We start from the raw sequence: 911,031 nt of genomic DNA, 5'->3' as shown, positions 1-911,031 counted from the left end.
AAAAAAGGTGTTGCTACCTCCACTCAGAGCGCTGCATGCAGTTGATTTGCAGTGCATCACGAGGTGCACTCACACTCACACACACACACACCATAGAAAACCTGCGGACAAAGTCCTGGTGTTTTATTACCACTGAGTTGGGAACTTGCTTGATAGAAATGTTCGGGGGAAATCAGGCCCTGACTGCTAATTACAGCCAATAAAATACATGATGATCCCTTTATGTAATATGCATGTGCATGTTGTGTCCTGGAAAAGCAACATAATTCAGCAGAGGAATGTTATATATTCATATATCTGTCAAACCGGGCTGCTGTTGTGCACCTAGAACTAACTTTAGTCTTTGCTAAAAGTTCAGTGGTCTTGAAAAGTGTCCATACCATTTGTTGTTCTCCTACAGAAACGCTATCTTCTGACACTAGAAAGCAAAGTGGAAACATGATCTTAAGAAATGAATGCTTCAGTTTGTCTCATGTTTGTAAAAATAATTAATAATAAAACAAATAACATATTTACATTTTTTAGGTATGGACTTTTTTATATTAAAGTCACTCCTGGAATTTGAACATATGACCCCATTTGAGTGTAGAGAACTTTCACGTTCTGGTCCTAAACAGATTTAAGGGTTTAAACTTTTAAAACGTTCTTCACACTCACACATCTCATTTACAAAAAGATCTCTCTCTATCCACCCATTGAAAGGTTCTTTCAGGAATCAGATCCTCTATGGCACTGAGCTGAGCAAAGAGCCCTTTTCACTGCTTTCCTTTTTTAAGAGCATGTTTATTTTACTTATATTTTATAAATTATATTACTTATACAACAGAATTGTCAAAGTTTTGTGATATATATGTCTAATAGCCATTTTTTCACACAACAAATAAAGTTCTGCAATTCTAGTAAAAATTCTCAACTCTAGTCCTTGTCCTAAGCACAAACTCAAGTCTAACATTTGCAACCATGGGGGCCTCTACTCTGCCTTTTAACTAATGTTAATTTATTTTTTCAAATGAATAATAAATCAACACATAGATGATTTTGTGTGAATTAGTGGTGAAGAACACCCTGAGCTGACCCGTACACACAAGATGAACAAGATGAGGTCAAGCTTAAGAGTGCAAACAACAAGATGAAAAACAAATGAGGTAGGCCAGAGCATCGAACAGCAGCTCATCCTTGCTATTCTCGAGGCTAAACACACTCCAAACTGAGCTGTGCACTACCAAGATGGAAATCTGTCAAACAATTGGACATATAGATAACAAATAGTGCCCTCGATCAGAGAGGCTGTCCTGGAATGGGATGCAAACTCGGCTACCATGGCACTACAGACTGTGACAGAACGCCACAACTCTAAATTAAAAGAGTTAGAGAGCTCGGCCACATACTCATCGGTGTTGGTCAGCTTGCGGCAGGCAGAGGTCAAAAGATCAGCAGACTGAGATAAACCAAGTTACAGAGAAATGTTTGGACCGAGAAGGGTGAAAGAAGTTCTAGCTCTGGAGCTTTTGCAACCTTTACAAAATTACAGGTACATGCTCAATGAAACATACAGCAGCACTCTCTCAGTGGTTTGCTGAAAGCACTTCTATGTGAAAGCCAGTTTTATTAACTAATAACTGATTAATAAGTTTAAGGGAGTTTAAGGGGTAAAAGTTGAATACAACAAAAATAAATCTGTAGTTTAAGGGATTAATCATCTCAGCAGTGTGTTGTAGACGCTTGTAATGGCAATGACTCTTGTAACAGCCTGAAAGAGTAACACGCTTGGTTAGTCAGTCCAGACTGAGGGGCAAAGTGCAGGCTGTGCTACTCATGCGTCATCTGGCTTCTCCCCTGGGATCATGTTCCCAAATGCCCCATTCCCCTTTAGGTTTCCAGGGAGAATGGGGTTGACCTTGCTGTGGACCATTATGACCTCTTGGGTCATCTGCCTGCCCTCTTCGTCCACACCTGCAGTGTAGGGGCTCCTACTAGAGCCAAAAGCAGCCTGAGGACTGTGAGGCATGTTGTTGTGTCTCAGCTGTATGCTATCTATAGGATAAGGTGCTGTAAACATAAGTAGCACAAGGAGTTAGGACGTCAACAGGCGCATGCACTTTACTAGTTAACCCATTCATGCCAAACAACTAAATTTAGTATGACGACGAAATGTTCTACAGACCTTGTTCTGAATAGGTATAGCGTGAATATTTTACAGTGTAAATATTTTGATTCATTTGAAATCATTTTTTGTCCTCCAGTTTGTTTTTTTCAGATTCTCACCCATTGGCCATGCATCTGCCTATGACATGGCTGTACCAACACTGGAAGCATGTGCTTTCTCCAGGTAAGCTAACAATTTTTCTGATGTGCTTCTAATTGCCAGTTCTGTGACATCAGCTAAGAAAGGGCTGTGCACTGTGCACTGACACTAGCATCGTGCCAAGTGAAGGAGGAAGATAAGACCATCTTATCCACCCCAACAGCGAGGCCAATAACCAAAAGACTGTATTTAATACAATAAATTGAGTACCCCTCCACATGCCACTACACACACCACCCCCCCCCCCCCACACACACACACCACCTCCACCACACATATACACTTTGATGGCTTTGATGTAGAGTGTGACAAAGCTTATGAAGATTTCATTAAAAAAAAAGAAGAAACCTGGAGCTGCAGACTGGATTGGATTGGATGTTTGGGAACCAACTACTCAACTAGTCCTCTGCCCTTTAAAACAAGCCATGCCCAAACCTCCATCAGACACAGCACTCTGAACCACACCTTGATACACAGTGTTTTATGGTGTAGGTTAACCCCTTAACATCCCAGCTTACAGGCTTATTATTCAAAAACTACATGGACTACATTGTAAACAAGGAAAGAACTGAATTATTATTAGGGTGTCGAAGGATGAAAGAAAAGTTTAGGTCATTTAAGAGGGTTATTTTTTTATTATAATATTAAATGATAATGTTTATTACTTTACAATCATGATGTTTATTATTATTACATACAGTTATGTGCCAAAGCCTGAGATCCACCCTTCATTAATTTAATCACCAGTAAAAATGGCCAGTAAGTACAAGTTATTAATTTTTCTTTTTTCATTTTTAAGAAACATTTGATGTATATTTAATACTATATTTAAGATAATTGTATTTGCCAAAGCATCACTTTTTGCAGTTTGTAACTGTAAGCATTCAAAGTGCACCATTGTAAGTGGTGTTTCTGGTTTATTTAATGACTATAAAGTTCCTTTATTATCATTCTACTTTTACACTTGTTCAGTACCAAACACAATTTGCTTCACACATCCCATTCAGAGTCAGAGCACAGAGTCAGCCATCCTGTGGTGCCCCTGGAGCAGAGTGTAAGTGCCAAGCTGTGGTGGTTTAGCGGAGTCTGTGATCAATGAAACAGTGCTTTAACCACTGAGCCACCACTGCCTGAAAATGGCCACTGAGAGAAGATTTCAGTCCTGTTTATTAGACTGAGTGAGAATGTGATGGGGTTAGAAGTCTAAAGAACCTGGATTTAGCATAATCAGATTTCTTGATTACTGATATAATCAACAGTGACAGTCTATCAGATGTTCCATTATTCATATTATTTAACACTAAAATAGTTCCCTGGCGATCCAGGCAACAACTGCATGTAACAGTGTGTCTCTATGTGACCCTGACTGGCATCTCATTCCTAAAGGGTTAATGGGGTCAATAAGACATACTCATTCATTCTGTCAAATCAGACTGATCTGGTGTCAGTTTACTGTGTAACAGTGAGCAGAGCTACTGAAAAACACAATCTGTTCTATGTAAAATCTCCTTGATTTCCTTACTGACTTAAGTTTCCCCCATAACATCTCCCCATCTCACTAGAAACGTACATGCTTTATTCTGGGATTTGGGAGGTCAGAACTACATCAGTGCTGCTAAAATATACAGAGGGTTTAGCTACTTTTTTGGGGTCTTTTTTTACCTCAGGGAGTGATCAACAGTATGAGTGATAATAACCATATTCTATAAGCTTAATGCATCATCCCTTAACAGTGTGGAATGGTGACTATTAGAACAAGGCCCTCAGTTCAGACCATTAATGTCAAAACCTGGTCATATAACCCCCTCTGTGGCGATTCTAATTTTGGCTAGCGTCTCTAAACTAAGCTAAGCTAATATTGATGCACATTAAATGTTTTGGGGGGATTCTAGATTAAACACACATTTGTAAAAGACACATGTGTTTTATTTGAAGCTTGTTACAGGTATTAGGATGTACGTGAACGTAGTGATGAATCTAGGACTAGGGTGATGTTTCTTCACGCAAAACTGTGAAACATGATCGGTTGATTTATTTGTCTAAACTGAATATTTCATGTGGTAACAAAAAGTTTTTATTCAACTCATATTAATATTTGGAATAAAACACTTTGATTGAACCGACAAACCTAATTTTACAGTACAGTTTTGTTGGAAAAAATTGAAAATACCAAGTATTTGGTCAATAACAAAAGTTCATCTCAATACTTTGTCATATATCCTATGTTGACAATGACAGAGGTCAAACGTTTTCTGTAAGTCTTCACAAGGTTGGCACACACCATTGCTGGTATGTTGGCCCATTCCTCCATGCACAGACTTTCAACTCCCTCCAAAGGTTTTCTATGGAGTTGGGATCTGGAGACTGGCTAGGCCACTCCAGGACCTTGAAATGCTTCTTACGAAGCCACTCCTTTGTTGCCCTGGCAGTGTGCTTGGGATCATTGTCATGCTGAAAGACCCAGCCACGTTTCATCTTCAATGCCCTTGCTGATGGAAGGAGGTTTGCACTCAAAATCTCACAATACATGGCCCCATTCATTCTTTCATGTACACGGACCAGTCGTCCTAGTCCCTTTGCAGAGAAACAGCCCCAAAGCATGATGTTGCCACCCCCATGCTTCACAGTTGGTATGGTGTTCTTTGGATGCAACTCACTTTGGATCTGAGTCCCTGGTGGCGTAGTGTGTTACTGACGGTAGCCTTTGTAACGTTGGTCCCAGCTTTCTGCAGGTCATTCACTAGGTCCCCCCGTGTGGTTCTGGGATTTTTGCTCACCGTTCTTGTGATCATTTTGACCCCACAGGCTGAGATCTTGCGTGGAGCCCCTGATCGAGGGAGATTAGCAGTGGTCTTGTAGGTCTCCCATTTTCTGATTATTGCTCCCACAGTAGATTTCTTCACACCAAGCTGCCTATTGCAGATTCAGTCTTCCCAGCCTGGTGCAGGTCTACAATTTTGTTTCTGTTGTCCTTCGACAGCTCTTTGGTCTCCACTCCATAGTAAAGTTTGGAGTGTGACGGATGAGGTTGTGGGCAGGTGTCTTTTATACTGTTAACAAGTTCAAACAGGTGCCATTAATACAGGTAATGAGTGGAGGACAGAGAAGCCTCTTAAAGAAGAAGTTACAGGTCTGTGACAGCCAGAAATCCTGCTTGTTTGTAGGTGACCAAATACTTATTTTCCACCATTATTTGCAAATAAATTCTTTAAAAATCAGACAATGTGATTTTCTGAATTTTTCTTTCTCATTTTGTCTCTCATAGTTGAGGTCTACCTATGATGTCAATTACAGACCTCTCTCATTATTTTAAATGGGAGAACTTGCACAATTGGTGACTGACTAAATACTTCCCCCACTGTGTACCATATGTTATATGTTAACCAATCAGAACTTCCACAATTAATTATTGCAGTTGGCTGATTGGTGTGTATATCAGCTGCAGATGATTAGAACATGTTTGAAGTGAATGGTTTCACCAAGATGGAAAGAGCTCTCTTCTTCAGTTTTACCTCTCAAAATTGTTACAATGTCAATATGTTTACATATTTTAAAAAAGACAAAGGTTTTCATGTGGTGTTCAGATCTCCTAAAATATTATATAACATCAAATACTTTCATACTTAATTAAAAGCAAGCACTACTATACTTTTACTCAATTACAATACAGATAGATTAGACAGTCAATGTCTAATTGAACTTAAATGAACTGCTGGCATTCCTAATAACCCACACAGAACACTGACCTCCTGTCAGTTAATGATGGGAGAATATCCCCCTCTTGTGGATCATTTCATGTGTGCTGCTTGCTTTGACAGCTTTTGACAAGCTTTCTGTGTATATAAGCACAAGACGTTTTCTTGCAGTGAACAAAGGTTCACAATGAATTTACTTGATATTCGGCATAATCCCCACATAAATAACATACACTACACCATCACCATTATTACCATCAATAAACTGAAATGGAAAATAAATGTACAGGTTAAATCTGTCTTGATGTGATCTGTGTTTATGGGTGTGGAGATGATGTGCACATGTTAATGCAGCACTTTCTCTGTGGTGCAGAAAATATGAATATCGAAATGACCTTTGCCCTCATTTGAGCTATTTTTACCTACTGAGGTACTGTATCGGAGCGTGTATTTCCATTAATCTGTGTTTAGCTGTTGGGAAACTCTACTGTAGGTCCTTGTGGAGGGGGTGGTTGGGTGGAGGGGGTCAGTCCCCCCCTCCCCTTTGAAATCTCTCTCTCTATGGCTTCCCAAGACAGTGCTCAGATGAAAGGGAATAAGTGATGCACAGCGCTCTTCAAAGCCTGAACTCTGCACTGCTCTGGAGGAAGACAGCAGGGCGAGCTGGCTTTTAGAGACCCCCTGCCATGGAGGGGAGGCCTTGCTGCAAGCCTGCTGAACGCAAGTGGCAGTCACCAAGACACATACACACACACACACACTAATAAAGTTAACACATTTCTTTACTCACACACTGTCCGTTTCAGAGTGTGGAAAAATGAGAGATGTGAAAGGCCTCACATTCAAAGTTGTATAAATTAAAGAAATACTACTACTAATAAAAATAATGAAGCTGAGGGTGATGTAATATTTATTAATAATTATTAAGCAAAATATAAAACAAATGCTATAAATATAATACCTTTTTATTAGTAGTATTGTTTTTATGAGTTTTTTTTAAATATATGCTTATTAATGATAAAAAAGAGAAAATTAATAATAACAATAGTAATAATAACACCAACCACCATCATTATCACCATCGTCATTATTTATGATAATAATTATTATTGTTGTCATTATTGTCAAGTCACTGCATACATTGGTATTATAGTTATGTTTTATACAACTTTATAGAACTTAAAATGTATATTTTACCACAGTAAGATACAGCCTTCTCTTTAATTGTGTATTAAATTTTATAAACCACTCTATGTGCCATCACCCTCTATGTGACTGTAACTATATAATGTCATCTTTTATGTTATGCTTTTATGCCATCTTTCTTTAAGCCCTTTAAGTACGCTTTAAAAGCTAAATAGCCACAAATCAGCCTACAGATTCATTCAGATCAATCATTCAGATTAATAAATCCTCTTGAGACTGAGAACCATCCACATTTCTGTTTCGTTCTAGATCTCCACATGCCCCAGTCAGTCTTGACTGGAAGCAGCCTGAGGCTGTAAGGGTAAGTGTCTTGCCCCGAGGGACAACAACAGATGGTCAGATATTGCTGCCCAGTCACTGCCTAGCGTTCTGTAGCTAGTCCTGGGCTTCACCCCTCCAGCTGCCAGTCTGTTTCTCTTACCTCATGGCCAAAACTATCTGCTGCCCTCTGGTTCAGGCACTGACAGCTGGAACACAGCAATAATGTCTGATATGTTGCCTGTCCAAAAGACCCCTGCTCATTCAACATTTCTTCTGCAGAAACAGCCTCTTTTCAGAGAAGGATTTAGAGCTGTGAGGCTGTGTTTCATTCAGCCACAAGAGTATTACTGGTATTGGATGGAGCTCTATCACTCCAGTGAACACAAGATCCACTGCTCCACTCCAGTTCTGGACATGCTGGGAGATGCAGGAACGGCATTGGAAGTAAAAAACAAACATGTGGACTGTCAAAGTAGATTTTACACAAATAAGACTCGGGTTAAGGTGTTATGCTTAACCCGAGTCTTACCAGAGTTGCATACTGAGCCCAGAATAGCAATGATGGAGACGCTGTTCTCACCTTTACAAGTCAGTAGAGCATCACAATGATTGTAAAGCTGTTATTTTAAGGTGAAATGCTACAAAATGTTGTTTTAAAATTCATTTTTCTGGGGAAAAAAGGCAACGGCTAATGCTTACAGTATCTTGACAGTGTTGTGACATACAACTGTCTTGAAAGTGGTCTCAAACCCTACATAATGAAATGTAAAAATACATTAATTTAATTTAATGGTAATCATTTTTATGGTATTTTTTTTGTTTTTTATTAGTCTATTCCATCTTATCAAATATCTAAAAAGAAATATAGTCACATATCTGCCATATCAGCCACTCCTAACTTCTAATATGCTGCTTTCACACCTCTATTAGCTTACAGTACTGCAACTGCTGCCAATAATTCAGTCCAAACGTTTGCTTTGGGCCTTTTCCCTCCCCCCTCTCGTTTTCACATTAGTGTGCTATCTGAAACGGGGTCACTCTACTGGCGGAAATGAGGCCATTTCTGCCTTTGTCTTGTAGCCATGTGCTTGTAGCGTCTGGCCGCTAGAGGACGACAGAGAGTCGTGAGTCAAGGCTTCAGGCCTCAGGCTTCAACATGAAGACAAAGGGGTTGTTTACTGCTTCAAACTCACAAAGGGTACGATTATTTAGTCCCCCTCTCACCCTTCTCAGATTTTCTCTATCTTTATCTAACAAACCCCTTTTTAATAGTCGTAAAATACTCAGTGCATTCTCAATGAGCTCTAATTTAATTAGCCTTAATTAAATGCCCTAGATGTCCACATTGTAGGGGAGTAATGAGAATGTGACCTTCAGTTTTGGTCTTGGTCTTGAGAAGTGTTTATAAAGCATCTCCACTCTGGAGTCCTGCTTCCAGACCAGTGTTTTTTCTGACGATTATATAGTTAATATAGTCTGTAAGGTGTGTAGCAAATCTGATCCTCCTCTGATCTAAAAAAACTACTCTTGGTTAATTCAGAAATGGATAACAGAACCAGCATCAGGACCACTTTATTATTATAAGTATGTTACACGGCTTGAAGAGTGCACACACGTATGACATGTAATATAATGAACAGATTAGACAGGTAGTGTGTGTGCTGTGCAGCTCCAGGGGCCTGGTTGTGGATTTAATGTAAGGAGTTTGGTGGGTTCTTCCTGTGTGTAAGCAGGTTTCCCCTAGAGCACTCCACCTGCCAAAATTATGGGAATTGGCAAAACTGACCAGCAACCCTGACCAGGAAGATGCGGATAAGAATATGGATGTGATGGATGGATGGATATGTATGTGCACATCATGTTAATATTTTTGTGGACATCCCTTATAATGAATGCCTTTAGTTAATTTAAGTGGCACCTATTGCTGACACTGCTTGTCTAGTTCCTGTAGAGAAGTATTGCCAATAGAATATGACTCTCTGGAGCAGATAAACCCACTGGCCTAATACCCACCATACCTAATGCCAGGCATGGACTCGGGTGGTATAAAGCCCCCCAATAATGAGCTAGTTGTGCTGGCTTTCACAGGGAAGTAGGAAGAAGGGGGGATGTTCACGGTAAGATAGGTGGGCCATAATCTTGCCAGCACACTTCGTCACCTTGCTGTATTATATGTCCTGAAGCATTGGCGTTGAGTATGAACGGAGGGTCCAGATGTCTGACGTGTTAGCAGCACCTGCTGTGTCCTGTTGATCAGAAAGTCTGTCTGTATTTTTATGTCTCTCTTATGTACTCTTAAGTAAATACCTTTGATATTGAGCCCATGTGCATGAGATGTAATAGACTTGACCTTTTTCGCCATTTCAGAAAAAGGTCAACACTACTTTCAGCTTCGTCTTCAACTGATTCAGAAAAGGACATTGCCGACTTTTGTGTTTTCTCATTATATGCTCATTCTGTCCTCAATTATGTCTCTTTAAACCATGTGAATAAGGTTTAGTGAAGGTTGAGAAGTTTGACCTTGGCGTAACTAAACACTCTACATCAGTAGTTTTGAATCCTGGTCCTGCGGCACCACTACCCTGCACATTGTAGAGTAGGGCTCTTGATTGCTGGTCCTGTAGGGAAGCTGTTCAGCAAAGGTTGGTGATTTCCATGCTCCAAAACACCCACTAAACCTAGTAATTACAGAGTCGAACCAGGTGCATTTGAGCAGGGCAATCACCAACCAGTGCTGGAAATGGGCTTTCTAGGGCTGATGTTGAAGACCCCTGTTTTAGAGTTCCCCTGCTTCCAACATGCTGGAGCCAACTACTGAACTAATTAACAGGCCCCTCCAGATCAGGAAAAACACTATGACTTGCAGGATAGTAGTACTCTAGGTCCAAGACTGAAAACCTTCAGCTTTGGTCTTCATATAGTTCAAAAGTGAACAGTATTACTCGTATTTCCACATTCAGAATTTTATGTTCTCAGTACGTCTCATAATTGAGTACCATATATATTATAACCATTAAACACATGTATATAAAGAATTTGACCATCAGTTTTGGTCATCAGGTTAGTTCAGACTACATAGGGTTAGTACAAACGTACATAGGGTGTACTGGGGTAATGTGGTTTTGGTCTTAAAGGTCTAATATCAAATTTCCCTCACATGTTTTATAAAAAGATGTTGTGGTACGTAATGATCACGTTTCATTCATTTGCAAATTAAGCTGCAAAAATAGCCTAGTTTTGAATCCATTGTTTTTGTGGTGTCACGAACTCACATGAACACAATGTATTTACATGTCTTGTCCTATTCAGTCTACATCAGTTTAGCCCCGCCCATTCGCAAGTTCCAGTCCACACTGCTTTTGGCTGAGGCACAATGTTTAATGAACAGGCATGAAGAGATGTTCATGGTCGACTAAATTTTATTTTTGACCATTTATATTACTAAATATTTAAAGATATAACTATTTTTAATACACAATGATGCACAAAAGTTAAAAGTGTGTTTTGTGTTTCTTTAAGGAGTTCCTGGCTCTGCGGGCATGAAAAACTGCTGACCTCAGTCAGCCAGTTTACCAGTTTAACAACTTGGAGCAGTGAAATGACCACCCAGAGTCCAGTAAGGATCCTTTTCCTATCAGTACGAAACATCAGTCCTGTAAGACACCACACACATTTTTGTGAGCGTATGAAGATTTATACCCATAACAGAGCTGCTGATCGCAAAACAGCACCCTCATGCCATGGCAACAGACTGAATCACGTCAGTGAGATACTCCCATTGTCCTCGTTTTCCATCATGTGCGTCACTATAGTGACCATCAATTACTGGGTCAAGCCTGACACTGTGCTCCTACACACGACCGCCCCGTCCCTGTGCAAACTCAGACCGAGCTCATCTGTACACCTCCATTCTTTGCTGAACTCCAGCCAGACTCTCCTTGAGGAATACCAAATTGTGGGTGATTAAATGGTTGAATTGTAAATAAAATGGCGATATTTGTGCTGTTGTCATGGAGATGACCCAGGTTCTTATCACCACTACTGTAAATATAATTTTGGCTACAACAATTAAATTGTGCAAAAATCTAGCCTACAATAAATCCAATCTAATATTAAGAATCACTTTATTGACCAGGTTTTTAATTGTATGTGTAACATACATGGGATCTTTGTTTGCTATAAAAAAGGATGCAGAAAATGTATGAAGTGGTTCAGTTACTATTAGGAGTCAGCGATATGATGATATTTTATCATATTGTGATAAATACACAGCATTCTTTTCTAAGCATATGAAGGATATCATCAGTGCTTAAAGAACACTGATCAACTCCAGGTTCAATAGTCCCTTTAACAACAATCACTAAGTATGGGGTAGTATTTAAATACTAGGTTTTAAAAATGTGTTGCTACTGATACATTTCTGTGATCAGGCGTGTTGCGATACATGATTTGACATGTATTGTGAAAATGTCTTTAAATATTGTGATATAATATTTTTACCCTATAATTCACTTCTAGATAGGTTGCTACTACTCCGCAACCTGCAATTTTAGGTGTTGATAATGATAATAATAATCTTAATCTGAAAAAAAAGCTCTCCAGATAATCTTAACCTGATTTAAAAAGCGGTAAAACGTTGGGAATTAAGTTATACTACAGTTAACATCCAGTATGCCTCGGATTTAAAGTGTGTAGCTTAAATGTCAGACATATTTTCTATTTACCATTCACAAACTTTTGTTGTGTTCTCAGATACTCGGTTTCAACACACTCTGAACATGCACAAGTCAAAACTGTACTCTACAATAACAACATTTTTTACTTTTTTGACTATTGACATCATTCCAAACTTTTGAACATAAAAGTTAAGAGTTTTATTTTCTTGTCCTGTAAGGTTACAGACCTAGAGATTTGTGGTTCTGTTAAGGCAGTGACAAAATAAATACAGTATGCATTATTACAAAAACAAGCTTTAATTCGATCCACTGTTTTACTGCTTAAACTTTAATCCAGTTCAGTCCTGAAAACCCTGTTCAGTTAAGTTGGTGAGAAAACGCAACTCGAAACAGGCCCAAACCAAACGGAGTCACCCCACAAATGCATTCCTAACACAGCGCCAAGCGCCGCTTCCAGTCTCCAGCCAGTCTCCAGTCATTCCTCTGCTGCTTGGCCGCCTCCCTGAATTCTTAGGCTTGAACGCTTTTACGGCACGAATGATTAAGATTCTTCACATTCCACCCTCTGTCCTTTTCCCTCGCACGCTCTTTCTCTCTCCTACCTCTCCCTGAGTGTCGTGTGGCCTGTGGCCATGGCTGTAAATAAAGCAGTATGTTAACTTCAGTGTTTAGTGGGGGTACCAGTGGTTCTCCTGGCATGCCGGAGCTGTGGACAGCAGGGTAAAAAGGTCAGCATCAGTCAAGGGGGGGGCTGATATTTAGGGCTGATGATAGGGGGCCAGAGTGTGAGTCAGGTTTTGAGTCATTGAGCCTGTAGAAAGTCCTGATAGAAAGTGCCTGTAACTGTAAAAGCCAGTTCAGCTGCCGATCAAAACGTATGACCAGCATGTGACCGAGGGCTGGATTTACAGAAGTTTACCAAATAATGAATGTCTGGATAATTCACAAAGTATTGTGTTATTTAACGAGATAAAAAGGCAAGAATGATACAAAAAGTGCCACAAAATATTTTTGGAGCATTGCCATAGAAGTAGCGCTTTTGGTTCCATTAAGTTATGTTTGATGAGATGCGTGAGAAATCAGTTAGTCAACAACCTTTATATCAATTTTTTTGAAACATTTAAAAGGTTCTCCATGCTTACACATCTCTTTTGCAAACAACCTGTCAGATAAAGATGATTTTTTAGTAGGAAGCATTTTCTAATACTTCTGAAAGAAATGTATATAAAAAATGGATAATATATAAAATAATAAATATATTAAATATATAAAAGTGGAGTTGCAAGATTCTAAAAATATGTAGGAACCTTTTTTCCCAACAATAGCACTTCTTCTTGCAGGTAACTTGAATAATAATAATGTGTATTTACATTTAAAGCATTTAGCAGACGCTTTCATCCAGGGTGACTTACAAAAGTGCTTCACTGTTTACTCAGAAAATACCCTTAGCTAGTTGATTTAGGCAAGGATCCAAAAGATACCTTAAGCTAGATGCTGCCAAATACAAAAGTCAGTATGGAGAGCTAGACACACAATACTCAACCTACACCACAGTTTGCCTTAAATGATCAAACAAATCAAGAAAGACAAGTGCAGGATAAGTGCTCATTTAAGTACTCTTGGAAGAGGTGGGTCTTTAGTCTGTGTTTGAAGACAGCGAGCGACTCTGCCGACTGGACACTCAGAGGAAGTTCATCTCTCACCACTGAGGTGCCAGAACAGAAAAACAAAGTGTGGATGATTGTCTTCCGTGCATCCTGAAGGATGGTGGGTCAAACTGAACTGCACTTAAAGCTTGTGCTCTTGGTACAGATCAGGTTCTGATCACTGCCATCAAGTGCAGAGGGGCTGGTCCATTCCTGGCTTTGTAGGCCAACATCAGTGTTTTGAATTACTGGCAGGAAGCCAGAGAAGGGGGGGCAGCAGAGGAGTTACATGGCTGAACTTAGAAACGTTGAAGAAGACCCGTGCTGTCGCATTCTGGATCAATTGCAAGGGCCTGATAAGGCGCATATGAAGACCAGCCAGAAAAGAGTGTCTTGAAGTGACAAGAGACTGAACAAGCACCTGGGTGGCCTCTCTAGAGAGGAAAGGTCGAATTCTCGGCATGTTGTAAAGGAGAAATCTGCGAGGCCGAGTCATGTTTGCACCATGAGTTAAGAACGATAACTGTCATTCACAACTACACCAAGGCTTCATGCTTCTGCATCTGCAGATGGAGTTCAAGGAGATTTCAAGGAGACATTTATCGCTTAGTAAATTTGTTCATTTTCTAAAGAGAAAAGAAAAGAGACTCTTCATTTTTTAGAAGCCTTTAAAATGTTTACATATATTTTGTATATTATTGTCAAAAAAAGAAAAATACATATATAATAATCAATAATGTATTTGTCAATGTATTTTCATTGATCTAAATAGAAAATATAAGATATTAAAAGATGCAGTGGTGGCTCAGCGTTTAGAACACTGGACTATTGATGACGGGGTTGTGGGTTTGATATTATAGATTATAAGATACAGTTTTGAACATATGTAAGTACTTTAATAGTAGCACTTTTTCAAATCTCTAAAGAGAAATTTTAATTCAATTATGTTAAATTATACAAATTGTATTAATCTTTTGTTAATCTCAACTTTTACTAAAAAGTAAAAAAAAATATATTAGCAGAAATGACATATATTCCTATAAAGAATTGAGAAACTTCTAAATATGTTTGCCATCGAATAATAACTTATTTCATATGTGTTGTGTCTTAAATTTAGAAAGAAAGCCATGAGCTATTATTAGATAGGATTGCGTACATGCAGTATGCTAAGCTGGGTGATATCATATCTGTTCAGCTGAGGATGATGATGATGATGATGATGATGGCAGAGTCAGGAATAGCAGTGATGTGCTGATGTCAGATGAGTGACTAGTGGGCTGGTTTATATATAGCACGTTTGTTTGCTGGTATGAATGGTGCATGCCAATGCAGGCAGTGATGATTTTCCACACAGAAGTCATTCTGACTAAGACTCTGAGCAACAGTCCATTACGTCATGTTGAAAATGTGCTCACGTGACGGGGCCAGTTGCTCTGCATCGCTTCAACCAGGGTAGGGTGATGTAAAATGGTGGGGCTAGGTGAGAGTGAGGATGATGATGATGATGATGAATGGTGAGGTAAAACGTGAAGCACTTGTAGAGGAATGTGAGCCAGTGCTGATGGATAAAAGGAACATTGTGTAACGTAATCTGGACCAGATGTGTCAGCAGCACTCTCAACACACACGCACACACACAAACACAGGCGTAACACACAATGCCATTGAATGTTCAAGCACTGGAGAACTACTTTCATTAATGGTGAGTGAAAAAAATTAATGAAAGAGTTTTTAATTATATAAAAAGGCATGGACATTAAATTATGACTGCTGTTACTTTGAGTGAGACTAGGGCTTTTAGAGAACTCATCTTGCGTAAAAAATATCAATTAAAAAAACTTAATACTAAAGAAATGGCAAAAGTCTATCATATGACTAATAATATGCTTGCATTTATTTAGAGGGAAGGATCAATGCACAGCAAAAGTGACAGAATGACACAGGGATGCATCTTGAATCATGCAATATATGCCACTGCAAGCTAAATAATATGAAAAGTGATTACAACAATGCATGCATTTATCATAATGCATCAAATTCATATTGTCGCTGTCATGCAAAACCCTGTATTTTTATTTTTGCAGTTTAATTAGCAACATTGCAGTTAATTTTTTTTTAAATCTGTGAATCTGACTGTTTTTTTTTTTTTTTTTAGGTTTTGTCAAAATAACATGGTGGAAAAAAGGGATTTAACTTGGGAAAAGTGATACATATATACATATCTTAGAAAGACGAGTGTTTCCTTAGCCAAGATTAGAATTCTTGGTAATTGTGCAATTTTTGTCTGCATATGATTTTTTTTTACAAGGACAAATATCAACAAGATATTTTATAATAGATAAGTGTAAAGTAGAATAGAAGTGTAGAAGTACTGTATGCGTGCATCATGTTGTGCATACTTTTATTATGAAAAGGGCTGAAGATATTGTAATTAAGCATTAGATCATTGCACGTGCTTTGGAGCGGCAAACAGGCATAATATAGACATGCATATTAATATGCGCTTATGCTTATGTGTTGCCGGTGCATGCTTTCATCCACCAGTAAACATTAAGGAAACAACTCAGTACCAAAGTGTATAATAATGAAGTGAGGCAGGCATGCATCATCATTTATTATATTAGAGTAATGAAAGGCATGCGAGTCTGCAAAGGTCGCTTTTCATGTGTGTTTATATAAGAACAGACTGCGCAAATAAGCTGAACATAAGACTGTAATAGAGAGAGAGAGAGAGAGAGAGAGAGAGAGCAGGTAGAACTGTGTGTGTGTGTTTGCCTGTGTGTCTTCAGCGAGGGCACAGGTGTGCAGCTTCAGTAAACGTGCCGAAGTCCATCTGAGTGGGCGGGGCTCTGGACACACACACGCCTCCCCGCTGCGTGTGAGCCAGTCAGCTGGGCCGCTGGCCCCTCCCCCCCTGTGAAAGGCAGCATGCTGCTGCGGAGTGTGTGTCTGACTATGTGTGTGGGCCGGGCTCGCGACTGTGTGCAAGAGCACGTTTCCCACGTGTGGCCGTCGTGGACCGGGCCACGGCTGTAAGCTGCTTTGAGGATTCTTTGGAGGGCGGCCGTTTCCTAGACATTCTCACACACGCACGCACACACACGCGCTGCATGCACATGGTTCTGCACGACAATCAGTTGCTCGGGCCGAACACATCGTGTCCGTCAGAGAGAGAGAGAGAGAGAGAGAGTGGAGGGAGATGTCAAGGGAGAGAGAGGGATACAGTATGTAAAAGAGAGAGAGAGAGAGTCAGAGAAGAAAGGAAAGAGGAAAAAGAGAAAGCACGTGTGAGTGAAATGAGAAGAGAGAGAGAGAGAGAGAGAGAGTGTGTAAAAAGAAAGGGAGTGATGAAAGAGTGAAAGAAGGGGAGAGTGTGGAAGAGAGTGAGAGTGTGGAAGAAGGGAAGAAACCAAGGGAGCCAAAGGTAAAACAGGAAGGAAAGTAAAAGAGAGAAAGGAGAAGGACAGAGTGAAAAGAAGGAGAAGGAATGGGTAAAGGAAGGGAGAGCAGAGAAAAAGTGAGAGAAAGTTAAAAAGAAAGGAAACTAAGTAGGGGGAAGTGGAAGAGGGAGAAAGTAAGAGAAAAAGTGAGAGAAAGTTAAAAAGGAAGGAAACTGAGGGAGTGAGAGCCCTGCACTGTATGCCGTGCTGCTATTGGTCGGCCGCATCTGATGTGCTTATTGCTCTGTCATCCATGCGTGCTGCATGCGTGCTGTCTGTGAATGTGTGCAGCTGTGCAGAAGAGAAGCAATGTTAAGCAAGCCAACCTGCACACTGTCAGACAGACTGGACGTAGTGAGGCTGTTTAAGTGCAGATGTGAAGCAACTCAGTGAAAGTTAGATCTGCACATCTGGCTTTGTGCTGGAGCCGTGAGGTACATTGTTGGCTGAGCGTTGTACCAATATTGGCCTTTGTGATACTGATCCTGCCAAGGCTTGCAATATGTAAATAAGCTCTCAAACAAATCTTTAAATGTTTTACTGTGTGCATACTGGGAGCGCGCTGACCAATCACAGGCCCGGATGGGCATTTCTGTGGGTGCATTGGTGGTTCACCAGAGTGGCCATAGTCTGTTAAGGTATTTGTCAGTGTTGCAAAGTCCTGCTTTGCAAGAACCGTGCTTTAAACACACAGGTTGCCTGAGTGCATGCTTGTCCTTATCGGTGTGTGGTCACTGGAACAGTTTGTATTTTTGAGACTTTCCACAGGGCTGTTGTTATGATGGGTGTGTGTGTGTGTGTATTTGTGTGAGTGCGTGAGTGTGTGCGTGTTGTCCTCTGCTGGGAACAGGAATATCAGGTTTCCTCTGCGTGCATGTGTGTGTGTGTGTGTGTGTGTGTGTGTGTGTGTGTGTGTGTACAGTGTGTACTCACTGCTTCCTCTGTGTTCTCCTGCTGTCAGCATAGAGCAGCACTGTGTCAAAGCTCTCTCTTTCTGCCCCCCTCCCTGCCTACGCATTTGTGTGTGTGTTTGTGTGTGTGTGTGTGTGTGTGTGTGTGTGTGTGTGTGTGTGTGTGCTATGGTCCACACATTGGCTGTGGCAGTGGCTGAAGTTTAGCTGCAGACCTTCGGGAGGAGGGCTGTTCTTTACTGAGGTTATTGATTACCAGCACATGTTTCAGACTGGCTTGCAGAAACAAACACAGCTGAACACATTAATTACTCACATGCGTATTACAGCTCCACGCATTACAGTATAACTGGAAGGGATTCTTTACAGTACAGTGTGTTTTCTACAGAAGCTTGTTTCGTCATCCTGCAGTCAGCGTCATGCCTGAATAAGGAACACCAGTGCGGTGACTGTGGTCACCCCTGCCAATCTGCTGCTCCTGACGTCATCTTATGAAGGCATGTAATGTCATTAAGTGCTGATTAGGTACTGCAGTGATAATTTACACATTATTCGAAGTTACTCTGTTTTAAAGAGTGATAGTAAAAACCTGCCATGTTAGCTAGCTATCCAGCTTCCCGTGTTTGGCTAATGTCCTCAGTTGTGAGGCTCTAGCTGTCATTTTATTAATATAAGGACAAGCTACAGCTACATGTAATGTATAGCTAATGGAAGCTACCTAGCATTCCACACATATCAGCGCTTTTTGGCAAAAAAAAAACAAACAAATTTTTTGTGATTCTTTCCCCAATAGCTATTATCTGTGTAACCATGTAGGTGATTTCAGGAAGGACCACAATGATCACCACACTGGGTCCTGGCCAGTGGTAAACTAAAGTGTTCCAAACCTGCATTAGATCCTGCATTAGATCCTGCATCAGATCCTGCATCCGATCCTGCATCCGATCCTGCATCAGATCCTGCATCCGATCCTGCATCCGATCCTGCATCAGATCTGCATCAGATTTCGATAAAGTAGTCGAAGTACCAATGTTGCTAAATGCGAGCTACCTGATAGCTGCTAGTCCATTCAGTGCATGGGATGTTAGCTCACATGTCGCTTACTGGTATTTTGACTTGATGTCTGAAATTCAGACCTAAATATTGTCACCAGTTAACACCATGAATGTTACTCATATAGAGAAACTGCTTAGACCCAGATTTTCTGAGGGGTGTCTTTTCTTCTTTTGTCCATATAATTTTCTCCTCAATTTAGTAATTTCTAGTTTCCACCCATTAGCTAGGACATTAGCTTGGGTGCACCACACGCTCCTTGCTGCCAGTGCTGGGAGGGTGAAAGATAGCATGCGCTTCCTCCACATGAAGCCATGTGGCATTCTTTTGGAACATCAGTGGATAGTTGATATGTGTGCTGTCATTCTTCCCACACAGAGAGCAAGGCCAATTGTGCTCTCTTGGGCTCATGGCCACGGATGGTTTTGGCTCTACCAGGGATTGAACCTGCAATCTCCTGATGATAGAACCAGCGTTTAAATGCCGCATCGGGATTATATTGCTGCAGACTGTTGTGATTTGCCTTTATGTCTTAAAACACTTTTTGATTTGATATGAAAAGAGATCAAGTTGCTTTATTTTGACCAAAGTGATGACATACTTGGACCACAAGACTGTTTTGATTGATCTAGACATCTGAGATGGTAAAACCACTGAATAAATTTTGTGATTTGTCTTCTGTGATATTAATATCACAGAAAGCGATTATTGATAAAGATGTCGTGTATATCCCCTAGGCCATGACTCTCATGCTGGATCACATTAGGTGAACGAGTGTAGCATTTTGCATTCAGCATTTCAACTATAATCCGATCAGATGAAGTGACCTCGCCGCACTGGCAGACTGGTGTCTTGTTTCTATTGTTTTGAGAGTTTTTTTTTTTTTTGCAGTGTGTTGACTACGCACTGGTTGTTATATAAACGACCTGTGGAATCGGCCCACAAAAAGCTCAGAAACAGTAAGGCCCTTGGTCCCACAGTAAACAACGCGGCGGGGGCAGTGGAGCTGCAGCTCATTCCTGCGAGCTTCATTCATGTTTTCCCTCCGCTTCAGAGAGAAAATGGAGGGTTGTTTTGGCAGCGCATTCCTCCGCCAGCAGAACCCTGGGTGACCTCTCTGGTGCTGTGCCAGAACGGGTGGGGGCAGAATTTCCCACTTTTTGAGGCCCCTGACCTGAGAGAGAGCGAGAATGAGAATGCTTGGAGTGGGTATAGGGATGAAATGAAGTAAAAACTGCCCATCATGATATTAGTGACCAAAATGGTGATATTGTGATATGTATTGAACATGTTTTTTCACACCATTTAAAAACACCAGGTGTCTCGGTAGGCTGTGTGAACATTCCATGATGATTGGATCAGTAGAAACGGTCCAAATATAAATAAAAAATAACAAGGAGAAATCAAACTCATTTCATCACCATACATTAGTGTAAGAATGGTGTTCTTCCTTCTTTTTCAGAACTACCAAAGATAAGGTTTTGTTAAAGGGAAAGTCCTCCGATGTTAAAATAGTTCTGCATCATTTAGGCATAGAGATCGAAACATAGTCATTTAGAGTGTGGTTTGGTGATAGGAATCAGGCGTCACTATGACTACAACTCAAATACAGTCATTTTATTTGCTATTCAAAAGCACTAGTGAATCTGTACACGTCTTCTGGGTTTTAAATGTAATGTTGTTGAAGGTGTAATAATAGTAAATCTTAAAAAAAAACTTTTGTTGACGCACAGCAGCCAGCATGTACCCCTTCACGATGTATGCATTTTAATGTGCAAACCTTCAAAAGAAGCTGTAAAACAATGTCTAGGGCAACTAGCAATGTGTGTGCGTGCAACTATTTTTAGTAATATATTTCAGGGCTATTGCACAATATTGGAAAAACTGACATTTAAATTTTACATTTTTTATTATATATAAAATATATATTTATATTTTTAATATACATTTTTAAATATATTTATATTTTAATATCATCATATATATTTATATTTTTAATATCACTATATAAAAAATCTATTTTTTATATAGTGATATTAAAAAATACAGGAATTTTCACAATTCACAATTTTCACTGGACCAAAGATCCAACCTACATACACATACACAATAAAATAAAAAATGTGCTGGTATAATAAACCTTGGAAAATATACCATGGCAAATTAGAACAGTTAAAATTTTCCTTTTGCACCAAGCATCAGAAAGGTAGCATCATTTAATTTCATTTGCCTTACAAGACACATCCTGTGATGTGTTGTGACTGTTGTGCATGCCCACATTGAGATGACAATGCTAAACGATATGTAGTGTTGCCCTAATATAGCTCTATGATGTAGCTTTTAAAGGCATTCCATTCCACTTTGGGAGGCTGCTCTGGAACGGTTCACTGTCCTGGCACATACTTTGCAGATGATTGTACACTGTTTTTGGAATGTTGTTTATCATTGGAGCATGATTATCATATCCCAGTATATCATATCAACTAGTAACCATCCCGTCCCTGGGTGGGAGTGAGTAGAGAAGCCCCTAATCCGTCTCTATCAACCTGCTCCGCTCTTTCAGCTATGTTCCCTCCCTCTTACTCTCTTTATCCTGTATTGTCTATCTTCATGTTTTATGTCTCTGGAGATGAAGCCAAAGCATCTGAGATGCAGTTCATACTCCTTCACCGTGTTCTGTTTGTAGGGTTTTGGGCGAGTTTGAGCTGTGCAAACGTGTTATCTGTGTTAATGGACTTTTGGGTATTTGTGTGCATATTTTGCTAAGGGCGGATTTGTCTTGTGATAGGATTAGACACAGGAGCCAGACGAGCATCCAGCCACTCACAGGCTTTGAGCTGTGATAGTGTCTCTGCTGCAGGCAGCTTTCCCCTGCTGGCTGTGTGTGTGTCTGTGTGTGCATGCCATACATTCATATGTGGATCTGTTTAGACTGTAAATGGCTCATGACTTGTGCTGCTGCTGCAGTGACACTCTTAATAATAGCATTATTGCTTGAAGTTCCACCAGGTTTTTAAAGTTATAGAAAAAGTACCAGCCTCTTTGCAGTGGTGTTAAGAATGAGTAGTAGGAATATCTACAACACATATATAATTATTTTATTATATATTATATTTTTCATCTTCAATTACAAGAGAAGCTACATATGTCTTCTTAGATTAATATGTAATATTGATGATGGTAAAATCTGGCAAATCTGAAACGTGTTTGCCTTGTGAAGTAGTTTTCCTGAGGATGCCCTGGATGTACCCCTTAGCCATGAAAAACTGTAGTACACTAAACGAGGGAAAAATATAGTAAAACGCTGTTGGTCAGTACATTTGTATTTTTTTTTATATATATTTTTAATTTCTGCATGATAAAATGATATGATGAAAAAAGTGGCTTTGTGTGAAATGCTCTATTTTAGAGAAACTTACTGACTGACACAGGTTTTAGTTTTTTCCCCCTAAATCACTCCCTTCTAATGCAGAAATCAAAGCAAAAAATGATTGCTATTTAAAAATGTTAAATAAATAAATAAAATGAAGTGTTTTCTTTACAAACAACAAAACAACAATAATTAACATATAAAATATATAAAAATAAACAACAATAAAAAACAACAATAATTAACTTGATTTATTTGAAATTAATATAGCAATATTAATTTCAAATAAATTGAGTTAAATATGTTGTATATGTGCAAAATAGCTGCACTATTAGGATAGATGACAGAGTAGTCATTTTGTCATGTAATAGAGCCATGGCAACATAGTCCAGTGTGATGTATCATTTTAAGCTGTAATGTTTCTGTAGGAACTCTAATGTCCAGTCCCAGTTAGGTTGAATGGGGTTTCACCAATCTGTAAAGTTTGCACTGTAAAGGTGCACTCTTTGCTAACATAAATGTTCAATTGCACGTACACAGCTTTCATAATCTCCTTAGAAAATCATTGACCAATTGACTGGGATGTTCTGGAGCAGCCGCAGATGAGCCTATGGTGACCACGTCCAGTGCAGTCCAGTTGGCTAGGGGGCATAAAGGCCCCCAGCATTGGGCTGTGTAACAGTAATAGTGTCCTTTGAACAGATTGAGCTCCATCCAGTACATTTAGGATAAACTGAAGTGCCATTTGTGATCCAGAACTGATCATCTAACATCAGTAGCTGTTCTCACTAATGCTCTTGTGGCTGAATGTAATCAGATCCTCACAGCAATGTTCCAACATGTAGTGGAAAGTCTTTCCAGAAGAGTAGAGGCTGTTACAACAGCAAACATGGGACCATCTCTTCATTAATACCCCTGGATTCTAATTACTCCCGCATGTCTACATTGCATATTTACTTGACTGACTTTTCTACTGGGACGGTATTCCATGAGTGATCCAAAGCAGGTGGCTCCAATATTAAACTGCATATCAGCACAGTGCTGTTCAAAGTCAGTCCCTTCACAGGCATGCCATTTCACACATCTGCAGCATTCTTATCTTTCACCCTGAACCGTGACCTTTTTACACTCCCTTTTAGACACAAGTTCTGCTCGGCACACTGACACGGTTACTTTCAAACATCCAGCAACACCCAGCAGTGGCCTAAAAGCTTTGTTGACTCACTGACACTTTCTGGAATCAGTGTGTATTGTCAGGTATTTTGTTACTTCACTGTTCTTTTCTGCTCGCCTGCCTTTGTTCTTTTGGCATTAGTTCCACAGCCGAAAGCCTATCTCACCTCCATCTTAAATATCCACTTTACTGAAAGGTGTTCATAAGGCAATGTGATACCTGCAAATGCCTATATATATATATATATATATATATATATATATATATATATATACACACACACACACACTGCCTGGCCAAAAAAAGGTCACACACGGCAATATTTTTGTTGGACTGCTTTTAGCTTTGATTATAGCACACATTTTCTGTGGCATCGTTTAAAAAATCCATTGACAGAATGTTGCTGAACCTAGACCTGAGCAACTGCAGCAAACCCAGATCAAAGCACTGCCCCCACAGGCTTGTACGGTAGGCACTAGGTATGATGGGTGCATCACTTCAACCTCCTCTCTTCTTACCCTGATGCGTCCATCACTCTGGAACAGGGTAAATCTGGACTCATTAGACCACATGACCTTCTGTTTTTGCTGGTTAGCCTCATTGACAAGTAGTCTTCTTAAGGCTACACAGCTGTTTAGTCCTTTGCATTGAGCATGTTGAAGTGCACTTACTTTCACTATTAAACAATCTCTTTAGATCTTTAGAGCTGTAACACGCCTCACTTTTCAACAGATAAGTGAATGCTGTGATTCATTCCTTTGTTGTAAAGTGCATTTGCTTGCTGGATGTGTAGTTCTGGCCTTCCTGTGTGTGTTGAAAGTTGCTTTGCCATGCCCTGTGCTGTATCCCAGGCCCTGGGGGCTGTGTGTGTAGTCAGTGTGTGTTCTGCTCCTGTGACTACAGAGAGTTTGATTAATGGCCGGAGTCAGAGGGGATGGACACCGGAGCCAAGCCGGAGCCGAGCATGACGGGTTGCTAATATTAGAGCGCGTCAGTGGCCTCAAACGCCAGCCCAGCGGTTTTGTTGTCACACCTCTTTGTTTGGCAGACTGGACGAACACTGAGGCTGCAGGAAAGAGACTCCTGGAGAGGGTAAACACAAAGCAGGCTTTTGGGGCTTTCATGATTACTCAATTGAAACTGATTATGAAATTTGTCTTGTTGACAAATACATAGTTGGTCATCAGTCTTCTTGACAAATACATAAATATTGCAGACCTTTCTTGACTGACAAAATAGAATATATATATATATGGCTAGACACTCTGACCTTGTTTAAAGTGTTAGTAACCACAGGCAACCTCCTGCTGATGGTGTATGAGGATGTTCGGGCTGTAGATACCTGCGGTGTGTGAGACAGGATTCATAGATTGAGAAGAGGCGACAGTAGAAGTGATTGCATATGGACAATCACAAATATGGACAAAATTTTGCCTTCACGATTGTCACTGTATTTGTCATACTTTTGCCCATCTTTATACATAACAGTCATACAGTATCAGAAAAAACAAGTGGTATGCCTATGTTATTCAACGTAATGTGATGGTGTAAGCATGATAATAATTGCTGCACATAAGCTTCCATTGCTTGTTAGCTACATTAGCACTGTAGCTTCAGTGCAAAGCTAAGGAAGCAAACTTCAGACTCCAAACATGTCTTGTCTGGTTAATTACAGGTCTGTAAATGTAAGAATTTTAGCTTTTAAGGGTTTATTCAGAATGAATATGATTTTAGGAGATCAACAGGACTCAGACTGCTGGGTGTTGAAGGGGTGTTAGAAGACTCAGTGTTATACTGTAAGGCTCTCTGCAAACCTGCAAAATAACATCTCTCTCTCTCTCTCTCTCTCTGTGTCTCTTTCTCAAACAGCACTCGTTGCACGCAGTAGCATGCGTGATTTCCTACTGTCCATGCCTGTGGTGGCTGTGGATATTAATACATCTCCAGTTGCACTGCATGCACTGTGCACACAGGAGAAAAATATCTGGCAGGGCCTATTTATAGTGCTGCAGGCAGGCAGACAGGGATCCACTCCAACTCAGCGGCGGCTATTTCTGAGAGCCGCGCACGCTCATGGAAATACTGGAGGCATACTGAATCCAGGGAAGAGGAACAAAGAAACCTGGCCATGCTGGTGCGGCTGCTATTTATAACTCAGCAGCAGCAGCAATTAGCAGGCAAGGGGAACACGAGAGTGCGCTCCACACACGACACACATGCACGCTGCACACACGACACACTCATGATCATGCTCATGCTTCTGCTGCTACATGCTGTTACATGCTGCTACAACCTCAGTTGTCACTGTGGTGGTTCAGAATTAGTTGAATGGTGGCGCTACAACTAATGATTGGATTGTCAGATTAATCTATGGATTATTGTTTGATTAATCGACTAACTGAACTGCCATGACGTTGTGGGAAGTCCACTCACTTTAGCCAGCATAACACTAAGATCACAACTAATAGTATTACTGTGAATAATTAATCTATTCACTATTAATCGATTAATCAAATCTTCATGCCATTTGTGGTTTCCTCTCAGTTTAAAGGTTTACAGATTAGTGACATCGGAATTAAGAAATATTTCTGTAATCAGTTCATCTTTTGGTCATTATCTGATTTATCGAACAGATAATCACAGATTGTTTAAAGAGTTTTCTTGATATATTTGTGTGTTTTCTTTGTGAATTGAATAAAATGAATAGGCAATAGAATAGTTATCTAATATGTACTTCTTTAGTTTATACCAGTGACTGGAGAAAACATACAAGACTCAGTTCTAAGGAAAGATAATGTCTTAACAGTGAAAATGCAGTTCCACAACAATTTAACTACTCCATGTTATGAACAGAAAGCGTGAGATGCAGGTCTTGCAGATGGTGTCACCCAGCCAAGGCTGTCAATCATTTCCTTCTTAAGTGTAATCCTGCCTTCTCACGATATAGCAGAAAATGCTATATGGGCCAATGGGCTGTTCTGTCCTTGAAATATATGGGGATGGGTGTTATAAAGCAACCAGTCAGCATGTGATTGCTCTATTTCGATGTTTCATATTTTCTTGAGTCACTGGTAAAGAACAAGAGATGCTATGCTAACGTAGCTAACAAAGACTGGACTTAGACTGTCTTCAATCCCATGTCCAAAATGTCTTCTAACCAACTCAGCACAAATTAAGGTATTATGGTTGGTGTGGTTTTGAACACTTTAGTTTTGGTCTACAGAAGTGATTGGTGGGGAAGCCATTTTTAGGCTGTAGTCATATTAATCTGGCATACATGTTATAAATAAGGACTATCCGCTATTGTACTGAGTCAATAAAAAAGTGTGTTTACGAAGCTTTGCTTTCCATTTTTTAAGCAAATAAATTTACATATTTTTACAGGGAAGAGCTTGGTGACAGTTCAAGTCCAGTGGTTTTTAGCAGTGATAGCCTAGCATCTCTAATTCTAAACTAAAGAAGCACCTGTTAGATGCCCAACACTTCTTGGCTGATTGACTGCATCTGGGGTAAGTGACAAATCCTGTGAACTGGATTTTTCCCAAACAATTTTTAATAGAGCAATAGATCAAATATGAACCTCTGAAAATGATCTTCTCTTTAATATTTGTCAAATATAATATATTTCAATATCAACACCATATTACCATATGACTGTGAATCTATTACCATGCAGTAGACGTTTCGAACCCATGACAGAAGCAGGACGAGAAACAGAAAGTGGTCATCATGACCTTGAGCAGATTTCCACGCTCCCCTCCTGCCATTTTTGATGAAGGGAGTGTGGTGGGCATTAGCATTAGCGGCACTCTGGCTAGCCGCCCCCTTCACCTCTTCCCTGCAGGTGATCAGCAGATAGCAGCGGCTGGAGAGCGCCTGAAGAGAAAGGCCTCGATGTGGAGAAACGCTCGTTTGGAACCATTCATCAAAGCTGACACTTTAATAAGAGGTGCTAGCAATGGGTCCGAGCTCGGCGCTAGCTTGCTAAAGCAATTTTCCCCCAACACGTGCTTCAGGACAGTGAAGGGGCGCAACTGGAGTGAGGTTCTGCTTAATCGGCTCACGTGTAAGCCTGCCAGGGCCGATATGTTTCATTACAAGAAGGTGTTTTCAGCTGCCCACGTGTCATTAAGGCCCATTCCTACCCGTCATCAATGTTTTCTAACGTTGCAGTTAGCCGATGATGGATGTGCCGGTCTCCACTGTGGTCACTAACACAGCGGTGCTGTGTTGACCAACAAGGTCACCCACCAGTCACATACTGTTAAGACGAGGGAAAGAGGATTGTCCTCTGTCTTTCAATATCACTGCAGACAGAGCAAGTCGACGGAATACAAATCATCCATAATAGAAGCCCATTTAAAAGTTTATAGACACCTGCTCATCTGACGTTCCAAGGGTAAATCGAGAGCATTAATAGGAGGTTTCTCCTATTTTAACGTAGCAACCATCTCTACTCTTCTTTAAAAGCTATACATAAACTGTTGAAACACTGCTGTGAGAATTTGGTTGCAGTCAGCCAGGAGAACATTTGTGAGGTCAGATCCTGATGTTGGATGGTCAGTTCCGACTCTCTAACTCCTCCCAAAGATATTGGATGGAATTCCATCACTTCAGAGAACTACGTTCCTCTGCTCCAGTGCCTCTGCTGCTCGGCCCAATGCTTGGAGGGCTTTGTCCCCCCTGGCTGGCATTGTTCATGGTGATGTCAGGCTTATATGCGGCTGTTTCAGAGTGTCCCATTGAGTTGTGGATTGCCATTCAGTTGGAAATTGAACGGAAAAAGTGTATTCAATATTTTAAGCATTTTGGGAGCAATAAGACATTGTTGAATAATGAATAATTATGCTGCTGTGATCTGTATACACTGATTTCTTTTTAGAGTTGGAAGATTTTACAACTTTTGCACTATTTATTTTAGGGTTCTTTAAGGTATCTACATTCATTCTTCTGTGGTGTCACTCTAAAGAACCTTTTGGTGTCTTTCTTTTCAGGGGTTTATGTATGATTTACGGTTCTATATGGGCTCTTTGTTTTTGAGGTTTCTGTAAAGAACCCTAGAATTTCTTATATGAATGTATGAAAAATCATGTAACATTTAAATAGTGCTTTATAATACAGATGCCTAACTAAAGAATTCTTAAAGCAGATCTTTTTAAGGGTGTCGTTGCATGAGACTGCTATGATAGAATCACAGAATCATGTACTTGCAAATCCTATGCTATTCATACCACATTTATAATTAGCATTTAAATAATGTCACATGTGATCACATTCCCATTATGTTATTTGTAAACATGTGTTTTGTTAGTCTCTTCACATGTGATTATGTGAAAGGCGTGTGACTTTTCATTAAGGGCGTATCTGTAGTCACACTGGTTTTATATTGATAACCAAGCATTCCAAGCTGTTGAAAGGGAGTGTACATGAAGTACACACGAGTACAGTTACACCTGGAGAAGGAGAAGAGAACAAATCAGTATGTATAGAAAATAGAATTATACACACATATATATAATATTCTATATTTAATAAATATATATTCTATTCTATATAAATATATATTCTGTATTTTATCTATGTATATATATATATATATATATATATCAAATTCTATATATAGAATAATACATTTAATCAGATTGTCAGTATAGTTTTTACACAGTTTCTTCTGTGCTCTTTTTCATTAAGTAAGTGAACTAAGGGGCACTTAAAGGGCCCGTATTTATTAATTTATTTTTCTGTGGTCCACTTATAATGTTTGTGTGTTTTGCTGTACCAAAAATGTTGTCATTAGGTTTTTTTATTGACCTGTTGTTACTGTTCCTTTAAAGGCGCTGGACACAATTCTGGAGAATGTCATTTCATTGCTGAAATAACGACACTGGGCTTGTGGGCCAAAAGACACCAAACACAAACACAGCTTCCAAAACGATGTTAGCACGCTGGCTAATGGCCTTACTAATGTTCCCGAGCATAGCATTTCCAATTATACACAGATTCAAATAATCCCACTGTGCTAACAAACATTTTTTTTCATGGCCATAAAACCCTTCACAAATGTTGTATGATCAACTACCATAATATTACGAGAGAGAGCAACATCATGGCAAGTAATAGCTTTAGCTAGGCTCTGAGTTTGCAACTGTTGCTACAATTGCAAACATTCACAAATGGGACAAAACAATACTGACCTATTTCTGAAACAGCAAAAATCAGTCAATGTCTCATTTCAGTGTGAATAGAGCATATCCTCATCACTTTTCACATGTCTTTCTATGTTCCATGGTCTTTTATTTCTTCTTGGATTTTGGTCGTCATATCTTTTCCTTTTTGGCAGTTTCTTGGCCATCTCTCATTGACAATTGTGTGTAGTTAATCATGTTGCTAGTTGCTAAGTGTCAGATTCTAGTTTTCACTGATTGAACAGGCCGGAGAGCTAGCAAACCAGGAGCCAACATTCACTGAATGTGACAAAAGTGTATTGAATTGAAATCGTATACAGAACCTTTAAGACTGACATGAGCTCTGTTTTGATTGGCCTTTCTCTATTGTGCTTCTTTCAAAAACCAGTCCTCTTTAGCTTAACTTTAGCTTAGGGTGTGCTGTACACTGTATAGGTGGACATGTGTAAAAGCTTTGCTTTGGTTGTGATGTCATTAAAACATTGAATTTGAACAGGTTATACATATTTGAGGTTATTTACTAGTATGTCACTTTAACATTGTTTACATACAACATTGTTTTTCCATTAAAGGGCCTTTTAACTTTGCCCCACTTTGTCTGAAGTACTTTGGACAGTTATTTGCTGATATGGTTGGGGAAAGACCTTCAGTGTGACCATGTGCATAACACAATGCACAACAAGGGAAAAACAAGTTCATTGATTTATTTAACCAGGAGCATCAAGGGTTTGCCGCATTTACGAGAAAGACCCGCCACAGAGAAGCAGTTTACAATATGCAGGGGGAAAACAAATTATCAGCAGTTATGTAAGCTATTGAGAACATGTGGAGCTTCCGAGTAACATCCAGTAAGCCTTTGAAAAATGTCAAGCATATAAAAATTTCCAGTCCGAGGCTGCTATTAAAATGGCTCCCGCTGCAGGGTGCCACTACATTGTACTGTAATTATCCTAGTAGCTTTTTGTTTGTTTTTCTTGTTTCATGTGAACAGCCTCAATCAGATCATCATGCTAGTTCTGCTTCTCATGTTGCCGCTGTGTAATTCCGACTATAGCTGAGGTGGCCCAGCACAGGAGAGAGGTTGTGTGGTGTTACAGGGGCTTGGCCAGGCAGCTGAGTGTTTGGGTGCCGCATGCTGGTGCCGGACCGTCCAAAAACCGATGAACAGATGTGGCTGCTGTTGGAGAGCTTCCAGCTGTGCAAAAGGTCAGGTGGCCCATGTGTGGACCACTGATATTTGGCTAGCGTATAAAACTGACCCGTTTTCACAGTAATTAACAACAAGTTGGTCAGATAAAATGTCAGTGCAGAATATTTTAAGAAAGCTTGTTGGGCTGTTTCAGTGTAATTTGAAGACGTAAGAATTACATTTTAAAAGTCTGAGTAGTGAGAATGCTTCTTTTCTAAATTCATATTTTTTATTACAAATTATATCAATTTAAGTGAAAAGTAAAAATATTAGAAATAATTGCATAATATTTTCTGCATTATGTTTCTCGTCATTTTGCTTTTCTTTCTTGTCATTTTGCTATTTATGTCCAGTTTAAATGAAAAAGTATTGGTAATCTGGTAATGATATCTGGTAATCAGAAACGTGCTTGGTACACTATATATTGACAAAAGTATTGGGACACTTTCACATTCATTGTTTCTTCTGAAGTCAAAGAGTTTATCCAGATTTTGTTGGTGTAACTGTCTCTGCTGTCCAGGTAAGGCTACTTCTACTAGTTTTTGGAACATTGTTGTGAGGATTTGATTGCATTCAATGACAAGAGCTTTATTGAGGACAGGATGTTGGATGATCACCACACAAACTCATCCCAAAATCATTGGATGAAGCACCATCGTTCCACTGCTCCACAGCTCAATGCCTTGGAGCTTTATACCCCTCTAGCCCATGCCTGGCATTAGGCATAGTGCCAATAGGTTCATGTTTGTCTGCCCCAGAGAGTGGTATTTTATTGGCAGTACATTGAACGCCTTACTTCACAGCAAAGTAAGACTAGTAGAAATACTTGCAGAGTTTAAATATAAGCATGATGTTGTTAGGAAATGATGTCACATCACAGCTCATTTTAGTTTAGCTGGCTTTCTTTGAAGGCCTAGAAAGCCCTAAGCAGTCCCTTGTAAGTAGTTTCTTATAAACTGTCACATCTGGATATTAAGATCTTGATATAGATACTATATAACATCACATAACATCATCTGGAGACTTGTATTTTCATATTCATGCTGTATGGATTACCTCACCTTATGTTTACAGCACTGGTCATCATAGGAAGGATCATCTCAGTTTCTATAAATGCATCTCAGTTTCTATAAATTATCACGGCCCACTGTATATGGCCGTGTCTTTCTCTTCACCCTGAATGATGTCCTATGAGCTTGAAGGCCATGTTCATATCAGGAGTGAACTGACCGCAGGTTCTATTTTGCCACCTGCTACTTTTGGACGCTCATTAGAAAACTCCTAAATATACCACTCAGAGGATCTCCGGATGAGTGTGTTTGCAAACATGGCCATATATACTACCCCCATCTGCCTGCCAGCCTAAAAGTAGCTGACCCCCTGCTTTCCTTGGCCGGTGGTTGGAAATCGCTTCCGAATCCCAGTCTAAAAACGTATCTGTGGCTTTCGAATAGCAGCGGCTGTCCCTTTAAAACCACAGGGAGGCTCTCGAGTGACTGAACAGGATCTGCTGGGCTTTCCTGAGCTCAGTGTACTAGTGGAGTCATTTGTCATATTAATAATTCATAATGTATTCAGTAATAACTTATAAACTATAAACTGAAATATTATATACTACACACTAAAGGATAGATTTACATGTTTCAACAGTTTTATTATTTTTTGAAAAAGTTACTTGTAAAATACTCATTATATATTTAGAGTGCTGTCTATTTATAGTTATTTATGCAATGTTGCTATCACTCTAAAACCATTTTTGACCTTTAAAATTTTTTTTGCATAATTTGAACTGAATGTGCCAACAGAGGTAGTCCAACATTGCTTGGAAAAAGTTACATTGACTTCCATTTCAAGATTTTCTTTTTTCCCAGGCTTCTGAGTGGTGCAGCTATCTAAGTTCCCCATAATAATTGGGAGATCACTGGTTTGATCATAGTGGTGAGGCCACAGCCAACTATGGCCAGGAGTCCCAGAGAGCAGAACTAGTGAGAGACGCTGTGTCTGCTAAATATTCCTTCTATTTATTAACTCATTTTTTAAATCGTTGAACACTTCTGGTTCCCTAAAGAACCTTTCAGTGGGGCGTTCTTCAGAGGACATGAGGAAATGAGGTAAAAAGGAAAGTTAAAGGAAACTTTACATTGTGTAAAGGTTCTTGGAAGAATCGTTTTCTTTTTAGTTTTTATAAAAAAAGATTTTTTTTCTTGAAATCTTTTCTTATTTTGAAGCCTGTGAAGTTGAACTGGACCAGATTTATTGAAAACACTGATTGCTAACATTTCAATGACGCCGTTAATCTTTGTAACCCAAAAGATTACAAGGAGGGGGGGGGGGGGGGGCTGGGTTGCAGTGGCAATTTTATTTTCCCTCCCGGGGCAACATCAGTCTCCGCTTGCGCACTTCCCCTCCAAGAAGGGGCTGCAGCACTGTCTCTGCTTATGGAAGCAGACGCAAACAGGAATCTATCAATAAATAATGCAGAGCGGAGATGCGCGTCCTGCCCCGTCATCTATTATGGATAAATAGTCACACGTGAGCCACAAGCACTATAAAATTTGACACTTTTGCTGACAGGCCTGAATGATGACGGATGTTTATGGGTCTCTGCAGTATGGGAACTTTATCTGGGGACACGTTTGTATGCATTTGATTCTGAGTGTATATTGAGTGTACAGCTTTACAGCCTGTCTTTATTACTTGATTAACCTTTTCAGAGTGTTACTGTTGTTTGGATATACTATGTAAATGTAACTGGGTTAGTGACATGATGTACAAATTGATTGCAAACGATTTCCTGGAATTCCTGGAATGTCATTCGGCTTGACTGACAGAAAAGGAGCTTTATTTTGACATGCATTTAAAAAAAAGAGTTTTCCTATTATTGCTGATTAATATAATATAATAAAATGTGAATTTAAACCTCTTTAAACCACACAGTACATATTTTAAATGATTGCTTCATTTATTTGTGAACCAAATAAAGTGTGAAAAATGATGTATTTACATAATTAGATAATTAGTTATTTAAGTGTTTTTCTGTTTAATGTTTTACACCTCAAAAAGGGTCTTAATGTAGGATATGGAGACAGAAAGTATCATTAATATTTAAAGAATGTCACCAAAACTTTAGTTTAATTTGTAAATACTTGAAGTGCTGTAGAATTTTGCATTGGAAATGTTTATTATTATTATAATTATTTTTATTATTATTATTATTTTCAAAAAAAAAAAAAAAACACATTTCTGCATACATTTTGATCATGATCGATTTGTCAAAAACAACTTTATATATTGAAAAGTCAGAACAGTCATTTGCAGCAAACAGTGGGATTTTGAAAGCATTTTTATTGCAAAAAGTGTTGGTATGATGACAGCCTTCTGGACTCACCCCCAAAAATGGTGTGTCATTGTCAGAGTACTTTAAAAAGTGGCAGGCCAAATGCCTGCTTGCCTCCTTGGTTAAGGATGACTCAAATGCTTCCTCTTTTCTTGAACATACCTGGCAGTTCTCCAGCTGTTTCATCACAACTGTGAACGCACACAGCCACCGGTAACCCCTCGTCAAGCTTCATCAGTAGTCAGTAGTGCATCAGTAGTGTTATGAAGCTGAAGTGTCGTGTGTTTTTTCCTTCTCAGTGTACACACATGAATGTGGAATGGATTGGAAGTTTACAACCTGCACTTTCAACACAATGAGCGACCAGATAAATGATTAATGTTGAATTACAGCATGCTTTTGTTAGCACCAGCGCTAATTGCGACTTCTAAGAGTTAAGTGCTAGAGGAAGAATAGATGAAAGGTCCCAAGGGCAGAAATGCACATCTGATGAATTGTGTGTGAGCTGTGAAGTGTTGCGGGTTGATCTATGATTGATGGCTTTTGTTCTTTTGTTGCATCAAGAATTCGATGAAGAGGAACTCATTTCACCACTCCTCACTCTCTCACCTTTCCTCTTCCCATCTCTCTTGCTCTGTCCCATCTTCTCTCATATAATGTGCATGTATATCTTTGTAATATACACATTGTAATGCTCTGGATTTGGATCTTGGCTAGTTGGACTTATTAGATCTAACTTATTAGATCTGTCTGCTGACCATATAATCAGCCTGATTATAGATTTTTATAGAAATTAGTGGTTACTGTTCCTTTAAAGCAGCAATATGAGAGAACTGATTTTTCTTACTCCTGGGCTCCCTCTATAGTCAGTAAGTAATTCACGCTTTGAGACGCTACTAAAGGACACACTGTACACATGCATTTCTGGACAATCTAAGGGGTACAGAATCATCAAGTGAAAGAGTCTTGGTCAGAGTGCACAGTTCTCATTCACAGCTTTGTTTAGCCTACTTCACCAAAGTTGCATAGTATAGTTAGCAGCGATGCTGAGCCCAGAGTAGTAACAATAGAGATGCTATTCTTTCTATTACAACTCAGTGGAGCATCACAATGATTTTAAAGCTGATATTATAGGGTACAAAATGTTACATACAGTTGCTTTAACCTCTTAAACAGCCTATGGCCCAACAGGGGGGCAGAATGTGTTAATACAAACTTCTGTTACCAAAGAACAGTCCCACCAGTTTGTACAGAAGTCCCTTTAGTTACTAATATACACCTTAGTGTGTAATAAGCCTTGCTGCAGTAAAGCGTCCAGATCCACACACTTTAGGAAATCAGTCTGACCATAGGTATTTGAATCTTTTTCTCTCATTTGGCCCATACTGCCCTTATGCTTAACAGTAGCATGGAGACCCAAGCTGCTCTCTTGTGTGTTTCTGAACACAAGATAGATGAGTTTGAATGTGCATTTGACCTCATCTGACCACTCCAGGACTCCAGTTTGATCTGATTTAGGTCTCTGAATCTAATTTCCCTACAAAAATCAGTCTCTAGCTTCAAGCTCATGCTTAATGTTCACAGCAACATTTAAGCCTCTCCCTTGTTGCTGGTGTATGTACAGTATTAGTGTTCCTTTAGCTAGTAGTATCTGTCTGTGGTTTTTGAGTGTGTGTAGTTTGAGTGTGTCTGTGTTATTGTGTGTGTGTGTGTGTGTGTGTGTGTATGTGTGTCTGGATTACTGTGTGTGTGCGTGCACGCATGTGATTGACTGAGCTTTCCAGCAGTATGCGCGTCTGTGTCTCCGTCCGTGTGCGAGAGCATATGCAGTGAGTCACATGCTCCCCCCGTGTTCCCCAGCCTGGCGCTTCACCTGGCCGTTGCCATGGGAACAGCCAGACAGCGGCAGATTTTGCACCAGACTCCGTCGGGGATTGTGAGAGCGGGTCTCTCAGAGTGTCCCAACAGTGTAGAAAAAAGCCCGGCACACCGGCACCCCTTCGCGGTCTGACCGCTCTGGGACACTGACCAGATCACAAGCTATGCTGTGAACGTGTTTCTTTAATGTGTCTCATCATGCTTATCAACGGTAACACCAGTCTTTCATTGTTTCTGGAGGCTGGGTGTGTATCAGCCTTTCCCCCTAAGCTAACTAATCGCTATGGCATTACACTGCTGACCACTGCAATGCTGGGAGGGTGGTGAGATTTAACCTTTTGACCCCTGTGTGCTATCGGTTAGGTGACACTTGAGTAGATCACTGCTTTAAAACACACCCTGCTATTGTGCTCGCCTTACGTGCTGATGTCCAGTCTGTTCTCAGTGTCAGACAGGAAAAGGACAGAGACAGAGTGGGAGACACAGACAATGGGGGCAATACAAAGATATGTTATGGCTCTTTGCATACACTAAAAGTTTTTTGACACAAATCAGCTTCTGCTAAAAAATATATACTATTACTGGTTTGGTCGTGGTATGTTATGAAGGGTTAAGGTCATGTGCAGTTTTGTGCAGAAGTCTTGGGCATCTGAGAAAATGCTATGAATCAGGTGAGCTGCTGGTGGAACTGAACAACTCCATGCAGTGTCTGGAGATTACAGAGAATCAGCAACCAAACCTGTGTTCATCTAACTGGGTTCTTTTGACTAAGATCATCTTGCTGTGCTCTTCTGTGTTCTTCAAACTGTGTTCTTCTAACTGTGAAGTTCTGTGTTTCTCTAACTGGGTTCCTCCAACTGGATTGCTCTAACTGCGTTCTTTAAACTGTGCTTCTCTGTGTTCTTCTAACTGTGTTGTTCTAGTTTTTCTGTGTTGTTCAGTGTTCTTTTAACTGGGCTCTTAACTTTGCTTCTATGTTATATTCTAACTGTATTCTTCTAAATGGGTTCTTCTAATTGTGCTCTTCTGTATTTGTCGGTGTTCTTTAAATTGTGTTATTTAAACTGTGTTCTTTAAACTGTGTTGTTCTGTTTTCTTCCAACTGTGCTCTTCTGTAATCGTCTGTGTTCTTTAAACTGTGTTGTTCTGTCTTCTTCTAACTGTGCTCTTCTGTAATCGTCTGTGTTCTTTAAACTGTGTTGTTCTGTCTTCTTCTAACTGTGCTCTTCTGTAATCGTCTGTGTTCTTTAAACTGTGTTGTCCTGTGTTCTTCTAACTGTGCTCTTCTGTAATTGTCTGTGTTCTTTAAACTGTGTTGTTCTGTTTTCTTCAAACTGTGCTCTTCTGTAATCGTCTGTGTTCTTTAAACTGTGTTGTCCTGTGTTCTTGTAACTGTGCTCTTCTGTAATCGTCTGTGTTCTTTAAACTGTGTTGTCCTGTGTTCTTCTAACTGTGCTCTTCTGTAATCGTCTGTATTCTTTAAACTGTGTTGTCCTGTGTTCTTTTAACTGTGCTCTTCTGTAATCGTCTGTTCTTTAAACTGTGTTGTCCTGTGTTCTTTTAACTGTGCTCTTCTGTAATCGTCTGTGTTCTTTAACCTGTGTTGTGTTGTGTTCTTCTAACTGTGCTCTTTTGTAATTGACTGTTCTTTAAACTGTGTTCTTCCAACTGTTTTCTTCTAACTGTGCTCTTTAAACTGTGCTCATATGTGATCTTCTAACTGGGATCTTTCTAACTGGGTTTTTCTAACTGTGCTCTTTAAACTGTGCTCATATGTGATCTTCTAACTGGGGTCTTTCTAACTGGGTTTTTCTAACTGTATTCTTTTAACTGTGCTCTAACTGTAATCTTCTCTGTAGTTCTAACTAACATCATCAATAACTTCACTGACCAACAGGACATTCTGACTACTAACAACTGAATTGATTCTAATGTTATAATGTTTTGCAGATCGAAACTACATCTGAGATAAACAGAGTAAAATCATTTTCATTGCTGTATAATACTTTCCACAGTACTGTACACTGATCGATTTCAGCTTTTACTGCCTATGGGATTTTTTCTCAGTCACAATGACGTCAATCCATCTTAGTCATTTCTGCAGTCTTGTAGTAAGCTGCCGTAAAAGGCCTCTACACATGCCTAATATGCACCGATTAATTTCTCATATGACTGGAATTTGTCATTCTGCGTCACAGCACTGTTCACACTGGAGAATCCCTCTGATAGGTTCACTCACATTCTGTTTTTTGTTTCTTCTAATTCCAGCTTACCCCTTAAGCAAAAATCAAAAGGCAGAAAAACTGTTCATGTACACTTGTGTTCACCGAACATCAGACAGTTTAATGTTCCTCAAAGGTACAACATGGTCCTTAACGTCCAATTGAGTACCTTAAAGGTACACCATATTCACTTTCCTGGGAGATATTTGTATCAGTTCATAACCTAACATTCATAAAATAGAAAAATGAAATCCTGGAGTCAGACAGGCTGTGTGGAAGCAGCAACCTTTCATGCAATTTATTGATCTTTAAATCTGCTGTGTTGTAGTTGGCCTGGAGCCTAAATCGAATCATTGGGCACAGGAAGGAGGAATACCCTCTGGACAAGACACCAGTTCATCACAGGGTACAATGTGACTTAAAGAAAAAAAAAAACTACTTAGAAATATTATTAAATATTATTAATATTATTAAAATATTAATAATTCCCTAAGAGTTCCCTAAAAGTTAACTAAACCTAAATTAGTTTAGCTAGTTTGCAGACATTACTCATAGCCATCACTATTTGGAAAGGATTCACCTGTAGATCAACATGCCCTGAAAACAGCGATCTACAGATTTATGTTGTGTGTTGTATTTCTGGCATGTGGTTTCGAGGTACACACTTTATATTTTTAATATTTTATATCCTTTAAAAAGGGGGTACTTTGAGGGTTCTTTCATTGAATAAAAGGTTAAATAAAGAACCATGACAACTCCTAGGACCATTTGCATGCATAAATGCTTCTTTGCCTTGTGTAATGGTTCTTTATATATGAGGAACGCATATAGCACCATACAAGGTGCCACGAATACTACAGTCATAAAACTCTTTTTTCCCCAATCCTGTACACCATAGTTTCATAGCAGTCACTGAATAACTCATCCAAATTGCTAACTAATTTGGAAGATTAATAATACTGAACAATTCCCTAAGATAAAGTACCTACTGAAAATGAGTTATTAACCCAGTGGAGTGTATTGACTATAACTTGGTTCTGGTCCTGCTCACTTTTGGCCATTTAAATCAGACTAAGGTCAGAACTCTAAGGTAGAACAGCTGAGCACATCTGATGTGAAAGCACAAAAAAAAAAACTTAGATACAGAATTATGAACAGGATTTATCATTCTCCAAGCTTATCATTCATTTATACAAGGGGAATTCCACAATATTGGCACAATTGCTAAATAATTCGCTGTTTGGGAAGTAAACAAAATGTCATTCAGAGTAGTTTTATGTGGAATAGTGTATTGTAGAGAACTGTACTGACTTGTTTTACTGTCTTACTGATATCTTTAGTGATCATTTTTGGGCACTAGTTTGTCTTACAGTGCCACGCATATACGTCTCCACCATTAATGGTTAACAAATAAGTGTCAGGTTAGAATCTTAATGCTAACGTATCTTTCTCTTAGCCATCAAGTGGCATATCTGTAACCATCTGGTGTAACAACTTTCTGTCATGTAGCTTTTTGAGCCATTCATCTCTTCAGTCGTTTGTTTCCATTCACCATCCCTGTGAACAATTCTGAATTGGCAAAATTATGTAAAGAGTGTTTCACAAAAAATGCTCTAAATGACTTTGTTCACATCTGAACTGGTGCATTATTTAACACTCTACAGTGTTCACCTTAAATCTTTAATACTGTCATCCAGTAACTGCTGTGAAGCTCGTGTGTGAGTAGTTGGTGGGCTCAAATACAAGTTTTTTTAATGAATAAAAAAACTGTGATATTCGTCATCATCTGTCCATATCTATGGTGAGAAGCTTTTGAAAGCCGAGGTGTACATCCAAGCTGTGGTGTTGTACACGTGTAATAGCCGGAAGGGTGTCCAGCAGTCCTCAATGGCTGGGTGGGTTTGTTGAGCTGCAGTTTATTATGCTGAGGGCCTAAATGGCAAGATGTTCCTGCCTTTATCTCACCAGTTGCACACTTCTCCCTTTTGTGTTTTGTCAGCTGCCCAGCCGAGGAGGAGGGGAGGAGGGCTGAGAGTTTGGGAAAGGGTGTGTGTGTGTTTGGCGGAGTGTGTGCGTGTGTGTGGGTGTGCTGCAAACAGAAGAAGGGGTGGAGCAGGAGGGGATGGGTTGGACACAGGCCGATTCTTCAGGCTTCTTTAATGCAAAGTCGGCGCCTCAGATCCCCCTCTCTGCCCACACAGACACACACACACACACACACACACACATTTACACACACACACTGGTTTGTTTTAACTCAGTGTAAGGACATGGTGACGGCATGCATATTTCCCATATGTATTGTGTATATGTAAGAAACTACATTTAATGCATCCTGTATGTATTAAACAGTATTTACATGGCGTACGTTTGTAGACTCCTGTTGATCCGAAGTTTGTTAAATGAAACCTTGAATTCAAGGGTAGTAACAGGTTATTTGCCCCTCCAGCCTCTGGAAAGACTTTAGATTAGACTAGTTTGCTGTGGGGATCTGATTGCATTCAGTGATTCACAAGCGCATAAGTGGGGTCAGGAACTAATGTTGGATGATGCTGCTTCTGGATCACAAACCACTCCAACTCAACCAACAGCTCCAAGCTAGGGGACTTTACACCCTCTTATTGGAGAGACGTGGTGTGTTTAGGCTCATGTGTGGCTGCCCTCTCTCTATGGAGATTATATAGGTGGAATTACATATAAATTGTGTATGTAGCTGCCAGGATATTATAGTAATAATGTCCCCCATATATACACCAATTAGCCATAACATTAATACCACTAAAACATTATCTGATTATCTTCATCTACTGTCAGTTCTTTAAGGTGTTGTGTGTTGACAGGACAAACGAGCAAGCCTCTGAGCCACTTTGACAAGAACCAAATTGTAGTGTCAATTGTAGTGTGATATGCAGTGGATAGTGCCTACCAAAAGTGGTCCAAGAAAGTACAACCAGTGAACCGGAACCAAGGTCATGGCTACCTAAGGCTTACTAATGCAATCCATGGAGGACCCACCCCGCAACGTTTGTTGCTAACGTCTTCTTCAGAAGTCTTGTAGAGTCCATACCACGAATAGTCAGATCTGTTGTGGTGGGACTACTCACTATTGGGCAGGTGGTACTAATGTTATGGCTGATTGATAATGTTTGTTTGTGTTGCACTTGTGTCTTGTATGCACTGTCTATGTTGCAGCATGGTCCTGGAGGAACGTTGTTTCGTTTCACTGTGTACTCTGTATGTAGTTGAAATGACAATAAACCCACTTGACTTGACTTGACTTGACTTGACTTGATATACACATCTGTATGTAAGACTGTTTTGGGCCTAACCCTGTAAAAAGCACTTTATGAAGTCAGAACGGTTTTGATGCTCCTGTAGATTAGCTCTGTTTGTCCCAAAAATTTACAAAAACAAACACTCATGTACACACACCACTCCCTGTCCCTACTGCAGGGGTGAATCGGGGAGCGGAGGCAGGAAGGGAGGAAAAGGGGGAGGAGAGAGAGAGGGTGAGAGAGAGGGAGAGAAAGGGCGTCCCACAGACAGCCTGTACAGAACAAACCACAACATCAGCATGTGAGTCCTCCCCACAGCCAGCCTCTCTGCCAGACACTTACATAAAGCAGCTCTCTCTCCCTCTCCCTCTCTCTCTCTCTGTTAGTTTCCCTCACTCACCCTCTTTCTCTCTTTCACTCTGTCTGTCTCACGCTACCTCTCATTCTCTCTCTCTCTCTCTCTCTCTGCTGGAGCCAGGCTCACATGGTGCTACATGTGAGAGCATGCAGTAGGTTCTTTCTCTCTCTTTCTCTCTCTCTCTCTCTCTCTCTCTCTCTCTCTCTCTCTCTCTCTCTCTCTCTCTCTCTCTCTTTTCTGTCTGACTTTCTCTGTTTCCCTTCTCTCACATTTTTTGTTTCTCCATCTCTCTCTCTCTCTCTCTCTCTCTCTCTCTCTCTCTCTCTCTCTCTCTCTCTCCTCTCTCTTTTCCTCTCTCCCTCTTTTACACTCAATTCATTTCAAGATAGCTTTATAGGCATGACTGTATTTAGTACAAACCCCCATCTCCCTCAAGCCTCTCCCTCTCTCTCCCCTCTCTCTCCCCTCTCTCTCTCTCTCTCTCTCTCTCTCTCTCTCTCTCTCTCTCTCTCACTCCCCCTCTCGTGTCCCAGGCCTCCCATTACTCCTCCTTTCACTCTGATCGGTCGACTGATCTTAAAGGAATAATTAGATGAAAAAATCTCATTTTCATTTCCGCAGTTTTCCACAGTGGTCGATCGCCCGACAGGTTTTCACTTCATACTCCTCATCTTTAAAACTGCACCGGCACTGTCAAGCTCAATTTGCTAACGCAGAGTGAATGCTAATGGCTGTGATGCAAATTACGTGCCAAACGCATTGGCCAGTTGTTGCAGACGTTGCACAGCTGACTTCCATTTGTAAGACACTCCTGTACAGAGCTGTTCATGTGGTTATGCGGGCTATTGATATTGACATGCACGCAGAGTCTTATATTTCATAACAGCTGTAAAAGACTGTAGCTGTCTCTCTTTAATTCAGAACTTCAATTTGTCCAACCGGTGAGGTGTCATTCTTTACACACTGCAAAAAAAATATGTCTTGGCAGTGAAATCATCTTAGATATAGTCAATATATCCAGTATTTCACATCATTATTTATTACATTTACCCAGGGGACAATAATTAATATACCGTTGGTGTATCCACCAGAGTTTATATAACATAATGAAAGAGGTTTGACATATTTGACACATCCCATGTTTCCTGCCAGAGGAAGTGACATCACTGACTGTAGGTCATGTTTCTTATTAGAACTGTTTGCAGATTTTATTTTTGACTAACAGAGTTGCCTGGAACATGAGGCCAGACATAAAGTATAGTTTTTAGTTACATACTCTAAAGAAAATAGATTCTATGCAATTTATTTTTTGTTAATAGAACAAAACTGAATATCAGAATTATTTCACATCAAACTCAAGTTGAAAGAATCAGGAAGTGAAGAAAGTCAGTGGTGTGTGCTTTTAGTAGTGTGAGTCATTTAGTATATATTTTGTGTGTACATTGTGCCTAAAATATACATCAAGCATTACTAATAGTGGATTCAATAAAGATTAACTAATGGTTTACCTGGGAGTTGCAAAATGTACCCCTAATTCACGAACAATCCACATACCTTTGTGATTTTGACTAAATTTTTATTCCACAGAATGACTGCTATGCTTTTGCATAATACAGATTGTTACCGTAATTAAAGTACTACAGCTAAACTTGCTTCATCTTTAAGTTCTGGTTGGCAACAAAAGGGTGCTAAATAAATATTACATTTTTGAACTGCCAAATGGAAAATTGTCCAGTTGGGTATATACTGCCAAGTGAGATCTCCCATTGGTTGGGACTATAGGAGCAGAACTAAAGCCCTAATGCATGAGATTAACCTCCAACATAATTACAAACTGACAGAACTGATATCCAATGAGTGTCTAATCACTTTGAGCCTTCTGGAAGTTCTAGATTTGCCACTGACTGTGAGAGTTTCTGGAAACCAATGGCGACAGACATGCTTCACAGCTCTTTACTGAAAGAGCATTTAATCTGCAACAGGGTATGATTATTTTTAATCTAGAATGTACAAGCTTGTTGCTGTTAGCTTAGTGCTAACTTACTTCTAGAGTCCCATAGTAGGGCTAGCAGAAATTTGCATTAGCACAAAGGTGGGTTTATTTTCCTCTTTTGGCACTCGTGGCCTGAACTGAAGGCCTAGGTCTATATAGTCATGGTTCGCCACTGATAACAGATAGTAGATTAGGGTGGCTTGCTACATAAAGCTCAGTGTCAGTGTCGTAAATTTAACATCATAGTTTAGGGATGTTAAATGATGCCCACTGAAATGAAAGTTGCGTCATAGGACCCTAGAAACACAGGGTATGTCCCCTGTATGATTTTGCATGTGGGGAAAATTGCTGTAGGCCAGAGCAGAACCTCTTACTAGATTAATCAGTGTTTATCAGATAAACATCCAGAAATAATCTTCTTAAACTTCGCCCTCTGCTTTTAAGGCCAGCGTGTGTAGGTCAAGCTGAGTTTATGTAATTTCTGTGCCAAACACTTGTGTCTGAACTCTAAAAAGCACAAACTAGCGCATTCCCCGTCATCACTATACTCGGCTCAGTGACGGATGCGCTGAACTGCCTCCTATTATATCACTCTGCTGCTCATATCATGCTTGTGTTCATTGTGCTGCGTACTCTGGGCTGGCAGTAATAATGTTGCTGGTTGATGTTTAAGTGAATTGTTATGACATGTTGCTGGCAGTGCCTGCGGTTTGGCAGCACGCCACTGAATGAACCAGTAGCACATGACTTGGCACTGAATGAATTTGTTTTTCCTGTTTCTATAATGCCAGTCACTACTCAGATTATGCGTAAATGCTCACAACGTGGAACGGCATCGAGTGACTGTACATGCATATGTAAATACCGATGCAGCGGCAAAACAGCAGAACAACGGCTGCAGTGTTATTGTATTGCTTTTGCTTTTCCAGTTTTGCAGGCATTATGTGGGTGTAACATTAAATATTCACTAGATCCCTCTGTGTAGCGCTGCATGGTACAAGGCCTCGAGCTGTCTGTTCATGAAAACAAACCTATCGTGCTGAATGAAGGAGACAATTAGCCAGTAAGGATCACGGGGCACTAAAAAAGATGAGACACGATAAGTCAGATTTGAAACCAGTGTCATCCAACCAGGACAAATTAGTTTGCATGAGTTTGATATTGCACTGTTCACTGCAATTAGATTCCTCAGTGCAACTTCATGGCCTCTATTATACGACTAATAAAAGTCCACTTATTGCTTTAAAGGAGAATTCCACCAGTTTTTCAAAGTAGTTCAGTGATTGAGATGTAAACAGTCAGTGTGGATTTAGGGTGGGGTTTGGTTAGAAATTGTTCATTGTACAGAAACTTACTGAATCAGATTTTGTTACAGTGGTGGTAATAGAAACCAGGGGTCAACACAGATATAGCTATTTTATTGACAATTCCAAACCCTTAGTGAACCTACACATTACTTCTAAGTTCTAAATGTAATGTTGACTATTTTGCCTTACAATACCCAGAATGTTCCCCTCCACCATGAATAAAGTTTGTTTTAATGCATTTATATATAGAACTAAAAAATGATTTAGATAAAGGCACACTGAAGTGTTTTGGGGTGGCATGGTGGCTTTGGTAACATTGTTTGTGTGCTCTGATTATGTTGAGGAGTTTAGTGTTTTTTCCTTGTGTCCATGCAGATTTCTTCTAGGTGCTCCGGTTTCCTCCTACCTCCCAAAAACACACATGATAGGTGAATTTCCTGTTCTAAATTGCTTCTTGGTCTAAGTATAAAAGTAAATGGGGGTGTATGGTACACAGGTTTGTGTAAAAGCCTCTGATGAGCAGATCAGATCCACCTGAACAGGTCATCTGAACATGAGCTTCAATGAACTCGGTCATGCAGATTTCTCCTGTACAACATCCAAAGAATTCGACCCTTCCTCTCTAGAGAGGCCGTCCAGGTGCTCATTCAGTCTCTAGTCACTTGAAGACTTGACTACTGCAACTCTCTTCTGGCTGGTCTCCCTCTGCGCACCATCAGACCCCTGCATCTGATCCAGAATGCAGCGGCATGGGTCGTCTTCAATGTCCCTAAATTCAGCCATGTCTCTCCACTGCTGTGTTCTATTCAGTGGCTTCCTGTAGCTGCCCGCATCAGATTCAAAATCCTGACGCTGGCTTACAAAGGCAAGAATGGACCAGCCCCTCCGTACTTGATTTCAATGGTCAAAAGCCGATCCGCACCAAGAGCCCTTCGAGCTACAAGTACGGCTCGGCTCGACCCACCATTCCTCAAAATCCACGGAAGACAAGCGTCCAGGCTTTTTTCTGTCCTGCACCAAAGTGGTGGAACGAGCTTCCCCTGGGTGTCCGAATGGCAGAGTCGCTCGCTGTCTTCAAACGCAGACTGAAGACCCACCTCTTCCGAGAATACTTGGGCGAATAGCAGTGAGAATAGAGTGGTCACCTTACTGACTTGTGTTTAGTAATGTCTAAACTTAGAGATATCTTTGAATTTTTAATCTTTTCAAACTAGCTGAGGTTTTTCTTGGGTAAACCGCAAAGCACTTTTGTAAGTCGCTCTGGATCAGACTTGAGATCAGATACATCTGATCTGGTCAATGTCAAACATTTGCTTAAATTTAAATATTTACATACAAATGATATAAAGACTTGATAAGAATGACAGCTACTTTGGATCAGATCGTGTTGTACAAAGGAGGTTTGCTAGATTTTCTAGCATTTGTATTATTTGTACTATTGAATGATATAATAAAGGCTTCCCTTTAAAAGTCAGGAATGATTATACCCGCAAGCTGGCAGATCTCCGCTGGCTTGCTTTCACTGTTATCTGTGTTAGCTTGTTAGCATATCCTCTTGAAGTATTCCCTTGTTAGCTTGTGAATGATCTACATAAGGGTCTCTTACAGAGTTGATGTTTTCATCTGCAGGATGGCTAAAATCTCATATTGACCTGTTTGAACTGGCCAGACGGACTGACCTGCTACTCTATTACGCCCACATTCAGTGGTGGCCTCTGATCCCACGCTCCCTCCCTGCACTGAAAGCTTATTTTTCTGGACCTCTCTCCCAGCCAGCAGTCGAGGCCTGTGGGCACTGGCAGGATGGTAGAGGATAGCAGGATCTCTCTCTCTCTCTCTCTTCTCTCTCTCTTCTCTCTCTCTCCCTCTCTCTCTTTCTCTCTGTCCAGCCTGCACTGCCTGTGTCTGGGCCCGCAGTGAGTCCCGCCGCCTCTCATTGTACCGTACACTGTGAACTAGACGGATTATCTCCGTCAAGGCAGTGATCTAGACAGATTATCGCTCTTTTTTTCCTTGCTCTCTTTCTCTTTCCCTCACTGACGGAAGCACCTTGCTGCCCGAGCCATCACTGTTTACTCTCCTGAGGGAAGTAAACAAAAAACAAATGGGTTACGTAGTGGTGTATACAAGGAATGCATTGTTGACTGTACATGTGAAGCTTGTGCACGTCATTAGGGATGTCCCAATCCGATCCAGTGACACAGAATCTGTCCTAATCCGGACATATTTTGATGGATATGGCATCGGCTAAATTAAGCCCCATCCAGTTCCAAATTCATTTTTGCATTGCTGTCGTAGACCTGGCATAAGAGCCCATTCTTCACAACCTTCAGCAGTGAGGTTTTTTTTCAAAAGTCTTTTTTAAAATGGAAAATGGAAGTTAATGTCCAGTGTTATCTAGCTGTCTCTTATGCAAACACAAGAATTTAAGTGTGAATGCCAGCACAGGCAAGTTTAAAATACTCTCCCGCCACTCTAGGGTCATCTGTATTAGTGTTAGTATAGATGATTTGGACCATTCACAGGCCATAGTCTGATTTACCTGCAGTCTGTAAATGGTCAGATTGTTCTGCTTTCAAAGCTATGTATCGAAGCAATGTAAAAGCATTATTAGTAACATAACTAGTCCAGATAACCTTCCCAAAATGATGTAAAGTGTATAAAAATTAGAAATGAGAAATTAGATTTTAGCTAAATTTTAGATTTTAAATTAGAATTTAGTTTTTAGCTAAATTGTTTTTAGATTTAGATTATTGTTATTGATTGATTTTGAATATTGTTATTCTTTTTTTTTAGTATTGCCAAACATATATTTTTTAGGATTGGTAAAATGTTCATTGCTAATAATTTACATTTTTAGTTTTGCTAATAATTCACTTTTTAGAATATTGCTAAAAATGACATTCCCCAACTCACTTGTTGGTACTCTCCCCCATCACATGTAATGCTTCCGATACTGAGAGGTTGAGGACATATGCCTCCCCTAAAACATGCACAACCAACAACCACCTTTAAACAGCTGCAAATGCAACATCACTGGCAACCAATGCGCTCAACCAATGCGCTCATTAATTTAACGATATGTGATGGAACATAACTGGCTGTCCAAGTCAATTGGCCATGCCAATTCATCTGTAAGTGATCACTGTCTTTGGTGGAAATCTATAAATCTATAAATGACCACTAGGAACTCAGAGCACTGGTACAAATCAGAGTTGATCACTGTTATTGATTATCTGATAAACTCTTATCTTTAAGCAACAAGGTGTCCAAAAGGCTCAATATCTGCATTTTCTTCTGAACGTTATCTAGAACAGGCTTGTGAAGGTGTGATGTCCAGAGGGTCTTCATTATGAGGAAGCATTGGCCTCTTTGAACAGCTTGAGCTTGAGTTTGTCATGAAGACAATTCAATCTGTAGTGCTTTAAGTTTATTGATCAGCAGTGGCATATGTTTGCTGTCCTCCATTTTCAGGGTGACTGGCTGTGAAATCAATAGTACTTGTGGGTGAAAGGGGTCAAAGCTCACAGGTCGTGATCCCCCTCGAGAATGTAGAACATGCAGAGTACGGGTTTTGTGTCTGGCTATTAGGTATTGATGGTTTTCTTACGCAGCTAAATGATATGTGCATTCTTTGACATGGTGTTGTAGTGGTGAATAACAGCCCTGCACAGTATGGACAAACTACCATCATATGACAATATTGCTTACTGTGTGGCTTGAATAACATTGAAAACACAGTGGTGAACATTATACAGTAATATGAATTATTGGTGGCATGATTAAAGACTGGCCTGCATAATGTTGAAAAAAGTCTTTAAGAAAGTATGTAATTATATGGACATAGTCATTATTTTGAGAAAACTGAAAAAAGATTTTTTTAAAAATGATTATTTAGGTCAAATGTAACCTTAGGACACTTATGACACACTTAAGACAGTTGTTGTACTAAGATGATTTGGCAAGTGATTTACACAGTGTGTGAATTGAGTTGGTAGTTCCTTATAATATTCTCCTAGTATTTTGCACCTAGAGAAGGAAACTCCAAACTAGGGTTGACGACAAAACAAAGTTACACTTATACACAAATACTTATATATTATACTTATATACTTATATATTATGGGGGCTGGAGTGCCTCCCTGCTCTAACAGACCTTCTAAACCTGGCAGTTAACAGGAGAGCTGAATCAGCTGTGCTTGAGCAGGACAAGCACAAAACTGCAGGATTTTGGCCCTCCAGGACCGGAATTGCCCACCCCTGATTTAAGCGTTCTTATTGTCCTTTGAGTTGTCATTGTTCTATTTAAAACAATGGTCTTTACTACAGAACAATTGAAAAGCCCCTTTTAAAAGGTGTAGTAGATCTGCCACCAAGTAATTTGATTACTACATATTACTAGTCAATGCTGATATGACTAAGTGCAAAGGTCAGTATTGAGATACCAATGATGCACTGTGCAGCCCTTGCCATTATATATCAAATCAACTACCTACTACATTTATGAGTTCCAGTTTGAAAGAGACAGAGACAGACAGACAGACATACAGACAATATGCTAAGATGTTTGTGGACACCCCTCCTAGAGAATGCATTCAAATGCTGAGTACATACCAAAGTGATTTGGTATGCAAAGTAAGTAGGTCAGGCTAACAAAGCCAGTAGCTCATTCATATATATATATATATATATTTGCGCTAACATAATTAATTATATATTTATACACAGATCCATATGCATAACTACTACACGCATGTATTCTTAAAAAGAACACAAAAGGTTTCATGTTATAGTGAAGATCAATTTAACCAGGCAAAGAAACATTTCAAGGGTGGACCAAGCCAGGGGTGGGCAATGGGGGCTGGAGTGTTTCCCTGCTCTAACAGACCTTCTAAACCTGGCAGTTAACAGGAGAGCTGAATCAGCTGTGCTTGAGCAGGACAAGCATAAAACTGCAGGAATTTGGCCCTCCAGGACCGGAATTGCCCACCCCTGATTTAAGCGTTCTTATTGTTCTTTGAGTTGTCATTGTTCTATTTAAAACAATGGACTTTACTACAGAACAATTAAAGGTGTAGTAGATCTGCCACCAAGAAATTTGATTACATGCATCTACATATTACTAGTCAGTGCTGATATGACTAAGTGCAAAGGTCAGTATTGAGATACCAATGATGCATTGTGCAGCCCTTGCCATTATTTAGACTTGTTGCGGCTTATTTTTATAGATGGTCCAAAAGCTAGGAGAAATACATAGGCCACATTGCATATAGCATAATCTGTAGAATCCTGTATCAGGATGAACACAATAAAAATTGTGATAAAATAAATATGCTTGGGTCGAGATACTGTCAGTGTTTTTTTTTAAGTAAAAAAAATGCCCATGGGTTCTGAAGAGCTGGGCTCATAGTGACTCGCTCTATATATAGCCCAGTCTCATGCTTTTCTGGCTGACTGGGCAGCACTGGTCTTTCGGGTGATTATGCCGATGCCTCACTTTAGGCAGCCTGCGTATGTAGGGGATGACAATGGAGCCATTTTTGCGTGGTTTATTTGGACAGGGACTGCCTGGGCAGAAGACAAAGAGATAAAGCACAGGAGGATCTGATGTGTTCTACAGATAATGGGAGAGCCCTGGGTACTTTGGCTTGCCGTGTAAACAACTTAGGTGAAGAAACGAGGACAGCATATGCAGTCACACTTGCAACACAGGAGATTAAGCCATTTGTTATTTTGAATTGGTCACATATTTTGTAATGTACAGTGTGTGTTTTCTTCCAGTGCCCGAGGGGAAGAAGGATAACCCATTTAGTGGCACTAGGAAAGGTTTCAGAGCTCTGGGTGACGCCTGTGATGATTAGCGAGCAGAGGCGAAGGCATTGTTTCGAAACAGGAGAAATTCCATTAACTGTGGCTACGGCAGTTTACAGTGAGAAAAGTGTCGCAAGAAGTCGGCCATATGGTTGCCGCGGCAACCGTGACATCAACGCAGACATAGTGATGCATGAAAATTCAAATAGCAGGGGAGTGGTTGCTAGGCGACCTGAACTCAGAGAAGTGCGGGGCAGACAGCCAGACTGATCCGGGTCTTGTGTAATGTGTAACAAAAACGGAGTAAGACAGTGTGGATGTCTGTGCAGGTGGTGCTTACGAGAGGTTCAGGTGGACGAATCTAAGCCATTGCCTGAAATTGTAAAACAAAGCCAAGCAGAGCGTCCAGAACAAGCAGGGAATACAAACACTAGGCAACAGTAGTGCACAGTAGTTCTCCAAGCCTAATACTTGGAATCAGTAGTTAGTAGGAGTCAGTATCTGTAGCAGTGCACAGTAACAGTCAGTCATAGTGTGCAGAGGTGCACAGTAACAGTCAGCAATAGTGCACAGAAGTGCACAGTAACAGTCAGTTGTAGTGAACAGTAATAGTGCACAGAGGTGCACAGTAACAGTCAGTTGTAGTGAACAGTAATAGTGCACAGAGGTGCACAGTAACAGTCAGTTGTAGTGAACAGTAATAGTGCACAGAGGTGCACAGTAACAGTCAGTTGTAGTGAACAGTAATAGTGCACAGAGGTGCAGAGTAACAGTTAATTAAAGTGCACAGAGTTGCACAGTAACAGTCAGTTATAGTGAATGGTAATAGTGCACAGAGGTGCACAGTAGTAAACAGCAATAGCAATAGTGCACAGAAGTGCACGGTAACAGTCAGTTGTAGTGAACAGTAATAGTGCGCAGAAGTTCACAGTAACAGTCAGTTGTAGTGAACAGTAATAGTGCACAGAGGTGCAGAGTAACAATTAATTAAAGTGCACAGAGTTGCACAGTAACAGTCAGTTATAGTGAATGGTAATAGTGCACAGAGGTGCACAGTAACAGTCAGTTGTAGTGAACAGTCATAGTGCACAGAGATGCACAGTAACAGTCAGTTATAGTGAATGGTAATAGTGCACAGAGGTGCACAGTAGTAAACAGCAATAGTTCTTAGAAGTGCACAGTAACAGTCAGTTGTAGTGAACGGTAATAGTGCGCAGAGGTGCACAGTAACAGTCAGTTGTAGTGAACAGTAATAGTGCACAGAGGTGCACAGTAACAGTCAGTTGTAGTGAACAGTAATAGTGCACAGAGGTGCACAATAACAGTCAGTTGTAGTGAACAGTAATAGTGCACAGAGGTGCACAGTAACAGTTATAGTGAACAGTAATAGTGTACAGAGGTGCACAGTAACAGTTGAAGTAACCAGTAAATGGTAGTAGTGCACAGAGGTGCACAGTAACAGTCAGTTGTAGTGAGCAGTAATAGTGCACAGCACTTTCAGCATATCAGTCATACAGTCCAAACATGGCCTAAATTACAATAACAGTTGTAATGCACAGTCATAATAATGCATGGTAAACACAGTAATAGTCAGTTGCAGTATACTTTACAGGACATGATTGTAGTTGTAGTGCACAATAACAGGAGTAGTGCAGAAATATGTCAGTATGTAGTGACGAACAGTTGCAATCAGTAGTAGAGCTTAGTATTGCACAGCATTTGCACCAGGGATCAGTAGCTGAGTGTTGTTCTTGGAGATTTGTGTTCCTGAAGAGAGAACTTGTGTATCTGCTTGCAGTGCAGTAAGCCCAAGCCAAGCTCATGCAGTCCTCACACAGAGTCCTGAACAGCGTGTGCATTACTGACTCACAGAGTCACTGTGTTGCGGTCCTGAACCTAATCCTGAGCTGAAAGTACACTGTAATCACATGCCAGAACTGCTGCTCTTACCAGTTACTGTAGACGAGAGTACAACAGGGATCTTTCCTTTTTGAATTATTGAAGTAGCTAAAAAAAACCTTAAAAGTGAAGACTCAGCTAGATTTAGCATGTAGCATATGAGGACAAGGCAAATTCTGACATGAGATTGAGTGGAAGTTATTTTTTAGAGTGCTCTGTCTCTTACACACACACAGAAACACACACACACACACACACACACACACATAGTGGGGGTCTTTATTTTATGGGGAACAGCCAGATGTCCACACAACATCAAGATGGTCATTTTTTTTATCTTCCTGTGAACATTTAGTCCCTATCCAGAGCCACATGCACACACACACACACACAGTGAGGCTGTGTCAGGGTACAGACGGCAGAATGACTCAGAATGAGGTCATTCACTCTCCCACTTGTTAGAGGGGTACTGCTCTCTCTTCTCTCTCTCTCTCTTCTCTCTCTCTCTTTCTTTCTCTCTCTCTCTCTCTCATGACTCAGACCCTGGCACTGGAGTTATGAATGAACAGGGTCTTCTCATATCCTCCCTCCCTTCATCGCGGCTCGCAGGGAGCCGTACTACTCACGGCTGATCATGACACACTTTACACCTACTCTACCTGTCAGAGCACAAGCTGTGCACACACACTCGTTGGAAACTGGAACAGAGAGAACGTACAAACGTGCGGGCGGGAAACACTGCGTTCTGTTTAGCTTTGAAAAGTTCAGAGCAGGCTATAAGTGGAACTACAGGACTGCTTTCTGAAAAAGAAAAAAAAAGATCAATTCTGGCACTGTGCACTATATTTGTACATGAGGTGTTGTACTCTTCCTCTATAAACCATGGACCATATACTACATACTGTACTGTATTCTTATACTACATACTGTACTGTATTCTTAGACTATAAACTGTACTTCATTCATACATTGTACACTGGGTGCTATAGTCATGCACTATATACTGTACTGTGTTCTTGCAGTAAGTCCAGGACACTGTGTAGATAAGGCATATTCAAAGTTTTGTTCTGCAGCAGTTATGCCTGTACTGGTAGTCTTGTTCGCATGATAAATGTGCAGGGAAATATTACCTGGCAGACTTAGGTTGTGTACAGCACACTGGTGATTAGGAAAGTGGGGAGGTGGGAAAAGGAAGATAATTCTTGACATTCAAGGGAGAGATATATAACTTTAATTTGATTTGATCTCTTTTTATTCCATTTTATTTTGTGGCAGTAAGCTATGGCCTCTCTATTAGCTAAAACTAGGTCCGGTCCAAGTCCATTCTTGTCTGAGAATGCTACATTTGGTAGTATTTGATTGTAAAACCTGAGCACTGGGTGTCCCTCTTGTTTCTCGCCTGTTTCACTGTCACCAGAAAGTCTAAGAACCCACTGAAAGAGTAACCTGTTCTGGTGTAAGGGACTTTTGCAGTTCCTGTTGTAGGGAAAGAGGGTTCCTGTTTTGCCTTAGCAGACACAGAGTCCACTATTACACAGTTACAGCTGAGCTGACTCCAGTGACTGATAAGGGTACACTGTTTGTGCCTGGGGGTGACGAGACGCTGTGGGATGGCAGATGTTTTTCATCCTTGTATTGAACTTTGCAAGGACTGGAGGTTCCATGGAGGTTTTCCTGTCACTATAATTCCTGTTTCTTTATCTGTGTTGCTTATTAGGGATCCCCACGCCCTTGACACTGGTATTCATTCACTTACCTCACTTCTCTGCCCCTCACATCGATAGACTGTACCAGGGCAAGCAGGCATCCAGATCCTGAGCCTTCTGCCTCATGCACGGATGGAGCCGAAGCCATCTTGGGCCTGCAGATGATGATTCGGCTGTTGTTCAGGAGTGGTGACACGGAACTTGTGAGGGCCCTCACCACAGCTAATAGGAACAGTTATGGCAAGTGCTGTTAGAATCCAATCACGGTTGAGCATACTCACCTGGTACAGCACAAGATAGATACAGGTGATGGCCCATCAATGGGTTGCTGACAAAGCCCTGCGGGACATGGAGCAGGCAGGCATCACTGAGCTATCAGACAGTGCCTGGGTGGCCGGCCATGGAGATAGTGGAGGTTTTGTGTAGGCCAGGCCTGAATGAAGCAACAAGAAAAGATTGTTAACCCTTGCCAAAAGTGGATGAATCACTGGATTTGGTGACAGGGTTGTCCTGGTTCCTTACACTCGACCTCTGTAGTGGATATTGGCAGGCTCGCCTTACATCTGTGGTCTGTCTAAAGAGAACCAGAGACAAACAGCAGTATGTGGTCGTTCACAGTTATTTGGTTTGTTCAGCTTTGGTTTGTGCAATGCTACAGCTACCATTGAAAAGCTGATAGACAAGGTGCTGCCAGGTGTTCTTATGTAGTAAGAGGTGGCATTTCTGGACAAAAATTAGGGGAGGCCTTAATAAGTAGACAAGGTCTAAGTAGTTACAGACTGACCAGTCTCGACAAGCCAACAACAACTGCTATACCGACCCCTTTTTGCAGAACTGCAGTGAAACAGTGAGCTCTTCATTTGGCAAGAGAAGTGCCAAAAGGCCATTTCTGACCTCACAAGATGTCTGGTGGAGGCCTCTGTGCTACAGCCACCTGACCATACACTGCCATTTATCTTTAATGGATGGGAGCCATACTTGCTTAGGTGTGTGCTGAAGGAGAGAGTGTGGTTGCATACAATGGCTGGACTTTTAACAAACCAGAACAACATTATCATGTGACCCATGCAATATTAGACAGGGTTTAATAGTATGGCTGATCAGTGTGTATTATATTCATGCGTATATGTACTATATTCTATTGCTATGCACTCTGTACTGTATAGCTACAGTATGCACTCTGTGTCCTGTACATTCTAATACTTAGATATTTGTGGAGTTGTACTGTCTCGTATCGAACCAACATTTTCTGTTAGCGTAAATAGCAAAGGTAGTGGAGACTTGTTGTACAGCATGTGTCCTCACAAGCTTCCACACCCCCCCCCCCAACCTCATGTGTCCTCACAAGCTCTTGCTAAAAGTGACTAGTGCACTATGGAAGTATTAGAGACTTGGTGTACAGCACACGTCCTCATGAGGTCTTGTGTTTTTAGGTCTTCTGAGGATGAGCAGTCAAAACAGGACTATATGATCTGTTGTTCCCTCATTCAGATCAAAGAAATAATGAATACAAAGAGTGCTCACAGTCATGTGTTTCATACAGTGAGGACATGGAAACAAAACTGTCTCTGAGGAATGCTTATATCATCTCCATGTCCTTAATAATAGGCTATTAATAGGTGCTGCAGCTTTTTATGTCCGTGCTTACAATAGTGACTCTATATCCAGAAACATGAACTTGAAAGAGGGATGACGACTTTCCTGTAGTTTTAGCTCATCTCATGTGTGTTTTTTCCTACCGTGTCAGCTCTATGAAAGCAGAAAAAAGCAGAAGTGCTCCTTTGAGAGGTGGCCTTGTGACAGTGTATGTTTAATATTCTGGGTGAGAGGGCTTTGAATGGCTGACTTTATTTGTTAAAAAGTAGTCTCAATATTGTTATATCATGTATTTAGTTTTAAAGGGGGATCCCTCACTGTAATTGAATTGATGTCGCAAAAAAAAGGGGTTCATTAGACCAAATGATGATCTTCTATTCATCCATGGGCCAGTTCTGACGCTCACATGCCTATTGTAGTTGCCTTCAATGGTGGACAGAGGTTAGCATGGGCATTTCAACAGATCTTCAGCTACACAACACCATGGCCTTACAACACATCGCCATGTGTTGTGACAGGGTTTTGTTGGTAGGCAGTGGTTCTATATAGAACCATGCCAACTCAAATACTTCTAATTAGCAGTGATTAGTTTACAGTTAAAGTATAGTACTGTAATAATATTACAGTTAATAATACAGTAATAATATATAGTGCATTGTTCATTTATCCTACTGCTCGCACTTTTAGTAAGAAACAGAACCCGATGGATATTTTTATAAATTTCATTATATTAAATCATTATATAAATTTGTTTGCATGTTGTGTTTTATGTTCAATTTATTATGTTTTAATATTATTTCTTTCACTTCATATTGCACATTTTTGCAGTAAACTATTTAGTATTTGCAATGGTTACGTTCCTTTTTATTGCTTATTTTTCTGTTTCAGGCACAATTTTCCATTCTCTGAGCCAGTAGTTTTCTTTTCCCATTGCTGAGTAATCATGTGAGTGAAATATTTACATCTCTGGTTTCTATGTATGAATTTGGAGGGAAGAAAATAACACCAACCCTTTTTATCTACAGCTCCTTTGCTTGCTTTAAAGCAACAGTGGTTGCAGGGTCGTTACTTTTTTGTACTAAAATCATAGAGTGCACTTAAAAAAGACCCAATGTGTAATCACTGCAAAGGACAGGCCTTTTTGTAATGTGGCAACAACAATGCCGCTAGACTACGCCCACTAAAATGCTCAGGGTATGATTATCATGCTTACTGTTAGTAAACTGGGTCTGTTGCTGCCCTTTTGGGACGACTCCTGTCTGGATGAATTTGCATCAAGTTTGAAAAGTCAAGGAAAGTTGTTAGTTGCTTGTGATTATACAAAGAGATGTCGGTAACACTGTATTGTATGGTATGGTCAGTATCTGGCATGGTAAACATATAGCAATTAGAAGTACATTAGTTGGGTCACACTTTGCAAAGTTAGATATGAAAAGACATGGTAACTAATGTGAAAACCACCAGCTATACTAAAAACATTACTTCTTGGATACAATCTTCTAGGGCAAAGACTTAATTTACAGTGTATTACATTACATTATGTAGGAGTTCTTGCAATAAGAGTCTTCATATTCTCACACCTCATTTACAAATCTAGAAAAGCATTTTTGATTATATGATATGTTGTATAAATACAGCAGTACTCGTTGTGATGTTACAATGCAGTGATTATATTTAGTTGTAAAAGTATAGTAATTATGTAGTACTTTGTAGTACGCTTGGTTTGCAATACAATTTGAGCTCTGATTTTGGATGTTTATACTGAATAATGTGAGAAATATCAGATATTTATGAATAATTATTGCATTGTAGTATGAAGCACTGCTGTACACACCTGACAGTTTTAACATTACAATGTACTTTAATATCCAGCATACAAAATATTTGTACCAGATGTGTACTAGTAATCACTGTATACCCTTAGTCATTAATATTCTTTGATTCTTTGAATAATAGTATAATGTTGTTTGGTACAATATAAAACCATTGTAAAGGTTCTCTAAACAACCATCTGTATAAGCTTCTCCATCATAAAGAATAACCACTGTACCAGACAAAGAACCATTTAACCAAATCATCTTGGCTCTGTACAGAACCATTGCTTTTACTCAAGAACCCTTTAAAAACCCATCTAATTTAACAGTACAATAAATACTACATACTGTACTGTAAAATAAAGTACTACTGAAAAATCTTTTAAGTCTGCCTTGTATAACTCCCACCCAGTGGCCAAACAAGATAAAATGGCCTGAGAGAATGTCTATTGATTAGCTCCTGTATGGGATGAGAGTGGTCCTGTTAACGCTCAGCTCGATCTGAGTCACTTGCCTGAGAAAAAAGTCTAATCCTGGCATGGAGGGGCCTCTTGTCTGACAAAAGAAAAGCTTCCCACAGGACTTGTGGTTTCCATCCTGTCATGCTGCCATGCAAACGGCAGGGATTAGGCTGTGATTTGATGGGCCAGTCGATGGGCGCCTTGGAGAACACCAGGTGGGACATGAGGTAAAGTGGTATTAACCTATTATACCACACAACGGACATCAGTTCAGCAGAACAATCAGTGTGGCTTTTTCCATGCCCTACAACCAAACCCCACCTCTACTTGTCTGGAATAGGATTGTGTAATGCTGATTCCAGCTGGGGTAACACTCCTACGCTAAGCAACAGAACAGTTACAGTTAAAACATGCAACAGCAGTTAAAACATGTTTCCTAAACAGTACAGTGGTTGTTCCTGACTTTATGGGTTAATACAAAATTCAGGTGATGCATGGGGCTATCTGTTGTGTTTTTTGACTATTAGGCCTAGGCCCTCAGTTCGAGACAAAAATACGATAATGTTAATTTCTGCTAGCACCTCTGCAGTATGTTAGTCCTAAGCTAATGCTGGAGCATACAAATATATATATTTTTTCCCTTTTAGATTACACATGGATATTTGAAGCTTGTAATTGGCATTAACCTATGTTTAAGTTGGTTGCAACTTCTCAATTTAATTCTCTTTTTAATTGCCTGTCCTGACCTATCTCAACCTTTCAGAAGGCTTAGAGTAATGCTTCATTCCCAAATAATTGGTACCACCTATTGTACATTGCAAAATGTCACTGGTTGATTCTACTGGCACTGTGTATATATATTAGTAGTTAAGTTAAGTAGTTACACAGTATTATTCAACAGTGTTAATTTGATGTTTTAACCTTTTAGTTGCTTAATAAAACTTAACAAATAAGGAATACTTGCAGAGTCCAACTATAACAAGCATGATGATGCTCCTAAAAATAGCTACAAGAAAACAGGCTTGGGTATCTTGTGAGTATCTCAATTGTTTTTGATTGTGGCCCAGCCAGTCAACCAGTTTCATTAAAGATACTTTAGTAAATAATTAAAGTAAAAGTGTAAAATAATTAAAATATAAAGAGGCCGTCATCAGAGCTTAATGGGTCCTACTCTTTCTGAGTGGCTAGAATGACCCTCCCTCTCCCCCAAACCACTATCTTTTAGCTGACATAAGAGAATTGGCAGTTAGTGTGTCCTCCAAGAACATCAACCATCTAGCTAGTGGGTTTAAATTAGAGTTGACTCATTAGGGGGAAACTGGAGGAAAGAAAGGTAGCAGTGTTAGATATGTTTAGAATGAGTAATAAGGAATTGAAGTTTTAATAGAGTTCATATACTGTATATAGAGTAATTCATCATAGTTTAGTGTGATCAAATCTCTCAGATAACTTGACAAAAAAATGACATAAATAATGAAATAAATAATGAAAAATTTTCACTTGTTCATAAAAAACTTTAATTAAACGTCTACGTCTTTTGGTGTCTCTTTAGTAATATTTTGAGATGAATTGTTATATATGTTATTATCAAAAGGTATTAATCTCCATGGTTACAGCCGTGGGCCGGACTTCTCCTCAAGCTGCGAGTCCAAACAGCAGCAGCTGACTTTCGACAAATTGCACAAAGTACTTTTTTTGGCAAACCAGGCAAGCTGTGATTCATCTCGTACTGAATGTTCACGTTGCCGGGGGGGCTGAGCATGCTTTGGTCCCGTTGGGTTGTTTCCAGTCAGCCAGCAAGAAATAAAGGGGGGGGGTGGAGAAAAAAGGCAGATCTGTTCGGTCCGGTCTGAAAGTTTCTCCACTGTATCACTGCTATCATATTTCATACACTGGCAGTTTCCTCCAGATTGGAGCCTTGTTTTCATTCTGTATTATATCCACAATCACCTGTGCACAATACCATTACCAGCAGATACAGTATAGCAGATGAAATGCTGCTACACTAAGGTATCGTTTTCTTGACTGTAGTACAGTTTTCTTTTGTGTTTTTTAAAAAAAAAACATTTTCATTGGCAAAGTGCTTTACCAAACTCTCCTAGGTCAGCGTGTTAAGGCTGAGGCTTTAAATAAATAGCCCTTTTGAGTAATCCATTTGTCCAGAACTGCTATAATCCTCTTATATGGCTTCGAAATAAGGCCAAATGTTTTGAGAACCCAAAAGCTGAATGCGCAACCAAGAAATTCGAGAGTGAATTTAAACAGTACAAACATAAACACTGCGGTGTGTGTGATAGAGAGCTGCCGATTGTAGCCAGCTGCTAACAGCAGTACATGATAGCCAGCTTGTTTGGTTTTAGTCAGCACAACTCTCTGAAGGAAAGGTTATTTCAGTGGGTGGGTCATATTACTCTGATGCGTCAATTACTTTAGTAGCCAGTGATTCACGAGATCCCACCCTGATGTCAAATTAGGGCCAGAACTTTAATGAGAAATGTTTGCAACTGAGACCAGAATGATTTAACAAAAAGTGTTATGTTGAATCAAATTGGAAACTGTTGTCAAGATTTTAGAACTGAAGTAACGTGCTCTGTTCTCTTGGTTCTGGTGCAAAGTCTTGCAGCAGAGTTGTGAATGAGCTGGAGTTCTTTATTACTCTTATTGGGTTCAGTTAAGGGGTCATTAGTCAATGCTTCTGGAGATAACAGCATGGATGACGTTCTCTAGGTTGTGTTGCAACACTATGCCTTTGATTCTAGCTATTTTATTAATTTGACAGAAGATGTTTTAGTGATTGCTCTGATGTGGCTCATTAAGGTGAGATCCAAGTCTATTACCGCACCAAGATTTCTGACCTGTACTTTAGTTTTTAGAGATCTGAAAGTAAGGTATGCACTAACTTGCCAGACGCAGTAATCTCTGTTTTGTCCTTATTTAGATGAATTTTGATGCAGTGATTAATGTGTTCTAGGCACCGGCCCAGTGAGTCTATTAGGCTGTAATCAAGGGGACAACATATTTAAACGAACAGTAAATTCAAAGGCAGGAATGCAAATGAGTCTTGAGTAGAGATCCAAATACTGGTTAAGAACAGGCAACTGAAATTCTATCATAATTATTACTATAACTTACAAAAAGTGACTCGGCAACATCACAAACCCACACCACTCATTGCTCATAAATGCTTGTACGCAGTTCATAGTCGTGTGTGTGTTTTTTTCCTCTCTACTGTAAATGGAGTCCTACTCTGAGTGAGTCATCTGTGCCTGGGTAGAGTCCTGCAAGCTCACTGCTGAGTGAGTCAGCTGTTATATGATCGCTCAGTGGGCCTGCACTTAGTCTCCTCCCTCCGTGGCCACCCACACTGATATCATCATCAGCAGGAGGGAGGTGGCACCAATCGTAATTCACTCCTGTGGAGGTGGGCATCACACACCCCTGAGTCATCCTTACAGCCTAGAGAGCTTAGCAACTCACACAACTTGCCTGACCGTTTGTTTCCACATTATGATGGGGCAGAGTTATGGTTATGACACTGTTGTTGTTGTTCGTAGGGAGCCTTAGTAACATGACTGAGGTTTGAGGTGTTTTGCTGAAGGTCTGTCAAAGCTATCGAAGTAGTGAGCAGGACACACTAGATTTTAAGGAAGTTTTGAGTCAGTTGAGGAAAATATACTTACCAAAAGGTTGGAATAAAGTGTTTTGAAAATTTTTAAATATAATCAGTGGAGAAAGTATATCATAAGTGGAAATAAGTGGTAAGAGTTACCAATAGGGGAACAATAGGGCATAATAAGAGTTCTGAATCTAACAGCATAAAGTAAATAGAGTTGACTGTGGAGAATTAAGTTCTGCATAGTAATTAGAGAATTAGGAATACAGTCATACAATACAAGGAATACAGTTGATTAAAGTTGAGTATGTATAATTTAGTATACTACATAGAATATGGGGGGGAATGAGTATAGGGAATACAGTATATAAAAAGGGAACTCAGCATACCAAACAGAGGATGGAGAATTAGTACAGTAACCACATGATGGGGAGTTCAGTACAGCAAATACAGTATAGATAGATCAGGATAGTAAACTGGTCATATATTTTTATAGAGTATTTAGAGTGTTTAGTATAATAAATAATAGGAGAGTTCAATCTAATAGAGTAAGAGAGTACTGTGTAATATATAGAGTGTTTAGTTTATTAGATGAAATATATAGACTTCAGTATAATTAATACTGTAGATTCTGTGTTAAATAGGTGAATACAAAGACTTTAATATAATAGAGTATAGAAACTTCAGTGTAATATATAGGAGTATATAGACTTCTGTATAATAAATTGAGTACACAAACTTCAGTATAAAATACTATACAGGGTTCAGTATAATAAACATATTAAAGAATATTGAATACATAGACATTAGTATAAAAAGTATAAAAAAGGTATAGAGAGTGCAGTATAATATAGAGATTTCTGTATAATAGAGTTTAGAGAGTGCAGTATAATAAATATAATATAAAGACTTTAGTATAACAAATAGAGTAGAGACAATGGTGTAATAAACAGAGTATAGATATGAGTTAGAATATTGTATAATAATATAATACACTAGTATAATAGAATAATACAACATATAGAGTTTTGTCTAATAAAGTATAGGAAGTTCAGTATAATACAGTATATAGTATGGTAAATGGAGTACAGAGCGTTCAGTTTAATAAATGGGGTATAAAGTATAATATACTAAATAGAATATAGAGAGTTTCGTATAATAAATAAGATAGTCCTTTATTGGTCCCGCAGTGGGGAAATTCACAGTGTAACAGCAGAAAGGGATAGCAGGACACTCAGTTACACAAATTTAGATAAATAAATAATTTACACTATATACACACAATATAGATAAGAATTAAAAAAGCAATAAACAATATTATTTACAGTAAAAGACTCTTAATTGCACATGGGGGTGGGATATTGCACATAGTATTCCCTGAACATGATCGAGTTTAGTATAATAAATAGAGTATAGAGAGTTTAGTATAATAAATGGGGTATAGAGTTTAGTATAATAAATAGAGTATAGAGAGTTTAGTATAATAAATGGGGTATAGAGTTTAGTATAATAAATAGAGTATAGAGAGTTTAGTATAATAAATGGGGTATAGAGTTTAGTATCATAAATAGAGTATAGAGAGTTTAGTATAATAAATGGGGTATAGAGTTTAGTATAGTAAATAGAGTATAGAGAGTTTAGTATAATAAATGGGGTATAGAGTCCAGGACAGTAAAAAGAGTATAGAGAGTTAGGTATAATAAATGGAGTATAGAGTCCAGGACAGTAAATAGAGTATAGAGAGTTTAGTATAATAAATGGGGTATAGAGTCCAGGACAGTAAATAGAGTTTAGAGAGTTTAGTATAATAAATAGGGTATAGAGTCCAGGACAGTAAATAGAGTTTAGAGAGTTTAGTATAATAAATGGGGTATAGAGTTTAGTATAACAAATGGGGTATAGAGTCCAGGACAGTAAATAGAGTATAGAGAGTTAGTATAATAAATGGGGTATAGAGTCCAGGACAGTAAATAGAGTTTAGAGAGTTTAGTATAATAAATAGGGTATAGAGTCCAGGACAGTAAATAGAGTATAGAGAGTTTAGTATAATAAATAGGGTATAGAGTCCAGGACAGTAAATAGAGTATAGAGAGTTTAGTATAATAAATGGGGTATAGAGTCCAGGACAGTAAATAGAGTTTAGAGAGTTTAGTATAATAAATAGGGTATAGAGTCCAGGACAGTAAATAGAGTATAGAGAGTTTAGTATAATAAATGTGGTATAGAGTCCAGGACAGTAAATAGAGTATAGAGAGTTAGTATAATAAATGTGGTATAGAGTCCAGGACAGTAAATAGAGTATAGAGAGTTTAGTATAATAAATAGGGTATAGAGTCCAGGACAGTAAATAGAGTATAGAGAGTTTAGTATAATAAATAGGGTATAGAGTCCAGAACAGTAAATAGAGTATAGAGAGTTTAGTATAATAAATGGGGTATAGAGTCCAGGACAGTAAATAGAGTATAGAGAGTTAGTATAATAAATGTGGTATAGAGTCCAGGACAGTAAATAGAGTATAGAGAGTTTAGTATAATAAATAGGGTATAGAGTCCAGGACAGTAAATAGAGTATAGAGAGTTTAGTATAATAAATAGGGTATAGAGTCCAGAACAGTAAATAGAGTATAGAGAGTTTAGTATAATAAATGGGGTATAGAGTCCAGGACAGTAAATAGAGTATAGAGAGTTTAGTATAATAAATAGGGTATAGAGTCCAGGACAGTAAATAGAGTATAGAGAGTTTAGTATAATAAATAGGGTATAGAGTCCAGAACAGTAAATAGAGTATAGAGAGTTTAGTATAATAAATGGGGTATAGAGTCCAGGACAGTAAATAGAGTATAGAGAGTTAGTATAATAAATGTGGTATAGAGTCCAGGACAGTAAATAGAGTATAGAGAGTTTAGTATAATAAATAGGGTATAGAGTCCAGGACAGTAAATAGAGTATAGAGAGTTTAGTATAATAAATAGGGTATAGAGTCCAGAACAGTAAATAGAGTATAGAGAGTTTAGTATAATAAATGGGGTATAGAGTCCAGGACAGTAAATAGAGTATAGAGAGTTTAGTATAATAAATAGGGTATAGAGTCCAGAACAGTAAATAGAGTATAGAGAGTTTAGTATAATAAATGGGGTATAGAGTCCAGGACAGTAAATAGAGTATAGAGAGTTTAGTATAATAAATGGGGTATAGAGTCCAGAACAGTAAATAGAGTATAGAGAGTTTAGTATAATAAATGGGGTATAGAGTCCAGAACAGTAAATAGAGTATAGAGAGTTTAGTATAGAAAGTGACCTGTAGAGAGTTCAGTGAAAAAGGTCTGTGTAATATGTGCACGTGTGAGGAGTTCAGTGGGGCAGTGTGTGTTCAATGGGGTCAGTGGCAGGGCTGTGGTTGAGTGTGAGCGGTAGTGGAGGTTGACATGGACTCAGTCAGAGCAACACACACTGATCATGCCTGAGCAGAGGTCAGCTAACGTTAATGAGTGTTCTACTGGCTAGCATCAACACGCCGTGAGTGAGTGGGAGTGTGTGAGAGGTTGAGAGAGCCTCTTGCTCAGCTGCAAGATAAGTGTGTGTATGCTTAATGGGGCTGATATTGGTGGCCTTGTCAGATGAATTTGCTGATGCTAGCACCCAGCCGAGCTTTTACCACACGACACTCCAGTGCTTGTGTGTGTGTTAAGGGAGAGTTATTTATTCAGATGAAGACACACTCTCTCTCTATTTCTCCTACACACAGACACACACATGCAGGCTCTTAGTCTGACGTCTCTTAAGAAATTCTTCTGGCTATAATTTTTCTCAACAGTAAAGGTCTGTACCTCAAATATGTTTTAGTGTAGCATTAAGATTACACTCCACCCACCTGTGTGTGGGTGTGTGTGTGTATGGAGCCACCTGGGTACGCATCGGTGTGATTAAATGAGCTGAACAGGTGTTGTGTGAACAATAAACTCCCTGGTGTACACCTTACCTGTATGAGGAAAGTGTGTGTGTGTGTGTGTGTGAGTGCATATCCAGGCTCTTTGGTGTTACTCTTCTAACACAGGTTAAAAGGTTAAAAGCTCTGACGTTCTTATTTAGACTTTATTAGACAAAAACCTAGTTCTGAGGTTTGCTCTTCTTAAGAAATAAAACCAAGGACTGTTTGGCCAGCCGCTGGAGTGACTGGGCAGTGGTGGCTCAGCGGTTAGAGCGCCGGGTTATCGATAACAGGGTTGTGGGTTCGATTCCCGGGCTTGGCAAGCTGCCACTGTTGGGCCCTTGAGCAAGGCCCTTTACCCTCTCTGCTCCCCGGGCGCTGGAGTTGGCTGCCCACCGCTCTGGGTGTGTGTGTGTACTCACTGCCCCTAGCTCACTAGTGTGAGTGTGTGTTCACTACTACAGATGGGTTAAATGTGGAGGACACATTTTGCTGTACAGTGACAAATACGTGCACCTTTACCTTTTTACCTTTTTTTTACCTTTACACCACAGGCTGCAGGCTTTTCAGGCTGGCCATAGAGTGACTTTGATACAAAGGTAGCAATACATCATTGCAATAATGATTAAACAAGCATGATTAAATGGACAATGTTCTTCGGTCTGCTCTCATTGGTCAAAGTGAATGATGACTAAAGTGAAACAGAAAGCACTGGGGGTTCATTTATCTACATCCTTAAAGACTTGCGTTCACACCTGGTCACTTCATGTGACTACTATCTGAATTGTGTCCTGATACGGTTTTAGAAACATGCATTTAGACTTGATAGTCAAATGTGTCTTTGGTGAAATTTGATTGCTGTGTGGGACAAAATATGCAAATTTGCTCATTGCATGGCGATTATTGTTTAAAGAAGTAATTAATAATAATATAATTAGTGTTGCGGTTGTACTGGGAGAGACGATGTGTTTACACTTCTTTAACATGTGGCTCAAATTAGATCACCTCCTAGTAGTAGTAGTTGATCAGATTTGTATGGCTTCTTTATGCGATTTGGCCTTATCCAGATATAATCCTGATACAAAATGCTTGAAGTCACCAGGTATAAAGATCCATAATAGAAGCCTGCACTTCAAGTCCTCATTGCATAAACACATACTTTCATAGACACAGTATATTATAATTAATAGTAGGTAATTAATTATTAATAGTAATTACTGAAAGGCTTACTGTAGGTTCAGTAGCAGTAAAATAATTAATATTGGCTACCAAATAATGTATAGAAGTTATTGAATAATTCATAGTAGATACTGAATAATTCACAGAGGTTGCTGAATCATTCATAAATGTTGCTTTACCAAATAATTACTTACCAAATAATGTGTAGTAGTTGTAGTATAGTACTTTATATTAATTGCAGAATAATTCATAGTCATTACAGACTAATTTATATATCAGTTACCTAGTAATTTAAGTAATTTAAGCCAATTATTTACTCAGTAATTTATAGTTGTTACTGCTATTCATTATTTTATTGAAGTTAACAAATAATTCTGGTAACTGAACAACAGTTGCCAAAAAGACAAAACATGTATACTGTTATATAATAATATTAGCTCCTGAAAAATGTTTAATATTTAAAAATGTTTAATATTTAATATTTATTGTGTACACTTTATAGTAGTTACTGCTTAATATGCTGTAGTTAGTGATTAATTTACAGTAGATCCTGAATCATTTATTGTGGTTATTAAATAATACCTAGGAGTTACTGAATTTTAAGTCTTTACTGAATAATTAGCCTCCAGTTTAGAGGATTAATTCAGCTTTAGCAATGCATTATTACTTTGGCTGCCCAGTCCAGAGCCTGCCTGTCTGCATGTTGTAATAAAGAAGAACTGCTGTAGATGTAGGCGTTTGGTAAAGGAACCAGGGTCTGTGTCTGTTTCTCTTTCTGTCTGTGCGTCTGTCTTACTGATTCTCTTTAGATCACATGATGCCTGCGCCCGGGAGTGCCTGTGGGCTCATCACACTCTATTATATCCCTCATCCCTCACTCAGAGAGTCAGCTTTCTGAGCTTATAATTAGCCTCTCAGGAAAAAATAGCACTACATAAAACAATGCACTGTTAATTGCAGAGGATACATAACTGCTCTTATTACTGAACTCTCTCTCTCCTACTCTCTCTCTCTCTCTCACTCCCTCACACACACCAACCAAATGTTGGCATTAACGTTGCAGCGTGGCCTTACCATCTCCTTATAAGACATATAACAATTACAGGTTATTTGCATTTATGGAAAGAAATATGTTCAGTGTGAATATAATGTGGCCAGCTTTAGTGGCTGGGCCTTGCGCATGTGTTGCTCTATGAATTTTTCATGATATGGCCCACAACATAACACATGGAAGCATTGGCATTGTAATTAGTATCGGCTGCCAGTCAAAAAATACAACAACAACATAAATTAGCAGAAAAGCTAAATTGGCACAAGAGAACTGGGTGACATATAAGTTATAAGTTGTCATAGGCAATAGCACAGTTTTTACACTGCCTAAATGGGCCATATCATGGGAAAACAAATATTTCACACTTGATAGAAAGGACTACAGTAAATGTGTAGCAAATAAAAGGCCAGACTAATTTAAATCTCTGAATAGTTTTATTTTTATTGCAGTGTTTAAATTGACCCTTTGCATGGCTAGCTGGCTAAGTGCCAGTGTGTGTGTGTGTGTGTGTGAGAGAGAAAATGTCTGTGTCCGAGGCTGGCACCTTGCAGTCTAGCACAAAGGCGCCACTCACTTCTTTCTCTCTTTCTCTCTCTCCTTTCCATCTCTCTCTCCCTCTCTCACTCTCTCTTCCTCTCCTCCACCTCTCCCGTACTGAGGCCTGGTCAAAGGTCATGCCACAGGACAAAGGCCAAATACCACCACAGTGCAGGGCCTGTTTAAATAGACAGCTGCAGTGTTTACACAGGAGCACCAGGTTATTAGAATCTTAGAAGAAGAACATATTCATTTGATTGATACTGGCATAAGTTCTAGGCTTGCCACAAAGAGCATACATGCGTTCAAATGCATACAGTATATTTATCAAAACTAATGGGACACCCACTCATTCATTGTTAGTCAAGGGTATTAAAAATAGAGTTTATCCTGCTACTGGCCAGGAAGGACTTCTTACAAGATTTTGGAGCACAGCTGTGAGGATACCACCCTACCTCATCCCCAACTCCCTAACGATTGGATGGAGCTCCATTATTCCAGAGAACACACTTTCACTACTCCACAGCTCAATGCTAGGGGCGTTATACCCTTCTAGCCTACGCCTGGCATTAGACGTGGTACCATTAGGGTTATGTTTTTCTGCTCCAGAGAGTCCTATTCTATTGGTGATACTTCTTTACAGGGACTAAACAAGCTATGTGTGTATGTGTCAGCAATGGTTGCAACTTTAAGTAGCTAAATACATTCATTAGAAGGGATGGTTATTTAATTTAGACATACAGTGTATTTTATGTGAGCCCAAATTTTGGCACCTGTCGCACCTGCTATTTTGGTTTTGCCCAAACAAGCCCTGAATACAGTTTGAGGAGCTGACTACAATGCAAAGACTGCAATAAACACCAAGCTCCTAAAAAGAAGACCCATTCCTTATTTCAACTTTGCAACCTAATAACCAATCATATTCCAGATTCGGCAACAGTGCTTGGCCTCCCCAGACATGCCAGTGTTGGAAAGGCAACTTTTTGTATAAACTCTAAGCAGTAAACTGTAGAAAACTAATGTAAGTGTGCTACAGTAACTGTGTCCTACAGTTTCTCATCGTGTGTTCGTGGGCGGAGCATGGACAGATCTATTCTAACTGAATTAGCCCAGCATTAAACGTTAATATTGCACAACACACTGTTTTGGAGGAGAAACACATTCCAGTCCATGTCAGGGTCACATTCCTGAGGCTAGCTGACTTCAGGAGTTTGTGTGTGTGTGTGTGTGTGTGTGTAATATGTGACTGGCAGTGTGTATAATGACTGGTGCACGTGTGTTTTGCATGTATTTTATCATATATATATATATTTTTTTTTTTTGGAAAAGTGTGATCATGTGTGCAGCAGTATGTGTGTGTGTGTGATGACCCAGTAAAGCATGGGGAAGGCAACTGTGGTGCCGGTGTGCATATGTGTATGTGTGTGTATGAGAGTGAATCACTACAGATGGGTGTGTGGGAGTGCACTGCCGGACGTCCGCGAGAAGCTTTTTCCGGAGCGTTCCATGATGTCTGCTTCACACATTAAAGAGCTGTTGAGGAGGTCAGATAAGCGTGTGCGTGTGTGTGTATTGCTGCAGGTTTACCTTGATACAGCTCTCTAACCAGGGCCATGGAAGCTTTTCACACACACACACACACACACAGCAAATGCTTCTGCTGCTGAATTATTGAGTATCAAAAACACACTGCAATATAAGAACAGCAGGGCAGGAGCAGACTGGTTGAGTTAAAAATAGCGCCACGTCAAAAATAACCCCAGCCTTTCACAGAGCTGCCTCGCAGCATCGATCAAGAGCAGGTACAGTGTGTGTGTGTGTGTGTGTGTGTGTGTGTATGTAACTTCAGTAAAGCTCAGGCTCTTTATTCATTCTCCCCTGTTGTGTCAATAAAAGAATCCAGACCAGCACAGTACTGATACCTAGATTCCAAAGAAAAACTTTGTAGATTCAATTCTTAGGTCTGATGAATGTCTTAAATTGAACCCCTTAAAGGGAAACTTCACCACATGTTCAAAACCTCAGAATTCAGTCAGGAAAATTTAAACAACTTATAGTGGTTTAGTGTGAAACACTAATTTTTAGAGAAACTTACAAAGTCAGAACTGCTGACATTGCTGGTGAATGGAACCAGACATCCGAAGAGTTTAATCCCTCTAAAAGCTCCATAGAAAGTTAAAATTTGTAAAAATATGATGCCTGTAAACATATGATGTCGGGGGCATTGTTTTGCAGTAGTTTTGAGATACGATTTTGGATCATGAAACAATGTTTTTTTATGGCAGACATGCAAGGTGCTGTAAGGCAAAGTAGTACCTCCCCCCCCCCACACACACACCCAATAGTTATCTATTACATAATGTGACTGTCCTACAAAAAACAGGTGTTTCAAAATGTGTAATGTCACAGAAGAAGACAAAACTGTTTAATGTATTTGAGTAAAAAAATATTTTATTTTATGTCATTTTGGAGCACTTCAATTGGTCCATTGATCATGAATGTTCATCTATTGTAGAGGGCATTTGCTGTATTCAAAGAAAAGTGAAAAACAAACCAAAAAAGCAACAAAAAACAAACTATATATATATATATTGTTTGTTTGTTTTTTGGTTTGTTTATATATATATGTTGTTGTTATATATATATATATATATATATATATATATATATATATATATATATATATATATATATATATTTCAGATAAAGAATAAAATGCCTATATTCATAATGCAGATACTGATACCCCTACTACTAAGTTCCTTTCACCACCACTGTACAGAAATATGAGTCTCTGAGTTTCTCTACAGTAACAAACCCTATTCTGAATGACCTTGTTTACATCTTAAACATTAAATTATTATTTCTTTATTTGAAAAAAGTAATGAATTTTCCTTTTACATCTGGCTGAGATATGGTGTCTTAAATTAATGTAACTTAACCCCTTAACTCAGTAAGTGGGTCCACACTCTCTTGACTACTGAGCATCATGATTTCCTAAAGAGACTGTGTCCAGGGCCAGGGCATGTTATGAAATAAAGGGTGGAAAAGGTGGTGTTTTAAAATATACAATGGAGATATAAAGTTTCGATTTTGTGCAGTTGCTGAATTAGAGTTTTAGTGTCTCAAGATGTTAAATTAGAGTCTTAGTGTCTCAAGATGTTAAAGGAAGGTATCATTTATTGTTTTCAGTTGCTATTCCTTAGACTAAACCATTCATTTACATTTTTTTTTTGTTTGTTTGTCAAACCATTTCAAAGCCCAGTAAAGTTCACACTCAGTGATGTGTAGCACATTGTCATTCTGCTAGACATATCTCTTCAATGTCATTCAGAAGGATGCAGCTATTTACTCAGTGTAGGGCAAGGCTATTTACTGGTGAGAGCGGCCGGCCGCGGTGGCTCAGCCACGCTAATCCAGTCATCTGTCTGTGGCAGAGCCATTTCATTGACTTAGCAGAGGTCAGTCTCTGCATTGACCTTGTCTGCCAGTAAGAATGGCCCCTGTCTCTGAGCCTTGGCTGCCGCTGTTTTGTCTCAGTGTAAACTCTTGGATATGATGGCCTGCTTGTCCTGTGGTGGTACTGCACCAATGTAATAGGAGATTTTATCAGAGAAGACAGTTCGCTTGTTGAAATATGAATGAGATAGATCATAGCTCGTAGTGCTTTTTTCATGCTGGTTGTATAACGGGAAGTTCCCTTTTTCAATAAAGCGTGTGAATCACTCTTTTTGTGTGTTATTTGCCCCAAAGAGCACAAATTATTTATGCCAATTTGTCAGATTTTACTGGCTACAGTTCCCTTAGGCCCTAATGAAATGTCTTTGGTCAAAATACAACAAGGATCTAGCACCACAGCACCCTTCTCACCCTGTCTAAACAGCCCTGTTCACAACCCCCCCTCCACTTTTCTTCGAGATTAGGTCAACTGGAGCTAATGCTAGGACAGTGAGCTAAGACATCAAGTTCCCAAAACTTCAAAATTGATATACAGAACCAAACCATGGGGGAGTAGAAACTGGTGGCATAAGCTTGACACTAGTTTGCTGTGTTAGTGTCCTCCAGACCAGCCTGTTGCACATTAGATCGAAAAAGCTATTGCTAACAGTAACAAAACCCGCAGAACCCGTGGCATTATGCTGGGATTCATTTGAACTGGGATGTTGGAAGTACAAGATTTTAACTGGAAAAACCCCACAACCACACATTTACTACTCGGAAAGTTGGAGAAACTCACCAACCCCAAGTTCAAAATGCAAGGTAGCTGCACTACCAACAGTAGTATTACACAGTTTATTAGCACATCCATTTGTGTCTCAATAAATCATTGTTCTCATTGTGTTTGAATGCGGAAAATATTGGATAATGCGTTGGTATCATCTGGTATTGCTAACAATGCTGACAAGTGGCAGTGCTAACAGTCCTAAATATGGGACATAAAAGGTGGGCCATTTTTTTGGATAGATTTGCCATAAAACACAGATCAAAAATGTCAAATAGGTTGTGGTACAACTCAGAAGTCTTTAGCTAACTGTTTTTTTGGAGGTCTACAATTATTGGAACATTTAACTGGAACGTGGTGAACTCGTATGGGCTAGTATTGGGGCAATAAGCCACTGCAGCCTGTTTCTTTGGTAAACCCAATTGACCTGTCAGTGACTTTGGATGGGAATCTCACTGTCAACAGAAGTGAAGCATCTTTCATTCTACTGTGACACACTAACATACATACCCACACACTGCAAAGCTTGTCTGTTTGCCAGATTACAGATGGGCGTGAGGCATTTCTCTGTCGAGCAGAATGCTAACGTCGCTAACTCTTGATTAATGTCATGTGAATCTCCATACGATCATGTCATTTACGTGTTCATAAGATCATCTTACAGACATTCTAACAGACTAGTAGTGCTAATGTTACTGTGGGTCCTTCAGTGGGTGAAGTAATGTGAATACCTTTGTATTTCAATGACAGGACATATCCAGAATTTTTGCAGCAGCTTTTTTTTTTTAGTTCTGAATCATCTGAATCAATCTCACATGTTTTTCTCCCTGAAGCCTACAATCTAAAAAACCCAGGTAAAGTACACATGTGAAAGAGACTTAGGTCTCTCCCCATTCAACTACAGGGGCCTAGTCTTTCATGACTGGAAATAACTGCCTAGAGGCATTGCCAAGATGGTCAGTGAGAGAACAGACTCGCCTCTGAATTCTGAAGTAATCGACTCGGGCACGTCTTCTTCCTGTGCTCCTTTCCTTTGTCCGCGCTCTGTGTTGTGCTGTGTTTATTTCAGAAATGTCTTGTTTCTTTTGTTCATTGGAAACCACAGCTGATCCTACCTCCTCCACAGCCCCCTCCTCCAGCCTGAAGAGAGGAGTGGAAAGCAGAACCTGACCGAGAGGCATGATGCTCCCTTAAGAAGACAAGACATCACTCCTTATTACATGCTGTGGAGAGCGCGGGAAGGGAATAAGTAGGGCACCCAAGCATTGTTATCTTTCTTTAGCCTTCCAGCAGCAAGCGAGAGAGAGATGGCCTGTCCAACAGTGGATATATGGATGTAGAAATAAGTGCAGACCGTCCATGCTGTGCCACTGAGTGATGCCCAATGTGCTGCATTATCCTTAGAAGTTTTTAGAAAGGTCAGACCAGTGGCTTTTAAGCCATATTCAGTAAAGGTTCTTGTTTTTTTTTACATCTAAACTTTATTGGATATTTATTATAACACTTATTTAAGAATCATGCAAACCTTTTAATATTTCAAAATTAAGAAAGGAATGTTGGAGCAGCAAAGTGCCCGCATGAACTTTCAGGTGACTGCATTACATCAGTCACTGCACACAGTGAGGTTTGAGACACAGTACGTATTAGCAACTTGGGTCGAATGCCAGAAGAGAATTTGTTCCACTTTATTGCCCTGTTGAGGGAGGTCCCATAAGAACGGATTGTTCCAGTGCATGTGCGTGAGCGTCCCACTAATTCTCGCTGACTCAGCGTGTGTTTCCGGCCTTTTCCTTACTGCCCTCTCCCTTATTTGGTACATTAGACAAAATACAGCCTGGAATAGTACACTAGGGCAGCTGGAACCCTGCTGCTGAAACAATAAACCTTTATGTCCTGCTTCTTTCACCTCAGCCCTAGTTGTGGCTAATAGGATCTGCCTGTTTTAAAGCATATTAAATTATTAAAGCAAAATTAATTTTTGTGGGCCATTTAAGCCGCAATAGACACGATGGTATTTACATTTTTTTTCCTTTCTCATAATGAAAGCTGTGTAATTTAATTTGGTCATTCTGAAGATATTTTCTTCTGGTTGTTATTTGTCCATATTTAATTGTGAAAACCTGAATAGGGTGTACATATCTAATTGGACATGTACAGTATAGTGATTACATCTCCTAATAGACTTTTAAATATAAAGAATTACTGTCCAGATACACCCTCAAGCCTTACATCTTTATTTGTGCGCAGAAATTGGACAGTCTACAGTCTTTTACTGTGTAATCTCCATAATCTCCATCAAATCCCGCTGTATTGTCTTGCATTAAACATGCTAAGCATCCTAGCGGCTATAATTAAATGTTTAAGGAGCATAAGCCTAATTATCTGAGGAGGGTCTGTCGCGGGTCTGTTTTGGGTGAAAGGTCGTCTCAGGACCGTGTGTGGCCCCAGATGGACCACCGGGCTCTCTCAGTGTCCCTCACAAAACCCACTCAAGCTGCTCCAGTGCTAAACTCCTAGGGTTAAATAATTTAACAAGCCCTGGCTTGCTTTAGGAAGCACAGCGGGAATGAACTCACACTCATTCCTCAAGGGAAGGGACACACGTTCATGCACACACACACACACACACACACACACACAAATAGAAATGGAATTTCCACCAGACTTCTGGTGTGTGCACAGATATGCGTTAGATGATCATTGTAAGCAATTGAAAATTTCATTTCATTTCATTTTTCGTTGGAGGTATTACTAAAGCAAGTCACATAAACACATGTAAATGAATGCAAATGAACACGAATACAAAGCTTATGCACATAGTTACACACAGCATTACATTACTTACATAGCTGAATACATTACATAGTCAACCATGACCTTTGTTAGTTAATGCTCCAGGTTATATTAACATATTTACATATATTACATATGATTAGATATTTCTCTCCATCTTCCATTACATATTTTTTTCTTTTTGAATTTCACTGCCTCTTCAACAACTTCTGATATCTCACATCCCTTCCTGTCATCTGCAGCAAATGCATAATTAGCTTGCAGACCCCCAGAGACTCTCCCTGATACCCACTTCCAAATATGTCATGGTATGGACGGGCTAATAACATGGCAGCTTAATGGCATTAGCCTGTTAATGTTCCTCATCTTCTTAATTTCAATCATAACTATGAAAGTGTTGCTCAGCAAAGTGCTGCTCAAACTGCTACTATGTATAAAATAACTCATCTCATTAGCATCGTATGTTAGCTACTAGGTTGGGGGCGCAGTTCAGAGACCAGCAGTTAGTTGTGACAGATGGAGTCACAAAAATCTTTGCAGGGGAAACCTTTTGGGGATGTATGTCTGAGGGGAACTGTAAATGAGCAAAACAACCAAGTGTGGCTGTGATTATTTTATGGAGATCTTATATACAGCTGTAGCTGCTGTCCCCAGTAAACAAGATAACAAGGGGTCCTCCGTGGAGTACAAGCTAAGCACAAAACGCTGAACAGCTGACTAGCATGGTAGTTTGCTGCTGTCGCTCTATGAAATAAGGTGTTACATAAAAAATGTAGTAGCAGTAGCTAAACAGTAATGATAGCCTTCATAGCGCAACACATCTTAACCGGGCAGTGGTGGCTCAGCGGTTAGAGCTCCGGGATATTGATAACAGGGTTGTGGGTTTGATTCCTGGGCTCGGCAAGCTGCCGGCCCACTGTTGGGCCCTTGAGCAAGGCCCTTTACCCTCTATGCTCCCCGGGCGCTGGAGTTGGCTGCCCACCGCTCTGGGTGTGTGTGTACTCACTGCCCCTAGTTCACTAGTGTGTGTGTGTGTGTGTGTTCACTACCACTGATGGGTTAATTGCGGAGGACACATTTTGCTGTACATCGTACAGTGACAAATACATATACACTTTTACCACAGCGGTGCAGTCCGATACCAGGAAAACTAAGAGACGGTAGTTTTAATAGTTAGCTATGTGGAATCACAACGAGGGGCTCTCATTAGAGTGTTTTTAGCTAGCGCACAAAGCTAAATTATAGCTAGCATGGTAGTTTGCTACTATCACTTAACATAATAATGTGTTAGACTGAATATTGTGTTATATTAGCCTGTACAATGGGAGGTATGCTTAATGTTAATCAGTTACTGCATAATGTTCGAGGGACCACCACAGACATCACAGCAGTATACCAGGAAAGCAGGGCTAATAGTTAAAAAAGATCACAAAGAGGGGCCTTCATAGGAGTACTTTAGCCAGCACAAGCCAAAAAGCTAAATAACCTGCTAGCTTGGTGGTAGTTTGCTACCATCACTTTACAAAGAGTGATAGGGTGTAAGATATAATACTGTGTTGTATTAGCTTGTAGTACACTGGGTGTTCCGCTGTCAACGCTGTTGACCATTGTAGCTAAACAATAGAGCTCAGCCTACATCACATACTGTTAACAGGAAAAACTAAGCAGCGGGGACCACGACAGTCACCACAGCGGTACTTATGGATACTAGGAGACATAAGTGATGATAGCTGGGATAATAGTTGGCTAAATAGGCCGTAGTATAACCCTAAAAATCTAAATAGCTAGCTAGTACACAGTCAATCTATCAAATAAACACTGTTAAAACAGTATTTACTGACACAGTCTATATCAGATGACATCAGGGGTCATCAGATCAGTAGGGTGGACAAACACGGTCACCACAATGACGCAATTGTATATCAAGCTAAGAACTAAGTGTTAATGGTATTGGTCATTATCAGCACAAAAAGAACTCCAGGCAGAGTTGCATTCATTACTAAAAAAAAAAAAGATTTACTGTCTGTAGCTCTCTCTCATACACACACTCATAAACACATGCACACACACACAGAAGTCCTGCATTGTGATGGGTCTGACCCAAATCACATGCATTAACTACCGGGTGAAGGTATGCAGTACTGCAGTGTGACTTTCTAGTCTGCTGACACATGACACATGAGTAAATAAATGCTGTGGAGAGTGTGTGGGCAGAGGACAGCTGGCCTCCTCTACAAACACACACATATACACACATACACACACACAACCCTTCACTAAGGATGCCGAGCCGCAAATATGCTCACAGTAAAAACGTCAGTCCATTTGTCAGCTGACTTTTGCATTAAAACATACAAACCAGACATTTTCTTCTGGCTAATTTAATGAAGAAAGGCTCGGGGGCGCTTCCTCGGGCACAAGCTGCTCTAATGTACTCTCATAGCACAGCCTTGGGAACAGCTCTGCTCATTAATTTATAATAGCCAGCGCTCAGCGCTGCCAGAGGGACACCTGATTCAGGATCAGTGTGTACAGGCAGCTCCCACACACACACACATACACATAAGCCACCAGAGCTTTCCCCTCTATCATTACAAACACTTCCATGTGCTCTGTTTCCAGGGAAAACTCTCCGACAAGGGCAAGAGAGGATGATAAAAAGGGGAACACTTCATAATTTCAACCATTTTTTCCCCCTTCTCTCGCTCTCTGAAGACACAATGGTGCATTCAGCGCCGTGCACTCACTGCTAATTTCCCTGTAGGCTATGTGCTCCGTTTCACCCTCACCACGGCTGCCTTTAAAACAGCTACCGCAGATTTTTCTCTCCCCCCTCCTCCCTTCTCTCTCTCTCTCCCTCCCTCCATTCCTCCTTCTCTTGCCTTTTCTTTTTTTGTTCCCTCTCTAAAATGCTGATATGTGTAAGAGTGCTCATTCCTCCCTCCCCGTAGCATTACGGGATTAATTAAACGGCGGGTCCTGCGAAAATGCCCAGACGGTTCCTCTATACTTCAAATGAGCTTAATCACCATGCGGTCTGTAATCTCCTACTCATTTAAAGAACTGCCTTAAAACTGCACCGATCACTGGACTTCCAATTTCCAAACACATCCTTTTCCTTCTTTTTTTTCCCCCTCTCGCTTAAATCTTAACGGCAGCAGAAGTGCTGGAAGCCCGTGAGATGGACAGCTTATTTCATGCTGAAGAGATATTTGCCATGTTGGGTTAGATATACAGTAGCACCATGCATAAAGACATTAGCACATCTCACAGGCCTGTAATGCCTAGCGTGCATAAAGATATTGCTGTGTTGGGGGAGAGATAATGCGTTTGCCTCGTGTTGCTCTTTGTTGCCCACTTGTCATTCCGGATTTGGTCATTGCTGGCAGTGAGTGTATCTGACGCCAGAGCATGCAGCACACCCGCAGGAAACAAGGCCAGTCTATTGTGCTCAATTCAGCACACACATAAACACACACACACACACTTTAAACACACAGTCTCCAGAACCTTTGGGTGAGGAGTGTGTAAGAAGTCTTTAAAGTGTTATGCATACCTTACACTCCTTATACACAGCAATTTGTGTGAGCTATGTAAGGAGAGTGTGAACTGCGTGTAAGCAGTGTTTTAAGAGTGTAAACTTGCAAGAGAACACTGCATATGGAGAGTGTTAAAAGTGTGAACTGTGTGTTAGAAATGTGTGTGAGGAGAGTAAACTGTGTAAGGAGAGTGCAAGAGAACACTGCATATGGAGAGTGTGAGAAGTGTGAACTGTGTGTAAGAAGTGTGTGATGAGTGTAAATAGAGAGTACGAGAATAAACTGCGTATGGAGAGTGAGGAGTGTGCACTGTGTAATGGGAGTGTAAGAGTAAACTGTCTAAAGAGAGGAGAGTGTGAGGAGTGTGAACTGCACCCAAAGAGTGTGTGAGGAGTATAAGTAGTGTGACCTGTGTAAGGAGAGTGTAAGAGTAAACCCTTGGGAGAGTGTGAGGAGTGGGAACTGTGTCTAAGGAGTGTGTGAGGAGTGTGAACGGTACATGGAGAGTGTAAGGAGTGTGTGAACTGTTCATGGGGAGTGTAAGGAGTGCATGAGGAGTGTGAACTGTTCAGGAAGACTGTAAGGAGTGTGAGGGGAGTGTGAACTGTTCAGGAAGAGTGTAAGGAGTGTGAACTGTGCATGAAGAGTGTAAGGAGTGTGTGAAGAGTGTGAACAGTGCATGAAGAGTGTAAGGAGTGTGAGATGAGTGTGAACTGTTCAGGATGAGTGTAAGGATTGTGTGAAGAGTGTGAACTGTGCATGAAGAGTGTGAGAGGAGTGTGAACTGTTTAGGAAGAGTGTAAGGAGTGTGTGAAGAGTGTGAACTGTGCATGAAGAGTGTAAGGAGTGTGAGGGGAGTGTGAACTGTTCAGGAAGAGTGTAAGGAGTGTGAGGGGAGTGTGAACAGTGCATGAAGAGTGTAAGGAGTGTGTGAACAGTGCATGAAGAGTGTAAGGAGTGTGAGAGGAGTGTGAACTGTTCAGGAAGACTGTAAGGAGTGTGAGGGGAGTGTGAACTGTTCAGAAAGAGTGTAAGGAGTGTGTGAAGAGTGTGAACAGTGCATGAAGAGTGTGAACAGTGCATGAAGAGTGTAAGGAGTGTGAGGGGAGTGTGAACTGTTCAGGAAGAGTGTAAGGAGTGTGTGAAGAGTGTGAACTGTGCATGAAGAGTGTAAGGAGTGTGAGGGGAGTGTGAACTGTTCAGGAAGAGTGTAAGGAATGTGTGAAGAGTGTGAACTGTGCAAGGTAGAGTGTAAGGAGTGTGAGGGGAGTGTGAACTGTGCATGGAGAGTGTAAGGAGTGTGTGAGCTGCACATGAAAATCAACGTCATGTAATGAGTTTTCCATTAAACTGCTTTGTTCTGGTTTTCTGTGTCAGCCATGATTACTCGTGCTAATCAGCACATATTTATTAATCACCCATTAATGAAGAAACCCTGAAAAGATGACATTTGTCGCCATGCTAATATTCCGTGGATCCTCTGAGTTTATTACATCAGTAATTGCTGTAAAGAGGGCATTTTGAAATTAAAGACTGCTTCTTAATAACCTCAGGACTCGTTCAGTGCAAACAGGAGCTTGGATTGTTTGCATTTTATACCTTTACAGATGCCTGTGAATTCTTTTCACACATCTGTTAAATACACACTAATTTAGCTTCTGTACAAATGTGGATATTTCATTGACTCCCTCTGAACCTTTATAGATCTTTTTTAACCCTAGAGCAGATACTGAGCGCTCAACTCAATAAAGAGTCAAAGTAGTGGATTCCTATAGACGTCTTATACAATCCTGGCTACATGTGTCGACTTGCTGTGCCAGATAAAATCACTTTGGACTGTGGTGAATTAAATAACTGCTCATTTATGTGTCAGTATCTTAAATAGATAGTCAGAACTACACAGAACTGACTTTCTGCTCTCACTACTTCTTTATATAAGCCCTTAGAAGCTGCACTCTGATAACAAGAGCATGGTGTAATTGGATATCAATTATTATTACTCATAGCTCAGTAGCAGAACAAGCAGACGAATTCTGATCTTTCAGTCCACACCCCGCCTATGTGTGTAAAAGACCCCATTTGTAAGTAGATGTAGTTATTTAGAATGTGCAGTTTTGTGTTGTGGAAAACATGAATTAGTCCTTGCATTTTTTATCATTCATTGCCGTTGAAACAGACAGACAAGAGTCACAAGTGTAGACTCTTGGCAACCCCATGAAAACCTTCGATCTTCATTTTGACAGTACTGGTAGTCTAAAAACATACAACTGGAGAAATGTCTATTTTTTAATTATTAGTAAAATGTAATGCTATTTTTTGTGAGGAAAAATGTTAGGACACCCCCAAAAGTATTACTACCTTAAACACCTGAAGCCCCGAAGAATCAGGTACAGCACATCAGCTGCTGATGATTAGAACATCATTAGAGGGGATTTTGGAGGAATCTTCTGAGGCCTTTAGAAAGAAGGCTGTAGATTACTATGAGTCAGAGAAAGGGGATTTTTAAAAAGATCTTACGACAGTTAGAAATGATCTGTTCCACTGTCCGCATGTAATTACAAGTAATAATTGACAACTGCCAACATGGCCAGGCCAGACCATCCTAGCAAGTTCAGCCCAAAAACAGATGATGAGATTGTTGGAGAAGTGTCCAACAATCCTAATATCACAATTGATGTGAAAGTGCAGCATCTACCATCCCATTTTCATGGGAGGTGTGCTCTCCCAGGAAACCCATGCTGTACAAAAAACATTGGTGAAAGACTAAAGTTTGCCAGAGAACACCCACACGAACACCAGGGCTTATGGAACAGTGTGCTTTGGACTGTTGAATCTTGGGTCTAGTCCTGATTCTAAATTTGCGCATTTTAAGTAGTAACAAACGAAGGGGTGTACAATTTTTTTCTTTTTTTTCTTTGTTTTTATTAATTACATTTTACAAATGAATTAATAGAAATAAACTACATTTTGTCAGTTGTATGTGTACAGTTATATAACCTCCACCTCCACCTTCAATCTTATTCAAGTGAAGAGCAAATGTCCATCACTTTAAATAGAATAATAAAAACAAAAGGTTTTCAACTGGTGTGAATTATGTATAATACATTCTGTAACTCCCAGTGTGATTCATAATGCAATTGTGTAAACACATTTATGTTGTGTAGCCAAGTACCTGTAATAAATGTAGACCTCTAAGGGTTTCTCATAGGCCTTTGCAACGTCAGCCAAACATCACTGGCACGGAAAACGAGGAGAAATGAGAAATCTCCGGACTGTGTACAGTTCTGACTGTTTGGATCATACATTTATGACCCAATTCCCTTGTGTTGCTGAAGTAATGACTGAAAGTGCTCTGATACACACTCTATCGATCAGAAACCACAGTGCAGTAAATCGCTTGCAATCAGCGGCCTGTGAAAACTGGGGGGACGCTGTCAGCCTTGTCTTTGCTTTCTGCATGGGTGCGTGTCCATGCTGGAGGGCAGCTGGAGCGGTTAATTTGTGACTGGCATTTACAGATAGTCCATAACCTCTCATAAATTTCACCATGACCATTTGCGTGGTAGGCCTAGATCTTAATGTTTTGATCATTAAGACCCTGAGCATGAATGATCCATTTTATTCTGACTGATGTGGACATGCATGTGCTGCAAGTCCTCTGGTAGCAGATTTAAACGACTTCAAGAGAACATAAAATTGAGTAGATAATACAGAAACCTATTAGAGAATCTAAGTTTGTTTGCATGTCAGACCCAAATGCAAGCTCTGCATAGGAAGAGCTCGGCCTGTGTACATAAAGAATGCAGCATGATAAAACAGCAGGACTGATAAAGGCTGGTGTGTGATTAGTAAATATATAAAAATGTAATGGAGGGTTAAGATGCCCGCTGAGGACTCAGAAAGAGTAACAAAAAAGAAATCCTGCATTCGCATTACTGTCAGGATCCGACCCCACACAATACCCATCAGGGAGTCCCTGGTGATTGTTCATTAGCAAACTCAGTGGGAGCTAGCATTCGTGAAAGCTCTTCAACATCTCCGTCAACGTTCCATTCATTTTGCCAAGGAAGCAAAGAGGGCTGTTTAAGATTCATGGGGTATTTAGTCAAAACGAGAAAAACAACAACAAAAATTAGGTCCCAGAAATGTTTTGCTGACTTCAGGAATCAAGGCCGGGCTTGAGCGTGGACCTGATGCTATTCTGGAATGAGTGAAAATTAATAGAGGATAATAGTGTCAGAGCAGGGCATGTAGAGATTAAGTCTGGAGCATAACATGTATAGATTAATAGAGTGTAGTTTAGCTGGTGTGTGTCATGCTTTTGTTTTATCTATGTGTGCTGTCGACTTGCACGTCACACCAGAGCAGAGAAGAGCCCAAAGCCATTCATGTTAATGTGTGTGTGTGTGTGTGTGTTTCTCCCACTAGGCCCACAGAGCATCTATATATAGGAGAGCAGTGATAGCCAGCTGTAGGAGATAACGGGGGAGAATTAATAAGGTATGATGGAGGATCATTTCACTGCCAAAGGCCTACTATGGAAGCTTTCTCTGTGTCTGTGCATGTCAGATTCTTAGTAAATGTGCATCTGGTGTTGTATGAGAAATGAGTTCCCTGGTATGCTAAACTGTTACTTACAGTGAAAGGATCGTTTTTACTGAGAAGTGTTTATAAATATCTACATCTGCAGTGAGTTCAGTTCATTGGAAATACTGGCTAATAGGAGGTGTTTCATCTTGGCATTTTCCCATGCCTCAGTGCATACGCTGCCTAATTTAGCTGTGGTCAGTGCAAAGCTAGATACAAAGAGTGCACACAGTACAAAAGAAAACTTGTGGAGTTGTCCTCAAGTGGCTCTTCTGTGTGGGTCTGTGGTTGTGGTGTGTGTGTGTGTGAGAGAGTGAGAGAGTGTTCATGTGTTTTCATTTGCATTTTACATTTTCAGGACAGAAATGTTTTGACTTAGGAGAGAAAGCACAAGAAAAACGGGGTAGATATGCAAGACTAATATAATATATAATACATATAGGATAATAACATGCCCAATATATAGCTATCTATCTAAGAACAAGACAAGACACCCTTATGCACCATTAGTGTTGGACACATAGGCCTTTAACCCATCTGTGCAGTGAACACACACACACACATACACACTAGTGACCAAACACACACAATTTTGTTTAAGAAAAACTGTTGAAAAAGGTTTATGTATATATTACTGAGGTTAAATTTAGGGTTACACTTATATAGAGATTATTGAGGTGAGGTTTAGGTTTATATTACTGGAATTTCATTTAGGATTAAGTTTAGGTGTAGATTACTGAGGATGAATTTAGGATTAGCTTTGTCAATAGATTACTGAGATTAAGTTTAGAGTTAGGCTTGTGTATAGATTATTGAGGTTAATTTTAGGGTTAGGTTTATCCATAGATTACTGAGGATAGGTTTATGGTTAGTTTTGTCTGTAGATGACTGAGGTTCATTGTAGGGTTAGGTTTAGGTGCAGATTACTGAAATTACGTTCAGAATTAAGTATAGTATTAATTACTGGGGTTAGGTTTTGGGTGTAGTTTATGGTATTATTATTATTATATGTTATTATTATTATATGTGTGTTAGTGTCTATATGTAATAGTAATATGCTCATTTATGCTTAATAATACTATATTAAAAGGAAATGTGTGTGTATGTGTGTTTTGTGTTTGTGAAAGAGAGACAGTGTGTGTGTATGTGAGACAGAGAGAGAGAGAGAGAGAGAGAGAGAGAGAGAGAGAGCAAGCACTCAGAGACAGTGTTGCAGGGCATCTGGGGTAAGATCCTTTGCTGGCTGTTTGTGTAAGGATAAGTCCTCCACAGTGATTCAGCTCTGTGGCCTCAGACACACCGTAGCCTGTGACCCAACACTCAGGTGAAACCAGGACAAGATCGCGTGGAGCTAAACTGCAAGATGGGCACTCTGTTCCAGTTCCGCCTGTACAGACATGGAACGGCCTGCAATGTGTGAAGTTCGCTCGAGGTCGCGACATGCTCCCGTGTAACCCCTCGCCCCCCCAGGGCAATGTCCAGTGTGCACTAGCTAAAACTGCCAGCTGAGTGCCAAATGTTTTGTCTCTTTGCTAGCAGTGTCATTAGTTTAAGATTAACCCTTATATGGAAAGAGTTATTACTTTAGTTCTGCTGTAGCATTACAAGATAATTATGACCGACATTCTCTAAATATTAGATTTGCAGTATCAGTTAGTTTGAATCTGACATTTCAGTTTGTTTCAATGTTAAGAAACGACAACAGTAATGAAATTAAGAAATGAAGTTACAGCATAGCCTATGATGTATAGATTAAATGTTTACAGCCAATAGAATTCCTCCGCTTGTGTCAATAAACTACATGTGAGAAATAATTGGCATAAATTACAGCACATTTTTGTTAGCACTGATGCTAACTGCGGCTTCTAAGACTTACTCAATCTTTATATTGGGTTTTATTTTTTGGACCCTAATGTTATTAGCCTCTCTATAACATTGTCTAGAAATGAATGGTTAGTTATTTGAGAGCTCTCTGAATGATGATGACCCTGTTTGCCTTTCAGGTTTAATTGGTGGCTCTGTTGCTGCCTGGTTAAGGAACCCATTCTGTTCAGCTTTAGCATTTGGATTTCAAAAGACCAGGTCAGAGGTTAAGAACTGCACAACAGCCCGACAAGATGGCTCTGTCACTGGCTACTGGAGCTTCTCTGGGAGCCGTGCAGGCTTAAAGCCACCCCTCCAAAATCTATCGCACCACTGCAGGCCCATGCCGCATTACAATACTCTGCCTTGTTGCTGAGGCCCAGACTTGTTTGTCCTCTTCAGAGGTCATAACCTCTTTCACGTTCTCTTTAGCCGATCATGTGACATTGTTCGCCACACCCGGAATTGTTCCAAGACCGTCCCACTTCAGTCCCTACTGATTTTCACCCAAACATCTGTTAACAGCCACTAACACTAACAGCTGATACCATATGGGTGGAGTCTGTTAGGGGTGTAAGGCATTGTCACATCTGATTATTTATCTACTTGCAGTTGAACCGGAAGTGGGTGTTGCCTAAACAGTTAACGCTTAACGACTCAAAACATGATTTAGGAACGTTGAATGTTTTTAAAAATGTATTTATTTATTTATTATTTTATTGGAGACCCCAGAGGTGATCTGCTGCCCTGTGCTCAGTCAGTGGGCTATGTGGAGCAGCTTCTTCTGGGAAGTTTTTAAATAAATATTTGTTTTGTTTTATTTATTTATTTTAATTATTGTTTTAGGCCATTTTGGAAAATTATTTTCCTGGTGTTTTTTATAGATATTTAGAGGCAGCTGGCATTAAAAAAAGATTTGTGTTGCACATGATTTGGGGCCACTTCTGTTGGTCCATTTGTCTTGTTGTTGCACAAACAGTGCTAAAAAAACTGGGTAAAGAAGGTTTATAGAGTTTAATGGTAATTTCTGACCACTTCTATATAGACCATGGATGTTAGTAGTGTTGTACCTAACCATACTGTTTAACCAGTTGAAGGAGTTTAATGAGACTTTAGTGAAGTACTTGAGTCCCCAGACTAAGAGCTTATACTTATAGCTATTAACAATGTGTAAGCAGACATAACAAACAATACAGGTCAATGAAAGGAGGCGGGAGAGGCCAACAGTTAAGACGTGAGGCTGCTATTAGCAGCAGGAGCCTGAACAAAGGACTTTGACTAACCCTTGACTTGAAGGACAGTTTCATCGAGCGTATGCATGCGCTTGGGCTCAATCGTAACAGCAGTCAATTTATCATCATGTGTAACCCGCACACTCACTGCTCACACATCTGTGTATAAATCATGAAGTAGTTAAAATCATAAAGCGATTAGGTAATTGTTGTTAAAGGCCAATTTATGAGCCTGACTCGTCATAATAATAATAAAACCATATCCTAAGTGACGCGATTGCTCAACAGAGCGTACTTTATTGATTGTTAATTGCACAAGCAGTGGTTTTTGCAGGTCTTATTCTTGAGAGTACATGCAGTGTCAAAAAGGGAATTGCCATGTTATGCCATGTTGTCACATGTCATGCAAAATGTCAACAAGCTAAGAAGTAACTCAATCCATGATGTAGTTGATGGGCTCATTTCAAAAAACAGATTTATGTATTTAGAGTTTAATGTAAAATGTAAGCATTTTAAACATTTACATAAATAAATAAATACAGTGTTTAATTGACTCTGTGATGTCATGAAAACCAGGTTGTTTAGCCCCGCCCAGTCACACTTGAGTTATAAAGAGTATTTCAGCTGCTACTGTTAACCCACAACATAAACCCACACAAACATCATATTTAACCTCATAGGGTAGAAAAACGCAGCAGAAACATAGGATATTCTCTTGTATGTAGGATATTATTAAGATTAACCCGTAGACGTTGCAGGTGTTGCTGGTTGTTACATGAACATGTTGTTGTGTTCTATGAATTATTACTCTTATCGGTACTGTGATAAAAGTGCAGATTCATCTTCATGCCACACAAAATTAGGATTATTTCATATCATTGAAACAAAGTGGAAAAAAGTCGGAAGTGCAGACTCAAGCTTGTCAGTACTTAGTGAAACTCAAATATCAGTGCAGTTCAGTGGGTAAAGCACTGTGTGATAAAGTACTGTAAGTAATAATGTAATTATATTTCAGCAGTACAGCAAAATTAAAGTATGTGAACTCACAGTTTGAGATTGCATTAATTAGATATGGCTTTTTGTCAGTGTTTTTTTTTGTGATTACATCCTTTGAGAACAAACACTTCAATACTTCTCAGCTGTGGTGTGGATTTGAAAGTGTGCTGTTGTCACAGGCTTATGTATGTTAATGTTGTGTAACAAAGCATGATGTAATTTGTATGGTGAGTTCAGAGCTGCCGCTAAATTGGAATTCCACCAACTTTTCCACCAAAACATGCATAATTCGACTGCTCATTTTGAGTGGGGGTTCTTATGTGAAATGGTTTACTGTTGAGAAACTTCCCAACTCAGACATATTTACAGTGGTGGTGATGAGGACCTGCACACACCATGACTACAAAACAAATCTAGACATTTTATTAACTGTCCAAAACGTTTTTCTTCTGTTTTTGACATTCAGCCCCATCTCTCCCCTCTAACTTCTGAACGATCGTCACTCGGAACGTCCTGCGGAGCAATGCTTCTCCCTTTCCCCCCTCTCACTGCTTCAAAAGGTGCTTAATCATTTTAATATGAAAGCTGTTAAGTGCCTCCAATAATTACTTTGATGAAATGGAGGACATTTAAAGAGGCTTCCACCCGACCAGGGTTTTTTTTCCCCCCTCACCCATTCTTTTCATCATCCTTTCATCATTTTTATCTCTTGCTTGCGCCAGAGCTTTCCACACTTACTCTCTGTCTCTCTCTCTCTCTCTTTCTGTTTCCATCTATTATCAATTTTCTTGCAGTCCATTCTCAAACTGCCTCGCTGAGGCTCCTTTTCAGGTTCACGCCGTTAGTCATTGGATTGAAGCTTTTCCCGCACGTCTCGGCCCTGATCCGGCTTTGTAACGTCTCGCCCGTGTCTTTGTGTGAAATGGAAGTGCGTTTTGCTCAGCACCTGGGTGTAATGCATTATTAAATAGTCAGCACCTCGTTTTGGCACTTAGCCGCGCTAGCTAAATGTGTTGTTAGCATCATAGAAGCGGTCATAACAGATTGTGTCAGAAAATTGTGCGTGCTGTCATTACACCCAATGTGTTGCCAAGTATATCTGGCTTTAAAAAGGGACTTTATAACGCAGGGCGGTATTTACACTGTCACCATAAAAAAGCCTATTGATCTGGGCTCTCTAAAGGCCTGCTCCTTCAACACCTTCAGCTGCCAAGCCTGGCTTCTCCCGTTTTGTTCACGATTTGATCAGAACGAGGGGGGTGGGAATCAAGGTTATGTTCATTTTGACACAGTTTCGACAAAAGCTCACCCATAAACCTGTGAGTAGGAAAGTAGGCCAGGCTAAGTGGCCTGTTGCAGACAGCGAGAGGGTGGGGGATGGATCTGGGGGGGGGGGAAATGCAAGTTAATGATATGTTACACAACCTGGCCAGGAGTTCACAGCAGCAGGGCAAAGATTAAGGGCAATTTTGTGTGACATCAGTGTTGCGCTATGTTTGCTTGTTCAGGTAGCTTTTTGCCCCACTATCTAGTGTCAGTGATGCGCTCCGCTGATGGATCACCCGTGGCTCGGTGATGCACGAGATAGCAAGAATAGAGCGCCCAGTTCCGAACATGATGCATCTCCAGTCCGCTACCGAAAGGTCACTTACGTTTTCCTAATCCAGAGCGACACATCAGGCGCTCTTATCCACTAGCTTATTAGAATGTTTCTCCACTTGTGTCTGTTATGTGACTGAATCGCTGGTGCAGCCTGCCCTTTCTGCCTCTACCTGGAATAATTACTCATGAGTGATATAGTGACCGCCTCAACATCATACACACACCAACATGCCACTTCTATGGCAGCTTCCATGTAGCTCCACCTTGCTGTTGTGGAGGAGAGGGGGGCACAAACTAACATAGTGTAAAATGTCGGGTTGTATCCATGTTTTCTTTTTTGACAGTAATCAGACAGAAATTTCACCAGTGACCATAAAATAAACTTTATTTATAGTAAGTTTGTTTAATTACTGTGTGTGTGTTTGAGTCACTGAATTCACAGTGGGGTAACTCCAAATCCCCATGTACAGAGAAGTTATTTTTATCCACAGATTAATTAGAAAAATACTATATATATATATGAGATAAATATTCAATATATTACAATACTATATTGTGCTATAATAAGTAAACATGACAGTGTTTGGCCCACAGTTTCTTTTTCACTGTTAATATGGGTTTAACTGAACCTTCAATGGAACTACATATTAAAAAAATATAAGGAGCACTTCTATTGGTCCATTCATCATAAAATGTTAACACAGTGAACAACTGCCAAATAAAAACAACTGCCAGATTCAAATTAAGTCAAAAAGTGAAAAACAGCAAAAATGGAGATACAAGGTTTTTGCTTGACACTTGACAATAATGTCCCCAGTCACCATTTTTTAGTGTGGCCTATTGCCAATGCAAATTCGTCACAAATGACCTCTTACTAGACCAGCAAAGCTGATTGTAAGGTGATCAGGTAAACAGATACCCATTCATTCTGCCCAGTCACTCCAAATCATGTGCCACACTTACCTAGCTTCACCCCCCCAATCTAAGGTGCTGCTTGGCGCGCCACTTTGACAAACCCAGAAACACTGGTGAGAGAAAACGAGTCGCTGTTTACTTATTTATCTCCCCTCCTGCGCCCGTTACCTTGATATGGTGCGGGCCTTCGGCAGGAGCCTGGGCTCGTGCCTTATTTATAACTGTGCCTCATCATTTATTAAAAACTCAGTCAGTGGGGCAGGCGCGAGTCGACAGGCTGCCGCGTTTCATCCCCTCCGTGCCAAGCGGGACTCCCCCTCGCCCGGGGAGCCGCCAACAAAGCTGAGGGAGGGGTGGGGGTGCCAGGGAGCGCCAGGCTTAAAAAAAAACTCTCCCCAGAAGACATTAGAGCCTGGCGGAGGAACCTGCTGCATCTCCGGCTTGTGAGCTTTTTGTTCTCCTTCAGGATGGTTCACAGAGCAAGGCTTGTGGAAAATGGGGTGGAAAGAAAACACACACGTCTTTTGAATCAGACAAGACAAAGAACAATGAGACTTACACTTGTATTTGTACAGAAAGGGCTGCCTTTTTCTTTTTTGCCTTTGCAAGTTGTGTCTGTTAACATTTGTATTGAATTAGCTTTTGTTTTTCAATATAGGTGCAGTCTTTTTTCATCATATTCATAGTCCATCTTACACTTTGTCAGAATTTTCTAGCCTTTGGTTTGAACTTTTCCTGAATGCGTCAGATCTAAAACGGTTACAGAACATCCTGTTGTCTTTAACCTGGTCGTGTTGTGTAAAATGGTTTTGGACTGTTTTTGCTCAGCACCTAATAGTAATGACTTTCAACCATTCAGACTGAATTTGGTCTGGCTACAGTTGGATTAGGATACATTTTGTCCGGCTGCAGTCAGGAATTTGGTGAGACTACAGTCGGATTGCTACAGAATTTTGTCCGGCTACAGTCAGGAATTTGATCAGACTACAGTCGAATTACTATAGAATTTTGTCCAGCTACAGTCAGGAATGTGGTCAGACTACAGTCGGATTGCTGCAGATTTCTGTCCGACTACAGTCAGAAATGTGGTCAGACTACAGTCGGATTGCTGCAGATTTCTGTCCGACTACAGTCAGAAATGTGGTCAGACTACAGTCGGATTGCTAAATATTTCTGTCCGGCTACAGTCAGGAATTTGATCAGACTACAATCGAATTACTATAGAATTTTGTCCAGCTACAGTCAGGAATGTGGTCAGACTACAGTCGGATTGCTGCAGATTTCTGTCCGACTACAGTCAGAAACGTGGTCAGACTACAGTCGGATTGCTAAATATTTCTGTCTGGCTACAGTCAGGAATTTGATCAGACTACAATCGAATTACTATAGAATTTTGTCCAGCTACAGTCAGGAATGTGGTCAGACTACAGTCGGATTGCTGCAGATTTCTGTCCGACTACAGTCAGAAATGTGGTCAGACTACAGTCAGAAATGTGGTCAGACTACAGTCGGATTGCTAAATATTTCTGTCCGGCTACAGTCAGGAATTTGGTGAGACTACAGTCGGATTGCTACAGATTTCTGTCCGGCTACAGTCAGGAATGTGGTCAGACTACAGTCGGATTGCTACAGAATTTTGTTCAGCTACAGTCAGGAATGTGGTCAGACTACAGTCGGATTGCTACAGAATTTTGTTCAGCTACAGTCAGGAATGTGGTCAGACTACAGTCGGATTGCTATAGAATTTTGTTCCGCTACAGTCAGGAATGTGGTCAGACTACAGTCGGATTGCTACAGAATTTTGTCCGGCTACAGTCAGGAATGTGGTCAGACTACAGTCGGATTTTCAGGTTACAGTCAGATGGTGACAGAATTTTGTCAGGCTGAAGTGCTAGAGCTCAGGAATGTACTTTTATTTCTCTTCGTCTTCGTTTATTTCGGTGTGCTTGTGTAAAGCCCTGTGGCTCTGTGTATGAACTGTGCTACAAATAAACTTACCTTGCCTTACATCTGTAAAGTGTTTTTCTGAGTCTCAGAGTTTTCTCATGACAGTATGCTACAAATTTGTCATGCTGGCTTGTTGCTGAGGCCTGTGCTCTTTTCCTGAGGACACTGTATGACCGGTAACGTTCCCAGGAAACCTTTGACTACAATAGAATTCCTCAGCAGGCCAGTGAAAGGGCAGACCCACGCGTAACCCCTCTCAGGAATGTCACAGCCTTTCTGACAGTGAAGTGCCACTTGCAGGACCACCCAGGTCTTTCTCTGTGGCCGCAGGCGTTGTCTCTCCAAGCACTGGGAGCCCGTGAGAAAGAGGCATGTCAAATCCGGCACAATGCTTGGACACAGTTCACACACACACAGTTTGCCACAGCCCAGTGCCAGCAGGGGCCTCACGGCATGCACATATTTTTTAACTCTACACCTAATTCCTTCACATACAGTACTTTTGACAGATATTTATCACAACAGTCCTCAGCACCTGATTGGATGGCTTCTGAGGCAGCTTAACTGTAATGAGATGTTATTATATAATCTTTGGCCCGTGTGGAGACGTACCTCTCTTTCTGATAGCCATTACGTAAAGTCCACAGTCTCGCCTGATTGTGTAATTCACAAAACCCGACCTTTGTCTCTTGTGTGCCTGACGGTATGTCCACAGCAAGCCGACAGATCTCTCTCACTCACATAAATTAGCAAAGACATAGTGCTGTTCTTCTACAATCTACAATCTAAACTGTATCACAGTCTGAATTTTAAATACAGCTGCTTTCACCTGTTTGTGGAAGACTTTAGCTTTTGTCATTTTGTGCCTGTTCTGACCATTGCAAGGCTAATGATCTCTGGTTTGCTCATAGTAATTGACTAGTCCATGTTCTGCCCCAAAATGTGTTCTCCTTTAAACCTATTTTAAGATTGCACAAGATTTGCAAAACACTGGCAATTCAACCTAATAAGAAATTGTTACAGGCTCTGTTTTTGTCAGAATATGTGAAATACGCAGCAGGAATCCTGGTGATGACATGATTGCATCGCAAAATTCCTGCCGCTTTTTCAGAAGCACACATGCCATGAATATCCCGTTCTACCACATCCCAAAGGCTTTCTATTGGAATCAGGTCCGATGATTGGGAAAGCCTCAGAACTCATTGTGAAGTTCACTCTGCAGCTTTTTGTGACATGGTGCAATACAATGCTGGAAGTAGCCGTTGGGTAAATTGTGAACAGAAACATTAATAGACAATAAGCAAGACAAAGATGATAAGTGCATTAAATATAATTATATATATATATATATAACTCCCATTGACCCTCCAGTACAATAACAGAATTAAATAGCAAATTATAGCAAGCTAACGTTAGTGAATTATAGCAAGCTGATGTTAGCGAATTATAGCAAGCTAACGTTAGCGAATTATAGCAAGCTAACGTTAGCGAATTATAGCAAGCTTACGTTAGCGAATTAAAGCAAGCTAACGTTAGCGAATTATAGCAAGCTAACGTTAGCGAATTATAGCAAGCTAACGTTAGCGAATTAAAGCAAGCTAACGTTAGCGAATTATAGCAAGCTAACGTTAGAGAATTAAAGCAAGCTAACGTTAGCGAATTATAGCAAGCTAACGTTAGTGAATTAAAGCAAGCTAACGTTAGCGAATTATAGCAAGCTAATGTTAGTGAATTATAGCAAGCTAACTTTAGCGAATTATAGCAAGCTAATGTTAGTGAATTATAGAAAGCTAATGTTAGCGAATTATAGCAAGCTAACATTAGCGAATTATAGCAAGCTAACGTTAGCAAATTATAGCAAGCTAACTTTAGCAAATTATAGCAAGCTAACGTTAGCGAATTATAGCAAGCTAACGTTAGTGAATTATAGCAAGCTAACGTTAGCGAATTATAGCAAGCTAAAGTTACTGAATTATAGCAAGCTAACTCTAGCGAATTAAAGCAAGCTAACGTTAGCGAATTATAGCAAGCTAACGTTAGTGAATTATAGCAAGCTAATGTTAGTGAATTATAGCAAGCTAACTTTAGTGAATTATAGCAAGCTAACGTTAGCGAATTATAGCAAGCTAACATTAGTGAATTATAGCAAGCTAACGTTAGCGAATTATAGCAAGCTAACGTTAATGAATTATAGCAACCTAATGTTAGTGAATTATAGCAAGCTAAAGTTACTGAATTATAGCAAGCTAACGTTAGCGAATTAAAGCAAGCTAACTTTAGCGAATTATAGCAAGCTAATGTTAGTGAATTATAGCAAGCTAACGTTAGCGAATTATAGCAAGCTAACTTTAGCGAATTATAGCAAGCTAACGTTAGCGAATTATAGCAAGCTAACGTTAGTGAATTATAGCAAGCTAACGTTAGTGAATTATAGCAAGCTAACGTTAGCGAATTATAGCAAGCTAACTTTAGCAAATTATAGCAAGCTAGTGTTAGTGAATTATAGCAAGCTAAAGTTACTGAATTATAGCAAGCTAACGTTAGCGAATTATAGCAAGCTAAAGTTAGTGAATTATAGCAAGCTAAAGTTACTGAATTATAGCAAGCTAACATTAGCGAATTATAGCAACCTAACTTTAGCGAATTATAGCAAGCTAACGTTAGCGAATTATAGCAACCTAACTTTAGCGAATTATAGCAAGCTAACTTTAGCAAATTATAGCAAGCTAACGTTAGCGAATTATAGCAACCTAACTTTAGCGAATTATAGCAAGCTAACTTTAGCAAATTATAGCAAGCTAACGTTAGCGAATTAAAGCAAGCTAACATTAGCAAATTATAGCAAGCTAACGTTAGTGAATTATAGCAAGCTAACGTTAGTGAATTATAGGAAGCTAACGTTAGTGAATTATAGCAAGCTAACGTTAGTGAATTAAAGCAAGCTAACTTTAGCAAATTATAGCAAGCTAACGTTAGTGAATTATAGCAAGCTAACATTAGCGAATTATAGCAAGCTAACTTTAGCGAATTATAGCAAGCTAACGTTAGCGAATTATAGCAAGCTAATGTTAGTGAATTAAAGCAAGCTAACGTTAGTGAATTAAAGCAAGCTAACTTTAGCAAATTATAGCAAGCTAACGTTAGTGAATTATAGCAAGCTAACATTAGCGAATTATAGCAAGGTACTGTTATTGAATTATAGCAAGATAATATTAGCGACTCTAAATACAAATACTGTTATATTGTTAACGCTTTTACTTAAAATAAAACATGTCACATTGTGTCACCCTTGGCAGTGACAACTGCAATTAAAAGTTTGTGATAACTTGTGGAGGAATTGTGGGTCACTCTTCTTTGCTGAATTGTTTTTATTTGGCTACATTGGGAGGTTTTCGAGCATGTCTTGCCACTGCATCGCGCTGGGATTCAAGTAAGGACTTTGATTAGATGAATGATCTAGTTATTTAAATGTGACATAGAATTATAGGGATATAATTAGGAGAAATCCTTTTTTCACATTACTGTTTATTTAATTGAACTGTTTACCTGACTGTGATTCTAATCAGCTTTCTTAGGTGCTGTTAATTAACCCACTGGCTGGAAATTGACCCACTGGCTGGATTGATCTACACATCATCTATCCATGGACTAGCCAGCACTGTGGAATTAACCCAGCAACAAGACCCAACAGACCCAGCCCAGCATTTTGGTTGAAAAACAACCCAGTTTTAAGAGTTTACTGAAATACCCCCTTTTGTCATGATGCTTTTATATTAAAAAATCCACATTTTTTGGAGGAGTCAAACCAGAAAAAGCTTTTTGAGGCATCAGCATATTAACATAGAGATATAGGGATGCGGTAGCACATAGACTAATATCTGTTGAGAGGCAGAACGTAGGTGCCTCGTCCTTCGTCTGCTCTAAGAGGATGTAGCTGCTCTGTTGCTTTGATCATGTGAATAGAGGAGCATCAAAGAGGCAGACAGGAGGTTGTGTGATCTTTCCTTAAAAACGGGATTTTGCATACATTACCTTTAAGCCTTCTCGTGTGCTAAAAGTGAATATGGCACGCGTTGAACTCGGCGCATGACCCGAGGTCTTCGGTTTGTTTTTACAGTGATTTATTTATTACCCAACAGCGAAGGTCACAACATTTGAATGCTCCATTATAAGGCCTGCGCAACACAATTGTATAAGAGTGAGATTTGCATAATAGGACGTGGGGAAGTCCTTGTTTACATGCACTTTCCATCGACTGGAATTTCATCCGCCCTTCTCACCCACAGCTGGCATTGTGTCCATTTTTTTTTTGTATGGAAGAGGAAGGGTTTAATGTGCATAAGGTGGGATTTCCCCTTTGCACTTCACCTTCTGTATGGACCATACAGAAAAATACATGATTATGATTAGATTGATTTTCCATGACAACAAACAAGACCGGAATCCACTTCTTCAGACTTGCAGTTGCAACATATTGTCACTTCATAAGCGGTTCATTTTTTTAGGTATGTCTCATGTCCAATAGAGTGCCAGATCTGCTATAAACAATGGCATAAATCCTGCTGTAAGTGCAGAATAATGGAGGGAATTAGTTTTTTCACTGTACTTTGGACTGGAGTGTTTTTGGCAAGAAAAAGCAAACCAACCCCCTTCCTTCTCAGTGCGCAGAGTATGTGTGTATGTGTGTGTGACACACTGCCAAAAGGGAGGCTCTGCCAGGAAGTTTTCGGAGCTCCCTTCTTGAAACAAAGCAAGCAGGAAAGCGCTCTTTTGCTAGGTGACAAGTTTCTCCTGTCCTAATACACCATGCTTCCGGGGTCAGATTATCATGACGTAGAGAGGTTCAATTAAAGGGTCACTGAACCATTTATAATCCATGCCAGTTTGCCATCAGCAGCCAGAGTTCGGGAGAGCACAATTAGTGAGTAGATGGCACTCTCTCCCCCATCACTCTTGAAGTGATGTAGCTGGCACTGGCATCTGTTAGCGGTGGTGGCTGGCTTTGCATGTATCAGAGGAGACGTGTGCAAGAACGTAAGTAGGACATGGACAGGCCAATTTGTATCAAGCTCCTTCAAACTTACTACAACATTGAGATCCAGTTTTATATGCTACACTTCCGGACTTTCATTTAAACTAAATGACAGTGGTGAATTTGTCGCTGTACTAGCTAACTTGATTTCCGACTTTTTCCAATCTGTCCTAACCTTTTAATCTTTCATGGATATATACAAAATAACCATGACTAACTCACTCCCAGTTGCTAGTTACTGTTGTACTGACCTTTCTAAGTAGGTTCTGTAGAGCTTGTCCAACCTTGCAACAGTATCTACAAAACACGTGGGTGGAGCATGGATAGGTCCATTTTCTTGCCTCATGCCTCCTCAGCCCACAGCCAAGCCACCTAATAGCAGGGAACGGAAGAAAAGAAAAAACACACACACACACACATACACACATACACACACACACACACACAACAGATTCCTCCTCTCCCTTCCCCATCCGCAGAGTTCTTTGAAGTTGCCAACATCCTGCAGCAGTAAAAGCATGTGAACTTTCCTCGGGCAACGCCGCCCTACAGTCCTTCTAGTCCGTATTACACTCACATTTTCCGACTCCGGATACTAGCTGTGTTTATTCGTCCCTGTGGACTTTCCACGTGTGAATATGAGCCCTCAGGAAAAAGAAAAAGCACCCAAAGTCTTCAAAAGTCACTGGACATCTCAGTTTCTCCGAAGCCCGGTCACATGTAGTATCCACTAGGGGTTTAAACGTCTGACCCCACAATTTGACTTGATTAAGACTCTTTAGGGTTCAGTTCAAGTTAGGATGATTAAAAAAAACTGAACTGTGACTGGCCTAACTATTTGCACAGCTGCAGCATAGCCAGAATTTCACTCAGGGTGGAGGATGGGGGGTTGACAACCACCAATTAGCCAACTTCTAATTGCCCACACATTGAGATCACTTGCTGACCTCACATTTAACTAACCAAAGTTTTACCTTTTACAGCACTAGGAGTAGTCTAGAATCCTCCAACATCAGAGGCAATGCCATAGTCAGTCATCATGTGCCATCATTGGTCCTAAATCATAATAGTCTGGCTGGATACATACCATTTCTAGCAATAAGTAAACACAGCCCATCTAATGACTTCCACCTGTAGCTAAAAGGTGTGCACTTAGTAAGCAGGCATACCCACCTCTAGTATAAAGCTGAAGCTGACTTCTTATGTATCTTATTCTTATTCAGACATCTCATTCCACCTTAAACAGGGCAGCAGTTATCTTCCCAGAACCCATATCAGATGACGACTAGACGACTACGTCAGAGCATCTCCAAATCATCAGGCAGGTCTTGTGGGGTGTTCCTGGTATGCAGTGGTCAGTACTTACCAAAAGTGCTTTAAGAAAGGACAACTGATGAACTGGCCTCAGGGTCATGGCCACCTAAGGCTCATCGATGCAATCTATAAAGGACTTACAGGACTTAAAGGATCTGCTGCTAATGTCTTGGTGCCAGATATCACAGAACACCTTCAGAGGTCTTGTAGAGTTCATATCTTGAGAGAGCTGTTTTGGCAGAACAAGGATCACCTACACAATATCAGGCAGGTGATTTTAATGCAATGACTGATGTAATGGAACAAAAGCTTTAAAAAAAACAGTTAATCTTGGATGAATTGTTTTCATGATGTCATGAAAATCAAAACACAAGGAAATCAAGTTTTATAATGAGTGTTTATAGTGTTTATGAGGAATACTGCAGGGCAGCCAATCAGAACAGAGGCCATTTCTTTGTATTAGTCTCAGAAGCCCAGTAACAAAAACTGCCTGTTCAATTCTAAGGCATAGAGAGCAAGATTTTAAAAGTAGGCACATAAATTACTTATGACTATGTCTGACTATGCCACATAAATATCATAAGTGATGGAAAATATTAAATACAAGTAAAGTATATCTTATGGGCAATTTAAAGTGGAGCTCAAATTTCTAATAATAAACTGGCAAAGAAGAAGCAAGCCTTGTAATCGTACTAGACCCAATAGATCTCTTCATTCTCGTTTTGCTATAGTTAGTTTGTGCAAGTTGTTTAGCAATCCATATCATATTAAACATAAATGTGTATTTTTCATCCCCTAAAAAGATCCAAGGCTATAAAAAACATGTTCTGGGCCTGGATCTCATCACGGCTCTGGTCTAGGCTGAATGGTTAAAGACCTTGGCTGGCCTGTTGGAGCTGGCATTCAGAGTTTAGACACATTCCCACACAGGAGCAATAGTGTATTGCAATAATACTGTCTCTTGCCTAACTGCAAACAGTATGCTATTAACATCGACATGCAGTCTTGATGATGCTGTCTGCCAAACGCTTGTGATCAATTTTGTCTGCTTTCGCAAGTAATCATGTATGTTTACTGATGTTACATTTTATAACATTTTCATTGGCATCAGAGACCATCACAAATTTGGTGAGGTTGTGACTTCCAATCCGCAATTAACTTACGCTAACTCAGTGTCCATACAATCTGAACGCTTGGTTGCAAAGGGCATGTTTTTAGTCAGGACGGTTTCAAAGAAACTGTAAGATAATGACTCTGCTGATTATGAGTCTCAGCTTTCTCTCAAGGGTGGTTTCATCTGGTTGCATTGCTATACCAGCAGCTCATAATGAAGATTTGGAAGGACCCCAGCAATAACTGCGGGGAATTTTGAGGGATAATGGAGGAAAAAGCCCTAAAAAAAGCATAAAAAACAGGACCTTGGACTGGCTGAAATTTTATTGGTCCTCTTTGCCTACGCACCTCCTTTTAAGAGAATGTTCTTTGCATGGTAGAGTAGAGAAAATTGCTATCTAAATATTCAAAGTAGGTGTAGTCATCAGGAAAGACTGTTACAATGCTGAAGGCAGTTGGCTTCTATTTTGCCAGCGTAAAACGATCTTCATATGAGCAGGCTGGGGGGACTTTTCACAGAGGTTTTGGGAACTTTCTGGCTCGAGCTGAGCTAGATGTAATGTTGGACAAAAAAATAACATAAAATACAACTGAACTGCATGAGTTTTGAGGTTTTCCCCTGCACTTAGTAACCGAAGAAACGCACAAAATGCAAAATACAGGAAACGAGTGCCATATGTAGCAGTACATCTCGAGGAAGGGGAATTCCATTAAGTGGACCATACAAATAAAAGTGACAGCTGCTGTAAAGCAGATGACAATAGTTACTCGCACTTACTTTGTTATAGATACATCAAAAACACACATTTAATGAACTTAGGATGATAATATTTTTATTTCTGCCTAGTAAATTACAGAGAACAGAGTAAAATATTCATTTCATAGTTCAGTTTTATCCATTCACAACAAGTTCCTACTTGATTCTTTGGGTTTAATGTCATTCTGTTGAGTTGGTTTAGCTCCTGGACTGCTTTACTGTAGATCCTACCTCTTACCTTGGAGCTTCAGTGTTTTCTTCAGTGTTTCCAACACTCCTACAAATACAGGTTCCACAGTGGTTCTTTTGTTCTGTGGAAAGCCTGAAGACTAGCAGGGAACATTTAACATTATTAAGAAGGGTTTTACACTTTTAAAAGGTTCTTCACTTTCACAAATACAGTTGATTTATTCTTTGAAGAACCACCAAAAAAACACTCCAAAGAATGCTTTTGGTACCTTTTTCTATCATGCCATGTTGTTGCCAAGGGCCCATATCCTACATTTCGTAACTTTTAACAATGCTTACATGCTACATCACACTCTTTTGTGAAAAACCAAAAACTATATAAAAATATATAAAACAAATACAAGGAAAGCACTCGTTTAGCATGAGTGGGCGGGGCTAAAGCTGCTGTAAGCTCAGTCGGCTAGTCTGCGTGATATGTGTTCCATACATGGACTACTGGGCACTACATGCTTTATCAAACTTTTTTTTAAAGCAGTGAAGGAAAGGTCCATGATCTGCGGCCTATAAAATACAAAACTCTGTTTTCATGAGCATGAAAGTGGGCGGGGAAAATATTAACCAATAATATCAAGTTTCACCTAGCCCAACCTCCATCCCAAACTATTATCATGAGAAAACACTCAGCCAGCTCAGAGACCTTCCCTGATACCATGTTTTACTCAGAAATGCATCATGAAAAGAAACTGTGTTTTGATTTCTGATTCACTTGGAAGTTCTTGAGAACTTCTCGGAGCTGATACTTTATTTGCTTAAGCTGATTTTCATTTTTTAGTCAATATTTTCATGAGCTAATTTTTAGACTTGAAGAAAGATTAGAGTGTAGACATCACTAGAGTGAGTAACTCCATCCATGTCGACTATAATGCATAGGGTCACCAGTTAGGGAAACAAATGGGGAAATCCAAGGTTCTCCTGAAAACGATGGTGGTAATACTCTTTTAAGCACTGGTAAGCAATGTTTAGGTTTGGCACAACACGCTCTGCTTAACAGGTGAACGTGTGCTCGCTACAGCCACAGATAAACTCGGCTCCAGCAGTTGAACTAGAACATGTAACTTACACTCTCTCCCTGTCAAAACAGATGAAATAAAGCATAGCAGCGTGGCCTGCGTTCGTTTCATCCAGGAGGTGACTGTAATCATACACACTGAGCAGTAATTAGCGAGGTAATTAGAGAGGTTTTGCTGTGTTCTGGTGACAGATGCGGGTGGTTCCAGGGGAGAAAAGAGGTGCATGTGTGTGTATGAGTGTGACTCCTCTCACTGTGGGGGTCCTAAGGGGCCCCCCTACTATTACTGTCAGCGCTCCCTAAGGATGGCTCAGTGCAGAATACACCTACACACTACCTTAATCACACACATGCGATAGGCCTCCATTGTTCTCCTTAAGAGCAGTTAAGCAGTAGATAGGGGTTAATGCACAAAGAGATTAAAAATACATGAATACAAGTGAATAGATCTGGTTGAGTGCTGCTGATTCAGGGCAACACGGAGTGAAAAATTGATGCAAAAGCTACGCTGTAGAAATGAAAAGGTTAAGCAGCTCCAGCTTAGAATCACCAGCTCTCATATCATTGCTGTCGGAACAAAACGAGAAAAAAGTTTCCATAAGAGAAACTTTACAAGAGATAACTTTATATTATCAAAATAGTTATCTTCAAATCAAGCCAAATTCAAAATGCTGCGATAAATATAAACAAAAGCAAAACTTTTATTAACTGTTAATTATGGGGTCATCTCCCAGACAAACATTTTGTTATTAAAAAAACATAAATCTTTATTCGATAACCTTGAATAATTATAGTAATGATGTTTACATGTTTATTATTAATATATTATTATAATTAATAATGGTAGATGTAAATCCTAGGCACAATTTATACACATAATATTAACTAAATGACTCCCACCACACACTTAACCTCCTGATTCAGACATTCAATGTGAATTTATTTTGTATTATATATTTTTTTTAAGTCGAATATTAATTCTCTTGTGCTCCACTCTATTAACAGTCATAAAGTCAATTTCAGAGAATGTCTACTTTCTGTAGAGTATGTAATTACTGTAATAAAATATATAAGCTATGTTTTATGTCTGCCCCAATGTTCTGGTCAACTTCTCTGATTACAAACTGCATAAAATCTGCAAACAGTTCTAATAAAAGACATGTGACACACACTTAGTGATATCACATCCTCTAGCAGGAAACATGTGGAAGGCCGTGAGAGCTGTCTTAATTTTCGGTCTAATATTTTATTGTGATATTGAGTAAATCTCCTATTCAGTTTTTAACAAAACGATGATGTTGAAAATTCATAAAATGTCTGTTTATAGAGGTGCTGTGTGAAGGCTAGTTTGGGTTTGCTCATGAAGTTAAGGCACAAAATGGCAGGAAATGTCAACTCTGTCAATGGTTTAAATGATTTAACAGGTTAATGAGTTGACTGATGTGTCAAATCTTTCCATACTTGAAATGTGTCTGCAATTCTAGGACGGGCCATGTGGTCATTCCTGCTTTTAATCACAAATATTGTATGGATTAAACCTTTAGAGTCTGGACCTTTCAGTTAGCTTCAAGTGAGACATAATTTTAATGGAAAACAGAATTGTCCTTGTTTTACAAAAGGAGGATGAAGCATGTGATGAAGCATGTTTCAGAATGTGCCATTCACTCCCTAATCCATACAGAGCATCCAACAGTGCCTGTTTAAATTTTATTATACTCTTATTATGTCACCAAAATCAACATATTTCTAAGTATAATATTTTGGACCATGACAATTCTTGTCATTTTTGTAACTACCAGTAGACCTTTAGGTTTAATTAATTCAAAATGTTGCTTTTTTAGGAGTTACAGCCATTTATTTCATGGGGTACATACTGGGTTCAAAAATAATTGGATAAACTAGCATAATTATTGTTTTTGCTTTCACTTTAGCCAGGGCTGAGATCAGGTGATTGACCGTTCCAGAACATTCAATTTATGTGCCTTCAAAGCTCTTTTAAAATGCTTTTGCATTTGGGTCATTATCTATCTGTACTGTACAGCACCAGTAAAGTACTGTCAGTTCTGGCAGCTGTACATGCCCATGCAAAAACACTGCCTCCATCATGTTTGACAGATGATGTGGTATTCTTCATGATGTGCTTGACCTGAGTAGATTTTGCGCAGGGTTTGTTTTTCTTCACCAAGGAAGGAATTGTGATCACTCCAAATGTTTCTGCTATTTCTCTGATAGGCTTTGGCTTGGATTGTTTTTTAATGATGGTTTTCCTTATTTGCAGTGACAACTCTTTGGACCACATTTTGAGACTTCCAATGAACAGTTAATGAAAGCTAATTCTACACTTGAAATCAACTCCAGACCCTTTAGAAAATCCTAATTTGCCATGTAATTACAAAGGAACAGGTCCCACCTGGCCATGAAACTGCAAATCATTCAAGTATTCAGTTACCTTTTGACAGTGAAAATGAAGGGGACATGTAAAAAAAAATGTTACATTTTAATTTTTATTAAATCGTAGATGTAGTGTACTGAGGCAAATCTACAAAAGTTGTCACTGTCCAAATATATATGGATCCAACTGAACGTATATTTATCCATACATTCTAAAGACTGTTTAGAAATCAGTGTCTGATTTTCCACAATATAGGTCCTTTAGGGGAAGAAAACCCAGACCTGCAGCAAGGCATTTGAGTTGCATGGAGGTTTCCGTAAGCGCTTAGCAGCTTTATCGTGTGCACGCTGAGCTATCAGAGACACAAAGTGTGCAGATCTACTGTATGTGGGTGGAAGTGACATTTCACCGTCTTTACAAATTGGTCTAAAATAGCATGCAAAACTAAGATCCTCAATTAAAAGAGCATGCCTACTCATCTCCCTGCGCTAAATATGTCACGCTAATCAGCAGCTTGTGAATATAGACTTCCCCCATGTTTCTCAGTCTGTCTCTCTCTCTCTCTCTCCTCCTCTCTTTTTTTCGCTCCAGTATGACTGACACTCTCTCTCTCTCTTTTCTTTCACCTCTTAAGCCTGAAGAATGTCTCTGAGTTACATTTCCATAAGTCATTTCATTAATCTTACAGCACATTTTTTTGGTCAAATTCCTCAGCTCCTCATTCTCCCCGTTAGCAAGTAGTAAAGGACTTTAGGGGTGAGCTTAAGCTGACCCCATGCAGGGAGCGTGTTGGGTATTGATCGAACATGCAGCCCGTTTATCCCTATGGGACGTCCGTTAGCATACTAAAGCACACAGCTAATCCATTAATGCCGTGCTTTTGACAGAGAAAACACAGACAACACAGACACCAGTGTTACTTGTGTGGGTTTTTGTCAGTGGTGAAATGTTCGGAATCAGATCTTTATGGTTATATGCTACAGTGGCATTCTTTTAAGGCACCCTATTTGAATCAAATTGAACTCAAAAAAGCAATGAAATGCTTAAATTGTTTCTTTATATACAAGAAAAAGAAACTGCTGTTCATGGTTTTATATTGCAGCAAGTCAAAAATCCCTTTTCCAGTACAATACAGATTCTGACACACTATGTGGAATATGTATATTTTTATTTGTAATAAAAAAATATATAACAGACATAAAACACATTAAAATATAATAAAATTGTGTTTTTGAAAATTCCACTGATACGGAAAGACTGAGGCGTGTTCCTAAATGTGTAGGTTGGGTGGAATTGAATATGCACCCTCTGAGACTTCTTTACTTGAAGTCTCCCCAGCACTCGTATAATCAAATGCAGGGGAAGCATTCCTTTGTTCGAAAAGCTTCTAATTCTGATTGGAGCTTGGAGACTCCGTGTTGCTATTGGTCGCGCCGAGGCCAATGGCACGCAGCAGCCAGCCCCGGTTGCTACATCTCTATGCACAGATTTCGAAAGACTTCCCTGTTGTACTGTTATTGTTGTCTTTCCAGAATGAACCTTCTCCTATTTTCTCCTCTCCATGACAAGGCCTGTGTACTAAGAAAGGACAAACTGAAGGGGCTCTGGAGGTTGGACATGGGTGGTCTGGTCATTTGCATAGACTACAGACAGTTTCACCCAAACCCAGCCCCCCTTCCCCTCCACAGGTCCGTCAAAGCTTATTTGATCCGGTCTTGTCTGCCTGTTGCACAATGAAGAAGTGACTGGATTTGAATGTGTAATGCTTCCACGTGTATGTAGTAATGTAATGTGCACATTTAAATCACTTTTTTCAGTGCATGCTCAGTAGAAAGGACAATAAATAAAAAAATAATAAAGTAAATAAATAAATAAATGAACAAAGTCCTCAACAAATAATATTGCTCCTTGGACATTGCTACATCACTCCACAGATGGATGTCAGGCTAATCACCAGCCTGTGAATATAGACTTTCTTCGGTCTCTGTCTCAGTGCATTACTATTTTTTCAAAAGCATGTTCGGCCAAAGAAAAAATAACTCAAATCAAATAAATAAACAAGTAAAAACTCTTCAAGAAATGATTACTTGGACATTGCTAAATTACTCCACAGATATTCCTCCATCAACATAATCTCCTGGCCTCTTATCGTAGGCCAGAACAGCCCGTAATTGAGGTGTGACCCAAATAACGAGATGTGGTGCGCACTTGACTGAGCCCCATTGACCTACATATGGGGGAAACATTGGCAAAGCAGTGAAAGCAGCACCACAATCAATATGGCACACTGTGTGTGTGTGCGTGTGTAAGCCCACATTATTGTCCCTCTGCCCAAGTGCCGCGGATTTCTCATTCACTCACTCACTCACTCAGTCTCTGTCCTCTCTCTCTTCTTCCTGTCTTTCTTGCTCTCTCACTTTCTTCACCTGTCCCACCTTTCAGTACTTGAGGTGTATTTGTTGTTTTATAGCAACTCCAAATTACCAAGTTAGGACTGGCCTTGATCACAAGCAGCAGGTCCAAACCGTTCCTCCATAAACAGGTCAGCAGATGGATGGATGGATGGATGGATGGATGGATAGATAGATAGATAGATAGATAGATAGATAGATAGATAGATAGATAGATAAACAGGTCGACAGATGGATGGATGGATGGATGGATAGATAGATAGATAGATAAACAGGTCGACAGATAGATAGATAGATAGATAGATAGATAGATAGATAGATAGATAGATAGATAGATAAACAGGTCGACAGATGGATGGATGGATGGATAGATAGATAGATAGATAGATAGATAGATAGATAGATAGATAGATAAACAGGTCGACAGATGGATGGATAGATAGATAGATAGATAGATAGATAGATAGATAAACAGGTCGACAGATGGATGGATAGATAGATAGATAGATAGATAGATAGATAGATAGATAGATAAACAGGTCGACAGATGGATGGATGAACGGATAGATAGATAGATAGATAGATAAACAGGTCGACAGATGGATAGATAGATAGATAGATAGATAGATAGATAGATAGATAGATAAACAGGTCGACAGATGGATGGATGGATGGATAGATAGATAGATAGATAGATAGATAGATAGATAGATAGATAGATAGATAGATAAACAGGTCGACAGATGGATGGATGAACGGATAGATAGATAGATAGATAGATAGATAGATAGATAGATAGATAAACAGGTCGACAGATGAATGGATGGATGGATAGATGGATGGATGGATGGACAGACGGACGGATAGATAGATATTTATAATAAAATGCAGGTGAATATCCAGCTAAATGAATGGGCAGAGGAACACTATAGATCTAGAGCTAGATCAGGAGACACCCCTCTGCTCTTCTATTCAGTAAAAATAATTAGTTTGTTAATTTGTGACATGGATATTACACGACAGCATAATTCTACCCCCAGCCTGTAGGGGTCAAAGGCAACCCGAAGGCATGGTGGATCCGTCTCTGTCATTTGGCACAGCGCCAGCGTGGCGGAGCTGATTTGTCCCTGGTGCAAGACTGGCTGGCTCTGACAGCGCTGAGGGAGCTGAACTGGATGACACTTTGGGAGCGCACTCTTGGTTTTTAAAGCTGCACTTCAGCTGCTTGGGGACAGACTGATAACAGCTCGTTTATGTTCCTGTTTGTTTTGGACGTAATTACCATCCTTCCCATCCGCCTCCCCGAAAGCATGCATTGTCCTTATCACTCTGATGAGGCCAGTGGTGGCTGATGATGACTCTTTTGATTTGAATTTGATGAGCCCATAACCTGTTAGTAAGCCTGTTTTTTGTGTTACACACTGCATTACACAATTACATGATTAATAACATAGTAGATACATCATGAAGTACATTGAATGTCCATTCTGTATGGGTGGACTTTTTGTACACACAGCAAAAACGTGCCATAAACCTTCACTGGTTCTTTTAATAGACTAAGAGTGAGAAATGATATGCAATTACAACATGCTTGTTATTGCCTTTGATAACTTCTAAGGGTTAATGCCTCATTTTCAACTACAGGCATGCATGTGTGGAGTCCCCTTGTAGGGCATGCAAGCATTAGAGAATGAAGACATTCTCTTGGTCTCTCGATAAAATCTCTATTTGACGACAGAGGCAGTGATAGGATCTGAAATGCCCTCAGATTTCAGACAATGGAGGGCTGACTGACGCCTTCACTAGCTATAGCACCTATTTTCAAAGTCGCACCAGTATTCAACAACAGCAGCAGCTGACAAATAAAACAAAATGTATGTATTAATATTTTAAACTTATCCGGAAAGATTGTTGGAATAAATAGATAGATCCATCTGTTGATTGATTGACAGACCAAGTTTTGGTCTTCCATAGATGGATGAATAGATGATCTATTAATTGAAAACCATGATTTGGCTTCTTTGTAAAGATGGATGGATGGACAGATAAATTAGTTCAAATTAACAATAACAAATTAACAATAGGAACTAGATGTGCATTTCCTAAAGGGACTACAACAGTGCTTACAATGTGGCAAGTAGAACGAATTTGAGCTGAGCTATGTTAATGCTGTTTCGTTGCTAGGTGTTTGATATAGTGTCCCAGATGGTTGGAATGTGGTTGCTGTGGTGTCCCAAATGGCTGCTGTATCCCAGGTAGTTGCTAGTGGGTTGCTAGGTGGTTGCTATGGTATCCTAGGAGGTTGCTATGGTGCTGCTGGGCAGTTGCTATGGTGTTGCTAGGTGGTTGCTATGGTGTCCCATGTGGTTGCTATGATGTTGCTAAATGGTTGCTATGGTGTCCCAGGTGGTTGCTGTGCTGTTGCTAGGTGGTTGTTGTGCTGTTGCTAGGTGGTTTCTATGTTGTCAAAGGTGGTTTCTATGGAGTTGCTAGGTGTTTGCTATGGTGTCACAGATGGTTGCTGTGAAGTTGCTAGGTGGTTCTTATGGTATCCCAGGTGCCACCTTCATTTTAGTACTATGTTACTTAAAGTCTCACCTTAAGTTTCAGTGTCAGTGTAAACTCAGTACTACCTTAAAAGAAGTTCCACCTTAAAATTCAGTGTCAGATAAATCTCAGTACTACCTTAAAAGAAGTTCCACCTTAATGAACTTACTGTATGTGCTGTTGCAGCTGAGCATTAGGCTGTGAGCATCTCAACATTCCGTCAATGCGTTTCTATGGGAGATTTTTCATTTTTAATCTTAAATTTCTGATAAATGTATTAAAAACGATAAATCGGATCAACTCCAAAAATACGCAGCAGACCACATAGCGTGATTACCTACATAACGGTGTTTGAACCGTGTCTGTACGTTAAACAGTTCGGGCTGTATTAACACAAATGTGTGGAAGAAACAAGAACTACTATAATAACAATAAGAAGAAAAGGAATAACAATATGCAGCTCTGTAATATAGATATACAATGTAAATCAAATGTATTGCAAATGCCGACAATACCATTCTGAGGCTACAAATCTAATGACATAAAACAATCTAGGACACAGACTCATATAGCACCTCTGAAGAGACTGATATATTCAGATATGGCTGAAATACCAACGTGTTTCCTGCTTCGTTTCTTGCTCAGAACCTTATACCCAGGAGGAAATATTTACGGCACGGATCTAATTGATCATGACAGATCCACTTCCTCCAGATGACGAGCCTAGTTCCTCATCTAAAGCTGAAGGAGAGGCTGATTTACAACTTCCTCCTCCCTGCTAATAACTGTGAACCAGACGGAGGCTCCTCTCTCACCCAGTTCTCCCCAGGGAGTGACCCGGCTTTGGGTCCTGTGACTGCAGCGCCCATTCAGATCTTCAGAAGTCGGCAGTCATAAATACCTGCGGTTGCAGTACTGGGGAGCCGCTGTCTAACAATGTAATGTATTGTCTGCTCAAACACAACCTGACACAGGTCAGCAATCACCAATTTGACCAAATCATATATATTTAACAGCCCATTATCCATACAATGGGTTTGAGACATCACAAAAATCAGCACATTTATAAATACAGTATCTGCCTGCCACAGTTTAGCCCCGCCCACTCACAATAAAGTTGTGATGAGTGTTTCAGCACAGACTACTTTATAGATTACATTTACAGCATTTAGCTGACGCTCTTATCCAGAGCGACTTACAAGGTTACTCGTATTACAGAGGTGGGTCAGTGTAGTGTTAGGAGTCTTGCCCAAGGACTCTTATTGGTGTAGTGCAGCAAAGTCACCCAGACCGGGAATTGAACCCATGTTGAATGTTGCAGTAGCTCACTGGCCGGTAGTGGTGTTCCCAGTTGCGCCACACCAACCACACAGATCTTACAACAGTGGTGGCTCAGTGGTTAGAGCACCGGGCTATTGATAACAGGGTTGTGGGTTCAATTCCCGGGCTCGGCAAGCTGCCACTGTTGGGCCCTTTACCCTCTCTGCTCCCCGAGCGCTGGAGTTGGCTGCCCACCACTCTGGGTGTGTGTGTACTCACTGCCCCTAGTTCACTAGTGTGTGTGTGTGTTCACTACCACAGATGGGTTAAATGCGGAGGGCACATTTTGCTGTGCAGTGACAAATACGTGCACCTTAAACAGATATTATTTCCATATTTTATTATATATTATTTACATATTTACATAATTTATATCAGTCACAAAAACAGCCTGTTTAATTCTAAGCTTATAAATTTAATTGTGAGGTTTCCAATCTATCCATTCCACATTTAAGTTGAGTTCCAGGTAATGAAGGGACATATGAATGCGGATTACCTGCTTAAAGTGTTGGGAGAACAAAAACATGAACTTACTGAGGTTCCTTGGGGATTGGATTAGGTATTCGGGCTGCCTCTCTTACAGCTGGCTGGAAGCCCTTATCCTCAGGCTAAAAAAAAGGCCATTGTGGAGAGCAAAAAGATTGAAAGAGTCACTTAGAGCCTAAACAGAGGGTTTTGTGTCACAGCAAATTTGTGAATCACCTCACAAATTACACAGGAGGATTGTTCAGTGTTTAAGTGCTTAAATGTTAGCATTAGCATGATGCTCCTGTACGTAGTGAAGGCAGAGAGTCAGCCTCCTTGGTGGCAGTAACTCCCTGGGCTGCTGTTTTTTTTTGCTAGCTAGATGGTACAGGCAGTGCCATGCGGCAGCTTTTTTAATGAACCAGTTAAACACAAACAAAGCGCTTGGCTTGGAGCTGTGGACAGAGGGAGAAGTTAGTGGCTGGCTAAACCCGTAAAACACCCGCTCCTTTTCATCTCCCCGCCTTTCAGCCTCTCAGTGGGTAAACGTTTCAGAGCCAGGAACAGGAGGATGCCCCATGCTTTTGTTCCTCAGTTCCTTTTTAACACCTGATAAGATCTTCAGGTTTTTTGAAAGTGTTTGATGGAGTGCCTGAACCTCCTTTAAAGGGTTCTCTGAGAATAGCTAGCGCGCCTCCTCATTTGCAACTCACTAAAGCCCATTATGCTCCACTTTTCTGGGCCTGCTAACGGACTCCCGTAATTGTTCCAATTGTAGATCATCAACTGCAGTTGTGTTTGTTTTCTCTTGGCCTGGCTCTTCATTCCTGGCCTGTTGTGTCAGGAAAGTGAGGTGTGTAGCGCTTCAGTCCATCGCTGCTATTGATGAACTGCCAAAAATGGCCTGTCTCATTCAGCTCGATGTTCAGTCATGACATAATGCAGTCCACACAACCAGACCACACAAGCAGTTGTGTTTTCCACCCTCTCGTTTTTCAGTCATGTCTATCTCGATAGTGTGTTGTGTCATTTGCTACTCTAAGTGTGTGCACGGTTTACTCCTGAAATATGCAGGAAATAATTACTAGCGATTTGTGAATGTGAGGAAATGACCTTTCTACTGACCTGCTGGTTTGGATCAGGGACAGGAAGCAGCTACAGTGTAGGGAGAAGAAAGAGTGAAAAGAGAGAGTTTATATATAGAGAAAGGAATTCGGACAGAGGCAAAGCTGGAGACACACAGAGAAGGAAAAAAAATCTGAGTGAAAGAGAAATATGCAAAGAGGCCAGAACTGAAGGACTGTAAAACATTGCCCTAGATTCGGTATGTCTTGGACTTTGATTTGGCCATTGTAGAGCATTAACCTTTTTTTTGTTCAACCTCTCCTGCTGTGCTTTTTCCTTGTGCTAAAGATCACTGTCCTGCTGAATGGGTGTAGTAGATTCTCCCAGGCCTTTGTTTTTTAGCCGACTGAAGCAGGTTAGCTTGCAATATCTCCCTGTATGTTGCACCATCCACCAATCCTTCAGTTAATCCTTCAAGATTTCCAGTCCACACTGAGGAAAATAATGCCTGTAACATGATGCTGCCACCACCATGCTTCCATTATCGGGGTGATATTTGTGGTAAGGGAACATGAGGTTCACTTAGCACAACAATGATGCATATATATATATATATATATATATATATATATATATATATATATATATATAAGGTAAAGGTAAAGGTGCACGTATTTGTCACTGTACAGTGTACACTGTACAGCGAAATGTGTCCTCCGCATTTAACCCATCTGGTAGTGAACACACACTCACACACACACATGTGTTAGGGGCAGTGAGTACACACACACACCCAGAGGGCAGCCAACTCCAGCGCCCGGGGAGCAGAGAGGGTAAAGGGCCTTGCTCAAGGGCCCAACAGTGGCAGCTTGCCGAGCCCGGGAATCGAACCCACAATATATATATACGTTCTAATCAGTGTTTTCTTATCAATCAATTATGTTACTTAAGGTAAAGGTAAAGCTTAAGGTTACCATTTATGCTCTTCTAGTATATGCTAGAAGAGCATAAAGCCCCCCAGTATTGTGGAACTGCATTGTTGTAAAGCATTGGAGCTCCACATCCAGCACCTTTGGGATGAGTTTGGAGTGGCATATGTGAGCCAGAACTATTTATCCAACATCACTGTCGCACTGCCCAGCCTCTGGACTGTGTGCAATCAAATCAAACACAGTAATGTTCCAAGGAAACCATCCTGTTCTCAGTACACCACTGTTCCTCTGTGTTTTGGATTAGTCTGGGTTATAATGGACTCTCCCAACACGTCATGCTTTGGTATCTCTCTGTTTTAAGATGCTTAATCTGGGCACCCATGACAGTGGCTCAACCTCTTGGCTTGCTAATCACTCCAGGATTTATTCGCCTTTTCTACGAGCCCAACCCCACCACCCCCTGTAGAGAGAGCCCATTTATAGTGGGGGGAGTTCACTCTCGCAGCAGCAAGCTTAAAAAGAGCCTTTCTTGCACGCTGCAGTTACTGATTCTCGGAGGGGGTTGGGATGATATGGATATTTCACATCGTGATTCAATGAATGACAATTCAGAAACAGTAGTAATGCACCCTGACATTTCCTGAATTTACAGAGTTTATTGAAGTCTCATATCATGATTTCATTGTGCTATAGCTGGCCTTTGTAGTTTTTGTCATGAATAGGCCACAAATTAATAAAATAAATAAACAATGTTTACTTTTACACTGTCATCTTATCTAGCATCAGTGCCGTCAAGGCCTACTGGACACAGCTGTCACCTGTTGCTTTCAGAGAGACCTTTTTTTTTCTTAAAGAAAAAACTAAACAAAACGTCTAAGCTAAAATTAGAACTATATTATCATCCACATGACCACTTGTTCAGTGTGATTGTAGACTTAAGTAACCGTGGTAAACCAACAAAGCACACGTCAGATATCAAGCAAACGACTGCATCTGGAGTCAAGTGCTAAGTCAAGTTCATTTGATCTTTTTGCCTTTACTGTCTTGCTATCCCTTTCTGCTGTTACACTGGGAATTTCCCCACTGCGGGACTAATAAAGGACTATCTTATCTTATCTTATCTTATCTTCTCTCCTCACACTGGTCAGAAATGATGGATGGTGGATCAGGTAGAGAATCTATGGTTGACCATGTTAGCTTACCTGGTCAAGGCATTTCTAAACTTCAGAGGTCCATATATGGTTAGTCATGATGAGTTCAATACTGTGGACACTCTGAGAGCTGGAGTACCACTTTGCTGCAGTTTTTGTTAATTTGTACTATGTGATTCAACCATAGGTCTCCTGCGAGCACTGTTCAGAGCTAAAGGTACTAAAGGTATTGCTATAGAAGCCATTTAAAAGCTGTATTTAAATAAGAGTGGCAGTAATGAGCAGCATAATGAGCACAAGCAGCTGGGCTATAAATTAATATCATTCATACACTATGTGTCCAAATGTTTGTGGACACCTCTTTTAATGAATACATTCAGCTACTTTAAGTTGCACTTGTTGCGCACACACCTGTAGAGAAGTACTGCCAATAGAATAGGACTCTCTGGAGCAGATAAACACACACCTATAGGCACTATGCCTAATGCCAGGTGTGGACAAGATGGGTATAAAGCCTCCCAGCATTGAGCTGTGGAGCAGTGGAACTGTGTGACCTTAAATGATGATGGTGCTCCATCCAGTACTGTCGGAATGAGTTGAGGATGAGGTGGAATGGTGATCAACCAACATCCTGACGTCAGTAACACACTTGTCGCTGAATGCAATCAAATTCTCATAGCAATGTTCCTTCAGAATCTAGTAGTAAGCCTTCCTTTGACAGTAGAGACAGTTACTTCAACAAAAGCAGGGTAAACTCTTTTGAATTACCCTTGATTTCAGAAGAAATAATGATTGAGCAGCTGTCCCAATACTTTTGTCCATATTATGTATATAATAGTAATTAATTGTCACTTTAAAGCATTTCTAACTTTCCCAGTTGTACTTTAAACATGGTACAGGGCATATTGCAACCCTAATATGAAGCAATATAATCAATGTGCTCCATAATCATGCAGCTCTATTAAAATTGAGAATATTTACCTCACGACTTTATAAAAGCACAGCAAATCTAATCACAGTTATATGGACTATTAACATGTGAAGCAAAATTATTAGCATTGAGTGCATTACTGCGATATATCATAACACTATTAATCGCTCCCATCCTTACTGGAGGTCCATCTCCATTCACTGTTAAATCCAGCTTTAGCCCAAATGGATCCAGAGTGTGTAGGTATGAGCTGCTATTAGCTCGTGAGAGAACTGTTAGAAGAGTGCTTTGTGTTCTTCTGCTTAGGAGTGATGGGGGTGGTGAGGGCCGTGTGAGACAGCAGTATTTTTTTATCGGAGCAGGCAGACTGCTGCACATAATCAGGGGGAGATTTAGCTCAGTTGAATTTGCTCATGATTTCTGCAATGTATTTCAAAGGGATGCAATAGATCAGCAGTACTGGAGCTCCAGCTGCATTGGTGGCAGGAAGATTGGAATTTGAAATGGACATGAGGAATTTAGCTGCTCGCAAAATATTCGGAGCATAGCCCTGCTCCGCCACTTAGTTCAGAACCAATTTATGCGATCCATCAACTGTCTGACCAACCATTCAAGAACGGTTAATTGCCATCTTCAGAAATCCTTGCCGTAACAATGGCTGCCAAGAAATTACGTTTTTGTAATGTACTATTTTCAGCTGCGATGTTTATGATTACTGCAAGTTTTGGAAATATCCTTGGTTTGCAACTAGGATTTTTTCCTGATGACCAAATTCCTTGTTATGGAAAAATAATCAGTTGAGTTGGGCAATATGGGGGGGAAAAACACTTGTACAATTATACTTGATCAAATCTTAATGCACAATATATAGCATATATGCCCATAACCCAAAATATTATGATGCTCATTAAACATCATGATTAATATATTCAACATCCTTCTGTACCACCAAAACAGCTCACCTTACAAAAACCTGTACATTTCTGGTGTTATAAGAAGAGGATATATTATGATGCAAAATACAGCTATACAACAGCGAGGAAGTTGTTCAATTTGAAAGAACTTACATCAGCTTTCTCCAAGGTGTTTTGACAGGTGTGATCATTTCAGTTATTTACTTTTTTTCATTTAATTCGACACACTGATGGAAACAAGACAGTTCCCAGATAGTTGGTAGGGTATTGCTAGGTCTCAGGTGGCTGTTGTGCTGTTGCTTGGTGGTTGCAATAATCATGTGTTGCAAAAAAGTCCCATGTGTTTGCTAGAGTGGTGCTAGGTAGTAGCTAGTAGTAGGTATTCCAGGTGGTTGCCAGATGGTTTCTTAGGTATCCTGCAAGCTTTTGCCAAGTTCCATCAATCATGCCTATGGGGGAAATCTGACACAAATTGGACATGCTGTACATCAAGTTAACAAGCTATATACTAAACCTCTATTTTTGATAAGACTGTATATTCCTCAGGTGTTTCATTTTCACTATCATGTTGAATATATAATAGAATAGTAATGGCATTGTTATTCTACATATAATACCAAATGTCATAATGCTATTTTACAACATAGTTTATGCAGTTACTGTACACTGCTTGTTGTTGTTTACAGGATCTCTAATTGGTTATTTTTATGATGCATGCAATTTGTCAGTGCTCTAAAAGTATTGACATCATTTACTGAAAATATTAGGCTGTGATGTAATTTATCACAATAGTAATACCATATTCACATATTTCCACCCCTAATCACAGACTGTCAAAAATCAAATCTGATTGAACTTGACAAGGTAAGTTAAACTTTCCTCTACGATCTGCTAAAAGGACTGTTGCTAAAGAGCCCAGAGCACAAACAACCAGGAGACCAGGCTGTATTTCAACTCCACTCAGACTCTTCCTTTCCACCCCTCTGCCTAATGTCCAAATGAGAGCCACACGCTTGTATTCAAAGCCAGTGATCAAAGCTTAGGGGGGAAAGATCAAAGAAGGACCCGTACCTCATCTGACAGGAGGGCATAACTGTCTTAAACGGCGCCAGTGCTTCCGAAAACACTGATCTGGGATCTGAGCTTGGTTTCCTGCAAACCTCAAGTGGCCTCTTTCTAACCTGATTAGCCTTTTCCTGAGCCTTTGAACCTTCGAGGGACCTTTTAGGGACCCGAAACGCCATCCTTCTCAGCTCAGTCTCACCTTTGACCACAGCTGGTGGAGAGGCACCGTGCAACCTTTTGCATATTTGATGACCAGCAGAAACTGTGCGCCGGTGAGCGCTCTCCTTTTGCATGATTTAGTTTGACAGGCCCGAATGGCGTTCTTATCTCAACTGTTGTTAGTTTCCGCTTGTGGTAAAAGGCCGGTGGCTGGGGAAAGGGTTTCTGGTAGAGGTGCACATGTTTAGAGAGGTATCAGAGAGAGGTATCTGCAGCTGCATCTGTGTTCTCATGAGACGTATTCGGATGCTGAATTGCTGCAGTAGGAATACTTTTTATCTTTGAAGTAGCAACATGATAGAGAAGGAAAAGGGCCTGTCTCTGAACCTATTAAACACTGTGTAAAACATTGTTCATTTCAAATCACACCGCTCCAGATATGGAAACTAAGTTGCAAAAACAGCTCATTTTCCATTGTATCTACATATCTGCCTACTCAGCCTACAGCACTGTGGCTCTTTCCATTCATGCTGTAGTTATAAACGTATAAGTGTTTCAGCCCAGACTCCTTTGCAAATTAAGCTCGATATGGGATGGCCAAACCATAACAAGGGTTGTTTACTTTGCTGAAATACCTCTCTCTACTCCTCTAGGAAGGCCCTCAATTTTGAAACATTGCTGTGAGTATTTAATTGCATTCAGCCATAAGAGCATTAGTGAGGTCAGGTACTGATGTTGGATGATTAGCCTTGTTCTAGCACTCCAACTGGTCCCAGAGGAATTGGATGAAGCTTCATCACTCTAGAGAACACAAATCCGATGATCAGTGGCCTAATGCTTTTGGGGGCTTTATGTCCCTCCGCAGGGGCACTGCCAGGGATTTTGGGCCCCATGAAAAGATATTACACTGGGCCACACAACTCTAACAATTCTTCCAAAATATTCAAATGAATACTTTTTAGGGCCCCTGTTGGTCACAGGCCCTTAGAATTGTTCTAACTCCGCCCCCCCTCCCATACGGCGCCCCTGCCTCTCTGGCTGAGAATTGTCAATGAGCATGGTGACCTTAGGCTGCCAGTAATAAGCCTAGGGTTGAAAAGGGTTAGCTTTTGCCACAGTAGTGGTAAACTAGGGCAACAGTTGAAAAGCTGGCCATGTTCACAGATTGCCTCATGTTGTAACAGTGACAAATAACTGAAAACTAGAGTACACTTTGTTGCAGTAAGGTACACGGCCCCTATGTTGCATGTGAACTTTCTGCGGATTTTTTTTGTGTTGTCTAAGGATACATCGGTCTGCTGCCTTAGGGTGCAAGGAAAGGATTACCAGTATTTTTCGGAATGTACAACATCGGGCATTTAGGGTGTGCTGAGAGAATGTCTCAAATTTGCCCGCTCTTACTGATTCATCTTACAGTCTGAAATCACTTCACATATGAATTATGAGATAGGCCTACTAATATGACAAGTGCTTTCAAAACAAAGTTCCTCGGACACATGAGTCCACTCCAGCTGTTTTGGAAATCATCCCTCTAGAGGCTTGCTTGTTGGCGTCAGAAGCCGTGTGTTGGGAAAGCTTTGGAATGATCCGGAGTTGCACAGCCTCCTTATCCCCATCAGTGTTGTATAAAGAAAGGGATCTTAATCCTATGAGGCCTGCAAATCCTCCGGAGGGGCCTCCCGTGCTCTGAGCCCGGGGAGCGCAGGGTCCTGTCTCTCAGGGGCTGCCCGCCAACAGGCCTGGCGGTGGGCCAGCCCTGCTCTGGTTGCAGGTGAGGACCAAAGGAAACAAAGGCAGGGTTTGTCCTGAACTCCTCGTGACATCACTGCGATATATCATCTGACGCCTCCGCCCGAGAGCAGCACTCCAGCTCATAAAGAAACTACACACATCAGAGATGACTGCAGCCATGTATACTCGGGTTTCTATAAACTATATAGTGATTTATCAAGCCTACAACAGTTTAGCTCCACCTGCTCGTGCTGAAGGTATATAGAGTGTTTTAGGCTGGACTGCTTTTTAAATATATGGCACAATACATGGCGGCCAATCAGAACAAATGCTGTATAAATATATTAGTCTTAAAGGTACCGTATCAAAAACAGCCTGTTTCATTCTACGGGATAAAGAGTGGTTGGATGAAATTTTTATGTCCTGTTTCTCAATTATTTGAGGCTCTGAGGCTGTACAGTACTGACATCATACACCAATCATTTGACACATGCATCTGCGGCAACATATGTTGTATATTACTGACGATGGTGATTCCAAACTTCTGAACTGAGTTTAAATAAATGAGCAATATAAATATAAATGCATGGCGATGTTGCCGTTGTCACTGACGAGATGACTTTATTTGGTGTTTGGATCTTTGCCTGTTAAGGAGGCTGTCTGAAATAGACACCGGACGCCACTGTCCTCGGCTCAACCCCCAACGCATTCACTGGGCCTGGACGAAACGCACAGTACACAAAGGGCTAATGATAAAGCAAAGTCGTGGCCAAACAAGTGTGGTGGAATCAAACTCACGCCAACTCATTATACCCCCACCCCCGCCACACACACACACACTGTCCTGCCCTGCCTTTCTCTGAGGGAACACTCAGAAAGGAACAGGCCATTCATCCTCAGCCTTACTGCTGGCTCTCGTCATCAAGCAACTCGATCCCGAAATTACAGCCTGCGCTCAAAGTCTTATTTTAGGTGATCTCTCTTACTGCCTCAATCACTCTGAGTCCGTAATAAATAAACAAAGGCAGCCTGACAGCAATCGGCTAGCACATCTCACTCCAGAAATATTCATGGAGGCAATGAGGGAGTTATGCGGTTCTGCGCTGCTGCTAATGATGGAGGCTGCTTTATTTCTGGAATAGAGTGTGTGACTAAAACTGCACAGCAAAGCAGTTAGTGAAAGCAACATGTGCAGGGATGGAATGATATATTCCAAAATTAGCATGCTTGTTGATATTAATATGCTATTGTAAAAAAATTAATTACAATTATTGGTGTTCTGTAAAACAACAGTGCATTAAAGTTAACATTGTTCCACTGAAAGCATTTTACATTCATGACATTTTACTAATAATTGACTTACATTTGAATGGTGTTATACAGGAAGGTAAACATAGTGATAGGAGTCTTGTCCAAGTACTCTTATTGATGTAGTGTGGAGTGCTTGTTCAGACAGAGAAGCGAACTCGAGTTTGTCATAAGGAAAGGTGGTATTGCTACACCACAGGCTCGTTCAGTGCTTCGGTAAAAAAACAAGGCACTACTTAGCAACACATGGGCGAAAGAGCCAGCAAGGAAAACACACATATGATGAAAACAGCGCAGCGTTTCTGGTTTCACTGCCGTGACTGTTTTTAGACTGTAATAGCAGTTTCACAATCATGTCTTTTCAGAAGCTGTGTTGCCCCCTATTTTTTAGCTGGTGCCCCCATAGTTGGGGCCTGTGTCCAGGTCAGTGATAGCTGCTGAAAAAGCCAGCGAAACAGACAAGCTTCTAATAGGTGAAGGTCCTGGCCTGATCTACACAGCACATGCATCACAGCTAGTGGGATTTAGATTATATTAAGATGAGCATGCTCTCTCTGTCCTCACAGAGTTGGACACAATAACATAACTTTACTATATATATATATATATATATATATATATATATATATATATTATTGAACATCATAGAACATCATATCTCTTTATAACACCAAAAAAAAAAAAATCACTTGAACTATTATAAACAGACATTTACCAGCACTACTACTGTTTACTGTTCGGATTAGAACTGTGTAATCGTCTGTACACCTGGCATGTGTTTTGCAGAGAAACTGCAGCAGCTGCGCTATTTACTTCCACTGTGGCTTTTTAAAAAGACTGTTGCCGAGTGTTTTAGCAACTACAGGCACTTTCAGGTCACAGCAGTAGATTTTTGGTTCACATTTTTACCATGAAGCATTTTACATTCACAATGTTAAATGAAATGAATTAATCTAATTTCTGAAGCATATTCAGTGTATTCATGCCTCACACCTGTGATCTTCAAACAAATAAAAAAGAAAACCGCAGTGTACAAATGCTAAAACCTATTTAAATAAATACTGTTGTTAATTATTTTTCATTCTGTAACAACCTATAGCCAAACAAAGATACACTACATGGGCAAAAGTATTGGGACACCTGCTCATTCATTGTTTCTTCTGAAATCAAGGGTATTAAAAGAGTTTATCATGCTTTTGTTGGAATAACTGTCTCCGCTGTCCAAGAGTATTATGGGAAGAGTATTAGTGAGATTAGGATTAGGACTACACCTCCAAGTACCTGATTGAGCACCATCATTCAAGAGAACACCATCATTCCACTGCTCCACTTCTGAATGCTGGGGTGCTTTACTCCCCCTCTAGCCCACTCCTGGAATTAAGCATGGTGCCAATATGTTCATGCATATCTGATCCAGAGAGTCCTATTCTATTGGCAGTACTTCTCTACAGGGATTAGACAAGCTGTACATTTGCAAGCTGTACAGTGTACATTTGTCCAACTGTGTAAGCAAGGGGTGCAACTTAAAGTCTCTAAATTCATTTATTAGAAGCAGTGTCCACAAACATTTGGACACATGCTGTAAATGTAAGTAAGCCAAAGCAATAAAAGTGTGAATATTTTATCATCTTTTTTATTTTATTTTTAGGATTTTCTGTGTCTTTGTTGTATAGCTAATAACATATATCTTAGATATTCTGAATTAGACCTAAAAATCTTATTCTTAATGTATTCAAATATGTTCTGCCAAAGCTAATCCTAGATAACATGCTCATGTGGGGCCTGTATGGGTAGCCCAACCGGGAACCAGAAAGTTTTGTCCATGGGTTCCATGTTGGCCATGCATATGGGTTCCCACCAGGGTCAGTGATAGGACCAGGAGGGGTTAAGCATGGGCCCCATCTAGGTTGTGCACTGCACATGGGGCCAAGATGGGACCTGTGTAAGATTAAGGTGGGAAAGTGGGAAAAATGTTTGAACTGTTTTCATAAACCCCAAGACATACAAACACTACCTGTAGTTTCAGAAACACCAAATCATACATGGTTGTATGATCAGTGGATTTCATAGCACTCTATATTACCTGGCCTGTCTGTATATGTGTTCATTGTAAGGCCTGCAATCCTTTTTAAAGCAGTTAAACATGCTCCTGATGAATGCACAGGTGGAAATTTAAAATGTTTGGCTAAAAACCTGGAGAGGTCAAGTGAGGCAAGCACTGGAGAATGAAGACAGGGAATGTGACTTCAAGCCTACACCCCAAAATCTGTCTGAAATCCCCCAGTCCTAAGTGACTACAAATCCCAGCACTGATGAAATGAACTATTGAACTATTGAAATGAACTCCACTATTTCAACACACAGGTCTGTTTCTGTTTTCTCAAATATGTCTTATAAGGACCAAGCAGGATTTCAGTCACGTACACCATTTACAACATTCTGGCCTGGGTTGCACTTATTAACCAAATCTTTGACTGCATGCAGACTATGGCCAAATATTTTTGCACACCTGCTCATCCAAAGTTTCTTCAAAAAGCAGGGGACTATTACAATGGAGTCTGCCCCCCATTTTTGCTGCAGAACCAGCCTCTACTCTTTTGGGAAGACTTTACCCTAGATTTTGGAATGTTGCTTTGAGGAGGGTTTGATTGCATTCAGGCACGAGAGCTTAATGTTGGATGATTAGTTCTGCCACTCCAACTCCTCCCAAAGGTACTGGATCACTCCAGAGAACACAGTTCCACTGCGCCACAACCCAGTGCTGGGGGGCTTTATTCCCCACTAGCCCACACTTAGGCTCATATGCGGCTGCTTGAGTGCATCCTATTCTATTTGCGATGCTGTTCTGTGGAGGATATGTGCATTGTGTCAAGCTTTGTGACATTGTGTAACCTGTGTCATCTTAAAGCCGTTGAATTTTCCGAATTTGAATGGGGCATCTATAAACTTTGGACAAATAGTGTGAGTGAAGGTTCTTGACTGATTCAGCATTAGGTGTTTTTTGCATTTTGAAGGGCCTATATTATTAAAAACTCAACTCAACTCCTTACATTATTTTGAGGAATATAGTAAACATTGCTGAAGTATCTAAAAGTACAGTCCACTCCCCCCACCCCAGTGTTCTTCTAGAAACTGAACTGCAAATACAACCAATACATTTACATATACCTACAGCACTTGCGCTTTAGCCATTCCTGTGTCAGCTCTTTCAGACTGCTTTTTGAATGAAGTATAATACAGGGCAGCCAATCAAAACAGAATCCATTTACATACATCAAACCAAAAGTTACTGTTACAAAAACAACATGAAAACGTACTTAATTAATTGTACATAAACCCACATGGATATTATAAGAAAAAAATGACTGAAAAACATATGAGGATCTCTTAAAGATTCAGATTCCGATGATCTGGAATTCTTCTCTTAGGGGGTCTTTTATTTTATCGATACTTCCTACATTTTCTAAAGGAAATGAAACCATCTCCAGGGCCCTCTTCACCTTCCTATACTGTAGTCATTCCGCTGCATGTCTGTGAATTAGCATTTTTATTAATCCAGAATCGCTCGCTTGAATAGCGATTACCCCACACAGATTAGCTGTTGTTCTGTTTTTTCTGAGGCCTCCTTTTTTTACCCCCTCCCCTTTTTCTTTTGAGTCAATCTATCTTTTCAGTGCAGTGCCCATAAATTCCTCCTAAAGAGGGAACACAAACATACGGTGTGGTGGTGGTAAGGGGGGGGGGGTAGTGGTGTGGGGAATCAGATGTTTTAATCCGCTGTCATTATCTTGCTGGCCGCGTGAGCAGACATCTGCCAGGGAGTGTGTGTGTGTGTGTGTGTATGTGTGCTTTCCAAATGCTGGCTCAGAGTGGCGGTTATGAGGGGTGGGGACACACCCGGCCTTCACTATTGACCACAGGCCCTAAATTAGCAGCTCCAGTATCTATGGTGGAAAGAAAGAAAACGGCTAGCTGCTTTCTGTTCTTATCACTTGATCTCTGGCTGGGCAGGAGAAGTCATTTCTGGCTGGGAAAGGCATTTGTTCTTGTTTAGTTTCAGAGCACCCTGTTCATAGCAGTAACACGTGACTGTAAAAATACATGAGTCAGGCTTGTGCAGGGGGGGAAAATGATGAGTCATATGTAACAACAGACTTACAGTTAATAGATGTTGGATAAGTGGTGGAGGGTGATGTGCTTTAGCTTACTTTACAAGGACAGATGGATGTGACTGAGTTCTGGGTTCAGGTCAATGTTGGAGCACAGCCACCGTAGCGCTAATCAATGAAGGCTAATTACTGAAATGAAAATACAGGTTCAGCATTCTGAGAGAGGTTTTTCAGCATGGGGCCATAGTGTGAACAATCTATCACCTTTTTTATTTCCACCAGAACTGCGATCGATGCCGTAAATATACTTCAGCTGGGATGTTGACCTAATTCAGATATAGAATGTAAAAATTTTAGTTGCGATACTTGAAAATGGACATTTCAGGAGTGCAGTTTGCACTGTGTTAATTGTTGTACATAAGCTTCCATCTCATGTTAGCTACATTAGCCTTAGCACACAAATACAGAAGCAAACATCAGACTTCCAGCTGTCATAGCTGATCAAGTACATTTGGGCTGAGGAGCTGTAAAACTCCTTATACGTTTAGCTGAACTATCACTTCAACCCTGAATTATAATTTCATTGGTCATTGCTGTTGAAACCGAGAATGGACTTTTTGCACATTGAGCGCCTCCCCATGGTATAACAGCGGTGCCCCACGGGCCATTGATGCCAGCGATGACTCCGGCCAGTGATACAGAGCACTGGTGCCACTGAGGACCAGTCAACCTAACCTAAAAACCTCTTGCTAGTGTCATCCGAGACAATATTCTGTAATATTCTGATATGACTGTGAGTAATAATACTATACAGTCATGTGCAAACGTTTGGGCACCCTTGTTTAAGTGAGGAGCATAGAAATGTCACTGTGACCTTGTGCAAACCGCATGATTGTTTCCGATGCTGTGTAGGGTGTTAAAGAGGCAGGTCTGCTGCTTTAGAGTAGAGCGGAGCATGCGTTGGAAAACAGAGACAGAAGAAAGGATACTAATCTAGGCCTAATCCAGCCAGCATCTGTTGGTGTTGCATTAATCAGATGAAAAGGAAACATGTTATTTGTCTACGGCTCACTTCAGGCACAGCTCTTGTGATTTTTGTTCAGTAGTGGAAAACAGCATGTTTTCTCAACGCTAATCACTTACTGTAAGCTGCTGAACGCCAAATACTTTCTTATATCATCAGATTAAATCATGGAGGAGTGCATTTTTTTTGTTTGTTTGTTTATTGTACATGGCTGTCTTGAATACAGCGATCAGCGATCATAACATTAACACCACTTGCCTAATGTTGAGTAGGTCCCCCTTGTGCCGCCACAGCATATCTAACCCATTAAGATGTGAACTCAACACAAGACCTCTGAAGACATCTTGAGTTATCTGGCACCAAGAAGTTACAGCTGATTCTTTATGTCCTGTAAGTTGTAAGGTGGGGCCTCCATGAGCGTCAGTGAGCCTTAAGTACCCATGACCCTGTCAATGGTTAACCAGTTGTCCTTACTTTTGGTTGATACTGGCCGTACCGGGATGAACTGCATAGCAGGAACATCCCACAAGACCTGCCTGCCGTTTTCGAGTTGCTCTGACCCAGCCGTCTAGCTATCACAGTTTGGTCCTGTGACTCAGACCCTTATGCTAGACTATTTGTCCTGCTTCCAACACAACACCTTCAAGAACTGACTGGTCACTTGCTCAATGCTGGGGGCTTTATAGCCACCTAGCCCAGGCTAGTTAAAGACGACACATTTCTTTAATATTTTAAGCAAGATTACGTTTTTATGACAGTAACAGATTTTTGACCAGGGTTGTCAAAACTTTTGCATGTCACTGTATACAGTGACCCTCACTGTATTATTATTATTATTATTATTATTATTATTAATAATAATAATAATAATAATAATAACAATAATAACAGTAGTAGGAATAGAATCACATATATTCACACAAGACAGATAACGTTTGTGTGTGTGTGTGTATATAACTTTATATATTTGCTGTGTGTACATCCACACATATTTATATATGTATTTATATATGTATTCAAAATTGCTTCATTATGCAAATGTTCAAATAATTATATTGCTTTTATTATCATGGCTTGATTGTGTGTGGTTGACCAATTATACATAAAACACAGATGTACACACACATGCACACATACACATTGAGGGATGCTGCATAAAAGTCATGGTGTTAAATAACACCACCCTTTATCACACCCATATTTACTGAGTCACTGAGATAACACAGTGTTGGTAAACTGTGTGATGCAAAGAATGCTGCAAAACACTGAGTGACTTTTCACTTGATCCTGTTATAAAAGACTTCACGCTTCTCAGGTGTCAGATTCAATCAACTCTTTTTGTTCTCCACTCACAGCTGAGCAATCTCTGCCAGCTAATGCAGAGCCAAATGAGACCTAACAACAGATCTCACACTGACACCATTAACAGAAACCACACACTCAGGATAAAACAATTACTGTAAACCTGCAGCCTTCAGCATTTTAATGCTCTTATTTTCAGCCCTGTTAGAATCGTACAGCTTGTTGCAGTATTTTACAGCGTATTTACATATTTGTATCATATAGTTCAGGGTGTGTTGTGTATGGGCGGGTTCATGTCCCGGCTGGTTCAGATGGACCCTGATCACCTGTGTGTGTTTTATGTTGAGATGATTAGCACTCTCACAGTTAATCAGTTAATCACCACTGATGGGCCAAGGCCTTTCACAGAGATGAAGCTGACAGAGCAATACATGTACTCCACATTCATTTACCATAACACAGAGGGTCCCATGAGCACACACATGAGCAAACACACATACACTTCACAGAAACAAGTCTTATATACACTCCCTTATCTTCCAGAAGTCTGAGACAGGTCCGATTTTGTATTCAAACAAACTTCTGAAATAACGGACAAACTAACAAAAGAATTAATGAAATAACAAGCTAATAGACTAACAAACTCACAGACTAATCACTAACCGCAAACTAATGGACTAACAAACTAATGAACTAACAATCATGAAATAATGAAGTGTCTAATTAAAGAACAACAATCCTACAAACTAATAAAATAATAACTAAACAATTAACTAATGAATTAACAAACTAACCACTCAGTGAACTAATAAGATAACACTAACAAACTAATACATTAATGAAATAACAGGCTAATGAAATAAACTAATGAACTAATGAGCAAAAAATAATAAGGAAATAAACTAAGCTAATGAAATAACAAACTAATAAACTAATGAAATTGAATTAAAATGAAATTAATTAATTGATGCAATAACACTAACAAACCAATGAACTATTGAAATAACACTAACAAATTAATTAATTGATGCAATAACACTAACAAACTGATGACATGAATGAAATAAACTGAAAAACTTATGAAAGAAACAGAAAAAATAATGATCTAACAAACTAATGAACTAATGAAACAACAAACTAATGTACTTATGAAATAAACTGAAAAACGAATGAAATAAACTAATGAACTATAAACCAATGAAATAACAAACTAATAAACCAACAATAAACTATGAACTATGAACTAATGAAAGAACAAACTAATGAACTAATAAACTAATGAACTAATGAAAGAACAAACTAATGAACTAATAAACTAATGAAATAACAAACTAATGAAATAACAGACTAACAAAATAACAAACTAATGTACTTATGAAATAAACTGAAAAATCTATGTAATAACAAACTAATGAACTATAAACTAATGAAATAACGAACTAATAAACCAACAAACTATGAACTAATGAAATAACAAACTAATGAAACACTTACTAATGAAAATAATGAAATGAACTAATGAACTAATGAACTAATAAGCAAATGAACTACCAAACTCAGTAACTAAGTAATAATCCATTTATCATGACATGTATATATATATATATATATATATATATATATATATATATATAGCTTCATCACAGTTATAAACATGATGTAGTGTGTAATCAGGATTATAAACATCCACTATAGTGTTGGAGCATCAGCTTGTGCACACTCCTGTAAGCCTGATTGGCGCTGGTGGACACATGCTGGAATCAGAGCGTATCCCCCAGCGGACAACAGCACCTAACCCCCCTCCCCCAGCCCCCTAAAGACACACAACATGTTTATCACACTGAGTAATGGGGAATGGGGCAGGAATCCACTTACCCAGCACAGCTTCTGACTGAGCCGGATTCTTTCCTATTACTGATAGAGGGGCTGCTGCTGCTGCTGATGTTTTTGTTATTGTTGATGATGATGTTGTTGTTGTTGTTGTTGTTTTATCTTTGACAGATTTAGCACTATCTTGGAAGAGTATCATCAAAGCTGTCGCGCCTTATCTCCTAATGACATTAGATTTCGTTGTCTGTTGCTGTATATCTCACTGTAATCATGTTACATGGAATAATTATGAAGTTACATCATTAATCCACATTACACGCGGGGTGGTGAACGTCTTCACACACTGTTGTTCAGCTGACACTCTGTACACTCTTCAGCTGGGAGATAGAAGTGTATTATTGTCAGCTTTATCTAGTTCCGAAATTACAGGTGTTATGTTTTAAGCAAGAGACGATTTGATTACACACTATTATGCACTCTTACAGACACACACACACACACACACATATACACAAACACACACACAGTAATATTTACCCAAGCATGAGCTATGACTACATGATAATCATACACATACACACACTAGAGTTAATTGGTGTTGTGTGTGGTGTTTCCATGGTCTTCTGCATATGCTTCTAAATGCTGCTGTGGTAAGCTGGATTTGTGTGTATGTGTGTTGCCTTTACCTTAAAGGGGAATGTCACCGATTTTTTTAAACATTCTGCATAATTCAGTGGTTGCTATGTAAACAAAATCATAAACAGTGGGTTTTGTAAAATGCTTCGTTGTAGAGAAACTTATGAGCTCTTTTTTGTTTACAGTGGTAGTGATAGGAACCAGGGGTCACAGTATAGCTACAACACAAATATAACTAGTTTATTTGCTATCCAGTTTTTTTTTACATTAATTCATGTTTTAGGACAGAACTATTGTAAAACACTGTCACTGGCATCAGGGTGTTTCTAAATATTAATTTTAATAACATTCTGTTATGTATCTTTCAGAGGCATTCGATGTAGACGACGGACGAGTGTTTTACACCAAACCTCTCTGAACAACTTTGTTTACATTGAAAGTAACTATTGAATCATGCAGGAAATCTGGGAAATTGGTGGAATACCCTGTTAACTCTGCAACCTGAAGATTTACTTTGTATCAGCCTTTGAAGACAAAAGCATTTCATATAATAAATACACACACAGACGCACACACACATATGCACATACTTGAGTGACATGCTAGAGTGCGTCACCTCTATGACCTTGCTGCATGTTCACAAATATTACTCATTACAGTAGGGTTTATGTCTTGAGTGTAGCTGTTGTCCCTTCTGGCCCCAAACATACACACGGACACATGTTGGTGGTTATATCTGCGTCTGTACATTCTCATCACCGGGGAGGATTACACTGAGGAGATTTGGGGGGGGGGGGGGGTATGTGCGCTCCTGACACTTGCTCAGGAGCAGCTACAGTCTTCATAAGCCAGTTCATTCTTACACTCCTTCGGCACCCTTTTCATTTTTGAAAATGAATTGAATCTGAGTGAATCACTTATTCACTGTATACAGTATATTCACTATAATCACTATCAGTGTATGTGTATGTGTGCAGGATGTGCTGGGCTGACTGTGGTAAAAGGAGAATATGGTCTTATTACAGAAAATCGTCTGAAAGAATCCAATCAAATTGTGGTCAAATTTGAGAGTTTATTAAATTGCACTGAATCTACAAATTGAATCATTGCAAGGTGAGAGATTCATAGCCTTGGTCTGTGTGTATGTGTGTGTGTGTGTGCGCGCACTCCTTGAGCAAGGCTCACAGTGCTGCACATGGTAAGAGGAGACCCTGATCTTATCATAGAAAAAAAAATTAAAAGACTGAAATCAAAAAGAATCAAATGAGAATTATGTTGAAATTTAAGATTTTGTTGAATTGCACCGAAGCAGTTGAAAATCAGCACAGCGAATCAAAATCAGGTCCGAGCTTTGAACCCCTGGTGTGTATGTTTGTTCTTCTTGAGCAGGGCATACTGGGGTGGCTGCAGTAAGAGGAGAATCTGGTCTTATTATAGAAGATGACCTCAGCGGTGTCCTCTCCTATAGACGGCCTGTCTGTACACATGGACTCTCACTCAAGGCAGCTGATGGAAATAGAATGGCTGTAGGGATTTCTCAACCAAATGACCTGGAAAACATTGCTCCGCTTGTACAGCGAGTGTATTCCCCCGCTGCCTCCGCACAGCCACTGACGGCCAAGAGCTTGTGCAGGGAAAAAAAGCATTTGTTCGGTTTGTGTACTACGCTCACAGCTAACGTAAAGCAGTGCAGCCTGCATGCCTCTTAGTTCTGAGCTCATCATCTAGAGCTGGTATGATACTACTTTTGTCTTTTACTGATACCAATACTGAAACCTCCAACAAAATGTTGGCTGATACTGATCCGATAACTGCCACACTTATTAATATATTGTCACTGTCACACAAAAATCTCCAAAATTGCAACTTTACAGGACAAAGTAAAAAAACTTCTAAAAATGTTTTTGCGTGGAAAAGACCATATGCATCCACCTAGTGTCTTCTTATCTGCTTCTTCCTGGTCAGGGTCACAGTGTGTCTGAAGCCAACCTGAAATCATTGGGCGCAAAGCTGGAATACCCATTGGACTGAGCACCAGTCCATCACAGGACACCATACACACACATTCACATTTTATTATGTGAACATAAATATGTGCAAATGCATGTGGTGCTATAAATGGCTCAGAGTGGCAGGTAGTGTGTGTGCCACAGCGCTCCAGAGGCCTGGGGTTGTGAGTTTGATCCGTGCTCCAGTCTCTGTCTGAGAGGGGTTTGGTATGTTTGGTGGTTGTGCTAAATTGCCCCCTTGGTGTGTGCGTGTGAGTGCACCCAATGATTTCAGGTAAGCTCTGGACCCACTGCGACTCTGACCAGAAAGAGGTGGATAAGGAAGCATGAAAATGATGCAATTGTAATTCTAATGCAATACTTCCCAAATAGCAAGCAGTACTAGCGCATACCTCTATCCGGCTGTGAAATGATGGCAATGCCTGCCTGAAAAGAGACACAGCGGACTACAGTTCAGCTAATTTTGGCCCAAAACAGAAATGCTGTGCTAACATTTCACACAGTAGGTTGCATGTGGCCCAAAGTCTAAAGAGTTGTATACTTGCTATTGCAATAACTGACCCAGTGGTGTCTTAACTGGCCTGTATTTGGGCCAGAATCGACTGGTATTGACCTAACACCAGTGCTGTCTGTAGTTTTCCATTGCAGCGCTACTCTCCTGTGCTCAGGTTTACTGTGAAATTGACCAGAGCAGTGGCTGTAGTAGCAGTAGTAATATACAGCATGCGTACAAAAGGAGTTACTGTATGTGTAATGCGCAGATATTAGCACTGCCTGCTCTGAGCTCTCTGAATTATGCCAGTAACTTGAGTGCTCTTGTCAGGTGGGATTGGCGCCCGTTAGAAATTCTCCACCTCATTGCTGGCGGATTAAAAGAACATTACTGCTCTTCCTAATGAACAGTATTTACAGTATGGCTGACTTTTATTGCAATGCCTGGGTGCTCCCACTGTTAATGGTAAGGCTTAGTCTGAGTGGATGGCTTTATGCGTGTGCTGGTGTGAGTAGAGGAGGGTGTGGAACGGAGGATTGATGGTAGAATTTGTTGTGTAAGAACAGTGTTTGGTTTTGTGTTTCCTGTATGGAGGGCCACTGGCATGGGCAGTGTGTTGGGGTGGTGGGATGGGGGTGGGGGTAAACACAGGGAAAGAGGGTAAGAGAGAAAGGTCCAGATACAATACATTGTAGTTTAAGTTTAAGTTTAAGTTGCTCTTTTTTTCTTGTGTTTGTAAAACAATAGAGTGAAGGTGTGTGTTGAAGCAAAATCATATATTGCTTTTTTTATTTAAAATAAAATAATATAAAACTTTTTTTTAACTCAAATATGACTTACAAATAGGGAAAAGCGGAGCAAGATGCAGGAGAGAGGGGTAAAAAAGAAAGAGAGAGAGAGAGACATAGAGGTAAAGAGAAAAGAGAGAGAGACATAGAGGTAAAGAAAAAAGAGAGAGGCAGGGGTAAAGAGAAAAGAGAGAGGCAGGGGTAAAGATGAAAGAGAGAGGCAGGGGTAAAGAGAAAAGAGAGAGACATGGGTAAAGAGAAAAGAGAGAGGCAGAGGTAAAGAGAAAAGAGAGAGACAGAGGTAAAGAGAAAAGAGAGAGGCAGAGGTAAAGAGAAAAGAGAGAGGCAGAGGTAAAGAGAAAAGAGAGAGACAGAGGTAAAGAGAAAAGAGAGAGAGACATGGGTAAAGAGAAAAGAGAGAGAGACATGGGTAAAGAGAAAAGAGAGAGGCAGAGGTAAAGAGAAAAGAGAGAGACAGAGGTAAAGAGAAAAGAGAGAGACAGAGGTAAAGAGAAAAGAGAGAGACAGAGGTAAAGAGAAAAGAGAGAGGCAGAGGTAAAGAGAAAAGAGAGAGACAGAGGTAAAGAGAAAAGAGAGAGGCAGAGGTAAAGAGAAAAGAGAGAGACAGAGGTAAAGAGAAAAGAGAGAGATACAGAGGTAAAGAGAAAAGAGAGAGACAGAGGTAAAGAGAAAAGAGAGAGACAGAGGTAAAGAGAAAAGAGAGAGACAGAGGTAAAGAGAAAAGAGAGAGAGACATGGGTAAAGAGAAAAGAGAGAGACATGGGTAAAGAGAAAAGAGAGAGACAGAGGTAAAGAGAAAAGAGAGAGAGACATGGGTAAAGAGAAAAGAGAGAGACATGGGTAAAGAGAAAAGAGAGAGACAGAGGTAAAGAGAAAAGAGAGAGGCAGAGGTTAAAAGGAATGGGATATTAGGGGAAAAGAAAAGAGAGATATTGAGGAGAAAAGGAGAGAGACATAGAGGTAAAGAGAAAAGGCTAAACGAGGTAAAGAAAAAAAGAGATTGAGGAAGACAGAGAGTGAGAGACATAGAGGGGCAGAGAGAGAGAGAGAAAGAGAGAGAGAGACATGGGGAAAAGACAGAAAAAGAGAGAGACATAGACGAGCGAGAGACAGAGAACGAGAAAAAGAGAGAGAGATAGAGAGACATAGGGGAAAGGGAGAGAGAGAGCGGACCTGCTGTGGTGATTAATGGCACTCCTGTGGGAGATGCAGGCAGGCGCCGAGGAAAATCAGAGCCAGACTGACTGTCCTTCTCACACACACACACACACACACTCAGAGAGAGAGAGAAAGAGAGAGAGAGAGAGAAAGAGAGAGAGAGAGAGAGAGAGAGAGAGAGAGAGAGAGGCCATTTCCTCTCCACCAACTCCCTTCATATTGTTCTCCAGGAAGGAAAAAAAGGGAAAGAAAGAAAGAAAGAAAGAAGGCGAGCGAGGGAGCCCGGGAGAAAAAGAAAGTGTCAGCACAACAGCCACTGTGTGTGTATGTGAGTGTGTGTGTGTGTAAGTATGTGTTTGAGTGTGAGCGGGTGGGGGCTCGTCTCCTCAGGCCAGCCGGTGCCTCCTTTTCTGTGTCCTTAAACAAGGTTTTGAAACAGGCTTTAACCTGGGCGCTCTGTGAATGGGGCCTTTGTGGGAGTGGATGTGTGGACGCTGCTCTTCAGCAAACATGACAACTCCGGCCTTTTCTCAGGCCTTCACTGTGAAACCAGTGGGAATGCTGTCAAATGAGGACTGACTTCAGTGTTCACCCTACATGTTCAAAAGTATCCAGACGTCTCTCCTAAAGAGAGTATTCGGCTGCTTTAAAGTGCACCCTTTGCTGACACAACTGCTGAAACGAACGGGACATGAGTCACAGGTCACTATGCTCAGGCATGGGCAAGACAGGTATAAAGCACCTCCCCCCCCCCCCACACACACACACACCCCACCCCCAGAATTGAACTGGGGAGCAGTGTTCTCTGGAATGATGCAGCTCCATCCAGTACTGTATGAGCTGTGACATGTGTCAGGCGTGTAGTGTTTTTTCATCTCTCTCACACAAATACCTCATTGTTTACCCTGCATTCCATTTGAACTGGGATGTTGGAATTTCTGAGTTGAAAAATAGGAAATTTCAACTGCAATGCCCCACGAGTTGTATTTTCTACTCAGAAGATGATGTTCATCGCACATCAACTGTAGTTAAACAGGAGTATTATACAGGTTATTAGCACTTCTATCCATCTGTGTCTCATTAAATCAGTCGTTCCCTCAGTATTGTCCAAGTTCTATTTGTGGACGTGTTTTCATGTTGTTTAGATGCACAAAACACTGTAAAATGCATTGGTATCAACTGCCAATGCTAACAATACTAACATGGGACATACTTTGGTTGGATTTTCCATAAAACACTGGTAAAAGATGGTTGAACCAGTTGTTCTAAACTGACTCTGAAATCTTAACTGTTTTTGGAGATGTTTTGGAATAGTGTAGGGATCTCGGAATCTTTAACTGGAACATCATTCCTAGCTCCGACATCCAAATCAGCCTATGCAGATCACTGGAGTAATGATGTTCCTGGTGGTCTAGTACATTTGGATTTGTTGCTACCATGGCCTAGGTCCGGTTCCTGGTCAGGGAATGCCTCTGTTTTTGGGCTGTGGCCTACAGGTTAGAGAAGCAAGCTTGGGACCTAAAGGCTGGAAGATTCACGACTAAGGCCTCCTTGAACAAAGTACCTTACCCCAGGTGCTCCTTTCGTTCTGGGAGTGCGATCTCACTGCACTTTTCACTGGAGTTAGTGTCTTTGTGTGTTCACTGCCACAGATAGGTCAAATGCGGAGGTTGAATTCTGCTGTGCAATGGCTATAAAGTGTGTTTCTGATGACTGATTATGTTAGTGATATCGAAAGTCGTTTCTGGAGTTTTCACTCACTGTCCCACAGCTGAGCATGTGATGCGATTTGTTGTTAACTGCAGTTCTGTTGGCTCTGTGCTTTAAAGTTGAAAAACTTCCAGACTACAGAACTCGCTCTGCAACATGTTCACTCTGTGGCTGTATGTGTGTCACTCCAGGAGCATAAATAGGACAGCTGCTACAGTCTAGAATTATTCACTGTAATTCAAATATCTGATGAGAATCATTACATACAATTTTGAAAAGACTCGCCTTATTTACCCCTTTGATTATTTTAGATTGTATGTATGTATATATACTCATCAGCCATTACATTAAAACCACTGACAGGTGAAGTGTCTTCTATTTGGATGGCTTATTGCTGATTATTAGTTTATTAATTAGAGAAAAATGATCTAACAGTCAGTTTCGCTACCAGGACCAGCATTCAGAACGCTGTCCTCCTTGAACTGGAGTGTGTCCCTCCCCATGCTGGTGTGAACGAGCGATGGGTGTGTGTGTGTGTGTGTGTATGTGTGTGGGGTAAGCACCTCTTTCACTGGCTCTTCGGACGCTTCCCCAGCCGGCCTTTTGTTAACTCTAAATGACTGTGGATCCATTTAGTTAACCCAGCGCTGCCCGGGGGCAGATTTCATTATCTGCCCTCTCTCAGGGGCTCTAATTGGGAAACGCTCTTGTTGCTCGGCACCTGCAGTTGGCCCGCGCATCACTGTAGCCTTGGAAACAGCAGCGTGCTGAGACACAGCTTCCTCTTTCCTCACCCCTCTGTCACACGCAGACATGCACATGCACAGCATCCATGCCCTTGATGTACATTCACAAAAGGTGCGCTACTGAAGGATGCAATAAGGCAGCTAACTAGCAGGTCTCACCACCAGACTGCCGTTTGTTAAGTAAGGCTCCCCTCAAAGCCTTATCTGGCTGTCTCACCTGGTGTAGTATTACAGTGAATATACAGTAAATGCACTGATCAGTCATAAGATTAAAACCCCTGACAGTTGAAGAGATTACCTGGTGACAGTGGGACCTGACAAGGGGTGGATATACATATTAGGCAGCAAGTAAACAGTCAGTTCTTGAAGGTGTTGTGCTGGAAGCAGGAAAAATGGACAAGCATAAGGATCTTAGCCATTTTGACAGGGGCCAAATTGTGATGGCTAGATGGCTTGTTCAGAGCATCAGGTCATGTAGGGTTTATCTGGTACACAGTGGTTAATACCTACCAAAAGTGCTTCAAAAAAGGACAACCAGTGAACCTACAACAGGGTCATGGGCACCCTGTATGCCTCATTTGTCATCTATGATGGCCTCTCCTCTCAACTTACAGAACTTAAAGGATCTGCTGCCAATGTCATGATGCCAGACACCACAGGTCACCTTCAGAGGTATTGTAGAGTCTGTGCCTTAAAAGATCAGAGCTGTTTTGGCAGCATGAGGGAGACCTACACAACATTAAGCAGATGAATTTATGCTAAGACTTATTGTTGCTGATTTTCTATTTTGTTGTCTACTTTTCTGATCACCACGTCACCTCATTCCCAACTCCCCAACTCATCCCAGACATACTGGATAGAGCACCATCATTCCAGAGAACACTGTATCCACTGCCATGGAGACATGGAGCCAGTAGGTTCATGTGTATCTGTTCCACAAACATTTGGAGAGAGGAATATATATATATATATATATATATATATATATATTCCTCTCTCCAAATGTTTACTCATTATCTACAAAACATCAGGCAGGCTATGTGGGATTTCTCTGGTATGCAGTGGTCAGTACCTACCAAAAGTCAGGACAACCAGTAGCCATAGATACGATCCTTTGAGGCCCGACCTCACTTCGAAGACTTAAAGGATCTGCTGAAACATGTTGTTGCCAGAAACCACAAGGCGTGTTTAGAGGTCTTGTGGAGTCCATGTCTCAAACGGTCAGATCTTTCGTGGCAGCACAAGGGGTGTGGACCTACTCAATATTGATTTTGTTGTTGTTGTTGTTGTTGTTTACATTGGGTGATCACATAAAAATTGACCATATGGTCCACAATTACTTGGTATAAAAGAAATCACATTACAGTAAAAAATTATTTTCCTCCTTTTATAAACTTGCCATTTCAGAGATGTACATTTTTGCTTGGACAGCAACATTATACTGTATGTATTCAGTTTCCTAAGCCTTATTAATGAGCTAAAGCTGGTCTGCTTAATCTCTGTATGAGTCTGTTGAATCTCTGTATGATTGTACTGACTCTGCTTAAGTATGGAGTATTGGTTTGCTTCCTTTCGTCTGTGGTTTTCTAGCCTATTTGCTCTCATATATTGCTTATGTAGTAAAGGTTCTCCTGAAGAAATATTTTGAAACGACCTTATTGTGGTGTGCTTTCAATAGCTGTAAACATCGTGCATGTGTTTCCAGGAGCGCTCACGTGTGACCTGCATCACTACACGGGTCGCTTGAGGAATTAAAAAGGAAAAAAAAACATGATCCTGTTGATCATTCATTATTGAATTATCCACATGCAGCTTTCAATTACTTCCTTGCGATAAGCTTCATGTTCTTATGGAATCGGCTGCAACTAGCATGGGGGGGTGGTAGGAGAGCAGCAGGCCCGGCTATTACTGGCGTCTGCAAACACGGCTTGTTATTTGAGTGTCTATTTAAAGTGATAAGTAGACTTTGCAAGCGTGTCGGCTGAGAAACAAGGAAGTGGCTTTGGTTTAACGGGAAACTGCGTTTGCGTTTGGTTTCCCTTTCTCTAAGAGATAGTGACGTTTCAAGGGCTTTCCATCACACACTGTAACATTGGGCCAGTTAGCTGGAAACTGATGTTTCAGGCTTCGGAAAGTTAGCTGGAATTAAAAGACCAGATGCAGGACAAGAAAACAAGTTTATCAGAAAGAGAAGTAGTTGTAAATAAGACATTAGGCTGCTACAGTTCTATACACATACATATATATATGTTTTATTTATGTCCACATTTATTGATGAATGGACCAATAAAAGCTCTAGAATAAGTAAAAAAATTTGGTCTTTAACTTCCATTAAAAGTTAAAAAAGGCTCTTTGTCATTTGTTCACATCCTGTTCTGCACATTGTGTCAAAATTTGGACCAATAGAAATGCCAATAGAAAGTAATTTTACATGGACTTCTATTGAAAGTTACAAAGGTTATTCTTTTCTGTAAAGTCTGGAGATGCAGCTGCATGATTGTGCTCTAGCAGCAACTATACAGTTGAAACCAGAAGTTTACTAACACTATATAAAAAGACACATATGCATTTTTTCTCACTGTCCGACATGAATTTAGAATAAACTTCATATTTACAATATTCAATTTCATATAGTTTTTGACATTTGCTGAAAAGTTGGCAGTATTTTTCATGTATTCTTGCAAACAATATTCGATTTCCTGTAAACTCATATTGAAAATAGAAGGAATACTGTAAAAGGGAACCAAAAAAAGAAGCGCTAACGCATTCAGCTCTCATTATGCTGAATTTCATCCAGAGGTTCAAAAGGGTTGCACAGTCATCCCTATGTGTCAGCTCGCAGGACGCAAAAAACTATCTGGCTGCGTCACGTCTTCGGTGTTGTTCCAGGAGTTTACGCATACAGACGGGCAGCTGGTTGCGCAGGGGCCCTTGCGCTTATCAGACTTGTTGAAACGGGCACTGTGGGCAACAAAACCTTTTCCTGCTTGCGGGAGGAGACTCTGGTGCACGTGCGTTGCATGTAAACACAGCAAAGAGGAAGTGGTGCAGTCTCGCTCAGATGACCTGACGTACACTCGACAGGCCTATTGACTTCTCCGGCCTTATCTTGCGCTCTCCGGGAATGCAAAACACACGCTGGGCTGCAGTAACTTCATTAACAGCTGGGGAGTTCTTGCATAAGATAAAACAACCCGTGTACATTTACATGTACTTTAGCCTATCTGTCATTTGCTAATGCCACAGTGATGTCGGGGGGTAATACACTCCTGGTTTTAGCTGGTACAGCTTTTAATGGCTTGTATAACACTAAAAGTTTCAGAATGTACCCTTCATTCATTCCTCAGTCAGTACAGTCCATATGATAAGCTGAATAGTGATAATCATATTAGTGATAGTGATAATTCATATATGTCTGGCAATACAGCCTCCTTCAAAGCTCCTTCATTGGTTGCCTAAATAAAAATGTCAGATGATGAGCAGAGCTTTTCAGCTGGAGTGGAAATTGTGGTAAGAGTGCTTGGTTAAAGTATGGGTGTATTTAGGAACAGGCAGCAGTTGGCTTACTATTATAAACTACTATTTATGCTTCCACATTAATGAACGCAGGAGGCTGATAGTGGTCTATTCAGCCTACAGCAGGTAAGCACCACCCATTCATGTTCGTGTTTCAGCCCCTACTGCCTTTGGAATGAGGCACAATACAGGGCAGCCAATCAGAACAGAGGACATTGACATATATCAGCATAAGTCCTATAGGTAAAGAAGGGTGAGAAAGTGAATTACGTGACTGATTGTGGGACAAAAAAAATAGAAAAAAATTATGAATGCAAAAAAAGTAAAGCAGGCGCTAATAATATAGTACATGTGCTCAAACTGAACATAAAATCCAGCACATTCTTGCTCTCAGTATCAAGATAATTTTATCCTCAGCACTGTGATATGACCTTCCAAGCAAAAACGCTTATTATCCGACTAAAGGTTTTAAATAGCCACCTCTGCAAATCTATTACCATATAATATGACATGAAAACTAATACATACAACACAGTAGTGATTGTAAAATTGATTGTATATCAGCTTTGCAGTATTATATTAGGATAGCATTATCATACATGACAGAGTAATACTGACTTATAGCGTATAGAGTAATACTGCCTAATCCCAAAGCATACCAAATACTCCAGAGATTAGACTGTGCCTAAATAGGTTTAGGAAGTCATGTCTGTCTAAATGAGCAATACCATGTTATTATACTTATATATACCTGTAATATCGATGTAAAAGACACTGTCAGAGCTGGCTGCAGTGTGCAGTGGAGAGCAGGAGTCCACTCTGATCTAATGGCCAGGGAGAAGGGAAAGGCTTGCTTCAGTAATTAGTGCATGGAGGTAGGATGCTGATGAACGATCACTGAGGCTTGGGCGAGGGTGGGGGTGGGGTGTAGAGGCCCGAGTGACACGGCCATTTTAATCCTCTTGTCACTCATCATTAACCTCCGCGGCTCTAAATTCATGACCCTCCATTCACTTTCCAGTGTGTTCCGAAGCAACGATGTGGGGGTTGGTTAGCTGGTTAACGCTTAAAGAGGTTTAAGAAACTGATTCTAGACTTACAGTCATCAGATTTGAATCAATATGTCTGCCGTTAGTTCAGACCCGTTACATGTCATCCATTGTGTGCTTAGGCTTATTTGCTTTGGAGTTGGTGCAGAGGTAGAATTCATGTTAAATATAAGTAATGGGTGTCTAGTTCATATGTTAATGTGGTAGTATTTCATGAATTAAAGCATTATAAAAATGCTTATATATAGAATGTACACACACACACAGACACACACACACAAACATATGTTTGTGTGATTCTGCAGCTTTTTTTCAACTGTTTAACCATGACTGCTGTTTTCATACCATAGTTTCTAGCAGTTTCACTACCATGGCTTTTCTTGTGCTTGGAGCCACTCTTATTTTTGGGGGGTAATTTACTGAATGCCCCTATAGTTGGTGTCTGTGTGTGTATGTATACACACACTCCAGGTTGTTCAGGTTGGTTGGGTGAGGCTTGTGTTCAAATACTTCCACAGGTTCTTGATTGGTTTGAGATCTACATTTTGACTTGGCCATTGTAGAACATGCACTTTTGTTGTAGTTCAACCACTCCTGTGATGCTGTGGCTGCAGGGCTTAGGATCACTGTCCTGCCAAAAGGTGAAGTTTCTCCCAGAAGCAGACTGAAGCAGGATGTCTTCTAGTATCTCCCTGTGTATTACACCATCTACCCATCCTTCAGATGGTCAGTCTCCACTGAGGAAAAGCACCCCTCTAACATGATGCTGCCACCACCATGCTTCACATAGCCGCACATTTGGATATATATAGTATATCATATACCATTTCATTATACATGTGTACAATAAATGATTTAAACGCCCTTTAGGTTTCAGCCCATTATATATGATAATTTTTTTGTATAATTAGTCCTTTATTATGAAAAGCATGTTGAATGGTTTAACGTGTATGAAAAAAGTCTATAGCATTAGATCAGACTCATACTATAACAGACTGCTAATCAGTGTGGAGAAAATTTAATAAAATCCCTGGGAGACAGACTGATAAATGTGTTCGTCAGACGCCCTCACCATGTTGCCAAGTAAACAAAACAACTTGAGTTTCCCCCTCCTTCCGCTGCTGAAGACGTGCAGGGCGAGTGTGTGAAGGGGAAAGCACATAGACACACGGAGGGCAGGCTGAGCATAATGAGCGTTTGTTGGAACTGAAAGAGACTATTGGAAACAGTGAGTGTCTAGTCACGGCACAGTCGCAACCAAGAAAACAGCGGCACAAGAGCTGGTGCCACTACTGAAACTAACATGAGGGAGGCGTATCAACAGCACAGCTTACAAGGGATGAAAAGATTTTGAGTAGAGATAAAATACTAGTAATAATAGTAACAAAGATGAGAAAAATATCCAACTTTTTTAGACTGACTTGGATTGTTTTAGTTGTAATGCCCATGTAACACTGCATTAAGAGGGGAATTAAATATGTATGTCTGTTTAGTGATTTGAAAACTTGTTAGCCAGGTTTTTTTTTTTTTTTTTTTTTTTTTTTTTTTAACAATTCCAGAAGCCAGAGGGGAAGAAAAGTCTGAAGGGAGAAAAACAAACAGCGCTTTGTCTCCAAACCCCCAATGACAGAGTTCCGGAGGGGGAAAAAAGCCTCACATTTCTTTAGCTCTTCTTCAAAGGGAAGAAAAAAGGAGAAGTAACCTCTCCTTTAATGGGCATCTGATGATGTCATATCACTGGCTGGATTCTTCTGTCTCTGAGTAGAGTCCTGTCGCTGCGCTGTAATTGGCTGGAAGTGGGCTGGAAGGGGGGGAGGGGCCAGCGGCCTGCACATTAACCCTTAGGCCTGACTGAGCTTGAGCCTGGTTCTCTGTCAGTTTCCCTTTAACCTCAAAGCGAAACGTGCCAGATTCAGAGGGGGGGAAGGAGAAGGATGTTGTTCGTCTGTGTACTTCATAAAAGTCAGTCTTGTTTGGTCTGAGCGGCCGTGTTTGCCGGTGTGATATCTCCTATTATTATAAACTTCTGTCAGATGGACTTGCTGGCATTGGCTTTGTGTTGACTTTAGTGTTCACCAAAAGAAAAAAAAAAGAAAGGTAAAGCAATCATGGAACTGGGACCTCATGGGCTGTAGTGCAAAAAAAGAAAATAATAAAAAAAGATTCTCTACACAAAAATGTCAATTATTATTATTATTATAAATAATAATAATAATAATAATAATAATAATAAAATAAAACAATTTGTTACATTTGTTTGCATTTGTTTTCTCACAAGTGCATGTGTCAATCCAGTTGGTTTTGTAATGTAATATATTGGTTGAAATCAGATAATCAGATGATTAGGCAAATCATCAGTCGTTATACCACAGTCTCTTTATATTATACATGCTATATTATATCCTTTTATTAAGTATTATAAGTATTTATAATATAATATAATACTTTTATAAGTATTAACCCCTTAAACAGCCTATGGACCACCAGTGTGCCGAACATGTTATTACACACTTTTATTACCAAAGAACAGCCCCACCAGTTTGTACAGAAGTCCCTGTAGTTACTGAATAATACTTGTTGGAGTGTTAAGGGGTTAATTACTGCAGCATCTGTGAATATGTGAAAATTTCAGATCTTCATTGCCAAGCACAAGCAGCTTTTGCATATGAGTAATGAATCTCGAATCTTGGAAAGCACAACTCTTTCGGGACGTTCCGCCGAAGAGATTGTGAAGCATCAGTACCCATAACTGTGTTTTAATCAGCACTTAATGGTGGTTTTAATGGCCTCAATTATCAGCAATAGGGAAATGAGAGGCAGTCATAGGGTCAGTAATCCGCCCTCCCACTCACAGAGCAGCAGTCCAGAGTTGCAGTTTCAGCACTCACTTCAGCTACAGGTGACCAGCTGCCCGGCTTTGTTTCTGTTCCTCGGTGAACAGCTGGAGCTATCAATCTGCTCCCTAACTTCACCCTGACTCCTCCACTCCTCTTATACACCCTCCGATCGGTCAGGGAGAGTTCACTGTCCAGAAAAAGAAAAGAAAACAGCATTGGGATTTCTATTCAGCATTGGGAGTTATTCAGTTAATCGTAAAGGATAGTTTGGCCAACAAGCAAACGTGCACTGTATCTTATCAGCCAAGACTAGCTTGTGGAAGTAGCAGCATGAAGTTGCACTCTGACCAGTTTTCAGACATGACATAAGCAAGTCTATATGGGATTACTTAACAACTTGGCTTTGTGGCTTTGTGTGATGGTTTAGGACTGGAGCTAGCATACAGATGGTACAAATGGCGGCTACAAGCTTCAGTGACTCCTTAGCTATATTAGCTTTGCAGCAGACGTCAGACACCAAATATTTCTTGGCAGGTCGACTACATTTGACATTTGACAAGTGGGAAACTGTGTGTTGAGACTTTAAGTAGCCACCGATAATTTGGTGGTTACCGTCAAACTAATCTGAAAGCTATGTAGCTTCGAGAGTGAGGAGCTGAACTGTGTAAAGAAACTTTGTTTTCCTCTTTCTGGTCCAAACGTCATTCCCGGACCCTGTAATTGCAGTCTGACAATACGCCAGTGTGCTTGAACACAAACTCGGTGTGCAGCGCTGCAGACAGGACAGCTGAAAGCTATGATTCATTCTTGTATATCGAGGTGCTCATTACAGGCCATGAAGCTGGCCTGTGTGCATAAATTCATACATTGGCAAGGTGCTGGCCGTAGCACGTGCAGCGGCAGCTTTTTTTCTCTCCCCCTGCAGATGGTAAGCATTGAGGTCTATTATTGTGCTCGGTGTGGGGCGTCCTCCGCACCAAAGACTCTGGCACACTTTTAAAGACAGAGTGGCTAATGTATGCAGGCCTGATTCAGTGCCTTTGTACCCCTCCCCCTTCCTTCTTTAGTGGAGGAGAAGACAAACATTTGCGAGTATCAGTGTTCCCTGGAACTTTTCCACTTTATTGAGAAAGGCAGTCGTTCTCTCGACTCAAGGTTTCAAAAGAGCAGAAAATGTACAACACTGCTCACCAGAGGAATGTTTTAATGCTCTTTGCTCCTTTTATCTTTATTAGAGCATATTTCTGTTACATAATGGATGGCCACTATGGGTATTTTTGTAGCTCTCTTCAGAGCTGTTGGACTGATATTTCTGAGCCCAATGAAGGTAATGGAGTCTGCAGAAAATGCTGTAGGGCTTTGTTAATGCATGCACGAAGTTTAGTGTACCTAATGTTATTTTTGCTTAGCTATAGAGCTAGATCAAGAATACTAGAGGTAGCTAGACAGCCACTTTACAGTAGGTTGGCAAGCTAATATAGCTAATCTAAGCCTCATTAAGTGACAAATGTAGTTATAAGTAACATTTGTTAGCTAGCCAGCAAACTAAGTATCTTCAAATGAGCTAACAATAGCAGCCAACTGATTTACAATGTAGGGACAAGCTGCATGGAGTGTGTGGGTGTGAAAAGGAGGTTTGTAGGCAACCCCCAAGATTTAGCTCCAGGTTCGTTGTTGGTCTTAAAGGAGAATTCCACCAATTTTTTTCCCCAAATAAACCAGCTTCAATTAAAAAGATGTAAAAACAGAAAGGTGGAGGCCTAAATATGGGGTGTTATAAGTGCCCGCTTTATTTATTTGTTTTTTAACTATTTTACCATCATCTATGTGGTTTTGGATAGCAAATGAAATGGCTGTATGTGTGTTGTAGTCATGGCTAACCCTGGTTCTTGTCTCCACCATTGTAAATAAATGGTGAGTCAGTAAGTTTCTCTATAATAAACCATTTTTAATAAAAAAAAAAAAACCCTGAATGGCATTGTTTACATTATTGATTTAACCACACATTTTGGAAAATCTTGAAATCTTTGAAATTCCCCTCCTAATGCAACTTTGTCCTTTGCGCATATGGTCTCCATATGTACAGAGTTTTGGAGTTAATTCAGATCATCAGATAATCCTTGAACACTTTGTGCATTGAATCAGGTGTGTTTGCACAGGGACTTTGCAGGACTTTGGCAATGCTGATTTGGAAGCATGTGCAGCTGATGTAGATAAAGCAAGTGATTATTCACTTTCATTATACAGGAAACTGTGGAAGATCCTGTGGACATCCAGGCTAGCAAATTTCCTCACAGATGTGCTTTTGCTGTTTCTGTGCATGCACCATGGATATTCTGGTAAGCTGGTATTATTATCGAGACACATTCTTTCCAAGAGTCCAAGAGTCTAATGTCCATGTGTGAGCAGCACTAAGTCAAAGCCAGCACCATCTCCTCCAGGCGTAGAAGCGATGTGTACAAAAGCAGTTCGCTTATTTCATTTTTTTATTCATTCATGCAAATCAGCCATACCTGTTCCACCAGACTGAACTGGGGCAAAAGCTGGCTGTGCCTTTGTATTTCTGTTTACTTTAAAAAGTGCAATGATAAAGTAATCACAGTGTGTAGGACGCCTCAGCTTCTCTATGTAAACTCAGCTCTTTCTTAAAAGGATTGCATAACTGGCCTGTCACCAAGACTTCTGCAACACCCACGGCAGACGCTTTACTGTACGAGCACCTTATTTAGATGTTACTCCAGTTTCAGGGCGGCCGCTGTATACTCGATGACTTCATCCTGGCATATCCAACATATTTTCTCCAGTCGTTACATGTTAGGGGTTTCTCTCCTGTTCTGAATTATTTGTGTATACGTCTCTATATCCCAAAGCAGCTTTCCAGAAATGCGGTTGCAGACTCACTGAGCATCACTAAAGGAGGTAGTATGAGGAGAAACTCTTAAAGAGCATGAGGGAGACCCACTGAGAGGAACCAAGACTCAAAAGGTTGACCTCTTCTCCTCTGGGCTGCAACAGAGAGGCAATTAGGATATGAAATATTCAAAATTAGCTTAGAGTAGATCCACTGAGATCATCATACCCACATGTCCACCACTTACTAGTGTTGAGGTCTGTCTGATCTGGAGGATCTGTTTTGACATCCATGATATTAGATATGACAACACGGTACAGATGCCATGTGTTTTGTGTGGTAAATGGTTCTTTTCAGAACTGTTGGACCGGTGTTTTGAGGCAAAGGCACTTTTTTTGCACTTGCAAAATTCAGCAGGCCTCCAATGTATGTTATTTTGACCCCTTATTATGACCCCAGTTATATAGATCAAGCCACATAACCTTTTTGGCACCAGGAAAAAAGTTCAAAGTCAACAATTAACTACAAGTTTCAACAAGTTCTGCAACACCAACAACACAGCTGCAATCCAGCCATGGTGCTAATTGTGGACACTCTAAACAGGCTATACTGGGTGTACTGGTGAGGACGTAGCAGGAGAGCGCATAACACTCAGGGCCATGTGACATGCTGACGGCCGTGACGGGCTGTCCAGACGAGCATCAATAATGTCTAAAAGCACAGAGGAGACAGTGAGTTAATCACGGACAGTCAGTCTGCGCGCTCAGACGCCAGGGACGCCGGGGAATTGTCTGCAGGGCCAGTTTTTACTACACCATCGCCACCACAGAAACAAATAAACACACCATGGCTGAGGTGAGAACTGAGTGCCCGGCGTAAACATCAACACCATCACTTATCACTTAATGGTGTCATTTAATAACAGAGAGAGGCTGCTCAGCTTAGTCTGATACTGTCAATTTAACCCCAGAACAGCAGGCCTGCCATGCTCTAGTGTCCAGACTGTTCAGTTAACGATCCGAATTCATTTGACTGACCGGTCTAGACACTGGAGCATAGCAGGCTCCATGGCAGCATGGTTGTAAGAAAAGCAGAATCCTTTCAGTAAAGAATGACGTGCAGTCTGCATATTGTATGATATGCAGTGTTCTCTCCTATAGACAGAATACCTTCCATTATTGAGATTATATACAACTGTCATATGTCACATTAAAACAATACTAATGCTTGTGAGAATAATAGTGGAATAATAACAGCCCGTCATATCTTTGTAGAGGGGGCTGTAGCATAATTAGAATAGCACACATCAAAAGAACCATTTTCTAAACCACATGGAACTACTTAAAGGGGAATGCCACCCATATTTAAAAATATCTGCTTAATTAAAAGGATTAAATATAAAGTCATTCAGAGTGGGTCTGGTATGCTCTGTTGTAGAGAAACTGACCATGTCAGAATTGTTCACAGTAGCGGTGAGAGGAACCAGACGTCTGAAGAGATTAATGCCTCTAAAAGCTCTCTCACAGAGAGTTATTACATCAAATGGTCATGAACACGCGGTCTGATGCCTGAGACACCATCTTATGCAGCTATTAGACCTTTAGGCCTTTAGTTTAGGCTCTAATAACATGTTAGCATAAAGCTAGCGGCATACTCGTATTCACAGAGAGAAGACTCCATTTTTTTTGGGTGACACTGGTTCCACCCACTGGCAATCAGAACATAATAGGTTGATTCATCTGTCAGTTCCTTTTCAATTATCTTGGTAATTAATCTGATGCATTAGGCCTTCAGTTCTGCTTGCGAGGTCCCAACCAATAGGAGAGCTCGTTTAGCTGTCTCTGCCTAGATTCCATTAAGAAGAAAGTCCTGATTGGACCATTTTCAGTTTCGCGCTGTACAATGTTAACCAATGTTAACAATGTTAGGTACTAGCATCATTTTACTGAATTATTTTGATCTCATTTTTGAGATTCTGAGATGGTTTTGGCCTAAAACGTATTTTTAATTACATCAATTGTGTAGAGTATTGTAAGGCACTATTTACCATCATCAACACAGATGACAACATAAAAATTAACTGGTGTTTTAAATAGTAAAAAAGTGGCTTTACTTGTGATGTAGTCATACCAACTCCTGGTTCCTATCACTACTGAAAAGAAATCATCACAGCAGTGATAGGATCCCCCTGCCCCCATTTTCTTTAAGGCTCAGCAGGACAGATGGACCAAACCCGTCTGAAACAACAGTCTTTAATTAGCAGCGCTCAATTAGTATACAGCGTACACTACTCCCACTTGGCAGAGGCCCTGCCCCGACTGCAGCTAAACTCTACACCTGTGTTGACGCCGGCACAAGGACTCCCTGTTCACTTTCAGTTTTGTGAAAAACAAAAGCTAGGAGGTTCTCCATTCGCCCGCAGTGAAACAGTCCACTGGAATTCTCCGCTGTACAGGTGTGGGTTTGTAAATAATGCTGTTAGGGAGAGTGCAGCAGCAATGCAGCAGATGCGGTTTCTGAGCCGGAGAGAAAACAGGATGGTGTCATTCTTTCCAAGGCTTAGAAGGAATGATAATGGCTTTATGCATCAGATGTGGCACTATTGCTTTGCTCCAGTGCACACCCACATAGTTCTAGTCTTATTTTAATTTTCAGAAACCTGCCAATGATCTAATAGAGTGCTCCTATAAATACTTTATTCATAGACACCCCACCACTTTTTCTTCTCACACACCGATATTGAGATCTTATATAAAATACACCATCCAGCCATAACCTTACAACCACTGACAGGTGAAGTGAATAACATTGATTATCTGGCCATATGGCATCTGTCAAGAGATGGGATCTACATTTTAGGCAGCAAGTGAACAGTTGGTTTGTGAAGTTGATGTGTTAAAGCAGGAAAAATGGGAAAGTGTAAGAATAGGAGAGACCAGAACGTCTCCCAAACAGCGGGTCTTGTGCAGTGTTCCTAGTATGCAATGGTTAGTACCTACGAAAACTGGTTAAGGAAGGACAACTGGTAAACCAGTGAACTCAGTGATGCACGTGAGGGAGTGAAGGCTCGCCTGTCTGGTCCCAGCCCACAGAAGAGCTACTGTAGCACAAATTACTGGAAAAGGTCATGCTGACTATGTCTTGTGACGTTCATGCCTTGACAGGTCAGAGCTCGAGGGGGCCGACACAGTATTAGGTTTTAATGTTATGGCTTCAAAAGGAGCCGCGTTTAATTCAAGCTCTTCACTTAAAATGTACATATGAAAGTAGGCTATCATACTCAGACACTCCCCTACCCTACAGAAGGAAACACACAGATAACAACGTCACATCGCACAGTGCAAGTGCTCGAGATTTGTGCCAGGTTCAAACCTGACGTCCGATTCAGCGTTTTCTGATTTGTATTTTGATAAAGGCCGAACAGAGTGTATTGTAAGCCTGTTAAATAAGTTCTGCCAAAACACATCCTAGCCTTGACAGACAGTTTGTGAATTTCCCAAACACAACAACATGACTGGTGCTAAGTGATGTAAAGCTTTGTACATGATGTTTAGTGACTCATGAGTCTGACGGAGGCTGAGTCAGAGAAGCTGGGAAACAACAGCAGCCTACTACATACTGTAGGCTGACTACGCCTATTACATGAACTCTCTTCTCTCTCATTTTCTTTGTTTTCCATCTCTCAGACGTCTATCACAAAACCTTGTTTTTGTCCACACACTTTTCCAACAGTGTTATATCAAGAGCCAACCCAACCTCAACCTCCCCCCTTCAAAACAGTCTGAACTCAGACTGGAAAAAAATATATTTACTACATTCTTATTTTACAGTCGTCATTACATTCAGATGATATAACCACATATTTGATGTCAGGATGCTCGGAAAGCAGGAAAAGGCGTGGGCTGAGCCTCTCCATAACTCACATTATTTCACCTCTACCCGTATTGCGGAACGCCCCGCCCCTGCTCCTCCACGATTGGCGGAGTTCCCACATCGCATGCAGTCCTGCTGTTCTGAAACGCAGAAGCTCCGCCCCTTTCGCACGAGGCTTGAGTAATAATTCATACAAACGGCTCATATCGCTGTGGTATGTCCTAAAACATATAATTGTAACGTATATAAATATTATATTTATTTTTACGGCGACTGCTTGTGATGTGGGAACCATGAGCCAATCGCTGCGCGGCAGAGGCGGGGCTTTAGTGTTCCAGAATGGACCCCGCGGGCCATTCGTAGCGCAGGAGAGGCGTGGCCTGTCGGAAAACGGGTAGGGGGAAAATGACGTGTGAGCGCCTGCGTCACACGCCGGGAGGGAGTTTTCCACTGAACACAGAACCAGTCTGGCTCAGACAAGGGACACGCTTCAACACGAACGGACCTTTAACATCTACTCACGATTAAACACATCAAATTCATTAAAACGGAGGCTCTCCGCGCGGTGCGCATTCTGGATTAACACTGTTTCGGGTACGCCTTTACCGGGGACATCACTAATGGTGATCGGATACGTTAAGTCTTGGTAAGTGCTTGTGGTTTTTCTCTAAGGCTTTTTTTGCCTTTATTCTTGCTTGTTTTAAAAGGCGGGTTTATGTCTAATAGGCAGAATCACGGCGGATAATCAGATAGTTCGTGCGTTTCTTTTTTGGCCACTGATCCGGATAAAAATGACATATTCCAAAAAATAAATAAATAAATAAATAAAAACGAAAGGGAATTAAGTTGTTGAATTAGCGCTAAGTGTTTTGATTTCACGGCGGTTTTAATGCCACAGATGATGTTGAGGTCGAGGAGGAGGAGGTGCTGCGGTTTACGGTGGAAATGTTGGCGCTAGCTAACTCATGTGTAGTTTTGGAGTTTCTTGGCCAATTTTGTTACCTTAAGTGTGCCAGCCGAGCTGTGTCTGAGTGTGTGGGAATAAACCGGAGCACGGTCCCCTGCGGTTCTGTAGCCCGCTGTGGCGAGAGACTCCAGCACAACTACGCTGGCGCGGAGTAGTTCTGAGGGCGATTAACGGTATTAGTCTGACCACGGCTTCCGTCTGAATGCTGGCTGCTCCATCTGCAGCCGAGCTGCTAGACAGCCCGGGTCGTCTCGGACTTGGTATGTAAAGCTGATGGCGATAATGAAATGTGTGTTTGAGGAGGTTAGCTTGCCTGTGGTAAGTTAGCAAGTGAAACGAGAGCGACTCCTTAAGGTAAGTAAACTACAGCCTGCTGAGACTGCTATTAAACAGAAGGGGCAGCAAACTGACTGATTCACAGCGATAGAGCTGCCCTTTAATTTCCACCGGCACCTAGTGGCAGACACCGTTTCTCTCTGCTTTTCAACCCAATACACTAGAGCCTTATTATTTTAGTTATATCTACGTTTATGACCATGAAGGGGGAACGACATGGCCACCCCTGGTCTCTTGGCGACATTATTGACACATTTAGCTGTAGTTTAAACCGTGAGCACAAACAGGCGGTTATTCTGCTCAACATACAGCACCAGCTATAAAAAAAGAAAAACAAAGAAAAGAAAAATACAAGAAAAAGTCACTTTTTAATTGTATATGTATATATTTTCGCGAGCAACTTTTGCTAAACAGCAAACCATTTACTAGCACTAGCTAACTAGCTAACTAACTAACTAGCTAGCTAACCTGACTGACTGATGCTGAGCGACCGACCTCAACGTTTCAAATGATGTATTATGTCCTAAATAAAGCGTAATAAAACACCTTTTATTAGCCATGGCAAGACTTAAGACATTTTACTGTACTGCATTAATCTGAATTGGCTGTTTTCGTGTTGGCACAGTGAAGATGAAGTTATACAAGTTGGCCAGCCAGCGCCGCCGTTAATCAGCAGCTACTGTCAGTAAACGTGACCGTGATGGCGCTACTAGCGCTACTGAGGTCTCCGTGTGGCTCCTGCCTGTTTGTAGCTATTCAGTCGCTTTTAACTGGGCTGAAAATAAGGGAAAGACGTACTTCTGTAGCTGGCTATCATTTTTCAGTTTCGTAAAACGTGTTGTGAAATTCCCTGGACCCGGGTTTTCCTCAGTTTACCGCTTTGTGGGGAAATAAAGTGTTCTGAACTGTACAGTCAGGAGATCCACCAGTTGTCGGGCAGAGTTTAGCCCTGGTGGCTTGTTTATCAACTAGATCTTTCATCATATCTTGATTTCACTTGCCAGAGCAGCAAAGGATCCCCTGAGATCTGAGTCTTTGGCTACTCTCAGTGGTTCTTCTTCAGGTGTCTGCCGGTGCTCAGTGGACTTTGGAGATGGCAGATCAGTATGAAGGGGGTGTTGGCGTGGGTCTGATATCGCATACAAATGTATGGTAAACTAGGAGATTACAGATTGTGATTTCAGTAGCTATCAGTATCAGAAAAGGGGAAAGCAGTATTGTCATCTTCATGTAATCGTCTTTTACTGCCGTCAGGTGCTGCCCTGTTCGGTGAAGTCGTGGGGACACCTGGTCAGGTAACCTCAGCCAGCAGTTGCGACTTGCCCGCCTTGTCTTGCCCGTTTCCTCCTGTTTGCACCTGAAATACACAAACAGTCAAGACCCCATGGCTGCTTCTTATGCATCACAGCATGGAGGGTATTACATTGCTCAGCTGTGCTATTCGAGTTCAGCCTCTCATGTGGAAAAGCAGTGGCCACATTATTAATCAGTTGGCCTCCTCGGAAAGCCTGGACGTCCCTGTTCTGGAGCGGTTCACACACAGTGCAGAGGCTTTTGTGTCGGGGACGGAGGGGGGTGGGGAGACTGCTCCCTCTTAGGCTGTGTAACCCATGGGGTCCCATCTGCTTTGTCAGTTTTGAGCATTCCTCCCAGCTTGTGCGGTACCAGCAAGTGTCCCAGACCACAACGTCCTCTCTCTCTCTCTCACACACACACACACACACACATGCACAGGCTGACCCACTCCCTGGGGAGGCTGCTATAGCAGTGGGATAGAAAGCCACTGTCTATATTTTTATTAGCTTTTATTAGCTTGACTAGAGCGAGCAAGTCGAGGGATAACATCGTGAAGTTAATGCGGAAGGCATGCTTTGCCCCAACTTTGCATTTCAGATATTGATGCAAATTGTTCTGTGAACAATGAAAATGTCCCAGGTTAATAATACAGCTCCAGTAACACATAGTATACCACCACAGACTGCTTTTCCATGTTGTTTACCTGGGGTAATCGTATCTTATAAGGTGTCATTTTATGAGGACTGTCTAACAGCATTATTCCTGCAGCTGGATAAGCTTGCTTTTGGGGTTTATAGGAGGATTCCAGCATCTTTTCAACCCAACCACCAAACTTTATTTGCTGCACCTGTGGTGTACGGTCACTTGCTGTGGACAGAAAACCTGTTGACTCAGAACTAACTTCCAGTACAACCCAGTTGCTTCAGCACCTGCCCATTTTTTGCATCTGGGTTTACGAAGTACAGGAAAGCACATTGAGGTGGTTGTATGCTTTAGGTTCAGCAGACAGATTATGTTGAGAGACACTGGAGTGTGCCTGCAAGTTAACTGATAACATCCTGCTCTCTGAAACAGCCCACTGGCTCTTGCTGCTTGCTGCAGGGGCTGACAGACAGAAGGTGTGTGGTGGAGGTGTTGATGAGCTCTCTGTGTCTTCCTTAAATGAGCTTGAGTCTGTGGCTGTCTCGTTCCAAGCACAACCTGCTGTGTGATGCATCTTGTTGACTGTTCCTATCTTACTTGCTTGTTTTAAGTAACAGGATTGCCCAATGGCATTGGCATTGGAATCTGGTGTTTTGGGAGCAGTTCTGACAATTGCGTTTAATCATGCTGGAGTCTTTGCACAGTGTACAGTACAGCAGTAGGAGGAAGGTTGAACAGCATGTTCTATGGTGGGAACTGTGCAGCAAAGCTTTTCCACAAAGCCTACGTAAACAAGCCCATGACACAACTTTCTGCTCAGTCATATGGAAATGCCTCCGAAATCTCATGAGGTCAGTCGCCAGGTGGTTTTGCGAGGATGCGTGTTTGTCCTAGGCGTAGTCTCTCTGGAGATGCGGCGAGAATGTGAGCACATCTGGGTTCGATAGCTCTGAAGCGCGTCACCCTTGCCAGAGAAGAATTCCTGCGGGCTGGAGCCATCACTTTATTTATTTGTTTAAAGTCCTCGCTCCCTCCTCCCACATCAACGCGAGCTACTATTTGGAATGGCTGTCCACAGCGCACGGCCCGTGCCACAGGAACAGAATGTCTCTGGCACAGCTGACCGCTCACTGTTCTGCCTGACTGGAAACAACAGCACGTTGTGTTCGTGCACCAGCAGGTGGAGTGCTTCTGTCTCGTGCCTGAGGAATCTGCACTGATTCTGGACTGTTTGGACTAGATTGTGATCAATTCTTATAATATTTAATAATATTGAACCAGCTTTTAGATAACATCCATATTCTTTCTTTATGTTTATTCAGCTTCGGCAAAATTAGTTCATCCATTTTTATTAATGATTCTGAATCGCACCAGAAGATGAATTAAATTGAAGTGTGGAAAGTTTTAGAGATGCACTGAATCAAAAGATTGAGTCACTTTCTGAAGAATCGTAATCATTTACTTGAATTGAACTCATAGTGAAATTGAGACTTCATCATACACTGAATTGTTTCCTAAAAGAATCAGTCGAAATGAGTCAGATCACGATGACCTTTCAGACTTTGATGATTGTCTGCATTGTTTCCTGAACTATCCTAATGGAATCGAATCGGTGGCGATAGTTGGGACTTTAAGTTGCTCTGAATTGTTTAGTAAAGAATCATAATTGGATCATTGCGAGGTCACAGATTTACCCCTGTTGTGCTACCCTGGTGTCAACAGCTGCTTATCAGCTTGGTTATCTGTGGTGATGGCAGTTGTATTTCCAGTCATTTTTAATGTCTCTGACTAAGCATGGCAATATGACAGCGCTGCATGAGCCCACATGTCCTTATACTCATGCTTGCGCGCACACACACACACACACACACACACACACACACACACACACACACACACACACACAGGTGTCATACCCACATGTGTTTACACTGCTGTGTAGGTTTTGTTGACTGGCTGTGGTTGGCCCACGCCGACTGCACGCTACTCGCTGTTATCTCCTGCAGACGTGCTCGCTGGAACTTGGCAGGGCAAAGTCAACTCTGTAGCTCCAGGTGTGTGTGTGTACGTGTGTACAAGTGTGAGGGGCCATATGGAGTCTTCAGAATTGATACTCCTGTCAGAACTGCTGGTGAGTGTTTCAGTGCCGGTGGGTCTGTTATGCTGTGTTTTACACTGTTGCCACTGCCATAAATACTTCTTCCTTTCCATCCTAATCTTAAGCTAGCTGCTCTCCTGTGTAGACATACCTAACTGTTTTTTCCTTTAAGTGTTATTGGTATTATCTTTATTTGCTGTGTCACTTTGACAAGGCTTCCATTCTTGCTCATAAAAAACGTATCTGGGCAAAGCCATTTTCGTGAGCATGTCTGTGATGTCTTATCAGGAGCTCAGTGCCAACTGCGGCAGTAGATCCTGTTTTGCCGAGGAGCTGTTCTTGTGGACGGTCCCTCTTCTCTTTTCCCCCACTGCATGAGATTTATTTCCTGGGCGCCAATGACCAGAGCATGGGGAATACCTCAGGGGGGCGCTGCCTTTCTCCTCCTGCCTGGCCCACTGATGGAACGTCAGCGCTGCATAATTGATGGCACTGTGAGAACATGCTGGTGTACTTTATCTCGCCTGTCTGATCCCATTGCTTCGGGCAGAGACAGTTAGCAGGCGACCACATCCTCCTCTGTCTGTCTGTCTCTGTCTGTCTTGGGTGTAGGCCTGCTGCAACAATGAAATAATAGATTCATCTGTTGATTCTTACTCCGTTAAAGGGAATTCCAATGGGTTTCCACCTTCTCTCCAGGCTCCAACAACAATGCTCCACATTGTGTTGTGAAATCAGGACTGAATCATCAATATTAAATCACAAATCGAATTGAGTTGTGAGCCAAGTGTATTGTTACACCTCAAGTAATCCTTATTTGCTGCATCTGTCACTCAGTCGTTCCAGACAAAGAACAAGAAAGGCTTACAGTAGAAGGTAATGTCCAGATGCTTTGAAAGCAACAAATAGAAAAGAGGTTGAAAAAAGGTCAATGTCTTGCTTCAGATCAGAACTATGTATATATAGATGCATGCTTTTTTCCTCTCCTTGCCCTCTTATTGCACTGCCATCAGCCAGTTCCATCTATGTGACTAGAGAACCTGTTCTTTTATGGTGCTGTAAAACAACAGAAGCTGTGTCACCTCCTGCACCTCCGGTAAACGACTCCAGTCTGTCTGAATGCCCGCATGGAAACATTATAGGACATCATACAGAGCTTGTTTTTTACGGTCACAGCGACTTTTCCGCAATCTTTTCCGCAATCAGTCAACGCAACAAAACACCATAATGTCCTGAACTGGGTCGGAGTCTGTTGTATATTTTTGAACAGCCTTTATTGTAGTTTACACATTTACACGTAGGCATCTTTGCTGTTGCTTTTGGGGAAGAGCACAGGAGGAAGCTTTTGCCCCCGGGGATACGCGCACACACGCACCCCTTCCTGGGATTAGCTTGCCTTCATTGTTTCTGCCCATTGAACAGGATTAACAAATCATTGTGTCAGGTAGGCCGCAGTCAAGAGACAATGACCCACTTCTAACACCCAGACTCTTTCTCATCCCTTGTCATTACACATTACACCCATTTTGGTTTTTATACTATGGGATCAAGGGAGTAAAGGCATGGGATCATACTTATGTCCATATGTCTTATTTATGTACCTTTCTGTTATGTACATATGTATGATATAGGCCTGTAAATATTTTCTGAGCTTAACCAAAATCGTTGCCCAAATGCAAACGTGAAATATGAAGCTGGTTTTCCCACATAGCCAGGTCACTTTTGTCCACACATTCAAACGCACACACTTCATTAACTACACTCTGTCCACCACCCTTAATTAAAGCTCCTCTGCTTAGCTACCCCCGTGACCCTCCTCCTCACGCTTTTGTTTTCATCTTGACATGCAGGGAGATCCTGGGAAGGTGTAAGGTGATCTTCTGGGCCTTCACAGCTTTGTGTATTTGTGTGTCTGAGCGATGGCTGCACAGGCAGGAGGCCAGACAAGCAACAGATGCTACCTCCAGGTGTTTCTGAGCTGCTAAATGCAAGTGGCTCAAGCTGGAGCACGCTGCAGTGGTGTTTTCTAGCCTGTAGCCTTCTGTGGAGAGAAAGTAATGCCAATATTTTAACAACGCTAATGTTGCTAACAATTAATGAAAATGAATAGCCAGCATTTAGCATCATGCATATAATACTGTGCTAACTGCTGGCTCCCAGCTTCCAGTCCCTGTCAGCCATGTCGGCATGTTTCGTAAAGCCTTGTCTTGAAGTTTACTCATTGTTGTAAAGTCAGCAGTGCTAAGGTTAAGTGCTAACAGATAACCTAAGCAAATAGCCATTAGTTAGCATCATGCAAATGTCATCGTGCTAACTGGCTGCTACTTTAGGCTTCACGTTACCATGTTACTTAGGTAAACGACTGCGTTAATGCAGCTGTATCCCCAAACTGCTAAGGGTTGGCAATGCAGAGGCTTGTGTACAGGCCTGCCGAGACAAAGTATTACTTGCACTGCTGCAAGACGAAACATGACTGGGTTACTCCAGGGCTCAGCTGCGGCTGGTCTGTGCTGTGCATGCAAATGAACATGTGTCCATCTAAGCACAGTCTGCACGCACTAACTATAGCTTGACCATCAAGACTGCTGAAAGCTACAGCAGCCTCTTGCCATTCTACAGCTCCATTCAGCCGGTTCTCATGCAGTTGTTGTGTAACCGTATTGCGCACAGCACACTAGAAAAGTCTTTGCCTTACAGGACGGCTGTAGATCCGCGTAGTTCTTTCATTGTTTGCTCTGCTCAAGCTTGCATAACGGGAGTAGATAAAGCTGGCTAAGCACGCAGTCGCATGTAGAGGTTCCTTGAGGCACGCGGTGTGCGGTTTGGCAGCACAAGCCACAGTGGAAGGGTACATGGCTTAGCGCACCGGCAGTGTCTCGCCGTCTGGCGCGTTTATGACGCCAACACTTGTTCTCTGATAAACAGTTCATTCATTCACGTATTGATTCACATCAATGGGGCCGCAGTTAACCACAGCGTGAAAAAGTAAAAGTTTCAGATCACGATTTACATTATGTGGTGCTTCCTTTTTTTTTCTTTTTTTTTTTCTTTTTTTTACAGTGGTCATATGCACCCCTCCACCATGATCGCTTGGGTTTAAAGCATACTTTTTACAAGCCAATGTCACAGACTTCAGGCAGCGTATTCAAAAGCATTTGTCGTAATAACCTGCGAGGGAGCTTTTAGAGACATGAAAAAGAATGACTCTTAAGTATGTCAGGATTTTGATAAACCAGTGGAATTCCCCTTCAGTATTGAGTATGAAATCACTGCTTACTGCTAGTTACTATGCAAATAAAATATTCATAGTAATACTTGGAATAAAAGTAAGGAAAGACATTTGATGATTTGTTGATAAACAGCACGTCTTTGGAGAAGACCCACCCTGACAGCGCCAGATGCTTATCATTCATGCTATACAGTATACATAAGGTAGAATTAAGACTGTCTCATAGTCAAGATTTGCTTGGTAGCAATGAATCAGTATCATTCACATGTACCCAGACTTGTTTTTAGCACGGCCCAGACAGCTCTCCTGACCTGTATCGTTTTCCAGTCACGACTGTCTGTCACTTCTCAGAAGTGGCGGCGTTAGTGAGAACAAGCCTCGTTTTGCAATACTTACACTGTGCTCGCCACAATACACAGCCTTCCAGGAACACAAGCAGAGAGAGAGAGAGAGAAAATACCCACGTCTACACTGTCCAATGGGGAAGCGTGTTCGCTTTGTTTGTGTTTGCTGTTATGTTTGAAAGTGTGCAATCTGTTTTCAATAAGACAAAACCTGAGTACAGATAAATGAGTGAAATGGTGTTTGTGCTCGGTCAGTGCACCTAATATCAGGTGAAAATGATTAGCGTCTTGTTCTTGCTTATTATTAATGGAAAAAAGGTGTTTTACTTTAGTGTCTTTCAATAGTTTATCCTGTGTTCATCTTAAAACATGGTCTTTATTCATCATAGAACTATAATGTATTTGCCTTATACCCCCCCCCCCCTTTTCTGGGATGAATTGCTGGGATTTAAGGGCCTTTTACACCCCCCCCCTCCTTTCGCCTTGTAAAGTCATCGTTTCTCATAAATGGTTTGAGCTGTGAATTCCCTTGAAGCTGCTGGTTAAACTGAAAGTTTTGTAATATCAGTGACGCGGGTGCATTTCTATCACACTTGACTGGAGGCTCTTCCTTCCTTCCTTCCTTCAGTCCTTCCTTCCTCCGCACATGTGTCAACAGCTGAGGAGCGAAACCCCAGCGCAGGGCCCGAGGTGAGCTAGCTGTCGGAGAAAGTCTTCAGGGCAGACGATCATATGAGCCAGCAGGACTTGTTCAGGAGTGGCTGCATTCTTCCCTCACAAAGTGCCTTAAAGCCATAAGCATGACCTGGCCTCCTCCTCCTCCTCCTCCTCCACCTCTCCTCTCCAAAGGGTTGATTGTTTTCACTGCTGCACGAGTAGTCCTCTCCACAGGAAGCAGTAGAAACAAGGGCATACTGGGCTGGGACTACATAACAAACATGTTTACTACACCCGACTAAGCACATATTTATTATTATGGAGGCTCTTGCAGACTTGTTCTGCATTACATTCATTCTGCAGTGTTGTTAAGTAGCCTCCATGTTGTGCACCACTGCATGCTTGGTTGTGTGCCTGCGTTTGTGTTTTTTGGTGCACTCCTGCTTGCCGATCAATGTATTTGCCTGGCTGATTGGATTTGGAAGTGGGTGAAGGGTCTGGTAATTGTTGACTTGTGCTGGAGGGACATGATTGATTGCTTCCTGTTCATTTCACTGCTGAGGGCCAGTGTAAAGTGCGGTCAGCTGGTTGTTTTAAGGACCAGGCAGAGGCATTATATTGGAACAAATTAAAATAGCCTCTGTAAACGGTTAGCAGAATGCACTCCCCTGCAGTAGCAGTATTGAGGTGATGGTTAGATGCTTGGTGTAGATGCTTGATTCATTATAGGACCTTTAAGTAGACCTTATTTGTTGTACAAGGGTGAAGAACCTTCATATTCTGAACCGTAAAAGTGTACCTAAGCCAAGATTATCTTAAGTTATGATTTTCAAGTGGGGTTTATGTTCCAAAAACAGCCAAGGTAAAATTGGTGGGTTTCATTATCTGGGTTCTTTAAGAGTGCCGTTTCCACACAGTAGACCTGACTCTTTCCGTTATTGTCACACTGTGAGTTCATGAATGTGCACACGCTGCAGCCTTTACAGTTACCCCTCAGGACGTCCTCTTGCATTCATGCTAATTACCATATTTGTTGTAGCGGGAATCCTTCTAATAGCAAAGCTCATTATGCTAACGTGCTAATAAGTCTTTTCTGTGCCGCAGATCAGCACTCCAGCGCCATGAGCGGGCTTCTAAAGAGGAAGTTTGAGGAGGTGGCGGAAGATCCCTGCTACTCTTCGTCTTCTCCCTCATCTCTCTCCTCGTCGGCCTACTCCGGCTGGGATTCGGATGGCGAGAGCTGCTACTCGGACACTCTGGACTCCACCCCCAGCAACCCGAGCTCTCCGGTAGCATCGTTTAGTGGTGAGTTTCACCTCCGTTGCACTTTGTGGCTGTCGGCATCAAGTCTCCCAGTCATCAACAGTGATTTCATTAAGAGTTGTTCAGCATCGCCATCACCACCTGCACTGATACATGACCATGCATTTATGCATTTTCACACCCCTAGTCATATTCTTGCCCCAAAAAACACTGTGTCCATGCCCCTGTGTGCTAGCTGCTTATCTCGGCATGGAGCGTATTCCATGTCCTGGCTGATAATGAATTTGACGAGGAGCAGCAGTACTTCCACAGGGTCCTGTGGGAATGAACTGCACGCTCATATTTAGTATCATCACCACTAGCTACCTTTTTTAGATTCTCCTGAAGCAATGATGTGTGATCTCAAGAGGCTGATTTGGATTCTGCGCTTTGGCAAGGTCACCTTTTACCTTCTTAAGTGATTATTGAGTTGCTCTGGAGATACAGTGCAGCTGTAGGGGAGAGTTTTGTATTTGGAGGGGTAAAAGAAGCAGGCCAAGCAGTTGTGTGGTTCCCAGGATGGCAGGGCAAGGAGCCAAGGAGTGGGGTGTGGCAGTACGCCAGGAGAGAGCGAGTGAGAGAGTGAGAACACACCAAGCCTTGTGTGCACCTGGCACACCCCCAGCACAGGTGCTGAGAGAGTCAGGAAGAAGGGAGGGTAGAGAAAAGGACAGGAAGGTGTGTTTGAGGAGTGAAACGGAAATTTGTTTGACGTCCAGTTTGGATCTTTCTGGTTAGAGGGAGCAGTTAAAACTCTACAACAGCTCGAGTCCAAAACTGGGTTTTATATGGAACCATTTACAAAGGTTGAAAGGTTCCTTAGCGGCCCATCAGTGGTTCTTCTATGGCTTAGCTCCAAAGGGATCTCTTTGGCACCTTTAATTTTGTGTGTGTGAGATAAGAGCAAAGCATGCTTGCAGAAGCCTCCGATAGTCGGCGCGTATGTACACAGTGGGGTTCCCAGAAGGCCGGGTGTTTAATGGAGAGCAGCTGTGGACTGTGGGATAGTGCGTCCATCCCCTCTGCTGATAAGAATCAGTGAGCTGGCAGCTTTGCGAGGGAAAAGCAGCCTTACGCAGAGGTCAACATGATGTATTTTGGTGCACAGGAAGTGGAATTTTCTGTAGAAAAATGGCTAAACTTGTTCCCACATGTAGCCACTGTGATCCTTCATGTGGTTTTTGCCCTGTCTGGATGCTGCCCTCCCTGCATAAGTCTCATTCCGATGGCTTTAGCTGGAGAGGAACGTTTGGCTGCTGGGACAGCTGTGTGAGTGTGTTTATAAGGGCGGGCGATATGGCAAGAATGTAACGTCTTAATGGAAATGATCACAACATTCCGTTTAAGCAAGTTGGAATGGATGTGATCCACCAGCAAAACGGCAGTGGTACAAGTCATTATTTCTGATTTGATCTTTTGCAATTAAAAAACAATTAAGAAGCAAATAGAAAAAAAATTACTTATTAATATATGAATTAATATATGATGTCGGAATGGGCTGACATCCAATCAGCTACTTGCTACTTGTTACTAAGCAGTTCATGCAGATACTTTGCACAGGTGGTTGTTGTTGTTGTTGTTGTCCGTCATATACTCTGGATACACGGTATTGTGATGTAATTTATCCCAAATAAATCATAAAATTGTCATATTCCCCACCCTATATGTAAATGTTTTTCGTGTTGTCTTTTATCTCTGTCCTGAGAACTGTGTGGCTTGGACCGTCCTTCTGGCCGGAAGCCTCAAACTTCCAAAACATTTACTCCCTCCACTGCGATTCCGCACCCGCCGCCCACCGCCGCCGCCAAGGGGGAAATTCCTGGGCGTACTGTTTGTTTGTCAGCCAGGACTGTGGCGATTCCTTTCCTCTTTGATCCAAGTGGGAGGAGGCTTGAGACACATCTAAGCACCTAATAGGCTTTGTGTCTGTCTTAATAATATTTGAATAATCCACACTTGCATAGTGTTGTCATTGCCATATTTTTTCCCCCCAACCCATTTGGAAACACATTTACACTGTATGACTATTTCATGATGGACGGCCCAGTGGGAATGGTCCAAAATTACTTCATCTTGTACAGTTTGCTTACATAGAAAGTTACAACCATTCACCAATGCATTTTCTGTTCCAAAGGCATGTTTTTGGTAAGGCAGTGACTGCACATTTCTGTTGCGCTCTTTGTTTCTCTTACTGACAGCGCAGCCTGTTTTTTTTTGTGGAGCGTCTCCACTGTCACAGTGCTGGCTTTGTCTAGTCTGCCCTCTAGTGGCAGATAATGGGTAGAGCACCTGCTGCACCCATGTGATCTTGATGTTTACACAAGAGACTTAGGCACTCCAAGTCTTCCCATTAGACCTGGCACAGTTCCTACCTAAATACTCCCTGATGGGTTCTTTGGAAAAAGAACACTACGTCTTCCCCTCAAAGACATGCGCGCACACACACTTGTGCACATACAGGCATGTGTCTCTTTGTTGTTCCATTTACTTTCCATAAATGTATTCATCTACTTAATGCTTTTCATCTGTGAAGTGACCTCTTTCATGTTCAAACATCTCTTGAACTTCGTTCCAGATTTTCTTTGGATGTTTGCGTATTTGGGTGTATGCGTATTCGAGAGGAGCATTATAAGCGAAATCAATATTATTAAGATTACTTGATTATTTACCTTTCTCTTTCGGTCTTTCTCATAGCCACCTCCATTCTAAAGAAGTCCAAGCGTCCACGGAGAGGAAACGTCCAGTTTGATCAGGTGACGGTCTTCTTCTTCCCGCGATGCCAGGGTTTCACCAGCGTTCCCAGCAGAGGCGGCTGCACGTTGGGCATGATGCAGAGGCACAGCACCCAAAGGAAATACACGCTGGCCGAGTTTGCCGTTGAACAGCGCCACCTACGCCGCGAGAAGCTGAAGAACAGGCTGAGGGAAGAGAAGCTGGAAGCTCTCAAACAGAAGGTATGTTTAGGTAGAAAAGTCCAGTCAGTATACCAGTATACAAAGTTGGTTACATTGGATGATCATACAGCTTACATGGGGGGACAATACAATCCCGTAAATCATAACATATGCTGTAATAACTGAAATGAAACAGCAGATTTGTAACTCCATTTTCTTCTCTCTCTAACAGCTGACTAAAAACGGTACCCAGGACTCAGAGGAGGCTGACAGACTTACTGTGGACGACATCCCCGAGGACGAGATCGACATCAGTGGCGTGAACCTGGACAGTGGCTCGTTCTTGCACCCATATCCGTCCAAGAGGCGGCATGCCATCCTGAAAGCGGCCGGCGTGAAGAAGATCGATAAGGAGGAGAAGAGGCAGCTGCACGCACTGCGTCTGTCACGGGAAGACTGTGGCTGCAGCTGTCAGGGCTTCTGCGAGCCTGAAACGTGCAGCTGCAGCCTGGCGGGCATTAAGTGTCAGGTGGGTTCACTTTTAAAAACATCCTTGACAAGGAGCACTGATCCACGATCAGTAACCTACACCGCAAAAAGGACTTCTAGACATGATTCTAAGCTCTTCTTCCTATTGGACAGAAGCATTCTATTTTATGTCTTAACTTTTTCTTGGTCTTTTCAGATGGACCACTCGTCCTTCCCCTGCGGCTGCACCAAGGATGGTTGTGGGAACACAGAGGGTCGCATCGAGTTCAACCCCAGCCGTGTCCAGACCCACTACATTCACACCATTATGAAACTAGAGCTGGAGAAGCGTCTAGAGGAGCACTCTGCCGAAAGTGAGGGATCTCAGGACGGGCAGGATGAACAGAGGGCAGCGGAGGGCAGCAATGAACCCGACGGCTCCAGCTTCCATTTCAACTCAGAGTTAGTGGCCGCAGGAGAGAACAGCTGCAGTAGCGACATGACAGACTCTTCCAGCTCTTCAGGTCAGAGCGAAGACTTTGAGACGGGTGAGAGACCCCACAGCGAGCAGTCGTCCATAGACGTGGATGAGAACGGACTTACGCGGATCCTGAGCTTCAGCGACACGGACAACGAGGACTGCATTGTTGAATGCAGAGACATTAGGGCTAGCAACAACTGCTGCACGCAAGAGCAAAGAAGGACCGAGCCGTCTTCAGTAGGGTACGGCATCTTCAGTACTGTGGAGAGTGACGATAACGCTCGCACGCCACCAATGGACTCTGTAACAGACTTTAGAGCTGCGGCCATGTCTGAACTTTTGGACGAAAACGCAAATCAAGGCAACGCTCTGTTCCACAGCGGATCTGTCCCAAACACCCCCTCCCCTTCAATTGACCGTTCAGCTAGTTACATGGACCTGAGTCTGTCCTCAGAGTCTGATTTAGAGTTCTTTGATGGCTTTCCTTGCCTAGGACCCAGCTCACTCTACAACTCCCTCAAGGAGTATGAGCATTTGGACAACTTCTTTCAGTTCCAGCTGCCTGGATATCCCAGCCTCCCCACAGCTAATGACTCAGGCACATGTCTCCTGGAGTCGCTGATCGGCTTGTCGGAATCAGTCCCAGAACCCCCTGCCACCTTCACAGACAATCAGATGCTGGAAGAAGCCATTAAGTTGTCTGTGATGGAGTATGTGAAAGTTTAAAGGGGAGGCTGATGTTAATAGTTAACACTATACATAAATATAGAAATATATATATATATATAAAGATAAAAGATTATACGATTGTAAACAAACACAATTTTTGGTGTAATTTTGTTGTTTATGGAGGCCATTTCGCCCTCTGTCCGAGGCTGAGATTTGCATTATTTGCCTTTAAAATGTTGCAGAGCATTTTTTTTTATTATTATTATTATTATTATTATTATTATGATTATTGCCATCGAAGTGGCAGCTAACATTTGGGTTTAGAGTCTCTGGCTGTCTGGTTTTTGAATATTTGTACACATGGCCAGGAAGGTTAAGAGTTGAATTTGTCACCCACATTGGTGTTCTCATTAATATTATTACTATTGATAAGATTATTTATATGAACTTTAAATGGGGCACAGATGGGAGTCTTTTGAGATGAAAAAAAAACAACAAAATGCTGATTTATGCACCTCAGGGACTTTTTCTAGCTTTTGGAAGCAATGTATTGTGACCATCGCTGTGATGGACCCTATTTGGCTTTTTCTGAGAATTTCCACCAAAACCCAAGCAGCATTTTAAAAGCCCCCATCAGTGGGGGTGGGGAGAGGGGTCATTTTCTCTCCATCACGATCAAAAGGTCTGTACTGAATCACAAAGCTAGAGGAAGACTCCTATTCCGCAAAAAAGAGAGAGAGAAACAGCTCATTGGGATCGGCAATGGTACACGAATCCTCCCCCAAAGGCTCCTCAATTAGCACTTTATCTGTGAAAATATCAATGAAAGTCAAGTGGGGGGAGCAAATGAGTTGGTGCCATGTTCTTCGCTAAAGTTAAGTAAGGCGAAGACCCTCGCACTGTTTTTTGGGGGGTTTTTTTGGTGTTTGAAGGGGTCGACAGCACAAGATCCAGTGGAGATATACTGAGTGTTTGCGTTATTTATTTACAACCGCACCAAGAATATCTCAGTTATAAAGCATACTCATTTGTGGAGGACGGTGGCATAACTGTGATATATGTATTTACCATTACTACTTATTGCTTTATTTATTCCTCAAGTTCTGACTTATTTATTTATCTCCAAAACACCAACTGAATTATCTGAGCCGCCCTGCGCTCTGGTAACGTGAAAGGAAGCAGCTTTCTGTGAGATGATGTTTTAGGGGGGAGGGGGGGGCTACATCAGTCCATTCATATTCACTAACTTGTGTGAAGCAAATCTGAAGTAATATTTTAGTTAAATTATTTCACATTTATCATTTCAATAGTATTCTCTAATTTATTAAATGGTTGGGCAATAAAATGAGTGGTGTGTATAAAAAAAAAAAAAATGAAAAAAAGGACAAAAAAACAGGGTAACACTTTACTGAAGGGCAGTGTTCATAAGGCTACATTACACCTATGTGGGCCTTTTGTGACAGGGGACCTAAACCTATATAAGCCTTCATGAAGTCAGTTGTCATAAAGACTGCATTGGAATGTCATTCCATTATGACTGCTTGCTCGAGTTGTATAGGGGTGCATATGTCCCGAAAGGCTTATGTAGGCTTTGTGAAGGCCTTTTAAAAATGCCTCCCTATAGTAAAGCGTTCCCAAAAACAGTTTACTCAATGTGCCTGTTAATCCGAGGAGCTGTGGTCGAGTGTACAGAGAGGATTTCTTTTCTAACTGAAGGAGTGAAAAACTGTTTAACCTACCTATTTCCTAAAAATCACTATTATGTGCCGGTTGCTTTACGGCCCATGATGTTGCCTACAAATATAGAGAATTACACTAAAATTTTGTAACTAATTTATGTACATTTGAGAGAATTCTAATCTCTATCATTGACAAACTATTTTATTAAAAGCAAAGCCACAATTTTCTTCGAATATGAGAGGAGAAAAAAAAAACAACATTTGTAATATATTAATATAGTTGAACCTATGCTCATGGAATTTATTCTGGCCTGGAGTACAGGATGTGTGCAGGTGTAAAAGATGTCTTCTTTGTAATGCCTACTCGGTAGAAGTGAGTGACTTCGCTAAGCTAAATTTGATTGTATTCAGAATGTTTCGGCAGAAATGACTGACCACATGGATTGTGGATGTAAATTATTAGTTCAAAGATCTGCATATATTATGCAAAAATGTATCATGTTATGCAAGGGGAAAATAAGAAGCTTTTCTTTGTGTTGCCCATGTCTCCAAACTCGAGCAATGAAGGCTGGTCAGGTCTGCGTCCTCTTAAATGGACCAAAACAGGAAAAAAAAGAAAAAAGAAAAGACGGACATGATGTACATATCCCACCATCCACGTTTTCTAGTTTCAACCTTCTGAAGCTACTTGCATGTGAGATCCATTCATACCTTCGTCTCAGTATATGATTTGCCAGCGCAAAAGAAAAAAATATGCACAATCAAAAAAAACATATTTGCTTTTTTTGCCTTCATGTGCTGTTCTTGACACTCACAAAGATTTGTCTCCATTCTCAAGAGGGCACTGCTTTTCGCAAGTATACCTTATTTCCTTGTAAAGATGTATCACTTCTTATGAAGAAATGGAAAAATGATGGGTATTTATTAGTCCTAATTATTGTATGTTTTGATCTATGATGCTTTTGAAAGTGTTTCTTAATTTTTTTGGCCTTTTATGTTGTACATATTTTCTGCTTCAATGGTACTACAGAGCAAAAGAAGCTGCTTTTTTATATTTTCACGCTCGTCAGTTTAAAGCTGTTCATTTCATTCAAGTCATTTGACAGTAGTTTGTCCTTTCAAAATAAAAGTTCAGCTTTTTCTTATGTGCTTTTTTGTCTGTCTGTGATTTTCGCAACCCACTTCCAGCATGAAACGACTTTTATTAGTCCCATTTACAATCAATTAAATACAAAGCATTGTTACAGCCTTAAGACCCAGATAGAAGTTTCTATATGGGGCATGGGGGCAATAATATTACTAGTTAATGATACAAAAATGTTAATTACATTTTTTATCATTAGATTAGTAATATGATCTCACACAAATTACAATATTTCCTTTTTGGCAAAAAACTACATGTTAAGTTGTGATTGACTTTTGCATCATCTTTTCTTGTTAGCTAGATAATAGGTTTTTAAAATCTGTAGTTATCAGACTGTTATTCTGGTTATCAAGATGCTGATTTTGCTCAAAGCTTGTGGCATCAACACCCCTTTTACTAGCTAACACATCAAGCCTCTGCTAACATAACTGATGCCTTTGCTAGTTGCTGCAGTGGTCTAATCTGTATTTCGGTAGGATATACAGTTATAGGGGGGTATAGCCAATGCATAGAGCATGGCTCTATGATTGCCTTGGCTGGCTTGGCTGAGTTTCTCTTAAATATTTACGAATGACCATTACTTACCTACTTACTTTGTGCTAAAAAATTAAATAAACTTACTCAGTTAGAAAGTGTTACCTGCTCAAGCTTTTGGGAAGCCGCTGAGGACATCCTTTGCATTGCAGACTTCTGGACTATGCTGCCATATGATGTCAATACATCTGAAATCCTTAGGATATCCAAATCAAACTAATAGAAAAAAAAAAGATATTATACTTCTAACAGAAATGACAGACATATTGGTAGTAGTCTTTGTGGCCAGTTGTCTTAGACAAGTCTGCATGTCCTAATGTGGGACACTGAAAAGTCAATGTAAAAAAGGCCTAAATCACACTAATTAATGTAATAAAAGGTTCTCAGGTCAGTAACACTTCAGGCTTAATGCACAATCCCATGTTTAGTAATTTTATCACTTTCAAGGTTATTGCTTTTAAAAATTCAAGGTTCTCAAGTGTGGATGGCGCCTGTGTCAATAGACTGTAATAGCTGAGGTCACTGAGGGGCTTTTAGAACTGTCCCACATTAGGCAATCATACTATCCCCCGTATCGAAATATATTATCTTATATATTCTTAATGTGGGACAATAGAAAATTGGATTGCAATTATATTTGTAAGAAATATACCCGTATACCCGTAACGTTCATTTTGTTTATAGACGATTCTCAACACAAAGTATACCAAGTGTAGACCTGCGTACTGGGCAGTACAGCCTTCTTGCTAAGTTAAGCACATACTGCAACTTTAAATTCCCACCTAAAAATCTTATAACGTCATTCTGTGACTCAACAAAATGATAACTCTATAAGCTGTGAATCTTCCCCTCACTGCTGAGATTGGTGCCAAATGCATTCTGGGATATTTGACTGTCCCTAGTCTAGGACTGATTCTTGGCTGTGCCAAGTACTGATTATGCTTCTCAGAATTCCACAGGAACGCAGGTACAGACAAGAACGCAGACGCTGATTCTCATCACATGCCAGCACAGCTTGTGTTTACCCACAGTTATACTGACATTTATATGAGGACGACCTACACTAAATAAAGCTCAGGCGTCCCTTTATTAAGACAATCCGCCCCAATAACACTCTAGTGGGATGCATGAACACCTCTGAAGCACTAGAGGGCACCACTCTACCTTCTAAGGCTTGTGGACCAACATCATACAGGAGCACTGTGTAGTTCTAGAGTTACAGACTGTAGTCCATCTGTTCCTCTGCATACTCTGTAAGCCTCCTTTCACCCTGTTCTTCAAAGGTCAGGACCCCACAGGGCCACCACAGAGCTGGTAGTATTTGGATGGTGGGTCATTCTCAGCTCTGCAGTGACACTGACATGGTGGACTGTGTGGTGATTACTTAGAAATCCCGTCTGGATGCATTTTTAGAGGACAAAAAAAAGACAAAGCTAAATTTCAAGGGCTAACATTATTAGCATGGAAGTAGATAACAGCTTGGCATTTAGGCTAACATTTATATTTCCTGCTAGTAATATTTTGTCACTATGTGATTTACAGATCTCATCAGTAGTATTCAGTGTTCTCATCAGTGCTACAGACTGTGGCCCGTGTGGTTTGAATAGTGCTGAGACAAACACTAGCTTGCACCATCAGCCACATTCCAAGGCTGGAGTTGCTACTGAGCCCATGCTGTTCACAGCAGTAGTTCAGTAATCTATATTACGAGTCAGACTCCAGTCCAGGAACAACACTGGAGAGTCTGAAGTTCCTCATCAGTTCCTCACGTCCACTGGCGAGAACATGCTAGAACCTCCCAGCCATGAGGCAAGGATTCCCACAGTCAGCAAGCTTATTTAGGGGGTTTGCTTTAAAAACTGAGACAGCTTACAAATGAGGGGGGGGGGTCCAAGTAAGCTCTCCCTTCCAGTGCACTTAAGTCCACCTTAAGAAAACTTGGCTTGTTCTGATCAAGGACTGGCCCTCTGGCTCTCCCCAAAAGATCCTCTTTAAAGATCCTCTGGTCCTGAAAACCTCAGGTGTGAAGGCCACAGGGAAAGTAATTAACCACAGTTTAATGTGCTCTTACCGGACAGGGTCAGTGGCAGCCTAAGTGAGAGGAAGACCTGAGAATCAGTTGGTTAGATAACGGAGTGATCAGCTTGTTGTTCAGTAAGGCTGTGATAACTCATTTTCCTCCTTATTTCTCTCCCCCTCGTGCTGAGCTGCCCCCTGCTGTCTGCTTGCTGCTGACACGAGTCCATTTGTGGTTGGCTGCTCTTGCCTACCCATTGGATCCTGTCCCGCTGAATGACCCCCTCCCCCCCATAAAATTTGCTGCGCTCCTCCTGACCCCTTGTGTTTTTCCACAACTGTTCCATCCTGGTTTCACCAGACCTGGCTCTCCACTACCCTGCTGCCTGCTGTCCTGCTCTGGGGTCTCGCATGGATTCATCCTCACCTCACTGCAGGACTGTGCTTGTGACGGTTTACCTGCATGGACTTTGTCATCTCTCTGACATTTTCATCTTGTATGGCTTGATGGCACTTTTTTGTTTTCTTGATTCAGTTTTGTTTTATTGTTGATTTTTTCTGTTTTTATTATTTTGCTATCCAGTTTCGACCAGAGGAGGATGGTTTTCCATTGAGTCTTAAGGTTAGATTCCTCTCAAGGTTTCTTCCTCTCGATCTGAGGGAGTCTTTTCTTGCTACTGTTGCCACTTGCTTGCTCGAAAGAGGCTCAGACCCGGATCTCTGTAAAGCTGCTTTGTGACATTTGTTGTGAATAGTGAATAGTCCTGACTGGACCTGTCTCCTGTTCATTGTTCAATACATTAGCACTGACAGAATTATGCTGTTTAATGTGAAATGCATGCCATTTATGGCCAAGCTGAAAGGCCATTTAAGAAATTGCACCTGCTGCCTAAACACAAAGCAAACAAAAGACAGACACTTTTTCCCCCTCTTTTTTAATGACAAATATCAAGTATTCAAGGTATTTGTAAACAAAAGTGTTCACAAATGATGTATTCACTTCTGTTCCTGAGGAACACAGAGCAGGAGCTTGACCTTTCTGATACAGTTTGTCTTCTTTTTATTTCAATAAATACATGTCGATAATATGCCGGTAAAAAGAAGGAAAACGTAAAAGGTAAAAGATCTACCTGAAACGACCCACATGAGCAAATAAGGACATCTCGTGCGTCACGTCGACCATCGTGGACAGCACGCCGACAGCACTAAGGACAGACAGACTTTCGCCAGACGTCATCCTTCAACAGTGATTTTGAACCAGCGTTTCTTAAGAGATTCCACATTTTCACTTTTACCATACCAAACAAAACACCAATCTGGCTTCACACCAGCGGCAAAGGCCAACGTCCAGCCACAACGAGAGACAGAGATATGTATGAATACCAGCTGGAGGGCGGCTCGGCTGAGGCCCAGAAATCCCCACTTTCTTAGTCACAACAGGCAAACCAATAGTGCAAGCACAGTGACCCCGAAAACCATGGACCACTCTCACATCTCCCCCTGCTCACACAAGCAGTGGTGTGCTCAGATGGCATTAACTGTAATATAGCAATGAATAATAATAATACTAATAATGATAATAATATTTAAAATTAGGATTACATGGTACTAGTTTTGTAAGGTCCTTTCGGTGACACTCAAGAGGAACCCAAACAATTCAGCCAGGTCAAATGTTCCTTATCCCACTCCCTCCCCATTGCCATCCACCCAATCCCACCCCAAAAAAACACAATTCAAAAGAAAACCCACAGAAATGAAAGCCAACACATCATGTATACTGTAGGTACTTTAGGTAATTCAGGCACAGAAAACAATCTACTGTCTGTTTTCTTTGTCCACACATTTCATGGGTTGTCTACATTTTATACTTGGGTTAGTCTGAAAGGTTCTAGCTACTTGTAGTCATCCTCTACAGTTACAGCCACAAATAGGAACAAGCAACAAAGTCAGATAGTACTGTTTCCAGTGCCTTGAAGGGAATCCCACCAATTCCTGTAGGCTCAATAAGAGGGGTTTGGTGTAAAACGCTCTATTCTAGAGAAATGTATGAAATTAGAATTGTTTGCTGGGTGTTAAATGGAAAAAATGACTGAAGAGTTTCATACTTCTAAAAGATCCCTTACAGAAAGTCATTAGATGAAATAGTTAGGAATTGTGAGAGAAGTATTCGGCCTTAAACAATTTTTGGCATTGTGGAGAGACACATGGTCTTTTTCTCCACTTATAAGACAAGCCTGTATAATTGCTCATTATTAATTATTGTTACATGCATAACACCCTACATCGCAGGACAAAATGACTTCATAAAGTGAATTTTACTAATATGAAGTATAACAAGGTGGAGCATTATGCCAGATCATAACAGTTTTAGGAAGAGATTATTCAACTTGCTTCTTGCTTCATAAGGGTGTTCTGTATCGAGCATGGCTCTATAGTTACTTATGGGAAATTATACAGGCTCATGTCAGGCATTAAAAGGGATTGTGTACGTTATACAACATGTTATGAATGCATTTATAAAGCATGACTATTTTACCATCAACATTACATATACAACTACAAATAAGACATGTGTAAGTAAGCTCACAGGTGGTTTTGGATAGTAAGTCATGGTGGTTCCTTTCACCACCAGTGTAAGAAAATCAGAGTCAGTAAATTTCTCTACAGTGAACCATTTCACACCAAACCCTATTCTGAATCACTCTGTTATTCAAAAACGATGGAATTCCCATTTAAATGGTGTAGTTAATATTTTGTAATAGTGTGACCAGAAACGCCCAGTCGTCTCAGAACACTGTATATACTCAAACATAGAAAAAGTGTTTGTACATTTGTATAGCAGGGACATGGCCTGCATTAATATATGTTCTAACTGGCCAAATTCTCAATCTATGAATTTGTAGTGTTGCAGAAGAGCATATAATGTTGACACAGGGATTTTTAAAAGACTAAACTCATTATGTGCCTGCTTTGCATTTGTATTTGGATGGGTCTCGTTTCCTGCATGCTGTGCTTACCCATCCAAATTGCCTAATGAGCTACACTACATCATGCAAAATGATGCAGCATCAGAGGATACAGGTTTAGTATGCTTCACAGGCGCCTGTTATAATAAATGTTGGCTCGGTATGGAGGCCTTTTATCTAATTGGCAATTTGCCTTCCTACAATGATCAGAGATATGGGTGATTTCTAACTGCCAATGAATGCATGGGGATAGAACCACTGTTTGTTTTATAGGCCACACATCTTAGAGAGATGTAATGTTGCAACAGCAGACGCACATGCTCCTGATATATGTCCTGATACAGCTCTTACATTTTGAAAATTAATATGAAAATACTGCTGCCAGTTTAATAATGCTATTGCTAAAGCATTGAGGCATTGTTCAGGCAAATTACCAGCAGCATCAGGGTACCATGAACAACTGCCTGGGCCGCTGGGTTTAAACCATGCTCTTTCAGGTCAATACTCCGCTAAAGCAGAGACAGGTCCACCCATGCTGACTGGGACATGCCAGCGTTTGATTCAGCAGCGCATTCCACAGAGCTCAATTGTCAGTCCTGATTTTTTTTTTTTGGCTTTTGTTTTTTTGCTGTTCCCTGCTTGGTGTTACAACACTTGTGATCAAGTCCCAAAACTGAATTTCACCACTGACCGCTCTGGGGTTGATGACACTAATGAGGAATGGTGTTTTTTTTTTTTTTTCGCTGTCCACCTGATCCTGCTCCATGTTGGCCGGTAGGTATCACTGCTTGCACAGGCAGCCTTAGGCACTGAAAATCGGAAAAGGACACTGGCACGGGAGAAGTCCAAACAGGAGAAAAAAGGTCCCATCAGCCCCCTGGAGAAAGTGCCCCAGATGGCCCAGTGTAGGCGAGTGGGGAAAAAAGAGGCTCTTTATTAAAACGGTGGACTGTTTTCACATTAGTGACATTAAGAGAGACAGAATGAGTGAGATAGATGTCTATCCCTTGATTGAAATACTGAATACTGATTGGTTGAAGAGATACATAGCAAGAAAGTGATACACAGAGGGGCAGAGTGGCAAATCTTGCATAGTACAGGTTTCCCAGTTGTGCTTGTGGTGCATTGTCAGCTTAATATCTAAGACATAATACAGAACAGAAACAAGACCCTCCCAACCCCATTTAGCACCATGTGATGTCTTATACAATGTACAAGTCAGTGTACCTCTGCTAACTTCTTATATGCGCTGATGTAAAAAAAAAAGAAACCCCAACAAAACAGATGCAGCCAGGTGCCTCGGAATAAGCTGCGTTTTGAGCAGGAGGGGGGGCAGGTTCTCAGTGCGTGGAAAAGGGCTGTGGGACAGGAAGGCACATGGAATCAGGGCAGGGGCAAGGCTAGAAATGCTTGGCCCCCCGAGAATTGCTAATACTAGACACCTCTTACACACCCAGCCTGCTCCATAACCCTGGCCTGGCACATTCCCGGGCTGCTTTCTTTTTTATTTATTTTTGTATTTTTTTAAAATTCCACCCATTACAACGCCAACCCTCAGACCTGTGCATGGACGTCCCGCCTGGAGCAAGGAGCCGGGGACGTTATTGCTTTAAGAGCATTTCCGGGGCAACTCTGGCTGCTCTGGCCGCGGCAAAGCGGCGGAGGCTGTGGCTCTAGGATCTCTGGCCTGGGCGTGAAGATTGGGCAGGAGCGAGTGCGAGCATGGCTCTTTTGACCGCCGGCATGGCACACCATCTCACTGATGGTGCCTAGTGGCGGCAGGGTCTGCCTCCAGTGATCCAGGCGCTCCTCTTTGTACTTGATGGAGTACCAGGTGAGGAAGATGAAGATAAAGCCCACGAACTTGAGGCTGGCGGCGAGGCCGAAGTACACAAAGCGGAAGGAGGTGACGTCATACTCCCAGCATGAGCCGTGCACGCCGCAGTCCTGCTGCCACAGCATGCACGTGGTGTCGATCACAGCGCCAAAGTAGATGGGCGTTGGAATGTAGGCTGTGTTTAAGAAAGAGAGAGAAAGGGAGGTGTATAGAGATTCACTACTCAGTTACTATATACACTACTGTCTATGTACTGTACGTTTCCCACTGGTTTTTACATGAGCCTTGCCATAACTAGTTTTTTTATTTATTTACTCATGCACTGTTCAATCTTTACCCCTTATTTGAGCCATCCCTCACCTTATTGATTAACTACTTTGGTCAATAGATAATTGATTTTACTAGCTTACATTAAGTCTCCCAAATAATAATAATTTGTCAACATGTCATTGATGGGTCATTCACAGTGTGCACTTTATTAACCAATACTTACCTACTAACTGATTAGGAATGTAGTAATTAGTATCCTTAGTAATTAGTATTAGTATATGCTTTCCATTTCGTTTCTCATTCATTCAGAGCTTAGCTACTCATTAACTGTACACCAATGGCTGATATTTAAACTGCCAGTAAACTGGTGTTTACTCATACAAAGAAGCCACATGAGAACTTATGCTACTTATGTACCAGAGAATCGAACCCTAGTCTGCCACCGGGAGGGCAATATTAATATAGCTAATACACTACACAAACCTCTGTTAGACTGTGTTTGAACTTACCACTCTTTCACCCATAATAATCACCTAGTCTGTACCCAGGTACGGTAAAAGAAAGCAATACAGAACAACATATGTAACACTATATGACCACTGGGTGGCATCATTGGTGTAGCTCAGAAGGAAACCATTAAAGCACACCTTAAGAAACGACATTCCACAGAGCACTTGAAAATTTCAGGAGAGACAGAGCGAGGTATGTGTTAACATGAAATATGAAGTATGCAGGGTTACTCGTTTCTAACCTCACTGCTCCAGACTGCACACATTCACATTCCTAGCCTATCTGCTGCTAGAGTGCTGATAGGACAGGGGTCCTGCACCGGTGTAACTTACCGAGTGTTCTCAGCAGCACAAACTGCATTCCTAAAGCAAATGGCCTCTCCTGCTCTTCCACCGACCTACAAAATACAGGAGACACGGGGGATCAGATTATTTGACAGAAGCCTATCTGGTTACAGTGCGTCCAGTTGGATCTCTACAAAGTCATTGTGCTGTTTTCTCGACCCGCTACTCTGAAAAGGGGTATGAACATGAATAATGCCGTTAGAGGATCCACTGCTACCTCAGCTGTTTTTAACAGAGCCAGGAATGCACAATATGAACAAAATGACAAAACATGTTTATATCATTATGTATTCAGTTGCAACCTCAAATACGCTAGTGTTTAAAAGTCTGGAGTCAACTGACAGATTTTCAGTGTTCTATTTTATATACAATAATACTATATAAAAACACTGTACACTAAGGATGCAATTCTGAATAATATATATATATATATATATATATATATATATATATATATATATATATATAATATTATTATTCTACCTCAACCCATTCCACTGTGGTAGTATCAATAGTGTCGAGGTCAAGACCAGCTGCCACCCACTAGTCCGACCACCAGGCTCCCCCACCACCCATGCCAGGCCAGTTGCACACCCTCCTACCACTGCCTAAATGGACTCTTAACTCTTATACTACACCATGATTATTATATTATGATTAAGAATATGTTGCACACCAGAGCACTACAACAGTTTAGGTGGTTTGGTGGCTTTTATCAATAATTTATAAATAGTTCTGATCAGAGGAGGATGGGTTGGGTCCCCCTTGTGAGTCTTGGTTCCTCCCAAGGTTTCCTTCCTCAGCTCTGAGGGAGCTTTTCCTTGCCACTGTCGCTATTCGCTGCTCACTGGGGGGTCTTAGGTTTTAATGTCTTCTTGTGTTGTTGATTTCTTGTCTGTTTACTCAGACTTACTTACAAAGCCCCTGTGACAACACCAGTTATAAAAAGCGCTATACAAATACAGTTAATGTGATGTGATCTGAATACAATGATAATAATAAAGGGGCCCATATCAAGGAAACCAAGTTTTCCTCACTCTTTGAAATGAAAAGATATACTATTGAAGTTATCATACACTCCCCAGACCAGAAAATCCATAAATGGACACCAAACTGTCTTTAAAGGGAAAGGAAAGGTGCACGTATTTGTCACTGTACACTGTACAGCGAAATGTGTCCTCCGCATTTAACCCATCTGGTAGTGAACACACACAATCACACACACGTGTTAGGGGCAGTGAGTACACACACACCCAGAGCGGTGGGCAGCCAACTCCAGCGCCCGGGGAGCAGAGAGGGTAAAGGGCCTTGCTCAAGGGCCCAACAGTGGCAGCTTGCCGAGCCCGGAAATCGAACCCACAACTCTGTTATCGATATCCCGGTGCTCTAACTGCTGAGCCACCACTTTACCTACATTTACATATTAATATTTACATATGAAGACCTATAGGAGAGATTTGGACAGCTACAGATTTGTTTGGAGTGGTGTATGTTTGGGTACCTGAGAGTGACGATGATGGCGGAGGGCTGCGCACATGCAGTGATGAGTGTGACGATGAAGAGGAAGATGAGGAAGGGGATAAGTGTGTTGCAGGTGCGGTCACACTTTCCAGACAAGGCAAAACCATTCTCGTTCAGGTAGGTCTTCACGATGACCAGCTGCAGTTGGTTGCCTTGGCCACCGGTGGGAGGAGTGATGACCTGTCTGCTTTGGACACAAGCGCAGTCCGTGTAGTTTCTTATCTGGAGAGACGGAGAAAAACAAAGCGTGCCAAAGAATAAACATATAATGTAGTGTTAAAAAAAGAGACGTGATGTCAGAACGATCGTACAACCCAGCGTCTTTCGTATGCAACTAATGAAGTGGGATGCGGTTTCTAAGCAAAAACACCTCACATCTTATCTAGTTTTTAACTGAAAGATTAAAGTTTAGTATTAATAGAGCATCGGTGGCGGATGGCTGCATTTCTTTGTGACGGATAAGGAAAGATCACACAAATGGAGCTTTGGTTAATCAGATTTGTGGGAGGTGCAAGGACAAGATGGTTTGAGTAAATTGGAAATTGATTTAGTCTGAATGAGAGCTGGTGTAAGCTTCATGTCAATCCAGTCTATTCAGCAAATGAACTCGAGTCAATACCTGGAAGTCTTTGCAGAAACATAAAGGTGGGATTTACATAGTAAATGTATTAGGCTGAACAGGACTGACTGGACCAGAAGACATCGGCTGATCAGAACTGGCTGAATCAAAATTTTGCCAAATCAGTTCAGAATAATCCCAAATTAAAATTAGAGTTCCAATATCCTACATTTACCATTTTATCCCCCCTTCTCGAGATCCACTTATGATGCTTAGTGTGGTTTTATTTACTAGAAACACGTTCCATGAACATTTCCCAACCTCTCCATCCTGTCGAACTGAACAGGCTGTTTTTGTTAGCGTAGATTTAGTGATCTTTATGATTGGCTGCCATGTATTGTCCCTCATTCACAAAGCAGTTCAGGCTAAAACGGTCTTTGTAACTTAATGTAAATGAGCAGAGATAAACTGCTGTAGGCCGACTTCATAGATAAATATAAATATACATCATTAAAAAATTCAGTTTTCACAGTGTAGTTTCAATCTATGGAGCGTCTAGGCCGCAAGCAGTGGTTACATACTACATGAAGCTCTTTCATTTCAAAACAGTAAGGATAATCTGCTTTTCCATGATACAGACCCTTTAAATCAAACTGAATGGCATTAATAAGTAGCTGGCTAATGGACAATTAGGCAGTAAGTAGGATTGATGGTCACTTTGCTGCATCAGTCTGACTGCTGCTTTGGCTGGCACTGTACTTGTTTCTCTATTGGAATTGTGTGTGGCACCCACTTACAGAATGGACACTTCTTGCAGTTAGCCTCAGTACAGAGGGGGTCAGTGGGACACTCACCCCAGTGCTGTTGTTTCCCACCATGCTGCATCCTGCCAGACAGGGGTTAAAGTAGGTGATGCCGTCAGATCCGCAGACTGGCGCGTACTCGTGGATTTTGCAGCCACAGTTTACATTACAACTGCCCGTCAGGTTCCTGTGGGTCAGCGTCAGGGTCGGCCTGAGGGAGCACAGCAGAGACAGTTGGGCCAACAGAGTGAGAAAGAGAGAGAGAGAGAGAGAGACTGAATAAACAGTAGCTGGGAGACGGTGGGAACAGCTGGCAAATTCAAACACAGCTCGCTCCACCACCTAACATAGGGGCAATCAGCTGGGGCTGGAGCTGACTTGGCGTTATCCTGGCTAATCTGCAGCAGAATGGAGGGATCAGGGTTAGCACAACAGCGAGAGGAGCGCTGGCAGAAATGGGAAAGGTTGGAATTGGCAGGAGTTTGGCAGCAGCTCCACGGTGGGGCTGCTTACTAAACAGGCCCATAAAATATTTATACATTGCCAAAGTTATTATTTTAGTGGTCTGGTACAAAATACTGGATGAAACATTTAGCTTTAATCAGTGCACACGCAAGATATGCAGAATTAAAATATATGGACAAAAGTATTGGGACACCTGCTCATTCATTGTTGTAAAAAAAAAAAAAAATCTGCTATTGTTGGAGTAACAGTCTCTACTGTCCAGAGAAGGCTTTCTACTAGATTTCGGAGCATTGCTGTGAGAGTTTAATTGCATTCAGCAACAAGAGCGTTAGCAAGTTTAGGAAGTTAGATGATCCCCACCCAACCTCCTCCCCAACTCATGCCCCCCCAAAAATTGTATGGAGTACCATCATTCTAGAGAACACATTTCCAATGCTCCACAGCTCAATGCCAGAGGGGCTTTATATCCTCTAGCCAATATTGCCAATATTGCCAGTATAGGAACTAGACAAGCTCCATTTGCACATCAGTGTAAGCAATGTGTGCAACCTAAGGCAGCTGAACGCATTAGTTCGAAGAGGGTGTCCACAAACATTTAATGTAAGACATTGTAAGACATTAAACAAGCAACATAAACATATAAACATTCAACATTTTGATTGAACCACAATAGTCTTAATACATTGTCACAACTGTCTTAATATGTCACAACTGTCCAAATACTTTTTTTGTATATGCACTGTATATATGGGAAGGTGCAGCATTAGTAACAAGTACAATAGATTGAAACACAATTCTTTATTCCATTAATGGAGGTCTCCTTTCACAAGGCCCTTTTAGAGAACTGCTAGTGTTTATATAGGTGATTACTCAGGCTCGAGTAAATGGCCATCATTCTCCTTCAAGGTCAACAGTGCCAAAGGCATTTAGAGTATAAATCGTGAATGAGTACAAGTGTCCACCTTTTACAAACCCTCTACTGTAAGACTGCTGCTGTGAGTCCAATCTACGTAATTCCTGCACTTACTTGAAACATTAAACCAAAGTTGAACCCTTCAGGAGTAACTACTCAGTACCATGCTTTCATACCTCCTGCTATACAGCTCAAATGCAATTATGTATGTACCAGGACATCATGTTAATCATGGCACTTTCCTGTTCATGCCCAATTTTCCCAGTTTAACCCTTTTGAATCATTCATAGTAGTTGAAGCTCTGCGGCCCACACCCTGCTATATGTCATTCAGTAAGAATCCATGATTATAGCTCCTCCTATACTAATATAGCTTTTTGAATAACACTTTCAGCAGCTTCCTAAGACTCTGCTAAATAGCACTGGCAGCAAACCTGTGAATGAATCAACCAGCAAGCAAGCAAGCGAGCTCCAGTTTTCCTGCAGATTCATATGCAGATTCAATATTAACTAGGTAAAATAATGTGTTTAATTGAGATACATTTTTGCCATAGTTTGAAAGCCCAAGGGCCTTTTCATTGAGGCTTTTATTGTGCATGTTTTTTTCCAGCACACTTTTCTTTTCATGTTCTTTCTACTAAACTTCTCAATGAATTCATTTCATAATACAATTTCTTCTCTTCAGCTTCAGGTGGTATAGTCAGACAGACAGAGACATTAACCATACTCTGGTAATGTTCACATTTTCTGTATCTATGAATTCCATCTCTTTTACCTTTTTCTAAGTATATGACCGCCCACCTGTCCAGCCTGACACTGATGAAAGATTGACCTTTGGACTCCCCTCCTAACCACCTCAGATCAGCTGCTTACCCTCCAGCTGCTGCTACTTGCCTCAGACTAGTTGCACACTCTCCATGGACTCCAATTGCTGCTATCAATATTATTATTATTATTACTATTATTACCACCATTAACCATCATCATTACTTTCATTATTCTTACCATCACTACTGTGACAATATGACTGCACCTAACAAAACAACAGCCTTATGTTGTAGTACAAGGACTTATAATATAATATGTAATATAATAATATGTGAGTAGTTTTGACCCAAGGAGGGTGGGTTCCCCTATGTGGGTCTTGGTTTCCTTCCAAAACAGAGCTTCTCTTCGCCACTGTTGTCTTTGGCTTGCTCACCGGGGGTTTCCTCATTTGTTTCAGTACTGGATTTCTGTAAAGCTGCTTTATGAAAAGTTAAAACACTATACAAATACATTTTGATTTGACTAAAAGTTTACAATCAGCACTCTGCACACTATTTACTTGCCTCAATGAGCTAAGAGTGTGAAACAATTCAACCCAATTGAAACACGCATTTGTTACTGCCAACCAATAACTGTGACCTCTAAGGGTTAAACAGTGTCAGAGTTATGCTTACTCTACAACATTAAACAGCTTTATCTGCAAGGCCAGGAATTCCATCCTGGAAAATGTAACTGTGACTGGACTGCTGTAATTATACGTATCAGCCCGGATTACGTTCCAGACTGATACCACCAGATGCTTAGTTGCGTAAATCACAGGCAGACCGCCATAAGACCGATAATACTTTTGCAAGGCTGAACAGATGAATCACAATTGTTCAGTCATTGGTGTCAGAATTTCACTGAATCTGAGGGGTGACCTCAGGGTGTGCTCTGTGACCTTGAGGAGAGGAGATAGGAGCTCGAACATGGGTCGCAAGCTGTGTGCACAGGTCCTGAAGTGTGTGTTCTCTCTCTCTCTCTCTCTTTCTGTGTGTCACTGTTAACATGTCACAACAGCCTCTTGCAGACCCACTCCTTTCAGAAAACATTTACAGTCTCATGCAAAAGTTTGAGCACCCTTGGGCAATTGGCATGTTTTTTTGTTGTGTTTGAACCGAGAAGTAGTGAACGCTGTCTGTGTAGCTAAACAAACCGAAAACTTAACAGTTGAGATAAGGTTTTTACATTTTTACATTATATGTCCAAATGTTTGTGGACACCCCTTCTAATAAATGCATTTAGCTACTTTAAGTTGCTCCCATTGCTAATGCTGATCTGCAGATGTACACACACAGATATAAACATGAACCTATTGGCACCACGCTTAATGTCAGGCATGGGCTAGAAGGGTATAACCCTCCCCCTCAGCACTGATCTGTGGAGCAGTGGAACTGTGTTCGAGTTGGGGTGGTTATCATTCAACATTCTGACATCACTAAATGCATCAAATCATCACAGCAGGACTGCAAAATGTCCCAATGCTTTCGCCCAATGTTAAATAGTTTCAATTATAACACAAAATTGAATCAATATGATTCAAGGATTGCCTTAGTGTGTATCCAAATTATATGCATCCCTTTAAATGACGCAGAAAAGCTGTTGTGGGTTTGTAAAGTTGTTCTTTTCTTTACTGATGCTAAGAAATGTGTTCTACTGTGCGTTTGTTTGCTGCCATGTGTGATAATGAAGAAAATATCTGTGGAGAAAGAAGAAGGAAAATGACCATGTCGATAGTAATACACACTAATGTAGTTTAACATGGTATTTTTCGAAGTGTCAAAAGCAGGTTAACCATCTCACCCTACACCGTGGCTGACCATGACACTCTGACAACCTTCAACTGACTTCTGACTGTAGAATATGAATAACTACCTGCTGCCATTTCTATGCGGTCTGATATTCTTACATCACCACAGTAGTTACTGCACTCTTACACTGGGACACAGCTGTCTGCTGCACCACATACAGGAGCAGTGACTTGTCATCTGCTATGAACTGTACTAAACACGCCTTTGCGTAGACAACGGCTGGTGGCCTACACCTGCATCCTGTATGAACGAAAGTGCAACCTAGGTGCTCCTCTCAGGCACACTATACCCTGTGAAAAATAGCACCCCAGTTTGACATGCCTCTCCGCCTCTGCAGCAGCACACTGACGATATCTCAAACACACACAAGCCTTTTCATGACTTCATTGGTAAAGTCAAGCAGGACACAATCCTGCGTAGTGTTTTCAAAGGTGAAGGTGGTAAAAGGCAATGTGTAAACAGACAATACAAGGCCTCCTCTAAAATAACCTACTATTGCCTGCTGACCTCATACTGTCCACATGCCGAAAGAGAAGCTGTATTTTCGGACACTGACAAATATTTGTTTCGATGTAAGATAAGTTTTTAGAAGTATTAATATACACAGACAGGTTTTAGGTGTGTTAGTAGTGTGTGCTGTGCTGGTACGAGTGGATCAGATGCAGCAGTGCTGCAGGAATTTTTAATAAAAGACAGGACAAAGCTCCACAGCTAAGAAGCATAAAAACAGAAAGCACCTGGCATGGACCATCCAAATAAAGTGAGCATGTTCCCTACTAGGAACACTTCAGTGCCACACAGCAGAAACACAAACAACCAGCTTAAAAGAACTAGTAAACCATGAAACAGCTGCTTTATTTTGGCTTACCCTGTAGTGTAGGGGATGTTAATGCCCCCCAGGTTGATGCTCTCACAGCCCACGATGAAGAGCGTGGAGAAGCAGAGCAGGGACACTCCGCTGCAGATCATTGCCAGCTTGGCTGACTCACGAGCCCCCAGCTTCAGCTTTTTTATGATGTATCCACCCAGCACGATGCCCACACCAGCACTGGGCACGATGATCACACCTGAGCGGGAAGAGACAGACCAATCAGCAGCTGTGTTTACATGCAGACATTTTCACCAGGCCTAATAAGTTCATTCCAATTGTAGGTCGACTCAACATCATACATCAGACTCAACTCATACTCCCCCACTCCGTCATTTCCAATTCCAATGACCCCGTGTTTTCAACTGCTGCTAACACAATCATCACTGGATGGCTGAACTTGCATGGAGGAGAACAGTAACTGCTCATTTTTAGTAAGATCAGGGTCCTGGGTAGCATCACACAGTGATGGGGGAGATGGGGGAGAGGGAGGACCATACTACTCTCCAAGAGACCGTGTGCGGTTAATTATGGTCTCTGGGACTCCTGGCCACAGATTGCAGGTTTGATCCCTGGTGACGGCAAAGCAATCTCTCGACAATAAATAAATAAATGAAGCACCAGACACTCACTCGTAAGACCTTAGCTGCCTTGTTGCTGCTACATTATTGTACTGCAATCAGCCTGATTATCTACTGGCTAACTCAACCTTGACTTCTGTTTGTTTCCATGCTGACCGTTCAGTTATACAGTTATCTTTCTGACGCCAAAAATATGACACTGATGGAAAATGAACAGTTTATTTTAGTTTTGTTGTTGGCCTGTTTACTATAACAGGAACTGGGTCTCCAATCCAATGTCCTGTAATGTCTTGGTCAAAGATACTGTATGTATTGTTTTATTAAACAGGTGAACATCCATCACTAAAACAACTATTTCTGCAATACATTCTTCTACTTTCCTAAAATAAGAGAAAAAACAGCCTGAAAGACCAGAAAATATTGTTTATTTCCAAATATAACTCTGGTGCACCCTCTACAGTTTGTAAGTCCTTACCTTTGTTGGTATAATGAGAGAAATATGAAGTGACCAGCCTTTCCATAAACTAGCTCTGCCCTTATTGAAACCAAACCATTGAGAGTGGCTAGTGTAGGAACCTCACTGTTTGAACATATTGTTATTCCTCACTTTGCAGCCATTTCTACTTCTTCTAGTAAGTCTAGTAATACTCTCTTTCCTCCAAAAACCAATTTCTCAGAAAACCAGCTACCATGCTGAACATGTTAAACAGCAGTTACGATGCAAACGCTCTAGAGCAGAACATGCTCCATTTGTGATTGGGTACAGAATGGCATAAAGACACATGGCTGTATCTAGCTATGAGGACACCCAGGTCCAGACCTCAGTATTTTTTTCCCTTTGAACCTCTAACATATTTACAGTTACCAAAGTCAATATGGAAACCCAATCATGATTAAGTTGTCAACTGACCTCAGAGCAGCCGTTCAGGCACTCCCAGTTCACTATGCTACCTGACTTGTTGTTGAGAGGTAAATGTACCATGAATTATAGACTAAGAGCAGACATTGCTGCTATAATATAAGGCAAGGTTTTTTAAGTGCAAATTGGAGGTTTACTCAAAAATGTGTGGCCGTGGACTAGGTTAAATATTGGGCCTTCTAAGGGTGCTCTGCCCTTCCCTCATCATGAGCTAAATTTCTGACATTACTGACAGTCTTATAGTTGAATAAAGCCCTAAAACCCTGCTGAAAAAGACAGACCAGATTGTGGTTTAAGCTGGTATAGGTGGTGGTCTAGGGCTTTTTGAATCGGTCACTCTGCATGGTCATGCAGGTCAACCAGCATACCAGCTTCCAAACACAATTATGCTTGACATAGTCGATCGGGACAGGAATGCTGGGATGCATCTGGGCACACAAGGATCAAGCATTTAATGATTGAGAAGAATAAGCACACTTACAGAGAGGGTGCGAGAGAGTGATAGAGCACGAGAGAGATAAATGTAAACCAAAGGGAAAACATATTAAATGACATGATCTAACTGGAGTGAAAGCAGTTGACCCAATGAATGGGTCACCAATTAGAAATCAGCATTTGGAGTAGAAGACATTGAGCACTGTGGTGTGTTGACATGAAGTGAGCAGCATTTCCGCGGTGTGGACTTTACTAAACTCATAACTCTAGCCACGGCCGTGTTCATTGACCTCAGTCATTCAGATTTTCATTCACATTGGTTTGAGGCAGTGCTCTATTCCGATGTTTTCTATCCCGACTGAGCCTTTAGTCCAGTTATTATCAGATCATTAGGTATCACTTTATTCGGATGGTTGATTGTAGATGCCTTTTCACTTGAATGTAAATGACAGTCTATTGAATGTAACCCTTTCACATTTTGTTGAACATTAGTTAAATGTCAGGTGAGCATCTACGAGGCATCTATAATGGACCATTCAAGTAAAGTGATTCCGATTATTATGTTGCATGTGAACGACGCCATCATCAGAGAGCCACCGCTTATTGCACTTACTCTCACTGTGTCTTGTTCTTTCCCACAGGACTCTAGGAATTGCGTACTGCTTGAGAATTGTTGCATCAGGGTTTTTATGTGGCTCATTTTTGACAGCATAGGAGCTCAAAACTACCTTCAATTCAGCGTCTATCGACACAGGCTTCCGATATTCTGAGTGAATGACTAAGCAATTTTGTGGCCAAGAGAGTCATAATGGCCAAATGCCATAAATACAATGACACATACAGCACACCACTAAGTCAGTTCCAGATAACTATACTATGTGTTAACATTTACAGTACTGGGTAGGATTATCTTTGGTGTAAGAAAGCCAGAACAGAACAGCTCAATAAAAACAGGCTCCATCAGGGTTAAAAAGATGCTTTAGCACAGACTAGCAACACTCAGGATGCAGGGGTTCATTAACTCCATTAATGCAGACGCAGAGATCATCTGGTAGTGTGATATATTTGGAATTTGGTTGAATTCTGCCCAGCACTTTGCTCAGACCCAGAACCTCATCTGAGCTGAATAACACGTCTGAGAGTGTCAGAGTGTCTGAGATTAGAGCCTGGAGAATTACACACTGCAGAGAGGCAGGAACTGAGTCAAACACTGGAGCGAGCACATACTGAACAACGTGATGCAGAGAGAGAGAGAGAGAGAGAGAGAGAGAAAAAAAAAAAAAGAGTGCGAGAGAGTGAGAGAGAGAGAGAATCTCACAGTGCTGTACATGTGTGTAGGTGAGTGAATCGACAAGATGTGAAAGTTGAAGCAGATCGCTGGCAGCAGGAGGTCACTGTGCAAGTTCACTGGTGGGCAAGGAGCACCCGGAGAGCTGGGCACATGCCTGCCCTCGGGCCAGAGTCTGACCAAACTAATCATCAGTGAGACGTTTAACGGGCAGGGGCAAGTCAGGCCAGCAGCTGTGGCACTGTGGATTACCATTTACATCACACCCACAGACACGCAAGCACCCAGTCAGTCTCGCTACATCTCTTATCACGCAAACAGACGGGCTAAAACACAGACATGCGTTGCATCATCGGTCTGGTGACCAGGCGGCTACAGCTTATAATTATCCGAAATACATCTGTGACAGTGGCGACTGCTCACTAAACTGGGTTTCTTTAAGTCTGCTATAAAAACACACACACACACACACAGTGACAAGGTGGTAAAAATATGCGTTGATGAGACAACTCAGGCTGTGAGAAGTCATTCCAGCAGCCTTTTCACTCCCCTCCAGCTAAATTTAGCCACAAGGGCGTCAAAAGCAACTCCTAGTGATGGGGGTGGGGGTGGGGAGGTGGGTGTGTGCACAAAGAAGCCCTCTCTCCTCCTGCTTAGGTCAGTGAGTTCAAGATTGAAGGAGTAAATGAAGGGGCACTCTTCAGGAAAGGCTCGGTATGGCTTTCAGCACAGCGGCCGCACGCCGTGGAGAAGAGTATTCATAATATTCATATATTCATAAAATCTTTCATTCAGCTCAGCTGAAAGTAGTGGTGAATGGACACCAACTTCCAGTGTTTACACTTGCATCTGTTTATCAAACATCAGTCTGATAAATGATCCATATACAATGTTGAAATGTTTTTGGACACCCCTTCTAGTACATGCATTCCATTACTTTTTGTTGCACCCATTGCTGACACAGATGTGCAAATGCACACACACACACACACACACACACACACACACACACACACACACACACACACATACAGCCAGCTTGTCTAGTCACTATAGAGAAGTACTGCCTATAGAATAGGACATGAGCCTTTTGGCAACATGCCTAATGCCAGGTGTGGGCTAGAAGGGTATATAGCCCCCAGCATTGAGAAAGGAAGCAGTGTTCTCTGGAATGATGGTGCTGGAATGATGGAGGAGTTGGGGAATTGGGGATAATGAGGTGGGGTGTTGATAATCTAACATCCAGACCTCATTAATGCTCTTTTCACTGAATGCAATCAAATCCTTAGAGAAATGCTCCAAAAACTAATAGAAAGCCTTTCCTAGACAGATTCCTTGATGTCAGGTGAGAAGGTGTCCCAATACTTTTGTACTAAAACAATTTTAATGTTAACTTACTGACAACTAATTTTGAACATCTATAACACCACAAAAATAAGTTCACTTATTATTTACCAGGTCCTTATTGGCCATTTCTGTTCCACCTTGGACAAACAGTTACTTTCAAGCAGCCCTGTCTTTAAAAGACCATCACTATGAATAAATCAAAAACAAGGTATAAGAAGTGGTTCAGCTAGCTACATAATACAAATATGTAATATGCGACACTGTGAGCAATGTAGCAAGTATTTGAGCTTCTTGCTTGCTTATTCTCTGTTCTCTTCTGTCAGAGAGCTTGTTCGAGAAGGTGGCTGAAACTTACCCTGCTACCCTAGCATCCACACCATGGTGAAACAGAACATGGCTGCTACTGCCGTCATGCATTGGCCATAAAAATTTATACACTCTGCTTAGACAACAGGCTCAGGGTAGGTGCATACAGGCTAACTGGCCATCATTGCTACCTACCTAGCTATTAACTACGCCCACTCGTGGTAGTGCAGTCAACATCACCCGCCATTCACACCCAGCACTTATCCTACAGGAGGAAGAGCACATACTGCAGTTTGACTGCTGACCCCTCTTAGCTCTCGCCTAAGACTCACAGTTGTTAGGGACCCGGTTAGGGACTTCATGCTCTCAGGGACGAAAGACTCTCATGTCCTCTTAGGGCTCTTTTATTCAATTTACTCTGTGGTTATAAAGCAAGAATGTTGGAAAATTGCTGTGAGGATCTCAGAGGATGGCATTCCTGCAATTCCCTAATGAAAAATAAGGCTTCTGCCCACACACATCCTCAGACACCTGACTGATGACGTTTACCTGGGGGTTAATTTCCCATATCATTCATAAGCACACCAGAATATGCTACAGTAGTCATAGTAACCATATGCCCATTTCACTTCTCTCCGTGTATCCTGGTAACACTGCAACAAGCCCCAGAAAATGAAGCTCTGCCAGCATCCAGTTTGCTGACATATGGTCAACATGCCTCCCAATGAACAGTGCCTCCCATTTTTTCCTGCCACAGACACTCCATATTGTCCTCATTACAAAGCCTATGGCTATGCTACACCACTCTGGACCACATTAACGTCTCCATAGTGATGCAGCACTGGAGGGATACGGTCTGTATGCAGTATTGAGTGCTAGATTAAAGATTGGATCCCATACAGCTTTCATCACGGCCCCCATGGTGACAGAATTTGCCCTGTGACCCCTCTCCAGTGTCCTGGCCGTTAGCCCGTAGATCTGAGTGAGCGAGCATCTGTGCTGCTACAGTACCGTTCAAAAGTTTGGAATCAGTGTTCACTAAAATGCTGTAAAACTATGTTAGTGCATATGTTTCAGTCAAAAGGGTAAAGACACAGAACCATTGACTAAATCTAAAAGCAGATGTGTTTATTTACTTTTACAGTTATTTTCTTTATTTATTTATTTTTTACACACTTCCAAAGTTCAGACTTCTTCTGCTTCTCACCATCCAAGTCATTCCAAACACATTCAATAATGCTGAAGTCTGGGTTGTCACTGCAGTCCTGTGAAAACAGTGTAGCAACCTTCAACAAATGGATTATTTATTTATTTATTTTTGTCTGTTTGCGTTTCTCAATACGAGCTTCTCAATCAGTTCCACATCTTCTCACAGTGGAATCATGGACATAAACACCTGACAATGTTTTCAGACCTGAAGTGGAGCTTGCTTTTCTCCTCTCTCACAAAGGTGAACATTTTAAATGCTGTTTAAATAAGAAAGTCTGTGCTTATGGTATTTGAGGTCTTGCATGGTTTTTAGTGGTCCCATTTCTCTGTATTATGAAATGATTATTGAATGATTATTGATTTTTTTTCATACTGATTTTTCAGTATAAGCAAGTGGAATACCTCATATCTAATCTCCTGAAACATACTGAAGAATGAAGAACTTTTTTCAATAATATAGAAAATACAGAAAATAAATGTATTTGTTCAGTGGGGGAAAAAAATCCCACATTAAGAAATATTTCTTTTACATGAAATCATGTGTGCCACAATTATTAGCACTTCTGATGTACAACCCCCTTTTGCCAACAAGAGAGCACTTCATCTTGTCCTATAACATTTCACAAGATGGGAGAATGCAGAGAGAGGGATCCTCCTCTTTGCACAATTTCTCCTGAGTCCTGAGTCCTCTCTTATGCACTCTCCTCTTCAGCTCACCCAGCAGTTTTCAATCAGGTTAAGGTCTGGGGACTGAGCTGGCCATGGGAGGAGCTTAATTTTGTGTCTGGAGAACCATTTTTGTGTAGAGCTGGCCACATGTTTAGGGTCATTATCTTGCTGAAACACCCAGAGCCGACCCATCTTCAGCTTTCAGGCAGAGGCCACCAGCCTCCTGGTCCTGGTATTTCAAAGAGTTCATGACGCCATGCTGTCAAGGTTCCTGGGGCCTTTGGAAGATAAACAGGCCCACAGCATCACTGATCCTCCCCCATACTTCACAGTGGCCATAAGGTGCTTTTCTGCATACTCATCTTTTGTGTTACGCAAGATCCAACTAGAGTTATTGTTGCCAAAAAAGCTCCCAGTACTGCTTAGCGAACTCCAGATGTTTACCTTTATGCTTGTAAGTGAGAAAAGGCTTTTTCCGTGCATGCCTCCAAAACAGCTTATTGGCATGTAGATAGTGCCCGATGGTTGTTCAGAGAACTTTTACTTCTCTTATCCTCCTCCTCAAGGTGTGTGGTGGCAAGATAAACTTGCGTCCTCTTCCAGGCTTGTTTGCCACTGTTCCAGTTATTTTAAACTTCTGGATAATTCCTCTGATATGGGCAGGTGCAGGCGAGTGGCGTGTTTTCTTGTAGCCATTGCATGACTTATGAAGGTCGACACACATCTTACCTTACTTGAAAGGTGTGTTCTCTTGTCTTTCCCATGTGGATAAGAAAAATAGGCCTCTGTGTCATGTCATATTTACACCCCAGGGAAATAGGAAGTGATGAATTACTAATTAAAGGTTCCTAGATACTTTGATCAACTTCACAAACTACAGTAGAAATAACAGAAATGCTTCACTTACATTTATATTTTAGAAATTATTAGGGGTTTTTATGAAAAGTAATTATTAAGTTTTTTTTCAGCAGCAAACTGTATTGCCTACACAGCCCCAAGCGAATAAAGCCATAAAAGGAAGCTCATTGCACCTATGCATTTTCACATGTGCGTACCCAGTGGTGTAATGTGTAAATTAACGCTCTGACTAAACACTGGGGAGGTGGTGAGAGTGTAGGGAGTGTAATGGAACAAAATGTGTGTACATTCATACGTACTGAAATCTAATGAATTTAACAAAAATAGCACAGATCTTGTGCCCGAGTGAACATACGACAGAATGTGAGAATAAGGGTGAAAGTGAAGTGAGTGGAATTGTTATTTATAGATTTTAATAGTAAAAGCGATGGTTTACAAATTTACACAACTTTCCCCTTTTTCCTCAAACACAGTCAGCCAGCCGAGACTTTGGCCCTTACTCAAAATGTTAGTATTCAGTTTAATTATTCATCAAATGTTTCTGTCTGTAGGGTAAAACTCATGTCTGGCAAGAGAGTGTGTGAATTTATGCATGCAAGGACTAAAACTGTTATTTGCAGTTCAATAATGAGGATTATGATCATTATATGCTATAACATTAATAATGTCTAGAAACAGAAAGGAGTTCTCACACAGCAATCCTTGCACTAAAGTCCATGTACACTAATATACAGGAAAAGTTTAGACTACTGATGTTCCATTTAAAGACATATTGCACTGTGCTTTCTATTTATTCTGTGATACAGTAAATACAGTAAATATCTTCTGCCCTAAAACACAGCCTACCCAGTGCAGCAGAAGCCATCTCATAGACTGCAACTACACAAATCACTTAATTCTTTGCACAGAAGCTCATTTTAATGCCATACCTGTTAATGAATCACGTCTTTCTGAGCTCTGTGCTTATTTGACAAAACTTTGATGAATAAGAGTCACTTAGTTTGGCACTGTGTTTACATACACTCATCATAGGGGTAGTGGTGGCTCAGCGGTTAGAGCTCAGGGCTATTGATGACAGGATTGTGGGTTCAATACCCAGGCTCGGCAAGTGGCAAGCTGCCACTGTTGGGCCCTTGAGCAATGCCCTTCACCATGCCCATAGCTCTGGGCTCGTGTGCCTACAGTCCACTGTGTGTGTTTCACTGGTGTGTATGTGTGTTTTCACTGCATGGATGGGATAAAAGCCAAAGCAAAATTCCATCTGTGTCCGTCACAAATGGTAAAAAAACTAAAACAAACATGGACATGAATGTCACGGCAATATTGTGCTTTCTAAGAATCCTTTAAACCGTTATAATTCTGGGCCAGAGTACAAGAAAGCAACAAATGAATACGGCACACAAATTAGCAGTCAATTATTAGGCTTATATTATTAATTCAGTGGTGCTGAAAATGTCTTTTAACTTGCCAAGGCCACAGCCTCTTACCTTCCTGTTAGTAATCATGATTGACTACAGCTGGTAGCTTCTCTGTGCTCACAACACAAGGGTCTGACCAACACACAGCACAATGAAGCAATTTCTATCCACCTGCAGATTCTAAGACCATCATTTCAAACAACTGTACGTAAGTAAAAGTTCTTTTATTCACAGGCCTGACATGAACCGGAAGCTCCTGTTCCTGAGGTGTGTTTACCGGAGTACAAGCGAGGCACTTAACCATAATAACACTGTACCAGCTCTCCAGCATGGAGATGGTAGCATAACGCTCTGGGGCTGTTTTTGTTGTCAGTGGAACTGGAATAATGCATACAGTGGATGGAATAATGAAGGAGGAGGACTACCTGAGTATTCTGCAGCATAACCTCAGACCATCAGCTAGACAGCTGAAACACAATTAGGTGATTCAACAGTATGTCAAACGTGGTTGCTGAATAGATAAATAAAACCATCATTAAGCTTTTAAAATGGACTCAATTATGTGATGTGTGCTTAAAAGTCTGGTCTGTGACAGGAGAGCAAAGAAAAATATCTAAATTCTACCAATTCTGCCAAGAAGAGTAGTCAAATATCTAAGCAGAATGCTGCCGGAAGCTTGCTGATGGCTACTAAAAGGTCTGGTTAAGGCGTAATTTGCTAAGGGACCACATGTGCATTATGTATGCTTTTGACCTTGCAGAATTCTAACCCCATGTTGTAAAAAGTACACTAAATTCTTGTTTTTTTTTTTATTAAAAATGTATGATGTAGACACCTTCTGCTCAAGAAAAATAACTGTATGCTGTAAGCTCATTTTTGCAGACAATTATGTCTATAAGCATGGAAAAACATTAAGCTTCAACATGGATTCTGGCTCTGGAAATTAGGAGCTAAACTTTAGACATCAAACACTACATTTAGGTTAAGGGAGGACATGTGTATGCTGTAAAACTGAAGTGTTGCTTTAAGATATATCAAAAAACTTCGCTCTCGTACCTGTGTAGATGCTGGCGTTGGAGGCAGGGATGCCGAACTGTGATTCAATAAATTTAGGGATGAAGGTGATGAAGGCAGTGACGATGGCACTCTCAGCTGTGTAGGACAGGCTCACGAACAGAAACGTCATGTTACTCAAGATCCTTACAGCCGCTTTAGGGAGGTCTGCAGAGAAAGCAAAAAACAGAACCACACAAGCATCAGTGGCCGCGTCCTCTACGGTCATCACAACAAGGGCAGAGCCATCAGAGAACTGTTCCTGTTCTCCTACCGGTTCTCATCAGATGATTTAGTATCTGTCTCAAGCAATTTTTAAAAATTACTCATAAGCCTCAAACATAGACATGAGACACTGAGCCAGATCCACCAGATTTACCATCATAGAAAGAGCAAATAGTCTGGTACCATTGATTTGTTTTACTGCCTGAATGATTAGGAGGGCATTAACATGCTTCCCCCTTATGCGTATCTGCCATCAGTGATTCATAACAGAACACCATCTGGTAAAAAAGTACCACCTGAAGCTAAAAGGTTGTGAAAGTAATGAGTTCAAACAGGCTTATCACACAGGTAAGTCTATCTGGCATAGCAGAATAATGAGAGTTCAGTACATGGAAGGACAGACCATGAACCTCAAACACTATTGTGTTATTCATCAAAGCAAAATGTGGCATAACCAAAAAAAGAGCTGTACACTGGGCCAATTCCAAAACCCCTGTCGAGGCCTAACACAGCAGGTACTTTGGGAAAAGTAGGTAGAAGCAAGGCTAAAAAAGACTATACGCTAAAGCTAGGCTGACTGGATCAAGTACTGATATGGTTACCCAGCACCTGGATGCCCCTGGAGTGGCTGAAAAGGCAAAACGCTAATTCTAGACCGATCGGGGCAGGTTCACTGTGATGACTGGACACTGAAAGGACCCAGAGAGCAACATTTATATGGTAAGACATCTTTGTATTGAAAATGAATGGGGGATGTGTGCTTGTTCCTTTGAGCCCCAGCAGTAACGAGAGAGTGGTTCACTAATTACTGTCACAGGGACTCTATAAGTGGAGGCTTCATTAACATTTTAAGTAGCATAGATTATGAAGAAGCTCTATGTATGGGATATTCTCCAGACTTTGTCAGGACATTTATTATGTGGATAAAAGTTATTTTATTTAGACTTTTCCACTGGAGCTACTACATAACATAGCCTACAACAGTATTAGCAACAATCTTTTTCAATATTACTGAATTTTGTACATTTGTTAATTTTGAATGATTAACAGTTTGACAATAACACAAGTTAGTTAGAATGATGCTAATATGACATCTTATAAGTTATAAGCTTCATATAAGCTTCTATGATATATTATACGGCATTAGCTTTGATTACGTGTTAGATACAATAGTTGTAATTCTGGTAAAAAAAAAAACTAAAGAGGCAAACCTCAAACACCAAACATGACTGACTGATTACATTGAAATAAAGGGGCAAAATTACTAAACTACTCCTCTAACCAGTTTGTGCCCTGCCATTGTTTCCTTGGTAATCTGCAGAGTTTCAGTTTGCTCCTGAATGCTAACTCTTGCTGAGCGCATTCCCAGTATTTGAAAGCAAAGAGACTGTTCATTTTACAAACTAATTAACAAAGAGCATGCCAATACCTCATAAATTCACAGACTTAGCTAGAAGCTAAAGGGTTGAGAATGCAGTAGGTTATGGTGGATTTATGGAGGGAGCTTTTCCACCCTGTTCTTGGAACACTATGTGGCCTTTCTGCCCTAATAATGTTAATCAGTTCGGAGGGCTGTTGCTGCATGTGGACCACGCTAGCATGTGAGGTTGGATGCAGTGGTTACATCTGAAACACAGCCAACCAAAGCTAATAAGTGCATTTTGAAAGGGCTCAGCAATAATTAAACGCTGCAGTACATAAGCCACATTGTTCATAGCTACAAATCAAGCCGATCAGCTAATGCCAGATTTCAGGACTTTCAGAAAGCTCAGCCCTCACGTTCCATTATATGCTACAGCAGGGTCTCAGATATTTCAGTAGGGACTACTTACAGAGCCCCATATGATGGAAAAAATGTCTGAATTTTTTGCTTTTTAGAAACACAGTAAGATCATTCAGTTTGTGTCCATATACAGAAATTTAGTTTTAAGAAATGAAGAAGCCTGTTTGTGATGTCATACTAAATAAAAACATTTACATGGGACAACTATTTAGCCTATATTAGCTTTGGTTGCCAGCAGAACATATACAGGTCCTAAAGGCATAGTACCAAAACAAGCTTTTTTAATTGCCAGTGATAAAACTGACTCAAAATTGTCACAAAAATATATAATTATTACTGTTTTTTTTTTTTTACTTAAACAGACCTGGCATGTGCGTTAAAGGCTCTTTGTGTGGGCCTGAGTGCATGGTGTAGGTGTGCATGCACTAGGAATATCCATTAACAAAAGAGATATGTGAGAGGTTATCTAGATGATAATATGCCACTATGATTCATAACAAACTTCAACACAGTAATCAGTGCTTAGTACTGAATTCTGAAGGCAATAAAACAATCTCTGGGAACTACACATGACAAAAACCTCAGAAACAATCAGTGCCTATAACACGGCTTAATGAGCTGCCCGAAAAACCCGTCTCTGAGGCTAGAAGGTCTTCTAATTCATTTAATGAATGAAGTGCTTTAAAAAAATGCAGTCAATTTCCATCAAGGGGTTTTAAAGTTGAATCACTAAAGACAAAAACATTAGTTTGTTTTCACTTCTACCTTTTAACTTGGATCATCAATTTATAATATTTCATTAGGGCCCAATTCACAGTGGCTATGCCATCAGAAAAAAGCGCTACCACAGGCTCAGTCAGCAGAGTCGTGCTTCTGCGAGATCAGGGCCGTGCGAAGGTGGCCCCCCGGGAGCTCATTTAGTGAAAAAGCAGGCAGCCTGTTTCTTTCCTAGGTAACACAGCAGCTATTTATCAGAGAATCTCTCCTCAGTCAAGGCAGTTTTCCTCATATCGGGGAAGCCGCTGCTGTTACTGTGCTGCAGATAAGCCGTTGCTCTCGACCTGTGGTGGCCGTGTGGATCTGGGCCATGATGAGAGCCCAGAATAACTTGGTATATTGTCAAATTCACACATATTAGAAGTGCTGCAGCTTTGTGGCTGGACAGTGCCATTATAATCACATAATAGCCCAGACCTTTAATTAGAACATCACTCTGCTTACATTGAAAAAGGTCACCCTGAGACACTTACCCTTGATGTCCTTCCCGAAGCCCATGGAGGAGGTGACGGTTTGGCCTTTGCTGTTCGATTTCTCCTTCACAACGTCATCATCGCTGGATGTGTCGTCCCCACAGAGCTTTTTCTTCTTTTTCTTCTTGTGGCGTGGGGGCAGTTTCTTGGGGAAAATGAACATGGGGAAGATGACCAGCAGCATGGCTATTGCACACAGCAGAAAGCCACTCCACCTGAGGGAAAGAATGCAGACAGTTATTCATTTTCTCCATTTGTTGTGATGTGACTCATCGAAATTCAAACCATACAGGTGTTTAAAGCACCTTTGGGCTAAAAGGGCTTCATTCAGTGCTTTTAGTAATAATTAGGAAAAAAAAAAGTTGAGTGTTTAAGATAAATATATCCAGCAAGATCACAGCAAATAGCTGTTTAATGATAGCACAACCATTACATATATTTTCCCCTTACTTAATCAAAAATACACTATATGGACAAAAGTATTGAGACACCTGCTCATGCAATCCCCCCCAGGCCAGGCTTTCTACTAGATTTTACTGTGAGCTTTGCTGTGAGGACTGAGTGCATTCAGCAACAAGAGTTTTAGTGAGCTCATGATATTGGATAATCGCCACCCCACCACATCCCCAACTCTCCTAAAAGTCTTGTATGGAGCACCATCATTCCAGAGAACACAGTTTCACTGTTCTACAGCTCAATGTTGGGGATGGGGGGGGGCTTAGACAAGAGACAAGAGAATAGACAAACTGTGTGTATGCATTTGCACATCTGTGTCAGCAATGTGTGCCACTTACAGTAGCTGAATGAAATTCATCAGAAGGGGTGTCAACAAACACTTATGCATATATTGTATCAAAACAAAGAAAAAATAAGGCTAAATTTCAAAAGAAGTGTCCCCAAACTTTTGACTGGAAGCATATATATGACAACACAAGTGCACAAAGAAGAGAGGGATTCTTACCAGTTACCAACAAAGCGAGGGTCACTCTGGTCAATATTGACAATGGTTTTTGGGTCCACATAAAAGCCAATGAGGACTCCGCCCAGCAGATACCCGGCTGCAGGACCCAAAGCACCCATCACGTACATGATAGCTGTGAAACACACAAACCCACAGAAGTTAGAAAACAGGTTTCCATATTCAGTTTTTGTACAGAGATAAAAGGAACATTTTGTTGGATCTGTAGGTTGTCCTTGTTTTTCTCTTTCACACACACACACAAAAACAGTGTTAATGCACCATTCAGTTCCACCTACACGTAACCTTTCCTCCACCATAACAAGCCTAATTAAAGCTTTCGATGTTCTTTCCACTTTAGCCATTGAGTTACTGATTCACTGCTCGGCTGCTGGCTGAGTTAGCACTGAGCAGAGCTTGTGCTTCAGCGGCTGTACCTTACCACCACACTTCCTCTCCTCTCTACGTATCCAGTTCAGCCCCATTAGCTCTCAGAAGAGGTACAAAACAAACGAGTAAACACTGACCTTTACTTGACATTATGATCTTTACTGGGGCAGAACATCACCAGTGCTCTGTGAACTGGGAAATGCCAACATTTACTGCCAATACAAAGTGCCAGTACAATACTGCCCTCTCCCACCTGGACAAGAAGAACACGTATGTGAGGATGCAGTTCAGGTGTGGACTACAGTTCAGCATTCAACACCATTATTCCCTCAAGGCTTAACATTAAGCTCCGGCATCTGGGTGTGAACAGCTCTCTGTGCAGCTGGACGGGACGACAGCAGGTGGTAAGGATGGGCAAAATCATGTCCTCCTCACTGACCCTCAACATCCGAGCCCCACAGGGATGTGTGCTCACACCGTTCCGGTACTCCCTGTACACCTATGACTGGACAGCCAGACACAGCGCCAATGTCTTTATTAAATTTGCTGATGACACGACAATCGTGGGCCTGATCTCCAACAATGACGAGACGGAGACGAGGTCAGCTTTCTGTCACACTGGTGCCAGGAAAGACCAAGGAGCTGGTAGTGGACTTCAGGAAACAGGAGAGTGCACACACCCATCTCCATCAATAGGACCACTGTGGAGAGGGTCAGCAGCTTCAACTTCCTTGGTGTTCACATTAGTGAAGAACTTGGACAGAGCACACCACACGGGTGGCGAAGAAAGCACATCAGTGCCTCTTCTACCTCAGACGGCTGAGGAGGTTTGGTATAAACCCCTGCATACTTAACTGCACCACTCAGAGCGGAAAGCCACACCCACACTACACCTGAATTCACACATATCCAGTGTTTTATCAAACCCGTACATTTAACTGCTTTAAACTCAGTGTAAATAGAGAGTATGTACAGTGCGTGTACAGTGTGTATATACTGTATGTATATGTATAGTACATAATGTGTAAATATTCAGTATTTCTATTTTGTTAATATGTGTTTGTTTTTGTAGCTGGGAGGGATGATGAAGTTTTTTACTCACCTTTACACGTGTAATGTGACGTAAAAATAAACGTAATTTGATTTAAGCCAATACAAGGTAAACGCACAGGCTTACCATCAGGCCCATAATAGAGCTCAACCAGTAACTTTAAAAGAGAAGGAAGGATTAGGAACGTTTAGGAAAAGGAAAGTTTAATGCATGTTAACATAATAAGATACACATTTAAATTCTGACCATTTCTATTAAACATTTATCAACACAATCTAAAGAGCAGCTGGGAAATTTCAAACTAGCTACTAGCCTATTGCTTACAGTAACCGTACAAAACCATATTGCAGGAACAAGAGACCTGCAATCTTTAACGATTTGCCCTCAACGGTGCTGATCAACTGATTAAATTGCATTTACCCACGGTGCCTAAATATGAGGTCAGCAATTGCCTGCTGTCTGGTTATGGAAACTACAGTGAAGTAGACCAGTTGCTGATTGTCAGCCTATATCAATGTTACTGATGCATAAAGCCCCTCACCCTATAACCAGGCCATCCTCAAAATGCAAATCTGAATGGTTTTCATCCTGATTGTCAAATAGTAGCTGTCAAACACACACACCTAAAACACAAAATCAGCTGGCCACCTCTCATTTCCCCATGTTTTCGCTTTAATATTTGAACACTGCTGTTGTGTTATAGCCAGTCCAGCAGCCTCTCAGCCTCTACTGTAGATCCTTTCAACCAGAACTCCAGTTGGTTCTGATCCAGAAACCAAAGCCCACTGCAGTGCGTCAAGTTTGGCCAGCCCTAATCTCTAATCCTTCTCAGGACCGGGAAGGCCCATCTTTTAGCATCAAATGTTACGTAACACACACACATGTACACATACACAAAGCAAGCAGATAAGGCCCTTGACTTGGAAAGAACCACAGGGATGAGAGGGGATGAAGCGAACTCTGCACGAGTCTTACACATGTTTCTGGCATAGAGCGGCCAGGCAAATAATCTCTTACACTGTCCAAAGCATTCACACTTTAAAGCTACAGCTATACAGAACTGCAAACGTATAATAATAATAACATTTTAAAAATAATAATAAGGTGGAATTTCTGCAGTAAAAATATTTAAGATGCAGCATAAGGGTTCTAATAGGCAAGCCTGTTCACTCTGTGGCCATCTTTGTAACACTACCCGGCAGTTATTTCCAGTCATATGAAACCAGGCTTATATCTCTATTAATGACAAATTACTATTTCAAAAACATATTTTAAATCCTAAAATCTGAAGCTTACATTGTTCAGCTTAAAAAAGCACAAAAATTAGATAAAGATTTTTTAGCTTCTTATGGCTACTATACTTACACAGATCTCCACATCGAGGAGCAGTTTCCTCGCTCACAGCGTAACCAACAAACTGAAAGGTGGGACTTTATCTGCAAACAGATGCCATGCTGAGCGTTACGAGAACTCCCATTCATACTTCAACAAGTGGCTGGTTTCCTCATTTATAACATCTCTAGGGTGACATGCTTACTAGTGCCAGGATGTAACCGTGCTCTCCCACGTGCAGGACGAGTGACTTAACTATTCAGCGAAATAAGCCGAAAACACAGAGGCAGCATTACCTGAGAATTTGTATTTTTTGCTCCTCTGATGGTGCACGCTCCACCAGAGCTGGTAGTGGCAACAGTGGGGCACTATTCTCAGTATTACAAGTCAGGACACAGAGCACAGGACGCTGTTGGCTTGATATTTCTGATTGGTGGATTATTTTCAGTTCTGCAGTGCTGAGAATAACCCACCACCAAATAGTACCTACTCTGTGGTGGTCCTGACCATTGGAGAACAGGGTGAAAGGAGGCTGATTTAACAGGCAATGAGTGTAAAAACAAGGAGGTTGATCAGTGTATATGAAGATGATACACTTACGACACAAAATGCAATGTTTTGAACTCTCCTCTACAGCTTCACGACCTGATCTACAACGCCTCTGTCACTTAAACCTACCAACAGATGTCCATTCACAGTAGTCATGGTCACAGACATGCAAAATCCTCTCTGTTCCCGCTGCTCTCCATTTTTTCCTCCTCACTTTTCGACAAGAAGTGTGAAAGTCTTCACTGCATACTGACTCTCCAGCAGTTACTCAAGGTTACAGGCCAGAGTGAGGACAGTGACACATCGCAATAACGTCTGTTAAGACATTTCTCTCTGGGCTAAGATATTTCAGTGGCCTTCAGTTTACAGAGAGGAGAGACCATATCTCTGTCCACTGTGCCAGAGATGACCACATTGCTGGGCACACCACATCTGTGGCTTTCATGAGGAATGAATCACACTCTCCTTCTCACTCTCTCATAAGAGTGGGCAGCAGTGAGACCTGACCTGTCTATGCTAAGCCCAGAAATGGGCAGTATTGCAGCTACTGTTGCTAGTCTGAACAAGTAATCTGGACAAGTTTTAGGGAACTGGCTAAAACAAGTCCAACTGTAGCACACAACTCTAAGTTTGTACAACAAAGTAAGTGGACACCTGCTCATGCAATGCTTCTTCCAAAATGAAGGTTATTAACAGGGAGTGTGTCTCAGCCAATAAAGAAAGCATAAGTGAGGTTGGATGATTAGTTCTGGATCACAAACGCCACTCACACAGGAATGGTACACGGTTCCACTGCTCCACAGCCAAATGCTCTGACTTTCAACTAGAGTCTCCCCATTCTCATTTCAGTTTGTCCTTCCATCTTTTCAAGAGATTACACGCCAGAGAGGCTGTGTGCATCCAAATCTTTCTTTGAACTCTCGTACCCTCCCGTTGCGCCACAGCACTTCAAAGTCTGAGCATTTGTTACAGAGACGGAGTTGAAACACACTAGAAAAGTGTGGCATTGTGCTGCAGGCTTTGACTCAGCTCGTTTTGCCTCAATCATACACACACACACACACACACACACACACACACACAGCTTTTCATTAAGAACAGCTTCAATTCACTAAGAGAGCTCTTTCGCTGCAGGCCAGACAAACACAACCCAAAGTGCGAGGGCCTAGCTAGACGTCCGGCCAGTCTTATCTGGCGGCTAATTAAATAAGGCCACTCTTTAAAATGCCCCAGCTGGCTATGGGACTGTTAATTCCTAAACGCACACTGGCTGACCGTAAATCCTCTTATCTGCCCAGAGCAGAGTCCCCATCACAAACAGAGAACAAGCACGGACCGAAGAGTGAAAATTCCTCACTCGGATAAACTTTCCTCTCTACTGGACTCCCAGCAGCAAGTCAAGTCACACACACATTAGTTACTCTGGAAACAGACTTTTATCACAGTACAACTAGAGTTTGCACCATGAACCTGTGAACCGTGAACCTGTGTGCACGCTTGTGAGGGTAAATCCATTACTATTATTCATAACCTAATATGAACCATGTAGAAATGGTCATATTAGCTGAGTGCTAGCAGTAGTTCAGCAAAGAGCTTAATTCTGTTCACTTCTGTTTTTCATGCATATCGCCAGAGCTAGACTCCTAGGTAGTTTATTGTTCACTTCAATGTTAATCCAGCTTAATAAGAACAAGTGTTTACGCTGAGAAGCATGTGGAGTCATGTTATGGCATCTCTACTGGTTGTGTAATGTCCCCAGTTGTCTTGGTAGTTACTGAAATATATACTGATCTTCCTTTGTGTTGTGACTGGAAGTTTACATACACATTACATGTAAGGGTAAGACTGGCCTATCAAGCATTTCTTTGAACTGTTTGACTTTTTCTAAGGCACAATGAGTGACATTGGGGGACATTGGGGGACATTGGGGGTGACTGGGAACCTTATTACTCAACTATGATGGTGGCACGGTGGCTGGATGGTTAGCATGTTTGCTTCTCAGTACTGGGGTCCAGGGTCAAGTCACCAACTGAGTGGAGTTCATGTTCTCCTCATATCCTTTTTGGTTATCCTTCTATTTCCATCCACAGCCTAAAAACCTGGTAACCATGGTATCATTAGTTACTCTATTGGTAACCAATAGAGCAACCAATTCAGGTGAATCTGTTACTCTAAGATTGCCCAGGTGTACTGTATGTCTGTCTGTGTATGCCCAGATATTAACTGGCACCCCTGCCTTAGCTGTTGCTTCTCACTACTGTGTCTGTTGGTTGAGTGCTGAGTGTAAAGGATTGTGCAGAGTGTTGATTGTCCTTGGGTGTCAGAAAGTGTAAATGTCATTCACACTTTGGTAAAAAAAAAAAAAGAAAATCAGAAGACAACAAAACAAACAAACAGAAAAAAGTTGGATCACTGCTGTGAGGATCAGATTGCATTCAGCAACTGACGAGAGCATTAGTCAGAACAGGAACTGGTGTTGGATGATCAGTTCTGGATCATAAACACCACTCCAGCTTACCCTAAAGGCATTGGATGGAGCTGCATCACTCCAGCTCCACACTTTTCTAGACCCACAGGTTGGGGAAGAACACCTGTGGACTGTTTCAGATCTGAAGTGAGTCTGAAGCTTGATTTTCTCCTCTCTTGCTCTCGTTCTCGCTCTCACTCTCTCTTACGAAAGCTTTGATAGCTGTTTATCTGACTGGTGCAGTTTTGGTGGTCTACCAGTTATTAGATGTTGCATTTGAATGAACCTGACTTGTCCTAAAACTATTGCTGCCAATGATGTGTTTCAAATTAGCCTTTGCACTGGAAAAGTAAACGGACCAGAAACTGCTTTCACTGCACTTGGCTCTAAGTGCTCTAAGAGAACATAATGAGTATGGGTAGAAGCAAGAAGTGGCCATCTGAGGTCTTCTTTAATTAAAGCTAATGATAATTGTACATCTTAACCTCAAGACTGGTCAATTCAAACTACTAGGATGGAGCCTAAACACTATGATGATCTGGGATGGTGTTGGATCAAAATTTCTTCAGAGCAAATATGAGTAAAGGGTATTCTGAGAACAGATTTATGGCAGGTTTAATAACAGCTTATTCGCACTCTTTTTGTTGCATCCATTTAGCTTTGACCCTGAAGGCTACGGAAATAAGCAAAGAACCTTCGGAGACTGAAATACAGCACAGAAGCTTATCGATCAAGCCTGGCTGTACAGGGCTATTGTGAGTGCAGACAAACATTTTTGAATATAAAATACACAAACTCACACCCACACACCCACACACCCACACATTATATATAAGTTCACATACACTATATCAAATATGTCTTACTTTCTGACATTAATTTAGAATAAACGTTTAGCATTTTAGGTCAATTAGGATTACCAATAATGAAATGGAAATAATAAGCAATTTTTGGAAAATTTCTATAAAGTCAAAAGTTTAAATACACTAAGATTACTATGCCTTTAAACTATTTGGGACAGCCCATATGATGATGTCATGTCTTTGGAAGCTTCTGATGGGTTTATTGGCAAAACATTTGAGTTAATTAGAGACACACCTGTGGATGTTAATTAATCAGCAGAATCATTACTGTAAATAAAACAGCCCTAAAGGCTCTTTTTATCTGTAGCCTCTTGTCAGTTCAACCTAAAATGATCAAACAATCAAAAAAATTCAACAATTATTTTATGCAGAAATGGTCCCACATGTACGCAAGACAAAAAAAAAAGGATTCCACTATTGTCCCGAACCCTTGTCTAGTACTATAGAACTGCTTAGAGTGTATAGAACAACTGTTTTTGGTTTTCTAAGGATCCCTAAAATTACCTCCACCAATTCCCTGGATTTTTTAAACCAAATAAAGGCAGTTCTTAGACTCATACGTTTAAGCCAAGAATCACTTACTAAAGTTTAAAAGTGTACATACTGCATACACTCACTGCCATTCAAAAGTCTTAGGACAACAGCATTAAAATAAACCCAAAAGCAGCCATCAGTGGTCAGAACATTCTGTTGGTCAGTCACATTATTGATGTGTTGGTTAGAAAAGCACAGTCAGAACACCACTGGTTTGGTTGCTGACTCCACTGTGAACTCAAGTCACTGTATGGATGTGTTCAGTTTCACCAGCAGATCACCTGGTTTAGCTTAATGAAGAACTTCCTTTTCATGTGATTACATAAGTATCAAGGTCTCTGTAACATACTTCAAAAAACAGCATTGTTGCGTCCCTATCCTGCACAATGTTATCCACTCAGATGTCACCCCTACAAGCACACATGCATTTGATTTGCCTAATATTGTGTAACAGTGCGTCACCTGCCTCGGTTCATCATCGTAATACTGTTATGTCTGACTAGAGGATGAGCGGGGGTCATAAAACTGGAAGGCCCTTCAAAGTGCCCTCTTATTTGGCCCAGCTCCAACACCTGGCCCAACATACATTCCCCCTGGAGGGAGAACAGAGGCACTGAGGTGAGGAATATGCTGGCTATGCAATGCTGGATCGTCATAATCAACCTCCAACGTCACTGAAGCTCGCACTGTGAATCCCCAATGAGCCTTGTTTCAGTCCCCTTACGCTGCATACCAGTATTTTGAATAGTGTGACAATGTTATCTGTCCTTTATATTGTGTGCACATTATTTCATGATGATCAACCAATAGTTTACCCAAAAAAACAAATCAAACAGTTCAGTGCCAAGGATTCTAACCAACAACATGAAAGAACAGCAGAATTATCTCATCTCAATCTGTTTTTCAATCGGTCAGTAATAATGCACTCTGAAATACCTGTCAGAAAAGTTCAAGGTAGGCTCAACTGCAATTGTAATGCTTGTTCCAACAGATGATCAAAATTACCCCTCCATTTATAGGGGTTAATCAGATCAGAGTGTGTATGTGCATAAAGACTAACCAGTGTGGCCAAATGTGTGAACACTTCTAATATAAAAGAAAAGATAATGAAATTCACTTTAGCTTCTTCCCATCAGATTCATCTACATGGCATGACAGAGTGGCTTATCAATCGGTGATGATGCATTGTGCTGGATAGCGACCGTTTCCTCTTAACGCTCCCCTAAACATTAAGTCTGACAGTGTGTGTTGTAAATCTGTCCCAATGTGCCTAACACAATCAGTAAAAAGAGTAGCAGATGTTACATCAGTGGTAAAAAGACAATATCTAGAGGGTCCAATAATAAGGCCAATTTTGTGAATTATTGTGAAATGTAGAAAGAAATTGTGGCAAAAAAAGAACCACAGTACAGTGATTGACTAAAACTTAAACCACAGGATCCTGCACCACAGAATGCTGCATTGTTTCTCAACATCACACAATGTCACCCCTCCCCCTAAACATGGTGAACTTTCACAAGGAGCAGAGGAAGGATATATATATATATATATATATATATATATATAAATATATATATATATATATATATATATATATATATATATATATACACACACACACACACATACACACACACACCGCATGTTGGAGGTGTGTATGTGTATTAATGCGTGTGTCTAATGGATGCATTCAAGAGGCCGTCAGTCTGGGTGTCTCGTGCAAGGGCACGCAGATGGAGCCACAGCTTGGGTAGATGATTTATGCCCCGGGGTCCATCACTTTCCTACAGCACCAGTGCCGCCCAGCTAATGAAACACCAAGAAGCTAGCCAGGCCTCCACGGATTCACAACATCAACAGTGGAGGGCATGCTTCAATGAGCCTTTCACGCCTAACGTCCCGGGACCCCAGCGATAAAACTAATTATTAAAGTTTAATGGATTGATTTCATTTCCAGCTGCATAAAAGAAGTCTGCTTGCATGCACTATCAAGTCTCGGAGGAAGGGAGGAAGAGGTCTGTGGTGCTAGAAATAATTAATGGTCCAAAAGGGCACCATTGAGCACAAGGCATGTGATCAAATAAAACGCTACGGTGTCCTCTGACACCACAGCCCCATGCCTTCTGGCGAGACCATTTTAGGACGCCTTTCGCTGCGTCCTGTCTCATCGCATACACGCAACCGGTAAAATATGGATAGAGGTTGTGTAATCCTTCCCCGGGCTCTGAGAGCACAGAGAACCCAAAATGAATTATGCTTTAAACCATTACAAAACAATAGAGGGGTTTTCCACCCGGCACGTTTACTTGGAAGATTACAACACAGCAATCCAAGGACAGTAAAAGCTTGTGTGGAAAAGAAGAACACTGCAGATTTGAGCCGAAATGTCACAGCCCTGTCACTGTCCTTGGTAAAGCATGGGGTGATGTAACAGGAGGAGTTACACAGCTACTTATTATTAGCTCAAAAAATTCTGTGATAATTTATCACACGCACAGGCATCTCTAGAAGTGAGTAATATGGAGCTAGAATGTTACAGTAAGTGTCCTGAGCTATGGATCAATTCCAGCATGTGACCTTGCCGTGAGGCAACGTGAGTGAAGGGAGACAATGAAAATGTGGATGACTGTATTGTCATGGCAACTTGCTGACACAGCAGTGTCTTCTTCTAACCTTACATCTTTCCCACAGAGCCCCATCAGCAGGACCTGACACAGTTGTCCCTCACGGGCTTGGCCTTCACATGCTTCCAGTCCTGTGCAATCAGAGCCCTGGATGTACATATGCGAGGCTTTGTTTCTATCCTTACAGGCCTCGTTTAGGAGCAGAGAGCAAAGCTTTATTAACAGAGTTTAACAGACAGGCTGGCTTATTATTTATCTCAAATAAAATGATTAGCATGCAAAATCTATCTAAAAAATAAGCGATTGCACAGTTGCTTAATAGCAATATAGAGGCAAGAAAGGTACAGAAAATAATGAACCAATATACTAAAAGACAAGTGGAAACAGAGTGGATATGTACTCTTTTTGAAAATACAGAATCCACAGTCTTTTGAAAGAATGAAAACAGAAGTGGGCCTACAACAGAACCTTGGGGCACTACATATCTATAAATTGTGAGAGATCTTTCCTGACACCGTCATCACAATTCATACCTCAGGAGTCAGATGTCTGTAATGGATTCTCACATTAGTAAGCTTTACCTGAGGCATGGGACTATCAGGAACAAGACTCCTCAACTGCAGCAGAGGGCAGCTTGTGTCCCCTCAGGGCAGGTGTGACTTTGAGGTTAATGAGTTGCACAGGGGGGCAGTAGGGCCTCCCAGACCAAAGAGCAACAGTGATCCATCAGACAAAGAGAGCAGAGTAGCTGACACAGGAAGAGCGAGAGTGAGAGACAGAGAGAACAGTAAAACCGAGGAGGCCGTTACTGCAAGTCGACAGAGCTTTAGAACTGATTACAGTACTGATTGAAATATCTATTATATGAATGGCTTTTTCCTAAAAATACAGACATCGCCCACACACACGTTTTATAAGATAAGTGTGTTTGCAAAGGCACTTCCTCTCTGATCAACGCCACTACCTCCTTTTTTCAGAGGCTGCAGTAATGCACATAAAACACTATCAACTTAGACCATAAACTCAAACTCGACTCCCTTTTGTTCTCTTCAGCAAATCTATTCCATTCTGGCAGCCGTTCCACTTGCTACTTCACCAAAGCTACTTCATCATTCTCAAAGAAGCTCATAACAGCATGAGTTTGCATCTAAATACAATACAATCTGTCAAGACCCTGTTATTTGAGGTTTCAGGGATAAGGAGTGCCCAGTAAAATGAACGGCAAATAAACTCTAATGGCACAAGCAGCACCCAGACATTAGGGCTGGAACTGTGACAAATTTAAAAGGTTTCTATGTGGCCAGATTGAAGGAATGTCCTGCTGCCTGGGCCCTTGGCTTCACTCTGCCAATGTGACGTGACCCCTGACAACCATAGGAGTGAGCTGTAGCAGGGTCTGGAAGGCCCTCAGGAGACAGGCTTCAGCACTGTCACCTTTTATCATGGTCACTTTGTAACTCTACTGCAAACACACAGATCAAAACAGGCAGTACACTATCAAAGCTAAAGTCAACAGAGTCAAATGTTTCTGACCTTCTTTAAATGTTTTGCAAATGTTTACATGTCTTGTGCATAGATTGTCCATCAGATGTTCGTTTTTTTAGCCCCCCCCCTCCCCTAATGTGTGCTAATGTGGATTAGCACACATCCCCTCCGATGGGCATGCAGTCAAGCCGCTCATTTTTCAATCTGCCGGCGGTGCAACATCGTTGGGCAACCAACACTCCTGGAAGGAAGCGCCACTAAGCTCTTTCATTTGAAGGGAAAACAGTAGTCCAGTTTTACATGTATACATTTTTGTGACAGTTCTACCTTAGAAACCATTCCAAAGGTTTTACACTGTCTCATTATTTTAATCTCAAAACTTAAATGTTTCAATTGTTTAAACCACTTTTGGGTCAAGAGGTTTTCATAGTCAGCCATTATATCATGACGTAGGCAAAACCTGCTCTTCATAGCAAGGAAGACAAGGGCAATAAAATAGCTGCTTCATGCTAACATAAAACTGTGTATTTTCTGACTTCACTGATAAACAATACAGTGTTAACTGTACATAACATAATGCATGCCCAAAGGCAGCTGGCTCAAATTTCACAACTGACTTACAGGCTCTGCCTGGTAAGCCCTCTCACTAGATGATGTCCTCTCTAAGACCCAGTGACCTAATGACCCCTGCCTGCGGGCATGCTCTCAGACTGTGATATATGCCTTCAGGCAAACAGCTTCTTCAGCTGACGCAACTGTTTGTACACTGACCAGAGGCAGGTAAGAAGACTCGGGCTTACGCAACATCTGCTGAACAAAGACGAAGCCTTCAGACAAATGTCAATTCCCAGGAATTCCTAAAAACTCAATGCTAATTTAAAAGTATTTACATTGTTGCTTCTGGTTTGTGTACTTTGTCCACAATTGCGCTCTTTTCGACAGCATGCATTAAATGACTGGCAAGCCAATATTTTATCACTGTTGGAGCCAAACCTTGTATCTCCAAAACTGTAACTTAACAGGAGGAGGGAAAAATACCTTCTTAACCTTAACAGACATGGAAATTGACTAACATCATTTGCTTTTTAAAACTGCCGGTTCTCAATTGGATGTGAACACTCACTATTATGGCCACATTACTCAAGGATGAACCTAATTTTTGGTATACTGCCACATTTCCGTTATTTACAGATATTATTTGCAGTATAACAACAGCCTTGTGTGCACAACAGCAAACAGATATCTAAACCATCACTGTGTTTGACCTCTGCCAAACTCTGCTGCCATCTAGATTCTCCAGATCCTGAGTCTTAATTTATATGTTTAGTGCAAGCAAGTAAGCTCACCATCCGTTTATGAGCAATTTAACCTGAACAAATGAATGAGACAGCTGAAAACAGAGACTCTGCCTCCAGTGAGCATGAAATGCTAATATGCCACCATATAATAAGCCAAGGACAGTACTCACTGAGTGTATGCAGTCCTTGATGAGTGAAAGAAAGCTCCCTATAGCTGTGTTCAGAAACACTTGTGAAAACAGGGAAAGCTAACAGTGCAACAGTATGAAACATTCATGGCAACAGCAGTTTCTAACACGCAGCAGCGGCTCTGCTCCAAAGAGCAAATAAAATATAAAGGCGTACAATGTTATCCTATTTATAGTGCAGCTGCTGGTGCTGTTACAGGGTGAACGGCAGCGGGTTGGACTCAAACACCAAACAGAATCTGAAGTGAGGAACATTTATGCTTCATATGAAAACATATATATTCTATTATATATATTCTAGGCAATAAAGCAATTAAGGTCACTGACTGGGACTAACATGAACAAATGTTACATGTGGCATTTAGCAGACACTCCAGAACGACAAGGGATAAGGAGCCAAGAACTCTTATTTATGTAGCACGGTGGCCAGACAGAGGATTAAACCATGATCTGCTACAGAGAATGTGGTGTTATTAAAAAGTGTTAATGAGACCCTGTCTAGTTGAGACAAACTGGATGTAAAAGCAAACCAAAATATAAATCGAGAAAATAATAACAATTCATTTGTATGTAAAATCGATTTCAGGTTAAGAGAGTGTCTAAGAAAATATGGCAAGCACATGATTACAGTTTATAATAGATATGTGCAGTAAAGTTGTCCTAATAAGGAAAATGGAAAATTCAACCTAAGCAAAAGGAAAAAAAAACAACAACAAAAACAGCAATCAGCCATTCAGCTGTTGGCATTTCAGTCATTCTCCTTGTGCTGAGGCGGTGCTGCTCTTCAGGGGTTGCACTGCTGACTCCATTCACCATTTCTGCTGAGCCCAACGCTAATGTATAGCATTCCAACACTGACAGCAACTTCTGCTGCAGATCTAAAAAGCTAGTGCTGATGTCCAGCAGCTCTCAGACCTGACTGCTAGGGATGAGTCGGCAATAACAGAAAAGGGACATTTACGAGAGACGTGCTCCATCTTACTGAGAGTAAGGGTTTTTATGTGAGGTACAGTAATAGATTTACCAGAAACATCTCCTTTTAAAAGCTGTTCAATTTGTTTTGAACAGCTTTTGTGAGCCTCAGTTCAGCTCTGTGACCAGAATAAGGGGATTTGATTAACAGCACTGAACATGTTATGAATTTTCACCATTACTCGTCACAAATTCAGCTTCCTGGGAAGCTACTGTATAATCTCGAATACCACAAATGATTCATCGGCCACACATGAACCCCGTGCAAAGATATTATTAGTACTCGGTTTAATGTAATGGTCTTAACCATATATCTAAATACAAGAAAATTCAGATACAGTCAATAGTCTAAATTCATCATGGTCTGGTTTCCCCGACAGAGAAAATCTTTATTTAACATGCTGTGTAGTGCAGGACTAGACTTAAAACTGGATTTAAACTGGTTCTTTTTTTTTTTTTTTTAAAGTTGTTTTTTAAAATTACCCAGACAGCCTTTCTACAAAGTGATCCTGCAACATTAAGGTGCTTCCATTACTGACAGTTGTTCAGTTGCACACACACTGCTTGAGTTGGAGTGCCAGAACTTATCACATTATCAAATTTCCATAGCAAGGCTCCAAAATCTAGCATGAAGCCTTACAAGATTAAGGGTGGTTTCTATCGCATGGGAGCGGGGTGGGCAAACTTCCTGTGATTCCAGATTCCAGAAAAAACACTGGCTGAGCAGGTGCCTACAAACTCTTAGACATACAGTATAACGTATCTATCAGACGCTTATGGTAGCTTGATCTCATCATCACAATCATCATCATCATCAGGCCAATTTTGATATCAGACCAATTTAATATGAAGTGTTTTGCAGATATTTGGATAGTTCCTGATTTTGAACCACACCGTATCGCTCTGCAGTTCAAAATACATGGTGTAATACATCATCACCATGAACACAGTGTCAGAGCATAGGAGTGGTAATCAATTCATTTTAAAAGAAGCTGAGGTCACCTGCTCCACAAAATGATGAACAAGCTGAAAATACAGAAAGTGTAAGATCACTGCCAGTCTGTAATAAACACCCAGAAGTTGATCACGGGTAGTTTGGTGGTTTCAGCCAGTCTCAGCAGTCTCAGTCTCTTTTAGGTAGGTCCATTTTAGGCTTTAACACATTCAGACATCTTTGAAACACATAAATCTACTACAAATATATGAATGAACCTAAACGTGCTCATACATCATTTCTATTTCCTAATCCCTGCCAGTAGCAATAGAACCATGATTAATGGCTTCCTGCGGAGTAATGGCTTTCTGTCAGCATTTCTCTTTCTGCAGGTAGCCATTTACAACAGAGTAGATTAAGACTGTTGTTTCATAAGGAAGGAAAAAACAAGTCAGATCTGCTGAACTGTATCAAACAACACCAGTACAGAGGGAAAGTGAATGGCTTAATAGATTACAAAAGCAGAAATGACAAGTATTGAGACATTTTCACAATACTTTACAGAAAGTAGAGCAAAACTGAAAGCCATGGTTCAATACCTTTTTTCAGTACTGCAATGTGGAAACACTCATTTATCCACCTTCCTATCTGCTTCTTCCTGGTCAGGGTCGAGGTAGGTGTGGAGCCCATATAGAATTATTGAGCGCAAGGCAGAAATACTGCCTTGACAGTGCAACAGTCCTCGCAGGGTTAATTTGGAAGCAAATCAACAATAATTAAGTTCAATCAATGATTACAAAAACAAATCTTAATATTTTAATAGTTTTGGTGGGATTTTTCCTGAATTTTCACCATTGCCAGTCCCCCATCATAAGACACCCAAGCAATTGTAAGGTGAAGGGCTGCACATGCTTCCTCTAAGCTACATGAAGTCACTGTATCCTTTCAAACAGCCCCAAAGTGCTGGGAGGAGAACACTAACTAACTACCATTTGCGTTATGTTAGCCAACAGATGCACAGGTCAGCTAGCATCTGACTGTGTGATGGGGAGTCAGTTAGTCTCTGGCTCTTTAAGCACCAAAGAGAGAGTGTGAGATGTCAGTTGGGCTCTCTCGAATTCCAGGCTGTGGTTGGCTATGACCTCACCGAGGCTCAAAGGCTTAGACAGTTGCGCCACTTTTGCACCAACAGTTTCTGCCACAGTGGTCCAATATGATGCAATGGACAGTGCTTAACATGACAAAGAACATGAACTAACAAACTTAAAAAAAGGTCCATTTTGATCTTAAGTTGACATTAAGGTTCTCACGGTTCTCTGCAGAAGGTGATCCAGACTCCAGTCAACAGCTAAATCAACACACTGTATTAAACTGGGGAGAACGAAGACTGGTGGTAGGGAAGCTTTCTGTTATGGAAAGCTCTTTACTTGAGAGACTTTGTGGGATAGCTACGCCTCTTCTATCTACTCAAGGAAATCCTGGAATTTCACCGCACTTCAACACCAGCTCCAGCTTGACCCAGCTTTGCATAACTTCTCTCCAATTCCTGGCTATGGGTCCCTGCTAAACGAGAGGAGTGTGGAGGAGGGGAGACACAGCCTTGTGAAACCCCTTCACTACCTTGCACCAAGGCAAAAAAACAGTCATTAAGTCTGATTTAGGAGGGTTGTCTTCCTCCAGAGGTAGAGCCAAATTCTGCTGACCTGCTCTATTCACATACAGCCGCCAGTCTTCACACCAACTGCAATCTTTTGTGTTATTTTGTTGCCTTTGCTTTATTGCCTGACATATGGGACACAGGAGATGCTTTTACATTCTTGCCTGAGAATCCTGTTCATTGAAACTTGCAGCAGAGTACAATAAAGAGCTCACACGTGAGGTGAATAGACCTGTAGAGGTTATTAAAGTCAAAGACCTTTTGTCTACTAGGGGTGAGCAGTATGACAATGCATTGTTATAACGGAGATAAATTACATCACAAGCTTTTCTGTGAGATCAATTACAGACAGCCTGTGCAATAACAACAACTGCCACCAAGGCATAGTATCTACACAAACTGCAAAAAAGTAACAAGTAGCTGATTGGATCTCAGTCTATTAAGACACTCAATCACGGCCTTAATGTTCTGCTGATGCATCGCCGTTGACCAACGAAATGCCAGGATACATAACATGTATTGTGAAAATGTGCAGCATCATGTGGTTGTATTCACCACGTGATGATAAGGTGAGCTTTTACCACACAGACGACGACACTGCAGGGTAATGAATCATGGTAGTCATGCTTGCTTTCATTGCCCCTACAACCATGTTACACTGCCCCAGTTAGAACTCACACAGAGCTCCACACAGAGCAAAGAATCTGTTGATACGTTTCGACACAACTGTTGAGCCACCAAACCAAGTTAGTGACTCTTGCTTGGAAAGGCACGCTTGTGACAGTGTTTCAACTGAGCATCTTTCGTACTGGTCAGTAGCGTTTCACATTCAGAGACACATTGCTTAACAGGAGCTGTATGCCATATGTTACAACAGCAGGTGGTAGAACTCGGAGTGATATTAAAAACAAGGCAAAGCTCGATTTTACACATCTCCTCTTCACCCTATTGTGCTCAAACAGATGTGACACACAGTGTTGCAGTGGCAGCAGTATGATTGGGCCCTCCAGGCCTAGGCCCACCTACTTTTGACAATAACCCACTCTAAAGTACTCATTAAACGTGCTGCAGTTCCATCCTGTTATAGTTAGTATGGAAGAAACATATATAAAAATGAATACTACGAGATCATAAAGAACACACACATTTATTATGAATGAAATCTCCATTAAATAAGCAAAATAGACAAGAACTCATCTTAAGGGGGATTCTCTCTAAAACAGCCCAGTCTGCTCTCAACAGCCATGTGAGCACTGATCAAAGGCACACCTCGCTTGTTAACGGGCTTAGCGGAGGAATGCTATTACCAAGCAGAGCCTTTGAGAAAAGGACGCTAATCCCTTTGTACCTCTCCCTCTTAGCCCACTATTCTCCCTCCACTGACCATTGTGGCAGGCCAGCAGCCGTGCAGCCAGAGATTCTCTCCCTCTCCCTCTCTAATCCTGTTCACCTCTTGCTCGCTTTCAATCACCTGACTGCCCAGGAATACACGGATGGAGAAGCCAGGACTGGAGGTAAAGAGAAGCGACGAGAAGCAGCAGCTGCTTTGGGAGATATACTTTGGGTTCTAACCTCAACGCTTTTTATTATGTGGACAGATTCTTTAGAAAGTGGTTCCTTGATTTTTAAGAGTGTTCAGCCGGTAAAGCTGAACATTTGATCCTAAGGAAATCCATGAATTCTGCGGGCTCCACACATTCTGCTATGGACTTTTTCCGCCATGGCTTGCTCTTTCTGCTGCAGACCTTCCTAGATCATGATTAAAAAAAAATTCAACTTGAACAAATGAGCTCTGCTTGTAATGTGTCACTTTTCATGAGACAGCCAATCAAAAAAGAAGAAGGCTAAAACTGAACGGGCTCCAGACAAAGGGCAGTCTTGGTCAGTTAGCACATGATACATCATGATATTTTGGACAAAATAATAAATCTAATATTCATTTTCCAAGGATTCATCAATATCAACAATATCCTGACAATAAAGCACTAGGACTTACTTTTCAATATAAATGTACAATATAAAAAGCCTTACTTAAGTAACACAAAGCAACAAAAATGAAAAATAAACATTACAGTAAGATCCCACAGACACAGAGACTTCGAAGGCATACTCATTCACTGAAATGTCACAGGATCAGCTCAAGTACAACAGCTGTTCAGTACAGTCTACAAATACTGCTATATAAAAAGCTGAACACTCCTGTAGACTGAATTGATGCAACTAGGTTAATAATAATACCAGCTAATCGAATGAAGTGTCTAAAACTGTCAAAATCAACTACCTCACAAAGCTTCAGGTTTAACTGGTGTATTTGGGAGAAGATTCCAGTCTTTTGATGTAAATGTAATTTATTATTTAAGAAAATGACTTGTTTCTTTCACTGGATGTCCCTTACCTTCTTCATTCAATGTATTAGATCAGGTTTTTTATCATATTTATCTTGAAGTGTCTGATGTGATCTTAATGCTGTTTTGTAGTACTTTTATTAGAATATTCACTACATGTCCAAAAGTATGTGGACACCCTTTCTAATGAGTAAATTCGGCTGCTTCGAGGTGCACCAATCTACATAAAACACCAGTAGATCAGTAGAACAGGATGCTAAGCCTAAGGTCACCTTGTGGAGCAGTGGAACTGTGTTCTTTGGAGAGATGAAGCTCTAGGCCATACTTACAGGTGGAGTTTGAGTGCCAGAACGAATCTCCCTCTACTGATGCAGAAACTCTTCCCAGAAAAACTGAGGCTGGTACTGTTACTGCAGTACCTTTTTAACACCCTGGATTTTAGAAGAGACATTAGATGAACATACACTTGTGCCAACTAGTTTGCATATAGTATGTATGTAGCATAGACGAAAACAGCTTAGACTGATGACGAACTACAGCATGGTGACACTCCTCAGCGACCTATTAGAGCAACATCATCCTCATTATCATGCTATTCAGGAAATGGTTCTGTACTGATCGCATTGGCTTCAGAAATGCCACAGCTATGAAGTGGTATTCTGAGCACAGCAGCAGATGATCGCTTGGCCAGGACAGACACATTCTTTCTAAAAGTGCCATCTGGCCGAACTGGCTGGCCTCAGTCTACTGTATTTTCTCCACAGAGGCTGAGCACTGCAGTGTCTGGGGGGTGAAGGGAGCCACAAATGAGGGAACTTTTGTGTGTGCTCACTCCCCCCCCACCCCCCCCCCCCCACAAATTTCCATACTTCCTCAGAGGCCTTTCTTTAAAACTGCATGTTCAAATATTGACTAAAGGCATTCCATAAGATTCAGCCGGTGTGATCAAGCACAGACCCTTATAAATTAACAGTTGTGGTGAGATTTCACAGAGTCACTCTTTTGCTCCAGTTTTGATCCAGAATGAAAACTAATGACAGCAGTGCTACTGAATGACACACAAATAAAGCTGTAAAAAAAGAGGACGCTGAAGCCCATCTTATCACTAACCTACTAACTGACCTTAGACTAATTAAGATGAAGCTTCATTGCAGCAGACTAATTAGGATGTATAGCTTTTCATTTGCATTGAGTCATGTGAACTGCTGAAATCACAAGACTGTGCTGAACCTACAGCAAATCAAAGCAAGGCAGGTCTGCTTAAAAGCACATTGAGGCCTTTCCTTGAAACAGAAAACATTTTTGTACAGCAGCACAACAGACTCTATTTAATGAATTGAACACACACACACATGAAAAATGGGGACAGCCACCTTAGCACTTGGGGAGCAATTGGGGGTTTGCTCAAGGGCAGCTCAGCTGTGAATGTTGTGGGAGGAAAGATAGAAGAGAGGGTTGTTACTTTACTCCCCCCAGCCCCACTTTCTGCTGGTCCAGGGGCTCAAACCACTGACCTTCTGGTCTCAAATTCACCTCTCAAACCTTTAGTCTATGACTGCCCTTAATGTAAATAACATCTGTTCTGATTGGCTGCCCTGTACGCGAGTTAAAACACTCCTTATAACATTAGCACAAAAGGGCGGGGCTAAATTGTAAAAAGTGAAAATGTGGATATTGAAATGAGTTGGTTTTAGTGACATTGCATTCAAATTCAAACATTTTTGCTACTTAGACTTTATGGACTGAACGATATGTTGGAAAATTAACAATGTTTAGATGCTTTATCAAACGGTATTTAAGGATGCATGGTATCTGAATAATATTGGTATTGCCAGATAACTGCTTTGAACTGTTTTATATGACTGATCTTTTAAGATAAAGGTGAAAATCTTTACCTTTAACATTTTTAATGAAAATTCATCACTAAAATCCAGTCAACAAGTCCTAAAGCAACATTACCCTTGGTCTAAATACAGAGTGCTCAACTCTAGCTAATGGCTGCAGAAGACAAACATAAATAAGATCAGGAGGAGCCGGAGGGCGGGACACAGGCGTCTCCAGTGTTTAGTTTTCCACACCGGAAAGTGCTGACCACGGAAATCATCTAAAACACTCCCTCTTCTTGCTTCAGCTCCATAGTGATATCACTAATCCTACTGTTTTCACAACAACCACACGACACACAAGACCCAGGGTCTTGAGGAACAATGCATGTCTTTCAGTCCAAGGCTGAAATCAAGGAGGAAGCATTTGAGTGTCCAAATAGTTTAGGAACAAACCCTACCTTAGATGAAAGGTGATTGTGTAATTTAAGCATCATATGAGGACTTTTAAAAAGCAAACTTTTCTTTTTGTGATCAGCAAGTTGCTCCATTAAGTCACCATGGATGGAAAGTGAGTATTAGTCAGTGTTTGTCTCTTCAATTCTGTGGCACATCACAGAACAGACTATCCACAGCACAGCTGAAAACGGCCTTTTCTTCACTGATTATGGAGGAAGGACGTTAACGCAGATACACGGAAGCCTCAAAAAACTCTGGCCTTCTCACAAAGATAAGCTAATGAGAACAACTTCCTACATCATCAGGCTAACTGATCAAACCGACCTTTCAGCATTTACTTTCATATACACACACTATGTTCCTCAAGTCAAGCCTTAGAAGAACTGATCAGGATGAATCCCCTTTTACTTCTACAGCCTTGCAAGACAATCAATAATAATAATAATAATAATAATAATAATAATAATAATAATATTTTTTTAATACTTAATACCAAATCTTTCTGCACAGAGAGAAACAAAGCTGTGTATCCTTCGGTGGCCAACTGAGACCCTCCATTAGAGTCAATCTGCTGATAAAGCCTGTGCAATTTGTTCAAACTGACATACATTTCTCATAATGCAGCCAGACAGCCACTAATTAGGATTAACACCATAACTAGAGCTCTGCTCTCATTTCAAAGTCAATGAGAGAGTGCCATTAGTAATATTCTTCAATACAATTGGAATTTAGAAAGTCATATCAAACAGAGGTGTTAAATGGCCTTATTGTGGTTGACCACACATTTCAAGTATGTCAATATGTTAACACTTTGGTTTACTGCACAAACAATATGAAAAATACTGGGATAAAACCCAAAAGTATTTGGCAAAAATATTAATACAAGATCACAATATTATTAGATTTGAGCTTAACAGAACAGGAATCTGTGTCTTACACTCTGTTATGCAAACTATATTTCTAAGATTAGGTGAGCATCCTTTATCGAAAATTATTTCTTGAAAGAAATTGGATTACTTTTAGGGGCCTCCCTTTCAATTAAACAAACAGTCACCTCGGCACCTGTATAAGTATCCCTTATAATTAAACGGGCTGCATTTGTTACTGTGCCTAGAGGACGCCTGAGGGCTCACTACTAGAAACTAAGCACTTGATTCGGATCCCGATCTACTGTAACGAATCAGTACATCCATACAACTCAGCCTTCACGCATGCTGACAGTAGCATATACCGTTAATGCTTGTTTAAATGCTAGGACAGCAACAACATAAACACCAATTAGGTGCCTCATATCTGCTGAAACAGAAGAGACACGGCTCGCTAAAAATGGAGAGTGTTCATGTCAAGCGGCTCAGCGCATAAATCTCCTCTGACATTTACTGTCTGCTCGGAGCACAACAAGGACTGGGCAATGCATTTGTAACGGGAGGGGGTGGTGAGGGACACAGCTGCCAGCTCACTGCTTATAGTCGGAATGGGCAGAGAGAGCTCACGGGCCACCGGCCACTATCCCAGAGTGCTGACTAACGTTTGTTTGTAACTGTAGGCCGTGGCACACTTCGGGAGTGGGATATAATAAGCCAGCAGAAGCTCACGGCACTGGAACGGTGGCAGCAGTGCCTTGAGGGGCATGGCTAAAAAAAGGCAAATGTACTGCCAGTCCTTTTTGAACTGCTGGTCCCTAAACCATTATATAATGCCTCAACTCACTTGGAGGAGAATGCAAAACGCTTTAACCTGCTACACCAATGTCACAGCTAAGTTTCAAACCTAATATTAAAAGTACAGACTGTCTATTTCCCACTACAAATTAGGACTGCATGATAGAGATGGACAATGACGATATTTTTTTTGTATTGGAATTAATTGTGTTATCGTGATACACAATCTATTTTTCTAAGCATATCAAAGATATCAGTTCCTAAAGAACACATTTTATTACAGTGTTTATAATTGGTCCTGGTTGCAGAACATTGTATGGGAAAACATTTGAATCACAGTTTTTAAGAATCTGTTGCTATACGCATTCCTTCTTACATTTATGGCATTTAGCAGACGCTCTTATCCAGAGCGACTTACAAGGTAGCTCGCATTACAGATGTGGGCCAATGTAGTGTTAGGAGTCTTGCCCAAGGACTCTTATTGATGTAGTGCAGCATAGTCACCCAGACCGGGATTCGAACCCCAGCCTTCCACACGGTGTGGTAGCTCAGTGGCAGGTAGTGGTGTTATCTATTGCGCCACACCAACCACCTCTTCTTCAATCAGATGTATTGTGATAAATATAGTGTATTGGAAAAATGTCTTTAAATATTGTGATATAATAATTTTACTATATTACCCACCCTTACTCTATGATGCAATGTTTGTTAAGAGAATAGGTCAACATAAAAGCAAATGAGCATGACTGATCACAGAGCCCAGATACAGCCAATTATGATATGTTTGGTATCTGATGCGTGCTTCTTCGGTTTAGAATGGCGAACGTTCGCATGCTAGGTGACACCAATCAGGTCACCAATCTTGTCTTTGTAAACACACCTAAAACGGCTCTCAACTTGTCTCTCAAAACTTACCTAGATTTTAATTTTCATTTGCTACTGGCAGATAGATGGGTTTAGAACATTGTACAATTTCCTTTAGTCTAGATACACAAAAAGAAACTTTTCTGCAGAGCTGAATGGAGGGCACAGCCATTCGGAGTAACTGCAACCACTTTCAACCCTGAACAATATGTGGTAATATTCTTTAGCGCCAGTCGTCAAAGCTACAGTACTAACAAACGTGGTCTCTGCATCGTGATGTTTCACTTACAACACGCTCCTTGAGGTCCAGTCTGAAGGCAGAATAGTACTACAAAGCAGGAGGCTGTGTGGATAATAAAGCAGGTCAAAGTTTAGCATAATTCATTAAATAAAGTGTTTCATGCTTTTTTAATGTTTTAATTTTGCTTTTTAAATCTGTCGATGTAGCTTTTCAATTTGCCCATTTATTTCTTAAGCTGGTGACAGTTTGAGTCCAGTTAATTGTAAACTAAAGATGCATGTCAGATTGCAATCAAGTCTTGTCAACTGCATCTGGGGTCCGTGATCAATCACTTAGTCCCCATCTCAGAAGGTGGCTGTACTGCTCCAACTCTCCAGTGTAACATAGGGACATCAATGCAAAGCATATTAGAGTGTATTTTTAAACCTTTTGCAGAATTGCATGGTTAATATATTAACTCATTCAGAGTGGTTTGGTGTGAAAAGCTCTTTTCCAGATACATTCATCATAGCAGATCTGTCCACAATTCAAAGAGAGTTGCTAAAATCTTTATTACAGAAAGACAACAAGAAATGGTTGTAAAAATATGGTGTGATTTCTGAAACATTGTTTTAGGACTATTTTGTGTTATAGTATAATATTAGTGCTTATTATTATTATATAATATTAGTGCTATTCTAACGTTTAGGCTTAAAATACATTTTAAAAGATAAAGAGATGTGTGTATGGCAAAATATCCCCCAACAAATAAAACTATTTTCAGGTTTGCACTACTTTACCATCATCAATATTACACATAAACGTTTCTCTTCAATTAACAATTTCACACCAAGTCCACTCTGAAGGATGGTTTACATCTCAACCACTGGATTATAAAGAAATGGTCAGAATTCTGTACTTTAATCCTGCTGACACACATTTAGTCCCAGAAAGCTGAGTAATCCCTCAGAAGCCCACAACACCAGAACAGTGGCACCGTTCACACCTAAAGGAAGGCAAATGTACTGCCAGTTGGGAAGGTGACTGGGCCCAGTAGAGAAACCTTAAAACCCACCAGAAGCAGGAAGAAGATGTGTGTGTGAGTGAGTGTGTATATGAAGAGAAAAGGCAGTGGAAACATGAAGCAACATCACAAGAACGCTGAGAAGAGTGGAAGGAAAGAAAGAGAAGATGAAGCACGGACAATCACAGTTGCCATGGCACAGAATGACGGAAGAAGTACATGGGATCTACCTTGAGTCCTGCCACATGCATAGACACACACACACACACACACACACACACACACACAGCCACAGGACATCCAGCAGCTGTTCTCTTTCTAAATTTAACAGAAGGAAGCAGCGTGCACCCTCAGTGCATTGACTTGGAAGCCTGAAAGCACATTATCCACAAGCAAAAAGCCACAGAGTCCATCCACTCATCTGCACTCTCCATTACTACTGCCTCATAGACCAGTCAGCATGTAGTCCACTGTGATAAACTGGCCACCTCAGCATCCACATACTGATCAACTACTGATTTCAAAACCATTAGGAGACCATATGCAATTCTGGTGAAATGTTTACTGAATAAATAAACGTGACTGATTTGGAGTTACTGTTACTTGGGCGGAACATGGGCTAGGTGAAGCATTTTTTTTTTCTTTCAATACTAGGACCCAGGTGGGCTTTCCAAATGTGCCCCATCGTCACAGCCCACCTTAATCTTACATGGCTCCCATCTAGGTTCCATGTGCACAACCTAGATTGGGCCCAAGTTCAACCCCTCATGGTCCCATCACTGACCGGGAATCCAACAAGGAACCCGAGGACAAACTTTCAGTTCGGCTACCCAGATGGGCTCCACATAGACAGAATGGCTGGGTTGTCGACGCTAGATTGTGTAGATCTAGAAGTGAGAATGCTTGTTTATTCTATGTCCCCACCCCACACTCTTATGAGCTGATTGGCTAAGCACCTTTCCCAACATCTAAACACAGACTTCTGAAGTATACATCAGTCTTAAATCAGCCTAAACTGTTATTTTATTGCATCCTTTTCATACTTAAAAAGGACAGTGTCCTTAAAAAGCAAGGATTATGTTCCATTTTATTATAAAAAAAACTTTTTTATTCCATTTCTAGTAAAAAAAAAGAAAAGAAAATTATGATGATAACATTTTCTAAATGCATGTTTTAGCTTCAAATCTCAGGCTCCGATTCTGTTCATCATTTTGCGAGAATATTTATTAGTGGGGATACTTATAATACATTGTAAGCTGGTTGTCTCTGTGCAAGTTGTGATAGACACTGGATTTTATTCGATTTTATTTTATATTTATTTATTTATAAGGCCTCTACATTACTTCACTGTTGTCTTTTAATGAGGGCCCTCCATTGTTACGGAGTTAGTAAAATCCAGTTTTGCTTATTGTGCACCTTTAGCCTGGGACAACATGCCAATGTAAAGCTTACCTCATTTTTATTCTCAGGACACACATTTTTTATTGTATATTTGTTAGTTATTGAAATGTGTTTTTTTAATGTATTTATTTTTTAATTGATATTTATTTATCCTTTACTTAGTTGACAGTAATTTATAACGTATCATTACTATCAACTATGCCTCTTATTTAGAGTTATTCACTGATTGGGTTGCTTTATTTTTACACTGCATTATTGTTTGGTTGATCATGATAAATTCCTTTTTTTATATATATTGCTGTTTTAATTCAGATCTAAGTCCTGAAATGTGCAGACCAGCGACTAGCTCCTACATGCGCTTACGACCTGTGACACTAGAGGAATAAAAAAACAAAAAACAAGACTGCTGATTAACTACGAGAATCAAAGTCCTGGAGGAGTCCAACACAAAGCCTTCTGGAGTGTGTACTTCATCCTGTTTATAGCATCAGACACACACTCCAATTCAATCCAATCAGGACTGCCCACTTCAGCTGACTCCAATCTTTAACCACGTCACACAGAGAACTAGTGGTGTGTGTAAATCAGTCAGAAAAGCACTGTGAAGGGGGGAGGGGGTGGGGGTCACTTTATTAATGGATTACTACATACAACCCAGGTCAGGAAATATTGTGTAGTGGGAAGAGGACACTGGCCGTTTATCAGACAGAGATCAGCTTTATTGACAGAGGAGGTGGTCAAGCAAACGTCAGTCATGTTCTAGGGGGTCATTCCTCACCCAACTGCTACTCTCAGCTGATGACTGGCATGGGCTGGTGAGGGTATGCGCATATACTTGGTCTACTGATTTGATCTGAAGGAGTAACGGCAATAACTGGTGAATACGCTGTGGTTTAATACGCACTCATGTTATCATGTCAACAAAATAATGAACACCAGCCTTTAGCTTTACCACAATTAACACGTCACCAATGTGTGTAAAACACTGGAGGATCACAATATGTATAATTTACAATATGTAGCAATATAATTACTATAGTAGTATTTTGTCTAAATTAACAAGCCCCAAGAACAACCCAGTGATGCCACACTGTAACCAGCTATCACAATGTTCACAGGGCTGCAGCAGCACTCATGACACACACACACAATCAAATGTGCACACATGTGGGAATTCAATCCCTTGCTTTTTTTCCCCCTCAGGTCACTGAGAAATTGAAGTGGGGTTTGAATTAATAAGGCAGGGGAAACACCTCAGAAACTGGGACAGTGTCTCTACAGAAGCCTTAAATATGTCAAATATTTCATTTTAAAAATAGTTTATTTGAAAAATAAATTATAAATGTCATTCAAGTTTCTGAACTCTGAACTCTGAAAGTGACATGTTTATAGTGGTTACTGAATAAGATATATGAGAAGAGTATATATACACACACACACACACACACACACACACATTATATATATATATATATATATATATATATATATATATATATATATATATATATATATACTCTGCATTACATCTTTAAATTTCATATTTACTCTTCATTATCACACTTAAGACTACTAACCAAAGCAAGTCTGGGGATTAAGTTCAAATGTATAAACTTTAATTACAGATGGTATACCAGTATGTTGGTATGGATCTGGGTTTAAGGTTGATATCAGCATAAATAAAATGCTGGACAGAAAGCTAGGAGAGTATTTGAGTAGTTTGTGTAGCCTACTGTTAGATGCTCATTTTAAAAGAAGAGTTTAAATTACAAATATCTCATTTTAAAATAACACATATCAGACCAATATTTCTCCAATACCCAAGATTACAGTATAGGCCAAACAATAAAAGGTGAACAAAAACACATAAATCAATTTAAAGTAAATTATTCTGAATCTTTGATTTCTTAAATACTCTGTTGCAAAATACTTTATTTAAATGATTAACTAAAACATTCTCTGCTTCTTACTGTAAGAACAGCAAGAGAATTAAAAACATGCATAATCACCATTCAACTACTCATTTTTAACCAAATAATCAAGTTGAATTGACTCACTGTAACAGTCCAGCGTTTTTCAAGCCCAAAGTCTTGCTGTTATTTGATAGGTCAGCTGTAAATTACTTTGTGTGCAATGGGGGTTGGGTTGAGATCGGGTTGGCATAGCTCAACACAATTCCCATTTCAGTAGAGGACACCCAAAGGGAAAAGAGCAGGACAGATGCTATTTGACATGTTAGCATCTAGCACAGTGAAGCAGCCATAAATACAGCATTCCGAAGTCCAAAAATACACTGTTGTACTTCGGGACAAAGAGAGAAGACTGTGTGTGAGAGCAGGCTCAAGCATGCAGTCTGGATCTTTATCTGATATTCCAAATACAAGAAGGAAAGAGAGATTGGAATGTGCAACAGAGAAAACGAAAATGGAGAAAATCACATGATCTGGGTTCTTCAGTGACAAAACACTGAGAAATTGTGTGTTTTTTGTTTTTGTCCAAAACACGTCTAGAACGAAGAGAGAGAGAAGTGCTTTGCTCAAGGGCCCAACAGTGACGGCTAAGCAGACCCAGGTATTGAACCCACAATGTTGTGATTACAGCCACAACCAAAGCTCTGTCTACTGACCACACCGCCTCAGATCATACCAAAACAACAGAAACCAAAGCATTTTGCAGTCCTGATCTTTCCTGGAGGACTGTTCTTCAGCTGTTGTTTGAACAGATTTCAAGGGCACAGAAGAACAGCCTCTGGGCAGATAGTAACAGTGGCCTGTACACTGTGGCAAGTCTTTGATAACCACTGTTCTCAACTCCTCATATGTGCAAAATTCTGGTCAAAAGACAAGGTCAGCTTCTATCAAGACAGTACTTTTTGTCCCGTTGCCGCCCCCCCCCCAGCCTCTATTCACAGGCTGCACTGGTTTCAAGTGTTGTAATCAGAGATCAGAGCACAAAGGCAACAGAGAGTTCAGTGTGACAAAGTCAGTGAGTGTGCAGTCTTGTACATGTATACAATGCCGTTCAAATGGCTGGAAACACTGATTCTAGTACTTCATAAGCAGTCTCGGGTTACTATATTACAGTAAGGTAATCTGATTACTTTCCATGAGTTTTTCAATTACTTGTCTTTTTAATCTTCAAAATGGATTTTTGTACAAAACCTTCTTATACAAAGACTGTTAGTAAAAGTAAAATGATTTTATTCCAAGTGATTATGCTTGTTTTAAACTGAACTATTTATCATGAAATGCTCAAACTTCCGACTGAAGCCTAGACCAGCATGATTTGTCTAAACTGGTGTATGCTGGTTTTCATAGCAGGGCAGTATAAAGATCTGCCTTTTTAGGTTATGTAAAACATTGACAAATGTCAAAATTGTTTATCTGAGAAGGTTTTATTGGGTCAGTGAGGATATATAAGATTTAACGTATAATTATTTAATCCCTCACTGATTTTGTAAATTTGCTCACTGACAAAGAAATGAACAGTCTATAATTTTAATAGTAGGTTTGTTTTAACAGTAGGAGATAAAATATCAAAAAGAAAAACCAGAAAATCACATTATATAAAATATATTAATTGATTTGCATTTTATTGAGTGAAATAAGTATTTAATCCCCTCGCAAAACGAGACTTGGAGTATTTGGTGGTAAAACCCTTGACGTTTCTTGTAGCTGATGACCAGGTTTTTGTGCACATATAGGATTTTATGGTACATGGCCCCATGGTCCATCCTCCCGCCAATGCAGTCAAGTTGTCCTGTGCCCTTAGCAGAGAAACACTTCCAAAGCATAATGTTTCCACCTCCATGCTTGATGGTGGGGATGGTGTTCTTGGGGTCATAGTCAGCAGTTCTCTTCCTCCAAAACGGCGAGTTGATTTGATGCTAAAGAGCACCAATAAAATGATAGACTATTCATTTCTCAGTCAGAGGGCAAACATACAAAATCAGCGAGGGATCACATACTAATATATATACATATATATAAAAAATACACACATATTATATATACATATATATATAGCAGTCGGCTAATCATGCAGCAGTCCTAGCTTATCTTCATGAATTCTTTAAATGTAAAGATTTTTTGCTTTTAAAGTATTTAGTGCTGGAAACTCTAATTTACATTTTGCCACTGTAACTGTAAAGGATTACAGCTGATGTTTTTGTGGATCCTGATTATGTTACACCATTACATGTACTCCATTACACCTCATCCCTGACTATAAAGTAATTTATGGAAATCAACAGAAAATAAATGATTAATGTGTCCAGAACACTGAATGAAGCTGCAGATGATTCACTAATGAATAAGAGAGCTGTAGAACAGTCATAATGACAAACACGCAGAACACGTCATATTTAGGAGAGACTTGATAGACAATTACAGTGTTATTTACAATATAATGATAAATTACTGTCCTCTGACCACTTATGCCCCTCCCTCAGCTAAGCCCAACTGGGCTGGGAGCAGGGCAGATGGAAAGGGGGCACCAAACTGCCCCACTTACCAACCAGGCTGGAGATAAACTGACCCCTAGAAAAAGAAAGACAGCCCACGCCAAATTCAGTGGCCTGTCTAATCAATTGGTGAACTACAGCCGCCTTTGTTTTGTCAAACTCCAGACAGTGTGTTACTTCCACAAGGACACACTTCTATTGTTGTGGATTTCTGACTCTGGCAGTTGATACTGAGCATTAAGGGAAATGACTTCTCCTGACTTCTACTGGTTTTAACTTGTTAGGATGATTTTTATTAGGTAAATATAGTTCATACATGGTTAATGTATTTAAATAGCATTGTAACCCCCAGTTACAATTCATTTTTTTCTGACCATCTACCAACCTCACAGTATCACTTATGGCCTATATTCCTCAATGTCTCTTTTTTAATGTTTACATTTCTGAAGTTTCAAAACCTACCATGACTCCCCAGTCTATACAAAATACATGCATTTCATACCCCTGCTTTTTCAAACTAGAGCAGTTTGGCTCCGCCCATTCCTGCTCAACCTGCACCACTTTTTCACTGAACACATTTCAGGTCACATTACATTGTCATGCTGGAAGACCCATCCACAATCCATGTTCAGCGTCCTGGCGGAGGGAAGGATGTTTTCACTCAGGATTTTATGATACATGGGCCGTCCATCCTCCCGCCAATGTAGTCAAGGTCATGCAGTCATTACAGGTCACCCAATCAGTCAAAAAGGTACAATGACAAAAAGCTGCAAAAATTCTAGATAAAAAGAGGTTAAAAACAGTCAGAAAAATTCAGACTGTTTTTGATGCACAAAACCTCAGGTGGACTGTAGTGAACACGTCAAAATATAAAACATATGACCTCTGTTCTGATTGGCTGCCTTGTAAAGCTCCACATTTTCAAAGCAGTCTGGGATGAAACAACCTAAATGTCTTCAGCCTGAGTAGGCTTGTGACAAAATTTTGGAATTGAGCATTTTTAGTTTCTATATCTGGACTGTATGCAAAGTGAACATTAGGTTTTGAAACTTGCATAATGGCTTGTTTGCATCATAGAAACTAGAGATGCACAGGTACCACTTCTTCCTTTCCGATACCAGATTTTCAAGTATCTACCGATACAGAGTACCGATACCGATACCAACCCTGACTTAAATACTTGATAGATGCCTATAAATCCGGATAATCCTTGAAGAGAACAGCATGTACTGGTTGAGTAACTGCACATTTGAAAAGCTTCAGAGCTATGAAGCAATTAAAACTGCCACAATGCAGTAAGCACGCAGGGAAGCATAATCTTGCTAAGCTCCACCAAACAGCTTTTTTGATTTGGTGTTTACAACTCACATTTCATTACAAGTAAATGTTTCTATGTAAAAAGATGGCCTTAAAACAAGCTGCTTAAACTCAACTTCTGGAAGCACATGGAAAGAAAAAGTGCTAAAAGTTAAATGTCTGTTTAATGGTAAAAACTATTAATGACTGGATTGCAAACCAAAATTGATGGCATCAGTAAGCTTTATGGTATCAGTGCTCTCTATTGCTGATACTGATACTGTGTCTAAGTGCCAGTATTGGTGCAACACTGATAGAAACTCAGTCAGATCAGTCAGAATAAAAACAGACCAGACGCATGAATGATATCACGCACCACTATGTGGTTCCAGAGGCTTCACCATTCTCATACAACGGATATCCCCTCAGCCACAGCCACTGGTCATGCTGTATAAAGCATAGGGGTCACAGAGGTTGCACTAAAGGACAGGAGTTTAGAAAAAAAACAGGAGAGAGGATTGTGTGTCCATGTTTGTATCCCCTGTGACCCCTAAATCTGCTGCATCAGGTTCACGCTCGTAGGATATGCATCATTAATAGCTGCTCATTTCCTTCCCTGCTATTCTGTGGGCAAATGCTCCCTTTACTGCACGCCCATCGAGTCTGTAACACAGCACCGCAGCTCTAGGGACTGATGCAGTGCCCTTTTCTTTTTTCTTTTTATTGTTTTACAAAACACACCTGAACTTAGCCAGCAGATAATTAACAATGGGGCTGGATATACACCAATGCCACTAATGCCAGAACATTATAACTGCTCACACATGAAGTGAATATCCTCAAGCAACAACAACAATGGATGTCAACGTCTGGTATAAATGTTAAGCCAGTAACTGAAGAGTCAGTTCTCGTAGTTGACGTGATGGACGTAAGAGAAACTGCCAGGCATGAAGACCTGAGCGACTTCAACAAGAGCCAGATCATCGCAGATACACGGCTGGGTTGGAGCAACGCCGCTCAAGACTCAACGATATACGAGACATGAAGGTTATCCCGTCTGGTCCAAACTGTCATAGAAGTGTTTAATGAGGGCTAAATGAGGAATGTGTCGCAACACAGTGCTATTCAGTGCTATTCAGCCACAGAGTACCCCCTCACCCTGATCCATCACCAAAAGTGCCTATAACAAACTCACAAGCACCGGAACTAGACTTTAGAGTGCTGGAAAAATGAGGCATGGCTCTAAGACGTCCTGGGGTCTTTTGCATGACATGAATAGCTGGGTATGTGTGCACTGTTTACTTGTGGGAGGTGCCAGAAAGATTTCTGATCTGCGACGGAAGCACCTCACAGCACACAAGACTGAAAAAAGGATCTGCTGAAAAGGAACCCTTCACTATCTCACATTTCCCACCTTAAACTACGACTACATGTATTTTCCATTAGTAACGTCTCTCAGCTTTTCACCTATTGGATAGAGCTTAAGTTAAGATATCTGACTAAACTAAAGTAACCCTACTCCCCATATGCTTTGTGTTCCATATTTCTATACATTTCCATTTCCACCCCTATGCTTAGAAGGGCTGTAGCGATACACACATTTCAGGATCCTTACCATCTTCATGGTCAATATATTACATTTCGAAGTAGCTGATTGAATGTCAGTGAATTTTGACTTCATCTTACATTATTTACTTATTTATTATAATTCCTGATTTTAGACTTTTTTTCTTAAAACAGTTTATTTTTCCAAACACAATATTTGAGAGAAATAAATAAATAAATAAATAAATAAATAAAACCACATATATCACTCACATGCTTATAGCCCCATGTGGTGCTCCTGTTTTTCTACATTTTGTCCAACTCCAACCTAAACATTCACCATATTTCAGCCTCTCTTTATGCCTTTTAATTAAAATACTAAAAGTGTCCCCATGCCTTTAAGCTAGACATATCATCAGGGTCACACAAAAACCATGCATCTCCAAAATGGCAGCTTTACATGATGTAAATAACCTTCTTAACTTTTAAATGGAAGTCAATGTGAAAATATTTTGGAGCATTTTGACACAACGGAAAGAACAACTGCCAGATTCCCGTCACTTTACGTCAAAGATATAAAAAACAGCAAAAACGGAGATAAGAGACAAGGGCTTTGCGTGACCATGGCAATATATAAATGACTTCTGTTCTGCCTAGCTGCCCTTTACTGCACCTCATTTAAACAGAGACTTATAACTTCAATGTGAATGGGCGGAGCTAATCAGCTTGAGGCTGAATATAGACATTTGTAAATTAAAATTTTTTAATTAAAAATAGTAATAAAAAGTCAATTCTTCCATGTGTGGTCTGTACAGGCTGGGGAGTGAATGTTATGTTTTGAGGCTTGTTTACATGCTGTAGCATGGGGTTCTCTATGACTAGGCTTAAAAACCATGGGGCTGAAGCAATGCTCTTCACAGGGATAAGTCCAAGAGAAAGAGAGAACAGTCTTACCTAGATATAGTGAGGCGTTTTCCTTCTTCACATTGTCATCCAAGTAAGTTGGCCCCAACGTGTAGATGGGAGTGGACCCCATGCCCACCAGAATCTGGGCACAGATGAATAGGGCTACATAGACGGAGTGTTCGTTGCCCTCCTGGTTCCGCGGGCAGGACGAGATGTCCAGAGTGTCCCGGCCACTGCCGTTGCCAATCAAGCAGAGGCCTTCGTTTCCTGTTGAAGAGTTCACCTCCTGGATCTGGTAAGGGGGCGAGATAAAGTGCGGCAGGGAGAACAGGGCAGCCCCTACGGCTATGAACACCCCACCTACGGCCAACCAGCGCGGCCTTTGGCCTCTGCCCCCAAAGTAGCTGATGAACACTACCACCAGAAGACTTCCGATGTCAAAGCAGCTGACCAGCAGTCCTGACTCTGAGCTCCTGAGGCTGTACCTTTTCTCTATGGTGGTGATCACGCTGCTGAGGTAACCGGAAACCATCAGCGACTGGATGAAAGTCAGGTAGCACATGCAGAAGAGGAAACACCTTGAGTCTGAGAGAATCCTCCTGACGTACTTCCTTACTGGAAAGTCCATGAGCCTTGCTAAGGAGAAGCCCAGCTTTTTGCTGCCCGTCCTGCTGGTCTCCGGTCTTAGGGAGCTGCTCAGGCCCATCATGCTGGACGCGGAGGGCGAAAAGTCGGTCCGGGTTGGGGAGTCCAACTGGCTGGAGTCACTTTTTCGCTGGAGTTCACTGAACACTGACCGCTGGTCAGCGTGTATCGCAGTCTCGGTCGTGCCGACCAGCCTTGGCTCCAAAAGTTCATCGTCTCCTGGACATCCACCATTGAGAACGGGCAAACTTTTGGATTTGTAGTAATTCCCAGAGTCCTCGTACTGGCTTTGGAAGTTGTCGGCCTCAAGGGACACGGACACGTCGCTTCCAGTCTCATCGTTGTCCGATGAAGTCATTTTACCTGAACTTGGGGCTTGACTCGGTTTCAGTACCTAATGTCAGGCTTGACCCTGTTCTGAATATCTAAAGCGTAGATCATGATCCACCTGCCTGGTTATAGCCACACTCCTATACCACCACACCACAGATTACCATGATTCTGTAAAGTGGGCACAACAGATCATTCACAAAGCATCTGCTCTGCACGGACCTCCAGAGTAGCTTTCTGGCGTTAAGGTTCACCTCATAATCAGGCGGTGAGCAGGCACTGGTTTCATTCAGTGTGCTTCATCTTCAGCATGGGCGAAGGATGCATCCTAAGTGAAAGTTCTCCTCGGCCATCAAGCCGAAATGGGCTTCTAGTGATGTTTTATTCAAAAGCTCCTTTCCCGGTCGCCTTGTGGGGTCGTTCCCCTTGATTTTGTGGAACAGCTGCTCAGTATCCTGGATCCAGACGGGAAAGCAGAGGAACAAAAGGGATGATTAATCACAGTGCCAGCAATCATTTCAACTGTCCACAAAGCTACAAGTAGTCTAAGCGTGTGGGCATGTCTGTGTTTCAGTCAGAGCACAGGCAGGCAGGCAGGCAGGCAGGCAGGCAGACAGCTGGCTGAGAAGACAAAGAGCAGAAAGGACTGTATGACTGAAGACCAGAGACACTCACAGAAACACACAGGACCCAATGAAACGCAGCGAGAAGCGCAGCGCTCCTCACCAGAGCAGGTCTTCAGCGTTTCTTAAACAAAGGCTGACACCCCAAACCCCACCGACCACACGAGTCACGACTTTACTCACTGACAATGAAACAGTATCAGATCCAGCAGCTGTGAACAGGACAGTGGCACAGAGAGGAGAGGAGAGGAGAGCAGAGGAGAGGAGAGCGCGCTCTCGCCGCCGCCGCCGCCGCCGCGGAGGAGCACGGAGCCGCTGTCAGGGTCGGGGAAGGAGGACAGCACTTACGCGGGGAAGGGAGGTAGATGTTGTTGTCCTCAGCACGGCAACTCACTGACTGAATGAGATTGCGGATTTGATGGAGGGGGCTGACGGAGAGAAGTCAGCGCCCCGCTGCATTCTGGGATTTGTAGGTTTTCGCTCAGTGCGCTTAACGCTCAATGCTGGCTTTGTGTAGCCTGGCCTGGCCACAAACTGGGGGGGAATGAACTGAATGAAATGTATGTCCATTTCTGTCCATTTCTGTCTGTTTCTGTCCATTTCTGTCCATTTATTACTTTTCTGTTTGTTTGTTTGTTTGTTTGTTTGTTTTGTTTTGTTACTATTTAATGTTAAAATTGGACCAAAATGACTTGCACACTCTTTTTACACAGACTTCCATTAAAAGTTTCTTTAAAGGTAAAGCTGCATTTTTAGAGATTTGAGAAAATATATACGTTTAAAATCTAAGGTGACGTTGTAAATATGCTAAATATAATTCACACGAATGCTCCAAAGATGCCTAACCCAGATGCATGGACCTCTATGCTACACACAATCAGTGCTGATCTGCTGAATGGCTAATTTGCTAATTTGATGGGTTTGATGGACCTAAACATCTGAAGTGGTGTAAGCCCATGATTCCTGATCAATCTGAGTTGGAACGATTATTATTATAATTATTACTAATACATAATCATTTGTTCTCCCTCCTGCCATCAGGAAGAAGGTACAGCAGCATCCGGTCCAACATGACCAGACTCTGCAATAGCTTCTTCCCCCAAGCCATCAGACTTCTCAACTACAGAAACTGAACTGATGGTTTTTCTGTTTCATGCACACACACTCTCTCTCTCTCTCTCTCTCTCTCTCTCTCTCTCTCTCTCTCTCTCTCATTCACCAACCATTTACCCCAGACAATATGGGAAGCATTTTGCACTAATAACTTTACTACCTCACTGGACTCAATATTTATTGCACACTGCAGAATTTGCACACTACCCCCAATTATTCATTATTCTCTGTCTGTACTGTGTTGTGTTGTCTGTCCGCACTTGTTCGTGTTGCACTTGTGTTTTGTATGCACTGTCTATGTTGCACCATGGACCTGGAGGAACGGTGTTTCATTTCACTGTGTACTCTGTATGTAGTTGAAATGACAATAAACCCCACTTCAGCATGGTTGGAGATGGAGATGCACATCACGAGCTGGTTAGCTTTGGATTATATGAGCACGTTATTGTCTCAGCAGCTACATTCCATAACCCAGAGACCTGCTTGGGAATCCATTCACACTTTTACTGGCATGAGGCTTGGATATTTTTTGTGGATCTCTTTTCTTATGTACCGTAGATTATCATGTCACATTCAATCTGCAGGCATTCTCCTCCTGGCTATTCCTGTCCTGTATCTCTCTCAGTCTCTACATTCTTCACAGGCTGCCCAGCTACAGACTGGTGTGCAGGGTGAACAATCACAGCTATGTCCAGCAGAAAAAATCATGCTCCTTCTGATTACCCACCCCTGAAAGATCAATCACCTCTTATTTCAGTTCAAGCCAGAGAGGTCCAAATCAATACCAGATACGGAGGGGAGAACAGGACGTAAGTGATTGTTTGCGGGGTGGTTGCCTCTGAAAAGGTGTGGGGGAAGTGCATCATTATTTGAAAGAGAATTCTTTTCTCTGGTGAATGGAGCAAGATAGGTGGGCTTTGAAGGTTGTCTGCGTGTGTGTGTGTTTGCCTTTGGCCTTTGCAGCAGAGCTGTCAGTCAGGAGAAGTGCTGACAGCTTTACCGAAGACTAGGAGAACCTTATAGATGGATGTTATTTGTAGTCAGTATAGCTCTGGATAAATTGTATTGTCCAGTTTATCTGGAAGGGGGGAGTCCATCAATCAGATCGAATAAAAAATATTCCATTCAGTTCAGTGGTTGAGATGGAAACCGTTATTTGAAGTGGGGTTCTGTGTGAACCTACATGTGTGTTTTGTTTGTGATGATGAAGGTCAACTAGTGATACATCTACAAAAATGGGGTTTCATTGGGGTATGTTTAGCATATATTTCTCCAATGTAAGTGTGCACTCTTAAAAGGGCTTCTTCAGCAATTTTGACTCCTGCTTTTATCCCATCCGTGCAGTGAAACACACACACAGTGGACAGTGAGCGCCAGGAGCGGTGGGCAGCCATTGCTGCGGTGCCCGGGGAGCAGAGAGGGTGAAGGGCCTTGCTCAAGGGCCCAACAGTGGCAGCTTTACGAGCCTGGGAATTGAACCCACAACCCTGTCTTCAATAGCCTGGAGCTCTAACCCCTGAGCCACCTTTAAAAACAAACAAACAAACAAACAAAAAAGGTTACACTATTTAAGTTTATTTCTTCTTTAAAGAACTCTTCTGCAGTACTATATAGGAGCTCTGTGTGAAACTGCATGAGGTGAATAACAGCCTCTCAGGGAGCTTATAGATGTTTTAATACTGATGTCTCGTTCCACTCACCACCACTGAGAACCCTTCTCAGTACGTTTCTACACATCTCATACACTCTGAGATACTTTGTTCTTTTAGCAGTGTAAGTAGGCTGAAATATCAGAGGTATAAAGTAAATGCTGTCCTGCTGTCTAAAATAATACACAAAGTTTAGCCTGTTTGTTTTTAGATTTTCTGAAACAATAGCGACACCTTGTGGCATAAAAGAGTGAATTACAAGCCATTAAATCAACTGAAAATGAAACGTACGTGACTTTTGAGAAAAGGTACTGCTCATTCAAACCCACAAAAAATATATAATAATATAAAAAAAAGTTCCAGAGATGACATGATGACGTCACATCAGTCACTGGTACAGTATAACAACTTAAAATGTGTTGTGTATTGAATTGTGATGAGTCTTGTGTAATTTATCAGTATTAGTAACAAGCCAGTTCAAATGTCTCAAAAACACTAAGCAGCCAAAACATTAGTACCTGATTGGCAGGTGAAGTGAAAAACGGCATCTGTCAAGAGGTGGATATTTGAGGCAGCAAGTGAACAGTCAGTTCTTGAAGGTGATACAAGCAGGATACACGGTCAAGCATAAGAACCTGAGGCAAGGGCCCGAATTGTGTTGTCTAGATGAGTGGGTCAGAACATCACCAAAACATCAGGCAGGTTTTCAGGTATGCTGTGGTCAGTACCTACCCAAAGTGGTCCAAGAAAGGACCATTGACACGATCTAGGAGCCCCACCTCACAACTTACAGAACTTACAGAAGGATCCGCTGCCAACGTCTTGGTGTCAGATGCCACAGGACGCCTTCAGAGGTCCTGTGGAGTCTTGAACGGTCAGATCTGTTGTGGCAGGAGGTGCTAAAGTAATGACTGATCGGTGTACATCATATACCTTCAACTGTAAATACATGACAAACCTATTTACACAGCAGTGCTTAAACACAATCCGCTGTGTTTGATCCGGCTCAGACCTTTGAAGGTCACTGGAGCTGGACAGTAGGAAATCGTGGTGATGGGTCTCTGATTTCCAGCTGCTGAGCCCATGCATCACCCCTAGAGAAAACCCTATTAGGTGAGGCGCTCCCCAACTTAAATAACTCTGGGATTTACCACAAAAACAAATATATTGTATTTGTAAATAATAAATAATGTAGCAAATTATTATTATTATTTATTAATAAATGATGATTTATGATGTTTGCAAGTACAAATACATTGTTATATCTTCATAGTTTGGTCAGCTCTCTATTATAAACACCAACAGGTACATTTACAACACACAGGAGCAAATTCAGTAACTTCTGCATACAACTCAATAATCAATCAACACATTTATCATTATTATATTTTAATTTGCTGTGATTTCAAAGCTGTAAAGCTATTGAAGCTCTTTATTTTAATGCAACTTTGGCATATTTGTAGGGAATGGGGTGCCTTACATGCAAATAGCATGTTAAGGAGGACGTTGTGAGTGGATGGTTGTCTCCAAACCTCGGAAGCAGATTCATCAGGTGCCTTAAAATCTAGGCCCATTTTCAGATTGTACCACAGTTTGGTGTGCACTTCGTACGCAGTTTGTGCTTGCATGCAAATCTGCACTTATTTATATGCAGCTTTTATGCCGGACAGCCACTGTAAAAAACACTATGCAGAAAGTCCAGCCTGGCTCTGATAGAGTTAGTTAGGAGAATGCACACCAAATGTAGTCAGTTGGTCGACCAACATAGGTTTGGTGTCTGGCGTATCTTTAGTTCTACCCTGGAGCTACAGGCTAGTACAGCTAATAAGTAAAGATGGTTAACATCCCACTAATTAGCATCCCACCCAAACCAACCTCAGTTATTGGCTAATGTAGCGGTCTACAACTTGGGCCAATCTGATCTTCGGCCAAAGTGTCACACTGCAGGCAAGTTTCTAGTGAAGTGTGGAAAGAGGCTTTAACCTGCCTGATTAACAGATTCCTGAGCCACAGAAATCAGCTCAGCCAAAAGACCGTAGATTCAGTCTAGTCTAAAATCTCTCTCACTGCAGATCTCGATTAGAGCTGGCTTATCATTGTTAAAATAGGGGTGGGTGATATAATCACAGTAACCGGTTAGTATGTCATACAGTGCCATAAAAAAAAAGCATATCTCTCTCTTACACCCACACACTCTCTCGGTTTCATTTTTCCTCCAGATCCATGCAGATCATGAGCCTTTGCTTTTGATTAACAGCAGTTTTCAACCTGCAGCGTTTTTAGGATACATGGTTTATTAATGACTATTCTATATCCATAGTCAGTAGGTTTGCCCCCCCTATGCAGCTCTAACAGTTTCCACTCTTCTTGGAAGGCTCTCTACAAGATTTGGGAGTGTGTCTGTGTGACATTTTGCCCATTCATCCAGAAGAGCATTTGTGAGGTCAGACACTGATGTTGGATAAGAGGGTCTGGCTAACAATCCTAAAGACGTTTGACCCCAATTTTGAACTGAATTTGGTTAAGTAGATATTATTGGCTAGTAAAGTACAGTGGGGGAAAAAAAGTATTGTCAGTCACCAATTGTGCAAGTTCTCCCATTTAAAAAGATGAGAGAGGCCTGTAATTGACATCATAGGTAGACCTCAACTATGAGAGACAAAATGAGAAAAAACAAAATCATTGTCTGACTTTTAAAGAATTTACTTGCAAATAATGGTGGAAAATAAGTATTTGGTCAATAACAAAAGTTCATCTCAATACTTTGTTATATATCCTTTGTTGGCAATGACAGAGGTCAAACGTTTTCTGTAAGTCTTCACAAGGTTGGCACACACCGTTGCTGGTATGTTGACCCATTCCTCCATGCAGATCTCCTCTAGAGCAGTGATGTTTTGGGGCTGTCGGCGGGCCACACAGACTTTCAACTCCCTCCAAAGGTTTTCTATGGGGTTGAGATCTGGAGATTGGCTAGGCCACTCCAGGACCTTGAAATGCTTCTTACGAAGCCACTCCTTTGTTGCCCTGGCAGTGTGCTTGGGATCATTGTCATGCTGAAAGACCCAGCCACGTTTCCTCTTCAATGCCTTTGCTGATGGAAGGAGGTTTGCACTCAAAATCTCACAATACATGGCCCCATTCATTCTTTCATGTACACGGACCAGTCGTCCTAGTCCCTTTGCAGAGAAACAGCCCCAAAGCATGATGTTGCCACCCCCATGCTTCACAGTTGGTATGGTGTTCTTTGGATGCAACTCAGCATTCACTCTCCTCCAAACACAACGAGTTGTGTTTGTACCAAACAGCTCTACTTTGGTTTCATCTGACCATAAGACATTCTCCCAATACTCTTCCGGAACATCCAAATGCTCTCTAGCAAACTTCAGACACGCCCGGATATGTACTGGCTTAAGCAGGGGAACACGTCTGGCACTGCAAGATCTGAGTCCCTGGTGGCGTAGTGTGTTACTGACGGTAGCCTTTGTAACGTTGGTCCCAGCTTTCTGCAAGTCATTCACTAGGTCCCCCCGTGTGGTTCTGGGATTTTTGCTCACCGTTCTTGTGATCATTTTGACTCCACGGGCTGAGATCTTGCGTGGAGCCCCTGATCGAGGGAGATTAGCAGTGGTCTTGTAGGTCTCCTAACAACTTAAAATGTTTTGTTTTTACTGGTATAGGTATAAAGTATAGGTATAAACTTTATTTTTTAAAAAGTAGCCTGGAACAACCAAGCACGACAAATCTGACACTTCTATATACAGATGATGTTAGTACCTCTAGAACAGTAAACACGCTGTACGCCTTGTTTTAGTGTTTTTTTTTTTTTTTTTTTGTTATTTAATCAAGTAGCTGATTGAACAGTGGCTCATCAGAACACCACATATCTATCAAATGTTTGATATTAATGATGTATTTTGTCCATTCTAACCTAAGAAAATGAGTTAAAGGTTTTGCAGATTGCTCAACCTTCAGTAAAGGTGCAGGCATTATCCTATTAATAGTTAGAACATGGCAACAATGTATAATCAGTGTTCAGCTGCAATTCTAATGGACTTCATTATAAAAAGGCCTCAGAAAAGGACAGCAATGTTTGACAAATGTTTATTCTGTAACAGCCTCTTGGCTTTCCAGAAGCCAGAATTGTTTGAACACCTCCCATGAATAAAAACAAATGAGAGAAAAAAAAACAACCAAAAAATAAAACTAATTTCTGTAGTTTGGGATGACCAATCCAGAGCCGAACAACCTTTACTTCAGCAATGAATTCAGACAAGGGGGGGTTGGGGGACAAAAGGAAAATGCAGACTTGATGAACTAAACTAAAGCCAAAGAACACACGGTTTTTGATATTTATGGTTCACAGAACTAGTGAGTCTATGAAGGTGAATGTGTCCTCCTGTGTGTCTACTCAAACTGAAATGTTGCCATGTTGCTTGAACCAAAGGAACCAAAACCATCCCTACCAAACAGTTGAACCACACAACCTGTGACCCATGTGACTGTAGAACTGTGCTCAAGCAGTGATGTACCGCAACCAACCAAGGCATAAACATAATGAACAGTACTCTACAGCTAAACAGCAAAAAAGAGAACACTTACTAACCAAATGCACATTAATGTAAGCAATAAGTCATTTGGGTGTGTAATTGTGTGCAATGTAGAAAAAACAGTAGGCCTTGAGGGTTTAAACTGGTGAAAAAACAAAACACAAAAATAATGTAGAACAACTTTTAGCGATGTGACACTTCTGCTTCCATGGTTGACTTCTTTAACCAGGTTTAAGCCAGATAAAACTTGCTTTTCTTTAAAAAATACATTAAAAACATACTTTTGTTGGCATTCTCGCGTTTAAATTTAAAAACAAATCGCAACATCTGAGCTGCATTAAGGCTCTTGATCTCTAAATATATATATATAGATTTTTATACGTATATCTTACAAAACATATAACACTGATTTCTAATAAATGTAAGCACCTGTAAAAAAATAAAACATAATAACATTAGGATTCAATATGATTCTCCCCAGCTGAAAGGCTTTTAATGTCTCTGGGTGACTGGCTTTCACAGTGCATTGCCTGCAGGCCTTTCTCAGAGGGATTTGTTGAAAGATAGGGAGCCCAGGCCACTGCCCTCTGAGAACGGAGGGTCTTGATGATCCAGATGAGGGTCTTGAGGGCCCTGGGACATGTGAACATGAAGGGAATGGGGCGAAGGTTCAGCTGGCGCCTTGGCCTGCTCTGGGAGCTTTTCTGGCTTTGTGGAAACGGGAAGAAGGCCTTGGGCCTCAAACATGTCCTCCTCCTGTTCTGTTTTGTCTTTGTGGTGGTCAGTGGCCTGACTGGGATCCAACTCAGACCTTTGAAGGCCACTGGAGCTGGACAGAAGGAAATCGTGGTGATGGGTCTCCAATTCGGTCAGGCCGTTGCCACTGAAGGTCATTCCGTCTCCATCCAGTTCATTTTCCAGCTGCTGAGCCCATGTATCACCCCTAGAGAAAATCCTATTAGGTGTGGGTTCAGTCGGGACTCCCTCTGGAAGTTCATTGGCGGATTTGAGGGTCACCTTAGGGGCATAAGAGCTCATTATCTGAGGGCCTGTGGTAAGTACAGAGGTCCGGTCACTACGGTTTACAGTCCTAGCTCCACTGGCCTTTGGGGCAGTAGGGGCCATCATCTGAGGTCCTGGGGTAATTACAGGGGTCCAAGCATTCTGGTTTAAGGCCCCATCTCCACTAGCCTCCTCTGGACCCTCTGCCCCGGAGCCCAGCTCGTCCAGAGAGTCAAGCTTATCGGTCCAGTTGAGTTGCTTTAAATTGCTCAGCAGTGCAAACATCCTATCTACATCCTTCCCAAAGTTGGTCCAGTCCTCCAGGCTGGGACTGTAGTCATGCCTGTGCTCAAACAGGCTCTCATTCACACTGTAAAGTCGCACCAGTCCCTGCCAGTCCACGTCCTCCTGCTCCGTGAAGTTGGGCAGCTTAACCTTTTCTCCCATCCCATGCTGGCTGTGCACTAGAGAGAGAGGGCACAGTTAGAAAGCTTTGGAGACGCACAATACAATGAAGAAGCAGCTGGGTTTAGATGAATCACACCTAACAATCGTGCAGTCATGCATGGCACTGGCCAGTTACAGTGTAAAGGCCATGAGATTGTTATTAATTAGTGCGCCACCACATCACTGAAGCTCTTGGTTTGGGACCAGTAAGGAGAAAAAAAAATTCTGGGGTTCTGAAGCAAAAAGCACTGTGAAGGGACACTGAAACAACAAATGCTCAGATGTTCTTGGCCCATCACATCACAAGCAGACTGAGCATAGCTTCCTACGCAGTGAAGATTGTCAAGGAAAAATAAGAATAAAAAAGGTAAAAGGTCAAACAATGTATTTGTGGGGTTTAAAGAAAAGGCCCAGGCAACCTGGAATAAAGAAATAAAAGAGGGGGGATGAGGAGCATGTGGGAGAGGGACGAAAAAAAAACCCTGCAAATCAGTGCAGCGTTAAGAGGAAAGTTGAAAAAGCCTTAGTGAAATGAGCATTCCCAGAAGCATATCGGGCAGTATTTCACAAAGACACTGGCAGCATAACAACGCCTTTAATCTCTGCATTCAACTCCGTATCTGTGGCACACACTCAAGCTCTACCACATGTAGATTTAGGATGTGTGTGGACATCATGGAGATAGATTTACATGGTCTTAAAGACTCACAGGGATGAAAGTCTCCTCAACTTTGACCACTTTGGATGCTGCTGTTGCCTGGTAAGCAGGTGAGCCAAAAACAGGGTCAGTCAGGAAGGAAGTGGCAAGAAAAGATAGAGGGGAGGGGAAAAAAAAGAAAGCAAAAAAAAAAAAAAAAGCTATGAAGCAGAGGAGCTATAGTATTGCATTATAAAGCACAATAAATCTTGATTTAAAGGAAATTTTGGACTTTATTTAGGAACCCAAGCAATTTATTGGAATTATGGTCTATGATGTGTTCAGCACTACTCTATCCCATGACATTTTATAACGTTTGCACACCATATGCTTAGATTTTTCATTTGGCACATTGGATCAGTATGAACTACACAACCATTCAAAGGTTTGGAATAAAATCAATAAAATAAATCCTTTTTGGTTGAGGATTAAAGTATAAAATGCTTATAATGAGTTATATGCCCCTTCACAAGTTTTAAATAATCAGTAGGAAATTGAGAATCAGGAAAAGAGAATATGTCCAGAATGATGAAGCTGTGCTGTGGACAAGTTTAAAATGACAGCAGAAAAAAAAGAAAAGTTAATATACAAAATTCCATGGATTAAAAAAAAAAGGCCTGTCATTAAACTGATTTAATAACTTCTTGTTGCCCAGAATACTGGAGATATTGAGTAAAAAATGGTCAATATTGTTTAATTTAGTTTGCAGACATCGTTTGGTTAAAAGTGTGATTCATGGATTCATACCATGGCCAAAAACATTTGAGACCTGTGTTTTCTTATTCAGCAGATAAAATATGTGCACTCACTACTTGACTGAGCGCCATGCACTCCCCTTTTTAGGCAGTGCAAATCTTACGCACGAATAACTAGACAAGAACATTAAATGGATATGGACTACTCACAGTGTGAGTCTAAACAGCAAATGAGCAGATTTACAAGACTGTAATGACATCAGCTTGCTGATTTGTGTAATTTAATTACTCAGGAAAATGAACTACTGGAATGAAGTGCTTGAATTAATATTAGCGCAACCCAGCATGCACAAACACGTTTAGCTTGATGCGTTCTAGTACATTAGTGGAAATGAGCTGGCCCATGCAGTTAAAGGGGGGTTGAGGGGGAAAGCCACTGACGAAATCAAAAAGGGTGGATACCTGTGTGGATCATAGCTTCCTCCATCTTTACTCCCTGATCAGGAAAATAAGAGCAATTGAATGTTAATGTGTCAATCGTGTATGGAGGGGAAAAAAAAAAAGACACAAAGAAACATACATGGTGTAGATCTTCATGCATGGCATTTAGCACCTAGAGAGAAACACTGTTAGATGGGACACAGTGAGAAGGATGACGCCTGAGATCAGTATGGATGAAGGTAAATGGTAGGGTGAAGGAAGGTCCGCTAGAACGGATCAGATGTGGTTATCGGGAAGTAATCGGTCATATAGCAAATGAGGAACAGGTCAAAGACAACATCAGTAGACACAGATACACGCAGTACAATTTCTTATGTGTTCATAAGGAATGCTTACAATGTCAACAAAATCTCTATTTACTGTAATGTCGCATTGATTTCCCACAGACAATAATTTAGGTTTCTTCTCATGCACTTAGAAAATCGTACAGTCTACTGACTTTTCAAAGAAGGCAAAGGGCCACTGCTAAACAAAGCAAATAAACATTTGAAATAGGAGACTAATTGGAATGACTCACGGCCTAATAATACAGTTAGGATGAAAAATACTCAAGGAAAATGACTCATGTTTGATCCAACATTTAAACAAAAATTACTCTTATATTATATTTATTTTTCCATAAGATTTTCTGGTATTCATATGGAAACTCCCTTTTGCATCCATTACAGCTAAATGCCCTAGACTGAGGGAGTTCAACAACTGCCCCACTGGTGTTATAAGTGAACATTGAGTCAATGGTTTTTGGTTCTTTTCTGAGTTCAGAAAAACACTGATTACATATTGAAAACACATGGGTTCATTACGGTCTGTGGCAATCAACCATATTGTTGCTGTCCAATGAAAATCGTGTGCCAACATTTTTTGTCCATTTTTAGATTTCTCCATGGTTTTAACTCTGAAGCTGTAAACTCTGGATGAACAGACTGATAGAAATGTTCTAAATTACTTTATTATTAATAAACACTTGACTTCACATTCCAAGTTAAGAACCGTTTTAGCGTTCTCCTGTAAAGTCAGCATTTTGGTTTTCCATTGGACAGTGACGATAGGCTAAAAATGCAACATGGAGATATCAGATAAAAAAAAGCTGAAGTATTCCTAACTGTATTCAGTTAATTATTTGGAAACTACTACTGCTACTGAAAGCCGGCTTGCCAGCTCAGTCTCTGACTCTCAGGGTCACCACTTTAGCTCAGTCACTCGGCACCTAAAATGAATCATTTAACTAAATTTACTTCAAGCTTATTAGACTGGAGGACATCAACGTATCTGTATGCGGGTGTCTCCCAGTGCACTAATGGTCTATTGATTCTCACAGAGATTCTTCACAGAGAGATTTAAATAAGCCATTTACAGAGCTTAATGACAGCACAAAAAAGGCTTCAAATTAAGCAAATGATTGGTAAGCATGGCTAACACTGTAACTGTTAAAGTGCACATATCATGGAAAAATGAGTTTAGCATATTTTCCATTATAAAACAGTTTACTGTAGTGTGTGACCATGATTTTAAGACATACCAATAAAATGTATGAAAAAATATGAAAAAAGTCTGTTTAAAATGGCAGCCTATAAAAAAAGATCCTCTTCATGTTTAAGGGAAAGATATATGGGCCCTTTACAAATCTTCCCCAATTGTCTTGCCTTTTTAACTCTACAAAAGATAGCACACGGAGAGTTGGTCAGCACCAGATTTTTATAAACACATTTCTCAATGCTTTACATAGAAAACACTGCATTTCACAAGATCGCCATCCTGCCCTGGGAACAGAAACACAAGTAAAACTAGGAAGGTCGTCTCCTGGTAAGGGAATAAGACGGGGTCATTACAGGAGGATGAGGAACAGCAGAAAGAACTTGTGTGTTGAACCCCTAAACCCTCTACAGTATGTTTCAGTGCTGTTCTCATGCAGCATGCACCACCACACCACACACAGATTATAATGAGGAAAACATGCTGGACCATAAGTACATGTCAAAATGCATCAACACTGATCTGAAGATGGCAAAAGGTGGGGGAATATTTGTCCAAAATTCTCAGGATATTTTATAATATTTTATATAAGAAAATGTGTAGATCACAAGCATATAGAATTTCTCTTTCTTGTGTGTACACAGACATTTTTTGTAAAGATAACCCTGATTTAAGACCAATAGAAGTGAAATGTGTGACTTGATGCATTAAAAATGACAAACCATGTGACTGGTCGAACTGGATTGATTGGAAAAGAACAGATTTTTTGCCTCATTTTAGCCATCATGTAAGCTCAAGTCTTGAAATCATAGGATAAATGGTCTAGCACATTTAAAATGACTTTGACAAAGATGGTGTTTTAAGAAGAAGAAGAAAAAAGGTGGTACCTGCATCTGGGGTTTTTGGCCTGGGGTTGCACTGTTTATGGCCCTGACAGCTCCTCATATCCATCAACTGCAGATGGAGCTGATTCAGGACGTCTCTCTCCACTGTGTACACCGCATTGGTCAACTGCCAAGCACACAACATCCTTAGTGACTCAGTGCTAACCATGACGAGATTACAGTGTGATAAAGTGTACGTCAAATACCCAGAGTAAAATAAGAGTTGCAGACTGGCTTAATGCTTTCACATCACAGAGAATTGACTGGTGGAATTCACCACCACCACAGATGCTGTTAGCAGCTAATCCAGGTTTGAGAAAGATTAAATGTATTATATCTTTAATTATTTATGCCTTCTGTTTGCTATTATGATTATTTTTATAGTAGCAACTATTGACTACCACCAATATTCATCATTGTAATCAGGGGAGAGGGTTGATTGGTGCAGTTTACCTAAAAACTTTAAGAAGCATACATGAGTAAGTTCATGGGGTTGTGGTTGATGGTTGGTACAATGTTAAAAGGCTAGAATCAGGATATGAGGTCACAGCTCTATTTACTTCATGATAGCTAGCTAGCATTACATATCCTAGCTTTCAGAACCACTGAATATTTTTATCACCACAAATCATTGAGTGTAACCTAAAAAGATTCTAAAAGAAGCTCTCAAGTGGCTCACCTGGTAAGGATCACTGTTCAGATCAAAGTACTCCAGGAAGCCAGTGGCAAACTCGCAGAACAGTGTGTTGTGGGTGTCGTTAATGGTCCTCAGACACCAGTACGTGTTGTTGTTGGAGCTAGTGCAGGCGCAGAAACCTCCCACTGCATATAAAGACATTCAGATCAAAAGCAGATAAAAAATATTTTGGCTACATTTAGAGCAGTATAAATAGGGGTATTTATATCATTCATTTATTTTAAATATATGGCAATTTTATCATTTTTCCGTACAGTTCCAGAAGGGGGCAGTCTGCCAGTGGTCGTTGTTGTGTGTGAAGCAGGTGAGTCCAGGCAGGCTGCAGTCATCTCCTTTCCTCTGCCTTTTCCTCTCCTTTCTCTCCTTCTTCCTTCGCCGGATCTCATTATAGAGCTGGACCTTGGTATCCACCTCCTGCACGGGCTCTCTGTGTAATGGATACAGAAGCAGGGTCATGAGCCATGAGGCAGCAGAGATTACAATCTCACAAGCTGGGACTTGCACAGGTTCTAAGGAGCAGGCTGCAGGGAAGGGAGCTCAGTGAGGCCTCGAAGTGATAGTTTGACCAGAAATAAAATAAATTTACTCCTGCCACATCAAGTGCAGTCGATCAGTGAAGACTACTAGACACAAAACAGGCTTTTGCCTACTTATGGGGTAAGCTTTAATAATAAATTGGGAATAAACTGATTGAGTTTATTAAGGCGGTGTTAGAGCTGAAAAAAAACACTACATGTGAGCATGTGCTTGTGAAATCACCATATTCACCCTAATAGTGCGTACCATGTAGTCTCCGTGCCCCTGCGTGCACTGAACCGTGATGTCCGAACAACTGTTCGGTATGAATAAGCATACCATTACACCCAGACTAGGAATACAATCTTTTAACATTAACTTAACTTCACAGGAGAAGGTAAAAAATGCTTATCTTTTTTGAGATGTTATTGTTCCTTGGTTTAGACAGTGATGCTATTTGACCACAAGGCATACTTCACCCGCAGCTGACCAATATGTTACTGGTTTCAGTTTTCTCTATCTAACATGATCCATTGCACTCCTGATGGCTTCCAGATCTGTGCTCTACGGAGCGTACCCGATAGGGATGCAGCAACTTTGATCCTGTTTATTTATTTGGCTTTACTGTTGCTGGTGTACAAGGACACACACACACCCCTCTCCCAAGTGACAACCGCTGGACAGCGTCCATGCCTGATCCTCGTGGCGCCATGAAATCGCAAAACAATTTGCCATGTTTCTTCAGTACACAGCTTTGAATACTTTCACAGTCACACACACACACACACACACCAAGCAAACTCACCACCGTGCTGTGGATTGAGATAATAGCTACCATGCGCTACACATAAACGCACGGACAAGTGACAGGGCAATCACCATAAACCCTTAACACAACATATAAAAGACACCAGACATACTGCAGTTAGCCCAGCAGGGTTTAGAGGAACTCTAGGAGGGATGCAGACACCACACATACATATAGGTGGACACAGGGACACACACACACACACACACACAACTGGTTAAAACTCACTTAAAGGGATGGAGGTGGTTCCTGCTCTTCACCCTCTCAGGCTTGTTTCTTTGCCCTTTCTCTTTGCTATAGTAGCTGTTTTTAATAGAGAGAGAACAGCACTGAATTCAGACCTTCGAGGAATGGTTATGAGGTGAGGTGGGGTGAAAAAACCCACACACTTGCACAGATTTACACTTACATCAACTGTAGTCAACCAAGGCTTTCATCAACTATTTGGTGTTTGCAGTCTGCTTTAGCTTTACACGAGTCCTACGAGGCTAATGTAGCCAACAAGTCACAAGTTATGGCTGTTTGTTAGTGTCGTACAGACCACATGACTAAAATCATCACAGACTCCGCTCAATAAATCTGGATTTAGGCCCTTGAAGATGGCTGCTGCTACAGAATTCAGCTAAGCAAAGATAGTCTAGATCATAACCCAAATAGAAAGTCTTTTAGGAGTTTACTGAGGGGGATGATTTAGGCATGTGGTTTGCCAGGCATCCATTACTTGTTAGCTTTTTTAGCCTGGTAACAAAACTAAAGCAGCAAATTTTGGCTTGGTTGATCACCTACATCTGAGGTAAGAGGAAAATCTGTAAATTCAATATTCCCAAAACCATTCCTTTAAATAAACTAACAACCTGGGCAGGCAATCCAGTACAGATTAAAATTCATCTGCCTTAAGGAATCTGTATTGGGTCAAACATGACCACTGCTACTTGAAAAAGACAACAGCTGATTCACAGTAGCTCAGAAACAAGGAGTGATGCAAGTTTCTGAAACTCTGCTAAAGAGAGGATACTATATTAATCACAGCAGCTGGCTCAACAGCAGCCTCTCCCAGAACAATTACTTTTAAAATGAGTCACACTGAACAATAACACTGCTCAAATGAAACTTAACCACCAGCAACTCCTAGCAAAAGCTAAATTCTCAGGGGCCGCTTCAGAACAAAAAAAGGCTGATCATGGCATTTATGAGGTTTCCTCAACGCCTCCCTCTTGCACACACAGCTGAAGTACAGTCTGCTCTAGACAAATACCATCTGTGGTATTCAGTAAGAAAAGTGAGAGACAAGCTAACTTCCCCAAAAGACATGGTGGCGTAGAAGTTCAACAGGGGGGGCACACGGATCTGTACTGTAATTATTTTGGGAACAAACCTCTTCTTTCCACAGTCACACTCGTCTGGCTTTCGGCTCTTCAGATGTCCTCGTACCTCACGTAGCTTCTTCATTTTGTCCTGGAGCAGCTCAATCTGTAACACACATTTAACACATACCATGATTCAAACATCAGACACTCAACAACGAAGCTCTATGCAGTACCAAGATACTCTAATAAATGACCTATACAATAGCCCCTACTAGAATTTTATCTCTTTTAATCAGAAACATGCCATGAATTATGTACCTTTCCTTCTGGCATTAATAAAGCAATGAATCAATCCACTATGAATTATTCAGTAAGTACTATTAATCATTTTGTATCTACGAGGGATCATTTAGTACCTACTATGACTTTTGCAGTATCTATGAATCATTCAGTAGCTATAAGTAATAATAAATTTATCAGTCTACTTTTAATGATGTGGTATTTACTATAAATTGTTCAGAAACCACTTTAAATGATTCAGTACCTACTACGATTTATTTAGTATCCATTTGGAATTTATCAGTAACTGCAAATGATGCAATAACCATTATACATTGTGTCTATATTAAATACAATTTTCAGTTATTACTTATTCTTTATCATCTACAATAAGAATACTGCATATGTAATTTGTGTAGTTATTAGATGCTGAAACAAAAGTTCACCCTAGCTCACCTCCTGGTCTACAAAGCTCTTGTGGTCTTTCCAGGCTTTAGAGGACTGGTAGATTTCTCTCTCGCAGTGCACGGTGTCATTCAGCAGAATGTAGCACCTGTCAAAGTGTTTGAATATTTTTTTTTTTTAACTAAAAACGGATGGAAGCAGAGTAACATGGTTTGACAGCAACAGGTCATGATAGCCACTGTTTCAAGTGTTTCAATGTCCTTAAAAAGAAAAATGAAAAGGGCATTTTCTCTTACTTGTGTGTGACTTTAAGTGAGTTTGGATAGCCCACAGCATTTGTATCATCAGCCAGCATTTCCTCAGATCCATCATCAGACTCCAGGCCGAAATCAGGGTCGGGGGACTCGTCCGGCTCGTAATGTCGTTTGCTGATTGGCCGGGGCTCTGTTGCCGCCCTGTCGTCTGCCTGCAGGTCCACAGCATAAATCTCTCCCTCAAACTCTACTGAAAGAGAGCGGGCTGGACGAGTGTGTACGAAACGGGGCCTGTAGCCTGCCAATTAGAGAACATACACACATGTTCAATACATTTAGATCAGGTGTCCATTTCATATTAGGTAACGATGCCATTCAGACTGCATTATATTAATAATGTACAAATTTATATTATCACTAATTTCTTACTATTTATAATATATTTAGAATTATTTCATTTTGGCTTCAACTGTGAGATCAGAGAAATATGGACAGACTGGCATCCAAATTTAAATCAATATACTGATTTGTATTAGTTATCAATCGAGATGGCAGTTTTGTTTTATTTAAACAGTAGCCTTAATGTAGAGTACAGCTTATTAATAAAGAAATCTAAATTCAGTGTGCATGCACCTTGTTACCAGGAGGTGTCATTGCAACATCGGAGCTCATGGAGGAGATTCATAACCAGTAGAGTCTCAAACTGCTTATTGGTCACTTGCAGTATACACTCTGTGAGCTCCATCAGCACTGAATGCTTTTAGTGCATATTATGGATAATAAGTTTCTATGGAGGCCTAATGCTTAGTTCAGTCCACACAGTTCTCACCGGCTAATAATACACCTTTACAACTAATAACATGATTATTCAATATCCAATTCTATTTCATTCCATTCGGTTTTGAGGATTCATACAGTTTATGATTAATACAGTCTAGGAAGAGCTGCACGACATGTAGTTTGTGAATCAGCGTCTAAAAATAGAACTTAACAATAGTGATATTCCAACCAATCAGTGTGTTCTCTACGCATCTGAATCCCTGACAGATCCTCCAGATATATTTAAACTTGGCAATCCAATGAAAGTAAAAGAAAATAAAGTTAAGCCACAGCCTAATAATTGGACTAATCAGGTCATATTATTGATGCACGAAGGTGTTTTTCAATACATGGTAGCATAACTGTAGTTCTAGCATTTTCCCCATATCGGAAGTTAGTTTAACTCACGCTGACTGCTGCTCTGTGTGGCGTGTCTGTGCTCCCGTCGCTCTGCTTTACTTGGTTTGTATCCTCTGTCTCCGCAGCGGCACTCTTTCTCCCGGCTGTCGTAGGGCCGCAGTCGCAGGCTCCGCGCTCTCTTCCTGGAGGTGGCCTTTAGTGAGCCTTTACACTTTTGCATGCGCCACTTCCCCGTGATGTCCACCACACAGTGCCATTTCTGTCAGGCACAAACACACTACTATGTAAACCTTTGTCTAATGAACATGATACCTAACAAGTGTAATACTAAAGCGATAGTTTGGCACATTTCTCCCTCAACCTACCTGTAACAAATCAATCAAGGTGTTGCTTTGAGGTCTGGTGTGAGAGCGCATGTAGCTAACAAGTAATGAAAGCTTATGGGAGCCAACTAGCACTGTGCAAACTGCACGTCCACATCCTCACAGCAAACCATACAGAGTCAGGGTAATCTTCAACTGCCTACTCATGTAGCTCAAAAGTTCAGACTGTTTTTAGCTATCCAGCATACTGTAGTCCATACTGTCAGAAAACATAAGCAAGTCTATTAGAGACTACTGAACAACTCCATGTAGCCACATAGTTTAAACAGGGCTAATGTTTGGGGTAGTAGCTTTCATTACTTGTTAGCCTTTAGCCTTGTAGATCAAGTGCAAAACTAAACACGGAAACATGTCTGATTAACTACACTTTCTGTCCAAAAAGGTGACGAAACTATTTCTTTATAAATCAACATCACGACTGGTAGAATGTCAAGTTTAATGAACCCGGCTAATATGTAAGATCTAAGAACTGACCAGAGACTAAGCTAGTGCTAATCTACTGTTTTAGTGTGGTCCCATTAACCACAGCAAAGACATTTGCCCTCAACTGTGGGGGAAACCATGTCCAAACAATGACCACAGACAGGTTTTCTGTGGGCACTGGCAAATTAACAGTGTATATATGTGAAGTGTGTGTATGTAGTCTTATGTCTATGAAACATGCAAACAGACAGAGATGGTGGCAAATAGAAGTGTTTACTTAGCAGTTGAGCCAACTAAACATAGCTGCTCAGCACAGAAACCCCACCCCCTATAAAGATCACACATACAAAAACCTTGTATCTCAAAACTGCCAACTTTAGGAAAAAGAAAAAAATATTAATTCTTAACTTTGAATGGAAGGCAATGTAAAAAGATTTTATTAGAAGAAATTGAGTATTTCTATTGATTTTCCTTTATACGGCAATCATCCCAGGCTACATTTAATTTGTGTCAGAACTGTGGACAAAAGACGAAATTGACGGACAGGGACCAGGATCAGGACAGACAGTGAGTTTCATAGCTTGTAAATGAAAATCTTCATTTCCAGGCAAGAATTGCTTCCAAAGGTCAACGCATGTCCTTTATAACCAACTTCTAAAAGAACACTCTGCAGGGAACTGCATTTCCACTGTGGAGCAAAGGAACAGTGTTCTCTGGAATTATAGTGCTCCAGCCAATACTTCTGGTGGAAAGAGGAGGAGACACTTACATGCATTTCTGGACAAGCTGTGATGTACAGAAGTTCCGGAAAGTGAAAACCAAAAAAACAAAAATGTGTGCACCGACACTGCAGCGTTATATTACAGGATTTTACACCAATATGACCCTCAAATGTTACACAGTGTTTTCCTGCCCCCTTCTGCAAAGTTACATAGTGCAGTTAGCAGGAAGCTGACCCCAGAGTAGCAATGCCAGAGATGCTTTTCTCCCCATCACAGGTCAGTGGAGCATCACAATGATTTTAAAGCTGTTATTCCAAGGTGAAAAGGCGAGGTTATTCCAAGGTGAGTGTTGCCTTAATAGGCTAAAATGGTTTAAAATGGATTACAACGCTTCACATTTCAGTGTTTATTTGAAACATTTTGGATACATAGGATTACTTGAGATCTGTGTGTTATTTTTCACACTTAGGACTGCATGTGCACTCAAACACTGCACTGTTTTGGCAGAAATGCATGCAGTGAAAACTCCGTCATGGTCTGGCTGAAGACTGTAGACAAAACTGCAGCAGTTTTTAGTCTGTCAGTCAAATCGAGTCTAAGCTTGTGGAGCAAGTTCTGATATACACACGCATACATACATATATATATACCCTGTCTCTCGCTCACACCATCTTTCACTCTCTGTCTACCTCGGTCTTTATTTCTCTTGCTCCTCTGCCTCTCCACAGTCTCCCTTTTCCTTTCTCTCTGGTCCCATTCCCTCTCTACTTTCTCTCTGTGTTAGGAATGTAAGGAGCTGAGGGTAAAAGCTCTGTAAAAACAGAAGTAATGCAAGATTTCACCTGATGACTGCTGTCCTCCTCCACTTCCTGTGGAGAAGTCAATGAGGGCAGTGTGTGTGTGTGTGTGTGTGTGTGTGTGTGTGTGTGTGTGTGTGTGTGTCATGCTGTAGACTGTGTGTGAGATAGTGAGTTAGTAAGGCCCTGCAGAGTTTGGCTGTGAATGTGTTTGCTTTTGACTGTTTGACTAGCAGCTATCGGAGCCAGGCTCTATGTGTGTGTCTGTGTCAGTGTGTCTGTGTGTGGGAGAGGGAGAAAGCAAAAGTGAGTGCATAAGGTTCACATAGCTGTGCTAATCACAAATCTGTGTGTGTGTGTGTTTGTGTGTGTGTTTGTGTGTGTGTGTGTGTGTGTGTGTGTGTGTACTTCTGCATGCTTTCAGACATTTTCAACAAAAGCGTTAAGTTTGAATATTAGAAATATGGGTACTGTGCGTATGTGGACAAAATAATGGGGACACTTGCAGATTTATCGTTTCTTCCAAAATCAGGGGAATTTAAGAGAGTTTAGCCTGCTTTTGTTGCAGTAACTTTAACTTTTAAACATCACTGTGAAAATCTAATTGTATTCACCCCCCCCCCCCCCCAACTCATCCCAAAAGTACTGAAGGGAGCACCAACATTCCAGAGAACACAGTTCCACTGCTCCACAGCTCAAGAGATCTTCAAGCCAATTTCAATCAATGCAGAACTTTTAATCCTGCATAACAAATTACTGAAGCAGGCAGAGGATCCAGACTTGCGTAATTCCCTAAACACCCTCAGAAACAGCAACAATTAACACTTAAACACATAGTTCTTCATAGTCACTCAAACACAAGTCAGAGAGGTTTTCCCTTATACTCAGACTAGTGGCCTTACATCTACACGTGTGCACACTACACATTCACACAGCCATAAAGCAGAAACCCTTTGTAGAAACCCTTTGTTTTTAATCAAATTCCCAGACTGAGCATTAGAGGCAAACACTTAACTTGGTCATAAAAGGTGCCTGGTTCACATTAGCACTGCCCTGGAAATCCAGGCTGTGTTTTAATGCTACCTAAGATTGTAACAATTTGTATTGTTCAGCTCTAATTCAGCGCAGTGCTGCCGAGCTTTAGGGGACCAGGCACCCTGAGCGCTGTGCAACAGGCCACTGTTGAAAGACGAACACAAGGGAATTAGCTGCTCTTACTAAGTACACCAATTTCTAAAGACACCTCCACGGCTGTAAATGGCAGCTTGAATTACAGCAGCATGGCTCAGAGGACCAAACTGTACAGGCTGCACAGGCATATGCCTGGATATTTTGTGTAACGTACAACCACATGGGACAACTCCAGTAAATGATGTGATTTAGTGATGGACATTTGGTCCTCTCCATAATTATCTTACGTCCCTTGGATAATGAAATACATTTTCTCATACATTAAGAGGTTTTAATCCCCATCTGTGTGTGTGTTTATGTACCTATATATGCGTGTATGTGTGTGCGTGCATGCATACCTGTCCAGGCTGTTCGCAGGCTGTCTGAAACTCTGCCTGCTGACACGCCTCTTTAACCTTCTTGTATTTGGGCAGGCTGTTGGTGTGTGCAGGACTCACGCTGCCTGTAGAATCTTCCTTCTTTCGGAGGATCTTCCTGGAATGATTGAAAGTCTCAGTGAGCTACACTGCAGATACTTTCCCAAAATCGTTTATTGAGAATTTTAAATTCAGATTTGACCGATTTAGACAAAAATGATGGTCAACCAACAGTCGGAATAATGCGTCAGGTTATATTCAGATTCAAATGAAATCTTGCGAGGTTACAGTCAAGTGTACATTAAGTTGGATTCAGACAGATTTAGATTTGGCTACAGTTGGACTTAATGTGTAGTGAGGTTATAGTTGAGTTCAGATGGAATTCTGTTATCCTACTGTCATGTTCAGATAGAGCTACAGTCAGGTTCGAATTTTAAACTTGTGCTATGAATGAGGTTGGAGAGAATATTTTTGGACCATTTCTGGTTTTGGATCCAAATTTCCAGCCCAATTTAAGCTCTAGTCTGGCCTTACCCCAGGCAAAGTTGCTTGACCCCTAAACACTACGCTCACACTAAAGCCTCGTCTCTCAGTAAATGCTCACTGCACTCCCACGCTACACAAAAATAACCGCTCCAGTATACTGCGTATTTACTTTTACTCAGACCATGTTCAGGGTCGTTTTACATAGCTAAACAAAAGAAAACAAAAATAAAGCTGAATAATAAACAAACCATCAACTTGTAGACCATGCCCGTAAATGGAGACCGGTCTGCACTAAAGGGCATTTTATTACAGCAGATTAATGAAGTGGTTACAATACCAATCTCACGAGTCATAAAACAGGACCTGCTGTAACGGCTTACAAAACAGGTCGCATTAATGGTCGGTATGAATACGTGGACCTCCACGGTTCTGATTTTACATGCTGCAGTTATATGGTCGGGGGAGCAGCCGGCTCTGATCAGCAGAACTTTATTGTTGTTCCATTGGAGAAAAACTAGTTAAACTGGAGGAACCTGCAAATAAAAACTGATACAATCCTCCCCTTTCCTCATTTTGCTGTCTATAAAAATGAACACAAATACACACCAAAGCCAAGATTATTTTACAACTGTAGATGTTTTGAGATAGAATAACAGGATTGTGGGCCAACGCTAATGTACATCGTTATATGTATGTAAATGGATCGACATTACAGATAAAAATGCATTAGAAACAGAGAAAAAAATTGATTTTGCTATAGGATTACATGCAATAAAACTAATAATAAAATGCAGATTTTGCACCACTTACACACTCTGCTCTTCTATAGTTTAATAAACATCAAATATAGTAAAAAAAAAAAAAAAAGCTTGTATGGTTGTAAAAAATCTTTTTTCTTTTTTTTAATGATCTGCTGACCTGCTTCCGAGTTCTTGTGGACCTCAATAGAACCACTGTCCTTACTTCTTTACACACTTTAAAAAGGATCATTCAATAAAGTTGGACTTGGACAATTTAGTAAACGTAATGCTTTGGAGAGCTAATTCTATTAGAGCGATATACTTCTGTGCCTGTAGTGTATTGTAGGTAGGGTAAGAGCTGAGAGAACAGCCTTCAGGCGAGGTGAACTACAGGTAAACATGATCCCTCAGCAGCATTCCTCTCCGTGCTCACTAAAAAACCCTGTGAAACGTCTCACGCATCTGAGCTATCGGGTGAAGACTTTCTTTCATTCCACAGGTAATGGCATACAGCTACCGCCTAGGGGAGGGTTTATTTACATTGTGCGTGTCGGCATCCACAGAGTTACTGTAACACATCTGACATGCTGAGAAAGTGTAGCAAAGCCAATTTGAGCAAATTGCCAGGACGTGTTGGGCGTGCTCTAATGTGGCGCTTCACATTCCCAATAGCATATCACTCACTTTCTAGTCATAAGAAAATCTAGTTACTCTTTGTTTGTTTGTTTTTTTTCCTCTACAAAGTTTCCCCATCACGTGATTCCCACCTGCCCTATACAACGTGTGAGCAGTTAATGGCAACGCAACCAATATACTTTACTTTTTTCCCCCCATACTCTAAGTTACCCTTTCAGAGATGGCATAGAATGGTCTTTGAGTGGAGCTACAGAAGAACCATTTCTGTAAAAGAGAACCTTGACATTTGTAAAGAACCACAGCATCAAATGAAGGTTCTTTAAACTTTAAAATCCTGCACACTAAGACAATTCTCTTACAGAAATGGTTCAGGGAACCAAAAGTGGTTCTGCTATAGCATCCTTTAAAGAACCCATTGAAGCCTTTATATTTAAGAGTGTACAGAGAGAACAGACTACTGTTGACATGACACAGGATAGTATATAGCATATCTACCCTCTCTCCACAAGGAATGTGTCCCGCCACACTTTAGGCTTCCGGTTTGGTTTAAATCTGCAAAACAAAATTCAAGAATTCGTAAGGAATGGTCATACCAAAAGGCTCAGTATGAGACCTCTTACAGGAAATCTGCAGTTCTTAAACTTCTTAAGTGACGAGAACATTTTTTCCTCATAATCTACTCAACATAATTTCAGTCCCAAGAGTCGTAGCAATCATAACTCTTGGAATACTGTACATACCAGAAAGCCTTCACAAACAACTTCCAAATGCTCCACTGATTCACTTTCTAAGATATGAACTGTGAAACATGGGGCTCCATGTTTCTACGTTACTTCCATTGTGCATTAAACTTATCATACCCAGAAAATTATACTTCTGCCTACCTGTTGCCGGTCTTCTCCTGCTCCAAAAGCTTCATGATGGACTTGCCGTCCATATCAGATGGTGTGTCTAGGCCAGCAATGTCCAGGATTGTAGGGGCCAGATCAATGTTTAGGACAAGATGGTTGTTCCTGGCGGGGGAAATAACAGTGTAGCTAAAAATAATGCCTGATCAAAAACTCATGGAAATGATTTAGATTTAGATGAATTCTTGGACCAAAATCAGCATGACAATCATAATCTTCACATACTAGGGTTTGCTCATACAGATTACATTTGTTAAAAAAAACTGAAAGTTTAATTTAAATATTTCACTTAACTTATTAACTTTTTATATATACAGCATTTCTTTTACATAAACTGTCGCTGCATTTTTTTTCCAATAACAAGAGAATCACAAGGAGAGTACATTTTTATACATTTAACAAACTTAATATATAGGTTCAACAAAATAATCAAATTATACTGGGAGGATTTTGAATTTCTTGAAATTACCTGGCTCCAGGTTCCACGTTTGGCCCCCTTACAAAGAAAGGCACTCTAATATCGAAATCATAAGGCATGGACTTTCCCTTGACCAGGCCGAATTGACCGATGTGATAGCCATGGTCTGCTGTGTAGATGATGTAGGTATTGTCCAGCTCCCCTGTGTCCACCAGTGCGTTGTATATCTGACAAAATATACAGATGATATCTCCATGAATTCATGACAAGGTTTTATTTTAAACTACATACTAAGCCAAATGGTCAAAAGGTTTTAAACAGTACTCAAAACAGTTTGTAATCATTTGTAAAAGTACATAATGAATGAATTAATTTAATTCAAAATGTATAAAATACATCTGAAAAATTTTTTTTTATTGAAAAACCATTTAATCGGAAAAAGAACCAATAACATTCTCGATTCTCATACTCTCAATTGTTCTCTGAGTCATTGCTGGTTGTATATGCAGTAGAATCATTGCCTTTACTATATGACCCTTGATCCCCGATATTTTTGGCCTGATGATGATCAATAATACCTCCCATGTGGCCGATAACGATACTTAAGCCGATAATGACACGCCACCATCCCACCCACTGTACATTCTTGGTTAATCTCTGACCAATAAAATATTTTTTCACATTTATTGTCAAATAATATATCAGAATGCTCTTCTCAAGCACTTTGGCATATATCTACACTACACAACGTAACCTAAAACTGCACCAAGACCACACTGACCTTTTCCACAGAGTCATCCACAGACATTAGTGTCTGTAGTCTCTTCCTCTGCAGGAAGTTGGTGAACTCCATGTGAATGGGCTTCATGGGGCCGGTGTACTGCATGATCCAGTGCTTGTCCATGTTGGGGGCGTAGTTGTAGCTGGGTGTGCTGTCGAACAAAGAACACCACAATTATTGTTCTCCATATTCACCATGCACCTGTTAAACATTTTACTGGCACAGGTGCATGCCTAGTCTATCTACCACGTAACACATTTGACAGGCATCACTAACATATCAACCCACCCACTGTTTGTTCAAGAAAATCTACAAAATTCCCCCGGCTAGGTGTTTTTCCAGCACCCGCAGTCCATCTCTCTTCATACCATCCCGAGTGTGCTAGCTCTCTTGGCTTGGGGAAATCATTTGAGGGCTGGCACAGGATTAAGAAAAATAATAAGCGCTGCGGCCTCCGGCGCCCAAAATAAAGTTTGTAACAAGCTCTGGAAGGCAAACTCAATAAGTCATGCACATTTGAAGTGGGCAAAATAAAAACATGGGTAAAGGGTAGGCTGTGGACTTGTTTTTGCAGTGCATGCTATGAGATGGCTCCTTGTTCCCCACAATATACCTATATGAGAAGGTCTTGAGTCCTGGATTAGCTTTACATGTGGATGTTCTGCAATGTAACTGATAACCAGTATGAATTTAGCAGTGTGTAGCTTATGTTATAAGCTTATACGTTCTACATTTATGGGGTATACGGGTGTGCAATTCAAGTCAAAGGCAATAATGAACCTACCCGTGCAACAGGAGATTCTGACTGAATGAGTAGCTTCTACACTCTCCTCCTCAGGCCACCTCTTGTCCGCTAGCTGAACTTTTCACCTAGCTAACACGCCACAAAAAGGTGGCCATCTCTTCAGTGTGTGAGGAGGTAGGAATGTGGAGGTCAGGAGAGTAAACCATGCTGGATTTGGCAGGGGTCACATCTGACACCTGCTACATCTAACCATGGAGGGATTGCAACAAGCCACGCCATTCTTGCACTTTGTTTAGAATGTAAATATCAATGTTTATTGTCACTATGAAGACTAATTAATGCCTGGATGATGCCTTGGTGTTATTCTGCATTCTGTCGTTATAGCATTTGTGGGCAAAGCTAACAGGAATAACATCAACGCAATATAGCTTTGCACTTTTAAGTGTAAACAACTATGTGATTTCACACTGCACTACTTCATGTTAGCATAGCTTAGACACTTTTAAGATTAGGTGCTGTTATGGTTACCAATGAAATATGCGAGCACACAAAAATTGTTCAGCTATATCTGTCGCAGACCAGCAGCTTGACCGATGACTACACCAGGGTCACTCAGTGTTGCTTCCCATTATGCACATGATGGATGAACTATGACATCTATTTGGCACTGAACGTGGTGAAGGCTCAATTCAACATATGTGATCACAAAGCAGCTTTCCAGAAATGTGGGTCCAGACCTCTAATGACAGTCACTGAGGGGGACAGTGGCAAGAGAATTACCCTAAGAGTAAGAGTAAAAGACAAAGGAATTGAGACTCAAAAAGGGAAGACATTAACAATACCTTGGAGACGGGAGAGATCCATATGATAAACTGTCTCCAAGTTTATATTTACTTAAGATTTGGAGAATCAGACCTGGTGGACTGGTAACTGATCTGCTTTTAATTTGTACATCTGGCAGGCTATTGAGCAGAGAGTTTACAATAAAGACTCATTTAGTTGGTTTCAGTACTTTTTCAAGCTATCAAAAGGCTACATACAAAGCATTGTGATCTTTCAGTACCTTAAAAAGCACTAAAAGTTGTGGAGTTGTAGTTGGAAACAAAAGAGTTAAATTCGTAAAATACTCTACAGTAAACTGTTCAATTAGGTTATTTTGTTCCTGACAGATACAGCCAAGGACAGATCATGATGATGAGGCCATCAGGAACAGTAAAAGGCATGCTAATGTGTACTACATACTTCAAATAAAACATTCAATGCTTCAAATATAAATGTTTACTATAGTCTTGTACTGTGTACAGTATTTGAACATTTATGGTGTTAAAGCTCTCAGTTTGCTACTGCTACAAACAGTAAACACTGATCCATGTAGATATGTAAATATAAGGCCCTGACATTTTTGGGTTTAGCACAGGGTCAACTGCATTACCACACTCTAGTCCATTTGTCCACTTGCGTTGGAACTGCAGTGTTAGAAAGTCCAGTCGGTTCATTTCTGAGTGTTACATTTTTGACTGCCATCTCGTCTCCTCGCTCATTTGGCAAAACCCGCCAAGCAAGACTCTCAGCGCTCTGACAATATGCCAGTCATGGTGAACCCGGAGGCCTCCCTGATCTATTCACGAGCATGAGTTCATGCTAAAAATATATTAATAACGTCACAAAGGGTGTTCGGATAGCAAACAATGCATTCCATACGCCCCGGAACGCATGGCGGTGAATGGACCGGCTGATTGATATGTTGAGGGTCAGAAGCCCTGCTAGTGGAGAATCTGAAAGAATAGGGAAAACAACAGTGCAAACAATGATTGAATAGGGGTGCTGTTCTGTCCTCCTTGGGTTTTTAGGATACTTGGGATGCTCGCAGCTAAGATATTAGGCCCGTTGCCACGGCGCTCCCTGTTGGAATAGGACCTCAGCCATCAAGTTCTGATGATAGTGCTGCAAACCCATCGTGGGCTTGGCACCAGGGAGACACTCCATAAAAATCTCCCCCCACCTTTTTCTTGCTCACATGCGCCAAAACTGTACTTGGACAATAAATCACTTCAATTTCATGGTGGTAAAGTCATTTGCAAGAGCAGCATTTTAGTGTACTGTCATCTCCCTAGATGAAGAGTCTCCTTTTAATAACCTCTCTGAAATATATGGCCCCACAAAGGACAAACCCCCTCTACAAATCCATAAGTCCAAATTTTCAGACTTGTATTTACCTGCGAGTCAAATTATAACATCGTAAAATTTAGAGAGGAATCATTCGTCTTGGAATGCCCGACGCCACTGTTCTCCAGAAGTATGGGCTTTTGTCTCCCATATAATATCCTCCATCATAAAAATGTATGAAGCATTAAAAATATGTAGACTCAACAATGCCACTGCCAAGAGCCTATTTCAGAAGGCTGAGCTTGCTTCATGAATAAAGAGAGGACACAGGGTTCAGGGGAGTTCAGTAGAGTGCCTGTAATAGGATGTCTCCCAAAAAAAAAACCAAAAAAAAAAAAAAAAAACCCACCAAAATAAACCTTCCCAAACTGCTTTGGACTCACTCACATGTGTTGCGAAGCATTTGGAAAGAACTCTGCGTACTGGGGCGCCGAGTCCTCCGGGCCGTGGGGCGCCGCATGGCTGATCACCATCATCACCGGGCGGTGTGGGTACATGCGTTTAGATATGCGGAAAAAATTGATGCTGTCATTGGTGATGAGGTCCGTGAAGTAGTCCTGTGTGGAAAAATGCATGAACAGGTGTTGAAGAATTAGAGAAATTGATAGCCAAGAGAAACAACAAATGAATGAAGGTCTGAAGCTTTAAATGCATCAAATAGAAAAAATGACTTTTACTGCTTCATACTTTATTTTTTTAATTCTTCACTTCATTGGATTCTGTTTAAGTGTTTTGCATATTTCTCTAGTTAAGAACATTTATAAGAACTTTATAACTTTATTGCTTTTAGAATAACGCTATATAAACGAAGCTTGTTAAATGTAAGACATGCACTTTTTTTATAATGTTACCAAGGACGATAATACATGTTTACATGATTAGGTTGCAAACAAGTAAATATTCAGTTATCCATTAAGTTAAATTTTGTGAATATTTGTAGGCAGCCTGAACTCACTCTAGCTGGCATGGCAAGAACCAAGCTGACCAGACTGCTGTGTCCCTGCAACTTTAAACAAATGTCAAGAGGATAACCTTGTTCCTCGCTTTTACGTGCCCCCCCCCCCGCCCCCCCCGCCCCCCCCACGGCATTAACAGTGATAAACATCCCAAAAGAAATTAGTAGGTAATAGTAATTTAATAAAGACATTAGAAAGTAATAAAGTAATCAGGTTGTGTCATTTTAACGCGTTACTTAGGTTACAGGTTACATTGACAGGAAATCAGTAAGGTAAACGCCTTAAAAGTAGCTTGTTTAGGGCCAAAAGTAGTAGCCCATTAGCTTTTTTGTGCTTGAATATTTAAAAAAAAAAGTTAAATTACAAGTTATCGCATAATAACTTTTTGTCAGCTACCAGCTTTTACTGTAGCGACACCCGGTTGTTACAGGGCAAGAGTGTTTTTCTTTAGAAGCGACTCTGATGCTGCAGCACATAATCGAACATGACATTGGTGTTAACACCAGCAGTTAGCGGTGAGGAGGGGTCAGGGCTCCCTGCTAGCTCAGTGTTTTGACAACAGTGAGGTCTCTCTCTGCCTGCTACGAGGCTGAGACAGGAATGTGGACGAGGCCTCTGAAGATCACACATGCACCAGTACTGGGTCCTGCCCTGGACTAGTTATGGTCCAGCCACCTGGGCCTCCTCAGTGTGGCCTCCTGCTTCTCCCATCCCTCCCCAGAAGGCCTCATGCTAAGGCTAACACTAACACTCCGTGTGATACCAGCTGCTGAGGGAGTTGGCTCGCTTTAAAGAGGTTTCTGGGGAATGTTAACCCCTTCAAATCTACACTTCACCGTTGCTTACTTTCATGACTACCTAGATTTTGTAGTAGTAACCAGAAAAGTAAAGGTGCCAAAAAGGGCTGCTAATGCCACATCTGAAAGAAAGAAAAAGCATGGGGAACAGCTTTTAAATTGGTATGGCATATTTAACAATAAAAAAAACACATTTTAAATAGTAATAGACTTTCTATGGCCTCACTACAATATTTCTGTCATTCATTAGATTTCATTATGATTAAATTGAGAAACTAATGTGCAGAAATGTTTTCTGGCCTAAGAATTTCATTTTGGACAAACTAAATCAGTAAGGAATTCATTGAATATAAATAAAATTATGTTTTAAAATGCATTTAAGTAAGTATATTCAGACTATAGTACAAAGACACACTGATGCATGTCTACCCCATAGCAGTTACCTAATAAGTTACAGTGGGACGGCTGACATTTAGTAAATTATACACAAAAAAACCCTGCCACCAGAGGCTAAAAAGCACTCTCTTTTGGCAGCAAAAAACTCAAATGCTGAATGGAAGCCAGACAACATACTTTATCTTCTCTGTATTACAGGATTTTACACAAGCAAGTCATGACTTAGGTTTGCTGATGTGTTCATGGCTTCGCCTTTGGATTTCTCAGACTGTCTGAATGCATCAGACCTGAGTAATTCACCTCAGGACGGACGTGAACCAGACAACTTCCTTTTGTTGAGACTTGAGTTTGTGTGAAGGACAGACTCAACTGACCATAAGCATCAACCTCAAACAGCAGCAAGGCACACATTCACATGCAGGGCACATTCACGCCTAGACTACAGTAATCAGACAGGGATACAGAGTGCCAAAGCACAGTCACATTGTTTTAGATGGAGAAGTCGGAAAAACTATAAAAAGTTCAGCAGGAAAACGATTCCCAATGAAAATCGCTATTTGGTCTGGCTGAGGAGGTTTGTCTGAGCGGCTGAAGGTTGCAGATTATTGAAATGCAACACCGGAGGCCACAAGCTCCTGATGCTCCTTAGCCTGCAGGCCTGTGACATTCCAGCTGTTCATGCACGGTCCTCTCGCATTCAGATGGGACATCCACGCTGGAACTGATTAAAATGTTCCTGTGCTTCACTGAACCACTAAAACCACAAGAGCGCTCTCCATCGCTGTGGCCTGAGCCGCGTTGCAGCTCTGTGAGTAACTTAACACCTTCGTCTAACTCAACAGGCAAGTCATTGGCATCTGAGCACAAGGCCAAACATTTATTTACTCATCCATCAGACGAGACCTGACCACATAAAAAAGAAAAAAGACAGTTGGGGGGGTGAAATTCTCTCTAAAAATCTACACTATTGATATTAGATGTTGCACGAATGGAAATAGAGCTGCAATAATGCAAAATAAATAAATAAATAAATAAATAAATAAATAAATAAATAAAAATAAAAATAATAAAACGTACATACTTCAAGAATTAAAAGAAACCTCTAATGCTCATATTATACCCACGGTCATTTTGACTAGAGGAAGTGGTCAACATGTCTTTGAATAACAGAAGCCACAAAGGGAGAGAATGGTTTGATTAGACAGCATGGTTTGATTAGACAACCCATTAATTAATAAAACAACTCAGTTAGTTATTTAGCCCTGCACTTTTTAAGGGATTCAAAAAGAGTATTTTGGCATAATAACAAACACTACTTTTGGCTCCCTTACATATAAAGAATCCTGTGTCACTTGTGAACTACAAAGAACAGCCATCATTTGTTTAAAATATTGTGAGAAAATTAAACTGTAAACCCAAGATCATGTTGGAGGCGACTTATGGGTTGAGTATATTGTTACACTGCGGGTAAATAATTATTTCTCGTTCCATATGTTACTTTAAAAAAAATTGATTCTGTTTTGCGTGCTGCAGGCGCTGACTTCTGTGTCCGAATATCACATCCATGTCTTCTAATACTGAAAAGTAAAACCAGCACAGCGGTTCCTAAAAGAAACTGTGCCCTGAAGACATATCCACTCCATCTCCAGCGTGTTGTGGTGAACCATGTGATAAGACTTGGTGTCGCACAAAATGAGTAGACGCCACAGCAGCTCAGAAGTGTTCCCTTTAATTTAATCAAATTCCAAGCAGTTTAGATCAACCTAGGATTACGAGCGAGCGGAAAACCTGCAATTAGCCAAGAGCAGACCTTACAATCGGGCATAAAGTAAAAACAAAAGAGTGATTGGATCATTAAGCTGCTGCACTGGCACCGTGACAGGGCTGTGAACTCAGACCAGCGGGCACATACCTTGGCATACTCCGCACCGTGCTTCTCCTTGTAACCGTTCCGACAGACAGTGTAATTATAGAAGCGGGAATTTTTGATGAGCCCCACCCACTCGCGCCACCCAGGAGGAATGTAGCTGCCGTTGTATTCATTCAGGTATTTCCCAAAGAAAGCTGTAGGGGACCAAAGAGAATTATCATTACTACAAGCTTTAGGCTTTTTTTTGTTTTTAAGGTTATCCAGAGCTAGGCTTCTTTCTGATGAAGTAGTGAGGAGCCAAAAAATGAACCATAAAATGCCAAACAATTAGAAAAGCAGATGTTCTTCAAAGAAAGAAAGAACTGCAAGTCCTACCATAAACTGCACTAGGCCAATTCACACCACTTTTCTCCTGTCAAATTACAGTTCTACAAAGTTCACCAGCATTCCAAACTGTATTTAAAATAATCATATATTAAAATCTTTTCATCCTTTTGGTCTAGCATTTGCAGAGGAGCTATTCATTGTACTAATTCTGTGTGGACCCCCCCCCTCCCCTCCACACACACACCCCTACAGCGGTAAAAACTGGAAACTGTGGTTTTGTGCAATAAAAAGGTTCACTGTTTGTGCTGTTGAGTTTCAGACATGCTATAAAACTGTAATTGTTGGTACAACACAGTGTAATCATTGGTACAACATAGTGAGCAACACCTCTTCCCTCCACACAACAGACTGGGGTTCAATTCCATATCCAGGCGAGATCACACATTCATACCAATAGGAGTTGGTGGGCAAGACTCCCAACTGTACACAGTCCCCTACCTCCGCAACATGATTAAACTGCATGTCATCCTAGTTAACAGTGGCTGACCGCTGCCATTCCTGTAAATGTAAAATGTACTGCTTTGGTAAACATGGCTCAATCTTATGACACCTCCATTACGGCACATCCGACTATGGCTTGCTTTAAAAGTCTGCTTACATATCAGTGCACATCTCCGCTTTTTCACTAAGCCAAGTTCAAACATCTCTCTCTCAAGAACTGGGCAAGCTGCCAGTCAGCCCAGAAAGATAATTGTAGACCAACAGATCAGCTGGAGAGCACAGACAGCATTAAGGCCCTACACTTACACACACACACACACACGCTGCTGGGCCTGGACAGCTTAGGTAGGTTTAGGTTTAGCACATGAAAGCCAGACAGCAGTGTATGTATAAAGGTTGAATTGTCCTTCAGGAGCGGGTGTGAATTGGCATGTTACTGGGATTTCACTTATGGAGGGTCACAGAGGATATAGGCTATAGAGACTATTAGTAACCACCCCACCCCCCACCCCCGAAACAGAACTGATAGCTTTGTGTTGCGCCTTTTTGTCATGTGTTCTCAATTACAGCATACAAATAAATGAAAAATTAGGAATGCAGGTATCAGAGTCTTGGAGGGTCATACCAGTCCTGTAGCCCGTGTTGTTGAGGTAGACAGCGAAGGAGCGTGGCTCATGCTGGGCTTGCCATGAAGGTGATGAGCAGTTCTCATTGTTCGTGTACGTGTTATGGTTGTGAACATACTTCCCCGTCAGCATGGACGATCGGGATGGGCAGCACATGGGTGTGGTCACAAAGGCATTAGTGAAGGAGGTGCCCCCATCCTCCATGATCTTGCGGGTTTTGTTCATGACCTGCAAGGAGCCTGTGGGAATATATTTTAAATTAATATATTATATTTAATTATATATTAAAATTGTCATTTTTTAAAACCCAAAAAAACTGCATGAAGTTAAACCCCTACTACACAGTGAATCGGTCATTATTTGAAGCTGTACAGGACCTGGTGCTGCTGCAAACTACGAGAGGGCGGCATTTCAGTAGTGACTTGGAGTGACCGCAGCGAAACTGACCAAGGCACACAATAAGAGTTTTATTGATTTACCATATTAGGTTGGATGGCCCTAATTTAATCATTATGTTCATGTTTATCTCAGACTGCATCAAGTTAAGGGCAAGTCCTAGTTGAATCACGAGTAAGTCAGCATGCTTCTCAAACACAAGACCTCAAATCTTAGGCACAGGATGCCTTGTGTTTATTACATGGCTGTCTTTAGCAGAGATCCAGAATTGAGTGTTTTCGAGAGGAGGCCAGTGCTCTTTGAGTGCTAAATCAAGGAATGGATCTAATTAAGCAAAGAATTCAATCAAGTCAAGGCATTGGCAAGTCAAGGCAAAAGTTGTCCAGGTCATGAAAGTTTTTTTCTTTGTGGATCAATCAATCATAAAAAGAAAAGATGACAAAGAAAAATCAGCTTATGAATTACTAACAATTGCTAGCAGAATAAAATGTTTGCAATAACCTTAATACAGGTTAATAGAGAAACTTTCTGCCTGTTTTGGGAAAAAATATATAATAGTTTGCTGGTACCGCTGATTGACAGTTACAAGGCTTTTAAATTAGGAAATGACAGAAATCATTTTGCAAAGTAAAGACGTCTACAGCAAAGTCCACTGTGTAAAAGGTTCACAAGGTTCAGGGCCTTCAAGTGCCTTCATATGTATGAGCAGAGTCTGACGAACCAACAGCGATGGGGATACTTGAGCAGCTTGAGCTGTTGGTGGAGAATGTTACACACTTTGTGGCATTGCAGGGACTGTCTGCGGTCGCATGACTAAACGCCTCAAGGCTCCCAGACACTTGAGTATGGCCGCTTCCAGTCGCAGAGGATTAAAATGCAAAATGGCTGGCGAGTGCTTAATGTGACGGGTTGAGATGGAGGGGTTGCTGATTGTTATATAGTCAAAGTGGGAGAATTTGGTCCAGTTGATGAGGATTATGATTATGATGATGGCAAGGCAACTGAATGCCTTGAGTGCTAAATCATCCAGGATTGGAAAACACTCCAGCTAAGGGCACTGGCCTTTTCTCGAAACACTAAATCATTTTTTCCTGGCTGGCTTCAGTTAATAATGAACAACTCGCATGAAAATGAGCGTTCTGGGAGAAGAGTGACAAGGCAGCGGAAATGGCTAACCAGCACACTTGCTTTGACCCGTTCTCATGCATAATAAAAGTAACTCAATACCGCAGTATTTGTCCTTCATTCTCTCAGACAAAAAGCGGCTCCACTGCAAATACCTAATTGAAGACATGCAGACATCTGAATTGGCAAGCACAAAAACCAAGGCCGGCTTTGCTGTCTGTTCCTTCATGCTCACATTTCTCTCTATAACATATGTATTAAATGGGGCTTTAAGGCATTTGTCTGAGTCCCAGTCATTGTTTACAGGGTTTGGGGGGTAAAAATAGATCGTTATAAGCATGCAAGAAGGTGCTTTTAGCAATTCTCTCCAAATTCAAGCCAAAGAGCATTACGGTAACTCCACAATCGTAAAATGAAAAATGAGCCTTGATCCATTTTTACATTGACTTTTGTGTTAAACACTGTGTTAAAATTGTTCTGAATATACTTATGTTTAGTTTAAATGTTTAAACAAAATTCAAATGTGTTTTCCCCCATTCTAATTTCAAATATTTTGCTATGTTTATTTTTTTGACATCAAAACAAGGTTCAGACAGAAACTTAATACAGCATGTACATAGAATGTAAACGTAATTCACTCTAACTCCATAAGTATCTATAGACACAATGCAAAAACAAATATTATATACATATAAAACCTAAAATGCTTTATAAAATGTTAAAATGATGGCCATTTCGGATTGCAGTACACTAAATAAAAGGTAGGGGGCAATAAAACTTCTACGGCTTTGTTAAATTGTTAGAGAAAATGTCACCGTCACACAGATGGAATGATGGCAGTGCTGGAAGTACTGCAGTATAAGGTATAATTAATAAAAGCAGTCGCAAAATTGGGTTAATTTTTTTAAAGAATGCAGCTAGAAGAGGACCACCACTAGAAGAGCACCGGTTTGGTTGCTGATTCTCTGTGAACTTCAGTCCCTGTATGGATTTAGTTAGTTCCATTTTTTCTAAATTTCAATGGAATAGAGCACAATAATGCTCCCTCACTATAAGTTACTAAATACCACTAAAGGCACCCCCACACCTCTAGTGACCGTATTCACACTTGTACAGAGCGTATAATGCCTATACACTGAATGTAGAATAACTCTCCCCTGCTGTGGGTTAGGCGTGTGTGTTTTTCCTTACCCAGCTCCACGTCCTGGTCGTCCGTCATGATGAGGATGATGTTGGGGCGGATGTTTCGGCGATCACGCTGGACCCGGCCCCTCAGGCTCTGACCCCGGGTGGTGAAGCCTGAGGCCAGCGAGGCAGCTAGGGCCAGGGCCAGGAGCCAGGCCAGAGACAAGCGCTTCATCACCACACTCGCTCACACACAGGGACAAACACTGCTGCTGCTCTCAGGCCACTGAAGCGTCCACCAGCCAGTCTGGAAAATTAAAGAGAGACAAAAGACGTGTTATATACATGCAAGCATAGCGGGATGAAAAAAATGATGAAAAAATTTGAAGTAAAACTAAAATGTTCCCCTGACTGCATTCAATCAAAAAGACAAACTCTCTTCTGCTTTCGGAAAGACCAAAAATAACAAAAATAATAAAAATAATAAAACAAATGATAATTCCAGATCTTTGGCTACAACACTTGAACACACTCGCATCTGATAAACCGCTTCCATTTTGCACGTAAACTCCATGTCATCTCTGTGTGTATATAGCGTCCTCACAGCAGACCATAGGGAAAAATCAGTCATGTCACGCTGACCACTTCAAACTTACAATAACAAAAATGTCTTTAAAAAAAAAAAAAAAAAAAAAGTGGCGACATGCAACATACACATGTGCCGACAGTAAAACATGCTGAAAAAGGTTGTAACTAATGGAAAATGATGAGCAATAATTGCAAAACCACAAGTCACTTCACAGTGCTTTCAAATCCTACCTGTATGGCCCCTACAGTTGTATCATACTTCTCCCTCTCTTCAACTGCTTACAGACACACATGCAGACACACTCACACACTCAAAGGCAGCGCATTCCCTTCCGCTCCACACTGACAAGCGCTCACTCATCTGTCCCACTACAGGACAGACCTTCCCTATTGGCTGGCAGCAACTGCACTAGGCCAAAGGCAGCCAATCCCAGCTCAGAGCTAGGCCTGTCTCTCACAAGGCCTGGGTGTGGTGACCCCTGGTGGGGTGTGAGGAACCGGGGAATTTTGGACAGAGAGAGGGGGTTCCGCTACATTAACCCCCCTGCTGCCCTCAACACCAGTTGGAAGTGGGGGGTGGGGGGTCAAGTCAACTCTATGCATCAGTGAAGATGACAAAGACAGTCCAGCTTGGCCAGAGATGACCAAGTTGTTCAAATTCTTGTGCTTGTTGGGTTAATGCCACATTACACACATAACGCTGAATATATTGTCACTTTACATAAAATATTTTCCCCAAATAATTGAAAATAATAATAAATAAAAACAAAATCTAATGAACCAACTTTTTGAACCAACAGAAAATGCAAAGCTTTCCAAAGGAAAAGCCTTATCCTTACAAAGTTGCCAATTCTAATATTAGACAGATCTAATATTTTTCCATGTACATATCTGCCGATGCCAAAACAAACACCTAAAGGGTAGAAACTGGGTCTTAATCCACCTGGAATAGAGAAATTACAGAGAAATGCTTTATTGTATTTCTGTGAGGTTCCAAATGCACTAAAATGAATAGAAATCACATATTTAGGTGCAGTAGTTTAGCTTCACCTAAGCATTCTGCTTTTCTAGAGTTTAATAAATACATCATCAGACATAGTTTTGAAATACTGCCCTGAAAGAAACAGCTGTCCAATGCCAAAATATATCTGTCTTTAAACTTTTTTCCCCCCTTTTCCCCTTTTTTTTTAACAGCTCCAACATACTGCATTATTTTCTAACTGAACAAATCAACATTAAAACAAAAAGAAAAGCTTCAAAGATGCAGTTATTAATTAATAAGGATGCTACAATTTTAAATAACCATTAATGATAGGTCCTTAAAAATTGTGCAGCAAGTACAGACTGAAGACTCAGGAGTCAGAGTGCAAAGTCAGTCGGTTCAGAATGTAAACTAAATGAAAAGCATTATGCAACTATGTAATTAATCATGCATTCTGCTGATGAATAATTCATTTAACTGATTATACAACGTGCATTCAAACGTGTGGCGAAGTGAAGACCCGAGAGGATGACTCAGCACTCTCTGCTGTAAATAACGGACAACCAAACGCCACCGTATACAGAATTCCTTCACATCAGAAAGTCATTTGGCAGCAATAACAGTAAGACATCCCCCTAAACTAGTATTTGTGTATATAGTGTATGGAGTTCCTAAATGAAAGTAGTAAAGGGGGCTTTATTAATGCACGATGAAAGTCATTAGTATGAACACCTTATAGCGCACCAGATTGCCAATGGGGCCCCCTTTGTCCAGAACCAATGGGCTGAAACAAATGGGTGTTTATGCACCTGAGCCTTCACTAGACCATTACACACGTCTTCCCCTCACTAATGCCCACACCAACAAGCACTGCTGACCCTCAAACCTCAGCTAGATCCATGACAATGGCTTTAAATAGAGCCATGAGGAATCCACTGAAGAAAAGGGCGGGAAGCAGACTGGTAGCATATCTGTACCTTAAATTTTAAGTTTTTAAACGGTCATTTCTTAGGATCATACATCATTAACCGTTCCAGAATTCAATTAGTTTTTTTCCCCCCAACAGCTGAAGATCATCAGGCTCCCCTTCTTTCAGTCTAGAACAGAAAGCTGAGGCTGTGGTGGGCACAGGCTCACCAATACTAGACAGCTAAAGACTTCATAAAACATAACCTGGGCTCCTGTGCACAAATGGTAGGGTCAGAATTTGGCACCAATGACATGAATCCAAGGAGCCAACTGGAATTGTGTGACCAGTGACCATTTGCTTCCTTTAATGAGCACAATTTACCCATGTTCTAATGCCTACTTCCACTATGATGATGCACCACGTCACAAAGAAGGTGTCAACTAGTTTCATTAACGTTCATTTAGAGACCTTCCCAGTCACTGGATCTGAAACCAGTTAAACATTTAGGGATGTACTAGAATGGCACTGGGCCACTGCTTATGTGTGCTGTATGGAAAAGCAGACTAAATCAAGGTGCCACTATATATTGTATTGGATCCAAATATGAAGTTTGTTGATGTTATACCCCTAATAACCACATCAGTACTGCATAACATTAGTTTACATATTAATTCTTAAAGCTTTATAGTGTAAATTGGTGCATTTCTGCAAGCTTTTCATCCTGGGCAGTAGCTCTGCTGATAAGCTGTTTCTCAGATGGAGCTGTAAGAGCTTTTTTGGACAGCATGGGTTACAGACAGGCAGTGCGAGGGCCAGCCAGAACAGTCTCCCCGACAGCGCTGTGCAAACATTGGCGCTGTTTGGACAAACCCCTGGGTGTAGGGGTGGCAGGGTCCAGACACAGTTTTCTCACACACACATATATCCATACAGACATGTACGAGCACGCCAGCAAATCCTTGTGACGTGGTTAAAGATTGGCTATATTATACTGTATACCTGCAAACGTAAATGATTTAATGTTTGACCATGTGTGTGAATCATTCAGTGATCGGTTGGAGGCTCATTTGCATGTTGTCGTCCAGAAATATTCGGAAATGTTATATCGCAAGAATGATCAGCAAACGCGCGATTCTGCAGCAGCATAGCTAGCTCCAAGCAGCTGAACAGCATCTACTTAATCGGTAGTGTTAACGCTAGTACAGCACACAATGTGTGCTATTGCTGTTCTGCTGTTGAGCCTTAAATTCACCCCATGGCCGCGGCGCTCCAGGATGACACCCACGCCTTCCTTTCGGCGCTGCAATTTTAGAAAATGGTCAGTCCAAAATAGCTTCTATTTTCTGCTCTGGATGAAAGGATGGGAGGCAGGGCCAGGAATTACAGCCTCGTTTTAATTACCCTCATTATTGAGGAGAAAAAAGAAAAAAAGCCAACAGGCCTGGCAGCAGAGTGCATCGCTGCTTCACCACACACTGACACAAGAGTCCTCCGCTGACCTGCTGCTGGAGAGAAGCAAGCGGCTTTCCATGAGCTGCAGAAAACAAAGCAGCAGAAGGCCCACTGCCGCGCTGTCCACGCCAGCTAAGCGCAGGCCTGGTATGCAACCATTAGAATGTGATGTTTATGTTTGGAGCGACCTGCTGGAGAACTGGCAGCCCTTGCTGGCTCAGGAGAAACTGTTACGCAAACTTTTGTGCGGTGGAAGTGGGAACTGTCCACTTGACTAGAAAACGGCAGCGGAGCTTTAAAGTAGCTCAATAAACAGGCGCTTTTTTGTTCTCAAATAAGCCGTTCCTGCAAAGGGCCGGCACAGATCGGTGAATCTCTGAGAAATGGTCGAGCTGCTGTGCTTCGCTGTGCTTAGCCTGGGGCAAAGCCTCAAGAGCAGACACACTCTGAAGGCTGTAATGAATATGCCAGTCAGGAATCCTGCGGACCGAGCTGCTCTGAAGGATGGACACGAAACGCAGAGGGCCACGAATGGTGTTTAACACGAACGTGAGCGAGTGCAAGCAAAGTCTGAACAGTAAGTAAGGCTTCGCTCGCCAAGCTTGAGGTGCCAACATCAGTGACGATTTCCAGCAGAACCTCTAGAATGCAGCCAATACATACACTGCAACCAAACACTCAAAATGATCCTCTATATGTAGTTAAAGCTACATTCTTCATTGAGTGAAGGCACACCTAGGCTACTAAACAGAGACTTTTACTGTATGTTTAAGCACCTCGACACTAAAAAAAAAAAAAAATCTATTCCATCACTGTGCATTCAGCCTGAACTTTGGCGAGCCTACAAAATGCTCTAGGTCACTGCTGAGACGCTAAGAAAATCTACTGCACAAAGGCTGTTTTTATACCAGAATCAAAGCAACCGGCCAGAAATGGCTTGTTCACCAATTTAAGATCAATTGCACTTCCAATACGTAGGCGTAGTGATGGGTATGGGCACTCTGCTAATATCTGCAAAACATACTGGAATGGATACTGTGATCTCTTCTGAAACAGCACACACTAGCAGAATGAGTAGCGTGACCATTGTGGCCTACTTTAAGATGCTCATCTTGGGAGATAATTATTTAAATTATTTAAAGCACAGTAGACATGAAAGATTTTACAGACTGCATCAGTATCAGCATCTTGAAATGTAAGCTTTTCAGGACCAGGATTCAGGATCAGGATTCCAGGATCAAAAGAAAAAGCTACCAGTGGCTATGAGACTGCTTGCTGTTGTAGCAATCTATGTAGCTTTTGAACTGGTTTGAAAATGTTCAGTCGCATGGAAATCATGTTATATGCAACTGATAACCAATAGGAAGTATGTGTGTTATGTCTTCAGACTATGACAAATTGCATAATTTGGCAATAAATGAAAGACCACTGAAAGTCTTTGGTCCCTGCTCTTGACTCGTTTTGCCCTTGTTTGCCGCACACATCTGTTTCGAGCCGTGCCTTTCGAGGACTCCGCGCATTACAGAAGAACACAGGAACGCTTTCTTCTGGACCACAGTCGAGCAGCAGAGTGAGCATCGTCTCTCACCACTTATTGTTTTTAGGGATTAGAGCAAATGACCCAGTAAATTAGCCTCTACTGTATTAATCAGGGCTAAGCTCGGGGAATAATATTGAGGATGGAGAGAGAAGAAAGGTCTTGGAGGTTCAAAGGAGAAAAACAAAAAGGCCACTATGTCAGCTTTCAGCCAGGCCAACCAGCTGCCAAAAAAAGAGCCCCCGGCAAAAATGGGGGGTAATTTTCAGATTAATGGGAGGACAGGACAAGGGTCCTTCACTGCAATCCAAAATCTTTACTTCCATGATTATGGCATTTTTTCGGACCCCCCTACCTTCATAAATAATAGTGCCTTCTGCTCAACCCCACAGCTGTGCTTGGGACCATGCGGCGTTATCACAGACAATAGCAGAAAGGTTCTTAGCGGACTAGTGTTGCCGTGGCTGTGTGCGGTAAATGCCCTCAAACCACACTTTGTGCCACTTCAGGCTTGTAATGTGAATGAGGCCAAACCAGCATTTTATTATACATTTATTTTTCTCTTCATTTTCTGAGCAGTGTGAACAAATCTTTAAGGGGGGGGGGGGCTTTTTTATTTAGCAGATTCTTCAGAAAATGATGAATATTATTGTATGAAATCTGTAGAACCACGACTCCATCTGATTTTGCTCAAATTCAGAATTCAGACATGAAGGACATCAAGCTTTCTGTACATTAAAAAAAATTATGATTAAAACAGGTCCGTTTTTAAACCCCTAATGCTGATTATTCCGAAATTAATGCCCATCAAACCATAGGTTTCAAGAATTTGGGGGTTTTTGTAGTGGACCAGCATACACACACAGACCTGTCCACACCAAGAAGCACAGTGTGTGAGTGTGTGTTTGTGTGATCCCACAGAGCAGAGTAGGCCAGCGGCCAGAACGCACCACAGGCCACATGGAGCCCCTGTCAACAAGCGCTCTGTGTGCACACAAAATATGAACAAAATACCATATTCCAATTATACCATTCCGTATTGTAATCGGATTTGCACCATGGGACACTCAAAACTGCAATTTGGTGAACATTTCAAATCCTGTAACTTTCAATACCATCCGTTCTTTATTTAAAGAAGAGTGAAGAGTATAAAAAAAAAAGGTCATATGTTAAAAATATTAAGATTTTGGAATACGTTTGTGTACAGTGTTTAATTAACATTTCCACATGCCAACTAAGGTATGGGTTCAGAAGAGGTGATTAAATTTTTTGTGTTTTTGATATATGATAGATACACACACACACACATACATATATATATACTTGTTATCGATATCAAAATGCAAAATTTTGCTATCAGGACAATCCTTTGTCCAGTGACCGGGACAAATATCAGGCTATATTAATGCAATTACATATTTCATAATCATGTTAATTCCAATAACTACAATTTTGATTTGTTAAATGGCACCTTGGCATTCACTGCAATATCAGTACTACATAAGCCAACATTGAAATGGAGATCAAATGATGCTTTGCAGCTGTACATACACACAACTCATTAGCAACCCCTTAGCTTCTATTATACTGTATTGCTGCTGTTAAAGAATGGGTCAAATTAAAGCAAAATAAAGCACAAGTCTTAAAGGACTATGACCACAGTTAGCACATTACTGTCCAACCCAGTAGAGAAAAATGAACCACACCAGCCTCGAAAGATCATGACCTAGACATAGAACATGCAGAGGGTCCAAATGCGCTCGTTTTTCCCTTAAGGCCGTGAAGAAGCACGGCTCTGTGGGCTACTCTTTTTCACTCTTTCACTGGTGGGCTCGAGTGTTGATTATGTGGTGAGAGGAGGAATGTGCCAGCCCACTGAAGTGGTTTCACTTTGTTCTCAGTCCGCTGGGTCATTTGGCTTAATCACTGTGGAGAGAATGGTGCACACATTCAAACACCCGCTGCAGACACGCTGCCTTTCACTAATGACATACCACACACCTCAGCAGCGCGACTGGGAATTTCACCAAGCCCAGACATTCATTCCCACACGTTCAGAAGATGAAAAACCAGCCCTTTCCATGACTCCTCTTGTGCATAATGAAAGGCGAGCAGCTCAGATGCTTCTTTGACTCTTGCGGCCAATGCAAAAGCTAGTCGCTACTCGACGGCAACACGTTACGTGCTTTTGCTACAAACCAGGCCAGTAAAAAGGTTTGTATCCAGTGTGACCAGTACAGGCTGCATGATATGAAGAAAAGTCTGCACTGTTAGTGACATACAGTCATTGTAAAATGCCTTAAAAAGAACAAACACACTGGACAACCAATGTTGGGATTGGCTGTGAACACCATGAAGCAAAGCTGGAGCAGTATGCAGATGAATGACTGATTCCTTTATTGATCCCCAATCAACTATCTACTTACCCATCCATCAAACCACATTCCCACTTAGCAATCTATCCATCCCACCAACGTCGACCAGTCCACCTATCCCTCAACCAACCTGACTCGGCCTTATTTTGACAAGAAAGTGAATTTGTTGGATTACAGTTACAGTACCCAAACTAATTTGCACATTGTAAAGTGCCAAGGCCAACATCATGACATACAACATTGCAATTAACAAACCCACTGTACCCTCTAAGTGGACATGACAGACGCACTCTAAAGCCTTAGAAAAGGCAATAAATAATTAGGGAACGGAACGTTCACCAAGATCCAAAACATAACCAAGGCTGCATGTTCGGAAAATCCCATAGACTCTGGACATTTTGGGCTTGTTTTTCCTCCCCAAAGCTTAGTTTGTTTTCAAGGATCTGGGAAGTTTGACTTGCGGTGTGGGCATACAAGCACTCTTCCAAAACCCACGCTGTTATCTAGCTGCTGGAACAGCTGAGCCAGCCTTGCACATCAAATCAAATTTGAGGCATACCAGTGGCCTGTCAACATGCTAAAGCCAGCCTAGCCGGCATGAAGATGCTAGGACACGCACCCTGCTCAGGTTGTCCCAACCCACAGGAAAATGAACATCTCTGGCCTGAGTTGAACCATCCGGTGGTTTCGAAAAAGGCTAAAATAGCCAAGGATGGGAAGATAACCAAATTCCAGTCATGACAAAAATAGTGCATGCTTTTTAAATGAACTAGAATGGTTTTAGTTTGAAGCATGAACACCACACGCTGCTCCAGCTTTGCTGCATGGTGTTCACAGCCAATCCCAAACTTCTTGATTTATAGGAGGCATGGACTATATTTAGTTAAAAAGCTGTTAGCATTTACCCATCATACAGAGCAGTGTAGGGGGCTATGATGACAGAGGCTGCGATTTGATTACAGTCAACTATTTTAATACACTGACAATGTGGTTTAGGAGGAATTGCAGTGAGAGCCTTTGGGGGAAAACAATAAGAACCGGCCCAAAGTTAATCCCTAGCTGAAATGGAGAGGCTGAAATGAAGCTTTGCAGACGGCAAACCTGCCAAGGCCCCCTTCATTAATTATGAATGCATGTAAATATATAATTAAATTAATCCCACTCTCTCAGACTTCAAAGTCCTGCTTGCTGCGGCACCAGGTGGTCTGGTGGGAACTGTGCAAAGACAGAGTGAGAGAGAGAGCGCTTCTCAGGGTTCAATGAAGACTGCTTTGCTTTATAGCAGTATTTTGGTACAGTGTTTGCTTTTTCCCTTTTAGATAGGTACTATGAGGGCTAGCTAATGTGGACAAAAGTGTTGGACAAAGGGCAGTCTTCACCTTCACTTTTACATTGGTTTGAAACCACACAAGGAACATTATTTAAACTTCTTTCAAAAATCATAAAAATCATTTTATGAATTAGAACTGTATGCGGGCACAATGCTAACTGGTGAGGTATAAGCTTGTTTTGAACTAGCTAGAGTAGCTTAGAAGCAGCTAACCCAATTCAAAATGAAGATGCAAGCTTTGGATGGCAATAAAAACATGCTTTTTTTTTGGCAAATTACTCTTTCAAACAACCTTGTACGCCCTCCGAACTAGCAAGCTGGCAGGCAGCAGTTTACAAAAGGCCACAATTCGAACCCAGCTCCCATTAACAGCATGGCCTTTAGTGGCACCAGGCCTAAAGCAAGCCAGCAGTGGCCAACAGGGACCTTCACCATCCACCCAGCTGCAGCAGACACCAGCTAGCAAAATCTCCAGCTATATAGAGTCCCCCTCTCACACCTTTAAACCCAGCCAAAACCCCACGCTAATCCCCACGCTAAGCCTCACGGTCTGCCCTAGCCTTCATGTCTGAGAGCCCAGGCAGGGATGGAGTGAGGTGGGGGGGGGGGTGGAATAAGTGACCTTGGAGAGTTTTATGATTTTCCATAATCCATCATTAACCATGGCAGAGAGGCCCCTGTTGCCTCAGAAGTCATATAGGCCAAGACTGACGGTGGCATGTTGGAGGTTTTATAGCATCGAAAAGTACCAGGAGGCATTAGTGTCTAGGGTCAGGAAGTCGTCCATCTACAGCCGGTAACATCTCTGCAAGTGTGGAAGCTAGCCCGCTAGCGGGGCTTAAAAACACAGCCCAGAATCAAAAGCTAAGCAAATTCCATTCAGCTCCTCCTCGGCTTGGCTTCCGAAGAGATTAGCCCTCTTCTCCTAGAGCTCCAACTTGCCCCAGCCACCTGCAAGACAGAGCAGCGGCCCAGGCAGAGCTTAAAGCCTACTCAAAAACAAAAAGATTGCCAGGTATGGTTTTAAAAATGAAATGAAATCTGGAAATCTGGTGAAAACAACTGAAGAGTCTTTCTGGACCTTTTTCTTTCAGGCTCAAACTGATGCCACTAAGGCAAGGAATCTTTGCTGCTACCGGTGAACCGAGAAGCTGTGGCATTGTTTTGAGGTTTTCTAGGAGGTTTTCCAGGAGACCCTTTCTTTTAGAAGTGCCTAGTTAATGAAGAAAGCACGGAAAACAGATCCCGAAAAGAAAAAGGCAGGAAGACAAATGAAACCGGCAAGGAGGTCCTGTCAAAAGACTGGGCCTTTGATCAACAGGGCCTATGGCAAATAACTTTCTTTACTGTGTCTGTTCCTCAGTTATGTTTAAAATTAATTACAGCCACAACAAACTTTCCTTATTACTTCAATAAATGTAGGGCACTTCTTTGTTCTGTTAATTTATTTCCCCTCAAAAGAGATTTCCCATGATGTACTGTTCCCACTCACCATGTGACACATAAATCACTCTGGGAAAAGCACAACAGCTTCAGCATAAACATTACATTTCCGCCCGACGTTAACATGAAGGAGGCCGGCCAGAGACAAATCTAATCTAAAAAGCCGAGGATGTTCCAGAGCTTATTTTGTTCCCTTTGTTCGCTCAAACCCTCTCCTCTACCACATCACTGGTTGCCAAATGTAAACGTTTCACACACACAGCATCTTTTCACTCTTCCTTTCACCACATAATCAAGAGCGTCTAAAGATATATTATTAAAATAGCACAAAAAAAGGATCACTGCAGCGTCTTTCCACTGAGGTAATTGTTCTCGATAAATACACTGTCGTCTTTCCATGAAATCAGCGTCGGGCTTCCACATAGACAGAGCCGAGGGGATTTCGGGTTTGAGCTACAGTAATCTTGCCACTTCAGTAATCCTTGGTTTCACTCACTGCACTCTGACTTGAGAAACGTGGCAACATTACAAGTCTTTATACATTAATCCACTTTTTTATGTTCACTGGTCCTGAGCGAAGGGGAAAGAAAGCAAGCACTGGCATGGAGCTTTAGGTGGAACTAAAAGTTGAGTCATGTAGATCTCTGGAGCTTTGGTGTCCTCGCAGGCTCATTATTCACAGCCATGGGCTGGTGAGGAGACTCCACTGAGGCAGTTTACAGATGTAATGACCCATGCAGATCCTCTAATGATTAATGAACACCCCTCATGGGCCACTTGTTCGACGGATTTGTTTAAAGGGTGCTCCACTGTTTTGACGTGGCGCCGAGAATTGAAGGCTTTGTTAACATGTCACGGTTGTCCAAGTAGTTTGTGTTCCTGAGAGGTCTGCGGCGGGGGAGCTTTTGCCCGATTTAACGATGATAAAATGAAGCTCAGTATAACAACTGCAAACCACAGGCGAAGGAAGGGAAAAAGGGATTACAGGGATCAACACCCCATTGCTATTGTAATAAGGCAGGCCTAACCCAATTGTGCTCAAACTCCAAATAAAAATCGATGGTCCAGAGGAGAATATGCGGCAGCCCTGACCGCTACAACTCAACTGTATAACAGAATAAAGCCTGAAACTCTATATTCACTGTAGCTAGGGTCATTGAGAGTCTCAAGCATGTACTAGCAACTATTGTACTAGCAAATTCAGTCATGATGCTAATGCAGCTAACAAGTAATGCAAGTCTGTACCCCACCAATTAGCACTGTGCAAAATGCTTGCCTTACCCCAACATATTTGCATTATTCTGTGCTGAGTTATAATCTAACCTCAAACTGAGATATACAGCTATGGTGCTAAATGTCCATTCCTTGCGAGGTAAGCCCCAAACTTGACATCATGACTACATTTGGAATACAGGCAGAATTGTGAATATTAGATGTTTCATTAAACTGCCGCCATTTGTTCCCAAGCATATTCAATAGACAGCAACAGCACAGCACAATAAAAGCCTGAAAAAGCTCAGTGGCATTCTGCAGCAAGAATTCCTACCCGCATCCTGTAAGGAGAGTTTAAGGCTCTGTCAGCAGACCCCTGCTGGGGTACTACTGCCCCGCCATGAAACGATACACTCACAGAATGCAGAGCATGTGCAGACAGGAGCAAAAGGAAATGCAGGAAAGAACCAGAAAAGGCAGAGAGCCATCATTGACCCCATCTGTCACACCCAGGATCTCTTACTGCTGCTGCTATAGATGCCTTTAGAATACAAAAAAAAAAAAAAAAATCCACAAGCCTGGTATTCACAACCTACTTATGCACATATGGAGAACAAAGTGAGGCCCAACTTACTGCAATAAATAAATAAATTAAAAATTGCTACATAGCATGTGTTTTGTTGTTTGCTATATGTGGTCTCCTCACACACACACACACACACACACATATATATGTCTGTGTGTGTGTATATATATGTACTTTGATGCTGGGAATATCCTCCACATCCCAAAGATCTGGTGCCTGGGATAGCCACTGAAGAACTCTGCATGTTCATTAAACCAGTCTGAGGTGCCTTTTGCTTTGTGACATGGTCCATCATCATGCTTGAAGCGGTCATGGTGAACACATGGTCAGCAACAAAATGCATTGAACTGCATTACCCAGTCCAAAATGTGCCAAGAAAACATTCCCCACACCATTACACCACCTCCACCAGCCTGGACTGTTGACAACACAGACTTCATGGATTCAAGCTGTTGGGGCCAAATTCTGACCCTACCATCTGTGTGCCTCAGCAGACATCAAGATTCATCAGACCAGACTGCATTTTCCCCGTGTTTAGCTGTCGAGTTTTAGTGAGACTGTGCCCACCGCAGCCTCAGCTTTCTGTCCTTGGCTGACAGAAGTGGAACCCAACATGGGCTTCTGCTGTTGCAGCACATCCACCTCAAGGTGCGTCCGAGTATTTTCTAAAGTGCTTTTCTGCTCACCACAGTTGAACAGAGCAGTTTTCAGATGGAGTTACCTAAGCCTTCTCGTCAGGTTAAACCAGTCTGGATATTCTCCATCTGCAGAACTGCTGCTCACTGGGCGGTTCTGACTAAACTCTGGAGGCTGCTGTGCTAAAAATCCCAGGAGATCAGCAGTTCTACATTTTATGAAACCGCTCGGCCATATGGGCATGACCATATTCACTGTACTGCTGCCACAAGACTGGCTGATACGGTACTTGCATGATTGCACATATGTACAATTGTTCCTAATAGTGCTTGGTGATTGTGTGCATATATGGTAAATGGCAGAATTTATTGGCTAATGATAAATGGGAAGACCCTAACACCGAAACATTGAGAGGGAGAGAGCGAGAGAGCAAGAGAGAGCAATTCAAAGAAAGGAAGGGAGAAATTCACAGACTGAGTGAGGGGAAGACATACGCGCATAACCTATAATTTGTACTGGGAGCAGCTCTTCTTTCCACCACAAGTGGCATAAATGTGTGTGGCTTTTCTTTAAGCGTTCAAACACGTCATTTGTAATTCAATTAACCGGAGCCTCTCTGGCATCCCCTCCAGCAGCACCTGTATTTAAAGGCTCCGCCTGTGCAGATTATATGACGGCCTCAATCATATGATTCATTTGGAATGGGCAATGCAGCCAAACATTCATGCACATTTACTTTGCCAGTGCCAGCAGAGCAAACACCGCTCCGAGCACCCCATGCATAAACACCCAAAACCAGAGCCCAGCGCCATCTGCTTCCCTACGGCTGCTCATGTAGCCTAACTATCAATAACAAAAAAAAACAGTCTTACGCAGGTCTCAGTTTTTTCCTCCTGGTTTGCTTGGTCTGCATTGTTAAACGGCTATCAATCAAGCCAGCCTCAACGAGCTTGTTGCCAGTGTGATTAATCTCCGTTTAAACACATGCGATGTGTAATGTCACTCCGCACAAACTACATTTAGGTCTTAGGCCTTCCCTTGTTGCCCCATTGATCACACCATGGCAACCAAACAGGAAAACCACAGAGCCGCTGAGTTTGGACTGCACGGCCCTTTGCGTGTTGGCCCCTGGCGAGTCGAGGCAAATGCAGTGAAAGCTTTATGGGCATTCCACTCAAGAGCAAGCCACAGCAGAGGTCAATCACACAGAGCGGAGGCCTGGGTGCCAATGACTCATGCAGAGGCAGACGGAGGACAAAACAGTTTAAAATGGCATCCTATTCATTAGGTCACGGCAATATGACCAATTTCTTTTATTTATATATATATATATATATATATATATATATATATATATATATATATATATATATACACAGTGAGTCCAAGAAGTATTTGATCCCTTGCTGATTTTCTTCGTTGGCCCACTAATAAAGACATGATCATTCTATACTTTTAATGGTAGATGTATTCTTACATGGAGAGACAGAATATTAAAAAGAAAATCCAGAAAATAAATCTAAGGAATATATATTAATTGATTTGTATTTCATGGAGTGAAATAAGTATTTGATCCCTTAGTATTCATTAGCAGTTCTGGCTTTTACAGACCAGTTAGACACTCCCAATCAACTTGTTACCTGACCTGAAGCCACCTGTTCTCACTAATCACTTGTGTGAAAAACACCTGTCCACAGAATCAGACAGATCACACAGATTTCAAGTCTCCAACATGGGTAAAACCAAAGAGCTGTCACAGGACCTCAGAGTCAGAATTGTTGACCTTCACAAAGCTGGAATGGGCTACAAAAAGATTAGTAAGGTGTTGGATGTGAAAGTAACAACTATTGGTGCAATTATCAGAAAGTTTAAAGAGTATAACATGACAATCAACAGACCTCGGCCCGGTGCTCCAAAGAAGATTTCGCCTCGTGGGGTGGCAATGATGCTGAGAACAGTCAGAAATCGTCCTGCAACCACTCGGCAGGAGTTAGCAAATGACCTGAAGGCAGCTGGGACCACAGTTTGCAAGGAAACAATTGGCAACACTTTGCGCAACAATGGATTCACATCCTGCAGTGCCCGAAAGGTACCCCTGCTGAAGAGAGCACATGTGGAGGCGCGCCTCAAGTATGCCAATGATCATTTGAAAGATGAACCAAGTTATTGGGAGAAGGTTTTGTGGTCAGACGAGACCAAAATTGAACTTTTTGGCCTCAACTCCACCCGCCATGTGTGGAGGAAGAAAAATGCTGCCTATGACCCCAAGAACACTGTGCCCACCGTCAAGCATGGAGGTGGAAGCATAATGTTTTGGGGGTGTTTCTCTGCCAAGGGTACAGGGCTACTTCACCGCATCACTGGGAAGATGGATGGAGCCATGTACCGCACAATCCTGAGGGACAACCTCCTCCCCTCTGCCAGGGATCTGAAAATGGGCCGTGGTTGGGTCTTCCAACATGATAACGACCCTAAACATACAGCAAAGGCAACAAAGGATTGGCTCAAGAAAAATCACATTAAGGTCATGGAGTGGCCCAGCCAGTCGCCAGACCTCAATCCGATCGAAAATCTATGGAGGGAGCTGAAGGTCAGAGTTGCCAAGCGACAGCCCACCAACCTTCATGATTTAGAGAGGATCTGCAAAGAAGAGTGGGCCAAAATTCCCCCTGGTGTGTGTGCTAAACTTGTGGTTAACTACAACAAACGTCTCACCGCTGTGCTTGCAAACAAAGGCTTTGCCACTAAGTATTGAGTGTGTTTGGCAAGAGGGATCAAATACTTATTTTCCTCATTGAAATACAAATTAATTAAAATATATTCTTTAAAATTATATTCTGGATTTTTGTCTTGATATTCTGTCTCTCCATGTTAGAATATATCTACCATTAAAAGTGCAGAAGGATAGTGTCTTTATTAGTGGGCAAACAAAGAAAATCAGCAAGGGATCAAATACTTCTTGGACTCACTGTATATATATATATATATATATATATATATATATATATATATATATATATATATATATATATATATATATATATATACATACACACACATTTTTAGATTGGTGGTCACAGTATTTATTTATTTATTGCATAACAGGGACTTTATGTAAGCTTAACAACTGAAAGATGTATGTGATATTTATATTATGCAATACAAAATTACTTAATAAAGGGGTACACTTGTCATTACTGTAGTCACATCTTTTGAAGGCACCCTGGTCTAGGTGCGTGCGGGTGCGCACGGAGAGATCGAGGTCAGCGGAGGGCAAGTTGTTAGAAACGTGTGCGGTGGGCCCGTGGATAAAGAGGCTCTCAGACCCACTGCTTGAGAGCTCGCCTCTACAGATCGTGGGCACAGCGAGCAGGTTTATTTTAAATCAGGTGGACACAAAAACTGCCCCAGTGCCCTTGGGGAGTAAAGCATGTGTGTGCTAGCCTACGGACACTAGCAACATATTCGTGCGGTTTGAGATGCGTCTAAATTATGCAGTGTTGAATTTTGGTGTGCTCTTTTTTTGTTGCATGACTATTACAGTATGTAAGAAGCACAGACCATACAACGAATTTTACTACTCACTACTCTCGACTAGGGCTGGGGCAGTATGACTATTAAAAAAAATTGTCATACTGTCCCAGGTGTTTTTTTTTTTAATTTTTAATTAATTAATTTATTTTTTTTAATGAATTGAAAGGAATTACGAAGCGCTTATACATCATTGACATCATTTCGACAAGTATTGCTCTACGCTACAGACAGCATATGGTCATGAAAGGTATCGTATCAGGCCAATATCAGGATATCATCTGTATAATCTCTCCTGAAAGGGTTTTTCTTCCTGTGACACAGTGAGAGTAGGAACATGACTAGCCTACTTTTAGATGATCATCTTGGTGTTCATTTTAAAAGTGCAGTAGTTCTCAAAAGGAGAAATTCTGGATCGATATTGGTTGGCCTATAAGGTTCCATATCTAAGCCTTCTCTGATAAACATATAAATAGAACAGTGCTCCGCTCCTGCAGCAGTAGATCCATTTACTTTAACCAACTTTTCATGCCAAATCGTACACAGCTACTCACATACTGATTTACTTAGATTTTGCAGAGGTTTGATTATCATGTGGTTTGTATCACGGTATATCATTAAAACTCAAACCCGCCATCCCTATTCCCTAAATTGGAAAATCACCATGTAGCACAGTGTAATAGAAAACAGAAGTCCTGACTGAATGAAACCAACACAGTTGCTTCCAAAAGTAAGTACAATCATGTTGCTGTAATACATTTAATGTGAAGTACATGTTTTCAAGTAAATCTCATGCATTACTTTTTTTGGTGTACAACATTGTGGGTTATGGGTTGTTTGTCTGTTAGGGAACACTACCTGGTTCAGTGAACGACAGGGTTGTGAGAGCATTACACTCTAAACAAAAAGGGCTCTATAGGATGCCCAAAATAAATAAATAAAAATGAAAAACATCCAAATGGTTCTTCAAACTATTGCGGCTCTATATAGAACCCCTGCATTTACTAAAGAACCCTTTGAGAAACCCTGCTTTAAGAGTATATAAAGTGACTAGGGCATGGTTTTGGACACAGGCAGCCAGACTTTGAGTAGAACCCTGTGGGCCACATGCTTAAAGCTGCGTGATCCAACCAGAGCATCCTGAGGGCCCCTAAATGCGTTCTTCAAAAGAAGAAGAAAAGAAAAAAACGGGGGTTAAAGTTGTTCAAAGTGACGCATCCTGTCTTTTATTAAATGAGCTGCTCCCTCCCTTTCTTTTTTTTCACAGATTGTTCTCCATTATCTCCATTTTGGAGGAACGGTGGATGAAAGCGGTGGCCCCCCTGGCTGCATCACCTTTTAAGCGCTCCCTCGCTCCGATCCGTTCTGACGGCCGCTTTAATTGCAGGCGACGCAGACAGGGACTTTTCTCTTTCAAATCTGGAACAGATTGCCGGTGGAGTGGATTATTGCAGGACAGAGTGGACATGGCAGGGGGAAAGGCTGTCCTGTGGAGAGCACGTTCAGGCTGGGGGTGTGTGGCCCAGCACGAGAGAAAAGAGAAAGCAAGTGTGTGCTGTGGTGTGCGAGTGTAGAGAGAGGAGAGGGGACGGGGGGCAGTGGATGGAGGTGGTGACCTGGCCCTCTGACCTCTACTTAGCCACAAGGAGCAGCATCCATCCAGCAATGTGCTGCTTTTCTATTGGCCTTGTCCCTGGAGAGCCTCACAGAGCCTCACGGTTTTAGAAAAATAAAGGGGACAACAAGGGTTCTATGGAATGATGTCATAGGTTCTACAGCGAACCAAAAGTGGATGTCCTCTCATAAAGAAATGGTTCTTTAAAGAAGGACGTTTCTTTAAAAGACGTGTGAAGACGATTTTTAGTACCTTCCAAATAAGTCCAGGTCAAGAACCATTTAGGAACCTCAGTTGTAAAGAGTGGTATTCAATGTTCTAGGCTGTTCTGTTTTACACTTTTTGTGCTGTGTCACAAGTGAATCATAGTTCAGTGGTACTGAATCCAGCATTCCTACTGAATCATCCACACAGCTCAATGTCTGTAGCTCAACATCTGCAGCCATCACTAGACCTAGTGAATGCCTCAACATTCCATTAGTGTGACCAGCAACAGAAGCCATATTGCCTCTGCTTCCTGTAGCGCAGTGGTTCCCAACCCTGCTTCTGCAGACCTACCTTCTCACAGACTTGGGTTCTAATCATAATCCACCCTACTTGATCCAACTAATTATTCTCTTCAGAAGTCCTGAATGAGGTGTCAGATTGGGTTAGAGGTAAAACCTGCAGGAAGGTAGCCCCCCAGACCTACTGCAATCTGTCAGAATGACCGTATGATGATGATATCTCCACAGACCCAAAAAAGCTTCAGTTTCTTTTCTGAAGCTTGGTTACCCATTGCACTGATAACCGTGTCAATTTGTCAAATAAAGATTACGCTAGTCTCTTGAGACCTGTTCTAGTCCTTTTAAGGCCACTCTTCAACTTACCAAGTGCTTCATGGTTAACCACAACACTGCACTGACTTCCCCACATTTCACGATGATTTCTGTAGGGTTCATAGGTCCAAGACTGTGTGTGACTATTTTAACAGACACGATGGAGCACTGTGAACTTTGACTGATCTGAAGAAAAGGAAAAAAAAAAAAAAAAGGAAAACAACCCACACCAGACCTCACCAGACCTCACTTCCAGTTCTCAATCTGAACCAGCAGGTCAACACTGAAATGAAAAGAGGGATACATTGGACAGAAACCCAAGCCTGGCAGGTCTGATGCTTTCAAGGCAAGATCATTTGCAGCCATTGGAGGAGAAATGATGCATGTGACTGATGTTCGGTCCTTTGAGCTTACCTAAACATTCCATAGCACGTTTGGATTCATGCAAAACCTTGTAACAACCAGAAAAATGAGAGGAAAAATTTTGACTTGTTCTTCTCCTAGTCATTTAGATCATCGTAGCTCTATGGTCCATTTGTTCCGCTTCCCCTCAATCTCTCTAAATTCCACTTGGCTCCCCTGTGCTCTGCTCCTTTGCCCCCCCTCCATTCCCTCCTTTTCCTGTTTCAAGACTTTTGCTTCCCTGACCTCTGATGCCCTGATGTTAGGCTCCTCAAACACTTGGTGGAGCTATTGTAAGGTCTCTACAACAGCTGAAAAAAAGAAATGACCGACCGCATGTTTCAGGGATCATTCCGTGACCTCCTGCCAGTAATCATCATCATCATGATGGATGCTTTTCAGCTTTTAACAAGACTGCAATGGGCACTAAACACCATATGTGAAAGCATAACCTCCCGGCTGTCTAAGGAGGACTATGCAACCTCCCAGGAAAGAGCAAACAAGACTCCCACATCGGTACTGTACACTGGCCATTACGGTGATGACATCAGAGTCAGCTGCCCGCTTCTCAAAATTACACCACCTCACTTCCTGCAGGAATGTGGTCATTAAGCAGAGAGAGATAAACTCAAGAGTGCAGTGTGATTTCCTCTCTGAAAGCACTCCCTGCCTCTGCAGTCTCTTTACAAGTAAACAGAACAAAGTAGCAAGACTATACAGTAGACACAGCGCAGAAGACTGAGAAAATGTGCAGTTTGAGAAGGTTGTTATACACTGTGACATGAATACAGAACAGGGTCACTCACACTCTAGAACTATGCAGCTTGTTCTGCTAATCCATCTGCTCAGGATGGGTTCCCCGTTTGAGGTTTGCTTCATTATGCTTTTAGCAAGTTCTTCCTTTTTAGTGTTGGTTCCCACCAGTAGTTCTGCTTCATGCTTTTAGGGAGTTCCTTCTTTTGAGTCTTGGTTCCTCCTCATGCTCTTCGGGAGTTTTTCCGTTCGAGTCCTAGCCTTTCTCAATGATTCTTCCTTATGCTGTTCCTCTTGGAGGTTTTCCATATCATGCTCCTAAACGCTTTGGCTTATTATTAGTATTTTTCATTTTTTTTAATTTTCTCTTAGGTGTTTCTTCCTTTAGAGTCCACTTTCACCACTATCAGTGGTTATTCCTCATGCTCTTAGAGAGTGGCTTCAAGACACTGATACTGTCTAGGGCGCATGTTCAGTAACATTTCAGCAAAACTACTTTGGGACAGCGTGCACTGTAAGAAGTGGTATACTGGTTTGCCCTCTCCAGCTTGCATACACTTAATGTCCCAAGTAGAAAAAGCCTCTCTTGAACTGAATTAGAACCAACCTGTTCCTAGCTAAATTATCCCAGCAAAGATGAGCAGTGAATTTTAGATGATAGAAGTTATTACTGTAGTCACAAAGCCCCAACAGCAACTGAAAAAAAAAAAAAATTAAAAAAACTGTCCTTGGGCCAGTAAATAAGCTCTAGCAGTGGCATTTCAGCACTGCACAGCCACAACCATGCAGGCTGTTAAATGTCTGGCAGTGGTGATTTGTTTGACAGAATGGCAGCGCATGCATGGCACTAGTTACAGAGTCGGAGGCAGTTTAGTAACGGCCAATCTCTTCCAGTGACAGGGCACTGCGAGAGAAACAGGCGCAGGAACCCGCCGCTGCTTTTGATTTGAGTTCATAAATGAAAATGGGACTAGCAAGGGTAAAACACTCGCACACACAAACACACATGTCCAAGGCTGCTGGAAAGGAAGACCAAAGAGGGCATTAAATCATTCAACATGAAATGCTCTCGACACCCCACGCCCCCCCCATGCCTTCCATTGACTATTTACATTTAGAAGCAATTGACTCTCGTTCTATGGTATAAATTTTCAACACTGTGAAATCTCACAAATCTCACTGAACTTGGGAAAACATCCATGTGCAGGTCAGCTCACTCTGCAGAACAAGCATGGGAACACAGTCACTAAGCCCAAGCTTTAGAATGGAATCCAGAGAGAGATAGGAAGGAGAGAGAGAGAGAGAGAGAGAGAGAGAGAGAGAGAGAGAGAGAGAGAGAGAGAGAGAGAGAGCGTGCGAGAGCACAAGTGTATGGAGAAGGGGGGGGGGGGGCATGAGAGAGATTGCAAGCATGATGAGAGAAAGTGTGTAGAGAAGGGGTGAATGAAAGGAAGAGTGCCACAGTGATGGAGTGACGGCAAGCGCACAAGAGAGAACGTGCAAGCGTGTGAGAATAAGAGAGAATGAGATCACAAAAGGGAGGCTGCGAAAGAGACAGAGGGTGCGAGAGCAAGCAGTGCACTCATTCTCTTGCATGAATTAAACTGCCGCTCTGTTATTACAGACGGTGCACTGGCTCTCACTCTCGCAGCGAGTTCAATATCAAGGCAAACTTTCATGAGGGCTAAAAGGCAACAGGAATAATATTTGCGTTGGCGCTGCCGGACCCAGAATCGAAAATTATCTGCAACAGCTGCGGCCATTGTTTACATATTACTACACATTACAGTGGAAAAAACTACAGTGCATTCAGATGTCATCTCCCGGAAAGGCTGGCAGCAGACTTCCAGCATCTAACACGGCGTTTCAGAGGGAGTCTGAGACAGCAGTGCACAATAAATGAGAAACAGATTTCTATGTTTAAAGCAGCGCGTGAATGAAGCTGACGGACGTGCTTTGAACAGCTGGAAAAAGAACAGGGTCAAATGGACCAACCATTACCAGGACGTCGTCACAAAGCACTGGGGTGACCATTAATGACGTGATTTAAATGTGATGTTACCTTCAGCCCTAAGAAAACAACAACATGTGAAAACATTTTAGACAAGCCATCTAGTCCAAAGGAACATACAAGTAGTGTCACATACAAAGGTACAGCGTAGGAAACGCAACGTGGTGCAATTTTGCAGTAATTAAACTAAATATCCTACTTTTTTCTGTCATTTTGTTTCATTACATGGAAATAAGTACTGTAATTGGTCCCCCTATATTGCGCCTTCGCTCTCTGCGCTGTGTACTGTAGGCTGAATATTTGGATACAAGTAAACATGCTGCTTTATGTGACATCACAAGATTTCTGGATTTCTAAGAGGCTGCTTTTGCAGATTTGTCTTCAGAGCTGGCAAATGAACAGTGCATTTGAACAGTGCATTTTACATGACATGGGCCCTTTAATGTAATTTTATGCAGCAAGTCCAACTTGGCTAGTTTAGAAATCTGACCAGCTACAGCTGTAAAAGCTTCACACGTATTTGCTTCTAAAACGTATGCCACAATAATCCCTAGCACTCTATTAAGCTGTACTACGCTCACCGACAATACTGCCATGCATCTGTGGTTTTGGCAGTTTAGCCAAGCGCGTAAGATACAGATACAGCTGATTAATGGCCACGAACGTCAGTCACACAGTCTTTATGCTGTTTTTGGCACCTGCCTATTTTCATTACATGTACAGCTGCGCAATCTCCTTCACTAACGCCGCCTCCCATGCTTCACATGGCCCGCAGCAACATATATAACTTTGCAGGCTTCTGCTTCACGGCCGGGTCTCCTTTTTCACTCCAGTGGAGCTAAATAGCTGAAGCGATCCTCGAATTCTTTAGGCTTCCCCCTCCCGAGTGTATGGCTCTGCTTTGACAGGCAGTTCCCAAAGTCCTTCACAGAGGAAGACTTGTTTATTAAGAAGGTCTCACTACATATTTTGACCACCCAATACGTACACTTGTTAACTAACGCACAATGATATGCTTTAACGAGCTGACCATGAACTTATGGTTTAATCTCTAAATGAAGATTTGCAGCAAATGAATGAATGAATGATTAAATTAAATATGAAGAAGTAGAGGGAATCTAAACCTTATGAATGATTTCACGTCATTCATACAGTGTATAAACACCTAACCAACTGTTTTACAACTTGTGAAAACCTGTGGCTGAACACTCTAAACAGAAATTTGCCACAAATTACTGAATTAAATCTAAATACAAAGAGGTGGTCTGGAACAAACCTCATGTCATTCATCCAGAGCCACTTAACCACCCACTGGATGCTGCAGAGTTATTCTTCTTCCTCAACACTGAGGCAAAATTAAGCAATACAGTATTTACAGGTGTGTCACCTACTGAGAATTAATACCATGAAATGGTATTAGACTGGGATTAACCATGCAATTAATAACAGAGCAGAGTTTACACACCGGCAAGATGAGCAACTAACTACTGAACAGCTGAGCTTTCCTCCCGAGAGAGAGCAGTGACATAAGCGCAGAACTGACAGCACCGATCAGCTAAACATAAAGATATCAAGCAGTACGAGGGCTTGTATCAAACCAACTCAAAAAGGTGAGGAAGAAAAAGAAAGTTCTAATGTGATTGGTCTCTTTTCAGCTGATCCTTTGCCATATTCAAGCTGACAAAGATCAGCTACAGAGATAAGCTAGGTATCACACATACCAAGCAGCATGGAGCTTTAAACCTCAGAAAAGTCCTGAAGTGAAGGAAGATATTCAAGATCAGCTAGAAAATAATTGTACGCAGCAAAAGATCAGCTAAAACACACCAGAGATCAGCCAAGCACCAAAGGCAAATGCAAACAGGCAGAATTGAAAGGTGAAAGGAAGAGAAAAGCTCCTGAACTGAGACAGGATCAGCAAGAACACATCAAACGTACACAAGCCGGTGTGGAGCTTTAAATCTCCCTCACCAGGCAGAAATAAAGGTGAAGCAGAGAAACTCCTGAAGTGAGTCATTGTTGAGGCTCAAATCATGTTCAATAAAAATAAAAAAATTTAACTAAGACTAAGTCTTAGAAAGAGAGTGAGTGACAGTACCTGAAATACAGGAGTGCAGTCTTGTGCTGAAGTATGAAGGGACTCTCTCTCTCTCTCTGTTCCTCGTGTTTCTCGTGCCACTGGGGGGGACCACACAGCTCCGGGAGGAACGACCTTCCTCCTCTAATTCTCTTCGCGATGTGATGACACATACACGCTAACCCCGAACCATCTGTTGAAACACGTCCTCCGGCGCTCTTCGCTTAGAGCTGCGTCAAGACAGACTACCAAACCAGCCCAGTCCAATCAGAGAGGGGCAGGGTGGCTCTTCCCCGGCTGGAGGCTGGGACAACCACACGGGACACTGAGGGAGGGGGTTAAAAAAAAAAAAAAAAAAAGAAGAAAAAAAAGCTTCTAGCGGAGATGTCTGCAAACTCTGGCCATCGTAACCTGAGATTGAGAGAAAGAGCGAGGGGGGGTGGGGGGGGGTGGAATGGGAGGGGAGTGAGAGTGTGAGAGGAGAGGGAGGGGTGTCTCCTTACCAACTATGTTAGCACTTCAAACTCATACAGGAATCCCATGGAAACCTGGATCCCCTCTACTAAAGTCAGGCAGCCTATTTGTATTATAATCTGAATAGAAGACTGATCTTATTCCTAAACCCAAGCCCAAACCCAGGAAACAGCAAAACACTGGTTCTGGACTTTCCACTTTCCAAAATCTATGAAATGTCCCAGAAAAAAGATACACATTACATATAATCACTGTCTCACACACAAAAATAAAACCTTATTTTGATGGAAGTAAATATTTAAAAAAATCATTTTGAAATATTTCTATTGGTTCATTAATTGTGAATAAAAATAAATAAATAAATAAATAAATAAACAAACAGGCAGAGTCAAATATCAAAAAGTAAAAATGCCAAAAATTGAGATTTATGGTGGAGTTATCAGTTAATGTCAATTTTATGGATCATTTCTATGGGCCTGTTTATAATGAAACATTCACACAACATAAATAGCAGATACTAATAAATAAATAAATAAATAAATAAAAATATATAAACAAACAAACCAGCCAACCAAAATAAATAAACAAACATTTAACACGATACACTTTACAAAGCCAGGCTCATTTTGTTGCTCCAGTAGGTTAATGCTGCCCCCCCCCCCTTGTTGTTTCTTTACAAAGTCATGACATTTTGTCCTCAAAATATACACACCCCCCCACCCACCCTCTCATACACATTCAGAGAGGCTCCATTGCCCCCCCTTAAGCCCCATTCCAGCACAAGTTCTTTGCTGCATGTATGAACCCAGGGTATATACAAATAAAGGACTAAAGGACTAGAATAGCCTCTGGAACACACTGCCATTTGCACCAAGCTGTTACATCTGCACTGCTCACACCTCTGTGTGATAAATCTTCAGACTGCCTCGGCAACATTCCTGCCCTTCACCATCCATCACAAAGAGAGAGTGTGAGAGAGAGAGAGAGAACACGAGAGCGAGCACAAGCGAGCAAGCGCGTCAGGGTGAACTCTCACTAGACGATTCATCAATTCCTACAATAAAGAACTTTACCAAATTTAGTTGCTGGTTTCATTGAATCTGAACATGTTTGTGAGTGTTCGTGGTGAAGGCCACTAGCTTTGTGGTGATACTGACACACTGATTGCAATATGCCTCGAAATATATTCAAATTCATTGATGCATCAATTATAGTGGCTTTATTTTGTTACATTATATTAATCTTAATCGAATAACACCACTCAAGCATTTGGATCTGTGACTGGTCAATTTGCTCACTAGGCACCGTTTAAACAAGGCTCATTTGCACATTGCAGCTTCATGCGATATTAGGATTGCAATTACAACAATAAACAATATCTCATGTAGTCCTGAGGACTTTCCTCACAGGCCTGCAGCTTTTACCCTTTCACTCAGCAAACAAAAACGGCCAGTATCTTCTCAAGGACTTGCGTTAGACGAGCCTACGTTCTGGCAAATAGAGGCTATTACCAGTGCCAACCATTTCCTAATCATCTTTACATTAATGTGCAACACTAGCAACCCTGTACTTGATCTTCTGTCAAAGTCTTGAAAAGCAGCCCACCGCTCCAATCCACATTCCAGCATGGCCGTGACATCTGAGTAAGTTCATCAGGGGTGAGGGAATCAAAACAAAGGCCTTTAAGTGACCTATTAGCATTCTGTGAAGCGGCTTTCACACCTGTTTCCCCGGTATTAGTTTCGGTCTGGGCGGACCCCCTGCTTCACACAAACACACGCACTCTCGCTAATCAATCTTCACAGACCGCAATCCTCTCACTGGTCAAAATCAAATACAACTCCTCGTCGACTCGTCAATGGGGAAGGAAACCGAGACTCTTTAGCACTCCTTTCATCTGCTAACACTAACAGGTAGTTGTGCGTTTCATCTGTCCCCCAGTGTGCCAACATTCTCGATAGCAGGCTTGCTCCTCACTGCTTAAAGGCTAAGCAAGCTAGAAGCCACCAGATGGCAAAACATGACTTGGCAAATAAATCCAACAGAGGAGGCTGTGTGTTTAAAGGGGAAATTCACCATGTTTTTTGATAATGTCTTCATAATTAAATCGTCGACATGTTAAGGTCATTCAGAGTGGCTGGGTGCGAGATGTACCATGGTCTAGAGAAACTCAGTCAGTCAGATATGTTCACAGTGGTAGTGAATGGAGCCAGACTTTTAATGCCTCTGAAAGGTCTCTCTCAGAAAGATGTCTGTGATACTTGCTTGAAATATTGAAGTTATTTAGAGTGAATGGATCCATGGTATTATAAGGCAAATATAGTCCCCAAAGAATGGTCATGGTCAGATCAAAACAAAACAGGTCAATGTGATAAGGTTTTTCACAAGTAATTTGGGGTCATTGCTGTTAGCCCATTCAACCTGACATTTGGACAATGCAAAGGCCATTTGGAATGTTTCAATTATGCCAAAAGGTTACAAATCTCAGCCTGTTGTCAGATTTCCCCACTATTTTAATCAACATTACAACATAAAACTCAGAAGACATGCATACATACATCAGCCATAACAGTGGCAGGGGAAGTAAAAAGCATTCAGAACCTCCATCTGCTGTGGCATCAGTCAAGGGGTGGATGTATCAGGCTTGTAAACAGACAGTTCTGAAGGTGATGTGTTAAAAGCAGAAAAAATGGGCAAGCATAAGGATCTGAGCCACTTTGACAAAAGCCAAATTGCATACCTGCCACAGTGTTATAGGCACCTAAGGCTCACTGATAGAGGCCCCCATAAAGGCCTATCCTCAGAACTTACAGAATCTGCTGCCAATGTCTTGGTGCCAGACACCACAGGACACCTTCAAAAGGTCTTGTGAAGTTTATGCCTTGAATGGTCAGCAAGGGGCACCTACTCCTATATTAGGCAGGTGGTGCTAATGTTATGGCTGACTGATGTATATCTATATACACACTGTAGATACAGTGGTCCCTGGTTACAATCACCACAACAGACCACTCTGAATGACTGCAGACATCTCAATGATTGAATTATGGGATGTTGAAATTTCTGATTAACCTCAAACCGTGAAAACTGCTGGGTGATACAGACCTGATTCCATTGATAATACAGGTTGTGTCTGACGACCTGTTCTCCTCCTTCAAAGTGTGGAATCAAATAGTTTATCGTTTAGCTCTATAAACTGTACATTTGCTAATGACCAGTGGAGGGCAACGTGGTTGAAAAAAAAAACAAAGTGATGAGGGAGTTTTCTAGGTCTTCTAGTCTTCTTAATATTTTTAATATGCAGTTACTCAGTATTCCAGAGCTAATGACATGAACTCTAATCATGTGAAAATGTATAATGTTAATAGGTAAAGAATTGCAGGCCTCCTTAGAATTTAAGGGGAGATGGAGAGAGGGGACACAGAACACATGCATCACATGTTTTCTTCCTTCATGGCAAGTCTCTAGATTGTGTTTTTTCCTGTAGGCACGCTAGAGAAAAGATCCTTCCACCTTCTCCACCAGAGAGTCCACTTGTTTGCCTGGCTGTGTAACAGCACAGGATATTGAATTAAAAAGACAAAGGCCATTTTCATCAGGGACATGTGAACCTCCTGCTCTTGGTGCAGGAAAGCTCTGGAAGAGGGGAAACAGCACAAGAGCTTGAGGGGAAGAGCTCAAATTAGATTGAGCGAATTCACAAAGGGTGACCCCACCCACCCCACCACCACCACTCTAACCCCCTCCCCAGCACCTCAAACCCTCAACCCTGCCCCCCACTCTGACTCCACAGGACCCAAACAGCTCTTTGAGACCTTTGAGTGAAAGGCCCAGTAATTTGAATCCTCACTGAAGGCTCAGACTGACCCAACCTGCAAACTCAAGTTTAGTATCCAATCAACAGCCAAATTCTGTCCCAACCTGACTGCATCTCAAAAGAGCCCTGAACCCTGACAAGTGTCTGTCCAACCCCAACTGTATGCCAAGAAACCGTTATTCAAATGCAACTACAACCAGAGAAATGCGACTCTACTTTGACTATTCCCTGACAAAACCCAACCTGACTGAACCTCAACAAAATTCCATCCAAACACGGCCTAAAAATATCCCGGCTAAACGCTGACAAAAGTCCGTCCGACTCCTGGATAAAACTCAGCACACACTCGAATGGCTCCAAACAGAAGTCCAAACCTGATATCCTGGCATTATTCAACCCAACCTTTAATGTCTCCCCATACGGTCTGCTCAAACCTGACTATCCAGACTAAAATTCCATCCAAATGCAGCCATGGCTTGACACACTTCCATCACAACTTGACTGTATCCACAAAGTATTCAACTTCAGGAGGAATTGTAGACCCAAACTGGAACGTATCCCGACAGAACTCCACTCAACCACCATCAAATCCCATCAAAATTCTACTGTAGACCGGCAAACTCCATGTTAGCAAATACATTCAATCAATGCCCTTAACCAAGTAGTCCTTTGTTTGAATAAACTTCACATAGCATGCGGTTCTCATGCTGGACTTGTGTTTAACAATGACAAGCTGACGGATTTAAACTGTTGATGATAAAAGGAGGGCAAGGGAAACGCAAGGGTACAACTTGGAGACGGACTATTAGAAATCCGAATGTAATATCTCAGCTCGACTTGAGCCAGACGAATTTGAGGCCTGATGATCAAACTCAGAACAAATTCATCTGGTCAATCTGGTCAACCGCTTGGACAAATTAAATATTTTAATCCATGCAGTGTTGTGGTTGGTTCCTCAAATCCTGTCAATAACATCAGGCCACATGTTCGTGAGCACATTGTGGCATGCTAAACACTCAGAGGCAGGCTCATTATGGCAGTGGAAGAGCGAGTGGAATAGGAGAATAAGCCTGGGAAGACTGCAGATGACTATACAAGACTGCATGAATACTGCAAGTGAGTGAAAGGATGGTAGAATAGGACACTTTGAACTCATCCTAAGCATGGACAGCCTAAAGTCCCTGCAGGAGGTCACTGAAGACCCCTCTACTCTCACACACGCACACACACACGGGGTACCCAGAAAGGACAATCTCAGCAAGAGGCACTATACTCTTCACAAGCCCAATTGAGGGTTGCAGGTGCACTGATGCCTGTGTGTGGTTGTGAGGGGAGTTGCTCGCTTCATTTGTCTCATTCATTATGCCTGAACGAGAACTGGAGGGTGTCGCTGGCCCTAAACCTGGCACCCACAGACCAAGGAAGCAACAGAAAGAGAAACAGAGCTCTAAAACGAGATGATATTCTCTTCATCCCCATTGGCTCACCTCAGACAAGTGATGCATACAATGGGCCATATTTATCAAAGGTTTTGGTGTGAAAACACTGATCTAAGATCAGTTTGGATTAGTGCCTGTAGGCTTATGCAGTGCCATTTGAAAGAGCATATCGTCACTGTCCAATTAAAAACATGCATCTCCAAAATGGTGACTAAGAGGAGAAGGCAAAAATGTTCATAATTCTGATTGGAAGGCAGTGTAAAATAAGAGTTTATGCCAAGTAATTCAGAGCATTTCTATTGGTCCATTCATCCAAAGTTATTTACACAGTGTACAGAGCAGCTACAGAGTTCAAACCATGGAGAATACTAAAAAAAAGACAAAAAACACCACCACTACTTCCAAAATGGGGGGTAATAAGATAAGATCAGGGAGTACTTTTCTACTCTAGAAGGTGATTGATTGGTGTGAGAATCTGAAAATCTGCTTCAACATTTAACAAGCGCATCAATAACATTTACACTCCAACTTACTCCAAAGGTACTGGATGAACGCCATCACTCCACAGAACACATTTCCACAGCCCAACTCTGGTAGACTCTGATACTCTTGCCCATGCTTGGCTTTAAGCATGGTGACATCAGTCTGTAAAGCAGAAAATCTTGGTCTAGAAGCAAATGTGGCACAGCTGTAGGAGGCGAGTAGACACATTCACATCAAATGCAGTGATTTTTCTGTCTTGCTGGTGAGCCCTCTGAAAGCATTTAAATAATAATAATAATAATAATAATAATAATGTAAAAATTTCGTTTGATTGGCAGTACTTTTCTAAAGGCAATTATATAAGCTGTTTTGTCAGCAACGGACGGGCCTTGAAGTAGCTGAATCCATTAATTAGTTGGGTAAGTAGTATGTAGACCAATATGCAATATCGGTCACAACTAACTGAAAGATTTTTTTCTTTTTGGAGATACAAGTCGTCTACAACAGCTACATATGACTATATATAGGCCTGGTGTACTCCTATCTTCGCTTCAGGGGTCACCGCAACGCCTCTTTAACTTTACATCAGGCAGAAACAGCTGAGGCTGGACGGTACGCTGAGGGTTATATACGGGGTTCTGGGTGCCCAGCCTGCATATCACATGACAGCTGAACACGCACCCATTTGCATCAAGGGGGACACACTCAGGCTGGTGGATTAGGAGTTCAAGTACACACAGGTGGCCCAGGAGCACTACACTACTATTTCAGTCCTATAGCACACATTCACAGAGCTCCATACCACAGGTTTTGTTTTGTTTTTGTTTGTTTTTTTTTGGGGGGGGTGGTCTTAAGCCTGGTGGTCTGTTTGAAGCACAGAAATATCACTGCCTGATTTCTGCCCAAAGAACTATATTTAAAAAGAGGCATTTTGTCCCCTCCCAATAATACCCAGCATTATGCAAGCATACAACTAGTGGGTATCCCTGTGGCGTGCAACTAACGCTCATCTGCTGATTCATTCATCTGGATTCAATGTTTTCTTAATGCCAGGTTTTTTGACACTCAACACCAACCACCACCACAACCACCTTTTTTACTGAATAATTTTGTAAATTCTAGCAATCCTTCCACAGAAATAATGGGAACATTTAGGAGCACCACATGCCAAATATGTTCATTTGGATTCAGATCCGGTGACTGAGAAGACCACTGAAGATCACTAAGCTCATTGGTCATGTTCCTGAAACCAGTTCAAGAGGTGTTTTGTTTTGTGATATGATGCATTTTACTGAAAGTAACGTGCCAACTGCGGTCACAAATGGACGCTCAGCCAGCAAAAATACTCAAAAAGGCTGTGGCATTCAAGTGGAAATTGTTTGGTATTAAAAGCTCTCAGTGTACAAAGAAAACATTCACTACACCTGCACTAGTCTACAGTAATGATAAAATGCAGGCTGGGCCCATGGATTCAAATTCTAGGTGCCAGATTTTGACCCTACTATCAAATGAGCTTTAGTATGGAAAGAGTGTGAGATTCGTAATTCCACATCAGCTGTTAAACATGGAGGAGGTGCTGTTACAGTGCCAGTGGAGCTGGGTCACTGGTGTTATTTGAGGTGAATAAAGAGCCGCAACTGGAAGAAGCTACAGTAAATGCCAGATAAAGGATCTCAAGGGAGGAAAGAGAGTTTGGTGTGGTCAATGGGTTCCGGACTTCAGGAAGTCATCGACTACAAAGAACTGCAATCGGGTACAAAAAATATTGCTGATATTTATTCACTGTCAATACACAAAACACAAGCCAGTTAGTCAAAAGTCAGTGTACAAAATGTCATGACTGACAGATCTAGTTCTATTATTAGCATCAGGCACAGTTTATACATACCGCGCAGCCCTAGTTCCAATTACACTAAAAAACAACATTCCAACTAGCAAATTGGGGACAAATCATAAATCACGGCTGATTTCACTGAATCCTAATTGGAAACACACTGCGCAACAACAGTGACTCTGTATGTGTCAAGTATTGTGCATGGATGAACGCAAGCAAAATTGTCCCCAGAGTCCAAAACAATAACTATTTTCTGTTTGAACTTGAAACACCTGGTAAGAGTGTATGTTTCTTTAGTGGCGAGCTACCAGAGCGATCAATGAAGAACGCGTTTGAAGTGTTGCTCAATGGCCAGTATTGGTTCCAGCAGCCCGTATTGACTGTACACGCTGAAACAGAAAGCAGAAGTAATTTCCTGTGCATCTGCCACGTGCCCAGTCTGGCCTGCTTTATCACCGCTGTTCATCACTGCGGCTATATGGGCCCTCCATCGGCCAGAGCCAGAAACCCTGCTGAACACACAATCACGGACATCTTCAGCTGAGCTAATGGTTTTCAGGCGGGTAGAGAAGCTAGCGTTTGGGGCAGATATAGCGTTTTAATGCCAAGACGCCATCAGAGACCCCCCTCCACCCCACCAAGACTGATCTAAATCTCTTCACAGAATTTTTAACCCTTAGATATTTAAAGCTGACATTCGGCTATATACTTACTTAACCATTTAAAGGGGAACAAACATTAAAACAAACAAACTAGAATTAAATGAGTTTGTAATTTTCTGAAGTGCAGTACCACAGATACACACACACACACACACACACACACACACACACACACACACACACACACACACACACACACAGCCCATTCTGAAGCTTGTACAACCACCTAAAGCACAAGTCCCTCCTACCTTCATGACATCAGTCTGTAAAGCAGAAAATCTCAGTCTAGAAGCAATGTGGCACAGCTGTAGGAGGTGAGTAGACACGTTCACATCAAATGCAGTGATTTTTTCTGTCTTGCTGGTGAGCCCTCTGAAAGCAATTAAATAATAATAATAATAATAATAATAATAACGTAAAAATAAATTGCTATGCATTTTGATTTGACAGATTCAGGTCCACATGTTGGATTTTGCACCTAACAATTTTCTGCTGCACTGTTAACTACAGGTCCAATCAGAATATTTCACAAGATCAGACACTACCCAAACCATGTCCAGTTTATATGCAATGAGAACCGAATGTGCCTGACACAGAAGTGTTATCTGACAAAATTGCAAATATGCAGAGCAGTATGTTGCTGTACACAATCTTAAGGGTGTCCGTTACATTATGTCAACATCTGACGAAGAACAAACCAATACAAATCTCCCGAAATGACTACCAAAATCAAACTGAAAGCCATTTCGGAGACAAAAGGTTTTTCCATGACAGCAGTAAGACATACATGTATGTATGGTGTGGCTGCTGGAAGGGGCGTTCTCTCCTCAGACACTTTCACCACCTAGTAACTGAAAGCCCTACACGGCCGTGAGAATGACAGCATGAGAAAAATTATTAAACAGCAGGAGCCCCACACGCTAGAATAAAGCAATGCTAATGCTACGCTTCCAGCAGATGGGGAGCAGCTGCAAACTGGAGAGAGGGAGCGAGAGAGTGCAAGTGAGAGGAAAAAGAGGGAGAGGGAGAGTCTGGTGTAATAAAGAGAGCAGGACTGAGAGAAAGAAAGAGGAAGAAAAGGCATGGAAAACTGAAAGAATTTACAAAGAAAAAGGAGAAAGGAAACAAAAAGAACATGAGAATAAAAACGAGAATCAAAGGATGGACCCCCAGTTTGTCTTCAAGAGATCAGCTGCAGAAGCAGATTAAACATGTAGAAATGTATATATCTTTCATTCTGCCCAGTCATCTTTCCACTACATCAGCACTCCAAGCCAACCAACCAGACATTCCTAATCTAATCTCCTGCACCGACCTGAACTACTGTACGTTGGAAAAGCCCCGGCATGTGAATGGCACTGTTGGCAAACAAATAAAGCCTGTAAAGTGATAGAGCAAATAAAGATGGAGTGCTCTCTGAGAGCCATCCAACACGGGGTTTAAACTAAAAGTTCACACACACAGACATGTGGGGTTTAATGGGAGGAGACAAGTTCAAAGTCTTCAACCTGATCTCTGGATCTGCTCACAGCACTCAATTAAAGGCCAGAGAGAGAGAGAGAGAGAGAGAGAGAGAGAGAGAGAGAGAGAGAGAGAGAGAGAGAGAGAGAGAGAGAGAGAGAGAGAGAGAGAGAGAGAGAGAGAGAGAGAGAGAGAGAGAGAGAGAGAGATTTTTGGGAAGTATTTGTGTCCTTTCCTTTCTTCCCCTTAATCAGTTATACATGAGTGACTTGCCAGCTCTAAACAAGTCTGCATCCAAATAGTTAAATTAATCTTTCTTTCCTGTCTGTCTGTTTGCCCTGGGTTTGCCTGATCTGGCAGCCATGTGGATGGACCTCAGATCCGGCAAAAACAACAGGAAAGGATCTTTTAGCTCCTCCAACACAGACATGGAGAGTTTATGAACCTAGGATGGAAGGGTCTTTTGTACAGTATTTTAATCTGGTTATTTCTTGGGTTATACAAACTATCCATGCATCTATGTAGTCGCTGTCAGGCAAAAAGCTTGCATCTACATTTGTCATTAATATTTTGAAAAATTCTAATTTTCACAATGAAAAATGCCAATCTTTTTTTTTTTTACATTGACTTCCATTGGATTTCCTTTTTCGCAAATTTGGACAGAAGGGTTCTGTCAGATAGAGCAGATATTATTGGAAAGCCCATTCTCAGCACAGCTTTACTACACTAACGGTAGAACATCCCACAAAGTTAGTGGTTTCCAACATGCTACCACCCTTCGCCCACAGTCCTGGTCATATCAGAATATTATGACCACCCCTGGTTTGGAATGAACTCTGCCCGTGACTGGGTATGGGCAAAGGATACAATTTCACAGATATGCAAAAGGGCGTGAAAATAGGGTATTGGGTAAAGTGTGGTAGCATCTCGGGAACAGACAACTTTGCAGGATAGTGTAGGTGTACAAAGAATGGACTTCACACCAAGTGCTTCCCAACGGCATAACAGTGGTGCCCTACGTACTGCAGAGAAATGACGAATTCGGCAAATGGTAAAGATAAATCGATGCCCCATGTGAAAATAGATGTATTATAAATAAATAAAAAAATACTATCATATCATATATATGATACTATAACAATAATCACCTTCACTTCAATTTGAATTCAACCAATTAGACCTGAATGCATCTTAGTACCAAGATAATTCCTAAATGGTAGTGCAATCACAGTAAGCACTTTCTACCAGTTAAGGTCATCTTAAACACCAAGCAGCTTTTGGCAGACTGTCCCCCAGGTCACCATTGCTTTGCTAAAAATATATTCAGTTATTTGTATGCTGAAATGTGTTGCTATTATTTTACAGCTCGTCTAGTTATTAGTAGAAGCTCGTGCTGCAGCAACAATGAGCATTTGTCAAAAATCCTCAAAACAAACAGATAATTGAGAAAACACGGCTCTAATGAGCCCATTACCAACCCTCGTTTGGTGCAGACCACCGTTAACATGCCAAGAACCCATTGTTTTTGGTGGCCCATGGTCCAAGTATGGCTGGACAAAAAATGGTTTGTTCACATCTGTCAAAATGAACCAAATCAAAGAACAGCTTCAAGTGCTCTGCCCCCCCCAAAAAAGTCAGGTGTCAATTCGCCCTTAAACGCTTCGGCAAAACCAACTCAATTAAGGCCGCTTTGAGTTGAAGCTGAAAAAGAGATCGACAAGGGCCCCCCTTCAAGCACACCCCCCCTGACAAAATAACACCAGTTTCACATATTCCTGGCCCCAAACCCTGACCCAGCTCACGAAGGACTTGATAATTAGCTGATGATTTGGATCAGCTGTGCTGGGGCAAAGGAAAGCTGAAAGCTGTTCAGGGCAGTGGGTCCCAAGACAGGACTGCTGGGAAGCCTTGGCTTAGAGAAAGCGCAAACCGTAGCTAATCATAATATGGGAGCAGCTGAGTTTGCATTTTCCCATCTTTGGCCAGAGGTTTGTGTACATCCAATGGACAACCCATTACTATGGTTTACACTGAGGGGGAACAAGGAGTGGACTCCAGGGTCCCGCTCATTAATGCATGAAATCGGATGTCCACAATTTATTATTATTATTATTTTTTTTTTTACAAATAAACGTGTAGTCCATTGCATTTTCTGGACAAGTTCAGCACATTGTATATGTAATACTTTTATTTTGGTTTGACTTTTTAATATTTTTCCATTCTGTAATTGTTTAGGTGTCATTTTTAATAATTTCAAATAAAAGTACATTTTAAACTTAACTTAAAACATAAGTACATAAAAAAAAAAAAGATGAAGAGTGTGTCCTAAAGTGGCTACCTGGTAGATACAATTTTTACCCATTTAAAATAAATGTTCATTAGAAATTCTACAGATAGAATGGGAAGTATTGGAATATGTAATGAGCAAAGTAAGTTGCCAAGTTGATCATGGCTATCAGCTAAGGGCAGCTCATTATAGCAGAACAGATTTTCTCTTTGCAGCATAATTATAGTAAGTATTATAGCAACAAATTCACCTGTTTCAAAGTCAAAACCAAAGTGTGATAAAAGAAAAAGAAAATAATTTACATTAAAATTTTCTGTTTGATCTTGCCCACGTTTCAGGCTCCCACCTTTCACCCTTGCCACAAAAGGCAACATAATTAAGCTCATTCTGTCATACAGCGTCAGAAACCACGTAAGCAAGAGTATTATAAAACACGGTTTAAGGCATGTGTGAAATTTAAGCATGCTGTATCAGTATCAGGCAAAATGGCCAAGTAAGTTTCCATTACCTGTTCGCTACATTAGCCTCGGCTCCAGAACAAAACTAAAGAAGCCAATTTAGACACTGCTCTGATTAGATTTTGCTTGGAGTAAAATTTTGCAAATTTCATTAAAATATTCCCTTAAGGAAATTGGGGTTTTATTCTTGTGAGCCTGGACTGTCAGAAGCCTTTGGCTGGAGTTGCTCGGTCACCATGTTAACCCCCTCAGGCCTCCGAAAGGCCCTCAGTCTTCTCCAGCAGGAACAATGCTGTGTATCCGGAAGCACGGTCTAATCCTCTCAGGCCCTGAGGTGAAAGGCAAGAACGAGACAGAAAGGGCAAATCCCGGAGTGCGGAGGCCCTATCCGCTCTATGACATCCTAAATGCCTGGATGAATATAATCCTTTAAAGCACGCCGCCGCCACCAGGCCGGCGAGTGAGAGAGTGCTTTCGGGTCTGCTGTGTGGGGCAGAGTCTCGACTCCATAATCCTGCCTGGCCCTGAGAGCGTGGAGGGGAAAGAGAAGGAAAACGGAGAACAGATGTATAACAGAGCCCCAGTAGGACTAAAGGTTTCTAGATATCAAATATATGTTCAGAAGATTCAGAAAAAAAATAGCAAAACAGTAGCAGTTTACTGTGTGAGAACATTTAAAAGGGAAGGGAGTGCTGTAAATGTGAGATACTGGCACTCGCATTGCAGTCATAGATCAACACACCAGTGCCACCATAGCACAAATCTCAGGTGTTTTACTGCGATTGTACCACAGATCCATCATCACTGCTCATTGTTAGACAAAGAAAAAGATAAAGAGGACAGAAAAGACGATGCATGCATCAACATCCATCACACCATCATTCACCCCTGTGCTAGAACACCACTTCCCTGCTCTACCTTAAATGGTGCAGATGTTCCCTCTGATTGGCTGATCTAATTTAATGTCCCAAACCACACTACCTACCTAGCAACACCTCTGATGAGTTTTGCTCAGTTTTACACCAGTTTTACCGGTAGTGTAGTACAGTGTACTTGTGTGTGTGTTTAATGTACTTGTGTGGTTTGGGATGATGTGCGAATAACAGCGAGAAATCTCTAGCATTTAGCTCAAGTTGAAGAGCTGTGGTCAGAGTGCCATTATCATGCATTACTGACACCCCTAGAACGTCTCTCAGGCAGTCAGATTGCGGGGTCGAAACTGACTGTCGTATAATTATAAATAAACCATATAAGCACAGCTGTTTGAGGCTATTTAACAATGTTTTGAGGTAAATATGTGATTTACACATATAGGTAGGATGACGCCAACTTACGGCTGGAGCTTAAAAACTAGTGCAAAACTACAGAAGGAAAACATATATATAAACAAAAAATAAAACACCTCACACACTCTTACCACAGTCAAGACGTGCTTCGTGTCCCAGTACTAAAACTAGTTAAACTAGTGTAGGTAAACACTAAACATCAGGTTATAAAATATATATATTTTAATATAAATTTATTAGCCCACTCAAATCACATTCAGGTCATCATCTAGGCTGAGTAGACTCTCCTGTTATTTAGAATACAGAATGACTTCTGATACATTTATGTTCAATGGAGCAGTGATGGAAGATTCTTCCACTGTTGCAGCCGTGCAAGCGTACTGCCATGCACATACACATACTCCTTTCAGGACCGTCACAGTTATTTATAAGCAGAATCAGAAATTGCAAAGGCAATCTGTAGCATCCATAATGCTTGTGTGACACTGGTGAATGTGAAGGGGAGCTGCAACTTTATTTTTCTATGTTTTTATTAAGGTTTATTGTTCACAGCATGTCATACTGTGTCCTAAAACAGCATCAACCGCCAACATTATCACCAAGACTTGGTTGTGGCCTGAGCGTGTGTGGGGTGGGCACGTACTTGCCACTAACTTCGTGTTTGTCAGCAACGCTAACCTTGTCCAACATTTAGAAACAGGCAAACATGTTGAAGTGTAAATGTCAAGGTCATGGAGAAGGATGACGAGCACACCCTGCCAGCCGAAATAAGAGCGTGATTAAAGGCGATGCACATGCACAGTAAAATCACAGGCCCACACAGCTCTGCCATAACACAGGGGATGCGGAGAGGTTTGACTGGCTGCGGATTTTTTAATGGGGAATTTTGGGCTTCTCCAGCAGAGGAAGCAGCATGTGGCTAGCGATTCATGATTGGCACTTAGGGTGAGAAGTGCTTTAATCTGGCCCTGTTCACTTACTGTTCACGGAAATAATTACCACGCGGCGCAACCGCTAAACAATGCCACGAGCGCCACGGCTTTATCACCTCCACCGGCTATTAATAACATTTATGAGTGCGCTTGTCTGGTGAGCTTTACAGGAGAAAGGAAAACCATCATTAGTTTCAAATGTATGCTAAATGTACAGAGTTGTTGGTCCAAGCAATTTTTGGTTAGTTTCTATTGGACTACAGCAACGTCTCATATAATGGAGATGCGGAGGCACCCTCACCTCTCAGAGAGCACACACCTGGCTGTTTATGAAGGGGGCAGTTGAACAAGGGTGTTCTGGCCTCATGCTATGATGGAGGGCGTCTGGGCCACTCACGAGCTCACGGGCTGTATGACGGCAGCTGGCGTGCTGGGAAAAGCCACATTTAAGAACCCTTGTCACTTGGTGGGGGATGGGGTGTCTGTAGGGTTTACTTATGGAGAAAAGGAACCCAAAAACAAAGGGCAGCATTCATACAAGTCAAAGTGACACAAACTGCTTAGCAGTCCATTTAACACATGAACCTGTTAAACTCTCACTCTCAGACTAATACATCGTCACCATCTCCACTTATTTTATATTGTGTCAAAATGATTTTTTTATGGTTTTGTTCTGAGTAAATGTATTAATTTCAGAATCACTTCATAATTAGATTTAACTGTCATTGGTAGCGAGCACACAAACAGAATAAGAAACAATATATATAGCAATGTTAACAATACCACACTATCTATTTATTCTTTCCCCTTTATAAGTCTGGGAGCAAGTATGGAACAAATAAGGTGTAGGTATAGAACAGTGCAAAAAGACACATATGTAAGGTCAATAATATGCAAGTTAGGCAAGACCAAAATACTCATATATATAATGCATAGCAGAAATCATATTATAGGGATTTACCTTGCAAGTCCATGTTTAAAAAAAAAAAAAAAAAAAAAAAAAAAAGGAAATGCATTTACTTTCCAACCCCTCCTTATCCCTTACAATTAAAACTGGCCATTTCCTTACTGTGTATTTAAATCTGTGTCAATTAAATCTATGTAAATTACTGTCCTGATTGACGGTCACATTTAAAAAGTCGCCCGGTCTAACATACGTAATCCTTTTTTTTTTTCTTTTTTTTTCCCACTCAAACACAGAACACTCCAGGGAGACCTTAAAAACTCACTTCCAAGGCCTTAGTCATTTGCGGGTAATATTGACAACCCAGAGTCTTGTTTTCCTTTTTTTTAATACCAAGAACCACCAAACCCCACCACTGTGACCATTCTGCAGTGGTTTGCCTGTATTATTATTTCACAGTGGGGAATTCATGGAAATCCACCAGTCTTGCCTTGAGAGAGGGGAAAAAACCCCATCACTCTCTTGAAAGCACAAGAACCAATCATTTAATGTAATGCTCTTAAACCGACTGCTTATTCTGCAGAGGCAACGGTGCTCACTTTGACTTGTCTGAACACTGTTCTTTGATAGGAGTTTGTTGTTCTTCAGAAGTAAATCGACTGGAAATGCCAACAGACACACAACAAATAAGGTGTAGGTATAGAACAGACAAACTTTTTTTTTTAATTCTTATTTATATTGTGTATATAGTGTAAATTATTTATCCAAATTTTTGTAACTGAGTGTCCTGCTATCCCTTTCTGCTGTTACACTGTGAATTTCCCCACTGTGGGACTAATAAAGGACTATCTTATCTTATCTTATGGTTTCAGTTTTTTCCATATCCAAAGGGCAAAGGAACCAGAAAAGAACAGAGATTATCCTAGAACCAAGCTCTAGAATAAATCCTCCCCTTTGCGTTCTCACAGTTTTATTGTGGAATGCAAATCAAGCTGTGGCGGCCAGAAGTGGTCATCTTCAAGAAAGGCAAAGAGATCACACGGCTCTTGCAAACAGGTGCAAATTCCAGTAATGCCTCAGTGTTCGAGCCTATTCTGCCTAGGGGTGAGAAATACAGCAGAACATCATTTACTGATCCCGGTGTACATTTCGATACATTTTGATACCAATTATGTTTGTTGAAAGTTGAAAGTTTATAGTAACAGTATCTTAACATTTCCATGATTCATTATATACATGATGAATTGGAATAATAGCCACAATATGCTCAGACTCTTACTCATGCAATTACTGGGATTATACCACAGATCACAGCCTTATTATCAGACAATAAAGACAAGCGGATGAATAAGAAAGTGTACCTACAAAAGTAACACCTCAATCCCAGATGAAGATTGGGACATCTGCTGTAGATGCGTAATCCCAACATCACACTCAAGACTAGGGAGAGAATTTAGTTGGAAATGTTTGGTTAGGTTTTTTGTACCCCCAAAATTAGAGCTCTAATAGACAAAGGGAGACACCCAGGAAGGTGCTGGAGAAAACGTGGTGCTCGGATGGCTGATCACTTTCAGATTTTTTGGGGCTGTTCAAAACTTATCTTTCTGGCAGGATCTTGGGAATGCTCTAATGGTCACATGTGGAATTCAGTGTGAATTCTCATGAATGAACCTTTATTTGGGAAAGATGCTTCAGCTAGTGGTTGACAATGATACATACTTGCTAAAGATATTGTTGGCAGCTGGTAAAAAGAAAATAAATGGATGCAGCAGGGTCTCCCAACAAGGGAGCAATGGATGGAAACTGTCTAGAAAATGTACGCAATGGAGGAAATCATCATTTATGTTACAAGTAAGGATGAGTTGTTTTTCCAAAAAATGGGGGAATGGACTAACTTACCATTTAATAGAGCCCATGTGAGATTTAACTGAAGCACTATGTAACAGTATGAAGCTCCATATTGCCTGTATGTGTGCACTGTAGTACTGTAGTGAACGCAAGCGCAGCTGCATTTTAATGCTGAGGAAGGATCGTACAGCCCCCTTATATCTACCTCAATGATCAGTTTCTCATTGGTTTTAGTGAGTTTAGCTGCATTTTAAATGACCTCTGCCTTTACTGTTTTTGTTAAGGTGGAGCAATAGAAACTCAAAATTGGTAAAAAACCTTTACATCAAAACTTTATGGAAACCAAGAGGTTTTTCTATGGCATCTCTCACAGAACTCTCTGAGGCACACACTATTCCTTACAGTCACTTCAAGCAGACGTTTAAACTTGGCTGTTCCTTTTAACGGCTAGTAGCTGTTGCTAGGTTACGGCTAGGTTAGCAATTATTGGAAGATATTCACATTCATAGAAAGCATGTCAGCCAATCACACTGCGAGGGTGAAACAGACTATAGTATAATGTGACCTAGCTTAACAAGATATTGTTAATGCCCCCACTGTGCCTCAAATGTGCTCCTGCAGCTCAACCCCAGGGTCTATTGAAATAGTCCATGATTTCTACCCAAAGAAACGCTCACTCAAGGTTTTGAAACATCACTTTCATCTCGTTTATAAAGGCCATAAAGGCCATTTCAGGATCATTCTGTGTCGGTCTTTGTGTGTTGGTGTGAGTTGTAAACCCACTGTATCCTGTGAAGACAGTGGAGCGGCTCTGCGGTCATCTCTGTGCTAATTAGGTACCCACATAAACAAAGGCAGTAAACAATGGCAAAAGAGGATATGAACCCTCAACCTCTTGACCGCAATAGAAATGCCTCTACCCACACCACCACCACCACCACCACCTCCTCCTCCTGTCGGCCCACTATTTCCATGACTGCCCATACCAAACAACTACTGCTATAGCATAATAATATGTTTCTACTAGAGCCTGACTGATGTGTCAAGCCAATACTGACTATCCATATTAATCAGTATCTGTGAAAATATTGGATTTGTATGGCTGCAGCATTGCTGGGATTCAAGCCCACAATTTCCAAATGACGTTGCAAACAAGGAGAGCAATTCTGCCAAGAAGTATGGTCACCTATCCAGTCAAAATACTGTCAGATGCTTTCGGATGGCTACCAAAATAATCTGGTCAAGGTGCAACTCGCTTAGAGATGTTCAATCAAATATTAAGTTTGCTATATATTCTTTATATTGAGTTTATATTATTGACCAAACTCAGATTGTTCAAAGAGACCTTTCATGAGCTCAATATTGCCATGATGAGCGTACAGACTTTTTAGACTAAAATGGACTTTACTGATATCTGTGAGGAAAATATAGAAGGAACAAAATGATGCCATTTACACACAAAAACTTATATCATGTCATATCTAAATGCTTGGTTTCAAAAGATCTTGAGTAATGCACAATGCTGGTGGAGGAATCTTCAAGATAGACACACACAGACTCCCTCACAAGCAGTGCTACTGTTCTGGCAGGAGTTCTTGTCATCCAAAGAAAACCCTGACTGAGGGACAGAATGGGCCTCTGGGGACTAAGCACACACACACACACACACACACACACACACACACACACACACACACACACACACACACACACACACACACACACACACACACACAAAGTGAGAGGAGACCCCATTGGAACAAACCTACTAATAATCCAATTAAGCCACATAATTTCCTCTGGTACACATTCTTTGACCGAATGGCAGAATACAACCTGTATGGTCAAAAAGAAAAGAGGAAGGATGGTGGAAGAGGAAGGGGGTGGGGGGGTCCTTCTATGTACCTTTCAGCTGGGCTAGTGAATAAAATGCAAACAGAGCTTTTAGAGGGCTGCTTTAGATCTCCGCAAACATGGCAGGGCCCCTCAGTTCCACTCCGCAACCCTCGCGGCTGGCAGGGAGCACAGGCTCTTGTCAAGCTCCGATCTTTTGTAGAGCTCCCCTGACACTCGGCCAGACTTCTTTCTCAGGATGTGCTTGCATATGTATGAAGGAAATACTGCTCGGTCCCTACTGCACTGCAGCAACGCTCCAGCAGTAGGCAGAGGCATATTTCTCTGCTCTCATTTGGAAAAACATTGCCCCTAAAATGATGTAATATCCCTCCGAATAGCATGCAGACGCTATCGGCAACGCACACGCTCCCATTAGCACAAATGCACTGAACACGTCAGAGACCACCCCTCATTTATTTCGTTTTTTTAGTCATTAAGGTTTTGACCTTTCAGAAAGACGCAGAAAATAAGCAAGGCCTAGTAAGCAATGCCCCCCACCCCCATGAAGAGAATCAGATCAGAATCTTCAGATCTACAATCATCCACAGGTGTGTGTGTGTCCATCCTTTCACGGTGAGAAGATGACTCAACACCGTGGCTCTGAAAGGATGTGACCTTATCAAGATCATCTTACTGAGAAAAGCAAACAGGCACGTCAATCTGCACAAGCTGTTCTCAGCACAATGGACTGATCACCCCAGAGTCCAGATCTCAACATTACTGAATGTGTTTGGGAGGACTTGGACCATGAGAAGCAGAACCACCTCAGGCTTCTAAAGCTAAACGTAGCAGAAAATCTTCAGAAGGTGTTTTCCTTCACTTCTCCAGAGAGTGAGCCTCCTGAAAAGAACAGAGGCTGTAATAAATGTGAAGAGTGACGCACTGAAGTAATCTGAAATAAGCAGATATTAGTTTCCGTGTCAATGTAGTAACATCATTGTTTTGACGTAATCATATTTACGATAATCATATTGTTTTATGTAATCATATTTATAAAAACTAAACAAACCAGTAAATACACACAACAACGACCCTGTGTAAATAGTTTATCTAGACAAACAAGATTTTATCATTTGTGTTGAATAAATATATGGTTAAATCGTGTTGAAAAATCCGACTTAGAAGCAAGATTTACTGCTACATTTTCACCCTTTCACCTCTGAATGAAGGCAGAGATATAGAGTATCGAGGGGGGGGGGCTCTTGTGCAGACCCACTTCTTCAAAAGACATCTTGATCCCAGACTTGATACCGTGGACACAGTGATGGCCAGATAAAGGACATTCACTTCCTCTCCTGCTTGCTACCTGCCTTGTTGTGTTTGTTGCTTTAATCTCTGCATATCATTTTGCTGGCATACTCTCCTTTTTTGCGATCTCCTGCAGCCCACGAAGGGGGCTGTTTCAGATTTGGCATGTGGGAACATGGTGCCTAAGGGCGAATACAGACAGATAAACTAACCCAACATCTGGCTAGAATACACTCACTTTGCACTCTCTCCAAGACGTTCCCCAGGCTGTCTCTACTGAATAGACTTCTCTATTTAGCAGGCATGCCTCCAGAAAAGCACTGCGCAACAGATTATTTGTTATTCTTTATTACAATACTGGCCTTAGCAATTCTAATGTCAAAAGACTGCAATACGCAAATTAACCAATCATGTCGTTTAGTGCATGCTGTAAGCATCCTGACCAATCCAAGCTCATTATCATTGAGTCATTGTGGGTGTTTCAATGAACCTTGTATATTGTATCCTTATAGCTTCACAATTTTTAACCAATGTAAATCAATTTCACAATAATTGAACCAATAAAAATAATCCAAAAGTCCAAAAATATATATATATTTTTTGGATTTTTGGATTGAGATGCAAACAAGTCATTCACTGTGGAGAAACTTCGGTCTCCTAACAGTGGTGGTGATGGAAACCAGGGGTCACCATGACAACATAAAAGCCATGTTATTTACTCTCCAAAATCACCCGGTAAAACATACATTGCTGATGTATGCAAATGCACACAGCTGGACTAGTCCCTGTAGAGAAGTACTCTCTCTATTGGCCTAATGCCTCAAAGCCAATGCACTGAGCAGTGGAACAATGTTCTTCAGAACAAAGAGTTGGGGGATGAGGTGGGGTGTGATCATCCAACATCCTGACTTCATTAACGCTCTGGTCACTGAATGCAATCAAAATCCTCACATCAATGCTTTAAGATTTGGTCATTCTCTAAATAGTAGACACAGTTACTCCAACAAAAGCAGGATACACTCATTAATACCACTGATTTCTAAAGAAACAATGAATTAGTAAAGGTCCTCTTTTGTCCATATAGTGTTCTTTAAAAAAAAAAAAATTCAATTTTAATTGAAGAGAATTTTTTAATTGAATAATTTATTATACACTTTACACTCTACACTTTAGAAGTAAAGTAGGTGCCTCTGCGTTTAATGCTGTGGACGTCTGGTTTCAGCCACTTCCACTGTGATCTCTCCCAAAAAATGGTACACTTCACACCAAACCACTCCAAAAGGACCAACATCTTTATAGCTAAATTGGACTGAAACTGAAAGCAAGTTTGAATTGAATTCCTTTATAGCATTCTTCTCATTATTGATTTACCAATGTCTTTTTTAATGCACTGAAGACACATCACTATTGCAGCCTATAGAAAAATAAAATCATAGCATTACTATCTTGTCCAGTCTGTGCAGCCCTGCCCTTCAACATTCAGAAAGCCAGGAATTCAGAGCATTCATCCAGTTCTGGCTTATCTTCGGTGCCATGATTACAGCAGCGTGCACTACTGAGGGGAGCACGAGGGCATCATCGTTCAGACATGCAGGCCCGAGAAGCTCTGTCTTTTCTCAATGGGGGGGGGGAAAGGTTGCTTTCCGCTTCTCCTTGAAGCACCTGGTCAAGAGTACGGTCTTTGTCCTCCTCATGCCCCTCTGTGCCAATGCCTGGAGTAGCAGTAAAACCAACAGTCAAAAAAAGAAAAGCCTCCCTGTTCCCGCTCACATGGGCCTATAGACTACCCTCAGCAGGGTGTTACTGCATCTGATAAAGCCTGTCCACAGTGCTAGCTGCATCACTGGAAGATCGCAATATCACACTGGGCTTGAACATCTGGTCCTTTCCCCCACTAAATACACTCCACCAAGACAGGCACAGGGGTAGAGGATTAGCCAAGTCCGTGTGTGTGTGTGGGGGGGGGGGGGGGGGGGGGCTCTGTTGGCTCCAAAATATGAATCTCAGGGAGCAGGCAATCTAAAGCTATTTTCAGTCTTTTCAAATCCTGGCATAATGCACCTGAGATTTGCTCATACCTAATATCCTGTTTGGGGAGGCCTACAGATGGCAGAGCTATCTCTTCTATATATGTGACTTATCAAGTGAAGCCCTTCCCTGCTAAAGGCCAATGAAAGGTTGCACATTTTTTAGTCTTTGAATTAAGTTTTGATTGATACACATCAACTCTTTGCATTTTTATAGGCATGGTGCAGCAAAAGCAAAACTTTTCTGTGATAACTGTGTTTTCTATTAGTCATTAATAAGATCATAACACCAGCAAGCATTTAGAGCTCAGTTATCTCCTGCTATTAAAAGGTCTTTAAATTGTGGGAAAAGGGCTTTCAAAATGATTGGGGCATTGGGGCACATTCATTAAGAGCCACAGAAGCATTACTGACCTCGCTCGCTATAGGTGGGTAGGATGGCAAAGGCATCTTTTAGCAGACATAACCGAATTAGTAGTGTTCTCTTACAAGCGTGCTGATGCTGTATTAGCGGCAGGTTGGCTGGAGTCATAAATAAAGCACAATCTACTGGTACCTCTTATTGCATATTGTGATTGGGTCTTGGTCAAAAGTGTGTAGTAATGTATCTACTTTCAGGAAGCAATACTGAACATTTATTTAAAAGTTTATAACAAACGTCAACATATGAGCTTGTTACAGCAACTCTTACATTAAAGAGTCTCGACACAGAGCTGCCACCTCTGTACCAGTTCCTAATTGTATTGGAAGTTAATCGCCTACCTTACACCTTCAGTTTTACCAATTAAATCCTAAATGATTGGTGAGCTTGTTTAAGCCATGTCTATCCAAAACACCACAGAGAATGTTCCTTACAGAGTTGAAGAACTTCTTTAGAGTGGAAAATGAATGGAAACCATCGGCCCCAATCAGATTCATTCATGTAATTCCAACATTCGATTCCTGTCCCCAAAACGCTGATGTTTAACTCTAAATGCACCTGGTACTGAGACTAAGGGTTCACCTAAGCAGAGAAAAACACTTTTGCTTTACTGGAAGATGAATGAGCTCAGCACTGGTGACGAAGCTGAAATCAAACTCTAGACACAGATGTTGTTGACTGTCCCACTGAAAAGCTGCCACCTTTAACATTCTTGATGAAATAAGAGCGACTCAACAGCAGATTGAGTTCACAGTACGAGAAGAGCTGTTTCACCATCAATCAAGAGTTGATTTGCTCTAAAATAACACAATTTAGCGTGTAAAGAGGTTCCCAAAACGTCTTGCTGTCGACAGGTGCGCTGTGGAGATATTTCATAAACAAATCAGCCTCATTATTTCTAACCACTTGAGCCAAAACAAAACCATACTGCTTTAATAACGCGTCCTGGCAGAGACTGACGAGTCTGTTATGAGAACCCAGCTTTCTGTAGGGCCTGAATATTCAGGTTGTGTACATGAAAGCCTAAAAGTGTTCTACTTTGCCAAGAGTCTTCCAAAGCGCCCGTGTAATCCGCTCTGCCGTGCCACACTTTTTGGACACGGCTGGAGTAAAGTCTTTCCAGTTGAACAGCTCTAAAGACATTGGCTCATGATTGCTCATGGAAAAGGGAATAATCTAGCCGGGGTACCACGCAAGCCGGCTGTGTCCGAAAGACTAGAATCAAAGCTGAATAGACATATCAAAAATGTGGACAGGCGACCACCCAGATTTTTAGGTTGGGTTCCCCTGTATAACCAGCACTATTTCCGGGGGTGTTTTTAATGCATGTGTGTGTCCTTCGAGAACTCATTCTGCTCCCACCATCAGGGCCAAACGCAAGACCAGCTGGCCACACATCACCACACTGCCAAGTCCTTATGGCATGGACAGCAGGACAAGTTCAATGCGGTTATCCTGTTTCGTCCACTGCTATCTCTACAATGATGGAGAAATCAATGCTTTTACTCTTGAACATCCGACTGCTCCCCCACCAGCCAGCATTGAGTTTGACGTGGAGCTGTGGTTTGGGCCAGTGTACTCATCTGGACCTGGATCAGGATTGTACACAAATAAGACTCGGGTTAAGCAGTGTTGTGCAATTCTTACAAGCGTTGCCCTGTCCGCCTCAGCAGAGTTACATAGGGCAATTAACAGCAAGTCGAGCCCAGAGTAGCAATGATGAGACACTGTTCCCACCAATGATTCTGAAGCTTAAAAGCTTTCACAGACCTACAAATGACAAATTAACAGGTAAAGCGTGTGATTTTCATACTGCAAATTCCAAACATTTGGTGACAGTGCAAGGGTTCCAGACCTCAGGCAAAGGCTTCTTTATTGAAATGCTTTGCCAGGCCTTCACTTAAGCCACCTGTGGTTGCTGCTTTACAGTTATTATCAACCTATACTGTGAGGAGCCATCTCATCAGTTCTGCAGCATTTGACTAAATCTTAACTGAAAGTATAGGTCTATACATTTCCGAATAGCCTCCAACAGGTTTGGCACATCAAGCATGATCAAGAACCCTTCCTTTCATTCTTCATGTTTTTCCCATTGAAAAAGGCTTCAAGTTTTCAACCACTAATATTACCACTGATTTGCATGGGTACTTGATCAGGTGGGGTGGAATTTTGCTAGAGGGTCTCCAGGGTCATTCTCCAGATCATTTCTACATGCATGCACACTAACAAACGTCTTTATTAACCCACATCTCACAATCCATGTACAATAGGCTAACCAAAATGTATGTAAGTGTTAAACGCTCTAGGGCTGCTTTGCTTCCTCTAGCGTTGGAAACCTACTGTGTGGGGGCATGTCCACAAAGGCTTGGTTTTAGAATAAATCCTGGAAGATTTTCAGAGAGGTCATCACAGTCTCAGAATTACCTGAATGGTAGAAAAAAAAAACTTTTGGTGATATCTGAAGGTCACACAAATCAACAGATAAAAGGCAAGTAATACATAAAAAAATAAATACATTCTGGCTGACTAAGTCATGTACTGGTGCCCTGTGACTTTACCCTCACCTGGAAGAGTAAGTACATTGCTAAGCAATGCTGCTCAATACTGTAACACAAAACTTCCAACTAGTCACATACAGTTTAAGTAACTCACCTAGGACTGATTGAGTTACTGCTCACAATCTTTAATATAACAATAATAATAATAATAATAATAATAATGCCTTTGATGGCTTTCATTCGTAATTTAAACATTAGCCCTACACTGGGAGACTTGGCAAGGCCAACTTTGTCTCAGGCAGCTTTCCATATTATTCAAATTAAAATGGAATCCCATTGTTTATTCTTTTTACACCTCTGAACACTACTTGATCACTCACAATATTCAAAACAGTGGATATACTGATTGGTAATACAGCCGAAAGAGACAGCCCTAGACCCAGTGCCACCTGGCGCAAGCCTGCTTTTTAAAAAGTCAAAAGATAACCACAGTCCTTTCTACATGCATGGGGGCTTGTGTTGAGCTTCAGATCCCCCATCTTGAGACCATGAAGATTTATGCCAGAGCATGAAACACTTGAGCAGAGACGCACGTTGTGTTGGCTTCGACTGACAAAGTCAATGTACTCAAAATCACTCACAGGCAGAGAGTCGTTTTAAGCTTGTGCGAGAAGAAACGTGTAAGGCAAATGCATGTGTCTGGTGCGCCTGGTGGAGTCAATTGTCATCGACATGCAAGACTGCACAAGACAACATCTGGAAAACGGCATAATGATCATTAATAGGCCTATAAATAGAACTGTATGTAGCATTGCAACGGTGCAAATCCTCAACTAGGTGTTTTTGAACACCACAATGGCATCATTTTCCTTGGTTTGAAGGTTTCCAATAAAAGTCCTGTGGTTATTTATTTTTATTTTGTTCTGGCGCATTAATCACGACAGCATGATCCTACGGTTATCGCACGCCACCAGAGCTGTGGGAAGTGCCAATCACCTTTGACCTCAGTTTGAGGGGTCAGAGAGGCTCTGAGATTAGAGAAGCGCTTCAGGTTCGATCTCAAGCTTCCCACGCACCCAGCTCCACACTTCAGCCCATTAGTCTAAACGAGCGCTGCAAACCATCTCAAAACTTATGTTGGAGAGGTTCAGCATCAATCTCCTCATAACCTTATAAGTGAGGTGAACTTGGACAAAACATAATGTGTGAAAGTCGTGTGTTGTATCGTGCAGCGTCTCTATCTATTACTCCGTTATTGCCCCTCATCCAAAAAGGTGTGGCGCTCACTCTACAAACCAAACTGCCGCCGCATGGTTTCGCATTTGCTCCCTCTTCCCTGACGCGTATTAAAATGTATGAGCTTCCCTGCACCAGATTCACAACGTACCAAACCAGTGTGCTTGAAAAGACTATAATTACACATGGTGAAGGATGGACCCCCTCAGAGGGAGGTTTGGGCAGAGGGCTGCATAGCAGACCCTGAGGTGGGTATTTAAGTGCCCATATACCACATTAGTGTTGTACTTTAATTTCCCCCCTTTTCCATTTATGACGGTTCTGTAATTTGTGTACCACAAATGGTCACTACTCATTTTCGCTTGACCATTTTCCAACCTCCCTTTAACCCCTAGAATTAAAACAGACTCATTTTGTTACCATGCATTTAAGACCGATATGTAAAACTCATTGTTCTCATTGGCTGTCTTGTATAGTGCCACATGCAAACTTCAAATGTGAGTGGGCGGGACTATACAAATGCTAAATGTGAAGTAAAAGTGTTGGGTTTTTTGTCATACAGACCACATGGACTATGCAAACAGGACTTTTTTCAAGCTTTTCTAAACTTTTCCTTTTTACAAACCACATTTTACAAACTAATTTAAAAAACAAACGAAGATGTGACACGGCCCCTTTAATGAGTTAAGTAGCACCATGGTGGCCTACAGGAACTCTACTTTAGATCTGCTTTGGCCAGTGTCAACCACAAGCAGGCCTCAAAAGGATGAGGCTGAAGACAGACAGCTGCAGCAGCGAAAACACTAACGGCAAATATGGGCAGAGAATCTCCTCATTGCCAATGCACGACAAAGAGGCTTTTCAGTGGACTGCGACTGCACCCCCACCCTCCACCCAACACCACACATCAGCAGCCCTGAGCAAGCAGGCCAGTAGTTAAGTACATCTGCAAACACGTTTAAGTTTATAGAAGGCCTGATAAAGTCTACTCCTGCATATCCAGGCAGGACTTTACAGCATTGACACCCTGACACCTTTCCTGCAGAGAGCCCAATGTTCATTTATTTGCAGTATTTCCTGAGTTTACCCTGGAAATTAAACTGGACAAGGCGTTTAGAGAGGAATCGATTTGCCATGCGGAGGTCGGCAGGTTTTTTAATAACCGAGTGAGGGTATAAATCCTAATCTTTACAAAAATGATGTGCGGCTCCAGAACAATTCCTGGACCGCATCGGCACAGAACTGCAGGGGCTACAAAGAAATCAACACATACCAGTCATAATTTGCAAGTTTGTTCTGGCCAGTCTTTGTCTGGGGGAGAGTTATCAGATCTGTAGTTGACAGAAGCCCAACTCCACAAGAAAATAACTCCGGGGACAACAGTAACAAGTTAATTCTTCGGATTTCAAAAAGACAGACTGGTGTAAAACCACATTTGCGTTCCAGTTTTTTTCCTTAATCCAAAAGGTAGTTGATCAAGACATGTCTGGTGTCCGAAGTTTGCTTTTGTAGTTTTACACAACAAGTAAGTAACTGCATTACCTTCATGCACCAGTTGCATGCCTAATTCCTCACGGTTGCCTTAAACTGTGGTTCAGTAAGACTTCTTAATGTGGTCTATGATACGGTACGATACAGTATATATATATATATATATATATATATATATATATATATATATATATATATATATATATATATATATATATATATATATATATATATGACAGTATGGTCAGAAATATGGCACATACTCTACTTTAGACATGTAGTTGATCTTAATTTAAAGGTTCTTCACTTGGTTCTTCACACAAAATGGTTCTTAATGGAACTAAAAGTGTTTTGCTATGTCTTTGCTCAAATAACTGTGTAAAGCACATTTGAGCATTGCACAAACTTAGCAGAAATCTTAATATCTAACCAAAAAAAAAAAAAACTATTCACCAATATATCTGTTGTAAATATGCCTACAAACACCTACAACAGTGGTGCCTTAATAGTCTAGGAGTGAGAATTTCTGGCATAAAGACCAGTAATACTCCCTTCCAATGAAATATCTTGAAGGTGTGAGGAGCTTTAGAATAAGCTACAAGTGCTTTGAGGGAGAATTTGAGGGCAAACCTAGCAAAAGAAAGCCAGATAGCAAACGTTGCTGCTATGTGTGCATTTATTCAATTCATTTTTGTTATGCAAAAGCATCACATAACTTGACAGATGACCAGATGCATTACACATTAGTCAAGAAGCTCCAGTGCAAAACTGAAGAAGCATACTTCAAAACACAGATCGAGAAAAACACGTACATTAGATTTTCAGTGAACCGTTCCTTCATAAAAATGAAATAAATAAAGGAAAATACTTTAAAGAGCATTAAAAGACGTAGGAAGGTCCTGGCCAGCGTTCCGTTCGTTTTATGTAGTGTTAACTGCTGCTCTCTGTATAACATCAGCGCCCTCCATCACTCAGTACGTCTCCTCCCCAACACAGTGCCACTTAATCACACAACACTCTTCAGTTGGTACACAGATGTGCTTTTTTGCTCCACATGTGGACTTTGGGTAAACAGCGTCATAAATGCTGGTTTCAAATTGGCATTTCGAGCCGGAGCGGGCTGAGAGGTAGCCAAAGCCTTTCAGGCAGCATGTCAGGAATGCCCCGGAGGTTCAGGTGGTTTGCACGAAGAACTGAGCGCCACAGTGCTCTGCGGTCGTTTCCCACATTAGTCTCTCAGTGCCTGCGGCCTGGGGGACACACACTGCTCCGTGGTTGCTGCAGGCTGGGGTTTAAGCACGGGAGGAGTTGGGGGGGGGGGGGGGGGGGTGCGCTCATAAATCAAACCCTCCTCAAGGCCTGTCTGGGGGCTTGCTGATAAATGGTAAATGATGCATGGTAAACCAGCACTGTTTTGCAGTGCTTCACACACACAACTCTCAATCGGCCTTTCTCTGTAACAATAGAGCAGTGGCACACACTGTTATTCCAAGGAAATGCTGGTCACTACCGGTGCTAAATATTTTGTAAACAATTTTGTCATGTTGAAAAGTGTGTCTGTACGCTACAGGAACAAGAGTGGTGAGCACAGAACTGATTATACAAACTCAAATAACTAATAATTAAGACGACAAGCAGGAAACTAGTGTTATATTAAAAAACTATTAAAAAAAAGAAGTGGAGTGATTGAGAGACCGAAAGAAAGCCTAACAGAGCAAAAGTAAGAAGGAATGAAGGCAATAAGGCTGAAGTAGAGGAAGACTGAAGGCACAACAGAGAATGAAAACATGCTATCAGGAGGAGGATGGGCGTTTATGGGTGCTATTCTGTGAGAGTCACTCCTGCTTCCCTCAGCCGGCAGTGGGTGAGCAGCGGAGTAAAGAGCCACATTTAGAGAGCATTAAAAGTTGTGATTTCTTACCTGAAGGGAAGAGTGCCACTTATGATTTACAATAAGCAAACAGAGCCGAGGAGGTAAAACAGAGTTGACTTGTGAAGACTCGGGGCAATGACTAATCTTCTATGGACTGGAGACCAACGTTTTGGCTGGAATGTTTGCTTTGGGCTTCTACAGGGAGCTCTGAACGGGCTGAACACTCAGAGGACTCTCACAGGTCAAGATAAGCCTCGCATTTAACACTCATCATCACACGGCTCCACAGGATATATGGATCTTTGGATCAACATTAAGAAAACATGCCAGACTGCAGTATTTACAATAGGGCTGATAAGTCTGGAGTTTTCAGAACGCAGGCGCTTCTTTTCAGTGATCACCCCATTACTGATACAACAGCTAGACCGATTACACTTACATTTATGCATTTAGCAGATCCTTGTCTAAATGGCAGGCACTGGTAGGCAATGTTTCTGGCTAGATTGGGAATCGAACGCTTAATATTCTGTCTGCAAGGAAATGGTGCTGCAAATTTTCACCACTGGTTACTGATAAATGTCTTACTGATCTACATCAATTTCCATGACTACAAATGTTATACTTCAGCGCTGATGAGATGCTGGCAAAGGCTTTACCAGTCAAGACGCAGGAAACAAGCGTCTGAAAGGCTCGACTTCACTCTAACAGACCATAATAGGTGAATAAGGAATGGCTGAGGCAAGATGGAGACAACAATTTGTTTCTTTTAGGTAGCCTTTTGGAAGCAGATGGTGGTAAGGTAATTAGTAAGGTTAGGTAATTCATGTTCGTCTGTATAAAAACACTAAAACCTAAAGAAAAGAGCAGTGCTCTGTTTCCCATCAGAACCCAGGGGGAAAGTGGAAGGTTTCTGCAATGCTTTGTTTATTTTAACACCAGATGCTAGCGAGTGAAAGATCGTGGGAGTGTATTATACAAGGTTCTAGAGAGAACCGCCAGAACGCTGATTAAAAACCTCAGCCTAAAAACTCAACTAACCTCTGCTGGATGCTGCGGTCTGTCCCTGCACACTGCAGTTATTGCTTCTAAAGTGTTAACCTTGCTGGACCTTACCTTTGTTGAGTACTACAGCACTAGAGAGAGAGAAAAATAATTACTTAATTTCATAATTACATATCACTTGGGCTGCTGTGATTAGTCATAATAATGGAGGAGGTCAATGTTAAAAATGCAGCAACAAATATTTAAAACCATCATTTCAGCATTGAACAGTAAGTCTTGCCTGGTTCTGTTCAGTGGCCGTTAGTAGGGAAGCTTAACATCTGTTGACATTTTAGTTGTTAAATATGATCACACACACACACACACACACACACACACTACCCTAAAATTTCCAGTGAATAAGAGTATTAAAAAAAAAAAAAAAAAATAGATCTGGGCTCTCACTGATTGACTGCCAGCATGTGTGTAATTGTGCTTTGGGCTTGATTGTACATGTACTTTAATTATTTCTATTGCTGACTTTAATTTAAGTGAATTTCCTTCTGTAAGAAATGCCATAAATACAACAGATCACATAAGGGGTATAAGATCACATAGAAGCCTGGATGTGTGTGAGTTTTCAGCACGCTGGACAGGCCTATTTCAACCTACAGTTTGTTATTGCTTAAATATAAGGAACCTAAACGCTCAATTGGACTTTTTGGAGGAATTGTTCAGATTAAATCCACTACATAATAAAACAGTTGACAGGTTAATCAATACTACATGTTCAAAGGCCAGTCATGTGCATATCTTGACTATAAAAAATCTTAAATTTCTAATGAAGTTAGAATGTAAATACATAATGCAGCTAGGAATCTAGTTTGATGGACTCTAATTAGCAGATTACCCTAAACTGAGTCCATGCTCTGTTTTAATGGAAAACGCCTTCTCGGTTTCTTCAGACTCTAACTTACCAGCGCACACAGCCTCTGCTGCAGTGCTTGCTAGACAGTGCAAAGGGCTTTTCTCAAGGGGGGGATTGTGGGTAGTGCTTGAAGCCTGTTGCAGCACTAAAAATGTCATGTAAGCAACTTAATAAACTGTGCAATTCAGTGAGGTGTTAGCAAACATTAAAATGTGTTACCACACAAACCCATGGTAACCCCCCCCCCCCAAACCTCTTTACACAGGTAAGACAGCAGAAGACGTATTACGTTTGAGCAGTGGACAGCACCTTTCACTCTTCCTTTGGGGACCCTTGCTCCCCAGGCATCTGTGTTGTGTTTGTTGCTAATGGACAGTGGTGCTATCTCCGAGACCATCAGCATTCACTCCCCGGAGACAACAATGAGCCTCGTCTCCAGTACCTTACAGCAGTGTTGAATGAGATGAGCGTACAAAAGCAGGCTCCTGCCGCTGGTTAGCAAGAGTTTCATGTTACAAGGCCCTGTCTGGGGGAAGCACCAGAACAATTAAGCAGATTGCAATCTAAATAAGGAATCTGAAAAGTCAAGGATCAGTCTGCTTTTCTCAATTTTGGCTGATCTGGGAGCTGTGTGAACCCATGAGCTGTGAATCAAGCAAGACCAAGGAAAGCAAAACACAAAAGAAAGTTTGCCTACATTTTTTTGGAGAATCCTACCCTCTAGAGAACAGCACACAACTGATTTATCTTTATGGTTGTTGCCATGGCAGCACCAGAAATAACCATGACTGACTGGAACAGTTCATTTTGCAATGATTGAACAGACCCAATCAAAAGGTTCCATTTTTGCAGTGCAAATCATGTAGCTAATGGTAGCTTGCACCTCACCAATTAGCATCATGTAAACAGCATGTCTAAGTCACATGTCTCTCAAACTATGTCCAGTATTCTAGGCACAGTTAGCTAACAGTACTTTGGGCCACAGAATCATTCAGGGGAGGGCTTAAGTGGCGTAGGGATCAGGTGATTGGCTCCAAATTCGCATCACCTTGTGCTGCAAGATTATTTCCAATACAGGAAATTACAAGTACAAGAATAGTGGATCCATTATTGTGCTCCTCAAATGCACTGACCATTAGTGCGGCAGCAGATACACTGTAGCTTAATAGAAACTGGAATTGTCTATAGGCCTCATGCAACAGCGCTAGCACTGTATTAGCAAGGCTCGGTCCAACTAGGCAAGTCCAAATAAGCCCAGCTCGCTTAATGGAAACTAGCATTAGCATCACAATGCGAAGAATTAAATGTGAATTTCAGGCTTTCTGTATTAAAAGCTGATGTGCAACAGTTGTGCTGGACTAGGTTCATGATTTGGTGACCGTATATAATCCTACATTATCCTACAAGACAGTGCTGCAGAGGTGAAGGCCTGTTGCAGCATGCAGAGTCTTTCCTCACTTTTTTTCTATTTGGTTGAGTGCTTAAGGTAAATTTTTGGTAGTTAAGTGTTGCTCTTGACTTTTTGCACAATGGACACTAAACGCATGGTGCTCGTTCAGGGAACAGAGGTCCCTCAGCGTAAAAATACAATGTGTAATACCCCCCACACCACATGTGCAATTAGGAGTCTGATTAAGAATCTGTAAATAATCTGTAAATAATAGTTATTGCTTTTTTTTTTTTTACTTTACTATTATTTATATTGTGTATATAGTGGTAATTTGTCTACGTCTTTGCATCTGAGTGTCTTGCTGTGACACAGAATTTCCCCACTGTGGGACTAATAAAGGATTATCTTCTCTTATAAGGCAGGACCACAGCTATAGCTATCCGTTAGCATAGTGCTACCTGCATGCATATTTTTGGTTTTCAGCATATTGGACTTGCCAGCTTAAATCTCAAAACAAGTGTACAAGCACCACTATCGAAATGGATCAGATGCAGAACATGACATGGAACAATGGTAGAGGGTGAGCCAACACGAGTTGCAACACACCACTGGGTTCCTGCTTGGTGGGCTCTGTATGTATTCTCCCAGGCAAATCAAATGTGGTATTAATTGATTGTTTGTATCCCTGAGCCTCTCCGAGCAAGTGGGGCCTTTACCCAATACCACGCATGAAACGAGAACCAGACATTAGTTGGAGTGTGACGGTTTTAAGCCAGTTGCTGTTTGATTTTGGAGCCTTCAGGCATCAAATGATCAGAACCAAAGCAGCTGTGGAAATCCTGACCAGACCTTGCTAAGTGGCATTTGATAGGATGGGAGAGGGAGTGGCACCGCAGTGAATGAAGCTGTTCCTAAAAGCGAACAGGGGCCTGCCACGGTGCACTTCGCTAAATTGACCGTAGAGCATCCTTCAATGGTTTCTGTTTATGGAGCAACAAAAGGCAGCGCTCCGCTTTCACGGCCCTGGAATGCCAGAGGCCTTCCCTTATGTTTCTTTTCCTATAGTATGCGGCCTATCCTCTATTCGCCCTGATTTATTAGGTGAAATTATCGCAATAAATCGTGGTGTAATAGCTCCTCTCTTGTTCCTGTGTTGTTAGAGTATATTGTCTGTGGAGAAGAGCTTTAGACACGTTTGCCTCAAGGCTGAAACCAGGAACATTACAAATTACCTTGTCAGCACCACTAGCCCATGAAACCCAATGCTGTCCCAACTTTGCATTTATCATGGCAAATATCAGCACTCTTAACTGTTCTGTTGATGTTTCTATGGAGTTCAATGCTTGATCAAGTTTTAAAACCCAAGACAATCTGTGGTGACACTGGCACTGGGAAAAGATGAAAACATTACACGCAGTCACCCAAAAAAAAAGAAAAAAAAAAAAAAAAAAAAAGGGAGGCCAAGGTTCAGTCCAGAAAATTGCAGGTTTACCCCAGCATCAAAGCGCTTCCCTTCTGATTCTGCTCTGATCTGTCAACCAGAAAAATAACCAGAGGCAACATCAAAGGACAACTTTCTATGCAGGGGCCAGTCCCATAATGTCACTTGCTGTATTCCTCTGGACCCACAGCAAAAGGCTCTTTCATACCTGTAAAAATTGGCCTTATTAAGAGACCACTAAAATAGTTTGATGCAGAGAAAAACATCCTGACAGACAGTAGTGTCCTCATCTCCTTGTATATGTATTAAAAATGTCTTCCATAATTAAATATTTACAACATTCCTCCTAAATGTTATTCACTTTAACCAAAAGTCTTTCATAATGTGCACGAAAGGTCAGGGCTTTGGGAAAATGAGTTTTGGAAACAGTGTCTGGATTTAGAAAGTGAAGTCAGCGTATCCACCTCTAATAAGAAAAGGCTGGAAGAACCTTTTACATGAAGCGAGAAAAACTGCGTCAAGTGGCTAAACACCATCTTTAACCTGCTTTAACAATGACTTGTTGATCACGACTTGGGCAAAGCAATCATTTTTTTTAAAGCTCCAATGGACAACCTAACATTTTCCTATCGAGGTCTGCGGTCACCTTCACCGCAGTCATATGTACGTATACACTCGCAAATGCAAGTGTGCAAAATTCACACCAACAAGTCCTTTGTTTATTCAGGATCACCAAAATGAACACATGCATGAAACTATGAAAATATTGAACAGTGATTTACCAGAACTTCAGGAGTGACCCTACAGCCCAGAAAAGAATGACCGTAAATGCTTTTTGCTGGACAAACTGGCAGGCATTTTCTGAAGCTTCCCAGTATTCTCATATTACCTGGATAGGCCATTCCTGCCCTAAGAAAGTCCTGCAGATGAACAGGCCATCTGGGCCCAGCAACCTGAGTCCTGCACTCAGTCTCAGGTCGGTCTCTTCCCATTTTCCCATGCTGATAATTACGCCACAGTCCTAAACTCAAACAAAGAAGCCAAAAAGGACGCCAGAGATGAGGGCACCATGGGATATAAGACACTAGAGTAAAGTGGACCATAGCTGGAACTTATAAACTAATGACCAGATTTGGGTTGGATGGATTCTTTGACAGAAGGTTTGTGTGCCTGGAACATCCATACATTGGAAGGCAGCATACAGATATTGCTACAGTAGCCGTGAAAATGTAAGATTCTAGACTTTTACTGTCGGTTAACAGTTATACTGTACAACGACATCCTTCTTTTACCAACATAAGCTATCATGACATAAGTAAAAATTACACAACACAGGTTAAAGACTAATACACATACCTAAACTAGACAATTAAAAAGTAGAGACATATAAGAGGTAGACAAACCGGTATCTTAGTACTATTGATATTGCAGTGCAGTCTTGTGCTAAAAGCATTGTGCAATACTGTATGCGGTCATACCAAACAGTATGACCGCAGCAGCAAATGAAATTTGTGTGCATCTAGTTGAGTATAGTTTAATGATGTTCTGCAGGTTTATCTATACTGAAACCGTGTCAGGCAATAACACTTGCAATCTGATATGTTGACTGATTTCTAGGTTTCTAAACTAAAGCAGATAATTCAAACACTCAACCTACTGTGTGGTGATTGTGCTAGGAGTAAGGCCAGTATTTCCAACTCCAGTGAACGAGGGAATGTGTTATCCCTTTAACAGTGTTCTACACAAACACAAACAATAACTCCTGATATCATACGTTCTGAACTACATACTGACAATGCTTAAGTTTCCAGTATTTTGGTCTCTCCTCATTCACAGGGATTGAAGAAAAGTTACAAAGTTGGCTGCCGAGCGAACAGACTTGCCCTTTAATTGCAGTCAACGCATCAGCGTATCTCAAATATCAGCACAGTTACAACACTTCTCAACCAATCAGACTGTGAGGTCCAAATCAACTGTTGTATAATGACCTACATATCAATTACTTTACTGACTAACAGCTCATTCCTAATATGGACCACAGACCATATAACATAACATAAACCCAAATAGAGTTTCACAGGTAAAAATACTTACCAACATTTCTGCAGTGCAGTATATCAGTGCAATTATGTTTAAGGTTAACTCCTTGAACTAAAGAAATGAACAAAACTGCAGAAATTCAGAATTGAACAGTAACTGGTCATAATACTTCAGATAAAATTGAGACACCTTATAATCAGATTTCATTCCAAATATTATGCATGTTTTCTATATTGTTTTAATAGATTCAAACTGCACAAATGCAATCATGTGTCATAATTTCATCGTTGTAGTAATGAAGCATTTGGCATGTACAGTTTCCCCAGAAAACCTGTCTTTATCCAGTCGCTGCTGAAATTCAGCTCTATCAGATTTGTATACGACAATTTAATCTAAGAAATCTGAGTATGCGGTCTACATGACCGCTCAAAAGTCACATAACTGCTGTCCAATACTGACTGTGGTATTGGTGTGTATGCGAATTGGCTTATATAAAATCATTCCAATATTCAATCAGGCATTTTCTGCTGATAGTGGATCAATACAGTTATTGGTTCAATGCCATTTCCATTTTCAGGGGAAAAAGGATGCACAAATGACTCAAGTTATTTCATGCAAAATCATTCTGCATTTCAGGACTGTTTTTTAAACCAAATCAGATCCAAAAAGCTTAAAAGCTTCTGATCAAAGGCAAAAACCTTTGCATGCCCGTCTGAAAATAACCTTTTTTGGTAATAAACAGGGAAAAGAAAACAAAGTTATCTGTGATGACGCGCAAAATAAGGCCGACAATCCCTATTCAGATGTAGACAAGGAGAAGCCCTTTTGTGCCATGGTAACTCCTACAGCCTTTCATCATCTAAATTGACTGCATCTGCACAAGATGGCTGCCAAGTGCCATTAGGTCAAAATGAAAGAAAAACAAAAGCACAGAAGACTGTGTATGTACATAATAATGAATGCATTTATTAAACAGATTCAATTACTGTCAGAATACCTTCAACATAATTCACAAAGCATCACTGCCAAGTAAGAGGGTTAAGGGTTAAAAGTTAGGTCTTCACTTGAAAGAAATGGCAGTCACACGCTTGCTCAGATGTACATGTGTCACACACACACACACACACACACACACACACACTGATGTTCAGCAGCTGTGTTAGTCGTGTCTGAAGGATAATATTTTTATTTCTTTTTAATGGACAATTACAAACAGTGACCTGATTAGCCAACAAGACACTATAAGACACCACACCAGAGATTAAGTGTGTTGAGGAATAAGCTAGTTCAGGTTTGGAAATTTCAGAAAGAAAGAAAAGAAGAAAATATGACCAAGCAGTGAAAGCGGCCTTGCTTTTTAACTACAACAAGAATAAGAAGAATGGGAATGCTGGGAGAAGAGTCCTTGTTCTCAGAGACAGGCTAGTGTTCTCCAAACTGAGTACAGACACTCACCATTCAGCATCACGAGCCAAGTACCAGGGACAAGACCCTAGTTTTAATTTTGAATGAAAAACATAAGTAGATTTCACAATTATGCAAGAACCTTTCAATATAGAACTGATGAGCAAGCAAAAAAATGTAAATAAAAAATTTAAAAGGAAGGAGAAGGTACCGACAATTAACCCACTAATTCACAGCTTCCTCTAGCACTAGCAATGCTCCAGAAACTCGGAGAGTAAGGACCTAACACGTCTCCTCCAAAACATGAAAAGCCGACCTCTTTTTGAGCTGCTGTCAATGCGGCATCACCAGGCAGCCAACATGTTCCACCACACGAGCTAACAGACACCTGTTCCCGCCAACATCGCTTTAAGAGTGGGCAATCAACCAACCTGGAAAGAGCACAGCTAACCGAGGCTGTGCCCACCAACATCACGCTAAAAGTTATTAGGAAAGAGAACACTGTACACCTGGCCAATTGTGCTCTCTCGGACTCCGGTTGCTGATGTCAAAGCAGCATACTTGCATACAAAACTTACATACTTGCAAGTAAAATGAACATGTACACTAGGAGGTCAGTGCTCAAATCAAAATGCACAGATCAATTACTGAAGTGTGTTATAGAAACTGGATAGACAAATTAAAGTACGGTATGAGGATTTTTTGGTTTTGTTTAATACACAGTGTTATTCAGAGCTCATCTCATTCATCACACCTTCAAAGGACATAGTTGAGAAGTGGACACAGTTCAAGACAATTTTATATGGTCCACAAGGAGACAATTGTTTTGTGAATGTTACTGGTTGGGGCATTCAATACTATGTACCAGAGGCATCCTTTTTTCTTTTTTATTTCCAGTCAACAGCCATTAAGTACGACTTTTTTCAGATATTATTTCTGAGGGGTTTAGATGTAAGCATAAGGAAGGAGAACGTCAAAGGAAAATAAGTGAAGAAAAAAAAACTTCAATGTTTCCAAAACCTGAGTTCAAAATAATGATTAAAGGAAATAAGATTGACAAACTGTGCACGACCTGGTAAACCACCAAGACTGCCTCCTATTAGATAAACAGCACTTAAAGCTTTCATCTTTGAGGGAGAGAGGAAAAATCAAGCTTCCCCCTCTTGGTTCAGATCTGAAACGATCCACAGGTTTACGTTCATCCTTTCACAGCAAGAAGACGCCTCAACACAGTGGGTCTGAAATGATGTGGAGCTGATCAAGAAACTCTTACTGTGAAAAGCAAAAAGACAAATCAAACTGCTGAAGCTGCTGCTGTTCTCAGAACAAAACCTCAACATCACTGAATAGGTTGTGGATAACCTGGAGTGAGAGAAGCAGAAAATGCTCTAAAAACTTCTAAAACTACATTTTGGAGGTGTGGAAACATCTTCAGATTTCAAGAGAAACACTGAAAGATGGATGCTCTAATAGAAGTAAAGGGTGGCCTCAGTAAACAAGCAAACATCTGATCCAATTGATTTAGTTGAGGCTTCTGTGTCATTTTTAGGCTCTCAGTTTTTCTGGATGCTGTAAATAAATAGAGGGTGGTCTTTGACTTGGGTAATACTGTAACCTATATATACAGTAGTTTTCTATTGAGATCTAAAGCAGTGCAATTTATAACAGTAGTGTAACTGAACATAAAATCCCCAAGACATGCAGATGCAATTTATAGAAAATGTTACTATGAAAACCCAGGGCCAATCAAAAGCATGAAATATAATGTTTCTGACTTACAGAAGACGTCAAACCAAGCCACATTGGACGTAACCACACCAAAGACATTACCCACATTGTTTGGCCATATTCTTGCATAAGCGATAGCAGACAATCTGTCACAACGATGAAGCAGAGGTTCATGGGGGGGCAGAATTATGCTTTAGAGGATCTCCCTGGAGACTATTAGTCCTTCTCTTAACTTTCTTTGTGGTATGTATCGAGACGGGGGTGGGGGGGGGGTCATTATCAAAGTAAGTTGCCCACCCATTACGGGCCTCCAGCAGGGAGTTCTTATAGCCGCCTGGGATGTATACCACATTTGTCTGGAGGCAGCGAGGAGCCAGTGGATTCCAATTACACAGAAGGCATTCAGGGACTGTAATGACAGTTCAGAGCTTTCGCTGCCTGGAATAGAGCCTCAGCTTTCTGCTCAGTAATACAGACACAGCTCAACATACCAGATGCCATTTATAGGCTGCCCAGATCATTAATCAAACACTTTCAGCAAAGAGATATCCCGGCGTATCATCGCAACCACAGCGCTGTGGCCACAAAGAACCACATTGTTCTACATATGACATCATCATGTGATAGTGATTATCCCCGATGTGTGATGCGGTCGGGACAAATTTGCTGCATAATGGCAACGTGCGCCAGATCTGTAGATAACAGTTGTCTCAAACACGGCACTGCTTCGGAGCTCAGAGGACAAACGATGGCTGCTTCAGAAATAAATAATCCAAGGCAATGCGTTCTCTGACGTGTCTTTGAATCAGATCAGAACACAATAACCTTTTTATCACTTCATACTTGACAGAGACAGAAGATGCTCCATGCAGTTGGAGACCAGAAAGACTTTAAACCAGCTGGATGTAATGAACACGCTCTACACAGACAAGCAAGCAAGGTGTTCCCAAATGGTTCACTGTTACGTAACGAATCGTGATTCAATTCGATAGGATACATTTTGCAATAAAGGGAAAATAAAGAGTTGGTAAATATCTGCCTTTTGTAAAGATGTTACTGTATTTTATTAATGCAACTCAGCCTTGTGCAAAGGTTTGGACACCCTTGGCCAAATTACATTTTTTAAATTGGGAAGTAGTAAACACAAATTCTGTAACCAAAAGATCAACAAGTCAAGTCAATAAAACCATGGGTTGACAAAAGGTAAAAGGTGTGATGGCATGTGACCAAAATCCCATCAATCCAAGTCAAATGTCTAATCTTAGATCAGGGTAGAGCAATCTATAAGCAGCAATGTCCCACATTAGGCTGTTCTGCCCGACATGTTGAATGATCATGTGAGCAGTTTTTCTTGGTCTTCCAGATCTGGCATGGACCTCCACAGTTCTCCTGTCATTTCTGAACTGTCCTGAAGAAACTGCAAGCTAAGAATGCTTCACAGCCTCTCTGTTCCTTGTGGGCATCAATTACTTTCATTTTTAGATCTTCAGACAGTCGCTGAGAGAAACATTTGGTTGATGAATGTTAGTATGAAGTGAAAAGTCACACTTTTTTAAAGCTTAAATTTTGATTCGGCTGACCATTCCCAATTCTAAGTGGTGATCTGCCTCAGGCCTGATATGCTAATCAAGGCCTGATACCTTCTCAAACACAAATAAACGAATAAGCCTTAGGGTGCCCCAACGTTTGCACAAGTCATACTGTTTGACTTTATTTAATGTAATGAAAGAGTAAGTGTGCATTACGTTTTGTTGAAAACCAGCTACACAGGCTGCTTTTACTACTTCTCAATCATGAAAAACGTGTTATTTGGCCAAGGGTACTTAAACTTTTGCCTGAGATTGTAAGTACTTTGATCAGTTATGCAAGGAGAGGAGTTAAGTGTAATTCCATTCAGCTGAACCTTTAATGATCTATACAGTGGTCTTGTCTTTAACACAGGTGTCATAAGTCCAGATTCATGAGGTCATTCACGATGAAAGGGAGGTAGTTAATTAGCTAGGCATGTAATTCGTGTAGGCTAACTCATGGCTTGGTGATTAGCTAGCTAAGTGGCTCTCTGTACCCGAGCCTGCTATAGACAGTAGCTCTGTAAGCTTACTAACAAACTTAGGAAAACTATTACCGGATTAAATTTAATTAGCTGATTAGACAGATTTAAAAAGTTAAAAAGGAAGAGAAAAAAAAAAAATTAGGACAGGACTTCTCCTGGGACAAGGCTGGCAAGCACAAGCATGTGTGTTCCTACCAATAAAATAGCATTTGATGAGTTACAGATTATGACACCCATGCAGCAGAGCACAGAAATCGTGAAACTGCGGAACGGAACTGTAAATCTACTTGTTTTTGCAAAACAAAAATGTTAAAAACAGGGAGATGAAAAGATCCGAGTCTCAAAGAATTAATCCTTGTGGCTGGAGCGATCAAATAAACGAACGAGGACAGAAAATTGTATCCATGTTATTGAGCCTGAGCGGAAACAGCTTTGGCCCACTAGTGCGGATACCACCAGGCTAATACGGGACATATTACAACAGAGCAGCCTCTCACCACTAAGTTTATTAGCTGGTCAACTGCTCCATTCTGCCTTTGCAAGTTCATCCTCCAGAACAAATAACGCTCACTCTCGCAGAACACTCCACAAGAGAGGCGATGGGTTGGGCTCTTACACAAGCAGGCCCATCTCTTGCCAGAACGATGACTATCACATCACACACAGGCACATCTGCTCACCTTTCCTGACCTCAGAACTGCACATGCGAAGGAACAGAAAATGTAGGAAATTGGGGGGGGGGGGGGGGGGGGGGGGGTAGAGACAAGACCAAAAACAACAAACAAACAAACAAATAAACTAACTAACTAACAAAAAAAAACCAACACCTTAATCTAAATGAAGAGCCACAGGCAAGGAATCTAATCACTGCATGCCTATCTGAATTAAAACAATGATTAAGTAGGGGTGAGCTTTATGTGGCAGATTTGGAAGAGTTCCCAAAAGACTTTTGGAAGGGGAAAAAAAACAGACAAAGGTCATACAGAAAGAGACACATAAAAGGTATAATAATACATCAAAATGTTTGTAACAGGTTGGCAGCATTTCCAAAGCAACATATACTAATGGAACACTCAACCACAGCAATTTGCACTCCTCTGGTAACAAAGCAAGGCGTAATAAGTTGCATAGTCCTAGTGGTGTAAGAAAGTATTGACGTATCGAAGTATTGCAATGTATTTTATACTGTTAGGGTGGTGTTGGGGTTAGGTGATGTGCAATACACATTACAATTTTATTGTACGTTTTGTAACGTTAATACAGGGCTGGACAATATTGGAAAACACTGAATAGAATTCCTGGTGAAATTACAGGAATTTACACCAGAAGTCCAGGATATTAATAATGCAATCAATGTATCAAAGACTAGTGTAAAATAAATAAGTCACACTGGGCAGATATAACCTGCCTATGGTAGAAATGTAATAGAAAATGAGAACCATGCAAATTTTCCTTTTGCGTTTGCCTTACATGACACTGCACATCCTGTGATGTGACTACTGCGATTGCCCACATTGTGATGACAAATTAGGGCTGCAGAATATATTGTTTCAGCATTAATATGGTGCTCCCAAGGTCACAACTTCGATCCCTGGTGATTACAACTATCCGTGGCCTGGAGTCCATAAGATCCCAACGTCCCCCACTCCCCACCTTTTGATTGGTTGTGTCATGAAACTTTTTTCCACAGAGTTACAGCAGCTGTGAAGGCAACCATGCTGTGGTTTCAAACAAGTGAGCTGCTGGAGGATTTGCATTATACAACTCAAGTGAGATTTATTTTTCATGAAGGTTTCAAGCAACTAAAGCTGCATTAATAGGTTTTACTGTGTAAAGCCAACCAAAGACACACACAAACATGTGCTTTCTCAATGGCCTAATGGTAAAACCAGGGTTCTGAACATTGCTAGAAGAACCATCAATCTCCATCTGGAAGTGTCAGTGTGTGAATGATGAGGAGCCAAAGTCTTTTCCTGAAACACTAGCACTTAATGCCGTTTTATTAGCACTGCTGGTGATTCGTCATCATGACACCCAAAACTTATTCTCAACTGAAAAGGTGTCCCAACATGAGAGCTCCATGTATCAGCATTATCTGATAAAGTACTTAACTGGAAGAAAAACAAACACACCCCCCAACTCGATGGCTGGCATGGTGTCCTGCGAATGCTCGAATGAAAAGGCAGCCCAGAAAAACAGTGTGTAAAACACTCCGCTGAGGAGGGGGCAGGGGCTGTGTTGCCCAATAAGCAAGTGATGCCAGTGCTGGGCAGTGTTTGTGTATAACGACCCCACGCTGCTTTATACTGGCGAGCACGCTGCTTGCCTGTTCTTTCGACTTTGTGCTGCCTTCCAAATATCTCCAGACGCTTTTACAATGCCTTTTTCTGCCCAAGCCTTTAAACTCAGGAGGGCCTACTATTAAGTCTATTCAGTCGAAGGGTACAGAACACAGGGTCCACACACTATTGACAGAAAAGCTAGGAATGGACATTTACTGGGTAAAAATGTGCTTTAAACAAAGCTCAAGAATCTCTATTTAGATCCTATGCTTTTTCCTTACTTGCCTGTAGTGTTTTAAAGGCTTCCATCACTGTTGCACTGATCATCACACTGAGGACGCATTCAGGAAGAGTTCTGCTGCTGCTATTAAAAGGAGACATGTAACAGCATCTCTGTGGGACTTGCACAGGAAAAAGCACAGCATTCGTTTTACTACTTTCTGTAAATACCCATCCCCACTCAACCATCATCCGATGAGACACAGAGAGACGGAGAGAGAGACACACACAGACAGACAGACAGACAGACAGAGAGAGAGAGAGAGAGACCGACAGAGACAGAGAGAGAGAGAGAGAGAGAGAAATTTAAAAACAAAGAGAGAGTGTGTGGTTGGGGGGGGGGGGGGGGGTCTCAGATCCTCTAGTACACCTGTTATTGCGGTCAGAAAGACAGCTGCGTGAGCTGGAGAACAGTTTAAAATGGCCACTATTAAAGTAATGATGCTTCTGACCATCTGAAGAGACTGTTCACTAAACTCCTCTCCAGAAGGAATTACAGCATACCTGCTTACCTAATCTGCCCAAAACAAAACACAAAACAAAGAAATATACAAATAAATAACCGGCAATTAATCCAATTAATCAATTATTAATCAGAAGGAAGTCACAGGTTTGCTGGTGTGGTGTTCTGAATGCAGAATTATTCCTTTCTGCATTCCTGTTACCTGAGAACGCGCTACACATTTAGAAACAGTGGAGAACTCTGCCAAGTTCCAGATGAAGGTCAGAAACATCATCCAAACGTAGCAAATTCCATTTAACCTCTCCACAAACCGACTCAAACCTCCTGGGATTTGTGTTTCACAGGAAGAAAATTGGAAGGTCCGAGGAGAATTGGTGTGACCGTGCTTTGATCAAAATGTGACAGGAAGAGAGTACATTACACTTCCCCTTTGGCCTGGAGGCCTATTAGTCCTGAGATTGCATTAAAACATACTACTGAACAGCTCTTAAAAGGGCTCATACCTTCCATTTTTCTTGCAGTTCAATCTTCCTGTTATTTCCCTGGGCCTCACTTTGGGACATAAACCCACACATTCAATTCACTATGCGACAATTTTCCAACCTCTGTTCATCCCTTAAGATTAAACAGCCTGTTTTAGCTACCGTGCTCTTGCACGCTATATGTAAAATCAGCTCTGTTCTGATTGGCTGCCCTGCCTAATGTCTCATTCATAAAGCAGTTCAGGCTGAAACACCCCTTATCACTCCTTATAACTTCAGTGTGAATGTTCAGCTCCAAGCTGAGTAGGCAGTAGGCAATTTCACATATTGGAGTTTGTGATGTCTCAAAATCACTGAAATGAAAAATGTGTCTCCATGGTTACCCTTTTTAGTTTTCTCCATGATTTGAACCCTGTGTTTGAACCCAACTCTGGATGAACAAACCAATAGAAATGCTCCAAATTACATATTTACAAAATTACTTATTTTACATTTACTTCCATCCAAAGTTAAGAACAGACATCTCCTGTAAAGTCACCATTATGGAGACACGTTTTCATCGGACTGCAATAATATAAACTGTATGGAATAGCAAACGGTGCACTTTAATTTTTTAAATCATTTCTACACTTTACATCAAGCTCTTTAAATAAATAAAACTTCTCAATTAAAAGGTCCAAAAAGAGGTTTTAAAACTTTAACACTTTAAAAGGATTTTTCTTTCGTAGAGAAATACATTTCTGGTTCTGCACCCTAAAGAATGTGTGTGGCTTTTATTTACATTTAGTATTTTAATTAAAATTTACAAAGCACTCACTATCAAATTAGAACGCAAATTAATGTAGGACAGCTTTGACCGCACATGTACTTTAACAAGAAAATTCAAATGGACACGATAACCTGTAGATAAAAAAAAGCAAAAACACAATTTCAAGTAGTTTTCCTAAATTCCAGCAACACAGGACCACAATAATATTTTAAATCTGCTTTCATTCATACTTTGACCTTACAAAATCAAATGAGTTCAAAGAAGGGGGGGGGGGCACAACCCTTAACACCCACCCCTTGCGTCACCTTAGCTCTTAATTATGTTTGAGACTCAAATATTCTAGGTTTAATTAGAGAGAACAGTCAAGATTGGCTTTTTAAGTGTTTATTATTTCTGTGGTCCTGAGATAGTCTATGGAGGCCAGTAAAATGCAACATGGTCAGAGGGAGGTGAGCGCAGCATGAGGAAGGAAAGTCCAGTTTCATAGCTGCATCCTGTATGTTATGTTCACGCATTGCCTCAGTTATCAGTTGACTGCTCTGATTAAGTTGTCTGATGAGTCTAGCTAATGTTACCAGGTTTGCTAACTAATTAGCGATTTACTGTAGACTCATGGTGGTGACTCAGTGACATCTGTGATATAAATACTGCCATCACAGATAGAAGACACCTCAGAACACCTTTACAATCACCACTCTAAACCAACTAAACCACCACGAAAATCAACTAAATGTCAAGTACATGGTCAACATCAATTTTGATTTTAGTATCAAGAGTGACAGCAGACCCAAACTTGGACCCGTTGGACTTGGACACCTGGTCACTTCATGTGACTCGTATCTGGATTGTATTCTGATAAGATTTTAGCCACATGTATTTACACTCGATAGTCAAAGGATAGTCAGAGGGCCCACTGACACCGGCCATTAACAGTTTTTGATGACGGGATCATGCTTGAATTTCACCTGTCCGCATAAAAAGCCAGGAGTCCACACTTGGCTTTATCTAGATATAATCCTGATCCTCAAGACACATGAAGTGTGTCTTGAGGAGTGTGTGAATGGGGTCTTCCTGCGTCAAGTCCCCAGCAGACCAGGCTATTAAGGCAAGCTTTATCCGGTTATAAAGCACCCTGACTGCACCAGCAACAAAGACATTTTCAAAACACAAGAATGAAGAAAATGAACTCAAAAAAGTAAATTTGGACATTATGAGCACCTCAACTCAGTCACTTCACTGGAGAAGAGCTTGTTCTCCCATGTTGCCACATATATGGCTGAACTTTGAACACCTGGATTAAATATGAGATAAATCAGCGTGGGGGTTCACATATGGTCAGGTCCTTGTAGAAAGTTTGGTCTAGAATGATGACAACCAAATTAAATTACTCTAAATGGAACCATCCTTCCTGTGCCCACAACTGTAGCAAGTAGGAATAAACAGATAGTACTGATCTGCATTTTAGAGAAATAAACAATACCTTTAGAAGGTTTGTAACCCATTCACATTTGTTTTTGTATTTCTGCATAAATGTAATCTAATACATAATTGTATTTTAATCTAAACCCTAGAGAGAGAGAACCCAATTAAACAAAACATTCATTCATTTATTTATTGTATATGAAAACCTTTATACCCCATGTCAGAATATCACGCCCACCCCTGGTTTGGAAAGAACGCTGCCTATTATCAGCGCCACTGACCATATAGGAGCACTTTGTAGCTCCATTATTCCAGACTGTTGTCCATCCTTTCACCCTGTTCTCTAATGGTCAGGACCAGGACCACAGGACTGACGCTGACAGGATGGCGGCATGTTAGTGTGTGTGTTGCGCTGGTAGAAGTGGATCTCAGACCGCAGTGCTGCTTGAGCAGTGAGCTACTAGACACCCCCATCTAACTGATACACCTCGTAGATGTAAAGTCAGAAACGGAAGCTTATCTGTTGCTGCTCAGTTTATGGTGATCATCGGATGCTGCCCAGAGAACTAAAGCGCTCTTATATGGTAAGTGGAGCTGATATAATAATTGACAGAGTTCATTCCAAATGGGTGGTTACAATATTCTAATACGGCCATGTATGTATGTATGTGTGTGTGTGTGTGTGTGTGTGTGTGTGTGTGTGTGTGTGTGTGCGTGCAGTAATGTTTGCACTTCTACGATTACAAGTTAATTTAAAGAGGTAACTGAAGTCAGACATTTCAATCAAGAAGACCACACTTCACAAAGTTTATGGAAGTGTGATATACAAATGGAGGAAATTCAACACCACTATTACCCTCCCAGGGTGTGGTTGTTAAGCAAAAATCACTCCACGGGTTCAGTAAACAGCATTACGGGAAGTCACAAAGAACCTCGGGTTACATCTAAGGACCAACAGGCCTATCCACACAGAGTTATGTCAACGTTCATGAGTCCTCAGGCCATCAGGAAAGGACGAAGCCGCTACACCAAAAAGAGCTTTGCTGCCCATCTGAAGCTTAAGAATTACAAAGGCATATTGGAAGATATATGCCTTTGTCTGTGGACATACCACCTCACACCACACTGCATCATTGTTGCAGGATCAGGGCTGCTTTGCTGCCCCCAGATCCAGGACAACTTGCCTTTATTGAGGAACCTATAAATTACGTATTTTAAAAGACAAGACAACCATACTGACCATTTGTGACGGACACCTATGGAATTTGACTTTCGCTTTTATCCCATCCGTGCAGTGAACACACACATACACACCAGTGAAACAGTGAGCACACGTGCCCGCAGCAGTGGGCAGCCATTGCAGGGCCTTAGCTTGCTGAGCACGGGTATTGAACCCACAACCCGGTCATCAATAGCCCTGAGCTCTAACCACTGAGCCACTACTGCCAGCAAATTCTTCAAGATGATGTCAGGGTATCAGTCTATGAAATGAAGCTTAACGGGGAGTGGGTCATGCAGCAGACCGACCATAAGCACAGAAATGCTTGCTTGAAGTTACTGCTCAAGGGTATCACTCTTTACTACAAGGAAGGGTTCACATACTTTTACTTACAGACATTTAAATGTTGAATAATTCAGCCCAATAAATAAAACCTAAATACATACAAATATAGGATTATACATAAATACAGAATATAAGACAATGGACACAGTGAATAAGCAATGGGTACATTCATTTGAAATAAGTTTGCGTACGTTCAGTCACACCATTAGTGTAAATTAAGTGTACTTCTGTTGTGTCATGCCAATGATAAGATGATGGACAATCAAATAGCTTCGTTTTTATTAGCTACATCACCACATAGCATAGTACTTTTAACTGAAAATGATCAAGATTCTACACTCAAACCCAGAATCTGGGACTTTGCCGTTTTGTAAAGCTTGACCAACCTTGCCAAACCTCTTGGCAAGAAAGTGTATCCTTACTTGAATATTATAACTGATTATGAAAACCTAAAATTAATAACTGTGAATCTTCATCAGTGCACCCTTAGTTCCACTATCAATAATAATAATAATAATAATAATAATATTATTATTTCACATTGCAGATGGTGGCAAAAAGTTATGGCTCAAGCTTTATAGAACGCTGGAGTAACTCCAGAAAGGTGACCTGGTGCCAGATGGAAATCTCCTCAGCACTAATCTGAAGCTAGTTGCAACTATATAACACTTGTTGAACATTTCAGCGCCAGGTGTTGAAATAACAGCCCATAACTTTCATGTATACTGACATTTCACACTGGAGCTGCAGGCCAGCTATAGCCACACAGCAGAACACACTGTAATCAAACAGCACATTTCCATAAAACCCAATCCCTCAAACATACATGCAGTTTCAGACAGACCTTTGTATACTTGCCTGAGATTTATTTTTGTTGTATCGTAGTAAAGTCAGAGCGGCTAAGAGACTTCAAATGATAGCACACATTCCTCAAGTCACATTTGGTACCCCGGCCCCCAAAAAAACCCTCTGAGCGAGCTGAAATTTACACCTGTGTATACAGGTTTTATTTTGGTGAACCTTGTTAAATTCGAGAGCGCCTCAGAGTTTTCCACAAATCATGAATTCATCACGGCATGCGCCTGTCTCAGGGCACACACACCCACCCCGCCTCACACCAACCTCTACGCAGGTACCACAGGAAAAAAGCTCAGTCTTAGCATTTTCCCTTTGCTGACACACTGTTTTGTATATATGTGGTAAAACATGTATAATAAATGCATGTATGGAATGTCCCGTGCAAGGTTTTTAGCCCAGAGTCTCTTAATCTGCTGATTCTGATCCTATCCCTGTGTTTCTAGAAATAATACAGCCTCACAACTGTAACATCACTGTTTTTAGTAACAGTTTCTATAATCAGGCATTCTAACCTGATTAACTTTGTTTGGTAGCAACTCTGTAGTGATTTATATCTTACAGTCCAGTCTGACTGACCTACCAAACCATTCAGATCCCAGCTCCTTTACAACTCTGCAGTCAAATCACTTATGAGTGTTCATTATAGGGTTGGGAGGTACAATGGTTATACCATTTACCATGGACGGATCATCCTGTCTAATTTTTATATACATACTGTATAACAAAGCATCTGAGAACGCTATGACTTGTGGGGGCTTCTGTTCATACCACAGACAAAACCATAAACAGGTAACAGTTTGTTGAAGCAGAATGCTAACCAAGGCTATAGCATATCACATCCTGCTGCACAGCAGATTGGCCCGAATGCCCATGCTAACCCCTGTCCACCACAGAGGCAAGTATTTTTTTGTGTGAAAATAAACCCCCAGCTCCATGACCTCACTACCAGCCTCAGAGTGCACTGGACAAAGATGTGGCCAGCCGTCCTCCCGCACTCTGAGTCACCGTCCAGATGTGAGCTCCTGTCACTGAGCCTCTATTAATCTGACCTGGCCTGTCAGCCTTTAGCCCAGTCAGCTCTCTCACCACGACACCCAAGCACAGCAGCCTACAGGCTCGTTCGCCCGGCTCTGCTGATACGAGCACTTAGCCTGCAACCCTATATTTTGTTTAGGAAATGAGTCATAAATTAGGGGAGCTCCCAGCCGATAGGGAACAGCATGGACAGAGAGAGCTCTGTGGCCATTTTTCACAGGGCAGGGGAGCACTGAGGACAGCCTGGAACACAGTATCACACCATTCCTTAACAGGCCACCTTGCTATTAACTGGAAGCCTACCATTGTGTTTATCTATGGGACATAACATGTTTTAGACAACAGTGTCAGAAGGCAAGTTTATCTGAGATTACTGATCATAAAAATGCCCAGGGCCCAGTGCTGGATTCACACGCCCCTCTCAGATCTATAACTTGCAGATATCAGTTTAAATGTAGGCCAGTTTGCATGGTTTTCCAAGTAATTCCTAAATATTAAGCATTAAAATAGAATAGGCTAGAGATGAATGATGATCATGATAACTGAATGGATTTTTCTTTTTACAACAATGTACTATATGAACCATAGTATAGACTAAGCACATTCTATTCAGTTCCAGGTCCATACAATCTACATATTGGAAACTGAGCTGAAAAACAGCTTTGTCTGAATTCCTCATGGTTGTGCAAGTCATGAACATGTTTAAATCAAACTCCCGTCACATTGTGATGTGTAAAGATAAGTGGAAAAACTTGCATCTTCCCTCACAGTAGTAGAAAAGAACACATATTTACAAAATAGAAATAGAGCGCATTTACACCAACTTATACCACACACACACACACTATGATATTACACTGGTTTAAATGTACAGGTTTGATATAATCAGAAATGTTTACATTATTTACAAGAGACACTATAAAAGGTGTAAATTCAGGTGTAGTGCGAGTGGGGAGAAGTCTTTGACTGTGGCAGTGTAGCCACAACTGGAAGGTGATGTGGCATGGCACTACTGCTTATACACTGAAGCTTGACCGACAGTCTGAAGATAGCCTGTGCTGTGCCTGGCAGTTGGGATTTAAACAAATCACTGCAGCATAATGAATAAAGTTATGCTAACTGGAAGCGTATAAATGGAAATTGTTTGTTAACCACAGTAGCTTTATAGATCCAGTACAAAACTAAAGAAAACTCCGAACATGTCTGGCTAAGTCTGAACTAAGGTGAGGGATTATGCCAAAATCTGCCAAACCATCATTTTAATTCTCAAAAGTGTAAAAAAAAAAAAAAAAAAAAAAAAAAAAAAAAAAAGAAAAGAAAAAAGTCTCAAATAAAAACACCTTTCCTCTGATGTATTGAAGAGTGAAATCTGACAGACTAGAAGAGATACAAATAAAGCCAAATTTACTTCAGGGCAAGTACGCCACAGGCAGTTAGACAGACGGAAAAAATCCCAAAGTAAGACCTATCTTACAAACATCCACTCCCCTGGCAGTTCCTGAGAAACTCTTTGAGCCAGAGTCTTTGTTTGAAAGCTTTGGAAGATGGGTGGAAAGACAGTTAAGAGGGAAAGTGATGGGCTTTCCTCTTCAGGGTCTGTGAGGAAGCTCCCACAGAGTAATAACAGCCTCCAACACCAGACTATACTGCATCACACACACACACAGGCTATTTAGAGCAAGTACTTTAACATGAAACCAGTCTGCATACTATGCAAGCTAGCGAGATCTTCAGTTTCATGTCTTGATGCTTAAAGAGCTCCAGAACATGTTACTTTAACCAAAAAAAAAACGCGCACACACACCATAACAGCGGATGGGGAAGCATCAATACGGAAATGCTTAGCTATACAAAAGCACCACCAACTCAATAGTTAGTAAGTGCATGAAAGTAGAATGTTTAAATGATTCTGAACTGCTGCACTAAAATACATTACATTGACAATAGTATTGGGACAGTAGTCATTGAATTCTGGTGTTTTATTCCTTTACACCTAGTCATGCGAGAATATGCACAAGTCTCCAACACTCTGCTGACTTAACTCCCTAACCAGCGGTTACAGATGCTGCAGAGAGGGGACCAACTCCATATTAATGACTATGGAATTAGAATGGGTTGTAACGTTACCAGACAACCAACGCACTTGGAGGACAAAGCCTGGCACCCAGCACTAATGCATCGGCTAGCAGACGCTCATGATGGCGCATCTTTCCACCCAGAGAAAGCAAGGCCAAAGTGGAAGAAGTAGCACCAGAATAACATGCATTTTATCTGTATGATAAATGGATCAAATTTAAACATCTCCGATGCCAGCAACTTAATATTTAAATGAACTGCCAATTCCAACAGGATTCTTTTATTTCCGTACATCCCTATTAGCTGACAATCTATTGCACACTCTTGGAAGTTACTGAAGAAAACTGCACAGTAAGAAAAAAAAATTCCATTCCCCCATCATGCCCTGCACCCTCAGCATAAATGATTCCCACGGAAGATTTGCAGGTAAAGCAGGACAAGAGGGGTGGGTAGCTGGATCAGATCTGTACACGGCTACATTTACTGCATTCCATCGTCTGTTGGGTGGTATAAACATGAGGGTTTATTTTGAAAAGGTGCACAGGTGCGTGCTCTAAAGCATCCTCTGGGACAGTGATGGGGAGATGCATGTGCATTTATCAGTCTCACAACAATAATCCTTCTGTTAAGATGCCAAGTAACGTTTGTTGCAAATGGTCTGGCCTGGTTTTTCCTCAGCAGAGTTTAGAAGTAATACATTTAAGGTAGGTTTACAGTAGGCTGTCCTGAAAGATGACAGAGAACCAGACTGAAATGCAAAAAAACCTGCAAGAAACAAATTAGAACTAGTTAAAAAAAACAGAAAACCAATCCCAGTCTCTGCATCTGATTTACAAGCTCTCTATAAGGAGGGTCATGCATGTTTGAGTACACGCATGCATACACAGAGCGTACGGTTTTGAGAAGAAAGAGTGTTCTTTGGAGTGATATTATAAAGCAGTGGTGTTGAGATTGACCACCCCATTGAGCTTAGACAAAACACACCCAGCTTTAACGTTCAGACTCCCCTGGACGTCCCTTGTGACCTAGATTAGGTGCCAGAGATTAGGATTAGGAGCTAAACTCTGAAGGGTGGTAGATCATTAGGATTAGAACTGATCACCTGTTATAGGAAAACCACACTTTTGTAAACGGGCAACACCTCACTATAAGCCTGTTAAGCACCAAGTGCTTACCATACTGAAATGTTTCCTGTACGAGATGTGCGAGTATTCAGAACCTCCACATAACGTGATGGGATAAGTTTAGTTGGTATAGACTCTTTACTACCATACACACAAGTTATATAAATATTTATCCATCATGTTCATCAATATGTGCTGCGCCACCCTCTAACAAAATAAACCCCAATAGTTACAATCCATAGAATTGATAAGCAATTAACATAAAAGCCTAGTCATTTAAATGGATGTGTGCATGCATACACCACATAAATGCCACCCCCTGTTACTTTTCAAGCACATTTCCAAAAAGCCAGTAACAGAAAATGCATATGCACACTGGAGTGACTGTGCATATTGTATACAACAGAGGGAGTGTGAACCTCCATTAGCTCTTGAGCACATCTGACCGTCTTGTCAGTACATGGCTGTAGCCCTAAAGCTGTGTTTACGTTTTGACAGATGATTGCAAGCAGGATATTCTACATTGTTCAGTGGAGCAGCGACAGAAAATCTGCCTGAATAAACGGCGACAGCAGCACACCATTCCGTCAAGAGTTAAAAAGACTTTTACCATCGACTGCAGTGGTGGAATAAACCAGATGCTGATTTTGACACAGGCACTGAACATTCATAGCAAATCAAAGAAGTCCAGGCATAACCAGTAATGCACTACAAAACCCAAACAAGCAAAAACACAACTGACATTACCCACACTAGCATCAGAGCATCAAAGGCATTACAGTGACAAACACCATTATCCGCAAACACGGGCACTGCCAGGGATTTTGGGCCCCATGAAAAGATATTACGCTGGGCCCCCAATTCTAACAATTCTGTCAAAATACTCCATTAATATAATTTTTAGCGGGCCTGTAAGTCACAGGCTCTTAGAATCGTCCCAACTTCCCCACTATTTATTAAGGGTGGGGAAGGAAAGTCAGTATCGCCACATTCCAAATTTCTGTTTTTCCTATCCATTTTATATAGCACATATTCTCATAAAAAAGGTAAATGAAAGACCCCTATAAGCCTTTTTCCCCAAAAAATGATGGTACACTTAAATTTGAGTTAAAGATTTCCATTTATGCAATACAGAACAGAACTGGCTACACCCTCAGGAAGCTCTATTTTAGGAGAGTAGACAGTTCATCAGAAGTGGTTTTAAAGCAGTGCTCTCTTTCTGGTAAGTCCATTCTCAGACTCTGCGTGACATGACGCTTGAACGGGTGTTGAAATAGTCCGAACCGAAGCCCCCAGAGTGGCTCCAGGCTGTAATGCTGCCTGCTTTTTCCAACACTGTGGGAATGCCAGGGCTTTGATGGCTCCCAGCAGCCCCTTGCCCCTGGCTAAAACACACCGTTAGCAACCCACTATTGTTTAGTGTTTGTTATGGCACTGCCATTTCACGAGCACTGCGCTTTGTAGGCTCCTCCAAGCAGATCCTGACAATCTGTCTCACATCTCCACTTTCTGGACTAGGTGATGGGAGCGCTGCTGACTTCAGAGATGGACAGATCAATCAAAACCCTGAGGCAGGGGAGAGGCTAGCCCATATAAACAAGAGCAGTCTTGAAACCACAAGATACAACATTAAAGTGAATTAGCAACTGATGACACCTTTGACATCCGGGGATGCAAACGCATGTGGATTGCACTATGCTAATTGGTGGGGTATAAGCTTCCAGTATTTGTTAGCTACATTAGCCATGTAGCTCTAATGCAAAACTAAAGAACACTTCAGACACTAAACATGTTTTTATTATTACATTTACATTTAGCAGGGGGTAAAGAGAGGGGGGAGGGGGGGGGCCCTCAGAAACTCTGATCAAACCATTTTCTCTACATGCTGATCATTTGAACTTTTTATTTATTTCATTTTTAAACCTGTATTTTACATTTTTTCTCTTGAGGTCCACTTATGATGTTCATGTAAATAAATCACACAATACAATGTTGCTTGTTCGTGTGCCTTCAAAACAGATATGCAAATTACCTCAGTTCCGAGTGTCCTGTTCAGTGACTCCTTCAATAAGCAGTCTGAGCTGAAACAGTCCTTATAACATCAGCATGAATGGGCGGGGCTTACACAAGAGATCAATTCAAAATTGTCTTATAATATTATGTGCAGTGTGTCACAATAACCAATGTATGTGCCTTCATTCATCTATTCTGTCTTTTAGACAGAGAGATACTGTATGAACTGTGGATTCAGTTTTTTATGATCTGACCCCTGAAACAAACAAACAGGACCTAAAAGGAGAGACACAAAACAGAATGTGTGTTTGGGCAAGAACACCACGAAGTGTGCATCAACCGTTTGCTACACTCTTTAAAGCCAGGGGTCAAAGCAAACGGTGATTAATTTGGAAACCTCAGCTTCACAACCATTTCCCAGCAATCCACATTTAAAGCTTGTTTTAAGAGATTTTTCCAACTGAAAGCGATTCAAGAACACCTGTCCCACCAGCTCCATTAAGGGAAGTAGAGACTGGCACAACAAGAGCTAAAAGACTAATAAATGTTGTTAGCATGTGTTTAAACGCAGACATTTAAAAGAGGAAATGAGCACTGCTGAGGAATGGCTCTCATAACAGTTGGCATTGCTTGCCCTTGTCAGCAGGATGGCATTGCCAGTAACAGCTCCACTGGCACCGAAAGAGCAGGCGTTTATGGACTTGAGCTAGAGAGCGTGACAGCGAGAGACAGACTACTGTGAGACGGTTACTCGCTCACCCTGACCAGGACTCACTTGTGTACCCAAACTGTGTAAGAAAATGTTAAAACAAGCTTTAAACAGCAAAACTGGCTTCAGATAAATCCAAAAGGGAATGTTCTACAAACACCTTGAGACACCTCTTGGCCTTGCATCACAAAATCGAGCCAAGTTCTCATTGGTTCTGGTTTTAGCCCCTCCTGTGGACCACTGTAGTTTACAATACATTCTCTCTCCAATCTCCAAACGCATTTTCCATTATCTGGTTCTTATAGAGAGAGTCAAGATTATAACCTTTATAGGAGTGTATTCTATTTGAAATGATGGTTATTTCTACAGTAAAATCACATGAGTCAGCTGGCAGTGGTTTCTAGATCAACTGTGATCAACACCACATTTAATACAAAATATTTCTCTTTATAGATTTGATCTATATGTTATTTTATGCTCTTCATATTATGGGACTTCTCCTTTGAGGTAGTCTGAATAAATCATAAATCAGCCATCATATTTGTAGCTTCAGCAATTCCACAGATGGTTTGACATTTGCAAACAAACAGAATTTGCTGGTAGTTTCAGGGATTTCCCCACGCAATATTGTAAATGTCACTGGCAGCAGCACATACCTAAATCAAGAAAGATCCACCCCCAGTGTTTTGTGTAAAATGCATAAATCCTTTCTCCACCACTGAAATGCACCTTTGCTTGACCAAAGAGTTGTTTTTTGACTTTATCAGTACAGAGCACTTGTTTCTGGAACTTCTCTAGTGGTTCTGCATCATACTTCAAAGACTACGTTCTGTGTCGAAGCTGCAGTTGAGGTTTCTTGCTTATTACAATCTTGTTGAAACAGTGCACCACCATTCTTGACTTGGTTAAAAAAAAAAAAAACCTGCAGGTTCTTGGCAGCTATATATTTTTAGGGATAAAAACACCCTTTTCTTACCAACATATGAGCAGATCTTGTCAAGAGTGCATCTTGACCACCACACTTCCCCTGAACTGCTTTTGCTTAACAGTCTAGCTTAACGGTCAAGCTAAAAATGCTAGGCTATCTTCATTTAGCGTATCATCAGACAAATAATGCCATAACACAAAGACTTGAAGGTAACAGTCCCATGCAGGTCTGCATCACAGTACTTCAAGTCCTACTCCGGCCCTGGTGTTCTCCATTATTAAACAGATCTGCATGTTTGATGACCACTAAAATACACCCTACCGTTAGACAAAAAGGGTTCATATTAGCTGCTCCGGCACCTCACACACTCTGCCAGACATTACGAATTATGAGGTACACGTGGCTAAATGTTTGGATTATCACTAAACACAGTGGCATAAATCTTCACACCGCACGCTTGGTTGGGCGCACTGTAATTAAAATAAAAACCCCTCAGACTTAACCCAAACAAACTGGTCTGTTACTTTTCATAAAAACATCACATTTCCTTCAAGATCTCAAAAGGTAGGATGAAGTGGCAATACACAGCACAAGGAAATTTCAGTTCAGACTTGGATTAGAGTTTACACAGGCTCTCCCAAAGGCCCTATATCTAGAAGCAACATTTTATTTTTGGCGACCCTCAGGGGACCCAGTCTCACCAGATGCTCGTGGCAACTGGAGTTTATGGGCTTTTAAATTTAGTTCATCAAAAAGCCACACAGTAGATTTAGGGAAGGTGAATAAGGAGGTAAATCACATTGATGGGGTGTCATAAGCCTTCATTTGTTAGCGCTAGTCCATGAGCGCAAATTAACCCTCCAGACTTCAAATCACACATTGTTGTCTGAGAGAGGCAGACTAACACTCGGTAAAAAACCTCAAGGGTGTCACAATTTAGCACAACATTGCTTCACAGTGAAAGGAATTAGGCAAGCTGCGGCAGTTAAGGATTTACAAGGACGGCTTCTATTCTGTCAAATAGGAAACTGTAGCGTAAGAACATTAACAAAGACTAAGAGTGACCCAGCGTGTGTGTGTGTGTGTGTGTGCTGGGTGGGGTGTTAAACCTAGCTTCCTGTGGTAGAGGACTTCTATACTGATAATTAAGTCATTGAGCCAAACAGGAGGTGGTTTAAGAACAGCTGTCCCTCATGTATATCTGAACAGGACTGATCCTCTTTCATGTGCACAAAACACAGCACTCATAATTAGTTAGCATTAGCATTTTACAGCCACGGACTTGAAGGGGAGGGCAAGGTAGGTAGGTAGGCAAGCAGGTAGGAAAGAGAGGAAGTGAGAGAATGTGAACGTCTTAAAAGTGCTAATCATTGGTTATAAAAGGAATACAGTAACTTGTCAACTACCTAATATTGTGCCATACATCATATCTATGGCTGCTGTATTTGTATGGATGCAACACTCCTTTTCCTAACAGAAGCTGAAAGTCTGTCTCAATCAGTTTTTAAAGGCCTACATATGGTCAAATGAATGATGATTAAAATATTCACAAACAGAGGGTGTAGATCCACCCTTCACCACATGTGTCAGCGTACTTCACACGTAATTGCCCGTTTCTCCACTACACGTATACTAAGACACTAAATGAACCAACAGCAGATTAAGCAGCCGGTCAGCTAGTCGACCAATTGATTAGTACTGCTGAATCATACATACAGGTAGAACACACCGTACAAAACAAACCGATTAACACCAGTCAACACTGTAATGGTCAGATGAGCTGTTCACACTTATCTGTTGCTGTTAACTGAAGAACTATGACAAAGTAAGAAAAGACAAATCAGGACATTTGTCTTAGAAAACACTAATAAAACAACTATTTCAGTAACATGGAGGCAACCCTACGTAAACAGTGATAAACAATATTTAGCTGCATTTGCTAATGTAGTCTGAACTTTGTCCAATACTGCAATGTGGAAACATTCCAATACTCTACCTTCAATACTTTGAATATGCTAGCACCAGGCTGATGTTGCATTTCACCTGCATTTGAATACTGTATTGATAAAGACTGAAATTAAAACACGAACAGTCAACAGAGCTGTATTTTTCTTTAACATTTTATTTTCAGAAAACAAACAAACATTCTTAGCATGGTATTATCTGGTATTGAGTAGTGTTGCACCTATAACCGTAACTAGATACAGGATCTAGATCAACAGCAGAAAAATAAATAAATAAATAAATAGATACCACTAAACAGTTTTTAATGCAAGTGATGATGTTGCTCAAAACTGGGATTATTTTACTCTCGAGACAAAGTTCAGGTTGATCACCAGAGGTTGTTCTGAGGTTGTGCTGGTTACCAACATTCTGCATGGCAGAAAGCTTATTTGAAAGCACTCCTAAGCACTTGAATTTTTCTTTTTCAATATTCTGAAAGTGTGGCTGTTTATTTTAGTTTAGTACCATTACAGTGTTACTTGTGCTGGTTATATAAAAAAAAAATAAAAATAAATAAATAAATAAATAAATAAAAAAACACCACAATTTTGTGCGTGCATGCGTGCGTATATACACATATAAACCATACATCAGAGCTGGACTTTTGGTTTTCTTTTGTTTGGCTCAAATGTGTTCAACCTAACACAGGAACAGAGGAACAGAGCCTCCTTTCAGAACAGAGACTCCAACAGAAGTAGTCATCAATCTACTACACACATAAATTCATCTACTTAAAGTAAATGTTGAGCAACTTCAAGATTATTTATGCAAAAACGCTTTACACGTGTCGCTCAGCCCTGATGTGTAATAAAGCTCGGTAACACACGTCAGCACAGCGTCTGTGAAACCATAATTCCATAACTTCCCAAATATTTAGACGTTGGACAGCTCGCCATTTCACCCACCCACGGATGATGTCACACCATGGAGGTGTCCTTCCTGTTTCTCTGACTGAACTGTCTGATTTAAAACAACGGGAGCTCTGACTTTTCCAGGCGTGATGAACGAGGCTTCATCCTGGAATAATCCATCATGTGCTAATCTTGTGGAGTAATTACCGAAAATTGAGAAGCCACAGTCTAAACAGTGGGAATCAGGGCAGATGAGTCAGTGCTTCAGTGAGGAAAGCATTGTGGAACTATTTAACTGGCCGTTGCCATATAGGGAGACGTCTCCGCTGCGACTTCCTCGGCTGAACTTCCGTGGTCTGGATTTTAAAAATAGTGCTTGTGCTGATCCTCTCCTCTTCCTCTCTGGAGGAGGTTTAGACAAATAAGACACATTCCAGCCATTTGGAGCTAAGAGCGCTTCTATCTGCTAACCCCAGCGACGCGGAGAGCAGCCAGACCCACAGGCTAACCTGGCCAGCTGAACTCATTCCACACACCGCCTGCATCCTCTTCACACACACTTGCTAGCCTGCCTAGCCTCGTAATGTAGTTTCCACTCATTTAGAGAGTAAACCTAAATGCACCGGGTCAGGCCCTGTCAAACATTTCACATACACCTCACTGGGCAGAAGAGTGAAATCCTGCTGGACTTACCAATCAGCAATAGCCTCTAGGACCCAATCAGCATGGACATTTTCAGACAGGCACCAAGTATAAAGGGCAAAAGGTTCTCAGAACTGATACTGACATTTTTTATGCAACGTTATTTGTGTTTTATTAATATTAAAAATTTCTGGGTTTCGAGTGGCTTAGCAGTCTAATGTGCTTCCACTATGGCCGGGGAGAAGGGGGTACGAATCGTGAGCCATTCCGCTCCGCTTATTAGTGGCCAAGAGTCCTAGAGAGAACCGTCACAAATGGTAATGGATGGCTTCAATTTTATCGAAAGAGACAAGTGTTAAGTCCTTACCTTCTTATTGTCAGGAGCATTGCTAGTGCTAGGGGGAGCTACAAACAGGTACCAAAAATTCAAAGACCCTGTTAAAGCTTTAGTTACGCTCTTCTGACTGCCATCTGTCGACAGGAAATTGGCGAATGATTTAATTCAATATGCACAGGTCTTAAAAACCTTTTTAAAAAGCAGATAATTAGACAACATTGTAGTATTAGAAGGAGTTTCTCAATTCTTAACAGTAATATAAAACAAACTAAATCCACAAGGATTACAGAGGAATGTATTGTAGAAGGGTTAATCAATAAATACATCAGATATAAAAAAAAAAGTGAGATGAAAGACATGGGGGACAGAAAAAGAGAGACAGGAGAGAGAAGACTGAAAGGAAAACAGAAAGGAAGGGAGACAAGATGAGGCTAAAATAAAGGCTGAATGTTATTAAAAGGTTCAGCACTAGATCAGAAGGTGAAAGCAGAAGGTGAATGCTTTACCTGCCAGCTTTACCACTGTTCATCAGCCGGTTTCACCTTTTTTCATCCACACTAAAAAACAGGAGAAACTCTTTAGACCCAAAAATGTTTTAAACACCAGTAAGGCTAGAGTACTACTGATGCTGGACATTGCACAAACAGAGAACACGTCTTCGGCTTTACTTCCCAGCAATTTAGTGAAAAATAGTCCTGCCAGTGCTTTAATATATTAAGTTATTTGTACTGTGTTTTTGTATTACGGCCTTAACAAAACCAGGTGTTATTTTATGAAGGGGAAAAGAAACTGTTTAACTGAGGAATCTTGCTGGCAGGGCACTCACAAAGCTTCTGAGCTCTACGTATTGACAGCTGAATTCTGGCCTGTTTGAGTGACGGCATGTCAGAGGTAATGAGTTCAGTCACCGCGGACTGGACACAAGGCTTTACACACAAAACACAGCCCGTCACTCACAGCCGCCCTCTCTACCCCCTCCGTTAGTTTAACCCCATGTTTCTACAGCCCCTCAGTGCTCCTTTAAAAAGGTCCCTGCCCCAGGCAAGCACACTTAAAATTGCCCTTCTCAGATTTAACCGGAAGACCAACTTCGTGATGTTGACAAACTGCACTCAAAAACGACCATCTACATTTGGCAGATGCTCTAAACCAGGGCAACTCACTGAATAAGCTTGGACACTAGACAAACGACCGTTTGTGGAATTGCAGGCTGCAAAAAACAACTCTTGTTTACTTAAAACAATCATCATATGTTTGGCTGAAAACAGAACATATGATAGCAGAGCTCATGAACTGTTGTTCATATGTTTTTATTTGATGTAAACCATAGCATTATTTATGGCTTTTATATTGTATAAATAAATATTATACAGCTCCAGAAAAAAAATTTAAAGACCACCCTACATTATCAGCTTCTCTAGTTTTACTATTTATAGGCAATGTGTTTAAGGAAATTAACATTTGCGTTGTATTTCATAACCATGAACAACATTTCACCTAAATTCCAAATATAAATATTGCTCTTAAGAGCATTTATTTGCAGAAATGACAACTGCTCAAAAACAACTGAGAAAATAAGGCAAAGAAAGTAGAATAATAGTAATTATAATGCAAATAAGTTATTAATTAAATTTAAACACAGTACTAACATTTGAACTTTGGGAGCAATCAAAAATCATTACAGTGAAATAACCTTTTTTTCATCCCTTTTCCAATCTTTTTTTTTTTTATCCCTTAGAACAAACTGGGACACAAGGATATAAGATGGACATAAGGATATAAGTCTATGGCTGTGCCTCATTAAACACCAGAACTGATGACTCAAGCTCTACAAAGCTGACTGTAAAGGATACATTTGCTGTCCAATATGAGAATATCACATGCCTGAACTCCTGACCGGACACAGCCTTCTGGCCCTGCACCTGTCTGAAGGGTCCCAACTGCTCTCGGAGTCATGACCCCCTGCTCTCACAAGCTAGGCTCCCATGTACATACTCTGACATTTAAAAAAATTAAAATAAGCCTGGAAAAATAAAAATGTGCTGATGCTAGCCAGTGTGTTTTTTTTCTACACTCTAACACAAAAAATAAATAAATAAATAAATAAATATATATATATATATATATATATATATATATATATATATATATATAAAAAAATGTATATATAATAAATAGAGGTATCCCCGGTCACTAGGTCTGGTAAATCTCAACACAAAATACCATCATAAAAGGTAGACAGACAAATATGTACAGATTCGACCAAATATCCACAAATATTATGAGAGCACAAAAAACTAATTAATTCACACCACAATTACCTTCTCACTGTAGCATCACTGATTCAGTTAGATCCTAACTATAATAATGTGAGAGTTAGACACATCTGCTGCAGATGATTCAGCACTCCCGACAAATCAGCTAGTCTGATGAGGCAAACAGACTGCAGTGGCCGACTGACATTTGAATGAACAAAGACCAAGGGACCTCTATGTTGTCCTTTCTGGGTAAACACCACCTTCATTCAGTACAGTCTTCACAAGCCCTTTTCACCTCAGCTGCTGTTCATTTCCTCCCTACACTGCGTGTTAATCTCTTGTGCTCCCTTAGTGAAAGGTATTCAGCATAAACAGAAAAAAAAATGCCTGGCTAATTTTACTCGTAGCTTTGAAGTAGTCCTCCAGATCCGCAGAGGCTTACTGCGAGAGGGCTGTAGGCTTGCTCCATCTTCATGGCACATGAAACACAAACATGACCACTTTAGCAGCAGTATTTCTAAACGTCTACTCAAACGAGAAAATCTCAGCAACAGGTTGAGGAAAACCCAAAGTTAGAACTTCGAGCAGAGCAGGACAATAGAACTTCAGAAATTATGATTAAATGATGAGAACACTAAACTGAATGTTAAAAAGAAAGAAAAATTAGTGACGCTTGGCTGGAATTAGTGCAGCTCAGAAGGCACGATGTGGAATAATCACTGTACTGATTGTCCTTGTTGGCATTAGAAAGAAAAAAAAAAACATTGTGACTGACATATACTGCTCTCCATAAAATCCTCCGTCTCTTTACCTTCTCCAAGTAAATAGTCACCCAGCCCGGCCTGCTGGAAGATTGCCCGCTGAGGTCCCCTCTACCTGCGTCAGACCAGCTGCCACCTACCAGTACAACCAGCAGGCCTCGTTCCCACCACCACCCATACCAGACCAGCGGCACATCCTCCTACCACTGCTACCTGTCTAATGACCATGTTAAAACCTAAATGGACTCTTAACTCTCTGTCACTATTAATATCACCACTATTAACTATCTACACCGTGATTATTATATTATGATTATGATCAGAGCAGTTCAACAGTATAGATGGTTTGGTAATTTATCAATAAAGTTTAAATAGTTCTGATCAGAGGAGGATGGGTCGGGCCCCCCTTGTGAGTCTTGGTTTCTCCCAAGGTTTCTTCCTTAGCTCTGAGGGAGTTTTTCCTTGCCACTGTCGCTGTTGGCTTGCTCACTGGGGGTCTTGGATCCTTCATGTCTTACGTTATTTCTTTTTTGTCTGTCTCTTACTAATTATATAAAGCTGCTTTGTGACAACAGTTATGACAAAGCGCTATACAAAGAAATTTGACTTGACATATCGGTCACTCCCAGCTTCAAGACGGTGCCCACTGTTTTTTATTAGCTAAACTATATGGACAAACGTATTGGTCACCTAATCACTGAATGCAGGTGTTTCATTCAGTCCTATTGCCACAGGTGTAGAAAATCAAGCACCTAGACACTTGTAAAATAATGGGTGTTACTGGAAGCGTTTAGGAACCACAGTGACTCCAAGAAATGGCAGACCATGTAAAGTTACAGAGCAGGCAACAGTCCCCAACACTCTGCTGATCCAATAACGGTTTTAAACCTCCGGCATGACCTTTGACAAAAAACTGCACCAAAAGCATCATGGCATGGATTCCATGGCTGAGCAGTTGCACGCAAGCCTTATAGCACCGAGCACATTACAGTTGGCAGAATGCAGTCAGGCAGGTAATGTTTGGTGGAGGAGGTATAATGCTAAAGAGTTGTTTTTCAGGGGCCTAGACCCCTTAGTTTTAGTGATGGGAAGTCATAATGAATCAGTGTGCAAGAACTGACTGGCCAACACAGAGCCCCAACAACCCAACACAACCACAACGCCACGCACTCCCAAAATCTTGAGGAAAGCCCTCCCAGACCAGTTTAAGCTGTTATAGCTGCAAAGGGGGACAAACGCCATATTAATGCCTATGGATTTAGAATGGGACGCCAAAAGCTTAAGTAGGTGCAACATGTAGGCATCCCAATACTTTGGTCCATGCAGTGTGTGTGTGTGTGTGTGTGTGTGTGTGTGTGTGTGTTGTACGCTTGGACATCTTCTAAATAATGGTTATACAGTTTCATAAAACATAAGCAATTCTATTTGGAATTACTGAACAACATACAGTTCGAAACCTGTGTGTATTTAGTAAAAAATGTATTTGGCATGACGTTAGTAGGGTTAGCAATGCTTCCTTGACTTAACCGCATTAGCCTTGCATCTCCAGTGCAAAAACAGACCCCAAAAGACATCTTGACTGATCAACTATACTTAGGATATGAGAAAATATAACAACATTTTACATTTCTTCAAATTATTGCCTACAAGTGCTGGTTCACTTTTTTAATACTGCAAAGCAAGGGAAAAGAAGGGAGTTTACTTTGGCCCCTGCCCAGGTGAGGTCACCAATGAACAGAACCATAGGCGCTCGGAGGACATTTCACACCAGACAGCTGACTTCATTCCTGTCAATAAACCTCCATCTGTTTCATTTAGGCAGTGGTCAGAGCATCACCCCTTCAAACACAATTCTGTTTAAACAATTCTGTGGGGGTTGTATGGCTCTTCAAACATAGACAGAATGAGGAAAGAAAAAGTCAGGCCAACCCATCTGCCCACTGCTGCCCTCATCCATCCTAAGCAGTGAAGCACCAGCAAACAATCCACAATCCTAGCCTGGCAACCCTTGTGCCTTACTAGTGGGTTAGCAGGACTAGTAATGAATTCAGAACCCAAACATTGCATTTAGTCTGAGTCTGGGTAGTTCTGCCAAAAATAATAATAATAATAACAAATATATATATAAACTTAACATGAAAAGTAAGCAAATTTGTGTTTGGTAGATTAGTTCTTGGTTGTAACAATGCTTCTTGGCAATAAATCTTTGAAAAGCCTGTTAATTTCCCTTTTAAATGGTCACATTTGTAAGGAGCATGCATTCGTAGGATGAGCAGTAGAGAGCAAGTATGTGGGTGAATGGTGGTCTGGATGATTGAAGTTCGAAGAAACAAAACATGGCAACTTAACTTTTTATTCATTCATTTAACAGGAGCCTCAGTAGCGTGTGGAAGAACCATACACAGCCTCCTGGTCACCAGCCTGTTAACACACTGCTTTGGGTTGGCATCCCATTCTTTAACCAGCATATGTTCCTTACAAATGTGGCACCATTTAAAACAGTATAAGATTTTTGGCCAAGACACATTGTTACAACAAAGAAATAATCTACCAAACACAAAATTAATTACTTTATGTGCCATCTCTATCTATTTATAATAAATCACAGATCAGCCATAACATTAGTACCACCCACCAAATATTGAGTAGATCCCCATTGTGCCACAACACCAAGATCTAGACTACACAAGACCTTGTCTTGATTTTTTTTTACTTTACTTGCCAGGGGTGCTAAATGTTATGTCATGGCTGATTTTATTTTATTACAGTATAAGTAGCATACTTGCTAAGGACTTGGTTTCCAATGGAATTTGGTTTGAGTCACTCTAACCATAAAATACTTTAAAGAGTCAATACCTAATTTTAGGGTAAAACACACACACACACACACACACACACACACACACACACACACACACACACACACACACACACACACACACACAAAACTGGCTGACAGCTTAAAAGCCTCACTCGTCTGCTCCACACATCCCCCAGAAACAGGGGAACGATGTGAAGCGATGGGAAAGTTTAACTTTCCCCCAATTGAGAACCCCTGCTTGGATGGATTGGGCAAATATTGCTTTTGTTTAGCCATCTTGCACCCTGACAGCCAGGGCATTATGGGTAGGCCGGTCCTTGCAAAAGCAGCGGTGCAGCTGTCCCATGTTTACTTTGCCTTCCTCTTGGCCTGGGTATCAATTAGTCTGGCAGCAGGGAGAGTGCAATCAGCAGCGCCCTCCACCCGAATTAATACCCTCTAATGCCAAAAGTGAGAATTAAAGACATTTGCTTTTAGGCCTCTTATAAAGAAAATGAGTCTCAGATGCTTTTGTGCTTCTAACAAACAGGAGAAAATGACCTCCAGCACCACAATGCAATATGCAAATTCTCTCAATAGGATTGCTTCTTTTCTTTATTCCTAACAGACGACACAAATAATTTTATACCACACAGACAATACACCATACTGTGTAAACCAATTAGGGCTCCCACTATGATTTACATTAGCAATCAAGGATTCTACCTAATGTACTGATGAATACTCAAGTAATGGTTTATATCCCTACCAAAAGTGGTCCAAGAAAAGACAATCGGTGAACCGGTGACAGGGTCATAGTTACCCAAGGCTCATCAATGCAATCCATGGAGGGACCACCTCTCAAATAACAAGACTTAAATACCTTATCATGCTGCACATGCAACTAAACACATGCTATTGGTGTGGGTTTCCTCTTTCAGTGATGCACATAAAGGTGATGTGGTTCCAGTTCTCCCTTCAGGAGAACATTCAGACTGCTGAGCATTACTTTAAATGATGGATCAGAGATTCTAACAATCATTAAAAACTGCAACCTAACCACCAAGTCAACACATCAAGAAATAAATTAAGTGATGAATTGTCTAAATCATGTAATTGTGACTTCTCCTTTATACTAATCCTTGACATTGGTGAAACGGGCATGCAGCACTTTGAAATGACTCCTTTTGTTTAAAATCACATGACCGTCTAGATTCATCGACACGTACAGATACACAATCAGATACAGATACACCCCCTCCCCTCTCCCCACACTGCACTACCATTTCAGACAATGCTCTTGATTAGATACACACAGGCATTAAACACCACATGCAACAGACTGGAGCAAATTAAAGCTGCTCGCAGTCAACTTCTCCGTCAGTCATTGGACCAGTTAATCAATTCAGTGCGGCAGTTATTAAACTCATATAGATATTTCCTGCATTTTCCCCTCTCTCACAACACATTTGTTTTTGTTTGATTTTATTTTAATTTCCTACAACATAAAGCATAGTTTTTTTTTTTTCGGTCTTCAGTGTTTCTGTGCCAAACTAGCAGAATGGTCCAGGCACAAGCCCACAGAGCTACTCTAGAGCCTCAAATTTTACACTTTCATAATGCAGAATGATCTAATAGACAAAATGAAACCTAGACATTAACATGCCCCCATAAAAAAGTACTACTATAAAAAACAAACAGTACTACTATGAGTTTTACTACAGGGTTCCCAGAAAAACAAGTCTAATAACATTATTACTGCTAGGGCTGCATAATATATAGTTTCAGCACAGTCACTGCATAGGGGTTCAATGTCAGGTTTCTTCCATTTCACAATTGTAACTCCTCTTGTGAACCAAAATTTAAAAATTAAGCAAGACTAGTACTTACAGAGTTTAAAAACAAGTATCATACTACTAAATAGAAATAATCTAGATGCTCTGTTTTTTGAACCCCAGAAATCCCCAAGTTCTCTTTATTGGGAATGTCCCAGGCTATTTTCTTTTGCTCACTGACCCCCAAGTGTCCACCGAGTACTGTCGGATACCGAGCTACTCAGATCTTTGTGTTTTCATATGTAATAGGCACAATTCGGGTAAAATATACTTTTAATTAACACTGAACCAAAATCAGCATTTGTTTAGTAGCTTATTTATACATGTGACATTCTGGACTGGTGCATTCTTTAAATGACTTAAATGCATGTTAAAGATGTCAATTTTAGGTAAAGTTAACATTTAACACATGTTAAATGAACTACAAACCAATGATCACAACCCAACATAAGTACAGGTATACCCATTTAGTCAAGCACTTTCATGTGAACAGTGTCACAGCTTGTCTTTCTATTTTAAATGTAAACACTGACTGCAAAGGTAACCTGTTCTGGGGAGTTAGGAATACACATATATACTTACATCAGTCAAGACTTGTCTAAAACTGAACTTCTGACCCAAAGGTCACAAGTGGTGTAATACTAGCGCTGCAGAGGGAGTCCTTCTTACCATCTCATGTGTGTCAGCATGTACAGTCCATCTGTGAGCAGACTTCCAAAACCAGCTCCTGCTGCCACTTAAAGTTCTTGCCAGTAAATCAATTGGCAAGTATGATGAAACATTAGAAGATGGCAAGTGAAGAAATATTTAGCAACAAACATAAGTCACAAACAGTAACAGTAAAAACTCCAATAACAATACACTAGAAAAGCTTCAATAGCACAGCCAAACCAGAGAGACATGGTAATTAGACACAGCTTTCATACTCAGGATCATCAGCCATAAACAGCATTAGAGGATGCAGAAACATTACTGGCACAGGGGCTAATAATTGATGCCTTTTCCAGTAAGGCCTTTTGAACGCACAGTTCAGTAAAGTGGGAGAATTCCAACAAGTGTGTCATCACAGTACACACCGATTCCAGGAGGGGGTTAGTGGTTAGCCATATCATCTGTGCCCTCTTGTGGTAGGCTGGCACAAGTGAGCTCCACTCTTCCACATATGCACACACACACTATTAAAGCAAATTAAATGCTTTAAAAGATTCTTTAAGAGCAGAGCAATGTCACGTAATTGTCGTGCACCTTAAATAATGGGCATACACTACATCTTTACATTCAAACACCATTTTAAATGAAGCAGTGACACAGACATGGTTGTGTGGGGTGCTGGTACCAGTACAATAGGCACATCCGCATCCGTGTCACACCTGACTTAAGAACAGCAAACAGTCAAAATGATTCAGTTAACAGTGGTGATGTGGTGAGAGCACATCACCAGACACTGCTAGTTGCTACACGAACCAGGCCTTGTGTCCGTGGCTTTTCCTGAGCTCAAATGCTGCACAAGATGCTGCGAAGGCTTCAGAGGCTATATCGTCCAGTCCAATGAAAAATCTTCAAAATGGTGACTTCACAGGAGTAGGTAGATCTTCTCTTAACATTAAAAGGAAGTCGATGTGAGGGAAAAAAAAAAAAAAAAGTTGTTAATTTCAAGTAATTTAGGGCATTTCTATTGGTCTATTCATCCAGAGTTATTTACAGTGTGCAGAGCAGCGTCAGGGTTCAAACCTTGGAGAAAACTACAAACTGACAAAAATGGACAGCAGCAAGAGATGCCAATCACTTATATTCAAAGGAAACTTTACAAGGCCTGATTTTCTACCATTTAAACTGAGAGAGAGTCTACAGTGACAAAGAAATCTGAAACTCAATCATAACAAGAACCATTCACTACTGTGAGCGAAGCCAATGCACAGAAGTCATCAGTTTCAAGCTTTCATAAAGTAGTTTACTGCTCACATATTGTGCTGAAAAATCTGGAAACCGAATTTTACCCTGCTCTTTGAAGACGAATGAAATACTGACAAAAAGCAACATCTAGCTCCAGAAAGGACTTTTGAGAAGAGAACAGAGACAGAACCAAATTTTCAGACTTTTAACTTTTAACTTGGTGCTTTTGAAGACGGTAAGCACATGCACCAAGCAGCTGTTTCACTCAATAAATCCGATGTGATTTACATTCAGTGCAAGTTGAACAACACTTGGCTCAGGTCACACAGCACAAAACACCACCATCTACCAGCACAAACAGCCTCGTTAGCAACACCTTGGGTGGAGGGGAGTGGTCCAGACTGCCAGAAGAACACATTACGTCTTTCATATAAAACTGAATGGAGAGAATAAAGAGGATGAATGACTTATCACAGCAACAGCATGTTAACAAGAGTCCCTCCCACAGTCAAAACAAAGACACAACACTATCCAACTGCCACACATTAGAAGCTCCACATATGTATAAATTGCTCTCATGTTCTTGCTTGTCCCAAATGTGAGGTCATGCAGACTCATTCATTTCCACACCTCTACAATGCTCCAGAGGTGCAGCATTATGAACTCTCTTCCCCCATTCATTTTTCACCTTGCTACAAATATAGCACAAGAACCAATACATGTTTGGTGTTTATTTACCTACAAACATGGACAAAGGTACATTTTATGGTTAGAAGATAGGGGTGCAACTTCACAATGTTTAATTTTTTTTATTATTTAATGAACTTAACTGAAAATAACACCGTGGTGCCTCAATTCAATACAGCAAAAATGTGCCTCAGGTTAACAGTAGCATCAGTATTTTCTTGTAATCATTTGAAACCTGATCATCTAAATAAATTGCATGATTCTACATTGTACTTCCATTTTCAGTTTATTATAACGATTGATTTTTATAAAACTACAATTAGACATTTTAAAACAGAACAGCGAAGTTCTGTCTGATCAATTTAGCATAGAAACATTAAACAAATACTCAATCTCAGAAATACTCAAACACACCCAATATCAAGTTTAACAAGAGAGCACCAGACTGATTAGTCTTCATCTGGATCCATTGGTTGACAGACGTTGACCACAAGTTAGCACTGTAACCACAATCTAAACGTGGACATTTAAGACATAATGCGATTTTGACCACATGCCATTACAGGATGCATTAATCCATAGTTTTATTGACTTCCTTGCATTTCAAAAAATCTTCCAAACTAAGGTGTCCCGCATTTGTAGTTATAATACTGAAAAGAGCTACAATTTCAATATGAAGAGCCATTTGAACGGATAACGTAGCAGATCTTGAAATGGGTTTGGGTTGTCCTGGTTCTATATAAAACCAATACCCTTTGCTAAATAGCCCTAACGCAAGACACCCAAGTTTAGAAGATATTCTGAAACGCAAATAAGTCAAATAAACTATGGGTTAATGCAACCTGTAATGTCATGGGGTCAAAATCACATGATACACCTAACCTACTGAGCTCCAATGAAACTTCCAGGCTTTCAACAGCTGGACTGAATTTACAACATGGCCTCTTTTTTGGAGAATTGTTGAAGTTCAACCTTGAGGAGTCCACCTTGAGAAGGAACCATCTGATTTATGCACATTTTCACCCTCAGACATCTTAGGTCATTCTTCAAATATCCTCAGAAATCTCTCCTCTGGCCCACCCCCTCTCGCTCGCTCTGCCTTTCTCTGAGTTTTCTGAGATTTTGAACTTCAGCAGCCCCTCAAGGCTCAAATTGCATAAAGTATCCGTGGAGGTCAAACAAAGAATAAACATAACAGACTTGGTTATCCACGTGTGAATCAATCAATGCTGAGAGCAAAGCACTAAGCCGAGCAGCTCCGAAACTAGGAGTCCTGTAGGACAGATGTTTTTAACATTTAGTCAGTTCTCATTTGGGAGGAAATAAAATAAAAGGCCGGAAAGCTTCGGCACAGCCAACGAACAACCACTTTTTATGACTCATTTTGACAATCTGTGTAAGCTGTGGGAAAGCGGACAATAACACACCCAAGCAGAACTACACTGTCACTCACACCAAAGTGAGACGTAATAAAAACCAAACTTGTCTTGACATAATTTAGGGTGATATGTCCATTAGCCTTAACGTTACGGTGTTTCTCACAGCAGGCACTAGTCTGAAATAAGGGTGTTCAATATCGGACAAACCTTAAATCACAATAGTACACAAGAGTACTGTGCTGGAATACAGAAATATTTATTAAACCCTCACTGGCTTTCAGTAGAATATACAGCTTTGACATTTCATTGTTTTTTTTAATGTGACACTGTGTGCTCACACCACCAATGCTGTTCTTTGACCACAAAAACCTCTTTACTTTACTCCAAGTTTTCCCAGACCGAGTTGAGTTCAGATCCATTCACTAGCTCTCCTCACATCACACAGAATGCCAGAAAGCTCTGAGAATGCAAGCTAGCACATTTCCAGCAATTACCTCCAAGTCATGGTTTATAATGAGGCTCATTCAGCCCTCAATTCTATTTTTTATTTTATGGATATAGACAGAACATGCAGGGTTCTATGACTCAATTTCAACATGAAACAATTAACCAGATTAGATAGCAGATCTTCAAATGGCTGCTTAGTTTGTCCTGGTTCTATATAAAACCAATACCCTTTGCTAAATAGCCCTTCAAGAACTTCAAGCATCAAGAATTTGGACCACTCGCATTTGTCTGCTCGCTGCACGATTTGCTTCTCTTTCCAGAGCCACAAGAGAACATTATATATCATATCATATATACTTCAAACTGGGCAGAAGCCTCAGCCACTGCAGGTGCAGGCCAGCTGAGAGCACTTTCAGTGGAAACAAATAGTCAGCTACACCGTTCCTATGTGCCGGCCTATAATGGATTAAATAATTAGAACCAGTTGTGGTCAGTAAACAGGCAGGTTCATGAAGTGCATGTCCCATCGCATTCCCTCCCTGTGGGGGTTAGACAAGGGGGCGTTCTCACACTCACACCAGCCATCAGCAGACAATATCACGCAGAACACTGGCTGATAGGACTTTGGAGACCAACAAGAAACTCATGTGGACTGTACTGACCCATCAACATCACATTCCTTACTTGATACTTAATGACAACACAGGATTCCACACGGCATTCATGTTGTGAGTGTTTCTCTGAGCTGTACTGTAAATCAAGCAAGTCAAACTAGGTCCCTTCCGGGTCACAGCTCTGCAGAGATTAGTGCTGCCCCTCATCTAACCAATTTCAGCCACTCAATCGTCAACATGTTTTTGCTTTAAGCACTAACAACAACCTTAATGATTTATAGGCTCATTGGTGATGCAATGGGGCAGTTGTGGCTCTGGCAGGCTTTTGACAACAGGATTGTGGGCTTGATATCCAGGTTCAGTAAGCTGCCACCACTTTCGGGCCCTTAACCCCTTACTGCTTTGCACCAAAAAGATACCTGAAAACCACTCTGGGCTCTGTGCTCACTGTCACAGTGTGTGTTTGCTCACGAGTGTATGTGTGTGTGTAAGGCGGAGACCAAATTCCATCTGTGTTCAACACAAATGGTGAATGTTTTTGTCTGTCTTTGTTTAGTGGTATAGAAGTTCTGATGATACCCATGATAAACCCAGAAAAGCATATCATGACTTAATTTCTAACAAACACCCCTGCTCTGAACTAGGATTTCTGGGATAATCAGTAGACGCACAACAAGGAAAATCAACCTGCTTTCAGTATGCTATTTTGCCTGGGTGACCTCATGGCGATTACAGTGATTCATTCATGGAGTTCAATGACAAAAAAATGCTATAAATTATATAAAAATGCTATAGTAATCTAACGCCCCCCCTCCCCGGACAACTTTCTGGCTTGGGGAAAACTGCATCTTTTTACCAATAGTGACCATGTCCCTGGCAAACTAACGGCCACTGTGAAAATAACTATTTTGAAAGAGATTTACTTTCACTGCTCATGCCTCATATACCATCTAATCATGACATCAGCATCAGAAACCCAGCAGGGTTACAGGAGCCCAGGGGAATGATTGATGTTGAAGGATCTTTATTGACTCTAATTAGCATTATGTCACAACTGTTTATGGGGGTTCATTTCTCTTGTCTGATCTCGCTTGCTTAGTGATGGTAAATCACTGTAAGGAACAAAAAGCCCCAGCTTGGAGAAGTATCTGCATGGAGATGTGCTTGTTTTGAGAAACATCTGGATAGAAATGCTAGGCCATGTGGACTGGCCAATGCTTATCTTAGTCTGGAAACCAATCATAAATCTGGACTGGCTGATTTAGTGTCAATGGATTGAGCAAGCACAAGAGTACAAACATTATTTCATGGTTACCGCTACCACACATACAAAACCAATATGGTACCAAACATCGGCCCAGACTGTCCGTCAATCAGCGTCAACTTGCTGGCTCAAGTTGTAAATAGGAGCCGTTTTTCCCCCCCTGAAATCCAATTGTTATGTTCGACTGGCTCGATGTACCAAGAAACAGTCATATTAAATTTCGACATAAACATCTCTATCTGTTGGATTTAAGCAGGCTGCACATGTAATACTAGATTACACCAATGAGCCAAAACATTATGATCACCTGCCCAATCTGCTGCTGGTCCTCTGTATGCCACCAAAGCAGCTCACTGTACAAGACCTCTAAAAGTGGTATCTGTGATCTCTTGTGAAAAAATGTTCCAGTAGATCCATAAAGTACTGCAAGTTCCCACATGGAAAACAGCATACACATACCCAGCCGTCCAAGTGCATCACTTCTGAATGCTTTCAAGTCACATAACACTCGCCTAGCAAGTACTCATCCTGGTAAAAACGTGGAAACCAACGCCATAGGCAGAGCAAATGGTGCCGGATCCTCTTTTAGTGGATGTGCATGTGATGAAAGTATGTAAAAGACATGTGACATGGTCAGAAAAACTACCAGACAATTCTCTTTTAAGAATGAACATGAGACGTGGCAGGAATGGCCACGTCAGCACCCTGATACCATTTATTAGACTATTTGTCCCCTTTTCATTAAGGAATACTGCTGCTTTCAATGAAAAAAAAATAAAAACTCTTAAGCATTGCGGCTTTAGTCTAAATTAGACAAAGGAGACTGATAATCAGTCAAAACTGCAATATTTAACATAAAGTGCCATATTTCTCCCCATTACTTATATAAAGAACCGTAAAAGAAATGTATTTGGCTCAGGGTTTAGCACTGTTCTGGCCAGCATTGCAAGATGGTGAGCACAGTTCTGGACAAGAAAACCCAGCCATATTTATTACCGCTTAAGAATCACATTCTACCGGCTTAAGGGCTTTTAAAGAAAAATACAACAGGGGAACATGATGCCTCATGTGATCCCCACATTACACCAAGATTACACTACATTGGATGAAAAGTTAAAGCAAAGTAAAAGCAGATTACAATGAAAAACGGCTCCATGAGGATAACTTTAAATCGTTCCCAGCTAAAAAAAAAAAAAAAAAAAAAAACAAACAAAAAAATAATTATTCACTGAGGTTGATGCGTCATTCATCCAGAGCTTCAAGCAGCCTTTTTGTTGCAGTCTTCTGGCCACTTGTCAGTCCAAGGCGCACTTATAGCACTGGACAGCAACATTTGCAGCTTGGTTCTCACCACACACACCCATCCATGTACAGCACCCCTTAAAAGTTTGCTCTGACCACACGGCGGTCAGCCACCATGGCTATAAACCCGTCTGCCTCATAGCCACCACAGGGTTCACCCTCTGGGCTTGCCGTACACACATTCACACACATACACACACTTTGCACAGTGAAGAGCCAAAGACTCCCTGGCCTAGCATGAGTCTGCGAAGAAGAGGAATGATTCAGGATATTATTGTACGGATTTTGACCTTTTCTCACTTTGACAAAACTTGGCTTCGGACCTACGTTTCCTGGAACAAACGGACTGAGCCTGAGCAGGTTCATGCACTTTGAAAAATGAGAGTGATCTCTCAAAGCTCATCATATGATGAAATGCTCGAAAAGAATTTCTCACTTTTTAAAATAGGAATTTTACATAGAAGATAAACAGTACACTTTCTAAAATGTACAGTTCATGGATAGAAACTAGCGTGCAAACACAAACAGTTTTAAATGCCTTGGTTTTAAGGCTACCTTCTGATGAAACCTTTCAAGAAAAGAAAGGAACATTTTCAGTGATATGGACCCATTAAAGACACTAACAAACATTGTTTAATTCTTAAGGATAGGAAAATATGCATTCATAAAATTGAATTACGACTAGACTCACAAATATGAACTGGGGGGAGGGTGATAAAAGGTATGTGGCAGGAACTTAATAGGCCTGCAGATGATTAAGGCGAGCAGCTTATCTGAAGAACTCTACATGCACCACTCCTACGAGGATTGTTAATATGACAATCTGTCTCATTTCATTTCTCATAAGAGCTCTGAACGTTAAAACGAGTCACAGACCTCAAAGTTTCTCAAGACAATACCAAAAACACAACACTGAAGCCTTTCCCAATTTCCTCGCTGCAGGACCAAAACACCCCATGACTAAGAACTTCTGGTAAATCCAGTCTTGAAAGACGTCATGCGGCGCAAGTTTGTGGAAGCGTTATGCAAAGTGTATTTAACAAGCTCACCAAATGTTTGAGTTTAAAAAGTGCCTTGATACGCCCAGATTGAATCAAAAGAAAATCCATCTCAGAGCTTCCAAGTGAAGCAGAAACCACTCGTCATCGCCAGGAGAAGAACAATGCCACTAAAAGCAAACTGCGGTGTTCTGAACTTCAGTCATTTTTCCCCTTTAAGGTCAGCTGCACTGTTACACATAGATCAGAGAGATGCAAAAATATGGAACACAGTCTGAAATCTGCCTTTAATTTTTAAATAGAAAATATTTGCTCAATATGGTTTAGCTTTAATAAATGACACGTTCTACAGAGCAACATGAGTTTATTCAGCCAAAAGAACGTTCAGAGGTGTTTTCTAGAGTTAGGAAATATTAACACTTCCACTCCTGATTTGGAGAAGATATTCATTTTACACATTCTCTCTAATTTAGCAGTAAACTGATCATCTTCTTTTAAAACTATGAGTCTTTCATACAGAAAAAGTGAAACATGACTGTACTAAATAAAAGCGATAGAAACTACTTTCATCACTGCCCTTGACCCATAATTTTACCATGCATACACACAGTAAAATGAGATGTGATTGCTCTATAAAGGCAAATCACAGAATACTATGTAAACTAACTCAACGTGCGATGTGGATTCTTAATACTTTGTATTAGCAATACCAATATAAAGACTGTAAAACAGAAGTTATGACATCCGCATTTGTTTTTCGACGGAAGGCCATCCCCACCATGTTGGGGACAAAAAAATGCCCGTTTCTGACAGCAGCAGCAGTCAAAACAATTGTTAGCTATTTTGAGATCTCATTCTGAGCTAAAATAACTACAAATAAATTAGAACTTTGAGAAAGTCAAGACTGTGGAACATTTTCATCATTTAGATCTACTAAGTCAACCCTGAGGAAAATACGTCAGCTTTTGGAGCTACTAAGTCAACCCTGAGGAAAATACGTCAGCTTTTGGAGCTACTAAGTCAACCCTGAGGAAAACACGTCAGCATTTTGAGCTACTAAGTCAACCCTGAGGAAAACACGTCAGCTTTTTGCGCTACTAAGTCAACCCTGAGGAAAACACGTCAGCTTTTTGCGCTACTAAGTCAACCCTGAGGAAAACACGTCTGCTGTTTGAGCTACTAAGTCAACCCTGAGGAAAATACGTCTGCTTTTTGAGCTACTAAGTCAACCCTGAGGAAATTAAGCCTGCATTTTGAGCTACTAAGTCAACCCTGAGGAAAATACGTCAGCATTTTGAGCTACTAAGTCAACCCTGAGGAAAATACATCAGCTTTTTGAGCTACTAAGTCAACCCTGAGGAAAATAAGCCTGCATTTTGCGCTACTAAGTCAACCCTGGGGAAAATACGTCAGCTTTTTGAGCTACTAAGTCAACCCTGAGGAAAACACGTCAGCTTTTTGAGCTACTAAGTCAACCCTGAGGAAAACACGTCAGCTTTTTGAGCTACTAAGTCAACCCTGAGGAAAACACGTCAGCTTTTTGAGCTACTAAGTCAACCCTGAGGAAAACACGTCAGCTTTTTGCGCTACTAAGTCAACCCTGAGGAAAATAAGCCTGCATTTTGAGCTACTAAGTCAACCCTGAGGAAAATAAGCCTGCATTTTGAGCTACTAAGTCAACCCTGAGGAAAATAAGCCTGCATTTTGAGCTACTAAGTCAACCCTGAGGAAAATAAGCCTGCATTTTGAGCTACTAAGTCAACCCTGAGGAAAATAAGCCTGCATTTTGAGCTACTAAGTCAACCCTGAGGAAAATAAGCCTGCTTTTTGAGCTACTAAGTCAACCCTGAGGAAAATAAGCCTGCATTTTGAGCTACTAAGTCAACCCTGGGGAAAATAAGCCTGCATTTTGAGCTACTAAGTCAACCCTGAGGAAAATAAGCCTGCATTTTGAGCTACTAAGTCAACCCTGAGGAAAATACGTCTGCTTTTTGAGCTACTAAGTCAACCCTGAGGAAAATACGTCAGCTTTTTGAGCTACTAAGTCAACCCTGAGGAAAATACGTCTGCTTTTTTAGCTACTAAGTCAACCCTGAGGAAAATACGTCTGCTTTTTTAGCTACTAAGTCAACCCTGAGGAAAATACGTCTGCTTTTTTAGCTACTAAGTCAACCCTGAGGAAAATACGTCAGCTTTTTGCGCTACTAAGTCAACCCTGAGGAAAATACGTCAGCTTTTTGCGCTACTAAGTCAACCCTGAGGAAAATACGTCCGCTTTTTGCGCTACTAAGTCAACCCTGAGGAAAATACGTCCGCTTTTTGCGCTACTAAGTCAACCCTGAGGAAAATACGTCCGCTTTTTGCGCTACTAAGTCAACCCTGAGGAAAATAAGCCTGCTTTTTGAGCTACTAAGTCAACCCTGAGGAAAATAAGCCTGCATTTTGAGCTACTAAGTCAACCCTGAGGAAAATAAGCCTGCATTTTGAGCTACTAAGTCAACCCTGAGGAAAATAAGCCTGCATTTTGCGCTACTAAGTCAACCCTGAGGAAAATAAGCCTGCATTTTGCGCTACTAAGTCAACCCTGAGGAAAATAAGCCTGCATTTTGAGCTACTAAGTCAACCCTGAGGAAAATAAGCCTGCATTTTGAGCTACTAAGTCAACCCTGAGGAAAATACGTCTGCTTTTTGAGCTACTAAGTCAACCCTGAGGAAAATACGTCTGCTTTTTGAGCTACTAAGTCAACCCTGAGGAAAATACGTCAGCTTTTTTAGCTACTAAGTCAACCCTGAGGAAAATACGTCTGCTTTTTTAGCTACTAAGTCAACCCTGAGGAAAATACGTCTGCTTTTTTAGCTACTAAGTCAACCCTGAGGAAAATACGTCAGCTTTTTGCGCTACTAAGTCAACCCTGAGGAAAATACGTCAGCTTTTTGCGCTACTAAGTCAACCCTGAGGAAAATAAGCCTGCATTTTGAGCTACTAAGTCAACCCTGAGGAAAATAAGCCTGCATTTTGAGCTACTAAGTCAACCCTGAGGAAAATAAGCCTGCATTTTGAGCTACTAAGTCAACCCTGAGGAAAATAAGCCTGCATTTTGAGCTACTAAGTCAACCCTGAGGAAAATAAGCCTGCATTTTGAGCTACTAAGTCAACCCTGAGGAAAATAAGCCTGCATTTTGAGCTACTAAGTCAACCCTGAGGAAAATAAGCCTGCATTTTGAGCTACTAAGTCAACCCTGAGGAAAATAAGCCTGCATTTTGAGCTACTAAGTCAACCCTGAGGAAAATACGTCTGCTTTTTGAGCTACTAAGTCAACCCTGAGGAAAATACGTCAGCTTTTTGAGCTACTAAGTCAACCCTGAGGAAAATACGTCAGCTTTTTGAGCTACTAAGTCAACCCTGAGGAAAATACGTCTGCTTTTTGAGCTACTAAGTCAACCCTGAGGAAAATACGTCAGCTTTTTGAGCTACTAAGTCAACCCTGAGGAAAATACGTCAGCTTTTTGAGCTACTAAGTCAACCCTGAGGAAAATAAGCCTGCATTTTGAGCTACTAAGTCAACCCTGAGGAAAATACGTCTGCTTTTTTAGCTACTAAGTCAACCCTGAGGAAAATAAGCCTGCATTTTGAGCTACTAAGTCAACCCTGAGGAAAATAAGCCTGCTTTTTGAGCTACTAAGTCAACCCTGAGGAAAATAAGCCTGCATTTTGAGCTACTAAGTCAACCCTGAGGAAAATAAGCCTGCATTTTGAGCTACTAAGTCAACCCTGAGGAAAATAAGCCTGCATTTTGAGCTACTAAGTCAACCCTGAGGAAAATAAGCCTGCATTTTGAGCTACTAAGTCAACCCTGAGGAAAATACGTCAGCATTTTGAGCTACTAAGTCAACCCTGAGGAAAACACGTCTGCTTTTTGAGCTACTAAGTCAACCCTGAGGAAAATACGTCTGCTTTTTGAGCTACTAAGTCAACCCTGAGGAAAACACGTCAGCTTTTTGCGCTACTAAGTCAACCCTGAGGAAAACACGTCAGCATTTTGCGCTACTAAGTCAACCCTGAGGAAAATACGTCTGCTTTTTGAGCTACTAAGTCAACCCTGAGGAAAATACGTCTGCTTTTTGAGCTACTAAGTCAACCCTGAGGAAAATACGTCTGCTTTTTGAGCTACTAAGTCAACCCTGAGGAAAATAAGCCTGCATTTTGAGCTACTAAGTCAACCCTGAGGAAAATAAGCCTGCATTTTGAGCTACTAAGTCAATCCTGAGGAAAATAAGTCTGTATTTTGAGCTACTAAGTCAACCCTGAGGAAAATACGTCAGCTTTTTGAGCTACTAAGTCAACCCTGAGGAAAATACGTCAGCTTTTTGCGCTACTAAGTCAACCCTGAGGAAAAATAAGTCAAAATTAAGGAAACTAATTTGAGATTATAAACAAACTCATTAAAAAAAAAAGCACACAGTGTTTTCTTCCCCACTGACTACAGAAACCTTCAAGTAGAAGTCTAAAAGAAGGTGTTTTTATCCAGCCATTAGCTTCCACAGAGCAGAGGAGCGCTGTCCCTGCTGTTTGATTTCAGGGGAGTGTTTAACTGAACGGTATTCAGGTGTGCTGCTTTAACACCGTGCCCTGCTACTCACAGCCTGGAGTTTAGGCACAGCTAAGACTTACCAGGTTTGCTAAAGCTAACGAACCTCTGATGAGTTGAGGCAGTCATGAAGGTGACTTCAGCCTTGAAGAACAGGCATTTTCACACCAACCAAACAAACAAACAAACAAACAAAGCCCACACAGCTCCAACGAAGAAGGGGATTGAGAGCGTATTAAAACACTGTGCTGATTGCCGGACCTCCACTGGACCTCCACTGGACCTCCACTGGACCGCCACTGACCCGCTCTGAGGCCACCAGCGTGACTCCGCTGCTCTGCTCTGCGCTGCTCTCCGCTGGGCTGCTGCTGCTGATTGGTTCCTGTGGGTTCGTTACAGGTAAATTGATCAAGGGCAGTGGCGACCTGTCCGAATGCCTGCTCACAATTACCGCATGTCTCCCCAGCAGGCTCCAGCAGTGTTTCCCCACATTTACTCCTGGCGAGTGGATCAGCAATTCTGTCTACGTTTGTAATGAAATTGGGGCATAAAGTATTAGTTCATCTTCATGGGTTTCAATATGTGACTAAAGTAAATTAGCTAGCTTTCACTGTCAGTCAGCTCTGAGCTTTAGGAAAGAGAGTACCTACACTCCCTGGTCAAATGATATGTTTTTACATTTTCTACATGTAAATAAGTTGCTATATTTTACAGTGATATACTTGTGCACATTCTATGAAATAATTATTATTTAAAATGAGACATTAAACGTGTTTTATCAGGTTAGGATGCCCAAAATGGAAAACTTAGCTTAGCATAGCATAGTTAAATAGAGTTCAGTAAATGGAAGTGACATACCATGAGCCCCTAACACTGTTATGTCTTTTTACCTTCTCAGACCTGCTGAAAGACTAACTGCTGGGGTCCCCTGTACCTGCGTCAGACCAGCTGCCACCCACCAGTCCGACCACCAGGCTCCCCCACCACCCATGCCAGATCAGCTGTACACCCTCCTACATTTACATTTATGGCATTTAGCAGACGCTCTTATCTAGAGCGACTTACAAGGTAACTCGTATTACAGAGGTGGGTCAGTGTAGTGTTATTGGTGTAGACCGGGAATCGAACCCCAGCCCCCCACATGGTGTGGTAGCTCAGTGGCAGGTAATTGTGTTATCTGTTGTGCCACACCAACCACCAACTCCCACCACTGCTACCTGCCTAATGGCCAAAACCTCATTACTCTCACCATCAATACCGTCACAATGACTATATTAAATTATTCTACACCATGATTATTATATTATGATTAAGAATATGTTCAGAATACAGTTTAGGTGGTTTAGTGGCTTTTATCAATAATTTATAAATAGTTCTGATCAGAGGAGGATGGGTCGGGTCCCCCTTGTGAGTCTTGGTTCCTCCCATGATTTTCCTTGCCACTGATGCCGTTGGCTGCTCACTGGGGGTCTTTTCAGGGGTTCATGTCTTCTTATGTTGTTGATTTCTTGTCTTTTTACTCATTACTGAATGAATAAAGCTCCTGTGACAACACCAGTTATAAAACGCACTTTGAATTTTTTGGTCTTATTTGATATGTTTTATGACAATTTCACTAGCAAAAGCCTTTTCAGGCTAAATGCAACAGCTACCTCATGATGATATGGAGACAGGGCTAAAAAAGTTAAATGCTAACACTAGGCTGACTGGAGCAAGTGCTGATGTTGGTATTTAGGAAGGGGAGCTGAGGGACTATATCAAGCTAGTGGGATATTATGTTGTGCTCAAAAGCCAGTGGGATGATTAAAGGCCAATGCTAGACTGACCGGACAAGGGAGATGGGTCGACAGGGTGCCAGGCTAAAACCCAGCTATCCATACATGAGAGGACACAGAGAGGACAGCAACACTATCACTAAGACTCAAGAAATAATTCCAAAAAACACACAATGCTTTTCCATTTCTTTACCTTTTTCTCATGATCGTTTTACTTTTGAGCATGGTGGTATTTCAAAGCTCTGTTTGTAATATATGTTTGAAGTAAAAAATGACGGGGAAACAATTTTATCCCTTTTAATGATATGATGTGATGTGTCGTATTAGCTGATAATGTCATAAGTTTTGACTCCAGATTGACTTTGCCAGTTGTTTTCCAAAATGTCTATCTAGATGTCTTTCTGAACTGCAATTCTGGATGTCAGGTCAGCTTCAAGTTAGCACAAATCATCTAAAGAAAGTCTTGGGTTTTTTTAACCAATGTGAAGAGCTCTTTAAATAGGGAAATAATCATTTATGCATTCAAATTGTTCATTGATTTGTTTTGGCTCTGTAGTGTAGAGTGTAGAGAATAGTCAAGTTAATCTGGGGACTGAAACCATACAATTACTTAGCATTTTCTAAAGGAGCTACAAATAGTGCAGTAGAAAGGCCAGGTGCATTAAGTAGGCCCATTAAAAAACGTTACATCATGAAGTTCAGAGTTTGGTCTACTGCCGTATGCAGATTAGAGTGAGTCACAGCTCAAACAGATGTATTATTTTTGTCCCTGTAGGTCTGAAAATGCAGGCCCTGCAGATGCCTGTAGTTTGGTTAATTTCTTTCTGTGAAAAAATGTTTTTAGAAAATAAAATGTAACAGTAATAGAACAGTAAACTTAAAATATTTTACTGCCGTGAGGAGGGAGGAAACTTCTCTCTTACAAGAACACTGTTATGTTTTTAATGAAGCTAACTAAAGGCATCCATTCAGTAATCCATCCTTAGTAATTAGTTTGGCATGATTTCACATCGTAGGATATAACAGTGATCAAATTTCTAAGTGAGTGATAAGTCAGTGCTGATTTATGGATGCCACCCCATTGAAGTGTTGTATAACAAAAATGAAGAAAATGTAGCCAAAACAAAAGCCTGGCCTATACTTTATTGTCATTCTCAGTGAGAACATTTTTATACTTCTTTCTACATGTGCACTGATCAGCCTTAACATTAGCATCACTGACCGGTGAAGTGAAAAACGTATTATTATCTTCATCTACAGTGTCATCTGTCAAGGGGGAGATATATTAAGCAGCAAGTGAACAATCAGTTTGTGAAGCAAAAAAAGGGCAAGCATAAGAATCTGAGACACTGACAAGAGCCAAATTGAGATGGCTAGACAATTGGATGAAAACATCTCCAAAACATCAGGCAGGTCTTGTTTCCAGGTATGTAGTTGTCAGGATCCAAGAAAGAACAGCCAGTTAAAAGGCAACAGGGACATGGGGCCCCTATGTCTCACTGATGCTCATTCAGGCCCCATCTCACATCTTAAAAGCTCTACTGCTAATGTCTGTGTCAGATACCACACTGGCCTTTAGTCGTCTTGTGGAGTCCGTGCCTTAAATGATCGGATCTGTTTTGATGGCACAAGAGGGACCTAGTCAGTATTAGGCAGGTGGTGCTAATGTTATGGCTGATCAGTAAAGACGAAAAAACATAAACAAGTATCACAAGCGTTACATAGAAGACACACACAACTTTCCTCCCATGCTAGATAATGACTAGATATAGATTAGTCCAAATTTTGCTTTTTTAGTTTAGCACTGGAGCAAACACTAGAAGCCAGTAATTAACCAGATCTTTTCTGGCAATGCAGGTCGCTTTCAATCCAGGTCATCCTTAAGGTGGCACTGGCAGTGGTGGTTTATGGCACTGTACAACTTGTTCAAGTTGATAATGGCAACAATGATAATAGCAACAAAGGCAATTGATAATGGCAACAATGATAATATATCAATCAATAAACAACAACTGATTAGGAGCAATATTGAGTGCAATTCAAAAGAGGTCTTTTTTGGGGTACTCTATTAATATAAAAAAATTTCACTGGTGGCCTTCATTTACAAACATATATGATGTTTCATATTAGTATATATATCTTGCCCTTATATATGATATAAGGACATTTTGCATCATTTAATAGTGTGGGAGAAACTGTTAGAAGAAGGGAACTTGGTGGAATTCATGTGGCTTCAGCTAGAGCTGTAAGGCCGGACTGACCCCTCTGATAAATGGAGCTAGAACTGAGAGACATGACTGAGGTAAAGGGAGGAAATGGGGTAGTGGGGTGCGGAAACTTTGTCATGGGACATGAAAGGTAGTAATGTGAATTTATAGGACGTTAGATTGGGAGGAGAATGGGGCTTCGGGCATGTTCCTTCTCTCAAAATGTAGTTATTTTATAACTCTGCTTATTGAATCAAGTTTGTGGCTCCAAATCACATTTACAGAAAAAATATCAGCATTTATTCTCAGTAACTCTAATACTGGGAGATGTTTGTAGTGGGACAGGAGAAGCTTACGGCCTCTGGTAATTGTGGTAGCAGTGATTTCATAGAATCAAAGAGGATGAATTTTCTTTGGTTATAGAAATCAGTTTTATGGCTTCAAAGTCTTGAGAATTCCTAGCTGTGTAGAATTTTGAGTAACATCTGGACTGAGGGTGGTTTTCACCATGTAACTTAAGTTTAAAAAACAATTGTCATAAGCAACATCCTTAAATAAGGACAGCAACAAATGTCTTTTAAAGCCCCTTTTTAATCAAAGTTGACTTTACATATGTGGCTGCTGTATAGGACTACATGTGTTGAATGTTACAATGGATATTAGGACAAAGAAATAGTGTAGTGTCATGGCTAGTTAGGCCAGACACCGAAGGCCGAACACTCGCGGAGATGGATTCAATGCAAGTACTTTTATTAACAGAAAAGGGTGGGGGGTGGGGGTGGGGGGGTGTCCATGCAGAGAATACACAAACTGGGGGGAGAGAGCTGGGGAACCAGCCGCTGAACCTTAAACGGCTAGGCCATCCAAACCTGAAGACGTGAAGTCGAAAAGGGTCGCCTAGCTGAAGCGAGAGTCGCGGATTTAACCAAGAAGCAAGCAAGGTGCCTCGCAACACTCGACGCTAGAAGCAAGGTCCACTAGTGGACCTGAACTGTGAACCAAACTGGCCTAAACAACCTGTGATCCAAGTCACAAGCCTCTCGGGCTCTGAACCTACAATTCTCAAGTGCCCCCCATCTCAGATGAAACAGCCTCATATGAGGAACGCCCCGGGGGAGGACGCAATACCGAGGGGCTGACACGTAGTAAATTGTGTTTACTTAAAGAAGTTATCTACTAAAGTGATCTAGATCACTAAATGTTTTCCAAGGCAACAAATGCTTCCTAAAATTAAGAAAAAGTAAGAGGACTATTTGATAAATTGAAAGTTGTGATGGTGTGCAGGTTAACAATACAACCAAACAGCTCATTAAACCAAACCTTTTCTTAATAAAAAAAAAGGAAAAGTCATAGAGATCACTGCTTTACAAAGCCATCCATTTAAAGAGGTTCTTCTATGGCATCTTTGTTTTGACATTTTTATTTTTAAAAATTTAAGAATGTAGTGTAGAGTTTTTCCTGTTCCAACTTCCAGTAGGCCTGCTTGGAACTGCATCCAACCCACAGGCGTAAAGTGGTCAAGGGACCCCCGCATGATCCTTTGACCATGCATTTGTGGTCATCCCAGGTCAAAGATTCCCAAGAGATCTTTGCAGTTCTTCATGGTTAGTATTCAGACTTTCTTATCTGATTTTAGAGCAGCCAATCCTTGTTGGGAAAAAGGGTCTCGCTTTGGAAAGGTCTGGTCTGGAAATCTGAAATCATCCAAAATGTACTTGTCCAAGGTTGTTCAGAGATTTTCAGAGACAAGGCTTGGGTTTCATTCAGCCTTGTAGATGGGCTCAAGAAGCTTGGTCTGAAACATCTGGTTGAGGGTTAGATGTTCTTCGATATCAGAATGTCAGCCAAGCGCTGCTGCCTAAAAGGCTTGATTGAAAAGAAGTTCCACAAATCAGGTGAAACAGATATTTCCCCACGCTGTCATAAGAGCCATGCTCGAAACCAGCTGGAAGGAAACGCCACAGCCAGGCTTTAAAACACAACTCCACACGGATCAAGTTCATACAGCACATGGGAGTGGTGCGGGACAGGCCGTCATGTACACTCCTTCAAAGCATACTTGTCCCCAGCCATAGATTTATTTGTGCATTATGTCAGGATTAATATGACTTAGTTCAGCAATAAATAAAGACTAGAGGTTGGTCAGCTGACCACTGATGGTGGTCTAGATCTCTAGACGCATGAGGGTTTGCTGTATTCTTGGGTGGCCCTGGGACTTTGAAAGCATTCCCTTAAGTTTAGTGGAGAGGGAGTAGTAAACAGAGGATGTGGAAGTGGTCGGCCTCTAAAGTGATAACCTCCATTGTAGTACTCCATGTCATTAACAAGAGGGACGGGCTAAATACACTGCTGGTCAAATGTTTTTGGACACCTCACTTTTCAAAATTTCTGTTTACATCTAAAGATCTTCAGGCCAAAACAATGTTCCGGTATGTGCTTATGACGATCAAACACTGGCAAATCATTTTCCGTACCAAAGGAGAAAAGATTGATGAGCATGAAGCTTAGTTGAAAAGTACAAAAAACATTTAAAGGTGCAATTAAACCCCAAACTTTTGATAGACTCAAAAGTAGATGATGTGTTTTTTTTTGTTTTTTTTTGCTGTTCTTGAAGAACAAGGAGTTCGATTTCTGGGCTGATAAGTAAGATCAAAATGATGTGCATGGAGCAAATGAAAGCATTAAGAGTGTTCTCGTCAGCCATCTGTATCCCAGTCACCAAAGTGCCCCTCATTTCCATTTTGGCCTCCTAAAGATCTCTGATCTGGGTTGTTCTTTGCTGACATGAAAAGTGAAGGCAAAAGGGAAACATCTGATATGGAAGAAAACAATAAATGTATTAACTTCCCATGCAGATGAAATGTACGCTGAACATTCACATCCAGCAGATTTCCGTTTACTTAAAACTCGGGAGAATATGATGTTTCAGAAAATGGGAGGCCGGAGCAGTAAATCAGTAACTTGTTAGAATGGCACACATGCGAACGGTTAGAATTACTCACGTCAATCCAAACTGGAATATGTTCTCAGAAAGTCTTAAAAAGTGTGAGCCACATTTCCTTTCTGACCACATCCCCTGTTCCAAACACCAGTCTAAACATCATAAGGGAAATACCTGAATGAGATGGCACACATACCACAGTTAATGAAATTTTGCCTCTTTTTTTTTTTTTTTTTTTACAAGGGAGACTGATGAATGTTCAATCAGAATTTTACAGGAATTGCTGTGTTGTAGAATCAGACGGGGTGAGCCTTCTCAAAGCCCACATCCTGTTTGAAGGCTGAAGTGTGAAGGCTGTGTTGGGGTTTGGCGAGGGATAGCCTAGGGTAGACTGTGGGTGTGGGCTGGCAATCAGACACTGGGTCTAGGCGTGGTTGTGTGGCTGCTATGTGAATGAGTGCGTGTCTGAAAGGCTAACTTCCATCAGTCAGCCATTAGATCATGTACACACAACCCAATTACATCCACAAAAGAGTGATGACACACCATGAAAAAGAGCTGTCCAACCCTGAGAAACTCTCTGCGTCAAGTGCTGGATGCCACCAACCTGCCTAAGGAATGCAAGCCATGTGGTGCTCAAGAGATCGGTTATAATCCTGCCTAATACTACCCTGTTTTCACATCTACCGTTCTACACACGTCTTACCAGTAGATCCAACAAGCTGTTAACATTTCGACCATCGTTCATGGGGTATTTTCCTCATATGATGCCTCAATCCTGAGAGATTCTCCTTTTTGAGTCGTAGTTCCTCTAAGTGGTTCTTCCTTGTACTTTTAGGGAGTTTTCCTTCTTTGTTCTTCTCAGTAGTTCCTTCTTATGCTCCTAGGCAGCTTATTGGCCTTCCTTGTGGATTCTTCTTCATGCTCTGGTTTTAATCCTAACCTTTTAATTATACAGTTGAATCTTAATAATGATGCTTCCTTTTTTTCTGACAGTGTAGTATCTTGGGTTCCACTTGGGTATTATCCTATGTTCTTAAGGACTTTTCCTGGTGCTTGGTGCTCTTGGTATTTTCCTTGACACATATTTTTGAACAAGTTGCTTTGGAGCAATGTAGAAAGCACAATAAAAATAAAACTGAATTAAAATGGGTCATTTCTTTGTGACCTTTGTGCAACCTTTTAGATTTAGTAAGCCTGCAATTTCCAGTGTCAGTGAAATAGCTACATAAATAAACCTAGGCAACCCCAGCCAGCATCACTACAACTTGAAAAACGTGCAGTGTGAACCGCAAAACAAGGGCTTGGTGATTTCTACAGTTTCTCAGAACACAACATCTGTCATACTGATGGAGAAACTGGGAGAGCTAATGGACTCTAAGAGGAGTAAGTCTTCCAGAATACACAGCAAATGTCACACAAATGTGTGATTGTGGTAAAATATGCCACCATGGAGCAACAGCTCAATGGTATTGGAGCCTTGGTTAGAAACCAATGTGATTTGGAGGCTGTTCAGATGAGAATCGAGAATCTTTTCCACTCAATTTCTTGCCCAGAACAAAATAGCTGGAATCTGCCACTGTGCTCTAATATTTCAGAGAGCTGAATGACGTTACACATGAAATAGATTTACAGAAGCACTACTCTGGGACAGATGGAAAGGTGCAGGAAAACAAAAACGATATACTGGACACTGAAGTGTATAAATCAATTTAATTTGCATCATACAATAAGTTGCAGCAGGCTCTAGATATATATATTTGTATGTAATGTATATTTTGTGGGTATAAAAATCAAATAAATCTTTACAATTCTGTAGAATCCTAGACATTTATTTTGTCATACATTTCTGTAGGAAAGAGAAGAGTGCTGTGTTGAAGTCATCCAGGGCAGTGATATGCAGTAAGGATGCTTCTAAAGTCTTCACTAAAGACAACAGTGTAACATTCATGAATCCATTTAATGCCTTCAAGACTACCATTTCTGTTATTGAAACATTTATCAAAATAGCTTTTTTTTTTCCATTACCAACCATTTGGCACAGGAAATCATAAACATAACGTGTCCATTAATGCAAGGCCATGTGATTGTTTTTTTTCTCTCCATTAATCTGCAATGGGAAGCATGCTAAAAAGGCAAATCAAACGCATTCTCACCAACATTTTACATTCGCTATTTTCAAGTATTTGTACTTATAGCATACAAATGTGCCAGGGTTTAAGAAATATTTTCCTCTGTGGAAAAAAAGTACACAATCTTTCTTTTTTTATTGGAATTATAAAAATAAGTGTCTCTCTGGTTTATTCACAATATTCAAAATGCCCCGTGAGATTGCATAAGTGTTTGATTGGGTCTACATCTTCGGCCGTCGTCGGTCATTATAAGCCTGTTAAAAAAGAAGCAGAAGAAAAAAGGCAAAAAAAAACATCAGTTGCTTGGAGACAGCCCTCAGACAAGTTCCACCACTAATAAGAATAATGGCGGCGGTAATTACCGTGAAAACACCCTTTAATATTTGAACATGTCAAAGATAAACATGAAAGTGGAAAAATGAGCTGGTGTATGAAATATCCATCCAACGCAGGATTTTATAGCATGTGTGACTCTGTCTGCCTGTGCCTCTGTGTGTGTGCATGTGTGTGTGTTTATGTAGATGAGGTCACAGCCCGCCATCTAGTGCAGTGAAACCTCAGCTGCCCGCAGACAGGCCGCCCAGACGCTTTCCCGCACCGCCGCGTTCTATAGCGGCACCGGCCTGAGTCAATGGAAACGGGCATCAAACGGCTTCTTTCCACAACATGGCACCACGCTAAAGCCTGCAGTGCCATAGACCGACTGGCTGAGCTGTATCTAAAACCGGTGGTAATAACAGGCAGCTCTATAAACCCAGGCAAAGGCGTCTGACTCACTCATGCCTAATTCAGAGCAAAGCGTTAAAGTGTTTTCTCCAAGATGAGGTCGGTGACGGACAGCCAGGGACTATTACACTGAACACAGAGTCAATCCTATAATGGGCTTGTCACTTTTCATGCAGTTCCATCACATGTCAGGCAAATGTAGGAATTTGTAGAAAAAAGATTTGTGGAAAAAGAAAAAAGGACCTCTCACCTGAAAACACTGATCTCTTATTGGCGTCCCTCACTGCGCTTGGATTACCTATGGGCATATACAGAGCAAGAGATTAATGACTGATGGCTTATGAAGTTGCAAAATAGGGTGCTGTATGTATATACAGTGGGGTCCACAAGTCTAAGACCTCAAAGCCATTTGTATTAAGTTGGAGAAAAAGCCAAAAAGAAGTATTTTCACTCACACACTCAATCCGCACCATGTTGTAAAGTGCTGTGTTACACTGTGCTAATAGAGGAATCCAATAGTTCTTTGGATAGCTCACAAACTGCAGGATTATATACAGTCATATCAGAATATGATGACCACCTACCTAATAATGTGAATAACCACGCTTGGTTTGGATGACCCTGCTGAGATGTTGTGTGAAGGACTGTATGAGGTGATGGAGGGTGCTCATTATAGAGGTTAACAGTTCCACAATGGCACATCCATTGCTCTGTACTCGTTGCGAAGTCGTTGTTCCCCTCTGGCATCAATGGCCCGTGGGGCACCACTGTTATGCTGTTTGGAGGCACTCAATGTGTGAGAAGACCATTCTCTGTACACCTTCACTACACAAAGTTTGCGGTTTATGAGATGCCACCATATCTGGCTAGTGTCATAATATTCTGATATGACTATGTATAATAACTATGTATTATTGATTTTCTTGTTTGTTTATGAATTCTTTGTGTAGAGTCAGTTCCTAGTCACAATTTTACCCAATGTTTAAAATGACTAACAGTCTTCTGAGTGCTGCAACTGTTTAAGCAATGGCCTTATCAGGATCAATTACCCCCCCCCCAGCTATCCATCACTAAGTGTGATACTACAGTGTTGGTTTATTTAAGTGCTCTCCTCCAGGTGTGTTTAGCTGTGACATTTAAGTGGTTTAAAAGGGTGTGTTTGCCATTTGGCTTAACGGCAGAGGTATATTGTGATAGGGGGAGAACTTAGCTTGGTGGGGTTTTAAGGGGGACTTGGTGTTAGCTAATTTGGGGGGGGGGGGGGGGGGGGGGGGTATAAAATGCCACGCTTCTGAAAGGATGTCGTTGTAGCCAGTGGAAACTTGGCAGGTTGGAAATGACAGTGAGGAAATTGCCACCATGGTAACGGTAGCTTAATTACGTGACAACAAAAAATGAGTGACTTTTCTCCCTTAATGTAGGTAATTTGATGTAATCTGAGGTGTGTGCTACAATGTCTCATTTCTAGCAGTGTTCTGAAAAGTAAAATAACTAAAACAAAGGCTTTTTCATCTCCCAGGGTTTGATGGTTGCTACCCCATTGTGGAAGTCTTTAGAACAGTGGTCTTCAACCCTCTTCTAGGAGAACTACTATTCTAAAGGTTTCAACCACAGCCCAAATCTAACACGCCACATTCAGCCAATCAAAGACCTCTGAAAGCAACAATAAGTTGGATCAGTTGAGATAGATAAAGGTTGCATCCAAAGGAAGCTCTCCAGTAGCAGGGTTGGAGACCACTGCTGTAGAATGGTTATGATTGTTCTTCATCCTTTGTGTTTTCACTGTATGCTTTACCTACTTTACCTACCTCATCTTGGTCAGTATAAAGAGCAGGTTTTATCTAAATCATTTTCCAAAGTATTGGTGAAAGCGCAGACCAAAACGCCTTTGGTCCAAAAGTGTTTTAAACACATTTATATGAATGAGGATTAGAAGCCTTAACCTGTTTGTGGGCATTAGATCTCTGAAATGCCCAAAGCATTTAGAAAAGCTAGGTGTCCCCAAACTTTTGCCAGGCTGTATACATCCTCTCGGGGGTTGGCAGTGCCAGCCAACACGGCTTTGTAACACATGGCTCGTGTCCCTTTAAAACACTGCACTGGAAGGATTGCACCAGTTGTCTGGACTCTAGAGGCCATTAGGAAAATATACTTGCTCATTGCTGTGAGATTTGACTGCTGGCAGAGCAAAAGTTGGTCCCTTGGACCGACTGTCATGTGCGGTTATGTTTCATTAGATTGCAAGGCGTGCGTTGCGCGCACAGTGTTTTGTTTGAATTGGATTTTTTTTTTGCCCCATGACTTCTATTAAAAGTTGGCCTAAGTGCTGTCCCAGCACGTCGATCAAGAAGCAGATCTGGACCATTTGTTTACTGGGTGAAATGGCTCAACATTGATTTGAGAAGGTTTCCACATTTTAGTGGAAAAGACGGGTCAGTCGAGGTAAACAAGATGCTGTCGTGATATTTAATAATGAATAATGAAGTGAAATCTAGGGGGTTGGATGGAGGGGGGCTGCTCAGCCTTGGCTCTGAACAAGAAGTTTGAGGATCATTTGTTCTAGCATTGCTGTAAACATTGAGCAACCCACACACACAAAAAAAACGCAGCACGTATGGAGATTAAGAAATGGCCCACTATCCACACACACACACACACGCATCTACTCTTACGTAAGGCACGAACCTAGAGGCACTTGTCCTGGGCCAGATCTCAGCACAGCTTTTGATTTAAACCAATATTAACATCGTTAAAAGACTAACGGCTCCTGGAGGATGCTCAGCTCAGGCCGCGGTGCTTTCGCGCAGAGAGAAAAGAATGAAGCCAGCGATATTTATTAGTGATGACGAACGATAATTTGGACAGCAAATGACTCTCTGCACGCTTAAATCTTTCAAACTATCCACTCGAAGTGAAACCTAAGACATAATCCGCCAGACAATATCAACACAATCAAAGTGTCTGCTGCCTCTCGGCCTCCAAGCCACACAAGGTGCGGCCCGTGTTCAGGCAGACATGGAGACGGAGGAGCTATAAAAAGTTCTGGCAAGCTGGAGGCTGGAGGTGGTGGAGGCAGTTTATATCAGCTGCACACAAACTGTATTATTATAAAGAGGAGGGTGATCAAATATTGATATTAATGAGTCTCTTCTGAATCGTGAGTGAGAAACAGCCTGAGGATGAAAACCGTAAGAGCCCAGATCCAGGTTTAAACACTGATTCAAAATTGAATCAGTTTAATTAATTGAGCAGCTCATTAGTGTTTTTTCTTATTGTGATCGATCACATGCCTTCTGTAAATCATTAAAGGTTAAAATCCCAATGTAACGTATGTCACAACAATAATTCCATGACTCCCTTTTCTTCTAATGGGGTCAGAACTGGTTAAATGTAATATATGAGATTTTATTGAAGCGTTAAAAAAGTTAAATGTGTTGGAACAGACCTTTACAAGCCAAAAATACACTTTTAAAATGAGCTGGTTTTGTTTCAAGCACTGATCAAAAACACCACCATTTTGTACATGAGGTCACACACTCACAATCTGTCCTGTGACACATCCAGGATGCTGAGTGTATGTCACTTAGGGTCTTTATGAGTTAAAGTGAAGCACTAAGTTCTGTAAGGGTCTGTGACACACATGTCTAGAGAGAGTACTGAAAGAAAATGGAGTGTGCAAAACGGACAGAAAGTGAGAAGGAGAGAGATACAAACTGTGAGAGGGAGAGAAAGAAAGAGGGAAAGAAAGAGATTGATTGTAAAAGCTAGAGAGGAGGAGAGTGTGCAAGAAAAACAGAAAAAAGAAAGGAAAGCATGAGAGAGGGAGAAACTGTGCCCTGTGTCCGTAACTGTGTCCTATTCACTATATAATGCACTACTTTGGGGTTCCCACAATCCTACAATGCACCGTAATATATAATGTCCAAACTATGTACACTAAACGGACATGGAATACCCATAATCCATCACATTGTTTAGAATAAAGATTCAGGTGCAGCTTCTCTGAGAAAGAGCAATGACAAGACTGTTTATGGACCAGTGTTGCCAGGATGCAAATAAATCTATTAAAGGCCTTTTTTTATAATTGATCTGTACAGTTTGAATACATTTACATTGTATTATTAGGCCATGTTGGTTTGGTTTACTGTAATTGAAAATCGGAACATCAGCAGATTTTGAGTGATTTTTTTTATGTAGCATTTCGGTAGCTTTTGAAACACGTCGGCTGGAAACCACTGTAGCAATCTGGCAACCCTCTATGCCATGCACTCTGTCGCACAGCAATGAGCTCCCACACATAATGAAGTGTCCATAATCACTCACTACCTGGATTTTCACACGTAGTGGATGAAGGGTGAATAGGGTACAGTTAAGGATTCAGCTAGTGGCAGAAAAAGCAAGAGAGAGTTGGGAGAGCGAGACAGAGAGCAAGATAGAATTAAACAGCGAGGAAAAAAGCGAGCGATAGGGTGGGAGTTGTAGAGCAAAATAAAGAGAGCTAGAGCTCTCGTTAGTGATGAATAAGGTTTACAGTAGAACTATAGTATAAACTGTGTTGGTGGAGCTGTATTGTACTCACACTTGTCCTGCTCTGGAGGCTCCAGGCAGTCACTGTCCGTGTCACTAGGGATGAGCCATGGCTGCCTGACTGCCTGCAGCTGCTGGTAGAACTCTTCCTACACACACACACACAAACACACACACACACACATATTACATTTGGCTTATTAGTAGGTCCACTTCCCTAGTTCCTATATTCTTTTATTCAACATACAACATACACACACACGCATTGTCTCTTCACATGCCCCCCACTAACAGCTCCCACTACGAGACCTCTGAAGGTATTCTGTGGTAACTGGCAGCAAAACGTTTTATCAGATCCTTTGGGTTATGGTCACACAGCATAAAAAGTGGCTTAAATCTGATTTCATCACCATATCTGACCCATATCCAACCTTCATCTGAACAGCTGAGATCACCTACAAATATTTGAGGTTTGTTACCGGATACCTGTGGTTTGTTACATTCTGATATGGCTGTTCAGACGGAGTCGTGTTACGCATTGGATATGTATCAGATTTCAATACCACACATGAAAGTGGCCCAAATTGGAACGGAAAAGTCCAACTTTTTTGCTGTTCACACTGCAACACAGATAAGCACATCTGTGTCACGAACAAACATCTGATTTGGGCCTGCTTTCTGATTTGCCTGCTGTGTGAACGTAGCCTTAAAGTTCTGTAACTTGTGAGGTAGAGCAGCTGCAAAGCTGACTTCTTGCTCCACAGGTAAGTTGTGCACATCTACCAGACTGTCAGTGAGATGTACAAGAAACAGCTCTCATCAGAAAGACCTCCTCCTGTCATTGTTTACTTGTCAGTAGTAGGTGTGTTTGACTGTGAACAGGGTTAAGCATGGGCACTGTGATTGGTCCATGGCCTCGCAGGCCCATATGCAGCAGATTCCTCCCGTAACGATCAGTAAACATTTCTGAGATTTGTGCTACCATAGACCATTAGCCTTGCCAGTTGGGAGATGGTCCAACATAGTTATCTGGACATAACACTCTGGCCCTCATCAGAATCACTCAGGTCTTCAAGTCTGCAGTTTTTTCCCCCACATCCAACACATCAACAAAGTAAAACAACTGTACAGTTACTGTCTATAGACCTTTTCATACAGGATTCGTTTTACATGGGAGTAATGTAATTGTTCCACAGGATGTCTGTATAATTTATGAATATTCGAATGGGATAAGAAATCTGGGCATATATGACTGAGATGTAAGTGGCTGCTCGAGTTAACATCATGGTGATAAAACATGATAATAATACTCCACTTGGTTGTAATGGTGATAATGAAATTTGAGCCTGAAATGCAGGCTCATAACACATATATATATAGGCTATAGGCTACACTACACAATGACTTGCCTAAAGCCGACAGCATAGTTGCACCTCTGGATCCTTTGGTTTGCCTTCTGGATTTGACTGAGATTTGCCACAGACTTGAATGACCTGGTAATAATGACATTACCCCACCTTAACAGATGCCACATCCCAGACCTTTACATTTGTCCCTGTTATGAGATAATCAACAATTTTTACTTCATCAGTGAATGGCTCCCCTTGTCAAATCACCTGTTTATTCGTACATGTTTATACTGTATATAATTTAACATATTGTAAAAACTATTTTATGATAAGTATTTTTGCCAACATATTAATTTAGGTTTGTGCAGAAAAGGACAAATATTAAGATGGTTCTTGTAGAGGATGTGTTCCCTTATTTTAGCTTCGAAAATCAACAGACTGTGTCATTAGACCCAGGGCGCCCAAACTTTGGCCTGCCACTTCACATACACCCACAGTCAGTGGTTATATCCTGCCCACACACAAACCATGAGTAAAACTGTAAAATGACATACTGGCCCTATACAGACAGTGAGACGAAATAACGGAAACAGTACTGCTTAAATTTATGTTCATAATAATTGCTGTGGCACTGCTGTGACATAAGTGCTATGCTTATGGAAAAAGAAAGTTATGCAATTAATCTTTGCTGTGGCCGCTCGTTGCTGTGGCTGCACCTTCTTTTAAAGACAATTTGTACATTAAACAAAACATGAAGACACACAAGCCCTAAAAATAGCTAACGCTCTACTTCTCCAGTGCTGAATTAGACCAATGATTCAGCAGGGGAAGGTGAGCAGGCCTGTGGAAAAGGGCGATCGATCAAAAGTGCACATTACAGCACCATCTTCATCTTTGGCGTTCTCCAAAGTTCCAAACCAAAGATGTAGAGCGCTGGCGAGTGAGCATGTCGGGCTCATTACTTCTACAGATGTTTTTATTTTCTTTTGAGTTAAGTGCACCTCGGAGTCGAATCCTCTGGGCCAACTGCTAATAAATAAATTGCCCCACATTTGCTTCTAAGGAGCTTTTATGCATTCTCGTTTTTCAGCGCTGTAAGGTGATGGAGGTTCGGGACCTACCGGGCAGAGGAAGCAGTCATGCATCTTTTGATGCATTTCAGGCCTAAATTACAGGAAAGCAGAAAAGAAGGACAAATTGTCTGCCGTTCTCTTGGGTCTATACACATCCGATTTCTGAAGCCCACCAGTGGATAATTCTGTCCCGTTCTAGCTGAAACCATTTTTACTTCAGCAACAGTGAGACCAGGTGGCTTACATCAAAAAATGTTCAACGGTCTGATGTTTCTCATAACAGCCACTAACGATGGAAGCCATTAGGGGGAGTTTAAAAAAATGTAGCAAAACATTAAAATTGCTGCTAGCAAAGGATAAAGTGCTCAATAAAGAGCTTCAGATTTCACAGAGCTGCTGTGAAGGAGTCTCTAAAGAGAAGTAATGCAAGATATCCTCAATGTGGAAAGCAAGAATGGTATCTTCAGAACTGTAACTTAAACATACAGTCAGAGCAGACTGTTTAATTCTTAGCAGTAATGGAACTCTTCTGGTGCTATTTAGGAGCATTTTTAAAGGTTCTCATATATACATATATATATATACATATATAAGAAGTTCACCCCATAGACAAGAACTATTCAACTAGGCGAAGAACCACTGAAACATTCAATTTATTCAACAGTTCTGACCTGTTGAGACATGGTGTCAGATACCACAGGACACATTCTGGAGTCTTGTGGAGTCCAAGACGTTAGCAGCAGAAGAAGTCCTGTAAGTTGTGAGGTGGGGCCTCCTTGGGTCTCATGAATGAGCCTTGGGACGCCCATGACTCTGGTTCACTGGTTGTCCTTTTTTGGATCACTTTTTGTAGATACTAACCACTACATACCAAAAGACCTGCCTAATTACTGCAAGACGTTCTGACCAAGTTCACCTAGACATAACAATCTGGTTCTTGCCAAAGTGGCCTAATTTTTGCCTACTTTTAACATGCCACCTTCAAGAACTGCCCAATATATCCACCCCTTGGCAGATGCCACTGTAGATGAAGAGAATCAGTGTTTTTCAATCGACCTGTCAGTGGTGCTAATGTTATGGCTAAGCAGTGTATTTTATATATGAGGGCTTGGGACACTGCACTACAAAAAGTGGTTCATCTCATCAAACCTAAATAAAATACATAAACTCAAATACTTTGCATGAACCTTTATTTAATTCAGTACATTTATTTGGGTTCAATTGCTTGTCACCACATGATGTAATTGTATTAAGGTTGAACGGACAAACCACTTTTTACAGTGTGAATATTGATGGATCTGGTGGTAAGTGGGGTGAGGGTGGAGGTCCGGAAGAAAAAAAGGGCCATGTTTGTTTAAAAGGAGCTCATGCAGCTCTGTGAGAAGTTTCCCTATAATGTCAGATCTTATGATTATAAGTGTGCTAATGAGCTTCCTAAGCGTTAAACATTCTTAAAATATTTTGATATTTCTCAATATATCTCTATAGACTGTCTAATGAATGTGTTTACCAGGTGAACATGGTGCCGGATCCAAACTGTGAGGTAGTCAGATCAGGCTTGTTCTGGCACATATTAACCCCTGGGTACCTTAATGTAACATGCTGTTATTCAAATTCTTTTTGGACCACTTCTGTTGGTCCATTCATCATGAAATGATCATGCAATGTAAAGAGGTACTGGGATTTTAAGAAAATGGTTTAAGAAAATAATACAGGAAAAATGCAGTTATGAGGTTTAGAAATACCAGCAATAAAATGATGAAGATGAATATGCAAGAATAACATTTCTGTTTTCACTCTAATCTTCCCTAAACTTTACTTCTATAGCCACTGCTCTGAATCTTCTCCCAGACTCTTATGGATACAGCAGCTCATGTTCCAGCTAGCTGAGCACTTTTTACAAACTAGCCAACAGAATAACAACGAGCACGGTGATTTTCACATCAGTGACCTGAGTTTTATGAGGTTTCCGCAGCCAAGTCTTTAACGCTCTCCACCTGACGGCCTGCCTTCTTACTTGGCATTTGCAAAAGGAGGCTCTGCTGGAGCTCTGGACTAGCTCTACATTGGAATACAAGAGCACTGACCCACCTTATCAACTTAAACATGCTGATTTTGAAATCTGTGACATAACCATTCAGAAGTCCAATCTGAACTTCAGTGTTTGGTTAACCTAATCGCTGTTGAACAGTCAAGATACACTATATGCCTCCATGTGCAAATGCGCGCACACACACAGCTTGTCTAGTTCCTGCAGACAAGTATTTGAGGAGTTATAAAGCCTGAGCTTGGCTGAGCTGTGGAACTGTGTTTTCTGGAATGATGGTGCTCCATCATCCAGTACTTATGGGATGAGTTGAGAATGAGGTGGTGTGGTGATCATCCAACATCCTGACCTCGCTTACGCTATTGTCACTGAATGCAATCTAATTTCTTACAGCAATGCGCCAAAATCTAGTAGAAAGTCTTCCCAGTGGAGACTCTTATCTAGTTACTCCAACAAAAAGCATAAAGATGATGAAAAAGAGGTATTAAAAAATGATAAACTCTTGATTGTGGAAAGAAACAATGAGTAAGCAAGTGTCCCTATACTTTTGTCAATATAGTGTATGTTGGGAGGATGTTGCTTTTTTCGCATTAAGCTTATAAAGCTAAAGTTGGAAACAAGTAAAAATAGGGGTACAAAAAGTCGCTGTAAAGTTCTTGCCGTCATTCTCCAGCCTGTGGAGAATTGTATCACAATTCCAGGATGAATGGACCAATAGAAATGCTCCAAAATGTCTTGGAATATTTTTTTTACATTGGCTTCCGTTGAAAGTTAATAAGGTTCTTTCCTTCTTCTGTAAAGCTGCCATTAAATGAACAGTTAATGTGTGAGTGTGTGTATGTATGAAGGACAGTAATACCTCTGACAGTGTGCTGCGTAGGGTGAAACTGAAGCTGTCCGTGCTGCTGAGGCCAGGAGGGGTCAGCAGAGGTCGAGTATATTTCTGTCCAGTAGGGGTTACGGGTCTGCTCCTGGAGCGCCCGTACACACGCTCTGTGTTGCCATGGCTGCTAGTGGGTAGAGACCTCATCATCAGGCTGTTGGGGGTTAGCGGCCTGCTGGGGGTCTGGGCCCGGCTGCCGGGGGTCTGGGCCCGGCTGCTGGGGTTGCTAGGAGACTGCGAGCGGCTCATGGTTAGCGAAGTGGGCTTGGTGCTGAGGAGTGGAAGGCCAGCTGTTTTGCTGGGCGACTGCGGCCTGGAGCTGAGGCCAGGCACCGGTAGAGTGCTGCTGGAGGTGTGCAGGTTAGTGGACAGCAGTGGACGGTTGTGGGGGCTGTTCGGACTCCTGCTTAATTTACCCTGCTCAGCCAGCTTGGCCAGGTCCTTTTCCACCTCTGTAAAGATGGAAAGAAAGAAAGAAAGAAAGATGGATGAGAAGTGGGAAATAAGACAGTCATAGTGTCTTCATGTGAGTGTAATAGAGTGGTTCTCAACCTGCAGTCTTGAGAATCAGCATTGCTTTGCTTAACTCACCTCATCTGCCCTAAAACATATATCTATTAATCACACAGATATGTAAGTAAATACTGAAGTAATTTGCTTAATACAGTCTGTAACTGTTTGCCAATATGGTGGATGTGTAATGTATGTGGATGTCAAAGACAAAGACAACCATACTTTGGAGTATGTTGAGTATAATTGGCCAGTAAGGGAAACACCAGGTAGAGGTTTCTAATAAAAAGGGCAGTGAGTGGAAGTACAAGGTAGGGGTTGCTAATAAAGTGACCAGTGAGTGAAAGCACCAGGTACGGGTTTCTAATATAAAGGGCAGTGAGTGGAAGTACAAGGTAGGGGTTGCTAATAAAGTGGCCAGTGCGTTGAAGTACAAGGTAGGGGTTTCTAATAAAGAGGCCAGTGAGTGGAAGAACAAGGTAGGGGTTTCTAATAAAGAGGCCAGTGAGTGGAAGTACAAGGTAGAGGTTTCTAATAAAGTGGCCAGTGAGTGGAAGCACAAGGTAGGGGTTGCTAATAAAGTGACCAGTGAGTGGAAGCACCAGGTACAGGTTTCTAATAAAGTGACCAGTGAGTGGAAGCACAAGATAGATGTTTCTAATAAAGTGGCCAGTGAGTGGAAGCACCAGGTACGGGTTTCTAATAAAGTGACCAGTGAGTGAAAGTACAAGGTAGGGGTTTCTAATAAAGTGGCCAGTGAGTGGAAGCACCAGGTACGGGTTTCTAATAAAGTGACCAGTTAGTGGAAGTACAAGATAGATGTTTCTAATGAAGTGGCCAGTGAGTGGAAGCACAAGGTACGGGTTTCTAATAAAGTGGCCAGTGAGTCAAAGTACAGGGTAGGGGATTATAATAGAGTGGATGCTGAGTAGATGCTGCACACTAAGGTTTCTTTGAGTTAAAGAGCACATTAAAGCAACATTAACTGCTGAAGTATGAATAAGGACTGATCAAGGTGACCACAATGAGCTGTTATAATCACTCACATCTGCTAATGCTGAGTATGTGGTGATACAAGAACGTTGCTGACATGCCTGGAGTTTGTCTAATCTCTCACATATTTTAGTTTAGCGATGCGAGAGGATAATTTCCTGATGTTTGTCACAGAGAGCTTTTAATAGTGGAGGGGAGAAGTATTTACAGACTGTGTAAATTGTACGAGAGGCTGCTTCCTTTGACCACGTTCAAAACACACTTAATAGGCCATGTGTGGAGAGGTCCACTGCATTTCAGAAATATATTTGTTTGCTTTGGTAGGTGTTCAGATGTTTTTGTCTGCCCCGTCCCGTCTCTCTCACTCTGCCAGTTTTCTGGAGGAACATCTGGGCTACTCTCGGGGTGTTTTATGTAATTGGATGCGCTCTCTTTTTTCAGTTCCCATCTACGCAAGGACTCTGTTCTCAAAAATATGACCCTCGTTTACTGCCGCACATGTGTGATGCGTACGAAGTGGGAGGTGTAAGCACGATTTCATAAACCTTCGTCAACATATTAACATATTAAATACATAACACTGTTAGCAAGCATTAATTCCAAGTAATGGAATGTATAAGGCAGGCCAGACACTTCGGTCCCTTATGTCAATACAACATAAACCATTTTAATTCAGCTTGTAAATATTTACACAGCATGTTTATAAATACGGACATAGTGCTTTTTAAGTATGTTATTCAAAGCTTATGTATGAAGTCCCTATGTAGCAGGTGCTTTCAAATCATGTCAGAAATGTACACAATTCGGCCGAGACATGTTTGCAGACACGTTCAAACATTATGATGCTAATGTAGGTAGCAACAGAGTCTTATGTACAGCAGTTAGCCCAGTGCCATGGGCCTGGTATTTAGCAATCCGTAAAGCTAATGGACTCGCTTCAGTGGTTTCTGATACTGTTTGACACAAGCTGCGAGGGAGCTGTGTTTTCCCGTCCTTCGATAGCTCACATGATCTTGTTTATATCCGGCCCACGTTGAGGCTACACACACATGCCAGTAAACAGGATACACTCAGGAGTGACTCCTTCACCACTTCTTCAACAGAACACTCAAATTTACTTAAAAACTGTGTTTCCAAGTATTTCTCTTGGATTACTGACAATTTCTTAATCCTTATGTCAGGGTTGTTCCTCATTGTTTTTACACACAGAGATTATTGCATCCAAAACTAAGATGTGTAAATAAAGTATGTGAGATTCTGCTATATTTCAAGGTCAATAATCTAATGTATGACATTGAAACTTAGATGTTTAGACTCTTAAGTGGATCTGATCTGGGCTGAGTTTCCCAAAAGCCTCTTATGGTGTGTTTGAGTGGTGTCAGAAACTGGGAAACTGGGTTTTGTAGCACTTCCATGTAGATTCCATGTATACAATGCTAATTCAATTTAATTCAATTTGATTTCTATAGCACTTTTTACAACAAATGTCAGAGATCCAGGTCCAAGCCATTTTAAAACAAGCTAGTGGCAAGAAAACAGAACCTTGAGAAGAACCAAGACTAAAAAGAGGAACCCATAATACTCAAGTTGAGAAAGATAAGAAAAATAAAATGGTAAATGGTAAAATGGTAAATGTTCCAAACATGGCAGTGAGAAGAGGATGAATCAATGCTAGGCCCCCGAGCAGGACAGCGGGCAGGAGTGCTATTTAAAATTAAGAGACTCTGGATTCTAGATGATACACCAGTTTATGTAATGTAACGTATACCATGGCCGTTTGTGTATGTAAATATGTCAAATAAAATGAGTTCTTTGTTATTATACTCTATTACTTAGCTTACCCATATTAATCTATGTCGCTGGATATTTCTATTGTTGCTGGTGTTTGTGGATGACTTGATGCTGTCGTTTTGGGGTTTTCTACAGATCTCTATGCTTAATGGGCAGATCTTCTGATGAGCAACTGAACTAAGAGCAGTTGTATTTGCTAGTTAACCACCTGGTATATACAAGCTTCCAATGAGAACTCATTAGCCCAAAGATGATTTGTGTAGAGTTGGGGCATGATTATATGATTTATTTGTAATATATGATCATTTGTAATGAAATACTTTTAACCATGTTCATTTTAACAATTCAAATCCTCTCTTTAAGAAGCCTAATATTATTTGCAGTTATCACCCAGTACCTGGATTGCTTAATATTGTATAAACATGTTGAAGTTAATGTCCTGGAAAGACACCTGCTTTAACCTGCCACATGCACATTTACACCAGCCAGGGTGAAAATGCTTTTTCATTAGCAATGTGTAGAATCTACAGGTTATGAGCAGTGCTGTGTTTTTCATGGCTACATAACACCCACAGCACAATGACCTGTGGGTTGACTGTGGACGGATTATATCTCAGATGGATTATATATATCAGAGCACTGCTCTGATCAGTAAGCTTTTTTTTTCTTTTAAATGAAAGTTATGAAACAGAGTGACTTACATATTTAAAAATATATCTAACAACAAGGTTGTTATATCAGGAAATTAAGGAGAAATATGTGGGGCTCAAGTTTTGTTTTTCTGTCTCTGCTGTGGTGCTGCTGAATTTATGATCATTAGTGATGACTAAGGGCATCGGGGTCAACTCTGGAACCTACTACATCCATCTTACATTGTTTTATGCACTGTAATGGGCCAAGCAGAGCTTATTTAAGCAGTGATTAAAACATTGCCAACAGCACTACCACCCTCCAGATTTTCTCCTTTGAGTAACCACTTCTGACTGGACTTATTCCACTTCTATTCATCAAATGGGGTTTATGTTAACAGCCCATCTAGGATTTTAATGAAATTACAACTGTAAACTCTGTATAAATGCAAGCAGGAGAGAATAGATCAACATGATTTCATCCTCTTTTTACACAGCACAGCTACAAATATCTTCACCAAAGCGGACCAGTCCAAGAGATACCCAATAAACAGTCCGAGCTCATCCAAGCATCATATTACTGAGTGTAAATTTAATTTTTAACAGTTGGAAAATGTACAGTGTAACATATCTTGCTAGGAACGTCCAAGATCACAGTTTTCAGGAGTGTGTCTGTGTTGCACTACTTTTTACACCTCTGCTAAATTATAGTGTCATGGTTTATAAGTTTTAATATGCCTTAATATAATTAATTATTTTGTTATTAATTCATGTTATAAAAATGGTGAATCTTTCACTGGTGTGTATTATATCATATTAGGTTGAGTATAGAAGGTGACTGTCCTACTGCTCTGCTGTTGAACTTGAATAATTATAAAGATCAATTGAGTAAGAGCAAATGCAGAGTTTTAAAATCTACTGTAAAAAGTTACTTTGCCTTACAGATTAAGGTCGAATGCTCATATTTCCAAACTTCACTGGCTACTTTAGCTGTCCACTTACCCTTTATTCAAGGTAACCAATGTACCTTGGATGTTAGCTTACATAGAACATACTAGGGCAGTTAAAATAAAATGCAATGAAATTATTATGAAAAATATTTCTCAAATTCAAAGAAAAAACAAAACGCACATTTGAAAGCAGGAAATGTCCAATCCATTGTACAAAGCTATCTGCTGTAGTTTATTACACATGACACCACCAGTGACCACACATGAACACAACTATACCTATTTTGCTTTATTTCGAGTTGTTAACATGTATGTGAATATTTACTCACATCTGACAGAGCATTATAACCCCAGTGATAGTTATATGCCTTCTTAATGCCTTCTTAACGGTCTGTTTGGCAAACTTTTTGCTTCAGACAAGTCAACACTTAAATGTAACAAACATCAGGTAACAAAGTTAGCTGTTTTTAAGCTGTTTCCTGTGAGCTAACTACTGCAGCCACTCACAAGATAAAGATATGCATGAAAGATCTAAAACAATAGTTAAAAATGTAGCTAAAATTAGTTAGTTTAGTTAGTTAGCCAGCTAGGTCATTTTATTAGATTAAGTTTTGGGGAAGGGTTATGAGCATAGCTAAAACTCATTACTTTTCTCTATTTATTGATTACTCTTAATTATGCCAAACCATATCTATATAATTTTATTGACGTTGAATGTAAATGATGTGGAATGTCTTGACTACACTGGGTGGCATGAGGCTAACTCTGGTCTCTGTCTATTGATGAAGCAGAGTCTCGATCCTGATTAAACAAGAGACAACCACTTTAGTGAACTCCAAAAAGAACAGAGCAGGAGAAAGTAAGCGAGGGAGTAAAAAAGGGGCAGATCTAATCTATTATAAACAGTCTTTGATCAGAAAAAAGCAAATGCGCTCCCTGTGTGGGTAGAGTACCAACGCACGCAATCCAGCCATTTAGAACATATGCAGGCTTTATTGGATCCGGACCACTGTCTCCTCAAATAATGAAAGTGTTAACAACTCATCTCTTGTCGGAATTGGAGCTGCATGTTGTGGGACTAAGGATGTGGCAACAGTCTAAGCAGGATGATCAGAAATAAGTCATGTGGAACATTACGTTGGAAAGAGAGAGTTACTTTGAACAATGTGCGCCGCCTGGAAAGCCTGCGTTATTTATCCAAATAGGGCCGAACGCTACCCTCAGATATTGCACAAGAGACAACAGTCTTAATGTCTTTGGAATATGAAGTTGATTCATCATTGCCTTATCATAAATAAGTAGTAGTCTGACGATTGAGCTTGACCACATAATTGGGGTGAAAAATTTGATTAAAGCGAAAGCACTAGCTTTCAGCATGGAAGACATTAACAGCTAATAAAAGCATGAAAGGGCTAAATTAGGCTGTTCCATGGCTCTAATTCTCTGCCTGGTAGGGAACTCACTATTTGGATAGAAACGACAGAAATCAATGCCATCTGACAGACTGGGTCCATTTCTCCTAGAGTGTAAAGTGGAGATGCTCATTATAGGCTTCCTCATACACTCATACATTGCCTACTGGTGTATATATATTATATATATTATAGAAAGTATTATAACACATATTATTAACAAGTGTTATAGCATTATGACTGTAGTGTTAGTACTCTAATACTAATACACTGGAATGCAATCTTATCCATAAACATACACCAACACAGATTACATGCACATGCCTTAATACAACATACAATACATACATTAGACATGCATGTAGACATACATGCCTCTAAAAGCTACACTATATGGACACACCTTGTGTTTTATTATTGTGTTGAATTATTGAATTCACGTGTATAATATGAAGCACCTAGCCATGCAGCATTAGTGAAAGAATGGGTGGTTCTAAAGAGCTCACTGAATTCCAGCGTGGTACTATAACTGTTTGAACTGATGGCAGTCTTTTAAGATCTGTGCTGAGCTCCTTGGTCTTTCTGGCTGTACTCTGTGTTGGTCAATCACCACAAAGTGTTGTGAAACAAACCATGTGCGGGCACAGTGAAGCTATCAGCTGTAGTCAATCAAGATCACTTACAGGAAGTAAAGAAGCCCTGGTCTTAATGTGGGCAAGTTAAAAGACATTTTGAAACTTTTAGCACCACCATATGAATCATGTCTGTATATTTTTTTACCCTATATGTATAATTATGACCCTATGTTGATTTCAGAAAATCCCCCATGAAATGCATTCAATTATTGTTAATATTTCTATTAAAGCTGCATAGTATGCCGTCACTCATTCTTCCCCAAAAAGCTCTCATGTCCATGATAAGTGTATGTACACGTACAACCACAACTGTATATTTGTCGTAGTTTACAAACCCTGGTTCCTGTTACCACCACTTTAAAGACATGAAGTCAGCAAGCTTTTCTAAAATATACCATTTCACACCAGTTCCACTCTAAATGACTGAATGACTTAGACACTACACCCTCCTATAGGGGTCAAGGGATCTCACACACTTATCAGGCTCTGAAATGTATGCGATGTACAGAGGCAAAATAAAAGAGAGCAGTATGCGTAAACAAACAACTGCTGAACACATGGTGGAGTTTGTAGCTCTGGGGTGGGCGGGGCTTTGCCTTTGGTCTCGCCTAGAGGCCTTTATGCTTTTAATAAAGGGGTGATTTTTCATCTGTCACTCTTCAGGAGGGTCTCACACTCTCCCCCCAAAAAGAAGTAAGATCAAACCTGATAAACCACAAAAATCAGTCACGTCACTGCCACACTTTAACCACACTGCGGTGGGCCGCTATTAAATTAATCAAAGATAGACATGATCTTTTTTTCTTTTTTAAATAATTGGTGGCAGGCTTTTAATTAGCCAATCATAGGTTTTTCTCACCATGTTCACGGCCCAGTTAAGGAGCTGGGGAGACTTTGATTGTAAAAGACAGCGGCAGTGATTTAAAAGCAGACTGTTTGATGTGTGAGTGTGTGTGTGTGTGGGTCTGTGAGCTGCTTCTGGTGGCAAATTTTTGGGTGCTGGACCCACTCTCAAACTCTTGCAGAAGCAATTTCGCTTACTGACTGGCTGAGTGAGTGACTGACTGACTGACCAACCTTGTTGAAACGCACATGCACAAGAACTGTGTCTTGATTGACTAGAAGACATTTCTGTCTAAGGACTACATTTTGCCACAAAGCTAATAGGTACGTGTGCTGCTATGAAGAGATGCAATCTTAGGTAGCTGAGATTGTTGTGTCTACTTCCTTAAAGTATCATTGTAAAGGAAAAGTGGCGTCACAGTCCATAGCGATAGCATGTTGACTCAACGACGACCTTGCCCAACATTGCTATGGCGGTGCTGGTGTGCCGACTGGCGGCCTCCGCAATATCGCCACCACAATGTTCACATGGCTATCACAGTGTAAGCTTTGCTATCGCTGCATCGCTAAGGCTGCCAGCCTTGCCCAGCATCTGTACCTTGCTAGCATGCCAGCTGCTGGCCTTGCCCAACATTGCTACTGTGGCATTAGCTTCCGAACCATGACGGTCTCTGGCCATATTTGCTATTGCGCCGTTAGCATTGCTTCATTTGTACTTTTAATTTGTGTAGATACTTTAGTTGTTTAAAGTTTCTATTTTGGGTTAGGGTTTAATGGGTTCAAAATAATGAAAAGTTGCTAAAATGAGTTGAGACTGAGATACCGGGTACTCCAGGCAGAAGGGCCCCATAATGTTCACAAAAGACCCTGTCGTGAGCAGTGTTTCTGTGATGGTCCCTTTCCATTGATATATGTGGCTGATATTACGTTGATGGAGGGGGACTAGTAAATTGTGCAGCACCAGATGAGCTATAGTCAGTAACTCTACACCTCCTGTGTGGAAGCTGTTTCTACTAAATGGCCACTGGAGTGTAAGTGTATAAGGTAGGTGTTTCTAGTAAACTGCCGAATCAATGCATGTCTGCATGTAAACTGTAATGTATTCCTTTATTTAACAATTTTTACCTACTAATCGAGGTTAATCTGGATATCTGCGTAACCTGACATCTCAAAAAGGTATAAAAACAAACCTGTGTGTTTAATACCCACCAGCAAGGTGTTTGCCCATGTTCTCCAGCTCTTTAGAGAAAAGTAACTCCTGCAGCTGTAGAGCTCGTCTCTGGGCCTGCGGACTCGTGCCTCGAACCGGTTTCAGATCCGACGGCCAGACCGGGTAGCGCTACAGACACACACACACACACACAGAAAAAAGAACGACAACAGAGACTTTAGAAGAAAGAGAAGGAGAGAAGCCATATCTGTTATAATGAGGAGCAATTATTATTTTAATGGGCATTAGAAAAACACTAAAAACCGCACAGCCTGCAGATGAAAGCACTCATGGCAGTGAGAAACCAAGTCTGCATTTATTAACATTGCACTACACTGTCAGTAGTGGTTGAGCAGATTTAGAAATAACAATCAATAAATCCATGGGATCTGGGAGTACACGATGGCTGGCAATACACCCCACAGCAACCCTACTACTGCCTGGAAGGAACGCTAAACTGTAGACACGCTTTGGTAGAATCCCATAGATGTAGGTTCAAGGCTTCAAACAAAAACATTAATAATAGAAATACAAAAGAGTAGCGTGATATAAATCTAGATCTAGGGTGACACGACCAAACCACATTTATTTTAATGATTCAGAGTCGCTGCTTATTAGCTTTCCTGTTAGCGTTCCCACCAAAGGCAAAGAAGCACTGGACCTGTCTGGAGTCAGCATGCTCGTGTTTTCTCTGTCCAAACCTAATGAAAAACACCTAAGTTGTTTTGCAGCCTCTTTCGGCTGAAAGGTCTCTGTACTCACAAGCTCTTAGAGGCGGGAACATATCAGCAAATGCTGGCTCTCAAATAACAGTAATTATGCAGAATAAAAGCAGCAGCTGTACGGTAATATACCATATTTTTCTGCATAAGGATTTCAATGGAGTTATGGATTCCATTCCATATTTAACACCTTAATAATGCTATGTGTGCTTTTCAAATAAAATACTGAGTTGTCAACATTCTCTTCACATTTAAACTATTGTTAAACTTTGTGTATCACGGCAGTGGTCATGTTAACCTGTATATTGTTGCTGTCCAATTAAATCCATATCTCCAAAATGGTGACTTTACAGCAGAATATGTTCTTCAACAAAAACATGTTGAATAGAAGTCAATATAAATTAAGAGTTTATTCCAAGTTATATAGAGCATTTCTATTGGTCTATTCATCTAGAATTATTTACACAGTTCACAGAGTAGCTCCAGGACTCACACCATAGAAAAAACTGGATATACACGTTTTTCATTGGACAATAGTGATATATACATATGAAACATTATAATAAACACAAATAAACATAAGGTCAGTGATTGTGTCTACCTGTAAAACTCTATATAACATTAGAACAACACCAAATAAACAAGTCTGTGGTCAGAATGTGCTTTTGGTCAATAAAGTTAATGATATGTTGATTAGAAGAACAGTTATTTTAGGCTCATTCATGCTTTAAGGTAAATATGTACATACGGACGGAGACTTCTGTTCATACTCTGTGTTTATGTTGTCTGTTTTTGTGTATTCTTTTATGGATCACTGGTATCACTGGAAACCGTGGGGGCAGTTAAGACAATAGTTCAAGTAAAACACAGCAACTGACTTATAGACATGGAGAAGAAACTCTGTCAGAAAAGGAACTCATGGATAAAACTTTACACCGCTTTAAGCTGTTTACGCAACTTCATTATTATGACTTCCTCCACTATTGCCGTGTTTGTTGTCTTCAGAAACGTTTGCCTCTGAACTAGCCTCTTGTGAATGTATCGCTTAACATCCATGTCAACCTAAACGATGCAGAGAAGTATGTGGGCAGTAACGGTCACATCATTAAGTAACAAAGTAAGAAGAACACCGTTTTGGATGCTGACTTCTCTGTGCAACCCAGTTACTGTGTAGAGTTGTGCTGTTCCACCAGAAGTTCACCTGATTAACATTAATGAAGGACAGATTAGATTATCTAGGTCTTGGAGGCAAACTGGAAATAGTGGCTTTCCTCTAAAAGATTTGTGGAAATGGGTAAGCTAACACAATCACACACACTCAATCACCAATTATCATTTATTCCTTTAATTGTGCTTATTCTATTGTACCATATAATGCCACTGTGCTCAGATAAACACATTTATAGATCTTTTTCTCAGATAATCCTACTTCTGCACTGTAGGCTGTACATGTACATGTTGGCCCATGTTGATATAAACAGTATTAAAAAATGAGTTATTACAAGGGTTTGATATGACAGCGGTGATATCTATTCTATTTAACAGCAGGATTGCCCAATACAAGGCAGCCTACAAACCTAGCAAAGCGCTAACTCACAAATACATTGTACCAGGATAATGATGACATCTGTTCATCTGCAGAGGACGAACCGCTGGACTCAAATGGCAAAACAAGCAGACCAGCCCAAAGCTCCAAAACAAAAAGCTACAAGAAACCCCGTAGTTCACCCTGAGACACCAGAGGCTGCAACCAATCTGTAATTAGCATCCCCATAGCCAAACCCGGCATTAGCAGAGATGTTTTTGGTGGCCTGCTTGTTCTCCATGACATCATCCAGCATGTCTACTTCATCATTCCTCTAGGCGGGAGAAACAAAACAGCTTTCGGAGCGCGCTCTCTTATCGGAGACGCTGCAAACATCTGTAAACCTGCAGCCTTCAGCTTTGCGCACACTAATGAAGAACACATCTATGCTAACTTTTCAAAGCTGCTTAGCATACTACAGTCAGACCACAAAGAACGCACAGCACGCGCTTTATCTAGTAACTCGCGACACACTCTTTGATTCCCATTGTCACTCTGTACAGCGTGATATATGAGGCCACAAGGGCACTAACAGCAACCTGCGAGTCCAAATGTATTGTGGAGAACATATGGAGCTTGTGAGTGTCTTCAGGTTGTGTAAATAACTGTCCTCACAACAGTTTCTTAGCTCAAGAGGTCACAGCTTCTCTCTCTAGGTGGGAAGGATGGCCTTCCATCTCTCCATCACTCAGAGTGATGCTATCTAGCATGGGCATTTGTTAGGTGTTGTAATAGAACTATCAGTTAGGGTTCTAATTCAAACCCATTCACCTGTCTAATTATGTTGTGTTGGTGGCAGTTCCAAATGAGCATATAGCATCGCTGTAGCATAGCTTAGCAATATTATCATTCCATCGACCTAACGACTTGTTGCAATACTTGCATTACAGAGGACCCAAAAGTGACATGGGTTGGGTTATGTGTAACACAGTAGTATTGAGATGCAGAAGTACATGGAAATACCCCATAAAGACAGGAATGCACACTCTAATGTGTGTATCTAGCTGAACACACACACTCATGCCTAGACACAGGCCCACACCCTTGTATTACCATCATTTTGGAGGCTTTCTACTGACCTAAACATGAATATTAGTAATGGAAACCAGCAAAACATCCCACAACATTCGGTTATCATGGGGATATGTGAAACCGCAAAGAGAACAAGACAAAGCACACACACACACATACACACATACGGAACACCTCAGGGATTGCCGGGCCTAACCTAAACAAAACTTACAGGCCCTATGAATGTAGTTTGTGTAAACATGTGGAAGAATTTGCTTCCCTCAAGTGTTTTGGCACCCAAGGAGACAAGTGCCTTCGGTAACGAGAAATACATGTGAAAGGCAGTTTGCAGAACTTGCTGAGTAAATCGCAAATAGATCTACTTCAAGCGGTGCATGTCAATGTTAATGTTTGCGGATGTGTCAGTTCGGATTCATTGTCTTCTCTTGCTCCGCTGTTTTCTCTTGCGGTTCGCTGCTCGACATATAGTGGCATCATCAAGCTTTCAAACCCAGTGGAGATATTTGCAAAGTGACACAATGTTTGGAAACGCTGGGTGAATTCAGCAATCCTCGCTGTAGCACGCCTGTGGTCTCGAAAGCCAATTGGCCTTATTGATCATGATGCATGCATGCAACACAAACCTCAATGAGTCAAACTCGCTCGATACACATGAGGGAAAGTTCAAATTCATTCTCCCTGCTGGAGCTCGTGTGATCTGGTTTGCGGGGTTGTTGTTTACTGGCCACACAAAAAAAACCTGCTTTCCGCTTATGAGCGGGGTAATGATGACACTCAGTAAAGCTGGAGATTTCAACCCAAACCACTGCCACGGTGAGGTCCTAACCAAGACTTTTTGGAGAAGCTTCTGTCCGGATCTGAGAAGCATGGATCTCATTTCTCCAGAAATGAAATCCATGTTGAGGAGTAAATATGAGAACACTGCGCAAGCGTCCACATCTAAAGAGCATGGATGTGGGTGGGAGAGGCAGTGCGTGTGTGTGGCAGGGTACACATGCGTGCACGTGTAACTGTATATCGCAGCGGTCTCACAAAAACCTTGTATGTCCGTTTTTGCCATCGTTCTTCATATTGTGACTTCATATTGTGATAAAATGACTGAATGACTTTTTTGGAGATACAAGGTTTTTGTATGACAGCCACAATATCAGCCCTAACATTAACACCATGTCCTTGTTTCTACACTCATCAATTATATCAGCTCCACTTACCACATAGGAGCACTTGGTAGTTCTGTAATTACAGACTATAGTCCATCTGTTTCTCTGCATACTTTGTTAGTGCTGCTGGAGTTGGGTCCACTCACTGTCCACTCTATTAGACACTCTTACCAAGTTGATCCACTCTGTAGATGTTAAGTCAAAGACACAAGCTCAGCTGTTGCTGCACAGTTTATGTTGGTCATATTTCTGCTTGGTGGACTATTCATTCAGTCCAGCAGAGACCCTGAGGTGTTTAAGAACTCCAGCACCACTGCTGTCTGATCTCATCTCGTACCGGCGTAAAACACACTTACACACCACCACTATGTCAGTGTCACTGCAGTGCTGAGAATGTCTCACCACCCAAATACTACCTCTGTGGTGGTCCTGTGGGGTCCTGACATTTGAAGAACAGGGTGAAAGGAGGCTAACAGAGTATGCAGAGGAACAGATGGACTACAGTCTGTAACTCTAGAACTACACAGTGCTACTGTATGGTAAGTGGAGCTGACAATAGACAATGAGTATAGAAACAAGTAGGTGGTGTTAATGAAGTGTCTGGACGTTCCACAATTACACAATAGAGAATATACAGTAGGAATAAACTCTTGCATGAAAATCCTAGAAGATTAGCTAACTGCACATGTGTAAGAAATAGCAGTTTGCAATCTCCAGTACATGCTAGCATTCATGTTGGAGAGTCCTAGCTAACTGTGTGGGAATTGGAAATGACTAAATTTGGGAGAAAATTGGTGGTCATATATATGGAACATATTACAAAGAGCTACTACCCTATTGTTCTGGTCATGCAAGAACCCTGTATTACCATTTTTTCAACAGATAAATACAGGCACTTTTACACATCTAACATCATGTAGGACACCATTTGGTATAAAACTGGTATTACAAAATATGTATATTTGTTTGTGGGTGGTCAGCAACCAGCAATTGCCTTGAATGACAGGACCTCCTTTCTCCACCTCCATCATCTCAGGAGCAGGAGGGTGCTCAGCGCTGGAAGCGAGAGAGGCATTAAAACTCAAAACCAGTCAAACCCCACACAGCTTCAGCCATAATGGCCAGAGATCTTGAATGTGGTCAGATTCATTGGAAACAGGTTCAACCACCACAAGCAAAAGCCAGCACTCTTAATGTAGTGCTACAAAAAAAAAAACAGCTAAAGCAGGCCATGTTTTTGCCTTGCAGTCCTTATGCCTTATACGCTGCCTTTCAAAAGTTTGAGGACACAAACTCTAAGCCTTATGGAGTTATCTATGTCTTACATTTTTATTCTAATTCAAATGATCAAGTTAAATTAACCAGGTAAAAGTTATTGCTCAAGTAAAAGTATACAATTACCTACACAAATACCAATTTCCTAAATGTAATTCAAATAAAAAAGTAATTATAATTAAAACCTTTCATAAATACTGTATAATTAACTTCAATGTATGCAATTACTGAGCATATGTAATGGTTTATGCTGGAACTATGGAATCACCTGTATCATACAAATGACATTTTAATCTCTGTGTTTTAATCAATGTAAACTAACATAATTAAAATACTACATTTGTCAGTTTTGTAATCATCTCATGGATGGTAATATCATCACTAACCATTAACTCTACTGAACTGCTGAAATTGATTAGCAGAATGAATCAATATTAAACAGTTAGTTCAGCAGATGGGTTTGAATACACAAGTATAACAGCAGTTTTTTTCTTCTTTACACCTGACATTAACATGATGATCAGAACAAGTTCGGAATTCCACACTAACATTAATACGTGTGGATCTTGGCTTGGCTCTCCTTCACTTTCTTTCCCATGTGTGTTTGTGTGTGTGTGTGTGCTGTCAGACTCATGATTATTTACCAGTAGATGAGAGCAGTATTACAGAGTTTGTTCCTTTGAGGTTTAAACACACATTTTCTGATACAGCTGTTATGGTGTTGTAGCAGAACCTCCTCTAAGCTGTTCACAGTGTCCCAGAACAGAATGGTTTTAATAACGAACAGTTGTATATCGGAAGTAAAACATATGTGTCATATGTATCTGCTCACACTGGGGACACATTTTAATGACAAGTGTAAACAGAATCGGGTCAAAGTAAATCCAGATACTATCCAGATATGCAGGTTAGCGTTAGCGGTTGGTTGAAAGTGTTATTACAAACTTTTTATTGCAAACTATGTCCCTGTAGTTACTGAATAACACACTTTAGTTTGTGATAGGGCTTGGAGTATTAAGGACTTAATGCCAGGTGTAAACGGGTCCTGTGATACACACCTCTGAAACTTTTATTTAGCAGGACAGATGATGACAGTAATCTGGGCTACATGAAGGCAGAGGCCGATACAGCAGAAACAGTCAGATATGTACTTACAGAACTCGCTCATTAACATGCGGCACCAAAAAAACAACTGTAGACTATTCAGATTTCCATCAGATTACAGAACCGAGGCTCAACTTTCTGTAAATTTCACACAACCTGAACACAGATTAAGAAACAATCGCATTACGGTTTTAAAGTAACAAGCCTGCTTTGAAAAAAGGTCAAAAGTACAGATTTCTAGTGAAATGTAGGCAGGAGATGTAAAATGTGACAGAAATACTGTGCAAAAATGTACTTACAAATTTACAAAGCTCTTCGTTACTTGCCACCTCCAGTTTACACCCATCATTGCATGCCCTCATTATATCCCTCCCCCTCTCTTCTTTTGTGAAAAGCAATAAAAAGTGTGGACACATGTAACAACTATGGGTTACTTAATTATTCTGTTCCACACAGATGTAGCACTGACGGACGTGATGGTATGGCATGTTGTGAATGAGGCAACAAGTGACTAATGAAAATGTGTGAAAGCACTTGTTTGTTGCTGCTGGAGTTCACAGGAGGACTTACGCCACCCTCACATGCTGTTGGAATTATGGTAAATACAAGTTCCTGACTTGCAAATGAACACACCCTGGAAGTCATAATTTCTGGTGGGCAATTAAGACATAGGTCAACCTTTTTAACATGTCTGTTAATGGTTGTTTGTGCACATTATTGTAATCTGTAATCTGCGTACATTTACCTTGCTATAGAAGAATGCTACTGATCATTCTAGCTATAGCAAACTGACTACTCTGCGGTGCAAGTTATTACTTTACATTAGCTGATGTTGCATCCACCATTTCTTAGTGTTGCTCTGACAACAAAGCACGTACATTTACATTTACGGCATTTAGCAGATGCTCTTATTCAGAGCAACCTACAAAAGTGTTTCACTGTTTCCTCAGAAAATACCCTTAGCTAGTAATACCTCTAAGCTTAGATACTACTAAATGCACAAGTCAGTCTGGAGACCATAACACTCGACACTACACTCTACCCATGTACTCCTGGAAGAGGTGGGTCTTCAGTCTACGTTTGAAGACAGCGAGCGACTCTGCTGTTCGGACCCTTAGGGGAAGTTCGTTCCACCACTTCGGTGCCAGGACAGAAAAAAAAGCCTGGACACTTGTCTTCCGTGGATCTTAAAGGCTGGTGGGTCAAGCCGAGCCATACCTGAAGCTCGAAGGCCTCTTGGTACTGATTAGCTTTTGACTTGAATATGACATGTTTGTAATTCTGACTTCACAAGTGGGAATAAGGATCTTCCAACTTCTAACTATGATGGCTAAAATTGCTAATAATAATAATAATAATAATAATAATAATAATGGTACAAATGGAACAAATGGTACAAATGGTTTTTCTATGACGGCACTCAAAGAAAGGGACTGCAGGTAGGTACTGAAATGATGATCTCTACACCCCAACAAATTACTATACAATTTGGAGACATTTGTGATTCTGCAGTAGTGTACACAGCCTTCAGCAGATGTATTATGCATTGTTTGTGTGTTGAACTCAAGCTTCTTTCTGTATGTAAAAAACTGACTAATTAAATAAAGTGGCACCACTGTGTCTGCCTCCTCATCTCCATGTACATGATGTATTCTTACTTTATTAAAAACATTATAGTAAAAATGAACCCAGTTACTTTAAAAACAATCTGAAATAAGGTGAGGTGTCTTCAAACGTTCGGTGGGCAATGTGTCATTCAGAACCAACAGCGACCTTATGCCACTCAGGCAACAAGCATGTAGGAGGCCTCAGGCCTGCGCCTCTGATATGTTACACATGGTCAGGGGAACACTGTTGCTGCTACATCCCATCACAGCAGAGAGAGAAAGAGAGAGGAGTCCCACTGAGGCTTCACCGGCCACCCTGGCTCAATGAGGCAAACCCCAATGACCACACTGCCGCAATCCCACAGGCGTGGCCTGCTAAAACCAGTTTAGAAGAGTTTTCTCTCTTTGTTTGCAGGATGTGAGATGGAGGGAGGGCTGGTGGATTTGAGGAGAAAGAGGATTAAAAAGTACTTCATTACCATTTCTCTTTATTCGCTGCGGTGGCCCGTCTTTCAGTTTCCAGATTTCCACTGCAAACAAATGGCTGATTTATCACCGCTTGAAGTTTGAAGCAGCAGACGCATGCCCTCATGTCTTGTTTGATTAAAAGATTTCATTTTTTAAACGGGCTGCAATAATTGAATTTAGTGCCGAAATACATCACAAATCACATATTATTCCCATTAACAGAAAACGCCATTTCCCAAGTGCCTCTCTCCACAGACACTTGTGTGTGTGCTGTGATTCTTTGCCATGTGTTTGCCAATCATAAAAAGGAATTTAACATAATTTAAACAACCGTCAAACTTTCACATACATCCTGCTCCGACTTTCGCGCCGCTCTCATTAGCGAATGCAAAAACGCTTCCAGCTCTGACTGATTTCATCCCAGCATAATTACACTAAAAACGCAGCCGATTGCCTTCGCAGCGCTTCGCCTGTCCAAGTTCCTCTGACGAAGCGCTCCAGGAGGAAATGAAGTCTAACACGTCTGCTGATTAAACTTGGCCTGGCATGCGCGCTCCTAAATGGAAGCACTCAGGCACTGGCCCGGGTCTGAACCGCCAAAGCAAGCAAGATATGGACAATAACATCACGACTATCTGATCCAACTCTGAGCCTCTTCAACCCAGTGAGGGGCTCCTGCAGCATGACATAGTGTCTGCACCTGCATTGTGCACCACAGTAAACAACTCCAACCCTCAGAGCTCCTCAGATAAGGCCATGAAAACCTAATCCTTATTCCACAGTGGATAACAGAACAGAGATATGGGGACGCATGCGATGAGGGGAAGATGATGGCATTTTGAAAGCTTTCGAAAAAGCTGTTTGATTCGTTGACAGAGTTGATGGCATGGATTATGATAAAATGCCATTGTGAATTTTTTTATGTGGATTGTTACCATTTCCTTAAAGTGAAAAAGTGTTCTACAGTGCTCTATAATAGGTATATTCACAGAATCCCAGTTGTTTAAATTTCTCAATAATGTGGACTTATTCCTGTGTGTGTAGGAGTACAGCTTTGATCCAGGTGGATCTACGTGTATTAACATATAGACATTAAAAACATCAGCCTTGGCCTAAACATCCCATACAATATTACATATGTCTACATAAAGCTTGGATTATTCAATTAAAGGTGCTTTATGTGAGAATTGGTATTTTTTGGAGCTTCCCTCAAGAAGGACATGCTTTACACATGCATTTCTGGATGAGCTGGAAGATAACATTTACATTTAAGGTATTTAGCAGATGCTCTTATCCAGAGCAACTTACAAAAATGCTTCGCTGTTTACTCAAGAATGACCTCAGCTAATTTAAACAGACTAAAAATTCAAAGATACCTCTAAGCCTAGACACTACTATGCACAAGTCAGTATAAAGACCACAACACTCTACTCTTCACCCAAGTATTCTCGGAAGATTCTTGGCTTTGTAGGCCAGCGCCAGGGTTTTGAATCTGATGCTTCTAGCTACAGGAAGCTAGTAGAGAGAACGCAGCAGAGGAGTGACGATCCATCACTGAAAGTAAAAGAAGCATGTGGACTAAGAGGTTGAGTTATATTACCGGGTTTTACATGAATATGACTCACAAGCGTTGTCGTGACCACTTCACCAAAGTTACATAGTGCAGTTAGCAGTGTGCAGAGTCTGGAGTAGCAATGATAGAGATGCTATTCTCAATTTTACAAATCCATGGAGCATCACAATGATTTTGAAGCTGTTATTTAAGCTGTTATTTAGGTACATATGCTACATAATGCACTTTTTTTTCACCAGGAAAAAAAGCTACCATCTTTGCTCGTGACAATTTAGCAAACAGAAATCAATGGCATGCTCCTATTATACAGACATGTTAGGCAAGCCTTGTATTTATTTCCAGCTCCGGGTTTGGAAGGGTCGGTGGTGAAGAAAACCTCTGCAAAGTACAAAGAGCGCTCGCTTCAAACACGCAGCAAGAGAAGGAGGCTGTTCGTAAAAACACATTCACGAACAATCAATTACCACCGAGCAGATTGTTTCTCTTAAAAATGAATTAGAGGCTATTTTTAGGGGCAGCTGGCTGAACCACACCAGCACAATTTGTTCCTCCAGCCATTTGCTTTCTGGGTCCATTGAAGGTGAGCAATTCGCTTTTGTTTGCCTGCCGATGCCACATAAGAGCAGTCCCTGTGCCCTAACCGAGAAAGAGCGGTTGGTCATCAAACAAGGTTTACACGCATGTTACGTCTGTGGTAGTCCTTGTTAACCAGGGGTTGTGGTCTCTGGTGGTCATGGCAATCGCAGAAAAGACTCCTCTTAGCGCCAGCCGCTAAGAGTTCACGCTAGGGTTATCCATGTTTGAGTGGACAAATGGGAAAACAAAGAAAAGATACTCTCTGTCTGAGTCGGAGTGTTGCAGAAGAGCTCTGCGAGAGCCAGAGAACAGTTCTGTCTCTCCCAGACTTTGTTTATCCAGATGCTGGTGTTAGTTTTTGCTAAATGTCAGCTGATGCTGAGCAGGCCAGTGAGCCTTACCACTGCACTTTTTAAGGTCTATTAAAGTATCAGTGCAGAGTGAATGAAGAACTACTGCTTAGTGCATAAGGAGCTCAGAATAATCACATAAATCAATGAGCTCTTAGCAAGAATTGTCCATAAAAGACACCAGTAATTGACCTACATTTAGATTATAGTACTAACGTCAACAGAAAGGAAATGGAATCGCTAAAAGTGCCTTTTAAAGTCCAAGCAAACATTATTTGAACAAGTAAAATTTTGAGCACCACTGATCAACATTTGGTCAAATGGTCTCCAAATGGTATGAGGTTAAAGATATTAAATATTTATTTAATATTTTTAAGCATGAATATTTTTCCCCATCTTTTACTGTTATAAAAATAATAAAAAAGAACAAGGGCCCAAAGCAAAGGTTTGGGCACCCTGCCTTGTTAGTACTAGGTATCACCCTGGCTAGTATCACAGCTAGCAATCTAAAGTCTTTCAGCTCTTGCTTGGGGGATCTTCATCTTTGGCTTTTTTACAGGTCATTTAATGTGTTGCTTTCGGAATTTGCTGGTATTTCATTAAAATTATTCTTTATTCTGCCAGTGAAATGTTCCCTGTGCCACTGGCTGCAACACATGCCCAAATCATGATATATGCACCCCAAGCCTTACAGTTGGAGAGGTGTACCTTTAAATGAAATTCTTCTTTTTTACCTTTTTTTTAGACATTAGTTTGCCCATGCTCATTATGGCCACAGAGTTCTATATTAACATCATTAGTCCACAGGCTACTTTCCAAAATGCATCAGGCATGTTTAGATGCTCCTATCAAAACAGCTCCACTGCAAAACTACAGAAGCAACACCATGCATGTCTGGGCAGACTGACTTTATTTGGGACAAGAAGAAAAAAGGATGAGGAAATGAGGAAAACCAAACCAAAACCAAACCAGATAAGTTCAAATGACAAAGCAGCAGCCAGGAGGTAAGCAGACAGACTATAGTAGAGAAATCCATGAAATAACTCATATCTGTAGAGGAAGGAGGCTTTCAGACCAGACAAATGAGGCCTCTGGAACCAGCCAACTGCTCCATATCCTCATATCCTCATATCTTCCAGACTGCATAAATAAACCAAGGTCTGCACTGTGCTTATTGAGTTACAGTGCCATAATTATTGCTTTCAGATAAAAAAGAAAAATTCTCCTCTCACTTACTTTACTGTAGTAACACCCAAGGGCAGGCTCAAGGGGTTTAATTAAAGCATTTCTACTAGTGCTGTTTAGGAAAGAGGGCTGAAATTCCATGGAAATGACTGAAAGAACTGCTCTGAGAAAAATATCTGAGCTTTACGGGGCAATTATCACCCAAGGTGAATGGCATGAGCAAAGAACTGTCAAACTAATGATGGACATTAACAGTTCCTGACATTACCCTCTCAGTTAACTCCTGGATGAATGATCTGTGGTGTATTATGGTGGTGTATTAAGTCTGCTCTGGGAAGTCTATTCGTAGAATATAATTCTCCATCTCAGCTCTCGCGTTCATGTGTATGACACCATGTACAGTGTAAAAAAATGTTACACTGTACACATTCTGAACGAAATAATGCAAATAGTCCAACTAATTATCGTAAGGAACATTCCATTGTGCTAACTGTTGGCTATTTATTGTTAGAGATGTTTGGTTCAGGGATTGTTTTAATGACTATTATTTATTCACAAAGCATTTCTGACTGTATTTACTGAGGAAGACACTTTGATGAACACAAAGGAAGGTAAACATACCCAAATATCAGCACAGAGCTGCTATAGGTGGACAAACCCTTTTCTGGTGAATCAATGCTGAGGTCACATTTGTGACTGCTGTTTAATCTATGCTTTTTAATGGTTAAAAAAGTTGAAAAGATGACCAACAGAGTGACCATAAAGATCTGAGTTCTGAGAAATTCGAAATAAATGTTATTGCTATGGTCACACATGGTTTCAACCATCTATCGCAGTTACTGTCATATTCTTTACCTGAATATGAGGGTTTATTCGCTGGCACTGGCTTTTGTCAAGAAGGATTTTGGTCTTTGGTAACTGACAATAGCTTATGCTAACTACTTATACAATAACCTCTCACACTACTGACAAGGACACACTGCCTTCATTAATCTAGCTATCAGTGTAACACCTTTGGGTAAAATAAAGAAAGTATTTTACAGTAGGCCTTCCCAGATTTTGGACGTCTACTGGCATTCTTTGCTCCCGGGTTGCAGGTATCTTGCTGAAAAGTCAGCATTACTTTTTTAGGGTTATATTAAGAAAACATCTCAGATAAAAATGAAAACTGCTGGAGTGCAGGATTGCTGTACAGCAGTGGATTTGGACGAGAGCCTGGTCCAAGCCCAACAACTCTAAGCATTCTTCTGGGGGCTATACATGATCCAGCGGCTGTAACGTAAGGCTGGTGATCATCAATGGCGTTAACTGCGGCAGACGGCTCCCCACCCGCCTACAACACCCACCCCAAAGGGAGGTGGTGGAGATACGGCACCCATCGCTTCAACAATTGTCCCAAGCAGTGACTCACCCTGTAAAAGCATTACGTTTTGTTTTCCGTGCCGTTTCGAAACGGCTAGCGGAGAAAGCCCTGGAGGACCAGTTAAACTAATAAGCCATTAGGAAGACAAATTGCGTTTGCCTTTCAAACAGTGCCCAAAATAAGCAATTAAACAGAAAACAACCACATTAGGCTTTAAAAAGCGGCAGTAGGTGAGCTGAGCCGTTCACACTTTGCCTTTCCATATGGAACAGATTAGCCTCGTCACTTTGGCACCGCTTAACCTGCAGACGCCGAGGCCTTTTCACTTTTTTTTTGTTAAAAAACTCAGACGCCAAAGTAAAGACAGCTTGCCTTTGTGTGAATATGAAAGATGATGTGTGGTTTTATGCTAACCCTTAAAAGCTGCTGTTATCAAGAATATTAAATTTGCTGTATTACACCAATTATTGTTCAATCATAGCACAAGTATTAAAATAATAATTATAATAACAATAATAATAAGAATAATAATTAATAAATTATTATTTTTATTATATCCTTTATTATTGTTATATGAGTACAATCAAGTTATTCTCTTCGCATATGCCAGCTTGAAAAGCTGGGGTCAGAGCACAGGGTCAGTCATGCACCATACAGCACCCCTGGAGCAGAGAGGGTTAAGGGTCTTGATTAAGGGCCCAGTGGCAGCTTAGTAAACACATTTCTATTACTGTTTGGAAACCAATAGAAAGAAAGACAGAAATGCAGACACACAAATTTTAAATTTAGTGTAATTCAATGCATACTGTATAATTAAAAGAAAGTCTAGTAAGATTGTGTAAACAATCGATATACAATTTGGTGTGGTTTGGTGTGGCACGCTCCATTCTACAGAAACTTTCTAACATTTAGTTATTACCCCAAATAGTTTTAACTGAATGCGATTTCTGTATTTCTGCATACATATTTTATTAAACAAACCTCCCAGTGAGTTTCAAAACATTTTATAGAACTGAAAATTATTGTTTGTTGAATTTGCAGCATTAAGAGTCACTTTTACTGAAAGCAAAAGCTAACTTAACTTAAACCCTAACAGGCCAAGTTACATGTTAACATATTGTTAAGGTTAAGGTTGAAGTTTTTTGATATCACCTTCAAAATTCCTGCATCCATTAAACATCCAGTGAGTTTTTGAGAGAGTTTCTACATGAATTTCTTTTTTGCAGTTTTGATGTGAACTGCCTCCCACCCTCATGGATTTCATGTGTTCAAACAATGTCCAGGGCATTGCACTATTTGATGCAGAGAGATCCTTTTTCTTTCCAATTCTGCTGTGGCCTGCTTAACAATGTGGAACGTCCCACTAGTAGTTTTCCTTTAAATGGGCTTACCTGTCTGAGATTGCTTTCAGTAACCCAAAAGTCCTCAGACACAATACCATCCATGACATGTGGTATATATATATATATATAGTTCATTAAAAATCATAAAAAAAAATCACATGGCTTTATTTGTGTTGTGGTCAAGCTGGGCCCTAGTTCCCATGCCCACCACTGTAAAGAAATCTAAGTCGGTACGTTTCTCTACCATGAACCTGTTCACACCCCTCCGAATGACTGTTTACATCTCTGCCACTAAAGTATGCAGAATTTTGGAAACTTGGCCTTGGTCTTGGTGGAATTACTCTTTAAGTGCCACTTGTATGGCATGGTTTGCTTCAACATTCTCCGGTGGGTACCAGCTCTTTTTTAGTGAGGGACTGGGAGGAGGGTTGTCCTGCCGTGACAGCACACGATGCCAGTGTGTCTGGAGCCCTTCCCCATCTGCTCCACACACCACACCAGTGGATACGCTCTTAAAAGACTTTTCCAACACCAGCCTGCTGTAATTACAGCACAGCCTCGCCTTGGTGTCACTGCTGATAGGAAAATAAGCACTTAATGATGAGGGAAGGGAGAGAGCGCAGTATTGAGTACGGAATCCATGGCAACAAAGACCTATATATAACTAGATTACCAGCACACAGGCCTATATCCCAGCAATTATAAAGTTTTGGTGTTATGGCCAAATCCATCTCAGAGTAGAGATCAGCGTTTAGTTTCCCACTCATGTTCCTTTAATATTAATTTTAGTGCTTTCCTGTTTAAAAACCCTCCAGTTTTAACCCCTTAAGACTTTGATTGTACCTTCCACTGTGAGGATGCACGTAACTGTTCCACAAAATGGAAAAGGGGTTTGTGGGTAATTGTAGCTTATAGAAAAAGCAATACGCAAACATCAAAAATACACTAAAACAACAGCAGTGAACTGAATTGACTCTGAATTGTCTGAATCATGACTGAATCGTTCATCATTTCCATCTGAATCTTTTTTTTTTCTTTTCATTAATTGCACGCATGGTCAAATTTCATGGTTTTGTTGATTTCCACAAAGCAAGTCTTCTAAACTTTTGCTACGCGCTTGTTTAATTTGGCCATGGATAATAAATTAATGCACTAATAAAAACTGGAATTAAGAATGGCACATGAATTTTAGCATGTCCAAGTCTCCTTTGCTGTTTACCGCAGCCTGATTGTATGAGATCAGAGACATGACATGACTGTTTTTTCAGCTGTTCAATGTGTGAAATCTTGACAGTCTGTTGTGAGAATGTCCTAAACGTGTACACCATGCCATAGACAGATTTCAGCTTTGCTGTGGGGATTGCATGAAATGTATTGTGTTTGTTTTTTTTAATAGGCGTAAATGTGTTTCCATGACTGGATGCTGTTACCACGGTAGCTGGGTTAAACGTCAATCCAGCACGATCCTAATCCCACCCACGATACAATTTTCCATCTCCAGGTTTCTTTTACAGTTTATGCACATTCTAGTCTGTTACGGCTGAGTGGCATTTTTGCTGTGTAAGCTCTATTGAAAAATGTGATTCCTCACTGATGTTGCTGCATTTACTTGATGTGTAATCAGCATAATCTCAATGTTCATTTTTATTTTTGTTAGTGTCAGAAACACCTGGAGATGAAAACACATAAATATGAATATGAATATAAGACACACAATATCTGTCTTTTATTATTATCATCATTAAAATCTAACAAGAATGAAAGCCTTCTCTTCTTTGTAGTTACAATGGTCCAAAATTCTCAAACCATTAACAGATATTATAGATATAGTTATAGGCAGTAATTTTTCCTTCAACTCCCCTTTCAACTGTGGTGGCTGATGTGTATTTGCCACTCTTCTGGCCAGAGAATGAATACTACTGAAATGGAAATCTCCTCCATCTCCCTCTCATACCGTGTGGATTAAAGTGTGGTAAAACTGGAGAAATTTAGCTGTACTTGAGCTGGCTCCATATCTGTTGGTCCACTGTAGATGTGTTGTAGACACTCACCTGACATTCAACTAAATGCCTCTTAAATACACCTGAACTCTAGGCTGAATGCAAACGATGGTCTATTAAATGTAACCCTACACCTAACATTTATCTTAACCTTTTAGGGTTGGTTTAGGGTTAGATTTAAAGTTTAGGTTATGATTATGGTTAGGATTTCGAGTTGATTCTAGGTTAGAATTAGTTTTAGGATTAAGGGTTGATTTAAGAACAAGGTTAAAGTTAGGATTAGAGTTACATTCAAAAGTAAGGTTAAGGTTAGTTATGGGGTTAGATTATAAGTTTGGGTTAAGGTTAGGATTTGGGGTTAGAATTAAGGGTTGATTCAAGAGTAAGGTTAAGGTTAGGATTAGGTTTAGGGTTGGATTATAAATTTGGATTAAGGTTATGATTTGGGGTTAGGATTAAGGGTTGATTCAAAAGTAATGTTCAGGTTCGGTTTAGTGTTAGATTACAAGTTTGGGTTAAGGTTAGGATTAGGGTTAGGATTTAGGGTTGAGTCCATGGAATGGTTAAGATTAGGTTCAGGGTTAGATTTAAAATAAAGTTTAGGGTTAGGTGGAGTTAGGAGTTAGCTTTCCATAGAAAATCATTTACATTCAACTTAGTGTTCAGTTGCACTTAATGCACATTCAGTTGAATGTTAGTTGAATGTCAGGTGAGCATCTATGAGGCATCTATAATGAACCATCCATGTAAAGTGATACTGGAAATTTGTCTGGGACTCTTGTAACAGAACCTGGCATGACCATATATATATATATATATATATATATATATACACTAAAATAAATAAATAAAGGGAAATAAAGGGAACAAAATAAAGGGAACACTCAAATAACACATCCTAGATCTGAATGAATGAAATATTCTCATTGAATACTTTGTTCTGTACAAAGTTGAATGTGCTGACAACAAAATCACACAAAAAACCATCAATGGAAATCAAATTTATTAACCAATGGAGGCCTGGATTTGGAGTCACACACAAAATTAAAGTGGAAAAACACACTACAGGCTGATCCAACTTTGATGTAATGTCTGTAAAACAAGTCAAAATGAGGCTCAGTACTGTGTGTGCATGGCCTCCACGTGCCTGTATGACCTCCCTACAACACCTGGGCATGCTCCTGATGAGGATCTCCTCCCAGACCTGGACTAAAGAATCAGCCAACTCCTGGACAGTCTGTGGTGCAACGTGACATTGGTGGATGGAGCGAGACATGACGTCCCAGATGTGCTCAATCGGATTCAGGTCTGGGGAACAGGCGGGCCAGTCCATAGCTTCAATGCCTTCATCTTGCAGGAAATGCTGACACACTCCAGCCACATGAGATCTAGCATTGTCCTGCATTAGGAGGAACCCAGGGCCAACCGCACCAGCATATGGTCTCACAAGGGGTCTGAGGATCTCATCTCGGTACCTAATGGCAGTCAGGCTACCTCTGGCGAGCACATGGCCCTCCAAAGAAATGCCACCCCACACCATTACTGACCCACTGCCAAACCGGTCATGCCGAAGGATGTTGCAGGCAGCAGATCGCTCTCCACGGTGTCTCCAGACTCTGTCACGTCTATCACATGTGCTCAGTGTAAACCTGCTTTCATCTGTGAAGAGCACAGGGCGCCACACAGTGGCGAATTTGCCAATCCTTGTGTTCTCTGGCAAATGCCAAGCGTCCTGCACGGAGTTGGGCTGTGAGCACAACCCCCATCTGTGGACATCGGGCCCTCATACCATCCTCATGGAGTCGGTTTCTAACCGTTTGTGCAGACACATGCACATTTGTGGCCTGCTGGAGGTCATTTTGCAGGGCTCTGGCAGTGCTCCTCCTGTTTCTCCTTGCACAAAGGCGGAGGTAGCGGTCCTGCTGCTGGGTTGTTGCCCTCCTACGGCCTCCTCCACGTCTCCTGGTGTACTGACAGACACAGCAAACCTTCTTGCCACAGCTCGCATTGCACTACCTGAGTCACTTGTGTGGGTTGTAGAGTCTGTTTCATGCTACCACGAGTGTGAAAGCACCACCAACATTCAAAAGTGATCAAAACATCAGCCAGAAAGCATAGGTACTGAGAAGTGGTCTGTGGTCCCCACCTGCAGAACCACTCCTTTATTGAGTGTGTCTTGCTAATTGCCAATAATTTCCACCTGTTGTCTATTCCATTTGCACAACAGCATGTGAAATGGATTGTCAATCAGTGTTGCTTCCTAAGTGGACAGTTTGATTTCACAGAAGTTTGATTTACTTTGAGTTATATTGTGTTGTTTAAGTGTTCCCTTTATTTTTTTGAGCGGTGTACATATAGAGCAGCTTTTTGTGTACCAATAAATGGATTGTTATGCCAAGAGAAGGATGAAAGCCCTGTACATCTTTCATGCAGCAATAAACTGGCTCACAGAAAGCGCAGGTTTTACACACTGATCTATTTTACTTGGCGCTGCATAACTCCACCGGAAGCAGATTTAAACCAGTAAAAACTGAAAAGAATATTCAACCTATACAGCTATACAGCGCATCTTTTTGCTCATGTATACTGTATAAGTATTAAGGAACTATTGTGAAAATAATATATATGTAGGTTATGATACAGTGGCATGAAAGATCCTAACGATCCTAAGGGTTAAATGTGTGCGCTTCAGAGCTGAATCGGGTGAAAACACCAAAATGCCCAAAGCAGTCAGACTCTCAGGCAAGGACTGAAAAAGCACTGGTCGAACACAATTTCTTTTGACAGATGTGATTGAATAGGCCTTGCTACAGTGCTGTTATCCACTATGACCTCCGTGTCAACTTCATTACAGTGTGTACATATGTAACTGTACACCCCTTTTCTTCCACAAAACGATACTCGCAGCAAAAGTCACAAATCACGGCTCCTGTCTGGCCAAGGCTACATCTAACCACATTGCTCTACCTGATGTTTCCCCAATAACAAAGACTGCGCTGCTCTCACACCATGAGAGTCTTTATGCATTGTTTAGAGAGGTAAGCTATCCCCAAGGCTGACAAGCTTGGAGATAAACAGCCCACTCAGGTCCGGGGTATTTCTATGTGAGAGAGTGATATAAGTGGTTTTAACTGTCTTTCTGACAGCACGCACAATGGAGAAGATGGAGGAGACATGAGTGAAGGCAGAAAAGCGATAGCATGGACTGAGGCAGGATGGCTTACCTGGGATGTAACTTGAGAGATGCTCTGGAGCTCTAGCTCAGCTGCAGTCAGAGACTCTGTCACTGCAGGCAATGGACCTGTTCCAGAAGCAAAACACACAAACATCCACACTAAAAATTGATGTACATCATTTGCATACATGAATAAAATATATATACCACACACACATATATATATATACACACACATATAAGTCATGTTTGATGTCTCGAGTTTGCTTCTTTACTTTTACACTGAAGCTATGTGGCTAATGTAGCTCAGAAAAGTCATGGAGGTTTACAGCAGGTTTCCCGGTAACTGGTTTCAGGTGGTTTAAGCTGGACTTGGATGGTCAAGGTGGTTAAAAGATCAATCACTGTGTAGTTAGTATGTCATGCTTGCTGACCAGCATGGTCTTGCAGGTTATGCTGGTCAACCAGCGTGGTCCAGCTTGGTCATACTGGTTGTCTTGCTTGGTCAGGATGATCATGCTTGTATACCAGCTAAGGAAAAACATATACTATGTTGGTTAAGAGCTAAGCTGGTCAAATACTTGTTAGCTACAAATACTTGTTAGCTCATTAGCCCTAGTTAACCTCAGTGCAGAACTAAAGAGGCAAATTTCAAACCGCAAACTTGTCTGAGACTGATCTATTGCTTTGAAGATGAGCGATCACTAATGAAATGATCTGATTTGTTGCGTGGCTTGAACAAACAGCTCCAGCTTCAGCAGTCAGATCACGTTAAGCACCCTGTGGGCTGGAGTGTCTGTTCAATAGCATTGAGTGACTGCTACACAAAAACAAATTACCAAGCGTCCATTGCCTTTCAGAAGGCTTTAGAATGTGACACTGTACCCCGCTTAATGCATTCCTCTCTAATATGAAGATGTCAGTGAGAAGAGGAGGTAGAATAGAAGAGCTACGCTTACACGTAACTTCGGGCACGGCTTGCTCTGGAACTTTGGGTGCTGGCTCCTCGTCGCCTCCTCCTGGCGTGAGACTGTTCCCCTGCAGCCTTCAAAACCCAAACAAAACAGACTCAATAGATGGCACCAACCAAAGGCTTCTGTTTCACCCAAAAGTTCTGATGCATGGCAGAGATAACAGTGCTAATAATATCATATTTGCTGTGCCGAGTCAACCGGGAGTGAAATCTCATCTCGATTTTCCGCCCCAATACCTCGCCTGGATGAAAGAGAGGAGACAGTGTGTCTCCATTCATAAAAGGTGCTGAGACACAGCCCAGGTAGGCCATTTTTTTCTTATCAGCCATCATCATCATGCCTGGGTATAGAGATATGGCCATCAGGGGGTGGGGAGAATGAGGGGAACACACAGGGATTGTAAAGATGTGATAACTATCCACACAATCCATAGAATTATCACCAATTTCACAGCCCTTAAAGATTTCGTACTCATATCAGACAAGCTTTTTCACTCATTGACTAAACCGACTATTCCAACATACACTATATAGACAAAAGTATTGGGACACTTGCTCTTTCATAGTCTCTTCTGAAATCAAGGGTATTAAACAGTTTATCCTGCATTTGTTGGAGTAGCTCTCTACTGGAGTAGGATCTCTACTGTTTGGGGAAGGCCTTTACTGGATTCTGGAGTATTACTGTGAGGGTTTGATTGCATTCAGCAACAAGAGCGTTAATGAGGCCAGGATGTTGGATAGTCACCACCCCACCTCATCCCCAACTCCCCAACTCACCCCAAACGTATTGGATGGAGCACCATTTTAACCCTTCTAGACCATACCTGGCATTAAGCATGATGTCATTAGATTTATGTTTGTACTCCAGAGAGTCCTGTTCTATTGGGACTTCCCTACAGGGACTAGACAAGCTGTGTGTGTGTGTGAGTGTGTACATTTGCACAGCTGTAGCTGAATGCATTTATTAGAAGGGGTATCATTTGCATCAATTATACACATTTAAAATATACACAATCCATTATCATACTTATGTCTCATATATATATATATATATACATATATACAGATCTATTTTACTATGATCAACATGGATATGAAACTTACACACTGCACACACTACTTAAATCACTGAGGGAGGATTTTAATTAGTTAAATACAGCAAAGTTAAAACTGAATGGACTGCAGATGACACGTTAGGTAAGACAGGGTTTAAAGACAGCATTGCATTCCCTTAGGGTGACATGACTTGTCATCAACAAGACGTTAAAAGGAGGTAGTTTAAGAGCAAAGTGTGGATGCTAAATCATACCAGGCTGTCTAAGCAAGAAAGGCCAATTATAACCCTGTAAATTACCAGGCAAATTTCCAATGAAGACTGATCTCGAAAAACGGTCCTACAGCATGGGTATCTGCATACCTTATTCCTCAACAATGTGATGCTCTTAAACTGTTATTTGGATGCAGTTCACTTCAGTAAATCACGAAACGCCACACTTAGCTAATGATAGGCCTTGTTCCTTTTGCATATCTCCACGCCATCATTGCATGCTTTTCCCAGTATGCAATCATGGCAAGCTATTAAGAACAAGGACAAAAGCAAAGCTCCTCGCGTTTTACAGCTCAACCCACCATTTTTATAGCCATTAAGCTCCGGGCTCTCCGTTCTGCCATGATCTTCTGTGACAAACTCAAAAACACTGGCTGTTCTCTTTCTATGTCTATGCTCTCTCTTTCTCTCTCTCTCGCTCTCTCTGAGTCTTTAATGCATGATTTGCTAAAAAACCACTGAAAAGCCTAGAGCAGGCCTGCTTCAAATAAACCTCACTTGCAATGACCAGAGTCATTTATGTAATGATGCATCTAACTGGGAGAGCTAGTGTTTAACCAGTATGGCCTCTGGAGTGTTGTGGAGAGGGATTAGCATTTGTTGCAAGTAGCTATCGCTAAGCTAGGCTGGCTTTTCAACTGTAACCACACTAAGAGGCTCAGATTGTGTATAAAAAGACCAGGACAGACCACAGACACAGAGCAGACTGGGCTAAAGGATTCCCTATACTTGTACTCACTGACCACTTTACTAGAAACCTCCACATTGTACTTACACTATCTGGCCACTTTATTGAAAACCCCTATCTTGTGCATCCACTCAATGGTCATTTTAATAAAACCCCCTACCCTGTATTTCCACTTTGTGGTCACTTTCTAAGAAACTTTATTAGAAAAACATACATTGTATTTACATTCAATTGCTACTTCATTACAAACCCCTACCTTGTACGTCCACTCACTGGCCACTTCATTAGAAACCCCTACCTTGTACGTCCACTCACTGGCCACTTTATTAGAAACCTGTACCTTGTACGTCCACTCACTGGCCACTTTATTAGAAACTCGTACCGTGTACATCTACTCACTGGCCACTTTATTAGAAACCCCTACCTTGTACGTCCACTCACTGGCCACTTTATTAGAAACCCCTACCTTGTACTTTTGCTCTCTACCCACTTTATTAGAAACCCCTACCTTGTATGTCTACTCACTGGCCACTTTATTAGAAACCCCTACCTTGTACGTCCACTCACTGGCCACTTTATTAGAAACCCCTACCTTGTACTTTTGCTCTCTACCCACTTTATTAGAAACCCCTACCTTGTATGTCTACTCACTGGCCACTTTATTAGAAACCCCTACCTTGTACTTTTACTCTCTACCCACTTTATTAGAAACCCCTACCTTGTATGTCCACTCACTGGCCACTTTATTAGAAACCCCTACCATGTACGTCCACTTTCTACCCACTTTATTAGAAACCCCTACCCTGTACATCTACTCACTGGCCACTTTATTAGAAACCCCTACCTTGTACATCCACTCACTGGCCACTTTATTAGAAACCTCTACCTTGTACTTTTGCTCTCTACCCACTTTATTAGAAACCCCTACCATGTACATCTACTCACTGGCCACTTTATAAGAAACCCCTACCTTGTACGTCCACTCACTGGCCACTTTATTAGAAACCCCTACCTTGTACGTCCACTCACTGGCCACTTTATTAGAAACCCCTACCTTGTACATCTACTCACTGGCCACTTTATTAGAAACCCCTACCTTGTACATCTACTCACTGGCCACTTTATTAGAAACCCCTACCTTGTACATCTACTCACTGGCCACTTTATTAGAAACCCCTACCTTGTACTTTTACTCTCTACCCACTTTATTAGAAACCCCTACCTTGTATGTCCACTCACTGGCCACTTTATTAGAAACCCCTACCATGTACGTCCACTTTCTACCCACTTTATTAGAAACCCCTACCCTGTACATCTACTCACTGGCCACTTTATTAGAAACCCCTACCTTGTACGTCCACTCACTGGCCACTTTATTAGAAACCTCTACCTTGTACTTTTGCTCTCTACCCACTTTATTAGAAACCCCTACCATGTACATCTACTCACTGGCCACTTTATAAGAAACCCCTACCTTGTACGTCCACTCTCTACCCACTTTATTAGAAACCCCTACCTTGTACATCTACTCACTGGCCACTTTATAAGAAACCCCTACCTTGTACGTCCACTCACTGGCCACTTTATTAGAAACCCCTACCTTGTACGTCCACTCACTGGCCACTTTATTAGAAACCCCTACCTTGTACATCTACTCACTGGCCACTTTATTAGAAACCCCTACCTTGTACGTCCACTCACTGGCCACTTTATTAGAAACCCCATACCCTGTACATCTACTCACTGGCCACTTTATAAGAAACCCCTACCTTGTACGTCCACTCACTGGCCACTTTATTAGAAACCCCTACCTTGTACGTCCACTCACTGGCCACTTTATTAGAAACCCCTACCTTGTACTTACACTCACTTACCACTTTATTAGAAACCCCTAATAAACCCCTTTCTCTTTTTTTGCTAGGTTGAGAGTTGGTTCATTAACCAAACATATCCAGCCAAGAGGGATAAAGAGCTAGTGGATGGCGACCAATACTGTGCATCAACAGATGGACAACAGTCTGTACAACTGTACACCAGCAAAGTGGAGCTATAAGGGAGGTGTTTCTAATAATCTGGCCAGTCTGTGTAAATTTAAACAAAACTTCATGTAGAACATGTAGAAACCAACATTTTACAGTATTTTACTCAAGCGTTACAACAGTGCAAAGCTGCATTCATTCAACATTCTCCTATTCAGCCCTATAAGCTCTTGCATATGCTACTGACAGCCATTTGTACTTACTGTAGTCATTGTTACTCAGTTCCATGTGGAGAATAGTGTCTGGTGTTGATTTTAGAGAGGAAACCAGGGATTGTGCTCTATTTTCAGCCTAACTATTTTCAGCAGCATGTTAGTTACCTCCTTTATCATCCTGAGGTGACATTTCAGATATGAGGATCAACTACAAACAATAAATCATAGAGTCTTGTCTAATAGGAGGGTGCACTAAAGCCTTGGCTTAAACAGGACAGAGCATTACGATCTACTGGGACCACTTGTGGTCTCCATATTCACAAAACCAGTTCCCACTTTTCTGTATTATGTATAGTTTAGCCCAGGCCATGTATACAGAGCACATAATCTACATATTCATTTTGTCAATGTATAATATCTTCATTTAAACTACTGTGAGGATCCTTTGGAAGACTGAATTGGTAGTATGTAAACATGTTCATGCTTGCAACTCTACAACCATGTGAACTCAAAATAAGCTGTTTTTTTTTGCAGATGGTCCCGATGGATGTCCACAGTATAGAGCATATGCAGAGATGGAATATTTGGTAACAATCTATTTAGTAAAAAACAAGTTGTAAATTCCAATATGTAATTGCACAAACATAAGTTGTAGAATTCGAATATGTTATAGTGCAAATGTAACAAGTTGTAGAGTTTCAGTCATTACACAAATATGGAAAAATGGAATTCGAATATGTAAGTATTCAAAGGTAATTGGTTGTAGAATCCCAATTGTTGAATTACAATATGTACAATATGTACATCAAAAAATATTTGGAATTGCGAAGAGTGCTATAAATGTGCACAAGTACAAGAGCAACAAGTAGTGAAATTCTGATTTGTAATTACACACAACATGTTTTGGAACTACAAAAAGTAAATTATAAACAAATTTGCATTCACAAAAAGTTGTGGAATTACAATATGTAATTGCAAAAATGACAAAAGTTGTGGAAATCCAACAAATGTATCACACCAATTTATTAAGCTGTGAAGTTCTGATATGTAATTACAAAAAATAAACAAGTTATGTAATTTTGATGTAATTACACAAATGTATCAAGCTGTTTAGTTGCAAAGAGTGCTGTACATTTGCACTTGCAATAAGTTGTGGAAATTTAATGTGTAGATGCACAAATGTAACAAACTGCAGAATGCCAAACTGCAGAATATGTAATTACACAAATTACATGTGAAACTTTGTGAAACTGCAAAAAGTGCTATAAATTTGCTTTCACAAGAAGTTGTGGAAATCTGATATATAATTACAGAAATAAAACAAGTTTTGTAATTTGGATGTAATTACACAAATGTATCAAGTTCTGGAACTGAGAGAAGTGGTGTGGAAGTTGTGGAATTCCAATATTTATTCTCACAAATAAATTATATTATATAATAGCTCTTGTTCCTGTGTTCCGAACCATGTAGTTACATGATTACTCTTCATTGTAATGAATTCACTGTAATTACATTTCTCCCTACACTGTAATGCAAGCGCTGTAAAATAGCATGTTACCAAATATTCAGGCCATGACCAATGACCAAAACCATTTAGATATGGGAGCCCCAAGGATTAGGACAGTAAGTGACAGCATTACAGCTTAAAACATGTACATGACTAAGGTTGCAGCCCACACTGGATGACACCCATCCTTCCACAGGCAGACAAAAGGGTCTCAGTGTGTGTGGGGGAGAATGTGAGGAATGCTGCTTGCGTCCACCAAGTAGTCACATGCCCAGAGAGAGCATGAGAGTCTGTGTGTGTGTGTGTGTGTGTGTGTGTGTGAATGAATGAGCAAGAGAAGGGAAGGGAAGAGAAAGCAAGAGATAGAAGGAGACCCAGTCATCTCTATAACTTCTACTGCAGATCTGTAAACACATCTGGAGTGTACACTGTTGAGGCTTTCTGGCTTTTTTTCTTCTCTATGCTCACAGAGGCCGATCCTCATGTCAGCTCTTGTCTGTTTGTGTCAGGATACACTAGAAGAAGAAATGAGGAGGACCTGCTTTCTCATCATCTATCAGTTTCAGCTCTGATACTCTGACATACATTTGGCTAACTTTGTTGTGTCCTTGTCAGACTCGTAAAGCCTGAATAATGTTACACAAGCTGTATTCCCATTACAGCCAACAGGGATGTGTTGTAATTAAGGTTGAAAAAATTCTGAACTGAAATGTCAACTCATATTGCAAACACTCTGCTCAGTCTGGTATGAGTGTCTTAAAGTGAACCACTCTTAATTAAGGGTGTGACAATTTCAGTACAGTTGCCTCTTTGTGAGGTTCTATCATTTGCCATCAAACTTCAATCAGTGATAGGGGTCTGGGTGTATCCTCTAACTCAGCACTAACTTCTATATATATATATACATATATACAGTGGGGAAAAAAGAATTTAGTCAGTCACAAATTGTGCAAGTTCTCCCACTTAAAAAAAGATGAGAGAGGCCTGTAATTGACATCATAGGTAGATCTCAACTATGAGAGACAAAATGAGAAAGAAAAATTCAGAAAATCACATTGTCTGATTTTTAAAGAATTTATTTGCAAATAATGGTGGAAAATAAGTATTTGGTCACCTACAAACAAGCAAGATTTCTGGCTGTCACAGACCTGTAACTTCTTCTTTAAGAGGCTTCTCTGTCCTTCACTCATTACCTGTATTAATGGCACCTGTTTAAACTCGTTAACAGTATAAAAGACACCTGCCCACAACCTCAAACAGTCACACTCCAAACTCCACTATGGTGAAGACCAAAGAGCTGTCGAAGGACACCAGAAACAAAATTGTAGACCTGCACCAGGCTGGGAAGACTGAATCTGCAATAGGCAGCTTGGTGTGAAGAAATCTACTGTGGGAGCTATAATCAGAAAATGGGAGACCTACAAGACCACTGCTAATCTCCCTCGATCAGGGGCTCCATACAAGATCTCAGCCCGTGGAGTCAAAATGATCACAAGAACGGTGAGCAAAAATCCCAGAACCACACGGGGGGACCTGTAGAAAGCTGGGACCAACGTTACAAAGGCTACCGTCAGTAACACACTACGCTGCCAGGGGGCAGCAGTGCCAGACGTGTTCCCCTGCTTAAACCAGTACATATCCGGGCACGTCTGAAGTTTGCTAGAGAGCATTTGGATGTTCCGGAAGAGTATTGGGAGAATGTCCTGTTTGGTACAAACACAACACGTTGTGTAGGGAGGAGAGTGAATGCTGAGTTGCATCCAAAGAACACCATACCAACTGTGAAGCATGGGGGTGGCAACATCATGCTTTGGGGCTGTTTCTCTGCAAAGGGACTAGGACGACTGGTCCGTGTACGTGAAAGAATGAATGGGGCCATGTATTGTGAGATTTTGAGTGCAAACCTCCTTCCATCAGCAAGGGCATTGAAGATGAAACGTGGCTGGGTTTTTCAGCATGACAATGATCCCAAGCACACTGCCAGGGCAACAAAGGAGTGGCTTCGTAAGAAGCATTTCAAGGTCCTGGAGTGGACTAGCCAGTCTCCAGATTTCAACCCCATAGAAAACCTTTGAAGGGAGTTGAAAGTCTGTGTTGCCTGCCGACAGCCCCAAAACATCTCTGCTCTAGAGGAGATCTGCATGGAGGAATGGGCCAACATACCAGCAACGGTGTGTGCCAACCTTGTGAAGACTTACAGAAAACGTTTGACCTCTGTCATTCCCAACAAAGGATATATAACAAAGTATTGAGATGAACTTTTGTTATTGACCAAATACTTATTTTCCACCATTATTTGCAAGTAAATTCTTTAAAAGTCAGACAATGTGATTTTCTGAAATTTTTTTCTCATTTTGTCTCTTATAGTTCTACCTAGGTCTAATGCCCCTACCCCCTTTCCACAATCCCAGGGGCACAAATTGCCTCAGAATAATGTTTTATAAATAATGTACTTCAAATGGTCTGAATTTCAGCCAAATGATGCCAAAATAGATTTTTTGACTGGAGTCCTAGCACTATTTTGTTATTAGTTTAGGAGGTGTAGGGGGTACTATCACAATCCCTAGTAGGGGTGGACTATACTGCAGATTAATATACCATGAAATTTAAGGACAATTTCACAAAACAGAATATGCATCATATGTGCAGAAAAGCACATAGGGCCCTTCTCTAATGCCAAGCATAATCATTTATGTGTAGAGAATATTACCAGTACCAATTCATAACACCATTGTTTTATGTAAATGATACATTATCAGAGCTCACAGTAATGAAAGTGTTTTGTGTGTAGATACTATAATCATATATGTATAATTCATAGCACTAATTGTTTGGTCACACACTGGCTGTTATCTGCTTGAGGAGACGCTTATGCTTTCCTCCACGAGTTCGGCAGGATGCTGAATGCAGTCGCGCAGAGATTATCACATTTAAATTCAGTAGCTTATATCCGGGTTTTGTCACGGTCCACGCTGGATGCCTATCTGGGTCAGAGAGAGACTTCATCAGCGTGTGTGTCGTTCTTCTGAACAGGAGTAGATCTGGAATGCACTTTAGATAGGCGTTCCTGTCTAAAAGCTGCTCAGTCTGGAGATAAAGGCTAGAATGCACTCCGTTACCTCCACCAGGAGACAGTTAGTCAGATCTGTGATGTGCTGATACACACTATAATGAGGACTTTGTTCACAGGGTTTAGTGAGACTGTCTTGCTGAGGTGTGTCAGAAAGCACTGTAAAAAGATACACTGTTTTTATGTCATTTTAGATGCTTTACTAAGTACATGGCACGTCCCCTTTCCACATCAAGCAAAAAAAACTGGTATGGGTGCATAAAGTTTGCTTAGTATTAGCTCTTAGCTCTGAGTGGTTCAGTGGTCTAATGCGCTACCACTAAGGCCCAGGGGTTCCAAGTTTAAATCCCAAGTCAAGCCACTTTGCCATAAGTGGCCGGGGTCTCAGAGAGCACAATTGGCCATGCTCTCTACAGGTAAATAGCTGGTGCTCTCTCCACTCTCCATCACTCTTGGAGCTGGGCACCCAGCACTTTTCTTGGGGGTTATTCGGCTCAAAACATTCAACAAACAATTTATTTAAAACTAAATTTTGCTCAGTATTGATAAATTGATAACTAAGATATTTCAGTATGTGATACCAGTGTGTACCAGTCTATAGAGGATGTTCTTAGCCTGTATGAATCATGTGAACTGGTTAGCTAGCCTGTAATCTCAGCTAGACATAACCCCTCAGCTTGGGTGAGAGAGGAGAATGTCATTTATCTTTTTTGTGTTTGTGTTTTTTTTTTATTTTATTAAAAGCCAAAACAGATATTGTGCTAATTGTGTAAATGTTGGTTAGCTCTTACTGTTTAACCCCTTAACACAGAAAGGCTTATGACACAATAAGGCTTATCATTTAGTAACTACAAGGACTTCTGTACCAGTAGAATAGAAGTTTGAATTCCAGTACCTATTACAGTTCTCTCTTTAGTCCTATGCTGCTCTGTGTTGGTTTCAAGCTCATATTAAGACAGGTGGAACTATCCTTTAAAATGAAATGAACTTTTTCCTGCTTCTGTAATAAACCAATTATTTAATCAATTTGTGTTTTAGACGCCTATATCTCTGAAAACAGTCAGGAATCTAAAAGAGTGTTCGAGAATTGTGCTGGGGTCTACAGGGTTATGGACTATTGAAACCAGATTGATTTTATCAGAGGAGGGTGTGTAATGAAATTTGTCGGGATCTGACTGGCCGATTCATACTGGATAAAGTATATGTGTTATTTACATACGCATACAAACACATGTAACCAATACACACTCACACACACACGGCAGTGGGCTCCAGTGGTGAGAGATTAGGCTTGGCTGGAGTAGCAGGTCTGTTTGGACAGGTCAGTGGGTTTGTGGGTAAATATTTACCTTGCACACCTTGAGCAGATGTTGAGCGTAACTTTGGCCTGAGGCTCTGGGCAGTATGAGCTGCGGCCCTGGCTAAACTTACTGCCGGACGGCACCAGGCCAGTGACCCCTTCCATCCGCAGATCATCCAGATCCTCTGAGAGAGACAGTGAGAAAGAGAGAAGGGTCCGAATCTGTTAATTGATTTGGAGGAGTGTCAAAATGATCATGGCACACTGCAAAAAAAAGGAAAGCGTAGCATATATACAATGTTCAAAAGTTTGGAATCAAATATAAAATCAGTTTTGTTGCAAATATATTAACTCACCTGAATGTGTTAATTTTGTGTGACGGAGAGTCACACTAAGAATGTGATTAATGTGTAAGAAAATTACATTTTAAGCAGTATCTGAAATAATAAATAGAGCATATAAAGGCAGTAGAGCACTATGATTTAAATCATTTAAAAAACAGTCCCTAAAGTGGGAAAAAAGTGTCAGCAACTGCTTATTTACATGCGGCACCACATGAACAGTTATTGGTGTGTGCTTGTTTTGTATTATTGTTGAGAGAAAGGGAACAGGTAAGCATTACATAGTGCCCCTAAGGCAGAGGTGGTCAAAGGGGGACGGAGTCTAGTACAGTTTGCTGATTTCTCTATTGATAATAGACCTACTAAACCAGGCAACTGACTGGTAAGGTAAATCAGGAGTGGTTGAGCAGGAAGAGCATCAGTTTATACATAAATATTGATATTTAGTTACAGAGGGTCAAAAAAAAGGACACTGGGGTCATATGGATGTCTGCCATGGTTAGGATGTTGTGGCTTTAAGTGGCCCTAAGTTGTAGGACTTATTTATTCTTCTAATAATTATTCTCTAATTATTTATTTTCATGCCAGTCTAAAAAAATACATAAAAAATTAATTTAGTTGCTATTAAAATATTTCTACTGTTAGACTTTGTTGAGGCAGAAAACTTGAAAACGAATTTAAACAGCAGAGCAACATTTTAATTGGAGGTGAAGAACAGAGAGATGTATGACCCTTCCTCCGAATTTAAATGCAGCAGTGCTTGCATTCATATCAGTGCTGTTTTTCTTCACACATGTAAGGAAACTTTCCTTTTAGTTAGTTTTTATGTCTTCGTTGCCTGAGATTCTAATCATAAATATCAGTAATAAAATGGGTATAATCGCAATGATACACTTATGCGATAGAATAAGTGAAGAATGATGATAGAATAAAATATCCCAAAACACCATCTGTTGTCTATGCACTAAAATAATTTCAGTTGATAAAACTACTGACAGTCTTTTGCTATTATGACTAAGTTATGACTAAAAGATATGTATTTAACACTTTTAGGCCATGGAAGCAGACTAGAAAAAGGGAGCTAGGACTCAAAGGTCACCAGTTCAATCTCCTGGAAGGAGGGGGGGGGGGGGGTGAAGGCACAATGCTTACTCCTCCCTCCATATGAACTTGAGCAAGGCACCTAACCCCCAATTGCTCCCCAGGTGCTGCCCATTGCTTTGGGTGTGTGTTCTCACTGCCCTATTCACTAGCTTGTGTGTGTGTGTGTGTGTGTGTGTCTTCTAATTGTAATGTGTATCAGTCAACATTTGAACATCTTACTTTTCAACACTGCATGTGTTTAACAAGATATTACACTGGTTGAAGGTGCACACACTGCGTGTTGATTTTAGCACATCTGCTTTGACAGCGTGCTTTGGCGTAGAAGGTCAAGCCAGGTAAAAACAGTCTCAAAGGAGACAAAGTGGAAACAAAGGGCAGGGCAAGTGTTGGCAGATGTCACTGATCGGATTACAGTTTCAGCACCTGCTTTACAGTGATTAATGCGAGGCCTGGGGAACTGAAGCTGATCCGGGATCGGTGACAGATCAGTGCAGGCAAGATCAACTCACACTAAAAACATCCAGAAGGTTTGTAATTGCTCGCTGTTCACGGGAAAGACGCATGGGATAAGAGCTCTCAGCTGTGTGTGTGTGCATGTGTGTGTAGAGGAAGAGATGAGGAGAGCCACAACACACATCCTGACCCACCTCCTCAAGAACTACACATACACACACACGCACACATTCAGAGACACATACACAGCCCTGCTTTCATAGTGAAATTAGAAGTGAGATCGAGATTAGCCCACAGCTGTATGGTTACGGAGATGACAACATGGCCAGGAAGAGCGCAGATGGAGAAAAGAGGCTACATCCTGACCACAGCAAAGAGGAAAGACCCAGAACGCCAACAAAGAGCAAAGATTACAGAAAAAGACAAAGGAGAAAAGGCAAGTCTTACAGGGATGGGATTAGTTTATCACGAGGACATCTGGCAGACACTCAGTGACAAAACTGGGCTTAACGGCTATAATAATAAACGCTGGCAAGCAAGCTTGTAATGGGTTGTTTTTTCTGTGATAGTGTAGTGAAATGATCTCAGAAAACAAAAAGTTGATGATATACTTGTAATATAAAGTGAGTATAAAGTATGAACTAGAAGTAGAAGTGGTGTAGTGTAGTGGACAACAACACTGCCCTTTATGTGGCAAACTAGGGTTTAATTCTCTACCCAGACCAGCACATCACAGTATACCAATAAGAGTTCTTGGGCTCCCAACACTACATTCACCTGTCTGTGTAACATGATTCCCATGCAAGTACATCTGGAGCGTCAGAGCATCAGCCAAAAGCTATTAATGGTGTTGTTTATACCTGTAGCTTCCATTATCATTATAATCACCCCTTCAGTCAGTCTGCAGGAGTCTCCCTGTTTTCTAAGCTAACTTCAGGAGCAAAAATGTGTAAACTGAATTTTTCACCAAACCATTCCTTGAAATACGGAATGATCCCACCATCTTGCCCAGCATTATAAGAGAAAGTATGAGGAAAGCCATACCATCCTCTTGACACTGGACATATTCTCATAACATGACAGACTAGTTTCTTCTGTTCACTGTCAGCTGGTGCTGAAAGAGTTCAGCTCTGGCAGCAATTACAGCATTCAAGAACAGCAGGGAGTAAAAATGAAGAATCTCCTGCTTCTCTTTACTTTGCAGCTGTTCTTCTGCAGGGTTTAGGGCCTGGGCCTCAGCACATCGCCTGACAAAAGTATGTGTGATCAGGTAGAGTCAAACATGGCCTTCAGAAAGGCAGATGAGTCCATTCAGATGAGTCAGTTCAGATGAGTCAAGAGTTTACTAACAACACTAATAATGAGAATTTAGAAGCCATGTTTGGCTCATATAGATTTTTTTGGATACCTAACCTAAACCTGTGTAGCTCCACCTTGCTGACTGTGATAGATAACCCTTTCTCACCACAGGACCACTGTTGGCAGGATCTCTTCGGATGTTGGACTCACTCTCAACCCAGCAGTGACCCCTAAAGTGTAAACCCCCAACTCTGCTGTGCAAGAGTGTGATGCACTTATACCGGCTATATCACACACACACACACAATACCACGCCAGGGTCGCTGGTAAAAGTTTAGACTTTGACAATGAGGGACAGCAAGACAAGAATTAAAACAAGGAAGTATATGTCCAGAACCCCCATCCCTGCCCGCAGGCACACAGGTTACACTAAACCCACTGCAGTAATTCTCATGCTGCTATTGTGTTACCCCCATAGTGTGTGAAGGGAAAGATGGACGTGCACCTTAGAGAAGAATAAAGCGTGACAAATGGCAGGATTAACTCGAGACATCCATCCACTGAGAAACTGCTCTTCCCTCACTCAACGCTGGAACTCCTCTCTCATCCCGTCTCTCTGTCTGAGTGGGCTGTTTGGAGAGAGGCCCTGTGGGAAATGCCTTATCAACTGTAATGAACAGTTCCACTGGAGTGTAAAGGCTCCAAATACAGCCCTGCATGTCCGCCATGTATATTTCTGTGTAACACAATGACTCATGGTTTCAGAGAACATATGACAGACCCACTAGCGGCTAGTGTCGCATTTCTCAGCAATATTCATTCATTTAAATTCTAATCTGCCTCTTCCTGCTCAGGGTCATGGCGGGTCCAGAGCCTACCCTAATCATAGGGCAAAGGCAGGAACTCCCAATTGACAGGGAACCAGTCACACACACCAGGGCACTTGACACACACACAGGGGGAATTTAGCAATTTAGTCTACTGGCTTGTTTTTGGGAGGTAATAGGAAACCTGAATACCAAGAGGAAACCCACCAAAAGATAAACCAACTTTCTCACAGATAGAGACCCGGGCAGGGATCAAGCCACGAACCCAGGCCACTCCTGTAGCTTCTGTCACAGAAATTGAAGTGTACCTCTGAGAATCAAGAACATGCAAAGCAACAGACTCAAAATGAACAAATCAAGGTCTCAAAAAAAAGAGTGTGTTTGAATGGTTTCAATCAACCACAGTTTTATGGCGATGTGTAAAGGCAGGCAGTCAACAGCACAACGTTATCTCACTTTGAAGCTGCTAAGTGCTTCAAATAAAATGACTGAATAACTTTAAGGATGTTATGCTGTGAATTTTATAACCTTTTTTCAACCCAGGATCCAACTACATTGCTCTGAAAGGCTCAGTCACGTCACCCAGAGCAGCAACTGCTGGCGAATATCTGTTTCTCGTCAGCCAGACACGGAGGTGCGTTCACACACATAGATGTGCAGACAGGCAATCTGAAGGGAACTGACACAATCTTGATAGCTGTGGCACCTTAGCTTAGATATCAGATGCTCCACTTACATTTGTCCCAGATTACATACTACCCTGCTACATCCTTTGAAAAACACCATTAAAGGCACACTCATCATAATACGCTAAATACAGTCAGACGTAAAAACCCATGGGCAGTGAAAAAGATGACAAGTTTAGAAACCAAACCCCTGCAGTGGGGTCCAGTGGCATTGTTCCTAAGAGTACTGAGAGACCTTTTAACATGACATTTCTGGTGCACAGACTAAAATAAAGGGATAATTGCACATGACTGGCATTTACATAGTTGCTGAATGAACTAAATGATTACACAGCTCTCCCCACATATATTATATATATATATATATATATATATATATTGTAAAAAAAAAAAAGGCAGTCTAAAAAACACTGCTCCTTTGGCTCCATAATGACGCAAAATGCTTGCACCCCAAGAATTGCCATTTGCAAATGAATTCAGACAGAAGCTCAGCTCCATTAAACAGTACATAGAAATCATTGTGTTCTTTATTGATTCTTGAGTCCAGGTATGTATCTGCTGGTCTGTCTTGGTTGCTAACTGTCATCTTCTATTGTTGCCCACTAACATAAAGCAACTGATCTTTTCTTCATCTTCTGGTAATGTTTTAGTTTGATTTAGGTGAACATCTGAGCTGCTACTGTACAGTTTTAGTGTGATTCACCCTCAAAATTCTCTGCTGGCAGCAGACTCCACCTCACTGTTGCCAAATGGAAAACTCATAAAATCTACAGGATTCTTCTAAATTACATATTCATCATTCAAACATGAAAAGTTTGCTTATATTGCACCTTTGGCTTCCCTGGAATGTGACATGCTTAATTGTGAAAGCGCACATATTTACATATTCAGTAAAGAAACAATGTGATGATCGGACAAAATTGTGAACCCCGACCAATACTGCAGGGATTTGTTGAATTTGCGGGAATCCTCATAACCAAACGATGGCAAAGTGGAAGTGCTGATATGACTTGTGCATTTTTCCAATAGCTTTTGGGCTTATGCATGCACAGAGATTGTATTTGTGAGTGTTTATGGCCTTTAAGGGACCAAATGTCCCCAAACATGAACATTTGTGGTTGTGGGGAGGTTGAGCTGCTCTCCCTAAGGAAAAATACTTTTACTCAAAAACTGTTTTTATGACACATAGTCAGAGATGCCAAAGCTCATCATTTGGTTGCTGATGTTTGGACTAACAAATACTAGTTATCTGAACATGTAATAGTATGTAAGGCTATTTATCTAGGTAGTTTTTTTGTAAATACACAAATAAACAGTCCACTGGGATTAACTTAACTATTTGTGTTATTTGTGTTCTTTTAACTGTGCCCTTCTAACTGTGCTCTTCTGACTGTGCCCTTCTGACTGTGGTCATCTGTTCTTTTCACTGGGTTCTAACTTTTCTTCTAACTGTGTTCTTCTGACTGTGCCCTTCTGACTGTGCCTTTCTGGTGGTGTTTATCTAACTGTACCCTTCGTACTGTGTTCATCTTTTTTTTTTTTTTACTGTGTTTTAACTGTTCTTCTAACTGTGCCCTTCTAACTGTTCTTCTAATCATGCTCTTCTAACTGTTCTTCTGTGTTTTTCTGGTTGTACCATTTTTGCTGTGTTTATTTAACTGTACCAATCTGATTGTGTTCATCTGTTCTTTTTACTGTGTTCTGGCTGTGCCCTTCTGACTGTGCCCTTCTGGTGATATTCTTCTGACTGCTCCTCTGACTGTGTTCCTCTGACTGTTCTTCTAACTGTTCTTCTAACTGTGTTCCTCTGACTGTTCTTCTAACTGTTCTTCTAACTGTGCTCTTCTAACTGTTCATCTGCGTTTTTCTGATCGTCTCCTTCTGACTGTGCCCTTCTGGTAGTGTTCCTCTGACTGTGCTCTTCTGTGTCCTTCTGACTGTGTCCTTCTGACTGTGTCTTTCTAGTGGTGCTCTTCTGGTGGTGTTTATCTAACTGTACCCCTCTGTCTGTGTTCCTCTGACAGTCCACTCTGGCTACTTATTGTAAGTATATTTAGGTTTATTCTACTGGTTTGTTTTGTAGTGTTTGACAGGTAAACACACTCACTGCTGAAATGCCGAATTCTAAACCAGTTTCATGACTGCCTAAGACCTTTGCACTTTTGTACTGTGTTTGTCGGTGTGTGAGTGTGGGGAAGAAGGGGGAGTGGGAAATACCAGTATGTGTGGTGATATTACATGTCTCATTCATCATCATGGTCCAGATCCAACTGGGCTGTATGAGAGCCAAAGGACAAATTCACACATGCACAAGCACAGAGCACAAACACACACACACACAATGCATGTGTGACGTCCTTTGTGAAAAGCCAGGATTTCTCTCTCCTGGTTAGAAAGAGTAAGCAGCAACTACAGTGTGTCCTGCTCTGTTCTCATTTATAAGCTTTTCTTTAGTCTTATCTAATCTTTTTAGATTTAAAAAACACTGTACAGTCCAATGATCTGTTTTATCCAATGATTGGTTTAATGTGTTCAGGTAATAATGTTATTAAGCCAATCAGTGATAGTATTATATTAAGTAAAATATAGCTTGAATCATCATTCATTTTTTTAAATATAGTGGCTTTAGAGAAAGGTGTATTCTGCATTTTGCTTAGGATTTGTTTACTTTAATCACTTAGAAGATCTACATAATGTTTCACTTCACCAGTGGTGTCCAAACATTGTCTAAAAATAGCCTGAATTCTCCATGGCATGGCTTCCACAAGATGTTGGAAATATTTATCACGCATTTCCTGCATATTTTTCAGGAGCATTTCCATGTCCTTAATCTCCCGTTCTACCACCTTGCAATGGATTCAGATCTGGTAACTGGGAAGACCACTGAAATACACTGAACTCATTGCCATGTTAATGAGCTTTGTGGCCTGCTGCATCATCATGCTGGAAGTAGCTGTTAGACAAGGGCTAAATTGCGGCCAAGAAGGGATACACATGGTCAGCAACAGTACTTCAGTAGGTTGTGGTTTTCAAGCAATAACTGATTGGAATGTGTTACTGGCCCAAAAGAGGGCAATGACACATTCCCCAAATCCTTACACTACCGCCACCTGACTGGACTGTTGACCCAAGACAGTTTGGTTCTGTGGATTCATGCTGTTAGGGCCAATTTCTGACCTTACCATCTGTGTGCCTCAGCAGAAATCCAGATTAATCAGACCAGGCTACATTTTCAGTCTTCAACTTTACAGTTTTGTTGAGCTTGTGCTCACTGCAGCCTCAGCTTTCCATTCTTGGCAGATAGAAGTGAAATCCAATGTGGTCTTCTGAGTGCTGTAGCCCATCTGTCGCAAGGTCCATTGTGTTGTGCGTTCTGAGATGCCTTTTTAGCCCACCACAATTGTACTGAGTGGTTAACTGAGTTACATTGGCCTTTCTGTCAGCTTGGAGGCGTTTTGTTGGATGGTTGCTGTGAACATTACTTGAGGCTGCTGGCCCATATCTTCTTGATTTCATGCATTGCACTGCTGCCACATGATTGAATGATTAGATAATTGCATGCATGGCTGTACATATGTACGTATGTCCTCCTAACAATTTCCAAAACTCTCCTGGATTAAGTTCAGACATTTGTGTAGTTATACAAGGTGATATATTGCAATCAATAGATCTCTAAAATCTTATTATAGAGGCTTGAGGCCACAGGTGCCTGTACAACAGACCATGCACCGTCATAAAATAAACAAAACAAAAAGAAATACTACAGACACAAATACAGCATGACCTTGATGTCATATCCAGGTGCACACTGCGAATAAAAAGACACACTGCTCCCCTCCTACACGACTCATTGAGAAAGTGCTTGTTTGTTTACCCGTATTGTCCATATCTCTGCTTTAGCAACCAGCAGCCCACGGAGAATTCCACTGCACTGCAAAGACGCAGAGCACCCAGCTTTACGCTGAAGTGCACAACAACAGCACATCGATATGACAACACGGCTGTACCTGTGTGTATCTGAGAGGATCTATGAATGTGTATATCATGGTGTATGTGTTTATGCTTGTGGGTGTGTGTATTTGTGTGAGTAAATTTGTGCAAGTTTGTATATATGTGTGTGTGTGTATATATGTGCAAAGATCTGTCCTTTCAGAGCAAGGCATTTGGGCGTGTGTGTGTGTGTGTGTGTATGTGCGCGAGTGTAAATCACTCTTGATGTATTCAGTCAGATTGAATGAAATGAGCGGTGGGGCTTCCAGTCTGAGGTGGAAACTATGTGAGCGATGCTGTTCTAACAAAGCCCAGAGAGACGGGGAGGATTCCAGTGTGTAATCACACACACACAACGCCCGAAACACACACTGCACCAGCCGTGTGAGATCACACTAAACTTTCCATGTTCCTTAATGAGAGTCAGGCAGACAGACAGGCCGTCCTGTAACTGCTTTATGGAGACAGCACACAGTGAGGAACATTCATTCAGCCAGCACTGAATACACACTGAACACACATTGAGTACACACACATGGAGCTATGAAGGACAAAAAACATAATTAGCAATGAATGTACAGAATGGAAAATGCTGAAGCTTACAGTTCAAGCGTCACACACACATAGGGGTCTGCAATGTAATGACTCGTGATAAATGATTGATACAAATCGTGTGCAATACTGCCATCTTTTAGACCAATTGACCCCAGTCATCATTGGTCCAGAGCTGACCACTTTTTCTTTTATTTAGGAGTAAAGGAGAGTGGTAGGTGTTATGAAGCTTATAATTCAATAATCACTCCGATAAGTGTGGCCAATATGATCATTTGAGATATGACGATCATGATATCAATTCTATGCAATACTTTACAATACATTTTGGACCAGGGGTGTCACGCCGTATCCGTGAAGGGCCGGAGTGACTGCAGATTTTCATTCCAGCCAAGCAGAAGCACATGATCTCAATTGTTTGAAGACTCGACAATTGATTGAACAAGTGGACTCACACCAGCCCTTTGTGGATACAGTTTGATACCCTTGATAGAGAGTCTGTAATCAACATCAACAACACCCAGTTACTAGAAGCTGCATAATCTACGCAGAAACATAGGAAAACAGGGTCTAGTCCTCACACAAAGATAGGTTAGCTATTTTACACTAAAAAAGTAAAGGTGCATTTTTTGTCACTGTATTTTGTACAGAAGAATGTGTCCTCTGCATTTGACCCATCTGTGGTGGTGAACACACACATACAAGTGAACTAGGGGCAGTGAGCACACACACACACACACACACACACACACACACACCTAAAGCGGTGGGCAGCCAACTTCAGCGCTGAGGGAGCAGAGAGGGTGAAGGGCCTTGCTCAAGGGCCTGACAGTGGCAGCTTGCCGAGCCCAGGTATCGAACCCACAACCCTGTCATCAATAGCCCTGAGCTCTAACCTTTAAGCCACCACTGCCCCTCCTGCTGGGCATGAGAAAAAAAAAACAACCAAAGAGTCTTTGTTGATTACATTCATCTAAGAGTAACAATGCTGATTTGGGGTCAGTCTATGGCTTTTACATAACACTGAAAGTGATGGCATGGGCTGATGAGGCCTGAGCTTAGATCAGTTTTTGGATTCCCAGATGTTTGATGAAGAAAAGGTTTTGTAAGGAACCATGTAAGACTACAATCCATCTATAAGATTGCAGGTGCTTTGTCTTTGCCCTTAAAGGCAGATGTGCAGCACAGTGTGGTGACTGATCTGTAACCAGGGAACTCACCAAACTGGACGCTGGTGCTGGACGCTGGAACTAAAAAACCCTGAACCATGTATCTCTGCCACATTGCTCACCCTCAATCACCATCAAGTGTTTATTTCAGTATAAATAAGTGATAGATTCACTACACAGCAAAGTGTAGTGACAGTTAAAGACTATAGCCCATTTGTCAGAGTACAGTTTATCAGCTCCCCTCTACCCCCATCATCATTGGTCATCATTTCTGACCACAAGATCATTGGTGGTGCACCATAATCCAGCTAAGAGTGGCACTGTAGTGTGACCACTGATGAAGGGAAAGAGGATGGCTAACACAAACTGTGCATCAATAGATGAGCCACGAGGAAGGTGACCAGGAGGAGTAACATGCTAATTTTCATGATGACCAGTAAAGTTCACCACCTTTTTGTTTTATTTTAGGAGCAAATAAGAAGTGCAAAGGCATTATGAAGGCCTGGTGTGTTCTGCCTTCTTTACTCTTGGCATTTGGCTTTCATTAAGGGGGAAAAGCGCGACACTTGAGTGCTGCGGTTAGTCCCTATACACACCGCTTTGATGTGAAGTGGGAAATAAAAAAAGTGCATTTTGTTTGGCTTTGTAATAAAAACAATATTTCGGTCTATTGCTATAATTATGCGTCAGATTTGAATGCACGGTGCCCCTCTGCAGAAGTATGCCGCCCCAGAGCCTTGCGCCTGTAGCATATGGCTGTAAAAGTATGATTGAGATCAGATGCAGACAGACATGAAAGATGGGACCGGGCGGGAGAGAAGCATGACACACATCTAAACGGCGCAAAAGCTAGACGTCTCCACCGCACAGGCAATTAATAAACTTCAATGAGTGGAGACAAAAAGCATATCCAGCAAAGCCAAGGCATACAGTAAGCATTTTCTGACGCCATATTTAAGCCATTTACGTATACTGACCAAAAAAAATGATCTATATTATTATTATTCTCTTTATTTTATTATTTTACAGTCTGAATGTTGTTACACTCAAATATGCAACACTGCCATCTTGTGGTTACATTAATATTGTCCAAAACACAGCTTGTACATGAGAAATGTGTGCATAATACACTATTACAAACAAGTAACCGCACAGAAACATAGTATTTATCCATTCATCTGCCAAACAGAATGAGTTAATGCATATTCCTGCCCAATGACATCACGCCAACCATGATTTACTCACATTTTAGATAATAAATACATCAAGCTGCTCTCTGATTACACAGTTACTAGCTCATAATGCCAATAACTCATTCAGCAACCCCCCTATTTATTTGTCAGCTACATCTTATCGTCTCTCACACAGCATTTATTCTGTTTCTGTAACAAATACTTTGGAGCTGACATTATGGCGTGATAGCTTATCATACCAACAGGCCACACGTAAACACATTACGTTCTGATGAGGCTGACTGAGAGCTTTTGTCTGCACAGGATAAGGTCTTTGAGTGAGAAGAATAACAGAACAAATAAACATGATTTGGAATTTCTGCTCCATGTTTTTGAACTAAGGGTGGGCTGTATGCCCATATGTCACCATCCATTCATCATAAATGATTTGTCTGAGAATATCATTGGTATGGTTAGTACATCTAAAATAGTGAATCCTGCCCCGCATGTTTTTAGTGTTTTCCCTGCTCCCAATACACCGGATGCAGCTAAACAGCTAATTAACAGCCAGTGCATGCGTTGCAGGTGGTGTATTAGATCAGGAAACCACTAAAATGTCTAAAATGCAGGGCAGGAAGTACTCAAGTACTAGATATGGTAACCACTGAACGCTCAGCAAACTCATGTTTCATAAATAAGACCAATTTGGACCAATATTACAGAGCCAATAAACTACTTCAACCAAAGCAGTTACTGTACAAATCACACTGCAAAGTAGCCTACTGGAGGGCACCTCGTTATGATGTCATCTTACATTATTAATTAGTCAATGTGCTATTTCACACTATTTTCATCCTATCTGTTCTTATTATTGTCCGCTAACCTGTCCTGCAATTTAGTAATGATGCCCAACTAACTGCAGAAAAAACTCTGTATATCCCTCTTCTGCCACCATGATACAGGTACACTAGCAACACCCTAGCTTCACATGGGACGTCATAGCCATCTTAGATATCATAGCAATCACCTAGTACTACCCTAAGTAACTACCTGAAACACCATAGCGCACACTTAGCAACCCCTCAGCAACCAGGAGAGATATCATGGTAACCACTTAATACTGCATAATGATAACAAACAGGCTACCCTCCAAAATATTTTCAGGTACAGAATCTGTAAGGAACAAATCAGAAGGGAGAGAGGTCGGACAGCACATGAGCATTTCATCACGCTGAGAAAGGTCTCGCGTGTTTTATCTGTGAGTCAAATTAATAGATTGGATATTATACGAGTGCTGTCCAACCTCTGTACTTTTGAACCACTTAGCAAAGCCCTAGTAATCACCTCTAAGACTATAGTAATTGCATAGTAACATACTTGCAACCATCTTAGCAAGAGATACCATAGCAACCATATAGAAACACTTAGCCAACCACCTTGTACACCATTACAACCAAGCTATACAATCACACAGCATTTTCTAATTGATTTTTACTGCTCAAATTTTCTTCCTGTATTTTCTTAAGTTTTAGAAAAGTGTTTAGACGCCACTGCTGGTTTGCTGGTGAATTATGTTTACTTCAAATTGTACATGAACCTTTAAAAAAAATTACTGTGATGCACAACCTCATAAAAAATGAAAACCTATACAGTCTACTGTGCACAAAAAGCAGCATCCCCAGTTTTATCCAACCTCCTTAACTGCGGGATTTTGAGAATTATATGTGATTCTAATGAGTTGTATGTAAATGAGTTGACACTTCTTCTGTATGCTATGATGTACGGCATCTTTCTTACTTTTCTGAAGATTATCTGCCACAATATGAAGTGAACCTCCCTCTACTGGATGACAACAACTGCTTCAGCACTTAATCAGACTGGAGGTCAATGAGGCTAAAAGCTTGAGGTGACTTGCAGGCGCATCAATACTGCGATTCTCTTCCTGATGAAGTCACCCGTCCATGAATGCACCCTTTTAAGGGGTGTAATGGAGCAGCAATATTTTACAAGGAACATTTTCTCCTGTCAGAGTATCAGAATCCCACACAGACGCCATCTGCCTGCCAAAGCTGCTTTATGGACGTGATTTAAAGTGATAGTTGAGTGAAAAAACACTTTTTTCCCTTTTAACCTAAAAATGCCATGTCAGCCAGGCAAGACATACTGGTGACTGACGTTTGCTCTGGAGCTACGAGGGGGAATGTAGCTAACAAGCTTGTAACAAGCTTGTAAGCTTGTAACAACACATTAGCATAATGCTATTACATGTCTTCATCATCACACACTTGTTTTAATCCAGGTGAAATTGTTAAGTCATGTACAATAGACCTGCATGTGTGGTTTTGATGCTGTCTGACTCACTCTTCTCTATAAACCTGAACTAAAGTACACTGCCCTGCTAAAAACAGTAGCAGCAGACTTGGTGGAATTAGTGGGAGCTGGCCTGAATTTTGACTGTGCTTTTGTCTGTTTTTACAGTTGAGTTTTAGGTTATTAGGTCACACGCAGCCACACTCATTTGGCTGACATTTATATTTGTAATACATAAACTGTACATTTTATTTCTGAACTGTTACTTTAAGATTTTAGCAGCAGCTGCCCTTTGTAGACGCTGTACCATGACCACCAGCATCCTGGGAAAACAACGCAGCCGACGTTGGGGGGAGACGACACTTGCCTGTTTGTTTAGCCTGTTGCCTGGGAAACAGTTGCCTCTCATCCAGACGTGTGTTAACTGGCGTCAGAGGAGAGCAACAGCAAAGAAAAAAGCCTCCACAGTCTGACCACATGGGACTAATGCCACAAGTGCAGATGTAGATCTGTTATATGTTATATGCATATATATATAAACATACATATTTGCTATTGGTATTATTTTGTATATATAAAATAAAACATTTTAGCAAATGTGTCACAAATATCTAGGGCTAGGGCTATCTTTGTTCGTTGGGTAGATCTTCTTTTTTCAATTTAAATTCAGATACTTGTCTTTTTACGTGTCAGAAATTAAAAAGTAACATTACACATGATAAAAAATATGCACGCACTTCGGAACTCATTCAAATAGTTAAACATAAGTAATAATGTGGGAACACCTGGGGCTAAGGCAATAAGTGTTATATAAAAAAGTGAGTTACCCAGCCTATAAATAATTTTGTCCATGGGTGCATCACCAGGATCCCCGACGTCCAGCCAAACCCAAAACTACACAGAAGACCCAACAGTTTCAAAGTCAAAGAGTTCATTATAGCTGAGTTGAATCTCCAGAGCCCAAAAAACGTATTTGGGGCGAGCCTACAAATATCCCAATCATGTGTAGATTAAAATGAGTATCTGGCCCAAAACTGTTGTTGTAATTAGTAATAATAAGTATATTTTCTGTATAGTCCTCTTCTGCCACCATGATACAAGTACATGAGCAACATTCTAGTAACCACCGAGATTGTCACAGCAACCATCTGCATAATAATGTAATATCCTGCTGTACCATTGTTGTTGGCGCATCAACAAATTTAGTTTTCCAGCAATAATGTTAGCTATCTGGTTTCTAACTGGGTTAGACAAGTAGTGAACAATTTAAGCACCCTGGCTTAGCAGGGAATCAAGACACACCACCAAAAAAGTTTAAGCTTTTCAATTGGAAGATGCAGCACTGCTTAAAAGGTTATTAGGTATGTTTACAGCAGATGTTGTAGATGAGGAAAACCAATCCATCATTTGTAGATGGTAACTAACAACAGTTAATTGATTCCATGAACCTCGATTTCATACTGTTTTTGAATACTTATATATAATCCACTGCTGGTTTAGCTCCTGGACTACTGTACTGTTGCTCACACCTTTAGAGCTTTAGTGTCTTATTTTACATCTACAGGACCCAAACACAGGAGAATACAGTCTAACACACTTCAGTTCCTGTGCTAAGAGATGCACTGTGTGCTAAGAAGGACCACTGCAGTTTTTGCACTTACTTAGACCTGCAGGAATTAGTTTCTGGAACTATGACTTGTGTTCTCTATGCTGGTGGCATCTCTCTACCCCATCAGCCCCACAGAGAGAAAGGACAGTTCCCATGCCAAATTCCCCAGTGGCATTAATCACACATGCCCAGAGATTTACTGCTCAGAGTGTACATAAGACAGAGGAGCCATTCACAGACCCTTCCCACACACAGACACACACTCACACATATGTGCACACACACCATGTGTATACGCTAGATGTGTAAATCACTCACATCACAATGATTCAATTCAGTTATGTTGGTACGAATCAAAAATACATTCAATTCAACTGTTTTCAATCATTCAATTTGTGTTTTTTACATTTTGAAACAGCCACAGCATTCTGGATGTCCTACACACTTGAAAATACCCCCAATGATGTTTGTTTTTGCTTTAAATTGTAATATATTGTTTTGTTTTTTTGTTATTTCAAAATATTTGTAGGTTTTTGTTCTGATCATTTTATTTTGATCAAGAAACAGCACATACTGGACATCACTGATGTGGATATTCTACATTAATTGAATTATATTGTGTATATAATTTTCTAAACAAAATCTAACAATAACAATCATCTGAAACTAAATAATAACAAATATCTAAATATAACACTATAATATTCCTTCACCTATTCTGAAAGAAAAAATGAGATTCTGATTAGGACTAAAAACTTTCAGCAACCTTTCAGCATGACAACTCTTCCAAACTGACCAAAAAAAAAAGTAAAAACTAAAAGTTGGGAATTGTGATTCTAACCCAATAGAACAATCTGGAGCAGTGTTTTTATTATTATATTTTTAATCTGCTGACAAATAAAATATTTCTAATTGAAGAATTGCTTTATTGGAAAGACATTGGTTTGCAACAAAAAACTCATGAATCTGACGACGTGGCTAATACAGAGGGCTGAATACTTTTGAAGGCACTGCCTATACACTTTACCATGATCTCACACACCCCACACGCACAAACACACATATCTAATAATCAGCCCCCAGGTGAGATTGAGCTGCTCTATCACAAGCTCCAACCTGACGTTTCCTCTCTGAGGTTCAAACACCTGCCACATTAAGACTATACAGAGCGATCAATTTCACTGCAGCAGAAGTATCACTCTGTAGCTGGCTGGGTGGTCTCGCCACTCAAATAAAGCTTTCAAAGGCCCACTCTGACCGGTCATACTCACTATCAGTTTACTATCAGAACTAAAGCACACAGCAGCTGTCCAAAAACATCACGTCTCCCAGCAGCAGCCCTTCTTTACTGTACTCTCTCCATAAGCCACTTCAATAGGACACATAGAGAGGGCTTTAGCACATGTGTTTCTGTGTATCGCACAGTTTGAAGAGATTTTAGATGTATGGAGTCGAAAGAGGAGTAGAGCTGAATCATAAATGTTGGTCTAGTGTGGGAAAGTGCTGCCTCGGGGATATGGGTTCTTTATTTCTTGCTTTATAAAGCAACTAAAAGACAACAAAGCAGACCCAAGACATAAACTTAAACCCAGGCATAAAACGTGTGGTTCAGTATACAGTATATGGACGACATGGGACATGGCCTTGTACAGTAAAGCTTTGTCGAATTTACAAACCTCATTTTCCATAAATAGATACTGGAATTTTCTTTTTTCCTAAACAAATGAATGACACAGCACGATGTGGCAGCAACTACTATATAAAAAAACAACAGCATTAATGCAGCAGTATGTCACCATGGTTTACAGTAACCACTGAACATTAGACAGCGAGAGAGCACGCCATCTGCTTGCTGCTTTTAAAATGCTGACTGGTTACATTTTTGGTAATGGACTAGTTTGCAAATCACTCAAAGTTTGCATCTGTCATTCTGAATCCAGAAAAGCACAAAAGCTATGCATACAATAAAACAGCTAAATAATTGGCTAAAAAATGATACAATGTTAGAACTACAAAACCCCTGACTTGCTGAATCATGAGATGTGTGATATTGATATCACTTATGTGGTGAAGTTTGTCTGTTTTGGGGAAGAACTCATTAAATCTGCATTTCTGTCTTTTACTGTCAATTAAGCATGGTTCACTGTTAAAAGTATAAGATCCTTGAGAAACGTTTGGAGGTTCTTCAGTTGGATACTGTGGAGGAACCTCCTAAAGTGCTTTGAGGAACCCTCAATTAACCTTTTTCTTCTAAAGACTTTTTCTTGAAGGTTCCTCGAAGCACCTTAAGATGTTCCTCCACAGTTTCAAACCAAAGAACCCCCAAAAGTATCTCAAGGATTTATTCTTTTAGCAGTGTAAAAAACATTGGGTCGTATTTACCAAACATTCTAAAGAAGAAAGTTCTTCTTAAAACCCACTTAAGCGGTTTCACAAAGATTCTGACAGCGACCAATATTTTCTGGGACATGTTCAATATTCAAGGACAATGGAATACATCATTACAAGAGCAGAGCTGTAAACAATGATGTGGTTTCAAAGCACATCATCAATTTGACATAGACTTTTCTCAAGAACAAACATATTTTTTATTTTTTTGAGCCATACTGGTGAATGAGGCCCATTAACATGGCATGAAATACACTATATGCCCAAATGTTTGTGGACACCATCAGCTACTTTAAGTTTGTCTAGTCCCTGTAGAGAAGTACTGCCAGTAGAATAGGACTCTCTGGAGCAGATAAACATGTACCATGCCTAATGCCAGGTGGGGCTATAGGGGTATAAAGACCCCCAGCACTGAACATGGAGTAGTGGAGCTGGGTTCTCTGGAATAATGGATGGTGCTCCATCCAGTACTTTTGGGATGAGATAGGGAATTGGGGATGAGGTGGGGTGATGATTATCTAACATCTTGACCTTATTAACACTCTTGTTGCTCCAAAATGTAGTAGACAGCCTTTTTTACTTGGACACTAGAGACTGTTACTCTAACAAAAGCAAGATAAACTTTTTTAATACCGTTGATTTTAGAAGAGTCTATGAATGAGCAGGTGTCCCAAAACATATGTCCATATAACTGAATATAAGGATGACATGGAATGCAGTGGTGCAAATAGTGCAGAGACACTGCACTACAGTAAACGTATAGGAACTGTATCACAGTCTTATCTGTATCACAGGTTTAGAAGTACTAGCAGTGCTGCTGAACAAAGAGCCACCTGACAGCCTAAGAGTATTTCATTGGTAAGCTGAACCAAACTGATCCGACTCACTGAATGGCTCTCGATTCACATCACAAAATTCAAATGAACCAAGTAATACATGAGTTCCACCAGCAGAGGGCAGAGCTCACCCACATATTCACTCTGCAGCTCTAGGAGCTGGTGTGGGGTCTGTGCAAAGGGAACAGCACAGGGGAAAATACTGCTAAAGAATGATGGACTGTTCCAGCACCACTCTTCTCACACTCTCACGGTGAGACCGTGCTGAGAGGTCACTCGTGTCTGAGGGGTCAGGAGGGTTACAATGAAGACAGTACTGAGGCTCAGTGACAGTGAGAGTCTGCTGGGTCACAGCTTTCAGTCCAGTAAACCTTTTATTATCTACTTCCCTCTACTTTCTATCTTCTCTATCTCTCTCTGTTCTTATCTGTCTCTCCCAACACTCTCACATTTCTTTCTTAATGTCTCTCGCTCATTTCTGTCCCCCTCTCTTCTCCCTTAGTGCACCCACTTCCATTTTCTTCCTCTCCCCTCATGTCTTCTCTGTCTCTCTCATTTCTTTATGTCTCTCTCTCTTAGTCTCTCACTCTTCCTCCCCCTCTGTTTTCTCCCACCCTCTCTCTTCCATCCCTCTAGTGCTTGGTTAATCTGACAGATTGTTCAATATATGTGATGAAACATTCAATCAGTGTCTGAGAACTCTATCTGTCTGGGTCTAGAGGCTCAGACATAGACACACACACATTGCTTGTCTGTGTGTGTGTGTGTGGGGGGGTTGTTTACTGCAATTATTATTAATAATAAGAAACAACATGAACTGTGTAATCATGTTATTGTTGTAATTTCATAAAATCAATAAGCCATGTTTTAATTAAAAGTATTTAGGCATATTTTCTGATTAGGGAGACACTTCTGTTCCATATATTAGTGTTCTATATAGTGCTCCAATCCAGGGAATAGTGATCAGGAGACTCAGACTCCTAATTTTCTAATGCAGGGTATAGTGATTAGAAAGTAATTTCTGTTCCCTACAGTTGTGTTCTCTATAGTGCTCCAATCTAGGGAACAGTGATTAGGTTATTATTGCTCCTCCCTGTAATAGTGTTTAATACAGGGCTCCTCATTTATGTTTCTGACAGTAGTGTTCTACCCAGTGTTCCAATTTAAGGTATAGTGATTAGGGGACCATTGCTGTTCCTTATAACAGTGCTATATAATATTCCAATCTAGGGGATAGGGTTTAGGTAGGCACTTTGGTTTCTTATAATAGTGTTCAACACAGGGCTCCAGGTTTTCTAATCAGTGGTGATTATGGGGCCATTTCCCCCAGCTCCCTACAGCAGTGTTTTACATATTGCTCCAGTATAGGCAATAGTGATTAGGGGATCATTTTATAAGCAGCGTGGGTGTCTACGAGCAGGGAAACCATGTTATATTGATTAGGGGAGGGGCATTTCTGTTCCTCACAGTGGCGTTGTACATAGTGCTCCAGTCTAGGGACTAGTGATTAAGAGGCCATTTCTATTCATTACAGCTGTGTTCTACATAGTGCTCCGTTTAGGGGATTAGGGGATCATTTCAACAGCCAAGTGGGTGTCTAAGAGCAGAGAAACCATGTTGGGAATCACCCCTCTACAGTATGATCAGTAGAGCAGGGTAGTGATAATGTAACACAGATAAAGCCTCCCACTGCAGCAGAGTGTAATGGGGGGTGGATTTGGTGGGGTGCTGCATGGATTTCCTGCCAGGCTGACCATCCCCAGGGTGGAGTGATGAAGGTGAGGATGAGAGTGGCTGTCTCTGGGTAATTGGACTCCAGGCTCTTTCCCTGCTGAGAGAAACAGCAGCTTCACCATGGGCACTCAGGGAGAGAGAGACTTTAATGAAAGCCTGGGGTTGGGGGGAATAGAGGGGGGCTCTTTTAAACACGGCCGAAAGTTTTCACCACTTTCACGGTATGTCCTTGGCTCTAAGTGAAAGCTCAACACAGGCTATGGCCATGACACAGTAGATGACTCTAACAGACTGTGAGTTTTGGGTTACATATAAAAACATTAGAAGGCAATGGCTTTTGCAGTACAGTGAAAAATCTCATTTACACAGTTATCTTCCTTACTCCAAATGTAGCTGATCACCCATGACATTTGCTTCTTCAGTTCTGCACTAGAGTCTATAAATCTAGTGTACAGGCATATGAAAAAATAGAACACCCCATGAAACACATAAAAATATGGATGGTAGATGCTGTACTTTGGCATCAACGGTGGCAAGAGCTATCTTTAGATGCCGTGATGACATTTTAGGATTGTTGGAGACTTCTTTAGTCATCTTGTACTCTACTCTGGGGCTGGACTTGCTAGGACAACCTGACCCGGTCATGTTCTCCACTTGTAAATGATATTGCGGACAGTGGAACAGCTGATTTCTAAATGTTCTGAGATCTTTTTAAATCCCTTCCCAGACTCATCTGCATCTACAACGTTTTATATAAGGTCTCAGAAAGCTCTTCGGATCTTACCATGGTAATAACGCTCATTTACCAAATCAAGAGCAAACCAAACTAAATGTCTGAGGTTTGAACAATGAAGGACAGACTCTTCCAAATTCCTCTCTAACCATGTTCTAATCATCAGCACACAGTTCACACAGTTCAGGCAAGGGTGTGACCATCTAAATTTTGGATACTCCACAATCTTTAAAGTCTTAACAGGTTATAGACAGACTGTGTAGATAGACAGCAAAACATGGATGCATAGCTGCACCAGGGATTGAACCTGCAATCTGCTGATGATGGGGCTTAATGCTTAGATGGTTGTGCCACTCAGTAGTAGTAGTAGCCCCTTACCCACTACATGATTACCAACCACTGATTTCGACTGACCCAGAATCTGCGGACTAGAGCCAACCAGCACAGACGTGGGCTGACTGAGAATTGTAGCCTGAAATTAGAGTAAAAAAATCAGGCTATAAGTTGTATAGGTGTAATACTAATAGGTGGAATATAAGCTTCTATTCTTTGTCAGTTATATAGGCTTTGTAGATCCAGTGCAAAAATAAAGAAGCATCATTTTAGATGCCAAACACGCCTTGGATGATTGACTACATTTGGGGTAAACTGCAAAAAGTTCCTTTGTTTTTACACAATCAACTTAATATAAAGTAAACACTGAATTGTCCAAGATCTCATTAACTGCCTAACAGAAATCTGGCCTTTAAAGAGTTCTGGAGCCATCTCCTCTTTTTCCTCTTTTTCTGCAGCTCGCTCACCACCCTCGCTCTGACTGGCACAGAATTGCAATAATCTCTTAATCTTCTAGCATCCCCTGCAAGAGACGTCTTCAGTTCACCAGCTTTATCCTGCAGACTTTCACTCACACACTGCAGATAGCTCACAGTGCCCAGCACAACAGAGCCGTTCCAGTTTAACCCGAATCCACTTCACTGCCTAAACTCTGCTCTACCACACAGGAGGGTAGAGGAGTGTGCTGATGTTAAGTCGACTTAGTCACGCCCTTTGGATAAACACTATCGACTGTCTCTTCAGTTCCTTTCAAAAAGTCAAAAAGTCAAAAAGAGTTTATGCTCAGACAGTGAAAAAGGTGACAAGATGCGCTCAGGTAAGTGCAATTTGCAGTAGATTCCGTAAAGTTTACTATGGTGTAGGTCCAGAAAGTCATTAAAATGCAGTTTTTCCCTCAAATTAAAACTTAGAGAGTGCCTTGCAAGGTTAAATTCACAAATCCAACAATAATTCAGTGGTTGAGATGTAAACAGTCATTCAGAGTGGGGTTTAGTATGAAAATGTTCACTGTAGAGAAACATACCAACTCAGATTCCTGTACAGTGATGGTGATAGAAACCAACGGGTATGGTTATGGTTAGGGTTAAGGTTACAGTCAATATGGTTAGGGTTAGATTTATGGTTAGTATGGTTATGGTTAAGGTTAGAGTTAATAGCGTTAGATTTATGGTTAATATGGTTATGGTTAGAATTATAGTTAGAGGTAATACAGTTAAGCTTAAGTTTATGGTTAGAATGGTTATGGTTAAGGTTAGAGTTAAAAGGGTTAGATTTATGGTTAGTATGGTTATGGTTAAGGTTAGAGTTAAAGGTAATAGAGGTATAGGTAGATTTATGGTTAGTATGATTATGATTTGGTTTAAGGTTAGAGGTAATATAATTAGGACTAGGTTTATGGTTAGTCTGGTTATTGTTAAGGTTACAGTTAATATTGTTAGGGTCAGATTTATGGTTAGTATGGTTATGGTTAGGGTTAAAGGTAATAGAGGTATAGGTAGATTTATGGTTAGTATGATTATGATTTGGTTTAAGGTTAGAGGTAATATAGTTAGGGTTAGGTTTATGGTTAGTATGGTTATTGTTAAGGTTACAGTTAATATTGTTAGGGTCAGATTTATGGTTGGTATGTTTATGGTTAAGGTTACAGTTAATATTATTATGGTCAGATTTATGGTAAGTATGGTTATGGTTAGGGTTAGAGGTAATAGAGATATAAATATACTTATGGCTAGTGTGATTATGATTTGGTTTAAGGTTAGAGGTAATAGGGTTAAGGTTAGGCTTATGGTTAGAATGGTTAAGGTTAAATTTAAGGTTAGAGTTATTAGGGTTAGGCTTAGAGTGTTTGCTTAGTATGGTCATGGTTAAGGTTAAAGGTAATATGGTTAGTGCTAGATTTATGGTTAGTATGGTTATGGTTAGGTTTAAGGTTACAGGTAATAGGGTTAGGATTAGATTTATGGTAAGTCTGGTTAAGTTTAGGATTATGGTTAGAGTAATAGAGTTAGGGCTAGGTTTATGATTAGTATGAATACAGTTAAGGTTAAAGTTAGAGGTACTAGTGTTAAGGTTACGTTTATGGGCAGTATGGCTATGGTTAGGTTTAAGGTTAGAGGTAATAGGATTAAGGTTAGGTTTATGGTTAGTATGGTTATGGTTAAGGTTAGATGTAATAGGGTTAGGGTTAGATTTGTGGTTAATATAGTTATGGTTAGGGTTAAAGTTAGAGGTAATAGAGTTAGGGTTTGGTTAGTATGGTTAAGTTTAGGATTATGGTTATAGAGTTATGTTCGTATGGTTATAGTTAGGGTAAGGTTAGAGATACTAGGGTTAAGGTTTATGGTTAGTATGGTTATGGTTAAGGTTAGTGTTAATATGGTTAAGGTTAGATTTATGGTTAGTATGGTTAAGGTTAGGATTAAGGTTAGAGTTAATAGGGTTAGGTTTAGGTTGTGGTTAGTGTGGTTAGAGTTAGTAGAGTTAAGGTTAGGTTTATGGTTAGTATGGTTATGGTTAAGGGGAGAGTATAAAGGGTTACATTTGGGGTTGGTATGGTTAAGGTTAGGGATACTAACCTTAACCATACCAAGTATGGTTGAGTATGGTTTAGTAATGGTTAAAGTTGGAGTTGGGTTTACAGTTAGTGTTAGGGTTATGTTAGATACGTGTTAAAGGTAAAGGTGCATGTATGTGTCCTCCGCATTTAACCCATCTAGTAGTGAACACTCATGTGTTAGGGGCAGTGAGTACACACACACACCCAGAGCGGCAGCCAACTCCAGCGCCCGGGGAGCAGAGAGGGTAAAGGGCCTTGCTCAAGGGCCCAACCCGAGTTGATCGGGTTAATGTTATGGCTAGGTTTATGGTTTAGAGTATGTTGAGTAATTAGGATTTTAGTTAGTAGGGTTAAGTTTAGAGTTAGTAGGGATTAGATTAGGGTAAGGGTTATGGATTATGGGTGGATGTACCATAATTAGACAACACAGAACAGAAATCAATTGCAGTCCTCACTAAATATAGTAAAACAAATGTGTGTAAGTGTGTGTATAGTCTGGCCATTAACAGAGATGATCACACACTCCTTCTCTCTCTATGTGCAGCCTGCAGCAACACATATTGCAGTAATCAAATGACATTCAGAGTGCAAGTGATGCTTGATAATCTGCTACGGGCTGCGCAAACACACTTATGACTGGAGTGGGTTTGAATTACTTTTGTACGAGAGTGTGCGATTGCCGGGGAGTTGTTTAAATTTTATGGGACTTTGAGAGTGTGAACGAAACAGAGAGAATGTGTGCATGTGTGTTTGTGTGTACAAATGTGTGTGTGTGTGTGTGTGTTTGGGTTCACAGATTTGCAGGTTTGTAGACTGCAGGTGTTTGTAAGGCATGTGCACATGAATGGACTGTATTGCTGTGTAGAGCCCTTTTCATTAACTACTGTACTAAAGGAATTGCTTACTAACAAATACATACATTCTAGGCCAAATTTGTCCCAGATGGCTCTACTCTACAGATTTAGGGGCGAAAAGTTGAAAAACTGACCAGCTGAAGTGTGTCAACCCAGCTCTGGATGTAGTATGTAGTGTATACAGGTCAACGACCCAATCTAAATGGAACCCACAAGCAACAGAACTATTACATGTCTGTACTACATACAGTTCTGTACTACAAAAACTACTACACACTGATCACATATGTGCTTTTACTTCACTGCTTCAGCACAAATGCTATATATCCACATAGTTTCCAGATTGAGTTTTACCAACAATGGGTAGTGAGCGCCAATATTTTAGTTGTCAAAGCAATCTGCGGAGAGCATTGTTGGATAGTATGAGATAAACATTCTCCTTATATATTCTTTTAGGACCAGCACATGTCCAAGGTTTTAACCCAAACATGAGCTAATGTTAGCTCATAATGGAAGTCTGTCAACCAAAACCTTCTATTATTCTATTAGCCTCATAGCTCGAAGCACGCTTGGGACACCAAACACAACTTCAATCATGGTTGGGTGTAAAAGTACAATTATTTTATTCTATTTAATAACACATTCATTAAAGGTGGAAGGTTTGGACTATTATCCACTAGTCATTTAAACCTTGTAATTTTTTGGGAATAACATTATGTTAATGGTAAAATTTCAGAATCAGAATCCTTATAAAATCCTTATAAAATACTTTATTGATCCCAGGAGTGAAATTACAAAATTTCTAATATATTATCATTATGTAGTTATTTTAAATTATGTTCAGCTTTTCTGTATTGGAATCTGATTACCACTTTTAAAATATGGGGCAGTTTGGGTGTTATTTTTATTATTAATCACTTAATGAATAATTTTCTTACCTTTTGTTATTTTGCAATCATCTACAGCTTTCTTACTTTATAGTTTTCTACAAACCTATTAAGCCCTGTAATGGAAATAATCTGAGCCCCAAAATGGAAAACTTTCTTTTCAGTGGCATAGTTAAATAATGAATTTGGTAGAATGCCAAATGACATACTATGAACGCTGGGAGAATATAACAGCTGCACACTGAGAGAAGAGCAACAATATCTAGTAAGACTTGGGAATAACTACAAAAACTACTTATAATTAATGTTACAAGTCTAAAAACAAAGGTAAAGTGGACTAGGCTAGGCTATGGAGAATTGACACAACATGAACCAGCAAAACAAAAAAAAACAGAGCTCTTTTTTATGAGCCCACCATAAAAGGAAAAACAGCATTCATTCTGAAGCAAAATAACAGGGTTGTAAACAGGCTTGTGAATTTTTTTAACAGATTTGCCAAAGGAATTGTGTTTGATGTGAAATCAAATAAAACAGAGCTAAAACATTTATTTTGATGGTCCACTATGGATGCTCACCTTGTCTGTAAATAAAATTGATCCATTAAATACAACTAAACCTGATTTTATTTGTACAAAACACATTGTCTTGCATCTAACTGTAAATCTGAATCTAACCCCAAACTCATCAACCCTTAACCTACGCCTGACCATAAAACTAACTAACTCTGGTGCTAATCAACCAGATTTGAGCACCTGTAGATCATACATGTGACATTTTGTGTGTGTGGACGCGTTTCCTACCGAGCAGTTCCATGGCGTCATCCTCATCCTCCATCTCATCCTCAGTGACAGAAGGGGCAGAACTGGTCATGGAGTCTACAGAGTCCTGGGACAGCATGGCTGCCAGGAGCTTCTTATGGTGCTGCTGCTGCTGCTTTAGTCCTTTATTCTTCACCTCCATTTTCAGACTGGAGAGAGAGAGAGAGAGAGAGAGAGAGAGAGAGGAAAAAAAGAAAATGTCTTTAGCACTCAGCAAACAACTGTCAACAAATACAGAGAGAAGAATAGAAAAGTTCTTCCACTGTCATACTCAAGGTCACTTTACAGAACACCACAGGCCCAAATTGTGACACCAGCAGTGACAACAGCTACTGCATAACTGACCCAAAAGGACAATATCAACCAGAGTGTGGAGACTGGCCGTATTGAAAAGGGTTCCTCAGAACAGTACTCTAACTCTAACACAAGATTCTCTCCTGTGATTAGACACATGCAATATTGTGAAAGTAATCACATTCATATGACCTGCTGATTTTTCTGTTACTCCTGAACAGCATCTGCAAACTTTAATATATCACTAGTAGTTCCATTTCAGTGCATGGATTGCTAAGGTGTAAATATGCAGTTAGAAAAGACACTTATTACAAAGCAAGACAAAGATTCTGCCAAAAATACCAATACCAACATTCAAGAGATAACTCCAGATACTAATTCTAGCTCAGAAATGAAACTAATCCCAATAGTAATCTAATTAAACAGACATTTCATTCAGTTAATAAATTGCATTTGACATGGATCAGCCATTACATTAGACAGGTGAAGTGAAAAATATTGATCATCTTCATCTACAGTGGTATCTGTCAAGGGGTGAATCTACATATCTTTGTTTTTCACTGGTTAATCGAAATGCTTTTGCTTCAGTAGTGATACAAAAAAAAAAAAAAAAATCATGGAAATGAATGTTTTTAGGATCTTCACTTTATCTAAAAACAGCAAGGAAAAAGCTAAAGACTAATGCCTGACACTCTCTCATATTGTCATTCCTCACGGATGATTTAGCAAAGACTGAGAATCTTGCAGGGACACTATTTGATTGCAATTATGCAGGAACTAGATTCCTATTGAGATTATTTTACATCATGCTCCTGGTGGAAATTTACAAGAAGAGAAATAGGGGTGCCTTGTGATGGGGGAGGCTATGTACGGGTTGGGTAATTGGTGATTTAAATTGGGGATAAAATGAGTAAAAGAAATAAAACAACAACATCAAAATACAAACAACATAACTGGAGCAGAAACAAAAGAAGGTTTTGGCCACAGACCCCTCACAAAACAAAAAGACAGATGTTCCTGTAACCGCTTTGCACACAGCGAAAAATATTGATCATCTTCGCTATCTACAGTGGCGTCTGTCAAGGGGTGGATCTACATATTAAGCAGCAACACTCAGTTCTTGAAGGTGATGTGTTCAAATCAGGAAACATAGTCTAGCATAAGAATCTGAGCCACTTTGAAAAGGGCCAAACTGTGATGGCTAGACAACTGGATTAGATCTTCAAAACACCAGGCAGGTCTTGTGGGATTTCTCTGGTATGCAGTGGTCAGTACCTACCAAAAGTGGTCAACCAAGAAAGGACAACCAGTAAACCTGTGACTCAATGATGTGATCTATGGAGGCCCCACCTCATGACTTACAGGACTTAAGGAATCTGCGGCTAACGTCTTGGTACTAGATACTTTAGGACACCTTCAGAGGTCTTGTAGAGTCAATTCCTCAATAGATTAAAATTGGTTTGGGTGGTTAAAAGGGAGACTTACTCAATTTTAGGCAGGTGGTACCAATAATATGGCTACAATTCTTGAAAGATTTAAGAATTTATTGTAACCTTTTGTTAAGCCTGAAGATTTTGCTTCTTAACGCTTAAGCCTAAATGAACTATAGCAAAACCAAAAGCACAGCCTACGTCAGATCAGTGCAGAACCCAAACACCATTTTACAACACAGTATTGTCAGGCTGAACTCCACAGATTTGCTGTTACACATGCGCAACATGTATAGTTTGAGTAAACAGAGAAAGAAGTTGTTTAACGCACTGATAAACACTAAAGAGTTAAAGACTTAAACAGATGGTCAGATATGAAGTTGTGAAAGCGAATGTGTGAATTCCTGCAGCTATATTGGGAACTATTCCCACACACATCCCCTCTGCAGTGAAAGGTGTTAGAATGACCTCGACAACCAGCAGCCTGAGTAGTACAGCTTAGTAACTCATCCAATTTAATCCTGACAGATAAAAATAATGAATTACAGACATCTGCTTCACCCCATACCCTATATACTGTGCAAATGATTTCAATATTCTGTCAGTGAAGATGAATTAAAATAGGCCTGTAATGTTTAATTTGATCATTATCTCACCAGCATTTATGGACTGGGCCAGATGAGGGCGGTGCTAGTTTACACTTTCAGACTGAACATAACTGTGAGAATAGCTACAGTGCCATCTACGATTATAAGTTTGGAAACGTATTGGTGCTTATCTAACACTGAAAATAGGAGAAGTAAGCTTTCAGTGCGACCAAATGAAGAAAATCCATTAACCAAGTAAGAAAAAATGAAGGGAGCAATTAAGAAAATACCTCACAAATAAACTAGTCACAACTGTCCAATCCATGTTCTGCCAACACATGTAGGACAGTTCTAGCTACTGTGGAGAAGATGGACAAGGTTCGATGAATGACAAAACCTCATTCATTCTAATAAGAGAATATCACACATTTAAAAACACCATTGTTTATGTTTCACTGGTTAATGAAATAATGCTTTTGTCTAATAATTAGGCTTATGAAAACACTTTTATCCACATAAAAACTTGAAAATGTATGTGTTTAGGATCTTTACTTAGCATCTTAAAAACAGCCGTGATACTCAAACTACTCAAACAATGCTACCCAAAAAGATGCTAACTATTCACGAGCTAATGCTAACCATTCATGAGAAGACAAGGAAAAAAAAAACAACTAAAGACTAATGCCTGACACTCTCTCACATTGTCATTCCTCACGGATGATTTAGCAAAGACTGAGAATCTTGCAGGGACACTATTTCATTGCAATTACACAGCAGCTAGATTCCTATTGAGGAATTTTACAAACATTTACAAGAAGAGAAACCCCCATGTAACTCCAGAGCAATGCTGGACAGCACTGATGCATTAGAGCCGGGTACATGGTGCTTTTCTCTGAGCGCATTGATGGCCCGGTGATGTTCGGAAAAAGTTGCTGATGGTTGGCTGTGTACATGTCGAAAGAGGCTAATGTCAGCTTTCACCCTCCCAGTGTCAGGACAGCATTGCGTGTGATAGGAGATACTATGTATGTGCTGGGTAATTGTGGATTCAACTTAGGGAGAACATTAGTAAAAGAATCAGAAATAAAACTTACAACATAAATGTGCGTCCAAATGAAGGAAATTCATTAACAAAGTAAGAAAAAATTAAGAGATCAATTAAGAAAATACCTTAAAAATTAACTAGTCACAACTGTCCAATCCACGTTCTGCCAACACATGTAGGACAGTTCTAGCTACTGGGGTGAAGATGGACATGGTTTAATGAATGATAACCCAAACCCCATTCATTCTAATGAGAGAATGTTGCACGCCTTTAAAAACACCATTGTTTACATTTCCATTTTGAAAAGCTGCACAGCTGGATACCATCATGCTCACAAAATTAGAACAAAATTATTATTCGTTATTCAGCATGCCACATCACCATTTGCATGAGCCAAGACTTGTGATAAAAATAAACATGGTTGATTTTTTCAGAATGTCATTACAAAAAAAGGCAAGACTATGACCACCTTACATCAACTGTTCCAGATGATGGAAGCTCGCTGCAACTCTAGCAGTGCTCTGGCACTGTAACGTTGTTTGTGACAGTGAAATCTCTTGAAAAGTCATTTGAGACCAGCATGACATCAGATGATGTTTCAGCACAGATTTGGTACAAAACAGGATTTCTATTGCTTTCGAGGACTGTACGAACAGTTCCCCTTCTGATCCTGAATCCTCTCATTATTTCCATTATATCCTCTTGCTCTGAGGGAGTTTTTCCAGATTATGCTTGTCTTGCTCATTGAAGACTTGGAACCGGATTTCTGGAACAACGGATTGTAACAACTTCTATGATCCCAAAACCTATACAAAGAAATTTGGCCAATCACAGTCAGGAGGAGGTTTCAGAATAAACAAGGTATTGATTAGGACCAGTTGCAGTCAGATGAGGTGGTGATTTGGACCAATCACATTCAGGGGGGGGAATCTGAATAAACCTTTAGTGATTAGGACCAATCACATTCAGGGGGAGGAATCTGAATTAACATTTTGTGATTAGGACCAATCACAATTAGATTATGTGGTGGTTTGGACCAATCACATTCAGTGGGAGGACTCTAAATAAATGTTTAGTGATTAGGGGAGGACTCTAAATAAACGCTCTGCAATTAGGACCAATCACAGACAGATGAGGTGGTAAATTGGACCATTGTCATCAGGGGAGGTGCCTAAGCTAGCATGGTGCTTTGCTGGCATGTAATTTTAGTAATATTTAATAATAATCTTTTGAGTCTAGAGACTATTCTGACAAAACACAAGCTGTGTGATATAATTTGCCATCAGGCTAAATTAAATATTTATCATATCATTCTATAAAGCAACACATTATTGGGCATGTGACATCACATCTTATTCTAACCCAGTTTAAAGCTGACTGCCAACATTAGAAAATCGTTGCTGATTGGTGTGCTTTGGGCTTTAGGGGAGCAATGATTGTGCAAGGCAGTGTATGCTAATGTGCCGTGTAGTAAAGCCGGCCCAATGATTTTTGTAGCTCTCTTTCTACTTTTTTCCCCAGCCACAGCAATGTTTTAGCCTATTCCCTCCTCTGCCGTTGTGTATTGCTGCATCAGCAGAGCAAAGCAAGCAGACACTGCACTCGTAAACAGCTACATACACGCCCGACTCGCGGGAAAACGCTCTGCATCAAGGACTGACTACTGTTTGTTGATTCACTACAGCAGAGAAAAGCAAAACAAGTGTTGAGTAAATTAGATACTAGAGAGATGTGGGACGTGGGAAGGCATTTTAAGTTGTAAGGTGCTGAAACTTTAATCAGCTCTGAGGATTTAATTGCATTCAGCTCCACAAGAGCACCAGTGAGGTCAGGTACTGATGCTGAATGATGGTTTTAGATCACAATCACCACTGTTAAGCCTGTCAACATACTGTATTTTTGATAAGGTTAAGGTCAGGGGAAGCAAAATGTTAGCCTGCTTTATCTATTTCAGAACTACCTCTAATGTTTGTTCTTAGGGAGCAACCAATTATGTCCCTAAAGTCAGTAAAGAAGCTATCAGGTGTAGTCAATCATGATCACTAGCAGAATGTAAAGGCTTTGACAAGTTAAATGACATTTGAACTTTCAGACCCACAGAATGTATAATCTGTGTAGGTGTATGAAAATACATTTGTGACTCAGGAAACCCCCAAAACATTCACCACGTGCACCAAATTATTCTTTCTTCTAGTAATGAGGTATTGTGTTACAATCTTTCTGGCGCAGTAACTCCCGATATTGCCATGATATTCATGTTCATGGATGTAAACCTCTGACCACATCTGTATAGTGTTTACATCAATTTATTAGCCTTTTTAGTGACCCCTAACCTAACTAACTTCTCTAGTCTATATCAAAACTGCAAGAAATACTGGTATCTTGAAACATGAAATATACCCTAAAACTAGACTATATTTCTCCAGAGAGTTTCTTGGTGTTATCTGACTAATTTCTACACATATATCAAGCAAAATGATCTGATAGTAGAAAAGACATTTGTACTTGATATAATAACTTAAAACTAGCAGAAACTGTCTACAAATATGTTAATTAAAACTAGACTATTCCTTACAATTCTTCCAAACAATCTCATAATGAGAAATATTAAGTATTTTGACTAGGTTACGTTAACTAGAAGTTCTTTCACTAATGCATTTGCTTTAACGTAAGCAAGGACAAGTTGAATCAGGTGTGTTAGTGCAATAAAAACACCTTTAATATGTCTATACAAAACTAGGATCTATTCATATTCTAAACAAGTCAGACTGGAAAATTGCCTCATCATTTTGCCTCATGCTAAATCCTGTAAATTCCATGGCTGACAAAGTTAAAGGCCTCTACAAAAGAGAGAGAATGAGAGAGAGAGTGAAAAAAATAAAGAGAGAAAGAGAGAGAGAGTGAGGTGCAATTATTTAGACATCAGTATTCAGCAGGGAATAAGCACAGCACTCCTGGTTAATCAACACCTACTGGGCACTGACAGGACTGTGCAGCAGCACAAAGGTTTCCACAGTGACAGCTCTGGATCCTGAGTTTTCCGCTTAATTGTGCAGAGCCGGAATTTGTGACCTGATTTATCCCATCAGCTCGCTCATTAAGAGCAGCAGCCTGCAGACTGTCAGAAGGAGTGATTCATGCACACAACGGTTCGTGAATGGAGCAGCCTGGTTGTGTTGGGTGCTGACAGGCCGGAAGCGCGTGCAGCGAGGGCTGAAGGTTGAGTGAAGTGCGAGTGATCTGGAGAGACGCTCTGATTTCAGATGATCAGCTTGGAACAGGATCTGTATGATGCACCTTAAAGGAATAACGTGGAGTTACATTTTTTAGATGCAACTCTTCTGCTGCATCTACAGGGTACTATTGATTCCCATGAGCAAAGATGTTGACAGGGTGCTCTGTATTTAGAAAAGAACAGAAAGTTGTTTAACTCCACACTCACTTAACTGTAAGAGAATCTATTGGGCCGTTGATTTAGTCTGTCAGGCAGAGTTAAAGGCCAAGTCTGATCTCTGTTACATGCGATTTGAAGATTTACTAGACACACCAAACAGTTTTCAAATGTGCAGTAAGTGTTTATAAGTGTTTCAGTCAACTTGCATGTGGTCTCGTATGAAACCTCAGAATTCACTTGTCTCAGTTTTCTTCTTATGCATAGCAGGGGGGCAAATGCTGCAGTTGGAAGTAGTTTCCCCAAGTAATATTTAGAAAATGACTTGGTAATTACATTTTTTCCTGGTATTATTAAGTCTATATATAGCTTGGTTCAGTTCTCTAGCATTCTTTACAGCATTTTTTTTTGTTTGTTCTGTTCAGTGGCACAGTCAGAAATGTTGGGCCCTTGAAAAGATATTACAGTGGGCCCCACAACTTTAACAATTTCGCCAAAATACTCAATTAATACATTTTGGGGACCCCTTTTCAGTCGCAGGCCCTTAGAATCATTCCAACCCCCCACCCCACAATCCAGCACCCCTGGTTTGGTTGATTTGGCACAACATGGCTCTGATTGTATGATTAAAAGGCTTCAGCTCTCACCAGAAAAATGCACAGCACTTCTAAGAACACAGAATGTTTTATGGAAGTTTGCCAACATCTTAATTTTTTTTAACATTTCATGATCCCAGAATGTCCCAGAGACATGAATGAATTCTAAATTAAGCTAGAAATGAGCTAGAATTCAGCTAGAATTTCCCATTGGCTTCTGAAACTATCTGTTTACATCTATCTATTTGCAGGGCGTGTCTTCCAGTCACTGACATTCACAGGCCAATGAGCTGTCGTTTCCCCATGTCTATCTTCTCTTAGGTGCGCTTGTATGTTTTATGTAATGGTTGATAGCCGGCCTGAGAGCTGTAGGTTGTCAGAGCAAGTTAAAGCAAGTGTTGTTGAGCATTACTCTCAAGAATTATTCTTCCAGTGTAAAACTACATAATAAATGTCCTGTGTCCACCATCCAGTTCAGTTTACCCACCCTTGATTTTGATTGGCAATCTCATAAACAAAGGTTTGTTTGAGCTGAACAATTTCCCAGTGTAATCCATGTGAATCCATTCAATCATGGTGGTGAAACCTGTCAAAAACAGGCTAGAGCTGTCTGCATCTCTGTGGAACAGAAGGTTTTGTCTTGCAGTTGCTGCGATTTCACCACTGCTGTCCATAGACCACAAGAGAGGAGTCGAGACTAGTGTGAAGGAATACAATACAGAATAACGATCATTCTTACAACCTTGCAATGGTATTTCTGCTATGCGCCCAATGATTCCAGGTATGCTCCCGACCCATTACGACCCTGACAAAGATGAAACGGATAAAAAGATAAATAGATGGATGGACCATCCTTACATGTAGAAAACCAGGGATTCAACTTAATTTGTGGAAACATTTGTCTGGCGGAAACATAGGCATATAGAGACTGCATTCTGCTTATGTTGACTTTGCTGAAGATTCATCTCTGACAATGTGGTTTGAGTCATCTGATCTAATCTGATCACCTGGTGTCATGGATCATTGTTTTAATATAACACAAGAAAACAGAAACCAAACAAGCATAAAGTTTAGCAAAATAAAGAACACCAGATTCTTAGGCCATAAACAGGCCAAATTCAAACCAGGAACAGGAACAGGAACAGGAACATTAGCTCACACACATGCACAAGATCAGACAAGGGATGACTGAAACAAAGGGGTACTTATACAGACACTAACAAGGGAACCACGAGGAACACCTGGAACTAACAAGGGGGTGTGGCTAAAGAGGAGACACAGGTGGAAGCACTAATAGACAGGCGTGGCTAGGGCAGACAAGACACAAACAGAGCCAGAACACAAAACAAAGGCAGACATGACAACAGGGGCAGGCCTGACACCTGGCTTTTCATGAGGTCACGTAAAATCCAAATGTACTGTTGGGTTGTACTTTTCGATTGGTGCAGGTATGTCTGGGTTTGTAAAAAAGAAACAAAGTCATTTGAAGAGCTTTTCACAGGCTTGTATAGATTTGTAGAGACTAATTCTTTGAGTAATTAATGAGTAATGAGGTTGCCTTATCCGGAAAGCCATCTTTAAAGTAATCCCATTACAGTTTGAGAAGTAATTATTCATTCGCAGTGGATCATTTTACGAGTCACTAACCCCAACACTGAGCACTGCCTTCTCTCAAACTTACAGCAGTTGAACTCTTTGGAGCATTAGTGATGCATTCAGCGTAACAATGAAATAATAAAAATCGATGTCGTTCTTGCCAAGAAATTTCATCTGAACTCATCTGGGAAAAGTCTGATGTGCGAGAGGAGTTAGCGCTATATATCCCGAAGCAGAGTGGGCTTGTGTGGATGAGAGAATGGAGCTAAGCCGTCTCAGTAGATTTTCTCCTGGAGGGATACCTCACACTCTAGCACATACTGTATATACCACCTTGGGAAATACAGCCTGCTGAAACACACTCCTGCTGATTTAATGCACCAACACATATCAAGACCAGGATGGGGAAGAGAGAACTGATGTAAGAGCTGCAGTCACGAGGGGGGAAGATCGAATAGAATGCTAATGCTACAGTTTACTGGTCTGAAACCAGCACATCATAATGAGTGCGCATATGCCCAGATTCACATAGTGAGATGATACCTAGTCCAACTAAAAGTGATACCTTTGTGAAGATGCCTTCCCCCAGCTCTGGTTTCTCCTGGGCTACACATCACTTACACTACTCTTACACAGCTACAGCCTATTAGAACTCTTTACCTCTCTCATATATACTCCTCTGTTTGACTAAGCTAGTTGTGAAATGCAGACTGCCTGCAACACAGTAATACTCCAGTTATCCCATTTGTCCCACAGCCAGCCATGGCCTTTAGTAAACACCAATTATGATGAGGTAGAAAATAACCCCCATTAACATTCAACTATAAGTAAGCCCCTTTAAGAATTACCAGTCCTATATTCATAACAGGTGAGAAAACCGTGACCCCACCACTACATAAGCAGAATGTCATGCTAGCGCATGGGTGCTTGCTTCTACACAGCTACAGCTCATTTTAATATTATTTGACAGTTTAATGAGTCAGGGCTGAATCAGATCATATGTAATGTACTATTCCAATCTGCTGTTATTTTTACACTGATGTGATAAATATGGACCCAGTTCCCCCTTTCTGATGTCAATGCCCATGCTGACCTTCTCATCTACAACATTCTGAAGGATCTATAGAGAAGCATAGCAATGAACACATACATATACAGCTAGGCTAACGCTAGTTAACAGTAGACAGCAGGTCATTTCAGATTCTAATAGAATCTAGTGTCCAAACAAATATGTGTCCTGAAGTAGAGACATTGTCTTTAGAGTTATGATATGACAGTCACAGCTGTGATTTCTTTTTTTTAATGTAGCTTAGGGGTTAAAAGGCAATGAATGTCATGTTATACTTATCTTAAATGTATTCAGATAAGGATACAAACCTGGGCAACTCACAAAGCAGGAATTTTTATTCCTATAAAATATATTCACGAGACCTCTGTTCTCAAAGCCAAAGATAGTCCCATAGGTGTCTTTACAATGACATTTGCTATTTTGAAGATATAGAGTGACATTAATAATGAGAGTAGTGATGGTAAACTCATATGAAAAGAGAAGATGTACATGTCAATGCAACTAATATATTGATAAACTCAATATACAGGCGTTCCACCCTCATATCCAACCAGCGTCACTATGCTTTCCTTTAATTTTAGAATTTTTTTCTCAATAAAAAGCAGAATTGAGTCAACAAGCCCAAAAGTGGGGACTGACCCATTAGGCCCCGGACAAAGAAGCAGGTAAGAAGATGAATAGATGGATGGATCATTCTTGCAGATGATGATATCAAAGCAAAAAGTAAATGAGTAACTAAATTGATAAATAAACTCAATATACAGGGGTTCCACCCTCTGAGTCAACAAGCTAACTTAAGCTAATACAAACTTTGTATAGGCTCACGTACAAAATATAATCATGAGAGGATGATTATTATGTGACACAGCAATGCATCTGTTTCACAGTAATGAGCTGTTTTTGAAATATAGAGAAAGGGCTGCTAATTAACAGCCATTTTACAGTGTAGCATAATTTCAGTCTTTTATTCACACAGGAGTTTTGCTCTCAGTATTACTCTCAGTCCTGTCTTCTGCTTTTCTGGTTATTTTGGTCTGTTTTTCTAACCGTTTGTGAATAAATACTTTTCAGTTAACACTTTTTAGCTCATCGTCTTAGCTCAGACCATGTTTCAAACCGTTATTATAATGTTTATAATGTTGCAACATAATATTCTTAAAACATTTTGATACAAAAAATAAACAAACAAACAAACAAACAAACAGATGAGCAAACAAAATGGCTAAATCTGCTTCAGTTCAAACAGCTGTTTTTGCTTCTGGATCCCTCTACAGAGGTGTAATTCACCTCACTGTCGTAAATACAAATTACCCCCACCCTCGCCTAAGGATTTTGCCCAAGCATACACAGTTCTCATGAGAGGTCTTATGCATGTTCCACCAAAGTAAATAGTGCAGAAGCTTTGCTTTGGGCCTGGAGTGAATGAGTCAGTGAAGCTTCAACTCAATTTTGTAGCTGTGATTTTATGGTAAAATTGCTCCATAATGCTGCTTTTATAAAAGCTATTAGACACACACATACACACATACACACATACACACACAGGATGTGGAATTTAAATCAATTAGCAAACTTAGTTAGCAAACTTCCTTTTTATAAGTGCACTGACACGCTATCTGGTTTCTCCCATCAGGACACGCATTTAAACTTTATATGTGAGAGTGAAGGGAAAGGCACAGTGGACATTCATAGACACTGTCTATTTATAGGTAATGTGCAAACATACTGTGTACATGCCAAATATATCTGCTAAAAGGATCCGTGTAAAATGTGATGTTAACCCGAAAACAATTGGAATGTTGGACATATGACATAAATAATAACCTAGTGGGCTACACACACAAACAGAAAGGGATGCTTATGTGTACGGTTCCAGTTTTGTTCCCAGCAAAATAACATTCATTTCCAGTTTCATTTTCATTTACTCTACAATACTGAAACCACCTGCGTTTTTGAATGAGAGCCATTAGCGCTGTGCAGTGTAATTGAGGGGGTGGTGGAGAGTGGAGGACATGTTCAGTGATCAGAGGGCAGCCTGGAGAGTGGAGGTGGAGCGCACGCAGATGGGAGTGATAAGAGACACTCATTAGCGCTGAACTCATGGCCCCTACACAGCACTTTGTTTGCATACCTAATGCCCTTTGGACAGGAAGCCCTTCAACAGCCTGCAGTCATGTGCCCGCACACACACACACACACACACACTCACCTCAGGGGTAGCATTTGGCTTTGTTCAGCTATTTTTTTCCCTGTAGCAACATACAAAGCTATGCATAGCAGTGGCCTTTCAGGGCCAAGATTTCAGGGCCAAGGAATCCTTCTTCTTATGTACTTGTAGCATTAGGTGAGTTACCACACACAGTAATTCTGACACTTCTGATGCTTCTCTGCACTTAGTTAAAGAGCAGTAAACCAGTTGGCTTAAAACATGACTTATGACAGAAGCCAGTGGGCAGATGAGAAAAGATAAGCTGTGTCTCAGTTCAAGGGCTGCATCCTTGGAAGGGTGCGGTATAAGTAGGTGTAGCCTTCAAACACTGCATAGACCAGGAAGGCCGAACCGAAATGGGACAATCTGCTCTACAGCAGATTTCCTGTTTGCATCACTGCACTGCTGTTCCCTCCCTTACCAGTGCATCATGAAACCACGCTCCAGACATCTAGCAACCGAAAATAAATCTCGGGATATGTTGGCTGCCAAAGGATCCACCCGTTGGATCAATCCGTCATTGCCTTGGAAAAGAACACATTTCTCGGCCATATATGAATGAGCCATTAAAATGGGACAACCTAGTCGAGCCACTGTGACGCAGTCCTCAAATGCAGCCTTCAAAGGAGGAAACCCCCAACTGTACATTCAATAGAAGCCAACAGGCAGGTTGAAATTACTGTCTGTGAAGCACTCCCGGCGTACCACATGAACACACACTTAAACTACACACACATGTTCAGGGAACAGAGGTCCCTCAATGTAAAAATACTATGTGCAATATCCCCCCCACACACATGTGCAATTAAGAATCATTTGCAATCATCTGTAAATAATATTGTTTTTGCTTTTTTACTTCTTATTTATATTGTGTTTATAGTGCAAATTTATCTACATTTTTTTGTAACTGAGTGTCTTGCTATCCCTTTCTGCTGTGACAATGAGAATTTCCCCACTGTGGGACTAATAAAGGATTATCTTATCTTATCTTACTCTTAAAAAAGGTAATGGTGCTATATAGAATAATGACAACTCAATGAATCAACTTAATGCACATATGATTATGCATATATGCTTAAACTGTATGTATATATTACCAACTGAATATGGATCTATACCTGTTATTGTAAACTTGTGTGTGTGCTATATCAGAGCTGTATAGATTCTGAATATGTGCAGTACAGCAAGGGTGCTGTAAATGCAAGAAGCAATATGTCGAAACATCTACCTATACCGAAATGAAACGGATAAATAACGATCACCATGCTGAAGAGCCCAACCTCCCCAGTCACATTTCTCACTTTTTATTCAGGAACAGCTCTGTAACCCTTGCTTCTGCTTTATTTCTTTTGTTAAGGTTTTCCTTGTGATAGTATAGATTTCTTAGTATAGTATATTTTTTACACAGTAGTGTCCAGCTGGCACAAATGTGTATAGGATGTAGAGAGTAGAAAGTAGGGAAAAAATAAAAATCAAGATGAAAAGGATTTCCAGCACGTAATATGCAAATTAATCCCAATACAGTTTGAGATTATTACTTTTTGAGTAACCAGCCAATACCACTATTTCTGGGGATGTTACGTAATTATCTCCCCAATTTAATCATAGCAATTTTCACCCAATACTTTGTCATTAGAGTGAAGGAACACACATGAAGGAGAATACTAAATGCACTCCTGCACTGGCTAGCATCACACTGAGAGATGGGGGATAAGGAAGGCCATCTTATCTACTTCTGGCCATGGATGGCTGTGGCATCATCAGGGATTGAACTCATACTACCCCAGCACTGTTGATTGTACAATACAGATGCAGATGGAGATGGAGATTACGATGACAGATGCTGGAGTGTTCTTGTTTTAAGTAAATACCTCAAACTGTCAAATCATATGGAGAGAGCATCATATACTGTATCACATATTTACTGTATTCCTCACATTATTAGCAGCCAATGGCTCTTTATGTGTAAGCTGTGCTGGTGTATTTAGTAGTTAGAGATTTGAAATAATCTAAGCAATTATAGCATGGCTTTAATGGCCACAAGTGGCTAAAATCAAGGTCCAAGATTATGGCATACATGCCCAGCTTTACCAGTTGGTGGGATTCAGATTTACAATATATGTAAAGATTTACATGTATTGGACTTTAATTTAATCACACATCAGCAATTTCTTACTGCAAACTGTTTTTGTGTTGGATCTTTTAAAACTGTTTTTTTAAGAATATCTGCACCACATTAATAATATTGGATAAGATATCCCATGGTGACAACAAGAGCTCTGAGCCACTTTTTTCTGAAGCTTAATAAGGCTGAAGAACACTTGTTAAGGTATACGGGACATCTTCTCCATGCAGAACATTTAAATTCATTTATTTTCTTCACTTGTAAATCAGAGTGTGACATAAACAGATTTCATAATCTGTCATAAAAAGTTTTGATTCTGTGTTATTACAACCATTTCTATGTGGACTCTGATGTGTGTTTGGGGTCACTGTCTTGCTAAAAAAATCCCCCCACATCCTAGTTTCAGCATTCAGCATTCAAGTTTTTTAGGTTAAATCTCTTGGTATTTAGTGGAATGCGTTATGTTCAGGCACTGCATTCTGTGGCTTGATCTTAGACAAATTTCTTTCATTTAACAGCTAATGAAGGTGGTATCTGATCGTGAATTATGACATTTGAAAAAATAAATGAAGTAATTTAAGTAATTAGGTACCAAGTAAGTAATTAACAACCAATTCATTGTAACTGACTCCTAATCTGTACAGCATCTCTAGGATCTTTTCTCATTGGAATTGATAGGTCTTTGGTTTTACCAATGTTTTTGGATGATAAAGGGACCATCTTATATGAGTGTAACCCCAAGGAAACAGGAAATTGTCATAGATAACAATGGAGCACCTGGAGATTAGGAACAATAACAAAGTTTTCTCTCTTCACTTCTCTTTACTCAATCATATAGAAAGTTAAGAGCGATTTTGAATTTTAGAGATACCCAGTCTTTTTGGTGCAAACAGCTCTGGGGTTGGCTGCATGTGATTTATGTGATTTGCACAGCTCCTCTTCACAGTTATTGGAGTCATTCTATTTATCCGGCTAAAAAAAGAAGACACAAAGGAGTAAGTTTGGGTAAAGGGAACACAGCGGAACGTGTTCTGTTCTGTAGTGTCTTACAGGCCTGTGTGAACATTCCCTCACGGAATTTCATCATCCTTGTAATCCGTCACTGGTATACACCTCTACCTTCTTCTAATTTCCCAGCAGCCCCTGTGCATTCTCCCTCAGGTGTCCTCAGGCGTCTTTCATCTCCACTCAAAGACTGACAGCCAAGAAGAACCTCGCTGGGAGGCCATTAGTCCAGTTCACATTCATCCGATGAGACAAGACAATGGAACTTTAAAATGCAGACAGTAGTTTTAAAAGGTGCTGTCACTAACTGGCTACATCTACATCTATACTGTTACTCATATGAATCATATTAATCTGTATTAATGAGGAAATGAATGGTACAGCTACTTTTTACTTTCTGTTTAAGCTCATTCTGTCATGTTGATTCAGCATCTTTACTGCTTAGTGATTGGCCACATCATCAACACCTAAAACGTAAACATTCTCCCAGCTGCAATAAGGTTTCAAAACTCTCTGAGAAGCACATACTATCAGAATCTGTTTCCACAGTAAGATTCCACAGCTTTTGTACAAACGCACTGGTGAATTTGTTGCATTAGGTGTTCCTACTATTTACTGAATTTAATCTTGCGCATTGTATATCTACTGAGTTTGTGTTTTCACACAGCTGCATTACATCTTACATCAGTTAATCTAGATTAAGGGGTGTTTTCACACTTTTTTTAATGTTTTGTCCCAAAATCTGAGGGCCAAATCTGAGCTTGTTTGGGGGAGGGGCTCACACAGAAGAATTCCATACAAACTGTGGATCGTTTGCACAATTTCAAACATTACTTTTCTGCTCGCATTTTTGCGAAATGGTAGAACCTAGATTCATCCTTTAACTGCTTCTCCTGCAAACCTGCAAACAATGAGCCGTTCTCATAGAGAAGGTTTTTAGCCATGCAGGCAATAAGTTGCGGCAGTCTCGTGACAATATGAGCCAAGCACCCCACTCACAGCCACAGCCATGAAGCAAACCCCAGATCACAGATTTCAGATTTTCAGGAAAACCAATGAGAAACTAGTGAGAAGAGTTCAAATTAAAAAATTCAGTCACTTCATAGCTAAGCTGGTTTTGAGCTATAATATCACTGACTTACAGAGTCACTATTCCACATAATACTTCTATATTGATTTAGACTACTAACTGGGTTTTTACACATCTAAAATAATCATAATAAGACAATCCAGATAAAACTTAAACTTAACTTAGAACTTAAAACTTTCATCTGAAAAGTGAGTGAGAGTGAGTGAGAGAGAGAGAGAGAGAGAGAGAGAGAGAGAGAGAGAGAGAGAGAAAATTCAAGGCTTCACTCTTGCTTCACATCTGAAACAACAATCCAGAGGCATTTGTTTTCTTCCTTCTGCTTTGAGAATACAACTATGACCGAGAAACTCTTACTAAGAAAAGCAAACAGACAAATCAAGTTACTGAAGCTGCTGCTGTTCCAGGACTGATCACCCCATCATGGTCTAGACCTCAACATCATTAAATGTATTTGGCAAGATTTCGGCTTGTAAGACTGAATTTTGGAGGTGTGGAAAATTCTCCTGCAGATTTTTGGTGGAAACACTAAAAGTGAGTCTTCTGAAAAGACTGGAAGCTGTAATAAATGGTAATAGGTGATTTACTGAACACTGAAACTCCTGATTTCAGACGTTAGATTTGGTTGTTGAGGCCCCTGTGTCATCTGTAAAATGTGTTTATTCCCCCGTTGCTAAAAAATGAAGAACTTCCACACAGTCCTGCTGACTTTTAGCCTCAATGATAAAACAATACCTGCAGGACATCTTCGTATTGGGATAATCTGATGCTACGTCTGCTACTCTGGACGTGTGCTGAACACCTAACTAAAAGAATTATAGCAGGCTGGAGCTTCTCCTCTGGCTAATGAACACGTAAAGCCAGGCCTGTGGTGATGTGTGTACTGGGACGTCCGCAATATGAACCCCTCAGGCTATGAAATTCCTCTGTAATCAAGCGAGCAAATAAGCTAATTGAATGGAGACACTGCTGTTTGCCTGGCATATGATTTATGATTTAATATCTGATCCACTTTAATTAGCTGCATTCTCAGCAGACAGCGCTTAGTGCTTACAAAATCACCTAAACAACATCTGGAGGAGGTCACAGGGGGTTACCATGCTTTTCTTAAAACTGTAAATGTTATTCAGGTACCATTATAAAGGTGGGATTCCCTTTAAAAAGCTTGTGTGATTTGTTCAGTGCTTCCACTGACTGGCCACTTTATTAGAAATCCCATATACTGTCCTTCCACTCACTGGTCACTTAATTAGAAACCCCATATATTGTCCTTCTACTCACTGGCCACTTAAGTAGAAACCCCATACACTGTACTTCCACTCACTGGTCACTTTATTAGAAACCCCATACACTGTACTTCCACTCACTGGTCACTTTATTAGAAACCCCATACACTGTCCTTTCACTCACTGGTCACTTTATTAGAAACCCCATACACTGTCCTTTCACTCACTGGTCACTTTATTAGAAACCCTATACACTGTCCTTCACTTACTGGTCACTTTATTAGAAACCCCATACACTGTACTTCCACTCACTGGTCACTTTATTAGAAACCCCATACACTGTACTTCCACTCACTGGTCACTTTATTAGAAACCCCATACACTGTCCTTTCACTCACTGGTCACTTTATTAGAAACCCCATACACTGTCCTTTCACTCACTGGTCACTTTATTAGAAACCCTATACACTGTCCTTCACTTACTGGTCACTTTATTAGAAACCCTATACACTGTCCTTCACTCACTGGTCACTTTATTAGAAACCCCATACACTGTACTTCCACTCACTGGTCACTTTATTAGAAACCCCATACACTGTCCTTTCACTCACTGGTCACTTTATTAGAAACCCTATACACTGTCCTTCACTTACTGGTCACTTTATTAGAAGCCCCATATATTGTCCTTCTACTCACTGGTAATTTTATTTGAAACCCCTAGCATTAACTCAGTTTATGAGCTCCACCTGTCACATAGGCAAATTGATTTAAGAATCACTACTGGTTCCCCGATATGACGCATGTTACATTTATTTTAAAGAACACAATGAAGATCAGGGGCCTATTTAAGTCATATAGTACAGAGAGGCTTTTTAAAAACGCATTTATACATAACATAACATCGCCACACTCACCTTCCAGCAGGGCTGTTCTCTCTGCTGCTCCAGCATCCCTCGGTTTTGGTGCGAGGGACTGGGGGCTGTAGCATCTCTGCCGCCAAAGGGTCTGAATCAACCTCATCGCGCCCAACCCACTCCCCCACCACACGAGGTCTCAGCACAGAGTTATAGACTCGTGGGTCCTGACAGAGCACCACCCACAGGCCACAGGATCAAAAAGAGAGATAGACAGAGTCAGAATGCAGATATGATAAAGGAAGCAAGAACTGTACTTCAGTGTATGAGAGTCTTTTTTGAGAAAGTCGTATTTAAAGCTATTTCTATGGGCAGAAAGCGTTTATTTAAGGGACATCTAACTGCAACCCAAAAAACAGTCATGTAAAGAGTGGAAATTAGCTAGCTAGCTACTGAACAATCTAAATGTTTGTGAGTTATCTAACATTACTGTACGGTTAAATTCTCTATTCTGATTAATGGATGAGTTGAAATCAAATGTGTTTAATCAAAGACATCTGTTCAATCTGCTCTGGATACTAGCTCTCCAGGACTAGGGGTGAGCTGCCCTGCTGTAGCTACTAACTGAAGATCAATGTTGTTGTGTGTTAGCTAGCTGACTAACTAATGTGATGTAAAGTAAAAAAAAAGGTAAAGGTGCACTTATTTGTCACTGTACAGCGAAATGTGTCCTCTGCATTGACCTGTGCTAGTGAACACACACACACACCCAGAGCGGTGGTCAGCCAGCCTTGCTCAAGGGCCCAATAGTGGCAACTTGCCAAGCCCGCATATCAAACCCACAACCCTATCATCAATAGCTCGCAGCTCTAACCGCTGAGCCACCACTAAAGGAGCTAATCTTAACCCCTTTGAATGAGCAGAAATCATCACAACCTCCTCAGCCATTTTGAGACTTTGTACTTGGCTAGCCTGCAAAACTGAAGCTAGATATGACTGATTTCTTTGCTCTGAAAAACAGTTCAATCATAGTGAACAGTAAACCGTATCCATTTCCAACCCTGTTCTCAATGCAAGCCCATTGTTTTTAGTTAGTTTCCCAGAAGTGGGGCTAAAGCAGGATTTCTTTCTTAGCACACAAACTATGTGTAAAGTTTGATTTAACCCAAGATTACCTGTCTTATGGCGGTGAACTACTTTTTCTTAGACTACGTTGCCATGACTTTTGCTGCCTGCTCTGGGGTAGGATATTACCAATTGGCAAAGGAGTACCCTTCAGTCATTTTTAGGTCACAACAGAACAACTACTTTACCACCCTTCATGACGTTTGGGCAGAGCAACCTTAAAAAGGACACACAGTGTCACTGATGCAGCGTACTAATTGCACCCCCTTGAGGGGAATCCTCAGCATGCTAAATGTGAGTGAGGGAGGGAGTTATAAGTCAGGTTAATGAGGTAGTGTGTTCCTAGAAATATTGAGGAAGGGACAAGATATCATTCAGAAATTTAAAAATGACAGTCTTATTGTACGAAATTCTGCTTAGTTTCTAATATAGTAATATTTATAAGTGTTTATTCAATGCATGTTCCTCAGACCTTTGCACAGTACTGTATGAAACACAAGCAAGACACCTTGCTTTAAAATACAGAGTCAAATTCAGAGACTCAGGCCCCATTCAAGATCTAAAATCGCGACATCCCAACATTGATTTACTGTTACTGTCTCACATTTCACTGTCTGTGCCGCTAGCCTGCTCTAAGCACACTTTGATATCTCCTCAAAAGGCATGTGGAGGTTTCAGTATTTGCATCATGCCTTCGATCATGTCTATCAATGACTACACCATGCACTTATTCGAGATAAACACAGAGCAGGCTAACAGTTGCTGAAATGAACTGAATGACAATTCATTTGCTTCAAAGACTCACATTCTTTAGTATTTGCCCGAGAGGCCACACTGCAGACTGGGCACACAGCCCAATTGGCTCGGAGCTATCGTACAGCAGTCTCTGCTGCATTCACAGACGCACACAGGCTGATGCTGATTTCAAACCCTAATCCGCACTACACCCAGACATGCTGCGCTCATAAAGATTCCAAGCATGGCTCCCCAAAGCCAGCGTAACACAAAGCTCAGCGTAAGATGGTAATGCGACTATGACTTTGAGCCCTTGCTCTTTCTCCAAATGCCTACAACTCATTTCAGAAACAGGGCCTTGGGTTATGATGCCTTGGAGAATAAAGAAGCATGATGATGGGATTAGCTGCGATTTAACAGATGTGTTCAATAAATATCTGCATTTTTTTTGGGCACGGTTGAAGAATTTAGCCTCGACTTACCTGGTCGAGGTCGTCAGATAAGGCGATACCTGTAATGGAAATGGATTTTTTTCAGTGCATATACATATATAGTCCAAAGTGAGGATACACCCACTTCAGTTTATGCTTTTTGTGATTTTATAATTCCCATTTTTTAAATGTTTAATGCTCAAATGCTTTAAAACACATGTAAATAGTACAGCTAGTGTATGTGTGTATATATATATATATATATATATACATATATATATATATATATATATATATATATATATATACATACACTAGCAGTACTATTTACATGTGTAAAGTGTTGTTACACCCCTGCTGAACACTAGTCCATTAATAAATATATATATATATATATATATATATATATATATATATATATTAATGGACTAGTGTTCAGCAGGGGTGTAACAACACTTCAAACATTCTAATGCCTGATGAGAAAATGTGACCATGTATTATGAAGAACAATAGCATTGCATTAACCGATATCTAATATCATCAGTAGATCACAGGTTCAATCACTACGGTGCCACAGTTATCCATGACCAGGAGTCCTAGAGTAAACAAATGGCCTGCCTCTCTCTGGGTAAGTGGGGTATCCCTCACACTCCTCCCATCACTCAGTGTAATGCTACACTCAGTGTGATGCTAGGCCCTGCAGGCATCTGTTAACTGATGAAACTAATAGATTGGCTGGCTTCACCTGTCTTTGAGAAAGCACACATTAGCCTTCACCGAGCACTGGGGGTATTACGTGATAGAGGAGATGTGTCTATTGAGTGAGAATTGGAAAGGACTAAATTAGGGAGGTTAAAATAAAAACAAAGAAAACAACAGTCAGCACTAATCAAGACCCCACTACAGCACAGTCATGTAATGCACCACATTCCTCCCACCTCCTAGATCTAGTCTCACTAGTAGATTATGCAGCACCTGGATACAATTATTGATTTTTCCTTATGAATGTGTTGTTACTATAAGAATATCACATTCTTCCAAGTATCCACTGCATTTACCTTAAAGTAGATTTTTCTTCTCTCTAATAGAAAAAAGTTACCTTAAAATTAAGGCGGTACATACTAGGAAGATTCTAAAATTAAAACATTTTTTTGATTTGTTTAAAACTTTGGTCACTGCATAATCCAATGGGATTTTAGTTCTTTAGGCGAGCCGCCAACCGCACACCGCGCAGCTTGATTTAGACCTGCCATCGCGCTTGGCCTGGGAGGGCTTGCTGAAGCAGTGGAACGCCTTACATTCAGAATAATGTTATTTTATCTTGTATTCTGTCTATTGTTGATGTAAAAGTTAGCATAGCTGCCATCTGGCATGCGCTATGGGTTTGTGCACTGCTGTGTGTCCATGTGTGCACAACAAGCGGGGGTGTACGCACGTTGGGCATGCGCCTGTTTATTCACTACCAAGATAGCAATGAACGTCTGACTGTTGACATCTGCATAGGCTGTTTTCAGTCAGTGACGCACCTGTGTTGCTATCTCCCTTGCCAAGACAGCAATACACCAGCTGAACTGATACACCAGAAATTTAGCTGAACTGATACACCAGAACTTTAGCTGGTAATGTAAATGAAGACTAAGGTTTGTGCGACAGCAGCATCAAGTTCCACTCAGCTAAAAAAGTGAAAACCATTATATGAACACTGTGTTTTGGATCACTAACTTCGGGACAGGTTCTCCAGTGCCTTGCCCAGCTTCTTGCTCTCCTGCAGGATGTGGTTGAGCTCGTCAAAGTCTCGGCTCTCAGACCTCCAGTCCCAGGAGGGGCGCTCTATTGAACGAGGCACTGCAGAGAAATCAGATAAACACAGTTACTTCTAACACATCAACGCCTCCACTGCACAACTGACTGACAGGTCTAAATGCCTTTAGAGACTTTTTAGAATGTTTAGACTCATTTTACATACCCAGCATTGCTACCCAGTATAGCCATCTGTAAATTCAATAGGTGTAAGGTTTTCTTTTGTGCAATGCTAGCTATTCAGTCTATGACAAAAGGCTGACTAAAAGAAATGAAGTAGGGCCCAAGTGGGACAGGGGATGAGAGAAAACTAGTAGTGCTCTGAGAGCTAAAAGCAAAAACAACAGCAATCCACAGCAGTGGAAGACTTTTCAGGTCTTACATGTCAACTGCAATGCTTTCTATTCACGGTCAAAACAAATCAGGTTTCCTCTCTGATGTCCAAGAACATAGTCTGGGTTTAGGGGCACAGAGATGAATAAGCATTGCTGTGACAAGTCACAAATGTCTCAATTTAGCGGATTACCTGGCCACTTCTTGTCTCATTCCACACTAGTACATGGCCATCCAGGTGATTTGGAAGGATAAACTCAAAAAATTGTGAATTCAGTGTAGGCCTAGATCATCAAAAAAGAGGAAAACATCCCTCTGTATGATAAAGCTAATTTCTGCTAGACATTTCAAAGCATGACGTGTATTTAATTTGAATTTAATTTTATCCCAGACCACTGTCCATTGGCCACACCACCATACCCCCTTCCAGGGGCCAGATCTTCTTATATGCACATTTATATACAGCTACACGTACCTTCTTACATACATACATATATATATATACACATACTGTACATATACTTACACAAATGCAAAGACATACATACACATCTTTCCTTTTTTCTTTCTGTTATACCCTTCGTAACCCATAGCAGTATGGATATCATATCAAGTAGTTGTGCAGCTTCACCCCTTTAGATCCCCAAAGCTTTCCTCCCACCATCCACGTTAACAAAATTAGCACCCGAAGTGAACTCAAACTACATAAACAGCCTTAGATTAACAGTCATAGACAAGACAGACAGACCTAGAACAGACATATACATACACTGACATGAGAGGACAGACAGAGCTGATATAGACAAACACTAAAACGTCAAACGTAGTGAGGACAGATGTAGCTAGCTCTTAATATAATGATTTTTTAGCAATCTTGTAACAGACATGACCTTTTTACTGTGTGTGTTGCAGTTTTACATTGTCTCTTTCAGTGAAGAGTCCTGTCACTGACTGAATCCTGATTAGGCTGCTGCTCGCATTCACAATCAATGATGTGTATAGTGCTTCCAGGAGTTCAGTATATGGGAATTAGTTGATTCCGCTATGACTTCCTAAATGTGTTGATGTTTATTTTAATAGGTCAGTCCTTCATTTCTAAAAGTGAATACCCAATCAATGGGCTTAGCTGTATATACCTAGATAACACTGACTAATTTTACATGTATTATTTCAAATTTAAAGAAGGAAATTATTATATAAAATAAACATGTATTTTGATTCAATCATTCAATTTTAGTGCTTAGTGTAGTCCTCTCTCCTCTACTATGTTTTTTTTTTTTACACATGACCTTAGTGACAGCCCATTAAAATCAACATGTTATATGATATTCATTTTGCTTAATACTTAGAACTTGTATTGTAGCAGATTGCAATGCTGTTCAGTTATGAATCACTAACGTGACACTGCAACGCTGTTCGCTCCTCTTGTCACATTTGGGGGTGCGTTTTATAAATTTGGCTCAGCGTGTGGTTGAAAGACCTGCAGTGGCTGGCAAATGGCCAACCCTGACGAATATTAGAAGCAAATTGGGAAAAAAGAGAGATTTTATGAGAGAACAGTAAATATCAACCCCATGTGGTTCAAGGAACAACTAGGCGCACTTAAAAATCCTCAACATCCACTCTCTGTATGTGACCTACATGACTAAAAACTCTTACTCACTTACTCATCACCAAGCATGTATTCAGCATGTTCCTCCTGCCTCACTGAGCAGCTTCGAGGGAAGTCCTTGTGTCTCTCTTATTTCGGAGTTTGATGCGACTTGGCTCAGGGTGCCTGTGATTCAGCGTAATTAAGCAGTGGAAGCGGTCCAGCTTTAATGGTCATCACTCATGCACTCTGCTGGGAGAGTGCCCACTTTACCTTCCCTGCCTTTACTTTTGGCCCACATGCGTGTCCGAGGGGAATATAAACTTTAACGCAGGACATCTGTCACAAGCAATATCTCAGTGAGTGAACATTTCAGGTGGAAATGCATAACGGACAGATTTTGAATAATTTAAAAAGTGCAGAAAAGGATGTCAAGCGAAAATGCACTTGCTAATGCTTTAATTGGTAGACACAAGTTTTCAGGTTCAGATTTTGCTAGTTTTACAAACTTTCCTGGCTTGTCTTGACTAGGGCTTTCAAGAACAATGCTCCTAACACATTCGGCCAGCCTATGCAATTTGCTCTGAATGTCACATTTCAACACAGCAACAACAGCAGGCAGGAACTAAGCTGCCAGGAACACCACAGATAGCATTTCTCATTGCCTTTCCCACTTATACTGCTTTGGATTTCACACAGAAAAAGGACATTGGGGGCAGTTTCACAGCTGCATGTCAAAACACCAGGCCCACCAGTCATCTTATGGAAGGCCTTCATCAATTAACCTCACTGTGTAAGCTATGTAGCTAAAGCCTGCATGCTATTATACATGCTTGCTCACTCAAACTGATTAATAATGAATCATACAAGAAGATCTATGGTGCTCTGACACCAGTTTCTGGTATAGCGGACGCAGTGAGGATTTTAAAAAAAGCTGGGAGTTTAGTTCTAAAAGAAAATCCATAATTTACCTGGTTTGACATTAGCTTGACGCTAATGCTGTCAGTACAGCATGAGGAGAATTGATTTCTTCACTAATTTACATGCACGAGAGGCAGCGACTGCTTAGGTTGCAAAGCTCTTTGGTCCTCTGGTGATATCTGCAGCACCATGGTCTACTAACAATTTAGAAACATCTCAAGACCAAAATGAAAAGCTCTTAATTTTCAATTTAGTATAACATTTAAATCTATAAAACACAACACAAGACTTTAGAACAACACATTATAGAAATGTGTTTTCATGCTACCACCACACAGTGTAACACTTTTGCAGAAAGAATAACTTAACAGACTGCGGATTCTCTTATCTCGATCACGCAGTTTCAGAATCAGTGCTTAAAGAAACCTAGAACCAGAACACATCTACCCTACCCTATCTTGCTTTTTAGGTCATTCTTGGTAGAAAAAAAAATTGGCAGTTTTTGCTGTAGCTTTAATAAATCGTGTTGTTATAGGCATCATAAATAGCCCCTTAAAAACATTAAAATATTTATAACTTTGAAATAATGTTAATTAATATGAACATAGAAAAGCTAAACCTTCCCAGTTGAAGCCTCTTTCTTATTTTATTTATTTTCAATTTACCATATTTTATTCACTTGCTGGTTTGCTTCTTTCTGTCTTTATTTTTTATGTAACCACAAGGTTGAAATAATTGATTTAATAATTATTTAATTAGGTAAGAGATTCTGTGCATGCCGAAATGCAGCTTAACTGTACAGCAGTTTTAACTGAAAGTTCTGAAGCCAGGTTGACATGGACTACAAATAAAACACACAATGAAAACAATGATTAGAATACAAGATCAAAATATCTTAATAGAAATATCACTACTTTGCATTGTAAAGCCTTGGGCAGTGCATTTTCTGACATTCAAATTAATTCTAGGGTGGGCACGTCATTGAATAAAAAAAGCCTAGAGGGAATATGTCATTGCTGCTGTCTAATATGCTAGCCAGAAGCTACTACACAAGTCACAGCTGTGTGTAATATACTAGACATAAGTCACAAACTATTATGCTACTCAAAAGCTAATACACAAGTCACTCACTAATATGCTCTGCAAATCTTCATCTATATGTCCAAATGTTTGTGGACACCTCTTCTAAATAAATGCATCCGGTTACTTTAGGTTGCAGCCATTGTTGCCAGCATTGTTGTCCAGCATTGAGCTGTAGAGCAGAGGAACTGTATTCTATATTGGTGCTGCATCCAATACTTTTGGGATGAGTCAGGGAGTTGAGGATGAGGTGGGGTGTTGAGGAAGAGGTGGGGTGTTGATTATCCAACATCCCGACCTCACTAATGCTCTTATTGCTGAATGTAATCAAATCCTCACAGCAATGCTCAAAAATCTAAAATCTATTTACAAACTATACAAACTGCTACACAGTCACAAACTACCACCAAGAAAATGCAAGAAGAACGCCAGAGACGGTTTTATTAACTATATTGAACAACCTGACTGTAAATAGCTGAATTGCTGCCTCTAACCTTATGGACATTACCAACTACCTTGTTTCTTGTAAAAGTGCAGTCCTAACAGCAAAGATATGCTGGATGTAATATCTGTAGCATAGCAGCCTTCACTTTTTCCTCCAATTAAGGCAAAGTATTAAAAATTTACAGCCTAAATTATAACAAATGTACGCTGCAATGATGATATAGTCTTAAAATGCTATTCTAAAGTAAACCAGAAACACTGTTTAACTCAAATAAATAAATGAATAAACAAGAACACGTCATCGTTGCGAAACAAACCAATTTCTGACATTATACTAAAGTCTACATGGCTAATCCAAAACAACACAGACATAATGGTAGCGTTAGTTACCTGAAAAATGGAAATCCAGCCCAACACACAACAGGATAGTATAATTTCATCAGTAAAGGAAGAAAACAAAAAGTAAATAATAATAAATGACTCCAATCTTGCAGGCAGAACACCTCCAAAATGGTGCTTAACACAAAATGTACAAACTGCTTTTACGTCATCCCTCAAAGACTGATGCACAAGTCTCAATCTAATTTGCTAGCTTCTTGCTTTCAAGCTTAGTAATAGCTCCTATATTCATTTGTGAGGTAAAGCGAAGCTGGCCAAGCTTTTCAGCACAAGCATGGTCTGGCTTTGCTGATCTTTTATTACAGTTCATGTGGTGTAAGATTTTTAACAGGCAGTACTGCGGTATATGCTGCAGTCTATTTGGCTGATCCAGATGTCTTGAGCAATATGATGTCATAACATGTAATGCTACACCCATTCTACTTCCACTTCTCTGGAAGCCCATCATGCTAGTGACTGACAATTTTAACTGAGCTCACCTAACTTGAAAAATGGAAAAGAAAACTGGCACAGTCAGCCAATTACTGTGGTGGGAAACTGATATATTGGGTGGGGGAAGAGTGGGAAGGGGGCCGTAATGAGATATAGAAGCAGAAAAAGATCCTTACGTCTAACTGAAAGCCACCTACACAGAAGAATCTACCACAGATATAGACAGAAAGCTGCCCACAATGTCGAATGAGACAGATCCTCTGCACCTCACTGCCATCCCCTCTAAAAGTAGGCAACGTCCTCCTCCTAGTCTGAAATAGAAGCTACTGGCAGAGTGACAGAGCATGATATTAAATTATTTACGTCTTTCTCTCTGGCCCAATGTGACATATTTCACTGCAGCTATGCATCATTCAGCGCTCACCAGAACAGATACATCTGCAGGCTGTTTCCAGGTAGAAGTTTCATGCTCTTTTATGCTGATGTAGGAGAAGCTTTCTTTGTTCTAACCTTAATGTTAGACTCAACATGACAGGAGAAACCACGTCAGCTGATTTCAGATCAGTTTCAAAGAAACAGTACATGCCTAATGGTCCAGAGTTACTCATGAGATGTGTTAATACTGAGCTTTCGCTTACAGAAATGTCTAATACTGTCTTATGCAAAAGTTTGGGCACCCCTGGTTAAATTATGCCTGTTTTTGATTTCTGAAGTGTAAATAACTTCTCTGTTTATTACAGAGACACACTTCTGCACATTCTAACTGCAGCATTACTGTTCAGTAGGATAGCTGAAAACATTGCAACAGCAAAACAACACAGACACAGTGTGCAAAAATAATGGCACACTAAGTTACTTAGTACTTGTTTTTTTTGTTCAATTTGTTAATAATATCTGTTCTCTGAAATGTGCAATACTTTTTTATGTTCTTTTGTTCAGAGGATTTATTCACTTTTATTTTTACATAGAAAATCCACAAAATGTGTTAGTTGACAAGTAGTGCTCAAGCACATTTTTTCATGTGTTTAAAAATTATTTGATTAATGATTTTTTTCCACATGCCAAGATGATTTTTCTTTTTTTTTTACTTAAAAAAAGCACATGTGATTATTCACATATTAAATGTATGTGTTTGTCCTGTAAGGGTTTATATGAAGATGTTACTCACATGATTTAGACTCAGGTGAGGGTGGGGATATATTGGACACCGCCAGGTCACTCTTTGATTTCTTGGGTTTTTTGGGGTGAATCTGCCAGGCTTTGTCATAACTCCTGAAATCCCGTCGATTGCTTTTGCTCTCTGAGAAAAAACAGCACAGACCAAACCTCTAAGACCAAGAGCAAACTAAAAGTAATATTACTAATAGAGTCACACAAGATTTAAAAAAGAATCAGATTTGGTGTGTTGTGTTTTTATGTGAGTGAAAGAAGTCATAGAGAAAAGAAAGCTGTAGTCTAGGTAGTTTTACTGCTCTCTTGTCAGTTTCTCAAAATCCATGTATATTTCTCTAGGTTCATTAGACAAATATTATTTAGTTTGTTTGTTTATCGACTTTTTCCATTTTTCTCCCAAATTGGTGCGACACTAGGAGGGTAAAGACTTAACATGTATACGGCATCGAAAGGCAGTCAACATGCTCAGTGGAAAGTACCGGGTCACCAGCTCCACCGCACCATGGCTTATGCGTGATGAGGGGAGAGAGCGCCATCTACCCACCCGGACAGAGCACAGCTAAATATGCTCTCTTGGACTCCAGTCGCTGATGGCATAACGGCATTGCTCAGGAATCAAACTCACGACCCCCAGCCATAGTGGTAGCATATTAGACCGCTAAGCCAATCAGAGCCCTAATCTTCATAGAAGTGAAATCCTTCTTAAACTCTATTTCTTATTATGCCCATCTTTGAGACTTTTTTCACTGTTTACTTTGTCACTGTTTCACTTCGGTCATCGGGCTGCATTCGGTTTTTACATAAAAAGGTGTAAATCCTTCTGGGGAACACTTACACTTAGTGTAAATAGAATCTATATATTTTGTTTTCTATTTAAGGCAATGATAAGGTACTACAGCACAACACCAACCTTTTATTAGTTAGAAAAGACCAACGTTAACATATGCTGTGACCACATTAACACTCAACTTTTAAGCAGTATTGTTTACCCTCACATTTTCAGCATTGTTAATGTTAATGTTTGTAACTTATTAACAAAGGCTGCTGTGTTTTGCATTTTGCAATACAGCTCAGTGTGTGGTATGTACGACTGTTAATAACTCATTAAAAAAGAGAACAGAAAATCTGAGTTGCCAAGAAACATCAAACTAAACAGCACAAAATGAAAAGGTCAACTCATCATTTCTGTCTAAAATACACCCTGACTGTGATTACACAGTAATAACCTACTGACAGATCTCTGCTGAAGCTGACAAGTAGAACAATGGCTGACAGTGAAAACAGTAAGAAAAGTAACCAGCTGCATCTGAGTTTTAGCAGTGTTTTGATATAGGCTCAGAGACAGGTAACTGATTTTACCCCTTTTAACCCCTTTTATTTGTGCTTTAACTGCTAATTAATCACTGGTAAGGTATTTGCCATATATAACCATATTTAAGTGGTAGCTTTCTTTTTTTCTTTTCTCATGCTTTCTTAAAACCCCTCAAAGCTTCTTTTGCAAATGCATTATTCTACATAAAAGATGTCTTTTAGGGCCTTTGGGTGATTACATGCTTCTTCGTCTGGTAAAGAGGGTTCTTTAAAGTGGAGAACAAAACAAAAAAGTAGACTCTTAAGAAGGTTTCAATGGTGTAAGAAGAACATTACTACACAATACGTATGACATATCAGTTTAATAATAAAGAGTTTTGAACTACGCTTAAGAAAAAAAACCAGAAGTCTCAGCTTCACTTCTAAAAACATTTCATTTCTGACAGTTAAAGAACATCAGAATGAGTGTTTTAGAGAAACAGAGACAGAGTAAGAGCAGAACAGAACAGAACAGGATGGGAGTGATTTCTGACCTGGATTGCCACTGTCTGCCCACAACGCAGCAGAGCCGGACAGCGTTCTCTGCAGTCGGCCGGGACTCTCCTGCTTTGTCTGCAGGTGACCAATCAGGAACGGAATGGGGTGGTCCGGAGTCTCTGTGATCAGCTTGGTCATCATTTCCTAACAGAGCAAGAACCATCAGAGAAACCAGAGAAAGTGACACACTGACAGAAGGCAGCACACACACAAGGAGGCACTTGAACAGAATGGAACAGAATTGGTTCATTGTCATTCCAGAACATGATGTACATGAAAGGGAACGGAAAGAGGTACCCCTGTCCCGTCCAGATAGCCACAGTGCTAAAAGCACCCAACACCACCACCAGAAATACTATAAAGTAACAAGTGTGGAAAATATGGACTTTAGAGATCCAAGAGAAAAACAAGATGGCCAGGTGGAACCTCATTACAACAGTCCCTGTATATGCAAGAGTAGTATAACAGCAGCAAATTCAATGAACCAGTATGGCAGTCATTGTACATTCAGTGTTAAAGCAACATTATGTAGCATTTCTTTTCTTTTTTTTCCCTCACCACCACCCACCCTCTTTGGACAACAACTTTATTAACAATCATAACAATTACAACCAAATAATAAAAAATAATAAGAAAACATTAATGATTAAGGAGTGGGGTAAGATGTTATTGGAGTAATGTGTAGAAGTGTGTGTTATAATTATGTAGCATTTTAACCTTAAAATAACAGCTTCAAAATCAAGTTGGTGCACCACTGATCCGTAATAACAAAGAATAGCGCCACTATTGTTGCTACACCTGGCTCGGCTCACCGCTAACTGCACTATGTACTTTTGGAAAAGCAGGCAAGGCAATGCTTACAATAACTGTGTAACACTGAGTAACCTCATATTAGTCATATTGGTGTCAAATCCTGTAATATTACACGACTGCCTTAGTTCACATGCTTCTCTCACCTTCAGTGACAGTTCTGTATCTCTCAGCTTGTCCAGAACTGCATGTGTTTCCTTTTCCTAAAGTGTGGTGGCTCAAAGTGAGAATTACACTTCCCAACTCTAGGAGGAGCTCTGAAGCAGGAAATACCAATGCTCACATACTGCTGCTTAAAAATCCACAGTACAGTCAAGATTGTAGTGTTTCTCAGCCTGGCTGTACTCTAGTAGTTACTTAAGCAGTACTCAAATCAATGTACTGTTACATAGTTAAATTAATGAATACATTAAAAATATATTTCCAGAAAACAACTTGAGTCGAAGAACAAACGTAGCAGCTCAAATAAGTACAACATAAGTACAGAGTAATGTCCAGTGCAGTGGTGGGCAACAGGAACAGAGTCCAGCAGAGTTTGCTGATTTTCCTGCACTAACTGACCTAATAAACCTAGCAATTACCTGGTGAGTTCAATCAGTTGTGTTTAAGCAGGAAAGGCACAATCCTGTGTAGAAATCCAGACCAGATTTGTCCACCATTTTTAGTACATCGATCATCGCTGGAATTGATGACTATTCTTCTTTGTTGTAGGATCCTTTTGGTGTCAAAATAATGTGTCAGAATAAATTGAATTTTCCCTTTCTCACAGTTTTCTTGAAAATACTTGAAAAAAATCCTAATTGCACATGAGTACATTTCATGCATTTGGTTCGTCCTCAGAACAATAAAAGAGGATGATCTTCGCTGAGGTGCCTGAGTTTTATTTTTACAAACTAGGTTCACAATGTGCGCAAATCTGAAGCATGCTGAGACTCCTGTACATGCTGAGCGAAGTAAACGACAAATGTACATGCTGAGAGGAACTGAACTCTACTTGACTCTGATGCTGCTTTAGCTAGAACTGAAGATCTGCTACTCACTGGCAGTTCACACTGGCAGCATGAGGATAAACGCACAGTTTATCTTCATGCATGGAAAAAGAAACAAAATATGCTGCTCTTCGTCATGCAGATCTGTGGGAGCACTGTGCAAAATGTGGGAGATTGGCACAGAAAATAGGAAGAGATGCTGAAAGTCTGCCTGATAGCATTTTGCACTTGATTTATTAACGTTTAAGCATGTTTCTGTTTTTGTCTTTTAAAATTAGGGGCAAATCAGCTGCTTCTCACTGGCAGTGATGGATGCACAAGTCTCGAACCCAAGCTTAACAGCATGCAACTCTGCCAGCTCTCAAGATCAGATATACATGTTTGAGCCTCAGTGAGGAGCAGAATTAAACCTCTGTAGAATATTTTGGTGGGATAGAACTTAGTTTGTTAAAACCTCCACTAAAACATTTTTGTGCTTGTTTTGAGCTCCTAAACCCGGCCCCCTCTTACAAGAGCCCAGTTAGCAGGTGGTCCTCTACCCAGTGTGTTGTAGAGTGTGTGTTTTTTGTTTCAGAATATTACGACCACTTCGGATGACACTAGTGAGATGTCCTGCAATGGCCATGGTGATAATCATAGAGGTTATGTCTATTGTTTTGTGCTATTCGTCAGAGTTAATGTGTGGGGCACCTCTGTTGTGCCATTGGGAGGCGCTCAATGTGAGAGAAGTCTATTCTCGGTACACATTCACAACGGTAGCTCTAGAACTTCATACTAAAGTATTAAAAACACCCCTGGTTTTGAATGAACTTGACCCGGGACATCACAGATGTCACGTGACCTGGTTTGCAGCAAGTATAAATAAGTAAGCAGTCAGTTGTAGTAGAGTCCAAAACGATCATCATGGGAATAGGACATGATTTGAGGTCCAAAAGGGCATGATAATAAGGGTCAGAAATACAAAGGGTGGTAGCATCCTGGAAACCACTATCCACTCCGCAGGACTGACAGGAAGTTGGGAGGAGAAAGAACAGTGCTTTCTCCTCCCTCAACATTTATGGCTGGGCCCTAAGGTGTGTTCTCACGTCTGCAGTTTACTAGTGTCTATGCAAGTGTGTGTCCACTGCCACAGATGGGTTAATGCCGATGCTGGGACACATCATCAGTGATGTAACTTGGGTTCCTCAGGAGTCTTTTAACACCAGAGAAACACCAGCTCATGCAGCTTGTGTCCCAGCAGCAATTGCCACAACTCAACAGCCGCGGTGGTGTTCCTGACAGCTCTTCTTTTACTCTGCAGAGTGAACAGCCTGCAGTACCTCTACACCCTACCTTGATGGGCTGGCAGCGAACCCTCAAGTTCCGTCTTCAGCAGTGCTCCACAAGCTCCTGGTACTTGTCGCAGTCCCTTTTGTTCACATCTTCCATGCTGTCTTTCCAGGGCACAGTCAGTTCAAGTAAGACCTCCGGATTTGAGGATTCTGATGTTAAGGCAATGTCAGGCTAAAGCGAGGATGTTGGATGTTGCTGCAATGTGGTCCGGGAACTTGCGTGTTTTCCTAGGTCAACTCTAGACCAAAGTAGAAGGGAGTAAGCCAGATGGTGTACTAGGCTGAGGACTGGGTTGCTTGCAAGTTTTACAAAAGTACAGATGTGCTTCCTTGTGAGGTTCTTGTTGTTCTCAGTAGCAGTTGTAATGCTTTCTGCCACTGCCATGAGCAGCTAGTAGTAGCCTTTAGCAAGGGATTTGGGGCAGTTGCTGAGAATGTGCTTGAGTGATCCTTTCTCTGGACAACTGTGTGGAGCTTTGCTGGACTCTGCAAAACGTCACAGACATTGTGTAATCATTGAATTTCAGAATTTCTTCTTTTTGCTTTAAGGACAGCATGTCTTCAAGCTCCACAAGTTTATGTAAAAGCCGCAGTAGATAAACCCAAGATCCACTTGAGAGTCTTCTGCACATGAGCGTCAGTAAAGAGATCAGACTCAAAACATGATTGACCTTTCTGTACAAAGGCCTATCATGGTCAGTGCCACACATTTCCTGAACATCTGAATGTTAACCTGGAAGTAGAATATTCAACATCTCTTCCTTATTTTACTCGTCATAACTTTTAAACTCTCTGATGTTTATTTAAATGAAGGACAAACCCATGTTTTGAAATTGGTCTCCGACTTTTTGGACCCTCATGCGCAGATACTGAAGCGTATCTTTCAGCAGTGGAAACAGAATTCTGCTTCTAAACATTCTGTCTCCTTTTCAACTCCTTGATTGTATGATTCATGTAATACACGGTTTCTCTGATATCTACTTTAACATGAACGAACCTCTCCACAAAGCAAAAGTGCAGCTTCGTGCTAACATGGTGCACAATTATAAATCACTTAAGATGCAAAGATGTAAACGCAGCAATTAGACTTCCCTGAGGGCTGCTGGGTAATTAAACGAACCCAGCAACAGGGGGCATGTAAACGAGAGCAGTAATTTGTGGTTTTTGGAGGAAGGAAAAGGAGCAGGGCTGTGTTAACTACTCCAAACTCAAGAGGGTGTAATTGCTTTTGGGGTAAACAGGAAAATGGTGCGTGGATCACACTTAACGAAAGCTAGCAAAGAGTTTTTAAATGAAGACAAGAAATTCATATCAGTTCTGTATATACACTGTTAAAAAGACATGCCCCCACACCCCCATTAAAACTACACTTCTGAAAAAGTATGAACATAATCCATATTTCAAGGTGGCTGTTACTGCTGTTTCTTTGCTAAGCAAAGCTCCTCTTACACAAGCTCCTGTAGTCAGGCAATACTGGTATACATGGGAAAGTGTTCAGCATGAACACAAGCCAGAGTTGAAAATTACTTTACAAAAAGTTGACAGAGTTGAGAAGATGATCGAGAAGCATGTATGTGAACAGAAGCTGTGAGATTCTTGGGAAATACAGTGACATTTAGATTTGAGTCAGCAAATTGCTTCTGTGTTGATTAGCATGGCTTGCACTGAAAGCTGACAAGTCGAATCATCAGTCGGAGACCTGTCAGTCAAATGAGATTCTTCAAGTCGAGGAGTCAAGAAGGTTTTTTTTGTGCACCAGACAAATGAGGAATCATATAATTTAATATTATAGCAGGTGCACTTGCTAAAAGAATATCTACGTGAAGGCATGTGCTGAGGTTGAGGGGCTAGTAAGTTAGGCTAGCAATTACAATGTTTCAGAAAAGGGCTAAAGTATGGAAGCATTTTTTAAGACGAATCTTAACACACTTAAATGTGAGAAGTGATTTTAATGTTTAAACAAAATTTTAAAAAACAGGCTATAATAGCTTTTTTTTTACAGAAATATATGCTGCTGTTTGTCTCAATATTCTACAATTCCATATGGCAACCAGACATTATATGTTTAGTCTGCAATCTTAAATCATACATAGAGTTTTATTGATTTTTAAATGCTCAAAAATATGTTCTCATATGGAAAACAAATATGAACAAATAGTTTAATCTGATTCATCCGATAAGTTGGATACAGCCCTGGTAATGTATAATATACATATATTGAATACGAAATAAGGCCATTCATGCTGAGGAACTCAGACTCTGTTTATTAGGACTTTCATGGTATGCGTGTATGCCTGAATCTTACTAAAATACAGTATAGGCCTGCATGTGTGAATGGCACAAAGCCTAAACATTAGCAGTTATGTTTATCTATTATTACAGTACAGAGGGAGAGTACAAAATAATGGAAAGACCACATAAAATATTCAAAGCCATTGGATATTTTATGGTTTACTGATACAAACTGTAGCCCACTGATCAGCCCTTGTCTACCTCATTTATCAGTGAAAAAAGTTTCACCATCACCTGGCAAGATATTACAGTACCAAGGTTGTCCCTTTCCATTTAAACACCACTAATAGCTCATATAGTGTCAAAGAGAAATGTGTGATGAATTATGACCCTAACTGGTGGGGTATAGGCTAGTGTTGTAGTACTTGAAACCGATTCTCAAGACCATAAACGAGAGGTCTTGGTTTAATCTCTGTCTCAACCTAATTTGAAATCGGCCTTGCCTTGGTCTCAGGGTGATATGGAAATTCTTGTTGAGACCAGCCGGCTCCAGCTCATTTCTTTACTGTGTCCATTAAAGCCACTGTATACCAGGGAGCAGTTTAACAGGTGTAGCATAACCTAGTAGAACAAAGCAGGGTTTTACTACATAGAATGCATAGTGGTGAGAGTGCACCATGCGTTCACTACCCTTTTTTGAAGCATATTTTGTTCAAGGTGGAAAAAGACCAGGCTATTAAAGTTAGGTGAGGTAGCAGAACATTACCTATATATCCAAATCTCTGTGCACATTTCATTTCATTTCATCTACTATGACTTTCTTTGGTCTGGATATGACTTTTACCATAGTAATGGAAGAATGCTAATTGGAGCACTGTGATGCACTGAGGAATTGTTGAGTGCTCGCACACATCAAGGCTCTAACTGTTCCTTTCCATGATGGCTCATCTGGATAGTTTCGGTTTAAAAGCAGATTGAAACGTTACTATTATTGTTTTACCATTCATTATAGAAATTGTTGGTTTATGTGAAGTTGGCATTGTAAAGAAGAAGGGGCACAATTATTACCTTTATAGTTTCCAAAAGCTACATTACCTTAGTTTATACGACTACAACTATAATATTAATGAACCCTTTAAAAAGTCTATAGAGTGCCGGTGGCCCAAAAGAGTTTAAACTTCTATTACCTGTTTTGTTTTTGTTCTCGTTTTGTTTCATGTGGCACCATTTGTTCTGGAAAAAACATAATTTAATTTCACTGTGTACTTGTACAGAGCTGAAATGACAATAAAAGCCTCTAGACTCTTGACTTGACTCTTGAATAGCCCCACCAGTTTGTAAAGTCCCTGTAGTTACTAAATAATTCACCCTAGTGTGTAATAAGCCTTGCTTCGTTAATAGGGGTTAATAATAACTTTAGGCTATATATTTTTTAGTTTATATTTTACAATGAAATATGTTTTGTCATGTGTAATGAATGATCATGAACAATAATTTTTTTCCAATTTCATCTTTTTATTTTTATACAATGAGAAAAAAAAACTTAATCTGGTCTTGACTTGGACTTAATGTGTCCTGATTTTGGTATTGACTCTACCTGTCTTGACTACAACACTAGTATACACTTTCATTACTTGTTAGTTACATTAGCCTCATAGCTACAGTTCGAAACAATTAACCTTCAGACACCAACGATCCACTGTGTGTTGGTGTAAGGTTGAAAAATATGGTTCAAATGTTTATACAGACCTTACCCTATAAACCTTAAAATAACTACTGTGTGCTGTTTGTTCCTTAACCCACGGTTTCCTCAGAGGACAGTGTGTTTGGACGTTCAGGGCATGTAAATGTAGGTCAGTGTCTGAGCATAAGAGCAGACTTAACATCATTTCCTTGGGTTCCCTCGCCAGCAGGACACGGAAAAAAAGGAGACTCTTTATGCTGGCAGTGACGAACTGCATGGAGGAGGGAGCTATCACTGTCCCGCTAATAGACAAGCTGACCGCCTGCCAAGTCCAGCCCAGCTTTCAAAGGATACCGACTCTGTAAGGACTACAGCTCCAAAGACCGGCAGCTTGAGTAGACTACATTATCCAAGGACCAGCTGAAATCAGCTGAAAGAAACTGAAGGATGCTTATTTAACCCTCAGAAGTGCAGAGTTATTACAGCTGTGTTGCTACAGTTTATATAAAATGATAAAATTTAATTGTTTATATTTAACTAAAGTAATTACCAGACACCCCCCATGATCACACTGTAACTAAAGATGAGAGAGAGGGAGCCCTTCACACTCTGATTCCTCTCCGTCAGCAAGCCTCAGACTCTGTGTGTGTTGGTGTGTTTGTTTTGAATACTTTGTGGGGACTAAATCTCCCCAGTTTGGTGAACATCACCTTTAATAAAAAAAAGCTGATCTTTTGGTTCCTCTTTTTATATAAAGGACTTTCCGAGGAATTTTGCAGTTTGGCCAGCTTAGCTCTTGTCCCGCATGGAATATGTTTTTGTTTGATTCTTTAGCTATTATTTAGCATAACTAGTATGACCACGCTGGCCAATCAACATAGCCAGCATGACTAAGTTGGTACACTGGCATGACCCAGAAGAAAGGAATACTCAAGATCTTCTCTTAATCTGACATTTTTCTCCTGTTTCTGAAATTCTGCTCCTGAGAAACAACCTTTGGGTTTTCCCACCCTCAATCTAAATAACATTTCTCAGGTGGCTTAATCTCTTTTTGGTCAGACTGGTCTCACCTGATCTCTTAGCTGCATAAGCTTCATATAAGACATATAAGTGTAAGTGATCTCCTCATTTCTTACAAAGCATGTTTCAGCAGAAGGAAGGGGGGGGGGGGGGTTAGACGAAAGATTTCAGAGAAGAATCTGCTTTATTTCTCCTCAGACAAAGATAAGAAAAAACCTTTTCCTTTAAGGACCTATACGACCAACCTGGTTGACCAACATGACCAGCTTGATGATCAGCCTGGTCAAGACAGTCATGCTGGTAGACCAGATAAACCAAAAATGTTGATGATCCAAACCGCTATATGTCCAATCACCAATTTTATAAAGGTCACAGCGTACGACTGACAAACATAACTTTATTCAAAGGGTTAAGAGTGATGGGTGTTGGAGGGAAAGCCAAAAAAAGGGTTCTGTTTTGTGGTGTAGAATCTTTAGCCAGCTGCTTAAGCTAATGTTAGCTTATGCTAGCTCCATTCAGCGCAACATATACCACAGTACAGGTTCAATAAATAACTGCAGAACTTAGTAAGCTTAACTTAGTTACAGGCCAAAACTGGCACACATCAGAAGTACAGGCTTGATTCCAGCCAACTGGGCTCAGATTACACCCACTTCGATATTCAAGATGTAAAACAGAAGAGCGAATAGTTGAGTGATAGCTGAACTTGAACTTGTTCTGTGGTGTTTTGGAGCTGTAGCCAGACAGCTTAACTTAGCCTAACATCAAAAGTGAACTTCAGGGCCCCCATATGGTGCAGCTATCTAAGAGTTGGCTCTACAATTGGGAGATTGGGAGATTGGCTCTACAACTGATCCATGATAATGCTACTACCATCTATGGCTTTCGAGTCCCAGAGAGCAAAACTGGATGCCCCTCACTTTACATCCGTCACACAGCGTAATGCTAGCCATTGCAAGCCGTAGATGTAGTGATTGGCTTCATGCAAAGTTAAAGAAGCTCATGCTAGCCTTCATCATCTCAGCACCGCTAGCATCATTTCACAGGGGAAATCCTAACTAACGGGTGTGAATGGGAAATTACTCTCGCAGAGACAGGAATACACACCACTGTGTGAGAGTGTGTGTAGCTTCACTGCAGTAATTAGTCCATTCCCCACAGGCCAATTGCTTTATGATTACATCTCATGTTTAACTTAAACCTAGCCATAAATAACCCACTCCTTTACATGCCTCCTGAGTGTGTTTTAAAATTCTGTCAGAGGTCCCTCGGTTCTCCTAGAAAGACTAACACACAAATATTCGAGCTCATTCGGAGTGGGGTTTCAATTTCGTCTTTTTGTCGGCTTCAATTACAACAGGGAAACACAAATGAATCTCAGACAAATTGATTTTATTGACATTCTCTGGGCTCGAGCAGCATCCAATTTGTCATTCGTGGAACTCTGAGGAACACTATTATGACAGAACTGAAGAAATGCAAGCATCTAAGTTGAGCATCTGACAAAAATGGGAGCTATTTAAAAAATGTTGTGGAATACACAGACATATTCATCACATGCAAATCTATAAACCGTCATGGATCATGTTACAATGTATGCAATGTATGATAATCAGAGAGCAGATTATCAATACCTACCTATAGACAGTGGTCATTCTTTTAGAAACACTGTGTATATGCTGTATGTGGAGAGAAATATTCTAGGTTTATAGTAATTAATGGTAAAGAAACTCATTTTTTTTTTTTAATATAAAGGACAAGCTTATAGATTAAGGACAAGATAAAGAGACACACCAACCTGCTTAGCCTTAACTCAAACCTTCCTCTCCTGGTCTCCTGGTCAATGGAATAGGTGATAATTCGAGTGTGCATAATCAAACGCATCTAGAGAGGTAGGTGTAGAGGCACAGTCATTAGGTTTTGCATCTCTGCCTCTAACAGGCAATTTCTCATGACCATTTTAATTTTGTTCTGAGGGCCGAACCCACGCTTTGCTACACACTGAAGACTGGAATTACTAGCACCACCTCAGGCAGAGCTTTTCCAATCGGGAAACAGTTTTCCCAGAGAATTAGTGTTGACTAGAACATGGGATTTCATGATACTTCAAACTCTCACTTCACCTGGAGGAAATCCTGCCGAATGAGTTCCTTCTGCACCAGTGGTGGACATATGCCCTTATTTCACAAGCCCTGGCCACCTACTGGACAGGGTGTGAATGAATCACATTTACAGTAGAGTTTTTCTGTTACTTATAGAAACAGTCAGGTAGTTTATGTATTAAGTCAATGTCGGACGATACTCTGTATTAACACAAACGGTGCATGGCAGTGTGTGTGGTGCATCAGGCACAGCAGTGTATCAGGACACACTAACTGTGCATCTATGGAAGGACTACAGTTTCTAAATAAACACCAGAGTTTCTGACAAAGTGGACAACGAACGTTTGTTTATTTGCTTATTTATTAATTAATTTATTTTTAATGTATTTTTTTTTTATCTAGTAAATTAAGTATTATTATTGCAGCAGTTTGTTGTCTGTAGAAGATGTGAGTTATTTGCTAATAATAAAGGGATAACTTAAGGGAGTTTCAAGCATTTTGCCTTTAGCAGTGGCTAGTGGAGTTATGTTTTTTACTAGGTCATCAAGTACCTAATTTTATTTAATAATTGATTAGATTAGATTACAGCAAACAATATCTACCTGTCTAATATTGAGTATGCTTCTTATGTGTTATTAAAGGACTCTAAAGGTGTCCTGTAGTATCTGGTATCAATATGTTAACAGCAGACCCTAGTCCTGTAGTCCCTTAAAATGTGAGATGGGGCCTTGAATCTTATCTTGGGAGACCTTGACCAGTCACTGGATCAGCGGTTGTACTTTTGGAAGTACACTGATCACTGCATATCAGAAACTCCCTAAAAAATCTGTAATTTTGAGGATTCTCTGACCCAGTCATCTAGCCACCACTACCACCTCTTGCCCATTGATCCTGCTTTTAACACATCTACTTCAAGAACGTATGTATGTTATGCATATCTCACCCCTTAACAGCTACCATAGATAATATTATTCACTTCCGTCTTTAATTGTAATGGCTAATGTCTGATGTATGTTTGTTAAATTATATGATGAATCAGGCTTAATGACTTGACATACTTTAACAGCTAATGTACCGCTCTCACCTCTCTCTCTGTAATAGCAGGCATGCTGCAGCTTACTATCCCTCACACAGAGACACACACAAACCGCCAAACATCAGCATCCTCGTCTGCAGTGTAGGCTTCAGACCTACGGCCACTTGCCCTGATCGCCATGCTATTGACTCATATAAATTATCCACTTAAGCAGCCAATCGATGGAGGTCGACTGATGCTATTTCAGAACAGACTCGACGCTGACCCCTTTTCGCTCTGGGCCATGGAGACCCAAACACACATTTTAAAAAGCCTCCGACCAGAGAAGCACTTTCCAGACAGAGATGGAAGCGCCACATTTGCTCATGTTCGGTCTGTGCTTTTCATGAAGGTCAAGTGTGAAATGCATCATATCCCAGAAATGCTTAGCTGAGGCTTTTATTCTATACACTATCTAGCCACCACAGTATAGTGGCAACAGAGTCATTTATGTGACTCTGTATATCTATGACCTCACAACTATAAGGACTATTCATATAGAACAATAAACACACACATATATATATATATATATATATATATATATATATATATATATATATATATTTATTTAAAAATGTATATAAACATTTATATAAAATTAATTTTCTTATTTTGTTCTTATTTTTAATTATTTATAATTTAATTACATAGAAATGCTGCCACATTGTGTAAATGTGTTGTGATGCATATTTATGTTTTATGCCTGATTTAGAAAATGCACATTTTTTCCCTCAGTTATGAATTTAGCATACAGTCCTATACTATATACTCTATGTTATGCTTTCACGTTACAGTATATGTGTATGAATAATATTGGCGGATGTGGTATACAGGGTTAAATCTGTTGGAATTATACATGAAGGATGCAATTTGATTTGCAGCTTATTTGATCTTCAGTCATAAAAATAAAAGAATATGGTGGCATAAAGTAGGGCAAAAAAAAGCAGGCACCCTGTCTAATTATGACATTTGTGTGGGTTTATGGGTCAGAAAACATAATTATCTGACCGTTTCCCAACATCTGATTATAGAGAACCACCATTATATCTGATTATAGGCTGTTTTATAGGCTATTTTGTTCCTCTGCCTTTAGGATAAGATGTATTAGATCCGGCATATATATTCACCTCTCTACACACACCCGCACTACTGAGAGCTGTGTAATATTATGATTGAGTGGCTCACACTATGGGTCATCTATCATTTCCACTAAAACTCCCAGGAGCACAAAAATCCACAACTCAGTCAGTGAACACATACAAGGTCAGCAGATGTGTGTGCCAGCTCAATACGCCTCCTATTATTTTTCCTTTAGTCTGTACTGCTACTGTACTCAGCAGCTGTGCTTTACTATCCTGACACTTTTATTGTGTGCATCATTTTCATATCAAGAACATATATGACACCCACACAATGTTGTACTCCAGCTTACCCACTGATCACTTATTGATTCTTTAGAAATCAAGGGAATTAAAAAAATAGCTTCCAGCTTTTGTTGGAATAACTGTCTCTGCTGTCTAGAGAAGGATTCCTACTAGATTTTGAAACATTGCTGTAAGGATTTGATTGCATTCAGTGACTTAAGTGATAGTGAGGTCAGGAAGTTGGATGATCACCACCTCATCTCATCCCCAACTCTTCAACTCATCCCAAAAGATTTGGATGGCGCCCCATCATTCCAGAAAACACAGTTTCAGTGCTCCACAGCTCCACAGTGCTGGGGGTCTTTATATCTCACGCCAGCCCACGCCTGGCATTAGGCATGCTGCCAATAGGCTCATGTTTATTTACATTTACATTTAGGCATTTAGCAGACGTTCCTATCCAGAGTGACTTACAAAGTGCTTTGCTATTTACCCAAGAAAAAACCTTAGCTAGTTAGAATAGACTAATAGTTCAAAGATACCTTTAAGCTTTAGTCATTACTAAACACAAGTCAATAAGGTGACCATAGTACTCTATTCGTCCAAGTATTATCTGAAGAGGTGGGTCTTCAGTCTGCGTTTGAAGACAGCGAGCGACTCTGCCGTTCGGACACCCAGGGGAAGCTCGTTCCACCACTTTTTGTGCCAGGACAGAAAAAAGCCTGGACGCTTGTCTTCCGCAGATTTTGAGGGATGGCGGGTCGAGCCGAGCCGTACTTGAAGCTCGAAGGGCTCTTGGTGCGGATCGGCTTTTGACCATTGCCATCAAGTACGGAGGGGCTGGTCCGTTCTGGGCTTTGTAGGCCAGAGTCAGGGTTTTGAATCTGATGCGGGAAGCAGCAACAGGAAGCCAGTGAAGAGAACGCAGCAGTGGAGTGACGTGGCTGAATTTAGAAACGTTGAAGACGACCCATACTGCTGCATTCTGGATGAGTTGCATGAGTTGGATGAGTTTGGGGATGTTTATCTTCTCCAGAGAGTCCTATTCTATTGACAATACCTCTCTACAGGGACTAGACAAGATGAGTGTGTTTGTGTGTGTGTGTGTGTGCATTTGCACGTGTTTCAGCAATAGATGATAAAAAAGCTGAATGCATTCATTAGAAGAGGTGTCCACAAACATTTGGCCATATAGTGTTGATGCATATCTCTACTAAAGGTGGTGGTTTATATAGAAATAGGACATCTCAAGAACCATCTGGTTAAATGATTCTTCCCTATGATGAATAAACTTTTATGGTTTAATATAGCACCAAATAGGGTACCACTATTCCCTGATTATTGATTTTGGGGATTGTGACACAATGTAAGACAAAGGCATTATTCAGCACCCCAATTTTTCTTTATAGCATAATGTTATGGACACTATTACCTCAAACGCCACAATATGCAGCATTTTACCTAAAATTACAGCTTCAAAATCATAGAGCTGCTCCATGCTCGGCACGCTGCTAACTGCCTCACAGGAACTGCATAATGCTGTGTAACCATAGTCATATTCACGTAGCTGTGGTGGGGCTTTCTGGACCTGCTGCCTGTCATGCTCATCACTTTGGCGAGGAAGTTCACGTCTGCTGTCGGAGTCACTTCGTGTTGTGTGGTCGATGTTTCGTGCCCTGTTGTTGTTGGAATATAATGGCGTTTCTCTGCAAAACCTTGAATGACAATTTCTGTATATTTATTGTTTCTCTACTGAATTTCAATGAAGATATTTGACTTTAATTTTGCATGTTATTCGGTAGCCATTGCTGCCACTCATTTGACCATTTTTTACAGTGTGGTTCTGTATCACTCAGCTAGTAAAATGCGAATGTGCCACATGGGAGGAAAGGGCTCGACACACCAATTCTCCATAGCGCTGCTTTAAGTTCTAATGTAATGGATATGATGGTGTTATAGAAGGACACTAATAAGGTATTCAGTGAACTGACTGAAAACACAGCACATCAACACAGGTTTATCTTTTAATATTAATTTCTGGTGATAACTGTGTTGAGGTAATATTCACATTTACATGGTGAATAACTCATGGTGAAGAACTTTTTTCTTATTTAAATGTGTTCACAATTTTGTGAATGAAACATATTACATCAGCAGAACTACTGAAGATGAGGCTGAAAAGAAAACAGGAAACTTAACTCACACAAATCAACAGGGTCTTGTCAGACACTATCAATACCACGATTAGTGCCTGTAAAAAGGAACAGTATACTGTACATCATGCCTCTCGAAGCTGTACATCGGCTCTAAAAATAGCACAGCTTCAATAAAACGGTAAGGTCTTGTGAGTTTTATATGGGTGTATAAAGTGAAAGCACTGTGTGTGACAGACCTCCGACTGCAAATCACACGCAGCCTGAGCTAACCTTCAGCTGGGCTAATGAAACCCCTCTGAAGGCAGTCGGCACCAATACAGCAGGAAATTAACTCTTTAATGCTGAGGCAACAAGTGTCCCCTACTGCTTTTTAATCCACTCCTCTCATTTAATCACTCTATTTCTCTAAGACATGTAAAGACCAGGATCCAACAAAGCTCCTTGTCTTTGTTTGTAGTAAGAAATTTTGCATAAGCAAACACATGAATAGGATAATTATTAACGTTAACAGCCTTTTTTCATAATCTGATTTAACAAAAAGTGTTCCAATAGCGGTAGGATTCTCTGAATGTGAAATTATGGACATGCTCACTCATAAACTATGGCACCGCATACAACAATAAGGACAGCATAAAGCTTCTTTTATACAGTAATAGAAACATAGTGATAGCAGCACATGGGAAGGTTCCACTCCACATGTTGATGCATTTTAGGTGGACATGCCACTTACTCACTAGGCTCTCTCTACTGTAGGGAATAAAGCAACAAACCACAAAAGTCAGTGAGCAGACACTCGGTCCTGCTCAAATCAAATATGTCTAAAAATGGGTAATATTTAATAAATTTGATAGAATTTAACTTATGTGTGTAGATGTGTGCATATTTAGAAGTTTACTATGAGTTTTTAACAACAGGACAATCAGATTTTAGAACTGTTCCATTTGCTAAGATCAGGTTAACCCCCTCCACCCTGCTGAATGGGTTAGGGTCTCACCCCACCATTTCGCTGGCCTCTAGACCTGATCAGCAGAGAAAATGCTGAAAGTACAGATATAGTACAATTTAAAGCAGAGCAAATTGGCCTCACTCTTATCAGGACCATTCTGTAGAACAATTCAGTAGGCACTCTGCATAATTTCACCCTCATTTAAATCTGTATATTGGCCATTGCTTCCATTCATAGTTATTCATTTTTGGTGCCTCATCAGCTACTGATTGTACTAAACCACCACAGCAGAATGTCACAGGCTCCATTTATAATATCACTGCATTTCCTTGAGGGGTCAACCTCAAGCAGAAGCCCAAAAGTTACGCCCAAAATAGCATTCATTACCCATCTAGGTTAATGGGTAATAAGGTAAGACCCTTCTTACAGTTTGTTTAATTATTTCTAAAATATTGCTATTTGAAACATGGAGCTACAATACCACATACATGTTCAATCATTACCACTTGTGGACAAAAAAAATGGTCAAAACCACAATTATAAATAAAAAGCATGTAAAAGCAATCAGACTGTATCCGACTAAAAACAGAGAGCACAGCTTATACCAACTTGTGGTACTTGTGGTGCCTTCGGATGGTCCTCATAAACTAATGAACAGAGGCATAGCCACAGGAGTGGCCATGGTGGACCTGGATATCTATAAAATCTGAACTGCCCACCCTGGATGCGACCTCAAACTTTCTTTCACATAATTGGCTAATTAGAATATTTGTACCCTGCTTCTGCTTCTGTTGAAATAATACCCTCCAGTGTTTTCCCATCTCTATATTTATTCCCTGTGTGACGTCTGTGGAGTTAATCAAAGGTCAGTGATATAATTGGTGTTCTGTAACATGGAGGTGGATGAAGATCCAAAATGCAAATACGAGTCATATAGTCAGGAAAGAAAGCAGAAAAACAAGCAGAACAAATCAAACCAATGGCTAGACTATGCAAAAAGTACATAACATCAGACCTGAGAGCTAGAACCACAACATTAACCAAACAAAGCTGAGCAAGAATCAAACAAAGGGGTGTATATATACACTCAAGAAGGCACAGGGAACACACAGGTCGAGCAACAAGAGGTCTGAAGAAGACACAGGTGGAAACACTAAGGACCAGGTGTGGCTAAGGTGGGGACTGAGCTTGAAAAGAAACAGAGAGCACATGGACCACAAGCACATGAGGGAAGTAAACAATGTAAACAAAGAAACACTGACAAAGAGCTGGGCTAGATGTTAGCCCCTCCTCTAACATGCTTACTCCTGGGGCTGGCTCGGGGGAAAGGCCTGGAAAAAAACAGATGCAGAGAAGTACATAGGACCAGAACATGGAATTAAACAGAAGACCAGGTACACAGGCTGGACTAAGGGCTGGACTAGAAACCGGAAGAGAGGGAAGGCAATGACAGTGGAACAGCAAAGGACACAGAAACAGGGACAGGAACGTATAGACAAAGAGACCAGACAAACAGGGAACTGGGAAGACAGCTGTAGACTAATTCAGCTGGCTGATCTGGGAAGAGTACAAGTAGTTAGCGATATTGGCGGTAGCCTGACAAGAGGTGATTGGTCTGCTGGTAAGACAGCTGGCATGTCCTGGAGCAGCCAGCCGAGAGAAAGCTCTAGAATCCACTATGGATTCAGGCACAGGTTCAACTACGTCCCTCCAAACACTGAGCAACACTGTCCTGGGAAACTGAGCTGCAAAAGCCAATGGTGCTGGGAGTCTGGGGGCCAGGAGACTAGACAGCTGGTGCAGAAGTCAGGACAGTGAGCATCCTCGGGTCATGGCACAAAAAAGAAAAAAAAAATTCAGTGGGAAGCCACAGAAAAGCTTGAAGACTCAGAGGCCACCAGCAGGACAGGGTACACAAAGGTCACAGGCAGGTCAGTACACTCATAGACCATATGCAGGTCAAACTTTTAAATAGCCGTGCTGTCGAGAACCCTGGGAAGCTGACATCCATGGAGGCAGGCGGACCTGCAATAATGTCCAACAAAGGTGGTGATTTGGATCCCCTGAAATTGCATTGGTCATAATCATATACTGATGGCATGGTCAGGACTAGCAAACAGATATCCAACTCAATACCAAACTTGGTGTTTAGTTATTTGTTGTGGCACCATCCATCAAACCAAGCTAATAGGTTCAAAGGCCCAAACATATTAATCCAAGATGAATCTAACTAGAAATTAACCATAGATGAGTTATAGACAGCAGCCAAAAGATACTGTACAACAGCACATAATTCATACATAATTCCACTGCATGGCTTGACACACTGCATGACACGGCTGCAGCGAAATCAAAATTTTTGAAATCTACTTTTGGAATCAGTTGGACTCGCAGAACTAATCATCCAACATCAGTCCCTAATCTCAGTAATGCTCTTGATTGGCTGAATGCAATCAAATACTCACACTGCAATGTTCCAATATCTAATGTAAAGTCCAGAAGAGTTGGAGGCTGTTACTCCCTATTCATTCCATTGGTTATAAAGGAAACTCTGAATAAGCTGGTGTCCACAAACATCTGGACATATGCATTTTTATATGTATATATACGCTTCTGTTGCTGCAGTTCCTGGTTTCTCGTGTGTCATTCTCAGTCAGCTAATGAGGCAAAGAGCAAAGTCCTTACGATCTAAGCAGAGCACTCTGATTAAAAGTTGGCAGGAGTCCAGATGTGGACTTGTGGCCGAGGGCTCTCCTGCTGCTTGGAATCAATGAATACACAACGTCTGTTTACAAAAAAAAAATGGATCACATAAACAAAGAGAGGGTGACAGGACAGTTTTTGTGCTTTTGTGCTGTATAGTGCAGCATACTAAGCTTTAATATGAAAGTGCAGGTATGCTATTTAGACAAACGTATTGGGACACCTGCTTATTCATTGTTTATTCTGAGATCAAGGGTATTAAAAATAGTTTTTGTTGGAGTAACTGTCTCTACAGTCCAAGGAAGAAGGTTTTCTAGGGCACAAATTCACCAAAGTGTGAATTCACTTGTGAAAAGTGTGAATGGACTTTTATTATGACCACACCAAGTCTCCAAGTTTTTTTTACACTGATTTTTTCACATCGTTTATTGGGACCACTCAATGCCCAAAAAGGTGGCAATCTTTGGGAGGGTTCTGTAATCCTTTCATGTGTAGTCTTCATATTCAGATAGATATTTACGGTTATCTTAGTAAACAAAAATATAGCATCTTTAGCATTTGTATTTTAATTATCAAAGAATGGACACTAGAAAATCTCATGTAATTTTACCAGTAAACCTCTTAAATTCCTCAAAAACACAGGTGGTTCCTGGCTTTTTTCCCGCACAGTTATAACTTATGACCAACTCAGCCAGTTTGCATTGCTTACTATTTGGTTACCAATAAGCAATCCATGGGGTTTAATAAAAGCCTACTTCCCAGAACCATTCAGGAACCTTATTTTAAGAGTCTATGGTCTTGATCAGAAACAAACGTGAAAGGAAACCCACATTATATAGAGGAAGTTAGAGGAAAGGGATCCAAGGCACCCAGGAAATGACATCTTGAACAAATGCATCCAATGAAATAATGCACAGAGCTATACTTATCACAACTGTGTTAAACTGTGTATCTGTTGTATTCTCCACATTCACACACGTACATTACATGCACAGTGATCTCCATTCCAGATTTACCCACAAACTCTGCGTTTGAGCGAGAATCGATGCACATATCCACAGCCACAAGGTCTGTTAGAGTGTCCAGATAAACACAGCTGGGATAATAACAAGATCAGTTATGATCAGCAAATATGCTTGACTAACACCCTGGCTGCTATACTAACACACAAGCAGGGCTAACAAAAGACATGCAGGGCTCACAGTCTGGCGGGCTACATCTGCTAGATAGTAAAAGAAATCCGGTTCCCTGTGTAAAATCTCCATAATGATTTACTGAAAAGCCTGAAAAGCAGTTTAATACTTACCATGTTTAATTATCACTTACAATGCTGCATAAACTGTATGTCCAAATGTTTGTGGACACCCCTTCTAAGGAATGCATTCAGTGATTTTAGGGTGCACCCATTGCTGACACAGATGTGCAAATGCACACACACACACACACACACACACAGGATACACTCTTCTTTAATATCTTTGATTTCGGAAGAAACAATAGATAAGTGTCCCAGTACTTTTGTCCATGTAGTATATAATGTTAAATTGTATTTATAGTGCAGATTGAAATGTAACGTTGTATGTCTGCATCCTGTTGTGTGTTCAGTGCGGTACGTGTTAGTTAAACATTGTAAAAGATAATTTAACCACCATAAGTGTTTGATCAGTCCAAATCATCCATACTCCTTGTGACTTCACTGGTACATATATTGTTTTTAAGTAAATCAGTATATAACCCTAGTCAATCCTAATCCAGCAGATAGAAATCCAAACCAATACTAACACAGCAGCATTAGTAACCAATAAAAAAATTGTATGTCCAAAACAAATAATAAAACAAACAAAAAAATAATAATACTATATATATATATATATATATATATAGTAAATTACTAGCCTATTGTAAGAAGCACTGTGAATCACTAGCCAATCCCAAAAAGCTGCTTGAATTAATAGCCAGTCCTAAAAATCTGTATGACTTTCTAGCCAATCCCAAAAAGCTGCATGAATTACTTACTAATCCTAAAGATTAGCATAAATTACACGCCAATAATCCTAAAAAATCAGTATAAATTACTAACCTATCCTAATTCTGCATTATGAATTACTAGCCAATCAAAGGCAATACGCTTTGTAAACGAATTGTAAACCAAATTTTAAAAAGCAGCATGCATTACACTCCAGTTGTAATTCAGCAGCATGAGTTACTAATACAGTCCTGATTGTAAACCTCCAGCCAGTCCTCCAGTAGGATAAGGATCTACTAGCCAATCTGAACTCAGGAGGTGCGGCGTGTCAGAACAGGCTACTACAGAAGGGAGAATCACCGCTGTCCGTGGTGCTGAACCTCAGTCTCACTGCTTTTAGCTTTATTGCTGTTTGATATTCCACCCATGCACGCAGTCACTTCTACAGGAGAGCTGATATATCAGCAGTTTGTCTCATGTAGACAGTGCTTCCCCTCCAGGTACAGACAGCATGGAGAGGAGAGCAGTGGGTGGCACCACACTACTGTGAAAGGAACAAAGTAATAGTGGCTGATTAAAGTGTTTCAGAGCTTTCTGTAAATGCTAGAACATGGTACAAACAGCCCCGCTGCGGGCAGAGTGCTGCTGCAATGATGAAATAATGCCATTACAGTGATAAAAAAAGACATTTAAATATGCTTAGCCTTACCTTTGCCCTAGCTTGACATCACAAAGTTAATGATCAAATGTCTAAACAAGTCTTTGCAAGGACATCTGCACTGTCCTCAATATTGTATATAAAAAAAACTACATTTATATACATGTATATATAAATCTATAATTTTTTTATATTTATTTTGAATATGGCAAAATACTGATATGTCCTCATACATACTGATATGTACTGATATGTCCTCAAAATGTCACTGATCACATTGCAATTATTGTGTGTTACAGATATATTTGGAGACATGGTTAATAGCATCTCCTGTATTAAGATTAACTAGCTACATTACAAGCCAACCCTGTTCTCAGCTCAAAGTTAAACGGTGTAGATCACAGTGACATAACTGTATTGAATGTATGTGAATTTTAATCTACGAAATAATGCAACTGCGATTCATCTTGATTATAATCTGAATCGTCTTTGCCCATTACACGATTAATTGTGATTAATCTTGACTATAATATGAATAATCTTTGCAACAACATGATTACTTCTGATTGATAAATGTGGTTGTATGATTATGATTAACCTACACAAGTATCCAATTAATCTACAATCTTGACTCGTGAGTAATACATGAGATGATTGTTCTATGCAAGATACGATTATTTACGACTGGTTGGGTGATTATTCGATTAGTGTATGTGGTATAGACTGTAATTAACCTGCCAGATTATTTGATTATATGCAATATTCGATTAACTGTGAATAATGCAATAAAATATTGAATCTATTGCCATAGTAGGAATCTGTGAAATATATGATCTATAAAATAATACGATTATCCTACAAGTACTCACGTTCACAGACTAGAACATGGCATGCAGATTTGGGACGTTTTTGAGATCACTGTTGCTCCACCTTGTTCCCCTTTGCAATCTCACACCTGCCCACTGATAAACATCCCTGATTCGTCCCCTGAAGGACATTAAAATACTGTCTGACCGTCTGACCACCAGGAACTGAACAGGTGCAGGACTTTCAGCACAGTTTGCATCAGCCTTGTTCTCTTCACTACACGTGTTTGGCTCTAAGACGCCTCCAGCTTGCTTTAGCTGACTCTATGTGGGGGAAACACCACACACATCCCCTCTCTACTGCTGTAACGCCCCCAAAGTTGCAGAAGCCAAGAAACCCACCTCGAACAAGGGTCCGATCTTGTTCTTCTCCAGGTAGGACTGAATCCTCGACTGCTGCTCAGACGCCATGGGGGAGAAGTGCCTGTACGACAGAAGGAACCCAGCGAGAAGAAGCTGCACTCACACATGAGCCTTCATGCTCCGGGCTGAAGTATCTCAGATGGGTTCCACACTGCGGCAAAAAGCACAGCCCAGCTCCTCTACGAGCACATTGCTGCAACTAACACGCTCCGCTTCTCCTGGTTACTATCAGATGGGGCTATACCCTCCCAGACCCCTCCCAATCTCCTCTCATTGGACCGACTCTTTTTAAAAAACCAATCGAAACGCAGCCTGCTGTATGCTCCTGCTGATTGGCTGCTCTGTTTTTATGTTTACACCCTAAGCCCCACCCAATACAACAGCAACCCCTATATACAAACATACATACAGTTTGGTCCCGTTAAAATAAACTGGTTTTAATTATCTCAAATAATAAAATTCATATTTTACACCATTTCAAACCTCAATGCACCTCAAATAGATAGTTTTAGTTATGTCTTTACCTGATTAACATATCACTGCTGTCCTATGAACACCATGTCTCCATTTTTGTGCATTTGGAGTTTTCTCCATGGTTTGAACCCTGTAGGTGCTTCTGTAATAATTACACTCTGTTAATAATTGGATAATAATAACTGGAAGAATAGACCAATAAAATTGATCTAAATTACTTTGAATAAACCTTTTTTTTTACATTGACTTCCATTTAATGTTAGGACCACAGTTTTGAAGACACATGTTTTGCATTGAACGATATATAATAAAGAATAAACTGAAATACAAAAGTATGTGATATTAATGATATATTGATTTATTATTGCCAAATGTAGTAAATAAAGTTGTTGATGTTTAAATTGTGATTCGATTTTGATACCTGACTTTTTTCAGTGTGGATTTCATTAAGTGAGTGTCATTGTAAGTGTTTACCTTTTGCATTTCGCCTGCGTTCCATATTATTTATTTGTTTTTTAAATTCCATATATGGACTACCTGCTTGACATATCCTGTATATATAAATGTTACAAATATGTAACTGCAATATTGTGATGCATTTCCACAGTAATGTGATGATCATTTGACTTCTATTTCAGCATTTGTGAAAGTCCTGTATATTGAGATTTCATTTTTTCACTCTTTTGATTCTGTTGTGTTGGTTCAGCTCCTGGGCTGCTTTACTATTGCTCACACGTCTCACTTTGGAGCTGCAGTGAAAAAGAGCAGAACAGAAGAGAACAGAGTCTAACAGACTTCAGCTCCTGTGCTGAAGGAGAGATGCTGGATGTGCTGAAATGTTCCGCTATAGTTCCAAAAGGTACTTAGCACTGCACGAGATTCTGGAGCTGATTGGAGTTTTACTCAGGTTTATCTTTGGTAGCTACTTTTGCTTCTGCTTCATGGCCCATAACGTCTACCTATGGTACTTTCATAGGATTATGTATCAAAACAGTCATTGTTGACTTTAAAATGACCATTTACAAACCTCTCTTTAAAATGATGGGGTTTGTAAATGAGCTCTCTATATCATCGCTGTCCAATGAAAAACATGTATCTCCAAAATGGTGACTTTACAGGAGAAGGCAAAGTTGCTCTGAACTTGGAATGGAGGTCAGTGTTAAATAAGAGTTCATTCCAAGTAATTTAGCGTATTTTTATTGATCTTTTCATCCAGAGTTATTCACACTGTGTGCAGAACAGCTACAGGGTTCCATGAACCATGAAAAAAACTACAAACAGCCAAATATGTACATACATGTTTTTCATTCGACAGCAGTGATATGTTCTGAATGGCTACTCTGTATTGTGTATCATTCAAAAAGTGATCCTACTACCTTCAGTGTGACTGGATGGGGCTGAACTGCTTTAAGCTGAACAGATAGAATTGATGTTTCATCCAGACCTAAGCCCCACTGACAGACATTTTTCACTGCTGACCTACTGTGGGCAATTAAAGTTGAATGAAACAGCTTTGGCACATCCATGTGAAACACACACACATACACACACAAAAACTGGGCTCTCAAGTGGCGCAACTGTCTAAAAGTTGGCTTTGTCAACGGGAGATTGCAGGTTCAATCCCTGGTGAAGCCACAGCAATTCATGGTAGGGACACCAAGAGTGAAATTCGCTCTCCTCATAACCCAGTTCTATCAGCACCGAGTTAACAGCAGTTTGAAAAAATGTCTCCAGTGTCCAGGGAAGGCTTTCTACTAGATTCTGGAGCATAGCTGTGAAGATTTGACTGCATTCAGCGACAAGAGCTTTGATGTGTGAGGTCAGGATGTCGGAAGATCACCACCCCACCTCATGCCCACCTCATCCCAAAAGTATTGCACAGAGCACCATCCATCATTCCAGAGAACACAGTTCCACTGCCTCACAGCTCAATGCTAGGGGACTTTACAACTCTCTAGCCCACACCAGGCATTAGGCATGGTGCCAATAGGCTCATGTGTATCGGCTCCAGAGAGTCCTATCCTACTGGCAGTGCTTTTCTTAAGGAACTAGACAAACTGTGAGTGTGTGCATCTGCACATCTGTGTCAGCATATGGTGCAAAAGTAGCTGAATACATTTATTAGAAAGGGTGTCCACAAACATTAGGACATATAGTGTAGATAGATTGTGGATTAATGTGTACACTCTGCTTAGTTTCTAGAAAAGGTTATCCAGTATGTTCACACCATTTTTACCCCATTTTTGTTAGGTCTGTCCCAAAGTCCCCAACGCACGGATGGAGCAAACTGTGGGTTGTCTGGGGACCAGTCTGAAAGCCACTCTTACAGACAACAGAGTCATTAATACATATACCTTAAAAAAATGTTTAATAGTAATCAATGACTACAATTTGACATTACACAGTTTATAGTACAGAAGTTTTCAACAGGGCTTGAGATTCACTAAAATCTGACATGTTGATGATCTATATCATATTGGGTCATTTTAATTCAAATAAATTAGTGCTGTTTCCAATCACAACAACATTGCTGTTAGTATACCTTTACAGTAAGAATGCTCTGACATTTCTCGTACTGTGGTTAAACACGAATGATAAGGCGCGTCACGGAGAGGTACTGCACTGTAATGAAACGTCTGGACTGTTGTGTCTCGTTTTTATTTAGAAAAGACATTTACAGGCACGGAGATGGCTGGTACACCCCCTTTTCTGCTCCCTTCATTTGCATAGTAATAGCTCAATTTACTCTGCTGTGTTAAGCATCATTAAAACAAGACATCATATAGAATTACTCCTGAGTACTGAACATGTAAGCTGATATATATTTCAGAAGCGCTACGTACACAAGGCCTGTTTAGAACACACTTCCCAGCATGTTATAGTCCATTCACTGAGAGTGTACTGTATTTAGCTTAATGCAGCAACAAGCAAATCAACTCTATTCAACATTTAAACACTTGAGGATCATCTATAGCAACCAATTAGACTATACAAACTTTCCATACCATAATATGACTGTAGAAAGAGAAGGCAAGACTATAAAGGCTATGGGAAGGCTATAAAGGCTTTAAACCTGTTCATATTCTTCTGTATATCATTTTCAGAACAACATATCATGTACAAAAAGAGGAACACGTCATTCAAAGAACACGTCTTACATTAAAAGGGTCATTAAAAATGTGCACACTGAAAAATGCAATGCATTGAACTGACTTGACCCATTCTTTCCCACATGGGTAACATATATAAGCACACATTTATTTAAATGTATTAACCAAATCAGATTTTATCTACATCATCCTGAAATACACGTACTGACTCATAATAAAAGGGGGACCCTTTTTTGGTGCTATATAAAACCATCCAGGTACCCCATACAACATGTTCACCATTGAGAAGAACCATTCAACCATGCAAACAAACATTGAAGCATTCAAGTGCTATTTTGAGTTGCCACAGTTTGAGTTACCCATTGATTTCACTGAAGAACCCTCAGAGAACCACTTGGTAAAGATGTATGTGGAATTCAGGTGTGAATTTAAGTACAGAGAATACTTAAATGAAGGTGTGGGCCATATTTATGGCCATATAGTGCATTATGATTCTGTCCGTTGCATTCTGAATGACTATTCACACGCTGATGTTAAACACAATTCAAAATTCTAGTCAGGAGAAGCAAGGAGCTGCTTTCTAGGGGCGATGGAGATGGAGGAATGCACCTTTAAAAACAAAATCCATGGACTTTGGGGGTGAAAAGCATCATATTCTTACACGTGGCAGAAGTCTAGCCTGTGAGACTAAACCCTATATAACCGAGATGTAACCAACCCTAGCGAGTCAACTCTGCGTGGTGTGGTGACTCAACCTAATTTTGGGAGGTGGCCCATGCCCCCAAACACCTCTCACTTAGCCACATATAAACCCTCAGTCTCAATACATCACCACATTGAACAAATTCACCGTCCCTCTTTTTTTTTTTAAACTTTTCTCATCTCTAGTGGGGGGCAGCACCAAAAAAGGAGCACCAAACTCCAGCCGAAAAGCCCTGTGAGTTTGCCTCCTTATTACAGTTGTTAATGGCGTGGGACATACTGGCAAAACACTGATATGAAAAACAAATGAATAAAATGCACAGGTACTTCACGGGAAAGGGATAAACAAGAAAAATCTCCTGGTATTTGAGGTTTATAAGAAGTGCTTTGAAGGTCTAAAGGAAAATACAGGGAGTTTTCTCTTGGAAATGTATGCACACACATGAATCAAGCAAACTAAATGCATAATTTTGTTCACTGTAGTTTGTAGTATATGGACTGTGAGGTTTTAACAGCAGCCTAGAGACGGAGACATCCTGTTTCTTTTGAGTTTCAGTCCAAAATGAGATGTAGATTTGCAGTAGGGAACGGAAAAAAACAACAACGAGAATAACAACACAGGCTTCAAAAAGCTACAACAACACTAGAACTCAGTATTTACACTGGAAACTCCTTTCGCATTGAAACAAGGCATGACAGGTCCTGCAGATTGTGAGAGTGGGTGGACTTCCAGACGGTCCCCTTAGGAGGTGTGTATGTGTACATTATTCAGGCTGATCGGGTTCATGGGTCACCATCCGGGGGAGGAGGCTGGCACAGTTTATACAGTCTGAAAGGAAAAAAAGCAGATGCACATCAGTTTTGGAGCACAAATTCATTGTTAAAATTCTACAAACTCTCAGAGATGCACATTTTTCCCTCTCATACATCTCATTCATTTGTATATATCCATGTATAAGCGTCCATTTACTGCTGGAATTTGGTAAATGCTATATGTCATTCCTTCCATAAGGCAGAGTGTTGTACTGATGTATCCGACTGAGTGAGGTGGCACCACAAATACTGACCGGCTGCCTCAAAAAACAAACTGGACTATCTAGTGAAGTGACCGAGGGACAGTTGCATTTTCATATGTATACCGCCCACCTCTACTTTTCATTTACACAAATAATGAAATAACAGCTTAATTACACTAGTTTGTGTTCACCTAAACATTCACAAAGTGCAATCAAGACATTTCTTATGTTTAGGAGCTACATAGGACAAAGATCCACTGTGAGCTGTTAATGATCCTGGTAGCTTGCTGACTCAAAGTCTTCAACTGCAATTAATCTATATTACTGTCAGTTTTTAAATCAAACTACCCTCCTGGTTCCTGCTTTGATCGGAGGCTGATGAAAAGCCCAGGTTTCGCACTGACTGTACTGTAACAGCTGTCTTGTGCACAGGGTGGGCGAGCCCTTAGTCACTGTAATGTGAAAATATCCATTTTTGTTTTGTTTTACAAAACCCCAGCTTCTCAGGAGGCGTTCTACTGCATCCTATTTCTCTCTGCCTCTCCTTCTGTCAAACAGAACACTGTAGCACCAGTTCTCCCAGAAACAGGCTTGCCAGCATCCGCAGCATAATGTGATGGCTGTCGAAACGTACATATTGTAAAACCACAGCCTAGAGAAAATGCTCTTTCCAGGTTGTTCAGGGTTTGATTGAACCTGTGCAAATGAACCCTATTGCCCTTTAAAACAATGACTATTCCTGCTTTGTTATGCTTCTGGTAATGTCTTTGTCAGTTTCTGTATTTGTCAAAACTGGTTTTACTGTATGGCTTTGATTGGATATGGAGGTACAGTAGGAACATATTTATCACCCCCAGCTGTAAATGTGTGTGTGTGTGTGTGTGTGTTCTGGGTACCTTGGCACTGAAGATGGGGTGCGGTCTCTCACTCCGAGGTTTTTAGCCGAATTCTGCACTCTGGCCCCCTGAAAGAAAAAGACAAGAGTGTGATCAGGAATTACCGCTCTACTGTAAATGAGCAGTGATATAGTGGTGGGCAATACAGTAAGGTGTTAGTTTAGGACATCACAATGCAGGTAAAGTTATGTTTTTCAGAGTATTTTATGGACAAATGCACAAATCATAAAGGACAACAAATTAGGCCAATTACAAAAAGCCTGTGAACACCACCAGCCAGAGGACAGCAACTGCAGAAACTGCATAGTAACAAGCAACTGATTGGCTGTCAGACCATTATGACATCATCTTGTTTTATTTATTTTTTTATTTTGAGCTTGATATTTCACAACCTCATAAAAACTTCATTTAGTATGACTTAACTAAATACGTGCATCATACACACTCATTGTTCATTGTTGGAGTTTTTGTTGTACAGGAGAGACTTACGATTACTTACGAATTTGGAGCACTGCTTTGATTATGTCAATGCGTTCAGCAACAAGCGTGTTAGTGAGGTCAGGATGTTGGAAGAACATGACCCCACCTCATTCCCAACTCATCCCAAAAGTATTGGATGGAGCACCACCACCATTTCAGAGAACACAAACTGCTCCACAGCTCAATGCTGGGGGCCTTTACAACCCCTCTAGCCCACACTTTATGCATTAGGCATGGTGCCAACACGTTCATGATTCTCTGCTCCAGGGAGTCCTATTCTATTGGCAGTACTTCTCTAAAGGGACTACACAAGCTCTGTGTGTGCATTTGCACATCTGTCTCAGCAATGAGGCAACATAAAATTAAATTTTTGCACTAGAGCCAAACCTCACATGATTCTGAGTCAAGTCGGAATACTTTTTTGTAAGGAGAGGTAAAACGGAGGCAGTACTTGAGCGTAGAGCAGAAACAGTAGGCGGATTACAGAGATTTTCTGCAAAAAGTGAGAACCACTGCTTTTTGCATGAAAAGAGAAGAGTGTCAACATAAAGCTAAGCCTGGATTATCTGCTCAGAATTAGATTAGAGACAAATGGGAGGATGAATCTAATTGTGCCTTCATTAAACACTCCAGCCGGCAGTGGGCTCAGAATTACAGATCCAATTTCTGTGAAAGTCCTCCGCCAACGGCTGGATCAAAACATGTGCTGCTGTTTCATGACTCAGTGTTAAGAGCAATGTGTATCGGTCAGAGCTGTTATTCTTTTTTAATTGGAACATTTTCAAAACTGAAAGAGCAAAGAAATCTTTTTGCACAGGCACTGTAATCTCATAACTCATAAGGAAAATGAAAAAAAAAAAACGGGTCCTGGACCTTGCCAAGTACTTGAACTCGTGACTTTACGTGCTTCATGTATAACTCTCTGGAGTCCAGGAGCACTGGCCTCATCAGACTGGTTCAATGGGCTTGTTTGTGGCAATAATTACTATATAAAACACAAAAGCTGATAGAGTTCCAGGTCATTCTGCGAGAAGGTAGAGCAGACCTCGTATTGGCCTCTACTGAATGATTCCTTCAGGACAGTTCAATTGTATTTTAAAGTGAACTCTTCTTACATTTCTTCCAAGATCCAAAGCGCACAGATTGTGAGCTTTCAGTACCATATCTTATGTTTGTAAGTAGAACAGAATTTATTTTTATTATGTTGTGTCCACGCTTACTGTGATGAATAGAAAAAAAAAAAACTTCTCTACACATTTCTTCACACACAAAAACCGGAAAAGTCCCAAGATCACACACAGACCTATCAATAACTGAACGTAGATTGAATGTAAAAATGTAAACCTTTACTTAAATAAATAAATAATTGAATCAAAGCCTTGAGTAAAACAACAGCAACACTTCTAAGGGTTAACAGACATTTTTTAAATCCAAGCAGGTGAAGCTCCATCATGTCAAAATGACGGGTGCCCACCTGCGCTCTGACGCAGAGGGAATGAAAACGTAAATCTTTGCCGTTTTCCAGACATTAGCAGTTTCCGCAAATAGCCCACAATTTGCTTGAGCATGGCAGGTCAGCTGGGGGCTTTGCAGGTGGAGAATCAGCGGGGGAAAACGAAGTGCTGCTAAAGCACCGCTGTAGGAACACAGCTGAGAGACTGAGTGCAAGGCAAGCATGGTGGAATAACAGCGAAAATCAGACATTACACACACACATACACACATTTGAATTTATAATTTGTCAGCTGGTGGGATCATGCATATGTATAATGCATATTGCATATGCAAGTATTTGTATGTATTAAATATATATTCTAAATGCATCATGTACAGTATATATATATATATATATATATATATATATATATATATATATATATATAATGTCAGATTTTGCAGTATAATAAAATGCCTTAATGTTAATGCCTAAATGTCCTATTTATTATATGTCCAAAGAAAAATATGTATCTTCAAAATGGTTCAAAATGACCTCACAGGAGACAGCAAGAACATTCTTAACATTGAACGATTGAATGGAAGTGAATGTAAAATGACATCTACAATCTATTGTATCTATACATCTACAATTATTTATACAGTGAACAGAGCGGCTACATGGTTTAAACCATAGAGAAAACATCAGGAATGTCAGTCATTTCTATATAACTATATATTCCAAGACAATCAGTTCAAACATTTGTAAGTGAGTAAGGTTTTGGACTGCAACTTTTATTGTAGCCACTTTGGCAAGGTCTAAAACAAGACTCAAACTGCAAGTTAGTATGGATGGTCAGGAACAACGCAGGAAAAGGCCACAATGACCAAATGTATTGGCCACCGGACAAACTGTTAAGCATGGTGGCATTACCAAGAAGTACCAACAATTTTTTGTTGTGGCCGCAGGAGGAAAACTGATGACAAATCAAAGAGATGGATAATTCGAATGGTAACAAAAGAGCCCAGAAAAACTTCTAAAGAGATTAAATGTGAACTTCAAGCTCAAGGAACATCAGTGTCATATTGCACCATCCGTCATGGGTCTTGCAACATGATAATGACCCAAAACACACAGCTAAAAACACCCAAGGATGGCTAACAGGAAAACATTGGACTATTTTGAAGTGGCCTTCTATGAGCCCTGACCTAAATCATATTGAGCATCTTTATAAGGAGCTGAAACAGGCTGTCTGAAAAGGCACCCTTCAAACCTGAGACAACTGGAGCAGTTTGCTCATGAGGAGTGGGCCAAAATACCTGCTGAGAAATGCAGAAGTCTCATTGACAGTTACAGGAATCGTTTGATTGCAGTGATTGCTTCAAAAGGTTGTGCAACAAAATATTTGGTTAAGGGTACTATAAATTCTGTCCAGGCCTGTTTCATAAGTTTTTTTTTTTAAATAATTCTGTTGAAGCATGGTTGAAAAGCAATGACTGACTTTCATTGGTTATTTTAATAGAATTTTTATTTATTATTACTTTTGTCAGATTTAAGTTATTTCTGTGACCATTGTGGGTTTTTCTTTCATTAACTGAGGGGTACCAACAATTTTGTCCATGTGTGTATATGTACAAGCAATTTCTCCTATATATAAATAACAAACACATCCACACAAACACATACACAGAAAGTCTCCTGATCTCTGTGGAAAACTAACCAGGCAGTGCATTAGGGTGGGCAGGTATAAGCAGGCCCTTTAAGTGCAGTTCCGTTTCCTTATCGTGTCCTAGGATAACATCAGCAATTACACCCCAAGCAGCAGGCCCATACATCCATCCATCCAAATAACCCCCAATACAACCAGACAAACTGACAGAACTGTCCAACCACCCTGTCAGGCATTTAAAGCACCACTATATAGCAGTGCAGTGAGGGATATCTCAGCATAAAGGGAGGAGATAAGAAATAGAACAGAGTTAATGTAAAGAAAAATTTCCCCCAACAGCACAAACTGTTTCTCTTCTTCAGATGTATTTTCATGGCATTCTGTCATAAGGCATTTAAAGGCCTTTATTATAAGACAAATATTTCTAGATCTATAATTTGATTGACATTGCCACAACAAGCTGTTGTAAAATACTATATCAAGAATATCAACTGAATTATTTTCCTCATGGCTGTGAAGATACTGGCCTTCATGCTGGGAAGGCTTTTTGTAAACCCATGCCCATAAAGAGCCTTCATTTATCACAGTCAATACCCTCTCTTTACGTTTTTAACGTCAACAAATCTCAGTAAATTACAGACAAAAAGGAACATTCTCCTCACTGCAGCTACACCTTTATTATCCAACTTAATTGCCCTTTACAAAACGACCATATTAATTCATCTTCACAAATTTTAAATACAGCTCACCTTTTATAAGAAGTGCTCACAAACTGAAACAGCAGCGCTACCAGTCACTGGTGGATGTTCAGATGGACAAAACTTTTCCACAGCTGTTTGAGGCGTGGGACATTTGTGAATGAATAAATAGCCGGCCAGAGGGAGCTGTAGAGACACTCATTTGTCTCCACATTAATCTGCCGTCTGAGTGGGACCGGTGAGGGTAGAGGCTCGCCTCCCCAAGCGGTGTGTTCCGCTGCATACTTTATTAAACTGCCAACTACAACACATCAAGCTATCATGGGTTACTGAGGCTGGAATGAACCTGGAATCTCACAATCAACCATGCTCAACTTCTTTTCACCAAAAGATAGTGATATGCTATGGCAATTTTTAATAACAAGGCCTTTAAAAACATTGCGACAACGTTCAGGTAAGAGATCCATGATATTATGACTGGAACACCAAATGAATGACAATTTTAAAATGACAGTTAAGCAAAAATAATAATAATACAAATAAAATACATACGATTTTTACTCCTACTCTGAATGAAGAGGATTAGCCAAGATATGTCTGAGTTAGACTGGAAATACTGTATGTTGACATTAGCTGCAAGTACAGTGATCGATAGCAGCCATTTTATTATTATTATTATTATTAGTATTATTTCATTTGTACATGTATTATGGAGGTTCTGCTTTACAATATTCCAAGGTACCTATGTTCAGCTACATTAAAACATATCCATCACTGTTGTAGGTCTAACTGAACAGCAGTAAACTAGAAGACTTTCATCTTACGCTGTACTTCTGAATTTCTGAATGGTACATCTATTCACAGAGTTAAGGTGGGGGTTCTTCACCACTAAGGTGTACTATAGTCCAGGTACAGCAAACTTGTGCACTCCAGGGGCCTATTTTATCTTATCCAACCTTATCTTATTAACAAGTATGGAGAAATTAGGCATGTAGTTAGCACCATGCTTAATGGTGCCCATGAGCTAGCTACATTACTCTCTAAAGAAGCAAACATCAGACCCCAAACATGTCTTGTCTGTGATTTTTGGCCAGGCTACTTCTTTAAAATCCATAGACATCCATGTCTCCTGGCTGTATGATGCGATGCAGCACTGCAATGCTGAGATCTCTGTATAATTTTGAAGTTGGTTTGAAGGACAGTTCACTCCCTGGATCTCTCCTCTTTTGGCTCAGGGCCACCGATTTGGCTGTTTGACCTCCAGCTCCACCCCGACTCTCCTGGCCCTGCGTTACATGAGCCTGGGAGTTCATAATGATGCACAGAAAATTACCCCACTCCTTCCGAGCTGCCACTGCTCGCATTATGAAGGACAGTGTGAGGCCAGCGGGAAATAAAGAGAAAAAAAACACACACACACAAACAATATACACTCTGACTGCTTACACTGCCGCAGAGTAGTAATATAGAGGGGCTATATATTAATAAGGAGAGTGAGAATGAGAGCAAGAGAGAGAGAGAAAGCAAGAAAGAGAAGGAAAGAGAAAGAAAGAAGGGGAGAGAGAGTGAGATAGAAAGAGAAAGTAAGGAGTAAAGAGATACAGAGAGAAGGGGAGAGAGAGTGAGAAGTAAAGAGAGAGTAAGAGAGAGGGAAAGAAGGGGAAAGCAAGAAGGAAAGAGAGAGAGAATGAGACAGGAGTGATAGAGCATCACAGAGAAAGACAGAATGTCTTTTAAAAAAGAGCAAACAAAAAAAGAGATGATGGGAGCGAGAAAAAGAGACAAGGAAGGGCAAGACAGAGACAGAGAGAGAAGGAGCGGAGAGTAAAAAGTGGAAGGAAAAAGAGGTAGAGTGAGCAAGATACTGAGAGACTATAAGAGGCAGAATGGGAAAGAAAAAGACAGTCCAAGCAGAGATAGGGGGAGAAATAGAAAGAAGGATGGTAAGAGAGTTAAACAGGCAGAAAGTAAAAAGAAAAGTCCAAGGGAGAAGTGAGAGAGAAACAGAGAGACAGAGAGACAGACAGACAGACAGACAGACAGACAGACAGACTCCACCAACAGGCGTGAAGAATAGAAGGAATGGAGGAGAAGCTGTTAAGCCTGTTTCACCCTGATTAATAAACATGCCTCTGTGCCTCTATAAAAATAAATCCACTATTAAAACCAACAGTAGCGTCAGTAGCAGTAATATTTCTGCAAAGGCAGCGCATGCTAAGCTAACTGGGTCAGCTAAACAAAAACAGTAGAACAGGCTTTGTGTCTGCACAGCAAGAACTGATTAGTGGCCTATGATTATCTGAGCTGCAGAGCCTCCTGATGATGAAGCTCTGTGCTTCATTTTACTCTGAACTTCCAACACACTCACTATCTCTGAGGGGAATTGGTAGGGAAACCTGGTGGTGGACGAAACCAAGCATCTGAAGAGTTCCAAAAGCTACACCACAGAATCGTTTCCACATAGTATGTTGTGAATACACTGCCCATGCACCACTGTTTTGCCATTGAGAAGATTTTGCCCTCAAATGTAATATTTCCATTCTGAGGCAGAACAGCCCCCAGATGTGTTGCGGTAATGGTGACCTCTGGTTCCTTGGCTTACATGAGGTCCTGGGGTCAGGTGCTCTGTGCACTGAACTCAATGGTGCTCTGATAACTTTAGTTGTGTCTGGATGCACATCTCTGGTTTTCCAGTCAGATGCCGCCTCATGTTAAAAAAAAGAGGCCTTGCCATCCATCCACCTTCTTATCCACTGAATAGGGTTTTTGGTGGGGGGTCATTGTGCACCAGGCAGGAATACCTCTAGAAAGGGTCCCAGTCCACTCCAGGGTACCACACACACCCTAGGGGGCAATTTAGCATTTCCAAATGTCCATAGGAAAAACACACCAGACATTAAGAATCAAACCCACAAGCCCAGGTCCCTAGATCTGTGATCTGTGTTACTATACTGACTACAGTAAATTATTCAGTATTTGCTTCTAGTTTAAAATGCACCTCACTTTACACTGGAAAAAAGCTGGGAAAAAAAGACCAGACTCAAGAAGCACAACATAATCATTTCCACTCTGTATCAACAGTTTCCATTCTGTTAGCTTTGAGGTCAAAAAATGTAAAGAAAAGCCAAAATGGCAAAATGTAGAAGATTATTTTTCTTCAGCAAAACTGTGCTGTATACGAAACAGCATCGTTTCACCAAACTCAAACCCTGATAAAATATCCACTCTGCTGCTTACAAACACCTCACCTTGGTTTATCTGAGCTAAGAAGCAGAGAGATAAGTAACAGTGAAACTGTGAGTTGAGGGCTGTGAGTTAGAGCTCTACATTAACTAAAGGCTATAAAGGTTAGGTCTGGGAGTGAGATGAGGAGGGTGAAAGATCTGGATCTCTACCTGTTTCCTCATGACGTCGGTGGCCTGCATGATGCAGCGGGGTGGCAGGCCATGACTGCGGGCGAGGAGGAGTGCTTGTTCCAGCGTCACACTCAGAGTACACCTACAAAACCCAAAAAGAACAAGCACGTTAACGTATACTACACATGCATACACACTAACACACACAGACACACGTTGACTAAATGTAATGGAGCAGAGATTAAAAAGGTGGGAGGGAAGACAAGACACGAAACCCATGTCACCATTTGTGTTTGACACAGATTAAATTTGGCCTTTATGTGCAGTGAAAACACACACACACACACACACACACACACACACACATACACAGTGACGGTGATCACACGTGCCATTGCTGCGGCCCCGCAAAGCAGATGTGGTTAAGGACCCTGCTCAAGAGTTGCATTTTGTTAAGCTTGGGTATTGAACCCACAATAGCCTGCCCTGCCATCAATAGCCTGGTGGTCAAACCACTGAGCCCCCACTGCCCCCAAAGAATGTCAGAAGCTGGAATGGAAAGCGAAGAAACAGAAGAGAGAGAGAGAACAAGAGACAGAGAGAGTGAGAGAGAGAGGAGAAAGAGCGGAAAATGAAAGAAGAATAAGAGAGGAGAGAGAGAGAGAAATGAGAGATAATGAAGAGAAAAGAGGGGAGAGAGAGAGAGAAAGAGAGGGAAATGAGAAAAGGAACAGAAAGGAGAGGGAAGAGATGCAAGAGAAGAGAGAGAGGATGAAGGGAATGAAAAGGAGAGGGAAATGCAAACAAATATACAGAGAGGGAGAAAGGGGGGAAACAGGTGAGAAAGGGGAGAGACAAGGGAGATGCGAGACAAATAAGAAAATGAGAGAGAGAGAGAGATGAAAGCAAGACAGAGAAATTGAGCTACGAGGAGAGGCGAATGAGCGAGAAAGAAAGAGAGAGAGAGAGAGATAAAAACAAAGAACAAGAGATATAAATCTCGGATAACTAAGAACAAAGTCAAGCTATAAACATCAGGAGACTCTCCAGCGCACCGGTGTTTGAGGCCGGTGTTTACACGCTGAACTGATGGTAGATGCTCTCAGTAAATGGATGAACATTCAGCACTACTCTCCTCTCTGAATATAGACACGTCCTCTCTGATTTAGAGTATGTGTGTCTGCCTCTGCGGTTACCATGAATATCTTACAAAGCGACTGAAGGACACACGCAGGAGCTTTCAGAGTGCTGCTGTTTCAAACCAGACCGTCCACCAGCCCAAAACACACAAACTTCCCCCGAGACCCCCTGCAAACATCCGTCTCTCAGACAGACAGCAGGTGGAGAGCAGCAGAGCATAGCTGTGGAAAGTGGGGAGAATACATACCTCTAACTCCATACACACTCATTGCCCCATGCACACACTCACAGCTATCTGTACAGACACTCACAGCTCTACACACTCATATTTTAATGGCTGTACCTTCTGTGTATTTGTACTTGTATTTGTACAATCTAAGCATTCACAGAAGGTGAAGGGAAGAACATGGATTAACTTGAAACAATGGTGCATGTGGGATATCTGTAAGATGCAGGTGTGAATTCCTGATCCACTTTGATGAGGGCCAAATCAGGGACTTCAAGGATTTGCTGAAATGTCTTGTAGAGGGAGCTGTTTTGGTACCATGTGAAAGACCAACTGCAGATTAGGCATGGGGTCATAATGTTTTGGTTGACTGGTGCATTTGCAATGTTAGGCCAGACTGTGACTAAAATTGGCAGTAAATTCCAAAAGAGTTCTGCCATAGTTAACTTTGGAGGTCTTCACTGTATCAGTGTGTTAGACTAACCCCATGGTGTGGAGGCTGTAATTTAGCCTGGCTGGCTTTTACTGCGCTGAATCATCAGCTGAACCGAGCTGAACCAGCAGAACATGACTGAACGATTGCTCCTTAAATGTATGTGCTAACTGATGATTTTAAGGTGTTCATGACCTCATATATAACCTTATATAAATCAAATATAAGCATTCCAAAAAACCCTACATAAGGGTAGTCTTTTTTAAGTGGTGTTATCTATTTCTAATTAAATAGTACTAGTAGATGATTATGGGAAATGGTAATATGAAAGTTTCACACAGCCTGTATCTATCCCATTCCCAGCAGGAGCTTACCTCAACTGCACAACATCGGCCCAGGATAATTAAAGCAGAAATAATACTGAGCCAAGAGGCCGGAGGCTGGAGCGTTTAATACTCCTCTATAATGTATGGGCTTTACAACATGGCGGCAGACAAAGAGATGAGATGAAGAGCCTGAGGAAAGCGTTTGTCTGTGTGTGCGTGTGTGTGTGTGTGTGTGTGTGTGTGTTTGTGCATGTGTAATTTTTCAGCAGAAGGATGTGCTTTCTGTATGGAGTGTGATGGTTTTCACTCAGGTTTGGGTGACGATAGTAGGACTGTGATTTATGCAGAAGGAGCCTCTGTTTTTCTACAACCCACTGATTTATTCGCTCCATTCCTGCACTCCGACACTGGGGAAGTAAAAGAAGATGGCAGGGATGGAACCTCACTTTACACAAGAGCTCCACTGATGTACCTGGTGGATACTGAGGTTCCACAAAATGTTTAGCATACCACAATTATTTTGTAGGTTATTCTGAACAATAAAACATACTGTCAGACATTAAACCAAGATTATCATTACGAGAGTTTACGTTATTTACCCAGTTTTACGTTTTCAAATTTAGATCAAGTTTAATTGAAGATCATCTCAAATGATATCTTTTCCCTTTTTCTTTGGTGGGGGCGAAATTATATAAAAATGGAGAATCTATAACAAACATTTCCACAATAAATTCAAGAATTATTATGTGTAAATAAATAAATAAATTAGGAAAGTTAAATTAGATATTAATTTTCAAATAAATTAAATACATAATGAACTCAAGCCCTACAGAGACAATGGTAGTATTTACTAGGGTGGTACTTTGATTTCAAGATATTCTAGTAACAGTTTAATTGATATTCAATAACATTCTAGTAACAGTTTCGTTTACCTCAATAACCTACACTGTATTTTTGAGGCTTGTACTTTGTGGAATAAAATGTACCACCACAGTACAGTGCAGACAAGAGAAAGCTTGTGGTCTTTGAGATAAACAGTGTAAATAGTGATTAAAAGGTCTAAATTAATAAGTGTTCTAGTTTTCAATTTTCAGAAATATGCAACTAAAGTACAAATCTTACTAAAGCAAAGTAGAGTGGTTGGTGTGGCGCAACAGATAACACCACTACCTGCCGCTGGGTTACAACACCATGTGGGAGACCAGGGTTCGATTCCCCTTCGATTCTGGGTGACTATGCTGCGCTACGCCAATAATAGTCCCTGGGCAAGACTCCTAACACTACATTGGCCCACCTCTGTAATACGAGTAACCTTGTAAGTCGCTCTGGATAAGAGCATCAGCTAAATGCTATAAATGTAAATGTAAACCTTCCAGAACAATAGGTGAAGGAATAATTTACACAATTTTCTTTCATACACCAGATGTATTATTATGATAATCAGCCAAGAAATATGTTGTGCCATGTTCCTAGTGCATCAGTCATGTTGTTTTTTCATCTGGGAAAAGAACTGAATGAAAGTACTCACTAATACCAGAATAAAGTACAACTCAAAAAATGTGTTTTCCACCCCCGCAGTCTACGTCCATTCACTAAGGTAGAAAGGCTAAGTCAGATGCTTTGAACATCAGTAAAGTGGAGAGAGAGAGAAGCTACTAAATTTAGTTCTAGTAGTAGTAGAATCTGTCGAAAGAAAACTGGCCTCCACACAGAAACATTAGTCCCGCAAGCTGTGCCATTAGTGTGGCTCTTCTCTCTTTTACAATCAGCACATTCATTAAAAGCAAAGAGAGCGCCTGGCATTTATTCATGTGCCCACGGTCTACTGGTCTATACTTATCAGCTTGAGTAAACAGAAATGAGGTTGGGAAAGGCAGAGAGTGCAACATGCAGTGCTGAATCAGAGAATCGTCATTTCACCCTTATTACACTTTACCCATCAGGCCAAGAAATCTAATCAATAACACAAACATGGGGTGATTTCTCTGACCAAGCAGTTTTTGTATGTGACTAATCTGCTGGAGAGGAGCCATGTAGCTTCTATTAATACCGCACAGCCTCATACACAAGCGGCTCTATTCCTAACTGTTCATTCACTCAGTAATGCAATTTCAATGATGCATATTGCACTGACTGCATGTTCAATATGGCCAAGACATTCTAGAGAAATGAGCATGAAAAACTAAGGTATCATTTTTTTCCCCTGTTTGCACCGGAACTGCAAAACTGAAAAGTTTAATACCTAAAATATTCAAACATACAAACATAATTCAGGTTCACTGTCACTGTCATTTTTAGCTGTGTAATGTACTTTAGTCCGTATTTATAGATAACAGAGAGTCTGCAGAAACAAGTCTATTAGAGACTATGTACCACAACTTGCTAATTGGTGAGGTGTAAGCCTCCAATACAGTGAGCTACACTGTTAACCATTAGCAGGACTTCATAATATTAAACATTAAGTTCTCATGGTAAAATACATCTAAAATACAGCATTCTTTTATGAAAACTTACTGTAACAGTCCTAACAGCAAGCGATATGAGCGTCAACAACAAAAACAAAAGGCTCTTATTGTAACCAATAAAGCTGTCCACACCAGCTGTGAGCAATGCAGCATGCCGTTTTTGACAGACGTCCTGTTTTTGATGGATGCCCCATTTTTGATGGACCCTGTTTCTATTTTTGACGCGTTGTGTTGCATTGCGCTGATGTTCCACCCTAACAAATACTGCAGTTAACACAGCTTGTGGTTTGTGATACTATGTTTGTGCTACTACGTTTGAGTGCTGCATTATGTTAGGACATAATGTACAGTTTTTAACAGCCACTAATAACTCTCTGTAGACTCTGTAGCCGTAATCTGTAGTTATTCCGTTTTCCCAGCAAACAATTAATGTTTAATCGATGTTGGAATCACTTACATGTGCAGCATTTCAAAATCGATTCAATGACTAAATGCTTGCTGGAAGTCGGCAAATTCACCAGAGTTAAAGTTAGAGCTATATTGCCTCTCAGTGATTAGCCTGTAATTTGCTATGTAATGCACTGCAATTTTGTATGTGGGGTGTGTGAACTAGCTAGGCTTGTATCCGCTTACCATTTATGTGAATGGGCTTTATTTCCACAGAGGATTTGGCTCTCTGAACAATCAGCAAAGCAAAATCACCAAAGTAGGTGCTGCAGGAATAAATGGGGCAATAAAGAGCACTGCACGTTTTGCAGCATGTTTCTTTTTTTTTTTTTACATACATATAGACTTTCTTTTCTACATCAATGTATCACAAATTGCTGACCACTGAGTTGCATTACTTATATGGTTGTAACTTTACAGTTATTTCCTGTTAGGAAAGAACAGCAAAGTACTGCAACCAGCAGCCAGTAATTTACTGTAACACAGTGAACTATACTATAATATATACTTTCCAGTATACATTAGCCTCATAGCTCCAGTGCATGGCCTTGGTAATCAAATGTACATGGAGTAAGAAATTGTGTGTGGTTTCTCGCCAGACCATAAACTCAAACAAAAACACACCCTGCAGCCTCACAGTCAATTTGCCTGAGGGGTGAGAGTAATCTGAGCTATATCTGGGCTTTATAACATAGCATAGCACACACGGGCTAAGTGGAGGTTGCGTGTGGGTGTTGCAGTCAATGTGTGTGAGAGTAAAAGCTGTTTAAATGAAAAGACAGGGCAGTAAATCGGCGTGTCCGTGATGGGCCTGAGCACCTGAGGCCCGGCCAAAGGGAGTGTAATCACAGTGACACCCAGCTGCAGAACCAAAACAAGGGCATGGTCACGTATACACCTTAGCCTGCTACAGCCAATACCCTTTAAGAATATGGCAAACACAGAGTGCTGTGTGTGTGTGTGTGTGTGTGTGTGTGTGTGTGTAATGGCGTATGTCACATTACATTACATACATTTTTGCCAGACTCATCAGAAGCCCTGGAGTATTATCAGTAAAACAGGCAAAGGATAAAGAGCACTCTCTCTCTCTCACTCTTATGCTTACTCTTAATCTCTCTCTCTCACGCTACTATGCAAGTAGTATTTTGGGGTAATATGTAATCAGGTGTTATTCATATGTGATTTTTAATAATATACACTTTATGGTACAGCCTCAGTACTCATTAATCATTATTCACTTGTAACTAAGATAACTGTTTTCTATAAATCTATATGTGCATCCTTTAAACTACTGTGAGGTTTAACCTACTGAACTGCATTGTTTGCTATTCTACACTGTGATTAAATCCTAAAATAATGCGTCACATTATTATTATTATTACTATTATTATTATTATTATTATTATTATTATTATAACTACTACAGATGTCTGTCTGGAACACTTCTACACCCCCCCCCAGCAATAACACATTACTCAGCACATTATGGGCAAGGTACCATGCTGTGCTTATATTACTACATATTGCAACTAAGAGAGATATGATAGAGAAAGGCAGCAAGTGAAAGACGACAGGTAGAGAGAGCAGGAGAGATAGAATGAAAAACAATAAGATAAAGAGAACAGCAAAAGAAAGGAGACAAAAGACAAATATAGGCCTCTTGTCTACCGCAGGGCCAAATGGTTCTGTGCTGGTGCAGACCCATTAGACTTATTTTTCCATTTGCTGTGTTGCTAAATTAGGACCAGGAAGTGCATGGTGTCTCATAATAATTATGCGTCAGCTGCTGTTGTCGCTGTGTGTCCAGTCCCGTATACTCACCCTGATTTCACAGAGTTAGCAGGTTAGCATGCTGACTAAATGCAAAATGGAGAACTGCAAGTTGTGTTTTTTTTCTTTTTTCGAATTAATTTTGTGCATGCAAAGCAGCACTGACACATATACGGCCTCCGTCGTTTTCTGCACTGGAAATATAAAGACCACAGACCTTGCAGCACAAAGCGGTTCTGTGGCCCAGAGTACGCTTAGCTAACCATGCTGAGAAACCCAAGCTTAGCGTATTGAAGAGGAAGAGTGTGTCAGATGAGCTAAATGGGTGGATATTTCAGGATCAATGAGATAAATGAAGTTCTGGACTAAAGAAGAGACAGAGCTGTCTGGTCATGAGTGAAAAATGCCCACCTCACTAAATCCAGACCCATGAGACAGCATATTAATAAGCCTATTAGAACAGTAATTACAGGATGGGTATTTTTAGTATGTCACATTAATAAGTCAAGAGGGTTAATGTTCATATTAGAGAGGAGGGAGATTAATAATAAAATGAATGTGTAAGGAACATGATGAAACGAAGGAGAAAAACAGACCAGATCATAATGAAGACCAAGAGGGAGAAGCCATAAAACATGAGAGAATGGAGGAAGAAGACACACACGACACACATTGTCCTTGCATCTGTGTTGTTTTCACTTTTTGACATAATTCTTTACACTGTGTAAAATGTCAAGGTGTCTGAGAGGTGAGGTTTTTACATCACAACAACACCTGGTGGAGTTACTATTACTTAAAAAACTAAGACAAAGAAGCTCTCTGATTCGTTGACAAAGAAATGTCAAAAATTTGTCAAATTTGTCTTCTTCAATAACGTCTATGAATTATTCAGACAAACAGGGCTTGTAAAGTTTAAGTGCAAAAATGCTCTTGGAGAGTGTGCAGGCATGTGCGTGTAATAATCTGTATGTGTGTCTGTCATACTGACCGATGCACTCCGCTGTTACACAGGACGATGTGTACGGCCCCCAGGCGGCTGCAGAGCTCTGAGGCCACAGAAATCAGACCGACCCCGGACGCTCCACACGTCGCCGTCCTCCCACAGCACACGAAACCCTCCATCAACCTGTAGAGCTCATCTACAGCATTCAGAGGACGCAGGAGCTACAGAGAGAGATAGACAGATAATTGGATTCACACAAGAGATCGATAAATAGCATGACACAGCATCGTTTGAAACCAGTAGTAGACACACACCTTGTCTATGAAAGCAGCCTTTGGAGCAGGGCTCGGGTTCAGGTTGGACTTGTCCAGATAAAAGGCCCTGTAGGCGAACAACACAGGAATGTTACTTAGCAAAACACCCACAGAATGAGGGCTGGTTAAGATGCTTACATCACACCATAAAACTTGGTATTCAATATCAACCATACTTGGCAACTCACAAGCAACACACTGAGATGCTTGTCTTTACATTTACATTTATGGCATTTAGCTGATGCTCTTATCCAGACCGACTTACAAGGTTACTCATATTACTGAGGTGGACCAGTGTAGTGTTAGGAGTCTTGCCCAAGCATAGCGCTGCATTGTCACTCAGACTAAAAAGGACTGGCATGTAGAATTGGAGTTTTCTGCTACTTTGTTTCTATCACTGTATTAAAAAAGTTCTTTGTTGCCTCTATTGTTGGATGCACTGTGACAGGGCATGTGACTTGGCAAGTGTTCCTGTTTGGAAAAGTCATTTGACTTGATAAATAATTCAAAAAGGAATGTGCTATCACGTACTTAAAGGTATAGAGTAGATTAAAAGACACATATAACCACTGTGGTAGTTGTCGCAATGTACTAGACTGCACTAAACTACTATTAATTGCAGTGTGATCCATGATAGAGCCTTAACATGTAATAAAATGCACTATAACTGCCTCGGCCATTGCATTTTATGTGTTCTGTAACCAATTTGGAAGAAAATACACAGTTGTCAACAATGGCACTATATGAGGCAAAGTCATTCAGTCTCTTCAGGCTCTGGAGCATTTTTACTGTCAGACCCCTCACTCTAACCGCCATCTGGAGGACAGTGAGGGAGTCATTCATTATGATAACATTTGTAGTCAGTACAACATTAATGCTACTGTTAATTCACCAAAGAAATTAACAGTTGCAGCACTTAGTCAGCAAATAGTGACTGTTATATGAAACAGGGGATCAAAAAGCTGTTATGAGGGGTTTAATTATGCATAAATACACACCTACATACAGCTGTAAGTCAAATACAAAGCTGCAATGTCTGCCTAAATCAATCAGAATCACTTCCAATTTTACACTAAAAGCATGTTTTTTGTATTCTCTCCCCGTCACAAGCAATGATCTCGACACTGGGAGAGTGAGGACTGACACAACACACGCCTCTTCCAACACATGTGCAACCAGCCACCGGGTCCCCAGCACTGATGCATCCGCTAGCAGATGCCTACCAGCATCACACTGACGTGATGCGAAAAGCAGATCCATCTACCCACCCACAGAGAGCAAGGCCTACTGTGCTCTCTAGGGCTCTGGCTGCAGATGGCAGGCAGCATGACCTGGGATTCAAACCGGCGATCCTAATAGTGGCAGCTCCTTAGTGTGCTAGACCACTCATGGAGTCCCATGCAACTATATGATTACATTAAATTACACAGAACACCATACCAGATAACACAAACTCACAAATTCATCTTCTAATGGCTTAACGTTTGCTTTGTAATAAACAAGCTTTTGTGACGGTGATGGCTCCTGAATGTGTTATCACTACCATCCTTCTTGCACATTCCCTGTGCTTGCTGAGTGTCTTTTAATCAGAACTTTACAACCCTGCGTGCTTTACCCTCCCACAGGGACAGTGGCGTTTACGGGTTTGAGCTAAGTTAACAGTCTGTGTAATCAGCTCGGGAGCTCCTCATCATTACTGACACAATAAAGATAAGAAAATAAAGTCAGTGGGCGCCTCCTTTATGCTTCCCTCATAAACTGCTTGGAAGTTAAGCACTGGTTTGTCGCAGATGCACAAAACATCATCAAATATTTAATACTTATGCATAATGCCTTAATATTTTATTGTTAGGTTAAGGCCACATCTGACTTCTTTGTAGCATAACAAGTGTATAAGTGTATATTTGTCAGTGTGAATGTCTACATACCACACGTATGTGTATGCATATATATGCATTTTGCTTGCTCACAGAAAACCATACATATTCTGCAAGGCAGGTAGTTCTGAGAAGTCTCTATGACGAGTATGTGAGTCACCTTCAGTATGAACAGCCTTATGATGGGGTGTGTGTGTGTAGATGTCAAAAGTGTGCCAGTATGTGCATCAAGAGTTCATTTACTACTGACAGAGCAAGCCTAATAAAACAGTACAATAGTACACTGGTGCAACTAAAACTATTAAAAGGGCCCATATCATAAAAAAATGATTTTCCAGAACATATAGCACCGGGTCCTTATGGCTGATGGATGTATAACAGTAACACAATGATTTGTTAGAGGCAGTATTTACATATTACAGTTCTTCCAATATTGCAAAAGCCAACAAAACATGCAAGATATTGTGCAGCCATACCTCATGTACAATAAAGAATAACTGTATGGTCATACTGAGTTCTATTTAGTGACAAAAAGTCGAATGTGGTTCCCGTTTGGTAAAACTGTCAAAATATTGGTGCAACTGTTAGAAGATGTACATTCGATCCCTTACGCTGTCACAAACAGCAAGACAGTATAATTTAGGGTAGGCGTCCATTTCCCCCCAGCAAGGACACGTGTTAGCCAATGTAATGGGATTGGCAGTAAGCATCTAACAATGTTGAATCTGCGGTAGAAGAGTTCAGAAGATGCCTTCACTTTTCCAGTGCTGATGATACTGTATGATAGGGCATGACCTAGCTAACAGGTGGAAATTAGAAATGACTACATTGAGTAAAAAGAGAAATAAGATGTAGGGCATTATACCTTATCATTACTGAGCAATCGTCGCTCAATTGCTTAGTAATTCCTTTCAAGGTCAAAGCTATTAGTTTGCTTATAAACTAAACCCTTCTCTTTATTCTACTGATCATTAGCCTTTCTGGTCCTTTCCTGAGAATTCTACAATATTTAAAGGGCTCAGTAGACAGTTTTGTGACTGTGCCTTGAAAATACTTTTAAAAAGTCATTTACACTGCAAATGCACCAGCAGATGGCCTAAACGACCCAAGCACGCCACTGCACCAAACATACAACACTGCACCAAAGCCTGCTGGTGGCAGGCTGGTCCCAGCAGCATCAGATGGAGGTGTGTTTGTGCTCCATTTGCCAAGCTGTTCACACATCTCACACTCCACGAGCATCAGCTAACAACACTCAGGAAAACAACCACATGGTTTCACTGCTAATGAGGTTCGTGTAACCTCACTGTGTGCGGGAACAGTGAAGGGAACTTAACCAGGGATTTTTCTTTATCAATTTGAACACTGCTATAGATTCTAGTTTTCAGACATATGTCTTAACTGACTGACTACATGGCTCTGATAGTCGTCTTCTACAAGGGATTAAGTAAAAAGAGAGAAAAAGCTGATAAAATTGAGACAGAATGAGAGACAGGCCTAATGAATGGGTGCACCAATACATGACTATGCTGAACAAATTGGGCTACCATAGTTTAGTCAGACAGTTTAAAGACTCAGATCCTGTATTACAAAAACAGGGAATCTACTTCAGGCTTATTCAGATTAAGAAACCATGTACAAAATCTGCTGATTTAAAAGGACAGGTTTTGAGTGACATAGACTTTTGGGCTAAATTAGTCTCTTAGCTCTTGTAGAACTATCTAGGAACAGTCTCTAATAGTTTGAAGTAAAGTGTGTGATTATTTATTCATTCAGTTTGCCTGAGGTTAATTGATAGGCTATGACCTTCCATTGTAGATTCAGTTTCAGGTTTGAGATAAGAGGAAAACTGTCCAAATTAATTTTTTTAGTAACCAATTCCTTTAATACTAGAATACGCCCAGAATGTCTTTTGGAAGATGTGCTGGAGGGCATGTGCACACTAGAATATGTTAATGCTATGTCTGCAGCCATGTTTTGACAAGACAAGACACCTATATTGACAATTTGTGTTAGACACAGTTTGGGCTCTGCCTTTAACCCATCTGTGCAGTGAATACACACATACACACTTGTAAGCAAACACACACAGTGACAGTGAGCACATGTGTCTGGAGTTGTGGGAAGTCCAGGGAGTAGGGAGGGTCAGGGGCCAGGTATCAAATCCAAAACCCTGCTTTAACCGCTAAGCCACTACTAACTGACGATCTTTGTGTGATTCTCTAGAGCAAAACCTCACTTTTAATTGGTTCTGCAGGATGGTGTGCTGTTCTAATGAAAAAACAGTAGTGTAGACCAGTTAGGGATTTCACAGTGAAATATAAGACTCATCATACACATATGGCATATGTTTAATTCATATTTTTACCCTTTAAATGATGCTTACATGTTACACCAAATATTTCTGTTTAAAAAAGCTGTTGTACAACACTGGCTCTTTAAAGCCATCTTCCTATGCTGACTATCAGGCACTTTATAATTTCATAAACTGCATGAATTTCTGAGCTTGGTTGGCTAGGTTGGGGTTTGGGAAGCCCCTCTGGAGCAATAACGCAGAAGCAGCCTTTTCCTTAAATCAAGCGGCACCATAAACCAAGGTTTTCCCCCTGATCAATTTTTACACAATGCGCTAATGGAAGCTCTGGATATTTGCCAAGGGTCAACGGCTCAAGAGCATCGCGAGCAGAATCAAAAGTGGACTGCAGGCCCTTCATCCAACTCAGCGACCAACATGTTAAAAACCACCCAGGACTGCCAGAGCTTTTCAAACATGAATAAACATGAGGAGAGGACCTGTCAGCAAAAAGAGAGCTTTAATATTAATTAGTGACAATTAACAGAATGGAGGCAGCTTACTCAGCATGTAAAAACGATGATTTGTCTTTTAGTGAGTCCTAATGTCCTGCATCTGGCAAGCAATGGTAGAATATTCTAGACTAGCATTCAACAGTTTATACGATAAGCTCATTTGCAAAATTTAAAGCAGCATTATGTGAGAATTGGCATTTCTTACTCCTGGCCTCCCCCTACAGTCGGAAAGTGTAATTTGCACTTTGAGTGTCCGCTAAAGGACATGTTTTACACATGCAATTCTAGATACCTAAGAGATACTGCCACTGAAACTGAAAGACTGTGGATGGAGGCAGTAGAGTAATATTAGGGGATTTTACACGAATATGACTCGGGTTGTGCAGCGCTACGCAGTCTTTGCAAGGATTTTCCTTACATAATTACATAGTGCAGAAAATGTGCCAGAATAGCAATTATAGCAGTGCTATTCTCCCTATTACAAGACAGTGAAACATCACAATGATGCTACACAATGGTAAATATCCTACATAATGCTGCTTTAAAGGCACATAAACATGAATGATAATAAAGGAAAAATAAACACTGTGTGTTAGTGAGGTGCTGAGTCAACACGAGCCACCAGAACAGATTAGTTATGCCTTCACACAGATTCTACACTCCCTGGAACTGAACTGAAGGGAAGGAACACTGTTCCCTGGTGTTTTTATGATGGTGATGGAGAGCGCTGTCTAACATGTCCCTCCACAATCTCCCATAGCTGCTCATTTAAGTTAAGATCTGTGAAGGTCATGTCATATGATTTACATCATTTTCATAGCCATCAAAGCACTGTGAAGAGACCACTCCCATCCACACAGACATTGGGCCTCATTTATCCAGCATCTCATACTCATCCAAGATCACCTCTCATCTGATGTATGACTGACGTCAGTGCACCTTAACTGATCACAGATCAGCATTCTTACTCTGAGAGGTTCGATAAAAATATAAGTAATAGCCTCAAGTTACATTAGAAGCAAATTTTAGACACCAAACATGCCTTGGCTGATCGACTATATTTGAGATGAACAATAAACTGTCTAAGGGCCGTTACACACTAAAATATGCAACACAACACTACTTTTATTTTGGAGAGGAGAGCTACATCCGGAGTTAAAGGTAAAGGAAACCTCTGCTTTTCCTGATTTTCCATGATGTCATGAATCCACATGATAGTCACATGTCAATATTTAGTGAGTCCATGAGCTATAAGTCAGGCAAAATCACAGAAAGCAGTTAGGAAAATAGGTTTCAGTCAAGAACAGGGAGTTTTTAAAAAGAGCTAGTTGTTGGGACACAATTGATTTTGGTTGCCACCATGCCAACGCCACAGTCAACTCTGGTTGGTTGAGTAAGTTCAAGCCGCCTGTGAATGCTGAACATGTGGCAAACAAATTGGCAAACATTTTTGCTGTCTAACATCCAAATAAATCACACTGTCACATATAAAGGCCTTCAGTTTCATTGTGTTTGTCAAACGATTTCTTTATTATCCTTCCTCTCATATACAGCCAAGCCTGGCATTTGCTAATGAGACTGTGGTGTGTTCATGCAGTCTAGTTAGCAATCCAGATGTAAAGGCTTTCGTGACAGAGTTAGGTCTCTGCCTAATCCCACTCTGCTTTATTTATTTATAATACACTACAGCACTCCACACACACTCAAAAATGTATGCACAGTGACATGTTGGCTGTCAAAAAAGGAAGAGAGTCAGAGCTCTATTTGGAAGATTTGGCCATATTTCACCACTCAGAGCGGCTGAGCTGCCGTCCTTGCAGGGCTCTTCTACTGCAGTGTGTGGAAATGAGCGCATACATCATATGACATACAAACTGCATGCATTGTTGTCCTGCTGTAATAGAATACAAACTTTATGAATGTCTTGTCATGGAAATGAATCTCATTTAAATAAAGATCCTATTCAGCTTGGAAAAATATATTCTCCACTATTTTTCATCTGTGGCACGGGTGCTGCAAAAAGAATGTGCACATCCTGGAAATGGAGCCTACAGTAATATGTACTGTGTGGGCTTATGGTTTCTACTTTGATAGCTGGTGTTTTTTTCCTAGTTAAGGTAAACTGAGATAATCAAATGTCTGGAATCAGTATTTTTAATAATATAAAATTAATATGGTTGGAAATGATTGCATTCAGCTACCACTGATGATCTGGATGAGCAAATGCACCCATTGATGATCTGGATGAGCAAATGCACACACACACACAGCTTGTCTAGTCCCTGTACAGAAGTACTTCCAACAGAATAGGACTATCTGGAGTAGATTAACATGAACCTATTGGCACCATGTCTAATAACAGGCTAGAGGGGTATAAAGGCCCACAGCACTGAGCTGTGGAGCAGTGGAACTGTGTTTTACAGGAATGATGGATGGTGCCCCGTCCAATACTTTTGGGATGAGATGGGAAACTGGGGACGAGATCATGATTATACAACATCCTGACCTCCATAACACAAAACCTCACAGCAATGCTTTAAAATCTAGTAGAAAGCCCAGACATTAGAGAGCGTTACTCCAACAAAAACAGGATAAACATTATTAACATACCCTTGATTTCAGAAGAAATGAGTTAGGTGGGGTTCCCATATTTTTGTCAGTATCGTATATATAGATGGATAGGAGGCTGCTGGTGAAGACAAAATGCATACAAACATATTTGAAAAATACTGCGTCCCTGAAATCAACCCTGAAATGTGAATGAAAAGATAATAATAAGAAAGATATTTGGAAAATGGTGTTCAGTTTTTGACACAGATAACTTTATTAATATTATATATTATAAATATCATAAATAGATAAAGTACAATTAACAGCATGAAATATGAAATAAACATTGTTTACATAATTCTAGCTGTCTGTCATATTTAGAACTATATTATGTAGACTACTGTTATACATAAAATACCTAAAATTGTTAATAGAACAATATATCAATTTGATGATACTGCCAACATAATAACGGAAGTCAGAAAGTATGATCCTCTGATGCAGCACAGGTGAGACGGTTTCTGTTTTTAATTCCACACCACAGTATAAAAGCCACTAACAAACACACTGTTTCAATTTCTAATAATAATGTCAATAATCATGTACGATAAGAGTCTTTTTTTAGAAATCCACAGTCGACAAGAATTCTACTTGCTCTCCCTGCTAAATACACACCAGGACAACTCAAATGTACACTGTAAACGAAACGCTGACACTACGGCCCAAAAATTGCAAGTGCGAATCCTGGGTCATGCTGCTTTGCCATCAGCAGCCAGGGCCTGAAAGAGCACAACTGGCCATGCTCTCTGTGGGTGGGTAGACAGTACTCTCTCTCCTCATAACCTATTGTGATGCTGGGTGGCAAAGGCGTCTGTTAGGCGATGTATCAGCTAGCTCTTGGCTGACCTCCAAGAGCGTTGGATGCCTAGTGATACTGCATTGGTGGCAGTTTAAAAAGAGGCGTTGGCTGACTTAACGTGAATCGGAGGAGGCATGTGCATGTCCTCACTCTCCTGGTGTCCGGAGCATTGTAAGTAGGTGGGAGGAGTGGATGAATTACTTGGCTGAGGTTGTTTTAGGAAGAAAAAAACGTAATCAATTAAGAGACCATCCATATAACAACTATGGTGAAATATTTTCAGCATATATTTGTGTGTAGTAAGACTGAACGGTACAGAACTGAAATCCTGATGAGAACTTTTCATACCACCTTGTTCCAACACTCAGCTATAGTTCATATATGAACATAAGTTCAACTGTCTGTCACTGAGAAACCAATTTAAACCACTGAGGAAAGCAATTCAGAGCAAAATAAAACTGCTGGCGATGCTTCGGTCTGCGTATTGCATTTAGGCACTCTTTTTCATAATGCATCTATCGTTCCTCAGATATTGCATACTGGGTAACTCCTCGGCTTCGGGCAATTTAGTTTGTTTTTTATTCAGCCAAAGCATTGCATCATGGTTGTGGTCCAGCTGCTAGGCCAAAGTGCCTATGCCTTTAGGAGGACACATAAATCTGCAAATAGCCTTTGGAGTTTACCACTGGCATGACCAATCTATGACCTCAAAGCAGCTTTCTCTCACTCTCAAAAGACACCCAAACATAAAGTCATAGCGGAACTCACTGGCTCTCATACAGAAGATAATATTACCAAATGGTGGGTAACCGCTGGCCTGGGCCAGATCACTCAGTCAGCTCCTGCTGCTATAGTGGCCTTGGGAGGGAGGTCATGGTACTTTGCAGATTGAGGCACTTTTTCTAATTGTTTTCAGTGGGAAATTATTTTTGAACTGTGTTTGAACACAAGGCATCATACATTGTATGTGTTTTAACTAAAGGCAGATGGTTTGGAGTCATATCAATAAATCTAGTTAGCTATCAGACATACACTCTACATCACTTTTTGTCTCAAGACCAGTGAGTCTGTAATACCAAATGTGAAATGCTAAATTGTTCATTTTGTTCCATTAAATCTACACAGTGTGGTGTAGCTGAGCTCTGCATTGGCACATTCAGCGTGCAGTAGCCATTTGATGGTATGTGGACGACAGCCAGCCAAGCATTAAACGGAATGTGTTTGCAGGCAGAGCATGGATGGGTCAATTTGCAAAGAGAACGGATCCATTATGAATAAAGTCTGAATAGAAGATCATAACATAAGTGCTACCTCACCATGTACCTCTAATTATTTGATTTGGTGAAATCATGTTCTATCTACCATATTTATAACATTGCAGTATCGCTTTATGAGAGGAAACACAGTCAAACTTTCTGCAGTCTCAGGTCTGGCTGATTAACCATATTGAAGGTCTGGAAAAGTGTGCGTTGACTGATTTCACCCAAAATTGTTCACAGTAATGCAAGTTATGTAGTTTATTTACTTGCTGTAAAGAGAAGTTTTCAGTTTGCATGTAATTCTTTACAGTGTTACTTTACTTTTATTGCTTGAAATGGTTCACATTCTAATTAACTTTTTCAATTCTGTACTTGTTGGTTTGACTGCAATAATTTTGTCACAGAGCTAAATACATGTACGTATTGAGCATGTATTGTTACAGCTTGTTCTGCTCTTTGACAGCTAAATGTAATTGGATTTCCCACTGTGTAGCTAGCAGCTTTGTACCTGTGACCACATTCACATTACCCACACTGTCTGGCTCTTACTGAACGGCTGGCACAGTATGTTTGTTTATGCAGAAGTGTGTAAGTCAGGACAGGACGACCCAGTATGCCGTGACAGTTCGGAATGTCACACTCTGGCTTTCTGCTGTCTTTACAACAACAATATGCGGCAGAAGAAATTTCAGGCTGTCAAACTTTCACTCTGAGCATTTGTAGAACTACTGTATTTAAATAAGTATATACACCATATGTCCAAATTTATTCAGTCATTGCACCTAATTAGTTAACTTAGTTTACTTTACTGCTAACACAGGTGTTCAACTGCATATACACAGCTAACAGTAAAATCTCCATAGTAAAGCAATCCTAATGAAACGAGAAGTGTCTCTCTTTCTCACTCAGAACAATCTACAGGACCCTAATCAGTCTGGCTTCAAAGCAGCACACTCTACTTAAACTGCTCTCATTGCAGTTACAGAGAAACTCCATGTAGCTTAATCTGCCAAATGGTCATCGGTTCTGATTCTCCTCGACCTCTCCACAGCTATGGTCACAAGGCATTCTCTAGAGTGATGAAGCTCAATCCAATACTTCTGGGATGAGCTGGAGTGCCAGAACTAGTCATTCAACAGTGATGTTCTCACTGATGCTCTCATGTGGCTGAAATCTGTCGAACTCTCACAGCAATGTTCTAACATCTAGTGTAAGTCTTCCCACTGTAAATGTATCCCTTAGACACAGCGCATGTGTAAGATGACATCACTTGCAGCTGAACACTGCTGGCAAGGAAACTGTGTATTCACATCAGCTTTAAGTTATATGGCCATAACGGACCCATAGGGCGCTTCACACATGTCTGCGATTTGCAGATTGGAGTACGGTTTGGGATGGTCATAATGGACCCACACGGGGGCTTCACACAAGTCTGTGATTTGCAGATTGGGGTATGGTTTGCGATGACTGAAATGACTTCATTAGAAATGACGGCTGGACTCAAAGCACATCTGGAGTGTGGGAGACGATAAGGATCAGGGGAACCTACCACCTCCACAGATACATGCACACAAGCTTGTCAGAACAAATAGTAAAGAGAGTAGATATACAGTATAGATAATCAATGTCACATAATAACTATACAGGAATAACTTTCAATGGAAGTAAATTCCAACTTACTTATTCCAATTCAATTCAGAGTATTTCTATTGGTCCATTCATCCATCTATCTTATTATCTGCTTTTTACTGGTCAACACTGAGGTGGGGCCAAAGCCAATCTAAACCATTGGACGCAGGGCTGGAATACCCCCAGGGTACCAGAAACAAGCAGTGTATTTTTGCAAGGATGGAGGAAATCAATATGGACACAGAGAGAACACACTAAACTCCTCACAGAGTGACCATAGTGGGAATCCAATCCACTGTATAGGCTGTACAGACAACACTGGGGTGGGGATCAATCCCATCAGCAATTCCACTGTGCTGCCTTTGCAGAGATACAAGATTTTGCATTATTTGAATTTGAATTTTTGGGCAAATAAACGTGTATGCTTTTGCTTTTCTTATAATATTTCAGTGTAGTTTTGAGAACTATTTATTTTGTCAATATTCTAAGTGTGCAAGTAACTTTATGTAACTTTAAGTAATAATAACATGACGCATACATATTCCATATATCCTCAATGTTGTGGCAAAACAAGTTTTCTTAAATGGTCCAACAAAATGGGCTACAATTGTTCAGAATACAGTTTTGTTACATTAAAAGTTAACAGTAGTCTTTTTTCTGCTGAAAGGTTACTGTTCCGGATATACAAGGTTTGTTTCTGACTGTGTAAATATATACTGTACACTAGCCCTGTTCTTCCTCTGGTTTTTCTAAAACACACACATACATAAACACATACACATTATTTCACTGCTTTCCTATATCACATTTTGATTTACAATACCAGCATGAATATATCCTGGCATGGACTTCAAAGTTGACCAAATCCATGACCAAAAGCATTATTGTCAACAACATCAACATCAACAACATCAAATTGTCTTAGAAGCACTGATACACACTAAAATCATTTCACCACAGGTTTTATACTGCAGGACTTTGTTTAATTAAGCCTCTTGTTTCCTTGAAAACAGTTTTCATAAATATGAAATTGCTGAACAGCTAGTTACCACCACTTTGGCTTGGCTTGAACACATTTATTGGAATTATTCATATCCTAAAACTTTAAAGGGACCATATGTGAGGGAGGGTGGTTATGTCTTGCATGTAATTACACAACAGACACATGCATTTTAAAGTAGATTCTGAACCACTTAGTGTGCAAAGTGCTAAATACACAGTTGTCTGTTGTCTGTCTGCCTGTCTGACAGTCTCTGGTCGCACCAGCCACAAGCTTGTCTCCAGTGGATCAGTGCAGGATAACAAGGTGCTGGGAGAAAAATCTGACATCGCAGCTGCAGGTCAAGTGCAGTGGAAAGTAGAGGCCAAGCAGACTGGACAAACAACTAACTTCACCTTTATGGAATTTTGCAGACACTCTTATCCTGAGAGACCTTTTATGTTACAGCATCAGGCAACTGTGGTGTTATGACTTTTCATGGTACAGAATGATGTGCAACTGTGGTGTTATGACTTTTCATGGTACAGAACAATGTGCTTGTGTGGGTAACACAAGAGATTAGTACATTCTGAATCACTACGTTTACATCTTAACTATTGAATTACGCACAAATGTATTGGTATCAGACAATTTTCAGCCCAAATATGTGACTGGCCGATAATTTAGCAGACACAAATCTGCAGTTCCTCATTCAGCTGCTCAATGGTAATAGAGCAGTTGGCAAATGGCAAATGGCTCAAATGGCTCACTCACAGTTGCTGAACGCTATTAAAGCCAGTGTAAAAATCTATTCCTAGAGCAGAGAGTCATTTTGTTATGGTAGGATTTGTAGGATGTGTGAAACTCAGTACATCACTCAGCCCAGTACAGTGAGTTTCAGCAGAGCTAGCCAACAAGTTTCACCATTCCAGTTCTGCACAGAAATTCACACTCTCTCTCAGCAAGCATTTGGAAAACAGCGTTTTAAATGTCAAAATTTCATCCTGAGAGAAAATGCACACAGCAATACAAACCCCTGCACAATGATGCATTACTAAGTTTACCCGGATCCAGCCTCGCCCTCGCTGAATGACAATCAGTGATCAGTATCAGTTCCATAAACACAGATTGGTTCATCTCTGTCAAACAATGACAGTTGTGATGGAAATTTCTGTGACACTGTATGGATTATTAGATGGATGATATTGGTCAATACCTGCACCTGTAATTAAGGTGGACATTTAGGACTGTTTCTAAAGTGAAAATACACCATGAATGTAACATTTTATGAGTTACAGAGATCCAGGTAGCTAACTCTTTTAGTTACATGTTAGTTAGATACGAGGCTCGTCTTGCTTACTGCGAGAAACATGCTGGTCAGTGCTTTACTAATGTGTTACTACAGCACTGAATGGCAGGAGAAAGTTTTCTCTTTTTGACTTTTGACTTAACTTGACTCTGTCTCTTTCTCGCTGTCATCTCTTTTGTCAGTCTCTCTCCCTCCATCCTGTATCTCCCTCTCCTTCTCTCCTCCTCATTTGTCCTTCCCAGGGCCAGCGTGAGTTCTCCCCTCACATCTGCTGCTCATTACAGCAGGAGGCTCTTCTGTCAATTCCATTAATTCTGATGGTCCTGAAACTGCTCAGGTCACTCCCTCACTGCCAAGCTGCCGCCTTCAGGATTTGGCTGAATCATGGCACTGTCCGACCTGCCTTCCTGCAGAACTCCACCAACCCCATTGACTCAAACCAAGCAGGTCAGGAAGCTTTAGTGTAGACGCAAAAGGTGACCCTTACTCAGCAAAGATGCTGATCGTAAAACAAATTTACACTAACAAATGTCCGTGAAAGATGCTGAATTTGTGTAAATAAGACAATGCAAAGAATCATGATAAACTATGCAAAGTGGTGTTTTAACAGGCTCAAATTTTAGTACATATAGGTAGCAGTATAATTACAATAATACATTCTCTCCATATCATGAAGCTCTAGATAGTACTACAAACCTGACAGCTTCTATTACACTCAAATGATAGAATATAAGGTCCTGTCAAAGGTGCACAAAAACACTGAGAGTGCTTCCACTAAAGCTGTGGCTGGAATATACCTGATCTATGTCCATGTCAGCTCTTAATTGGACTGCTGACATTTTGAAAGCTGAGAATCTTGTGTTTCTGACTGCCATTCTCACTGAACATGCAGTCAATACCTGAATCTGGAGCTTTCTTTAAATGCCACAATCATCGCTCTGCAAAATAAGCAGCATATTCACAGCGAGTCTCTGAGGTGCGGAGCAGAGAGACTGAGTTATTACAGGAGAACAAGGTGACTTTTCCCCCAGATGCCACGACTCAGCAGAAAATATAATAATGACTCAGCACAGCCCACCGTCTGCTGGAAAGCAGAAACCAAAGCGAGCCAGCTTTTCTTTTAGAAAAAAAAGAAATCTTACGTTGTTCCTATTCATCATATTCAAATGAAAACAACTTGTTTTCCTCTGCTCTTATTTGCCAGGCCAGACATGCTTTGGTTAGCTGAACAAACATATGGCCAGAGTATGCCCATACACCATATGTCAGCATGGCAGATATTTCTTTATGAACACCAACAACAAAACTGACTGGGCTCAGCATGTCGTGACTAATTACACAGAGGTTTTGCATCTTTTACAGTAAAACAAGCAGAAAAGTGGTGTTTAAGCATCTTTAATAATAAATGAAAATGCAGGTAACTTAGTCTTTTAGACTAGCTTTTTGAAACCAGGGGTGGGGTGTAGAATGTAACTTTATGTAACTTTAAGTCCATATCAAATTAATGTGTATGAGGGTCAGGGTTTTATATAAAAAAAAATCAATGCTTTTGTCATTGTTTGACAAAAAGTCAGAATGCAGACTCAAACCAGTGGAAATGGTATGTAAATGTAATTATTTATGTGACATACTATGTAATTATTAGGGCTGTCCTTAAATGTTTCAAATACTTTGATATTTGTTGGTATTCATCCCTCAATTTAATATTCATACGCTTTATCTTACTTCATGGCAATAAAAAGCACACACTACAATAAATTTTACTAGCAGAAGCAAGACTAGTATGTAGAAAATGTAACTAAATTAGTGTGGGTTATGTAGCAGATTATGTAGCAGAAATAATAAATTCCAGGCATCATCTCATCTCAGAGCACAATAAACATCACTTCTTTCCAACATAACTGGATTTTAAGAAAAATCAGACAGAGAACATTTAATGTTTAATCATGGCTGATTTCAGTTCATTTGCGCCATCACTGCTATATACTACATAGCTGCTGCCTACTGGATACTTTTTTTAAACTGAACAAAGAGACATAATCAAATGAATCATATTTTATATACAGTACATGAGGCCCATTTGTGTATGTACCAACAGTCATAATTAATTTTGAAATGAAAATTTTCCAACCAGTTACCCAAGTATTTTGGGTACTCAATCAAAAATCTGAATAATTAATTGAAGCTGGAACAGTGTGGCAATTGAAACCATATGGTAAAATGAAGTATTTCTAAATATTAAAAGGTTCATGTCGAACCACAATCATTCGAAAAATCTCTATTTATGTTAAACTTAATAGCTCAATTTCTGTTCAGTTAAACATCAGTGAAAACTGGAAACACACATGAACAAAGGAGAAACAAGAGCTTAATTAAAGCATGTCTACAAGAAGCTAAAGGATGAGCTAAAGCTTACAACAAATAGGCATCAGGGCCATAGGCTAGTCGCTATAGCTAATGTCCAACAAAAGACACAGTTAGGGCTACAGCTAAGCTAGGGCTAATGGCTAAGCAAAGGTTAAACGTTAACAAGAGGCAAATAAGAGAGAGAAAACAGGTGGTGCATAGCTGAACAGACAGTGGCAGAGAAAGGTGTAGTTACATGGTATTGTAAATGTGGAGATATAGATCATAGATGTTTATGAAGATAAAATGAGCCAGAGGTGTCAGTACTCAAAACTCGGGTGATCACTTGTTTGGGCATTGAATGCTAAAGTCCCGTACTACGCAGGATCTGTTCTGCAGCCGGTAACAATCAACATTTTGGAACCTCATATCATAGTAATAACCATACAGTCTTCATGCAGTCCTTTTTTCAATTCAACAGAATTTTAGCGTTAAGACTTGGAAAAAGAGAGAACTTATTCTCAGATCCCAGCAACACTTTCAGCTCTTTTTAAAGCATGAAGCTCAGAAGCAGTTTGTTCAGAAATACATCAGAATGTCTTGTACCATGTGAGCTGGATGCTGATATCCTGCTTGTCGGGTTTCTCTGATGAAACTGAGATAGGTTCCATTTGAAGCGTCTATCATGGTTAGCGCACACAATCGCTTTTAACAGATCGCCTTGATTAAACTGTGCCTGTCTTTGCGAGTCATTCAAAGCCAGAAATCCAGCTTCAGCTCCGTCACTTGTCTCCAAAATCTACTTTTTAATATAAACCATCATTGATATTCAGATGGCATTTCGTCTCGGATGATGCTGTTTTCCTTTCTGATGCTATTCTTTTTTCCCCCATTTTTTCCCACACTGCTTAGTCACACTGTAATAACCGAGCCACTGAAAGCTGAAGGTCGAACGAGACAGGAGTGAGGTTTGTGTGGAGTGAAAGGACTGTGTGTGAGTTATAATCCTACCTGAGTCTTTTGTAGTACTGTTTGACCTTCTCCAGAGAGGCTGCATTAATCTGGGCCTGATGTTCCTCCACAGAAACACTGTCTCTGTAGTAATAACCCTCCATGCTCTCCAGAGCTGAGGGCAATAACAGAGCAGTCAGCACTGCTGAAAAAAAACACCTACCAACAGTATTCACTCTCAAGCAGTAACGATATGATCAGTATGATCAGAAATGCACCCTCTTCTTATCTCTTTCTCTCTCATTTGTCTCTTTCCTTCACTTTCTCTCTCTCTTTCCTCTCCATTTACACTCTCTGTCTCTCTGTAACATTTTCACTTGCCTTTCTACTCTCATCATTTTCACATTCTTTCTCTTTCTCTACCTCTTCTTGTTCTCTCTCCATCTGCCCCCCCCTTTTTTTTTCTTACAATATCTCTCTATTTCTCCTCACTTTGAATACACCTTTTGGTAGCTACTTTGTTGAATCATGCTCGACTTGACTGTAGAGCTAGCTTTTAACATACACAAAAACACACCTTGAGTGAAGAGGACAGGGTAAATCTTGAAGCCGCCTCCATGTCTCAGTCTCTGGGGCAACTGCTGGAAGTAGAAGCTCTCCAGATAGAAAAAGACTTTCAGAGCCTGCCTCGTACCATCCACCTGGTAGGAAACAGGCATGTCTGCACAACGCACGCACACACACACCCACACACACACACACACACACACACACACAAAACAGAAACTCTCAACACCATCACCATAATTTAAAAAAATGACCCAAAGCTAAACTAAAATAATTTCAACTTAAGTCAAGAACTTGGAAGCACACTGAGGGTGGCCCTCATTTCCAGCATTGCCAAGCAGGTAAATACAGAACACTACAGAAATACAAGGACTACAACTACAATTAAGATCAAATAAACAAGGTGGTTTAAAATGGTTTCACATGTTGATGGTCTCCATATCTAAAAACACACTTTAACAAGTTCTGAAAAAACTGATCGGTAACCAAGTTCATATGGTATAAGAATGTATTTCCTGCAGCCAAAGAGGACATTTTTCATAGTTTTTTTTAATGCTGGATAACTGATCAGTGTCGGTACCAGTACCAGTACCAGTTCTTGAGAAACCACACACATTTCTTCAGTGTACTGTGTACTGTGTGACGGCTTCGCCTGTCTGATGATGCAGACGTGCCGTCCTTCACTCACTTGCGACGAGAGGCTCCCCGTCAAACTGTTTGAAGTAGAAGGTGACCTTCTCTAGGTCCAGCAGAGCCACCTGAGTGTCCTCCAGCATGGCCTGCTCATCCGTCTGAAAGGAGAAAACAGCAATACATCACTACACACGCTCTAACACTCTCAGCTCTGCTGGAGAGGTCTGTGTGTGTGTGTGTGTGTGCAAGGCTTTGTCATGCTTTAAATGGTCTAAGTAGCCACCTAGGGCCCCTAAACCACCAGGAGGCACACAAGTACATAGCTTTAGTTATTTAGTTATTTAGTTATTGCTGAAGCATGTCATGATATTGTCAAAAAATAATGACTTTACTCATACAGGTTTATTTCTTCATATTTATTTTATTTAGTAATCACTTCTTTTATTTATAAATAGCTCATTTAGTAGTGTTTAGATCTTTACTGCATGTACATTTGCAATATATTTATTAACTTGTTTACTGATTAGAATGAACAAAGCATTACTTCTCTCTCATTCTGTCATACAAAATCATTTGCTTGAGTGGATTAGGGCCCCCATGTTTTCAGAAGCTGTGTGTGTGTGTTTTGTATGTATGTTAAAAGTCATTTAAGTTGTAAGCAACATAATACAGGAAGATGACACATAATAATCACCCACTATACTGCAAGCTCTTCACAAGGGGCATTAGTCTTTTACTGAATTAAGCCCACAACACTTCTGAAAGGCTCAACAGTGAAATCTGTTAGAGAATTAAAAAAAACACTGAAAGTCTGAGCACACAAACATGCAACCCACTCCCCTTAACACACACACACACACTCTAATCCACTAGCCCCAATTAGAGTCAGGTACACTGAGCCGAAACCAGAACTCAAAATCAAAAAGACATAAGACACTCTGTCTCTCTCTCTCTCTCTCTCTCTTTCTCTTTCTTTTAGTTAATAATGAGTTAGTCAACTGATATAATAATGAAAGAAAGGCATCAGATTATTAATAACTAAACACACAAAAAGGTATTCATCTATTTCTGTATACACACTGAATACTAACATGGTGTCTGTCTCTTTCTCTCTCCTCTGTCTAAATAAAGCCAGTCATGGCTCAGGATCACAGCTCTTCTCAGTTAAATCTCACTCACTCTGATGCTAAATGCCGGCTCTTCTGCTTCCCAAACATTTCAAAGATTGCTGACAGCCACCCCAGGCTCATTTGGAGGCTCCTCTCAGCGTTTAATTCACCCTGTCCTACCATCCTTTCATGTGGCGGCCCACGAAGCCCAAGAAATTCCTTGCGGGTTAGGCAGTGTAACCTCCTCTACTCTATAGGCCAAGCGGAGAGGTGGAAGGGAGACACCAGCGCGGCGGAGATAAGAGAAAAAAGCTTCTGCTGCTGTGAAGACACATTTACAGCCGAAGAGGCTGCAGGGGTTCTTTTCTACACTCTTCCGACATACTGCTTAATTATTACGTTTGGCCTCCGTGTTAAATGTTTGTAGCAAACTGCCTCTCTGCTGTCGTCGCAATTGAATTCAGGAATAATTGCCAAAAACCTGATGAGAATGGAAAAAAAAAACAACTGTCTTCCAAAATCCTGCCGTTCAGCAGGGAAAAGTTGGTTGTTGGCACTTTTTCAAAGAGATTACACTTAGAAGATACTCTAGAGTATAACTCAGATGGGTCTACTCCCACCCACTTTGTTCACTTGCATTAATAGTCTCAATAGAAAAGTTTAGCTAACAGAATGAGACTCTTTTCCTTATAAAGGGATCCTGAAATGGTATCCAGCTGCCAATAAAACAGGATGCCCTCAAGCCGTCGCATGAGCCTAAGGTCACCATCCCCAAAGCCAAGCATGGACTAGAAGGCTATAACACCCCCAGCAATTGGCTGTGGAGCAGCCTTATAGAACTGCCTTCTCTGAAGTGATGGAGCTCCATCCAATACCTTCGGGATGAGTGGCAGTGGCAGAACTAATCATCCAACATCTTGTGTAAAGTCGTCCCAGAAAAGTACAGGCTGTTACTGCAGCAAAGTCTTGCTTTCAGAAGCAACTCTGGATGAGCGGGGGTCTACAAACTTTTGGACACTAGTTGAAGATCACACAGACATGGGCTGCAGAGGTGAACTAAATCTCTGGCGGAAAGGATAAACTTTGACCACACACAAACACTACTGATCCCCTGGCCCCAATCATGGTCAGGTAAAAACTGAGGTGAAAGCAGGACCAGAAACACAAACACATTAATCCCCCATGATCCCCAGTCTGACCCACACAAGCACAGCCAGTGCAAATTGCAAAACACACAGAGCATGCCACCAGTTCAATAAGGCAATAACACACACACACACACACACACACACACACATACACAATATAAATGAAAGAAGCAATGACTCTGAGAAAGGGAGAGAACCGATGTCTGACTCTGATGAACACACTCAATCAATGTACTTCCATTTTACTGGAAATCCCTAACTTCTGCTTCCACTCCCTGGCCATTTTATTGGAAACCCCTAACTTATGCTTCCACTCACTGGTCATTTTATTGTGAACCCCCTACCTTGTGCTTTTACTAATTGGCCATTTCATTACAAACACCCACCATATGCTTCCACTGACTGACCATTTTATTAGAAACACCTATCCTGTGCTTCCACTCACTGGCTACTTTATAAAAAAAAAACACTAGCTTGTACATTGAGTTCTTTGGTCACTTTTTAAGAAACACATTGTGCTTTCCCAAACTGGACTTTATTAGTGTTCTCTACATGTTAGCACTGAATCACACTCACCAGGTTTGGTGAAAGTAGGGACTGAAAGTGTATGAGGAGACCTGTGGAGGAGATCTGGTCAAGCCAGCGGCGAGCACTCTCCTGCCCTTCACTCTCTCCACTTAGGGTCTGATTCAGTACAGCCAGAAACTGCTCAGAAAAACAACAAACTGCTCCGACCAGACTTTGAGTAAACACCATGTCCCTCCGCAACTGCAACTCCGAGTCTGAGAGAAAGAGAGAGAGAGAAAGAGAGAAAGAAAGCAAAATATGTTCACTTTTAGTCAAAACCTTTAGGACACCCTCAATTGGTTTCGTTGTCCACTGGTGGTGCTGGACTAGAGAGCAGGCAGCAAAGTAAATAATGATAGGTCACTTTACTAATCCAAGAAAAGAATCCAGAAATAAATAAATCCAAATGAAATGCAGCCAGTGTACCACATAGTCACTCACAGAAATAAAGTAACTGACTTGGCTTGTAGAACTTGCTTACAAACAGTGGTGTTTCTGACATACAGCCTGCTGTAATGCTCCGCAGTACTGTATGTGTGCATGACCACGGCAAACTGTAGTCGTACTCCTCATGAATGCAGATGCAGTATATGTAAAACCGGCCTTCCAAGTTTCCTCCACAAGAGTCTTGTGATGGTTTATGAAACTGTCCTCACCGACACCCTGGCTTTGTCCGCAGCTTCTCTAAAGGAAAGATCTGAACTTTTAAGGGTTATAATGGTTTTCAATTGGTAATTGTTAATAAACCCTTTTCTAGCCATCATTAGAGCAGTCCTGATGTGCAATGTTGTATAAATCCAGCCCTAGAGAATGCATTGATACAGTCTATACAGAGGGGTAGTAAAAGCAAAAGCCCCTCATAAAGCTACAGAGGGGTAGTCAGCAAAAGCAGAGACAGTTCAATTGTTCTAAAGAATAGCTGTAAGTTATTATACAATGCCCTTTTTTCCTGAAAAAGCTTTTTTTATAACTGTATAAGATTCACTTTGGTTAACGCAGCAAGGTTTATTACGCCCTAAGGTGTATTATTCAGTAATTATAGGGACTTCTGTACAAACTGGTGGGGCTATTCCTTGGAAATAGAAGTTTAGGTGGTTTAGAAGGTTAAAGACCTGGCAGTTCATTGATCATCTTGATACCATTTCAGGATATGCAATGTACTGGAACTGCTTAAATAGCAAGAACCAAAAACACAGGGATGTTCTGAAACTGGGGTGTAATGATTCAGTATGTAAAGCTAGAATTTGAATCATATTCTTCTATTTAACTTTTGACCTCCTGAAGTCCACTTAAGATTCACTGTTACCTCACCACTTCTCAGGGTCTCATTATTCTTTATAATTAAGCAGGTTGTTTTTGTCACTGTGCCTTTAAGACTGATATAAGTATTTTTGTGTCTAACCCTGTATATAGTTTTTTGCTCTCTGGTTTCATTTCTCTGAGCTTAATTATATTCTTTGGTCATTTCAGGGTTTTTGTGAGTGAATCTAATACGTTTTATCTCTCCTAAATGTCTTCTCTTGCTCTTCCCATGTCCCTTAATTGAAGATTGAAATGAAATTGAATCTAAAAGGCGCTGTAATTGAAATCGATATGCTCTTAATATTTGTTATCCTCTTCTTTGTCTCTGTAACTGAAACTGAGACTTCTTTAACCCCCTAATGTTCCTGTTACTGCAGTGATACCTTTTAAAAGCATATGGTCACAGTAATACATTCAACTCCAACTCCATTTAACAGAAGACCTGAGGTTTGTGTGTGCATGTCAGTAGGATGGGGAGAGAAAGAGAGAAAGAGAGAGAGAGAGCGTTGCAGCCATCGCTGACACAGATGTGCAAATGAACACACACAGTTTGTCTAGTGCCTGTAGAGAAGTACTGCCAATGGACTAGGACTCTCTGGAGCAGATAAAAATGAATCTACTGGCACCATACTTAATGCCAGGTGTGGGCTGGAGCTTTGAGCTGTGGAGCAGTGCAACTGTCTGGAATGACGGTTCGCGCTCCATCCAGTGCTTTTGGGATGAGCTGGGAACGAGGTGGGATGGTGGTCAATCAACATCCTGACCTCAATAAGCCTCTTGCTGCTGAATGCAATAAAATCCTCACAGCAATGCTCCAAAATCTAGTATAGAAAGTCTTCCCTGGACAGTAGAGACAGTTACTCCAACAAAAGCAGGATAAGCTCTTTTTATTTCAAAAGAAACATTGAATGAGGTGTATGCATGAGTTGAACACCAGTGTACTTAATTTTACTTCCCTTTATCACTTAATCATGTTAAGTGACTTAATCTCTCTCTCTCTCTCTCTATATATATATATATATATATATATATATAGAGAGAGAGAGAGAGAGAGATTAAGTCACTTAACATGATTAAGTTGACTTAATCATTGATACAGTCTATACATTGTTGACTTAAGTTGACTTAATCTCTCTCTCTCTCTCTCTCTCTCTATATATATATATATATATATATATATATATATAGAGAGAGAGAGAGAGAGAGAGAGATTAAGTCACTTAACATGATTAAGTGATAAAGGGAAGTAAAATTAAGTATACTGGTGTTCAACTCATGCATAATTCATAACATAAATATGTAATTAACTGCCTCTCTCCCACCTTTTCTCTCCCTCTCTGTAATTCACAAACAAAAGACAGGTCAAAATCTTGAACCTGTAAGCCATTCAGCACACACACACACAAAGCAATAACCCAGCACAGCGATTTAAAAAGAAAAATGGCCCATAAAAACATTACGTAAATCAACTCACTTCAAAATGAGTTCATGAACTCTGCCTCAATTTATCCGTTTTATTTTGCAAACTCTTTGCAAATCGGTTGAGACGATTAAACAGGGCTTTAAAATGAGAAGCACATGGCTGATTTTTCAGACGCAGTAAGTGCAATTTAGAAGAATTCAATTTACTGCCTTCATCGACTACCAGCTAATGAGTCCCTCTGTTTACGAAGCTTAAAAAAGAACGATGCTCCATAAATTGATTTTAAATTATGCTCCTTATGTTCAATGTCCACTATGGGGGTTTACATTCTGACACACCCCTTCTTACATTTCGTTAATTATTTCTCACTCATAGCCCATTAAAACAAGAGGAGACATTCTGCTGCAAGTGCAGGTCTTTAGCTTTACTGTGAATGTAGGTAGGGAAGAGGAGATGTTTATTGTAGTATGATCTGCAGCATGTAAGTTTGAATGTAATTAAGCATTAAGTCATTCTAAAACGCTGTATGTAACAATATTTAGGGACAAAGACAACATTATTAACACTGAAAGAAAATGGAAACAAAGTCAGTACATACCTGCATACTGAAGTAAGACTAAGAGTAGCCTTGTCTTCACCTCTAAAACACACACACACACACACACACACACACACACACACAAACACACACACACACACACACACACACACACACACACACAAATACAATCATGTGAAGGCATTCGCAAGGCTGATGCAGGAGCAGGTCTTGTTTAACTATTTTCTACAGAACAAGGAACGCACAGAACCTAAATGCCCTTCTACACTTTTGCTTCATATGTGTCTGACCGAGTGTGTGTGTGTGTGTGTGTGTGTGAGCGTGTGTCTGGATGTGGTCCTTACCTTCTACAGCCTTGCTGAGTGTGTGTGTAAGTGTGTGTACGCTGCTCGGCAGGTTCCAGGGGTCGTGTTTGATGTGAAGCCGCAGCTTCTTTGTGCAGTTCAGCTTCGGTTCCAGGTCCAAGAGGAACTCTGTTCAAAACATAATCACAAACACACACACACATGTTGATTAAGGGGAAAGACACACAAACAGCTGCTGTCAGGATATAGGATAATATACCTATTTTAACAAAAGCATAGAAACGTCTTAAAAAAACAATGTATGCTGTTTGAGTTAAAGTGGGGATTTGATTGCATTTAGCCATGGGAGTGTTAGTAAGGTCAGTTCCACTGCCCCGTAGCTCAATGTTGGGTTATGTTAATATCATATAATATCATATATTGGCAAAACTTTTCTACAGGAACTAGATAAGCTGTGTGTGAATTTGTACATATGTGCAAGCAATGGGTGCAACATATAGTAGCTGAATTCATTCAGCAAAAGGGGTGTCCACAAACATTTGGACACACAGTGTATTTTGGATATTGATGTTAATATTAGGGTTAGGTTTAGTTAGAGTATGTATATGAAACATAAATATACAGGTACTTACATTTAAATAATAAATAATAAAAAATTTGACCCAATGTTCTTTAAAGGGACAAACACACACACACACACATAACCTCATAGTGATTGCCTTTGGCCCTCTTTCCTTATGGCAGATGGCAAAGGCAACACAAGGCATCAACAGTTCTTCACACGAGTAAAACGGTGTGATGCTGTGATGAGAGAGGATAAAGTCACACACTCACACACACACACACACGCCTATCCGTTTCCTTTACAGTTCATGGAATGGAATGGATACTGATGAATTAGGCTTTGATTTATGGCTCAAATTATGTAACGATTTATGTCGGGGTTTTTTCAGATAGACGGTTAATCTACTGCAGAAAGACTTACTTAGCACAAGCAATGCCGCAAGAGATCCTTTAATAGAGTCTCTATTAATATATAGATATCTATATATATATATATATATGTGTGTGTGTGTGTGTGTGTGTGTGTGTGTGTGTGTGTGTGTGTGAAACATACTGGAACAGCAGTCACAGCAAATACAACCCCCCAGAACTTTGTTTGTTCTGCAGTCAGAATGAGATTTTAATCAGTGTCATATTAAGCACGTCCCTCTGATAGACTATTCCAACCCAATCAGGGCTACAGAAACTATGATGATTATGCTGCAAAAACTGAACAGTGTGTTAAAAATGCTTGAATTAATGTCTAATATTGTGCCTGGGTCCTACATCACAGATAGAAAAAAAAAATTGCGACATGGTTTTCGTCCTATAAACAACATCATATAACACACTCCAGGCAAACAGTTATGTTTGGCTCTTGTGGTACACACATACACACACATCGAAAGCCCTTTCTTCATCTCCTCGCATTCACAGGCACACACAGAAACATGCCACACAGACCGATGGCCTGAAACACAGGCGTGAAAGCAGCCCCAGTTTGTGTGAGAGTGTGGAGGGGGGATTAGGACATTTTAAACAATGGGGATTACACGCTAATCCATTACTCCTCAGAGCATGGCCACTGACTGAGGAAAAGTTTGCAGAAGCAGCAAGGATTAGAGAAATCCTGGAGATCTAGCTGGACCACACACACACACATACACAAAGGCTTTTCAGACCTCTTACTTTTGCCCCTTAGGACACAGCACCTACAGTACGTTGATCAGAAAGGAATGGTGTAATTTTATAGGTGTTTTTTTCTGTTTGTCATTAGGAGGACTTCACAGGACTAAAAGGATCTGCTGGAACAGATCGGTGCCAGATACCACAGATAACACCTTCAGAGGTCTTGCAGAGTAAGCTGTAATGGAGGTAGCATGCAGTGGACCAACAGCAGATGGCCATAATGTTTTGGCTCAAACACATGAATAAAATGAAGTCTACCTTAAACAACAGTACTTCACTGGACACTTTGCAGTGACAGGCTATAACTGTGTGTGATACTGATCTGACCGTTGATTTGGACATATCAGACAATTTGGTCCACTTGGTTTTATGACTGATTTGTGTATTTCATCACTGTCCTAAAACCTTTTTTTTTTGCTTGTTTGTAGATAGAGGGCTATAAAGCCCTGCAGCACTGAGCTGTGGAGCAGTGGAAATGCTTCCATGGCTAAATGCCAACAAATCTTTACAGCAATGTTCCAAAATCTAATGTAAGTCTGTTACTGCATGAAAGGAAACTCCCTATTATTACTCTTGATATCAAAAACAACTCTGGAGGAACATGTGTCTACAAACTTTGGACATACAGTATAACAGACGGTCATGCAGTGTCAGAAAGCACATAATTCAGTCTAGTAGAGATGACTGAACAGTATGATGTAAATTTAGTACTTGTCAGCTACATTAGCCTTGTAGTATCAGTGTGAAACAAAAGAAGCAAACTTCAGACACCAAACTTGTCTTAGCTCATCAAGTAAACTTTTGGGCTCAAAATATCACTTTAGGTCTCGACTGCTTCAGGTGGAAGACAGACACAGAGCCCCCAAATGTCTACAATTACTGACCCAGAGAGAAGAATAGAGATGTTCAGCTCTGTGACAAATCCCCCTTCCACAGACACAGACACACACACACACACACACACACACACACACACAGACACACACAGCTGGAGGAAGCTCCTTTACACAGGAAGTGCATGATTCCTGCAGTGATCCGCTAAAAAGGCGAGCTGAATTTGGACACAGTTCAAATTTAACTAAATAAAACACCTCCTTCCCTCTCACACACTCACATATATGCACACACACACACACTTCACTTCACAGGCGAAGAATGTGCATGCCAAAAGGTGAAGTGTGTTAAGCAAAAAAATGGAGGAAGGGCCAAAGCAATTCTCCGCTGCTGAGTAGTAAATTCCTTTTCTTTATTTTCACGTGAGAAAAGTGTGGGAGAACAAGAAAAATGGGACAATACTCCAATGAGCACATCAGCAGGTCCCACGCTAACCTGCCCACTCACATTTCAGTGAACAAATCACCAAATACACAATTAGTAAAAGGCCAAGTTTAATTGCTCACATTTGGCTGACGTCTCCCCACTCTTTCTGTGGAGCTTTCTGTGTGCTGACATGTTTCTTTTATTTTTGTTATTTATTCTATAAAAGAAGCTCCATGCTTCCCTTATTGTTAAATGCACTGTGATAGTTTCTGGGCAAGCTCATTCAGAGTACAGATCTGATCAATAAGTGCATCAAATAATGTTATGCTGAATGTTGAACTTAGGGTCCCCTCTAGGGTACTTTCTTTACCTTGTAGTCCTCGTCCTGGAGTGAAGCATTTTGTCTGTTCAAAGGCCCGAGTTACTGACACCCCCTTCAGAAGGCCTGTGATGGACTCCACCTGCAAAACACATCAGATTTACTACTTAATCATACAGAAACAGCTTTCTACAGACAATAAAGTGTAATAAAGTCAACATAAATTACCATTGTCATGGGAACATTGAGTACTGCCTCTTTAAATAAAAGTAATCAAGTTGCAGCCAGCCTCTGCATGCATGACAAGAACTACACTTAATAGATGTGTCCTGATCCAGGTCTGGATCCAGTGGATCAGGATCAGGGCCAATACATGCACTTTTTAACGTATCGGCCTGATCTTAAGCCTGATCCAGGCCTGATCATTTGTTATTTCTTTCTACTAGTTCAGCACCCTTTGGTGTCCTCTAGGCATCACCAATGGACATTGTCCAATAGTAATGGGAGCTGAATAATTAGGGAGGTCAGCCAGGCTGTATTATATACATTTAATATCTTATATATTATAAGATATTAAACACACTATAAGAATGTACATTTTAAAACAGTATGCTACCAAACTGATAAAATTACTAAACAGTTAATTAGCAGCACATTTTACCTAAACTGAGAGGCTGGATAATTTACAGAAACATAGATCAGATCAAATCATTATAAGCAGATACTCAGCAAAAAGGTACTGAGATCAGATATATCACAAAAATAGACGAGTGAATGGATCTCTAGCTCTCTCTGCAAAAGTTATGGGACACCTGTATTAAAAACAGTATTCAAAAGAGTTTGCTTTGTTACAGTAACTGTCTCTACTGTCCAGGAAAGGCTTTATACTAGATTTTGAAACATTGCTGTGAGGATTTAGTAAGGCCAGCATTAGTAACCACCCCATCTTATCCCCAGTTAATTGATGACAAGTACTGAAAAAAAAGGCTAATAACTGACTAATTGCCTGTATCCTCTTGCAGCCTACAGCCATTCAGTACAAATATAATAAATGCACATGACAGCAAAAAGCAACCAATAACACATGCAGGTCCGAACCAGGTTCCAGTGTGTTTTGAGTGTATGACCCTACATCATACACACCTGGCTGAACAGATGCTCCAGGAAGCTGTGGAGCTTCTTCTGCTTGTCGTGAGATATCCACATGCTCGCTGGCATCTCATCTCCTTTATGTGCATGTGTGTGTGTAAAGATACAGAGAGAGTGGGGAACATCAGAGGGCTTGATTAGGACAAAAAAGGCAGACGCTGATGCTTCATTACCCTAATGAAGCACAACGGCGGGGTTACAACAGTGACACTTCACACACACTCTCCATGCACACACTCAGTGCTCTCAGCCCCACCGCCTCCAGTTCACCCGCTGCTTAGCAATTAGCATGTAATGGCTATCAATTTGACATCAGGCGCATTTTGGCGGCTCGGTAATTCAGACAGGCTGACGGGGCTGAAGCACAGAGGATCACACAGATTAAACCTAAAAGACTCTGAGGTATTTCATTAACGTTTAAAACGACAGTACACTTTTCTCATGTATTTGGTTGTGCTGAATAAAGAAATGACATATAGCATGTGCAGTGTGTGTGTGTATACTTGCTATTATGTAAATGTGTATATACTGTATATGTATGTGTGTGCATTTTGCAAGTGTGTACATTTGCTATAGATGTGTATTAATGTGTGTTACCTGAGTCCATTTCGTCACTGTGGACGTATGAGCTGCAGTGGCTGCTGCAGATGCTGGTGAATGAAGCTATGGAGTTTCTGTTACTGTTACAGTCACTGCAAACACACCCCAACAACAGCACAACATTAGCACCAGTTTGTTACACACAGCAACACAGTTATAGCAGTTACAGTTACTGTTACATCATCAGCAGTGGGTCGTGGTTACTGATACAGTCAGTACTACCACACGTAGCAGTGTGTTACAGTCATGGTTAAACAATGCAAAACAGTGCTAAAACAATCGGCAGTGTATTATATTCACTGTTACAGCCAGAATGTTACAGCCACTGCTAACACGATCAGCAATGTTACACACACTGTGACATGTTACAGTCACTAACACAATTAGCAGTATTATAGTCACTGTTACAGTTACCGTTTCAGTCACTGCTGACGCAATCAGTGTGTTACAGTCATGTGTTACAGACGTTGTTACAGTCACTGAACACAATCAGAAGTGTGATACAGTCATGTGTTACAGCTACTGTTACAATTACTGTTACAGTCACAACTGACACAATCAGCCATGTGTTACAGCCACTGTTACGATTACTGTTACAGTCACAGCTGACACAATCAGCCATGTGTTACAGCCACTTTTACAGTCACTGAACACAATCAGCAGTGTCATACAGCCACAGTTCCTATTACTGTTACAGTCACAGCTGACAAGATCAGTCATGTGTAACTGCCACTGTTACAGTCACTGAACACAATCAGCAGTGTGTTATGGTCACTATGATAATTACTGTTACAGTTATTGTTTGTCACTGGACATTATCAGCAGTGTATTACAGTTCCTGTTACAATTACTGTTACAGTCCCTGAATGCAATCAGCAGTGTGTTACAGCCACTGTTACTATTACTGTTACAGTCACCGCTGACACAATCATCAGTGTGTTACAGTTATGCATTCATTGTTCATTTCAAGGTAAAGGGAAGGTTCCTTTTATCTTTATCTATACCACTTTGCGGAAAGGTGGCTAAAGTAAACAGATGTGTGGTTTTAGGATTGCCTGTAACCTGTATGAGTCCCGATTGCTGATGGTGTCGTGCCCTGAGTCCTCTTGCTCTTCTCCCGTGTTGAAACACACTCTTCTCCGCTCTGGCTTCTCCCCATCACACTCTGCACTGATCACACCCTCCGCCTTCAACTCACTACCGTTGCTGGGGTGAGTGATAGAGGAAAGCAAACTGAGAAAAAGAGAGAGAGAGAGAGAGAGAGAGAGAGAACATTGCTATGTAAACACTGTCATTGCATCAGAATTACTGTCTCTAATGACACGCACAGACATTAAACAGGCTCTCTGTTGGCTCACACAGCATCCGCATCTCCTCCAGCACCTCCACCAGCTCTGTAAAGTTTGTACTCTATAAAACCCATGTCTCTGCTGTTTGTGGAAGACGGGCTGGTGCCCTAATGTCATCAAGATGTGTGTGCGGAGCCGAGCACACGCCAAACAAAACCAGAACCTGTTTGTGTTTGACTTCCGGACCGACTTCAGGAGGCTGGAGGTCGTCAAAATATTAATAACTTCAAACACGCACCAGCAGCTGAGTCAACTATCAGGATTTCGGCACAAAACTCAGCCCTTCTCGCTGAGAAACGTTTTCACAAGGATTTCGACTATGGAGACCGCTAACGTGCAGGGTTTTTTTTTCAGTTACAGGAACACATGGGGGCATTTATGTCGTGTTTTTAATGACTCAACACTTCTGAACTGTGAGTGCATACCTCCACGCACGCACTAAGTTGTCACGTCTTGCTCAACTTTTTCACTTCTAATTGCTTAGGCACGCTTTTTCCATTGTCTAATGCTCCAAACAATCTCCGATCAGCTGTAACTAAGTCCATCTGGGGGGTAAACAGAAAAGCTTGTAACTAGGCAAGCAGGATAAACACAGATGAGGAACTCCAGTGGCCTCGTTCATCTCTTATGAGAGTGTAAGCTAAAACAGAACAGGGTAGAGTAAGAAGATCATCATGTGAACAAATGTGTTTGGTGTGATGGACATCATAAGCTAATAAACCACATAAGTAAATTGCAATCAGTGTTTAACAGACTTTATGATATCAGTTAGCAGGCCTGTAGAAACATTGTATTTTGGCTCCTTAACAACCGCCGGTTAAGTCACTGGTGCAGAATAGGTAGGACATGGTGCAATAGTGCAAGGACAATAGACAAAACACAGGACAGGGGTCACAGACAGTACAAGATCAGACAATAAATACAACAAATACAAATGTAAGAAGAGTAAAACAAGGAGTTCAGGAGTGTATGCTGAGGTAGACCACTCTGTTGTTGTAAACAGCATCGTAACAGCTTGTACATAAATGGGTGTACGGTACATATATATATGTACCGTACAGCAGCTAGTGTTCAGGTGTACCGTACATGTACACTAGCTATAGCAGCTAGTGTTCAGGTGAGAGAAAATTACACAGCTTATGTACAGAGAAGAAGTTCCAGTTAGATGCAAATAACACACAGTCCCTGAGCTAGAGGAGTTCAGTGTGGGCATGATGAGTAGCAATCAGTGAATTGCCAATCCGAACACAGCTATAACATTATAATCATAGACAGGTGAAGTGAATTAGGCCCATAATATACTTCGCTAGGATTTTCGCCCATAGTTGCAGTCAAAAATGTGTCTCAACGCATTTCACAACATGTGCGAGTGCGAGCTGCACTACCGCAGGGGGTGCTACAGCACCAGCCAAGTTGTCTTGTGCCCATGATGTGCTTTTTTCCAGTGAACGGTCACGGACCAGTATTGATTTTGAGTTTTAACCACCATAGTACCGTAAAAATACAATTTGGGTCTGTGCAGCAGTAAGTGTTGGTCTTGCATTGGCATTTGCATTTGCATACTTGAATTGCCTATGTTTCTGGCCTAACATTTATTATCTGATTACAATGGCACCTGTCAATAGATGGGATACACATATTAGGCAGCAAGTGAACAGTCAGTTAAAAGCATGAACCATGGGCAAGCATAATTTTTGACAGAGCCATATTGTAATGTGTCAGATCTCCACAACATCAGGAAGGTCTTGTGGGGTGTACCAAATATGCAATTGTCAGTCCCTACCCCAAAATATGCTATTTTTGCAACTTAGATTCTATAAACGGATAGTGAAGGAAAATTAATTTGCAGCACACTTTTATTTAAAATAAAAGTAAGAAAGCTCAGTTGAAAGCTCAGTCAGCTCTTTAAGAAGAAGGTTTGCCCAGCTTGTGGCTGGAGGCCATCAAAGCCAGGAAGGAGGGAATAAAGATGAGAGGATTTGAGCTTCTCTTTCAGAAAAACTCAGCACACGGCTGTCTACACACTGCTGACCTCAATCTCACACATCCTGAGGGATTCGTACTGACCTATATGCTGCTGTAGTGCTTTTACCTCTGATTGGTGATTTTGCTCTTTATTGATGGGTCATTCCTTAAAAAAAGGCGCCCTCATCTGCTGAAGCCTTGCATTGAAAACAGAAATGGGCTAATAAGAGATTCTCAAACTTCATTTTCAGTATCATTTTCAGCCCTGTTGTTTTCTTTCTCCTGTACAGGGTCCGTCAAGCGTTAAGTGTCCACCCCGTTACACTAAAACAGACTGAGAAAACAGTTTCTAATGATTTACTTCTGCAATGTCTTAGAGAAGTTGTAAAATCAACTAATTTTGTAAGGTCTAACTTGAAAGCTTTGTGGCCAATTTAGCCTGAAATATTCAACACTGTCACTTTAACCTCTGCCATAAGTTCATGTTGTGTATTAGGTGTATCAGGGCCTGTTTACACCTGGCTTTAACATGCGTTTTGTATATGAACAGTATCTGGATCTACTTTGATCAGATTCTGTTTACACTAGTCATTACAATGCATCCTTAATGTGACCAGATGATATTTTGCTTTCCTGAGAAAAAAGAGAAAAAAGCACATCAGCGTTACATAATTTCCATAAACAACAAATTTGTCATCAAAACTGTTCTGCTCTGGGTAACTGTGAACAGATACAGGAAAGATGGGGGTTCTACAATAAGGTGGAACAATAGCTGGTTCTTGCATTCCTGGAACATTTATTTTAGAAAATGCAAAAGACAATTTAAACTGCAAGATCTGTTTCTGACCACCGCCGAATGTGGTTTGAGTAATCTGATCATAATCCAACCACAATGAGTCTTAGGGGTGTTTACACCTGGCTTTTCATGTGGACAAGTAGAATCTGAATGTGATCCGATCACCATAAACGCTGTTATTACCAGGTGTAAACAGGCTCTTAGTGTATTGGAGCTCCCATTGCCATTTGCAAATAAATATAAAATGGTTAATGTGGAGGGGAAATCTGTTTTTGGGTAAGAGTGATATGTAACTGAAGCTATGGGAAGCAAAAAGCAATGTTAGTCACACATTTTGGGCTGTGATTAAGATTACAGTTAGACTGAGTATAAGAATTATGGTTGGAGAAGTAAAGCCTTTAATTAGCCTAAAGTAAAAAGAAATTATATATCGTTTTTAATTTATATAGACTATAAGACTATTAATCTCTCTCATTCACTCATTATCTGATGTACCCTTTTTATCTGCTTGTCCTGGTCACAGTGGGTGTGAAGCAGGAATACACCTTCCTTATCCACATTTGGATGCAATTCAAAATGCTACAGAAATGGGTTAGTGAGGATGCTAAAAGAGCCTCCAAATGGAAGCATACTGCAGCTAGATGCTTGACAGGATGCATTTGTGAGCGAGCGGGAGAAAACTTGGCACATGAGGGAAGCTGTTCACGTCAACCATGTGCACCCTGTCCTGGGACAGAGACAAAAGTTCAAATGTCCCTGCTTTTAAAACACGGGCCTCCAGGAATTCTCGGAGCGCGCTTATATAACCAGCACTTAGCTTTCTAAACCCAAAAGGAGTTCTCCTGAGCAAAAATGATTGGGCTCCTCTCTTTGAGACAGAATGGATTAACAGAGAGACTTGTTCTTTCTCCCAGAGCAGCAGTTTGTTACACGTTTTCATAACCTGCACAACCTCAACCTTGTCCTCACTATTAATTATTAAGGCCTTTAATGTGCCGCAATGTCTTAATCTGAGTATTTGCATGGCAGCTTCAAACATAATCTTTAAACATGCCAGTTTTAATAATCTGCATCAGTAATGTTTACATTCTCACATTGTGGCAGAGCTCAATCAGCTTTCAGTTAAGGCTTGGTAATGCTTAAGCTTGCATCTTTTTTGCAGATAGATATCTTTTAAAGCTGTCTGTTAATCTGTCCTGACAAATCCAATTCAGTACCTGCTTTAACCCTTATCTTGTCTAATCTAACGTGATTTCTCAATGCTGGTGTGGCATTTATATGGCCATAAATGTGGTATAACCAAGACAAAAAACTTATTCCAACTTCTTTAGCGTTCTTTTTTCTTACTATGGCTTTCGGACTGATATACTCTAGGCTATATATATATATATATATGTCCTTTGTTCTACTTTGCTCAATCATTCAAAATGCAGGTTATGCCTGGTTCACACTATATGATTTTAGCCCAGATTTTCGAGTCACAGGCTGTTTTGTTGTAAAGATCGCTGACAAAAGCCTCAGATGGGAGGCAAATCGGGATTTGCTCTGCTCTGGCTCGGTTACTACGTGTGAACTGCTAAAAGACGTGATCTGAGAGCTCGCTGAGTGACTGCGTATGCCTCGCTAGCCCCCAATAAATATAAAAGTTTAATCACTGGACCTCTCGGTGACTCTAAATCCAGTAGTGTAAAAAAATTTGTTGTTACTGGATTTTAGTGCAATGACTTGCTATAGCCAATGACAACACAAGAAACAGGCTGAGGAGAAAGCGGGGGGTGTAGTTATACATGCATGTCTTTATCCACCCGAATTGACAATTCGTCATTCAGTGTGTCCAGTGTGTGCCCAGTACATCATAAGAGTGGTTCTGGTAGACATTCCGGCACCATATGAAGACGTTCCCACTTACAGGTCAAAAAGGTCAGTGCGTGTGAGGGTCATAGGAGTGACACCTATTTATGGGGTTCATAAAGATGACCATCTGTTAAAAAAATACACGTCTGTTTATAGCCCTCTTTGCCTCTTTTTATAGACATGGGTACCATAAGACAATGACATTGAACGATCGCAGAATAAACACCTCATCTCTAGCCTCCTGACTCTTCTTCCTGTCTCAAGAAATCAACTATACAACAACTGGCCCAGTTGGCAGGATCAGTGATCAACGCTGATCAGTTGTGTAGTGTACAAACCGCAACCACTAAAGGTTTCCAGATTTCAAGACAATAAGTTGTGTAGTGTGGTGTGCACGATGATGTCGTGTAGTGTGCACATGACATTAAACTCCTTATACTGTCCTTATTAGTGGGAGGAGATAAACTGCCTTATGATTAATAACCAGATTCATTTCTGAACATGGGATTCATTTTTTTATCAACCCACTTTAGTGGATGCTAAATGCTAGCATTGTTATCCCTAGGTTGATTAATACCATATTTTCCTTTAAAGTTAAATACTGTGACATTCTTCCTTACTTAAGATAATGGAAAAGGCTCAAGCTATCAATTATCCTCTGTTTAACTGACTCTTGAATGCAAGTACTATTATGCAAATAATTAATTCCCTAGATGGTTCTTTGTATTAAGATTTGTGTGTGTGTTAACTATGTATGTCCCTCACTCATCGTTTTTTCTAAAATCAAGGGTATAAAAATGTAGTACATTTTAGTAACTGTCTCTACTGTCCAGCTAAGGCCTTCAACTATATGTTGCAATACTCTGAGGCCTTTATTGAGATCAGAATGTTGGATGATCACCACCCCACCAAATCCCTAGCTCCTCAAATCATCCCAAAAGCATTTAATGGACACCATCATTCCAGAGAACACAGTTCCACGGCTCAATTCTGGAGGACCTCTAGTTAGACCTCTAATAGGTTCATGTTTATCTGCCCCAGAGAGCCATATTTTATTGGCAGTACTTCTCTACAACATTGGCAGCAATGGGTGCAACTTAAATTAGCTGAATGTGTTCATTAGAAGGGGGTGTCTACAAGGATTTGGGAGTAGGTATAGTGTATGTACGTTAAACAGTTCTGAAAGTGAGGAACCCTAGAAGCGTAAGAGGTTACTTCAGTACATTAATAAACACAAATGAAGAGATCTAAAGAGATCAACCCCATCAGTGTCTGCATTATCGGGCTACTGCTCTGACATCACCTTGGCTGCGTAGAGCTCGTAGTTTCCAGTCTTTCCCTTGCCTGAAGCTGTGGAGAAGCCTTGTTAGCCTTCACTGTCCAAGCTAACCGGCACGCTCTGAGAACAGCAGCAAGTGCTAATTGGCGGTGACAAGCAGCAGACAGCTGTGTCACCTCAACAACGGACAAAGGCACGCTGTAATTGTCAAGGCTGCAAACGGAGGGACTTGGAAAACTTTCACAATGAAATGTTAAGACTTCTGCAGCCCAGTGGACATTTCTTAACAAGCAGCGCATGCAGGAAAGGAGAGAGGAAGACAGGAAAGGGAAGCGGGAAGGTGAATTTTCATTATTGTCTTGGGTCTGTCTTGATGGTCAGGAGCCCTGGGCTATAAATTAGTTTGTTCTGAGTGACATTTACAGTTGCATTCCACTCCGTTCATCTCTGCCTGTTTTTTCTGCCCTTTCCATTTGAAAACACACAGGGTGACCTTAGAGTGTCCCATTTCCTGCAAAGGAAGACTCATCACACACACATACCACAACTGTTACAGTAATTACTGCAAATGCACTTCCAAAAACAAATGCTTGATGCTTAGTTTAAATATCTTCTAAATGATAAAGGACTGCTAAATCAATAAAGGACTTTTATTTTATTTAAAAAATTATATTTTAAAGTGCTGTAAAATATGTGATAAACAACAAGTTAAACAATTAAAATATTTTGTCATATTTGCCTCTAAATATATAATGCAGTGAAATGTACTATACGTACACTATATATATATATTTTACTATACCTGTATCTATTACTTTCAGTCATTTAGAAACATTGATTTAACCCTTTTCTGCATGGGGCTGCGCAATGGCAATAATGGTGTTCATGACTTTTTTTGTTGAAATACCATATAAAAGCTTATTTTTGAAAACTCAAGGCTTTTTATATGACATGCTACTTTTCAGCAATTTAAAAGAGGTTCGCCACTCTGAAGTGTGTCACACACACATTACACAAGCTGCCCTTTGCTGTGTTTGTTTATAAAAAGTACAATTATACTAATAATTAACACACTATCCACCCTGTTTTACGATATTAAAGAAAGCATTGTTCATCATTATTTTTACTGGATCGGATGCTAATAGCTGGCAGTGTCATCCCAGACTGACTAATACCCTACAGATTTTTCTTTTATTTTGGAGTATAATCTTCTTTGTTTAAGATGATGGAAAAGGCTTAAGTCATTTGCCTCAAACTCTCAGACTGACTGACTATCCTGGGGATTAAATGCAAGTACTGTTATGCCAGTTATTAATTAATTTCTTATAAGTTTTTTTGTTTTACTATATGTATTATTTACACCAATCAGCCACAACATTAAAAACCACTGACATGAACTGAGGTGAATAACACTGATTGTCTTGTATCCTGTACGTAATGGCGCCTGTCAAGAAGTGACATATATAAGGCAGCGAGGGAACAGTCAGTTCTTGACGTGTTAACGTGTTGGTTATGTCAGGTGTTCAAAATATGCAGTGGTTGGTATCTACCAAAGTCCAAGGAAGGAAAAACGGTAAACTGTCATCGCTGATGTGCATGGGTAGCGAAGGCTAGCTCATCTGCTCTGACCCCACAGACAAGCTACTGCAGCACAAACTGTGTAAAGAGTTCTAGGGTGCCGGCTACGTGTTGTGAACTCTATCATGTCCAAACTGGTCAGAGCTGTTTTAGCAGCTCAAGGTGAACTTCAATGGTTTTAATGTTACGGCTGATCAGTGTATAAACCAGTTATGGCTGCCATTCGTCTAGTGAAAGACACTAACTTTATGATATAACTCAGGATGTTGGAAATGACTCGGTTTGTCATTGGTTTAATTAACTAATGATCTTTCTCAGATAGGGTGGTGGAAACAAAACTGTAATATTTATTATTTTATTCTATTTTATACACTCTAGTGCACTCTAGTTTCTATGTTAATGTATTTATTAAAGTACAGCACTATATGAGCTATCCACAAGCACCAGAAATCCTTTTCTACCCAGTGGGGCTTTAAAAATGCTGCAAAGTAACTAAACCTAAGTAACACACTTGTAAAGTTTTAAAAGACAAAGAAATGGCTTTCCTGTGGTGATTCCCAAGCTGGTATTAGAACAAACACCGCAAACACAGCACCGTATGGAGTACAATAAAAGGTTTAAAATGTTCCAGCTATTAGAGAAAGTGTACTAATGGCTATAAAAGCAAAGAACACCACCAACAAGACATTTTCATTGCTATTTAGTTCAGTGCTGAATGCTTTCTAACACAGGACTAAGAACAACAGCACAATTACAGCACAATGCAGCAATCTCAGGCTTAAATAAAACTAATGAGGTTTTGATGAACAAATGCTATGTTACTGAACCTCTGAGTTCAGTGAGGACTCCAATAAAACACACTGCAGTTGTACTCAGGACCACCAAGCTGCAGGACATTTACTAAGGCGTGGTAGTTTCAAGAATAATGATTTCATTAGTTTGGTGCCACAAGCGCTAGTGGGACAGATTATGCATCTTATTTACGTAAAGATTTAGGGGATTTCAAGGGAATCATGCTTTAACATCCACAATTCAGGTAGAAAACGGAACAGCCGTGTCTAAGTGGCAGAATTCTTAAGATACTCCAGATGTAGTCAAATAGCCAAGAAACCTTTTTTTGTCCAAAGTTTGCTTTTTTAGTTTTAAACTGGTGTAAAGGCTAATGTCACTAACAAACCATAGAATCAATACTCACCCAAATATTATTCTGTAAGTATGTGCCCTAAACTTTTATTTTTTTTAAATAATCTAGCAAGTGTGTGGGCACGTACTTGTGGAAGAGGCTTTGGGTGAATATTGACTTACTGTGTTAGCCTTGTAGCTCCAATCTTGGCTGAGATGGAAAAGGGAAAATACACCTCAACAACTCATTGTGCTTTTTTTGTACTGTACACACTGTGTTGACCAGCTCTAAACTCGCTGGTCGTTGTAATGGAAACAATTATCATATACATAGGTGCTCTTTTGCTCAGGTGCTCAGTTGTAGCCCAACTCTTACTGCACAAATCATCAACCACCTTTCAGGATAGGTGTGTTTAGTAATTAATGGTTGTTTCTAAATTAAAAATGGCAGTGAGAACAGGTACATGATGGCTGTACCAGTAAGAAAAAACAAAACGATTGCATTATGGTGCACTGGTGATAATGGTAAAACACTTGAATTGAATTAAACCAAACCAAAGTATTAATAAACCCCACTCACTCATGAATCTGAGCAGTATAGCATTCCATTTCTTTTACTACAGCGGTCAGCTTAGTAAGAAGTTTGTGGTAGGTGTCCACTGTCAGCAGGTCATCCTCCCGCAACAGGAAGCGAAGACCGTGTCCCTCCGTCCGGCCCAGGCTGTGACCTGATGGAGCTGCCATACTGCCGATACAGTGCTGAACATACACCATGGGGTTCAGCTTACCTGAAACAACACACAGACAAAAATACATTCATATAGCAGCAGCCAGCCAAAACATAACAAGGTCAAGACAGGACACTCATAAACAAGAACACCAACAGAAAGCACCCTTCCATCATTTAATTTCAAAACAGCCTTTAAGTATAATTAGAGTATTATAATCATTAAGTATAATCACTCATTTTCAGTGTCAGAAAACACAGTTTCTGTTCTTTTCTGGAGACTCACTTTTAGTGTTTCTGCAAAATCTCAACATACATTTGTATGTGAACACAAGAAAGACGTTTACATGTAATACATGAATTACTCCCTAAAACTGAACCAACAGGCAGTAAAGTGGTTCACAAATTCTCATGAATTCGTCCCAACCCCCCGTGTCGCTTACCCTGCTCTGCACTGCGGCTTCCTTTCTCCAGAGTGGAGTTCTTCCTGTTATCCAGCTGGACCCCGAATGCACTGCCCAGAGAAGTGGTGGTCTTTGGGTAGGACACCTCCATCACATTAATGTGGCAGTTGGTAGGGCAGAAATCGCTGCTGTGGAGTGGAGACACCTTGGTCTTGGCCTGCTTAAACGTGGGCCAGGCTCGGTTCTTCAGCACCCGGGAAAACTGAGGAAAATAAATAAAAGGGATCCAGCCTAAATCAGTGTTCCTCAAACCCCAGATTTAAAGGACCTGTGCACTACATGACCTTTTTTCACTGTCTATTTTACCCTTAAAATTAAACAGGCTCTTAATGCAGGCTTTTGTTACTGTGCCTTTAAGACTGATCTAGGTAAATGACCTCTGTTCTGATTGCCTGCCACATTCAAAAAGCATTGCGGACTGAGACTCTCTTTGGAACTAGAGAATGAATGGGCTGGCTGTTGTAGGCTGAAAATGTGAGTATATTGTCACTGTCTTGCAAAAACCTATTTGCCATGACAGCACAAAGGGCCAGCTCAGGTTTTCTGTGGTATGGGCCCTTTAATTATCTGATTCATAGGATCAGGTGTGTTTGAATAAGAATAGATGTATTAGATCATGTGTGTTAGATAGTACATTTCTCTACATTTCTGCCCAGTACATTACATTAAGGTGGCCTTGGCTTTAACATTTAGCATTACTGCTCGTCCTGTGTTATTTTCCGCTTCGTGGCCAGTGCAGGTGTGGCGGCAGCACCTGCATGCAGTGCTGCTGACTCTGGGCATAGATTACTGCTGATAACACATGAATTTCATCCATCAACAGCACACTAGTTAGGAGAGTGCACACCCATTTACACTGAACAGCACAATACCCTCAACTGCACACCCTTCACCCCTGCGCCTCCAATCACAGCCTTTAGACAAACGTTAGCACTCGTGTGCCTGGAAGGTACGAAGAACAAACACATTCATCAGTCAGCAACGCAGACTGTTTATCCCCCTACTACCTTATTTATGCCCCTTCCTAACATAGTAGTGCATTACTCTAGAATGGCTGTTTCAGTGCCTCTAAAGGAAGCATTTCTTTAATCTACGAAGTTATTCAGCTATACAGCAGAATTGCTGTTTAAGTTATTTTCCCTCATGCAAGATATTGTGTTTACTTAACAGAGCTCACTTTAATAAGCTGATTCAGAGTAAATGACTCTTAGATGATGTGTTTATTTTTGATGCATGCAAACGAAACCAGATTTCCACCGTGGCCCTGAAACACTAACGAGGCTTTGAACTTTATGAATGGCAGAACTGCAGTCCTCAGACAACACTGAAGATGCACAGTCGTATGATGTTTTACTGTTTTACTGTCTCACCTCCTTTTCACACTGCTCAAGAAAATTTAACATCAACCAAAGTATTTAACCCCCCCCCCAACCAGAGTTATTGCATCTTCCACTCCATATACGGTCATGAGCCCCAGCCCTGCCCGGGCAAGTCATTTAACCCACCCAATCTATGAGGCTGCGGTTAACCAGCGCTAAAGCCTACTGGTAGATGAGCTGCAGCTGTTCTGGACGTTAACACTGCCCCAACACTGACCTTCCAGCATCAGCGGCTGGCCTTGACACACGGAAAACCTCACCTCGTCCCAGTCCCGGAACGCTGGAGGAGGGAAGTTACGTAAGGGCACTGGATGTTTGGCACTATTTATAACCGGTGAAGCAACAGCTAATTAATCCAATGCAGAGGAGGAGGAATGTCGAGGCAGATTACACGGAGAAAAGTAAAGAGAAAACAGAAACAGTCGCAAAAACGCTCGCAATATTTCCCTGTGCTGCTTCCAAATACAAACAGCTGGCAGGAAAAAGCGAGGGTGGTTCGCACACAAGACGGTTTCCGTTTACTCTGACTGTGCAGGGAGTCGGAAAAAGCCAACATAGACAGTTCAAGCGGGACGTGTGCTGGACACTTCAGAGGCAAATTTGTCACTGATAGTCTTAACACAGCACAACAAAACTCTTTCATCACTAACAATCCAATAAAAAGCCACCAATAGTGTTTGCATGCATCAAAGCTACCCAACCGCTTAGTTTCTAACGGCCACTAACATAATAACAGATGCATGGTGCTGGGTGATGGGGGAGAAGGAGGGACATCCCATCCACCCAGGGAGAACGAGTCCCTTTTTTCTCTCTGGGACATCTGGTCACTGATATCTGTGGCATCACCAGGGACCGAACTTGCGACTTGTGAGGACAGATACGACACTTAGGAGCACAGCAAAAGATGGCTTCTTAAGCTCCCTGCTGCTATACTGCGACCACTAACGCATAAGCCAGTCAAAGGAGCTCCTTTCAAAATCGTCTAACATGGTTTATAATGTGTTTGCTAAGTATTAGCATGTACCAGTTGATAAATGAACCTTAAAAGTCTAAAACCTGTTAAGCTAAGGGGCACTTTTCATTCACTCCATGCTAGTATGAACAGTCAAATTCCAGCTAAAGGTGTGTACCTTCCTGTAGTTGGTGATGCGGCGGTTGATGTGCTCCAATCTCTCACTGCACATGGAGCTGAACCTGACCTGCAGGTCCTCTGGGATGAGCTCAGTGCTGGAGTTTATCCGGCTACACGTCTGCACCAAAGCCTCATCATTCTTTGCCAGGGCTTCCAGAATCTGAGAGCAAAGAGAGAGGAAGTGAAGCACACAGTGAGGCACACCTATACTGGGGCTATGACAGTGGGATAGATTAAAAAAACTCGGAGTGTGCTATTCATAAAGTCACCATGCCAAATTGAATCGACAATCCATGTAATTTAACCAGGGGTCTCCAAACTTTTGCATGTGACTGTTTTTGTACTACTGTGGACAGACCACATATACAGACTATGTAACTCTATGAAGAAAGGTATTGGGACACCTGTTCATTCATTCAAAAAATAGTTCATCCTGCTTTAGCTGGAGTAACTGTTTCTACTGTCCACGGAAAGCTTCCTGCTAGATTTTGGAGTACTGCTGTGAGGATTTAATTGCACCTCAACGCATCTCAAAAGTATTGGACAGAGCACCATTATTCCAGAGAACACAGTTCCACTGCTCCACAGCTACATGCTGGGGGGGGGGTATACCCCCTCAGTCCACACCTGGCATTAGGGATAGTGCCAGCAAGTACATGTTTTCCGCTCCAATGAGTCATATTCTATTGGCAATGTGTATCTGAAGAGCTGTTAAAGAATCTCTAAAAATATAAGCTCAAAACTCCAACAAGGAACCTTTATTTTGCACTTGTTGATGCAACAGAAGAGATTTACAGCACAGTCATCAGTCTAGAGCACACTATAGAGTATGACAGTGATCCTAAATGGTGAGTAGACTCCTCCAGATGTGCTGGAGGGTAATGCTCACTGTAGAAGATATAAGCCATCAGAGAATGGGGGGTATTTCTCACAGGCTGAAAGAGAGGAGTGAGGGAAATTTAAGAGCGAATTTGGCTCCTGAGCCTTAACTAATAACCTAGCCAGCAGTGAGGACAATATTAAACTTCTGGAGTGAAGCTTCTATGAGCAAACCTGTCCCAGGCAGATGTCAGCAATACGGCAGAAAGTGCTGGCAGTTTAGGGACTTAGTAAACAAAAATACGTGCTTAACATCCAAAAAATGCAATACATCAAGACCTCTCTGGAGAGTGTTTCTGAAACACCATATACTGTATTACTGTTCCGTTCTTTTATAGACTACACTGTATATATACAGGCTCATTATATGAAATCTTAGACTGAAACAGCTTTTGCCACAGCAGGCTGCGCACGGTTTACAATGTGTTTACTGAGTAATAATCTACAGCAGATTGCATATAAACCTTTCATTAGGACAGCAAGAGTTTAAACATGCACACTTCATTCAAACTAATCTCACCTGGGTGCACTTAAATGATCTGCATGCCATTCTTTTAGCAATTACGGTACTGTGAACCAACCTAGTGGCAGTCATTCAAAGACACAAATGCTAAAAGACTTTTGCTTATGCTAATATTTGCATCTCTGTGGCTCTTGGCTCATTTCTCTACCTTCCCAGCTGTGTGATTTGAAGTTTGTTTACTCCTTCATTACAGTTTGGCCCTTAAAGGTGCTTTCCACTTAAGATCAGCAGCTTCTCCAGTAAAGACATTAACCCTTAGAAGACCCCTTAGAAGATAAAAATACATTATTATACAAAATACAGTTCTAGATATTGTATTTGAGTGACTACAATAAGCCTCAGCTAACAGTCTTCATCACTGACATCCAGTGAGAGTAGTGAGGTAGAGAGGTAGTTGCTGCATGTACATCCAATGACCACTTTTGGTTTCATACAAAAACATGTTTGTAATAGAGATGTATGAGTGTGAAGAACCTTTTAAAGGCCTAAATAATTTTTCGCTTATAAATATAAAGGCTATTCACACTCACACTTGATTGTAGCTTCCCATTCTTTATCATACAGCTTGTTAAGGGGAACTAGAGATCCCCAGCTTGCTTATTTGCTGCTGGACAATTTATCCACAGGTCTCCTGCCAGCCAGTGCACTCCAGAGTAGTCGGCTGAAGGCACTTAAAGTCCTTTAAAGCTAAACTTGAAGATGATTTTTTTTTTTATGATCTGAATTTGCAGAACAGTGAAACATTGTGGGTGATGTGTGTATGTGTGTATACCTTAGCTGTGAGGCTGAAGAAGCCTTTGGGCTCCACCATTTTCTCCAGGACTTGGCACTTGATGCCAGCCGTGCTGTCATATTCGTACGCCACTCCGTACTCCAGGTGCACGTTATCCACTGTAAGGCTCACGTGATCCTTCTTGCCATCAATCATAGCTATGGTGTTGAACTTGTCCATCACCTCTGTAGAGCAAACACATTTATCCACTTAGTCAGTACTGATTTGGCCTGCAGCTACAAGGCAATTACTGTAAATGGAAACGTCTACCATGGTACATGGTGCTAACTGCATGTGTAAATCATCACGCATGCATTAAACTGTGTGGAGCTGTGCAGTAATCTATATTAGACTAGATCATGTAGTTTCTGACACTGTATGTCCCACTGTTATCTAGAAATCTGGGCTGAAGTACATCACATAAACAGCAGTAGTAGCTACTTTGCTGGGACATTTGACCAGATAACAGCTCTAACTTGTATAATCTAACTCTGTAACAATGTGTGATCTACATTAACCCCCTAGCTCATACCAAAACTGTCCTGGTTTAAGAATAAATCTAAAAGCTCTAAATGGGATCTAAAAACTAATGGTCCTCACGCATTATTAACTGGTCATTCAAGTGCACCCAGTTTACCAGCTCTTTGCAGACAAATTGACTTAATAAGCCTTAAATGTGTTTATTTTTTGTTATGGGAATAACGTCTACAATAACCTTTCAACACGATGGGCTGCTGAAGCAGGAGAGCAACTTGGTATTCACTGAGGTGTATGATGTGAAATATTTCCCCTTCTACCAAGCAGCAGATGGAACTGCTGAAGTGAAATCTAAAGCGTCATGAGAGACATGAACTCATGTTCTCATTACTGGAATGAACTTCACATCAGTGGTCTTAATGTTATGCCTGATCCGTGCATGTGTGTGTGTATGTACTACCTTCCACTTTACAATCGAACACTTCCCCGTTCTCCTCTGAGCTGGGCTTTTGATTGGCCTTCTGGTGTTCCTCTTGGGCGCTCTCATTGTTATTATAGACCCACTTTATGGAGTCTTGCTGAAATAAGAAGCAACCAGAAAAAGAATACCCTTAAGCTCGGCATTGTGGATTTGGTTCATTTGGCAAATATGCTCAGTGCTCTACAGAGCATTTCTAACCATAACAGAGGATCCTTTAACCTTTAGAAGACACAAAGATTAACGAGCAGGGAAGCCCTGTGGAAAATTGAAATGTCTAAATGTTCAGTTCATACCACATTTGACAGTTCAGGTTTGTAAGTTATAAGCATTTGAATAATATTGAGGCGGGGAACCTAGTCTTCTCAGCAGTATCACTGTTTGGCACTACCAGCCTTTGAATAAACACTAATAATGCATTCTTGCAAGAGACCACTGTGAACAACTGTGATCTTTTCAATACTCAAATTTCAAAACTACTGTAATCTCTTCAGACTTCTCTACACTCTGCTCGGTCTACTCTAGCTTAAGTGCATTTTAAATTATAGCCAAGTAGACAACAAAGCATGTCTGTAAGCCATGCTAGTTAACAGCAGCTGGATGCTAAATGTACATAGAAATGTAAACACACTCCTCGTTCACTCCTAGGCCTGATGAAAATTAGAGACCAGGCAGCTGACCACACTGCTCTTCAGTGCCGTCCGGGCCTGGCTGTCTAACCATCAGCTATGTAAGACTTACTCTCTTCACACTCCAGCAAATGCTCTCTGCCATAAACCACTGCCATAAACCCCCTCAAAGCCCCCCTACAGCCCTAACCCATGGTTCCTGGAGCTCTACCCTGCTCTGCAGGAAGCAGACCTCCACCCCTGATGCCAACTTCACTATTATAGTTGGGAAAAGACCTGAGCTGAAGTGTAAGCTCTAAACTAAAACACTGGGCTTTCTCCCACAGTGCGGGCCAAACACACAAGAAACAAACAGAAGAGAGTACAACACAATAAAGTGTAAAAGTGGGAACAACCGGCAGAGTTGAAATTTTGGTTTTGCACGTCTGAATGTTTAGTCTGTCTGTCTAAATACAGTACACACGTCCAATAAGAAGGTTTGAAAAGGACAATGATGAAATATATACTATATGTTCAAATGTTTGTGGACACCCTCTGCTAATGAATGCATTAGAAAGTTGCACCTAATGCTCACACAGATGTAGAAATGCACACACAAACTTTGTCTAGGTCCTGTAGAGAAGCACTGAAAGTATAATAGGACTCTCCATGCCAATTGTTGGCTAGAGGAGTATAAAACCTTCCAGTATTGAGCTGTGGAGCAGTGGAACTATATTCTCTGGAATGAAGGTGCTCTATCCAATACTTTTGGGATGAGTTGGGGAGATGGGGATGAGGTGGGGTGGTGATCATTCAACATTCTGACCTCACTAATGGTCTTGTCACTAAATGCGATCAAAGCACAGCAATGTGTACAAAATCTAGTAGAAAGCCTACCTTGGATATTAGAGACAGTTGCTACAAGAAAAGCAGGATATATTGTCAGGTGTCCCAAAACTTTTGTCCATATTTATAAATAGTGTGTATATTGGGTTAAGAACGTAAAAATGCTCTAGTGTACTGTGCCTCCACTGTACCTGAGTGGGTCTGCGGTATTTCCTGCAGGCCGTGACGTGGGCGATCACGCTGGCGTGACTCTCCTTGCTCACATTGATGCCATTGACCTTGATGATGCACTGACCCGGGTGCAGTCCAGCTATGGCCGCAACTGTGCCTGCAAAACACGGACCGGCAGCATGAGGTCATGGGACTAGACCAAATACTGACAAACAGAGAGAAAGAGACATGCAGACTGACAGACAGAGACCGGAATGGAAAGAGACACACTAAACAGTTTTTCCTTTGGCATGTTTACATACAGTGGTACAAACATGGACGGTCACTCGCCTCCAATCCACACACACTGAGTCACCTTCAGAAGAGTCACTCCTTCTCCCATTTTTGAAGATTAACAATTTATCTTAACTTCATTTTCTGAAGTATGGGGGAAAAGTGAGTGTGTGGCAGGACCAATTCATTATCAGTCATTCGTTTCATTGCTTTGGCGGCAGCAGTTCATACCAATTCATGCAAATAAAGCTGTTTAAATATCAATTTCAGTCTGAAAACAGCACTGTGGATGAATGCAGTACCGCTGATTCTGTGTAAACGTCATCTAGGAGCTTTTTCTTTAAGGCTTAGAGAACGGAATGTGGAAGTGACTCGCAGACTAAATATTCCCAGTTTGTTTTTTTAATCTCTTTAACACACACTCAACAGCTACAGGCTGTCTTTCAGCGCTAAACAGCAACGTCTGTGTTAGGAGTGTTCACACTGTCCTGATCATGTTTCATAGTCTAGAACTCTGAGCGCTTTTGCTATAAAACTTTCTCACTCCTCCATAGCGACAGCTACAGTTTCTAAATGTTGTCTGTAGTCCAGGCTGGATAAGCGTATCTATAGCTGAAATCAAGCTGGGAAAACACCTGCATGCTTTACTGCTAAATGGTGGGTGGGTGAGAAGCAGCGTCCAAAAGACACAAAAAGAATGAATGCTCCTCAGGGTTTACACAAGACAAGAACAGCCGATTTCCCTTCATTTAGGGCTGGGTAATACAAAGATATTTTATAGCTGTTGTGCTATAAAATATCAATATCACAATATCACAATTTGCTTTTCTGGGAATTTTGTGGATATTGTGGACTGTCTAGGGTACTGCGTTATAGACTGTTATCTTTGAATATGGATTAAACTACATAATGTGTGATTACCTGATAACTAGCTATTGTTTTAACCTCCTAAACCCTGTTTGTAAGCCTACACTTCTTTACTCTCATAACTACATTACAGGCAGAATTAACATCAGTTTAATAGGTCCTAAAATAGAACTGTGTGGGACGTCACAAGATTTGCTAAGCCAAATGGTTATCAAATAATAGATAACATGTTTGTGCATTAGGATCAGTTTGTGCAACATGATTAATAGCTAAATAAAAATCATTGGCTTAAAGGAGTTCAAGGAAAAATCCTTAAAAGCACCTAGCAACCGTCCTGCCACACAATAACAACCACTTAGCAACATTTTAGCAACACCACTGCAACCATATAGCAATGCCATAGCCTCCATCTGAGATACCAATGCAAAAGCCTAGCAAAACAAGATCAACCACTTGGGATATCCTAGCAATAACCTTTATCTAACCACCAAACAACCAATGCAACTGCAATATACATAATAAAAAAGAACCTAATTAACATGTCATAAACAGTCAATAGCTATCTACGATGTCATCAATATCTGAGTGTTACTAAACAGCTAATTTGCCATTGGTATTGTTAATTTAACACTATCAGTGTTGATTTAACACTGGTAAACGTGCTGTGTAGCTGGCTTTGTCAAGCCAACTTATTAGTTATACACAAACTTTCAATTTCTAGTTGTATGTGCTGTAAAATTTAGAGGTATGGTGACTGTTCACTGTGCTGAAACTGTGCTGAGGTGTGTGTGTGTGTGTGTGTGTGTGTGTATGTGTGTGTGTGTGTGTGTGTGTGTTTGTGTGTGCATGCATGTTCAGACTTGGAAAGTGGATCTGCTATAACAGTTCTTATGATAGCCATCCAGCAGTGGCCAGTGGGGGAGACTGAGCAACCACAGGAAGGTGTGTCTGTGTGTGTGTGTGTGATGACATTTCTCAATTTCAGCCCCTCACACTCAGCCATAACACTCATTCTTCCATCTCCTGCTGAGATTCAAAACCACAAACACTCAGACAGACAGCAGTTTGTGAGAGTGAGGGAGACAGAGCAGGAGGAGGTGAAAGACTGTGGGGTGGCTAAGGCTGAGGGTGTAGGCAGAGGCCGGATTTGTTCATTCATTCATTCCACACTTACATACAACAAAAACAACAGTAAAACTTTACTTGGATGGTCCATTATAGATGCCTTGTAGATGTATTTGTAGATGCCTGTTAAATTCAACTGAACTCCAAGCTGAATGCAATTGACTGTCTATTGATGACTGACTACATAAATAACTGTCTATACAATACACCTAACCCTCTCTTAACCTTAACCTTAAATCTAACCCTAAACCTAACCCTAAAAGGTTAGGTGCAGGGTTACATTCAATAGATAGACATTTACATTCAACTTAGAGTTCAGTTGCATTTAATGCATATTCAGTTGAATTTAAGTTGAAAGTCAGGTGAGCATCTACCAGGCATCTATAATGGACCAGTCAGGCAAAGTGATACCAAAATAAATATCTAATAAACATACAAAACCTTGCATCTCCAACATCACCCAGTGCTCCATCTATCTCTTACTGCTGAAAGGTTAAAAGCTTTTCATAAAGCAGGAGGAAAGTTCTTGCTTGAGTATTACCCATGGCAACCATCAGGGAAAGTTAGCAGAGCTAGTGGTTGTATAGAACAGACTCTACACATAACAACGACACACAGTGTCATTGTTGAGGAATCTTCAGCCTGCTAATCATGAGCAAGTGAGTGAGTAAGTGAATATGTGAGTGAATTACCTGCCTGCCTTATTCTTATTAAAAATGAACGACTGTGTAAAAACGTACTTCAGGAAATAATGTTTGTAATTTTCATCTAAAAGAAAACACATCCTGAAACAAGGACTAACTGATGCAACACTTTTTGGACACTAACAGTGCCCCCTTGTGGAGATACTGCAGCCAGAGTGAGTGAAGGAGTGAGTTACGAGTGAAATATATGAGGTGCTTCACATTTAAAACAAGTTATTTCATTTTTTTAGTAAAAAAAAAGTTTCTATCTGAAACTATAGTCAAATAACCATTTTTCAGTATTACACAGAACCATTATAGATGGAATAGGTTTGATTCTAATGTCCCTCATTATGAGATTATCATAAGAAGATCAAGATTATTGAACCTGTTTCTAAACATGTGGTCTTATCATATTAAACGATTAATAATAAAAAAAATGTAGCGTAATCTCTTCACTATACCTGCCACTAGTGAAGTTATGAAATAACTTCATTTTGGGAGGAGAAACATGCCCAAAGTCCCTCCTGCCTAATCTACCATCCTATAAATTCCATCTCTACCTCATGTGTCTGTGACATATCTGCACAAATCTCCACCATCTATCATTCCTGGCTTCTACCACAAAGCACAAGCCACCTGAACTGTAGCTCAAACCTCCTCAGAGTTCTCCCCTCTTTCATACAGTCGAATTCTAAATCATAAGCTGATGGCATGGTCTGAATTAGCAAAGCTAGAATTAAAACAATAAGTAAAACTGCATAGAAATATTGTAATTATTATTATTGTTATAAAAGTATCATAAATGAGGAATATTAAATATATGAATTCACTAAACATCACTGCACTTGCCAGTATATCACTGTTTTGCAGTGAACACATTTAAAAAGCAGCATCTGAGTATTTTTAGGAAATGCCCAACCTCCCCATCATATATTGGAGGGGTCACTGCCTGGACTGAGGGAAAATTGGACTCTGTCTCATCTGCCCGCCATGGTCAGCATAGATGGCTGAAAGACATGTCTTATCTGTTCTCTCTCTTTTTTCCTCTGTCCCTCCATCTCTCCATTCCAAGTGGGTCTCCGAGTCATCTCCCACTCTCATTTGTTCTACTCCTCTCTCTCTCTCTCTCTCTCTCTCTCTATCTCTCTCTCTCTCTCTCCAGGGTCTGTGCGGAATGGACCGTTTTCATCAAGACCCACTCGTCTGCCGCAGAGTTTGATGGGAATGCTGCTCAGAAGTGGTCAAAAGTGTGAACATACTGTCTCCGTGTGTGTGTGTGTGTGTGTGTGTGTGTGTGTGTGTGTGTGTTTGTGTGTGTGTGCGTGTGTATGTGTGTCCAGTCCTTTACGTTCGAACAAGTCCAGCTGTGCTGCAGCTGCAGCTCTCAAGCACACAGAAACAAAGAGAAAAGAGCAGCTTCCTGTATTCATCTCTCAAGCTATTTCTGTCTCTCACTTCTTACTATCTCTTTTTTTGTACCATGTTTTATGTCTATGTCCTTTACTTCCTCTCCCTCTTTCTCATTCTCTCTCACCCAACCTCACTCTCTCATTTCTCTTCTTCTGCCTCCCTCTGCCTCTGACATTCAGGAGTTATCCTTATCATGAAAGAGATAAGTAAAAATGCACAGTCACTAAATCATCCAGAGTTCGTCATAGTGTTTGAAGTGTAAGTGCAGACATCGTTCACCTGTACGATAGTGGATCGTCACTGTCACGCAAATACCTGATATCTCTAAAATGGCAACTTTACAGGGGAAGAAAACAATCTTCAGCATTTGTATTGGTCCGTTTATCATGACATTTTGACACAATGTAAAGAACAACTACCAGATTCACATTATGTCAAAAACTGGATTTTGGAGTGACAGCGGTGATATGTAAGTAAATCACTGCTAACAAGAAGGAGGCACAATACTGCACTGCACCGCACTGAAAGACTAGAAATTCTCTCTCTCTCTCTGTCCTCACCTCTGCCCACTGCGTGCACCACAGATGGTCCAAAGCCACGGATCTGGAAACCCAAACCATCTGCTGAGTCCAGAATCTTTACTGTCCTGCACACATACACCACACACAAACACAAAGAGAGAAAATGAAAAACAAACAAAACAACAACAACATCAGAACCTTTCTCAACAATCCAGCTTCTCAACTAGAAGCCACAAATCAGCACGACTGAGAACCGCAAAATATGGGGTTAGGGAATGGGAGAGAGGATCTCCACTGTTCTCCATCAACAAGCCCTGCAGTGTTTGGTTAATAGTGAAAAGACATCAGGAGAAATACGATTATCTACAATAGTTTTTCTAAAGTTCTGCATAATGCAACTGTTAAGTGTGGTTTGGTACGTTACACTGTTTTAGAGACAAAGTGGTGTGGTTCCAAAGTGGTGGTGACAGACCACTGAAGACGTCTGAAGAATTACTGAGACAAGAGTTTTGAGACAAGCTTCCAGCCTGCTTGGGTTTTATTGTACCTATTTCCCTATTTTCAAACCAATTTATTCATTACCCCTAGACATGCTTCAGACTGTGGGTCCTGTGCTTTCACTCACTCTCTGGGTTTGGTGCTGACCAGCACTCTAAGCGGTCCCTTGCTGTTAAAGCACTGCTTCAGAAAACTCTCCACTTCATGGAACGGCCTCAGGAACACCAGGTCGCCGTTAATGGCAAAGACTTTTTTCCCCACCTCCATTCCAGCCATCTGTGGACAGAAACACAACCATTCATGCTCCTTATCATTCTAGCTGCACGAGAGCAGTAGTGAGTAGTATCTGAGATCAGAGGTATCTTTGAAATTTTAGTCTATTCAAACTAGCTGGGCTAACTTGAATAAGAGCTTCTGCTAAATGCTGTAAATGTAAATGTAAATCTGGATAATACGCTAGCATTGCAATCACAACACTTCATATTGTGCCCCATGCCTTACAGTATATTATAAGAAAGAGTAAAAAATCAAACAAATGATGTATCACTTATGCAGTGTAGTAAACAATTTTTCACTTATGCAGTGAGTTCAATCAATTAGCAAATACACATCATGTATCTGATGCATGCTTGCTTAGTTTACAACAGTAAATGTTAGGCTAATGTTGCTGACATACACTGGATTTTCACAATCACAAAACTCTTATCTGTAAGTACATATAAACATCTTAAATAATTTGCTTCAAAAATCTATAAAAACAAGCAATGAAAATGTCATGAATAGACCAGAAACATTGCCCCACCTTTCAGCTCTTTTTGTGTTACAGACTAACATAAGTCACATTATGTTACATTGATTTGTCTGTGCCAAACAAATAAAGATCTGAATGCTTACAAACAAAGTGGGAGACATTTTGGGGCATGTGGTTATGGAGATGAGATTGGTGACAGTCTAAGTTCAATGTTTGTTAGCAATATTAGCCTACCATCACCTGTTCCAAACTAAAGATGCAAACCCCAGACACCAAACATGTCATGGCTGCTTAACTGCAAGTGGGGTAAGATATATGTTACGTGAATTACACTGTTCGCTATACTACTCCTTTAACCCCTTATGCTCCATGACTTTTACTACACCCTAAGGATTACTACTCGGTGAATACATGCAAAGCAATGTGGCTGCAGCAAACTGGCTGAGCCTGGAATCACTAGTGGTTCAGAGAAGTTTAAAAAGTTACAAACATGCGGGTAAATTAAAATAGGACATGATTAAAGCTGTTTATATAATCAACAAAGGTCAAATGAATATTAGATATCAGTATTACACAATTCATTACATAATGTATATATGACACACTTAACAGAAAGCTGTGACTTATTTATTCCTTACAAATCTGAAGTTATTACTAATGTTTAGATACAGTGTTTGTAATAAATGAATCAAATCATTAAATTTATTAAATGCATAGGTCAACACATAGTGTTACTACACAAACAAAAAATCTGCATTTCAACACAATTCCTCTTGGTCCCTCAATGACCTACAAATCAGATATAACAATATAATCAGGAGAAGAGTGGAGTTGTATTATTATCAACACTAACTGTGACTCTAAAGGGTTAAACTACTGCCAATCTACACATATGGAGCCAAAACTTTTATCTCCACATGCCACTTCCTCTGGAGCTTATTCCCTGGCCTCTGAATGACTGAAGCACACACGTGTTGTCCACATCATCATCCTTCCACTGCATTAAAACGTATGTCCCTTTGGTTCCTGAGCAGCCACAGGAGAGCCAAATGTTTCCCATTTGAGCAGATTCAGCATTCTGTAAAAAGGAAAGGAAGCCTACCTCACTCATTCACTTTTATCTCTCTCTCTTTCTCTATCCTGTGTAGAGCTCAATGCTCGAGTGAATGAATGATAAAACAGCTACAGCTTTTGTCCAAAAACAGATTATCACTGTATGGACAAAAGTAGTGGCACACATGCTTCACATGTTCACTGTTTTCTTTGAAATCAAGGGTATTAAAATTATTGAGTATCTTTCTCTACTGACCAGGGGAAGAATCTGATTGCATTCAGCAACAAGAGTTTTACTGAGGTGAGGATGTTGGATGATCACCACCCAACCTCATCATCAACAGCCCCAAAGCTCAATGCTGGGGGACTTTATACCCCTCTAGCCCACATCTGGCATTTGGCATGGTGACAATAGGTTCATGTTTATCTGCTCCAGAGAGTTCTATTCTATTGGCAGTACAGCTCTACAGGGACTAGACAAGCTGTGTCGGCAATGGGTGCAATTGGGTGGATTTATTAGAAGTGGTGTCCACAAACATTTGTCCACAAATAATTTGGAGCATGTCAAATTTAAACTGTTTATGTGATTTAAATTACTGTATTTTCAACAAAACATCTAATTTAACCAGGGGTGGTTAAATTATAATTTTCCATCATTTTCCACGAGACTGTGTTTTTATCACAATTTCACAAAAACAACAAGCTCAGCGTTACAGTAGTTTTACTTTACTTGGCATTTTTCCAACACTACTTGATAAAACTCTAAAAAAAAAGCACTGTAACACACAGCTTCAAGTGGCTTTTTACTTAATTTAGGATGTATGCGAGTGTATGACTCAGATGTAGGGCATTTTTATGAAGTGGCTCTTTATCTAACTGAGTACACAGCTAGATCATCCTGTCCTCTTTTACAGCCCCACATTAGAAACATACATTGGAGGTCTTCTAAAACACGGCTTCATTTCAGGCACAACATTATCACCCCCCCCATCAGGACTGATCAAATTTCCCTGACCACAGACACTGCAGTCTACCCTAATGGATCAAAGATTCGGAAACAGTAAGGGAGAACCTCAAAAATGCCTCAGAGCTTTTAAAGTCTTGTATTTCTGTGTGACCACAACAGTGAGAACTTCAAACTGGCTTCTACCACAAAACCAGTTTGAACCAAAGGCAACAGGAACGTACATCAACCCTCAAGGTCTGACTGATGATAAAAAAAGACTTACTAGACCAAAGTCATCTTAATTGATGCCTCATATTAGACACAGAAAATACCCCTCTAATATAAGTGGACGGGGTAATAATTCCTACTATTTTAGTTTGCACGGATGTACATATACAAATGCTTAGTGATCTGTTATGGGTAAGAGTGATAAAATTCAAACTATGTAGCACATGAATGATGATTTCTTTAGAAAACATAAAATTCACATGTCCATTTGGCACCTCTCCAATTCCCCATGTCCAAATGAACTTATTATATTGGCTATTTTGTCATTTAAATAACAACTGAAACAGCTGGACTTTATCACGGTACCTCTGCATGGGAGCCTTTATCCACTGATTTGATGATAGGAACTCTGTTGCGATCCTCCAGGGTGAAGCCATATCCACCATCACTGGGCCTTATCTGAAGGGAAAAAGTACACAGTTCTGTGGAAGGTAGTCTACTAAGAAGATGTTTTGACCCAAGTGTAGCAAAACATGGTTGAGTCCAAAACTCACTTCTGTAGTTTTGAACTGGAGCTAAGAGGCTAATATCAAATAGACTTAGACTTTTGTGGTTTCAAAAATCACTGTTAATTGTTCAACAGATAATACCCTTGATTTACACTATAAGGACAAAAGTATTGGGACACCTGCTCATTCATTGTTTCTTCTGAAATCAAGGGTATTAAAAAAGTTCATCCTGTACTCCGTTGGAGTAACTGTCTCTACTGTGTAGTAAAGACGTTCTACTTGATTGTGGAGCATTGATTTGAGGACCTCATTGCATTTAGTTACAAGAGTGTTAGTGAGGTCAAGATGTTGGATGATCACCACCCTATCTCGTTCCTAACTTCCCAACTCATTCCAAAAGTATTAGATGAATCACCATCATTCCAGAGAACACAGTTCCGGTGCTCCACAGCCGGGGGCTTTATACCCATGACAAAAAAACACAAATTCACCAGATTCTTTTATCCTTTTCATAAGACTCCCTTTTAGTGTGCAAGAGTTATTACATACATTCAAATATCTGTCTAGAAAGTCTATGCAATCATCAATATATCTTTGTAAGAACATCAACATCAGAAAGTAGTGCTTCACTGTCTTGTCTGAACCTTTAAATATATTTTTAAAATATATTTAAACACAGGGTTTGGAAACCTTCTTTCACTTATTTCCCTTTATCTTTTCTTAAACCAGTGTATTATATCTTATTTCAAATTTTCTCTGAAATATCTCCTGAATATCTGAATACCGCTTATAGCCCGCATGTAAGCCCATGCTTCTTTACTTTAAAAACAATATCTGCAAACATAATTATCATCAGTTTCATATGCGCTAAAATAGAACCCTGTGGGACACCACAAGATATGCTAAACCAAATAATTCACAATAGTTTCTGCATTAATTACTCATTAATAGCAAGGGCATTAATAAACTAATTTCTCTAATAAACCTAGAGAAAATGAAGGGTGGTCTCAAGTTCAAAAAAGCAATGAACTTCTACATTAGCCTCGTAGCTCCAGTGCAAATCTAATGAATAAAACTCCAGAGAGCAAAACTGTACTGGCTGATATCTGGAGTAAAAAGTAGTCCATCTGATGTTGAACTGTTTCTTTAACAGAAGCACGTATCACTGCTACACATCTCCACAAGTTTACTCAGCTCAAGTTCAAGTCCCTTTCAGGCCAAATCACTCAATCTGGCCAACTCCTAACATGGGAGTAATGAAAGACTGGAGCATTCGTTCATAATTACTGACTCACAGTTGACACTAGATCAGGATGAGGGAATGCTAGATGTCAAGAATGTTCAACAGCATTACACCCCCCATGGTAAGTGCTATCAGCTGCGAGTAATTACAGCTCACATCTCTCACCAGCAAAGACTTGGCGATGACGTTCTCCACTATTTTCAGATCGTGCTTCATGGGCTTGTGCTTGGTGTTGGATCCCTCCATCTCCTCATCAGCGAAGAAGCGGAACAAAAGCGGCTCATCCTTGAACTCGCTCTTCTCCAGTACTACAAAATAAACCAGAGACAATGGCATTTAACTGCATTCTGCATCAAGGCTGTTAACAGGTCAAGAAAATGGGCCAGACTGTGGGTCACGGGCGGAAGGTCCACTTTCAGAAGGTGCAGGTCTGCACACAAAGCTTGTTCAAAAACACTAACATCAAAATAAATACACATAAACAAGTAAACAACCCATTGTGTTTTTTTTTATGTAAGTGTGTTACTGTAACAAATCTGTGCTTATCTCATAGACATAAAAGAGTTTGTTTTGGCAAAGAAAGGAAAAATCTAAACCACAAGCAGATTCGGTAAGAGGGTCTCCTATGAAAGGCTTAGATTAGTTTGGAAGAAAAGAATAATAGTGCAGAAAGGAGAGGAGGGTGAATGTGGGCCTCTCTGAAGGGCCTGTGCTGCCAGGGTAGTGGTGGGGGTTTTCATTCTTTAAAAAGAAGCCCAGGCATGGAATTAAACCTGTATCCACGGAAACCAAGGGCCTAACCTCAGCCCCTCCATGAAACACCCCCAGCGAGAAAAATGAGGGCAGTATTTTGCGCTGTATTTCCCTCACTTTAACTGGCGAGATCAGATATAGCGTCTATAGCCTTAATGGCCACATAAACATGCTGAACAACGCTCCGGCACGAACAGCCACAATCAAATGTGGCACCAGTGAGTGAAAATATATCCATCAGGGTCATGGCATCCATACATTTGTCTGTAATTTGTTGCATATCAAACATAATTGTGGGCAATTTGGGAGCACGTCCATCCAGTGTGTAACGACAGAGGATGTGTGAGTCACAAAAGTATGATGTGGACTTTGGCACCGACAGACTCAACTCTTTAAAAGCATAGAGGCTTGCACTCGGTAAATAACGGGTTGCCGTGGAGACGGGACGTTCACACTCTCAGCCTCCTGAAGGCCAGGGCTCTGGGCAGAGTGAAAGAGAGCAGAAATCTGTTTCGGCTCGGGCTAATCGGAAAATATTCGCAATGATTTGCTCTCGATGCAAGTTCTGTTTGTTGGGTTGCACAAAGGAGTCAAAATAAAACTGGAAGAAAGAAAGAAAAAAAGAAGGAAAGTAAAACAGAAAGAGAGAACGACAGAGAGAAATAAGACAGATAAAGAAAGAAAGAAAGAAAGAAAAAAGAAAGAAAGAAAGAAATTAAGACAGAAAGAAAGACAGAGAAAAAGAGAGAAAGAAAGACAGAGAGAAAGAGAGACAGAAAGAAAGAAGGATAGAAAGAAAGACAGAAATAAACAAATAAAGAAAGAAAGAAAGAAAGAAAGACAGCAAGTAATAAATAAATAAATAAATAAAGAGAAAAAAAGAGAAAGAAAAATTGACAAGAGAGTGAGAGAGACTTTTAGAAGACTGAATAAGAGAGAGAGAATAAAGAAAAACTAATACGAGAGAGACAGAAAGAGAGAGATACAGAGAGAGAGAGACAGTGAGAAAGAAAGTCAGAAAGAAAAAAAGACAGAGAGAAAGAAAGACAGAAAAAAGACAGAAAGACAGGAAGAAAGAGAAAGACAGAAAATTGACAGAAAGAAAGAGAAATAAACAACGAAAGAAAGACAGCAAGTAATAAATAAGTAGACAGAAAAAAGAGAAAGTAAAATAGACAAGAGAGTAAGGCAGACTTTTAGAAGACTGAATAAGAGACAGAATAAAGAAAAACATAAATACGAGAGAGACAGAAAGAGAGAGAGACAGAGAAAGAGACAGTGAGACAGTAAGAGAGAGAGATGTCAATCTTAACCGTGATGCATGAATCCATTGTCACAGAGCTCCACCCCCAAAATCAGTGCTTCCTCTCTTGTTCTACAGTCCCCCTGTAAAAGAGAAGACAGAAAAAGGTGTGTGTCTGTCTATGAATGAGTTCCTTTACAAATAAGCAATAATAACATTGTAAATAAAGAGATGAAAATATAGGCTAGGGTTATTGGATCATTGGTCCATGGTTACAGGACTGAAGCTTAGTGTTTACTCTTATCCACTGATCTACTTAATCAATTATCTATTATTTTTACCCCCCCCCCCCCCCCCCCCCACTAATCCATATCGGCCACACAATTTAATACCTTTATAATACCCTCTCCTACTCACTCCACTCTGCAGACCTGTCGTGGCATGAAAGGCCAGTGCTCTTACCTGTGCTATGAGCCAGTCAATCAGCTTGTTGGCCATCACCACAGATTTGTATGTTCTTAAATGGTAGTCTTTATCCCTGAATAGACACAGAATAAAAAAAGAACACTTACTACTCAATGGATTATGAACTTAAAGGAAGTTATTCTAACCTGACTGGTGACCTCTGGAGCTGAGCATTAGCCTCTTGATAAGACTCCTGAGAGAAATTAAACTTGCCTTTCACGTCACGACAACCATTTCCTCACCATCCATCACTACGCAAGCTCGTCCTGACTTCTCCCCTGATAGGCCAAGCTTTTTGCATTGATCTAGAAGCAGTTAGTGCTGCTCAAATCCCAAGCTTAAGGGGCACACGTCATGGAAATAATCATTTCCTTCACTTTAGTTTTTTAGATAAAAAGTGTAATGTGGTTTGTAAACGCTGTATGTTATAAAATGTACCTTGGACTCCTCAGATCATACAGTTCTTTTATGAAAACTAAGCTTGGGAACATGAAATGATGCAAGCATGGGCTAGAGAGGTATATAGTTCTCTTTGGATGAGTTGGGGAGTTGGGGGTGAGGTGGGGTTGTGATTAGTCTAGTATAAACTCTTCACAGACAATAAATGTACTTTCCAGTACACTGTAAAATCCAGAAGGCTGGTCTCATCTACTGGACATCAAGTGAGACTAATTATTCAATATCACTTATCACATTTGTAGTGGCGCTCAATTTGATGCATTAGGGCTATAGTACAATTCAAGGCCTAACCAATAGAGAACATACTTAGCTGTAGCTACCTAGATACCATAGAGCTTACAAAAACTCTCCCAAGCAAATTATAAGGAAATAAAACTTACACTTCTCTAAAAAAAAAAAAAATCCTGGAATTCTCAACTATTCTGTAATTATACGGAAGTGTCTGAGCCGTTCTTGATTTATATGAGTGAGGAATGGGAGCCTTTCTGGAAGACTGTTAACCAGTTCTGCTCATGTAAGGGGTTAATCAGAAAGGCCTGGAGAAGATTAAAGAGGAGCTCTGCACTGAAGTTAAGCTTTTCTGATTCCAGGTCAGCCAGTAAGCTATGTTTCTTCAGCGGGGGTCAGGAGGTCTGTCTCGAGCCAGCGGCCGAGCGGCTGCAGGGTTCAGATGAAATGCTTTGTGGCTGCAGTCAGACCCTGGGAATTCTCTCTGGAATGGAGCGGAGATTTTCCCATGAAGCTGAGGGTCTCCTGAGGGACACTCACTGCACCAGGTCACAGAGTAGTCCAGCCTATTTTAGCTTTAGCACACGCCCTGTCCACAGAACACACGAAGACAACCAAACGCAGACAAGTCCAATCTTAGCTGCCGACATGTCACTAGGACATGGATGGATCAAAATATGTCCCCTCCAGTTTTAAACACTTTTAAACAACTAAAAGAAAATATGCCCTATATCTACTGACATAACTTCGATGTGATTTGATTATTGCTGGGGACAGGGGTGAGAGATTGCAACATAGCTAACTGCCTAAGTATTAGGCAATATACAGTAAGTCAGAGAGCACCCTTTATTTAATCTCCAGTCAGGACAGCCTTTAAGTAGCTTCGTTTTCCAGAAGATCATATAGAAGCTCCACTCTCACTTCTGATCTGAAAACATTCACAGGTGTTCCTCAGGTCTATGATTCCACTGTGGTAAGATAATTCAGCACTGTGGGCCTGGAAGTATGTGATGCTGATCAGGAAGCTCTTACTGAAAACAGCAAACAATCAAGGCAATGTGCTGCTGCTCTCAGAACAATGGACTGACCACCCCAAAGTCCAGACCTTAACGTCACTGAATGTGCTGGGATGATTTGGACAGTGAGAACCAGGCCTCTAAGACAGAACTTTGGAGGTGCATAAAAATCTCCTGCAGATTTTCTGCAGAAACACTGAAAATGAGTCTCCTGACTAGAAGACTGGAAGCCGTAATAAAGATCACACTGGACACACTAAACACACAAACACCTGATATTAGATTTAGTTTTCTGTAAAATATACCATCTTCTTGTTTTCCCGAAGGACTTGCACTTAAAGGCCGTTTTGCTCTCTGGCTTTTGTCCAGTACAACCTTTGAATAGGATTTATTGCAAATCATTCAGTGTGCTTTTGTTCTTCTTAAAAACCTGCTAACAGGCAGTGCTCACCAACTGCAATCGAATCACATTTGAAGGAAAAATATAACTAAAAACAATATCTAAAAAATAGATACTTTACTATGTAACAATAGATTATTTTTATTATCTCTGCATGTACAACTGTTACCCCGTTCACTGTTGTCCAGAGCCAAATACAAGTTTTCTACATGGGTTTGGACAGGTTTCTGCAGCAGGTAGTTGTATAAGACACACTGAATAGACTACACTTCCAGAAAGTGGTGGAGACGAGTCTGCATCATCCTCAGTGTACTTTTACGTCTGTCACTATAATGAAAGAAGTCTAGCTAAGGCACACTCTGTAACTACACCTACCCTGAACCCAAAACAAGACAATGGCATCTCAAATATCACCGCAATTCTATTCAGAATTTGATCCAGACTGGAGGAACTGTTTACACAGTAAAGGAATACTGGCAATATAAAACCTATACAGTAAGCTAAGTTAATTTCATTCTGGCCTGAAATGAGATTGTGATCCTAACATTGCAAAATTCATGCATTTTAATTGCTGCTTCAACCCAGATACATCACAATGCATAAAGGTGAAGCAGAAACTCCTCAGGCCTCTAAGACAGAACTTTGGACGTGTGTAAAAATCTCCTGCAGATTTTCTGCAGAAACACTGAAAGTGAGTCTCCTGAAAAAACTGGAAGCTATAATAAAGGTAAAGGTGGACACAGTAAACACTCAAGACACCTGATATTAGATTTAGTTTTCTAAACGTCTTCAGAATTTTCAGAAACAGTTGAATGACATCTCAGATGTCGCCACAATTCCATTCAGAATTTGATCCAGACTAGAGGAACTGTTTACACAGTAAAGGAATACTGGTTATATAAAACCAATGCAGCACATTTGTGCATTTTAATTACTGCTGCTACACTGATATATCAGAATGTATTAATGCATGTTTACACCCCTAGCGCTGACTACAGTAGGAAGGTTTTGAGCTGGTTCCCACATTCTAACCACCAACACTACTAAAGCCCATTCCTGTCACTCTGATTAATGAGGTTTAAGCAGCAAGCAGCGGGTAGCCATAAGGCTGGCACACGCGCACAGTAATCTGCAGAATCAGCGTCCACAAAAGGTTACTCTGATCCTTTAGCTGCTTTTTAGCTGGTCAGATAACAATCACTAAAGGGATCTGGCTGCTGGACAAATCCTGTGTGACATTTATGATACATCTCTTTGACTGGTACTGTGAGTAGAAATGGCTTCTGTTTTGTTTTTTCATTCAGTTATGTGTGAACTTTCTGTCCTATTCTCAACATCTTTCTTCATGGTAACTGTTCTGTGTTCCTGTACTAGGCATGGGCTAACTGACAAATCCATGCTCTGCACACAAATGTGTTCTTTCATAGCTACTACTGTTGCCAGGTTAGACTAGAAGCTTTATGACAAATATCTCAATCAATGAGTAGCTGTAGCGCAGACGCTATTTACTGTAGCATGACTATAGTGGAAGAAACCATGTAGAGTGCAACCAAAGGCAGTGCATTTGATATGATATGATATTTTAATGCCAAAGTTGAGGATTGTCCAGTAGGAATGCCCTTCAGCTCCTTTCCTGTTGGCGAACCTGACTTTGAGCTTAAGTTATCTGGCTAAACTTACAAATCCTGCTTTGTAGTTTACCCCTCTGGTGGTCGTGTCTGTTGCACATGGCTCGGTTTTGTTCTTGGTCCTACCACATTCTACCACCATCACTGCCAACCACTCATCCCAGACAGACAGCCTAGTCCAGCTTTTCAATAGCTGCCTCTTGCTACCCTGTTACACTGTAAATCATAGTCAGAAAGAAGAATTGCATTCAAAAGTAACCAACACAAAGAGAACAATAAATTGCAAACAATAAAAAGCATCTTATATTTTTTGTCCTACTTTCTCTCTCACAACTCTCACAACCACCCCCGAAAAAGTGAAAACTAAAGGTACAGTCTTGCTTGTTTGTGATTTTCTGCCACAAACGGTGTGTACATGTGAGAGCAGCTTACTGAAGTTAAACAATGAGAAAAAGGAGCTAACAGCTTTCACAGATATTTACGGAAACAGTCTGTTGGCTATCCCTGAGCGCCAAACTGGACAAGCAGAGCAAGCTAAGTAAAATGGTAAGTTTGCAGTCATGCAAATAAGAAAATTCAATCTATAAGTTGTTTATGCTGCCAATTTAAACCAAATAGACACTGTGTGCCAGCACAACTCAGCTCACTCTGTGACAGCTGGCATATTCGTCACTGTCACTGTCTACAGCAACAGGACTCAGCTCGATACTGCAGCATTTTAAACTGGTAATTTAAAATTATGTAGCGACTCTTAATAAACCTTGTAGTAGTCCAATATGAATAATTCAGCGTGCTAGTATTACATGTACTACACGTCTTCACTGTCATGCTAAAACCTTTATTTTCCAAACTTCCAACTTTACAGGAGTAGGGCGAAAACTTATTTACTTTCAATGGAAATCAATGTAAAAAGATTTTATTCCAAGTAATTGTGGAGCATTTCTATTGGTCAATTTATCATGAACGTTTTAAGCAATGGAAAGAACATCTGCCTGATTCACAATATGTCCAAAAGTGAAAAACGGCAAAAACAAGATTCAAGATGTTTGCCCGACAGCACTTGAGACGTGCACTACCATTTCTCTATATGGTTAGTAGGATGTTTTTCAGGGTTTCTTTAAGCTACAATTTCTACAAAATAACACATTTGCTGAGAGTGCATAGGTCAATTTGAGTTAACAGAGAAAATGTAGATAAAATCTCATCTTTCTAGACATGGTTTAGTCCTATCTGAAATGAGTGTGGGCCAATATTCCCATACTTAGGCAATTCAGCTCCTGAATTCTCTCACTTTGATCAAAACAGTGTCTCACAGATGGTTAAACTCTTTTGTGCCTGACTAGTCTCACCCCAGTCTGAGCTAAATAATACATAATTGTGAAAAGAGCTAATTTTCTATCTCAGAAATCTTCCAGCGGCCCATCAAAGCAAAAGAACTCACACTTTCTACACCATTCCACAACATGGACATCTCCAGAGCAGTCTACAATGAATGGCTTTTGTTAAGCTCCTCTTTTCTCCTGAGAAACAGTTCAGAAATCTGTGATTCTTCATTAATACACTGCAGAGATCTACATTATTTCTTCTCAGACAAAGAAAAGTTGATCTTAAGAAATTTGTGTTGCTAGCTGTTGTTAGTAGATAAACAATATCTGACTGGGAGCTGACTTTCTCTTGTGGGTTTCAGGGGGTAGGGGGCTGAGACACAGCGGGTGGATTTATGGCCTCTGTTGTGGGGAGGATGGGGGCGTGCGGTCCCGTCTGAGCTCCAATTCCACAAGGATTTTTAAGATAATTACAATCCTATCCAGAAAAGCCTAAAGCAAGACCTGAGAGTAGAGAGTGATTTCCCCTACACAGCCTTCAGCAAACATGCCCTCGTAGACACCTAAAGATACAGCAAAACAGAGAGGCTCATCCTGATGCACACACATGCATAAATATCTTTTCTCTATAGCACTGAAAAACGGTTCTTTCACTCGTAAGAAGCACTTTTAGTGGTATACTGAACCCGTTTTAAGCTTTACAGGGTTTGTAGGAACCATTTAAACATTCAGATAATTATTTGGTAGAGTCTATACAGAACCACTGCCTTTAGCAAAGAACCCTTGAAGAATCTTTTGTATGTATATTACTTTATACTTTGCTACTCTGAAACGTGTGCTGAATACAGTGGCTGTAACTAGGCTAAAAACTGTAACTCTAAATGTTATCTAGACATTAACTATTGTACCTGACATAGCTACATGTTGACAACTCAGCTGGCGTTAGCTGGATGTTAACTACTCTACCTGACATTGGTTAGATGGTAACTACTCCATTTCTACTCTATTTTTTTCTCTACTAATATGTCGGCACAAAGTCCATTAATTTCTTATCAGCAACATTTTCAAAGGTTTTTCTTAGTGTTAATGTTTTTCTTAGAGCTCTTTAGCTCATCTACAAAATGCCCTGTTACCCTGTGATCTAACCCCAAAAAACGATTTGCTATCTTAAAAAAAGAAAAAGCAAACAAGCACTATCTTTTAAAAAGTTAGGCCCAAAGTATTTTGCTACTGTTCTTCTCCACAGTTAACTGAATACATCTTGGTACAGATGCTTGTAGGATGGTGATGCTGGTAAACATTAGCAAATAACTGTGTAAAGCAAAGAGTCTGATTAGCCAGAGCCCTCGCGACACTACTTACTCTATTAACAGTTCATTTAACGGCAGGAATTGAATTCACTGTGGCAGATTCGGTTGCCAAACTCTTCAGCTTGCACCTGTTCCACATTTGAGGCACGTTTCTGGTGCACATCTGACACTGGTGGCTTTTACTGCAACACAACAGCAATACTAGCTAATGCTAATGCTGCCAGAGAAAGAAAAGCACTGGTAATGTATGGGCTTCAAGCTTTCGCCTAATCGCCCTTACACTCTGTCCAACAGCCCTGTCGTTTTTCCATTGAAACACAGTCTGTGGCGTCTCGCAACACATGGTGATTGTAAACAGGCCCAGGATTCCAAACTGGCCTGAAAACAGTGGCCAAGTGACTGGAAAACACCATTAGCACCATACGTTAACCATCTGTTCCTAACCAAGCCAAATGGCACTTTGGCCATTCTGCTAGCCCCCCTGAAAGCCTTTCTCAGGCACAGGAAACATGTCTTTGTCCCCTGTGAGGAATAGCTGTCAGTGCATGGGTCTGTAAACATCACATAATTTACACTGGGAGGAAAACTCAATAAACTCGTTTTAAAGCGGTAGTGTTGCAAACAAAAAATCGAATGTAATTTACATCATTTTCCCCATTTATCTTTAAATGTAGTCAGTCAGCCAAGACATGTCTGAAGGTTGCTCCTTTAGTTTTACACTACAACTAAGTGAGAAACTGAAGCTTATACTCCCTCAGTTAGCATCACACAAACTACCTAACACTGGTGTCAACCCATGTGGAGTTTCTAAGTAATCAATAAAAAATATGCTTATGCCAAATAATGAAATTATTAGCCTCTTTCTTTAGTGTGTGACTAAAGAAGCAAGCTTCAGAAAACCCTCGCTGAACTATTCCTTTAAAATTCGATACCACTAGACCACCCTTGCTCACATCCCTTCATTTTTAAGCATTAGCGTTTTATTTGACATACAAAAAGAGATCGCACTGAAGCGATGAGGCTACTGTTGATATGAAAACTAGTTCGTAAGTCAATAGTTGCCCAAATTGATTATACAAGCACAGTCAGAAACTCTCACAAAGGTGTACATTAAGGTGGATCAGACTTGTCAGTGTGGTTAAAGAGGCAGTAAGACTTATTGTGAACAATAACTAACAGCTAACAAAATGTCAACCTGTAGCTGAACACTGGGAGCTGTGTCATGTTAAACAACAGCTGTTATACTGAATTATGATTCCTCCATAGAATCGGACTCAATATGGATATGGAAAATGTTTGCAATTTTTGTTGTTTCTATTTATAAACATGTACATTCAGTTCAGGAAAATTAAACATTTACATTTTACACAATGTAGCATCCATGTGTGTATGCGTCCATATGACTGCATTAAAAGCTTGAACGTAAAGGAACGTGTCATACATTTGGACAAAGCAACATTTGGACACCAAACATGCCTAAGTCAGGGAAGCACTGATATTAAAAAATCACTGAATTTAGAGAGGAAGGAAAGCAACAGGAGCTCTGCTGCAGTTCCCTAAGCTGATGCACAGACAGACAGCTTTAATGAGGCAGAACTGAAACACTGGAGCTTTACCTGATCACTGGCGTGAAGAGGCTGTGGAGCCTACAGAACAGCCTAACACCCTGAGGGAGAGAGAGTGAGAGTCAGACAGAGAGAGGTTAGGATGTGCTTGTGTTAGTCATCACCTAATCCTTCATCAGGGGTCAGTTTCTGACCACAGGGCCACACATGGCAGGACAGTTTTCGGATGGTGGGCCGATTTTCAACATAGCCGTGACACTGATGAGTGTAAAGAACCCCAGAAACACTGCTGCGCTAGATACACGCACTAGCAACCCAGGACCATGTCAGTGTCACTGCTGTGCTGAGACAGTTCACCATCCACATAATATCTGGTCGGGGTTATCCTGCAGTCAGAAACTGGCCAATGATGGATGGGGCAGAGCAGCTGATAAATCATGTTCTGCATGGAAGACCACAAACACTTGAGGAGAAAGTATTGGGGAGGTGGTTTGGTTACCTTGGAGATGACGTCCTGCATGTCGCTGCGAGGATGGTACGTGCCGTCGTCAAAGCGGAACCGGTACAGCACCGGCTCGGGCTTAAATTGGTGCTTATCTGTGACTGTGGAGACAAGAAGAGCACAAAAGTTGAGGATGGGCGTCAGATGATACCAATAATAAATGAGACTGAATCTCAAATGGCTTTATACTGCCTACGGAGTGCACAATGTAGGTTATGTACCCATCCAGTGGGCTCCAAAAGTCTGAATAGGCCTTTCCTTTATACAGAATACAGGTGATATTATCAGCAACACAATTTCAGTGGATTTAGAATTTATTAGTACTTTGTGATTTTGCTTCAATGGTAGCATGAACCTCAAGCTCCACAAGTTTGTGTAAAAGCCTCTGATGAGCAGATCAGATCCACATGAGAATCATCTCAATACAAGCTTCAGTATTGAGATCTGACACCTGACCTTTGTGTACAAAGGCTCAACATAGTCAGTGCCACACATTAGGTGGTTAGAGTGATAGCCCTGTCCACTAGGCTGCCACTGTTGTGCTCTTAAGTGAGGCCCTTAACCCTCTTTGCTCTGAGTGCACTGCAGCATGGCTCACCCTGTGCTCTAAACAAGTTAATATAACAGGACACTCTGGAGCCCGCACACATAAGTCTAAAGTCATCATGCCCAATGTTGTCCGGTAGATAGAGAGGTATAAAGCCCTACAGGACTGGGCTGTGGACCAGTGGAACTGACATCTCTACAGTGCTGGCACTCTAGCCAACACCTCTGGGATAAGTTTGAATGAAAATCTTTCATCTATAACTTTTCTCATTCATTATCTGTACCTCACCTCACTAATGCTCTCATGGCCAAATGCTAAATCAACATTGAAGGAGCAGGTGTCGACAAACTTTTGGACATATACAAGAACAAATTCAGGTTTCAAGACAGTTAACAATGTGTTATATACTGTCCAAAATAACTACTACACTACCTATTAGAAATCGCAGAGCAAATCCACAAAATCTGAGGCAAGGGTGTGTTGATTCAGCCATACACTTTGCACCAGGCTAATTGTCACTTGTCAGCTACATAGGCCTCACGGCTCCAGTGCAAAACTAAAGAAGCAAACTTCAGACACCACATATCTGCTGTCTGCTCTAGGAATAGTGGACATTAATTGTTTTTTTGAATTATTCCTTTAATAAAAGTAACACTCCTGAGTGATAAAATCACTCATTCTACCTCCCCTAGAAATACACCCCCAGATAGCACAGCTGGGGCGAAAGCCTCGGGCGAGGAAATTTCAGGTGCTGTTTAATAGAGCCCAGTGGCTTTTGACGCTGTGCAGCTCCATATGCAAGTTATATTAACACACTTATGAAAAGTAATCCCACAGTTTCTCACTCGGCAGATTTAGCCTACCTCTGTGAACACTCACTAAGACAAACTGCTGTAAGAGAGTGAGTGCACAGGGAGAAATTCATTTCTCGGTTAGGAAGCTGCAAAGTGGGAGGTGATTTAGTGAAGTTTTGGCCCTGGGCCAACCAGTCTCTTTTAAAGGGGGGGGAATGGCATGTGAATGCATTTTAGCAGAGGCTGACTGAACTGCCCACACGCATGACAAAGTAATTAAAGACCACAGGGTAGACACCACCCCCCCCCTCAATATTAAAGAACCATTGACTATTTAAGTAAACTGAACATTCACTAAGACTGCAACTAGACTCAATGGTGACGTCATTCGAATCTTAATAGCGGAACATTGTTGCGCAGAGAGAGAAGTCAGAAACTGCTGATCAAAGAGCTATGGACAAAAACACAGAGGTATCTGGAGCTGAGGTGGTTGATAAACTGTGTGTAAACTGTAATCTTATACCAACATAATGGACCTATGTGGTAGGTGGAGCTCCTAAAGTGTCCAGTGAGAGAGAGGACAAGGTCAGTATTTCTAATAAAGTGGACAGTCAATGTAATTGATCAAACGGCAAAGGCCGCAGAAATAGAAGGGCAAATCACTTTAGGGTAATGAAGAACGACAGCACTGAAGGACAAGGGCGAGGAACTGACCGTGGTGGATGATGCCGTTCTCCAGCAGAGCCTGCCCCAGGTGAACTCCCTCTTCTGGATTATCGGTCTCTCCGATCTCCATCAGCCAGGCCACAAACTCACTGTGGACACAAACGACAGGTACACAATGAACACACCAGGAGCCTGCAGATTAAACCAGTGTAGGCCAACTGTGAGTCAGACATAGAGTATCTGTCATGGCCAGAGATACCAGAGATAAATATGTCATGACAAGTTTGGCATGGGATGGTTATGTCCATGTTTGGCACAAAAGGTTTGTCCCTTTTTAGTACTATATGGAACCATTTTCCTTTCAAAAAGGTTGTACATAGATGCACTGAGTTGTCATGGCTCCACATATATCCATTGGCTTTTCTGAAGAACTCTTTTTAAGAGTAAGAGTCAGAGCTTTTTACTCATTTTTGGACTTCCACACTTCCCTATTCTCACCACAGACACTACTAGTCATACTACGAGACTCAATCTCCCAGAATCCCACGTGCACTCTCTCAACCAATCATGAACTGTTCCCACATTCAGCATCCCCTGAATTCACCTGTTCCCACATTCAGCATCACCTGAGTTCTAATCGTGTTCACTTGTCTGTTTGTATCAATAATTGAAAAGTATTGCATCTCTGTTTTACCATTATTAAATCTGTGCATTCTGTTACGATACAGGGGTTACCATTCAATATACTGTGATATACAATGAAATATATAATTTTCTATTATTATAGTTTTTATTTTATTATCATTGTTTGTTACAGTGTAAATCTTTTTAACATAATATGCTGAAGAATACAACCTTGGTATCTAGAGGTCGGGGTAAACCACTGTCTGCCACCAATCTTTGAATATAAACTACTAATTAACAGTACGGTACAATATTAACAAACACAATATTGTGATATGCATCAATATTTTGTGGTTATCAGGATTTTCAGCTCCTTAAGACCAAACAGGTGAACAAAATCACTGTATTGGTCAGTGCCCTAAAACTCCACAGAGAGCAAAGCTAACACTCACTTTTCAGATAACATGGCCCTTTGAGTGTGTCAAGCATAATCCAATAAAGCATTGGAAAAACACTGCAGGGGATATACACAATGAACAGCAGATGCCAACAGCCTCGAACAGCAGAGAGGTAGTCAAGTTGCCTTTCCTAATGATACTTTAATGCACTTTCAAAACTTATCTACTCATCTAAACAAGCAGCGGGAACTAACGTCGCAATAAACCAGCAATTGCAATGTTTCCTCCCTTCAGCTCAGAGTAAACAGATGAAACTATAATTCCAGAGTGCCGGGAGGGAAAAGCGGTGCCTAAAGAAGGATATATTACACCATCCTCTCCCTAACCCCCTCTTTCCTTCATTCGGCTGCAGACAAAACCAAAGCAAACATGGCCAGCTCTAGCAGGACTAGCCTGAGGTTGGAGTATTGAGTTTGTGGAGCCCTGTGGCAATGCAAATCACCCCAGCCAAACTAAACACATCCCTCACCCTGTGTGGTGTGTGTGTGTGTGTGTGTCTGTGTGTGTGTTGGCAGGCATGATTTAAACCTCTGCCCTCCATCCGGAGATAGAAACAACACAACAAATGTTCAGGCTGCAAGGCCCTTACGGCTCTCTGACTAATAGATCACTTTTGCAACTCAAAACATATGTAAGCTGTTACTCCCGCTATAAACATCTGTAATGTACACTGTGTTGCCAGTTTGTATGTACAACAAGTGCATTGGCCATTTTATCAGAAACACTTTGTAAGTTTACAATGCAATTCAAGTTATTTGCATACTGCTTGTTACTACAAGCACTGTGACAAAGCAGCTTTATAGGAATCCCGGTCTGTTGTTAGATCCCCTAATGAGCCTTCCTAATAGCATGAGGAAGAACCAGACAGAGAAACCAAAAAGGAAACCCATCAAAAAGGATACCCATCCCCTTTCCGGGAAACACACGATAGCAAACGCAATGAGACATGGAACTAAAGGGAACCTAGTTATCAGACAAACACATTCAGGTTAAATTACAATTACAGATCCATCTGTTGCTGCACACTCTATTAACCACCCTCTATCCTGTGCAAAGGGTCATTGCTGTGCTACTAGGATCCTAGGACCTATAATATCAGCCAACATTGACAGTATCAGCCAAAATATAATTGATAACTAACTAACTATTATTGACAATAAGGGCACAACCTGAGGAACAAAATATGAGGCTTTACTACAGAAACACAAGTTTAACTAGTGAATATGAACAGAATTCGGTTACAATAACGAAACCATACAAATCTAATAATTCTAATGCATGTTTGTAGAGAGAATGTATGAATAAGAAGAACATTAAGTTGTTATAAATAAAAAAACAAAACCACAAAGACTGCTCAGTACCACAATATTTAAATGCCCTAGCCATTACACTCATACCAGCTCCACACACACTACCATGCCACTGCCCTTTCAGTGTTCCAGATGTGCTGAAAGCGTTTAAAAAAATCTCATCAGCAGTGGCTGATGGAGGTCCCTTTCTGTTGATAGATGGAGTATAAGCAACAGCATAAGCATAGTCATTTCACCTTATTTTATGTTTTGCATCTTTCAGATCAAGAACAACGGCATTTTTATTAGACACACATCATATTCCAAGTTCAACTGTAGCATAACAAATCACTCCAGTTTGCAACTTAACTAAACTTGTGCTTACTTATGTTTTTCTGAAGTTACCCCATCTTCCATTCAGCCGTATTGACTTAGCCTCCAAACTGTTGTTCTTTTTAATGAGCCTGCATTTTGCTGAGCTCTCAAAGCCGACAACAGACATTGTCTACAGCCATAAAGTTCATGACTTAAAAATAGCCCTCCACTTCAAAGGTTCAGAGCGTGAGGCAGAGGGTATAAAAGCGAGCTACTCCACAAAGCGGAAAGGGACAACTTGGAACCGAAGGCAACCTGCTTTTAATCAGAAGGACATTGGGTTAAAATGCAATCTCCAAAAACACATGCAAGTATCGATGGCCGAGGGCTATATTTAAAGGTGACAGCTCAGCCAAAAGTCTAATAAATTACTTTTCCCTTATTTCAAATATAAGCTAATTTGTTTAATATCTGAAAGTCTGCTTTCAGAGATACTCAGAGATACTCAAGAGACCAGCACACATTGTTACAAGTTTTCCATGTTGTATAGTACAGAGCTCCATCCGGCTTTCCATAGATGTTCCAGACCTTATTCTTCATTGTCTGGAGACACCAAAGGAGAAAGTGTTCCCCACTCCAAACCCCATTTACAATCTAAACCAGCCACAAGTATGAGGGAGGCTTTTGAGGGTGCTTTTTTCTTCCCAGCTTTTGAACTTAGCAGCTTTGCTAATATGACATTGCAAGCAATAACAGGTCTAGGCCTTCTTTGTAAAGATGTCTGGCAGTCAGATGGAGAAGCTGGGCAGGAGTGTAATTTAGTGCAGCGTACGGCTGTCGTCCCGGGACATCTAGGAAGGCTCATTGGCATCTAAAAGGCTATAAAACCCGACTGGCAGAGACTTCTGAATTGGAGTGTCCATTGACCCAGGCTAATACTGTTTCTGTCTGAGATGGACTCTATCCAGTAATTATACTGATTCAGTTTTTTAGTAAAGATTAAACTATATGTACTGGATTTAACTGAACTATAACAAAGGACTTACATGTGGTTTTCCAACAACCCAACAATTGTAAAATGGAAGAAATATAAACAAGAAAATCAGCAAAGTAACACTGAAAATTAAAATGGCAAATTTTATTCTGTGTACATGAAGATATATGTGTTTTAAATTGTGCACTCTATATTTAACTGAACAATTGTAAAAGCCCTTCCTTTAAAACTTTAAAGACACCCAATCAGCATTTAAAAGGTTTCCACTCTGCACTACTAAAGTCTGGGCACAGTGCTAAAATGTACAAAGCAGATGTTCTTACCAGAGCACAAATTCGAAACCAATCTCAGGTGTTATTTCTTAATAGCTGTAAAATACATACTCAGGTTTCGAATGAAGGAAAAGAAACAGTCTGAAATTTCTTGGTGGCTTTGCTTTGATCACCCAGACAGAGAACTCTGTGGTTATGTCTACAGCCCTTGACATCACAGCGCTGCTGTTTAACATGCTTAAAGCTCGGGAAATTGTCCTGCCTGCCTGAATAAAAGCCCTTTTACCTTACTGTATCTTACATAATGGAAAAATGCAGATTTTTTCCAAAGCTGCAAATGTTTAAAGACAGATGAGCATGTCAAAGCTATTAAACATGCATTAAGAGATTCCGTTATTGAAGAAGGGTAAACGCAGTTGTCACGCACTGAACAGAGGGGGAAATGACTCTGCTAGGGAAGTTCTCTTGTCGAAGAGTTTAAAGTACCCGATGTATTGTTCCTTATTTTTACTAACTTCCAAAATGAATAAATGTGTGTTTATATATATATATATATATGAAATTATACACATAAAAGTTGCTTTTAGGGTTCAGGGTTTAAAATACTCTACTTAAGGCTACCTACTTAAGGCTACCTACAGAGGGAACTGGTAACATACAGGAGCATTGATCAATGACCAAATCAGCTGGCAACTAATTTAATAGTTGATTAGCCAATGACATCATCACACACAACTCTCGCTCTAACTAGGGCACACGTGAGCTGCGGATTAAAGGCCATAATTGAACCTTAACAGTGTGGAATACTTTTACTACTTTTTACAGTAGTCATTTTCTCTATCTGGACGCAGAGCTGCAGTGATAAAAATTAAGAGTGAGCAGCTGTCTGTCACATGAATGGAGCATGTGGAATACACACAACCCCCCCACACACACATCTGCAGCACCATCACCATCTGGTGTGGGAGTGGAGAGCAGAGTTTTATTATTGAACAATGTATTTATTAAGGACTTTTTGATTATTTATCAACAGGTTACACCATTTATCTTATGCAATTGCTTACTTAAGTAATGAAGTAACTACTTTTAAGTACAGAACATTTGCACATATAATGTCTGTATATGTGTATTCATACAGAAGTCATTGTGCCCAAGATACATTATTCAAAAAGTTGCTCTGGATAGGATTGTCAGCTAAATGCCTTGACTGTAAAAATCCACTTTGAATCTCCCCTCAAATTTGAGCCCGGCAGTTTTGACTCGGACTGTAAGCCAGCAGGCTCTAGGGTGTACAGACAGGGGCATTGGGTGGCAGTGGTGGAATCGAAGATTTGATTTACACCCAAAACTCAACAAGAACCACACTCCCAGATAGCCCAGCAATAATCCTTAAACAAGATTCATGAGCAGCCTGGATTTGATTTCGCTGTGACTAAAAACCCAGAGATACATAATCCCTATTCTCCTGAGAGAGATACGCAGAAAGAAGAAGACAGATGGATTTTTGCTCTTCTTCAAAAAGAGCGTTCAGGGCGTGCTGAAGTGGAGAGGAAGGACAGGGGATGATGAAAACGATCCTGACATGAAATGTGTGCTATTAATAATGTGTCCTGTGCAGGTATTTGAGCTGCGTTTCAGGATGAAAAGCCAACCAGCAGCTGCACTGTGTGTATAAAACACACTGCAAGGTCAGGAAAACAGCAAGGCACTACTCTCCACTTCCATTATCCGGCACAGATCAACCATTTGTGTTTGGCCAGAGGTGCTGAGATGAAAACTCTTTTCCATTCTCCTGATCTGTCTTTCTGTCTCACCAACTCTCTCACACAAACACTCACTCATTTTTCAATAACTCTCTCTCCACCTATGCAAAAGTACTGATCATGTCATTTACTGACCTTAAAAGAATAGAAAGCAGAGTAATGGACATACAAGACTCTCTCTGTTTGCTCGTTTGTAGGACACGTTGTAGGACACAAACACACAGGATGCCCATTTTTTCATTTTTCACTTTTTGATATATGGAATCTGGTAATTCGTTGCACTGTGGCAATATTTTATGATGAATGGACCAATAGAAATGCTCCAATATGAAAAAAAAAATTATTTCTGACTTTCATTGAAAGAAGGTTTTTTCATTCTACTTGAAAAGTTGCCATTGTGGAGATATGTGTTTTTTTTGTGAAAGCAACGCTATGCATATTTTGTGGTAGGAGTGCACCAAATACAATTAATGATCAAATTAGTTATAGTTATAGTTAAATTAAATAGTCAGTTAGCTGGTGACATCATCACACACAATTCTGGCTCTAACTAGGGCACACGTGAGCTAGGGATTAAAAGCCATTGTTGAACCATAACTGTGTGGAATACAGCTGTACTGTCGCGGTTACTTTCTACAGTAGTAATTTTCTCTATATGGACGCAGAGCTGCAGTAAAAAAACAAAGAGTGAGCAGCTGTCTGCCTGTCACATGCATGGAGTGTGTGGATGACATGCTACAGAGCTTTAAGGCATTGCGGCCACACATCTGCAGCACCATCACTCTGGTGTGGAAGTGGAGAGAAGAGTTCTATTAGAGTGAAGCGTGAAGGTCTCATATGGACACTCAACATGGTGCTGATTCCGGATAAAGTCCCGCTCTTAAAGAAAATGAGCCAATCAGCTTGCTGGTTAAAAACAGATCCTGCCCTTCAACAAAATTAGCCAGTCCGCTTGCGGGGTACTGGAGTGTTGATAATATTGTGGTTCTAGGCAGACAATGTCAAATGTCAAAATAGAAAATCAGTAATAAAAATACAGCAGTAACACAAAATATTGTCAAATTTAAACTTAAAATTACTGTCTCACATTTGTCTTCAGAACAATTATGGATCATTTTTCCCTGCTTAAGTACATTATATTTTATTTCTGCTACTTTGCTCAACCTTGGTTTGGGTGTTAATCCTTATTGTCTTTATAGTTAATAGCAAATGCATATTACAACCTCAAGCTAAACTGATAAAGTTGATAGCTAAATAAGAGTTTTTTGGTAACTGAGCAACTAATAATCCAAATAATCAATTATATCAAAAGATTATTTAGCGCATATTTGTTGCAGCCCATTCTGTAGACAGCCATAGCTAGTGTGTTAATAATGTGTTAACAGAATAAATTACTATTTATCACTTTATTTCTTGCTGCTTTTTGCTGGTTTGTCCCTATTAGCTTTACATAGTATGTCAATTGCTCTCAAAGTGTATGTTTACTAAAACAATCCAAGGCTCTGAACTGTTGGTAAACCAACAGCAAACTAACAAAAGTAGCAGCAAAGTGGAGCAAAGTGGAGTTTCCATCTGTTCGTCATGGTATATTCACACACTAATGTTTAGCAATTGTGACTGATGTGTTCATTCCATCTGTTCTCTTAAAGGAGAAAAACTAGAACAAATGACAGGTATTCCAATAACTATGGGGAATGATGGGAATGATGAATGTGTGGGAAGCAGTTCCTTTAAACCATGTGAACTTTAGAATAGTATGACAAAGCTTTGCAAGGTTGTCTTCAAATGTAGGGGACCTTTAAAATGTGTATGTTCTTATCAACATGACTCTTTACTCTTGATCATTACTTTTAAAGACAGCCCTACACTGCTTTGCTATTATTTGGCGAAGGGTTCTCAAACTGTTTGCAGACAGGAACCCATTTCTGTATGAAAAAAACAAAACATAGACCCCCACAGATTGATTTTAGAAGCACAGCTGAACTGTTCTAATGGCACTTTAGACAAAAATCCATCATGCCATCATGTCTATTTGATGTGAGTACAAGCTCTCATCAACTGATGTATGGCTTTTGGCTTTAATCAAGCTTTTTTCAAGATACTCCTTTTTATGTTTGAAAAAAATCTTTTTGATTTGCTGGCATAATCAGGGTACTTTGTAACCAGATCAATGACCTTGGAATGACTCCATGGCTATATGTTAGGGACCCCAGAATCTTTTCACTTTGAGAACCATGGCTCTAAATAAACTGATTCCCACACATTCTTCACTGTGGCCCACAGTGATCTCAGGATCTCAATGGGTTTTGCATAAATTTTACTGTGGGATATCTTGTTGGAATATTATTACTATCATTACTATCATTATTCTTTAAAGTCAGCAGGCAGGAAAAACACATCAGTGTAAGGCACACATGCATATGCATAATTTCTGTTGCCTGCCAGTGTATATGCTGGACGTGTACTTGGAGTTAGCAGTAATATAAATGTATTCATTGATTCTAGCCCTACCTGCCCAGGAAGCACTTGGGGAAGGTGGTGAGTTTGCGTTTGCGGTCCTTAATGAGGTGGCCCTGTTTGCTCATGAGGTTGTAGAGCTTCTCTCCCTTCTCCGATATCATCACCCAGGTGTCCTGCTCCATTCCCAGCCGCAGAGCTTTAGGACAGAGAATGAAAGAAAGAAAATAGAACTGTCTATGAGAGTGTTAGGCTTCAGTGCTGCCATTTAAATTATGAATTTCTACAGTTCACAAGTTGGTGTGGTCGCTTAGAAGCAGCCATTCACGTCAGGAATAACAAAGCATGACGCAATTTGATTTTACAAATTTAACTGATAATCATTTTTAATCGTAGTTCATTGAAACTTTCATTTCATGGCACATTTCTGTTCATAAGTAGAAGATATAAAAGATCAAAAAGAAGACTCAAACCTGTCGAGACAGAATGAAAATCCATTAAAAATGTAATTAATTATGTAATCAACTGTGTAATTAAATGTCATGCATTTAAATAACATAGTAAAATGACATGCAATTATATGTATATACAGTGATACGGTTTCATACTGGCAATCTGCTCTTTCTCAGCAAAGAAGAAAAAACAAATAGCAAGTCAAAAATACCACATGCCGGGAAAAAAACTGAATCCCAGAATCAAAACACAACCAATAAACATCTAGTGGTTTAGCTATTGTCAATATGCATTTGCTTTATATGGCATAATTATTTAGATTTAATTGTAAGACTTTAATTAATATACATAACATTGTTAATATAATAATGTTAATACCTTATTGATTGTTAATACCTTATTGATATAGTTAATGCCAGTTGATGAAGGTTCTTCTCCAGTTTACAGATTCTTTAACTTCACATCTCTTTTACAAAAGTGGTTCTTCTAATGACTTGTCTTGAGGAACCTTCTGTATCACTTTCATTGTTAAGAGTGTAGGTTAAACTGCACATTCGTTTAATGTAACATGAATTAATTTATTATCGGAGCACAATTAGGATTTCTGAATAGTAATTATGTCATTTCACATACTATATATTATACATAAGAAATAAACTACATAATAATTCAACCTGAGTACGACAGGTTCTCTCTACCCCATTCCCACTTACCCAGCCTGTGTCAAATGTAGAGGTCCTCCTTTTAATCTGCCCAAACAGTTATATTTTACACCATGAACTTCAACTAACTAATTAATCCAAAGTGACCATGTTAACATCCCCTAACTTTATCATATTCATAGTGCCTTTCTGTGGAGGAGGGGCAGTTTCTTACAGAAGAGAAAAAACAGAAAAGACCCAGAGAAGATCGAAACGAAAGGATGTTCATTTTCCTACAAAGCCAGACTGCACACACAAAACCTTCATCAGTTTCAATGAGCTCTGATTAAGAAACAATTAAAGTACAATGACAACATGCTCATACTACTGCCTGTGATAAATGAGACGTCTGGAGGTTAAGATTAATCGCAGTGCAGAGCTGTAAGCATTTTTCGGAATGTGGATTATATATCATAGGTAGCTGCAGCACCGATCAGAAGTTGGAAAGGCTAACAGCGTCTCGCCTGCAGACTAATTACCACTTCAACTTTACACTAACAGCTCCTGACACGCTTAATTAGACGCAGTGTAAACCCTTTTATGGTTCGCCACCTGCTATTAACTCTTTTTTTTCCCCTTTTCACTCACTTTTCCTCCTCTCGCGCTCCTTCAGAATGGCCTCCAGCCACTCCTGCTTCTCCTCAGGCGTCTTGGCCATGCACACAAACCACTTGTTCTTTGCTGTGTTGTGGATTTTCCAGCCGTTGTTGACAATGTTGCCACTGCTGTGGTAGTCCGCTGAGAAACAGAAAGGACAAGACAGTCAACACAATGCATGTAAATAGCTGTGTACAGTGACAATTACTATAATACTTCCTATAATACTATAATGGTTCCTCTATACACTGAGGTACTAGAGTAATGCTGTCATCCTTAATCTGCCAGTACCAGAGCAATTCATACATGTGTAAAATATAAATGTGCACATTTTTAAATGTCATTATGGACTACCTTAAGTCATATCATAATATGTCAATACGTTTGAAAAGAAAGGAACCACATGAACACCAATGACATCTGTAGCAACAGGTTTTAAAGAAATACATACAGAAAGAAATAAGCAAATTAACACTACTACTCTTTACCAGTACAGTAGTACCAGTCTTTGTTACCAGTACATAGTAGTAACACTGTTGCCTTCCATACAGCAGACTAAAGACTAAGGCTCTATTTCCCACCCAAGGAAACAGCACCAGACTTTTCAACGCCTACCTTATAAATCCAACCACGTTTCTCAGACATCATAGGGGAAATTTCCCTTTCACATGTGATGGAAAACCAAATTTATGCTATTTTCCCTGGAAAACTGCATGTCTAAATGTCATACTCGCCTCTTACCACAATGAGTTGTTGGGTAATTTCTAATTGCCTTGCTGATGTGTTTTTAGACACTGTATGACTGTATGAGACTGCATGACTTACCCACAAATGTGGTCATTCGACCAAGAACTCTTCTGAGATTCTTTAGGTGTTGTCCATGTTTATACTGTAGATAACAGTGTGTCACCCAGTGTCAGAAACCACATAAGTCAAGTCCGTCTATTTGAGACGTTATGTGTGAGATAATTGAGTGCTGCAGTTTGCCCAATGCTCATTTCTGTAAACAAGATTCTATAAATTTTTCACCAAACCTGTCTTGCTGATCGACTATACATTTGAGGTAAGGAGGTGAAAATTTCAAACATTTCAGCACGCACTCTACATGTGAATACTAGTCTCCTGAATTAGCACAGATGTGGATCCATGGATATTACTGGGCAGAGCACTAAACCTAAGTGCGAATGAAAACATTCCAGTGTGAAACGGGCAATAAACAAAGTACCCTTTCAAAAACAATGGAAAAATGGAAAAGCCAGGGGCCTCATTGATTGCCCTAATTACGACATGATGGAGCATTGACACGAAATGGCTGCCTAGAGTAAAAACCCGCCAGAGTTCACCAGAGATCACGAAATGAACTGATTGCATCTGCGAACCGCGTGGTTAAGAACATAAAACAATATAAAACAAAGCCGTCAAATCTTTTTTAAGCTCAGAACTTTGAAGAGGGTGTGTGTGTGCGTGGTGCTTTAACAAGCAGCTCTCCGTTGTTTTTTCAAGATAAATCCTTTTTGGTGAAATGTCTATAAAGGCTGTTCCGCCTAGGCAGTGCCCTTCAAACTGCCCAGTCATTCAGTGTAATGAAATCGGAGGGATTACTTTGTGAATTTTATGTGAGCAGACATCCAAAGATAAGCAAGGTGGCACAATTTGTTCACTCTCGTCATAAAGTGTTCTTCTCAAACTGCGAAAAAGGAACATGGGCTGTTTAGACATGTTAGCCTCAATTTGATGTGAATTTACAAATCTATTAAAATGTGGTGTGTAAACCAGGCAAAACATGTATATACTTAAGTATATTATTTTAATACAGTTTTATTATTCAATCTATATGCATAGATAGATATACAATCTTTCTGCCTCTTATCCTCTAAGAAAGGAACAGCAAGCAAAGTATCAAGTTTAGCCTAAAAACATTATTCAGCTTTTCCAGCCATAGGGAAAGAGGGGCATCGCCCCAGAGAACAACTTTGCTGATTGTCTTCCTTCCACAGGCCTGAGAATGCAGGCCCAGCACAAGCCACCAACTAGTGATTTGTCACGCATGCTATACAAATTTTAAACATTATTGTTATAACTTGCAGTATATTTCTCACCAAAAAAACGTCTTATGGGTTCCCACTATTTCAAAAAGTGTTAAAGAAGGTGCTAATAAAAAATCAAGGCAGTGGTTTGCATGAACCATGTTTTTCCATCTCATTAAAGGTTCATTAGTGAAAGGTGTCTCGTTGTTGGGCCAATCAGGTGTGCTGCTGGTAGACAGAAAAGTTATAAAAGATATTATTATGAATAGGAAATCATCAGAATACAGGAAAATTCCTTCTAGGAGAAGGTGTGTCCAATCTTTTGACTGCTACTGCATGTACCTCTGTTCCCTGCTGGGTCTGCATGTTGCATTGATTATGTCTCTCCATATCTGAGTGATAAAATCAGACAAATTACAGCAGAGACAGCCATCGATCTGTTGTACAGCTGCAGTCAGAAAGAATACTCCAGAATACAGAACACAGCCCGTATCATTGATTCAGCCCGAAAGAAACTTTAAACCTATTATGTGTCGAGAGACTTTAAACCTATTATGCGTCACCTCATACCATTCGTCTGCATGATATTTTTAGAACAGACCTAACCTATGCCTCATCTTGCAGACAAAGAGTATTTCATTTTTTAATCTGTATTGTCTTCATTGATTTTAATAATGTATAATCTATTCATTTAAACTAAAAATATAATTTGCAGATGTTTTTAGACATAATCTTTGAATATACACTCTCAAAATGTGACCATTTACAATTTACTTTTTGCTCTACCGTACTGAGTTAACTAAAACAGTTCAGTTCAAGTTATGTCTCCTTGAAACTGTCTGTAACTTAAAGCAAAAATTCATTACTGACCCCAGATGCAGACAGTTTGCCATACATGTTTGATATCTGACATGAGCTTCAAGTTTAGACCTGCAGATGCTAGGCTAATGTTGCTAGCAAGCACTGAATTTAGACAGTCACCAATCTTGTCTTAATTAAAATCTTAATTCATAAAAATGCTATGTAAACAAATGATGATTTAGTAAAACAGCATTAAATTACTTTTTTAAACATTCTGAGCTAAACATGAATGGTTACTGGAACAACAGCTCTAGAAATAAGAAAAGAATGGAAATATTGACACAATGTAAAGTTCAGCTATAAATGTGTTTTGTTGTAAGTGCTTCATAAACCTTAACATGATTATTAGATATTGCCGGCCTCATTAAGCACTTATTAACAGTGTGCTAAAAAGTTCAAGCTGTACCAATGATCATCGTTTTCCACCAGGATAACTAGCTCATTTTTAGTTTTCAACTGAAATTGATGTTGAAAGGTTATTTTCTGTGGACCGCTATGAAAATTGAGTGTCCGTCTTCAAATTGCAAGTGGCGATTATCGGGGTTCAAGCACCACATGCTCTCATTAAGCCAGTGATGGGAATAGTGTTTAGGATGACCTCTAATTATAATAGATGTGGGGTCTCACAAGGAGATTTCTGGGTATGGCTTGAGTTTGCGTAGTTAAACTCATATAATTCCACAGCAAAGCACACCCCTTTATTTTAGTCTCAGAGTGCACCAGAACACACCAGTGGTTCCTGAAATTTTCTCTAAATATGTCTGATGTCCTTAAAAACTTGGAGGTTGCTTCATGTCATGAACTTTCTAACTGTCTAAATAACAGTAGATAGATTCTTCTTCCTCTAACCGATAACTTGGATATGAAATAATGAGGGCAACACAACCCTCTGAATGGCTCAGACAGCCTTTATACAGTCGTTCATGGGGCGTCTCCATCAACCCAAATACTTTCATTATAAGCCAGTTAAGCCCTAGCAATAACATGGCTCTGTATTTCAGCCTGAGATACGGACGGGCTCGAGCAGAACACCCACAATCCACTGTTTTCCCTCCGCAGCCTGAAACACATCCGTCTCTTAAAAAGCCTGATATTAAGTCTGCCGGGGACCAAATGATTGCTTCTGCAAGTATAACTGATAATCAGAGCTCCTTCTCAGCCAAGATACACTTCGCTCAGAGTTCAGAAAAAGGCCCTGTCATCTCGCCCAGAAAATGGCATTTTTCTAACCTTTCGCTGCCGAAGCGCTCAGACGCCACCCCACCCAGCTAGTGCAGGAGCCGTTCCAGAAATAAGCGCTTGAGGCTGCCGCAGAACGGCAGAGAGCATGAAAACATCATTTTTCACCCCTCTCTGAAATTCACGTGGGAGATGAGACTCCATCATAAGCCATTAGCTCAGCAGACGGGTTTAGTCACCGCACATGGCAGGCATGGCCTTTGATCCATGTGAACAGATCCTGACATCATAAGGACAAGCACACAGCGACAGTATTATGCCCAAATGTGTGGTCACTTTAAAGGAACCATGTCCTGAAAGAATAAGGTTCTCTCGCTTTTTTGAAATAAGAATTTGATGTAGTCTGTAAAAGCTAATGAACACAGTCCTTAAAGTTCACATACAAAAATAAATCTACAAAATCAGCTCTTTTGTGTTACTTGTTTTAATCCAGACTCCTTGATGAATGAGGCACAATGCAGGATGTCCAATCAGAACAGAGCTAATTTACAGGCACAATAACAAATATGAAAGCCTGTTTAATTCCAAGGGGCAGCAAGGGGTCTGTTTTTAGTGCATGAACCCTAATTGGACCCTGATGAAAATAAAATACAAGGATACAGACCTTTTAATATTAGCTAGATACTGTGATTCTTTCTATATGATGTACTGAAAACACTATCAGGCTTAATCTTGTGTATTGACTAATGAACTGAAGTTGAGTTTCAGCGAAAGCTTCCTTCCAACCATGTTCGCTATCATAAAACAGCAGCTTAACACGCATCACAATCCAGAGTCCACTAAAGGGTTTCGCTTACCTGTACCATCATCCACATTCTCCACCTCCATCACCTCAGTGTTGATTCGTCCCCGGAACTGATACCGAGGCCCCTCAGTGGCCGCCTTACTGTTCTTTAAGCGCCTGCAACAGAATAAAACCACCTTCAGAACCAGATAAAACCACCCCGACAGATGAATCACAGAGTGTTAAAGTGAGACCTAGCTGTTAGGGCAAAACACTACAATATGAACTAAAGTAGCAGACACTCTTATCCAGAGCGACTTAAAAACTGCTTCACTGTTTCCTCAGAAAATACCCTTAGCTAGTTTTTATAGTCTAGGATCCAAAAGAGACTTAGATACTACTAAATATAAAAGTCAGTCTGGGGACCATAATACTCAACACTACACTTTACCCAAGTACTCCTGGAAGAAGTGGGGCTTCAGTCAGCGTGAAGACAGCCAGCGACTCTATCGTTCACACACCCAGTGGAAGTATGTTCCACCATTTTGGTGCAAGGTGAGCGGGTCAAGCCAAGGTCCATACTGGAAGCTTGAAGGGCTCTTGATACTGACTGGCTTTTGACCACTGCCATCAAGTATGGAGGAGCAGGTCCATTCTTAACTTTGTAGGCCTATGTCAGGGTTTTGAATCTGATGTGGGCAGCTACAGGAAGCCACCACTGAACTAAACTGGTTCCTTACAATGAAAGGTTCTGTATGTGGAGGTTTCTTAAATTTTAAAAATGTTCTGTGCTCAATGTCATGTAAAAAATGTTTTTTTATCCATTAAAGTATCAGTTAAAAGATTCTTTGGGGGAACCGAAAACTGCTCCACAGACAGCTTTTTGGTTCCATTCATTATCTCGCTAGGACTGTAAAGACCAACATTACACTCTTATTAACAAAAGCTGTGAAAACGTTCATGACTTCTGATTTCCTAAAGAATCTTTCATTTATGTGGTTTCCATTGAAATCTTTTAAGAACCATTTTTTCAAAGGTCCTTAAAATGAGAACCAGATGTAAACTTCTATGGTGTTGCCCCAAAGAACTTCTTTTGGTTACATTGAGTATATTTTTAGGAATGAATTAAACAAATTGACACTCTAAAACTAAATGTAGCAACCAGTCTTTGTTGAAGTAAGTTCACAGAGGAACCATATTGATTATTCAGGAATTCTTTAAGTAACCAAAATGCTTCTCTGAAGTCATGCCATAGAGGAACCTTTTTATTTCCTAAATAACCTTTTAGTTCAGTAATTTAAATTGGAGTCATACAATAAACAGTTCTTTAGGGAACTCTAAGGTTCTTTACTGAGCTAAAAATAGTTGTGACATGAGTTATGGTTAAGAGTAGGGATGCACCAATCCACCTTTTTCTGTTCCGATACCGATACAGATACATAAACTTTGTGTAGCGGTCGAAACCCAATACTGATCCAATACCATTGTTGAATTAACCATATACTTCACCATGTGGGAGAGACTTAAGGCATCAGGACTGACTGAAATTCAAAGTTTGTGAGACCAAAAAAGAGCTAGCAGAGTCTTTCTTCTTATTTCTTCTTATATGATAAGGAGACCAGCTGTGGCAGTGACATCACTACCCCTCCTCCTCACTCTCGCCTGTCCTCCATTACAGGTGGAAGTTTCCAACCAAACAGTTCAGCTCTAGTCTCTCTCTAGCGCTGAAAACGGCAGAAACAGCAAAAGGCTATGGCTTTTATAGATGGTGACATGGGATTTAAATCTGGAATATTCAGATATTTCATGTTTTTGGACACTTTTGTTTGGTGTCTACCTGCATGAGTGCCTGTGATAGATCCCCTGCTCACCCATCTTCCCTGCTCTGCTCTTGAGTAAACAAAGCAGGCTGCTGAAGGCGATGTTTGTGGACTTTAGCTGTTTTTCCAAGTTGGATTAGTCGCTGATAGTCGATGACAGGTCGACTTTCAGGCTTGATGTCTGCTATGATCTGTGTATTGTGTCTGTCCAGTGAATGGATCGGTCCCATGGATTGGCCAAATGATCCAATACCTCATCCAACTAATTTTGTTAGTATCAGGAGACATATCCGATCCTAGTATGGGATCGGTACACCCCTAGTTAAGAGTGTACAGAAACACACAATCCTCCTTGCTTAGGATATGAAGAGCTCAAACAGAGGCAACGCTCACCTGTTCTTCTTCTTGCAGTACACCAGCAAGTTATCAAAAAGGAAGAAGACACGTTCCTGGATGTTTCCGGCAGAGATCTTCAGCAGTACGCCCTGCATCAGCATCTCCGTGCAGCTGTCCGTGATGTTAGAGCCCTGAGAGATGAGAACAGGAAAAGTGTGAGTTGCAATAAACCCGCTAACACTGATTCTCAGAGCTCACTAAAATGAGGATTTGGCTCTGATATGAAATGAAACATTATTCTCCAGTGCAATGGGGAGATATTCTGCAAGCTTACTGAGATGAATCCATGAATCATGACTTTACAAAGCTTGCACTGGGGCTGATCCAAGCACTAGCTGTCTTTATCAGTGGCCGTGCGTCCTTGTAGAACATTGTTTCCGTAATAGACATTGCTTTTGGACCATAACAGCACAAAAGCAACATTGTCACGCCAACGATAACACAAAGTGCTGATAGCACATGTGGTGAACTGGATGGACACCACATGGCTGTGGACAGAATGCCTACTCCCTGCGTGCCTTGCCAAATAAATGTATGCAGTTTCTTTTTTTCACTTTTTTTTTTTTTTTTTTGGTGAATCAGTCATCAGTGATAAAAATAGACTCAAAGAGCCAGCAAAAGCGCTAAGCACTACATTTCCATCTGCTTCTCTCGCTCTGCCTCTCTCTCTGTTCTTCTCTTCTACACATGGTGGGTTAATTGCACTACATCCAATTAAAGGTGAAATCCATCATCTTTTCAACAGTTCTGCATAAATAGATGTAAACAAAGTCATTTAGAGAGGTTCTGTATGAAGCTACAGACACTTACTGTGGTGGTGAAGGAAACCAGACGTAGGAAAAGTCTTAAAAATGTTCCTTTATAGAAACTTAGAAGCAAGACATGCTGACGAATACAGTGTCTGATGCCTGGGACACTGGTTTTGGGAAACATTTGGCTTAATTTTTTAATTCCATTTATGGTAAAGAGATGCATGCAGGGCTTTAAAGAATTTTTTTTTTTTAGATTTTCACTATTTTCCCAACATCAACATCGCATATGAAATGTGTCTTGTTTAGTAATCACAGTTTGGAATTCACAGTTAACCAGGAGTGACTATGCTGTCTTTATAATGTAACATACTGTTGTTCAGTCTCCTAGAAGTCATGTTGATGTCAGTGATATGCACAGAAAAGCATACTGTGATGCAACTTATTATTAAGCCAAAAATGATAATAATAATAATAATAATAATAATAAGCTAAGAGTGAGAAATAGTCCCAACTGAATTACAACATGACTTTTGTTATTATCCCTGATAAATGTGCCTGAAAAGCATTCAATCTTCTGCGGCTCGCAGTGAGCTCCAGCTCTAATCATGGCTGCACCATGTATCATTTTTTAATTGTTACTGTCATATTGACTTTAGCAATACCGAGAAAATGTGTTACCAGAAACCAGACCAATCTTTGATGCACTGGATGACTTCGGTAATTTGGTCAAAATCAAAATGTAATGCAGGCCATTCTTTAACCACGTTGAGCAAAGATTCACTAATGCTTTTGAACTATATTGCTGAAATATCTCTGATATAGTAAGTTACTACAGCACGCGCACAACGCCCAATCTCAATGAAAACATCACTCCTTACCCCTTTTCCCCCATGTCTCATTTATCTCACTCCTCTCTATTTCTCACTCTCTATCTCTCTCTCTTCTCACTCTGTAACACATCTGTTCAATAAAGAAATTCATTCAGTGAGTGGAGCACTATTTCAGAGCACCATCTCTGCATCTGCTTCAGATAAATGTTCTCAAGCCTTTCAACTGTCACATGAATCGCAGACATAAATGGACTAAGGAACAACTCATCTGGAGGAGGAATACCTCACAAAAATATGAAGAACAAGTGCACACGGAACTGCACTGCCATTGTGAGGAGTCATTAACACTCTGAGTTAATCCTGAACTAGACTTAGTTATTACTACAGTTTCTTCGAGGATTCTTCAGTAAAGACAATGGTTCTGCATATGGTACCTTGACAACTAAAGGAAGCATGAGAATGGTCCTTTGCCTGGTTAAATCTTTCTTTGGACTGGTGGAAAGATGGTGTCTAAAAACTATTTTTCACTGCTATGTAACATTTTTTGCTTAGAATGTAAAAGAAATTCAGAACATTAATACAATATCAACACTCCAAAACATTCCATTTACAAAAAAATAATAATGTTAATGTTAATGCAATTTAGATATTTTAAAAAGTGATTCATTTAAAATATAACTTTCACACAGGGACAGATTTAAATGGGTTTAGAAATTAAATTTCCTCATGACAGTCACAACATTCATCCTTATCTTTTACAGAATTTGCAGAAATCACCACAAGTAAGATGGATCTTGTTAGATTCCATGCAAATGAAGTTGTAATGAATGCTAAAATTATTTTCTACAGTCAGTTTAAAACTGAATTTTGTCAGGCTATAGTCCCAATCTGGGATACAGTCAGATTGGGACAGAATCTTGTCAGGCCACAGTCAAACTGGGGCAGAATGTTATTGGGCTACAGTCAGTTTGGAACAACCTTGTTGGTCTACAGTCAGACTGGGACAGATTTTGCTGTGCTACACATTGGTTTGGGATAGAATTGTGGTGGGTTTGGGGCATTTGAGTTCCAAATGTAGAAGTCACTCAAAGTGACTGACCAGAAGCTGTTGACCAGAACGACTCTGAGAGATCAGACAGCCCTCAGGCTGAAGATGCATAGCTGTGCTTCAGCCTGCAGGCTCTGGCCGCAAGGATGGAAATAATGACTCTCTCTCTCACTCTCTCTCTCTCTCATATATATCCCATGCCACTCCATGCCTCCACCCACACCCTCCTCTAACAGCTGCTAAAATATCTCATAGTGTGTAGTTTGTAACTGCAGAAGTAGCTAAAAGTGTGATAAATAAAAGCATCAAGACAAACCTTACCACACACACATTGCACATTCGTACATGTATTTTCATTCAGTCTGAAATAACATTCAGGCAAATTGCCATTAATGAACCACAAAAGGCTAAAACAGATGCTGCATCTGCTTCCACAGGGCCATTCGGTACTTTATAAAAGTTATTTCAGGAAAATGACTGCACGCAGAACAGCATGTACGACTAATTGATGACAAAAAACAAGTTCCCCCAGAACATTCACTTTACTCTGCGGAGAAATTCACGCGGGCCGCACAAATCAAATGTTTATATTTTCTCGCCTACAAGAGAGGGAGTGTTACTGCTGTGAAGGCGTAGATATTCTGGAAAGAAAACCATCTTGCGCAGAAAGTTTATAACCTGAAATGAAACGAAGCCAAGCTCATTTTCAAAACCATATCCTCCACAAGTTGTTCCAGTATATTTCGCTTGTTAAAATGTGACAGGCTGTTTTTGATTCCGTGGTATGTTTTTACAATGGCCGATGTGGACATTACTAAGATTGTTTCAACATGCGCTAACATAACATGGCCCTTTGTTTTCCACCTCTCAGATGGTAAAGTGCAGAGAAAATGCATCTATTTTCAGACCATATTTACAAATAGCTGCGGTCAGAATGACAAGAACCCTAGACTAATCATGCCGTAGTGCTTAAAGAAACAGTTCAGCAAAATATCAAACTGATCTCATTATATGCTCTTAAAAATAAAGGTGCTACAAAGGGTTCTTTGAGCCATGAATAATCTCTGTTGCAAACATGACTTTTCTATGAAGGTTCTTCTTTGGTATCATTCCAAGATGGTCCAAGCCTCCACTTGTAAAAAAAAATTGTGCAAAAATACACAACTAAGGAAATGTATGGTAACTGAAGCCATGATTAGATTGCCGAAGCCTGACAGAATCTTCCTATAACTCTAAAAGTAAGTAGTTGGCTTATACATTTGCATGTAACCCCATTGCAACGGCCCACACCCATATCTAGTCTGTCTGAATGTCTCCATATTTTCGGAACTCTCCACTGTGCCCCAGACAGCTCGTCCCACAGCCCTAAAGGACCGTTATGCAACTTCCCCACAGTCCACATTGCACCCAGCCAGCACAATCACCGCCATTGTTAGCCCCTCGCCCGGTCACCCGTTATTAAGCGGAGAGGTTGGACAGAGAGGAGCAAAACTGGGGAATATTACAGGCTCCGATACAGAGCCGTGGTTAGCTGTACCTGCTGCAATCTGGCGGGTCACGTTGTCTCACGTCAGCTCATTTTCTACAATTTCTTCAGTCAGCCAGAGAGAAATTTGAGGAATAGTCTGCATGCAAGGAATTTAAATATGGCAACATGAAACCAGTAGGCTTTATTTGCTCAAACCAAGCTATTATAGTAGGGTTTATCTCATCCTGAACAGACTGGTCGAGCAAAAGCTAGACCAAGAGCTATTCAGCACATTCAGATGGAGTTTCTTTTCTGGGCATGTTTTAATACACAAAGAGAAAACTTATTCATACAAAGGAGACTTAAAAAGAAAATAGAACAAACAAAGATACAATATTCAGTAGTCTTCTACTTAAACTACAGTTTAAAAGTTTCTTCCAATGTCTTTAGAAAGAAAATCTATTACAGACAAATGTATAGAGTGATTCTAATGTACTTGTCCCGTGCAAATACATAGGTTGAGCTATTCAGAATGATAAACAGAGCTGCTCACGAGTCCAAAATGACTGAGAAATGAATTAAGAATTAAGAATGCCATATATTTAAAAAGAAAATAAAGAATTGTAAATAATGACTGTAAATAAAGAATTACAGTATACAATTTTAAATAAAAAATAACTTGTCATTCTCAAAACACTTATCTATATCTAACACCTACCTATAGGTCACATCCACTCCTCAGGTTCTCCCTATGAATTGAGTTTAAAGGATTCATCATCAAGGGTTCTTCCTAGAACCTGTTATCCATGCAAATAACCCTCTGAGAATCTTTATTTTTGAGAAGGCATCTGATAAAGGTGTGTTTTGTGGAAAAAAACATTCGCACCTCCCATCCCTCGATGTGAGACTGCCACTCCTCCAGCACCTCCAGTTTCTCCATCTGTCTCTTGGCCTCGTTGATGCTGGAACACACTGCTTTCATCACCTGCAGGGCCTCCTGCACCAGGGGGAAGTCGTTGTGCTTCTTTGGTGTTCTCTTCAGCAGTTCCTAAACAAACACACATATGCACACTCTGCCATTAGCCAGGTTATGAGTGACCCTCATTTTTTGCACCTACATTCACTGGACACAGACATTGTAGTGTGTACAAGTGCATTAGGCCTAAAATGCTGATGTGATGATGAGTTTTACACACACTATTGTCACTGCCAAGTTGACCACCGCCCAACTGATGAAATGGGATGGGATGGCTAACACAAACTGTGCCTCAGCAGCCTCTAACTGTACACCAGCAAGGTGGAGCTACAAGGCAAGGGTTTGGTGAGTGTCCAGTGAGTGTATGTGCACAAGCGCACCACATGCAAAGGTCTTCAGCTCCACACTGCCTTTAGTAAAAAAAAGTATAGCAGGCACTTCCATGCTAATGCTAATACTAATGCGAAACAAAGAAAGGTTTTCTTCGATTTACACAACATATTTAATAACCCAGCTACTGCACAGCATGGTCTGCTGGAGAAGATCCTAATCTCTACACTTCAAATAAACACCAAAGCTGTAGCATGTCAGCTTAACCTCAACTCTCCAGCTTACATTGGGGAGCTATGTGAGAGAGTGCAGATGGCTATCACTGGCATTTAGTGAGAATGGCCCTGGCAGCTCCAGCTGTGGGATCTCAAGAAAGCTTTAACAGTGAGAAAGAGCAATAGATTGTGGACTTGTTGTGTGAACAACTGCTGGTGGGTATTTACCATGAAGCAGAACAATTTCAGAAAAGTTTCTGCTTCAGAAATAAGCTTGGCATTCGCATGACTGTTCTGTTTATTTTCAAGGGCTGAAGGGCCTGAATGTAGTCAGTCTGACAGGACTGTTCTTATCTTAGTCATTTTCACACTACTTTCAGCTTCCCCTCACTCCAAATGTAGTCAATCAGCCAGACCAGTTTGGTGTCTGAAGTAGGTATGGATACGCGGCTGATATCAGAATGTAATGCTGGGAAGGATACCGGCAGAAAAAAAGGGTGAACCATAGCTACGTTATGATCAGTGTCCACAGAAGTAGCCTACTGCAGACTGCATTACCTCTGAAGACAATACAACCATAAACTACTTCATACCAAATGACTGGAAATTCGAACACAAAGGCAGAAGAAAGAAACTCTCGAAAGTGGCCGTGGTGAAATAAGGTGAATATGGAGGCTCTTTACTTTAAACGTTTCTTACTTTAAACACTTATGAATCTCCTTTTCAAACATGTGTTTAAACAAGAACTTTTTGGAACCTTATTTTACAGGTGTACATTTACATTTACATTTATGGCATTTAGCTGACGCTCTTATCCAGAGCGACTTACATGGTTACTCATATTACAGAGGTGGGCCAATGGAGTGTTAGGAGTCTTGCCCAAGGACTCTTATTGGTGTAGCGCAGCATAGTCACCCAGACCGGGAATCGAACCCCAGTCTCACACATGTGTGGTAGCTCAGTGGCAGGTACTGGTGTTAGCTGTTGCGCCACACCAAACACCAATGTGTAGAGAAAACTAAGGAGGCAAACCTCAGACACAAAATGTTTCTTAGCTGCTTGACATTCCTGAACTGTTCCTTTTAATCAGAAATACACTGGAAGCCAGGCAGCTGTATTTTTATGATTTTAGTCTGTTGTCTGTAGGCATACAATGAAGTATTCTATAGCTGTTTAAATAGGAAATAAGAGGGCTGAAGAGCTGTTAGCGAGGTGATAACTGTTTTTCAGAAGCACCTTCCACACCTTACAGGGTACTCTGACTAAAGATGAAGGCAATATACGGCCGTGTTTCGGTAAAGTTTCAAAAAAATGTGTGTAATGACATAAAATAGGCTGTGATCAGGGAAATGGAATGATATTCACTCACCCTGAGCAGAAGAGGGTACTTGCAGATTCTCTGGATAGGAGCCACCAGGTAGCCCTCGAGCGGCACCTCTGTGTTCTTCCGTCCGCCCAGCAGCATGCAGTTCTAATGGGGCAGAACAGAACCAACAACTAAAACCCAAAAAGTAAGGAGTGATATATTGTAGGAAATAGCTACTAAATACTACTGCATTGTACTGGTAAACCCGAACACATAAACACTTTCATGGTTAAAATACAAAAAACATGTCAAATACAGTATATATCTGCACTATATGGACACAAGTATTGGGACACATGCTTATTCATTGTTTCTTTTGAAATTAAGGGTATTAAAAAGACTTTATCCTGTTTTTGTTGGAGTAACTGTTTCTACTGTCCAGGGAAGACATTTCTACTAGACTTTGGAGCTATGCTATGAGGGTTTGATTGCATTCAGCAACAATAGCTTTACAATGTTGGATGATCACCACCCCACCTCACCCCCAACTCATCAAAAAAGCACCATCATCCCAGAGAACACAGTTCCACTGCTCCACAGTTAAATGCTGGGGCTTTATTATTTTGATGCATGTGCTAATAGGTTCATGTGCTGCTACAGGGAGTCATATTCTATTAGTATGTCTCTACAAGGACTAGACAAGCTGTGTGTATTTTTGTACATCTTTGGCAGCAATGGATGCAACTTGCATTAAATAATTAAAAGGGGTGTCCACAAACGTGGCATAATGCTAAATTGTGCCACCTGGTGAAAAATGAGAGGTTTTCAAAAATAAAAAAATCATAATTGAGAATGCTGTTCATATTGTTACAGAGTACATTTAGCCAGCTTATTTGGTACACACTAGAGCTGATGTGCAGTGCTGGGTAAAACCTTGAACCATCTGTGTTCAAAAAACTTCACTACTTTACTATGTAGTAAAGAAAAATATTGTAGTTGTGTGTGTGTGTGTGTGTGTTTGCTTGACCCAAATCCCAGCAATCTTCTGGAGGAAGGACTAGTTTATCTAATCAACATATAGTTTATCAATGAACAACATATAGGTCATCATATGGGTCAGGTCTCGGTGTGAATGACCATCCACCGAGCTGTAGGCGCTACTAAAGCCGGCCAGGAGAAACTCAAGCTCCAGCAGCTTCTCCAGACGTCACAACCTACTCAAGGTCAAGGCCATAAAATGTCCATTAAATCAAATTCAATTAAGACATAGCGTTCCCAGCCCACAGCTCAGAGCCACACAGCAGCACTAAATCACGCAGCATATAGATTTCCATTACTGTCCCTATCCTCCAGCTATACTGCTCGACTTTCACCGCTCCTCCTCTTTCATTTGTAGAGCATAGCAAAGATTAATCCAGTCTGGAAACATGTAAGTTTGCATTTGTAATTAAATCACAGAGGAGGGTCAGCAATGAAATGAATACTGATTTTATAGAGCTTTTAAAATATCAGTGAGTGGATGGTGCATTCATTTATACGCATGTGTGTGTGTGTGTGTGTGTGTGTGTATGAGCGCATGGCTGGGTAATGGCAGGGTCAACTTCTACAGGCATTATATTACAAAGGAGCAGTTTCATGATACATCCTTGAAGGAGCTTTCACTGGTCCTCAGAAGGTCAGTAGTGCTATATCCATACACACACACACATACAGACACACCACTGGCTACATAACACAGGGCTTGACTAATTCTGCCATATTATTTCTGATATAATAAGTTCTCATAAACGCTCCTTTCGAATTTATTGAGTTTCAGCAATGTAACTGACACTCGTTTACTCTGAATTCAGAGTACTCAATATATTTGAATGTATACATTAAATAACATATCTATCATGAACAATAACAATATATTCTTATCAATATATTGAATTAAACAACATTAAGGTTCCAGGATTCATCAGCATTCACGTAAATCCTGCCAGTAAAGCAGAAATAATGTCTCTTATAGTTAGTAATTCTAGGCCTTTCCTAGGCTATGTCCTATACTTATTGATTCTAAAAATATGGTTGTAGCCCATTATATTACATTAATATTCATAATGGGTGGGATGTTTTTTTCTAATTCTTCTACTAGTGCATCTCAAATAATTAGACTTTTGTGAAAAACGTTTTGTTCATAATTTAATTAAAAAAGGTAAACTGTCATATTTAATTTTCATGATCTCCCTTCATTATATCATCTTTTTTGTTTTAACTTTAATCAGAAATTATTGGATCATTTCATTTGGAGTACATTTCTATTCAAACAGTATAAACGATGTGTATCTCAATCATGGCAAAGACTGCTGACTGGACAGTTGTCCAGAAGACAATCTTAGACACCCTCCACAAAGAGGAAAAGTTTCAGAAGGTCACTGCTGAAAAGACTGTCTGTTTGCAAACTGCTGTATCAAAGCATACTAATGAAAAGTTGTCTAGAAGTTGTTTGGGAGGTGTATTAGGAACCAGAATGGCCACAGATCTAAAAGGACTGTCAAGAAAAGGTGGCTCAAACACTTAAGCTGGTGTCAGAGCATCAAGAGGCACCACGCACAGACGTCTCAGGAAAGGGGCTACAACTGCAGTCTTCCTAATATCCAACCACTCCTCAACCAGAGACAACATCAGAAGCATCTCTTTACAGATGAAAGTAAATTAAGAGTTCAATTTTTATTTGGAAATCAAGGTTTTAGAGTCTAGAGGAAGAGTGAAGGGGTACAGAATCCAAGGTGTATGAAGTCCAGTGTAAAGTTTCCGGGTTTGGGGTGTCATGTAATAAATGAACATGCCGGTCAGAAGCTGGACATTTCTGGATTGTACATTCTTTAATGTCTGATCTAAAATATTCTAATCATTTCAGATACTGCATTTCTTATTTTCATGAGCTATAAGTCATACTGATCCATACTGGTTTAAGATGCACATGTTGAGAACTATTTGTGAAGATCTTTATCTGTATGTATGTCTGTGTGTGAGGTTGAGGTGATTCTTACCAGGAGACATGTGCGAACGCTTCTGATCTTATTGAGCTCCAGCAGCAGTCTCTGGGCCTTCTCGTGGTTTCCACAGTACTCATCATAAATCTGAAACCTGTCTCTCTGAGGACACAAACACACACAGACACACACACACACACATCAGTAAGCTCCTTTGAAGCTGCACTATGACCAAACACTTTGCCCATGACTTCACAGTCCCCTCACGTGCTTACTGTCTGGACATCTGTGTCCAAGTAATAGAGAAACGTTCTCGATTAAATGACGGAAATTCAAATCAGCTTCCTCACCCTGAACCACAAAAAGCAACTCTGAAGTCAAGAGGGATCAATTCTGTCTTTTAGCTTTTACTGTGAAATTAACCATTAGAGGTCATGTCTCAAGTGTGATATTAAAAGTACACTCATTCAAGCTTTTTAAAACAAGTGGTTATTGAAAGTGTAGAAACAGAAAGTGTGGATTCTCTACAGCATTGGTATTTGGTTATAACATGGTACGGTTATTAAAGACCCTTTAGTTTATAACATTTCTGTCCTGCTAGTGCTGCCCCTGTCAACTGTAAGTGCTGTTATTGTGAAATGGAAGTGTCTACTCTGCCACTCAGCAGTTCAAGCCCTTGCAAACACAACCTGCAGCGCAATTGAGCATTAAGCACTTCATAAAATGGGTTTTCATGGCTGAGCAGCAGCACACTAGCCTAAGATCACTAAGCGCAGTGCAGAACATCAGTTTGAGCAGTAAACTCTGGACTGTGCAGCATCATGCTTCATTATCTGGCAGTCTGATGGCTGAATCTGTATTTGGCGGACACCAGGAGAACTCTGCAGTGTGGAGGGCAAACAGTATTAAATGGTAATTCTACAGCACATAAATACATTTCACACAATTATAAAGCTTTTGTCAGCAGTTTCAGGAAGGCTCTTTTCTGTTCCATCATCACTGCGCCCCTGTGCTCAAAGTGAAGTGCATAAAGAGGTGGTTTATCGCGTTCGGGTGAAGAAACTTCTGAAGTGCAGGAGAGTCCTGACCTCAACCTTACTGAACACGCTTGGAATTAAGTGGATCATCGATTGGATGCCAGGCCTTCTTTTCCAACAGCAGGACCTGACCTCACAAATGCTCCTCTGATTGAACTCCAGAGGATTTCGAAATGGAATGTCCTCCAATCTCATACAGGTCTGACCTTTGGCCATGTAGTGTATTTAATTATGATCTGAATTTGATGAGAGTTGCACACAGATCTATTCATCTGCTTTTGCCATGATATTTTATCAATTTCTGACAGAATAACTGGCTGTTATAATAATGTTACTGTACAATAATGTTATATTGTAATTAGAGCTGGGCAATATGGCAATATTTTTCGGCTTACGATAAATTTGGTTACCGTGAGGCACAATATGCTTTTCTAAGCATATTGAGGATGTTGTTAGTTCTTAAAGAACACTGATCAGCTGCTGGTTTCATTATCAACAGTGTAATTACATTAGATGAAGTTCAGCAGATGTTGAATAAAATCCCTGTACTCAGAGTATCAGAATAGTAGTTTTTTGAAGAGCTGGCAGTACAGCTGTAATTAGACTGTGATTACATGTATTGTGACAAATATTGTGTATTGTGAAAAATGTCTTTAAATATTGTGATATAGTATTTTTACCATATCGCCCAGCCCTAATTGTAATAGTGTTAATCATAATTAACTATTATTCTTTAATTACTATTAAAGCTCCAAATTTTAAACCAGCAGGGCTGTTTTAAGTTAGAACAACACATATTTTTTACAGTTTAGCACTGACTGAGAAAACAGTTTAACCAGTAGTGAAGGTAGCTTGCGGTCCTGTACTCACCATGCTTACTCATGCTATTCGGTTACTCATGCTAAACTAGGCTTGAAATTATAGTTTGCATAACAGACTGAAGCTGTCCTGACTTTTTACAGGCCTACTGCAGCAGTAATATCCATTTACCTTTGGCTACATGCTGTTATCATCATGCCTAAAGCCTTTGAAGGACATTTCTTAGAAGGGATTTTGCATAAAAACTGTGTAAGTACATTATTGTAGATTAGAGTATGATAACCTAGCTCCGCACCTCTATATAACTCTTGTGGCAGTGGCTTAGTTGAGGATCAAAGTCACAATCTCTTGATGACAGAGCCAGTGCTTGGACAGCTGCGCCACTCGAGAGCTGAGTGTCTTATCAGCAGAGACTGAACTTACAAAGGTATATCAACACAATCCTTGACAATAGAACTAAATGAAGAGACAGTAATGTTGTATTTAGGCACAGCCACCTAAATTCAAAGCACCATGCTTATCGGTGTAATTCAGAATAGGGTATTGCTGTAATATGCCCCCTGAGATCTAGACTACATACATGTGGAACATACTGCACGCATTTATCAGCAAAAGACGACAAGCCGTCCCAGGCGAGGTTACAAAGAGAGTGGGATAAGAGGAATGAGGCCCAGCAGAGGGACAAGAACTGGACAGCTGCACCCACAAATCCACTCTGCTTACACATCCTGGGTAATAAAACATGCAGCTATTGCACTGAATTTTCAGCCATGCCATTACTCACTGATAAACTAGAAGCAGGGGTCAGCAATAGGCAGAACACACACTATTTTTCACATACTGTAAGCACTACCGAGCAGTGCTTACAGTTTCATAAGGCAAGTAGGCATTTAAAACACACACACACACAGAATTTTTTGCTGTAATAAGAAAATCAAGAGGAAAGAGAGAAGTGAATATTTTCTGAATGCTGGATCACAGAATATCTTTTTACATCAATGTATATTAAAGTTTATTCTCCCGTAAAATATTAGTATATTCTTGTGTTTTTTCCAGTGCATTAAGGTATTAAGTGTAGATTTCACACACGCAAAATATTTTAGTGCACTAGTCTTTTAGGCAGAGCCTGTGTAGTGTGTGCAAGAGACGCGGCATGACCCACTGGGAATTCTTCAGAAAATGACCTGCTCTATTCACACATGGGCTCACTTGGACATTACCAATACATACTTTGTACTAGGGGGTCTGGCTGGATACTGTTGGGGAAACGTCCGGTACAACTGACTGATTTGGACATTTGCGTTCACACATACAGCTCCTTTGGGTAATGTCGGAAAAGTTCAGGGTTATTATACATGTCTGATAGATGGAATGGGTGGACAGAGAATGTGCGAGAGATGGAAAAGAGTACAAGAGAAAGAAAGAGAGAACATGTGAGAGAGAGGGACATGAGTGTGAGTCTGATGGCGAGTGAGTGTGTGACGTATGAAGACTCACAAAGTGCAGGAAGCAGCATCCCACTTCATGGTGTGGATGGGGGTCTGGCTGGAGCAGCTCCTCCACCATGGCCAGGAAATCTCGGTGCACACACAGGATCTCCTCCAGATTAGAGAAGAGCACCTACAGAGAGCACATAGAATCCAACCTTAAAGCAATGACTATCATATTATGGCAAAAGCAATGACTATCAAATAATCAACCTTAAAGAATTACTATTAAAGTACAAAGATGTGCTATATAACTAGAACAGCAGCAGCAGCGACAGCACCGCCCTAATGCCTGGACACACTTATTGCTCTAGAATAAAACTGTGCATATGGCTTATTCATACTGATTCAGAATCACTCCACATTAATTCCTTTAAAAAACACACATTGCAGATTTATACTGGATTAAAGATACTCCTCAATAGTTACTGTCAGGTTTATAATAGGTTTAATAATATATATATATATATATATATATATATATATATATATATATATATATATATATTTGTTTAATAATATAAAATTCACACACATTGCAGATTCAGCCTGGATTAAAATCATTAATCAATCTCATCAGTAACATCTTAAATTATAGAACTCCCTCCAACCCCCTTGTTAAAACCAATCCGGCTCTATTAGGACTGAGCAAAGTCAAAAATGCACATAGAGACAGCAAGTGTTAGGGGGTTTCCCAACTCTCTGTTAGAGACAGGGACACTAAAGTTGTTCAGAGGTTTTTAATGTATGGCAGTTAAGGAAGGGGGAGGTTTATTATGCCCAGTCATACTAAAAGGCAATCTGAAAGTTCACGTAGGCTGGAAATCTTGCTTAGATTTCACACAGATGAACTGGAATGGAGAAACTGTGGGAGGAAGAGTCTGGCACATTCAGCTCTTCAGCTCTGAGTGTATAGCTCTTTGAAAACAGAAAAACTGCTGCAGACATGCGATGACCATAGTCTCCATCTGACCCAGGATCATTATACTTTCCTACACACACACACAAACACACACACACCAGTTCAGATGTTCCACAGATGTACAGGCATAAACTACAGCTGCACAATGCAGCATTTGTCTGTCATTAGCTTGAATGGGGTGAAATGGAATTGGCTGATTTTCTCTCCTAACACACAATTGATAATTGTTCTGCCTGTCTGTCTCTCTATCTAACCATCTATCTTTTCAGTTTTTACACTATATTGCTGGGGACACGCATTCATCCAATGTTTAATAAAAAATCAAGAGTATTAAGGGGTCTATTCTCCCCTTGCTGTAGTAACAGCAATAAGAGCACTGTGATGCAGTTGACTTCCCTGATAAAAAGGGGCATCCACAAACTTTTGAACATATAGTGTATTTTGTCAGGGCTGTGTGTACCCAAGTATATGTTTAAGCATGTATTAGACATACTCATCAGCCAATGAATTTCCAGTCCCAGCCATGTGCTGCATTCTTTTCTCCCACTCCCACCCCCGGCCGGAAAAAGCTATAAATAGAGCATGTTTACAGCTGCTTCCTGTATATGTCCCTTTTTCTGTCTTCATGCTGAATTTTGACTATTTCTGAATGAAAGAGTCTCTTAAACGAACGTGGCTAGATTTGGTCTTGACCGTAATTTCCGGCCTTTTATTGGATTGCACTGTGAAAACACCACTTGTGTCTTGCACCTCAGCTAAAAGAAGCCTCTCTTTAATGGGTACATTTGTATAGTCCAATTTCCTGGGTGCAGCAGTGAAGTATTTGGTTAAAAAAACAACAAAAAAAAACTCACCTTAACAGTCTCTTCTGTGATGCTCTTATCGATTTTAGTGGCAGCATACTGGTTGAGGCGATGAAGAAACACCTGTTAAAAAAGAAAACAGAAGAAAAACGTTTAAGCAGGTTGATGTCTTCCACCACATCATTCTTAAAGGAGTTTCAGCCAGCTCCCGCTACTGAATTCAATAAATATCACCCAGTATATCTGACCCCAGACAGCAGAGAAATGGGGAAAGACCCTTTTTGGGGAGTCAAACATACTCCTTATTCTCCAGTCGAGAATTAGTCACACTCTTCCGAAATCAAGGGTATTAAAAAAAGGGTTCATCCTGCTTTTGTTGGAGTAACTGTCTACCGTCCAGGCAAGGCTTTCTACTAGATTTTGAGTACCATTGCTGTGAGGATTTGATTGCATTTAGCAACAATAGCATTAGTATGATAAGGATGTTGGATGATCACCACCACACCTCATCCCCAGCTCTGCAAATCTTCCCAAAGGCATTTAATGCAGCACCATCATTCCAGAACACAGATCCACTGCTCCACAGCTCAATGCTGGGGGGCATTATATCCCTCTAGCCTAAGCCTGGAATTAGGCATGGTTCCAATAGGTTCATGTAACTCTCCTCCAGAGAGTCATATTCTATGGGCCATACATCTCTACATGGACTAGACAAGCTGTGTGTGTGTGTGTGCATTTGTACATTTGTGTCAGCAATGGGTCCAAACATTTGTGTGAGAACAAGTTTAACAAAATAATGTTTTTCAAATCATTTTATCTATGTTGTCCCCAACACCAAAATGTTCATTTAAGAAGGATAGGAGTTAAGACCCCACTTTTATGTACTTTATTCAGAACACTGAAGCCAAAACAGAGTAGATTTGGCAGTAAAATACAGACAATATATAAGGAGTGTGAAACTAAAGCCAACCAGCAGTGAAAAAAATCACTATCTTGCAGCTGAAAGTAAAATACTTAGAAGTTAGCTAACCATGCTCTTAGGCAATTAATGTACTGCTCTGATTAGTTGGTTGACCGCTAACAACTCCATGCGAAAAGGATTCTTTATAAAGTAATAAAACAGTTGCAAAACTTAAGTACTAAATATGAACATGAATGTGTGACATAGGAAAAGTGTTATTTTTGCCAGTGTTTCATTTAAGGTGATACAACCCCAGAAGGAGTCAGATAGTGAAGGCCCTAGATAGTGAGTAGTGGTAGTGAACACACACTAGTGAACTAGGGGCAGTGAGCACACACCCCCAGAGCAGGCGACTCCAGCAACCAGGGAACAGAGAGGGTGAAGGGCCTTGGTCAAGGGCCCAACAGTGGCAGCTTGTCAAGCCCAAGTATCGAACCCACAATCCTGTCATCAATAGCCCAGAGCTCTAACCTCTGAGCCACCAAGAGACAACTCATGAAGGGAAAACCTAAAGTAGTAGAGTAAAAAAGGTTCTTGCTTTTAATTAAAAGCAAGTAAATGATGTAAAAAAAAAAAAAAGAAAAACACCCAGCAAGACATTCGAAGTAAAAAAAATGAATGAAAGAATAAAATACAGCTCATGAAATTAAACCGGACATTAAATTAAAAAAAAGGACAAGCAAGGTGAGCGTAAAAAGACAAACAGGAATAGAAAGGGTTTATTTTTGCACAATGTCAGACATAGAGAGAGGGTTTATAAAAGACATCCACCGATACTGAATAATTTAAGGACTGGCAAAACACTGTTTCATTCAAATGAATGGATTGTCCTTAATTCCAAGACACCAGACAAAACCCATTAAAACATGTCTGAATAAATCGTATCTGAGAGAAAATCTCCATTCCGAAGGAAAACACTGATAGGACGATCTAGTCCATTCACATCTGCACAGCTCTTAAAACATCAAATCTCTGGTTTTATTATTTATAACAGACAGACTCATCCATGTCGTCATTTTCAGATTATAAATATGCCAAAGACTGAAAGAAAATGATTCTGGGTTTGGCTTTAAATCTCGCTGACCTTTTAGAAATACCAGTAAGAGTGATACTGACTAATGCAGGGGTGTGGAGTGTTATGTTTAGTGAACGTCCGCAAAATATCAGGCATCTGTCTAACTATGGGAAGTCATGTGATGTACACTGGCAGTAAAAGAGCTGGAACGCTGTACATACAGCTCCTTGCAAAAATATTCAACCTCCTTAAAAGTCATTAGATTAATATGCTATATTCTAAATGTCATTTGTAATCCAAGGCAATCTGATCAATGCAACATATGTATTGAGGTATTAAATTATTAACATAGAAGATCAGATTAAATGGCAAAAACAGACACTATTGAACTGCAGGATTTTAAAGCATATGAATCAGTTAGTCATGTAAAATATATACACTATATGGACAAAAGTATTGGGACATATCTTTTAGTCACTGAATTCAGGTAATTTATTCAGTCCAATTGCCACAGGTGTATAAAATCAAGCACCTAGCCATGCAGTCTGTCATACACACATTAGTGAAAGAATGGGTGGTTTTAAACAGATTACCGGATTCCAGTCTGTTATTGTAATGTAAGATGTCACTATTGCAACCAGTCAAATGGTAAAAATTTAATCTCATCTAGATATTCCCCAATCAGCTCTGAGTGAAAAATGGAAGCGTTTACGAACCACCGCAACTAAGTGGATTCAGACCAAGTGAATTTACTCGGGGTCGCCGAGTGCATTGTGCATAAAAGTCACCAACGTTCTGCTGAGTCAGTGACTGCACAGTTGCAAACCTGCTGTTATAGATGCTGCAAAGAGGAACAAACACTATAATAATACCTATGGATTTAGAATGGGATGTCACAAAAGCTCCTATAGGTGCAATGTTTAGGCGTCCCATTACTTTTGTCCATATAATGTGTATAGTTTATGTAGTAGAAAAATTAAGTAACAAAACCTGTAACTGCTCACAGGTCCTTGGTGTTAAAGGGATTTTTTTAAAGCAGATCACCAGTTTTAACAGGCGAATGGTTAAGCAGATAGGACAGCAGCTAGAGGTCTAATGAGCTGAGATGCATCATAGCGAAGCTGGAACACGTCACGCCTCCTTTAGCGCATGAGTCCAGATAACAGGGTCTAATCTCAGCCAGCATGTCCATCAGCCTCAGGATGAATCTCCATTTTTAACATCTTCACATGATGTACGTGCACTGTAATATAAATAGGCACCAAGCGTATGCTAATTAAACTCTCTGGACCACCAATGAAACACTGTTGAGTCACTGCTGAGACTGATGGTTGCTACTGGAGCTAATGCATCTTGAGATGTGAAGGCCTTTTTTTACAGTCTTAAAGGAAGAGTCCAGCGTTTTTAGCATATTCTCTTACAATTGCATCTATAGCATACAGTCGACATGTCCTAGTTCTTAGTAAAAGTACCAAAACCCATCTGACTCCAGGACCTGAGTACTTACGTCTCTTTAAAATTTGAAGTCAACGGGTTTTCTGGCTAGTTCTAAGTGCAGAGAAATGACAGCAGCAAGTTGATTATTATTTGACCAAAAACTACAGAATTTTTATTGCAGCCCTGTAATATTTATTTTATTATTGTATTAATCATTATATAAATGGCTAGAGTTTCACATACTGTTAACCATTTGATGATGTTCACGGGTTCACCTGACAGTCATTAATTAGCTAGGACTGATACAACTGATTTCTAATGATGTTTGTCCAAATACTTTTGAACTTGGAAAATGGCTGCAAATGATCTTTGTTAAACTCGTTGAATTAATGCTGAAAGTCTAAACTTATACAAAATATTGGTTTGTTTAAGGTGTGTAAGGTGTCACTTTACAATACTTATGGACCAGACAGTATCTGCATATTCAACCCAGCCTATTCATGCTGAAATTACGAGGAGAGTTTTAGCCCGGACCGCTTGAAGCACAACACAGGGCAGCCAGTCAAAACATATTCATATTAAATAAAGTATTCTTTTTAAGGTTAATGAGGTCAAATCTAATCTAATTCACTGAGAAATGCTTCTCTGCTTCATTCCTTACAGTCCACTATAATAACACTAAAGTTAACAAGGCATTTCCTGTTAGCATGTCAGGCTAAGAGCTGGTGATTACGGCAGCATCGTAAACAGCTCATCCAGGCTTCAGGGAGTGGGACCCGTCCCAACAGCTGAATCCGAGCAAGCGGCTACAGCATGGGGCCAAATTAGCAGGGAGAGCCTCTCAGCTAACACACAAATTACATGGCGCCGATTACACTGATTACAAGGGCGAGTCTTAGTCACTTACATATTTCATCAATTGAAATTAAACTGTTTCAGAATGTACTCCAAAGCCTAATCCAAACGAGGCAGACAATAATAGAATAGTTGGAGCTTCAGCTTCTGATTGCAACAACTTGACTAAATAATGTGTGCCTCCGTGGCAAAGCCTTGGTGCTGATTGCCCTTTTGTAATGGCGCTGTGTGGTTAAGTGGGATCTGATTAGCAAGTCTAATTCTTACACATGGCGCATGCAGAATCAGCAGCTGACTGAATGTAGCTTTTTATGTCACTGCAGTTTCTTGTCATCAAAATTCTGCTCAAGATTTAGCTCAGCTGCAAAGCTGGTTTAAGCAAGACGCACCAGAAAAGCCTGTACAACTCTGGAGTTAAAGTTCTACAGATTTTGCAACATTTTGGCATTACTAAATTGCAAAGATGTAAACAAAGTCATTCAGAGTGGTCTGGTGTGATACACGCAATACAGACATGAATTTCATGGCAATTTTGAGCTTCACTGTTTGTTGGCTCAGAACGAGCGTACATCATTAATTCCTTAATTGTTCCATCCACTTGCACAATGCACAAGTTCCGCTAGAAGCAAGACAACCCGAGTATGATGCTACCACCACCATGTTTAACATTTGGTACACTGTTCTTGGAGTTCAAGGCCAAACATATCTCTGGCCATTCAGTCTTTGTCTAATCTGACCTTTAAATTGGTTTCTATCACCACCACTGTAGTCAGCCAGTCAGTTTCTTTGCAATGTACCATTTGACCCCAACCACTCTGAATGTCACTGTTTACATCTTGGTGTATTATTCAGTAATTATTCAGTTATCGGTCCTAATGCAGAACCCACTATGAGTTATTAGTCTTATTATTGTGTCCAACAGGGCTCTGTTTTAGGTTTGGTTAAAATGATGCTAATTGTGGCAGTGTTGTAAAATGTGTAAAATGTAAAATGTGGGCCTACACGCAGTGTTTAAGGGGTTAATTAGGGCATCAATGAGTTTCTTGCATTGAAACTAATTTAATGATAAGCTAAAAAATAAGATATGCACATTATCCCCTTTACCTCAAATACAGTAAATCGGTCAAGACATAATTTGTTGCTTCCTTAGTTTTAGGTTAAGAGGCTAATAAGGCTAAATTCAGACATGCTACCACTGTTTCTAGCCTTGCAATGTACGTTTTGCTCAGCACATACAATGTCAGAAAATAAATAAGTTTGTTAAAGATTACTAAGAAATACATGGTGTCAGCATGGTCTGAGGCAAGTGTGTGATTACCATCAGCAACTGATGGTAACTGACAGTTACAAGCTTGCATTGTGTGTTAGCTAAATTAGCCTCTTGGCCTTCAGTACAAATCTAAGCACATTTCAGATGACTAAAATGCCTTGGCTGGTCAACTACATTTAAAGTGACGTAGTCAAACCCCCACTCCAGATAACACTGCAGAGCCTTTGAGCAAGTCCCCCTAAATTAATGGTGCTCCAACATGCTGTTTGGCCTACAGCTCACCCCAGAGCAGCCTTGAAAGAAGCCCAACTCATGACCTCTATGATGCTTAAATAAAGTTCACTCATGTACAAGTGGAAGCTCACTAATTAAATGGCTTAAATATGTCAACATGCCATTAAGGAATGCAGTTTGTGACCAATAATCAGTGCTCTTGGTTCAAAACTGCTCAAACGATGTCAATTAAAAAGGAAGAGGAAGCAGCTGTGTCAGGTTTGTGAGGAACCACACTGTAATCAGTGCTGCAACTTCAGCCACAATATGGGGACTGTGGTGGAATCCAGCGTCAGTTTCCTGCCTGTCTACGAAGATCCAAAGAGGAATCATGAACATCTGAGCAGCGATAAGAAACACATGCTTGAAAATGGCTTCGCTTCAGCTATGGACAGTTCTGAGCTGATTTTCATGACCGGATGTGCTTTGTGCAGGAAGCTGTGGACATTTGAGCCTGGTACAATCAGAAGCAGGCCTAACAGACATCACTTGCTGGGGCAAGTCACAGTCTTGGAATGTGGGGCAGGGAAGGAAGTGACAGAGGTTTTGAAGAGAGTGCTGGAAATGTCTGAATAGAATACATATGATAATGGACTTCATTTTAGACTAATGTCTTCCTAACGTTTTAGTGCGGTGAACAATTAGATGTAGGCAGTTTTACTCTTTCCCCCAATGCAGTCCCATTGACAGGCTAATACAGCTAGCTGACGTCTAGATGGCTGCTACTACTGTTTACAGTTTTGCAACACACTTATGTACGTCAATTTTTATAGATAACAGTATGTCATATAGCGTCAGAAATCACATGATTTCATCACATCCAGGCCTTCCTTCTACTGTCACTTATTATGTTATCCCGAGTACTAGGTGTGCAAGTAGTAAAAATCTGATCTTGCTTTAGCCAAGATCATCACCTTAGTGACCATCTGCTTGCTGTAACTGGTCCCTTGAGTAAGTCCCTTAAACTCATGCCTACAGAAGTGCTTCAACATCACATTAATTTTTAGTATCGTTTTCGGGCTCATTGGGCGAAAGGCTGATTATTTCCGGTTTGCTTTCACACAGAAGCATTCCATTTGAGCCATGGATCGATTGCATAATTTCAAACATCATTATTCCATGTGCATTTTTGCTAAATTGTAGGGACAGGTTCATCTGTTTATCACTGATTATTAATTTTCTTGGATACAAACACTCAAAGAACAGTGCTTTTTGAAAAGTAGAAGCAGTCACATGACAAAATAAACCACTCCTGGGCTTGAAAACCACTTTTACACTTGACCTAACGTACCAAACTCTCAGAAGAAACGCTCCTGGGTCCAGAGAAAAACACTAGTGTGAAAACTCTCTGTGAAACTAAACTCATAGACTCTAAGGTCATTTCTTAAATATTCCTCAGATACCAGCAGAAATGTATTGCCTTGCAAGTGGCTAAACATAAGTCATCTTGACATTGAAGGAATTAAGTCTGTGATCTATAATCAGTGGTTATGGTTTAAAAGGTCTTTTAAGTTCAATACACAGATGTTCCTGAGTGTGGAGGCAACCTGAAGAAGGCTCAGGTTAGAACAGTAGTGATGAATCAGGAAATCAAACAACCTGTGCTTTTAAAAGAGGCCTTAACAAATGTCGAATAGTACCCCATGGGAAGCCTGGGTGGGCAGACAGTGCAAATACTCCAGCCCTGATACACACACACATATGCACAAACATTTCTTGGCCAGTGCCCTCTATCTTCACAAACTGATGGAGGATTGCAGCAGGAAATCTAGGCTTTATTAGATAAAGGAGACATGACAGATTTTCCCAAAACTCAGAAGCTCAGGTCTCAACACAATATTCTCATCTTGTCTGGAAAAATGGCCAAGAGCATTCATCATACACAGCCTGTCTGCCTTTAAATGAACATGCTTACATCGCTAACAATGAGTACAAGGTTGTGTGTGGTATGCGGCTTCCTTTAAAGCAGCATTATGTGAGAATAGAGGGTATGAACTGACGCCACATTCCTGCTGGAACAGGAATGCCCCCTTTATTCAGGCTGAGTGGCAAAACACTCTGCGAAATGGCTGCAGCATTTATTAGGGGAAACGGCCAAACTGGGAATGATACAAGCGATTATCTGCTCAATTTAAAAGAATTTGGACTCAACAGCGGTCCATGCCAATTACCAAAGAACCAATGTTTCATGGACATCGATGTGTAGCCAGGAACATCTAGCTAACATCCATTTGAGGCTCAAATCACATCAGCTTATAGGATAAAGCCTCATATCCGAGAGCACAAAGTCAAGTGAAAGTTTTTAGGAGTGTTTTCAGGCACATTTAGTAGACTGACCCATCCAGGTTTACTTACTCTCATTTTATTCGAGACTTAGCATGTCGCTACATTCGCAACTACAATGGACTTGTTTTCAGAACGTGACTTCACCACTTAGTAAGCTCCCATACATTTTGGTGCTCGGATTTCAGAATAGCAGCAATTCATTAGTTTCTCTTTTCTTAGAATTTCAGTTATCTGTAAAAGGATAGCTCTGAAACCTAGCTGAATCAGTTTGTGCAGTTAATCGCAGCATAAGCTTGTTCCCCTTTTTGTGTTTTAGTAACACAAAAAGTTTTAGTAACTGTATTTTTGTCATTCTGACTGCAGTGACTCCTGCTACCTGTGATGTCACATGCATACCCTCTATTGGTATGTTTTGCTCATGGGATAGCCTTACATGTGGGGAGTGGTATTCAATGCAGTGAATGCAGATTACGCACACACACACCCAGAGCGGAGGGCAGCCAACTCCAGTGCCCGGGGAGCAGAGAGGGTAAAGGGCCTACCTCAAGGGCCCAACAGTGGCAGCTTGCCGAGCCCAGGTATTGAACCTACAAACCTGGTCATCAATAGCTCGGAGCTCTAACTGATATGCCACCACTTGCTCCCCCTTTCGAACTTCCACCCTTGTGGCAATGTGGAATTTTACACTGTAAGAGATACATGACCCACACTAAAAGACACAGAAGCATGTGGACTGATGCGTTAGAGAAACAGCAGGATTTTAAATAAATATGTCCAGCCCGCTCCACCCAGGTTACACAGTTAACGCATCAGTGGAGTTATCACAATGATTTTGAGGCTGTTAATGAAGGTAAAAATGCTACATAGTGTTGCTTTAAAGATCCATGGGCCACTAATCTACAAATATTAAAAATGCCTGTACATTCCTTAAAGTGTTATGTTAAACATTCAATAAAGTTTGAACAAAAGCAAAACTCTAAACTCCTCTAGACTCTTAAATGTGACTATTAATCCAGTGACAAAATGAAGTATGCTTCTTTTCACAGAGCACATATGGCAAGTTCTAAAATATTAATCAATATTATTATTCTAATAATGACAGTGGGGTTATTTTAGTTCATTCTTTCATCTCCACATATTTATATTCTGTCCCTGTGTGTGTCAGTAGAGTGAGGGTAAAGCGGGGTGGGCACCAGGTCCTGATTAACTGCATACACATTAAAACACCATTAGGCCTCTCAGCAGGTGTTTAATTTCAAGATGTGTGTGTGCGCAGCTGGCCTAAGAGGGAGAAGGTTAGGGAACCTTGGAGGTTTCCTGGGAATGATCAATACGTGAATGTGGATCTGAATATGTTATAAAACATGCTTGCATGAATATGACTTAAAACAAGACTTAAGGCAGCAATGCAAGGCACGGATCTGATGTAAATGGTGATGTAAATGAAAACGTAACTTTAAAATGTAATATTTAATATTAAATGTTTCTTTAATAATAGTTATTATTCTCTGTCTGTACTGTGTTGTGTTGTCTGTCTGCACTTGTACTGTGTTGCACTTGTGTTCTGTATGCACTGTGTCTATGTGGTCCTGGAGGAACGTGTGTGCTGTGGAGCATTGGAACTGTGTTCTCTGGAATGATGGTGCTCCATCCATTTCTTTTGGGATGAGTTGAGGAGTTGGGGATGAGTTCTGGTGGTGATCATCCAACATCCTGACCTTACAAACTCTTTTGCTGAATGCAATTAAATTAGGGCTGCACAATATTGGGAAAAATATTGTTCCCCAATATTGATTTTATTTCTTTTATTTAAATTTTTTTAATTCAATTTTCATCTGTAAATTTTCAAGTCACGGATTCAACTGATTCCACAATATGATTAACGCACTTTGTGTATCAAAGATTAAAGTAAAATGAATGGTACTGGGCAAATATCATCCACCTCTGGTAAAAATGTTAATTTGGTTATTTTTTTTATTTTGTATTAAGCAGCAAGATCTTGTGATGTGACTATTGTGCATGCCCAAATTGTGATGAGGAGGCTGAAATTATATATTGCGCAACCCTTAATTCAATCCTCACAGCAATGCTCCTAAATCTAGTAGACAAATCTTCCCTGGACAGTAGAGACAATCAACAAAAACTCTTTTCAATACTCTTGATTTCAGAAGAAAATGAATGAGTAGGTGTCCCAAAACTTTTGTCCATACAGCGTATATTTAGAACAGTTTGTATATTAGGGGGCAGGGCGGGGCAGAAAAATCTAGGTGACAGCAAAGACAGTGTTAACGTATGATATTGCATCAACCAATGTGCACCTTTACCTTTACCTTTACCTTTAAAGTTCAGTCATTATCATGTGTGAAAAATGGTTAGGATTAAATAAATAAATAAATAAACATACTTTGCTCAGCTGTCACCATTTGTGATTCAACAGGATGCTCACCACACACAGTAAAAACCCTGTGACTGGTCAGAGGTTCATTTGCATATCTTAGTCTTCTGCAATATCAGCATTGCACACCAAATATCATGATAGTGTTTAATAATCGATATACTATGCAGCTTTAAAAAAGTGCACATTTCTATTTGTTGGTGGTCAGGCCGTCTACAGAACAGTGCTAGCGCTCAGCGTAAGTGTTTACTTCAACACTGTACATGCCAGACCCTGCATAACTCCTCCAAAATGGATATGTCATAATTTTGGATGTTATGCAATAGCAAAGTCTGAAACTGATCCCAACTACATTCACATCATAACATCATAATGGGCGGAAGGCCTTGAGTTCCTTCAGTCTTTATCGCTGTCTCTCCTTCAAAAACAAAAGCAAGCCAGAATGGAATTCACACACAAGATTCCATTCACAAACACCATGTGTTCCCTTCCTGACACGACAACATCGACCCGGGCCAGGTCAGGCTGGAAAAGAAGTTCATCTGAAGAGATAATGCACAATATTAACACCTATTTTTAGCCAAGGGGCGCAAGTTATCATTTATGTGTTTTTCTATTTATCACACACGAGCAACCCAAGATATTCCACAGAACGCATTCCAACCTGAACCTGGACCCTGAAATCTGAGGGTGGAGTTGTTTTTAATGGGCTATGGAACTAACATGCAGGCACTGCAGTACATTTTTAGTTTTTTGTGTTTTTTTATGCAGAAATGAAGAAAGTTCATCCTAAAAAATATAAGATGATTCACTCGTTCTCGTCATTGTCGTAATTAGCCCAGGCTTTGATCTAATATCAGATAGCCGCGCTTTGGAATATCTGAGGCTTTTACGAAGTTTGGATACAAAAGTGCTCCAACTTGAAATGAGTCCGTTATGCTTGGTGAGGAAAGAATTTAAGGGATAAAGATGTTTTCGGTGATTTGAATGTCTGCAGAGATAACAGCTTCACACTCGCGACTTATCAAAGCACAGTGTGCTTTGAGTAGCGGGTTGATAACGAGAACAGGCTGCGTCTGCGCTGCTTAGTAAATCAGCGGACTGTGAAAACAGGCCAGACAATGAGGCAGGGAACACACTAGCGTGTGTGTGTGTGTGTGGGACGAGGGCTGCAGAAGCTCATTCCACTTACACTCCACGTCTTGTTCAATCTGCACAGCCAGATGAAGTCTCAGAGCCCTTATATTTTCTTTAAAAGTTTAATTATATGTGTTATTTAGTAAAACCAATGGTTATACACGGCTGAATAGGCCAAAACAGCTCTGATTGAAGCATGTACTGCAAGAGACCTCTGAAGGTGTCCTGTGATATCTGGCACCAAGACGTTAGCAGCAGTTCCAATAAATCCTGTAAGCTGTGAGGTGGGACCTCTGTGGATTGCATCAATGAGCCTTGGGACGCCCATGACCCTGCGCCAGTGGTTGTCTCTCACTTTTTCACACTTCCGGTAGGCTCACCTCACAACACCAGCTGTTTAGGAGACTCTCACCCAAGTCGTCTAGCCATAACAATTTGGCTCTTGTCTAGCTCAGTTTTAGACTTGCCCACTGTTTTTACTTCCAACACATCAGCTTTAAGAACTGAATGTTCACTTGCTGCTTAAAATGTATATCCCAGCCCTTGATAGGTGTCATTGTAACCAGATAATCAATGTTATTGACTTGTCACCTGTCAGTGGTTTTAAAATTATGGCTGAACAATGTATATACCCTCTAGGCTGGAACCTATTATTTCCACTATGTATGACACCTTCTGTTTATTCCTATAAGACTGTGGGTCCCAACCCTGGTCCTGGAGTAACCCTTGCTTTTTGGGTGTTTTCCCCACTCACGGCACACCTGACGTAGCTAGAAAATTCATTAACAAGCCCTTCCTGACTTGATGTGGAATGCGTGTGTTAGCTAAACTCTAAAATGTGTAGGGTAGAGGACCAGGTACTCCAGGACCAGGGTTAAGAATCTTTGCTATATTAGAACAAACTGGTCAGATGCCTGCACTACAAAACTGATATCTTGACCAATGAAGGCATCTTAGATTCAACATAGCTATTATTAGTCATCATGAGATGTGTAAGATGTACATAAATCTGTTTATGAGATTATGCTGCCTGTTTCTTTCTCCCAAAACAAATGCCATCTGTCTCTCTCAGACAAAACAACACTAGAGCCAAAATGTTTGCGACTTCTGGAGAAGCAGATGGCAGGTGACCGTTCACATTCCTGTTCCTAAACCTTGACCACATGGTCTCCGTGAGGCCAGTTAGAGTCACAGTATCAGTCTAGCATGTGCTGTCTTGGTTCTATATATTATAGACCCCGTTTATACCTGGTTACTTCATATGTATTGTGCATCTGGATAAAGGCCAAGCCAAATAAAGATGCAAGTGTAACCAGGCACAGATCTGATCACTTAAACCAGGAGGCGAAGTGAGACGCATTTGAGCCATATGTTATAGCAGTGTAGACACATCCATCTCTGTCCAAGACATTCGATGCATGAAATGCATGGGGCTCAAGTCTAGATCAGGATACAATCCAGATACTGGTCACATAAAAAACTACAACACAGAGAAAATGTATGATATAGTCCCTTCATTCAAAGCCATTTCACATCAGCCAAATTTAAAAGTTTAGTACAGCCATTTCTACTTTGGGTCAAAACCAGCTGTGTTCCGAGACCCAGGTTTGAATAATCTAAATCTAGATTTGGCATCCCTGTCATTGCATGGTGGTGTATAGGCCACAACTGGACCATGATTTGTTTGCTATTTCGGTGAATTGGGTGTATGATTAATATATGTATGATTTTTATGCGAAATTCAAAACTGGCTACAAATGCCAATCCCAAGGCTAGAAAATCAGAGCAAATTAAACATTTGTATGAAAAAGAAATGTTAGAAATACTAATTTAACCCAGACCTCGCCCACTCATTAACATTTTTATTTAAATCCTTTGCCTACAATCATATGTATTTCCAATCATGCAATCTCACTGTCCTCACACGCCCACATCAGAGAGGAAACGGGCGCCGTCTTCCTGCAGAGGAGAAACTCTATTTATCAACCCTATTTCTGCACTGTATTAACAACACACACATGGAGCTCTTCACTAGCACTGAGTGTAGAAAGAGAGAGAGAGAGACAGAGACAGGAGGGGCAGTCTATATCAGGCTACTAGTGAGGCTTTTTTATATTAAGTATACACAGACATGGACAAAAAAAGCTGTTTTTTTCAGCAGCTAATGACAGCAGCAGCAGCCTCCGCACTGCTCAGCTACAGCGCTGGGAAACATCCACAGGAAACACTCTTTAAACACAGCTCTAAATGTGCTCGTGCTGTCCAGGGACATGCTAAAAACCCATCTGTGGATGCAGAAAAGAGAGTCTGCGCTATACTGGGAGGGCACTACATAAAAGTACTTGAGCCACAGTTATAGCATAACCCAAGATATAGTTACCAAATCAAATTTATTCTGAGAATAATATCTCCTCATATCACCACCCCAGAATATATGAAAATATGTGAGTTCTGTTCTGACTGGTGATACACAGTACAGTTTTCTGGGTGTATCATGGATATTTTCAGTACTTACACTGACAAACTGCATGTCTCATTCCAGAGAGCAGAATTAGACCTGTTTATTTGGATGTTGTGCAGCCACCTTTAAATATATATAATTTTTAGCATTTTGTAAGTATATACTGTGCACTGTGAAAATGTCTTTAAGTATTGTGATATAATATTTTTGTCATATCGCACAGTCCTAATTGTGTTTCATTCAAAAAACCGAAAAAATCTTAATGGGTTTCATTGAGAAAAGGGTGGGGATAAACTTTTGTTGGTTTATGCAAATGTGGTGTTGTTTTTTTAGTTTGGTTATCTACATCGATGAGCCATAAGACCACAAGACCTGTCCGTTATTTTGGAGATGTTCTGAGCCAGTCATCACAATCTGGCCCTTGTCACAGTGGCTCAGATCCTTATGGTAGCCCTTTTTCCTGCGTTTAACACATCACCCTACCCTCTATCAACCCCTCGCCAAATGCCACTACTTTCATTAAAGCATCGTAGGAGTTACATCATTTTAACTGGTGGAGAGAATTGTCTAAGAATCGAGCTAAGTTTGTTGTTAGGACCCAGCTCAACTCAGTGTCTAGGTTGCAAGATGCAATCACAGCTAAAAGTGCAATTTTGAAAGTAAAGTGTAACAAAAGTTGCAGGTTCAAGATGTACAGTTGTAGGCCCGTGCAAATAGAACCTAAAAAAGTAAATAAATAAAAGAAAATAAAATGAAAAAGTTTTTAACCTGGGGCTCCGAGTGGCTGGAGGTGGCAAGTTTGAATCCCAAGCCATCAGCGGTCACTTTGCCATCAGCGGCCTGAGTCAGACAGAGCACAATTGGCCATGCTTTCTCTAGGTGGGTAGATGACGCTCTCTCCCCTCATTGCTTTTAAGCGATGTTGGTCTGCACAGGCGTTTGTTAGCTGGTGCGGCAAAGCTGGGGACCCGACGCTTCCCCTTCTAGTGTCGGGAGCATTGCTAGTGCTAGGGGGAGCTACGAACTGGTGGGTTAACTGACAGTAGCAAATTTAGAGGGAAAATTTATAAATATTTTATTATATATCTAAATATATATATATATATATATATATATATATATATATATATATATATTTTTTTTTTTTTTTTTTTCCAGATTTTAAAATGTTACATTTGTGGCACATATAAGATGATCTGCGAGTCTATTCCAATTGAGCTGCAAGGAAGTGCTGCTTCTCCATGTTTGGTTCTGTGCTCTATTAGCTGACCTCTATCCAAAGATCTGTATTCGTTAAACAGATCACAATTGTACTCTGCACCCAAACCACTGAGTGATTTATAGACTAGTAGCAGCAGTTGAAAATCCATTCTGTAGCTCAAAGGAAGTCAGAGTAGTGATTTTAGAACCAGAGTAATGTGCTGTGCTCCCTTGGTTCTGGTGAAAACGCTTGCAGCTGTCCAGTTAAAATGGCATTACGGTAATAATTTCCACTGGAGATAAAAAAGCATGGATAAGTTTCTGATGATGGTAAAACTGTTTTGATGTGGTCGGTGAAGGTGAGATCAGAGTTTATTTTTGAAAGTCAAGATTTCAAACTTGGTTATTAGTGGTCTTTGGTGGTCTCTAGTGTTTAGAGCCCTGGACTCAAGGTGCGCAGATAGAGTTGTTACTCTTCGTTGCCAAACGCAATCATTTCTGTTCTTACTTAATTACAGTACCAAAATGTGTTTCACTATTGTTCCAAGTCAAATAACCATTTTTAGTGCTTTATTAAAACACTTTTTTGCTAACGGTGCATGCTTACTTAGATAGCCTTGTGTATCTATGTACTGTTATGGTGGTAATAAGTGCAACACTGAGTTTAACATGCTATTCAGTGTGCTGCTATAGTTATGTGATGATTGCTGCAGTCCAATTTTAGAGGCTAGTGCATTTTCAGCTCAGCCTCATCCTGTCCCTTACACGACCTTCATGTTTACTTTTTTGAAAGCCTTGATAGTTGAAAGGGACACGCAGAAGGATGGATTTAGGGGCATGATCATTTCCTGACGTTGCATGGCTCCAATTACCCTTTTTAAAGCAACAGTAATGACCAGCAAATGTGCAGCTTAATAGAATTCAGGACAGCACTAAACCAATTATTTAAATTGGTTAAGGTCTTTGAATACTGAATATGCAACAGAAAGGCAATAAGCCACTCAAGGCCATGTATGACATTTTGCTGTGGTCAAAGGGTTTCGTTAAAATCCAAAATCTTCATGAAAATGCTTTCTTTTTTAAAACAGCAGCAAAACACACTACAACAATGTTGTTCATCAAGTTATTAATAAAAATGTCAATAAACACCAATATTGCTGTTAACATTAGGTTGAGCTTTCTAAAAAATAAAATAATCAAACATTAGGTACAGTGGATTTTAATAAACGGTGCAATAATGTCTAAATTGCCTACAAACGTTACCCTACCTGCACCTCTCTGCAATTAACAGATTTTAAAAATGTGATCTAGGCAAAACATTCTCATAGCTATGGTAGAACAGTGTTTCAAGAAGGCTATTTTATGTAAAAACATTTCATGACTGAGCTTTTAGAGCCCTTAAACTTTTCAGACGTCTGGTTTCATTCACCACCACTATGAAGAATTCTGACTTGGGAATTTTCACAACAAAACCACTTTGAATAACTTTGTTATTACATTTTAATCATTTAAAAATACAGATATTTAGAAGAATCTGTGGAATTCAACTTTAAATAATATATCCCATACTGTATTTCAGTTTATAGTCATTTGTGTTGTGCTTTCTGCATTTTAAATATATGCCATTGCTGTTAATCCTTTTAAGTCTATTTTGTACAACTAATTATTCAAAGTAATACAAATCCTTTTATACACTTACTTGTAATCAAATGGGGTTTCTTTTATTGAAAACATACATTTGAAAGTTTTGGAACACTGTATGTTTCCTCCAGAGCTGATTATGCATCAGTCTCCCAAAATCCCATGACTGCTTGGCGCCTGGATGCTGAGCGTGGTGACTAGGCTGAATTTTCACTTCTAATCCTTAGTCAGTCGTTACCGACAGAGCTATCGCACATGATTTTGCCACTGATTAGAATCTTAGGAACTATGAAAGCTGGCCAACATTTCCTGGACTGCTCTTTGAAATCCCTTCTTCTTTACCCCCCCAATCGTCATTATGAAATTGGACGCTGCGAGTGGAAAAAGAACCCTAACAACTTTGTCTTTTCAGTTTTTTTTTGTTTTTTTTTGGAAGTCCTTAGAGACAGGCTTGAATGAATGAAAAGGGTTGGCCAGAAGTGCCCCATTCGGAGGACTCTGGGATCAATGCCATCTTTGTGTGAGGGAATGAACAGTGGCCCTTGCTGAACTCTCTGGCTGACAGAGACCAAGGCTGCATGTGGATGGCACCCTGCGAGGCCTACACTATGCAGAGAAGCGACCTCAATGGGCTTTCAAACCGCTCCTCCCTGTATCAGTCCAGGCCACATAGGGTCCACTGGTCATTAAGCCAGTAGGTAAAGTGAAGATGGAACCTCCTTGCTAAAGATGTGTTATGTAATCTCAATAGGTCTTCTTTCCTGTTGAAAATTGGCAGCTCACAGTGCCCACCCAACTGCCACTCACACTCACTGACTGCATTTGCGTGCCCACAAATGGTTCCGTAACTATGACTGCTAGTGTAAGTAAAATATGGGCATGTGAAAAGCCTGATTTGACTGTCATGGTTGATCGTAATGCAGGTTTTTCAAACTCTCAACTGACCCTGAGAATGCCCAAGACCCTTCATATAACATTGCATTCCACCAAAAAGGGTTCTATATAGTACTGGAAAAGGCTTCTATCCACTTCCATGTAACCCCACAGCAACACACAGGCCCTTATTCAGGAATTCAGATGGTTTCCATGACCTCCAGTATGCAGAATGTCTACATAAATGCATCCACATTTAAAGTAATAACACATTAACACAGTTTATTCTCAACTAAAGATATTTTAGGTGCCTTTTTGAGTCTTAGAGCCACAAGAGTACTTTAACCAACATTTAATAAAAAAGCACACAGCCCATCAGTTAGGCTGAGGGGCTTCACATTACAGTGGAGTAGATTACATAGGTGTGAGCTTCACATTAAGGTTGGCAGGTATAAGGTGTATTGTGGTATTTAAAATAATGAGGGGGATCTCCAAATAAGAACAATATTTTAATATGACAATGGTAAATTATTTATAATGCGTCAAATTGACTGGTAACATGACATGCTTACAAAAAATAAATGCAAGTTTAGTGAACTAGTTTGGTCCTTCCAAATCAAAAACTGAGAGCAAGCAAACCTAGACTGCAAGATGTGCCTCAAAACAGTAGGGGTCATTTTCAGGTGGGTGGACAGCTTGGAAGAGAGACAAGGAATCTCCTTGAGCGAGGCCAGGAGGCCTGGGGGTGTGGTGCATGCCAACCTCAACACAGGGTTCTTGTGTCAGTGCCCGTTTCACATGGCATGTGCACTTCACAAGTGGCCATTGATGCCCAATGTCCCTCTATGTGGGCACTCGTCACACGTACACTTACTCGGAAGGACAGCTGGCACAGGAGGAATCAAAGACGCCCTATTCATCTGCCAGGCTAAAAGACTACAGGTCTACAGGGAAGAGGATCCATAATTTACACATAGGTCAACCAAACCAGACTGATAGACTTAAACTCAAATAAGCTAAATCTACTTTTAGAAGAATCTACATATTAGTACTGAACTTATCATGTCGGTCTTAGACATCAAAATCATGGATCATAAAGTCATTCTTTCAAAACTTTGGCATTCTGACTGAAAATCATTCTTTAATGTGTGTGAATGGGGTCAACATTACTGACATAGCAAGCCAGATAACTTTAAACATTTAATTTAAGGTGATGTGGCAAAATGAAACTGCTACTGTTTAGATGTGTAGCATCTGCATTAGCTGCCTGGCTATAGTTCCTGTTCCACCTCAAAAGACAAAGCAATTGCATTCTGGCGCTTGTGCAGCAGTTCTGTAACTCCTGCTCCATTTAAGGTGGAATGGAAAATGGCAAATTTAGCCTCAGGGAAAAGAGGATAAAGATGAATAACACCCAACTGTTATCTGACTAATGACGGTTCTCTAGAATTCAGACTACAGTAATGACATTCTCAGCACATCGCTCCGATCACATGACTGAAAAAGATGAAAGGCATTTTAATGTTTGAGATGCTTCATAGTGATATGAAACACTAGTCTTGTGCGATAACGTAAATTACATATAAACAATATGATCACGATTATTCTGAAGACAATAATCATTTGTTTACTTGTGTTATTGCCCAATTTGCCATTATTTCATATTTTCCAAGTACTGTCACATTTTATAAAATTGTCTATGTCTGTTATGTCTGAGTCTTATTTACTTCAAATGTAAGAGCTGAATAATTTCTTCTAGCCATGCTTTAGTAGATAGTACATGTGTCCATATCCAGGTCCTTGATACCTTGAAGTTTCTTATGGTGTTTTCATAAATCAAATTACTCCAGCCAATTATGTTGGTCCAAATCATGCAGGCTGGCCTTTCAAGCATGTGCTTTCAAAACAAATTAATATGTAACAATATCATTCCAATTCCAGCCCTCATATCATTCATATTGTGCAGACTCTCATGCACTTTCATAGATTCAGAACTGAATAATAAGCCAAGGGTTTATGGGGTTAAGGATACAGGTTCTAATTCATTCAGTCCTCAGATAGAGCCTTGTGGAGTAGCTTGTACGGCTCCTTTGCCAAAGCCGTGGAAAGGAGCGACGGCACAGGAAGCCCAGAGCACAATGTAAAGCAGGGGAGGGCCAGGAAGGAAGGAAATCCTGCTCGCTTTGAGACAAAAGCAAAAGGAACTCACTGGCTGGAGCCCTCTGAAAGCCCTCGCTAGCCCGCCACATTCACAAATACAGCACCCAAATGCTGCAAACTGAAGCCTGAGAGAGGTACCAACATCAGTGCTGTTCTACGGTGTTTTACCTACAACAAGGACGCTTTAAAACTGAATAACCTACTTTGTCCTTCAGTAAATTCCTGGTTGGTGACATGGCATCAATATAACAGCACCATACAAGATCACAGTTTCATGATACACAATGTGTATCACAATAATTTGTTTGCAGACATGCTGAAGCAAACAGAATATACCAGAAAAGTATAGCAGCACATGTGAAAAGAAAAGACTATGGGCCAGATGTACGTATGAATGCAAAATATGCCCTGAAACACTAAATAATATACACTAAACAATGCATCTAAAATGAATGCTTAATCTAATCACAGAAACTGCACACTGGATTGACTTATTTTTCATCAGAACATTCATCAGGTAATTCTACAGTTCTATAATTTTGGGTAACATTAACAAGGACTGTGAGCTCATACTGTGGCCACATTGAGGCACTACAGTGCTTTTACACACACACACACACTTGCATCTGATTCTGGGAGCTGAAATAGTGTTATTCTGCCTCCATCAAGCTTATGTATTCACCTGTCATTGATAAAGGGAGTCTCCCAACAGCATGCCTTTGAGACAACAGCATTGAAACTTGCTGCTAGTTGCTCAAATATTAGCAAATCAAGCAGAATATATGATCCAGTCTCTCCACCCATTTTCTGCCCTGCCGAGCAAACCTCCCTCAAATGCAAATGTTCTGTACACATCATGCAGACAGAAAGCATCCCATTTGCAACTGAAACTGATGCAATACTCTGTAAAAATAAACTGTTAAAGACAATAGACTATTAAAAACAAATGTTAAAATTGGTCAATAAAAATATAAATAAAAGAAAACAATATACCAATGTCCAATTAGCTGCTTGTTACTGTTGTGCAGTTTATGCAGTACTTAATCTGATAAAAACGACACAATTCCCTGCAAAAGAGTCGTCAAATGCTCTCGCCGTCTTTCTGAGCTGTTTGCGTAGTCTCCATTTAAAGCGACTGCAGATTTTCTGGACCTCTCGCTCTGTAAGTGCTGAAAAGTGGCAGCTTTCCTTTTAAAAAACACTCTGGTCTCCTCCTCAGTCCAGCTCCACCTCTCCACTCTGTTGGCTGGGTTTGCTTTGTCCTACACTACATCACACTACACTACTCTACACATACAAGTGCACTTTCAGTGTTGGTAAACTATTTGTATGCACTTTTTAGTGTCCTCATGTTCAGTTCGGGATGCAGTCTTTATGTTTGTTGTAAGATGCATGCTGGGTAAATGTCACATGGCAGTAAATATATGCAGAATTATATATTTTTTTAAGTTTCCAGGGCAGGTTTTCACTTCTGGTATCAAAACAATTAACTATCCTAGAAAGTAGAACGGAAAATACGTTTGTCAACATTTATTAAATATTAAAGAAAAGTTGTGTCCTTCAAATGGAAGCATAGATTTTGTAAATGACATCATCAACAACAAATCATATTATCGAATTTGTGCGTCCCAATTACATCCTATGACTGAAAGAGGGCAGTTACAGACATGACTGCAATGCATGGTTGTGCACAAGACATAAAGCCATTCACAGCAGAACTTCAGCAAGGCAAGCTGAAGCTGAAGCTAACTCACTGTTGCCTAATTCCAGGCGTGGGCTAGAGGGGTATAACGCTCCCCAGCAGTGAGCTGTGGTGCTCCATCCAATACTTTTGGGATTAGTTGAGGAGTTGGGGAATGAGATGGGGAGGTGATCATCCAACAGTTTGACACTCTTGTCACTTTATGCAATCAAATCCTCAAGTGACGCTCCAAAATCTAGTAGAAAGCCTCCTCTGGACAATAGAGACAGTTACTCAAACAAAAGCAGGGTAAGCTCTTTTTTTAATACCCTTGATTTTGGAAGAAACAATAAATGAGCATGTGTCCCAATACTTTTTGTCACATCACAAAACACATTAAAAGTATTAGATTTATTTTTCATGTGTCATTAGAGAAGTAACTATTTGAATAGTTCTTAGAGATCCAGGATGGTCTGTTCATAATCTTTGTTTGGGTCAATCCTTCAGCATTTCTGCTCTTTTCACACTGAACAAGACAAAGTTCTGAATGGTTATGCAGACGATATGCAAATAGGTCCTTGATTAAACTCATTCTGTGGTTTATCTGCTTGTCTTCTGAATAATACAGTAACAGTTGACTAATCATTCATTTGTCAATTCATTAATATGAATAACTGAATATCAAAATGTCTGTTTTCTCATATTGTTCTCCCGTGTTTTTTGTTCAGTATGTTTCTGCCTTGTGCAAATTAGTTCCACCCCAGGACTGAGGCAAGGTATCAAACGAATCTCTTTCGTGCAAAAAACAAATTGGAATACGAAGGAATCGCAGCGCTTCAAACCTTTCCCTTGGCCTTTGGTTGTCAGAGCTGGTTAAAAGCTGAATGATGAAAACTCATCAAATGCTCAGGCGCCACAAGCATCGTCAGAGCTATCAGAAATGTCTCCCATATCAACTGTGGGCTTTTGGTGGGACACACAAAAGCTGCCAAGTCGCGAACAAAAGGGGTTAGTGGCTCTCTCCGCAGAACAGCCAGCTTCCAATTTGCTTTGACACCTGCAATACGAGGCCTGACTGCCTATAAGGCTCTTTACCTCTGCGGCCTCTCGAGAAGCCCTGCTTTATGAGACGAATCTTAAAGTCTGAGGAGAAGGGAAACATTGGCATGTTGTCTCAGAAGTGCAGGGGTTCAGAATAGGCCGTCGGCCTGCTCTGAACCTCAGGGAGGTAGTTAAGCCTTTTCCAGTGAAAGGCAATGAGAACAAGACAGAGAGCCAGCCAGGGCAATGCTGATTAACATTTTAGACCAGTGAAGAGCTCCTTTAGGCCTCAGAATGGAAAAAACAAACGCAATGCAACGTATTAGCGAGATTAGAATCTTAACGATCCTCCATGTAGCAAGTGGAAAAACACCATTTCTCGTCAACAAAGTATTACGAAATAATGGCCGGAACATATGCAGTGGGGGGAGGCCTGTACGGGTTGGAGTGGAAGGAGGGGAGGGATGCTGTTAAATTAGAAAAGTCAATTGTCAGGATCTTCTTCAGCTGACCAAACTGGACAAACTTGGACAAATATTGTTTATGCTGGTCGACCAGCTTGGTCATGCTGGTCAACCGGCTTGCTTATGTTGGTCAACATGTGGCTAAATCCTCAAACTATGCTGGTCAAAAGCTACACTGGTCTTAACAAGCTTAACCAGCTTCATTAAGCTGGCCAGGCTGCTTATTTTCAGCAGGAACATGAGTTGTGCTTGATTTTTTTGGTTCATGTAGTCAATTTACCCTTGATAATTATTGTAACTCCAAATTACTTCTTTCAAATTTAATGTAAATGAGATATTCTTATTCACTATCCATATGGGACAGCTAAGTAAACCCTTACACTTTGGTTCAATAAAGAATCATGTCTGTAAAAGTGATGTGTGAGTGTAAAGTACTGTTAGATTGGTAAAGAGTCATCAAATACTTTAAAAAGGGTTTACACACATTTCCATTGCGAACATGGTTCTTTTTTGGAGCTTAAAGTGGTTCTTCTATGGCATTTATGTAGCTCATTCATTCAACCAATAACTTTATATTTATATAATGCAAAGGCTTTTTACTGCATCTAAGCATTAGCAACCAGTGTAAGATAAAATAGGGCAATAGGGGACTGGTTTACAGACACTACACAAATCTTCCATTTGCCTTGACAAATCTCTACAAACACCTGGCAAATCTCTAAAGTAGCTTCATGAGGAGCTACCTGGGGTGCTTTTCCAACATGCTTGATGAACACTGACATATGATCACACCTTGGCGTCTACTTATAACTGCTTGTTTAAATATTGTGTATTTTGGAAAGAAATGTACACAAAAGAAGAGCGTTGTTTCCTTTAGAAACTAACTGCATGCATGCAACCATGACATATGACTTAAAATAAACTGTGTCCGAAGTTTTACTGGAAAAGGCCATCGCAGCAAGGGTGAAGGCTGCAGATTAACAGGCAGGAAGGTAGGTTGAGGATATGGTGCTGTGACACTGCGGGGGAGAGTGAGAGTTGGTGTCTGTCTGTCTGTCTGTCCGAAGGATGTGCGCCTCATTCAGCTTCAGTAGTGGTCATGTGTGTCATAGAACAACACTAATAACTCTCCAGATACTCTAGTAAATGAGCGGCAATAAAAGCTGAGGGCATGTCCAGGGCCAGCATTCCAGACACATATGAACTGCAGCTCTAGACTGAAGATGGTTTTCAATGTAGAGTCATCCTTAACAAGGTCATTTAGCAGGGCTCCAGACTGCATATAAAATAGTCGCCAACACTGTAGAGAGAAAGCTAGACTCGCTGCAAAACCACACTGCTGCAACACTCTGCTGTCTAATCAAGACGTCTCTGACGCCACAGGCTTTGTGACGCTTTAACATAAGCCATGGTGCATGTCAGTAAATGCCATTTCTCTGATCCTCGAAACCTTCGGGCAGGAAGTCTGTGGTCTCACATTTCAGCCATCACCTCATGTTTTAGGTACTGCAGTTACGACCACAGGGGTGCAACCCCATGAGACTAGTGTAGTAGTAAACAAAGTAAGGAAGAAGACACCCAAAATGTACAAAATATTCAAGTAATTTCAGTTGCAGCTCATTTACTAATGATTTTGAGGCTTTACTCAATATGTATTCTTGGCCAAACTGAGCAGCAGTACTACAAAATGTTAGGAGAATTAGGAGAACTTTTAAATAAACCAAACTAAGTTAAGTTAACTTAAAAAAAATGTATATATAAACGTGTTATTATGGCAACTGATGTAAGATAAGATAAGATAATCCTTTATTAGTCCCGCAGTGGGAAAATTCTCAATATATATATATATATACATATATATATATATATACACTTAACACTGACAGTATGGGATGTAACGATACACAAATTTATCTTATTCACAATACTAGGTTCACAATTTATTATTCTCAGCAATGCTTGACTGCATAATCTACTAAGAAGACTAGAGAAGAAATGCAAAAGGAGAATGCATGCTGAGTGTTTGTAAACTTCAGCTATGTTCACATGGCAGGTGAAAGAGGCCCAAATCTGACTGCTTGCTTGGTCGTTCACATTACTTAATTTATTACTAGGGATGCACCAATAGCACTTTTTTCTTTCCGAAACCAATACCAGATTTTTGAGTATCTGTCGATACAGAGTACCAATACCAATTCTGGCTTAAATACTCGAAAGATGGCTATAAATCCTGATAATCCTTTAAAATAGCAGCATGTACTGCTTGAGTAACTGCACATTTGAAAAGTTTCAGAGCTATGAAACAATGAAAATCAGGGAATTAGGGAAGCATAGTCTTGCTAAGCTCCACCAAACAGCTTTTTATGTAGTGTTTAAAATTCACATTCACATTTACAAACTTCAGTGTGTGGCCTTAAAACAAGCTGCTTAAACTTAACTTTAAAACTTAACGGTTTTAGAACCAAAAACAGCACATGAAAAGAAAAAGTGCTAAAATTTCATTTAATATCTGTTTAATGGGAAAAAAACTATTTATGACTGGCTGTTTACTGGTTGTTTAAATGTTTGGTTTCATAAAGTATCCAAGCTTTATGGTATTGATGCTCCCTATTGCTGATAATCACTGCGCCGATAGCGCTACAGTATTGGTATCGGTGCAACACTATTTATTACTTACTTAATTATTTGTTTACTTATTTTTTATTGGTGTACTTTTTTTATAAGGTCATGATTTTAATTGTTTTATTATCAGTATAACTTCAGAAAATCTTCTGTGTTAAAATAAATGCTCCAATTATTAAGTTTGGAAAACATTCATTAACTATAATTCATCAGTGTTATTATGTATAGTTGTATCAATGTTTTTACTGTACTGTATTTTATTTACTGGCATTTTATTATAGGGAAAACTATTTCAGATGTTTCCATAATGCAAGTTTTGGTCTAACCGTGAATGTTGTGTAAGATACATTCTAATAACACTGTAATGCACATCATTATTATACTACATTTTCAGAATGTTCTTAGAACATTATTTCAGTAACGTTACAGGCTAACCTTCCTGAAACCGTTTAAAAACATTTGCTGGACATCCCCATAACGTTCTCTACTAGCTGGGATTGTCTTCTTAATGTGGTCTTAATGTGGTCTTAATGTCAAAACCAGCTGAAATGATGTTAAAACTTAATGAAGGACAAACTTTTTTTAGTGGCTGATGTTTAGTGGCTGATGTTTTTTTAGTGGCCTCCATTTCTCCATTTACCTGCAGTAAAAAATTCTAGAAATAGCACACAAATGCAAAAGGGAGCAGAGATACATACTGGATGAAAAGACTCACTGTATGCAAAGTTTCTTTAACACCTTTCCTTTTTTCAAAACATCCTTAAAGTGACCCTGATTTTGAAGAGCTGTTCATTTGTTTTTTCCTGTTAGAGGACACTATGCTTCTTTGTTTATACTGTCCGCAGTCTCTCAGTCGTCCTGCTAACGAAAACCGCAAAGTGTCTCCCTAGTAACAGGAATTTTGATGAAGTTTCCTTTAGGGGCCTACTACCACTCAAGCAAGATTCTGATTGAGTAAGATTGTTGTAAACTTTGCATAAACATTCAAAGGTCACATTAATATGTATCGGATACATATCAGAGCTCAGTACCATACATGGAAGTTGCTTAAATCAGTATCAAAAGTATCAGATTCAATGTGTTTTGCTGTTCATGCAAGTAACATATGTCACATATGATAAAAAAAAGAACAGATTTGGGCCACTTTTACCGTCTCTTAATAGAAAGCACATTCTTGTGATGCACAGTGCTGTGAATACACTGAATACTACTCTTGCTGTGGTTCAATGGAGTCCCAAAGCCTTAGCAATGGCTTTCTAACCCTTTCCAGTCAGGGAGATTTCAGTTACTTCGTTTCTTGTCTATATTAGACGCACTTTGGAATGTGGTCTGCTTCACATTGCCACGTAGGTTCTTATCAAGTGGTCTTTAGATGCCACAGGTTTGGGTGTGAAGCTCAATGCATTGTGAACTGAATTTGGTTAACTGGGTGATTTAGTAGCTAAGGGCAAATTATTTTCTCCGTGTATAAATATATAAGCTCACTGGACAATAAAATTACCATCTTGCATGTTTGAGGCACCTTAGACTCCTGCAGATGGCGCTGCACAGGGCTGATTGGCTATAAATACCTGTGTGGTGTACACCGCGGGATTCATAAGCGGAAAATGTATCACAAATGGGAGTTCCCAAGGCCAAAGCGTGAAGGAAGTAGCTGAATTTGCAGGTGTACGGTCATATGAGTCTACCAGATATGGTTGGTATGCCAGTCCACAGGAAATTCTTGGCAAAATTGTGGCTGAAAGTTGAAACTGAGGCACACGGACCGCTGACGTGTTTTACAGCTTATGAATAAAAGTCAATTCACCTCCAGGCAAGAATTACCATGAACAAAACTATCTTCCAATAAAATTAGTTCTTAAACATTTTAATGTGACAAACATGTAAAAATAGAAAAAATTGGCAAGGAACCAAATACGTTTTCACAGCGCTGTATTGTTACACCCATACTGAAAATCAGTACCACTGTGTGTCATCATCACTGTATACCTGAATAGGTGGCTTGTCATCCAGCATAAAAGCAAGGACTTATTTTTTTTAGAAGGAATGACATGCTTTTGTATCCTTGGATTCAGGAATGCAAGCCCCACGATCTGCAGCACCGCAGGCAGAAGCACCACCAGTTCTTTGTTTCACAATATTGGTTATAGATTACAGAGCACAGCAGTGATTAATCTGCTTGTATGAGAAATGATTTCCTCTGAAAAGGAAGATGACTCACTGGAGACCATATAAAATAGGGTACATGGACATAAAAGAGTGCAAAAGCCCAAAAGGAAAATAAATTCCTTTAAGCTTTTATAGTGTCACACTCCTTTTTTTTCTACTGAGTTTTATTGTCAAGGTTTAAAAACATGACTTTGGGTGGTCAGTTCTTCTAACCCACAAACCATTGCGAAGGAAAAATCTGCAGAGGGACCACTTAGTACAGCACCGAGGCTCCAGGGAACGTATTAGGCCGAGCAGCGGTTCTGTTTTCCTACTGAAACTAGGACATGAAAGGATTCCCTTCGCACTCTCTGTACCGCATTTGTCCCACATGTGCTCATCATGGAATCCATTGGGCGATTAAATGTCGGATGCTCTGGACCAATGTATCAAGCTCAATGGTCGAGGCACGCTGTTCCCCAGAGTAAAATGTACAAAAGCGCTGCAAAGAACATCAATTCTATCCACACTCTGAAATGTCTATGTTCATTTCCCTCAGAGTCGTTCCTGTAGGGGAGCTGTCACTTTCCTGGCTTGCAGCTATCTAAAATAAACATAACTATCTAAAAAGCTCCTGCTATCAAGATCTATAATGAGCGGTTACATAAGCCATTCTAATCTCAGTCCTTAGAGACAGTCCTTAAGGACGCTTCCTCTGTCTCAGGACCAGAGCCAGTGACTGTTCTTGGCTCATCATACACTGGGACACAATTGTGCAACTTTTTCATGGAGATCTGTTCCTCGACACTGAGCAAACTCTCTGTACAGGGACTAAGAAATGGACATTTTGGCCAATTGTGATATGAAAATACTTGTAATATTTGGCATTTTAAATTAAAAGCTTTAGAACATTCCAGTAACAGAAGTTGACATTTTCACATTACAGAAAGTGGTCTTTTCCACTGTGGGATTTTTTAAAGTGACCTAAGTCACAGCAAATGAAAATCAACACGTAAATGAGTTAATGGACTCCAGAAAATCACTGCAGGCATTCTGGGGTATCTGGCACCAAAACGTTAGCAGCAGATCCTTTCCTGCAGGTTGCGAGATGGACTGCCAGGGATCGCATCAATAAGAGTCAAGATCCATGACACTGTTGCTGGTTCAGCAAAACCTGCCTGATGTTTAAGAGATGCTCTGACTTAGTCATGTAACCATCACAGGTGCATATTTTTCCTGTATCCAACACATCACCTACAAATGCAGACTGTTCACTTGTTGACTGACATGTATATCCCTCTCCTTGACAGGTGCCATTATAACCAGATAATCAGTGTATTTCACCTGTCATAGGTTTTAATGTTGAATGTAAACAGCAGCAAACGATATGAGCAATATTAATAATCACACTGCACTAAACCCAGTTAAACGGGACTGATTATGTCTTTAGCCCTATTTAAGCAGAAATACATGGGGAGGTGAGGTATTACATTACATGAGGTTCTCGTTGAGTTCCGAAAGCACCATGTCAATCATTTCCCCTAGATTAGTAAAGATTGCGGTGCCTTTTACCTTCTGTAAAATAAGCCATAAAAATAACCTCAGGTTATGTTAGTCCCAGGCAAATTGGCATGTGGTTAAATATTCTGTCATATAAATATCAAGGCGCACAAGAAGGCATTTAGTTTCATCGTGCATGCACACATACATTGGGTTGTTACGTTGAGTCTGTGGCAAACCTCAGTCAAATCCAGAAGATGAACCAAAGGACTTCCCAAAGGTGATATGCAGCTGTCTGCTTTAGGCAAGTCATTGTGTAGTGTAGCCTATAGCCTACATACGCATCATCAACAATAGCTATATTTCAAGCTCAGATTTAATTAAATAAAAATTATTGCTATAGTGGGTGGGTTTTAAGATTTGCTATTATCGAGCAGCAACTCACAGTCATTTATGCCCAGATTTCATATCCCGTGCGAATTGGTCAGGCGGAAAATTACATTACTCCACCTCCCGACGTAAAACAAATCCTGTCTGTATAGGGTATGTAATGAAACATTAGAATTCTGAGCATGATATCAATAAAATCGTCAAAAAGCATATTGTGACATGCCGTGATATAATTTGTCGTGACAGGGCCAAATATCATCATATTGCCAAGTTCGAATTTGTTGCAAACTCTCAACAGTAGCTATGAAACAACATATGTGTGGAAGGGCATGGTTAGGTCAATTCTACAGGTTAAGCAGTAAGACTGGGCCTAATGCATAGCATCAACAAACATCAAGCTCTACTCTGCATTCAAGTCAGCCAACACGTCCGCCATTGTTCTCTGCATTTTTAACCTCTCAGGAATTCCTCCACCAGGAAATACGGCTTACAAGTGAAGGCACCAAGCCCAGGCTCCAGCGTCAGAACCCCCCGCTGGCAATATCTCTGAGCCTGTCCCACCAGGGAGCCATATTGTCTGGCACAGACGCCCTCCACCCAACGCTGGCGCATACAGATTGCCCTGTGTTCAGCATGGCACAGATTCTCTGGCTCCTCCAGGCAACAAAACACAGCCCTGCACTCAGCCATTGTCTTCAACAGGGCAACCACCACTGGTTTCATTACAGCCCCAAGCCTTCAGACTGCAGAATGGCCTACAGGTGTAAATCTCTAACCTCATATTGACTCAATTTAACTACCATTATTTGGGAGTAAATTTGTTCAGTGCATCATTTGTTGGATTTCTTCACAGGAATTCTATTTTGGCAAAGAAATCAGATCATACGCTGCTTGTCCAAAGGTTTGATGCTCAGTGCACACAAGCCTAAGGTCACCATGTTCAATGGCAGGCATGCGCTAGAAGGGTATAAAGCCCCCCAGCATTGGTCTGTGGAGTGGTATTGCATTCTCTGGAATGATAAGGTCATCCATTAGTTGGAGTGACAAAACTAATCATTCAACATCAGCATCTGACGTGACTCATGCTTCCGTGGCTGAACACAATCAAATCCTATATGCCAGTATATACAATATATAGTGTAATGCCTTCCTAGAAAAGTATAGGCTGTTACTGCACTAAGGGGTGACCAAACCATTTTGATTTCAGAGGATTTATAAGGCTATGTTTGATGCAGCTAAAGTGGCACCTTCATTTTGCATTTTGCAATACCCTGGTGCTGCAGTGCTCACGAATTCTGTCGAAACTCGTTACATTGCGAGGGTGTTACTGCCGACGACGATCAAATGAGAGTGATCAGGCTCAGACCTCCAATGAAGCAAGCAGAGACTTTGATCATCAGCGCCATGAGTGACGTTTCCGTGAAGAAAGACGTTCTTCCCCAGGTCTCTCCACCGCGCGTAGGAGGACGCAGTGCAGGGCTTTAATCATCAATAGAAGCGTGCGGATACATAGCTAGTGGTTTGGAAACCACCAAAAGCCCACCTTGATGTGTTAGTCAGAGCTGCTAAGTCAAATTGGAAATAGCTAACTTTGTAAGTAGCGGGTGGAAGACGTTCTGCAAAACCCTTTTGAGCTCAAATCGCAAATTAAAAAGCACTCAGTCCGGGCAAATAAAGAAAGTTACTCTGCTTTGCTTTGCTTTTCCATAAAAAGGCCAAGCGTCGCTCTAAATAAAACGCAAGCATTGCCCAGGGTGGTGTGCTAATGTATAAATATTTCATCACTCGTGGGGCCCGTTTCTTAAAATAAAGCCAGGCGCTCTCTGAAGGCTGATGATATAACTCTGGATGGGACCAGATGACATGTTTCTAGGAAAAGCGGCAGTTTCGTCAGAGCAAAAACAATCCTCTGCACCTACATTGGAACCATCTGTGGCACAGGCTCTAACAGAGGAATGTGCACATACATACACACACACACACACTCACACACACTCACACTTACACACATATACACATGGTGTGGGAAATAACCTCCTTAATGACACACAACACAGTGCCCTTAGCCCTGCTCTACTGCAAAAGGTTCCCATAGCGCTTAGGAAGCTAACTGGGTGGGAAAATAATGTAGGAGGGGGGGTGTGCAAGTAGTTTTGCAAAATACTTGGAAGGCAGTTCGAGAACAAGGCAGAAACATGCTGTGCTTTTAGAAGATAGGTGACACCAGTGTTTAGAGCTGAGCAAAAATATAGCGTCCTGATTCATTGAGACGTTTTCATGATCCACACATGCACATGCCTCCATGTTTCATTCTCAGTCAAATATATATATATATATATATATATATATATATATATATATATATATATATATATATATATGTATCAGGGCTTGGTAATACTTTTGGGAAGGAGTAATCTGGTTATGATTATCATGATAAATAATATGAAAATATGCTTTCCTCAGCGTATTGTGGTTCTTGGCAGTGTCTATGTTTAAATAAATGTTTTTAAATGTAGTTACCTTATAGGAGTTTCAGCCATGCTTGTTTTTGTTTTACTTATATTAGTAATCTAGTAGTAATCTTATCAATGTCTGAACAAACTGATATATTGTGATATATACAGTATTTATATAGTATTTAATATTACTTTTGTGCCATATCGTCCATACCTGCGATAGATGTGTATGTGTAAATGCCAGCAAAACATCGTATTTTACATACTGGTAAAAAACATAAAACTGTGCATCTCACTGAATTGTTAGCCTGTACATTTTCTTCATCTTCTAGTGTTGATAATAGATGATTTACTCGAAAGCTGATTTTCCAGAGTTTTCAGTATTCAGAATGCCTGTACATACCTTTTTCAAATAAACTGTCCTGGAATAGTAAATGTTTCTTGGTTACATTCTATTTCTAGCCAAATATCCTTTGTTTCCGGGTTTTCGGTTTTTATTCTTTAACCCAGCTCGGAGCTCTGGTGATCAGTGTGTACCTGGCATAACATGATCACCGTATACAATTGCTGTGGCCTTATCTGAGGCCTGGAAATTACTCCTTTGTCTCAGACACATGGCTGCATGGTTGCATTTTTTAAGACCATTTCCTCTCCTTCCTGCCTTTGAGTCTCTGTTTATTCTGTAATGCCATTAATCTTACGCCATTCACCCAGCGCTAAAGAGGATTACAGCCTTAGGCCTATACATTAGACTGCAACTGTATGCCTGTAGAATCAGCAGAATCTGCGCCACAGATACCTGTGCTATCCCTTGCAGGTATTTGCCAGGCCTGGGACTGCAATTTGTCAAACTGTATCAAAGACATCCCAAAGGCACCCAGCAATTACACACCACACACATGCAGTACAGTGAACTCTGCCATTCAATACATAATATACTGTAATATACAACACATATCGTGGACACTTTGAAACACCATCAATGAATTTTACTCAAACAGCTGCAGCTCAACCAGAGAGTTTTTAGATGTGCAGAGCAGCTCTGGGTTTACAAGCTCCCACCACACTGTCACACCGTGATCCCGTGCTTAGACCAATGTTGGTACAGCTGTTTTATGTTTTGTTGGACTAAGCACCTTCATAGCTCACGGTAAAGGTCCCTGTGCTGTCCTTTCATACTCAATGTGCTAGATAGAGCACCAGAAGTCCTACCGTCTGGCTTGAAATGTCGGAAAAGACGTGTCTCATTAAGACAAAAAAAAGGAAAGAAAAAAGGATTTTAAACTTAAATGAAGATGCTGCGCCATCAGCGACATTTTTACCAACACAGAAATCCCCCAAAAGCAAACCGTCAACACTTTACAGCTGTTTAAAATGACATTCAATGCACTGCATGTCTTCTAATTCTGGCTAACTCAATCCCTCCTTTTCACTATGAGTTTTTGAGACTCCAGAGCCACGTTGAGTTCTTCTCACTTGCTACAGCCTTCTACAATAACAATCCACAGCCTTAAATTGAACACTATTGCTGCAGAGTCTGAAGTGAGGTAATTACACATTCCCACTGTGTATCTGCATTAGACTCTCAACAGGAAACCAACTGCTGTAAGAAACCTGTCCAAAGCAGGAAACCACTGGAAATCAGAGTTTACACCTCAAAGCTCTGACGAGGTGATGGAGGAGCTGGGTTTGAAGAAACTACCGCAGATATTACTTGCATGGGATTTTAAAGGAATACACCAATCAAACATTAATATTGCATACAGTGCTACCTGTTACATATTCATGCACAGCTTTTTTAACAGTCGTTTTACACATCATGCACTTTTACTGTTACATCATTTCGGATGCTGTGTATCGTACACTAGCTATTACTTTTTATGAACCGTTTTATGAATCTTTTTAGAGCTCTCTTGTTACTCCTGTTGATATGTTACTCTTTTGTTACACGACATCCAAGTCCGAATGTATCCAGACAGCCCTTCTAATGAGTGAATTCATCTACAGGTTGAGGGGTATGAAGCCCCCCACAGCATTGGGCTTGGAGTGGAAGTGGAGAGGCAGAGCTCCATTCAATACCACTTGGATGAGCTGTTGGAGTGCCGAAACTTACCATTCAACACCAGTACCTGCCCTCACTAATCCTCTCCTGCTTGAATGTAATAAATTCCTCCAAATCTAGTGTAAAGCCTCCCACAGAAGAATAGAGGATGTCTTACTGAAGCCAAAAGGGACTTTTTAAAAGTTTTTAAGAAGACATGCTGGATGAGAGGGGTAGTGTATCTAAATGTGACCTGTCAATCAAAGTAAGGCACTTGTTGATTCCATAATGGTGATGGATGGATGGATGGATGCCGGTGTCCGGTGACTGTTAGCAGTAGTAATGCTGGGCTGACCCATTTCGTTTAGTATTTCTAGTACAGTAAACGGATCTGCCTCAGTCTGAGGAGTGTGAATCGGCAGTGAAGTGTGTTGGTGGGCAGCATGTTTGGACGTACCGAGAGAAACTCCAGTGTGTTCACGTAGTCCCGCTCAGTCTTCAGGAGCTCCCCCAGCACGCAGGCGCGCAGACGCAGCTGCTTCTCGGTGCTTTCAGCCCGCTGCTCTGCTTTACCTTCCTCCGTCATTATAACTCCCGTTTCCGCGATTACAGGCGTCCAGTGGGTCGTGTGAATCCTTTTTATTTGTTTGTAGTCGAAAATCACAGTTTCAAACCATCCGTGGAGAAGCCAAAAGTGAGAAACATGCTGAAAACAGGCTGAATTTCACCGGTCTAACAAACAACACCACAAACTGAGCTTGAGCCAAGCTAATGTCCAGTTCACTAAGTAAACCTACTAACTCACTCACTGACTGACTGGGTGCCCTCAGGGTGAAGCACTAGGTCCTAAGACGGGCATAGACCGAGCAACAGTGTCTTGTGGACATCAGTCAGAAAGTTTTGGTCCATGTGACTCCCTCCAGCCCTCCATCCTCCCTCCAGCCAGCCAGCCAGCCAGCCCACAGAGCAGCTGAGGGGAAACGCTCCTGCCACTGGGAGGGGAGCACAGTCCAACACTTTCCCACACTCACACTGCACTCCTGAGCACACTCAGTCACATAAACACCAAAACAATACGAAAACTGTACATATACATATTTATATGCTTATTTATATGCTTATTTATATACCACATGTATACTAAATGTATACACAGAGAGCACACAGAGAAAACTATGTGGGAATCCACTGTTGTTTTAAAGGGTCTATTTTATAATACAAAGAAATTTGCTTGCCTTATTTCCAAGAAACATATTTGATGTATTATTAAACAGTAAAAACAAAATGTTCAAATATTAAAATGGTCATTTCTTGATAAACGCGATTATCTGTTTGTGTGACATCACATAAATATGTACATACTGTAGACTTCAGTCTACAACAGCTGAGCCTCACCATTCACAACATAGCTAGTTATTCACACCCTAAAGACACCATGAAGACACTGGATTTCCCTGTACATTTTTTCATGTTTTATGGAAATTTCATGTTTTTAACTAAATTCAGTTCTTCAGATTTCTGCCTTGTTTATGAAGCCAAATCCATTTTTACCAAACAAGTAAATAATTATGTTGTAACAGGTCCTGAAACTACTCTCAGTATGTAACAGGTGTCATTGTTTTCCCTATTTACAATCACAGTTATTACCAATATGCCACTTTACTGTATTAAATCATTTATGTATGTGTACATTTTTCAAGTTTTTCTATTTTTTCTATCTTTGTACTAAATGTATTTTATTTGGTGCTTATTTATATAGTGTTTATTATTACACAAATGGTTGCAACTGTAACAACTGCAATTTCCCTCCAGGGATCAATACAGTATTTCTGATTCTGATCTGATTCCAGACGACTAGTGTAAAAAATGTCTGATGTTTGTGTTGATTTATGGAACAAACAGGCTGTTTGGATTTTGTGGTCCAAAAATATATTTACCATACATATACCATATTCCGTCGCATATCGTCACCATCCAATGACAGTATTCAAAACATGTATCTCCAAAACGGTGACTTTGCAGGAGAAGGCAAAACTTTTCTTAACTTTGAATGGAAGTCAATGTAAAATAGGAGTTTATTCCTAGTAATTTAGAGCACTTCTATTGGTGTATTTGTCTACAATTATGTTTACAGCTTACGGAGCAGCTACAGGGTTCAAAGAATGGAGAAACTAAAAATTGACAAAAAGGGAGAAACATGTTCTTCATTGGACAGCAGCGATATACTTACACCTATAAATAAGCTATTTCTGATTGCCTGCCCTGCACTGTGCATCATTCCAAAGCAATCCCGACTGAAACACTTCTTTAGCACAACTTCAGCATGAAGCTAAACTGCTGTATAGGTAGCTCTATTAATGGACTGTAGAGAGTGAGAAGTGACATGGCATATTATGAAACTCTATCAGTGTTACAGCAGACCCCTAAGTGTTTTTTAAAAGGGGAAACATTATTTGGGCCCTTTAAAATTCTATGGCAAACCTCCCACTGCTCTGCTCTGCCAGTTTAACTGGACAATTCTGTGTTGCTGATCACTAGAGGGAGCATACAAGAGATCAAATACAATGTAGAGCTAAACATTGTTGAACAACAACACCAAAAAGTCAAGCAACCCTTCATTTCACTTTAACAGACCACACACTGTGTCTACCATTGCTCCGTTCCCCTTCAGTAAGCAGAGTCTGCAGAGTCATACCCGGTTATTTCTTGACGGACAGAGGCTCGGGAGCTCCGAGATCCTTGGACTGTATCCGAAATGTACACCATCTGTAGTTCAATGAAGCGAATTACTGCCTACCAGAGTAACAAGTAGGCCGTAATAATGTTGGACATAAATGGGAATTCTCTCAGACTATGTGATTAAACATAATTAGGCCTTTATGATTGTGAACAATGCTGACTAATTTAAATGACACAGCAGCATCCACACTCGCACTTCGCATCATAGCAAAATGGACTACTTTCCCATGGGTTTATAATTGACTGTACAGATTGGTCATCCAGATCTGTTGAACAGTGACATCAACCTGCTGACTCAACTGCACTGACTCCAGGATTTGTCCTCTTAAGGCCTGCCAAATGGAAATAAGCCCCTATATCAGCACAGTCTAACAGTCGATATTGCAGGCCAGTCTGGGGCCTATTAAGGGCTGACCTGCTGGCGTTATGGCGTTAAAAGAAATTCTGCATGGATAAACACTACGGACCATACACCCACATACTCTTATGATTACATCACATAATGATGAGATAATTACTGATAAGACTTACTGGATTACTTACACTACCAGTGCAGATGAATGCTATGTTACACAGGTAAGTGACCAACAGAAATCGGCATGTGTGCAGATTGAGGACTGCAGTAGCAGTTGGGAGAAGCTTTAATACACACTGCCCTCTAGTGGTCATTAACGTGAACACAACCTGATACACTGTACATAAGAACTGAACAGGTGATCTGAACAAGCTATAAATAATAAGCTCATTTTTTAAAGTATTCATGTCAGTTTTAACAAGCATTTTAGAAACATTTTTGCTAATATGATGGATAAGAGGGTGGCACGCTGGGGCTGCAGGTAGTGTGTGTGTGTTGCACAGCTCCAAAGGCCTGGGGTTGTTGGTTCAATACTGTCTTTGTATTTGTTTTCCCCATTTTCATGAGAGTTTCCTTTCATGTGAGTTGTCACGCCTCCCAAAAACACATGGGAGGTGACGAATGAGCAGTGGTGGCTCAGCGGTTAGAGCGCCGGGATATTGATAACAGGGTTGTGGGTTCGATTCCTGGGCTCGGCAAGCTGCCACTGTTGGGCCCTTGAGCAAGGCCCTTTACCCTCTCTGCTCCCCGGGCGCTGGAGTTGGCTGCCCACCGCTCTGTGTGTGTGTGTGTGTGTGTGTGTGTGTGTGTGTGTGTGTGTGTGTGTGTGTGTGTGTGTGTGTGTGTGTGTGTGTGTGTGTACTCACTGCCCCTATCACATGTGTGTGTGTGTGAGTGTGTGTTCACTACCAGATGGGTTAAATGCATAGGACACATTTCGCTGTACACTGTACAGTGACAAATACGTGCACCTTTACCTTTTTACAATGGACTGGTGCCCTGTTAAGGGGGTATTCCTGCTCATACCTTCTACTCCTTCTCCTTCATAACCTCTAATTCCTGACCCACTTTTCACTTTTTGACATAATGTGAATTTGTCAGTTGTTCTTCACACTGTGTCTAGATTTCAATAGAAATGTTCCAAAATTACTTGGAGTAAAATATTTTTTCCCTTCTGCTGTAAAGTTGGCAGTTGCACTAAAGAACACTGGCAACTTTCAAGTTGAGCGTTCAATTTAAATTAATATATATACATTCACTTTTTTTTTAAGTGACACTCTCTGTTAGAAGTACTGCATATTAGACAGATTTTGCTAAGAGCATAGACCTGTAGGAAGCTGTAAATAAAAGATGATCAGAGATGTAGCTAATTCTGACATAACTGAAGAATTTGTAAAACACTGAGAATGTATAGTTTATCATATACTGCATATTTAACACTTATCTGCAGATTAAGAAGCAATGAATAGCACTTTTGACCATCTGTTTTTCCACTTACTTGCTTACACTCTGCTTACACCAGACATGGACTGAACAACAGTTTTCATCAGTATTCATATGAATATGCATGTTCATGCCTCTTTATAGTATATAAATCAAATATTTGTATTTGTGACATGAGGAGCATTGATGGCTATTGACTGTACTTCCCCTGAGTGCAGGAACTCTAAAATAGTCATCTGTAGGTACATTAAGCATAAGAGTTACATAAGCTCTGAGTTACAATGAGTAAAGAAGTGACATGAGTTTTGCAATTCAGTGAGCAATGTTAGCTAAGATGATATACATGAAGGATGTGTAATATCTAAGAATCTCTATATAATTGTACCTGCAATAAAGTCAGCTGCAAATGTGACTGGAGGATGTACTTAGTGGAATATTGACAATGTTCTTGATTGTTATCTTGACCTCCACAGTTCCCCTGAACTGCTATTGCTTAATAATATATGGTACTGAACATTATTGTTTGAGTATATGCTTTGCTTTGAGGAGCACAGAGTTGATGAGTGTTTATACATGGTTTAAACAATCAGAGAATTTATCAAACTTGACAATTTTGGAATGTTGTTTTTAGCTGACAGTTCCTAATCACAGTTTGGGACATGCCTCAGGCCTGATTGAAATCTCTAAGGTGTCCAAATATCATTGACGATATTGGCCACATTAATGGTTTTGTACTGTAAACGATGTATGTTATGCTTGGCAGTCCTTTGTTGTCCCTAATTTACAAAGCACCCCAGATAATAATAAAATGAAAGAAAGAAAGAAATACACTTCTTATAACATCAGTGCTGTAGACTGAGTAGGTGGTTACATGTAATAGTTTTGTTTTTGTATTGATTGATTTTGCAGCTCATATGGACTGTATGGACTTAGTTTCACCATTAAACAATGTTTACATACTTCATAAACCTGAGTATATATTCATTAGGAATATTCAGTTTTATATGAGCACTTAGTTAGCTTATGCCTATGTAATGTCTTGATGTCCAAAATATGGAAACTTAGACTGAAAATCAGTTTGTGGCCACTAGGAGGTGCTGTGGCTTATATCCGAGCAATGAAGTCAACCAATCTATGAAAGGCTCTGAGGCTGAAGTTTCATTAGGACAGCCAACCCCGAATTATTTATCTTTCTCCTCACAAATGTAAACATTGTTCAGTCAAATGCATGCATATCTGTTCTAATCTGATGCAAGCCAGTTTATATGCAAATACAGTCATTCCAGACAGCATGAAATCAGCAGAGAAACCAACATGAGCATTAATTCAGCCTTATGCCCAAAACAGGGGACACTGATGTAGCAAGATAACAAACTGCACCCTTTAAGAACCAAAGCTGCACAATAAGTAATCACACTCAGGTTACTCAGGTCACATGACAAACATTTATTTGAGTGCAAGCTCCTGAAGAGTCTTCCATTGTCCACTGAAATCCTTTAAAGCAACATTATGTAGAATTGTGTAAAAGTGCACCATGTTTGTGTATGATCCAATATTACCCCACTGAGTCGGTCCACGTGATCCTTTCACTGAAGATGCCAGATCTCTTAGCTTGAAAATGCCTGTGAAAACCATGTCCTTAAGTGGTGGTTAAGTGTGAATTCACTTAACTGTAGAGGGAGCCCTGGAGCAAAAAACACCAGTTCTCACATAATGCTGCTTTTAAGATACAATCCTGTGCGAACATCAGGGACCCCTCTTCTGATACATTTCCAATGGAATATGCTGTTACTGAGAAAAGGAAACAAATGAAACTGCTGAAGCTGCTGCTGTTCTCAGAACAATGATCTGACCACCCCAGAGTCCAGACTTCAACATCATTAAATATGTTTGAGATGACTTGGACAGTGAGAAGCAGAAAATGCTGTGACTTCTAAAGCTGAACTTTGGAGGTGTGGAAACTTGTCCTGCGGATTTCTGCAGAAAAGAGAATGGAAGAATGGAAGCTGTAATGGCTGCACTAATACTTAAACATCTGATATGAGATTTAGCTGTTCAAGCTTTGGTGCCATGTTTTCTGACCTTTTTGGCAGTTGGTACTAACTGGCATTTCTGAGTAGAAATAAAATAAATGCAGGGTGCTCTGACTTTTTGCACAGTGCTGTATGTTTCCTTTCTGGAACACCATAACAAAATCAGGAGGCATCACCAATCGAGGAGGTCTGTAGCTGCATGCATCTGCTGCTCTACATGAGAATTCGTCTACCATACAATTTCATATAGCTATCTACAGAGCACTGCGGAGATCATTAGAAGAACATTAAGCTGCTTATGATGCCATTAACCATGCAGATGTCTATCACATAGAGCAGAGCTGTTCAATTACACAGCTTAATGCATCAGATTTGAAATCAAGCGTATAAGAGGTCATTTGGAGACTGGAGGAACATATTAACACCAAGGGGTCTGGAGAAAAAACATCTTGGGAAAAAAAAGCCAGAACATTAGATTAGGCATAATAAATACATCAACTGCAGTGTGAATTTAAAAAGTCAAGCCTAAACACAATGGTTAACTACACATACACTCTACCATGTAAGAATCTGTAAACAGGTCTACATAGTAGTGATAAAGATTTCTTGACTTATCAGTACAATAGGGAAACCTAACCCCTTTTCAAAAACCGTAATCAACCAATCTGAAAAAAAGAACCGTACAACCGTACCGCTGCGGTTCTATGTAGAGCCAATGTTTTTACTAAAAGAACCCTTTATTTTTAGACTGTAAGTCCCTTATGAAATAAGAAATTAACAACTGCACACCAAGCAAAAGTCCAGGTCTCAGGAGGTTAAGGAGGGCATATTATCAGATTTGGCTCATCTTCCTACATCACAAGCCGTTTCAGTAGTAATTGTACCGTCCCATCTGGGTACTTCCAACCAACACCTGTTTGAAAGCAGACTCTGCATGGTTTTGTGTGTGTGTTTATTTGGCACAGAACAGCAAACAGGGGAGAGAGACAGAGAGAAAGGGAAATATGAACTCAAGGTGAAGTAAACAGTAGCTAGTGCAAACAGAAACAACTGAGAATAAATTTGAAAGTCAAGTCAAGTCAAGAGGAGCAGCGAAATAGGTGGGAGGTGAGCAATTGCTTATTATTATATATCCTCTTGAGACCCTGTGTCTTCATATGGGGACATTACATTTCTGCTTCTCTGCACCATTATACTTTATTTTTTTAAACTTTGACCCTTTGACCTCATATGAAGACATTGTTGTTTTGCAAAAAGGACTTCCTGTACAAAGACTAAGTTTAGTTTTTATATTTGTTAGGTCCTACTAATCCCAAATAGAAATAGAACAGAAATTAAAAATGCTCACCAAGCAAAAGTCCGGGTCTCATGAGCTTAAAGAGACAGGCACTCAATGTGGACATTCTGAGCAGGGCTATTTAGACAGAGTGAAATGGATACTGTGGTGCAGAATACTTAAGACATTTTGATCAAAGTATGCCGCAGACATTTATTAGGATCCCAGGGAACTGTGTTATCTGTGCTATCTGGAAAAGGTGCATATGTCACCTTTAAGATGTAGTCACTTGCCAAAGTGTAGTCCTTACCAATTTTAGACCCACATGGCCCACTCTGTAAATTCATTTTTGTGATGGCACAGTTGGCACTTGATTTATACATGAATGGGACATGAATGGAGTAAGGCCCTTATTTACATTGAAAATGATCTTCTACTGATGAATATCATAGACAACGCAATGAAACTGATCCTGCCATAATCAAATCTTATGACAGATAGCATGCAGCTGTTATGCAGGTATGCACAAATGCACATTTCCATTAGTCCACTCTAGCCTGCATATCATAACAGTGCTGTAACTAAGTGCAGGTCTTATATCACATCTTGTGCTTTGGCTTCAAGAGTAAAGAGAGCTGTAAAAGAAACATATACTACCAGTACCAAAAAAGCCTGATAAATACATAATGCAATTAACTTAATAGAGTTCTATGCTTTTTTATCAGTAGCCAAGCTAATATTACCATGAAACAGTGTAATTATTTTTTCATTTACATGCAATCTGTAGTATGTTTTTCTATGCAAAAACATCCAAAAAGTTATCTGCACAGTTTTTCGGAGAATATTACCTTCTCTCACCGATTACTTTGAGGGTTGTAACAGTGTGTTGAACTAACCCTGCAGTGTGGAGGCTGTACTGCCTGACTAGCTCTTACTGTGATTTGTTGATCTGCTTTAAAATGATTATGAATAATATGGGAGTGAATTCTACGACTTTTATACACAACTCAGTCATCAAATCTCTTTCAGTCATACTAATCTTATGGTATTAAAACTGTAAACATTGTTCAGTCAAATGCATGCAAATCTGTTCTAATCTGATTAAAGCCAGTTTATATGCAAATACTGTCAATTCAGACAGCATGCAATCAGCAGAGAAACCAACATGAGCATTAATTCACAGGGGACACTGATGTAGCAAGATAACAAACTGCACCCTTTAAGAACCAAAGCTGCATAATAAGTAATCACACTCAGGTTACTCAGGTCACATGACAAACACATTTATATAAGTGCAAGTTCCTGAAGAGTCTTCCATTGTCCACTGAAGATGCCAGATCTCTTAGCTTGAAAATGCGTGTGAAAACCATGTCCTTAAGTGGTGGTTAAGCATAAATTCACTTAACTGTAGAGGGAGCCCTGGAGCAAAAACACCAGTTCTCACATAATGCTGCTTTTAAGATACAAAAAAATCTTTTATTACATTTCCGGTGGAATATGCTGTTACTGAGAAAAGGAAACAAATGAAACTGCTGAAGCTGCTGCTGTTCTCAGAACAATGATCTGACCACCCCAGAGTCCAGACTTCAACATCATTAAATGTGTTTGAGATGACTTGGACAGTGAGAAGCAGAAAATGCTGTGACTTCTAAAGCTGAACTTTGGAGGTGTGGAAACTTGTCCTGCGGATTTCTGCAGAAAAGAGAATGGAAGAATGGACGCTGTAATGGCTGCACTAATGCTTAAACATCTGATATGAGATTTAGCTGTTAAAGCTTTAATACTGTATGTTTTTTACTGTTTAATACTGTGTGTTTTTTGCTAGAAAAGGAAGACCTTTTTGGCAGTTGGTACTAACTGGCATTTTTGAGTAATTTGTTGTGATTTGTTGATCTGCTTTAAATGATTATTAATAACATGGGAGTGAATTCTATGACTTTTATACACAACTCATCAAATCAAATAAAACAAGTCATCAAATCTGTCTGATTGCTGTACATTACACAATTTACAGATGCTGTTGCTATGGGAACATGATAAGATGATAAAAATGGAAAAAAACTACTTGGATTTAAAATGTGTACTGTAAAAAAAAAACCTTGCCAATTTTACAGACAACCGCCACTAGAGGTACTAGCTATTACTATACTATACTATACCTTCACAGGGACACCTCTGCCATTCCCATGTAATACTGTGGTTACGCATCACATCCTTTTATTGTTGCATTTTAATACTGACAGTACAGTTAGCAGTTATATACTGAATCTTTACACCAACTTTCCTGTTAGCCCTTTAAAGCACTGAAAGTACAATTACAAACTTCTATTACCAAAGACTTTTTTGGTAGCCCTACCGGTTTGTACAGAAGTCCCTGTAGTTACTGAGTAATACACCCTAGTGTGTGATAAGCCTTTCTGCATTAGCGAGTTAACAAAAGTACAGAGAAATACTATACACTGAAGAATTTCAGCTGTTTTATAGCCTTTTAATGTCAACAGTATGGCCACAGTATTCCCAGAATGCACCATTTCTACAGCAATCTGCTGTATTTGAGGATTACAGTACATCACTGTAGAATTTCTGCTCTCAGTTCACAGCAGTTTTTTGAAGGTACACAATGTCATGCTATATTTAAATGTTAACAAGTGCAGTCGCCTTTTGTAAAAAAAATAAAAAATACTCTACAGACTAACAAAAAAACTAAACACACAATCATGCATGCATACATTTACACCAGGCTCACACTGATTTGCATGAACATCTCCTTGAACATCTGTTTGTGCCTCCATGCAAGCACCAATGAAAAACACCAGAGCAGATTGTCTTCCTGCTGCGAGCCTTATCACATCTGTAGATGAGAGCCAACACTGGATATGAATTACAATGAAACACACATCGCAAGGCAGATGTCTCATTTATTCTCATCAGTGACTCAAACCGCATAACCGCCCCCCCCCAGCCCCCTCTTTCTCTGAGACTGAGGAGATAAGTCATTAGAGCTGAACTATATGATGTCTTGTTTGTCAGTGTCAAATACTTTTCTGTACAATCCTAAATGGTTCTTGGTCTGAACATGTGGTTGTAGGAAAAACTTGTAATAGCATGGGAAGTCATTTTGATGGATTTGTACTTCTCTAGGTACTTTCAAGTGATAAAACTTGCACTTACTTAAGTATAGGTGTTTTTGAAGGTAAAACAAGCATGCTTCTCAGATCTGCACTGAGCTCTTTTGACTTTCTCATTGCACTCCGTGTTGATCAATCCACACTTTTTATGTGGGCAGAGACAATCTATCAACTGTAGCCAATCATGATCACTCATAGGAAGTTTAGAGGCCTTGGAACTCCATTTAGAACTTTTAGCATCGCTGCATTAATAACCCGTGTGGGTGTGTGCATATTTTTAACCCTGTGTGTATAATTTTAACTTAGTGTTGATTTCAGTAAAACATAAAACTCTTGTTTTTTTCTATTATGGATGTTTGTTGCACACTTAATCTGGTACAGAAAAGGAACAGTTGAAAGAAAATCATTGAAAATATTGACAATGTTGCCATGACCATATGTTTGTGGGGATTTTATATTTATTCCTATTTGGGTTTAATTTCTTTGAGTTTCATTGTTTTAGCTCCTGTTCTGCCTTTATGTTGCTCACACATCCCACTTTGGACTTTTACCATTTGATTTTTGACCAAAAATACAAGAATACATTTTTATTATTTACAACAACAACAACATAATAATAATATTAGTAATAATAACAACCTATAATACAACTTCTTTACTGGAACACAGCAAAATGGACACAATCATGCTTTTAAACACCTTAAAAAGAATTTAAGAAGTAAAAAAGAAGTAAAAGGATACGATCCATCCATCTACTGTGCATTAAAAAGCTTAAAGCTAGTCTCTGAGAACAGAAGAAATAAGCTTTGATGTGTCTGAGAGCTGCATGATTGAATACATACCATAGCAAAATGTGTTCAGTCAGGAGTTCAGTGGTGTAATGCAATAGCTACGCTGCCAGTATTTACTCATGTAGCAGCAAAAAAATCAACTTCTGGGTGAGCTACTTCTGCATGCTGAGAGAGTGCCCAAACATGTTGCTTTGGATGCCATTATTAAAACACTAAAGTGAATAGATGCAGCCTCTGTTTCTGCTGCTCCAAACACCGCCATGCCACACAAAAGGCTTTTAACTTGTGTTGGGGCACCAGATAATGACGAAAGAGGACGGGATGGTACTTGTTACAACCCGTCTGAGTAAGACTGAACTGTGCATGGCCTCTTCGTGACACTAGCTTCATGCTGAAGGAAATAGTTCAAATCAAATAAACATTGGTTTTACCAAATTGTACAAATTTTGTTGATCAACCAAGAAAGGTGTGGCATTCAACCTCAAGAACATTGTACTAACTGTACTAACTAAGCATGGTGCTGGTAGCAACTCTGGAGTGGAGGGAATAATGAAGAAGGAAGGCTTCTTTTCAGCTAGATGATGAAGACACAACTATATGGTGAAGACACAACAGGGTGCTCAAACAGGTCAGTGACTCCAAACACACATCAAAAGTGGTTGCTGAATACATAAATTAGGCTAACATAAAGCTTTTGGAATGGCCTTCCCTGGGCTCTGGCCCTGAAGTATGTGGGCTGTTTGGGCCAGGAAACCAACTACTCTAATGGAACTCAAGATTTTGCCAAGACGAGTGGGCAAATAACCAACAAGAATTCTGCCAAAAGCTTATTGATGGTTACCAAAAGTGTCTGGTCAGTGTGCACCTTTGTCAGCCCCTGGTATTGCACCCTTTCCCGGGGCGATTCCAAGCCACCAACCACAGGCCTAAATAAGGACGTCCTCCTCGTTTGATTCAGTGTGTCAGTTCAGTGTCCTGTTTCATGTTCATGTGTTTCACCTCAGGCTGGGGGTACTTAAGAAGCTTAGATGCTGAGCTCCTGGCCGAGAATTGCTCATTTGGGACCTTGAGGTAGCCCGAGAGGTTCCTGATACAGCTCACGGTGTGTTTAGGCCAGCGTCGGCTCTTCGTCCGTTCTCGAGCAGGCCATCTGGCCATCCACGGATTCAGCGAGGCGCTCCGCTCGCTACCAAGATTGACCCACGACTCTCGCTCCAGCTAAGCAATCCACTTCCATGCAGCAGTTCCAGGTTGTGTTGGCCTAGCCACTCTTGCCAAGCAGCTGGTCCCCCAGCTAAACCCCTTGTTTTCGCCCTCTGGTTTGTCACATTTGTGTTGTGTTCACATTTATGCCCAGTAGCTGCTGCTTCGTTTATTTGGTTTGTTGCCTGTTTGAGTTATCTTAAGTTTTGTTAATAAACAGTTTACTTAGAATCCATCTCTGCGAGTGTTCGTCCCTCTGTGTCTGGCCTAACCCGCCATGACAATCATTTACCCTTGTGTTAGTCGTGCTGTAGGCATATGTTTGACAAATCTTACCCTATATATTTTTTTTTTATTAAAAATAACACTACTTTTTTATTACAGACAATACTATGTTGTACACTCATTCTGCCCAAGATAAAGAACAGTTCAAATACATCATTGAAATCTCAATACTGCCATGATATTCATGTCCCTAATGAGTGTTTGCAAACATTCAACAGTAGCAATTACAGAAATACACTATTCTTCTGTCCAAAAGTAGTCTGTTAAGAGGATGTTAGTTTAGCCAAGCAACTTAAATTAAAATATTTAGAACTTAGTGCAGTAGTGAGAAGAGAGCCATTTGAAATGCAGTCTGGCTTTAATACTAGTTAGTACTTTAATACTAGTTTAATACTAGGCAGATCAAGCCTAAAACATATTTCAGCAATATTGTTTACTTGATATACGGCCTTTACATCAAACCATAAAACAGTTTAGCTTGTTAGCCATTTTTAGCCTATTAGCTATCTGCTGGAGCTAGTTACAATTAGCTTTGTAGCTCCAAAGCGAACACAGAAACATCCAGACACCTGAAATGTGCTTTCCCGATGGGCTGTATTTGGAGTAAGTGGGAAAAATAGTGTAAATTAAATTGTTCAACAAATTCTTCCTTTAAAGTTAATCCAATCCATGATTCAAAATAATCTCATCTTGCTTAGCTAATACATTCCAGACCCCACAAGCTATGAGCACTCAGTGCCATGACAAAGGCTGTAAATCTGCTGAAAGATGTGACAACTACGTATTCATTGTGACAAATTGCCTAATGACGTCAGCTCACCCCGGATGGCCTGAAATTGATGGCGAACCTCTAAATGCGAGCCTGTTGTTGGAATCTCTCCATTCTTTTACGTGACTTTCCCACATTTTGAGAAAAGGGCTCTTTTATCTGTTTACCGCAGGGCTTCCCCTGCTGGTTCCCATTTGTGAATGACTTTATACAGCGCTCCATTGTGGCTCTGATATGCCAGGCAGTAAAAGTGTAAAACGATTGCAAGTCTCACCAAATTAAATAACGGGAAAGAACGGCTTGCCCGCAGAAACAAGAACAAAGCAATCCACAGCTTTCAAGAGGAAGGTTTTTGAAGATACTGTGCAGCATCATCTCAAACATCTGAGTGGGGAATGTTTGATGAGACGGGTGTAAGAGAGAAGACCCGTGTTGAAAGTAAGGATTGGACAATGTATCATACGCTAGTCATTCTTTTGATATTGACCTTTGTGATATTTATATTAGAAATGACTGAAATATACAAATTAGCTCTCCAACAAATCACAGTGTGTCTGTACTGTCTGTCTCAGGCATCTGGATTGATAAATAAAAAATGCTGTATATCATTCAAATAATAATCATAATAATCACAATAATAATGGATGTAAACAGTATATAATACACAATGCAATTCCCAAAAGCATACAAATATAATATTGTTGTCTTACATCTTTCCAAATGTACCAAAATCATAATTCAAATTACATTTTCACATGTGAGTGACATACCAAAAACAATATATTCACAATATATGCTGTTATTGCAGCTTAGTTTAAATATTTGACCTGTATGGCCTGGAAAGCAACATGTAATTTACTTTTCATAATTTCCTTTAAAATGAACAATAAACAATACAAGAAAGTTAAAAGCAGGTAAAACACTTTCACATGGAGATGAAGGTTAACCATGTGTGTTTTAAATCTTGCCATAATTGCACTTTCTAGCATTATAATCACAATATAGTGATTATTCGGTGCTAGCCTGTACTGTGTGTCCACAGAACCAACAGCATCAATCTTCTGTTCATCTATCATCAGTAATATTTTCCCCACAAATTACAAATGAAAAGGCTTATTCACATCAGCTCATTAAATTGTCTAGCTCTGAGGTAAATGTAAGACGTGCTAAACCTGGCAGCCAATGCTAGCAGTTTAAACGTACAGCTGACGTCTGTAGAAACAGTTTGTGTGACCACCAGGCCCAGAGGAGATGTGTAGCCATGTTTACTTTGACCACCTTAGCTATGTGAGAGCTTTAGGTGGCCCTTAAGTAAAGCCGAGCTACTCTAAATGCTCAACAAGTCTGCCTCAGTTCGCTGCTGTCCGCTACCGGTATGCCCTGGGCACACCGCTGTATTTATATAAGCTGATTTTTTATCGTTTTTTTCATCCTCTACAAACCGTGAACATGATCTCTGCAGAGCTCCTGAATATGCTCCTGTGTTTTAGGCCGTTCATTTCGCCTAAAAAAAAACGCCTCTGGCAGGCTTGTTTGGCCTAGGGTTAGTGCATTTCTGAGCCACATTAGCTATTAGCTTATAGCAGAATAAACATGTTAGCAGCAAACGGTTTCTTCTGGTTTCCGAGCAGCAAAGGGTAGAATGGGTTCAGCAGATATACCAAAGTCTCGTGGTGTTGTGAGCAGACTTGAGCATTACAACACTATATGATACACGAATGATAGTGATTATTGATAATAAGCTAGTAATTAGCAATCTGTTGAAACATGTATCACAAGGTTATTAACCCTTTATAAAGCCCAGTAGCCTTTGGTAAAACTTCTATTCCAAGGCAAAACCTCTTAGTCCACCAGTTTGTACGGAAGACCCTGTAGCTACTGAGTAATACACCTTAGTGCCCCCCCCCCAATACTGAATTATAGCCAATGCTGTTACCCATTCACACTGTACTGGCTTATTCTTGCCATAGTTACTGTTCTAGAAGGTTCTACCTCATCCACCCTATATTCTATAATGTTCTCTTCATTCTCATTATTCACTGTTCTCTGAGGCCTCTCATTTTATATTGGTGTAGAATATTGTGTTCCCATTTCCACTGTTTTAGAACATGCTCCTCTCGCCCACTGCTTTAGAACGTCCTTGCCGTTCACACTGGTCTAGAATATTCCCCCCATTCGCTGTTTTAGCATGTTCTCCAATCCGTACTGTTCTGCAATGTTCTTGTCATTGTCACTATTGTAGAATGTACTACCTCATCCACACTGTTCTAAAATGTTCTCCACCCTGTCACTGTACTAGGTTGTTCTCCCCTTCACACTGTTTTAAAATGTTCTCCACACTGTCACTGTACTAGGTTGTTCTCCCCTTCACACTGTTCTAAAATGTTCTCCACACTGTCACTGTACTAGGTTGTTCTCCCCTTCACACTGTTTTAAAATGTTTTCCACACTGTTACTGTACTAGGTTGTTATACCCTTCACACTGTTCTAAAATGTTCTCCACACTGTCACTGTACTAGTTTGTTCTCCTATTTACACTGTTCTAAGTGTAACTAAGCTCTTAGTACCACATAGTATAACTTAACTCTTAGTACCACATAGTATAACTTAGCTCTTAGTACCACATAGTATAATTAAGCTCTTAGTACCACATAGTATAACTTAACTCTTAGTACCACATAGTATAGCTTAGCTCTTAGTACCACATAGTATAACTTAGCTCTTAGTATCACATAGTATAACTTAGCTCTTAGTATCACATAGTATAACTTAACTCTTAGTATCACACAGTATAACTTAGCTCTTAGTACCACACAGTATAACTTAACTCTTAGTATCACACAGTATAACTTAACTCTTAGTACCACATAGTATAATTAAGCTCTTAGTGCCACATAGTATAACTTAACTCTTAGTATCACACAGTATAACTTAACTCTTAGTACCACATAGTATAACTTAGCTCTTAGTACCACATAGTATAATTAAGCTCTTAGTACCACATAGTATAACTTAGCTCTTAGTACCACATAGTATAATTAAGCTCTTAGTACCACATAGTATAACTTAGCTCTTAGTACCACATAGTATAATTAAGCTCTTAGTACCACATAGTATAACTTAACTCTTAGTACCACATAGTATAGCTTAGCTCTTAGTACCACATAGTATAACTTAGCTCTTAGTACCACATAGTATAACTTAACTCTTAGTATCACACAGTATAACTTAACTCTTAGTACCACATAGTATAATTAAGCTCTTAGTACCACATAGTATAACTTAACTCTTAGTATCACACAGTATAACTTAGCTCTTAGTACCACATAGTATAACTTAACTCTTAGTATCACATAGTATAACTTAACTCTTAGTACCACATAGTATAATTAAGCTCTTAGTACCACATAGTATAACTTAGCTCTTAGTACCACATAGTATAGCTTAGCTCTTAGTACCACATAGTATAACTTAGCTCTTAGTACCACATAGTATAACGTAGCTCTTAGTACCACATAGTATAACTTAACTCTTAGTATCACACAGTATAACTTAACTCTTAGTACCACATAGTATAACTTAGCTCTTAGTACCACATAGTATAATTAAGCTCTTAGTACCACATAGTATAACGTAGCTCTTAGTACCACATAGTATAACTTAACTCTTAGTATCACACAATATAACTTAGCTCTTAGTGTCATTAGTAGACAGTGATAAGTAAGTGATAAGGACCCGGAACATATTTGTCTGAAACACTGTGCTGTTATCAGATATAACACAGGTACAAAACTCTCTAATCAATCAGATTGTGTTGTTGAAGTGGAACTGCTGTGTAACAGAATAAACCTTTGAAATGAGCAGGTTGGCGTTTAGTGAAATATTTTTGATGGTAATTGAGTTAATGTTAGCCCTCTAAGACTCCCAAGCATTCTATATTTCTGTCAGGTTCAAGCATCCAGTACAATGTTCAATGTGCAATCACTGATTACCTGGTGAAATTGGTGGATCAAATGAAAGGGTGGATTAGGCACGCTAAGATTAGAGTGTTCCACATTTCTATTGGTCCATTCACCCAGAATTATTAACAGGGTTCAAACGATAAAGAAAATGGGCAAACCGACAACATGCAGATACATGTTTTTCATTAGACAGCAGCAAAGTTTGTTCCATTCCATCTACATTTCAACAAGAATTAGCATCTAGACTGAGACAATTTTTGATTTTTGTTTGTGCGTATACAGAAAAGCTATAATATTAAAAGTATAACTGATGCCAAATACCGGTTGACACAGTTCATATCTATAAAACACCAACCTGTTTACAGATTTGTAAGGTTAATACATGCTTACATACAGGATGAAGCAGACATGACCTTTATGAAAATAATGTTTCTGCTTGGGTATGTCCTCTGCCACACAGTAATTGGGTGTAAAACAGGTGGCGCAGTGTTGACACAGAGAAAAGCATTTGAAAAATGTGCTGCTACAAAGCCGGCAGGCTGCTTGTTTACTTAGACCTTTAATCACACTTCTGTCCGATAAATGCAGGATCCAAACACAAGCAGGCAATGACAGGGCCCAAAGAGAGTCGTCAGAAAACAGTTCTGTAAAGTCCTACAATTACAGCAAGACACTTCGCGTGAACAGGGGCAACAGATATCACAATGAATCTCAATACCTGATGTTCTTTTTAAAAAAGTGACCATTAAAAGTTTCATTTTTAAGATTACATTTTCATTTAGATGTTATCTCACATGTCAAATTTGTCAACATTTGTTTTAGACAACCCACTGATCTCCACTGGAATGCATTTAAAATATAAAAATAAGCTTTATCCCCAAAATTGCCAAAATGGATGGTCTGATCTATCCTGTTTATAAAGCCTAGATATGACCTACTCTACCGTTTAAAAGTTTTCTTCAATATGTAGACGCATGTAAACGTTTGGTATCCCTGCTCAAATCATTTGCTGTTGTTAATAAGTTCACATCCGCTACGAAAAACACACAGCTGCACATACTATAGCATAATCACTACCAATTATTCTATAACAACTGTGTAGGAAGCTATAGAGCTGCTAATGTAATCAATGTACATATAAATAAATAACTAAGAACTGTCATTGAATGAGTTTTGTATATGAATAGGGTTGCAAAGGGGTGGAAAATTTCTGATGCATTTCCAGTAATGGGAATGTAATGGGAACTTTAGCTCGGGTACTTTGGAAATATTCCAAAATGTAAACTGTAAACTTTATTGGAATTAATAGGAAATATTGGATCATTTAAAGGAACTGTATCATACAGTATCATCAATGTACCTTTTTTTGTCAACAGTAGACATGAAGGCAAAACAGTACAAATAATAACTATGACACATAGCTAGTTGTAAGCAGAACTTTTTTAAATGCTTAATTATCAAAATGATGTCAATCAAAAGTTCAATCAAAAAAAAAGAGAACAGAATTATGCTCATTATGCTTTTCTGATTTACCAGATTGCGAGCAGCTGTGAGATTACACCTTGATTGAATAGTTGCTTAAATGTTTTAATACAATTACTGTCAAAAATATGAACCTCATTAAAATATTACCAGGCTTTTGGTAGTCCTTTGGTCCAAATGTGTGCCTTCAGTAGTGGTGAGTGTCAGGTTTCTAGAAATCCTCTGGACATATGCTGCACATGTAATGGAGGAATAAACAGTGCATGCAGGGGCTGTGGTCTCAACAGCCCTTCAGTGTGTAATGTGCCATGTGCCTGGGACTGAGGAGCAGTTGTTTTGCTATGATATCTAATTATTTTAGTTAACATTATGCTTCAGTATATATATATATATTTGCTAACTATATGTACGTTTCTCACCTTTAGCTCTGAATTTTCCCATTTTATTCCCATTAATTTTCGTTAATTCCCATGGTGAATTTCCCAAATGTGAAAATTCTCAGAATTTTGCAACCCTATACCTGAAACATCAAATGTTGCTGGTGTTAAGCTTATACAGTTGTGTCCAAAGGTGTAGGCATCTCTGTATTAATGATAGAGGGATGAATGGATGGATGAATGATTAGAAAGACTGACTGTGCAGTGTTTAAGTATAGTATAGTTAAGTATAGACACCCAGGAAGCAAGTACAGTGTATACATAAGCGATGTTAGATATGTATACTCGTATTAGTCAGAGTGGCAGGGCCCAGTGATTTGAACGTATGCATCAGATAACGTGACAGTGCATAGTTATATGAGTGGAGAAATGAAGTAATGCCTAATTTCATAAAATAGAGATTTTGTCTGATTGTATTTGTTGCACCCTACTTTGTGCACACACCACATTTTATGTTTATGTATAATCCCCCAGTATATTTAATAAAGGGCCAGTGGTGGCTCAGTGGTGGCTCAGCGGTTAGAGCGCCAGGCTATTGATAACAGGGTTGTGGGTTCGATACCCTGGCTTGGCAAGCTGCCACTGTTGAGCCCTTTGCTCCCCAGGTGCTGGAGTTGGCTGCCCACCACTCTGGGTGTGTGTGTACTCACTGCCCCTAGTTCACGTGTGTGTGTATGTTCACTACCACAGATGGGTTAAATTTACCTTTTTTTTAAGTCATTGTGTATTAAACTGTGCAGATGTGTGTTTTTTTATTTTAATAAAAATTATTAAATTAAATTATTAGTCTATTTATTTTTAATAAATATAAGTTTGGAACATCAACAACACGTGTCATTTGATATATATGCTTTATATCTGATACTAGAGGTCGTTTTCTACTGATCGATTATTGGTTGAAAGTTTTTAAATTACGTTAAAGTCTAAACTACTAGCCAATCCCAGCGCGTCGGGGGCGTGGCCTGTCTAAATACGGGTGCGTTAAAACTCCGCCTCTCTCCACACACGTTTTAAAAACCGCCCGATGGCGCTGGAATCCCACCTGCCCCCTTTTCCTCTGTCCCGTGTAGTTGCCCCCTAGCTCGTGCGGGACCAACATGCCCAGTAGCAGCAACGGCTCCCCAACTCGGCAAGAGCAGGAAAGCGGCACATGCGCGGATTGGTAGTGTTCTCTGGAGGATGGCAGCGCTGCTGGCTCTCTGTGCGGCTCTCTGCTGCGGTGGGTTCCAGCCCGCGGGCGCCAAGCTCTACTCCAGCAGATACGAGGGGTGAGTGAAGACCTCCATCCATTCATCTGACCTGTTAGTTCCCTCTGTTTGTGGAGTGAGAGGAAAGGGGAGGAAGGAGCTGCAGTAATAGCGCAGTGATGGAGCAGTAGCCTACAAGAGCAGGGCTTTCCAGAGTGGAGCCTCTGCGCTAAAACCACACTTCAGTAAAAGTGCTGTTAAGGACTGCTGATAACTGCTCTCCTCTGCTGTTAACTTCTGTCCTTGGAAATGTGTGTGTGTGTGTGTGTGTGTGTGTGTGTGATTCAGCTAACTATAGAGTAGATCAAGTGTTAAGGTGTTAGTAAGGTAACAGGTCCAACAGTGTTCCAGATGAAGTGTTATTAGCTGAAATAGTGACTCACATACTACTAAGCATAATTGCCTAAATCTACATTGATTAGTACGTTCAACTTCATTGATCCCTTTACAAGAAAACTTCAGGTCATTTTGCTGCTGAGTCTGAGAGCAGCAGGGGGTTAAGTGCCTTGCCTGAGGCCACGACCAGGAATATCAAATCAGTCCAGGGATTTGAACTCACACCTTTCCGGTTGCTGGCTCACCTTGGGCATTGAGGTTAGTTTAGTTCTTAGAAGATGGATAAGGAGCGATACTTTCCTGGGGTAGGTTTTCTGAAAGCATCTTAAGATTACAAAGATTACTCCTAGATGTTGTGAAGTGAACATCATTCTGAGCACCTTCCTCTCTGGACATGTCTGCACATTCAGGCCCATTTCCAGTCCTGGAATTTATACTCGCTGTTAGTTTTGACACTGGATGTCAAAACTACCAGTCATTAATTTCACCAGTCATTACCGGAGTCTGGATTCAAGGTCTGGAGTTCTGCAAATGTGATGAAATCACATGAAGTTACTGTGTGGAGATGTTGGCTTTGATGGGAACATTTTGATGGTCATCCACCATTTTTGACTGATGGTTTGGCAACTACAGGCTGCTGATGCTGTTTACCTTCATTTAGGAAATGTAGCCTATTGGTGGTTCAGCTGACTAAGGAGGGAAGGAGGCGAAACCACTAGATAGAACTGTTGTAACTTGCGGGGATAAGTGACCTGAAGTGGAATTCCACCATTGTTTTCTAGATTCCTGCATCATTCAGTCATTCAGGTATGAAGTCATTTAGAGTGGTTTTATGTGAAGTGCTCTACTCCAGAGAGCATTTCCGGGCTCACCGAGTCAGAATTGTTCACAGTGCTGATAAATGGAAACAGACATGTAGAGAGTTTAATGCCTCTGAAAGCTCCATCAGAGACAGCTGTCAGATGAAATGGTTAGAAATACGTCGTCTGATGCCTGAGAGCATTTTTTGCAATAGTTTTGGGAAAGTGTGGCCTAATTTTGTTTTTGTCAAATGCATCCATGGTGCATACGTTCATGCAGAAAAACAGCCCTCAAAGAACATGGGGTCGAGTTACTGATCACTATGGACGATAAATAAAATGGCAGTTTTATGAGACAGTATGAGACCCTGACTGATGTCACCACCGCTGTGAAGAAATCAGACTTGGTACACTTCTCTACAGTGCATCATTTCAAATGATGAAATGTTATGAAATGTTACTGTATGGAGATGTTTGCCTTGCTGAGGAAATTTATGTTCTCTATTTATTCCTGACATGTGTATCGCTCAACCTTCTGTTCATAAAGTGTGGGTCGTTCAACAAACTAAGGCCAAAAAAAAAAAAAGAAACAGAAGCAGTGTTAATATTTAATTGAATAGTAATTGATAGTAACACTCAACAGAGATAAAAGTAGATACCAGATGCTGGGTTAGGATTTCCAAATACATCTTGGCACAAGTGAGCATCATTCTGAGCACTGTCTCCACCGGTTAAAATGATTACGATGAAAACTCTGAGCTTCTTTTGAGAAACTGGGCCCAGATTGGTTAGTGGTGTTGTTTTATCCAGAAATCTTCAACTCTGGACCTTCAATCTTTTGGTGCTGTTCACTGCTATTAGGATAAATAGGGAGCTTCATTCTTTCATGTATTCCCTCTTAAGAATTTTGTAAGAATAAATGAATGTGTAATGCATCCCCAGGCTGTGAAGGACTGCATTTACAGCATGTGAGTGATGATGGGGCTCAAATTCCACATAGTAGGAGTGAACAGGTCTATAGGAACCGTAGCTGGAGGACTTTGCAGAGACTCTCTTGAATATAATACGTAAAAGTTTTGGGTCTGGATGGTTATATTGATCTAGGAAAAGCTCTTTCACATTTGCATTTACAAAATGAGATAAAGAACCAACAATTGAAATGTTTTGTATGGAAGAAGAAGTAGGCCCTTTTTTATTAAATTTATTACCTAGTATTGATCATTTAAAAATGTCAGGTAAAAGTAAAAACAGTACATCCAACATCTAAGAGCACACTTACTAAAATATGTTAGACTCTGTTCTTCTCTTTTTGGACATTTTTATTTAGTCTAAAATGCAATTTTTTAATTTCCAAAGCGAGGAATTTGACCATTCCCAACAGTCCAGGAGCAGAACCAATATAAATAACTAAAATAAACTCAAATGAGTTCATCGCTTGCAACCACCCAGACAAGCACAAATCCAACAGAATTGTACTGAAGTAAATGTAACTATGTAGATGCTAAGCACATGTGAAGCTGTTGTCCTTGAGGTGAATAGAAAGCACTGTCTTGGATAACGCAATACACGCTGGAATGAAGGGCACATGGGACATCTGCTGGGGTGTCACGACGGATGCAATTTAGATTAACATTAGCTTCATTTATGGTGTGAAAAGGCAGCTTTGCTTTTGGAATATTAGTGTCCATCTGGTGGCGGCTTCACTGGTGAACCTTCTAGAGTGTGGAGAGCAGATAATGAGAAACTGTGTACTGGGTATTGCAGAACAGATGACACTAAAGGGCTCTTTGATCTGTCATGAGTTTTGCTTTTCACTATTTGCTAATGAGAGCAGCAGGTGTCCATTACATTGGATATAAGGTTTGATCTGCTATGCTTTCAGATGATGGTGTTTCCGTAAATAATTACTGGAATGATACATCGAATCATATAAATCTGAACCTGAATTTCAGAATTGCTTAGTATTTGGTAGTGTGTCCCCTTTTGCCTTAATGGCAGTGAGCACTTGGGCTAAGTGGACTCCATATGTTTGTGCAAAAGCCGTTGATGAACAGATAAGGCCCACCCGAGAGTTTCAGTAGAAGAGTTTCTAAGACGTATTTCTTTAAATCTTATTAGTTTATTAGTCTTATTTAGTTGTTAATTGTCAGGTTTAAGTGCACATGGTCAGCAGCAATACTCAAATGGACTGTGCAGGTGGACCATAAAATACATTCCCCAGACTATTACACCACCTCCACCAACCTGGACTTTTGAAGGTAGGTTGGATTAATGGAATCATGATGTTGGCAGAAAAGTCTGGCCCTATTGACAGTGTGTCTCAGTAGATATTGAGATTAATCAGACCAGGCTACAATTTCCTCATCTCCAACTGTCCAGTATTGGTGAACCTGTGCCTACTGCAGCCTCAGCTTTCTGTTTTCGGCTGACAGAAGTGAATCCCAACGTGGATTTTTGCTATTGTAGTGAATTCACCTCAAGGTTTGACGTGTTGTACATTGTGAGATGCTTTTCTGCTCACCACAGTTGAACGGCATGGTTATCTGAGTTACTGTAGCCTTTCTGTCAGCTTGACTCTGCTGACCTCTCTCATTAACATGGTGTTTCTGTCTGCAGAACGGCTTCCTACTGGATGTTTTTTCTTTATTTCACCACTCTTAACGCTAGAGACTGTTGTGCTGAAAATCCCAGGAGATCAGCACTTCTACAAATGCTCAATTACACTACTCTCAAAATCACTGAGACAGCCATTCTGATAGTTGATGTGAACATTATCTGAAGCTGCTGCTTTGCATCTGCATGGTTTTAGGTGTACATCCAAAAATACATTTCACAAACAAGCAGTTTGAACATGAACAACATAATATTGAGTTTCCATAGCGATGTTAACTCGATCAGCAACAATAAAGGCAACATGGATCTTTTATTCAACCAGCTTTTATACAGTGAAACACGTTAGCATTCAGAAAGCCCCAGTTCCACACACTGATCCATTTACTATTACCAGCATTCTGGGGGCAGATGTCTTTGAGTATTAGCATTGCCTCTTATTCTCGTAACACCTGCAAAATGTTAGGTTTGATTGGGTGCAGAACCAGTAATCATCCACCCCTAGTTACCACCCTGTATCTTCTCTTCTGTTTCATTTCAAGAGGAAGTCTGAAGCTAATCCCACTCTTAAGATCCTCACTCTCATAACTGCATTACAATAAATAACTTTATTTGAAGACTAGAATTTATTTGTCGAATTTTTATTTGTTTATTCTATGTAATTGATTTTTAAAGTCTTCCCCAAGCTTTGTTAGGTGTTCTTGGGCTAGAGAGCAGATCTGAAGTTATCAAATTATAATAAAAGTGTTATTTCCAGTTGTCAGGAAGCAATTGAAGTGCCTACAGCAGGAGTGAGAGCTGCTGGAGGAAATTGTTCAACCGACAGCCTAAACACATACACACACATACACACACAGAATCTGAAGTGCTGTTTGAAACACACTCCTGAAACGGATACACCAAACCACTGCTGCTGCCCTCTGGGCAAAAACAACAACGATGTAATTAGAAGAATTAGATGTGTGACGAGGCAACGTGCTATCAAGCACGTCAGATGTCCTATGAATGTAAGGCTGCTTTCTGCGAGGCCTTGTTGTCTTTTAAGACTTTTGAGTTTCACATATACTAGCAAGTCTCAGAGATAGTGAGTAATTATTCATTGCAGGTTCCCACCAAAAGCATCTTACATTTGTGGAATGTTCAGTGCAATGCTCGCTCGACTATGTAAAATCATATCTGTCCTTGGGAAAGCCCACCCTGGATGATTAGATCTGACTGATCATTCAAACCAATATTAGACATCAATATTAGCATTTAGGCAACCCTTGGTCTGCATTTTATTTTCTGCAGTTGTAACCCTTCTTTACAAATGCTAATTCAGGTGATTCTAGTCCCAATTTCATTTTCAGCATCAGCAGGATATTGGCACATGCACAGAATGACTGATCCTTCTCTAATTTTAATAATAGTAATATCTCTAGACTTCTTAATGGTTTCAAACCATAGCAAACTACCTCTCTTAATGTGTGCTAGTGTTGGATATAAGCAAGGCTATACACTCTCAGAATATATAAATCAGAATATACACACACAAAAGGTTTCCCATAAACCTGAAGAACCGTTTACGGGATGTGACATATTTTGGCAGTTTTTGGTAGAGCTACTTCCAGTTTTGTCCTAAATTCTTGTGTCTCAGAGTGAAAGGGGACTGGAGAGCCAACAAAACAAGCAAAATAGCAAAGGCAATAAGAGCACAGCTACAATACAAGCTGTAATTCACACCAAGGTGTGAATACCCAACGGGGGTCATAAACAATAAAAGACAGCTGAAAGAGAGAGAGAAAGAGAGAGAATGAGAGACAGAGTGAGAGAGGGAGGAAGCACTACTCATTACTTTGTCAACAAGGAATGTCTATCATTGATGTAGTTCTGAATAAAATAAGGTCTAGATCAGCGTTCTCCAACCCTGCTTCTGGAGAGCTACCTTCCTGCAGTTTCCAACTCCAGCCCAAATCCAACACACCCCGTTCTACCGATCAAGGACTTCTGCAGTCAGTAATTAGTTGGATCAGGTGATTATGGTTACATCCAAAGTTTGCAGAGAAGGTAGCACTCTAGGAGCAGGGTTGGAGATTGCTGCATTTCCACAGAAATTCAATGAGCTTCAAGTGAAAAACTAATTCATACAAAGGACACCTTTATTGCTGCCTGCAATGACTGCAACTCTTAAGAGTCAAGTAAAACCAGTGGTGATACAATTGACCTTATTAGAGATGTTGTGTGTATGTGGGCATGGATCTGCAGAGTGTGCCATAGAAACCTATACGAGTTGTCTTCCAAACCAGCAAAGTCAAAGAGGCAGGTATGGACACGTACTGTCAAACACACAGCTTGGAGAACTGCTTGCCTTTCTTTCCGTGTCATGTGTGTTTGCATATGCAGTTGACGTAGTTTGTAAGAGGATGTGTGTGTAGCTATGTTTGTGCTGATTGTTGTTGTAAATTCCATGTATTTTTAGTGCTAGCTATTGTAGCACCCTGCTGTAGCTCTAATTAGGCAATAAAACACAACCATCAACACCTTTCTACCTCACAGAAGGGTGAAACAGCAAATGAGACTGGCTGGTGGAGTCTCACACACACATGCAACATTTGCTTTTTATACCCTGTGTATTGTATTAAATACATGCAAGCATCTGTGTGTAATAAAATTGAGCATCTAGCCATCCAGCTACCATAGACAAACACTGAGGAACTCAGAAGCTTTAAACATGTTACTGTTATAGGATGCCAGCTTTGCTGGAAGTCTGGCTATAAAATTTCAGCCTTGCTAGAGCTGGCCCTGTCAACTGTAAGTGCTGTAATTGGGAAATGAAAGTGTCTAGGAGTAACAACAGTCCATCACCAAAACAGATTAAGTCCATGCAAACTTAAGGAACAGGACTGGAAAGTGCTGAAGTGCACTCTCGGTTGCATCACTCACTGTTCCAAACTGTCTCTAAAGGCAACATCAGCACAAGAACTAAGTGCCAGAGCTTCATTAAATGGGTTTCCCTGGCTGAGCAGCTTCATGCAAGCCTAAAATCACCATGTGCAATACCAAGCATCAGCTCCACTGTTAAAAGTATGTGATCCTTCAGGACTTTTGAAAGTTCTTCAAAGAACCTCTTCAGGGGCTTCGAGGAACCTTCAAGGAACCTTTTTCAAGAAACCTCCAAAAGTTCCTCAAGAATCCTATACTGTACTGTGCTGTACTGTGGTGGATCAACGGAAATGTGTTCTCTGGAGTGACAGTGCTCCATCCAGTACCATTGGGATAAGTTGGTGATACCTGACCTCGCTATACACTCATAACTGAATGCAATCAAATCCTCTGAACGATGTTCTGACAACTAGTGTAAAACACCCCTACCCAGAATAGTAGAGTATACTGTAGCAAAGGTGTGGTAGCATGGTAGCCAGTGTCTACAAACTTTTGGACATGTAGTGTATTTCTGAATATTTATTTATGTGTTTTTTTGCGTATGTTTAACTGTATAGTATGTAAAGAGTAACCGTATGTTATTTATATAGCCTCTGTATGTTTGTTGATTCTGAGAGGATGATTAACACCAGATGGGTTTAGAGGTCCCTTCATCTGAAACCCTGTGACCGAGCTACAGAGAAATAATGAGGAGCCACTGGAGAAATAAACCCAGCTTTACATTTCTTTATTTGGCGTCTTCTGCTGCTTGCTTTTCAGACTGGGGTTCTAACCCTCTGTTAGTGGCTCTGCTGAAGTGTGCTGTTTGACTGGACTACACTGTAAAAAGTGGTTTGTCCATTTAACCTCAGAAAAGTATTTATTTGAGTTGAATAGGCGCAGTTTAATTGCTTGTTACCCCAGGAAGTATTTTTTAGGTTGAACGGATGAATCACTTTTTTACAGTTTATGAAGATTAGCCTACTTTTGTCAGGAAGTACTGGATGTAATTTTGGAACAGCAGTTAAAATGTGTATATTTGGTGGGTAAGCGGAATAGCTGATACGCTTGCTGAAGTAACAGTCTTTTTAAAGCAAATGGTTTCCAGGGATTTTGAAAATAAAAAAGGTGTTTTCCATCTGATTCAGAATTTGACATTATCTTTTTTCCTTTTTTAACCCTCGGAAATCTAAATACATGTTTAATACCTAGGTTCAATAGTAAATGTAAATACCCCTATTAAATAATTAGGCTGTTTACACCTTGTGTTAACATGCATTTTTCGGAATTCACATGACCACATAAAAGGCCAGATGAAAACATGCCATGTGATCAAACTGCAAACCACTGCGTTTTGAGTGACCACTAAAAACACACCTCGACCACTACTACCCAAGTGTCTGGATCAAGCACAGCTGGCAGCATTACAGAGTGTGTTCCCTTGTGTTTGAGTCCTCTGTTGGAAAACCCACTGTTCCTCAAAATGGAGGCGTATCACAGAGTTTTCACCACTATGGCTGAAAGCAAGTGTGTTCTGCATGGTGCATGAAACCAGTACCCACCAGTCTTGGCTTATCTGTCGTGTCCAAAAAGTCCTCAGGACAGTAGTGGCACTGAAGACTACATAAATCACAGCAGTTGCAGGTGCAAGAGCAAGACAAAGCCTTCTCCTCCACCAATACAGACCAATGTTGTCTGTTTCTAGGTTCGACAGTGTGTTATACATTTGTAGTGGCAGGTGAGAAACCATGTTTACACTCTGTTGATGGTACTGTTGATGTGCATGTTGACATATGGGAGAGTAAAATCAGGTTGCATCTGATTACACTGGAGACGCCTTTTAGTGAGAAGTGTAGCCGGAGTCTGTCCAAAGTGTATCCGGATACTGTCTAGCAATGTTGGGGATTGTTGCTTAAATGCATGTCCATGAACTTTAATATAACATTGATGCAGAAATATTGATTTTAGACAGATACTTTGGTGTGGTCTTTTCTTTAAAGCAACATTTCAATCAATTTTCATAAAACATAAGACTTTATTTTTATTGCTTTAGCTAATAGGCATATTTAACTCTGGATATGTCATATTTGCCCTATTTGCAGGGAGTTTACAAATAACGTTGATGCTGTTTTTGTAAATGCATGCTTAACATGCCACTAAAGCAGTGACGTGTTGTTCCCCATGTGGGAAAAGACGTTGGCGTATTCCTCTAATCTTCTCATTTGGAACTTGAGGCGCCCTCCAGTCTCCAGATACAGATATTAGCTAACATCACACCCTACAGGTTCTGTAAAAATACCATGCAGGCAACACAATACCGCCCACGTCAGCGCTGCACAAAGGAAGCACTACTGACGTCAGGGGTAATCTCCACTGCGGGGAGACGCTGGCCTTTACTGCTGATCTGTGGCCAGTCTGCCTGTTTGTGTGGTGATTAAAATGCAGATTAAAAGAGGAGAAACTGATTCTGTTTCCCCCCTAAAAAAAGTGCAGCCTTTAGCTGGAACCCTCATATCACCCCCGTCCTAAAAATAGAAGCTTCTATTCACTGATGCTAATGCTGCCATTGTTGGCGGCTGTTGAACCGACCTATGACCTTTGTCTGGGAGCCTTTAGGTGTCAGCCAAACACAAAAAAAGACCATCTTTCATCTCCTCCACGCCTGGAAGCGCATTAATCGCTTATAATGCAGACAGAAAAAAAAAGAGGATTTTGTGGAGTCATTTGAGATTTACACAGTATTTTCTCCAAGGCAAGGGCTATATGAGTCATCGCATGCAAAGATGGGCTTTGTTCTCTGACATATAGCCGAAACCACTGGCTAAAATTTCCTTTTCAGCAGATCTGTTCCCTAAATTCTGCCTTTAAAGTGATTAACTGGTAAAACAAAGTCTTGTGTTTTTCTTCTCAGGCCAAATGTTGTCATAGACGTAGTCTGAAGGTTTGCCTTATTCATTTTGTGCCGGATCAACAAGGCTAATGTACCTAACAACTAGGGCTGAGCGATATGGTAAAAATACCATCTGATATACAGCTCTCGAAAGAATTAAGAGACCACTTTATTTCTTTTCTTAAATTTGCATCTCTGCATGTATGACAGGTATTTTATTCCAGACATTTTATCAAACAAAGCTGAGTTATCTGAATTTGCATACTATGAATGGCATAAAGTCACCCAACAGCCATGTGAAATACTACTGGAGAGCCTGACAAGATGTGAAAGCTGGCAGTCCAGGTTATTTCACCATAGTGATTTCTGAATGCTCTCAAAGTTCAAATGTTAGTTCTGTGTTGTTTAAATTTGAATAATAATTTCTTTGCATTATTTGAGCAGCTGTTTTTGAGCAGTTGTCATTTCTGCAAATAAATGGTCTGTATAGCAATATTTATATTTGGAATTTAGGGGAAATATTGTCCATGGTTTATGAAAGACAACACAAATGTTAATTTCCACATAACACATTGCCTATAAATAGCAAAACCAGAGAAGCTGATAATGTAGTGTGGTCTCAATGTCACGATTTTTAAAGACTTCGATTTTTTATGATACACAGTATTTATCATGATACATGTAATCACAGACTAAATACATCAGTATCAGCAGATTCTTAAAAACTACTATTCAAATACTCTGCACCTGTACTTTTTATTCAACATCTGCTGCACTCTGTCTAATTAAGCCATTCTAATCTGTAATGAAACCTGCAGTTGATCAGTGTTTATTATGCACTAACAATATCCTCGCTATGCTTAGAAAAGCATATTGTGTATCATGATAAGAAAATGTACCACAATACAATAAAATACTGTCATATTGTCAAAACAGTAAAAGCCTGATTTTTGTCCAAGTTTAAAGTGTGTAATAAAGAAACCACCTAAGCAAGTCTATTGGAGATTACTGAACAACACCCAGTTTGAGGTGAGGGCTAATTGGTGGGGTATAAGCAAAACTAACGAAGCAAAAATCAGATGCCAAACATGTCTTGGCTGATCAAACTGAAACTGGACTGAATTGAACAGAGCAGGACTAAATTGGATTAAACTGAAATGAAGGGACCGAAATTGAATTTCACTGAATGTAAATGAACAGGACTGAATAGAACTGAAGAAGCAAAGTGAAAACGTGGTGCCTGACAGAGTGTGACCGTGAGATTACAGTATAAGTGTGTGAGCTGTTCGAGAAGTCCGTGTTGGGTGATCCTTGGGTTTAGCTCAGGCTTTGGAGAAAAACTGCCTCCATAAAAAAGCTGTAAAAAAAGCCAGCTGAATGTTTAGATGAAACACCTCAGCAGTGTGAAATCTGTGAGGGAGGCCACAGCTCACATTCTTTACATCTCTCTACAACTTTTCTCAAAAGATTCCTCCAGTGATGACTGCATCAATCAAACATGACCCCTTCTACAGAAACATACACTAAAAGTCTGAAAGACGACGTGGACACTTGGGGAATGAATCTCCCCCATGTGTTTATAATAGTAGCCACTTACAGTGAAGAGTTTTGTAAAGCCATTATTATTGACTTATCATAAGCTTAGACTAATAACGAAGGTATGTCATTTTATACGATTTCTCTTTTGCTAAATAGTGGTTAACAATAAAAGCATGAATAAAAAGTGACGTTGTTTTTCTGTGCAGTAATACTCTGTTTTTAGTAGTTATATACAGTATGCCCTGCTTCTTTTCCCACAGTGATCAGGTCCTGAGAATAATCCCCAGCAGCCATGTGGAGATCCAGTTACTCAAGCAGCTTTTCCAAAACATGACGGTAAGTCATTTTTCATATCTGCCATTCTGCTCTGTATGTAGCACTTAGAGCCGGTTGTGTTTTGATGCATGTTATCTGACATCACACATATATACAGTAAATGTGTGTGTGTGTGTACACTACTAGTCAAAAGTTTTAGAAAATCCCACTGGTAGTGTTGCATGACCCCCAGTCAAGCCTGCTTTCTGGTTTACTATATTTACAATGACTTTTTTACTGTGGCCTGTCAAACCTGCTGCTCTTCACAGTTGAAACCGAGACTTGGTTTTGTCACATGAGTGGCCTATCACCCATATCTTCTGATGTTGCTGTGGATACGAGTCTGTCAGACTTTTTTATTTTTCTCTTCAGGTTTCAGGAGTCTTTAGATGGTGTAGGAACCTGTGCTTACCAGACTCTGACTTTATCTGTAAGAAGCCATATAATGCTAAATAGCTAGTTATAATGCATTACGATGGCAGTTTGAACGTGCAATGACAGATAGATACATTCAACTTTGTCATTGTTCAAACTTTGTAATCTACCAAAGGTGCAAATAGTTGCAAAGTGCAAAAACAGAAGCATGCAAGAGCAAAGAGTGCCATAAATGCAAAATTCAAAGAATATGAATATACATAAATATATCTGTGACTATTAGATTAGCCTAACAAAACATAGGTCGCTATATAGTATGCACAAATGTATTTGTATAAATAAATATAGATTATAGAATAGTAAACATTTTATTTATTGATATTATACAAAATAAATATGCATGATGTAGCCAGTGTATAGCACGATGCGTATTAGGGAATGTTGTGTATTATGCAGAATGTGCATGCTATAAAGGTAAAGGTGCACGTATTTGTCACTGTACAGTGTACACTGTACAGCAAAATGTGTCCTCTGCATTTAACCCATCTGGTAGTGAACACACACATGTGTTAGGGGCAGTGAGTACACACACACACCCAGAGCGGTGGGCAGCCAACTTTAGCGCCCGGGGAGCAGAGAGAGTAAAGGGCCTTGCTCAAGGGCCCAACAGTGGCAGCTTGCTGAGCCCGGGAATAGAACCCACAACCCTGTTATCGATATCCCGGCGCTCTAACTGCTGAGCTGCTGAGGTGTCTAATTCTGATGATTTGATGATTTCTATAGTGTGTGTGTGTGTGTGTGTGTGTGTGTGTGTATTAGCATTAGCCTCCACTCGGTTGTGAATGTGCTCTTCAGTCTCTTAACTCCTCTAGACTCTTAACTACATTCTTTTATTTACCTTCTGAGAACGTCAGCACTGCTGCCGGCTGGGCAGTTAATGTCCGTTAATGGCACAATTAGGCCACCAGATGGTGCTCTGAACACCGTGAAGTGGACAGGAGGAGCATTCAAACGTCAGTGTATGGCATCTGGGGTGGGTGAACCCCTTTAGCTGACCCTTGGCATTGGCCATGGTGACCCTAGGTGCACGTGCAGCTGCTCCAGAACGTCTTTTTTGTTGTGTTGGTCAGCTGAACACCTGTGGCATCAATGGGACAGTTACTGTAGCTGCTAAGAGAAGTTGCTGAAATTAAAGCTTGTTTTCAGTCACTATTCACTAATCATGTAAATGAGCCAAATAAATTAATTCCTCATGAGTAAGAAGAGTGCTTTTGCTTTGAGGGTGTAAAGTCTTGGACCCAGGCTGGTGTGAGTGATCTGCTGTGGTTGGATATGAAGGTCCTCAGAGTCACAGCAGAAGGACGGCTCAAGGAACCGGAGTGTGTGTGTTTACACAGCTGCCCCCGGCTCCTTTCCATTTACTCAGGCATGATGCCCTTGGAGCTGCGCTAACAATGCACTGTCTGGGAGAGAGCCGGGTCATTTAGATATGTCTGCCATGTTTTATTTCATTGTACACACTGTGTTTACCAAGCTCAGGACTCAGAATGTTTGCCAGGATATGCTTGGACATGGATGACCAATCAAATAGACTTTGCTCAAGGAGCACAAGATACACAGGAATGAATGACACTGTTAGAAAGGAATTCTGATGAAAAGCTAAATGTCATTTACCCAGCCCCCTTTCTTTACATGCAGTCAATCACTTTAGACGTGCTTTTCTTGTCTCATAGCTGTCGGTTAGCACCTTAAACTGTTTAGAGCTGTTCAGCAATCTCTAAAAGATCGCTGATGTAGTTTTTAACACGATATGACACACTGTTATCTAAATACACTGTTGTACAAAATATAAGCCATAAGCTACAATGGCTGCAACTACTATTCTATTTTAATGTGGAGTAAAATGTTTTGGTCATTTTTTTGGTCATTGGTTATTTTACTTTTTCTCTTTTGTCTCCATTGACAGCTCCACTGCTTTGGTCTCCATTGTTTGTAAATCTGTCTCAGTGTATACAAAAAATCTAACAGTAGACATATCTAAATGACCCAGCTTTCTCTCAGACAGCTTGTTTTAGTTTACATTTGTATCTGCATCCAGAGCATTGCATCAGACCGACATCGTCTGTACAAACATCTGCAATTTCCTCCTGTCCTAAGAGTGTATCTGAGAAGTGGGTTGGTATGTAATATGGTGCTTGATTGCGAAGCTACATTCTCTGAGGCAGTTGTAGACTGACTCTGATTTATCTGATTGGATATTTACATTTTTGGAGAGAAAAACCACATTGGGGATTAGACAACAGACAGAATTTCCTTATTTAATGGAATTAAAGAGCCCATATATATTATTCTAAATAAAGATGTAAACGTTTCAAATGTACCCCTCACACCCCGGGCTATACAGATCATATATGGAAACTAAACTGTGCATTTACATATATCCTCTTAGTCTGTCTACATAAAATTTGCCCCACCCGTATACACTAAAGCTATTAAGAGCCTGGACTGGCCTAGAGCAGCCAGTCTAAACAGAGGTAATTTACATTTCATCTTAAAGGCATGGTAACAAGGAAGCAGTCAAGGTAGACATCCTAAAGAGTACATATAAAATATGAGAATGTAGAATAAGGGTCCTTTAACGTCAGACATTAGAATTAGACATTAGAGCTTTTTCCCTCATGCTATACATTTAGCTCAGTGGGATTTCAGAGCTGAGCCATATGACATAAAACCACAGTCATTTTAGCCTTGTTGACTGGATTGGGGCCACACTTACAGCAAAATGTGCTTTTAGCTCTTGTTATAGCTGATTCCAGCGCAGCAGTCACACAGGAGCCTCTGCAAACTGTTAAAGCGATTTAGCCATTACCCGGCGAGTGTGCCAACAATTTGGCTCCTACTGAAATGGGATGCAGCTGGAGCTGTGAGCTAAGTGAAGCCAAGTTTACAACACGCACGCTCACACATACACACTAATGCCAACTACAGTGGGGACAAATTGGTTGATGCAATTTTCTCTGTGCTAGGCTTACCCTTATGACTTTATTCGGCTTTAGAGAAAAAGGTCTATACTGAACATCAACCCTCATTATCCACCCATGGTGAATACGACTGTAAACATATTCTTCTGAATAGTTTCATTTTTTATCTTCTTTCCTTTTGATTGTAAATAGGAGTCATTCTCACATTTGATAAAATGTTGTCATTCTATATTTACCCAATATTATTTTTTTATTTGATTATTTGTTGCTGTATTTTAGCAAACAGTGCTTCTGCTTTTTCATTGGCTTTGATTCTGAGATTTTCAGTCTATTTGGGCACCCACACAGTCTGCAAAAGAGTTTTATTGAGGGAGTTCAAAGTAAAAGGGAACTAAGATGACTACAAACTTGTGTTTGGACAATGGCTAGGCCAGACTAATACCTAACTAAAGAAAACCAACATTACATTACGTTGCCATATAAACGTAACATAACGTCATTATTACAGCAGTAAGACACCACAGCGGTTAGAGCGCCGGGTTATCGATAACAGGGTTGTGGGTTTGATTCCCGGGCTCGGCAAGCTGCCACTGTTGGGCGCTTGAGCAAGGCCCTTTACCCTCTCTGCTCCCCGGGTGCTGAAGTTGGCTGCCCACCGCTCTGGGTGTGTGTGTGTACTCACTGCCCCTAACACATGTGTGTGCGTGAGTGTATGTTCACTACCAGATGGGTTAAATGCGGAGGACGCATTTCGCTGTACAGTGTACACTGTACAGTGACAAATATGTGCACCTTTACCTTTACAAAGAGTTCAGAGAGACCAGGCTGTATACTGAAGCTGATGAACCTTAACAAGGGACAAACAAGCTGCATCATCACCAGCAGGTGAGGGGCGGAGATTAAATAGGCTTGGCATTGACATCACCAGTCTGTACGTAAACACAGAGCACGTGACCTGTGGCCCCGGAGAGGGAGCCCCCATGACAGGAGCATTGGTCATTAATATGAATGATCCCATTAACATGTTCATTTTGATTGGATGTTGATGGTGTCACATGTTCAAATACAGCAGTGTTTAACAGGGAAAGTTATAGTAAGTTTTTTTCATGTTCTGTGTATTAAAACAAATGGGGAAATTGTGCAGAATTAAACTTAAATGTGCATACTCACTACACACTTACCTCTATATATCTAGGGGTTAAATATCAGGTCCTGACTGTTCATGTGACCAATCTGACTGTACCTTTAAATCAGAATAGCTTAGATAATTTGGGACGTTGTATTACAGTGCCTTATGCCTCACGCCCATGCTGCCCTGACCCTGACACTGGCCGTCTGGTTGACTGAGACTTTCGAGACTGAGACGTCTTCTTGAGCTGGACAGCTGCCACATCTGAGAGTGACCGGCTGTCAGCGATGTGTTTGCACATTGCTGGACATGCGTCTGCTACTGACACTCTGTCTCTGTATAAGCTACAAATTCATAGCTTTTTTCTTTTTACTTTCCATTCATTAGTGGAAAGGGAGCACCTTAGGACCACCATTAAGCAGCTATTATGTGGGTGGTGGACTGTTCTTAGGACAGCAGTGGCACTGCCATAATATTGTGTACACACACTAGCCACGTTATTAGAAACCCTATCCTTGTAGCTCCACTTTGTTGGTATACAGTTAGAGACAGTTGATGCACAGTTGTGCTGTAGTTGTTTATCAGTGGTCAGTTCTTGGATGCTAGACGCACTTTTAACCTCATCAACACTGCTGTGCCTGATACACACATACCAACACTACACACACAGTCATGTCAGCGTCACTGCTTGGCTGAGAATATCCCACCACTCATGTAATATCTGGTCATTGGTGGTTGTATGGTTTCTGATCAATTGGGCAATGAGTGTTGGGACCTAATACACAACTGTTTTTCATGTACCAAGATTGATTTTTAATGGTAGAAACACATTTGCATTTACAGTATATCTACCTAATCAGTTCAGTTTAGCCCTGCTCATTCACAGTAAAGTATGGTTAGATAGTTAACAGAGCATGCTACACTTGTTTTTATATGTGTAGGAATTACTGTGTAATGTGTAATATAAATGTGTATCTCTCTCTCTCTCACTCTCTCTCTCTCTCTCTTTATATATATATATATATATATATATATATATATATATATATACATACAATTCTAAACTAAAGAAGCACACATCAGCTATAAAAACATTGTTGTTTGAGTGAAAAGTGAAAAATCATACAATTATGTTTTTTTGTGCATAAATTAAGTAACAATTTTACTTAATAAAATTAAGTACACAATATAAAGTGGGCACCATATTACTGATATTATAATATTAAAATTAATAATAATAATTTAACCACAGCCTGAATTTTTTATTTCATCATGTGCAACTTGATGATGAATAAGGGCCTGTGTAGTAAAATGATTAGAGATTTTACCTCCTTCTAGGAAACTCCAACGCCTTGGGCAAATCTCCTAACACTACATTGGCCCACATCTGTAATACAAGTAACCTTGTAAGTTGCTCTGAATAAGAACATCAGCTAAATGTCATGAATGTAAACTTGCACCCCATTTAATCACACTGGACAAAATGAACTGTTGCATTGAGACATATGTGTACGTCTATGTAAATGGAAATTCACAAAATGTGTTTCACCAAAACTGTTTAGTCTGTCAGATTCCTTAATTTTGATTAAGGAATAATAAATTTAATTCATCTGGAAATAAATGTACACTAAGCTTTCGAATGCGCATTTCAATGCATCACTTTAATAAGCTTATGTCTCAGCTTCAGTAATGGTTGTTGTTGGAGCAATATAGAGTTGTTAAAGTAGCACTGTGTTTTGTTTTCTTCACTTGGTGGTTGGCTACAGCGGCCAAACCCGACAGGGCAGTAAGTTGGCAAGAGATTACAGGATGCTGATGCTGGGGTTTTACTCCAGAGAGCAAGATGTGGGCTACTGTGGGGCTTTCAGCATGTTCTGTCAATCTGCTGTGGTTTGGTGGTTCATTAACAATTGTCTACACATACACAAACTCAGATACACACACCCATATACTGAGAGCAGATTGACTCAGAAACCTCACTGAACCTCACTGAAGTATTGATCTTAGTACCCAATTGTAATGTAATCCATGTTAAAGTCTCTGAAAGGCCTGCTGGCTGACCTGAAGGCCTGGTGGAGATGGGTGAACGTAGAGAAGGAACTGATCACTGTTTTTGATGAGAACATGCTGACTATGCATAATTCTGTCTGAGAGGACAGAATAACGACACACACTAAACTATAGGCCAACCATTCAACCTAAATGTTTTAGTTTGGGTGGGTGATTTTTGCTGGATATGATGTAGATGTGATAAGTGATGCTCAGAGTGTGTTAGTTACCTCAGAGATATACTCATACTAGAGCCTCACACACTACCATGTCAGTGCCTTTGCTGTGCTGGAAATGGACCACCACACAGAATATCTGGATACCAGTGGTCCTGTGGTGAGAAACTGACCAATTATGAATACAGGGTGTGCAATGTTTCTAATAAAGTGTCCATTGAAAGGAAGCACAAGGTAAGGGTTACTAATAAAGTGGCCAGTGAGCAGATGTACAAGGTAGGTGTTGCTAAGAAAGCGACAAGTTTGTGGAAGAACAAGGTTGGTGTTTCTGTTAAAATGGCCAGTGAGTGGAATCGACTGCTATAGTTTTGGCTAAATGTTAACATTTTTAATCTTCTGACTGACTGACTGGTCATTATTATGCAGGTGGACCTCTGGCAGCCCAGCAGCACTTCCTATATCCATGAGGGTAGCTCTGTGGACGTCCATGTCGAGCACAACAGGACAGAAAGTCTCAAAGCCCATCTTCTAAAGGCCCACATTCACCATGAGTAAGACTATACTACTATCTGCCCTCAAATATTCACACTGGCTCCCCACCCTGGTTCTGGAGTTGCACATTTGACTTTTTTACCTGTGCTAACAAACAAACTTCAACTCCTGTTAACAGATAATACAAATGGGCAACAGTCTCTGTACACCAGCAAGGTAGAGCAACTTGGTAGAGGTTTCTGATAAAGTGGCCAATGAGTGTAATATAGTTCTAAGAGTAAGTAATTGGTATGTAGGCCCATTCATAGGTCCTTAGCGATGAAGGGGTTAATTAACTTATGGATCAGGTGTATTTGATCTGGGAAAATACCAACATATACAGAACAGGGCTACTCCAAGACCAGAGCTGGCATCCCCTGGAGCACAAACATCAGTCTCTGAACCAACGGAAAAAGGTAGCTTCCCAAGCTCACAAGCCGACCTTTCCTCAAAGCAGCCTTTCATCCGCTCCGCCCATCAATCACTCAGGCGAATCAACAGGGCGGCGGCACTTTTATCATCCTGCTGCAGCCACAGAGGCTCCTGCTGTCCCTCCCTCCCTCGCTCGCTCCCTCCTTTCATTCCTCTCACCCAGAACACCAATCCAAACAGACGTCGCGGGCTGATGCATTTCAGCAAATTTGGGAGAAGCCTTTGATGCCTCAAGCCGGGGAAATGTGGGTAAACGTGTCAGAGCCGAGTGAGCTGTGTATGTGTTTCTAGCTTTTATGCCTATGTTTTATTCATTTGTAGGCTATACATCAGCAATGTAACTGAAATCAAATGCATTATGTAAATGAGCAAATAATAGATATGAATACAGATAAGAATAGGAGGCCTACATTCATCTTAGTGCATAGGTGCTTTGCTTGCTTGTTTGCATCTGCATCCAAATCCACGTTCCTCTCCTGTCCTGTCTGTATCTCATGGTCTCAGTAAATGTACTGGATCCACATGGCTACCAGATCAGGCAAAATCAAAGGGAGAATGTTTCAGTAAAATATTTGGACATAGCCGGACGTCAGCGATTTACTCCAGTAGCCTGACCTGAACGCTGCCCCAGGGTGTTCTAAAATGAAACCACAATTCTATACAAACTGATCCAAATACACACAATCATTTCTGAAAATATGGTTTTATTCACAAGTGTGGTTTTGTGTGTTGCAACTGATCAAACCTCGGAAGCACCAGTGTTTGGTGAAATCGGTTTGTGAAAATATGTTTATGCCATATATTGCTCACCCCTGTACTACTACTACTTTGACTAACTTTTGTCCATTTTCTATAGCAATGTGTCATACAGTTCCAGAAATGTCACAAGCAAGGCTATTAGAGATTAATGAACAAGTTGAGTTGAATGTGTGGTGATTATGCAGTTAGCATATTAATGTTGCTAATTGATGGTCAGACACTCTACTTGTTAGCTACATTAGCCTCATATTTAAGGTGTGAGTAAACGCTACATAATGAAAAAACAAATCTCAACACAACTTGTAGCTTTTTAGTAATAAACAAGTGATTAATCCATCAAAATCCATTTTATTCGGATCTGTTCTGAAGCTGGGTAGTGCGCCCTCAAGAGGCTGAAAGTTCAGTTACGCTGCCTCTGTAACTCCGCCTCAAAAGATGAAATAGTGAGGATTACGAATTATTAGGTAGCAGTTGCCGGAAACCTTGCGACCTTATGACTTTTCAGATGTGCTGAGAGGGATGTACTCTTTTAGGCACTTTAATACGTAAAAATGAAGAGTTGCTTGAATTGATGTTTGCATTTGGAGAGAAAGCTATGGGGTCACAAAGGCTTTGTTTAAACATAACAGTTCAGTGTTTCTGTTAAAGACGTGCCATATCCTCACCTCCTGCTTAGATACTGTACTTTAGCTCTTGGCTCATCCTGACTTTCTGTTCCATTTCACAGGAAACACTGAAATAGCCAGTGAGCTTCTCTTACTGTGTTTCTTTCAAGCCATATTAATCTGTGGGGTTAAAAGTGGACACTGTAGAAGTTACAGTCTTTTTACACTGATGAGTTTACTGTGAAGCAGCTGAATGTATACATTACCTCTCTGTCCTGCCCCCTGCTGTCCCCCACAGGGTGCTCATTCCTAATGTCCAGATGGAAATGGAGAAACAGGCCGGACACCGGCCCTCCAGAAAGCGTCGTTCAGAATTCCAGTACGATTATGAAGTGTATCATCCGCTGGAGGAGGTGGGTACCTCCATGACCTCATTAAACACACCTACTTTGTTCCAACACTTGTTGGCTATTTTGTCAATAACACAAACCCTGTTTGCGCTACATTTCACTACATACAATTACCAGCTGTAATCCACCTGTTACTGCATCTCTCTATCCCATCCATAAATGGAAAGGGACTGCTGCAGGACCACCTCTGGCCTGGTACCAGCATTAGGCACAGCAGTGTTGGTGGTGTTTTACACACCACAGTTGGCTAGTACAGACTGTTCACCAATAGATGGGCTGCAGTTTCTATCTGTACACCAGCAAAGTGGAGTTACAAGGGTGGGGTTTCTGATAAAGTGGCCTATGAGTGTACACAACCCCAGCAACACCACTGTGCCTTATATAAACTTACGGACGCTGCCAGTGTCACTGGTGTGTTGAGTACAGCCCACCAGTCACATAATATTGGGGCAACGGTGGTCCAACGGTGGTCCCTTTCCATTGATTAATGGGATGGAGGGGGGTTCATAAACTCCAGCAACAGATGAGCAACAGTAATGGTACACTTGTGCACATATGGTTGGTGTTTCTGTTAAAGTGGTCAGTGAATATACATACAAGGGTAGTATGCATGACAGATTGAGAAAGAGAGAGAGAGAGAGAGTGGCATCTCCAAACTGTGGCAAACTCCAAGCTAGGTAAGAAGCATGCTAAATCAGTCATGTCCATATAGCTTCAAAGCATCTCTCTCTCTCTCTCTCTCTCTCTCTCTCTCTCCCTTTCTTCCTCTCTCGCTCTCTTCCTCTTGTGGTGCAGCAACAGAGGCAAGCTATCCCTTAGGCTGTTGTTTTTCTTTGAGCTCTTCTCTGTGTACACTCTAGACAACTGAACATGCGGACGTTTTCATCTAAGTAACACTAACCCATCATTACACTCTTCCTCTCACTGCAACACAGCTCCAGCCTTAAACAAACTATCACACACACCACAGCTTGCACTCAGTCACACAGCTTTAGATTAGATGAGATGTTGATGAATGAGGAGCCTCATAGCTTTGGCAAGGAGTGGATAAGAGTCCAATTTAAAGTGTTTAATATCCTAAATGTTATGGAAGCATGGAATGCTCTTAGAGGCATTAAATTAATCACCAGAATGACAGGTCGGTTTTAATAAACTGAAAAAATGAAATTTACAGAATGTTCCCCTCACCCCTCACCCCCTCAGCCAGGACAGTCAAAGTTTGCTTCTTTACTTTTGCTACAAAGTGCCCAAATAGTATCACATATAACAAAAATCACATCTGTTATTTATCTCAGTGTTACTGAGCTCAACTAAAGCCTGAGTACACTGATAAATCACTGTGCTGATCAGTTATTTATCTCAGTGCTACTGAGCTCTACTAAAGCATGAGTAAACTGATAAATCACTGTGCTGATCAGTTATTTATCTCAGTGTTACTGAGCTCTACTAAAGCATGAGTAGACTGATAAATCACTGTGCTGATCAGTTATTTATCTCAGTGTTACTGAGCTCTACTAAAGCATGAGTAGACTGATAAATCACTGTGCTGATCAGTTATTTATCTCAGTGTTACTGAGCTCTACTAAAGCCTGAGTACACTGATAAATCACTGCGCTGATCAGTTATTTATCTCAGTGTTACTGAGCTCTACTAAAGCATGAGTAGACTGATAAATCACTGTGCTGATCAGTTATTTATCTCAGTGCTACTGAGCTCTACTAAAGCCTGGGTAGACTGATAAATCACTGTGCTGATCAGTTATTTATCTCAGTGTTACTGAGCTCTACTAAAGCCTGAGTAGACTGATAAATCACTGTGCTGATCAGTTATTAATCTCAGTGTTACTGAGCTCTACTAAAGCATGAGTAGACTGATAAATCACTGTACTGATCAGTTATTTATCTCAGTGTTACTGAGCTCTACTAAAGCCTGAGTAGACTGATAAATCAGTGTGATCAGTTATTTATCTCAGTGTTACTGAGCTCTACTAAAGCCTGAGTAGACTGATAAATCACTGTACTGTTTAGTTATTTATCTCAGTGTTACTGAGCTCTGCTAAAGCATGAGTAGACTGATAAATCACTGTGCTGATCAGTTATTTATCTCAGTGTTACTGAGCTCTACTAAAGCATGAGTAGACTGATAAGTCACTGTGCTGATCAGTTATTTATCTCAGTGTTACTGAGCTCTACTAAAGCATAAGTAAACTGATAAATCACTGTGCTGATCAGTTATTTATCTCAGTGTTACTGAGCTCTACTAAAGCATAAGTAAACTGATAAATCACTGTGCTGATCAGTTATTTATCTCAGTGTTACTGAGCTCTACTAAAGCATGGGTAGACTAATAAATCACTGTGCTGATCAGTTATTTATCTCAGTGTTACTGAGCTCTGCTAAAGCATAAGTAGACTGATAAATCACTGTGCTGATCAGTTATTTATCTCAGTGTTACTGAGCTCTACTAAAGCCTGAGTAGACTGATAAATCACTGTGCTGATCAGTTATTTATCTCAGTGTTACTGCGCTCTACTAAAGCATGAGTAGACTGATAAATCACTGTGCTGATCAGTTATTTATCTCAGTGTTACTGAGCTCTACTAAAGCATGAGTAGACTGATAAATCACTGTGCTGATCAGTTATTTATCTCAGTGTTACTGAGCTCTACTAAAGCATGAGTAGACTGATAAATCACTGTGCTGATCAGTTATTTATCTCAGTGTTACTGAGCTCTACTAAAGCCTGAGTAGACTGATAAATCAGTGTGATCAGTTATTTATCTCAGTGTTACTGAGCTCTACTAAAGCATGAGTAGACTGATAAATCACTGTGCTGATCAGTTATTTATCTCAGCGTTACTCTGAACTCTGAACACTCAGTACTAGAGTGTACTCTGTACTGAACTAATGTACTCTAAATGTGATCATTCTACATCTAGGAAACACCAAAGTAATAAAACACAAAAGTAATAAACGTGTTGCTTGTATGCAGATCTTTTGCATGAAGATGCATTTACTAAAAAGCATCCCACTTTTGCTGAGTTAATGAGACTGGAAGTGGCCCTGCTAGGGAGATTGCAGTGGACTGAAGCATGTGATTAAAAAAAGATATCTTTCACGAGGAGTGGATGAAAGTGCCAGACATTTCTGCCATTTAATATCTTAACCATTCTGGCCTTGTTTTGGCAGCAGACACACCAGGCTTCGAATGAATCATTTGATGGCAGGTTGTTATTAGTGACAACATTAAGGAATAGAGATAATTGAGTCAAGAAGAAATGGACGGACATTTCCTTAAAGATAGTGTACAGTATGTTTTGGATGTGTCAGAGGGTTTAAACAGTGTTTTCTCTGACACTTCATTATGGAGATGTCTTCAGTCTGAATCGTCTGCACAGCACATCTTCAATTAAAGTGGAATTTTGGATCAGAGAAGATTACAGCGATTACCTTTCAGATAAGCAGTTGGTCCCTCAGTTAACAAATGTTAACAGAGCTTTCTGGGTTATATGTTATTGAAAGCAAACCAAAAATCCATTTATTAAAGACATTTTATACAGTCAGGTGTCCCCAGGCCTTTGCAGTTTTAGGCAGTGTGTTGCAGTAATTTTACAATGTTTAAGTTTTGTTGTTAAACAATGTAGTTTATTATTAATAATACATTTTTAATTAACATATTTTTTTATCACCCGCTTACATAAGTTAAAAGAAGGCTGCATTTTCCAAACAACACAGATGTCATAAATCGACCAATAGTTAATCATTACCACAGGGCTCAGCCAATTAGATTTTAGAACTAAAAAGGATCCATTATATAGTACTAAATGTCTCTCTTTTGGTTACAGATCCAGGACTGGATGTTTGAAATGAACCGGACACACCCACACCTGGTGGACTTGTTTTCTATTGGGCGGTCCTATGAGGGACGGCCCCTGTATGTCCTAAAGGTAAGTGAGAGGTGTCAAAATGAACACAGACTGTCCAGTTAGAACTCTTTCTTGCCTCACTAATCCCCTCTCCTGTCAGTTAGGAAACAGAAAGCGGCACCATAAGAAGGCTATGTGGATAGACTGTGGAGTTCATGCACGGGAATGGATCGGCCCAGCCTTCTGCCAGTGGTTCGTGAAAGAAGTATGGGTTTCGTTATATTATGCTTAACTGATCCTTGTGATGATAGTCTGGAAGAATTATACCAAATATAAGCAATCAGTTGAGACGTTTGGTGTGTGAAGTTTGCTTCTTTCTCTTTACACTGCAGCTAATTAGTTATCTAGGCTAATGTTCTAACAAGCAATGGCATCATATACCCCACCAGTTAGCATCAGTTTAGCTATTAAATTAAATGGCAATGCTCTACAGTGGCAGAAACCACGTAAGTAAGTCTGTTTGAGATAACTTAAAGGGTCTCTCTGGCCTAAAACTAGTATTTTAGATGTTCTTTGTCATGCTATGTAATAATCTGCAGTGCTGTATTGAACCCCTTTACAGTTGTGCATCTTTCTTATCCATCAATGTTAGTTCACTACAGTACCCAGAATGCATTCCTCAAATATATCATGCAACCTTTGGGACTTTCCCCAGTGATAAAAAATCATACATACAGTAATGCTTAATGTTCAGCATCCTGTTTTAGCCATCTAGCAGACATTTTAAGCACCTTGCCCAAGTATCAGCCCAAAGTGCTTATCGACATATCAATGTACATCACCAGAAGTAGGTTTTCCTAGTCCTTAAACTGTAAAACGTCCCTCTGGAGAGTACTGTAGGACCATCGTAGGAGTCAAATGTATGTGTTTACAACACATGTGTGATGATTGGGGCATGCAGCTTTCACAGTGCTAGTTAATGTACATAATCTCCCGTTATTGCAAAACTAAACAAGCAAACTAAAGACACCAGACATGTCTTCCCTGATCAGCTGATTGCTGGTCACTTTAACCTGACCCCTACTGACTCTTAACGGTCAATGTAAGGACATGACAATAGCTCTTCTCCTGATGTGAACCCACTGGACGCCAAAGAGAGTGCAACACCACAAAGTAAATCCACTCTACACCATTAGAGCCGGTCACTTCACATCAGTTTAGACAGGCCTGAAATGCCAGGCTGCTAAAACCGCAGAGCCGTAGCATCTCAAGATTCATGGAGGAATCTAGCAACAGGGGGTTAGAGGGGCTTTTGTGATGCTAATCTGGAACCAGCGACTTCTCAAAACATGTTTTGTGGTCCATCAAAAATTTAATTGCATCTATTTAAGCCTCCTAGGTCTCCTGTGGCTTATACAATTTCACACCACTTCTTAGATTACGTTTAATTATTTCTGCCTCGTAGTTCCTTGAAACAAGAGGAGTGATTCTGTGCAAACCACATATTCTAAACCGTCAATCCACCCTACGTTTGTTTGTTGATAGAAGAGCAGATGTTTTTTGTGATTTCAGTTTGATGAAAAGTTATTGTTGTGTCAGTGCCATTTCAATGCCGTTTATCACATGGCTATATACATTATGTAGACAAAAGTATTGGGACACCTGCTCATTCATGGGTTTCTTTTAAATCCCGCTTTGGTTGGAGTAACTGTTGGAGTCTCTCTAAATTCTAAAGACTACATTCTGAAGCATTATTGTAAATATTTGATTGCATCCAGTAGCAAGAGCATTAGTGAGGTCAGGATGTTGGATGTTCCCCACCCCACCTCATCCCCCACCCCAACTCTCAAACTCTTTCCAAAGACACTGGATGGAGTACCATAATAACACAGTTCCACTGCTCCACAGCTCAATGCTAGGGGGCTTTATACCCCTCTAGCCCATGCCTGGCATTAGGCATGGTGCCAATAGGTTGTATGTTTATCTGCCCCAGAGAGTCTTGTTCTGTTGGCAGTACTTCTCTACAAAGACTAGACAAGCTGTGTTTGTGTGCATTTGCACATTTGTGTCAGCAATGGGTTGAATTTAAAGTAGCTGAATGCATTCATGAGAAGGGGTGTCCACAAACATTTGGACATATAATGTGTGTAATTCATTTGATAAAAGTAATTACATTTAATTATGTAACATAAATTCAACGTATGGCAAATGTACAGCCACAACTACAGAGTTCTAAAGGGAGACGTTTAGAGTAACCCTTAGAACCTTTAAAGTTCGAAAGGTAAGCCTTGTAAACTTGTGCTATTTGTATTCTAATTACATCTGAAAAGCTGGGCCAAAGGACGCTGTAGAAACAAAATCTTCTGCTATTGAATGAGCTACAAACGCAACCTACCAATGCATGAAAGGTGGAAAAGACCAGATTATATACAGTATCATATGTAGCTGCTTTGAGCAGGTGTGTTTCAGTACCTTCTTTAGGCCACAGTGTGGCAGAGCACTGACACTGTTCTAAAGCAGATTAACCCTGATGTAAGTCAGATTACAGTTCCACTGCCTGCCCCCCTCATCCTCATTGCTCAAAGCTACTTTACATCAGTACAGCATGTTCTTCAGTACAGAACTGTCACCAGTGGTCATTCACCACCGGCAAAAAGGCTGAGGTTAGGAGTTAACCCTAATGTTGAGCTCAAAATGGACAGGAACTAGAGGTTGCCATGACCACAACAACATATGTTTGCCATGACCACAAACATGACTTTGTTACCATTACATTTTGAAAAAAGGTGGACTTTTCTTTTACCACAGATGTTATTGAATAACATTCAATAACATGATAAAAACATTCAATTCTTCATGAAAAAAAAACAATGAATAGTTTTTGGAAAAAATCACTACATATATCACTAATTGGTGGTATGTATGAGCAGGGATCATTGTCTGTAACAGTGAGAAGAATCAATAGACTCACCTGTTGATACACCGTTTGTGTTAACCACCCCTTAGCCCTTGACCAATGTCCACAGAGGTACTTTTGGCTGGATATTTTCAGATGGTGGACCCCCTCTCAATCTAGCAGTGGCACTAGCGTGTGTAAAAACCCCAGTAAGACTGCTGTACTCAATGACCAGACATGGCTGTACTTGATATACTTTTACTATCACAACACAGACTACCATGTCAGTGTCACTGCTGTGCTGAGAATGGTCCACTGACCAGGTAATGTCTGTCAGGAGCTGTCTTGTGGTCAGAATCTGACCAACGACTAATGGGCTAGAAGGACCTGATAACCTGAACAGTAACAAATGGGCTGCAGTCTCTAATTGTACACTTATATAATGAACCTATAAGGAAGGAGTTGCTTATATATAAATGGTTAATGGCTGTAGATGCACAGTAGAGTAGGCTAAAAGAACTGGAAACCCAGCATACTGTATAATTTAATGTCCTTGTACAGTTTCATGAACATGAACTTCATGAACTTAGACTAGACTAGACTGACAAGAAAATAGAAGGACTGCTGCCCTCACTTCCTCTAGAGTATTTACTTCCCCAGCAGTGGCAGCAGTGTGTGACCTTGTGTGGTGTTTATACAGCACTGTGGCTCATCTCTAGGGACGATGAAGCCTCTTTTCTATCTGTTTTTGTGTGTGTCTCGACTCCCTTGCGTCTGATTGCAGGCCGTGAACTCCTATCGGCACGACTCCAGCATGAGGCGACTGATGAATCAGCTGAACTTCTACATCATGCCTGTTTTTAACGTGGACGGATATCACTACAGCTGGAAAACCGTAAATGCCCCCCCCCCACCTCCTTTTGTTTGCTGATTTATGTTGACATGGCGTGTTAAGGAGTGGTCCGGTGGGCTTTGAGTGTGCAGTTTTGTTGTGCAATATGTAAATTCTACTCACTCATCCTAATAATACATGTATGTACAAAATGTACTTATTCCCTCACAAAAAACATGTGTGAGCAGAATTCACAATAACACATTCTATTCCTTCAGAAGCTCTTGTATTTCTTTGACGGTGTGATATGGGTCATTATTTATCGTTTGACTGGATCTGAGCGTGAAGTATAGCTCTGTTCACTTCATATTTCTTTTTATTACTTCTGTCAGCAGTTGAATTATTCATAAACGCCAATGTTCCAATTCCATTGGCAGCCATACATGCCCCTGCAATAACAGTGCCTCCATCATGTTTGACAGATGATGTTTTGGATTATGGTCCCATTTTTCCTTTTCTATACTCCTCTCTTCCCATCATTCTGGTACAAATTATCATGTGAGTCTCATGCAAGTTAACCCTAGGTCCAAAGAATCATGTTTCAGAACTGGACAGACCTTTTTTAGATTTCCCATTAAAAGCTACCGAATGCAAGCTCCAGGCCTTTTATCTCCTTTGTCATGAAATTCCTGGCCAAACTTCTTACCAGAGGGACTGAGCTGTAATTCCTGCATTATTTTGATTCTTGAATTAAAGCTGAAAAAACATTTCATAATCATATCTTGATTGCTTCAGATTCATTGTGGCATTTTAAAGAGGCAAAATGACAAGAATTGTGTCTAAATACTTGTGTCTGATATACCTGACTGTATGGAATGTGCTTTTCTCTTAAAGGACCGTTTCTGGCGAAAAACACGGTCAAAAAATGCCAGATATCACTGCCGTGGCGTCGACGCCAACCGTAACTGGAAAGTGAAGTGGTGTGGTAAGTTGCTTAGTTTGACATTTTGAAGTATAAAGATGCTCTTGTTCCTTGGCTGGGAGTGCAGGGGTGCATTATCGGAATTGGCTCTAATCAGAAGTGGCAAATTTTTACTCTTGTTTTTAAGAAGGCGATTAACTATTTTAGGCAGTCTGTGTAGCGATTTTATAACATAATGTTACACATAATGTTTTATAGATTTATAATTTAGTTTCCACCTGTGACTGCGTTTTCCAACTAGTCAAAATTCGAACACTGCATCTTAAATTCATACACATCCATGAATCTTCTAGGACTCTGTGTTTTATGCCAGTGTGTTCAAAGGTAAATAAATAAAACTGCCCCAAAACATCTGCATGGGCCAATTTAGCTACGAAGAAATCGGAATCTGAATTGGTCATAGAAATTCATGATCGCTGCACCTCTAGCCGAGTGCCTTGATAAAAATAAACAAGCACTCATCACAGGATGTAAACTGCAGTGCAGTAGCAGTGGCGGGGATACCCATAATGAATACAAAAGGTGTCAATGAAGTGAAATATTTACTACAAATATGATGCCTCATAGTTTAAAGATGAAGGCCTACATTGATGTTTATGTGTGTATATGTGGATCTGTGTATGTGTGTGTGTGTGTGTGCTGCTTGGAGTTGAGTCACTGGGTGCTAAAGTTGCTTAACCCCTTAACACTCTTCAGGTGTATTATTTAGTAACTACAGGGTCTACTGTACAAACTGGTGGGGCTATTCTTTGGTAATTGAAGTGTCTAATTAAAATGTCATCCTGTCGTCAGGCTGCTGCCTATTGAATGGGATAATAAGTGTAAACTGAGGATCAAATGTTTGTGATGATGATAATGATGGTGAATCTTTTGATGTGGTTTCTGTGCCACTGCCGTCTAAAGTCATTAATAAAGACTTCAGAGTCTTCTCATGTGGGAACTGTCTAAAAACAGCACCAGTAATATTCACATTAATACCAAAGTCCCTATGATGTATGTGCCAGAGACAGAAAGTGATTGACTAAAGGCAGGTTGAGAATTATGGGGTTTGGCTGGTGTGGAGATGGGGGTTAACCCCCTAATTCATTCAATAAAGGCCTTCAGAGGAATTGAAGCCAAACATATTTATTCAGCCAGCCATGCACCTCAACCATGACTGTTAAACCTAGGCTTGAGTTAAGGCCTTAAATGTCATGGCTCTGCCATGGAATTGCATTTTTGGCTGTTCTAGAAAAATTAGTGAAACCTGGTCAAGCTACTGCTTGCATTCACAGTCTGTGACATATATAGGACTTTTATTGGATGGAATTAGTCCCATCTACTGGAAATCAGAAAGGATGGTTAGTTCCACCAGCGCGATTCCCCCCCAATGATTTATTTACCTAGAGACCACAATTTTTCTAGAGACCACTGAGGAATATGAATCTTGATTGGACAATTTTTCATTTGCCAATCCAAAAGGAAATAAGAGTAGGAGACATTTTTTGACATTTCTGACATTTTGAATACATGCCTTGGTGCGATTTACTGGTGTGAGTTCATGGCACTAATTAATACTTTCAGTACTTACAATTTAATGCTAATAGGTCCTTCTTTTGGAAAATCTCCCAGCATTGAAAGTGCTCTGTGAAAAGAAGACCTAACTAGTCAGTGAAATTGGTGATGGTCAAAAAAGTTTATTTCTAAAAAAAAGTGATCAGACATAGCGAAATAATGACCATAATGAAATGATTGACCACTCTCAGTTTTGGATGCGTTGGGGCTGGGATCATGTGTTAATTAGAAGCCAATCGCTGGACAGTGGATGTCAGTATTTATAAAATCTCCATTTCGCCACATTTGCCTAGCTATTTTAGTGTTGTCTGAAGACCAAAACAAAGCAAAACAGAGCTTAATTAGCAAGGTAGGTAGTTTGGTTGATAGAAGAAATCTCAGTAGATTTTGTGGCCTGCGTGTTGCAGGAAAGAGGGAGGCACAGATAAATGCAGTTTTCTTTTTTTTTATTTGCTAAATCTTTTTAAAAATGCTTGAGCAAGTCCATTAGTAAATTTATGGGAACACAGTTAATCCAGTACAGTTCTATGTCGATTGAGATTTGCAACCTAAATACATACAAATATACTCATCAAAATAAACATGATTAGTAAAAAGAGGTCATGGCAAATTTATTACTGGCCATAAATTAGAACAACTGGCTCCCCCAATATAGACTTTAAAATGGACCTGGGATGTAGGCACTGAGATCTGATTTAGGGACGCCTATGGGACCTGCTCATAAAACACACACACACACACATGCACACTGCAAAACACTTGGACTAGCTTTACACAGCACGTTAATTACTGCCAGAGCCCATCATTAGTTCTGCCTGGGCTAATGATACAGCAGGCAAATCAAACTCAAACTCACCCACAGAGGTTGGGACCCTGGTTGAAAATGGCTTCATGAGTGTATCAATTATCTCAGTGAAGCAATAACTTGTCTGTTGTTACTTGAGGTTAGATCGTGTCCTGATGTCCTAACGAGCAGATAATAACAGATAATGAGATCCTATATTTATTCGCACATCTATAAGATGTTGTTTATCACCCTCTGCTAGATCATGCCCCTGTGGACCCACCCAAACAATCATTTTAAAATGTGCAGTTCTTTAATGAATGTATTTTGTTAGTACACCTATGAAATGGTGGTCATTTCATACACAGGTCATTTATTTTTGTCATCCAGAATGTTTTCAAGATGAATTGTTTACATGTATCCAGTCTTAAGCCCTTGTGCTCAGTGACCTTTATTAAACCTTACAGGTTACTAATCGGTAAATACATTGAAAACAATGCAAACTGGAGTTGTTCCTACATTATAACAATGGAAGGGAAGCCAGGAACCACCAGTGATTCTTAGGGGTTTAAGAGATACTTTCAAATGTCCTGTATGTCATTGTTGAACACCTAGGGCCCTTCTAGGCCTCCAGAGATAGATTAGTTCATGAAAGTGGACTGAAGGTGGACTGAAGCTTACATGCTCCCAAATGGCTCTTTATTCAGTTGACATTTTTCCTACAAAGATTGGCCAAATATAAACTATAATAATATATAATAATATAATGTTATCTAACGCTTTTCATTTAAACCTTACTCTACCTTATAATGAACAAACATGGCATTGTTTATTTATGTAAAAATATATATATATATAACTTTAAAGCAATCAGTACAGTACAGTAAGTGTAAGTCCTGCTTTTTTGGCTACAGCTAGTCAGATGGGTTCCATCAGAGTTGACGCATGAGATCAACTATTTGCCAAGGGGAGACGGGACGCAAGAAATCCAAAAAATGTAAAGACATTTGGGCAAAATGTAGGCAAGTCTGTCGACAAACAAATGCAGGCAGAATTCAGAACTCCTATTGGAAATTATGGAAATTATTGGAAACACTGTCATGAACAAGTTTGGTAGTAATGACGAGGCAGGAGATTGAGGAAGGGTGTCGAACGACAAACCTATAGAACATTGATTTCTGCATCAGAAGGCCTATCTATATGTTTTTTTTATATATGAATAATAAATATCATAATTTACAAAAACAAAATGTGCTTGAGACTGGGCTCCTAACTCAACTCAGACTGCTAATGGCCATCTAAAATGAACTGTAACATAAAATGTGGAGAAGGTGAAAGGGGTGTGCAGACTTTCCAGCTTGACTGTAAATAGTAGATATCATACCCTAATATGTGACTGTAGCTTATTTAAAAAAAACTAAGTAAACTAAGTGTCCCAAAGGATCCTCCTATGATATAGGCCTCTGAAGTTGGGTGTCATTCTGTAGCCAGTGTGATTCCCATTTTGGAGAACACTGTTCTAAGCTGGATGACAAAATTGGACTCTCAAAAATTGCTATATGTAAAAACTGCATGTAAACATAACCAGTGTGTGTGTGTGTGTGTGCGTGAATGAGAAAGACAATTTCAATTCTGTTTCCCTCCTCTCACTTTTTTCTGAAGGACGCAGGTATATTAGCAGTCCCAGAGACCGCTTGTGTGAATGCTCATCTTGGTTTGAACTGATACTGAAATAGAGGCTGCACAAAGCCCAGCAGTGAGTCAGCAAAAGCTGCTGAAAGCAAGGTGGCTTTAGTCTGTGAATGCCAATATAGGGGCAAAAAAGAAGGAAAAATTGAACGCCTCACTGACGTTGCACTTTCTTTTTTCTCCTTGCAGACGAAGGGGCTTCTTTACACCCCTGCGACGACACATACTGCGGTCCGTTCCCAGAGTCTGAGCCTGAAGTGAAAGCCGTGGCCAGGTTCCTACGCAAGCACAGAAAGCATGTTAAGGCTTATATATCCATTCATGCCTATGCTCAAATGCTGCTGTATCCCTACTCCTATAAATACGCCACCATTCCCAACTTCAACTGTGTGGTGAGTTTTTCAACCCCCCACCCTTTGCCTTTAACCCTTTTGTTGTCTTACACACCTTAAATCTTAGGGTTATTGCTCAGCGGCTACTGATGTTTATTATTATTATTATTATTATTATTATTATTATTATCATCTTGTCATCAGGGTTCTATTTTGGAGTCTAAGAAACTGATGTCAATTATGATGAATTACGAATAATGTAGTTATAAAAGTGACAAATTCTGGGCTTACACACAAAGACTAAGTGGTTAATCCACCTTAAATAAACTAAACCTATTATTATACATTTTATAGACATTTTATTTAAAGACCTCTGTGGAACTAATATGCATATTCTGTAGTTATTGTAGTAACTAAAGTGTGGACCCATAATAAGACCATTTTTGTAGGACAAACTTCACTGAATATAATGTAAATCATTTTTTTGCTTTTAAGTGAAGACCAGTTAAGGAATACCATTAAGGGAATGGAACTTGCATGGCCCTGTCAGGTCTTTTTCCTCAGTGAACCACTTAGTACATTCATAACAGTGTAATATCAGTGAACCACAGTAACTTTCACATTTCATCATCCACTGTATTGGAAACATCTTCCCTGTTCCTTGACTCACTGGCCACTTTATTAGAAACCTCTACCTTGTACTTCCACTCACTGGCCACTTTATTAGAAACCTCTACCTTGTACTTCCACTCACTGGCCACTTTATTAGAAACCTCTACATTGTACTTTCACTCACTGGCCACTTTATTAGAAACCCCTACCTTGTACCTCCACTTACTGGCCACAGCCCATTTGTTGCTGCATAATTTTTCAGCACTCTCCCTACCCCATTCATCATCGGTCAGATTCTGCATGTTGCCCTGATATTGATGCAGTGTTGCTAGGGTTTCTACATGTCTGTGTCACTGGCAGGTTGAGAAAAAGAGAGCAAACTGTGCCTGAACTGATGTGTACACCAGCAAGGTGGATCTACAAGAGAGTTATTTTCTAATAAAGAGGCTGATTGGTTTAGAATAATCAGTGCACATCATTATCTGCAGGAAACTGCAGCTCAGAACGCGGTGAGTGCCCTTTATTCTGCATATGGAGTGAAGTACAGATATGGACCTGCCTCCACCACGCTGTGTAAGTATTACATGAGGGATTTGCCTCAGATAACATTACTCACATCAACTCACATCTCATCTCATAAATGTGAGTCAGTGTCCCTCTGTTAGCCTCTCAGCAGGCCTCTGGGCAAAGCCCTTGTAATAACAGTGTCAGTGTTAGTTGTAATGCAGCATCAGTTGCATTTCAATAATAAAGGAAATGCAGCCAGCAGAGGAGTAAATCTCGGATCCCATAGCGATTCCATTTAAATACTTTATGACACAATTCATTGCACTATGAAGTCATTATGGTCTGGTTACATTATTTTGGTTCAGTTCAGAATTCTTATTATTTGTTTATGGGATATTCAAATGTGACAGACTGCAGTGGAATATAGATGATAAAAGCAATATGCAGTCAGAATGGTTGCAGCTTAAGTGGTTCCCACTTCTGGGCAGTTGCTGGGCTTTTGCTACGGAGCCACTAGGGTTAAACTTTTTTCACTAGGTGAATGCTTTGGGGCTGGTAAGGGGTTGCTTTGGTTTTGCTAGATCTAGAGCTTTTGTGTTGTTGTGGTGTTGCTAGGTGGTTGCTATGTTGTTGAAAGGTGGTTGCTAGGTGATATCTATGATGTTGCAGAGTGGTTGCTAGCAATTCCTATGTAGTTGCTAGATTGCTATGGAGTCACTTTGTGGTTGCTGGGGTGTTGGTAAGTGCTAGGGTTGTACTATGTTGTTGCAAAGTGGTTGCTAGATGATTGCTATGGTGTTGCTAAGTAGTTGCTAGGTGATTGCTATGTTGTTACAAAGGGATTATTAGGTGATTGAAATGGTGTTGATAGGTGGTTGCAATGGAGTCACTTAGTGGTTGCTAGGTGGTTTCTAGAGGTGGTTTCTAAAGTTTTATTAGGCGGTTACTATGGAGATGCTACAGGGTTGCTCTATTGTTGTTGCTAGGTGGTTGCAGATTGATTGCTAGGTAATTGTTATTGCTACTTTTAGAAGTCAAAAAAATGAAAACTTTCTTTAGTATAGAGAGAACAATAAGATACTCAGTCATACTAAGTCATCATCATGTTAACGAATTACCATTAATGCAAATGATTAATTATTACGTTAAGGATTCTTCAAGAATGCAGATGGCACATTTTTATTTTAACAGCACAGCCCTGGTAGAAATATGGGTAGAAATTATATGTTTGTCTGTTTGTTTACTTTTGCAGACGTCAGTTCTGGGAGCTCCATAGACTGGGCCTACAAGAACGGCATCCCCTACGCTTTCGCCTTCGAGCTACGAGACACTGGCTATTATGGCTTCCTCTTGCCTGAGGCCCTGATCAGTCCCACCTGCACAGAGACCATGAGGGCAGTGAGGGCCATTGCCTCAGGCTTGCTAAAGAAATGCACCAGCTGATCCCTAGGGACTTCACTCTCTCTCTCTCTCTCTCTCTCTCTCTCTCTCTCTCTCTCTTTCTCTCTCTCTCTTGCTTTACCACTCCATTCTTCCCTTCATCCAGCTTTAAAAGCTAACATGTCCCCACTGGCTATTCTTAAAGTGTCAATGCTGATATCTCAAAAATACATGTCATGCGGGCATTCAAGAAAGCTGACACTGTGAACTGCAAGTGCAGTTTGGCTATGGAACTGAGAAAACCCTAATGATAGGAGTGGACGATATGGCAAAAATGGAACATTGCAATACTAAACACTGTTTTTTATATCTAATATGGGTTTACAAACTCATAAAGCCTTAAAGAATCACATCTAAACATCAGTATGATGTTAATCCTTTATCAATCATCAGTTGATACTGATATAATTCTCTAATCACTGGGCATCCATAATCATGACATTACATATCGCCCACTCTTACCTCAGTAACCTCAGTTCATTTCCATCAAACTCTGGTTTGTAGTGCCTTTGTCTCATCCTTCCAGGGAAAGCCTTTTTGTCTTATGGAGATGCACTTTTACAAGAAAACAGAACCTGCAGGCCTTTTCCTGTTATCTTAAACTGTTCTGCTGCTTTTGAGCACTTGCTGAAACCCCTCAACTTCGGTATGGTCCATAAGAAGAGCGAAGACCAAAGAATGTAAATAATGTGTACTTTTATAATGTACTGATTTTTAATGATGCCTTAACATAAACTAGAGCTATGAGACAAAACTCAAGGAGCTCCACAGCTGTGATTAAAGTGAGATGAACCACTGAAGTATGTTCAAACAATGGTGGGCAACATTTTGGAAATATAATGGATTTTTTTTGCCTTTTGGACTTTTGTTTTATGATTTTAAGCCTCAAAACTTTGTAAAAATGACATTTGTAGTGTATTACAATGGCATTTTCACTTCTAAGAGAACTATTGTTATAAAAGAATAGTGGTATGTATGGTTTTATATGTATGTTCATATACAATTAGGTTATATATATATATATATATACCTACAGTCAGATCCATTAGTATTTGGACAGTAACAATGTTATTGTAATTTTGCCTCTATATTGTGCACCATATTAATGAACTTGACATACAGCAATCTTAATGTGATTCAAGTATAGATTTTCAGCTTCAGGAACTGCTTAGGAATTACAAACTTATGAATTTGCATAGTCCATACATTTTTATGGCTCAAAAGTAATTGGACAAACGTACTTAATAATGCATACATTGCATTTCTTTCCCATTAGGAGGTCCTGGGACACTTTTAGTATGTTTTGGGTCACTGACTGCACCTCAGGAGTCATGCTGCCACGTCTATCAAATCGTCAATAACCTCCAGTGACTTAGTTCCATTAGCAGCCATACATGCCCATACCATAACTGTACCTCCACCATGTTTGACAGATAACGTGGAATGCTCTGGATCATGGGCCCTTATCCGTCTAATCTAACTTATCTGTTCTTGATTGTTACCAGTGGTTTACATCCTAAAGTAAATACTCTGTGTTTACTTTCATGGAGGTGTCTATTAATTGTAGACTTTGACAATGATACGTCTACCTCTTCGGAAGTGTTCTTCAAAATTTGGACTACATGTTGTGATTGTGAAGGGTCATTTCCAGGGGAACCGGCCATACCTGGCCATTAAACTGCTTGTCAGTCAATTGTCCAACTTCTTTTGAGCCTGTGACAATTGGAGGGACTGTTTAGAAATATAATTTTTACTCTATTAATGCAATATTTGTCAAACATTCTGACTTAAGGTTAAAATTCTACACATCAATCACATTGAGATGGTGAACATTTACAAAAAATGGCAAATTTACAAAAATTGTGTCACAAATTGGGACTGTATCTGTGAATGTTACAACACAAGCTACAACATTGTCATAAGGACATTTTCTGTATTACAATGACATTGTGTACTGTATTTTCAGACAGGTTACTTACAGAATGCTAATAGTTTAATGTAATGTGTATAATATGTGTACTGGATTTATGTGGATTGTACATTTGTATGCATTTTCAGCTACTTTTTGTATGCTACTGTAATACTGCTCTTTTGTAGACCTTACCTTACATAGACCTGGATTAGTCTGGATTGTACAGCACACCCAAATGCTGCAACAGGAGTTTCATAATTCAAACAGCACACCCTCAGAGATGCGTGTGCTGTAATCTTTCCATAATGAAGGCTCCTCTTTCGGTTTTATTCAGGCAGGCCCATTGTAGGCGCCCAGAAATAAAAGACTAGCCCCACTCCTTTGAAACCCCAATCTGCTTTTAATAATTCATTTCACAAGAAAAAGACTGTTGAGTCTTTGGGATGGAGCTGAGAGTCCTCCAGCAGTCTGCGCGTCTGTTCGATCTCTAACGACAAGACGAGGAGAAATTAGCTGTCTGCAAAGGGCTGAGAGAAGAAAACAGTCCCAACATGAACTACAAATAAAGTACCATTTCCGAGCCATCCTAGATGGAATGTGCTTGACATTTTTTTTGTTCACATACATGATTTTAATATTTACTTTATGGTGCTGCTATGTGGTTTGTAGACAATGTTACTTCTGAAATCAAAGGCATTTATAGAAAAATGTGTCCCATCTTTGCTGCAGTAACATTCAATGTAAATTAGGACTTTTACACTAGATTCTGAAACATTTCTGAGAGAATTTGAGTGCATTCAGCCACAACAAGAGCATTCGTGAGGCCAGGTTTTGTTTTTGAAGGATTAGTTCTGCCAGTCCAGGTAATCTCAAATTAACTGGATGGAGCTCCACCACTTTTGGATTTACATTATGTCTATGACAGTGATGTACATGTCGTAAGACCTGTAATACATTATACAGCAAAATCTGATTGGTGGAAATTAGTATTAACCATGTTGTTCAATCAGATAACAGCTCATGTTATTCACCATACCTGTATGATTCAAGTAATGAGTAATACGTCTCAGTATTGAGTGTAATAAGTCATTAATGTTGGAATAATAGGCCTATAGGTTAAAGGTGATCAAGTTACAATAGGAAAATAACTATTGTGTGAAGATTGAAAACCATCATGTAAAGATGGCGAACTTCCACTATGTGTCATTTTTTTCCTCACTTCAGTCAAAAAGTGTTTCTCATTAATGCAGCTTAAGCAGGTGAGTCATAGCCAACGCATAAACCAAAATGTGCTTTTGCACACTTCCGTCTGTCGACAAATTGCGTTCTGGGCTGCACAGAGTGGGTGCAAAGATATCTGGGCCATTAGCACACAAACCCTCATTTAGTGTGACAATCAGACAAAGATGCAGAGCTGGTACTTTAAAAAGGTCCATATCAGGCCAAATTGACTTTTCCTTACTTTTCATAATGGTTTTAATGCACTATATCCCCCAGGCTAACTGGTCTTTATACGAAAAATAAGCAGCCCATTTTAAATTTACTGGTTTTGCGATGTCACAACAACAAAAAACGAGCATATTTCCATATCCACCTATTTAGCCTACAGCAAGCCCCGCCCATTCACACTGAAGTTGAAAGGAGTGTTTCATGAATAGCATGGCCAATCAGAACACAACTCATTTACAATAGGTCTTACAGACACAGTAGCATAGACAGTCTGTTGAATTTTCAAGGAAACAGATGACCCTGATCCAATGATCATGGTTAAAATGAATGAAAATGAAAACTGTAGGACACGTGCCCCTCAAAATATCAACTATAAACATAATCAGAATTTCAGAGGAATTAGACAATAAGCATGGATCATATTAGCACTCAAAATGAAACTGCAATTTAAAAGCAAAATGAAATCAATGAGTTCTGTTGTCCACCCAGTATACAGGCTTTCTGCGAGAGGATTATTAGACATAATGATTGTACTGCAGACTGTAAGGACTATAGAGTGTATATGATATATAAAAATATATAACTATTACCTTTACTCTGGGAAAAGGCTTCAGTGTGTTAATCTCACAGGTTAATTATCTCTTTACTGAGAGACACTATGCACCTTTATTATAGCAAATCAATATCGTTCTCATTAGTATGACTTACATGAAGCCTACTAACCTTTAAATACCTCTCTCTAGTAGGGTGGTGGTAGTGAGGGCGAGTGCATGTAAATGCTGTTGTGTTTATTTGCATTGGTGTCTACATGTGTGTGTCTGTAAATGTGATTAAAAGCTGCTATGCCAGTGCAGTACTGGTGAGTGTGTTTATGCAGGGCCTTTTCTAAATGTTCGTGGCCCTAATCAAAATGTAGTCTCACCCAAAATAGCAATATCTTACTTAGGAGGCCAAGCACCCCATCATATATTTGTTTCTATGTCCAGCAGCTAAGCCAATATCTGAACTCCCTGGTCCAGATTCACAAACATTTAATGACACTGGTGATTAAAGCATTATTATACAAGAGCTGGTGTTTTTTGTTTATAAGCAGGTGGACAGTAATTCACTGCACTAGGGTTAAGCAGCGTTATGTAGTTCTCGCTAGCGTTGCCCTGCCTGCTTCACTAGAGTAACATAGGGCCGGGATTAGCAAAGATGAAGATGCTATTCTCCTGTTTATAGTTTAGTGGGGCATCATAATGATTTTAAAGCTTTACATTTTAAGGTAAAAATGTTACATAATGTTGCTTTAATTGCTTATAAATAAATTCAAATAAATTAACAGCCAAACAAGTGAGGTGAATGCAAATTTTCCTGGTAACTGTGGACTGATGCAGAGATTCAGTCCGAGTTTGTGTAAGATATTTACATTCTTACAATGTCTCTCAATGCTTTTTTTAACAACACTGAATAAAATGTAAAAAGTACAGCCATATTACAACCACCTGCCTAATATTGTGTTGGCCCCCTTTGTGCTGCCAGAACAGCTCTGACCCAACGAGGCATGGACTCTACACGACCTCTGAAGGTGTACTGTGGTATCTGGCACCAAGACCTCGACAGCAGATCCTGCAGGTTGTCAGGCATCAGTAAGCCTCTGGTGCCCATGAGCCTGTCCTTGGTTCACCAGATGTCATTCAATGGAGCGCTTTTGGTAGGTACTGACCACTGCATGCCAGGAACACACACAAAGACCCAAAGGCGTTGCCAAATCCAGGTCCAGAAAGTCACATTTCTTTCTAGGATTTTTCTTTCCTGGAAAAAATACAATACAAGGTCCCTGTCTGGACCTTAATTTGCCTTTTCTTGCTGTTTTTGGAGATGTTCTGACCCAGTCTTTTAGCCATTGCAATTTGGCTCTTGTCAAAGAGTCCCAGATCCTTAAGCTTATGCTTCCAACACATCAACGTCAGGAACTCACTGTTCACTTGCTCCCTAAAAGGTGTACCCTACCCTTTGCCAGGCGCCAGTGCAACCAGATCAGATCATTACTATTCACTTCACGTCGGTGGCTTTAATGTTATGGCTGATCAGATGCACACACTTTGGCACTCTCACTCTCTCTCCCATTCATACACACACACACACACACACACACACACTCTCTCTCTCTCTTTTCTCTTCCTCTCTCACACACACACACACACACACACTCTCTCGCTCGCTCTCTCTCTCTCCTCCTGACGTCGTTTCCTTCCAACATGGCGCAGGCAGGTTGCTCATGGCTGAGCTGAGTGCTCTCTGCTCCCCCCGCAGGCCCGTCAGCTGGACTTTAACGCCGCCGCCCGAGACATGTATGAGGGCAAAAAGACCAAAAACATGTTCCTAACCCGAGCTCTGGAGAAGATCTTGGCCGACAAGGAGGTGAAGAAGGCTCACCATTCGCAACTGCGCAAAGCCTGCGAGGTGGCGCTGGGTGAGTCTCGTTTTCTTATTTCACCTTCACTTCAATCAGAGCTCCGTTCACTCCCTTCATCTCCATAAAACAACTGCTGCTGCTGCTGCTGCTGCACTACCTTCCCTTCCCTTCCCTTCCCTTCGCTAGCGGCGCTCGGTCGGCGTCGGGGAAGTGCTCCGTGCCTCCATAGACTTGATAAATCTCGTAAAAGTAGAAGTGAGTCTGAAACGACACGGAATTGCTGGGTGTCTCACTATGTTTTTGTCGCTAAGTTCGTTGACAGCACACTGCTAGCAAAGCTAGCCCTGTTGTTATGGAAGCTGTGGCCGCTGGGATCAACAAATACGCCCTTTCTAGTGTTTCCAAACACACGATTCAGACATGTATGGCTTATTAAATGCTGCTGGGTACGTTTGGATACACCCTCCGCAGTCTGTAGGACAAGGAAATGTCTGTTCCGTGAGAAATGGTACTAGGTAGCTATAGCTAAGCGACGGACGGCTGGCTGGCTGGCTGGCTGGCTGTGTGGATTAAGGAATGTGAGTGTAGACTGCAAATCAGTAAACGACAGCTATGGCTGCATCGTCCCGTCCGTCCGTTTCGCCTAGTTAATGGATGCAGTAGTTTGGCCTGGAGAAGAAAAAAACAACAGTGCTGGCGAGGCTGCAGACCCGTGTGGCCGGTGGTGGCAGGCAGGAGGAGGAGGAAGAGGAAGATGAGGAGGAGGAGGAGGAGGAGGAGGAGGAGGAGGGGGCACCGATACGGGCTAAGCCGGTTTGGACACAACCGAAGCCCCGAAACAACATGAACGGGTGGCTTCCGTAGTATGGAGGCGTGTTGCCTGTTCCCTGTGTCCTATCTGGTAAAGATCTAGTCCCTAATTCATAGCCCTTGTGCCCTACTTCCTATACCTTACACCCTAATAAGGGCCATTCAGAAGTATCCATGTCTACACCCTGTGCACTACTCCTGAGAGGGTCCTTTAACAAACAGCCGCTGTGGTGTGTCCTACTCTGTATTTCCTATGGTCCCTGTGCCCTGCTTCCTACGCAGGCTCCGCCCACCACCGTGCAAGCTTTGCACTTTGTTAATATTTCGATTTTTAAAGCCAGGCTTTAGATCTGCTTAATACGACGATCTGTGTGATACGACATACAAGGGTCTGCACTAGAGGGGGTGTGTTCAGACCTCAACCCTGGTGCTGGAGGTACCCCTGCCCTGCATGTTTCAGTGGTGTCCTGCTCTAATACGCTACCTTCAACTCAGGAAGACCTTGTTCATTAGCTGATTAGCTGGATCAGGTTTGTTGGGAACAGGGTAAACACTAAAACGTGCAGCGGGCCCTTCACCAGGACCAGGGATGGGAACCACAGCATTAAAACTCTAATGCCATTTGTTTGAAATATGAATGGAAAAACGGTTCGAAGACGACCGACGTGACCAGTCGCTGGACGGATCGTACTCTTCTTTTTACAGATCTGCTTTGTACGTGCTAGATATGATTTTTCTGGCACTCTTGTGACTCATGGGCATGTTTGATCATATCTTCCCAAGCCCTGTATTTGTACTAGGCTAAGGCACGTTCAGTGGCGATAGAAAAAAAAACAAATCAGGCACAAACATAATGACCACATATTACATATACTAATGTGGCAAGTTTTCCAAAAGCAGTAAGCTGGCAGTGTGAGAACACACACGCAGGTTGCAAAAATAGGGCATAATAAAACCCATGAGCTCAGTTAAGCCATCCTACAGCTTGGTTCAGAATGTTTGGTGAAAATTACCACAGTTAAGTTGGGATATTTATTTTTTTAATTGGCCTGATGTCCAATATTTTGGTGTGAATACTAAGTGCTCAGTTTGATCCATATACAGTTTGATTGTTGGTGGGGGCGTGGCTCTGTCTGCACTGCACAAACAAGACATGAGGGAGTCGTCTATTAGATTCTTGCCTACAAGAAGTGACCGGCATTGCTAAGAGCTTTCTGAGTTTTCTGTGACATTAACCAAAGAATTGGTGGCCACTAACAAAAGATGAGATGCATACTGTTTAGCCACTGCCTAATACTGTGCAGGCCCCCTACACACTGACCCAGGCATGGACTTTACAAGACCTCTAAAGACATTCTGTGGTATCTGGCACCAAGACGTTAGCAGCAGATTCTTTAAGCCCTATAAGGTTTGAGGTGGGGCCTCAATGGATCACATCGCTGTCGCTGGTTTACCTTCCTTGGACCAGTTATTCACTAAAATTACCGGAAACACCTTATAAGATGCTCTGGCCCAGTCGTCTAGCCATCACAAGCACATCACACTAGCTCTGGTCAAAGTCACTCAGATTCTTAAGCTTGCCCGTTTGTCTTGCTTCCAACACATCAACTCCAAAAGCTCACTGTTCACTTGCTGCCTAATATATAAATCCCACCCCTTTGACAGGTGCCGCTGTGCCATTTGGAAGTTTGAAGGGGATGTGCTAGTGAGTGGGTGTGTACAGGCCACACATTTCATGGCACCTGCCCGACTTTAGGCTGTCCTGAAACAAGCAGTTGACTGGTGTTCTAGAAGTACTGCCGATATCCATGATATACTCAGAAAAGCTTAATGTGATGCTGTTAATCACAATAACGATAAATGTCCTCATATATAAGAGATAAGATAAGATAATCCTTTTAGTCCCACAGTGGGGAAATTCTCAGTGTTGCCCAGCCCTGGCACCTTCCGCTAGTAACATGGCAGTTCCCCATTAACGGTTACTGAAATTCCAACCACAGTATTACAGCTTGGATTTCTGTTGAATGAACCCAGTAGCTGTTGCAATGCGCTGCCTCTGTGTCCGTCCATGTTGGTGTGCCCCTCTGATTGCGTGTTGCGTGCAGAAGTTCTGCTCTGCGGAAAGGCTCCTCCCCACACAGTGAAAGCTGTAATGCGGAGTGGGGGAAACTCCAGTCCTGGAGGGCCAGCTTCCTGCTGCCCAGTTTGGTGATATTTCCTGCTTAAACATACCTGATCTCACTCAGCCCTCAGTTCCCAGTTTTTCTATGTATATATTATTACAATTTAGTTGAAAACAAGAAGAATCTTAAAAGAAGCACATCCACGTCCCTGGAGTTCCCTAAGGGCTCTTTGAACACTACAAAATGGATACAGTAAGCGCTCTCCCTTCAAAGTGCCCTACGTAGGCTGTGTGTATGCCATTTGGGACAGAGACTTTTATCGTCCTGTCTGTGATAGCCAGACTTGGTTTCACATTCGGGCAACACTGATACTCATGTAGCCAAGGGCTAAGTCGTTTCTGTAGCGGCCAAGAGATCATTGTCTTTTTTTTTTTTTTTTTTTTTATCCCCTAGTGACTAATGATAACATATCTTTCTACAAGCTACACTTGAGTTAATCATTGATTGGCAGGTTTATTCTAATGAATAGGAGCTTGAATAGTTGAAATTCCTGATTGGATTTAATTCATAAAGGGATCTTTGAGGGAGCCTGTAATGGTCCTGTTGAAAGAGCTCCTTTCCCTTAGAAAACACTAGCAGCACACACTGCATGTGCATATGCACCTTGTGTTCCCTCAGCATGGCGAGGAGTGAATGAATGAGATAAGCCAGCATTACAATGAACCAAGTTTTTTTTCCCCTGCCCCATGGGCCCAGAGACTTAGTTATGTTGTTCTGGTTTACACAGCTGGCTTTGGCAGATGACAACGACTGAGGCTTTACTTGGCGTTTCCATTTCAGGCTTTAATCTGACATTTGGCCTTTCTGCAGTCTTGAAATTAATCGTATGCTTATTGTACATTGTATTAGAAGGTGGACAACAAAAGGAGTCAGTGGTGGCACCTGTCAGAAACATCTTTGAACACTTTGAGTACACGATTTTTGCAGTGCAGGACTAATTCCGCTCTCTTAATAATGAAACGAACAGTTGGTCGGCGTTTGAGAAGTAGCGATAGTACATTCAGAAAAGCATATTGTGACATGTTTATCAAAAATAATGAGAAATGTCCTCATATTGTGCTCGGTTGTCCAACCCGGGCACCTTCCGTTATTAATATATGTACTGCTGTTGTGTCCATCTATGCTGGTGTACCATTCAAGTCCTCTGATTGCATGTTGAGATGTTTTGCTCCATGAGAAGACTCCAACCCCCCCCCCCCCCACACAGTAACACATAGGATGCTGGTTTATCATGACCATGATAAAGAACCACATGTTCAGGTGATGCTGGACTGCTGCCATGAAATATCTACGTTCTGGTAATTTTACTACCTCTGTAACTCCTGAGTGAAGAAATACATGTTTATAAATATTGAATATATGTGTCCTTGTCATTGGCCCACAGTTCCCATATCAGTGCATCCTTTAATGGAGTTATGTAATAACTGAAAGTTTGGGAAAAGGACCACGCCCAAACTCCTCCCCTCCTACACACTATAAAACCGCTCCTCTCCCTTCTCGTTCTCGTGACGAAAACTTGCACCCCACCACCGCCCCTGCTCCTCCTCATCTTCCAATCACACTCAACCTCTACCTGGCAAGGGGGGGGGGGTCTGGCTTCGGGTCCCATCAGCTCGAAGCCCCCCAGAACTCCAGCTCAAATTTCTAGAGTTCTCCTCCTTGCCTCAGCTAGCGTGGTCCGCATTCACAAATGCTAAATTATGTAGCCACATGCTTTCCTGAGCAAGTGGTCAGTGCTTACGGCACATTGGTCAACTCCGTGTTTCATTGATGATCAGTAAATGTCAGTTGGGAACTCCTTCTCGTTCCATACTGTGACATACTTGTGGTACTTGGGAAACGTGGTATTCGGGAAGGCCTCTGTCCTAGCTATATTTTTTCTCACCACGGTAGGCGAGGGGGTATGGGATGAAATATGAGATGAAACATGATTTTGTTGGTGAATATTGTTTCTCCCCACATGCATGGTGATGTCATCAGAAGATCAGTTGTAGAGGCGGCAGAAGTCATTACATTTACAGTAGATGGAGAGATGGATAGATACTTGCCTTTAGAGACAGTATGAAAATGGACATAGTTTTTTTAGTACAGCCTGCATTGTGGCCTGAGTGATGTTGCCTGTACAAGGTTGAAGTTAACAGTGAAGTTAAGTGTCTGCAAACTAATGGATGTTTTATAAAAATAAATAAATAAATATCAAATAAAAATCATCTTACCCTCAAGTATCAGTTATAGTTTTGAAAAACCAAACTTAGTATATTGATGCTCTTCCCACCTTCAAGACACAACATCAGAAGGATTTCTCTTTAGTCTTTAAAACAGAAAATCCCGCTCTAAAGATTATTATAGCACCTCTGTAGGAGGTGAGTAGGCATGTTTACGACACTTATAGCAATGGTATTGTTGAACTCTGTACCAGATTTGCAGTGTCTGAAGTGTTCAGTTGGATAAAACAGCAGCTGCCTTTTTCAACCATATGTAAGCTATGGTTGTGTCCCTATAAGAATACAAGGCCTTGGAATATGGACTGGGTTACTTTGCTTGTTTTATTTGCAGCCCATAAGCCAGAAAGCAAAACACCCCATCTTGGTTCCAGCTGTTATTCCTGATTCATAAATCAGTAAGAGAAAATCGAATGTGCTATTTCTTACAAGTTCAAGCTTTTCTGAAAGACACGATTTTTGATCACAGCATGTTCATGCAGGCCTGAAAGGTTAGCACAATTAGGAGAAGTTCACAGTGATTAGCCTATGTGTCGTTGTTTAACTGATTGATATTTCATGGGATGACAGTTCGGAGACATTTAATGATGCGAGTGCTTCATTCACTGCGTAGATGTGGAGTGTATACCCTTTATGTTGGGTCAAGCAACCCAAGCTTTCCATGTGCTGAAAATAAGAGCAGATGCTGCAGTGAGTTCTGCCAGGAAGCATTAGAGGTTCCTGTCTTAAAGAACTAGTTGGATGAAAAATTAGATTTGCCCAGGCTTTATTTTCTGAAGTTTTCCAGATTTGTTATCTGAACTTTGTCTTTTTCTTTAGCTTTGGGCGGGAGCTTTGAGGCAAGTAATGGGTAGATTATACCCCAACAATTAGCATTACTGCTAGTTGCACACCTTCAAACTGTGTGGTGTTCATTAACATCTAGTAGGATAGATGCTGTGGCTTTTGATGATGTATGATACACTGTTATCTATGACATGGATAAGAATATATATTATAAAACTGAACTTTGACTTTAAAGGAGTTGTTTTTTTAAAACTGTATTCTGCATTTTTGGCACTTTCTTTAGGTAATAACAGGTTAATGTGTATTTCTTATTTATTCTTAAATTGATTTGTCAGTTCCCATGTAACTATATTATTATTATTATTTATTATATATCTTTTTTTTTTTCTTTTTTTTTACTTTCATGGGTAACATGAACTCACTCTGAATTTGGCATTTCAACAACCAAGAGGAGTGATTTGCTGTGTCCTGCAAATACAGCCTTTTAACAAAGTTGTTTATCTTGCATGTAGCTCAAACTGAGTTATACAGGTCCAAGCTTTTTGCGAAAGCACTCCGAAATTCGGCTCCCATTCTGCAGTTGCTTTTCCAAATGGAAAAGCAAACGAAATGTTATCATGTGTGTAACTGCCTTTAGAAAATGTGTGATGGGGATAAGCCCATGGGTAGTAATTCTCAGTCATTCAAGACCAGGCTTCTTTCTGCTTGAATGAAGAGAGACCTAAAATCCCAAATTGATAGCCAGCCTGTTTATTGGTAAAATCCCAGCGGGAAAAAAAGTCTTTGACTCAAATAATGCACAAAAATTGTGGCTTTTCCAAGTTGTTTTGGCTTCTCCACATGCTCATACAGAATTGTGTAACGGTCTTAGACATCTGATTAAATGATAACCCAATCAGCCATAACATTAACACCACCTGTGTAATGTTGAGTAGGACCCCGTGTGCTGTCACAACAGCTTTGACCCATCGAAGCATCTCACCAAGACCTCCATCTCTGGCATCTGGCACCAAGACATTAGCAGTAGATTCTTTACGTCAATAAGTTGTGAGGTGGGGCCTCCATAGGTCACATCAATGAGCCTTAGGTGCCCATGACCCTCTTACCGGTTCACTGGTTGTCCTTCCTTGGACTACTTTTGGTAGATACTGACCAGTGCATACCAGGAACACCCCACAAGACCTGCCTGATGCTCTGACCCAGACATCTAGCCATCACAATTTGGCCCTTGTTAAAGTGTCTCAGGTTCTTCTGCCTGCCCATTTTTCCTCACCTTCAAGAACCGTCTGTTCACTTGCTGCCTTATATACGCACCTATTGACAGATGCCACTTCACCTGCTAGTAGTGCTAGTGTTGTAACTGATTAGTGTATGTAACACTGTTTATCTGGCTGGTGTTTTCAGTTCCCACCCAACACCTAGTTTATGTAGTCAGTCCTTTATTAAAGTAAATTTAGCTGCTGGTGGAACTGAACAACTCCAAACAGTGACCAACCTATCAGGCACATTCTGACCACTGACAGTTTATTTGGATTGTTTAATGTTTTACAGTAAAAACTGAGACACACTGAAATGATTCGAATGTGTCAAGTTGTTGCACATGCATGAAATATTAATTACACACATTTCAGTCATGTACATTCCAAGCCCCTTTTTTAACTGACTTGCTTTTTTACATGCACCATCGACATGAACGTGTATGTATGTGTATATATGTCTGCCATATTCCTTCAAACACAGTTACAGTTCGGCTGAGTGGTGGAGAAAGGCTTGCAGAAACAGTAGCTCTAGTATTGAACTTTTCTCAGCTCCCTGCTCTTTGGCTTCACATGGCTATGTGAATATTTATTGAGCATGGAGGTCTGGTCTAAATATTAGCATTTCAGAATCACCAATGGGCTTATTGTTGAAACACACGGAGGGGTTATTGAGGAATTAGTTTTTTTTTTATACAGAGTATGTGAGTAAAGGGAAATAGAAGGGGCATGTCATGTCGGTTTTTGCAAAATAATAAAAAAAGGTTATTGAGTATGATTTATCCTTATCTTATGCAATCTGCACATCTCTGCTTTACATAAAATGGTAAACTTTGTTTACAGCTGATACCGTTTACGAGCATTTCAGCCAAAAGCAATAAATTTCATTGTGTTAATTCTGTGTTGTCGAAAAGGGATAAGCTTTCCAAGCCACATACATAAAAAATCGGTGTCCAAAAACACATGATCAATAAAGAGAGGCTGCTCTGTCAAGTGCTGACATGCATTTTACACCACACACCACAGAGTAGAACCGCTAATATGAGCCCCATTAAAATCAACCAGTGTTTATTTCCAGGTAAATCTGTGCCTAACGATTCACCTGGAAATTGTGTATTGGGGAGGGTATGGGCTTCTGTCATTGTCTTCTACTTCGGGGGTCTTGGTTGTAACCCCATGGTGTGGCGGCTGTACTTTAGCCTAGTCTCATTGTGAGTTGTTGATCTGCTTTAAAACAGTGCTCTATTATAGCCACCAAGAGGGAGGCTCAAGTACTGAATACATTCTGTGACTTCTACACTCAACTCAGTAATCGAACATACTTATGGTACAAAAACAGGGTGAATTTTGTGGGTTATCTGGCTAATTGCTGTGGGGTTGCTATGGGAACCTGAGAACATGACCAAAAGCAGGCCCTATTTGAACATGTGTAATTACCATGTACCTTTTTGCCCCATGTTAAGTAATGCCCCATAGGTGAATGTAATATGCCGTTATGTTTCATTTTTATTATTTAATAATAATAATTTCAAACCAAAAATTGTTGTAAATATAAATATATACACATTTGGTTAATCTGCATAAAAATGTTAGGATTTGTTCATGTGTTTCCACTTAGAATCTGAGGTGTACAAATATTTATATATACAGATATATATACTTAATCCAAAGTTAAGTTGATTTAATATAAAAGTAAATCATTTTAATGCATATTACTATGCTGATATTGAATTTTTACAGCCCTAGTTTGAATCCCTCTCAGATGGATACTGGCCGGTCAGCTGTTGGATGGGTACAGTCGGTTTTGTGTCCCGCTCTGTTATCTTTTTGAAGTCAATGCATAACAATGTATGCTGGGGGAAACAAGGGCAGCTATTGTGTTTCTGGAATCTACTGTAGCCTGCCTGCGATTTAATTGCTGCTTTTCACTCATGTTACAGAAAGCAAGGTCACATGAGGTGGCTTTTTCCAGAGTCTCCTCACACTGTTGCTTAATTATTTTTCTTTTATTATGATGCTATTATTGCACAGATCCTAATGTATTTGAATATATTTTAAAATCAAATTTATGAAAAAAAAAAAAATAAATAAATAAAAATAAAAATAAATATATATATATATATATATATATATATATATATATATATATATATATATATATATTTATAAAGGAATATTTGACCACAGTGTTACAGTTATCTATAAATAAGATAGATGTTGGATAGCAATGATGCTGCTTGATGCATCTTTTGGACTGCATTACTGTATTCAGCAACCTGCAATATGAATATGAACTGATGCAGTCATCTCCATTTCTGTGGCTGTTTTACTGTACGACACAACCTTATGTATTACTGCATTAAGGTGTTAGCTCAGAATTCACAGACTGGAAGATTAATGTGTATTCTTAAATTTATAGCTGAATGAACGGCCTAAACATTCTGGACTGATACAATATTGTAGATTTTTTCCTGTGTTGTTGTTTTAGTCAGCCTATACATCATTTACTGATATAATAAAGTGTGTTTCCATGAAACTGTTAGCTGATAGGCAGTGATACTGACTGTGATTTGGGTTTATTCAGTATGACTCATAGTTTAATAGATGAATTAAATGGCTTAAACGCTTTGGCTGTGAAAATAAATTAGGCCGGCCTGTGTGACGCAGATAGCTTTTTACCAGTAGTTTTAAAAGGTCCCAAATGTTCCTGCCCATCTGGAAGCTTATTAAGACACCACTGAAGTACGTGGCTCTTTTATGGCTCATCTGCCTGATATTCCTGTATCGTTACACACATACATTACATATATGGGTGATGTCTTAACAGTTCCACCAGCACCAGCAAGCCTGGGACTATTTTAGTACATAGGAGTGTAAAAAGGCAGTTGTGTCCAACCTTGATGCATTTCTAGAAAAGAGCAAATAACTGACTTTTACCTGAAACCTGTTCCCTGTTAAAGGCTAATTTCATCAGACAGAGTGTCCAGTAGTCTCACAAGTACGATTTGGGGTCCGGTAGTTTTTTTTTTTTTTTTTTTTTTTTCCTCTGAAGACCTTTTGCTATACATAATGTCATGTCTATAACGGTATTAGTGTTGTACAATAATTGAGTTTTAATTTTAGCAGTATTGATGGGATGTTCTAGGGATGCACCGATCCGACTGTTTCTGTTTTGATATGATGCATAAACTGCATATTGGCCGTACCTGATACCCAATACCAATTCGATACCATTGTTGAATTAATAAACCATATATCTTACCATGTGGGAGAGACTTAGTGCATCAGGATAGACTTAAACATTACTTTACTAACTTGGAAAACATAATTTAACACATGAACACAGATATAAATTAACTGACTAATTTGTCACGAAAGTGCTGGACTGTGGCTCTTTATTGTCTGGGCTCAGGACTCTTATTCTGAAATTTGAAGTCTGTGAGACCAAAGAGGATCTAGCAGCACCACCGTTTTCGATTCTCCTTATATGGAAGATCAGTTCTGGCATTGACTCCAGACGAGAGAGTGAGAGAGATCCCCCCGCTCGCCCCCCTCCCTACGCTTGTCTTGAGTAAACAGAGCAGGCTGCTGAAGCCAATGAGCAGAGGAGAGAAGACATGATCATGCCGCGAAATCGAAGACATGACTCCATAATTTCAGTCCATTAATCAGTTTATTTTTAAACATTTTACCAACTCTGTTTACCCTACCCTACCCCAGGCTTTATAATACTGCCTAAGGGTGTTTTCACACTTTTTTTTGCTGTACCATAATGTTTACCCTGAGACTTCAGGGTGTCTGAAGGCTGTTTATGGGCCCAAGAGCAGTTTAGTGTACTGATCCCTGGTCTTGAAATGAAAATGGTAGTCTCATACCGTGATTGGATCACTTTGTCATGTTCCTCCCTGCTGTGGAAGGCAAAAAAGTGGTGTGAGTGCCTGCTCTTTACACTTTACACTTACAAATTAAAAACGACACTGCTGTCAGTTCATCAGTGTTTGAATGTCTGTGGCCCACCCATGGGACCTAACCATAGTAAAGGTAGGAGTAATAATAATGAGGCCCTCAGAATCTGTCCTAGTCGTGGACTGTGATCATAAATTATATCAGTACAATGAATGAGTGGAAACGCCCACCAAATAAACTCATCTTTCCTCTGAAATCACTTGTATTAATAGAAGGATTGTCCTTCTTTTGTAGCAGTAACATTCTCTGCTAGCATTACTACTTGTCTCTGCTACTCCACTACTTGCATTTGGCCATGCAGCAGCATTAGTGAGGTCAGGAACTGATGTTGGATGTACTTCTGCAACTCCAACTCATCCAAAAGTACTGGATGGAGCTCCATCACTCCAGAGAACCAAGCACACTGTAGCACACCCTACTGATGGGGTTGCTTTATACCCTTTAGCCAGCGCTTGGCAATGAGCCTTGTGACCTTAGGCTTGTGTGTGGCTGCTCCAGAGAGTCCCTTGCTAATGGCGGCGCTTTTCTGTGGAGATTGGACAAGCTGTGTATCCAGTTCAACACCTGTGTCATCAGTGGGTTCACCTTGCGACCAGCTGCCTACCCTCCAGCTAATAGTACTTGCCTCAGATTATTATTATGACTACCATTTACCATCATCCTAACTTTCATTATTCTGCTCTATACTGCTTTTGACTATAGCCGTACACCTGAGCATAATGATCAGACTTATGGGATGATAGGATAACTTAGTTTTGACTAGAGGAGCATTGACAAGACCCCTTTTTTTGACAAGTCTTTCTTCCTCCAGCTTTTCTCTGCCACTGTTGCCTTTGGCTTGCTCACCGGGGGGTTTTGTTCAGCTGCTTTGCATCAACTTCAGTTGTAAAAAGCACTATAGAAATCAATTTCACTAATAAGAATGGGGTGTCTAGATACTTTTGTACCTGCTATTTTAACTTCAGTGGTGTTGTTATTTAATTCCAGCAAACTTCAGAAACCAGAAGCTGAGAATATCCAGGAGGCCTGTTCTCATTTATTATTTAGCGGTCAGGCTCATTGCCTAATTCCTCTTTCATTCTGTCACCGCAGGTATTACTATTCCTTATTCATCACAAGAAAGTTTCTCAACTATGAAGGCAGGGGGGAGACAAATCTCACACTGCTGGCAAATAGCTCAATGTACACTGCCTGTCAAAAGTTTGGAGTTTTTAATAAATGAGTTCCTTTCTTGCCGTGCATTAGCTTAACAAATTAAATAGAAACTTGCTTACGTCTTGCTATTTTTCTTTGACCAAAGAAACAACTAACAAAAGCCATCATCTCGAGAATTAAGCCGAAGTCCACAAATTGTATCCCCTTGTTGTGATGTCCAGACTCATCAGGATTGGTTGGGGGTGTTTAAACCACTTTTTGGGCTAGAAGAGGTTTGTAACAGTAGTGCTGTCTCCATCCTTAGAGAAGAGATTGAGCTTGTGGAAACTTACAGATATTAACCCCCCCTCCCCCTTCTCCGTCATTGGTCTAGTCACCACCTTGTTTGATCTAAGTTCTCTCCATATTGTGATTGGTTGTGATCACCACTTTGTTCTGAGCCCTCCCCCAATCTGCTATTGGGCCTAATCACAACCTCATTTTTTCCTTTAATGTATGCAGAAACATATCTAAGGATCTTGGACCAGTGGGTAGTAGCACATGATGTATATTCATTATGTATATTTTTTTTTGGCCACACCGTCCACCCATAGTGATGCATGTCTTAAAATCTGAGTTTAAGGCAGGCAGGGTTTCTTCATCTTACGCCGCCAAGCTGCGCTTTTGATGAGCTGCTATCATTTTCTGATGTTCCTGTCTTTCTCCTGGCTTCACTCTGCTCCGCTCTCCTCCAGGCTGTTTCTGCTGCCTCTCTGAGAGAGAGGTTTCGGACAGAGGAGAATTCCGCTGTTTAAAAACAGGCCTTTAAACAGGCATGGAGAACATACGTGTGTGTGTGTGTGTGTGTGTGTGTGTGTGTGTGTGTGTGTGTGTGTGTGTGTGTGTGTAGGGAAACAGGGGGTGGGTGTGTGAGTTGTTGCTGCCACACAGTGAATGTGTGAAATTAATCTAATTTGATGGCGGTGAGTTTATTGTTGAGACTGAGTGGCCGCCAGGAGCACAGGTTCTCAGTGTGGCTTAAAATTACAGGAGAGCTCCTTTTCTTACGCTCTCATGTGCTCTCGCTCACTCCCTCCTTCCCTGGCTCCCTCCATCTTTCTTTCTTTGTATTTCACTCTTTCCACTTTTCCTTTCTATCTTTCTCTTTATTTCTTCCCCTTCTTTTTTCGCTTCCTCCTTTCACCCCTTTCCTCCCTCTTCCTTCTGTCTGTTCTTCCCCCCTCACTCTCACTGTCGACTTCATTGATTCCAAATTAGACAATTCTGGCCAGCACCTTCACTGAGGTAATCTCTGTAAGTTAGGAGAGCGCTCCGTGCCGTCAGTGTTCACACTGGGAGATGCTTTGTTCGGTGGCAGGTCGTGATAAATAATGCATCCTCGCTGGGTGACCGTATTTCATTCCAACTCCAGCAGGTGATAAATTAATCATAATTTCACCACAAGTTAATGAGAGAAAACAAGTAAACACTATCTGCATGCGGCTTGTTGAACTGTTTGGCTGCGGTGGGCAAAAGTGCAGAACGCTCCTGGACCATGGAGCCTGGCGACGACCCAGAGACCCAGACTCTTGTCTGCAGGAGCAGAATGAGGTGGGTGTGGCTGGGCTGGGCTGGTGCTCAGTTGCTTCAGTGTTGCTCTGCCATTAATCTTTATCCCAGTAGCAGTGATCGACTGTTTGGGGGACACAACCAGGGAAATTAGAATTCTGAATCCACAGCCAAGTCTTTCCTACTTTGTACTTCTGCCCACTTGCTGCTTTTTAGAAGCCTCTATTTTGTATATCTCCTTACTGGCTACTTTATTAGAAACCCCTACTTTGTAGATCCCCTTGCTGGCCGCTTTATTAGAAACCCCAACCGTGTGCTTCCATGCAATGGCCGCTTTATTAGAAACCTCTATTTAGTAGATTCCCTCACTGACCACTTTATTAGAAACCCCAACCTTGTGCTTCCAGGCAATGGCCACTTTATTAGAAACCCCAACCTTGTGCTTCCATGCAATAGCCGCTTTATTAGAATCCTCTACTTAGTAGATCCCCTCACTGGCCACTTTATTAGAAACCCCAACCTTGGGCTTCCACCCATTGGCCACTGGTGACTTTATTAGAAACACCTATATGGTATTTCCACTCTCTGGCCACTTTATCAGAAACACCTACATTGGGATAAATCTAGAGATTTTTTTATATACATATCTGATATGTACACTTGGGCATCTTCCATTGCAGTATTCCACCCCAGCATGAACAATGCTCCCTGAATGCTCCTTCAAATATACAGTAATAGAATGATCTCTGCTTTGTCTGGAAAATCTTACTGTCTGTCTTGGTTTGATGACCCATTCACACAAGTGCTTATTACTCATATGTGGGGCATTGTGTGCAGTTTTGCAGTATTGGGGCAGGTGATGTTTCAGTCAGTGCTGCTGTGGTGAATAAGCTTACGAGAGTGTGAGAAAAGGCGCTCTGTAAAGTGAATGTTGGAGGTGTGTTGAAACCTGCAAGTTTCTGTCTGGCTCGACAGGTCCAGACATCCTGATAGGAACACTCCAGCAGTTTGCAGCCCAATCTCTACCTGAAGCGTCTGCGTGTTTCTGCGTTTCCATGGACTTCCTTGTACTACTCAAAACGGACTCAAATAGGAACCGGTGGGAAGTTGCCTGAATAAACTAAGAGAATATATGATTATAAGGAATGTAACAATACAGCTTACATAATTTTGTATCACAGCTAGAGATGCACTGATCACAGCTTTCTTTGGCTGATTCCAAAAAAATGTCTTTCCTTCTAATAATTATAAATGACAAGTTATAGAATCATTGTTCAACTTTTCATTAATACAGTTTTATATACATATAAATTAATCAGTGTCTGTATTTTACCTAAAGCATGAAACAAACATTAATGCAGAAGCATAAATAATAGTGTTAAACAGCTTCCGGTCATGTGGTAAACAATGGCTAGGCTTCTGCCCGTTCTCAAATTCACCAATAATTCAACCAAACGCACTTGCCAGAGTTTCCATTACATCCATTCCTAAGAAGCTCGGCTCATGTCATGTCGGGTGTCGTATTTAATGGGGCGACCAATGAAAGTTAAACTGAACTGGGGTAAACGCAGGGCTGAGCAGTCGGACAGATTTACTCATGTTTGTGATTATAAATGCTAAACTCGCTGATCTTGCTAATATTTTGATGGGCATAGTGGAAGAATGAAATCTGCAGGAAAAAAATATTTTTTTTTATTTACAGTGCCCTCCATAATTATTGGCACCTCTGGTTAAGATGTGTTCTTTAGCTTCTAATAAATTGAAATCCCTGACTAAGAAATAATTATTCTTCATAAAATCACCTGTTCAACAATTATTGGCACCCCTAACATTTCTTAGGAAATAAATGTAATTAAAGTATTTCTGTCAATTCTACAGTAGTTTACGAAGTTGATCAGAGTATGTAGGAACATTTAATTAGTAATTCACACTGTTTCCCTGGGGTGTAAATATGACGTGACACAGAGGCCATTTCTCTTCAACATGGGAAAGACAAAGGAACATACCATTCAAGTAAGGCAGATGTGTGTTGACCTCCACAAGTCAGGCAATGGCTACAAGAAAATAGCCACTCACCTACACCTGTCCATATCTACTCTCAGAGGAATTGTTAAGAAGTTTAAAACAACTGAAACAGTGGTAAACAAGCCTGGACGAGGACGCAAGTTTATTTTGCCACCACGCACAGTGAGGAGGATGATAAGAGAAATAAAAAGGTCTCCAAAGCTCACTGTTACAGAATTGCAACAAATGGTAGCTTCTTGGGGTCACAAAGTCTCCAAAACAACCATCAGGCGCTATCTGCATGCCAACAAGCTGTTTGGGAGGCATGCACGGAAAAAACCTTTTCTCACTCACAATCATAAACGCAAATGTTTGGAGTTTGCTAAGCAGTACTGGAACTTCAACTGGGACCGTGTGCTTTGGTCAGATGAAACTAAGATAGAGCTTTTTGGCAACAAATGCTCTAAGTGGGTCTGGCGTAACACAAGAGCTGAGTATGCAGAAAAGCACCTCATGCCCACTGTGAAATATGGGGGAGGATCAGTGATGCTGTGGGCCTGTTTCTCTTCCAAAGGCCCTGGGAACCTTGTTAGGGTGCATGGCATCATGAATGCTTTGAAATACCAGGACATTTTAAAACAAAATCTGGTGGCTTCTGCCCAAAAGCTGAAGATGGGTCGTCACTGGGTCTTTCAGCAAGATAATGACCCAAAACATATGGCCAAATCTACACAGAAATGGTTCACCACACACAGAATCAAGCTCCTCTCATGGCCATCTCAGTCCCCAGACCTCAACCCCATTGAAAACCTGTGGGGTGAGCTGAAGAGGAGAGGACCCAGGTCGCTGGATGATTTAGAGAGATTGTGCAAAGAGAAATGGTCAAAGATCCCTCTATCTGTATTCTCCCATCTTGTGAAACATTATAAGAGAATATTAGGTGCTGTTTTGTTGGCCAAAGGGGGTTGTACAAAGTACTAACATCAGGGGTGCCAATAATTGTGGCACACATGATTTGATGTTAAAAAATTATTTCTTAATGTGGGATTTTTTTCCTACTGAATAAATTCACTTGAGTTAAAGGTTGGATTTTGCTCTTTTTTCCATCATGGTCCTATATTATTTCGAAAAAAACTCAATTTATTAGAAGCTAAAGAACACATCTTAACCAGGGGTGCCAATAATTATGGAGGGCACTGTATGTATTCATTTTAAAATGTGTAATGTGTAAATGTATGTAGCACAGATTCGGTTATTTGAGACTGATCGGTCGGTCACTGGCTATGGCCAATTAGTCTAAAAACTAGCTGATTCCGGTCACCAGCTGATTGCTCGTTGTGTTATTGTATTATATCTTGTGGCAAGCATGTTAGCTTGTGGCTAGTGTGTTGTCGTACAGGCTACTGTGAGGGACTATGCAAAGACTTTTTCACCTTTTGCACAGAGAGACATGTTTCACATAAAGCTTATTATTTTTCTTATTATTAGCTATTTTATTCTTGGCTCAGAGAAACTGTTGTATGTGGGAACTGAACGTGCGCTACAGCAGACTGAGATTAAATAGAAAAAATATATTCCTTTAATTTTGCTGTGACTCTTCGATTCTTCACATTTCCATGTGTTGTGATGGCGTGAATCTGATTAGGGATGCACACGAGGCCCCCCTCCTGTCAGTGGGTGTTTGATGTGCTGCTGATTGTCTGAGCAAAAGTACCGCCTGAAAGTCAAGGATAAAAGAAGTCTTTGTTTTTTCATCCCTTTTGGAATAATGGATGTCATTACTTAATATTTAATGCTCTATATATTGTAATGCCTTCCAAATGTGAGATTAATTTGAGACTCTGGGTGCTTTCACACCTACCTTGTTTGGTCTGCATCTTCTGACTTTTCAGTTTGGTCCAAACCAAAATAGCAGGTATGAAATGTGCCCTGGACTAACTTGCAGGTTATCTTTACCCATTTAAACAATAGAAGAAGATAAAGAATCAGAAGAGAAGTCAAAATGAGCCGTGGTAGGACAATGTAGTGTCGATGAGCACCTTCACTTGGTGAATTCGAACTGGCCTCCAGTGCTGCTGTCGAAGGTGGTGCTTCTGGTAGTAATGTTGTAATATTAGCAGCATAGTGGCAATTCAATTAACCTGTTCATTCTTTGTTCTGGTAAGGGCTACTCACTCAATTGTGGATTGAGTCAGATGCATGGCCCTTTACAAACCAATGAATGTGAAGTATAGGGAAGCACAGCCCGTGTAGGTGATTGTGATGGGACATTGGTACATCATGCAAAGTTCTTTAGTGTGCTCGCTACATTGCAGTGTGAAACCAAAACTAACTGAGTTAACAAAAATGACCTTTGGTTCTGACCTTGGTCCTGAGTTTTAGATTTGAAGCCAGAAGTCCCCCCCCCCCCCCAATTCAGCCAAAGAGCAAAAGCCCAGTGTCAAGCCTATCTTGTAGTAGAGGAGCTGAGGGGCATTTCTTCTGGACAGTCCTCAAAGTTATTTGACTATCTGAGATATTCTGCATTGTGAAGGATAATTAAGATCTGGTCATAGTCATTTGACTGCAGCTAATGACCTGAAATGAGTTCTAATGCCATGATATTAAAAGCAATGTCTGATTCTCGTCTAGGCAGCGGAATCTCAGAGCACGATATCTGAAAAGATCTACAATGACAATATTTTATCATATCGTGATAAATGTTGTTATTGTGCATATCGAGGATACTGTTAGTGCTTAATAAACACTGATCAGCTGTGGATTTTATTACTAACAGTGTAATTACACTGGTTTAATTAGATGAAGTGCAGCAGATGTTAAGTATAAATTACTCTTCAGTATGGGAGAATATCTGAATAGTAGTTTTTAATCTGTCGCTACTGATGTTTTTAGTAATGATTACATATCGTGATAAATATCGTGTATCGCGGAAAAGTCTTTAAATATTGTGATATAGTATTTTTAACATATAGTCCAGCCCTAGTCACCACCATGCTAATGAAAGGACATAAGTTCTATTGCTTGTTAGAAATGTATTTAAGCTTTTGCTCTAGTGTAAAATGCTTAAACTTAAGACACCAGATGCGTCTTGTCATTCTTGGCCAAATCAAATATGTTCAGTTTGGGAACGGTAGGGAAACAGCTGCACTTAAATAAATAAATAAATAAATAAGCCCTTTAATACGTAGTTAACGAAAAAGTATTAAAAAATTGTTTTATCAAACATTTAGTTTTTTATATTTTTTTAATTTAAAATATAACATCATAGTTTGTGTTAACGTACTGTAACATGTTACCGTTTTACACAGTACACTCCCCTCTCTCTCTCTGACCAAAACAGCTGCATGGCCTTGTGGGAATGATAAAAGCTTGCTGGAAAGGCCATGAAATTCATAAGCAGTGATTCCAACATGATCAGTTCCTGCCCCTCCTAACGCACTGTATTATAATCCAGGGCTTTGTTGCAACTTTCTATCCATGCTGCTTTCTCTGACGTTGTTTCAGGCATTTACTGCAATTGAATTGTTTTTCAACTTTGGTGTCTGAACATTCACTACTGTGCAAAAGTCTGTGGCCTATGTCTAATTGTTGTTAAGTGCAAAAATACTACCATTAAAATAGTAAACAGTAAACAGTCCATGGTGATTGGTTTTATGAGTGAGTGTGATGGCATAACAGTTTCTGACCATTTCTGGAGGAAGGCCAATATTTTCAGTTCCCATCCAACACCCACACACATGGGTCACACATACTCAGTCCTTCACCAGAGTGAATCAGGCGTGGTGCTGGTGGAACTGAACAAATCCATGCAGTGACTGGGAATCACAGAGACGTCCGTCAGAAAGGCGCAGTTAGTAGAACACAGGCTTGGTTGATGTGTTCTTCTAATCAACATATCAATAACTTTACTGACCGACATCACAATGTGACTGCTGGCTTTTTTTATTTGGGTTTATTCTAATGTGGTGTAGTAGGGCTGTATGATATTGGAAAAAACTGACATTGTGATATTTGGTGTTTAGCGGTTTATGTATTGTGATATTATTAATAATGCACTCCATATATCCAAGATTGGTGTAAAAATATATATATTTTAGTATTATGTTTCTCTTGTAGATCTGTCTTGGGAAATGAGAACAATGCAAATGTTCCTTTTGTACACTGTTAAGTACAAGGTCCTCAAGAAACTTTTAGAGATTCCTCTTTTTAAAACTGTGGAGGAACCTTCAAAAAAAGGTCCCTTGAAAGTTCCTCAAAGCACCTTAAGAGGTTCCTTATGGATCTTATACTTTTAACTGCATGTAAGCAGCAAAATAGTGGGGCAAAAAAATGGCATTGGTAGTGCTTGAAGAACACTGATCAACTGCAGATTCATTACATTACAAACAGTGTAATTAGACTGGTTTCATTGGATGAAGGTCTGCAGATGTTGAAGAAAAAGCACTTCGCTCAGTACGGGAGAGTATCTGAATAGTAGGTCTTAAGAATTTGTGGCTACTGATATTTAGTCTGTGATTACATGTGTAGTAATAAAAATCGTGTATCGTGAAAATGTCTTAAAATATTGTGATTTTACCATATCGTCCAGCCCTATGTGCAGCATTATTGTATAGTGTATACAGACAGAAACACACTCACTGCTGAGATGCACAGTTTCATAGCGGCCTAAAACCTTTGCACAGTACTGTGTAATCCACTGCAAAAACTACGACATGTCATATCATGACGCTGGTGACACTCGACCAGCTGAACTCCGTCCCCCTGCTTCGTAACCCAGGTATCCTGAAGGTCCTGAAGGCCCTCGGCGCTGCAGTGTTGACAGTTTTTCCTGCTCAGACACACCTGCAGCTCATCACCCGTGTGTCAAAGCTCTGAGTGGGTTAAAACAGGGGTGTCTGGTTTATTAGAGCAGGGAAATCTCTACTATCAGACCTGTTTGATGCTTTAATCTGCTATGTGAAATAAAAGCAGTTGGGAGACTGACTCAGCACTTTCTTTTACTCGCTCGGCCCTGCAAATTGGCCCAGATTACGTGCGACTGAAGCACTGATGATTTTGAGCAGGATAATGAGAAGATCATTCATAAGAGACATGAAGATGTTTCCTGAGCCACTGCATTAATCCTTCCTTTTGGGGTACATATCTTACGGTCTTCTTGTAGTTTAATCCCCAACAAGATCCTCTTATATTGTTTGTGAGCGTGTGTGTACTACAAATCCAGTCCTAACTGATTTGAACATGACCATTTTCCAACCACTCTTTCTTTGAGAACTAAACAGGCTGGTTTTGGTACTGTGCCTTAAGCATTCGGATATTGCGATGAGCTCTGTTGTGACTGGCTGCCCTGAATGTGATTTATGAGTGGTGCACTGCAATAGGAATAGAGCACTGATGCCCACACATCATAATTTACATTCATACTATGTCTAAAACATATAAAAACTATTTACATTTTTGTTCCCTGTAGTTCGGTAACAGTCTATGAGGTGCACATCACTGTACACTGCAGTTCAGTAGTTAGGGGGTCGGGTCTGTGCCATCGTGGCGAGGTGGAGGCCTGCAGTACACACTCTTTGAAATGGTAATGGCAGCGTGGGAGATGTCTCCACTTCTCAGCTCTGGCTGAACAGCCGGCACGGTGGATCAGATTGACCTGACCTGACCGTGGACGGAGGCTCAGGACTTTCCTCCCCCACATCAATAAAACGCTTAAAAAAAGCACCATAAAACTCACTTCCAGGTAGTGCTATACGACAAAATTGTAGCTCACTGTTGCTAAAAATAACCGTACAATGCATTTTACCGTCTGTACATGTTTTCATAGGGTTTGTATTCTAACCTTCAAACCTTAAGAGCTAGTTTTCCTAGAATTGGATTATGGAGAATAACCATTCAGAATGCTCTTGTTGTCCAAGACTAGGCCTAATCCCTATCTGGGAACCTGAGTCTAAACCTTCTTGTCCCCCCAACCCAACCTCCCCAACCTTACATTATCTTTTTTTTTCAACATCTGACATATATATTTAGATTTGACTTATTTCAAATCAATATTTGACAATTAATTTGTTGAATTTCATAAAAGCATATGTTTACATGATGCTGGACTACTTCTCTAGCATATCTGCGTATGCCCACAATTCCATTATTGGTACATCCGTGCAACAATAACTTAACAATTATGCATTGTTAAGTATTTCTGAACTAGTTTTATTATTACCTTGATTTCTGCCCCAGGCTCAGTGATGCTTCTTGCTTTAATATATTATATAATATTATATTATATTATATTATATTATATAATTAATTCAATATATAAACAAAAGTAAACCAGCACCGATATTTGAAGACTTCTGACAAGGCATTAGTAAGCTGTAAAACATCCATCGAAAGGTGTCGGATCATCTGCAGTGATTTTGGAATAATTTAAATCAATTATATAAACTTGTAGTTTTTTTTCTCCCTCCTATAAAGTGTATTACCATAGTGCTCAAGTTCCCAGGCTAGTTCCGAACGCTTAAGCAGAGACCAGAGATTTTACCCTCTTAAGATTCATCCTCAGCGCTACCGTTGTCTCAGCACGCTTGGAGGAGAGCACTAAACACTCTGCTTGCTTTGGGACTTTGGGGAATGTCCAATTAAATCAGTACATCAGTTTCCCTCCCCTCAGGGAACGCCGCCAAATGCAGTGCGCTCAGACTTCAGCCGTTGCTTAGTTTGGAGCAGAGCCATGTTTTGCAGCACTGCTTGTTAGTTGGTGTTGATGTGAATGCACAGTGGGAGGAACGTTTGCAGTACTGAAGTGTTGAACCAGTTTTATTAGATTTTTTTTTTTCTTTTTTTTCAGACCATTATTAAACCTAGTCCCAGGCTGCTTTCGGTAGACGGTCTTATCTGAGAAACCGATGCATAGAATGCAGAATCCCGTTAATATGTTTTTTGGATACAATAATATGGATTTTCAGTTGATTAGAACGTTCAGCTTTGTAAAAGCTCAATATTAGACACAGGCTGAGCTTTACACTGTCCCAAAATTATTCTCAAGCCACAAGCTCATAGGGTATCCCCAAACTAGCACACTAGCCACAAGCTACTGTGGCAGCCATGATGCAGTATAATGTCCTCCCAACATCTTTAATATACTGTAATTATCATTTTAGTCAATTTATGTGCCTTAACATTTGATCGCCTCATTTGACATGTTTTTTTTTTTTTAAAAAGTTAGAATATTCGTTTTTGATGATCTACAGCTTTTTCTCAGCTTTTTTGTTTGTCATTCTGGACTGGATTTTATATTTTTCATCTTATTTCTTTGTATACCATCTTACTGTAGGCTGGTACAGTTAGCACAGCACATGCATATTTGTCATGCGACCACATTGTTTTCTTATTCTTTATAAAAAGATGATGACATGGGTGTTGTGTATGTGCCAACTCTGGAGGTGAATGACCGAAGCCTGGCCTTTTACTCAGTGTGTGTTGGTCTGTGGAAGAGACAAAGGCGGATTTTTGGGGATTATGGAGTCTTCAGTAGTCTGAGGAGGAGTGCCGGTCTGATGAAAGCGGAGTTCGGTTAAGCTCGGGCCTTGGCTTCTAGCCTCACTGCAGAATCACTCCATACTGAAAGAGAGAGATGGAGAGAGAGTGACGGAGAGGAGGGGAGATATGGCTCGAAGGCTGCACAGAAAACTAAACCCCAGCTTTGTGCTTCCTACCAGATCCTTATCACTCATGCTCTGATTGAGTTGCTGGTATTTGATTTGTTTCAGAGGCGGAAAGCTAGGCTGCTCTCACTGAGCCATGGCTTTGTGTGTGTGTGTGTGTGTGTGTGTGTGTGTGTGTGTGTGTGTGTGTGTGTGTTAGGAGTGTAAAAAAGCATCAACCTGAAGATTGCGATTTTTTTTAATCAGTTTTAGAATGTTAGAATTGATCATATCCAGCACTGTGCAAAAATCAGAGATCATTCTCTCATCCTATGTTTCCTTTATTTCACGACCATTAAGTACAATTTCTTCAAAGATGTGTCTGAGGTGATTAGACTGAGAACTTATGCTCATAACATTTTACCTCGGAAGTCAAATGTCGGAGATGGGAATGATGTCACACCCGAGTTTCCTGCTTTCCAATGAAATATCTCGATAACTGTACACTATTTCAAAACTTTACCCAATTACAGTTAGCTAGAGACTTCAGAGTATACCCCAACTGGTTTGACATTCTTTTATGGACAGTCCCACATAACATGTCTCAAAACATGTCCCACTTTTTATGTCCCAGGTTAGCATAATTGGCATTGTCACCGTTTGGCATTGCTAGCAATAATAAAAGTAATAAAAAAAATAATAATAATAAAATAATATTTCATAACACTGCACATCCAAATCCCACTTGTGGGGGTGTTACAGTTGCAGTTACATTAATGGCATTTAGCTGATGCTCTTATGCAGAGCGACTTACAAGGTAGCTTGTTTTACAGAGGTGGGCCAATGCAGTGTTAGGAGTCTGTTGTAGCACAGTCACTCAGACCGGGAATCAAACCCCGGTCAGGGTGCAATAGCTCACTGGCAGGTAGTGGGGTTATCCGTTGCGCCACACCAACCACAATTGAAACTTCAGTTGTGTTGAAACTTCCAGTTGAAACTTCCTACTTGGAACTCAGAAAGTCCGACATCCCAGTTCAAATGGAACGCAGCATCAAGCAGGAGTATCTAAAACCTGGAGGTCAAATGAATAATTTAAGATAACAGTAAATGCTGGATCCCTGTCAGATTAACCACACATACAGCATTTAAGTTTGAGAGAGGAGAAAATAAAGGTCCTCTGAAGACGACTCAACACTGTGAATGTGAAAGCATGTGGAGCTGATCAAGAAGCTTGTACTCAGGAAAACAAACAGGCATGTGCATTTGTTAAGGCTACTTTTAATGATCTGACCACCCCAGTGTCCAAGACCTAAACCTCAGACTGAGCTTGTGAAGGTTTGTATAAATCTCCTGCAGAAACATTTGCAGAAACCCTAAAAGTGAGTCTCCTGAAAAGAACTGAAGCTGTAATAAAGGTAAAGGGTGATTCACTGAACACTTAATTGCCTGATATGAGATTTAGTTGTTGTCTTATCATCCATTAAATATATGTTTTCTCCTTTGCTTTTCGACATCAGGGGGGAAAAAGGACATGTACGTAATATCTGTTTTTACTGGAAATGAACTCTGCACATAACAGAGTTATGTCCGTGTGTTATGTCGTTTCATTTTGGAGCTCCATGAAGTTGGAGTTCTCTGCTTCCACAGCTGCTCCTCGCGTGGCGCACTTCACAACCTGCTGTTTATCTTTCCACAAAGATAGAGCCGTAGCAGGCGCGCGCGTGTGCGTGTGTTTATGCCAAAGCCTTCCGCTGTTGGCGCCGCGGCTGCTCGTTGCCTAATTGATGTACAGCCCAGAACACTTCTGAATGCAGGTGCCTCTCCAGGCTGCCAGACCGGCTGCTTATTGAATTAACTCTGGAGATAAAACGCCGTCCGTGTAAAGCGCCATTCGTACATCCAGGTGAAATCAGTTCAAAACACTCGTTTCGGATCCCTCCTGGGGGCCTTCGTCTGTCCTTCGTCTTTTTTTTTTTTTTTTTTTTTTCTTGAGCGGAAAAGAAAAAGAGAGAGAGAAAGCCGTCTACGTTTGTCCCAATTCAATCGGCAACGCCCAGCACGGAAGCACAGTGCAGAAAGAAGACATTTCACATTTAGCCATATGCCGAATTTACCCTCCACTCTCTGATGCTCACACGGGCAAATCTGAGAGCATGGACCCCAGATAGCAGGGCGTGTGGTTTTAGTATTTCATCATCAGGATTAGGAACAGTTTTTCTCTCTGGGGAAATATTAATGGTGTTTGAAACATGCTTCTCCAATGCTTTTTCTGAAATCAAGATTATCAGTAGGGTCTTTGTTCCCCTTTTGCTGCAGCTATGTCCTCCACTACTGTGGGAAGGCTTTAAACTAGATGCTGGAACTAGTGTTGCAGTGGTACACTGGGTTTAGGTATACCATGATATGAAAACAATGGCGTACCTTTTGCTTTTTTCAGTATTTGTGGGGAGAAATGCAGCTGAATTCAAAATGCAGAAGAGTTTCACTAATTTCTTACTATTTTAAAAATCAAACAAATGATCAATTAATGCAGAAAATAATCAGCCGACGAAGCCATAATCAAAATAATCATTGTCTATAAGCAAAATAGTTTTAACTGTACTACATTTTTTGTCCAACCAAAAAACCCCTATGCCAGTGTAGGGTCAATGGATCATAAATAAAAAAGCCGAAGAATTGTGTGGGATAGAACAGGGTTCCACTGTTCCACAGCCCAATGCTGCAAGGCTTAATACCCCTCTAGCTGATACTTTGCAATCTTAAGCTCATATGCGGCTTACTCCATTCTACTGACTGAGCTATTCTGTGGATACCATACAAGCGTTGCATGCATAATTGAGTAGGTGCAGCTTAAATGAGGTAATTTCACTCATTAGAAATGGTGTCTGGATACTTTTGGACATGTTCTGTATGTGCTACATGCATACATGCCAACTCCTGTGAGTTGAATTGATTTCATATTATTGCCAACGTCGCTAAAACTATATTTGCGATATATTTGCAATACAAGCAAGACTACTTTTATTTATGTATTTATTTATTTATTTATTTATTTATTTATTTAAATTATTTATAAGCCACTAAAGAACTTTAACTTACTTGATGTAAGCATTCTCTAGTACATCTCTGGTACAAACATGGTTTTATATGGAACTAAAAGTGGGTCTTCCTTGGCATCGCTCGAAGAGCTATTTGTAGCACAACCTCAGAGGTCTTCTCAATGTGCTCAAAAGTATCAGGACAGCCACTCTAATTACTGAATTCAGCTGCTTCAAGGTGGACCCATTCAATTGCAAACACAACTTATGTAATCTTCATAGAAAAGCAGTAGCGATCTCTGAGAAGCCTAGGATCAATATGCCCAATGGGCTTTGGAGCAGTAGAAGTGGGTTCTCTGGTGCAAAAGGAGCTTCATCCTATACAATCAGGGTGAATTGGAGTACCAGAGCTCCAGATCACCCACTATCAGTACCTGGGCTCCCTAATGCTCTTGTAAATGCTAAATGCAATCAGATCCTCAAAGCAATGGTTCAGCATCTAGTCTAAAACCTACTGTTAAACCGACACTGAAGCGAGTGCTTTGAGTGGTTAGCCAATTTCTGTTTAATATACTGTGTTTTTGTAAGTGGACAAAGAGAACAAGCTCACTTTGTAAAGCCACATGTCCGCAGACTTTTGACGCGCGACTAGAGCTGTCTGCTGGCTTACAGAGTGCAGTAGTCCGTGGTATGCGTGTTGACTACCATGTTATTGGTTTCCATGACAGCAGCATCATTATGGTGATAATCCTCATCGCCTGAGCCCCTGTGCAGTCGCTCACACGCTCGCTGTGTATCTGAGTGGACTTAACCTGCAGGGCATCCTGTTTATTTTATACCAAGGCGAAGTAGGCCTTGATTTCAGCCGCGACGGCCCTTTAATTTCAGAGAGGCTTGTGGCACTGTGGGCTTCATATAGAGAGAATTCTCCACAGCAAGTTATTTTATTGCTGACATTATTTATTTTCTAGCCTCCGAAAGGCCAAAGGCTGACCTTACTTTCTGCACAGTTCCGTAATTAAGATGTAAACACTGTCCTTCAGAGTTGGTTCAGAACTGTGTGCAGTGATGGTGAATGGAAGCAGACGTCAGACAGGGAAGTTCAGTGCCTGTAAAAGTTCCCGCACAGAAAGGCGTGAAATATCATTAAATGCTGCGATATAATTGGCAAATATTGCATTATTGGATTTTACCAGTGCCGGCCATGCTGTCATTCTGCCAGTGACTTTGCTTTTAAGTTCTGGCTGTTAATGTCAATGTTGGAGACCGGCCAGAGCTGCAGAATTAGAAGCATCGAGCCGTGATTGCATGCAGACCAGCGAGAGGAGGGTGAAGAGAGGATTGTGTTCTCCTGTAGTTCAAACCCACATATGCAGTAGTGTGTTCGTACAATCGTACATCCATTGCTGTAGGGCTTTTAATTGGCTGTGGTTGTGTGTGTGTATGTCCTCAAGGACGCACAGTACAATTATATAAGCTATTTTATATATATATAACAATACTTTACTGCATGTCAAAAGTTTGGAAACATTGAACTGTGCAGTGCTTTGGTGGGAAGTGTCTCAAGTCGTCCTTGAAGAACTGCATGAAGAAGTGTGTGGGACCATGTCGGTTTATCACTTTGTTTCATGTGATTGCAGCTAGGAATTGCAGACGTTTGGCTGCTCTGTGTCTTTATCCAGGGTGTGTGGCGTCTAGTGTCTGTCCTTCTAACACACATGAGGGCGTCTTGCTGAGGTCACTTGAGCAGTGATGAGTCCAGGGCTCTAATTCTTCTAATTCAGTGTGTTTTTCGACCGCTGTAGACAGACTGCTAATGCTCGGCGTGTTCCCCTGTGTTTTTATGGGGCTGAGGTCGTTTGATTAATGATGGTCCTGGGCGGAAACAGGCTTCAGAATCATTGCTTAATTAAATTCCAGTGTTGGCCACCAGGACAGCTGTCCAGTGAAAATGAAGTAACATCCGCCGGCAGTGAAATAATAAAGCAGAGCCATGTTTAAAACACACACACACACACACACACACACACACACACACACACACACACACAGACATCTATCTAATATACACCGTCATATCAAAACATTATGACTATATCAGGTTTGGAATGAACTCAGCTCCACTGACCATATAGGAGCACTATGTAGCTCTCATCATTCCAGACTGTAGGTGATGGTGGGTTAGTGTGTGTGTGTGTTGTGCTGGTGTGAGTGGATGAGACACAGCAGTGCTGCTGGAGTTGTTAAACACTGTGTCCACTCACTGTCCACTCTACTAGACACTTCTACCTAGTTGCTCCACCTTGTAGATGTAAAGTTGTCAGAGACAGAAGCTCAGCTGTTGCTGCACAGTCTGTGTTGGTCATCCTCTAGTCCTCCAGTGGTCACAGGACGCTGCCCACAGGATGCTGTTGGCTGGATATATCTGGTTCATGGACTGTTCTTAGTCCAGCAGTGATGCTGAGGCGTCTGATCTACTCATACCAGTTCAACACACACTAACACACTACCACCACCACCACCATGTCAGTGTCACTGCAGTGCTGAGAATGACCCAGCACCCAAATAGTACCTGCTTTCTTCTCTCTACATATTTGTACATCTATCTCCTTCCCGCAGAGATGCTGACGGATCAATCTTTCTGTGTCTGATGTTTAAATGTGGCTCATAGGGAAGCGATCCCACCTTTTCTCTCCTCACACTGGTTCTGATATCTCTGATATTGAGGTGTCAGTGCACATTGAAAGGTGCTGTGTTTAATACAGTGCTTCCTCTCTGGTGCTTTGCTCAGTCTCGCCTACAACACAGAGCACAGGCTGTTTGGTTGGTGTCATCAAGAAAGTTGGTACTTATTTAATGAAGTCAGGTGTGTTTTTGTATTGTGAGTTCTTCACTATTGTGTTTCTGCCTCTCTTATTATCCATTTCTAAAATGCTCGCTTTTCTCTTTCTTTCACAGAGGAGATAAAAGCAGAATCTGAGAAATTAAGGTAAGCCTGTTTTCTCATGCTACATACTGTGTGTGTTTTGCATTTGTTACATACATACACTTACTGAGCAATTTATTAGGAATGCTGTACTAATACTGGGGTTTTGGGATTGCTGTAGATTTTTCAGGAGTACTTTCATGCCGTGAGTCTCCAATTCTACCACATTCCAAAGGTGTTAGGTTCAGATCTGGTGACTGGGAAGGCCACCGAAGAACACTGAAGAACTCATTGTCATGTTCATGAAGGCAGTTTGTTACAACTTGCTTTGTGACGTGGTGTATTATCTTAATGGAAGTATCTATTAGAAGACTGTTAAACTGTGGCCATGAAGGGGACCACAGTGTGCCCAGAAAGGATTCCCCACACCATTACACCACCGTTTTCTGTTCTTGGCTGACAGAAGGTGATCCTGACGTGGTCTTCTGCTGTTGTAGCCCATCCACTTCAAGGTTTGACGTGCTGTGCATGGATAGATGCTTTTTCAGATTGGTGATCTGAGTTACCGTAGCCCTCCTGTCAGCTTGAACCAGTCTAACCGATTTCTAACCTTTTCCTCTCTGATCAACAAGGCATTTCTGCCTGCTGAACGGTTGTGCTGCAAATCCCAGATGATCCGCAGTTCTGGAATTACTCACACACTTGTTCGACATCAACAATCATGTCACACGTAAAAATCACTGATATCCCATTTTGCCTCTGTTCTGATGGTTTGACGTGAACGTGAAAGTCCCCAGACCAGATCCTCATGGTTTAAGGCAGTACACTGCTGCTATATGATTGGAATTACAGGTTTTCCTAATAAAATGTTCAGTGGGTGTGTATATATTAATGACAGAGTTCTGAAATTGCTGCAACAATGTTTTATATACAGCGATTTATGCAACTTTGACCTTAGCTATGAAGTATACTGACTGTATTTAAGTAGTAGTCTGCGTGTTCGTGCAGCATCTTCATCCAGCAGACCTCTATTTTTGTTTCCCACAGTGTTCTTTCTCTCTCTCTCTCTCTCTCTCTCTCTCTCGCCATCTCTAATTTTCTCTTGCGCTGTCCCTGTGTGTTTGTTGCCCCCCCATTCCCTCCACTGTGTTGTTTTAACGCCATATAATAAGCAGCCTCTAGTCTCTAGAGAGAGAGAGGTGTGTATGTGTGTGTGTGTGGCAGCTGTGAGGACTGTACTGTCTCTCCCTGGCGGTCCAACTAAGCCTCAATTTATGTCAATTAAAAACATGACCAGGCTAATCCCTCCATCAGCAGATAAAGGAATGAGTGAGAGAAAGTAGGGATATTTAGAGTATGCAGTAGAGTTTATCTCTATCTGTCTCGTATATCGCTCTATATCTCTCTCTCTCACTCTGTCTCTCCCATTTTCTATCTCTCATCCTCTCTCACTCTTTCTGTCTCTCTGTCTGGCTATCTCTCTCTCCACCCCCCCCCCTCCTCCCTCAAGGCACTAAAGCTTCACAGGCTCATGAGCCAAGACAAAGACAAACGCGCACACACACACACACTCGCACCCCTGTTTGGGCTCCCCTCTGGTTAGCGCTCAGGCCCTGGTTTCTGCTGCTGGGAGGCTGATAGAACTGAGTGAATCTCTTCTCTTCTGAAATGTCTGAAACCGAATTTGTCTTAGACGACGTACGGCTCCTTGGCATTTGGCCGATCTGCTCTTGACTGATGATGCAACTGATTTCATTTCTCCTGCCCCTGTAGCCCACCTCCTGGAGATAGCAAGTCTGGTTCCAGTACTCTGCCCCCCATCAAATCCAAGACCAACTTCATCGAAGCAGATAAATACTTCCTGCCGTTCGAGTTAGCGTGCCAGTCAAAATGTCCCCGCATCGTGAGCACATCTCTGGACTGTTTACAGGTCAGTGCTGTCAGGAGAGCCTTATTAACTGTGCGAGGAGCAGACATAACTGATTCATAATACACAGGAATATCCAGTATGGACAAAATACCACATGGGTATTACAGTGCTGTGCAGTTGTACATTTTCCAGTATTTAAAACACATATGGGTGCATGTAGGGGAAAAAGACATGGGTAATAATTGGCCAGTGTTACAAAATCATATGGAATTTAAATGAAATTTCCCATAATAAAATCCCATACTATTTCTCTTAGCCACATTTAAATCAATTTGGATGACTATATTGTTATTATGTTAAAGAGTATTATTATAACAACAATTATTATTATTATTATTGCTTTTATTATTATATGAAATTGTATGACTATTTCTGATAGTATATTGTATGACTCACTGTTACTGTGACATTGTGTCTTAGTACTAAGACATAGTGTCTCAGCACAGACAGTTCAGACTTCAGAATATTCTGCTATTCAGGATGGCTGCTATACTGCTATTTTTAGCTAGGTGACGTATAGTTAGATAGATAACAGTGTGTAATACAGTGTCGGAAACCACACAAGCAAGTATTCCACTTGTGTGAGCACTTCCATTTGCCTGTATTTCCGCATTGCACAGAATATTTGTAGTCAGAAATATTCTATATTTAGTGGCTTATTGAAGTGTGACTTTTTAAAATATTTACACATATTTCCCAGGTTGCACTTTTATGCAAGGTGTAATGTAGCTAATAATTAGTCGAAGCTTATGGGCATTGATTAGCATTGATTGCAAACTGCAGACCCAAATCCTCACATGTTCAGTTGGATGTTTTTAGTAACCTCTAGCAGACTGGCTTGTGGTTGCTTGTATGATTCACTGTTATTAAGAAGCATGTAATGAAACGCTGTTTAGTTCAGACTTCAGGATATTCTGCTATTCGGGATGGCTTCTATACTGCTATTTTTAAGCTAGGCAGCGTATGATGTTTCTTGTTTCTAGATAACAGTGTGTAATACAGTGTCGGAGACCACACAAGCAAGTCTGGTTGACATTAATGAACAACTCCACACTGATTTGAGTGTGTGATGATTTAGGTCTGTAGTTTGCATCATGCTAATCATTGGTCATAGGCATCAATTCTTGGCTTCATTATGCACAGGGTAAAAGGGGCAATTAAGTAATGTTTCCCTGTCCAATAGGAAGCAAACTTTCCTGTTGCAACATGCCTGTTGGACCAGCTTGAGCGTTTGCTGAGCAATCTTGCTTTGTGTAATGCCCCACTGTTGAGATGCGTTGTTGTGTTTTGTGCTTGTGCAGAAACTCATCGCCTATGGGCACCTTACGGGCAGCGCCCCGGACAGCACGGCCCCGGGAAAGAAACTTATAGACAGGATCATCGAGACGATCTGTGGCTGCTTCCAGGGGCCGCAGACCGACGAAGGCGTTCAGCTGCAGATAATAAAGGTATTATGTTATTTCCCTCATTTAATGACGTGTATATGTATAACACGCTCTGTCCCTGGCGATGCTGATGCCTCAGCCATAACTGATCTCGTTCTCTCTGGGTAGGCAGAATCTTAGCCATATATATATATATATATATATATATATATATATATATATATATATAGTATAATATATAAACAAGATTGAAAGTCAGTGTGGGCCTGACTACAATTTTAGTTAGTGTAGTTATCTGATGTTATAGAACTGGTCCTCCAAGCATATTGAGCTCCAATGAAAATTGAAAAGATGCAGTGGTTCTTCACATGTGTTGGAGGAAGCACATGGTAGCCTTCACGCTTCCATCCTACTGTAGATATTTGGTGGAATTGACCTCGACAAAATTCCATCCAAAAATGAAGAGAAGACAAATCTGTAATATCACTATAATAAACATTTCACAATACTTCAAGTTACATGTCACGGTTTTACAGTTAGTCACGATGTGCGATTGCATGGTACCCTCATCACTCTTTCCAAAATTTAAATGCATTTCTGCCTGTATTTGTTCCATAAATCAGTTGATCTGAGTGGAGACTATTGTAGCTGCAACATCACTCTTTACTCATGCCAAAACACTCTTCGCAGTGCTTTGTGTGCATTTTTTGTCCTAGTTTGCTAATAATCATGTAACTTGGATTAAACAGTCTACCGTTGACTGACTCTTGGGTATGCCTAACCATGTTCCATCAAAAGTTCAACTCTGGTCATGTTGCTGTTTGTTGGCGTCAGCGCATTGCTCTCATTCAAATGAATGGCAAGCAAAGTATTTTTTTTTTACCCCTTACAAATGTGTCATGTGAAGGCTGGCTAATGCATCAACCAGCTTCCTGTATTACCTGTTTAATACTGTGACACCATGATGTTTTTACTAGGTTATCATGGGCAGTTTCTGTTTGTACACTTATTATGAGCTGGTTGTTTGTTGTTTACAGCCTCTTCTTTTGGTCTGAATTCAGGATGGCATGATATCACTTCTTCTTTGCCAGTGGCAGTATTGGAGTCTACTGTGCTTTAAAATGAGCACAGTTTAATTAAAACTCTTCACTTAAGATGAGCATCTAAAAGTAGGACATCATATTCCGACTACTACAACACTCTCCTACCCCACAGAATGAAACGCACAGCTAACATCACCACATCACGCAAGTGTGAGTGTGTGCTGATCGATTTGTTGCGTGGGTGCATTATATATTTGCTGTGTGGTCATGAACATGCACACGCCAACATTTCCCTTTATTCCGAACTGCCCAAACCTGACCTGCTTGTCCTGTTAAAGTCGGTTAATGCTATTTGACTGGACTCTCTGGCTGCTGCTTTATTATTGTGCGCAATAAGCTTGGAATGTGCTGTAGGGGGAGGGTGTACAGAAAGGAATGCTACCTACAGTGTGTTAACCTTAAGAACTCATTGTGGCTGTGGATATTGTTGCCACAGCCTTGATTAAACTAGCCAATTGATAAAACTAGAAAATATACATACAGACAACAAATGAAAGGCCTTTTGTTTAAATTAAAGTGAGTTGGATTTAGTGCTTTTTCAGCAGCCGGCCCCTATTTCTGTGATTGGGCGTGATGGAGAGATGTTCCTGCGGCCAACTGATGTGTATTTTTATGGAAGTTAACAGTTAGAATTTAACTGTTTTGGTCACATATAATTCAGCCCAAAGTGCCTTAATAGGTGCAATGCAAAGCAGCTAGTCTGAATGGAGTCCATTTACATATTCAATTTACATAAAGGCATAATAGCAAAGGCAGACAGTTTTTGCAGTTCTAAATTATATGCATATAAAAAAGTGGACTTTGGGGGGGCGGGGGGGGGGGTCAACTGTACTAGCAGAATATGGGCACCATGCTGCAGACTTCAGCCTGAATGCTCAGGAAATGCAAGCTACAAAATTAAGACAAGTAAACCGGATTTTTTTGTGAAAACATTTTCCAATGTTGTCCTTTTTAAAAAGATTTTTTATTAATAAAAGGATACATGTTTTCATGTGTAAAAAATGTGTTTTAGTGATATTAAAAAAAATAACAGTTGAAACAGTTCTCTATTTGCTTTTAGAAGAAAATCCTGATGATTATCAGTGATAAGAAACTGATGTACACTATTTGTGAATGTTTGGATACCCCTTCTAATGAACGCTTTCAGCTACTTTATTTTGCACCCATTGCTGACACAGATGCACAAATGCGCGCGCGCGCACACACACACACACACACACACACACACACACACACACACACACACACACACACACACACACATAGCTTGGCTAGTCCCTGTAGAGAAGTACTGCCAATAGAATAGGAGACTCTGGAGCAGATAAACATGAACCGGTTGGCACCATGCCTAATGCCAGGTGTGAGCTAGAGGGGTATAAAGCCCCCCCCAGCATTGAGCTGTGGAGCAGTGGAACTGTGTTCTCTGGAACGATTGTGATGCTTCATCCAGTACGTTTTGCGAAGAGTTGTGGATGAGGTGGGGTGGTGATCATCCAACATCCTGACCTCACTAAAGATCTTGTTGCAATTGACTGCAATTAAATGCAGCCTCACAACAATGCTCCAAAATGTAGTAGACAGCCTTTCCTGGATTCCAACATAAGAAGGATAAACTTTTCTTTCTTTTTTTTTTTTATTACTCTAAAAGGTTTAAGGTCAACAAAAAGAAATAACTGAACAGTGTTGTCTTATAAGGAGCTCATGAAGATAACATAATGAATTAAATATTGTTAATAATTATAATACTTGAAAATGTCTGAACGTGCCTTGAGGCTTTTTTAACCGATTGGTCAGTGTGTTATTGATTGTGTTCAGTGTTCAGTTATTGATTTGTGATTCCTCTTCACCTCCTCCAGGCCTTGCTGACCGCAGTGACCTCCCAGCACATCGAGATCCATGAGGGCACGGTGCTGCAGGCCGTGAGAACATGCTACAACATCTACCTGGCTAGCAAGAATCTCATCAATCAAACCACAGCCAAGGCCACTCTCACGCAGATGCTGAACGTCATCTTCGCCCGCATGGAGAACCAGGCAGTGAGTGGCCACTTTTCCATCTCCGTCTCAATAATACGGACCAGTGACCTTCGTCTAACCTCTTCTTTCTTCTTGGTTGATGCCTTCTCCCCCCCCTTCCTCCTCCTCCTCCTGTCGAAATCTAGCTTACAAATCACAAGATCAGTTGGTCTTTGGCATCCAGAAAGCGTGACCGTCAGGTAAAGAGTGATAGGGCCTGCCTTTAAGTTTGCTTGATCTGAATTCTTCTGGTTTGTGTGCATTAGCTTCATCCATCCCTTTACACTCTGTGTCAGACCCTCCAGCTCTCTTTGAGAGATGTCCTGTGTGTCTGTGTGTGAGTGAGAGTGTGTGTTTGCTTGCTGTGGCTTCTTTTTTTGTTTATTTTGCCTGCAGTCTTCTCTTTCCACGACAACGACTTTCTTTTTTTTAATGGTTTGATATTTGAAATTTGTAGTGTGTGTGTGTGTGTGTGTGTGTGTCTGAGAGTGAGTGTAGCAAGTTTTCCATTTCTTTTTAAGCATCTTTTAAGATATCAGATAGAAGGCAATGCACAGCCGTCTAAGCGTTAGGCTTAGACCTTAGCGTTAGCACTAGTACCTGAGTCCAAAAGAGAATGCAAATGCTCTTACTTGGGTGGGCAGAAATACCCTGCCTCTGTCCACCCATCACTTGATCTATGCAATGCTATCTAGTGTGGGAGCGCCCACAAACAGGTTCAGCTGTGCTGTGAAATTTGAGTTAGAAGCAGTTGCAAAAGTTGCACTGCAAACATTGCAGTGGTTCAAGCATGTGTTAGCCTTCACCTTCCTCAATCAGATGTTTCCATGTTTGCCAAGCTGTAGCTGTGAAATGTGACCGAAAGCAGCAGGTACCAGTGAACTGATCTAGAAATTACAACAGAACAATAAGGAAAAGCTGTAAAGTTTTACGATTGGGGACAAAAATATTAGGACACACCTCTTAATCATTGAATTTAGGTGTTTTATTCAGTCATTTTGCCACTGCTGTATAAAATCAAGCACCTAGCCATGTAGTCTGCTTTTACTTACATTAGTGAAATAATGAGTCAGTCTAAAGAGCTCACAGAGTTCCAGCATGCCACCGTAATAGGATGCCACCATCCATTTTTTTAAATTTAGTCCCTGGATTTATTCCCTAGAAATGTATTCTCTTACATATTCCACCATCACCATTAATTGCAAGTGATATTATTGAAAAGTGGGAGTGTTTGGGAACCACAGCAACTCCATAGCCATAGAGTGGGTTCACAGAGTACTGAGGCTCATAGTGCTATAAGTGTCCAAAGCTCTGCTGACTCAATAACTGCAGATTTCCAAACCTGCTGTTATAGATGCTGCAGGGGAAACCAAATTAATCACCATGGATTTTGAAAGAGATTTCTTAAAAGTTTCTGTAGGTGTATTTTGTAGGGGTCCCAATACCCTTCTCCTTTTAGTGTAGCTTGGGGCCCACAAACCACGAGAATGTGTGTGTGTGTATGTATATTCAGTTTTATGCAAATATTTGTTGCTTTTCTAAGTGTAAATATGCCCAAATTCTCTACAGAGATACACTTCTGTGCATTCTGCCATTACATCATTTAAAACACAAATATGGTGTGTGCAAAAGTAATGCCTCATTAAATAATATATATATATAATATATATCAATTTGTTTCCTGTAGAGAATTTATGCACTTATTTAACATTTAGAAAATCAATAAAAAGTGTAATTTGAGATATATATATATATAGGCTCCTGGTAGCTTTTACCAAAACAGCCCAGCTGTTCAACATTTAAAGATGTGGGAAGTTTTGATAAGTTCATTCAGACAAAAAGCACCAGTGGTCCCACATGTATAAAGTTCTATCAAATTATGTTAATTATTAAGTCATTTTTTTCTTCATCATTCCACTTGCCATACTGTTCCTAACAGGTCTGATGATCATGCTCTTCGTAAAGTCAATGAATTGTAATACTAAAAGTATGATATGCTCAGAAAAAATGTACTGTTCTATATCTATCTATCTATATATATATATATATATATATATATATATATATATATATATATATATATATATATATATATATAAAAACACTTTGTTCCCTAGAAGGAGGTTCCATTCTCTTATACACAGCTGATAGACACTCACATAATTCTCACGCGCTATTTCAGTTATTCACCTAAATTTAACCTGACAGCTGGATGGAAACCTGGCTCATGTCTGGTTGAAGCAGCTGCATGTGGATATGGACAGAGCGAAACATTGGAGATGTTCTGCATTAGTTGCTCTGGGATCACAATGGCCTCCTCATTTAATCCTCAAAGACTACTTTTCAAAGCTGTCAATTGTGGTCCTCCACACACTTCTCTTAGAGCTAAAAGCTCAAAACACAGCTCACCGTATATAAAATACCCACATTGCACAGATAACTACCGAAGGTGTCTGGTGCTGTGAAGCATTCTGTTTTAACTGTAGACAGAGCTTCAGCTTGCAGATCAGGTAACGCAAGTCTGGGCCAGAATATCAGATATCGCAGTACAAGGCCGAATGAGAAATACAAGGCATGTAACTGTTTCGTCCTTGTTCGCTTTATATTGCTAGCAGTTATTGTAAATATACACAGTGCTAAGCAAAGGTATGTGGCAGTATCAACATCAAAATAAACCCTAATAAACATAGTCAGTTGTCAGTGAGTGTGTTTACTGTAAAACTCTATATAACATTAGAATAAACTCTAATAAACATAAAGTCAGTGGTCAGTGAGTGTGTTTACTGTAAAACTCTATATAACATTAGAATAAACTCTAATAAACATAAAGTCAGTGGTCAGTGAGTGTGTTTACTGTAAAACTCCATATAACATTGAAATAAACCCTAATAAACATAAAGTCAGTGGTCAGTGAGTGTGTTTACTGTAAAACTCTATATAACATTAGAATAAACGCAAATAAACATAAAGTCAGTGGTCAGTGAGTGTGTTTACTGTAAAACTCTATATAACATTAGAATAAACGCAAATAAACATAAAGTCAGTGGACAGTGAGTGTGTTTACTGTAAAACTCTATATAACATTAGAATAAACCCTAATAAACATAAAGTCAGTGGTCAGTGAGTGTGTTTACTGTAAAACTCTATATAACATTATAATAAACACAAATAAACATAGTCAGTGATCAGTGAGTGTGTTTACTGTAAAACTCTATAACATTAGAATAAACTCTAATAAATAAAGTCAGTGGTCAGTGAGTGTTTTTACTGTAAAACACTATATAACATTATAATAAACACAAATAAACATAAAGTCAGTGGTCAGTGAGTGTGTTTACTGTAAAACACTATATAACATTATAATAAACACAAATAAACATAGTCAGTGGTCAGTGAGTGTGTTTACTGTAAAACACTATATAACATTATAATAAACACAAATAAACATAAAGTCAGTGGTCAGTGAGTGTGTTTACTGTAAAACTCTATATAACATTAGAATAAATCCACATAAACATAAAGTCAGTGGTCAGAATGTGCTTTTGGTCAATGCAGGTAATATGTTGATTAGAAAAAAGATTAGTCAAGTTAAAGGTAGCTTGTATGTTAGTAGAATGATTTGTTTCCATTTATGTTTTCCACACATTGAAGCCTTGCTGAACTGTAAACACTTGTGTGAGCTCAGAACAGTTCCGTATATTTTTTCATATCAGTACAACCAAGCATTAGCTACTGATAGCTAATCAGCCACCTCAAGCTTTTACTTCAATAGCTGTGCACAATAAACATAATCCAAAATAATTATCCATCCCTTAATCATCAGCTAAAATGATAGGATTGAGACAGGGCTACTTTTGTGGGAAGTAAGCTTGAATCCACATAAACCAGCTGTGTGCTCGTGTGTTTTTGCCTGAACGGTAGTTTGACAGTTTTCTTTCTTAAACTTATTTACATATTTTTGCATAATTTTTTACATATTACACGTGATGTTTCCAAACTGGATGTTCTCACATGTTTAACAAATGTGTAATTGCCACATGCTAGTTATATTTCACAGCTCTGTCAGGTTGAATAGGAGAATAGGAGGTAAAATGGTGCTAGCTGGTCTAAGGCCTTCACGAGGCTGTGTGCTAAACGTTGCCTTGCCTTGGTCGTTCACACCTCCAGCGCTTCCACCCACGCAAGGTGAAAAGGACAAACAGGTCAAAGAGAAAGGAATGCCAAACGTTCTCATTCCTCCTGTAATTGTGCTGACTCACCCACACAGAACAACAGCACATGCATGATAATATTGATATTGGGTTTTATTTATGAGCTGAAGAAGCCTGTAATTGAGAACTCAAGTTCCTCACACTCTACATAACTTACACTAGTTTCACGGTCACGAAATAAAAAGACTGTCGGGAAGAGGTTCAAACTAGCAGTGATTTGTCAAGTTTAAAAAAGATAACGTAAGTATAAAGTAAGGTCAAAGCCAGACAAAAGCATTTCTTTGATCATTATTAATTGTCAGTTTTCTATCGACACCTTATTTTATAATATTTTACAGTGTTTTTCCTCTCTGTCTGGCTAACTACATTACTGTGCAGTTGGCTAGGTAGAGGTGATTAACGTCATTGTAGTGATGTCTCCGGTTAGGTATTGCATTTTTGCTGGCCCCTCTAAACATTTTAATAGACAAAAAATGTTTTGGTTCAGAAATCTGATAAAAATACATAAAAAAATACGTAGTAAATGCTCAGATGACCCCACGCATTAACTGGTTTTTGTATTCTGGCAAATTATTTAAAACCATTAATGTCAAATCTATATCATCTATTCTCATTATTAAATGTTATTTTTAATATAATATTAACAATACAATATTTAGGTCAGATCTTGTATTGTGGTTTTTATAAACAGCATTAAGCCACACAAGGCCATGTTAGACATTCTGCTTTGCTTTGTATCATACACAACACTGGTGCAAAAATCACTACCACACAGCCTCTCCTGGCTTATTGCTTTCTTACCCCCCTTACCCACCCCCCACCCCATTTTGCCCGTTGCATGTATATTACTTATGATCATTTTCAGTTACTGGCCTCACCACTGTTTCACAAATGTGACCTCCATTGTGTGAATCCACCTGTGTTAGTGTGTTTGAGTGAAGACTGAGAGTCTTCAAGGCATCAGTTCACCCCTCATCAGATCAAGCATGACTGCTCTGCTCTTGCTAAGACCAGCTCATTAGTTCGGTTGCATGCAGTCAGCCAGACTTTTGGTTCCTGTAAACTTTAGGTGCATATTTTACTCCCAGACTACGAAGACTGCTACAAGATCCCAGCCTCATCTTTGGTTCTTCCTTGCATTGTGCTGCTGGAGAACAGGGATGCACGGATATGGAATTTTTGGGCCGATAACGATAACCGATAATTAACTACAGATATCTGATAGTAACTAGTTTGGTTTCCGCAGTTCCCCAGTACTGTTTTTTTTTTACCTTTCTATGTTCACATCATAGTATGTTTACATCTTTTCAAGTATATTTACATTTTAGGTACATGATTACGTTCTATTTTCTATTTCTGAACGTTCTGTCCCTGTTTGGGTCTGTTACACGGTTCAGCTCCTAGACTGCTTGGTGAGCGGTCAGACTTCTTACTTTGGAGTTTTAGCTTCTTTTTTTTTTTATTGTAGACCAAAGAGAAGAACTGACGTGTTTAGGCTAATGAGAAGAACCAAGAAGTTCCAGTGCATTAGCTGCTACTTTTACTGTTACTACAGTTATTTCACAAAAGCAGCAATAATTATACTTGAGTATGGGTTTTAAGCTACACTATACAGCTCTAACCAAAACGTTTACATTAGATGTGAAAAATTAGCCTATTAACTCTTATTGTTGCTATGCATTTTAGAGAATTCTGCAATTATGGAACGCCCACCGCTAAGCATGTGTAAGGCAAAAGTTATCGGTGTTAATTATCGGTGCATAAAATACCAGACTCCACTGTATATCGTGCACCCCCACTGGAGAGCATTTAGTATCATTTCCAAATGCAAACGTTTGCTTTCCCGTGCGGAGAAGTGAATGCTCGGCAGCTTGTGCTTTTGGGGGTCGGCCCAGGGGAGTGATGGAGTGTTTAGCGGGCTGTAAGTGAAGCATGTGTCTGTTTAAACTGAGTCTTTGTGTGTGTGTGTGTGTGTGTGTGTGTGTGTGTGTGTGTGTGTGTGTGTGTGTGTATGTGTGTGTGTGTGTGTGTGTTTGTGTTTGTTCAGCTCCAGGAGGCTAAGCAGATGGAGAGAGAGAGGCACCGGCAGCATTCTCCGCTTAGCCAGCAGGAGCCTGAATCGCCACAGCTGCAGCCGGACACCAAGGCCAAAGGCCAGGAGGCTAACGGAGGGCTTCAGGGCAGCAAAACCGAGCAACAGGGATCACCTCCCTATGAGAGTCCAGAACCCGAGAATGGCTCGGACTTTGGCCCAGCGGAGAACGAGCAGACGGAGGCAGACCAGGCCACGGCCGCAGCTCAGAGTAATACTCAACTCTGCTTTATTTGCACAGCATGTTTAGTAGAGTCCTGGTCTTGGTCTAGGTGTTCTCTGAAAAAACTTTAGTCTTTGATGTTTTGTTTTTAGTCTTTAATGTTTTTAATGTCCCATTAAAATCAAACGTGTGTGGTCTCTTTCTGACAGTAGATGCTGTACTTTGGCTTCAGTTGTGGCATGAGCTACCTGTCGATCCCATGATAACATTTTAGGATTGCTGAAGACTTCCTTATGTATTGTGTTTACTGCTGTTGGACAGAACTTTCTAGGATGGCCTGAACTGGCCGTGTTGGCTGTTGTAACCCTGTTGTAGAAATCTACCGTTCCACTCCCCACAAAATCATTTACATGTGTTCAGAGATCTTTTTAAAGCCCTTCCCAGACTCATATGCATCTAGAACCTTCGTTCTGAAGGCCTCAGAGCTCATTGGTGCGGGCCATGATAATAACACTCATTTACCAATCAAGAGCAAACCAAGCGAAATGTCTGAAGTTTCCTAATCATCTGCATCTGATGTGGTGCACCTGATTCCTGTTTTAGGGATTTAAAGCAGTATTAAATGTATTTTGGTTTCCTCAAATATTATTTTTTTTTATTATTTTATATTTTATAAAGATATATCTTTAGTTTTATGTGTTTAGTTATATTACTCCATCTCCTAACATTGCTAAATGAGGATCAAAGATCCATTAGTTTGTTATTTAGCAGCAAATCAGTATAGTGACTGTTTATTGATATCATTAAAATACACATCATAACATAATAATAAACAATATATAGCATCTATGTATGTGTTTTTAATTATCCATCTCCATCATAAAAAAAGCAGTAGTCTCTGTGACGGTGTAGTGTAGTGACTGTGGTTTCTCTGTAATCTGTGACTGCTATTGCAAATCTGTGTCAGTGGCTCGACTCTATTACGTAAGGGCCTAATAGCACCATTTTCTTGCTGTTGATCATTTGGTTGGAGGCGATCACCAGACCCAGTTAATACTGTGCTTATTAGAAGCAGAATTGGAAAATCAATGGTGTAAGCTAGACCGTGATAACGCTGAGCGAAGGGGGCCACAAATACCTTTCACTGTAAATAAGCAGAATGCTTTCTTTGCAAAAAATAATAAAAATGGACACATGCGTTTCTGTGGTGTAGGTGCAGCGGAGCAGGCAACAGAAGCTACTGAAGAAGAGGAGAGCCCGAATTATGAAGAGAAAGCTCAGGAGATAGTGCAGAGCATATTGCAAGAGGTTGTGAACACTGTGGCTGGAGGTAAGCCCTGTCAGTATGTTATTAGATAATATTTAGACTCTTGGTCTGTAGCTTTTCCGTCTTGGAGCAAACATCTTCTGCAGTGTTTGAGAGCCATCATAGTGCTCTCATAGTTGATTTCCAGTCTCTAGAGTCAGTATTATTTGTTTGCCCTTTTGTAATTATAGGTGCTTGATATTGTTCTTTGAATGATGCCATAGAATAAAGAAGTCATAAAGAGGGTGCATAATAGAGATGTGTGAGTATTTAGACATTTGAAGGGTCTGAAACCAAGGTCCAGAAGGCTTGGTAACATTGTGTTAAATTAGAACTAAAATCGGACACTTCAGGAGGGCGGCCCTTCAGTAACATGCCTGTTTCTTAGAGGTGGCTCATAAAGATGCATCCGTGCACTGTGATTCATATTTCTGTAGGTGAACAGATTCAGCTGCATCTATTTTGGTTGGTTAGCATTCATTATAATAGATTTTAATAATATTCAGTAAAACATATGCATTTTTGGCCAAACTATTTTATTGTCTGTATTCCATTACAATGCACCTAGTTGCCCCTCCTGTCGCATTTGTGTGTATATAGTATATTTTGAACAGTAATTCAGAATCGTAGCACAATTCCATGATTTCATGACTCATTTAAGCATTTTCAATCAAGTAAAATCAGGTCAGAGATTTATATTCCCACCGTAAACTAGTGCTCTCTGCACAGCGGATGCCTTTTTGATATCTATGCATTTCAAACCACCCCAAAGGACACTGCCTGGACCCTGTTCATCTGTGTTCAGATGCCAAGGAGAGCGGAGGAGGGGAAGCGGAGTCAGCTGAGGTCACGCCCAATTCTCTGGAGGAGGAGGCGGGTCTGGGAAGCGACAACGAGAACGTCCATGCTAACGGCATCCCGGGAACCCCCATCTCTGCCAGCTTCACTCCGTCCCTGCCTGACGACAGGCTGTCTGTCTCCTCCAACGACACTCAGGTGAGCTTCCGCTCAGCTTCTGTCTGCAACGTGTGGAATTTAATCGACGGGCTGGGAGGGAGAATGTATCTATGGAGTTTCCCCAAGTTCCCACAGATAGTCAGACTGAAAGATTATGACCCAGGTGCTCACGTGTGTGTGTGAGAGAGAGAGAGAGGGAGAGAGACACTTACGGCCGTGTCTGTTAGCAGGTTTTGTTATTCCATTAGCGTGTATTACAGAGTTGGACAGTTACAAAAGCCTATTCATGCTATTATAGTAGTTATACTGTAAAACTTTCATAAACTGCAGATTCATACTGGATTAAAATCATTTAACATGAATTACTGTCTAGCCTGTAAAAAAAAAAGACACTGCAGGTTCATACTGGAGAAAATCTCTGCAGTTATTACTGTCAGACTGAAAAAATGAAGACACTGCAGGTTCACACTGGATTCAAACCATACAACAGTTATTTCTGTCAGAATATAGAAATTTGACACAGCAGATTCATATTGGATTAAAATAGCTCCACTGTTATTAATTTACATGCAAAAATTCATACTGGATTAACTAAAACTATACACACTTAAATCACTTCAGTCATTACAGTCTTCACACACTTCAGATAAATCCTGGATTCATATTTATTATTTATATTTAATCACATTTAAACATATTTACACATTGTAGATTTTATAGTTTGAATATTAAAACTACATGTACTGTAGATTCATACTGAATAGATATATTCTTATTTTGCTGATTAGTTGAATCTGGTGTTTTAGAGCCTGGGCTGGAGTATATAATGGTATAGGCCAAAGTGTGTAATACAACCTTTTCTATCCTTTGCAGGAATCTGGTGCTCCTACGGGTCCAGCACCGGGTGCAAAGTTTTCACACATTCTGCAAAAGGATGCCTTCCTTGTGTTCCGCTCTCTCTGCAAGTTGTCCATGAAGCCCCTTTCGGACGGTCCCCCAGATCCAAAGTAAGCCTTCTTTTCTAATGATTGAAGCAATGGTTTAGCAAAGATTTGGGATTTAAGCTTGAATTGTTGCTTGAGTTATCTAAGGAGGAAAAACTGATTGGAATGACACTTCGGTATTATAGAGGGTTTGCCAATTGGGTTACAATCTGAGAAAAATCCGATTTTGAGAAACCAATAGCATGGCTCGTGAAACAGGAATTTTCAACCTGCTTTCACAGTATAATTTAATTCAACACCAGCAAATTTCATATTCCATTGTGTTGGACTGTAACAGAGTTGTGACAGACACTGCTGATAGATGTTTTACCCTGCATGTTTTATACCACTACCTTGACTCCTGTTTGTTAACAGTTCACATCCTCAAGTTTGAATCTAGTTGTACTGTCCATGGCCTGGTCACAGGGTTATAGGGTTGACGGGAAGAACAGGTGCTGTTTCTGATCCACTCGTACCAGCACATCACATACTAACATGACTCCACCATGTCAGTGTCGCTGCAGTACTGAGAATGACGCACCACCCAAATACTACCTGCTCTGTGGTGGTGCTGTGGGGTCCTGACCATTGAAGAACAGGGTAAAAAGGAGGCTAATAAAATATGCAAAGAAACAGTTGGACTACAGTCTGTAATTGTAGAAATACACAGTGCTCCTATATGGTAAGTGGAGCTGATGGGTAGGATATATAGCTGCTACATGAACAGTCTCTCTCTCTCTCTCTCTCTCTCCAACCATTTACCCCAGATAAAATGGGAAGCATTTTTTGCACAAAGCATTTGCACTAATAACTTTACTACCTCACTGGACTCAATATTTATACACACTGCAGAATTTGCACACTACCGGTAATTATTCATTATTCTCTGTCTGTACTGTGTTGTGTTGTCTGTCCGCACTTGTTTGTGTTGCACTTGTGTTTTGTATGCACTGTCTATGTTGCACCGTGGTCTTGGAGGAACGTTGTTTCGTTTCACTGTGTACTCTGTATGTAGTTGAAATGACAATAAAACCCACTTGACTTGACTTGACTTGACTAAATAAACCAAAATACGGTAAAATACAATTCATGGAGCGCTTTTATTCCGATATGCCTCCTACCCCTCCTTCCAGAGAGAGATAGAGGCACTTGTTCATCCCTGCCTGTTATCAGAGACAGTGGGGAGAAAGGCTGTGGCAGCTCAGTATTGATTTCTTTATGTTCGAGGGACAGAGAGCCCTTTCACTTTTGCAGATTTACATCAGGGTTGCTCTGAGAGACAGTGTGAGGGCTGGGCCAAAAACGATGCTTGTCAACGTCGCTGTGGTGAAAAGGAAGCTGGCCTGCCCGCTCTGCTTTTGATCTGGCTGCTTTAAAGATTTCCCACAATGATACACTTATAGCCAAGTCCGCCGTAGGGTTTCGGTGTTCGGAATAAATCATTTGTCAAGCATTTACTTAATGTGTTCATTTTGTGCTGTGTCTTATTGTTTTCCATGAAGCCAGTGTGCTTGTGCTTTGCTATTCATGGTATATTCATATTTTCCTTGATTTTATATATATATATATATATATATATATATATATATATATATATATATATAAAATACACCCTAGAGGCTGCTTACTTATCCTGGAATAAATTGATTTATGGCCGTTTAGTTCCGGCTCCAGAGAAAAGCCGCTTTCATTTCAATATGTGGAATCGCATTTGCCGTGTCATGTTATTTTATGACTGTTTATTAAAAAAATATATGTATAAAAAAAAATATATATATATATGGAAAACTGGGGATGTTTTGTGTATATTATCCTTAGTATATTATTCTTTGCTGAATCAAAAGGCTAATGTGTAGTAGTTAGCTGTACTCCTCACTTCAAAATAAACATTTAATTGGTCTACATCAGAATTTAGGCACAACATTAGCTAATTAGCACATTTTCCGGCCCTTTAAACCTTTGGATGTGTAAGAGTGGAGTCTCGGTTTAATATAGGGTTATCTGAGGGTTAAGTTAAGGGTTATTGTTAGGGTTGTGTTGAGGCATTTTACTGTTGTTTCAAACCAAAAGACTAATTTTCTCTTCTATATAGAGCCTTTTTTGCCTAGAGTGTGTAGTACAGTTTCTGTAATAAAACCTGTTATACACCAATTAGCATTGTGCAAGTTGCATGGCCAAGTCGTCACAAACTTGCCTCAAATAGTATCAAAACAGGGCTAGGGGGATGAAATGCAGACTTTCGAACGGCTGCTGCTGCTGTTTTTCTCTATGCAGAATACATCTTCTCTGTTTTAATAGATAACAGCGTGTCCTACGCTGTCGGAAACCACAAGAGCAAGCCTGTTAGAGATAACTGAACAACTCCATATGGCGTGATGATTTGGGCATGCAGTTTGCATGATGCTGATTGGTGGGCTACAAGATTCCCTTGCTTGCTATTCACATTAGCCTTGGAACTCCAGCGCAAAACTGAAGGAGCAATCTTCAGACACCAGACGTGGTCTTGGTTGACCGATTACATTTGCATTAAGGAGAAAAGTATTTACATTTGGTTGACCGAACCCTGCTTTTTTTGTCTCCAGGTCGCACGAGCTGCGCTCCAAGGTGCTCTCTCTGCAGCTGCTGCTGTCCATCCTGCAGAACGCAGGGCCCATCTTCAAGACCAACGAGATGTTCATCAACGCCATCAAGCAGTATCTGTGTGTGGCGCTGTCCAAAAATGGCGTCTCCTCCGTCCCAGAAGTCTTTGAGCTCTCGCTGTCCATCTTCCTCACCTTGCTGTCCAACTTCAAAACCCATCTCAAGATGCAAATTGAGGTGCCTGAACTCTGTCCTCCTTCCGCTCATAAAGCATTCATGTGTGTTCTGCTGCCATTAGCCTGCGGAGCAGCTCTCTGGCAGTGTAGATTTATCCTAGTCGTTGGCTTATTATGGCTGTGTAATTCTGTCCCAGAATGAGTAAGCGTGTGTGCGCAAGACTCAGTCATACCTAATCACTCTGAGGATTTATCATCATCAGCATCCACGTTCATTCAGTAGCAAAACTTTTCAATTTCTATTCAATCACCTAGTCAGCGCTGCACTTTTTCAGTGCTATTATTCTTTTATTATTCTTTAATATCAGTTTCATTTTGATTTGAGAGCTTTGAGAGACCGTTTTGGAGCTACTTGGTGTCGTAAGTGCGGGACTAACTCACTGTATCTTTTCCTCAGGTGTTTTTCAAAGAGATTTTCCTCTACATCCTAGAGACGTCCACAAGCTCATATGACCACAAATGGATGGTCATTCAGACCCTCACTAGAATATGTGCTGGTACGGAGCACTTTCTTTTACCTTTCATTTAGTTTCCAGTTTAGAGCATTAAGAGTTTTTCCAAAGCTTGGATTTCATGTCGTTAACTGTCTGGTCTCCCTTGCTGCTGCAGATGCCCAGAGCGTGGTGGATATCTATGTGAATTATGACTGTGACCTGAATGCTGCTAATATATTTGAGAGGCTAGTGAATGACCTGTCCAAGATTGCACAGGGCAGAGGAGGCCATGAGCTGGGCACGACCCCACTGCAGGTACATCTGATCATTTGTCACAGTGACTGTGATATTTTAACAGTGGGCACAACCTCAGCCATGTCCAGGTCTGGTTGGCAAGGGCTTTCTATCATTGATTGACACATCATTGAGATTCTCAGTTCTTGGGTCCCTCTACATTTGAAATGCCCTCTATAGGTTATCTACTGGTGTTCTATAAGTGTCAGGTATCCATCTGGTGAAACATAGAAGATAGATACCTCAGATAGGGCTATCTGAGGGTTAAGTTGAGGGTTATTGTTAGAGTTGTGTTGAGCCTCAAACTATTAGTTTAATATATTGTTTAATATAGTTTAATATATTGGAAAAAAACTAAACACACGCTGCACACCCTGTATGGACTACTTTTTCCTCATTTTATTCATTTTTATATTTATCAATTTTTTATATTTTTTAAATTAACAATATTTGTGTTTAATTATTTTGAGGATTTGTTAACGTCTTGTCACTTAGAAAATCAACAGAATTGATGGAACGGTGGAAGGAAAACCTATTTATATGATATGTTATGATCTATGATCTCTAATGTGCAGGAGCTCACCTTGAGAAAAAAAGGTCTGGAGTGTCTGGTCTCCATCCTCAAGTGCATGGTTGAGTGGAGCAAGGATCAATATGTGAACCCCAATTCACAGACCAGCCTCGGTAAGCAATCCACCCATTAGCTTCCCCTTTTACCCCAGCTTCTTCTTAGTATTCAAGACTCAGCGTGGACAATATGACGAAGTGACATTTGATCAAGATGAAATATGTGTCTGTAAGCATTCTGAGCTTATTTCAAACGATTTAGGCTTTGTTTAGCCATTTACAGTTTATTGTATGTGTGATGTTTAGCACTTTTGTGCTGCAACTGGCATGTATGGGGCAGTGTGGAAGATACAGTAGCCTGTGAAAACTAGTGTTTCTTGATTTTTAAGCAAACTTCATTTATTGAGTTAAATATGTGTAATTATAGTTGATGAATAAAAGTGGCATCATGTGTTTATTTGATTGCCTATAATGCTCTATAATGTTCAGAAAATACGCATGCTCATTCTGATACACTGTAATACACTACAGGAACAATCTGGGGCGAAATGACATGTTATTTTCTCCATAAAAGCCTCATTTGTTGCACAGACTGAACATGCCTGGTTGAAGCAGCAGATTGAAAGCACCTAAAGAAAGCATAATAGTTAAATTATTACGCTATGAGAAGTTAAAGAATTATAGAAGGTTAGGTGAGTTGCATGAGCTGAAGCCTGTAGCCATGTTTGAGGAAGATTCAGTGTCTCAGAGAAAGCCCCGATTGGTGCGATGCCTGTGGCAGGCATTGTGTCTTTTTCAAACAGGCCAGAGGCTGTTGCTCATAACTCAGGGTGAGTACACAGAAGCAAAAGCAGGACTGGAGTCCATCCTGGATCAAATGCACCACTGGGTTGTGTCCAGTCGCTCTCTTCTCAGGCCAGACTGCATGGTCCTGTCCAGAGTGAGTGGAGTGGACTGGACTGGCTGGAGCAGCAGGAGAATAGTCATTTACATGCAGAGACCCCCACAGTACTGAACAATCTGCTAATGAATGTTTAAAATTCAGACAGTGTTATATTTCTTAAAGCTGTGCCAAAACAACTCTTTTTGATCTAGTCTTTAATTAAGATTTTATTGAAGATGTGAATTAGCCAATCCATATTCCACCTATAAATACATTCTTTTATAACAACTGTTGCTGCTCAACCTGGTCAAAATCCCTTTCAGGATTGCAGAAAACAATCTGTTTATTTGCAAAATATGTGGATATAGAGTGCTTTAATTGTACTTGCATCGATCTGTACTTAGTCACGTTCAGCTACATTGTCTATGAATGGTAGGTGGTTTAAGTTCATATCGTCGCATTCTGAAATTGTGTAAAATTTTGTAAAATCTGGCTGATGTTCTTTATCCTATATTGTGTCAAAACCTTGCAATAAATGGACCAATTGAAATTTTGGAGATACAAGGTTTTTATGTGATCCACAACGATATATAAAATGCTGGTAACATTCATAGAAACAGTTGATGAGGCCAAATTACAAGAGTATGTCGCTCTACAAGTAATATCAGACCATAAAAGCCGCATCAAACAGTGGATGTAAGAATGGCTGTTGGGGAATATTGACCTTGTCTGTTAAGTCTGCTTTTTGTATGTCATCATTGCTGTGTTGCTGTTTGTTCTCTGTCTCTATGGGCGCACATCAAAGGGAGAGCAGGTATTATACGAGTGGATGTGAATCTCGCTGTCCTCGTTGCTGTAGTAACTCCTGGCCTGATTAAAGGCCGGTGGTTAGCCGGTGGTGGGTTAGAGCAGCTTGCAGTAGCTATATGCATGAGATATGGCCTCTCTTAATGCTCATCTGTTGCATAAGTTATTTAGGGATCCTTTGTGTTTGTATAGTTTTGTTGTTTGTGTTGCGAAAGCTAGAATTTGGTGTTTAATGGTCGTTAATGCACTGAAAAAAGTAAATGATTGTGTTAACTAGATTCTACAGTGCATTGTTTCCACATGAATAAAAGATATTACATCCGTACAATACTGTCTTTCACTTTCGGCAGTTTTTTGCATTATTTGTGTGGAAATGCACACAACTGAATTAGAGGGGAATTCCACTTGTTTCTCCTAATTTCTTAATCATCAAGTGTGATGAGAGGAACCAGGGGTCACCATGACTAGAACACAAATATAACTTTTAACTTTTACTAAAACCACAAGTGAACCTACACCTACATCCTCCTTTCGAAGTTTAATGTGTCGATAATGGTAAAATAGTTATAAATCAAAAAAATATTTGTAATGTTAATAAGCATAACTTCACATGAATAAATTAGTAATTTTAAAAAGATAAATCATATTTCTATACAGTATAAATAAACATATTATAAACTAGGCACTAAGTTCCATTTTTGAATCTGTTTATTAGTTATTAATGTGTTTTAAGTAATGAGGATCCAATAATTCTCTATTTATACTCATAATTTTGTCCAAGTTTCTTTCTTTTGATCACAACTTTTGAAATACAAGGCATTCTTGATACTAATTATGTTATGTATAAGATTTCATTCTTGACATTCTACAGTTTTTAAAACTGTTTATTATACTGAATCGTTCTTAGAACATACTTATGTTTTTTCAGCTTCGTAGGCACACAGGATTAATGTACTTATACTTTACAAATCCTTTGTGAATTTATTTGCATTATACCACATTATCATTTCATATAGTCCCAAATGCAAACTTTTGAATTGTAGTGTAGTTGTAAAAATATCTTTGTAAGCCAAAACACCTTGCTAAACCATGTAACCCGGGTGTAGACAGTCTCTTTGACTTGACTTGATCTCTGTAAAGGAGATTTTAGAGATTTTTGGTGCCTGGTTCCCTTTACCACCGCTGTGAACAATTCTGACTCAGTAGGTTTTAACAGTATGACACACCTCACACCAAACCACTCTGAATGACATTGGTTATGTTTTGACCATTAACATCTGGAACAGTTTTGAATAAAGTGGGTGAAATTTCTCTTTAAATAAGTATCTGTTTTTTCAGTGTAGCGTAGCTGTGTGTAGTTGTGGTGTGTTTTATTACCGTTGGGAAGCAGGTTGTAGTCCCTCAGGCAGAGGTAAGAGTTAGTCTGCTAAAACAGCAGCTCTGGAAACATGAAAGCAACCTGCAGGCTCAGGTTACCGTGACGACTGCACGCTGAATGTTTTAGAGAGTTTCCGACCTGTAATCGGAGCCCACTTAGGAACAGTGTCCTCCATATACACACACACACCACGCATCAGTTGGCTTGCTTTGCAGGGCCTTTAGCTCTGTTCTGGGGACTGTCCTGTCACAGCAGGGATGTAACGATACACAAAAAATCCATATTTGATGCTATATGGTGGGATCTCAATACATTTTTTTAATTATAGCAAAAATAAGCATCTGATGATATTCCCTGTGGTCAGATTTCGATTTTTTTTTTTGCCTGCCACACCGACCGAAAATCATAACCCTACAATGCCCAGATGCTTCAATTTTTTAAAAATGTGTTCACATCGTTACACCCTCAGGTCTGTGTGTGTGTATATAAAATATATATATATATATATATATATATATATATATATATATATATATATATATATATATACACACACACACACACACACATACATGTTCTGCTGGCTTGGTATTCTTGAGGCTTCTAACTGACCTTTTGCTATGTGTTCTGCATCTCATACTGAGAGCAGAGTGCAAGGAGCCTTCAAACACACACATATACACACACACACACACACACACACACACACACACACACACACACACACACACACACACACACACAGCATTACAATGTAAGCCAGAACAATAATAAATCTTACAGTTCCCACTGCCTGTGCCGATGGGGCCTGGAGATTTACCAGCTATATTCATCTAGTTTTTATTTTATTTTATTTATTTATTTATTTTTTCGTCTCTCATTCTCGCTTTTGCTCTCGCTCTCTCATGCTTGCTTTCTTCCTCTCACTCTCTTACACTCTCTCCCTATGTTCATAGCTGTTTTTTCTTACTTTCCCTTTTCCTTTACTGTCTCGCCCTCTCATGCTCTCGCTCTCTTGCTATATCCACACTCTACTCTTTCTGCCTCTTGCTTTTTTCCCTTCTCTCTTGCTTGTGCGATCACTTTCTCCTGCTATTCAATTCTCTTTTATCCTTTTTCTCTCTCTTATGCTCTCGCATGCACAGTTTGTCCCTCTTGCCTCACTCTCTCGCTCTCCCCTCTTTTGTTGCTTTTTCCTGTTCCCTCACATTTTGTCTCTCTGTCTCTTTGCCTCACTCTCTCTCTTTCTCTTTCTCTCACTCTCTTCTTGTTCACTTAGTCTCATTTTGTCTTGCTCCCATCCTTCTCCCCCAGGCCAGGAGAAGCCTTCAGAACAGGAGCCGAACGAGTCCAAGCACCCAGAGACCATTAACCGTTATGGAAGCATTAACTCTCTGGACTCCACCGCCTCATCCGGCATCGGCAGCTACAGCACGCAGATGTCCGGCACGGACAACCCGGAACAGTTTGAGGTCCTCAAACAGCAGAAAGAGATCATCGAGCAAGGCATTGACCTGTAAGCCAACTTCCTATCGACTGGCAAGGCAAAGATGTCAGATTTAAGTGTATATAGATGTGAGATTAAGCCGTAATCCAGTAATGTTGATAATTTAAAGCTTCTGTTCTAGAGCCTAGAGGTCCTGTGCTTACTGACTGGCACCTGTGCTTCTGTTAAAGGTTCAACAAAAAACCAAAGAGGGGTATTCAATACCTGCAGGAGCAAGGCATGCTTGGAACCACCCCTGAGGACATCGCCCAGTTTTTACATCAGGAGGAGAGGCTAGATTCTGTAAGACACCAACAATCGTCTATTTACTCTACTGCCATTAAGTAAAAGTTCTTTTCTCAAGTTCAGTTTTCAGGAGATATTTCAGAGACATATCTTTAGACATATCTTAGATAGAAGATCATCCACTTACAAGAAAGTCAAAAGGGAAAATTGGAAAAAGTAAAAAAAATGATGACCCCTTACTACCATGTACACCAGCAAAACTGCCCCACCAATTAGATAAACAGCACTTTGAGAAAGAGGAGAACATCAAGCTCCACTATTGCTTCAGATCTGAAACAATCAACTGGTGTGTGTATCCATCCTTCCACTGTGAAAAGACGACTCAACACTGTAGGCCTGAAAGGATGTGGAGCTAAGACAGATCAAACTGCTGAAGCTGTTGCTGTTCTCAGAACAATAGACTAACCACTCCAGAGTCCAGACTTCATCATTGAATATCTTTGGGAGGATGGATAGTGGGAACCAGAAAATGCTCAGATCTTTTGGGCTGAACTTTGGAGGTATGTAGACATCTCCTGCAGATTTTCTGCAGAAATACTGGAAGTGAGTTTCCTGAAAAGACTGGAGGGTGTAACAATGGTAAAGCGTTGAGGTAATAATGCAATTATTGCCCCAAATGTTCTGTGAAACCAGTGTTTCTTAACCTTCTTTTGAAGAAGCCTAAGTGTTTCCAAACATCCACTCCAGAAAGATTTCGACCGAGTGTTAGCGTTGTTTTCAGCAGCCGTGCACTTGTTTGGCGGGCCTCATCACTGGCGGGCCTTAAGGGCCTCTCCATTCTGCTGGGACGCTTGTGTGTGAAAGAACTCTCATAACATCTGTTCTAAAAAAGGGAGCTTCTCCACGCCAAGCCCGCCGCCTGGTGTAAAGACTCGAGAGGACCCGCCAAGATGGGCGTTTATCACATTCTGCTCATCAAAGGAGGAAAAATGTTCATGTTTTGTGCTCGATGAATAGAGACAAGGATTTGAAATCAGACTACTTTCGTTTGATTGTCTGCTTGAAGAGGAGTGTTGCTGCTAATACTGACAATCGTGTATAGTAATACTGATTCTGCAGTTTCACTGTTGCAGTAGACAAGGGAAATCAATATCACACTTGCAAGGCTAAAAGCTATTATAGGAAAGTACCTGGCTTTCCACTCTCATGCAGCAATCACCATGAATGTTTCACTCTTTTGTTAGTATTTTTTCTAATGTTAGTGTTGTTGGACATTCCTAAGGTTCCTTAGACATTTGCATGGCACTGTATGTTTTCTACCATGTCTCATACTATCATCAGTGTATCAGTATACGAAAACCGGTTCACCTTCTGGTTTACAGATTCAAGCAGGAGAGTTTCTGGGAGACAACGATCGCTTCAACAAAGAAGTGATGTATGCCTATGTGGACCAAATGGATTTCCAGGGCAAAGACTTCGTGTCGGCCCTGCGGATGTTCCTGGAGGGCTTCCGGCTCCCTGGAGAAGCCCAGAAAATCGATCGTCTGATGGAAAAATTTGCTGCTAGATATTTAGAGTGCAACCAAGGGTGAGTGGATTTCTCCTGAGCTCATTGGAATTTAATGAAGTATTATAAATGCAGTAAGTATACAGCTATATTCATGTTTTAATGTGTTATATTTTGGCCCCATAGGCAAACACTGTTTGCTAGTGCAGACACAGCATATGTCCTCGCTTATTCAATCATCATGCTGACTACGGACCTCCACAGTCCACAGGTGAGGACGCCTCTTTGTCTGTTTGGTCTTTTCCTGCTGATCTTTTTACTTCAGTGACCTGTTTTCCCTTGTACACACAGCCTTTACTCTAACAGGTAGTTAATTCATCCTAGTCTGGGACTTCTGATGTGAAGGCCAGAGGTGTAAATAAGGAAATTCACTGGAATAGCTCAAAGTACATGCCCTCTGAAGACAAAGACGCCTATATCAACATTAAGAGATATGAATCCTCCTGAATGGTAACACATTAATACATAATTTGTTTTCTGTTTCAGGTGAAGAATAAAATGACAAAGGAGCAATACATCAAGATGAACAGAGGCATCAATGATAGCAAAGATTTGCCAGAGGAGTATTTGTCAGCCATTTATGATGAAATCGCTGGGAAGAAGATATCCATGAAGGAGACGAAGGAATTAACCCTCAAATCAAATAAACAGAGTGAGTTTTGCACTCTCTGATTGAGGTTGTCAGACATGATTTTACACTGATTGTTGTCACAGATTACTCACTTGAAGAAATGATGAAATCCTTCTCAAATCATCAACATCAGGGTCTAACATTTAGCTTTGCTAACAGCATGGAAATGGTTCTTATTCTTAAATTCGGACCTGTTGTCCCAGCTTATTAAATTAGCATGGACCAGGGGTGCGTGCTTTAAGCACACTGATAGTATCATTTCCGAGTTGTTACTGAGTGTTATAGCAAATATTTATAATATAATAACCCAGCAGAGCACCATTATTTTGTTCAGTTTTAAACTCATTATATATGATTAAAACCCAATGGTTATGCCTTTATTCAAAGGCTACTACAAAAATACTTCATAACAAATGTAAAAGCAGTGATTCATGTATTTATAAAGCAACATTTAAGAATTTATGAACAGCTTATGTTTCTATTTATATAATATGGTTACATAAAATATTTTATGAAGTAAATGACAATCTATTTGCATAAGATTCATTCAATTAAGATAACAGATATATATTTACAGAACAATGAATAAAGTCCTCTAAAATGTTTACAGTTAAATATGTATATGTAGTGATCACTAAAGTTTGAGGGCTTCAAATATTTCGTAGAACTAATATTGGATTAGCCATAGATCAATTTCATATATGGATCACATGTCTCTCACTTAAGTTTAAATATCTTGTTTAGTTTAAGAACATATTGTGTCATAATATCATCATAATCAAATCATAAATACTTAAGCTTTTTAATGCTTTTTAGTGCTTTTTAAATACTTTATTCTTATTTTTATGTAAATAGTCTTCAAATAAAGTGTTTGCCATCCCAGGAATGTAAGGAATTTTCCATGGCCAGTCAGTCTAGATAATATGATCTGAGATTGTATGTGCTGTGTTGTTGTTCTTGGGTCAGGCGTGGCCAGTGAGAAGCAACGGCGGCTACTTTACAATGTGGAAATGGAGCAGATGGCGAAGACAGCCAAGGCTCTAATGGAGGCAGTTAGCCATGTTCAGGCTCCATTTACCAGCGCCACTCACCTGGAGCATGTCAGGCCGATGTTTAAGGTGCAGCACACATACTCACATATATTTACTTATAGTTCTTCATGGACAGTAATATATTCCCCTGCAATGTCTAGCCTGCCGAGCACTGTTCAGTTCAGTGATTTTGAATTGCTGACCCATCGTTTTTTCTCCAAAGCTGGCCTGGACACCGTTTTTGGCAGCCTTCAGCGTGGGCCTGCAGGACTGTGATGACACAGAGGTGGCTTCTCTTTGCCTGGAGGGTATCCGATGTGCCATCAGAATAGCTTGCATCTTCACCATTCAGGTACAAGCTCTTTCGCAAGGGTGACCTTTTTGCCATTTGTTAAGTTTTTTTTTTTTTTTTTATGCTGGTGTTTATTTTTAAAGGGCAGTTCTTATGTCTAGGAACAACACTGTTAGGGTTCTCTGTCAGATCGTATTAAATATTCATGTCATTAATTCACACTTAATTTGGCCTAATGGCTTTTTAGCAATCTACTTTAGGACATCATAAATGTGAAAAGAGTTGTTTGAAGTGTAACACGCAAGCTGGAAGGTGTAAATGCAGTTAAACCTGTCAACCTGCATCTAGTTTGTCATTATCTATCCATTGAGATCACAGTTTATCACAAAACATCCCACAGGGTTCCATGTTAGGGCCATTTGTGTTTTTTGCATTTGTATAGTTTCTCATTGACAATTTATAGGAAGTGTGGGTTGTAATGTAACTATCATGCCGATAATATGAAAATCTGTTATTCCACTAAAACTTACATGACTGTATAATTTACAAATTAGTGCAAATGTGTGCTTATTTTGCTTCTCTTGTCTTTAAACTAGCTTGCACTGTCTTTTTGAACACTTTTGATTCATTATTAATATTGTGCTGAATGTTGTCTTGGTCCCAGCTGGAGCGAGACGCATATGTGCAAGCCTTGGCTCGCTTCACTTTACTCACGGCTAGCTCAGGCATCACCGAGATGAAGCAGAAGAACATTGACACCATCAAAACCCTCATCACAGTGGCTCACACTGACGGGAACTATCTAGGAAACTCTTGGCATGAGGTGAGCCCTTCGCACAGCTAGCTGCTTCTGACTGTACAATTAGACCACATCTACTTCTGACTGTCCGATCAGACCAACTTGCTTCTGACTACATACGATTAGAACATATATACTTTTGACTCTTTGATTAGACCACAACTTTTTTTCCTCTCCGATTAGACCACACCTGCTTCTAACCTTACGATTAGACCACACCTGCTTCTGAGTCTGCGATTAGACCACAGCTGCTTTTGCCTCTGTGGTTAGACCACAGCTGCTTCAGACCCTACCATTTATGATTAGACCACAACAGTTTTCACCTCTGTAAGTAGACCACATCTACTTTTGACCCTGCAATTGAACCACAAGTGCTTCTGGCTCTGTGATTGGATCACAACAGCTTCCACCTCTATGAGTAGAGCACATCTACCTCTGGCCCCACGATTGGACCACAGCGGCTCTGCTCTTGTCTCTACAATTAGACCACTGGTGCTTTTGCCTCCACGCTTAGACCACAGCTGCTTCAGACCTTACCATTTATGATTAGACCACAACTGCTTCCACCTCTGTGAGTAAACCACATCTGCATCTGACTCTGCGATTGGACCACAACTGGTTCTGGCTCTGTGATTAGACCATACCTGCTTCTGACCCGAACAAGTAGACCATGCCTGCTTCTGAGCCTATGATTATCCCACAACTGCTTCTTACATTATGATTAAAACGCAACTGCAACTTTTCTCAACTATTAGTCCACATTTGCCCTTGCCTCTGCGGTAAGACCACAGCTGCTTCAGACTCTGCAATTTATGATTAGACCACAACAGCTTCTACCTCTATAAGTGGACTACATCTACTTCTGACCCTACGATGGACCACAAATGGTTCTGGCTCTATGATTTGCCCACATCTGCTTCTGATTCTATGGTTAGCTCACAACTGCTTCTGGCTCTACCAGTGTGACCACAACTACTTCTGACTCTGTAATAAGACCCCATCTACTTCTGGATCTACGATTAGACCACAGCTGCTTCTGATTCTATAATTAGACTAAAGCTACTTCTGACTCTGTGACCGCATCTACCTTTCATATTATGATAAGACCAAACCTACTTCAGACTCTATGATTAGTCCACAACTGGTTCTGACTCTATGATTAGACCACAGATATTTCTAACTCTATGGTTAGACCACAACTGCTTCTGGCTATTTTGTTAGACCACAACTAGTTGCTAATGACTATTTGAGACTTTAAGGTGGTACATCTAAATACATGTTGCCATAAGCTACTTCACAACCAGATACTTCTGAATGACTTTCCAACTGTTCATGAATAACAAATATTCACTACAGCAACCTCATAATTCTGTATTCATATTTCATTGCTCTAATTGAGAATCATTTGTGTGTTTTATTTAGATTCTGAAGTGCATTAGTCAGCTTGAGCTGGCCCAGCTCATAGGGACAGGGGTGAAGGCTCGTTACATATCTGGGACTGTTCGGGGTAAAGAGGGCTTCATCACTAGCACCAAAGAGCAGACTTCAGACGAGTACTTGGGCCTCGGTCAGTATGAACGCCTGATGATGCGTCAGTAGTCATCAGTTGTTTTGGAATGTTATAACCAAATGTTTGTAATATTATAAAGCTTTATATCTTTATAGCTATTCCATAAAAATAAACAATTGTTGTTTTCTGTATTACACACACATTTGAGATTTTTGAGGTTTTCAGAGAGTAGTACCCGTAGTTTTGTGGCATCTATGTACCTGACCTTATGTTGACAGATAATGAATATGTTTAAATGCCAATCTGTATGTGATATAAAGTGTAAATGCACCCCAGATGTTCATACTTCTGTTTTGCATTTGTGCCTCAGTTGGGGGGAATGTAGATCGTAAACAGATTGCCAGCATACAAGAATCCATCGGCGAGACTAGCTCCCAGAGTGTTGTGGTTGCTGTGGACAGGTACAGTGTTGGCTGATATGCATTGATTTGTGATGGTAATCAGTATTTCTGATTTCTGGTTTTACAATTAGTAATATGATTTTATTTATTGTAGGATATTCACAGGATCCACTAGATTGGACGGTAATGCCATCGGTGGGTATCATGTAATATAATATTCTATTATGGTTTAGCTGTACATTTTCACTGTCATATTAAAAACTCATTTGAAGACTTAAGTTTCCTTTTACACAGTGTAAACATAAAATTATATGAACCAGTAGAACCAGTAGAAATCAGATCTTGTTCCACCACCTTTATGTTACTGGAAAGTTACTGATTTATTAAACATGGAATAATATGCATGTATGTAATTCATGTGTATGTATGCATGTTAGAATTTTATTATAATTTTAAGTGATAATTTTGGAACTGTAATATTAAACTCTTACTTTCTGTCCTGGTCTCTGCAGTTGATTTTGTTCGTTGGCTCTGTGCCGTGTCAATGGATGAACTCGCCTCCCCGACGCACCCTCGTATGTTCAGCCTGCAAAAGATTGTGGAGATTTCCTACTACAACATGGGCCGCATCAGGCTCCAGTGGTCCAGGATCTGGGAGGTGATCGGAGATCATTTCAACAAAGTGAGTACAAACTAGGCCTAAATCCTCCGACCTGGCTGGATAGAATGTTTTAAAGTGGAAGTAGTCAGAAATGGCTTATTCCGTTTCAAGTATAAACTGTTTCAGATCATCTCAGATTTATGAGGCGTTTGTCCTGAGAGTGCCATTATGGGAAGTACTAAAGGTAGCAAGGCAGCAAAATGTCCCTCTCACTCTCTCTTACACCCCCCTCCCCTTTTATTCCTCTTCTCTGTTGCTCTTTCTTTTTCACTCAGGTCGGCTGTAATCCTAATGAGGATGTTGCTATCTTTGCCGTGGACTCGCTTAGGCAGCTATCCATGAAATTTTTAGAGAAAGGAGAGCTGGCCAATTTCAGGTTTCAGAAGGACTTCTTGAGGCCATTTGAGCACATCATGAAAAAGAACAGGTGAACACCTTTTACTATTAATGCCTGATCCTCTCCCTGGTCTCAGCTGAATAAAACATGTTTCAGTTTAATGTTGGGAAGCTCCATTTGCACTAAAGTGAAGTGATATGTCTTTCAGGGTGTCTGTAGGTCCTGAAAAGGTCTGTGTTAGTCTTGAACTAAAGATATTTAAAAATATAATTGTCATGATTGTTTTTAGAAGACATTTGACATCACTGCACCCACAATTAATATGCGTGGTTCTGAATAATCCTAGCTTTCAATGAATTTAACTTGAGCATGTGCACATCCTGCCTTGCAAAAGTAATGGGCAGTGAGATCAGATTTGCTTGTACTTCTTGCTGTTTCTCCAAAACGCCAACATAATAGAAACATTTAATATTGGCCAATATATTCTCTTTAAAATGAAGCTCTTAATTTTAACATCTAAATATAAAGGCTAACAACTTCTCACCAACCAACACTTTACTACCCCACAAAAAACATAACAAATCTAACCTAAAATAGTAAAACTGTGCCTGTCATGTTATGGGATTAGGTTAGATAAATATTTTTTTCCCTTAGATATGCCAGGTCTGATAATGATACCCATGCAGTATGAATATGCCTATAACTCTTTATGAAATGTATAGTCGTCTACCACACATGGTGGAGGTAGCTAGTGTCATAACGCAACACATGTATGGCATTCTCTGCACTCTGACTTCCTTGTCCTTCAATACAAAAATGGTGGCAGTGCAGTGATTTCATATATGCATAAAAGAAAATGGCAGCCATTACAATGAGCCAACACTGTAAGGTCGATTATTTACTGTGTAACAAGAAAGTGATCCGAACTGCATGGATGAGGTAACACAGAGCTCATCAGGGCACTAAAAAGTCAATTTCCTAATTTAAATTCAGTTAAGCATTTATTTCACTAACTGAAATAAGAGACTGAAGTAAGAGACCCAGTGAAATTAAGTAGAACCTGCCTGCAGCGAAAGATTTACAAAGTAAAAAAAAATAATGGTGGTATAGTGGTGATAGGTAGGTAGGTCACAGATCACAGTATGATTCTTTTAAAGCAGTGACTTTAGTTTATTTATAGGAAAACTCTGCACAGTGTTTTCTCTCATCTGAAATATCCAAATCAGCCCTTCATATTTCACTTTACCACTGTTATTAACAATTATATAGGTCTTAACAGTTTAAAAATACTTAAGGTATTAACACTTCTCATATATAAAGGCTTCATATTTGGAGATACAGTATCAAAGATAGTAGAGAATTTTAGGGACTTAAATACTTGGTATTTCTGAGCAAGTACCTAAATACTCATTCTCAAAACCTGCATGAAAAACAGTAATATTTACATTTCATAAACAAAAAAAACATTACAAATATGTTCAATCCAGAGGTTCAAATACATCCATTAGGTCGGCGTTATGTAGCAGGTACTGGATGTGTCCAAGACATTTCCCTCCCCAATGTTTCTCGGATATGGAACATTACATATTTTCAAGGATTTGTCGAACCTTATACCTTCATGGTAGACCAGCCTCTTCTCACATATCCTGCAGATGATTAGATCATTTAAATTGGTCCATACAGGTGTTTTTTTGGCTTCAGTAGCCTTATGGAAACGGTGCCATTTGTCAGTTTGTCCTCACATACTTTAGCTTGTATGGCAAAAAACTGCAGAATTTGACTAAAGCCGGTAACATTACCTCATGCATCTGTTAGCAGCTGTGAGAAGAGGTTGTTTGGGGTCTCTCACACACACACTCCCTGCCGTGTGTAGTGGTCATTAAGCCTAGCCAGTCAGCAACCATTTTGGCCTCAAGCACACATTTGCACACACAGACAAGTGTCGAAAGCGATTAGGGCCTAACTTTGGTCTAGGGGGCACAACAAGCCTGTCTGTATGTGTTAGCTTTTGCAAAGTAAGATAGAGTGAGTGTGTTCCGGTGTTTGTATTTATGTGTTATTGACATGTTTTTCTTTGGCCCCTAACAGATCCCCCACCATCAGGGACATGGTGGTCCGCTGTATAGCTCAGATGGTAAACTCGCAGGCGGGAAATATCCGCTCAGGCTGGAAGAACATCTTCTCCGTCTTCCACCTGGCTGCCTCCGATCAGGACGAGAGCATCGTGGAGCTGGCCTTCCAAACCACTGGACATATCGTCAGTAAGTGACCGGAGCCAAATTGTTTCTTGGGTCAATTTTTAGCAACTTCAGATCTAATATGACAAATGTGGATTAGATCTGGGATTAGGTTAAATTGGTAAATAGGTCAAATGAAAGGTAGTGGACACAAGTTAGCATCATTTTAATACATTTACATTTAAAGCGTTTAGCAGAAACTCTTGTCCAGAGCGCTGAAATATTTACTAGCAATACACAATTCCTTTAACCTTAATGTAGAGGTTACTGAACTTTGCTAATTCCTGCAGAAAAGAACAAGAACCCAAGAAGTTTTTGGGTTGAGGTTAAGGTTAGGGTTAAGGCCATGTCGCATACAGGGCTATATGTTGGCAAAAACCTAGTGATCCGATATGTATTACAATTTCTGTACTCATTTATATGCAAGTTAAATACAAGGTGAGCACCTACAAAGCCTCTATAGTCAGCCACCAAAATGAAGTGCTCATCACTGGGACTTTTTGTTGCAGTTTCATCATCAGTAATGACCAGCCTTAGTAATGATTCTATTTCTGTTTTAGTCAGGAACATTTACATTTACAGCATTCGGCAGATGGTCCTATCCCGAGAGATTTGCAGTGTAATCACCTAGTAGCATGATGGTCTTGCTCAGGTTGTTCCTCTACACTGTATCAACCAGACTGGATCAGGCTTAACCCATTGTGCTTGTCAGTATGGAAATGTCTTGTAGAAGCTGTCAGTTATCAGTTGCTCAGTGTCTGTGTCTCCTGTCTTTCAGCGAATGTATTTGAGAAGCACTTCCCCGCCACCATAGACTCCTTCCAGGACGCCGTCAAGTGTCTGTCAGAGTTTGCCTGTAATGCTTCTTTCCCCGACACCAGCATGGAGGCCATCCGTCTTATCCGCCACTGCGCCAAATATGTCTCTGACAGGCCTCAGGTTAGTGCCAGTGATGAGTGGAAAACTTTAGTCTGGTGTTCTGTGATGAAACAAGTCTTGATTCTTATCACAATGAAGTTTTCCCTGACAATGATAGTATCTCAGTGATAGACTGTAATGCCTGTTGATTGTTATGATTGTTTAGGTGTTGAATGTAAAGGGATGGTAAGGGGAGCCTTGACCTAAATATATACATTTTATTTATTTATTTATTTATGGTTGTATTATATTATTTTTATGGTTATTTAAATAAGAACTCCAAATTCTGTTTAATTCTGTTTACACAAAAATAGACAGTGTTTTTATCATTATATCACGCTGGACTGTTTCAGTCTGATGTATAACAAATATAGAGGTAGAGATGCACAAACCCTCATTCTCTCTAAAGGCTGAATTTGCCCAGAGCTTTGGTTATGGTACAGTCATAACTGGTTTAGGAAGTTGTGTGGTTCATGCATGTGCCAAGTGAGGATTAGAGAAGTGAGCCCACAGGGTCTCTGCTCTGGCTAAGTTCTGGTAGGGTTCTTCAGTAGGGTTGATGGGAAAAGTGTCTCTCAGTTTAATTATATTTTGCAGAATGTTAGAAGTGCTGCATTAAATCATGATATGTTGTATTATTTTAATGGCAGGCCTTTAAAGACTACACAAGTGATGACATGAATGTAGCCCCTGAGGACCGGGTGTGGGTCCGAGGCTGGTTCCCTATACTTTTTGAACTCTCCTGCATCATCAACAGGTGCAAGTTGGATGTCAGAACCAGGTCAGTGCAACCACATACTAAAGTTCTTTGGTTGAAGATTTATCTGGGTAGGTGACCTTAATCCAGTATAAGTATTTACAGTCTGACAGAAATAATTACTGAGTAATTTTTTTGGTGTTATAGTATAATTATGAACTGATTAACAGTGTGATATTCTAATTGTGAATTGATTTTAATGTAGTAAGAATGTGCTGTGTGTGCAGTTTTTACAGTGTAATATTGTCTGTGTGTTTTCAATTCACTGTGAATCTTGTGTGTGTTTGTTTTACAATCTGGCAGTAATAATTGTAATCCACTATGAATCTACAGTGATTGTAGTGTTTGCGGTCTGACGGTAACAGTAGTGAAGTGATTTGTTGCTCCAGTATGAATATGCACAGTGTGTTATAGTCTGGGCTGCTTGGGTTAATATGGGGAAATTACATAGATAGTATTTATTGATAATCAAGTCACCCACGTTAATACTCCACAAACATTTCTCTAAGAAAACAAGACAAGCTCATGGCTTAAGACTCTCTTAAGAAGATCTGCAGCTCTGTATACAGGAGTGACATCTACCAGCAACATTAAATTCAGTGTTGCTGCTGAAGGAGCCAGCAGACATCAGGCAACCTGATGTATTTAAATTTGCAGAAAAGGAAAAAGGCATGCTGTGTTGCTTGTTAAATCAGATAAAACACTGAAATAGAGTTAAAGTGGAGCCCAGCAGTACTAAATCAGTGGTTAAATGACTGACTGTGTGTGTGCCTCAGGGGTTTGACAGTAATGTTTGAAGTGATGAAGACTTACGGTCACACATACGAGAAGCACTGGTGGCAGGACTTGTTCCGCATCGTGTTTAGAATTTTCGATAACATGAAGCTTCCGGAGCAACAAACTGAGGTAAGAACATATACGTTATACAAGTTACGTTGTATATGTGTGAAGGTGATTCTTTACATGTAGTGCACACATATATTAAGTGTCAAGTGTTTTGTGTTTTTGCAGAAGGCCGAGTGGATGACCACTACCTGTAATCATGCGCTTTATGCCATTTGTGACGTCTTCACGCAATACTTTGAGTCTCTGAGTGACGTTCTGCTGGATGACATCCTCTCTCAGCTCTACTGGTGTGTGCAGCAAGGTGAGAATCAGATGGCAGTAGTTTGACTTGTCAGAGTTTGTCAGACATGATGTCTGTGGCAAATCCCTAATAGTGATGATTACTCAAATAATTGACACTAATGGTCAATATTTGTTCATATTTAAGCAAAGATTTCATGATTCATCATAATTAATTGCATCCCTAGTTCACTCCCAATCAATCTCACCATCTGTTGCTGCTTATGGTGTTAAATTGCACTCAGGCTTCATGATGCGTCAGTTTGAAGGTGTCGATTCAAAAGCATGGATCTTAGAATTGTAATTCTAGTGGAGTTGAATACTATAAAAAACAATGTTGTGTTCATGTGTAAAAACATCAGAAAGTAAAAAAAAAAAAAAAAAAAAAAAAAGTCAAGGCTTATTTGTCATTTGCACAAAGTCAGGACGTGGAACTATAAGTACAATATGTGTTTCTGTTCAGTGTAGTTTTATGAGTAATTTGTACAAGACTGAAATTTGAGGATTTCATGTGAAGTCAGAGATTTACAGTCACCTTATCCCTCTACCGCTGCCTCTTTCTGCAGATAACGAGCAGCTGGCCAGGTCAGGCACCAACTGCTTGGAGAACGTGGTCATCCTGAATGGAGAAAAGTTCACACCGGAGACCTGGGACAAAACCTGCAATTGCATGCTGGACATCTTTAAGACCACCATCCCACACGTGTACGTTCTCTTCGCTGCCTCTGGGTGAAGGTTTGGGTGATCTGTGATGTTTGAGGTGGATTACATTATGTTTGTCCTGTTCTGCTCTCAGGTTGTTGACTTGGAGACCGGCTGGCACGGGTGGAGATCACATGACACAGCTGGACTCGGACAAACAACTGGTGTGCAGAATTACTGTTGGTTTATTTGAAATATTAGCATTTTAGAAGAGATTTAAACTAGTGTAGTTCCCTTTGAAGAAGAACCCGATTCCTACTACTTTGGAATGAACCCAGTTACCCTGTGATTTTGTGATTTTTTTTTTTTTTTTTTGAACTGTATTATTTTAATTGTTTCATGTTGAATCTATTAAGTAGATTCAATTATATTAACTTGTTGTTTTTACTTACAAACACAAGGTTTTTTTTCTCTTGCCTGTCAATTTGCCAGTTTTCGAAGAGTAAGAGCTTAACCAAGTATTCAGTATTCGTACATGTAAGATTTATTTTCCTTTTTTACGGCATTTTGCCCTCGCTTGCACCGCATATTCAGAGTAACATTTTATTCCAAGCAAACAAGTACAAACTACTGATTAAACAAAATGTGTGTTAGTGCTAAAGCATTGCATTCATAGGGGGCATTTTCTGCCCTTGTATGTCTTGGTTTTCAAATGAAATTGAGGGGTGTTTTTGCTCTTTGCTGCTGTTTTTTCTGATGACTTTTGGGAAGATGCATGTGAAAGTATCTGCATTGAGATGCAGTGAGAGAGTCAATGAGTAAGCATGGCTTAAAAGGGCATCTTGCATCTCCAGATGTTGGAGGAATTCTCCAAAGCTATGAGTCAAACACTAATTAGCTGTCTAGTAGCATTGGGATTGGAAAGAGACCCAAACAAGGCACAACCTGAACAAGAGTTGGCAATTTTGCCACAAATGAAGCTCTCTTGTACTGTAATAAACATATTTTTCAGTTATGCTTGTTGTACTGTATATTCTAGTTTGAACACTGCTCCCTTGTAGACATGCTCCCGTTACATGCAGGTATGCTGGCAAACATTTATGTGAATGTTTACTGTGTTAATATATCGTTTATTAACATGTCCTGGTGATCACAGGACTCTGTGTCCCAGAAGTCCGTGGACATCCAGTCTCGGGCGGAGGATCAGCAGTCTGTCAGCAGTATGGAGAAGGCGCTGGCAGAGAACCGGAGGCACAGTCAGTTCAGCGTGGCTTCAGGCAAGTTCAGCCCTCACTGTTGAAACCGACGCAACCCGCAGACTTCTTTGTTTGTTAACAGCGTGGCTCTGCTGGCAGACACGGTGTGCTTGGCTGGCAGCCAGGCTACAGCGTCAGTTTTAAATCTGAGCTCAGTTTAGCAATTTTGTTGTTTGAGAAATGTGCTCATAGTGTTTTTGCATTGTGCACTCAATTTCAGACACAGTTTCCACATCAGTGTGTGGTCAAACTGCACTGAAGCAGTGTGGGCTTGACTGGCGGAGTCATGCTGAGCGGTTTAGTGAGTGTGTATGTATGTGTGTCTTGCAGAAGCCCAGGAGCAAAGGCTGTTTGCAGCGCTGCTCATAAAGTGTGTGGTGCAGCTGGAGCTCATTCAGACCATCGACAACATCGTCTTCTTCCCCGCCACCAGCAAGAAAGAGGATGCTGAGAATTTCGCAGCAGCACAGGTACTCATACGATCTGCTGTAAGGACCTAGTAAACCTGTCTTTACAAAACTGCACCTATTCATATACAGGTGTATTGGGACACCTGCATATTTATTGTCTCTTCTGAAATAATGCTATGAATAACTGCTTTTGTTACAGTATCTGTCTCTACTGTGCTGGCAAGTCTATCTACCAGACTTTAAGGCATTCCTGTGAGGATTTGATTGCATTCAGTAATGAGAGTGGATGGTCACCACCCACCTTATTCCCAACTCATCCCAGAAGTGTTGAATGGAGCACAATCACTCCAGAGAACACAGTTCCACTGCTCCACAGCTCAATGCCCCTCTAGCCCACACTTGGCATTAGGCGCGGTGCCAATAGACTCATATTTATCTGCTCCAGAGTGTTCTATTAATTTGGAAAAACGTGGGGGACTAGACAAGCTGTGTGTTTGTGTGTGTGTGTCAGCAATGGATATAACTTATAGTAGCTGAATGCATTATATAGAAAGGGTGTCCATAAACATTTGGACATATAGTGTGTTTAAAGACTTCTCATTCCCCAAAATATATCCCATAAGCCAAGACCTGTTCAGTACTATAAGACTCCCGCCACAGCAAAACAAGAACTGTCCCATGCCGTTCAGAGGCCACTGTTCTGCTTGTAGAACTGGGTCATTCTAATTGCATCTTCATTTGCAGGAATTCCAGTTTCTTTGCTCAGCTGTCAGAGTTGCCAGTTGTCCTCAGTGTCCATTTGTTCTCACAGATGTCATTGTGATGTAAAATAACGTAATTAAACAATAAGCATGTTTCATAGTAAAGGTGGCCAATATGACTAAAACTAGCAAAGCCGAGCTAAAAGCAAAGCAAACATTCAGCTTCTAGCAGCAACGGAAGTTGACATAGCTACATTAGCCTGACTGGTGAAGTGCTCATGAGGTTAGTGTACCAAACAATTATCTGCTCCTGTATGTGAGGATTGGACAGTTTGTTCGTAGACTAGTTTGTGGGCTTCTGTAAATTGCTAAACAGTCTTGTGGCTCCAGTGCAAAAGTAAGGATGCAGACAACACTGTAGTGTCTGACTCTACTAGCTCTATGACTCAATGTTTTCTATAAGCATGAACTTAAAGTACCTTGCATACCAAAAAGCTTCCACTTTCCATACCTTTATTCATCAATATGTATATATGTGTATTATGCAGAGGGATGCTCTGGGCGCTGATGTGCACGTGGAGACTCAGGACCAGGGAATGTACCGCTACCTGACCTCTGAGCAGCTGTTCAAACTGCTGGACTGTCTGCTGGAGTCCCATCGTTTTGCAAAGGCCTTCAACTCTAACAACGAGCAGAGGACTGCCCTGTGGAAAGCTGGTCAGAATTTATTTTTAGTCCTATTGCACTCCTGTGGATTAAGACAAGGGGTGTCCTGGGGGGCCAGAAGCCCACGGAGATTATACTTATACAGAGTTCACCTCGTCAAGACCCTGATAACTAGCTGATTGGTGCATTTGATGAGGATGTCTAACTCCGCGGTGCTGTGGTTCTCCAGGACTGGACCCTTTAGTTTAACATCAGGACTGGTTTTGTGGCTCAGTGCTCACTGCTACTGAGAGAAGGTAGTACATAAAATAAACAGTGGCCTTTCGTAGTATACTCAAACTCAAACGTCCTCATCTGATGGGGAAAGGCATTTTGTTATTATTGTATTATTGATATTATCTTTTGTAGTGGTTTACCATGGGTGTTTGCTCTGTGTTTTCAGGTATAATTGTAGGCTGTAATGTTTTTGCAAGCCTGTATAGCTAATGGAAAATTGGTTAGGGCAATAACTAATGAGGATAACTTGGAGATAGTTTCTTAGCTAATACTAATGCTTAAGCTCACATTTTAAGGACACATTTTCCAAAGGGGAAGCATATTAAAATGTTAAGGCAAACACAGTTATGCTTAAGATTATATAATATTTACATTGAGCATTTTTAATAGGGCCCATATCCAACATTTTTTGGGTTTTGTGTATTGCCCTATATTTTTGTCTTCTTCAAAAAGAGGTCCATGCTGGAAGACTTGTTGTAACTAAGATGAACGCCCATGGTCTGAACTGCTGTAGGGATATATTTCAATGGCCTGGAAATGTTATTTTCCAAAAATAAAAGTATAATAGTTTTTCGTGATAGGAGCCCTTTAAAAAATGGAAACAAATATTTTATAATTGTATAAAAATGTAATCTTACAAAATTCTGATTCTTGTTTAAAACATATGTTAAGCCTACGTTAGGAGAGACTGAAGTACCCGCTTGCTGTCCACCGAGCATACATTTCTAACACACGTTACTTGCAATTGCTTGCACTTCAGATACCCAATAGGTCCTATTGTATTGTGTAATGGAAAGTCTTTGTAAGTGTCTCATCAGTGTAGGGATCCACTGCTACTCTGCACAAACAGTATCTCTCTCTGTGTGTGTGTGTGTGTGTGTGTGTGTGCACGCACGCTTGTGTCTGTAAGGTTTCAAAGGAAAGTCCAAGCCCAATCTGCTGAAACAGGAGACCAGCAGCCTGGCCTGTGGCCTGCGGATTCTCTTCCGTATGTACACAGACCCCAGCAGGCAGGACGCCTGGGAGGAGGTGCAGAGACGCCTGCTCAAGTAAGACATCACTGTCTCACATGCACCCACGCACACTCACACACGTTCTTGTGCTGTGCCGCAGTCAGCGGGTGTGTTTTCACAAACTACTTCTTCCACAACAGTCCTCTAATTAAACGATTACTGATGCTTTCAGTGGGTTACATCTTCTGTTCGCCAAGTGGAGAGAATGTTTAATAGGAGGCCAGAGCTGAGAAGATGAAGCTGGAATTGGTTTTCAGAGTTTACAATGTTGGTCTGTATATTAAAGGAACAGTTCAGCGATAAGTTTTAAGTTCAGTTCCAGAGCTAAAAGGTAATAGAAGGCAACAAACAAATGCCCCCACCCCATCTGCTCTGTCCTCATCCAGGTCTTTATTAAGGTGACACAGACTTGTGTTTGTTGTTTAGGGTGCAGTAAGAGTTACTGTGGACTGTGAACATTAATAAAACTTCACTTGTTTGAAATGAGTGCCCCTAGTGTTGATCTACAGTGTTGGACTGAATTTCAGCCCCCCTGTGCATGATCTGCACAGAGTCTGACACTTAGCATTGACTATAAGTTAATTTGTATAATGTATTTATTTATTTATTTAACCTTCATATTTTCACATTTTTCAGTACTGTATCAAAATTGTTAAATCCTTATGGTGTCATCTTAGCCATGTCCCATCATTGATCCACCAGTGTGTTTTTACTGTACTGTAGGGCATACTGCATTGACCTAATAGGATTTTGTTCATATTGTGCAGCTCAAGTTGTAAAACTTCTTACTGAAAACATTTAAAGGTTAGTAGACGTCAGGTTCAGCCTACACAACCTCGAAAATGTTAGCCGAGTCTCTGTGAACTTAAAGTGAAAAGGACAGGGCATCTAAAGGCTAAGCGATTTCTTCTACTCTGCCTTGCCTTAATGAGGGACAAGAGCATTTGAACAGCCCCCTTCTTTATTAAGCTGATCAGGAGTGGCTAAGTGGGCTATGCTTATCTACTGTTAAGAATGCATGGTGTGGTTAGTGTTTAATCTACACATTAATTATTAAAAAATGTCAAAGTAATGCAGGCTGACCCCCATCAAGGAGTGTGTTTTTAACCAATTACACATTCTATTACAACCTATATATGCAACCTGTAGCGGTGTATGGCAATACGGTGTTTGTAGCTGATACTAGGAACTGTCTTAAAGGCACTAACATTAAAAAGGTGCAGACTAATGGGGGCAGGAGGTCTTTACATTTGCAAGCAAGTTCTTGGGACACACTGGCAAGATGTCATGTACTGGCCATGTATTTTGTGTATTTTTTTTTCTCTTTTATTTATTTATTTTTTATTATAATTAACTTCAGTGGATCCATATACATTGCAAGCATTAGCAGCCCCATTGATTCAAAGATCTGAAATTAGTAAAGAGATTCATTTTAACGCACACTCTGATTTCTCCACCATGTTGGTCAGACTGCTGTCAACAACTCTGCACGCTACTGACCAGTCCAGATCTTGGGTTTAATGACTACAGACCTTTGTGGAACTTTCACTAAAGTCAGGACCTCAAGGCAGCAAGGCTGCAAGCATATACACAGCTAAAGATCTAAGAGGTTTGCTGTCCAAAGTTGGGTCCTTTAGCTTTAGCACAGCAACTATAAGGCTAAAGCGTTTGACACCCAAACTGTTTAGCTGACCAGCATACTCTTACAGAGCAGCCCTATGGCCTTGTGGACTTTTTTTAAGATTGCTTTTCTGCAAGTCTGGAGCAAGGACAAAGGTTTAAATTAGGCAGATAATTGATATACATTTTCTGGGCAAAGGGCTGTCCACAACTTCCAAACTTGTAGTTTATTTTTTTTGCATAAGGGCACACTTACATGATGTTTTCCTTATTTAACACAAATACATAAAAGCTCATCAAGACCACATCCGTGGAGATTTTTGCTGCCTTTGTGGAACTGATGGTCACCGCAGTTGTTATCGAATCTTTCTTAGTTCTGAAACACTTTGCTGGAACGTCACCAGCGAGATCTGTATTTCAGTGTTTAGTGTGGTCTTGTGCACTTGAATACTTTCTGGAAAACACACATTTAGTACATTTAGCCTGCACTGTATATGCTTAGAGGGCACTCTTGAGCACCTTCCTTTGAAGCCCAAAATAAGACATTAGACACTGGACAGCCTTGCAGATCTCATGGATGTGCTCAAATGAGGGCCACAGATTGGGCCGAGGCCTAAATGTCCTTGGCCTTCCTCTTCATAGCTGAGGCACGGCCAAACTGAGTCTGGCCTGGCTAACACTGAGCAAAAACAGTGCAGTCTTGGCAAAGACAGCGAGCTCATTCTAGGCCTGTCTGCTGCTGGGTGACCAGCAAAGGAGCCAAGGAGCAGCCGTGGGTTTGCTCGTCCATTCTCTCTGTGTGTGTGTGTGTGTGTGTGTGTGTGTGTGTGTGTGTGTGTGTGTGTGTGTGTTCAGACGTGTAGGCTTGGTTAGGGAAGCTCACTGAACCAGGCTAAAGCAGATTTGGCAGGTGATTAGGTCATGGAGATTGGAGTGAGTAGGAGGCACAAGGGCAGATGGGGATTACGGTAGTTCCGAAAGGACAAATGGGAGAGTTTTCACTTGTTTGACGTGCGCTGAATTTGCCTAGACGCTTTTTGGTGTCTTATGAAAGCGTTATGAAAGAGTTTCTCTCCTTGTTGGATGAACTTTTGAATTTAAAGACCTGAATTAAAGAGAGATGGGAAAGATATCCCATCGTTTTTGTGTCCTTACCTCCTGTGCCAGTAGTAGATTTCAGCATTTATCTTTCATGGCTCATTTACTCCAGCTCTGTTCTACACTTAATAAACTCTGTTGGAAGTGAAGGCTCATATTGTGTATACTGAGTGCGGTGTGGTTGTCTGCTTTGTGCAGTGTGTGCAGCGACGCTGTGGCCTATTTCCTCACCCTGACATCGGAGAGCCACCGCGAGGCCTGGACCAACCTGCTCCTCCTCTTCCTCACCAAAGTGCTGAAGATCAGCGATGACAGGGTAAGAACACACAATCCAATTTATCTAAGAAACAAAGGACCAAAGACCAAGTTAACGTTCCAAGTTAGTCAGATTTTTCAGCAGTCCTGCCTAATTCAGTGGTTTTGATGTAAACAAAGTCATTCACTGTGTGTTTGGTGTAAAATGGTGTGTTGTAAACAAACATACAGACTGATTTCTTTACTGTGGTGATGATGGGAACCTCTGGTGAATTCCAACACAATTATCCATTTTATTTACTATCCAAAACCAGAATATTAGAGTGATGGTGGTAGAGTAGTGATTTCCTATGTTGCTGTTCTTCTACCCTGCATGCAGTGCTCTGCCTTGCATTTATTAAAAAGAATATATATATATATATATATATATATATATATATATATATATATATGTATATATGTATATATATATATATATATATATATATATATATATATATATATATATATATATATATATATAGCACAAATTACAGTTAAGGTAAAACACTCCAATATCAGGCACGTATTTATAACTATTTCATATAACGTTCTGTAAGGGTGCTTTTATGAACTAAAGATGTCTGTTTACAACTGTGAACGATTCCGCCCCTCAGGATTCTCTAGAACAGAGCGATTCACCCGAATCACTCTGAATGCTCTTGTGCAGATGTGTAGATATTTATATTTTAGAATTCCCCTTTAAACATGAGTGTTAAGCGAGCATTTCGATGTGCTTTGGTATTCTAAAGTGTAATGTGTCGATGTCAAAAGTACCAAGGGAAACCGGTCACACACATCCTTCAGCCCAGCTCATACTGTTCATACGATCTCCCGGGTCCCCAGGCCTCTCTCATCAGGGTTCAGGTCAAGCCTTTTCGCACCACCTCCTCAGCAGTTACAGCAAACTCATAAGAATGATTAAGCAGATGTCGTGTCTAATCCCCTTCAATTACTCTACTAATGAATTACTGAGTCAAGAGGAGAGACGAGAGGGTGTAATCAGACACTCATGGTGACGAATTGAGAATTAAAACTAATTATGAGAACAGGAAATACTGATCATCCAAGATTTTTGTGGATTTCCAGTGGAGGCAAAAAAACTAAACTAAATGGCTCCTCAAACTGGCATCACTCCACCTCCCACCTTTTTTGGATGGGCAGAGAAAGCAGAGCAGATAAAAGCTCTGTTTATTTTAGACAGCCACCTACCTGTGCAGCCAGCAGGTAGAATCAGTGGACAGAGACAGCTGCACAGATATTTTCTTTCCATTTGATGGGCTGGAATGATAGGAGTCGGCTCTCTTCCATTTGCGATTGTCAGACTGGAATTAGTGATGTAGTGATATGGGATTTTTTTTGCCAATACTTCCCAATATGTGTCATATATTGATTTATGTTATACACTGTGTGTGTGTGTGTGTATATATATAATATACACAATGATAATGTTGAAACAAAAATTAAGACTTTTGCCCCATCGATCAAAGACAGAAATATAACCTGTATTTAAGCAGGTATCTTCAGCTTTGGTTCAGATATCATTGTGTCGCCATAATAGGATTAAAAAATGTAACTGGTTTGCTGTTCAAGTATGATCAAGCTTGTTATCACTTGATAAGATCTCACAGTAGTTGGCATTAAATTGGACATTGTAATAAATAATAATAAGAATGAGGAGGTGGAAATGGTAATGACAAAAATGACTTCAGACACTGTATGGATATGTTCAGTTCCACCAGCAGCTCACCTGATTTACCTTAATGAAGCACTGGTTAGATCAGGGTCCTGGAGGGCCAGGTTCCTGCCCAGTTTTGTGCATTTCCTACTTAAGCACACCTGATTTAACTCGCCTGTTATTTACCAGGTTTAGCAGGTCTGTTAGAGCAGAATAATCAATAAATAAATAATGACTCCAGCCCATGTTGCCCACTCCTGGATTAGATAAACTAGGTGTTGGATAGGCACTAGAAATACTGTGGTCTCCTGGAGGGAGACCAATCACAGTTCACAAGTTAAAAACATATTGGTTAACAGATGGTTAGTACCTTTTTTTGCCATCTCAGGCGTGGGATGAAGTTACTGTTTTGGACGTATGAGGTTTCCTCTAAGTCTTAAGAATGATAGTCACCACATGAAGAAACTAATGGTGAGTGTATTTGTGAATTCTCTGTCCTCAGTTTAAGGCACACGCCACCCGCTACTACCCACTCTTGTGTGAGATCATGCAGTTCGACCTGATCCCGGAGCTGAGAGCCGTGCTGAGGAAGTTCTTCCTGCGCATCGGGCTGGTGTTCCACATCGCTCAGACGCTGGAGCCGGAGCTGATCTCAGAGCCCAACAGTCCTCAAACTCCACAGGAGGCCTGAATAGTCCTTCGCTGGGCAATCGGATGATCCCTCGTTTTATCTGCCGTCCAACTGCTTTAGGACTCTAACCTCTCCCCCCAAGAGAAGGGCATTAGGGAAGACCAGATGCCCAAACATGTACGATGGGACTTGATCAGTGAGCTGGAGGTTCCTAGAAGAACGTGTTAAAGGTACTGGTAGTATCCCAACACCCTGCCTGGGTCTACACTGGACAAAACGACCAGGGCTTGTACAGTAGACTCGGAAATCATCCACAGGTTCACGCTGGTGATAATAACGACAACTATTCTTGAATACTCGGCCTCTGGGAACCTTCTCGGGACGTTCGAATATATTTTAAAACGGTGTTTCTTGCTTTATCTTGACATTATCTTAAGGCTCTCTGAAGAATGATAAAAGGTTTCAACATCAAGCAAATGATCAGTAATTAGTGAAAATGACGAGTAATGAGTATTACTCAATGATTCTGAAGCCCTAATTAGTTTTTTTTTGTTTGTTTGTTTTTCTTTTTTGCACTGCTAATGGCTAACATTAGCATGAATAGCTCCTTGGATTAAATTAGTTGTACAGAAAAGAAGCAGCTTTGTAATATAATCTCATAACACTAGATTTAATTTCTTTTTTTGGGTTTCTCTGAATTTGCTGCACTTGTTTTCCTTTTCAAATGCACTGGAGATTTTTACTTTTTGTGATAATTTATTTAACTATGCCATCTCTCCCGGATTGTCTGAGATTTCTAATTGATATATCAACTATATATACACTATATATAGTTAAATTATTCCATTTTATATGTACTGACGCTTTTTTAAGTAAACATATGAAGAAGGCGACAACTGGGATCCTTGAAAACTGGAACTTAAGTGGGGGGGGGGGGGGGGAAGAGGAAAAAAAAATTTAAACCTAACGTGAGCTGCATCTGAATCACTGGTCTATATATCCCTCTGAAGTAAGCTTCACTGTATGTGTACAAATTTAAAAAGCTAATATATTTAAATCTACTCTTTGGTTCGGGGATGGGCTGTATTGTATAGAACATAATGAATAACATTAGTTGCGCTTAAAAAACAAAACAAAAAAACTGTTGGTGTAAGGATCCGAAGCATTCCTGGTTACGGTGAAAAAGTGTATAATGGTACAGCACTGTAAAGTTTTCTATGTGGAATAAATGATCTGTACAATACTGGTTATCATCCCACACGTCCTAACCAGGTCATAGGTCAATAAAGTTTTTGAACTTGGTTTATTGGTGGAAAAAGATTGTGACTTCTGCAAAATTCAACTGGAAAACACAAACTCGCTCAGGCAGGAAAACTGAAGGTTATGAAAAATAAAACAATTTATTGATTTTTCGGAAGAAATTTCAAGTTAAATAAGCTTTTAGTTTCAGGCATCATAATTACAATTGTTATACATTCAATACTCACACATTCTGACAAAACAAAGGCATAGTATATGAGCAGATTTAGCCATCTACGAGTACCAGACCACACACGCAGCAAGGGTGCAGCAGATGGGACCTGTGCGTAGTAATTCCTCCCAGGCTCTGCTGGCTGACAGGAGGGCGAGACGCACCTTGGCCGATGCTGCTTTGCTCTTCTGTAGATGCATCTGCTTTATGGCTTTAGACGAGAACCCGAATGACCTTTTGTGGATTGTGCAACTGTCTCACTGCATTACGATTCAGTCTACATGAAAGCACCACTTTTTTATTTTCACTGTCAGAGTAATTCAGACAACAGGAAAAGGTAAAACAAATCCAAACTGGCCTCAAAGTCATGCTGCCCTGTGTTTTCCTAACAGCTGCTTCCAAGAAAGACAAGATTTACAGAAAGTGGACCAGAAAAGAAGGGATTGAGCCAGGGTAAAAACTAGCACGAACCAGTTTTGGTCAACATAGAGATATATATAATTATATACACACTTAACTATTACATAGCAAATCTCCAATCCGTACCATGTAAAACCATACACACAAGGTTATGTAGTGACTTGTGTGCTACAGATGTTCCTTCTGTAAAGTTTGCCCACACTAGCAACAGCCGCTACAAAAGAATGCATTTGTGGGCAGAATATGGAGCAATAAATAAGAGCAGACCTCTTTGGCTTTAACCATGACTTCTGATGAGAGGAAAAAGGCTTTAGGGATGAAAGTGCGCTCTAGTGTTACTGTGAAGACCCTGAGTTTAACCGTGATAGGTGGACGGCCCTTCCCATTCGTGATTCAGCGGGCCACGACTGGGCGGCCTGCGACCCGCCATCAACCTCTTCAGCGTCTCTGTGGTGCCGGGGCGTAGCCAGGGCTCCGTAGCAACTGTCGTTGTGGAAACGCGTCTAGCAGGAGGCGGAGGCGGAGACTGCTGCCAAAAGTCATCCCCTTCGTCAGCAGAGATTTCTCCTGCAGAGAATGGATAAGTGCAGTCTTTGTGATCGAGTGGTTAAGTGTCAGCATCCAATTCCACACAAAAAAATTCTTTTTTTTAATGCAATGAAATGTTTTACAGTTGTTTTCCATCCTGGTTCTGACACACCTGACCAAGCTAATTAATTAAGAAACTAATTCAGTATTGGACACGTACTTCCCGGGGTACTTTGAAATATCACAAATAGCCATTTTCTGCCTTGTGCTACATTTTAAATCCACCTTAATGGCAACGAAGAAAATCTCCATTTAAAAGTCTTTCAAAATCACTGTCACTGAGACATTTCAGCTATGTTGTAGTATTGCTCAAATTGTCAGACGGTAACAACAGTCTTAGCTATCTCTAGTTGGTTCACTGTACAGTAAAGGCTATGTAGTGAACGCTGAACGAGTAAACGAGTGAACCATTGTGAACAGAGTAGGTTTCTTACTTAACTTCCTGTCAGTCTTAGTTGCTGTGTTTTAGTACCTCACCCACAAGTTTGTTTTAACAGCTTGATTGGACAAGCAGTTAATGAGATCTAGCTTTAGTTCTCAAATGTCACAAATTGAGATTATAATAACAATAAAAAAAAATTTTTAAAAGCTGGTCTCCTAACCTGATCTCCAGCCCGGTGCACTCATGTCATCCAAAGCTCTCATCCTGCGCTGGTTGTTCTCTCGGACTCTGTCCAGGTGGAAGCTGTTCGCTGAGCTGAGAGACTGGCTGTTTCTCTCTCTGTCTGGGGTTTCCACACCCTGTAAACATCCACAGCACAGTTAGTCCATACACTCGAGCTCCTTAGATTTATTCCTCAATATTATTCTCATTTTATTTTATTCATTCAAAAATGAACAGGTGTGCCAGCAGACTTCTCAACTGACTCCTTTTCATGCTAATTCCCCATTTAATGAGAAGTACTTGCATCATCAAAGTCTGTCCTCCTGGTCTGCCGTCTCCTTTCTCTTGCAGAGCTCTGGCCAGCCCGCCGGCCGGGCTGGGGTGTTGTTGGGAATGAATAACCATTAGGATCTGTACAGAAATCGGAGTAAAGTTACTTATACTACAGTACAAAAAAGAAACCTCTGTTAATCACACTATTGTAATTTCAATACTGAGAACTGCATTAAAAACATATTAGCAGAATTTAATCTTAATTCCAATCACATGGCAAAAGCTTTAAACTGTTATTAGTAGGACATGTATTAATTTGCATATTAATGTATTAAAAGATAAGCAGATGCCCTTTCATGGACATATTACATAGAAAAAAGAGGCAGGACTGAGGTGCAAGTAGGGTAGAGCGCAGCCAATCAGAAGCTTTTCTCTGTATTTCATCACTGACTGGGGCAGAGTTACAGATGTAGCACAACTGCATTTTTAACCACTAGGGGTTCACTAGCCAGGTTTGCAACAACAACAGTGTGATTTATCGACACAAAATAGCTTTTGTTGGACAAATCACTAACCGAAATGCTACAAGGAGTGTGTCTGTGAAAATGTTTGATAAACAAGAAAGTTTCGCTTCAATAAAAAATAAAATCTGTAAACTTAATGGAATATTTGGAAGCTCATTGGGCCTGTTCACACTAGCTCATCATTTATTATCCATTCCATTTTCAAAGCACTCTATGAGGAGGATTAAACACTTCTGGTGGCATCATGCCCAGCTTAGAAGCAGTGTCAATATTTTTACTTTATATGCTGACTGGGTATGCTTTATATAACTTTTAATTCATATACTGATCATATTATTTATTGATAAATTAAGAAAGTAAGCGAGTTGTCTATAAGCCCAATTTAGCTTCTTGTGACTTTTATGACTAGAGGTGGCACAATACCACCCCCTCCCCATTAATGATTTTAAAATATTGGCCTTGAGAACTGGCTGCTACCAATCTTATAAGCATCTGTAGATGAGCATCTGAAAGTAGGCTGCTATACGGAGACTCAGTGAGGCCACAATGGCTGCTGCTAGCTTCTGAAAAGCTGTGTCCAAATGGTGCAGTGGCTGTTGATCATACAGCCTAATGCTGTCATAGCCCACAGAAACACACAAAGCTCCAGCATGGATGCACAACCCTCTCTTTTATGCAACACTCTCACACTTTTATCAAAGGTGAGACCGAAATAATTTTTTAATCTCCCATTTTGCATCTTTCAGAACAAAACTGCCTTCAGGTAATACATGATGCTGTCCTGTTTAGCCAGAGCACACTACAACCCCCCTGCACTATACCCCCACCTCCTCCTGTTCTAAAAGGTCTGGTTGGGTTTTAAAAGCGCTCACCAATAAAAGCACTCTCAGATAGTAGCAGGGAGTGTCTCTCTGCCTCGTCATTGTAGCTCTGCTTCTGCAGGCATAAACACATCAATAAAAATGTCATGTCAATAAACAGGGCTGTCAGAGAGAGAGGAAACAGAGTGTGGTTATCCTGAAAGGCCACGGAAAAACTGGGTCAGTTAAACAGGCCGGCGCAGCGCCCAGCACTGCCACATCTATCTCACTCACCCGCTGATTAGGAGGCTTCGTCAGAGGCGACAGGTCAAAGTAATCTGACAAGAGAGAGACGAGTCAATACACAGAAAGTGCGCGAGTATGAGTGTGTGTGTGTGTGAGTGTGAGTGTGAGAGAGAGAGAGAGAGAGAGAGAGAGAGTGAGAGAGAGAGAGTGAGAGAGAGTAAATGAAGGGGGCTAAGAAAACAACACTTACTGAGGCACTGTGTTTCAAACTCCATGATTCATTGACAAATAGGAGCTGAGTGGCACAGTGTAATCAAAAAGACTTCAGAATGAATTTGATGTAATAGAATTAAGTCAAATTAACTTAGCTTTTACTTTACTAAATCTGAATCAAAACCATTAAATCAGACAAGTTCATTGAATTAACTGTTATTTTATAAGATATAGTTAGGTCTGATCTTACACCAAACACTTGAAATGTCACCACTGACTTGTAATGGTGAGAATAGCATCTCTGTCTTTGCTACTCCTGGCTCATCACATCTGCTAAGTGCAGTATGTAATGGTGAAGCGGGCAGGACAACGCTTGCATGAACCGCGTAACCCTGGGTTATATATTTGTGTAAAATCCTGCAATATAACTCTACCGCTTTAGTCTACACATGCAGCTTTCATTTTCAGTGACAGGTTCTGTATCTCAGCTTGTCCAGAAATGCATGTGAAAAGCATGTCCTTTAGGGGAGGCTCAAAGCGTGAAAGACTGTTCTGGGAGCCCAGGAGCAAGTAATACCAATTCTGGAATGAGTTTCCTCAACAAACCTCTGAGGTCATACCGCATTCTGTAGTTGGAGTCATGCCCATTTAAGAAACATTTCATTATGGGGATGTTCCAAACCAAATGCGTGCTCTAGTAAGTTGACTACAGATCCTTAACTGTATTTCATGACACCTACTCAGGCTGTGCTTTACTCAGACTTAACTAATCGTATTTGACAAAGCTTATGTGTTTGTTTGGGATATTTAGTTGAGGTTGTCTTCTGATGCCAGCGAACTGCATCGTAGTGTTAGCTCGCATGTAGCAAAATCCACATTTCGAAGATTCATGTAAACAGATCGCGTTTGTTTACCACAGGACGAAACAGTGGCAGTTTTCAAAAATCCCATTCATTTCTGCACTTCGGAAATCCAGCTAAGACCCAGAGGTCTAAATATGGGCATGAAGCAGACTACAGCATGACGACATGACTTCAGTGATCTATGAAACCACTACGAATTAGGCCTGTGTGGAATTGTCTTGGTGGTTGCCAGATCCCTTGCTAAATCCAATTAAACCAATTCGTATTAAATCAGAGAGGTTTGTTTTTGCATGAAATAAACAGCCAAGAGAGAAAAGGAATTATAGTAGGACACAGAAAAAGAGATCTCACATGAGCATAAAAAAGGCCTCTGCGAGTACATGCATATGTTTGGGCTATCAAGATTAACAGACTATATATGATTAACAGTGATTAACAGTTAACATTTCCTCTGTTTAATGACTCGTCAGACTCATTCTGAATTCTGAAAATAAATGGTAGACTTGATTTGTAAAATTAAATTGACAGCCCTTAATGAAAGCGAGAGCGATATCTGACCGTTGACCCTGGCTCCCCTCATATTATGGAGTCTGCGCTGTTGCTCTTGGAGCAGAGCTTGCTGCTGCAGCTCAAGACCGACCTCATCACCAGGTGGCTCCGGATATGCCTGCCTCACCTGCTCACGAGACTCGCTGTCTGCAACACAAACACAGATCAAAACATCATCGCTCCTGATTATATTAATAAGGGTATAAGAAAATATCGATACACTTATTGTGAGTATTGACAATTGTGATATCATCTTCTGCAACACTGTATTGACTCTCAAAAACACAGTATTGATTCGTAATGAATAGTTTACATGCAATGGAAAGAGACGACGATGATAAACATTTTATAAAAGGCAAGGTCTAATGGACACATTTATATATTTATATACACAGATTATTTTTATCCTTAGGGTCAGTCTCTCAGTCAGGGATTAAACCTAGTTCAGGGCTACAAAGCATTCTGAATGTAGACTCTCCAAAGAAACCCACCAATAATGTACACACGTAATAATCTACTAAAAATCTATTTAAAATAAAAAAGCCTATTTTCTATATTATTTTTACTGTTACTGCTTACTGTTAACTGGTAAATAATCAGTGAATCAGTAATATTATCAATAGTGACAGCACTAACACTGATGATGAAAGGGCAGGCAGCAGAGATGATTTTAGCACTGCAGTCAGTCAGTGTTGACTGCCCTTACCGCAGTGCATCAGACCAGAGCAAAAACACTCAATAGTGGATCTATGAATAAACCCTACTCTCACACTCAAATCACAGACGCAGGGCCACTGTGAATTAGTCACTGAAACACCTACGTATCTCTGTGCTGGTGCTGAAAACAAGGTCAGTGACTAAGCTCTTCCCCCACAGAGTCCTGCAGAGGTGTACAACTGGATGCTGAGTCATACTTTGCAGGAGATACAGAGGCTTTCCCCATCACATAAACATGTGCACACAGACTGCTGCCATGTAGCAGCGTTGCTTACAGCTTTTGCCAAAGTAAATTAGCTATGACTAGACAAGGCTAGCTCCACAACATCATACACTGTATATACAATCACTGAGCACTTTATTAGGGACACCATACTAACTGCATTTCTGTTCTTGGCTAAAAGAAGTGAAACTCAACAACTGCTGTTGTAGCCTATCCACCTCAAGGTTTAACATGTTGTTGTGTAATCAGAGATGTGTTTGAGTGAACACTGACTGCAGTGCTGAAAATTCCAGGAGATCAGAAGTTATGGCAAATGCTTAAACACAAATACATTAAGCCATCCAAATCAAGATATGGCTCTGATGTGAAAAGATCTTTTTCAAAACTTGAGACAAATCGACTAAAATTTACAAAAAAACAAAAACAAAAAACAAACAAATAAATAAAAGTCAGATTTGGAATCATGAAAGAATCATCAGTAAAATCACAGTCTGGACACTGGAATTACTGCAGTCTGCCATCCAGGTTATAACGGCTCCCAGCCTTGATGTACAGTGCACGTAAAGTTTAACCTCAGTGGGAGGTTTTCTTAGCAGATGGTGGCAAAAGTTTTCAGATTTGGCTGACTTTCAACACATGCCTCAGAGACCTACAGCTATATGGCTGCTTTAAATGAAAGGAGAATAGCATGTTATAGAAGTGAAGGTTTTTGGCTGTATTTCAAGACAACTCATATGTCCTTATTTTGCTTTGGGTTACCATGTTTTTGCTATTGTTAGTACTATTTATCCTGGTTTCTTAAACAAATGAAAAAGAGTTAATAAGACAAATACCTCTGTATTTGAGTTGGTTGAAATCTTCTATGTTCTGCTTGTTGACCAGTCTTGTTTTTGAGGGGGGTCTTCTAGCAGGAACCTGCATACGTAATCTAGCCATGTCAAAAACGTCCAGTGCAGGGTGCTCTCTGTATTCACATACACAAAAATACAAGCCCTGACTCTTCATTCTGTTATAGATTAAAAATAAATAAATAAATAATAATAATAATAATAATAATAATAATAATAAATCCTGGAGAAATACTCCCAAATGTTACAGCGGAATCTCTATCTGCCACATTTGTGGTGAACAATAGATGAACACATCCAATAAATTCAATTTCAGAACACTTATACATACACTTACAGAAATCAGTGGATATTTTCTTTTCTACAGCACATTCCCCAAGACTTCTATTATAAATGTGTGGGGAGAATATAAAAGTATGGGAAAATTGCTCTGTTGTTACTGACTGCAGCAAAAAAATCTGAAATTTCTATTTCTATTTGCTGAAATACATTATAACAATACTATGTATGCATGTGAAAGGTTACACTGTGCGGACAAGTCAGATGAATTAATTTTACGATATCAAAATAGATTTTATAGGACATTTAATCTGCAAAGTTTGTGGTTGTAGCACCAGATAGGTCAAATGCACTTTAGAGAAGTTAATATTAACACAGTGGTTTGTCTGCACCATGCAAATAAAGACTAGATGCATTTTGAGTGGATTGAGAGAGGTTTTGGGACATGTATTTACCAAGATAAGACTGGTGGCGATCTAAGTCCAGTGTTTGCTAATAATGTTAGCCTAATGTGCCATTCTAAACTAAAGCAGCAAACATATATTGGCTGACCGAACTATTTCTTTAATTGGTTGAAGTTCCATTTATCCCCCAGGTACCTGCTTTTCATTGGACTTTGTGTGTCTTCTCTGTCTGACTGCAGTAACTGCCCTTCAAGTCGCCTCTGCTCACTTCTCAGGCGTCTACGGAGGACTGACAGCTCGCTGATCACACCCTGCTGTTCCTCTGAAACACACACACACTTAGCCTTAACCTCAATGCGTCAGTCTTTCACTGTCAAAAGCTGATGTATAAAAACATCGTTTGGCACCCTATGCATGTCTCCAACAAAGGGCTATAAATAAGCCAAACTCTCAGGAGAAGTTGCTCTGATCTACCTGTTGCTCTGATTTGGTTTCTCCGCGCAGGCACAGGAGGGGAGCGAGGAGCAGATATTGACGAAGCCTGTTTGAGTGCACACACACCCCCACACACACAGGATAAGACATTAGTGAGCGCTTCTTCCGCTCCATTCCGTCCATTGTATTCATTCGTGATGACCCAGTTATTGCTCTAGTGACTTAAATGAAGAAGTATTGGACTGTTATAGGACGCAACCTCATAAAAGAAAGAACTCAAATACAATATCATGGCTCAACTGTGGGCAGAACTGTAACCGACTCCTGCAAATCAAGACCTGACTACTAATTAAATACAAACTGGTACCAAGTTCTGTTATTTTCCATGAAAGACATTTGGAATATATATAGCATTCCTCTATCAACATCTATAACATTTAAGAATACACTTCTGGTAGAAAATTGCTATCATGTGTGTGCTGATGGGTGTTGCTCACAGAAAGAGCAGCAGCAGAGCGCTGGCTGTCCAGTGAAGGCGGCCTTGGGCGATGTGTGTAACCCAGTTTCTTCTGCACTGTGGGGATGGGTGGAGACTCCGAACGGCAGTCCTTTGCATATGAAAAGCATTTCGTACAATCAGTAAAGTAACAGATATTCACACACACACAGACACACACAGACATATTCATACATACAGTACATACATAAATACATACATACATACACACACATTTTTGTTCCATGAATTCTGTAAATCATCCTCATAATCCTTAATGCAGTCTCTTCTTTTACAAATGTACTAAATTACTACTTTGGCCAAATTTTAATCTACTTTTTTAACTCTCAAGCCTGTAAAAGCAAGGGACCATGTAAAGAATGGCTGTACTTCCTAAAGCTGAAAGTCTACACGTCAAGCACATGTTCATTGCTTCATTTTAAATCCATGGAGGTGGTGTGCATATGCAAAATTACTAAAAGTGTGTCACCGTCCAAATACTTATGGACCAGACTGTAAATCTATTTATACCCTGTACTGACTCAGACACTACACTCAGTACAGCTAGCATCTCTAACCTGTTCCAGCCGAGCTTGCCTCTCCTGCATGTACTGCTGCTTGACAGCCTCACTCTCCTTTGCCTCTTCCTCTTTTCTCTTCCTCTCAACCTCTATGCGACGCTCCTCAGCTTGCCGGATCATCTCCTGATTTTTGGCGCTTTGCTGCAAAAGAAGAGAGAACCTGCCCATTCACAAATGTTTTACTGCAGCTTTGGGTCTCACCAGAAGAAACAAAAGCTTCTCAAATCACAGGGGGCATTATAGGGAAGCAGCAGCACAACAATGTAGTGGTTCTGTTTAAATATCAAATATGAAATAGCAGCAGGAATTGAGGGCTCTTTGAAAAATGCCCACAAAATGAAATGGAAGGCTCTCTACAGAGAAGTGAGTGGTGGTTTTAGTGTCAGTGAGGCCTGTGGCTGATTAATTACCACTTTGAATGGTATGATGAAAAAGTAACAAAAGTGTTGATTAATTAACTGTCTTTATTTGTTCTGAAAGTAACAGTGTCCCAAAAAATGTATATGTAAATGATGGAGTGTAGCACACCTCCATCTCCTTCCGTTTCTTCTTTTCCTGTTCCTCCTCATACTCCCTCTGGATTCGTGCCCTCTGCTCGGCCAGTTTCTTTTCCTCCCTCTCCTCTTCCAGCCTCAACCGCTCCTTCTTCTCTGCCTCTATCCTCCGCTTCTCCTCAATCTGTTCACCCGAAGGACACACTCTTCATCAGAGGCCGCTCCAGAACGACAAGGCAAAAGAGGTGGAGTGAGATGCTCCTTACCTGCTGTTTTAGACTCTCCTTGTACTTCTCCTGCTCATGGAGCTGCTGCGAAGTGGGGAGGTCACTAAAGACATTGCCTCGGGCATATGGTGAGGGCTGGGTAAAGGAGAAACCTACAGGGGAACACAATAACTAATTTGAAAAAGTTCATCTTAAGCAAGACAATCACCTACAATCTAAAATAAGCACAGATCTCAAAAGGTTTAAAAGAATGTGACACGCTGACACACTAACACAAATATGGGTGCTACCTGACACTATGTGTGCAGAGGGGTCCTTGTCTTCAGCTCTTGATAAAGCTCCAACGTGAACCACTGGCTCCACGACTCTTCTGCCACGGGACTCTGGGTTCATGTATGCTTCCTCATTTGTCCTGTGCATTCGCTTCAGATCACCTGAGAATTAAGATATTTCATAAAAACTAATACTTTTTTTTTAGTCAAATCAAGAGTCAAAAGTGGCTCCTCTAAAGTAGACTGACGGACAACCGACTGACTCAAGCACTTAAAAGGCTCTTTTGAGCACCATTTCAGATGACCACAGGCAGTGCAAAGTTGAATGTATGATGAATACAACTGCAAAAGCTGTTGACCTGTGTGACTGTGCTGGTATAAGCTCTTGACCTTGTGAAGGAAAATCCTTTATAATGCCTCTGGCAGTCAGTAGAAATGGAACATAACCTTCACCCTCCAATTTGTGATACTGCCGCACCACACAGAAAACAATAAAACAAACATACACATACATTATATATATATATATATATATATATATATATATATATATATATATATATATATATATATATATATATATATATGTTTTCATTTACTTATGAGGTTGCCTCGGTCATCCCTCAGTGGAGCTCCACCTCCTGCTTTCCCCCAGGGTTCATAGGCTTTCATCTCCGCCTCCAGCTTGGCATCATTGCGCTCCCGCTCCTCTCTTTCTCGCCGCCTCGTCTCTTGCCTGTCTTCAATCTACATCATAGAGAAATGGTCCACAGCTAAATAACTCTCATCAATTACTTTGACTTAAACCAGGCAGATTTAACACTTCTTAAAATGCCTTTTTTATTTTGCTTGCAAAAATACTGGGCCTTCTCCTGCCTCATCTCCTTTAAATCAAAACACTGCTTTTATCAAACATTCAGGTTTTCAACACTCAATACTAGGCATAAGACGAACTCAAATACTGGTTTCTTTTCATTCATTATGAGCAGACAATCGTGCAAGTAACACTTCGTTCAACCAAATTTGGTATATTAACCCCTAAGGTAGTCAATACTACCAGATTGTGTAACATGCCGGTTCAGTATGATTACGTATGATTACCATTACACCCCTACTAAACACAGCTGGAATTGTGATTACACATCAGCTGCAATAGATTTCAGTGAACCTCATTTGGATTGCCAGCTCTATAGTAACCCTATAGTGTACCTGTTGTTTCAGGGCTTCCTTGTAGCTTAGACTGTTTTCCTTGCACTGCTGGTGCCTCTCAAGAGGAAATGTCCCATGACCCATTCTCGACTGGGCGATGCCATGCTGTGAAGTTGATCTGTAAAGAAAAATGTTGTGGCGACAGGCAAAATCTCAACTTTTAAAGTTTAATAATAAAAAAAAAATAATAAAAAAAAAAAAAACATGGCTTACAACCGCTGATCATGCAATCCTAATATTGGTCCTATTATTTTACTAAGCATGACTGATCGAGAGCTCTTTATTTGACATTACGCACTATGCTACGCACTACGCTACACACTTTGCTTTGCAGTGGAACTTAACACAACAGCATAAGGAATTTGAGTGTATTAAGACTAGGGTTGCAATATTCTGGGATTTTTAAAGGTGGGAAATTTACCATGGGAATTAACAGGAATTAACAAGTAATTATGGGAATTAATCTATATTCTAAGATGAGAAACTTACATATATTTGGGGAAATATATACTAAAGCATAATCTTGACTAAAAATAAATTCACTGCATTCGCTGTTTATTCCTCCATCATATGTACAGCATATGTCCAGATGATTTCTAGAAACCTGACACTCACCACTAGCACTAGAGAAAATACACTTCATTTGATTTGATGTTTATAATGAATAATTAATAAGCATTAATTTTTGCTTACAGAAATCCGGTGAGGCAAAAAATATAGATAGCTAGCCTATGCTGGCCTTGGTAAGCTCACCTCTTGCCAAATGTGTGCCTTCAGTAGTGGTGAGTGTCAGGTTTCTAGAAATCCTCTGGACATATGCTGATGTGATGGAAGAATAAACAGTGCATGCAGGGGCTGTGGTCTCAACAGCCCTTCAGTGTGTAATGTGCCATGTGCCTGGGACTAAGGAGCAGCTTTGTTATTCAACTGTTTTGGTATGATATCTAATTATTTTAAGATTATGCTTCAGTATATATTTTTGCCAACTATATATCTTAGAATATTACCATTTTATTCCCATTAATTCCAGTTAATTTCCATAATTACCTATTTATTCCCATGGTAAAATAATTTTTATTGTTATGCCTTTATTCTGTTAACAAAATGGTACATTGATGATAGTGTATGATATAGTTGTGATCCAATGATCCAATATTTCCTATTAATTCCAATAAATTCCCAAGAGTTTACATTTTGGAATATATCCAGAGGTCCCAAGGTTCAATGAAAAGATACTTTACTGGAAATGTATCGGAAGAGACTAAAGCTAAAAATGTATGATTTGAATTCAAAAGCAGGAGCACTTACTGTGCAAGCAATACAGCAGGAGGGGGCCGGACGGAAGTGTGTGCTCCAGAGGGAAGATTAGCCAACGACTGTTCTGCAGCTACAGAAGGTCGGTCTAACACACACACACACACACACATATAGCAAAGACTTTGGAAAAAAAGCCACCGCACCACTATAACAGCTTCATGTTTGCTGGTAGTGTAGTATAGATTTAGAAGAAATCAAAGGGTGGATAATATAATCTTATGCACCACTGTACAAGAAATGGCAAAAAATAAGGTGTCCAAAAAGAAATGCAAACAGGCATTGAACAGTTATAGTAGACAGTCCACAATGTTTCAATTCTTCCCCATTTACTAACAGAACAAACACTCCCAGTCTAAGTGTCATTTACGTTCATATTTTATATTTTAGGCAATGATGAAGCACTTACAGTAGTTTAGATTGGGATCTAGGGGATTCCTGGCTCCATAGTAATAGTAGGCATCATCATATGGAGTGCAGTATGCCTCAGAGAGTGCAGGTGCCAGCGGAGGAGGAACACCTGTAACTCTGAAATCAAAGCACAAACAAACTTGCATGTATTATTTTAGGAGACTCGTTTTTTCAGCTTTTTCCTTTGCCAGCTTCTCTTCATTTATTTGAATGCGTCAGGATATTTTATAACTGTGTCTTTGAGGCTGATAAATGTTAACGAGCACTGCTCTGACTGGCTACCCTGTATTATACCACATTTCAACACAAGTTAAAAATACAAAAATAATAATTTAATTTTTGTAACAAAATCAATGAATTTTACCAAAGGGTGGTATAAACAGGGGAGTGAAGGGTACAGCTTTAACAATGTTTATCAAACTATTTTGGTTGTCCATAATATTGGCTTTTTTAATGGAACACATAGCTAACTCAAAGCAGCTCTGGTGCTCAAGTAGATCCCATGCACATTGTATGAACATAATGATGAAAGTGATGCTCTTGAATGGCTGAAGATACAGTAATACAGCATTAGTATTAGCTTATCTAAACAGCCAAAAATGTTGTGTAAGGATTAGGGACACACCAATCCCACGTTTACCTTTTTTCTCCCCCAATTTATTAATTCCAGGGGCTAGGTAGTCTTCCCCATTACACATTGCTATGAGCACTCAGAAATCCTTTCATTTGCATCCCTCACTGCAAGGAATCATTCTTCTATGTGCATGTGCATCTCATTCCAGGCATATTTGACTTTAACATTCATTTCTATGGGAAATAAATGGCACATCCACTATGTGTCCAAATGTTTGTGGACCCTGTTAATAAATGCATCCAGCTGCTTACAGATGTGCAAATTCACACACAGTTTATCTAACTTCTGTAGAGAAGTACTGCCAACAGAATAAGACTCTCTGGGGCAGATAAATATGAATCTACTGGCACCATACCAAATACCAGGCTATAGGGGTATAAAGCTCCCCCCAGGGATTGAGCTGTGGAGTAGTAAAACTGTGTTCTCTGAAATGATGGTGCTCCATCTAATACTTTTGGGATGGGTTGGGGAGTTAGGGATGAGGTGGGATGGTGATCATCTTGACCTCTTTAACACTCTTGTTGCAATGCAATACAATCCTCACAGCAATGCTCCAAAATCGAATGCTCTTGATTTTGGACAAAGCAATGAATGAGCAGGTGTCCTAATACTTTTGTCCATATAGTGTATGAAAAAGCATGCATACTGTACTAAAATACGTTCAGAATGACCAGGAACAGGAAGCTATGATTGTGGGTTGGTCTCATCAACGCCAACATAATTCATCAGATAAAGGACAATGCAAACAGAATCAACATCGGAATTTGTAAATATTAATTATAAAGCATACCTTGGACTAACCATTTCTCCCAGTGTTTCTGAGAGGCCTTTCTGAAATTCTTCACTGACGGGAAAAACCCCACCAGTACCCAGCCTGGCCCCATCTGCAGCTCCTGTCCCAAAACCTGGGCCTGTTGCATTAGCCAAGTGGCCCAGGGCTGTGCTGTACTCCAGGATTGGAGATTGGAAGGCCACACGGGGCCTGTTGGGGGGCATGCTTCTCTCTTCTGGTCCCTGCGGGGGCCTTTCGTCCTGTATCCGCCTGTCTGAATCCAGCGCTATCGCGTCCAGCCCAAGCCCTGGCCTGTAGGGCACGTCCCGCCTCCTGGCTTCATACTCCCTCCTCACAGCACCAAACAGTTTGATCCTGTCAGGCTGGGGGAGACCAGTCAAGCAGTCTGTCATATACTGCAATAAAAAGCATGTTGTATTACAAATCCTGAAAATAAATTGTAAAATCAGGATAATACCATAAAGCTGGCTTCCAAATAGCCAAAAATCGAAAATTAACATGTTGTATTTAAAAATCTAGAACTGTATATGCAGACAGAGGTGTACTGCAAAGCTTTAAACAGAAAATAATCCGCCACCAGAAAAGAAGAGCAAGCCTGCCCTCTACTGTGTAAAAGCCACATATTTACCTGCTTCTGGTAAGGCTACAAACACAACAGCGCAACAGTCAACAGTCGGTCTTCAGAATCATTGCGTAAACATTTACCCTCAACTGAACATAGATTCCATTAATTGCTCATAAAATTTAATATAATTCAGAGCAGACATTAAAGCATAGATTTATGCTTTAATGTCATAATTATGCTTTAAATCTGACAACCTTTCAGCAAATTCAGGTTGCTGTGGAATGATAAAGTGTGTTTCATTTCTGTTTATCAGTTGAGAAGCACAGGATCTTTAGACATGTTAAATATCCATTAAAGAGGTTTATGTATAGGAATAGGAAGCAAACTAAATAGATCATACAATGAAAACAACACCTTATATCACATGTATGTTCATTTCTAATTATATATTATACATGTATATATTTAGACATACTAAAGACATACTAAAGTTATGGCCTGGCAAACTGAGATTATGAAACGATTATCATGGAGAGTTACAACATATGCTTATTTACGCATACAGTGTATTCTGTAAGCTAACCTAGTCCTGTGCAATGGGATTTAGTGCAGTGTAAACTGCCGAATTACAGGCTACTCCACTGTATATTTTGGTAGCACTTACATAAATGTGGCACTGCTCCAGAAAATACTCTATTGTGAAAATGCCTTCAAATCTCCATATCACCCATCTCTAACAGAGTTTAGGAGTTGTGACAAAGTGACGTCTTCTGGCTTTTTGAGAGTTTTTAATGAAATGTCCATCCATATAGACTATGTTATGGTACATTTATTAGACACAACAGCATGTCAAAAGCATGACAAATATTTCAAACACCTTTCTGTTCTGTCGGTTCAGTGACTCTGTCTTTACCTGTTTCTCTGGATCTACGGCTCCTGTAGCAGCAACTCTTAGCTCAAGCTCCTTTTCCCTACAAAACACAAAAATAACATCCAGATATCAGCATGGAACATCTACTCTATGGTGTCAGTTTTATATATTTTGCTGTTAGCTCATTAAAAACCATATAACTACAGCATTAAAAGTTCAGAAGATTGGATTCACTTATTTATTTTAAATGTTGTTTAACTTAAACAATATCATCTACAGTACACTGTAGGCATAAATACTGTACACAACAAACCAAAATATTATTTGGACATTTTTATTATGTTTAATAAGGTCATCTAAAATAATAGCAATTATATAATATTTATATAATTGTTTATTTAAAATCATGTTATGTTCTGTCAGGTTACAGACTTACTCTTGAAATACAAGGCATTCTGTGTCTTCATTTTATTATAACGTTGTTGGTAAAGAGATGCATTTTAGTGTCACAGCTCTGTTCTATCCCACTCTTGGTTTTCTAAGCTATGTTTAAAGCCTGTGAAGTTGCCCAGAATACGCAGATCATAATAATTTACAAATTATAATATATTTGTAATGTAATGTAATATATTTTACTGAAAGCACTGGTTCCAGGTTGTTGACTGGCAGTGTATATTATGATGCACTGGCAGATAAAAAACACGAGGATTCTTTATTTTCTTTAAAATGGCTTTAAGGCTCAGTGTAGCCTGTGTGAAGTTTACTGTTTAATGTGAAGATGAAACAGGCAAACAGATAAACACTGAGAAAGTATTAGCTTTTTAGGTGAGGTTTTACAAACAGCTTAAGTTTTACATGCAAGTTTCCTTAGGAAATCTTAGCACTAAACATGCACCCACTTCCTTTTGTTCTTCCGCTGTTCAGCCATTTGCTCCAGTAGCTCCTGTCTGTAGCGCAACTTTCTCTTCTGAGTGGCCTCCTCCTCCTCAGCGGTACCTAGGGAGTGGAAATAAAATCAGGAAAAAAACAGCAGGATGTGTAATGCAGTGGAAAACGCCACTTCAGCATGGGTAATGCATCAAGCTCACAGCTCATAAAAATCCACATTTTACATCACAGCGAGGCATTTTAACTGCTCAAACAGACTTCTCTCTGGTGTAAATGGTCATACACTATATGTGTAAGAAGCTATTAGCCTTACCAATCATGAGTCCTGTGGCAAAATCAGTCATGTTCTTCTTGCTAGCAGCTCTGGCCTGTGCTGGTAGACTGCAGCACAATCAGAAACACAAAGGCAGGTGAACTACATGTCAGTTCCACACACTTCGAACTGCCAAACTCCTCAGATCAATGAGGCCCGGCCAAAACCCTGACATCCCACTACATCACACACCCAGCAGATCAAAGCAACTTACTGCAGGGCCCTGTGAGCCACTCCGGAGCGGCCTGATCTGCAGGGATCAATGCAATCCCGCTGACGGGCTACCCAATAAATCTTACCCTGTCTAGAACATAGAGCTGTCCATACCCATTTAGCCCACAGTTAGCCTGATTCAGGTTAACAGAAAGACTAAAATGTGACTAAAAACTGTGGATACGAGCAAGGTACAATTTTCCCAATGCTTCTTCCACCACAGGCAGATACAAATCAATACAAGAGGATTTATCTGTGCAGTACAACCCTCTGCTGAAACAGAAAAAACTGCCTCTTCAGCTACTTAAGGCACTCCCATCTCATTCTCACCTAAACCAGAGCTACAGAAAACCAATTAATCTAATTGCTGTAGATCAGTACTTGGTTTTAAATGTTGCCAGTGGGGTCCGTCTGTTTTCCTCTTGATAGTCCTCTTCATTAACTGTAGGTTCATCCACTTCCCTCCTCTCCTGGGCAACTCTGTTCAGTGAGAAAGTCTTTAGCTCAAGCAATACGAATCTGAATGAATTCACATGTGGGGCAGCTCAAGTAATAAGGTCTCTTAACCAGAATAGAGCAACATATACACAGACATAACGTAGGGGAGTGTGGGGCACACCCTAATTTAAAAGGTAGAATGTAACAGATTTCTTTAGACAGTTCAGAGATTCTTGATTCGTGAATCTTGTTCTTTATATTATTACATTTTCATTATTAATAGACCAATAGAAATGCTCCAAAATGATCTTCCACATTGACTTCCATTAGAAGTTAAGAATGCCTTTACAAGTTACCATTACAAAAATAATAGGTTTAAATTAGCCAAGTTTTAGGCCATCTTTTTTAATATTCCCATACGAATACTATAAGCAAATTTCAACAGCCACCAGACTAACATTTTGAGATCCAGCACAGTGGATCTCCAACTGTGTCACTTTAACGGTTCACAAACGTGTTACTAAATGTATTACACAACATAGTAGTACTGTAATTACAATATGCTATTCTCATCATAACATGTAGCCCTAATAGGAATATACTTGATGTCTTGTTATTCATTAAATAACAATAATTAATAATATAAACAATAATCCATTAAATTGACATTTTGGGTAAATTCCTTGTCAATCTGCATACCGACAGTGTCTATTCTAAATTCACCTACTGGTATTTCTTAATGCAATAAAAAGCAAATTATTCAATTCATAGCCAAAACAAATCACTAAATAGACACAATTTCTAATATAATCAACAATTATAACTATTATAAGGCACCTGTTAGCGGTGTGGTGAAGCCTCTTCTCCCTCCTGCCAGGCTCCTGGTGGTTTCTAGGCCTTCTTTTGTGCAAAAGCTCAAGTTCTTGTTCCTCTGCAGAGTACAGCTCGTCCTCAGAGCTGTGATGTCTATGAGCGGGCCTTCTGTCCCAGTGCTCTGGCGTCCCTTCCCGGTGTCTCCGTGGTGGCCTTGGAGCAGCCCTGGTCACAGGCTCTGCTACCTTGCCAACGTCCCTCCTGGAGAAAAGAGGCCTGTCTGGACTTGGACTGCTCCTCAGTCCTCGCAAGTCTGGAGAAGGTAAGGTACGGCTAGGAGTTGCGGAGCCAAAATGGTCTCTAGCTGGAGCCTGGAGTCATAGAGAGACATACAGAACACACTATATGGTGAAAGGTGTACTTTAGAATTGGAATAAGATCAATAAAAATTATTAAAAAGGCCAGATCTGATAAAGTAGGAGACTGTGAGAGAATGAAGCCAACTCAAATGTTAGAACCTGAGCAGTGGCTCTGAAACAGGAGCATGATCTGACTTATTCAGCTATGATGCTTTGAACAGTGCTATGCAAGGTCATTCCTACCAAAATCCATTAGGCTCTATAATGAGTCACTCTGTGGCCAGGAAGGTATCGACCTCTGTCAGACTGAATAGAACTAAGCCGCTTAACACTTTACTAGTTAATAACAGTAATAGTCTACAATTACCCTTGTACTTCCACAGTTAAACACAGTGTTACTGTGGCCATTTTGTAAACTCCAATGATAAATAATAGCACATACTTTTAACACAAAACTAGAGTCATACAATATCTTTAAATCACATAATCACTACAGTCATACACCTTTAATATGGCAACTTTTATGAAGAACTTCAATATTTTTGAAATTTTCAAGCATTTCTATTGGTCTATTCATGGATACAACATGGATACAATGTAAAGGACAGCTACCAGAAGCAGGTAATTTGTCAAAAAGTGAAACATGGCAAACAAAGGTTATAAAAGGTTTTGAAAATATTCACTGCAGAGTTCAGGCGATGGTTGGCTGATATTAAAGGGCCCAAAGTGTGTCAAAAAACATTCCCCACACCATTACACCACCTCCACCAGCCACAGTGCAGACTGGTTCCATGGATTCATGCTGTCTGTAACTAATTCTGACCCTTCTGGCTCTGTTTTTCCAGTCTTTAACTATCCAGTTCTGGTGGACTTGTGCACACTGCAGCCTCAGCTTTCTGTTCTTGGGAGACACAAGTGGAAGCCTTTTGCCTTAAGGTTTGAAGTCGTACAGCGTGGTAATCCGAGTTACCATAGCCTTTCTGTCAGCACATGTCTGGCTATTCACTGTTGACCTGTTTGACTACAGTGGTTTGACTAGAGTGGTTCAGAGGCCAGTCTTGTGGGGTGTTCCTGGTATGTAGTTGTCAGTACCTACTAAAAGTGCTTCAAGGTAGAGGTGGGCAATACATCAATATTTTAATCAAATCAAGATTAATTCTGTTAACATGATACACAATATGATGTTCTAAACATAAAGAGCACTGATCAGCTGCATGTTTCATTACAGTGTAATTAGTCCTATTTAATAGAATGGAGTGCAGCAGTTGGGAGAGTATTTGGATAGCGATTTTTAAATTATCGGGCAGCTACTGGTACCATTTTGTGTTTTGGGAGGTTTTTAAATATTGTGATCTAACATTTTACCAGCCCTACTACAAGGAAAGACAACCGGTGAACCAAACAACAGAATCATAGGCGGCCAAGGCTTATTAATGAGATTCATGGAGGCCCACCTCCCAACTAACATAACTCTGCCACTAAAGTCTTGTATCCACAATACCAAAGGATAAAATACAAAGTTATAGATTAACCATATATATATTATTGTTTCAGTTCATAATTCAATCATTCAGGGTTACCTATCTATTTCAGGGGTGATTTCGGTCCTCTGGTGCTGCTCAACCCACCTGATTTAACTTTGGTGGACTCTGGTCCTCAGTTCCCCACTCCTGATCTATCTCTATCTAGAGGTCAAGTCCAAATAACTTCAAACTTGCATTCAAGCACAGATTTGTAAACCTAAAGTCTCTTGCTTTGATGCTGTCATGGAAACACGGATTCCAAAAAGATTGTGTAATACTGGGGGAATTATTACGAAAAATTTCTCCACCACTAATAAATCAACACAACAAAAATGTGTTGCAGTCTTTGATAAACCTGCTGATGAGGTCCATGTTTGTCTGCTGATCTGCAGCACAAATAGTCACAACATTTATATGTACCATAAAATAATTTCACTCAAACCTGCGGCATTTTTGCAGTTTTCTTTATTTTCTGCTTTTCTTCTTGCCCTCTAAGAATCAGCTCGTTGTCCCTGATTTGGTCCTCTCTTAACTTCTCCTGAAATAAGTAACATAACGCACTTGTTCATCATCGCAAAATTAACTGATTATATTGTTAATTTCATTTAACTGGCACAAAAAGTTACAACTCAAGAAACACTTGAATTATTTTGTGTACTCAAATGCAACCACATACAACATTACAATATAAAGGAAACATTAAAAATGAATCATCATGTATAAACATACATAACATGACTGGCATTTAATAACATCTAGAAGGAGTTAGTAATTCAGCCCAGAGAAAAACGCTATACAGCTTGATGACAAACCATATGTAAACTGTTGCTAATTATATCTGGGCTCAAAATCCCAGTCTATGTGTGTAGGCATTAGTCTGTCAAGCAGAGTCTCCCTGTTAAGATTGTGGGTAAAGTTTCATTTTGGGGTTTTTTAATTAAATAATAATAATTAAGAAAATCGTCAAATATTATGGGTTGAGCTGCAGAATACATACAAATTAACATACATTAGTAAACCCTTCATTTGGTGTCCCCAAAGTCTGGCCTACATTAGCTACCGATGACTCTAATCATTCATGGTTTTTCATTGACATAAATTATTCTTTAATTTGTCTCAAGATTAACCAAAAGATCATTCATGACTGGTCAGGACGCTTACAGCACTATTAAACATGCAGCAAGTGAATATTGATGCCATGAAATGTGCTATATTGTGCAGTTCTGAAAACTCCTTCATACACAAACACTCACACACCTTTGCAGATCTTCTCTCTCTTATAGGAAGAGGTCGCGTTTGGGGTTGAAAGTATACATCGCCAGCACCTAATTCTTTTTTCTAGGAGGTAAAGACAAGATAACCTCAGAATAAACAAGTGGATTAAAAAAAATACTACTTTTACATTAAACATCATTCCAGATTTAAAATGAAGTGATGGCTTAAATGATGCATGAAGTGATTCAACTGTCTAAATGAAAAGACACTACCACAGAGCTGCCTAACTCTTTTCAAAAAGCTCCTGCATAAAGAGGCTCAGTTACGTTGGTGGCCAGAATGAAAATTTAACCTAACCATGTTTGATTGGCTCGAGTTAGCATGTTTAGTTTTACACTGGAGCTACAAGTGTAATGTAACTAATAGGTATCATAAGTCTATGGCACACAAAATAATTTTATTGACATCGGTGACCCTGGTAGCTTCATTAAAAGAACACAATAATATGCCTTAGCTATTCGACTCCTAAGCCCTATATACCTCAGCAACATAGCGCCTGTAGTCGAGACGAAGTTCTTCCTTGAGCCTTTGCTTCTTCCTTTCATACTCTTCACCCAACTGCAAACTCAGGCCATAGCTGTCATCTGAAAGCAAGGCACATAATAAAGACATAAGCTATAATGTGAGGACTGTGCGAGTTGCTTAGCTGTCAAATGACCAGAAAAACCTTTGACTTTGACTGCAGCCCACCTTTATTCTTCTTAGGATGTGATGTAATTTTGCTGTGAGGTTCAGTGTATTCCAAATCTGTGCTTGACTAGGGAAACAAAACATAATAATATGAACTTATATTCATATTATAATAGTTCATAGTATATTCATAGTATATTTTTTTTTACTTAGAATTGTATTTCTATTAATTGAGGACTTTCAACAATCATTTTGTCTTTCAAAACAACAACTTGAAGAAGAACAAAATCAGCAGCTTAAAATATAGATTTCTAAATGTTTAAAAATAGTAGACAGTATGGAGTACGGAGTAGCTGCCCCTAAATTGGAAAAATGGTATTTAGAGATTTTAAACATTACCTTGATTTAATAAATCATTCCTTAAATGTAAGAAATCATTCCCTTCGATTTAATACATTGTTTTTTCAAGTTAATAAATCAGTCCTCTGAATTAATACATTGTTTTCTCGAGTTAATAAATCAGTCCTCTGAATTAATACATTGTTTTCTCGAGTTAATAAATCAGTCCTCTGAATTAATACATTGTTTTCTCGAGTTAATAAACCAGTCCTCTGAATTAATACATTGTTTTCTCGAGTTAATAAATCAGTCCTCTGAATTAATACATTGTTTTCTCGAGTTAATAAACCAGTCCTCTGAATTAATACATTGTTTTCTCGAGTTAATAAATCAGTCCTCTGAATTAATACATTGTTTTCTCGAGTTAATAAACCAGTCCTCTGAATTAATACATTGTTTTCTCGAGTTAATAAACCAGTCCTCTGAATTAATACATTGTTTTCTCGAGTTAATAAATCAGTCCTCTGAATTAATACATTGTTTTCTCGAGTTAATAAATCAGTCCTCTGAATTAATACATTGTTTTCTCAATCTTAAAAATGCCTCGATGTAACAGATTGTTTAATAGATCACTTCTAGTCTCTAAATATTATTTCTCTACCTTGATCCTTTGGGGGCTCTGTAGCTAGCTGGCTAACTAACTTCTAGAGGAGCAGTAGAGATCACTGGTACCTCCAGTCTCTGTCCACGTCTGAACTGTGGGTCAGACTCCAGCTAGCACTACCTTTTCAGCTACAGTGGACATTGCGGATGATAGGTTAGTAGTAATGTGGTGCTATGATGATTTATCATTTGAATCAGAATCAGAAAAGTACACGGTGTTTTTACACAGTGCACTGCGTGGAGCTGAGTAAGTCACTGCTGCTAGGACAGTAGCTTGGGCTCGCTAGTGAGTAAAGCACTAAAGCACTAGTTAACTACCCGCTACATCGACGCGGTTACCTTCATTTCCATGTAAGGCGTGTAGCCCTTGTCTGCTGCTATCCTTGCTTTCTCGTCGACAAAGTTGACAGCTGTGCCGCCGTCCATAACTTCCACAGACTTAGCTAGCGAGTTAACTGGCTAGCTGGTCAGTAAACAGGCTGTCAGGAGCGGTGAATGTCCGTGCAGGCGGCTTGGCGAAGCAGACTCTGTAACGTAGCTACACAACCAAACAGTTTGCTTAGGGCTGGAGACGAGCGGGGGTGCGTCCTAAACCACACACTATTCATACTACACGTAGAGACTAGTTTACTAGCTAATGAGTGAATTACTCGTGGTGTCGTTTTGGTTGTGACATACTACCCACCTAGTGTAGTATCTAGCTAATGTGCGGTTTAGGGGGCTGCCAAAACGCTGAAAGGCCGCACAGCCCACCGGTTTGTGGACTAGCTAAGTCCACTAGCGTCGAGACCTGGAGGTATCCAGGCAACCACAGAACGCAACATAGCAACACAGGAGGACGGCTGTGAACCGAATCGCTAAAGTTCCGCTTAACTTACTTCGCCCTGCTTGAGCATTAACAGCAAGCTGCCAGCAAGGATTCAAACAAGCGTCTTACGCGCCGCAGAGCCACATCGCGATCGTTTATTCATTTCTGCACCTTATAAATCTGCATGAAAAAAGAAGCTTTACCCGCGCTACCGCCATAAATGCATTGCTAAGCTTTGTTCGCTAAGTCTCAGCAGCCTTTCAAAATAAAAGACACTTTAATATATAATATAGTTATATATATTTGCTGTGGCGCTGCATGTTGTGGTTTTGTGGCCGTTTTACCTGATGTGAGGAAGTAAAAAAAAATATTTGACATTAATAGGTCTAATTAATCGTTTCGTTTAATAAATGAATATAATCACAAGTGCAGGTTTGTGGTTTTCGGGCTTTTATTTTGAAAAACAAAATCAAGCCACGAAGCTGAAAGGCAGGCATTGCTGAAAGTCACTAATTATAGCTCCTAAAATCCCTGATCCGCTACCTGTTACACTCCGCTGTGTTTTTTCTAAATATTTGACAGTCTTATAAAGTTAACTGTGTCGAACTGTGCATCAGTGGTATTCCTCAAAATTGGTGATTTCTAATTTCACACAAAATGCTCGTGTGTGTGTTTGTGAACTGCGTGATTCCAGTGTAAGGCAGTGGATAAACAGTGGGGTTTTGTGCATCTGAAGAAAAGAAAGCTGAACACATTTCACTTTACTCCACATGATGGGTGAATGTGCATTGGTCGCTGGCTATCAGCGATCTAATAAAAATAATCACTAAAACCACTAAGAGATTAAAACAAACGTAAAACCTGGTTAGAAAACAGAAGGTTACTGTATTTTCTCATTCAGTTAATGGCACTAATAACGTGGTCTTCCTATTGTCTCAGTATTGAAGATGTTGCACCACTCATCTGAGGGGTTCATTTGTTACTAGGCTCGCGACTGCGAGAGGCGGCAGATAGGTTGTGTTTTAGAACAAAAGTGCACACTAGTGTTGTAGACCACATATTGGAACACAGCCATATTGAGAAACAGACGTCTTGTTTGACTGGGCTCCTTTCTTTTTTATTATTAAAGAAACAAAACGTTTGTTCCCCCCCAAAAAAGAATGCATAGAAATAAGTGCATGCTTGAACGCTTTGAATTATTAGAAAGATAATAATAATAACAATGACAATAATAATTTATCCACTGGCCCAGGCTGTTGTGTTAATTTAATAGACTGCCTGATCTACAACACAAGCACACAATCCCTACAACCCGGGGAGCACCGTGCAGGTTTGGATCATCTCAGCATGGGGAAGGAAAGTTGTGAGATTGGTAACCTAGATCGGTTTTTAACAGTTAAGACTGACTTAAAGGGGTGCACTTTACAGGACACGTTGCATTGTATTCGGAGCCAGGTGAAAGATTGATTGATTGATTGATTGATTGATTGATTGATTGATTGATTGATTGATTGATTTATTTATTTATTTATTCAACCTATAATTAAATTAAATGTCGATTCAAAGTGTATTGAACGCAACCAGTAGATGGCGCAGTTCCGCATTTCCCCTGTCTATTAATAACCGAGTTAAACAACTAAGAGGAACTCGTGGATTACACAAATATGTATATATTTTATTGCATTTCTTATTTAATGGTTTGATTGAAAAAAAGGTTATGATGATGGCAAACAAAGGCGGTATTGCTTAAGTTAAAGAATCAAATATCAAATAAGTATCAAATAAATAATGAATCATCGGACAGTAAAATCTAATGACAAATTTAAAGTTTAAAAAAGGATAGCTTTATGTGCATTGATTTGTGGTTTGATTTGCTTATATAAATCAGAAGGTAAATCAGTAAGTAAACAATTATTTTTTTCTTCTAAAAATATTTCAAAAACTATTTTCATACTTATCGTTATTATATACATTTAGTTTACCTGTAAAGGCATATTGACAGATTCAAAATGTAAAAACATTTATTTATAACACTGATATATAACAAATACCCCTCTCTCTTATATATGTATATATACACATTGTATGTGTGGGTGTGTTGTGTAGCTACTCCCGCTAATCTTTAGCTGTGTGTTTTCTGTTGTAGTGTTCAAGAAAAGATTGTTTCCGCAACACGGTTTTCTCTAGATAGGGTGTAGGGAGGAAGTGAACAAGTGAAAGATTGGGGACGCAGCACAGGTTTGGGTCACGTCCGGTGCAGACAGACGCCCAGCGCTGATCTGCTGCTGAAATGACATTCGGCCCGGAATAGCCGAGCAGCCTTTCCGACTGCCATTGATTAGAAACCGATACTGATATCCAGCGAGGAGCTGAGTCCCCGACAAGGAACGAAAAGAAACTATCATAATGGCGTCGGGTAGCGTGAACCCGTTTAACGTTAGCGACTCGGAGGAGGAAGCGGAGCCGCAGAGGAGCGACGAGCGCAGCCCCGGAGATGAAGCTCCGCCAGGCCGGAGCCCAGGCCCCTTTTCCCCGCAGGCGGAACAGGAGCCAGGCACGCTCTTGCTTTCCAGTAGCCGGATCAGCCCCAGCGCAGACAGCCCCCAGGGCCTAGCCATAGCCGGCACAGCGGGGCTGGTAGGCGGTGGCTCCGAGTCCCGGGTGTCTGTAGACGCCATCGCGGCTCAGCTTCTCCGAGACCAGTACATCCTCACCGCCCTGGAGCTGCACACTGAGCTTCTGGAAGCTGGACGGGAGCTTCCCAGGCTGAGGGATTACTTCTCCAACCCCGGCAATTTCGAGAGGCAGAGCGGGACTCCGCCCGCAGGCAAAGAGCCTGGACTCGGTCCTGGAGGAGCCTTGAGTAAGTCAGTCAGAGCTAACTGCTAATGTGGGTTAGTGGACAATGAAACAACCCAACACACACACACACACACACACACACACACACACACACACACACACACACACTGACAGCAAAACCCTGTGTTGATAAGCAACACTCAGCTTTGCTTGCAATATATATATATATATATGTATATATGTATATGTATGTATGTGTGTATATATATATATATATATATATATATATATATATATATATATATATTATAGTGGTGGATCTGCTCAATTGGGAGTGCATTGCAGATTGTGGGGGTGTAACGATAAATGTCTTTTCAGGCTCAATACGATTTTTCCGATTCTGAGCTTTAATATTTTGGATTTTCAGATTAACATCTGCTATGATTTTTCTTTGATATTGATAAGTGTAAAATATAGTCAAATAAATTTTACATCACATCACATATAGAAGTCCTGGCACTGAATCCTGACTCTCCTCCTGGATTTTGCTCGCTCTAGTAGGCGTGACATTAGGGGCAGATTGGCTGCATCATCAGTTCATCAGTTCAGTTTGGCCACAAATCCAGGACTGATACTGGATTAGGGTCTGGACTTTAAGCATTTATAATGCTTTAGCCCAGTCTGGGTGGGATTTCATTCACATGGGGTCCTGGAGTAATTTGCACTTTTACTGGACCTCCTCTGTGATTTGTTTTTAATTTTTTTTTTTTAACCTGTCCTCCTCTGAGAAAATTACAGGCCGAATTACCTGCAGGCAGGTTTGGACCTCTGCAACAAATGAAAAAAGTAGTCTTGTAATGCACCCATCCATCAGAGACCCTCTGTAATTTCAGAATCGTGAAACAAAAAAAATTAAGTTAAAGTTAGCTCTTCACTTCGGCCCAAACTGAAATCTAGTTTACCAGTTTACAAGTGACCAAGTCCAGTTTGTACGGTCAGAGCGTAGCATTTAGCCAGCCGCTCCATTTATGAGCTTAAATGTTGATGTTTGTCCTTGCCTGACCACTGTAACCTCTAATCTAACCGAATATTTAAAAAATATCTGTATTATATAAGTGACTGTTTAAATCACTTTCTTGCTGCACATTCTGACTAATATCCCACATCACATGCACAGAAATGTATACATGTACATACATAAACACAGACTTTGGATGCAGGCCTTTATCCAGTTTATCCAGAAATGATGCCTGCAAATATATGCATAATGTAAACAGTTATGTGCAAAACTTTCCCTTTCTGTTTAAAATAATGTGTTTAGAGGTTTATTAATAGGTAAATAAGTCTAATATCTACTGATTGTCTGCACATTTTTCTAGACGTTTTTTTATTTGCTTACTTTAATGTATTGGAATTTAAATAGTAAAAATGTACGTTAAATGTGCAGCAAGTGTGACTCGGTCATTTGATTAGAAGTGCCAAACCTTTGCATACGACTGTAGGTCCTCCATCACTGTAGCTTTCGTTCTGCAGCAATCACATCATTCACCTGTATTGCCACAGACATATGTACCTAGACCCACATTTAAACTGCAGATATGGTTAAGGCTGTTAGATGTGTTTGGTGGGGTGTGTAATGTGTATTATTTTTGGTGGTTGCTGATGGTCATTATGGAGTCTCCCCGTTGATCCCAGCTGTGCAGGTACAGGATAAAAAGAGAAGACTAACCGATGCTGTTCATGCGATGGGTATGTAACAGTGTGCAGTGGAAGAGTGTGAAGGGAAACCAATCAGGGGTTTTATTCTTGGCTGACGTTTCTTCCCTGCAGGGTCCAAAAGCCTGAGTTGTACCACCATGAAATGGCTTTTCTTTGTTTAGAAAGATTTTGATAAAGTTCAAAGTCTTGATATGATGATGATGATGATGATAATACTCCTATCTTGATTTGGATACTGATTCCTAAACAATACTTTATCTTTTAAATTACAGAACTACATTGTGGCTTAAACCAGCAATGAGTACGAATTGCAAAACTGAATCACGAAGCAGAGGCACTCGTAATATGATTACATTGAAATTTGTATGATTACATACAGTAACACAGTTTAGGCAGCCACTCCGCAGTCTAGATTTTCAAATAAGGCTCACGGATGCAGATAAGACTGGCAGTAGTTATTCATTTGATACCATAAAATGAATCTATTACAAAGCCCAGCCTGGCAATATAGTGCTGACAATAATCATGATGTATCCAGAAAATCATATTGTTACCTAGTTTATGACCCTAACGATTACATAATCGTAATGTACTCCAGGATGTATTCAATATTCACTCTCTTTTAGAGCAGCACAGAGAATATTTAGATGAACTGTATATTTAATATTTTCTCCTGTCAGTTTGTATCTGAAAATGATCTATAGTATAGGTCCTTAAAAGTCATTTTTCAAACTTTTAGTTTTCAGTTACTGTAACGTTCAGTCTTGGTCCATGTTACCCTTTCAAACTATGCTGGAAAACAGTCTGTCTTCAAATAACATGTTTTCTCAGCCTTTTCAGCTTTTCAGCTACCACAGCTTAGATTCACCCATTCACGTTTCAGCTTTGAGTGCTTTTTGAGTGAGGCAAAAAACAGGACAGCCCCTCAGAACAGAGCTTATTTATCTAATACCCCTCTTAAAGAGGCAATAACAAACAGCTTGTTTAAATTTAAGGGATAAAGATGGATTGGAAAATGGCCAATAATGCTCTCTAGGACTCCTGGCCACAAATGGCTGCGGCATCACTGGGGATCAAACTTGTGATATATGGTAGAACCCATGCTTACTACATTGCTCAATACAATACTAAGATATTAGATAAGATTAGAGAAAATGTCTTGTTGTAATAATGTTAAATATCACTAAAAAGTAATGTGTAACATAATAGTCTAATGTATTTAACTAACTAACTAACTGGCCGGTATGGGCCACAGTAAGGCAGTGTCAACAAAGTAACATTTATAGTGTTAGTTTTTAAGTAAGGATAAACTAATTCTGCTCATTATTTCTTTTATTCATTTACTTTGTCGACTAGGCTGTGTCTTGTCTCTAGGACAGAGGTCATCAACTCAGCTCTTCATTCAGACTGCAGACTTTTGCTCCAACCCTAATTAAGCTCATGTGATCCCTCTAATCGCTGCCTTCAGAAGTAGATTTGGGTTGGATGTGAAAACACACAGGAAGGGAGATCTTCCATCGTTTGCATGTTTTACCAGTCACTAAATGTAAAACCAGTTCCTGGTGGACTCTGGCTTTTAGACCTTGCAGTATTCCTGAAAGCGTGTCCTTGTCTGCCTCCTATTGTTTACCTTTCACAGCATGACGTTTCATGTTTTTTCTCCCTCCCACTACAGTTGCAGTGCCAAGGTTATGCATGAGGTTGAAGTGTTGAGCCACACACTAGTCCAGTTTGTGTGTAACCAAATGGTCCAGCGGTGCTGTTATTGATATCATGTGATAAGAGAATACTGGTTCCTAAAGCTCCTGTATCTCTTTCTGTAACTGCTATGTTCAGTATTTGTAAGTAAGAAATGTGATGATTGGGGCTAATTGGGCATGGTGGCTGTGGTCAAACTTCCAGCTGTGATGATTTGAGTGAAACAATCTTAATACTAATCAGTCCTGCTGTATTATAATGCTATTATACTGATTTTTCTGTGTGGAAGTAAATGAGGCTGGTGATCTGCCCATTTCCTCTGTCTTCTTGGACGTTGGGGGTGTTAAGTGACCTCAGCAGATGTGCAGTTATGTGCAAGTTCTGTATCCCAGACATCTCCTGTTGACATTGGTAAAGAAGGTGTTAATACTCCAGCGTTTTTTGACCTGATCTCTGTCTTCAGCATATGTAGCACCCAGCCGGTTACCACAGACAATAACTTGAACACAGTTCCCATTTAATTAGAAAATAACAGAAATAAAACAGCCATTGACTCCAGATATCACTTATACTGGCAGAACTAATACATAAAAGCTGCATTCAAGTTTTCAAATGCTGCTTAGAGAAGAGAACTGAGCAGGAGCAGAGAACTTGCACCTGTTGCTGATGTGGAAATGCACCCACACAGCTTATCTGGTTCCTTTAGAGAAGTATTGCCAATAGAATAGGACTCTCTGGAACAGTATAAATGTGGATCTGTTGGCACCATGCTTAATTCCAGGAGTGGGCTGAAGGGGTATGAAGCCCCCAGCATCGAGCGGTGGAGCAATGGAACTTCGATCTCTGGAATGATGAGTGGTGCTCTGTCCAATACTTTTGGGATGAGTTGGGGAGTTGGGAATGAGGTGGTGATCATCCAACATCCTAACCTCAGTAATGTTCTTGTCGCTGAATGCAACCTCAAAAACAAATTCTCTATGTGGTACTCCAGTCTAGCAGAAAACCTTCCCTGAACTGCAGAGACAGTTACTCCAGCAAAAGTTAATTTATAAAACTCCTTTAATAACAATGAATGAGCAAGTGTCCAAATATTTTTGTCCCTATAGTGTATTTGCAAAATCATAGTTTGAACATATTTTAGTAGTCCTTGAGGTGTGCAGGTGCTCAGCCATTATCTAGAGATTTAAGCACAAGTAATATGACTAATAATCCACTTAACCAGTAAAGTTCTTTTAAAAGGGCGGGAGTTAATGTTTAAGTTTTTATTAGGAATGAAAAATACATAGTTATATATCCTCAAAATAGCTATGAAAATTGATCTCATGTTCCCAAAGAATTGGGTCAAACATGTTTTGTTGATGTTGTAAATGACCGCTTTAATAGGAGAACACAATACATTTTAATTTGCATTAAATTATTTCTATTTATTTTCTGATTGTCACATATTTGGGGAAAGTATGGCTCTGTTGAAAGCAACGTATGTTTTTCACCGAGACATTCAACACTTGTACTAATTCTCATCATTTAACTGTTCTTGATAATTTGTCCTAACAAAACACAAGCAAGGCTTCAGCTTAGTTAGGGTCAATGTTTAAAAAAAAAAAATGTTGAAAAATGTTTAAGAAGAGGTGATAGCCCATGTACCATGTAAACGAGACACACACATAGCAGAGTGAATGGTTTGATTATTCTTTAAACTGGTGTAATTTTATTTTGTTTTATTAAGTTATCTATTTTGTCATTTTTCTGCCAAGTGCTTGGCAGTTAACTAACAATGCTGGAGAGATGTCAATATTGAGATGTTAATGGAATGGCGCAGAAAGCGGATTTCCCCAATTACTGAAAATTAGTTGGTTGTAATGTGTTAACGTGTGAGCGAGTTTCAAGCTGTAGCATTCACTCCCCAGACCATTCTGTACCTATATGGAAACAAAGCAGCAACAGTGTATATCCTTATATCTGCATATTCAAGGGCTGGTCAATATGGCGATATTTAATCGTATTGTGGTATTTTTGGTATTGTGATACACAATATGCTTTTGTAAGCATATCAAGGATATTGTCAGTGCTTTATAAACCCTGATCACCTGCAGGTTTCGCTACAAACAGTGTAATTAGACTGGTTTATTTAGACAAAGTGCAGCAGATGTTGAATAAAAAGTACAGGAGAGGATCTGAATAGTAGTTTCTGTTGCTACAGATGTATTTAGTCGGTGGTTACATGTGGCATTATAAATATTGTGCATCATAAAAAAAATGTCTAAGTATCAGGATATAGTATTTTTACCATATTGTCCAACCCTAATTCACCCTACAGCAAATTAACTCCACCCTTTCACTCACCCACTATTTACACCATTATTACAGTGTGGATCTGTCTTACAGTGGAACATGAAAATGATATGATGATTTTCTTTAAAAATTGGCTTTGATTGCGCTTGAGCCACTTTTCCCACCACCAAACCAACCCAGTGTCATTGTACTTGTGCAAAGACAAAGATTTTCTTTTCTTTTCTATCCATGTGGGCAAATGCTCTCCCACCACATCTGTCTCTCTTGATTTATGGTTGGTTAGAAACAAAACTATTGTGAAAGTTCCCTGTTTTATCAGCGGGAACTTTTAAACAAGCACTGAACAGTGCTAATACACACAGTCAATCTGGATTATGAGATATTAAAACTATAGAATGGTCCTTTTAAAACACCTATTCTGTTTGTTTGATATTTTCTCCTACCAAGTGTTCAGCAGTTAACTGAACAATACTGGGGAGAGGTCAATATTGAGATGTTAATAGAACATTACAGAAAACTATTTCTTGTTTCCTCAAAAATTCCCTTATTTTTGGAAATAAGAGTTGGTTGTAATGTATAAGCATGTGAGCAAGTTTCAAAACTGTTGCATTTACTCTATTCTGTACCTATATGGAAACAAAGCAGCATTCAAAGCAGTATTCTGAATGGTCAGAGAGGTCAGTCAGACACACTATAAAATGGTCCTTTTCAAAAAAGCAGCTACCAAACTAAAAAACTAAAGTATAGCTTAATAAGTAATTAAGCTGAATGGCTGGATTATTTATACAGTCAAAATTTTTAATTATAGAATAGGAAAGCCAAAAACCTGGATCTTGTCATCCTTAATTGAAAAAAAGGGTATTTACAAATATATATATATATATATAATGTATGTGTGTGTGTGTGTGTGTGTATATGTGTGTGTGTGTGTGTGTGTGTGTATATATATATATATATATATATATATATATATATATATATATATATATATATGTGTGTGTGTATAGATATATATTACAAAATTGTGTAAATTATACACATTTTGTCAATTTGAATCCGGCAGTTGTTCTTTACATTGTGTCAAAATGTTATGGTGAAGGACCAATAGAAATTCTCCAAATAGACTTGGAATAAAATCTTTTTACATTAACTTCCATTGAAAGTGAAGTTTTTTCCTTCTGCTGTAAAGTTGGCATTGTAAAATGTTGACAATATATTAGTCTCAAAGGCACGGTAACAAAACAGCTTGTAGTCTAATATTTTAAATATAATATTTTGTATTATTTTATACTCAAATGTAAGAAAATAAGGATACTGGCCTTTATTAGCTTAGTTACTAAGTCCTGTTGTTTTGACTTGCTGTATAAGACATGATATTTTGTAGCACTGGACAAAAGTGGTCATTTCCTATGATTATTAAATCTGCTGAACCCAGATTGGCCCTGGAACGCTGACAGAACATGACTTCATCAGCGCCTCGGCTCCTGTGGGCCGTGATAGCGTCGTCATCCCTCTGGGAGAAGGAGACTTAATGCAGATGAGACGTGCACTGCTAGCCGCTTACGTTTGCCAACCATGCTCTCAGCCGTAACCTGTAATTAGCCTTCTTGCTCAAGGCGGTATTGGACACTACATGGTGGGTTTATTGCAGTTAGATAGGCCTCAGTGGCCGCTTGTTTGTTGTTCTAATTGCCCCGTATGCGCTCCGTGCATTGACCAGGTACGGGGGGACGCTGGGGGCTGACTGCTTTTTTATTAGCGATGCAGCTCCAGCTCCCTAGAGGCTGGCAGCCTGCCGAAACAGAGCAGATGGCTGAGCTACATGTCTATTGTGTGAGATCCTTACAGCAGGCTACAGGAGGAAATATCTCTAAAATGTATCTCTGATCTAATTTCGGTTATTTTCGTTTTATTATGACTATTTAGGAAAGTCCACTTTTTAAATAAGGGCTTCATCAAGGGATCCTTAGTAAAGGCCATGGTTCTGTATAAAAGCATGACAACTCTTTGACTGCGCGATTCTTCTCTGTGATGGAAAAGCTCCTTAAACATGGCTCTATATGGCACTTCTGCTATTGATATGAGTCAAAGAACCCCTCTGAATACTATTATTACTACCACAATTGATATTCTGTACAAAGGGTATTGCCAAGGTCCTTATAGTAACATCCTGTTGCATTGTTACCTTAATATTATAACAGCTACAAAATCATTGTGATGCTCCACTGTCCTATAAAAGGGAGAATAGTGTCTCTATCATTGCTCCTCTGGGCTCGGCACAATGCCAACTACACTATGTAACTTTGCGAACGCTGGCAGGACAGTGCTTCTGAGAACTACGTGAAGCTGCATAAAACTGGGACATATTTGTGTAATAGTACTACTACTGTACTATTAACCTGAGCCATGTTTAAAGCACTGTACGCAAACAAACTGAATTCTGAATGAAAGCGAGCATTCTGCTGTTCATGAAATAAAATTATAATAAAAAAAAATAATAAAACTGTTGAGATTGCTTAGAAACATAAACCTCCCATTAACGAACGACATGAGAAAATATCTGAAATTCACGGTGTTCAGTGGCTCGTAACTATCACTTGCTTGTATGAGCAATTGTCGTTGCCTTTACTTTGTTCTATTGTCTGTTGCTTATTAACACCACACACAATGCATTGTGGCCTATATTCAGCTTATGTAGTGAGCTACAGTGTGTACTCTAATTGCGAGTGCATTGTGGGAAATTATACTGCTCTCAAAATCACGTTTGAATTCAGACACTCATAGAAAAATTACCACCATACTCATTAGTGCCCTAAAACGCGATACAGTGAATTTCAGTTGAGTCCTTGAATGTAATACAACAGCAGGATGGAAACCTGACCGGCACTGGTTCTCTGCAGTCCGTGAGGTTGAATCTGAACATGCGTGTAATGCTGTTTCCACACGCTTTGCACTGAAAGCTTCTCCTGCAAGCGATGTCGGAGGTGTTGAGCTGTGAAACGTGTTAAAAAAGCTGCAGTATTTTTGGAGGCTGTTGAGGATTCAGTGCTGCACTGAGGCAACAGTCTGCTGCATAATGCATGGCCTAATTGGATCCTGTGTGAGGAGCAGCTGCCTGGTCGTCATCAAAACCGTCCTGTCACTCCCTGTCCACCCAGCACATCCCTTTGTTTTCCAACTGAATCCCGCTGTGCTGCGTAGGCCACACAGCCAGGAGCAGGATTGCTGCGGCGGCCTTCTGAAGGTGGTTATTGAGACAGTCTTTTGGCCAAGGTCCACCTGTGAACCAGAAAGCGCTTTGAGCTTTGCATTTTGGGTGTTGAAGTCTTTAGTCTGAAGTCAAAGTCCAAATGTAGTTAGTCAGCCAAGACTTGTGTGGTGTCTAAATTTGCTGCGGGGCTAGTGTTGGTAAAAGTAATGGAAAGTGTGTGAAGTCATTAATCCCCACTAGACTTGCTTGTGTTGTTTATTTCTGTATATTATTACATTTTGTGTTAAACTGTCTATTTTTCTTAAATGTGTTAGCATGCAGGTTTGAACTCGATATTTATTAGAGTTTCTCAAAACCAGTTTGACCTGGTAAAGCTGTTAAGTTGTGTGGTACAACACATGGACCTACTTTCATTTTTGTGAGTCAGTTCCTATTAGATCCTTCAAAGGCTTGAAACAACTTATCTGCCCATAACGGCCCAATTTGTGGGTGTGAGGGCTTTGCTCAGTGTTTGAATTTGAAGTGGGGCTTCATAACAAAGGGATTTTTTATTTTATTTAATGTTTTTTTTATTTTTTACAGTAAGTAGCATAAGTGGAGGGGGGGAGTTAATGTACAAACATTAAAAAAGCAATGCAAAAGTTTGGAATCCATGTTCAGCATTTGTTACTGTGAATAGCTAAGCGACTTCAAGATGACCTGAGTGATTTCTAAAAGGCATAAAATGAAAAATAGGGCTGGGGGATATGGTACAAAAATACTAACTCATCATACACAAAATTTGTTGCGATACATTTATGCACAGACAAAATATATCAGTAGCAACAGATTCTGAAAAACGACCATTTTTTATCTGCCGCACTTCATCTAATTAAACCTCTTTTAATTACACGGTTTGTAATAAACCTGCAGTTGATCAGTATTCTTTAAGCACTAACAATATCCTGGGTATGCTTAGAAAATCTTACTGTGTATCACGATAATAACATTTATCACGATTCGTTATATTGCCCAGCCCTAGGTAAAAAAAACTGTTTAGCAAGGTCGCTAAATTTCAATCTTTTACAGGTTTAAAGTAACAAAAAATAAAATAAAAGGTGAGTAATACCCCTTAGGACCTCATGAGTATCAAAGCTGGCTGACTCTTTTTACAGTCTGACATTTGCTTCTAGCGTTTGCTGGTGTTTAGTTGAATGCATTCTCCTTGCCACTGGCTGCAACTCAAGCCCAAAGCATGATCGATCCACCCCGAACTGAAGTTTGTGGTGAGGATGCAGGAAAGGCTTTTTTCTACTGACTCATCCATGAGGGTCATATTTGTGCAGGTGTTGCTGCACAGTAGAACAGTGCACCAACAGTCCTGAGTCTGCTTAATCTTCCTCAAGGTCTTTTACAGTTGAACAGTGGTCTTGACACTTTACTATATTTTTTCATAGCCTTTATGTGCTTTGTGGAGCCCATGTCTACTGATTATTGAGACTAGGTTTGAATAGTTCTTATAAAGCTTTGGAATTTGCGTTGATTGTAAACAGGCCATAGCCCTAACAAGCTAGTTAAGGTCTGAGACCTTGCTTAAAAGCTTAGAACATAAAAAACAAAAAACTTTTCTATTGAGCTTTTCTATCTTTTTCTTGTTTCACTCTGTATAAAAGAATAATACACTAATCTTTCTTTAAATGTTGAAAGTAATGTTTGAAACAATACATTTTATTACAAGATTGTAGACACCTGTGATGCCAATTAGTGGACACACCTTGATTTAACATGTCCCTTTGGTCACATTATTTTCAGGGGTACCATCATTTCTGTCCAGGCCTGTTTAATGAGTTTACTTTTTAAAATAATTCTGTTGAAGCATGGTTCGGATTTTCATTGGTTAATTTTTATAGAATTTTTATTTATTATTAATTTTGTCAGATTTAAGTTATTTCTGTGACTATTGTGGGTTTTTCTTTCATTAACCGAAGGGTACCAACAATTTTGCCTATGTGTGTATGTCATTTGCAGTTAGGTTCTACTCACCAATTTCTTAGAAACAGAAGGCTTGACTAGGGGTGTCTATACTTTTGCATGTATGTAGACTCCTGGCCCCTGAATGCATATTTTTACATGTTAAATGGTTTCTGAAACTACAAGGAAAACCTCTAATAACTATATATCATATGCAATTTAATCAGGACCACCCAGGCATACACATTGCTTCTCTCTACAGAGTCGGTAGAACAGCTATGTAGAACTCCCTGTAGCCAAATTCAGACAGGACGTGTCAGATTATGTGTGTTCACGGCTTACTGCTTCCGCTTTGGGAGCGAACTTGTTTTGCGGAAAGCAGAATTCTGGCATATTTTTGATGCCAGCCAACTAGAAAGCTTTGAATCTAGGAATGCTACTGGATAAGTTGGTCGAGTTAAGATAAGTTAAGATGTTGGTTAAGATAAGGTCAGTATGGCATAGTAATATGGAACATCCTGCTACTCCAAAGTGGTTAAACCAGCAAAGGCAGGTTTCTGCACACGCAGGCTCTGACTTGGTGCCTTTTCAGTGTTGGCTTTGCTAAAAATAGAGGTGCAAATGAGTAGCTGAGTAACTATTTTCAGACAAAACATTTAAATGAATCTGGAAGATTAGCCGATATTAGCAGAGGGCTATAGTGCGTACGCCAACAGTAAAATCCTGTTAGAGGGGAAAGCTTAATTTCCATATTTAGGGAATTAATCAATGTTTCCACTGACTCCCTGTTGAGCTTCTGCACGAGGAATGAAGCATAGCTTCACAGTGTGATGCTGAAAGACCAAAAGATATTCAGATGTACTTCAGATATAAAAGATATATTGTACTGTGCAGAGGTTTTAGACACCTAAGCACATTATTTAAAAATCCATTGGTCTCGCAGAAAAAAAATAACTCTGACTCTATTTATAAATACAGTAAAAAAGAAATCTCATCTTATAAGTAGTTGATATTTTGTGAACTTAAAGTTTTGTTCCAGCAAATACATGAATGCAATCCATCACCAGCTCATTTGATTTTACATCATTAAGCACTGATTTACCGAATCAGGTGTTATAATACTTGTTATAGTAAATAATACTAGACTCTCATGAGGAGAGCTTTGGAGATGTTTTAATGAACACAGTGACTATTTTAAAAAAGGTTTATCTTTGTATTTGTTCTAATGGTTGGGTACTGCTGAGCCGGTCTCATTTACACCTCAGCCATTTAGTTTGGTTTGCTCTTGATTGTTGAAGTGAGTTGAATCACCATGGCGAGATTCAAATAGATCTCTGGGGCCTGCAGAAAAAAGGTTGTAGACAGTACGGGAAGAGCTTTAAAAAGACTGCAAGGTACATAGAGAACTTGCAGGCAAACCTAAAATGTCATCATGGGAACTACAAGTAGCTCACAAGTGCCATGGTTGATGTCAAAGTACAGTATCCATCCATCCATAAGAATGTCATGTAAATGTAGCAGGACCACAAACACACAGTGCATACCCACACATGTCACAGAGAATCTATTCTGCAAGGAGAAGTGGGCTAAATTTCCTCCAGGCCGTCGTGCGATCCTAACAATGGGGCAATCACGTTTCCTCATAGGGGATTGGATGTTGACTATCTTTACCTTTATCTTTACATCATTTCTCTCTTACATTTTTGTGTTTAAGTTTAAGATACAATGTCATTCAGTGATTGTAGCCTGCATTATGGAAAGCTCCTCTTTGTATCTCTCATTACTGTAAGTGGACTGAGTGCCTCTTAACATTTGCAGCAGCAAATCAATTGGTGTCTTTACCTCTGCTGATATCTGACAAGAGAGATTGCTATTCAAGTCACACCCAGAGACCGACTTAACACTAAAAGGGCAGGTACACCATTCCTTTCCTTATCACCACTCTGCTAAAGCAGACAGAGATAACCATTTATGCCCACTTTCCACTTCCATAGTTTGAGTCCCCATTTCCACTAGTCATGTTCTGTCCTTCTACAATGAGACACTACAGTGTTTGCAGCCCACATTCATTTTGAAACAGTTCATTCATGTTAATAAGTGCTGGAGGCCAAGAGCAATTCAGCTATCATTTTTGGGTTTACCACATACTATGTAATCTCTGTGATTTGTGATCATGTGACTGGCTGCACTCTTGCCTTGGCCTTGGGTTCAGCTGACATCATGTGACAAACTAGGGCTGGATGTTGTTCACATTGTTGGTACTAATACTGTTGCTTTGACTTCAGAACTAATTTCTTTTTTTTTTTTTCATGCCATCTGTCACATGCATTATTATATTAAATGTAATGAAATGATCACAATAGTTACACTATATGGGCAAAAGTATTGGGACACCTGCTTTTTCCTTGTTTCGTTCTTAAAAGGTTTTAAAAGTTTATCCTGCTTTTCTTGAAGTAACTCTGTTTTTACTGTCCAGGATTTGGAGCATTGCTGTGATAATTTGATTGCTTTTGGTCAGAATATTGGATGATCACCAACCCACCTCATTCCCAAGTCCCCAACTCGGCCCAAAAGCGATGGTGGAGCACCATCATTCCAGAGAACACCGTTCCACTACTTCACAGCTCAATACTGGGGGGGGGGGGCTTTATACCCCTCTAGCCCACACCTGGCGTTGGGCATGGTGGCCATAGGTTCTCCATATATCTGCTCTTCAGGTGCTAGCCAAGCTGTGTGTAGCATCCGTCTGAATGAATGCATAAATTATTATCTTTGTTGTTTTTGTCATTGTAGACCGGGCCGGCAGTATCAGCACCCTGGACTCTCTGGATTTCACGCGCTACTCTGATGATGGGAACAGAGAGTCGGACGAGCGGGTGGCAGGTAAGCAGAACCTTTTGCGCAGTGGTCATGGGGCAGTAAGACCGAGACTGAAAGGCCAGGACACACTGTGGCCTTCAGAAACCAGAGAAGATGGCCAGTTCTGATATATGATGAGGTTTTAATGATGTTGTGTCCAGACGATTGTTAGTGAATTGAGTGACTGGTCACGTCAGCACAGAACATTTCTACATGCTCTTTCTGCATTTTCTATGGCAGATATCTTGGTTTCTAAAGTCCACTACCTCATGTTTTTGCTTCAGCGCTCTTGTTGATCAGTCATGACATATTGGGTGTGTGACATTTGCACACTGGCAGCTACAAAGGTGATCTACCCAGTTACTTGAGAATGTTTATATCCCTAAGTGCCTCAGTGCTTTACAGTGCTATCAAACAGACTTGCTTCTGTCTGTTTGAGGAGAACACGATGTGGGTTGGGTGTTTGATTTAGACGTGCAGTTTGGACGATTATAGCCTGGTGGGCTACATATTGATCCTGCTTTTTATGAGTCCAGTGCTGCCTTCAGTGTGGGCTGTAAGAACTGTTGGCCGGTCAGCTGAGAACATCACAGACTGAATAGGGAGAAATCGGCCATTGGTGTATACACGTGATCTCTGTAGTGGTGCATGATGATTAGGCCATCACCAGTTTGCCTCACTGAGCACATTCATCAGGCCCTCTAAATGAGCTCTTTCTTTGAAGATCAGGAGTAGAGTGAACCAATGGAAATGCTCGAATTACAATCTATAGCTGTTTCCTCCAGAACCAGTTTTAATTTCTGGATTTCTGGTGACTTGGATTTTTTTCGCAGTGGTGATGATGGGACCAAGGGGTTGCTATGACCACAACACAAATATAGCCATTTTATTTACTATCCAAATCGCCAGTTGTTCCCCATTTGAATGATGACTTGAGACTTGACACATGGTTCATTAGTATTTATAGCTTGAAACCTTTGGGCTAACATAGTCAGCTGAGCAATGATTACAGTAAACCACCATAAGATCTGAAAGCAAATATAGAATACAATAAGAAGCTTGTTCATGTGTGCTTTGTTATATCAACTTTCTCATATGATTAGCTCTACCAATATACTGTACCAAAGCTTACACCAAACTCTAGTCTAACACTATACAAGTGTTGAAACTCATCACCAGTCCAACTGCAGGTAAATTAACCAGTGCACAGTACCTTAACCAGCTTTAATAAAAAGACTGACCAGTTTCAATTTACACACAACTATTACTGCATACTGCATATATCGACTATATATGAATTCCTTTAGTGATATACCTCCACTATACACACCTTGTGCCTCTCCAAAGGGGGGCTTTAAAACAGTCCTTGAGCATTGCATTTGTACCAGAGCTTTTGCTTCTTCCACTACCACAAATCTAATTTCCACTAATAACCTTCAAAATAAAAAATCTGTTATTTTTTTTAAAGAAACTGCAGAAGTCTCTGCAAGTCACGCAAAGCTTGTATTAACAACAACAAAAATAAATAAATAATAGAAGTCCCTTGTGGTCGTTTACACCTGTGAACCTACAAATGTCTTTTTCTTTGTGATGCTGACAGAAACATTTCAGAATTACAGTAAAATCATAGTGTGTCATGCATCAGGCAGTGTGTTCATAAACATATGGTTGAATAACTTTTCATGTGGGAGCTTTTAGAGGCATTAAACTCTTTAAAAGTCCCAGGAGGTTCCATTCACCACCACCACTGTGAGCAATTCTGACTCTAAAACTGAGCATTTTACACAAACCCACTCTGAACGACTTAGTCTTAACTATTTAACTATTGAATTCTGAAAGGATCAGTGGAATTCCCAGTGACATTACATTCCCACTGTCCATATGAACTCTCTGATTTCCAGTCAGTTCGGAGCTCCTTTAAATATCAGTCTTAAAGGTACGGTAATAGAAACACCTTGTTGAATTGTAATGTTGGAAAATGGTCATATAAAAATAAACTGATTCAGACAGAATTATGTTGGAACCAAGACATGTTTTGCCACAGTTTTGATTCCTGAGAAAATCCCCATCTCTCTGATTGCCTGTGGAACACTGACCAGTCTTAGCCAAGTATTTTAGCACATTTTTGTTGCATTGTTAATAAGATCATATTGAGGCCTAAATCGGGCACGGTGTAGGCACAAATGCTGAAACTGAAAGGCACTGGTGTTATTAGGGCTTCTATTTGTTGTGTTATGCTTGCTATTTTTAATGTTCTGGACATGTATACAAGATATGTCTGGTGCTGGGAGATATTGATATAATTCATCATTACAGTATTTCTTAATTTGATGATATTTAGTGTTACAAAGGTATTGAACCCACGCTACTTAAAAGCTTGTATTACAAACCTGGCTGATTTATTTAAAAAGAAAGAAAAGGAATAAATAAATGAATAGAAAAGACACCAGGGAGGAGAATCTTAAGTGGAGTTTAAAGGAAGCACAATTACAGAAAGAAAACTCAAATCTGTATGCTGTTTATTTCTGCATTTTATTATGTAGTAAATGACATAGGTTGCATTAAACAGTCAGATCTTGGACATGTGAGTAATGCATAAAACGCACTGCTTGGTTGTTTTAAATAGAATTATTGTTCTAGATAGAATGCATATTAACCGTCACTGCTTTTAACCTCGCAAGTCCGTATCACAGTACATCAGTATACCAGTATATGGCAGAATATCATCCAGCACATATGTGACTGACATACATCAATATGTCATTATGAACTGTAGTAAAGGACAGCTTTTGTTTATTGACCTATGCAGGCTCCGCCCACTAACGTGTTATTTTGTAGCTGTTGTTGCTAGGTTGGACAAGCTTCAAAGAATGCTGATTCCACCTAATGTGAAATGTAGAGAGCTTTGATGTGTAATCAAGGTCACGCACAGCAAAAAGACCCTACACGCAATCTGTCCTAACAGTGCGACCTTTCACATGCATATTAAAAGATCATTTGATGGGAGTAACGCTCTCTAAATGTGAGCGACAGTTTCTCATGTGTCTTAGGTGTTCTGTAAAGTTTGTCCAACCTGGCAACCGTTACTGCCAAAGAATGCGTGTGTGGGCAGAGCATTGTTCTTTTGATTCAGAGCCAATCCCTGTATTTATAGATCTACAGTAGTAGTATTTTTGCTGAGTGTATATTTATGCTTATGATATGAAGCAACTTAAGGCTGCAGTATTAGTATTACTACCAGGATTAATAATATAGTCACTATGTATCAGAAATGTGTATGTTATTAGCTTCTCGAAAGTCAGTTGAGGACTTTCTGAACCTTGCAGCAGAGAAAGCCGCCTCTATGCAAATGTTAGATTTTACAATCGGGTATTTAAAAAAAAAAAAAAAAAAAAGTATTTTAAAATCTGGAGCCTCTCGCTCATTGGCCGATGACCGTAGCCCTGGCTGTCTGACCTGGGGTTTTCTGGCTTTCTGAAGGGTCTCAACACCAGTACTTCTCTTCTCTGTGCTGAACCACACACACCATCCAGGCTAGCACACCTCTCCCACTTATTTTGCTTGTGTTTAAGTTTTGCCATTCGTTCAAATCTTGCATCCTGTGCCCTCGCGATCTGCAGCAACCGTGTCCAACTCACCCAACCTAGACCACCTCCCTGTCTTTATCTTTCGTTCTTCTTTTTCTTTCTGTCCCACCAATCTTTCCCTTTCTTTCTATCTATTTTACTTTGCCTTTTTTTTATCCGTCTTATTTATCTTGTTCTCCTCTGTCCTCTCTTTCTCTCTGTATTACATTGTGTGTACATTTATTACATTTATAGACATTTATTATCAACAACATACATGTTGTTGCTGTTGTGCAAAAACCTTGTATCTCCATTTGTGCCATTTTTCACTTTTTGACATTTTTTGACAATTTGAATCTGCAGTCATATATATACTATATAGTTATTATATATCAGTACAAACACTTCAGATGACTTAAAATAAAAACTATTCATTAATTAAATGTTTTTTATGATGTTATATATTTATTCATATTTATTCATATTTTGTCTCCTGTAAAAGTACTGTAAGAAGATACAGGGTTTTTGCGTGACAGTAATGAGATACTAGTATATGTTCTATAAAGACCCTCAGCTGTTGTTCTGAGGGAGTTACACCTGTTAGAGTGTTTAATCCCGCTAGGTGTTGTCTGCAGATCACCCGTGCACAGGCATGTACAGTGTCTTCTGCTCTCCATGCTTTTCTTCCCTGTGTCTTTCTCAGGCAGGGCAGCTGTAGCAGGATTGCTGCAGGCTTTTACAAACTGCATTGTTTCCAAACTCTCCTGAGCAAACCGCCTTAATTCATCATGTAGAAGCATTCGCTGCGGGCAGGGTTAGAATTGCTCTGCTTTTGATTGAAGGCACATCGTTGCTGACCAGCTGAAGAGAATCAGACGCCACTATTGGCTTATTATCTTTATACGCTGATTTGAAATGGAAGTACCTCGTAGGCTGTTTACTTTATTTGCTACTACTTTAGCTCTACCCACAAACTCATTCTTTTGAAAATTGGTCAAGCGCTCAGAATTTGAGCTTTCAGACATATAATAAATTAATAAAATGCTATAAATATATTTTAGATGTTTTACTATTTTATATTTTGACAATAACTAAGATTTAAATAGGATTCTGTAAGGCTTGTCCAAAGTAGCAGCCAAAGACAATGTCAGTGGGCAGAGCACAGGTCTGTTAAATAACACTACGTTAACATTGACAGTTGATAAAGTTGCTTTTCATGTAACACTGAGGCCTTTAAAGCTCATCGTAGTTAGGCATAGTAAATCAACCTCACTGAAGGTATGAACACTCTTAAAAATGAAGGTGCTACAAAGGGTTCCTTAACCAATGCAATAGAAGAGCCTTTATCCATAAAGAGCCTCATTTGTAACAGAGATGTGAGTGTGAAGAACCTTTCAATTGGTAAAGAACCTTAACATCCATTTCTTTAAACCTTTGAAAGGGTCTTCACACATTTTGGGTTCTTTAAGGACCGAAAAGTGATTCTTTTATGACCTTGTCCAAAGAACCCTTTATGGTATCTTTATTTTTCAGAGTGAAGCTCCGGGAAAGATGTGGAATTGGGTTTAATTTAAATTGCAAATTTTCACAAATACTCCTAATTTTACTGCCATTCTGTTGCTGTAAAATCCTGGGTCAGACAGCAGATCACTGTCTTTAAAGAAATCAATACAGCGCCAGCCGTCCCAGCAATCTCTGCTGCATGCGTTCATTAGATCCATAGTGTGCATGTCCCTGTTTCGGTTCTGCCTCAGTTCTTCTTACGAAACTTTGTCGTGTTTTTTTTCTTTCCTCGTCTTTGTCTTTGGTTTTTCATGCCCATTCTTTGTTCTGTTGTTTTTGTGTTTTGGTTTGGTTGGACCCTTCTCTTGGTTGGATGCCTGTGTGCGTGCCTGTGTGCGTGCGTGTGTTTGTGTGTGTGTGTGTGTGTGTGTGTGTGTGTGTGTGTGTGTGTGTGTGTGTGTGTGTGTGTGTGTGTGTTGACCCATCCCACCTTCGGTCCAGTTTTGGAGTTTGAACTACGGAAAGCCAAGGAGACCATTCAGGCTCTGCGCACCAACCTGACTCAGGCTGCAGGTGGCGTACTTTACAGTTTCACAGTCCTACTCCTACATTCTTACACTCCTGTACTCCTACACTTCTGTACTACTACATTATTACTGTAATACTGCCACACTGCCATACAGCTACAGGAGCCTCACTCGCTCCTGACCACCACAGTCTGTCTGTTCACACACCAACATTCATATTCTCTCTCTCTCTCTCTCTCCCTCTCTCTCTCTCCCTCTCTGTCTCTCTCACCCGCTTTTGTTTGTCCTCCTGTTCTTTTACTTTTTCATCTCCATCACTTACTTACTCTTACTTACTCTCTCTTTCTGTATTGTCTTAATTTCTTAATTTCTTTTCTTTCACACTCTCTCATTCTCTTTTTCTCGTGTTTTTTCTTTTTTGCCTTCTCTTTTTTTTTATTGTCTAATTTTGCTTTTTCGTATTTCTTTTATCTTCCTCTCGTATGTTACTTTTTCTTTTTGTATTTTCTTTAATCTCTCTCTGTATCACTTTCTCTGTCCTTCTCTCACTTCCTTCCTTTCTTTCTTTTTCTATTTTTTTCTTTTGTTTATTTTCTATCTCTCTGTCTCGTTCTCATGCTCTCTCGCTCTCTCTCGCACGCCCGCTCTTGTTCTCATTCTTTCTATCGCTCGCTCTCTCGTTTTTATTCGGTTTCTCTCTTATTCTCGCCCTCTCTCTCGCTCTCTCTTTTCCCTTCTCAGAATGCGAAATCCCTTCCCAGGAGCGCAAAAACTACAAATCCAGTCCTGAAATTCAGGTTAGACCTTTTTCATTTTCATTTTAACCGGATTACCCTTGAGATTAAACTTAAATTAACCTTCTTTTTTTACAAATTAATTTTGTTTTATGTTGTTTTGGGTTTTTTGTTTGTTTGTTTGTTGGTTTGTTTTGTTTTTCAGGAACCCATCCGCCCCCTTGAGAAACGAGCCTTAAATTTTTTAGTGAATGAATATTTATTGAAAAATGAATACAAGCTGTCATCCATCACCTTCTCAGATGAAAACGATGATCAGGTACCTCTTTAGACCCTGTCAGTGTATCTGATGAAGCCCTTTCTACAGAACTGTTGCAGTCTTTAGTGTGGGTGTGTTCATGTTTGGTGTGGGGGCAGGATTTTGAGTCTTTATGACGTGTGTGTGTGTGTGTGTGTGTGTGTGTGTGTGTGTGTGTGTGTGTGTGTGTGTGTGTTTTGCACGCACAGGATTTTGAGTTGTGGGATGACGTTGGCCTGAACATTCCAAAGCCCCCAGACCTGCTGCAGCTCTACAGAAACTGCGGCAGCAGCCATCCGTCTCACAGGGAAACGGCAGACGCAGCTGTGGGTGTGGACACTAGCGACCTGCCTGGAGACTGCATTACCCAAGAGGCTGTGCAGAAAACCGAGACCATTCAGGTAATTAAACTCTTAATTACGATAATCACTGTTTGATGGGCTTTCCCGTATTAGCTTCTCAAGCCTTAAGCTACGGGTGGAGACCTCTAACACAGTGCAGTTTTGTAGGGTTTTTTGTTGTTGTCCTCTTCAGCTCACCCACACCTCACTTAACTCATCTGTTAATTGCCAGGCTTAGGAGCTGTGTTCTAGCAGGAAACTGTTCTGAGAACTGTGCTGAACTCTGGCCTTTAGTTTTCAAATTAACACCTGGATTTACCTACTAAACTTTACCTTTGTCCTTTTCTTTTCACTGAACAAAATAACTAAATGATAACGTTCACCTTTCTTGTATCTTCACATACCTATAATTGTACTTGTGATCTCTCTCTCTCTCTCTCTCTCTCTCTCTCTCTCTCTCTCTCTCTCTCTCTCTCTCTCTCAGCAGAAGGAGGTGGTGCAGGAGCTGGAGTATCAGATCAGTTTATTAAACAGTGAAAAACACAGTCTGGCTGAACAGATAAAGAAATTACAGAGGTGAGCTACACCCTGACCTGAAACTCTTATTCTGAAAGGCTCCTGGATTAGAGGGTAATGCTATGAGTTCATTTTCCAGACCTCCTAAATAAGCATTCACAATAAAGAGCAACATGTTTTGTGATAAAGTTGTAGAGATGTGTAACTTTTTATTATTTTATTCCAGAACCTACAAATGTTCATCTTACTGTTCTTACTGTGTGAGTGAGAAGGTGCTGATAGTTTTGTGAATAAGAGAGCATAAAACATGCACATCATAGAAATCCCTTGCATTTTTAAAATAAAGGAGTAGGATTAAGGACTCCACCCACCCAAGCCACTGTCTGTTCTCCCAGCTGCCCCACGACAGGAGGTACAGAAGCATGAAGAACAGAACCTGGCGGTTCAGAGACAACTTCTACCCCCAAGCAATTAGGCTGCTGAACAGCCAGTACTATAGAGTCAGTCCTACTACTACAGCCAGCAGTACAGGCTGTCTGTCACAAAGCTGTCTTACCAGTCTCATCACACAAGATATCTCATCACGTTTCCACCCCATACAAACACACTCTGCACCCTGCACTTACTTAGTGGAGCTGTGACCTCTGCTTAGTCACACTGCACCCACCAAAGACCCTCCCCACTCACACTACACTTGAATTCACATCTTGTCCAGTGTCTGTATGTAAATAGTAATGTAGACATCTCACACATGATATATTCAACCTTTTATTTAATGTGTATATTTTTTATTTCTTCTTTTGCATATATTTATGTTTTTACTCACCTTTACATATTTTTAATGTGATGTGACCGTAAACCTGATTTTGATTTGATTCAAATTCACTGTTTACTCCCCAGTCCATACAGTCCATTTTGGAAACAAGCTGTAAAACTGAGAACTGAGAAATCCCTGTTTCTCTGTTATCAGGAGAACCATCTCATTTACATATCTCTGCCTGTTCAGGTTAGCAGTTTAGCCTCGCCCACTCCTATTGCAGTTCTCAGCGATGTTATATATGTATATAATTCATATATAAAGCAGTATTCCATACAAAAAAATTATTATTATTATTATTTTTGTGATGTAAAAAAAAAAAAAAAACAGTACATTTGCATATATCCACCCATTCTACAGTACAATACAGTACATTACAGTACATGGGCCCTGCCCATTCCTCTTGAAGTTATGAGGAGTGTTTCAGCACTGACTACTCTAAGGACAGCCAGTCAACGCGGTGCTCATTTGATTATATTTGGTGCACACAAAAATAATTTCAGTAAAAAAATAAAATGTAAAATAACGGGCCTCTAAGCAGTGCTTTAGGTTTGTTGTTTTTTTTATCTGAAATAGGTCATATAAATCTCTCTTTGCCTCATGTGATTAACAGTGAGATCCAGGATCTTCAGAGGAATGTATCATCTCCTTTAAAAGCTCCGATGGAATGTGGGGACACTAAAACTGGACTCCAGTGCGAGAGGAGTCTGGATAATGGGCAGTATCTGGACATACGGGGGGTCACTGAGCCTGATGCTGCTGCAGAACCTAACTCGAACACTACCACCAGCACCAACACCACTACTGCTACTTCTACTGACCATGCTGCTGAAAATTCCTCACCGTCCACACAGCCACACAGCAAGTTTAAAAGCCCGGGCCAGCACAGCAAAGGTCCTGTGCAGTTTGACCAGCCCAACAGGTGATGCTCGTTCACTTCATTGCACTGAACACTGTGATTACAGATTATAGCCTCATTAGGGCATCTGCCTGAGACCTACCTCATGCTTTTTGAACTGGCTGTGCTTGCTTGCAAACTGTTTCATAGTTGTTTGAGCTGTTTAATGGTTTACAGGCCAAATCTATTGAAACAAGCAGTGATTTGTACAATGAATTCAATAAGCCAGCAACCAACATAGCACATGTATTACCATCTGCTTTAACTAATTGAAGTGGGTTGAGGCTAGGGCGGTGACAAGTATACAACACGTATCGTGATACAGGGGTTACAATTCAATAATTTAATGTATTGTGATACTGTGCTGCAATAGTGAAAGCAAGGCAAGATAGATTTTTGGTAAAAACTAATTTAGGGAAAACTGTTATAGAATAAAAACAACACCAGCATAGTCTACAATGCTTTATGGTCAAAGAACCTTGAGACTTGTCTGTAAAAACGCCTCAGGAGAACGGCTGTCCACGGGTTAGCGTGAGCAGTGATGCCATGTTACAGCAATAAGCCACGAAAGCCCAGGCATTACAGAGAGTTTATCTTAATTAAAGGATGATGCAAGGCACACGGCGGCACAGAGCTAAACCCCAGATTGAACTGTCTGTCTGTGGCTACAGCTTTCAACCTGGCCCAGCAAATTCACATCTGTTGATATTTGATGACCCACACTACCCACAATTCAGTACTCCTCAGGTGGGGTCTGCTATCTGAGTTGTGGTGTGACCAGAAATTTCTGCACAAAAATGGTTTGTAAAGTGTAATTAATAGATAATTAAATTTATCTTGTGAGGAAAAAGTTAGGAACATGGTTTGAGAGGAATTTGGAGGAACCCATCTTATTTAAACCTTATTTAAGACATTTAGTTTGGTTTGCTGTTGATGTTGAAGTCAGTGTTATCGCTCTCTTTGAGGCCTTCAGAAAGAAGGTTGTAGATGCAGATGTGTCTGGGAAGGGGGTTAAAAAGATCTCACAACAATTTAAAAAATTAGCCATTCCACCTTCCACTTACTAATTTACAAGTGCCAACATTTAGAACTGCCAACATGGCCAGAGCAAGCTGTCCTAGCCACATAACAAACTGCAAGATGTATAAAGAGGCCTCCCTTTTTCTTATTATTTTTAAAATAACATTAACACCTCTCTCTAGTGTTAAGATCAAATGTCCGTATGTTTAAATATGTTAGGAAGTGTTGTCACGGGTGTCCCATGACTGTAATATTATTATAATTCTGACAGCAAAACTTTGTCTTGCGTAGTTATACAGGATTTACCAGATTATTTAGTATTTGGTAATATATGGTAATAATTACCATGGATTATTCATTAAACCAGGATAAAAGAAGCAAGAAAGTCTTGGTCTAGAATTGGTTGACCATTTGCTTTAGGTCAGTTCTCAAGCTTGTTCTCAGGGCCCACCAAACTGTGGTATAGTTGTCCCTATCGGTGGGGCCAAGATATGCTTAACCATCACTAGGTGTCAGTGCTGCACTAAGCAAGTTCGACCAGTACATGTTTGCTGGCTTTGTTCATATAAGTCCGCTGCTGACAGGAACAGAATATTCCATACATCATCAGTTTGCATATCCGCTCGCTAATTACACACAGGAAGAAAATGCCCTTTCATCGCCATAAACCACATACACACATTCGCACACATCAGCACTCTGGCAGTTTTCCTCCATGGTGGCTTGCAGGCAGATAAAACATAGCAGGGATTTGAAACTAAAATCTGTGTTTTGTTCTTTTCAGAAAACTGTCTCCGGCCTTCCACCAAGCACTTTTGTCCTTCTGTCGAATGTCTGCTGACAGCAGGCTTGGCTCAGAGGTGAGGGTACTCCGGTTACACACACACACACACACACACACACACACACACACACACACACACACACACACACACACACAAACAAACAAATAGACAGACACACAGAGCAAATTTGCTCAAAACACCACCTGACACAACTGTTATTGGGCAGTCATGCAGTCATAAGCGCGTCACACGCCAGCCACGGAAATGGTGAGAAACGTAATTGAATCCTGATGTCATTTTTCCTAGAGTTAACAGGAATGCACTAATGGACTCCTCAGAAAGCAGGATGTGTAATGAGCGGCTTCTACAGCTAGTCAAATGATCAAAAAGCAGTTTAGGTTACGTGATTATTATTGTGCCGCTCCAGTAGAGGGCCCAGTTTACGCACCATTTAAAACATGTTGGAAAGAAATGTGAGTGTTTGGATCTTGCAGAAGCTCTTTTGTGCATTGAGTGTAGAGATTTATTCAGGCTGGAAACTTTAAGCTGAACTGAGCCAGACAAACGTGACCAAACCCCAGTCAAGTTCTGTCAGGTTTGGACAGATTTTTTTGGACAGCTTAATACCTGTGGAATGCGTATTGGCTGACCACTTTGTCTACATGACTACCCATTTAAATAATAATTAGAGGTTGGTCTAGTACAGAGTAGCCACACCACCTTCCCCTGGGGTTTGAGTGCCTGGCAAGACAAGACTCTTAACACCTACCTGTGTAAGATGATGTCCAGATGTTTGTGGACACGCCTTTTAATGAATGCCTTCAGCTACTTTAAGTTGCATCCATTGCTGACACAGATGTGCAAATACACACACACACACACAGTTTGTCTAGTCCCTGTAAAGAAGTACTGCCAATAGAATATGACACTCTGGAGCAGATAAACATGAACCGGATGGCACCATGCTCAATGCCAGGTGTGGGCTACAGGGGTATAAACCCCCCCACCCCCACCCCCCCAGCAGTGAGCTGTGAAGCAGTGGAACTGTATTCCCTGAAATGATGGTGCTCCATCAAATAATTTTGGGATGAGTTGGGGAGTTGAGGATGAGGTGGGGTGGTGATTATCCAATATCCTTACCTTGCTAACGTTCTTGACGCTAAATGCAATCAAATTCTCACAGCAATTCTCCAAAATCTAGTAGAAAGCCTTCCCTGGACAGTTAAGGCAGTGACTCCAACAAGAGCAAGAAAAACAGTTGTTGTACCCTTGAGTTCAGAAGCAACAGTGAATGAGCAGGTGTCCCAAAACTTTTGTCCAAATAGTGTAGGTGTGGGCAATATGACAAAAAAAATTATTTCAATACTTTCAATCCAATGATGCTGCATTAGTGGCAGTTTGAAAAGATGCTCTGGTAGTGACTTGTGATTGGGGTGGCGCAGAGGGCTGGTGTGTCCTAACTTCTGAGTGAGAATTGAATATGACTAAATTTATTTATATAGGGATAAAATAATAATAATAATATATTTTCCCACTAAAATATTCTATTTTCAGTTTATTTCCACTCCAACTTAAAAGTAAACTTAAATAAAAAAATTAAACACACATTTTGTGCATGTGTATCTCACAAAGTGCTGTCTAGCTGCTGCGTCTGTGGTTTGACAGCAGTAATAACAGCAGAATAGAACACTGTGCCTTTGAGCTGCTGCCGTTAATTTACACTATGCAATAAAACTGAGAATAACTGAGTTTGCCTTCACCAGGTGTCTCGTATCGCGGACAGTGAGGAAAGTGTGATGCTGATGCTGGGCCGCTGTCTCCCTCACATCGTCCCTAACGTCCTGCTGGCCAAGCGCGAGGTGAGCGTCCCACATCGAACCGCCCCCAACCCCCCACCCCCCTCGTGCTCCATCAGCTGCACTGCCTGCGCCTCTGTCGGCCTTCTGCTCTCTTCAGTTTGAATTCAGCTCTGACTGGACTGTGTTTTTTTCACCAATGCTCATCTCTTATCCCCTCCCCTCCACTTCTGTGTCCTTTTTTTCACATTCGCTCATTTATTCTGCGGCTTTGGTGCATGCCTCTCTCTGCTCCGTTAGAGAATGGTTGTGCATCTGTGTCAGGTGAGTGGAACACATCTGCACGCTACTACACCAACCCTGCTCCCTGTACGTGTGCGTGTGTGTGTTTGTCTGATTGTCTGAGAGAGAGATTGCTGACCTTTTCATTGTCTTGCCTTCCCAATAGTGTGTATCACTTTTATCAGTTATAAAAACAATAACAAGAAACCGAAAAAAAATATTTTATCTATGAAATAAACTCATTGGCGGTATCATCGGTAGGTCGTAGGTTCAGTCCCTGGTAATGCCGCAGCCCCTCATGGCTAGGAGTCCTAGACAGCTTAAGTGGCACTGGTAGCAGTGTGTGATGGGCAAGTACAGATTTATTTAGCACCCATCTGTACTATTTGTATGTCTACAAAAAAAACCCCATTAAATAGACATTTTGAAAAAAGAGACTAGGTAATACCCTAATACGTGCACCTTACCTTACCTTACCTTACCTTAATGTAATACTGTAATACTACAGGTGCAATATAAAATATCCATATATAATAACAATAATAATAAACAGTTTTTGTTATTTTTCATTTTGTAATATTTACTATTTATCTATCAATCTGTCTATGAACATGGTTTTATTTTAAATTCAACAATATCTAATATAAGGATCTTGAACCACTAATTATATTATATATTACACTATACTACATTTATATATTTATATATTCTATCTGGGGTCTTTCTTGCAAAATCAGTGGTGTTGGTGCATTCTCCTTTACTGTCCTCAAGCATGCAATACCTGTGTTAGAATAGATGTGTATTTGAAATCTAACAGCATGTTGTATTATAGTAATTGGCGAGTGTAAGTATGTATCAAATGTGCACACATGAACTCTGGATTATAGTAAACTGGTTATTTATTTATTTATTTATTGTAGTCAATAAAAGATGGAGCTTTTTGCCCTCTCTGGGGTCCATATTAGAGATGAATATTCCAGTATTTGTTGGAGGTGTACTTGTTGGTGTACTTTATATTATTATTATTGTGAATTGGCAGTGTATCAATTAAATGGAACATTGTCCGTAGAACAACATCTTATAACTGTTGTTCTTGCCTTCACTGACTAGAGTACTTGACCTGCTTACAAGTGTAAAATCAGATTTTCAGATTAGTCGAACCTCCAGTCAGTGTCCTATCAATTAAAGTGATTAGAATCTGTGAAAATACGTACACACGCATATGTACACATAGATTTACCACACTGCACACACACAGTGCTTTCACACCTGCTGTGTGTGCCCTATAGGTGTGCAGTGGGCTGTAATGGCCCCGCCCCAGGCCTATCTGCTTTGCATAGCGGCATTCTCTTTTACTGACTAAGTGACAGTTTAAGACAAATTAGATGTCCTCCAGAATAGAAGTGAGCAAAGGCAAACAGTAATGGAGCTGTGCAGGGAGGACATTTCCTCATTCTTCATTTCTAACAATGGACCCACTAAGTGGACTTTGAGCTTTGTCTGTTAGTCGTGACTGTTATTCTTATCTGCACTCACCCCCCCCCCCCACCCCTAATATTCGGTCCTTGTGCTCAACTGCCCCTCCGCAGTTAACAGGACACACACCCATGTTTGTTTTTGTACAGTTTTAGGTAGTTTAAGATGGGCATGATGCAGCAGTAGAGTACAATTCTATAAAAGACGCCTGCATTTGTTCTCAAAACAGTCTCAGCTCTTCATGGCATGGATTCCATGAGATTCATTTGAGATTCTGGTCCATGTTGACATGATCGCTTTACACAGTTTCCTGCCGATTTATCAGGATCTCTTTTACGCTGTACATCACCTGCTCTACCAGGTGATGTACAAAGTGCACAGAAGAACACTGAACTCGTTGTGAAGATCACAGCGACTTTTGCATCGTGACATGGTGCATCATCCTCATGCTGGAAGTAGCCTTTAGAAGATGGGTAAACCGAGTCCTGGTCAGAAACCTGGAGCCAATTTGGCCAAAACGTGCCAAGAAAACATTCCCCTTATCATTGCACCACCTCCACCAGCCTGGACTGTTGACACAAGGCAGGTTTGCTTCATGTATTCATGCTGTTGGCGCCAAATTCTGAACCTACCAATTTTGTTGAGCTTATGCCCACTGTAGCCTCAGCTTTCTGTTCTTGGCTGACAGAAGCGGAGAACCCAACGTGGTCTTCTGTTGCTGTAGCCCATCCACTTTAGGTTTTCAAGTGTTGTGTATTCTGAGATGCTTTTCTGCTCGTCACAGTTGTATAAGAACTGTTGCCTTTCTGTCAACTCCAACCAGCCTAGGCATTCTCCAATGATCTTTTACATCAGCAAGACATTTCCGTCTGCAGAACTGCCGCTCATTGGATGTTTTATTTTAACGCACTGCTGCTACATGACTGGCTGATTAAATAGGTGCATGAATGTGTAGTAGGTGTTAGGTCTTTCACAAGTGCTTTTTAGCCCAGTCTGCCAAAAGTGCCCAAGTCATCAATTTAAAAGACATTTCTCGTCCTGAAAATGTGCAAAAACAAACACGTGTGCGCGCACACACACATTGTCACACCCTCACACTATATACAGCACCCGTTGCAGAACAATAGGCTGTTAAGTTGTAGTTGCACACCTGCCTGAGGTCTGGCCCTGGTTATTGTGGAGATAATAATAATAAAAAAAAGTGCTGAGTTACTGATTGCCACATTCATAGTCCAAGAACAAACGTTGCAGAGCTGCAGCCTGATCAGTGTGGTTTAAATCGCACCAGTGTTTCTTTAGCTGTGGATGCAGAAAGAGCAATAAGATGCCAGTGAGCGTGAGTGTGTGTGGTGAGCTGTCATGAAGCAATCAGCTGCTTCTCCTCTTTTGATGCCTAACCGTTGATTTCTTGTTGCTTGACTGAGTCAACTCTGACATTGGAGCAATTATAGGAATTTGCATGTAATTGCAGGGTTTGGTCGAGGAGGCTTTGAGCCGTCAACAAACTGTGCATAGATGCATTTCTATCCATTTGTCTGCATAAAGAGCGTCGGAGCTGGCACACGGGCTGCTGCACTTAGATTTCAATTAGGTAAAGTGGTAGTTTGGCCACAAATCAAGTGCCTCGCAAGTTGCGTCGATCAGCCAAGATATGTCAAACATGCCACAACTAAACCGTGTCTTAAGTGATTGACTACATTTTAAGGGAGAAATGTGTTTATTTGCTGAACCATCATTTTAACGGATGTCACGTGTCTGAAGGTTCCGCATACATATATCTTTTTTTTTGTGTGTGTCATTTCCCGTCCTCCATGCCTGCTGGGTGCCAACAGTTGCTCCTATTCCAGAAGCTGTGTGATTAAAGCCGCCTCGTACACATACACACGCACACTCCCTCACACACACACACACACACACACACACACACACACCCTTCAGCCAGTGGATTTGGGCCAACTAAAATATTTCCTAACTGCCTTTCTGATCTTCTCGCACACGCAGGTGCTACTCGCAGGACTTAAAAAAACAACAAAAAAAAAAAAACGCAGGACTCTGTTAAAAAAAGTGGAGCTGGTGTGCATGTATGTGTTGAATTCCCTCAGAGTGAGGGGGCAAGAAAGGGCAGTCCAAACAAACAGGCTTGGTGTTGTTCTGCCCAAAGATTCACCGCATTTGCTTAACTATCTGCTGTTTTACGTCTTCTTTTGCATTGAGGTTTGCATTGAGGTGCATCAATGTGAATCTAGCAATTGTTCATTCTAGCCGTGTCCAGAATTGCATGATGAATGGACCAGTAGAAATTACTCAAATTGACTTTGAATTGAATCTTTTTACATTGACTTCCATTAAAAGTTGCTTCCCCCCCCCCCCCCCCCCCTCTTCTATAAAGTTGCCATTTCAGAGATGCAAGGTTTTTGTCCAACATTGACAAAGTGCAGGAAATCGAAGTGCTGTGGTTGTGACATTACAGACATGAATTAACATGGCCCGTTAGGCCCTGTATGTAAGCCTACACTTCAGTTCTTCACTCTTATAACTAAATTAAAGTCATAATTAGCAAAAGTTTCATAGGCCCCAAAATTGAACCCTGTGGGACTCCATTGCTCTTATAACGGAATAATAAATCTAGGGTTCAAGTGGTTAAAATGTTTTTTTTTTGCTTATGAGCTTTTAATGTTTACATGAGTTTTTCTTTCTCACATTGATCTCTGCCCAAAATGAACAATCACACATATTTAAAAAAGCTTAAGGTTTCACCCATTTGTCAGAAGATCCCATATTTCAAGCCAATTATGCTGAGGCCATAAATGGCTGGTAATTATTAGTGCATTAGCATTACCAGTAATAAGCGTAGTTAAAGGTAGTAGTTGATATATTTGTCTTGATATATTTTCTTTATACCAAAAATACATTGATGAATAAGAAGCTGAATGTTCAAGTTTTAATGTACCCCAAAAAAATCTGCTTCGTGCTTTTGATGGGTTAAATATAGAAGCCATGGAAAAATAGTCAGAAAGCTGTACCAATATTTGCAGGTGCTCAGAAGAAATATTTAGTGATTACTTTTCTGTCGCGCACACACACACACACACACTTTCAGACTTGTTTGATAGTTGGTGCTGTGGTTTTAGACCCATATATTTTTCCCTCTGTGGTCAAATTGGTCCTTATGTGCTGTTCACTTTCCTGTATCCTCGAACCCTGCCTTTTGCAGTGTCCCTTCACCTGTCTCTGTGGGTGTGTAAGAAAGTATCCAGCGTTTGTTCCGGTCTAACACTCGTGTGTATGTGTATGTGTTTGTGTATGCATTGCAGGAGCTCATACCTCTCATCTTGTGCACTGCCTGCCTCCACCCTGAGCCTAAAGAGAGGGACCAGCTGCTGCACATTCTCTTCAACCTCATCAAGAGACCTGACGACGAGCAGAGGTGTGTGTTTGTTTGTGTGAGCATGTTATAGTGGTGGGCAGTGAGACAATATTGTCTTGTTCTGTTCTGTTGTTATGATAAATTCTGAGTAATTCATGGATATGGTCCGTACTTCTAGAACTGGACAAATAAATGTATCATAAAAAAATCAGTAATTGTATTGCGATGCTTAACAAATGCAGTATTGTTTAATGGGTACAATACACATACATTGTTACGGTCATTGCATTTTAGTCAGTCAAGCTGCAGCTTCACCAGATGTTTAAGATCTACTGTGTCTATAAAAAGTCTTCACCTCCTTGGATATGCCCCCTTTTATTGCTTTTATAAATGGAATCATGGTCATAAAAAAAAAAAAAAAAAATCCTGAAAACACATTCGGTCAGGCAACACATTAGGTCAGGTAAACCTAATCTAAAAATTATGAGACTACTAGCACCAACTTCCTGGCCCTCTGTGGATTTAGGTCCGTGACTTTAAAGGGGATTAATATTTATACATTCACTTATTTTACGTTATAGATTTTCATTTAATTGACCTACCTTGTGGGAATCTGTTTATTATATGGTTCGTTAATAAAAGGGGAACGTTGAAGTCGTTGAATACTTTTTACAGGCACTGTCCAGAGCAGATCTGGATTCACAAGCTGCTACTTCACTACCACACTGAGATACAGATGTTTGTACAGCTGTTTAAGTGTGTCAATGATTTGAGCACCTACACATATCACAGTAAAGGTCACAGCGGTTTCCTATATAGAGCACCTATGGTCTTACATTAAGTGGGGAATGTAGAACTAAAAATACAATAGAAGTTTGAGTAAATAAAACAGAAGTACAATTAAATTAAAAGTAGAGTGTGACCGAATAATAAAAGAAATTTTGCCAGTGTAAAGAATTTAGAAACGGAGCAATGCGCTCTGACCCGCTTGTCCTTCAAATCATTTTGAATAATCTAGGACTGTTTATTGAGCATGTACACTGCTGTTAGTCTACTAACTATGGATGCACACATCAAAATAAACATTTATTTACAGGTATTTAGTCTATTGTTTTAATATTTCAAAAATCCACCATTTGCAAGTACTCTTAATTTTCTCTCGATCAGAACTCTTGAATTGCATTGTAGAATTGACATGGTAGTGCGTTCCAAGTGATCCAGTGAATGAAGGCGCTACCTCTGTGATCCAAGGATCGCTGGTTCAAATCGCAGGTCATGTTGCTTGCCATCAGCAGCCGGAGTTAGAGAGCGCACAATTGGCCTTGCTCTCTCAGGGGTGGGTTGTTGGCACCTGGCATACTGGCAGTTCGAAAAGAGACGGTGGCTGCCTTCACATGTTCTGATCTTCACCCTAGTTTTGTAGATATTGTAGGTACCTATTGTAGGTATTGCTAGTGATTGGAGGAGTTCACATGAATGGGGATTGGCTTTCCAAATGGCTACAGATCAGCTACAAGCTACAGAAAAGCTCACAGTGGTTCTTTTAAAGTAGGAGTCTCAAGTGCACCCTAATACCAAGTCGTGTTGAGTAAAGCTTTTAAAATATCCTCCATTTCTGTGGCAGTCCATAACGGCCAGCTGTTTGTCTTCCTCAGGCAAATGATCCTCATGGGCTGTGTGGCTTTCGCTCGACATGTGGGTCCAACACGGGTGGAGGTGGAACTTTTACCACAGTGCTGGGAACAGGTCAGCTCTTTCACTCTCTCACACTCTCTCTCACACACACACATACTCACTGTGTTGTGTGTAAGCGATTTGCTCTGTGGCATAGCTGTTTTTTTAGCAACAGCAATGAATATGAATTTAAAGGCTCATACCATGGACAACTGAATGCTTTTCTGAAACTTTGACTGCATGTGCAGGCTGCATAACCTGCAGAAACAGTGCTGTGGTTGTGACATCACAGCTATGAGTTTACTTGACCCGTTAAGCTCTGTATGTAAGCCCACACTTCAGTACTTCACTCTCAACTACATTAATGTCATAAATAACATCAGTTTTATAGGCCCCAAAATAGAACTCTGTGGGACTCCACAAGACAAACTAAACCAAATAATTCACAATAGTTCTGCATCACGATTGATAACCAAATAATAAATCTAGGGTTAGAGAGGTTAAGAAATCACTATAAAGAAAAGCTATATATGTACATGGCCCATTTAAAGTGATTGTTGCTTTTGTACATCCAAACTAAGTGAACTGTGTGGGTATTTGCAGCCCTTTTTTACAACATGGCTTTGTGTAATTGGTTTCTCGGATGTTTCTTGGCAAGCTGTGTGCCCTGGCATTATTAGTTCATGCACAGGGCCTCAATAGACATCTGGAGCCTGTTGTTGTTGTTTCCCAGTATAAGGACCAAAGAAATGTCAGTGCCAGTAAAACAGACTATCATATGAGGCTGAAATGGCAGACCACAGTGTACCACAGTAGTGGATGAGTGAAGACGAATACTTGCAGTCTTAAGGAAAAGCTGTTGGACACATCAAGAACACTATGCAAGATGCAGCTGTGGATGTATCAAAGGCTGTAATAAAGAGAAGAATACACTGATCTCAAAAATGTTAGTACAAGATGCAAACCACTGGAAAACCTCAGGAACAAAAAGGGCAGGTCACAGTTTGCTAAAAACACGTTAAAAAAAAAAAAACCCTGAAGAGTTCTGGAGATGATGAGACCCGGATGCAGCTGGATCAGAGTAATGAAATGAGGAACACATGCAGAAAAAGCTGCTTATAATCAAAAACGAGACATGTCTTCTATGCAGGATCTTGCACTTCAAACTTACTGTGATGTCTGATTTCACACAGACTGCACTGTGAATATACACAACTGTATACATCCTTACTATATGAGGATACATTATGATAACGGGATCACATTGATATCATCAGATTCCTTAACAAAAAGTAGTTATGACTGATATTTCAGGTCGCTATCATAAGATGTATTATTGACTGTCAGAGGAGCTGAATGTTTAGGTGACACTGGGTTTCCTACACATTGTTTTCATTTTTTTAGCATAGAAATAGCTTTTTATATAATTCATGTTTCCATGAAACCCAACCAAGAGTCTCTTAAAGGGCCCAGATTATAAATAAAATGTGACATTCCGACACTGCTTTTTATGAAGCACAAGACAAGACAACCAATCATAACACAGATCATTTCCATTTACCACTCTCAAAGGCACAGTTACAAAAACAGGCTTCTTTAACTTTAGCCAATACATGCCACCATTAGAATGCCAGCGTTCTTTTACACTTAAAAAAATTATATGATGCTCTGCATTTTACAAAGTGCATTTCTGCTAAGACCTGAAAAACAGACCTCACAAGTTGTATTTTCTGTCCCTCCTCACACATGATTCTCATGAATGTGGAAAACCAAGTACCTACTCACACACAGACGTAGACACAGTACACTCATTACAGATGTGTAACTTCCCATTTTACCATCAAAGCCTCAACAATAACTAAAGCAACGCCCTCAAGTCTGCACCCATGAGTTTATTCTGAGTCCTAAAATGCCATGTAGGATAAATTCATTGTGTGCATACACCTGTTTATCTTAACGACACCACAATGGGCAGAAAAGGGTAATTTTCAGTACTGTCACAGGCTTTTGCAATGGAAGGAACTGCTTCACGAGGAGCTGTTTCATAAAGAAAAGAGGAGGCGGGTAAACACAATGGGGAAAGCAATCCTGTGGTCAGGACATGGACTGACTCTACCATGTTGTGTCTTTGTCTTGATGTGTATGTATGTGTGTGTGTGTGCGCATCCAGATAAACCACAAGTACCCAGAGAGGAGGCTGCTGGTGGCGGAGTCATGTGGAGCACTGGCCCCCTACCTGCCTGTAAGACTCGCACTCATTCAGCCACATTAGTACCTAACTGGCAAATCACAGCACTGTACACTGTGTCACTGTATGACTTGCAGATATGATGGAAAATCTGAACAAAATCTAGCTGTAAAGTTTTAGACTGTGCTCCTGCATGGGGGTTAATTGCTTTCTTTAGAATAAAAAGGGTTGGCTATTTCCACAACCAAGTTAGTTAGTTTAAATACACTGTATGGACAACAGTATTGGGACACCTGCTCATTCATTGTTTCTTCTGAAATCAAAAGTATCTGCTTTTGGGGGAGTAACTGTCTCTAATGTCTATGGAAGACTTTCTACTAGATTAGCTTTATAGCTCTCTAGCCCGCATCTCGCATTAGGCATGGTGCTCATAGGTTCATTTTTATCTTATTCTAATGATGGTACTTTTCTACGGGGACTAGACAAGTTGTGTGTGTGCGCATTTGCACAAATGTGTCAGCAGTTAGTGCAACTTAATGCAGCTGAATGTTTTTATTGGAAGGGCTGTCTACAGACATAAAATAAAAGGGCTATGGTTAGGGTTAGCTGTTTCCACCCTGTTAGTTAGTACAATATATTTGTTTAAAATAAAAGGGTTAAGGTAAGGTTAGCTGTTTCTTCTATTTTTTTTATTTTTATTGTTTTATTATTATTATTTTTGTATTTATTTTTTTATTTTTAATTAAAGGGTTAAGGTAAGAGTTAACAGTTTCCACCCTGTTAGCTAGTACAAAATCTGCTTCAAAAATAAGAGTTAGGATTGCTTTCAAACACAGCGAAGTCTAAAATAGCTGTACCTGTGACTCTGTCTAAATAGAAATACCCGTTATTTCACTGTGTAGCTGCAGCAATGCTCTTTTAACCAACCTTGCTTTAATAGTACATTTGTTTAGTATTAATTTAGTAGTAATGTATGTGTGTTGCTGCTGACAGAAGGAGATCCGCAGCTCTTTGGTGCTGTCCATGCTGCAACAGATGCTGGCGGAGGATAAGGCTGACATGGTGCGAGAAGCCGTGGTCAAGAGCCTGGGCATCATAATGGGCTACATTGACGATCCAGACAAATACTCCCAGGTCTGTGTCTTCTGTATAGAACCATAATGAGTCAGAGAACCATTTGAATGCTTTAGGGAGGTGTTTACCTGCTTACGAGGTTCTTTGTAGAAAAGCATTTTGTACGTGGTTGTATATAGCTCCAAAAAGATTTACACTATTGAGTCAAAGAAGCCTTTTTCAGTACTACATAAGTATTTAGACAGTGCCTCGAGTTTTGTAATGTTGCCTCTGTACACCACATGGGTGGATTTGAAGAGCTTAGTTCGTTCTTCCTGTTCATCCAAAAGTTATTTTGAAAGGCATTTCATTAGTAGCCCAGCACTAAACAGTAGCACATGGTTTACAGTCAGAATTAAATCAGCTTTAAAATACACACACTTATACGAACCAGCAGTTTGGGAGCTTTTTCAAATGACTATATTACATATGGTTTTTTCCCCTTCACTAAGAACAGAAGAGAAGGCCAGAAACCACAGTGTGTTTTTGTGTGTCCTATTGCTACCAGACCTCAAATATAAACTCTAAGCTAATTAGAAGACTTAGAAAGCTGGATTGCTTTTGAAACCTCGTATTTCAGAAAGAGCAGCTCTGTAAGAGAAGGAAAAAAAGTTTTTAGCTTTAATGAGCTTTTATTGTGGTGAATTGTGGAGCCTTTCTATTGGTGCATTCATTGGCCAAACATTTTCATATGAAAGCAAAAACTCTTGAGGCAAGGCTAATGAAGAACCACTGTTCTGTGACATCTACTCATTTGTGGTATGTGTGTGTTGCAGGGTTTTGAGCTGATGCTGCTCTCTTTGGGGGATCTGTCTGAAAGAGTCGTCGTCGCGACCCATCAGGTGTTTATTCCTGCCTTTGCTGCATGGACTGTGGAGCTGGGGAACCTGCAGGCTCAGCTTATTCCCTCGCTGCTCAACCGCATAGAAAAGCTACTGCAGGTAAGACCCTCTCCAACACACACACCTTTGTGTACTTTAGCTACCCAGCCAGAGAAGTGTGGGCCTGAGGACACTTTTACTTATTTTAAAAAAGTTGTCATTTTTCGTTAATTATTTTAGTTATATAATTTTCTAATTATTAAATAGAATATTTTGTAAATATTAAATGGAATAGTTGTGTAGAAAATTGGCATTTCCCTTAGTCAGTTATTGTGTTCACAATTATCTAGTCACCATATTGCTATAAGACTGTTGTGCGAATTTTGTGAGATTATTTAGTTATTTATAAACATTTCACATTTTAAATTAAGTGTAATTGATATTTCTGTTCATTTTTGCTTATTTCAGCCAATAATTCTAATTTAAAATAATAATAGTTCATTAATGATGAGATACTTTCACCAAATGCAATTACAAGTAAAAATGTCTAGAAATGCAAAAATATATGTTTATTTGAAAAATATTGTCACTGTCCTGCGAAAACCTTGTATCTCCGAAATTGACCACTTTACAGTAGAAGGTGAAAACTTTAATTCCATGTCATTTTAGAGCATTACAGTGGTCCATTCATCAGAATTTTTTGGTATAATTCTTGATAAGTTTTCACCTGTGAAGATTTTAGTGCATGACACCCCGTTCTCCTTTTCAGCAGGGAGAGCATGGTTTAGATGAACACAAGCTGCACACGTTTCTCTCAGCCCTGCAGTCTCTGATCCCCCCTCTGTTCGCCCTGGTGCTGCAGAATGCGCCTTTCACCAGCCGAGCTAAACTACAGAGCGACATCACTCCCATCGAGGGTAAGGAGCAGCCAGAGTCCTAACACACACTCTCTCAAACACGCACACGCTTTCACTCGCCTCCACATTCTAAACTAAGCGGCGTTTGGCTGCTTATTGCTGGCTTACAGTAACAGCAGGGCTCCGGCTCTGCTCTGTGGTTTCGTCTGCGCTATCAAAGTGCCCTTTCATTTACATGCTGCAGTCCTGTCGAATGATTTGCGCGGTTGTGCTTCTTCCTTTTTTTTCCTTTTTGGTCTATTCTTGGCTCTTACAGAAGCTGTGTGTGTGTATGACCCTACAGTGACCCGGTTCCCGCGGCCTGCCTCCCCGCTGCAGGACGTGGCCACCATCGTAGGCAGCCGGGAGCAGCTGGCTGTTCTGCTGCAGCTCTATGAACACCAGCTCCAGCACGAGGGCACCACCGGCTGGGATAGCCTACTGTGGGTGGTCAACCAGCTGTGAGTGACCGCCTGCCCTCTCTCTCTTTTTGTTTCACTCTCAACATTTTTTCTCTGTTCTACAAAAGTTCTACAAAAATCACATCTATGCAATCTCCCCCTTATGTCTATTAATAACTTACTGTATTCATTTCAATAGGTTATTAAATAAATAAAAAATTAACCTTGGAAGCGATCACTGGCACAACCCTTGCTCTCTTACGAGCATCTCTCATTACCATATTCTTGGAAAACCACAGTCAGTGATCCGAACTTGGCATCTGAGGGCAGCCAGTCAGAATAATGTGGGTGGATAGGGGGTGGGGCTGGTGAAGTAATCTCTAATAGACTTGCTTATGTAGTTCCTGACACTGTAAGACTCCTTATTATCTGTACACATGGACTAAATTACACACAAAGTTCAGGCTTCATGATGCCTCTACTGTTTTAGTCCATTTAGTTATTGCTCAGTTGTGACGAGGCTGAAGAGCAGATTTTGTGATTCACTGTCCGAATCACACCTCGCACTACAAAAACAACAACTTTTCAGGAGACGAAAAGTACATTCTTAAAAAGCCAATACTTTATGGACAAAAGAATTGGGACACTCTTCAAGCTGTGTGTGTGTGTGCATTTGCACATCTGTCAGCAATGGTGTGCAACTTGTTCACCATTTTGTGTTGGATGGAATTTGGCCTCCACCCAGTGAGCACAAACACAAACGGTGATGATGAGCACATGTGCCCAGAGTGGTTGGCAGCCATTGCCACAGTGTCTGGGGAATAGGAAGGGCCTTGCTCAGAGGACCAGAGTATCAGAGTATCCCGATACTGAACACTCCCCCCCCCCCCCAACTCCCCCCCCCCCCCCCCCCCCAAACATTTGGACATGTAGTGTCTTACATTTTGTTATTGTTTTAAGTAAACGTGCACTGTCCTATCTGAGTAATGCGTGTTATGGGTGGGGCTGATCTGCTGTAGGCTGGGCAAATAAATAGGTTGATTTTTATGACATCACAAAACAGTTAATTATAAAAAAAAACTGTTTTTACAGCTTAGTTTCTATATATAAACAATATGGGCTGGGGAGAGAATGGTTAATGTGTTTAGATCACATTCAGTTCATTAAAAAAAAGATATAAATCGTTTCATAATAGGACACTGATTGCAGCTAGTGTGTAATAATTTGGGTGATAATTATTGCCATTATAAGCTTACATAACCTGTTAGTTACATTAGCCACATAGATAACAGTTAATTGAACATATTTAGGGTAAGAAAAGTGTAAAATTGTAGAAAGTTCATCATTTGCCAAGTTATTGCGGTGAGTAACAGTAAGAACTGACTCTTTGACAAGGTCCAGCCTATAAAAATAAAACTTGGTGTGGAACTTGCAGTTCGAAGCTTTTTTTTTCCCTTCACATTTTCATCTCACTCACCATTTCCTCCCAGAAGCTTGTGTTTAACTTGGTCCTGATTTGACGTCTCTGCGTTGTTTGTTTAGCGAATGATGGGTTTGATTTGTGTGGTCCTAAGTTCAAGCCTGCTGTGGATCATATTCTCTCTTTCTCTCTCGCTCTCTCTCTCTCTCTTTCTCTCTTTCTCTCTCTCTCTCTCGCTCTCTCTCTACCTACCTACCTACCTACCTCCCTACCTCTAACCCCCACCCACCCTCCCAGTCTTCCTCAGCTCATAGAAATCGTGGGCCGCATCAACGTCGCCTCCACCACCTGCGTGCACGAATTCTCTAGATTCTTCTGGAGGCTGTGCCGAACGTTCGGGAAGACGTTCACCAACACCAAGGTAGGTCGGGTCAGAGGGGGGCGACATATATTTAGCTCCTGGGGTGATTTATTGCTTGGTTTAACTTCCCACGCCAGGAGTTTGTGTTTCTGGTTTGAGCTCAGTGGGTTTCAGCTGGACCTTCTCTGTCTCTCCTCTCTGAAGGTGAAGCCTCAATTCCAAGAAATCCTGCGGTTATCCGAGGAGAATGTGGGTAAGAGAGAGTTCAGTTAACCAAGAATAACACACTAACTGTCGATGGAAGAAAAGATACTCATGCACTCACACACGTGCATGCACATGTCATGTAATATATATACAATTACATGGTCTTAACCTTGCATCACTAAAGAGGGATAAAAGGGATTTCCTTCATTAGCTTTAATGTACCAATATTTTATTGCAAGCACTTTTTGAGCAGTGCTGTTTACTATTAGTCCATTCAGCATGAAATAGTCATACAGTGTACAGTAGTAGTAACAGATGGCTTTATTAAAATTATGGATAAAACTGAAAAATGTGTGAGTGTGTGTGGTAGGTGGGCGACAGGTGTGTGTTACATTAGTCTTGACTTATGACTGTAAACTAAGAATTACAATATATTATTTACCATTTTAACACATGTGGGTTATTAAAATATACTAAAATATCAGTTGGTCTAGTTTATAGTATTTAAATATTGATTGTAAAAGGTGTTCTTGTTTCAAGGAAAAAAATAAAAATAAAATAAATATATATATATATATATATATATATATATATATATATATATATATATATATATATATATATATATATTCAAATATATGTCCTAGTTCTTTCAAGCAGTTACTCTTTACTTGACTTTTCATGTAAATGGACCAATAGAAATGCTCCAAATTGTATTGGAATAAAAATCATTTTACATTGACTTCCATTAAAGATGTAGAAGGGTTTTTTTCTTAATCTGAGACTTAATGTTGCTTCATTTGAGTCTATTGAAAAATGACTTTTATAAAACCAGCACCAGCCCCAGTTCATCAGTGTAAGCTAGCATGTTGTCAGTTGCATTACTTTCTGGCAATAAATGAGAGCGTGCTGGTTGGCAGATTACAGATGACATTATGTGGGCATATATTTACTACAGGCCAAGAGTATGAAGAGAAGAAGTGATTCAGTTAACACTACACCCCCAGAAATGCTGTTCAATCACAAGTGTTATTCTACTTTGAGCCTTTCTTTACACTTTTTGTTAAAAACAATTTCTTACATTGAGCTGTTTTTAACTGCACACTCCTAATGTGACACACCTGGTGGGGCTTCTGAGTGGGGAAATCAGGTGGAGCTACAGTAAAACTCTACTGCTTACTGTAAACACTGCACACATTCAACCAGGCCTGTCTGTTCTGTGCTAATAAACATATTACTGTTCATTAACTCAAAAGTTTTTATTGTGAATATAGTATTGCTTCCAGACTTTTAGTCTGACATTCTCCTTTCTATGTTTCTGCAGTTCTGTTAAACAGACTCTGGTAAATTAGTATTTCTACATTTTATTGCAAGTGAGGTTTTTCTCTCACTCCTCGAGATTTAAACAAAAAAAAACTGCTGTGGTTGCAGCCTCTGCCAAGGAAATCCTTTCCATTTCAACTGTGTCTGAATGCATTTTTCAGCTTAAATACAGTCAGTTTCTTTTTATAAATGCGTTTTTGAAGTAACACATGCTGTCCCATGAAAAATTCTTTCCCGGAATTGTCTTGTAGGATTTAAATGTGGTGATTGTAGCTGCAAAGCCACATACTGCCTGGAATTTTTATATTTCACGTATAATTTCTTTTAGATGCCAGTGCTGGCAATGGCATTTTGACCAAGGCCACGGTTCCCATATATGCAACCGGGGTGCTGACATGCTACAACCAGGTCAGAGCTTTGCTTTTACATGGTTTTACATGGTTTTACTTTCTCTCAGGTTTAGCAGCTTTACGCTAAGTTTGACTTGGTTTGCACAACGTAAAGCAACTTCACCACTAATATTTGTTTTGCAATTCTTTTTTAGTTCCATATGTTCTCTGAGTCTCTTTCAAGGCTATTTATTTCTAATCACGTAATTTAATAAATTCAATGACATAAGTCTACTAATATTTTACTGTACAGTAGAAAAACCGTGTGTGGTTGTAATAGGTATGAGGAAAATTACCCCTTAAATAGCCATCACCTTGTTGGATCCAATGAAAAATAATGAAGTAATATTACCAAAAACATTATTTGTAAATTGCTGCAATATTTTTATTATTTATGAATTGTGCTCATCTGAGTTTCTGCTCCTTAGGTTTAAAACATTTAATGTAAATCTTCAGTCACAGCAACACATTTTATTAGTTGTTGGTTCTTTTAGCCCATAAAATGGTATTTCCTGCAAGGGTGGTGAAATTACTGAATAATAGACCTTACAGTGCAATAAGCCTCATTTTGCATAATCAGATCGCAATAAATTTTCAGTCATTTCTATTCACTCAATCCCTAGACCATCAAAGGGGTCGTCTTACAGACTTCACTTAAGCCAATATAATAGTGAATTGGCCCAGTGGTCTCCTGGATGTTTCTTATTGCTGGTAACATGCTTTATTAACACGATAGCTATTTAACAAACTTTATTTGGTAATATTATCTTCCCATGTGAATGAGATACAAAATATTAGTGTAATTAAGATTTTTATTGTTTTACAAACGACAACCAGCTGCATTAAAGTATCACCATGCAAAGCCAGTCTCAAGCTTTTTTGAAAGCATCTTACTCTTTCTCTTTTACTTACATTTTCTCATGCTAACTGTTTATTCAACTTTGCAGGAGGAAGACCGCAAGCTATTGGTGGGCTTCCTGGAAGACGTTATGACCACTCTATCTCTTTCCCATGCTCCTCTTGACAGTCTGAAAGCTTCATTTGTGGAGCTGGGGTACGATTCTGCTCTTTCAGCAAAACACAGACCAGTCATAACCAATGTGCTTTTGTGCATCAACATTAGCTGGCTTATCTAGAACTGAATGCTTTTCAGCCATTTCTTTAAAATAGTGTCCCCTGAATCGCTCTTCTTGGAATTTCAGTGGTTGTTTGTTTTCAGAGACACCATTTGGCTCCAATATTTTGGAGTCCAATTCAATGTAATGTAAATCTTAATTTTGGTATGCAAGTATGTAAAAACAAAACATAAAAAAAAAACATTTCTGCATAATATTCAGTCTGTTTAAGCCAAGTGAACATGTCAGCTGTAGTTCATGTGCACCTATTTGAGCCTAACTAAGCTGGTCATGCACAGCGTCCCAGTGTACCATCATGCCTTTTGAACCAGCCACACACACAAACATACACACACAGCCTTTCCCAGATGGGCCTCTCCCCACAAACACTCCATTATGGAGTTTCACTTCAAATGACTCATAACTGCTCCTGTGACTGTAGTACATATATTCACGGATGACCTGACTATCTCTGTCTGTCTATATGTCTGTATGCAGGGCTAACCCAGCATACCACGAGTTGTTGCTGACCGTGCTGTGGTACGGCGTGGTTCACACGTCAGCCCTCGTCCGCTGCACCGCAGCACGCATGTTCGAGGTCAGTCTGAATTCCTCTGAGAAATGTTCAATATGTTTCACTGCATGTGTCTGAATTTGAATAGCCAGATGAATATAGACTGTGCTGAAAGTGATTGATTTTAAAAGAACGGTTTGTTGGGGCACTTTAGCCAAGACTTTAGTTTTTCCACTGGAGCTACAAGGCTAATGTTCTAACAAATAAGTAAAGTCACCCCATACACCAATCAGCCACAACATTAACAAGTGACACTGACAAGTAAAGTCAGTAATATTGAATATGTAGTTACAATGGCCTCCCAAGGGGTGGGATATACATATTAGGCAGTCAGTTCACTTGTTGATGTGTTAGAAGCATGAAAACAATGAGCAAGAGTAAAGTGGGTGTGTTTCTGGTATGCAGCGGTTACTACCTACCAAACTTTAACCTCCAGATCTCAGTCCAATTAAGCATCTGTGAGATGTGCCGGACAGACATGTCCTATCCCTGGAGGCACCACCTCACAATTTACAGGATGTAAAGGATCTGCTGCTAAAGTACCACAGGACGGAAATCAGTTGTATTGTGATATCAAAACTACTAAAAGGAGAAAAGTTCATTGCCATCCAATCCTGCCTCCCGACTGACTGCATACTCCGTCACCTCTCGCTTGCAGGGAGCGAGAACAGAGTGCTATTGGTCAGGGACGTCAATTGGTGATTCAGAGTTCATCAAACTTGAACTCTCAGCTCGGGTTTTAGAAGTCTTGTGAAGTACATGCCAGCTCAGAGCTGTTTTGGTGGCATGAGGGTGACCTAGACAATAATAGGGTTGTAATGTTACCACCTCCAACCCACCTTCAACTTTCTCGCTGGTCACTTTTATTACTTATTAGCGACATTAGCCTTGTAGCTCCAGGACAAAAGAACTTCAGACAAGACAAGATATCCTGGCTGATATATACATTTGTGAAAAAGAGGGAATTGTATTGTATTTTTTTTTTTTATTGATTGATGATTTATATTTGCACTTTTAGTCTGTTTGAATGATTGCTTAGTTACGATATTGATGTTGATGCTGACAGAGCCCCCTACAAAACCCCTCTAGCAAGCCCCACCTGCATTATCCTCCCTATACACAGTGTAATTCATCAAATGTGTAACGGTATATACAAAGCTGTCGTAGCTTAAAGCATCCGTATGTCTTTGCACTGCTGCACGCTTGCTGTCGTCATTCTGATCGGTTTAGCAAAAGCCCCCCATTCCACCCCCCACCCTCCTTCAACTTTCCCTTCTGGAAATATCATTGTAATCAAAAATAAAGAGGAGTCTTTTGGCTCTTTTTGCTCTCGTCCCCTGTGGCCGTAGCTTAGTGACAGTTGCCTGGCCTCCCTAGTTCCTTTGATTTGGACCCCTTTTATTTTTCCATTAGTCTGTGGTCGGCTCTTCTCTGTTGCTTCTGTTGTCATGTGACTGTTACGTTGCGTGTGTGTGTAAGGTGTGTGTGTGTGTTGGCGCTGTGGTTATTTTGTTACCGTTGTTTTTCTTTTTGTCCTTTTTCTCTTCTCCCCCTCCCCTTCTTTCTCTCTCTCATTCTCTCCATCTCATTCTCTCTCTCTCTTCCCTTCTCTCTCTTTCCCTCCCCTCTCTCTCTCTCTTTTTCTCCTGTGGTGTTCTCCATGACTCTCTGCTCGCTCCTTCCATGCATCCCGTGTGACATCACCCCTGCTCTGACCAATCAGCTGTTGGTGAAGGGGGTGAATGAAACGCTAGTAGCTCAGAGAGTTGTTCCAGCACTTATCACTCTCTCCAGTGATCCTGAAATGTAAGTCTCCTCCTGCCTCCTTCACTCACACACGACCCTCTCGCCTTGGTTTTGCCCAGAAGGCCCCTTTTCCGTTAGGCCTTCTTTTTGTATTGTAGGACTAAAACTGGACATCTAGTCAGACTGAAAGAATCGTAGGTCACAAACTTCAGTCAAATCCAGCTATGCAAAAGTCCAGTCTTCTTGGAGTACCCCTGCTCTGCACATTAGAATGTTACAATGTTGTAATGCAGCGACTACAGCTTACAAAGGGGTTAATTGTTAACGGGCACATTCAAAGTCCGCACACAAATGTATTTGTGTTGCCAGGTTGGATATGACGATACAGATTCTGTTCAACGTAATGGAAAGCTAAAACTTTGGCTGTATTTTCTGTGATAAGACGTGGTCCTATGATCGTAGAAAACTAGAAGAGGGTGATATTGTGCAGATGAGAATGTAGTTGCTATATATATATATATATATATATATATATATATATATATATATATATATATATATATATATATATATATATATATATATATATATCATGTCTCCTTTAATACAAAGACGCTTTCTATAGAAAAAGAAAGAATTTGATATGCACACTAGGAGACTAAATATGGTTTAGTAGCAGCAGATATAAACCTCTTTTTTTTTTTTTTTCTAACATGCAGCAACGCAGATGTGTATTTGCGTAGGGCTAAAAGAATCAGTTCTGTAAGAGCCAGCAAATAATTTTGCCTGTAATTTTCTCAGGGGAGGAGAAAGCAGACATAGATTACCACAGGACCCCATGTGTATTTAATCCTATCAGAAAATCATTTTTTGATAGCTACAGCTAGGATTGCAGCGGTACACCAGTTTAGGTATGCAATGCTATAAAAATGTATGGTTATCAAAATGTGTGCATGTGCTTAAAGCAGGTATTAAAATAAGGTAAAATATTAAAATATTTTAAATTAGATCCCTGTATTATTTATTTATTTAATACTTTTGAGATTTTTTACATATATTTCCATAATAAAACCAATAATAAAAAGTATGAATAGTAAAGTATTTGTTCATTAAAAAACAACTAAGTAATAATAAATAGTAACTAAGTAAGTTAGTTAAGGGTCATTGTATATAATGATGATAATAAGAAGAATAAGAATAAGAAGAGGAATAATAAAATACTGATATCAAACCATTAACATCTCATACTGTTGCCCCTCTAGCTAGGTAATAATAGGTATGTATGTCTTTTTTGTAAAGCTTATCCAACCTAGCAAACGTTTTTATGACCGATTGTGGGTGGAAATGGATAATTTAGTCAGCTGATTATGTGGATCAGTTGTCTTAGCTAACAGAAGCACGGCAGGACTACTGCAGGACACTTAAACAGCCTACAATATCACAGGATCTTGGCCCTGAGCAAATGTTTCCATATCAGTCTATAGGGGCTTTCTTGGTAAGACCAAAGTGAGAAGGACCACGCTTTGTCGTTTTGAATGTGACACATGCCTGATACTAACGTTTCTCAGCAAAGCACGATGGCCACTAACCACCACAGGCTTCAAGCAGCTGCATGTTCTAATCATCCATCCATCCGTTCATCCATCCGTCCATCCATGTGGCTCTTGACATATAAGGCTGCTCCTCCCCCCCGGGGCCCCAGGCCAGAGCTCCCCCTCTTTTTCTTACCTTCTCCCCCTAAATCCTGCCCTGTTAGGTCCTGGGCCGTATGTGTGTGAGCGAGAGTGTGTGTGTTTGACCCACCCGTCTCTTTTTTGCATCTGACTGGTTTGCAGCTGATCCTTCGAGGCATGAGCGAAGCCTTAATTGACAAGCGGGTCGCCCCTGCCCTTATTACCTTGTGCAGTGGTCCTGAATTGTGAGTTAAACCAAGCCATGAGACATCTTAACACCAATATCCTGTCTCCGCATTCTCTTGGTTGGATCTCTTTCTTATTCCGTTTTTTTTTTCCTTGACTTTTGTTTCTTTTGTTTGTTTTGAATGTATTTTTGTACTAGTGTTGTGGTTTCCATACTGCCATTGGCATGATCGTCTGACATTAACCATCCTTGCTTATCACATTTCCATTAAAGTGACCAGTGGTTGTGTTTGGCTGGTGGGTTGTTGAACTTCTGTATGGGGAAGGGTGCTGAGAAATTTGCTATGGAGGTGTGCTGACTCTCGTTTTACTTTCAGCTCAGTGAGGATATCCACTATTCCTGCTTTTGGGACCATTATGGAGACTGTAACGCAAAGAGAGGTAGGTTTTCGACCACCACAGGTCTTTTGCATACTTTTTGAATCCATGCAGTGATTTAAGAGCCTGAGTCAAGTTACTGAAATAGCATTAGGAATGACACCTTGTGAACATTTCTTATGATGTTATTAGTGCTTTCATCAAAACATATTTGATTAAAAGTCGAATACACCCTGAGAATGGATTAGTGCCAACCCGACATACATCAGTTTTCAGATCTGTATAGCACATATATGGAAACTGACAATTTGTCACATGAATTCATTGCCTTTGTGCGATGTCTTAAAAACAGGTGATTTTATTTACGTATGTTCGCTGTCAAGCTCCTCCCACTTATGTTGAACCCCCCCCTCCCAATTATGTTAAGTTGATCTGGAATTGTTGAGTTTTCTGCTTAATGTATATATTCATAGTTCAGTCATTATTGGCTGTGGCACAAATGACATCTATTCCATACAGGAGTACATTTTCAGTGTGTTATCAAAGGCAAATCATTTGTGTTTTTTTTATTTATTATTTTTTGTTTCCATCTGTTTGATATCCTGATTGATTAGGCATGGGATAGTATGAACATTTTTAGAGCCTTAGCTGTGTCTGAAACTGACACTCATGTCAGAAATAACGGCCCACTATTACCTAAAGTGCCAGGTACTTCTAATAAATAAATGCATCCAATATTCTGACCTCACTTACACTCTTGTCACTGAATGCGATTAAAACCTCAAAGCAATGCTCCAGAACCTAGCAGAAAGCCTTCCCTGGAAAGTAGAGACAGTTCCTCCAACAAAAGCAGGATAAACTCTTTTTAATACCCTTCAGTTCGGAAGGAATAATAACTGAGTGGGTGTCCCAGCGATTTTGTCCAGATAATGTATCTGTCATTAGATCATGGGAAATAATCTAATGATCTAATAATCTAATGTTTTAATAATATCTAATATGATATAATGAAGACATTAGCTGCTTCAAGCAATGCTTTCAAACAAGTTTATTTATGGTGTGGTGATTTCATACTGTATGGGTCAAATGGAGCAGGAAGCTCACACTTGTTTATTCCTACAACTCTGTTAATTTACATGATGCATATAATGAACAATAAATAGAATATCTTAGTACAAACAAATTAAATAGGACAGAAAACTTAAGTGCATGGAAATTCAGTGTAAAATCTGTTGTGAGGTGGTGGGCTGTTTGTTTCTATAGGGTTAAAGATCTCATATGGCTTAAAACACTGTTAGTTTGAAAACTTACATTGTTCATAGCTTCTAGGTTCATGCAGTCCACAAATGGAAAGTAGTCTCCAAAAAGAGCCTGTTTTGAATTAGCTGTTTTTGTGATACCACAGAAATCCAGCATGTTTACATAAGAATTATTCAATTGCATAAGGATATATCACCAAAACTTGATTTGACTATCTCAGCCTCCTGAGTAAATCTTTGCGTGTGTGTGTGTGTGTTTCAGTTGTTAGAGAGAGTGAAAATGCAGCTGGCCTCTTTTCTGGAAGACCCCCAATATCAGGACCAGCATTCATTGCACATGGAAATTATAAAGACTTTTGGGAGAGTCGGGCCCAACGCTGAGCCCAGATTTAGAGATGAGTGTAAGTCTGAACACTTTTGCAGTCTCATTTTTACTAGCAAAATGGTGCTGTTTGTATAGCCTCTAAGAGTACACACATACTTTAGTTGTGCTATTAGTTAGGAATATGCCAAAATAATAAAATTGAAATATTTCCAATATTTTCCTTAAACCGATATATGTATAATAATTAAGGTGTCCACATACTTTTGATGACAGTTTTTTTCAGTTATCTACAAACAATATACCAGACAATTTGAAAAAGGCACAATGCATCGGCTGCTACAGCAGTGCCAAAAGAATTGTATCATAAGTACAGTAACTCTTATTTAATGTAATAAAGGCCAAACAATGGAGTAATAAATGGGCAAGATCCAACTGTTGTGCTTACAATGAAGTTTTACCATAACACACCACTGGTGTTTACATAACCAGCTCTTTATAATTGATGTAAATCACATAAGTAACATAGTCATATTGCCCACCTCTAGTTTTTCATACCCACTTCACAGTTCTGTAATGCTTTCAGTACAGTACAGCGCACACACTCCCTCTGACCTGTTATTTCTTTTTGTGTGTGTGTGTGGTCTGAACCTTTTCTTTTTTTTTTTTTTTTTTTCCTGTCAGTAAACAGTTTTACTGTCTCTGAGTGCACACCTGCAGTCACTGATTCCTGTCTGTCTGTCTGTCCACAGTTGTCCTTCCTCATTTGCACAAGCTGGCTCTGGGCAACAACATGCAGGCGGCGGAAAACAAGCGCATGGACATAGCCAGCCAGCTGTTCGAGGCCTACAGCGCTCTGTCATGCTGCTGTATCCTTCTCAGTCCATCATCATTAAAAACTACAGCACTTCCCTTAAATGCGTTCTTATAGTCGTAACAGTTCATCAGTACAGCTGGCTTGAAGTATGAGCGCTAGCAAAGATTATTATCAACATTTATTGAAGCCTAATATTTGAAGTTAAATTAAAGGGCCCATATCGCTTTGTGTGACAGTCACTCTGCAGTTTAAATAGTCCATATATGGAAATCAAGCTCCAACAACAACCTGTTTCCAATTCAGTACCTTCGCAATGTCACGAAAACCAGATCATTTACGTGTTTTTGCAGTTTAGCTCCTCCCTTTCTTGTTGATATAATGGGTTTACTCTCTTTTTTTTTCGTTGTTTGTATTTTCAGCCTGTTATTGTGGGTGGCACACAATTGCTTGTTTTCAGCACCGTGGTACGCTTTTAATGTGTTATCAAAGAAAAGTCATTCTGTTTTATTCCAGTCTATTTGAATCACTTCAAGTTGCATTTGTTTAAACATCTGTGCAGCTCTTAGTAAAAGCAGATTGAAGACCTTAGTCTTTATTTTAGAAGCTCAAAAAAAAAGCATCTTTTCAGAACCACTCGGTAACCACAAGCAGTTGGAGTGGAGCGTCTTCAGGACACATGTCCGAGATCAGAAACTGTTTTTTTATATATATTTTTTGCCTCACTGGTGTCCTCGAATCTGTTACAGATGTGGCACAAGGCTGTGCAGCTCCACGTGCTTCCATGTGAGACCTTGCCCACATGATGTCAAACCAGTAACAAACTGTCACTGTCAGATTAAAACCGTGTAGTGAAACACCATGTCAAAACTCCATCTGCCCTTAACATTGTTACATAAATGCCTAATGAATAGACCAATAAAAAAGGACGAAAATAATTAGCATTAAGATTTCATTAAAGGACCAATATTGAAGCAAAGCTGCAAAAATAGCCTGCATTGCCACAACATGCAACACATTTACATGCATTATATGTCCAAATGCTTGTGACACCCTTTGGAATGAATGCATTCAGATACGTAAAGTTGCACCCATTGCTGACACAGATGAGCAAATGCACAAACACACATGCACATGGCTTGTCTAGTCCCTGTAGAGAAGTATAGATTAGGACTCTCAGGAGCAGATAAACATGAACCTGTAGGTATGGCATGGGCTATAGGGGTATAAAGCTCCCCCAGCATTAAACTGTGGCACTGGATCAGTACTGAATGAATCAGGTCCAAAATCTAGTAGAAAGCCTTGCCTGGCAACAAAAGCACGATAAATAATATATTTTTTTAATAATACCCTTGACCACCAAAGAAACAATAATGGAGCAGGTGCTCCAATACTTTTGTCCATATAGCTGTGCTCATTCACACTGAAGTTACACTGAGTGTTTCAGCCCAGACTGCTTTTTGAGCAAGTACACTACAGGGTAGCCAACCAGAACTAATTTACACATAGTGGTCTTAATAAAAACAAAAATCTACGGTATAAGGAGAGGATGGAAACCTTTTGGTCCAGAAACCCACAGAAACACTTCTCAGACTTTGTTCAGCTGTTTTAACTGGGTTGGAGGCTTGATGGCTGACATGGCAACTCTCTCATTCTATCTTTCTTTTTCTCTCTTTCTCTCTCATTCTCTCCCTCTCTTATCCCTCCATCTCCTCTTCCGAAAGCTGCGTCGTTTTGAAAATGTTTACGTATCCCGCTGGCGGGGAACGAAAGAAAATAAACCTCAGCCATTTCTGGACGGTAAATTGCAGGGTGGATGGTAGAAGGCTCCGCTGACCGCGCTCTGATGTTGGGCTGGGCAGAGAAGCTTGAGGAACGGCCCCCTGGTTTAGATTCCGAGCACACATGCCTCTGCGCCTCTGTGTGGGTGTTTCTTTCTCTTTTTTCCCAACTTTCCTTTTTTCTTCTTTGTCCCTGCTTTGTTTTTTCTCTCGCTCACTCTCCTTTTCTCAATATTTATACCTCAAGTCTGTCAGTCTGAGTAACCTTCTATCTGTCTGTTTTCCTGTGTTCTTGCTTTCTGCCTTTTCTCTCTTTCTCTCTCTCTCTTATGCTCTCGCTTTTTCTGACTCTTAACAACAGTAGAGGACTGCACAGGAATGACATTAAAGACTGAACCTGTCCCACATCCGTAACTTTGAGACTCGCCCATACCCAACTGGAAGAGCTAAATTTGAACCCTTTTGTGATGAAGCGTTTAATTAGATCATTAGAAATGCTGATGCTGGGATAAGCTGATTACTAACAGCGTGCTTGGTGAAATTGTCGATCATGCCTGGAAAGGAACAGCTTCCACTTTCTTGTGATCAGCTGCGCTCTTCTTGTTTCTACTGATCCTTAATAAATGCTTAAAGGGCCTGTAATCTACATTGTCCTTTAAGCTACATTGTATTTTTTTTTTATATTGAAAAAAACACTTCTGATCAACTTTAGGGGTTTATGTACCAAAAAGAGCTTTTCATTTACAATAACGATATACGGAAATGAGCTCTGTATTTATAGGCTGCTCTGTATTGTGCCTCATTCAAAATCACATCTAATAGTTTCAGTAAGAAGAGGTGAGCTTAAACTGCTTTCAGCTTAATGGGCAGATATTTGTAAATGTGTTGGTTTTTGTGACATCACAAAAAAAACTGAATTAATAAAGGGCTAAAAAATGCTTACATACCACATGGGCTCTTTACCACACTTGGGAAAGCTTAGCAAGCATGGTGAGAGATCCATTATGACCGTTAGACCAAATCACCTCACTACTGTTGAACTTCATCCCTGGTTTCACTCATGGACAAGTTCACCCACTCCTCAAAACTTAGAGGCTAGAACATGATATTGTGCGTGACAAATCAGCCCCCAAGTTCAGTCCAGAGCCTGATATTTTGTGAGGCTCAGGCTGAGTAGCAGAACTCTACACCATAGCGGGAGACATGGGGGCAGATGTGTAGATTTAGTTTGTGGTGCAGTTGATCCTCCCATTTTCTCCAGGCTGTTTTAGAAAACCAGCTTTCCCAGGAACTTTTGTGTGGCTGATTTCTGAGGTTTCACTCCCTTGCCAGGAGATTGCTAGTTCAAATCCTTCCACAGCTATCTGTGGCCACTAGTCCACAAGAACATAAGTGGCCTCTCTTTCTGGGCAGGAATCTCTGTCATTCTAGACAACCACTAGGGCCTTGTTAGGTCACATAATGCAACCGACGTATCTACTGATCAAGCTTTAAAGAAAATTGTAAAAGTCCCATAGAGAGAAACAACACTTCCCTGTGGAGGATTAAGGTTAAGTTCCCTGGCTGGATAAGCACACCATTCTATGCCAATAAGAGTCCTTGGGCAAGACTTCTAACACTCCTAATCCTAATTCTTTCACCTACCAGTGTAACATGAGTCAAATGTAAGTCACCCTGGATAAGAGCATAAGGCAAATGGTGTGAATGTAATGATGCCCTTTGTCAGGTTTGGTACATTTTTCCAAGGCTCCAAGGTCAAGATTTGATGAAACTATGAAACTACATCATTAGCCGTGTCCCTTCCTACATTGTGATTATAATTATTAGACAGTAGCGCTATTGTTAGCATGGTGGTCCTGATGGCATGATGAGCTAATTTTTAAACTAGGCATGACAATTTTCTGTGGTGTTGCAACTCTTAACAAAATCTGTAGAGCTTGTCTAACAGTTGCTATGAAAGAAAACACTTGTGGGTGGTGCTTGAGTAACATAGCATCAACTATGGCTCCAAAAGGAAGTGGTGGCTAACGTGGTGGCTAACGTCATGTCTAAGCACCTGTTAGCATTCACCTATGTAGGTAGTTAGCGACTATGTAATAGCAAAAGTCCTGAAAGGTGTCATTTACAATGAATAAATAAAAAAAATATTGAGGTCTATATCTTTTGGTCTATATCGTTTATGTTGTAATTAAACAATACAAGCTATATTGGGCCCTTCACTTTCTGTAGTGTGTTGCAGAGTGAGCTTGTTTGTTTGTTTGTTTGTTTGTTTGTGTAATTAACAGTGCATTGACTTTCAAAAAAAGGCTAATAAACTAATTACTGCTGAAAACAAATGGAAACTGAACTGTAAAGATTTCCATAACCTTATGACATGTTCCAGTTGACCTTTTTAAATGATTAAAATCAGTTTATTTGTTTATGTTATGTATGCAGTTTGTTTTCAGTGATAATTATTTTGCTTTTCAAATATGTTTCAGTCTTTTCTTAACTGTGTTGCCTCAGTTATTTCTGAAGAGATTATGGTCAATCATTTTCTTCCTGGTCTCCGGTGCCTGAGAACAGACATGGAGCATCTTTCTCCAGAACATGAGGTACGATCTGGATTACCTAAACTAAAATATCACTTTGTACTGCTATTAAAACATTTCTTTATCAGAGCTTGTTGATGTGTATTTAAATACTGGTACAGTGATCATTAAACATGAATTGCTTATCCATGCTTATCTAGTGCAGTGTGATTACTCATAGCATATTGGAATTGTGGGTATATCCCACATAATCTGGTCGGATATTTTGTAAATGTTCCTTTCCTCCATTTGTTTAAACCCTTTAGACGTCTGGACACACTTAAACTCTTAAAGTTGTTACAAACAATTCTTTGAGAAGTGCCAGAACCTTGTTTGGTTCTGTAAAGGACCATTTTTGAAAAGGTGATGAATGTGTGAAGAACCGTTACATTAGTAAAAACCTTTGCATCTACTTCTTTAAACATTTTATATATATATATATATATATATATATATATATATATATATATATATATACACACACACACTTTAATGGCATGTACTCACAGAACCCTTTACTCACAACTCCTGTGGCTGTGTTTTGCAGTTATGGGAGTGTGAAGCTGACATGTGGGCCATATATGACCTATATTAAGACATATACTGTATATTAAGGGAGTTTGAGTATGAGTGTTTAGTGTAAGTTTCATGTGACTGCAATCACATTTCTGATGATCCTAAAATATTTTATTTTCACTTCCGGTATTTTGCTTTGTGCCACCCAGTTTCTTTTTTGTCTTTCTTTTGTCCACTAATGCCCTGCTGATGTCCAGAGCACATGGTTGTCAGAGTTCCCGGCAGAGCTCTAATTTTACTCACTGCCTCTGATCTTGTCTCCCTGGCAGGTTATTCTCAGCTCCATGATTAAGGAGTGTGAGCTGAAGGTGGAAAACCGGGGCATTGGAGAGGCACAAGGGTGAGGCATTACTGTCATAATATGTGTCTGTATTCCGCAGGGATGGGAGTGGATAGTCAAATATACAGATATCCAAAATAGCATTCAGTTACTTATTCCCATATTCGAATAAGACATATGCAGTTTAAAATAAATAAGGATTAAGTAGCAGTACTAAATACTGGAGATTCTTGTGTGACTAATGTAGAATAAACCAAACAAAAATATGTAGTCAAGAGCAGTCCTGTTGATGAAGGGTTCATTCACCAGAGCTAAAGCATGCAGAAGTAATCACAAACTTGAAAGATACCGTTCAACAGTTTCAAACAATATAATGACAGTGTTTTCAGTAATGTTTTATCAAGTTGCCAGCCTGTAGATTTGATCTCCACTTTTGAAATATAAATTCATCATTTTATCAAAACCATTATTCTCAGTCATCTGCAGCTCTGTTCATCATTCCTCTTAACATTTCGTCATTTTTTTTTTTCAGCTTCCTTGTGTCCTACTGACACTTTAAAACCTGTGAAGTTGTAAAGTTGCAGACTGCACAGCCCTGTATGCACACAGATCTGTCTGTGCTAGGCTATATGGAAATAGACTAATTAGTTCAGTTCAGGTTGTTTTTGTTGTCATTCCGTAGACTAAATCGTAATAAAAAAAAATCAACTGAATAGTTAGGCACGAATTACATTCTAAAATTGTCATTGTAAAATATTTTTTCTTTGTTTACATAAAAATGTAGATACGGGGCTCCATGTGGCTCAGTCAGTTCCGCTGGGTGTTGTAAGTTGGAATGACGGCTGCCCAGTAGTGCCACACCGGCCAAAGTTTAAAAAGAGGTGGTGTCTGGCTTCTTATGTAGGAGGAGACGTGTTAGGTCTTTTCCCCCTATTGCATTGTTAGTGCTAGCGGGAGTTACGAAAGGGTGGGTTAATTGGCGTGAAATTGGTAGAAAAGGGAAAAGTTCAGTAAACAAATGTATTCAGTGAAAAAATAAATGCTGATCATCAGCTTGGTGTTCTCAGCTCTAGTATAAAAGGTCATGGCAGCTAATAAAATTCTCCCCTGATTATCCTGCGGCTGATCACATTAGAACACTGTGCCCCAAAATCGGTCTGTATGTTATTATTTTTGGGAGGTTTCAGAGGAAAAAAAGGCACATTCTGCAGTTTTAATATCAGCTGTAATTGTGCTGTTTTTATTGTTTTCCGTCAAAACCAAGCTTCTCTACTCCAGAGTTTGTTTGAGTCAGTTGCTCCGGTTACTGAGGTTTCCGATCAGCCGTGCAGGCCGCTGGCACGGCCACTGGTGATTATGGCCAACCAGCTTCTTCCATATGCTGGCCAATAGCCACAGGCAGAACAGCTTCAGGTTACACTTAAACAAACAGCCCTTTCACTGTATGTCTGATTGTATGTATGCTTCTATATTAATAGATCAATTTTGTCTAGAGTTTGGCAGTGTTTAAAAGTAATATCAGAATATTTTCAATATCTCACTATACTAGGACTTGACATTTAAAGGGCCATTTGCTACATTGTTCCACTCACAGTGTTTCTGATTAGTATTTTATATGTACCACAAACATGAAAATTATTAAACGTTAAACCTTTACTCATTTTCAGCATCTTTTTATCTCTTTTATTTAAACAAGCTATTCACTTACTTAAACTTAGAACATTAACTAAACGTGTAATGTGGGTGCCTATATGTGGGTGCCTATAACAGTTTGATTGCACATAAATGTAATTAGCACAAAAAGTAAGGAAATTTGTGTAATGTTTGTTGTAACAATACTTCTTGAAAGCCTGTTCCTTTCCCTTTTAAATGGTGCCACATTTGTAAGGAATGAGCAGCAGAGCTGAGTATGTGGGTTGCGACCATGAAAAATTGGCAAATCTTCTCTTTTGACACGTGTTTTGAGCTTCTGGTACCCCCAGGTGCTGCCAGTCAGGTGCCTGATAGGTACCATAGGCTGTCTTCTACAGATTTGCAGTCAAGGTTTGCAGGACAATATGGCAGACGGCTCTCTGTCCAGACAATCCAGAACAGACTGCACACAGCAATCTCTGCACACAGCAATCTCTGGTCTCATTGAGCTGCCAGGAGGCCTGCCATGACTTCCCTTCACCTGCCAGGTCCAATTGCACTGGTGTTGGCAACAGGTGCACTGGAACCTGAACATGTGGAGGAACGTTATGTTCAGCAATGAGTCCAGATTCTGCCTATGGCAGTTGGATCATAGGGTTAAAATGTGGAGAAGACGCAGTGAACGCTATGCTGATTGCTGCACCGATAGAGTAACATCTTTTGGTGGAGGCAGTGTGATGATGTGGACTGGAAAAAACAAGGCTGGTCATCATTGGAGACAATCTAAATGCAGAGAGATAACACGATGAAATTCTGCAACCAGTGGCAATCCCATCTCTCCACAGTCTGGGACCGAACTCTATCCTCCAAGATGGCAACGGTTGTCCCCATAGAGCAGGGCTTATCAGAGACTACCTCCAGAATTTGAGTGGAGAGGATGGAATGGCCTACCAGCAGTCCTTACTGTAACCCCATTGAACACTTGGGGGATCAGCTTGGGTGTGCTGTTTGTGCAAGAGTGACCACGTTGCTGGCACAAACAGCAACCACGTTGGCTGACTTTGACAAATGCTGGTTAAAAGATGGGATGCCATCCCACAGCAGTGTGTGACCAGCATGAGGAGGAGGTTCCAGGCTGTTCTTCCTGGTTCTTCCACACCCTACTGAGGCGCCTGTTTGTTAAATGAATAAATAGTTAAATTACCAATATATCTTGTTTCTTCAAACTTCAGTTATCCAGTCCACCAATCACCAAACGAGTCTGTGACCGAATAAGCTTGTTTGGCATTAGCAGAGAGGCGAATTTTTCATGGGTGCAACCCACATACTCAGCTCTACTGCTCATCCTCATCCTCATCCAACGGTATAAGATTTATTGCCAAGAGATGTTCTTACAACAAATAATAACTAATCTACCAAATATATATATATATATATATATATATATATATATATATATATATATATATATATATATATATATATATATATAATGTGGCACTAAATGTGGATCGCTAGAATGGCGGAACTGAGTCAGCTCAGCCGTCTCCAAAATGTGGCTTAATGGCTCAGACTAAGAGATTAAGGGAGTGAATGTTTCTAGCAGGAGTGAATAAAAATTACCAATTGATTCACTCATTCACGCTTACTCAATTATACTCAATTAAAATATTTCTATATGAATCAGCCATGATCAGATAGTTATGCTCTTTGTTTAATTAAGTATGTTTTAAATTCTCCAACCCTACCCTCTCTCTTACAGTACGATTTAACATTGCTTTATGTAGGTATTAATCATCAATATAATCAGTAACCCAACACATGACCCTCCCCCCTTTATTAATGGCTGTTGTCATAGATTGTCACCCTTAAAATCTAAACTGAAAAGCTGTAAGCATGTTAGAACTAAATACTGCTAGAGTTTCTCTTACTCACAAAATGATGAGTCAAATTATGTCAGAACTTAAATGCCCTATTTAAGCCCTTAAGCCCTATTGGTCACAATCAGTCTCGTAATGCATAACCAGTACTATCCTGCTGTGGCTTTTTGGGATATTTTAAGATGTTTAAACATGGCAATTTCTTTAAAGAGCATGGAGTTGGTTTTTTTCATCATTTTTTCCCTGTAATTTAGTTTTCTTCTATGTATTTTCATCACTTGTGCTTGTGCAATCTTAGGTCACAACCTCAAGCACAATAAAAGCTCTTGGCTTTAATGTCCCTGCAAATACAGCTCAGGAAGACACATTTTCATCCAGCATTTCTTTTGAAATTAGAATATTAACATAGAATCTGTCCTCCTTTACTGCAGTAAGGCTTTACATTTGATGCTAGAACATTGATTTGAGAATTTGATTGCATTGAGCCTCAAAAAAGTACCAGTAAGTTCAGGTGCTGATGTTGGACGATTTGTTTTGCCACTCCAACTCATTCCAGAGGTACTGGATGGCACTACATCACGCCAGAGAACGCAGATCCATTGTTTCATAGCCCAATGATGGGGGGTCTTTCCAGCATCCAGAGCGTGCTGTTGATTAATGCTTTTCTCTGAAGATTATACGAGTTGTGTGTGTGCACAGCTGACCACCTGTGTCTGCTGAGAAATGGTGTCCGGACACTTTTGGAAAGTGTATGTGTTAATGATTTTGACGTGATTCAGCAGCTGCACAACCCATGGCTTAAATCCTGACTGCTTTCTTGCAGGTCCATGTCCATTGCAGCGAGTTTAGTGGGCGAAGACGCAAAGACCAAGTTTCTGAGTAAGATGGGTCAGCTGACCACCTCAGGTGCCATGCTGGCCAACGTTTTCCAGAGAAAGAAGTGAATGAGTGCTGCTGGGGAAGTTTCCCATGACCCTCTGCTGTCTGGGGCCTCCTACTTGAAGTCAATCGTCTGCCTTTATCGCATTTATTTCATCTGTTTGTTTTTTGTTGTTGTTGTTTTTTTTGATCGACTCTGTTTTATATCTTATTTAAGTCTTAAATGTTTATTCCAACTTCCAAAGAAAATGCACTTTTCGTTCTGTTTTGAAGATTGTTTTATTTCAGAGTCTTATTTACTTCACTACACTTTTTTTGCTTTGTTTTTCTTTTGAAAATGTGAAATTTATGAAGAAACAAACAAACAAAATAACTAATGATTCCTTCCTTGTCTTGCCCTTTTCATGTGTTGCAGTGTCTCTGGAAGCTGTTTTCTATAAGTGTGTGTAATTTACTCTGTTTCCTTTCTTTTGGATAGGCTCAAACAGTAAATAACTGTACAATACACTGACAAAGAACATACCTGTATCATGTATATTGGAAATTGGTGTCATAATAAAAAAGGCAAAGAACAATGCGTTCTTATATACAAGTGTGTTTCAGTTGTTTTTTCTTCCTTATCTTTGTCTCCCGAGTCTTTAGTAGCAAAATGGGGAAGCTGTTAAATTTCTTAAGAGCTGAATAGTAACACTCATACTCCTTGGTTCCAGGTATAATCAGCAGACAGGTGCTCCTGCCATAAACGCTTGGTTTGGCAGACGAACACTAAAGCCTGACTTCACTTGGACTTCAAATAACACTTTTCGTCTGAAGCTGATCAGTGGACTATTGGTCAGTCTGCCAGGTGAAGACTTTCTAATCCTTTGTGTCGAGGTTAATAATTGACTTAATTGGCGTCACCCGAGGAGAACTACATTTGCATGTTGCGTTTAATAGTTAACATTTGCGGCTGATTAGCCTGCCCATGTAAATATCGTCTCTTTCTCCTAAGGCCCGAGGAGGACAGGTAGTGCTGTGATAGGAAATTTGCATAAAATAAATACTGTGTTCTCCCACTATGTTGGGTTCAGCCTAGGTTGTTAAAGCTTACAAGAAAATCAAAGCTTCATGAAGTGATCTGCTTCTGTTTTTTTTTTTTACTGTCTTTACAGTAGGACAGAAGGACAAAACATCAACTTTTAGTGAAAAAAAGAATTTACAAGAATTTTAATGTAAAAACAGGTTTCTACAAAGTCAAATGAAAATGTGTAATGTGAAATATGTGATTGCATAAATATCCACTCCTTGAAAGTGACTGACCTAATTCAATAGAATTGGGTCTGGTGCTAGTAGTCTCACAGTTAATTGAGGAACGTCCAGCCACTGGTTTATCAATAGTCCTAGCTGCAAATACACCATGAAGACAAGAACACTCCACGCAACTCTTAAGAAAAGCTTATTAAAGAGTGTAAGGGGATGGATGGAAAATCTCAAGTCACTGTCCATTCGTAGAGTTCAGTTAAATCCAGAAATGGGAGGACTATGGCAAATGTGTAAATCCGCCTAGAGTAGGCCATCCACACAAACTGTGCAAGAAGGAGACTAATAAGGGAGACCACCAAGACACCATGTGGTCTTCTAAACAAATCTGAAAATAAAAAAAAATGATACCCACAAGGTGGAAGACAGCAACGCATTACGTTTCTTGTCTTCATAATATGATTAAGAAATGTCAGCTAAGGAGCACCAGGAGAACTTTCAGAGACCTGCCCATAGGATTGCTAGAATAGCAAACCATAACCTTAGTTTGACTGCAAAAGACCTCCAGGGGAACACCTGCACAAATATGACTTTCATGAAAGAGTTGTGCAAAAAAAAAACCCTTTCCTGAGTCCTCACCACAAAATTCAGTGTCAGATATTTTTAAAGGAACATGTAAACATGTAAAGTCTTATGCATTTGACTGTGGACGAATGAAGTTCAAATCTTTTTTTGGTCGCAATGAGCAAAGGTACCTACAGTATATGTCCAAATGTTTATGGACATCTCTCAAAGGTCATTGTTAGGAAAGGCCACCACCTGGCTTTGCCTAACAATGACCGTGAAGCCATAGCCCTTACGAACTAATTAAGGTGTAATCTGGGTCAGATTTCTTTTGGTGTGTTTTTACCTTACCATGCTCTATAAGGGTCAGTTCATCTTCTACTCACTTTTTACTTTAAAAGAAATGTTGGCTAGGGGTGCCCAAGCATTTCTATGCCACTCTAAATATGTATGAATGTATAAAAGAAAAACTATGGGTCTAGAATGTTAAACGGAGCGGTAGATTATTCTGAAATGACTGAGAAATCTGTAGAACAAATCAGCAGTGATGATCAAACTGATATCCAGAATGCCTCGTACTTCAATAGTGATTTCAAACCTTATATAAAAATCTTACTTTATATAACTTATATGTATCTTTCTATATATTCACAACATAAAAGCTGTATTAAAGGCATCCTTCTCTGACTGTGAAGGGTGCGGCCAGGCTTGTTAAAGCTTACCAGTAACCCAGAGCTTGATACAGAGATGTGCTTTTCTATATGCAGCCGTAAAATATGTGAGGAGGTGTAAGTAGGGATGTCTTAGTCATGAGCAAGAATCAGAAGAGGACAGTGAGTCAGAAGTCAGGAGCATTTCCAAAGCAAGTGGGTAAGAGGGAGAGAGAAAGAGAGAGAGAGAGCATGTGTGTGCCCAAACCACGGCAACACTTAGCTCCACCATGTTTTTATTATTTTTTTCTTATTTGCCAAGTCTATAACAGGACTACAAACAGGAGAAGCTTTATGTTCTGGCCAGCGGGCGTCCACTTTGACGGCAAGTACCAATTTACCTTGGTAGTCCTGCACTGTACCTGGTATTTTGAAAAACAGACATTAGAGGAGTCTGGAAACAGCATGTCCCAAGCATGACCAAGTTGTTCTTTGTTATGCAATGTTGGTCTGGACTGATTCAAAAACACCACACTATCATTTGAAAACCAGGCGTCATCAGGCAGGATTCAATGAGCCATCAATTAAGTATGTAGTGCCACAGATTGCTACACTAATAGGGGTATTGTACACCATGTTATTGGATACAAAACACATGTATGTGTATACAGCATAATATGGTGTAAAGACTGCATTTTTTAATTGATTGGTTATCTAAAATAAACCCTCCAGTTACCCCACATTGCCCCTGGTATCTTCAGACCCCTGCTACTGTAGTACACATGTTCAGGTTTTATAAGGCCTTCACCAATTTAAGTGTTTCTCCCTTACATGAAATAAAACTCTTGACCTTAATGCCCCCCACT

The 911,031-nt window shown here is 40.4% G+C and overlaps 9 protein-coding genes across 29 annotated transcripts; 4 read left to right on the top strand and 5 right to left on the bottom strand.

Moving 5' to 3' along the window:
* Positions 1-151,048: 151,048 nt before the first annotated feature.
* Positions 151,049-168,794, top strand: csrnp1b (cysteine-serine-rich nuclear protein 1b). Its single transcript, XM_072688854.1, has 5 exons — positions 151,049-151,233; positions 161,261-161,461; positions 164,153-164,412; positions 164,585-164,881; positions 165,038-168,794. Exons 2-5 carry the CDS (start codon positions 161,278-161,280, stop codon positions 166,025-166,027), a joined length of 1,731 nt encoding a protein of 576 aa, XP_072544955.1. The 5' UTR covers positions 151,049-151,233; positions 161,261-161,277; the 3' UTR covers positions 166,028-168,794.
* Positions 168,795-172,274: 3,480 nt separating this feature from the next.
* Positions 172,275-235,659, bottom strand: slco5a1 (solute carrier organic anion transporter family member 5A1). 3 transcript variants are annotated; one of them, XM_072688851.1, is made up of 10 exons: positions 235,612-235,659; positions 233,714-235,095; positions 199,319-199,451; positions 198,358-198,572; positions 195,103-195,267; positions 185,017-185,215; positions 180,205-180,364; positions 178,772-179,013; positions 177,259-177,323; positions 172,275-176,321 (listed from the first exon to the last, which is right to left on the bottom strand). In XM_072688851.1, the coding sequence occupies exons 2-10, from the start codon at positions 234,666-234,668 to the stop codon at positions 175,864-175,866; spliced, it is 2,592 nt and encodes an 863-aa protein (XP_072544952.1). In that variant the 5' UTR covers positions 234,669-235,095; positions 235,612-235,659; the 3' UTR covers positions 172,275-175,863. The 3 variants fall into 3 exon arrangements, with proteins under 3 accessions (XP_072544952.1, XP_072544953.1, XP_072544954.1); XM_072688852.1 differs by having other exon boundaries at positions 235,447-235,645; XM_072688853.1 differs by lacking the exon at positions 235,612-235,659 and adding an exon at positions 235,451-235,484.
* A 6,453-nt stretch (positions 235,660-242,112) lies between these two features.
* Positions 242,113-272,822, bottom strand: sulf1 (sulfatase 1). Of its 3 annotated transcripts, XM_072688850.1 has the most exons (19): positions 272,654-272,737; positions 269,941-270,180; positions 268,530-268,681; positions 264,856-265,025; positions 261,558-261,708; positions 260,828-261,003; positions 260,335-260,463; positions 259,946-260,002; positions 257,571-257,706; positions 253,765-253,975; positions 252,580-252,835; positions 252,335-252,431; positions 251,668-251,762; positions 250,521-250,595; positions 249,223-249,395; positions 248,951-249,093; positions 248,275-248,398; positions 245,876-245,909; positions 243,904-244,038 (listed from the first exon to the last, which is right to left on the bottom strand). In XM_072688850.1, exons 1-19 carry the CDS (start codon positions 272,679-272,681, stop codon positions 244,005-244,007), a joined length of 2,481 nt encoding a protein of 826 aa, XP_072544951.1. In that variant the 5' UTR covers positions 272,682-272,737; the 3' UTR covers positions 243,904-244,004. The 3 variants fall into 3 exon arrangements, with proteins under 3 accessions (XP_072544949.1, XP_072544950.1, XP_072544951.1); XM_072688848.1 differs by lacking the exon at positions 245,876-245,909 and having other exon boundaries at positions 242,113-244,038; positions 272,654-272,822; XM_072688849.1 differs by lacking the exons at positions 245,876-245,909; positions 250,521-250,595 and having other exon boundaries at positions 242,113-244,038.
* Positions 272,823-389,042: 116,220 nt separating this feature from the next.
* Positions 389,043-520,097, bottom strand: c1h8orf34 (chromosome 1 C8orf34 homolog). Its single transcript, XM_072657527.1, has 15 exons — positions 519,987-520,097; positions 497,736-497,883; positions 495,887-496,018; positions 489,441-489,563; positions 487,770-487,798; positions 485,488-485,654; positions 466,896-467,062; positions 440,311-440,446; positions 430,162-430,247; positions 429,252-429,328; positions 408,684-408,813; positions 399,688-400,163; positions 394,412-394,508; positions 390,083-390,130; positions 389,043-389,360 (listed from the first exon to the last, which is right to left on the bottom strand). The coding sequence occupies exons 1-15, from the start codon at positions 520,053-520,055 to the stop codon at positions 389,353-389,355; spliced, it is 1,893 nt and encodes a 630-aa protein (XP_072513628.1). The 5' UTR covers positions 520,056-520,097; the 3' UTR covers positions 389,043-389,352.
* A 2,743-nt stretch (positions 520,098-522,840) lies between these two features.
* On the bottom strand, positions 522,841-679,746 carry prex2 (phosphatidylinositol-3,4,5-trisphosphate-dependent Rac exchange factor 2). Its single transcript, XM_072688847.1, has 40 exons — positions 679,285-679,746; positions 644,569-644,640; positions 642,803-642,925; positions 639,507-639,611; positions 636,535-636,636; positions 634,531-634,692; positions 629,544-629,677; positions 627,404-627,507; positions 622,471-622,620; positions 620,783-620,927; positions 612,605-612,705; positions 610,547-610,650; positions 610,099-610,148; positions 602,114-602,189; positions 601,722-601,794; positions 599,821-599,963; positions 598,270-598,362; positions 595,053-595,201; positions 594,467-594,552; positions 589,566-589,702; positions 587,903-588,020; positions 586,966-587,150; positions 584,790-584,951; positions 582,260-582,482; positions 581,670-581,877; positions 572,209-572,379; positions 571,144-571,238; positions 570,541-570,623; positions 569,449-569,539; positions 566,127-566,255; positions 565,822-565,863; positions 562,508-562,713; positions 559,730-559,832; positions 559,052-559,195; positions 558,535-558,649; positions 541,908-541,974; positions 541,639-541,814; positions 533,883-533,985; positions 526,206-526,273; positions 522,841-525,122 (listed from the first exon to the last, which is right to left on the bottom strand). The coding sequence occupies exons 1-40, from the start codon at positions 679,411-679,413 to the stop codon at positions 525,077-525,079; spliced, it is 4,773 nt and encodes a 1,590-aa protein (XP_072544948.1). The 5' UTR covers positions 679,414-679,746; the 3' UTR covers positions 522,841-525,076.
* Positions 679,747-699,909: 20,163 nt separating this feature from the next.
* On the top strand, positions 699,910-736,311 carry cpa6 (carboxypeptidase A6). Its single transcript, XM_072657515.1, has 11 exons — positions 699,910-699,998; positions 711,314-711,389; positions 718,505-718,629; positions 720,704-720,818; positions 724,660-724,761; positions 724,841-724,945; positions 728,361-728,471; positions 729,303-729,393; positions 733,607-733,809; positions 734,850-734,934; positions 736,121-736,311. The coding sequence occupies exons 1-11, from the start codon at positions 699,910-699,912 to the stop codon at positions 736,309-736,311; spliced, it is 1,293 nt and encodes a 430-aa protein (XP_072513616.1).
* A 5,576-nt stretch (positions 736,312-741,887) lies between these two features.
* Positions 741,888-820,513, top strand: arfgef1 (ADP-ribosylation factor guanine nucleotide-exchange factor 1 (brefeldin A-inhibited)). 4 transcript variants are annotated; one of them, XM_072688840.1, is made up of 40 exons: positions 741,888-742,127; positions 771,637-771,667; positions 773,378-773,534; positions 774,836-774,982; positions 777,879-778,058; positions 778,184-778,237; positions 784,296-784,551; positions 785,717-785,833; positions 786,615-786,805; positions 787,640-787,773; positions 790,332-790,566; positions 790,963-791,062; positions 791,175-791,314; positions 791,869-791,977; positions 796,243-796,444; positions 796,606-796,717; positions 798,043-798,248; positions 798,354-798,438; positions 798,714-798,879; positions 799,825-799,976; positions 800,113-800,241; positions 800,846-801,004; positions 802,403-802,547; positions 802,861-802,951; positions 803,046-803,086; positions 803,404-803,573; positions 803,828-803,979; positions 805,978-806,150; positions 806,905-807,065; positions 807,695-807,825; positions 808,578-808,707; positions 808,813-808,948; positions 809,493-809,631; positions 809,723-809,792; positions 810,725-810,845; positions 811,155-811,294; positions 812,484-812,652; positions 813,788-813,926; positions 816,807-816,924; positions 819,083-820,513. In XM_072688840.1, the coding sequence occupies exons 1-40, from the start codon at positions 742,004-742,006 to the stop codon at positions 819,269-819,271; spliced, it is 5,601 nt and encodes a 1,866-aa protein (XP_072544941.1). In that variant the 5' UTR covers positions 741,888-742,003; the 3' UTR covers positions 819,272-820,513. The 4 variants fall into 4 exon arrangements, with proteins under 4 accessions (XP_072544941.1, XP_072544940.1, XP_072544943.1 ...); XM_072688839.1 differs by having other exon boundaries at positions 786,582-786,805; XM_072688842.1 differs by lacking the exon at positions 778,184-778,237.
* Positions 820,514-820,542: 29 nt separating this feature from the next.
* cspp1a (centrosome and spindle pole associated protein 1a) lies at positions 820,543-845,032 on the bottom strand. 3 transcript variants are annotated; one of them, XM_072688845.1, is made up of 30 exons: positions 844,868-845,032; positions 844,329-844,527; positions 843,048-843,114; positions 842,838-842,941; positions 842,340-842,420; positions 841,525-841,620; positions 839,225-839,571; positions 838,331-838,429; positions 837,737-837,804; positions 837,435-837,531; positions 836,578-836,635; positions 835,097-835,461; positions 833,671-833,789; positions 833,256-833,349; positions 831,948-832,065; positions 831,338-831,485; positions 830,757-830,900; positions 830,506-830,618; positions 830,274-830,423; positions 829,743-829,886; positions 829,166-829,276; positions 828,708-828,774; positions 828,429-828,555; positions 827,536-827,666; positions 825,772-825,909; positions 824,186-824,229; positions 823,964-824,027; positions 822,599-822,705; positions 822,293-822,431; positions 820,543-821,669 (listed from the first exon to the last, which is right to left on the bottom strand). In XM_072688845.1, exons 2-30 carry the CDS (start codon positions 844,413-844,415, stop codon positions 821,458-821,460), a joined length of 3,639 nt encoding a protein of 1,212 aa, XP_072544946.1. In that variant the 5' UTR covers positions 844,416-844,527; positions 844,868-845,032; the 3' UTR covers positions 820,543-821,457. The 3 variants fall into 3 exon arrangements, with proteins under 3 accessions (XP_072544946.1, XP_072544944.1, XP_072544947.1); XM_072688843.1 differs by having other exon boundaries at positions 844,329-845,032; XM_072688846.1 differs by lacking the exon at positions 844,329-844,527 and having other exon boundaries at positions 844,868-844,902.
* A 2,002-nt stretch (positions 845,033-847,034) lies between these two features.
* On the top strand, positions 847,035-908,304 carry relch (RAB11 binding and LisH domain, coiled-coil and HEAT repeat containing). Of its 12 annotated transcripts, none has more exons than XM_072688828.1 (30): positions 847,035-847,660; positions 849,295-849,348; positions 861,263-861,352; positions 866,899-866,970; positions 867,666-867,721; positions 867,864-867,977; positions 868,166-868,357; positions 868,785-868,873; positions 870,244-870,552; positions 872,333-872,408; positions 874,097-874,192; positions 879,202-879,314; positions 880,910-881,000; positions 883,099-883,170; positions 884,110-884,250; positions 885,006-885,170; positions 885,820-885,967; positions 886,224-886,407; positions 888,065-888,188; positions 888,333-888,381; positions 889,987-890,066; positions 890,995-891,101; positions 891,661-891,760; positions 893,460-893,542; positions 895,719-895,782; positions 897,241-897,379; positions 898,053-898,169; positions 902,401-902,489; positions 903,311-903,381; positions 907,657-908,304. In XM_072688828.1, exons 1-30 carry the CDS (start codon positions 847,204-847,206, stop codon positions 907,775-907,777), a joined length of 3,663 nt encoding a protein of 1,220 aa, XP_072544929.1. In that variant the 5' UTR covers positions 847,035-847,203; the 3' UTR covers positions 907,778-908,304. The 12 variants fall into 12 exon arrangements, with proteins under 12 accessions (XP_072544929.1, XP_072544931.1, XP_072544932.1 ...); XM_072688830.1 differs by having other exon boundaries at positions 868,782-868,873; positions 884,113-884,250; XM_072688831.1 differs by having other exon boundaries at positions 868,782-868,873; positions 885,823-885,967.
* Positions 908,305-911,031: the final 2,727 nt, after the last annotated feature.

The sequence above is a fragment of the Salminus brasiliensis genome, chromosome 1 (assembly GCF_030463535.1).
Source record: "Salminus brasiliensis chromosome 1, fSalBra1.hap2, whole genome shotgun sequence".
NCBI lineage: Eukaryota > Metazoa > Chordata > Actinopteri > Characiformes > Bryconidae > Salminus > Salminus brasiliensis.
Note: the sequence above shows the minus strand (reverse complement) of the source record. Positions and strands in the feature narration are given on the sequence as shown.

Bases quoted from the DNA above. Each gene is read 5' to 3' on its own strand.
- prex2 (XM_072688847.1), bottom strand. From the start codon at position 679,413: ATGACGGAGGAAGGTAAAGCAGAGCAGCGGGCTGAAAGCACCGAGAAG. The intron at 620,928-622,470 runs GTGAGTGAAAAG...TCTGTCCTAAAG, and splicing joins GGAGCGCGAGAGGAGGAAAA to CTCTGCGGCTGGGAATGGAG. The intron at 610,149-610,546 runs GTAACCAAACCA...TCTCTCCCTCAG, and splicing joins TGCAGGACGTCATCTCCAAG to GGTGTTAGGCTGTTCTGTAG.
- c1h8orf34 (XM_072657527.1), bottom strand. From the start codon at position 520,055: ATGGCGTCTGAGCAGCAGTCGAGGATTCAGTCCTACCTGGAGAAGAAC. The intron at 497,884-519,986 runs GTGGGTTTCTTG...TTGCTCTGTTAG, and splicing joins AGATCGGACCCTTGTTCGAG to GAAATGATGACCAAGCTGAT. The intron at 485,655-487,769 runs GTAAGTCGAGGC...GTGCTCTGTCAG, and splicing joins TATCTGACGACCTCGACCAG to GACCCACGAGTCTATAACTC.
- relch (XM_072688827.1), top strand. From the start codon at position 847,204: ATGGCGTCGGGTAGCGTGAACCCGTTTAACGTTAGCGACTCGGAGGAG. The intron at 888,189-888,332 runs GTAGGTCGGGTC...TCCTCTCTGAAG, and splicing joins AGACGTTCACCAACACCAAG to GTGAAGCCTCAATTCCAAGA. The intron at 903,382-907,656 runs GTGAGGCATTAC...GCTTTCTTGCAG, and splicing joins GGCATTGGAGAGGCACAAGG to GTCCATGTCCATTGCAGCGA.
- arfgef1 (XM_072688839.1), top strand. From the start codon at position 742,004: ATGTATGAGGGCAAAAAGACCAAAAACATGTTCCTAACCCGAGCTCTG. The intron at 784,552-785,716 runs GTAATACTCAAC...TCTGTGGTGTAG, and splicing joins GGCCACGGCCGCAGCTCAGA to GTGCAGCGGAGCAGGCAACA. The intron at 810,846-811,154 runs GCAAGTTCAGCC...TGTGTCTTGCAG, and splicing joins TCAGTTCAGCGTGGCTTCAG to AAGCCCAGGAGCAAAGGCTG.
- slco5a1 (XM_072688851.1), bottom strand. From the start codon at position 234,668: ATGACTTCATCGGACAACGATGAGACTGGAAGCGACGTGTCCGTGTCC. The intron at 195,268-198,357 runs GTAAGTGTCTCA...CTTTCTCTGCAG, and splicing joins CTTCGGGAAGGACATCAAGG to ACCTCCCTAAAGCGGCTGTA. The intron at 185,216-195,102 runs GTACGAGAGCGA...CTTCCCGCTCAG, and splicing joins CAACGCCAGCATCTACACAG to GTGTGATCATCGTGCCCAGT.
- sulf1 (XM_072688848.1), bottom strand. From the start codon at position 272,822: ATGAAGCGCTTGTCTCTGGCCTGGCTCCTGGCCCTGGCCCTAGCTGCC. The intron at 261,709-264,855 runs GTGAGTGAGTCC...TTTGTTCGACAG, and splicing joins CCAAATGCTTCGCAACACAT to CACACCCAGCTACAACTACG. The intron at 260,003-260,334 runs GTAGGCAGAAGT...TTTGTTTTGCAG, and splicing joins CAGGAGAAGACCGGCAACAG to ATTTAAACCAAACCGGAAGC.
- cspp1a (XM_072688843.1), bottom strand. From the start codon at position 844,415: ATGGACGGCGGCACAGCTGTCAACTTTGTCGACGAGAAAGCAAGGATA. The intron at 830,901-831,337 runs GTAAATGAAAAC...CTTAATTCTCAG, and splicing joins TGACCGAGGCAACCTCATAA to GTGATCTGAAGCGAATGCAC. The intron at 827,667-828,428 runs GTACCTGGGGGA...ATGTGAATACAG, and splicing joins CAAAGTCCAATGAAAAGCAG to AGAGCACCCTGCACTGGACG.
- cpa6 (XM_072657515.1), top strand. From the start codon at position 699,910: ATGGCAGCGCTGCTGGCTCTCTGTGCGGCTCTCTGCTGCGGTGGGTTC. The intron at 724,762-724,840 runs GTAAGTGAGAGG...CTCTCCTGTCAG, and splicing joins GGCCCCTGTATGTCCTAAAG to TTAGGAAACAGAAAGCGGCA. The intron at 733,810-734,849 runs GTGAGTTTTTCA...CATTATCTGCAG, and splicing joins TTCCCAACTTCAACTGTGTG to GAAACTGCAGCTCAGAACGC.
- csrnp1b (XM_072688854.1), top strand. From the start codon at position 161,278: ATGAGCGGGCTTCTAAAGAGGAAGTTTGAGGAGGTGGCGGAAGATCCC. The intron at 161,462-164,152 runs GTGAGTTTCACC...TCTTTCTCATAG, and splicing joins TCCGGTAGCATCGTTTAGTG to CCACCTCCATTCTAAAGAAG. The intron at 164,882-165,037 runs GTGGGTTCACTT...TGGTCTTTTCAG, and splicing joins TGGCGGGCATTAAGTGTCAG to ATGGACCACTCGTCCTTCCC.